The sequence below is a fragment of the Amblyomma maculatum genome, chromosome 8 (genome assembly GCF_055883805.1).
Source record: "Amblyomma maculatum isolate TAMU_Amacu chromosome 8, ASM5588380v1, whole genome shotgun sequence".
Classification (NCBI taxonomy): Eukaryota; Metazoa; Arthropoda; class Arachnida; order Ixodida; family Ixodidae; genus Amblyomma; species Amblyomma maculatum.
The window spans coordinates 897,422-2,050,854 of record NC_139351.1 but is presented as its reverse complement, the minus strand read 5'-3'; the positions used below and the strand labels follow the sequence as shown (position 1 = coordinate 2,050,854).

The 1,153,433-nt window shown below is 46.7% G+C and overlaps 2 protein-coding genes and 4 long non-coding RNA genes across 11 annotated transcripts; 3 read left to right on the top strand and 3 right to left on the bottom strand.

Moving 5' to 3' along the window:
• Nucleotides 1-187,404: 187,404 nt before the first annotated feature.
• On the top strand, nt 187,405-248,237 carry LOC146180435 (uncharacterized). Its single transcript, XR_014700082.1, has 3 exons — nt 187,405-187,563; nt 230,910-230,961; nt 247,840-248,237. It is a non-coding gene; the product is annotated as an uncharacterized LOC146180435 (long non-coding RNA).
• Nucleotides 248,238-298,760: 50,523 nt separating this feature from the next.
• Nucleotides 298,761-978,955, top strand: LOC146180432 (receptor-type tyrosine-protein phosphatase T-like). 5 transcript variants are annotated; one of them, XM_084576025.1, is made up of 42 exons: nt 298,762-299,276; nt 380,016-380,097; nt 384,294-384,363; nt 438,581-438,723; nt 443,926-443,975; nt 485,389-485,556; nt 530,872-531,000; nt 547,828-548,115; nt 567,230-567,361; nt 602,885-603,043; nt 604,278-604,430; nt 606,399-606,532; nt 661,119-661,302; nt 661,363-661,433; nt 675,179-675,404; nt 682,660-682,968; nt 697,119-697,415; nt 718,814-719,064; nt 743,925-743,997; nt 757,718-757,824; nt 800,584-800,788; nt 812,674-812,770; nt 816,071-816,320; nt 818,397-818,436; nt 818,515-818,620; nt 821,497-821,576; nt 823,886-824,052; nt 842,664-842,751; nt 844,275-844,351; nt 845,411-845,447; nt 846,597-846,694; nt 847,422-847,538; nt 851,998-852,146; nt 866,829-866,964; nt 916,455-916,598; nt 930,301-930,400; nt 930,472-930,548; nt 942,057-942,185; nt 943,685-943,810; nt 958,834-958,985; nt 976,367-976,502; nt 978,764-978,955. In XM_084576025.1, exons 1-42 carry the CDS (start codon nt 299,228-299,230, stop codon nt 978,836-978,838), a joined length of 5,661 nt encoding a protein of 1,886 aa, XP_084432151.1. In that variant the 5' UTR covers nt 298,762-299,227; the 3' UTR covers nt 978,839-978,955. The 5 variants fall into 5 exon arrangements, with proteins under 5 accessions (XP_084432153.1, XP_084432151.1, XP_084432152.1 ...); XM_084576026.1 differs by lacking the exon at nt 485,389-485,556; XM_084576027.1 differs by lacking the exons at nt 930,301-930,400; nt 930,472-930,548 and having other exon boundaries at nt 298,761-299,276.
• Nucleotides 321,690-334,009, bottom strand: LOC146180434 (uncharacterized). Its single transcript, XR_014700362.1, has 5 exons — nt 333,670-334,009; nt 332,478-332,553; nt 328,484-328,594; nt 323,430-323,512; nt 321,690-322,432 (listed from the first exon to the last, which is right to left on the bottom strand). It is a non-coding gene; the product is annotated as an uncharacterized LOC146180434 (long non-coding RNA).
• LOC146180433 (uncharacterized) lies at nt 537,822-542,001 on the bottom strand. Its single transcript, XR_014700081.1, has 2 exons — nt 538,982-542,001; nt 537,822-538,847 (listed from the first exon to the last, which is right to left on the bottom strand). It is a non-coding gene; the product is annotated as an uncharacterized LOC146180433 (long non-coding RNA).
• A 54,840-nt stretch (nt 978,956-1,033,795) lies between the features above and the next one.
• On the top strand, nt 1,033,796-1,042,562 carry LOC146180431 (uncharacterized). 2 transcript variants are annotated; one of them, XR_014700080.1, is made up of 5 exons: nt 1,033,796-1,033,941; nt 1,035,822-1,035,958; nt 1,040,518-1,040,675; nt 1,041,577-1,041,717; nt 1,041,943-1,042,217. It is a non-coding gene; the product is annotated as an uncharacterized LOC146180431 (long non-coding RNA). The 2 variants fall into 2 exon arrangements; XR_014700079.1 differs by lacking the exon at nt 1,041,943-1,042,217 and adding an exon at nt 1,042,447-1,042,562 and having other exon boundaries at nt 1,033,798-1,033,941.
• Nucleotides 1,042,563-1,106,625: 64,063 nt separating this feature from the next.
• LOC146180430 (uncharacterized) lies at nt 1,106,626-1,153,053 on the bottom strand. The gene is made up of 3 exons (XM_084577753.1): nt 1,152,886-1,153,053; nt 1,111,526-1,111,785; nt 1,106,626-1,107,150 (listed from the first exon to the last, which is right to left on the bottom strand). Exons 1-3 carry the CDS (start codon nt 1,153,051-1,153,053, stop codon nt 1,107,093-1,107,095), a joined length of 486 nt encoding a protein of 161 aa, XP_084433879.1. The 3' UTR covers nt 1,106,626-1,107,092.
• Between the last annotated feature and the right edge of the window lie 380 nt (nt 1,153,054-1,153,433).

Below are 1,153,433 nucleotides of genomic sequence, written 5' to 3'. Positions count from 1 at the left end.
CAAACAACTGGATTAATTACAAATTCTTTGCAGCTTCGTTTAAAAGAACAATGTGCAAAGCTAAGGAAGAATATAATGCGAGTCTGAACACCTATTTGTCTAGCCCAGTCAACCGGAAATCTCTCTGTAGATACATATGGACCGTACAAAAGTTTTGCCCTTCTTTCATACCAACCAGTCCACTGTTTTGTCTAAAAAAGATGAATTAGATCAATTGAAATCAATTGCGCAAGGCCTTGTGGCGCGCTTTCAAGCTTGCACTACCTTTTTTTCAGCCCGATTGCAGTTTGGTATAAACTTCACTGAGGTAACTGTATCTGAATTAATATCTAGTTAATTTGTATTGCAGCGCGAACCACAAGAAGGGACGACAGACAGAGTGAAATGAGCGCTCTTTTTACTCTGTCTGTCGTCGTCTCTTCTTGTGGTTCGCGCTGCAATACAAGTTAGATATGAACCAACTAGCAGGCCAAGCAACCGGTCTGTAGTTAATTGCCTGCATTCGGCTGCCCCTGGAGTTGACAGAATATATGTTGCCATGCTGAAAATACTATTCAAAGACTTTTCCACGGACCTATTGCAGATTGTGAATTGGTCTTTGGAAAAAGCTTGGATTCCACAAGCTTGAAAAACATTGAAAATTATTTTACTCCTTAAAGACCAGGGGAAAGGGTTTGATCTCGACAACATTCGGCCGATTGCTATCCCTTCCAATTTAGTTAAGCTTATAGAACGGATAGTCTGCTCTCGTCCCACGGATCATGTTCTATCCTTCCAAGGCTTTAGCGAAGCTCAGATTGGATTCCGACAGGGATGCTCGATTTGGAACGCACATGTAGACTTAGAGAGTCGTATTAGGGTTGCCATGAGGCAAAAAGAGGTTTCAGCTCTAGTTACTTTAGATATTGCCAAGGCGTACGGCAGCGTACAATACAGCATTTGGATTCATAAGCTAGCTGATCTACATCCTCCATTATACAAATTTGCGTGGATGAGGGAATTTTTAAAGGATAGATCATTCTTCTGCACAAAGAATGCATTAAACTCCAACACTTACACCCAGTCAAGAGGTGTACCCCAGGGAGCAGTCCTGTCACCGTTATTGTTTAATATATTATTGCGAGACATTCCTATTCACCCGGCCGTCAAGGTTTATGTGTATGCAGACGATATAGCTTTTTTTGCTTTTGCCACAAGTATTCAAACCCTATATCAATTGTTGCAAGATATCTAAATGCCCTGGAGGTCTGGCTGGACAGCCTAAGGCTAACTTTACATGTTAACAAATGTGCCGTCCTAGTATTCCCACAGACATCCCCCGTTAACATTTCCTTGTCTTATCATTCTGTCCTAATCCCGCAGATTGATTCTATGAAATACTTGGGTGTATTATACGACCCACAGTTAGACTGGAGGCCTCAAATTAGAAGCCTTGTGCTTAAAGGTGAACGCGCCCTTGGCCGGTTGATAAGAATCAGCAATAAGAAATATGGTATTCGTCGGGACACTCTGCTGTTGCTTTATAAGGCCTACGTACGACCAATACTTAAATTTGGCTCCATTCTCTTCCTTGGGTGCCCAAGGTACAAGCTTGAGCCCCTGTTTGTTTTGGAACGACGAGCTCTGTGTCTTTGTTTAGGTCTTCCCAAATCAGTGGTCAATGCACTGCTATACTTGGAAGCTCGGATACCTAATCTAAATTCGCGGTTTCAGCTTCTAACTGTGCGAACATATTTAAGCTCTTTAGAGCCAGTCCCTGGAGTGGCTAACCCCACCAGTAACCTCTTTAGTACACGTTGACCACCGGCCGCCTTACACTATAACTTCATTTGATGACACCCTCCCAGGGAATGCTAAGCATTTGTCTGGCAATGTATTAAATGCCCTTATAGAGGATTACCTAGACAATTTTCCGAGCCATATAGCCATTTTTACAGACGCGTCTCAGCAGGATGAAAAAGCAGCTATTGGCATATACTCCCAGGCTCTTGACTGGAGTTATTCTTTTCGGGTCCCAGACTATACGCCAATTTTCGCTGCTGAGTTTCTGGCCATTGAGTTGTCCTTGACTAAATTCCCTAGTATTATTTCTAAGGTTATTTTTCTTTCATATAGCCTATCCGTGCTATCATCGCTCTAAAATTCGAAGGACACTCTGCTTTGCCGTTCCCTTTATTTTTTCCTTCCTCCTCACATTTCAGATTTGCGTTTTTAATGGGTCCCAGGCCACTGTGGTATTACATATAATGAAAGGGCCGATTTTTTTAGCGAAATCCGCTCTTAGTGGACCTCTTGTTCCATTCATACCTAATGCCGTTTACTTAACTTTAGCACGATTTCAAAATTTCCAACGTCTCCATCATTTCAGTAACGAGCCCCTCCTTTCTGCACCAGATTACCAACACCTCAGATGGCCTTGGCGTGGCCGCATGTGTGTTTCAAGGCGATGTGAAGTGCCTATGACTCTCTTGTGCTGCAGATTACCGAAACTAAATCTGTATTTATGTCGTTCGGGGCTATCCGCTACTAACCTCTGTGAGTATTGCAAAGAAATCGAATCCATATATCATTTTTTTTCTCTTCTGCCGGAGGTTCGCATCTCTCCGCAAAATTTACTTAGCAACTCCCCTTTTGAGATTAGTGTGTTGTGAAACAGACACGTGTAACGGCTGCAGGCCTCCATCTTTCCAGCCAGCAGCGACCTTCTCAGAAGAAGCGAAGCCTACAGGAAGCCTCGAACACGAAAAGGGCGTTCCCGGTCGTAGGGAGCAACGGGAGCGCTTTCCACGAAGGCTACTCACCAACGCCGCTCTGTAAACAGCCGCGCTCATAAATTGTGAGGCCACGGCGCCGGCACAGGGCTGTCGGAGCTGAAGAGGCGAGCGCCGGCAGTAACAGGGAAAGGAGGAGGACGGCGGCCAAGCGTTTCAAGTCGGGAACACAAGCCAGAAGCTTTTTGTATCCCGTCCTTTTCGGACGTGCCATGTATTCGTGCGTAGTATAGTCATCTGTTTTGTTTTCCTCAAAAACGTAGTTGTTATATGGCATCCTCGAGGCACTACAGATGAAGTTATGTGATGTTAGGAAGATAGTGAGAGACCGGAAAGCGTGGCGTGACATGGTCCATAGGGTCGCGAAGAGTCGGACACGACTGAACGACTGAACTGATCTTCACTTTTGTCTAAAGTCGAACCCAAGCTCAAAGGTTATCTCACATATTGGTGCAGAAACCCGCGAATTAGGTCAAAGTTTCTTGTGAGCCTTTGATCATTGTGTTTGAGCGGGCGACATCGTACCGGCTGCCCCTAGGAAAAGCCTCAACGAAGACAACGGTGAAGTGACCGAGAACTATGGAGAAACTTAAAGTGAAGAGGAGAGCGCGGCGGGGACAGAATACAGTCCTGATCAACGAGGTCGCAACAGCAGTCCAGAGCTGGGATGCCAGCGTCGAGACCCTGACAACTCTGTTGTACCGACTGGAATGCAATAATAACGAACTGTGAAGAATCAGCGAGGAGTTAGAGGCTTCTATGCCAGAAGAGACGTTCGAGTCGGAATGCATCGAAACCATCCAATACGACGACAGAGCGATTCAAGCCATCGGACAGCTGAAGGGGATAGCTGCAGTGGAGACGACTACAGCTTCATCGCGCGACGTGGCTACGACAAAAGCGATACCATCAGCGCCGCCACAAACCGGGATCAAGCTTTCAAAGCTGCAACTACGGACATTTAACGGTGACCTGTCCAATTGGCAACCCTTTTGGAAATGCTACAGGAGCGCTGTGCATGAAAATGAGGGCCTCTCCAAAGCTGAGAAAATGCACTATTTGAGAACGTTGCTCTCCGGACCCGCCTTGGAAGCCATCAAGGGACTGCAGGCCACAGAAGCATGCTACAGCGATGCTGTAGAAATACTCGCAAGAAGGTTCGGCGACAAGAGCAGGATTGAGCAGCAGCACCTCTCATATTAAGAGCATTGCCAGCGGTTTTGTCATCAAGCGATCTACGGGGGCTCCGTCATCTGCATGTTCACGTGCAAGCTTACGTTAGCGGACTCAAAGGACTAGGAGTCAGCCCGTCAACATAAGCGGCAATGTTGAATGAAATCATTTTGTCGGTTCTGCCGAGAGAACTAGTGGCCGAATTTCATCGGCAGGATAGCCAAGCGACAAGGAAAAATGTTGAGCTCGAATTGGCCACTGGTTCCTCAGCTACGAAAAGCGAAAAAAGCGAGGAAAGACTTAAAGAAGTGTTAGAATTTCTCCTATTGGAAACAGAAAGCAGAGAGAGATGCGTGGGAAATGCCAATCTTGTTCATGAAAGTCACAAACCCAGGCGCAGTGCCCAAGACGACCGCCAAACCCGCGTGCGGAAATTCCCCCCCACTGGAAGTGCCGCGGTGCTGCATGCTAATTCCTCCAGGGCCGAAGACTGTTTCTTCTGTGCATCTCAAGAGCACAATACAAAAAGCTGCCCATAAGCCCTCTCCATCGGTGGAAAAAGGAACAAACTAGCGAAGGCAAGACGATGCTTTCGCTGCCCAAAGCGGAGCCACCAAGCGAGAAACTGCAGACGACAGATTAGTTGCATGCACTGCAAAAAGCGGCACGCGTCGTGAGTTCGCAATCCCAATTGGATATCGGTGAGCAGCATAACGAAAGCAGGACAGACAAATATGGCACCTGCTTATACCACAGCCAGCGTACACGCTGCTATTGGCAAAGAAGAAAATAAAGAAGTGGCTCGGCAGACGTTCCGCGCATGGGCTGTTGGGGACAGTATGCAGGGCTACATACGCGGAGTGTTGGATGGAGGAACTAAGCGCACCTTTATCCGAGAAGACGTCTCACGATCACTGAAACTGAGAGTGTTGGGAGAGAAGGACTTCCAACTAAACACATTTGGCGTTACTAAAGGAAAGAAGCCAACAGTCGGCGAGGCTAAGGAAAGCATTGGGGATTGTACTTTTTTTTTACTTCGGTAATCACATAAATTAGTAATGTAGTCAGTCTAGGGGAAAGATAAACACAATGTAGAAGGAAAAACAAGCTGACGATGGTGGGGACCGAACCCACGACCTCCGAATATCGCGTCCGGTGCTCTTCCAACCAAGCTACATCGGCCGCTGTCCCACCTGCTATTTTCTTGGGTATTAATGTTGTCTGTACACGAACCTTGAGAGTGTTCACCAGCGCCGCCCTCTACCACGGTGTTAGAAGTACTTTAGGTGACACGACGGCACGCCTCCGCCATGCAGCCACCGCGGAGAACATTCGAACGAACTTGCCAGCAAGCCGAGAGAGGGCGCTACGTTGAGTCGGGCCTGGGAATCATGGGATTCATATCGACAAAAGAAACTTCAATTGCAGGCCCTCGTCCAAAGTAAAATAAGGCAGTCCACCGATCGCTGGACGGCTGACATACACGATGCATCTAGAGGCGGAGCAAGCAAATTCTGGAACCATATAAGCTGGCTAGGGAAGAAGAATCAAAGCAAGCAGGATCGGATTCAAGATAACGAGGGAAATTGTTTAAAGGGAGACAACGCAGTGAACTACATTACATCAGTTATAGCCGAGTCATTTAAGAGCGACGATAGGGTAATCTCCGTAAATCAGGAAGCAACACAAGGTAGCAGAATACAAAGCAGCTTAGAACTGACCAATCTAAACTGGAAAAAGGCAGAACAAAATATTCCTAAAAACACATCTACAGGAATATATGGAATTCCGATCAGGCTGATTAATGAACTCGGTCCAAAAAGTAAGGAAACGTTGTTAAATGCTCTGGAAACAGTCATAACGAATAAGCAAATTCCGGACAGCTGGCGACAGAGTAAAATGAATTTTGTTTTATAAAGGGAAAGGAGACAGGATGCACATAAAATCCTACAGGCCAATTACCATAACATCTGTTATGTACAGGTTAGCCATGCAGGCGGTGCAATTAAAGGTGCAAGCACGGGTAGAAAGTAACAAGATACTCGGAGAACTTAAGAACGGCTTTAGAAATGGTATGCGCTTAGATGATAGCCTGTTCGTGCTTACCCAATGCATCGAAATATCTAGAGTGGAAAATAGACCTTTGTATTTGGCCTTCCTGGATATAAACGGGGCGTAAGACAAAGTAAGCAGGGAACTCCTGTGGAACATATTAAAAGAAGAAGGTATCGGTTATGAGATAATGGAGTTCCTACAGGAAATATTTCGGGATAACAAAGTAGAAATTACGTGGGAAGGAATAAGAAGTACGGAGGATGTCAAAGCATGCAAAGGATTAAGACAAGGCTATCCTCTATCACCGGTGCTGTTCATGCTTTATATGATAAACCTGGAACGGAGGATACAAGACAGTAACCTAGGTTTTAACCTGTCAGATTAGGTGGAAAGGCGGTAGAGCAGCGCCTCCCCGGTTTGATGTATGCAGACGATATTGTGCCGCTAGCTGAGAGTCTGGAAGAGTTGCAAACTCTAGTTAAGTATTGCGGAGACGAAGGGGACGCTCTAGGCTTCAGTTTCAGCGCAGTTAAGTCGGGTCTGATGATTTTCAACGGCTAAACTGATCAGGGACTTAAAATACAAGGCCATGAAATACCTAGAGTAGCCGAATATAAATATCTGAGGGTATGGGTAAAGGAAGGATTGGCATACATTGGAAAGCATGAGCAATCACTTAAGGCCAAAGGGCGAAGGAATGCCGGGATAATGAAGCATAAGGCATTGTGGGGATACAATAGGTATGAGGTTTAAAAGGGTTTTTGGAAAGGAATTATGGTGCCCGGACTTATTTTCGGAAATGCGGTTTGTGCCCAAATCAGAGGTACAGTCGACATTAGAAATAAATCAGAGATCCGTTGGACGATTAGCACTAGGTGCCCACTGCAAAACTACAAATGAGGCGGTACAGGGAGATATGGGCTGGGCATATTTCCAAGTACGGGAAGCTCAGAGTAAAATACTATATGAGGAACGCCTGAGGAAATTCGACAGTAACAGATGGGCAGCTAAAGTATTTAAATACCTGTACTTAAAAAGCGTTGACTCACAATAGAGGAAAAGAACTAGGAAACTAACTAGTAAGTTTGTTAGTCACAAGGACGGAGAAATAAAGAGCATTAAGCAACAGGTGAAAAACACAGAAGGTAAAAATTGGATGGAATTATACCGAAAGTGGAAAATGCAGATCAGGAAGGAAGATTTCTTTGATAACTCAAGAGGCAGCATGCCCTACTTTTTGAAGCTAGATCAGGGTGCCTTAGAACACGCAGCTACAAAAAGAAATTTAACAATGGAGATGACGCATGTGCTGTATGTGGTAACTCCAGTGAAACAATTGACCATATTATGTTCGAATGTAATGGTATCCATCCGGAAGTTGATGCAGGCGCAATCACTGTTCCTGAAGCTCTGGGGTTTAGAGATAACAGTGGCCGGGTGAATAAACCGGTGGTGGAAACTAGAAAAAAACGACTGGAGGATTGGTGGCTTAAAAGCAGAGAAGTGACATAATGTTAGTATTGTAGGAATAAAAATTTAATAAATAGAATGATGGTCTAGTTAACCATTCTAAATCAATAACTAAGATATAGGGAGAAAAATGAGCATGATAGCTACTGCTACCACCCCGTTTCAAAGGGGACGCTCCTATGTTCCATCCATCCATCCTGCAACGTCCAGCCGCCACACTACATCTCCGCGCGCAATGGTTCACATCAGTTGCTAACCAGCGCTTGCTGTTTGAGGGGCACACTTAGTTAAGGTTGTTTATTATGGGTCTTTGTGCGGGGTGTATTGGCCAGAAAAAAAAATTAAAAAGGGCTCCAAGCCATCAAACGGGTCAGCGAGTAGCTGTTTTCTTACGCTGCCGGAGGAAGACTCCTGTTCCCCTATTGCCGTCCGCGTTTTGAACATTGCGGTAACTTGACCCAGCCGCGGGTTCCAGGAAGAGTCCCTGGGTTCCAAGATGAGACTACGGCAGGACATCGTGCCATGTATTCGTGCGTAATATAGTCATCTGTTTTGTTTTCCTCAAAAACGTAGTTGTTAGATGGCATCCTCGAGGCACTACAGATGAAGTTATGTGATGTTAGGAAGATAGTGAGAGACCGGAAAGCGTGGCGTGACATGATCCATAGGGTCGCGAAGAGTCGGAAACGACTGAACGACTGAACTGATCTTCACTTTTGTCTAAAGTCGAACCCAAGCTCAAGCGTCATCTCACATATTGGTGCAGAAACCCGCGAATTAGGTCAAAGTTTCTTGTGAGCCTTTGATCATTGTGTTTGAGCGGGCGACATCGTACCGGCTGCCCCCAGGAAAAGCCTCAACGAAGACAACGGTGAAGTGACCGAGAACTATGGACAAACTTAAAGTGAAGAGGAGAGCGCTGCGGGGACAGAATACAGTCCTGATCAACGAGGTCGCAACAGCAGTCCAGAGCCGGGATGCCAGCGTCGAGACCCTGACAACTCTGTTGTACCGACTGGAATGCAATAATAACGAACTGTGAAGAATCAGCGAGGAGTTAGAGGCTTCTATGCCAGAAGAGACGTTCGAGTCGGAATGCATCGAAACCATCCAATACGACGACAGAGCGATTCAAGCCATCGGACAGCTGAAAGGAATAGCTGCAGTGGAGACGACTATAGCTTCATCGCGCGACGTGGCTACGACACAAGCGATACCATCAGCGCCGCCCCAAACCGGGATCAAGCTTTGAAAGCTGCAACTACGGACATTTAACGGTGAGCTGTCCAATTGGCAACCATTTTAGAAATGCTACAGGAGCGCTGTGCATGAAAATGAGGGCCTCTCCAAAGCTGAGAAAATGCACTATTTGAGAACGTTGCTCTCCGGACCCGCCTTGGAAGCCATCAAGGGACTGCAGGCCACAGAAGCATGCTACAGCGATGCTGTAGAAATACTCGCAAGAAGGTTCGGCGACAAGAGCAGGATTGAGCAGCAGCACCTCTCATATTAAGAGCATTGCCAGCGGTTTTGTCATCAAGCGATCTACGGGGGGTCTGGCAGTCTCGGGTCTGGCAGTCTTGAAGCCATAGGTAGCGTAAAATGGTTCTAGCACAGCTTTCTCCCTAGCTCTTGATCAGGTTCTACGTTACGCTGGCAATAACACAGGACGTCCCACGTCCACCGCTATGGCTGAGGGCGGCGCTGGTGAACACTCTCAAGGTTCGTATACAGACAACATTAATGCCCAAGAAAGTAGCAGGTGGGACAGCGGCCGATGTAGCTCAGTTGGAAGAGCACTGGAAGCGATATTCGGAGGTCGTAGGTTTGGTCCCCAACATCGGCACGTTGTTTTTCCTTCTACTTTGTGCTTATCTTCCCCTAGACAGATTACATTACTAATTTATGTGATTACCAGAGTAAAAAAAAAAAGAGACAAAGTACGATCCCCAATGCTTTCCTTGGCCTCGCCGACTCTTGGCTTCTTTACTTCATGTATTTTAACGAGTACCCTCATTTCCCCTTCATTTATGTGCTTGTAGCCTACGGGGGTCTCGGTTCTGGAAGTCTTCAAGCCATAGGTAGCGTAAGAGGGTTCTAGCACAGCTTTCGACCTAGAAATCTTGTCCGCACATGATGAGCTAGTTTTCAAGGGCAGTCCAAGAGGCTGACTAATACCGGGTACCATCGCCTATGCTCAAGTTTCTGTTGCCGAAAAACTTGTTAAGAAAATGAAACCAGAAAACCAATGTCAACCAACTCCAATTCCTCGTGAACGGAAAAACCTTCTTATGTTACCATATCTACACAAGATTTCCCACAAATTGAAAATAACTGGTCAACGAGTGAATGCAATCGTCATACTTTCGGTGCCGAAAAAACTTGCAACACTGTGCAAACTGTTAGAAAACAACACCAACGAAGCGCGCGGATGCGCAACTAGGCACCAGAAGCCCTACGTCACGTGCGATCAAGGTGTCCTGTATAAAATTGCCTCGTCATGCGGTAAACACTATATCGGCCAGACGGGGAGATCTCTGAACGAGCGCCTAATGGAACACGCTCGCAACGTCAGAAAAGGCCAAGGCTGGTTGATCACATTCTCGCATGGAAGTCAAAAACCTATAAGCCTTTCTTTGATAAAAGTCTGGTAATAGGAAAAAGCAGAGAAAGGGTAACGCACGAAATCATTGAAGCCGAAAAGATAAATAGTTAGGATACGCGTGTGTAAGCACACTTCCATTCTTCTATCAGATAAAGAGCTCGTTTTTCTAAGGAATCGATACTGCTGGCACATGTGATTCCTGCTTTCTGGCGTATAAATGGTATGCTTCAGGAGAATAAAATTTGATGGAAGTTAGCGCTCGTGGTGTTCGTCTCTCGTCTCTTGTGTCCTCGTCTTTTGCTGCGCTATAGTACATTTGAACTATGTACCAACAAGCCCAAAAAGCCATGCTACTGAACTTATGAACAAGACCCATCTTAGTCTTTTCTTACTCTCAGCAAACCATCCTGCTATATCGAATGAGCCAAGAAGATAACCACTCGAGAAGTTTATTTCGCCCGAATGCGCGTTGTAATTATTACTTTTGAAAGGGGGTTTTTACTGTGCTTTAACAGGGATAATAGCCCTGTCGAAGTTTCACGGCGAACCACACAAGAACACAGCCAGTCTCAGTCTCCACAAGCGAGCACGAGCAGCGCAGCGGCACTTCGTCGTCCTTATCCTCGTCTCCGTGATATTCTCACCTACTTAATCCTCGTCTTCGTATATCCTCGTGTAGTTCACTACACTTTGTATGTCTTCTCGTTTACTAGAATACCTCAGTCTAAATGGCAACTTGTCCGTGTGTTTTGAGGGAAAGTATATTATCAAGCGATGTTCATAAAAAGAAATACATATAATTGTATTTAGCATCAACACTGATCACACAGTACTGGTGATGCTGCAGAGAGCTAGCAAAAACCTGTGATGGCTTGTCAAAGGCTAGCGCCCCGCTTAAAGAGCAATACAGCACTGGACAAAAATGCAACAAAACCAGGAACATCCATTACAAGCATATTGTTAAAACGCCGGCAGGGTCGGAGCCGAAGGCAGCGAACGCCAACGAGGCGAGACGACGAGGCACCACGGAAGCAAGGAGCAGTGCAAATTTATTTACATGATGGTAGAAATTTAAAAAAAAAGTGTGTCAATCTCCCCAGAAATGCCCCGTTTTTTATACACTGTCTTGTCCCTAGGTACCTAGATAGGGAATCCATTGTACTTGAGCACTGGCCAATCGAAAGGCACCACTTGGCGTTTTTGCACACAGCACCATGAAGACACGCCTTCCGAATTCCTTCACGTAGGCCACGGCACGTGGGCGAATACGTAAACCAGCGTTCCACGCGTAGACCTGGTGCTGGACGCACAATGCGGAGCCGGCTGTGCATGCCTCTTTCTTCCACCGCTGCATTTGGGAAGAGCGAAATTTCAAGGGCAGACTCCCGGAGCGTTCGCCGCACCTGGGTATCCGATGAAATGCGAGCTTGTTACTTCGCGCAGGGCCTTGACTGCCGTCGTCGAGGCAGGCCTTTTTCTATGTCCAGGGTGATATCTGCTTCCTCAAGCGCTCCTGACAATAACGACACGCTGGCGCCTTCACAGACGCGACCGCACAGACATCACAATACCCACAGCTTTACATATATACAAAAGTACATTTAGGTCAAAGCAATAATATTGGGTGGTAAGAATTGCACGTCTTAACGATATTTTGAGGACATATACAAAAACAAATTTATTTTCTAGATGTCAACTATATATTATTTTAGTAAATATTATTTATATTAAAAAGTAAATATTATTTTCACTGTAGGGAATTCTAAAAGGCGTCAAGTCCCTAGAATGACAACAGGTATGGTGAATGACAGGGGTAAGGAGGGCCCTAGTAATTTTTTTAACCGGGCCACCATCTTTGTTAATCCGGCCCTGGTGCCAGATCTTGGTGACCCTTTGAGATACGGCCTACCCCTTCAAGCGAAGACCTCGGCATTGTTCCTGTCGCCCTGGGGGCCAGCCTGCAGGTAACCGAGCAAGCCGATGACTTCAAGGGTTCCAATCCGAACACGGTCTGCTGCCGGACCCCGTTCGACTCGGAAGAAGGCCGCAACATTGACAATGGCCAAGTCAACCGCACCAGTTGTCTTCGTGCAGCCCCGGGAGCCCCCGATCTTCCAAAAATTTCCCACTGAGGATGCAGAAGACTGGCTCGACCTCTTCGAACGTGATGGAACGTTCAACGCCTGGAAAGACGAAGCAAAGCGAAGGCGTCTACATTGCTCTTGAAGGATCTGCCCAAATTTGGTTTGAAAATTATGAGACCTCTTTGAAAGATTGGGAGGCATTCAATACTGAGTTTTTAACGGCCTTTGCAAACGTCTTTATGAAGGAACGAGCCCAGAGACCCTACTTCATCCAAGACAAACTATCAAATGAGTCTATCCTGGCCTACGTTGAGAAGATGAAGCGCCTCTTTCGCCGCAGCGACCCTAAAATGACCGAAGGAGAGAAGCTGAGATTTCTGATGAGACGCGTTAAAGAGTTGCTTTTCGTAGGACTTGTCAGAAATCCGCCAAAAACCGTGGCCGAATTTGAAAGGGTAGCGTCCACCATGGAAAAGACAATGAGCACCCGGAGGCGCCACTATGAACGACCACTACAACCGGCCTGCGCAAGCCAGTACAGCAGTGCATCCGCGAGCGGAGAAAGTTTACGGGACCTTATGCGTGAAGTCATCCGTACAGAGCTTCGCCGGCTACTACCACCACCAAAGCCGCCCTAAGTAGCGACTCTTACGGACATCATCCGCGAAATGGTACAGCAGGCCCTTAGTACGGCAAGCCAAACGGCCGATGCTGAGCGACCCCTAGCCGCTAGCTACGCAGGCGGGCTCCGTAACTCGCCTCCACGACATGCGAGGCCAAGCCCCGTCGTTTCCACCCTGTTTCCGACCGATGCCCTTTGGGCCCCGCCAACCAAGCATCCGACCAAAGTCAAAGCCCTAGGTAATGCGATGACTGAAGGACTTCCAACAACCACCCCCTATGGTTTAATTGCGGTGAGGCTGGTCATATCCTTCGGCATTGCCCATACAGAGGCATCGACCTGCGTGGCCTGGCCATCAACCCCGTCCTGGCTAGTGGCCATAGAAAATCGACGATTTCCTGAAGAGGGGAGAACACACGTTTCCAAGTCATCTGTCATGCTCCTCATCGCTGTCCAGGTCCCGCTTTGCGTCGCCGGGCCAGAGCAACGTGCGAGGAAGGTCCCCAAGCCCGCGCAGGGGAATCTAAATAGAGCAACCTTGGCAGGCGAGGTTGCTTCACGGCGAAAACACGAGGATCCTCCACCGGCGACGAGTGTTGACGACACATCTATTAAATCTCCACTCCATACGACGACAACCTTGACGAAAACACGACCAGACTTCAAGTTGACACCGTCACCCAGTGAAGTGAAGACTGTGTGCAGTAGGTCGGCGGACTCACTCATGAGTCGACCCACTCGGGCTCACTCAGGCTCACACTCAAATCATGATTTGAGTCGTGCGTGAGTCCGGACTGACACTCAGATCATGATCTGAGTCGTGAGTGAGCCCGTACTGACATTCAGATCATGATCTGAGCCTTGAGCGAGTCCAGACTCACACTTAGAGTGAGCCCGGACTCACACTCAGTCCGGACTCACATTCAGATCATAATCTGAGTCGTGAGTGAGTCTGGTCCGCACTCCCATTCAGATTATATCTGATTCGCGCCGAGTCCAACCTAGAAAGTTCCCATGAAATGAACTGAATTCTTGCTCAGAGGTTGAAGAATCATGATCTGAATTGATCGAGTGAGTAATGGGCACAAGTCGCTAATTAGATCCTAGCAGACTCCAATTGCCTGTGTAGTTCTAATAATGAATACGTTTCTTTGTGAGCTGATGAAGTAGAGCAATTTCGTTGTGTCTTGCTACGCAATTATTTTCACTATGGAGATTAATACAGGTAAATTGAACATTTGTCCTTGTTGGCGTGTTGTATCGCGGTGACTATATAGTTCTTCCTTTGCTGTTTATTTATTTTGGGATATCTCACAAATGATATGCCGGGTTAGCTGCTCATTGGTGCACAGCGATGCGAACGAGCCAGACTAGCCGTGCATAGCTAATAATATCAGACTAATCAAGTTCGAAGATGCCATTGTGTAACCACATTATTTTAATGTTCTTTCTTATTGCGAAAGAAGTCATAGGTTATCCACCACAGACCAAGAATCTTGTCCGATATTTAGTTTTGTGTGCCATTGCTCTAATTGGGTAGGCTGTTTGAGGAGGTCATAAATATGTGGCTACGTACGGGGGTAATGTAAACGGATTCCAGTATATTTAAAATGTTTTTTCGGTCGATTTGGCCCAAATTCTGTCCAATATAATTCGCCTACGGCGACTATGATGGTGACCTCCAGGGCCGCCTTAAATTTTCCCCACCCACCACCACAATTTGACCTCGACTGATATGGGCAAAAATCTGTCGAATATATTATGACTATGGCGAACAAGATGGAGACCTCCAAATTTGACTGGGCCCACCCTCAAATTTGGTCCACTCACCCCAATAGATTGACCTCGGTCGATTTTGGTCCAAAATGAATGTATAACCTAATTCGATTGCGGCGAACACAATGGTGACCTCCATAATTTTGTTTCGAGTCACACATGGTTTACCATCCCTATAAATTTGATTTTGGCCCATTTGCATCAAAACCGATCAGTTTATAATTGCATTGACCATCCTCGACACTCAGGCTACCATAAAATTGGGCATGGCCATTTCAAGAATTTGGCCCAGGCCACCTTCGAGGTTTCCCCTTTACAGTTGGTATCCAACCATGATTGACGGTACTCGACAAGACGGGAATCACCTAATCGGCCGTAGCCATTTTCAAAATTTGGTCCATGCTATAGCTAAAAATATTGCGGTTTTTAGTCCAGCGTCGTCCTTGTGCACTCCTTCCTTGTTAACGTGTCCCTTTTTCGCTGGTTTTCACCTCCGACTATGCACCAAGTGGCTCAACAAGCTAAGCTTCTTGAAATCGTGCTTTCGTACAATAATCAGCTCAAAAGAGATAATCGCTACCATATGTTTTCCTTTTCCTGTAACCTTTCAACTCGTTCATTACTGAAGAAAGCAGTCTAATCATGTAATGTCACACATTTTTTTCTATCAATTTCTCGCGTTTTCCTCTGTACTGCCTTCCGCCTACCTATGCAAGCTTTAGGACCGTCACTTGTTACTTGTCGAGAGTGGGAATGAGTGAGTGCATGATGAGGCAGTCCCAATGAGTCAAAATGAGTGAACTCAAATGGGTCGTGGGTTGAAATGAGCGCGTCCAGATGAGTCTCAGTTCAAATGAGTTGTGATTCGAAGTGAGTGAGTGCATATGAGTCGCGACTCAAAAATTAGTGAGTCGAGATGAGACAGTTCAAGTGAGTCGTGGGTTTAAATGAGTGAGCCCAGATTAGTTATGAGTCTGAGTGAGCCCGAGTGAGTCGCCAGCTTGCGTGAGCTTGAGTTCATGAGTGTGAGTGAGTCCGGGCCTTGTGAGTCTGAGTGAGTGAGCCCGCAGATGGATCATATTTTTCTGAGTGAGCCTGAGTGAGCACACGTGATTTTGCCGATCTATGCTGTGTGCCCCGGCGACTGAACCAGCACAAGACGAGCAGAGATCGAACACCGAAGCCAACGTGCTATACGAAGACGGGAACAAGCTACCTTCAGGTTGCTGTCGACGGTCGCAAAGTCACTTCCCTGGTAGACACCAGAGCTGACTATTCAGTCATCAGTGGACCATTGGCCTCCCAGCTCAGGAAAGTAACGACCGCTTGGGATGGCCCGCTGATTCGTACTGCTGCTGGTAACCTCATTACACCATCGGGGCGATGCACTACGAGAGTATCCGTAAATGAGCGAACTTATCCCACAAGCTTCGTGGTTCTACAGCACTGTTCCCGCGATGTGATTTTGGGCATAGATTTTCTGAACGAACGTCAGGAGATCACCGACCTACACTAAAAATTAGTCATCAAGCTTTCGACGGACAACGCCATACTCTCTACGACGACACCGACGTGTAACATCGCTCTAAACTTCGACGGAGACTTGACCATGACGCCCCTATCAAGCCTCCTCGCCTGCGTGGGCAACACAGACACTGAAATGGGCCCGCTGAAAGCGTCGTTGAAGGAAGAACCCAGTTGCTTTTCGAGAGCCCTCGGTATTGCAAGAGGTGTCGCCAATATCCCAGCAGGACAGGCTCAGGTGCTGGTGGCGATCTTCACTGAAGAATGCCAGCATCTTAGCAAGGGCACGACGGTGGCTTCCCTCGACGAACTAGCCCACAGCCGAGATGTGTTCAGCCTTGCCGACCAACCCGAAGATGATACATCCAACCTATCTAAGCAGCCCACGCTAGACAGGAACACAGGCCTACCCCGAGACAGGCAAGACTGGAGTCGTTGTCTTTAAAGCTACAGCAAATGGTTTTCTTCGGCAACAAATGTGCGGAAGACTCCGTTTGAAAAGCACCGGATTACCACAGCCGACCACACCCGAGCTCTTAGTCAAAGTCTCTGCCGTGTATCGCCACGTGAACGACAAGCCCTCCGCGATGAAGTTGAGGAAATGCTTCGCGGAGACTTCATTCAGCCATCCATCAGCCCATGGGCGGCATCAATCGTCCTAATGAAGATCAAAGACGGCACACTTCGCTTCTGCGTTGATTACCGCCGCTTAAACAACGTCCCAAAGAAGAATGTCAACCCGCTCTCTCGCATCGACGAGACTCAAGACCGTCTCTGCAACGCTAGGCATTTCTCGTCCATTGACTTGAAGAATGGGTGCGCAAATTGAGATCGACGAAAGAGACAGCGAGAAGAAGGCGTTCATAGCACCAGATGGCCTGTTTGAATTCAAGGTACGGTCATTTGGCTCACGTTCTAGCGAGTAATGGACACTGTGCTGGCTGGCTTGAAATGGCAGATTTTGTTCAGTATACTTAAATGACGTCATTTTCTTCTCGTCAAACTTTAAGACCACCCCAAAAGGCAGCGGGCAGTGCTGCATGCCATGTACTCATCAGCACTGACCCTGATATCAAAAAAGTGCCACTTTCCCTACGAGGAGTAGTTATTTCTTGGCCATATCGTGAGCAAGGATGGCTTGCGCCCAGACCCGCAGAAAACTGCTGAGATCGTGCAGCTTCTGCAACCTTCCGACAAGAAAGAAGCGCGCAGATTTCTTGGGCTACTACCTACTACCCCCGATTTGTCAAAAACCTTTCGTGTATCGCCGAACCGCTGACGCAACGTACAACGGCTGATGTGCCTTTTAATTGGGACGCGCCGCAAGCGGAAGCTTTCAAGAATGTTGAGCGGCGCTAAGACCCCTACTGTCCTCTGGAGAACTGAAGGACAAGAAAGAGTAATAGCGTACGCCAGCCTTTCGCTATCGAAAGCCAAAGCGAATTACTCGACGACCGACAAAGAGTGCCCCGCGATCATCTGGGTAACTTCAAAGTTCCTACCGCACTTATACGTACAGCCGACCATAAGCCGGTAAGCGATCACCACGGCTCTACTGGCTGGCAAACTTGATGGGCCCCTCCGGCCGTCTTGCCCGATGGAGCCTACGTCTTCGAGAACTTGATGTGGCTGCAGTATACAGGTCTGGCCGCAAGCATTCTGACGCAGACTGTTTATCCAGAGCTGCCGTCGACGCTCCACCGAAAGAAGACGTCGTTGACGCTTTTCTGGGTAATCGGTAAGCGCCAGCAGTTTCACAGGATAGCAGCGATCAGTCAATGAGCTGAAAGACCTAACCATTTACCTAGAAGGAAAGAGCACTGCTCCTCCCGCAGTGTTCAAGCGTCACTGTCGTCCTTCGCGTTACAAACTGGCGTCATTTGAAGAACTTTACATCCAACAAGAATACGCACCTTCTCCTTTTGTTTGCAAGCTTCAAAGAGGGAATTCTACAGGCGTTCCACGATGAGACTAAGGCAGGAAATCACGTCCTTGCACGCACGTTGAACCGAATCCGGGAAAAGTAATAGTGGCCACGGTAAGCTGTCGACATCCCCCATTATGTCAAAACGTGCCGTGAGTGCCAGCGACAAAGACGAGACCTGCTGGTCTACTGAACCCGATACCACCCCCCAACTAAGATCTTTCAACAAATAGGGATGAACATTATCGCGACTCCGGAAGGAGTGCGAGACACCTTTCCGAACCGAGGCAAGGGGTTTGTAACTTTGACGTCCACGGTTAGCCGGTTTATGTTCAGCATCGCGAATGAGAATTGAAACACGAAGTCCTTAGTATTATAGACAGGATACTATGACGCAAGCTCTTACATGTATTTAAGACAACAAAGTGAAGGTAGTGTACATGAAAAACTAGAAATTACAATTACATCCAAAATCTTACTATCTAGTTACATGCAGATTTCACAGACATTTAAAATAATATAAAACCAGTATAGAGAAAGTTCAGAGTGAATTAGGAAACGGGCATATAGTCCGGCGGGCGCGGCGGCACTCCACTCACAAAGTCGACGCATAAGGGGAGCTCTCCGAGGCGATGGTCGTTCCGAGGTCCTGGGGCAGTCTTCGGGGTGCGATGCGATGGCGGTTCGGGGAGCCCTGAGTGCTTGGAGGCGAGGGGCGCACTGCCGTTTGGTAGGAGCCGGATTCTTTTTTAGCCGTCGATTTTCAACGCACCAGACACGCCCACCCAATAATTCGCTCCCGGAGTCAGGCTTCGTGAAAACATATACGCACAAGTGCACCAAGTAGCTGATACACAGAGGAAGGGACACGTAGGCCACGCGCCTTCTACACTGCATGGCCGCGATATTGCGGATGAAAAAAGTAGGGCACATCCAAAAGTGGAGGCAAGTCCGCCAACAACATCGGCCCTGCATGGGGTTACTTAGCAGGCGAGATAAGTTTACCCGTACTGAAAGCAAGCAGGATGGACGCCCCCGCTCGCGCACTGCGGGGGTCTAACTGGACGGAAACTAACCAGCGACAAAAACGCGTACGTACTAGTGCTCTTGTCACCATTGACAAGGCCGAGGCACACACGATGCACTGACATATCTCAATCAACTTTTCTTGAATACTACATATGTTTAATTCCCATATTATGAGAATATTGTAGCGCCAGAAGAAGAAGAAGAAGCGCGATCGCTTCGAAAAAGACGACGCTGCTGCCTGAACTCACGCGCTTGCTCGTTCCGATGTTGTGCTGCACTGTGCCGTTGCCCTGTTGATCCGAGGTCTCTGCTGCCGTCGTGTCCCTGCGTGTCAGGACGTAACATTGGTGGAGGTGCTGGGTAAGGATTCTCATGCAGTGCACCCCAACACGAAATTCGAGCCCAGTAGTAAGTCCTGGCCGCCGGATTTTCTTTCTTGGAGTCCGCATCTGCACCAGAGATCCGCGCTAGCCGACGTCAGCAAGGCAAAACGCCGGAATATGGACTCGTCGCTGAGCGTAACATGTCTCGGGCTAACGTTATCATGGCCTCCCAGTCGCAACAGCCTGACAATGCGACTGCGACACGGATAGTCTACGTGCCTGTAACACCAAGGACTGTTTCCCCATTCCGTGGTGAAGGCCTGGATAACATTGAAGACTGGGTACAGCATTATGAACGGGTTGCTCGCCTCAACGGGTGGACACCGGATCAATGCCTGCAGAACATTTACTTCTCGCTGGAGGCATCGGCGAAGTACTTTATTTTATTTACGAAATACTGCAGGCATATTACATGCCTAAGCAGGAGAGGTCGTTTACATCATATGTCATGTAGCATAGCCTCCTTTATACACTCTGTGCCTGTCAACTCCGCGCTCCGCGGCCGTCGCCGCCGCTCCTCCTCCGTTGACAAGTTACGCCGCTGGCTGCCGAGAGATGGCGACAGCGACGTAGGGCCACCTTCGCCAGGCGAGTGCCGGCTGCGCCGTGTTGCACAGCGGTCCGGATAGCCGCGCGCTGTCGCTGTCTCGCTGTTTCGTGGACTGTTCTGCTCTGTGCAAGGTCATGCTTCTACTTTTCTCTGCCTTCGGGTGCTGCAGGAATACAGCATTGCACCAACTGGTAAGTGCCAGCTTTGCTTTGTCCTTCCGGCGATCGCTGCGTAGTATTCAGCTGCTTTGAGGCTTGTAAAAAATAGTGACAGCACCAATGTGTTTATCAGGCGTCAATACCGCAATAGTAAAGTTAGATGCGCGCCTGTGCTTTCTGGACTGCAATGCTAATTGCTTCCCTGCCTAGCTCGTCTGCGTAGTGTGTTAGTAATACGGAAAGTTGAGCTAGTTGGTACATGATTGCAAATTACGAGCGCTGCGACGGAGAACAACGACGAGAGAACAACGACGGAGAACGACAACAACGTCCTTGTCATTACTCTCTCGCTGTTGTTCTCCGTCGCAGCGCTCGTAATTTGCAGTGTGTTAGTGTGCTCCTGCGAAGGTTTTTCTTTTTGCAATATACGCTAATTACGAAAATTTGTGATAAAATAGAAACACAAGATTTACCTATTGCGAAGATGACTACTTTAAAGTGAGTTAAACCAAATCTTGCAAAGCCTATATTAGTTTCCCTTCTCGCACTCAACCGCATTAAGGCCTGTGAGAAATAGTGACAGCACCAGAAGTGTGTTTATTACGTGTCAGTAAGGTAATAATAATATTAAATGTGCACGTGTATTTTCTACACTGCGATGCGAACTTCTTCCCTGGTTAGCTCGTCTGTGTGGTATGTTACATGTGCTCCAACGCAGTATTTTTTGTTTCGCTAACTGCGCAATTCTGTGAAAAAATAAAAACACGAGCTTTGCCTATTGTGACGATTATTTTGGAGTGGTCGAAACAGAAAGATGCGACTCGTATATTTGTCTTTCCTTGTTTTTTTAGTTAAAAAAACAACAACAAACGTTTGTACGACGCGCTGAATCATTGAAAGTAACAGCTGATGCCAAAATTGTTCTCCTTACAGACCTCAAGGGCATACTGCGATGCAGTTGTTCCAATCATCTGTAAATCAAGCTGGCTTCTGAAGTGCTATTAGTGACAGCAGTCACCGTGAACCATTTTCCCTCTTTTGTGGCAGCTATTCATCACACCACTTCTACATGGTACTCTTGAAGGTGAATTGCTGTTGTGAAATGTGTAAATAAATGCTGGTGCCTTTCTTCTTAAATTTTGTTTTATAGCAGCGTAGACTAGCATTGTAATTTTTCTATTACCATTGGTGCTAGCGGAGCAGTCATGCAGTTTTTCGAGCCATGCGCAATTTCTTGAAACTTCCTGACATAAAATGTCATATAGCGTTGGTGTTATTGCCTAACAAGTATCATGATCACTTGTTATGCTTAGTGGATGTCGGCCTTTCAAGTAAATATGCTGAATATGCATGACTCATGCTTAGGAACAGTTATCCCGCTAGCGAATAACAGCGCTCCCGCGCCGACCTTCGTACCCGTGCGACCCGTGCGCCTCGACCCCTACGTCAGCGGCGCCCTCAGCGAGGGGACCGCGCAACTTTACTCGACGGCGCCGCTCTATTGTTCGCGCGGCGCGTTGACAGGCACAGAGTATAAAGGAGGCTATGCATGTAGTTCAAAAACAATGAAACACAGAATTTTACACATCGATGAACTGATAACACAAAGAATACAATGCACAGTAGAACATATGAGACTTCAATTAAGACGCGATAAAAACGGCGATTCAATCGGTAGGGCATTCCAGTTTGCGATTGGTAGTGGAAAAAATGAGAATTTGTACTTATCAGTTTGGGCAAATATAGGTGATAAGGCAAGACAGCACTAATGGCGAGAGGGTCTGGAGAACTGTTTCGAGAACTTCGTTGACATCTTAGGACACGTGCAAGAGTGAACTGTTACACACGTGAGCGAACCAATACCAGCGACAGCATGCAGAAGAGCTACTGCAAACTCATATTCAGGCCCCAGCGGAGAGCGTGAAAAGTTTCGTCAAGGACGTTCTGCGCTTAAGCTCTCGCGCGGATCCTAGGGCTACTGAGGAGAAAAAGGTACGCGCGTTGATGCGAGGCGTACGAAAAGAGATTCTTGGTGGTAATATACGAAATACACTGACTACAGTAGCGAGTTTTGTCACCGAAGCTACTACTATCGAGCGGGCGTTGGCCACAAGGAACACCCACTATCAGCGATTGGGCAATAATGTAGTGAGCCTTACGACGCTGGCCTAGGAGGCTTCGGCATCACCGATATTCGCGATATCATCCACAAAGTCGTGCGAGAAGAACAAAGTCGTGCGAGAAGAGCTCAAGAGGGTCTTTCCTTCTTCAGAGCAATGTTTCCCAGCAACTATTACTACAGCCGTTCGGGAAGAAGTGCAACACGCACTTGCTTCAGAAGGAGTACCCGTTGTTGCTCTAGACACAACCGACTGTGAGTTATGCCGTTATTGCCAGTCGGCCACCTCCCGCCCCCTTGCCTGTACGCCTAGGCTGAGGATCTCAGCCCTCGGCGCCGCGAATATATGCCGCAGCATGAAGCACTCACGGAGCCGCGAAGGCGAAGAAAGTCCAACATCTGGAGGACCACTGACAGGCGGCCGTTGTGTTTTACACTCTGAAGGGCTAGTTGATTCATATGAATTGAACGAGTAAAACTGCGCGAAAAAGACGGGACGTCGTTTGTTTGTGCCTGTGTGTTTCTTACGTCCCGTCTTTTTCGCGCAGTTTTACTCGTTGTGTTTTCACCGCGGTGAGCCGGACCACGTTTCGTCGTTGCCCTTATCGAGAACTCGGCCTTCGAGCATTCAGCCGACGTGATCCGCTTCCCCGCTACGGTGAACAGCCGCAGAACACCCAAGAGTATCTTCAAAGTCCTCAATCGTCGCCAGTGCAAGCTTCATGTCCATCGCGCTCGCTGTCAACACGTCGTCAAGTTTGCCCTCCTCGCGGCTCTCGCCGTCAGAGCCTGTCCCCTCTTCCTCGTCGGGAAAACTGAGTACGGCGACGCCTGGAGGTGGCGTTGCCAAAGTTGGCCGAAACAAAGAGCTTCCATGTACAGCCTTCTGAGCCGTTTTTGCAGTTCCCGAACAAGGGGTCCGCTTCTGAGCCGTGTAGTGGCGCTAATTTAGCATTAGTGGAGGTCCTTCTCATAGGATAGTATAGGGCAAAAAACCTTCTTACCACTAAGAGATTCGGCAACGCAGGAAATGCATTACAAGTCGCAGGAAAGTGGCTCAGAAGCATTCCTCCCGGGCAACTTTTGACAAAGACTGTACATTACAACGTAGCGCAACGAACGATTGCACCCTTGGGGACAAAAAGGGACCTACACTTTCCAATAACGTTAAGATAATAATTGACGGTCACGAAGTTGACGCGCTCGTCGATATCGCTGCTGATTATTCGGTATTTTGTGGAGAATGTCGCCGCCGACTGCGAAAAGTGATTACCCCGTCGGATAGCCCTCCAATACGAATCGAGGGAGGTCACCTGGTATACCCTATAGGGAAAATGCACCGCCCGCATCGAAATTCATGGTGAGACCTGCCCCTCAAAATTCGTGTTCTCAGAGCATTGCTCTAAAGCTGTTATTTTAGGAATGGACTTTCTTCGCGAGTATGGCGCAGTGATCGACGTGGGGCAGAACAAATTGACACTCCGTACACGTTCTGTTTCGCCAAGGCCTTATGTGGCGAGCCGAGATGTGCTTCGAGTAGACTCAGAACACGTAAATCTGCCGCCGCTGTAGACAGTTTTTCTGCCTCTTACAGCCGAGACATCTGTTTGGGGCGAAGGTGTCATGGAAAGAAATGCTGAAATGCTGCTTACGAAGGGAATCGGCGTTGCAGGAGGGATAGGAAAAGTTAACGAAGAGCGGGCCAACGTCATCGTGACCAACTTTAGGAATGGGCCGCATCACCTGACGAAAGGGACAGTTACAGCCTACATGGATGAAATTAGTGACGTTCACGAGGCTGTTGCGTTTTCTGAAGAAGGCTTGTCATCTGGACGACAAGAAAAACGGGAATTGCAACTGAACCTAGATAAAAGACGAGTTGTCCCAGAAGCGCGATCTTCTAGAACTTTTACATCGATACAATGATTGTTTTGCCACGACATCCAGAGTTCGCCAGACGCCTGTCGCAAAACACAGAATTATTGTCGATGGCGCAACCGCCATACCGGGTTTCCTTGAAAGAAAGAGAGACGATACAGGAGCAAGTGCATGAAATGCTGAACGATGACGTTATCCAGCGTTCCAACAGTCCGTGGGCTGCACCTGTGGTGGTTAAAAAGAAAGACGGGTCGCTGCGATTCTGCGTATATTACCGACGACTCAATAAAGTCCACTGCTACGAATCGACGACACCCTCGATCGGTACCGTCACGTGCGCTATTTTTCACCGATCGATGAAGAGCGGATACTGGCAGATTCAAGTAGATGAGCGCGATCGGGAGAAAACTGCATTTATAACACCAGATGGCCTCTACGAGTTTAGGGTGATGCCATTTGGTTTATGTACTGCCCCTGCAACATATCAGCGAGTCATGGACACAGTTCTCCACCGGATTTAGGTGGCAGACCTGTCTTGTGTATTTAGATAATGTGTTATTTTTTTGAGCACCTTTGCCGACCACCTTGTGTGCCTCGAAGCGATTCTCCAGTCTATACAGAAGGCAGGCCTCACACTTAAGCCTTCAAAATGCCGGTTCGCGTACAGCGAGTTAAAGTTTCTTAAGCATATTGTCAGCCACGGGGGTTTGAAACCAGACCCTGCAAAAACAGCAGGCGTGACATCGTTTCCACGGCCTTCGGACAAAAAGAGCCTGAGAAGGTTTCTTGGCTTGTGCGACTACTTCAGACGTTTTGCCCACAACTTCGCCCAGATCACCGCGCCCCTGATCCGTCTTACAAAAGATAGTATTGCCTTTGTATGGAATGAGGAGCAAGAGTCAGCTTTCGGGCAGCTAAAACAAGCCCTTCAAACACAACCTATCGTAGGCCACTTCGATCAAGCTGCCGACACTGAGCTCCACACCGACGCCAGCAGAAAGTACTGGGGGCAGTACTTGTGCAGTCGCAGGACGGCGCTGAGCGAGTTATTGCGTATGATAGTCGAGCCCTTTCCAAGGCAGAGTGTAATTACTCTACAACGTTAAAGGAGTGCCTCGCTGTAATCTGGGAAACAACAAAGTTCCGACTGTATCTGCATGGCCGCCATTTTAGTATGGTCACCGCCCACCGCTCATTATGTTGGCTGGCCAACCTGAAGGATCCTGCGGGGCGGCTTGCTCGATGGAGCCTTCGACTGCAGGAGTACGACATCACGACGGACGGTAATGTACGTGCGCAACAAAGACGTCGTTGTCCACTTCTCATCTCTGTCACGTCTTTGTTGCGCCCCTATGTTACTGTCCGTCATGGTTGGTTCACCAACTCGCCCAATCAGCCGTTCTTCTACGACATCACTATTGTAAGTCCGGTCGCAAGCATCATGCGGCTGACTGATTGTCTCGAGCCCCCCTGGACCCAGCGCCAGGGGACGATGATGACGTTGACAGCTTTATTGCGGTCACGGCAGATATGGCGGTTCGACAAAGGCATGATCCACAGCTCGGCCAGCTAATGGCACATCTTGAAGGGGACGACGATGTGGTAGCTCGTGTTTTCCTGCGTGTCCTGCTTACATTAGGAATTCGGAACGGCGTCTTACACAAAAAAGAACTTCGACAGCAGGCAGACATGGCTTCTTGTGCCAGAAGATCTGCGTAGCGAGATCACGGAAGCTTGCCATGAAGATCCTACAGCTGGTCACCTCGGTTACAGCCGAACACTTTCACGGATTCGGGAAAAGTATTACTGGCCCGAACTCGCTAAGAATGTGCGTCAGTACACAACTTGTCGCGAGTGTCAACGGCGGAAGACGCTACCAACAAGTCTGGCAGGCCTTCTTCAGCCAATCGAACCGCCGAGTGCCCCGTTCCACACGATCGAAATGGATTTTCTAGGCCCATTTCCCACGTCCCAGTCCGGCAACAAATAGATCATAATAGCGACCGTCTACCTGACGCGCTATGCGGAGTCCCGCGCAGTTCCGTCTGCGACGGCTGCGGAGGAGTTTTGATCACTGACCGGGGTACCGCATTTCTGGCAGAACCACTACAAGAGATCCTGCGTCTAAGCTCTACTAACCACCGTCGAACTACTGCGTATCATGCACAAACCAATGGGCTAACGGAGAGGCTGAACAAGACGATGGCGAATATGATCGCCATGTAAGTGGACGCCGACCATCGAAATTGGGATGAGGCGTTACCTTATATTGCGTTTGCTTACAATACTGCAGTATGACCACACGTATGTCTCCTTTCCAACTGGTGCATGGCAGAAAGGCCACTACGATGCTCTATGCTATTGCCACGTAGTGGTGACAAGGCCGTTGACACCAAAAGCAGACACAGGCTTGAGGGTACTGAAATTAACTCTTTATTGGGCTGACTTGTGACCCCAAAGGAGCTAAGCAACTCGGCGGCGGCGATAGCAACAAACGTGCTCGTCGAATAAAGAATGCCCGTCGCACTCGTCAACGCTCAACCTAAGGCGGCTCAGAACAGTAGAGGTGCCATTCAGCAATCCAGTAGCCCTCGGGCGTCCCGGGTCATTTTAGTCAAGAAAGACGGTGCTATTCGATTCTGTGTGGTTTACCGCCGCCTTAATGCAATCACGCGAAAGGACGTCTATCCGTTACCACGCATAGACGACGCGCTGGACACCTTGCATGGAGCAGAATTTTTCTTTTCAATCAATAATTTACGATCTGGCTACTGGCAAGTTCCAATGGCTGAGGACGATCGCTCCAAGACAGGTTTTGTCACTCCCGACGGGCTCTATGAGTTCAACGCTATGCCGTTTGGCCTGTTTAACGCGCCAGCCACCTTTGAACGAATGATGGAAAATATTCTCCGCGGTTTGAAGGGGCACACATGTACCTGCTACTTGGATGCTGACGTAGTATTTTCATCCAATTTCGCGACCCACCTAACTTGCCTCGAAACTGTCTTGCAATGTCTTAGCGACGCCGGTCTGCAGGTAAATCTGAAAAATGCCATTTCGCCGCTCGCCAACTCATTATTTTAGGGCAGTCAGTGTCCAAGGATGGCATTCTTCCTGATCCATCTAAACTCCGCGCCGTCGCTGAGTTTCGGAAGCCGACATCTATCAAGCAACTATGGAGCTTCATAGGTTCGTGCTCCTATTTTAGGCGCTTCGTTCGGAACGTTGCGACCATCACTGCCCCTCTGACGCGACTTCTCGGCGCTCACAAAGCCCTTTCTGCCTGGTCGCCGGCGTGCGCTACTGCTTTTACAAAAGGAAAATAAAACCGCAGCAGACACAGGACGGAGGCTAGAGACAACACAGGGCGGTACTGGCAACTGAAACGTTTATTGAAAAAACAGGGGCTTTTAAAGACAGATGGCACATGTGACCTTACAATCAGGTAAAGCGGGCTGAAACATGAAAACCAAACAAGGCCTTCGGCGAACCTTAAAAACAACAATCAGCACGTGGAAGTTGCTCTACTTCAGGCTGCTCTACTTCAGGCTATATTGCTCTACTTCAGGCTGACAAGGAAGGTGGTTTCACCGTACTCCCACAGGGCTTATTTCAAGAAAAAGCCAATAATGCTGTAACAATTTCAAGCCTGTATCTAAAAAGCCTTCGAAAGTGAAAAGCGAGGCACTTGCTCTCTTGGGCGGTCTTAACCTGCCGAAGTTGTCAAAACAGGTGTTGGGAAGCGATCTGAATGTACTGAGCATGTTTTTTACGGCAAAGATGCACAAAGATCTGTGTCCTTTCAGGGTTATCGTCACAGAAAGAGAAAGCTGGCAGGCACAAGTCAGCAAATTCCTTAAAACCCATTTGGACGAACTTAATCCAGAGGATCCTTTCAAGATCGGTGGGTCTGACCGCCTAGTTGCAGCGTTGAGGTCCGGTATTGCAGGTGCCAACTCAGCGCTGTCCGTCGATGTGGAAGAGTTGTTTTACTCGATACCGCACGAAGCACTTTTCAGCGCAGTAAGAGAGTTGATTGACGTTTGTGGAGTGGTTAGGTTCCAGAACTCCTGTGGTGTGTCACCAGATTCTTTTCTTGAGCTCCTTTCTTTTTATCTTTGTTCCACCATTGTGTCCTTTGACGAAAAATTGTACGTTCAGAAGAAGGGAATATGTATAGGATCTAGCGTCGCCCCTGTGCTGTGTGAAATCTTTCTTGCGCATTTAGACCGTTTGCTTGAGCGTAAGCTAACACAACCCTTCATTGCAAAGATATTTAGATACGTAGATGATTTTTTGATTTTTTTGAAACTTTCATCCGATGATGTTCTAACAGAAGTAGCTAACGAGATATTAGGCGACTATTCTAGTTGCTCAAGCTTTCTTAAATTCACTTTGGAACTTCCACAAAAGGCTTCCATTCAGTTTTTAGACCTTAAACTGCTTTTTAACCATAGTGATCATGTGTGTTGGGCCTTCCAACCTAGGACGAGGAAAGCCTTGCTGCCTTTCGATTCTTCCCATTCTAAGGTGGTGAAGCGAAGCCTAGCCTCTTCATGTTTTAGATCCGCGGTTTTAAAATCATGCGTTCACATGCTGCATTCTAGTTTTCATCTTCAAGTGGAGCGACTGGAGAAGGCAGGTTACCCGAGTTTCCTGTTAAGGGCGATTGCCGAATCGGTGGCCAAGAAGCTACGCAAGAAAGAAAAAGAAAAACAACCTGTCTCCTTACAAACTACTAGCCAGAAGAAACTTGAAGTCATTCCTTACATTCATAAGGTTTCACATAATCTTAAAAAGATTTCGGGTAAATATGGCGTTGACATTGTTCTTTCTGCACCTTGCAAACTGTCCAGATTGTGCAATTTGGTGGGAAAGAATGTTTCTCGATCAGGCACGTGTGGCATAAAACACTTAGAAGAGAACAAGCGTGTCGCATGTGCGAAAGGGGTTATTTACAAGATTCCCCTCAGTTGTGGGCGTGTTTATATTGGACAAACCGGTAGGTGCTTAAATGATCGTTTACGAGAACACGCGCGTTCCTTGGGGGAGGCAGGGGGCTCGAAGTTGCCGATTCACTGCCGTAGTTGTTGGGGCTGTCGCCCACAGCTCAGCCAGACTGAGATTATAGGAAGAAGGCAGGGACAACTTGAAAGAGAGATTGTAGAGGCGGTTGCCATCCAGCGTTCGCATCCAGATGAATGCGTTAGCTCACCTTCTGTCGCTCTCCTCCAAAAAGAACTAGATTTCCTTGTCATGTGACTTCTTGGGTGGTTGTTTTACTGTTTTGTTTGTATGCATCCACTTCCTCCCCTGGTTGTCGGTCGTTAAAAATTATTTTGAACCTCTTGTTTTGGATTCGTGTCATGCTCATCTAGTGCGGAGGTCTTTGTCTTTTCATTCATGTGCTGTTGTAGATTGTTCAGATTGTTTTGTAATGATTTCCTCTTTTACAGATTATGCTTGTTATCATCCTTTTATCAACTTCCACGTGCTGATTGTTGTTTTTAAGGTTCGCCGAAGGCCTTGTTTGGTTTTGATGTTTCAGCCCACTTTACCTGATTGTAAAGTCACATGTGCCATCTGTCTTTAAAAGCCCCTGTTTTTTCAATAAACGTTTCAGTTGCCAGTACCGCCCTGTGTTGTCTCTAGCCTCCGTCCTGTGTCTGCTGCGGTTTTATTTTCCTTATGTCTCACCAACTGGCCTACACTTCTACCCTGCTAAGTTATGCTTTTACAAAATTGCGCACAATACGTACCTCAGACCTGTACAGGGCAATTACCCGGCTACTCCTACCGAATTGCCCACCGATGCCAGCGACGCCGGCCAGGCGCTGTTCTTGCCCAACGAAAACCCGGTGTTGAGGAGTACGTTGTGGCATACGCAAGTCGAACTTTGACCAAGGCCGAGACCAACTACTTGGTGACAGAAAATGAATGCTTGGCCATTGTCACCAGTTAATAATTATGAAGGATTATTAACGATGCGCCCTTAACGGTGCGCACACTCCCAGACACCCTTATAGTGAGTGGGGGTAGCTGTTCCGGTCGCAAAGGAGATGCCATCGACTTGCGTGGCAAGCTCAGCCGGTATTCAACTACCTTGTAGTGACAGAAGGGGGTGGCCGTTTGGTGCCCAGGTGTCGCCGGTTCAAGCCAGAGTAAGGTTCGGAGTCAGAAGTAACAAACAAAACAAACTTTATGCACAGCAAGAGACGATACAGAAAAACACGCAAACACTAAAAGTGCTCAAACGAGAGGTTCACAGAATAACAAACGCTAAGCATGCAACTACCGAGGTATTCAATAACACAGAGACTTTACAACACAGATCAAACACGAGAGAGTCACATAAAGAAACACCAAATTGTTCACCGGGCACTGTTGCAGTCCCACGCCTCGAGAGTCACGATGTGGCCGCCATGCAAGACGAGCGCCGCTCCCTCGCAGGTCCGTGGGCTTGCCAGCAGCGGGTGATCCCCGGGAATCCAGCCGAAGCACTTGCGAGCACGCCGCAACCACTGACTGACTGACTGACTGCACAAGCGGCGTGGTCTCAATAAATAGGGCGCGCCGCGTCTGTTAAGGCGCGCTAAGGCTAGCGCGCTAAGAAGCGCTCTAACCAGCTGGTTAGAGCGCTCCCTTTTTCTCCCGTCGAGCCGCGCGTCGTCATTGGCCACGACCCGTAGAACATTCTGGAAGGCTCTGGCGTGTTCCAGACTAATGATTCACCGTCATCCCCGGGCAATGGGAAAAAGGGTGACGGCGACGCGTACAAAGCTACGCGCTCTCTCGCGCGGGGAAGGAGGCTTTTCTCGAACATTGTGGAGCCGTCCATGCGGCGCCGCGGGGGCCGCGCGCCGCGCCGGCTTGATAAAAATGTGCGCCGATTTCGTGACAGTGCCGCTCCCTTGAAGAATATTGTCCTACAATATTCACAACAACCACGAACATCGCGCGCACATGCATGCGCTCACGAACTACATTGGCCAAATGTCCACTTCACACACATACATTGCACAAATTTCACAAATTGCAACCACAAATTACAATGCACACATCTGAAGTCTCACAAGTTTCTCAGACTGTGATGACAAATTTTTTCACACATCAATACATGATGTTCACGAACAGCAACACACTGTTGTCGGATACACATAGGAATCAACAACACACAGCTTTTCAAATGCGAAGCGCACAAACCTAACTTTCTGAGTGTAATTCCAACTTGCGAACAGTGCGTGAAACGCTTCTCTCCGCCTCCGCCAGGCATTCTGCCTTCGCTATAGGGTCTCACATTTGATGTGCTTCCTTGTTCCCAGATCGGGCTACTGCAAATTTCTTAAGGCATGACTGATAGTCACCTTGTAAATCACACAACCAATGTGCGCCCATAATTGCCCCTACAACCAGTAGCGCCGACGGATACACGGGAACCTGTGCCAACGCGCACAGACCAACAAAAAGAATCACTGTAGTAGTGCTCTTTCCTAGGCACCGGTATTCCTTCCGCTGAAGGTGAAATATTCCAAGTAATGCCCTCATAAGTAGGAAAAACACTTGGGCTACCTGCATCAGCGAAGGCCTAGGCATTCCTGTCTTTATTTTCTGTGTCGTCTCTTTCTTTTCGGTTTCCTCCTGAGGTGCTTCCTTCTGTTCATATTTTTCTCGGGGGGGGGGGGGGGGGGGGGCGTTTGCTCCGGCTTCACATGACCTTGCTTGCCTCGCCTTCTCGTTTTCTTTTTAGGTTCACTGCAGCGCACAGGCACGGAACTTCGATCAGGATCCTCGGGAAATGTTGCGCCCTTGATATTTCCCAACACCAAATCGTAGATAGGGCGTTCCATGCACAGGGCTGTCAGTTTTCCAGAATAATATGGCGTCTGCACTTCAAATTTTGCCTCAGGTAGCAACTGAATTGAGCCGTCAATCAGCCTCACAGGGCATTTCTCACCAGTCAGATCATTCTCATGAATCAAACTTCGTTTTATTTATTTATTTAGAACATACTGCAGGCCTACAGTAGGCCCAAGCAACGATTACGGCACTGCTACCTGCATCTCGTAGCAAAGAAACTGATTTTTCTCCTATCTTTCCCTTCGAAACCGGCATCCGATTCACCGCAGATCCAGGTTGCGCATGTATTGCGGCGTTCACTACCCGGAATTTTGTGTCCTTCTTCCGATTAACAACTCTCTCTGCTTCCTCCTCCTCTAGGCCGTGCACCACGCGGACTTTCTTGCCATTCTTCAGCTCAACAAAGCCATCGGCATCTTCTTCCTCCAGGCGACATTCTGACCCTGACAGAGCCCTCGCGCATGCCGCCTGGGGAGGCGCCTTGTCATCGTCGGGACACGACATCGCTTTGTGGCCCTTCTGTCCGCATTTCCAACACGCGGATGGATTGTTGGTTGCGAGTTTGCGGCAGTTAGGTGCATAGTGGCCTAGTCCACAGAGATAGCACCTCGGGGGTGACTTTACGCTAGGTTGTTTCTGCCGGAATTCTGGCCTTCGAGGGGTTTCAGAACTTGCATTCTTGCTCGAATTCTCGCCTCCATGGGTTGCGAAATATTCATCTGCGAGATCTATCAGTTCGTCCAATGTATGCGCTTTTCTTTCTTTTAAATAAAGAGACAGACCAGGCTGACAGCTGCCCAGGAATTGTTCCCTAATTAGGAGTTCGCTAAGTGCGCCATACTCTAGTTTAATTTTTGAGAGTTCAGTCCAGCGGTCAAAATAATGACTCAATCGGGCAACATACTGTGTTGCCGTTTCACCGTCCATAGGTTTTCCAGTCCTGAACTTCTCACGAAACCCATCCGTCGTAAATCTAAACCTTTTAAGTAATGAAGCTTTCACCTTGTTATAGCTGCCTGCATTGTCAGGAGGAAGTCTTCCAAATACTCTTAATGCTTCGCCACTAAGGCAAGTGCTCAAGATGGTAGCACATTCACTGTCTGTCTAATTTGATGGCGATCCTTTAAAAGCGCTAGAGGAACGCGTCAAGATCGTCTCTTCTCTCGTCGTATTTCGGGATCAATTTACTTGCGTCTATCCGCAAGCTGCTATGTCCTTCAGCAAAACCATTGTTGTTCCCTGAACTTTGGAGCTGAAGTTTCATAGTAATTCCTTTTCCCGCTCCATTCGAGCCCTCTCTCGTTCTTCGGCTTCCTTTCGAGCCCTCTCTCGTTCTTCTGCTCTCTCTCTCTTTCTTCCTCGGCTTCCTTTCGAGCCCTCTCTCGTTCTTTTTCTGCTCTCTCTCTTTCTTGTTTTCCCTCTCTCTTTCCTCTTTTTCTCTCTGGCTAACCCATTTGCGCAGTTCGGCACCGGACAACCCCAGCTGGGTGCCAGCCTCAATCAGCTCTTTCAGATTCATATCTGAAGCGCGAACCGTCTGGGTGTAGCCTAAACATTGCTTAGCGAACCTCGCCTAAACGCTTCCGCGCAGCACTACCTCTCGCTATCACTGCTGCTACACAGTTTACGACCTCTTCCTAAACTCTTCCAACTCGTTCTCCGTCCTCTGAGCTTGGGTGCAACAAACGTCCTGTCGCGGACGCCAGAATAATTGTCAGCCGTTAATAATTATTAAGGGTTATAAACGATGCGCCCTTAACGGTGCGCACACTCCTAGACCCCCTTATAGTGAGTGGGGGTAGCTTTTCCGGTTGCAAAGGAGATGCCCTCGACTTGCGTGGCAAGCTCAGCCGGAATTCAACTGCCTTGTAGTGACAGAAGGGGGTGGCCGTTTGGTGCCCAGCTGTCGCCAGCTCAAGCCAGAGTAAGGTTCGGAGTCAGAAATAACAAACAAAACAAACTTTATGCACATCAAGGGACAATACAGAAAAACACACAAACACTAAAATTGCGCAAACGAGGGGTTCACAGAATAACAAACGCTAAGCATGCATCTACCGAGGTATTCAATAACAAAGACTTTACGACACAGATCAAGCACGAGAGAGTCAGATAAACAAACACCAAGTTGTTCACCGGGCACTGTTGCAGTCCGACGCCTCGAGAGTCACGATTTGGCCGCCATGCAAGACGAGCGCCGCTTCCTCGCAGGTCCGTGGACTTGCCAGCAGCGGGTGATCCCCGGGAGTACAGCCAAAGCACTTGCGAGCACGCCGCAACCACTAGCTGACTGACTGACTGCACAAGCGGCGCGGTCTCAATAAATAGCTCACCAAGATACTTTGTGGGCGATCATAATGAATACTCAATAAATAGGGCGCGCCGCGTCTGTCTGTTAAGGCGCGCTTTGGCTAGCGCCCACACACGCTTAGCTTCGCTGGTTAGAGCGCTCCCTATTCCTCCCGTCGAGCCGCGCGTCGTCATTGGCCACGACCCGTAGAACATTCTGGAAGGCTCTGGCGTGTTCCAGACTGATGATTCACCGTCATCCCCAGACGATGGGAAAGAGGGTGACGGCGACGCGTACAAAGTTACGCGCTCTCTCGCGCAGGGAAGGAGGCTTTTCTCGAACATTGTGGAACCGTCCATGTGGCGCCGCGGGGATCTCGCGCCGCGCCGGCTTGATACAAATGTGCGCCGATGTCGTGACATCCTTTGTTTCGGCGCTTCAGAAATTTCGGCCATACTTGAACGGGCGCTGTTACGTTCGGGTTTGCGCCGGAGTGTCGCACCGCTGCCACCTGTTATTACATGCGGCTCGCGGGCGCTCGGTAGCGTTGGCCTAGAGGCTCCGTGGCTCGGCGGACGGCATCAACGGTCCCAGCAAAGACGAGGCGTTTTCTAACGAAGTAACCTTTACTACAACATCATGAAGGAACCGGCAGAGAAGCTGACCCGGAGAGAATACAGACACTCCCACACAGCTGGTATCTGGCGTCGTCTGTACGACGCGTCAAAGTAGTCTCTGTCTCAGCGGAGTCTGCCGCTGCTTTTTGTAGGCTTGCCAGTTCAGAGGGAAAGGGAGAGCCGAACAAGTTTTGGCAAGACGAGATTACTCATTCGCAGGTGGCGCGACCGCATCTCTTTCTCCTCCTGCAGACGGGCGAGGGTGACGCACTTTCTCTCGAGCGCCGGGATTGGCCAGCGTTTGAACAAACACGCACGCACGCACATTTGGCGCATGGCAAGCACGCCGAAACTTGACCGCGGGAGGAAGCGTTGGGCGGCCGACTGGATGGCGCCGAAATGGCCGAACCGCTCGCTGTTCTGCCTGTTATGTGGTGGCCGCGTCAGCTGTCACACTTGTCGGTGGCGAAACGTAACAGACCGCCCCGCTGAAGAAGAGAGATCCCGAAGGACAGGGGACTGCATTCGCTGTCCGGAGGGATTTGGATGTTGCTGCTTGCCGGGGTCGTCCGACTCTGCTTCTCTTGAGCCAGTCAGCCTGAAGAAGTCCTTGGCAAGTCCTGGTTCCCAAGGCACTCTGCAAATTGTCTTCAGGAGAGTTTTCTGACAACCCACAACGTCACAACCACGCTAAAAACTCGACCGTTCAGCCAGCAAGCACGGCACAGTCTTCACTGAGTCCCATGCCAGGCTATTTCCCTCTTATGCCCCCATCTATATCAAAGGGCAGCTCAGCAGCACTTGGAACGCGTCCACAAATTTGAAAATTGAGCTTTCAAAAATGTCACTTTAAACAAAGATAGTACAATGCAATATGTTCAAAATCCTATGTCAGGAAGAAAAACACCAAAAGTGAAAACAGGCTTCTTCTCACCTTAGGGGCTCCGACTTAAGCCATCGGCGTTACCGTTGAGATCACCCTTTTCACTGAAGCTTCGGCTGTCCGTTTCACGGAACAACCTTACCTTCCTGCTTCTGTGCAAAGAAACATACGAGCACGAGTCACTCGCTTTTCTAAACAACCTATCCCTCTCCTTACGGGTTGCGCACCAGTCATGCATTTTCTCGGCACGGGCGCATTTGTGCTGCTGGGATAGTCGCTTGTTTTCCTTTCGCAATAGTTTGCGTTTTCTCTCCTTACGATGATAGCATACTTTCTCGCGCCTGCCTTTCCGCGTTTTTCGGTGGCAGCACTTGAGTACTCTCTTTCTACTTTCTTTCGGCGTGAGCTCTGGCAAGCTAGCGGTAACCGGAGCTAGTAGGGCACCGGTGTCGTCTGAGTGGTCAAAGTGCGGTGCCGCGTCTGCATCGCGCCAGCAGCGAATGACTCACTTTCAGTCAAATTCGAACAACAAACAACAACTGCTCACGTCACTCCCCCTGCTAGGAATTTGATCTGGCTGCTCACTACTCCGTGCGTCTCCTCGCTCAGAGCTAACCGGCGCACAATCGAGCTCTCGAGCTCCTTCGACAGCTGGGGCGCTTGGGATTGTGTGAGGGCCATGTGTGCCACGTCCGCGTTCGCATTGAGGTTGCTTTTCTCGTGAATATAACCTGGCGTGGTATTGTAGGCACGAACGATGCTGACTCTGCTCTGGTCGCTCGCTGTCGCCTTCGCAAGTTTCGCTTTCTACAGCGTACGCGCACTCCTCGTCGGTCTGCACTGGCTGATCACAACTCGCGGGCTGCGCAGTTTCCCTGATCGGCACTTCGTTTTTCTGCATGCCCTGCTCCACCACACAGCTGATTTCAGAAACCGAAATTGTCGCATTTTCTAGCTCATTTCCATCTCCGCCACGCTCTACACAAGCTTCTGCTTTTTTCTCGAGAAGCGGTTCAGTTACTGATAGTTCCCCACATTTGATTGCTGAAACTGTATCTCCAACAGCTACTTGGGTCGGCATGCAGTTCAACTCGCTTAATGGCGTCACTTCGGACTTCTCGCCGTTGGAGCCGCCGCTAACCTTCTCAGCTAGTGGCTCGACCAAGGTAACACAATACTCCTCTGTTCGAGGCTCGGTCGGCTCGCTACTGCGGTCACGTTGCTCGGCCGTTTCCCCAAGCTGTAGTCCACTCTCTGGTACTTTTGACTTTCCCAGCTCAATTGTGTCTACAGCGTACGTGTTCGTAATCTCAGCGTGCTGTGCCTTCGACCCTTTCTCATTGCTTGACCACCTCTCCGGTACTACCGCCTTTGCAGCGGTCTCCCGAGCTCTAGATCTGGTTAAGGCTAGTACGCTGCCCTCTCCAAACACAAGCCCCTTTTCGCGCAATAGGTGATCGGACTTGTTTGAAAATAGGTACGGGTACTGAGGAGGAAGCATAGATGACACCGCAGCTTCTGCCTCAAGTGTGCCGAAAGGCCCGCTCAGAGGGAAAGGGAGAGCCCAACAAGTTTGGGCAAGACGAGATGACTCAATCGCAGGTGGCGCGACCGCATCTTCTCCACCTCCTGCAGAAAGACGAGGGCGACGCACTTTCCCTCGAGAGCCGGGCTTGGCCAGCGTTTGCACACACATGCACGCACACACATTGGGCGCGTGGCAAGAACACGCCGAAACTTTCCCGCGGGAGGAAGCGTTGGGTGGCCGACTGGATGGCGCCGAAATGGCCGAACCGCTCGATGTTCTGCCTGTTGCTATGAGGTGGCCGCGTCAGCTGTCACACTTGTCGGTGGCGAAACGTAACAGCGCCCATTCGATGTTGTTATGGACCACCACGCTTTGTGTTGGTTGTCTTCACTAAAAGACCCCACCGGCCGTCTCGCCCGCTGGTCGCTTAGACTACAAGAGTTTGATATCCGAGTCATCCATCATACAGGGCGCAAGCACTCCGACGCAGACGCTTTATCTCGCTCGCAGGTGCCACCCGACGCTCCGTTGTCCCCTGCCTCCAGCTCTGCCTTGTTTTCCCTGTCCATCGACCACATGCCATCGGAACAGCGCAAGGATCCGTGGCTAACTGCAGTAATCGCTCTTACGATCTCATCACTTTTGCCGGCCACTCGCGCCCTTCGTCGTCAAGCACAGCATTTCGCCCTTCGTGACCGTCTCCTCTATTGACGCAACTATATGCCGGATGGCCGTAAGTGGCTGCTCGTCTTACCTCGCCACCTCCGTAGTGATATCTGCGCATCTTACCATAACGATCCGCAGTGTGGCCATGTGGGTGTATTTAAGACATATGAACGGTTACGACAACGCTTTTACTGGCGCGGTATGTATACCTTCGTCAATAAGTATATGCAAGCGTCGCCTGCCTCCTCCTCTCCATCAGCCGGCTCCACTACAGCCTTTTCCATGCCCATACCGACCATTCGATCGTGTTGGCATAGATTTGTATGAACCTCTCTCGTACACACCTGCAGGGAATCGTTGGATCACCGTACCCGTCGATCACTTTACCCGCTACGCGGAAACAGCAGCACTTCAGGATGCCACCGGACCCAATATAGCGTCCTTTCTTCTTCATCATTTCATTCTGCTGCACGGGGCCCCTCGTGAACTTAAGTGATCGAGGCAAATCTTCCTTATCCGAGATTGTCGAAGCGCTCCTACGCGAATGTCAGACCATCCACCAGACAGCCAACGCGTACCACCCTTAAACCAACGGCCTCACAGAGCGCTTCAATCGCACACTGGGCGACATGATGTCCAAGTACACTGCCTCCGATCACACCGATTGGGACAAGATTCTCCCATTTTTAACATATGCCTACTACACCGCCGTTCAAGCAACTACCGGATTCTCACCATTTTTTTCTGCTTTACGGACGTGAACCTTTATCTCCACTCGACACCATCCTCCCCTACCGTCCTGATGTCTCAGAGTATACATCGCTTTCAGCAGCTGTCAGGCACGCTGAAGAATGTCGCAAGCTGGCTCGCTCGCTTACTTCGGACCAACAAGTCTAGAAGACAGCACACAGCGACAGCAGCCACTCTGTCCACCAGTTCTCTCCTGGTGCTCACGTATGGCTCTGGGTCCCATCGACACCACCAGGTCTGACCAGCAAGTTCACTGCCAAGTACTACGGACACTATGTAGAGCTCCAACGCTCTTCTCCCGTCAATTACCGAATTGAACCGCTAGCCGCTTCCACCGACCTTCGCCGCCGTGGGCTTGTGATCGTTCACGTCGACCGTTTGAAGCCCTATTACGATCCCGCTATCCTTTCGTCTCTATGAGTCGCCAGGGTGGCTCCTCTTTTCTGCGGGGGCCAGATTGTAGAGAAGTTCCGATGATGCCTACAGATAGTTGAGAAAGAGGAAGTGCATTGGCGGACTAGCTGTTGTACATGATGGAAAATAGCGCAAAAAGTACACGAAGGACGGAAGGACGACACGGACAAGCGGACTGGCTACAAGTTAAGCCACCACTGCTCCGGTCTTGCTCGCCACCACCACCTGTGCCTGCTACCAGTGCCTGGATCCCCGCTTAACAGCAGTGATAATTATTTAATTTATCGGTATCAGTCCTATACAGGACTAAGATAGGCATGCTTTGCTTGAATCAAAAGTACACTCATAGTACAAGATTAAAAACACATTACACATGCAATGCTGTCATCACCAAAGTAAAAAAGATCTGAAGTGCATACCTACCATCGCTAACCCAGTAATTTCGACAACAGAGAGATTTAATCACGGCTCTTAGCATATAAAATATCATTGGTAAGTTTATTACAATCTCTTTTCAGAGATAATGACTAGCACACGTAGAAGACGCATACGGAAGGTAGCTGGACACTTCCTCGTGCGATAGCCCCTAAAACCAATTCTATGAAATAACATGCTCAAATAAGAACTTTGGTAGTGCAGTCTCGCGCTCTTTTGGCAAAACGTACTTCATGCAGTCGTTTGAAAATCTTTTTTCTTCTTTGTGCTTGAAAATTTTGTTTCCCGTTATTCTGGGTGTGGACTGTGTTATATTGCATTGAATGTCAAACAAGACTAGCTCATTTATGATTGAATGAAAAGCGTTAAGCGTTTTTTTTTTCGCCTTAAATGTGCATTTTTAAGGAGTCTGCACAGACTGACTGCCGGGCCTAGGCCGGAACGAGATTTCATGCGCGGGCCCGATTCATGCCTTTTTTAACTCAGCTAGGGTCAGGGATGGGACCGAGCTTAGAGTCACGGGCAAGGCTTGGGCTCGGGCTTCAAGCGATGAAGCCGGACACGGGCCGCAAAATCAAGCCCGTGCAGTGCTCTACTCTGGTTGTTTCCTGGATGGCCATTTGCACAATGTTGCAAGTTTTTTCGGCGCCGAGAACACGACGATCGCATTCGCTCGTTGACCAATTCTCTTCAAATCGTGGGAAATCTTGAGTAGACATGGTAATACAACAAGGTTTTGCCGTTCACGAGGAACCGGATTTGAGTGACATTGATTTTCTGGTTTCATTTTCTGAACAAGTTTTTCGACAACAGAAACTTGAACATGGGCGGGGTACCGGCATTAGCCTCTTGGACTGCCCTTGAAAACTATCGCTCATCATGTGCGGACAAGATTTCTGGGGAGCATTTTGAAAACACAAATTGACAATACCTCTTTTTATAAGTTTTGAATGAGCGGAGTGATATGGCAACATCGGCTTGTTGCTACGCGGCTGGCTGGCCCAGCTTATGTGACGAGCCTGAAAGGTGAAGTTAATGATATCTAAAAATATAACGGAGTTATACTTGGGCATTTCGCATGTTAAAACAAGCGATTTAAAATGTTCTTCAATGATAGTTAAAATACTATGAGCCTTTGGCTCAAGTGAGCCGTGGTCATACTTAACAAGAACAAAGAAGTCATCAACAAATCTAATGACTTTGATTACGTCCAAGCTGTCTAGGTGGCTGGATACAGCCTTGTCAAGTTTGGATAAAAACAGATTACTCAGAATCGGCACTATGCATGACTCGATGCATATCCCCTCTTTCCGAAGCTAGGGTTTTCCTTCAAAATTAGTGAATATTGACTGCAAGTAAACAGCAAAAGTTTCTAAAAAACTTCTCACCGACACACCCGCCGAGTTGTGGAAAGTAACAAACCCGAACTCATCTCTGCACTCCTCTACTCAGCACAGCACCTTGTCGTTCGGCAGCGAGTATTATAGATACTTAACATCCACAGAAAATGCAACAATGCTGTCATCAGAGCGCGACCGAAGTGTAAAATTTAATCAGAGTTCTTTACTATAATAGGGTCGTCATGCGGCAAAAGCTTAGGTTGCTTTGTAAGTACATTGAAACTGTTCTTTGCCATGTGCCAGTTTCAGAAATGATCACTCTGAATGGTTTTTCCGGTTTGTGGGTTTTTGCACTGAAAAATACGTATAAAAAGCTTTCGTGCATCGCCTATTTCTTTGGTCAGCTTCATCATCAGCCTGACAATAACCACTGCAGGGCGAAGGCCTCTCCCATATTTCTCCAATTAACCCGGTGCTGTGCTAGCTGCATCCACTTGACCCCTGCGAAATTCTTAACCTCATCCGCCCACCTAACTTTCTGCCGCCCCCTGCTACGCTTTCCTTCCCTTGGAATCCAGTTTGTTACCCTCAGCGACCATCGGTTATCCTCTCTTCGCACTACATGTCCTGCCCATGTCCATTTCTTCTTATTGATTTCCACTAGCATGTCAATAACGAGTTATTTCTCTGACCAACTCTGCACGCTTCCTATCTCTTAATGTTACCCCTACCATGTTTCGTTCCATAGCCCTCTGAGTTGTCCTCAACCTAAGTAGAACCCTCTTGGTTAGCCTCCACGTTTCAGCATCACAGGTGGGCACAAGTAAGATGCAACTGTTGTATACTTTCCTCTGGAGCGATACCAGTAAGCTGCTAGTCATAATCTGCGAGTGCTTGTCAAATGCGCTCTATCCCAATCTTATTCTTCTTGTTATTTCCTTTTCATGGTCCGGATCTGCGGTTACTACTTGTCCTAGTAGACATATTCGCCTACTACTTCCAGTGCTTCGCTACCTAAACTGCTATTCCTTCCCGAGGCTGTTGAACATTACCTTAGTCTTCTGCATATTGATTTTCAAGCCTATTTTTCTACTTTTCCTGTCTAGGTCATCAGTCATTTACTCAGCTTCGTAAGATTTGAACCTCAACAGGGTGGCCATGCGGGCCAGTTGGTTTGAATCAAGCATAATTCAACCAGGGAACAAAACGGAACACAAGAAGGAGTACACAGGACAGCGCTGGAATAACAAATGAAGTTTTGTTGGAGAGTGGTAAACCCAGGAAGCCAAACGCCAGATGCGTATCAGCGCGTGGCACCCACGTGATGAGACCCCTTACACGCTCAACCAACAGCCTCGCCCCCCCCCCCCCCACCTCAACCAAAATGCATCGACACAGGGAAACTTCTTTTTACTTGTTTCCGCCTACACTCGTGCACTGTTTTTCATCAACCTATATACTTTATCCATAAGGAACAGAGATGGAGCGCTAACGCACTTATAACTGCCTTGCTACCTAATGTGAAAGGCTTCCAGTATTTCCTCTCCTCTTTGTTCTTTCATTTTCCTAGTATGGAAATCTTGTCTAAAGCCGGCAAACAGTCTTTACATTGTCTACCGTGACGCGGGAGGTTATTTGGGTCTGGCACACTTTTCAGGAATTACTGTGTTCGCGTGCACGGTCATTCACCCATCTACCGGTCTGGCCGGTGTAAACCCGGCCGCAAGATAGGGGTATCTGGTACACGACACATGTGGAACACCCGTCAAACTTATTCAGATGCTTGACAGTGCAGCTGTTGGCAGCTTTCCTATCTCGGCCTTTCGCAATTCTCGAGCACAGACCAGAAAGCTTACTGGGTGCAGAGAATACCACAGTCACGCAGTGCCATTGTACCACTTTCTTGAGATTATGTGAGATGCTTTGTAAATATGGCACTACCTCGACTTTCTTCTTTGTGAGCCTAGCATTTTCCAAAACCCTCAAATTTTGTTTTAATTTTTTTTTTTGCAGCACGGACTCGGCAACTGCACGCAGAATGTCAGCCGGATAGCCTGCGTCATTTAGACGAAGTACCTGTTCACGAAAACTATAATTCATCGCATGAGGGTTGCTTTTCTGCAGGGCATTGCTCAAGCAAAGTCTGGCTATACCTAGCTTGACTAACATAGAGTGCGAGAAGGCATATAGCAAAAGCGCCTTCTTACTTCTAGGTGAATAGCTCCAGCAGGTGTGGCCTTCGGTAAACTGAGCTTTAAGTCTAAAAAACGAATAGAATTGCCACTTGGCAGTTCATGGGTAAACTTCAGAGCCCCATTACACACATGAAAGACATTCAACACACTACTGACAGTAGTTTGGAGCGAGTCACCATGTGCCACCTCCAGGATGATAGAAAATCGTCAACGTACCAAAACACACGAAGAACGCGCTTGTCTGTTAGTCTGCCTCGAAGAGGGTTATGAAACTTGGCTAAAAATATGTGGCACAAAGCCGGAGCTACACTAGAACCAATGCAAATGCAATTCTTTTGCACTAATTTCTTCCCTTGGACGTCTACAATGGTGAACGACAAATAAAACCCCAAAAGTTCGAGGAAAGAGTCCACATTCAGTCCACTCGCGTTCTGGAAAGGAGTGGCTCCTGTCTCTTCTATGAGCTCGCGCACCGTACCAAACAGTTCGCCACGGGGTATAGAATAAAAAAGGGCCTCTACTTCGACAGAAAACGCCGGGGTAGCACCAGCGGGACCATCGTTGAGGCCTTGTATAACACCGGTAGAGTTGCACACGACATAAGGGTCATCCAAGGCGAGCACGTTCAATTGGCACTGCAAAAATTGACCAACCAACTTCTGCCAAGAACCATTCTCTGTAACGATGGCCCGAAACGGAGAATCAACCTTGTGGGTTTTGACGGAGACAATTACCTCCAGCCTATCCCGCTCCGCCTTTTTCACTGCCTTCTCCAATCTTGGGAGGTTGAAGTCCTTGAGTAGCTGGATAGCTTCCTTCTTTAGGCGCGACGAGACTGACACAGATGGAAGCGCTCCATCTCTGTTCCTTACGGATAAAAAATATAGGTTGGTAAAAAGCAGTACACAATTGTAGGCGGAAATAAGTTAAAAGAAGTTTCCCTGTGTCGATGCGTTTTGATATGGGGGGGGGGGGGATGGGGGGAGGCTGTTGGTTGAGCGTGTAAGGGGGTCTCATCACGTTGGTGTAACGCGCTGATACGCATGTGTCGTTTGGCTTCCTGGGTTTACCACTCACCAATAAAACTTTAGTTGTTAGTCCAGCGCTGTCCTGTGTACTCCATCTTCTTGTGTTCCGCTTTGTTCGCTGGTTGCAATATGCTTGGTAAGGTTTAACTTGTTGCATAGCTTCTTCGCTTTAGCTTTTACTTTTGACATCATTATTTCGTTGCGGCAGTTAAATAGAGAAGACTTGGCAGAATCGCTAAACCACCTTCTTTGTCAGCAGGGAGCACGACCAGGTCTTGTTCCTTGATGGACTCGACGCGCTTGAGGGGTAGCTTGGAAGATCCTGGCTTTGAGCATTTCAAAACGTCGACTCCTGAAATGCAGCGGTCGTGTTCCAGTTGCGTTGCACGCTTTGATACTTGACATACCATCGCAAGTTGTTGTGCAGCTAGCTGACGGCTTAGGCTCCAAAGCAAACTTTGGTCCTAACGATAGAACTCTTGACATGCCATCCGGTAGATATAGGGCCTCCAGGGTGTGGACGGTGCTCCGGGCTGTCTTCGACTTGCTCAAAAGGTCGGCCCGTATGTATAGCAGATGTTGAACACACAAGCAAATTCCGGCAAACTGGGATAAACCAACACCAACAAAGCGCGCGGATGCGCAACTAGACACCAGAAGCCCTACGTCACGTGCGATGAAGGTATTGTGTATAAAATTTCGTTGTCATGCGGGAAACACTATATCAGCTAGACGGGGAGATGTCTGAACACGCTCGCAACGTCAGAAACGGGCAAGGCGGATCGCTGGTTGATCACATTCTCGCATGGAAGTCAAAAACCTGTAAGCCTTTTTTTTTATAAAAGTGTGGAAATAGGAAAAAGCAGAGAAAAAGTAAGGGCAAAATCATTGAATCCGAAAAGATAAATAGTAGAGGATGCGCGTGTGTAAGCCAACCTTCCATTCTCCTCTCAGATAAAGAGCTCGTTTTCCTAAGGAACTGATACTGTTGGCACATGTGATTCCTGTTTTCTGGCGTATAAATGTGAAGCTTCAGGAGAATAATGTTTGTTGAAGCGAGCGTTCGTGGTGTTCGTCTCTCGTCTCTTATGTCCTTGTCTTTTGCTGCGCTATATTGCATTGGAACTCTGTACGAACAAGCCCAAAGAGCCACACTACTGAACTATATTTCTAATACAACGGGCTAGCTTTTTAATGTTCGCCAGAATCCCTGTGCTACAGTTTCACTCATAGCGCTTGCGACATGTCGTGCACGCATAATGTCGTTTTGCATTCGCAACAAATTTCTGCCCGAAGAGGTGAGGCGAATGTTTGGAGGATTCGTCTCATCGGCTGGTCACGGCATGAGGGCGTGCAAGCTTGCCAAGTTCGAGTGGTACAGGCAAGCCCGGCTTTACAGGCAGTGCCTCGAGGCTCAGCTTCTCTCGAAAGGTGAAGGCCAGGTAGCCTAGCGAATTATTCGGGAATAACAGCGTGTCACTGCTCAAGTTACCGATTGCTTGTGGGCTCAACATCTGCTACAACTACAGGCCACCCTTTCGAGCAAGACGAAGACAGCCCGGAGCACCGTCCATACCCTGGAGGCCCTAGATCTACCGGATGACGTGTCAAGGGTTCTATCGTTAGGATCAAAGTTTGCTGTGGAGCCCAAGCCGTCAGCTGCACAACTACTTGCGATGGTACGCCAAGTATCGCAGCGTGCGACGCAACCGGAACACGACTGCTGCATTTTAGAAGACGCTTTGCAATGCTCAAAGCGAGGATCTTCCAAGCTACCCCTCAAGCGCGTCGAGTACTTCATCAAGGAACAGGACCTGGTCGTGCTGCCTGCTTACAAAGAAGGTGGTTTGGCTATTCTACCCTGTGAAGTTTAAAAGTCCAAGGCTGACGAAGCCGTGTCTTCTGTATTTACCTGCCGCAGCGAAATAATGATGTCAAAAGTAAAAGCTTAAGCGAAGAAGCTATGCAACAAGATAAACCTTACCAAGCTGGCTAAAGAAATCGAAGGTGCATGAAAATGTTTTTAGACGTCTATTTCGGGGCGAAAACCCATAAACCGGAAAAACCATTCAGGGTGATCATTTCTGAAACTGCCACATGGCAAAAAACAGTTTCAATGTAGTTACAAAGCAAACTTAACCTTTCGCTGCTTGACGACCCTTTTATGGTTAAGAAATCTGACGAAATGTTAGACGTCGTTTGGTCGCGCTCTGATGACAGCATTGTTGCATTTTCTATGGCTGTTAAGGATCTATATTACTCGTTGCCGAACGACAAGGTGCTGTGTTGATTAGAGGAGTGCATAGATGAGTTCGGGTGCGTTGCTTTCCAGAACTCAGCGGGTGTGTCGGCGAGCAGTTTTTTTCTGATATTTTAGCTATTTACTTGCAGTCAACGTTCATTAGCTGGAAAGAAAAATCCTACCTTCAGAAAGAAAGGATATGCTTCGGGTCGTGCATAGCGCCGACTTTGAGTAATCTGTTTTTATCACGAACTTGAAAAGGCTGTTTCCAGCCACCTATACAGCTTGGACGTAATTAAAGTCTTCAGATTTTTTGATGACTTTTTATTCTTGTTAAATGTGACCACGGCTCACTTGAGCCAAAGGCTCATGGCATTTTAATTATCATGAAAGAACATTTTAAACCGCTTGTTTTAACATCCCAATTGTCCCTTAATAACTCCAGTATATTTTTTGACATTAACTTCACCTTTCACGCTCATCACATAGTCTGGGCCTACCAGCCGCTAGCAACAAGTCGATGTTACCATATCATTCCGCTCATTAAAAACTTGTAAAAAGAGGTATTGTCAATTTATGTTTTCAAAATGCTCTCCAGAAATCTTGTCCGCACATGATGAGCGACAGTTTTCAAGAGCAGTCCAAGAGGCTGACTAATACCGGGTACCATCGCCCATGCTCAAGTTTCTGTTGCCGAAACATTTGTTAAGAAAATGAAACCAGAAAGCCAATGTCAACCAACTCCAATTCCTCGTGAACGGAAAAACCTTCTTATGTTACCATATCTACACAAGATTTCCCACAAATTGAAAATAATTGGTCAACGAGCGAATGCGATCGTCATGTTCTTGGTGCCGAAAAAACTTGCAACATTGTTCAAACTGTGAGAAAACAACAGCAACGAAGCGCGCGGATGCGCAACTAGGCACCAGAAGCCGTACGGCACGTGCGATCAAGGTGTCGTGTATAAAATTCCCTCGTCATGCGGGAAACACTATATCAGCCAGACGGGGAGATCTCTGAACGAGCGCCTAATGGAACACGCTCGCAACGTCAGAAACGGGCAAGGCTGGTTGATCACATTCTCGTATGCAAGTCAAAAACCTGTAAGCCTTTCTTTGATAAAAGTCTGGTAATACGAAAAAGCAGAGAAAGGGTAACGCACGAACTCATTGAAGCCGAAAAGATGAATAGTTGGGATGCGCGTGTGTAAGCACACTTCCATTCTCCTATCAGATAAAGAGCTCGTTTTTCTAAGGAATCGATACTGTTGGCACATGTGATTCCTGGTTTCTGCGTATAAGTGGTATACATGCTTCAGGAGAATAAAATTTGTTGGAAGTTAGCGCTCGTGGTGTTCGTCTCCCGTCTCTTGCGTCCGCGTCTTTTGCGGCGCTATAGTACATTGGAACTATGTACCAACAAGCCCAAAAAGCCATGCTACTGAACTCATGAACAAGACCTTACTCTTTTCTTACTCGCAGCAGACCATCCTGCTATATCGAATTAGCCAAGAAAATAACCACTCGAGAAGTTTATTTCTCCCGAATATACGTTGTGATTATTACTCTGTGTGTCCTCTCGTTTCCAAGAATACCTCAGTCTAGATGTCAACTTGTCCATGAGCTTTGCGGGAAAGTATATGATCAGGCGATGTTCATAAATAGGAATACAAATAATTTTATTTAGCATCAACACTGATTACACAGTACTGGTGATGCTGCAGAGTGTTAGCAAAAAACCTGTGATGGCTTGTCAAAGGCTAGCGCCCCGCTTACAGAGCAATATAGCAGTGGACAAAAACGCAACAAAACCAGGAACAGCCATTACAAGCATACTGTTGAGACGCCGGCAGGGCTGGAGCCGAAGGCAGCGAACGCCAACGATTCGAGACGACGAGGCACCACGGAAGCGAGGAGCAGTGCAAGTTTATTATTTACATGATGGTAGAGATTTTAGAGAAAGTCTGTCAATGTCCCCTGAAATGCCCCGGTTTTTATGCACTGTCTTGTCCCTAGGTACCTATATAGGGAATCCTTTGTCCTTGAGCACTGGCCATTCGAAGAGCACCACTTGGCGTTTTAGCACACAGCAGCATGAAGACACGCCTTCCGAATTCCTTCACGTAGGCCACGACACGTGGGCGAATACGTCACCAGCGTTCCACGGGTAGACCTGGTTCTGGACGCACAATGCGGGGCCGGCGATGCATGCCTCTTTCTTCCACAGCTGCCTTTGGGAAGAGCGTAATTTCAAGGGCAGACTCCCGGAGCGTTCGCCGCACCTGGGTATCCGATGAAACGCGAGCTTGTTGCTTCGCGCAGGGCCTTGACCGTCGTCGTCGAGGCAGGCCTGTTGCTATGTCCAGGTTGACATCTGCTTCGTCAAGTGCTCCTGGCAATGACGACACGCAGGCGCCTTGGCAGACCTGACCGCACAGACATCACAATACCCACAGCTTTATATATATACAAAAGTACATTTAGGTGAAAGGAATAATATTGGGTGGTAAGAATTTATTTATTTATTTAAATACCCTAAAAACCCAAGTGGGCATTACATAGGGGGGGGGGGGGGGGGCATAAAAACAGCTCGATACATATCGTTCACGCGTATTAATTAACAAAAATGCACTTAAGAATTGTACATAACATACAGATCGAAGTACACAGCACTACATTCACTAGCGGATACATAGGTCTTCTGTAATTAACAAAAATGCACTTAAGAATTCTACACAACATACAGATTGACGTACACAGCACTACATTTACTAGTGGATACATGGGTGTGCAGGTAACAGCACGTAACGCTTAAGAAGACAATAGTGGAAACAATGGATCGGTGATTACAAACATCCAAGGTGCCCTGAAAGTTTTATTTGAAATTGCGATAAAGAAGTTTCAGTAGCTATACCACTCGGTATTGAATTCCAGTTTTCTATAGGTAACAGGAAGGGTGAAGTTTGGTATTTTATCGTTCTTGCGAATATTGGCTGTACTTTGTAGAGATGATCAGTCCGGGATGAAATATGATGGGCAGGAGCGATGCGATTAGCTGCAAATGGGCAGTCGCCATGATATAAGAAATGAAAGAACGATAAACGAGAGAACTTGCGTCGAGTGACAAGGTCGGGATTATTTAGAGATTGTTTAAGATTATAGACACACTGTGATACGTTGAGTATGACGAAAGGATGAACCTGGCAGCTTTATTTTGGACAGACTCAAGACGGTTAATTAATGACACACTACTTGGATTCCATATTATGGAGGCATACTCTAATGCTGACCTTATGAGAGTAGTGTACGCATGAAGTTTTGTCTCGGAGTTGGCAAGGTGTGAACGACGTTATGAGTCCCAGTTTTCGAAATGCTTTATTCGTGATATAATCTATATGGGCGCTCCAGCCTAAATCAGAACTGAAAAAAACACCAAGGTACTTGAAGCAATCTGTTCTTTCAACTAAACTGCCATTAATCGTGTAAACATTAGAAGGCGTATTATTGCGCGTGGAAAAGGTCATTAGCTTGGTTTTTTTTATATTAATTTCCATCTGCCACATGTGACACCACTCATTCAGATGCATTAATTCAGTCTGTAAGATAACTGCGTCAGTGCGGTCAGCTATCTTTCTATAAATTACACAATCATCAGAGAAGAGTCGTACGCTACATGATATATTAAACGCTATGTCATTAATATAAATTAAAAGTAGCAGAGGCCCTAAATCTGATCCCTGTGGAACTCCGGATATGACGCGTGAACTGTTAGACGAATACTCTTTAATTTTGACCCGTTCGGAGCGATTTCTTAAGAATTCTTCGATCCATCGGGTGATGTCGCGATGCAGCTGAAGGTTATTAACTTTTTTCATTAATCTTTTATGGGGAACGCGGTCAAAAGCTTTTGAAAAATCTATAAATATGGCGTCAGTATATATTAGTTCGTGTACCGATTCATGAAGATCGGTTACGAGCTCGAATAATTGTGTTTGACAAGATTTCTTTTGCTAAAGCCATTCTGGTTGTCAATAAGCAAGTTGTTGTCGGTTAGATGAGCCATTATGTGCGAGTAAAGAATATGTTCAAGTGGTTTGCAACCAATCGAGGTTAGTGATATGGGCGATAATTTTCCGGAGATGGGCTGTCACCGGATTTAAAAACTGGGCTGACGTTTGCTGTTTTCCAGTCATCTGGAATGCATCCGGTATCTAAAGACTGCTGAAATATGGAAGTTAATATGGTAGCCGACACGTGCGTTGTAAGTTTTAGAAGTTTAGTGTTGATACCGTCTGGACCAGGGCTGCAATTAAGTGGCAATCGCTCAATAGCACGGGCAACACCAGCTACGTTAATGACGACCGGTTCTGATGGATTAAGAACTAATGGCCTCAGAAGTTCAGGAAAATTAAAAGGCACTAACTCTTTAGTAAAGATTTTTGTAAAGTTCTTGTTAAATAAATCAGGTGTTTCCTCTGGAGCCACCACAAGTCCGCCCAAATCTTTCAATACAGGAATCTTGTGGCTATTCTTGGGGTTAATTACTTGCCAAAATTTAGCAGGGTTGCTACTGAGCAAACTCGGTAATGTATGGTTGAAAAAGTTGTTTTTAGCCTCCTTAATAGCGACTGCAGTTATAGCTGATACGGCTTTGTACTTCTTCCAGGCGTCGTCGGAGTTAATTTCTTTTGCTCTGCGGTACACTCTTTTTTTTTTGTTAAGATATTTCTTAACATCTTTTGTGAACCAGGGGGCATCAGTTCTCTGCTTTATGTGTAATTTTGGAATGCAGGCATGCTCAATTTCCTTCAGCTTATCGCGAAATAACAGCCAATTTTCGTTCGTCGTGCGAGTCTCAAAAGCGGCTTCGAAAATCTGCGCAAAGTCTTTTAGCATGCAGTTCATTTTTTCATTGTCACACTTTCGGTAGTTCAGTTTACATTTGGTAGCAATCTGCTTGACAGGAAGGTCATGAAACTGTGAACGAATCTATGATCGCTTATTTCTTCGAGTACGTAGATGCGAGAAGGAGTGGAGAGGTTAGTAAATAATAAATTTAGAACATGATTACCTCGCGTAGGCTCTTGAACCAGCTGGGTTAGATGGAACTCAGCCATTGTATAAAGTAGGCGTGAGCATTCGTGGTGATTGGGTCCAGCTGTGACAGATGGTTTTATCCAGTTAATAGCAGAATAATTGAAGCCCCCACCTAATAAAACAATGCTTTGGGGGTAAGTAGCAAAAATGTATTCTAATGCATCGTGCAGATGGTCAATGAAATCCGGACGGCTGTTTGGGGGGCACCTATGATATATGTGGCACCTTTGAGTCGAAACACGACCCACAATAGCTCGAGGCACGTGTCGAAGGTGACCTGACATGGCTGATAATCGCTTCTTAAGGCAATAATTACGCCTCCTCCCCTTCCCTCTTTCCTGTCTTTACGAAAAACACATCGATTGTCAGAAAATGATAGTTCACTGTTAGAAATTTCTGTAGTTAGCCATGTTTCAGTGCCAAGAATGACATCTGGACAGCAAGTGAAAATCATGCCTTTTACGGTGTCAGGTTTAGGAACAATACTACGGAAATTAGCAAGAATCATTAAATTTATTTATTAAATATTAAATTTATTTTCTAGATGTCAACTATATATTATTTTAGTAAATATTATTTATATTAATAGTAAATATTATTTTCACTCTAGGAAATTCTAAAAGGCATCAAGTCCCAAGCATGACAACAGGGAACGAGGTAGGGTGAATGAGGGGGGTAAGGGGGGCCCTACTAATTTTTCGAACCGGGCCGCCATCTCTGTTAATCCGGCCCTGGTGCCAGATCTTGGTGACCCTTTGAGATCCGGCCTACCCCTTCAAGCGAAGACCTCGGCATTGTTCCTGTCGCCCTGGAGGCCAGCCTGCAGGTCACCGAGCAAGCCGACGACTTCAAGGGCTCCAACCCGAACACGGTCTGCTGCCGGACCCCAGTTGTCTTCGCACCAGTTGTCTTCGTGCAGCCCCGGTGCCCCCTATCTTCCAAAAATTTCCCACTAAGGATGCGGAAGACTGGCTCGACCTCTTCGAACGTGTTGGAACGTTCAACGCCTGGAAAGACGAAGCAAAGCGAAGGCGTCTACATTGCTCTTGAAGGATCTGCCCAAATTTGGTTTAAAATTATGAGACCTCTTTGATGAATTGGGAGACATTCAATACTGAGTTTTGATTGGCCTTTGCAAACATCTTCCTGAAGTAACGAGCCCAGAGACCTTACTTCATCCAAAACAAACTATCAAATGAGTGTATCGTGGTTTACGTTGAGTAGATGAAGGGCCTCTTTCGCCGTGCCGACTCTAACATGACCGAAGAGGAGAAGCTGAGATTTCTGATGAGACGTGTTAAAGAGCTGCTTTTTGTAGGACTAGTCAGAAATCCGGCAAAAACCTTGGCTGAATTTGAAAGGGTAGCGTCCACCATGGAAAAGACAATGGACACCTGGAGGCGCCACTATGAACGACCACTACAACCGGCCTGCGCAAGCCAGTACAGCAGTGCATCCGCGAGCGAAGACAGCCTCCGGGATTTTATGCGTGAAGTCATCCGTGCAGAGCTTAGCCGGCTACTACCACCAACAAAGCCGCCCTAAGTAGCGACTTTTACGGAGATCATCCGCGAAGAGGTTCAGCAGGCCCTTAGTACGCCAACCCAAACGGCCGATGCTGATCAACCACTAGCCGGGAGCTACGCACGCGGGCTCCGTAACTCGCCTCCATGACGTGTGACGCCAAGCCCCGTCGCTTCCACCCTGTTTCCGACCGATGCCCCTTGGCCCCCGCCCACCAAGCATCCGACCAACGTCACAGCTCCAGGTAATGCGATGACAAGAAGTACTTCCGACAACCGTCCACTATGGTTTCATTGCCGTGAGGCTGGCCATATCCTTCGGCATTGCCCATACAGACGCATCGGCCTGCGTGGCCTGGCCATCAACCCCGTCCTGGCGAGTGGCCACAGAAAACCGACGATTTCCTGAAGAGGGGAGAGAACACGTTGCCAAATCGTCTGGCATGCTCCCCATCGCTGTTCAGGTCCCGCTTTGCGTCGCCCGGCCAGAGCAACTTGCTAGGAAGGTCCCCAAGCCCGGACAGGGGAAACTAAATAGAGCAGGTGAGGTTGCTTCACGGCGAAAACACGAGGATCCTCTGCCGCCGACGAGTGTTGACGGCGCATCTATTAGATCTCCACTCCATACGACGACAATGCTGACGAGAACACGACCAGAATTCAAGTTGACACCGCCACCCAGTGATGTGAAGGCTGTGTGCAGTAGGTCGGCGGACTCATTCATGAGTCGACTCACTCGGGCTCACTACGGCTCACACTCAAATCATGATCTGAGTCGTGCTTGAGTCCGGACTCACAGATCATGATCTCAGTCGTGAATGAGTCCGCACTCATATTCAGATCTTGGTCTGAGTCGTGCGTGAGTCCGGACTGACACTCAGATCATGATCTGAGTCGTGAGTGAGCCGGTACTGACATTTAGGTCATGATCTGAGTCGTGAGCGAGTCCAGACTCACACTTTGAATGTGAGTCCGGACTGAGTGTGAGTCCGGGCTCACATTCAGATCATAATCTGAGTCGTGAGTGAGTCTGGTCCGGACTTGCATTCAGATTATGATCTGAGTCGTGCTGAGTCCGTACTAGAAATTTCCTATGAAATGAAATGAATTCTTGCTAAGAGGTTGAAGAATCATGATTTGAAGTGATAGAGTGAGTAATGGACACAAGTCGCTAATTAGATCCTAGCAGACTCGAATTGCCTGTGTAGTTCTAATAATGAATGTTTCTTGGTGAGCTGATGATGTAGAGCAATTTCGTTGTTTCTTGCTACGCAATTATTTTGACTATGGCGATTAATACAGGTAAATTGAACATTTGTCCTCGTTGGCGTGTTGTATTGCTGTGACTATATAGTTCTTCCTTTGCTGTTTATTTATTTTGGAATATCTCGCAAATGATTTGCCGGGTTAGCTGCTCGTTGGTGCACACAGCAATGCGAACGAGCCAGGCTAGCCGTGCATAGCTAATATCAGACTAATGAAGTTCGAAGATGCCATTTTGTAACCGCATTATTTTAATGCTCTTTCTTATTGCGAAAGAAGTCATAGGCTAACCACCACAGACCAAGAATCTTGTCCGATATTTCTTTTGTGCGCCATTGCTCTAATTGGGTAGGCTGTTTGAGGAGGTTACAAATACGTGGCTACGTACGTGGGTAATGTAAACGTATTCCGGTATATCTGAAAGTTTGCTTCGGTCAATTTGGTCCAAATCTGTCCAATATAAATCGTCTACGGCGACCATGATGGTGACCTCCACGGCCGCCATAAATTTTGCCCACCCACGGCCGCAATTTGACCTCGACTAATTTGGGTAAAAATCTGTCCAATTTATTATGACTATGGTGAACAAGATGGAGACCTCCAAATTTGACTGGGCCCACCCTCAAATTTGGTCCACCCACCCCAGTAGATTGACCTCGTGCGATATCATTCCAAAATGAATGTACAACATAATTCGAGTACGGCGAGCACAATGATGACCTCCATAATTTTCGTTCTACTCACACATGGTTTACCAACCCTCTAAATTTGATTTTGGCCCATTTGCATCAAAACCGATCAGTTCCTAATTGCATTGACCATCCTCGACACTGTGGCTACCATAAAGTTGGACATGACCATTTCCAGAATTTGGCCCAGGCCACCTTCGAAGTTTCACCTTTACAGTTGGTATCCAACCATGATTGATTTGTGGGGTTCTATCGTCCCAAAGCAACTCAGGCTATGAGAGACGCCGTAGTGGAGGACTCCGGAAATTTCGACTACCTGGGGTTCTTTAACGTGCACTGGCATCGCACAGCACACGGGCGCCTTGCTTTTCGCATCGATCGAAAAGCGGCCGCCGAGGACGGGATTCGATCCCGCGCCCTTGGGAAAAGTAGTCGAGTGCCTTGACCACTGCGCCACCCCGACGGGTTTGAGTGTGAGCGAGTCCGGGCCTTGTGAGTCTGAGTGAGTGAGCCCGCAGATGGACGATATTTTTCTGAGTGAGCCTGAGTGAGCACACGTGATTTTGCCTACCTATGCTGTGTGCCCTGGGCGCGACATCAGTGCAAGACGAAGCAGAGATCGAACACCAAAGCTAACGGGCTATACGAGGACGGGAACAAGCTACTTCAGGTTGCTGTCGACGGTCACACAGTCACTGCCCTGGTAGACACCGGAGCAGACTATTCAGTCATCAGTGGACCATTCGCCTTCCAGCTCAGGAAAGTAACCACCGCTTGGGATGGCCCGCTGATTCGCACTGCTGCTGGAAACCTCATTACACCATCGGGGCGATGCACTACGAGAGTATCCGTAAATGAGCGAACTTACCCCACAAGCTTCGTGGTTCTACAGCACTGTTCCCGCGATGTGATTTTGGGCATGGATTTTCTGAACGAATATCGGGCGATCATCGACCTTCACTCAAAATTAGTCATCAAGCTTTCGACGGAAAACGCCATACCCTCCACGACGACACCGACGTGTAACATCGCTCTAAACTTGTAAACTTGACCATGCCGCCCCAATCAAGCTTCCTCGCCTGCGTAGGCAACGCAGACACTGAAATGGGCCCGCTGAAAGCGTCGTCGAAGAAAGAACCCAGTTGCTTTTCGAAAGAGCCCTCGGTATTGCAAGAGGTGTCGCCAATATCCCAGCAGGACAGGCTCAGGTGCTGGTGACAATCTTCACTGAAGAATGCCAGCATATTAGCAAGGGCACGACTATGGCTTTCCTTGACGAACTAGCCGACAGCCGAGATGTGTTAAACCTTGCCGACCAACCAGAAGACGATACACCCAACCTATCTAAGCAGCCCACGTTAGACATGAACACAGGCCTACCCCGAGACAGGCAAGACTGGATTCGTTGTCTTTAAAGCTACAGCAAATGCTTTTCTTCGGCAACAAATGTGCGGAAGACGCCGTTTGCAAAGCACCGGATTATCACAGGCGAACAGACCCCAGCTCTTAGTCAAAGTCTCTGCCGTGTATCACCACGTGAACGTCAAGCCCTCCGCGATGAAGTTGAGGAAGTGCTTCGCGGAGACGTGATTCAGCCATCTAAGAGCCCGTGGGCGGCATCAATCGTCCTCAGGAAGGTCAAAGACGGCACACTTCGCTTCCGCGTTGATTACCACCGCTTAAACAACGTCCCAAAGAAGAATGTCAACCCGCTCCCTCACATCGACGACACTCAAGACCGCCTCTGCAACGCTAGGCATTTCTCGTCCATTGACTTGAAGAGTGGGTGCTGGCAAATTGAGGTCGACGAAAGAGACCGCGAGAAGATGGCGTTCATAGCACCAGATGGCCTGTTTGAATTCAAGGTATGGTCATTTGGCTCACGTTCTAGCGAGTAATGGACACTGTGCTGGCTGGCTTGAAATGGCAGATTTGTTCAATATACTTGGATGACGTCATTTTCTTCTCGTCAACTTTAAGACCACCTCAAAAGACTGCGGGCAGTGCTGGATGTCATGAACTCATCAGGACCGACCTTAAAATAAAAAAGTGCCACTTTGCCTACGAGGAGCTGTTATTTCTTGGCCATATCGTGAGCAAGGATGGCTTGCGCCCAGACCCCCAGAAAACGGCTGAGATCGTGCAGTTTCTGTAATCTTCCGACAAGAAAAAAGTTCGCATATTCCTTGGGCTACTACCTACTACCACCGATTTGTAAGAAACCTTTCGCGCATCGCCGAACCGCTGACGCAACTTACAGCGGCTGATGTGCCTTTTAATTGGGACGTGCCGCAAGCGGAAGCTTTCAAGGATGTTGAGCGGCGCTAAGACCCCTCCTCTCCTCTGGAGAACTGAAGGACAAGAAAGAGTAATAGCGTACGCTAGCCGTTAGCTATCGAAAGCCAAAGCGAATTACTCGACGACTGACAAAGAGTGCCTCGCGATCATCTGGGTAACTTCAAAGTTCCGACCGCACTTATACGTACAGCCGACCATTCAAGATGGTAAGCGATCACCACGCGCTCTACTGGCTGGCAAATTTGATGGGCCCCTCCGGCCGTCTTGCCCGATGGAGCCTACGTCTTCGAGAATTTGATGTGGCTGCAGTATACAGGTCTGGCCGCAAGCATTCTGACGCAGACTGTTTATCCAGAGCTGCCGTCGACGCTCCCCCGAACGAAGACGTGGATGACGCCTTTGTGGGTAATCGGTAAGCGCCAGCAGTTTCGCAGGATAGCAGCGATCAGACCCTGAGCTGAAAGCCCTAACCATTTACCTAGAAGGAAAGAGCACTGCCCCTCCCGCTGTGTTCAAGCGTCATCTGCCGTCCTTCGTGTTACAAACTGGCGTCATTTGAAGAACTTTACATCCAACAAGACTGCGCACCTTCTCCTTTTGTTTGCAAGCTTCAGAGAGCGAATTTTACAGGCGTTTCACGATGAGCCTACGGCAGGACATCACGTCCTTGCACGCACGTTGAACCGAATCCGGGAAAAGTAATAGTGCCCACGGTCAGCTGTCGACATCCCCCATTACGTCAAAACGTACCCTGAGTGCCAGCGACAAAGACACCCCCGACGAGACTTGCTGGTCTACTGAACCCCATACCACCCCCAACTAAGTTCTTTCAACAAATAGGGATAAACCTTGTCACGGCTCCGGAAGGAGTGCGAGACACCTTTCCGAACCAAGGCAAGGGGTTTGTAACTTTGACGTCCACGATTAGCCGGTTTATGTTCAGCATCGCGAATGAGAATTGAAACACGAAGTCCTCAGTATTATAGACAGGATATTATGACGCAAGCTCTTACATGTATTTAAGACAACAAAGTGAAGGTAGTGTACATCAAAAACTAGAATTTACAATTACATCAAAATCTCACTATACAGTTACATGCAGATTTCACAGACATTTAAAATAACATAAGACCAGTATACAGAAAGTTCAGGGTGAATTAGGAAACGGGCATATAGTCCGGCGGGCGCGGTGGCACTCCACTAACAAAGGCGACGCATAAGGGGAGCTCTCCGAGGCGATGGTCGTTCCGAGGTCCTGGGGCAGTCTTCGGGGTGCGATGCGATGGCGGTTCGGGGAGCCGGAGTGCTTGGAGGCGAGAGGCGCACTGCCGTTTGGTCGGAGTCGGGTTCTTTTTTAGCCGTCGATTTTCAACGCACGAAACACGCCCACCCAATAATTCACTCCCGGAGTCAGGCTTCGTGAAAACATATACGCACAAGTGCACCAAGTAGCTGATACACGAGGAAGGGACACGTAGGCCCCGCACCTTCTACATTGCATGGCGGCGATATTACGGATGAAAAAAGTAGGTCACATCCAAAAGTGGAGTCAAGTACGCCAACAACTTCGGCCCTGCAAGGGGTCACTTAGCAGGTGAGATAAGTTTACCCGCATAGAAAGCAAGCAGGATGGATGACCCCGCTCGCGCACTGCGGGGGCCTAACTGGATGGAAAGCAACCCGCGACGAAAACGCGTACGTACTAGTGCTCGTGTCATGATTGACAAGGCCGAGGCACACACGATATACTGACATATCTCAATCAACTTTTCTTGAATACTGCATATGTTTATGAGTATATTGTAGCGCCAGAAGAAGAAGAAGCGCGATCGCTTCGAAAAAGACGACGCTGCTGCCTGAACTAAGGCGCTTGCTCGTTCCGCTGCTGTTGTGCTGCACTGTGCCGTTGCCCTGTTGATCCGAGGTGTCTGCTGCCGTCGTGTCCCTGTGTGTCAGGACGTGACATTGGTAGAGGTGCTGGGTAAGGATTCTCATGCAGTGCACCCCAACACGAAATTCGAGCCCAGTAGTAAGTACTGGCCGCCGGATTTTCTTTCTTGGAGTCCGCATCTGCGCCAGAGATCCGCGCTAGCCGACGTCAGCAAGGCAAAACGCCGGAATTTGGACTCCTCGCCGAGCGGAACATGTCTTGGGCTAACGTCACCAGGCCTCCCAGTCGCAACAGCCTGACAATGCGACTGCGACACGGATAATCTACGTGCCTGTAACACCAAGGACTGTTTTCCCATTCCGTGGTGAAGGCCTGGATAACATTGAAGACTGGGTACAGCATTATGAACGGGTTGCTCGCCACAATGGGTGGACAACGGATCAATGCCTGCAGAACATTTACTTCTCGCTGGAGGCACCGGCGAAGTACTTTATTTTATTTAAGAAATACTGCAGGCATATTACATGCCTATGCAGGAGAGCTCGTTTACATTAGATGTCGAGTAGTTCAAAAACAATGAAACAAATAATTTTGCACAGCGATGAACTGATAACACAAAGAATACAATGCACACTAGAACATATGAGACTTCAATTGGGACGCGATAAAACCGGCGAGTCAATCGGTAGGGCATTCCAGCTTGCGATTGTTCGTGGAAAAAAAATGAGAGTTTGTACATATTAGTTCGGGCCCATATAAATGATAAGGCAAGACTGCTTATGGCGAGAGGGTCTGGAGAACTGGTTCGATAACTTCGTTGACATCTTGGGACACGTGCAAGAGCTAACTGTTACACACGTGCGCGAACCAATGCCGACGACAGCATGCAGAAGAGCTACTGCAAACTCGTATTCAGGGCCCAGCGGAGAGCGTGAGAAGTTTCGTCGATGACGTTCTGCGCTTAAGCTCTCGCGCCGACCCTAGGACTACAGAGGAGAAAAAAGTACGCGCGTTAATGCGAGGCGTACGAAATGAGATTCTTGGCGGTAATATACGAAATCCACCGACTACAGTAGCGAGTTTTGTGACCAAGGCTACTACTATCGAGCGGGCGTTGGCCACAAGCAACACGCACTATCAGCGATTGGGCAACAACGTAGCAAGCCTTACCACCGCCTGGCCTAGGAGGTTTCGGCATCGCCGATATTCGCGATATGATACACGAAGTCATGCGAGAAGAGCGTAAGAGGGTTTTTCCTTCTTCAGAGCAATGTTCGCCAGCAACTATTACTACAGCCGTTCGGGAAGAAGTGCAACACGCACTTGCTTCGGAAGGAGTACCCGTTGTTGCTCTAGACACATAACCGACGGCGGATTATGCTGTTATTGCCAGTCGGTCACCTCCCGCCCCCTCACCAGTACGCCTAGGCTGAGGATCTCAGCCCTCGGCGCCGCGAATATGTACCGCAGTAGAAGCACCCCCGGAGCCGCGAGGGCGAAGCAAGTCGAACATCTGGAGGACCACTGAAATGCGGCCGTTGTGTTTTAGCCGCGGTGAGCCGGACCACGTTTCGTCGTTGCCCTTATCGAGAACTCGGCCTTCGAGGATTCAGCCGACGTGATCCGCGTCCCCGCTACGGTGAACAGCCGCAGAACACCCAAGAGTATCTCCGAAGTCCTCCATCGTCGCCAGTGCAAGCTTCACGTCCACCGCGCTCGCCGTCACCACGTCGTCAAGTTTCCCCTCCTCGCGGCTCTCGCCTTCAGAGCCTGTCCCCTCTTCCTCGTCGGGAAAACTGAGTATGGCGACGCCTGGAGGTGGCTTTGCCAAAGTTGGTCGAAACAAAGAGCCTCAATGTACAGTCTTCTGAGCCGTTTTTGCAGTCCACGAACCAGGGGTCCGCTTCTGAGCCGTGTAGTGGCGCTAATTTAGCATTAGTGGAGGTCCTTCCCATTGGAGAGTATAGGGCAAAACATCTTCTTACAGTGGAATACAGCGCTACTTGATAGACAGAGACAAGTGGAGGACGACACACGAATGAAGCGCAATCTTAAAACTCAGTTGTAAGATTGCGCTTCATTCGTGTGTCGTCCTCCACTTGTCTCTGTCTATCAAGTAGCGCAGTATTCCACAGTATGATCAACCAACTGGCCCCCGTGTTTGCATTGTTGATCTTCTGTAAGGCCGCAGTGAAAAGCGATTCGCACGTGGAGTCGAGCTGGCGGTCGAACCCCCCCCCCCCCCACGCGCCGAGGCCAAGGAGCGAGCACTGTTGTTTTTTTGTTCTCCTTTTCTCCCCTCTTCTTGGATGCCCTTCTTGGATGCTGAATGCGCCTCGCGGGGCGCGCGGGAGGCTTGGTTTGTTTCGTTCCTTTCGCACCGAGGCGTCGCCAAGAAGCGAACGGCAGACGCATCCAATTATCAGCCGGGAACAACAGTGGCACGCTTCTGCGAACCACTTTACGGCCAGCTCGTCCAGAGATGTCCCGCCGTGGCGACAATCATGTCTGCAGGGAGACGCCGTTAATGAAGCTTTTTGCACTGCCACAAGCGCTCATTAAATGTCCTGCAGAAGGCGACAATAGGCGCGACCCTCGGCCCTCCCAAGTAGGCAATCAGGCCAGTGATCTCCCGCTGTGTCGCGAAACATCGGGGCAGAGAGACCCCGATAATGAAGCCTTTTTGCCCTGCCCCAAGCGCTCACTAAACGCCCTGTAGAAGGCGACAATACGCGCGGCACTTAGCCCCCACGCAGCGGCTCATCGGGTGCGAGCAGCAGCGACTGTACACTGCTCTGGGACAGTGCCCCGCCCCCCCCTTTTCCTCGAACGGGAAGGCGGGGTGGCCTAGTCTCCAGACAGATCCCCCGCGGCGTTTATTTCACAAAGGCGGCAGCTGCAAGGTCGCGTCGCAAACACGCCGGGGAGAGGAGGGCAAAATCAGGCGCCGTGTGAGAGTGTTTGGGGACCAGCGAGTGGAGAGAGTGTGTGTTTTAAAGGTTGTATTTTTATTTGACGTAATTAAGGACATGGGTACGAGATTATTCCCAACCCACTGGGGTTGTGGCATGTTTTTAAATAATTTGATTGGCTGCTTCATTTTCGGGGCGGATCACCTAAGGTGACCGCCCTTGGGTCTTTGTTGATGTTTGGTATCAAAAAGCGGTCCTCGGACCATGTTCGACAGTCAAGATTGAGGCTCCGTGCTTAGCACGTATTTACAGTCCCTAGGCTTTAACCGAAATGCTCGGTAGAAAAGTAAGGGCTTGTAGAGTGACTTCTGTGTGTGAGAGTCTATTTTGTTTTAAGTTGCAGTTGTCTGTGTGATTCTTGTTACTGTAACTTACAGTTTGCCAATGTAAACTATTTTGCTTCTGTAAATATATATCTCCTCCTGACCATCATCAGATCATCGTCTTCTGCTTCTATACCTGCCGAACACGAACTTAACATCAATGGCGCAGCACGACAGGGTTCGGCAACCAGCGACCACGAGCATCACCCAGAGCACCCAGGCCCTGGGAACCCACTAGGCAACAATCGTCCGCACGTCCAGCCAGAAGCAGCAAGGTGATCCAGGCCCCGAACCAGAGGCAGCGTTCTGGGGAAGGACTCCGACGAGGCTGCGGCACCAAGGGACGGAGGCCCCAACTGGCGACAACAGCACGGGTAAGCGGGATTTCTTGCGGTTTGTTGAAGTGGCTATGGCTCAAGTGTAAAGTGGCGTATGGTTTTAACACGGAGCATGATGGCGAGCGTAGGCGAGAGAGAGACAGGGGGAGATATAACAGATGACAGCGAGCAGTCGCAGCAAGCGACAACTCAGCCTGTAGCAGGAGCGCTACGTGAAGTAGCGGAGATGTCGGTATCCGATGCGGTTGCAATTCGCCGCATGGAACTAAATTTTGAGCTGGAAGAATTGAAAATTCTTTCACAGGAACGCCTAGAGTTACAGAAACTTGGGCTAGATCCAGCGGTTGCAATGGCGATAGCGGGAAGCAGGCAGACGCCTGTAAGGTCAGACATTGACGATCAGCGTCGAATGGGGCCCGATCCAGTCTCCCAATGCGCTAAAGTCCTTAAGGGACTGAAGCTGCCTTGTGACGCGGACGTGCCGTTATGGTTCGAGGAAGTCGAGAGAATTTTCACGACGTACAAGGTGCCAAACGAAAGCCGCGTTCACTTAATCATGCCAGCACTAGCTGAGCGTGTCAGGTACCTTCTCCGTAACCTCGCGGACGATGAGTGGGGCAGCTACGAGTCGGTAAAAACAGCCGTTTTAAAGGAGCTGAAGCTTAACCCCTCAGAATACCTCGAACGCTTTGAGTGCGCGACGAAACGCCGTGATGAAACTTGGCCGCAGTTCACCTCGCGCACTAAGACGTGCTTTCAGTACTACCTTCGGTCACGGGACGTAGAAACCAAAGACGACCTGGTATCATTGATCATCGCAGATCGCATAAAGGGTAGCTTGAGCCCTGAGGGCTTAGAGTATGTGCGTCTTCGCGAGGAGGAGAGGTGGCTAAAACCGGATGAAATATCCAACGTTCTCCAAACGTTCGAACAGGCTAAGGGCAAGGGGCGCGCAGCGAAACAAATTGTTGCGTATGCGGAAAAACCGAAGGGACCCCCGCAAGCGGCGAACAATGATAGCAAACGGCCAATTCAGTGTTATGAGTGCCGCGCACCTGGCCACCGAGCCAAGGAATGCCCTCGCGCTTCACAAAACGTGCAGAAGAAGGAGAAACGCGCTCGAGCTCAAAAACACCGGCGTCAGTAACCTCCCAGACAACCCTAGTAGCAGAGATGAAAACGCCCCAGTCATTCGACGAGGTACGCAAGTCGAAGCTACAGCAGGTGGAGATTGAGTGCGCAGGGATACCGGCGACAGCTATAATTGATACCGGTAGCGAGATAACCGTGGTTAGGGAAGGCCTCGTGCCAAGTATATGTCGGGAGCCATCCGGCTTGATAAAGCTAGTTTCGGCTTTTGGGGAGACGGTTAACGCAAGACTGGTCACTCTTGCGGTAAGCATCAGGCGGCCCACCGCACACATAGCAGGGCCCGAGGCACATTGTATGCGCGCTTTCTGATAAGCTGGCGGAGGGAGTGGATTGTTTGCTCTCCAGGGAGGATTGGGAACTGCTTTCGGAGATAGACAGTCGTTACCAGGCACTTGTTATGAATAAGGCCTGCCCTCTGTCTGAAGCAGTTAACGCGTCTGTCACCATGGCGGAGCAGAGCGCAAAGCTGAGCTCTACATCACACGAGGAGCAAGCGGCGGGGCCTGAGGCAGACAAACTAATGAGTGGTGAGCAGGGTGTGGCGACCGAACAGCCCTGTGAAGTAGATTTGGAAGAAAGCGAGAAGGAAGATGTAATCTCGATCCAGGATGACGCGGACGCAGCCCTAAAACAGCGCCAGGTATTCAGATCCGACCAAGTATCAGACGAAACCTTAAAGAAAGCGTGGGCTGACGCAAAGGCAGGGAAGGCAGGCATGTTTGTTTCAGACGGCTTGTTGTATCACTGGGACTCGATCTCCGGTAGCAAAGTGAAGCAGCTTGTGCTCCCCCTTAGCAGGCGTGAAGAGGTACTCTGCCTTGCGCATGAGTCCCTTTGGGGAGGCCATTTGGGGCCACGGAAGACAAAGACCAGAATTAAGTACAGCTTTTTCTGGCCAGGCTTAGAAGGGGACGTAACGCGACACTGCAGGACATGTCACGGCTGTCAAGTCCGCTCAGACAGGCGAATTAAAGATAGGGTTCCCATCACACCTCTCACCAGACCCGACCATCCGTTTCAGGTCGTAAATGTCGATATAATCGGGCCGCTCGATGTTTCGTCGAGCAGGGGTCATAGGTACGCTCTCTGCCTCGTTGACTTGTGGACGCGGTGGCCGGAGGTAGTCTGTTTGCGATCCCTAACCGCTAGGGCAACATGCGACGCCTTGCTTACGATTTTCAGCCGCACAGGCATACCTGAGGTAGTCTGTTCAGATCAGGGAACGAACTTCACGGCGCAGCTGACGCGTGAGATGTTAGCAAGACTGGGATGCGCACCGCGTTTTTCGACTCCTGAGCATCCGGAGAGCAACGGGACAGTGGAAAGGTGGAACCGCGTTTTGAAGAACATGTTGTTCCATGATATTGAGAAAGATCCCAAGAACTGGGATAGACTGGTCCCGTTCGTTCTCTGGGCGTACAGGGAAGTCCCCCATGACACTACAGGCGTGGCGCCGTTCCGGCTCTTATTCGGTAGAAACCCTATCGGACCGATAGCAATTCTGCAGCGAGCATGGACCCCTCCCCCTCCCGAACACACTCAGGGAGCAGATAGAAGTAGCAGCAGAAGTAGCGGGTTTGACGTCGAGCGCACGTCAGGGAAGTTACGCGCAGGCATATAACAGGCGCGTACGGAGCAAGACGTTTGTCGTCGGAGACCAGGTATTGCTCTTTGACACAGACCCTGGCAGTAAAATTGCCCCCAAATGGCTCGGTCCATTCGTCGTAACCGCGTAAGAGAGGCAGAACTCGTACAGAATCGACAAGGGAAAAAAGGCTACAGCGATAGTGCATGCGAACAGGCTGCGACCCTACTACGCACGTGTCAGCCATGTCGGAGTAGTTTTCGGGGAAGACGAGGAGTTTGGTGAAATCGAGTACACCCCTCGGTCTGTGCCTGAGAGATGTGGTGGTTGTCCGATAGATGCGGAGAAACTCGCACACCTACCTACTCAGGACCGCCTCGAGATCTCGGAGGTGTTTGCAGCTTACGCTGATTTGTTCAGCGAAACGCCGGGAGTCGCACGACTTGGGGCACACAAGATAGAGCTGCACGAAGGCCACCAGCTCAAACGCACTTTCCCATATCGCGTGCCGGAGTTATTAAGGAGTGAGGTTAGCCGCCAGGTAAACGAGTTGCTAGACCTCGGGCTGGTGTATCCGGTGGAAAGCGAGTGCGCCCATCCCATTGTATGCGTGGGTAAGAAGGATGGATCGGTGCGCATGTGTGTTGACTATCGCGCTTTAAACGCAGTGACGCGCACGGATGCCTTTCCAATGTCACCCCCTAAAGAGCTCATCATGAGGGCGGGCCGCGCTAGGTATATCACTCTTATCGACTTGCGACGCGGATACTGGCAGGTGCCGGTAGCTCCGGAGAGCCAACATCTGACCGCCTTCGTAACTCACGAGGGACAATATGCTTGGCGCGTCATGCCGTTCGGGCTAAAGAACGCCGCGGCCACCTTTCAGCGGATAATGAACACCCTTCTCTCTAAACATCAGGCTTATGCGGCCGCATACCTCGATGACATCGCCATTTTCTCTTCCTCGTGGACTAAACACTTGCGGCACTTAGAAATAATTTTTGATTTGCTGCGCGACGCCAAGCTTAAAGTTAGCCGGGAAAAGAGTCAGGTCGCACAGGCCCACATTAAGTACCTAGGACACATAGTGGGAGGCGGAACCCATGGGCCCGACCCAGAAAAGATATCGGCCATTCGTGGGCTCGTGCCCCCCGCAACAAAGAAACAGCTACGGAGTCTGCTAGGCTTATGTGGTTACTACCGCGATTACGTTGAAGGATACGCCGAGATGGCCGCACCACTCACGTCATTGACGAGGCGAGGTGTACCTAACAAGATTCCGTGGAGCCAGGAAGCGCAAAACGCGCTCGACAGGCTCAAGTCAGCTCTGTGCGAAGCTGCATCGCTGAACACCCCCGACATTAAAAGGCCATTTTGGCTGTTCACCGACGCGTCCGACGTTGCAGCGGGTGCTTGTTTGGCGCAGATGGGAGACGAGGGACGGGAAAGGCCGATAGCGTTTGCCAGCCACCGATTCACGCCAACGCAGACCCGCTGGTCTACGATCGAGCGGGAAGCATTCGCCATTATCTGGGCACTAAAGAAATTTGATCATTGGGTGTACGGGGCAGAAATTAACGTGGTGTCTGACCACAACCCCCTCTCCTATCTCACTACTAGTACTCCTCATGGGGCAAAACTCGCGCGGTGGGCGCTGGCCCTACAGCGCTACAATGTGACGGTGACCCACAGGAAAGGGTCAAGCAATGGTAACGCCGACGCGTTAACCCGTGTCCCCAATGTGACTTGGGGCGTAGAGCAAGCACACGCTTGAGCCATGGCCTTTCGGCGACGCGTGAATGTTCCCGCGTACCCGGTGCAATGTGTGATGTGAACGGTGGAGTGCGCGTCAACTTGGCGTGAGGACATCCAATTGCTCGCGCGCGGGACTTTCACGAACGCTGTCCGGTCCGCCGATGCGAATGTGTGATTTGTTTTGTGTTATACACATCTTATATATATATATATTGTTTATTTATTTCAAAAAATTACATACAAATACGAGCCTGCCCAGCCAACAATGGGCTTGTGGGGCAGCGCTCGGCAGAATGGAGCAAGCCCAGGGGCGGCACAGTAAGTCAATTGCACAAGACTAAAAACTAAAGAAAGGCAGTAAGAAATGACGGGGAAGAAAAAAATAAAAAAAAACAAAGAAAGAAAGAAAAGAAACAAAATTGCACATACAAATCAAAGATATAAGATTTTACTTCTTTCCGCGTGCTGGAAGATAAAACATTATCTGGCAGGTCGTTCAACGCATCAGGTACATAGAAGGCATGGACACGTTTCCCGTATCTTGTCCGTACTCTTGGTAAGGAAAAGCGGTCGCGTGGACGTAATGTTCTGGCGGGGACATACGGGAGGCAGAACTCATTGTTCCATATATAGGAAAGGATTACTGTTTCTTTGAATAACAGCCTGAACGAGGGCATGTGCGAGCATGAAAAAAGACCGGGATTGTTAGTAATGTGCACACCATACATCACCGCCCGAATTATGGGTTTTAGTAAAGAATCAACTTTATTGCGCCAAAACACTGAACAGAAATAAAAAGAACAAATTCCATATCTCAGCACACTGTACGCCAATGCATGTGCTATTGTTTTCCTTACGTAAATTAGGCATAGTGCTTTAATAGAATACAGCAGGCAGGCTATTTTGCGCAGCCTTTCACAAACGTTAGCCAAGTGAGTGTTCCAAGACATGTTAGAATCGAAATGAACACCGAGATAATTGACACTTGAGAGGTATGGAATAGGAGAGCAAGAACAATTGTTACACAGAGGAGAATGAAGAAACACTGGCGTGTCGCGAGATTCATTTGGTGTTCGATTCACGTGCGAAGTGTCTTACATGTTTTGTTTTCTTCGCGGGTTGTTGCGGCCTTTGTTGTATTAGGCTGAAATGACCGGATTCCAAGCTCATTTACCCTCTTAGGAGGGACGTGTAAGGCCGCAGTGAAAAGCGACTCGCACATGGAGTCGAGCTGGCGGTCGAACCCCCCCCCCCCCCACGCGCCGAGGCCAAGGAGCGAGCACTGTTGTTTTTTTGTTCTCCTTTTCTCCCCTCTTCTTGGATGCCCTTCTTGGATGCTGAATGCGCCTCGCGGGGCGCGCGGGAGGCTTGGTTTGTTTCGTTCCTTTCGCTCCGAGGCATCGCCAAGAAGCGAACGGCAGACGCATCCAATTATCAGCCGGGAACAACCGTGGCATGCTTATGCGAACCACTTTACGGCCAGCTCGTCCAGCGATGTCCCGCCGTGGTGCCAAGCATGGGTGCAGGGAGACGCCGTTAATGAAGCTTTTTGCACTGCCACAAGCGCTCCCTAAATGTCCTGCAGAAGGTGATAATAGGCGCGACCCTCGGCCCTCCCAAGTAGGCAATCAGCCCAGCGATCTCCCGCTGTGTCGCGAAACATCGGGGCAGAGAGACCCCGAAAATGAAGCCGTTTTGCCCTGCCCCAAGCGCTCACTAAACGCCCTGCAGAAGGCGACAATAGGCGCGGCACTTAGCCCTCACGCAGCGGCTCATCGGGTGCGAGCAGCAGCGACTGTACACTGCTCTGGGACAGTACCCCCCCCCCCCCCCCCCTTTTCCTCGAACGGGACGGCAAAGACAGGCGCCGTGTGAGAGGGTTTGGGGACCAGCGAGTATAGAGAGTGTGTGTTTTGAATGTTGTATTTTTATTTGACGGAATTAAGTACCTGGGTCCGAGATTATTCCCAACCCACTGCGGTTGTGGCATGCTTTTAAATAATTTGATTGGCTGCTTCATTTTCGGGGCGGATCACCTAAGGTGACCGCCCTTGGGTCTTTGTTGATGTCTGGTATCAAAAAGCGGTCCTCGGACCATATTCGATAATCAAGATTGAGGCTCCATGCTTAGCACGTATTTACAGTCCCTAGGCTTTAACCGAAATGCTCGGTAGAAAAGTAAGGGCTTGCAGAGTGACTTCTCTGTGTGAGAGTCTATTTTGTGTTAAGTTGCAGGTGTCTGTCTGACTCTTGTTACTTTAACTTACAGTTTGCCAATGTAAACTTTTTTGCTTCTGTAAATATATATCTCCTCCTGACCATCATCAGATCATCGTCTTCTGCTTCTCTACCTGCCGAACACGAACTTAACATCGCTTCTTCTTACTACCAAGAGAAGCAGCACATGACCAGGTAGTGCAGGGAGAGATGATGAGGTGCAGTGTGCATTTCGTCATGATGGAAGGGGCTGGACATGGGGAGCAGGATTGATGCACTATAGCCTTGTTGTGCGAGGTTTTGCAGGAATATGAGGCTGAGCATAGGTGCACTCCAGGGCCGTGTCCATCATAGATGGAAAATGGCAGTGGACTGTATTGAGCATGGTAGTTGGCAGTGAAGGGTCAATGGATCAAGTGATGAGGTTGAGGGGGAGGGGGAAGCGCATGGCTCAGGCAGTAAGCTGGACACCCCGCAGGAAAAACCATTCAAGAACAGTTTGTTGAGAAGATTAGCCCGTTGGTCTTACAAATGACATCTGCACATAAAACAAGCATATATCAGCACACGATCCAAACTCACCTTCTCAACCCTTATCCAAACACATATATTAAGTCTGTGTGCCCTATACGATTGAGCACAAAATATATACACGACCCAGCTATAGTAAACTCGGATATGGTAAAAACTGATATAGTAAAGTCAAACTTAAGTCCCAGTTATCTTTCATAGGCAACTGTGCATTTTCCCCTTTATAGTAAAGATGTTTTTGGTAAAAATTACTTAAAGTGCTTCTGGCCATGGCGATGACTCCCACGATGACATCGCCACCCGCGCACTACCTAGAATCGCCAGGCCAACACTTTTTGTATTTGGAAACAGAAAAATAGCCCCGAGTGTTCGTTTAGATTGCTCTGCCACTAAACTGTGCAGCAGGCAGAAGAAGCCTACTTTACAAATACCTTGGAGCCGTGAGGGAAAGTGCGCAGCGCGAAGAAAAAAAATAAAGCTGTCTACAAACATCGCAAGGGGGCAGCGCGGTCCATTCAGAAATTAAAAGAGAGTAAAAGTGCAGCAAGAAATGGGGAAGGGGAAGAAATGGGCCAACATTCACTGCAATGTGCAGCACAAATCATGAGGCAGTGGAGGCAGAAAGTGGAGATGCAGCGAATACGGTCTTACAGCACTTGAGTGCCACGTGCATTTATCATTTATTGCCTTTTAAAAGACAGAAAGAGCAAAAAGGGACACCAAGTTCATGCAAGGCTTTAGTTTTCAAATGAAATCGAACTTGGTTGCATTCGTAATCACGTCCTCATGCTTAAGAGGTACTTCCACAAGATGTAGTGAAAATTTATAATGAAAAAAACACAAAGAGATGATAAAAGCGAGATGGAACGTATTCCAGTTTTTTTTTTCATTAAGCAACAAGACGTGTTCAGTAGTGCCTATTTCACTACTAGACAGCATTTTCAGGATCATGTCATCACAGACCACAGATGTCGCAAAGACCATGATACAGTAAATATTTTCGGTGGCCCCAGTGGCTTTACTATAAAGGGGTTCTACTGTATATATTGAAGGCCTATTGCCACACAATCTTTTAGAGCATTTTGCGACAGGTCTGTGGGCCTGCAAGGACATGCAGCATCTTATGACGTAGGGATGATAAACCTACATGCAAAATAATATGCATCCCAGATACAAAAGAAAGATATTTGGAAGAAAAAACCTGCTTTAGGCAAACCGATAACTTCAGGTGCATGCTTGTGTTCATATAGAATTACAGTTCCTGAAAATATGATGGTTCAGGCCCCAGAACTTATCAATTTTAAAAAATCCTAAAAACCCTGCAATAAACAATATGGATTACTAAGCATGCAAAACCGAATGATATTAAAGAACAAATTAAAGAATATTTTTCTGCAGTACAGCAGTTACAGGCACACATAGATTACTGCGCCCAGAATAAAGAAAATATTGCCCTGCCAGAATCAAGCTATCTTCAATCAGCTAACTTAGGGAGATGTGTACATCGCAGATATTCTCAAGGCTGTGTATGCATATTATATTCGCAAGATCAGTGAAGAATGAGACCCACCTGTTTGGTTTGCAAGAATCATAGCATTTCAAGTTTCAGCTTTTTAGTTTTCACAGCTTTTATTGCATGCTGCATTCTACTATAAACATTTGCCTTACTTGTAATGTACTAAGGGATACTTTTCATATAGTGTTCATTATAAATTAAAGGCACCAGAACAACATGCACACAGACAAGAAAAGAAGAACGGGACAGAGCGCTACTCACAACTGATTAATTGTGCAGAATTAAGTACATATATATATATATATCTCACTGCCGGCGCATGCGCAAGAGACACATTCAGCATCATGTAGTTTAAGACAAGATATGCTCAAGAAACGCTTTCTCAGCATTATACAGATTGGTCGACGTGTCACTGACGCACAAATTACCTTTCTTTCCGATATAAAATGCTTCCTTTGGCTCTCTGGCCATCGTATTGCCACTCCTTGCAAGAATGCGCACATCAGAAAAACATGGTTCACAAGTTCCTGAAAGGGCAGGATCTGATATGCTTCGGAATACTGGGAACATCTTTATTTTGCACTATGTTACTTTCATGTTCCCGGATTCGCTCATAACCACATCGGCTGAGTCGTCCAATGTAGGAGCAACCGGAAGACAAGTGAACTTCATACAAAATCCCTTTGGCACATTTTATGATTTGTCGCCCATGCCTCATACCACAGCCTCTTTCTCTGAGAAAGCGTTTCTTGAACATATCTTGTCTTAATCTACATGATGCTGAATGTGTTCCTTGCACATGTGCCGACAGCGAGATATATATGTACTTTGTTCTGCACAATAAATCAGTTGTGAGTGGCACTCTGTCCCACTCTTCTTTTCTTGTGTGTGTGCGTGTTGTTCGCCTTTAATTTATAATGAATAAACACCAACTAGCCCAACAAGAAGTTCTCTTAATCATACAGTGCTGCTTGATCAGCTAAAATTATTACAGTCAGCCTGCAAAGAGCAACTGAGCAAGTACTAGAAATTTACTTTGCAAAGGTAGGACAATATTATGCTAGATATGAGTACAATCATAACATACTTCCTTATCAGCTAGCAGCCTACCAGGTATGCATTTTCCCTAATCACAGCTAACCATATAGCCATACCATCGGCAATATTCCATGTGCAAGATTATTTTCAGTTAGGCATACATGGGTCATTTTATATCCAGGTACCAGGTGTGGTGCTCTGGCATCCGATTTCTTCAAACCAATTCATTGTAGTTGATGGTATAGAGAACAGTAATCTGCCTGAATATCTGAGGCGAAATATTATTTTCATTGCTTAAGCACACCTAAAAATGCAATGGTTGATGCGACTATGAGATCAAAAAAGATACATCTAGCATGACAGCGATTTTTCATTTCCCCCCTATCACAAGTTCCTTGAAGCATCAGTTTATTCCTGAGCTGTAACGTTGTTTCGCACACATTTTATGTTTCAGTATCTATAAAATGTTGCTATTTTGTGAATTTATTTCAGAACCAAAATTTTTTAACAGCCTCACAAATTTTTTTTTCAAAAATTGACAATATTTTGTTCACAAATTAAAAATAAGATTATGTCTGGAGAAATAGTATTGTTTGCAGAACAAAACAGCACATATGCAAAAAAGCACCAATATCGCTCAAATTTAATGTGCAATGCATGAGCTGAGAGTTCACCTAAAATTACAAGTACAATAGCCCTGTGTACATGGACTCGACTGCACCGGGTTGAATCAGCGTTGAGTAAGCAAGGTCACCATTACTCAACCCGGTTGGTGTTACATGAACTCGCTTTCTAGTGAGCAAGTAACGTAGCGGAGCGTAGTGTCGAGATTCGAAGATATTGTGCAAGTTTCTTACTCGTATTTGATCCCATTGCCTTTTACTATCGAGAGTTTCTATAATTTTTTATCGTTAATGAGCGCTAAAAAGCATTCAATTTGAGTGACGCTCGTCGCCGCTCCAGAGGCTTTTTCATATCCCAGAGTTCCCCATAACTCGACTCCCTGACTGGACAGCGTCTACATGCCTTTATTTAGGTAAGCGGGTCAAGCGAGTTAACCTACCCCCTGCAAGCGAGTTAACGCGACCCGCTCGGCCGCCTATTTTATTCGACCCGACTGTGCATACGTGCACCCCAAAACTGATTTTTTGCTCCACAGACGTACCCGACCCAATTCTGCCGAGTTCATGTATACAAGGGTGGAACGCACGTGTAACAAGTAACAATGCTGCTAAGAATCCAATCTTTTTTTCCTCTGGCTCATTCAGTTTTCTAAAGAACTATCTTGTCTGACAAAGAATATTTGGAGTTAAGCAGCTAAGCAACAGAAGATCCATATGCGTGCTCCAAAGCATGGCTCCTCAATGCACTTACAATTGCAATTTGCTTGGTTATGTGGCAGTTCACTAAACCGTTCACTAAACCGAGATGCAAAAGCCATCTGGCATGGATTTTGTTGTTGGCATAGCATTCAGAGACTGCGGGAGTTTGGCATAGTTTTATAGGTCTTATTTCGTTTGGCAGTAGCAAGGGGATGCAGAAAAAGAAATATGAGTGTGGAATATAAGGGGTGACAACATCCCAAGACGAACCTAATGGACCACTGATGCACACTGCGTATCTTAAATGACGTCACTGGTCACATCAAACAAAGAAAATTGTCCTTGAGTATGACAACTTTGAACCCCAGGAGGTGGGTTGGTTGTGGGCAGGTAGTTGGAAATGGGCAGTCCCACTGAGAGGTGGGCGGCAAGATCATGCCACCCATTATGAAAAAAGCCCTGGCAAGCATTCAGCCAAAGTTGCACGTATATAAGAGCAATAAAAGCACAAGCAATGCACCCATGAATGAGCAGCTGCATTAATAATTTCCTTTTTTCTTGAAGCCCACCTCTCCAGCACTGTAAGCAAATCTGCTCATGTTTTTCAAACTGAGAAGCATATGCAAAAACAAATAGAATGTTCTCTAAAAATTACAAAATTTTAACGAGTACTTCATGATGATTTGCTTTCTGTAAATGTCTTGCTTTAGGGTTACAGAATAAATTTATTGCAGCGGCGAATAAAGCGAGTTCGGAGCTAATGGTGAAATCTCAATGGCTTGGGGAGAGAACTATTTATAATTGTCGCTTTGAGCATAGTAAATAGCCTGGTTTAGGTCAATGTAATATTACATCTACATGGCTGAAGGCGGTGTAAGCAACCAGCAGCGTACAAGCAATCAGTAACTGCATATCTGTATGAACAAATACATACAGTGCAGGTAGCAGTAATGAAGGGAGAGTGGAAGGCAAGTAACCTGAGCAATACTGAATGGCTTTCTTCTCTGCAACCTCAATACATGCTTCCTGAAAATTTTTTAATGCAAACATAATAAAGTACGCTAAATATACCATCGCTTAAAGCGCTTGCACTTCCCAAGTTCAGTGTTACGCAAATGACAACTACTTCGTCATTGCGATAAGCTATGTCTATTATTGTGCTATTACACGACAAGTTCACTCAATCTTGCCTCAGCTTGAAATACTCACATACTGTTGAAATAAAGGAGCAAAATATAGCACCATCTATTAAAGCACTGCCAAAGAAACGAAGGATATTTTCTGCATACTATGGGCAAGAATCCTGAACAAGTAAGTCTTGAGCTAAAAAAACAGAGAAAGTCATATAGCACGCAATCACATAGCAAAAAGCCAGCAGAGCATTTAAAGCAAATATATGAATGCAAAACAAAGGCAACATGTCACAGCTACCGAGGCAATGTTTTCTTACACACAGCATGTTTCATGGCAAGGCTCCCACAGTTGTTGACAGGTTATGCAGCACCAAAATGTTGATGATGTTGTCTGCCTCACAATCAGGCAGCACCCCTTTGGTGGTAGATGATTGCTGGTGCAAAAGCAGTGCGATGATACAAGTGGAGCAGCTGGACTGCGGGCGTTATAGAGCAAAGAACCTTAAATGCAAGGAAAGAAAGTCTCCATTAAATCGAAGCCTCTAAAACATGATAAAAGCATACCACGGCTCTTCTCTGTTTAAATAACTTATAATTGCCATATTGAAATTGTCTCGGAAAATGGACTACTCATAACTCTGTTACACTGGTATAACATAGCTGTACCAGGGCGGTGGGGCGATCAGTTAGCATACGACCGGAAAATGCATACTGATTGCTCCAGCAAAGTGTCACGGTGAGAAGAACAAAAAAGCAGGCACGGGCGCCAAACGTGCGCCACAGAACCGACGCGACTAGAGGTGTGCACGGGCATAAATTTTGAGCCAGACCCGGGCCTCATGCTACAAACTCGAGCCCGGCCTGGCACTGAAATTGCCTGAGCCCACACAGCGCTCACCCTTAAGGCTTCGACCCTGCTCGACATGCTATAATAGACCAGTTGCAAAACCTACAAGTCGGCTTCCCTGTGAGGCAGGAATTCGTGCGCAGCGGCGACAGAACCTGATTCACGGATAATAGTTAGGTGCAGTACATGCATCTACCACAGTCCACGCTGCTTGGAATGCAGTTCCCCACGCACAGACCATTGTCAGAGAAAGGTTTTCGGGCATTCTTAACACTGGAATAAAGGGGGAGCACTGTCACTCTAGGGGTGAAGAAAGAAAATTTAGAAAAGGGGCACTAACCGGACAGGGGAATAGTGGGGCGACAATGCGCACGCGAAGAATGCTGTGACGAATGCGCAAGAGGTGCGGGAATTACCCTACCCGTCAGGCGATGTGCTAGCACTGTGCCCAACTATTACCCCAAAGTCTATATGCCGCCATTGTGCAGGAATTTCTGCCGCACAGGGTAGCTGACTTCTAGGTTTTGCAACTGATCTATTGCAACTGAAGCAACGATACAGTAAGAAAAAGATAGGCGACAATCCCTGGCGATGCATCGCGCGACGACGACGCCAACACCTGTCGCAGCCGCTGGTGCACATCGCACGGAGCGAAGGACCTCAGTTAGCGACAGAGACGCGTTTTCAGCCTTGCTTTGTTAGCGCCGACTCTGCGTTTGGTAAAAAAGTACAGTTACGCTATATCCAGTTTCTTGCACTAAACAGCAACACTGATGAAATTTCTTGAAACGCGTAGCGCCCCCCCCCCCAAAAAAAAAAAAAAAAGGTCCCAGTGCAGCGGCGCGCTACTATACTGCGATGCAGACATGATTGCAAGCAGTGACTTTCTCCTGCAACTTTCGAAAATTAACAATATCTAGCCACACTAGCCTTTTTGTTTTGCATTACTACCCTGCCAAGCTTTTACTAAACAGTCTCGATGCGCTCATATATGCACGCAAAAGACGAAATGAGCGTCTGCAGGTTTTTCGCTCATACCGGGCTAGGGAAACAAACTTTGCATGCAAAAAAAACGAAGCTGAGTAACCCGAAGCCTTTTGCGATTGGCTGCCTCGCGAGCTGGTTCCAGCCACATGAGCAATTTTCTAAAAACCCAGAACCTGGGCTGCAGCGACGAGCGGCAATGCTTTGACGGTCCTCAGCTCACCGCGCATCGTGCTGCCGCGCGACTCATGCGGTTAGCGCTTTATCGCACCAGGGCCGCATCTGCGCCTTTGCAAAAGTTGCATGATCTGGAATCGGGGTGCCCGGCCCAGCCCAACCGATGTTAGAAAATAGCGCTTTTGCCCAGACTCCGCCGACTCGGCCCGAAGTCACACGAGCGGCCGAGCCACGCTACGGCTCTACGCCATGAATATCCAAAGTTGGCTTTTAGGGTTACGATGCCACACAGTTGTTTACTTTAGGAAATTCAGTTCAGTTCAGTCGTGTCCGACTCTTCGTGACCCTATAGACCATGTCACGCCACGCTTTCCGGTCTCTCACTATCTTCCTAACATCACATAACTTCATCTGCAGTGCCTCGAGGATGCCATCTAACCATCGCGTTCGCTGCCTACCCCTTCTCCGGCGACCCTCAACCTTTCCCAACATCAAATCTTTCTCCAGCGACTCCTCTGTACTCATCAGATGACCAAAGTAGCTGAGCTTTAACTTTAGGAAATTATTACTCTGCAAAACAGTAACGGTTTACCTTAAATTAAGCTGAAAAGTGATAGGAATCAAGTCGCGGACACTTGAGAGCCACTTTTGAAAAGTTAACGTAATAAAGATGCTAAAAGAAGACAAATCTCCCTAGCAAATGGCTTGTGCAGCCTGCAGCAACAATGAAATGTAAGACAACGCTTGTAATTTAAAAAAATGCTTAATCTAAGAGGCTAATATATTGCTCCAATATACACAAAGGCTTTAAAAAATCGGAATGAAAAAAAATTGAAAACTTACATTGAATATTTCTTGAAGAAAAGTATTTTTCGTGCGCGATGCCACCGAACGTCGAGCCGAGCGGCCGTTGGATGGACGAAACACCGGAGCGCCCTCTTTGAAACGAAATGGCAACTGTCACCGTCATGACGGCTAAGCGATTGTTGCGTCAGCCTTCGGACTTTGCAGTAATCGTTTTTCAGCAGCTCTGTGACCTCGGTTTTGTACCTTCCGTTTAGCAAGCGTTTCCTAGATGGTAGGACTTGAACCAGCCTTGAACGATGAGCTGCTACTGCTGCTCATCTATGCAGGGCTCTGTGCAAGCAGCGAAGCGCATGGTCGCCCTGGAGAGGCGCCTAGCTGTTTTGGTTACAACCCCCAAACCTGTTCAAGTTGTATTTTGTGAATGCTGTGTTCTACTACGAATATTTTTCTCACTTGTAGCATACCAACGAAAATGTTTTCATACAATATTGCCCAATCGAGCGGAGTATTTCAATCACCCTAAAAAGAGGATTTGAAGCACGTTTCTTGAAACGTATTGAGCTAAGCATCTCAGTACCACGACTTGCCACCTACTTATAGGGTAGTTGCATACGATGTTTACATTTTCTCTCATAACGGCCAGTTGTATATCCGCACCGTCAGCATCATTCTATCTGCTAGATTAGTCGTTTGTTGGCCCGATTCATTAGGCGCTTGTTTCTTTCTCACAGTTTAGTTTTTTGCGCATGTTTTATTGCCCAAGGAAATGCGGTAAAAGCACATTTCCCTATGCAACCTGTTATGAGAGCCCGAAAATGTTTGAAAGAAGCCTCCAGTCTGTTAGCGATCGTCTTTTTATTACTGCGCAATTCCTTCCCCTGGGCGGCGGCCGTCCACCCCTTGCACCCTATGTGGTGCGTCGACCCGACCACCGCTTTGGCGCACGTGCGTGGATTTCGACGCGCGCATGCAACCTAGGACCTTGCTCGCATCGCATGCGGTGAAAGAGTGCGATCCGGGGAATGCCAGGAGTGCGAAATGCGCGAGGACGGGATTGAGTGGTGCGTCAGCACGGAGAGCGGGCGAGCGGGCGCTGGAACACTGTATGCGAACGAGCATGTGCGAAACAGATGTGGAATTGTAATCCAGTTTTTAATTGTTAATATACCTGTATCATGCTTCTAAAAGGCACAGGCTCTGATGGCAACAAGGTGCTACGCCGACCAACGAATGCCCCCTCGGTGGTTTATTTCGGGCCTTTATCAAGACCACGGAACGAAAGGAGGGAAAGGGATTGGGAGGAGGAAAGTGACAAGTTGCTTTGCTTCCGAGCTGATAAGCTGCAGTCTGACACATCTTCTCTTCCCAATAAAAAAGCTATGACACTTGGTGAAAGTTGCTGTCATAATGAAGCCTTCAAGGTTCCGCACGTTGCCTGGCTGATCTTCGTAGGCTTGGCGAGTTGACTGAATGATCTGTACCAGGCGTCTGAGTAGCGCGATCCACCGTGCTTGGTCTAGGCCTTTGCGATTGTTGAGGGCTTGCGGCATCCCGGCTTGATCCTTGAATTACGGGTGTCGGATCCACCATATGTTGTTGGTCCGTGTCCGCGTGTCCCCCACGGCCGTCGATAATCTGGTTTTCACTTCCTTGAGTCTGTTTTTCAGGGCTGCCGACATTTTCGTGAATGAGTAGTAGGTGTTGCCTGTTCCGTCTCAGCCCCGTGAAAATAAAAATTTGGTTATTCTGTAGCTGACACTGCATGAGAATTTGGAGAACTTAAATGCCCTTTTTGAAACAAACATGGTGGAATCAAGCATTTTTTTGAATTTTATCCAGTAATTGGTTGTGTCATAATTGTAACATTGCAGAGTACCTTGCTGTCTATGGTAGACGAAGGGGCCTTTTATGAGCAGTACACTTGCGGTATGAGGCTTAATTCTCAACCTACTCAGTGGAATATTACTCCAATGTTTTCTCCTCTTGCCTGTTTTTCTTGTTGCTTTTCTTTCAGCAATGTAGGCATTTAGCAGCTTTGACCTTGGAACATACGTCAATTAAAAAATATATGCTTTGTCTGCATGCTGACTAAATGAGTGCTAACTAGCTTTGAGAATCAGGAAGCAGGCTATACTTCATTGGGGGCTTTAAATTGATTCTTATGTTTTGTGTTCCTTGCTTCCATGCAGGTTCAAAGGTGGTCGTGGTCTGCGGCAGGTCCAGCTGACAATAATAAAGTGGATAAGTAGCCTTGCATATATGCCCCAGTTCTTAATTATACTCCGTACATAAAGGCATGCTTTTATTTCACAATTAAGCGTGATGCCTTGTAGAGGCACGTGTGCACTGCTCCAGCATCATATGTGAATAAAAGCAAAATCTCAATTTTTCTAATTGAAGAGATGCCACAGATTTAGGATGTGCACTGCCACGGAAAATACTGGAGGCACGATGTAAAAACAATGCCGCGACACAATACTCAAGGTACGACAGATAACAATACGACACAATGTTACGACATACAACACACAACAGTAATACAAACAATGGTCCCATTTTACGACGAACAACAGTACCACATACAACAGACAACAGTACTACACACAACAAACAACAGTACTACGGACGACAGACCAGTACTACAGACAACAAGGTCTCAACTTACAACACACTATTGTACAACAGACAACAGGGTCCCATTTTACGACAGGCTAGATTTGTGTTGTATTTTTCGACTGGGAGGAGCCGCTGGTCTTCCGTTTCCACCACGTACGACCTCGGTGCTGCTTTCTCGACTACCGTCGCCGTGCGGGCCCAGTTGTCGCCTTGGACGCGAACTGAAGTTCCCTCCTTGAGTGGTGACAGTACCTTGCCTACCGAAGACTGCGGATGTTCAGCACTGCGACGCTTGGCTGCTCATTGTACAGAGTCAAGGAACAACGGAGGTGCCGGCCTTGTAGCAGTTCGCCAGGAGAACGGCCATCTACCGAAGGAGAAGAGCGATACGCTAACAGACACAACCAAAAGTCGCTGCGTGACTCCCCCTTTTCCGCTAATCCATTAGACCTCGGGAATTCAGGAGTCGACGTGATGTGGTGAAAGTCATACCTTTGAGCAAAGAGACGAAACTCTCTCGATGCGAACTGGGGCCCATTGTCATTACAAACTTCTACCGGGATGCCGTGGCGCGAGAAAATAGCAGATATTTTCCCTATGACCTCTTTTGCCGTTGTGCCTCTTAGCTGCTCCACTTCAGAGAAATTCGAGTGGGCGTCATATACCACCACATAGGAGGCGCCCCCGAACTGAAAGAGGTCACTTCCTACGCGATGCCACGGCCTATCGGAAGTAGTTTGCATGAGGAGAGGTTCACTCTGCTGCTTGTATGCATACTTTTGGCAAGTACCACACCCCCGAATGAGCGCCTCAGTAGCACTGCTCAGGCCAGCCAGAATACCAACCTCCGTGCTCTGGCCTTGCATTTGTTCAATCTGAGGTGCCCCTCGTGAACTCGTTGAAGGATTTCTTCTCTCATAGCTTTAGGTATGACGACTTTACAGCCCTTCAGCAGTATTCCGTCCACCACTCGCTTTCTCACCTCGCTTAAGTACGGATCTTCGCTGCATTCCTTTTCTAACCGCTCTTTCATCGGCGTGCTTACGATGCTGGAAATGACCTGCATTGCATGCATGTCGCTGTCTGTTTTCCATGATGCAGTCGACAACAGGGTTTCCACCGGTGCACGCGACAGCATGTCCGCGAGCAGCAATTCCTTGCTAGGCACGAACTGCAAAATATAATCATACTGTAGAAGCCTGCAATCGTGGTGGCATGTCTCCAATGCTCTTTTGTGAAATGGCAAGCAGGGGTCTATGGTCAGTTTCGATCAGGATCTTTCGGCCATAAACAAAATGGTGGAACTTTTCGCATGCGAACACTATCCCAAGCGTTTCCTTTTCAATTTGCGAGTAGCGTGTTTGGCAATCTATTAGGGTCCTAGATGCGTACGTCACTGGGCGCCAGTCACTGCCATGTCGTTGAAGTAGCGCAGCGCCTAAACCAGTCCCCGAAGCGTCCGCTGTAATCTTTGTTTCTTTCGCTTCGTCAAAAAGAGCGAGTAACGGAGGGCTTGTTAACGCGTTGCAGATCTCTGCCCACTCACGATCATGTGCGGCTGTTCATTCAAACATGACGTTTTCTTTCACGAGGCTTCGCAGCAAGACTGTCTTATCACGAAGTGACGGGACGTACTTTCTGAAGTAGTTAACAACGCCCATCATTCCGCGCACCTCATGCTTACCTTTCGGGGCCGACAGCGACAGGACTAAGCTGCGACTGGGTCGTATGCCATGCTCACCTATTACATCGCCCAAAGATTCAATTTCTTTCGATCCAAAAACACACTTCTGCAAGTTAAATGTCAGCCCCGCTTGTTCTACCCGCTTCATTACGGCGTGCAAGCGTTCGTTATGCTGCTACTCACTGTCACCGACCGTACACTAGAATGTCCTCAATGTATATGCGGACGCCTGCCAATCCCTCGAAATTTTCTGTTAACGTTTTCTGAAAAACTTCGCTTGCTGATGAAATTCCAAAGGGAAGACGAAGAAAGCGGTAGCGTCCGAACGGGGTCGCAAACGTGCACACTCGCGATGTAGCTTCGTTCAATGGGATTTGATGGAAGCCCGCATTCACATCCAGGCGGGAAAAATATCTCGCACCCGACAGCTCTGCCTCAATCTCTTCCCTTGTTGGCATCGGGTAGTGCTCGTATCATGCTATGTATCATGCTTCTAAAAGACACAGGCTCTGATGGCAGCGGTGCTACGCTGACCAACGAATGACCCCTCGGCGGTTTATTTCGGGCCTTTATCAAGACCACGGAACGAAAGCAGGAAAAGGGATTGGGAGGAGGAAAGTGACAAGTTGCTTTGCTTCCGAGCTGATAAGCTGCCGTCTGATACATGTTCTCTTCCCAATAAAAAAAGTATGACACTTGGTGAAAGTTGCTGTCATAATGAAGCCTTTGAGGTTCCGCACGTTGCATGGTTGATCTTTGTAGGCTTGGCGAGTTGACTGAATGATCTGTGCCAGGCGTTGGAGTAGTGCGATCCACCGTGCTTGGTCTAGGCCTTTGCGATTGTTGAGGGCTTGCGGCATCCCGGCTTGATCCGTGAATTACGGGTGTCGGATCCACCATATGTTGTTGGTCTGAAGTAGTTAACTACGTCCGTCATTCTCCGCGTGTCCCCCACGGCCGTCAATAATCTGGTCTTCACTTCCTTGAGTCTGTTTGGCAGGGCTGCCGGCGTTTTCGGGAATGGATAGTAGGTGTTGCCTGTTCCGTATCAGGAGCCGCTGGTCTTCCATTTCCCCCACGTACGACCTCGGTGCTGCTTTCTCGACTACCGTCGCCGTGCGGGCCCAGTTGTCGCCTTGGACGCGAATTGAAGTGCCCTCCTTGAGTGGTGGCAGTACCTTGCCTACCGAAGACTGCCGATGTTTCAGCACTGCGACGCTTGGCTGCTCGTTGTACAGAGTCAGGGAACAACGGAGGTACCGGCCTTGTAGCAGTTCGCCAGGAGAACGGCCATCTTCCAAGGGAGAAGAGCGATATGCTAACATCCGCAACCAAAAGTCGCTGCGTGACTCATTGGTCTTCTTAAGGATGCGCTTGACTATTTGAACCCCCTTTCCCTGTCGAAAAAAAACTAAAGAACTGTGTCAAAAATACGACAAAATATCCTGTAGTCCTGTCGTAACCTTCACATTGTTCTGTAGTTCTGTAGTACTTTTCTGTAGTTCTGTAGTTTTTCTGTAGTTTATTTCTGTTGTCTGTAGTTCTGTAGCACTTTTCTGTCGTAACTACAGAAATTTCAGATGTTGCGACAAAATGTTCTGTTGTCACAACAGGTTTCCCGTCAAAAACCGCACAGAAATTCTGTCGTAACATCAGAAAATTTTCTGTAGTTTTTTCCGACTGAGTTTCCGCTAACCCATTAGACCTCGGGAATTCAGGACTCGACGTGATGTGGTGAAAGTCCTACCTTTGAGCAAAGAGACGAAACGCTCTCGATGCGAACTGGGGCCAATTGTCAGTATAAACTTCTACCGGGATGCCGTGGCGCGAGAAAATAGCAGATATTTTCCCTATGACCTCCTTTGCCGTTGCGCCTCTTAGCTGCTCCACGAAGTACTTTGCTTTGGGCTAGTTGGTTCATGGTTGAAGTGGATTCTGAAGACGGCGCGTAAGGGACGAGGACAAGGATGTAACACCAAAATAACAGGACAGGCGCCATTTTTTTTTAAATAAACATAGCAACCACAAATTGAAATCAACCACACAATGCAGATACGCTCGTGCCCAAGGCAAACACGGCACGTGTTTGTAATCTTCCCTTGGACCGCAATAACGAAAACAGGTGACAATTATTACCAGAAAGACCAACAGAAACGCCGAAAAAAAGATGCACATGAAGGCTTGAACAAGTGACAAAGGAAACAAAAATGACCAACAGAAACTCGGAAAGAACGTGCACAAGAAGTTTAAAAGCTAAGGGAATCAACTCATCGTCAACGTAAAACAAAAATAACCGAAAACACCTATCAAAAATAAATAAAACCCAAGTATAAAATCTACAGGAATCCTTCAAGAAAAGCCACCTCAGAGTCGCTGATTGATATGGACGGCTTGCTAACGCACAAACTTCCTACTTTCTTGATGAAATAAGCCTCTACTACTTCTCGCTCTACTTTATCTCTACCAGATTAAAAAAAAAAACGTCTTTTCTAGTTCCGGACGACACCCTTGGCAGGCTTTGCAGTGGTCTGCTAGGAAGCTTCGATGCTGATTGCGAACATTCCGCATATGTTCACAGGCACGCTCATTGAAACAACGACCGGTTTGCCCTATGTAGACCAAACCACAGCTCAAAGGAATCTGATACACAACTCTTGACTTACATTTGGTGAACTTATTTTGATGTTTAATAGCGCAAACCGGTTGTTTATCAGGCTTATTCATTGAGCAAAGCTTAGAAAGTTTTGAAGGCGCAGAAAACACAACTTGAACCTGAAATTTACTTGCAACTTTTTTGATGCCATGGGATGCTTTATGGATGTAAGGAATAACTGGCGTAGGCTTCCTTCGTACTTCCGGGTTTCTTTCAACATTTTGTCCCTTCACTTTCTGATGCAACATTTCAGAAACAGCCAATATTAATGGGGGCGGGTAGCCTGCTTCTTGAAGCCTTTTTACTTCGGCGCCAAAGCTAACCGACGTCACGTGATGGCATGATTTTCCTAAAGCGCTCTGAAGGGAATTCGCAATTATAGCTCTTTTGACGAGCTGCGAGTGGGCACTGTCAAAAGGTAGCAATCCTTTCTTTGTACGTCCAGCAAATATGATTGTTCTTAAACACAAGCCTTAAGTCTAAGAACTGCAGTTCTTTCTTAACTGGTTCCTCCGATGTAAATCTGGGGCCTTGGCTGTGATTGCGGAAAATGGACAACGTCCTAGTCACTCTCTCAGCTAAATCAAACTCAGGTGCCCCCTTCAGAATAACCAAAAATCATCGACTTATCTGAAAACGGAAACAATATTCGGTTCATGGAGTTGACTTTTGATTTCATTTCCAACAGCTGACAAGAAAATGTCACAAAGAACAGGTGCCACAGAAGACCCAATACAAACACATCTTTTTTGAACAAAGAAATCACTTCAAACGAAATAGCGGTTGAGTTCAAGTAGAATTTGTGGGGATTCACAATTCCCTTCCTCCATTACAACGCCCGCGCGTAATTAACACGCGTGATTACGCGCGCTGGCAGAGGGGTTGGCGGAGGAAAGGGCATGCTGGCCACCCCCCACCGCCTCCCGGGCTCTGCGGCGACGCTGCAGCGGCTTCCCTCTTTCTTGCCGGCGTAACCGGGAGACCTCCTCTCCCGTTCCGAGTCGAGGAGCGCGACTGTAGCAACTCGCTCGGGGTCTTTTGACGGTTGGGCGTGCGCGCGCACGGATCAGCATTCCCGTCGGGAGACCGTCGGCTTCACCCTCTGCTCCCGGTTCAGCGCGCACTGACTGCCGCGGGCCGTGAGCACGAAGCCGCACGCAGGTGAGCAGACTACCTCTCACTCTTCGTGCGTGCTTCTCCCTTATGTGATTCTATTTCACCACCGTATGCGGCGTTCGCTCGCTAGACTGCGGTTGTTCTTGAGCGTATTTTCCTTGCTGTTACTCGAGCACAATAAACTGTTCGAGTACGTAACTCGGTGCCTCCCCTCTGGCTCGAACCCGCTGCAGTACCGATTTCCCGCACCGCGGGTTGGGGGTCACAGCCCTGTCTGTTAGGGGTGCACGTCGGGGCTAGAATGCGACTGTAGCGTCTAGCCCCCCCCCCCCCCCCCCCCCCCCCCCCCGTGGCGCATTCTCTGCGAGAATGAACCCCCATATCATGGCGCCCAAACGTGCGCCAGAGGTGTTGACAAATCGAGGGTCTGTGTGTATACGACGCCGACACATAGGCTAGCCATGGCAGTGAGCAGGACTGACCTTTCAGTCTCTTCTAATACTGCAGTGGTGATTGCACAACGGCAAGCAAGCAAAACCGCCTTAACTGTTATTATTGCGAGAGATCAGGAGCTGACGCTAGCCACGGTGATCTTGTCATTTTCTTCGAGAGCAGGATGTCACACGACTGCACCGCTCTGTAGCAGGGTGACGCGCGGATGCTGGTGTGACGGGCTTTCTCTCATAGTGTTTTCATTTCCCATGCTCTACGGGTGAACGGGAAACGTTGCAGCGTATGCACTTTTGCGCGCGCACGTTGATGGCATGAGAAGTGTTATTACTTTCCTTTCTGCCGAGCCCGTTTGCCAGTTCGTCGCGATAGCTCGCAGCCTCAGAGAAGGGGCGGCCTACCCGGCTTTTCTGAGTTTAAGTGGTGACCGTTTTAATTCATCAGTGCAGTGGGGAGCCTAGTCAGCCTTAAGAGAGCTTTAGGAAAGCGATAGGATCTTGTTTTTTATTTTATTTTGTCGACCAGTGTTCGACGGGCTCTGGGAGCCAAGCGGCGCGGCCGCGGCGGATAAAGGGCACGCTGGTATTGCTGCCTGCGCGGGCGCTACACAGCCTGTATTGCTGTGAGCGTGTTGGATCCCTACCGTCTGTACTCCTATAGCACCTTGCGCAATCCCTTCTCCACGCGAAGGATACACGGGAGTCCTTCGAGGTTGGTCACGCCACGCTGAGACGAGCTATATCGCACATGTGCATCGCTGAGCATGCGAACGGCCCTAAGACTTTTCTTCATGTTGTGTCATTTCGCTGCCTAGTGATGTGCATGGTAACGTTGTCGAATGGGTAGAACTTGCTCTATAAGTTCGTAACAACGCCACGGTCGCTGCATTGGGCACACGCCGACGCGCGACAGAGCTGCAAGCAAAGATGGCGGAGCTAGACTTTACACAAAGCGCACCGCAATTCGAGCCCCGCTGCGTGGCCAGAGGAGGACGCACTCCCCCACCAGCAGGCAGCTGCAGCGAGAGGCAAGGCTTGGGATTTCGAGCATCGCGCCTCGTTACGACTTGCGCTCACGGCAGACGTAACTCTGACCAATGCGCAGGGAGTAATTTCTTGTGCTGAATATAGATGGGACGCTCTGTCGATATTCAGCGCATTTTACTTCCAGAGAAAGCACGCGCTTTCTCTTGGAAAAGATCGAGCGGGCATAGATTTGAAAAAGAAAAACAATGTAACTAGGAAAAAGACAGCATTGCAGCCAGCAAGGAGGGGAGCCGGTGGATGCCACGACGACCGTTGCAGCATCCAGGAGCAGGCCGTCCAAGGAGTGGCGTTCCCGCACCCAGAGCCTGCTGTCACCGCCAACCAGGCCAAGACGGACGGTTTCCGGTCGGCTACGGAGCGAGCCAGTCGGAGTTCGTGGAACGGGCCCCCTGCGTCCAGCACGACGAAAGCTGCAGCAAAGAGCCCGCCTTGGCGCCGTTCGGTGCTCGCGGCCGTGGCTTCACCAGCAGAAGCAGCTTGGCGCCCCGCTGCCCTCGCCATCGGCGGCGTCAACGGCGGAGGGAAAAGAGGCCTGCAGCACGCTATGCAGCGCGAAGGCGCAGTTCCTAACCGTTCCCCGGCAAGCTGCTGTGGCCGACCTAGGATGAATGCAGAGGCCCGCCTGCGGCCATCGGTATTACCGTGCTTGGCTGACTGACTGACGGTGAAGAAGCGGGACCTGTGGCCGCCGCACGTGTGCCCCCTGCTCCAAGGTCGTCTCCTGTGGTCGTCGGCCTCGCCTCCCCCCTCCGACAGCCGTGGCTGTGAGCTGTCTGCAACTTTTTATATATTAGAACTTTTCTTTGGGGTTAAACGGTTTTCTCTGGGTTTAAAAGTTAAACGGCGTTTAGCCGGCCCCCTCGGTATATCCCTCGGTGAATGCGACTGCTTTTAGCCGTACCGCGGTTTTAAGGAGGGGGGGATGTGGGGATTCACAATCCCCTTCCTCCATTACAACGCCCGCGCGTAATTAACACGCGTGATTACGCGCGCTGGCAGAGAGGTTGGCGGAGGAAAGGGCATGCTGGCCACCCCCCACCGCCTCCCGGGCCCTGCGGCGACGCTGCCGCGGCTTCCCTCTTTCCTGCCGGCGTAACCGGGAAACCTCCTCTCCCGTTCCGTGTCGAGGAGCGCGACTGTAGCAACTCGCTCGGGGTTCTTCGGCGGTTGGGCGCGCACGGCGCGGTTTATGATTTCCGCCGAGGAGACCACCCCCGTCACCAAGAATCGCCTATTGACCGTAGGCACTTACCGCAACGGGATGTGAGCGAGAAGCCGTGTCAGGTGAGAAGACTCTTCCTCTCACCTCATTGACACGCTTCCCTATTAGGTGGTTTTTATTTCACCCCCGTACGCTACACGGTGGTTGTTCTTGATTGATATTCCCTTGCCGTGTACTCGAGCACAATAAACTCTGTTCGAGTACGTAACTCGGTGTTTGTCCCCAGTAAAAATCACAGGTTCTTCTTCTTTAAATCTTCCGCACATCTCCAAGCTAGGTGCTCCTCGATTCGGCGGGCGACGTGCAGCTCACAAGCAAACACACTGAGACGAAGGCCAACGAACTTGCAGAAACAAAACGAAAACTAACTTTATACGACACAGACACAAGATACAGAAAACTTATTTACACGAGACAGAGAGGCGACACACTTCACAAAAGAGACTAAGGGAATAACTAACGGCAAAACGAGTGCATCACTCTTTTTAAGGACTTCTCAGTCGGGGCCCGCCTGCTACGCTGTCTTCTCCGAGCGAGAATCGAATCAGAAACAGAACCGTCGGTGCCTTCGCGGCGCGCTCTTAAATAGCCAGCGCCGAACCTTCTAGATACGGAGGAGGAACGGAAAACAGCTTAGCGCTGCCAAAGCTATGCCTCCCCCCCCCCCCGCCCTGGCCTTCTGGAGAGGCCTCGAACTTTCTCGAACATGGTTAACACGCGCAGCCCTCCCGCGCGAAGCGAGGAGTAGGGCCGGGACCGTGCGGGGGAATGCACGCTTGACTACGCGCATGGCGACGAGGGCGAGGGGGCGCAGCGCGGTGGCCGAGAGGACGTAATCGGTCGCGTCGATTTCTCGTAGCTTGGAGAACATTCCATCGCTGTTTTCTGCGGCGCGCGCGCCGAAACATTAAAGAAAGGGCCACCGCGGCCTTACACGCCCCACCATAAGAGGATTGCTGGGCTTTTTTGCCCAGCCAAGCCGAATACATACTAAAGGCCGCGGCCCTTCGTCCACTGGCACACGGTCTACATGCACACTTTCTGTTCATAGTCGCTTCGTGGCATGCATGATGTTCAAAGCCAGTCGCAGTTCCTGGCGCACAAAGTTCACAAGCACTTAGTTCAAAAGCGCTTCTCTCGCGCACAGTCACTACAGAGCATGCAAAGCGTTCACGATAAGTCCCAGATCCTGGAGGTCCACACACATCATATGTGGTCAAGTCCGGCAAGTGTTCTTCGCGCGCTTCGCTTGTCACTCCGTGCTCGCGAGCGCACACACTTTCATGCACAGGCGAGCAGGACCGCTCACGCCCGCCGGCGCTACGCTGCTCAGGCACAAGTGGAGAATTTATTTCATCTCGACACTCGTTAGAGCTAGGTAGAGGGGCGCGGCATCATGCGGCTCCTGTAGGTCTGCAAAAATGCAGCATGCAAAACACTCGCCTTCGAATGGGGGACTCGTCGCTTTATTGAGCGTCTCGTGTTCACGAGTGCGAGCGGCGGTCAATTCCGCGACTGTTGCGGTGCTGACTTTGATGTTCGAGACAGCTGCTAGGACTCCTGCCCTACAAACAGCATCTGCAGCGGTCAACGTAGGATCGTGGGTCTCGACGATCGCATCGCTCTCGACCACTGTCACTGAATCAACTGTGGCGCCCTGTTCTTGGTAAGCGCTCGCGCCCGGTGTCGCTGTTTCACCCGCATTTGCTGTATTTGACGCGTCAGGATCAGTTTGTAAACACGTCGCAGCTTTACGTTCTTCGATTACCTCGTCTACAGCGAGTTTTAGTTCGGTCTTCTGCTGCCGCGCGTTTTCCCGCGCACCTGGCTGAACGCTGACGCCTTCGGTAAACTGAGCGCACGTGGGCACTTCTATCGCTACGGCTTCCGCAGTTGTTTTGGCATTGTTTACTTCCTTAGCCGGCGACGCGCCGTTCATGCCGACTGAATTTCTCTCCTCGGCGAAGGTCGTCTCCGCCGGATCTATGCTCGCGGTAGTGTCTGACGCTGAAGCTGCAGCGTTACTTGACACATTCCCTTCGAGTACTATTCGGGGCCGCTCTTTCGAAACGCTCTTTTTAGTTTCTTCTACTTTACTTGCTTTAATTTGGAAACCACGAAGCATTCGCCTTCTTTCCAATACTTGGACCTCTGCTCGTACCTTTCGAGCTTCTGCCTCCGCTATCACTATTGGAGTTTCTAGTTCGTACTTCCTCAATTCTATCTCCATCTTTCTCAATTCTATCTCCATCTTTCTAATTTCTAATTCTGTCTCTGCTTTCGCCTCTGCCTCTCGACGCTTTGCTAGGTCCTTACTATTCGTCTTTGTTACTCAATTCTTCCGTCTCAGTGAGGCTATGGGGACTCTTACGGACACTCTGGTCCATCCGGAAAACACTGACTTTCTGGTGTTCATGTTTGCTAACCTAACTAACTACACGTCGACACCGCGCACCTCCCGCTCCTAATGCCTGAGCCACGCACACCAACGGACGCAAGAAATCCCGCTCACCTGAGCAACGGTTCCGCTTTTCTCGCCGCGTCGCTCCTCTCTGTGGGGCACTTCCGATCGTCGCTGCCTCTGACCGTCACCGCTGGGGGTCCCTGGGTCCTTGCACGCGTCGACGAAGCTCCTACCCCGAACGACCGGGAGATCTCAGCACCTCAGCAACGGTTGCTCCCTCCTTGCCGCGCCGCTCCTCTCTGGTGGGCACTCCTATTCGCCGCTGCCTCTGACCGTCTCCGCTGGTGTCCCTGGGTCCTTGCACGTGGCGAAGCTCTTCCACCTTGAACGGCCGGCAGACTTCGGTGAGCGCCGATAACGTTGCGACGGCTCGAGTAACGGGCTGGGCTTGCGGAGTGCTGCAGTTGCCGAATCGTACTGTCGGCTGCGCCAGTAAAAATCACAGGTTCTTCTTCTTCTTTAAATCTTCCGCACCTCTCCAAGCTAGGTGCTCCTCTATTCGGCGGGCGACGTGCAGCTCACACGCAAACACACTGAGACGATGGCCAACGAACTTGCAGAAACAAAACGAAAACTAACTTTATACGACACAGACACAAGATACAGAAAACTTATTTACACGAGACAGAGAGGCGACACACTTCACAAAAGAGACTAAGGGTATAGCTAACGGCAAAACGAGCGCATCACTCTTTTTAATGACTTCTCAGTCGGGGCCCGCCTGCTACGCTATCTTCTCCGAGCGAGAATCGATTCAGAAACAGAACCGTCGGTGCCTGCGCGGCGCGCTCTTAAACAGCCAGCGCCGAACCTTCTAGATGCGGAGGAGGAACGGAAAACAGCTTAGCGCTGCCAAAGCTATGCCCTCCCCCTCTGGCTTTCTGGGGAGGCCTCGAACTTTCTCGAACATGGTTAACACGCGCAGCCCTCCCGCGCGAAGCGAGGAGGAGGGCCGGGACCGTGCGGGGGAATGCACGCTTGACTACGCGCATGGCGACGAGGGCGAGGAGGCGCAGCGCGGTGGCCGAGATGACGTAATCGGTCGCGTCGATTTCTCGTAGCTTGGAGAACCTTCCATCGCCGTTTTCTGCGGGGGGCGCTCCGAAACATTAAAGAAAGGGCCACCGCGGCCTTACATCCCCTCTGGCCCGAACCCGCCGCAGTGGCGATTTCTCGCACCGCGGGTTGGGGGTCACAGCTCTGTCTGCTCGGGCTGGCACGCGGGGCTAGAAGGCGACTGTAGCGTCTAGCCCCCCCGTGGCGCATTCTTGCGAGAATGAACCCCCATAAATTCTAGCAAAGCTACAAAACTCTCACTTCTAATCCCAGCGGAATTTTGAAACTGAACAACACCTGTGTCCATGATCTTTTCTCTGAACGCACTTAGGAGTCCTTGATGAGGAACGGAATAATACAACTCTTCAATGTCGATAGAGAACCAATTGTATTCTAGGGGAGGCAAAGACTCTAGTTGCTGTACGACATTTGAAGAACTGCGCACACGGAAGGGATCATCGCTCACCAGTGTGCAAAGGTTCTGCAGGTAGCAACTGACGACCCGTTGCCACGTTTCTCTTTCCGAAACAATGGTGCGTAGTGGCATTCCAGGCTTGTGAGTCTTTACTGTAAAGAATACTTCAAGGAAAGTTCTATCATCGTCTTTTGCTCTCTTCTTGATGGCGTCCAAATGCAAATCATCCGGAATCTTAAGTGCTTGCCGTTTTACAGAACGCGCATTGAACTTGACGCTTTTGAAGTCCTTGTTGACGGCTGCAGTAGCCTTTTCCCGGAACAACCATGTCGGAGGACAGCGAAACCACCTTCCTTGTCAGCTTGGAGTGCTAGAAGATCAAAGGGAAGGCGCCTGTCCTGTTATTTTGGTGTTCCTTCCTTGTCCTCGTCCCTTGCGCGCCGTCTTCATAATCCTCTAGCTGCTCCACTTCAAGGAAATTCGAGTGGGCGTCATATACTACCACATAGGAGGCGCCCCCGAACTGAAAGAAGTCAATTCCTACGCGATGCCAAGGCCTATCGGGGGTAGGCTGCATGAGGAGAGGTTCACTCTGCTGCATGTATGCATACTTTTGGCAAGTACCACACCCCCGAATGAGCGCCTCAATAGCACTGTTCAGGCCAGGCCAGAATACCAGCCTACGTGCTCTGGCCTTGCATTTGTTCAATCCGAGGTGCCCCTCGTGAACTCGTTGAAGGATTTCTTCTCTCATAGCTTTAGGTATGACGACTTTACAGCCCTTCAGCAGTATTCCGTCCACCACAGACAGCTCTCCTGCAAATGACTTGAGCACACCGTCGATGGCCGCACCCTGCGAAATTCGCTTTCTCACCTCGCTTAAGTACGGATCTTCGCTGCATTCCTTTTCCAACCGCTCTTCACCAGCGTGCTTACGATGCTGGAAATGACCTGCATTGCATGCACGTCGCTGTCTGTTTTCCATGATGCAGTCGACAACTGGGTTTCCACCTTTGCACGCGACAGCATGTCCACCAGCAACAATTCCTTGCCAGGCACGAACTGCAAAGTATAATAGAAGTCTGATAAAAAAACGCTGCAATCGTGGTTGCATGTCTCCAATGCTCTTTTGTGAAATAGCAAGCAGGGGTCTATGGTCAGTTTCGATCAGGATCTTTCGGCCATAAACAAAATGGTGAAACTTTTCGCACGCGAACACTATCCCAAGCGTTTCCTTTTCAATTTGCGAGTAGCGTGTTTCGCAATCTGTTAGGATCCTAGATGCGTACGTCACTGGGCGCCAGTCACTGCCATGTCGTTCAAGTAGCGCAACGCCTAAACCAGTCCCCGAAGCGTCCGCTGTAATCTTTGTTTCTTTCGCTTGGTCAAAAAGAGCGAGTAACGGAGGGCTTGTTAACGCGTTGCAGATCTCTGCCCACTCACTATCATGTGCGGCTGTTCATTCAAACATGACGTTTTCTTTCACGAGGCTTCGCAGCAAGACTGTCTTATCACGAAGTGACGGGACGTACTTTCTTAAGTAGTTAACAACGCCCACCATTCCGCGCACCTCATGGTTATCTTTCGGGGCCGACAGCGACAGGACTAAGCTGCGACTGGGTCGTATGCCATGCTCACCTATTACATCGCCCAAAAATTCAATTTCTTTCGATCCAAAAACACACTTCTGCAGGTTAAATGTCAGCCCCGCTTGTTCTGCCAGCTTCAGTACGGCGTGCAAACGTTCGTTGTGCTGCTGCTCACTGTCACCCCACACTAGAATGTCGTCAATGAATATGCGGACGCATACAATTCCCTCGAAAATTTCTGTTAAACGTTTTCTGAAAAACTTCGCTTGCTGATGAAATTCCAAAGGGAAGACGAAGAAAGCGGTAGCGTCCGAACGGGGTCGCGAACGTGCACACTCGCGATCTAGCTTATGGGGGGGTTCATTCTCGCAAGAGAATGCGCCACGGGGGGGCTAGATGCTACAGTCGCCTTCTAGCCCCGACGTGCCAGCCCTAGCAGACAGAGCTGTGACCCCCAACCCGCGGTGCGAGAAGTCGCCACTGCGGCGAGTTCGGGCCAGAGGGGACAAACACGAGTTACGTACTCGAACAGAGTTTATTGCACTGCTCGAGTACACGGCAAGAGAATAGCAATCAAGAACAACCACCGTGTAGCGAGCGAACGCCGCGTACGGGGGTGATATAAAAACCACCTAATAGGGAAGCGCGCCAGGGAGGTGAGAGGAAGAGTCTTATCACCTGACACGGCTTCTCGCTCACATCCCGTTGCGGTAAGTGCCTACGGTCAATGGGCGATTCTCGGTAACGGCGGTGGTCTCCTCGGCGGAAATCATGAACCGCGCGCGTGCGCGCCCAATTGCCGAAGAACCCCCGAGCGAGTTGCTACAGTCGCGCTCCTCGACACGGAACGGGAGAGGAGGTCTCCCGGTTACACCGGCAGGAAAGAGGGAAGCCCGCGGCAGCGTCGCCGCAGGCCCGGGAGGCGGCGGGGGGTGGCCAGCATGCCCTCTCCTTCACCAACCTCTCTTTCAGCGCGCGTAATTACGCGTGTTAATTTCTCGCGGGCGTTATGATGGAGGGAGGGGATTGTGAATCCCCACATCCCCCCCCTCCTTAAAACCGCCGTACGGCTAAAAGTAGTCACGTTCACCGAGGGATATACCGAGGGGGCCGGCTAAACGCCGTTTACCTTTTAAATCCGCAGAAAAGTGCCAGTATATAAAAAATTGCAGACAGCTCACAGCCACGGGTGTCGGAGGGGGAGGCAAGGCCGACGACCACTGGAGACGACCTTGGAGCTGGGGGCACACGTGCGGCAGCCGCAGCAACCGCAGGTCCCGCTTCTTCACCGTCACTCGGCCAGCCTTGGAAGTGTCGATGGCTGCAGGCGCGCTGCTGCATTCATCGTCGGTCAGCCAGGGAAGCCTGCCGGGGGACGGGCAGAAACTGCGTCTTCGCGTTGCGTAGCGTGTTGCAGGCCCCCCTCAGCGGGTCGTTCGCTCGCTCCCGGCTGGCCTCTTTTCCCTCCGTCGTTGACGCCGCCGATGGCGAGGGCAGCGGGGCGCCAAGCTGCTCCCGCTGGTGAAGCCACGGCCGCGAGCACGGAACGGCGCCAAGGCGGGCTCTTTGCTGCAGCTTTCGTCGTGCTGGACGCAGGGGCCCGTGCCACGAACTCCGACTGGCTCGCTCCGTAGCCGACCGGAAACCGTCCGTCTTGGCCCGGTTGACGGTGACAGCAGGCTCTGGGTGCGGGAACGCCACTCCTTGGACGGCCTGCTCCTCGATGCTGCAACGGCCGTCGTGGCCTCCGCCGGCTCCCTTCCTTGCTGGCTGCAATGCTGTCTTTTCCCTAGTTACATTTTTTTCTTTTTCAAATCTACCCCCGCTCGATCTATTCCATGAAAAAGCGCGTGCTTTCTCTGGAAGTAAAATGCGCGGAATATTAACAGAGCGTCCCATCAATATTCAGCACAAGAAATTACTCCCTGTGATTTGGTCAGAGTTACGTCTGCCGTGGGCGCAAGTCGTAACGAGGCGCGATGCTCGAAATCCCATGCCTTTCCTCTAGCTGCAGCTGCCTGCTGTTGGGGGAGTGCGTCCTCCTCTGGCCACGCAGCGGGGCTCGAATAGCGGTGCGCTTTGTGTAAAGTCTAGCTCCGCCATCTTTGCTTGCAGCTCTGTCGCGCGTCAGCGTGTGCCCAACGCAGCAACCGTGGCGTTGTTGCGAACTTATAGAGCAAGTTCTACCCATTCGACGACGTTACCATGCACATCACTAGGCAGCGAAATGACACAACATGAAGAAAAGTCTTAGGGCCGTTCGCATGCTCAGCGATGCACATGTGCGATATAGCTCGTCTCAGCGTGGCGTGACCAACCTCGAAGGACTTACGTGTATCCTTCGCGTGGGGAACAAGGGTTGCTCTAGGGGCTATAGGAGTACAGACGGCAGGGATCCAACGCGCTCACAGCAATACAAGTCGTGTAGCGCCCGCGCAGGCATCAGTACCAGCTTGCCCTTTGGGCGCCGCGGCCGCGCCGCTCGGCTCCCAGAGCCCGTCGAACACTCGTCGACAAAATAAAATAAAAAACAGGATCCTACCGCTTTCCTAAAGTTCCCTTAAGGTTGACTAGGCACCCCCCTGCACTGATGAATTAAAACGGTCACCACTTAAACTCAGAGAAGCCGGGTAGGCCGCCTCTTCTCTGAGGCTGCGAGCTATCGCGACGAACTGGCTAACGGGCGCGGCAGAAAGGATAGTAATAACACTTCTCGTGCCTTCAACGTTCACGTGCAAAAATACATACGCTACAACGTTGACCGTCCTCACGTAGAGCATGGTAAGTCAAAACACTACGTGAGAATGCCCATCACACCAGCGTCTGCGCGTCACCCTGCTGCAGAGCGGTGGGGTCGTGTGACCTCCTGCTCTCGCAGAAAATTACCAAGATCACTGTGGCTAGCGTCAGCTCCTGAGCTCTCGCGGTAATAAAAGGTTATGGTGGTTTTGCTTGCTTGCCGTTGTGCAATCACCACTGCAGTATTAGAAGAGACTGAGAAGTCAGTCCTGCTCACTGCCATGGCTAGTCTGTGTGTCGGTGTCGTACACACACAGACACTCGATTTGTCACACCTCTGGCCCCCCGTTCGGGCGCCAAAATATGGGGGTGTTCATTCTCGCAAGAGAATGCGCCATGGGGGGGGGGGGGGGCTAGATGCTACAGTCGCCTTCTAGCCCCGATGTGCCAGCCCTAGCAGACAGAGCTGTGACCCCCAACCCGCGGTGCGAGAAATCGCCACTGCGGCGGGTTCGGGCCAGAGGGGACAAACACCGAGTTGCGTACTCGAACAGAGTTTATTGCACTGCTCGAGTACACGGCATGAGAATAGCAATCAAGAACAACCACCGTGTAGCGAGCGAACGCCGCGTACGGGGGTGAAATAAAAACCACCTAATAGGGAAGCGCGCCAGGGAGGTGAGAGGAAGAGTCTTGTCACCTGACACGTCTTCTCGCCCACATCCCGTTGCGGTAAGTGCCTACGGTCAATGGGCGATTCTCGGTGACGGCTGTGGTCTCCTCGGCGGAAATCATGAACCGCGCGCGTGCGCGCCCAATCGTCGAAGAACCCCCGAGCGAGTTGCTACAGTCGCTCTCCTCGACACGGAACGGGAAAGGAGGTCTTCCGGTTACGCCGGCAGGAAAGAGGGAAGCCCGCGGCAGCGTCGCCGCAGGCCCGGGAGGCGGCGGGGGTTGGCCAGCATGCCCTCTCCTTCGCCAACCTCTCTGCCAGCGCGCGTAATTACGCGCGGGCGTTATAATGGAGGGAGGGGATTGTGAATCCCCACAAGCTTCGTTCAAAGGGATTTGATTGAAGCCCGCATTCACATCCAGGCGGGAAAAATATCTCGCACCCGACAGCTCTGCCTCAATCTCTTCCCTTGTTGGCATCGGGTAGTGCTCGTATCATGCTATGTATCATGCTTCTAAAAGATACAGGCTCCGATGGCAGCAAGGTGCTACGCCGACCAACGAACGACCCCACGGCGGTTTATTTCGGGCCTTTATCAAGACCACGGAATGAAAGGAGGGAAAGGGATTGGGAGGAGGGAAGTGCACAAGTTGCTTTGCTTCCGAGCTGATAAGCTGCAGTCTGATATATATTCTCTTCCCAATAAAAAAACTGACACTTAGTGAAAGTTGCTGTCATAATGAAGCCTTCGAGGTTCCGCACGTTGCCTGGTTGATCTTCGTAGGCTTGGCGAGTTAACTGAATGATGTGTACCAGGCGTCGGAGTAGTGCGATCCAGCGTGCTTGGTCTAGGCCTTTGCGACTGTTGAGGGCTTGCGGCATCCCGGCTTGATCCGTGAATTACGGGTGTCGGATCCACCATATGTTGTTGGTCCGTGTCCGCGTGCCCCCCACGGCCGTCGATAATCTGGTCTTCACTTCCTTGAGTCTGTTTTGCAGGGCTTCCGACATTTTCGGGAATGGGTAGTAGGTGTTGCCTGTTCCGTCTCAGGAGCCGCTGGTCTTCCGTTTCCACCACGTACGACCTCGGTGCTGCTTTTTCGACTACCGTCGCAGTGCGGGCCCAGTTGTCGCCTTGGACGCGAACTGAAGTTCCCTCCTTGAGTGGTGGCAGTACCTTGCCTACCGAAGACTGCCGATGTTTCAGCACTGCGACGCTTGGCTGCTCGTTGTACAGAGTCAGGGAACAACGGAGGTGCCGGCCTTGTAGCAGTTCGCCAGGAGAACGGCCATCTTCCAAGGGAGAAGAGCGATACGCTAACAGACGCAACCAAAAGTCGCTGCGTGACTCATTGGTCTTCTTAAGGATGCGCTTGACTATTTGAACCCCCTTTTCCGCTAACCCATTAGACCTCGGGACCTCGGATCCGGCACCTGATCGAAACACTGGTCTCCTGTGCTTAAAATTTCCTTCCGTGGACAGTCGCCCTTTAACCTTTCGCTGCAGTCATGTTGGCAAGGGAACAGCAGCATACATCGGTCATCAGACAGAATTCGCCGAGAATTGGCAAGGTAGCATACCTGCGAGACGACTAGACAACAGGTGCACATTGTACCTGTGCTGTTGTTGCCTAGCCCACTGAAGAAAGAAGCCGTCGACCACGCTTTTATAGCCGAGATCCAGGACGTCGCAAAACTCGGCCTGTCAGTGATTGGACAGCAAAGTGTGACGTTGACATTGATAGCCATAGCATGTGAGACGCTCGCGCTTGTGACGAAGGAGAATCCATGGATGTCATCCGCACGGTAGATAGGGCAGTCTATGTCGGCGCTAGCTCGAACTGAAAAAGTCGGCTCGGCGAAGCGCACCGCGACGTCCGGCACATGCGTCGTAGCATTCAAGATGATGGAGGCAGCCAGGTAGTCGGCGAACTGCGTGATGAACAGAAACTTGTGGCACAAACATAGTGCATTATTATCTGCCATATGCGCCGTCATTGTTTGTTTGTTCCACGATAATCTTTCGGTATGGAAGGCTCCACCAGAAGAACGAAGGAGTGCCAGCGACCTCTTCCGCGTTTCCTGAATGACACCTATGAGCTTCCAGTACCACAATGATGTTTTAACGTGCACTTGACACTGCCCGGGCATATTTTACTCCAATGCTCGAATGCAGACGACTGCAACAGAAGAAGCGGTAATGTCGTAAGGAAAGCGTAATATTGCATCATTCCAAGCTTAGTTTCTGTTGAACATGGTGTGCCTTCTGGCGCAGAGTGCTATTCTCGACAGCATGCGTGCACCATCGATTGACGACACCCCCCCGCAATACGACATGGTCCGGAGGAGAGCGCTCTGGGGATGAGGTGCTGCAATTATATATGCATGCATGCTCATGATGGTAGTTTAACGTAGTACAAAACACAGCTATTCATGCCTATGAGCCCATCATTTAGATAATGAGATAATTGTTGACGACGACCTGATTCCCGTGATGAAGCATTCAAAGCACTGGCTCCTAGAGCGAAGGTTCCTCGGAAAGACGTAATAGATTTGCACTCGTGACGGTTCGCGGTGCATGCGAACATTGTTTGACACCTACTTCGCCATTACATCCTTGTTACCAATAATACAGCTATAAATGATTCGGGTAAAAAGGTGCGCGACTGCCCGTTCTGATTACTTTCTTCTTCTTCTAGCTCTCGGTTAAGACCACAATAAACCAGATTAACAATAAAATTAGGTCGAAAGAATCCTGTAAAATGATGTCCTTCTTTTGATGCGCAGAATCAGATTGCAGAAGCGATGCAAAAATCGACAGCTTCCAAAAGTAAAGATTCCCTCGAACTAGCTTGAGGTCTTTACATTTAGAATAATGATTTCTTGTAATTTAATTATAAGTTTACTTTTATTCCGTTATATTTTTTGTACGCGATTTCTTAATTTGACGCGGATCGTTTGGGTGAATCGCTGCTGCTGTTGCGCAGGCAAAGCTGGCAAAGGCATTACGATGCGCATCACCATCATCTCGGGTAGCATATGCTGCAGGGCAGGAGCCCGGGGTAGCAGTATTTAGGCTACGACGAAATCACAGCTCCCCGCTGGCGTGATGTCACGGAACTACTGATGTCTGGTTAACTCAAGGTGAGGCACACTACTTATCATCTCCGACCACAAAAACATTCGAAAGCACAGGACTCTGTTGGAGTTCCCTGCTCAAGCAGGAATTCGAAACTCGCAATGGGCGCGTTTATGTTGATCGGATATCAACGCGCGGCGACAATATATGCAAATAATTGTTTTGTTGGGGTAAATATTTTTTCTATAGTTGATCGTCAAGAACATGAAGTCTGCATTATGCGCCTATGACACCAAAGGCATTCTCAGGCTTCTGACGTCAGGGGTAAGACATAGTAAGGCGTGCATAATTTTATACTTTTTCGCCTACCGTCAAAGATTAGCATGAAGTGGCATCCTACATGGGTTTATTTAATGTTGATCAACGTAATACGAGTGTTTACATTTCCTTGTATTCGTTTAATTACTCGAGCGACTGTTCTCCTTTCAAAATACCGTTTTGCATGTGTTCAAGCCTAACCAATCATTGAAAGTTTCTTTTTCAACGTGCTTATTTACGGTAACATTATTGCTTTTTTGTATAAAATTTGTCGAGGGTATCAGACGTCTTAAATACGTTCAGTTCCTTGTCGATTGTGGCTCGCCGGTCGGTAGCATGCAATTGCTTAGAAGGCACATAGCAGTATTTAGTGTAACAGCACCTCGTTCTGTCTTTTTTGAGCAATGCAGATCAAAACGTAGTCTGCTGAAAACGTTGAAAGTGTTATACTTAAACAGAATATTTTGAATTCTTAGCGTGAACTGGCAGATTTGTCTGCTATTAGCCGTGCCGTTCCAGCAGCCTTTGCCAGCGTTGGTGTCATGATATGAGCCTGCAGGTACTTGCACATTACGAATAGAAGCACGTCACTGCTCCTTAGGAGTTTCTGCGATGCTTGGGGCAGAATATGTTGCATAGGAAAGTAAAATAGGGCCCGAGAATAAAGGGGCAGAGGATCGAGAATTTAATTTTGTTCCGAACTCGTGAGGGACCATGCAGTGACTGCTAATAATAATAATAATAACAACAGCAACAATAACAACAACAACAATAATAATAATAATAATAACAATAATATTCTTGTTTATTTTTTCATCAAAAAATATGAAGGGGCCGTGGGTAAAGCTGGAAAACAGCTTGACAAGAGCCCACGGTCCCCTCTGCAAGGCGATACAAAGGCACACGTGTACACACACACAATGCAAATGCATTATTTATGGCTGGACAAAACAATGAAAAACTTTAAAGCGGTTAACATTGATAACAAACAAAGTGGCATAGCTCGCAAAAGGTAGTGCGACGTAAGTCAATTCTATAATTATTTAGCCCATTAAGGAAAGTAGGCATTGGCAAGACGAGTGACAACCTTCCAGTATTCAGAGTGACGCATAGTAGAAAAGGTGATATTGCATTGTAACGCAAAATTTAGGACACTGGTAGTTGTCAAGAAGGCAGCAGTCGTTTACTGCTTCGGTAGCTCCTCCTCCGTCTTCTTCAGCCTCTGTGCATATGGCACATAACCACAGTAGAAGATTGGGCAGCGTTCAGTGCATGTATAAAAATTGGGTACATGATCCCAACTTTAACTGTATGATATATAACGTATTAATTGGGAATCAGTGTTGCTGAAATAATTTGAAAAAATATTTACGAAATGGGAACAGTAATCAAAAATAAATAAAATGTGTAAGTATTATCCAGACAGATAGCGCTGAAACAAACTTCTGTCGCAATATTAAAGCTATGTAGTAGCTCACACACCGTTTCTAGGGCATGCCCTTTGACGGTAGCACCAAACGAGAGGAGAAGATATTGTACACGACAATTCTACCCGACTAAGATGAATTTTCAAATATTAGGAGCGTACCTCCGGCAAAAGAGGGTATCATGCTTTAGGGTTTCCACGTCGTCACATGACGCGCGAAGATTCGGTGGCGTGAATCCAGAGCACCATAACTATTGAGGCAAGGAAATCTGCAACTCAAAAGCGTCATAGAGACCTCAAATTGCCTCTGGCTACAATACCGGATATTCCAATGCTAAAAAATTCGCAGTAGCAAGGACTGGCTCAAGGCTCGAGTTGCTCGACTGCAGTTTGGAATCTTTCCAAACGGGATATTCATATGAGAATAATTTTAGGCACAACATTGGCAACAGGCCCAATGAAAGCTGAATTCGTTAATGCCATTAAATTAGAAGTAATACCAAATCGCTCCGGAACCCACTGAAAATGCACTTCCTCTAAATGCAAGAGGACAAGCAAGAGTTTGCTTCAAACGACGCGTCTTCGGGCTTTCCAGCGTTGCTATGACTGACAGGCAGTCAGAGAGTATAATTTCGTAATATCAATGGAACGTTTCGAAGGACCAAGCCAACTGCAAGCAATTGAGCAGTAAATGGTCAGTAATCTCAGATCCACACGTTAAAACTGCGGTGTGGGAAAACTGTGGGAATAAATACGCAGTGCTAGTTTTTCATCGCGTTGGCAGGTATCTGCGAAAATATATCTACGTGCGTAGCTATCCACACTTTTCGTTTTTAGCGCGTAGCACTACTAGCCGCAATCACGGACTTCGCCGATGTCTGTAAGAAGCCGCTCACTCTCTCTCTCTCTCTCTCTCGATCTACGTGAAAGTGAAGTGGAGAAAGAAATTGGCGACGCGCGCATCACGCGGCTCGGCATTGAGGAGCTGGAGCGGCCGCGCAGCTGCAGAAGAATCCGCTCTCTCTCTCTCTCTCTCTCTCTCTCTCTGTCTCGCCGTGAACTTGAAGGGAAAGAGAAAGTGGCGACGCCAGCATTACGCGACTTAAACAGTGAGGGGGCGGAGTGGCCGCACAGATCCAACCAGTAAGACATTGGGGCGTGTCACAGTTGCAGACATCGCGGCCTTCACTGGCCAATGTTGTACAAGCGTGTGTTACTGCAGACTGAGCAGTCGTGTGTCGCTCGTGCGTCCTCAACTTCAGCATCTCTACCGTCGTGTCAGTCACTACTCAGACTTCACGGACAGCAGATGTGCACGTACGGTGCTCTCTGGACCTCGGCTCCGAGCCGCTCGCCGCTGAGTGAAGCAGCTTGTGCTTACCTCCTCGCCTTGACTGACGCTCGCCTTCAAGCGCATTTCGCTGCTCCTGGACTACCTTTCTTCGTCCTGGAGACCTTTTTGTTATGTTCAGAATGTGTTGATGCAGAAACTCTGGAGCATCTGTTTTGCTTATTCCCTACATTCTCCTCAAATCTCTCTTTCTCTCCCTCTTTGACACCACCCCAGACTTTTCAGGCTCAGAGCAGTGCATTACAGAGGAGTGCATCGTGCCTATTTTCGCACTTTTCTATTAAGAACCACTGAAAATGAACTACTGAGCAGAGGACGTGGCTTCGCCACTCATTTGTTCGGCGTCGCAATGGATGAAGCCGGGCCTTCTGGCACAGCGGCGAAGGTTTGCCGGGCTATACGTGCTGAAGTACAATGGTTACGAAGATAGCGGGAGCGCGACTCTGCTGATTCCGATATTGAAATGAAATGAAATCTTTTATTTGCCATCAAATACAGGTGGTGGATTGTAGAAAAAATGCTGTCCATTGACAGCTTGACGAGTCTACAATCCCTTATTTCGGCAGCATGGCAGCATCACATATGTACACTTCAGTTCAGTTCAGTCGTGTCCGTCTCTTCGTGACCCTATGGACCATATCACGCCACGCTTTCCGGTCTCTCATTACCTTCCTAACATCCGATAACTTCATCTGCAGCGCTATGAGGATGCCATCTAACCATCGCGTTCACTGCCTACCCCTTCTCCGGTGACCCTCAACCTTTCCCAACATCAAAGCTTTCTCTTGCGACTCCTCTATTCTCATCAGATGACCAAAGTAGCTGAGCTTTAACTTTACAATTTGACCCTCCAATGAGCAGTCAGGGTTTATGGTCGACAATATCGACTGATTTGATCTTCTGGCAGTCCAAGGAACTCTCAAGAGTCTCCGCCAGCACCACAATTCAAATGCGTCAATTCTCGGTGGTCAGCCTTCCTCACAGTCCAACTCTCGCATCCATACATCACATTTGGAAAGACAATAGCACGACTTATACGGATGTTGGTTGGCAGTGTAATGTCTCTGCTCTTTACTAGGCGGTCAGGGCTAGCCATGGTTCTCTTTCCGAGAAGCAGGCGTCTCCTAATTTCAACGCTGCAGTCTCCAGCCGGGGTAATCTTGGAGCCCAAGAAGAGGAAATCTTGTCCCTTGATGCTCCAGGACTTGATAGGGCAAGACGCCAAAATCTTTGTCTCTTTAATGTTCAGTTTAAGCCCAAACTTCTCACTCTATTCTTGTACGCGCATCAGAAGTCTCTTGAGTTCCACTTCACTTTCTGCCATTAAAGTGGTATCATCCGCATATCTAAGGAAGTTGATACGTTTTCCAGCAATTTTCACTCCATCTGAAGACTAGTCCAGATCGACCTTCCTCATGATGCACTCAGCATATAGGTTAAATAGGCAGGGCGACAGTATGCAGCCTTGCATCACTCCTTTCTCAATCGGGAATCAATCAGTAAGACCATACCCAGTTCTGGCTGTGGCCTCTTGTCCTTCATACAGGTTCCTGAGGAGACAGATGAGGTGAATTGGAACTCCCATCTCTTGGAGAGCTTGCCACAATCTGTTGTGATCTACGCAGTCAAATGCTTTCGCATAATCAATAAAGCTGAAGTAGATGGATTTCTGGAACTCTCTTGCTTTTTCTATGATCAAATGAAGGTTGGCAATCTGGTCTCCAGTTCCTCTTCTCTTGCGAAACCCAGCTTGCACGTCCGGAAGCTCCCGATCCACATACTGCTGAAGCCTATCTTGGAGGATATTCAACATCACCTTGCTAGCATGCCAAATAAGCGCGATCGCGTGGTAGTTGGAACAATCTTTCGCACTGCGTTTCTTTGGAGTGGGGAGGCAAACTGACCTCCTTCAATCCTGTGGCCACGGCAGGGTTGTCCAAATATGCTGACATTATACAGAACGTTAACAGTGTCATGTTTGAGGGTTTGAAGCAACTCAGCTGGAATGCCATCAATTCCGCTAGCTTTGTTCTAGTAAGGTTGGCTAAGGCCCATTCAACTTCACTGTTCAGGATGCCCGGCTTGAGATCAGTAATCACGAAAGTCTTATGTTGGGTTTGCACATCCGGGTCCTTCTTGTACAGGTCTTCTCTGTGTTTCCGCCACTTCTTCTTTATCTCTGAGGCTTCAGTGAGGTCCCTGCCTCGTTTGTCCTTTATCACGCCCAGCTTTGCCCAGAAGCTTCCTTTGAGTTCTCTGATTGTCTTATACAGACCTCTTGTGTTCCTTAATTGGCTGTTGTCCTCAACTGCTTGGCACTGTATATTCAGGAAGGCATTCTTATCTCTCCTTGCTATTTTCTGAAAATCCGCATTGAGAACCTTGTATTTTTCTCTTTCCCCATTAACTTTTGCCATCCTCCTTTCCTCAGCTATTTGCAAAGCCTCTTCAGATAACCAGTTTGCTTTCTTGCATTTCTTTTCCTTTGGATCTATTGTAGCAGCAACTTCTTGTATTATATCACGAACATCAGTCCACATCTCTTCAAGCTCTGTCTTCTAGATCTAATTCTTGAAATCGATTCCTCACCTCCATAGCATATTCTGATAAAATTTGATTGAGATCCTACCTGAAAGGCCTGCTAGGTTTCTGCTTTTTCCTCAATCGAAGCTTAAATTTGGCAACAAGAAGCTGATGATCGGTGCCACAATCGGCCCCAGGCCTTGCTTTTACTGATTGTATAGCGCTTCTCTATCTCTGCCAGCGAAGAATATAATCAATCTGATTTCTGTACCGACCGTCCGGTGTAGTCCATGTGTACAGGCGCCTCTTGTGCAGTTGAAAATGAGTATTCGCTATGAACAGCTTCATTTGGCTCACCAAGACCTAACTTGCCTGTAATTCCGGATATTTCTTCACCCCCACCTTAGCAGTCCAGTCTCCTATGAGAAAAAGGATGTCTGATGATGGAGTGCGGTATAAAGGCACTGCAAGTCAGCATAAAATCTCTCAACATCAGCTTCTTCAGCAGTAGTGGTTGGTGCATAGACTTGAATAACTGTTATGTTGAAAGGGTGACCTTGGGTCCGAAATGAAATCATTCCGTCGTTTTTGGGGTTGTACCCTAGCACTGCTTTGCCAATTCTTGTGTTTGCTATGAGAGTGACGTACGCCATTCCTTCTTCTGGATTCGTGCCCACAATAAAAGACATAATGGTCGACGGAAATAAATTCTCCCATTCCGGTTCACTTGAGCTCGCTGATATCCAAGATGTAAATGTTTAATCTGTCCATTTCTCGCTTGACGAGATACAGTTTACCTTGCATCATACATCTTACATTCCATGTTGCTATATCTCCTTGCAGCATCGAACTTTTCGGTCGCTTCCCGACACATCCACAGCTGAGCGTCCTTTTGGCTTTAGCCCGGCCGCTTCCTTCCTCCTGGGGCTGTGGGACGCCTTCCAACCTGGGAGGCTCATCTCCGGGCGTCCTATCGATAATGGTATTGTGACTGGCCATAGGGTTTTCTTGGCAGGAATTACTGGAGTGGGGTGCCATTACCTTCTCCAGTACACTTTTCATCAAAAGACACATACATATTTGAAATTATGTAAACATAGCATTCATTAGTAAACAATTAAACAAAAACAACCTAGGAACTAATTGTAACAAATGGAAAAGAAAACACCAAAATGCTAGACAACACTACATAGAAATCATATACATCCCCGGAGGTCTTTGTAGGATGCCGTGAAAAGATCAAAACGGACAGAATTACTATAATTTAAAAGTGTTGGTATTGTCTACTTGTCGTTTTTGTGCGTCGTCGATGTAGTAAACATGTACGCGCTCCTGTTAAACTGTTAACTTTGTTTATTCACCAGAAAAGAGGTTGCGATCAACTTCGGCCGAGGCATAAGCCGAACCGCCAGGCGACGAACGAAGGGAACGAGGCCGGAGATGGGGATGGGGCTTGCTTCCCAGAACTAGAGGAGAGTGAGGGAGCCCGCCGTGGGAGGTCGTCCCGCTGAGCGCAGGCAGGCGGCGCGGCCTCCTGGCGAAGCGCGAGGAGGGGTGCGGGCCTGTCCATTAGCGCGCACTGCTCCAGTCACAACAGGACGGACGAGGACACAGCACTTCGAACACAACACTTCCTTCCCCCTTAAAAAGTTGCTTGATAGCGTGCAGGGGTCGGCGAGGACGCTTGGAGACGCGCTGGCTCTGTGCGCGCAGGGAAGAAACACTTGTAGGCTGGATGTTGCCCGCTGTGCTTTGTAGGTCTGCCCTGGGTGCAGTTTTTTCTTCTGAGGAGAGATGCCAGGCTACGTGGGAGGATGGATCAGATGTCCTTGCTGCTGCCGGACCGCTCTCAGAAGGCGTCGTAAATCTATGCAGCAAAATAAAGAAAATGGCGTGTATCCCGTACATGCACAAAGTTTCGCACAATCTCAAGCAAATTGTGAGAAAAGCTAGTATTAGGTTGGATTTTCCGGCCAAGAACAGATTAAGCGAATTGTGCCAAATAGTGAATGATGATGGAAACACGAAAACAGGCTGCGAAAAAAACCACAAGAAGTTTGTTGACTGTTGCGTCGGTGTTGTGCACAAAATCCCGACGTCATGTGGCCATTTCTACATTGGCGAGACAGGACGCTGCATCAACGATAGACTAAGAGAACATGCTGAAGATATTGAGAAGTCGCCCAGAAACCATCTTGCCATCCATCGCTCAGAATGTAATGACTGCGAAGTGCATCTCAAGGAAACCTCCATGTAGTTTAGAAGAACTTCTTGTTGGGCGAGTTGGTGCATTGCTTTAAAGGAACCAAGATGCGCTATAAAAGGACAGCCACAGGAAAAAGCCCAGGAGACAGACAGAGCGCAAACTATCAACTGAGTTCATTTGCGTGAAAGTGCCTTATATAGTCAGAATCAAAGCAAAAGAACAAGGGGAATGAGAGAGGAGGGAACAGCCAATCAACTCCTGGTCAACTCAAGCTCAATAACTGCATGTAAAACAAAAGCGCTGTCTGTATTCTTCACTGCAAAAACGCACAAGATGTCTATGCCTTTTAGAACAATTGTTAGCGAGAAGGGATCATGGCAGTTCTTAATAAGCCAGTATTTACTGAAACACCTTAATGCTCTACAAATTGAAGACCCCTTTTTTACAAAGAACTCGACTGATGTTGTAACCTTCTTCAACTCCAATGACCATATCGGCTACGCCTTTTCAGTAGATGTCGAAGATTTGTTTTATTCATTGCCGCATCAAGGGTTGCTTGTCGCTGTCCGAGATTGCATTGAAAGAAGTGGGTTAATAGGCTTCCAAAACTCTGCTGGTGTATCAGCTGATAGCTTCATGTCATTGCTCGAATTTTATTTGCAAGCCACCTTCTTATCTTTTAAAGACAACTTTTACATTCAGAAACAAGGAATTTGTATAGGTTCTTGCGTCGCCCCTGTTCTTAGTAACATATTTTTAGCCGCCATTGACCGTTCGCTAAACGACGAGTTTACTAGTGTGGGGGTATGTAAGTGTTTTAGATATGTGGACGATTTTTTGATTGTTTTATCCAAACAAATAACCTTGACCCACACTGATTCAGTGAGTAGGATTTTAACTGCCTTTAGACAGTATAGGCGAGGTTTGACCTTTACGCATGATCTTCCTTCTAATGGGTCGCTGCAATTTTTAGATATTAACCTTAACCTCGGCGCACAACACGCCTGCTGGTACTACGCACCACGAGCAACGAAAGAGTTGCTTCCGTTTGATTCCGCGCATTCGAAGGTAGTGAAAAGAGCAATTGCAAGCTCGTGTCTGGAATCCGCACTTACCAAGTCATGCCCGCATGCAATGCATATAAGTTTTAATAATCAAATTGAAAGGCTGCTTTCAGCCGGCTTCCCCTGCGACGTCATATCAGGCGTGGCCGAGAATCTTCTCAGGAAGATAAAAAGAAGTCGAAGAAGTGTGAATGAGCCGCTTCCAAAAAAGAAGATCGTGGTGGTGCCATATATTCACAAAGTGGCGCACAATGTAAAAAAAGGGGCCAAGAGGCATGGCGTCCCTGTTGTTTTTTTCTGCCCCACGGAAACTCGCAGCCTTGTGCCCGAGAACCGGGAACCAAGGAGCTAGAGGCAGTGGATGCGACATAAAACATGCCGAAAAGTATGTAAAATGTGCCACTGGAGTGGTATATGAAATCCCACTCAAGTGTGGAGGCGCTTACGTGGGCCAGACAGGCCGATGCGTGAATGAACGCGCAGGGGAACATGCCCGATCCATTCGGAATGAAGAAGGAGCAAACTTGCCTGCTCATTGCCTTGCTTGCAGTGGATGCGAGCCTTTGCTTAAAAAAGATTAAGATTCTAGGAAGAAGTAAAAATAAAACAGCGCGGGAGCTTTTGGAGGCCCATCACATAAAAGAAAACGGTGATAAATGTGTAAGCGACACTTCTGTCAAACTGTATAACAAGGAAGCGCACCTGTTGTTGACCAGGAGTTGATTGGCTGTTCCCCCCTCTCTCATTCCCCTTGTTCTTTTGCTGTGATTCTGACTATATAAGGCACTTTCACGCAGATAAACTCAGTTGATAGTTTGCGCTCTGTCTGTCTCCTTGGCTTTTTCCTGTGGCTGTCTTTTTATAGCGCATCTTGGTTCCTTTAAAGAAACCTCCATCATCGCTAGATACAAAGATAAAACCTCCAGGCTTATCTCCGGGGCTTCCAATAGAGAAAAGTTAGGAGGCACCTGCATCAGCAGCCAATCGATAACGTTTTACCCTAAGGAATATGACTATCTGAGTCAGTGACTTGCTTTTTCCATGTGGTGATGTGGTTGCGCGCATTCCTTTTTTTTTTGTGTGTTTCTTGTTGTTTTTTCTTTATATTGCTACCTCACAGGTAACAACAATAAATCGTTTAGTTGCTAGCCAGCGCATGTGTCTGTCGTTCCCGTGTTTCGTCTCCCCTAGCGCTGTTTTACTCGATTTTTACGCAGCTGGTTGAAGTGTCGGCGTGCCACTGTTCGATGTATGCTGACGAGCCAAGAGCGCAGGCCTATGCGTCTCACAACAGTAGCTTCCTCCCAGCGTGGTTTTCTAAGAAACTGGCGGGCGAGGATGTGCTGCCCCTCAACAAGTGTCCCGCTGCGCGGAATCGGTTTGCTTATCCGGGTCGTGTCTGTTTCTGGCTCGGGGAGAGTAGCTGTGAGCTGCGTTCGCATTTCGCGCTCGAACATCATTTTCACTGGGGTCTGGCCGGTCGTGTTTTATACTGTTGTGTGCTGCTTGAAACGAAAACGTGCAAGGCGGCGCTGCAGCGACCCTGTTTGGTCTCCTTCAAGGGCACGTTTTAGCTCGGCCACATAGCGTTCGACTTGTCCGTTTGTCGCTGGGTGGTAGGGGGCCGATGTGAATGATGAGATCCCATTGTCACTATGAAACTTGAGAATCTCTGCAGACACAAACGGTGTTCCGTAGTCCGACACTACCTTGCGGGGAATTCCGAACGTTGCGAACAGTGATCGGAGGTTGTCAATGACTGCTGCTGAAGTCGTCTGCCCTCATTTCCCCTATCTCAAGCCATTTGGTGCAGGCATCTACGAGCACAAGGAAAGTGCAGCCTTCAATTGGGCCTGCAAAATCAATGCGCAGGGTGTGCCAAGGTATATGTGGCTTTTCCCATTTTCGGAGAGGGGCTTTCGGCGGATTGCTCCGGCTGCTTTGGCAAGGCTTGCAATTTCGGACTGTTGTTTCAATGTCGTGGTCAATGTTAGGCCACCACATGTAACTTCTGGCACACGCTTTCATGGCAACGATGCCCGTGTTCAGCGTGGATGAGAGACATAGCTTGTGCGCGTAGCTCTCTCGGAATCACAACTCAGGATCTTTATAGGATGCAGTCGCGGTGGGTGCTGAACTCTGTAGCTCGCCTGCGGTAAGCGGCGAAGTTGTTTCTTTTGAGTTAGTGCACGTTGCCTTGTTGAACAGCTGTGTAAACTTGGCGTAGAGTTACGCACTTCTACGTAGATGCTGCAACTGTGCATGCTGTAAGCGGAGGTTCTGGCAGTGCTTCAAACATACGAACATCTCCGGACGGAGGCGGTTCGTCAGTTGTTTCGCTCAGTGGCAGGCGGCTTAGCGCGTCGGCATTCTGATGTTTAGTCCCATTGCGGTAGACCAGATCGTAGTCGTACGCTGAGAGCCTGATGCACTAACGTGTGATTCGCGGAGACAATGTCGGTGGCATAGGCTTTTTTGGCCCCAAAATGCCCAGTAGCGGTCGGTGATCCGTTATAAATATCACCATTCGGCCGGCAATGTACTGGTGAAAGTGTGTCGCTGCATAGACGATGGCTAGCCCCTCTTTGTCCAGCTGCGCGTAGTTGCGCTACGCTTGTGACAACGTACGTGAGGCGAAGGCAATCGGGGCCTCGTTTCCTTGGTCGTCAGTCTGCAAAAGAACCGCGCCGACTCCGTACGGAGTCGCAAGACAAAAGCAGGGGCTTCCTTTCGTCGTAGTGGCTGAGGACTGTACACCTTCGAAGCACGTTTTTCAGGTTGTCGAATGCTTGCTGATGGCGTGGCGACCATGTCCATTTCACATCTTTCCGCAGTAGCTGCTGTAAGTCGTTGGCCACAGTAGCTCTTTGTTCTAAGAAATGGTCGTACAACGTTGAGTTCGAGAAACGTCTGTAGCTCCTCTTTGTTGGTGCGCGTGCTCGGATGATCGCTCGCACTTTGTCTTCGGTCGGGTGGATGCCTTCTGCATCAATTCTATGTCCCAGAAATTGCACCTCTGACACCGCAAAACAGCATTTTTCTGTGCTTAAACGGAAATTTGCATTTGCTAACCTTTCAAGAACGTGCTCTAGGCGCACTGCATGCTCTTCCGTGGAAGCGCCACTGATTATGACATCGTCCAGGTAGACACAAACTCCTGGGATTCCCTGAAGTACTATCTCCATAAACTTCTGAAATATGGCCGGGGCCACAGCTACGCCAAAGGGCAATTTCTTGAACTTGTACAGGCCTTTCAGTGTGTTGATTGTAAGTAATTTTGACGTCGGTTCGCTCACCTTCAGTTGTTGATAGGCCTAGGTGAGCTATAATGCCGAAGACTCTTGCGCCGTGTAGTACACTAAACACTTCTCAAGGTGTTTGAAGAGGGTAAGATGACGCTTTAGTGGCAAGATTAACGGTGCCCTGGTAGTCTCCACAGAGGCGTATGGTTCCGTTCTTTTTGCGAACTACAACCAGTGGTGTGGCCCATGGTGAGTGTTGTGTCGGCTCGATGACACCTTGCTGCTCCAGTTTGTCCAACTCCCTTTCAACTGAAGCTCTGAGAGCAAAGGGTACCGGCCTGGCCTTCAAAAACTCCGGTTGCGCACCGCTTAACAAATCCAGTGTGACTGGGGGCCCTTCATTTCCTAGAATTTCTTCAGAGAATACTCTTTCGTATTTCTTCTGCAATTGTTCAATCACGTTGTGGCTCGACGTTTGGTGTATACCGCATACCGTCACCCCTAATGGAGAAAACCAGTTTCTCCCTAGAAGACTTGATGCTGAGCCCTTCACAACAAGGAGATGTAGCGTATGGGTCTGGCCGTTGTAACAAACCCGCACGTTGGCAGAGCTAGATAGTGGCAGGTTTTGTCCTGACCACGTTCGCAGGTGTGTGTCTTGTTGCAAGGGTGGTGCGTCTGATGGCCATGAAGTTCGGAATGTGTCCTCAGTGATCAGAGCACAGGCTGTGCCTGAGTCCACCTTGAACTTAATCAGTTGATGATGTACTGTAACTTCGGTAAAAACCTTCGGACGCGTGCCGATATTCACGGTGTTCAGTTCGTACAACACTGATGATACTGCTGATGTTGCTCCGTGGACATCAGATGGCGGCCTATTCTGTGAGGCGTCGACGCTGTGGTTAGGCTGAGAAGGCGATTTTATCTTGGCATGCTTCCGCTTCGTAATTCACGCTTTCTCAATATGGCCTTGCTTGCGGCAACAATTACACGTGGCTGACTGGAATGGGCATTCCTGGGCGTTGTGTTGGCCTTCACACGGCCAGTAGCGTTGTGTATTCTTGACCGATTTCGGAACAACAGAAGATTTGCGTACCTGGTTGCTTGTTTGGTGTACCAGCTCGGTGTTCCGGCGTATCTCTCTTTGCTGGTGACCGGCGCTCTCCGCTTACGCGTCGATGTCGTAAGCCCTGTTAAACGTGAGGTCCACATCAGCGAACAGGCGCTGCTGTAGTGACTCGTCACTCAGTCCACACACAAATCTGCCACGTAACATAACTTCCAAGGGAAGCATAGTGATGTTAGAAGCGGCGTCTTCATCCTGCCCGGTAGCTGTCCTGGCTATGGTCAGCGTCCCAAAATTGCAGTCAGCTTCAAGCTTCTTGAGCGCTGCTACGTAGGCGCTCACAATTTCTCCTTCTAGCTGATCGCGTCGCTAAAAGCGGGCTCAGCTGTAAACTTCTGATGGCTTCGGGTCGTAGTGCTTTTGATCTGCTGCAACGATGTCTTCGTAAGGCACTTCCGTTGGTGTGCTTGGCTGAATAAGGGCGCAGACAGTGTCGTAAGTCTGCTCCCCGCACAGCGTTAGCAGGATGGCACTCACAAGGCTGGGTCTGTGATACTGTTAGCTTCAAAGTAGAATTCGAGGCGTCCAATCCACGACGACCATGATGAGCAGTTGAATTCTGGTATTAACCCTTGCGCAGTCTCGCGTAGCCATCGATCATATGAATGCCATCAACCAGATTATAGAAAAATGGTCGGAATATATGATTACGAAAAAGCATTGGACTAAGTTGAAACCTCGGCGGTGATGCAGGAATTGCGAAATCAGGAGGTAGAGAGCCGTACGTGAAAGTGCTGGAAGATATATATAGTGGCTGCACAGCAACCATAGTCCTGCATAAAAAAGTAACAAAATTCTCATAAAGAAAGGTGTTCGGCAAGGAGACACTCCGCCGTATTCACAAACACGCCTTCACTCGAACTTCTACTCCAAGCGGCCCTCGAGGCCTGTTTCTCGTTTCACAAAGCAATCTCCACTCGAATCGCTGCTCCAGTGGCGGAGAAAACTTGAGTTTTCTCGAGAATCTCGAGTCTGCGACGACGCTACCTTGGCCGCTCCTCGACCGCCACTCCGCTTGTAAACATGGCCGACATCGCATCGCTCGCTCGCTGTTTGGAAATCGTTCTACCGGTATACCGAAAGTTTCACGAAAGAAGATACGACAAGGGTGCATCGAACCTTTCTCTAAAGCATCAGCTGAGATTGACAGTGACCCGGGACTTCTGGCACGCTATCGTTTTACGAATGTGGTCATGGCTAGCCTCCGGCCGTCCCTGCCGCTCACGCCGAACATGTATAACCGTGATCAGCCACCGACGTTTGTGTTGTTTGATCGTCGCATTGCGCGTGTGTGACGCGGGCACAAGTCGTCACTGGATAAATGAATAACCTTTTCGGAGCCCACCGAGTGCAGAGTTGAGGCGCGATTTGGCCAAATGGTGAGCTCGCCGGCGGCCGGAGTCGAGCTGCGGCGGCGCACTTTCCGTGGCTCGCCCCGCGCGCTTCCGCAGACGGCGCCGAACTTGTGGGGGAACAGCGTGTTGTATCCAGTAAGCTGGCGAGCACCGGAGGCGCGGTGGGACTGTGCGGACATAAATGGCTTGCCTGTCGCCCGAGGGTACATAGTACGTCTGCGGACGCGCGGCCGGCGCAGCGCTGTCGAGGGAGCGCGTTGGTGTGCTCCTCCTACGAAAAAATATTCGCGGCCGACGAAGAGCATGGCTTTTCAAGCACGTTTTCAATTAGGGCTCCCTACTTGTTTGGAAACCACACGCGGCATTTTCTTCTGGAGGGTCAAATTCAGCGTGCATGAGCTGCAATGCGCTGCGAAGCAGCACGCATGTTTACCTCGCCTCCGAGCAGGCCAGAGCCATGCTTGTAAGAGTTCGCGGCTCGTACTTTTTTTTTTTCCTGCAATGTATTTTGACGCCCGGCACTAAAAAAAAGCCTGGTAAAAAAAAAAGTCGGTCAAGCCTGTCAATAAAAAAAAAGGGGGGTCTGTCAAAGCCTGGCAATAAAAAAAGGCAAAGCGGCAAAGGCCGAGCGCAGATCTCACACCAAAAAATAAACCGAAGTATTCACACCATTTCTCGAAGCTTACGTCACCAGCAGCGACTGTTGCCAGATGCGAAAACATTTTCCGCCATTTTTCACAGCCGCCTTTTTCATCCAGCCCACAAAACAAGTTACACTATGCTGTTAACGTCGAGGTTGGTTGCGAAAGTTGTTTAGAAGACTTGACATGAAAACATGAGTATGTTTCACAGTTCAGCATGCAGTTTTCGGGCCAAAAGTGCATCTTAATCTCGTTCCCATATGCAACTTGCGCTGCTCCGAGTGGAGGAGGTATTCTCGAGGAGAACTCGTCGGAGGAAACGCCGAGGGACGTTCATGAATCCGACTCGGCCCTGGAGTGGAGTAGCGGCTGTATTCTCCGCTCCAACGAGTGGAGGTGGAGCGTCGAGTCGAGGAGTGTTTGTGAATACGGGCAACTATCTCCCCAGTTCTATTCACAGCTTGCTTAGTGGAAGTATCCAGAGACTTGGAATGGAAGCAGTTATGGATAAGGGTAGATGGAGAATAAATACCTCAGTAATCTGCGATTTGCTGACGACATATGCCTTGCTAAGTAATTCGGGGGATGAACTGCAAATAATGATTGACGACCTAGACAGGAACAGCAGTTTACGTTAGTAGCGAAGCACTGGAAGTAGCAGGCGAATATGTCTACTTAGGACAGGTAGTAACCGCCGATCCGGACCATGAAAAGAAAATAACAAGAAGAATAAGATTGGGATGGAGCGCATTTGCTAAGCACTTGCTGATTATGACTAGCAGCTTACCGGTATCGCTCAAGAGGAAAGTATACAACAGTTGCATCTTACCGGTACTCACCTATGGGGCTGAAACGTGTAGGCTAACAAAGAGTGTTCTACTTAAGTTGAGGACAACTGAGAGGGCTATGGAAAGAAAAATGGTTAGGGCAACATTAAGAGATAGGAAGCGTGCAGAGTGGGTCAGAGAAGTAACTCAAGTTACTGACATTCTAGTGTAAATTAAGAAGAAGAAATGGGCATTGGCAGGACATGTAGTGCGAAGAGAGAATAACCGATGGTCGATTAGGGTAACAAACTGGATCTCAAGGGAAGGAAAACGTAGCAGGGGGCGGCAGAAAGTTAGGTGGGCGGATGAGGTTAAGAAGTTCGCAGGGGTCAAATGGATGCAGCTAGCACAGATCCGGGTTAATATGAGAAATATGGGAAAGGCCTTCACCCTGCAGTGGGTATAGGCAGGCTGATGATGATGAGCCATGGCTTGTCAATAGCGTTGCGTAGCGCGGGTCAAATCCACTTCCTCGTCGCCACTGTCGTGTTTGTGCGTCGTTGCTGTAGTAAAGACGTACGTGCTAATGTTAAACTGTTAACTTTATTTATTCACCAGATAAGAGGATGCGACCAGCGTTGGCCGAGGCGTAAGCCGAACTGCCGGGCGAAGAACGGAGGGAAAGGAGGCCGCAGATGGGGATGGCGCTTGCTTCTCAGAACTAGAGGAGAGTGAGGGAGCCCGCCGTGGGGGGCGTCCGGCTGAGCGCAGGCAGGCGGCGAGTCCTCACGGCGAAGCACGAAGAGTGGTGCGGGCCTGTCCATTAGCGCTCACTGCTCCAGTCACAACAAAGCGGACGAGGACACAGCACTTGGAACACAACAGTAATTAAGACACTCTTTCCCGTAATTTGAACGCGACGTCGGTAATGACCAATCTTCGAAATGTGTCGTGGTGTAACTGAGTTCTGTCCTGTAATTGGGATAGGTTACGTAGATTGTTCGCATTCCTGTGGGTTGCCTGTTTATACATATGACTTGAGCGGTATCTATAAAGATTGTAAGCTGGAATTACGCCAGATTTCTTAAAGAAAGTTGATGTCGAAGCAGTATAAGACGCATTATATGTGTGTCGAGATACTTTTTCGGTAGCAGGTGGATGTGTTCTATATTGGTGGATGTTGTGTTTCCCCGTACTAACTGACAATAGTTCAAGTGGGATTGAAAGAGATTATCCCAGGACAGTTTGGCAGAAAAGGTGACACCAAGGCATTTGAAATTCTCGCCTAAATCGCCTAAATCTTTATGCGGAGGCATGAGCTTTATTTTCGGCCTGAATATAATCACTTTTGTTTTGCTTTCATTTATCTTCTTTGCATTCACTCTCGACCAATCCTGTAAGGATTTCATTGCTCTGTTACATTGTTCAACAAGGAGAATAATATCATTGCCGGCGAAAAATAATACTAGTGTCATATACATAGATGATAAATTTTGCTTTGGAGTTAATATTGACGATATCGTTCAGATATAGATTAAAAAGTAGAGGCCCTAAAATGCTTCCCTGTGGCACTACACAATGGACAGTTTTAGCGTTCGATGTAAGGGCACCTATTTTCACAACCTGAGTTCTATTAGATAAATAAGATTTCATAAGAGCTAGTGCCTGTCCTCGTATACCATAATAACTTAATTTTTCCAGCAAAAGGTTGTGGTCCACTACATCGAAGGCCTTAGAAAAGTCCACAAAAATGCCAACAGCTAACGTTTTGTGTTGAAATGCCGTTTATATATGTCCTTTCTGCTCTAGCAGCGCTAACTCGGCTGATTTGTTTTTACGGGAACCGAACTGGTGTGGTGTTAACAGATTATGTTTCTCAATGAAATTTGCCATCCTCGAATGCAAGACTTTTTCAAACAGCATTGAAAAGTACTGCAGAATAACGGCCTGGGGGGTTAGTTTGGGACACCACAAGAGCTTGTGGCGTCCCATTCTTGTCTGTGCCCGTTTCCGTGTTGCGCCGCCGTTCAATTCCAGCTTTGAAAAGATCGGCAAAATAGCTACGGGCCTGTAATATCCTAGCTCATTACGATCTCATTTTTTGTATAGGACATGTAACTTTTGCACATTGCATTTTAGCAGGAAAAATTGCCGATTTGAAACGCATGTTAAAAATTTACGTGAGTATTGGGGCAATAATGTTAACTACATGCTTGATTGGGCGTGCTTGCAAACCATCGATGTCACAACTGCTACTGTTGTTTAAGGCTTGTATAAATGACACGATTTCATCCTGTGTTGCGGGTTGAAGGTATATTGTGTGGTTAATATGAGTGGAAACATATTTGCTAGCATGGGATGACGTAGAACGACCAGTAAAGATATTTGTGAAAAAATTATTAAAAGCATCCGCTTGTTCAGCACCGGATAAGTCTTTTCCATCAATTTTTAATTTCAATAAAAGCTTATGCGAGTGACCACGATTAAGGAGAGTGCTCAACCTCGACCATAACAGACTGTCTTGACGGCACCCAATATCCAGAAAAGATGAGTATTATGCTGTGCGTGTATTTCGCAATTTTGTTTGTTAGCTGATTACGATGTTTTTTAAATTTTACAAAATCCTCTGCTGATCCCCATATGAAGAAAATGCTGGTATAGCTTCTCTCTCGATTTCATTTCATTTCGTAATTCAGGTGAAAGCCATGGTTTACGTGTTCTTTTACTTTCTTTGCCTGTTGTAAACGGAAACCGTATGGGGTATAGCTGGGTCACTATATCCACAAACGTATTGTACGCTTCACTGGCATGGGAAAGATCAATGATCATGTGCCATTCTGCTGACAGCAGGGCGTCACGAAAGGAATTCAGCGTTGCGTACTGTTATTAGCTGGTGCATAAATGGTGGGAAATTTTTTCCTTATTGACCTGCTTGTTTCCAAACACAAGAACACCGGCAAATGATCGCTGATAGAACAAGAGAAAACACCAGATTTAGCGTTCGACTGAAATGAATTAGTAATAAATAAATCTAAGGTAGACTGGCCTTCAGGTGTATACCTGGTTGGTGTATCAATTAAATTTGCAAAACCATTCGGTAATATAACCATATTGAAAGCATTTGCTGACAGACTGTTCACACTCGTGTCGACGTTGAAATCTCCACCCGCTATCAGAGGCTTAGAGCTATGGTTTGGAACGACATAAGCCAGAAACGTACCATAAAACTGCAGAAACGCAGACGAATCACCATTCAGTGATCGATAGTACACAGAAAATGCATGTAGTACACAGGGTTAACATTTCATAGTCTGGTGAAAGAACGGTATAAAAATAAATGATTTGACATTTTACATCATTTATAATCAGCAGTGATACTCCGCCCCCTCGAGAGTGCGATCTGTTTAAATAGTAGGTATTGTAATCAGGCAACCTAAAAACATCACATTCATTAGTGCTCCATGTCTCGGTTAGCATGGTAACCGACAACTGAAAAGAGACGCCAGTAAACAACTCCTCCAGGGATGACACCTTATTTCTGACCGAACGCGTATTCAGGTGGATACATTTTATGGGAGCTGCAGGAAATGCTGTAACAATTTTGTCTACATCATTAGGCAAGTAAAACTCCATTTCACTATGCATCCTTCCTTTGTTGCAAAAAGAAACTACCCTTTAGAAACTACCCTTCGTCAAACTCTCCCTTCTCCCTGATGTGAATTGCAGTAGCTCCGTCGGTCTTTCGAACAGGCACCTTACCGTTCACATACCAAGCACACTTATAACCTTTCTGTTTTGCAGCTTTCTTTGCCGACTGTAGAAGCTCTGTTATGCCGAGTCAAGTTTTTTGAAAGAAAGTTCGAGGGGTCTCACCCCTCAGGTTTTTTCTTTTCTTAAGCCACGTGTTTCTGGTTTCCTGCTTTGTGAAACGGATCAGATATCCTGGCACGTTATCTTGCCTAGCGGGAAGCCGATGCACGGCTGCAACATCAGCCTCTTCAAGCTGAGGTATTCAGAGCAAATCAGCGACTTCATTTAGAGAGCATATCAGTTGTTCGCCCAATACAACAGGGAGTCCGTGGACTTCAAGGTTCCGTCTCCTGCTTCGGAATTCAAGGTTACTCACCTAGCGTTGAAGTTCGGATTCTACGGCTGCATGTACTATTTCTCTTTCCTCCAGTTCCGTAACTCTTTTTCTTAGCCCTTTAATTTCAGTTTCTTGATTAGCAATCTTTTCTTGAAATTCATCAAAATTCTGAAACAGAAACTGCACTGCCCGTTCCATGCTCTTTACTTTTTCTACTAGAGCCAATAGGCCCTAAAGTTTCTCGTTGATTGACACAAGAACCATGCTTAAATCAATGTCGTCCTCACTACGACTGGCCCGGGAGCCTACGCTCTCACATGTCACACATTTCCAGGCCTTCTTAGCCGCCTAAATTTCGTATTTGTAGGACTTCTCTAGGAAACCACCACATTTCCCGAAATGGTACATATATTGTCACGTTGTGGTGACAAGGCCGTTGACACCAAAAGAAGACACAGGCTTGATGGTACTGAAATTAACTTTTTATTGGGCTGGCTTGCGCCCGCAAAAGAACTAAGCAACTCGGCGGCGGCGATAGCAACAAACGTGCTGGTCGATCGTCGAACAACGGCTGCCCGTCACACTCGTCAACGCTCAATTTAAAGGCTGCACAGAACAATCTATATAACGTCGCAAACAGCTACCAGCACGGGCTGGAACATTGTGGAAAGACACACGAGTGGCCGGAATCTTCGAGATAGATCTCGGTGCATCTTGTGCTACAACGAAACTGATAAAGCTGTGACTCGCGACATCGAGCACTAACAAACAAAGATTATGGAACTGATACGCGATCCAGGATCAGAGTGATAAGCCTGCATGCCGGCGGCTGTTGAAAAACAACACAGTTTTGAAGGTTTCGCGGCATTACCCCCCCTAAAAAAAGCATCGCCTCGATGTCCCAAAACAAAGCAACTTAAACATAAACACTGCAAAGTTTAAACGCCACAGATTCTTTAACGCGCGTAATATGGCTTCAGTCGTACAACATGTACAATTTCTGGGCGTCCGCTTCGCCGTTGTGATGCTGACATTCCGTCGGGAATGACTTCATAGTCCAGTGGGCCGACGCGGCGAATGATTTTGTACGGCCCAAAGTATCGACGCAACAACTTTTCACTTAATCCGCGACGGCGAATTGGTGTCCAAACCCACACTTGGTGTGCTGCATTGTACTCTGCGGGGCGTCATCGTAAGTTGTATCGTCGACTGTCGGTGCGCTGTTGGTCTTTAATACGTAGCCGTGCGAGTCGTCGGGCTTCCTCTGCACGCTGCAGGTTGGCGGCGACGTCAAGGTTGTCCTCGTTGGTTACGTGCGGCAGCTTTGCGTCGAGCGTCGCCGTGGGCTCCTTGCCGTACACAAGCTTAAACGGGGTCGCTCTGGTCGTCTCCTGGACTCCCGTGTTATACGCGAAGATCACGTACAGCAAGATGGCGTCCCAGGTCTTGTGTTCAGCGTCGACGTACATGGCGATCATATCCGCGATCGTTTTATTCAGGCGCTCCGTAAGGCCATTGGTCTGGGGATGGTACGCAGTTGTTCGTCGATGGCTTGTATGACTGTATTCCAGGATGGCTTGCGTCAACTGTGCCGTAAACGCCGTTCCCCTGTCCGTGATGAGCCCGTCTGGGGCGCCATGTCGCAGGAGAATTTGTTCGACAAAAAATTTGGCGACTTCTGCCGCGGTACCATTTGGTAGTGCTTTTGCTTCGGCGTAACGGGTAAGGTAGTCAGTGGCCACGATGATCCACTTGTTACCTATAGACAGAGCTGGAAAGGGGCCGAGGAGATCCATTCCAATTTGTTGAAAGGGCAGGTCTGGGGGCGGAATCGGGTTTAGTAGTCCTGCTGGTCTGATAGGCGGCGTCTTGAGTCGTTGGCACTCACGACATGTCTTCACGTAGTGGGCAACTTCGGCAGGCAGTCGCGGCCAGTAATACTCCTGGATTCGACGCAACGTGCGCGCAAATCAGAGATCGCCTGCTGTGGGCTCATCGTGCAACGCCTGCAGAATTTCCTGCAGAAACCAACAAGAAGCTTCGCGGTCTTGTTGGTTTCAAAGTTCTGCTTCACAAGGAGGCCATTGCTTAACGCGAACGATGATAAATGTCGCCTGAATACATCAGACGGGGAAGTGGTCTTTCCTTCTAAGTAATCGGCTAGCGCTTTCAGCTCAGGGTCTGATCGCTGTTGTTTTGCGAAACTGCTGGCGCTTATTGGTCCTAAAAAGGCGTCGTCATCATCGTCCTTCGGGGGAGCGTCGACGGGAGCGCGTGATAAGCAGTCTGCGTAGGAATGCTTCCGGCCCGACTTATAGACTACAGTCAAGTCAAATTCTTGAAGTCGTAGGCTCCATCTGGCAAGGCGGCCGGAGGGATCTTTCAAATTAGCCAGCCAGCAGAGCGCATGATGGTCGCTTACCACCTTGAATGGTCGGCCGTATAGGTATGGACGAAACTTAGAAGTGGCCCAGATGATCGCGAGGCACTCCTTCTCGATCGTCGAGTAATTGACTTCGGCTTTTGTGAGGGACCTGCTCGCGTAGGCGATTACTTTCTCCTATCCGGCACTCTTCTGGACGAGAACGGCTCCTAGACCCACACTGCTCGCGTCGGTGTGAATTTCGGTCTCGGCGTTTTCATCAAAGTACAGGAGGGCATTGCAGACGGCGCTTGAGTTCGTCGAAGGCTTCTCCTTGCGGCGCGTCCCATTTAAAAGGTACGTCAGCCTTTGTAAGCAGCGTCAACGGTTCGGCGATCCGCGAAAAGTTTCTGACAAATCATCGATAATAAGCGTACAACCCAAGGAATCGGCTCACAGCTTTCTTGTCGGTAGGCGGTGGAAATTGTGCGATTGCAGCTGTTTTCTCCGGGTCTGGGCGAATACCGTCCTTGCTAACAATGTGACCTAGGAACCGGAGTTCTTCGTAGGTGAAGTGACGCTTCTCTGCTTTTAGCGTTAGTCCCGATGACTTGATGGCTTCCAGCACTGTCTGTAGTCGTTTTAGGTGGTCTTCAAAGTTTGACGAGAAGACAGCAACGTCGTCCAAATATACCAAACAAATTTGCCACTTCAAGTCTGCCAGAACTGTGTCCATTACTCGTTGAAAGGTGGCTGGTGCGGAGCAGAGGCCAAATAGCAGCACCTTGAACTGAAAAAGACTGTCCGGTGTGATGAATGCTGTCTTCTCGCGATCTCTTTCGTCGACCTCAATTTGCCAATATCAGCTCTTCAGGTCCATCGATTAGAAGTACCTTGCACTGCAGAGCCGGTCGAGAGTGTCGTCGATGCGGGGAAGCGGGTAGACATCCTTCTTAGTAATGCTATTCAAGCGGCGGTAATCAACGCAGAAGCGGAGTGTGAAGTCTTTCTTCTTCACCAAAACGACTGGTGCCGCCCAGGGGCTCTTCGATGGCTGGATTACGTCATCACGCAGCATTTCCTCAACTTGATCGGGTATGGCCTGGCGTTCTCGCGGCGATACACGATATTGGCTTTGGCGTAGAGGTCGGGCGTGTTCGTCCGTTATAATGCGGTGCTTGGCCAGTGGTGTTTGTCGTACCTTCGATGATGACGAGAAGCACTCCGCGTAGCTTCGAAGAAGACTCAGAATCAGGTCTTTCCTGCTGTGGGTCAATGCCGGGTTGATGTCAAATGTGGGCTGACGGAATAGGTCCGGTGCGTCTTCCAGCGCTTGGTCGTGGACGGCGAGTACATCTTTGAGGTCCGCTAATTCATCGAGAAAAGCGATCGTCGTGCCCTTGTTGAGATGCAGGTATTCTTCGGAGAAGTTTGTTACCAGCACCTGAGCTTGACCTCTCCGAAATATCGCGATGCCTCTTGCGATGCCGACACCTCGTTCTAAGAGCAACTGGATATTTCCTTCGATGATGCCTTCAGCGGTTTCGATGTTTGCGCTACCTACGCAGACTGCGATGCTTGATCGGGGCGGGACGGTCAATTCTTCATCGAGGCCGTTTAGAGCGATGTGTTGTATCGACGTCGTCGTAGCAGGAATGGCTTTGTCTGCAGAGAGCTTTATGAGCTTGGATCGCAGGTCGATGATAGCCGTATGTTCATTTAGGAAGTCCATGCCTAAAATCACGTCGCGGGAGCACAGCTGCAAGACCACAAAGCAGGTGGGGTAAGCACTCCCATTTACGGTTATTCTTGCAGTGCATCGTCCCGATGCAGTAATCAGGTTGCCACCTGCAGTGCGAATCAGCGGGCCATCCCTAGCGGTGGTAACTTTTCTGAGCTGAGAGGCTAACGGTCCACTAATGAGTGAATAGTCAGCTCCGGTGTCTACCAGGGCAGTGACTCTGCGACCGTCGATATCAGCTTCAAGGTCACTTGTTCGCGTCCTCGCATTGCACGTGGGCCTTAGTGTCCGATCTCATCTCCGTCGTTTTTTCAGGTCATGGCCGGGGCATACCGTTGTTACTTCGCTGGGCGGCGGTGTCTCCTTGCACTCTGGTCGTGATGTCGTCGATGACGTCGTGTGGAGCGGCCGTGAAATGACTGCGTCGTCGTTAGTGGTCATCGGCGACGGAAGATGTTCTTCTTTTCGCCGTTGAGCAACCTAACCTCCAAAGGTTGCTCTGTTTAGTTTCCCCTGCGCGGGCTTGGAGATCTTCCGAGCACACTTTCATCGTAGTTATGGCCTGGCAACGCAAAGCGGGCCCTGTACGGCGATGGAGACCTAAACCGACGGCTTGGGGGCGCAATCTCACCGCTACGCAGATAGTTCTCGATCTCTTGCGGTCGTTCACCTGGGCGTGGTCGTGGAGCGTCGACTGCAAATCTGCGGAGACCGATTCGTCGGTACGGGCAGTGGCGCTGAATGTGTGGAAGCATAATGGCCGGTTGTTTGCTGTCCTCCAGGCGTCGCACTTCCTGGGGCTTGGGGGTCGTTGGTAGGCTTGGCGGGCGGGGGCCAAGGGGTGGTTTTCAGGAACAGGATGGTAGCGGCGAGGGCTCGGAACGTCATCACGTCGGGGCGCAGGGCGACATAATGCAACAGCGTAGTTTCTTCGCTGTTCCCTCTTGCGCTGGAACAGTCGCAGCCGTCGCTTGAGGAACGCCCAGCGCCTGCTGGACTTCTTCACGGACGACGTCCGCGAGCGTCGCCACCTGCGGTTGTTGCGATGATGGCATCAGTCGGCGGAACTCCTCTCGCACGATCTCCCGGATGAGGTCCCGAAGGTTCTCTCCGCTTGCAGATGCGCTGGGGTAGTGGGTTGAGCAGTCCGGCTGAAGTGGTCGCTCGTAGTAGCGCATCCGGGTGGCCAACGTATTCTCGATAGTAGACGCCTCCGTTTCAAATTCCGCCACGGGTTTTGGCGGATGTCGGAGAAGACTTGTAAAAAGCGATTCTTTAACGCCTCGCATTAAAATTTGACTCTCTCACTTTCGGTCATGTTCGGGTCGGCGCGGCGAATGAAGCGCTTCATCTCCTCAACGTACGCCAGGACAGGCTCGTTAGGAAGTTGCAGTCTTGACTGAAGGAGGGCCTGGGCTCTTTCCTTTCGGACGATGCTTGAAAAGGCAGTCAAAAACGCTTCCTTGAAAATCTCGCAATCCTTCATAACTGCCTCATGATTTTCGAACCAAACTCGGGCATGTCCTTGCAGAACAAAGTAGAATTGCCTGAGTTTCGCTGCGTCGTTCAGCTATTGAATTCTGCCACACGGTCTGAAAGGTCCATCCAGTCTTCAGCATCTTCGTCCGGTCGTCCATGGAAGCAGGGGGGCTCACGGGGTTGAACGAAAACAACCGGTGCTGTAAGCTGGGCCACTGTCAGTGTCGATGCCTTCCGAAATCGAATGGGGTCAGGCAGCAGACCGTGCTGGGGCTGTAGGCCTTGAAGTCGGCGGCTGGCTCGGTGACCTGTAGGCTGGTCTTCCAGGGTGACAGAAACACGGCTTGGTTTTCGCTTGAAGGATCAAAGGCAGCACCTCCACCAGATGTCACGTAGTGGTGACAAGGCCGTTGACACCAAAAGAAGACACAGGCCTGATGGTACTGAAATTAACTCTTTATTGGGCTGACTTGCGCCCGCAAAAAAACTAAGCAACTCGGCGGCGATAGCAACAAACGTGCTGGTCGATCGTCGAACAAAGACTGCCCGTCACACTCGTCAACGCTCAATTTAAAGGCTGCACAGAACAATCTAGATAACGTCGCAAACAGCTACGAGCAAGGGCTGGAACATTATGGAAAGACACACGAGTGGCCGGTATCTTCGAGATAGATCTCGATGCATCTTGCGCTACAACGAAACTGATAAAGGTGTGACTCGCGACATCGAGCATTAGCAAACAAAGATTCTGGAACTGATATGCGATCCAGGATCAGAGCGATAAGCCTGCATGCCGACGGCTGTTGAAAAACAACAAATACAGTTTTGAAGGTTTCGCGGCAATATGAACACTCAGTACATTTCACAGCCCCTTCGTCCTGTACAGGCAGCTGGCACAATAAACAAATGTCGGACATAGCGCGAAAGAATCAAGAAACACTCGAAAATAACAACAAATAGCCAGAAAGTTCCACAAGGTAACTGTTATCCTATTCTCCTGCATAACCTCTGGGCTGTGGCAGTTGTGGAAGCAGCGACAGTGAAAAGGAAGCATTGAAGCATAAAAGAATGCTCTGGGTTACTAAACTGCAACAGCAGAGTACAAGGATTAGACGTGGTTCCAGATGCTGCCGCCGCTGTCAAATGACCACCGATCGGGAAACACCCCACAATATCAAGCTGTGATGCGTCGAACAGCGCTTGCGCAGACGGTATCGCTGCCGCCGTGAATCCAGAAGCAGAGTACAGCCCAGCGTCCCGAGTCCGTCACAGGAATACGGACGATAAGGATGGCCTATACTATTTTGGTGAAACCCATTCATTTTTTGAGGATACTCATTTCGGCTCTCGAGAAACCAGGTGACGCGTTTGCAGATCATTCGCTCTATAAGCTTACCTACGCAGCTCAGTAGGACGATGGGTCGGAAGGATGCGTAACTTGTTGGCTGTTTAGGATGTTTCAAAACGGGCGCAATTTTCACCAACTTCCAATCCGCGGGGACCTCACCAGAAATCCAGGAAGAATTGTAATATTCCAGGAGCCGAAGACGGAAATAGCGAGGTGGCTTTGCGATTGCATCATATGCCACTTCATCATGACCCGGAGACGTCCGTTTGTTTAATTCCGTGATAGCTGTGCAGGGCTCTTCAATTGTGAAGGCTAGGTGCAACGCTGTGGCACTGCTGCCTGGGGCTTGCCTGGCAGACAATCTGTGGAGTGTGCGGAAGACCATGACCCCGCTGACAGTAGCCTGCAGTATTCTAAGACTTCTTTAACGGATTTTCGTTCATGCAGAGGTAGTACTTTGAAAGGATGAAGCGGTTGGAGGGGCGAGCGCATACCGCGAACTAACCGCCACATTTTGGCTACTGGTTGGCGCACATCCAGCGTAGAACAAAAGTAGCGCCGTCCCTGCCGACTAAGCTTATCCAGGTAGCGTCGAATGGGACGTTGTGCCCGTAAGCAGGCACGAATGTTTTCAATGTTTTTGCGCAAATCTTTCTTTTCAGCTCGCCTGCGAATAGCGCAAAGCCCTTGAAATGTTTCCTCATATGAGGGCAAGCTATCATTTTTAGCTGTAATTCATGTGCTTTCTGTCTGGCAATAAGCCATTGTCGACATTAATTACTCTGCTTGCAGCGTTTTTGTATACATCCCTGTGTGTAGATTTCATAAAAAAGTTATTTGCCGCCCTCTGCGCACAAACAGCGGATATGAGGACTGGTAATGTCCACTTCCACGTGTTTCCAGATCGGTACACCAGCCAAATTTGTGAGTAGCTGAACTTGCCACAAAAGTCATGTCAGTGCTGCTGACAGTCGTCAGGCCTCGGAGATAGGTTATGCTGCCGTGATTTAGCGGTTCAACTGAATGTTTTGCGAGACGTTCTGCAAGCTTGGCACCTCGGGCACATGTGTGTGAGCTTCCCTGAATTTCATTGTGAGCATAGAAGTCTCCGCAAATAATGTGTGGAGTGGGCGCCCTTATTATCAAGTTTTCAAGCCACAAAGCATCGAATGGCCTGCCTGGCTCAAGATATACGAGTGTACTCTTGTCTCCTAATTACCGTTACAGCGCACACGTGTTCGTTATAATTGTGAGGCGGGACTTCAACGAATGAGGCCGGTATATCCTTTTTGAAAGCCTATCAACAATCTGCTTACGTCATCTGGTCGTTGTGAATGATGAAAATAGTAACCGTTTAGTCTGAAAGTTTCCTTCACCCGCGAATCATAAGGGATCGTTCAAAATTTATTGAAAATTTGATTGCAAAACAAGAAAAAAAATGCTTACAATTTCTACCAAACGACTGAAAATGGGAGCGTAGATCCGTGCCTGAATGTGACGACAGGGGTCGCCTAGGTGGAGGGCAGGTTTTTGGCCCATATTGATAGCTGTCTGGGCTCCTTGAGTAAAAAAAATTAGAAACTCTCCTTTGTGATCAGGGTCAGTCGTGAACTGTAACCTTTAGTTTTAAGTTCAGTATACCGCGTTGTTGCCTTGTTTTTGACAATGCTTCCAAAGGGTGCACGCAAGACACAAGATAATTATTGCGGGCCTATGGCATAAGTCTTTAAATTTCACTTTTTTCCCACTTTTAGAGGCCGACTTGCCACAGCCTGGAGCTTAGCCTGCGTATGTCTTCTATGAACACAACAGTGGAACAAGATTTACTTCGGAGCAGCCAGCCGGCACCATATGGCACGGATGAAGCTTTATCACGACCCAATGCGGCGCCGCTAGATAATGTCGACATGAAGTCAGTCGCCGGTTCAGACGTTGCTGTATCATGTGCAAGCGTGGCAGATGCCTCGTTGCGTCCATTGTCAGAGCGCAATGTCTCTTTGAGCACATTAACACCGTCTGATATCTCAATGAAGACCATTACAACGTCTGACGACTCCATGAGAACCATAACTACTTCGGATGTGTCCATGGCGTCGGTAGATGAGGGTGGTATAGCCCTAATTCCGGTCATCATGTCTCAGGCAAAGATTCATCCGGTAATTGGGCTGGACAGCAATGGATTGCCGATATTAGGCACTGATGCACATGTAGGGTTCCAACCACCGTTGCCGATATATATCTACGGTGTTCCGACGAAATGTCAACCAGAAAATTCACAGCAGCAGTCCCTGCCCTGTGATGCTTCAAGTATAGGTGACCCATCAGCAGCTTCAAACCAGCGTCTCAACGGTCCTACGAGCGGTCGACCTGCAATCTCCCCTGCACAGCCTGTGCCATATAATAGTGGAAAGCAAGGTTGCCAATCGCCTGTGCCCAGGGAAGAATCCAACATTTCGACGAGTGGGCAACTTCGACCACACGGTCAGCAGTCTTCAGTGGCGCCTGCTAATTTATTAATAATGGGTGACCAACCTCAGCCGGGTGTTCAGATATCCGTAAATCTGACGATTGGGCAATCTGGAATCTCTTCAATTCAGCTTCCTCAGCCTACTGATATTTTAAATTACCAGCCGTCAATGCATTCTCAAGGCTTCAGCATTCCATGTGGTACAACTAACATTTTTGGTCAGCCGCTACCCGTGCCTGCTCCTGATGCATTGCATACGCGTTACCATCAACCATTGCCCATCCAGACTACCAGCACTCCGCCCAGCGGGCAAACTGAAATATCAACCCAAGCTCGCCCTGCCTCATCTGAAACCAGTGGCTCATACTAATGCGTCCGCAACTTCAAGGAGACTTCCTAGGATTGAACACGCCTGTATCGGCACTGTCTTCGAATACTTCGAACGAGTCTGTCGCTCTGTGTTCCCAGCACCTTCAGCAAATGTGCAGTCGGGCGGACAACCTACGGATACAAGATTGCAGGAGCTACTCGTATGCTTGGACGTCTTCGGGGAGACTGCGCTGAGTTGTTCCGTACGAAAAGCTAGTGCACAATTACTCCCTCCCGTACTGCTTCCACTGTAAGGTCTACAAGTGTCTACCTTCGACATTTGCGTGGACAAGCAGCTTCTGAATCGGTGTTGTGCGATGACTTCCAGCTTCTGTGGATATCAAGTGTCCACGCTTGATGCTGAAAAATACTTTTACTTCTATATTATTTTTACACTAATTACATTTTCAGCAGTGAATTTCCAACTTGCGGTAGCTAAGCACGTTTCTTAGGGTTGGTAGTTATGTTCTCAGATAAGTACAAGGTACCTCTGCGAATGAAAATAAAGATTGAGCTCTAGATTTTAGTATCAGTGCACGTTAAAGAGCCTCATGGGGTAAAAATTTCCAGAGCCCTCCACAATAGGGTCTGTCATACCCTGAGTCGGTTTGATGCATTAAACAGCACAAAACCAAGCCAAACGACTTTCATGGAAAATATACCGCACAATCGCACAATCAATTCCGCGAAAAAAGTTCGTCTTGCAACGAGGAATAAGTAAGATGCCAATTCCGGCAAGTAGGAAGCAAATCAACGTTAAACCTGAGGACCTAAAGTTAAAAAGTTAAAGTTAAAGTACTGTTAAAGGCAGCTTTTATTCAAAGTGTGTAATAGTTTGTCCATGCCTGGAAACCAAACTTTTTTCTCGGCATTTGTTTTGTGCAGCGGTGGCGTAGCGGTAGAACATCCGCCTCGCATGCAAGAGGACAGGCGCCCCAAGTAGCACACATTGCGTGGCTCATCTGGGGCCCGTATGGGCAAGTTGGGCTTGGGGGCCCAACTTGCCATGAGGGCCCCCTTTAGGGATCAAGCGGGCAAGCCAAATTGGGCTTGCCCTGCTTTTTCCATCTGGGCATCATATAGGCGTGGAAAGGGCTAACTGAGTACATATGCCCACATCTGGCCCTCAAGGGCCCCGCTTGGGAAATTTTAGGGCCGATGCAAATAAAATTTGGGCTTTGCGTAGAAAAAGCCTGGGCTAATTTAATTAAGGCTGCCCACTCAAAAGCCGAATAGGTCCCGCATGGGCCGCGGCGGGGCTAAATACGGGTATGCCCGCACATTGCCTACATGGGACCCTTGAGGGGTACTTAAGGGAAGGTCAGACGAAAATGTGGAATTCATACAGAAAATTCCTGGGCTGCTCCAAATAGGGCTGCCCACAAAAAAACCTAGATAATTTTCGCATGGCCATTAGCGGGGCAGGCAAGTACTCCTTCCTGCTTCTGCCCGCATCGGTATCTTGCGGAGCAATTTAGGGCAGATGCGATGCAAATGTGGGCCTAAAGCAAATAGAAGACGGGCTATTCCAATTGGGGCTGCCCACGCAAAAGCCAAATATCCCGCATGGTTTGCGGCCGGGCTGAAAAGCGAGCACAGCCGCACGCTGCCCACACGGGTATTTCTTGGGGTACTTGGGAGAAAATGCAACATATAATTGTAGTGCATGCGCTAAATATAAGATCAGCCCAATTGGGGCGGCCCCTGAAAGGCCGCAGTGGGCCCAAAATTGGCCGTAGGCGGGCTTACCGCTCTGAAACGTCTCCACCCTATCTTTAAGGCATCATTTTATATATGTAAATCATGTTCTGCCGGCCACTAATTGCCTCATCTGGAGGTTTCACATAACGGTCCTAAGCTTATCTATGCCATGTATAAAGACAATCTATTTTTACTCTAAAAGCTACGTTAATTAGCAGGATCGACAGAAAATATACAACAGTAACTGTTCCGCTTTACGAGTATGTACTGAACGACCTCCAAATGTTTCCTGCGGCATTACTATTCTACACGCACAACCGAAATAAATATTCAGACCAACATGTTGGGGGTGATATGGGCCAGCCCACATTACTGTAGTGTTGGCAATAAATTCCTCTCATGTTACTGAGTGTCGCATACAAGCAAAACAATAGTGCTTAATGTTTCACATTTGATGATTATTAGAACTTGGGCAGCCCCTAAAATGCCAGATTCAACCCATGAGGGCAGCACGTGGGTCAGCCCGAAACAGACTGGCTTTCGCAAATCCCGCGCCTGTACAATTCAGGTATTGGAGGGATTAATCGACTTAAAAATTAAAACCTTCATCAATGGGATGGCACTGCCTGTACAAACGTGACACCCGTTATTGATTCTGGTGTGCTGCCTACATTCGTCTACCTGGGCTGAACGCGGGCAGCTCTATTTGGGCTGCCCACACGGATACAGATTGGGACCGATCGCGGCAAAATTGGGCAGCCCACGCGGGGCCCCTCTGGGTACGTGTTGCAAATCCCGCATGGGGCCAGTATGGGCTGCCCCCACGGGCCCAACGCGGACCCTCACGTCATAGCGCACTTTGTGCTACTTAGGGGGGTTCAAATTCCGGTGCCGCGCAATTCTCCACCGGATAAAAAAAAATCCGCGTGTCGATGAAATTGCATAAACAGGTTCGGAGTGCGACCTGATGCCGGTGAGCACCTCCGGCAATGCACTCCCTCACCAGAACAGGAGTTGGCCACCCTGGTGCAGTAATTGGCCACAACCTCCTATGATAAGCTCCATAAAACCCCGGCCCTCAGTCACCAGCGGCTGCGGAACAACTGACCACGGCGGCGGTCAGACCTGTGACGCAGCAGGGGGTGCTAAGAATTCCTGGCTCCGCTGGACAAGCCGCCATTGGAAACTGACCCTGGCAACGTTTAACGCTAGAACCCTAGCAAGTGAAGCTAGTTTAGCAGTGCTGTTAGAGGAACTAGAGGGTATGAATTGGGATGTCATAGGGCTTAGTGAGGTTAGGAGGCCGAAAGAGGCATATACTGTACTGAAGGATGGGCATGTACTGTGTTATCGAGGTTTACCAGAGATGCGACAACTAGAAGTAGGTTTCCTTGTCAATAAGTATATAGCGGGCAATATAGATGAATTCTATAGTAATAATGAGAGGATGGCAGATATCGTAATTAGGCCTAATAAGCGATATAAACTGAAGGTTGTACAGGCCTATGCACCTACATGTAGTATTGATGACCAGGCAGTTGAAAGCTTCTACGAAGATGTAGAATCGGCAATGCGAAAAGTAAAGACGCATTATACTGTACTAATGGGCGACATCAGTGCCAAGGTAGGGAAAAAGCAGGCAGGAGACCAGGCAGTAGGTGACTATCGCACTGGTTCTAGGAATAGCAGGGGGAGTTACTATAGTTGAGTTTGCAGAGCGCAATAACTTAAGAATCATGAATACCTTCTTCAGCAAACGGAAGAACCGGAAATGGACATGGAAAAGTCCTAACGGCGAGACTAAAAATGAAATTGACTTCATAATGGGTTCAACCCCCGCCACTATGCAAGATGTAGAGGTAACTGGTAAAGGGCGATGCAGTGACCACAGGATGGGGAGGTCCCGAATCAACCTAAATCTGAAGAAGGAACGCAGCAGATTAGTAAGAAAGAAACCCATCAACGATTTAGCGGTGAGGGGGAGAGCAGAAGAGTTCAGGATCTCAATACAGAATAGATATTCAGTTCTAACCAAGGATGGCGACATTACCCTAGAAGCAACGAACAATAATTTCAGAGATATCATTACTGAGGGCGCGGTAGAAGTAGGCGGTAGGATAGTTAGAGAGAATACCGGTAAGCTGTCTGAGGAGACGACAGATTTCATTAGGAACGCCATATGAAAGCTTCCAATTCAACAGACCAGATTGAATTGGCCGAGATATCAAAGCTAATCAATGAGCGTAAGGTGGCCAATATAAGGAAGTATAACATGAAGAAAATTGAGCATGCTGTAAAAAACGGAGGAAGCCTTAAAGCGGTAAAGAAGAAATTGGGCATAGTAAAAAACCAGATGTATGCGATAAGGGACAAGGCGGGCAACGTCATCACAAATATGGACAAGATAGTCAATGTAGCCGAGGAGTTCTATAGATATCTCTACAGTGGCCAAAGTAGTCATGACCGTAATGAGATTGGCGGTAGGGAAACGTCAGACGCTCCACCAGTGACGAAGGACGAGGTCAAGAAAGCATTAGAAACTGTGAAAAGGGGGAAATCAGCTGGAGAGGATCGGATAACTACAGATTTGCTGAAGGACGGGGGGGGGGGGGGGATATCATGCTAGAAAAACTGGCGAACCTGTATACACAGTGCCTGGCGTCATCGCCGGTACCGGAACCATGGAAGAATGCAGACATTATCCTCATTCATGAGAAAGGGGACACTAAGGACCTTAAAAATGACAGACCAATCAGCTTAATGTCTGTTAAGTGTAAGGTATTTACTAAGGTAATCGCTAATAAAATCAGGGCCACCTTAGACTGCAATCAAGCAAAGGATCAAGCAGGTTTTCGGATACGGTACTCGACTATCGATCATATCCATACCATCAATCAGGTGAACGAAAAATGCTCGGAATATAACCAGCCCTTATACATAGCATTCATTGATTACAAAAAAGCATTTGACTCAGCTGAAACCTCGGCGATGATGCAGGCATTGCGAAATCAGGGGGTAGACGAGCCGTAAGTGAAAGCGCTGGAAGATATATATAGTGGCTGCACAGCAACCATAGTTCTGCATAAAGAAAGTAACAAAATTTCCATAAAGAAAGGTATTAGGAAGTGAGATACGATCTCCCCAGTACTATTCACAGCTTGCTTAGAGGAAGTATTCAGAGACTTGGAATGGGAGCAGCTAGGGATAAGGGTAGATGGAGAATACCTCAGTAATCTGCCATTTGCTGGTGACATTGCCTTGCTAATCAACTCGGGGGATGAACTGCAAAAATAATGATTGATGACTTAGACAGGAAAAGTAGAAAGGTAGGCTTCAAAATCAATATGCAGAAGACTAAGGCAATGTTCAACAGCCTGGGGAAGGAACAGAAGTTTACACTATGTAGCGAAGTATTGGAAGTAGTAGGCGAATATGTCTACTTATGACAGGTAGTAACCGCAGATCCGGTCCATGAAAAGAAAATAACACGAAGAATAAGATTGGGATGGAGCGTATTTGGCAAGCACTCGAAGATTATGACTAGCAGCTTACCGGTATCGCTCAAGAGGAAAGTATACAACAGTGGCATCTTACCTGTACCCACCTATGGAGCTGAAACGAGGCTAACCAAGAGAGTTCTACTTAAGTTGAGGACAACCCAGAGGGCTATGAACGAAAAATGGTAGGGGTAACATTAAGAGATATCAAGTGTGCAGAGTGGGTCTGAGAAATAACTCAAGTTACCGACATTCTAGTGGAAATTCAGAAGACGAAATGGGCATGGGCAAGACATGTAGTGCGAAGAGAGGATAACCGATGGTCGCTGAGGGTAACAAACTGGATTCCAAGGGAAGGAAAGCGTTGCAGGGGGCGGCAGAAATTTAGGTGGGCGGATGAGGTTAAGAACTTCGCAGGGGTCAAGTGGATGCAGCTAGCACAGAACCGGGTTACGTGGACAAATATAGGAGAGGCCTTCGCCCTGCAGTGGGTATACTCAGGCCGATGATGATGATGATGGCTATGATGATGATGATGAGGAGGAGGAGGAGGAGGAGGAGGAGGAGGAGGAGGAGGAGGAGGAGGAGGAGGAGGAGGAGGAGGAGGAGGAGGAGGAGGAAGCAAATTCTGGCGCACAAATTGTGGCGCATATTAACCCTAAAAAGGATGATATTATGACCCTTATAGACAGTCATGAAAATGTTATTCCAGTAGACGAATGTGCATGTACTTAATGAAGTTGTTAAATGTAACTTTTAATCATTATTCGCAGACACTATTCATCCATCCACACCTCTCGGCGATCACCCAGCGATGTTTCCTATAAATATTGAACCAGGAGATGTTGAATCTATAATTTCATAATTGAAAACGTCTTTCGCTGCGGGGCTGATCTAATCATTGTGAATTTGTTGAAGAGTACGAGTTATTTCAGTATTTTCAAACCATGATTTTAAAACACTCGCTCGGCAAAGGTTATCTGCCAGCCGAATGGAAGGTAAGGAAGGCGATGCCTCTCCACAAATCAGAAGACAAGCATTGTCCGTGTAACCACCGTCGTATTTGTAAAATTCTCGAACATATACTTGCTTCATGCTAGCTTTCTTGAAACTAATTAATTTTTTTCAGCATCGCAACATGGCTTTCGCAAAACATACTCATATGCGAAATGCAACTAGTATCATTCACGCATAACCTAAATATCATCCTTCACCACTCTTCATTCGCCCACTGCATATTCTGAGATTTTTCGAAACCATTCGATAAAGTATGGCATAAGTACTTAATGCCGAAATTGCGTCGACTGAACACTGATCCCAAGTTGTTTGCACGACTCGTGAGCTTTCCTTTCAACCGTTAACAATTTGTTTCAGCTAACGACTCAAACTCACAACTTATTCAAGTAGAGTCTGGTGTGCCTCAAGAGTCTGTGCTTGGACCTCTTCTTTTTTATTTACGTTAATAATTTACCTTTCTGTGTTTCCTCTAACATTCACTTATTTGCAAATGACTGTGTACTCTTCAGGGAAATAACACCCGTTACTGACATTTCTGCCCTTCAAATTCACATTTACACTATTTCTGCTTAGTGCCAATCATGGTCAGTGAAATTAAACGTTCAAAAATACAAATTTCTGCCTGTGTCCAGAACATATAACGAACTGCATTATTAGTATCTTAATACTTTTCAACAGAAGCAGCGTTCTATAACTGTACAGAGAAAGAATACAACACAGACAAAGCGCTAACAACTGTAGGTTTATTGCATTGCTGGCAATGAATACCAGAAGAATGAAAACTAAGAAAAAGAAGGCGAGGAGGAGTCCCTCTTGTCATTTCTTGTCGTCATGGGTTTGCAAGATATCCAATCTCTTTTCTTGTCAGTGCCATTGATGGTGTGCTTACGCATGTCGCGCCTTTCTTTTCTATGATCTAGGCTTCATGAAGTTCCAAGATACTTTCTTGGGCGAGTTGATACTTATTCATTATTAATTTAAACAGCGCGAACACGAAGACAAAGGACAAGATGAAAGAAAGCCACAGTACAAGCGCTGACTCACAACTATGCCTAAGCCCTTTACTCCAAGGCCCAGAAAAAACAAACATGAAGAAAACGAAACAATCACGTGTAACAACCCATGGGTTCACCTTCTGCACAACAAGTCACTTACAAAAGACACCTCTATGCTTGAAAGAGCTAGAGAAGACTTGCTGACACGCTTATTGTCCGTTGAAATAAAATATGATTACACTATCTCTCTCGTCATCTTCTCTTTGTGGCGATACAAAATCCTAACCTTGTCAAACTTAGGAGTGCACTTCTTCTTCTCCTTCATTATTTCAAATGAATGGCAATGTGATACCAGAAACGTTTTGTACTTTCCACTTTCCAAGTTGTTCAGTTGTTCCTGTAGTCTCTTATTAATACATCGCCCTGTTCGTCTTATATAACAGGCTCCACAAGAGAGTGGAAGCCTGTACACAACACCTGTCTGGCATCCAACAAATGTGTTTCTATGTTTCACCCCACATTCTTGCTTCTTCGCTTCTCTTTTCCTTTGAATAGCCAGACAAATCATCTTCATTTTAAGCGAGGCGGTCAATGCGACGTCAACACCATACCTCTTGCCTAAATTTTTGAGGCGATGTGAAATTCAGTGCACATACGGTACCACCGCAGCCTTCCTCTTCCTCTCACCCATGCTGGGCAGGGATTTCAGTCTGTGCGTTCTTTTCAGGCTCTTCAGTACCCGCAACTGGCCTCATTAATAACCGACTCCCGATAACCGGCCTTTGCAATTCTTGTCACTTGTCTTTCAAAACTCTTGCCCATGCCGTGGTAACAAGATTTCTTCAACGCATTTAATAAGCATGTGTTGATCATCCCATTCTTCACTAATTCGGAATCCCCCGAATGGGAGCTTAGCAAGGGCTTCATCGGCTTTGGGTTGTATTCCCAACAAACATGATCATCACCGAATTGCATTAAGAAATCTAAATACTGTAAACGATCGTCCACTGGTTCTTCAACAGTAAATTCCAGCCTGGATCCACACTCAGTAATAACATCCATAATGTCCCTCATTCGTTGACTGAATCCTTCACGGTACTAAAAAGTCGTCCACATTATTCACAGTATTCACAGACCGTGAAGGATTCAATCAGCGAATGAGGGACATTATGGATGTTTTTACTGAGTGTGGATCCGGGCTGGAATTTACAGTTGAAGAACCAGTGGACGATCGGTTACAGTATTTAGATTTATTGATTCAATTCGGTGATGATCATGTGTTTTGGGAATACAACCCGAGATCGATGAAGCCCTTGCTAAGCTCCAATTCGGGGCATTCCAAATTAGTCAAGAATGGGATGATCAACACATGCTTATTAAATGCTTTGAAGAAATCTTGTTACCACGAAATGGGCAAGAGTTTTGAAAGACAAGTGACAAGAATTGCAAAGGCCAGTTATCGGGAGTCGGTTATTAATGAGGCCAGGTGCCGGGTACTGAAGAGACTTAAAAGAACGCACGGACTGAAATCCCTGCCCAGTATGGGTGAGAGGAAGATGAAGGTAGCGGTAGTACCATATGTGCACATAATTTCACATGGCCTCAAAAATGTAGGCAAGAGGTATGGTGTTGACGTCGCATTGACCGCCCCGATCAAGATGAGGATTTGCCCGGCTATTCAAAGGGAAATAGAAGCGAAGGAGCAGGGATGTGGGGTGAAACACAGACAGGTGTTGTGTACAGGCTTCCACTCTCTTGTGGAGCCTGTTATATAGTACAAACAGGACGATGTATTAATAAGAGATTACAGGAACACCTGAACAACTTGGAAAGTGGAAAGGACAAAATGTTTCTGGTATCACATTGCCATTCATGTGGAATAATGAAGAAGGAGAAGAAGAAGTGCACTCCTAAGTTTGACTGGTTAGGATTTTGTATCGCCACAAAGAGAAGATGACGAGAGAGATGGTGGAATCATATTTTATTTCAACGGACAATAAGTCTGTCAGCAAGTCTTCTCTTGCTCTTTCAAGCAAAGAGGTGTCTTTTTTAAGTGACTTTTTGTGCAGCAGGTAAACCCAGGGGTTGTTTCACGTGATTGTTTCGATTTCTTCATGTTTGTTTTTTCTGGGCCTTGGAGTAAATGGCTTAGGCATAGTTGTGAGTCAGCGCTTGTACTGTGGCTTTCTTTTATTTTGTCCTTTGTCTTCGTGTTCGCGCTGTTAAAATTAATAATGAATAAGCACCAACTCGCCCAACAAAGTATCTTGGTAAGCCATATTTCTTGTGCAACGGGCTCTTCGTGTGTCCTTCAGAACCTTTCGTTTAATAACCCTCAGGTGTTAGCGCCTGCCATCGCCGTTTGTGTCTGCCAAGCAAGAAAAGCCTCTTGGTACCTCAAGCTCAGCACAGTGCCTCCGGAATTCCTGAAGACCTTTGGGTTCCTGAGGCCGTCTACTGGTCATTTAAGGAGACTGTGCCGTATAATGGTATCTGAGATTTGGAGGCAAGCCCGCCACTTCAAGGATTGTCTACGACTCGTGTGTGAGTGCACGTATAGCAAGCAGCGTGCGTGTCTCAAGTACAGAGTGGAGTGCCCTGAGTGAAAGATTAACGGAATTTCTTTGGAAGGTGGTTATACCTCGGCTTCCACGAAAAAAAAAAAGATGAACGAAGATCAGCAAGGCAAGGTATTGAATTTCGCAGATGAAGAGATACCTCTAAAGCTGGGTTCTAAGCATGCTTTGAGCCTAGAGTTGATGAGGCTGAACAGGTGACCATGTCACGCTGTATTGCAAATAGAGTTTAAGATTCTTCTAGGTCGCGGTGCATCCATGAGTGCTTGGAAGTGTTAGAGCACACAAAAGAAGGAATAAAGAGGAAACAGTGCCCTATTAACTATATTGCAAAATGGATGGCCTCGAGGGACCTCAGAATTATACTATCAGATAAAGAAGGGTATTTTACTATTTTTTTCTGAGAATCAGTTTCAAGAAAAAGCGGAGGCTGCTTCGAATTTCGAAAGGTTTCCTATGAAAGCGACCATGATAAAAGAGAGGGCTATGACTCTACTAGGTGATCTTGGGCTTGAACGAATACGTGAACAGGTGAAACAATGCAAGCAATCACATTTGGAAGTATTCTTTTGGGCAAAAACCCATAAACCAGATGTTCGATCCGTTCAGAGCCATCGTATTTGAGAAGAGCACGTGGCAGCACCTGGTCTCCAAATATTTGCAGAAACACCTTTCCTCGTTGACTTTATCAGACCCCCTAAGGCTACCTAACTCTGGGGCCCTTGTTGAATTCCTCAAAGAACACAACCCAAGAAAATGAGTTGGCGTCAGCATGGATGTCAATGATTTGTATTATAGCCTCCACCATGACTGCCTCCCTAAGCGTGTTCAAATGTGCATTACTGAAGACAATAATGAATGTGACTTCAATGACGCCTCAGGTGTAAGTGCTGGAAGGTTCCTTAAACTTTTGAGGTTCTACCTGGAGTCTGCCTTCATAGGCTGGAAGAACAAGCTGTGTACGCAGAAGGCTGGAGTATGCATTGGGTCGAGTGTTGCACCGGTCTTGAGTGACATCTTCTTAATGTACGTGGACAGACGCCTGAAAGATAACTTGGAGGGCCTACATCATTCCACCTTCAGGTATGTGGACATTTTATTATTCACAGACAGTGAAAGCTTCAATCAACGAATGAGGGACATTATGGATGTTCTTACTGAGTGTGGATGTGGGCTGGAATTTACTGTTAAAGAACCAGTGGACGATCGGTTGCAGTACTTAAATTTCTTGATGCAATTCGCTGATGATCATGTTTGCTGGGAATACAAACCGAGATCGATGAAGCCCTTGCTAAGCTCCAATTCGGGGCATTCCAAATTAGTGAGGAATGGGATGATCAACACATGCTTATTAAATGCGTTGAAGAAATCTTGTTACCACGGCATGGGCAAGAGTTTTGAAAGACAAGTAACAAGAATTGCAATGGCCGGTTATCGGGAGTCGGTTATTATTGAGGCCAGTTGCCGGGTACTTAAGAGCCTTAAAAGAACACACAGACTGAAATCCTTGCCCAGTATGGGTGAGAGGAAGAGGAAGGTAGCGGTAGTACGGTATGTGCACAGAATTTCGCATGGCCTCAAAAATATAGGCAAGAGGTATGGTGTTAACGTCGCATTGACCGCCCCGCTCATGATGAAGAGGATTTGCCCGGATATTCAAAGGGAAAGAGAAGCGAAGAAGCAAGGATGTGGGGGGAAACATAGAAACCCTTTGCTGGATGCAAGACAGGTGTTGTGTACAGGCTTCCACTCTCTTGTGGAGCCTGTTATATAGTACAAACAGGACGATGTATTAATAAGAGACTACAGGAACACCTGAACAACTTGGAAAGCTGAAAGGACAAAACGTGTCTGGTATCACATTGCCATTCATGTGAAATAATGAAGGAGAAGAAGTGCACTCCTACGTTTGACAAGGTTAGGACTTTGTATCGCCACAAAGAGAAGATGATGAGAGAGATAGTGGAATAATATTTTATTTCAACGGACAATAAGTGTGTCACCAAGTCTTCCCTTGCTTTTTCAAGCAAAGAGGTGTCTTTTTAAGTGACTTTTTGTGCAGGAGGTGAACCCAGGGGTTGTTTCGTGAGATTGTTTCGTTTTCTTCATGCTTGTTTTTTCTGGGCCTTGGAGTAAAGGGCTTAGGCATAGTTGTGAGTCAACGCTTGCACTGTGGCTTTCTTTTATCTTGTCCTTTGTCTTCGTATTCGTGCTGTTTCAATTAATAATGAATTCATGAAGTTCGCGCTTGTGTTGGTTATTATATCGCCTCAGAATCTGGCATTGTGCAAGGTGTGGAATGCATTTGCAAGCAGATACGTGCTTCGCCAGCGTGCTTCCGTATCCCGTGTTGATAGTAGTGGCGTGTTCTCTTAGGCGGTCGTTGACCCAGCTTCCAGTTTGGCCCACTAAGAAGCTACGCAAGACAGTGGGATTTCCTAGATTACTTCCGTGTCACAAGTGGTGAACTTTTTATCGTGCCTCTTTTTCTTTCTTGTTGTATACTTTGTGTCCAGTTTTAGCGCGCTGTTTCGGTTGAAAATGATGTGGCAACTGGCCCGGAAACTTTCTGTACTATCTTACTACTGTCCTTCTTGATTCGGTTTCTTGTTATAAGTGTTTCGATATTATAATCACTTCACTTCACTTTAGTACCTTAAGTACTTCATGGTGGGGGTATTACATAGGAGGTGGGAAACAAAAATTATTGGTTTTAGTGATCACGTGATATCATTGAAATGGTTGCATAAATTGCTTAGAAAACTTGATGGACAGGTGATGGCAGCTACGCTGTGGGAAAGGGCGTTCCAGTCCGCCTCAGTGCGAAGAAAAAAAAAAATGCGGAAAAGGTGGCGGTGCGGGCACATTGAAGAAATACTTGGAGCGAATGGCCGGTGCAGTGGGATATGCGGGTTGGGGGGTGATGTAGTGGGGTCGGCAAAGTGAACGCAAAAAACCTTCTGAAGCAAAGAGAGGCAACTTGACGACGATGAGCAAGAGTTGTTAGACCTGATTGTGCTTTAAGTGACACTGATGTAGTAGGAATAAGCGGAATGAATGAACCTCATGGCGCGATTTTGAACGGATTCAAGTGTGGTGATGCGATATGCTTGATGCGGACTCCAGATAGCAGATGCGTATTCTAGCTTTGGTCTGATAAGTGATTTATACGCGAGAAGCTTAACGTTCTGAGGGGCATACCGTAGAGGACGCTTCAAAAAGCCCAATGATTGTTTAGCGGATGTTACGTGGTTGTTACATGTTTGTTCCAGGAGAGATCTTGGCGCATGGTGACGCCCAATTACTTGTATGAATGTACATATTCTAGGGGAATGTTAGCAACTGAGTACTTGAACTGCAAGGATTACGTCGGCGATAAAAAGATAAGAATTAGCATTTACCGGGACTAAGGGAAATTATCCAGTCATCACACCATGCATGCATGCGGCTAAGATAATTTTGGAGTAGCGCTTGATCAGACGTGTTAGTAATTGTGCGATAAATGATGCAATCTTCGGCAAACAATCGAATATTATAAGCCACTGCCGATGGTAACTCGTTTATATGGATTACGAACAAGAGGGAAGCTAGTACAGAGCCCTGGGGGAGACCTGAAGTAACCGGGAGAGGGGTGGAACTATGGTCATTAACGAGGATGAATTGGGAGCGATTAGTGTGGAATTCTTCGATCCATGATAAGACGTTACGATGCAGATTTAGAAGGAATAGTTTTAGCAGTAAACGCTTGTGGGGTACCTTGTCAGATACTTTTGTAAAGTCTAGAAAGATATCGTCAGTCTGTGAATTTAGGTCGAGATTAGTATGCAAGTCATGAAGGGAGATTGCTAATTGCGTTTCGCATGACAAACTTTAGCGGAACCCGTGTTGTGAGGTATGAAAGAAGCTTTTACTGTGAAGGAACGTTCATGATTTGAGAGTAGATGATGTGTTCCATGATTTTGTATGGCACGCTGGTTAACGAGATTGGACGAGGGTTGAATGCTGAAGTATTGCAATTTAGCATGTGAAATATTGTGATGCTACTATCTGAAAAATCCTGAGCCAACGACAAATTAAGATGAGACGGTTTTCAGGCTTCTGTAATGGCACAGGTAGAGCGAGTGTACATGAAGTCATGGGTAGTAGCAGCATCTTGCATAAAAATGGTTGCTTTAATACCCGAAAATGCAACCAAAAAGCAAAGCCCCAATGCAATGTACGGTAGCACCTGATGGAGCACCATTTTGTGAGGACGATGATAGTGGAAATGAAATATGTTACCTTGCGTATTGTGATTGAAGAGCTTTCCTTCACTTCTGTGGTGCGAGCACAGCTCATACTTTTGATCATCGATTCCTTCATCAGAATGAATACCCACGTAAAAATTGCCAACGTTTATGTCCAATCTGTATAGCAATGATTTGTTAATTATCATGGAATTGTAAGAGCGATTTGCTACCCTGCTATACTCTTTGTCTTTATGCATGAAGGCGTTCTTGCATAGCTCCCTCTCACACTGCATTCACATTTCATTAGGTAATTGTCCTGTGTCTGCCCCTATGAGTGAGAGGTAGAACGAAAGGAAGAAGATTGTTTGCACGGTATGAAAAAGAACTGAACAAGGGTAAATGGGGTACGCCTCAGTTCGCAGATGAGCCAACGTTTCGACAAGTAAATTTGTCTTCGTCTGGGCAAGCCCACACGAAGACAAGTCCACTTGCCGAAACGCTGGCTCATCTGCGAACTGAGGCGTACCCCATTTACCCTTGTTCAGTTCTTTTTCATACATATGAGGGAGAGTACCACTTGCATACAGTGTCATATTAAAGGTGCTTACAAAAACAGAAACAGTTCAATTGTACATAAACTTCAAGCAAATCATTACTTATAATGAATTACAGTGTTTGTAAATGTAATTTAGCATCATTACATTCAATTGTAGCCCTTTGTGATAGAAACATTGTGACTTAAAAATGCATTGAAAACAAGTCATTAACAGGGAGATGAATTTGGTAAACAATTTCAGATTATTGATTGCATAGATGAATTATTTTAAAATGACCACTGTAATCAATTACGCTTCTGATCAAGTAAGTATATTTTTTCCAATTCTGTAATGCTCTGCTCAATGGTAATGGTACCCACGAAAGTATAAGATTACACAGCAGCTCAGCTGGTGCTGTTCTGTATGCTAAATATATAGGCCATAGTTGAGGATGCCCACGTAGCGTGGTTTACTTTGTAATAATTTACATTTCAGCCATCATATGATTTCGTTGTCCATATGGCAGTGATGAATACAATTTTTATGCATATTTACTTTCAAAACGTTCGAATACTCTCAAAGCTTTTGATGATTCGTTATTTGACTGTTGTCTACTGCCTGTGTGTTGTGCGACGTCAGTGCATGCTAAAGAACCCCAGGTGGTCGCAATTTCTGGAGGCCTTCACTACGATGTCTCTCATAGCTTGAGTCACTTTCGGACACAAAAACCCCAGGAAGCAAACCAATCATGTGTGTGCCATTACGAGCCCCTCATTTTTCTACACTTGCTTAGCCAACACTGACAACATTTATTTTTATTTATTTATTTACAACGCTATAAGCCCTTACAGGCTGTCACAAACAAAGAGAAAATACAGAATAAAGGCACGAATATTACTACAACTCTACAATTCTAGTTTTTACTCGAAATTCTCAGCTTAGCTGGTGTTATAAAAAATGTGAGGGTTCAGGTTATTAAATTCAACAATGGTTTTCGGAACGAATGAGTGCTTAAACAGGTCAATTCTAGATATGTACTGCATGATGGCAAATGTGTGATTAGTACGAGCTGATAATCTTCCTGGGGTTCGGATATACAGAGTGAAGTCTAATTTGAACTTATTTTCATGGGGCAGATAAAGAAACTTGAGGCGAGCTATTTTTTTCTACATTTGGCTAGTTCAGGTAGTTAAGTTTGGATGCGTAGAGCAGTGCCTGACTGTGTTTTTCGTTAAGCGGAAAATATAGAGCTAATCATTGCACCCTCTCGAGCTTAATGATGTGATACTGGCAATGTGGGTCCCATATAATACTTGCATACTCTAACTTAGGTTGGACCATACTTTTAAATGCTTGAAGTTTAACATCAGGTGTTGAGTGTTTCAGTTTACGTTTTAAGAAGCCAAGTTTTCATTGAGCTCAACTACATATTTATTTATTTATTTATTTGATCATACTGCAGACCCAGTGAAGGGTCCTGGCAGGAGGGGCAACAATTCCAAAAGAAAACAGAAAAGCATAAAGTGCAAAGACATGAACATAAAATTTACACAAGTACAAGCAAGACAGAAAATCAATGCACGGCCTTTTCTAAGGAATCAAAGTCCTGAAGGGATGATAATGGCAGGTTATTCCATTCGGTTATGGTGCGCGGGAAAAACGAAAATTTGAAAATGTTTGTTCTGGCAAAGTAAGGTGTTAGTGATTCAGTGTGCCTATTTCTTGTTGCCCTAGACGATGCCGGTTTAAGATACAAATCAGGAGCCATTGATAATTTATTATTTTTTAGTAGAAAGAGGAATTTTAGCCTGTGTATTCTGCGCCTTGATTCAAGGGACTCCATGTTATGTTTAAGCATTAGGGTAGATGGTGAGTCAGTGCTGCGATATTTAGAAAATATAAACCGAACAGCCTTGCGTTGAATTCTTTCGAGAACCTTAATGTTAGTTTTAGTGTGTGGATCCCAAATATATCAGCAATGTGTACGCCCCAATTTAAAGTTTCAGTAATTGTTGTGCCTAAGTATGTTAATTTGTTTCACCTTTGGATTGGAATATTGTTAATATTACAGGTAAAGAGTACGGGATATTTCTTGCTGGGTATGGTCATGGCAACAAATTTCATTGGGTTGATTTGCATATCCCATTTCATACACCACTCATAGACTTTTTTCAAGGTATAATTAAGCAACATTTGATCATCATGGGTTCTTACGTGGCAAAACAAGAGACAATCGTCTGCGAACAACCGCACTTCCACATGACAGTCTATATCTTCAGCAATGTCGTTATGTATATTAAAATTAACACCGGACCTAAAACAGAACCTTGTGATACACCGTATGATACATGAGAGGTGGATGAATGTTCGCCGGCTATTTCGACAAATTGTTTCCTGTCGAAAAGGTAAGCGCGTACCCAGTTAATAATCTGCAAATCAATGCCATATGTATACATTTTTTAAGCAGTTTATTATGACACACTTTGTCAAACGCTTTGCGTAGGTCTAATGCAATAACGTTTATCTGTTTCTTTGGGTTGATGGCTGCAGCGAAGGTATGAACAGTTTCAAAACGTTTAGTTACTCTCGATGAGCTACGTCGAAAACCATGTTGCCTGGGGTAAAACAGATTGTTATTTTCGAGAAAGCCCATTAAATGTTTAGCTATGACATGTTCGAGCAGTTTGCAAGAAGCAGATATAATAGATATAGGAGGATAATTCTCTATGTTAAATTTCTCACCCGATCTATGAACAGGAGTAACCCTCGCAAGCAGCCAATCACTCGGAACAGAACGTTTATGCAGAGATACAGTAAAAAACTTCACCAAGAACTCTGAGACCCATTCACAATAACGCCGGAGGAATTCATTAGGTATATCAGGACCTGAAGACTTTTTCCGGTCCATCTTTAGTAACAGACAACACTCTTTCTTTTGAGATAACAATGTTTTGATCCTTATTACAATGCATTGCTACCGTTGTACTATTGTCAACCCTTGAGACAAAGAGAGCTGAAGAAACTGTTAAACGCATTGGCAATTATGGATGGAGTAATGCAGATATTTCCACTCACCTCGACACCGTTTAAATCAGGTTTAGAGCCGGATAGGTAACTCCAGAACTTATGAGAACTTTGCAAATGTGCTTGTAATGTGGTAGAAAAATACAATCTTCTAGCTTTCTGTAGCTCTTCTCGCACCGGCGTACTAAGCGCAGCAATAAGAGCCGGGTTTTTTGAAATTTTTTGCCGTGCTCGCCATAGTTTTGTCAAGTATAGTCTCTATAGTATAGTATAGTATAGTATAGTATAGTATAGTATAGTATAGTATTGCGGTATCGTCAGCCTGATTAAAGTTATAAGCAGTTACCCTTTTGTTGTGTGTAATGTTGTTATCCAACCAAATGTTCGCCACAACAGCTTTGTGATCAGAAATTCCGTCCTCTATAGTTGCGTCGTACTGGAAAAGACCATCTAGTAGAAAAAGTAAGTCCCGCATTCCGCTGCTCTGCCCTTGCACTCGAGTTGCTTGATTACCCGCATGAATTAGCCCATGCTTAGCCATTATTTCTAACATGCAATCGGCATGGAATCTTTCTACTGTTCCTGGGATTCGAAATTCCCAGTCTACATCTGGCAGGTTGAAGTCACCCAACAGTACAATTCTGCTACGCTTATTGGCAATATTTGCAATATAATCATCCGTCTTCTGAAAAACTTCAACACAGCTACCGGGGGCCTGTACAATATGCCAATTATCAATGCAGTATCTTTAAGAAATAACTTGCACCATACACTTTCAGAGTCATGTATGGGATGTAGATGCTCGTAGGATAAACTTTTCTTAACAAGGCGACGCCACCACCTCTTGTTTTTCGGTCTTTCCTGAGGACATTATAGTAGGGTGGAAAAACTTCATCGTCCTGTACATCGCCGTGCAACTATGTTTCGGTTCCAGCAGTGAAGTGCGGTTCGTGCAACACTGACAAAAATTCGGGACGTTCAGTCTTATTAACAATACTGCGGGCATTAAAATTTAGCAGTCTGAGTTCCTTATTGAATATTTGTCAATGGTCTTTATCGGATGAGCTGCCGCGAGTGCTGCTGAGCGTAACACGACGGTTAGTTTCCATGTCCCAGGTATAGGCTACACCATTTGTTTTCAGTTTGTCACGGATAAGTTTAGCTTTTGCGCCTGCGTCTTTATCGTCTTTTGCTGATTGCCACAGTAGCTTGCACATGTAACATAATACCTAAATACATAATAAATAAAAAACAAGCGATGCTTGAGAGCTGGATTTTGCTACAGCGCATTTTTATCGTGGTCATGCAGCCTGAGGAAAAGGTCTTCAAGACAGCGGACAAAGTATTCAAGGGAGTTGGAGACATCTCTCACATTCTTGGCAAACAGAAAACGTACCTGCTTTCAGCAACAGGTAGTATCAGTACTCAAAACACATTGCTCGCACTGGATACAGGAATATGAGTATGTGAACTCTGCGGGATAATAAAAGGGTTCTAAAAGTTGCAACTGCAGTTATACATTTCAAAGAGTGTGTAGATATTTTGCTATAAATTAATGCAATATGCCTTTTTAATTGCATAAACACTTTGCAAACATCTGCATTCTTGTGAATTACACTTTAAAAGCAACAGGATAGTTAAGCGGGCGAGTTGGTGATACATCATCCAAAAAAAACATCATTCTAAGGTAGTGAAATGTGGAATTGTTGTTTCATCATTGTCTTCTGCGTTGTCAAAATCCTGTCACCATGTTATGAAAGAAAGTTTCGATAACCAGGCTAAGAGACTTAGGGAAGCGGGTTATCCAGCTGAGCTTCTAACTTTGGGTTGCAATAAAATAATCAAAAAGCTTAAATCGCCGGCATTGCTGCCACCTTCACAGAAAGAACAGAAACGGAAAAAGTTCGCTGTTCTTCCCTATGTTCATCGCCTTTCTCATGGTCTTAAAAATGTTGCCCATAGGTATGAAGTTGATGTTGTTTTTTCGGCCCCTAATAAGCTCAATAAAATTTGTTCAGTGGTAGAAAATAAGTCCCGTAATCCTAATAAATCTGTAGCGTCTTGTGCTGTTAAACACGATAAAAGATTTGTGCCGTGCTCCAAAGGGGTAGTTTATAAAATTCCCTTGTCCTGTGGTCAGATATACATTGGGCAGACGGGACGATGTATTAACACACGTCTCAGAGAACATCTCAACTCATTAGAATCTAATCGCTCCACTAATCTAGTTGATCATTGCCGTGAATGTCAATCCTGTTTTCCGTCTTTACATTATACTGACATTTTGTACAAACACCCCGACCAGTTGACCAGGGAAATCATCGAGGCGTATAATATGGCCAAGAAAGAAAGATTGTGTGTCAGCAAACCTTCCCTGCTCCTGCGTGACTGCGAAGTTGCATATCTGGACATCACATAGTAACACGTGCGGTCTGGTTTTGGTGTTTTATTGTTTTCTGTACCTTATATAAATGTGTTTTCTGCGATTAAATTTTAGTTGAAACAGCGCCTGTTCCTGTTGTTTCTTGCTGTCGTCCCCGTTTGTTTGCGCTGTTTTTTTGGATGATTTAAAAGCAAGCCGGTCAGGACTGCACCAATTGTCTTCACGAAAGTGAGTGCTTAATTATACTGGAGCCTGATAAAGCAACCTTTAAGGTTTGCAAGATATGTTAAAAGCCCAACATTGGCAGCTGCAGCTACAGATGTGCTGACACTGAACGTTTCGGCACCACACAAACCTGACAAGGCTGACACCAACAGCACAGGTGCAACGGGTCTCACTTCTCTAGCGGCACTGTGAACATCCACATTGCACACACTGAACACATAGTGCTGACACCAAGCCCACATGAGCAATCACAACGATCTGCAGCGGGTCTCATTTCTGGTGACGCTGTGAACGTCCCGGCTCCACACAGTAAGCACACAGCTTTGACACCAAAAGCAGCGGGGCGTATAAACATCCTACCATCAACGGGTTACTTGCGAGCTGCTACCTGAGATGCCACAGCAAGAAGTGCTGTTTGAACAGCGCAAAATCACTGAAGCACTAATGCGAAGACGATCAGTTGGTTTGTGCACGCTCTCAGATCCAGCCCAGCACTAGGATCTCGAAGAGAGTGCAATGGATGGCGCCCGCGACGCGTTGGAAGCCTCCCAAAGCTTTGATGTATTCACGCCAGGCCCATCCTCCGGAGAATGACGGCTGGAAACAAGACGTACGTGTTTCACTTGTGACACACGTTTCAATTTCTCTTGATTTGCAACCTGCATGTAGCGGCACGAGCGCATGATTGAGCTGCACGCCCCATTTTACACACTGAGCGGAAAGAAACAGGCGATTAGCTGGTAAGACTCATGCGAGGTTTGAAACCGGCAGCTCTTGCCGCATTTAAACGTAAGCACACCACTAAAGGCCTCCGTAAGATGTACGGTGCCAGTACACACAACAGGAAAAACGGAAAAATTATGTGCGTCGCAACAACTACGACGACAACTATGGCAACCAAGCAATGCCTTCAAAAACACACCATCAATTATTCTGCATCGCCCGGTATCATAGCCCAGACAAAACGGGGATGAATACGCTCCGCGTATTTTTTTTTTTTTACTGCATTCACCGTTCAATACACGAGAGACGTATCATAGCAAAGCACCAGCGCAAAAGAGTGGCGAAAATGTTCAAGCTCACTTCAAGCCGACGAACATGGAGGAAGAAAAAAACTTCATACCGACGAAGCCAGCGCGACCCGCATGGCAGTTCAAAAAGCAACGGAGCAACGTCGACACAAGTTCCCAGTCACTAAACAACTCCGAGAGGACTCTTTTCACCTCTGCATCAACGCAAAGGGGTACAGAAACACTTAGTTGCGCATTTTCCACACTCCAAGGGGTCTAGCATGTGCATCCACCCGTAGCAGCCGCACTGCAGCCATTTTGAATCTTAAAAAAGTTTGCAGTTAAGACTGCCTGTACGCTGTCTTTAGGCTCCGTCTTAACCGCAGTCTTAAACGCGCACTGAACGCTTTGTGCAAGCGACTTAAGCCGTACGGAAATCTAAGCTAAGAACGCTGGCCATAGGGACATCCAGAGCCAACAGAGATAGGCTGGATGCCTGCCCAAAGCATATGAACGAGCTGGGCAGTCGCGACGTTTGCCGCAATGTTTCACCGCGAGGTGGCAACGCCATAAAAGTAGCGGTTTGGCTTGACGCTTACATATGCGTCTTTTTTTTTATTTTTAACCACATGCATTTCTTGCGTTGTTGTTTTTTAGATAAGGAAGTGCGCGCAGCTCCTCGGCAGCTTTACAAAATAACTGAAACTACACTAAATCCCATCACCATGTTTTGAGAGGCCGTAAAACTAAAGCGATGGTCACTGATTGTGTTTGTAATCGGCGTGGTGTGCTTTCGTTCACGTTTTCTCGTTCGTCGAATGCCTGCGTCAGTATCTCGTGCTTCCCCTTGCAGATCTCCACCTGTGTCGTGAACGTGCTTTGAAGAAATATCCCTGCGAGTAGGAGCTGCGATCTCGCTTCGGCCGGTCAGCATCCGTTGCCTCACACCGACATTATCACTTGACTAGTCGCAGTGATGCGTTAACCTCATACTGCCAGGTGCTTCTGGCGTTCTCGCTACCGGCGGCTTTCTCATGAAGGCTGGTGAACCGGTCGGCGGCAAGCCGGGCAGTCAGAAGAGTCGTTGTCGCACTGAAAGGGAACGCCGCAGCCTGGACACGGTAAGAGCCGCCGTTGTCATTTCACCCATTTTGCCTATTGTGATGTTTCTTGACCAGTATAGCCAAGGCAAGAAAAAATAGAAGAAAGTGTTTTAAATCGTATAGCTTTATTAAGCGGTCGTTGTGATGTACAGGGCCCATAGCGGACGTTAGCGACAGCGAAGCAACATTTTCAGGAACGTTTTTTTTTTTCGCTTGTTACGGTCATAAGCGTTTATTGCCTTTATTGCGCACAACGGTTTACTAAGTCAGGTTTATTAGTACCGATTGCGTACCCAGACTGGGTTTGCATCATACAGGGTCTACGACAAGTTTTTTTTTTTTTGAAAGCTTGCTGTGGTAGCATAGAATGAGGCTGTCCTTTAACTTAAAGGAAATCATGCAGTCTATTTTCTTCAAGGAACCGGAGCAAGCTCCGGCTCGTAATTTGTCCATTAGCCGCAAGTGTAAATGTTCCTCCAATTTATAGCTGACAGTCGAACTTCTTGTAGTCGTCTTATTCTTGACTGCTGCATTCCTGGGCATGTTCATAAAAGGAGGCGAAGATCCACCTCGGCAGCTGGCCTTGGACACTTAGGGCATGTTCTCTGCACTGCATCCTCTTCAGATCCCCTTCGGCACGTCGCCGACAGAGTAAGGGACGACAAGGCTTGCTGCGCTATAGCATCAGCGTGAAATTTATTCTCTGTTTTGTGCCGCTACATGATTGTCTGCAACCGTGAGCGATGAATATGTGCACCAGAAGGGATATAGGCTTCCTGCTTTACAGCTGGCCATCAAAGGATGAGCTGCCGGGCTGCACGAGCGACTTCTTTGCTGCTAGAGGTTTCCCCTGCAACGTGGGCACCATCGATGCCATTCATGTCAAAATCCAGGCCCATGAGCTGTACGAGCAAGCGTACATATAAATAGGCATTTCTACCACTCCATCTTCGTGCAGCTTGTGGTGGACAGCAAGTGCCGATCCTCGATGTGGTCGAAAAGTGGCTTGGTGGCAGATACGACGCGCGAGTGCTCACACACAGCGGCCTCGCTCAGCTCTTCAAATCGGGTACTTACACCGGTATCCTGCTGCAGTGGCTATCCGTGCAGGCTTTGGCTCAAGAATGTGGACATGTATGGCAAAAAGCGATACCATGCAGCTCACGGCACCACCAGAGCAGTGATTGAAAGGTTGGTGCACAGCACATTCTAAATATTTGATTGCATGGTATCCCAGGCACTGACCGGTTGTGCGTGTCCGTGTTTTTCGAACAGCTTCATACAGTTGCAAGCGTTGTTGAGCGAACAGTGTATGCTGAACGAAATTGACTTTGATGTTGCATTTGTCACTAGTTAAATAACACTGCAGTCAAATAACTTTGGCCGAGCCTGTAGGGGGGGGGGGGAGCTTTTCAGCAAACAAACAAATTATGGTTGGGTGTCAGTCAAGTTATATTTATTGAATGTCACATATGAATATTCACTTAGCAATTAGATTTGTCCCGAAAATCAAATCATTATTTTGTCTTTTGAGCATGATATATAGTTCCTGAAATGAAAGTATCAAAATATTTCCATTTATTAATGGCACAAGGGCATTTACTGCATTACATTTCACCAGACACGATAGCCTGGAAGAGATGATGCTCAAAGCATACATTCCACGTACAGCATATTACGAAGCTGTCAGTTCGCTATACCACAGGTTACTCAGAGCAGAGTTGGGTTTATTTGAAATGCATCATGGTGGAGAGGAAATTTTTATTATTCTGCATTATATGCATTCACTTTTACTGCAGCAACTTGCATTTTGCGCATCACCAACTCTATAGTGGCAGTGCATAGCCCTCTCACCATGCTTTTTTTTTGTAGGACAATAGGGCAGCTGAAACGCTGCTTCCATCCCCTCCGTGGTCAGCAGCACATGTCACTGGAACATGTGTGGACCAGCATCATGACGAACTGCTAACTCCACAATGCGTCCCAGGAGTATGCGTGCGGCATAGGCAAGCAAACGGAAGTGCAAGATGAAGTGTCTGTACATGCATATCTTCACCGGGGGTTACTGTTTTCACCGAGTTTATTATTTTCACTGGGTGACCTTTCATGACCGGATAACTATGCAAATGTGTTTATTTAATTATGTGCTACGTCAGTCTTGTATTGACAGCCTGAAGCTTACGCAAGTGTGTGCATTGAAATATTTGCTTTTGAGCTGTTTAACGTTGCAGTACATATAGAGCATAATAACAGATGGAGCATAAACATTTCGGTTTTACTTCATTTTGGTTGCAACATCTGATTCGAGACATGTATATAGGAGATTATAATTGAGCAGTCAGCCTAATGTCTACCTGCAGTGGAGTTACAGTGGCTAGGGTGCTCGACTAATGCACCCGAAGATGAAGGATTGAATGCTGGCCACGGTGGCCACATTTCAATAGAGGCAAAACCATAGACGCCCGTCTGCTGTGTAATGGCAGTGAATGTTAAAAGATCCGAAGTGGTCGAAATTTCCCTACCTCTCCACTATTGCATCTCTTGTAGCTTGAGTCACTGTGGGATGTTAAGCCCAATAAATGAAACCAAGCGTAACCTTAACATTGGTTACACCAAGAGTTGGTTCAGTGTGGTAAAGTATGGTACTTAACAGATTAGAGATATGTTTTTAGGCCGTAACTTTGTTATTATACTACCTGCAATATATATTTTACTAGAGTCTGTGCAGTAAATTGTTAAACATGCAATACGTTTTGCCATCACTCGAGGATTGCATTTTGTAAAATACTTGCCCGGTATCAGAGTGCAATGCTTGGTGAATGTAGGCAAAAATAGAAGCCCGGGCTACCATATTGTGGTAGGTGTTCACAGCCCCAGGTTTTGTAAAAATTTTTTCATTGTATGGCATACATGGCAGCAATGCTCGGACGAGCCATGTGACATAAAAATAAAATGCGAGCTACCTGCCGAATGTGTAACGAGTAATTTGCCATCAACTTTCAATGATCACACCTGTATTATTGGCAGTGCTTACGTTGCAATTACAGTTGCGGCAACTGAAGAGTATATATAGGGCCACAGAAAACTGTCTTATTATTTGCAGGTACAATATTCAACAGTATTTTGGCTACACTTGTATTAGAATGTTTATAGCCTTTTGTAGCACTCCTCACCCACCGTGATTCGAATCATGTGCATGTTTTGTTGTGCCCAGTTTTTATGTCAACTAATCTTTTCTGCATTATACTCTTGCAAGTGCTTCAAAATTAGTTCCACCCTTTGAGACCAATACTTGTAACCCTTACAAACTGTTTGTTACTTATTCTCTGCTGCTCACTATGTAGCGTGACCTGCAGAACAAATATCAGCCTGTCCGGTGTGTGTGTAAGGCATCTACAACTCTCATTTTGTACTTTTCTCAAGTATATGTTGTCTTGCTTGTATGATATTTTTTGCCAATGTGGGCCACCATTTCCTGAATTGTATGCTGCGAGAACAGTATGTGCAAATGATTTTGCTCAATGTTGTGCTGGTACTGGTCACATGCTTGCAATAAATCACCTCAAGGGATACTGATTATAATGTTACGTGGAATATCTACAGTCTGAAAGCTCTCCGCACAGTTAACGTTGATGAGGGCACTGATTTCACGACACTCAGCGTCGTCGTCTTCTCAAAGTCTGTTGCACTTCTGCATCCTCATCACGAACAGCGAATACAGCTAAGCAACACTGCCCCCCGCGGGAAAAGCACAGTCCCGATGCGGTCTATGTTAGCGAAATAGAACGTTGATAATAGGGCTTTAGACGGGACACACGTACTATTTCGGAGGTTGGAGCTGTGGACGGAGACTTCGGAACCACAGATTCAACTTCGTAGGTGACGTCGGTCACGGGGCGCAAAACACGGTAAGGGCCAGTGTAACGGGGCAAGAGTTTTTCACACAAGCCCACTCGACGGCACGGGAGCCACAACAAAACGAGAGATCCAGGAGTGTAGTGGACATCACGGTGGCGGCTGTCGTACCGGATCTTTTGGTAGTCTTGGGATGCAGAGAGCCTGGCATGAGCTATCCGGCGGGCATCATGAGCGCGGGTGACGGCATCACTGGTGTAAGTACTGGTGGCGTCTGCCGCGGGTAGGGAGGTGTCGAAGGGTAGTGACGGTTATCGGCCAAATAATAAATAAAATGGGGAGTATCCAGCGGTAGAATGGACAGATGAATTGTAGGCGAATGTGACAAAGGGGAGATGAACGTCCCAATCTCGATGGTCGTCAGACACATACATGGCCAGTATGTCTGTGAGGGTACGGTTGAGACTTTCCGTGAGGTCATTGGTCTGGGGGTGATATGCGGTGGTGAATTTGTGGCGGACGGAGCACGAACGTTGAATTTCGTCAACCACTCGCGACAGGAAACAGCGGCCACGGTCAGTTGGTAGTTCACGAGGAGCACCATGATGAAGAATTACGTTTTTTAGAAGGAAGTCAGCGACGTCTGTGGCGCAGCTGGTCGGGATAGCTCGGGTAATAGCGTACCGAGTAGCGTAATCGGTGGCGACGGCGATTCATTTGTTCCCCGAGGTGGAAACTGGAAAGGGGCCAAGGAGGTCAACGACTATACGGGAAAACGGGTCAGTTGGTATGGGTATCGGCTGCATATGACCTGAAGGCAAACTTGTGAGCTTCTTCCGACGCTGACACAGTTCACACGCGGCAATGTACTGCTGGACAGAGCGGTAGAGCCCCGGCCAGTAGAAACGTCGGCGCAGGCTGTCGTATGTGCGAGAGACACCCAAGTGGCCAGCCGTGGGAGCATCATGGAACTGTTCAAGGATGGTGGAACGTAGGTGTTGTGGAATGACGAGCAAAAGATCTGTGCCATCTGGTCGCATATTACGTCGGTATAGGGTGTTCTCGTGGAGCACAAATAAGGCGGGAGATGGGTCAGGGCGGTGGGAGGTAAGACGGAGGATAATGGAATGCAGAGAAGGATCTAGGTGCCGTTCCTTGGCAATGTTAGCAAAGGCGGAGACAGACAAGACACATGCATCATCGTCAGAGTCTGTAGGACTAGGGAAGTCGACGGGATGACGTGACAAACAGTCTGCATCTTGGTGAAGCCGGCCGGACTTGTAGACGACGGAAAAGGTGTATTCTTGTAATCGTAGCGCCCAGCGCCCCAAACGGCCAGTAGGATCTTTGAGAGAGGAAAGCCAGCACAAGGCATGATGGTTTGTTATCACAGTAAAATGGCGGCCAAGCAAATAAGGGCGGAATTTCGTAATAGCCGAGACAAGCGCCAGGCACTCTCGCTCTGTAATAGAATAATTTTGTTCGGGTGTTGAGAGGAGGCGGCTGGCATACGCAATCACCCTTGTATGGCCGTGTTGTTGCTGAGCGAGAATAGCTCCTATTCCATGGCCACTTGCGTCGGTACGGAGTTCAGTATTACCGGAAGGGTTGAAGTGGGCCAAGACTGGTGGAGTAGTTAGAGCAGCAATAAGCTCTGAGAAAGCTGCAACTTGTTCAGGCCCCCAATAGAATGAAACGTTCTTCTTGAGGAGTTGGGTGAGTGGACGAGCAAGGACTGCGAAGTTCGGGACGAATCGTCGGAAATAGGAACATAGGCCAATAAAGCTTCGGACATCGCTGGATGAACGCGGAGTGGAAAATCTCTGACGGCACGTATCTTGTCAGGGTCAGGCTGAACACCGGAAGCATTAACCAAGTGACCAAGCACTTTGATTTCCCGATGACCGAAACTGCATTTCTTTGAGTTGTGTTGAAGGCCGGCGCGGCGGAATAGCTCGAGAATGGTAGAAAGGCGAGAGGTGGCTGTCAAAAGCGGACGACAAAACAATGACGTCGTCTAAGTAACAAAGACAAGTCGTCCACTTGAAGCCGCGCAGCAATGAGTCCATCATCCGTTCGAAAGTTGCAGGGGCGTTACATGGGCCGAAAGGCATGACTTTATATTTATAGAGGCCGTCAGGGGTGATGAACGCTGTCTTTTCACGGTCTCTCTCGTCGACAGAAATCTGCCAGTAGTCGGAACGAAGGTCGATGGATGAAAAGTAGCTGGCTCCGTGCAAACTATAATGCGCGTCGTCGATGCGCGGAAGAGGATATACATCTTTTTTGGTTATCTTATTCAAATTACGGTAGTCAACGAAGAATCTCCAACTGTTATCCTTCTTCTTGACCAACACGACAGGGGATGCCCATGGGCTACTGGAAGGCTCGATTATGTCGTTCGCTAGCATCTTTTCGACCTCCGTTTGAATGACGCGTCGCTCGGCAAGCGAAACACGATAGGGCCGCCTGTGGATAGGACTGGCGTCTCCGGTGTCAATGCGGTGGGTTACAACTGTTGTTTGACCCAATGGGCGGGTGCCGAAGTCAAAAAGGTCACTGTAGGTAAACAAAAGCTTGTGTAAATCAGCGACGAATTCAGGTTGCAGATCAGCTGATAGCATGCTGTTAAGCGGATCAGGGCGCGATGTGGACGATGAGGGGGTGTCGGCTGGGACGGCAGTTGTATGATCTGTAGACAGAGCTGAAATGGCACAATTGGTCATCGGGGACAGCGAAGCTAATGAAATTCCCTCGGGGAGAACTTGAGTTGAAAAGCTGAAGTTAAGGACTGGGAGAGTGGTGCGGTTCTGTGAGATGTGCACAATTAGATGAGGAAGGGTGACGTGCCGCTGCAGCATGACATCAGTAATGGGACAAGCGAGATAGTCGCCATCTGGGACGGGTGGAAAATGGCGACATAGGGATGTAAATGGCAGTTTCAGGAGGAAGGCGGCTAAACTGTGCTGATCGAAGTCGGGGTGAGCAGGAGGGGTCTTCAGAGCAGAGCGGAAGATCCAAGCGAAGTAGGCCGCTAGAACAGTCAATAAGGGCAGAGTGGCCTGTTAAGAAATCAATGCCAAGGATAACGTCATGGGGGCATTCATGTAGGACGGTGAACAACACTGGGGCATGGCGGTCAGCAATTGTAACACGCGCCGTACACATGCCAACCACGGCAGCAGGGCTGCCATTGGCGACGCGAACTGTGGACGAGACGGCTGGCGTAAGGACTTTCTTGAGGCGACGGCGAAATGAGGAGCTGAGAACGGACAGTTGGGCGCCTGTATCAATTAGAGCAGAAACGGGAACTCCATCCACAAGGACGTCGATATGGTTATTTTGTAGGGCAGGGGTCAACAGAGGGTTTTCAGTCCGGGTCATAAATGCAGCGTCACCTCCGGGAGCTGCATTGGCTAGTTTTCCGGTAAGCGGCCACAATAGGACGGTGGCGAACTGCGGCGAGGATAAGGAGAACGCGAACGTCGTGCTTGCGGGGATGGTGAATGGTTGGCAGGACGGACAGTGGAAACAGGGTCAGCACGGGTCTGGTCGGGGCGAGGTGAGGACGAGCGAGGGGCATAGTTTCCGCGGTGGTCGACGTAGGTGAACCGACGAGATGGCGTATACCAGCGGCTACGGCAGTGACGGGAAATGTGGCCAATGCGAGAACAAGTAAAACAGATGGGGCAATTGTCATGGGTACGCCATTCATTTGGGTTGCGGTACCGATATCGGGGCGAGAAACCGTCGCTGGATGAAGCAGCAGCAATCACTGGAGGTGCAGGTCCTGAATCCACGGTGTCGGTGGCGCTGGCAGAAGGGAGGCCCATATTCGCAACTTCTTGGCGAACAACAGCCTTAATAAGTGATATAGTAGCCAAGGTGTTGTCTGGTGTATGCGACAGTGAGGCCGCGGGAGTCATTGCCTCAAGCTCTTGGCGGACAATGCGTGTCAAAGTGTTGTCGTTAGCAGGCGGTTGAGGGGTCGGAAGATCGATACAGGAGGAGCTCGCCGCCGTGTTCGGCAGCCGGTCGAAACGGTGAGATATGCGCCTCTGTTTCGCCTGCTCGAAACGTCGGCACACCTGCAGCACAGAGTCCACGGTGGAGCAATCCCTGCACAACAGGAGGTTGAAGGCATCGTCGGCAATGCCTTTTACTATATGGCCGACTTTATCCTCCTCAGGCATGCCTTGGTCGACTTTGCGGCATAGAGACAGGACGTCTTGAATGTAAGTGAGATAAGACTCCGTAGACGTTTGGGCGCGAGAGGCGAGCGCTTTCTTGGCAGCAATTTGGCGGACAATAGGCTTTCCGGACAGGTCGTGTAACTTCTGTTTGCGTGTGGTTTCTGTTTGACGACCTAACATCCCAAGATGTTAGGTCGTCTTCGTGGGTTTCAAACCACACCCGTGCGGTCCCAGCCAAGTAGAAGATTACATCGCGAGCATGAGTGTGGGATCCCACCGGTTGTGTTTGCTCACGCGCTCGTATAGGGCTAGCCAGTCGTCTACGTCGACGTCGTCGGTTCCGCAGAAGGTTCCGGGGTCACGGGGGTGGGCCATGACAACAGCAGGTGCGGCGGCTGTAGATGTAGAGGCGTCTGTAGTCATTGTAGTGATTCCGACGTGGCGGCCGCTGCGGAGATCCAGCTTGTGACAGGGGGTCGAATAGATTCACCTCCACCAATAGATGTTACGTGGAAGACTTACAGTCCCAAAGCTGTCCGCACAACTAACGTTGATGAGGGCACCGATTTCACAACACTCAGCGTCGTCCTCTTCTCGGAGTCTGTTGCACTTCTTCATCCTCATCACGAACAGCGAATACAGCTAAGCAACAATATGACTGGAAGAAAAGTACCTGGTCATTTTTGTTTATCTGCAGGAAAAAACGGTGAGAGCAAATGCTGTGGTTGCACAAGTATACCACATTACTGTCATGGTGGCAACTGCTGTAGTCATATGAACAGCTGTATTTGTCAACAATACTGTAACATATTTGTGTTCATTTGTGTTTCAGAAATTGGGGGGTAGAGCACTAACAGTTTGATATACAAATTGAGTACATTTGTGGGGAAGAATGCATTAGCATAAATATTCTACAAACTGGTGCAGAAATAATACAAAATTTTAGTTTTATTAATTTTTATGTCATTTCTGCCTAACATTTGCACATGACTGATATTGTGCATAGGCATACACCAGAACTAAAAGTACATTACAAATGTTACACAGCTTTGGACATACAATTTTTTTTTTCAATAAGGCCCTGCATAAAACTAGTGGGAGCTGTCATGTCGTGGCAGAATGCAGTAAACTTCCATATACCTATATCAGCCTTTAAGGATCCAGAAAATATCTGCGCTTTATAAGAAAGCATTGTTTACTTAAGGGGCCTGAATAAATTGACAGAAACCATTTGTACCTGATGTGCACTTGCGCGATTTTGTCTGCTTTTTAAATGAAAGCGTATTGAGAACGACGTTATTATCGGGTTTAGTAAAGCGCTTTACTGGGCACACCGTCGCAAAGGCCCTCTTTACAAAACGGCCCCGTCGCGTTTTGAGAATACTTCACTGCATGGTCCACGCGATCACGGTGAAGCGTGGAAGCAATCAAAATAAGGTGATTGAGAAATTAACGGTATATTTGATATTTTACACTAGTCAGAAATTCAAATCAACTTTTCGGAAGACGGATACATTAACAAGCATATTTCAATCGTATAGATTTTTTCGCGAAGCCTCTCTAAAACGAAAACCGCATATCGTGAAGTTCGTCAATACGTCCCCGTTTTCTATTCAGGGGTGTTGCAGGCATGTGTTCCAACCTGTGCCGCTGCTAAGCGCAAGGTATACTTTTAGTGCTATTGCGGTCCGTTTTGTATACCACTGGTAAATACGTTTACAGGCAACGTTCCGAGCGACGGGCCCAGCAGTGGGTAAGGAAACCGTGTCGAAGAAAGGATGTGGTGACGGCTCCAAAAATGGAATTGTGTGAGCGTGGCAGCTAGTGAGGCGTTTTCTAAAAACGGAATGATATTGAATATTGGAATGATATTGGTGAATGAGCGCCCCGACAGTCTCGCGTCAAGATAAAATGCATGACTGGTGAATCTTGCGTCGAGATAGAACGCACGGTCCGTGAATGAGCGATCTTTAGAGAAGAGGTCAAAATTCTGTGAGCCTTCCAATACCGCATCTTTTGTCACAACCTGATTTTAGGTCACATTTGCGGCGCACATAACCTCAATTGTAGCTTCAGTGCGTAGAGTGCTCTAAAATTTGGGGGACAACTCTCAGCTTTTGATAGCTGTTAGGACAGCGTCTAAATGTAACTGGTCGATTCCTGTAATATGCCTCAGTAGCGATTCAACCGGCACTGACGTCAGCACAATACTTGCTTTTGAGGACTGCAGTAATTAAACCTCCCTAACAGCACTGCTACGTACAAGTCTGATATCCGCGGCCTGTCTCCCCCCCCCCCTTACACACACCTCACACACCAGCACCAACGTAAGTACTTACGCTGCTTACCCAAATGCATATAACCGCTGCCCTATGAGGCGTTTTGAAGTCATCTCAAAAACGTGTGGTGGAAGGACGTGGCGCGTTCCTGTAGGAATTTTGTGAGAGGAAAAAAAAATTACCCAAACAAAGGCGTGGTAATTCAACAAAATGAGGCAAATGCTTGAGAAAAACTAGCGGCTTAACAGTTTAATTGTCATTGCTAAAATGAACATTCTGATTGCCAGTGAAGCACGCTCGACGGCTACAGTTTCTGCTGCCTAAGACGTGAACGTCGCGTCATATGCATGCGAAGATGAGCTCTGTTTTAGGCAGCAACGACTGCAGCACACTTTAGCGCGTGCTCGCCTCATGCCCCCTAAGAAATTAGACATGCATGAAAATTCGATTTTGGAGGCGGCCTTGCTTAGCTGCTCATCGCTAGAGTCCCAACTGGCCCTGGCCAACGGGCAATGGTGATAGCTTTGTCCAGTGGCCTCCCATACTAGGCATTCCACTCATGCAAATGGCCCTTGACCTGCACTCTTTCTTTTTTTTTTCTTCAATAAAGTTCTTCACCCTCACCACGCCGTGACAGACATCAGGTGCAACGTCAGGTGCCATGGCGCGTTCCCTATGCAGGGGCCAAGATTCCCAAACTAGGTATCCACTGTCTCTATGGGTATGTTAAGACAGCCCTGAATAACTCCGGTCTTGAAAAAGTCTGGTCTTACTAAAGACACTGTTTAAGTCTCAACTTAGCTCGAACTTTATCGTGCAAGCGGGCCCTGTGTATTGAACAACGGCTGTATTTCAGAAGGGTTGTATGTAATTTTGCCGTATACTATAGGTGGCCGGAGCGTAAAAAGCTTGAACTCAGCACTTAACTGGTCTAGATGAATAGGCGATGGAACAACATTTGCAAGAACACTAAGTGCAACTGTTCGCGTGGTCGCGTAGGCGTCAGTAAGAGCGCGGAGTGGTATCCGTTGTAGCGATAGGACGCGATCTCTTAGTCGAGAAAGAGAACAGTGATACCACCATGCTGGGGCAGCATATGTAATCGAGGGGGAATGACTTGGTGATAAATTTGACGCACATCAGAAGGTGAAACGCGAAAGGGTAAATAAACCAATTAAGGAGCTTAGTGGTAGAGGCCAAAATTTTAGTTTGCAAGTGATTTGCATGGGGAATAAAGGTAAGGTACGTATCAAAAACAACCCTAATAATGTGATAGTAGGCTCACACTTCAGGCTGGGAGATCCAAGACGGATAGTGGGTTTACGCTTATGTAATGCTGGTACACCATTATGACATAAAACATAAGAACATTTTTGTGCTGAACACGAGTTTCGGTGCGCCTTGCTGGACTAAAGTTAGATATCCCAGGATGGGATATCGTCTTCATGCGTCTCGAACCAGACGAACGCGCCATACCCGCTAGATAGAAAATGATGTTGGCGAGCATGAGGGTCGCGTCCCAATGGTTGTGCTTGCTGACGCGCTCGTACATAGCGAGCCAGTCTCCGACGTCGACGTGGTCGGTGCCGCAAAAGGTGCCCGGATCACGAGGCTGCGCCATGACCATGGCGGAAGTGATTGAGTGGTGGCGAAGGCTGGGCCCAAAAGCTGTTTAGCGGAACCGCAGCATAGCCACAGCTCGGGGGGCCCACCACTCAAATTAAGAAATTATACTACTACAAATTAAAAAGTATCAATCAACATAAGAATAATAGATACTTTGATAACTTCGCTAGTGAATAATGTAAGGAATTTTATCAAGACATTTTTAATTAAAAAAAAATCTTGCAAACTCTTATCGCGCCTCCTTGATTTTGCATCGGTCTTGACAAATCTTTTCAGGCCTTGTTAGGTTCTTGCGAAGAAGCAACCAGAGGTAACCAAGGCAACGGAGATAACGAGGCTAACGAAGCACAAAGCGGTGTGTTATCGCTGTCTGCTGCGGTGTGGTTATTAGTGCGCCTGAGAAAGCGTATAATTTTAGTTCCCAAGTCTGAAAACGTCCCTTTTGCGAAGATTTCGACGTCCTTGCTGGTCGCTGCTCTGTCGCCGTTCGGTGAGATTAATATCCCCTTGCAGCCGGGTTTTGTTTTTTGATTTCGTCCCTATCGACGTGCGGCCAATGCGAAGTCTTTTTGCAGCATTGTATTGCGCTTCTTATGTCTTCGTTTGAAGCGCTTTATCGCAAGGTGAGGAAGCGATGCTCTGTGGCACATTGCGGCAGCGTGGACTCAACCGTCGGTGTCTTATTTCAACGCTTCCCGGCTGACCTTCACCGGTGAGCAGTTATGCAGGTTGCACACAGACGCAATGAATATGCGGCTGTGTTAAGCATGTTTGTTGATGCTAAAGCTGTCTGGACTGGTGCAACCTTGAAATTGCCTTGAAAACTGCTATTCTTTCAGCCGAAGAATTTAAATGTGAAGAGTAATCCCAGTATTGATTTGCTTTTTTTCCATGTGCCATGCATATATATTACGTGTAATCAGCAATATACCTTAGTTGCGAGTTAGCGCTTCTCTGCGTCGCCCTTTCTGTCTTTGTGTTCTTCGCGCTATATTTCACTTCATAATCCCAGTGCTCTATGCTCCACGTGTCTCTTGATGCGCCTACTTTCCTGACATCTTTATTTCAATTGCAGTTGTCATAGCTTTGTTTTCTGCGCATCCATGTTTCTTATCTAGTGATGTTTTGTGGCAGGCGCTTCAAGCTACTAATATTTCCAGCGCAACAATGACGACACACAAAGAAACGACAGGACATGCGCTACTTGCAACAATTTATTGAAGCTGAAAAGCAGGTGCTTATATAGCCGTTAGAGGGCGGGGAAAGTAAAAAGGGAACAAAAGGAAGCGTGCGAGATCACAAATAAGGCACCAGAAGAGACATGCGTGAACAACGGTATCTAAAACATATCTAAAAACTTACACTCTTTTTTGCATATCACGATTGATGGAATGCTAACGCAGGTACTCCCATTCTTTGCGATTTTGTGTGTCTCAATCAGTTCACGTGCAACTGTATCTTTACTTTTGCAGACGATTCCAGTATCTACAAATCTGGCTTCGCAACTCGTTTTATCTTCTTTCCCGCATTCCTTACAGTGAAGTGGCAGATTCGAACCTGTTCCGTTCTTGAGCTATAGTTTGTGCTCTCTTAAAGTTCATTAAAGCACCGGCCCGTTTGTCCGATGTAAATCTCTTCACAAGTCAGCGGGTTGCTATACACAACCCCCAAACATTTCACGAAAGGGTTAGCATGGTTAGTTTAACGTACGTTCTTCGCATTGCTTCCAGAATTGATTTTTCTACATAATGATGCTAGCTTCCTGGGGCCATTCCTAGGTCCCAAGAAACTAGCATCATTATGTACAAATATCAATAAGGAACGGGTACAACGGAGAAATGATAAAGAAACTGGAAGGACAGGTCATACAAACGACAAATCTTATAAGGAGAATAGCTAATAAAAAAGGAGGCCTTAAGGAAAGTAATCTATTAAGGCTCATACAAGCTTTCGTAATAAACAGGGTCGGGTATGCCACGCCATACTTAAACCTGAAAAAGGCCGAAAAAGACAGGTTCGATAGCATGATCAGAAAATGCATTAAAAGAGCACTACACCTCCCGGCAGGCACCTCCACGGACAGGCTAATGATGCTGGGAATACACAAAGCCTTAGATGAAATAATTGAGGCAACACTAGCTACACAACAAAGAAGGCTAGAGAAAACTAAGGGTGGAAGGAACATATTGAGGGAAATAGGTATACAACCGAAGGAATACTGGGACACAACGGAGGAAGTGAGAGGGGAGGTCCGGAAACGGATTCATATTCCCCCATTACCAAAGAACATGCATCCTGAATATAATAAGCAAAGACGAGAGAAAAGGGCCGAAACACAGACACGGAGATTCGAGACCGAAAATTCAGGTAGAATTGCATATGTAGACGCTGCATACTGTGGCAAAGGAAAATGAATGCAGTCGTAATCAATGGCAAGCGAGAAATGGTTACAGCAGTTTCTATAAAAACAAAATCAATACAGACAGCGGAAGAGGCTGCAATAGCACTGGCTCTTGCTCAGACCGAGGCAAAATACATAGTCAGTGACAGCAAAAGCGTAATCAGGAGCCACACCGCTGGAGTAATAGCAAAAATTGCGGGTAGAATCCTCGATCAAAAGAGAATAGAAAGAGACGTCACCCTTGTTTGGAAGCCAGCCCACGCAGGCGTGCCCGGAAACGAGGCGGCACACAAACTAGCCCGAGATCTCACACGCCGGGCTGGAGGAGTGCCACCGGAGCAAGGCAAACAAGAGGACCTGATTAACTATAGCGAAATAACAATACACTACAGACTGGGCAGGAGGGTCCTACCACCATCAGATTCCAGGTTAGGCAAAAAAGAAGCAGTAGCTTAGAGAAAGCTACAGACAAATGCATACCCGAACCCAGTTCTTGTCAACCATATATGGCCAGAAATACGATCAGACTAAGGAAAGCGGATCTCTAGATCACATAATATGGGAATGTGCAAAGTCACCAGGCAGGGTTAAAAATATAACTAAAGACGCCTGGGAGACCCTTCTGCGTAGCTCAGACCCAAGAGCTCAAAGAGAAATTGTTCGACTGGCCGAAGATGCCGCCGGAGTCCAAGAACTACCGGCTGGCAACTACGGCGACTGTCCCACCTTCCCGGTCTAACCCCCGAAGAGCGGGATAGTCACTCTATTGGACGAATAAAGGTTCTCTCTCTCTCTCTCTCTCTGTCTAGTTTCCTGGGGGCAGAAAAGACAACGGGAACTCTGTACTTCACGGCCACAAGCTTCAGAACATGCACGGGCAATTTTATATGAATAAGGAATTATTGTGGCAAAGCTGACCTTTATCACTGTTGTCCACTGGTTGCAAACTTCTCGAACACATCATTTATAAGCACATCATTCAGTATTTATCGGCGAATAACTTTCTGTCACCGCAACAGCACGGGTTTTGAGCAGGATGTTCTACAACAACACAATTATTAGAATTCTCGCATGATATAGCCTCAAAACGAAACGACCACGGTCAGCGTGATGCCATCTTCATCGATTACTCAAAAGCATTCGATGTGGTAAGCCAGAAAAAACTACTCCTGAAACTAGCTGCAATTTTCCCGGTAATAAATTAATTGACTGGATATCTGATTACCTACACTTAAGATTTCAATCCGTCACTTTTAATAGTAAACCGTTTTTTGCAGCCCTTGTCACGTCGGGGGTGCCGCAAGGCTACGTATTAGGGCCACTCTTATTTATCATATATATTGTGACATATATGCCCTGCATAGCTGGACGCTAAAGAAGACAACGATCAGAAACAGTGACACGGACGACGACAAAGTGGTATCAACGTTTAGTGCTAGAAGAAGGTTAACGCTGTTGTGATTCTGTGCTTTGTGTGCTGCGTCAACCTGAACTAACCTTCGTGAACTAACCTCGCCATGTATCATCTTGGTGGAGGTGACCAAAGATCCCCGTGTGCACACATAAATCCATTTAAGCAGCCGAAAGCTGGATTTGCGCAGTGGCCGCCACCTACCTGGGATCACAACGTCAACAACAGCCGCTATGACCACTGAGGCAGCTCCTACCACCGCAACAACATCGACGCAACCACTCGTCCTCACAAAAATCCGCCACCCTCCGATCTTCAGTGGCGAAGACAAGACAGATGTGGACGACTGGCTGGATGAATACGAGCGATGTAGCCGGAACAATCATTGGGACGCGACCATCATGCTGGCCAATCGACATTCTATTTGGCGGGAACCGCTCGCACATGGTTTCAAAATCACGAGCATGAGCTGGTGACCTGGGAAATTTTCAAGCAAAAGCTTCACGACTTGTTCGGGAAGCCCATTGGACGGGCTCTCGCAGCCAAAACCGAACTTTCGTCTCGCGCCCAATCCACCACGGCCTACCTGGCCTGCATTCAAGACGTGCTCGCGCTGTGTCGCAAGGCGAACAGCTCCATGCTGGAAAGTGAAAAGGTAGGGCACATCCTCAAGGGCATCGCAGATGACGCGTTCAACATCCTCTTCTGCATGGATTGCTCTACCATCGAGTCGGTGCTTCAAGTTTTCAGAAGATTTGAGCAGGCTAAACAACGACGCCTGGTACATCGCTTCGAGCGCCTTCCGAACACGGCAGCCACATCATCCTGTGATGATCTGGCTCCTCTGCAACAGCCTTCTCAGTCCGCAACAATGACTCGGATCGTCAGGCGAGAACTCGAGGCATTAGCTCCTGCACCATTCCCATCTCCAGTGCCTGACACCGTGGCCATGATACAGGCTGTTGTCCGACAGGAACTTGCCAACGTCGGTCTTTCCTCCAACGCCGTACCGCCCTTGTCACCATCGCATCCTATTTCTGTAGTGGCTGCTGCAACCACTAGCCAAGCTCCCCCACGTCGCTACGTTAATCGCAATCCTGCAGAGTGGTGCACCTCAGATGACAGGCCAATTTGTTTTATTTGCTGTCGAGCCGGTCACACTTCCCGTTATTGCCGCAGTCGCACCTTCCCCACACCTCGTTCCTATTACAACGCTGACCATCGGTACTACTACGGACCCCGACGCTTTCCTGCCGAACCTGAACAGCTCCACCCCGCATATGATGGACCTGGACACTTCCCTGCTCGCCCAGATGAACCTCACACCGAAGCCGTCTCAAGTGTCCGTCACTCCAGCCGATCTCCATCTCCATGGTCTCGTCGATCTCGTTCACCGCTGCCTCGTCGCAACTCCTCCCCATCATACGCCGGCGCCCACTCGGGAAACTAGCGAGTGCAGCGCCCGGGAGTGACGCTGCATTACCGACCAGGACTGTCAACTCGGAACTGGCCCTCGCACCCAGACGTAACCTCATTGACATTTTTGTGGACGGAGTCTCAGTTTCTGCCCTTATTGACACTGGCGCCCACATTTCCGTCCTCAGTTCCTCGCTCCGTCAACGCCTCAGCAAAGTCCTCACACCCGCTTCCTCATCTACCGTTCGTATTGCTGATGGCAATACAGCTACTGTGATTGGTATGTGTACTGCAAGAATTACCATTGCCGACCGCCATATCCCTGTCCTATTTACAGTCCTCACCAGTTGCCCTCACGACGTTATATTAGGACTCGACTTTTTAACTGCACATTCCGCACTCATTGACTGTTCTTCTGGACCGCTTCATCTAGACCTGCCACTCTGTCCTGACAAACAGGCCTCTGATACTTCAATGCTCCGTCTCCGCTCCTCTACATTTACTCGTCTGCCACCAGAAGCTGCAGTGTATGTGCTCACGACGCCTTTTCCCTCCGTTCCTGATGGCGACTACGTTGTTTGCCCCATAACCGACGTGACACTGCAGCGTAGAATCGCTCTCCCTCATAACATTGTGCACGTAGAAAATAACAACGCTTATATTCCAGTCTTGCACTTCGGCCTTTTTGTGCACGTTCTTCCTGAGGGCATTACTCTCGCCGAACTGACCCCAGTGTCTGACGTCACAGTTGCCGCTCTTTTGCCTGACCCTACTGCTAAAGTGCCGACACGACCTGCACCGTCCCCATCTCCGGAGGCTCGCATATCAGGAATGGTTGCACCTAATCTGCGCCCTGACCGTGCTACAGCACTTACGAGTCTTCTGAATTCGTACAGCGATATTTTCGATTTTGGTGACCGCCCCTTAGGACAAACGTCCCTCGTTACACATCGTATCGACACCGGAGACGCCCGCCCAATTCACAAAAGACCTTATCGAGTCGCCATTTCAGAACGGCACGTGTTACAAGATGAAGTGGATAAGATGTTAGCAAAAAACTTTATAGAGCCTTCGAGCAGTCCCTGGGCGTCGCCTGTCGTGCTTGTTAAAAAGAAGGACAATACCTGGAGATTCTGCGTTGATTACCGACACCTAAACAAAATTACAAAGAAAGACATTTACCCGCTCCCCAGGATAGATGATGCCCTCGACTGCTTGCACGGTGCCAGCTATTTCTCTTCCATTGATCTTCGTTCCAGTTATTGGAAGATCGCAGTCGAAGAACGGGACCGGGAGAAGACCGCCTTCGTCACTCCCGATGGCCTGTATCAATTCAAGGTGGTGCCTTTCGGCTTGTGTAATGCGCCCGCAACATTCGAGCGCATGATGGACTCTCTCCTGCGTGGCTTGAAATGGACGACATGCTTGTGCTATCTCGATGACGTCATTGTATTTTCTTCTACATTCGAGAGCCATCTTCATCGCCTTGATGCCATTCTTGGCGTCTTCCGAAGAGCTGGCCTTCAGCTGAACTCGAGGAAATGTAGCTTCGGCCGACGTGAACTCAAGGTGCTCGGTCAGACACAATCCAGACAAAATACGTGCTCTAAGTGCATTTTCCTACACCCCGTTGTACCAGTGACGTGCGTAGCTTTCTTGGGCTTTGCTCCTATTTTCGGCGGTTTGTACCTAACTTTGAGGAGACGGCTCGTCTTTTGAAGAACAACGCTGCATTTTGCTGGGACCAAGAACAATTCGAAGCCTTTTCTGCGCTCATTGCAGCCCTCACCAAACCGCCCGTCCTGGCACACTTCAATCCTTCGGCACCAACGGAGGTACGCACCGACGCCAGTGGTCACGGTATTGGTGCCATACTCGCCCAGCAGCAGATGGGTCGCACTCGCGTCATTGCTTATGCCAGTCGCCTCCTTTCTGCGGCTGAACGGAATTACTCGATCACAGAACGTGAGTGCTTAGCCCTCGTGTGGGCCATTACAAAGTTTCGCCCCTATATTGTTTGGCCGCCCGTTCTCCGTCATCACCGACCACCATGCCTTATGCTGGCTTTCTATGCTGAAGGACCCTACTGGGCGCCTGGGTCGTTGGGCCCTCCGCCTTCAGGAATACACTTTTTCTGTCGTCCACAAGTCTGGCCGGCTGCACGCTGACGCCGATAGCCTGTCCCGCAACCCGGTAGATCCTCCACCTGCGAGCGAATGCGACGATGACAAATATGTGTTGGCCATCTCTGACCGTTTAAACATTCGCCATTAACAGCGCCTAGATCCCAAGCTTTGCCGCATAATCAATCGCCTCAGCACCGGTCACCTTGATGCTACCCTTGCTCTGTTTATGCTCAACAACGGCACCTTATACCGACGTAATATGCGACCAGATGGCGCCGAGCTTCTGCTCGTAGTCCCCGAACACCTGCGTACCACCGTTCTTCAACAGCTGCATGACGCACCCACAGCGGGTCATCTTGGGGTTTCTCGTACGTATGCTAGCGTCCGCCACCGCTTCTTTTGGCCAGGCCTCTATCGCTCTGTTCGACGTTACGTTGCTTCTTGTGACCGGTGTCAGCGACGGAAGAAGCCCTCGGCTATGCCTGCTGGATCACTGCAGCCGATCGACATCCCAGTAGACCCGTTTTCCAGAATTGGCCTTGACCTCCTCGGGCCTTTCCCACTTTCTGCGTCGGGGAATAAATGGATTGCAGTGGCCACGGATTATACTACGCGCTACGCTGTCACCCGGGCGATGCCCACCAGCTGTGCAACTGATGTGGCTGCGTTTCTTCTCCACGACGTCATCCTGCTCCATGGTGCTCCACGCCAGCTGCTCACTGACCGTGGCCGTTGCTTTCTTGCTCGAGTAGTCGACTAAATTCTTCGGTACTGCTCCATTAAGCACTATTTTACCACCGCTTACCATCCACAAACGAACGGCCTCACTGAACGCCTCAACCGCACGCTCACGGACATGCTGTCTATGTGTGTCTCGGATGATCACCGTGACTGGGATATTAGTTTGCCGTTTGTAACGTTCGCGTACAATTTCTCTCGTCACGACACAATGGGCTACTCACCGTTTTATCTTCTATATGGTCGTGACCCTCCCCGTCCATTTGACAGCGTATTTCCTCCCACCGCTAACGCCAGTTGCTACGTTCGTGACGCCATCTCCCGAGCTGACGCAGCCAGTGTTATTGCTCGCAGACGACTGGCCCGACTGGCCTCCTCCCAAAATTCTCAAAAACGGCGCCATGATTCTCGCCACCGGGATGTCCACTACTCTCCGGACTCTCTCGTCTTGCTCTGTACTCCCGCTCGTAAAGTTGGGCTGTGTGAGAAGCTCTTGCCACGCTACACAGGACCCTACCGTGTTTTACGGCCAGTCACCCCTGTGACATACGAGGTCGCCCCTGTACATCCGCCGCGACAGTCCTCTATGCCACGCACCGAGATTGTTCATGTCGCCAGAATGAAGCCGTATTACCCCTGCAGTAGTTCGTTCTAGTGCGCACCGCGACTGTGCTTTTCGGGGGGGGGGGGGGGGGGTAATGTGACATATATGCCCTGCATAGCTGGACGCTAAAGAAGACAACAATCAGAAACAGTGACACGGAAGACGACAAAGTGGTACCAACGTTTAGTGCTAGAAGGAGGTTAACGCTGTTGTGATTCTGTGCTTTGTGTGCTGCGTCAACCTGAACTAACCTTCGTGCACTAACCTCGCCACGTATCAATATAAATTACGTCATTCAAGTAACCAGGAACACACCAGTGAAAATACGCCTATATGCAGATGACTGCGTTCTCTACTCTAACATGTATACTCGTCATGATCAAGAAGTGCTCAATAACGTCTCTTTATCGTTTTCAGACTGGAGTAACACATGGCAGATGAACATCAATTTCAATAAAACTGTTGCAATGTCCTTTACTAACAATAAGCAGCCTCTCAAATTCACGTATAGCAGTCAGGGGTACAATTTAACTCACGTTAACGAATTCAAATACCTAGGCATTACTTTTACAATTAACCTCAGCTGGCAAAGCATATCGATCGTATCTGCTCCAAGGCGCTGCGAAGACTTGGATGCCTGAAACGCACTCTAAAACACGGCACTAAACAATGCAAGCTGACCGCTTATAAAACACTTATCGGACCCATTCTCGAGTGTGCATCCCCAGTGTGGTCGCCTCATTTCATAAACGAAAATAAAATCTCTTCCAAAAAAGGTCATCAGATTCATTTACAGCCGCTACGACCGCATGTTTTCACCGTCATCTCAAGCGCGTGCATTATCACAGGAGTCACTCTTGTTCCGTCGCACGTGTGACCGCCTAATCATGCTGAATAAAATTGTATGCGGATCAACATTGAAACGGCTATCACATTGATCGCACCCACAGCACGGGTTACCCGACGGGCCCACCCATTGAACATAGTTCCTTTCACTCCATTTTTAGATTGCTTTAAGTTTTCTTTTTTTCCACAGGCGATTGAATTGTGGAATAACATGGATGGGTCTCTGCCTTTAATGCCAACTAACCAATTTCAGAAAGAACTGCCTAATCATGTTACCTGATATTGTATTGAAGTGCTGTATACCCCACTCCTGCTATGTCTCTAACGAGAGAGACAGCAGTATTTGTAAATAAATAAACAAATAAATAAACTTAACTTTATTTCCTGCTGCTTTGCCTTCATCCTTATGTCTTTTTCCTTCTTTTTTTACCCATTTTGAGTAGCGTCTCGGTGACTGAGCTTAAAACTGAAGAAGGAAATCCAGCCTGTATAAGCTCAAGGATCTTTACGTCGAAACTTTGCTGCGCTTTATGACAACATTATTTTTTGAGAGAAAATTCGAGGCACACCGTGGCGATGGCGCACTTGACCGTTTTCGAATGTGTTGAACCGAACTGCAACAATTCTTTACGGGCACGAGGAGAATACATTCAGCAGCACCTTCGTCAGTAATGCTAATGTCAATATCTAAAAACTGCAAACTGTTTCCCTTGGGGCCCACAAGAAAAATGTTTCCCAGCGCTGGTGCCACACATGAGCCAATACATATTCCATTCCTTTGAACATAAACTTGGTTCTCAAATAAGACAGTCGTGGAACATAAATAAAATTCTAATAGAGCCATGCACTTGTTCACAGACATCCCGGCTGCATTCTGGAAAGCAACTCGGCCGCTCATTTCAATGCAATTCAAGAAGGCTACTAACAACTTATACTGCGGAATGGAGTAGAATAGATCAACAATATCTATGAAAAATATTGTTACAAGGGAAGGAGGAGGAAGAAGAAGGCAGTGGCGCGAGCAGGAGGGCGCGCGCTAGGCCCCCACACAGATTCATTAAACGTCATCTCACGACCATCGAGCATCTTCTCTCTGTCCTCTGTTCTCCTGTTGTCATTGCTTGCCGCCACGTAACATTTTGGTTGGAGGTGCGGCTTATGTCATCCCCATCTTCGCCTTGGAGCATCGACGCCATCTGTAAGCCGGGACCATCGAGCGAGGGCCCTGGGACATCGCCGAGCAGCTTCGCCCCAGCCCTTCTAGCCCAGACCAGACCAACTACAACCGCCCAGCCCCCAGCCCGGACCTGAAGACAAGGAGAACAGAGACCAGCCAGAATCCAGACGAAGGACTCGAATGACCCGAGTGACCCGAAGGAACCGATGGACACGAACACGCAACTCCCGCCCAAGCTGCCGGGCGTGACCTCGAGCCATCGGTCCCATGGACTCTGGTGACGGATGGTTGACAGCTCCAGGGGAGGCAAATCACCCACTCATCAGACATCGTACCGGCAAGCCATTCTATTCTTACTTCTTCCTCTTCTTCAAGCATCCGGACATGGACATCATCATGCCATGAAATCATCATCGTGTAGTGAACTATACTAGCGGATATCCCGAAGACGAAGAAGAGAACGACGAGGTGCCGCTGCGCTTCTCGAGCTCACTGGTGTTTGCCTAGGCTAGCTGTGTTGTGTTGTTCGCTGGGTAGCTTAGAGAGGGTTATATTCCTTGTTAAAACACAGTAAAAACCCCTTTCACTTGGTGGAGGTGAGGATTTCCTGCCGTCCAGGAGCTTCGCAGCCGCACACTCCCGACAACAGCCATGACCGAAGCTAGCTCCCCTAGTCCAACAGGACCCTCGTCCCTCGTCTGCTGCACCGGAGCTTTGCGCCAGCGGAATCCTCCTATATTCAGCGGAACCGGCGACCATGACGTGGAAGACTAGCTGGCCTCATATGAGGGGGTTTGTACTCACAACCAATGGGACGACACCCGAAAATTCAATAATGTCATATTCTACCTAACAGACGTGGCCAACCTGTGGTTCCGCAACCACGACGCCGATATCACTTCGTGGTCTGATTTCAAGACTAGTTTTGCCGATACCTTCGGCCGGCCTGCAGTGCGCAAGCTGCGTGCTGAGCAACGCCTGCGCGGCCGTGCACATCTTCCTGGCGAGAATTTTACCAGTTATATTGAAGACTTTGTAGACCTGTGCAAGCGCGTGGACGCTTCAATGCCAGAGCATGCCAAGATTGGTCACATTATGCAAGGAATTGATGATGACACGTTCCAGATGCTTCTGGCTAAATATCCAGCAACAGTCGTCGATGTTATCAATGCATGTCAAAACTTTGATGAATTGCACAGGCGCCGCAACATCACTCGTTCTGCGCTCTCACACCAGGAGCCTCTTGCAGCTTTAACACCTGACGCCGACCAGTCGTCCTAGCTGCCACAAATAAAACAGTTTGTTCGAGAAGTTGCCCGTCAACTATCACTCGTTCACCAACGTCCTGACGCTCTATCTCCTTTGGTGCCAAATTGCAGCAAGTCATCCGCGAACAAGTCGCACAAGCACTTCCCGCGCATCCCGAAGCTCCTTCTGTTGCTCCTCTGACATACATCGGAGCATCAGTATAGTACACCCAACCTTCTGTTGCAGCCCATTTGACCTACGCGGCCTCCGCCTGGGCCATTACCAACCATGCAGCCTGTCCTACGCCCCGCACCGCTTCCTCCAACGGCTCCGCTTCATACTCCGACTCCACGCTATTACAACCCTTGGCGTACTTCGGACAATCGCCCAATTTGCTACTACTGTGGTTTCGCTGGACACGTGGCCCGTCGATGTCGTCGTCGCATGGCCGCGCCTCCCGAGCCTGCGTCTTCTGATTACTTCCAAGCGCTGCTTCGTTCTACTCCCTCTTCGCCTGCGCACGCCGCCGAACAGCGTCCGTATACGACCCATCGTTCTCCTTCTCCACGTCGTCGGTCACTATCGCCAATGCGCCGGCGGCCACCACCTGCTGACGAGGGAAACTAAGTTCCGCGGTTCCTAAGGCAAGAACTGCGTGCCCTGCGAAAAGCTCAAGGCCTCTTATTTTACCCACGAACGTTATAGTGATCTCTATCGATGGTCTGTATATTCGCTGATCGATACGGGTGCTGCAGTGTCTGTGATTCATGAGCGACTTTGCCGACGATTACGAAACGTTACGACGTCATTTGACGGTTTGTAGCTCCGCACTGCCAGTGAAGAGAGGATTGCACCTATAGCAGCATGTACAGCACGTGTCGTCATTGAATGTGTTTTCTACAGTGTTGAGTTCGTCGTTTTGTCGTCTTGCTCCCACGACGTGATCCTCGAATGGGACTTCTTGTCTAAAAATAAGGCCGTGATCGATTGCGCCCGAGCTGAAGTGGACTTTTCTGCACTGTGCGGTGCACTGCCCGACGACAACGGTTCAGTGTGTCCTCAAAAGCCTATCATCGCTGAAGATGTCGACGTAGCACCAGAGGCTTAAGCCCTTGTGCCTTTATCGTGTCCGTCAGCCGTTAGTGCTTATTTTACGCCGACTGCATCCTTCATCCATCGCAAGCACCTGCCGCTGCCGTCTGCTGCTCTCGATGTTTACGGTGGCTTCACGATGCTACTCATCTACAATCCGTCTCCGCGCCCGATTACTCTGCTACGTGGGGAATCTCCCGTTTCTATTCAACCAGCCAACCTTCTCTCTGACCTAGACGCCTCCGAGACCTACCGTAGTAACTACATCGATGCTCTGTAGTTAGATTGGACACCTGATTCGTTACCAGACGACTTCTTCCGAACCGCCATCGATGACGCTCTTCCTTCCGCCTACCGGATGCAGCTTGTCGCCCTTTTACATACGTTTCGCTTCGCGTTCGACGCCGCCCCAAACACCTCTCGGCCGCACTTCCACAGTCGCGCATCACATTCAGACCGCCTTTTCGACAGCGCCCCTATCGTGTGTCAGCGGCAGAGCATCGTGTGATCAATGAACAAGTTGAGGATATGCTACAACGTGGTGTAATCCATCCATCTCGAAGCCCCCGGTCATCACCAGTGGTGCTAGTAGAGAAGAAAGATGGTTCGTTTCGCTTTTGTATTGATTACCGGCGCCTCAACAAAATTACCCACAAGGACAATTACCCCATTCCGCGTATAGACGACGCTCTTGATTGCCTCGAAGGTGCCGAGTACTTTTCGTCTCTTTATTTACGTTCCGGATACTGGCAAGTGCCAATGGCCGCCTGTGGCAGAGAGAAGACCGCATTTGTGACCCTGAATGGCCTCTATGAATTTAATGTGATGCCCTTCGGTCTGTGCAATGCGCCCGCCACTTTCCGAGAGGATGATGGATAACATCTTGCGGAAGTTCAAGTGGCACATCTGCCTCTGCTACTTGGACGGCATTGTTGTCTTTTCCACCGACTTCGCCACGCACCTAGAGCGCTTGCGGCAAGTTTTGGTTTGTCTTACTGACGCTGGCCTACAACTGAATCTTAAGAAGTGCCACTTCGGTGCCCGGCAGTTGACAATTTTGGGTCACATCGTCTCCAAAGGTTTTCGTTCTGATCCAGGCAAGCTTCGGGCAGTGCTCGGAATTTCCTAAACCGGCCTCACTCAAGCAACTTCGAAGCTTCATAGATCTGTGCTCGTATTTTCGGCGCTTCGTACGGAATTTTGCTTCTATTAGTGCACCCCTGACGAAGCTACTCGGGGGAAACAGTGTTAACTGCCTGGTCGGCCGAGTGCGACGAAGCGTTCACCGCATCGCGCCACCTTTTGACATCGCCACCAATCCTGCGCCACTACGACCCGACAGCACCCACCGAGGTCCATACTGATGCAGTGGTGTAGGCCTTGGAGCTGTCTTGGCTCAACGGAGAAAAAGGCTTTCACGAATACATTGTCGCGTACGCAAGTCGTGTCCTCCCCAATGCTGAATGCAACTACTCAGTTACGGAAAAGGAGTGTTTGGCAATTGTGTGGGCAATTACGAAATCCGACCCTACCTGTACGGTCGCCAGTTTGACGTCGTCACGGACCACCACGCGTTATGTTGGCTATCCTCTCTTAAAGACCCGTACGGTCGCCTCAGACGATAGGCACTCCGCCTTCAGAAATTTGACATCAGCGTTATATATCGCTCTGGTCGTAACACCTGGACGCCGACGATCTGTCTCGTTCTCCCCTATCCAGCGAACCTGCTTGCTCCACGGCGGCTGATCCCGTCCTCTCATCTCTAACCATCGCTTATATGCCTGCGGAGCAGCGTAAAGACCCGTGGCTCGCATCTCTTACCGACATCGTGTCCACTTCTCCAAACGCTGCGCCTTCTCGGACTTTACGCCGTCAAGCACAACACTTTCCCCTACGAGACGGTCTTCTCTACCGCCGCAAATATATGCCTGATGATCGAAGGTGGCTTCTCGTCATTCCCCGCCATTTACGACATGAAATTTGCGCCTCTTTCCATGCCGACCTTTAAGGTGGCTTCTCGTCATTCCCCGCCATTTACGACATAAAATTTGCGCCTTTTTCCGTGCCGATCCTTAGTGTGCCCATCCTGGTGTAGTCAATACGTTTCCGAGAATTTCTCAACGCTACTATTGGCGCGGCATGTACGTTTATATTCGCAAATACGTCCGCTCCTGCATCGCCTGTCAGCGCCGCAAGTCATCTACACCTCTTGCTTCTGGCCCCTTACAACCCCTTCCATTCCCGGCCCGTCCTTTTGATCACGTTGGCGTTGATCTTTACGGGCCACTTCCATGCACGGTCTCTGGAAACCGCTGGATTATCGTCTGCGTCGACCACCTCGCCCGGTATGCGGAGACCGCCGCCTTACCTGCCACTACTGCCCGTGAAGTTGCCCTGTTTTTGCTACATCATTTTGTTCTTCGCCAGGGTGCGCCGCGTGAGCTGCTGAGTGACAGAGGCCAAGTCTTCCTTTCCAACGTCGTTGAAGCTCTACTGGCCGAATGTCGCATCATACATCGGACCACAACAGCCTACCACCCTCAAACTAACGGGCTGACTGAGCGCTTCAATCGTACTCTCGGAAATATGCTTGCGATGTGCGTTGCCGCTGATCAGGCCAACTGGGACGCTGTTCTTCCTTTCGTGACGTACGCTTACAACACCGCCACGCAGTCAACCACCGGATTTAGCCCTTTGTTTTTCCTTTATCGCCGTGAGGCATCGTCCACGATGAACACTATATTACCATATCGTCCTGACTCCTCCGAGCGGACTCTCCCTTCCGATGCTGCAAAGCATGCGGAGGAATGCCGCCAGCTAGCCCGTAGTTTAACATCGGAATCTCAAGGCCGCCAAAGTATCGTCACGAGAAAGATCAGACGCCACACGTTTTTTCTACAGGATCCTGACACCCCACAAGGTTGTCAAAATTTCGAACTGAGTACCACGGCCCCTACCGCATCGTTCATCAAACCTCGCCTGTAAATTATATCGTGGAGCCACTCATTCCTTCTTCGGACATGCGTCATCGCGGCCGCGAAAATGTGCACGTGAGCCGCCTCACAACGTACTACGACCCACTCGTCTTGCCCTCGCCATAGGTCGGTCGCCAGGGTGGCTCCTCTTCGCTCCCGGGGAAATTGTAGTGAACTATGCGAGCGGATATCCAGAAGACGAAGAAGAAAACGACGAAGTGCCGCTGCGCTGCTTGAGCTCGCTGGTGTTTGCCTAGGCTAGCTGTGTTGTGTTGTTCGCCGCGTAGCTTAGAGAGCGCTATATTCCTTGTTAAACACAGTAAAACCCCCTTTCAATCGGTAAACTTCCTCGTCTACGATCGGAACGATCGCTCGGTGGCCCCGAGTCATGCTACGGACGAAGGAGGAAGAAGACGGCAGTGGCGCGGGCAGGAGCGCGCGCGCTAGGCCCGCACACAGATTCATTAAGTCATCTCAGGACCATCGAGCATCTTCTCTCTGTCCTCTGTTATGTTGTCATCGCTTGCCGCCACGTAACAATATATATCCTAGTGACTTGCTGTCACGCAAGAATCCGATGATTTCAAGGCTATTCCTTACACAAAACGAGTAATCTTCAACGAAAATATTCAGCTGCCTCAGGAAGTGCCGGCTCACATTATTTTACCAGGCACCTCGTTCACTAACAATGCACTTAAAAAGAACTAGTTCTTTACGCGTTTTCGCAGTGAGAAACACAGCCAAGTTGTGGCACAATTACGAATGCCGTTTGTGAGCTTCAGCAAACCAAGCTGTTCACACTAGGTAACAGCCCGAGTTTTTAGATTTCCTGGCTTCAATTTTGTAGCCTTGAAATGCCGGTGAATGCCTTCACCTGCTTTGTCGCCGAGCATACCGCAAGCCTTTTCTATGTCTCGGTTGTGATCATTGATACGATTAGACCGCTTAAACAGCGCTACTGTTCGTGCTGTCTGCGACATGAATTTTTATTGTTGTGCTTTATTGCCGTATTTGCTTGGTTGATGCAATAAAGCATGAATACGAAACCCATAATCGTTCACTTGGTACACTCTGTTGCGAACTAGGCACGACTTCCAGGTTGCACCAAGTGTTTCTGGACCACAAGTTACTGTGCTGAGGGACAAAATACATGGCCAAAGTACTTGCATGACTTGCAGCAGTATTTGCATTATGAATTTCCATGCATGGTCTATCTTAAGTGTTGCTGCCTTTCAATGCCGCCACCCTTGCCAACCACTTTTATTGTGCTGGAACAACTGCTCATAAACAAGGACGTAAACAACAGAAATTCGAGTTCTTTTACATGGCGACGGTTGGCGTGCGCTTAAAGGCGCTGAAAAGCCCATGAGCCGACGTGTTTTGTACGAATGCGCGTCTATGGAGCATTCGCCACCTTAGTACATATACCTTGTCATGACGACGGTGGGAGCTGGTGGTGCTGCTGAAGTTGTCGCGTCGGATAGCATAATGATAGTACCAAGCTGGCGGCCACTGCGGCGATCCAGGTTTGATTACTTATGTACACCCAGCAATACTTCACCAAATGTTAAGGAAAAGTTCACAGTGGTAAACGTTAGTTTAGTGTTAGACGCACACACCACCAGAACGGACACAGTGGTCTTCTTCACTACACCACACCAGCACGTCGTCGTCGTCTCGATACTGCGCGCCGTAACAATATATATAATATTTTGCTTTCCAGCGACGCTTGAGTGTTTTTTATGATTTTAATGTCTGCGCAAAGCTGGCTTTGGCTTTTAGTTAATTTTAAGGTCCGGTCGTTGATGCTCTTAAGCATAGCTAACACAGACTCTTCCGGATCAGTAGCTGTCTCGTCATTCATCTTTAAACTGTCAGAGCGCAGTTTGGGCGGACCGGGATTGCTTTCAATATCGCCGGAACAAAGAAGAGGTGTGCGCATAACGGCAACACATTCACTCACTGAAGATGGCGAACAGCCCCAGCATTGTGTTGCCATACATACCCACGACGTCGCAGCCACGCGCAGCCTATCACCGTTTTTAGCGGAAACAAAACAAGGTTCGTGGCGGCAGTTCACGCTTTGTAATTACGAAGTTCAGTCGAACATAATAGCAGTGGCAATGGCTGCCGTCTAAACATCCCATATTAATCTTCGATTCCGCTCTATCGTGCTTACTGACCGGCTGTACACAAATTACACTAAACATAAAAGGAATAGAAGAGGTCGGATTTGAAATCATATCAAAAGCTGTTTTAATTAAACATGGGTTCACAAAAAATGTAAAACAAGAACTACCACTCAGAATAAGTACAGGTCCGGGCTAAGCATGAAGTTTCTAGGCCCAGCAAGACACATTTGCTTCCCATTCAAAACAGCATTCATAACACAAGAATAAAATAACGAGAATGCAGAAAGTGAACAAAAAAAAAACAGGTAATGAAAGCACGAACAAACATGAAAAGTTGTGGCAAAACTTTTAGGAGTCACGCTTCGGCATTCGAAGCTTTCTCACGCATTCCCCACAGAAAATACGACGGTTCTTTAGTTTCACGAGCAAATGAACCAGCGGCATAAGGTATAAATTTATAAAGTGCTTGCTAATTTTCGTTCCATAAGGCGTAACAACTGTTTGATAGCTTAATTGCGTTCACCAGTGTTATGCTCGAGACTGTGAACTTGCATTTTAGAAAAAAAAATCAGCGCCTAACGCCCATACGCAATGAGTCAACATGGAAAAGGGACGAGCGTGAAGAAGGGGCACGACCATAAAAATGCAATTTTGTTTGACAGAAAACCAAGACATTGATAATTTTGATACATGACAGTGATGTGTAATTCCCAAAAGAAATTTTCCACGGGAAACAGTCAACTGGGCACGACCATAAAAATGCAATTTTGTTTGACAGAAAACCAAGACATTGATAATTTTGATACATGACAGTGATGTGTAATTCCCAAAAGAAATTTTCCACGGGAAACAGTCAACTGGGCACGACCATAAAAATGCAATTTTGTTTGACAGAAAACCAAGACATTGATAATTTTGATACATGACAGTGATGTGTAATTCCCAAAAGAAATTTTCCACGGGAAACAGTCAACTGGGCACGACCATAAAAATGCAGTTTTGTTTGACAGAAAACCAAGACATTGATAATTTTGATACATGACAGTGATGTGTAATTCCCAAAAGAAATTTTCCACGGGAAACAGTCAACTGGGCACGACCATAAAAATGCAGTTTTGTTTGACAGAAAACCAAGACATTGATAATTTTGATACATGACAGTGATGTGTAATTCCCAAAAGAAATTTTCCACGGGAAACAGTCAACTGGGCACGACCATAAAAATGCAATTTTGTTTGACAGAAAACCAAGACATTGATAATTTTGATACATGACAGTGATGTGTAATTCCCAAAAGAAATTTTCCACGGGAAACAGTCAACTTGTAACTGTGGGGAATAAAAAGCTAATTAAATTTCTGACCACCCATGTGCACGACAGTTTTTGATTGAAAGCCACAAAACACGCTTCAGAAACACCTGTCGAGACAAAAAAAGAGTTCGGGTAAAGCACACAGAAAAAAATATTTTTTCTCCCGGAGAAACTGCAACTTAAAATAAAGGCGATCAGTTCAAAACAATAACTTCTAGCATTGCGTGCCGCAAGTTAAGCGGTCAGACAAGAAGGTTGCAAATGGCAGCAAATGTTACATATACCCATGGAAAAAGAAATGATAATTGCTCCTGAGATTGTTCAGTTGAAGAAAAATATAGAGAACCTATCTTCATTGGCAAAAGCAAACATCAGTGCAGACATAAGAGAAGACTAGCACAGAGCGCTCGAGCTGGGCTTGGCGAAATTTAAAGGAGGTTCTTCACTGACACTGCACTAACGATGTGTCGTTCGAATGCAGGCGTAGAGTCATGCAAATGACAAAAGCAACGAGTACTTAAAACAGTATACCTTCTCTATTACGTCTCTTTGTTCTGCAGCACCCTCAAGCGCTTTTGACTACCGGCTAGACGCGATTAAGACACAAAGTGAGATAAAGAATAAAATGAGATTGTCCGCCCAACAGACAAATGAAAACATGATGATATTTTGCACCCAGAAAGACACGAGTCTGGGCTGCCATATTAAAAGAGAAATATTCCGCTGGTAAGGAGCGCGACAAATCACGCACAAAAACTTGCACTGGTGCGCACACAACGACGTCGATTCAGAGTGAACCAAAAGCCAACCCGTCGTTCAAGACGTCCACTCAAGTGATCAACGCTCACAGGCGTCTTTACATTCTCAGTCCCACTCGGACACCGTTGGAGATTGACGCGAAGGGGCTGCCGTTCACGTATCCCTTTAACAGTCACCGCAGAGAATTCGGGTGGCGTAGCGGTAGAACATCCGCCTCGCATGCAAGAGGACCGGGGTTCAAATCCCGGTGCCGCGAAATTCTCCACCGGATAAAAAAAAAAGAAATCCGCGTGTTGATGGAATTGCATAAATAGGTTTGGGGTGTGACCTGATGACGGTGAACACCTCCGTCAACGCACTCCCTCACCAGAACAGGAGTTGGATACCCTGGTGCAGTAATTGGCCGCTACCTCTCATGATTAGCTCCCTAAAACCCCGGCCCTCAGTCACCAGCGGCTGCGGAACAACTGACCACGGCGGTGGTCAGACCTGTGACGCAGGAGGGGGTGCTAAGCATTTCTGGCTCTGCTGGGCAGGCCGCCATTGGAATCTGACCCTGGCAACGTTTAACGCTGGAACCCTAGCTAGGGAAGCTAGTTTAGCAGTGCTGTTAGAGGAACTGTATGAAATGGGATGTCATAGGGCATAGTGAGGTTAGGAGGCCGAATGAGGCATATACTGTACTGAAGGATGGGCATGTATTGTGTTATCGAGGTTTACCGGAGAGGCGAGAACTAGGAATAGGTTTCCTTGTCAATAAGTATATAGCGGGTAATATAGATTAATTCTAAAGTATTAATGAAAGGGAGGCAGGCATCGTAATTAGGCTTAATAAGCGGTATAAACTGAAGGTTGCAGAGGCCTATGCACCTATATGCAGTTATGATGACCATGCAGTTGAAAGCTTCAACAATGATGTAGAATCAGCAATGCGAAATGTAAAGACGCAGTATACTGTACCAATGGACGACTTCAAGGCCAAGGTCTGGAAAAAGCAGGCAGGAGACCAGGCAGTAGGTGACTTTGGCATTGGTTCTAGGATTAGCAGGGGGGAGTTACTAGTTGAGTTTGCAGAGCGCAATCACTTCAGAATCATGAATATCTTCTTCAGCAAACGGAAGAACCAGAAATGGCATGGAAAAGTCCTAACGGGGAGACTAACAATGAAATTGACTTCATACTGTGTTCAACCCCCGCCATTATGCAAGATGTAGATATAACCGGGAAAGTGCTATGCACTGACTACAGGATGGTGAGGTCCCGAATTAGCCTAAATCTGAAGAAGGAACGCAACAGATTAGTAAGAAAGAAACCCATCAATGAATTAGCGGTGAGGGAGAGGGCAGAAGAGTTCCGGATTTCGCTACAGAATAGATATTCAGCTCTAACCGAGGACGGCGACATTACCCTAGAAGCATTGAACAATAATTTCAGAGATATCATTACTGAGTGGGCTGTAGAAGTGGGTGGTAGGATAGTTAGAGAGGATACCGGTAAGCTGTTTAGAGAAACAAAAGATTTGATTAAGAAATGCCAGAGTATGAAAGCTTCCAATCCAACATACAAGATAGAATTGGCGGAGATATCAAAGCTAATTAATAAGCGCAAGGTTGCCGATACAAGGAAGTACAACATGGAGAAAATTGAGCATGCTGTAAAGACTCAACTAACGGTATCAAGGATATAAAGGTGTCTACTCAGAGATTTTGCATGCAAGGTCGCTCTTGTAAACATTTGGAATGCAGTTCTGTTTAGTTATATTATTGAATGAACACAGCGAACTTGTAGCGCAAAGCAGAGAAGGCACACGAGAAGACCGAACAGCACAAACGCCATGGAGAGAATCTGAGCCTCGAGGTATTTATTGCCGGTAGATCCGAGTTTGCCTGTACCACTCAGACTGCGAGCTTGCACGCTGTAGTGCCATGTCCAGCTGAAGGAACAAATCCTCCAAACAACCGCCTCACATCCTCTGGTAGCAGCTTGTTGCGACTGCAAAATGACATCGAACGCGCGTGTCTTTTCTGTTTTGCGCTACAATTTCGCTATGTTCACGCACCAACAAGGCCAAAAAGCTACGCTTTAAATGAATGAACTTTTCTTTTCGGCTATTTTAGTCTGATGAATTTGAAAAGAAATATAATTTTTATAATATATTTCCAGCTCAGTAATAATTGCTGCCCTTATAAGGGTGCGAGCAATTTGAGCTCATTGCTCTGGCGGCATAAAAACAAGAATATGTTTCGGAGACCGAATTAGCCGCTGGGGAACGTAAGCACTCCATGTAAAATATTGCTTAAACCAAAAATATGAACAAGCGTGTGAAGTTACAGGTTAGGACATATAAGCTTATTCGTGCGCCTACTGAAATCCTACGCACTTCCTGCGCTCCAATGGCGTTTATAATTTACAACCTGACTCATATGCCACTTTGCAGACAGCCTGCATAACGAGGATCCTCGCAAGAGGCGTTCCAGATGGCCGTCAACACTCTTTAACATTTGACGCACACGCGTGGGGATGACATGAGAGCTCCTACGTTTCTGTTGATTCTGGTGCGAGCTATCCTCCTTTACGCGTGAGTATACATGCTATATGGCGACAGTGAGCAGTCGATTACGATGCTCGTTTGGATGTCGATGCACGATGACGATTGATATTTACTGGAAAACCGGACACGAACTTAAAGTTATTCATAACTTTCATTCGCCAGAAAGCTCGAGCCCTGTTTGCTTTCTTCAGCTCTATTGTGGACAAAATAAAAACATCGCTAGAAATGAGGTTTCGGTGGGAGCTTCAAATATTTCTATCATAATGTCGATAGCTTTGTGTGGTAGTTTTTTGTTGTAGTCTTGACAGAGCGCATGCATAGAGAGAAGAAAAATGAAGTAGCGCTGTTGGTGTTTTTTGAATATGTGAAGGTTGAAAGAAAGCTATGTAGAGATCGCGTGCTTGCTTGTGTTCTCAACAGAGGCGAGCGCTCCACCTGACCAGTGAGATCAAAGGGCGCATCTGCTCTGCGACGTGACTTTCACACCCCCAGACGTTTGGTTCAAGGGTCAAATTGTGCTCATCTTCAATGGATGCGTAATGCGCCCGGTTCGTTTGCTTGCAGTTGTATTCCTCCGCTAGAGGAAAGCGGTTTTGCAGGGAGGCTTAGCGCAGCAGAATGAAAAGTTGGGCTAGTTGAAGGCTGTTCATGCTGAATAAGTGGGCGCACTTATTCCGTTTGCGCCCACTTATTCATCATGAGGCTTAGCGCGAGACACAAGAGGACTACTAGCGCTAAGTTAACGCTCGTCCTGCGTGCCTTTCTTTTCTTATTCTGTTTCGTTCTCAGCCTCCCTGTAAATCATGACGTACCGATTGGCCCAGAACTCCACTTTACTCAAAGCGGTTTTTTTCTGCCGTCATGATGGACATAACATCAAGAAATGAACTATGAACATTGTCCGATGACGTTGCTTCTGATGCCGGCAATGGAAATCAAGACGGAACAGAAATGTGGCAGCTAATGTATTGACGGTAGTCTGCCACGTAGGAAAGAACTAGCCGATTCGAGTGCACAAATCCGCGACATTTGATCTTTGATGCGCCTTCGCGTTTCGCATCTGGGTTTTTCTTAACTTTTGCATTGCAGATTCTGCCACACCGATAAAGAGCACTCGGAATCTCATCATTATGCATGATGAAACGCGGAGCTCAACAGAAGAGAGGTAGCATTTAGCTTATGCACTTCGCCATTTTAAGTCAATTTTGCAGCCGGAGCTGTAAAATAGCGGACATCCATTGGCAACAGCTGTAAGCTAGCTTAATAGATTCCAAACTTTCTTGCCACCGGTCCCGTTCTGCTTACGTGTGAGCTCACTAACGTTTCAAAGCGCGTAGTTGAAGTATGAAGAATAATTGTCAATAATTTCAAAAATATCATGACCGTACTTGAGTAAAATACAGGCGTTTATGGGACAACATGCTGGGCAGGATCGCCCATCAGCTGCCACTCATCGCAGCCCCAATCATATCCCATCCGTCGCACAAACACGAGGAACTGACGGCCTGAATATCGTGCCTTATCATAATTTAGATTGTTTCAAGTTTTTTTCCACGGCGACTAATCGTAGAAGGGGTGGCAGTAAGTTAGGTGGGCGGATGTGGTTAACAAGTTCGCAGGGGTTAAGTGGATGCCGCTAGCACAGGACCTGGTAAATTTTAGAAATATGGGATAGGCCTTCGCCCTGCATGGGGTATAGTCCGGCTGATGATGGGAAAGACCTTAGACCTGCAGAGGGGATGATGACGACGCCTTTGCATATAACGACCTAATACCCTGTTGTTTTTGTTTTGTAACCGCTCGTGCAATGTATCTCATGAAAGGCAGAATCCCATATGTAAATAAATAAATGAAAAGTGCAGGCGAATATGACGGCATGCAAGTGAAGAAGACTTGTGGAAACGTCACAGTCTTTCTTCTGTAGCAGCTAACGTCCCTCTGTTACTCTATTTTTTTCTGAAAGTTTTATCTCTCTGCGGTACCACGTTCACATAGACATCAGGAAAATACATTTGTCCGAGAGAGGCTTATATTTATAATATCTCTGAACTCGTAGACAGGTTATCTATGAAAGGAAATTTCATGTATGTATGTATGTATGTATGTATGTATGTATGTATGTATGTATGTATGTATGTATGTATGTATGTATGTATGTATGTATGTATGTATGTATGTATGTATGTATGTATGTATGTATGTATGTATGTATGTATGTATGTATGTATGTATGTATGTATGTATGTATGTATGTATGTATGTATGTATGTATGTATGTATGTATGTATGTATGTATGTATGTATGTATGTATGTATGTATGTATGTATGTATGTATGTATGTATGTATGTATGTATGTATGTATGTATTTATGTATGTATGTATGTATGTATGTATAACGTTTTAAGATGTCGGCAAACGACGGTTTAGAGCGTCGTGACGCCAGCGTCGACCAGGAGTTATGCCCTACTCTGCATTACCCCATTTTGGCCCGTTTGTGGTGGGTTGTCAGGCTTGTGCTTTTCGAGCGCACCCCGGGCCTGCTGGACGGCCCATAGTTGAATATTCTTGTCTGTACTTTGCACGGCAGTTCGAAGTTCCGGCGGGTATGTCTTGGATGTAGATTCAGTCGGGAACCTTGAACAGTCCCACATGATGTGCCATCGGTCCGCCGAACCCACTTGACACACACTGCACATATCACTCGTGTAGAAGTCTGGATTCACGACGTGTAGCACTGCCGCGGCGAGGAGTGACCCGGTTTGTATTTGCCTTAGGATTACCGCCTCCTCCTGACTAAGTGCCGGGTGAAGCGCCGGCATTGTCCGTCGGGCTAGGCGGTAACACTTAATCACTTCTTCGTAACTGGTCATTCGGTCCTTTGTTTGCAACCACCACTCGGAACGGTAAATCTCGGAGGCGCGGAAGGTAAGTGCTTGCGCCGCCGAATGGACCGTCTCGTTGTGATTCGGTGAGGATGCACAATCTCCCGCGTGCGCCGGGAACCACTTGATGCGGATTGTTTCAATCCAATAGCTTGAGGGGCGAGTTGGTGCTGCATAGTACCCAGAAATGCGGCACGGGAATAGAAAACACAACGCAGGCGCACACAGCTAAGTGTAATATGAAACTGAACACGCACTTCCTCTTCATCACTCAGTCAAAGCTTGCTCTTTTACACTCAATCACATCTTCTCACACAGCTCTTCTTTGCCAAGCAGATGTCTAGCGAATAATAAACGTTAGCAGCACATTCATTCCAGTACAACACTCATATCGTCCAAGCATAGGTTGTGTGGTAGGCGTGGTATATGATATTCTACTTACCTATGGAAAAGTATATATAGACCAGACTGGAAGGGGTCGTAATGACATAACAAGGGAGCATGAGATGTTCATAGAGAATGGGAAGGGGTCAAATTTACACCTTCATTGCCAAAAGTGCAACTGTGAGCCGTTGTTTAGTAGGCTTAAGATTTTAGGGAAGAGTCGGGACAAGATTTTAAGATTTTCCGGGAAATTTTAGAGGTGTTTTGGATTCAGAAGAAAGATGGCACATCTGTTAGTGAAGCCTTATTATCATTACGCAGAAAAGATATTTCCTTTCTTGAGGAATCCTCCTGAGTTCATGGAAGGATTTGTTTTTTAGAGGTGCTTTTGGATGGACTTGTCTTACTGAGTACGTTTCTGAAGGTTGGCCTACATGAAGAGGAGTGAACGTGAACGTTATGTGGCAGCCACAGATGTGTAGCGTTTTTTTCTATTGTGTGTCTAGTGGCGGAATTTGTGACTCTCATGCTTGGACGATGTGAGGGATTGGGAGCTCGGCTAGATATCTGCTCTGCAACGAAGAGGTGTGCGAGAAGGTGTATTTGGCTGTAGAAGAGGAAGTTATGGCCGAGCGTTGAAGTGCGTGTTCAGCTTCTTATTACAATTTGTTGTGTGCGCTTGGTTGCGTTTTCTATTCATGTGTGTGTGTTCGTTGCGCCGCATTTCTGGGTACTAATCAAATAAACTTGAGTGCCGATGATAATAAGCTCAAAGGTACTTCCACGATCACAAATTGGAAGACGTTATCTCTTTTCATTCGATTGTAGTTCGAAAGCGGGGGTAGCTACAGACATGTCGCGTCATAAGGGAGCCGTCACGTCAAATAGCGGGCATTTATTTGTGGACTTCGCGATGAAATGTGCGACAGGATGCTCGATTACGAAGGCCATGGTCTTGTGGCGCCATCTGCGAGCTACTAGGTTGAATGGTGGAAATTTAACTCAAAATAAACGTGGTAGTAATGAGCGAAAGAGCCTGCGAGCTGTAGTTGAACAACTTAGGGTGTTCAGGCTGATCCCGACGCCCCAATTCATAGTGCACTCCGCAATTTCTACATTTCGTGTACTCTGTTTTCTGCTGATTGAGATGTTGGTTTTTGGTTTGGTAAAACTTTATTTCCGACAGTAGGGGTCCTGAAGGACACTTGGCTAGGCGCCAGGTGTAGAGGGCAGCTCCCATGTCGGCACAGAGAGCCCGAAGCTCTCCGCCGCCGCGCGGGCCTCCTGGACAGCCCGAAGCTGATCATGTAGTGAAGCACTTTTTAACACTTTGTCCCAATGTTCCTTGTTCTTGGCTTAGGCCTCGCTCGATGCACAGCCACACAGCATATGGTTTAAGTCTACTCGGTCACTGCACCGTTCACACACATGTTGTCCGTCATAGTCTGGGTCGATGTGCTTCATGCGCCAGGGGCTGGGGTATGAGTTCGTTTGGAGCAAGCGGAACGTGATTGATTGGCTGCCGGTTAATTTCTTATCCGGGAGGGGAAATGCTCGTCTGCCTAGATAAAAGTGCTTAGTGAGCTCGTTGTACGTGAATAATTGATCTCTGTACTAGATATGTGGAGTAGCAGGGGAAACCGGATCGAGGGACACGGTCGATGAGTCCACGCGCCGCCTCGTATGCGATCTCATTGAGATTCCGCAGGCCGCCCCCTAAGCTGTCCATGTGTGCCGGGAACAATACGATGTTGGTGCAGTTAGCGCCAAATCCTGGCAATAAATAGCAAAAAACTCGGTGGCTCAGTGATTAAGACATGGCTGCTGCTTCGGAGTACCTTTGTTTAAAATACGGCTGCATTAAATGCGGTGCGATGCTTGTTTTTTTGCACTGCATGAGTTAACGGTCTCTCATCGGACAGTCGTAAGCTCCATCACTCACTCTTTAGTCTGGCAAACGTAAAAGACCCGCCTGGGAGACTCACTCGTTGACCACTATGTCGACTTTAGTTTCAACTACCCGCTTCAGGCCACGTAAGTGTGATTTACAGGTTATCAAATCCGAGTGACTGCAAAAGCAGGTCTAGGATGACATTCTTGGTGGTGAGCGGATCAGTGCTTTCGCAACAATAGTTTTTTTAGAAAGGCAACAAGTTGCGGACAGACACGTGTCGCCCAGCGATTCTTAAAGCGCTGCTGCAGACTGGCGTATTTGACAACGCATTTCAGGCAGTTTTCACGAAGGCCTTATGGCAACATAAAAATTTGGTTTCGAGTTCTGTAATTTTCAGCTCATAAACAGCCCTTACTATTGTGTTATGCCCAAGGACTAAAGGCTCACTGGCAGTGTTGCCAGAAAAAAAGAATGTTCGTAAAAACATCTATGTTCTATATATTCAATCAAGACACTCTACCTTAGTGTGAATTGTATCTTGGTTCAGGATAAAAAAAGCCAGGATTTTGCGAGAAAAATTATAATTTCGTTTGTCCACTTGTCTACTAACGACGCTAAAAATAATTTCCACAGTCATTTCTAACATTGTAGTGTGTGCCAAAAAATATTTTTGTTTCATATATACTTCGCCGCTTCTAGCAATTTCGTAACATTTACTTTTTCGAGAAACGTGCAAGACTATCCGCTCCAAGATGAACGAGAACGGGGGATGTCATGCCTTCCACAAATGTGATCTAGTTTGTGAATCATTATAATATGAGATCTTAAAGCCGTATTAAGCACAGTTCCTTCCAAACGTTCTTTTTTTAAGAAAAATACATCGCATGAATGTTTTCGGGCATTTTAACTGTCATGCATCAGCAAACCTGTATTGCTTATTGTATTCTTATATTTTTATTTTTTTTACACGTATGCCATCATCCTAAATTACCCATGTACCTCGTTGTTCTTTTTTATGTGCTTTGTTTTTCAGAAATATTTTACGCTTATTGTATTAACCTTCTGCTTTATATATATGTCCTGTATGCGCCCTTGCCCTGTGTAACGTACATTTGTACCCTGAGGGTATTTTAAATAAATAAATAAATAAATAAATAAATAAATAAATAAATAAATAAATAAATAAATAAATAAATAAATAAATAAATAAATAAATAAATAAATAAATAAATAAATAAATAAATAAATAAATAAATAAATAAATAAATAAATGCATGATTTAGTTATCTTCGAACCCAAGTATTCCTCTCTTGTGCACTCGGTAATTACATTTAAGTGTCCATATGCTGCTAGTAATTTAAGGTAGTCTGTCACAGCTTTATTTGATACGTTCATTATGTCGATAATTAACTCTCCAACCAATATAAGCTGCTACTCATTCATCTACTTCTTTAACGGAGAATTTAGCTCCTCTAAAAACAGATCTGTGTTCATGCTTGGTTTGTTTGTTTGTTTATTCATGAAAACAGGTATTACATAAATAATACAGAAGGAGGTCCCAGAGCTCAAGCCTGTATCGGGACCTCCTATGGATGGATGTATGAACTTATGAAAAATATTATTGGTACAGCAAAAGCAGTCAAAAGAGACAAAACCGGCGAACGCAATATGGTAAAAACAAAAAAAGTAGGAATTCAATACAAGCTCGAAAATTTCATGCTCGGCCGGTATTGTTAGAATAAAGTATTTGAAAATTATATACAAAGTGATACATCTTCCCAACGGGCATATGAAAACACTCATGAATTGAATGTGAACAAAGCGGTATGTATATAAAAAAAAACTTGTTTGAAAGTTATGTGACACTATTGTGATAATACGGATAACAGTTGTTGTTTAAAACCGGATAAAGATGGGGTTGCTTGACATGAGAAGGGCGGTTATTCCAAATTTGTAAAGAAGCAAAAAGAGCCGTGTGCTTGCCGTAGTTTGTTCGAACGGTCGGTAATAGAAAATTGTTTTCCTTAGCAAATCTTGTTTGATTATTATTGGTGAGGGCCTCCCTGTTGATTACAGTTGAGGGTATGGTGTTGAGCACAGCTTTATAAAGTAGTATTGCGAGACTAGAGGTAATCAGTGAAGCGATCGGTAAAATGCTGTGGTCGTGAAGAAGTGATAGCGCTTCGCTGCGGTATGAACTGTTGGTTATTATACGTATGGCCTGATTTTGAAGATGTTGCAGTTGATATAAATGTGATGGGTAAGTGTTTCCCCATGAAGTGATGCAGTGATTAAAATGACTATGAATGAATGCGTAGTAAAGAGCTATTAAAGTGTCACGATTGAAAAAGGAACGCGCTTTTAGTAGTGCTCTGATGCCAAAACCACATTTTTGTTTCAGATTAGAATTCTGCTTATTGTATTTAAGGTTAGCATCCAGAGTAACGCCAAGAAATGTGCAATGTTCTGAAAGTTCAATGCCATGGGAATTAAAAATAAGTGCGGGATGTGTACGGGAGCCTTGCGATTGGAGCTGAATACCATGAATGTTGTCTTAGAAGGGTTGATCTGCAAGCAGTTACGATGACACCAGTTTAAAATATTATTGAGATCAGTAGTCAGCATAGATGTTAATGAGTGGATTGATTTATCAGTAGCTAATATAGTAGTGTCATCGGCATAAAAAAACAGTTCTCATTTGGCAAGACAACTAGGTAGATCATTAATATATATTAAAAACAGCAGAGGGCCGAGAATAGAACCTTGAGACACACCTGTATTAATTATATTTAAGTTAGAGAGCACATTAGAAATCGACACGGCTTGTTTTCTATCTAATAAGTAACTTTTGATGAGACTGAGAGGCGGCCCTACTACCCCTACAGCTTCTAGTTTACTTAGTAATATAGAGTGGATGATAGAATCGAAAGCCTTGGTTAAGTCAATAAATACTGCCCCGGCAAAGCATCCCTTATCAATGGCAAATTTAATTTTGTCAGTGAAGGCAACCAATGCTAAGTTAGTTGAATATCGCGAACGGAACCCAAATTGATGAGGTGAAAGTATATTGAACTTTGAGAAGTAACTAGTGAGGCGCTGTACGATGCACCTTTCTATTACCTTGCTAAAAAATGGTAAAATGGCAATGGGGCGGTAATTCGAGATACAATGACGGTCACCCTTCTTAAAAACTGGAGTAATCTTAGCTTTCTTTAGCTGAGGAGAAAATAGTCCCGTTTCAAAGATGAGGTTAATAATATAAGAGAGAGGATCGGCAATAAGATGAGCGATCCATTTAATGTTAGTGGCGTGAAGGCGGTCAACCCCTGCACTTGTTGTCTTAAGGAGATACGAAAAATGATTCTGGGCAGCGTGGGAAAGGTGAAAGACGAGCATCAACTGGCAACGAGGTGTGATTGCAGTAGAAATCGTTGAAAAAGTTTGCAATATCAAATGGATGGTCGTAAACGGTGCCTGACGGCATGATTATTTTTTCAATTTGTAGATCTTGGGTTTCTCTGTTTAAAAAAGTATTGAACACTTTCCACTTTTCCCTGTGGTCATTTCCAAGCTGGTGAATTTTTGATTCATAACATTTCCTTTTGGCTTCTTTAAATAATCTGCTGAGCATGTTACTGTAAGTGCTGTAGCGGGACTTGAGTTTGAGGTTGAAAGGTCTCTTTTTGACTTTCTTGTAAAGATTGTCATTCTTACGCATTGAGTTAAGCAGGCCGGTTGTTAACCAAGGGTTATGTGGGGCGGAATATTTTTTACGACATTTAACGGTCTCCGAAGAACTGTTCAGGCAGTGTTGTAAGGCGGTAGAAAATGTTTCGAAAGCGATCGCTGCATCTGTTGCCGACTTTAAATTCGTCCAGTCGAGATTAGAAACTTTATAAATAAATTGGTCTTTATTAACCACAGTCCTATAAAATACTTTTTTGCTGCTGGATAAGCTGGAATGAAGACGAAAACAAATGGGGTAGTGGTCCATTATATCAACCACGGGGACCCCGCAGTCTTTTGGAGAAATAAAGTTAGAAAAAAAGTGGTCGATGAGCGGGCTCGGCCCTCCAGGGACACATCTAGCTGGCAGCGTAATCACAGGCTCGTATCCGAACCCGAGGACGCAGTTCGAGTGGTTGACACTGGCAGGATTGTTTTCCGCAAAAAGGTTAATGTTGATGTCACCCATTATGACCACATTTTTTCCCTCTGATAATAAAGTAAATAAAATCTCGAGAAGTTAAGAGCAAAAGTCGCTCACTGAGGACGATGGGGAACGATATAAACATCCAAGAACAAACCTATGCTCACCTGTGGGCAGGGAAAGTTAGGTTACCTCTATCCACACAGATTCACAGTCGGCAATGCGAATATCAAGATCTGACCTTCCTGAATAGTTTATACTTGGCGATATGAAAATAGCGGCACCACCGTGCGGCTTCGATGAGCGATAACAGTATTCTGAACAGTAACCATATGGGGTATATAAGTTTTTATCGTCGGGTGATGGCCACGTTTCCGTCATGCAGATGAACGAGAAGTGATGTTCAATAGAAGATAATAGCGCATAAATATCATGACAATGCTTTCTTAGGCTTCTGGAATTGAAATGTATACTAGATAAGTAAGAACCATCAAGAAACTGGGTAAACTGATCAGGCGAGAAGTAACTTAACATGCTAGTAGGAAACAAAAGGAAGCTGGCAGTGTGCTATTACACTACTCTAGCGAAAAACAGCCAAATCGGCCTCGGAGCGGATACGGAAAGTGGTTCCTTCAGGCGTTTGTCGAGCTTTAATTTGGCAGTTATCCACCCACAAGAGCTTCCAGCCCTTTTCTTTCTTCCGTTTGAAAGCCCTATTAAACAGCCTTTTATTTTCTGGGGTCAATTGGTCGTTGACAAACACTAGGTTCTGGCTATCTCCGGGAAAACCAAGACCAGCTGTGTTGAGTGGCGCCTTCCGTGCCTTGCTCACAAATTCTTGTTTCTTTGTCTTTGTGCAGAAACGGGCTATTATGTGTTTGGTGTTACTGTCAGCTAATGTTGACACTCGGTGTGTGACGTCAATGTCGGACACGGGGCCCTCGATTTTCTCTCCAATTGCCTTTATAATGGCGGCGCAGTCTTCACCCTGAGTACAGGGAACACCTTTAATCTCGACGTTTTTTTGGCGTGAGTACTGCTTAAGGTCAGCTACTTTCCTTAACAGGGTATCGTTCTGAGTCTTCAAAACCATGTTAGCTGAGACCAGGTTGGTATTTTCGGTACGGACTTCATCAACAACAGTGGTGAGCTATTTACTTTTTCAATCAAATTTGCAATTTCCGTTTTCAGTATCGTAATATCCTCTTCGGATGTTTGCACTTTCGCTTGGAATTTCACTGCAAGCTTCTCCGCTAGCCTGTCCAGGTTGCCTTCAGAAGCGGCCTCAAGCTCGTCTAATCGCTTAGCAGCTCAGCATTTGTAGGCATTTTGACAGAAGCTTAGATTGCAGAGTGAATGTAACAGGACACAAGAAAATACTCTGAGAATAAATCGACGCAGCAGCCGCAGTAACACAAATTCTGAAGAAATCAATCAGGGCTACACCAACCTGCGAGAACGACAGAATGCCTTCGGGGTTGGTCATTTGGCTGCGACTGCTGCTGCCAACTGAAGCTCTTCGGTAGCCGTCGACCTTATTAAGTCATGTCCGCCTGCAGCGCCTGCAGATCCACGCACGTAGGCGTTGAGTGCGCAGGTGCGAGGCTCAGATGGCGAATTCGAGTGAAGATAGGGTGAGTATTCAGGCACGTGTAGGTAGATGGTCACAGGTAGAAATCCGGCGGCGAAATCTGCGAGAACGGCAGAATGGCTTTGGGGTTGGTCCTTTGGCTGCGACTGCTGGTACGTAAATATGGTGTACGTAAAGTTTATTTTACTAATGGCGACAAGCATACTTCTGCATAGTTGAATGTTGTCCCCATCTTATGAACCACCAAGTTATCTTTTACAAATATGAGTACTCGTCCACCTTTTCCAGTTGTCCCAGCTTATACCTACTCAGTCTACTTTCATCCAGTTTGATCTCTGTAATCACTATTACGTCAATGTTCACGAGCCTCGTGTGTAAGTGCGCGCACAACTGCTCCCAGTTCTTTTTTATGCTCCGCACATTTACATGTATTCAACCAAGGTATGTTTTTGTCTTGTCTTCAGCTGTGGTATTGGAAACGTGAAGGTTCCAGTCACAAAAATATTCTAATACAGCCAACCAAGACATTTTTGCTAGGTCATTCTCAGTGGAAATATTGATGACATTCGCGCCTTCCACTTTACGAGCCACGATCTTGCCGTTTCGCGTCCAGATAAACTTATTCCACAGTTCTTTGCCGAGCTTTTTGCACTTCCAAAATAGCTCTTTTTGTGCTTTTGTGAAATTTTCGTTCTTAAAAATGTTTTCATCTCGAAGGGTGTGTATCTTTGTAAGCCACAAGTCTTGTTTTCTGCTCTGTAAACCTTACCATTATAGGTGCTATTCGGTATTTCTGTGCCTCTGTGCCTTTATTCTGTGTACAGCTTCCACCGAGTGTTTCTCCGGAAGGTCATGATTGCTGCTAAGGTCCACCAAGCAATTACAGATCCTGACCCTCTGCTTCTGGTACACCGTGTATTTCAATATTTTTTCATGTCGAGTACTGCTCAGCACTTTCGACACGTTTCCTGAGTTTTGCAATTTTATTGCCTTTTTCTGTCATGTTTTGTACCAGTTCTTCTGAGATTTTCTTGAGTTCAGCAATTTCACTCTGCTGATCGTTCACCCTTGCCGGAAGCTCTTCATACTTAGCTGCCAGAAAATCGGTCGACCTTTCAATACCGTCTGTAGTGTCACTTTGCCTGTCTACCTTTTTTTTTGAGATTTTCAAGCCTACCTAAGACTTCTACTAAATTCTGGTTTAGGTAACCGATTCGCACAGCCTAAGCGCTCTGAGCACTGGAGTCGGATAAGGCGTTCATTGTATCCTCTAACGCATCGCTGTTGTCTGAATCAGTTTCATTATCGTTGTCTTCTTTTTTACACGGATCACACTGCCAAGCCTTGATATCGCCCTGATTCATTTTCTTCAAATCCTTTTTCCACACGCCAGAACACTTACCAGTATGGTTCAGTTCAGTCATTCAGTCGTGTCCGACTCTTCGTGACGATATGGACCATGTCACGCCAAGCTTTCCGGTCTCTCACTATCTTCTTAACATCACATAACTTCATCTGCAGTGCCTCTAGGATGCCATCTAACCATCGCGTTCGCTGCCTACCCCTTCTCCGGCGACCCTCAACCTTTCGCAACATCAAATCTTTCTCCAACGAGTAGTCTCTTCTCATCAGATGACCAAAGTAGCTGAGCTTTAACTTTAGAATTTGACCCTCCAATGAGCAATCAGGGTTTATAGTCGACAATATCGACTGATTTGATCTTCTGGCAGTCCAAGAAACTCTCAAGAGTCTTCGCCAGCACCACAATTCAAACGCGTCAATTCTTCGGCGGTCAGCCTTTTTCACAGACCAACTCTCGCATCCATACATCACAACTGGAAAGACCATAGCACGAGTTATACGGATCTTGGTTGGCAGACTAATGTCTCTGCTCTTTACTAGGCGGTCAAGGCTAACCATTGCTCTCTTTCCCAGAAGCAGGCGTCTCCAAATTTCATGGCTGCAGTCTCCTTCCGAGGTAATCTTGGAGCCCAAGAAGAGAAAATCTGTCACAGCTTCCACTACATGTCCATTGATGCTCCAGGACTTGATAGGGCAAGACGCAATGATCTTTGTCTTTTTAATGTTCAGTTTAAGCCCAAACTTCTCACTCTCTTCTTGTACGCTCATCAGAAGTCTCTTGAGTTCCACTTCACTTTCTGCCATTAAAGTGGTATCATCCGCATATCTAAGGTTGTTGATACGTTTTCCAGCAATCTTCACTCCAGCTGAAGACTCGTCCAGACCGGCCTTCCTCATGATGCACTCTGCATATAGGTTAAATAGGCAGGGCGACAGCATGCAGCCTTGCCTCACTCCTTTCTCAATCGGAAACCAATCAGTAAGACCATGCCCAGTTCTGACTGTGGCCTCTTGTCCTTCATACAGGTTCCTGAGGAGACAGATGAGGTGAATTGGAACTCCCATCTCTTGGAGAGCTTGCCACAATCTGCTGTGATCTACGAAGTCAAACGCTTTCGCATAATCAATAAAGCAGAAGTACATTTGTTTCTGGAACTCTCTTGCTTTTTCGATGATCCAGCGAAGGTTGGCAATTTGGTCTCTAGTTCCTCTGCCCTTGCGAAACCCAGCTTGCACGTCTGGAAGCTACCGATCCACATACTGCTGCAGCCTTCCTTGGAGGATTTTCAACATCACCTTGCTAGCATGCGAAATAAGCGCGATCGTGTGGTAGTTGGAACAATCTTTGGCACTGCCTTTCTTTGGAATGGGGATGAAAACTGACCTCCTCCAATCCAGTGGCCACTACAGGGTTGTCCAAATCTTCTGACATAATGTATGCAGAATATTAACAGCGTCATGGTTGATGTTTTGAAGCAACTCAGCTGGAATGCCATCAATTCCGCTAGCTTTGTGCTTAGCAAGGCTGGCTAAGGCCCATTCAACTTCACTCTTCAGGATGCCCGGCTCGACATCAGTAATCACAACCGTCTTATGTTGGGTTTGCACAATCGGGCCCTTCTTGTACAGTTCTTCTGTGTATTCCTGCCACCTCTTCTTTAACTCTGAGGCTTCAGTGCGGTTCTTGCCTCGTTTGTCCTTTATCACGCCCAGCTTAGCACAGATGCTTCCTTTGATATCTTTGATTGTCTTATACAGAGCTCTTGTGTTCCTTAATTGGCTGTTGTCCTCAACTGCTTGACACTGTATGTTCAGGAAGGCATTCTTATCTCTCCTTGCTATTTTCTGAAAATCCGCATTGAGAACCTTGTATCTTTCTCTTTCCCCCATAACTATTGCCATCCTCCTTTCGTCAGCTATTTGCAAAGCCTCTTCAGATAACCAGCTTTCTTTCTTGCATTTCTTTTGCTTTGGAACTACCTTAGTAGCAACTTCTTGTATTATATCACGAATATCAGTCCACATCTCTTCGGGTTATCTGTCTTCGAGATTTAATTCTTGAAATCGCTTCCCCACTTGCACAGCATATTCTAATGGAATATGATCCAGATCATACCTAAAAGGCCTTGTAGTTTTCTGCGTTTTCCTCAATCGAAGCTTAATTTTGGCAACAAGAAGCTGATGGTCGGTGCCACAATCGGCCCCAGGCCTTGTTTTTACTGCTTGTATAGCGCTTCTCCATCTCTGCCGGCAAAGAATATAATCGATCTGATTCCTGTACAGACCGTCCGGTGAAGTCCATGCGTACAGGCGCCTCTTGTGCTGTTGAAAATGAGTATTCGCTATGGTCAGGTTGTTTTCTTGATAAAACTCTACTAGCCTCTGCCCAGCTTCATTTGGCTCGCCAAGACCGAACTTGCCTATAATTCCGGATATTTCTTCACTCCCGACCTTAGCATTCCAGTGTCCTATGAGAAAAACGACGTCTGATGATGGGGTGTGGTCTAAAAGGCATTGCAGGTCCGCATAAAATCTCTCAACGTCAGCTTCTTCAGCAGTAGTGGTCGGTGCATAGACTTGGATAGCTGTTATGTTGAAAGCGTGACCTTGGATCCGAAGTGAAATCATTCGGCCGTTTTTGGGGTTGTTCCCTAGCACTGCTTTGCCCATTCTTCTGTTTACTATGAGAGCCACCCCATTCCTTCTCTTGGATTCGTGCCCACAATAAAAGACATAATGGTCGCCGGAGTTAAATTCTCCCATTCCGGTCCACTTGAGCTCGCTGATACCCAAGATATCAATGTTCAATCTGTCCGTTTCTCGCTTGACGACATACAGTTTATCTTGCGTCATAGATCTTACATTCCATGTTGCTATGTGATATAGCTCCTTGCAACATCGGACTTTCCGGTCGCTTTCGGACACATCCACAACTGAGCGTCCTTTTGGCTTTAGCCCAGCCGCTTCATTCGTCCTGGAGCTACTAGGAATCGCCCTTTGTTCATTCCCAGTTACATGTGGGACGCCTTCCAACCTGGGAGGCTCATTTTCCGGCGCCATATCTTTAATGGTATTGTGACTGGCCATAGGGTTTTCTTGGCAGGAAATACTGGAGTGGGTTGCCATTACCTCCTCCAGTGAATCACATTTTGTCAGAACTCTCTGCCGTGACCTGTCTATCTTGGGCGGTCCTACACAGCAGAGCTCACGACTTCGTCGAGTTTCGCAAGCCCCTCCGCCACGACAAGGCAGTGTGATCCATGAAGGGGTCCAGTATGATACCACCTCGTTAACCGATCACAAAACAGATGTTGCTCATCTTTTTCAATGCCACCAGAACATGTCAGGCACTTCTGCGGCATAATTGTGCTAAATAAAATGTTGCAGTCCGGTGGAGCAAAGAACAGGGCACGATTTCCAGCAAAGGGCTGCTTACCTAAAAGCAGAGAAGACTGTTACTCTGTCCATATGCTCCACCGCACTGCAAGCTGGGATCACAAGCGTTGTCCTTTTGTAGCCCTGGTCCGTGATGTCATCGCCGTACTTTGTATCAGCAGCGATTTTATCGCTTTCGCCTTGTTCTTGTGGTGGTGCTGCGCTGTTCTTGGTCCATCGACGATCCATCCCTCATCCGACAGGCAGGTCAGCAGGAGATCGGAACGCAGGCAGGCACACAGCGGGCGGTAGGACACGGCCTGAAAGCAGAAAAGGCTGTTACACTGTCCCGATGCTCCACCAGACTGCAAGCTGGGATCACAAGTGTTGACCTTTCGTAGCCCTGGTCCGTGACGTCACCGCCGTAGTTTGTATCAGGAATGATTTTATCGCTTTCGCCTCGTTCTTGTAATGCTGTTGCGTTGTTCTTGGTCCATCGACGATCCCTCGCTCAGCCGACAGGCAGGTATGGATAAGCTTAGAATAAGGTAAGGATAAGGATAACTCTTATCCTTAGCTTGCTTAGAGAGAGTATTCAGAGACTTCGAAGGGGAGCAGTTAGGGATAAGGGTAGATGGCGAATACCTCTCTAATCTGCGATTTGCTGATGACATTGCCTTGCTAAGCAACTCGGGGGATGAACTGCAAATAATGATTGATGACCTAGACAGGAAAAGTAGAAAGGTAGGCTTGAAAATCAATATGCAGAAGACTAAGGTATTTCTGCATAAAGAAAGTAACAAAATTCCCATAAAGAAAGGTGTTAGGCAAGGAGACACAATCTCCCCAGTACTATTCACAGCTTGCTTAGAGGAAGTATTCAGAGACTTGGAACGGGAGCAGTTAGTGATAAGGGTAGATGGAGAATACCTCAGTAATCTGAGATTTGCTGATGACATTGCCTTGCTAAGAATTTTTGGGGGATGAACTGCAAATAATGATTGATGACCTAGACAGGAAAAGTAGAAAGGTAGGCTTGAAAATCAATATGCAGAAGACTAAGGTAATGCTGAACAGCCTCGGAACAGCAGTTTACATTAGGTAGCGAAGCACTGGAAGTAGTAGGCGAATATATGTACTTAGGACAGGTAGTAACCGCCAATCCGGACCATGACAAGGAAATAACAAAAAGAAAAGATTAGGATGTGGCGCATTTGGCAAGCACTCGCAGATTATGACTAGCAGCTTACCGGTATCGCTCAAGAGGAAAGTATACAACAGTTGCATCTTACCTGTACTCACCTATGCGGCTGAAACGTGGAGGCTAACCAAGAGAGTTCTACGTAAGTGGAAGACAACCCAGAGGGCTATGGAACAAAAATGGTAGGGGTAACATTAAGAGACAGGAAGCGTGCAAAGTGGGTCAGAGAAATAACTCAAGTTACTGACATTCTATTGAAATTTAAGAAGAAATGGGCATGGGCAGGACATGTAGTGCGAAGAGAGGATAACCGATGGTCGCTGAGGGTAACAAACTGGATTCCAAGGGAAGGAAAGCGTAGCAGGGGGCGGCAGAAAGTTAGGTGGGCGGATGAGGTTAAGAAGTTCGCAGGGGTCAGGTGGATGCAGCTAGCACAGAACCGGGTTAAGTGTAGAAATATGGGAGAGGCCTTCGCCATGCAGTGGGTATAGTCAGGCTGATGATGATGATGAAGTTAATGTTCAACAACCTCGGGAAGGAACAGCAGTTTACATTAGGTCGCGAAGTACTCGAATTAATAGACGAATAGGTCTACTTAGGACTGGTAGTAACCGCTGATCCGGACCATGAAAAGAAAATTAAAGAAGTAGATTGGGTTGAAGCGCATTTGACAAGCACTCGCAGATTATGACTAGCAGCTTTCCCGTATCGCTCAAGAGGGAAGTATACAATAGTTGCATCTTGCCTCTACTACCTATGGGACTGAAACGTGGAGGCTAACCAAGAGGATTCTACTTAAGTCGAGGACAACCCAGAGGGCTATGAAACGAAAAATGGTAGGGCTAACATTAAAAGACAGGAAGCGTGCAGAGTGGGTCAGAGAAATAACTCAAGTTACCGACAATTTAGCGGAGATTAGGAAGAAGAAATGGACATGGGCAGGACATGTAGTACGGAGAGAGGATAACGGATGGTCGCTTAGGGTAACAAACAGCATTCCAAAGGAAGGAAAGCGTAGCAGGGAGCGGCTGAATGTTAGGTGGGCGGATGAGTTTAAGAAGTTCGCAGGGGTCAAAGGGATGCAGATAGCAAAGAACATGTTTAATTGGAGACATATGGGAGAGGCCTTCGCCCTGCAGTGGTTATAGTCATGCTGCTGCTGCTGCTGCTGCTGCTGCTGCTGCTGATGGTGGTGATGTACAAAATCAGCAGCAACCCTATACGAGACCACCGCAACATAAGAAATCTGAAACGGAAATAAATAATTTTGAGGCACTTAAGACTCCTTAAAAGAGAGATAATAAGAAAAACTTTGAGGCTTGCTGTATTCTTGTGTTTATTATTTGACAACACTGCCGATCACACACTGTGGGACAGCGGCTACTTCCTTGCCGCAGTCGCGGTGAGTAGGTCGATTCGGCGGTGATGGCAGGAGCTAGTTGCATCGCTTGTTCTTTATAAGTGACGGCAGATGGCGTGCGTCACGTTCTCTCCTGGAGATTGGGGTGAAGCCATCGTCGTCATGCCCCTACGTTGTCATGGGGACGGCAGGAATAATTTACAAGGAGAACTAAGACATGTTTTTTACTTACCTTGTGTGGCGTACTGCTCAGAATGGTTGGCTTCGAGCGAGCTCTGATAGCGGCCGGCGCTGGCCGTTGTAGCAGTGGCAAAGCGTTACCGGATTAGTTTACTGCAAGTACTTCCAGAACAAGCGATAAAAAAGCAATTGCTCTTCAGTGTGCCGTAACAGGAAGGCCTTACCGCATCGATGACTTCTGCTAAAGAGATAATCGCGACGTGAAGTTACTGTTGACCGATGGCAGGCGGCACATCTTGAGAACGGCGAATCAACATCCGGAATCGTCCACCTGGTTCTAGGGGAGGTGATGTCCGTCGTGAGGATACCTCACGAGCTCCGTATCGTCAGTGGCATGACACTTGATGTGATCCTTGGAATCCGCTCCCCTTTGCCTTAGGTTTAAATATATGGGGCACAATCTTAAAGGCGGCAGGGTCCTAGAGTAAGAATCCTACAGTTTCGGCCACGGGAGGGCTAATTTCACGTGTTCGTACGCCATGGCTACGAACTGAGGTATTGAGCCTGTCCACAGAGGGTCGAGAATGGACTACGAGAAGTCTTACCTAGCGGCTGCCAGCAGCAGCAGCCATTGAGCAGGAGACGAAAAAAGAAGTGGCCATTCATGCAGCATATAGTTCATCTTCGTCATCGTCATCCCCTGCAGTAAATCGGCATCACCTGCAACAACAGTGCGGTGCGTTGGTGAGTTTCTGCCATGACGGGTCGCCGCGTAAGTGCTTTGTTTATGGGCACAGCCAGCAACTCTGATGCAGTACCAAGGGGAAACGCCACGTCGAAGCTAGGGGCAGAAAGCGGATGTTGAAACTGAGCCGTCAGCAAAGCGACGTTGAGAAGAGTTTGGCGATACGCAGATTACACAGGACCCTGGAGGATGGAAAACAAGTGGCGAAAAAAAAAAAAAAGAACGCCGATTCCCAGCCGCGGGCTTTGCCGCTCCAAGGGGAAAACCCTCTGGTCTCGCCTCACAATGTGTGATCAAGAGTAAGAACAACATCATCATCAGCAGCAGTAGCCGCACTATACCCACTGCAGGGCGAAGGCTTCTCCCATTTTTGTTCCAATTAACCCGGTTCTGTAATAGCTGCATCCACTAGACCTCTGCGAATCTCTTAATCTCATCCGCCCTCTTAACTTTCGGCCACCCCCTGCTACGCATTCCTTCCTTGGATACCAGTTTGTTACCCTCAGCGACCATCGGTTATCCTCTGTTGGCACTAAATGTCCTGCGCATGCCCATTTCTTCTTCTTTACTTCCACCAGAATGTCAGTAAGTTGAGTTATTTTTCTGACCATCTCTGCACACTTTCTATCTCTTAACGTTACACCTACCATTTTCCGTTCATGGCCCTCTGCGTTGTCCTTAACGTAAGCAGAACCCTCTTCGTTAACCTCAATGTTTCAGCCCCATATATGTGAGTACCGGTAGGATGCAACTGTTGGGATGCTGGTAAGGTGCTACTCATAATGTTTGAGTACAATCCAGATGCTCCATCCCAGTCTTATTCTCCTAGTTATTTCTCTATCGTTGTCCGGATATGCGGTCACTACCTGTCCTAGTTAGGCATATTCTTCTATCACTTTCAACGCTTCGCTGCCTATTTTAAACTGCTTTTCCGTTTCCAGGCTGTTCAAACTTTCCTTAGTATTCTGTATATTCATCTTTAGGCCTACTTTCTGCTTCTCCAGTCTAGATCATTTATCAATAATAGCAGTTGGTCCCCTGAGTAAGTTAACATGCCAATGTCATCAGCGAATGAGAGATTAATGAGATATTCTCCATCGACTCTGATTCCTAACTGCTCAAATTCCATGCCTTTGAATACACTCTTTAAGCAAGCTATAAATACCACGGGGGTGATCGTGTCTCCTTGCCTAAAACCTTTCTTAATTGAAATTTTATCACTTTATTTATTCAGAAGTATGGCTGCTGTGCAGGCATTATAGATATCTTCCTGCACTTTCCATATGGCTCACCTGAATCCTGATCTCGCAATGCCTGCATGACCGCTGAGGTTTCGACAGAATCAAACGCTTTCTCGTAGCCAATGAATGCTATCGATTGCGGCTGATTATATTCCGAGCACCTGACTTATAGTGTGGATATGATCGATGGTAGAGTACCCTTTCCAAAATCCTGCTTGATCCTTTTGTTTCAAAACATATAATGTGGTGCTGATCCTATTAGCGATTACCTTTGTAGATAGATTCCTTGTACGTAATTGTTTGTAAGCTAATTGTTGTGTAATTTGTCAAGATCTAAGTGTCCCCTTTCTTATGAATTAGGATACTGTTAGCCTTCTACCATGATTCCAGTACTTATGATGTCATCAGCATTGCGTATGCAGAGTGTCAATTTTTCCTGGCACATTACCTCCATCCTCTTACAAACCTGTAGTTACCTTATCCTCCCCAGCTCGTTTTCCTATTTTCAAAGCTTCTAAGGCTTTCATAACCTCGTCTTTCGTTACTCAATAATCACAGCACCTTTGTAAGCCCTCCGTTTAGAACAGCACCATCGAGTGCCAGAGCCAACATTTTTTTGCCTGGTGTATATGTAACCACCAAGGCAAAGCTTTGTGCTTCCTTTGTTGGTTTTGATGATCTCCATTATGAAAATAAAAACCGCATCATTTAAATCTACACCTGAATAACCTAGTTTTTAAGCGCAGTGGACACCGGCCAATATTGCCCGTCCGCTAGCCTATGCACTTACCTCACAAGGGCTAGTGGGACCACAAGCCTGCTGCGAAGAACCTTGGTTGCTGTCTCTTGCTGCAATGCCTACGCGCGCAATTTCCCGCCCTTATATATTGTCGGGTTGATGTCACATCGCGATAACACGGTGTTATACAAGTGCATTGCTTGTTACATGCGCGCCATTTCCAGCCCTTATGTATTGTCGGGTTCATGTGACATCGCGATGACACGGTGTTATACAAGTACATTGCTTGTTACACGTTATCATCTTTGTGCCAGAGTTACGACTATATATATATATATATATATATATATATATATATATATATATATATATATATATATATATCACTGCATTTATATCTGCACTCTGCAATTTTGGGCCTCTATCTAGTGCTTCTGTATCTTAAACCAGTATGTATATCTAGTTACTTTATCAATGATTCATGTAGTGTCCTCTAAATTTTATGCTATTTTTAAAATGTGTTAGGCCACTCATCTATTTGTCAAGCAATTCAACCCATGGTAAGCCGGGGCAGTAGACGAGGCGAATAATTGACGTTAAGCTACTTTCGACTGCACCCGCTGAGGGACATTTTTTTCCTACTTCGCAAACAGGGACATTTTTTCCGGGGACGTTTATTCCGGAGACATTTTTTCCGGGGGCATTTTTTTCGGGGACATTTTTCCCGGAGACATTTTCTCCGGGTACATTTTTCCCGGGGACATTTTTTTCCGGGGACGTTTTTACCGGATCGCGTATGTAGTACATACAACGCGAAAACGCTCGTCTTTTAACACATTAGCCTATTCTCGTTGTTCTGATTTCACCCAGCCAACACATCACCTAAACGAGATTGCGCACTGGTGAAGGCCATAAAAAAACATCCCAATACGTAAAACTCAACGAGAAGCCACGCAAAGGTAACCACTAGGCCAACCAAGCAAAGAACGTCAGACGTGGGTCCGCTCTTATCTAACTGCGCAGAAACCGGCGAGCCCTTGTTGCGCCATTAGCGAGCGCATATAGGCCTTCTCTTCACAACCGGGCCAGCCAGAGTGTTCAGCTAAAACTGCTTGAAATGCAGAGTTTGCAAACAAAAAATATCTCACCTTGCCTTTGCTGGAAGCTGCCGCGGTCAATCGGGATTTGCAGAAAACCCCTACTACAGTCAAGAGTTGTAACAAAATTATCTGACCCAAGTGAGTACATGACAGAGTCAACTGACAGGAAGAGCTAAGAGTCTCGTACTGTCACAGCGTTCAGACGTCGATAATCGACACACAACGGGGCTGTGCCATCTTTCTTAGGCGCGAGAGCAACAGGCAACGCCCAGGGGCTTTTTGTGGGTCACACCGCATCGGTAGCCACCATTTCGTCGAAGGCACTATCCAGCAGTGCTCACTTTTGGACACTCAAGGGCCTTGGATTGAAGAGGATCGGCCGGGCACTGCCCGTGTCAAATTTGTGAGTTAGTACATTCGCCTTCCCCGGAGTCTCCGTGAACATTGCTGCAAATGGTCTGAGTACTGTCTCGATTCTGCAGTTTTTCCGCTGGTGACCCCCTTCAGTTCAGTTCAGGCGTTCAGTCGTGTCCGACTCTTCGTGACCCTATGGACCATGTCACGCCACGCTTTCCGGTCTCTCACTATCTTCTTAACATCACATAGCTTCATCTGCAATGCCTCGAGAATGCCATCTAACCATCGCGTTCGCTGCCTACCCCTTCTCCGGCGACCCTCAACCTTTCCCAACATCAAATCTTTCTCCAGCGACTCCTCTGTTCTCATCAGATGACCAAAGTAGCTGAGCTTTAACTTTAGAATTTGACCCTCCAATGAGCAGTCAGGGTTTATGGTCGACAATATCGACTGATTTGATCTTCTGGCAGTCCAAGGAACTCTTAAGAGTCTTCGCCAGCACCACAATTCAAACGCGTCAATTCTTCGGCGGTCAGCCTTTTTCACAGTCCAACTCTCGCATCCATACATCACAACTGGAAATACCATAGCACGGGTTATACGGATCTTGGTTGGCAGACTAATGTCTCTGCTCTTTACTAGGCGGTCAAGGCTAACCATTGCTCTCTTTCCCAGAAGCAGGCGTCTCCTAATTTCATGGCTGCAGTCTCCTTCCGAGGTAATCTTGGCGCCCAAGAACAGAAAATCTGTCACAGCTTCCACTTCTTGTCCATTGATGCTCCAAGACTTGATAGGGCAAGACGCCATGATCTTCGTCTTTTTAATGTTCAGTTTAAGACCAAACTTCTCACTCTCTTCTTGTACGCGCATCAGAAGTCTCTTGAGTTCCACTTCACTTTCTGCCATTAAAGTGGTATCATCCGCATATCTAAGGTTGTTGATACGTTTTCCAGCGATCTTCACTCCAGCTGAAGACTCGTCCAGACCGGCCTTCCTCATGATGCCCTCTGCATATAGGTTAAATAGGCAGGGCGACAGTATGCAGCCTTGCCTCACCCCTTTCTCAATCGGAAACCAATCTGTAAGACCATGCCCAGTTCTGACTGTGGCCTCTTGCCCTTCATAAAGGTTACTGAGGAGACAGATGAGGTGAATTGGAACTCCCATCTCTTGGAGAGCTTGCCACAATCTGCTGTGATCTACGAAGTCAAACGCTTTCGCATAATCAATAAAGCAGAAGCAAATGGGTTTCTGGAACTCTCTTGCTTTTTCCATGATCCAGCGAAGGTTGACAATTTGGTCTCTAGTTCCTCTGCCCTTGCGAAACCCAGCTTGCACGTCCGGAAGCTCCCGATCCACATACTGCTGCAGCCTACCTTGCAGGATTTTTAACATCACCTTGCTAGCATGCGAAATAAGCGCGATCGTGCGGTAGTTGGAACAATCTTTGGCACTGCCTTTCTTTGGAATGGGGATGTAAACTGACCTCCTCCAATCCTGTGACCACTGCAGGGTTGTCTAAATCTTTTGACATAATGTATGCAGTGTGTTAACAGCGTCGTGGTTGGGGTTTTGAAGCAACTCAGCTGGAATACCATCAATTCCGCTAGCTTTGTTCTTAGCAAGGCTGGCTAAGGCCCATTCAACTTCACTCTTCAGGATGCCCGGCTCGAGATCAGTAATCACAACCGTCCTATGTTGGGTTTGCACATCCGGGTCCTTCTTGTACAGTTCTTCTGTGCATTCCTGCCACCTCTTCTTTATCTCTGAGGCTTCAGTGAGGTCCTTGCCTCGTTTGTCCTTTATCACGCCCAGCTTAGCACAGAAGCTTCCTTTGATATCTTTGATTTTCTTATACAGAGCTCTTGTGTTCCTTAATTGGCTGTTGTCCTCAACTGCTTGACACTGTATGTTCAGCTTCCTTTGATATCTTTGATTTTCTTATACAGAGCTCTTGTGTTCCTTAATTGGCTGTTGTCCTCAACTGCTTGACACTGTATGTTCAGCAAGGCATTCTTATCTCTCCTTGCTATTTTCTGAAAATCCGCATTGAGAACCTTGTATCTTTCTCTTTCCCCCATACCTTTTGCCATCCTCCTTTCCTCAGCTATTTGCAAAGCCTCTTCAGATAACCAGTTTGCTTTTTTTGCATTTCTTTTGCTTTGGAACTACCTTAGTAGCAACTTCTTGTATTATATCACGAACATCAGTCCACATCTCTTCGGGCTCTTTGTCTTCTAGATCTAATTCTTGAAATCGATTCCTCACTTCCACAGCATACTCTAATGGAATCTGATCCAGATCATACCTGAAAGGCCTTCTAGTTTTCTGCGTTTTCCTCAATCGAAGCTTAATTTTGGCAACAAGAAGCTGATGATCGGTGCCACAATCGGCCCCAGGCCTTGTTTTTACTGCTTGTATAGCGCTTCTCCATCTCTGCCGGCAAATAATATAATCGATCTGATTCCTGTACAGACCGTCCGGTGAAATCCATGTGTACAGGCGCCTCTTGTGCTGTTGGAAATGAGTGTTCGCTATGGTCAGGTTGTTTTCTTGACAGAACTCTACTAGCCTCTGCCCAGCTTCGTTTGGCTCACCAAGACCGAACTTGCCTGTAATTCCGGATATTTCTTCACTCCCGACCTTAGCATTCCAGTCTCCTATGAGAAAAACGACGTCTGATGATGGGGTGCGGTCTAAAAGGCATTGTAGGTCCGCATAAAATCTCTCAACGTCAGCTTCTTCAGCAGCAGTGGTAGGTGCATAGACTTGGATAACTGTTATGTTGGAAGGGTGACCTTGGATCCGAAGTGAAATCATTCGGTCGTTTTTGGGGTTGTACCCTAGCACTGCTTTGCCCATTCTTCTGTTTACTATGAGAGCGACCCCATTCCTTCTCTTGGATTCGTGCCCACAATAAAAGACATAATGGTCGCCGGAGTTAAATTCTCCTATTCCGGTCCACTTGAGCTCGCTGATACCCAAGATATCAATGTTCAATCTGTCCATTTCTCGCTTGACGATATCCAGTTTACCTTGCGTCATAGATCTTACATTCCATGTTGCTATGTGATATATCTCCTTGCAACATCGCACTTTCCGGTCGCTTTCCGACACATCCACAACTGAGCGTCCTTTTGGCTTTAGCCCAGCCGCTTCATTCGTCCTGGAGCTACTAGGAATCGCCCTTTGTTCATCCCCAGTAACATGTGGGACGCCTTCCAACCTGGGGGGCTCATCTTCCGGCGCCATATCGATAATGGTATTGTGACTGGCCATAGGGTTTTCTTGGCAGGAAATACTGGAGTGGGTTGCCATTACCTTCTCCAGTGAATCACATTTTGTCAGAACTCTCTGCCGTGACCTGTCTATCTTGGGTGGCCCTACACAGCAGAGCTCACGACTTCATCGAGTTTCGCAAGCCCCTCCGCCACGACAAGGCAGTGATCCATGAAGGGGGGTGACCCCCTAAAGGACTTCAAAACAGTGAGACTACCGCTTCCTGTGACATTTCATTTCATTTATTCCACCTTAAGGGCCCGAAGTGGGTATAGTCAGCGCAAGCAAATACAAGTGCAAGAAAAACAGACAAAGCAGGGGAAAACAATAAGAAAACATAAAAGGTTGAAAATAAGGCAGAGTGTAGTTCGTTCAGCTGGAATTGCGTATTAGCTTATATAACTTTTCAGTTTATCGCGGAACTATGTTCTATCTTTGCAGGTGACTATGGTTTTGGGCAGGAAATTCGATAGGACTATTGCGTGGGGGAAGAACGAGCTATTCATTGCTAGGATGCGGGTAGGAATCCGTGTTAAAGACTGACAGTGATTTAGACGGGAAGATCTTGAGGTGTTAGAAGCTCGTGTCTACACCGTGGGTGATAATAAAACGTATGAAGAAGGCACAAACGGGATATGAGGCGGTGTGATGCGAGGGATGGTAGCTCAAGGTATTTCTTTAATGAAGTGACACTGCATCGTTTAGAATATGTCGAAGTGATGAACCGTGCAGCGTGATTTTGAATGGCTTCAATGCTAGCGGCGTGGTAAGCTTGTGACGGATTCCAGACAGCTGACGCGTATTCAAGTTTCGGTCTAATGAAAGTTATATAAGCCAGTTTTTCAACTTCTGGTGATGAATCGCTTAAACTAGGTCGTATGTAGCCCAGGCTGAACGAAGCCTCGGAGCAGTTTCGATATGTTTTGCCCAAAATAGCAAGGGTGTCATGTGCAGACCAAGCTATTCGTACGATGTTGCGTGGTTAACAGGGGAAGAATTGAGATAGTACGTAAAATTAGCCGGGCTATGGAGGCGTGACAATGTCATGACTTTGCATTTGTCGGTATTTAAAGACATGAGCCAGGTGTCGCACCAAAGTGAGATAACGTTCAGGTCATGTTGGAGGGCGCATGTGTCATCTTGGTTGATTATGGTGCGGTATACGATGCAGTCGTCAGCGAATAATCTGAGTTTAGATTTGATGTTGGAAAGCAGGTCATTGATGTATATTAGGAACAATAAAGTAGACGGGCCAGCACCCTGAGGAACACCTGATGTTACGCTAGAGAGAGAATAGTTATAATCGTTAGCACATGTAAACTGTATCTGTCCTTCAAGAAGTGCTCTACCGAAGATAACAATTTTTGAGATACTCTGATGCTGATTAGTTTCATCATCATCATCGTTTATTATACCCTTAAAGGGGTAAAGATAGGTACAAAAAGTCAAAATGCTCAAATACAGTAATTCAGATGAGGGAGGCACTACAAATAAAAAGGAAGAGGAAACAATCGGTTATGATGCGAAATGACATGACACGCGTTCTTTAAACCTAATAGGGTCACGTTCAGTTACAATGTGTTCGGGGAGCTGGTTCCATTCTTGAATTTCGGCTGGTAGAAAAGACGTATTAAAGGCGTTAGTAGATCCATGTAAGCGCTGGATGCTCATGAAGTTGAACAGACGAGATGATGTGCGCAATGGTGGAAGTAACAGGGCATCACGGAGATGGTGGAAGTTGTCGTACAGGTTATGGAGCAGGCATAGGCGAGAAATGTTGCATCTTAGGGAAAAAGGGCTGATATCGAGAGATGTCCTAATACTGCTGATGCTGAAACGATAGTCATAATTTGAAGATATAAAAGCAATAAGAAATAAATGATAATGGGAGACATGGTCAAGCGCCTTCGAGAAATCTAAAAAGATGGAATCAATCTGATAATGGTCGTCCATGTACTGTAATAAATTGTGAGTAAATTAGGCTAGTTGTGTCTCACATGAAAGTAGTTTTCGAAAACTGTGCTGGAGGGTAAAACTAATTAATCGACTCAAGGAGTGCCATGAGGTTAGATGCCATGATATGTTCCAGCCGCTTTGAGGGGACACTAGTAAGAGATATTGGACGAGTTAAAAGGGCTTGAGCGGTCACCTGATTTGAAAATTCGTATCATGCGCGCTTTTTTCCAGTCATTCGGCACGTCACCAGTGTCGACGGATTGCGAAAAAAAATTTGTGTGGTATGCTGTTCGAGAATGATGCAGTGTTTTTGAGCAATTTTGTGTTGATTTCGTCGCAGCCACCTGATGTTGAAAGAGGAAGTGAACTAATAAGATCTGATATGCCCTTCGCATTTATTTCTACTTCTTTCGTCGGTTATGAATGAATGACGGGCGTGTGAGTGACCGAAGTAATGTTAGTGGGAGTGAAAATAGAAGTGAAATCATTTAATACGAAAGCACAACTCTTAGGTTCGATAGGTTCACCGTTGGAGTCTGCCAGTTCAATTTGGTTGGATCGGGATTTATTCGATAGAAGACGTCAGAATTTGTTTGGGTTAGAACGAAGAATGGTTTGGGATTTCTTCTTAGTTTCTGCTAGTTCATTTAGGTATTGTTTGACACATAAGTGGTATCGGTCCCATTTTTCAAGATTGTCACGTTTCTTTCATCATCAGCCTGATTATACCCACTGCAGGGCGAAGGCCTCTCCCATATTTCTCCACTTAACCCGGTTCTGTGCTAGCTGCATCCACTTGACCCCTGCGAACTTCTTAATCTCATCCGCCCACCTAACTTTCTGCCGCCCCTGCTAAGCTTTCCTTCCCTTGGAATCGAGTTTGTTACCCTCAGCGACCATCGGTTATCCTCTCTTCGCACTACATGTCCTGCCCATGTTCATTTCTTCTTCTTAATTTCCACTAGAATGTCGGTAACTTGAGTTTTTTCTCTGACCCACTCTGCACGCTTTCTATCTCTTAATGTTACCCCTACCATTTTTCGTTCCATAGCCCTCTGGGTTATCCTCAACTTAAGTAGAACTCTCTTGGTTAGCCTCCACGTTTCAGCCCCATAGGTGAGTACAGGTAAGATGCAACTGTTGTATACTTTCCTCTTGAGCGATACCGGTAAGCTGCTAGTTTCTTTGCTGTCCTATAAAGAAGTTTTTTACGGTTCAGAAGGGATTTGAGGCGTTTATTAAGCCAAGGATTGTTATTGTCAGATTTTACAAGAATAGTAGGAATGTATTGATTTTTCAAGTTCGCTAACATGATTTATGCAACTCCCAGTTAGCATTAACTGTGCGGCACAAATAAGAACTTTCGAAAGTAACGAAAAATTCTGAAAGTTTGCTATTGATCATTTCGAAGCTCGCTCTTCTATAATCTGTGATTAGTTTCCTTGATTCTGATCGTTTTTCATTGATAACGAGATGGTTATGTGAAGGAGGCTATGATAACTGATCCCAGGTAGCAGATTTATACTTGATACATTATCGGAGGTTGATGTGAGCAGGAGGTCTACTATATTGTCACCTCTAGGGGTCAATGATATCAATTGTTGAAGGTAATAATCCAGCACTAGTTGTATGAATTACCTGGATTCGGCTGATGCATCTTTTGAGAGAGACCGAAGAGACCAGTTGATATTAGGGTAGTTGAAGTCGCCCATTTAAAAAATGGGTATGCGGGGAAACATTGTTCCAATGTTGGTTAGCGCTTCGTGTAAGAACTCAGTGAAGTACGGGCATTTCTCTGGTGGCCGACAGCATACGCCAAATACCGCCTTGGATGGCGTAGTTCCCACGCGTACCCATGTACGCTCTATGCTGTCATCATAACGTATGATTGAGGATGGCAAGCAGTTTTTCACTGTCATTAGAATTCCTCCTACCCTCCGATGTTGGCTATTGCGTCGGTATAAAGTGTAATCCGTGCTATAAGTAAGGGCTTTATTGTCTCTAATGTTATCGTTTAGCTACGTCTCGGTTAACATTATGATGTCAGCGTCGATATCTTCGATGAAGCTGAGAAGAAGGTCCCGTTTGGGCGTACTTCGAATATTAGTGAACCCGATGTTAAGATTTGTGCACGAGTGAAGTCGGTGGCGAGAAGAAACTACGGGATGCCGAGCGACGCGTCATTTGTTGCTTTGTGAAGGGGTACCGTTGGCTTTCATGCTTGTGGGCGCGTTTTGAGCGTTCTGAGTGCTTTCGATTACATTGCTAGTAACAGGGTTATAGACGTAACATTTGTCGCTAACGTGAAGCTTGCCGAATCGTAGATTGAACGAATATTTCTGTGGTCGCATAAAGTGGAATACGTTTGATCGTGCGATACTTATGGTAGAAGCGAAGCCTGCTCTAATTGTGTAGTCGGTGTCCTTCAGTTTTTTTCCACATGCCAGGAAGCTTTCTTTGGCTTTGAAATGGAGGAACTTAAGTAATATCGGACGACACTTCGATTGCGCGAATTTGCCTGAGCGATGCGCACGTTCAAATGTGCTAGGATCAAGATGTAGCTCCAGCTTGTCAGCACACAGGGTCACTACTTCTTGCTCGGAGTCTTTGCATGACTCGTCTTTCGTGTCGTTTATACCATGAAAAATAAGGTTATTCCTACGTACCTTGTTGTTTGTATCAGTGCTTGCAGCTATGAGGACGGCTGGGTCGATTCCAATGTTATAACACGGATGGGAATAGACTTTAGCATTTCATCGTGAGAGGACTGTGCAGTTTTAACCTGTTCAAATTCGTACATGATGGTCACCTGATTTTCCTGTAATTGTTTTATTGTTTCCATCAAGGCCTCGAATTTGGGTGGTACGAGAGAGCCCGAGTTAAGTTCGACATCACCAAAAATCAACAGCACAAGATCACACAGTGCTGCGAGCATTTGAGCGCCGCAACGTACACGAAACATTCCTCGCCATTTTAGGCTGTCGGAGCACGACACCGTTATCAAGCAACGATTACTACTACGATATTCTTTACAAGGACTCAAATATCTAAACTGAAATATCAGAAGAGCATTCAACATGGTTCGCTGAGCGGTGTCCTGCCCCGTCTGGCTTGCATCGGTGGCTGGCTTTAGTAGATACCACTCGTCAGGACCCGTGATTGGTAACGTGATTGATGAACGTTGCCAGGTGAGATAGAATCCACGCGCCAAGTTTGGGATGCGGTGCCGGGCCACACGAACCGGTGCTCTCCAATGAATCCAGTGTAAAAGTTCGGGAGCAGTAATGAAGCAGGCAGGCGCAGTTAGGTTCCAGGAAGAGCATGTGGTGACGGCAGCCAGCATGACAGTGCCTGAAACGTCAGAAGAGCATTCAACATGGTTTGCTGAGCGGTGTCGTGCCCCGTCTGGCTTGCATCGGTGGTCGGCTTAACTAGATAGCACTCGTCGGGTCCCGTGATTGGTAACGTGATTGATGAACGTTGCCAGGTGAGATAGGATCCGCACGCCAACTTTGGGATGCGGTGCCGGGCCACATGATCGGGTTCTCTCCAATGAATCCAGTGTAAAAGTTCGGGAGCAGGAACGAAGCAGGCAAGTGCAGTTAGGTTCCAGGAAGGGCATGTCGTGACAGCCAGCATGACAGTGCCTGAAACGTCATAAGAGCGGTCAACATGGTTCGCTGAGTGGTGGCATGCACCCAACAAACGGCCGAATGGCCGTTTGTGGCAAGCAGCTGCGACTGTGGCTCAGCGGCCTTGGTCGTGAACGCAAATGCTTCTGTTCCGGTGCCGTACCGGTAGGTACCCTTACTGAGATCCATCACTATTCCTGCCTTGACTATGAACTTGGCCGAGTATGACTGGCCAGGATAGACCGCGGAGCTGTAGGAAGTGCTGTCTAATCATTCGACCATTTATAGAAACTGTTAGGCGGGCTGCTGAGGCTGCGGGTACTACATGCGTCGACGCCATACGGAGGCTAGTGTTTACACTCCGCAACTGTGCATGCTTGTCTCACAGGAATTCTTTACGTGATAGCTAAAGACTGATATCGTAGACCCATGTCTAAAAAGGCTGGAAGTCAGGCCATTTTGATCGCGACTAGCAGGGTCTTGTCTAGTTGGTTTTGATCAAAGAAGATGTTGATGGCACTGCATTTACCGTGCGATCGTAGGGTTTCCCGGGGTCTGAATCGTCACAGCAGTTGGTGACAATGACACCTGTGACGATAGCACCTGTGTCGATTTGGGCAGGAGGGGTAGCGACTGGGTCAGCTCTCTCGGCGGTTGGACGCATCTGTGCGGCCTGACAGCTGGATGGTGCGATGACCAAAACACCTTGCCCTGCGCTGTCCTGAATTTGCGAATCGGAGAAGTTGCGACCGGGAGCGACACCATTGCACCCGAAGGTGACACCCATAGGCGCCCGGTGGTGACATTATTGCACACGAAGGTGAATCCCAAGTTGCACCCGGTGGCAACACCCACGTTGCACTCGAAAGCGACATTATTGCACCCGAAGGCGGCATCATTGCACGCCCGGCTAGCTCAGTCGGTAGAGCATGAAACTCTTAATCTCAGGGTCGTGGGTTTGGGCCCCACATTAGGTGCCAGATGAAGGCTCCGCCTTCTAGAATACGGGTCCGCGAGCCATAGTCTCGCCCGATGAGTGAAAAACCAAGTATTTCTTAAAAACACTGGTTTATTCCGGATCAACGGAAAAATATTTAATAAAAAAAACAGCATACAAAACTGCGCTGAAAACATGCCGTCGAAATGCGCGACGATTGAATATCAACAATGAAACGGAACAAGGATCAGGGCTTTACCGCGGCAACACAAAACACTGCGGGGCGAATAGGGCGAGTAATAGGGCCAAAGCGTCCAGTATAAAAACATTGCTTCTCGCGTGACAGCAACCCACGCTAATACTCCTAAGCCATTCTTCTAGGCCCTGCTTCCGTCTTCGTCTGGCAGGACCTCGATCCGTCGTCCGTGTACATCCCACCGGCCTTTGACGCTCACTGGCCGCCCTTCGCTGGCCGGCAGCGCGGCGAAAAAGCCCCGAGCCTTGCTTCCGACGCGCTTATCTACCCTCAGTTTCACACCGATAACATGCCGCGCCCGCTCCAGGCAGCTCGCTCATGCGTACTCGCGCTGCCCGGGCAAACAGCAACACAAACAGGAAAAGCGCGCGCGGTTTGAAACACTAAAACGGACTGTGGGGCCTTACAAACTAAAGGTGTAAAATACCCGCCTTCATCAATTATCACAAGAAACGGTGCTACCTGTACCTCTTCTGGCTGTTTTTAGAGCACAGCTCTTTGGAGCCCGTTCCTGCGTTTCGCGTCGCCGTCGGCGTTGGCCTCGTAACCAGCTGCGCCCTCCTTTCAACCCCCCCAGATCAGTCCTGTTGTAACCGGACGAGCTGCGGAGACCGCCGCGGAAGGGCGACCACGATCGAGACTATTGTGATCAGACGAGCTACGGATACCGCCGCGAAAGGGCGACCATGATCGAGACTGGAAGCAGGTGCCACGGACTCCCACTAGCCAGAGCAGGGGAGATTGTCCGGCTATGAGCACCCAAAATCGGCGACGGTGAGTCACCCTTGCACCTGTCGACGACCGGACAAAGGAGAGGAAGCGACTAATTTCCGGTCCCATCAAGTGTCCAGCCCCGCTGCTGAGAGCGGGCGTGCATTCTTCCATTTCTTTCCGTGGTGGGCCACGGGGACAGCTTCCGGCTAAGTTGCCTCGTTGAATGCGGTCCGGTGGAGTTGGCACAGATGAGCCAGCCAAGGTGCATATACGCGCGGAGACATCCTGCTGACGACATCTACGCCGTCTAGACGACCATCTCCTCACCCTCTAGCCAGGACCAGTCAAATAGGCATGTCAACGAGTGCGAGCAGTGTTAGTGCGTATGTGTGAGAGTGCGGGAGAGTGAGGTGCCAAAGACACTCCCTCAAAATCTGGCCTGCTCTCATCTGGGAAAGAGGGAAACAGCCCTTATAAAAACTGGCGACAAGTGTGTGTCAGAGGTCGTAAAACGGAGACTGTTCCTCTAGTCAGTCTTCCACTAACCAACGCCACCGTGCAAATACTGCACATAAAAGTTTCCCATTTCACTTCAAAGCCCGTTTCCAACCGCCTCGTTATTGTTCCTGCTGCGACAACCAACCGGGCGTACAACACGCAACCTGGATCACGACAGTCCCCTCTTCCTCCGTGGTTGCGACCGCGCGTGTTATCTGACTGGTTTACGCGCTCCTGCCACCTCTGCTCGCCGCTGTGTATACTACCTATACCTTCCCCCCCCCCCTCTTCCTGCGCGGCGGCGAGGGTGATCTCCGGTTGCCGAAGCGCCGGCTCGCTATCAGCGGATCACGGTATGTGCATTCCAAGCCGAAACGCAGAACCATGTCTTTTTCGCTCGCTAGCGGCGTCAGCGGCATCAGCCAGTCGCTGCTATCTCTTCGCCAAGCAACGTGCCTATTGGCTCACGCGCTCCCTCCCGCAACCTCCCGATATCTTAATTCCTCTCGTCACCTCTACGACCACAAAGCTCCCTTCATGACAGTCAAGAACTATTAGTGGAGTGTTTCTTGAAAATGTGTGAAAAAAAAATTGTCTGTAATGATGCACAAATGCCTTGCTCGAAACCTTTGCCTCAATCTATTGAAAAGGCGATACAGCTGATGAGCTGCGCTCAATCGTCGGCAAATGTTTTTATTTCCAGTCGCCGTAGAGAACAGAGTAAACACATATTTCCAGATAATATATTTCTGGTAAAAACCGCCAGTACGTTTCAGTGGCTTTGACGGTGGAAGACGCGCCGATGCTATACTTCTTGTTCTGCTGTGTTCTATGAATCCTGTCAGATTTTGCTAGACGAGGGGGCGGGTGCGAAAAGTGGCGAATGTGGCTGGGGAGCCACTTCAGCTCTCCACTTCTGACATCATGTGAACAGCCGAGATGCAATGAACAAAGTGTGTTTATTATTATTGGGGCTGCTTTAATAAAGGCTGATACGATCGCGAGCATGCGTCTACAGGACAGAGCGTCTGTTTACAGGCCATAAAAGGTTCATGAAAGTCTCTAGAAGAGGGCTTCAAACTGTAGTGAGAGATAGGGTGGCAGTCATTAGACCTGTGGTATTGAAGGAGTCAGAAGGACGCTGCATAGTTATAAACCGACAGAAAGCACGCAGTGTTCTAGAAATGTGTGATGCTAGGCAAGCAAGTGCACTTGGAAAAAGGGTTTGATCATGTCTCTCACAATATTCGTCGGTCGCTGATAGAGCCTGTTGCCAGGAAACTGACCCTGGCAACGTTTAACGCTAGAACCCTAGCTAGTGAAGCTAGTTTAGCAGTGCTGTTAGAGGAACTAGAGGGTATGAAATGGGATGTCATAGGGAATAGTAAGGTTAGAAGGCCGAATGAGGCATATACTGAACTGAAGGATGGGCATGTACTGTATTATCGAGGTTTACCAGAGAGGCGAGAACTAGGAGTAGGTTTTCTTGTCAATACGTATATAGCGAGTAATATAGATGAATTATATAGTATAAATGAGAGGGTGGCAGGCATCTTAATTAGACTTAATAAGCGGTATAAACTACAGGTTGTACAGGCCTATGCACCCATATGTAATTATGATGGCCAAGCAGTTGAAAGCTTCTACAACGAATGCGAAAAGTAAAGGCGCAGTATGCTGTACTAATGGACGACTTCAACCCAAAGGCAGGGAAAAAGCAGGCAGGAGACCAGGCTGTTGGTGAATATGGCATTGGTTCTAGGAATAGTAACTCCCCCGTTTCTAGTTGAGTTTGCAGAGTGCAATAACTTATTCATGAATACCTTCTTCAGCAAACAGAAGAACCGGAAATGGACATGGAAAAGTCCTAACGGGGAGACTAAAAATGAAATTGACTTCATACTGTGTTTAACCCCTGTCATTATGCGAGATGTAGATGTAATCGGAAAGTGCGATGCAGTGACCACAGGATGGTGAGCCAGGACAGCAGCTTGAGCATGTTGGTTATTCATTCTTGATGGAACAGCGCAAAACATCGGGACAAGAGACAAGCGCTGACTTACAACTGGTTTTTATTTCGAAGAAACATTGCTTCTTATACCTTCATCACCCTCTCAACAAAACACATGCGTCGCAACCATATCGCTCAAGCGTCCACAAAAAAGCATAAGACACATAATCGCAGATATTTATAATCACATTTTTAACATGTCAAATTCTTTCTTAGTCAAAGCAACGGACGGTGTGCTGACACAATCGTCGCGCAGACTCGCTATCGAAGCTGCCTCGATTATTTCCCGGACTAGCTGGTCTTTGTGATTAGCCAAAGCTTTGCATTTTTGGAAAACCGGTGCACAACTAGTTGAGCGATATGGTTGCGACGCATGTGTTTTGTTGAGAGGGTGATGAAGGTATAAGAAGCAATGTTTCTTCGAAATAAAAACCAGTTGTAAGTCAGCGCTTGTCTCTTGTCCCGATGTTTTGCGCTGTTCCATCAAGAATCAAGGATGGTGAGGTCCAGAATTAGCCTAAGTCTGAAGAAGGAACGCAACAAATTAGTAACAAAGAAACCCATCAACGAATTAGCGGTGAGTGGGAGGGCAGAAGATTTCAGGATCTCGCTAAAGAATAGATATTCAGCTCTAACCGAGGATGGCGACATTACCCTAGAAGCAATGAACAATAATTTCAGAGATATTATTACTTAATGTGCGGTAGAAGTAGGCGGTTGGATAGTTAGAGAGGATACCGGTAAGCTGTCTAAAGAGACGAAAGATTTGATTAAGAAACGCTAGAGTATGAAACCTTCCAATCCAACAGACCACATAGAATTGACCGAGATATCAAAGCTAATCAATAAGCGCGAGGTGGCCGATATAAGGAAGTATAACACGGAGAAAAGTGAGCATACTATAAAGAGCGGGGGAAGTCTTAAAGCGGTAAAGAAGAAACTGGGCATAGGCAAAACCCAGATGTATGCGATAAGGGATAAGGCGGGCGACGTCATCACGAATATGGACCAGATAGTCAAAGTAGCCGAGGAGTTCTATACAGATCTCTACAGTATCCAAAGTAGTAAGGACCATAATAAGATTGGCTGTAGGGAAAAACAGTCAGACGTTCCACCAGTGACGAAGGACGAGGTCAAGATATCATTAAAAACTATGAAAAGGGGGAAATCAGCTCGAAAGGATTAGATAACTACAGATTCGTTAAAGGACGGGGGGGATGGATATCGTGCAAGAAAATCTGGCCACCCTGTATACGTAGTGCCTGGGGTCATCAACGGTACCGGAACCATCGAATAATGCAAACAGTATCCTCATTCACAAGAAAGGGGACGCTAATGACCTTAAAAATTTCAGACCAATCAGCTTATTGTCTGTTACGTATAAGGTATTTACTTAGGTAATTGGTAATAGAATCAGGACAACTTTAGACTGCAATTAAGCGAACGATCAAGCAGGTTTTCGGAAACGGTACTCTACAGTCGATCATATCCATACCATCAACCAGGTGTTAGAAAAATGCTCGGAATATAATCAGCCCTTATACATATATCATTCATTGATTACGAAAAAGCATTTGACTCAATTGAAGTCTCGGCGGTCATGCAGGCACTACGAAATCAGGGGGTAGACGAGCCATACGTTAAAGCGCTGGAAGATATATATAGTGGCTGCACAGCAACCATAGTTCTGCATAAAGAAAGTAAGAAAATTCCAATGAAGAAAGGTGTTAGGCAAGGAGACACAATCTCCCCAGTACTATTCACAACTTGCTTAGAGGAAGTATTCAGAGACTTAGAATGGGAGCAGTTGGGGATAAAGGTAGATGGAGAATACCTCAGTAATCTGCGGTTTGCTGATGACATTGCCTTGCTAAGTAACACGGGGGATGAACTGCAAATAATGATTGATGACCTAGACAGGAAAAGTAGAAAGATAGGCTTGAAAATCAATATGCAGAAGACTAAGGTAATGCTGAACAGCCTCGGAAGAGCAGTTTACATTAGGTAGCGAAGCACTGGAAGTAGTAGGCGAGTATGTCTACTTAGGACAGGTAGTAACCGCAGATCCGGACCATGACAAGGAAATAAAAAAAAGAATAAGATTAGGATGTGGCGCATTTGGCAAGCACTCGCAGATTATGACTAGCAACTTACCGGTATCCCTGAAGAGGAAAGTATACAACAGTTGCATCTTAGCGGTAGTGACCTATGGGGCTGAAACATGGAGGCTAACCAAGAGAGTTCTACTTATTTTGAGGACAACTCAGAAGGCTATGGACTGAAAAATGGTAGGGGTAACATTAAGAGAATGGAAGCGTGCAGAGTGAGTCAGAGATATAACTCAAGTTACTGACATTCTAGTGGAAATCAAAAAGAAAAAATTTGCATGAGCAGGACATATAGCGCGAAGAGAGGATAACCGATGGTCCCTTACGGTAACAAACTGAATTCCAAGGAAAGGAAAGTGTAGCAGGGGGCGACAGAACGTTAGTTGGGCGGATGAGGTTAAGAAGTGGATGCAGCTAGCACAGAACCGGTTTAATTGGAGATATATGGGAGATGTCCACGTACTGCAGTGGGTATAATCAGGCTGATATGATGACAAAAGAAATGATACCGAAGTAGGATAGCCAGTTGGGCTAGTTGTTAGTGATTCATTGAAAGGACGATGGACTGTTGGTAAAGATGGACACAGACAAGCGCTGTCTCTGCACATCTTTGTCATCTCTCCGTCGTATTAGTTTTTCTCGTATTTTGTGTATCTTTCCAGACTTGCTTTTTGCACATTTTTTGTCAATTCACCTCCTTTATTTCTTGTCTGATAAATGTTTTCTTGTTTTGCACACTAAATAATCTGTTAGCGTTTCCAATAAAAAATCAATTGTGAGTAAGCGCCGGTGTGTGTATCCATTATTTTTGTCCTTGGCTTCTTCGCGCTACGTTTCCTATAATGCAAACGCACTAACTCGCCTAAATGAGCATTCTTGTATAAGAAAGAACTGAAGTTCCTGAACTCGATTAGATAGCGTATGCTAGTCGCCCATGCGCAATGTCGTTGACGGGAGGAGGATGTGTTTCAATAAACAATTGCAAGTCAGCGCTCGTCCTGTCTACTCTTCCCTGTGTATCGTCCTTTTCGTGGTTTCAGTTCTAGGAGTAGGAAGTTTTTGTCATTAATATATAGCTGGTAATATAGATGAAATCTGTTGCAATAATGAGAGGGTGGCAGGCCTCGTAATTAAGGTTAGTAAGCGGTATAAACGGAAGGTTGTACAGGCCTATGAATATGTAGTCATGATGATCAGGCAGTTCAAAGCTTCCACGAAGACGTAGAATCGGTAATGCAGGAAGGAAAGACGCAGTGTACTGTACTAACGGGCGACTTCAATGCCAAGGCAGGAAAAAAGCAGGCAGGAGACCAGGCAGTAGCTGACTATGGCATTGGTTCTAGGAATAGCAGGGGGTAGTTCCTAGTTGCGTTTGCAGAGCGCAATAACTTAAGAATCATGAATACCATCTTCAGCAAACGGAAGAACCGGAAATGGACATGGAAAAGTCCTAAGGGTGAGACTAAAAATGAAATTGACTTGATACGGGGTTTTACCCGCCAATATGCAGGATGTTAAGGTAATCGGGAAAGTGCAGTGGAGTGACCACAGGATGGTTAGTCTCGAATTAGTCTACATCTGGAGGGGGAACAAAACAGATTAGTAAGAAAGAAGTCTATCAACAAATTAGCGGAGTTCAGGATCTCGCTACAGAATAGATATTCAGCTCTAACCGAGGATGAAATTCTTAGCCTAGAAGCAATGAGCAATAATTTCAGATATATAACTGAGTGCGCTGTAGAAGTGGACGGTAGGATAGTTAGAGAGGATACCGGTAAGTTGCATAAGGAGACAAAAGATTTTATTAAGAAACGCCACAGTATGAAAGCTTCCATTTCAACAGACCTGACAGGATTGGGAGAGATATCAAAGCTAATTAATAAGCGCAAAGTGGCTGAAGTAAGGAAGAATACGATGGAGAAAATTGAGCATGCTGTAATGAATGGCGGAAGCCTTAAAGGAGTGAAGAAGAAATTTGGCATAAGCAAAAAATCAGATGCATGCGCTACGGGACAAGGCTGGCAACGTCATCTGGAATATGGACAAGATACGCAAAGTAACCGAGTGTTCTATACAGATCTTTACTGTATCCAAAGTAGTCAAGAGAATAATAAGATTGGCAGTAGGGAAAATCAGTCAAACATTCCGCCAGTGACGCAGGACGAGAATAAGAAAGCGTTAGAAAATATGAATAGCAGGAAAGCAGCTGGAGAGGATCAAGTAGATTTGTTGAAGCGGATATCACGCTACGATGACTGGCCACCCTGTATACGCAGTGGTGGGTGTCGTCGACATCACTGGAACCATGGATGAACGGAAACATCATCCTAATTCATAAGAAAGGGGACGCTAAGGACCTCAAAAATTGCAGACCAATAAGCTTACTCTCTGTTGCGTATAAGTAGGGCTATTTGTTCTAGCGTTTTATATTTTTTCAAATGGGGGGGGGGGGGGGGGGGGTAAAAATAAGGCGTTATTTTTCGACTTGAATATAGGGAAGCAATCCGGTTTATCGTGGAAGTACTCCTAAATTTGGGTTTTATCTGGTAATGACTTTTTTATCCGGTTTTATTTGGATTTTATCGGGTTATGATTTCAGCTGCTTTCAAGAAAGCGTTTCATTATTCACCGTTTATGTTTTTCGCATGTACTGCGTTGAGCCTGTGGTTAAACCTAAAACATAATTCCACCTCTTTCCCACAGTCAGGAGAGTCTTCCCGATTACCCTGGCTATTGCGTAGCTGTTCGAAGCTTAACTTTTTCAAAGTTAGCCAAACAAATTTTCGGCTACAGTAGCACAAGATAGTGTTAATGGTAGTCATTCCGGCGATGCCAGTGGATTCGTTGGCGATAACAGTAAATTTAATGGTTTGCATATGTGGACAGATTTTGGCCATTTCTTTGCCAAATATTTCTTTCAGGTATTTAATCCGAAGTTGTTGTCCTGTCCGGATAGTTTTAGCGGCCTTGCAGTATTTGCGTACGAAATCCACAGAGGCCCGTCCGCTTGGTGCATGCTGATTCCACTGTACGCCAGGAAAGGAATGAACAAATGAATCACGCCATCCCCTTCATTTTTGTTCGCACGCTGCCTACAGGTGACATTGAAGAGCGCCGGCTAAGATGTTCCCTCCTTTTTAGATTCCTGGAACACTATATTGAACTTGTTATGACAGAATCGCGGGAGATGCTTGCGAATTCGGTCGTAGGTCTTCTTCGCTGGATCGGTGACCATCTCGTTGTTGCAGTACTTGCAGTCTCTAAATGCTTGTGTTCTTTGCACCAGTTATCTTTCGTTTTGATCCCATCTTGTTAGCAGTGCTGCGAATGCAAAACGTGTCGCTTCTGCGTGTGCGCGAGTTGCTCGCAGCATTGTTCGGGACTTCGATTTTAGATGGCGGCACTGTCCTGCGGTCAACGATTGTCCGTCTCTCGGCCACCTAGGCCGCTTCTCGGCTGAGTGGTAAATGGAAGCACAGCAGTTCCGTGGCCCCATCTGTTCCAGAAATCAGGAAAAATCTCGTGTTACCTGATTTTTAGGAACATGTTCGGGGTGCAAAAACCGAGTAAGATCGGGTTTTATCCTAAAACGAACAATCCTACGTATGAGGTATTTACTAAGATAATCACTGATAGAATCGGGACGTCAGACTACAATCAAGCTAAAGATCAAGCAGGTTTTTGGAAAGGGTACTCTACTATCGATCATATCCATAGCATCAACGAGGTGATAGAAAAATGATCGGAAAATAACCAGCCCTTATACATAGCATTAATTGGTTAGGAAAAAACATTTGACTAGTAGAAACCTCGGCGGTCATGCAGGCACTACGAAATCAGGGGGTAGACGAGCCGTACATGAAAGTACTGGAGATATATATAGTGGCTGCTCAGCGACTATAGTCCTGCATAAAGAAAATAACAAATCTCCAACAAAGAAAGGTTTTAGGCAAGGAGACACTATCATCATAATAATCACCCTGACTATACCCACTGCAGAGCGAAGCCCTCTTCCACATTCTTCCAATTACCCCGGCTCTGTGCTAGCTGCATCCACTTGACCCCTGCGAACTTCTTAATCTCATCCGCCCACTTAAACTTCTGTCGTCCCCTGCTACGATTTTTTTCAGTTGGAATCCTGTTTGTTACCCAAAGCGACCATCAGTTATTACCTTAGTATTCTGCATATTGATCTTCGAGCCTACCTTTCTACCCTTCCCGTCTAGGTCCTCAATCATTCTTTGCAGTTCATACCCCGAGTTACTTAGCAAGGCAATGTCATCAGCAAGTCGCAGATTACTGAGGTACTCTCCTTCTACCCTTAACCCTAACTGAGGTGATTCCAAGTGCCTGAATACTTCCCCAGGCAAGCTGTCAATAGTACTGGGGAGATCGTGTCTAGTGGAAATCAAGAAGAAATGGGCATGGGTAGGACATATAACACGAAGAGAGGATAACCGATGGTCGCTTAGGGTAACAAATTAGATACCAACGGAAGGTAAGCGCAGCAGGGGGCGGCCGAAAGTTAGATGGGCAGATGAGGTTAAGACGTTCGCAGTGGTCAGGTTGATGCAGCTATCACAGGACCGGGGTAATTGGAAGAATATGGGAGAGGCCTGTGCCCTGCAGTGGGTATAGTCATGCTGCTGCTGATGATGATGACATAACTAATCATTCTTTTGGCAACTTTTTTTCCTGTTGCATGGTCACATCAGCCTCTATGGATCGCAAGCCTGCGTTTGATCCAAACTCTTGTAAGAATGACACAAGGCTTGCGGACGCATTTTGTACACACCTTCTGTGCAGACGTTCTGTGCATGCAACTGTGCCAACGTTGTCCGGTAATGCTTTCGCATTAAAATATGGAGTTGCACGGATCTATTAGGCAGAGTTTGTACCGGTCACCAAAGTGAGCAATCAAGCGTCTTCAGACAGAGTCCTCGCTCACCTCACTTTTGTATCACTACCAATCAGTGGCTCTCCCAACCTTTTGCGAAGAGATTTAGCGCTAGTCTATCAAAAGTAAACAAAACGGGTTCTGAAAGCCTCCTGAAAGAGCTTCTAGTGGTAACAAAGCTCTCCACAAATAGTGGTATGGTGACAGAAAGCATTCACATAAAAATCATCGTGCTAGAAAAAAAGCACCTCCCGTCCGTAAGTGCGACAAAGGTATAACTGACAAAATATAGCGGGCCGTTGTCGTTGGCACTTAGCTCAGCGCAGCGTTCCTATGTTACTACTCCTGCAATGAGCTTTGTATTCTAACAGCTATTGAGCACAGCAAGGTCCACAATAAGCTTTTTCAGACGACAGGTTTAGCGGTTCAATCACGAAATATTGCATACTTTATTTTTAAACACAACTCATGCACGGTATCTGCTGTTTACACTAATCTTGTTTCCCGGCGTTCTGCTTACAGACCACTATCTTGTGGACAAGAGTTGGAAAATGGCCCAATATGCCGACCAACGGTAAATACCTTATACATAATTTCACTGTCTTGTGGTCAGGCAAGCGTGCAAACAATACGCATTTTATTTTAGGGAGAAAATTGATAAATGCTATGGTTTTAACATCGTTAAATCAAGTAGATCATGGGATAACCTTTGTACACAGCTGAAAGTTGATATCAAAACGGCGACATGAAATGCACTCTCGAGAGCTGTTGATCGGCATTGGCGATGGCTATATCTGCATTTTCTAAACACTCTTTAAGACGCCATTTTCTTGGCTTTCAAGACTACGGATGTTTTCTTCAAATTACATTCCGGAATGTTACAACTTTTTTTTTTAGGGGGCAAATATATTTTTTAACCTAGGGAGGCGTTGTCTAATCTTCAAGAAACCAGAATAGGCCATGCTTTTTACATTGTTGGGAAGGAATTTATTTTTAGGATGTATTGCAACGGACAATAAAGACGGATTTTCTACTACATTTGGAAGGCATTAAACACTTAAGCACGGTGTGGGGACACGTACGAATCCCCTGCTCCCATTATAACGGCCCCACTTACTTAAGAAGCGAGATTACACACGCTGATAGGGAGCTTGGTGGAGGAGAGGTGGTCAGTTCGAAACCCGCCGCCGGACACCCACCGGTAAAATTGGGTACAAGCGTCCCCCGGCCCGGCGCCCGGCTCTTTCATTGGTGTGCGTTTGGAAGAGGCTCTGATAACCCTGCTGTGCTCCTTCGGGGGCTTAGTTTCGAACGCTTGTACCAATTTTTACCGGTGGGTGTCCGGCGGTGGGTTTCGAACTAACGACCTCCCGCAGCCGAGACGGGCTTGTCTCCCGCAGCGATGCTGCCGCGGCTTTTCCTTTTTCCTCCCGGCGTAACCCGGATACCTCCTCGCCCCAGTCCGAGTCGAGGACCGCGTCTGTCGCAAATCTCTAGGGCTTTTCGATAGTTAATTGCGCACACGCGCGGTTCTGTTTTCCGCCGTGGAGAACGCCGCTGTCAACGAGTCGCTCGGTGTCTTACGCACTTACCGCTGTGAGCCGTGAACGAGAAGTCACGCCAAGTAAGCAAAACCCTCCTCTCATGCCCTTGCGTGTGCTACCCCACCAGATGGTTTTATTTCAGAAGTGCTTGGGGCTGGGCTAGCTGGAACATCTCTAATAAAGGCTGCGCTGCTTAGTTGGACACGGTCACCCCCGTATGCGAGCGGGACGTTCGCTCCCTACGGCGGCTGTATTTGAGTTTGCCGTGTATACTTACTCGGGCAGATTAAAGCATTTTCGAGTGCTCAACTTTGTTCCTTCTGGCCCGAATCCGCCGCAGTGGCGATTTCTTGCACCGCAGGTAGGGGGTGAAAGCACTGTCTCTTAGGGCTAGCACGCCGTGGATAGAAGGCGACTGTAGCGTCTAGCCTCCATCCTACCCCTCCCCCCTCGCGGCGCATTAAGAACTCCATATTCTTGGCGCCCAACGCGGGGCCAGAGGTGTGAGAAATAGAGCATCTGTGTGTATCCGACAACTAACACATAGGCTAGCCATGGTAGTAAGCAGGACTGAGTTTCTGTCTCTTCTAATGCTGCAGTGGTGATTACACAGAGAAACAGAGCAAAACCACCATAATTTTTATTACGGTTAGAGCTCAGGAGCTGACGCTAGCATCTGTGATCTTGTAATTTTCTGTGAGAGCAGGTTACGCGACTCCATCGCTTACAGCACGGTGACGCGCGGGCACTGGTATGGTGGCCGTTCTCTCATACTGTTTGGACTTACCATTCTCTACGAGAAGAACAGAAAACGTTTAGTGTATGCACTTTAGCGCGCGAACGTTGATGGCATGAGAAGTAACAGTTATGCTTTTTGCCACGCCCATTAGCCAATTCTTCACCATAGCTCGCAGTAGGCAGCCTCAGAGAAGAGGCGGACTACCCGGCTTCTCTGGGTGCACATTATGACAATTTAATTTAATTGCATTAGGGCACTTGGTAGTGTAGTCTACCTTAAGATAGCTTTAGGAAGAAAGCGGGAGGATCCTTTTTCTTGTTACTTGTCGACACGTGTTCGACGGGCTCTGGGAGCCAAGTAGTGCGGCCTCGGCGCAAATAAGGGCACGCTAATATTGCTGCCTGTGGGAGCACTAGAACACGGCTTGCATTGCTGTGAGCGCGTTGGATTTCTGCCTGCTATACTCCGATAGCTCCTTGTGGAACCCCTTTATTGCGAAAGCAATGCTACGCCAGGTTTTAGCCCGTCGCGTAGTCCGTGGTCGCAGTCACGAATGACCTTGAGCAGCCGCGAAGAAGACGAAGGAAAACGCTCGATCACCTACAGCTATAATGCTTTCGGTCTATATTCGGTTCAGCAGCGTTGAACCCTTCACATCTTTTTTCCCCACGCGAAGGATGCACATGAGTCCTCCGAGGTTGTTCACGCCATGCTGAGATGATCTATATCGCACTTCTTGTACATTGCTGAGTACGCGAGCGGCCCTAAGACTTGCTTCAAGTAGTGTGATTTCGCTGCTTGGTGATGTGCATTAATCCATAAGTTCGCAATTATGCCATGGTTAAAGCGTAGGGCAAACGCCGACTGCACGACAGTGCTGCAAGCGAGCTAGGCTTTACACAAAGCGCACCGCAATTCGAGCCCCGCTACGTAGCCCAAGGAGGACGCACTCCCGCACCAGGAAGCAGCTGCAGCGAGAGGCCGGGCTCGGCATTCCGAGTATCGCGCCTCGTTACAACTTGCGCTCAGAGCAGGCGTAACTGTGACCAAGGCTCAGGGAGTAATTTCTCTCGCTGAATACGGATCGCATGTCCTGTAGATATTCAGGGCATTTTGCTTCCAGAGCAAGCACGCGCTTTCTCTTCGGAAAAGACCGAGTCGGGGTATATTTGAAAAAATAATAATGTGAAGGACAAAAACGTAACTAGGGAGAAGCCAGCCTTGCAGCCGGCCGAGAGCGGAGCCGGCGGATGCCGTGATGGCCGTTGCAGCATCGAGAGCCAGGCGGTTGGGAGAGTGGCCACATCCAGGATCAAGAGCCTGCTGTCACCGTCAACCAGGCCACCAAGAAAAAAGGTATCCGCCGGCCACGGAGTAAGCGAGAGCGAGTTCGTGGAACGGGCCCCTGCGTATACCATAGCGAAAGCTGCAGCAGAGGCCACCTTGGCGCCGTTCGATGCTCGCGGCTGCGGCTTCACCAGCGGGACCAGCTTGGCACTCCGCTGCGCACATCCTCGGCTGCGTCGACGACGATGGTAAAGCAGGCAGGCCAAGAGCGAGCAGTCAAACCACTGACAATGGGCCTGCAACACGCTACACAACTCGAAGACGCCGACCGACGATGAATGCGGTGGCGTGCCAGCGGCCATAGACACTTCCGCCCCTGGCCGACTGACGGTGAAGAAGCGGGACCTGCGATCATCGACATTTCCACCCCTGGCTCCATGGTCGTCTCCGGTGGTCGTCGGCCCTGCCTCCTCGTCCGGCTCCCGTGGCTGTGAGCTACCTGCAACTTTTATTTATTGGCGCTTTTCTTTAAATGGGTTTAAAAGTTAAATGGCATCTACCCAGCTCCCGCCGGTGTATCCCTTTGTGAACGTGGCTACTTTTTAGCCGTACGGCGGTTTTAAAGCGAGGGGAGGCGGGTATGCTCACGAAACCTCTGCCCCCATCGTAACACGCGCGCGCGTAATTAACATACGAGATTACACGCACTGATAGGGAGGTTGGTGGAGCAGAGGGCACACTGGCTACACTAAAGCTACCCTCACTGCCTCCTTGTCTCCCTCAGCGACGCTGCCGCGGGTTTCTCACATCCCTCCCGGCGTAAACCGGAGACCTCCTCTCTCCGGACCGAGCAGAGAATTGAGTCTGTCGCAACTCTTTCGGGGCTGTTCGGCGGTTAAGCACGCGCGCGCGCGGTTGTGTTCTCCGCCGAGGAGACCGTCACTGTCAACGAGTCGTCCGGTTTCGTACGCACTTACCGCCGCTGGTCGTGAGCGCGAAGCCACGTCTGGTGAGCAGAAGACTCCTCTAAGCTTCTTGTGTGTGCTTCCCTTATAGGTGGTTTTTATTTCACCCCCGTACGTGAGCAGAACGTTCGCTCGCTACGGTGGTTGTATTTGAGCGTCCTCTTGCCTTGTACTCGAGCACACTAAATCCTGTTCGAGTACGCAACTCGGTTGCTCCTTCTGGCCCGATTCCGCCGCAGTCGCGACTTCTCGCACTGCGGGTGGGGTAACAGCTCTGTTTGTTAGGGCTGTCACGCCGTGGCTAGAAGGTGACTGTAGCGTCTAGCCCCCTCCCCCCATAGCGACTTCCTATGAGAATAACCCTCATAACAGATAATGAGGATAGGGTACCATTTGATGTAATCATGCTATTGATCATTCACTGCATATGATGGCCTAGACGCAGCACCCGAAGGTGCATGGTAGCCGGTAGCTGCTGCAGGTGGTGTCCGTGATTTGCGCGCTCCGATGTTCGATGGCCCAACTGCTGCCACGCATAGGGTCCCAGCACCTGCGTATGGCAAGAAGACACGGGGCCCTGTCTGACCTGACAGCATGTGCAGTCAACTCGTAACAGGAGGAGGCACAAGAGGCCCTGTGACCTCGTGCAAGTCGCCAGCCCCATTTCGGAAGCCGGGGGTCACCAGGCGGTGTGCTGCTGCCGATGATCCGGGCCACGCACAGGACGGTTCGAGGTACGTCTCCGTCAGGTGAGGCGGCTTGTACGGGAGCTCCGCCAGGAAAGACACCTCGATGAGGAATGCTTCTCTAGCCATGTCATCGAAGTCCGTGAACTGGCGGCGCCGGAGATATGTCTGGTACCTTGGATGGCACCGATGTATGGCATGAGCCACCTTCTCTGGCTCCGGAACTGCAGGATCTACCCGCTCATGCAGCTCTTTAAAAGTGCGCAAAACCTCGAAGAAACCCTCGTTTTCGCCTTGCGTTCAGGTTCAAAGCTCGTCTCTCATACGGATGACGTAGTCAGGCGGCGAAATCTCTTCTCAAAAACGCTCTATAAAGTCCTGCTTTGTTGTGAATGGCCTTTCTACACCTTCAGGTTGCAGCGGAACCTACCAAAGATACAGGAAGCAAGCGCGTGACCAGAGCGCTATCCGAAATCGCCATTGCCATCCGATAATCATCGATTTTACGAAGAAAATCAGAAACAGATTTATTGTCGGAGTATTCTTCAAACCTCAACATGGGTGGTGGTGGTGAACTCTTTTATTGCGCCCAAAAACAGGGGACCAGTCAAAGGACCGGTTGCGCTGACTTAGACGAGGTCGGCGGGGATCCTTTGGGATGCCGCGGCCTCCACCGCGCGCTGGATAAGCCAGCGTTGGTCTGCTGGCTCGGAAGTACACAGGAGAGACTCCCACGTCTCTGGGGTGTTTGTGTTGTCTGTGTTGTAATGTGCACAAGTCCACACCATGTCTATGAGTGTGGCCGGAGTTGAGCAGTGTTTACACATGGGAGCTATCTGATCCGGAAAGATCCTGCTGTATAAGAGGGGGTATGGGAAGCTGCCAGTTTGTAGTTTGCGCCATTGGACGGCCTCGCGTCTTGTTAGATCGCGGTGTGCGGGAGGATATGTGCACCTTTGGAGTCGGTAGGGCTGGAGTATGTCCGTGTAAGTGCATGGGCAAATTCAGCTGCAGCTGATTATCGCGATAAAATGGAGTGGGTGCTAATAACATTTGTTCGCTTTCTACCATTTACCTGAAATGTGCTTTGATTCAAGTAGCTCGGACAGTACGCCAAGCATTCCGATAGCGAAGTTCGATGGTCCGCTTTTTTGTCTCCTGATTGCTCATTCACGGAGTGCGGATGTGTGGGAGGTCGAACTGTTTCTGTCAACTGGGTGCTTGCACCAGGTAAGGTGAAATAGTCCGACAGGGCTTCGCACGAAACCGCATAGTAAACTTCTTTTTGATGGTTTCTTGAAGTTCCTTTTCTTCTTCTTCTTCTTGTTGACGGTCCCGTCTTCTTGCTTCGCCGAAGAAATTGCAATGGCCGAATTAAATTAACAAACTGATTTAATTAAGATAATGGGTTGGTTAGATAAACAAGCACAGCACAGTGGAAATAAAGAACAAATAAGACACCGAGTTGGGGCGCCCTCCGGCTTAGGACAGTCCGTCGTCCCAAGCGAGCGTACGGGAGAACGTTTGTCTTCTCCTTCGCTCGGGCCGCAACTCTCCGGGCTACCCATCGCGCCTCGTTGTTTTCGCGCGGTCCCACATTTCCGTGAAAACGTCCTTGGTCCCCCCCCCCCCCCCCCATTCACACAGATTCGTGGAAAATCGCAGCCGAGGTCCAGTTTGCCGAAGCGGCCAAACCCCGGCCTTTCCACCACTGGCATTCCACTCTCCAGGGTGCGCACGAGATTTACGGCTGCCTGTTACACATACCAAAGAAAAAAAGAAACCCTACGGGCACTCGACGGGGTCCGCCGACGGAGTTCGGAGCCTCGCGCGCTAACCACCAGGCCCCCGCCCCACAAGAAAGACATAAAACAGACAACGCGCACACGCAGGGACACTTCCCACTTTAAGCAAAAACAAGAAAAAGGTCCCCCCTCCCTGGGTACGGGCGCCACTCCACCCGCGCGTCTCGCGGGCCGGCTTTCCGAAACGGGAGGAAACACACAAACACACACAAAAAGAAACCTCGAGTAAATATGCACTACTGACGACCTTACACGCCCCTCCTAAGATCGTTGCAACAACCTCACTGGTTGTGCACGCGACAAATAACACAAAGATCATCACAACTTCCTTACAACGCACTAAGCAAAACAACAAAACCTTACGCCACCTTCAGCAATTAGGTACTGAGACACAAGGCAACCGCCGCATGCGAGGCATCTAGCATGGCACCATGCGAACGCACCCGACACGAAAACATTTTTCAGAGTGGTCCCTATGCCTGGCCTCGGAAACCACATTGGGTGGCGACAGCTCTGGTGGCCTGCTGCACCATGTTAGAGGTGCCGATGATTGGCATGCGCATGCCTCATTTTGCCGCAGCCTACCCCTACTTCCTATGGCGCTCTCAGGTTTTCGCCACATCTTTCTTCGGCGATTCCAATAACCTCCTCTGGTCTCCGGTCCCTCTCGGTGCTTAACAACGAGTGAGGTTCTCCCTACCTCGCCGCTGCCTGCCTCCAAGGTGACGTCCGCCGGTCTTCTCATATCGGGCACCTCGCAACCGCTGCTGCGTGCCTGTTGTTCAAGCGTGTGCCAAGCGTCTGCAGAAAGCAGGCAGTCTGCTTCCTTGGCAGCCCGCTCACTCGTTACGGCGCACAACAGCGACGCACTCTCTCTGATCTGCCGACACCGATCTACTGCTAAGCTTAGTGGCACTCTATAGCGAGCTTGGCTACCACTTTAGCACCAAAAGCTCCCACTAATGGTATGTTGCCCACCACCTCTACCTGGTTGCTCGGTATGGCGCCTTCTTTAATCACCGGTATCTCTGCACCCGTGTCGATCAGAGCCCTCAGAACCGTCTCGCCGCATCTCAGGTAGACGTATTCTAGTGACACGAGGCCGTCCTTCGTTGATGGCTCCCCGCAAGGCGGAAAGTGGCGGGTCGTTCCGCGTCCGGCTGCTCCGCTGTCATAGTTGTCGACAGCGTTGTCTTTCTTGAACTACTCTGTTCCCGCTTTTCTTATGTTCGTCAGCAGTTGCTGGTTTTTTAGGGCAAGAGCGAGCGAATTGTGGTCCGTCGCAAATGAAGCATGCTGATGATCTCGAGGAGCCTGACCTTTCCTGCGCAGCTAGGCCGGTTGCAAAGTTGCTTGTTGTTTGCCAGAGGGGATTCTGCCTGCAACTGTTTGCTTCCTTCCTGACCCCTTACCTTCGCAAACCTCGAAAGCCTCCACCAACCTCGCTATCTGATGTGGCCTGACCAAACCGTCCCCCTCCTCTCGTTTCACGTACTTATACGTCTCAGTGCTCAGTGCCTGCTTCATCTGGTCAGCCACGTGCAGAGCAATGAGGTCCTCTAGCGTTTTGATCCCCCACGCCGCCATGTAAAAAGCATAGTAGCTCTCAATTCGCGACGCGAAGTGCTGCCAGGTCTCGTCACGAGCCGGAAGCGCATTGCGGAACTGCCTGAGGTAGTCATCTGGCGACAGACGCAACTCGGACAGAATCGTCTTTTTTACCAGATCGTAACTGTCGAGCTCCTCAGTTGAAAGTTTAGAAAAGAGTTTTGGGATTCTTCCGGTCACCAGAGGCAAAACTAAGTGGCTTCTAACCTCTTCAGGCACCTTACAAGAACGAAAAATGCCCTCGATTCCCTCGAGCCACACTGGAACCTCTGGATCTGTTGGGATTGGTGTCAGCCGTTTTGCGAAATGCGCTAGCGAGCCCTCGCGCGTCAGCTTACCATCTGTTAGCGAGCCCGGTGGTCTACCACTTGGCAGCTCTAACGGACGTGTCTTTTCCCGCTCAATGAGCACCGTGGTTTCCCTAAGCTCCAGCTCCAATTCCAGCCGTCGCATAGCTGAATCGGGGGTTTCGCCATCACCTTTATCTGCTCTTGCTGATCCTTTTGTTCCCATCATTTCGCCTGCCACCATCGCCTCCTCTGCCCTCGAACCTCCGCTATCGCTATCGCTCCCGCTCTCCTCCGCACTCGTTTTCGTGAGCCTTGCACTGCACAATTCCTTTTACTCGCCACAAAACGCAGGGTACCAGTGGGTTCCGAGGACCAGCATAAGGGCCACTCACCTTGCCGCTGGCGTAGCCACCCTGCCTTCCCCGACCACCGCGTCGTCTGCCATTCCTGCGCCCGGGCTTTGCTCCTCTACGCTCCCAATGCGCGATGTAACACTTGGAAAACACACCGAAGTTATGGGGCAAAGAGAAAGATACAAGGTTCTCAATGCAGATTTTCAGAAAATAGCAAGAAGAGAAGAATGCCTTCCTGAACATACAGTTCCAAGCAGTTGAGGACAACAGCCAATTGAGGAGCACAAGAGCTCTGCATAAGACAATCAAAGATAGCAAAGAAAGCTTCTGTGCTAAGATGGGTGTGATAAAGGAGAAATGAGGCAGGGACCTTACTGAAGCCTCAGAGATAAAGAAGAGGTGGCAGGAATACACAGAAGAAGCGTACAAGAAGGACCCGGATGTGCAAACCCAACATAAGGCGGTTGTGATTACTGATCTAGAGCCGGGCATCCTGAAGAGTGAAGTTGAATGGGCCTTAGCCAGCCGTGCTAAGAACAAAGCTAGCGGAATTTATGGCGATGAGTTGATTCAACACCTCAATCATGACGACTCTGTTAACGGGCATCCTGAAGAGTGAAGTTGAATGGGCCTTAGCCAGCCGTGCTAAGAACAAAGCTAGCGGAATTTATGGCGATGAGTTGATTCAACACCTCAATCATGACGACTCTGTTAACATCCTGTATACATTATGTCAGCAAATTTCGACAACCCTGCTGTGGCCACAGGATTGGAGGAGGTCAGTTTACATCCGAATTCCAAAGAAAGGCAGTCCCAAAGATTGTTCCAACTACCGCACGATCCCGCTTATTTCGCATGCTAGCAAGGTGATGTTGAAAATACTCCAAGGTAGGCTGCAGCAGTATGTGAATCGGGAGCTTCCGGACGTGCAAGCTGGGGTCCGCAAGGGCAGAGGAACTAAAGACCAGATTGTCAACCTTCGCTGGATCATGGAAAAAGCAATAAAGTTCCAGAAACCCATCTACTTCTGCTTTATTGATTATGCGAAAGCATTTGACTGCGTAGATCACAGCAGATTGTGGCGAGCTCTTCTAGAGATGGCAGTTCCAATTCACATCATCTGTCTCCTCAGGAACCTGTATGAAGGGCAAGAGGCCACAGTCAGAACTCGGCATGGTCTTTCTGATTGGTTTCCGATTGAGAAAGGAGTGAGACAATGCTGCAATGTGTCGCCCTGCCTATTTAACCTATATGCTGAGTGCATCATGAAGAAGGCCGGTCTGGGCGAGTCTTCAGCTGGAGTGAAGATTGCTGGGAAACGTATCAACAACCTTAGATATGCCGATGATACCACTTTCAGAAGAGCGTGTTGTCGGGCTAGTTGGTTCTGCATAGTATATAAGAGAAATGCGCAACAACTTAGACAGGACACAGGAAGAAACACATACAAGAGTTCACGAGCACTACTGCCAACTGTTTAATGGGGAGAAGCAACTACAGCATATATACAGAAAAGCAGAGCATGCGTAAAGGTAGAGCAGGCACACACATCATAAATACAGCAATTTTACACAAACGAATCAAGATATGAAACTTCAGCATCATAATTCTGCAACGAAGCATCACTTACGCAGCGATCAGGTAGTTTTTTGACATGGAAGGCCTGTAAGAGAAATTGGGCTTTCACATTGGCACTCCTGCTTAGAATCTTTGTCATCTCAAATCTTGCCCTACACGTGCTAATGCAGGAAGAAATGTGCCTTACATGGTTTGAATTTTTATCATTATTGTCTACATTTTTTGCATGCTCCCGTAGCCGGTCATTAGCGCAACGGCCAGTTTGGCCTACATAGGAAGAGCCACAAGAAAGGGGCAAGCTGTATGGCACTCCTGTGGCGCACTTAACATAGGAGGTGCCATGCCTTTTTTTGCAACCCCTTTCACAAACTTTTTTTGCAACCCCTTTCACTTTGTTCAGGTTATGAGACACCTGGTGCACATAGAGGACCACAACCGGCTTTGAAGCCGGGTAGTCAGATGTTTTTTGGGTGCCTTTTTGCTTTTGCGGGAGGGCTTCTGCGACGGCAGATATGACCGGACAAGGGAAGCCTACCGCCAAGAGGCGGGAAGCCTGATAGTCGAGACTTTCCTGCATGCTATGAGGGCACGACTTGTGAAGCGCCGACTCCAAACAGAGAGACGCAATGGCTCTTTTTGCAACCTTGGAGTGTGAGGAGTCGCATCTCAGTAGCTCCTTGTTAGCATGGGGGGAATACATATGGCAAAAGTGGTGACATGACAACCAGTTTTACCTACAGCGCAAAGACACTTTCATAGGTTCATGTGTTGCACCCATTTTATGCGACATCTTTTTATCTTATATTGACCACGCATTGCAAGTAACCCTAAGTGACGGCCCGGTTTTAAAAGTTTTTAGATATATTGACGATTTTGTAATCGTTTTAGAGTCTGGGACCTTTACATCCCTTGACCAGGTTGTTTCACAGATTTTAACTACTTTTAATCAATTGGGACGAGCGTTGGTTTTTACACATGAACTCCCAGATTATCATGAGTTACGTTTTTTGGACCTCAAACTTACGTTCTGTGGCAACCACGTTTGCCATATGTATTCCCCCCGTGCTAACAAGGAGCTACTGAGATACGACTCCTCACACTCCAAGGTTGTAAAAAGAGCCATTGCGTCTCTCTGTTTAGAGTCGGCGCTTCACAAGTCTTGCCCTCATAGCATGCAGGAAACTCTCGACTATCAGGTTTCCCGCCTCTTGGCGGTAGGCTCCCCTGGTCCGGTCATATCTGCCGTCGCTGAAACCCTCCTGCAGAAACAAAAAGGCGCGCAAAAAAGACCTGAATACTCGGCTTCAAAGCCGGTTGTGGTCCTCTATGTGCACCAGGTGTCTCATAACCTGACGAAAGTGGCCGGTAGACAACATGTGCCTTTGGTGTTCTCAGCCCCCAACAATCTATCAAAGCTTTGCTGCCGCATTTCCGGCGTTTGTGAAAGGGGTTGCAAAAAAAGGCATGGCACCTCCTATGTTAAGTGCGCCACAGGAGTGGTATACAGCTTGCCCCTTTCTTGTGGCTCTTCCTATGTAGGCCAAACTGGCCGTTGCGTTAATGACCGGCTACAGGAGCATGCAAAAAATGTACACAATAATCACAAAAATTCAAACCTCGTAAGGCACATTTCTTCCTGGTTTAGCACGTGTAGGGCAAGATTTGAGATGACAAAGATTCTAGGCAGGAGTGCCAATGTGAAACCCCGGCTTGTCTTAGAGGCCTTCCATGCCAAAAAACTATGTGATCGCTTCGTAAGTGAGGCTTCGTTGCAGATCTATGATGCTGAAGTTTCATATCTTGATTCGTTTGTGTAAAATTGCGGTGTTTGGGATGTGTGTGCCTGCTCTACCTTTACGCATGCTCTGCTTTTCTGTATATATGCTGTTGTTGCTTCTCCCCATTAAACAGTTGGTAGTTGCGCTCGTGAACTGTTGTATGTGCTTCTTCCTGTGTCCTGTTTAAGTGGTTACGCATTTCTCTTATATGCTATGATACCACTTTAATGGCGGAGCGTTTGGGCTTAAACTGAACATTAAAAAGACAAAGATCATGGCGTCTTGCCCTATCAAGTCCTGGAGCATCAAGGGACAAGAAATGGAAGCTGTAACAGATTTTCTCTTCTTGGGCTCCAAGATTACCCCGGAAGGAGAATGCAGCCATGAAATTAGAAGACGCCTGCTTCTGGGAAAGAGAGCCATGGCTAGCCTTGACCGCCTAGTAAAGAGCAGAGACATTACACTGCCAACCAAGATCCGTATAACTCGTGCTATGGTCTTTCCAGTTGTGATGTATGGATGCGAGAGTTGGACTGTGAAGAAGGCTGACCACAGAAGAATTGACGCGTTTGAATTGTGGTGCTGGCAGAGACTCTTGAGAGTTCCTTGGACTGCCAGAAGATCAAATCAGTCGATATTGTCGGCCATAAACCCTGACTGTTCATTGGAGGGTCCAAGCTGAGATACTTTGGTCATCTGATGAGAAGGGAGGAGTCGCTGGAGAAAGATTTGATGTTGGGAAGGGTTGAGGGTCACCGGATAAAGGGTAGGCAGCGAACGCGATGGTTAGATGGCCTCCTCGAGGCGCTGCAGATTAAGGTATGTGATGTTAGGAAGATAGTAAGAGACCGGAAAGCGTGGCGTGATATGGTCCATAGGGTCACGAAGAGTCGGACATGACTGAATGACTGAACTGAACTGAATGGTTCTTGTAGAGGATACGTTGTGCGTTACCAACGTATCCACTACAAGAACCATTACTAGAGTCTAAGTGACCACATACCTGATTTTGATTAATTCTACTGAACATTCCGCAGAGGGAATGTTCAGTAAAATTGTTCAGTAAATTTGGAATATTCCGCAGAGGAAGGTGCTTATTGCTGTTGAAGAATGTATTGATGCCTACGGGGTAGTTGGCTTTCAGAACAAGTGTGGTGTTGCAGTATAGGTTTCTGAACATACTGAAAGCCTACCTTCAGTCACTTTTTGTATAGTTTGAGGGTGTGGGTCTCCCCCAAAAGGATGGAATTTGCATAGACTCATGCATTGCGCCCATATTGAGTGATTTGTACTTGGCCAGAGGCAACCACAAGCTGCATCCGAAGCTAACTTAGTTGGGTGTTACAGGGTCATTTAGGTATGTTGACGATTTCCTCATTTGCCTGCCATATGAATTGTACTCGGAGACCAGAACTGATGATATCTTATCACTATTCCCACGTGCACATGATGGGCTCCAATTCACGTCAGAATGCCCCTCAGATTCCCAGCTCAATTTCTGGATATCAGTCTGGTGTTCGCAAGCGACCACACGTGTTAGTTTTATAAAACGAGAGGCGATAAGGGCATACTTCCTTTTGCATCCGGGCACATCAAGCTTGTAAAAAGAGGAATCGCGCTGTCCTGCGTGAAGCAGGCCCTCACTAAGTCATGTGACCATAAAATGGAAGATAGCTTGCTTATCCAAATGGACCGGCTTGGATCTTCTGGATGCCCTTTAAGGCTTCTGATTGGTGTTGCTGAAACTTGCCTAAGAAACTTAAGATTACACCAAGATCTTTCGCCTCCGAAGCAAAGTGATGGAAACAAGCCTTTCGCGGTCCTTCCTTATTTGCATGGCATTTCGCACCGGCTGAAGAAGATTGGGCGGAGGTTTGATGTGAAGGTTGTTTTTTCAGCTCCTTTAAAGTTTAAAGGGATCTGCAAAAAAGTTAACCAGGAAGAATCTGCAGATGAGTCTGTGGAATACTACGCTACTTGATATACAGAGACAAATGGAAGACGACACACGAATGAAGCGCAAACTTACAACTATTTATTTTTATCGACAAAATACATACATGAGACAAAACACTGCAGATGAGATAAGTGCGTGCGGCGTCAAGCATGTTTCGCCTTTGTTTCCATGCTCTAAGGGGGTGGTTTACAAAATTCCCCTCTCTTGCGGCAAGTGCTACGTGGGGCAAACTGGGCGATGCCTTAATGAAAGGCTTGTGGAGCACAGCAGGAAATGTCGTTCCCTGCAGGGTGCAGAAAACTTGACGAACCATTGCCTGAAAAACGAGTGCAACCGATATTTCCAAAACACGGTTATTTTGGCGCGGGCAACAGAAAAGAAAGAGCATGAGGTAATTGAGGCCTTTCGGATGGTTTCTGGCAAAGAAGGCGATTACGTTAGCGCTCCTTCCGCAGCTCTTTCCCGCCGGGAAATAGATATTTTGAGAAGAGACAAAAGACTTGCATGAGGGCACCCGCGCGTGTCTGTTAGATGCGCGGGGGGGGAGTGCGATTTCATCCCGGGCTTAGTTATTTTTCACATTTTCATGGTTTCATTCCTTAGTTGTTCTTGCTGTTACAGTGCACTGTTATGATTTATGAGTATTCACGATCCTCAGATTACGTCGCGTGCTTGTGTTTCCTTTTTCCTTTTCTAAGAAATAAAAGTTCAGTTGGTAGATTGCGCTTAACCTCAGTGTTTGTCCAGTTCCTTTGTCCGTGTAAAACTAAGCAGCAGAGCATTTGTGAGACAAAGAACAGCTCGTCCGAGAGACTATCGAGGCAGCTTCGAAAGCGAGGACGAGTGATTATTGTTTGTTGCAATAACCGAAAAATAATTGAACGTGTTAAGAATATGATTTGCTTCTTTGATTACAGAACTATGTTTGTCATTTGAGATCGCCTCTGTAATATGGCTTTGACGCATGTGATTGCATGTGTTGTGCGATTGTATATGAAGCCATGTTTTCTCGAAATACAGTTGTAAGTCAGCGCTTGTACCTTGTCCCTTTGCTGCGCGCAGTTCTTGTTGCAAATAAAAAAAAAATTACGCTGTAGCCAAGAGGTTCTTCTTCGTGTTGGCGTTTTGGTTCAAATCCACGTGCTTGGCAGAAAGTTGCGTCCTACAGTGACGGCATCGGTCTCATCTTGCAGCATTTGGAAGTCCCAGTAACCAGTCTTTAAGGTTATGATCCCGCAGCCACTCTTTCCTTAACCTCTGTACATCCTTCACAGGCCCCCTTTCGCCCGGTGGATTATAGGATTGCGTTCAAAAATGTCGTATAAGTTCATTCAAAGCGTGTTCCGATGTTCCCCACTCCAGCATAGCAGCATCACAGCGAAGTGATGCGCTCACAGCGACCTGTTGACGTTTTCTCGCAAAAGAGACGACAATTTAAGACACGTTAACTGTTCAGGAATAAAAGATATAGAATTACCAAAAACCACAAAAAGCAGCCAACAATGCTTGAAAATCGCTAAAAATTCCCCCTCCCGCAATACAACATTTTCGCCCACAAAATAGTGTAAAAACCTACTAAAATAAAACCAGAAAACCGCTAAATTGGCGACACTGCAAATGAACACGCGATCTGCGTAATATTGCGGCGAACCATTAAAAATTTTATTTCTTCTTTGCCCTACAGCCTCCGGCATGTGGCGAGCGCACGCACCGATTATGTATTCTTTGTTTTGTGCATTTATTTTGTCTCCAGAAGTACCCTTATCATTCTATTTGTCACGAAAGATGCGCCGAGATATATTTCAGATTCCAGCCATTCTCGAGTGTTTCTACAATGTTCCAGGGTATGCTTTTCCTCCGTTGCAGTTTTATCTCCATCTTTCTTCATAGCCTTTAGGATGAGCGCTAACGCGCGAAACGGGCATTCGTAGATCGACGACCGCCGAGCAGGTTTGTTGCTATCGCCACCGCCGATTGCTCTTTTGCGGGCGCAACTCAACCCAAATAAAGAATTTGCTGCAGTGAATCTCAAGCCTCCTCAGTTGTCGCCAATGGCATTGTCACCGCTACGCGACAATATGCTTTAATGTCCATGCGAAGTGAATTTTCATTTCAGTGTTCTTGTTTCCTGTATTTTACTTTAGGTAATTTTATGACTGCCATAAACTCGTTAATTTCACGTATGTTGACAATACAGTCATTTTCTAATCTGTGGAACGCTTACAGCCATAGCTGTTAGAATATCAACTGCACCCATGTTAAGTCGTTCTCGCGCCTTCAGTCCAGTCACCATCTCTGAAAAAAAAATAATTTAAGGGAATTGTGTGTACTTTAGAAATGCGGACAGAACAGTTTTTCTCCGTAGGACATTTGCACAGAGCGCGGTGAATAAATTCAAATAAAATATGAACAATTACGCCACCGGCATCATTTTTCCTTCCTCACATAGCATATTATTGCGATGATGAAGTAAATTTTGCCTCTAAATGTAGCTTTAAGCCTAGGCAATACAGCAGAAGTGGCATTGCTTGAGTCGTAGTGTTCTTTATTTTATCTGATCGACAGATTTTGTTCCTTTTTATCGTAAGGCGAACGGAGAAAAAAATGTGGGGCAGATGCTAGTCTGAGCTTTCACACAATTTTACCAATGCCAGCGTGTTAACCGAGTAGATTCATTGACAAAAAAATTTTCAAACTACCGATGGACTATGTTTCCTTTCTCAAAACATCTTGAATAATATGCTCAGAGACTACAGATGCTAAATGCTCCTTAAATATGTTTTTGCGAAGAACAAAATTAAATAATTTCCATTAGTCCTCTTTATTGTTTGGTTTGACGCTGTTTTGTTTTTCTCTTTCAAGTTGTGTGATTTATCTGGAACCGGAGGAGAGTGTGCCCCTGGTTGCTACTGTGATCTGAGCCCGTGGGACGGGGCGACTGGAATCTGCATGAGTGCCAGCGACTATCCGGCTATGCGACCTCAGGCATTGTTAACTTTGTATGCGGCACAGATGCGTATGCAATAGCCTCCTGGAGCTGCTTAGTCGTCAATAAAGGCTCTTTAATGCCGCTCTCCCTTCAAGGCCTTTGCATCGTTTTCAAGAAAGCACGCGAAATTCAAGATGCCAATGATGCATGAAGATAACCAACGAAGTGTGGAGTGTTCACAATGCGTGCTCCTCCAATGAGCACTTTGGAGTAGACAAAAATTTGAAGTTAAACGAATCGTTTTGCAATAAAACATGAATGAGTTAACTTCGATACTGGTGATCTCATCCCACTGTCTGGAAATGTGATATAAATATGCTTGCTTTAACTATCCGATAAAAATATTGAATACGGCATTTACGAATTTTACGTACTCTCGATAAGAAAATAGACACAAAGAAAACAGAACCAGAAGAACGGAAAGGCGAGAAGGTTTGCCACTCTTTGCCACACAACTCTGAATGGTCATCCATACAAATAGGTTCGAATTTTTGATGTGACCCAAATAATGGCAAGATTTTCTTTCTCCGTTGTCGACAGGGACCGACAAGCGTACTAGATAATGTTTTCCTGTCTGTCAATTTTCTGAGCGAGCACTGCGCCTATGCCAACGCTGCTTGCGTCGGTATGTATTTGTCTCAGCGTCTTCGTCCAAGTGTCCAAGGACAAAAGGGCAATATAAGGGGCGCTTAAGTTCCTTGAAAGCTTCCGCTTGCGGTATTTCCCATTTAAAAGTGACATCAACCTTTGTAATTTGCGTCAGCAGTTCGGCGATGCGCGAAATATTCCTGACGAATCGGCGGCAGTAAGCGCACAGCCCAAGAAATGCGCACAGCTTTCTTGTCGGCAGACGGTGGAAACTGTGCGATCACAGCCGTTTTCTCCTCCAATCTACTTTTATCACTTTTGACCAGTAGTTTTTTTCTGCAGAAGTCAGGCATATGCATTGGGTCCTGTGTGGCACCGGTGCTATGTTATCTTTTTATCTCGTATTGGCCAAGCTCTGCCGCAAGGTTTACCCATTGACAAGGTTTTTAAAGTTTTTAGGTGTGTCGATTTTTTTATTCTTTTAACTTTAGAGCCTAGAGGAAACAATGGACAGTGTTATATCTGCCTTTAGAGAGCATGGAAAAGGTCTGGAGTTCACACACGAACTACCTGTCCATGTTTTATTAGTTTCTAGATTTGAACCTTGAATTCTGTGGTGATCGGGTCTGTTGGTCTTATTATCCGGGTGCGAAGAAGCAGCTGCTACCTTTTTACTCCTGCCAGTGAAAAGTTGTGAAAAGCGGGATTGCTTCGCTTTGCCTCAAATCGGCACTCAAAAAGTCATGCCCTCACAAAATGCTGGACCGCTTTAATCATCAATTGGCTAGGGCTTTTGCAGCCGGGTTCCCCCGTTCGCTCGTGAATGCGGTGGTTGAATGTCTACTAAACAAGAGAAATAATGGTACTGGTAGAGCTAGGGCAGAGGTCCCTCGAGAAAAGGTAAGACAAGTGTTGGTGCCATATGTGTATTGTGCGGCCCATCATTTGTAAAAGGTTTCCAGCCGCCATGGTTTACGGCTCGCCTTTTCTGCACCGAGAAAGCTAGGTGGCCATTGCTCCCGTACCGATAAAGAAAACACCAAGGAACGAGGCTGCAGCAGAACAAAGCACAGGACACCGTTCGTGAAATGTGCTATTTTTTTTAAGCCAAGCAAGAAATTCTTATGAAATCTCCCTGTCTACCGGGCACTCCTACATAGGTCAGACAGGCAGGTGCCTGAATGAGTGAACGATGGAACATGAGAGAAACGTAGAGCAGAACAAGGAAGGCACGCATTTAAATAAGGAGCCATGCTTCACTGATGTGAGCATTCTGGGTAAAAGCAAAGATACTAATGCTAGGGAGTTGATAGAAGCGTTTTTTATTAAAACGAAAGGCAAATTGTGCATAAGCGACACATCTATTGTTTTGTAGTCGAGGGTTCGACGGCATACCGTCTGGTCAGGAATCATGGTTTGTTGATCGATTCACTGGTCACTGACCAAGGTCAAAAACAAATGACGTTTCGGGAGTGCTACGGCTCCCTTGTTCACAATGAACAACCGGCCGGACGTCCCGGGCTTTTTGTAGCAGTTAGTAGTGTTCTTAGAGATTTCGCGTAGATAGGATGCAGTGTGCCATCATTCTTGTTTATTGTGTTAGATGTTGTCTGGATGATTAGTGACTCGAGATTTCGGCGGGCTCATACGTTCTTTGTTTTAAAGTTGACCATGGTCAGTGACCAGTGAATCGATCAACAAATCTATTGTTTTGTATAACAGTGAAAAGAAATTCCTGGAGTGCGCCTTATCATGTCGTTCCTGAGCTTTAGGTGACCTACCTGCGCATGTGACGACAAGCTGTATAAGTACGTCTTATCCATGCAAAAAACCAGTTGTAAGTTGGCGCTTCGTTCTGTCACCTTCCTATGTGTGTAGGTTTTTTTTTTGCGTCTTAAAAGTATTGAATTATGAACCAAAACCAAGTAGCCCAACAGCAAGCTATCTTAGACTAGATCAAGCAGCTGTTCGGGTTTGCTGTACCGATGTCACTCCATCTGGGCCAGTGATTGCCCATTTCGATGAAACTACTGTCCAGTTAGCTATATCGAGGGCGCTAGTCCGGTGTTTTCGGATGTGAACGGCGCGGTACCGCGAACGTTATCTCGGACAGGGCGCGAACACGCGTGTTTCAGCGCGCGTGAAACCGACGAGGACGATGGCTCGCACATCAGCGAACTTCCTGAAAGAGTAGGCAGTATTCCTGACGGCAAGAACTCTTCATTCGAGGCAAGGAAGGGCGACGGACGAGTCGCGACGAACTCTGAAAGTGCCGCACAGTTGTCGAATGCGCATGCGGGAGTCAACGCCCCGATCGAAGGTAGGGTAGCGGCACCAGACAAGCTTGAACCTGACTGGGTTCCGTACACATCGCGGAGCAGGTTGGACTCGTTCTCATGTACCCTGCATGATTCGGTGTTAGATCCTACGGATTTTCCTGATATTTTCGGTCCAGGGGGGCACAAGCCAACGAGTGTTCTCCCCGTTGTGGCGGCGGTCTAGCGAGTAATCGTAAGGCATTAGGTCTGTCTGTTCAGAGTGGCACGGCGGCTCAAGCGTACACAAGCCCTGTATACATGAACACGATAGCACCGGCTCGAGTTAGCGTCGAGTAAGCGAGATTACCATTACTCAACCCGCGTAGCGTCGAGAGTCGCAGTTATTGTGCAAGTTTCTTACTCGTATTTGATTTCGTTGCCTTTTACTATTGAGAGTTCAATTATTATTTTTATCGTTGATGAGGGCTAAAAAGCATTCAACTTCGCTGACACTCCTCCCGCTCCGGAGGCTTTTTGATTCCAGAGTTCGCCATAGCTCGACTCCCTGACTACATGGTTTTAGACCAGAGAGTAACGCGAGTTAACCTACCCCCTGCAAGCGAGTTAACGCGACCCGCTCCGCTGCCTATTTTACTCGACCCGACTGTGTATACATAAACCCGATAACTGGTGTTTTTTACTCGGCAGGCTTACTCGACCCGCCTCTGTCGAGTCCATGTATACAGGGCTACAGGGGCTGTTGGTGCGCCTGATTTCTAATAATACACTCAACGACTGATTTCTTCCAATACACTCAAGGCAGCAGTGACAGCGAGACAAATAAGATCAGATTCACGAAACAGATCTGTGCACTAACCTGCAAACTGTCCATGGATTTGAATTTCGCTTCTGCGTGCACCGCTGTCACTGCTGCCAATGAACAGATCGCTGTGTCACGTTGTCGCTCTCAGATGAGTGCAAATGAACACTCCAGTCATGTAGGTGTGTGATGTGTTCACAAGTTGGACGTGCATGTCTGCGGAAGCGCGAAATGAACACGGTGCGTGAATCCGGACTTCGAACAAGAAGCGGACCAAGCATGCAACATTAGTGGATTTCAGTGTATGCAATCTGTTTGCTTTTTCATGCCTGTGCGCATGGTTGTTGTCTTTTTTGTTGTTGTTGTTCCTGTTATGTTCCCGTGATATCCGGTTATTGTTTGTCCGGATGTATGTTGTGGTCGCATTCGGACAGTAGTACATGCCTCTGAAGGGGTGCTAGGCTTCATCGGTCTCTTGGATGAATTAATTTTAAAGGTGCCATTGGGCTCCATGTAGAATATTAGGAGGGGCGTGTAAGAGACTGACGACCCCAAAAAATTAGAGCGGGAGTCGGGGAAGATATGTGGCTATAAGCCCAGCGCCTCTTTGGAGTCTTGTAGCATGAATGGACGCTGGCCGCGAGCCGACAGGAGGGCGCCTTGAGGCACCTGGCGAAGCACGCAAAGCTATTTGTTACTAGTCGAATGACAGTCAGTGATTCCTCGAAGTGGGAGATACAGACCAACTTGGAAGATACAGACCAGCTTGCACGTGCCGCCTCGACTCCGCAGTCGCACTTGAGACGCCCATTCACGCAAGAACCCGATGGAATGCGGTGGCGAGCGCCTTACAAAAGCGATGCACCCGTGACGACAGACGAGCGATGGCAGGACCACTGATCGCTCTTTTCTTTTTCCTTTTTTTGCGTCGCTAAGTCGAGATCGCGAATCTGGCAAGTCACGGAAGGCAACGGCTGTCGAAGAGCTTGAGATTGCGCTAGTTGGAACATCTCACAAATGCTGCGCTGATTAGTTTTACACGAACAAAGGAACTGGACAAACACTGAGGTTAAGCTAACTGGTTATTTCTAGGTTTCTGCTTTTTTTATTAAAAAAATAAAAAAGTTTGCGCTTAACCTCAGCGTTTGTCCAGTTCCTTTGTTCGTGTAAACCTAATCAGCACAGCATTTGTGAGAAGGGCTGTCGGTCGGGGGTAGCAGCGGTACTCATTGACATAACGTTGCAACGGCCAGGCGTACAGTGAAATTTAAGAAGGACGTGACCCTAGTAGTTTTGCTTTTCTTTTTTTTTAATCCATGGACAGAGGATTTCAGTCCTGTTAAAGTTGAAGTGAGAGTTCTACGTCGCAACGAAACAATCATGTTGACCTCTGTGCTGATTGGACGTTATGGCAATTAGGGCTGGACCTCAAGGGGTGTAAAACTAAGCCCGAGGACCCAGTGCGGGGTTCTGGGCTAGGTTTAGATGTTCTGCATCTTCGGCTATGCCGAGGTGGAAATATTTCAGTTTTGCCCAGTTTCACCATGAAACGCTCTTGTAAATGTTGTAAATATTTTGTGTGTATAAATGTTCTGTTATTCTTCTCGCAACCTCCTGTCTTCAACTCTTCGCTACATACCGTCTTTAACGGGGCGCCTCTGGTGCACAGAACTTCCGCTGCAACACGTATACCGTCGCTGACGGCGCACCCTGCGCAAGGTAAAAAGAACCAGCTGCGGAAATTTACTCTAGCCTTTTTAGGCTGACAATAAGCTTTGAGTGGCAAACAGCCAGCATATATTGCTTGGAATCTGGCTAAAAATATTTCATAGGCTGTGTTCGTATCTGAAATTTCCAGTCTGTCTGTCTAATCATTTCCTTGAAATATGCTAAACCTTGAGGTTATATGGAACGATACATGCTCAGTTGTGTCTGTTTACACGTGGGCTATTTGCGCTGTAAGAACAAAAATATGGGGAGGTGGCTGCTAATGTCGCAGGTGAAAGCTCCTCACTTCACAGTCTTATCAGATAAGTTTGTAATGAACAAGTTTAGCAACGATGACGATAATAAAGTGGCTCCTGTTGGTACAGAAATGACATTATTATAAAAACCATTGCACTCCAAAAGTGACTGAAATTCTTTGCCCTGTGGAGACGTTTTCAATAGATTTATGTTAAAATTCCGTTCAATTTTTAATGTATACGCTGAATCATTTGTCTAACAAAGGAAACGGTCCATGAACTCGAAGAACGAGCGAATATTACAGGCAGAAGGGCGGTAAACCACTGCAAACATTTTTTTTTCCTTTTTCACGCTAGTATTTGAGTCTTTTGTGACCAGACAATAGTCATTAAGAATTTCACAATGCGATAACAACGCCGTCTTCTCTCCTGTCTAAGCTATTTAAACAGAAATCGTGATATTCAGGCAGTACAAAATAGTTTTGGTTGTACCACGTCTCCGTAAAAAAAAGAGCATCAAATTTGCAATGGCAAGATTTAAGTAATGCAGATATGTCTTGATTTTTGACTTCATTGATCTTGCACATAAATGCAGCAGTTAAGACACAATTGGCTATGCTGCGTTGTCTGAGAAGTTTAGCGACGTCTTAGGGAGAAGTGAAAGTACTGGCCATTTCTGATATGAACATCGATAAGCATCAGAGAACCTTCGTATATGGAGAAAGATCGCTGTTCGGGACGACTGCCGGTAGCACAGTATCCTGCACGTCACTGCTGATTTTGTCTAGATGAGCTTCTCGAGGGATCGGAATGATTGTTGATGACGTAGTGCGCCACGCTAAGATGGAACCGCTTCGTGTCCATACGAACTTCCTGCCGCGCTCGTGCTTACGGGTAGAAGCCATGCCTAACAGTTTTTTCATAGGGGTTCGTTTATGAAAATGGGCTGATCTGAAATCAGGCCTAGGGTAGTGTTTGTTTGCCGTTCTCTTTTAGCTAGTTGCAGAACATTGTCACGTTTTTCACAGCGTTGAAACTGAATGATAATATTTTTCTTGTCTGCATCTTTGGTCGGCATCCGGGGACACACATCAATATCATTCCGCATAATACGTTCGCCAATTGCTTCACAAATTTCCTCAAGCACCTGTTCAATATTTTTATTTGGGTCCCCAGCAACTAATTTTATTTCTAGGTTTCTGTTATTCGAATACTTTTAGGACTTAATGAGCGCTGCTTGAGTTTCCGCTACGTCCTTCTAGGGCTGCAAAAGCTTCTGCTGAAGTAATTGGGTCTATTTTTTCTGTTCTTTATCTTCGTTCAAGCTTACTTCAAGCCGCTGGTTTGTTTTTGATCAAGCGACTTGCTCATCAAGTCCACGCTTTCTTTCACTTCGTCAACATCGTCAACAGAAGCTTTCACATTCCTCAGTTCGGATCTAAAACTGTGTTCAAGTTCACCCTTCCAGCTTTTCAGTTCTGCCTTCACTACCTCTAAAAATCCTGTAATAACTTCTCAACTTCTTTACCCATGTAAAAAAATGCAATAACAGCAGGCTAGAAAACACACAAGGCCATGCGCATGCCTTGGCATGTTTTTTATATTTAATGCCTTGGCAGTGAATAAACCTAGGTAGCACAGAATGCGGTGTCCAAGTTGGTCCGATATAAGCAAGTGGGCCTGGGGCAACCATCATAAAACCTGCATCAGTAACCGATGGGGCAAAAGTGGGCAAAGCCCCATTTGGGCTTGCCCCTGTTCCTGCTACATGGGTTCCATAGCGGCGTTGCTCTGACTAATGCAGAGCACATTCCTGCATCCAGACCACAAGGGTCCCTTGTCGGATATTTGAGGGCAATCCAACCTAAATGTGGGCTCTTATGGGAAAGCCCTCATAGATTCGAAATGAGGCCACCCCCATTAAATCTTTCAGGGACCTAGATCGGCCTTAGTGGGAAAAAAAAATCGGACGTGCCCACATGCTTCCCCAATCGGCCTCTTGTAGGTTACTTGAGGGCAGGGGAAATATGAATAAGAGCTCAATTATGGCAAGCCCTCGTGAAGCCCAAATGAGGCAGCCTTAGCTTAAAAGGCAACTCCGGAGATTTTTTGACATTCGAATATCCTAATAAAAATTTTACTGTATATTCTCCTCTCCGTCCTGACGCATTCCACAAAATTTGGGCGCCGTACGATAATCCGTTCGCGCGCAACACGACTTTAAAATATGCTGTTTTCATGGCTTAAGTTGAGACTATTTCTGCCGGCAACACTGAGTTTCTTCCATATCTACAGCGCGATAAACGGGACAAGAGAACACAATAACGACAAACCCATTATTGTCCCGCTGTCCCGTTTATCGCGCTGTAGATATGGAACATCGTCACCAACTCGCCCAACAACTGACCTTGTCGAACTGAGTTTCTGGCGTCACAAACTGTATACCGGCGTTATTGTCCACTTCCCGCATGATTATGAAATTGTGGGGCTTATATTGAACTACCTCAGACATTTTATGCAATGCTTCATGATTTCCATAAGTTATTTTCGCCATCCAATGCACGTCACCATTTCGTCACCTGGGACGTCGTTTCTGTGCGTGAAAGCAGTTTCGGTTTCGATTTGCGGTTTTTCTTTTATAAAAATACTTTTAATTGGAATTTCGAAAAACGTTTTTTTGTGTTGGAGTCAGGACGTGCCGAAGAATGTAATTCAATGAAAAACAGAAAATGATTGAAAAACCACCTTTAACCGCTTTAGGTCCCACATCGGCTGAATGGGGCTGGAAGGCGGGCGTGCCCGTATGGTAACAAACTCGGTCCCTTGTGGAGAATTCGAAGGCACGTGCAACAGTACGTGGGCTCTCAGGTTCAAAAACAACACCCAGCCCAATTGGGGCTGCCCACACAAAACTGCTTTATATTCCACATGGGTCGTAATGAGGTTGGAAGGCGGGTGGGCCCACATGATACCAAAATCGGTCCCTTGTGGGGCATTTGAAGGCACGTGAGAGGGCTTCAGGTGTAAAATCAACACCCAGCCCAATTAGGGCTGCCCACATAAAACCGCTGTAGGTCCCACATCGGCCGTAAGGGGGCTAGAAGGCCTGCGTGCAATTGTGCAATCATTCTTTCCAACCTTTATTTGTATTAGATATTGCCCTGAATAACTATTATAGATGATTTGTATAGCAGTTGTTGCAATTTTTAGTTGTTAAAAATAATACATGGCTTTAGTTCTCGCGCTCATGCAAATTGCGCTTAAAATACTAAAACGTGCTGATTGCTAACTGTTGCTCCTTATGGGGTTGCTGTGGACAGCCTGCAACTCTCAGCACAATATTGCTGTTCGGAACACACATCTCCATAGCCTGAACAAGATGTACATGACATCATTTAGCCTAGATTATTGTTATGAATTATTGTAAAATTTAATATTGTGGCTGTTTAGAAATAATTACATAATTATGTGCATAGATATTGATTGGGAGAACTTGGACTAGCGCTTCCCATCAATTACCTGCGTCGGACCCCTTTGAGAATAATGTTGGCAAGCCCAAGTGCGGCTTGCGTTACAGAACCCGCGTCGGTCCTATGTCATTATCTCAGGGGCTAACCAAAATAAAAAACAAATGTTCATCCAGAGCGGCTGCCCGAATCTGTCCAACTGTTGGACCATCGGGGGGAGTTGGCCGTATGTGCCCTTTTGGCACTGCGGGCAAAATGTGGGCAGCCCCTCAAGGGCTGCCTGTATCGGTCCCTAGTGGAGGCTTTGTCGACAGCCCCCTTCAGGCCTACGTCGGCTCCTCTTGCAGCACCCACAATGAGCCCACCGGGGCTGTCCTGCATTGCCTACATCGGACCCACCTTCATAGCCCACTTTGTGCTACCTAGGAAGGTCAGATGAAGTTAGCGCTCGTCCTGCGTTGTTCTCTTTTGCGTTTGTTACCTCTTAGCGCTATCATTTTCAGTCTTGAACAGTATGCACCATCTAGCCCAAATTGACGTTCTTCTAATACACTCAACGCAGCAGTGACAGTGAGAGAAATAAGATCACATTCACGAAACAGACCTGTGCACTAACCTGCAAACTGTCTATAGATTTGAATTTTGCTTCTGCTTGCACCGCTGTCACTGCTGCCAATGAGCAGATCGCTGTCAATGTCCAGCTTTATAGCTCTCGACCGTGTCACGGGAACCAGCTTGTCATGTGGTCCTGCTAAGGGCGCTTGATACGACGATCAGAGAAAGTATGCAGGGATGGTTAGCTGATGACACGATGATGATTCCCGTGCTTGATAGCAATGCTTTGGTGACAGTGAAGAACTGTCACGTCATTCCTAGAACGTGTAGATTTTAATCTTGCTGCTACGTGCACCGCTTTCATTGCTGCCGAAATCACGGGCTTAATGGCCTAACTTTAACCTGTGTTCTCAAATCTTATAGAGGGACGACGGCTAACCATAATGGGGATCCCGTGCCTGTGTTGACCTTAAGGGCGGGGGTTTGTGACATGCCTTCAGTGGTTTCGATGTCTGCGCTACGCACGCAGGCGACGCTTGATCGGGGCGGCACGGTGAATTCTCCGTCGAGCAGAGGTGGGCATTTGACCTCAAAAACCTCGACCTCACCTCAAACTCAAAAAATATTTGGCGACCTCACTCAACCTCAACCTCATCAATTGAGGTTGAGGTCCCCCAGGCGACCTCACCTCACTTTACAGGTGACCATCGGTGACCTCACTCAACCTCACCTCAAACTCAAAATGTGAGGTTGAGGTCAGGCGCTCGACCTCAAGAAAAAATAAATAAAAAGAATCATTAAATTAAACCGTAACTTAAAGCAAATATACATTTCTCTGTAATCCTAGGGTATATAGGCTAGCCAGAATTTTGTCGTATGAAGGCTGTATTTTGCTCCTAATTTTATACAACAATTAATATCCCGGATAAAAGCAGAAAAAGTCCTGACACTACATGTCCAACTCTGCACTAAAGTAGCAATCCTCTCCCCCTCCTCGCCTACCCTTTTGTGGTCGGTTTCAATCTAAGGCCTACATGGGTACCACGTTACTACGCAGGCCCATGATGGAATACAAAGAGTTTATCCCATATGACCCACGTGAATAAGATTCGTATCAGCAATAAAACAAGCCAGTTCTTACTATAAACTGAAAAGACAAATGCTGTTGATCCTAGTGACGACGGCAACAATGACGATATGCACTTTTTCATTTCTTGCCACATAGCGCTAAACAGACCGGGACACAGCGAGACACACGGGACGGGCGCTTTTTTTTTTATCGCCCGTCCCGTATGTCTGGCTGTGTCCTTGTCTGTTTAGCGCTATAAGGCAAGAAAACCGACACCAACTCGCCCAAGCTTCCATCCTTGCTCTTTTTCTTAATTCGAAAAAAAAAAATGGATGATTGCCGAGCTTTTTTTTTAATTGTACATTGTTTTGTGACAGAATACATTAAATTAACAAAAAATAGGAATACAGTCGTGTCTCGTTAGTATGGACGCTTTGGTTTCCGACCAAAACTGTCCATAAAGCGAGTCATCCATAATAACTAGTCATGAATAATAACGAAAAGTATATAATTGAGAAAAAAACTATAATTAATGGCTGCTGTTTTAATTAATTTGGGTATATAAACACAGCCGAGATGTCGATGCTACCCTCTTCTCCATAAATCCGTCGACCCGAAACGTCATGTCTGTTCTTAAACCTTGTCAGCCATCCTCTTGAGTAGCTGAAGTCAGTAACGCCTAGACAGAGCGTAGAATAATATTTCTCAGTAAATATCCCCCTGTTTTACTGAACAAAAATTCCGTAAGTCATCACAGGTAAAACCTATCAAGACGGAGGAGAACAAGCACCCATAATGTTGCCGAGGCAGCGAGCCTTCTCTTGAAGCATTTCATCGCTCACGACTTCACCATTCGCGTACACATTCCCGAACCACATTAACAAGGCTGACTCCATTTCTTCTAACTGTGCTGGGCGCTGTCGGACTGTGGCTTTCGCTGCGATGCCGACGTTGAGCCATTTATCGGAGTCCTGTAGTATATATAGATGGTATACCGTCGACCTGGCGAGGCTGAGGCCTAGTTGAACTTGGGTCCAGTCTTTCGCAGCTTGGATTGACTGAGATGGCTTTTGCCGCTTGTATTCACAGATTTCCCGCTTCGCACCTAAGTTCAGCTCCATTCTTTTGCGTTTAACTCCCGCCATGCCAAAAGTCAGACTAAAGTTGAGGGTTACAGGCTCCTGCTTCTTTGCACTCTTTTTCCCTAGTTAACCTCCCTGACTTTCCGTTCTTCTGATTCTCTTTCTTGCCTTGTACTGTTTTTGTAAGGAAGCGAGGGAGTCAAGTTCGCAGGCTACTATACAGAGGGCTATCAAACAGCCCTCTCCTGTGCCGTTTGTATGTGTTCCTATGAAACAAACACTGCAAGCTGAAGTACAGTTTAGAACGACGGCTAGCCGACTACGAAGAGCTCAGACCTTGTCAAGGCCGCATCGTTGACTCAAGGCGAAGCCGACATGCGGATCGCTGTGGTGCAAAATGTGGTAGTTTGGCAGCGCAACAGTGACGAAAACCAGGAGCATGAGAAGGAAGGGCGTCCAGGACGGCACGCCCGGTTCAGGTTGCGTGCTCGTCGCCTTTCTTTTGTCGCTCTACTTCGTGAGTGTGTCTTAACCCTGACCGAAAAGCGTTAACGGCTTCATGGAACACACTTTGTGTTCTGGAATAGAAAAACTTCAGTTCCCACCCCCAATTTTGGCGCTTGTCTTTCTTCTTATTATTTCTTTCTTACGCTTTTACCAGCCTCTCTTCTGTTCACGTTCAGCAGAATTTATTGCGACCACATGTTGCTATTTTCCCGACTGCGGCCTCTAGTTGCGGCGCTGCCGCTGCACCCAGAAATCTCCCGGTTCCCTCCTTCCCTCCTTTCTGGGTCTTTCTTAGTTAGCTGACCCTCGGTTTGCTGTGTACGATTCCTGCCATCCACCCTCCTTTTCTCCTCCTCCTCCCTTCCTTTCCGCTCTTGCGCCCCCCCCCCCCCCCCCCCCCCTCCCCTCCTAAAACGACGACACGCCCGCTTTGGTTCTTTCCAACTCCACAGGACTCGTTCAGGCATCCGACCGTATCGGCTGTCGCATAGGTTCCCGGCCTGCGCACCCTTCTTTAACTTGCGTTCGGACTCCCCTGCTTTCTTCAAACGATGTCCATATTAACGAGACAAAAATACATGGGCCGAATAGGCTGTGTGCGTTCATCCCCTGTCCATTGTTCAGAGAGTGAGTTTCTATATTAACGAGGCATATTAAATTGAAAAATCTTCGCCCCAGAAAACTGTCCATAATTCGAGTACTCCATATTAACGGATGTCATATTAACGGGGCACAAGTTTTCCATAATAGCCACCCATGAAACGACTTGTGAAGACCAAATCCCCAACCAAACAAACAAAAGAAAAAAAGACCGCAAAACACCAATTAATCATAAAACTCGGCCAACCCCGAATAAACCTTCAGAAAATTTCGAAGAGGAATGCTGTTTATCTTATGAGGTCCCAACCGGCCACTCCTGGGCGTTTGTTTATATTCTGTGATCCCGTGGCGTATTGCAAGAAATGGCGGAATTGCTTCTTCGAACACCACGCTTACATTAAAAAATTACAAGGGTCGGAACTGCTAGGAAAGAGGGTTAAACGAAAACCACTTCGCTGTCGCTAACATCGGCTCGCCCGTCAAATTTCGCCGGAGCAAAATGTCCAACTTCCACCCGCCTTAAAAAAAAAAAAAAAAAAAAAAAAAAAAAAACGATATAAATATTTGTACGTCCGAACTGAATACTGGATGCAATTTCGCCAACAATTCTGAGACGAGCTTCTTTGTGGTATTCACTTTGTGGTATTCAGACTGAACTAATAAATTGCACGGTGGTGTCTCCGAAGCTGCTTCACCGCATACACCGTATGTGAATCTAGAGAAATCGTTTTCCCGTTAGTGTCGTATAGTTACAGCACATAAACGTAAAATAAAGACAAAAACACCAGAAAGGAGGCGAGCAAGCAGCCCGGAGGGACCGCGCTCCCTGCTGTGCACGCGCTCCTCCCTTCGCCGTCCGTCTCCATGGCATCTGGTTTTGCTCATGCAGTGAATGCCGAACTGTCATCAATACACACCAAAAGGCAGTGGCGTATGTGTGCCAGCTCCGCTTTCAGAGATTAGATCGTGCTTTTCAATACTTGCAAAAGAAAAAGAAAAAAAAAACTAAATGACCACGCCGGTAAGTGGAAAGGAGGGTTGTGCTATGGACCTCTGAAAAGATGCCAAAGAAAGAGCCAAATGTGAGGGAAGAAGCCTGTTCTCTTTTCGGCAGTGTACGAACTTAATTGACATACAAGAAAATATATATAAAGAAATACTATGTAGGCGAAAGTAATAACAAATGTCGCACACTAAAACAGTAGAGAACTGCGCTTCCCAGAGCGTATAGAAGGTTTGAGATATCGACTTAGTACTGCATTCCTCAGTGCTAGCATGTAATTGTAATATCTAAATTGATTTAAAAAAAAAAAAAAAAAACAAATTTCTGAAAAAATTATTCCGACATCTGGCCACAAAAATTTCATCCGATTGATTTGTCCGTCTCGAGCAGACGGGAGAACAAAAGTGACACGCTCAGTTCGCCACACCAATTCGTCCGTCTAGACACCAAAATGTCGAGCCGGAAACCATGTCAATACTTTCTAGCTCATAAACACATGTAGGAGAACGCTTTTCTCTTTTTTTTTTCTGCACCTGAATAAGAGACTTCAAGAGAAACCTGATAATATGAAGTTAAGAGTCCCTTACTCTCCTCGTTCCTCCTGCATTGCTTGATTTCACTAGAATTTGAGAGAGAAACAGGACCTTAGCGGAGCGAAATCATTTTTTTTTATTGGGCTTTACTGTATGCAAGCCCCATATATTTTTTTTGTCGCTTCTATCTCGGCAAATAGTTAACATGCGCAGGCTTCTTTCCTGTATACCAGCTGCGTCTTATAAGCTATGCCGTCCGTTTCATCCTGTTGCATGTTTTACCGCTACACTAGCACCTTCATCCCATTGCAGTTGTTCGGGGCCACTTGCGAATCTGTTAGAAGAAACAAGCAGCACAAGGCCAAAGAGAGGTTGTTCTGGAGAATACAAGTATATAAATTTACAGGACCGGAATATAAAACGATGACGTACAATTCGAAAGGGAGGACTTCGATAAAATACTCAGATGATATTGCTCCGGTTTTCCTGGTTTGTTCATGTTTTCCTTTTTTTTTATCTGTCAGTGTCAGTATCACGTCCTCTAACAATACCGCTGCAACATTTTCTGTTAAGTTTCCGTGTAATGTACAGGGGGGCCTTTATCGAATGTAAGGCAACAGCCGTGACGTTAGCGCCTGGAAACGGGCATGCACACGACAAACACTTCTGCTCCGCGCCGTCTGCGCAAAGACAATTTGCTTCGCTTTTTAGTTTGCTTGTTTCGTTGCGGCATCCGACAAAAGCACCGCAGGTCAACGTGAGTTATGTGCTTTGCGCGCTCCAGGGTGTTCGAGCCTGCGGCAAGCATCGGCACAAACAAGTCAGAGGAAACTGGGGTGGTGGGCGGGGGGCATGAGGAGTTCGTGAAGTAAAAAAAATTATCTCCTTCCAAGAAGACCAGTGGGAAGTGTCCTCGGGCTGCGGACATTACGATGGAATGTCGAAAGATGGGCAGGGGCTGCGGCACCCGGTCGTCCGAACGGGGGGTAACCAAACACCGAGAGTCGGCGGGCATACCACGGCAGTGCGCTCGAGCTCCGCGTCAAAAAGGGCGCTCTTCGAAGAAAGCCGCGGCAACAGCAAGAAGCCTGGACCTCACAATTTCGACCTCACACAATGACGACCTCACTCAACCTCAAACTCACGCGTGAGGTAGAGGTCCAATTTCGTGACCTCACTCAAAACATTTTGAGCTGTCACCGACCTCACCTCAACCTCACCTCACTCCGTGAGGTCGAGGTCATTTTGAGGTTGAGGTCGACCTCATGAGGTCGAAACCTCATGAGGTTGCCCACCTCTGCCATCGAGGACGTTTAGAGCGACGTGTTGCATCGAAGTCGTCGGAGTAGGTATGGCTTTATCCGCCGACAGCTTGATGAGCTTGGATCGGAGGTCGATGATCGCCCTGTGTTTATCTAGGAAGTCCGTGTACAAATTCACGGGACACAAACACTGCTGTACTCCCACGGAGCTTGTGGGGTAAGTACGCCTGTTTACGGTTACTGTCGCAGTGCATCGCCCCGACGGAGTACTGAGGTTACCACCAGCGGTGGAATTAGCAGGCCATCCGAAGCGGTCGTTACTTTTCTGATCTCAGAGGCTAATCATCTAATCAAGGACTTTTTGTTGGGCCAGTTGGTGCAGCATTTTTTCAAAAATTGGACGAAGCGCTAACAACACATTCACTGAAAGAAGACATGGAAAAGCGCTCACTGACAACTGATCTTTTATTGAAGGGAAACATACATTATATAGGTATGCCGTAACCCGCCAGGGTGGCGCAGTGGTTACGGCGCTCGACTACTGTTCCAAGGACGCGGTATAGAACCGGCCTCGGCGGCCGCTTTTGTGTACGCGGCACAAAGCTAGGCGCCCGTGTGCTGTGCGATGTCAGTGCACGTTAAAGAACCCCAAGTGGTCGGATTTCCGGAGTCCTCCATTACAGCGTCTCTCATAGCCTGAGTCGCTTTGGGATGTTAAACCCCACAAACCAATCAGGCACACCGTGGGGGCGCTAATCAGGGGCAGCAAACGTCAAAAGGTGAAATGACCATAAAACCGATAAAAGGCAACAGCCATAAAAGTGATAAAAAACAGTTATGATCGGATGGATAAGCTAAAAAACGATGGTTCGGAAACAACAAACAGATCTATGACACGTAGTGTATAGGGCCGGATGAAACATGATGAAACATGAAGGCGATCACAAAAGTGATAAAAAAACTGACAATCACAAAAAACCTTTTTAGACAAACGACTACAAGGAAAATACTTCAAGCGCCCTAGTAATAAAGATATTAGTTATTAAACTCATCAGGCATGCGCACCTTATTGCGATTCTAAATTCATGCGCGAAAATTCAACTGCGCCTTTCTAAAAAAATATAACTCACTCTGATACAGCACTTTGGACGGTTCGCTAACGCAATCTAGAGCTTTCCTTTTTATGAAGAAAGCTTCTTTTAGCTCAGGAGCTACATTGCGTTAGCGAACCGTCCAAAGTGCTGTATCAGATGGTAAAACAGCGCGTAATACGAAGGACAAAGAAGGAACACAGACGAGACAAGCGCTATCAACTGTTTATTGTTTGCCATTACCACGTATAAATGGACAGAGGGACAGCTAACAAGGACAGAAGACAAGCAAACACACTTATACAACTCAGCTCGTCGCTGGTTGCCATCGATAATGATAGGAGAGCTCTTTTTCTAATAGAGCCAGTGATGCCACGCTCACACACCTGTTACCTACACGCGTAATATTCATAGACTCGATTATCTCTCTAACCTGTTTTACTTGTGGCGGCTGATAACCCGACTCTGTTGAAGCAATGGCACGCATGGCTTTGGACGGCCCTGATGACCAGGCTGGCGACACTGCAGGCTTAGGTGTCCCTGCTTGCTCTCATTAACATTGTAGTTGTGTTCTTTTGATATAGTGTTCACATATCTGCCTGTATGCCCAATATACTCTTCGCCACAAAACGTTATGCGGTAAACAACGCCCTCATCACAACTGGCAAATCGTCTTTCATGGACAATTCTGCATCTTCAAGTGGTACAGCGGAACGGCACGAAGCCTAGACAAGAGAATGGGACAGACAGCGCTTAACTGACAACATAAGATTATTCAGTATCATCATCATCATCATCATCATCATCATCAGCCTGATTATACCCACTGCAGGGCGAAGGCCTCTCCCATATTTCTCCACTTAACCCGGTTCTGTGCTAGCTGCATCCACTTGACCCCTGCGAACTTCTTAATCTCATCCGCCCACCTAACTTTCTGCCGCCCCCTGCTACGCTTTCCTTCCCTTGGAATCCAGTTTGTTACCCTCAGCGACCATCGGTTATCCTCTCTTCGCCCTACATGTCCTGCCCATGTCCATCTCTTCTTCTTGATTTCTACTAGAATGTCGGTAACTTGAGTTATTTCTCTGACCCACTCTGCACGCTTTCTATCTCTTAATGTTACCTCTACCATTTTTCGTTCCATAGCCCTCAGGGTTGTCCTCAACTTAAGTAGAACTCTCTTGGTTAGCCTCCACGTTTCAGCCCCATAGGTGAGTACAGGCAAGATGCAACAGTTGTACACTTTCCTCTTGAGCGACACCGGTAAGCTACTAGTCATAATCTGCGAGTACTTGCCAAATGCGCTCCATTTCAATCTTATTCTTCTTGTTATTTCCTTTTCATGGTCCGGATCTGTGGTTACTACCTGTCCTAAGTAGAGATATTCGCCTACTACTTCCAGTATTTCGCTACCTAATGTAAACTGCTGTTTCTTCCCGAGGCTGTTGAACATTACCTTATTCTTCTGCATATTGATTTTGAAGCCTACCTTTCTATATTTCCTGTCTAGGTCATCAATCATTTTTTGCAGTTCATCCCCCGAGTTGCTTAGCAAGGCAATATCATCAGCAAATCGCAGATTACTGAGGTATTCTCTATCTACCCTTATCCCTAACTGCTCCCATTCCAAGTCTCTGAATACTTCCTCTAAACAAGCTGTGAATAGTACTGGGGAGATTGTGTCTCCTTGCCTAACACCTCTCTTTATGGGAATTTTGTTACTTTCTTTATGCAGAACTATGGTTGCTGTGCAGCCACTATATATATCTTCCAGCACTTTCACGTACGGCTCGTCTACCCCCTGATTTCGCAATGCCTGCATCACCGCTGAGGTTTCAACTGAGTCAAATGCTTTTTCGTAATCAGTGAATGCTATGTATAAGGGTTGGCTATATTCCGAGCATTTTGCTATCACCTGATTGATGGTATGGATATGATCAATAGTATAAGTACCGTTTCCGAAACCCTGCTTGATCCTTTGCTTGATTGAAGTCTAAGGTTGTCCTGAGTCTATTAGCGATTACCTTAGTAAATACCTTATACGCAACAGACAGTAAGCTGATTGGTCTGTAATTTTTAAGGTCCTTAGAGTCCCCTTTCTTGTGAATGAGGATAATGTTTGCATTCTTCCATGGTTCTGGTACCGTCGATGACACCGCTCACTGCGTATACAGGGTGGCCAGCTTTTCTAGCACGATATCCCCCCCGCTCTTCAGCAAATCTGTAGTTATCTGATCCTCTCCAGCTGATTTCCACCTTTTCACAGTTTCTAGTGCTTTCTTGACCTCGTCCTTCGTCAGTGGTGGAACGTCTGACTGTTTTTCCCTACCGCCAATCTCATTACGGTCCTGACTATTTTGGCTGCTGTAGAGATCTGTATATAACTCCTCGGCTACTTTGACTATCTTTTCCATATTAGTGATGACGTTGCCCGCCTTGTCCCTTATCACATACATCTGGTTTTTGCCTATGCCCAATGTCTTCTTTACCGCTTTAAGGCTTCCCCGTTCTTTACAGCATGCTCAATTTTCTCCATGTTATACTTCCTTATATCGGCCACCTTGAGCTTATTGATTAGCTTTGATATCTCGGCCAATTCGATGTGGTCTGTTGGATTAGAAGCTTTCATACTCTGGCGTTTCTTAATCAAATCTTTCGTATCCTTAGACAGCTTACCGGTATCCTCTCTAACTGTCCTACAGCCTACTTCTACCGCGCACTCAGTAATGATATCTCTGAAATTATTGTTCCTTGCCTCTAGGGTAATGTCGCCATCCTCAGTTAGAGCTGAATACCTATTCTGTAGCGAGATCCTGAACTCTTCTGCCCTCCCCCTCACCCCTAACTCGTTGATGGGTTTCTTTCTTACTAACCTGTTGCGTTCCTTCTTCGGATTTAGGCTAATTCGGGACCTCACCATCCTGTGGTCCCTGCATCGCACTTTTCCGATTACCTCTACATCTTGAATAATGGTGGGGGTTGAACACATTATGAAGTCGATTTCGTTTCTAGTCTCCCCGTTAGGACTTTTCCATGTCCATTTCCTGTTCTCCCGTTTGCTGAAGAAGGTATTCATGATTCTTAAGTTACTGCGGTCTGCAAACTCAACTAGTAACTCCCCCCTGCTATTCCTAGAATTAATGCCACAGTCACCTACTGCCTGGTCTCCTGCCTGTTTTTTCCCTACCTTGGCATTGAAGTCGCCCATTAGTACAGTATAGTGCGTCTTTACTTTTCGCATTGCCGATTCTACATCTTCATAGAAGCTTTCAACTGCTTGATCATCATAACTACATGTAGGTGCATAGGCCTGTACAGCCTTCAGTTTATACCGCTTATTAAGCCTAATTACGATGCCTGCAACCCTCTCATTAATACTATAGAATTCATCTATATTACCCGCTGTATGCTTATTGACAAGGAAACCTACTCCTAGTTGTCGCCTCTCTGGCAAACCTCGATAACACAACACATGCCGATCCTTCAGTATATGCCTCATTCGGCCTCCTAACCTCACTAAGCCCTATGACATCCCAACTCATGCCCTCTAGTTCCTCTAACAGCACTGCTAAACTAGCTTCACTAGCTAGGGTTCCAGCATTAAGCGTTGCCAGGGTCAGTATCCAATGGCGGCCTGTCCAGCGGAGCCAGGCTTTCTTAGCACCGCCTGCTGCGTCACAGGTCTGACCGCCGCAGTGGTGAGTTGTTCCGCAGCCGCTGGTGACTGAGGGCCGGGGTTTTGTGGAGCTTATCATAGGAGGTTGCGGCCAATTACTGCACCAGGGTGGCCAACTCCTGTTCTGGTGAGGGATTGCGTTGCCGGAGGTGCTCACCGGCATCAGGTCGCACCCCAAACCTGTTTATGCAATTCCATCGACACGCGGATTTTTTTTTCCACCCGGTGGAGAATTGCGCGGCACCGGGATTTGAACCTCGGTCCTCTTGCATGCGAGGCGGATGTTCTACCGCTACGCCACCGCTGCGCTACGCCACCGCTGCTCAGTATGCCAACGCTATATATACCCTGGCGCAGCAGAAATAACATGAAATGGAAACATGGGATAGCACAGTCAACCCGTATCACTCTGGCATGCAGATATTTTCAAGTCCAGCAATTATAGGATAGCAGATAGTTGAACTCTCTCTGATATGGCAACGGATGGTGTGCTGACACAGTTCGCACCAAGCTGCTTAGTTTCCGATGCCTCAGTAATCTCCCTTGTTAACTTATGTTTGTGGGTGGTGACAATCTGGCTTTTGTTCAATAAAGGATAACACGAGCAGTCACGACAGTGAATTCCTATGTGGCGAACAGCATTATTAACACTAATGCGATGTTCCCTGAGTCTGTCATTCAGACAACGGCCAGTCTGGCCGATGTACGAAGAACCGCAGGACTGGGGGATATGTCCTAAGTAGACATATTCGCCTACTACTTCCAGTACTTCGCTACTTAATGTAAACTGCTGTTCCTTCCCGAGGCTGTTGAACATTACCTTAGTATTCTGCATATTGATTTTCAAGCCTACCTTTCTACTTTTTTCTGTCTAGGTCATCAATAATTATTTGCAGTTCATCGCCCGAGTTGATTAGCAAGGCAATATCATCAGCAAATCGCAGATTACTGAGGTATTCTCTATCTACCCTTATCCCTAACTGCTCCCATTCCAAGTCTCTGAATACTTCCTCTAAACAAGCTGTGAATAGTACTGGGGAGATTGTGTCTCCTTGCCTAACACCTCTCTTTATGGGAATTTTGTTACTTTCTTTATGGAGAACTATGGTTGCTGTGCAGCCACTATATATATCTTCCAGCACTTTCACGTACGGCTCGTCTACCCCCTGATTTCGCAATGCCTGCATCACCGCTGAGGTTTCAACTGAGTCAAATGCTTTTTCGTAATCAGTGAATGCTATGTATAAGGGTTGGCTATATTCCGAGCATTTTGCTATCACCTGATTGATGGTATGGATATAATCAATAGTATAAGTACCGTTTCCGAAACCCTGCTTGATCCTTTGCTTGATTGAAGTCTAAGGTTGTCCTGAGTCTATTAGCGATTACCTTAGTAAATACCTTATACGCAACAGACAGTAAGCTGATTGGTCTGTAATTTTTAAGGTCCTTAGAGTCCCCTTTCTTGTGAATGAGGATAATGTTTGCATTCTTCCATGGTTCTGGTACCGTCGATGACACCGCTCACTGCGTATACAGGGTGGCCAGCTTTTCTAGCACGATATCCCCCCCGTTCTTCAGCAAATCTGTAGTTATCTGATCCTCTCCAGCTGATTTCCACCTTTTAATAGTTTCTAGTGCTTTCTTGACCTCGTCCTTCGTCAGTGGTGGAACGTCTGACTGTTTTTCCCTACCGCCAATCTCATTACGGTCCTGACTATTTTGGCTGCTGTAGAGATCTGTATAGAACTCCTCAGCTACTTTGACTATCTTTTCCATATTAGTGATGACGTTGCCCGCCTTGTCCCTTATCACATACATCTGGTTTTTGCCTATGCCCAATGTCTTCTTTACCGCTTTAAGGCTTCCCCGTTCTTTACAGCATGCTCAATTTTCTCCATGTTATACTTCCTTATATCGGCCACCTTGCGCTTATTGATTAGCTTTGATATCTCGGCCAATTCGATCTGGTCTGTTGGATTAGAAGCTTTCATACTCTGGCGTTTCTTAATCAAATCTTTCGTATCCTTAGACAGCTTACCGGTATCCTCTCTAACTGTCCTACAGCCTACTTCTACCGCGCACTCAGTAATGATATCTCTGAAATTATTGTTCCTTGCCTCTAGGGTAATGTCGCCATCCTCAGTTAGAGCTGAATACCTATTCTGTAGCGAGATCCTGAACTCTTCTGCCCTCCCCCTCACCGCTAATTCGTTGATGGGTTTCTTTCTTACTAACCTGTTGCGTTCCTTCTTCGGATTTAGGCTAATTCGGGACCTCACCATCCTGTGGTCCCTGCATCGCACTTTTCCGATTACCTCTACATCTTGAATAATGGTGGGGGTTGAACACATTATGAAGTCGATTTCGTTTCTAGTCTCCCCGTTAGGACTTTTCCATGTCCATTTCCTGTTCTCCCGTTTGCTGAAGAAGGTATTCATGATTCTTAAGTTACTGCGGTCTGCAAACTCAACTAGTAACTCCCCCCTGCTATTCCTAGAATTAATGCCACAGTCACCTACTGCCTGGTCTCCTGCCTGTTTTTTCCCTACCTTGGCATTGAAGTCGCCCATTAGTACAGTATAGTGCGTCTTTACTTTTCGCATTGCCGATTCTACATCTTCATAGAAGCTTTCAACTGCCTGGTCATCATAACTACATGTAGGTGCATACGCCTGTACAGCCTTCAGTTTATACCGCTTATTAAGCCTAATTACGATGCCTGCAACCCTCTCATTAATACTATAGAATTCATCTATATTACCCGCTGTATGCTTATTGACAAGGAAACCTACTCCTAGTTGTCGCCTCTCTGGCAAACCTCGATAACACAACACATGCCGATCCTTCAGTATATGCCTCATTCGGCCTCCTAACCTCACTAAGCCCTATGACATCCCAACTCATGCCCTCTAGTTCCTCTAACAGCACTGCTAAACTAGCTTCACTAGCTAGGGTTCCAGCATTAAGCGTTGCCAGGGTCAGTATCCAATGGCGGCCTGTCCAGCGGAGCCAGGCTTTCTTAGCACCGCCTGCTGCGTCACAGGTCTGACCGCCGCAGTGGTGAGTTGTTCCGCAGCCGCTGGTGACTGAGGGCCGGGGTTTTATGGAGCTTATCATAGGAGGTTGCGGCCAATTACTGCACCAGGGTGGCCAACTCCTGTTCTGGTGAGGGATTGCGTTGCCGGAGCTGCTCACCGGCATCAGGTCGCACCCCAAACCTGTTTATGCAATTCCATCGACACGCGGATTTTTTTTTCCATCCGGTGGAGAATTGCGCGGCACCGGGATTTGAACCTCGGTCCTCTTGCATGCGAGGCGGATGTTCTACCGCTACGCCACCGCTGCGCTACGCCACCGCTGCTCAGTATGCCAACGCTATATATACCCTGGCGCAGCAGAAATAACATGAAATGGAAACATGGGATAGCACAGTCAACCCGTATCACTCTGGCATGCAGTTATTTTCAAGTCCAGCAATTATAGGATAGCAGATAGTTGAACTCTCTCTGATATGGCAACGGATGGTGTGCTGACACAGTCCGCACCAAGCTGCTTAGTTTCCGATGCCTCAGTAATCTCTCTTGTTAACTTGTGTTTGTGGGTGGTGACAATCTGGCTTTTGTTCAATAAAGGATAACATGAGCAGTCACGACAGTGAATTCCTATGTGGCGAACAGCATTATTAACACTAATGCGATGTTCCCTGAGTCTGTCATTCAGACAACGGCCAGTCTGGCCAATGTACGAAGAACCGCAGGACTGGGGGATATGTCCTAAGTAGACATATTCGCCTACTACTTCCAGTACTTCGCTACTTAATGTAAAATGCTGTTCCTTCCTGAGGCTGTTGAACATTACCTTAGTATTCTGCATATTGATTTTCAAGCCTACCTTTCTACTTTTTTCTGTCTAGGTCATCAATAATTATTTGCAGTTCATCGCCCAAGTTGCCTAGCAAGGCAATGTCATCAGCAAATCTCAGATTACTGAGGTATTCTTCATCTACCCTTATCCCTAATTGCTCCCATTCCAAGTCTCGGAATGCTTCCTCTAATCAAGCTGTGAATAGTACTGGAGAGATTGTGTCTCCTTGCCTAACTCCTTTCTTTATGGGAATTTTGTTACTTTCTTTATGCAGAACTATGGTTGCTGTGCAGCCACAATATATATCTTCCAGCACTTTTACGTACGGCTCGTCTACTCCCTGATTTCGCAATGCCTGCATCACCGCCGAGGTTTCAACTCAGTCAAATGCTTTTTCGTAATCAATAAATGCTATGTATAAGGGCTGGTTATATTCTGAGCATTTTTCCATCGCCTGGTTGATGGTATGGATATGATCGCTAGTAGAGTACCGTTTCCGAAAACCTGCTTGATCCTTTGCTTGATTGCAGTCTAAGGTTTTCGTGATTCTGCTAGCGATTACCTTTGTAAATACATTGTACGTAACAGACAGTTAGCTGATTGGTCTGTAATTTTTAAGGTCCTTAGATTCCCCTTTCTTATGAATGAGGACAATGTTTGCATTCTTCCGTGGTTCCGGTAGCGTCGATGACACCAGGCACTGCGTATACAGTGTGGCCTGTTTTTCTAGCGCGATATCCCCCCCGTTCTTCAACAAATCTGTAGTTGTCTGATCTTCTCCAGCTGATTTTCCCCTGTTCATAGCTTCTAATGGTTTCTTGATCTCGTCCTTCGTCACTGGTGGAACGTCTAACTGTTTTTCCCTACAGCCAATCTTATTACGGTCCTGACTACTTCGGCTACTGTAGAGATCTCTATAGAGCGCCTCGGCTACTTTGACAATGTGAAGAACATATAATAATTTGACGAAGAAAGAAAACGAGGTTTGGAGAAAGAAGAAGAGGAAAACGGGAAGGTTGGCTCGAGGAACGGCAGGCACGAGCAGGGGAGAATAGGCGAGCAGCGGAGCCGATCGGTTGCCCAAGGAGCTCGGAACGGTGCGTCTTCTGCCAGGCCTGACCCGGGGATCCAGACCTGGGGCCTGCCGGCCGTATCCTGTCCTGTTCTCCCGTCGTCCACGAAACGCGGAACGGTGGTCGGGCCCGGGAGTGCCACAGCGCCAGCTCTTCACTGGCACGAGCGTTCAGCGCCGTGCTGAGCCCAGGCACGTCGGGGAGGCCTGACGCATCGGCTGTGGAAAGGCAACTCGAGGCCTCTTGCCTCTACTGGGCCCCGTCCGGTGGCCAAGCCTTGCGCTGGGCTTACCGAGGCCCTACTGCATCGACCCTGCAGAGCTCTGACTACCCGGAGCGTCTGCACCGGCCTCTCCATCCAACAACTTGGTGACTTTTTGACAATTTGTGTTTTATCATCGTCCCACTTGCTCGTTCTACTCTCGTCCCGTCCATGTCTGTACATAAAAGTATTCGTCGGTAAACTGGTCGGTCTGGTCATCCATTTAGATTGCTGTCTCTGAATAAGCCACAGAAGAAGGTGGCCAGAAGACTTAAAGAAAAGAACCTCACAATTTTGGCGTCCGCGACAGGACCAGACCGGCCAAGCAGCATTTTCCCGCGTCTAAAGATTGGAGAAAAATGAGTGCACCAGAGTTGCTCGCGGTAGCGGAACGTATAGATTTGCAGGGAGTCGAGTTGCGCGAGTGGGTTGAGAAAGAATCGCAAAAGGCAAGGGAAGACAAAGCTGCAGAACGCGAAGAGAGAGCTTGGAGCAAGAAAACCAGAATTTGCAGCTACGAGTACGACTTGCGGAATTGGGAGAAAGCGCCCCTAGTGCTGGAAGCGCTGAGCACAGTACCGTACCAGCTCCGCCTTTCCCCATTAGTCCTCATGGATTGATTCCAATGTTTAATGAGGAAACTGACGATTTGGACGCGTATTTGAAGCGTTTTGAACATGTCGCCATTGGCCAGGGCTGGCCGAAAGAGAAGTGGGCCACGGCTTTGAGTCTGTGCCTCGGCGGAGAAGCTCTCAGAGTCTTTGGGCGACTCTCTCCTGAGGACTCAGTCAATTACAATGTAGCGAAACTTGCCTTACTTCGGAGGTTTCGGTTCACGGCTGAGGGCTACAGAGAGAAGTTTCGTGGAAGCAAGCCGCAAGATGGTGAGACAGCTTCCCAGTACACCACAAGGCTGTTAAGTTTTTTTGACCGCTGGGTTGAGATGCGAGGACAAGGTCGCACGTTTGAAGTGGTTCGGGACATGATAGTGGCTGAGCAGTTTTTAAACAGCTGTCACAATCGTTTAGTTCTCTTCTTGCGAGAACGTGATTGTAAAACGGTGGACGAGATTGCTGAGGCCGCCGATCACTTTCTTGAGGCTCAGCGACAAAATAACCTCGCGATTTTTAAAGATAGAGCTGAGTAGAATTCTACGAAACCGCAGGACGCAGCCCCAAACCCAAAGACTAGAATTCGATGCTTCATCTGTGAAGGGATCGGACATAGGTCGGCGGATTGCCGTACAAAACCGAAGCCCCCATATTGCACATTATGTCGCAAATCTGGGCATGAAACCCAGTTGTGTCGATACGGAAATTCAAATGACCGGGAGACGTCTGCTTGCTGCACGTCCCCTCGAGATTCCCGCCCTGGTCGTCAGCTGGGAAGAACATGCCTAGATGTTTGAAGGGACGATTCGGCTCTTAGTCCATCTCAGATTATTAACGACATGCCAGTGAAGCATGGAGAAGTGTTCGGACAAGCAGTGTCGGTGCGGCGCGACACTGGTTCTAATGGCATCGTGGTGCGTCAGGCTTTGGTGCCCGAGGCTGCATATACCGGTGAGCGAGCATCTTTACGTTTAGTGGATGGTTCTGACATCGAAGCGCCTGAAGCGGAGGTTATTATCACGTCGCCATACTTCACAGGCAAAGCTATTGCTAGGTGCCTGCCGACGCCATCATATGACGTCATTATCGGCAAAGTTCCGGGTGCAAGCGTCCCATTCGCCGACGCTCCAACAGTCGTGACGGGCCAGAGAAGCATACCTGCCAGCGATGATGAGTACAGTGCCTCTTTCCAGGTTCTGGCGGCAAAAGTTTCAGGGACTGGTTTGGATGCCACTCAAACCATACTCCACTTATCTCGGTCTGTTTTTCCAAGAAACAAGAAGAGGACGCCAGCTTAGACGTGTGTCGTCGCAAGCTTAAGAAAACCTATCACGGAAAAGGGCAGACGACCTACACCTTCCATCTAAGTGACGGCATTTTGTACCGGACCTATCAACTTTGTCCAGGAAAAACAATTGAACAAACGGTCGTTCCGAAGGTTTTGCGCCGTCAGGTCCTCGTGCAGGCGCATGGGAGTGCACTTGTCGGCCACCAGGTTGTCAGAAAAACTACCGCCAGAGTGCTTGATGACTTTTACTGGCCAAGGGTGCAAGCTGACATTAAGCGGTTTGTGAGGTGTGATGCATGTCAGAGGACTGTCCCGAAAGGAAACCTGAGGAACGCTTCATCAGGACGCATGTCCATTAACACAAAAAGCTACGAAGAGCACCAGTCAGTGAATGCCCTACAAACTTCATCCTTCGTAGTTCTTGATAACGTCGAGTCAAACTCCGTTGTCAACGTGCAGTGAAGAACCTTGGTCCCAGAGTGGACTGGGGAACTGAGACTCGATACAGAATAGTGAACTGTTGAATCGAGAATGATACGGCAGACAATGTTAATCTCTGTGCTGTCTTCCAACGCCGTTGGAGATATATCGCCTTAGAGCACATTTCGTACAAAGCTTCTGGAGGTGTTGTCGTGATGTTCATAGTATGTTTCTAAGAGGTTACTTCTTCTGACAAGTGTTGAGTGAGTGTTAATGTTACTTGTATTAGTACTAATGTTTTTTATTTTTTTATTTTGTGTGCGCCAGTAACTCAGACTTTCAGCAGACAATAGCAACGGTGTGGCCTCTCTGTGGGGTGTGCAGTGATGGGTGCAGCAGTGTTATGGTGTGTGGTCGTCCTCCGAAAGAGTGCATCAGTGTCATGGCCCCAAGTTTTTTTTTATCCTGAAAAAAAAAACTTCTCAAAGGGGGGGCATATTTGTGAAGAACATATGATAATTTGATACAAGACGAAGAAAGAAAACAAGTTTGGAGAAAGAAGAAGAGGAAAACGGGAAGGTTGGCTCGAGGAACGGGAGGCACGAGCAGGGGAGATTAGGCGAGCAGCGGAGCCGATCGGCTGCCCAAGGAGCTCGGAACGGTTCGTCTTCTGCCAGGCCTGACCCCGGGGCGTATTGCCAAACCATATCCCGTAGGCGCACTGGAGCAGACGACGCTCTCAGCGAGTTAAACGGCAATTGATGCTGAAAGGTCTTTCGAAACGCAACCTAAAGGTAACATAACTCACTGTAAAATGCGATTGTTGCTCAAAGATGCCTCTGAACGCAACCTAAAGGTAACATACACTCACTGACGCAGGAAATGATAATGGGGAATGTAATTGCTTAGTGTCACTGTTGTCATGCTGATTGTTGCTGAGTCTCTCTGAACGCAACCTAAAGGTAGCGTACACTCACTGAAGGCAGGATATAATTGTGGTGAAGGCAATTGCAAAAAAATATTCAGAAAAACATTACAACACAGGAGTTGAACAGATGCTTAAGTGGCATCAGTGCGTAGATGGGTGATGTTGGTCCATTGCGCCACCAAAAGCGACGGGAACGGCAGCCTTTAAATGCGGTCTTATTCGTTTTAGACAATATATACGCTCATAGCGGTGAGGGGGAGGGCAGAAGAGTTCAGGATCTCGCTAAAGAATAGGTATTCAGCTCTAACTGAGGATGGCGACATTACTCTAGAGGCAATGAACAATAATTTCAGAGATATCATTACTGAGTGCGCGGTAGAAGTAGGCGGTAGGATAGTTAGAGAGGATACCGGTAAGCTGTCTAAGGAGACGAAAGATTTGATTAAGAAACGGCAGAGTATGAAAGCTTCCGATCCAACAGACCAGATCGAATTGGCCGAGATATCGAAGCTAATCAATACGCGCAAGGTGGCCGATATAAGGAAGTATAACATGGAGAAAATTGAGCATGCTGTAAAGAACGGGGGAAGCCTTAAAGCGGTAAAGAAGAAATTGGGCATAGGCAAAAACCAGATGTATGCGATAAGGGACAAGGCGGGCAACGTCATCACTAATATGGACAAGATAGTCAAAGTAGCCGAGGAGTTCTATACAGATCTCTACAGTAGCCAAACTAGTCAGGACCGTAATGAGATTGGCGGTAGGGAAAAACAGTCAGACGTTCCACCAGTGACGAAGGACGAGGTCAAGAAAGCACTAGAAACTATGAAAAGGGGGAAATCAGCTGGAGAGGATCAGATAACTACCGATTTGCTGAAGGACGGGGGGGATATCGTGCTAGAAAAACTGGCCACCCTGTATACGCAGTGCCTGGTGTCATCGACGGTACCGGAAGCATGGAAGAATGCAAACATTATCCTCATTCACAAGAAAGGGGACTCTAAGGACCTTAAAAATTACAGACCAATCAGCTTACTGTCTGCTACGTATAAGGTATTTACTAAGGTAATCGCTAATAGAATCAGGACAACCTTAGACTGCAATCAAGCAAAGGATCAAGCAGGGTTTCGGAAACGGTACTCTACTATCGATCATATCCATACCATCAATCAGGTGATAGAAAAATGCTCGGAATATAACCAGCCCTTATACATAGCATTCATTGATTACGAAAAAGCATTTGACTCAGTTGAAACCTCGGCGGTGATGCAGGCATTGCGAAATCAGGGGGTAGACGAGCCGTACGTGAAAGTGCTGGAAGATATATATAGTGGCTGCACAGCAACCATAGTTCTACATAAAGAAAGCAACAAAATTCCCATAAAGAAAGGTGTTAGGCAAGGAGACACCATCTCCCCAGTACTATTCACAGCTTGTTTAGAGGAAGTATTCAGAGACTTGGAATGGGAGCAGTTAGGGATAAGGGTAGAAGGAGAATACCTCAGTAATCTGCGATTTGCTGATGACATTGCCTTGCTAAGCAACTCGGGGGATGAACTGCAAATAATGATTGATGACCTAGACAGAAAAAGTAGAAAGGTAGGCTTGAAAATCAATATGCAGAAGACTAAGGTAATGTTCAACAGCCTCGGGAAGGAACAGCAGTTTACATTAGGTAGCGAAATACTGGAAATAGTAGGCGAATATGTCTACTTAGGACAGGTAGTAACCGCAGATCCGGACCTTGAAAAGGAAATAACAAGAAGAATAAGATTGGGATGGAGCGCATTTGGCAAGTACTCGCAGATTATGACTAGCAGCTTACCGGTATCGCTCAAGAGGAAAGTATACAACAGTTGCATCTTGCCTGTACTCACCTATGGGGCTGAAACGTGGAGGCTAACCAAGAGAGTTCTACTTAAGTTGAGGACAACCCAGAGGGCTATGGAACGAAAAATGGTAGGGGTAACATTAAGAGATAGAAAGCGTGCAGAGTGGGTTAGAGAAATAACTCAAGTTAACGACATTCTGGTGGAAATTAAGAAGAAGAAATGGACATGGGCAGGACATGTAGTGCGAAGAGAGGATAACCGATGGTCGCTGAGGGTAACAAACTGGATTCCAAGGGAAGGAAAGCGTAGCAGGGGGAGGCAGAAAGTTAGGTGGGCGGATGAGATTAAGAAGTTCGCAGGGGTCAAGTGGATACAGCTAGCACAGAACCGGGTTAAGTGGAGAAATATGGGAGAGGCCTTCGCCCTGCAGTGGGTATAATCAGGCTGATGATGATGATGATGACGCTCATTGTCGCCAGGTGGCGTTGCTCAGAGGAATCACGCGCCAAAGCGTCGTCTGCTCGAGTGCTCCTACGGGATATGGTTTGCTAATATGCGACCCGGGGATCCAGACCTGGGGCCTGCCGGCCGTATCCTGTCCTGTTCTCCTGTCGTCCACGAAAATCGGAACGGTGGTCGGGCCCGGGAGTGCCACAGCGCCAGCTCTTCACTGGCACGAGCGTTCGGCGCCGTGCTGAGCCCAGGCACGTCGGGGAGGCCTGACACATCGGCCGTGGAAAGGCAACTCGAGGCCTCTTGCCTCTATTGGGCCCCGTCCGGTAGCCTAGCCTTCCGCTGGGCTTACTGAGGCCTTACTGCACCGACCCTGCAAAACTCTGACCACCCGGAGCGTCTGCTCCGGCTTCTCCACCCAGCAACTTGGTGACTTTTTGACAATTTGTGTTTTATCATCGTCCCACTTGCTCGTTCTACTCTCGTCCCGTCCATGTCTGTACATAAAAGTACTCGTCGGTAAACTGGTCGTTCTGGTCATCCATTTAGATTGCTGTCTCTGAATAAGCCACAGAGCAAGGTGGCCAGAAGACTTACAGAAAAGAACCTCACAGACTATCTTGTCCATATTCGTGATGACGTTTCCCGCCTTATCCCTTATCGCATATATCTGGTTTTTGCCTATGCCCAACTTCTTCTTTACTGCTTTAAGGCTTCCCCCGCTCTGTATAGCATACTGAATTTTCTCCATGTTATACTTCCTTATATCGGCCACCTTGCGCTTATTGATTAGCTTTGATATATCGGCCAATTCTATCTGGTCTGTTGAATTGGAAGCTTTCATACTCTGGTGTTTCTTAACCAAATAGTTCGTTTTCTTAGACAGCTTACCGGTATCCTCTCTAACTTTCCTACTGCCTACTTGTACAGCGCAGTCAGTAATCATATGTCTGAAATTATTGTTCATTGCTTCTAGGCTAACGTCCTCGTCCTCGGTTAGAGCTGGATATCTATTCTTTAGCGAGATCCTGAACTCTTTTACCCTCTCCTCGCCACTAATTCGTTGATGGGTTTCTTTCTTACTAATCTGTTGCATTCCTTCTTCAGATTTAGGCTAATTCAGGACCTCCCCATTCTGTGATCACTGCATCGCACTTTCCCGATTACCTCTATATCTTGCATAATGGCGGGGGTAGAACACAGTATAAGGTCAATTTCATTTTTAGTCTCCCCGTTAGGACTTTTCCATAATTATCGATAACACAGTACATGCCCATCCTTCAGTACAGTATATGCCTCATTCGGCTTCCTAACCTCACTAAGACCTATGACATTCCATTTCATACCTTCTAGTTCCTCTAAAAGTACTGCTAAACTAGCTTCACTAGCTAGGGTTTTAGCGTTAAACGTTGCCAGGGTCAGTTTCCACTGGCGGCTTGTCCAGCGGAGCCAGGAATTCTTAGCACCCCCTGCTGCGTCCCAGGTCTGACCGCCGCCGTTATCAGTTGTTCCGCAGCCGCTGGTGATTGGGGGCCGGGGTTTTATGAAACTAATCATGACAAGTTGCGCCTAATTACTGCACCAGGGTGGCCAACTCCTGTTCTGGTGAGGGAGTGCTTTGCCGGAGTTGCTCACCGGCATCAGGTCGCACCCCAAACCTATTATATGCAATTCCATCGGCCCGCGGATTATATTTTTTTTATCTAGTGGAGAATTGCGCGGCACCGAGATTTGAACCACGGTCCTCCTGCATGCGAGGCGGATGTTTTACCGCTAAGCCACCGCTGCACCTGTCTTCATGTTCCATCTGGCCCTCTACCCCTCGTGGCATAGATCAGTTTGTTGCTTTTAGTCTATCCATCCGATCATAACCGTTTTTTGTCACGTTTATGCCTATTGTATTTTGTCGGTTTTATGGTACGTTCACCTTTTGACGTTTGCTGCCTCTGATTAGCGCCGCCACGGTGGGCCTAAATAATGTGTGCTTCCCTTCAATAAAAAATCTGTTGTCAGTGAGCGGTTGCCCGTGTCTTCATTCATGTGATTGTATCGTTAGCGCTTCGTTCATTTTTGAATAAATGCTTCGATAACTGGCGCATCAAAAAGTCCTTCTTAAATACCTTTCTTATAGAGTGGGCTCTTCTTTGTGCGTTTCATCTCCTACGGCACATCTGGCTGCACTTGTCACCAATATCACATGGTCAGCCTGCCGAGCCAGACACATATCGTTCAGCCTCAAGAAAGCATTGATCTCAGGTGAGGTCATCGCTCTGTTCGGCCTTCCTACGGCCACGTTAAGCGGGTGTGTAGACTTCTACGGTCACAACTGTGGAGACAAGTGCGGTTCTTCTTTGACTGTTTGCGTGTCGCATGTCACAACCAATACCCTGAATTGAATTACCGAGAGGAAGTTTCGAGCATACAGAAAGCTTGCCGCTCAGGCTGTGGAGTTCTGGTGGCGTCACATGTTGAAAAACACACCTAAGGCCCCCTAAACGAAGGAACGCAGCGGGGAAGTGAAAGTTGTTGGGCAAGTTAATGTCCCTGTGGAAGTTAGCAGGGTTCTTTCGAAGGGACCGAAGTTCAGCATCGAACCAGCGAATGTGGCCCATGTGCTCCTATCATTGAATAGGAGTGTTGCGGGGAAGGCGTCGCTTGAAGACCGTGAGAGATGCCTGCTGGACGGAGTAGACGCTCTGTCAAGAACAGTTCCGAACAGAGCCTCAGGCAACCGATCTAAGATCAACACACCCTCGTAACTTTTTTTCAAGAAAAGCGGCCTGCGGCTAATGCAAGCCGATAAGGAAGGCGGCTTCGCGGGGGTCCCGCCAGGAATCTACAAAGAAAAGACTTGCCGTGCTGTTGAATAAAATTTCGCTCCAACAAGTCTGAAGCTAGAAAAAGTATTCTCGGGCAGTCTCTTTCTGTAAAAACCTGGAACTGGATAAGATTGCTAATGCTATAAGCAAGTGCCAGGAAAATACGCTAAGCATGTTTTTCATGGCCAAGACTGATAAGGAAGAAGTTCCGTTTTGTTGCATTGTTAGTGAGCGTGAGTCTTGGCAACGACATGTAAGCCAATTTGTCTTAAAATACCTGAACTCGCTTGAAGTAAAGGATCCTTTTGCTACTAAAAGCTCCACTGATGTAATAGGTCTCTTACAGTCCTGTGGAACTGTTGGGAGTTTTTTTCTAAGTAGATGTTAAAGATATTTTTTATTCTATTCCACACAAAGAGAGATTACCTTGTTCTTGTGGATCCGGGTGACTTCGATGGGTCGGTCATTGACTTGTTAAAAGGTTTTGAGGATATTAGACACGGCCTTACATTCACCTCTGAGAAGCCTAATAAGAATGAGCTGCAATTTTTAGATATTAGACTGGAAATGAAGCCGGATCATGTATGCTGGTCTTTTCTGCAGAGATCTAAAAAGCCTTTACTTAGTTACTATTCCGCGCATTCCAACAAGTGGTATAACAGTTTCTTGTTTAGGTGCCGCCATTTATAAATCATGTGCACATGCTATCAGTTTTAAACAACAGGCTCAGAGACTAAGAACAGCGGGGTTTCCGGATGATAGCATGTTCTTGAATGCAGCTAGATACTCAAAAGGATAAAATCGTGCGGTAGATAGAGTCACTACAGCATTCCGAAAAACAGAAAAATAGAACTGCAACCCTGCCCTATATTCACCAAATGTCTTACCGTTTTTGTCGACGTATCCGTGAAACCTCAGCACAGGCAAATACAGCTGCAGCTGATTATCGCGATAAGAGGGGGTGGTGTTAATGAAATTAGCTCGCTTTCTACCGTTTCTCTGAAATGTGCCTTTGATTCAAGTAGCTGGGACAGTAAGCCAAGCATTCCACTATCAAGTTCGACGGTCCGCTTTTCCTGTTTTGCGATTGCTCGTGCACAGAACCCGCATGTGTGGGAAGTCGAACGGCCCCGGTCAACTGGGCGCTTGCACCCGGTAAGTTGAAATAGATCGACATGGCTTCACACGAAGCCGCATGAAATATATTGCGACACTCGCGGGTTAAACCAAAGCTGGAGCGGAAATCCTGTTGGGCGCCAGGTGAAGGCTCCGCCTTCTAGAATACGGTTCTGCGAGCCCGACGAGTGAAAAATCGTCTTTCTTAAAAACACCGGTTTATTCCGGATCAACAGAAAAATATTCAATAACAAGAAACAACATGAGACGAAATTGTGCTGAAAACATGCTGACGAGGTGCACGATAATGGACTACCAAGAATAAAACAGAACAAGGGTCAGGGCTTTACCACAACACAAAACCCAATGAGTCACCAATACTCCGAGTAATAGGGCCAAAGCGTTAAATGCGGTATAAAAAACATGCTTCTCGCATGGTAGCGATTCACGCAAACTCTTAAGCCATTCTTTCAGGCACTGCTTATGTTTTTCCCATTTTCTCTGGCAGGACCTCATTCTGTCGTGCGTGTACATGCATCCCGCTGGCCCGTGAAGCTCGCTGGCCTCCCGTCGGGCAAAAAGCCTCGAGCCTTGCTTCCAACGCGCTTATCTACCCTTACCTATATCACGACCAATTGTTTTCCGATTTTCAAGCAGTTGAAAAAACATGGAAACAACGAAGGTATCTGAATCTGTATCAGTTCCAATTGTGCTTGAAATATTATTTGCTGCAGGCGCAGAACCAGTACAACCATTTCTAGAGCGTGTTGCAGGCCTATCACCTGACCTGGCTAACTAATTATTTTTCGCTGGGGGCCCAGAGTTGAGCTCGATGCCCTCACATAACAAGAGACGACGACTGAAACAAAACAAAGCATATGAAGCTGAGGCAAGACTATTGGGGCAAGGTAACATGAGCAAGAAGCGATCGTCATATCGGCCGCAATGCGCATGAGGAAGGTAACATACCTGCACAAGAATCAAGAATCGGCTAAACACTGTGGTGTTGCCGCTGTCACCAAGCCCACTGAAGATACAGTCCAAGTTCAGTGCTTTTATACCCTTGGCAAGTGACGTCACTGGACTGATGCCGGCTGTTCGATGATGACGACAGACCAGCAAGGAACATGAGTGTCGGTGGCCGCGCAGACTGACATATCTTCACTATCGCACATGGGAGCGATAGGATAGTCCGAGTGAAGAAACGATCCTGCGCCTTGCTCGTCGAAGGGGAAGCTGCAGTCACTGCGATGCACCCGCCAGGCAGCGCAGGGGAGCCGAAGAACGGCGTTACGGTGACGCATCCCAGGCACTGCACAAGAAAAAAGCACCGGCTAAGCATTGTGGTGTTGCCGCGAGACACTAAGCCCACTCTGTAGGCGGTGAGCGGGACTCATACACGACACCAACTTTACACGGAACGAACTGTGTTTTTGGTGCTTTTTAGCATAAATCAGCTCTCTTGGCGCGCCGCTCACAAGAGGCACAGCCACACAAGCTTCTTTGGGGCAGTAAATACAAGATCGACGCCACACCTTTTTGCCAACTTTTTTAAGCGGTGCGACACGTTGGGCACATAGCGCCCCAAGTCAAGTTCGCCGATGGTGATCTTCACGGTTCTGACTTCTTTCAGTAGCGTTGAGCTACATATGCAATGGTTTTACGGGAGAAACGTAAGCGCAAAAAAAAAAAGGCAAACACAAGAGAGGAGACAGGACAACGCGCTACTGGCAACTGATTCTTTTATTGAAATCCATTGTGTGTGGATTTCAATAAAAGAATCAGTTGCCAGTAGCGCGTTGTCCTGTCTCCTCTCTTGTGTTTGCCTTTTTTTGCGCTTACTTTTCTCCCGTACAATCATGAACCAACTAGCCCAGTAACAAGTTTTACTTTAGTATGCAATGGTTTCTTCAGGAAATCCAGCGTTCTCTAGGTTGCTTCAATAAACTACAGTTGAAGACTAGCGTCAGTCCTGTTCTAATGTGTTCCTTCTTCTTTGTAATGTCCCTTGTGTGTTAACGAAGCTCTAGCAAATATGCTTCCAAACGCTTTCCAAATCACTCGTTTCCTTATTGATATAAACAGCGCGAACACGAAAACAAGGGACAAGAAACAAGAAAGCCACAGTACATGCGCTGACTCACAACTAAGCCTAAGCCGTTTACTCCAAGGCCCAGAAAAACAAACATGAAGAAAACGAAACAGTCACGTGAAAAACCCCTGGGTTCACCTGCTGCATAAAAATTACTTTAAAAAATCACTTAAAAAAGAAACCCCTTTGCTTGAAAGAGCAAGAGACGTCTTGCTGACACACTTATTGTCCGTTGAAATAAAATATGCTTCCACTATCTAACTCGTTATCTTCTCTTTGTGGCGATATAAAATCTTAACACTGTCAAACTTAGGAGTGCACTTCTTCATCTCCTTCTTCATTATTTCACATGAGATACTAGAAGCGTTTTGTCCTTTCCAATTTCCAAGTTGTTCTTTGAACAGCCGGGCAAATCCTCTTCATCTTGAGCGGGGCGGTCAGTGCGACGTCCACATTATACCTCTTGCCTACATTTTTGAGGCCATGCGAAATCCTGTGCACATACGGTACCACGGCAACCTTCATCTTCCTCTCACTCATGCTGGGCAGGGATTTCAGACTGTGCGTTCTTTTAAGGTTCTTCAGTAGCCGGCAACTGGCCTCAATAATAACTGACTCGCGATAACCGGCCTTTGCAATTCTCTTCACTTGTCTTTCAAAACTCTTGCCCATGCCGTGGTAACAAGATTTCGTCAACGCACTTAATAAGCAAGTGTTTATCATCCCATTCTTGACTAATTTGGAATGTCCTGAATTGGAGCCTAGCAACGCTTCATCGATCTCGGGTTGTATTTCCAACAAACATGATCATCACCGAATTGAATCAAAATATCTAAATACTGTAACTGATCGTCCACTGGTTTCTCAACAGTAAATTCCAGGCCGGATCCACACTCAGTAAAAACATCCATAATGTCCTTCATTCTTTGATTGAATCCCTCACGGTCTGTTAATACTAAAAAGTCGTCCACATACCTGAAGGTGGAATAATGCAAGCCATCCAAGTTATCCTTCAGGTGTCTGTCCACGTACATTAAGAAGATGTCCCTCAAGACCGGTGCAACACTCGATCCAATGCATACTCCAGCCTTCTGCGTATATAGCTTGTTCTTCCATCTTATGAAGGTGGATTCCAGGTAGAACCTCAAAAGTTCAAGGAAACTTTCAACACTAACACCTGAGGTGTCAATGAAGTCACATTCATTATTGTCTTCTGTAATGCACATTTGTACTCGCTTAAGGAGGCAGTCATGGGGAAGGCTATAATATAAATCCTTGACAAGCATGCCGAAGCCAACACATTTGCTTGGGTTGTGTTCTTTGAGGAATTCAACAAGGGCTTCAGAGTTAGGTAGCCTTAGGGGGACTGATAAAGTCCACGAGGAAAGGTGTTTCTGCAAATATTTGGAGACCAGGTGCTGCCACGTGCTCTTCTCAGATACGATGGCTCTGAACGGAACATCTGGTTTATGGGGTTTTGCCGAAAAGAATACTTCCAAATGTAGTTGCTTGCATTTCTTCACCTGTTCACGTATCCGTTCAAGCACCAGATCATCTAGAAGAGCCATAGCCCTCTCTTTTATCTTGGTCACTTCCATAGGAAACCTTTTGAAGTTCTTCTCAACAGCAGCCTCGGCTTTTTCTTGAAACTGATTCTCAGAAAAAATAGTAAAATACCCTTTCCTCGTTTCCGCCTTATTAGTTCAGTTTAGTTTATTCCAGTCATTTACAATGGCTGAGGAGAGTGCGAAAAAAGCCGCGCATGCGGGTGACACTCCGGCAGGGGCTCGACAGGACGATGGCGGATAACAGCAAAACCAAAAAGAAGACATGGAAATAAAGAATCTACACAATAATTTTCAACATGACGCCGTATAGGCTCTTTAGAGTTAGACACAAAGTGAAAAAGAGAGCAGCTTCATATCGAATGGTTACTCTGTATTTCTTAGGATCACATTATCTACAATGCTTTGTAGGAACATGAAGAAAACATCTCGAGCTAGTTGGTTCACCACAGAGCAAAACAGCGCAAACTTCACAATGGACAGAGAAGGGCAGACGAGACACAGGCGCTGACTAACAACTGAAGGTTTATTGTTCTGACACCTCGGTATATATACAGCAAGCATCAAAAACAAGAACAACAACAAAGCCTGATAGACACTCATCTCAGCCAGACATCAAGCAGGAGCACCATGATCATCCAACACCCGATAGGAAAAGCAACTCCTTATCTAGAAGGGCTATGGAGGGAATGCTTACACAGCTGTCTTTTAGGATTGCAAATTTTTCGGCCTCGATTATTTCTCGCGTGGTCTTGTTACCGCACCTGCGCAGCACGCTCGTGTTACGCAAATCAGGTGTGCATTTACAATCTCGGCAGTGCACACCCAGATGGCCCGAGATCTGCTCTGTCACATTGTAGTTGTGCTCCAATAATCTTTTATTGAGACATCTGCCGGTTTGGCCTATGTACGCATGGCCACAAGACAAAGGGATCGAATAAACGACGCCTTCCGCACACGGGACGAATCGGTCGCGATGATTTGTGATGCAGCCGATGTGTTTTCGACCCATCCCATTCACTCGCTTGCAAAGACTTGACAAGCGGTCCGGAGCCGAAAAAACAACATCTACTCCAACCCTTCTTCCTATCTTTCTCAAGTTGTGTGAGATCCCGTGCGCGTAGGGAATGACAGCGATCTTCTTATCCCTGTCTCTACTGACTGTTTCTTTAGTTTTTAACATAGCCTCCGCTACTGAGGATAATAGCGCCGGTGGATAACCAGCCTGAACTAGTCGGCGCGTCTGGTTTAAAAAGCTATCTTCCAGCTTGTGGTTGCACGATTTCACGACTGAATTGTAAAAGCAAGAATTGATGATGCTGCGCTTAACCAACTTCGAGTGCGCTGAAGTAAATGGCAGAAGGACTTTGTTGGCGCGAGGCTCAAAGGCCCAGCACACATGATTGGGGTTGAAATATAGTCCTAGTTCTAAAAACCGTATGAATCCATTAGTAGGCAGTTCGTGCGTGACAATTAAAGGGCTCAGAATGCTTGAAAAACTACGAACAACATTGGCAGCTTTGGACGGGAGGGCGTCTTGTTCGCACTCTAGGAACACGAGATAATTGTCGACAAATCGAAATATCTGCTTCACAGTGCTGCAATCAAAGAACCTGCGTAACCTGCGTAACAATAAACCTTCAGTTGTTAGTCAGCGCCTTTGTCTCGTCTGCCCTTCTCTGTCCATTGTGAAGTTTGCGCTGTTTTGCTGTTTGTAGGAACATATTTCTGACAGTGTTACATGAAACTGAGAAAATAGATAAATTAGTGAAAGTTTGTCGGTTTAGGAATCACGGTAAGATATATCTTAATGTTTGATGCCTGTAATTTGCGCGTGGGCAAGGTACACACCAGTATTCATAGTGTCCTGTATTGTGGAGTATGGTATTTTTCCATAGATTAGCAACGTCAATTAGAAATGTAATGTACTGTGTATCTAGGATTTATATAGCTAAATCACACGATGCTTACGGATGACCCTTACATTCATAATGCGGTATTTTGAAAACAATTAACTTGTATGTGCTTAATTGAAACACCTGTTATTACTGTCACTGCATTCTTTTGCAATATAAAACCTTCTGAATATTAATTTGCGTCGTTGTACCCCAGACCAAATAACAATATTTACAAGAGCGATGTGAGCGCCCGTGTGTGTGCCTCCGTCCTCGAGTGTCTCTTTAAACTGCGCTGCTCTTTACTGGCAATATTTAGCATGAGATTAAAACACAGCATGGCAGATAACAGGTTTCGTCCTAGTAGGCAACATGCACTTTCACCTTCTAAGTACGCCGACAAACCTAGCCAGTTTAACCTCCAGCTGCTCGATGTGGACGTCCCACAACATGTATTCAATAAAGTAAATGCCAAGTGTTTTTACAACATTAGTTATTTCTATTGTATTGCCAACCAAGACTAAATGTACATCTACCACTAATTTCAAGTATTTCGATCTAAACATAATCGCCTTTCTTTTACGCGAGTTAGTAAGGAAATATTTCAAACCAGGAATTAAGTTTACCCAACGCTGTTGGCCCTTTCGACTATATCGTTCGCGTCGCTCCCTGAAGTTCTGTCGTCAGCATAAATTACATATTCTGCTTCCGAATCACTCTGCACCACATTATTAATTTATATGCACTGAATAATAAGAAACCAAGAAAACTTTCGTTAGGTACACCATGCTTTATTTTATTAAGAGTTGAGCAAAGATTATCTAGGAAAACGTACTGATATCAGTCAGTTAGATCGCTAGATATTAAAGATAGTGCCTTACCACGAACACTGTAAACAGAAACGTTTAGAAGAGTATTTTCGCGATTAATACTGCCAAATGCTTTGCGAAAATCTAGGATTTGTACAGCTTATAAAACCCCGGCCCTCAGTCACCAGCGGCTGCGGAACAACTGACCACGACGGCGGTCAGACCCGTGACGCAGCAGAGGGTGCTAAGAATTCCTGTCTCCCCTGGACAGGCCGCCATTGGAAACTGACCCTGGCAACGTTTAACTCTAGAACCCTAGCTAGTGAAGCTAGTTTAGCAGTGCTGTTAGAGGAACTAGAGGGTATGAAATGGGATGTCATAGGACTTAGTGAGGCTAGGAGGCCGAATGAGGCATATACTGTACTGAAGGATGGGCATGTACTGTGTTATCGAGGTTTACCGGAGAGGCGAAAACTAGGAGTAGGTTTCCTTGTCAATAAGTATATAGCGGGTAATATCGATGAATTCTATAGTATTAATGAGAGGGCGGCAGGCATCGTAATTCGGCTTAATAAGCGGTATAAACTGAAGGTTGCACAGGCCTATGCACCTACATGTAGTTATGATGACCAGGCAGTTGAAAGCTTCTACGAAGATGTAGAATCAGCAATGCGAAAAGTAAAGACGCAGTATACTGTACTAATGGGCGACTTCAATGCCAAGGTAGGAAAAAGGCAGGCAGGAGACCAGGCAGTAGGTTACTATGGCATTGGTCCTAGCAATAGCAGGGGGGAGTTAATAGTTGAGTTTTAAGAGCGCAATGACTTAAGAACCATGAATACTTTCTTCAGCAAACGTAAGAACAGGAAATGGACATGGAAAAATCCTAACGGGGAGATTAAAAATGAAATTGACTTCATATAGTGTTCAACCACCGCCATTATGCAAGATGTAGAGGTAATTGGGAAAGTGCGATGCAGTGACCACAGGATGGCGAGGTCCTGAATTAGCCTAAATATGAAGAAGGAACGCAACAGATTAGTAAGAAAGAAACCCATCAACAAATTAGCGGTGAGGTGGAGGGCAGAAGAGTTCCGGATCTCGCTACAGAATAGATATTCAGCTCTAACCGAGGATGGCGACATTACCCTAGAAGCAATGAACAATAATTTCAGAGATATCATTACTGAGTGCGCTGTAGAAGTCGGCGGTAGTATAGTTAGAGAGGATACCGGTAAGCTGTTTAAGGAGACGAAAGATTTGATTAAGAAACCTCAGAGTACGAAAGCTTCCAATCCAAGAGACCAGATAGAATTGGCCGAGATATCAAAGCTAATCAATAGCGCAAGGTGGCCGATATACGGAAGTATAACATGGAAAAAATTGAGCATGCTGTAAAGAACGGTGGTAGCTTTAAAGTGGTAAAGAAGGAATTGGGTATAGGCAAAAACCAGATGTATGCGCTAAGGGCAAAGGCGGGCAACGTCATCACGAATATGGACGAGATAGTCAAAGTAGCCGAGGAGTTCTATACAGATGTCTACAGTATCCAAAGTAGACCGGACCGTAATGAGATTGGCTGTAGGGAAAAACAGTCAGACGTTCCACCACTGACGAAGGACGAGGTCAAGAAAGCATTAGAAACTATGAAAAGGAGGAAATCGGCTCGAAAGGATCAGATAACTACAGACTTGTTTACAGGACGGGGGGATATCATGCAAGAAAAACTCGCCACCCTGTATACGCAGTGCCTGGTGTCTTCAACGGTACCGGAACCATGGAAGAATGCAAATATTATCCTCATTCACAAGAAAGGGGACGCTAACGACCTTAAAAATTACAGACCAATCAGCTTACTGTCTGTTACGTATAAGGTATTTACTAAGGTTATCGGTAATAGAATCAGGACAACCTTAGACTGCAATCAAGCAAACGATCAAGCATGTTTTCGGAAACGGTTCTCTACTCTCGATCATATCCATACCATCAACCAGGTGTTAGAAAAATGCTCGGAATATAGCCAACCCTTATGCATAGCATTCACTGATTACGAAAAAGCATTTGACTCAGTAGAAACCTCGGCTGTGATCCAGGCATTGCGAAATCAGGGGGTAGACGAGCCGTACGTGAAAGTGCTGGAAGATATATATAGTGGCTGCACAGCAACCACAGTTATGCACAAAGAGAGTAACAAAATTCCCATAAAGAAAGGTGTTAGGCAAGGAGACACGATCTCCCCAGTACAATTCACAGCTTAGTTAGAGGAAGTATTCAGAGACTTGGAATGGGAGCAGTTAGGGATAAGGGTAGATGGAGAATATCTCAGTAATCTGCAATTTGCTGATGACATTGCCTTGCTAAGTAACTCGGAGGATGAACTGCAAATTATGATTGATGACCTATTGAAAATTAATATGCAGAAGACTAAGGTAATGTTCGACAGCCTTGGGATGGAACAGCTGTTTAAGTTAGGTAGCGAAGCACTGGAAATAGTAGGCGAATATGTCTGCTTAGGTAAGGTAGTGACCGCAGATCCGGACAATGAAAACGAAATAACAAGAAGAATAAGACTGGGATGGAGCGCATTTGTCAAGCACTCGCAGATTATGACTAGCAGCTTACCGGAATCGCTCAAGAGGAAAGTATACCACAGTTGCATCTGACCTGTACTCACCTATGGGGCTGAAACGTGGAGGCTAACCAAGAAGGTTCTACTTAAGTTGAGGACAACGCAGATGTCTATGGAACGAAAAATGGTAGGGGTAACATTAGAGATAGGAAGCGTGCAGATTGGGTCAGAGAAATAACTCGTTACTGACATTCTAGTGGAAATCAAGAACAAGAAACGGGCATGGGCAGGACATATAGTGCGAAGAGAGGATAAACGATGGTCTCTTAGGGTAACAAACTGGATTTCAATGGAAGGAAAGCGTAGCAGGGGGCGGCAGAAAGTTAGGTGGGCGGATGAGGCTAAGAAGTTCACAGGTGCCAAGTGAATGCAGCTGGCACAGAACCGGGTTAATTGGAGAAATATGGGAGAGGCCTTCGGCTTGCAGTGGATATAGTCAGGCTGAGGATGATGATCATGATGATAATGTATATTCTCAACGTTAATTGTTTACATTCTATTTCATTTAGGATTATTTGTTTTTGTTTCAGAAGAGCCATTTCACTGGAAGACAGATATAAATCTAAACTGTTTAGTTGTGATCACACTATACTTGTCAAGCGTATTCTAAAGTCGTGCATGCATTATTTTTTCCACGCCCTTAGAAAAGTAGGCAATATTCAAGCTGTCCTATAACTGCCCAGATCGTTTTTGGAACCACCTTTATAGATTACAACTAATATTGCTATCTTCATGTCTGAAGGGAAGATGCCTGTAGTTAGAGACAACAAGGTTGACGACTGGGCGTGTTGGTAATTGTGCAACTGGCCAAAAGACGAGACACAGGAAAGAAGAGAACAAGACAAGGCTGTACTCACAGCTCAATAGTTTTTGAAGTAAAGAAGACAACGATGACTCGTTCTGAAATGCGCGCGCACAACCCAACTGGTGAAATGGCAGGAAAAGGAGAAGACGAAGAAAATTCAGAGTCATGGCCTAACTATCGATTTTTCTAAGAGAGCGAATTCTTTATAATGAAGGCTAACCGCCTTAGCCACACACTTGTCCTTAGCCTTAGCAATGTAAAAAGCCTCAACTAACTCTCAACAGAGTTGTTTACCATTGCTGTAAACTATATCAACGTTACTGAAATCAGGCTTGCAAAGAGACGGGTCATCCTCCCATTTACACTCCCGGGATTGCACAAGTAGCGCCAGATTAGAATATGCCTTCCCTCGTAGGGAATTAGAGTCTCTGTCAGGCGCACATTCAGACATCTGACTGTCTGCCCGTGGTAGCACCGGCCACAATTGAGCGGAATGCGATAAACCACATTCTTTCTGCGGGTGGTGAACCTTTTCTTATGTGACGCTGTGCAACGAAAACTATCACGAGCTATATTGTAGAGCACCCTTCTCACTCTGGCGCACAAACCTCCTTGTTTTTCGCTGTAAATACAACGTCAACGTCATACCTTGCCGCAAGTTTCTTGAGTCGGTGCGAAACGCCATGGAGGTAAGGTATGGCAGCCACCTTCTTTCGCCGCGCCGCCACGCCAACCAGCCTCGTGTTGCTCTTCCTCGAACGGGTTAAAACACGTTCAGAAAGACAAGCGAGATGTACAGTTCGAAAGCCTGCCGCCAATAACTTCAAAATCTGCTGTGAAATGCATCCTCAATACGGTGATGGCAAGATTTACGTAATGCGGACTTAGTGCACGCGACTGCCAAACCATCCTTTACCAACCTTGAGTGGTGCGATTCAAAGCTAAGCAGAGGCTTCTCTGACGTAGGGCTGTAGTCCCAACACACTTGATCGTCTCCAAAGCACAGGTCCAAATCAAGAAATTGTAAATGTTGATCTTTGGAAAACTCATACGTAAAAGACAGGCCTTGACCCTTTTCTTTAAACATTCCTAACACATCTTGCGCCGATCTATCAAAACTATCCTTATCCAATAACATTAGGTAGGCATCAATGTAGCGAAACGCTACTATGCCGAAGGCATCCAAACCTGGCTTCAATGCGGTGTCAACTTTAGAGAGAAAAATGTCGCTGAGCAAAGGAGCGACCTGCGACCCTAAGTACAGCCCTGACTTCTGGATGTACATGCTACCTTGCCAACTGACGCAAGTGTAACTAAGGACAAACAGCTCCAAGAAACTAGCAGCCGAAATACCGCACCCATTATCAAAAGCCAGTGCATCATTATCCACAGTAATGCAGTCTTGCACACACCTTAGAAGTCCATCCTGCAGCAAAGTCCACCACGTCGATGCTCATTGCTGAGCACCTACCCGTACTCCTGTCCATTAGAAACTCTAGCGCCTTAGAAGAACACGGAATTAAAAACGGGTCCTGAAGTTTCAACATCTTTAGCTGCTTCTTCAAAAATCCCGAAATCTCGTACTGCCAGGTTCGACGTTCCGAAACAATTGTCCTGAAAGGATTGTCCGTCTTGTTCGCTCTGTTAGAAAAATCAATAGTTAGGCCATGATTCTGAATTTTCGTCTTCTTATTCTTCTTCTTTTCCTGCCATTCCACCGGTTGAGTTGTGCGCGCTCATTTCAAAACGAGTCTTCGTTGTCTTCTTTCCTTCAATAAATATTCAGTTTTTTGTCCAGCCTTGTCTTGTTCTCTTATTTCTTTTGTCTCGTCTTTTGGCTAGTTTAAAATGAACAGTTATAGACAAGTTATAGATACTAAAATCGGGCCGACAATGTCCAAGACGTTCATAACCAGTTTAGTTTTCAATTTAAAAGCGTCTTCAATGTTGAAATATTCATACCTTTAAATATTTCAACACCCGATTTTCACAAAGCATGTTACGAAAATACTCTGTGGCAATGTAATCAGGTAAGCAGCTTGTGTGGTAATGTAATCGAATGCCCTAATATTGGGTTCACTATCAACAGGTGTACTGAAATAGTAAAAAAACTCATTTGCGAGTCCAGTATAAACTAATACTGTCAACTTTAATAGTGTCAATACAGTTGCCGGGCCTCGTGGTTGTCGTTTTCCAAAGCGCAAAACAAAATTGCGGGGTGAACCAAACAAACAAAGTAAGGCGTCAAGATGGCTGCTAACGGATTCGTAAGCAAGGAAGCTCTCGCAGGGTGTTCGCTTCTCTCAAGAGAGTCCCGCACAGTTCAGGACATTTTCTACCAGTGCGGAAACCGGTCTTTTAGGTTTCGTGCCTTCCAATAACTTTCCTGCAGGATCTGGAATCCGGATAGAGACAGAATTAGTGACTGCGTATTATTTAAGTTGCGATGCGGTGGAGTAATTGCCGCAAGGCTAATCCCACCCGTAGTCCTCAACAACGTCAACCCAACCTCTCGTCTCATCGCGATGGGTAATGGGAAGGTCATGTAACGTTTCCGAACTGCATGAACTGCGTGCCGCTTTTGCCACGGTTGCCGCGCTACCGGACTCTAAAATCATCACACACAAAGCGGCTCAAACTTGCGAGGTGGGCAAACGGTGTCCAAACAATGGAACCCGAGAGGCGCCTCGCGAGGCAGCGACCGGACGAGGATGTCAGTCGTCCTCCTCCCGTTCCTACTCCTTTAGTCTTTTTGGAGCCAGGACTAATCATTAGCACTCACAATTTGCACACGGCACGCATCTAGTAGCAGTGGGTCCTCTTGCGGATTAACCGCACGATTCGAGGGCCAAAGTACACGTTCTCCGCTCAACCGGTCTTTTTTTTTTTTCTTAAGAGTGTTGGACCTACAACGTAATGAAGAAAATAGCGAAAAAAAAATAATATTTGCGGTATACCTGAGCTCTTTTCTGCAACCCAGCAAAACTGCTGAGAGAATGGCTACATTCGAAGCAAGCTGCAAATTTGAGCTAATGACATCTCGTGTAAGGCCTGAAATGTTTTGTGCTGCGGAATATACAATCCATATCACCGAACCAGGCTTGCGCAAAAGGCGGGCAAGTTCCGCTCAAAGTGCGTATCGCGTCCTAGCCTTGACTTCCGCTGCCCGGGGCGGTCGGCAGCGACACGAGGAACTGACTTGTGGTACATCCCGGATGTTTGATTTCTGCCCATTTTTTTCTGGCTTCTGCGCTCATCCATGTGAATAAGAGCGTTTATCTCCAGCTCTGTATTAATGCATAGCCTAATTATATTCTGCCAAGTAATGCTGTTTCGTTTCCTAGAACCTTGCGTACGGTCAAACAGTGACGCATCACAGACGTCTTCTGGAAGGAGAGCGCAAACAAATGCACACTAGAGAGGAGAGCGGCAAACACAGTGCTGACTAGCAACTGGCGGTTTCCTGTTTCCTCAAGTCAGAAAATAATTAACAAACGCACAAAGGGAAAGAAAATTATCTGATCAAAAGCAATAAATGAAAAAACGAAGAAAGAAAATCCTAACAACATCACACTCGGTGCGATAACCAGGGGCTGGCTAAAAATTCCCCGAAAGTGACAGCTATTTTTGTTGTCGTACTACCACTGAGTCCTCATACGCGCGTTTTCCTCTCTCAATATTTTTGCGCCTCGATTATCTCTCTAACAGTATTCTTTTCCTGGTTTTTAGCGGTAACAACTGCTTCACGGTCAAGCGGCACGCATTGTTTTTCTTCATTTTTCGCCCACACACATTCCCTGCAGTGATCCTTTCGTGTCCAGAAAATACTTTTGTTAAAAAGTCATAGCGCAAAATAAGGAACCAAACACGACAGGGAGACACTGCATTGCCGTTTCTGGCGCTTTAACTTTTTGGCGTACAATATGCACCAACTCGCACAGAAATAAGTTTCAATGAAATACTTTTGACACTGTATAAATATGCTCTCAGTCCTTCATTAATGCAGCGTCCAGTCTGTCCTGTGTGCTGTTCCCCACAGGACATAGATGTCCTATAAGCAACGCCTTACTCAGTAAAGACGAAGCGCTGCCCCTGCGGATTGTATAGAAAAGGAACCAGCGAATACAGACGCTGGTTCCATTTCTATGCAATATGATCCAACTAGCCCAGCAGTTTGCACTCCTGCGGATTGTGAATGACCGAGCAAAGAATAAAAAGCGTACGTGCCGCTTTACCGTGAAATACTTGTAATCACTAAAAATCAGGACAAATTGCTCGGAAAATAATCGATACTAATAAAATGGTGATACAGGGAAATGGTGTTGTCAGCACCCGTTAGGTATAGTACTGCTTTGAATCAAGACTTGCCTGGGCTAGTTGGTTCATGGCCAAGTAACGAAAACACTGTGCGGAAGAAAAGAACGAAGGAACACGCAAACACAAGACTACCAACTATTTCGGCACAAAACATTACAAAAAAATCCACAGTGTTCTTGTCAACCACATGTTCTGCTAACACGTTCCAGTCGCTAATGACACGCGCCAAGATCAAACGTTTTAATAAACTTGAGCGGCTTTAACATCGACGAACTACCAACTCGATATAATATCGAAAAAAGAACCACTGCAATTTCTTTTACATCTGTTAGGCGCCAATTCCTGCGTGATCAGGGGAATATATTACGTGACAATTTAATTTTGTGTACTTTCGGCATTCATGTAAAGTATGTCAGCAAAGTTCCTTTCTTTATATCGGTAATGCTGACAAATGCGTTCGCGTTTTTCTAAAAAATTGCGCATTTACCAGGAACATTATATGCGCGCAAGAGCGTCAACATGCAGACGATGAAACGGGTCTCACACAGAGCGCATTCTAATTCTGGCCACACATTCGCCTAGTGCACAGCCTATTTTACTACCATGAACGCATTAAAAAATGCCGCTAAGGCGGAGCGTTCATTCCGCTTCATATATTATATATGTTGTAAACGTAATTTTCGCTTGTAACACAAATACTGGCAATTCGACACATCGTAAAAATTTTTTTACACAATTTATACCGGTGAGAATTAGTGTTGTCACTGTTGAGCACAATGAATTTCCCGACAGCACATTTTTATACAGTCCTGAAGGTGTGTGGGCTCAGTGAAAAACGCTGTCATAGGCAAATATTTGCTTTTTTAGGTCCTCCTTTAGGAAGTTTCTTAAGATCAGGAAAAGTCAAGGATGCAGCACAGATCCTTGGAAACAAACAAAATTTGACACCGAAGTCTAGGCCGAAGTGAAGGCAAAAAAAAAATAAATAACGCATAAGATCAAAGCCTGTCAACAAAAGAAAAAGAACACAGCTCACAAATATTTTATTGATATATCCGAGTGCAAGAAGGGTTCCTTCACTGCAGGTACTGCCGCCTCTTATTAGCCCTGACGAGCACCTGCTTTTCATCACGTCTCGGCGTTAGTGGCAGCCTGCCAAAAGAAAAAAAAGTGATCTCGACCTTAACGAAGATTTCTCGCTGCCTTTCAGACTCGCGTTTAGGCAGGCTTGGCAGATGCTTCTACCGGAGGTTATAATGGCGTTAAGCAAAACAATTGATTTGGGGCCTCGGATGTGGAGCTCCGGTTCGTTGTGGACAACTGGTTTAAGTACTTATGGACAGCATAAACTGCAGCGCGCAAATAACGCGTGACCGGGACTCCGTCGCGCGCAGATAGACAGAAATCCAGGAAGTTGGACGTCTCTCCATTCTCCTCCACGGCTGCAGCCTCCGCAGTCTGCCACAGGACGTAAGTGCGGGCGGCAGGTGACGTCATTTCCGCCGCGTACCGGCACCGCGCGCTATCTCTCTCCCAGAGCCCGCATGCCGACTTACAGCAGCATTGCAGCTCTGTCGCTAGCAGCAGGGGCTGTGACGCGCGGGTGTGCCACCCTTCTTCTCTTAGGTTACTTGCAGCAGCCTCCGCGGTGAGGAAGACCTCACGAGCTCCGCCCCCGAAGCAGTTAGGACAATTAAGGGTCATTGCGGAGCCCCCGGGTCCAACACCCCGAGTGGGAGAAGACGCGTTGTCCGTTCGTCTCTGTTGTCTCGACGACGTCAGCCCAAACGCTCACGGGGGCACTGGAAGACCTTCTGGGACGCGGGCATTGTCTCATCGTGTCGCGCCTCTTCTGGAAGGACCCCGAGGGCACCCGTTCGTTGCTCGGCAAATGGCAAAAAAGTAGCAGACTCTTTGCTGTGTGGATCTTTTCGTGGGTCGACATCGTTCTTCCTTTTTACTCTCTACGCCGACCGGCCAGGATTTGCCACATGTCTCAAGCGTGATGCTTCCTCCGGGTGTGGTCCTACTTTCGCTTGTCGCCTGCTTCGCTGGTGAGTTCTTGATCGAAATGTAATTTTTTCGGCATATATTTATTATCAAAGCGATTGCGAGTTTTCTACCCGCGCTTTGCCTTCAAAGATTATGATTTGTGGAGAGAACTATAGGTGCTTTACTGAAGTGCATGTGACTTGCAGCTTGCCAATTATACACTGGAGATTAACTTGCCATGTAAAAGCCGTTAAAGCAAAGACCGTCCAATAGAGTGGCGTCAATTATTTTTAATGTTCCAACTTCATGCATATTATACAATTGCAAATTAGACGCTTCTGTAGAGCTTATCATGTTCTTTCGAACTGTTTAATGATGCCCCTTTTGACTTGGTGCTTTACCTCCATTAACTACCTCATTTAATTTACTGGTGCAATATAAAACACTGCTTCCTATAAATGCATCCCTAAGAAGTACAAAGTAAAAAAGCTCTAATATTACTACCCAGTCGTCCTCTCTCTCTCCCTCTCTATCTCTCACACATTATCTCTCTCTCACACCCCTACACCTCTCTCTCTCTCTCTCTCTCTCTCTCTGAGTGCGCACATATTTTCTATGAAAGTAGACACTATTGAGCTCGGGCGTTAAATTCAATTTCAGTGGGCACGTTTAATGATGTTCCCTGTAATACTTTGTTTTTATGCGCCATTTATTCTTCATCCTGTCAGTATGTGGAAATTCTAGAAAAACCACGGCTTGCTATGCATTAATTTCTGTGAGTTTCAGCGAAATTTTTTTTGTTACGACTAGGTAGCCAGCGCATTAACCAACATAAAACATATATTTTCATTTTTGATTTGACATGCACCACGTAGGGCTTCGATGTTCTGCACATATTAATGTAAAACATCTGCTCAAACTTTAATTTTCCCAGCTAAGAGCTTCTGCGTGATCCGGGTAGTTCTTTCTCTTCTGCCAGTAGTAAGCAAATGGTATATCAGTAAAAATGCCGACACTTTGCAGTCATGACATTGTGACAACCCTTCTGTGCTTCATGAGTTCGAGGATGACTGCGGATGAAATACTATGCAGCTTTTTACGGTTTTGAGTTTCTGTTTTATCTAAGGATAACGATAAAATACCCGAACAGGGTGATATGCTTTTTTATTGGGTGGCTGAGTACTGCCCTTCTATACCACTACAATATATATATATATATATATATATATATATATATATATATATATATATATATATATATTGTTACGACGTTTATTTATCCAAATGTTAGGGTGCGCTAGAGATTAGCACACCAGAGTGGACAGCCCCAGCTTCCTCGTCCTCTTCTTCTTATCCCGCCAAACCTCATCTTTCTCCAGTACTGGACCGCGGGAAGTGCGTGACACTGTCCCCTTCGCAGACGATGCCCGCCGGCAGAGTGAAGGTTCGTGACGTTGATAGAAGGGCTTCATGTAGGCCACGTAGGCTACTTGAGTCTTCCGAGATCGACGACATTGGGTGGTCAGGCTAGAGACTACAAAATTTACTGCGCTGAGGCGTTGCAGTACAACGAAAGAGCCAGTGTAATGGTGCATAAGTTTCTGGGACAAGCCGCGCTTACGCAACGGCGTTCAAAGCCACACCAAGTCACCAGGGGCGTAATTGACATCTTGATGACGCTTGTCGTAGCGTTGCTTCTATCGTTCCTGGGAGGCTAGAGTGCGAAGTCTAGCGAGTCGACGAGCTTCTTCAGCCAAAGAGAGAGTATGCGCAACTGTAGTTTCAGCTGGGAGTGAGAAATGCAAAAACATGTTCAGAGTACTTCGTGGAGGTCGTGCGTAAAGAAGAAAAAACGTACTGTAGCCTGTCGTTTCTTGCTTAGCAGTGTTAAATGAGTATGTTGTAAGCGGAAGGACTTCATCCCAGTTTTTGTGGCGGGACTCGACATACATTGCGAGCAGATTGCTAAGCGTACGATTGGTGCGTTCGGCAAGACCATTTGTTTGTGGGTGGCAAAGAGTTGAATGGCGAAAAAGGGATGAGCTGAGGCGAAGAAGTTCTTTTACAACGGCTGCCGTAAACCGTCGCCCACGGTCGCTTATTAACACACGAGGAGGCCCATGTCGAAGAATGATGAACCGTAGCAGGAAAGCAAAGACATCAGAAGCAGTGGCTGACGGTATGGCAGCAGTTTCACAGTACCGCGTAAGGTAGTCTACGCAAACTATGACCCTGCGGATTCCATTGGAGGAACAGGGGTTCATGGTGTCGTTATAGGCTGATGATGACCCGGCGGAGAGCAGGTTGTGCTTGAAACGCTGGCACCTGAGGCAGCTGGCCACATAACGTTGAGAAGTTGGACCCATCTTCGGCCAATAAAAACGTTGCTTAGTTCTGTGCAACGTACTGGCGAAACCCAACTGTCCAGCTCTGGCATCGTCGTGCATTACCCAGAACTTGACACCTAAGATACCTAAGACCAGAAGAAACCGCGCACCTACTCACGAGTAGCTATTTCTGTATAGTAGACCGTCACGAATGCGGAATGAGGTCGTAAGGTTCCGGGAACTTGCGGCATCAAAAAGCGTTGCAACTCCTTGTCGTTCCGCTGCGCAATCATGCATTCACTAACATCGGGGAAGCTTGGAGAGATAGCAGCTATATATTCATCCAAGATCTCATTGTCGCAATCAGTAGTTTCAAGTGGCAACCGTGACAGGCAATCAGCATCACCGTGCTTACGACCACTCTTAAACGACAGATTAAAATTGAATTCTTGAAGGCGCAAAGCCCACCGCGCAAGGCGTCTACAGAGTTCACGAACATAAGGAATGATGGTCCGTCACAATTTTAAATGCGCATCTATAAAGATATGACCGAAACCGTTGCACATGGAAAACAACAGCTAAGCATTCCTGTTCAGTTACTGTGTAATTGCGCTCAGCCTTGCTCAAAGAACGACTTGCATATGCAACGACATGCTCATCGCCATTATGGCGCTGAATGAGCACAGCCCTAACTCCAACTGCGCTGGCGTCGGTGTGAAGTTCTGTTGGAGCTGATGGACAGAATAAATTTTACCTGACGAAAGACGGAGTCACAATCGGCAGTCCACTTGAAAGGCACATCTTTTTGCAGAAGACAAGGGAATATGCTACGCCAGCAAACTTCCGAACAAAACGCCGGAAATAGGAGCAATTAGCCCAAAAAAACTCTTGAGCTGTTTTAACGATTTCGGGGGCTTAAAACAAGTGAAAGCTTCAATTTTTTTCCGATAAGGCCTGACCCCGTCGCTTTTGGTGGGAAGGAAAAGTGCATGCGCGTCTGGTTGTCATGTGAGAATATATTTCCTTGTATGTTTCATTACACCTCCAGTTATTAGCCCGAGCGCTTGCCTTGGTCGTCTCTTCTTGTTCCTCATCCCCTGTCGCAGCGCCGGTAAAATATCCAAAGCGACATTTCTTGGAAATGAGTACCAGACCAGCTTTCTCAACATACTCCAAAACAATCTCCAGTCGACTGTTGTGTACCCCAAAAGTAGTCCAGAATATTACTACATCGTCCAAATAACAAATACGAATGTACCACTTCAGTCTGCGCAAAACTGTATCCATGAATCTTTTGAACGTGGCTGGAGCGTTACATAATCCAAACGGCATCACATTAAATTCATACAGCCCATCTGGGGTGATAAATGCGGTATTTTCTTTATCTTTCGAGTGCATGGCGATCTGCCAAAAGCCTGATCGTAGGTCAACTGAGGAAAAATAGGAGGCAGAATGTAAACAATCAATGGCGTCATCAGTATGTGGCAGGGGATACACGTCCTTCTTGGTAACTGCATTCAGCCGTCAATAATCAACACAAAATCGTCATGTGCCATCTTTCTTGTTGACGAGCATGAGAGGGGAAGCCCACGGACTAGACGATTCCTGAATGATGCCCCTATGCAGCATATCACGAACTTGTTCTTTGATTGTTTGGCGCTCTGATAGGGATACACGATAAGCCTTCTGACATATTGTTATTGGTTGGGTGCTAAGTACGGGAAATGGGAATCCGTGGTGGCGAGTCCCGAGAGAAATCAAAAGCCGCAGTATGTTTCGACAGAACATCCGCTAAACTGTGACGGTCACTTGTTGGCCGGAATTTGTTAATCATGGCAAGAAATTTTGTCTTATCTACTTCTGAGCATGCGGTAGGCTTGGAATTGTCTATGCTGAGCACTGCCACTGATTTAAAAGCGTCTTCATCAAAGTTGGCAAGTTTTAGGCCAAGTGTTAATATAACAGGTTCGTTAGAGCAATTAGTCGTCCACAAAGAATCATGCCCATTCATGACTGAGATGATGCAGCGGGGAATCAGAATACTTTTCTTCGCGCAGTTGAGGGTGAGTGGTTCAACCACAGCGTCGAACGCATCACTGGCACAGCTTGAACAACTTGTATAACCCCTGCTGACACTGCAGGAATGACCATGTCGTCCGTAAATAGAAGCGTGCTTCGATTGGTCCGCGAATTTTCACACAAAGCAGATTCAATTCCAGTGCTCACAGAAACATCTCCATTCCGAAAATCCAGACTGGCCCCACATTGTTCCAGAAAATTTAGTCCAAGAATTACGTCAAGCGTTGATCGAGCAAGTACTGCGAATTCAGTTCGGAATGTGTGGCCGGCGATAACAAGATTCACGGAACAGACGCCAAGTCGGTTAAGAGGTTCGCCACCAACACCACACAATGTCGCCACACTATCCCAACCAAACATAATTTACGACCAAGGCAGTTTTTAAAAGCAAGGCTTATAATAGAAATGGTTGCACCTGTGTCCAACAATGCCATAGTACGTACATCGTCCACAAACACTTCAATTCGGTTCTTTAACATCTAAACGGGCAGAGGCATAGGTAAGCTAGAATTATTTGCGACCTCACCTCCATCGGCCGCACTCACTAGTTTCCCGGAGGTGGCGACCGTCGTCGGGGAGAAGGGGAGCGTCGTAGGCGCCGAGATGGTGGTGTCAGGCTACGGTCAGAGGCTGGTGATCGCATCGGTTTAGCGCCATTCTCCATTCTTGTCGTCTAGCTGTTGTTCTGTACTCATTCCGGCCAGGTGTTCTTCTATATAAATCATCATTGCCAGCAGGAAACCTTGTACGAGAGTTCACCGACTGTCGGCGATACTGCTGGTACGGACGGCGATTGCGGCAAAAACGCGAAATGTGGTCGATCATTCCACAGGCATAACACACTTGCGGCTCACGTTCACTCGATGAATAAAACTCATCGTCGCTTGGATTAAACGCTTCATGTTTTGGATGTAGTCTACGAGGAGGACGAGAGTGCTCGCTGTTGTAGGTGTTGATGGTGAGAGGCTGGATGTTCGGGCGATGAGCAGCAGAGCATCGGATGTCCGAAGGAGATGTAACAGAGGGAGCATAATAGGTAGAAGATGAAGTGTTGTCTGCCGAAGAGGTGGCACTGTACACGGGTCTGACGTGGCCCCCATTATCTTGATGCCTCCGAAGCTCTTCGCGGACGATCTGTCGAATTGTATCTGCCATGCTCGTCGTTTCAGACACATCCACACTGGCGACAGTTGTGACATTAGGCAACCGACCAAACTTTGGGATGATACGGCGTCGCTTCAAACCTTTAAGCGTACGGCAGTGTCATGTTACATCAGCGATTGTATTCAAATTGTCCTTGCAGATGACACCGTTGTACGCGTCTTGCGCTATTGCTTTCATGAGGTGGCCCAATTTGTCCTCCTCAGTCATCCGAGCAACAACTATTCTGCACAGCTTGAGGACTTCTATGTAAGTAGTGCAGGTCTCCCCCGGTACTTGCGCCCGCTGAGCCAGTCTGTTCGGCGCTTTTTTTCGGGCATCGGTATCGCCAAATCCCGCTCTCGTTTCTTTCATGAAGCGATCCCAGGTGGTAAGGGATGCTGCAGTTTCTTCAAGAAAGAATACCGCATTCGCCAGATTGGTATTCGCATCGCAGCGGTTGTATTTGCTCAACCGGATGTAGTGGGTGAGCCAGTCATCCACGTCTTCCCCGGGCTTGCCATAGAAGTGCTGGGGTTCTCGATAAGGCTGTGTGGTGCTCGGTTGAGCTGCTGACATGGGCCGCTATGGTCCGCCGCTATGGTTGAGGATGACGCTGGTGAACACTCTCAAGGTTCGTATACAGACAACATTAATACCCAAGAAAGTAGCAGGGGGGACAGCGGCCGATGTAGCTCAGTTGGAAGAGCACCGAACGCGATATTCGGAAGTCGTGGGTGCGGTTTCCACCACCGGCACGTTGTTTTTTCTTCTACTTTGCGTTTAATTCTCTTTCCTCTAAACAGATTACATTACTAATTTCTGTGATTATCCAAGTATTAATAAAAAAAGACATAAAAGTACAATTCCCAATGCTTTCCTTGGCCTCACCGACCGCTGGCTTCTTTCCTTCATGTATTATAACGAGCACCCTCATTCCCTTTCATTTATCTGGTGTGTATATATATATATATATATATATATATATATATATATATATATATATATATATATATATATATATATATATATATATATATATTCAAAGTAATTTATACGCGTACTTATTGTAGTAGTGGTTATAGAAAAATTTCAGCCTTCAGAGAAATAACCTTTCCCGCGCTATTCTTGAATGTTCAGCCACTTACGCCTCTTGGAGGCAATCGCACCGAAACTATCGTGAATGGGACGTTTTTAAGTTTGTGGTACAAATGTAGCCATGTTTAATCTTATAGCGGTTTGCTTATATATGTACACTCCTGCGGCGCTGGCTGTGTGCTTACGGCTCGGCTGCTGAATTCCATGCCCTGGTTCCCATCACGACCGCGAGGCCAGCTGCCGCCGAAGGAAAAACCACCACCCTGGGTCGATGTCACCATATTAGCATTTATTTCTTTTATTTTATACTGTCAACTGCCCCTCGGCATTCAGGGTAGGTGTAGATACATTGTTAAACAATGGCGAGTTCCATTTTAATGCTCATGGGATGTGTCATATTAGCATTTATTTATTTTATTTATTACTACCAACTGCCTCTTTGCAATCAAGGTAGATGTAGTTATATTGTTAAGCATTGCCGAGTTCCATTTTACCGCTCATGTGATTTGACATATTAGCATTTATTTATTTTACTTAATACTGCGAACTGCCTCTTGGCAATCAGGGTAGGTGTAGCTACATTGTTAAACAATGCCGAGTTCCATTTTAGTGCTGATGTGATGTGACATATTAGCATCTATTTATTTTATTTATAATGCCTCTTGGCAATCGGGGCAGGTGTAGTTACATTGTTAAACAATGCCGAATTCCAGTTTAACACTCGTGTGATGTGACACATTATCACTTATTTATTTTAATAAATACTGCCAGCTGCCTCTTGGCAATCAGGGTTGGTGTAATTACATTGTTAAATAATGCTGAGTTATTTATTTTATTAAATACTGCCAACTGGGTCTTGGCAATCAGAGCAGGTGAAATTACATTGTTAAACAATGCCGAGTTCGAATTTAACGCTCATGTGATAAGACATATTAGCATTTATTTATTTTATTTAATACTGCCAACTGCCTCTTGACACTCAGTGTAGGTGTAGTTTAGTGTAGGTGTAGTTAGGTGTAGTGGTAGTTACGTTGTTAAACAATGCCGAGTTTCATTTTAACAGCGGCAAGGGAACAATCCCTATGGCATACAGTTCTATAGTTCTTGATACTGCGCAATGGGTGCCGAAGAAAGGGGGACGCAAACAAAATACACATCGGCGCTGACTTCAGAACTTCCTGGACGGTTGAGTGAAATGATTTGCTGCGATTGCTTTTGAAAACAGGTAGTCTCAACGTATCGAACCGTCTTCACCGCGGGGAACTCATCAAGAACTAGAGCCAACACCTTGTCTACTCAATCGAGGAAATTATCCCTTAGAATAGGTGCGATGCAGGTCCTATAGGTATTCAAGATTTTTGAAGATAACTATGTTCAACCCAGGGGCGAAACGTCGGAGATAAATATAGAGATAATAGCTCAAAAAAAGATTGAACCGAAATTCCAGAAGCGTTTTGGAAGGCAGTGCTGCCAAAACTCGGTTCTAGTTTTGTTAGCTATTATCTATATATCTCTCTTCGACTTTTGTTGTTGGGAAGAACATAATTACCTAGAAAAATCTGGAACACAGAAAGCTTGCCCGAAACGCTGAGAGCGCCATTTTCCCGTACAGTGCAGCAGTCTACCGTAGAGTGGGCCGAGCAAATAATGTCGAAGCGACGGTTTACTGTGCGGGCTGTAACAACCGAACGCAGAATAAGCGCAAAAAGGTGAAGTCCGGACGAGACGACTACGGGTTTTTTCAAAATACCAAACGTACGCTTGCAAAAATGCGGCAAAGCCAAGGTGCGATCGGAACGTCGCACACGAGAGTGACTTGCACGCATTAAGAGACGCGGCATTCACAGCAGTCCGGACAAAGTGTGTGCACCTCATTTCGTGTCAGGTACGCAAACGATTATCGATTATCTCGCACTGGTCAATTTGACTGTTTCGCAGCCGCGCATCTTCCGGTTTGAGTCGGAAGCGTTTGCTTTGTTTTTATGCGCTCACATCGAATGTTCTGCATTGGACGTAATAATTGCTGCAGGTGCTCACCATTCTAGCTCCACGTATTCATTTTCAGGTCTGCCGTCTGAACCGCCGTTTCTTTGTGGGAGGCGAAATAGACAATATTCTGCCTTTCTTGTGTTCGTGATAGCGATATATACGGTGCGGTCTTTCTACTGACTGCATTTCTAAACCTAAATTTTCTGTACAAAATTTTTTGAGCAAATCTTCGGACTGTTCCTACGTCTCAGATTCGTCATCGTCGAGCCCATAAAAGACTAGGTTATTTCGACGGCTTCTGTTTTCTGAGTCGACACATTTTTCATGCAATCGTCTAACTTCTTTTCTTCTTCTGCGATGTTCGTAATGGTGCTCCCTTGTTTGCTTTCTTATGTGGCAGGCAAATATTTGCCTGCCACATAAGAACGTTCATTGAATATACAAAAGAATGGTCGTGGGATATAATTTTCGTTTTTAACTACGTCGTCGTCGTCGTCATCAGCCTGACTACACCCACTGCAGGGCGAAGGCCTCTCCCATATTTCTCCAATTAACCCGGTTCCTTGCTAGCTGCATCCACTTCACCCCTGCGAACTTGTTTACCTCATCCGCCCACCTAACTATATGCCGCCCCCTGCTACGCTTTCCTTCCCTTGGAATCCAGTTTGTTACCCTCAGCGACCATCGGTTATCCTCTTTTCGCACTACATGTCCTGCCCATGTCCATTTCTTCTTCTTAATTTCCGCTAGAATGTCGGCAACTTGAGTTATTTCTCTGACCCACTCTGCACGCTTCCTATCTCTTAGTGTTACCCCTGCCATTTTGTCGTTCCATAGCCCTCTGGGTTGTCCTCAACTTAAGAACTCTCTTGGTTAGCCTCCACGTTTCAGCCCCATAGGTGAGTACAGGTAAGAAGAAAATGTTGTATACTTTCCTCTTCAGCGATACCGGTAAGCTGCGAGTGCTTGCCAAATGCGATCCATTACAATCTTATTCTTCTTGTTATTTCCTTTTCATGGTCCGGATCTGCGGTTACTATCTGTCCTAAGTAGACATATTCGCCTACTATTTCCAGTATTTCGCTACCTAATGTAAACTGCTGTTCCTTCCCGAGGCTGTTGAACATTACCTTAGTCTTCTGCATAGTCTTCTGCACGTCATTGTTAACTCAACGCAAAAAGCCGTTCCGACACACCGAAATTTCGCGCCACAAATTTGAAACACGTGATGATTCTGTGAACCAATCAGAGAAAAAAAAATGGCTCCGAACGGCGGCTATGTGTGTCGAGAATAAAGCCCCTGCATAAGCATGAGATAACTGAGCGCCTGTATATGATGTTATCTGTCACACGCGTATCTATAATGCTCCTGTACATGCTCGGTCGTTTATCGCGAACCAAGCGGCTAACAGCAGCATTTCTGAGTTACGCTGCGGGACAATTGCAGCGCTACCTATGCAGTGCAGGTTGCCTATGGCGCGACAACGCTAATGTCAGCCACACAATGGATGATCCTGGTTCGCGTACATGCTTAGTCACTATTGCCTTTTAATTTTCGCCGGCATTGCTTCATCACTAAAATGTACTTGTAAGCATTATATGAAATATTACGAAACAGATAAAGCCACCTTTGTACCGAAGCCGCACGACTGAGTGGCCTAAGAATGGCTAGAGGAAATGCCTAATCCTCTAAATTGCCCCTGAACTTCCTAGTTTGATAAGATGATCGTCGAGTTGGCAATTATTGTGCTTCGTGTTCCCCGATCACTAGTATCGTGTGATTTTAGAGTATATAATGTGGCCTGTTTTTCAATAAGAATTGAGTTGGCAGTCTGCTCTAGTTTTATTTGCCTTGTCGTCCTTGCTCGTTTGCGATGCCCTTCTCCAGGATGACGCAACGACTGGCCCACACAAAGGTTCTTCCTATCGCAACAAGCCACATAAGATGTAGTCGTTTTGTGTGTAAACTTCGCCATCGCGACCGGTAAATCAAGCGTTCTGTCATACCACCTCAGTAGGAGGCTGGTGCCAGCTGAAATCAAGGCCACGTTGTGACTTGTTGAACCATTTTAGGGTCTCGTCCGAAGGACTTTGAATATCCTCAAGGTAGCTAGAATTCTGACGAAAAGTCCGTTTTAACCACTGGCTAAGGTACAGACGGAGATTCTGTTGGAGACGGGTGCCCGTCTACAGCAGAATGTTGTCCGCAGGAGCACAATAAGCTGGCTACCCAAATAATTAATTTTTATGATACAAAATGCCGTTGAAAGAAGATGACATATACATGAAAAAAAATTTTACCCAAAGTGTGAAAAGGTTAACCTGGATGACCAAAAATGAGCAAAGGAAAAGAAACTATCGCTATCTGTTGTGGCGAAATGGACGAGTCTTGGTTGAAAACAAGGAAGTGCTACGTTACAGCATTCACAATAGAGAAGCACTGTCCAAAATGACCTAGTATGTTGGCAATGGCCTTTACATCACAGCCAGTACCTAACAGTAATCGATACTTTCAGACTGCGAGAGTTGTCATCAGAGATGGAAATTACCGGCTCCGCCGGCTCCTTTTCGTCAGTGCTGGAGCTACTTTGGAAATCAGTCGATTCCTTCTGTCTACGACCAAGTCCTTAAACGTTTTATTTCCTGCATTTAAAAGCCGCTGATAAGTGAACGTGAGAGTTCATCGGCGCTTATGTACAAGAGTGCTACTTTCCGCTCCCATTTTGCACCAACCCACTGCGAATATTCCATTGCCGCTCTTGCTCTCCAGCTGAAACTTGCGCAGCCTTTCCGTGCGTAGCTGATGCCGAATGTTCGACCGCAAGTATGTTGTGTAATACCGCAACGCCACAACAACTTCACTCGCCTCACTGACACCAGATGCTTCTGAATCACGGAATGCACTGCATAGTATAGGTTCCTGCAAGAGCACCGTCGTTTTTCATAGCTGGCGCCAAATATAGTAGCAGACGACAGCGCGCTTTTTTGTCACTTTATTTCTTGTTTTCTTCAGAATGCGTAACCCGATTGTGTGCTTACTTAACCTGGCACCATCCTACTGCACACGTCACGCGTACGTCACAATTTGAACAAAATGGCGAATGGGGCCCCAAGTGGCGTAAAAACGCCCTAAAAAGCCGCCTCAGAAGTATTTACTCTTCTCACTAGATTGTGTGTTACGGCGGGGCGATCGACTCAGCAGACTTCATTGCAGGTTGCTTCATTTAAAAGCGGCTAAAGAATGGCACTGGGTAACGACCTTTTGCAAAAATAAAGCCGGCGATGTAAAGTGCCTGGCCAAAAAAAGCGCAGAAAATCATTTGTGGTGCAACCATGATAGATAGGCCTACTTATGTGAGCTAACAAAAAAAGAGGGGCCAGTTCTTGTGGGAATAGAGCCACCGGTGGTTGGCTGACACACGTACCATCAAATTCGTGAATGTGAAAATCCGCTGATATCAAGCCTGAGCTCTAATCCTTATAAGTGGCAGTAAATGTGGTCTCGTCCAAAAACGCCTCTCAGGTTTCGCAATTGGAGGAATGTGTAAATATCATTTTTCGGCCTGACGCAGCGTCTGGTCTCCCCGATGAAGAATCAGAATCGGCCGCATGACAGAGGAATCTTAGTGATAACATCAGCAACAACTGACAAATTTCTTTCGGTGCTTGTCAGCCCTTTCTAATCTATTGGTTGATTCTTTTGCACTGCACTCCTAACCTATTCCTGGCGGAAAAGGCAGTTTGAAAAGCCTCACGACCCACCACAATCGGGCCGAACGGGGGCAGTGCAGAGTAGCGCATAACGTCGGGTCGGCGCTTAGCCAACGACTCGAGCCTAAAACCGTCGGGTGCCAGCATAATAATAAAGCTATCCCTACCTATGTACGCAAAGCAGTTTCACAGCGGCTGGTCTCAAAGTATTTTATTTATTTATTTATAGAGGGCGGCATACAGTTAGGTAGGCGTATGAGGTTAAGAAGTTTGCAGGGGTCAAGTGGATGCAGGTAGAACGGAACCGGGTAAGTGGAGGAATGTGGGAGTCTTCGTTGCGCAGTGGGTATAGTCAGGCTGATGATGACGACGACGATGATGATTTGTTTCTAAATACTGCAAGCAGCAATGTTGCCCAAGCAGGAGGGGGTTACATAAATTAGGATCGCAAAGAGCGCTCAAAACTGTTAAAATGAGCACATTCAGTAATGAAAATAGGCAGGCTTTTCCACTATTCAATTCTGCGAGGAATAAAAGAATGTTGAAATTGTTCCGTCCTAGCATGATATGGCAGGTTGCTCAATCTTGATGACCATTGTGGTGCAGAGCGCAAACATAGTTCACCTGGCCAGCCTATTAGGCTGCAGTAGAATTTCAAGTTGGGCTAGTTGGATTATGTTCATCTTGAGGAAATATAAAACGCGAAGAGAGACGAGGGACGAAGAAGTACAGAACACAAGCACTGTTGTGCAACTAAATTTTATTCCGAAGGAAGACAGTTATATAAAACGCCCAGAAACACAGCGTATGTCCAGTGAACATAAAACAACGCAGGATTGTAGCAATAGCTGTCAATATGCCTCTTTCTGCTTGACGGCGACGGTGTTCTACGCAGCACGTCGCCTTGACTCGCTAGCGGCGTCAGGTCGTTGCTCGCGCTGCCTCCGGCGACCCCCCCCCCTACCTTTCCTCGTTTTTTTCGATTGCTGCGCGCGCTCCTGCCCCCCTCGTTCGCCGCTGAGTGTACCGCCCCCCCCCCCCCTCCCCTCTTCCTGCGAGGGTCCGACAGCTGAAGCGCCGGCTCGAACTGAGAGCTGAAAGGGGCGAGGCCGAGTGAGTGAAAAACGTTTATTTTCTGATATGGCGATTACATACTGAGGGACGAGGAGTAGCACCCTCAGTTCAGGGCGACGACGCCGACGCCGACGCCTCCGCAAAACCCAGGAACAGGACGCCACAGATCTGCGCTCTAATACCGGTTTCCATTAGGGGAACAGGAGCACTTTTAGCTGCACTAAAAGTGCTCTCGCGAGTTTCAGCGCCTACCAGTGGTCGAACAGGAGCAGTAGCGTTGTGTTCTATTGGCAGAGGAGGCGCGCTTTTGGGGTCCCGGGAGCAGCCGAGAGCAGTTTATCTGTAGAGAATCTCAACCTCCGGCCCAATGGGGCCTAACGGACCACGAGGGATGGGAGATCGCGGTCTCCAGCTCGGACCCGGCTAGCCAGGCTGGTCGACTGGGCGGGAAAGGTCGCCGCCAGGCACCACCTGCCGGCCACCTGCCGAGATCAAGAGTCGGCCCAGACCTAGTGCTTCACCTTGTCGACTCATAAATAAAGTTTGTACCACCACCACCAGTCGTCGGTGCTCCGTCGCCAGCGGCGGAGTACAGGTAGAGTCCCTAGAAGTATTTGCTAGTCTGCCGTCCGAGCGGGGTTCCCTACGGAACTGGTTGGCCGCTTCCCGGATGAAAGCGCAGGGGGCGCTGCACGCATTCGGAGCGTGGTCGCGTTGTGTACGTGGTGCTGTGGCGGTTGTGCCCAGGTTGTGCCGTAATGCGAGTCTGCGCCGCGTTGATCCGCTGGTGCCGTGGCAAGGCTCGTGCACCACGTGCACTTCCTTTCGCTCGCGAGCCGGAATGCTCGCAAATTAGCTAGCATGTGTGCAAGTGTGCCTTTTTTTGGGATATGTGATCGCGTCATGTCCAGAAAACGGGGTAAGCGTGATAGCACGTGTTCCTTGCCCGGGTGCAAGAGCGGGTTGCGCCCGTGCAAGGTGAAATGCTCTCTCTCCAGGACACCGAAAGACGCAGGAAGAGGCAAGAGTGGGAGCGCAACATGAAGAGCGGCGGCAAAGGCAATAACATTTTTTATTGCCTCGGCTAGGGCATAAAGGAATATGTAAAACGAAAATTAAAAGGCGTAATAAATTAAAGAAAATAGGTTGGCTGTGCTCTCATAAAGTTCAAGAGAGAACGATGATAAGGCCCTTGCGTGCAAGCAATGTACGAAGATGGGTTGCTCGGTGAAAGGCCCACTGCCGTCAGGTGCCGATATTGTCAGCTTCAGTGGCGGGCAAACCGTAAGTGGAGAATATCTTCCTCATTATTTTGTTAGTTGCAGAAAGGAAATAATGGACGTTGATATAAATATCGCTATGTATAAATATCGGAGGATCCGGATCATGGTTGCCCTCACATTACTGTAACACGAATAAGCTAGTGTCGACGTTTGTGAGCGACACTTCAAACCCTGCTTTATTGTTTTAAGACAGGTAAAGGTAATTGAGGTTCCCCGGGATGTTACGCAACTCACGATGGATACCATCTCAACGCTGTTTCCTGACACTCCAAAATACTTGTTGAAACCCCTGCCTCTCAAGAGAAAGGAGCGCAACTTGTACGAGCAAAAACAGTCAGCAGGGAGACCTGCAGAGAAAGAAAAAAAGCGCACTGATCCTGAAGCATCAGCGGAGCCATGCTGAAGAATACAGCGGTGGTGGATCGTGTGACGCGAGCCTGCTCCAGGAATGCAGAAAGCTGCATGCCACCGCCACTGGGGACAAATGTCGATCTTTCCGATGTTGAGCAATTAACAATCGCATACTGCCACTCAAGCGAGGACGAATCTCTGGAGGCAATCTACGCAAATCCGCGAGTTCTGTTCCATCGCAGTGATACAGGTGAAGCTGCCATGAATGCTGCTGTGTGCATTCGAGGAAACAAAGTCAAGGAGATAGCTGTAAAGTCGGCAGAAGAGGTAATTAATCTTCTTAAGGACATTGCGAAACTTAGCTTGTGTCCTGGCAGCGGATTGAAGCCTATTACCATGACCTTTCCCTCCTACAATGGCGCGTTACTTAATTTGCGACGAACTGTACCATTATTTCTGATGCGGCATGCATATAGCCTGCAAATACTTGCGAAAGTTAACTCAGAACACCCTGTCAAGAAGAAGAAAAAATTAAGAAACAGACTTTTAAGTCTCGAGCAGTTTGTCGTACGAAGGACAAGGTGGCAAAGCTGGTAAAAGCTCTAGGTGAAATGAAAAATGAAAATGAAAAAGGACCGAGTTTGAAAGAAGTGTTAGTGCCCTTCCTCTCAACAGCTGGCTGTTAAAATATGTTTTAGAGTTTGCAAAACGCAAGTCAACAAAAGTGATGGCATACTCTGATGAGTGGCTACTAGGCTTCCTAAGCACCAAAGAATGCCTATCAGCAGTTTGCCTGAAGCACGGTGCGATTTGAAGGGCTCGGGTTCCCATCTTGCGTGCTTTAATTGTATTAGGATGGACAGTTGGGCGAGTTGGTACAATTGCATAGTGGGTGGAACAGCGCGAAAAGACGAAACACAAGAAGAGACGCACAACTGACGAGCGCTGACTCGCAACTAATTTTTTATTAGCAAGAAAGCGGATTCTTATACAAAAACATATGTCACATGATGTAACAAAGAACGAAACCCTTGACCAGGCAAAATTCAAGAGATACCTTCTTCCTTCAACAGCCACGGGGAAAACCCTATCAAGCAAGACCAAACATACAAGCCCTCTCCTCCCCAACGGCCCGTTTTACAAATGATAAATTATCACCAAACATTATCCAGAAAAAAAACCTCTTTTTTGATAAGCACCAATGAAGGCTGGCTGACACACTGCGACTGCTTCTTGCTGATGTAATATGCCTCGTAATTTCTCTCCTAGTTTTGTCCCTATGGCGAAACAAAATCTTTGTTTTGGAAACCAAGGGGCGACAACTTTTGCTTTTCTGCTTTCCTTCTTTCCCACAAGCCCTAAAATGATCTTTCAAGTGAGAATATCGTGTGCCCGACAGCGAATTGAGGTGCTCACGCAGACGAATATTTATGCACCGACTCGTTTGACCTATGTATACCTTATTGCATGTCAATCGGCACATTTTTGCCTGGTCAAGGGTTTCGTTCTTTGTAACATCATGTGACATATTTTTTGTATAAGAATCCGCTTTCTTCCTAATAAAAAATTAGTGGCGAGTCAGCGCTCATCTGTTGTGCGTCTCTTCTTGTGTTTCGTCTTTTCGCGCTGTTCCACCCACTGTGCTTTAATTGTGCATGCATCAGAAAGTTTCTAGTTCTACATACGTTTTATAACTTAGCTAAACGTCCGAAGAAGTTACGATGAAACTATAGCGCGAATGAAAACGCCGGCGACAGCGCTCTGTTGCTCGCACACATGGTCCTTGGAGCCTAGAATGTGCGTCTAGTATAGTCCTCCATACAAGCGCAATTGTTTGCACAAAATCCTTAGAAGTCTTCATTACAATACGGCACGGCGGTAGCTTCAGCAGGATAATAGCAGCTTCGTTTCTACATCGGCTCAGGGGCATGCGCCCAAAACTGCGCTCACGAAAAAAAAAAAAATCGTATATGTGGTTATGCCAACAACTCGGCTGCGAATTCAATATTACGACTAAACTGAAATCAAAGACTTAAGAGCGGCATCGCATGTACAAGGCACCTGACAATGAGCATGCAGCGAATGCATTTCGAAGCGAACGGGCGCGCGCGTCGTCTGCTCCGTCGGCAGTGGTATAGTGTTCTAGCAGTGGCACTCCGCTTCACCGCAGCGCCAACGCAGCGATCATTCAGCGGCCGCCTCCGTCGCAGCCGGCGGACGAGAGACTAAGTACAGGGAGAACGGAGGAAGTCACGTGACCTTTTTGATGTCACTTCTGGCACGGCCGATATCGAGGGAGAGCGCGCGCGCTCTCTCCCTCGAGACCGGCCGTGCTTCTGGTTATTCGCCGCCCGGAGCCCGGGCAGGACGATCGAGAAAAATGGCGGAAGTGCCCACTCACGGCGCGGCCTACTGTCGTTCGGTCAATTCTGTTCTCGTTCCTGACGTATGTTGCCTGCATAACACCTCTGCCAGCACGCACCAAGTTGCAGCTTGAGAGAATCCTCTTCCGTTTCCAGTGGAACGGAATGATTAGATTAAATCGGGAGGCCTGTGGTGAAACAGCCTCGGGACAAGGGAGACCTTGGCCTCCCTGACCAGGGCGTAGTAACCGCAGTGCTACACGTCAGATGGACTCAGACAGCCCTGAATTTAGACTTGTCCCTGACTCGAAGCTTGACCTCGTTCTTGCTGAGCTCCCGCCTTCGTCTTTTTTCGCAAAGCACGTTTTCCTACTGTGTTCCCCGTTCTGGCTTTCCTTCGCCCTTTTATGCACAAGCAGCTAACTGCTTGGAGCGACTCAGAGGCCTCCAGGCTGACATAGATATTCTGGCAGTACCGTTAAAAGATCTAGCCAACCTTTTGACGCCGAAGCTCCCCCCTAGGTATATTCAAACAGATCTGTCCAATATGCGTCCAAGCTGGAATCTGATACTGGCAGACTTTTTGGATGCAAGCAGAGCAACTTTCATGTATCGCTTTGCACACGGACAGCTCCCCATCCGCAGCAAGGCATTCACACGAGCGAGCTTGCGTCCAGTTTACCCGTTCTGTGGTGGTCGTGAAGACATTGTGCACATCTTTACACAATGTCTTCTCCCAGCAGCCCTCCTTCGACGAGTGGCTACCTTGTTTAGCGTTCCAGGAGTGCCATATCAAACTGTCAGGTACCTCAACCCGTTACCCAGGCATGGTGTGAAACTGTTCGTGCTCTTGCTCGTTGAGTGCATGTACCAAGTCTGGTCTGCCAGGTGCGCCGCTGCATTTTCGCGCAGTGTTCCCGGCCTTCATGAGGTGCTCGCACGAGTCCGCAGGGAGGTCTGGTTTCACCTAAGCCGTGAGCAGCGTCACCTCAGCGAGCAAGAGTTCATAGACACGTGGAGCAGGCCACCGATTATTTGCGAGGTTTCTGGGCGTACCATAACCAATATCATCATCATCATCAGCCTGATTATACCCACTGCAGGGTGAAGGCCACTCCCATATTTCTCCACCTAACCCGGTTCTGTGCTAGCTGCATCCACTTGACCCCTGCGAACTTCTTAATCTCATCCACCCACCTAACTTTCTGCCGCCCCCTGCTACGCTTTCCTTCCCTTGGAATCCAGTTTGTTACCCTCAGCGACCATCGGTTATCCTCTCTTCGCACTACATGTCCTGCCCATGTCCATTTCTTCTTAATTTCTACTAGAATGTCGGTAACTTGAGTTATTTCTCTGACCCACTCTGCACGCTTTCTATCTCTTAATGTTATCCCTATCATTTTTCGTTCCATAGCCCTCTGGGTTGTCCTCAACTTAAGTAGAACTCTCTTGGTTAGCCTCCACGTTTCAGCCCCATAGGTGAGTACAGGCAAGATGCAACTGTTGTACACTTTCCCTTGGGCAATGCCGGTAAGCTGCTAGTCATAATCTGCGAGTGCTTGCCAAATGCGCTCCATCCCAATCTTATTCTTCTTGTTATTTCCTTTTCGTGGTCCGGATCTGCGGTTACTACCTGTCCTAAGTAGACATATTCGCCTACTACTTCCAGTATTTCGCTGCCTAATGTAAACTGCGGTTCCTTCCCGAGACTGTTGAACATCACCTTAGTCTTCTGCATATTGATTTTCAAGCCTACCTTTCTACTTTTCCTGTCTAGGTCATCAATCATTATTTGCAGTTCATCCCCCGAGTTGCTTAGCAAGGCAATGTCATCAGCAAATCGCAGATTACTGAGGTATTCTCCATCTACCCTTATCCCTAACTGCTCCCATTCCAAGTCTCTGAATACTTCCTCTAAACAAGCTGTGAATAGTACTGGGGAGATTGTGTCTCCTTGCCTAACACCTCTCTTTATGGGGATTTTGTTACTTTCTTTATGCAGAATTATGGTTGCTGTGCAGCCACTATATATATCTTCCAGCACTTTCACGTACAGCTCGTCTAACCCCTGATTTTGCAATGCCAGCATCACCGCTGAGGTTACCAATATGAAGCCCTTTAAAGTTACAGCTGTCCTTCAGGACATCCGAGGTCCAGAGAAGGTCCGGTCTCCCTGTGTTCGGCCTACTATCACAGCGGGGACCTTAAACACAGTTGGCATAGTGTTCGGTGACTGTTGTGTGCGTGTCACCACACGACTGCCCCCTTGCCAGGGTACGGCCGTCATCCCGAAACAAACACCTCCGCCCCCCGAACATCCGGGAGGGGGGGAAGTGCAGGGGATGATGTATGAAGGATGACGGGCAGATAGGTTATGTGAGACCTTGAGGTGCGGCGCCTTCTGGTGCCAAACCTCCTCCCATCTGACAACAGCACGGAAGCGGTGACATTCGGCCGGCAGATAGGGCAACGCAAGCGCGGGAAAAGTTTGATCACATGACGCCTTACGTCACACGCTCCGCCTCGGTACGCTGCTCTCCGAGCAGGGTGAACGTTCCATTGGGGAGACGAGAACGCGCGTCCCCAGTGCTTTCGTGCGCTGCTCTGGCTGTTAGTTGCTCTTGCTCCTGTTCGCCCAATGGAAACCGGTATAAAACGGCATAGCTCTCTCTTGCCGTGGTTTGCTCTAGGGAAGTCTTGTCCCCACTCCATGGAAGAAGGTGTTTCCTTGCAGGTGCAACAGCTCACAGCTGCAGGTTTTCCGCTCTCTGTTATAAACCGTGCATGTGAGAGACTAATCGCCAGCTACTCCGAACGGCCAACGCAAGCGAAATAACGGGGCATAGGATATCCGTTCCTTGTGTGCATCGCATGGCTCATAATCTGAGAAATGTAGCGTTTCAATGTTGACATGGTATGCTCAGCAACCCTAAATCTTCAACGTGTCAATACAGGGGGAGTAAAAGAATTAAAGTGCAACCCTTCAAGTGTTCAGTGCGGCATAGATCAAGATTTGTGGATTGTGTGTGGTTGGTGGTGTATCAGATCCCTCTTACGTGAAAAAATTTGTATATCGGAAAAAACGGAAGGTGTTTAAATATTCAATAGCACAGATTGTTAGGCGAGTTGGTGCATTGCATTGCATTGGTGCATCTAGCGCATATGAACAAGGGCGAGAGAGATGTAATCGAGAGAGAGTAATTGAGGCTGACCTGATTAAAAAAGCGGGAGCATCCTGTGTCAGCATACCATCTGTTTCTTTGACGACCAAGGAGTTAAAAATTGTTTGTGCCACGTGATGTAGGCGTTTATGTCGGGTACGTCATGATGCAGGTTGTATTTAATGTGCAATTGTGACAATTAAATATTCGCCTGAAAGAACATCAGAAGCTGTCGCCAGATGTGTCAAAACACATCTCTGAGTGCGGGAAGAAAGAAAAAAGCGAATGTAAAGCGATTGTTGAGAAACCCGAGGGACTGTACCGGCATCGTGATCAGCGCACAAAGAATATTATGGAAGCTTTCTTCATCAACAAAACAATATGCACGTCCATCACTCAGTCCTCCATTGCATTGTATGATTCTGAGATCTGGTTCTTAGACAACACTTGATGTGCCTTATGTCATGCAGATAACCCCTTATACAGTGTAATCCTGCGTTGTTTATCTGTTATGTTCACTGGACATACGCTACGTTTATGGGCATTATATAAGTGTCTTCCTTCAGAATAAATTTTAGTTGCGAACCAGCGCTTGTGTTGGGTACTTCATCTTAAAGCAGCGCGAAAACACAGGACTAAAAGGAACAGGAGACGACACAAGCGCTTGTGTCGTCTCCTGTTCCTTTTAGTCCTGTGTTTTCGAGCTGCTTTAAGATGAATCCTATTCAACTCGCCCAGTTTTCTACACTTGGGTACTTCCTCGTCTATCATCGCTGTTCGCGCTGTATATTTCCTCGAGATCAGCCTATTATGTGTTGATGTATATCAATTGCAAAAATTTAAACCTGTCAACCGATGCACGCACCTGGAGCGTCTTCAACTCGTGCTGCATCACCACACCGGTTGCCGATGAACGCTTGCGATGATCTGATGATATGAAACTAATAGCATGGCGTTTAATGCTCTCCAGACTCGTATTTTCAAAATTTTTGGCATGGTATGGATCCCACACCACAGGACTAGTCGAACCGTAGTAAAATATGCTTTGAGCTTCATATTAGACGGGGATCCTTCGAATTTTACACTCAAGAAGCTTTAGTTCCTGGACAATTTTGTGCATACATAGTTATTGGCAGTATCCGTTAGACCTAGATATTTACCGAATATGACTTGATTATTGCAGTGATCCCCACTTTTGTAAACATAAACTACGACAGCGAAAGCATTTGCGCGAGTCGAAAAGCGCAATAGCTGGCCGGCTTTAACAACTGCCCTTTAGACAGTAAAGGTCGTTTCAGTAACAAAAGGAGCACGAATTGCATATAATGCAATCTTAGTCCACAGGGTGTTTATACAGCGTTCGAGTATCGCCCAACGGCGCAATGACAAACGCACGCTTACTGCAGCTGTAGCCCAGTCCGTCTTTGGCGTGGTGCTCTCTTCAACGCAGGGCCAAAAATGGTCCGATGCAGCCGCATTATGAAGTAAGACAGGTTCGCAGCATCTGCAGCACCAGACGAAGCGAGCTTACCGGAACAGTGCCGGCAGCGAACGCGGCGGGCGGGCGGGCGCTCTGGCCGAGCACACTTGGTCGTCGCTAGGCCTATATTATTTCGCATCGGCGCAACAGTGGACGACGCTTGGGGATTGAGCAGAGCTGTAGTAAACGGGCTACTCATAAAGCTGCCTACTGTAAATCACTGTTTGCCAATGAAATGAAGATATCATTAATTACGCCGCCGTCTAAGCAGAGGGGCTAATGCATACAAGGAGATCGGATACCGCGATGCACCGCGGCGACTGCCGCTACACAGCTGTGAAGAGAAACTTGTTTGTATCATACACTGTAAACCAAAATACACCCTTAAGGGTGGATATCAGTGTCTATAACTAACACCCTTCAGAAAGGGTAATTTTAGGTCGAAATGTACCCTTATAAAGGGTAATTTTTCATAACTTTTCCCTTTTTCAGCGGAAACCGGGAAAGGTGTTTTATGCCAGTTACACCCTTTCACAATGGGTGTAAAAAACCTTTTTTACCTTCGCACCCTTTTTTTAATTTTGCACTTTTATACCGTCCTTTTCGTTTTGGAAATTTCTTTACTACGTACTGCGTGGCCAAGCAATGCTCAGTGAAATGATCAAGGCCTTGCACTTCCCAAAATATTCAGTATGTGCTGCAGACAACACAGCTGCTTTCTCTTGGTTTCAGAATGTTTAAAACATGACAAACATTCAACGAGAATGAGCACACATGAAACTGTACTTTTGGAAAACCATTTATTGAAACCATTCAGGGGACATGACAGACAGATACATGCTATTAAAAATATGACTTTGGCTTCAAGGCTAAAAGAGCAGATTCTCAATGGCAAGAACAATGCGCTTTACCACGGCCTGGTCTTTAGGCAAAAGCAATTTGATGTGCTGCTATGAAGTGCTGAATGATGTGCATCAAGCCTTTGTTACATAAACACCTAAAAATACCTGATCAAGTATAAACAGCCAGTGTGCTTCCATTCATGCTATAGCGCCTTCTATGATGTCTGGAACTCTGAGTACAAAATTAAAAAAAAATTTCTTGTGCCTCTGCGAGGATGATGCTGGTGAATCTGATGCATGGTGTATATAGTTTCTTTGTCCTGAATAAGAAACAAAAAGGAAGAACAGAAGTTAAAATGTTCACTATTTCTACAAATGACAGCATTGTTACCATCTACTGGCTTACAAATTTGTATCAGCAAAACTTGTTACTACAGTTTAATAAAATATTTCACACTTTAAAACCTGCAAGGCACAACAAAGCAGCCCATCTTCAAAATTTCTATAAAAAAACTGTCTAAGTCTCAGGTTTTTCTTTTTTTTTAATACCAGTCTATAAGCCCTTTTAATCAATTTTTCCTAGCTATCATATCCAGTGCAGTGTTTCGAACAGCCAGATCAGACACAAATGTGTGGAACATTGTGGCACTGATTCAAGTACCTTGGTTTTTGTCCCTCTTCAGGCACCTATATGTAGAAGGCATTTTTTATTGAGTGCAAAAATCCTACTGAATAAAATATGTTGCACCAATAGCCAGATCTAGTATGGGTTCTGGTCACATATATAATTAAAAAGTTCTACTTATGCACATTACCATTGGAACTTAGTCCTGGAGAGGAACCGTCTTTGCCAAAAGTAACCAGGCAGCAGAGTCTGCTTCTCAGCCGTGTGGCAGTAAATTCATTCCACATCTGAAGCTTTAAATATGTGACAACTGAAGACCAGAGCCTGGCCTCACTTTTTAACGAGTTGTGATCATCTGGAAATATTTATTGGCTTTATAATACAAGTGAGAAGCAAAACATGCTGCTCGGTTACTTTTGGCAAAGACGGTACCATTAAAACTGATGCTTCATCCTTATGCACCGAGGAATGTGATTACTATTTTCAAATGTTTTTGCATAGCTGTGCTCGAATAATACGTGCAAAAATACAAAATAACATGAGTTCAAATCTAAAATGCATCTTTCAGGCTCCACAGGCTCCACAAATTAAATGAGACTACGATTTCTTTCAACAGTATATGAGGGCCTAAATACCAAAACAATATTCCAGTTAGCACGCACTGTGTACAACATAATGCTAGCTTAACTCACCAAAGGCACAGAAGTTGCTCCCTTTGCTCTCGGTTGATCCAGATGTTTGGACAGCAAGCAAAAGATACATGCAGTTTGGATGTCTGTAACATAAAGACACAAAAATATGCCAAATTTGAGGTTTTGGTCCAGTCTTGGTTTAGAAAGAACAAGGCACTATGAAAGCTGGCAATAAGATCTTCTGAGCATCCTACTGCTCATTGTCCACCAAAAACCAGAGCTGCATCAGTGAAAATACTGAGAGCAGGAATAAAATTTTCTGAAGGGGATATTATTTGGAAGCTTACAAACTATGACTAAAATGTATGCACTGCCCTAGTAGATGGCCACACATTCATGTCACGATATCAGAGGAGCCATTCCACCACTAGGGAGTTTCCCTCTAATGGTGCTTCAGCCGCAGCGCTAGAATAAAAGATAACAGTGATGCATTCAAGCCTGATCATGTGCAGAAATTCAGAAGCATTCAAGTTCCGTGCCTCGTTCCATTATGAGTCCTGTGTTTTGTTGCCTAGAACCATTACTTAGTTACCCTTTCTATCGTTGAAATTATGCCATCAAGAAACCAAAATCCGGGAGCGGCCCGTTGAATCTGGTGATCACAACTGAGTCAGCTATACTCAAATTAAGCTAGACAAAATCTGGATAAATTTGGATGAGGTCAAATTTCAGGAATCCTGAGGTTGGCTAAGTTTTCGACATGGGCCACCTAAATTTGAAAGTCATCGCAGAATTGGTCACACTCAAATAAGATTAGACACCAATTTTCGACAAAATTGCAAGAATATAAATTTCAGATGGGACCTGAATTTGTTTGGAGGTATGCACTGAATTCGGCATACTCAAATTAGGTCAGACATTGATTTTCATCAAATTTTGGACGTCCAGGGGGCCGAATTGTGGAGGTTCCCAATCGCCATGTGGTCATATAAATTGGTCATACTCAAATTACATTAGACAGCACCATCAGGCAGCCTATACACACTAAAGGGCAAAGGCATATCTCCATATTTTTCCAATTAGCCCTTTCCTGTAACAGCTGCATTCATTTGACCCCCGCAAAGTACACCTCATCCACCCACCTAACTTTCTGCCATCTCTTGCCATGCTTTCCAGCCATTGAAATCGTTTGTTACCCTAAGCAACAATCAGTTATCCTATTTGCACAATACATGCCCGGCACATGTGCATTTCTTCTTCTTGATTTCTACTAGAATGTCATTAACTTTAGCTATTTTTCTGACTAAGCGGTCAGCTGCTAGTCAAATCTGCTAGTACTTGCCAAATACACTCCATTATAATCTTATTCTCCTAGCTAATTCCCTTTCATGGTCCGGATCTGCAGTTATTACCTGCCCTAAGTAGACATAATCGCCTACCATTTCCAGTGCTTCATTGCCCATTGTAAACTGCTGTTCCTTCCCGAGGCTGCTAAACATTACTTTAGTCTTCTGCATATTGAATTTCAGGCCTACTTTTCTTTCTGCTTTCCCTGCCTAGGTCACCAAACATCTTTTGTAGTTCATCTCTTGAATTACCTAACAAGACAACGTCATCAGCGAATTGTAGATCACTTCGGTATTTCCCATCGACTGTTATCCCTAAATTCTCCCATTACAAGTCTGAATACTTCCTCGAAGCAAGCTGTGAATAGTACTAAGGAAGTCGTGTCTCCTTCCTAACACCTCTTTTGTATTGCAATTTTGATACCTCTTTCATGCAGAATAATGGTTGCTATACAGCCACTACAGATGTATTTCAGTACTTTCACATACGGTTTGTCTACATCCAGATTCTGCAGTGAGCAATGTCTGCACGATTGCAGATGTTTCTATTGGGTCAAATGCTTTTTCTCTATCAAAGAATGCTATGTGTAAGGTCTGGTTGTATACCGAGCATTTTTCTATCAGCTATTCTATTCTAATACCAGTGCTGCGTCAGGGGACAAAGATGAGAAGGAAGGACAGACAACCAAAAGTGCAAGCGCTTGCTCCTTACCCCGTAAAAAAAAAGAAAGAAAAAAAAAGAACAGACATTAGTTAGATATCCGAATACGAAATTTCATTCATGTGTATTTACTGAACAGATGCTTATGCACATGTTGCTGTTCTTGTCAATAAGCTTCATACAATGTCAATTCATCTTGATGTCTGAAGATAACTTTTGCCTGGTTACAAACAGGAGCACATGCTTTTTTGACACATTAGACACACTTGGCTTGTTCAGGTGAGTCTCAGTAATGTAGGGCTAAATTTGGTGAAGGAGCACCATTCAAAGACGTTTTGCGTTTTAATGAATTTCTCGGTCTGGCCCATATTATAGTTCTTGCCGCATTTAAAAGGTATGTCATAGAGCACGCCCTCTTCACATGGCACAAAATGCAACTCACATTCCACTTGGCCGGCTTTTTTTGCTTCTTTTGTTGTTTTCATTCTCTGGCTGTTTTGTCAAAAAAGCACGAAATTTTCATAGCTTATTAGGAGCCGAAAATAATACCTCAATCGCCTATCTAGTGCCAACTTGTTTAAGCCTATGGGATAAATTATGGATGTATGGTATCACTGCATACCTCTTTTTATCTCTACTGGAAGGCCCCTGTGAATCATGTTTACCAAACGACAATCTTTTTCATGATTTCATTGCAAGCAAGTGTTATCACGTCATTTGGGAAGCCAGCTAACTTTAGCCTCTGGACCTGCTGCTTGAAACTTCTGTCTATATCGTGGATGCATGATTTAGTAATCGCTGATAAGCATGGCACTGCTATGCCGCACTTAACTATCTTCGAATGCTCTGAACTATAACTAAGTAAAGGCTTTTCCGACATATGTAGAAAGAACTAACAAATTTGATCTTCCTTCTTTTCCAACAGCCAAGATTGGAGCTGATTTCATTTCGTATTTCGAAAGTAAACATCAAAATTTGGAAAAAAGTCAAAATACCAGAAAGAAATTAGCCCCAATTCCTGAATGTTTGAATGGAAGGGAACGAAGATCATGTTTGTTGTTCCTTTCTACAGTGGTCAGAAAAGCCTTTACTTATTTATTATTTAGGACATTTGAAGATAGTTAAGTTTGGCATAGCAGTGGCATGCTTAGGATCAGCGATTAATAAATCATGCGTCCATGCTAGACAGAAGTTTCAAGCAGCAGGTCCAGAGGCTCAGGTTAGCCAGCTTTCCGAATCACTTGAAATGCTTGCAATAAAATCCTGAAAAAGATAGTCCTTTAATAAACATGATCCACAGGGGCCTTCCAGCAGAAAGAAAAAGAAGTATGCTGTGATATCATACATCCATCAGTTTTCCCATAGGCATAAACAAGTTGGCATTATATTGCTATTTCCAGCTAGTAATAAGCTAGCAAGAATTTGTGCTGTTGCTGACTGAAGAGCCAGAGAATGAAAACAAAAATGAAGCAAAAGGAAAAATGCCTGCCAGGTGGAACATGAATTGCATTTTATGAAGAGGGAAGAGGGAGTGGTCAATGACATACCTTTTAAATTTGGCAAGAACTATATAGGCCAAACCGGGAAATTTATGAACACGCACTTACGCCAACACAAAACGCCTTTGAATAGTGATCCTGAACTCACCTGAACAAACCAAGTGTGCCTAATGTGTCAAATAAAAAAGCAGGCACTCCTCTTTTTTACAGAGCAAAAGTTATTCAGACGTCAAGATCAACTGACAAGGGAATTGCATGATGCCTATTAGGTGTAAAAGAACAGCAACACGTACATAACCATCCCTTAAGTAAATATACACGACTAAAAGTTCTTACCTGGATTCGTAATTTTTTTGGGGGGGAGGAGGGAGGGGGGGGAGTAGCACATGCACTTCTGGTTGTCTTTTTTCAGTATAATAGCTGTGTATTTTTCAAATAATCTTCAGTTAGTAGCGCTTGTCGTTCCTGCTCTCTGTCCCCTATCGCAGCACTGGTAAAGTTTTCGAAGATGTACCAACTAACTGAAATGTATGTTTTGCTATGCTATGGATATGATCGATAGTAGAGTGTAGTACCCTTTCCGAAAACCTGCTTGATCTTTTGCTTGACAAATGTCTAAGGTTGACCTAATTTTGTTAGCAATTGCCTTAGTAAAACCTTATATTTAACAGATAGTAAGCTGATTGGTCTATAATTTTCAAGTCCTTGACTTCCCCTTTTTATGAATAAGATAGTGTTAACAATCTTCCATGATTTAAGTTCAGTTGATGACTCCAGGCCTTACACTTAAAGGGTGGCTAGCTTTCCTAGCATGGCATCCCTCCAGTCTACAACAAATCTGTGTTTACCTGATCCTTCCCAGCTCCTTTCCCTCTTTTCATAATTTCTAAAGCTTTCTCAATCTCATTCTTCGTCACTGGTGGAATGTCCGATTTATTTTTACTACAGCCAATCTTGCTGTACTGACTACTTCGGATGATACATAGATTCACCGTTTTCAGGCTGCCCGTTCTTTAGAACACACTCAATTTTCTTCATGTAATACTTCTTTACGTCGGACACTTTGTACGTGTTGATTACCTTTGATAGCTCTGCCAGTTTTATTGTCGATTGGTTTGGAAGCTTTTATACTTTGGCATTTCTTAGTCAAATATTTAGTCTCATCACAGCTTACCGGTATCTTCTCTATCCTACCACCTACTTCTACCGTGCACCCAGTAGTGATATCACTGAAGGTATCACTCATCATTTATACACAAAAGTTGTCATCTTCGGTTAAAGCTAATATCAAAATTGACTTTGGTCGTATCTGATGAACTGAAATGTGTGGGTCCAGCGGGCCAAATTCTGGATGTTCCCCATCCCCAATCGGACATGCTCGAATAGGTTAGACATATCCAATATCAGCTCAGTTATCATAAAACCAATGCCTAAAACAACTATGGTCAATATAAGCTTCTATTCACACTCATCATTCTCATAAAGCACCTGTCACTCCTACTTGCTGCCCATGAGCCCAGTCTTGCTCGGTCCACTATTGCTACTTCTATGAACAATGTAAAGTGCATGACTCAATCTTGCAATTAATTCGATATTGCAACTACTCACATTTCTTGTGTCTTGGGGCAATACCCATGCATCAGCCTAGAGAACTACTTTCATGTCCCTGTTGCACTGCCATAAGGCCATCGTTCTTAATAAGGTTGAGTCATTCAGGAACTGCAAAGAGACCAGTATAAAAAAAAAAGGCAGAACAAAGGAGAGATGTTAACTTGCAACAGTTACTGCATGCAGCAGCACACTTGCATGATTACAATATCCACTCAGGAAGTGCTCCAAATCACAGCTATATATTAGAAACTAGGACCGCAGTAGGCATCTGCTCCTATATTTCTCTGAATAATATCAAATTGTTAAGTAAACCCTTGCCAAGGGAGCACTTCATAAGTAAAGCATGATAGTGCAGAGGCAATCAAACCTCACTGCATCAGTGCACGGCGTGATCTAGACTCCCAATTCTCCCGAATTGCTTTGCATTAATTTTATACACTTACAAGTCGTAAGGATGTTCCAGGCAAGAAGTGGCCTTGTAGTCATTCAGAGTTTACGAATGCTATAATGATTTTTGAGTTCAGCCACTTCACACTTATGTCAAACATTTTTTCTTTATGGTTTAGGGCATTTAATGCCCCAAAGCGACTCAGGCTATGAGACACACCATAGTGGAGGGCTCTCGAAATTCTAACCACTTATAGTTAACACGCACTGACATTGCAAACACATAGACACCTTGCTCTTTTGCATCCGCTGCTAAGTGGCTGCCACATATTTTAAGCAAACCAAATTTTTTCAGCATGCCTTCATGTTTTCCACTGAATGGCAGTCTTAACACTGCTGTGGATGCTGCTATTGCCAAATATCACAAGAAAAATGGCAACTAAGGTTAATGAAATACATTCTTCAGGAAACCCAGAAAGTGTGTGCATGAGAGGAATGGTGTAACGGTGCATATTTTGGTTCTTTCATACCTTGCAGTTGTGGTGAAGGTATCCAGAGGGGAATATTGTTCAGAAACTACTAAGTCTACCAAGTTTCCCTGTAAACTATGTTAACATGTCAATGTGTAATTTTTATGCGTTAAAGGATGACCTGCGCTCAAAACGATCTTCTATTCATCTATTCTATTCATCAACTGTTTTTTTCAAAATTGTTCCCCCCTCTACAGTATGAGCTGCATTGCTTTTTGAAACTTTTGTTTGTGCTTCTCACTCTGTATTGCATTTGTCTCTTTTGGCATTTCATCCTTTGCATGTGCGGCGTAACATAATTCACTCTGTTCAAGTATTTCCTTTCTACCTTATTTATTCCTTCCTTAATATCACCCTCCAGACTCGTCAGCAATGCCTTCCTAGAAACTCCGTCTTTTTCTTCCCTGCCTTCAGTGCGATCTGTTTCTCACAGTACCTACTGCTATTCGCGGCTAAGTTGGCATGGCAATTCACTTACAAGATCATCAATTTTCTCCTACAAACACAAGCTAACATCCAACCTGCTTGTTGTGCCTATTCATCGTGTACAATGCACTGCACTTTAAGTGCTGCAGCAACATTTTTTACTTTCTTCAGGTTAAGGGATCACCTATTCATCTTGTACAATGCATTGCTCTTTAACTGCTGCTGCAAAGGTTTTATTTTCTTCAGGTTATGGGATCACAAGTTCCAAGTTAATATAAGGCCATCTCCAAGGCAGCATCGTTTTGTTCCTTCCCTACTCGCCTTAGTCCTTGGGAAGCAAAAACAAAAACTACACCACTGCCCAGACATTGACAAGTTCACTTGTCAAAACATCCACTGGCAAACTGCGGCTGCCCCTCAATCCTTCTTCAGTCTCCTTGATTTTATGTAGCTTATTGCCTTCATTTTGTTCTGATCTATTGTAATGATAGAATACTAATATTCAGGCCATATTAATAGGCAGGCTCTTGGTGCACACTAATTAGCTTGCTAGGAATGTTATAGCAGCTTCATACAGCAATTGGCTGTGGCTTCATCTATAGTTGCAGTAAGCGTTGCTTTTTTTTTCCAACTCTCACCTCTGATAAATTAGGACTTTATATTTGCCTCAGCATTTGGCCTTTATGATTGAATCATGTAAACGATTGAACCTGAATTAATTTGGTCATATTGAGGCCCTTGTATATCTCACAATATATTTGGTTTCAAATACAGGCCTCAAAGTAAGCATATAGTGCATTAGCGTTTTGTTTTAGCACGATTTCAATACCAATCAGCTTTTGCAACAGCCGCAGAAATCCATTAGTAAAAGTTTATTATGAGAGTGCTAAAGAATTCCCAATTTAATGACACATGAATAAAGAAGCCATGAGAAGCTCCATTTCTCTCTGCTCACATTTACATCAATGATAACCTCTCCACACATGTTGCCTTTCATTCACTTAATGCAGAGTTTTAAGGAACACTGATGCTCAACATAATATTCAAACTGGTCTGAAACAAGTCTCGGCTGAAATCCAACTACCAAGAATGAATAAGGTATTTTGTACATAGTTATACATATTGCTATGAAATAACGAAGCGCCAATGACGAACGAATACAAGTTCCAGTACAAGTTGTCCATGTAGATTGAGAGGAAGAAGATTGCTACCGTGTATGAAAGAGCACTGGAAAAGAGTAGAGGGGTGAAGCCTCAGTTTGCAGGTTGAACCAACATTTCAACAAGTGGACTTGCCTTCATCTGGGCAGAACGGGCATCACTGGCAAGGGTTTAAATATGCTTTTGATTTTGTTCTCATCTGCCAGCCAGCACTGCGATACCATAATGTTGACAACTACCAACTAGCCCAGCAAAACACCCTGCATGGATATCTAGTCCATCGCCTTAACCGCTCGGCCACGACTGCACACACACAAACAAAAAAATTCTCAAAAGCATTCTCCAGATGGGGGAGAAGGACATAAAAAAAGAATATTAACAGGACAGTGAACCACAGTAGCAGGTATGGTTCGCTGTCCTGTTAATATTCTATTTCTTTTTCCTTCTCCCCCTTTGGGGAAAGCTTTTGAGAATTGTTCCCCTGCAGATATCAGTTATCAGGACCTTTTGAAATGCATGCTGCTTTTCAAGAAAAGTGTGTCTGCACTAAAACTGCTTTAGGTGCCGACTAATCACTGTATAAACAAGCATACACTCGCTCCAATCTTCTGAAGAAAACAAAACAGGAAAAACCAAGTTTTGGGGCTGGTACGGGTCCCTTGTTACATGAAGCGCTGCATGGAACGACCGCGGCTTAAATATGGTTAAAATTGCATAGTGTCCGATTGTAGATCTCTGGAAGATTTACATGTGTCCTGCTAAGAGCATGCCTCGTGTTATGCTTTTAATAGGACACGTGAAAATCTTCCAGAGATCTACAATCGGACACTACCCAGTTTTATGGCATTTAAGCTGCCCTAGTTCCATGCAGCGCTCCATGTGATAAGGGACCCGCACGGGCCCCGAAATGTCACGTTTCCTTTTTTTTAGAACATTTTGGCAAGTGTATGTTTGTTTCTGCAATGTTCGCCTTTCGCCAGATGGTAGTCTGTGAAACCCTGGACTATGCTGACTAATCATCTGCCCTGCATTGTAGTTTTTCCTGCTGCTGCCACTTTTATTTCTTTTTCAGGCCACAGGAACAGATTCCAGGCTGAATAATCCATACTGAAGAAATGTTTTTATTTTTCTTTCAGTTATTGGCCTACTTTCTTCTCAAGCACCCTCCTCCTCTTCAGCTTTTCTTCAGCGTATTTAAACCTCTGCCAGTGATGATTTCTCCGCCCAATTAAGACAAGCCAACTGGTCAAAACGTTGACCTGCGAACTTAGGCATCTCCCTTTACCCTTGTTCAGTGCTCTTTCATACAAGTTGTCCGTGTCACTTAGTTATATTTGTTCATTGTTGACGCTTCTTTATTTCATAACATGCACCAACTAACCCAGCAAAAAGTTATACTGGAGTGCTTACATACATAATGCATTATTTATGTAGGATGGAGAACACATAATCCAACTTAAAGAGAAGCACCGCAGCCAGAACACGCACCATTGGTTCACATGTCACTCCTGAATATTTTCCAGTTGCCACAAATTCAGTGCTGCGAGCTCCCATGTGGTATGTCCTGCAGACATAATGCAATGCCGTCATAAATGCAACTGAGCAATGTGGCCAGAACAAAAATGTGGCAGAAGTGAGAATAAATAAAAGAAGCTCTGTAGAGGTCATCACGCAGCAGTTTTTCACACACGGACCATATTTTTCACTTCCAATTTTTTATTTTATACACCGATACTTAACACCACAAAACATTAGCTTTCCGTCCTAACCAGTCTGACAACTTTGAATGCATTATCATTTTTTGTTTCAATTAACAAATTGGTTAATTATACACTATATTTTCTTAATTATCAACATCAAGCGTTCTGTGTGAGCATTCTCTTGCCTTTAAACCCTCCTTTTTAATTTTTTTTTAATACATCAATGATGAATTAAATTGATTGCATCAACTCTTCATCAACTATCACACCCCAATCAATCCTCTATCACTAGAAGCACAAATTACCATGATCAATATTTTTATGTACTCTTTTCGGCATGATATGCCAACTACTACTACTACAACTGCTAGTATTACTACTACTACTGCTGCTACTACTAATACTACTACTACTAATATGACTATGCCGACGACTTTTCGACCGAACGTGCGGCATAAGCTGTCACTTAAGCTGAAGACAGCATGAAATAAATGCAAAGCAGTCATATGCACAAACCAGCGTCCAACGCCTGTGCATAAGATATATTGTGCTTACGCAGCGTATCACATAGAGCTAAAATACAGCCCATGAGCGCGAAGGAACCTCTGGGCGAGATGGAAATCGACCAAATGCATTCTCCTTGCCTTTCAAACTTGTCAAATTTTAAATCTGGCAGAACGCAGGGGTCCTAAAGAGTATGCGCTAGTAATCTCTAACATGGATGCATGGCTTCCAGTTATAATCGCATAAATCGAATGATTTCTCGATGTTTACTGTTCAGCACACCCAGCTCCCTCCCCCCTCCCCGTCAGTGTTGCAACCGCTCTCGCGGAGAGCTCCGAACAAGTCTGGGCTAGCCCAAGTCTGTAACGCTTGCAATTTCCTGAGCGTCGAACTCAGCAGTATGACAGGCATACTTTCTGTAAAACATGCGTTCTAAAATTCGCACCCACTATATGCTAATTCATAAGATCGCTTACCTTTAGAGGGATGTCGAGCATCGTCGTGAAAACAACAAAGAACGCAAAGCTTCATAGGGAACTTCGAGGGCCACTTCTGTTCCGAGTGTATGTCAGGCGGCACATTGACAACAGTGAACGAAACTACTCACATTTGCAGTCAAATATGCACACAAAAACACTACGGTTCACTTCAATACGTCGCAAATATGTCCGAAAATGCCGTTGGCGTGGTCAATGCACCGCCGCCATGCCGCACGCTGAAAAACAAAACGGTTGGAAAACGTCACCACGATGATACCGATGGCCACCTGGTGGCAGACATGCAGCGATGCAGCCTCGCTTTCGGTTTCGGTTTTATCGCGAGACGAAACGTGTATTTTTCGTGCAGCAGCAGCATCAGCCAGAACGACTGTGTTAGTAGATACTGAAAGAAATTAAGGGAACTAATTTATTGAGGTCGCATTAGGAAATTAGGTGGATGTCAGTCCACAAGAAGAACGCGCCTGTGCGAACTCCGCTGTTGCGATGCGTGTCCGTTCTATCGCTCGGCCCAGCTTCGACTGACTTTGACTCTCGGTATTAACATTTCACATCTTCACATCCGTTCTTCCCACGGTTGAATCTCTGGTACCGGCACGTACACCAGTCACACACACGTCAGAGACGGCTCGCTCTCTCTCCTCATGTGATCTTGCTCTGCGGTTTCGTGTGCTGCGCCGACGGCCGTGAGAAAGTTCGTTTTAGCCTTGGCAGGGCGCGGTGTCGGATAGCGGCGTCAGCGTTCGATGATCAAAGTAGACAATGCCTAAACGGGCACTTTGGTCGGCGTAGTCGGCGTAGCGCTGACACGACCCTCCCGAGTTTGCGCCTGTCCTCAGGTGCAAGCATTCCGGGGAGATGGCATAAGCTCATTAGCGACGAGATCGCGCTCCTTGTACCTCCGCAGTTGTTCAACGTTCACTGTTTTTCGGTTGATTTTACCAGGTACGTGGTGTAGTCTTTCTATTACTACAATTGGCTCGATCACTTCTCTAACTTCAAAGGGTCCTACGTAGCGCGCGTCAAGTGTGTTCCGTGCGCCGGCTTCGAGCGCGACGAGATCTCCGGGATGAAATTCTGTGGCCCGTAGCCTAGTGTTATATCGGGCGGTTTATTCTCGTTGATTCTCGAGAAGGCAGTCCCTTGTTTCCGCACTGATAATTGCTACAATTGCATGTATAATCTGCTTTGTCGCCACGAAGGTCGGTCTCACGGCAAGCATTAGAATGAGAGGCATGCCCGCATTAAAACATGGAATAGTTAATTACAAAGCAAAGCGATTTCTCATATGCGCCCATAACGATGTAACAAGGAGCTTTAAAGAAAGACTGTCGGCTTCCAGTTTTATAAGTACATGAAGCGCAAAAACTACTGATAGATGAAAACTGAGCTTAACTGAATGTTCATTTTCCAATCTGAAAATGAATATGTGATGCCCCATGTTATGTTTGGGGCGTCGGAGCCCCGTGAGCGAGGACCCTCTCGATTCGGTTGCTGGGTAGAGACTACTTTATTGTGCTCTAGGAGAGAGCGGAACAGAAGGCGAGAGAGAAGCGCGAGCGCCTGTAAAGAAGGCATTGCTTCTCGTGCCCTGGTCGCGCACATGGTCTCAGGACGGCCCAGTTCCGGGGCAACGCACGGCTCGATTACGTCCGCGCGTCGTCGTCGGCGCAGGCAGGGGGGACCCCCGCTGGTCCCTCCGAAGAGGTCGGCTCGCAGCTGCAAGGAGGCATTGCAACTAGAGCGGCCGTGCGTCCGTTTGCTAGAAGGCGGTGTGGCAGTGCGTCGGTTCGCGTACAAAACACCCCTTCCTCCTTAGACTGGGTCACCGTATCGGTTGGGTGGACGACGTTCACGTTGAGGCCTTGGCAGAGCTTGATCATGCCTGGACTCGTTTTCTTGGTCGTCGCAGGGTTGTGTTGCGCAGTCATTTTGTCGGGCCTCACCTTCTCCATGTTCGGAGTGGGGCGCTGTAGGCAGATCGTCCTCAGGCGAAGCTTCTGCTTGTGGTGTGGCGATCATGTAAGGAGCCGGCAGTGTGGACTGTTGTTCGCTTGCTGCTAGCCCGCTGGTCTGATCGTTCAATGGCGGATCTTCCGTCGGGTAGGATTCAGCACCTGGCTTTTTGTGATCAAGGTGCCGACGAACCATTCCGGTTTTGGACCTGATCAGCCAAGATCGATGCCCTAGTCTTTTTTGTACGCTGCCTTCTATCCAAGCAGGGCTTCCTGCGAAGTTGCGGAAGAAGACCGATTTCCCGACGGCCACTAGCCTCGTAACGCTCTCGTCCGAGGTCTTTTCAGCAGGTCGTGGCTGAATACGTGTAAGTGCCGGTGCAATGATGTACGCATCTGGCTACTCGTAGTGGGGTCATGCGAGGCAGGAAAGCCGTAAGGTGAGGTAGAGTGTTGGTGGTCTAGGCGTTAATTATGTGGCCAAATAAAATAGTAACATGCAATAATGTTTACGAGCTGCGCATGTAGTTAACAATACGCCTGCAGTAATGTGCAACTTTCTCCTAGATCGTCAGGATGCAAAATAACTACTGGACAAATTTTAATTCCGCAGCGGCATTGCACGCTCCGTTTGGCGCCGTCACTCTGAGCCCGCGGTACGCTGGTAACGGGGTGGATGAAAATGTTGGCTTGAGGTTATATCCGATGCATGGACTCTGGTGGGCGTAGTGCAGTTCTCAGATTTCGTAAGGCTGCCGGAATGCATACTAAAAACATGTAATGTTTACAATGCCAATGTGTAGTGCATTACAAGTTAATCTCGGGTTGCTCTACTACGCACGACGCTCCCTAGTTGTTACTGTTGTATATAGCCTAATTATGGACACTGAACCCCGCATACTGTATTTTTTTTTGTTTTCATTCTTGCAATCGTTTGCAAAAAGAAAATCAGCGCCTGAACGTGTAGTAAAGAGCACATGATATCAGCACCGTGACAGTATTTGTACTGCTTTCACAATTATTTGAACAGACTTCGTCATTCTGCAAACAAAATCTACGGTGATCCCTCCCTTTATCCTTAAGTTTTCGTAATTAATGAAAAATGAAAAAAAATCAAAACACCCTTACACCCTTGGAGATTGGCGAGGTGCATTCTACTAAATGAACCTTTTCAACACTCCAAAAAATCCCGAGTGGGGGTAAAGAAGGTGCGAACAATTAAAAACACCCATTTCACGAAAAACCATGGGTGTTGTAAGGGTGGTTAATGACTAATATACCCTTAAGGGTGCAAAGTGGTTTACAGTGTAGTTACCACTCCCACCAGCATCTCGGTACGAGCCGACGATCCTTAATAGGGGTCAAGTTTTGACATTCCGTTTTGACATTCCGATAACAATAAAGTTGAGCACGCTATCTTGACGCTAGCGCAAGGTATCCACAGACACCTAGCGGAAGGCGCGACCGGCGCGGCCTAGAGGCAGGGCTGCCTTAGGACGATGCCTGAGCGTACTGTTGCCGCGCGAGCAGCACAGCATTCCAAGCACTGCGTTATAAATGACTATTGCAAATGCAGCTTCGTTCTACAGATCATGCATTTCGTTTGCTATACCTCCAGAATGGCGGCGAGCTCTGTAACAAATGAGCCGCGAATCGCGTTTTAAGTTCGGTATCCTCGGCTAAACGTAACGACCGTGAACCAAGCCATGAAATAACGGCATTGATCGAATCAGGTTTGGCAACAATAAGAGAATGGTACCGGGCTTAAGTTGCGCTGACTTAACTGATCCCAAGTGGCCGCAATCGTTGCCAAGATTCGATGATCATCATCGGCATAAAAACCGTCAGTGCAAACACAAAGGCTAGAATTTTTTTTTTTCATAACAGATGCCTACTAAGCTTAAAGATCATTATCCTGTGGGAAACTACGACGCACCATGTCGCCTGCACCACTAATGTTCGCACAGCAGAAAGCCGTGGGAGAGGGATAGCCACTGGTCGCTTCACGCACTCACAGGAATGTTTTTAATGACACGAGGAAATTAATTTGCGAACTTCGAACGACGTTTATTTTACAACTGTACAAAAGAGGTTCACAGTCGGAGGGCGTCGAAGGGCGGGACGCCCAACTCCGCAACAGCTGCGTATCTGCTGGTTGATGTGTAATATTTTAACACAAAATAACACCTTGAGGGGCTAGTTGGTGCTGCATAATACCCAGAAATGTGGCGCAACAACACATGCGAAGAGACGCGCGTGTGTTGTGTTCGCATGCGTTTGTGTTTGTTGCGCCACATTTCTGCGTATTATTTTAACACGAGGGACCTTCAGTACAGAACGACGAGCTGGGGAAAACAAACGGCACCAGCGGCAGATTGCGCTGATCCGTCGATCATTAAAGCGCGGGACGGAGCGAAACAAGTGTGCAAAACGCACGGCATGCCTAGCCGGACGGCTTGCGTTCCACGATTGACGCCACATCCGCCTGTTCTCCAGTTTCAGCGCCTCACCCCCGCCGTTCCTGGCAGCGAAGAGGGCGTGCCCGTGACGCGTTTTAACAAGCGATTTCGCATTTGCTTATCGACAGAATTAAAAAAAATTGACACACATGATTAATAAAGCCCTTTCTTTCCAACCGCCGAATTTTATGCAATTTGACGATCGTTTCAGCTTCTCTTGAAGGGATGTTTCTTACAGTCCTTTTTCAGGTTGAGCGAGACTGTGGACATAATGTAGGCACACGGAGTTTTTATTAAGCGTGCGCGCAAGCTTCTCAATTCTGCTTTCGCATAGTATTCACTCCTCTACGCTTGATACCATCTTCCTAGATCCTACCAGCACTTATCTGTAACCTTTGAAGCAACGCCCTGATACGGACACTGCCGTAGGATTTACGCACGTTTGAATAAGCTATGAAGATGCGGATTTAGAAATCAGCTTGAACGCACCATTTAGAGTAGCTGGGCTTGAAATGTGTTTCGTAAGTGTTCAACAACCTAGTCTCTGAAATTACCTCTATGCTTTGGCTATGCAAGGCCGTTTCAAATTAATTTTCGAGGTTCGGTCGAGAAGAAAATTTTCTTTTCCTTCTAAAGCCAGAACAGCCGTCTTCGGGGTAGCGAGCGGACGCATGGAACATCGGCTCCGGCGATTTTCGACCGTAGCGGTTGAACATCGCGTCGAATCCTATTGGACCTTGAAGAGCTATCAAGTCATCCGGAACGCAGGGAGACCACTCTCAACGCGGTGGACGGAGTTTTCGACTTTTTGGAGCACTTTTGCTCCTATCCGTTGTGGGCTCAGCCGGCGTCCCACGGCGGGAAGGCCGCTCCTGGCGAACATGGCAAACGCCAACCAGCAACGCGGCTACGACCCGGAAGGGATGACATGGACAACCTTGCCGCAGACCAGCCGAGAGCAAGCCTGCAGTGAAAATGTGATCCGGGCTTTTGAAAAGCGAGCCCAGAAACTCCAAGCCAGCGCGCAAAGGAAGGCCACGTCAGCACACGGAGGCCGCCACGCGCAACCCGACTCAGAACCCGGTGAGCGCGCAACCGGAGGCCCAACGCAAGTCAGAGCTGCATAGAAGCCCAAGTTTCTGTGCAGATTCAGACCAGACGACGTGGTGCTAATCATCAAACCACTAACGGCCACAAACTTGAAGAACTTGCAACAGAGCGAGTTGGGCCTAGCTCTACGACAGCGAGTCGGGGAGGCCGAAGCAGACAACTTTTTCTTCACAGTGTCCCCGGACCAAAACCTGATCATTGTGGGCACGTCAAGCATCCATGCGGCAGACAGACTGGTCAGCGACTTTGCAATCCGAACGCAAGGGCAAGACCTCTATCTGCGTGGACACGTAAAGCAAAGTGAGGACAACGTGGTACACGGAGTTATCACTATGGCTAATCTGGAGACCACCGAATCCCTGCGAGGTAAGGTGAGAAGCTTTCGCGGAGAGAGCGAAATCCTGGAGATCCGAAAGTTCGGCACTTCGAACAAAGCAAGGGTCACCTTCGAAGGGAAGTACAAGCCCAGAGCTGTGCTGTATAACGCGGAAGGTATACCGGTAGCCACTTACCGTCGCACCATACCAGCGTGTAACCTGTGTGGCACGGTGGGACATAGGGCAGACGCCTGCCCGACACCGAGGCAAGAAAACTGCGGACTCTGCGGAACGCAAGCTCCGTTTGTGGAGGGGGTGCGGGCCCCTCACGAGTGCAATCCAAAATGTGCGGTATGTGGCGGCGAACACGCCACGAACTCTAAAGACTGCACTGCGAAATTTCGAAGGAACGAGCAGCAACAATCCAGTAACAAGAACAAGAAAAAGAAGAAAAACAAGAAAAAGACAAGAAGGAGCGAGAATCTCCCGCCCCCTTCGATTAACATGGAGCCAAATTCTAAACAAAACAATCAAGAGAGCAACTGGGCCAGCATGGTCAAGAACGGGAAGCAGCCGGTGAGTGGGGTCGCCCCTCCTCCTCCCAATACTACCTCTCCACCTACACCAAATTTGGTAGAAATTGAATTAAGAAAACAAATAGCAGCCCTAAAAGCTCAAATAGAGCTACTAACCAGCAAACTAGAAACTGCACTAGCTAAATCTCAGCCGCCTCAGCAAGAGGAGGCGATGGAAAGCGACGCAGAGCCTAGCATGGAAAACAAACTAGAAGCTATGATGAGGAAGATACAGGAATCCATTCTCTCCATAGTATCCCGACAGATAGCGAAAGCGATGACGATTCACAAATATGCTAACACAAGGAGACCCACGAATCCCGTAACTCACAAGATGCGTAGGGTGATCAGTGAGGGTGAGAAGCTGCAGCAGCTCCCCCTCCAGAATAACAATCTTCAGGCACAACATGGCTGGACGAACTAAGGAGAGTCCTATAATTTTAACACAGTGGAATAGTCGAGGCTTTAAATCAAAGACTAAGAGAGCGGACCTTAGGATGCACCTTTCCACGTACGAGCATACTCCGGCAGTGGTGGCCGTACAGGAGCCAGGCCGGAACGCGAGCCTCACAAACTACAAAACGTTCCAACTCGACCCCCTAACATGCATCTTCGTGCACAAAAATTTCACAGCAAATCTGATAGATCTGGAATTACAAGCCAGCTTTTCATCCGCGGTGGCTACTCTCCTGCCCATAAAAAAGGATGATCCGCCGCTCCACATCCTGAACGTGTACTGCCCACCTAAAGCAAAAAATGTAACTTTCTCCACACTCCTGAGTAGGGCTGTCAGGGAAGCGGGACGAGATCCGTTACTAGTGTTAGGAGATTTCAATGCGCAGAGCCTCTCATGGGGCTACAACCGAGAGGACATACGAGGACGGAAGCTAGCGGAGGCAGCGTCCACATTAGGCCAAACCCTACACACCGACCCGGCGTACCCCACGCGAATTGGGAACTCGGCGCAAAGGGACACTTGACCGGACTTAACTTTTTCAAAAAACGCGAGGCGAGTGGAGTGGACGAATACGGAGGAAACATTCGGTAGTGACCACTGTCTGATCAACATAACGATCCGCACTATACCACTTACCAGACCGACGGGGCAGACTAGGATGCCGGACTGGGCAAAATTTAGAAAATAATAAAATGTTAGTTCTATCCAGGAACAGGGATACCAAGCCTGGACCCAACAGCTGCTGACCAGTCTCCGTTCGACGGAAACGCGGGTAAAGCTCTCTGAGGCGGTGACGGATGTGGACACCCACCTCCTCTACCTCTGGGAAGCCAGACGCAGCATGGTTAAAAGATGGCGCAGGCAGAAACATAACCGCAAGCTAAAAACCCGGATCGCGGCGATAACAAAAGAGGCGGCAGAATACGCGGCGCAACTCGCGGACGCTAGCTGGGTAGAGAAGTGCAACGCGGCAGCTAGGCAGATGTCTGGCAAAAACACATGGCGTCTCTTCCGAGCTCTCATAGATCCAAACCAGACGCGCACCGAGTCGCAGAAACACCTGCAGAGAGCAATACACGCGTTTCAAGGAAATACGGCCCAGTTAGCGATGAAGCTCCGAGACCAATACTTGAGCACGACCCAAGACCCAAGGGGAGAAGCTTACAGGTACAGTGGAGACGAAAATGTTGAGCTAGATGAACCTTTCAAACTATACGAGCTCAAGGCAGCCCTAGCTAGAATGAAACGCGGGACCGCGCCAGGAAGGGATGGGATCACGCTAAAACTCCTAGCAAACCTACCAGACCACGCATACCAATCCCTGCTAGAACACTTCAATTCGATCTGGACGGGCGAAGTTCCTCTTCCCACCGAATGGAAGGCGGCACTCATAACATCATCCCAAAGGCAGGCAAAGCCATAGATACGGACAACCTCAGGACCATTTCTCTCACGTCGTGCGTAGGCAAATTGATGGAAACAATGGTCAGAGACAGACTTTCCGAGTATCTTGAAAATAAGCGAGTCTTCGCCGACTCGATGTATGGCTTCAGGCCAAATAAATCGGCTCAGGACATCCTGCTACAGCTTAGCAGAGAAATATTAAATCCAATAGAACATCCGAACGGGGATAAGATAGTGCTGGCCCTAGATCTGAAGGGAGCCTTCGATAATGTGACACACGAGGCCATCCTGACACACCTTTCGGAGACGGGGTGTGGAAAGAACGCGTTCGAGTATATAAAACGCTTCCTCTCAGACAGACAGGCCTACGTGAGGATCCAGAACGCAGACCACGGTCCCTTTCTATTAGGCACGAGAGGTACACCACAGGGAGCGGTGCTATCCACGCTTCTTTTCAACATGGCAATGAAAAATCTCCCGGTCCACCTGGAGAAAGTCTCTGGTGTGCAGTACGCGCTGTACGCGGACGACATCTCCATATGGGCCACGCAGGGCTCTCTCGGAGAAATGGAGGCCAGCTTGCAGGAGGCAGCCACCGCTGTAAATGAGTACGCGAAAAAATGCGGCCTTCAGTGTTCACCAAAAAAATCCGAATTCGTCCATATTCGTCCCTCCAAAAAATGCACAGACAAAATAGAATTGCGACTTGGATCAGCACCAATACCCGAGAGAGAGGAAATTAGAGTACTGGGCCTTTTCATTCACCAGCGTAAGCTAGCGACGACCACGCTCGACAAGCTAAAAAAGGTGGGAGACCAGGTGGGCCGAATGGTCCGCAGAGTCTCAAACAAAAAAGGGGGACTGAGAAGCAAAGATGCTCTACGGCTGGCCAATGCCTTTGTAACAAGCAGAATCCTGTACTCGACCCCCTATCTCCACCCCAAGAAACACGACGAGAACATCCTCGAGCTGATCACGCGCAAAATAGCGAAGAAGGCCCTCGACCTCCCTATAACCACGTCGAACCTGAGACTCCAAGGTCTGGGTATGACGAACTCGTTCGAGGAGCTGAGAGAAGCCCACCTCACGAGTCAATACACGCGACTATCGCAGACACCGTCGGGGCGTCGCCTATTAACCCGTCTACACATACAACACACGACTGTAACCGAGGAAAGAGTAAGGCTTCCCCAGGAGTGGCGATACGCCCTGAACGTAAAACCACTCCCCACTAATGTGTCCAAGGACGACCACGAGGGTAGGCGCATAGCCAGGGCAGAGGCCTTAGCTCATCACTACGAAGGGAAACCCGGAGTGTACTATGTGGACGCGTCCGGCCCGCACCAAGGCGGGTGGTACACGGCGGCAGTGATCCACGAGTCCAAAACGGTTAACGGGCTCACATTTAAAGCCCGAAGCGTAACACAGGCAGAGGAGGTCGCCACCGCGTTAGCAGCAACACATTCTGATTCCAAAACAATCATAACGGACTCGCGAGGGGCGTGTAGGAACTTTCACCAGGGCTGGGTCCCGTACCTGGCCTACCGGCTACTAAAAAACAGCTCGGACCTGACCTACCGACTACTGCAAACCAGCTTGTACGTGGAAAGTCCATCCCGCCGCTTCATAGCCTGGGCTCCGGCCCATTCTGGGCTAGAAGGAAACGAGGCAGCAGATGCCGCTGCCCGCGCGCTTTCTAACCGGGCAACCTCGTCTCCTTCCTCCTCAGAAGAATTTACACCAGCCTACACATTCAGAGAAATTACGCAGCTGTACCAAAACAGGCACAATATTTACCCCCACCCGTGTAAAGGGTTAACAAGAGCGGAGGAACGCGTGTTTCTTCGCCTCCTTACGAATACTATGATGTGCCCGGCGTCAATTAAACACTTTGACAGTGCCTTCTCCGGGGAGTGCCTACACTGTGGGGAAATGACCTCGGACCTTTTCCACATGGTGTGGGCGTGACCCTCCAACCCTGCCTTTGCACCTAACCAAAACACCACCCGGGAGGACTGGGAGGCGACCCTACTCGCCTGCTCCGACCTGAAAGCCCAAAAGGCCTTGGTCAAAAGAGCAATGGCGGCAGCGGAAGCCACTGGGGTCCCGTACTAGGGACTCCACCTAGTGTTTGTGAGGGGAAGGGCTATAAGCCTGACCCCAGAGCAACCTTCATGTAACTCCATATTTTATTAAACGTTTTCACCACCACCCCTAAAGCCAAAAAGCCAACTTTGAAATGGCGGTTTATTGGATACCCCCAGATAAAAATACAGAGATATATCACACCCACAATATTTAATGGAAATTGGCAGCTCAAAGTCTGGGATTTGAAGTCACATAACTTTGAAAAAATCATTAGAGACACTACAGTTTGTATATTGTTATGTTTGTTTGCGGAAAGTTTCCTTACATTAAATACTAGAGTACCGGTCTTTATGTCTCCTTTAGAACGTTCACGTTTAACAGAGATTGACAATGAAACCTCTGGGATTTCAAGCGACACCATCAAAGAGGATACGGAGATGAGGCGGAAGGTGGAAGATTATATCCGATAGTTCATAGAGGGTCATCATAATCATCATCATCATCAGCCTGACTATACCCACTGCAGGGCGAAGGCCTCTCTTATATTTCTCCACTTAACCCGGTTCTGTGCTAGCTGCATCCACTTGACCCCTGCAAACTTCTTAACCTCATCCGCCCACCTAACTTTCTGCCTCTCTCTGCTACGCTTTCCCTCCCTTGGGATCCAGTTTGTTACCCTAAGCGACCATCTGTTATCCTCTCTTCGCCCTACATGTCCTGCCCATGTCCATCTCTTCTTCTTGATTTCTACTAGAATGTCAGTAACCTTAGTTATTTCTCTATCCCAATCTGCACGCTTTCTATCTCCTAATATTACCCCTACCATTTTCGTTCCATAGCCCTCTGGGTTGTCCTCAACTTAAGTAGAACCCTCCTGGTTAGCCTCCACGTTTCAGCCCCATAGGTGAGTACAGGTAAGATGCAGCTGTTGCATACTGTCCTCTTGAGCGAGACATGTAAGCTGCTCGTCATAATCTGCGAGTGCTTGCCAAATGCGCTCCATCCCGATCTTATTCTTCTTGTTATTTCCTTCTCATGGTCCGGATCTGCGGTTACTACCTGTCCTAAGTAGACATAATCGCCTACTACTTCAGTACTTCGCTACCTAATGTAAACTGCTGTTCCTTCCCGAGGCTGTTGAACATTACCTTAGTCTTCTGCATATTGATTTTAAAGCCTATACCTTTCTACTTTTCCTGTCTAGGTCATCAATCATTATTTGCAGTTCATACCCCGAGTTATTTAGCAAGACAATGTCATCAGCAAATGACGGATTACTGAGGTATTCTCCATCTACCCTTATCCCTAACTGCTCCCGTTCTAAGACTGAATACTTCCTCTAAGCAAGCTACGCATAGTACTGGGGAGATCGTGTCTCCTTGCCTCGTACCTTTCTTTATTGGAATTTTGTTAATTTCTTTATGCAGGACTATGGTTGCTGTGCATCCACTATATATATATCCAGGACTTTCACGTACGCCGTATCTACCCCCTGATTTCGGAATGCCTGCGTCACCGCCGAGGTTTCAACTGAGTCAAATGCTTTTTCGTAATCAATGCATGCTATGTATAAAGGCTGGTTATATTCCGAGCATTTTTTTTTCAGCTGATTGATAGTATGAATATAATAGATAGTAGAGTACCGTTTCCGAAAACCTGCTTGATCCTTTGCTTGATTGCAGTCTAAGGTTGTCCTGATTCTATTAGCGATTACCTTAGTAAATACCTTATACGTAACAGACAGTAAGCTGACTGGCCTGTAAATTTGAAGGTCCTTAGTGGCCCCTTTCTTATGTTGAGGATAATGTTTGTATTTTGCTATGGTTCCGGTATCGTTAATGACAGCAGGCACTGCGTATACAGGGTGGCCAGGTTTTCTAGCACAATACCCCCCCGTCCTTCAACAAATCTGTAGTTATCTGATCCTCTCCAGCTCATTTCCCTCTTTTCATAGTTTCTAATGCTTTCTGGAACTCGTCCTTCGCCACTGGCGGAACGTCTGACTGTTTTCTCCTACCGCCAATCTCATTACGGTCCTGACTACTTTGGCTACTGTAGAGATCAGTATATAACTCCTCAGCTATTTTGATTATCTTGTACATATTCGTGATGATGTTGCCCCCCTTGTCCCTTATCGCATATATATTGTTTTTGCCTATGTCCAATTTCTTTACCGCTTTAAGGCTTCCCTCGTTCTTTACAGCGTGCTCAATTTTTCGATATTACACTTCCGTATATCGGCCACCTTGCGCTTATTGATTAGCTTTGATATCTCAGCCAATTCTATCTGGTCTCTTGGATTCGAAGCTTCCATATTCTGGCGTTTCCTAATAATCTTTCGTCTCCTTAGACAGCTTATCGGTATCCTCTCTAAATATCCTACCGCCTACTTCTACAGCACACTCGGTAATATGTCTGAAATTATTGTTCATAATTGCTTCTAGGGTAATGTCGCCATCCTCGGTTGGCGACATTACCATAGCTGAATATCTATTCTGTAGCGAGATCCTGAACACTTCTGCCCTCCCCCTCACCGCTAATTCGTTGATGGGTATCTTTCTTACTAGTCTGTTGCGTTCCTTCTTCAGATTTAGGCTAATTCGGGATCTCACCATTCTGTGGTCACTGCATCGCACTTTCCCGATTACCTCTACATCTTGCATAAGGCGGCGGTTGAACACAGTATGAAGTCAATTTCATTTTTAGTCTCGCAGTTAGGACTTTTCCATGTCCATTTCCGGTCCTTCCGTTTGCTGAAGAAGGTATTCATGATTCTGAAGTTATTGCGCTCTGCAAACTGAACTAGTAACACCCCTTTGCTATTCCTAGAACCAATGCCATAGTCGTCTACTCCTGGTCTCCTGCCTGCTTTTTTCCTACCTTGGTATTGAAGTCGCCCATTAGTACAGTATACTGCGTCTTTACTTTTCGCATTGCCGATTCCGCATTTTCCTAGAAGCTTTCAACCGCCTGGTCGTCATAACTACATGTGGGTGCATAGGCCTGTACAACCTTCAGTTTATAGCACTTATTAAGCCTAATTACGATGCCTGCAACCCTCTTAGTTATGCTATAGAATTCATCTATATTACGCTCTATATACTTATTGACAAGGAAACGTACTGCTAGTTCTCGCCTCTCCGGTAGACCTCGATAACACAGTACACGCCCTTCCTTCAGTACAGTATACGCCTCATTCGGCCTCCTAATCTCACTAAGCCCTATGACATCCCATTTCATACCTTCTAGTTCCTCTAACGGCACTGCTAAACTAGCTTCACTAGCTCGGGTTCTAGCGTTGAACATTTCCAGGGTCAGTTTCTAATAGCGGCCTTTACAGCGGAGCCAGGAATTAGCACCCCCTGCTGCGTCATGGGTCTGACCGCCGCTGTGGTCAGTTGTTCCGCAGCCGTTGGTGACTGAGGGCCAGGGTTTTATTGGACTAATCATGGGAGGTTTCGGCCAATTACTGCACCAGGGTGGCCAACTCCTGTTCTGTTGAGGGAGTGCGTTGCCGGAGGTGTTCACCGGCATCAGGTCGCACCCTAAACCTGTTTATGCAATTCCATCGACACACGGAGTTTTTTTTTTGCCGGCGGAGAATTGTGCGGCTCCTGGTTTTGAACCCTGGTCCTCTTGCATACGAGGCGGACGTTCTTCCGCTTTGCCACCGTTGCATTACTGGAGACTATATGCGGCACTTATGTTCCTCGAAGGCATCCACTTGCGGTGTTTCCCATTGAAATGGCACGTCTGGCTTTGTAAGCTGCATCAAAGGTTCGGCGAGGCGCGAAAGGTTCTTGACGAATCGTCGGTAATATGCGCACGGTCCGAGGAATCGGCGCAGAGCTTTCTTGTCACTTGGCTGTGGAAACTGTGCGATAGCAGCTGTTTTCTGTTGGTCGGGGCGAACTGCTTCCTTGCTGACAATATGACCAAAAAACATCTGGATGTAGAAGAGGTGATATTTCTCTGCATCATCATCATCATCATCACCAGCCTGATTATACCCACTGCAGGGCGAAGGCCCCTCCCATATTTCTTCAATTAACGTTCAACGTTAAACCTGAGGATTGCGTGATGTACAGTATATCAAACAAACCTGCCATTTTAAGCTCGCCAGGACAGTGTCCATTACCCGTTGAGATGTAGCTGGTGCGGAGCACAAGCCAAATGGCATTACCTTGAGTTCGAAGGTGTTATGAACGCCGTCTTCTGGCGGTCTCTTTCGTCGACCTCAATTTGCCAGCACCCGCTCTTCAGGTCCATCGACGAGAAGTACTTAGCGTTACAGAGCCGGTGCAGAGTGTCGTCGATGCGGAAAAGCGGGTAGGCATCCTTCTTAGTCATGCCATTCAAGCGGCGGTAATCAACGCAGAATCGAAGTGTGCCACATTTCTTCTTCACCAAAACGACTGGTGCCACCCAGGGGCTGTTTGATGGCTGGATCACGTTATCACGCAGCATGTCCTCAACTTGGTCGCGTATGGCCTGGCGTTCTCGCGGCGATACACGGTAGGGGCTTTGACGTAACGGTCGAGCATTTTCGTTCATGATGATGCGATGCTTTGCCAACGAAGTTTGCCGCACCTTCGATGCTCAAGAAAAGCACTTACTGCAGTTTTCAAGAATAGTGCGAGTCCGGTGTTGTCTGTCTCCGAGGAGCTCTGGGTTAATGTCGAGGTTGGGCTGCTTGGCTCGGTTGGGTGCATCGTCTTCAAGGCAGCTGGGGAGGGCGAAGACTTCTCGGATGTCCGCTAGCTCGTCAAGGAAAGCCATCGCCATGCCCTTGTTAAGGTGCCGGTATACGTCGGTGAAGTTCATGACGAGCACATCCGCTTGTCCATGACGGAAACGGACGATGTTTCTTGCCATTCCAAATCTTCTATCCAGTCACAACTGAGTGTTTCCTTCGACAACCTCTTCCGTGATTTACACTTCTGTTGTAACCACAGGGACGACGACGCTTGATCGGGGCAGTACGGTCAATTCTTCGTCGAGGACGCTGAGAGCGATGCGATGCGTCGAAGTTCTCGTAGCAGGTATGGCTTTGTCACTCGAGAACTTGATGAGTTTGGATCGGAGGTCAATGATTGCTCGATGTTCGTTCAGAAAATCCATGCCCAGAATCACATCGCCGGAACAGTGCTGTAGGGTGACGAAGCTGGCAGGGTAGGTACGTCCATTTACTGTAATCCTTGCGGTGCATCGCCCCGACGGTGTAATAAGGTTACCACCAGCGGTGCGGATTAGTGGGCCGTCCCAAGTGGTCGTTACTTTCATGAGCTGGGCGGCGGAAGTTCCCCTAATGACAGGGTAGTCGGAGCCGAAGTTCACTAGGGCGGTAACCGTGCATCCGTCGACAGCAACCTCAAGGTCACTTGTTCGCGTCCCAGTATTGCACGTTGGCTTCGTATTGCTCTGCTTCGTCTTGTGCTGAGGTCGCGGCTGGGCAGCGCTGTTGACGTCGCTGGGCAGCGATGTCAACTTGAAGTCTGGTCGTGATCTGGGCGACGTTGTCGTCTTTGGAATCGGCGATTTAATGGCTACGTCGTCTTCACTCATCGTCGGCAATGGAGGATATTCTTGTTTTCGCTGTGAAGCAACCTCACCTCCAAAGGTTGCTCCGTTTAGTTTCCCCTGCGTGAGCTTGGGGACCTTCCGCGCACAATCTCATCGTAGCTACGGCCTGACGAAGCAAAGCGGGCCCTGTACGGCGATGGGGACCTGAACCGACGGCTTGAAGGCGCAATCTCACAGCTACCCAGATAGTTGTCGATTTCTTACGGTTGTTCACCTGGGCGTGGTCGTCAAGCGTCGACTTCAAATCCGCGAAGGCTTATTCGTCGGTACGGGCAGTGGCGCAGATTGTGGCGGGCCTCGCCACAGGAGAAGCATAATGGCTGGTTGGTAGCTGTCCTCCAGGCGTCACACGTCCTGGGGCTCGGGGTTCGTTGGCAGGCTCGGCAGGTGGAGGCCAAGGGGTGGCATTAAGGAATAGGACGGTAGCGGCGAGGGCTTGGAAAGTCATCACGTCGAGGCGCAGGGTGGCGTATTGCAGCAGCAGGGTTCATCGCTGTTGCCTCTTGTGCTGGAACTGTCGCAGCCGTCCGTCGCTTTAGGAATGCCCAGCGCCTGCTGGACTTCTTGACGGACGACGTCCGCGAGCGTCGCCACCTGGGGTTGTTCCAATGAAGGTAGCAATCGGCGGAGCGCTTCTTGCACGATCTCCCGGTGAGGTCCCGACGGCTCTCTCCGCTTGTAGATGCGCTGGGGTAGTGGCTTGAGTAGTCCGGTTGAAGTGGTCGCTCGTAGAGGCGCATCCGAGAGTTCAAAGTCTTCTCGATGGTCGATGCTTCACTTTCAAATTTGTCCACAGTTTTAGGCGGGTGCCGGACAAGTCCTGCAAAAAGCGACTCTTTAACGCCTCGCATTAAAACTTTCACTCTGTCACCTTCGGTCATGTTAGGGTCGGCGCGGGGAAGCAGGTGCTTCATCTCCTCCACGCAGACCAGGATGTGCTCGTTTGGGAGTTGGAGTCTTATTTGGAGGTTAGCCTGAGCTCTTTTTTTTCGGACAGAACTTGTAAACGCCATCGAAAACTCTGCTTTGAATATATCCCAATCCTTTAAAGAAGACTCGTGATTTTCGAACCAAACTCGGGCATGTCCTTAAAGAACAAAGTAGACTTGCCTGAGTTTCGCAGCGTCGTTCCAGCCGTTGAATGCTGCCACACGGCCGAAAACGTTCATCCAGTCTTCCGCATCTTCACTGGGCAGTGCTTGGAAGATGGGGAAGACTGCGCGAAGACGACTGGTGCTGCTGACTTTGTCATTTCCAAAGTTGATGCCTACCGGAGGCGAATGGGGTCAGGCAGCAGACCGTATTCTGGTTGTAGACATTGGAGTCGGCGGCTGGTTCGGTGACCTGTAGGCTTGTCCCCCAGAGCGACAGGAACAAGGCTGGGGTCTTCGCTTGAACGATCAAAGGCAGCACCTCCACCAGATGTCACGTAGTGGTGACAAGGCCGTAGCCACCAAAAGAAGACACAGGCTTGATGGTACTGAAATGAACTCTTTATTGGGCTGACTTGCGTCGGCAAAAGAATTAGGCAACTCGTGCTCGTCGATCAATTTGAAGGCTTCTCAAAACAGTCTAGATAACATCGCAAACTGCTACTAGCACAGCCTGGAACATTGTAGAAACATAAGCAAGTGATCGGAATCTTCGAGACAGATCTCGATGCATTGTTCGCGACAAAGAAAATGAGAACGCGTCGTATCGTTACAACGAGCATGAACAAACACGGGATAGAGAATTGATACGCGTGCCAGAATCACAGTGCTAAGGCCGTATACCGGAGGCAGTTAAAAAGCAACAAATACACTTTTGAAGGTTTCGCGGCAATATTATTTTGTAAATATGAGCAAGAACAGGGCTGATAATATCGATCACGTACTTTATAGGGCGAATTTGGATACCGTTGGCATCCAGTGACTTGCTATTTTTTGTGGTACTGATACAGGAAAACTTTCTGCACAACTTGTTGGAGGAAAGAAAAGCGATGCTGCATTCCTATTTACTGGCAGAAACGGCAAGTACTTGTTCAGGCTGAGATTGTCATACTGGTCAGGTTTCATGGTGAAAACTTCATGATACGCTTGTGGAATTGCATTTCCGGAAACTTGCTTTCCATCATGGTACAAAATATCTGTAATAGCTGAACTGGAGGGGGGATGCAAACATGAATTCAATTTGCGCCAGATTATACCACTTCTTTGACTGTCAGGGTCACTAATTATACCAAAAATATAGGAATCTTTTGCTGCCCTAAGCTTATTTGTCAGACTGTTCCAAAATGTTTAAAACTCCTCAAGCAGTGGTCTATCTCGAGTTTTAAGAAATCGTGCTACAAGGCATGTTTTTGTTTAATCATGTCAAGAAGCTCGGTAATTAGCCAAGGTTTCCGCACCTTACATGTCGTTGCAAGTTTCTTCAGTGGGAAATTTGCATTATATAAAGTTTTCAAAAATATTTATAAAAGCTGGATAGGCAGAGTCACTGTCAGAGTCACATAAACGCTTTCACCAAGTTTGTTGGGGTATTGCGTGGGAAAAGCCTCAAGATGTGATGAAGTAATCGACTGAACATAAACCGACTTCTTAGTTTTCTGATTTAGCGCTTGTCCTGTCTTGTCCTTGTCCCAGGTTTTGTTCCCGCGCTTTGCTCTTTTATTTACAATGTCTAACCAACACGCCCAGTCTTATTCACTTCTGAACTACATGAGGGTTTTTTCTAACTAGCAGAATGATACCACCTCCCGCAGCGGCCGTCTCGGCTGCGGGAGGTGGTTAGTTCGAAGCCCACCGCCGGACACCCACCGGTAAAAATGGGTACAAGCGTCCCCCGGCCTGGCGCTCGGCTTTTCCAGAGGTGTGCGTTTGGGAGAAGCTCCGTAAACCCCGCTGCGCGTCCCTCCTCCGCAGTGGGCCCAAACCCAGTTTCGAACCTCGCAGCCTGCAAAGGTGGTTCTGTTGGTCTTGCAAAGGTACTTCCTTTGAGCATCACCTGAAGTGCCTAAGGGAGCTCTAAGGGAGGGAATTGAAACAAACCTGTTCACATCTGTTACTCCTATATCATCTCTTGCACATGGCCAAGATGGGCAATAGAAACAATTGGGCTGCCTCCAGATTTTCGGGTGAAGATCTTGCCATTTCGATAAAAAGCAAATTTCCAGCCGAGTGTCTTCTTTTGCTTTTGACAGCCCCAAACAAACGCTTGATGGCCAGAAAAGAGTCACGCTTTGCCCCGTGTTTGAACTGTACCACAATATTAGGGATTTGGTATTACCTGCAGTCCTAACCCGGTGGCAAGCTTCAACATCGTCATCCTCAAAGGGAATATCAAGTGCCACTGCAATTTTTCTTGTTATTCCGAGAGTGTTTTCCAACAAAAAAAGAAAAAGAAAAGTGAACTTGATGGCAAACAAAAGAAGTTTGAAACCACGAAAATACAATAGGACGAACGTTTGTGAAAGACAAATGAGGCAGCAGCAGCTACGGCAGAATGCTCTTGTATTGCACAAAATAAGTATTTGAAAAATTACAAACTTGCGCAGGCGGAAAGGAAAGGCTCAATGTGCGTGCATGCAGCCGCAACTGCTGCTGCCAACTGATGTGAAGGTGCTTCCAGCTGGGCTTTTAACCGTGAGGCTTACTGTTACGCGCAGGCGCGTTGCTGAAGATGCTGCAGACAACTTGATGCTTTAAGGCTCAGGTGATAAGCGGCGCAGCTACGGTCGATCCGAAAATTTTCTCGCCGGAGAGCTTCTTGCAGCCGTACTCTTACCTGCGTAGGCGGAAAGGGAAGGCGCAATGTGCGTGCATGCGGCCGTAGTTGCTGCTGCCAACTGGTGTGAAGGTGATTCCTGCTAGGCTTTTAACCGTGAGGCTTACTATTACCCGCAGAGGCGTTGCTAAAGATGCTGCCGACAACTTGACGCTTTAAGGCTCAGGTGATAAGCGGCGCAGCCAGGGTCGATCCGAAAATTTTCTTGCCGGAGAGCTTCTTGCAGCTGTACTCTTGCCTGCGTAGGCGGAAAGGGAAAGCTTAATGTGCGTGCATGCGGCCGGAACTGCTACTGTCAACTGATGTGAAGGTGCTGCCTGCTGGGCTTTTAACCGTGAAGCTTACTATTACGCGCAGGGGCGTTGCTGAAGATGCTGCCGACAACTTGATGCTTTAAGGCTCAGGTGATGAGCGGCGCAGCCAGGGTCGATCCGTGAATTTTCTTGCCGGAGAGCTTCCTGCAGCTGTACTTTCTTGCCTGCGTAGGCGGAAAGGAAAGGCTCAATGTGCGTGCATGCGGCCGTAGTTGCTGCTGCCAACTGGTGTGAAGGTGCTTCCTGCTAGGCTTTGAACCGTGAGGCTTACTATTACGCGCAGGTGCGTTGCTAAGGATGCTGCCGACAACTTGACGCTTTAAGGCTCAGGTGATAAGCGGCGCAGCCAGGGTCGATCCGAAAATTTTCTTGCCGGAGAGCTTCTTGCAGCTGTACTCTTACCTGCGTAGGCGGAAAGGGAAGGCTCAATGTGCGTGCATGCGGCCGTAGTTGCTGCTGCCAGCTGGTGTGAAGGTGCTTCCTGCTAGGCTTTTAACCGTGAGGCTTACTATTACGCGCAGGTGCGTTGCTAAGGATGCTGCCGACAACTTGACGCTTTAAGGCTCAGGTGATAAGCGGCGCAGCCAGGGTCGATCCGAAAATTTTCTTGCCGGAGAGCTTCTTGCAGCTGTACTCTTACCTGCGTAGGCGGAAAGGGAAGGCTCAATGTGCGTGCATGCGGCCGGAACTGCTACTGTCAACTGATGTGAAGGTGCTTCCTGCTGGGCTTTTAACCGTGAGGCTTACTATTACGCGCATGGGCGCTGCTGAAGATGCTGCCGACAACTTGATGCTTTAAGGCTCAGGTGATGAGCGGCGCAGCCAGGGTAGATCCGTGAATTTTCTTGCCGGAGAGCTTCCTGCAGCTGTACTTTCTTGCCTGCGTAGGCGGAAAGGGAAGGCTCAATGTGCGTCCATGCGGCCGGAACTGCTACTGTCAACTGATGTGAAGGTGCTTCCTTCTGGGCTTTTAACCGTGAGGCTTACTATTACGCGCAGGGGCGTTGCTGAAGATGCTGCCGACAACTTGATGCTTTAAGGCTCAGGTGATGAGCGGCGCAGCCAGGGTCGATCCGTGAATTTTCTTGCCGGAGAGCTTCCTGCAGCTGTACTTTCTTGCCTGCGTAGGCGGAAAGGGAAGGCTCAATGTGCGTGCATGCGGCCGGAACTGCTACTGTCAACTGATGTGAAGGTGCTGCCTGCTGGGCTTTTAACCGTGAAGCTTACTATTACGCGCAGGGGCGTTGCTGAAGATGCTGCCGACAACTTGATGCTTTAAGGCTCAGGTGATGAGCGGCGCAGCCAGGGTCGATCCGTGAATTTTCTTGCCGGAGAGCTTCCTGCAGCTGTACTTTCTTGCCTGCGTAGGCGGAAAGGAAAGGCTCAATGTGCGTGCATGCGGCCGTAGTTGCTGCTGCCAACTGGTGTGAAGGTGCTTCCTGCTAGGCTTTTAACCGTGAGGCTTACTATTACGCGCAGGTGCGTTGCTAAGGATGCTGCCGACAACTTGACGCTTTAAGGCTCAGGTGATAAGCGGCGCAGCCAGGGTCGATCCGAAAATTTTCTTGCCGGAGAGCTTCTTGCAGCTGTACTCTTACCTGCGTAGGCGGAAAGGGAAGGCTCAATGTGCGTGCATGCGGCCGTAGTTGCTGCTGCCAGCTGGTGTGAAGGTGCTTCCTGCTAGGCTTTTAACCGTGAGGCTTACTATTACGCGCAGGTGCGTTGCTAAGGATGCTGCCGACAACTTGACGCTTTAAGGCTCAGGTGATAAGCGGCGCAGCCAGGGTTGATCCGAAAATTTTCTTGCCGGAGAGCTTCTTACAGCTGTACTCTTACCTACGTAGGCGGAAAGGGAAGGCTCAATGTGCGTGCATGCGGCCGGAACTGCTACTGTCAACTGATGTGAAGGTGCTTCCTGCTGGGCTTTTAACCGTGAGGCTTACTATTACGCGCATGGGCGCTGCTGAAGATGCTGCCGACAACTTGATGCTTTAAGGCTCAGGTGATGAGCGGCGCAGCCAGGGTCGATCCGTGAATTTTCTTGCCGGAGAGCTTCCTGCAGCTGTACTTTCTTGCCTGCGTAGGCGGAAAGGGAAGGCTCAATGTGCGTGCATGCGGCCGGAACTGCTACTGTCAACTGATGTGAAGGTGCTTCCTGCTGGGCTTTTTACCGTGAGGCTTACTATTACGCGCAGGGGCGTTGCTGAAGATGCTGCCGACAACTTGATGCTTTAAGGCTCAGGTGATGAGCGGCGCAGCCAGGGTCGATCCGTGAATTTTCTTGCCGGAGAGCTTCCTGCAGCTGTACTTTCTTGCCTGCGTAGGCGGAAAGGGAAGGCTCAATGTGCGTGCATGCGGCCGGAACTGCTACTGTCAACTGATGTGAAGCTGCTTCCTGCTGGGCTTTTAACCGTGAAGCTTACTATTACGCGCAGGGGCGTTGCTGAAGATGCTGCCGACAACTTGATGCTTTAAGGCTCAGGTGATGAGCGGCGCAGCCAGGGTCGATCCGTGAATTTTCTTGCCGGAGAGCTTCCTGCAGCTGTACTTTCTTGCCTGCGTAGGCGGAAAGGAAAGGCTCAATGTGCGTGCATGCGGCCGTAGTTGCTGCTGCCAACTGGTGTGAAGGTGCTTCCTGCTAGGCTTTTAACCGTGAGGCTTACTATTACGCGCAGGTGCGTTGCTAAGGATGCTGCCGACAACTTGACGCTTTAAGGCTCAGGTGATAAGCGGCGCAGCCAGGGTCGATCCGAAAATTTTCTTGCCGGAGAGCTTCTTGCAGCTGTACTCTTACCTGCGTAGGCGGAAAGGGAAGGCTCAATGTGCGTGCATGCGGCCGTAGTTGCTGCTGCCAGCTGGTGTGAAGGTGCTTCCTGCTAGGCATTTAACCGTGAGGCTTACTATTACGCGCAGAGGCGTTGCTAAAGATGCTGCCGACAACTTGATGCTTTAAGGCTCAGGTGATAAGCGGCGCAGCTACGGTCGATCCGAAAATTTTCTCGCCGGAGAGCTTCTTGCAGCTGTACTCTTACCTGCGTAGGCGGAAAGGGAAGGCTCAATGTGCGTGCATGCGGCCGTAGTTGCTGCTGCCAGCTGGTGTGAAGGTGCTTCCTGCTAGGCATTTAACCGTGAGGCTTACTATTACGCGCAGAGGCGTTGCTAAAGATGCTGCCGACAACTTGATGCTTTAAGGCTCAGGTGATAAGCGGCGCAGCTACGGTCGATCCGAAAATTTTCTCGCCGGAGAGCTTCTTGCAGCTGTACTCTTACCTGCGTAGGCGGAAAGGGAAGGCTCAATGTGCGTGCATGCGGCCGTAGTTGCTGCTGCCAACTGGTGTGAAGGTGATTCCTGCTAGGCTTTTAACCGTGAGGCTTACTATTACGCGCAGAGGCGTTGCTAAAGATGCTGCCGACAACTTGACGCTTTAAGGCTCAGGTGATAAGCGGCGCAGCCAGGGTCGATCCGAAAATTTTCTTGCCGGAGAGCTTCTTGCAGCTGTACTCTTACCTGCGTAGGCGGAAAGGGAAGGCTCAATGTGCGTGCATGCGGCCGGAACTGCTACTGTCAACTGATGTGAAGGTGCTGCCTGCTGGGCTTTTAACCGTGAAGCTTACTATTACACGCAGGGGCGTTGCTGAAGATGCTGCCGACAACTTGATGCTTTAAGGCTCAGGTGATGAGCGGCGCAGCCAGGGTCGATCCGTGAATTTTCTTGCCGGAGAGCTTCCTGCAGCTGTACTTTCTTGCCTGCGTAGGCGGAAAGGAAAGGCTCAATGTGCGTGCATGCGGCCGTAGTTGCTGCTGCCAACTGGTGTGAAGGTGCTTCCTGCTAGGCTTTGAACCGTGAGGCTTACTATTACGCGCAGGTGCGTTGCTAAGGATGCTGCCGACAACTTGACGCTTTAAGGCGCAGGTGATAAGCGGCGCAGCAAGGGTCGATCCGAAAATTTTCTTGCCGGAGAGCTTCTTGCAGCTGTACTCTTACCTGCGTAGGCGGAAAGGGAAGGCTCAATGTGCGTGCATGCGGCCGTAGTTGCTGCTGCCAGCTGGTGTGAAGGTGCTTCCTGCTAGGCTTTTAAACGTGAGGCTTACTATTACGCGCAGGTGCGTTGCTAAGGATGCTGCCGACAACTTGACGCTTTAAGGCTCAGGTGATAAGCGGCGCAGCCAGGGTCGATCCGAAAATTTTCTTGCCGGAGAGCTTCTTGCAGCTGTACTCTTACCTGCGTAGGCGGAAAGGGAAGGCTCAATGTGCGTGCATGCGGCCGTAGTTGCTGCTGCCAGCTGGTGTGAAGGTGCTTCCTGCTAGGCATTTAACCGTGAGGCTTACTATTACGCGCAGAGGCGTTGCTAAAGATGCTGCCGACAACTTGATGCTTTAAGGCTCAGGTGATAAGCGGCGCAGCCAGGGTCGATCCGTGAATTTTCTTGCCGGAGAGCTTCCTGCAGCTGTACTTTCTTGCCTGCGTAGGCGGAAAGGGAAGGCTCAATGTGCGTGCATGCGGCCGGAACTGCTACTGTCAACTGATGTGAAGGTGCTTCCTGCTGGGCTTTTAACCGTGAGGCTTACTATTACGCGCAGGGGCGCTGCTGAAGATGCTGCCGACAACTTGATGCTTTAAGGCTCAGGTGATGAGCGGCGCAGCCAGGGTCGATCCGAAAATTTTCTTGCCGGAGAGCTTCTTGCAGCTGTACTCTTACCTGCGTAGGCGGAAAGGGAAGGCTCAATGTGCGTGCATGCGGCCGTAGTTGCTGCTGCCAGCTGGTGTGAAGGTGCTTCCTGCTAGGCTTTTAAACGTGAGGCTTACTATTACGCGCAGGTGCGTTGCTAAGGATGCTGCCGACAACTTGACGCTTTAAGGCTCAGGTGATAAGCGGCGCAGCCAGGGTCGATCCGAAAATTTTCTTGCCGGAGAGCTTCTTGCAGCTGTACTCTTACCTGCGTAGGCGGAAAGGGAAGGCTCAATGTGCGTGCATGCGGCCGTAGTTGCTGCTGCCAGCTGGTGTGAAGGTGCTTCCTGCTAGGCATTTAACCGTGAGGCTTACTATTACGCGCAGAGGCGTTGCTAAAGATGCTGCCGACAACTTGATGCTTTAAGGCTCAGGTGATAAGCGGCGCAGCCAGGGTCGATCCGTGAATTTTCTTGCCGGAGAGCTTCCTGCAGCTGTACTTTCTTGCCTGCGTAGGCGGAAAGGGAAGGCTCAATGTGCGTGCATGCGGCCGGAACTGCTACTGTCAACTGATGTGAAGGTGCTTCCTGCTAGGCTTTTAAACGTGAGGCTTACTATTACGCGCAGGTGCGTTGCTAAGGATGCTGCCGACAACTTGACGCTTTAAGGCTCAGGTGATAAGCGGCGCAGCCAGGGTCGATCCGAAAATTTTCTTGCCGGAGAGCTTCTTGCAGCTGTACTCTTACCTGCGTAGGCGGAAAGGGAAGGCTCAATGTGCGTGCATGCGGCCGTAGTTGCTGCTGCCAGCTGGTGTGAAGGTGCTTCCTGCTAGGCATTTAACCGTGAGGCTTACTATTACGCGCAGAGGCGTTGCTAAAGATGCTGCCGACAACTTGATGCTTTAAGGCTCAGGTGATAAGCGGCGCAGCCAGGGTCGATCCGTGAATTTTCTTGCCGGAGAGCTTCCTGCAGCTGTACTTTCTTGCCTGCGTAGGCGGAAAGGGAAGGCTCAATGTGCGTGCATGCGGCCGGAACTGCTACTGTCAACTGATGTGAAGGTGCTTCCTGCTGGGCTTTTAACCGTGAGGCTTACTATTACGCGCAGGGGCGCTGCTGAAGATGCTGCCGACAACTTGATGCTTTAAGGCTCAGGTGATGAGCGGCGCAGCCAGGGTCGATCCGAAAATTTTCTTGCCGGAGAGCTTCTTGCAGCTGTACTCTTACCTGCGTAGGCGGAAAGGGAAGGCTCAATGTGCGTGCATGCGGCCGGAACTGCTACTGTCAACTGATGTGAAGGTGCTTCCTGCTGGGCTTTTAACCGTGAGGCTTACTATTACGCGCATGGGCGCTGCTGAAGATGCTGCCGACAACTTGATGCTTTAAGGCTCAGGTGATGAGCGGCGCAGCCAGGGTCGATCCGTGAATTTTCTTGCCGGAGAGCTTCCTGCAGCTGTACTTTCTTGCCTGCGTAGGCGGAAAGGGAAGGCTCAATGTGCGTGCATGCGGCCGGAACTGCTACTGTCAACTGATGTGAAGGTGCTTCCTTCTGGGCTTTTAACCGTGAGGCTTACTATTACGCGCAGGGGCGTTGCTGAAGATGCTGCCGACAACTTGATGCTTTAAGGCTCAGGTGATAAGCGGCGCAGCCAGGGTCGATCCGTGAATTTTCTTGCCGGAGAGCTTCCTGCAGCTGTACTTTCTTGCCTGCGTAGGCGGAAAGGGAAGGCTCAATGTGCGTGCATGTGGCCGGAACTGCTACTGTCAACTGATGTGAAGGTGCTTCCTGCTAGGCTTTTAAACGTGAGGCTTACTATTACGCGCAGGTGCGTTGCTAAGGATGCTGCCGACAACTTGACGCTTTAAGGCTCAGGTGATAAGCGGCGCAGCCAGGGTCGATCCGAAAATTTTCTTGCCGGAGAGCTTCTTGCAGCTGTACTCTTACCTGCGTAGGCGGAAAGGGAAGGCTCAATGTGCGTGCATGCGGCCGTAGTTGCTGCTGCCAGCTGGTGTGAAGGTGCTTCCTGCTAGGCATTTAACCGTGAGGCTTACTATTACGCGCAGAGGCGTTGCTAAAGATGCTGCCGACAACTTGATGCTTTAAGGCTCAGGTGATAAGCGGCGCAGCCAGGGTCGATCCGTGAATTTTCTTGCCGGAGAGCTTCCTGCAGCTGTACTTTCTTGCCTGCGTAGGCGGAAAGGGAAGGCTCAAAGTGCGTGCATGCGGCCGGAACTGCTACTGTCAAATGATGTGAAGGTGCTTCCTGCTGGGCTTTTAACCGTGCGGCTTACTATTACGCGCAGGGGCGCTGCTGAAGATGCTGCCGACAACTTGATGCTTTAAGGCTCAGGTGATGAGCGGCGCAGCCAGGGTCGATCCGTGAATTTTCTTGCCGGAGAGCTTCCTGCAGCTGTACTTTCTTGCCTGCGTAGGCGGAAAGGGAAGGCTCAATGTGCGTGCATGCGGCCGGAACTGCTACTGTCAACTGATGTGAAGGTGCTTCCTGCTGGGCTTTTAACCGTGAGGCTTACTATTACGCGCAGGGGCGTTGCTGAAGATGCTGCCGACAACTTGATGCTTTAAGGCTCAGGTGATGAGCGGCGCAGCCAGGGTCGATCCGTGAATTTTCTTGCCGGAGAGCTTCCTGCAGCTGTACTTTCTTGCCTGCGTAGGCGGAAAGGGAAGGCTCAATGTGCGTGCATGCGGCCGGAACAGCTACTGTCAACTGATGTGAAGGTGCTTCCTGCTGGGCTTTTAACCGTGAGGCTTACTATTACGCGCAGGGGCGTTGCTGAAGATGCTGCCGACAACTTGATGCTTTAAGGCTCAGGTGATAAGCGGCGCAGCCAGGGTCGATCCGTGAATTTTCTTGCCGGAGAGCTTCCTGCAGCTGTACTTTCTTGCCTGCGTAGGCGGAAAGGAAAGGCTCAATGTGCGTGCATGCGGCCGTAGTTGCTGCTGCCAACTGGTGTGAAGGTGCTTCCTGCTAGGCTTTTAACCGTGAGGCTTACTATTACGCGCAGGTGCGTTGCTAAGGATGCTGCCGACAACTTGACGCTTTAAGGCTCAGGTGATAAGCGGCGCAGCCAGGGTCGATCCGAAAATTTTCTTGCCGGAGAGCTTCTTGCAGCTGTACTCTTACCTGCGTAGGCGGAAAGGGAAGGCTCAATGTGCGTGCATGCGGCCGTAGTTGCTGCTGCCAGCTGGTGTGAAGGTGCTTCCTGCTAGGCTTTTAACCGTGAGGCTTACTATTACGCGCAGGTGCGTTGCTAAGGATGCTGCCGACAACTTGACGCTTTAAGGCTCAGGTGATAAGCGGCGCAGCCAGGGTCGATCCGAAAATTTTCTTGCCGGAGAGCTTCTTGCAGCTGTACTCTTACCTGCGTAGGCGGAAAGGGAAGGCTCAATGTGCGTGCATGCGGCCGTAGTTGCTGCTGCCAGCTGGTGTGAAGGTGCTTCCTGCTAGGCATTTAACCGTGAGGCTTACTATTACGCGCAGAGGCGTTGCTAAAGATGCTGCCGACAACTTGATGCTTTAAGGCTCAGGTGATAAGCGGCGCAGCTACGGTCGATCCGAAAATTTTCTCGCCGGAGAGCTTCTTGCAGCTGTACTCTTACCTGCGTAGGCGGAAAGGGAAGGCTCAATGTGCGTGCATGCGGCCGTAGTTGCTGCTGCCAACTGGTGTGAAGGTGATTCCTGCTAGGCTTTTAACCGTGAGGCTTACTATTACGCGCAGAGGCGTTGCTAAAGATGCCGCCGACAACTTGACGCTTTAAGGCTCAGGTGATAAGCGGCGCAGCCAGGGTCGATCCGAAAATTTTCTTGCCGGAGAGCTTCTTGCAGCTGTACTCTTACCTGCGTAGGCGGAAAGGGAAGGCTCAATGTGCGTGCATGCGGCCGGAACTGCTACTGTCAACTGATGTGAAGATGCTGCCTGCTGGGCATTTAACCGTGAAGCTTACTATTACGCGCAGGGGCGTTGCTGAAGATGCTGCCGACAACTTGATGCTTTAAGGCTCAGGTGATGAGCGGCGCAGCCAGGGTCGATCCGTGAATTTTCTTGCCGGAGAGCTTCCTGCAGTTTACTTTCTTGCCTGCGTAGGCGGAAAGGAAAGGCTCAATGTGCGTGCATGCGGCCGTAGTTGCTGCTGCCAACTGGTGTGAAGGTGCTTCCTGCTAGGCTTTGAACCGTTAGGCTTACTATTACGAGCAGGTGCGTTGCTAAGGATGCTGCCGACAACTTGACGCTTTAAGGCTCAGGTGATAAGCGGCGCAGCCAGGGTCGATCCGAAAATTTTCTTGCCGGAGAGCTTCTTGCAGCTGTACTCTTACCTGCGTAGGCGGAAAGGGAAGGCTCAATGTGCGTGCATGCGGCCGTAGTTGCTGCTGCCAGCTGGTGTGAAGGTGCTTCCTGCTAGGCTTTTAACCGTGAGGCTTACTATTACGCGCAGAGGCGTTGCTAAAGATGCTGCCGACAACTTGATGCTTTAAGGCTCAGGTGATAAGCGGCGCAGCCAGGGTCGATCCGTGAATTTTCTTGCCGGAGAGCTTCCTGCAGCTGTACTTTCTTGCCTGCGTAGGCGGAAAGGGAAGGCTCAATGTGCGTGCATGCGGCCGGAACTGCTACTGTCAACTGATGTGAAGGTGCTTCCTGCTAGGCTTTTAACCGTGAGGCTTACTATTACGCGCAGGGGCGCTGCTGAAGATGCTGCCGACAACTTGATGCTTTAAGGCTCAGGTGATAAGCGGCGCAGCCAGGGTCGATCCGTGAATTTTCTTGCCGGAGAGCTTCCTGCAGCTGTACTTTTTTGCCTGCGTAGGCGGAAAGGGAAGGCTCAATGTGCGTGCATGCGGCCGGAACTGCTACTGTCAACTGATGTGAAGGTGCTTCCTGCTAGGCTTTTAACCGTGAGGCTTACTATTACGCGCAGGGGCGCTGCTGAAGATGCTGCCGACAACTTGATGCTTTAAGGCTCAGGTGATGAGCGGCGCAGCCAGGGTCGATCCGTGAATTTTCTTGCCGGAGAGCTTCCTGCAGCTGTACTTTCTTGCCTGCGTAGGCGGAAAGGGAAGGCTCAATGTGCGTGCATGCGGCCGGAACTGCTACTGTCAACTGATGTGAAGGTGCTTCCTGCTGGGCTTTTAACCGTGAGGCTTACTATTACGCGCAAGGGCGTTGCTGAAGATGCTGCCGACAACTTGATGCTTTAAGGCTCAGGTGATGAGCGGCGCAGCCAGGGTCGATCCGTGAATTTTTTTGCCGGAGAGCTTCCTGCAGCTGTACTTTTTTGCCTGCGTAGGCGGAAAGGGAAGGCTCAAGGTGCGTGCATGCGGCCGTAGTTGCTGCTGCCAACTGGTGTGAAGGTGCTTCCTGCTAGGCTTTTAACCGTGAGGCTTACTATTACGCGCAAGTGCGTTGCTAAGGATGCTGCCGACAACTTGACGCTTTAAGGCTCAGGTGATAAGCGGCGCAGCCAGGGTCGATCCGAAAATTTTCTTGCCGGAGAGCTTCTTGCAGCTGTACTCTTACCTGCGTAGGCGGAAAGGGAAGGCTCAATGTGCGTGCATGCGGCCGTAGTTGCTGCTGCCAGCTGGTGTGAAGGTGCTTCCTGCTAGGCTTTTAACCGTGAGGCTTACTATTACGCGCAAGTGCGTTGCTAAGGATGCTGCCGACAACTTGACGCTTTAAGGCTCAGGTGATAAGCGGCGCAGCCAGGGTCGATCTGAAAATTTTCTTGCCGGAGAGCTTCTTGCAGCTGTACTCTTACCTGCGTAGGCGGAAAGGGAAGGCTCACTGTGCGTGCATGCGGCCGTAGTTGCTGCTGCCAGCTGGTGTGAAGGTGCTTCCTGCTAGGCATTTAACCGTGAGGCTTACTATTACCCGCAGAGGCGTTGCTAAAGATGCTGCCGACAACTTGATGCTTTAAGGCTCAGGTGATAAGCGGCGCAGCCAGGGTCGATCCGTGAATTTTCTTGCCGGAGAGCTTCCTGCAGCTGTACTTTCTTGCCTGCGTAGGCGGAAAGGGAAGGCTCAATGTGCGTGCATGCGGCCGGAACTGCTACTGTCAACTGATGTGAAGGTGCTTCCTGCTGGGCTTTTAACCGTGAGGCTTACTATTACGCGCAGGGGCGCTGCTGAAGATGCTGCCGAAAACTTGATGCTTTAAGGCTCAGGTGATGAGCGGCGCAGCCAGGGTCGATCCGTGAATTTTCTTGCCGGAGAGCTTCCTGCAGCTGTACTTTCTTGACTGCGTAGGCGGAAAGGGAAGGCTCAATGTGCGTGCATGCGGCCGGAACTGCTACCGTCAACTGATGTGAAGGTGCTTCCTGCTGGGCTTTTAACCGTGAGGCTTACTATTACGCGCAGGGGCGTTGCTGAAGATGCTGCCGACAACTTGATGCTTTAAGGCTCAGGTGATGAGCGGCGCAGCCAGGGTCGATCCGTGAATTTTCTTGCCGGAGAGCTTCCTGCAGCTGTACTTTCTTGCCTGCGTAGGCGGAAAGGGAAGGCTCAATGTGCGTGCATGCGGCCGGAACTGCTACTGTCAACTGATGTGAAGGTGCTTCCTGCTGGGCTTTTAACCGTGAGGCTTACTATTACGCGCAGGGGCGTTGCTGAAGATGCTGCCGACAACTTGATGCTTTAAGGCTCAGGTGATAAGCGGCGCAGCCAGGGTCGATCCGTGAATTTTCTTGCCGGAGAGCTTCTTGCAGCTGTACTCTTACCTGCGTAGGCGGAAAGGGAAGGCTCAATGTGCGCACATGCGGCCGGAACTGCTACTGTCAACTGATGTGAAGGTGCTGCCTGCTGGGCTTTTAACCGTGAAGCTTACTATTACGCGCAGGGGCGTTGCTGAAGATGCTGCCGACAACTTGATGCTTTAAGGCTCAGGTGATGAGCGGCGCAGCCAGGGTCGATCCGTGAATTTTCTTGCCAGAGAGCTTCCTGCAACTGTACTTTCTTGCCTGCGTAGGCGGAAAGGAAAGGCTCAATGTGCGTGCATGCGGCCGTAGTTGCTGCTGCCAACTGGTGTGAAGGTGCTTCCTGCTAGGCTTTTAACCGTGAGGCTTACTATTACGCGCAGGTGCGTTGCTAAGGATGCTGCCGACAACTTGACGCTTTAAGGCTCAGGTGATAAGCGGCGCAGCCAGGGTCGATCCGAAAATTTTCTTGCCGGAGAGCTTCTTGCAGCTGTACTCTTACCTGCGTAGGCGGAAAGGGAAGGCTCAATGTGCGTGCATGCGGCCGTAGTTGCTGCTGCCAGCTGGTGTGAAGGTGCTTCCTGCTAGGCTTTTAACCGTGAGGCTTACTATTACGCGCAGGTGCGTTGCTAAGGATGCTGCCGACAACTTGACGCTTTAAGGCTCAGGTGATAAGCGGCGCAGCCAGGGTCGATCCGAAAATTTTTTTGCCGGAGAGCTTCTTGCAGCTGTACTCTTACCTGCGTAGGCGGAAAGGGAAGGCTCAATGTGCGTGCATGCGGCCGTAGTTGCTGCTGCCAGCTGGTGTGAAGGTGCTTCCTGCTAGGCTTTTAACCGTGAGGCTTACTATTACGCGCAGAGGCGTTGCTAAAGATGCTGCCGACAACTTGATGCTTTAAGGCTCAGGTGATAAGCGGCGCAGCCAGGGTCGATCCGTGAATTTTCTTGCCGGAGAGCTTCCTGCAGCTGTACTTTCTTGCCTGCGTAGGCGGAAAGGGAAGGCTCAATGTGCGTGCATGCGGCCGGAACTGCTACTGTCAACTGATGTGAAGGTGCTTCCTGCTGGGCTTTTAACCGTGAGGCTTACTATTACGCGCAGGGGCGCTGCTGAAGATGCTGCCGACAACTTGATGCTTTAAGGCTCAGGTGATGAGCGGCGCAGCCAGGGTCGATCAGTGAATTTTCTTGCCGGAGAGCTTCCTGCAGCTGTACTTTCTTGCCTGCGTAGGCGGAAAGGGAAGGCTCAATGTGCGTGCATGCGGCCGGAACTGCTACTGTCAACTGATGTGAAGGTGCTTCCTGCTGGGCTTTTAACCGTGAGGCTTACTATTACGCGCAGGGGCGTTGCTGAAGATGCTGCCGACAACTTGATGTTTAAGGCTCAGGTGATGAGCGGCGCAGCCAGGGTCGATCCGTGAATTTTCTTGCCGGAGAGCTTCCTGCAGCTGTACTTTCTTGCCTGCGTAGGCGGAAAGGGAAGGCTCAATGTGCGTGCATGCGGCCGGAACTGCTACTGTCAACTGATGTGAAGGTGCTTCCTGCTGGGCTTTTAACCGTGAGGCATACTATTACGCGCAGGGGCGTTGCTGAAGATGCTGCCGACAACTTGATGCTTTAAGGCTCAGGTGATAAGCGGCGCAGCCAGGGTCGATCCGTGAATTTTCTTGCCGGAGAGCTTCCTGCAGCTGTACTTTCTTGCCTGCGTAGGCGGAAAGGGAAGGCTCAATGTGCGTGCATGCGGCCGGAACTGCTACTGTCAACTGATGTGAAGGTGCTTCCTGCTGGGCTTTTAACCGTAAGGCTTACTATTACGCGGAGGGGCGTTGCTGAAGATGCTGCCGACAAATTGATGCTTTAAGGCTCAGGTGATGAGCGGCGCAGCCAGGGTCGATCCGTGAATTTTCTTGCCGGAGAGCTTCCTGCAGCTGTACTTTCTTGCCTGCGTAGGCGGAAAGGGAAGGCTCAATGTGCGTGCATGCAGCCGGAACTGCTACTGTCAACTGATGTGAAGGTGCTTCCTGCTGGGATTATAACCGCGAGGCTTACTATTACGCGCAGGGGCGTTGCTAAAGATGCTGTCGACAACTTGATGCTTTAAGGCTCAGGTGATAAGCGGCGCAGCCAGGGTCGATCCGAAAATTTTCTTTCCGGAGAGCTTCCTGCAGCTGTACTTTCTTGCCTGCGTAGGCGGAAAGGGAAGGCTCAATGTGCGTGCATGCGGCCGGAACTGCTACTGTCAACTGATGTGAAGGTGCTTCCTGCTGGGCTTTTAACCGTGAGGCTTACTATTACGCGCAGAGGCGTTGCTAAAGATGCTGCCGACAACTTGATGCTTTAAGGCTCAGGTGATAAGCGGCGCAGCCAGGGTCGATCCGTGAATTTTTTTGCCGGAGAGCTTCCTGCAGCTGTACTTTCTTGCCTGCGTAGGCGGAAAGGGAAGGCTCAATGTGCGTGCATGCGGCTGGAACTGCTACTGTCAACTGATGTGAAGGTGCTTCCTGCTGGGCTTTTAACCGTGAGGCTTACTATTACGCGCAGGGGCGTTGCTGAAGATGCTGCCGACAACTTGATGCTTTAAGGCTCAGGTGATGAGCGGTGCAGCCAGGGTCGATCCGTGAATTTTCTTGCCGAAGAGCTTCCTGCAGCTGTACTTTCTTGCCTGCGTAGGCGGAAAGCGAAGGCTCAATGTGCGTGCATGCGGCCGGAACTGCTGCTGTCAACTGATGTGAAGGTGCTTCCTGCTGGGATTATAACCGCGAGGCTTACTATTACGCGCAGGGGCGTTGCTAAAGATGCTGTCGACAACTTGATGCTTTAAGGCTCAGGTGATAAGCGGCGCAGCCAGGGTCGATCCGAAAATTTTCTTTCCGGAGAGCTTCTTGCAGCTGTGCTCTCTTACCTGCGTAGGCGGAAAGGAAAGGGTCGTTGTGCGTGCATGCGGCCGCAACTGCTGCTGCCAACTGATGTGAAGGTGCTTCCTGCTGGGCTTCTAACCGTTAGGCTTACTATTACGCGCAGGGGCGTTGATGAAGATGCTGCAGACAACCTGGATTCTTTAATGCTCATGTGATAAGCGGCGCAGCCAGGGTCGATCCGAAAATGTTCTTGCCGGAGAGCTTCTTGCAGCTGTACTCTCTTACCTGCGTAGGCGGAAAGGAAAGGCTCATTGTGCGTGCATGCGGCGCAACTGCTGCTGCCAACTGATGTGAAGGTGTTTCCTGCTGGGCTTTTAACCGTGAGGCTTAGTATTACGCTCAGGGGCGTTGCTGAAGATGCTGCAGACAACCTGATGCTTTAAGGCTCAGATGATAAGCAGCGCAGCCACGGTCGATCCGAAAATTTTTTTGCCGGAGAGCTTCTTGCAGCTGTACTCTTACCTGCGTAGGCGGAAAGGAAAAGCTCAATGTGCGTACATGCGGCCGTAGCTGCTGCTGCCAACTGATGTGAAGGTGCTTCCTGCTGGGCTTTTAACCGTGAGGCTTAGTATTACGCTCAGGGGCGTTGCTGAAGATGCTGCAGACAACCTGACGCTTTAAGGCTCAAGTGGTAAGCGGCGCAGCTACGGTCAATCCGAAAATTTTCTCGCCGGAGAGCTTCTTGCAGCTGTACTCTTACCTGCGTAGGCGGAAAGGGAAGGCTCAATGTGCGTGCATGCGGCCGGAACTGCTGCTGTCAACTTATGTGAAGGTGCTTCCTGCTGGGCTTTTAACCGTGAGGCTTACTATTACTCGCAGGGGCGTTGCTGAAGATGCTGCCGACAACTTGATGCTTTAAGGCTCAGGTGATGAGCGGCGCAGCCAGGGTCGATCCGTGAATTTTCTTGCCGGAGAGCTTCCTGCAGCTGTACTTTCTTACCTGCGTAGGAGGAAAGGAAAGGCTCAATGTGCGTGCATGCGGCTGTAGTTGCTGCTGCCAACTGATGCGAAGGTGCTTCCTGCTGGGCTTTTAACCGCGAGGCTTGCGATTACGCGCAGGCGCGTTGCTGATGATGCTGCAGGCAACTTGATGCTTTAAGGTTCAGGTGATAAGCGGCGCAGCCAGGGTCGATCCGAATATTTTCTTGCCTGAGAGCTTCTTGCAGCTGTACTCTGTTACCATATTAAAAAGTACCCCAGCACTCCTTTGATGTACAGACGTTCAGTGTACAGGCGGTGGCAGTAGTCGAGGTGAAGACGTCTAAGACAAGAGTTCCTGAACGTATGATCGCATGCTGAGGACCGCACATGGCTACGGGATGGCTCTGCGCCTTGCACGAGGCTGACGAAAACAAAAGACACTGTAGAGGGGACGTGCGAAGGCCACGTTTGACACTCCAAACGCGTGACAAAGGCTTGCCTGGATCTTGCTTTTCACAAAAGGATCACCAGCGTCGTGTCTGCAGGCCTTGATTTCTGCGCTAAATCTTCTTGTGCGTGTGCTTTGCTTCTCTGAGGTCAAGGTACGACTTTGTGCGTCTGTATCTACGCTCTGCCCTACACAAGCTTTTTCCCCTTAAATTCATTCGAACACTACACCATGTTGGTGTGGTGAGCATCGCAACCACCTATAATTATCCACGTTGCTGATGTGACTGCCGTCAAAGAACTCAACTTTCAGCGTCAAAGCGGTTCGCGTGTGCCAAGTACACAGCCACAAGAGTAAACGTGAAGTCCCGGCTCTTCATATTCAAGCAAACATATTCTCGTTGTTGGGGGAACCGAATGAAGCACATATATAAGTTCACGCCGAATGTAAATGATGACCTCGCTGGTTCTGGTGCGTGTTGGCGATGCAAATGCATCATAACCGGATAATTGCAAAATTTTGTTACATTCGGGTCACAAGTAACCAAAATGTGGAAGTGATATCTGTAAACTACTGTCGAATATTTGAACTTCTGGACTGGAGCCCACGGTCACTGCACTGAAAAATAAAAGTTTGCTTGCCTTTCTTTTGAAAATATTTATTCGGCGAAGAAATGATGCCTTCTACTGTAGAGGCACAAGAATCGTATGCAGCGCATCCAATACTTGCAGTGCCTTGTGTGCTGCTGGCGTGCGCAGGTCGGAAATAAGAGCACGCATGAAATTCACGAGTAGCGTGAGCATTTCGATCACTTGCAGGTCTTCGTCATGGTCCGGAGCATGTGTTTTGGCTCGATCAGTCCTAGGCGTTGGACGCTTGGAGTGCGGCAATGTTCCATCCCCGGTGGTTGTAAAAGACTTTGATAGTAGTGGCCACATTTTTTCTGGTGCAGCAGGTCCACCGTCATCAGACATCGGGTTCGCTTCGTTTAGTATGACTATTGGCGAAGTGGGAACAGTTGCAGTGGCAGTTGGGAGTTTGGCTTGAAAGGTTATGCGTTTCTTCGACGACCTTCGGAGGCGTGAACGATGTTGCCGTAACTTAGCAGCGGCTTCTTTGTCCGTAGAATGGTACCGCGCCATTTTCTTCAATACCGCCCGCTCAGTCTTCATATGGTGACCATCTCTAGATGAAGACTCGTGAGGGCCACGGCAGTTGGCGCACATTAAGGTAGTGGTGCGGCAGATGTCACCGCTGTGTGGCTCGAAGCATCTCAGACACACGATGGCGTTTTTACACAGTACTCACATGGCCTATCCCCATACACTTTCTGCACTGTAAAGGCATAGGCACGAAAGGTAGAACTGGGTGTCGAAGGTGCCCAACCTTCACGTTCGATGGTGTGCAGTCAGCCTTAAAAGCCAGCTTGATGCATGTAGAGTTTCCTAGGCACTGAACTCGGGTTATTGAGATGCCATTGGTCACCGGCTTGATTAAGATAGGCCAATCGGCGTCACAGATGACGATGCCAACATTGTAAATTACGCCAGCCGTAGTTCCGCTCTCGGGCTTACGAGGGCTTAAGTTAATATTGCCGACTTTAACGATGCCGGACAAACTGTATAGTGCATTTCGCTCCTTCACATCAATGGCAATGGCGTTCGCACAGGGGTTTATCCTCACGTCTTTGATCTCTTCTGGTACTAGGCTTTCCAAATATACGGAGATGGCTTGCCTGCTCATCATCATCATCACCAGCCTGACTATACCCACTGCAGGGCGAAGGCCTCTCCCATATTTCTCCACTTAACCCGGTTCTGTGCTAGCTGCATCCACTTGATCCCTGCGAACTTCTTAATCTCATCCGCCCACCTAACGTTCTGCCGCCCCCTGCTACGCTTTCCTTCCCTTGGAATCCAGTTTGTTACCCTAAGCGACCATCGGCTGTCCTCTCTTCGCGCTACATGTCCTGCCCATGCCCATTTCTTCTTCTTAATTTCTACTAGAATGTCGGTAACTTGAGTTATTTCTCTGACCCACTCTGCACGCTTCCTATTTCTTAATGTTACCCCTACCATTTTTCGTTCCATAGCCCTCTTGGTTGTCCTCAACTTAGGTAGAACTCTCTTGGTTAGCCTTCACGTTTCAGCGCCATAGGTGAGTGCAGGTAAGATGCAACTGTTATATACTTTCCTCTTTAGCGATACCGGTAAGCTGCTAGACATAATCTGCGAGTGCTTGTAAAATGCGCTCCATCCTAATCTTATTCTTGTTATTTCCTTTTCATGGTCCGGATCTGCGGTTACTACCTGTCCTAAGTAGACATATTCGCCTACTACTTCCAGTACTTCGCTACCTAATGTAAACTGCTGTTATCTATGATATCTCTGAAATTATTGTTCCTTGCTTCTATAGTAATGTCGCCATCCTCGGTTAGAGCTGAATACCTATTCTGTAGCGAGATCCTGAACTCTTCTGCCCTCCCCCTTCACCGCTAATTCGTTGATGGGTTTCTTTCTTACTAATCTGTTGCGTTCCTTCTTCAGATTTCGGCTAATTCGGGACCTCACCATCCTGTGGTCACTGCATCGCACTTTCCCGATTACCTCTACATCTTGCATAATGGCGGGGGTTGAACACATTATGAAGTCGATTTCATTTTTAGTCTCCCAGTTCGAACTTTTCCATGTCCATTTCCGGTTCATCCGTTTGCTGAAGAAGGTATTCATGATTCGTAAGTTATTGCGCTCTGCAAACTCAACTAGTAACTCCCTTCTGCTATTCCTAGAACCAATGCCATAGTCACCTACTGCGTTGTCTCCTGCCTGCTTTTTTCCTACCTTGGCATTGAAATCGCTTATTAGTACAGTATACTGCGTCTTTACTTTTCGCATTGCCGATTCTACATCTTCGTAGAAGCTTTCAACTGCCTGGTCATCATAACTACATGTAGGTGCATAGGCCTGTACAATCTTCAGTTTATACCGCTTATTAAGCCTAATTACGATGCCTGCAACCCTCTCATTAATACCATAGAGTTCATCGATATTACCCGCTCTATACTTATTGACAAGGAAACCTACTCCTAGTTCTCGCCTCTCCGGTAAACCTCGATAACACAGTACATGCCCATCCTTCAGTACAGTATATGTCTCATTCGGCCTCCTAACCTCACTAAGCCCTATGACATCCCATTTCATACCTTCTAGCTCCTGTAAGAGCACTGCTAAACTAGCTTCACTGGCTAGTGTTTTAGCAATAAACGTTGCCAGGGTCAGTTTCCAATGGCGGCCTGTCCAGCGGAGGCAGGCTTTCTTAGCACCCTCTGCTGCATCACAGGTCTGACCGCCGCCGTGGTCAGTTGTTCCGCAGCCGCTGGTGACTGAGGGCCGGGATTTTATGGAGCTTATCATGAGAGGTCATGGCCAATTACTGCATCAGGGTGGCCAACTCCTGTTCTGGTGAGGGAGTGCGTTGCCGGAGGTGTTCACCGGCATCAGGTCGCACCCCGAACCTGTTTATGCTACTATTCCATCGACACGCGGATTTTTTTATTTTTTTTTAATCCGGTGGGGAATTGCGCGGCACCGGGATTTGAACCCTGGTCCTCTTGCATGCGAGGCCGATGTTCTACCGCTACGCCACCGTCCGTCAAACTCTCCGTCGTTGCTGTGGCACCAGCAAAGCTGTATGTGCCGGAGTAGTTCACGCTGTGATGATCGTTGGCGTGCTCGACGAGGATGACTCCGCTTGAGGGATTACTTGTTGAGTTTGCTGAACGAATAACTGAAGATTCATGAACACCTTCTTCAGCAAATGGAAAAACCGGAAGTGGACATGAAAAGCCCTAACGGGGAGAGAATAAAGGAAATTGATTTCATACTGCGTTCTAACCCCGGAATTATGCTGGATCGGAAAGTTAATCGGAAAGGTGCGATGCAGTGACCACAGAATGGTAAGGTCTGGAGTTAATCGGCATTTAAAGAGGGAGCGGAACTGATTAGTTAGGAATAAGTTCATCGAAGATTAGCGGTCAGGAAAACATTAAATTTCAGGCTCTTGCTGCAGAATAGATATTCAGTGCTAATCGAGGAAGCCGACCTTACCCTAGAAGCAATGAACAACTATTTCAGAGATATCATTACTGAGTGCTGGGTAGAAGTAGGCAGTAGAATTGTTTGAGAGGATACCGATAAACTACGTAAGGAGACGAAAGATTTGATTAATAAGCGCCAGTTTGAATTCTCCAACCCTACAGAGCCGATAAACCTGGCAGAGATAGGCACAAGGTTGTCTACATAAGAAAGTATGACATGAGGAATATTAAACACGTATCCTCTGAAGAACAGTCGTAACCTGAAAGCGATAGAGAAGAAATTGGGCATAGGCAAAAGTCACATGTATGCACTGGAGGTCAGTGCGGGCATTGTCATTACTAGCATGGACAAGATAATCAAGGTAGCCGAGAAGCTCTCTACAATAGCCACGGTAGTCATGACAAAAATGATATTTGCTGTAATAAAGAGCAATCAGACGTTCGCCAGTAATGAAGGACGAGCTTAAGAAATTCTTAGAAGCTATGAAAAAAAGGTAAAGCCGCTGGGGAGGGTCAGATAACTACAGATTTGTTGAAGGACGGAGGGTATATCGGGCCTGAAAAGCAGGCCACCCTGTATACGCAAAACCTGATGACATCGAAAGTACCGAAATCATGGAAGAACACTAATATTATCTGAATTCATAAGAAATGGGACGCTAAGGACTTGAAGAATTACAGACCAATCAGCTTACTGCCCGTTACATAGAAGGTATTTAGTAAGGTAATCGCTAATAGGATCGGGACAGCCGCAGACTTTAATACACGAAAGGATCAAGCAGGATTTCGGAGAGAGTACTTTACCATCGATCATACGCACACTATAAACCAGGTGATAGAAAATTGTTCGGAATATAACCAACCCCTATACGCAGCATTCAATGACTACGAGAAATAATTTGACTCGGTCGAAACCTCCTCGGTCATGCTTACATTGCGAGATCAGGGTGTAGGTAGGTGAGCCATATGTGAAAGTACTAGAAGATATCTATAGCGGCTGTACAGCAACCATAGTTCTTCATAAAGTGATAAAAATCCAATTAAGAAAGGTGTTAAGCAACGAGACATTATCTCCTGAGTGCTGTGTACAATATCCAGAAATGTGGCGCAACAAAGACAAACACAAGTGAAGAGACACAACACACGCGCACACTAGCAACTGTGGATCTGAAAACACTTCCTCTTCACCACTCCTCTTCTTCTACACTCAAGTACATCTTCTCATCTCCCTCTTCTTTGCCAAGGGGATATTGGCACTTTCCTCCCCGCAGAACATAAACATCTTCCAAGCATGGCAGTCACCCATTCTACACACACTTGCTTCTCCACATCTCTGCTTTGCCCAGAAACTAATACCACGCTGGACAGTCACAAAGACCACCACATAGTAACATAGTCACACACTAATAACCACCACCACACATGTGCAGTAGGACATGTCCATCCACAACACATAACTTGTGAAGTCCGTATGTATTGAAAAACTATAACCTGCCAACATGCCCATCCAAAATACATCACTTGTGAAGTCCCTATGTATTGAACAAACTGTAACCTTCCAACATGTCTACGAAGCAACGAAGTCCATGTACTTGAGGAAAAAAGAATCTTTAAACTACCATGGCCACAATACGTGAGAGGTGTCCAAGAATAACAGCTTTAGGCCCAAGATTAATAGCTTTAGGCCCGATAATAAACTCGTTCTTTTCATTACTCAAGAAGATTGCTCAATAAAAGTAAATTCTTTTCTACGTAAACTCAACGAAGCTTCACTAATACATCTGTCTTCTTTCTTCTATATCCAGTACGCCCGTGAAATTTCGCGCGCCATTTTATCCCGATTCTTCCCTAAAGCTTGCTTGGAGTGTATTCAAAGTACAGAGTGTATTCAAAGGCACGAAATCGAAGCAGTTAAGCGTCAGGGTCGATGGAGAAATGTCAGTAATTTGCGATTCGCTGATGACATTGCCTTGTTAATTAACTCAGGGGACCAACTGCAACTAATGCCAAGTGATCTAGGCAGGAGAAGCAGAAAGGTAGGCCTAAAGATTATTATGCAGAAGTTTAAGGTAATACAAAACAGCCTAGGGAAAGGAACAGCAGTTTAAAATAGGTAGCGAAGCCCTTGAAGTGGTAGGCGAATATGTCTACTTAGGACAGGTACTGACGGTGCAGATCCCGACCATGAAAGGGAAATAAAGGGAATATATGTAGAATAAGATTTGGATGGCGCGCTTTTGGAAGGTATTCAAACATTATGACTAGCATCTTACCGGTATCCCTGAAAATGAACGTGTATAACAGTTCCATCCTATCGGTACTGACCTATGGTGCTTAAACATGGATGTTAACGGAACGTATTCTGCTTAAGTTGAGGACAACGCATTAAGGGATAGGAAGCGTGCAGAGTAGGTCAGACAAATTACTCAAGTTACTGGCATTCTAATCGAAATTACGAAAATACATGGGAATGGACAGGACATATAGTTCAAAGATAGAATAAGCGATGGTCTTCAATAGTAACCAAGTGGATTGCAAAGGAACGTAAGCGTAGCGGCGGGCGACAGAAAAGTTGTTGGGTGGATGAGATTAAGTAATTCGCTGGGATCAAGGGGACGCAGCTAGTAGAGGACCAGGTTAGGACCGGGTTAGAGGGCTTCGCCCTGCAGGGAATATAGTCCGGCTGATGATGATGACGAAGAATCTGGTGAGGATGGTTGCATTTAGGTCATTTTGCTGGCCTGCGTGAAGTGAGCGAGTCTCTGGCGCTAGTCGTTTACCGGATCCATTGAAGCGAGTGTAGCTACATTCGGACAGAATTATTTTGTGCAGCTTACGCTGCCTTCTCCCGATGGGCACCAGGCACCACTTCAAATGTAACCTGTCACTGATATACCTGGCTGGGCCAATGACGGCTCCTGGAAAGCAACTGTAATTACAGAAGAGTAAGAATAGTAATCTATTACAATTGCTGATCTTTTCTTCAAACTTTATTACATTGAAACAAACTCGCTCAAACAGGAATAATGTAGTGCGGCTTTCTATAACTGCATTCGCGCCGTTAATTTTCAAGAAGATTTTTCAGAGTTGTCACTGGTTTTGCAATGTTCCCTCGTGAAAAGCATTACCAGCTAGACTAGACACTCTCTATATGTAAGCACTAGAATCCATGACGATGATCTTGCGCACGTAGGACCGCTATGTTGCGGTGCCAGTTTCTACATCCTCTGTGACCCTTCGTGGCTGCAGAACCCAAGGAAGCGGGACCGAATCTTGGCGGCCAATTTCTATTGAAGGCGAAAAGCAAGGCGCGATGGCGTTGTGAGTGACAACTCAGGAGCTGGCAGGCTGCGCACGTTTTGCTGTCAACTATTTTTCATATGATAATGATTGATGACAGGAAAAGTAGAAAGGTAGGCTTGAAAATCAATATGCAGAAGACTAAGGTAATGTTCAACAGCCTCGGGAAGGAACGGCAGTTTAAGTTAGGTAGCGAAGTACTGGAAGTAGTAGGCGAATACGTCTACTTAGGACAGGTAGTAACCGCAGATGCGAACCACGAAATGGAAATAACAAGAGGAATAAGATTAGGATGGAGCGTATTTGTCAAGCCCTCGCAGATTATGACTAGCAGCTTACCGGTATCGCTCAAGAGGAAAGTATATAACAGTTGCATCTTACCTGTACTCACCTATGGGGCTGAAACGTGGAGGCTAACCAAGAGAGTTCTACTTAAGTTGAGGACAACACAGAGGGCTATGGAACGAAAAATGGTAGGGGTAACATTAAGGAATAGGAAGCGTGCAGAGTGGGTCCGAGAAATAACTCAAGTTACCGACATTCTAGTAGAAATTAAGAAGAAGAAATGGGCATGGGCAGGACATGTAGCGCGAAGAGAGGACAACCGATGGTCGCTTAGGGTAACAAACTGGATTCCAAGGGAAGGAAAGCGTAGCATGGGGCAGCAGAAAGTTAGGTGGGCGGATGAGGTTAAGTTCGCAAGGGTCAAGTGGATGCAGCAAGCACAGAACCGGGTTAAGTGGAGAAATATGGGAGAGGCCTTCGCCCTGCAGTGGGTAAATCAGGCTGGTGATGATGATGATGATGATGATGATGATGATGATGATGATGATGATTTTTCATATGAGAGGGTGAAAGCCTGTTGGCCTGCCCCTGCATCTTGTTGCGCTTAGGCCACGCTGGACATTCCTACGGCTTGGCTAAAGTGGGCTGCTAGACTGCGCGTCATATCTTTAAAGGCGGAGCTTAAGTGTCCCCCATAATGTTTGAAGAACCCAGGTGGTCGAAATATCCGGAGTCCTCCACTACCACGGCTCCCATAGCCTGATTTTATTTGGAATTTCAAACGTTCTTACTATTGATTTTTTTTTTCATGATCAAAGATCCTCTATGAAGCACCGCGCTTCGTTTTTGGCGCTGTGAAAAGGCCCTAAAGTAGACGTCGCAAAAAAGCCCAAAAAGATTTTGTTGGTGGTTTCTACAAAACATCTGGTTCAATGAAAACTGACTGGTGCAAAGCTTAAAACGTTAGTGTGACAGGAGCATTTCTCGTGACTAGTTTCACTCAAGGAAAGAACAAGAAAACAGCCAGCGGTACGACCAAGCTCTGTTCTTATTTCTCAGGCAGGCGTGACTGTTACAAATAACAACGTCATGCCCAGCTTACAAGTGGTAATTTTTAAATATTTGAGCTTCATTCGAGTGCTCATAAAACTAGCATTTCTTCTAGTATAGGAACAGATCTCAACTGTTTCATAAACGTACTTAGTCACTCCCTGCAACAATGAATGACGGTTTATTCATCCGGCCACTGGCATCTCTAAACACCAGAGCTTTAGGAACAGTGACTGCGCCTGCGTCAACTTCCGGATGGATACCATTACATTCGAGTATAATATGGTCAATTGTTTCACTGGAGTTACCGCATACAGCACATGCGTCATCTTCATTGTTATATTTCTTTTTGTAGCTGCGTGACCTAAGGCACCCTGATATAGCTTCACAAAGTAGGGCACTGCCTCTCGAGTTATCAAAGAAAGCTTCCTTCCAGATCTGCCTTTTTCACTTTCGGTATAATTCCACACTCTATTTCTTTTCCATCGAATTTATCCAATTTTTCCCTTCTGTGTTTTTCACCTGTTGCTTAATGCTCTTTATTTCTTCGTCCTTGTGACTATCATACTTACTGGTTAGTTTCCTAGTTCTTTTCCTCCATTGTGAGTCAACGCTTTTTAGGTACAGGCATTTAAATACTTTAGCTGCCCATCTGTTACCGTCCAATGTCCTCAGGCGTTCCTCTTATAATATTTTACTCTGAGCTTCCCGTACTTGGAAAGATGGCCAGCCCATATCTCCCTGTACCGCCTCATAATGGGCGCGCCATCTACCGTCACGACTGGTCATGACGACATCAGGCGATTCATGCATAGACAAAGCTTCGATCGAGGCGTCCATCCGGCGCCTTTCACTTCGCGTTTCGTCGAACGCCGCTCTGCAGCACAGCAGACAGAAGCAGACCCAGATGTCTAGGAGGCTTTAGTATACCAGACATTAGCGGCATTTCAAATAGATTTACAGGATAGAAAAGGCGCAGTATCTGTCACAATTCTCCGCGGACACATGTACCACGACGTAAAGAGAGGGAGAAAGGTAGGAGTGAAAGACGAGAGGGGATAGAGGTGCCGTAGTCGAGGGCTACGATCCACCACTCTATAATGGTTTTCGCCTCATCGCACTTTAGTGGTCCAAAGTGCCTTCTAGATTTTTTTTTCTTTGTGTGTCAGAGTTGCATTTGTGGGTCCTGTAGTGTGGTGCAGTGGTAAGATGCCCGACTACTGTGCCGGAGTACCCGGGTTCGAACCCGACCTCGCCGGCTGCGTTTCGATGGAGACGAAACGAAGAGGCGTCCGTGTGCTGTGCGATGTGAGCGCATGTTAAAGATCCCCAGGTGGTCCAAATTACTCCGTAGCCCTCCATTACAGCTCCTCTTTCTCTCTTTCCACTTTCATTCCCACCTTCCTCCCTTCCCTTACGGCGCGGTTCAGGTGTCCACATCTACAAGTGTGACAGATACTGCGCCTTTCCCTTCCTGTAAACCAATTATTATTATATTAGTGCCGTTTACAATTCTTTTTTTATTTGGAGGACGAGCTTATTTTCTGCAAATACAACAAGCCCCCTAGAATGAAAAACTAAAACATTTATAGTATTAATTTCGTTAGCGCGATAATTGAAGCCGTCTGCCTCTTCAGTAGAGTGGGGCAGTTGGTGGAAAAGATTGAAACCAGCGGAAGGGCGCAGACCGAGGTACCTCTCTCTTTGTCTTTCTGCTGTCCTTGTTTTCTCTGCGAGTCAATACCTCACCTGGTCGCGGCCGTAGCCCAAAATAGCCAACGGTCTAAAAGAAACCGGAAGATTGGTTCATTTTCATTTAAATTTCGTATTGCCTTTTAGTGCATGCAAATGTTTGCGAGTGGCGTGAAGGCAAATTGATCGCTTGCCACAAACTTTGTGTTTTCTTACAGGCGCAAGCTGCAAGAGCATCAGCTGTTCAGAGACTGCATACTCATTCCTGAAGGACAACTGTGACTACATGCAGACATGCACGTAAGTTAAGCAAATAAAACCTATCCTTCAGTGTGTAAGCAACGAACACTTATTGGGATTTTATCTTCGGCACGGTTGAGGCAACAACGATATTTTTCAGCTAACTATTTTACTCAGCAAGTTATGCTGAAACGTTTTGCGCAGCAGAAATCAACGTTCAGTTTGTTTGTTTTTTAACTCAGTTCAAAGCTATACATGTATGGTGGTGACCCTCATATGTCCTGAGAGATGGTACCATCATAGTAAGGTGGCTTCACAGTCTTGTCCCATGTTGACTATGCTGATTTGCTTAAAATTATCTAGTTTTAGAGGTCGATCATTAAAGGATAAGAATATGGTGTAAATAAGAATAAGGAATGGTAAGAAATCATCGTGAAACTATCCACCAGTCCCAGGTAGTTTCTCGCAACCATTACGCTTTAATTTACTTAGTATATAATGACGTAATACTGGCGAGTGCGCTAAAACTCAGTGGGTATGGCCACAAATACCGAGACATAAATATTGTAAAGAGAATGACAAAAATGAATAACACCCATTTTATTCAATTCATTGTTCAATTCGTGCCTTTTATAAATACGAGAACATTCCACCAGCAATCATTACTTACTATTACTTCACGACATGGTAAATAATAGCATACACCTCCTAGTTTAGTAAGGGACAATGTTGTGAGGACATGCAAGTAACACGTGATTGGAGCATGCTATAGGCACAGAAAAACACACTTGAAATTATCATGCTGCGTTTTGTTGCTTTGCTAGGGAAGCAAGAAAAAGACGCGATTTACAAACATGGCCTTAAATTATGCTGAAAATCAGTAAATGCTAACAAAGGCTGGTCGACCAAAATTAATTAATTCCAGTCTATGCCTAATGCAAAAATAGCCATCCAGATGGCTAAGCCAATCGGCACTAGCACTTGGTGCTTCGCGAACTGAGGAACCTAAGCACTCTCTTCCGATAAAGATTAAGAGCTGATGTCAAAATTCATTGCTGCCGTCGGATGCTTGGAAGTAGTGCGTCGAAGCTACTGCTTGCACAATATCACGTTTGTTGGTGTGAACTGTGTCTCCAGCTTGCGGAATATCTAATATGCCACTGAAACCTAATTAGGCCTCAGTCAACAATGCATCTTCAATTAGTGTCTATTTTTGTTGAAATGCTGTTTAGTGCTTTTATATTGTCAGCATATTGAAAAGTTTGCGCGTAGATAAAAGGACAAGTGGAGAAAAATAAGGGCGAGAGCTAACAACTGAAGTTTACTCAAGACACATCCTTAAATAAATAGGAAAACCTAACCAAACAAAACAAGGGTGACATGAAGAACATCATTTTTTACCCCAGGTGTGCCAGTAAGTGGCCAAGAACCGATATTGCCTGTCAGCGAACCAAGTCCGTACTTACGCACTTTGCTGTCTTGATATGAAAGGCTTCCATAATATCGCACACAAGCTCATCCCTATGCCTAAATATAATTATCGTTTTTTACCGTTCATGCCACACGTGCGGCCATGCATAGGGAGGTTATCAAAGGAATCTCCCTCGAGTAATTTCCGATGTCCACCCAGTCTTTAATTGACGCATCGTCCGGTTTAGCCGATGTACAATGCACCACAAGACAACAGACACTTGTAGACAACTTCAATGGCACAAAAAAAAAAAAACGGAGCTGTGTTCTTGAGGCCACACTCAATTCCTCCCTTTTCTTTTTGCCGCCATCTTCCTTCCGGCTCTGCGTCTGCGAACAGATTGCTTCCAACTTTCGAGGGGCGGAAAGCACCACCGGAATGTTGTAACGCCCCGCTAGATTAGTTCATGTGCCAATCTATGAACGTACGGATAACGGCAAAACTTCGGCGTTCTGTTTCTCGGGGCTTAGGTCGCGGTCCGGCCTTGACTCGTCTCGAGAGCCCCACAAAAGCTTCTAAGATTACATGCCGAGGTTGCACACTCTCTTTACGTCTTTACAAGTGGTACACAACACTTTCATTGATTTCCTGTGGGCAGCGCTTGGATAAAGTGAAAGGCCTAAATAGGTTGCAGTGGCGTAATAAATATTCCGCTTGCTACAGACACCAGCAAACTGGATGAAATCATTTCGCACTATTTTTAAAACGCAACATTGTTTAATCTCATACAAATTTACATGATTGCAAAGATGAAAACGTTCTAAATATTCGCCATTTTTTAATGCGCATTTTTGTATATGGTGCTCCAATTTCTGTATAATCATATCCTAGAACTCCGCCGCCAACCTGTTTAGGAGGCTTTTCGCCTCTTCTTAAGCTCACATCGTCACCCCGGAAGCGTTGGCCACTCCAATGTTCCTTTGATACAAGTGATAATCAGTAGACGCGAGGTCTGGACTGTACGCTGGATGGGGCATGAGAGTGCAGCCAAACTTTGCCGAAGTTCCCGGTTTTGACGGGAAACCTGAGGTCGGGCGTTGTCGTGAAGTAACATTACACGGGCTGTCAGCCGTTCTCGCCGGCGGTTCTGGATTGCTCGCCTAAGTTTTCTTATTGTTCCTAATAACTGGCTGAGTTGATTGTTGTCCCACATTCAATGAAATTGATCAGCACTATCCCCTTACGATCCCAAAAAACACTGGCCATGACTCTACAAGCAGGAGTTTGAACGTCTTTGCGAATGGTGACCCTGGTCGGCGCCACTGTTTGGATTTTTGTTTCCTTTAGCGAGTGAACTGAAACAGCCACGCTTCGTATTCGGTAACAAGCCTCCTCCTTGACACTTTTGAAAGAACTGGTGAGCACAGTCAAGGCGCTTATGCTTGTCTGATGGCAATAGGCGCGGTACCCACCGAGCACAACACTTCTGATACCCCACTTTTTCAGTTGAAGCTCTTTAAACTGCAATTTAAGAACGCCCAGGAATCTGAAGCAATAAGTTCACGGACGATGATTCTCTTGTTTTGGAGAACTTCGGGCCGGACCATTTTGATAACCGCCTCCGAAACTAACGGCCTTCCACTCCGTTCTTTCTTCATAGTGGACTTTCTTCTGACCTGCACTAAACTCCCTTTAGAACGTGTTGGAGGAACATACACTTATCGCCTTACATCTTTGTCGACTGACCATGACAGGCGTAGTCCCTTTGGCGTGCAAGACGCGAATTACGGAACGAATCTCGCCCTTGGTGGGATCAACAATGGGAGCCTCCATATCGCACGGCTGCTGAGCTAAGCATGAGTGGCTGGGGGGAACCGAGAGTGGCAGAACAGCCGCTCGGAGCATGTTGCTGGATTTCGCCTCGCACCTTCCCGTTTGGCTGACCTCCTTGGGATCTTATTTCTGGATCGATCCTAGTACCTTACGTGCGAGAGTTTTGTCGCATGTACTAAAGAATATAATGGGGCGTTACAACATTCTGATGGTGTATTTTGCTCCTCGAAAGTTGGCAGCAATCTGTTCGCACGTGCGGAGTCGGGAGAAAGATTGCGGCAAAAGAGTAGGACGAAAAAATGAGTGTGGATTCAAGCGCACAGCACCGTTCATTCGTTCTGCTAGGGAGGTTGCCCACAAGTTCCCGTTATCTTGTAGAGCGTTCATCATCGGGCTAACTGAATGATGCGCCAATGAAAGACTCGGTGAACATAAGAGATTACTCGTAAAGAGCTTCCCTTGACAGCCTCCCTAAGCATTGCCACACGTGTAACACGAATTATAAGAAAAACAAAATCGATTGCAAACCACTCTTCGATAAAGCAACAATTACATTTAGGCACAGGGATCAGCTTGTGCGCGAGAATATGGAAGACATTCACATGCGTAACAGTGGAGCTAATTGCGTAAGTCACGCTTCCGTCCGTTTCTTTGATAGGGAATAGCGGTTCTTGGCCAACTCACTGGGATGTCCGGGTAACACGTGATGTTGTTCATGCCAGCCTCGTTTTATGTTCGCTGCTTTTTCCTATTTATTCAAACATGTGTCTTCAAAAACTTTAGGTGTGATTTCGCGCTCATCGTTTTTTTTTCTCGACTTGCACTCGTGTCTAGGCGTAAACTTTTCAGTAAGCGTGTCACAGGCCAACTTTCTGCTCTCCTTATATTGTCTGTTTGGTATTCCTCGCTACTTTAATGTTTCTGCTTTATTATATCTTTCCATTTGCTTAGCGGTTGCCTTTTCGTAAGTGTTCTGCAAACATTAATGCATGTTTGTTCTTTCCATTTTTAGTGTGCATTGCAAGACAACATGCTTATCTGACAGCAGAAGCCGGATTTTCGGAACAGGCTTTTACTCACTGGTAAGTACAATCTCAGAGAAATAACTCAAGTTACTGACATTCTAGTGGAAATGAAGAAGAAGAAATGGGCATGGGCAGGACATGTAGTGCGAAGAGAGGATAACCGATGGTCGCTGAGGGTAACAGACTGGATTCCAAGGGAAGGAAAACGTGGCAGGGGGCGGCAGAAAGTTAGGTGGGTGGATGAGATTAAGAAGTTCGCAGGGGTCAAGCGGATGCAGCTAGCACAGAACCGGGTTAATTGGAGAAATATGGGAGAGGCCTTCGCCCTGCAGTGGGTATAATCAGGCTGTTGATGATGATGATGATGATGATTATGAAGTACAATTTATTCTATTTCCAGCGATGGAGATGGATCTCTGTTTATAAACTTTAAAATCGCGAACGATGACTCTAAAGCATTACAGTTGGTTACTTGAATGTTAGTTCAGCGAATCACAAGAAAATTTTCCTCACAGACACTACACTTAGGAATACATCTCAGACCTGTGCAAAACTGGCCACAATAAATTTAGGACTTCTAGAATGTCGCTTCCACAGGCACAAAAAAGAAAAAAACAAGGATCTTTTTTTGTCTTGAAAGTGTATAATGTCATTTTTATGAAAACAAAAAGCCTGCAGAAAATGAGACGAAAAATTAAAGTAGTCTTTTTTTTTTTGTTGTGATTTTCGACAACCCCTCAACTTGTTCTTCGAATAAGATGGGCTTTTACTTGGAAAGAAAAATCAACAATTATGTCTAAGAAATTGCAGAGAGTTTTGCTAGGGGGACCAAATGCTGAGCATGCAATTTCATCGCTCTGCGCTTCAGCAGCAGAAGCGAGAATAAGCTATTTTTAATTATGAATTCATTTTTGTCAAACTCAATTTTTATAGCAGCGCAGACGAAGATATAAAACGAGCAATATACATAATACTGAAATTTCGTAAGGAAATTATACCAATGCTAAAAAAAAGCAGTCATTATGGAAATCACCATTTGCCAGCGTAGTTAACGCTCTTTTGCGAACGATGAGGTAAGAAAATGTATGAAGGTCGATAATGATAATCTCAGCTCTACAGTAACGATGGATGCTAATTAAGGGGAACAAGCGCTCAAAAGACACACACGGAAGGAAGAAAAAGACGGGACAGGCGCTAACTCTGCTCTGTTTTATTTACAGCCACGCCAGCAAATATGTACCAAGGTGAAAGCATGCACAGTAACAGAAGCGACATCATACCCACCGGCGGTTCACAAAACACGTTCAAGGTACTTAACCTCTGCCCTCAAAAGCTTTGCCGATGTATTTCTGACACACTCTCGCCCTCTCTTTATTAATGAAAGGCTTCTCAGTTGATGCAGGAGATTTGTTCTATTCTGTTCCTGGCGGTGAATTACTGAGAGTTGTAAGGGATGCTATAGAAGAAGGCGCTGAAGGTGCTATTGAAGATGTTCACGGGACGTCTTGCCACGGCTCCTACCCAGTATCTTGATCTCATTCAGCCGTGGCTCGCACCCTCTGCAATTAGCAGAGGGTGCTCAGTCATTGTATCCGTCACTGAGGCCCTTCGAAAAACGAAGCAAGTCATGGTTGGAAAGACAACTCGCAGGAAGGGAATACGGCCAAACCAGTTGTTCCGCATGTGCACAAGATTGCTCGTCAGCCGACACGGCATTCCAGTTGTGTTTTCTGCCCCAAAGAAGCTCGCCCAGCTTTGCTCACACATTTTATGCGCAGAAAGAGCGGCTGCCAAAAGAGACACGCTAAGCAGCTTGTTTACTCCTGTTCCGGAGTCGTCTACGAGATTCCTTTGACATGCGGGAATGACCGCGCAGGGTATCATTTGCGGGCGATAATGGGCACAAATTTGGCTGAGCATTGTGTTAATTGCAGTGGGTGCGAGCCACGGCTGAATGAGATCAAGATACTGGACATCAGTGTTAAAAGCCTTTCATATAAGAATGAGAATGTGTCAGTAATACATCGATAAAGCTTTTGAGAGCAAGAACGTGTTTTTTGAACCGTCGGTGGGTTTGATGTCGCTTCTTTTATTGCGCATGTCTTCACCTTCGTATATATTTGCTGGCATGGCTGTCAACAAAACAGATGAGAGTTAGCGCCTTTTTCTTCCTTCCGTGTGTGTCTTTTGAGCTCTTGTTCCCCTTATGCACTAACTCGCCCAAGTTCAAGTTATGTTAGAGTAACGGTGCAGGTGCTAACTCTGCTTCAAAGTTCAAACTTCATTCGGAAAAAATACAAACCTTTTGATTATACAGAACGTTACAGACAGAGGTCGCAAAGTTTGACAATATACTGGGACCTCTATGTACAAATGAAAAAAAAAAAAGCAAAAACAAATAACAACGGGAAGCAGCATTGCCTTTAATAAAACTTGCTTGCGAAATTTGAAAATGCAGCATGATTAAGAGTATGCAACAAATACACTAAAACACGAAGTTTTGATAACGGAGCAAGCCAGATTGATATAAGGTGGAAAAAATGGCATTAAGATTATACAGTGAATAAGCGGAGCTCACTTTTAAATGAAGATACGCATGAGACGGATTTCATACCATGAGGGAAATAATTCCTTAGCTTTATTAACGAAAACCCTATGATGTGATAGTTAGAACTTTTGGAAGTGCAATTTATTGTAGGAAGCATATCTAGTAGTATAACGATTGATCAGTTCTTGCATATGAATATACTGTAGAATTTTATGATTATTGAACACACGATAAGAATATACTCCAAGGTTAAATTTTATCAGCTCTGAAATACAGAGGATATTGAGGTCAGAGTATAAAGAAGAAATGAAGGAATCCCTATTTGACCAAGTGATTATACAGACTGCTTGGGTTTTTATAATATGAAGTGCGGAAAGATGGGAATAATATGTCTGACCCCAAGAGGTGATGTAATAGTTAAGATGACAATGAATGAAAGCGTAGTAAAGTTTAAACAAGGTATGTAAACTAAAGTAATGACGTACCTTTTGAAGAATTCTGATCCGATATAATATTTTATTTCGAAGTTTTTGAATTTGGATGGTAAATTTCAAGTGGTGGTGCAGTTCTATATCAAGAAATTTACAATTATCTGAAGGATATATAGGGTAAGAATTGATTGGAAAAAAATATGGGAGAGTAGTAAGCTTCGAGCTGAACACCATGAACTTACATTAAGTATAGGCTTAATCTGAAGACCATTTTTGACGCACCAAGCAGCAATAATAATATTAAGATCTGATTTTAGCTTGGATGTCAAGATATCCTGAGATTTATGTAAAGAGATAAGGGTAGTATTATCTTGATAAATGATGCAATCGGGTGTAGGAGACAGGAAGATTATTTATATAGATTAGGGATAAAAGTGGAACAAGAACTTGCCGGACACCCATGTTAATACAATTTTTTCTAGAAAAGAAACCTGATATACACACTGTTCGTTCGCAGTTAAATAGCAAGCTACGAGGTAAGCTACAGGGGGTAATCTCATTTATACCTTAAGGCGTTAGTTTAGCAATACGTATATCGTGATTAATTGTGGTGGTATGATGCTGTGATGATATGTGCAAATTTTATTGCGGAGAAACACTTGATGACCAGAAAGGTGATTAAGGTGATTTTCCCTCATCTAATATGATTGGTTAAGACCACGGCGTAAGAACATATTCAGGTATGAAGCCTCCGCCCGGAAGTACGACCAGATCTTCTTCGGCCTCCTATTTTTTTTTTTTTTTGAACTCGGAAAAATGAAGCTGCACAACAGGAAAAAGACTCAAGAGGCCGAAGGAAAATGTTTAGATGGAGACGACGCTGTGAGCTGAGCCATTTAGGACAGACGATAGAGTATTCTCCTTATATGAAAGAACAACACAAGAAAGCGGTATCGCACTAGAAGAACAGATAAATGCACACCATGGATGACTAGAGATATTATACATCTCAAGCGGAAAGCGAAACGTTTGAGGAAGAAGGGTTTGCTACCAATGAATTCAAAGCAGCTCACCTTGCTCTTACACAAGCCATACTTCGAGCCAAGAACGTTTATTTCAACACCACTATACATAATTTTATTACAGTCAATCCTGATAAGTTTTGGAACTTATTGAGAGGACGTAATAAACCTGTCAACCAAATAGTTCACGGCGGCATGCTCTTAGATGATCCATCCCAGATTGCTGACCAGTTTAATTCTCATTTTCATAGCGTTCTCTCTTCTTCTGCTCTCCCTTTTTACGCAAGCCCCCCTAACTCCTCAGACGCGCTTGTAATTTCACATGAAGGAGTTGTTAATATACTTCTCAGATTAAAAGTTAAATCTTCCCCAGGCCCTGACGGAATAACCAATGCTTTCCTGCTACGATATGCTGAGGCTCAGTATAGTTTAGTTATCTTGCAGGTATCACTTCGTTCAGCCACAATGCCAGGCGATTGAAAGACTATGCGAGTTTTGCCCATTTTAAAGAAAGGCGACGTCAAACTATCGACAAATTGTTGTTTTATTCTCGACTTGCAAAATGCTAGAAGGTATAGTGGATAACTTCATCTCAGTTGTTTTAAACGCCCCTAACATACTGTCATCATTTCAGCAAGGGTTTAGAAAAGGATTTTCCACTGTCACTCTGTTATCTACTGTTATTCATTATCTCAGATCCGTAGTAGACAGAACAGGCCAGGTGGATTTAATTTTTTTATAATTTAGCAATGCCTTCGACCGTGTGCTTCATGATAAACTTATTAAAAAAATACGAGCGCTTAAGCTTCCTGACTTCATTATTGCCTGGATTCATTCTTATCTTTCCCACCGCTCGCAGTATGCTACAGTTGACACTCAGCGTTCTTCCAGACATCTGGGATCGGCCCGCACGATGAGTCTAGTTCAAGAGCGGTTTTACTGGCCGAGAATGCGTACCGCGACATAACAATATGTGGCCACATATGGCAGTGGCCACATGGCCACTGCGTGCAGCGCCATGAACGCCCTACGCACGCTCCACCTGGCCTACTTCACAGGACTCCGTTTGAGTAGGTTAGGATTGACCTTCCTGGACCTTTCCCCAAATCTCCAAACGGCAATCGGTGGATCATAATATGTGCCGACTACCTTACTCGCTATTGTGAAACAGCTGTTCTACCAACGGCTACCGCTCATCAGGTCACTGTCCGTTTTGAACGCGGTCGTCGCGGCATGGACCTCCACGAGTAGTAATCAGTAACCGAGGCCGCCAATTCACTGCCGATATTGTTGAGGAGCTGCTACGTCTATGCACAGTCACCTACAGGCATTCAACACCAAATCAACCACTGACAAATAGTTTGACTGACCGCATCAAGAGGACACTGACCAACATGTGGACTCGAAGCATAAGAACTGGGACACCGTACTGCCCTACATCCCATACGCTTTTAATACTGCAACTCATGAAACTACAGGATACATTCCATTCTACCTCTGGTATGCTCGTCCGCCACGCTATACTCTTGACACCATCCTACCTTTTTCAACTAATGAAAATCTGGATGTCGCCGAGATACCGTCCTTTGATGAAGAACTCGTCGGATTGGCATCACAAGAGCGTTTGCATCACAAGAGCGTTTCAAGGACCGCTACGATGGGCGCCACCGGCATGTGCCACGATTTGAGCAAAATAATGTGCGGGTAAGAAAACAAACATTGACCAACAAATCAGCAAAAGCATGCGCAGGGGGAGTAATATTACTGAGGATATGAAATATCACTACATAAAAGAACTCTCTTACAAACTTTCTTAAATGCAGAAAAGAGTTGATAGTAAATTATGGGGATAGCTCGTCTATTGAGCATTTTTTTAACCAGGAAGGACAACGTTTGGCGACCATGATTTGTTCTGGTATGACATCTTAGTCAAGAAGTCTGGTGCATCGAAGGACTCTGTATGGTCTGAAGTACCGTCGCAATAGCTTTTCACCCAGTCCACGACGGCGTATCGTAGTCCAAACCGGCAAGGTCTTCCGGGGGCCCTATTCTCGACACACATGGACGCCGTTCGGCGCCATATTTGTTCTCTGATTGGTTCTCAGAACCGTCACATGTTTCAAATTTTGGGGCGCGAAATTTCGGTGTGTCGAAATGGCTTTTTGCTATCACGTAAAAATGACGTCAGCGTGAAAACGGAGTTTTAGCAGCGGTATTCATGATGTCTGGATGGTATTTATAAGTAGTTGTGGAGGGAAAACAGAGGCATATATGATAGAAAGGGAAGCACTCAGGCTTGTATTACGAATGGGCTGAAATGAATCGCCCACTGTCAAGAGCCGACTCCTGAAATCTGATTGGCTGACGGTGCGTGACGGGAAATACGTCATGCATAAACATTTACCGATGACGTCAAAATGACGTTTCGTTACACAAAGGATGTTCTGCCATTTCTGTAAATGGCCAAAGTTGGGCGCCGCATTTTGAACCACTTGAGGCGGCCGTGAAAAAAACATGACGAATTCGACATGCAGTGCAGACGGCTGTTAGCTCACCGCAGTTTGGTAGACAGTTTGGTGGGTGATGAAGTAAGCTGACACATTTTGCTGTAATTGCATAAAGCACATGAAACGACGTTATAAGGGAAATTTTCAGCTGCGCCATCTTTTAGAGGATTAATAATGAAGACGCAGATTTACAGCCGCACGAGGGTCGTAGCTACCCTCCCGTTGCAAATGTTTTGCTCTCACAGAGAAAACATCGATCCGCACCGTCGTTGCCAAGCGCAGCAATGCGGCCCGCTAACTCAAGCGGTTGATCTGCGCGAGACAAGGCATTTCAGAGAGCAACAAAAAGGGAAGTTGGGCAAGTTGTAGGTTGTTTATGATGGTTTCGTGGGCGCTCTTTAAACATAGACAAAGAGGAGAAATAAAGGCGTCAGTCCCGTGTTTTCTTCTCTTTGTCTCTGTGTTAAACAGCGCCCACCAAAACCTTATAATTTCGGAGAGCACCGCTTTCCAATCATCTGTTTTATCGGTTCTTGAGTACAACCTGAGGGGTCATATGATTCGATGGCTGTGCAGAAACTTCGCACGACAGGCAGCGAGGGATCACCTCACTTTCTTAAACATCGGCCCTAAACACTGCCTTTTTGCCTTGCGCTATGCACTCACTGCAATGTTAATGAATTGAACAGCCTTTTCACGATGGGCAAAGCAAGGAAAAATACTCACAACTTCTATTTGAATAAAGGAATGTATGTTTCATGTACATGACATATTTTTGCTTGCCACATGTGATGTGTTTCATATATAAAGTTTTCTTTTAATAAGCATGCGGGCTAACCATTTGCTTATTGTTTAGAAAAAAATAAGTACTTCGCAGCCCGTTATGACGGTACGCTCTAATCATATGATGTAGTTGAGTGACATTTTGTGTTGATTGCTTTTTTTAATACAGCCTGAAAATATTCTCCCTTTATTTAATTGAATTTTACCGTTTCGACAGTAAGGATATGGTAAGGATAACGCGCGCGCGGTGCCGCCCTAGCTTCATACCATAATTTCCTCAGTCATCTTTCGCTTTCTTTCCTTATTTTCCGTTTATCCCCCTCTGCATTGTACGGTAAGCTGAGAATCACCTAATATTCTTTCCTACTATTCTGTTCTTCTGTTTCGTTCTCTTTCTGGGACATCTTTTGCGTTTCGCAAGAGCTTATCGCACGCCAGCGCATGAAAATTTAACCGACTAAGTGTAAGGCCCAGCGTATGCTTTCCATCTCGTGTGTGTGTAGAACACTCTCTCTCTCTTCGCTGCTTTTCGCTGTCTACACAACTCAAGCCGGCACAAGATGTTAGAAACTTAAGCAGACTTGGTGACCTGACGGTAGCTGGTCATAACGCGGCTTTCCGAAAAAGGTGGCAAGGGGCACGGAGAGTCGGACACGACTGAAAGACTGAACTGAACTGAACAGTAATTGATACTGTGAGACTGCGAGCATTGTCCTCAGAGATGGACATTACCAGCTGCGCCGGAGCCTCTTCATTAGTGCTGGAGCTACTTTGGAAATCGGTCGATTTCTTCTGTTTACGATCAAGTCCTTAAACGTTTTAGTTCCTGCATTTGAAAGCCGCTAAGGAAATGTGAGAAGTCATCAGTGCTTATGAACAGAAATGCTTATTTCCACTCCTATTTTGCACCAACCCACTGCGAATATTCCATTGCCGTTCGTGCTCTTCAGCTTGTAGTAACACAGAAATTTGAGCTAGTTGGTCATCTTCGATATTTTACCGGCGCTGCGACAGGGGAGGAGGAACAAGAAGAGACGACAAGACAAGTGCTCTTCAGCTGAAACTCGCGCAGCCTTTCCGTGCGTCGCTGATGCCGAATGTTCGACCACAAGTATGTCACGACACACTAACACCGCAACGCTACAACATACTTCACTCGACTCACTGCAACCCGAGGCTTCCGAATCACTGAATGAACCGCAGAGTATCAGTTCCTGGAGGAGAACCGTCATTTTTCATACTTGGCGCCAATATATAGTAGCAGACGACAGCGCGCTTTTTTTTGTCACTTTGTTTCTCTTTTTCTTCAGAATGCGTAACCCGATTGTGTGCTTACGTAACCTGGAACCGTCCTGATGCACACGTCACGCGTACGTCACAATTTAAACAAAATGGCGAATTGTCGAGAATAGGGCCCCTCTTTCCTCCCCTTGCGAGTGGGGTCCGAGTTATGCCGACGTAGCAACGTGTTTCTTATAAGGGCGATGCGCTTCCAAATTACTTCTGCATAAGGTCACTGGTATGCTGTCATACCAAGAACGTCAAAAAGAAGCAGGAGGAAAAAAAGTAGCTAGCGCTGCCGGTAAGGTCTGACAAGAAATAAATTCTGTCGAATGAAATATATATCCCGATATTCTTCCGGTTGTCGCGGCTTCAGGTAATGATTCATTCCTCACTGCCCGAGAAATCCGCAACGAGCTCGGCTTACACATCAGAGAGGATACCACACTCACAATGCGCCATGGTGCTGGCATTCAAAGCCGGCCAGCCTTGATGGAGCCGCGACTTCAACCGCTGCACCACCGCCAGCGTAGAATTTACGCTAGAAGACTGGTGATCTGCATTCTGCAAACGATGAGACCAGCGTTAGAGTATTTGGCGTCCTGAAAACTACCGGTAGGCTTTTGATGCATCCTTTTCTGCGAGTTGAGTGGGAAAACAATGCTCGCTTTCATTTTTCTGTTACGAGGAACGGCATATCCTTGCCGTGAGGTCGAGCGGACGCACAGCAGTGAACACCTCGGGTGACGTGAGCAACGAGGCTTTGGTACCCTCCACAAGATTCAAGGCAGGATGACAGGGGAGGCGTACATTGAGATTATGGAGAATGTTTTGATGCCATATGTGATCGATATTGGCCGTTTCCGGAAGGCTTTTTCTGGTTTAAACACGATCGCGCTCCAATACACACGGCACAAGGGGCGCAAGCCTTACTGGATAACAATTGCGTAATGCAGGTGTAGTGGTCAAGCCACAGCCATCAAAAATGTTCGGACCTGATGAAAGCAAGGCTCTCCAGATGTCCAGGCTCCAGTTCCACCATTTCGGTCCTGCTCTGGTTTAGCATTCAAGAAGGGTGGCTGCAGCTTCTGCAGGCGGGGATATAGTTGGTGGATGCGCTTTATCAGTGACTGCCTGAGCGCATGGAGGCACTAAAGAGTACACCTCGCTTCTAGATAGTTTTATGAAGTGCTTGTTGCTTCCTTGTTTTGCTTTCTTCGTTTCTTAGCCAGTGACAAACTTTCCTGTCCTTTTCCTTCCCATCCTGAGAAGCCGGGCTATTTTCTCTTTGAAGGCCAGTCCTGGTTCTGAGTTAACATTCGGTATGAGCCAGCTTGTATTGGTTGCCTTTTTTGTTTCTTATTTCAGGTTTTTCTTTTGAAGTCTCGATAAAATGAAAACATTATCCCGACATTTGATAATAATCTGCAACCCTCAGCAGTAGGGCTTCTTTCACTTGTTTTCTAAAAGAATAGCGTGTTTTAGAATCGTTTGCGATGGAATGCAGTTCTGGAAACGTGTTCACTAATAACGGTAGCTGATATTCTATTGACTCCTCACCGTACGTTGTTCTAGCGCGTTGTTTCACGTATTTTTCATCTCAACATATGACCACAGTCTGGTCCTCTGTATCTCGAAACGAAATTTCGTCCGTGTGATTTTATTTTTAAATACAGGTAATTTGCCAGACTCTGCTGGAACACATAATTAAGGGTAATACTTTATATTTTAAAAACATTTGGAATGCATATTCATATCTCGATTTATTTGCTATAAATATAATACACTTCTTTTGCAGGCCATACAGTTTTTCTAAGTTACCCTTACCAGTGCTGCCCCAAACTAGTATGCAGTAGTATAGGCAGGAGAAAATCATTGCGTAATCGAGTTTCTGTTTAAACCAAGCTGGCAAAATAAACCGTAACCTGTTGAGGAGGCCAAGCGTTTTTGAAACATTTATCCGTAGTTTTGATACGTGATGTGTCCAGCTCAGGTGTTCATTGAAGTACACGCCTAGGAACTTATGTACATCCACTCTATTAATTTCATGGGCCTGAAATGTTAACTTTATATTATTGTGAATTAACTTATTCCTTGCTCTGAATATTATATAATTGGTTTTTTTCTACATTAAGCGCTAGTTTGAGGATAACCATGTTGACAGAATACAAAGCCACTCATTTGCCGTATCCATTACTTCCACAAGATCGGGACCACTGAAAAATACATTTGTGTCATCAGCGTACAAGATAATGTTAGGTGTCTGCGGTATCATTACAATATCGTCTATATAGAGAAGGAACAGTAATAGTCCAAAAATAGAACCCTGTGGCACACCATAATTTATAACTTGAAAACTTGATTTAACGTTACCAAACCCAACGTACTGAAGTCAGTTCTGCAAATAACTCTCGATTAAACGAAGCGAAGTTCCACGAACACCGTATTTTTCCAGTTTATGGAAAAGAATGTCATGCTTTATGGAGTCGAAGGCCTTCTTGAAATCTAAAAATATACCTACTGCGTAAAGTTTATTTTCAATGTTCGAAATGATTTTTTCTTTTATGTTTAACAAAGCAGACTCTACTGATTTACTTTTCTGGAACCCGTACTGCTGCGGTTTGATGACGCCCTTGCTGTATAAGAAGCTTCCCAATTTACTGTTGATTACGTGCTCCGCTATCTTTGAAAACACCGGAAGTACGGAAATAGGATGGTAGTTCCCGAAAACGTTCTTGTCGCCACCCTTGTGTACCGCGCAGGCGCGGGCAATTTTCATTTTTTTCAGGAAACAAACTGTCACGCAAGATACAGTTACAGATGTGTGAAAGAGGTAAGCTGAGCAGGCTAGCCACCGCTTTCACTGGACGCACTGCTATTTCATCGTACCCGCTAGCACAGCTGTCCTTGAGACCTTTCAGCACGGATTCAACTTCATAAGGCATAGTTGGATAAAGATATTGAATCTGCCAACTGATCATCAAAATACAATTCAGAGTGAGCGCTATCGCAAATATGCCTAATGCCCCACGCTAGAAAATGAGTATTGATTTTTTTTTCGCCAATGTGGAGCCTGAATAAGCAATGCCATCAATTATGAGTTCTTGTGGGGCAGTATGCGCATTTTGCGAAAGAAGGGATTTCATTAGAGGCCAAGCTTTTTAGGGGCAGCCGTAAACCGCCGTAAACTTGTTAACATAACATTCTGTACGGGCTTTCTTCAGGTCAGTTTTAAGCTTGTTTCTAATCATCTTATATTGCAGAAGTTTACTTACATCTTTAGTCCTGATAAATTCCGGAAATAACTTGTCTCGATTATTTATTCTTTCCAAAAGTTCCCTTGCAATCCATGGCTTTCTTGCTTTGCGACATTTAACAACTTTCTTAACAGGAAATGCTGCTTCATAGAATTTAATTACTTTGTCAACAAAAGCATTGTACTCATCATTGGCATTTTGAATGCTTAAGGCTTCACTCCAATCTGTATTTGATAGCATGCTCCCGAAAAGAATCGTTCCATCTTCGCTAATGCGTCGTCGATGAAGCAGAGTTCGAGGAGTCTGGTTTACAATAGGGTGGAAACAGAAAAAAAGGCATGTGGTCACTAATACCAGTTGCTAGGAAACCTGCACAGACACCTTTTAAACAGCTAGTAAAACACAGATCAAAGAGCGTTTCACTTCTGGCGGTCACACAAGTGGGTGCATCAATACCATTTTCCAGTCCAGCTGAATGCGCTGATTCAAGAAGTGCAACTGATTAGTCTTTGCACAGTACATTAATGATAAAGTCCTCCACAATAATGACGGGAAGACCGTTCGATGTCAAATATTATGAAATGTTAAAAAAGTTGAAGAACACGGGCTTCAACTTTGTAACGGGCTGCAAAGAAGATGAGGAGCTATGTGATAGGAAAGAAGACAAACTATCGTGGTGCGCGCGCTGAGCGAGAGACGACTGACTGCTGACACGGTGCCCCTGACGTGCAGTTTTGCTTGAAGGCCTTCAGCGTTACCCCTTGGCGGAGTCTTGCTGGGTACGACCGACCTCAGAAGCAACGGCTCCAGCACCCGGACCTCGCCGCAGGCGACGCCTTGCCGGTTTGCATCCTTCTATTCCTGAGATGTCCCTGGACGGAAACGTCGCGCCCAGGTCACCGTCGAGCACATCCTGGCCGCATTACCGTGAGCCCCGATCTTTCGCGGGCGCTGCCGGTGAAGATGTGGACGAATGGCTGACGCTCTACCAACGCCTCAGCCGATATAAGAAGTGGGACGCGACCGCCCAACTTGCTAACGTGGTGTTCGCGCTCACAGACACGGCTCTTACGTAGTACGAGAACCACAAAGACTCGTTCACATCTTCGACGCGTTCTGTAGAGGAGCTCAGCAAGTGCTTCAGTGATACCGCTGCAAAGAAATGTGCTGAACAGACACTGGCTCACCGAGCATAGCTTCCGGGAGAGACCTGCACCAAGTACATCGAGACTGCCCTGAAGCTTTGCAAAGTCTCTTTACCTCGCATGTCCGACGAGGACAAGGTCGGCCACTTGCTTAAAGGCTGCGCCGAAGATATCTACACCTCAGTTCAGTTCAGTCGTTCAGTCGTGTGCGACTCTTCGTGACCCTATGGACCATATCACGCCACGCTTTCCGGTCTCTCCCTCTCTTCCTAACATCACATAACTTCATCTGCAGCGCCTCGAGGATGCCATCTAACCATCGCGTTAGATGGCATCCTCGCCTACCCCTTGCCTACCCCTTCTCCGGTAACCCTCAACCTTTCCCAACATCAAATCTTTCTCCAGCGAATCCTCTCTTCTCATCAGATGACCAAAGTAGCTGAGCTCTAACTTTAGAATTTGATACTCCGATGAGCAGTCAGGGTTTATGGTCGACAATATCGACTGATTTGATCTTCTGGCCGTCCAAGGAACTCTCAAGAGTCTCCGCCAGCACCACAATTCAAACGCGTCAATTCTTCGGCGGTCAGCCCTCTTCACAGTCCAACTCTCGCATCCATACATCACGACTGGAAAGACCATAGCACGAGTTATACGGATCTTGGTTGGCAGTGTAATGTCTCTGCTCTTTACTAGGCGGTCAAGGCTAGCCATGGCTCTTTTTCCCAGAAGCAGGCGTCTCCTAATTTCATGGCTGCAGTCTCCTTCCGGGGTAACCTTGGAGCCCAAGAAGAGAAAATCTGTCACAGCTTCCACTTCTTGTCCCTTGATGCTCCAGGACTTGATAGGGCAAGACGCCATGATCTTTGTCGTCTTAATGCTCTGTTAAGCCCAAACTTCTCACTCTCGTCTTGTACGCGCATCAGAAGCCTCTTGAGTTCCACTTCACTTTCTGCCATTAAAGTGGTATCTTCCGCATATCTAAGGTTGTTGATACGTTTCCGAGCAATCTTCACTCTAGCTGAAGACTCGTCCAGACCGGCCTTCCTCATGATGCACTCAGCATATAGGTTAAATATGCATTGCGACTACCTATCCACACCTACCTGATAAGCAAAGAAAACCTGGCATCGGTATCGAACGTGATCAAGCATTGCCGCATGTTTGAAAATCTGAAGATGCGAAGAATTACTCCCAATTTTAGTCGCTTGGCTACTGTTTCTACGGTGGCAGCCATTGACTCCACATCCGCCAGTTACCTTGCCGTTACTATTCTTCAGATTGTGCGTGACGAGCTCAAACGCTGGCTGGCAAGGTCTAACAGGGCGCCCCGTTGAACAGTCCTCTACGTGTTCATTGCCTCAGTCTTAGCCCTTGTCTGTCAATGCAGCAATGTGGGTATCAGGTGCGCCAGCAGTCCCGACATTACCTAGATTCTCATACTACACGATCGCACCACGAAGAACGTTTGCGCATTCTGAGCCGCTGCCAGTTAATTTGGAAGAGGACGTAGAATCTAAGGCCTTCCATATGGGTCGTGACAGTAGTGATGCATTCCCGAGGCGAACTTCTGTCCGTCCGTCCTTGGTTTCACGTGTCACTGTTTTTGCCATCGTCGCCGCTCGCCTCGCTACGGTACCACCCCCTATGCTGCAGAACCAGGCTACCAGCAGCAATACCAGCGTTCATCTCGCTACGGTACCACCACATACACTGCAGAGCCAGACTGCCAGCAGCAGTATTTTCCCTACCATCCGTCTTTCCACCCACCCTCTGCATCGATCCGTTCCCAGGCCAACATGAGGACCCTTTGTCCGGCATCGGATCGCAGCGTGACTCCTCCTCCTGCATTCCGCACTGCCGGTGCTCATCTCCGCATCCGGAAAACTAGTGAGTGCGACCAATGAAGGTCAGATTCCTGAAAGTCTGCTGAGTATCAACGTACCCCGGCCTGTTTTAATGTTCAAAAACAAAGTTAAGAGCACTGTACGGTCGCTTTTCGACTGGTTCCGCAAGCCTGCGGTCCGCACGTTTTCTGTCTGCCTGAGGACGTAGTGCGGAAGGGGTGTTGTACGATCGTTTTGCCGACTGCTGGTCAGCCGGATGGTTCCAGCGTCCTGATTCACGCGCCCAGACATAGCCTTCTGTTCAGTAGCATACTCCCTCAAATGGCATTCAAAGCTGGCGCTCAACGCGGGCTGCGGGATTCCACCGATTTCGGCACCTCGGCGCAGCTTGCTTGCTTCGGCATCACCATGGTGTGGTTTTTGCTGTGCTCACAGGCTCTCGTCAGCTGCGAAATGAGTAGCGCTTCAGTAGAGTTCTGGAGTGCTTACATGGCCACCACCACAAATTTGTATTTGGCCTTTGCTCGCACGGTTCGTAGCTGCCGTCGAAATATTTTGTCCAGTTTTCTGAATTTTCCAGTATGCCTTCGCTGATTAATCTAGATATTTCAACGCCAAATTTAAATTGAGCACTATCGAATGAACGCGCATTCATAGTTCGACGACCAATGAGCATGATTGCTGCTATTGACGAAGCCGTTTTGCTTTATTGTTTTGTGGGCCCAAGTCAGCCCAATAAAGAGTTATAGTTGCAAAAGTAGCACGCACCGGTCCCGTCGCTGCCAGGCTATATGTGTGCAGTGAGGATAAAAGACGAGAATCTGCAATGGCGACATTCACCAGGCGTTAAAATCACGAATGCTGAAAGAAACTTTCAATAAAGAATGATGTCACGGTTCGGGCATGTATACAGAAAAGGGATACAAAAATGTAGTGAAGCGCAACCCGGGAAAGATACCAATTTTAGAAAAAGATCTGATAATGAATAGCCTCAACTGTGAACAAATGCAAGCTCTCTTTCGCCTTCCACCACATCCAACTAAAGGAAAATTAAAATGAAATATGGGACAGATGACTTAAAAGGAAATGGAGACTCAATGGCATTACTTGAAGAAAAAAACAGGTCATTCACAACTGATTGATTTCTTAGATGCAGTTCAGGGCTGTAACATGCAAGCTAAAGCATGAGCATTTCGTCATGAAACATGTGTGGCTATTGCTATGTGAGAATAGAACTAGGGCAATTATTGCTCACGATGGCAATTAAGGTATTTTCATTAGCTGCAATTTGCCCTGTTGTTACTACATGTTTGTTCCACAGGGCTCTCTCTGTGCTGCTGCTTTATGAAAGCACTGATGTCGGGTGAATGCAATTTATTTGCATTTGAGAAATGCTCGTGCAATAAAAGGCATTCTTTTAATCCTAGAGTTCCCGAAATCAAATCCTAGCATATTGTGTGATGTACTTAAAACTGAAGGTGGCTGTGACATTAAAACAACTAAACAAAATGAGAGACCATGGAGCGTGTTATAGCGGGTGTCTCAGCTAAGATGAACCAAGGGTTACAAAATAATATATTTGAGGTCGGTCAGTGAAACCAGTTGCATACAATTGCCAGCCTCCTTGCGCACTACAGGCAGCTTTTTGTTTTGCAATTCCTTAATTGGCTAATTACGTTAATTTTTCCCATTTATATTCAATAAATTATATCCGACTTTAGACCAAAAATGTGAATTGGAAAGTTGGTGAGCGCCTTCAGATTCGTTCGCTCAAACCATGAATGAGAGCACCATAATCGTGGCGCTCAAATGGGCTAGTCACGTGGCATTATTTGTTTTTCGCGGGCTTTCTTTTGAGCCTGAAAAAAAAATACACATAAGACTTTCTTTATCGCAATAATGGAATGGGGGTTTCTGAAGGAGCTCTACAACTTTCGAGTTCACATTTTTGATCTAAGCTGAATATTTAGTAAATTAGAAAAATTAGCGTAATTAGGTATATAAGTAATTGCAAAACAAAACATTGCCTGTAGTGTGTAAGGAGGCTGGCAGTTGTATGCTACTTGTTTCACTGACCTACCTCAAATATATTATTTTGTAACCTTTTTTGGTTCAAGTTAGCTGGGACATCCGGTATACCAGGTGTCCTAGCTTTCAAAACGTCGGTGTGCCCTAGCCTAGTGAATTAATCCAGCTGCGGGCTGATGAGAGTTGCCTGGCCTAGTTTGGTTTTAATTATTGAACCTTATAATCATTACGTATATGAATAGCATTTAAAATATTGGCTTCAAGAACAATTATTATCAATAAGGAAGTACTAAACTGTCTTCACTTATTCACTTCGATGTGCAGCGTCGTCACTTCAATGTGCATCGACGTCAACTCGTCGTGGGTGGCGGGGGATCTTTGTTAGTTCCTCAGGGATCTATACCTGCACCTATTTTGTTTAATTTATATGTCAATGATTTGAGCTCTGTTTGCAAACTGTGCCGTGTTTTTCAATGTGGTCATGATACGCTCTTAGTTTCTAGACACAAAGACTATAAGATAGCACTATCTTTTATTCAACATGACAGCGAGTTAGTTATGGAATGGTTCAACAATAACTTAATAAGTCGTAACAATAAAAAGACAACAATTAATATTTTTTCACAATGTTTAAAAGGGAATTCCTAATGACGTGTAAATTCGTTTGCTCAAACCTAATTGTGTTCATTGCAAGTGTCCGTCAATTATGCCTGTGTAAACAGTCTAATACTTAGGAGTATTCTTTGATTCCGACATGTTTTGGAATACTCATTTGTCTTTTGTATGTTCTCAGCACCGGAAAGTTGCGTGTTTTTTCAGTACTCTGTCAAGTCCCTTTGCCCTATGATTTTACGCAAGCAAATAGTATACGCCTTAGCCTACAGTGTATTACGCTATGGTATTTGCTGCTTTTATTTCTCCTCTGTCTTTTGGCGAAAGAAAGTTTGGTTTGGTTTGTGGGGTTTAATGTCCCAAAACGACTCAGCCTATGAGAGACGCCGTAGTGGAGGTCTCCGGAAATTTCGACCACCTGGGGTTCTTTAACGTGCACTGACATCGCACAGCACACGGGCGCCTTGCTTTTCGCCTGAATAGTTCACTGAAATCCGCCCTTAAATCAGTATTACATGATAGGTCACGTGTTGAACACAGTAACGTTTCTGAACTTTTACGTATGCCTGACCATTTTCATCTATTTTCTAAACAATAGTTTTTAAACACATCTTGTCAAATGCTTTTGCACACCCTATATTTCTGTGAAAGATCTGCGAAGTCGCGATCGTTTTCTTGTTCCTAGAGTTCGTACACGCTAAGGCGAGCGTCTTCGAAAACATTACGTTCCCTCTGTTCTTAACCCAACGAAATATTTTCTACTAATTTCAAAAAGATAGGGAAGGACTGTCTTGTGAAATTAAGATGTTAGTTCGAGTACACAGCTTTGTTACTTATTTTTTTGCATGTTTTCTCACCTGTCGTGTGTACATTTTTGCGTTCGCTCTTTTGAATCCATTTTCTTCTCTCATTCGTTTTTTGTTGCTTTTTTCGTTGTTTTGTTCTTGTTTTTCCACGTATGTTCGGTGCATGGCTTATATGCTGTCTACTGTCGGGCACTGCCATTCAAGACTCCGGAGGCTTTCGCAGGCCAGCATTTGTATTGGAAAAAGTAAATAATAAATTTTATTATTTATTATTTATAGCAACCTCACTTTCAAAGGTTGCTGCCTTTAGTTTCCCCTTGTGGGGATGGGGGACCTTCCTTGTACATAACTGTGGTCCGGTGACACAAATCGAGAGTTGTATGGCGATGGAAACGGTACCGGCCAAAGACTCTGCCCGGCGCAGGTAGTTATCGATTTCTTCAAGTCGTTCACTACGGCGAAGTCGTTGAGCGTCGATGGCGAAGTCGCGCAGGCGGATGCGCCCATACGGGCAGTGTCATAGAATGTGGCCGGTCTCACCGCAGTGGAAGCATATTGGACGGTGTTTCTCAGTCCTCTAGGCGTCACATTTCCTGGGGCTTGGGGGTCTCTCATAGGCTTGGCAGGTGGGGGCCAATAGGCGTCCTTCAGCAGCGGCTTGTTCATGACGACGGGGGCTTGACGGATCTCGTCAGAACGCAGGATGGCCTAACTTGCCCGCATAGTTCCACGCAGTGGCGTCCTGTTTTGAAACCGTCGGAAATATCGCTTGAGGAACACCCAATGCCTGCTGAACTCCTTCACGGACGACGTGCGTGAGCGATGCTAATTGAGGTTGCATGGGCGATTGAAGGAGTCTGCGATGATCTTCCCGGACCACTTCACGCATACGTTCCCGGCAGTCATTGTTAGCAGTGGGCATATTGCACGGGCAAACAGCGCAGTTTTGAACTAGACGGTTGTACTATCGAGCGCGGGTGTCAAGGGCCCTCCTTCAACGGTTTTCAGCAGGTTCCTGACGAGGCAGGCAAAAAGCGACTGCTTTACGCCTCACACCAAAAATTTCCCTTTTTTTCCTCTTTCATCTTGGAGCCAGCCAGCCAAAAATGCGCTTCATTTTTTTCACGTATGCGGGGACGGATTAATTTGGAAGCTGCACTTTGGAATGAAGGAGGAGTTCAACCCTTTCCTTCCTCACCATGCTCGCGGATATATCCAACAACGCCTTCTTGACTGCTTCCCATGCTTTTAGGGAAAACTCGTGGTTCTCGGACCACGTACGGGTGGCCCCATCCAGCGCGAAGATGTTTCAAAGATTCAGAACGTCGTCCTAGGTGTCGAAGGCTATCACTCACTGTTATTGATAAAGCGACTCCTGCGCATCTTCTTCCTCGATGCCATGTAAAACTGGCAGCGTTCGGGGCTGCTGCATAACAACGGTAACTGTAGGCTAGGTCATTTTTATTGTTGATGCCTTCTTCCGGGTCAAACAGGGTCCGGCAGCAGACCCTGTTTCGGTTGAAGCCCTTGTAGTCGGCGCCTGATTCGGTGGTCTGTTGAATGGTCCCCCAGGTCGACAGGAACATGGATATGGTCTTGGCTTGAAGGAGTAGGCCGGAACACGAAGGGCAGTACTTCCGCCAGATGTCACGCGTTCGTGACAAGGTGGATGACAATGAATGAAGTGTCTGGGAGTGCACTAAATACACTCATTATTGGGCTGACTTGCACCGGCCAAAGAACTGACCGGTTCGAAGGCGGCGATAACAGCAAACGGCCTCGCTGGTTGTGGAACATAGAATTACCTTTTCACTCATCAGCGTGGAATGTAAAGGCGGCAAAGAAACATCATAATAAAACTGCGAACAGATGGCTAGCTTAGCCTAGAACATTATAGAAACACACGTCCGTGGCTGGAAGCCTTCGAGATACACCTCGAAGCATCGTCGGCAACAAAGAAAATGATAAAGCCGCGTCCCGCGACATCGAGTAGGAACAAACCATAACTGTTCCATGAGGCTGCAATCATAAGGATAAAGCCAAGTGCCGGCGGCTGCGGAAAAAAAAAACAAGAAAGATTTAATTTTTTCGCGGCAATATGCTCTTGTAGACCGTCGTCGACGGGAAGCGCATGATAATGCAACTCAACCGCATAAGTCAATACGCACTCTTCTGCGGTACGACCGAAGCGTCGGCAGTCGCCCTCACAGTGCGGCGTGCGAGAGTGCCTATGATGTGGCCAACAAGGTTGCATCGGCGACACACCGGGGGTCTGCCCGGTATTACACAAGGCTCTGTATCCCACAAACAGTAAGCAGATGTGGGACGTCGCTGACGCCAACTCCTTAATCGAGTGACAAATCTCGATTCAGCGTTCTCAACTTTTCCATTTTCACCACTTTTAGAGTTTTGCGTTGAAATTGAAGTCGCCTTCCCGTGCGCTCGGATTGCCTAACGTATGAAGACGCTTTCCAGGCGCCTGGGAAGCCGGCAAAGGGCCTTCAGTTTCACCCATTTTATGGGTCCAGGATGACACAGTGACTTCCCTTAACCACAAGATCACCGCATGCCATCAGCTTCTCTTTCAATTGCGCCAATTTGCAGGTGACCATCCATATATGGGCAATTTGAAATTGCCCAACTGAACTTATTTCCTTGAAGTCTACAACATTCCGAAGGAAATCTCTGAAGTCTTGTGTTCGGCACTAACGTCCAGCAAAGTCCGCATGCAGGAAAACAGAGTCAGTGACCGCTTACCTGTTGTAGGGCGGGGCAAAAGAACACGGTACTCATTACTGCTGGTGGTCTCCTAATCAGTATCTCGGTCAGAGACTGACTGAGGCCTTGGGGCGGATAGCATTGAGGAACGCAACCGCTTGAAAAGCGTCTTCGTCTTTCTCCACGCCAGGCCGGTCAGTGATGACAATTACGGTGCACTTAGTTTATAATGATGACAGTAGCATCTGTGATGATGATGATGATAATAATACGGACAGTCCTACAAAAATTGCGAACTTAAGCGCAGTCCTGTAGTTTTTTGTTTAATTCTATCTTCCCTGCAAAGCAGCAGAAGCAGCAACTAGATATAGCTGTAACCGAACAAGGTGTCACTGTAGGTGTCACAGTAGGTGTCCTCACCAGGCCCCGACTGCATTTCTTAACATAATCTGTAGCGCTGAGCACACATTAGTCCTTTCTAGTTTGTTTTCCTTAACAAAATACTTCGGAACGAGAATCTACCTATAGAAAGAAAAATAGCACCTGTTCATAAAAACGATGATCGCTGCCCGGTCTGCCATTATCGACCCATATCTCTGAATTATGTATGCTGCAGAACAGTCCACCACAATCTATTCCTAACATATGAGACAACCTGTTGATAACTTTTTCTTTCACATCAACGACGCATGGTTTTCAATCAGGGATGTCTTGTGCAACGACACAAACCGGCGTCCGTACCTGACATTGCATCCAATATTAGCTGTTTTCATAATGTCGCCATTCTTCTAGATTTAAGAAAAACCTTTTCTACTGTCCCACAGCACCCCCTCATGCTAAATCTATTATGCCTTAATATTCCAGGCTACTTATTCCGCTGGTTAAAAGATTATTTAAGCACCCGCCAGCTGCAAATATTGACACTTTTATGGTACGCCCAGAAACCTCGCAAATAATCGGTGGCCTGCTCCACGTGTCTATGAACTCTTGCTCGCTGAGGTGACGCTGCTCACGGCTTAGGAGAAACCAGACCTCCCTACGGACTCGTGCGAGCACCTCATGAAGGCCCGGAACGCTGCGCGCAAACGCAGCGGCGCACCTGGCAGACCAGACTTGGTACATGCACTCAACGAGCAAGAGCACAAACTGTTTCACAGCATGCCTGGGTAACGGGTTGAGGTACCTGACAGTTTGATACGGCACTCCTGGAACACTAAATAAGGTAGCCACTCGTCGAAGGAGGGCTGCTGGGAGAAGACATTGTGTAAAGATGTGCACAATGTCTTCACGACCCCCACAGAACGGGCAAACTGGATGCAAGCTCGCTCGTGTGAATGCCTTGCTGCGTCCGTGTGCAAAGCGATACATGAACGTTGCTCTGCTTGCATCCACAAAGTTTGCCAGTATCAGATTCCAGCTTGGACGCATATTAGACAGATCTGTTTGAATATACATAGGGGGGAGCTTCGGCGTCAAAAGATTGGCTAGATCCTTTAACGGTACTGCCAGAATATCTATGTCGGCCTGGAGGCCTCTGAGTCGCTCCAAGCAGTTAGCTGCTTGTGCATAAAAGGGCGAAGGAGAGCCAGAACGGGGAACACAGTGGGAAAACGTGCTTTGCGAAAAAAGACGAAGGCGGGTGCTCAGGAAGAACGAGGTCAAGCTTTGAGTTTCCGCGATCGGACCGTTGTTTTTCCTCATACTCATTGACGATTCTCTTGTCACGGCCGCTCGATGGAAGAGCACTAGGTGCGGCCTGCTACGTCGCCCGACACCGGCGGGAGGCGCCTACTTCCCGTCGCCACCGCCGCGGCGCCACCGTTTCGGGAACAGCCAGCCGCCTGGCTAAGCTTTGAGGGAGGCGTCGGCGTGGTAGAAGCCTTTTATTTTAAGGATATAACAGCTCCGCTTTACACGATTTGGCAACACGAATTAGTATATGCTGTCAAGTCTAGTGTGACCATGTCAGCAGTTAGCGCTTGCTCGGCAAGGATATATACTGAGTGTACCCCGAAAAACCTAATGTGACGGTGGTTCAAGGCCACTCGATTGGAGAGCTCGCATTACCATGATGTTGCATTCGGATCAAGTTGTTTGGCACATGAAAATGACACCCGGCTATGAACAATTCGAAGCTGCTCAGCTGCCATGGTAGCCTAATGCATAACCACTTACCTATGTCGCTAATTCCGTATGTCATTTTCATACCATTTACTCAATCCTGCATAAAGTTTTTATACACAAATTGATGTCAAGCTGTTCTAAGCTGCCAGTGCTATCGAATAAAAAAATGTCCTACTATGAGCAACCTCTGTGAAAATGCGGCATGTAACCAACCTTTCTATCTCATTCTGACAAATGTTACGGTGGAAATATAAAGATGTTTATTAGGTTAAATCTATATGATAACCTGGCATCTTGGACTCAGTTGGAGATCTTAAACTTTGTACACCGGAACGCTATCCGTCATGGCTTCCCATATTTTGCATGACCGGACAAGCTAAGCGCGCTTCAAAGAGCCGGTCTGCCTCAAGGTGTTACGTATATGCGCCGCAAGTTTTTATTACTATTTTTATTGGCTGCTCGCCAACCAATACAATTTCGCTGGTTTGCAAATTTTCAATGGAAGAACGCGCATCGAGTGTTTCTGCTGTGAAACTCTTAGCTGCGATCACAAGAATGTTCACGCTTCAGAGAGCAACTGCAGTTGAGTTCAGCGAGCAGGCGAGTGCGCTAATTAAATGACCACACAAAAAAAAGGAAGAAAAACCCCAATCGCAGACGGAAAACCTTTCCTGAGAGAGGTTTATGCCATAGCCTTAAACTTCGCTCTATTGTTGAGTTCACATTTCCAGCCCAGCTCGCTATCAGTGGGTGCAGCAACTTAACGATATCTTGCATAGCGCCTCAGCATGGGCCCGATCATTGTTTTCATAGATTAGCGGCAGGTACTGTCTACAATGAGAAAACAATGATGAAATCAAAAGTTTGCATAGCTTGCTACTTCGCCGGAACTCTGCAGATTTCATCATGTTAATGAAGGTGCTCGTAAGCTAACAAAGCTTGATTACTTCCTCTGCGGGGTAAATCATGCCTCCATTGTCCTTGGCTTTCATTAACGTGTACCTGGTCCAGTTGACTCATATTTCCTGCAACAGACTCTTGCATGACTAACATATCGCCTCAAAACCATTACCAAATATCGCATAAATTAAGCAACAGCCTGGTAGTGATAAACAAAACTTGGGGTTCTTAAGTCTCCTTGCAGAGCCTCGTTAGAGTACCCGCACTTTGCTACCTGCTTATTCCCCGTAGCCCGAAATTGTTGCCTCTGTCGCATGTCATTAGAACGCAGCCTTAATCCACCGCATTATATGAAATAGCACCCTACACATAGCTATATATAACCCCTTTTTACCGAAGCCGTACGAACGTGCCCTATAGGATTATAGTGTGCCTGACTTACGATCTAAGGGTCCCACTTTCTATAATTCCCATTTCACCCTTACATCTTATAGACTCTCTCTGGTTTGGCAGCTCCTGCCATATTAAACATGTCATGTGTTCTCATTGCGCCAAAGGTGTCTGGCCATATCATCAACTAAAGTGCCTCTTACCAAGGAGGTATTTTTCCGACTTTCCGCCGTTGGAGCGTGCGCCAGATTTTCTGTGGAACTTGGCCTTTCAGTTTATCGCATCTATTAAAACAGTCTTCAGAGTATAAACAAATGTTGTATGCACAGGCTCCTTTGCTTGCAAGGCCTCAGCGCCGCTTTCGTTTCAGAGAAAGCGAGTGCATTTCCACTCCTCGCTGCTGCCTTTGCCTGAAGCGTGCTCAGCAGATGAAATTAGAGGGTCTCTTAGATGTCTCTTAAGCGGAGGACGGTGAAAGCCTACCCTTCTCCTATCATTTGGCTGTAATCGTTTGCCACAGTTCGTCATTTCAAGTCGTCGTTTGATATATTGGTCGTTTCCCAGTCATGATGAGTCTATCTGCGTAGTCATTGTAGCCCTTACAACTCATAACTAAGAAGGTTACTCATTTAGAATCAGCAGTGGTCATTACATGTCGTCGTTTCACATATTGGTCATTTCGTAGTCATGAGCAGTAATGATGAGTCATGCAATTATAGTCATTACCACAGATCGCTAAGCACTTTTACTAATTTCTAATCAATTGCGGTAATTACATGTTGTATTTTGATATACTGGTCATTATAAATCATTTTAGTCATTATTAACCATCATTAGACATTAGCATTAGTCATTACCTCTATCAATGTCTGTTTAAACTTTTATTGATTACCTACCACCATCAATCATTTTTATTCTTAATCTCCCTCCTTGTACGTCCGCTTTTGCGTCTGACACAGCAGTGCACAGATGCAACGCACAGATTACAGGCACAGTTTTTGCGCACAGGTTTTCGCTCCATGAGCCTAGAACGGCTTTCGCCTTAAAAAACAAATGCATCCCGTCACATCGTTAAGGAGCTTGCACACGTGCACACAAAAACGTTTGCGTTTACCACGCAGACGCGAGGCGAATGCGTCCAGAAAGGAAGAAACTGCGCGCTCAGAGCCGGCGACCCCGGCGGCGACGTGTCCCCGAACAGTGGCGCCCTCAGCAGAAATAGCGGGCGCAACTGTAAAATCCCCAAGGACGCGCTAGCCCATTGACGGCGGCGCTACGCAGCAGGCCGCACCCAGTGCGCTTCCAACGAGCGGCCGTGCTCCTGTTGGCTTCATATACACCGTCAGACTGTGCTGACAATTGTGTTTTATATGCCCTTGCCACGTGCCTTGATTACTGCAATATATCGCAGACTGACGTAGATAAAGTTGTCGACAGGCGCTTGAGGTGACGTGTGACATTGAATTATTCCAAGTGTTACCACATAGAATTTACTACCAAGAAGAAATAATTTATTGGGTTATACCGGCTTAATCCCCAGCACTGTCCAAAAGTATCCTAAGGTAAAATGTATTGTCGTCATGCTTAAAGCATCCCAAGACCAACAGCTTATATATATATATACATACAGAAAATTGCTCCCCATTTATTAAAACACTGTACTTTACAGCACTATCATTCCAGTACTAAAGTAAGCCTGCGTAGTTTATTTTTTATTTTATTTATTGAATACCTGCATCGCCTTCGTGGCGTTACAGCAGGGGGTGTAACACAAAAACGCTAGAAAGTACAATGAACATGATACACCAAAAAACATATTGCAGCGCAATGTTTAAAGTCGACGCTCCACGACCACGCCAGATGAACGACCGCAAGAAATCGACATCTATTTGCGTAGCGGTGAGATTGCGCCACCAAGCCGTCAGTTCAGGTCTTCATCGCCGTACAAGGCCCGCTTTGCGTCACCAGGCCGTAACTATGATGAGAGTGTGCGTGGAAGGTCCCCAAGCCCGCGCAGGGGAAACTAAACATAGCAACCTTTGGAGGTGAGGTTTCTTCACGGCGAAAACACGAAGATCCTCCATCGCCGACGATGAGTGACGACGACGCAGCCATTAAATCGCCGATCCATAGGACGACAACATCGACGAGATCACGACGAGACTTCAAGTTGACATCACCGCCCAGCGACGTTACGACGGTGTGCTCCGGCCGCGACCTCAGCACAAGACGAAGCAGAGCAATACGAAGCCAACGTGCAATACTGGGACGCGAACAAGTGACCTTGAGGTTGCTGTCGACGGATGCACGGTTACCGCCCTAGTGAACTTCGGCTCCGACTACCCTGTCATTAGGGGAGCTTTCGCCGCCCAGCTCATGAAAGTAACGACCACTTGGAACGGCGCGCTAATCCGCACCCCTGGTGGTAACCTTATTACGCTGTTGGTGCGATACACCGCAATGGTTACAGTAAATGAACGTACCTACCCTACCAGCTTCGTCGTCCTACAGCACTGTTCCCGCGATGTGATTCTGGGCATGGATTTTTGCACGAACATTGAGCAATCATCGACCTCCGATCCAAACTCGTCAAGCTCTCGACCGACAAAGTCATACCTTGCCGAGAACTTCGACGCGCCATGTCACTCTCGGCGTCCTCGACGGAGAATTGACCGTACCTCCTCGATAAAGCGCCATCGTCCCTGTGGTTACAACAGAAGTCGAAATCACGGAAGGGGTTGTCGAAAGAAACACTCAGTTGTTAATGAATAGAGGACTTGGCATCGCAAGAGGCATCGTCCGTTTCCGTCATGGACAAGCTGATGTGCTCGTCACGAACTTCACCGACGAATACCGATACCTGAACAAGGGCATGACGATTCATTTCCTTGAGGAGCCAGCGGACACCCGGGAAGTCTTGGCCCTCCCCAGCCAACTTGAATACGATGCACCCAACCGAGCTAAGCAGCCCAATTTCGAAATTAACCCGGCGCTCCCCCGAGACAGACAAGACTGGATTCGCACCTATCTTGAAAACTACAGCGAGTGCTTTTCTTCAGCGTCGAAGGTGCGGCAAATTCCGTTGGCAAAGCATCGCATCATCACAGATGAAAACGCTCGACCGCTACGTCAAAGCCCCTACCGTGTATCTCCACGAGAACGCCAGGCCATACACGACCAAGTTGAGGACATGCTGCGTGATAACGTGATCCAGCCATCCAACAGCCCCTGGGTGGCACCAGTCGTTTTGGTGAAGAAGAAATGTGGCACATTTCGCTTCTGCGTTGATTACCGCCGCTTGAATGGCATGACTAAGAAGGATGTCTACCCGCTTCTCCGCATCGACGACACTCTGCACCGGCTCTGCAATGTAAGGTACTTCTCATCGACGGACCTGAAAAGCGGATATTTGCAAATTGAGGTCGACGAAAGAGATCGCAAGATGACCGCATTCATCACTCCATATAAATAAAACTTGAAATTTCTCCAACCAACACTTTTATTTTATAAAACCCGACGTTTCGGAGCCGGCTCGGCTCCTTCTTCAGGGGTGCATGACGCGGGGCTGCGTGCAGCTATAAGTAAAGGAATGGTCGGGGGGGGAGAAGAAGGTAGGGGGGGGGGAGAATGGGGAGGGGTTGAGATGTGTGTGAAAGAAATGAGAAGGAAGGAGGGGGGGTTTAGACGAGTGAGGGTGCCGCAGGTGCAGGTGTGCTCGCTGGCGACATTTTTCTTTTCTTCTGTGAAGTGGCCAGGAGAGAGCGAAGACCTTGCAAGTATGCAGCAGGGAGGTTGCCTATTGTCCGGTTGATGTTATTTGCGGTCGACTGTATGTGCCATGACTCGAGGAGGCGTCTTTTGCGGTAATTGGTCTCGGTCTCCAAGATGAACGTTTCTTCGAAATTTATTCTGGGGTCGGAATCTTCTGAATGTTCAGCTACGGGGTTGCGTTCTCTTGAAAAATTTCGTACATCGTTCTTGTGTTGCCAAATTCTTTCTTTTAGGTTTTTTGTTTCGCCAATGCAGCTAGCATCACAGTCGGCGCAGGGAATTTTGTAGACAATGCCTTGGGCTCTTTCTCTTGGGGGTCGATCTTTGGGGATGGGTAGCAGGCTCCCCAAAGTGTTTGAAGGCTTGTGCGCCAGTCGAATTCCCTCTTTTCTTAGAATACGGGCGATGGTTTCGCTGGTGCCTCGGACATAGGGGACAGTGACGTACTTTTGAGATGTAGTTGTTTGCTGCTAGTTATTTTCTTCCCGTGGCCTACCACCCGACAAGCCATAAAGCGTAAGTTGTGAAGACCTTATTACAAAGAGTGGAAACACATTGCACCACAGAGCCTGACAAAGCAAACGAAAAACGCTTAATATTCAAGGAACTAACCATGAACGGCTACCCCAAAAAATTTATCCGGAAAATCATTCGCCGCCAAAAACGCAACGACAGGCCCCGGGAAGAAAATAACCAGCAGCAAACAACTACATCTCAAAAGTACGTCACTGTCCCCTATGTCCGAGGCACCAGCGAAACCATCGCCCGTATTCTAAGAAAATAGGGAATTCGACTGGCGCAGAAGCCTTCAAACACTTTGGGGAGACTGCTACCCTGCCCCAAAGATCGACCCCCAAGAGAAAGAGCCCAAGGCATTGTCTACAAAATTCCCTGCGCCGACTGTGATGCTAGCTACATTGGCGAAACAAAAAACCTAAAAGAAAGAATTCGGCAACACAAGAACGATGTACGAAATTTTTCAAGAGAACGCAACCCCATAGCTGAACATTCAGAAGATTCCGACCACAGAATAAATTTCGAAGAGACATTCATCTTGGAGACCGAGACCAATTACCGCAAAAGACGCCTCCTCAAGTCATGGCACATACAGTCGACCGCAAATAACATCAACCGGACAATAGGCAACCTCCCTGCTGTATACTTGCAAGGTCTTCGCTCTCTCCTGGCCACCTCACAGAAGAAAAGAAAAAAGTCGCCAGCGAGCACACCTGCACCTGCGGCACCCTCACTCGTCTAAACCCCCCTCCTTCCTTCTCATTTCTTTCACACACATCTCACCCCCTCCCCATTCTCCCCCCCCCCACCTTCTTCTCCCCCCCCGACCATTCCTTTACTTATAGCTGCACGCAGCCCCGCGTCATGCACCCCTGAAGAAGGAGCCGAGCCGGCTCCGAAACGTCGGGTTTTATAAAATAAAAGTGTTGGTTGGAAAAATTTCAAGTTTTATTTAGTTATCAACCCAACCAGACAGGCAAATCTGTCGAAATGTTTAGCATTCATCACTCCGGACGGCTTTTTCAAGTTCAAGGTGATGTCATTTGGCCTCTGCTCCGTACTAGCGACGTTTCAACGAGTAATGGACAGTGTGCTGGCGGGCTTGAAGTGGCAGATTTGCCTGGTATACTTGGATGCAACGGTGGCGTAGCGGTAGAACATCCGCCCCGCATACAAGACAATAGGGGTTCAAATCCCGGTGCCGCGCAAAATTGCATAAACAGGTTTGAGGTGCGACCTGATGCCGGTGAACACCTCCGGCAACGCACTCCCTCACCAGAACAGGAGTTGGCCATCCTGGTGCAGTATTTGGCCACAACCTCTCATGATAAGTTCCATAAAACCCCGGCCCTCAGTCATCAGCGGCTGCGGAACAACTGACCACGGCGGCGGTCAGACCTGTGACGCAGCAGGGGGTGCTAAGAATTCCTGGCTCCGCTGGACAGGCCGCCATTGGAAACTGACCCTGGAAACGTTGAACGCTAGAACCCTAGGTAGTGAAGCTAGTTTAGCAGTGCTGTTAGAGGAACTAGATGGTATGAAATGGGATGTCATAGGGCTTAGTGGGGCTAGGAGGCCGAATGAGGCATATACTGTACTAAACGATGGGCATGTACTGTGTTATCGAGGCTTAATGGAGAGGTGAGAACTAGGAGTAGGTTTCCATGTCAATAAGTATATAGTGGGTAATATAGATGAACTCCACAGTATTAATGACAGGGTGGCAGGCATCGAAATTAGGCCTAATAAGAGGTATAAACTGAGGGTTGTACAGGCTTATGCACCTACATGTAGTTACGATGACTAGGCAGTTGAAAGCTTCTACGAAGATGTAAAATCGGCAATGCGAAAAGTAAAGACCCAGTATACTGTACTAATGGGCGAATTCAATACCAAGTTAGGAAAAAAGGAGGCAGGAGACCGGGCAGTAGGTGACTGTGGTATTGGTTCTAGGAATAGCAGGGGGGAGTTACTACTTTAGTTTGCAGAGCGCAATAACTTACGAATCATGAATACCTTCTTCAGCAAACGGAAGAACCGGAAATGGACATGGAAAAGTCCTAACGGGGCTACTAAAAATGAAATTGACTTCATACTGTGTTCAACCTCTGACATTATGCAAGATGTAGAGGTAATCGGGAAAGTGCGATGCAGTGACCACAGGATGGTGAGGTCCCGAATTAGCCTAAATCTGAAGAAGGAACGCAACAGGTTAGAAAGAAAGAAACCCATCAACGAACTAGCGGTGACGGGGAGGGCAAAAGAGTTCTGGATCTCGCTACAGAATAGATATTCAGCTCTAACCGAGGATGGCGACATTACCTTAGAAGCAATGAACGATAATTTCAGAGGTATCATTACTGAGTGCGCGGTAGAAGTAGGCGTTAGGATAGTTAGAGAGGATATCGGTAAGCTGTCTAAGGAGGCGAAATATTTGATTAAGAAAATCCAGAGTATGAAAGCATTCAATCCAACAGACCAGATAGGATTGGCCAAGATATCAAAGCTAATCAATAAGCGCAAGGTGGCCGATATGAGAAAGTATAACATGGAGAAAATTGAGCATGCTGTAAAGAACGCGGGGAGCCTTAAAGCGGTAAAGAAGAAATGGGGCATAGGCAAAAACCAGATGTATGCGATAAGAGACAAGGTGGGCAACGTCATCACTAATATTGACAAGGTAGTCAAAGTAGCCGAGGAGCTCTATAGAGATCTCTACAGTAGCCAAAGTAGTCAGGATCGTAATGAGATTGGCGGTAGGGAAAAAGAGTCAGACGTCCCATCAGTGACGAAAGACGAAGTCAAGAAGGCATTAGAAAGTATGAAAAGGGGGAAATCAGATGGAGAGGATCAGATAACTACAGATTTGTTGAAGGACGGGGGGGGATATCGTGCTACGTATATAGTCAAAGTAGCCGAGGAGTTCTATACAGATCTCTACAGTAGCCAATGTAGTCAGGATGGTAATGAGATCGGCGGTAGGGAAAAACAGTCAGACGTTCCACCAGTGACGAAAGACGAAGTCAAAGAAGCATTAGAAACTATGAAAAGGGGGAAATCTGCTGGAGAGGATCATAAAACTACAGATTTGTTGAAGAACGGGGGCGATATCATGCTAGAAGAACTGGCCACCCTGTATACGCAGTGCCTGGTGTCATCGATGGTACCGGAATCATGGAAAAATGCAAACATTATCCTCATTCAATGGGATGGAGCGCATTTGGCAAGCACTCGCAGATTATGACTAGCAGCTTACCGATATCGCTCAAGAGGAGAGTATACAACAGTTGTATCTTACCTGTACTCAGCTATGGGGCTGAAACGTGGAGGCTAACCAAGAGAGTTCTACTTAAGTTGAGGACAACCCAGAGGGCTATGGAACGAAAAATGGTAGGGGTAACATTAAGAGACAGGAAGCGTGCAGAGTGGGTCAGAGAAATAACTCAAATTACCGACATTCTAGCGGAAATTAAGAAGAAAAAATGGACATGGGCAGGACATGTAGTGCGAAGAGAGGATAACCGATGGTCGCTGAGGGTAACAAACTGGATTCCAAGGGAAGCAAAGCGTAGCAGGGGGCGGCAGAAACGTAGGCGGGCGGATGAGGTTAAGAAGTTCGCAGAGCTGAAGTGGATGCAGCTAGCACAGAACCGGGTTAATTGGAGAAATATGGGAGAGGCCTTCGCGCTGCAGTGGGTGTAGTCAGGCTGATGATGATGATGATGATGTCGTTGTCTTCTCGTCAAAGTTTGAAAACCAGCTGAAACGGCTGCAGACAGTGCTGGAAGCCATCAAATCATCGGGACTAACAATAAAACCAGAGAAGTGCCTCTTCGCCTACGAGGAACTGCGGTTCCTAGGTCGCATTGTTATCAAGGATGGTGTTCGGCCAAACCCAGAGAAAACAGCTGCAAGCGCACAATTTCCACCGCCTGTCGACAAGAAAGCTGTGCGCCGATTCCTTGGGTTGTGCGCTTATTATCGACAAGTTGTCAGAAACTTTTCGCGCATCGCCGAACCGTTGACACAGCTTACAAAGAATGACGTACCTTTTAAATGGGAAGCGTAGCAAGGAGCAGCCTTCGGCGAATTTAAGCGCCACCTGTAGTCCCCTCCTGTACTTCGCCACTTTAATGAAAACGCCGAGACCGAACACCGACGCAAGCACTTTGGGCCTAGGAGCCGTTCTCGTCCAGAAGAGCTCCGGACAAGAGAAAGTAATCGCGTACGCTAGCAGGTCCCTCACAAAAGCCGAAGCCAATTACTCGACGACCGAGAAGGAGCGCCTTGCGATCATCTGGGCCACATCTAAGTTTCGTCCATACCTATACGGCCGACCATTAAAGATGGTAAGCGACCACCACGCGCTCTGCTGGCTGGCTAATTTGAGATCCCACCGGCCGCCTTGCCCGATGGAGCCGAAGACTTCAAGAATTTGAGGTTAGAGTATTCTATAAGTCGGGCCGCAAGCATTTAGACGCAGACTGCTTATCCCGCGCTCCCGTCGACGTTCATCCGAAGGACGATGACGACGATGCCTTTCTGGGACCAGTAAGCGCCCGCACAACAGCGATCAGATCGTCAGCTGAAAGACCTAGCAGATTACTTGGAAAGCAAGACCGCTTCTCCTACTGTTGTGTTTAGGCGTCAATTGTCGTCGTTCGCCTTAAGCAATGACGTAATCGTAAAGAAAAACTTCGCTCCCAACTAAACAGCGCATCTTCTTGTACCTATCTAAAAACCTCTGACAGGAAATTCTTCAAGCGTTGCACGACGAGCCAACAGCAGGGCACCTCGGTCTTGCGCGCCCGTTGCATTGAATCCAGGAGAAGTACCACTGACCGCAACTGCCTGCCGACGTTGCCTATTACGTAAAAACGTGCCGTGAGTGCCAGCGAGGCAAGACGCCGCCAATCAGGCCAGCTGGGCTACTGAACCCGATACCGCCCCCAACCCTGCCCTTTCAACAAATTGGGATGGATCTTCTCGGCCCCTTTCCATCTTCATCTGCGGGTAACTAGTGGATCATCGTAGCCACCGACTACCTTACCCGTTACGCCGAAGCAAAATCACTGCCAAATGGTACTGCGGCAGAAGTCGCAAAGTTTTTTGTCGAAAAAATTGTCTTGCGACACGGAGCCCCAAAAGTCTTCATCACGGACAGGGGAACGGCATTTACTGCAGAGCTGACGCAAGCCATCCTAGAATACAGTCATACAAGTCATCGATGAACGAAAGCCATCCCCAGACAAATGGTCTCAAGAAAACTATTGCGCATATGATTGCAATGTACGTCGACGCCGAGCACAAGACATGGGACGCCATTCTACCCTACCTCATCTTCGCTCATAATACCGCCTTCCAGGAGACAACCAGGTCGACCCCGTTCAGCCTTGTGTACGGCAGGGAGCCCACGACGACGCTTGACGCTGTGCTGCCACACGTAACAGATGATGATAACCTGGACGTCGCCACCTACATTCAACGTGCAGAGGAAGCCCGCCCGAAGACTCGCCCAAATGCGGATTAAAGATCAGCAACGAACCGATGCCCGACATTACAACTTACGACGACGCGATGCTGAGTACAAGCCGGGAGATTATGTCTGGGTTTGGACGCCGATTCTCCGCCGCGGACTGAGCGAAAAGCTTTTACGGCGATACTTCGGCCCCTACAAGGTGCTTTGCCGATTAGGAGAATTGAACTACGAGGTTGTTCCCGACGGCGCGGCAGCATCGCAGCGGAGTCGAATGCATCCAGAAATTGTGCATGTTGTACGGCTTAAGCCATATTATGCGCGCTAAAGGCCAGTCATGTTTGCTTTGCAATATTTATGTAAATTCATGTATGTTTATTTTGAACCATCGAGGCGATGTTTCTCAAGGGGGGGGGGGGAAGTAATGCCGCGAACTGTTAAAATCTTTATTTGTTCCTGTTCGACAGCCACTGGCATGCGGCCTTATCATTATTATTCTGGTGCACTTATCAATTCTGTATCCCGTGTTTGTTCATGCTCGTTGTCGCGATACGACGCGTTATCATTTTCTTTGCCGCGAACGATGCGCCGAGATCTGTCTCGAAGATTCCGGTCACTCGCGTATGTTTCTACAATGTGCCAGGTTGTGCTACTAGCAGTTTGCGACGTTATCTAGACTGTTCTTAACAGCCTTTAAATTGAGCGTTGACGAGTGCTACGGGCATTCTTTTGTTCGACGATCGACGAGCACGTTTGTTGCTATCGCCGCCGCCGAGTTGCTTAGTTCTTTTGCGGGCGCAAGTGAGCCCAATAAAGCGTTAATTTCAGTACCATCAAGCCTGTGTCTTCTTTTGGTGTCAACGGCCTTGTCACCACTACGTGACAATATATACAGACATGGCGAACTCTGGAAATCAGAGCGCGATAAAATTGTTCGTTTGATAAGAATGAAACGATTTCATGCGGTAGCTCATTCCACTGGCGAATTGTTCGCAGATAAAATGAATGCCGAAAAGCATCAGTCCTGAATGAATACTCGTTAACCTGGAACGCATGGTCTGTCCTCTTTGATATATAAGTGGGCGGTTTCAAGAACTCCTTTCGTTCTATAGCAATAGGCCATGGAAAATGTTATGAAAAAACGAGACGAAAGTGCGTACTGCGATCCGCTAAATCGGGCCACCCGAGCGGTCGTTTAGCATTAGTCATACTTAGGCACCTGTCGTATTTGCCAATTGCAAACCGAGCTCGTTTGTACATGCGTCCTAGCAAACGCAGGTGTGTTCAAGCACTGATCGCACATACATAAAGAATAACCTCGTTTTTTGATCACTTGGGATAAAATTGCGCCCTAAAAAGCCAAAAATAGATTATTAGCGATTTACGCGTCTGTTCCACCATAGGTGTGCCGTCAATTATACCCCTAAATATTTAGTCTCCGCCACTCTATTTAGAACAACGTTATTAACAGTGTATTCAGTAGATTGATGAGCATCGCGGTTTGGATTAAAAGCGCCTCTTCACATTTTTGAACATTCAGAGCCACTCCCCAACGCTTACACCAAGCCGCTATGGCGCCTAAAATGGTTTGCAATGATAAAAAATCGTTATTGCCATTAATAATTCTGTATACGATGCAATCATCCGCGAACATGCGACAGGACGAATAAATGCCAGATGTGATGTCATTGATATAAAGCAAAAAAAAAAAGGAGAGGTTCCAACACGGAACCTTGTGGTACGCCTGATGTAACCTGGACATAACTGAGTGATGCGCCACTCAAACTAACAGACTGCTTTCTTATTAACAAGTAATCGGAAATCCAGGTAACAACATCCTCATCCAAATATAAATTCGAAGTTTCAGCAGCAGAAGATTGTGTGGAACAGTATCGAATGCCTTGCAAAAGTCTAGGAATATACAATATCATCAATTGCTTGCCTATTACCATGGTGCAAGATACGTAGGTGGGGACACAGCGGACTGCGCCGGTTCTTTAAGTCTCCTAGTTTGTCTAAGGCCGTACGAGATGGTGGTTCGCTCATCGGCCTGTGACGTAGTCGGAGGCAATGCTTTTGTATGGTGAATACACGCTTTTTGTTGGCCATTTTTACGTAAACGGTGGCCGATAATGAGAGAAAAATATTTTTGCTGCATTGTTTTTGTTTAAGTTCATTATCAAGCACAGTTTTGTGAATCTGTGGCTTCATGAATGCCTAAATAAAAGCGCAGAAGGTGAAAATATTTTAGCGTGGAATTTGGACCTGCTGCACGAATAGCGGTGGCACTTTGACAACAAAGCGTGAACCATCGGTCGTTTCATATGTTCTTTGACTATGCATCTTTGGTTCGCCCATCAGTGTGCCCGCTCATCTTTTCGCCCTCTCCACACGCACTCGTTTGATCCTTAGTTTACTCCTTACTTTATCACCTTCCTTAAATTAGAGGTCCTCTAACTGGGTTTTTATAGCTCCCATTGAATCCCCCCGCCCTATCACTTCCTCTATACTATTACTTTTTTAGCTTCTTTTCTTTCTTTCTTTCTTTCTTCCTTTCTTTCTTTCTTTCTTTCTTTCTTTCTTTCTTTCTTTCTTTCTTTCTTTCTTTCTTTTATCCTCAGGGTACAGGGTACAGTACAGAGGGGAAGAGAATTTGACAACAATGAAAAAAGATTACCAAGTATAATTTATTCAATACAAAATGATACAGGTAAAATTATGGTTGACAGCGTTCTTGAATCTACATTAGAGATTGACGAACAGTAATGTGATGTGGTGTGCCAAAGCAGCATATAAATCAATTGATGCACACAAATAGATTACTCAGTGTTGTATGGATCTTTTTTTAGTCGGATGGGATGAATGATGCTAGTTAAAAATGGGAGTGAGAAATTTCATTATTACATGTACTTAGAAAATATGATTGTGCACATGTCACCGTATTGCGATGGCGCACTGAGACTTTTCATGGTTAAGACCATCAGAAATGAAGTGTGGTGGTTGCTGCGCATACGGACCACGCAGAGGGCATAGATCATTCAAAACTATTTTAGAGCGTAAATTTTTTATTGCCTAACTTGTTGGTTACTTTCTCGCCGTCGACGTAGGCCAAAACTCTATGCGCTGATGACTTCTTATATTAACAGAGGCGCCGGCGGCTACAGCCCGCCCGATGAACTTGGCAGCATACCAACGCACTTCGTCACTACCTGCGTGTCTACAACCCGGCCAAAATTTGTACAGGGGGCATGGCGGGCTCAATTGGTTACGCGTTCCAGTGATCGTGCAGCCATTCGTGCAGTCGGGATTCGTGCAAATATTGATGGCAGGTGGGCTTGCTTGAGGCAAAAAAGCCTTAAATCACGGCAGCATTTGTTCCGGTTTTAGTGCACATAACTCATCTGTACGTTCGTTCGCTTGCTTATTTCATTCTCCCACTCAGTCGTTGGCACTTTAGTGATTTGTGTGATATATGAGCGGTACGGGGCGCTGTTGCATTTCCTTCTTTCAGTGGTTAAGAATACCCTATGAATTTTATATTTTTCTCCCATTCGCCCAATCGAACGCAGGATTCGCTTTTCCTGCTCTATTTACGCTATCCAAAGTGAGAAAACTGCCTCCCCGGACCCCGGTGCCTTCGATTAAATAACCATGACAATGGCTGAGTAATGTAATACTACACTCCCCCATATTTCAACAGAAAGTGCAACTTCAACCTTTTCTTCGCTTCGTTGTTAGGATTTAAATTACGTCAATAGTATTGACAAGCCAATAAATTATTGTGAACTTGGCTTCTGCAGTGATGCAATGGGCACGGCTTAAGAATAAAGTGCTACGGTGATGCTTCAGGCAACGACGGGGAAAGAGTACGGGCCACGCAAACGGCTCACGCAGGAGAAGCACGCCATACGATATCAGCAGGTTGCTATCGCAACGGCACCGTCGATGTATGTGTTTTTTTTTTCCTTCCAGCGAAGATTCACCGCTACATCGACGCTGACGCTGCGATCAGCGGCCCGGTTCGGAGGAGCGTGGCTGGTACTTGATCTGGAAACGTGTGTCCAGTGCCTAGCCCGTGCTGTGTCCCCACCTAAATATTCTTACACCATGTCTATTTCAAGGGCTACATCATGAATAAATTGTACCAACTGTGTAGCACAGGAACGGCCACGTTTAAAACTATGTTAGCTTGGGCATAAGACATCTTGTTTTTTTAGGTGTTTCAATCATTTGCGCTCAATCATTTTACAGGGATTACTAGCTAATGAAACCAGCCTGTAGTTTTGAACAGAATTTCGTGGGCCATTTTTATGTATCCGGACAACGCATGTCAGCTTCCAGTCAATGGGCAAAGTTCCCCTCGTTCAAGGAGTTTTCAACCAAACGTACGAAGAATACTGCCAGTGTCTGTGAGCAGTTCTTGAGCACCGCTGCTGGAATGCTATCCGGGCCACAAGCATTAGATTCTTTAGACTATTCAGCAGTTTCTGCATACCAAGGACGCTAAACGTAACAGGAAGCATGCAGTCGATATCAAGTGAGATTACATCTGTAGTTCAAGAGGATGAATTTAGAAATATGGAAGCAAAATAAACACTAAAAACTTCCGCTTTGCTGTTGTCGTCATGTAGGATAAGAGCTTTATTTTTTAGCGCTGGGATAGAAAGGTCATCTTTGCCATTACGACGCACATTTTGCAAGAATTCTTTAGAATCTGTAACAAGCTTCTCGCAAAGGCGACCAAAATAAGATTGCTGAGCAGCTGCAGCCTTGGATTTGAAAGTAAACCTTAATTCCAGCAGCTGAGCCCGATGAGTACGTGATTTGCTACATTTAAACTATCGGTACGCATGCCGCATGGAGATCTGCATTAAACCATGGTTTATCACGGGTTCCTCGTGACCTTAGTATGTGAGATGGCACAAATATTTCATGCAATTGGAAAAGTTTTCTTTAAGTACGCTTCAAACCTTTTCACTAGATGATTACTCAGGCAGTCTGTCGAAAGTTGGGAAATATGATTCAGGTGCTGAATTCATTGCACTATAATTGGCTCTTTGAAACATGCAAATTTTAAATTGACACTTCAGCTATTACTGCATTGTGATCGCAGATTTCCGGCTTTGCAGAGAAATTTGATACATGGTCAGGCATATTACAAAGGAACAAATTGAGGACGTAACCTGTGCCGTTCTAACACGTCGCTTCGCGTACGTATTGATGCAAAGCACCTTGATGCATTATATGAAAAAAAGAGGAGCACATTGCACCACCAACAGTATTTATCGGTTCATCAGCCGACCAGTCTTTAAAGGGGAAATTAAAGTCCCCTTCCAAAAGAATATGGTCTCCGCTGATCAGTTCAAGACATTCAGACAACCGTTCAAGAGGCTGAGACGCTGGACCAGGAGGACAGTAAAAAGACCCAAAAGACAAAATTTTTCCATTTGTGAGTGTCAACTTACAGAAAACCAGCTTAGCTGTATCAGCTTAGCTTAGTGTATCAAAGTGCAAAACCGGTGTTATTCCTTCTACGGAACTCGCTTTCGCGTAGTCTCATACCTTCCGTCTGTTTTCTATAACAGAACGTGAAAAGTCCTTATAGATGATAAACTTGCTTGTGTTTATTTTATGTGCTCTAGTAAGCACGGTGTGTCGTTCTTGCTATGAGGTAAAGGTAACTGAGACAGGGGCGAATTTTACCGCCAAAAAAACTTTCCAATGCTATAAAGCATTGTATGCTAACGGACGTCAGATGAAGTTTGGTACTGAGAAAGTCGACAACTACTTGTTTTGTCTTCGAAGCACTCAGTAGCGTGAATGTCAGGCAGACCAAAAATTACCAGAATATTAATTCTTTGATTTTTCTTAAGATCTGCATGTTTATCGCCACGGGTAGCCAAATCAGTGTCATCGTGTTGATACTGTTCCTTAATTTAAAGTCTGACGTATTTTTATTTTAAAAATATTTAAAGTCTGACATAATTCGGCTACGTTTTGAAACTTATTCTGCAGAGAAAAAGCGCGCATATTTAAATGTGCTACATCTTCTGCCAGTTTATTCGGTGCTGCCTCAATTGAGGGAAGCTTTGTGAATATATCACGCTGCCCACTTATCAGAACTCTGAGTTGCTCAGTATTGGTGGGGCCTACGTTCAATTCTACAGGGTGTTTCATCTAAGATTTTACCTATTTTTTAAAAATAGGAAAATTAAGTTTTATTGTCGATTCTTCTTTTAGCTGTTGTATTAAGAGTGGAGAAAAATCAGGAGCCTTAAAGGGTACTGATTAGCTTAATATATAACTAAAATTACCTAATTAACTTTTTATTTATACCAGCTAGGAGCTGCTTCCAAATTGCAACAGTGAGCTACCGGTGTGAGAGTGCCAAATAGTATTTTAAACGACAAGAAACGCGCATTTCTTAAGGACTGCAGCGCTCACAATTCTGGCCGCTTTCGACTCACGAAAACGAAACCTAGCAGTCGAGGCGCGCACTTATGCACGCCCATGAGTGACGCAGCCGTGACGTCACCGAGAGAAACCAGCCGTCTGGAGGCGGCCGCTGCCGCCCGCGAAATACGCGCCTGGAGCGGCGTCATGGTCTGGTAGGATCTTGAGATATCACCAACGCATTGCCGGCGAAGCTTGTCATGGTGCGGACGTAGGCTGATGGTATGGGCAAATCAGCCCTCCCTCTTGACTACAAGCTTTGGCTCCCAGAGGGTGAAATAAAAAGAAAAGCAGTGCATGCACAGATATCGCACCACTGGATGTGATGACGCAGCGCCAGACGAGTATTTCACGAGCGGCCGCAGCCGCCTTCAGACGGCTTGATCCGCCCGGCGACGTCACGACTGCGTCACTCGTGGGCGCGTACAATTCCGCGCTTCTGCTAGGTTTCGTTTTCGTGCGTCGAAAGTGACCAGAATTGCCAGTGCTGCAGCTCTTAAGAAATGCACGTTTCTTGTCGTTTAAAATACCATTTGGCATTCTCACACCGGTAGCTCCCTGTTGCAGTTTGAAAGTAGCTTCTAGCTGTGATAAAGAAAACGTTAATTAGTTAATCTTAGTTAATTATTAAGCTAATTAGTACCCTTTAAGGCTCCTGATTTTTCTCTACTCTTAATACAACAGCTAAAAGAAGAATCGACAATAAAACTTACTTTTCCTATTTTTAAAAAATAGGTAAAATCTTAGATGAAACACCCTGTATATCACGAGCACACAATACACGTAGCACAAAGTAAACGTAGCTCTTCGTAGCAAAGAAAAATGACGTTTAGGATGCAGACTTTTGCCTGCATCCTAGACGCCACAGCAGAAGGAGACTGGGGTAGAACCAGCAGAGCAATTAGCTGTAATTTGAAAGAATAGGAAAAGACACTAACCTGCGTCAGCATCAAAACATGGTTAAGGGCAAGAGTAATGTTGCCGGTTCCACGCCCCGCTGTCCACGTGCTGCCGCTGTCTCTTTGTACGCTGTAGAGGGCACATTGTTTCCAACTTCAATCGTGGAAAAGGCTGTCGTAGCAGCCAGTCGAGTACTTGATAAATTCCGGTGAAGTCGACGAAGCCTGTGCGTCGGTGTGGAAAACAGCCGAGCACACGTCGTTTGAAGGAACGATTGATGCCGCAAGCGATTCCGTAGTGAACGTCACCGGAACAACCTGCGTCAGCATCAAAACATGGGTATACGCAATAGCCATATGGCCGCTTTCACGCCCCGCTGTGAGAGACCTTGCGTGAGACCTTAATTTCTGCGTCATCTTGCTACGTGAGACCTTTCACGAAAGTTCTCATAGACAAGATGGAAAGAACACAGAAACGTGCTGCAAGAATTGTTACTCCAAACTAAAATTATGCAATAAAGAGGAGAGAGCTTTGAGAACGTTTTGGGTGAAATACTCTTACCCATGGGAGAAAGATCTGCAGGCTGGTTTTCTTATACAGTTCTTATAAAGATTGTAGCGGTATTAATAAAGCCACATTTTTAAACCAACCGCACTACATATCGGGGACACTAGACAACTCGAAAACAAAGTATCAATCCTATCAATGCCGCGTTAATTTAATTAAGAATTCATTTTCTCTAACACACTTTTTTAATGGAACAGTCGTTCGAATGATGTGGTTTGGGCACAGGAAATTAAAAGAACATTTGTTAAACCGTCGTTTGCCGGCATCTCAATAAAGTTATACATACATAATTGATAATGCGATGCACTTTTTTCAATCAGATCTACATTTCTTATTATTGGTGTTGTTCTAAGTGATGCACCTTAATATCTCATGCTATCAATGTTATCTTATGCTATCTTATGCTATTCATTTATATGCTGTGTTACCTTACGGATGCGTGCCCAAAATTTAACTGCTTGTAATTTAGTGGGTTTTAATTCGCCTACAATAATGTCAGATGGACGCTGCTGGTGTTTGTGGTAACTATAAACAAACGTTGGTACAGTGCCGCATAGACAGATAAACATCCTTTCATGTAGCAATCTCATTTTCTTCAGATTGTTTTCATTTCCTCTCAGTATGTTTTTGCAAAGGAACCTTGCTCGCCTCATATTGAAAATTTTCATTTCGTTTGCTGAGATATGGCCCATTCAATAGAAAATACGTTTCAGTAAATTTATTTTTCTTCATGTCATTGCTGGTGTTGTAAACGAGGCTGGAGCGTCGTCAGGGTAGAGAGACAGCTGCGTTTACTTTCGTGGCCTATTCTTGGTCACTTGTATTAAGTACTGAAAATAACCAGGATATTAATATTAGCATTATTTTACGCCACCTGCAAGAAGCCCCTTTCGGGACACACACACATACCATTTTACTTTCACAAATCTTCACTAAAAAGTTGCTAGGTGTGTCAGTGAACAGAAAGCGGCTCATTTGCATCCAACCTTGTGAAAGAAAGAGGTATACACTGCTACAGCATGAAAGAGGAGCAAGTGCGGCGCCAGCGTGGGCCAAGCGTATGGAAGGAAGAGCGTGATGAAGAAAACGATAGAGCCTGTGTTCGGCGATTGTCTGTGCCCGTCTCTGGGACTGTGTGCGCTCCTACCCGTATGCGTGTCTCCTGAGTGTCATCCCTACCCCGTAACATTTTGGCAGCAGCGGTGGGATGGCGCTTACTCGCGCCCCCTGCCGAGCGCCATAAGAGACGGTCGGTAATCTCCGCTACCTAGGCAACAATACCAGCTCCTGTGTACTCGCCGGCAGAGTCTTGGGAAAAGCCTGCAGGATCTCGCCGCAGATATCGAGCTGTTGGCGTTGCATCCCTGGCTTGGGCGCCTCAGAATGCCGTGTTTTTTATTGGCACCGAGGCCTTTCTTGACGCCATCGGGAATCCCGAGGTCTAGCGCCAGATACATCTCGGGCACCCTAACTCGATCCCCGCTGCTTTGAGTCTCGCCATCGAGGGCAAATGGCAAAAGCGGGGCTCCGATCAAGGCACCCACTTACGGGGGAAGCTGGCCGACCTGGAGCGGGCACGCCGCGATGCTGCCATGCGCTGCCAGAAACTGCAGAGTGATCTCGACCAGGCCAACAAGGCGCTTGAAGAGTTCGTGCCGCGTGCCTCTCTGGCTCTCAAGAGTGCACAGGCCTTTAAGGCACGGAGCCCTGAGGCCCAGGAGCTTCTGCACGAAGAGACCAAGCAGAAACTGGCACTGAGCTCGCGTCTTCGCCAGCTGGACAGCGAGCGCACGGCCTTACAGGAGCAGGTAGAGGAGGAGGGGGAGGCCAAGTGCGACCTGGAGAAGCAGGTCGCCACCCTTATGCAGCTGGTGGCCGAGCTCAAGAAGAAGGCGGATGAGGAGGGCGAGTTGGCCACGCAAGCGGGAGATGCCCGCAAGGTGCTGCAGAAAGACATGGCAGATCCAGAAACTGCGATTCAGAAACGGCAGATCCGGAAACTGCGTGCCCTCACCGACAAGCTGGACAAGTCCAAGCGCAAGCTCCAGACCGAGGTCGAGGAAGTCATCATCGAACTTGAGAAGCAGAGGGCCAAGGTTTTGGAGCTGAGGAAGAAGCAGCGCAAATTTGACCAGCTGCTGGCAGAGGAGACCGTATCGAGGGGGGGGGGGGAGGGCTAGTCTTCGAGAAGGACACGGCGGAGTGGGAGTGGCGCGAAAAGGATACCCGCATCATGGGTCTGGTGTGGGAGCTCGACCAACGCAATGACGCCCTCGAGAAGCTTGCGCGGTCCCGCAAGCAGTTGCAGCTGGAGCTGGAAGACTTGGTCAACTCGCAAGGCACCGCAAACCGAAATGCGCATGAGTTGAAGAAGACCAAGCTCTCCCTGGAAAGCCAGCTGGCTGCGCAGAAGACTCGTCTGGAGGAGCTGGAGGAGGAGCTGCAACTAGCCGACGACATCAAGCTGCGGCTCGAAGTCACCCTGCAGGCACTCAAAGCCCAGCACGAGCGCGAGCTGCAGGCGGGCGACGAGCAGGCCGAGGAGAAGCGGCGGGCCCTCGCCAAGCAGGTGCGGGACCTGCAGGCGAAGCTGGATGAGGAACGGAAGCAGCGGCAGGCAGCCCTGACGCTTCACAAGAAGTTCGAGGCAGATATCCAGGAGGCCGACCGGCAGATGGTGTCAGCGGAGAAGGCTAAGGAACTTGAGCAAAGTAGAGTTCTGGGCTAGTCGGTAATACATGATAAGTGGGAGGCTTAGCGCGGAACATACAAGGACAAGAGAGGCACACAGGACGAGCGCTCGTCCTGTGTGCCTCTCTTGTCCTTGTATGTTCCGCGCTAAGCATCCCACTTATCAAGGCTAAGGAAGAGTCTATGCGGGCATACGCACGAAAAACTGACGTCCAAGGCAAGGCGTTGTGCATGAAACTGGGGATGGTGCAGACCAGGTACGCGCAGGAAATCAAGAGCTTGCAAGAGAAATTGTTGGCCGAAGGTGAGTGGAAGGAGCAAGAGCTGCTGAAGCATTTGTCACCTGCAGTAAAATTAGATGGTGGTCTGGTCCATTCTGAGTGGCTGGTGTGCTTTGAGAGGGAGCTGCCGGAATGGGTCAAGAAGCAACAGCTACAGCAGGGCATGGGAGGCCACCTAGCACAGGACTACGGTTCCTCCACTCCAGATGTGGAGTGCCTGCAGCAGCTCTCCGAGATCAACACTCGGCTTGACAGATGTATGCCTGGAGGAGGAAGCGTCCAAAAAATCGAAGGGGTCAAGCTGATGGCTTGGATAGCAGTTTTAGTTTTTGTCCTAGTGGTTGTAGGGGTCTCATGCGCTGTCATAGACCTGGCGCTGGTTGGATGCACTGGGATGAAAGAACCGACTACAGGTGTGGGCAAGTCCAAGCTGACGCCTTAGCTGCATGGGCCCACGAAAACTGAAGGAATTGAGGGAGAGACCAAGGACGAGACCAATCCTGCAGAGGGCAGCAGTGGTGAAGGTGTCGAGAGCGACTAGTTCGTAAAAGTGGAGACCGAGGATGAGGTCTCCTCATCAAGGAAGGAGGGTCACCCAATCCCGCCAACACTTTCAAAGAAATAAGTCAATTATATCAATCCCGCCATGTAATCTATCTTTAACCCCTGCAAGGGCCTCACAAAGACGGAGGCGCGCATTCTCCATCGCCTCTAGGCGAAAACTTCACTGTGCCCTGCAGTAATAAAATATTTGACCCTGCTTGCACGGGGAAATGCCCGCACTGTGAGAATTCCTCGGAAATTTTCCCCATGGTTTAGGAATGTAAAAAAACCAAATCTACCCCCCCCCCCCCCTACCAACACTCCCGGAAGGACTGGGAGGCGGCCCTGCTCGGCTGCTCTGTCCTGACGGCGCAACGAGCCTTGGTCGAGAGGGCTAGGGGCGCGGCCGACGCCAATGGGCCCCCGTAAAAGGAAGACCACGTAGTACATTTTTTTAATAACGTTGTTTATTTCCTCAGGACATAATGGAATATGTAAAAATTTAAAGGGGTAATAAATGAAAGAAAAAAGGTTGGCTGTTCTGATAAAGTTCGAGAGTGGTGGTAAGGCCCTAGCGTCCAAGCAATGTACGAAGATGAGTTGTTCGGCGAAAGGCCCACTGCCGTCAGGTGCCGAAGTTTCGTCGGCTTGAGTTCCGGGCAAACCGAGAAGTGGTAAATATCTGCCTATTGATTTCGTGGCTTGCAGACAGGACATCCTGGACGTTGATATAAATATCAATATTGAGGACATGTTCGTGTTACAGCAAGTGTGAGGGCACCCCCACCCGGATCATCCGTAGCGCAACCTCTTCTGTGCGGGTAAGAACGCTGGGGAGTTTTACCTCACACGTTTGGACAGGCGCACTTGTGTGGCGCCGGAGGTGCTCCTTTTTTGTAAGAAGCAGAGTGGCATCATCCATAGTGAGGAAGCGTGTCATGGGACACGTCACATGGGACCCTCTCAATTCGAATGGTTTGCGAGATGCGAGCCGCCAGATGATGTATATTCTAGCATATTTCTTGGCTGCGACTGACGCGTCGGAGCAGACGTATTGCTTGTAGAACGTCGGTGCGGATTACAATTTTGATTGTAGGTAGTAAGGTTGTGACGGATAGAGAGCGAAGCGCGTCACATATACAATTATTGAGCCTTGGGGCAGCTTGGTGTCTTGCTCTACGACCCTTCAACGAAGTGATGATGCGCATAAGATGTGGTTGGTCTATGAAGGTCAGTGGGTTTGGTATCGCTCAGCTGAACAAAATTTCATGAAGGAAGAACTGGCGATGGCGGCGGCAATAGGATGTGCGATATAGCACAGGCCCAGAGTCCTCGCAGTGAGTGCAAAAGGGTCGCCTTAAGACTACGAGCATCATGGCGTCGCGGTACCAGTTCATCTAGTGTGTTGAGCTGAGCGTTCTCTTGCAGAGCCACGACCGGTGTGATGAGGGGGAGACAAGTGATTGTACTCATAGCCTCTCTATTTACTGCTTCTAGACGATCCCATTAGCTCTTGTCAAGTGCTGCAACCGCTGTCAACAAATGCTGTGTGACGTGGGAGCGAGCGCCACCGGATTTAGTAGCGATACGTCTTATTAGGCCCAAGTTCTGCATCACCTGCTTTTTAGAATGAGAACGCCAGGCGGTTCCAGTTCCCGACTGATGAATCGACAATCCCAGCATTTTTGATTTCTCACTTTCGTGAAGGATCGGCGTCGCCGCGAGTTTACGGCGACTCCAGCTGTTGGCGACCGATGTGAACATAGTTTTGCTCGCGGAAAGCACTACGCCGACAGATTTAACATAGTTGGCGATAATATCCAAGGCTGCCTCGCTTGAGTGAACAGGTCATGGTGCGTACTCCACAACTCCACACCGTAATATCATCACCATAGAGCAAAAATTTGACTTCAGGGACATTATGTAAGTGCCATGCAAGAGGAATGAAGGCAATGTTAAGCAGCGTTGGCGACAGTACCGAGCCCTGCAGTACACCGCGAACAGGGACAAATGATCCGATGGAATCGCCAATACGCCGTATTATAAACCTTGTTTTCAAGGAAGGATGTTACGAAAATGCGTATCCTAAGAGGGAAATGCAGCGTGTCAATTAAATTGAAAATTACGGTGTGGCTAATGTTATCATACGCCTTATCAACATACGTGGCGAGATTGTTAACGACAGACTTGCGAGGCCGAAACAGCCAGCCCATCTTCAGTGCCTATGGATGGACGGAAATTATTTGTGCGGGGTGGCAGAAACCGCTGTGCTCCAGCCACCAGGACGATCGTGTGGCTACCATTTTTATTGCGAAAGCCATACTACTTTCACTTTCAGCTCCTCGCGTGACATGGCGGTGCAGACCATTTGACCTTTAGCTTGACCTTTGGTGTGACGTCATCCCAGCTGCCGCAAAAACCAGGCGCACAACTCCTGCCGTCGCCTTGCATGGCGGTGCGCACCAACCGGGCCTAGTTCCTGGTCCTGCCGCGCGCGGCGCGCCTAGCGGTATGATGTCATTCCAATGCGGGCCACGTGGCTGGGGCCAGCACTGGCATGGAAGGCATAAGCAATCCGAACTGTCAGAGTTATTTAGAAGCAGCTAAGAAGCCGGAAAAAAGGAGGAAGTAAGGAAGAATGAAAATCCCAGAGATAAGGACACAGATAACCGAAAGCAGGAGCCAACAGTTGGGAGAGGGAGAGAGAAGGCCCAAGTGCTTATCGCCGGAGATTCTAACATGAACAGGTGCAAGGGAGATATCTTGGAACATGTAAAGGGTGATAAGATAGTGTTGGTTGAAGCATTCCCAGGGAGAACAATGCGGGCAGTGCTGAAAGAGAGTGAAAATAGGCTGTTGAAGAATTCTGCAGAGCGCAGTATGGTAATAGTACCCGCGGGGCTAAACGGTGTCCTAAATGGTGACGCTGCAGGAGTGGTGGAAAGTTTAGCTAAGGGAGTTGAAGAGATCAGGGAGATAGCACAGCAGTTGTATGCACAGTACCAGAGGTGCTAAGATTGAACGGAAAGCTGGAAAAGGACGTGGTGACTTAATCAGGACATAAGAAAGTTAAGCCTGGAGAAGCGTTTCGAAGTGGTTCAGGTAAACAGGGAGGTACATAAAGCAGGTTTTAGTAGGGCTTTTCAGCGAGATGGCATTCATTTCAACAGAAGGGTGGGAGCAGAGATCGGCTGGCGCCTGGCAGGCAGGGGTGTAGCTTTTTTAGGGGGTCCGCGAGGACTCCGTGCACAGAGGTAGTTAGAAGTGAAGCAGAAGAAAGTGTAATAATGGAGGCTGGGCCCTCAAAAATGGCAAAGAGTAGGTCGAGAAAGAAAAGTACAAAAAAGAAATTTAACACTAGGATCAGCTACATAAACATGCAAGGAGGTAGAAAAAGACCGAAATGGCTAGAGATAGAATAGCAGTTGAAGGATGACAAAATAGGTGTGTACGCTCTTTGCGAGACTCATCTCAGGGATCTAGAAAATCCGCCTTTTATAGAAGGCTACGTCTGGGAAGGGTGCAACAGAACGAGAACGGAAAAAAAGGGTGGAGGGGTAGGTATGTTGATACACCAGGGAACAAATTGGCAAATAATTAAATCATCTTGTAAAGAACACATCTGGGTTTCAGGAACAATTGCCGACATAAGGACATGGCTAGGTGGAGTTTATTTAGGAACAGGACATCAATGCAGGCAAGAAAACAAGGATCTTGTTGAATGTCTCAGTAACAATATAAGCTAGTTTGGAAACGGGGCCAATATTATTCTACTGGGGGACATGAACGGCCACATCGACGATTTGGATGGATACACGGAGTGTAACGGGAAGCTAATGCTAGATTTCTGTGAGCGACACGATCTGGTTATAGTAAATAGATAAATAAAATGTGAAGGCCAAATCACGTGAGAATTCCGCAACAGGCAGATGACCATTGACTATTGTCTAATGTCGCAGGAAATTTATAGCACAGTCACAAACATGAAAATAGACGAAGAAGGGGAGTGTAGTCTGGGAAGGGATCATAAACGTATTAGTCTGCAGATGGGGCCCTTGATGAAACGAGAAATGGAACTTAGACAAAACGTAAACGCAAAATTAAACGACTATAAAATAGCGCAGATAGCAGCAGACATAGAGGAAGCAATAGAGAAAAGCCCCATGGAAGACTAGAATTATGAACAGGTAGAACTACTCATAAGGAGGAAAATTCAGGAGGTTAAAGTAGCAAACCGCTGGAATGGAAAGAGGAAGCCACGGAGCTGGTGGAATAAGGAAATCAGGGAAGCTATTGAACAACTACGGGCTGCTTCAAGGGAACATCGAGTGGTAAAGAAAGCACAGGTATCTCAGGAGGAAATCGACCAAAAATGGAGTTATATCGACAAAAGAAACTTGAGGTACAGGCCCTCGTCCTAAGTAAAATAAAGCAGTCCACCGATCGCTGGATGGCTGACATACACGATGCCTCTAGAGGCGGAGCAAGAAAATTCTGGAACCATATAAGCTGGCTAGGGAAGAAGAATCAAAGAAAGCAGGATCGGATTCAAGATAACGAGGGAAATCGTTTAAAGGGAGACAACGCAGTGAACTACATTACATCAGTTATAGCCGAGTCATTTAGGAGCGACGATAGGGCAATCTCCGTAAATCAGGAAGCAACACAAGGTAGCAGAATACAAAGCAGCTTAGAACTGACCAATCTAAACTGGAAAAAGGCAGAAAAAAATGTTCCTAAAAACACATCTACAGGAATAGATGGAATTCCGATCAAGCTGATTAATGAACTCGGTCCAAAAAGTAAGGAAACGTTGTTAAAAGCACTGGAAACAGTCATAACGAATAAGCAAATTCCGGACAGCTGGCGGCACAGTAAAATGAATTTGATTTATAAAGGGAAAGGAGACAGGATGCACATAAAATCCTACAGGCCGATTACCATAACATCTGTTATGTACAGGTTAGCCATGCAGGCGGTGAAGTTAAAGGTGCAAGCATGGGTAGAGAGTAACAAGATACTCGGAGAACTTCAGTACGGCTTTAGAAATGGTAGGCGCTTAGATGATAGCCTGTTCGTGCTTAACCAATGTATCGTAATATCTAGAGTGGAAAATAGACCTTTGTATTTGGCCTTCCTGGACATAAACGGAGCGTACGACAACGTTAGCAGGGAACTCCTGTGGAACATATTAAAAGAAGAAGGTATCGGTTATGAGATAATAGAGTTCCTACAGGAAATATACCGGGATAACAAAGTAGAAATTACGTGGGAAGGGATAAGAAGTACGGAGGATGTCAAATTATGCAAAGGATTAAGACAAGGCTGTCCTCTATCACCGGTGCTGTTCATGCTTTATATGATTACCTGGAACGGAGGATACAAGACAGTAACCTAGGTTTTAACCTATCATATAGATTAGGTGGAAAGGCGGTAGAGCAGCGCCTCCCCGGTTTGATGTATGCAGACGATATTGTGCTGCTAGCTGAGAGTCTGGAAGAATCGCAAACTCTAGTTAAGTATTGCGGAGACGAAGGGGACGCACTAGGCTTCAGTTTCAGCGCAGTTAAGTCGGGGTTGATGATTTTCAACGGCTCAACTGATCAGGGTCTTAAAATACAAGGCCTTGAAATACCTAGAGTAGCATAATATAAATATCTGGGGGTATGGGTAAACGAAGGATTGGCATACATTGGAAAGCATGAGCAATCGCTTAAGGCCAAAGGGCGAGGAATGCCGGTATAATGAAGCATAAGGCATTGTGGGGATACAATAGGTATGAGGTATTGAGGGGTATTTGGAAAGGAATATGGTGCCCGGACTTACTTTCGGAAATGCGGTTTTGTGCCTAAAATCAGAGGTACAGTCGACATTAGAAACAAACCAAAGATCCGTTGGACGATTAGCACTTGGTGCCCACGGCAAAACTACAAATGAGGCGGTACAGGGAGATATGGGCTGGGCATCTTTCGAAGTACTGGAAGCTCAGAGTGAAATATTATATGAGGAACGCCTGAGGAAATTGGACAGTAACAGATGGGCAGCTAAAGTATTTAAATACCTGTACCTAAAAAGCGTTGACTCAGAATGGAGGAAAAAGAACTAGGAAACTAACTAGTAAGTATGCTAGTAAGAAGGACGGAGAAATAAAGAGCATTAAGCAACAGGTGAAAAACACAGAAGGTAAAAATTGGATAAATTCGATGGAAAAGAAACAGAGTGTGGAATTATACCGAAAGTGGAAAATGCAGATCAGGAAGGAAGATTTCTTTGATAACTCAAGAGGCAGTGCCCTACTTTTTGAAGCTAGATCAGGGTGCCATAGAACACGCAGCTGCAAAAAGAAATTTAACAATGGAGATGACGCATGTGCTGTATGTGGAAATTCCAGTGAAACAATTGACCATATTATACTCCAATGTAATGGTATCTATCCGGAAGTTGATGCAGGCGCAATCACTGTTCCTGAAGCTCTGGGGTTTAGAGATACCAGGGACCGGGTGAATAAACCGGCGGTGGAAACTAGCAAAAGACTACTGGAAGGTTGGTGGCTTAAAAGCAGAGAAGTGACATAATGTTAGTAATGTAGGAACAAAATTTAATAAATAGAATGATGGTTTAGTTAACCATTCTAAATCAATAATTAAGATATAGGGAGAAAAATGGGCATGATAGCTACTGCCAGCACCCCGTTTCAAAGGGGACGCTCCTATATTCCATCCATCCATCCATCCATCCGTCATGCCATCTGCGTAAAGCGGGCGCCTTCAGCTACACGTTGCAATGCCGCCTACCGCGAAGGCCGCTCGCCGAAATGAGCGGATGAAGCAACGGCGAGCTGCGGAGACCCATGAAGAGTGTGAAGAAAGACTGGCTAAGCGGCGTGTTCAGTATGCGGCTCGGCGACAACGTGCAGCCTCTACTGCCGAAGCTACTGAAGAAACTATAGAAGTACGCCCTGTGTTGATGAGTATGCTTAGCGCTATGAATAGTGATGCTGAAATGAGTAGTGTATCTGTGTCTAGTGCTGAACGTTGGAACCAAGTAACACAATGTGCCTTTCGTTTGTAAAACGAGTGTAACCAAGCACCACCTCCCGTCACACCACCAGCTGAACCAGGGGGCAGCCACAGGCTATTGCTTTCGTAACTACCAGGCTTAACCAAGCTAAGCCCCAGCTAATTTTTTTCTGTCAGCTTGCACAGTGTTGACGTTAGAGAAATAAGCCGAAAGTTGGTGAGGTCCGTCGGTGGCTTCCCTTGTTTTGGAATTGGGATCCCAATGGCTGATTTCCATGTCTCGGGTTTGTTTTGGTAATTAATTGTGTCCAGAAGTTGAGGGAGCACAGCGTTACACAGGTTCTTGTATACTTCGTATGGAATGGCACACGAACCGAGTGATGTCTTCCGTTTAGCCTCATCTATTGCCGCAAGCAACTCAGGTATGGAGAACGGACTGGCAATACCACCGGTATCGTCTGCTGTTGGCAGTAGGTCTATGTGTGCTGGAATCCCAGAAAGCTAGAAATGGTAGTTGAAGGAGAGAACACATCATACTGTGGAAAAAACTTCCGTGCCGCTTCTCTGGCGAAATCGTCCGGATGCAAGTTAGCTGCGGCAGTCGCTGCGTCGGGACGACGGCGATCTTGTTCCATTTCCCGGAAAGTTCAGCGGAGAGATGCATTTGATCAACTGGTATTACCTGTTGATTAAATTGATTACCAGCCAGTATACTACTGCCGTAGTGCTAGATCCCGTTCATACTTGATAGCCTTAGCTGTACTATGGTTCCCCCTTGTACGTGCCTGAGCTGATGTAGGGTCTCGTGAGGCTGCCAACTCGGCTTGTCGGCGAGCAGCCCACTAGTTGTAAGAACCGCTAAAGAACCGCTCTCGTACCCTCCCTGTACAAAAAATATTTTTAATCATCATCATTCCGGGATTCTGCTTCTTTGTCAAAACACTAAACAAGCTGAATGCGAAAAAATTGAGTGTCGTTTGGAGAACCGTGTACATACAGAATTGGCTTCAGAAAGACAGCAGCAAGGAAGGTTTCACTCAGCGACGGCAGATGAATACAGCACTTCTAGTCCAGCTTGTATAAAAGAGCCCTAATTAAGTAGCACTGACGAAAAGTTTACCTTAAAACGGAATTCTAACGTAACAATGCAACGGCGAGTGATGCCTGAAATTCGGACACCCATCCCTGGAATGGTCCCAGCGGTGCAAGTCGCAGGCAGCTGATACGTCGCGTCGATGGTTCGTGGCATCTCGCGTTTCTTTACGGCATGGCTAATTTCTCCGCATCCAGGCACCTAATAGAGATTAGTATTTGTGCTACTTAGCGCGTAGCATTAAAATTTCACGAGAGAAATCTTAATTTTTGGTGCATCCCACTGTTTGCTGAAGGCTGTAAATATTTTTGGGTGGCTTCGCATTAATTATTTTGAAAATCTGATTGGGCAGCGCACAGTAGGAGTTTGCCGTTAATGTTAACAGCGAGCGTAACTCGTCATCATGTTTATTCTTTTATCGACGAAAAGTTCTGATTCATTATTACAGTGCGCCCCTTCGTTCTAGATGTCCAAGAAAGCTTGGCAGGTACTGTGCGCTGTGAGCCAGGGATCAATATTGAGCTTAACTGGAGTAATTCAATTCATCTTTATCTTTTATTTAAAGAATTCATCGATCTGCAGAAGTGCTCTTCACGACTTGCGGGTATCAGCTTGGGACACGACAGCACAGACCGTGTCTTTCGTCGCCTTCAAAGAAGAGCGTGTTGATTTTACAGGATCCCTGCGATATGGGGTCATTTCCGAAAGGTAAGAAGACTCTTTCTCTGCTCTACTTGAACATTAGGCATGAGGTACCTGCGGCGCTTCCACATGAGTGTATTCAAAATATGTAGCCACGGACCACAGCAGAACTTGGACAGGAGACATGTGAAAGCGTGGCCTTTGCTACTGTTACTTTTACAACGCTAGACGCGCCGTCGAGTTCAATTTTCGTCTTATATTTGTATGTTCGTGCTTAAATTTTATTTCATTCCTTTCTCATTCTTACCGTCTTGAATTGTTTATTTGCCTAAACACCCTGCCGCGTGCTAGACGAGGATAATTGGGCTCGCAGGATGTCGGCGTAGAGTAGTGGTTAGCGGGGACACAGAAGGATGGTAGTTCCATTCCTGCGTCTGTGTTTTTTTTTGTTCTTAAATATCAGTTCGGAGGTTACACCGTGACTATATAGGAGTGAGGATTAGTTTTGGGTCAGTTTGGACTTGTTATTCATATCAGCCAGAACATTTCCTCCACTCACGCGACTTCTTATACTTCGTCTCACAACATATCTGCAGCACTACGAAAGGCAGGGGAGCACTTGCAATTGTGCTCCTAAGCGCCTCTCGCCTCTGCACGCTGTAATAGAGAGTTGTGCTCCTGCTGTAACCCCCGCCAATTTATTTATTTATTTTATTCATTTACGCAACACTGCGAACTGAAAGGAGAGGGTACATACATTGGTTAACAAACATTATTCATTGAGAACAAAAATAGAAATAGTTAACAATAACACAAGTAGACAGTCAGAGAAAAAGTACAATATTAGGAAGAACATCCCGTGATCACAGCAACAAATACGACGAAGCACTCGGTAATTCTAATCATAATCATCGTTTTAACTGTAAAGACACACGAAGTCACCACAGTGAATTGATGAGAGGTGAATCTTGAGGCAAGGAATTTCAATCAGATATTGTTTTGGGGAAGAACGAAAATGACTATGTTTATGTCTGGAAGGTCTGGCTGTGTCTCTTTCAAAATTGTCATGTGGCTGAATACCTAGATTTTGTAAATACAGAGATCGAAAAAAAACAAAGCCGGGCAGCCTTTCTTCTTTCTGCCAATGGTTCGAGTGCCGCTTGCTGTTACATGGCTGTCGGGGAGTCCCTTCGCGTTTACCGACATATATAAATCTTACTGCTAATCTTTGGATGTTTGTTTCTATTTTTTCAATGCTGACAGTAGTGAAGGGCCCCCCTACTATGCTTGCATATTCAAGAGTAGGCCGAACAAATTAATTGCACGCTTGAATCCTGAGTGTACATGAAGAATCCCGTAATTTATGTTTTAAGAAGCCTAGCTTTTTCCTTGCAGAGGAGCAAATGTTGAAGATATGGGATGACCATTTCAGATTCGGTTTTAGGGTCACACCTAGGTATCTATATTCATTGTGTTGGGGCAACACAGGGAGGAGGACAGATACTGAGAGAGACAGAACAGATGCTTTGTATTTTTTCTTCCGTAAGCGTTTGATTTTTGGCTTTAAATGAATCAATTCACGAGTTATTCAAGGATTTATTCTTCCTATTTTCTTTATTTTTTTCTGGTAATAAGTTGCGTATGCAATAATCGCAAACGGATTTAAACTTCGCCCACAACGCATTTACCTTATCATCGTCGAACGATTAGAGGGCATCTTCCAGGTAATGCATAATACGTATTATCTGCCCCGTCAAAGTGCTTAAGAGTTTTGGATTTAGGAGTGCACCTTCAAGTTTGCGTGAAAGCATGCAGGTGAAAAACACCAGTTTGTGATCAGAAATGCCCTCGTGAACTTCAGGAATGTAATTTTTGATACCTGCAGAACATAGAATGAGGTCTATAATTGAAGACGTTCAACTAGTAGGCATGTAGCGGAGTGCGCGGTCTGGATTACATTAACGATATTTCAAGTAGAACTTCGAGCTGCGTGCATCGGGGGAACCAACCTCCGAGGTGTTCCAATCAATATCGGAAAGATTAAAGTTGCCTGCAATTATGGTATTCTGGTTTTAATAATTTTTTTTCTGGTAATCATACAGTTCCAGTAGATAATCTGGTCCCTCCCCAGGAGGCCTATAAATTCCAAAGATGATTATTGAGTTTTCTAAGCACATCAGCCTGCACGAGACATTTTCATGGTAAGTAGAAATACCAGGCAATCAAATAGAAGAGGATTAAGCTTTAACTCCCCTCATACAATGCTTTAGGACGTCAAACCCCACTAACCAACTACCCCTCATACAACGGCCCTTTCTGTAGCATGTACAAAAAGGCGGAACGACACAGCTGTCAGGAATGTTAGCATGAAGTCAGGTTTATGATATAATTGCCACGTGAGGATTATAGGAGAGAAATAAGTGCTCCAGTCTGTCTTGTTTGCTGCATAGACTTTGTGCGTTCAAGCATATAAACCGTAGGGATTTTTCCGCAACACGTGCGGTGTTAGTTGTCGGTCAATCCTGGGACCTGGTGTCTGCATTGCTCAGCATTAACCAGCAGATGTTTTGTTCGTCCCGTTCATAAATGTTGCCATTTACATGCAGTTTGTTGTGGACGATCTTAACTTTGTCATCGGGGCGTTTTTCATTCTTATAGGATTGTCATACCTGTTTCCTTATTTTTAAGGTTACCAGCGAGATGTCTTCCGATTGTGACACTCCGAAATCTTTCAGTTGGCGACCATTCGCAAGAACTGCTATTTTTTTCGTTATGATTGTAAAACCGAAGAATTACAGGCCTTGGTTGATTATGACGTTTTTTGCCATTATGTGTATTCGTTCAAGAGAATCAACATTCACTCCTAGTTTGTCCTTACAAACGTTTTAAAGAATCTTTTCCTCAAATCTGTTTCGTTTTGCTAGCATCTTCCTTTATTCCGAAGACTACTAAGTTGTTCCTGCGACTGCGGTCCTCATAATCTATCAGTTATTTTTCTTATGCAGCCAGGACATTCTGTAAGTGCTGTACTATTTCTTCGAGCTTTATTATCCTTTCTTCATTCGCTTTAGATACCGAGAGCACTTCGTCCAGCTTTGATAACTTTGCTATAATTTCTGCATGGGTAGCATCGCGCTTTTTGTCAGCCAGTTTAAGATTCTTTAATTCCGCCAAAATTGTGCTCAGCGTTGGCTCATCTTCACTGGCAACACCACGATTCGTTTCAACATCCCCACATAAGAAGTAATAAAATAAACCAGCAATCATCAAGAATGAATGTGCACAACTGTGGGAACGGCAACATTACAAGAGCATAGCAATTGGTACGAAAACTACGGTACGTATTGTGAAAACTGACCTGCACAACAAGCCATGCAAAATGTGCAATGTTTCGATGAACACTGCGATTCTCTCCAGGCGAGAGGCGTGTAGGAGCACAATTGCCTATTCTAGTGAGCGTGATTCTGATTGGACCGGGGTGCCTCTGCCTTTCGCAGTGCTGCAGATATATTGTGAGACGAAGTATAGGGAAATGCGGAGGCGCCTGCCCACGTTCACTCCTGAAATAGTGTGCGCAGCTCCTGAAAGCCTGCGCCATTGAGCAACTGGGGCATACGACAGTGTATTATTCAAGACATGGTGGTTTTAGGAGGGACATTGTAAGGAACAACACAAATACATTACAAAGGCAACACTAGGCTCTCCTTGACTCTTTCCTTATTTTTTACCGTGTTGGTATAAGCTTGCGTTATTTCAGCTAACGGTATTTCAGTTAGCTGAAACAGAATCTGCTTTAATTTTTTTATTTGTAATATAGAAAAATGCATAATGAAATAGCTAAGCGGATATACAATTGTGGAAGGTTGCTGCAGTTGCAAATGTGTTGTACAAATACGGTAAAGCACTATTTATCGCAAGAGTAGGCTAAACCCTCCGTGAAAAAGGACTATTATTCTAAAGCGAAGTAATACAAGAGTGCATATCAAGTTTAATGAACTGAAAATACACTTGCACGGCCGGGGCAGACGCGCTGTTCTACTTAACGGAAAATATGCAATGTGCTTTGCTGTACTGAAAAGTGTGAATCCCGATGACAGATGACTTCCGGCAAAATTTACTTTCATCTCAATATCAACATCAATATCAATTTCATCTCATTTAAACAATATTATACCTTAAAACTTTGCAAGATCTTTCTATACTTTGTTAAGCAGCCATTGATTTACGTTCATATGCATCCCAAGCCGAAACGCAGAGTCACGTTCACTTCAGTCACTAGCGGCGTCAGTGGCATCAGTCAATCGCTGCTATCTGTTCCTCGCGCAACGTTCCTATGGGCAGCCTCCCGATAACTTAATTGCTCTCTTTATTTCTTCGGCCACAGATCTTCTTTCATGACTGCCAAGAACGGTCAGTGGAGTGTTTCTTGAAGCAATACGTGTGAGAAATTAGAAAAGTTGTCTGTAATTGTATATACGTGTCTTGCTCGAAATCTTTGCTTCAATCTATCGAAAAGGTGAAACAGCTGATGAGCTGCGCTGAAATTTTAGGAAGTAATGTAATCACCGGAAATTTTTTTTTGTGAGTTTGTTCGTCACTTCGGTCAGCAGTGTTGTGCATTTCTTTCCGCAACTATGCCGTAGTCCTAGGCTACCCAGGAGCCTTCCTCCCATTGATGTTGTGGCAAGCGTCCTTAACTGTATGATTATATCTGCCTCGCACAGTTCCGTGGTGTTTTTGTAGGCACCTCAGTTTAGGAAGTATTTCCGTAGGGGTGCAGTGGGATAGCCTCTGTCCTGCTTTATATGCATGCCTTATGATCCCCGCTATTTTCTTTTTCGACAGCTCTAGCTTGAGGGAGGGGGGGGGGGGGGGGGGCTGATACACACTATTGGGCTTATCACAATAGCCTGGACAATTCGGCACAAATTTTTCTCCTTTACCACTCGTCCCCTCTTATGTTGGATATTGGTCTTATCAACCTGGTTGTCATGTTAATTGTTAACTTAACGATATTCATTGTTGTGCACTCTTTCTATTGTCTTGAATTGCCGAGAAGCTTACGAGGCGCGAAAACCAGCCAAGATCCAAGTTGCAGCAGCGGCTACGGCGCAGACCAATGGCTTCGCTCTTCACATGGTTCATATATAGATAAACCTATACGTTTTTTTCTGTGCCTCACTGAATAATGACGTTATGACAAACTTGCTAAAAACTCTTAATCCAGAACTTGTTCAGTGTCAATAACGTAGTTTCCGTCTTTTCCAGTTGGTTTTTCCCCTCCTGGTATTTTCGGTTTCAATCTGCGCACATTACAGGTACGTTGTTATATTTCATTTTTCTCATTTTTAATTCATGCATGTCTGAGCGAATAGTTAGTAATCGTATTAACGGCGCAGCGTGTGGATGACGATGTAAAAATATTGTTCATAAAGTAGCGCTCTGCTGGTTCCTATATTTTTACGCTGCAGTTTCCGATATGTGCAAATATCAGCCGCCATCTTATTGCTTACGAAAGTGTTATTAAAAACGCTACAATAGGGCGCAGGTAATATCCAGAGTTTGTTATTTATAAGTTCTGCTGACAGTACGAATACTGCATCCGCCCACAAAACCGTCACAAGAAGGGTGTCGCTGTCCCCTGTCGAGCAGATGAGAAGTTATCCAGTTTAATGGTAGTTATGACCGTATGAGGTACCTTTTCTGCATTAATGCTGCTTTCCCGCGCTTAATTTCTTTCCAGGAGCTTATTGTGTTTGTAAGCTCAGTGAACTAAATTGTAAACCACGGATTAGGAGCTCAGCAGAATTTGGCGCCTGCACTTGTTAGAGAGAAGGTTCGGTTTGATTTGTAGTAGAAATGCGCACCTTAACCATTTTATCATCATTGCAGGGCGTTAGAGATAAAGATGGTAAGCGTAGAATGTCATCATCACAGCTATCGGTCTGTCTCTTTTTCCTTGGTGAAAAAGCTTGTGCTTCGCTCTTTTTTTTCACATACCTTGTACCAATACACCACCATTGCTTTCGCGTCAGTTATGACAACCATGCACTGTACTGAACTACATAAGCATATTGCTATATTTGTATACAGTGAAGTGATACGACGGGCAACCTGAAGCCAGCCAGGTGGGATGTTAAGCTCATGGATAGCAGCTAAGACATGAGTGGTATTCTGTATGAGAGATGAGATGGAAAGGTATATGAGGTAGGCTTAAAAATCAATATGCAGAAGACTAAGGTAATGTTCAACAGCCTCGGGAAGGAACAGCAGCTTACATTGGGTAGCGAAATACTGGAAGTGCTAGGCGAATATGTCTACTTAGGACAGGTAGTGACCGCAGATCCGGACCGTGAAAAGGAAATAACAAGAAGAATAAGATTGGGATGGAGCGCATTTGGCAAGCACTCGCAGATTATGACTAGCAGCTTACCGGTATCGCTCAAGAGGAAAGTATACAACAGTTGCATCTTGCCAGTACTCACCTATGGGGCTGAAACGTGGAGGCTAACCAAGAGAGTTCTACTTAAGTTGATGACAACCCAGAGGGCTATGGAACGAAAAATGGTAGGGGTAACATTAAGAGATAGAAAGCGTGCAGAGTGGGTCAGAGAAATAACTCAAGTTACCGACATTCTAGTGGAAATTAAGAAGAAGAAATGGACATGGGCAGGACATGTAGTGCGAAAAGGGGATAACCGATGGTCGCTGAGGGTAACAAACTGGATTCCAAGGGAAGGAAAGCGTAGCAGGGGGCGGCAGAAAGTTAGGTGGGCGGATGAGATTAAGAAGTTCGCAGGGGTCAAGTGGATGCAGCTAGCACAGAACCGGGTTAAGTGGAGAAATATGGGAGAGGCCTTCGCCCTGCAGTGGGTATAATCAGGCTGATGGTGATGATGATGATGATGCACAAAAATACGATCACGGAAAACGAGTAGACAGGACGGTACGACCGCACACTTCAGCTGTTGTTTATTCGAAAGGGTGGCAGGCTTACCTAGTCTTACGTTACATAGTTCTCGTGATAGTCCTTTTTGGGCACATACCTTCCCGTTGTCAGGAACTAAGTCGCTCTATAATGTATCTTGCTGAAAGATGGGAACTTGGTAGAAACATTGTTAATAAAGGAGTCAACTTATCCCTAGAGGTTTTCATCCAAATTCAGTGCATAGCTCAGCATGCGTACTTCGTCGAGCTTTCTTTCGCTTCCAATTTCAGTTTTAAGTTAGCGCTCGTCCTGAGTGCCTTTCTTGTCCTCGGCTGCCTCGCTCTAAGACTACCTGTAAATCATGTCGCACCGACTCACACAAAACTCTACTTTACTCACAAACTATTCTGACGTATTCGTAATAACTGTGCCACCACCTTTGACTGTCGGCTTTATAATAATTTCGGAAGATATCTCTAATTTGTTCACTGCTGCCTGTTCATGAGATGATAAATTGGGCCTGAAAGGTATTTTAAATGTTTAGGCTTCTAAGATTTTTCGAACGCATTTTTTAGAAAGGGTTAGAAAAGCTAATACTGATGCAGGTTTCAAAGTTTTTTTGACAGGCGGAGCCTAATTTCTCCCGCCCAGTTTGTATTTAGGAAACGACGTTCTACGGAATTAGCTCTACTCCATAAAAGGAATTTACTTTATCGCAATTTGAGGTTAGGATCATTCTTCTCGATATATATATTGATTTTACTAAAGCATTTGATTGCATCCTAGATTCTGTTCTACTTGATAAGCTTGAAACATGAAATTCGAGGGCACTGTTTAAAACTTATAAAATCTTACCTTGATAATCGCTATCAGTAGGTTGAAATAGACAATAGCCGCTCAGATTTGAAACATATCACCAGAGGCATTCCTCAAGGCAGTATTTTATGCCCGTTCTTGTTTATTGTGTATGTAAATGATGTAATAAATATCTATAGAGATGCGAAATACGCAATGTAGGCAGATGATGCCAGTATATTTTTTTCATCACCTGACTCCTGCAGCCTTCAGCTAGGAACGCGCTTACATTTGCTGGCTGTTCTTTCGGGAGCAAGAGCTCGGCATTTCTTCTCTGCTTTGTGCTCAGATTTACGGCCCTTTTTCATTTCTGAAGTCGAGCTACGGGATAAAAGAACTTTTAGACGGGCTAGATGGTTTTCAGCTTCAGACGACATCCTTAGCGCAAAAAAACACACGCACACGAGAGAAAAGGCGGGACAAGGGACAAGCGCTTGTCCCTTGTCCCGCCTTTTCTCTCGTGTGCGTGTGTTTTTTTGCGCTAAGGATGTCGTCTGGAGCTACGGGATTGTCGGTTCTTTTTCTTTATATGTTCTCTACATTCTCCGCACACTCCCCCCCCCCCCTCCAAATGAGTGCAACTCATTTTATGCCTGTTTCCAACGGATAGAGGAGCTGCACCGGTCGCCTTATGATGGCCCCGGGTGGCATCTTTCTCTGCTTTCATGCCTCTCGTGAGGCAGTCCGCTGGATTACTGTTTCACGCGCAATGCCGCCATCTCTCCGGGTTGGTGGCACTTTGTATCTCTGTCACTCTGTTTTGCACGAATGGTTTCCAGTTTTTCGCTTTCTAATCCAGTGAAGCGTAATCATCGAATCAGTCCAAAAGAATACATTCATTTGAGGATCAATTTCGCCTTGAAAGTAGGTGACCATGCGTGATCCAATTACAGCCGCCATCAGCTCCAACCGAGGCAGCGACAAGGCCTTCAGAGGCGCCACGCGTGACTTGGCAAGGATGAGGTTGACGCTCACCGTTTCGTTGTCTTCTCCGAGGTAGGCACAGCACCCGTAGGCCGTCGGACTTGCGTCGCAAAAAATGTGGAGCTGCCAGGAAACTTGGTCGTCCTGTACGATGCAACGTGGGAAGGAAATTTGTCTCAGGTTGGCGAGGTCTAAACACCAACTTCTCCATTCCGCTTCCAAGTCGCTCGGTAATTCGATACCTCTCTCCCGTAGCCTTTGGAAAAGTATCTTTGCCCGCACGACGAACGGTGTGACGAGGCCCAAGGGGTCGAATATTCTTGCCGACGCCTGCAGCACCGCGCGCTTCGACGCAGCTCCGCTAGTTAATGAGCTGGTCACACTGGCCAGGGATATTGCCATCTTGTCGTCAGCTGCGTTCCATTTCATTCCCAGGATCTTCTGTTCACCGTTCGAAGGTGTAGTTTCGTCGTCTCCAAGCTCCGCGCGGACTGCATCGGAATTCGAGGACCATTTCCTTAAGCACATGCCAGCGTCGCTCATTATGTCGGTGGCTTCAGCGGCTATTCTCAACGCCTCGTTTACTGTAGCCGCCCCCGTCACCAGATCGTCCACGTAAAAGGAGTCCTTCATGAGGCTCGCCGTTTTCGAAACTTCCTTTGTCGTGCATTGAAGGTGGTGGAGGATGGTAGCGGTCAGCAAATACGGGCTGGCTGTCGTACCGAACGGTACCCGAGTCATTCTCCATTCTTCGATATCCGGCAATGCTGACGGGTCAAGCGGCGGGCCTAACCAGAAGAACGGCAGGGCATCTCTATCCTCAGGCCGCACGCTTATCTGCAGAAATGCTTCCTCGATGTCTGCTACGAGAGCGACCTTGTGTAGGCGGAACCGCAAGAGAATCTGCACCAAATCACTGACGAAGTTAGGCCCTTTTTCCAAGTGGTCGTTGAGTGACCGTTTCCCCGGAGCGTGTGATGATGCGTCGAACACGACACGCAGCTAGCTTCGTCGTAGTTGCCTCACTACGTACGACTGGCTGATGTCGCATGTAATAAACTTTCCCAGTCACCCGCTCCGCATGCCCTGCCTCGAAATAACTCCTGATGGCGTCGTCGTATTGCTCAGCGAGTTCTGGATTGCGGCATAGTCGCTTTGTCAGGTTGTCGAGTCGCCGAATTGCCATATTTTTGTTGTCGTTGAGTTCTTTGGATGCGTCTTTCCATGGCAAGGCAACTTCATAGCGCTGACTTTTCTTTTCCAACTTTACCTTGCTCAGTGCTCTTTCGTCGTGTGTCTCTGGGGAATCTTTTATGCCGATGGCGTCTAGTTCCCAGAAATTCTGCAGCGTAGTGTGGGCCTGGTCTGCAGTTTCCAAGCCTAGTCTTAGTGTGGAAACATTGTTTGCGATTGCGAGGCTTGAAGTCACACTGAACGGTCCCTGAATCGTCCAACCAAACTTTGTATTCCCCGCTGCTAATCCTTCATTTTCGTTGCATCTTTGCACCTCTCCCGTTTGAAATTTCCAAAGGTGGTCGGCTCCAATTAGTAATCCAATACCTGGCACTGAAGACATGCCCGGATGGATCAGTCTGTCTGCGAGCAGTGCTCCTCGAACTTCCATCTTTTGCACAAAACTGTGATCTGAGGGTACCTTCCTGACGTCCCTGCCTATGAAGGGCACCTCAATAGCCTCTATTGCTATATCGTGATCTCCGTATTGGCTCCGAAGGCAAGCTTCTACCAGCCGGCAGCTTTGGACTTGCGCGGCCGCAGCACCAAAGGTGTTTAGGTGGAAGTCGGCCTTTCCTAAAACCTTCAAATCAAGTGTTTTTTATACATCTGCTCGAATGAATGTTTTTTGACTTCCACCGTCCAATACGCCCCGGATGTAGCCGTATTTGGTGCTATCCAAAGCAAAGGCACGGAAAGTCTGCAGTGCCGTCTCTTGCGTTTCTTCTGTTTTGGCTTCTGCATGCACATTAGTGGCGGTGATCTCTGTTGGTACGTCAGTTTTGCTTACTGCCCACTTGGGGTTGCACATTGAGGTAGCGAGTCTTTTCTCGCAATTCCTGCATTTTATCTTTCGCCTGCAGTCTTTTGCTCGGTGTCCCCACCTTGTGCATCGAAAGCACCTTTTCGCCCTGCAACTTTTTCTGTTTTTTCTTCGTTCGTCAGTGCAGCCTTGCAGATCTCTGTATCGTGCCTGTTCGAATCGCAAAATGCGCATTTCTCTGTTTTGCCTGTTTGCGCATAAAGAACAGCGGCACTCGGAGTCGGCTGCCTGGCGCGTTTGCCGAGGTTTTCCTTGTAAGACGGCTTCTCAAAAGGCGGGACCTTGCCTACATCGCTCTCGACACTCTGTTTCTACCAGCAGAAAATGTAGTACCTCCTCTAGCCTTCTCTCTGATCTGTCTGCTGCCTGCGTCGAGGCGGAGGACTGCTGCGCTGGTGACGCGGGACTACTATCGGGCGGCGACAATACATCTGTCTTGGTCGCTCGGCTGGCCAGGCGGTGAAACTCCACCACCATGTCACGCGGCAGCGCCGTCTGGATAATATTGCAAAGCATTGCGCAGTAAGCATGCTTGGTGTGTGTGTGTGTGTGTGTGTGTGTGTGTGTGTGTGTGTGTGTGTGTGTGTGTGTGTGTGTGTGTGTGTGTGTGTGTGTGTGTGTGTGTGTGTGTGCGTGCGTGCGTGCGTGCGTGCGTGTGTGCGTGTGTGCGTGTGTGTGTGTGTGTGTGTGTGTGTGTGTGTGTGTGTGTGTGTGTGTGTGTGTGTGTGTGTGTGTGTGTGTGTGTGTGTGTGTGTGTGTGTGTGTGTGTGTGTGTGTGTGTGTGTGTGTGTGTGTGTGTGTGTGTGTGTGTGTGTGTGTGTGTGTGTGTGTGTGTGTGTGTGTGTGTGTGTGTGTGTGTGTGTGTGTGTGTGTGTGTGTGTGTGTGTGTGGACTTTATTCGGAGGAAGCTTGAGGTAGCCGGAGCAACCTCACGCAAACACTAGGTGGGCTCCTCATTACAGAAGCCCATTGGCGACCGCTGCGGCTCGGGCTCGGTGGACCAGGGCCTTCTGGCTTGCCAGATCGGAGCAGCCGAGCAGGGCTGCCTCCAAGTCCTCCCGGGTGGGGTTGGGTTTGGGGGTGAGGTTCGGGGTTGACTGACATGCCCACACCATGTGGAAGATGTCCGAAGACTTCTCCGCACAGTGCAGGCACTTTCCTGTAGAGGCCGGATCAAAGTGTTTTAAAACTGCCGGGCACAGCAGCGTTTTGGTGTAAAGGCAGAGGAGTGTGCGTTCCTCCACCTTTGTAAGGCCCTTACAAGGCTTAGGATAAATTGCATGGCCGAATTAAAATAATTCAGTAATTTCTCTGAAAGTGAGAGCCGGATTGTGTTCGAGATCCGTATCATAAGGGTCTGAAGGCGTTGCCCGGAGAGTGAGCGCGCGGGCGGCGGCGTCGGCCGTTTCATTGCCTTCGAGGCCCATGTGAACTGGAGCCCATACAATCGTTAGAGACGCGGGGGCTGCGAGGTAGTCACTGTTTTGAAGGATGCGGTGCGCAAAGAGGGGAATGTTTAATATTTCTGCAGGGCCCTCTCGAGTCGGTGATGATGACTCGTGAGTCCTTGTCTGCGGCGGCTAAAGCGATGGCAACTTCTTCCGCATGTGTTATGGTCACTCCAAGAGCCGTTAACCCGCAAATGTGGGCTTGAACAAGATCGTAGAGTCGGTGAAGTCCATCTCCTGATGACGACACTGGCGGTAGCGTCCTTAATTTGGCCAGGTGTTCTTGTTCGATTAGCCCATCGTCGCCGAAACGGCGCTGCAGTATCTGTACCGCGTCGTCATAGCAGGCCTCAGTTGCCTGCAATCCTTTTACTGCCGATGCGGCAGGCGCGGTGCGGAGGCTCTTTAAGTAATGAAATTTCTCCGCTGGGCCTGATTATCATGCAGCGCTTCGCGGAAACATTCCCAAAACTATTGCCAGTTGGCAAGCTCACCATTGAAAGACAGGAGCTGCAGCTTCGAAAGCCTAATTGCAGTGAGTCTGGGCGTCGACACGGACGTTTGCGGCGATTCGGCGTTGTGTTCAGACGCAGTCTGTTGTGAAGCTGCGATTCGAGCCCTCAGTTGGCCGATGAGGTTTATGGCCCGGTCGTCGTATTCGACGCTTTCTGTAAACTCGGTCTCGAACGCTTCCTCCGGTAGATAGTTCTCCAACTCGTCGTTGATCTTCCGCAGCTCATCATTGCTGACTTCCAGTCTGTGAAGCAGAGCTGTCAACTGTTGGACATTGGCTGACGGCAGTGCTGTTGTGGCCTCGTTGATGATAATCGTGTTCTGCCCTCGTCGACTTCGCCTCGAGCTTTTCCATTTTGGGTCCGTCGTGGTCTTTTCGGATTTCGCCACTATCTTCTCATCCCGGGTTTCGGCACCATGTAGTAGTTGTTGATTTGATATTATATTGAACTTTGTTGCTACAACTTTGAACTTAAGGGGATTCGAATAAAAGTGAAGAAATCACACGCGGACAAAAAGGGTTTAACGGTAACAAAAACACTGGATAAATTCAGCAAAGTTTACACGCGTCTTTCTCCGACGAAGGGTGCGTTCCGCACTGTCCCGTCCGCTCTTCTCTCACTCTCTCTCTCTCGGCCAGTCGTTCAGAGCAGGACTCGCACCCCGCACGTGCGCACAGCCTCCTCGTCGCCGGCCCAGGCTCCTCCTTCTCCTCAGCGGGGTGCCACGCCGACCCTTGTTTTCAATCGCGCGTTCCCCGGTCGTTCCGGGAAAGTGGACCATGCCGTCTTCGGTTTGTAACTTGAGACCTAGAAACGCGCTGACATTTGCTGGCTGTTCTTTCGGGGGCAAGAGCTCGGCATTTCTTCTCTACTTTGTGCTCAGATTTATGGCCCATTTTCGTTTCTGAAGTCGAGCTACGGGATGGTCGGTTCTTTTTCTTTATATATTCTCTACAGTTCTTGTTTATAAAACCCTCTTTTTTGGTACGTGGTTCCGCATTACGTACGAATTTAGAGAAGATACATGTATAGCAGACAAAATTTGTCCGAGCCCTATTTAACTCACCTTACAATGCCCACACATTAGACTTATTTCCGAAAGCACATATAATACCCGTGTTTAACCTTTATAACTACAAGTTAAGTCAATCGTTTAAACAGGAGGCAAAAGAAAATATAAAGTTTCTTCATGAATTATCTAATCTTACCAGGAACACACATTCTTATGTCACAAGATGCACAGAACAGTGGAAGGTGGTTACTCCACGAGCTGATTATTCTTGCCAACACTTCTAAATTCTTTTCAAAAATTTGGTCTGGATTTTCATACATGTCATGTGAACTTTTTATTAACTATGCTTTCTAAAATAGCTAAGCAGCAATTTTCAGATGATTTGTCTCTCTTTATGATTTTATTTTTTTTTTCCACATATTTTCGCATGAAGTCAGGTGCTATGTATGTCTGCTTTCTTTTCTTTCGTTGCTTGCCTTGTAAAGGAGGCTGCGGGCTCTGTCAAGTCGCTAGCTTCTAAAGCGACGTTTACCCGCTGTCCCCTCTATCATTGATAGAAATAAAGAGATTATTATTATTATATATTGCTCCTCGCCTTTATATACATGTCTAAGATATTTATCACATTGCACTGGAGAGGTCCTGTGCTTCGACGAAGTGCTGCTATTTTTTACGCGCTGAAGTTACGTGGAAGCAAAGTAATTTACTTGCCCAAAAGCTCATTTTACTAAAGCATATCTCGAAGTCTCAGGCTGAGTGCAAACTTTTCTAGGTATATAACAAGAGTAAATTCGTTATATCCATGTACCGGATGCAGGGCAAAAGTTCAGGAGAATGGAAAGTTGGGCTAGTTGAAAGCTGCTCATGATCGCCTGTCACATGGGTTAAAACACGCCGCAAAAAGATATGATGTAAAAATAGCCCTATCCGCCCCTTTGAAATTAGGAAAATTCTGTCATCTTGTGCAAAGAAAGGCAGAAAATGTAGCCAATGATTCCGGCACTTTCAAAGTAAAGCATAGAGCAAGGTTTGTGCGTGGTGAATCTGGTCTGGTGTACGAAATTCCTTTTCTCTGCGGCTTGGCTTACATAGGAAGAACCGGGCGATGTTTAAATATTCGACTTCGTGAACACAAAATTGTTAGCTCTTCTGGGGTGAGTGAACACCTGCGAGATTGTAATAATTGCAGCCCTATCTGTGAAGATACACAGGTCATATTTTGTCATCATTATCAAAGAACCACAGAGGTGATGGAAGCGTTATTACTTCGTATGGTAACTGCGTAAGCAAGCCTTCGGTTTCACTATCTAAGAGAGAAATAGGATATCTGCGAAGATTTTGAAATTGTTTTCTTCTTCTCTTGGATTTGTTAACTGACTATATCTTGCTCATATTTTAGAATTCGTAATTTTTCCCAATAAACCAGTTGTGAAAACGGCGCTTGTCTTGTTTTATTCTTTCCGTCTGCGCCCTCTTATCTATCATGAAGGCAAAAGTTAATCCCATGCGACAAAAGATTCATTTCGGCGCTAGGGAGGCTAGCGCTTGATAGATGGACAATTTTGGCGGAGGGTGGCGGTAGCGGTTCATTTATGGTATGGTATTCTTTTACATTTTACATTTCTCATCTCTGCACTGTTTTTCTTATCGTATTCGTGCAATATTGCTGGCCCACTATATTGCTATATTGATGTATGCTAGAGGCACCAAGGCGGTTTTTTTTATTTCGTTAGGATTTTGCTGTCGACATGTAGAAATACCCACTAGGTCAAGTGCTGCCGAATTTAGAAACATTTGCCATCTATCTTTTTTAAGGACGGTCATTTTAGACGTTGCTGAGTGCGTAACAATTCTAAAGCAGTTTTGCGCGGCGGCAGCATATTTCTTTATTCCTCAAATGTCCGGGGACATTAAGAAGGTGTGGGCAGCAAAATGCAATTAACTGTAATGCAGATGATCTTCGAAGTCTGTTTTGTAGTTGTTAAAGTTGATGATAGTTCCCACTTCCGATGGAAGGCCATTCCAGTCTCGGGCTGTTTTCAAGAAAAAAAAAAGATAATATGTTTTCGGGATTTCACTGGAAAGGTGGCGTTAGGGTGACAGTTACGAAAAATGCTGAGCGCGTGTGGTAAAAGAAGCTTCCGGATAAAAGGTATGATTAAATTTATGATATAAATACTAGCGATCTTGAGGAGACAGGCCGATGTACGATGATTGAGCTGAGATTTAAGTGCGGAGGCGCTGGTGCGATATGGTCGGAACAAATACATTTTGCGGAGTGATTATGAACAGACCATTGGATTAACGCGCTCAAATAGATTAGTATACATCCAATGCTTAAACATTTATTGTACAATGTTCCGTTCTATTCACACATAACCTATTGCCTATTAGGTTGGGGGAACACAACCAAGCGCAGTTTGCTCATAAGTATCCGCGGGATAAAGCGATTTTGTGACGTCATCACTTGATGATACCATGGGACCTGACCGTGCGCGACGTCATGATATGATTTGGTGCCATCGTGTCGTCACATCCGGTCATGACCGATGGCATCACGAGGCGATTGGCACATATACGAAGCTGACTGTAAGAAGCCAGCGCCACGCAGGAAGGACGCTGCAAGACGACGAAGAGGAAAGACGAACGCGTGGCATATGGAGAACACGCCACATGGAGAAGGGAGAAGGGAGCACATGCAGAGCGTGGTAGAAGGAGAACCGGAAGGGAGTAGTCGGGGACAGAAGATTCGGTTGTGTGACGAGGCTTGGGCCTCAGATGTCTTGGCCTCCAGACTCGGGTCGACCTACATCCTAAGTCTCCAGACGCATCGGCCTCAGACTCAGGCGCAGCATTTCTCTAAACTTCGGTGGATCGCAGCTGTGATGACGTGACCCGGGTCACCGAACCCAAGCTGCCCGCGTCTCCACCAGACGCTCCTTCGGCCATCTGAAGTACGCGACCGTTTACCCGACACTTCGATTCAGGACGCACCCAGAACCACCTATATAAGTTACGAGAACTTCTTGTTGGGCTAGTTGGCAGCTCATTATTTTAAATTTTGAGGCGCCAAAACCGCCTCAAAATTTAAAACATCCAGAACCACCGATTCCGCTGACGCCCAGCCACACCACTCCGCCGGCCGCACGAAAACCCCGAATGACACGAACATGACTGAAACTTTCCTTTTTAATTCTAGACTATCTTCCTTTCCTTTGCGCGTGTTTTCCTTTTCTAGCTTGCACGCGTTGTTGGTTTTTCAGTGTTAAATTAGAGTGCTTTTTTTAAGTGATGCCGCCTTTTGGATTCATGTTTTATCTTCAGTCCCTAGCACTACACAATGACCCCGCAGGGTGTCCGATCTAGGCATTCGTGCTGCGCCTTTCGATTGGCACTTCATCGAACGCCGCGCCATTAAACCTTTACTGTTGAATTCCAATGGCAGATCCGGATGAAAGTTTCCTTCTCCGTTTGGGGAAGCTGTATTCCAATGGCAGATTACTATCAGCTGTGAATCCCAGATCGCTCCTTTTAGCGGCGATATTTGCTTCCTAGAAATTTGGGAATTTGGCCGGAAGCCCCTAACCTCTTCCCTTCTTTCCGCTTCTGCTCCCTGCCACGACCAGCTCATCCTCGCTTCCTCACCGCTGCATGGAGGTCGTGGTCCGAGCAGCTGTGAATGACATGAAATACGCGCCTGCTTGCCTTCCTCCAAGCAGTGAACTTTCACTGCAAAATCCTCGCGGTGGGCTGCATCGAAATCGAGAAAGTGAGCAAGAAGAGGACGCACCGGTATCAGGCCTATCTTATAGGGCAGCCGTCGCAGTGACGCTGTACACAGGCAACGGCTGCCGGTAGCAAAAGTGCTGCAGCATAAGACAGAAAAAACCTAGGGGACACTTTATATCACTAAACTGCGATGAGGCGAAAACCTCTGTCGCGTGGTTGTCCGTAGCCCTCCACTACCGCACCTCTTTCTCTCTGTGTTGTTGCGAAAACAACGGTATGCCAGGTTTCAACTCGTCGCGTATGCCATGCCCGCGGTCACGAATGACCTTGAACAGCCGCGCGCCTAGCAACCGCTTAGCCGAGCTCCGCCAGAGGGCGCCGCAGTCTGCGCCGCGCATGATAGCTACTTCGTCCTTCTCTTTGACATGCGCAACACCGCGCGGTGCAGCGTAATTGACGTAACAATATTATCACGTCTCGATAGAACGCTAAAGAGGGCCAAAGATAAGACTATTTGAATGGTCGACCGGAACGAGTCTTGCGTTGAAGTTTCCTCTCTTCCAGACTCGCGCTCATGGTCCCAGTCGTCATCTTTGGCGTCGTCTTCTATGCAGCATTTGCCCCCTCCTCAGGAAGCATTGTACCGATGAGAACAAAAGAAGTAGGAGATCAAGATCAGTCCCAGTGGTACGGCTTCATGCGTACAACATGGACGACGTTGGCTTGTTGCTGGCATCGCTTTAATGTCTGGCACCGCCTCATAAGGGTCGTCGGTTAAACGTCACAGAGCGACATAGGGCCCGAAGCAATAGTTTTTAGGAGAGTCCGTGGCTGCGAATAGGCGTCCAGACCCACAATTTGTGGCATGTTTGTAGCATCACTCTACTGCTCATTTTTTATCCGCACACGCACTACTTGTCGAGCTTCCTCTGCACGCTGAGTGAATTCCTTGGCGTCCGGATCGACGTCATCGGCGTCGGCATTCGAGAGCAACATTGCATCCAGCGTTGTTGTCACTGGTCGACCATGAAGGAGGCTGAATGGTGTGATGCGACTGGTGCCTTGGCATGCCGTATTGTAGGCGAGCGTGATGTAGGGAAGAATTTATTCCCAATTCTTGTGGGCGTTATATCAATCTATTGGCTTGAGGATGATAGGCTGTCGTTTTACAGTGACTGGAACCACTGAGGCGGAGAACGGTCTCCTAAAGTTCGCCCGTAAATGCAGTTCCTCGGTCAGTTATAATGAGTGCCGGAGCACCATGCCCCAGGATAATGTTCTCAACGAAAAACCGAGCTGCTTCAGCGACGGTACCCTGGGCAGAGCCTTGGTCTCCGTGCAGCGGGTTAGATAATCGGTGACGACAATTATTCATTTATTCTCGGCTGTAGACGTCGGAAATGATTGATCACCGGAGGTCCATGCCAATTTTCTTTAAAGGTGTAGTTGGCACTTGAAGATGGTGGAGTAGGCTGGCTTATTTTACAGGGGGTGATTTACGATACTGACAGTCTATGCACGTACATACGTATATAGTGCTTCACTATTGCCGGCAGTTTCGGACAGTAATATCCGTGCTGTGCCAATGTGAGGGTGCAGCCTCGGTGACCAGCTGTCGGCTCGTCGTGGCACGCTTGCAAAACTTCACTGCGGAGAGCCGATGGGACGACCAGTGGATGACTGGTTCCCCCAGGATGGGAATTGTTCTTGTAAAGTACGTCGTTACGAATAAAGAATGATGAGAGTGCTCGTGGGAAAATCTTAGGCGTAACTGTAGTTCGCTTCTTAGAGAAATAAATAAGAGGGAGCAATTCCTGGTCCTCTCGCTGCTGTCGTGAAAGTATTGCCTCATCTATGACTCCTAAAAACACAAGGTGTTCATCGGTCACGGTGGACGATTCGACCGGTGCTCGCGAAAGGCAATCAGCATTCGCGTGTTTCATTCTAGATTTGTAAATAACTGTCATGTCGAACTCTTGTAATCGAAGGGTCCAACGCGCGAGTGTTCCTGAAGAGTCGTTGAAGTTCGTCAGCCACCAGAGAGATTGATGGTCGATAAGTACTTTAAAAGGGCGAGAGTACAAGTAATGGCGGAACTTAATAACCTCTTAAACCACTGGAAAACCTTTATTTTTCAGTTGTCGAGAAGCTCGCTTCTGTTTTAGATAGGGTCCTGCTGGCGTAAGCAATTACTTATTCCGCACCGTCCTGGCGCTGCACCAATACAGCACCTAAACCCACGTTGCTGGCATCCGTATGAAGCAGTGTAGGGGCGTCATCAAAGTGCGCTATATATTGTCACAGAAGCCAGTAAAACTGAGTAGGCTGATTTACTCTCACCTACGCAAAGGCAGCGGCAAAAGAAGGCACGAAACCAACAAGCGGGCGAGCACCGACAGCGAACAAGACGAGCACGAGCCAGTCTCCCGAGCTCGCCACATGGCGGCATTGCCCCTCTCGGTGGAAAAGGCATCGCCCCAATGCCGAGTGGCGAGGTCGAGGATAACCGTAGTCAGCGAGGTTGCCGCATTCACATAAAGCAGTTAAAGGAAGAAAAAAAAAAAGACACGTGTAGCTTGACGTAACGGGAGTAGAAGGGCTTCATCCTTTGACATGTACGACGTCTGATTGTGCTTACCGTCGGGATGAGCGAACGGTTCCTTGCGGGATCACCTCGTAGGTGACGTCGCTAACTTTGCGTTGTACTTCGTACGGGCCGAAGTGGCGGCGCAGAAGCTTCTCGGAGTGTCCCCGCTGGCGAACAGGTGTCCACACCCAAACCTGATTGCCAGGGTTGTAAATTACCTGCTTGTGACGAAGGTTATAACGTCGAGCATCTTTAACTTGCTGTGTCCGGACTCTCAATATAGCCAGCTGGCGAGCGGCCTCGGCATGCTGCACGAATTGGTCAGCACCGGAAATCGATTGGTGGGCAACATTTGGCAGTAGCATTGCATCCAGCATGGTGACAGCTGCGCAAACGTACACCAAACGAAACGGTGTAAAGCGGGTCGTTTCCTGGGCTGCGGTGTTATACGCGAATGTTGCATAAGATAGTAACTGGTCCCAGTTTTTATGGTCTTCGTCGACGTACATAGAAAGCATATCGGCGATGGTCTTATTGAGTCGCTCAGTAAGTCCATTCGTCTGAGGGTGGTAAGCTGTTGTTCTGCGATGACAAGTGCCACTGAGCCGCATCACTTCCTGGGTTAGAGCTGAAGTAAATGCCGTGCCTCTGTCAGTTAAAACGATCGCAGGGGCACCGTGACAAAGGACCAGATTAAAGATGAAAAAGGTCGCAATATCAATAGACGTGCCGCTGGGAAGAGCTTTCGTCTCATAAAAAAAAGGTTAGATAATCTGTGGCGACTATATTGTACCTGTTGCCCAATGATGACGTAGAAATTGGCCCGAGCAAGTCCATACCGACTTGGTGAAAAGGTACTCGCGGAGGAGCAATAGGCTGCAGCAGGCCGGCCGGCTTGACAGGTGGTATCTTCCGACGTTGGCAATCACGGCACGTCCTTACATAGCGCTGAACAATAGCGGCAAGCTTGGGCCAGTAGTACGTTTGTCGTACTCGTGCCAAGGTGCGAGAAAAACCGAGATGTCCGGCAGAAAGCTCGTCGTGGCATGCCTGCAAAACGTCGGTACGGAGCGGCGTTGGGACCACCAGCAGATACTGAATGTCTATGGAAGCGTAGTTTTTCTTGTAGAGGACGCCGTCACACAAGCAGAACGACGACAGGCCACGCGTGAAAAGGCCAGGCGGTGATGAGGCGGTTCCCTCGAGGTAATCGATGAGGGGGTGGGAGTTCGGTGTCGTCTCGCTGTTGTTGAGCGAGATCTGGCGTCGTGAGAGCGCCGAGAAAAACGTAGTCATCTGTTTCAACTGAAGAACATGGGATAGGGTCTCGGGATAGATAGTCATTGTCAGTGTGTTTCTTGCCGGACGTGTACACAATAGTGACGTCGAACTCCTGTAAGCGAAGGCTCCAGCGGGCTAACCAATCTGAAGGATCTTTAAGGTTCGCTAACCAACAGAGTGAGTTGTGGTCGCTGACTACTCTAAACGGCCGACCGTACAAATACGGCCGAAATTTTGTTACCGCCCACACAACTGCAAGGCACACCTTTTCGGTACTAGAATAATTCACTTCGGATCGAGACAGGGTGCGGCTGGCGTAAGCAATCACCCGCTCAACTCCATCTTGCCACTGAACGAGACCTGCACCGAGGCCAACGTTACTGGCATCGGTATGTAATTCTGGGTCGACCTCCTCGTCGAAGTGGCCTAGTACGGGCGTTGTTTGGAGGCGCTTGCGTAGCTCCTCGAAGGCCCTTTTCTGCTCGTCGGCCCAGATGAAAAGCTGGTCGTCCTTTGTTAGACGAGTCAATGGTTCCGCTATCCGAGAGAAGTCGTACACACATCTCCTGTAACATGCACGCAGGCCCAAAAACTGACGCACGGAACATTTATAAGTTGGTGTCGGGAAAGCAGCTACGGCAGCCTCGAGCGCTAAAATCCGCGAGGCTTAAGACCGGGAGCCGGCTCGCTAAGGACAGAAAAAAAATAAAAAATGGCGACTCGTCTTCTATGGATCAGGGCTAATTCCCTCAGCGCTCACGGCGTGACCCAGAAACTTGAGCTGTTGGAATGCAAAGTGGCATTTTTCTGGTTTTAGTGAGAGCCCGGCCACGCGGATGGCATTTAGCACGGCCGACAATCGTTTGAGGTGCTCCTCGTAGGTCGCACAGAAAATGACAACGTCGTCAAGGTAGACGAGGCACGTCTGCCATTTCAGGCCGGCTAGGGCAGTGTCCATCATTCTTTGAAGGTTGCTGGAGCGGAACACTAACCGAAGGGAAGCACCTTAAATTCGTACAGTTCGTCAGGAGTAATGAACGTGGCCTTCTCTCAATCACGTTCATCGACTTCAGTCTGCCAGTACCCACTGCGTAGATCGAGCGATGAAAAGTATCGGGCGTCAGTCGAACGAGTCGTCGATTCGAGGCAATGGGTAGACGTCCTTTTTCGTAATTTTGTTGAGCCTCCTATAGCCTCCTATAGTCGTCCTTTTTAGCGACCAGCACAACTGGTGGGGCCCATGGGCTTGTGGACGGCTGGATCACATCATCGCGGAGAATTTCATCAACCTGCGCCCGAATAGCCTCTCGCTCTTTCGCCGATACTCGGTACGGGTGTTGGCGTATAGGGCGCTCGGTGGGATCAACTATAATTCGATGTTTGGCTACTGACGTCTGTTTCACTTTGGAAGTGAAAGCAAAGCAGTCACGGTAAGCGTCTAGAATTGCTTGAAGGCGGCGTTTCTGGGTAAAAGACAAAGCAGGATTCACGTCTGTTCTAGCAGTATGTGCAATGCTCTCGGGAGGGTTCTCGTTGGCCAGTGAAAGGGCGCAGTGGGCGGAGGGCGCAATGACTTCGTCAAAATAAGCGATAGCTGTACCTTGCGGTAAATGGCGGTATTCGGCATTAAAGTTTCTTAAAAGCAGGTCAGTTCATTTATTACTCAAGGCAAAGACCCCCCGAGCGACACAGACTTGTAGGCTCCACAATAAATTCACGTTCGCTTCCGCGAGGCCTTGAAGGGCGGGAGGGTTGTCGCACTGCACTGTAACAAACAAGCTGGTGCGTGGAGGTAGAGTGACATGGTCATCGCAGATTCGAAAAACTGGCCTCCCTGCATAGTCGTCGCTCTGCTGTGCGTACTAGTCGGAAATTGAGCGGTGAGTGGAAAAAGACACCGTGAAGTCACGGAGGTCGATGATTGCGTCGTTTTCTCTAAATACATCAAGGCCTAGAATCAGGTCCTTGGAGCACTCTGCTAGCACAACGAAGCATCACGAGAAAGTTACGTGGCGAATCTCAACGCGAGTGGTGCACACTCCAATCTGCGTTACCACATGCCCTCCGGCTGTCCTTATCGGGGCTCCGTGCCAAGGAGTCGGGACTTTTCGCAGGATGGTAGCAAGGCCATGGCTCATAACGCAATAATCAGCCCCGGTATCTACAAGGGCAGTCGTGTGGTGGTTATCAACGACGATCAGTATCTCGGCGGAAGGTAGCTCAACGTCGACAATGTGCGGCGTGTCAAGGATTGTCGGGCCGAAGGCTCGTTCGTTGCGTCGAATTGCGGGGTCGAAGGTAAGCTTTTGTGATCAGCGGGAGGTCGTCGGACTCGTTGGTCGTGCGGTGCGTCGATTGGGGGCGTCGGAAGAAAGCTTCGGCGATCATCGAAAAGTGGTCGGACTGTTGGTCGGAGCGAATAGTCGAAGGTCGGTCTGTGTGATCGAATCGGTGAACGGAGGATGTTGGTCGTAGTGTTCATTGACTGTGGCCCTACCCCCGAGGGGCGCCGTCTTCAGTTTTCCCGGCTCGGACTTACAGACTGCCTGAAGGAAGAATGGCGGCTGGAGGAAAACTGTCGCGGCGATGGTGACCTAGACTGGCATCGCTGGAGGGACGCAGGTGGGACGTTATGGCTGAGGTATTGGTCGATGTCCCGAGGTCGTTCGCCATAGCGCAGCGGAGGAGCATCCGGTGAAAATCCGCGCAAGCCCATCCGACGGTACAGGCAGTGACGCAGTACGTGACCGGCTTCGCCGCAGTGAAAGAACAAAGGTTGATTGTCCTGGCGTGCGCCACGCGTGTGCTTCGCGATCGGGTGGTCGAGCGTCAGGCACACCAGTCGAAACAGGATATCGGGGCGCAGGACGAGCGGGAGGAGCAGGGTTGCAGGGTGCCGATTGTTCTGGCGCAGGGGTACGCAAGACGTCACTGTACGTCATGATGTACGGCGCAGGCGGCTGGGGTGATGGTACTGATGGCACTGCTTGGCGGAGCTCTTCGCGCACAACATCCGAGATGTCCCCAACACGCGGGTGTTGCTCGAGAGAGAGGGCAGCTTTTGCAGCTATTCACGTACAATGCTTCGGATGAGTTCACAAAGGGCTTCACTATCGTTTCCGGCCATCGGCTGCGGAAGCCCACAGCAGCGATGTTCACAGAGCGATCGAAACGTATGCACAAATCGCTGATTCAGGGCACGCTCGATGCTTGCCGCTTCCTTCGTGAAATTAGCCACAGTACATGGAGGGCAGCAAACAGCTGTTCCTTGACACCTCGCATAAGGTGGCGCACTTTCTTTGCCTCCGACATAGTCGGATCTGCCCGGTTGGAAAGCCGAGTCATTTCTTCGACAAAAGTGGCGACGCTCTCATTAGGCCGTTGTGATCGGGACTGTAGAGCGAGTTTAGCCATCTCTTTTCTTGCATCGTTGCCAAATGTTCCGAGCAGCTGCCGCCGGAAATCCTACCAGGTGGTAATGGTAGCCTCATGGTTTTCGAACCACATCTTGGCGGCATCCTCTAGTGCGAATTAAACATGGCGCTCCTCGTCCCACGCATTAAACACGGCGACCCGGTCGTAGCTGGTCAACCAGTCCTCAACGTCTTCAAACTTGTCGCCATGGAACGGCGTGGGCGTACGCGGAGTATTGCAGATCAGCGGCTAGGCACTCACGGGAAGATGAATGGTCTGGCTTGCCGCTGTAGTCTACATGGTTCGCGTTGGGGAAACAAGGGGACATACTCGGGAGCTAAGCCTCTTAAGTGGCGGCTCGCCTTCTGCACAGGTGTCGTGTCCACGGCGTGCAGATGGGCGTAGGGGGCACCCAACGGATCTTTGTACATGGGAAGTACCCGGAACCTCCCCCAAAAATGCCACAGAAGCCAGTAAAACTGAGTAGGCTGATTTACTTTCACCTACGCAAAGGCACCGGCAAAAGAAGGCGCGGAACCAACTAGCGGGCGAGCACCGAGAGTGAAGAAGATGAGCGCGTGTCAGTCTCCCGCGCTTGCCACATGGCGGCGCCAGTGAGATAATATTGCGGCAATATATAGGACAGGTGATGTCTGTAGACGCCCCCGGAGCTCAATAAAAGCTTGGTGCTGTTCTTCGACCACTTCAGCGAAAGACAGCGTCGTCGAGTGTCAGTGAAGTTAATGGCCAGGTAATTCGTGAACCAGCAATAAATCGGCGGTAATATGCGTAAGGACCTAGGAAACGTCGCAGTCTTTTTGTCGGTAGGTGTTGGGAACTTGGCGACTATGGAGAGGTTTTCAGGATCTGGCCGGACACCGTCTAGGCTAACGACATGACTTAAGAACTGCAGCTCCTCGTAACCGAAGTGGCATTTCTCGGGTTATAGTGTGAGGCCCGCAGATTGTATGGCCTGAAACACAGCTAGCAAACGGCGTAGATGCTCTTGGAATGTGGCCGAAAACACTATCATATCGTCAAGATACACCAAGCATGCTTGCCACTTACGTCCGGAGAGCACAGTGTCCACCAGCCTCTGAAATGTTGCTGTGCCGAGCATAAACCGAATGGAAGCACCTTAATCTGATATAATCGGTAGGAAGTTACGAATGTTGTCTTCTCTCAATCCTTCTGATCTACTTCGATTTGCCTATATCCACTTTTCAAGTCCACTGATGAGAAGTAACGTGCATTTCGTAGGCGCTGAAGGGAATCATCGATGCGAGGAAGAGGGTACACGTCTTTTTTGGTCACCTGGTTGAGATTGAGGTAATCTATGCAAAATCACAAGCTTTCGTCCTTTCTTTTAACAAGTACCACGGGGGAAGCCTAGGGACTCTGCGACGGCTGGATAACGTCGTTTCTAAGCATTTCGGACACCTGGCGCTGAGTGGCTTCACGTTCTTCCGGAGCCACACTACGATTTTGTCGAATCGGGCGAATATCGATATGCGTGTTAATTCGATGTTTTGTCAAAGGCGTTTGGCCGATCCGCGATTGTGAAGCAAAACAGTCTCGAAATCGATCTGAGATCAAAAAGGCGGTCCCGTTCTGAAGACGAAAAACTCGGTCTCACATACATGGTGGTTGCTGGCGTCTTGCATACTGATCCTTCCTGTTGCAGTAATAAGCAGTCCTGCGCATTTGAGACGAAAAAGTCCACAGTTGTACCTTTCGGAATTTGCTGACGCTCGTCGTTGAAGTTTTGTCACCAGCACTTCGGTGTACCCATTGGTCAAATTGACTAGCCCTCGAGCTATAGAAACACCTCGACTGAGTACCTGGGATAGTGCCCATTCGGCGACGCCATCGCCGGTATGAATGCCGTCACTCTTCACTTAAACAAGAGAGCATGATCACGGAGGTAATGTCACCGTCTCATTGGTGATGCATAAGGGCATCAGTGGTACTTCTGCATAACCAAGGTCTTCATTATTTCTGGTGAAGACAGCGGCGCTGTCGCGAATGTTGATTGCAGTCCCATGAAGGCGCAGAAAGTCGATGTCCAAGATGATGGTTGGTTGGTTGGTTGGTTTGTGGGGTTTAACGTCCCAAAGCGACTCAGGCTATGAGAGACGCCGTAGTGGAGGACTCCGGAAATTTCGACCACCTGGGGTTCTTTAACGTGCACTGACATCGCACAGCACACGGGCGCCTTGCTTTTCGCCTCCATCGAAAAGCTGCCGCCGAGGCCGGGATTCGATCCCGCGTCCTTGGGAACAGTAGTCGAGCGCCGTAACCACTGTGCCACCCCGGCGGGCGATGTCCAAGATGAGGTCTTCGGAACAGTCAGGGGGAATAACGAAGCTGCCAGCAAACACCGCGTTTCCTATTCCTGTCCGACTCTCCAGTGCCCGATGGCCTTGTGTTGGACTCTCTTGCTCCCGACGGTTACGCTTCCAGGGTTCCTATTGAGTACTACCATCCTGCTGGTTGTACAGGTCCCACCGATTCGGCCCAGCTGCCTCCCTTTTCTATCTTTTGGGGCCCCAATGTATCACCTCGCAGCACTGAAGCTTCAAACCTTCTAGTTTTCGATTCCCAGAACTCCACCCTGCTCGATTGCGGCTCTCAGGAGTACAACACTAGTGTTCCCCACTCCCAGTATCCTGGCTCTCGCGAATAAAATACTCAGTTTGAACCGCGGCTCTGGAGCTTCCATTTCAAAAGCCGAAGCTTCCAAGACGTCTGGCACGTCTGCTCCGGATCCAGTCCACCGTGCCTCAACTGACGATGGTCGCTACAACCTCCGAAAGAAGCGCCCTAACGCCATAAGAAAAACCCTTATTGCCTAAAGAAGCCGCTTCCTGTTAACGGCTTTTGTCCTAAATTCTCGGGTAAATTTCTACGCATCAGAAAAGCTGTTGAAAAACGCATTCATTCGGAACTTCATGTTAATTCATTAAAAACCTGCCTAGGATCTTCGACTACTCCGCAGGCCGGGTTTCTGCGTTAATGTAAAACCAGGAATGTCTAGACTCTCTAGCAGCAACACTGCAGAGTGGAACAGTATATCACCAAAGGCTTCTTTGGAATTTACCCGCGTTGTTTTGGATCACCCCCAATCAGCCTTAAAGTCCCTAATCAGTAGGGAAGAACCATTACTCAAAGACTCGAATCTCTCTTTCGAACAGCTTGCCGCCCTTGATGATTACTAAGAGAAAACGTAGAATGAGGTATAGTCCATCATGGCCAAAATGCTTTCGTGTGACAATATTTCTCTGTCCGCCATTGTCAGCCTCCGTTGCCACACCCATCCCAGTTTCAAGCCCCAATCGTGAAACTTTCATACTTCACTTTGACTCATGGCGATGAAAGTGGCCTGTATCGTGGTCTAAATTTCTGCCCTACGTCCAGCGGGTTTAATGAGCTGAAGCTGTTTAAAGACTGAAAATTTTGCTCGCAGTGAGACTTAAGGAGTATTTCCATGACCGGCCGCAAGATCCCAAATAGCAATTTGCCTTCGCAACATCACTGGACCCCTGCAACTCAGAGAAACAGCTGCATTGATATATACAATAGAGCAGTCCAGAAAGATGTACTGGAAGCTTATAATACCCAGAGGAATTTTAGATGCAACCTTTCCGGAAAAGAAACGGCAGCAATAAAAAGACTAGCTTCTCAAAGTGACATAGTCATAAAGCCCGCTGACAAGGGTAGTGCCATCGCGGTCATGAACAAAGCAGATTATACCGCTGGAGCCGAAAGGCAGCTTGCCGATTTCTCTTTTTACGTCTTCTATAATACGATCCAAGTAGAAAGTTTAAGAGCGTTTTGGAAGAAACCCTGACCTGTCTAAAATCGGGGAAGAAAGTTTGTAACAGCAGTCAAGTCAATATTTCCACTGAGCCATGTACCAGGCAGAATTTATATATTACCGAAAATCTGCAAACCAAACAACTCTGGGCGACCCGTGAATTCCGGAATAAGAACAGTAATCGAAATCCTATCAGGCTATGTTGACAACCTCATAAACAAAATTTCTGTCAGATTTCAGTCCTTCATAAATGACACAACACTCTTCCTAGCCGATATGGCTGATATCAAAATTCCTCAAGGTGCGTTGCTTGTAACCATAAATGTTGCATCACCTTATAATAACATTCATCACTGCGCTGGCATTCAGTCAGTTTTACAGGTTTTCGAGCTCCAAAACCCATGTTCTAACGTGGACGGTTCTATGCTAGCTATCCTGTTGAAATTAATACTCGAACTCACTACGTCCAGATAAATGGGACATCGATGGGCATACGGCTCGGTTTTAACTATGCTAACGCATTTATGGACTTATTAGAAGGCTAGTTTTTTGCTAACCAGCGATTAAAACTCTTGTATTACAGAAGGTTCATTCATGACATTTTTCTCATTTTGAAACATGGTGAAACAGGACTTCTATCATTCATATCCAGTTTTATTCACGAGCATGAGGCCATTATTTTAGCTCATTCTTAATCGCCGACAATAATTAGTTTTTTAGAGTGACAGTCTCAATAAAGAATGGCAAATGTAACGCTAATTTATACCGGTAACCTAGGGACAGACCCTAAAACCTACCTTTCGATAACAGCCATCTGGAAGATGGCAGCTTTTTTAGCTTTAGCTTTACCAAGGATAAAGTTCTGCATCAGGTGTTACCAGCTAAAAATGTTTTTAAATTTTTTAGGTACGTTGATGACGTTTTATCATTTTTACTAAGGACGTACGTCTGAGCTTCGAAGAAGGTGTGCGTGAAGTTTTATCCTCATTTCGACAACATGGTAACGGCTTAGATTTTGTGCGTGAAATACCTGAGGGTAATATGTTGCAGTTTTTAGATATTAGTATTGAGTTCTGTAAGGATCACGTTTGTTGCCAATATTCTCCGCGTGCTAAAAAGGGGCTTCTGCCATACGAATCTGCCCATTCGAAGCTAATAAAGTGGAGGATAGCCACACTTTGCCTAAAATCCGCCTTTAGAAATGCATGCTCTCACAAGATGTGTACAAGGTTCGAAAACCAATTGGCGATGCTGTTTTCAGCCGGGTTTCCTTATTCGCTTGTGACGTAGGTCGCCTAATGCCTCCTGCAGAAAATCAAGGAAAAGGCAGTAAGAGCGGGGGAGGACGTTCCTCGAAAGAGATAAAGACATCTGTGGTAGTGCCCTGCATAAAAAAGTTAGCCCACAATTTAAAGAAGTTTGCGAGCAGCCATGGCATGCCGCTTGTCTTTTCCGTCTAGTAATCTCGAAAACCTTTTCTCACGCATCGGAAAAGGTAGGAAATAAGGAGACTGCGGCACTAAGCACGGCCAACAGTTTATGAAGCGTGCGGAAGGGTTGGCGCATGAAATCCCCCTCTCGTATGGCTGCTTTTATGTTCGACAAACTAGACGCTGTGCTAAAGAGCAAATAAGGCAGCACGCAAGAAACGTTGAACAAAATAAAAAGGACCAAAGTTACCCAAACATATAAGGTTTTGCCCATTACGCTCTATAAGCCATGGTTTTTTGGTGCCCGGATTTAGTCAAGATGTTCGGTTTAGTTCAGTTTATTTCAGTCATTTAAAATGGCTGAGGAGAAAGGAAAAAAAGCCGCGCACGCGGCTTGACCAAGCTCTCATCTCCTGCAGTGGTTCGACACGGCGATGGCGGATAACAGCAAAAACACAAACTGTGTTCCATCGAAAAATATTGTATACTTCGATAGAGAACAGTATAGTTCCTGCACAGTTACACACAAAATCAGAAATAGCAGCTTCATCTCGCATAGTTACTTAGTATTTCTTACGGTCACATTCTCTTCATTGCTATGTAGGAACATATTTCTAATACTGTTATATGAAACTGAGGGAATGGATTGATTTGTGAAAGTGTATCGCTTTAGGAATGACGGCAATACATATGTTAATATTTGGAGCCCGTAACTTGTGCGTGGACAGGGTACACACCAGTATTCGTAGTGTCTTGCGTTGTGGAGAACAGTATTTTCCTTTAGATTAGCAAGGTTAGCTAGAAATGTAATATTACTGTGTGTATGGGATTTATATAGCTGAATCACACGATACTTATGGATGACCCTTACATTCATAATGCGGTATTTTGAAAATAAGGAACTTGAATGTGCTTAATATGAAGCACCTTCTATTGCTCGTACTGCATTTTTTTGCAATATTGAAACCTTCTGAATATCAGTTTGCATCCTTGTACTCAAGACCAGATGACAGTATTTAACATGAGATTCAAACAGAGAATGGCAGATTACAGGTTTTGTCCTAGTAGGCAACATTCGCTTTAACTTTCTAAGTACACCGACAACCCTAGCCAGTTTAACCTCCAGGTGCCCGATGGGGACGTCCCATAGTATGGAATTTTTAAAGTAAACGCCAAGTGTTTTTACAACATTTCTAATTTCTATTCTATTACCACCCATGACTAAATGTACGTCTACCACCTATTTCACATTTTTCGCACTAAAAAATATCGCCTTTTTTTTTGCGCGAGTTTATCAGTAAACAATTTATTTACCCATCATGCTATTGGCCCTTTTGACTATCTCATTCGCGGTGGTCCCTGATAGAAATAAAGTTGTATCTTCAGCATATATTATATATTCTGTTTCGGAATCAATCTGCACTGAATCATTAATATATACATTGAAATATAAGGGGCCAAGAATACTTACTTGAGGTACACTATGCTCCATTTCATTATAACATGAGCAATGATTAACTATGGAAACATACTGATATCGGTTGGTTAAATTGCTAGTGATTAGAGAAAATGCCTTCTCCCAAACATCGTAAACAGAAAGTTTCAGTACAAGAGTCTCATAATTAATCCTGTCAAAGACTTTGAAGAAAGCTAAGTATATTCCCAACGTTATTGTTTATATTGCATGTTATTTAGTATTATTTCATTTTGCTTCAGAAGAGCCATGACAATAGAAGCCTTAGGTCTAAATCCAAACTTTTTAGTTGTTATCACAATATACTTCTCAAGAAAATTAGAAAGTCTTAAATACAATATTTTTTCCAAGCCCTTAGAAAAAAATAGGCAATATTGAATTTGGCCTATAACGGCCCAGATCACTTTTCAAACCACCTTTTTTTGAAACCACAACTACATTCGCAGTTTTCATTTCTGAAAAGAAGATGTCTGCAGTTAGGGACAAGTTATAGGTAGAAGTTAAAATCGGGCAGATAATGTCCAAGGCGTGCATGACAGGTTTTATTTTCAGTCCAAAAGCGCCTTCACTGTTCGAACCATTCATATCTCTAAATATTTCAAGCACCTCATTTTCATCACAGCATGTTAGAAACATACTGCTGCTTGTGCGGTTTTTAATGTAATCTAATGCTCTATGATTGTGCTCACTATCAGCAATTGTACTGAAATAGTTATTCAACTCATTTTCGAGAGCGAGTCCAGTATATCTAATGCCCTCAACTGTTATACTGACAGATATATTGGCTAAGTTACGGTTTAACACTCGGTTAAACCTATTCGAAACTTTCTTTTGATCGGTCAAATCATGGAACAAATTGAGGTGATATTCTTCCCTCGCTTTTGTGAATGTTGAATTAAGATTGTTTCTGTATGTCCTAAATGTTGCCTACGATTCTGGACTACGTCTTTGTAAGCATTTTTGGTAGAGGGACATTTTTCTAGCAATCATTCGAAGAATATGCGAACTAATCCAAGGCTTACGAGCTCGTTTTGGTTTCTTTATGTCTGTGTATGCAAAAGTGTCACGATTTATGGCACGAATATCTCCAGAAAACAACTAAACGCCCTGCCAGCAGTCACACAAGCAAAAACTGGTTCTCAGTTGATATTCATTATTTTGTGTCAAAATGAATATAACTTCGTTAGGTTGATCAGCTGTATATTAACATTCCTCGGTTCACAGTTTGATTTGAATTTAGGGCAACTATTACAACCATGTTCACAGGCAGGTGATCACAAATAACGTAATTAATACCTCCGGTTGAAAGCGTTTTTGTTCCTTTATTCGAGATAAGCATATCCAGAAGTGTTGCCGTCTTTGTGGTATACGTGTAGGGGATGTCACAACGTTTACAAGACAATATGATTCCATTAGTAATAAGAGTCGCGACTTTCTGGGTGTATTTTCGTGCATGTTATTATTGAAACCACCGCGTATAAATATATTGTGCAATTATATTCAAAGACAAACTGAAAAACATGTTCCATAGAGAGCAAAAAGTTCTCTATGCAACCATGTGGGGGCGATATAGTACACTGATGATGACATTTTAGCTACAAGCAGACAGCACCTCACAGTAGCTTCATCGACCCTTTTACATTGCACATTATCAAGCACGAACATACAAACGCCTCCACCTCTTCTACTAGCTCTATTTAGGAAAAATGTCTGGTAGTTGATCAAGTCAAAGCAGTCAACTTCATTTCTATCCATGTCTCACTGTGCCTTACCACAGTGAACAAGAATTGGAACCATTCAAGAAATAGGCGTAAAATATCATGTTTATCGCGAACAGACTGCATATTCAAATTTAACACTGAAAAACGATCAGACAGACCTTGAGCATCATTATTCACATCATTAGGAGGGACGAAAGTATCCCCCATATTGTTTCAGTGAACAGCAGTGGCTTACTGCAACAGCTTCCTCTAATCGTCATCACATCAAATCACGTGTTCTCTGCTCGCTTTCTTTTTGTCGATATTTATTGCCTCAGGGCATCAGTAGGGTATGAGATGAAGGATGAATAAATGATTAAATGAATGGAAAAAGGTTGGCTGATTTTATGAAGTCCAGAAGGGAGCGATGATGAGGCTCGCTTTTCGTACAAGTACTTTGTTGTTCGGGTGCCACACGTACTCGCAGGCATTCGCATCAGCCCATTTCTTGCAATATACAGGAGCGTCCTGTTGAACTTAGTCAGGTTCTGAATGATTGAGACCTCAGAGTCAGACATTCTGAGTGATTTGCATTTGGAAAACTATTGTTCTCAGATTTTCTGGGAACTGAATCGAACTAGCACACCTGTAAATTTGCCTGCTTTCTCGGGAAGTCTGTGTACGGCATCCGCATCACTTTCACTGCTCAGGAAGTTCAGCAGATCGGGCTACGTCGTTAACTCTTTCAAGCAAATTCTCGTCATCCGACTCTGAGATGCCACGCAATACCAAATTCTGCCGCCTACTCCTTCACTCCAAATCGTTCACAGGGGCCTTAGGTTGTTTCATTTTCTCATTGGTATTATAGCTCTCGAGGACGAAAACCCGCTTTCGAAGTTATTTGATTTCTGCATCTTGTCTGGCCATCGTTTTTAATACTTCATCGTACTTGTCCGACATCATGGTGATTGAGTTGTCTAAGGTCTACTTTTTTTTTCTGGAAGACTTTCAAGTTTGTCTAGTCTTGCTAGAATAGCACTAAGAATGACATGTGTATTGCTCTCCTCACCTTTCTTGCTACCTCCCGCCCCTCTCAAGCGTGACGAATAGCAGGTACCACATTTCCAAACCTCAAAAAAAGCCTCAGCCTTCCCCTTAGCGGTCGACTGTGACACCCCAGAGCATTTTCCAATGTGGAACACATTGTCACATTCCGAACATTTCATTACGCGGTCTTTGAATGGAATTGCTTTCAAACTTGCCGTCCATGTCTGATCTAACACTGGCCGACAAAAGAATAAAAACGAAAAGCGCAATGCGAGGAACTTTCGGCAACGATGGCGCAGGGTGAGACTCAGATACGAGAAGACAAATGCAAAGGCACCAACTTGCAGCCAGAACTGCTCTCCGCCACCACCGCAGCAGAAGTGACGAGCAGTGGGCGTAACAGGAGCGGCACAAATCGTCCCGGTGATAGCAGACTGGTGACGCTAGCAGCGGCTGTCGCTTGAGGAAATAAATGCTGTGCGGCCGTGGTCGAAAAAGTCCGAGGAGGATCGCAGCAGGTCCCACAGTCCTTTTGGGAATTCCAGGAAAAATTAAAGCGCATCTCGTAATCTGCAACCTGTCCCAGTTGAATGGAGCAATTAAGGCATGAACTGCTCTCCGCCACCACCGCAGCCGAAGTGACGAGCAGTGGGCGTAACAGGAGCGGCACAAATCGTTCCGGTGATAGCAGACTGGTGACGCTAGCAGTGGCTGTCGCTTGAGGAAATAAATGCCGTGCGGCCGTGGTCGAAAAAGTCCGAGGAGGATCGCAGCAGGTCCCACAGTCCTTTTGGGAATTCCAGGAGAAGTTAAAGCGCATCTCGCAATCTGCAACCTGTCCCAGTTCAATGAAGCCATTAAGGCATGAACTGCTCTCCGCCACCACCGCAGCCGAAGTGACGAGCAGTGGGCGTAACAGGAGCGGCACAAATCGTTCCGGTGATAGCAGACTGGTGACGCTAGCAGCGGCTGTCGCTTGAGGAAATAAATGCCGTGCGGCCGTGGTCGAAAAAGTCCGAGGAGGATCGCAGCAGGTCCCACAGTCCTTTTGGGAATTCCAGGAGAAGTTAAAGCGCATCTCGTAATCTGCAACCTGTCCCAATTGAATGGAGCAATTAAGGCATGAACTGCTCTCCGCCACCACCGCAGCCGAAGTGACGAGCAGTGGGCGTAACAGGAGCGGCACAAATCGTTCCGGTGATAGCAGACTGGTGACGCTAGCAGCGGCTGTCGCTTGAGGAAATAAATGCCGTGCGGCCGTGGTCGAAAAAGTCCGAGGAGGATCGCAGCAGGTCCCACAGTCCTTTTGGGAATTCCAGGAGAAGTTAAAGCGCATCTCGTAATCTGCAACCTGTCCCAGTTGAATGGAGCAATTAAGGCATGAACTGCTCTCCGCCACCACCGCAGCCGAAGTGACGAGCAGTGGGCGTAACAGGAGCGGCACAAATCGTTCCGGTGATAGCAGACTGGTGACGCTAGCAGCGGCTGTCGCTTGAGGAAATAAATGCCGTGCGGCCGTGGTCGAAAAAGTACGACGAGGATCGCAGCAGGTCCCACAGTCCTTTTGGGAATTCCAGGAGAAGTTAAAGCGCATCTCGCAATCTGCAACCTGTCCCAGTTGAATGGAGCAATTAAGGCATGAACTGCTCTCCGCCACCACCGCAGCAGAAGTGACGACCAGTGGGTGTAACAGGAGCGGCACAAATCGTTCCGGTGATAGCAGACTGGTGACGCTAGCAGCGGCTGTCGCTTGAGGAAATAAATGCCGTGCGGCCGTGGTCGAAAAAGTCCGAGGAGGATCGCAGCAGGTCCCACAGTCCTTTTGGGAATTCCAGGAGAAGTTAAAGCGCATCTCGCAATCTGCAACCTGTCCCAGTTGAATGGAGCAATTAAGGCATGAACTGCTCTCCGCCACCACCGCAGCAGAAGTGACGAGCAGTGGGCGTAACAGGAGCGGCACAAATCGTTCCGGTGATAGCAGACTGGTGACGCTAGCAGCGGCTGTCGCTTGAGGAAATAAATGCCGTGCGGCCGTGGTCGAAAAAGTCCGAGGAGGATCGCAGCAGGTCCCACAGTCCTTTTGGGAATTCCAGGAGAAGTTAAAGCGCATCTCGCAATCTGCAACCTGTCCCAGTTGAATGGAGCAATTAAGGCATGAACTGCTCTCCGCCACCACCGCAGCAGAAGTGACGAGCAGTGGGCGTAACAGGAGCGGCACAAATCGTTCCGGTGATAGCAGACTGGTGACGCTAGCAGCGGCTGTCGCTTGAGGAAATAAATGCCGTGCGGCCGTGGTCGAAAAAGTCCGAGGAGGATCGCAGCAGGTCCCACAGTCCTTTTGGGAATTCCAGGAGAAGTTAAAGCGCATCTCGCAATCTGCAACCAGTCCCAGTTGAATGGAGCAATTAAGGCATGAACTGCTCTCCGCCACCACCGCAGCAGAAGTGACGAGCAGTGGGCGTAACAGGAGCGGCACAAATCGTTCCGGTGATAGCAGACTGGTGACGCTAGCAGCGGCTGTCGCTTGAGAAAATAAATGCCGTGCGGCCGTGGTCGAAAAAGTACGAGGAGGATCGCAGCAGGTCCCACAGTCCTTTTGGGAATTCCAGGAGAAGTTAAAGCGCATCTCGCAATCTGCAACCTGTCCCAGTTGAATGGAGCAATTAAGGCATGAACTGCTCTCCGCCACCACCGCAGCAGAAGTGACGAGCAGTAGGTGTAACAGGAGCGGCACAAATCGTTCCGGTGATAGCAGACTGGTGACGCTAGCAGCGGCTGTCGCTAGAGAAAATAAATGCCGTGCGGCCGTGGTCGAAAAAGTACGAGGAGGATCGCAGCAGGTCCCACAGTCCTTTTGGGAATTCCAGGAGAAGTTAAAGCGCATCTCGCAATCTGCAACCTGTCCCAGTTGAATGGAGCAATTAAGGCATGAACTGCTCTCCGCTACCACCGCAGCAGAAGTGACGAGCAGTGGGCGTAACAGGAGCGGCACAAATCGTTCCGGTGATAGCAGACTGGTGACGCTAGCAGCGGCTGTCGCTTGAGAAAATAAATGCCGTGCGGCCGTGGTCGAAAAAGTACGAGGAGGATCGCAGCAGGTCCCACAGTCCTTTTGGGAATTCCAGGAGAAGTTAAAGCGCATCTCGCAATCTGCAACCTGTCCCAGTTGAATGGAGCACTTAAGGCATGAACTGCTCTCCGCCACCACCGCAGCAGAAGTGACGAGCAGTGGGCGTAACAGGAGCGGCACAAATCGTTCCGGTGATAGCAGACTGGTGACGCTAGCAGCGGCTGTCGCTTGAGGAAATAAATGCCGTGCGGCCGTGGTCGAAAAAGTCCGAGGAGGATCGCAGCAGGTCCCACAGTCCTTTTGGGAATTCCAGGAGAAGTTAAAGCGCATCTCGCAATCTGCAACCTGTCCCAGTTGAATGGAGCAATTAAGGCATGAACTGCTCTCCGCCACCACCGCAGCAGAAGTGACGAGCAGTGGGCGTAACAGGAGCGGCACAAATCGTTCCGGTGATAGCAGACTGGTGACGCTAGCAGCGGCTGTCGCTTGAGAAAATAAATGCCGTGCGGCCGTGGTCGAAAAAGTACGAGGAGGATCGCAGCAGGTCCCACAGTCCTTTTGGGAATTCCAGGAGAAGTTAAAGCGCATCTCGCAATCTGCAACCTGTCCCAGTTGAATGGAGCAATTAAGGCATGAACTGCTCTCCGCCACCACCGCAGCAGAAGTGACGAGCAGTGGGCGTAACAGGAGCGGCACAAATCGTTCCGGTGATAGCAGACTGGTGACGCTAGCAGCGGCTGTCGCTTGAGAAAATAAATGCCGTGCGGCCGTGGTCGAAAAAGTACGAGGAGGATCGCAGCAGGTCCCACAGTCCTTTTGGGAATTCCAGGAGAAGTTAAAGCGCATCTCGCAATCTGCAACCTGTCCCAGTTGAATGGAGCAATTAAGGCATGAACTGCTCTCCGCCACCACCGCAGCCGAAGTGACGAGCAGTGGACGTAACAGGAGCGACACAAATCGTTCCGGTGATAGCAGACTGGTGACGATAGCAGCGGATGTCGCTTGAGGAAAGAAAATGCCGTGCGGCCGTGGTCTAAAAAGTCCCAGGAGAATCGCAATAGGTCCCACAGTCCTGGGAATTCTAGGAGACGTTGAAGTCCGTCTCGTAATCGGCAACATGCATCAGTCGAATAGATCAAATAAGGCATGAACTGACCGCAGTCGAAGAACACAAAAGCTAGGGAGTTAACTGAGGCATTTTTTATCGATAAGAAATCAAGCAGGCGTGTCACTGATACGTCGATATCACTGTACAAGGCCGAAGAGAATTTCCTCACCCACGCGGCATCATATCAATCTTGAATCATAATAATATTCCTTGTGTGTACGGCGGCTATATATTTGCGTGCTTTTCCTGCAATAAAGCAGTTGTGAGTGGCGCTCCGCCCCGTTACCTTTCTTGTGTCCATGTGTGTTTTCGCGCCTTGAGCTTACGATGAGCCACAAGTATTTAGGGCTTCGAATCTGCAATAACTTATTTTGAATAGAGCACATCGATAGCTTTATTGCTAATACCCTCCGCAAGCAATTTTTTCTTAGACGGGCTTTGAATTTCATTCCTACCCATGTTCGTATGCTCAAATATAATACTGTTGTTCGTCCCATGCTGGAATATGCTGTCGTCATCTGGGACCCTTACACTGAATCTAACACTGTCAAATTAGAGCCCAGAAGAAAGCTGTCCGATTTATTTATACCTCTTAGGTCGTACACCTATCAGTCATCGTAACGAAAGCGACGTATTTCCAGTCTCTCAAAGAAATCGCTTGCGTTGTTTAAAGTTCTTTTTCAAATATTGAAATGTCACTACAATACTGACACCTCGAACATTTTATCGTGCTCTTCTGCATATAACGCAAGAACACGACACGATTTTTTGCTGACACCTCTGAACGCGGGAGTGAACTCTTATAAATGGCGTTAACGTGAGAAGTTGGAAGCGTTCGTAGATATTCATGAGAAATGAGAGCGAAATAACAAGCACGGAAGAGAAGAAGCACTAGCGCTCATTCGCAACTGAATGGTTTATTAAAAACAAAACAGCTTAAGAACATGAATATATAAATAAAAATATTCTAGAAATACTCTTATTTCCCCAGAACAATTTCAGACTTGAATAAATAACTAATGCTGCAGTATCACAAACTTCACTGGACATGTTTAAATCACCTGCAATTTTCATTAGATGCTTGGCACTGTATTGTATCACTGTGCTGCATTTGTGCTTTGTATTTCTTTTTGCATTTTCCTTTCACGTCTTATTTGGTTCTGGATGTACAGATGTTTTGAACTGCTTGAATTTATGCTTACTGTTTTTCCAGCTATTGCTGTATTTTATATTGTATGTTCACCCTGCTAAGATGTTGAAAAAGTTCGCCTACTAAATATATATATTGTGAAGAAGAAGATGAGCCCTTTTTGCTGGATGCTGATGAAGAGGAAGCAGTCTGTGGAATTGTGATCGCGCAGATCATCGTGCTGGTTTAATCATCGTGCGCTTCCTTGCCGACCTCGACGCCGTCCTCGACGTATAGATTAAACCTTCTCTTACACTTGCTGGAGGTGCGGCCTGATACCCTTGCCTCACGCTGGCGCTTCGCACCCGTACGCTACCGGTAATTCATATGGCCGAGGACGAACACCCACCAAATGCCCCGATGACTCCGCCGGTCGTCTGCTCTGGCTCCTTGTGCCAGCGAGACCCTGCGCTCTTCAGTGGGACAGACGACACCGACTGTGACGACTGGCTTGCGTCATACGAGCGAGTGAGTTTGTACAATAAGTGGGACGATGCAGCAAAGTTAACAAACGTGATCTTTTATTTGACCGGAGTCGCCAACCTGTGGTATCGTAACATGCACGAAGCCGAAATCACGAATTGGGACTCATTTAAGGCGAACCTTACCACCGTGTTTGGTCGTCCTACTGTACGCAAGCTCCGCGCCGAGCAACGCTTGACCGATAGAACGCAGCGGCTCGGCGAGACGTTTAGCAGCTACATTGAAGATGTGCTCCACCTATGCAGTCGCGTAAACGCCCAGATGCCCGAGGCGCAAAAGATCAAGCAAATCCTGAAGGACATCGAATATGACACCTTCCTCATGTTAACATCTCGGGATTTGAGAACTGTTGCACAAGTTGTCAACCTTTGTCAAAGCTACGATGAGTTGCACAAGCAGCGACTCCTCCCTCGACAGCCTTCCGCGCCTGTGGAATCACTTTCTGGCCTCTCCGCTACATCTGAGACCTCATCGCTGCTGCAGCAGCTCAAAGATTTCATCCGAGAGGAAGTTACTCGCCAAATATCACTATTGCCAACAAACTGCGAGCTTTTCCGCAATTTGGCGCCTCTTCGACAGGTCATCGCCGACAGCGTGGCGGACGCCCTTCCCCCTGTCCATCCCCTAGGGCCCATTCCTCAGCCCGCAAATGCCATTGAGACCCTCGCATACGACGACCTCGCTCCACCTGTCGCTCCACCAATGACATGCGCCCCCGCTCCTGTCGCACCGCTGACGTACGCTGCAGTCGCTGCCCGACCACGGCCACCTAGCTACCCTGTGGTGTACGCTACGCCTCCCGCGCCTGTGCAGGAATATCTTCAGGCGTCACAGCCTTTCGTTCCGCATCGACCTCAGCGCCGCAATCCATGGCGAACAAGTGATAACCGTCCCATTTGTTATTCTTGTGGATGTGCTGGCCATATTGCCCGGTACTGCCGAAATTGCACTCCCGATGAGTTTCTATCGCGCCGCAAATCACCTTCCTGGCAGCCAACCCGGGATCAGTACGCAGCCGCCGATTCATCTGCAGATTCCGTTGCGAATGAACGTACTACCTTTTCTACTCGCCGCTCAACCTCGCCGCGTCGCCTCTCCCTATCTCCTCTGCGCCGGCGTACCAATCTTGCGCAAGAGGAAAACTGAATGCCGCAGTTCCTGCGGTGAGAACTGCGCAACGAGCGAACTGTAAACGGCCTCACGTATCTCCTGCAAATCTGCTTGAAGTTCCTGTTGAGGGGGTTCTAGTACTGGCTCTGGTCGACACCGGCGCTGCTGTTTCTGCCATGGCTGCAAGGCTTTGCCGTTCCTTGCGCAAAGTGACGACACCTACTTCAGGATTCTCGCTATGCACGGCAAGTGCCCAGCCTGTAGAGCCTATAGCAATGTGCACCACTCGAGTCATCATTCAAGAAGTTTTGTACGCAATAGAGTTCGTAGTTTTTCCTTCCGGCTCTCATGATCTTATCTTGGGTTGGGATTTTCTGTCCCGTCATAATGCGGTGATCAACTGTGCACGTGCCGAACTGGAGTTTTTTGCGCTAGACGAACCGTCGCTGGACGTTCCTCTTCCCAAAGTCCTCGTTGCCGAAGATACTGATCTCCCTGCGTGCTCTTTCGTTCTTGTGCCCACCGCTCGTGCTTTTTCCCGCCGTACTGATGTACTTTTCATCCCATCGTCTATCTTTCTAAGCCGCAAAAATCTTATCCTACCGTACGCCGTACTTTCTGTGTCAGCTGGCCTCACCGTGCTCTGGATTTGTAATCCGTTTTCATTTCCCGTATCCCTGCGTCGCGGTGAATGCCTCGGCACCATCCAGCTCACTGATTCTATTCTCCCTGGTGACGCAACACCCGCTTCACAGCCCGCTGACTTGGTTGCACTTACGCCGCCTGTTCTTGCGCTGGACCAGTCTTCTGCCGACGTTTTCCTCCGCTCCATCGATGCCAGTCTACCTGAACCTCAACGCTCTGAACTTCTCGCGCTGCTTCATCAGTTCCGTTCTTCATTCGACTCTCACCAGCCTGCTTTGAGCGGCACATCACCTGTTGCCCACCACATTGACACCGGTTCCCATGCTCCTCTGCGTCAGCGCCCCTATCGAGTGTCGGCCACCGAACGCCAAGTTATTGAAGGTCAAGTTCAAACAATGTTACAGAATGGAGTGATTGAGCCTTCTAATAGTCCCTGGTCCTCCCCTGTTGTCCTAGTGCGGAAGAAAGACGGTTCTATTCGCTTCTGCGTTGACTACCGTCGCCTAAACAAAATCACGAGGAAAGACGTCTACCCTCTTCCGCGTATAGATGATGCGTTGGACTGCTTACAAGGTGCTCAACTTTTTTCTTCGCTTGATTTACGATCCGGTTACTGGCAGGTGCCCATGGCTGAGGAATATCGCCCTAAAACCGCGTTTGTCACCCCCGATGGCCTCTTTGAATTTACTGTCATGCCGTTCGGTCTCTGCAATGCTCCTGCTACATTCGAACGTATGATTGATGCAATTCTGCGTGGCCTAAAATGGAAGACGTGCCTCTGTTACATTGACGACATCGTGGTGTTCTCGCCGGACTTTGCGACCCACCTATCTCGACTGAAGCAGGTCTTGACATGTCTTGCGAACGCCGGTCTGCAGCTCAACTTGAAGAAGTGTCGTTTCGCTGCTCGTGAGCTGACCATTTTGGGCCACGTTGTGTCCAAAGATGGTATCCGTCCTGATCCCGCCTAACTTCGAGCTGTGACTGCATTCCCGAAACCTGCTACCATCAAGCAACTGAGTTTTTTGGGTCGTGCTCATACTTTCGGCGTTTTATACGGAACTTTGCTTCCATTGTCACCCCGCTGACTGAGCTCCTCGGCCATAACTCAGACATTTCGCTGTGGTCATCAGCATACGACGACGCCTACAACGCCTTGCGCCGCCTCCTCACAGCCCCGCCCATCCTGTGCCATTTTGACCCCCAGGCGCCAACCGAAGTGCACGCAGACGCGAGTGGTGTCGGCCTCGGGGCTGTGCTTGCTCAGCGCCCTTCTGGCTTCGGTGAGTATGTAGTCGCTTACGCCAGCCGTACTCTCACCAAAGCCAAAGCGAACTACTCTGTAACGGAAAAGCAGTGCTTGGCCATTGTCTGGGCAATCACAAAGTTTCGCCCTTACCTTTACGGCCGTTCTTTTGACGTAGTCACGGACCATCATGCACTATGCTGGCTTACATCGCTCAAGGACCCATCAGGCCGCTTGGCACGGTGGGCTATGCGTTTGCAAGTATACGATATCCGCGTTATTTACCGATCTGCTCGCAAACATAAAGTCGCCGACGCTTTATCTCGCTCACCGCTTCCAGCTGACCTTGCCAGCCTCTCCGTCTTAGACTCCGTAGCATCTTCGATCGACGTCAGTGACATGCCTGCCGAACAACGGAAGGATCCATGGATCGCCTCTCTTACTGACTACCTTTCAAACCAATCAGCGATAATTCCTTCACGCGCCCTTTGCCGCCAAGCTTCTCACTATGAGATTTGGGATAACCTCCTTTAACGGCGCAACTACAGCTCAAGTGGACGGAAATGGCTCCTCGTGATTCCGCGCCATTTACGGACTCAAATATGTACAGCCTTTCGTGCCAATCCACAGTGCGGACACGCCGGAGTTTTCAAGACGTACACACGAATCCGTCTTCGTTACTATTGGCGCGGTATGTACAACTCGGTTCTCGGGTACGTTCGATCGTGCCTGACGTGCCAACGCCGCAAACCTGCCTCTGCCCGTTCGGCGGGTGAGTTACAGCCTCTCACATGTCCGCTTAGACCCTTCGACCGCATTGGAATGTACCTATATGGCCCTCTTCCGTACCCACCCGATGGCAATCGCTGGGTCATTGTCGCCGTCGACCACCTGACGCGATATGCCGAAACCGCCGCGCTCCCAGCTGCAACAGCCCGAGATGTGGCCGGTTTCTTACTGAAGAACTTTATTCTCCGTCACGGTGCTCCTCGTGAATTGCTCAGCGACAGAGGCCGTGCTTTCTTATCCGAAGTCGTTAAAGCCCTGCTCGATCAGTGCAAAATCATTCACCGGACTTGCTCCGCTTACCACCCGCAAACGAATGGCCTTGTTGAACGATTTATTCGCACCCTCGGCGACATGCTCGTGAAGTACGTCGTATTACACCACACGAACTGGGACATTGTCCTTCCTTATATCACCTATGCGTACAATACTGCTACGCAATCTAGCACGGGTTTCTCTCCGTTATTTTTGCTTTACGGTCAGCATCCATCTGCTCCCTTTGATACTGTCCTCCGCTACAACCCTGATCCATCAGAATGCACTACAGTGACAGAAGCTGCCAAGTATGCCGAAGAATGCCACCAGATTGCCCGCACGTTTACGACCGACTCTCAGTGGTGCCAAAAATATCGCCATGACACCAATCTGGAGAATGCAGCACACTTTGAGCCCGGCTCACTTGTGTGGCTATGCGTTCCATCCGGTAGCCCCGGTCTCTCCGCAAAGCTGATCTCAAAGTATCACGGGCCCTACCGTGTCGTCTAGCGCACTTCACCAGTGAACTATATTGTTGAGCCGCTTACGCCATCTTCTGATTTGCGACGCCGTGGCCGCGAGACTGTACATGTGCAGCGTCTTAAGCCGTTCTACTATCCAATTGTACCTTCGTCCCCTTAAGTCGCAGGATGGCTCCTTTTTCTCTGGGGGCATTGTGAAGAAGATGAGCCCTTTTTGCTGGACGCTGAAGAGGAAGCAGTCTGTGGAATTGTGATCGCGCAGATCATCGTGCGCTTCCTTGCCGACCTCGACGCCGTCCTGGACGTATAAATTAAACCTTCTCTTACAATATATATATTTGAACAGTGTTTGCTTCGATGGCTGTTGAAATGTGCACAAATCAAGAGGCTGCTTTATTGGAAGATTTGAGTTCCAATGTTAGCTATCAGGGAGTAAACGCTGTATTTAGAACTATCAGTACGGGCTCAGTATTGCTTTAGATTAAGAAGATAATTGTAAAGAATGGGGCCAATATCCCTCAAGTAGAATTGCATCAGTGAGTTGCTGCGCGAGTTTGTGAGTGATCATGGTAGAAGAAAATAGCGCAGGAGACGGGACAAGGCGGTAGACAACACGAGCTCCGACTAACAACTGAATGTATTCAAAGCGTGTGCGTATGAATACACTCAGCGATAGATGCGCGGGAAGGAAAAAGAAGAAGGGCCACAACGTCAACAACGTCAACACGAAAATATGCCATGCTCATCATTAAGAGTTAACATAGGCAAGCTCGTGGCGCGATAATGAAGCAGAAGGTATGTTCGCGCATAAAGCCCCTTTGCGGGAAGATAAGAGCTTCAAAGATTTCCCTGGTATGTTTTTCAGGATTACATTTTAGATCATGGAAGACAGTTGGGCTAGTTGGTGTGTATTCGTTAATGACTGCGACATTGCAACTAGCGTGAAAAACACAAAGGACAGCGACGGGACAACTAGCGTGCTGTCCCTTCGGTACCTTTTGTTGCTGTGCTTTGTGTTTTTCAAGCTAGTTGCAATGTCGCAGTCATTAACGAATAACATTTTAGAATGACGCACTGTTCGAAAAGTGAAACACAATTCGGACAAGATTTAAAAGGCAGCGCCAATTTGCTTATGGCCACAATGTCAGCACGGGACGGACGATGCATGTTCTCTGAGGCGATCTTAATACATCGTCCCGTCTGACCTACATACGAGGCCCTGCAAGAAAAAGGCACCTCGTAAACAACGTGGGTCCGGCAGGCAACAAAACGCTTATTATATCTCTTGTCACATGCAACTATTCGAGGACCTGAGGAGTTGTTAGTCGGCGCTCGTGTTGTTTACTGCCGTGTCCCGTATCCTGAGCCACTTTCTTCTATCATGATCGAGTAGAATTGTTTATGCGATCATCGAATATATCTGGTTATCTGAACTGAAAGGTTTTCGTGAATTATTTTGGGCCTTATGTTACAATCACCTTTTAACTTGAGCTCAGCTTGTGCCTTGTGCCTACCTCGGCATGACCTTCCTGTGCTTGTTTAAAGAGAAATTTGGACCAAGCGACAACTACAGCAGAATGACGGCCCGTGGGGCGAGTTGGTTTATGACGTGAAAACCACTGGGGCGCAGAAACGACGACACAAGGATGAAAAGGACATCACATGCGCATATGGTGTCCTTTTCTTTCTTGTGGCGTCGTCTTTGTAATAATAGCAGACCAACACAGGCGTTCTCCAAACAACAAACTTGTCAAAAAACAGCAGAAAGACTTAACGTAGGCGCAAGAAGGGATGGAGATCTCTGGCACCCTGAGCATGGAAAGCAGCTGAATGAGGCACGACCATGATAGTGTTTGGTAATGAAATACAGATCACAGGTGATCACAATATCATTTCGTCTTTTTCATATCGTTTTGCATGGCGACAAAATATATACTTAAAATTCCAGCGATATGAAAGAAGAAAATATAAAGAACGACGTTTCCTAATGTTTGAGTTTTAGTGAAAGCGTATATTACTGGATTAACTGTGTCCAGTTTTGGCACGTGAAATTATAAGGAAAAAAGTGTAAATAAGCGACTTTAAGTGACTGCCAGACTGTGCGAAGCCTTACAAACCTTTATAACTGGCTTGTTTCCAGAGGATATTTTGGACGTTACAGCGCTGCACAGGAATTTTATCTACGACAGCAACATCATGTCGCAGCTTGAATGCCATGGTCCCAAAGGTCACGGTATCACCTTCGACTACAGCATCAACGAAGTTCCTTTGCCGAATACTGTCAACCTTCACCCACAGCCCTCTAAAGGTATGTTCATTCAAAAATTACATGCGGGAGGCTATCCTGCTCTATGCCTGATGACCAGCTCAAGCGCACATGATATGGTCACAGAGCGCAGATGAGGGCAAAGGTCACTGGAGTCATGGGCTGAGGGCTCTAGCCACGCTATATTTCCTTTTACCCCAATTTTCGCTTACCTAAAATTTGCAGGACTGCGCTTAAGTCCGCTTAACAGCAGAAATGGTGAAATCCTCCCCAACTACCACTAACCACACCATTATCACCAATATCATCATCATCATGACTGTTATTACCCGCTATTATCTCGAACTATACCTTTCGTTAATTAAGAATTTCTATCGACATCAGCAACTATCACTATCATCAGTATCAATATTTATTACAGAGCTTTTGTAAAACATCATGGAGAAGGATAACAAAGTTTAGCCCAAGAAATTACAGGTACATTTCCTATAAAGCATATATACGTAACAAAAAAGGAAACACATCCACAAGCGTAACAGAAACTCAAATATGCTAGCACTGGTCAATATGAAGAAGAAAAAATCTACAGAGAAGCGCGTAAATATAGCAACGCAATACTCATTAGGTCACGAAAATTAGATGCGGCCCTATCCAGGCCCGCTGTTGTCACGCCTTGAGTGTAGCACACAGTCCCAGAGCAGGATCATCGAGAAAATGCGGTGAAATAGACCTGAATAACTCATTTCTAAAACTAGGCGTAAGAGGCGCGTACACTGACGAAGCGAGTTCTCCGGCCGCCTAGAACAAGGTCAACCGCAGTCAAGCGACCATCAAGACGGAATGCGCTGTGAGCACTCGGTCTGAATGCAGGGTTAAAAAAAGCGCAGCCACACCCCAACACTGTGAGTTCGTAAAAGAAAAAAAAGGCATGTATTTATTTATTTATTTTTATGTCACAATACTGAAGGCCAGATTGGCGCAGGCAAGAGTGCCATGGAAGTAAACATAGCACATAATAGTGTCACCGTCAAACAGCCAGAGCAGGCAACATAGGTTAGAGGGTGGATTTATTCACATTGACGCGGCACTGGGACGCGGCAAGGCTGGCGGGAGCTCGAGAGAAGACGAAAAACACCGGGGTCACTAGCGTGGCTAACGCCAGCTAAAACGTCGGCAATCCAGTCCGGCCGCGTAACGGCGCCACAAGAGTGATTGGGAATGCGGCATTACTCCCTCTCTTTGAAAGGCGCCGTCCTCGGCGCTAACCGTTGGCGATCCGAGCAACAAGGAACATTGGTAGTGCCCGGTGGCTGGGGCGAACGAGCGGCTAAAGGGAGTGGTAGGGCTTCATTCGTGCAACAGGTACCACTTCGGATGTTGGCCGTCGAGAGGAACGAACAGTTTCCTGGGGACGAACTTCATAGTTCACATCGCTGATTTGGCGGACTACCTCATACGAGCGAAAGTACCGCCGAAGCAGCTTTTCAGACCGCTCTCTTACACGGATTGGACTTTACACCCAAACACGTTATCCGGGCTCGCAACTCGCATTTCTGTGGCGTAGGTTACATCGGTGAGCGTCTTTTTCTTGCTGGTGCCGGATACGCTGTCGAGAAAGTTGGCGGGCGTCTTCGGCATGCAGCACGAATTCATCAGCACCCATGAATGCGTGATTAACACTATCAGGAAGCAGCATTGCGTCCAGCATATTCATAGCTTCGCGGCCGTGGACGAAACAAAATGGAGTGAAGTGCGTCGTTTCTTGCGGCGCAGTATGATACGCGATGGTGACATAGGGAGGTATTGTGTCCCAGCTTAGATGGTCCTCGCCGACATACATTGAAATCATATCGGCGATTATCTTCCTAAGTCGTTCGGTGAGTCCATTTGTTTGCGGGTGATAAGCGGTTGTTCTTCGGTAGCTTTTGCCACTGAGTCGCATAACCTCCTGCGTAAGCGCCGAGGGGAAAGCCATTTCCCTGCCAGTTATAATGACTGCGGGTGCACCGTGACGAAGTACAATGCTCTGCATAAAAAGAGGTTGCAATTTCAGCATTGGTTCCGCGTGGAAGAGCTTTCGTTTCACAGTATCGGTTGAGACAGTCGGTGACGACCACAATCTACCGATTACCGAGCGAGGACTCCGGAAACGGGCCGAGTAAATCCATGCCGACTTGTTGGAACGGGACTTGTGGCGGATCAACAGGTTGTAGCAGTTCGGCCGGCTTAGTCGGCGGCGTCTTCCAATGTTGGCACTCCCGGCAAGTTTTGATGTAGCGCTTCACCACCTCAGTGACATTAGGCCAATAATACTTCTGGCGTATGCATGCCAACGTTCGGGAAAAAAAAAACACAGGTGACCAGAAGAAGGGTCGTCGTGGGACGCCTGCAGGACTTCGTCGCGAATAGCCTTAGGTATGACGAGAAGCTAATTAGCTCCGTCGATCCATAGTTCTTCTTGTACATGATCCCGTCTCGTAAACAGAACGATGACAATCCGCGCGAAAAGATTCGCGGCGGAGTCGAATTATTTCCTTCTAGATACTCAATGAGATGCTGTAGTTCAAGGTTGTTGTTGGACCAAAGTGTCCGCAGAGATGGCACCAAGAAAAAGAGAATCGTCGTCGAACTCAGTGCTGTTATGCTTAAGAGGCGCGCGGGGCAGTCTGCATCACTGTGCTTCTTGCCTGATTTATAGACGATGGTCACATCAAATTCTTGAAGTCGAAGGCTCCAGCGTGCAAGCCGTCCTGAAGGATCTTTGAGGCTCGCCAACCAACTGCGTGAGTGGTGATCGCTCACTACTGAGAAAGGCCGGCCATGCAAGATGGGCGAAATTTTGTCACTGGCCAAACAATAGCAAGACACTTCTTTTCGGTAGTGGAGTAGTTCACCTCGCACCGGGATAAGGTGCGGTTTGCGTATGCGATTACGCGTTCCACACCATGCTGCCATTGTACAAGGACCGCTCCAAGGCTGGCGTTACTTGCGTCTGTGTTCTGTTCTGTGTCAGCTTGCTCGTCGAAGTGACCAAGTATAGGCGCCCTTTGTAGACGAGTTCGTAGTTTCTCAAAGGACCGTTATTGCTCTTGACCCCAGCAGAACGGTTAGTTCTCTTTTGTAAGGCGAGTTAGGAGCTCGGCTATCAGCGAGTTCTTCACAAAATGCCGATAGTAGAAACAAAGACCCAGAAAACGACGCACGCTTCGCTTGTCGGTTGGAATGGGGAAAGCAGCTACGGCGGCTGTCTTGTCAGGGTCTGGGCTAACGCCCTTGGCACTCACAATGTGGCCCAGAAACTCCAGCTCTTGGAAAGCGAAATGGTACTTTTCTGCCTTAAGGGACAGACCGGCTGAACGAACGCCTTCGAAAAGGGTGCGCGGGGGCCTCAGGTATTCCTCGAAAGTGTCTGAAAAAACACCGTTATCCAGGTACACCAGGCAAGACTGCCATTTCAGGTCAGAAAGCACAGTGTTCATCATCCGCTAGAAGGTCGCAGGAGCGGAGCATAGGGAGCACCCTGAATTTGTACAAACTGTCCAGGGCAATAAAGGCGGTCTTCTCCTGGTCGAATTTGTCCACCTCTATCTGCCAATTACCACTGTGTAAATCGAGCGACGTGGCGCAGATGCTCTAGGGAGTAATCACTGCGCGGTAGAGAATAAACGGTTTGGTATCCTTGTTTAAACGGCGGTAATCAACGCAGAACCGTAGGGTTCCACGTTTCTTCGCCACTAAGGCAACAGGCGATGCCCATGGGCTCGTCGACTGCTGGATCACGTGGTCCTGGAGCATTTCCTGAACTTGCCGGCGAATTGCATCCCGCTCCTTTCGAGAGACCCGATAAGGCGACTGACGTAATGGTCTCTGGTTGTCGTCGACTATAATTCGATGCTTTGCGAGCGGTGTCTGTCTAACCCTGGAGGTCGTTGCAAAACAGTCTCGGAAAGAGTTGATAATGATCTCTAGGCAGCGTTTTTGATCAGACAGGAGTTCCGGGTTGATGTCGGTTTTAACTTGAGTAGTCGACGTTTCTAATGAGTTTGTGATTTCGAACAACGTGTACTTCCCTGCGCATTCCGGGAGTTCTTCAAAATACGCAATCGTTGTTTTGCTCGCCAAACACTGCGGTTCGCAACCGAAGTTCGTCACCAAAGCTAGGTTCGCCTGTCCTTCAGTTCAGTACGTCCTCGAGCTACTCAGGCTTGTCGACCCAGAAGCAGCGACATGTTGGCTTCGGCGATGCCACGAGTTCCGGGGCTGCTATCGCACTCTATAGTCACAAACATGCTGGATCTTGGTGGTGTCACGACGTGATCGTCAGAGACTTGCAGCTTTGTTATGTGTTGCTGGGGTCGGAGTCAAGAGTGCGGTGGGTGGCAAACGACACGATTAGGTCCTTAAAGTCGATCACAGTGCCATACCCCAGGAGGAAATCCAAACTGAGTATCAGGACTTTGGAGCACTCGGAGAGCATAGCGAAGCAGCCGGGGAAAGTTACGCCTCGGATTTGTATTCGTGAGGTACAGACACCACTCGGTGTCACCACATGGCCGCCAGCTGTCCGGATCTCCGGCCCAGTCCAAGGCGTCAAAACTTTTCGGAAGGTCTTGGCTAGCCGGCTCCTCATTACGGAAAAATCAGCGCCAGTGTCCACGAGTGCATTCCCGTTGTGGGTGTCGGCGGTTACTGTAATTTCGGCAGGAAGCAATTCTTCGCATCTCGTCGGTAGACCCGTCGGGTCGAGTCGCCGTCAGTCGGCACGTCGCGGTATATCGTCGGGTGTAGGCTCTTGTCTCTGTACAGCTGCGGTAGTCCTACCCCCGGAGGACGCCGTCTTTATTTTTCCCGCCGTGCGGACGTGCCTCTGAACGGGCCAGAGGGTGAGGGGTGGTTGGGAGAAGGGAACTTTCTTGGAGACGGGAATCGGGACTGGCGTAGTTGTGCAGTCGGGGACTGCGCGTTAGTGGCCAAGTAGTGCTCGATCTCCTGCGGTCGCTCACCGTAGCGCAGTCGAGGTCTGTCGGGAGAAAAGCCCCTGAGACCCATCTGGCGGTAGGGGCAGTCGCGCCGAACCTTGGCCGGGCTCCCAGCAGAGGTAGCACAATGGCCAGTTGTTTCGTGTTCGCCACACGTGTGCCTTACGGATGGCGGGCCTGAATTACTGCTGTTGGACGGGCACGGCTATGACTTACTACTGCACAGGAGGTAAAGCACCAGCAGGAGGAATGGCTTGTGGTGCAGGTGCAGGATTTCGTAGTACGTCGCTGTAAGTCATTATGTAGGGCTCCGGTTGGGGACTACTAGAGGTGACTGCACCACTCGCCGGATTTAATCCCGGACCACGTCCACTACTGCAACGACGCCTGCGTGGGGAGCTTCTAAGCGTAGTTTCTGGAGCTCTTCACGCTAACGTTCCGCACGAATTCTCGAAGTTCCTCAGCGGGCGGCGACGTAGGCTGGCAGTGGTGGGCGGTTGCTACAGAAGCAAGTCGGCCGTACTGCGCGCTCCGCTCTTGCAAGGAGCGCTTCATACGCGTTGTCTCTTTAATAAATTCCGCCACAGTTTTCGGAGGGTTGCGGACAAGTCCGGCAAACAACTGCTCCTTTACACGCCACATTAGGTGGCACACCTTCTTGGCCGCGGGCACAGCTGGATCAACCTGACTGAAGAGTCGCGTCATGTCTTCAAAAAAATGGCAACAATTTGGCTGCTGCGATCTTGAGTGTAGGGCGAGATCGGTTCTCTCTTTCTTCTTGTCTGTACGAAATGTCACCAACAACTCGCGGCGAAAAGCTTCCCAGGTGGTAAAATTAGCTTCGTGATTCTCGTACCAAGCTTCGGCGGAATCCAGCAATGCGAAGTAGACGTTTGTAGCTTTCGGTCACCATCCTACTGGTTGAAGCCCGCCACAAGGTCGAAACTAGCTAACCAGTCTTCATCATCCTCGAACCTATCACCATGGAACGAAGGTGGTGACCGAGGTGTGTGTAGGACAAACGGCGGAACCGCTCCAGCCTGCTGAGGAAGATGACTACCCAAGGCAGACGTCAGAGCTCTTGGAGGTGTTCTCACGCCGCTGAACTCGAGCTGTAAGCCTCGAAGACGGCGGCTCTCCTTGTGGATAGGTGTTGAATCCACGCACTCGGAAATGGCTTAAAAGGTGCCTGCAAAGTCAGCATAAATGGGACGACACCCAGCACCTCCACCAAATGTCACCATCAAACAGCCAGAGCAGCCAACTTAGGTTAGAAGATGGGTTTATTCGCAGTGACGCGGCACTGGGACGCGGCAAGGCTAGCGGAAGCTTGACAGAAGAAAAACGCCGGGGTCAATAGCGTGGCTACGGCCAGTTAAAACGTCGGCAATCCAGTCCGGCGGCACAACGGCGTCACAAGAGTGATTAGGAATTCAGCAATAGTTATGACAAATAGACCTATGACACTAAAAGAAAGCAGTAGGTAATGAATAATAATAATAATAATAATAATAATAATCAATCAATCAATCAATCAATCAATCTTTATTTAATGTGCGCAGGAACAACCATGTGGTCTTTGTGCTGCAGCACAAAAAAAAAATGAAAAAGCACAAACATGTTTACACACACAGAGGGAACACAAAAAAAAAAGAAATAAATAATACATGAAATGAAACTGAGACGAAAAGTATCACGGAAATTAAGCAAACAATGAGTATCATCACTTATATACACAGTGAGAGAATTTTTTAGCACACCAGGAAATAAAGAAAAAAAAAAAGAACGGAAGGTAGAAGAGAGAAAAAAAAAAAAACAGATGACTGACATTGATTATAGTAATATAGAAATATACATAAAATAAACAACCATTCCAGGCGCAACAAGTGCATGGTACTTAAAACACAGGCTAGAAATACAAAATAATACAATAAAGAAGTAAAATTGAACAAGGGACAGTAAGATTCGAATATAAAGTTTAAAGTTGAAATATAAGCAAGAAACGGATAAAAAGTAGTTCAAGATACAGACAGCATTGAACAGGAGAAAAAGCAAAAAGTGAAGTAAATACAATTTAAGGCTAGAAAGTGGGAGTTATATGTGATAAAGTACTATTTAGAATACAACGCTACGAACATCCAATGTAAATGAACAGAGCGAGTTTTGGAAGATGTCAAGGAAGATAATAATAATAATAATAATAATAATAATAATAATAATAATAATAATAATAATAATAATAATAATAATAATAATAATAATAATAATAATAATAATAATAATAATAATAATAATAATAATAATAATAATAATAATAATAATAATAATAATAATAATAATAATAATAATAATAATAATAATAATAATAATAACAATAATATTAATAATTGGTTCACATTGGCTCACATTGGCTCACAGGAAACGAAAGGCGCAGTGTCTGTCACACTTGTTCCGTGGACACCTGAGCCACGAAGGGAAGAGAGGAAGGGGAGATGAAAGTGGATAGAGAGAGAGAGAGAGGAAACGTAGTGCAGGGCTACGGAGTAATTTCGACCACCTGGGAGTCTTTAACGTGCACTAATATCGCACAGCACCATAGAAACGCAGCTAATGGCGGTGGGATCGAACCCGGCAATACCTAACAAAATTACAAAAAGCATGAAATATTAAAAGAATGCAAAACTATAGGCGTATGTAATTGTAGAAAACATTTTCAAGTTTTTCAAACTTAGTTGAATGGAAACCAAATCAGGAGTCGCATTCCATAAGAGCGAGTTGGCGGGCTAGTTGGTTTTTCATGATGAAGGAACAGCGCAAGGTACAAACACAAGGCGCTGACTATCAACTGAGGTTTATTGCAAAAACGCAGAGATTATGTAGCGAAGAGAACTGGGGGTGGAACATCGATAAAGATAGTGCTCAGTCACCGGCCGTCAGAAGATAGCACGTCGCTAAGTTAAAATATTTGCTAATGGTTGAAATTGTGGTGAAAAATAGCCATCGATGGAACACAAGATAACCCACCTTCTAACCTACGCTGGCTGCTCTGGCCGTTTGATGGTGACATTTGGAGGAGGTGCTGGGTGTCGTGCCATGTATGCTGCCTTTAAAGTCAGCATATATTGGGGCACAAAGAGAGAGAGAAAAACTTAGCTAGATGCTGAGAAATTTAAGGGGCATACCGCCCTAATGAGATATGTGGAATACAGTCCGGACCCCGTGCTTTCCTAATGTTTATTTCAAGCAATAAAGATTAACCACCATCAGTGGAAAAGACTGAAAACAAGAGCGAAAGCCTGGTCTGAAACATCAAATTCATTATCAGATGCAAAGGCACTTTAAAAATATTGATTAAATAGGTCAGCTATATCGTCACATTCTGCAACAATAAAACCAATCATCATCATCAGCCTGACTATACCCACTGCAGGGTGAAGGCCTCTCCCATATTTCTCCAATTGGCCCGGTTCTGTGCTAGCTGCATCCACTTGACCCCTGCGAACTTCTTAATCTCATCCGCCCACCTAACTTTCTGCCACCCCCTGCTACGCTTTCCTTCCCTTGGAATCCAGTTTGTTACCCTCAGCGACCATCGGTTATCCTCTCTTCGCACTACATGTCCTGCCCATGACCATTTCTTCTTCTTAATTTCCACTAGAATGTCGGTAACTTGAGTTATTTCTCGGACCCACTCTGCACGCTTCCCATCTCTTAATGTTACCCATACCGTTTTTCGTTCCATAGCCCTTTGTGTTGTCCTCAACTTAAGTAGAACCCTCTTGGTTAGCCTCCACGTTTCAACACCAAAGGTGAGTAAAGGTAAGATGCAACTGTTGTATACTTTCACTTGAGTGATACCGGTAAGCTGCTAGTCATAATCTGCGAGTGCTTACCAAATGCGCTCCATCCAAATCTTATTCTTCTTGTTATTTCCTTTTGATGGTCCGGATCTGCGGTTACTACCTGTCCTAAGTAGACATACTCGCCTACTACTTCCAAGTGCTTCGCTACCTAACCTAAACTGCTGTTTCTTCCCGAGGCTGTTGAACATTACCTTAGTCTTCTGCATATTAATTTTTAAGCCTACGTTTCCTGTCTAGGTCATCAATCATTATTTGCAGTTCATCCCCCGAGTTACTTAGCAAGGCATAGGCATCAGCAAATCGCAAAAAACTGAGGTATTCTCCATCTACCCTTACTCCTAACTGCTCCCATTCCAAGTCTCTGAATTCTTCTTCTAAGCAAGCTGTGAATAGTACTGGGGAAATCGTGTCTCCTTGCCTAACACCGTTTTTATGGGAATTTTGTTCCTTTCTTTGTACAGAACTATGGTTGCTGTGCAGCCACTATATATATCTTCCAGCACTTTCACGTATGGCTCGTCCAGGGGTGTGAAACTCCCTATAGACCTCCTTCATGTTTGCAAACAAACAAGACGATCGAGGTGGCGCTGCTCTCGTTAGCGACCCCACGGTAGGCAAAAAGCACGACCGCGGCCGGTGTACAGTGGCTAGCCAGGGCACTGTGGCCGAGCTTGTCAAGGCCGTGTTATTGTGATTTGCAGGCGCCTTCTAGGCAGACGAAGTGACCATGAGCTAGTGTTTCGTGAGCCTCAGCGGTCAGAACAGAAGCGATACACTGAAAAAGTACACGGCGTGCAGCGTACGGACCCGCACGCCGTACCGATGGGGATTGGGTTCAAGGCGCACAAGAGAAGCGTTGCTGCCAGCCGAGGAAAATGAGCGACGTTTGCATCTATTTTCTGTTTTCCCCCAGAAAATTATGCATGGAACGCATCGAGAATTACAAAGCTTCGGATGCTTACAGCTACTTTGAGTCGAGTAAGCTGACGGCGATTTTTCTCGCTCATAAATAGCGCTCGCAAACCGCGTACGAATAGTCCGCTCGAAGCATCATAGCATAATCGTATGATTCTTCACACCGAGCGGCAAATGAGCGTTCTTGGTAAGCACGAAGCACCTCGCTAGCGTCGAGCGGCTGTATGGTTAAGATGATTTAGGTCAGCGTGGCAACGGTAGCCTTGACACAGCACGGTTTGCGTATCATTGCGTTATTGGTTGAGATCACAACGCTGCGCATCTGTTATATTTGCTTTGTTCGTGGGCGGCTGTCGTCGTTAAAGGTAGCAATTTTATTACGGGTAGTCGTGCTGTTAGCTTGCATTACAATTACGAGCTGCAGCGGCCACTGTGGTTCCGTGGGTTCCGGTAAATACGTCCCAGGAAAAAATGGCCCCGGATAAAACCTCTCCAAACAGATGCAATGAACAACGTACTGCAAAGTCGAGCTTTCCCCTTGCCTGGTGCTTGGCTTATCAGCGATGAATTACGCTCATTGTAATCAACTTTCACTGTTTTTATCTTACATTGTGTTTATGGTTTTAGCGAACATTATGTATATTTTGAACCCCGCCGTTTTATTTTTCTTTTTTTTACGTTCTGTAGTTCTGTTTACTAAAAACGTAGACTGAGTTTCCTTGTGTCTAGCCGTCATAATGTATGCTGCAGGGCTTCTTTCTACCCGTCCGCTTGAAATTTGCAAAACATGGCACTGATGCTGTGTGTTCGCAATGAAAAAAAAAAAAAAAAAACGTTATGGCGCCGAAATTTGTGCTGTCGAGGGCAAACACGTCTCTCGAATGTGTAATATTAGCCGGGTGATTAGACCTATATTAAAGAGCGATATTTCCCAGTTTGGAAACTGGGAACTATGCACTGTATAATACTCGCTGGATGTTATAGTGGTGGGGCTCTTTTTTTTTTCTTTTTTTTTTTGCAATGCTTTCTCGCCAAGCCTTCTCCAGTTCCTGTAAACCTGTAAAACACCCAGAGGGCATACTGCCCAAACAGTGGTTACATCTGTTCTAAAAAAAAAAAAGAAAGGGCGTCCAATAAGATGTTCAATTTTTCGCGGAGTGAGTTCCGGGCAGATTTTCAGCCAATTTCTTCGGTGACATTTTTTCCTAGGGGCCGCTTCCTGATAGGACCTTTCTGGACGATTATTCCGGGGCTATATATTTCAGGTACCTTTTTTTCGGGACTGTATCTTCTGAGGAACTCTTTTCTGGGGCCGTTTTTACCTTCACCCGTGATTCCGTAGTTAGGGCGGCCCAGTTCGGTCTCGGCCACTGTGAGCGCGTTTCAATGTAGGATAAACCCCACAACTCGCATTCACAATCAGCCCCTGTGAATACAAATAAAAGCGCTCGGCATAAATACAAAATGCAGCTCCAATCCAAATCAGTAGCTGTCAACGTGAAGTGGCAATCTTCATCAGGAAGTAGATTAAAATAATTTGGCGTGAACGCGGCGAAGTTTAGCCATGCAATATGGTACATCACGGATCGAGGAGTGCTACACAGATCACTTGCGTAGCAGCTCACTGCGCTTACATACACAGCGAAAAAAAACGGGCTTGAGGAACAGTTTACAAAGGTAAAACATCTACGCATGCTCCAACAAAGAAACTCGCCTGTACATATGTTACCGCACCAGCACTAAAACAGTACCAAGATCCCATCACGCGTCGTAAAAAGGCCAAACTCGAAATATTCGCGACCATTGATTCGGTAGACCGCTCTGGCGTAAAGGTGAATAAGTTTCAGCTTAGCCGTGACGAAGTATTTGCCGCATATTCGATGAGCAGGCGTCGGTATCCAGCCTTGGCGCTGCACCGCGGCGGCCCACCACTGTTTACGGCGACCATTGTCGGCAAGAAACCTATGCAAGCTTACTAAACTTCCTATTGTGTGTCTTTCAACACATGTCATAGCGACGCGATTAGTCGGCATGGTACTCTGCATTCCCCGGCAGCAGCAAGCCATCGCACAATCACGGTAGGCAAAGCGACTGAAGCGTGTTTTTGCCTACCACGCGAAAGTCACTAACGATGACAGCGCCACCGCATTTTCATGACGTAGCCGGAGTGAAGGAGGTCTATACCTCCCAGTGGCCACGAATTACAGACGCTAGCGCCAAACTCCCCATTATAGGATTATAGCGGGAGGGGGCGCGTAAAAAATGGACTTGACGGGGGAGGCCGTATAGCGGACTGGTCCAAAAAAAACGGTGCGCTGAAGGGGGTGTCGGTAGGTTGCTTCAGGCAGCGCGGGTCGCGCGCTCGCGTGCGCCCGCGCCCGGGAAAAAGCTCTGCCCGTGGATTTTCTACCGCATCATCGTTCTGCCGCGGCGCGACCGGCTCGCGGCAGGAACAGTGTGATGGAAAGAAAAACCACAAGCATAACGCTCTCGAGGGCGCAGGCGCTCGCGAGCAAGCGTACCCGACCGCAGCAAGAAATTGCACAGAGAACAGCAGATATTGTTTCTCTTTTTTATTAACTGCACGTGAAACAGAAAATGAAAAGATGCGACAAGGTATCCCTCACACACACGCACTTTACATAGCTAACAGTTTACAGTAGTGTTATGTGTTCTGCGCTAACATTGTAATATTGCATGCTTGCTTTATCACTACAAAAGAACCCAGTTTGCCGGCACTGCTTCTGTCAGCATCTGTACAGCTGATATGAAATTAAATAAATGATGCACATATTCATTCTACGCATTCCATACCATCAAAGCAATGTAGAAACATGAGCAAATACCTGCGTTCTAGTTACCTAGTGGTTGGTATTTGATGGAAGTAATCACATGTCACTGCGCTATACATAACCAAAATGCATGATTAAAAATTTACACTACCCTTCCTGGAAGAACCGTCTTCTTCGAAACGCACGTCTCTCCACAGTACATGAAGGTAACAGGTTCAACAACATGAAACACAGCGGATATCGCCGACTGTAATGGCCAGCACAATCAGCAGACGAGATGGGTCCACGGAACTGGAGGTGCACGCAGACAAGTCTCTCGTCTCACGAAGGGGCGAAGAGCCAGCAGGAATGAGATGCACAGAGTAAAAGAACCGCGACGAAAAATCGCGACTTTGGCCGATAAGCCAACACGCAGAGAATTCACAGCGCTAGGCTACGCAGACGACCGACGCAGACGACGGTTCTAATTCAAAACGAGCGGAGTCGTAACGGTTGCAGCGGTTCGCGCGAGGACGAAGCAAGCCACGCAGCGCAGTCGGCGGCGCCGTCAGTGCGAGGGGAAAATTTAGGCGCGAGGGAGAAGTCCTCCTCTCAGCTTTTTCTTTCCTCCTTTCGCCCCCGCTTGGGAGAATTAGACGGGACGGTGGCCTGGCTCGTCTACCCCCTGATTTCGCAATGCTTGCATCACTGATGAGGTTTCTACTGAGTCAAATGCTTTTTCGTAATCAATAAATGCTATGTATAAGGGCTGTATAAAAAAGAAGAACCGAACAAGGGTAAATAGGGTACGCCTCAGGTCGCAGATGAGCCAAAGTTTCCACAAGTGGACTTGTCTTCGCCTGAGCATTTTTCTATTACCTGGGTGATGGTATGGATATGATCGATAGTAGAGTACCGTTTCCGAATACCTGCTTGATCCTTTGCTTGATTGAAGTCTAAGGTTGTCCTGATTCTATTAGCAATTACCTTAGTAAATACCTTATACGTCCCATACAGTAAGCTGATTGGTCTGTAATTTTTAAGGTCCTTAGAGTCCCCTTTCTTATGAATGAGGATAATGTTTGCATTCTTCCATGGTTCCGTTACCGTCGATGACAACCAGGCACTGTCTGTATAGGGTGGCGAGTTTTTCTAGCACGATATCCCCCCCCCCCCCCCCCCCCCCCCCGTCCTTTAACAAATCTGTAATTACCTGATCCTCTCCAGCTGATTTCTCCCTTTTCATAGTTCCTAATGCTTTCTTGACCTCGTCCTTTGTCACTGGTGGAATGTCTGACTGTTTTTCCCTACCGCCAATCTCATTACGGTTCTGACTACTTTGGCTACTGCAGAGATCTGTATAGAACTCCTCGGCTACTTTGACTATCTTGTCCATATTACTGATGACGTTGCCCGCTTTGTCCCTTATCGCATACATCTGGTTTTTGCCTATGCCCATTTTCTTCTTTACCGCTGTAAGGCTTCCCCCGTTCTTTACAGCATGCTCAATTTTCTCCATGTTATACTTCTTTATATCGGCCACCTTGCGCGTGTTGATTAGCTTTGATATCTCGGCCAATTCTATCTGGTCTGTTGGATTGGAAGCTTTCATACTCTGGCGTTTCTTAATGAAACCTTTCGCCTCCTTAGACAGCTTACCAGTATCCTCTATAACTATCCTACCGCCTACTTTTATAGCGCACTCAGTAATAATATCTCTGAAATTATTGTTCATTGCTTCTAGGGTAATGTCGCCATCCTTATTTAGAGCTGAATATCTATTCTGTAGCGAGATCCTGAACTCTCCTGCCCTCTCCCTCACAGCTAATTCGTTGATGGGTTTCTTTCTTACTAATATGTTCCGTTCCTTCTTCAGATTTAGGCTAATTCGGGACTTCACCATCCTGTGGTCACTGCACCGCACTTTCCCGATTACCTCTACATCTTGCATAATGGTGGGGGTTGACACAGTATGAAGTCAATTTCATATTTCGCCTGCCCGTTAGGACTTTTCCATGTCGATTTCCGCTTCCTCCGTTTGCTGAAGAAGATATTCATGATTCTTGGGTTATTGCTCTCTACAAACTCAACTAGTAACTCCCCCCTGCTATTTCTAGAGCCAATGCCATAGTCACCTGCTGCCTGGTCTCCTGCCTGCTTTTTCCCTACCTTGGTATTGAAGTCGCCCATTAGTAAAGTATACTGCGTCTTTACTTTTCGCATTGCCAATTCTAAATCTTCGTAGAAGCTTTCAACTGCCTGGTCATCATAACTACATGTGGGTGCATAGGCCTGTACAACCTGCAGTTTATACCGCTTATAAGGCGTAATTACGATGCCTGCGGCTGCCCCTCTCATTAATACTATAGAATTCATCTATATTACCGCTATGTATTTATTGACAAGAAAACCTACTCCTAGTTCACGCCTCTCCGGTAAACCTCGATAACACAGTACATGCCCATCCTTTAGAACGGTATATGCCTCATTCGGCCTCCTAACCTCACTAGGCCCTCCCATTTCATACCATCTAATGACATCCCATTTCATACCCTCTAGTTCCTCTAACAGCACTGCGAAGCTGGCTTCACTAGCTAGGGTTCTAACGTTAAACGTCGCCAGGGTCAGTTTCCAGTGGCGGCCTGTCCAGCGGAGCCAGAAATTCTTAGCACCCCCTGAAGTAGGATGGACAGTTGGGCGAGTTGGTACAATTGCATAGTTGGTGGAACAGCGCGAAAAGACGAAACACAAGAAGAGACGCACAACAGACGAGTGCTCGTCTGTTGTGCGTCTCTTGTGTTTCGTCTTTTCGCGCTGTTCCACCCACTTAGCACCCCTGCTGTGTCACAGGTTTGACCGCCGCCGTGGTCAGTTGTTCCGCAGCCGCTGGTGACTGAGGGCCGGGATTTTATGGAGCTAATCATGAGAGGGAGCGCCAAATTACTGCACCAGGGTGGCCAACTCCTGTTCTGTTGAGGGAGTGCGTTGCCGGAGGTGTTCACCGGCATCAGGTCGCACCCTAAACCTGTTTATTTCATTGACACGCGGACTTTTGTTTTTATACGGTGGAGAATTGCGCGGCACCGTGATTCGAACCCCGGTCCTCTTGCATGCGAGGCGGATGTTCTACCGCTACGCCACCGCTGCATATCCCATCAAACCCATGACCAGCTTTTATTTATCCCAATGTTTCCTTTTTCTGACTGAAGTACCCCCAGAATTTGCTAGATTTTGATTATAAAGATCAAGGTAGGATAATATTAAAGTAATGGCTTCTCGCTGCAGATAGGCTCCGTGCTAGTTCTAATTTAAATTACTATATGTACTCCGATGACGTAGGACTCTCTCGTATATGTCATTTCAATTTTCGTTTAACATGAATAATGCGGCAAGTGACCCAAGGGTTCTGCGCTTCTTTTTTACTCTCCGTTAAGGTACAAAATTTGCGACACAGAATAATATGCTTCCCTTGAGAAGCTTCCATAAACTGTGGACATCAACTTTGAAATCGTGATCCAGCGCAATATCCAAGTAATCGATAACAAAAGTGTCGGCCGCCCTATGAAAATCATGAACATGTGCCGCTAACAGATTCGACGTTTTTTGAACAAGTTCACTCGACCATGAAGAGACCAAAGACCGGTGATCTGAAATACCAGGCGCAACTACCAAATCGCCATGCGAAAATGATACACTCACAAAACAAAACAAAAAAAAACAAATCCAGAATAGCATCATTAGGCGTACTGTCGTGAATAATCTGTTTCAAGCTTAAAGTTAACATAATGTAGATTAGCACATCAGCAAAATTTCAGTTCCCTACGGCAAACTGTTCTATTCAATCCTAGGTAAATTGAAATCACCCGTCATATTCACACTGTATTCACGCCAGGTTATCAAGTAGTCATATATGAACTCAGGAAATGGGGCGCCAGAATCGGGAGCACAATAAACAGAACACAGCAAGAAGGTTAGCCCGCCATGCGGTACTTTAAAAGAGAGGCTTTCATGGTCAGCAACTTAGTCAAGAACTGAAATCTGAAAGATGATAAGTACTAGACCTCCGTCCCTTGAATCTCTATCCCTTGTAAATAGCTGGTAGCCCGGTGGACCAATTTCATCATTATTTTTTCGTGCAGCTAAGTTTCTGCAAGAACCACAATGTGTGCGTTGTAAGGAAGCGGCAGCATCGTGGTAGCGCAAGTTGTAGCGAAGCCACCATAGAAGCCTGTGTGTCGACTTTCAACGAGGCTTTAGTTTCTTGGCACCCCTGGGAGCTTATTATGAGAGGATAGTTTAGCAGTGCTGTTAGAGGAACAGAAGGGTATGAAATGGGATGTCATAGGGCTTAGTGAGGTTAGGAGGCCAAATGAGGTATATACTGTACTGAAGGATGGGCATGTACTGTGTTGTCGAGGTTTACCAGAGAGGCGACAGATAGGACGAGGTTTTCTTGTCGATTAGTATATAGCGGGTAATATAGATGGATTCTATAGTATTAATGAGAGGGTGGCAGGTATCATAAGCGGTATAAACTGAAGGTTGTACAGGCCTATGCACCTAACTGTAGTTATGATGACCAGGCAGTTGAAAGCTTCTACGAAGACGTAGAATCGGCAATGCGAAAAGTAAGGACTCAGTATGAAGAAAATTGAGCATGCTGTAAAGAACGGGGGAAGCCTTAAAGCGCTAAAGAAGAAATTGGGCATAGGCAAAAACCACATGTATGCGATAAGGGACAAGGCGGGCAACGTCATCACCAATATGGAAAAGATAGTCAAAGTAGCCGAGGAGTGCTACACAGATCTCTACAGTAGCCAAAGTAGTCAGGACCGTAATGAGATTGGCGGTAGGGAAAAACAGTCAGACGTTCCACCAGTGACGAAGGACGAGGTCAAGAAAGCACTAGAAACTATGAAAAGGGGCAAATCAGCTGGAGAGGATCAGATAACTACAGATTTGCTGAAGGACGGGGGGGGGGGGGGATATAGTGCTAGAAAAACTGGCCACCCTGTATACGCAGTGCCTGGTGTCATCGACGGTACCAGAACCATGGAAGAATGCAAACATTATCCTCATTTATAAAAAAGATAAGGACCTTAAAAATTACAGACCAATCAGCTTACTGTCTGTTACGCATAAGGTATTTACTAAGGTAATCGCAAATAGAATCAGGACAACCTTAGACTGCAATCAAGCAAAGGATCAAGCAGGGTTTCGGAAACGGCACTCTACTATCGATCATATCCATACCATCAATCAGGTGATAGAAAAATGCTCGGAATATAACCAGCCCTTATACATAGCATTCATTGATTACGAAAAAGCATTTGACTCAGTTGAAACCTCGGCGGTGATGCAGGCATTGCGAAATCAGGGGGTAGACGAGCCATACGTGAAAGTGCTGGAAGATATATATAGTGGCTGCACAGCAACCATAGTTCTGCATAAAGAAAGTAACAAAATTCCCATAAAGAAAGGTGTTAGGCAAGGATACACAATCTCCCCAGTACTATTCACAGCATGTTTAGAGGAAGTATTCAGAGACTTGGAATGGGAGTAGTTAGGGATAAGGGTAGATGGAGAATACCTCAGTAATCTGCGATTTGCTGATTACATTGCCTTGCTAAGCATCTCGGGGGATGAACTGCAAATAATGATTGATGACCTAGACAGGAAAAGTAGAAAGGTAGGCTTGAAAATCAATATGCAGAAGACTAAGGTAATGTTAAACAGCCTCGGAAAGGAACAGCAGTTTACATTAGGTAGCGAAATACTGGAAGTAGTAGGCGAATATGTCTACTTAGGACAGGTAGTAACCGCAGATCCGGACCACGAAAAGGAAATAACAAGAAGAATACGATTGGGATGGAGCGCATTTGGCAATCACTCGCAGATTATGACTAGCAGCTTACCGGTATCGCTTAAGAGGAAAGTATACAACAGTTGCATCTTGCCTGTACTCACCTAGAGGCTGAAACGTGTAGGCTAACCAAGAGAGTTCTACCTAAGTTGAGGCCAACCCAGAGGGCTATGGAACGAAAAATGGTAGGGGTAACATTAAGAGATAGAAAGCGTGCAGAGTGGGTCAGAGAAATAACTCAAATTACCCACATTCTATTAGAAATTAAGAAGAAGAAATGGACATGGGCAGGACATGTGGTGCGAAGAGAGGATAACCGATGGTCGCTGAGGGTAACAAACTGGATTCCAAGGGAAGGAAAGCGTAGCAGGGGGCGGCAGAAAGTTAGGTGGGCGGATGAGATTAAGAAGTTCGCAGGCGTCTAGTGGATGCAGCTAGCACAGAGCCGGGTTAAGTGGAGAAATATGGGAGAGACCTTCGCCCTGCAGTGGGTATAATCAGGCTGATGATGATAATGATGATGATGATGATGATGATGATGATGATGATGATGATGATGATGATGATGATGATGATACTGTACTAATGGGCGACCTCAATGCAAAGGTAGTGAAAAAGCAGGCAGGAGACAAGGCAGTAGGTGGCTATGGCATTGGTTCTAGGTATAGCAGCGGGGAGTTACTAGTTGAGTTGGCGGAGCGCAATAACTTACGAATCATGAATACCTTCTTCAGCAAATGGAAGAACCGGAAATGGACATGGAAAAGTCCTAACGGGGAGACTAAAAATGAAATTGACTTCATAATGTGTAGACCCCCGCCGTTATGCAAGATGTAGAGGTAATCGGGAAAGTGCGATGCAGTGACCACAGGATGGTGAGGTCCCGAATTATCCTAAATATGAAGAAGGAACGCAACAGACTAGTAAGAAAGAAACCGATCAACGAATTAGCGGTGATGGCGAGGGGAGAAGAATTCAGAATCTCGCTACAGAATAGGTATTCAGCTCTAACCGAGGATGGCGACATTACCCTAGAAGCAAGGAACAATAATTTCAGAGATATTATTACTGAGTGCGCGGTAGAAGTAGCCGGTAGGATAGTTAGGGAGGATACCGGTAAGCTGTCTAAGGAGACGAAAGATTTTATTAAGAAACGCCAGAGTATGAAAGCTTCCAATCCAACAGATCGGATCGAATTGGCCGAGATATCAAAGCTAATCAATAAACGCAAGGTGGCCGATATAAGGAAGTATAACATGGAATAAATTGAGCATGCTGTAAAGAACGGGGGAAGCCTTAAAGTGGTAAAGAAGAAATTGGGCATAGGCAAAAACCAGATGTATGCGATAAGGGACAAGGCGGGCAACGTCATCACGAATATGGACAAGATAGTCAAAGTATGCGAGGAGTTCTATACAGGTCTCTAGAGTAGCCAAAGTAGTCAGGCCTGTAATGAGATTGGCGGAAGGGAATAAACAGTCAGACGTTCCCCCAGTGACGAAGGACGAGGTCAAGAAAGCACTAGAAACTATGAAAAAGGGGGAAATCAGCTGGAGAGGATCAGATAACTACAGATTTGCTGAAGGACGGGAGGGATATCGTGCTAGAAAAACTGGCCACCCTGTATAAGCAGTGCCTGGTGTCATCGACGGTACCGGAACCATGGAAGAATGCAAACATTATCCTCATTTATAAAAAAGATAAGGACCTTAAAAATTACAGACCAATCAGCTTACTGTCTGTTACGTATAAGGTACTTACTAAGGTAATCGCTAAGATAATCAGGACAACCTTAGACTGCAATCCAGCAAAGGATCAAGGAGGGTTTCGGAAACGGTACTCTACTATCGATCATATCCATAGCATCAATCAGGTGATAGAAAAATGCTCGGAATATAACCAGCCCTTATACATAGCATTCAATGATTACGAAAAAGCATTTGACTCAGTTGAAACCTCGGCGGTGATGCAGGCATTGCGAAATCAGGGGGTAGACGAGCCATACGTGAAAGTGCTGGAAGATATATATAGTGGCTGCACAGCAACCATAGTTCTGCATAAAGAAAGTAACAAAATTCCCATAAAGAAAGGTGTTAGGCAAGGATACACAATCTCCCCAGTACTATTCACAGCATGTTTAGAGGAAGTATTCAGAGACTTGGAATGGGAGTAGTTAGGGATAAGGGTAGATGGAGAATACCTCAGTAACCTGCGATTTGCTGATGCTATTGCGTTGCTAAGTAACTCAGGAGATAAACTGCAAAGAAGGATTGATGACCTAGACAGGAAAAGTAAAACAGTAGGCTTGAAAATCAATATGCAGAAGACTAAGATAATATTTAATTGCCTAGGGAAGGAACAGCAGTTTATGTGAGGTAGCGAAGCACTGGAAGTAATAGGCGAATATGTCTACTTAGCACAGGTAGTAACCGCAGATCCGGACCATGAAAAGGAAATAACAAGAAGATTAAGATTGGGATGGTGTGCATTTGGCAAGCACTCGCAGATTATGACTAGCAGCTTACCGGTATCGCTCAAGAGGAACGTATACAACAGTTGCATCTTGCCTGTACTCACCTATGGGGCTGAAACGTGGAGGCTAACCAAGAGAGTTCTACTTAAGTTGAGGACAACCCAGAGGGCTATGGAACAAAAAATGGTAGGGGTAACATTAAGAGATAGGAAGCGTGCGCAGTGGGTCACAGAAATACCTCAAGTTACTGACATTCTAGCGGAAATTAAGAAAAAGAAATGGACATGGGCAGGACATGTAGTGCGAAGAGAGGATAACCGATGGTCGCTGAGGGTAACAAACGTGATTCCAAGAGAAGGAAAGCGTAGCAGGGGGCGGCAGAAAGTTAGGTGGGCGGATGAGATTAAGAAGTTCGCAGGGGTCAAGCGGATGCAGCTAGCACAGAACCGGGTTAAGTGGAGAAATATGGGAGAGACCTTCGCCCTGCAGTGGGTATAATCAGGCTGATGATGATGATGACCCCCTGGGAACTGTGATGCAAGGCAAACACAGGATTTTGTGACGTCACAAAAGCTCATTACGTCACTGTGACGTATTATTGGGGGAGAATTTGATTTATTTTTTACTTTGTACGAATAACAAGGCAAACGAAGACTGAGGTAGAATGATGCTCGGATAAGGCGGAAAAATGGTCAACGTAACTGTTCAGTCAACTTAATTTGAAATGAATTTCTAATGTCACGTTTTACATTAAGTGAAATTTTACGGCATCCTCAACTAACTTTCAGAGCATTTTGGTGAAAATATGCACTGATATAATATTTGAGGAAACATTAGGGACATTTATTTCATGCTTATTAACACATTTTTCAAATTTTTAGGTTTCAGGAATACCTGTTGTGCACATTAGGTCACATGAAATGGCAAGCTTAAATTGAAAGCTGAAACCTATTGACTCGTGGTGCGGAAGATTGGTCAGGACCTCCTGCACGTATGCTGCAATTGTTTCCCTACGGCACGCAGCAGAGACTATCGTATCCTGGCATCAGCTGGAAACTTTACAGTAGAAGTATTTGTCATCGCGATACAGCTTTTACCGAAACTGTGTGAACAGAATAAATGTGCGAAAGCTGTAAAGAAATGAAATCACGAACATGGTGAATAGGATTTGCCGAACCTTGCGTGCGTCCCTACCTAAAATACACATACCAAGCTAGACTGCGATGATGAGTACCAGTAATTGCCAAGTGTTTCATTCCTCAAGTTTAATCTTTGGTTTTAAAACCTGCATTGACAACCGACTACGCGTTTCATTCGATAAAAATATTTGGTACACGAGCGGCAACAACGCAGGAGCTACCAGCCAGACCTTCATAGAGTATGTTAGGAGCATTGAAAATAAATTCTGTGAGTTGAATGCATATTTTCAGAAACGGAGACGGCGGAACTATGGGCGCCGCTTCTTTAATATCAAGGTATTTAGAAACACCTAGGCATATCGCTTTGTATGGCCATTTTTGAAAGCGCATTCCCTTGCTGTGCGCATGAAATGCGGGTTTTCCGTCACAGATGATAGTCTTCGACGCACAAATTTCTGGTTTTCTAGCTGTTTTCACGTTACTTTTTTTTCCGGCCATCTTAACAATAACGGTCCAGCACGTAATACCCAAGAACGCTCGTTTTGAACACATTAGCCTACTATGTATGTTCAGAGTTCATCCGGCCAACACATATCACCCAAAGAGATGATGCGCTGGTGAAGGCCATAAAACACCCTCACACGTAAACCTCAAGGCGAAACCCCGCAAATCTAAACGCTAGGCAAACCAAGCAAAGAGCTTCAGGCGTGGGTTTGCTCCTAATAATTCAAACGCAACAACGATGGCTCACAGATATAGAGATGACAGGACATGCGCTACTTGCAGCAGTATTGAAGCTGGCAAAGAGCTGCTTATGTAGCCAATAGAGAGAAAGAAAAAGGGTACAAAAGGTGAAGGATTCGCGTGCAATCACAAAGAAGGGACATCGGTGATGCAACGGTACCTAAAACGTATATAAAAACTTGCACCCTTTTTTACACATAATTGGTTGAGGGCGCCTCGTCAATTCGCGTGCAACCGTGTCTTTGCAGACGATCCTTGTTTCTTGAAGTGTGGCTTGGCAACTCCTCTTTTCTTCTTTCCCACATTCCTTGCAGTGAAGTGGCAGATTTGAGCCTGTTCCGTTCTTAAGCGATGCTCTGTGCTCTCTTAAATGTACATTATTGCACCGACCCGTTTGTCCGATGTAAATCTTTGCACAAGTCAGCGGGATGCTATAGCCAACCCCACAGCACATTTCACAAAAGGGTTAGTATGTTAGTATCACATCCTTTCTTGGTGTTCCTTCTAGAATTGATCGTTCTATATATTGATAAGAGTTTCCTGGGGCAGAAAAGAAGATGGGTACACAGTACTTGACGGCCACATGCTTCAAATTATGGAAAACTGTATGGGAATAAGAAATTACCACCAGCTTAACTTTCTTTTCTGTGGCTTTGCTTGGTCCTTGTTTCTTTTTTCGTTCTTTATTCCCCTTTTAAGCAGTGCCTCGGTGACGGAGCTTAAAAAGGAACAAGGAAAGCCAGCCTGTTCAAGCTTACGATTCTGGCTGTCGAGGCCTTGTTGCGCATTGCGACTAACATGATGGTTTGAGGGAAGATTCAAGGGAAATCACGGCAATGGCGTGCTGGACCGTTTTAGGTAGTGCAGAATCGAAAACCTACAATTTCTTACGGACACAAGGGCAATACATCCAGCATGCACCTTCGTCTGTAATGCTAATGTCAAATTTAAAATTGGCAAACTGTTTCCCTTGCGAGCCCGCAAGAAACATGTTGCACAGCGCCGGTACCACAAACGAACCACTACCATTCCAACCAATCGCATACATTTGAACATAAATCTGATTCTCAAATAAGACAGTCGTGGAGCCATGAGCCATGAAAACAGAGCGATGAAGTTGTCTACAAAAATCCCGCTGGCATTCTGGAAAGCAACTGGGCCGGTTATTTCAATACAGTTTAAGACGGCTACCAACAACTGCGGCCGAGTGGAGTAGAAGAGGCCAACGATATCTGTTGAAAACATGTTGTGGCGCACGTCCCGCGGTCTTGTATTGGAGGAAGATCCGCTCTGGGTGTGCTAACGTCCAGCGCATCTAACACCCACCGTGTAAATAAACCACATAACTGTGGTGGAACTTGCGGGCATCGATCACCATGGAACCTCTCCTACACCGCCGGAGCAGAAGTATAGCTGGTGATGGCGCAAGCAGATATTCCAATGCAGCCAATTCCTCAACCGACCCCCACACAGCCTTATCGGTAGACCCAGCACTTTTATGGCAAGCCTGGGGAAGGCATGGATTAGTGGCTCAACCACTACAATCGGGTGAGAAACCGCTGGGAGTTGGTGAATATGATATTCTTTCTTGAAGAAAGATTCTTGAAGAATCTTAGGTTCAGTAAGAGCACGATGGTTCAAGCGGCGGAGTGTAGCAGCCGGGAAGGCACGCTCATGCTCAAACTGAGGGCAGTCACAAAGTGTGTGCGCAATAGTTTCAACACACCCACACTGCTCACAGGTTGGAGAGTACCATTCCGATGAGATGGGAATACGCGTTTGTAAACGCCACTCCTAGGCACAGGCAACCAACATTGTAGCATCAAAGCGAGGGAGGCCGAAGGGCACCTGCAGTTAACTGACTGGTCAAAGTGGTGCGAGTGGGACGTCCAGCCTTCAGGCGTAAACCATGATTTTCTAGTCACGTTTCGGGCGATCAGTCGAAGTTGCCTTGCAGCGTCGGCTGTTGTCAATGGTATCTCGACAATGTTCGTTCTATAGTGAGCCAATCGAGCAGCATTGTCAGCTCAGCTGTTGCAAACAATTTCACTATGGCCTGGTATCCATTGGTAGATTATTTCGTGACCCTCTTGTAATACCTGGTGGTGCAGATGTAGAACATCTGCTGCAGGTTGCTAATGGTCGCCATGGCTCGAGATATATTGAAGACATTTTAGGGTAGGTTTGTAATCATAGAACACAGGTCCTTTTTTGAGGAGCTTCTTCAGATATACTTTACAGCAACACAAATTGCGGCCAGGTCTGCTCTAGCAGAGGTAGTGTTATGTGAAATTAGATGGTAAATGTTTACTTGTCTCGCAGGAACGATAACGGTGCATGCAGGACTAGCAGAGGTTACACGAGCCATCTGAATAGACATGAACACGGTCTCAATAGTCACTGCGTAGCATGAACAGTGTCAGTTTCTGAAGGGCTGGCGTTGATACGTTTGATTTCTTCGATATCCCCGGAATTGAAAGGTGCACACATGGGAGCTGCTGACACCCCAGTGGCGACGGAGATCGTGCTGCTGGAGTGAACTGTTTTCGATTGGAAGGCTGGTGCGTTGCTACAATTTTTTAAATTGCAGGATGTGGTCTCTGCAGAGGCATCTGCGCGAGGTGATGCTATGGAACCACTAAAATATGTCGTATGAGAATTCGCAAAGAGTCTAGAGCAATATACGTTAAAAGCGGGTGGTCTTTGGCGACTGCAATAATTCCCAGTGTTGATGCGCTCCCAGGGAGGCCCAGGCATGCGCGAGGGACCTGACCCTGGACTGCCTGGAGGGCACGCAAATCAGTCTTGCATGTGTTTGGAAGTACGTGCATACTGTACCGCAGAAATCCTTAAAATAGTGCTCTTTACAACTGCAGCATTAACTGTATCAACAAGCCCTATAATTTTCCGCCAAGAAAGTGGTGTGAGTAAGCGATGGATGTGTATTTTTTTTCAATAGGTTGCAATACGAACTCCATGATAGATTGCAGCCTACCAGAATCCCTAAGAAACGATTAGTTTTGTAGAAAGAAATGTTATAACCGTCGAAGCATACCGGATACTTATTAATAGATCTCCTTGTAAATGCCACTAGCGCGCACTTTTCCGGTGAAACGCTCAGACCTTGCTCCTGTAGATAAGACGAAATGTTGCTGCCCGTTGAAATCTTGCACGCATCGGGAAACGCGTATCAAAAGGGGCCCAAATGCAGATGTCATCGGCATACATTGATAGCTGGACAGTGGAAGGGCTGTTCTCTGGGAGGCCGAGGCGTGTTAGAATAAACAAAGTGGTGCTGAGCACAGCATCCTGGGGTATACCACGATGGGTCGAGCCACCTTCACACCGAATAAAACATAACATCATATGCACGCAAACATCCGACTATCGATGCCCACAGTCTCTAGAGCATTAAAGACGGCTTCATGGACCACGTTGTCATAGGCACCTTTGACATCAAGGTAAACGACGTTGTCAATAGATAAGCGACCCCGCCGAAAGCCAGCCATTGCTTTGGTGCACATGGTATAGTGCTCGAGGTACCACTCAAGGCGCGTCAAGATAATTCTTTCCATGACCTTTCCCACGCAACTAGACAAAGCTATTGGGATGTAGGATATGAGCTCTAGCGGAGATTTCCCTGGTTTTAGAAGAGGTATCAGACGACTAGATTTCCATTCCTGTGGAACAACACCGTAGAGCCAAGAGTGGTTTGAGGAGGTCTTCTCGCGCGTCGTTCCCAAGATGGGACAGCGCAGAGTATGTAATTCCATCTTGCCCTGGTGAAAACGAACGCCTACATCTTGCAAGAACACAGTCGAGCTTCTCGCTAGAAAAAATGACATCCATTGCTGATTTCCGCGAGGCAGGACACGCTGGGAAACCAAGGTAGTTGTTTCACCCGCAATTTCCTTACAGCAGTCACGTTCTACCTCAATCTGTTTATGATCTTGATATACACTCAAAGTGACAGAAAGGCTGTCTTTGCTGTGGAGACGTACGAGCGACACGCACAGCCCATCAGATGAGGGAAATGGGCTTTCGGGGATCCAACTGTTGGCAGAAAGATTCCCAGCGCTGGTACGCATGTCTCTCTATTCTACGCTTTATTTTTTTTCTGCACACGTCTGGCAGCTCTCAGATCAGTTAAGCACTTCGTTCTGTCTCGTGCTATTGTCTTTCTGCTCGCCGCCGAAGAGCACGTAAGCGTTCTAATTCGATGTCAAATTCATTGCGTATTTAAGATGACGAGATGTGATTACTATAGCAGCAGTCATGGCATTTGCTAAGGTTTCCTCTAACCTGCCAGTTAAGGCTTCTTTGCATGCCTCCTTCATACTGTCACGTAGTGGTGACAAAGCCATACGCACCAAAAGAAGTACAGGCGTGATGGTACTGAACTTAAGTCTTTATTAGGCGGACTTGCCCCGCAAAAGGACCAAGCAATTCAGCGGCGGCAATAGCAACAAATGTGTTCGTCGATCGTCGAGCAAAGAATGCCTGTCACACACATCAACGCTCAATTAAAAGGCGGCTCAGAACCATCTTGATAACGTCGCAAACAGTCACTAGTACAAGCTGGAACATTGTAGAAAAATGCACGAGTGGCCGGAATCTTCTTGACAGATCTCGGTGCATCTTGCGCGACAAAGGAACTGATAAAGGTGCGTCTCGCGACATTGAGCATTAACAAAGAATACAAGATTGATACGCGTGCCAGAATCAGATTGATAAGACTGCATTCTGGCGGCTGCTAAAAACAACAAAACAATTTTGAAGGTCTCGCGGCACTACTCCATCCTTAAAAAAACATCGCCTCGATGTTCCAAAATAAACAAAGCAATTCAAACATAGACATTGCAAAATTTAAACACCACGCGTAATAAGGCTTCAGACGAACAACAGAACGATATCTGTGTGCGTGTGTCGCCATTGGGATGCTGTCGTAATGTCAGGAGTGACTTCATAGTCGAGTTGTCCAACGTGTTGAAGTCTTTTGTATAACCAAAAGTATCGACGCAGTAACTTTTCACTGGAGTCCGAACCCACACTTGGTCTCCTGGATTGTACTCTGCGTGGCGTCATCGCACGTTGTATTTTCGGATGTCGATGCGCTGTTGGTCTCTAATACGCAGCCGTGCTAGTCGTCGGGCTTCTTGTGCACGCTGCAGGTAGGCGGCAACGTCAAAGTTGTGCTCATTGGTTACGTGCGGCAGCATTGCATCGAGCATCGTCGAGGGCTCCTTGCCGTACACAAGCTTGAACGGGGTCGCTCTGGTCGTCTCCTGGACTGCCGTGTTATACGCGAAGATCACGTACGGCAACATGGCGTCCCAGATCTTGTGTTCAGCTTCGACGTACATGGCATACATGTCCGCGATCCGTTTGTTCAGACGCTCCGTAAGTCCATTTGTTTGGGGATGGTACGCAGTTGTTCGTCGATGGCTAGTATGACTGTATTTCAAGATGGCTTGCGTCAACTCTGCCGTAAACGCTGTTCCCCTGTCCGCTGTGAGCACGTCTGGGGCACCATGTCGCAATAGAGTTTGTTCGACAAAAAAATTGGTGACTTCTGCCCCGGCACTATTCGGTAGTGCTTTTGCTTCAGCGTATTCGGTAAGGCTGTGTAGGGCCACCCAAGATAGACAGGTCACGGCAGAGAGTTCTGACAAAATGTGATTCACTGGAGAAGGTAATGGCAACCCACTCCAGTATTTCCTGCCAAGAAAACCCTATGGCCAGTCACAATACCATTAATGATATGGCGCCGGAAGATGAGCCCCCCAGGTTGGAAGGCGTCCCACATGTTACTGGGGATGAACAAAGGGCGATTCCTAGTAGCTCCAGGACGAATGAAGCGGCTGGGCTAAAGCCAAAAGGACGCTCAGTTGTGGATGTGTCGGGAAGCGACCGGAAAGTCCGATGTTGCAAGGAGATATATCACATAGCAACATGGAATGTAAGATCTATGACGCAAGGTAAACTGGATGTCGTCAAGCGAGAAATGGACAGATTGAACATAGCGAGCTCAGCGAGCTCAAGTGAACCGGAATGGGAGAATTTTAACTCCAGCGACCATTATGTCTTTTATTGTGGGTACGAATCCAAGAGAAGGAATGGGGTCGCTCTCATAGTAAACAGAAGAATGGGCAAAGCAGTGCTACGGTACAACCCCAAAAACGACCGAATGATTTCACTTCGGATCCAAGGTCACCCTTTCACCATAACAGTTATTCAAGCCTATGCACCGACCACTACTGCTGAAGAAGCTGACGTTGAGAGATTTTATGCGGACCTACAATGCCTTTTAGACCGCACCCCATCATCAGACGTCGTTTTTCTCATAGGAAACTGGAATGCTAAGGTCGGGAGTGAAGAAATATCCGGAATTATAGGCAAGTTCGGTCTTGGCGAGCCAAATGAAGCTGGGCAGAGGCTAGTAGAGTTTTGTCAAGAAAACAACCTGACCATAGCGAATACTCATTTTCAACAGCACAAGAGGCGCCTGTACACATGGACTTCACCGGACGGTCTGTACAGGAATCAGATCGATTATATTCTTTGCCGGCAGAGATGGAGAAGCGCTATACAAGCAGTAAAAACAAGGCCTGGGGCCGATTGTGGCACCGATCATCAGCTTCTTGTTGCCAAAATTAAGCTTCGATTGAGGAAAACGCAGAAAACTAGAAGGCCTTTCAGGTATGATCTGGATCAAATTCCATTAGAATATGCTGTGGAAGTGAGGAACCGATTTCAAGAATTAGATCTAGAAGACAGAGAGCCCGAAGAGATGTGGACTGATGTTCGTGATATAATACAAGAAGTTGCTACTAAGGTAGTTTCAAAACAAAAGAAATGCAAGAAAGCAAATGGGTATCTCAAGAGGCTTTGCAAATAGCTGAGGAAAGGAGAATGGCAAAAGTTATGGGGGAAAGAGAAAGATACAAGGTTCTCAATGCGGATTTTCAGAAAATAGCAAGGAGAGATGAGAATGCCTTCCTGAACATACAGTGCCAAGCAGTTGAGGACAACAGCCAAGTAAGGAACACAAGAGCTCTGTATAAGACAATCAAAGATATCAAAGGAAGCTTCTCTGCTAAGCTGGGCGTGATAAAGGACAAACGAGGCAAGGACCTCACTGAAGCCTCAGAGATAAAGAAGAGGTGGCAGGAATACACAGAAGAACTGTACAAGAAGGACCCGAATGTGCAAACCCAACATAAGACGGTTGTGATTACTGATCTCGAGCCGGGCATCCTGAAGAGTGAAGTTTAATGGGCCTTAGCCAGCCTTGCTAAGAACAAAGCTAGCGGAATTGATGGCATTCCAGCTGAGTTGCTTCAAAGCCTCAACAATGATGCTGTTAACATTCTGCATACATTATGTCAGAAGATTTGGACAACAGGATTGGAGGAGGTCAGTTTACATCCCCATTCCAAAGAAAGGCAGTGCCAAAGATTGTTCCAACTACCGCACGATCGCGCTTATTTCGCATGCTAGCAAGGTGATGTTGAAAATCCTCCAAGGTAGGCTGCAGCAGTATATGGATCGGGAGCTTCCGGACGTGCAAGCTGGGTTTCGCAAAGGCAGAGGAACTACAGACCAAATTGCTAACCTTCGCTGGAAAAAGCAAGAGAGTTCCAGAAACCCATCTACTTGACTGCGTAGGTCACAGCAGATTGTGGCAAGTTCTCCAAGAGATGGGAGTTTCAATTCACCTCATCTGTCTCCTCAGGAACCTGTATGAAGGGCAAGAGGCCACAGTCAGAACTGGGCATGGTCTTACTGATTGGTTTCCGATTGAGAAAGGAGTGAGGCAAGGCTGCATACTGTCGCCCTGCCTATTTAACCTATATGCTGAGTGCATCATGAGAAAGGCCGGTCTGGACGAGTCTTCAGCTGGAGTGAAGATTGCTGGAAAACGTATCAACAACCTTAGATATGCGGATGATACCACTTTAATGGCAGAAAGTGAAGTGGAACTCAAGAGACTTCTGATGCGCGTACAAGAAGAGAGTGAGAAGTTTGGGCTTAAACTGAGCATTAAAAAGACAAAGATCATGGCGTCTTGCCCTATCAAGTCCTGGAGCATCGATGGACAAGAAGTGGAAGCTGTGACAGATTTTCTGTTCTTGGGCTCCAAGATTACCTCGGAAGGAGACTGCAGCCATGAAATTAGGAGACGCCTGCTTCTGGGAAAGAGAGCAATGGTTAGCCTTGACCGTCTAGTAAAGAGCAGAGACATTAGTCTGCCAACAGAGATCCGTATAACTCGTGCTATGGTCTTTCCAGTTGTGATGTATGGATGCGAGAGTTGGACTGTGAAAAAGGCTGACCGCCGAAGAATTGACGCGTTTGAATTGTGGTGCTGGCGAAGACACTTGAGAGTTCCTTGGACTGCCAGAAGATCAAATCAGTCGATATTGTCGACCATAAACTCTGACTGCTCATTGGAGGGTCAAATTGTAAACGTAAAGCTCAGCTACTTTGGTCATCTGATGGGAAGAGAGGAGTCGCCGGAGAAAGATTTGATGTTGGGAAAGCTTGAGGGTCGCCGGAGAAGGGGTAGGAAGCGAAAGCAATGGTTAGATGGCATCCTCGAGGCACTGCAGATGAAGTTATGTGATATTAGGAAGATAACGAGGGACCGGAAGGCGTGGCGTGACATGGTCCATGGGGTCACGAAGAGTCGGACACGACTGAACGACTGAACTGAATTGATTGGGTAAGGTAGTCCGTGGCCATGATGATCCACTTGTTACCGAAAGATGAAGTTGTAAAGGGGCCAAGGAGCTCCATCCCAATTTATTGAAAAGGCAGGGTTTGAGGCGGAATCGGGTTCAGTAGTCCCGATGGTCGATTGGCGGCGTCTTCCGTCATTTGCACTCCCGACACGTCTTCACGTATTGGACAACTTCAGCAGGAAATCGCGGCAAGTAGTACATTTGGATTCGACGCAACGTGCGCGCAAACCCGAGATCGCCTGCTCTGGGCTCCCCCCATCGTGCAACGCCTTCAGAATTTCCTGCCGCAGGCTTTTAGGCACAAGCAGAAGCTGCGCGGTCCTGTTGGGTGTGAAGTTCTTATTCATAAGGAGGCCATTGTTTAACGCGAACGATGATAAATGATGGCTGAACGCAGCAGGGGGACACGCGGTTTTTTCTTCTAAGTAATCGACTAGAGCTTTCAGCTCAGGGTCTGATCGCTTTTGTTCTTTGAAACTGCTGACGTTTACCGGTCCCAAAAAGGCGTCTTCGTCGTCTTCTTTCGCCGGTGCATCAACGGGGGCTCGTGACAAGCAGTCTGCATCGGAGTGCTTGTGGCCTGACTTGTAGACGATTGTGATGTCGAATTCCTGAAGACGCAAGCTCTATCGGGCAAGGCGGCTGGAGGGGTCCAGCAGAGCGTCAGCAGAGCGCGTGGTGATCGCTCACCACCTTGAATGGTCGGCCGTGTAAGTACGGACGGAACTTTGAAGTGGCCCAGATAATCGCGAGGCACTCCTCCTCTGTCGCGGAGTAATTGGTCTCGGCTTTCGAGACGGACCTGCCAGCATAGGCGATTACTTTCTCCTGTCCGGAATTCTTCTGAATGAGAACGGCGCCCTGCCCCACACTGCTCGCATCGGTATGCATCTCGGTCTCAGCGTTCTCATCAAAGTGGCCTAGCACAGAAGGGGACTGTAGGCGGCGCTTAAGTTCCTCGAAGGCTTCCGCTTGCGATGCTTCCTATTGAAATGGCACATCTGCCTTTGTAAGCTGCGTCAAAGGTTCGGCGAGGCGCGAGACGTTCATGAATCGTCAGTAATACGCGCGCAGTCCGAAGAATCGGCGCACAGTTTCTTGTCACCGGGCTGTAGAAACTGTGCAATCGCAGCTGTTTTCTATGGCTCGGGGCGGACTCCCTCCTTGCGGACTATATGATCCTAAAAAAACATCTCTCCGCAGGCAAAGTGAAACTTCTCTGCTTTCAATGTTTAACCTGAGGGCTTGATTACGTCAAGTACTGTTCGAAGCCTTCTCAGATGGTCTTCAAAGTTTGAAGAGAAGACAACAACGTCGTCCAAGTAATCTACACAAGTTTGCCACTTCAAGCCAGCCAACACGGCATCCATTACACGCTGGAACATGGCTGGAGCAGAGAAGAGGCCGAATGACATTACCTTGAACTCGAACAGGCTGTCTGGCGTGATAAACGCGTGCTTCTCGCAGTCTCTTTCGTCGACCTCAATTTGCCAGTACCCGCTTTTCAGGTCCATCGACGAGAAGTACTTAGCGTTACAGAGCCGGTTCAGTGTGTCGTCAATGCGGGGAAGCGGGTAGACATCCTTCTTCGTTATGCTATTCAAGCGGCGGTAATCAAAGCAGAAGCTAAGTGTGCCGTCTTTCTCCTTCACCAAAACGACTGGGGCCGCCCAGGGGCAGTTCGATGGCTGGATGACGTCATCACGCAGCATTTCCTCAACTTGATGGCCTATGGTCTAGTGTTCTAGCGGCGATACACGGTAGGGGCTCTGACGTTGCGGTCAAGCTTGTTCGTCCGTGATGATGCGATGCTTTGCCAACGGAGTTTGGCGCACCTTCGACGTTGAAGAAAAACGCTCGTTGTAGCTTTCTAGAAGAGTACGAATGTGGTCTTGTCTGTCTCGGAGGAGCGCTGGGTTGATGTCGAAATATGGCTGCTTGGCTCGGTTGGGTGCATCGTCTTCAAGTTAGCTGGGGAGAGACAAGATTTCTCTGGTTTCTGCTAGCTCGTCAAGGAAAGCAATCGTCATGCCCTTGTTCGGGTGCCGGTATTCTTCGGTGAAGTTCGCGACAAGCCCTTGAGCTTGCCCATTATGGAAACGGGTGACGCCTCTTGCGACTCCAAGTCCTCTATTCAGCAACAGCTGAGTGTTTCATTCGACACCCCCTTCAGCGAGTTCGACTTCTTTTGTACCCACATGGATGATGACGCTTGATCGGTGCGTTGAGACGTTGAGAGCGACGTGATGCGTTTAAGTTCTCGTAGTCGGTATGGTTTTCTCGTCGAGAGCTTGATGAGCTTGGATCGGAGGTCGATGATCGCCCGATTTTCGTTCAGAGAACCTATGCCCAGAATCATGTTCCGGGAACACTGCTGTAGGACAACGAAGCGGGCAGTGTAGGTACTTGTCTTTTTCAATAGTGTAGAGCCTAGGGGGTCTGCTTTCGAGCTACTTCGTGAGGATGTAATGATTTTCCAGCGTACCGAATCTCTTGATGGAAGAAAGCTTTTTGTCCTACTCTCTCCAATGGGAAGGACCTCCACTAACGCTAAGTTAGCTCCGCTACACGACTAAAAAACAGACTCTCCGGGCTCTACACTTTTGACAAAGGCTGTACGTCCATTAACCGTACCCCTTGCTGTGCATCGCTCCGATGGTGTAATAAGGTTACCACTAGCGGTGCGGATTAGCGGGTGATCCCAAGTAGTCGTCAATTTTTTGAGCTGGGCGGCAAAAGCTCCCTGATGACAGAGTAGTCGGCTCCGGTGTCCACTAGGATAGTAACCTTGCGTCGTCGACAGCAACGGTGAGGTTACTTGTTCGTGTCCTCGTATTGGATGTTCGTTTTGATGTTCTTTCCCTACTCCGTTTTTTGCTGAGGTCGCGGCCAGGGCACACTGTTATCACTTTACTGGGCGTCGGTGTTAGTTTAACGTGGGGTCGCGAGGTCGTCGATGTCTTCGTCGTGCGTAGCGGTGGGCGGGGTATTGGTTGATGCGTCGTCACTTGTCGGCGATGGAGGATCTTCATTAGTTCGCCGTTTAGCAACCTCACCTCCAAAGGGTGCTGCCTTAAGTTTCCCCTACGGGGACTAGGGGACCGTCCTTGCACGTAAATCGGACATTGTACGGCGATAGAGAGCATGACAGAAGCCTTTTCGACGCGTGCTCTCCGCTGTGAAGGAAGTCGTTAATTTCCTGTGGTCGTTCGCCAGGACGAGGTTGCCGCATGCGTCGACAGCTAAACTACGGAGGCAGATCCGCCTGTACGGGTAGTGACGGTGGGCTCGGTAGTTGTGCGACAGCACAGTCTACTAATCCTCTGCTTTTCACAATGCAGGTATTTACCCTCGCACTTCACCTGCTTCTCGCCGATGTGCCGTCTGCCGCCTGCGCATCTGTTCCTCCCGTGACCCTGCAGCGCCATGAAGATGAAATTTGTTGTCAACCTGCGCGATCCCCATTGTTGCACCTGCCTTCACCAACGCCAGAGTGCGTCATCGAGGATCTTCATTGGCCAATCTCATCACCAGCAACATCAACACATCAGATCTTTATAAAGAGCATGCTGTCATCGCCGCCGCTCTGTGGGCTCGGTAGCTGTGCGACAGCGCAGTCTACTAATCCTGTGCTTTTCACAATGCAGGTATTTACACTCGCACTTCCCCTGCTTCTCGCCGATGTGCAGTCTGCCGCCTGCGCATCCGTTCCTCCCGTGACCCTGCGGTACCATGAAGATGAAATTTGTTGTCAACTTGCGTGATAACTATTGTTGCACCTGCCTTCACCAACGCCAGAGTGCGTCATCGAGGATCTTCATTGGTCAATCTCATCACCAGGAACATCAACACATCAGATCTTTATAAAGAGCATGCTGTCATCGCTGCCGCTCTGCGGGCTCGGTAGCTGTGCGACAGCGCAGTCTACTAATCCTCTGCTTTTCACAATGCAGGTTAGTAATAAGTTTTCCCTATTTGCTAAAAAAACAGTAACTACTTCTTAATGCAGCTGCCGAGCCCTCAGTGCTGCTGTGGTATCGTTGCCAAATGTTTGCGTGCTATCCGTCTTCTCTTGCTATCTTCAGGAGATGTTGAAACTAACCCTGGCCCCGACCATACCAACAGCGTACTTTCCGAGCTTCAGAAACTAACTACCGGCCAAGCTACAGTAATCGCCGATCTACAGGACATTAAAATACAACTAAAGACAACTGAAGCAGCCTTAACAGACTTAAACAAACGCATGGACGCTTTGGAATCACACTACGCTTCACTTTCCACTCTGCATTTTGGAATAGACGCCCTGAAAACTCTGAACTCTGAACTTACCTGCAAGGTTGACAAGCTGGAAGCACGTATGGACGATGCTGAAAATCGCTCTCGTCGCAACAACCTTATATTTTACAATATTGTTACGGGGATGTACTTAATGTAACGGCACTGCGATGGGCTGAACTCGACGCCAAGACTTTAGTAGCCGTGCAGTATTCGCTCTGTCAGCGTCGTCTTCTTTCTCAACGCTTCGTCGTGCCCGCGATCCTCGGTCGTCGTCTTTGTCAGTGAGCACATCACTTTGGTCCCGCGTTTCCCGGTAACAATATTCCCGACACTAACCCCACTGAAACGTATGCAGACTCAGAAGAAACAGTCGTTCGCCACTGCTCCACCCAACTAGATTTTGCCATCGAACCTAATCTAATCAAGCGGGCTCACCGCCTTGGACGCCACTCCACTGATCGTAAAAGGCCGATTATCGTGAAATTCACCTCATCCAAAACCAAAGAAAGCATCCTTTCCTTAGGCACCAAACTAAAAGGCACTTATAGTATTGACGAAGATTTTTTCCCTTCCTGTACGTAACGCTCGCGAACATCTTGTAGCCTTTGCCAGATCGGTAACCGATAAGTTCTCCTTGTGCTTCAAAACTTTACACATTGGTCCCCAACGATACACATTCGATGAATCCTCACAAACCGTAAAAGAGGTGAAATAGCAACCACCTCATCACAAGTTGACAGGCTGTACTAAACATGCACAACAAGCACTTTCATTGTCAGCGATCTTTACTAACTTCCGCAGTTTGATTTCAAAGCGCGACATTCTTTCCATTATTGTCAAATCATCCTCCAGCAACCTACTAATCTTGACGGAAAGGTGGCTAAGTAGGGACGTTTCTGATAGTGAAGACCTTGCCGACTTGCCTAAATTCCGTGTTTTCCGTAAATATCGTCCAGGTAGGAGGGGAGGGGGGGGGGGGGTACTTATTGCAACGGCACAGGAACTATCATGCACGGCCATTCACCTCTCATCGGATATTGAAATATTCTGGGTCTTGTGTCACGCCTCACCAAAGTCAGTTGTGATAGGCGTTTGCTACAGGCCTCCTAGCAGCCCAAATTTTCCTCAAAAACGTAATAATGCATTAAATGAAATTAAAACCAAGCATCCTAACACGTGCACTATTCTATTCGGAGATTTTAATTTTCACAGTATCGACATAATCTAACCGCTACAGGTAACAGAGATGCTAATAATTTTCTTGACGTTTGCCTTAATTTTAATCTCGTTCAACTAATATCCGAAGCAACCCGTGTAACGGATGACTGCGCTAACATTCTCGACCTAATGTTAACGGATAGCCCTGAATACGTTTATTCTATCACCTATCTACCAGGTATCAACAATCACCAAGTCATGCATGCAGGGTTCACGATTAAACCATTTCACGCGCAACATGCAAGCGAACAATCCGACTTTACGGTAAAGGGAACTATATTGCTAGAAATAATGAACTTCGTGCATTTTTACAAGATTTCCAATTTAACTTTCATCAAAGATCCGTCCACGAAAACTGGTTCATGTTTAAGAGGAAAATTGAAGATTTGGTCGACAGGTTTATTCCCAACATAAATATACGAACTAACCCTGAAACCCTTGGTTCACAAAGACACTCAAACGTCCTGAAAATAAAAAGAAGCGTCTTTTCCGCTCGGCCAAGTTGCGCCCTAGTCAAAGCGCTTGGAACAAATATTACGCAGCTGAAAAAACGTATTTAATAAATATTCGAGAAGCCAAACGCACCTTTTTTCATACCGATCTGCCTAAAATGTTGACTACTAACCCCCGCAGGTTCTGGCAAGTCATTACCCCCAGCACACAAACACTATTTCTCTCACCGACGAATTGGGTGCTACCATCTCTGAAACTGAATGCGCCAACAAGTTGAACACATCCTTTTCATCCGTATTTACCAATGAAACAGATCCGACATTTCCTCCAAGCCCGGCTATTATCCAGGATACCATACCTGCTCTTACATTTTCTTCAACAGGAATTTTGTCCCTAATAGAAAACATCAAACTTTCATCCTCGGCTGCTATTGACAATATTAGTGCCAAAATACTGATTAACACCAGATATATGTTCATCCCTGCTGTGCGTCTTATTCACTCAGTCATTCCTCACAGAACAACTGCCCAAAGAATGGAAACATGGGAAGGTTGTTCCAGTCTACAAATCAGGTAACAAGAACACACCACTACATTACCGTCCCATTTCGCTAACTAGTATCCCCTGCAAAATTATGGAACATGTCATCTATACCCACATCATGGCATTTCTTGATTCCAACAATTTTTTCCATCCTGCTCAGCATGGGTTTCGCCGAGGTTACTCCTGCGAGACCCAACTTTCTACATTCGTTTATGACCTGCACGCTAACCTTGATTCTAGCCTACAGACTGATGTCATATTTTTAGATTTCGCTAAAGCTTTTGATAAAGTACCTCATAAACGCCTACTGATAAATCTTCCTCGATTAAATTTACACTCCGATATATATTGAAGTTAATTGAAGAGTTCTTGACTAATCGATCTCAGTTTGTCTCCGTTAACTCACTCTTAGTAACGTCAGGCGTCCCCCAGCGGTCTGTGCTTGGCCCGCTACTCTTTCTCATATACATACAGTAGTGTTTTCGAAAACCGTGTTGATGAGGATAAAAGAAGTTTATGGAATCGAGGTGGCTCATTAGGCTGGATGATATAACATGTTCGAGTAATTTGGAAGGGATGCTGGTTAAAGAAATAGGGCGGTAGTTGGAAGGATTTGAGCGGTCAGCTTTTTTGAAGATCGGGACAATTTCTGCTACTTTCCAGTCGTCAGGGACGTCTCCGGATTCTGATGATTGGGCAAATATTAGATGCAGTATCTGGCATGATACTACACATGTATTTTTTAGTAGTTCACTGTTGATATGGTCGCAACCAGCCGATGAAGAAGTCTTGAGTGAACTGATCACATTAGCTATGCCTGCCGGAGTTACTGGAATTTGGGGCATGGCTACTGTTAAGATGGCTGGAGAAGGATTTGGACTGCCAGCTGTTGGGGAGAACACTGAACAGAAATAGTCATTTAGGATTGTCGCGCTCTTATCGCTATTGGTTCAAGGTTAACGTCTAGAAGCTCGATTCTATTGGATCGTGTCTTAGGGGAGAGAATGCACCAGAATTTGTTGGGGTTTCTAAAGAGGATTGAATGTAAATCGGAGGAAAAAAATGTTTCCTTGGCGGAGGTCAATTTTTCGTTGAATACTTTTGCGCACTGATGGTACCGTTCCCATGCTTCGGGATGCTTATGCAAGTTAGCTGTTCGATACAGTTGTTTTTTCCTATTAAGAAGCCTTTTAAGTTCTGTATTGAACCATTCGTTGTTAGAATCAGATTTTACAATTAAGGACGAAATGTGCATGTTTTTCAGGGTTAGCATAGTGGTCTTAAAATATTCCCAGTTGGCATTGACCGTGTGAGAATGATAAAAATTCTGGAAAGAGCTGTAGAATTCTAATAGTGCACGGTTGATGGCGTCAAAATTGGCCCTTTTGTAGTCGGTTATTACCTTTTGCGTTGGGGATCGTTTTTTAATGGGTAATGAGAGGCGGATGTGAAGTAAGTTATGGTCGCTAATGCCTGGTAACGTGGTTATACCTTTTACGTCTTCGGGGGAAGTAGTAAGGAGTAGGTCGAGAATGTTGTTTCCTCGTGTTGGGCTTGTGATGACTTGTCTTAGGTTAAAGTCAAGTGTTAGGAGGAGGAAATGGTTTGCGTCGGTGGAAAGTGTTCTATTAAGCACTGAGAGTAGGGGCCAGCTAATGTTCGGGAAGTTGAAATCGCCAAATAAATATATGGGGGTGTTTGAAAAGCTATTTCTGACATTGGTTAACGAGCAATACAGAGCATCACAGAATGTTGAATCGCTATCCGGGGGCCTGTAGCAAATGCCAAGAAGAATGTTTCTAGCCCTGTCGTTCAAGCATGCCCACTTGAGTTCAAGAGTGTCGTCGCTATTAATGTGAGATGATAGGGAGTTCTTGATAGCTATGAAGACGCCCCCACCTTTTTTGTTTTTCCTGTCATGCCGGTATATAGTGTAGTTAAGATTAGGGGGAGAAATTTCGGAATTTCTGATATCTGCGTTCAGCCAAGTTTCTGTTAATAGCACAGCATCAGCATCAACATCCGTAATGAAACTTTCAAGATGATCACGGTTTGGGATTACGCTTCGGATGTTCGTGAACGCGATATTTAGATCAAGGCATGGCAATAGGCGCCGGATGGTGACAGAAGATAGTACTTGCTTTTTGGAGCGTCATGTTTTGCTTTCAGAAATGCTTGCGGATGAAGGTACTGCGCTTTTTCGCGTGCTGGTTGCCGAGTTGGTGTTTTCAATTACGCTTTCAGTTGTCGGGTCGTAAATGTAGCATTTATTGCCTACGTAAAGCTTGTCAAAAGCCAGTTTAAAGGCTCCTAGATACTTATACTCATTTACCTCCTTATTTGCCTTATTATTGATATAGTATTAAAACTTTAATAAGTTAGTTTTTTTATTCACATGGATAGCAACAGTTTTATCAAAGTTGATAACCATTTGCCATTTGTCGCACCAATTTGCTAGCAGCTGTAGGTTAGGATTCAAAATGAACTGATCATCAACTGTTTTGATTGGTTTGAAAAGAATACAGTCATCAGCAAACAACTTAACGCATACAGACGGTTCTAGAGCTCATTTATGTAAATATTGAATAGTACTGGACCCAAGACTGATCCCTGAGACACATCTGAGTAAACCTCTAAGAAGCGAGAATTGGCTCCATCGATGTTGACAAATTGCTTCCGGTTTGATAAGTATGATGTAATCCAGTTAGTTGTTTGTGGTGGGACACCTATCATTTTCATTTTAGTTATAAGCTTATTATGAGGAACTCTATCGAAGGCCTTAGAGTAGGCTAAAAAAATCATATCTACTTGACTACCACTATCAAGTACTTCAGCAAGTTCATCTACAGTGACCACCTGTTGGGTTGTATTTGAAAATCCTCGTCGGAGGCCATGTGAGCATTAGTTAGAATCCCTGATTGCTCTAAGACGTTGTTCTTGTATGTCGTAAGTACGTGCTCGAGTAATTTGCAGCAAGAAGAAAAATAATGAAATTGGGCGGTAATTACTGACTTCCATTCGGCTGCCACTTTTAAAAATCGAAACCACGCGGGATATTTTCCATTCATCTGGCACAATACCAGATTCAAGACACTTGTTAATTATTATTGCCAAGGACTGCGCTATTATTTCAGCGTGCGTTTTGAGAAATGAAGCGGGAATGTTCTCGGGACCAGCTGATTTCTTCGGGTTGAAGCGCAATAGCAGCTCTAGGATTCCTTCCCTGCTAATAGTTATAGTCGTGTGATAGTCAGTGGGGGATCGGTTACCGAACGCCTCATTAGGTTTAGTAAATACGCTTTGTAAATACGTATTGAAAGAATCTGCGATCTGCTTTTTGTCTGTAACAGGCGAGTCATTTACTACTATTTTGTCAAATTTTTGATCTGCTTTGTTTGAGAGAAAGTGCCAAAATTTACTGAGATTTTCGGTAACTAAACGGGTAAGTGTCTGGTTAAAGTAGCGCTCTCTAGATGCCCGTAATTTTGTTGAAAGTGTAGCTTCTAGGCTACTAATGATGATCCTTTTTGTTTCTGCGACGTTAAAGTTTGCGTTTGATGTGGATTATTTTTCTTGTCATCCACGGGTTCATCCTGTCTGCCCTCTTTTTCTTGTCTGGAACGAAGTTGTGAAGGTAATAGTGGCATAGAGACTTAAACTTTGTCCAAAGTGTGTTAATATCCCCGCTGTCAAATGACTGTAGCGAGCCTTCTAAATAGGAAGCAATTCTTGGATGATCCGCTAAGGCAAAAGTTTTTACTGTTACAAACTTGGAAACAATCTCAGCGCTTTGTGGGAGGGAACAACTGAAAACTACTAGTTTATGGTCAGATATTCCATGATGCACGAATCAATGGCGTCTAACACTGACGTCATTGATTCGATTACATGAGTGGGGAGTAAAACAACCTGTTTTAGAATATACGCTAGTAAGATGTCCAGCAGGGTTTCTGCCCTCTGTACTTCACGTCCGTCTGGAGTCAGCGATTTCCAAATGACATCTGGTAGATAAAAATCTCTAGCTATTATCAATTTATGCCTTCTGTATTTTTCTAGCACATCGTACAATTTTAACATAAAGGCATGGGGAACTCCAGGGGGTCTGTAGACACCAGCTATAACAATTCAGTTCAGTTCAGTTCAGGCGTTCAGTCGTGTCCGACTCTTCGTGACCCTATGGACCATGTCACGCCACGCTTTCCGGTCTCTCACTATCTTCTTAACATCACATAGCTTCATCTGCAATGCCTCGAGAATGCCATCTAACCATCGCGTTCGCTGCCTACCCCTTCTCCGGCGACCCTTAACCTTTCCCAACATCAAATCTTTCTCCAGCGACTCCTCTCTTCCCATCAGATGACCAAAGTAGCTGAGCTTTAACTTTACAATTTGACCCTCCAATGAGCAGTCAGGGTTTATGGTCGACAATATCGACTGATTTGATCTTCTGGCAGTCCAAGGAACTCTCAAGAGTCTTCGCCAGCACCACAATTCAAACGCGTCAATTCTTCGGCGGTCAGCCTTTTTCACAGTCCAACTCTCGCATCCATACATCACAACTGGAAAGACCATAGCACGGGTTATACGGATCTTAGTTGGCAGACTAATGTCTCTGCTCTTTACTAGGCGGTCAAGGCTAACCATTGCTCTCTTTCCCAGAAGCAGGCGTCTCCTAATTTCATGGCTGCAGTCTCCTTCCGAGGTAATCTTGGCGCCCAAGAACAGAAAATCTGTCACAGCTTCCACTTCTTGTCCATTGATGCTCCAGGACTTGATAGGGCAAGACGCCATGATCTTCGTCTTTTTAATGTTCAGTTTAAGCCCAAACTTCTCACTCTCTTCTTGTACGCGCATCAGAAGTCTCTTGAGTTCCACTTCACTTTCTGCCATTAAAGTGGTATCATCCGCATATCTAAGGTTGTTGATACGTTTTCCAGCAATCTTCACTCCAGCTGAAGACTCGTCCAGACCGGCCTTTCTCATGATGCACTCTGCATATAGGTTAAATAGGCAGGGCGACAGTATGCAGCCTTGTCTCACCCCTTTCTCAATCGGAAACCAATCAGTAAGACCATGCCCAGTTCTGACTGTGGCCTCTTGCCCTTCATAAAGGTTCCTGAGGAGACAGATGAGGTGAATTGGAACTCCCATCTCTTGAAGAGCTTGCCACAATCTGCTGTGATCTACGCAGTCAAACGCTTTCGCATAATCAATAAAGCAGAAGTAAATGGGTTTCTGGAACTCTCTTGCTTTTTCCATGATCCAGCGAAGGTTGGCAATTTGGTCTCTAGTTCCTCTGCCCTTGCGAAACCCAGCTTGCACGTCCGGAAGCTCCCGATCCACATACTGCTGCAGCCTACCTTGCAGGATTTTTAACATCACCTTGCTAGCATGCGAAACAAGCGCGATCGTGCGGTAGTTGGAACAATCTTTGGCACTGCCTTTCTTTGGAATGGGGATGTAAACTGACCTCCTCCAATCTTGTGGCCACTGCAGGGTTGTCCAAATCTTTTGACATAATGTATGCAGTGTGTTAACAGCGTCGTGGTTTAGGTTTTGAAGCAACTCAGCTGGAATACCATCAATTCCGCTAGCTATAACAATAGTATTGCCATAAACGTCGATTCGGCCCAACACGCTTTCATGATCACTGTCGATTGAGGGGAGTACTTGAGATGACAGTCCGCTTTTAACTGAAATCGCAACACCACCTTCCTTCGACAAGCGGTCCTTGCGGTAGCAAGTGTATGAAGGCGGGAAAATACAAGAGTCAGGTATATCAGGCTGCAGCCATGTTTCAGAGAGCACCACCACGTGAGAGTCGTAGGAACGTAAAACGTGTTCAATCGGTTCCCGTTTATTGCACACGCTTCGCGTATTTAGACAAATAAATCGAAAATCTTTTTGTCCGATGGCCCCTTGAGCGTAACGGCGTCATGGTTCCTTCTGCTGCTTCGTTCGGCGCAACAGCACTCTGCAGTTATTAGCATCGTCCCAGGCATACAGTTCGTAGATTATCAGTAGTGTGTCATAGATTAACTTTCCTTTATCGCCAGGTTGGCCATCGGCTTCAATGGATTGCCATAGTTTTTTCCTTTTTTGCAGTGTGGCATATGAGTAATCATGGGACACGGACACCCCAGAATTTTCAGTTTGGAACAGTTTTGGAAAATTGCAAGTTTTTCTTTGTCATTAAACAAGTGAATAATGACTGGCCGAGGTCGATCCTTGTGAGGCTTGCCAATTCGATCGATACGTTCCACCGAGCTAACTGACACGCCGAGTTTTCCGTGGGATATTTCCTGGATTACCTTTTCTTCTAAATCAGCTCTCGATTCGAAATAAATCGAGTTATTGATATTTGAGTGGAAATTCGGAAGAAATAGGCATGGGCAGGGCATTTGTTGTGTTCAGAAGGACAACCGATGCTGGCCAGGTAACAAACTGGATTCCACACGGAAAAAACTGCAGCAGGTGGAGGTACAAATACACTCTGAAGGGCTAGTTGGTTCATACTAATTCAACGACTAAGGTAGAGGTAGAAAGTTAGGAGGGCAGATGAGGTTAAGAAGTTCGCGGGGGTCAAGTGGATGCAGCTAGCGCAGGAACGGGTTAATTGGAAGACTATGGGAGAGGCCTTCGCCCTGCAGTGGGTATAGACCGATTAATGATGATTGAATTAATAAAAGAATGAATGAACGAGTTTTCAAATAATCATTAAGAATTTGCAATACATCGACGTATGAAAGAAAAATGGTAGGGGTAATATTGAGAGATCGGAAGCGTGCAGAGTGGGTCAGAGAAATAACTGAAGTTACCGATATTCTAGCGGAAATAAAGAAGAAGAAATGGACATGGGCAGGACATGTAGTGCGAAGAGAGGATAACCGATGGTCGCTTAGGGTAACAAGCTGGATTCCAAGGGAAAGAAAGCGTAGCAGGGGGCGGCAGAAAGTTGGGTGAGCGGATGAGGTTAAGAAGTTTGCAGCGGTCAAGTGGATGCGGCTAGCACAGAACCGGGTTAATTGGAGAAATATGGGAGAGGCCTTCGCCCTGCAGTGGGTATAGTCAGGCTGATGATGCTGATGATGACATATGAACGTGGTGGTCAATAAAGAATGCCGATAAGAATGGGCTGTTTATTACGAAAAATATTACACCAAACAGATTCTTATGTTGGGGCCTTCATGACGAAGAACTTTATGTCAGATTGAAAGAGCGACGCCTCCGCGTTGCTGTGCTCTCGATCCGCTAGGTTCGTCACCTAGGCTGGGGGAGTGAATTCGGAATCATGGATGCCATTGTGAAACCACGTTTCTGTGATGCCCACGATCATGAAGATGATAATCTTTTTGTTTTCTTGTACTGTTTCAGGTGGTGCTTATATATTGAAATGGCCGAAAAAAGTCTACCCTCACTTACGGACCAATATGTTTTGGTGCCAAGTGGATCGCAGCACTTTATCCAATGTTGGATCACCTGCGATGTTTTACGAAGAAAAAGGTAAAACATCCACCTTGCTTCCAATAATATCGTGGTTGGAATCAATATGTGATGCAATTCCAAAAAAAAAAAGAAATATTACATATCAAGCGAACTGCATATTATAGGCTTGGGTTGCAGCCTTAACCGCCCACTGAAAACCAGAAAGGATTTTCTATACCCTTGTTGTATTTAGTCCTACACTGCGAGACGCCGGTCAGACCAGGTGGAGGGTGCTAGCAATATCTGGCAGGGCGCTATTGGCAACAGAAAATGCGTTGAGTCTGGTCTTATAGCACTGTTGGAGGAACTAGAAAGGGATAAATAAGATATATGAAGTTGGGACAAAGGGCGAGGTGCTGAAACATGTGGAACCCTTGGCTAATAAGCGCAAAGCTGTCTACATAGACGATTACTAGAGCATTAGGAGAGGTGGCAATCAACGGTATCAGGATCGATGATTGCCACCTATCGTGGCCCGGCTAAATCCTCTCATTGTATTAGAAATGATCAGAGACAAAAGTTAAGTTTGGTACAAGAATAACCACCTCTATCCAGTAAACATTCTCATGTAGCCTATCGCTTTTATGAACACGTGAAATCTGCAAGTAGTGAAGAGTACAGCATTATTTATTAATGAACGAAATTGGTACAAAGGTATAATTGAATCAGTGTCAAGACCACTCCGTGGGTGGTAAATACATAAGATTTAGGAATTGCAGGGTCGAGTCATCATGATGGCAAGCTGAACGAAATATTTTAGGGATTATGAAGCGGCAAAAAAGAACATATTGCTGCTAACTGTTTAAATCTTTATTTTTTCCTGTTCGACAGCCGCTTGCATGTGGCCTTATCATTGTTATTCTGGCGCGCTTATCAATTCTGTATCCCGTGTTTGTTCATGCTCGTTGTCGCGTTACGACGCGTTTTTATTTTCTTTGTCCCGAACGATGCGAGACCTGTCTCGAAGATTCCGATCACTCGCATATGTTTCTACAAAGTTCCAGGTTGTGCTACTAGCGGTTTGCGACGTTATCTAGATTGTTCTGAGCAGGCTTTAAATTGAGCGTTGACGAGTGCGACGGGCATTCTTTGTTCGACGATCGACAAGCACGTTTGTTGCTATCGGCGGCGATAGGGCCGAGTTTAGTTCTTTTCCGGGAGCAAGTCAGCCCAATAAAGTTTCTTCAGTGCAATCACCGACTCTTCATTCGTATCATCGACCCTGGTCACCACTACGTGACATCTGGTGGAGGTACTGCCCTTGATCCCCCTTGATCCTTCAAGTGAAGACCTCAGCCTTGTTCCTGTCGCCCTGGAAGACCAGCCTACAGGTCACCGAGCAAGTCGCCGACTCCAAGGCCTACAACCAGAACACGGTCTGCTACCTGACCCTGTTCGACTCTGGAAGGCATCAACTTTGGAAATGGCCTAGTCAACAGCACCAGTCGTCTTCGTGCAGCCCAGGGAGCCCCCCCATCTTTCAATGATTGCCCAGTGAAGATGCGAAAGACTGGATGGACCTTTTCGACCGTGTGGCAGAATTCAATGGCTGGAACGACGCCGCGAAACTCAGGCAAGTCTACTTTGTTCTTCGAGGACATGCCCGAGTTTGATTCGAAAATCATGAGCCAGCTATGAAGGATTGGGAGATTTTCAAGGAAGCGTTTTTGACTGCCTTTTCAAGCGCCGTCCGAAAGGAAAGAGCCCAGGCCCTCCTTCAGTCAAGACTTCAACTTCCTAACGAGCCTGTCCTGGCTTACGTTGAGATGAAGCGCCTCTTTCGCCGCGCCAACCCTAACATGACCGAAGGTGAGGGAGTTAAACTTATAATGCGAGGCGTTAAAGAATCGCTTTTTGCAGGTCTTGTTCGAAATCCGCCAAAAAACGTGGCGGTATTTGAAACTGAAGCTTCTACCATCGAGAAGACGTTGGACACCCGGATGCGCCACTACGAGCGACCACTTCAACCGGACTACTCAAGCCATTACCCCAGTTCATCTGCAAGCGGAGAGAATTTTCGGGACCTCATACGGAAGATCGTGCAAGAGGAGCTCCGCTATTGCTGCCATCATCACAACAACCCCAGGTGGCGACGCTCGTGGACGTCTTACGTCAAGAAGTCCAGCAGGCACTTGGCGTTCCTCAAGCGACGACTCCGACGGCTCCAGTGCATTAATCAGCAGCGATGAACTATGCTGCTGCATTATGTCGTCCTGCACCCTGACGCGACCTCTCAAGCCCTCGTCGCTACCATTCTGCACCCGAAAGCCGCCCGCCAAGTCTATCAACGATCTCTAAGCCCCAGGAAATGCGACTTCTGGATGACATCTAACAGCCGACCGCTCTGCTTCCATTGTGGTGAGGCAGGACACATCCTCCGTCACTAGCCGTACAGGCGGACCGGCCTCCGTCGTGTGGCTGTCGACGCCCCACGACCCCGTCCTGGTGAGCGACCACAGGAAATCAACGACTTCCTGCGCAGTGGAGAGCACTCGTTGCCAAGGTGACTGTCACGCTCCCCATCGCCGTACAATGCCCGATTTGCGTCGCCGGGCCGCGGTTACTAGCAAGGACAGTCTCCTAGCTCCCGTAGGGGAACCTAAAGGCAGCAACCTTTGGAGGTGAGATTGCTCAACTGCGAAAAGACGGAAATCCTCCGCCGCCGACGACCGCTAATGACGACGCAGCCATTTCATTGCCGCTCCACATGACGACATCGACGACAACACGACCACAGTGCAAGCCGACACCGCCGCCCAGCGAAGTGACAACGGTATGCCCCGGCCATGACCTGAAGAAACGACGGAGCCGAGATCGGACACCAAGGCCCACGTGCAATGCGCGGACACGAATAAGCGACTTTGAAGTTGATGTCGACGGTCGCAGAGTCACTGCCCTAATAGACACCGTAGCTGACTATTCAGTCATCAGTGGACCGTTAGCCTCATAGCTCAGGAAAGTTACCACCGCTTGGGATGGCCCGCTGATTCGAACCGCAGGTGGCAACATGATTGCTCCATGGGGTCGATGCACTGCAAGAACAACCGTAAATTGGCGTACTTACCCCACCAGCTTTGTGGTCTTGCAGCAGCGCTCCCGAGACGTGATTTTAGGCATAGACTTCCTCAATGAACATAGGGCTATGATCGACCTTCGATCCAAGCTCATCAAGCTACCTGCAGACAAAGTCATACCTGATACTACGACTTTGATGCAACACGTCGCCCTAAAGGCCCTCGACGGAGAATTGATGGTGCCGCCCCGAACAAGCGTCGCAGTCAGCGTAGGTAGCGCAGACATGAAAACCGCTGAAGGCATATGAAATATACCTTCAGCGGAAATATGAAATATGAAAAGGAAATATGAAATTGCTCTTGGAACGAGGTGTCGGCATCACAAGAGGCATCGCGAAATTCCGGAGAGGACAAGCTCAGGTGCTGGTAACAAAGGAATTGAACGGCGGCGCAACACGGAAACGGACACAGACAAGAAGGGGACACCACATGCGCACACTACCAACTATTTATTAAACGGAAAGGTGGCATATTTATACGTCCATCTCAAGCATCACACTCATCACCACAGTCCGCTCCAAACCCAACACGTGAACGCCGAGCAGCACCAACAGGAAATCAGACAAGATATTTCTAACCTCAGTAGATAAACTATCAAAAACGGGGAAAAAAAAACGGACTGTGGTGATGAGTGTGATGCTTGAGATGGACGTATAAATATGCCACCTTTCCGTTTAATAAATAGTTGGTAGTGTGCGCATGTGGTGTCCCCTTCTTGTCTGTGTCCGTTTCCGTGTTGCGCCGCCGTTCAATTCCATCATGCACCAACTCGCCCCCCAGGCCGTTATTCTGCTGGTAACAAACTTCATCGAAGAATACCGGCATCTCAACAAAGGCACGACGATCGCTTTTCTCGACGAATTAGCGGACCTCAAAGACGTATTCGCCCTCCACGACCAACCACTGAAAGACGCACCGGACCAATTCTGTCAGCGCCCATTTGATATCAACCCGGCATTGTCCCACAGCAGGAAAGACCAGATTCGCAGTCTTCTTCAAAGCTACAGGGAGTGGTTCTCGTCATCATCGAAGGTACGACAACACACCAATGGCCAAGCACCGCATTATAACGGACGAACACGCCCGACCTCTGCGCCAAAGCCCCTATCGTGTACTGCAGCGAGCACAGAAGGCCATACGCGATCAAGTTGAGTAAATGCTGCGTAATGAGGTAATCCAGCCATCGAACAGCCCCTGGGCGCCACCATTCGTTTTGGTGAAGAAAGACGACACACTTCGCTTCTTCGTTGATTACCGCCGCTTGAATAGCATAACTAAGAAGGATGTCTACCCGCTTTCCCGCATCGACGACACTCACGAACGGCTTTGCAATGCAAGGTACTTCTCATCGATGGACTTGAAGAGCGGATATTGGCAAATTGATGTCGACGAAAGAGATCGCGAGAAGACCGCATTCATCACACCGGACGGCATTTTTTAGTTACAGGGTAGAAGTGTAGGCCAGTTGGTGAGACATAAGGAAAATAAAACCGCAGCAGACACAGGACGGAGGCTAGAGACAACACTTTTTCTTTATTTTCCTTTAGTTACAGGTTATGCCATTTGACCTCTGCTCCGCACCAGCCACGTTTCAACGAGTAATGGACACAGTCCTGGCAGGCTTGAAGTGGCAAATTTGTTTGGTATATTTGGACGACGTTGTTGTCTTCTCGTCAAACTTTGAAGACGCCCTAAAACGACTGCAGACAGTGCTGGAAGCCATCAAGTCATCTGGACTAACGCTAAAAGCAGAGAAGTGCCACTTCGCCTGCGAAGAACTGCGGTTCCTAGGTCACATTGTTAGTAAGAATGGTGATCGCTCAGACCAGGAGAAAACAGCTGCAATTACACAATTCTCAACGTCTGTCGACAAGAAAGCTGTGTGCCGATTCCTTGGGTTGTGCGCTTATTATAGACGATTTGTCAGAAACATTTCGCGCATCGCCGAACCGTTGACGCAGCTTACAAAGGCTGACGTACCTTTAAAGTGGGAAGCGCGGCAAGGAGAAGCCTTTGACGAACTCAAGCGCCGCCTGCAGCGCCCTCCTGTCCTTGGCCACTTTGATGAAAACGCCCAGACCGAAATTCACACCGACGTGAGCAGTGTGGGCCTAGGGGCCGTTCTCGTCCAGAAGCGTGCCGGACAGGAGAAAGTAATCGCCTACGCTATCAGGTCCCTCACAAAAGCCGAAGTCAATTACTCGATGACCGAGAAGGAGTGCCTCGCGATCTAAGCTTCGTCAATACCCATACGGCCGACCATTCAAGGTGGTAAGCGACCATCACGCGCTCTGCTGGCTGGCTAATTTGAAAGATCCCTCCGGTCGCCTTGCCAGATGGAGCCTACGGCTTCAAGAATTTGACTTGACTGTAGTCTATAAGTCGGGCCGGAAGTATTCCGACGTAGACTGCTTATCACGCGCTCCCGTCGACACTCCACCGAAGGACAATGACGACGACGCCTCTTTGTGACCGGTAAGACAGCGATCAGACCCTGAGCTGAAAGCGCTAGTTGATTGCTTTAGAAGGAAAGACCGCTTCCCCTTCTAGTGTGTTCAGGCGACATTTATGATCGCGTTAAGCAATGGCCTCCTCGTGAAGAACTTCGCACCCAACAAGACCGCGCAACTTCTTGTAGTGCCTAAAAAGCTCCGGCAGGAAATTCTGCAGGCGTTGCACGATGAGCCCACAGCAGGCCATCTCGGGTTTGCACGCACGTTGCGTCGTATCCAGGAGAATTACTACTGGCCGCGACCGCCTGCCGAAGGTGCCCACTACGTAAATACATGTCCTGAGTGCCAACAACGCAAGACTCCGCCGATCAAACCAGCGGGACTGCTGAACCCGATTGCACTCCAACCCTGCCCTTTCAACGAAGTGGGATGGATCTCCTCGGCCCCTTTCCATTTTCGTCTATGGGCAACAAGTGGATCATCGCGGCCGCTGACTACCTTACCCGTTACGCCGAAGGAGAAGTACTACCCAATGGTACCGCAGCAGAAGTCGCCAAGGTTCTTGTCGAAGAAATTCTCTTGCGAGACGGCGCCCCAGAAGTGCTCATCACGGACAGGGGAACGGCGTTTACGGCAGAGTTGACGCAATCCATCCTGGAATACAGTCATACACGCCATCGACTAAGAAGTGCGTACCATCCCCACACCAATGGCCTTACGGAGCGCCTGAACAAAACGATCGCGGATATGATCGCCATGTACGTCGACGCTGAACACAAGACCTGGGACGCCATCGTGCCGTACGTGATCTTCGCATATGACACGGCAGTCCAGGAGACGACCAGAGCGACCCCGTTCAAGCTGTGTACGGCAGGGAGCCCACGACGAAGCTCGACGCAATGCTGCCGCACGTAACCAGCGAGGACAACCTTGACGTCGCCGCCTACCTGCAGCGTACAGAGGAAGCCCGACGACTCGCACGGCTGCGAATTAAAGACCAACAGCGCACCGACAGCCGACGGTACAACTTACGACGGCGCCACGCAGAGTACAATCCAGGAGACCAAGTGTGGGTTTGGACTCCAATTCGCCGCCGTTGACTAAGTGAAAAGCTACTACGTCGATACTTTGGGCCATACAAAGTCCTTCGCCGCGTCGGGAAACTGGACTATGAAGTCATTCCCGACGGTACGACAGCATCACAACGTCGATGCGCGCGCCCAGAAATTGTAGATGTTGTTCGTCTTGAAGGCTCCGCCTTCTAGAATACGGGTCCGCGAGCGATGGTCTCGCCCGACGAGTGAAAAGCAAGTCTTTCTTAAAAACACCGGTTTATTCCGGATCAACGGAAAAGTATAAAATAGAAAAGAAACAGCATTGGTCAAAACTGCGCTGGAAACATGCCGTCGAAGTGCGCGACAATGGACTATGCAGAATAAAACGGAACATGGGTCAGGGCTTCACCGCGACAACACAAAACACACTGCGGCGCGGATAGGGCGAGTACAAAGCGTTGATTACGGTACAAAAGCATTGCTACTCGCGTTGCAGCACTCACGCTAACACTCCTAAGGCTTTCTTGTAGGCGCCGCTTCCGTCTTTGCCTCGCAGGACTCCGCTCCGTCGTCCGTGTACATCCCGCCGGCTTGGGACGCTCCCACGCCGCCCTTCTGTGGCCGGCCTCCCGGCGAAAAAGCCTCGAGCCCTGCTTCCGACGCGCTTATCTACCCTCTGTCTCGCGCCGATAACATGCCGCCCCCGCTCCGGGCAGCTCGCTCATGCGTACTCGCGCTGCCCGGGCGGACACCAACACAAACAGAAAAAAGCGCGCGCGGTTCGAAACGCTAAAAGGGGCTGTGGGGCCCCACACTCCCCCCCTCTCAATACGGGACACCTCCCGACGTGTAAAACAAAAATAACGCGGGATAAGGACGGAACTGGTACTGCTGCTGGCGGGGCGCATGCTTGGAGGTATCCGCCGAGCGTGGGTACCCGTAGTGCCTGGTAGGTCAAGTGGTTCTATGTGGCTAGTGGACGGCCGTGGTAAGCTCGGAGATCGGCCACGTTGACTGGTCCGGTTTCTCGACCACGCTGCACATGGCGAACAAAGTAAGAAAGCCGAGACGCGCGCTTTGTTATCGTGTAAGGGCCAGTCTATCGTGGAGCGAGAGAAGCAGCAAACCCTTTTGCTGCATCACTTAGTGGGTGCGTGCGGCGAAGGACTTTGTCGCCGACTGTGAATTCCAAAGGTCGCCTTCCCTTGTTGTACTGGTTACAGTGTTCCAGGCGGGCAAGGTCCAAGTTTTTCCTTGCCTCCTTCAGAGTCTCGGCCAAGCGGCTGGAAAGATCATGCGCAAAATTAGAATGGCTAAGGCCCGGTAAATCAGAGCCATTCAGAGCATGCTCAATAGGGAACCTGAGCTCACGACCAAGGAGAATGGCCGCTGGCGTAAAACCTGTTGATCGGTTTACCGTGGTTCTTGTGGCGAAGGCCATCTCCTGGATACGAGCGTCCCAGTCCTTGTGCCGCTCCGTGAATGCCACCATCATAGTCTTGAGATTTCGATTCACTCGCTCTGTAATGTTTGCTTGAGGATGGTAGGGCGTAGTCTTTTTGTGCTGCACGCCAAGAACTTTGCAAGTGGCAGTGAATATCCTACCGGTGAAATACGTGGCCTTATCAGTGATAAGCTGAGCTGGGAAACCAAAGCGAGTGAATGTTTCTAGTAGCTTATCCCAAATTATTTTCGAGTCTAGCCTACTCAGGGGATACAATTCTACCCATTTCGAGAAATGATCAGTAATTACTAACAAGTAGCGATTCCCTTTCACTGATCTGGGATAGGGACCCATTATGTCGCAAGCTACAATTTCCCATGGGCATCGGCTCTCTACAGGTTGCATGAGGCCCGGTGGTTTTCCTCCCCTCGGCTTCGCGGTCTGGCAGGTATGACAAGTGCGGAATAATGTCAGGACATCCCTTCTCATGCGGGGCCATGTTGCCACGCGACACAATTTGTCATATGTTTTCTTGCCATCGCTGTGACCTGCGAGGCGTGTATCGTGGAAGTACTCTTGAAAATGCTTACGTAGGCCCTTAGGAACGACCACAAGAAATGTGGACTCACCACTATCGGTGTCCGCAGCAGGTATATACCGCAGGATCAAACCATCTTCTGCTTCCACGTAGCTGTCATAGCTTCCGTTAAGCGCCCGGCTCCCTGCAGGGTTGGCGCTGTTCAGGCTTTGGCGTATCTGGTTGCACTGGTCGTCTGAAAGCTGAGCGTCAAGGAGCTGTTGACGGGACACCAGTGTGCCCCAGGTGTCGGCAGGAGCTGTCACAGCATGGACCGCGGGTGCTCGCTCTCCCTCACCAGGAAGTGGAGCTCGTGACAGGGCATCGGCCACTTTGTTGAAAGTGCCTCTTCTGTACTCTACCCTGTAATTATACTTTTGGAGAGCGAGTGACCAGCGGGCTAGACGGCCAGCTGGATTTTGCAACCTTGAAAGCCACGATAGGGCCTGGTGATCGGTCTGAATAGTGAATTTGCGCCATCCAAATACATGTCCAATTTCTTGAGGGCAAACACAATCGCGAGACACACTTTCTCTGTCACAGTATAGTTCCTTTCCGGTGCCGTCAGTGTATGACTAGCAAACGCCAATAGGCAAAGCTTTCCTTGATGTTCTTGAAGCAATACCGCCCCAATTCCGTACTCACTTGCATCCGTTTGCACCGTGAATGGCCGGTTAAGGTCTGGAAGCCGCAGGCGTGCAGTATCCGCGATGGCTGCAGACAGTGAACGGAATGATCCCTGCTCGGCTTCTGTCCATGACCAGCGGGCACCCTTCCGGAGGAGGTGATGGAGGAGTCGCGCGAGGTCAGCGCAGTTCGGGATGAAGTGGCGGTAGAATCCCACCATGCCCAAGAAACGCTGGAGGCTCTTTATGTTGGTTGGTGGGGGGAGCTACAGAATGGCTTAAAGCTTCTCTTCATCCGGGCGAACTGTGCCCTGTTCCACAATGTACCCAAGAAGATTGATTGGGCTTGTCACCAACTGAACCTTGCCGGGGTTAATGGTGATGCCCGCCTTCTGCATTCGTTGAAGGACATTCGTTAAATGACGGAGGTGCTCTTCTAAGCTTTCTGAGAACACTACTACGTCATCCATGTAGGCCATAGAGTAGTTAAATTTAGCGTCTCCGAGCACAATATCCATTACCCGTTGAAAAGTAGCAGGTGAATTGCACAACCCGAAAGGCAATCGCACAAATTCGAACAGTCCCCGGTGGCAAGTGAAAGCCGTTTTCTCAATGTCGCAGTGGTCAATCGGGATTTGCAGAAATCCCCTACTGCAGTCAAGAGTTGTAAAAAATTTTGCTGACCCAAGTGAGTACATGACAGAGTCAACAGACGGGAAAGGGTAAGAGTCTCGCACTGTCACAGCATTCAGGCGTCGATAATCGACACACAACCGTGCTGTTCCATCCTTCTTAGGCGCGAGAACAACAGGAAACGCCCAGGGGCTTTTTGATGGTCTCACCGCAACCGGCAGCCACCATTTCGTCGAGGGCCCCATCCAGCAGCGCTCGCTTGTGGACACACTCACGCTAACACTCCTAAGGCTTTCTTGTAGGCGCCGCTTCCGTCTTTACCTCTCAGGACTCCGCTCCGTCGTCCGTGTACATCCCGCCGGCTTGGGACGCTCCCACGCCACCCTTCTGTGGCCGGCCTCCCGGCGAAAAAGCCTCGAGCCCTGCTTCCGACGCGCTTATCTACCCTCTGTCTCGCACCGATAACATGCCGCCCCCGCTCCGGGCAGCTCGCTCATGCGTACTCGCGCTGCCCGGGCGGACACCAACACAAACAGAAAAAAGCGCGCGCGGTTCGAAACGCTAAAAGGGGCTGTGGGGCCCCACAGTCTAAAGCCTTATTATGCACGTTAAAGAATTCGTTATGTTTAAACTTCGTAATGTTTCTATTTAAGTTGGTTTGTTTATTTTAGAACATCGAGGCGATGTTTTTTTAAGGGGGGAGTAATGCCGCGAACTGTTTAAATCTTTATTTGTTCCTGTTCAACAGCCGCTTGCATGCGGCGTTATCATTCTTATCTGGCGCGCTTATCAATTCTGTATCCCGTGTTTGTTCATGCTAGTTGTCGCGTTACGACGCGTTATCATTTTCTTTGTCGCAAACGATGCGCCGAGATCTGTCTCGAAGATTCCGATCACTCGCGTATGTTTCTACAATGCTCCAGGTTGTGCTACTAGCAGTTTGCGACGTTCTGAGCAGCGTTTAAATTGAGGTTTGTCGAGTACGACGGGCATTCTTTGTTCGACGATCGACAAGCACGTTTGCTGATAGCGCCGTGGCCGAGTTGCTTAGTTCTTTTGCGGGCGCAAGTCAGCCCAATAAAGAGTTTCTTCAGTGCAATCACCGACTCTTTATTTGTGTCATCGATCCTGGTCACCACCACGTGACAGTATAAAAATTCCGAAGCGCGGGAATAACGAATGATACCTTTTTTTTATGCCGCGAGCCACTTTGGTTGTGATCGTTCATCAGAAACCTTAGGCCTAGTGATCTAGGTTGTTTTAGCGCTTTCGGAAAATCTCAAACCTGCTAGCCCGATCCGCCACCCTTCTGAAAATTCATGGAACCATCCAATCAACTAGTTAGCTGTAAAACGGATTATTGGGGACAACTTCTTGCTGCAGAACGTTTATTCGACGTAACGGAGGACGTCTATCTCATTGTTCAAATAAAGAAATTCGATTTTAGAGATATCATTACAGAATGAGCAACAGAACTAGGCAGTAAGAGAGTAGTCGAGAGTAGCAGTCACCTCCTCAAAACACGAAATATCTGATTAAGAATAACAAAAGCTTCAAATCTAACAGGGACAATAGAAGTGTGACAGCGGCGATAAGTTGTCAGTCAACGTAAGTTAACTCATGTAACGATTTATGTCTTGAAGAAAATCGAACTGCCTTTAAAAAGAGAGGTAACCTGTATAAAGAGCAAGAGGCCACAGTCAGAACTGGGCATGGTCTCACTGATTGGTTTCCGATTGAGAAAGGAGTGAGACAAGGCTGCATATTGTCGCCCTGCCTATTTAACCTATATGCTGAGCGCATCATGAGGAAGGCTGGTCTGGACGAGTCTTCAGCTGGAGTGAAGATTGCTTGGAAACGTATCAACAACCTTAGATATGCGGATGATAACACTTTAATGGCAGAAAGAGAAGTGGAACTCAAGAGACTTGTGATGAGCGTACAAGAAATCAGTGAGAAGTTTGGGCTTAAACTGAACGTTAAAAAGACAAAGGTCATGGCGTCTTGCCCTATCAAGTCCTGGAGCATCAAGGGACAAGAAGTGGAAGTGTGACAGATTTTCTCTTCTTGGGCTCCAAGATTACCCCGGAAGGAGACTGCAGCCATGAAATTAGGAGACGCCTGCTTTTGGGAAAGAGAGCCATGGCTAGCCTTGACCGCCTAGTAAAGAGCAGAGACATTACACTGCCAACCAAGATCCGTATAACTCGTGCTATGGTATTTCCAGTTGTGATGTAGGGATGCGAGAGTTGGACTGTGAGGAAGGCTGACCACCGAAGAATTAACGCGTTTGAATTGTGGTGCTGGCGGAGACTCTTGAGAATTCCTTGGACGGCCAGAAGATCAAATCAGTAGATATTCGACCATAAACCCTGACTGCTCATTGGAGAGTCAAATTCTAAACTGAAGGCTTAGCTACTTTGGTCATCTAATGAGAAGGGAGGAGTCGCTTGAGAAAGATTTGATGTTGGGAAAGGTTGAGGGTCACCGGAGAAGGGGTAGGCAGCGAACGCGATGGTTAGACGGCATCGTAGAGGCGCTGCAGATGAAGTTATGTTAAGAAGATAGTGAGAGACCGGAAAGCGTGGCGTGATATGGTTCATAGGGTCACGAAGCGTCGGACACGACTGAAAGACTGAACTGAACTGAACCTTAAAATGGCAAAAAAAAAAAAAAAAGACTGGGCAGAGGCTAACACAAAATGTGCGATCAGAGAGACAGGCAACAGGAGGTCTTATATGCAAGGTCTACCATTTTTAAGGGACATGTGTCATCATGGACGCCATAGAGAAGTGGTTTGAAAAATCAATTGTGTCTTGTACAATATTATAGACAGTGCTTCACAACAAACTGTGTTGAATGAAAGCCTTTATAAGCTTGTGGACTGGTGTGAGGGGAGCGATATGAAGATTAATTTTTCAAAAACTGTATCTATGTCAATAACAAGAAAGAATAAGCCCCTTGGTTACAACTATCGCATACAGGACCGATTTAGTAATTCTGTTTTAGCTGTTAAGTGCCTAGCGTTAACGATTACATACAGCCTCAAATGGGAAACCCACATTGACAACATCACCTCGACGGCATTTAATAAATTTTGTATTCTTCGCCGAAAATGAAAAGGCGCTACTCCTGGCCTCAAACGTGAAGCATACCACTCTCTAGTCAGACAGTTCACGAGTATGCCTGGATATTTTTCTTGAGGTAACAGTGCGGACGTGGACGGGAGCACAAGATTAGAAGACGACTCAACCAGCGCTGTCTTTCAACAACGTTTATTTTGGAAAACCCACAACTTCTTATACCCTTATGCCACACATCACGTACACGTGACTTGCACATCTCATCATAGTTCTAATAAATAAAATATACGTGCCGAATAACCTTCTCTTGCAAACAGCGTGGTACACTCGCTTCTGAACACTCATGGAAAAGATTGCACATTTAGCAGCTCGTTTTCTTTTTGTGTTAGCAGTAGGGACAGTTTGCTTACACATCCTTCCCGCAGTCTGGCTATTTCAGCGGCTTCAATTATCTCACGAACCAGCTGCTCATTATGTTTTGCTAGCACTTTACATTGTGTGAATTGCACGGAACAAGTATTCGGCGCACAGTCTCTTACATGAATCCCCAAATGCCTGCTTTTTCTTGGCATTTGGAGATTTGGGCCAGGCCTAAACTTTACCAGAATTCATACTTTCCTCTCACACACATCAGTGGAACCGTTTGCCTCAATTAATTGTTGAATGCGCAAGTGAAAATATGTTTGCTGAACTGTTATGGCAGAACACGTAACCCCTTTCCTACTTGGGCAGCGCTGCTGCCTGTAGTATTTGGAAATAAATAAATAAATCTATAATCGACTATTCCGTACAGTTCATTGAATTTGCATTACACGTCTTGTGTTCTGAGTTGACAACTTAGTAGGCTTGCATCACCTCCCACGTGGCCGGAATGGAACCCTAGTTAGCATTCTTGCACCCTAACCACTGAACCCACCAGACTTCTAGAGTAACAGGATTATGAAAAAGAGTTCGTGTCATATTATCCTTAAAAAACAGGATGAAAGAAGCTCAAAAATTTACAGAGCGATGAGCTGGCAGTTCGTTGCCTACAACGGAGTGACAGAAGTAAAGGTATCATATTCACGGGAACCTTCAATCAGATAAAAGGTGACTAGAGGTGCAAATTTCTCGAGGAAAGACTCCGGAGGGATGTCACACGCTGTACGATATATTGAATCCCAGGGAATTATGTGCACCTTGAGATCTAGTCGTATTAATTTATATGTGACCGGATATCGAAGTGGTTCATATGTTTTTCTTCCAAAAAGGCATGAAAGCTAATATTTGGCGCACAAATCCTGAGTAATCGCGCCTGCCAAAGTACGCCGACTATATTCTTGGTTCCACGCCCATGATGACATGCTGACAAGTTCCAGAGTTTCTTGGCTTCAAATGGAGATGTTAAGGCTTATCTAGTGCGTCCATGCGAGTGGAGCGCTGGGCTTGGAATTTCTCAAAGGAGAGATTTGCTTGAGAAATGGTCCGTCATCTCCCCAAACGAAGACACCGAAGTTTTGCTGACATTGCTTTGAATCGAAGCCTGTGTTCCAAACCAGTAACTTCTCTCAAACTCTCTACTCTGCATCATAATGATGACATCAGTAAGCAGACCCCTGATCTGAAGCAGAGGAGCAGAAGGCTGTGGCGGTTGAAAGACTGGATATGGCAGTGTGGGAGTGCACTGCGCTAACCTCTCTTAATGTACATGAGGTGCTTCATTGCTTCTTAGTTTTTATTCTTTTAACGGAGTCATTTTTTTCCGGGAGACCAGTGTAACCTATGCGAAGCTTTCCCGTATGCCGCATCCTAGGATGCGTAGTCTCCGGCGCCATACTGAGCCCGTAATGAGGCATGGCGCTGGGACGCTGGGACCCAGCGGCGCTGGATTTTGCAATAAGCTTAGATACTAGGATGGTATATTGTTTGAACTCGCCCACGCGTCTATCACAATTCCTGTATTTATTGTGAGTAAAAACCGAAATAATTTTTAAAATATATTAGGTCTTGAGCTGTTTCTGGGTTGAACGTTCCAAAGCAATTCAGGCTGTACTGGACATCGTAATAGAATACTCTAAAACTTTCGATTCTCTAACCTGTACTGACATCGCGCAATACGCGGAGGGCTTGCACGTCATGCAGGCATTGCGAAATCAGAGTGTAGAGAAGCCGTATGTGAAAGTACTAGGATACATATATAGGGGCTCCACAGCAACAATTGTTCTGCATAAGCAAACAAAATACCTCTAAGTAAAGGTGTTAGGCATGGAACGCGATCTCCCCAGCACTATTCACAGCTTGCTTCGAGGAAGTATTCAGAGATTTTGAATTGGAGGAGTTAGGCATAAGGTATAGAAAGGCAATACCTCAATAATGTGCGATTCGCTGATGACATTGCCGTGCTGCGTAACTCAGGGGATGAACTGCAAAGAATTATTGATGACTTTGACAGGAAAAACAGAAAAGTAGGCTTGAAAATTAATGTGCAGAATACGGTAATGTTTAACAGCCTCGGGAAGTAACAGCAGTTTACGTTAGGTCGCGCCAAACTTGTAGTAGGCGAATATGTCTACTTAGGACAGGTAGTAACCGCAGATCCTCACCATGAAAGGGAAATAACAAGAGTAATGAGATTGGTATGGAGCGGGTTTGGCAGTTACTCGCAGAGTACGACTAGCAGCTTAGCGGTCTTAGGACAAAACAGCGCGAAACCACGGGACGGCAGCCCAACAAACCCTTTTGCAGCTTACCGGTATCGCTCAAGAGGAATGTAAACAATAGTTGCGTCTTACCTGTGGAGCTGTAACTTGGAGGCTAATGAAAAGGGTTCTGCTTAATTTGAGGACTACGGAGCGGGCTTGAGATCGAAAAATGGTTGGGGAAATGTTAAGAGATAGGAAGCGTGCAGAGTGGGTCAAAGGAATATCTCAAATTACTGACATTGTAATGGAAATCCAGAAGAAGAAATGGGCATGGGCAGGACATATAGTGCGTGGAGAAGACAACCGATGGTCGCTTACTGTAACAAATTGGATTCCAAGGAAATAAAAACATAGTAGCGGGTGGCAAAAAGTTAGGTGGGCGGATGCGATTAAGAAGTTGGCAAGACAACGGGCGTTTATCAAAATATCGATTTAGCTAGCACCGGACCGAGTGAATTGAAGGAATATTTGAAATGCCTTCACCCTGGAGAAGGTATTGTCTTACTGATGATGATGATAATTATGATAATTCCCATCAGTTTCTCAAATTGTTCCAAGTAGATGGAAATAATTGGTGTGAAATATAGGATTTTGAGTTGAAAATTTTCTTCTGTTATTAGTATACGGTGGAAGTAATTGTAACCTTATTCCATTGCCTGTATTATGTGCATTTTTAGTTCTAACCGTATTTGGAATGACAAATCTTTTCCGATACATGTTTGTAAATTTAGATGTCAGAATCTGTGTTGGGGGCTGGGACCCCTGTCAGGCTTTCACAGAGCCTTTAGTCCCTGCTTCCTCCATTAATAAACCAACTACAATATTCTAACAGAGGAGAGGATGCCCGCATTAGTCTTCCGAATATGTTTCCGCTGCCAGTGCGGTCACTGGGTTTAATCAGTATTTCACATTTGAAACAAGTGAAAGGATTGCCATCATTTTCTGCATCTCTTGTTCGCTTAAAGTAATCGTCTACCGCTTGCGACACGTGGATACAGCACAGTCTTTGCTTCTCATATATCCCTTGTTCATGTCTGGGACCATGAGTATTCTCATTCTCCTTGAAAACAATAGAGGCTCGGTTTGTGGTGATAGAATAAGTACCGATAAGAACAGTTCATAAAACCGGAATATTCTATTGCTTTAAGTGAATGCCGCTGATATCAAACGCGAATTTTCTCACTGTGGAGCTCTTACAGTGCTGCCCGTTCCTCTGCAGAAGGGCCTACATTCCTACCAATGAATTACACGGTCACAGCCAGCACTTCAGAGCCTGTCACCTTGCAAGTACAGGCTGGACCGGGTTTCCGCGGGCTGCCACGAGTGTCGTCCTGGGTCAAAGTGAACGCAGCGGGACGTGCAGCTGAAAGTATTTCAAGAACGGGATCCGACAGCAGCTGGAGCACCACCAGAGTGGGAGTCGAACACAGTGGAGTGTACGTGGCTAATGGCCCAACGACCAGGTCACCAGGCAAGAACAGAGCAATCATCAGACTCATTGTCCGCAGTAAGTTGCTCGTTCCTGTGACACTAGTAACGCGGTGTGCCAGAGACAATCAGTTGCTCAATTGCAGATGACGGAGAGAAAGAATTAAATGTAGAGGTGGATGTTAAATTATATCCTCATAGAACGCATAGTAACCTTATACAGTCAGTTTTTTTCACGCTATTCTCTCTTCTATTCTAGCCTGGTTAGCTTTAATTATTTAAGTAAAATTAACGTGCATTTTACCGCGTCGCAATGGCTCAATATGCAGAATGAATATGTAGAAGACTAAGATAATGTTCAGCAACGTAGGGATAAACAGCAGTTTGCAATAGGCAGAGAAGCACGGTAAGTCGTTGGTGAATATGTCTACCTTGAACTGGTAGTAACCGGTGATCCGGATCATGAAAGGGGAGTAACTACGAGAATATGATTGGGATGGAGACATTTGGCAAGTACTCGCAGATTTTGACTAGCAGGTTACCGGTGTCGGAAAAGAGGAACGTACATAACAGTGGCATCTCACCTATGGGGCCGAAACGTGGAGGCTAAAGAAAAGGCCTCTGCCTAAGTTGAGGGCAACGCAGAGGAGTATGGAGCGCAAAATGGTAGGTTTATAGTTAAGAAATAGGAAGTAATAGGAAATAGTTGGTAAGAGAAATAACTCGAGTAAATGCATTCCAGTGGAAATCATGAAAAAGAAATGGACATGGGCAGGGCATGTAGTGCGAAAAGAAGATGACTGATGGTCACTTAAGGTAACATGTTTGATTCCAAGGGAAGGAAAGCGTAGCAGGCGAGCTGCGACAGTAAGCTAAGTGGGCAGATGTGGTTAAGAAGTTCGCAGAGGTCAAGTGGATGCAGCTAGCACAGGACCGGGCTAATTGAAGAAATATGAGAGAGGCCTTCGGCCTGCAGTATGTATAGTCCGGATGATGATGATGATGATAGCTCACGAATCTCATGTACAATGTGGTAAGAGGGCAGTGAAATTGGGCTTTTTTTCAACATTTGCAAGAAGCTTCGCGACGTTATTCCCCTAACCTCTTACTTTTTGCTAAGATATCAGAGGAGACGTCCACGACGTTCCCAGCGCTTGTTTTAGCGAGCATAGTTTACTATTCTATGTACCTGGAAGGAGCCTCAAAGAAAGCTTCAGAATTATTGCTCCTAGGGCCTTCGATCGCCTAGCTCACTTTTTGGCGTTTATCAAAATATCCGTGCTTCACCGCATGCACGCTTTAGTGAAGCATTTCTTAGCTTGAAATATATGTTTATTTTCGTTGATCCCAGTACAGCTAAGATCATGTTTCAGTGTGAAATATCGCCTAAAACTATGTTAGTGACATGTAGTGTTGCGCGTTTTTATCGAGTTGTGTATGCTGCTCCCGCGCTTCCCACTTGGGAGGTGGCGCGACCCTTGTGTGGGGACGGCGCACCAGGATTGTGTTTATACGTCTGCAAGACAACGACAGATGGCAATTCATTTCAAATATAATTTCTGCTAAGTCCATGTGGAGTTACAAAGAGCACAACAAGTCAATACTAGCCGGTCATTTTACTCAAATAAGAGTCTCCGTATGCGTTGCTTTAGGGCTAGGTGGAAGAAGAAAAGATACAAAAAGAAGCACAGCATGAAAAAAAAACAAGATATCTTGGGTACGTAAAACATATGTCACGAGCATTCCAAAGAAAATCAAACAAGAGTTGCGAGGGGAGCCTCAGCTTGCAAGAAAACACTTCCATAAGAGGACTTGTTAAAGGGCAGAGATTCGGGCTAGTTTGTTTAGAGTTTTCATTGATATTACAAGATGATATTGTTTATTCAGACAATAAGACAGATATAACTAGAATAGGGAGATGAACTCTGCCTTATGGGACACAACACATTGCTCTGAACAAGCAACAGAAGCAGCAACATACGTTCTCGTTATGTAGAGGGCTCATATTGTTACGAGTGTAGCCGAAGATGTAGCTAGACGACAAGGATTTTTAGACGCTGTGTGGAAGAACGACGGTGCCGAATCTCCTGTGTGCAGGGGTAACAGTTTGGTGAAGTGTGGGGTTTGAAACTATCCCGGGCCCACAACCGAAGTGGCCGCCAGCTTGATTTCTTAACTTGAAGGAGGCCTTCAAGTTAAAGAATCAAGCCTTCAGAAACCGGGTTCGCGAGACATGGTCTCGCCCTATGAGTGACAAATCCAGCCTCTTTTAAAAATGGCGGTTTATTCCGGATAAACGAAAGAGCATTCAATAAAAAGAAACAGCATCGGGTAAACAGAACAAGGGCTGGGCTTTATCGCGGCAATACAAAACACAATGCGGCGCCAATAGGGCGAGTGATAGGGCCAAAGCACTAACGGCTGCACAAGAAAGATTGCTCCTCGCGTGGCAGAAACTCACGCAAATACGCCTAAGCCATCCTCGCAGGCATTGCTTCCGTCTTACTCGCGCAGGTCTAGGTTCCGTCATCCGTGCACACTGTGCTGGCCCATGACGCTCGCTGGCCGCTCCTCGCTGGCTTCCCGCCAGGCGAAAGCCGCGAGCCTTCCTATCGACACGCTAATCTAGATTTCATTGCTAATTTAAACAGCGCGAACAGGAAGGAACAGGACAAGATAAAAGGAAGCCACAGTACAAGCGCTGACTCACAACTCAGTCTAAGCGTTTACTACAAGGCCCAGATAAAAACAAATATGTTGAAAAGAAAGCAGTCACATGAAACAACCCCAGGCTTCACCTGCTGCGGGGCCGTGCACTAGGATAATCACTTGCAGGTGCGCGTCTTTGCATGCCGTCGCCACCCGCCTGTTTGCTTCTTGTATTGTGGACGCGGTCCCCCTTCTGCAAGCGTGCCGCGTGCGGGGAAAGCCGACCGGACCGTCGGCGCCGGATTTGCGGGACCGTTTTAGCCCGAAGGTCATTCATAGGAACAGGAGCAGCGATGCATGTATGGCACCCTTCGTACTGTCCAGTAGCGAGCATCGAAATGACTTTTAAGCCTTTTTTTTTACACTGTGACTGAGCAGTGCGAAAGGCAGTCTCGTTTATCCTGTCTGCAGATGCGACAAAGAGCGCCCGAAGAAGCACTCAGGATTCGACTCGGGCATTGTTCTCAGAGCGGGCAAGCCAGAAGCTCCCCTTTAATCCGGCGCCAGGCCTTCAGTATGGCGGCTGGTTGATCTTTCCTATTCCATGTCGTTGCTCGTAGTGGTAAACACGGGTGGCGCAGGGCAATGCACTGTGGAAAAGATTTAGCCAGCAGCGGCAGCGTGGATGGGGCGGCGGTGTGCGGGAGACAAGTGGGAAGAAAGTCTCCCGCGAGGAGAGGGTTCGACACCCTCACAGGGGAAAGAGTTTCACCGTGCTTTGTTTGTTGTAATTTGTATTGCTAGTGGGGCCCTGGGTTAGAGGCTAACGCCAACCCACGGGGATGTGTCCATCTAGCATATTTCCGTATTGGACAGTTGATGTGTGGGGCTGGCCTCTGAAAATGACCGCCCGCATTTCTTTGTTTTGTGAAGGTGTAAAATGAGACGGGATCCAAGAGAGTTCAGTCCAGTCTCAGCTCCATGCGTAGGCACGAAACGCGGCTGTTCTGCTCAGGCTCTAACCAGTTAGGTCGAAGAGTAAAGTAGCGCAGAGTGTTCTTTTTGTAAATTCAGTTCAACTTCCAGTTTTACTCTCTGTATATATATGTCATGCTGTAAATATATACTCTACCATCATCACCTTCAAGTACGCCTCCTGGTCTTCCCTACGCCGAACTACATAACAGGAAGAGTTTAAAGAACCTTCCGAACAGGAACGAACGACATATATTCTACTCCTGCTTCACAAAAAGTCGCTCAAAAAAAAATCTCTGCTTGAAAGAGCGAGAGAAGTCTTGGTGACACACGTACTGTTCCTGGAAATAAAGTATGCTTCAACTATCGCTCTCGTCATCGTTTCTTTGTGGCGATACAAAATCCTAACCAGGCCAAACATGGAAGTACACTTCTTTTCCTTCTTCATAGTTTCACAGAAATGGCAATGTGAGACCAGAAACGTTTTGTCCTTGCCACTTTCCAAGTTGTTCCGGTGTTCCAGTAGTCTTTTGTTTATACAGCGTCCTGTTTGTCCTATATAACAGGCTCCACAAGAGAGTGGAAACCTGTACACAACACCAGTCTTGCATCTAACAAATGGGTCTCTATGTTTCAACCCACATTCTTGCTTCTTCGATTCTCTTTCCCTTTGAATAGCCGGGCAACTCCTCTTCATGTTGAGCGGGGCATTCAATGCGACATCAACACTATGCCTCTTGGCTACATTTTTGAGGCCATGTGAAATTATGTGCACATGCGGTACCACCGAAACCTTCCTCTTCTTCTCACCCATGCTGGGCAGGAATTTCTGTCTGAGCGTTCTTTTAAGGGTCTTCAGTAACCGGCAACTGGCCTCATTAATAACCGACTCCCGATAGCCGGCCTTTGCAATTTTGCTACCCATGCCGTGGTAGCAAGATTTCTTCCACGCGCTTAACAAGCATGTGTTGATCATCCCATTCTTCACTAATTTGGAATGCCCCGAATTGGAACTTAGCAAGGGCTTTACCGATCTCGGGTTGTATTTCCAACAAACATGATCCTCAACGAATGGATCAATAAATCTAAAACTAGAATTTACTGTTGAAGAACCATTTGACGATCGGTTACAGTTTTTAGATTTATGCAAAAACGCCTGGCGCATCATTAGAAAGCATAAAATAAGACAAAGAAATTAAGCGTGCACAAAATATCAGCAAAAAGCAACACAAAACACATTTCATAGAAAAACACAGTCTTTGACCACTCAAAACAGGTCAACGTTTCATGGAGCGAACGAGATAAAGCAGCAACGAAAGCATGGATAAATCTATAATGTAGCACCTTTGCAGCATGCGCATAATGCAGCATGGAAGTTATTCAAAAGTTAATCAATGAAGTTATTCAACGTTTGCAGCATGGAAGTTATTCAAAACTTGGGCAACGAGTTTGCTAAGCTACATGTACCATATATTGCGCGACTGTGTCTGCTAGGGTAAAATTGTACATTTAGCGAACATGTTGACGTGTCACGCAAGTAATTCTCATTTTGTTTTATGCCCTCCTTAATATCTTTCCGCCAGCCTAAAATTATAAATTTCCGATACTTTTACGGCATTCAATCGGCGGAATAAATTGGATATATGTTCGTTTCAGAACCGACGTTTAGTATTGCAGACAGAGCCTTCTTCTGTAAAACATAAATCTTAATTTTTGTTGGTAACTGTATAGTTGTTCCCCAAACTAAGTGCGCATAGTTTACTTCGGACACTAACACTGAATTACAGAGGAGATTTTCAATGCACATATTTCAAGGGATAGCTGAAAAACTGCTGTAGGCAGTAAAGACGAAGCCAACAAAGCTGATAGTTAAAATGGAAAAAAAGAAAGATCAAATTCATGCCTTACGTGCACACGCTTTCACACAACATAAAAAAGGTCGCCAATCGTTAAGGTGTTCAAGGGTTTTTTCCGCTTCACGTAAATTTGCCAGTTTGTGCAGGAAAATTAGTAATAAGGAAAAAGCACCGTGCACAGTGAACCACGAGACGAAGTTTGTATACCCTTTGCAATGCAAGTTGTGTATTGCATTCAATTATCATGCGGGATTATGTACTTTGGACAGGCAGGTCGGTGCTTAAATGCCCGACTTCGTGAGCCGATGAGGGGGCCAATTTGCCAGAACAGTGCCGGAAGCATAAATGCAGGCCGTTGCTTAAGGAAACCGTCATTCTGGGGCACGGTAAAACAAAGAGCCAACGCGAACTCCTGGAAGAATTTCACATTATTATAAAGATGAGAATTGTGTCAGCGAAACATCTGTGACCTGGTGTGATATAACATTTAAGTTCCTAAGCTCTTTACAGCGCACATAGATAGCGTGCTGTTACGGTAATTTTTCTCGTGAATATTATTATTTATTTTCTCTTGCCACATGTGCATGCGTATATATGAAGGGTATATATGAATGTCAAATTCTTACCGGCGTTATGTTGTGCGCCTTTCTTTCTGTCTGCGTTTTTCCGCTGGTTTCAATCTTTATCAATAAGTACCAGCTCTCCACTCTACCGTACTATACAGGAGAAGTTTAACTTTGCATCGAAGTATGTGACGATGCCGGTTAATGATACCTGTGATGCGAGAAAGCTTACGAATGACAGCGTTATCATGATTGTCCCAGCTTAGCTGGCTGTTGAAATGTAGGCCTAGTATATTAATATTGTATACAACCTCTATCGTTGTAAAACCTAGCTTAACATCGCATGGTATGGTACTTTTTTATTTTGTTTGTTTGACAATAATGGCCTTTGTATTAGTTACATTACTTTCTAACTGAATATCATGGAACCATGGACGGACTGCACTTAATTTGCCTCGTTTATCACATATTTACATGCGCTTCATGAGAAGAACAATGAGACGACATCTGCATACGTAACACACTTCGGATGTAGGCATTTATTAACGATGACATTTATATAGTATCAGTTAAAAAGAAGGGGTCCAAGAATGCTTCCCTGATTTACGCCGGTTGTTACTTTTTACTGAGGATCGACAGCTATTAATACTAACAAAGCTGTGCCAGTGATATGACGCAAGAAACATATGAACACTGCCCCTGATGCCGTAGTTGGACAGTTTTGCCAAGAGTATGTTATGACTAATACAGTCGAAGTCCTGCGAAAAATCAACAGAAACACTAAGACAATTTTCTTTTCCTGGAAACATTGCAAGATGTACTCTCTTCGACTTAGTAATGCTGTCTCGGTAGATTTTTGTTTGATGAAACCAAACTGCGTATCTGTTATTATTTGGTGTGTGTCACAAAATCAAGATATTAGGGTGTGGATTATTTTTTTCCGGTCCTTCAGAAAAGAGTGGCAGCACAAAAAGTGGCCTGTAATTTGAAACACAAAGCTTTTCGTGCTTATTATACAAATGTGTCACTTTAGCAATTTGCAAGCGCCGTGGGAACACTCCGCATTCAAAATATAAATCAAACATATGAACTAAAATTAGAGATAGAATACTTACACATGCTTCACAGGTCGTATCTGTAAATCATCCGCATCGTGGCATCTACTGTTCTTCACGTTCATAACTGCAGTGAATACTTGAGAACAAGTTGTTGTACTCAGATGCATGGAATCGCTACTTTGCCTGGTAGCAGCTTAGTTCAGCGGAAAACGTAGCGTTAAGACACAACTAGACAGAGACGAGGACAGGACAGAGCTACAACTTACAACTAAATGGAATCGTGGATAACAGAGTCATATGATTGATATGTTTGACGAACTTCACATGTATTGGGTGATGAAACATTCATTAAGCGACTCTACTAGTTCCTGCTCTTTTTCACTCTGTCCCTGATGAAGAACTTCATGAAGTGTGCGTAAACTCCATAACTTTGGGGAATGACCGTGGCATGATTCAGATTTTCCGTAACAACTTGAATCCCTAGCACACCTTAACTTAACGACAAAAGGGTGGAAATTTCGGCTGGTTGGTGCATGATCTGAGGCTAAAAACAGCGCTAACAGAGACGAAGCCAAAAAAGAGACGCGACGCTGACTAACAACCATGCTTTATTGCACGTTCGTCGGTTAAATACGAATGTGCAATAAAGCATGGCTTTAGTCAGCGTTTTTAGCCTCATATCTCTGAACGGTTTTTACCTTGCTAATAGTTCGAGATAGCGTGTAATAATGAAGCCTTGGTACATTTTGTTTTACATTCTATCCACTCGATAAATTGTGACGTCAACCACTCTGCGCCTTTTCAGAGGTGCTTCGTACGTCCTGTACGGAAAACGTTCTGTGTAAAACGCTGTCATAAATGGTGTCCACGTCTGCCATAGAGAGTACGTCAGACCAGCTCATATCTGAAACAGCCTGTCTGAAAGAAGCAAGGCTTTTCTCAGTTATCGTGTGATAACAGCAAGCACGTGCTGCTTTTTCCTGAATACGTGCTTTCACCCCTAGCAGAATAGGGAAATGGTGACTAAGGTCGTAAAGAAAGACAGCGTACACAATGCTCTTTTCATCAAATTTGTAAGAAAAAGATCAATGAGGGATTATGTAAGAATAGAAACTTTTGTAGGTGTTCCAATTGTGTGTGCCATTTGCGGAGAGCAGCAAAATAAATATTTTTCTGTGGTGCTATAGGAAAACAGGCTTACATTGAAGTCTCCTCCTAGAACGACACTGAGATTACTGGTGTCTAAACAATTAAAATATATGTCAACGAAGGAAAAGCTTTCTGCAGTATGGCCATCAGGAGGGCGATAACAAACCGGTACTCAGTCATAATCTATGAACTTTTTTTACCAAAGCACAAACAACGCTACCTAGATTTAAGGATCTCTTCATGGTGAAGGAGTTGTACCCGGTCATATTAATTACTTCTGCATCACAGGAGTAACAGGTTTTTATAATCATAAACACCTAAATATTGTTACGGGGAATATCCCTTGCTACCTTGTCCCCTCTCACAGACTGCACCATTTGTTCACTCACTCCTGGCCCACATTCAAGCGTCCTTCCAACACCCGTACTCCCCACCACAATTACCGACCCTATTTCCGCAATGATTGCCTCTGACCTCAGCCCCGAACACGCTCAGGACCTGCACAACCTTTTGTTACCCTTCTCCGACATTTTTGACTTTGCTGCCGGTTCTCTGGGCCACACATTAGTTGTGACTCACCGCATTGACACCGGCGATGCAAAACCTGTACATCGGAGGCCTTATCGTGTGTCCCTTTCTGAGCGCCAAGGCATCCAGCAGGGGGTCGACAAGATGTTGGGCAACGATATCATCGAACCTTCGAACAGCCCCTGGGCATCTCCTGTCGTGCTCGTTAGAAAGAAAGACAACAGTTGGCGCTTTTGCGTCGACTATCGACATCTCAACAAGATTACAAGGAAAGATGTTTACCCGCTGCCGCGAATAGACGATGCCTTGGACTGCTTACGTGGAGCCGACTACTTTTCCTCCATCGACCTTCGTAGTGGCTACTGGCAGATCTCTGTCGACGAACAAGACCGCGAGAAGACAGCTTTTGTCACACCCGACGGACTTTACCAATTTAAGGTTATGCCTTTTGGACTTTGCAACGCCCCTCCTACGTTTGAACGAATGATGGACTCCTTACTCCGCAGCTTCAAATGGACGACTTGTCTATGTTACTTGGATGACGTGATTGTCTTCTCGTCCTCGTTCGAAAGCCATCTTCGTCGCCTTTCTTCCATCTTGGCACTTTTCCGCCGTGCCGGACTTCAGCTGAACTCAAAGAAGTGCAGTTTTGGTCGTCGCGAACTTAAAGTCCTTGACCATTTGGTGAATGCCACCGGCGTGCAACCCGATCCCGACAAAGTTCGCGCTGTCAGTGCTTTTCCATCTCCCCGTTCACCCCGTGATGTCCGCAGCTTTATAGGACTCTGCTCTTATTTTCCCCGGTTCGTCCCAAACTTTGCCGCTGTTGCTCGTCCTCTCACCAATCTGCTGAAGAAAGGCGTTCCTTTCTCATGGGGACCAGAGCAGGCTAACGCATTCTCCACCCTCATCGCTATTCTCACCAATCCTCCTGTGTTGGCCCATTTCAACCCGTCTGCCCCGACGGAACTTCGCACCGACGCCAGTGGCCACGGGATTGGTGCCATTCTTGCACAGCGACAACGCGGCCAACACTGCGTGATTGCATACGCCAGTCGTCTCCTGTCATCAGCGGAACAGAACTATTCTATCCGAACCGTACTCCTAGTTCTCGTCTCTCCGGTAAACCTCGATTGCCGCCCTTCAGCACAGTATATCTCTCATTAGGCAAGGTAGGTTGCTGGTCGAGTTTGTAGAGCATAACGCAAAACATCGGAGGACAAGAAAAAGGTAGACACACAATTGCGCCGACTAACAACTTTTATTCCGAAAACAGCCGAACCGCGGCTTATGCGCAGCCAGAAGAACGAGTTACAGATTCTTTTGTATGCCCGTAATGAATTTCTGCCTCCTTGTACGCTCCCCTCTCGCACGTCTTAACTTCTGCCAACGTATTTTTTAGGCCTTTATTTGCCTTTGTCCTTAGGGTTTGCTCCTGTTCTCGGTGTGTTCTCGATGGTTTCTGACGTGTCTTTTGTCATAAATATTTCTAGCGTCTTTTTTCCTAGTCACGGTTTTATTTGCAGTGTTCTGTTCACTTGCCGCATAACTGTCGCTATGGTGTTTGTTTTAGTGCCTTCATTCTGTCGAGGTTTTTGTCATTCTTTTAACCGCGTTGGTTTTTGGCTTTTCATTCATTCATTTTTTTACCTCTAAGTTTACTAAGTATTTTAGTCGCGGTGCCTCTTGACTGCTCTTGCGCTAAGCCGCGTTGCTGCAGTTTTTAACGTTTTCTCGTTTTGTTCTTTCTTTGTCTTCATTTAGCTGAGTTGGTCGTTGGCCTTTCATCTACATCTTTTACACGCGTTTTATATACGCCATCAGCTGTTTTTACTTTTGTTTTGCTTTTTGGTGTGTTTTTTTTCATCTTCTGTTATCCATCTGTTTGCTTTCTGGCAGCGTCTCTTCTTGGTTGGTGTTGATAAGCTAGTTATGGCTTTTGTTTGGCGGATGCCGTAACTAGTTTTTTGAGATGGGCGCATGCGGATCAATTCCTCGTTCTTCTGGCTGTACATAAGGCGCGCGTCCGCTGTTTTCGAAATAAAAGTTATTAGTCAGCGCAGTTGTGTTTTCTGCTTTTTCTTGTCCTTCGTCTGCTCGCGCTTTTTTGCGGTATGTTTCATTGCACCTCCTAACTTCACTAAGCCATGTGATGTCTCATTTCATAGCCGCTAGTTCTTCGAAAAGCACTCCCATCTAGCTTCACTAGCCAAGGTTCTAGAGTTTAACGTTGCAACTGTCAGTTTCCAATTGATGCCTCTTCGGAGCCAGATTTTTAGCGCCTTTTTTTTTGCGTTAAAAGTCTGTCCACCGCCGTGGTCAGTTGCTTCGCAGCCGCTTGGGACTGAGGGCCAGTTGTTTGTTGAAGTATTCATAGGATATTGCGAGAAATTACTACACCAGTGTGGCCAAATCCTGTTCTGATAAGGGAGTGCGTTTTGCTGCGTTCACCAGCATTAGGTCGCACCCCGAACTTTATGCATTCCACCGACACGCGAATTTCTTTCTTTATATATATTTTAAATTCGGTGGAGCATTCCGCGGCTTAGGCATTGGAATCACGGTCGTCTTGCAGGCGAGGCAGGTGCTGTACCTCTACGCCAACTCTACAATGGCGGTATAAACGCATTTATAGCGAGTTGGTACGAATTCATTTTGTAGTGCCGCCACAAGAACTTGAGTGCTTCTTCGTCTCAGTCCTTGTTCTTGTGGTGCCAGAACAAAGCGAATACTTAAAGGTAGCCCTTGAATATTTTCTATTTTCATGCCGCCCTGATGTAGGCCCCACGCGGAGCGGCAACAGTTTGTGAGACGCCGTATACTGCGTGCACGTAATGCTAAAACCCTCTATTTATTCTCCCGCTCGGGCAGTGTATTGCGCGCTCTAAATTGGGGTGGCGTTAAACTTCGCGCATATTTCTAGCGCGATACGGAGAACGTTTCAAAGCTACCTAATGTCGCATCTTTTGTTGTGTTTCTGCCGTCGCTTCTTTGTGTTTATTGACAAAGGCAATGCGTGCTCGATATCGTCACGTGCTTTGCCCTTACGTCCTAGCCCCTTTCCATCTTCAGCTATAAATATCAGCGCTGAATAAATCAAGATGCTCGTACTTCTGACTACCCATTCTTCTCGCCCCGCATGGGGTGATACATGGTGTCAGAAGTCGAATGCAGTGAGTGAAGGAAAGGTTCCAGGGCCAGCCGAACTGAGGACCGCCGCCTTTACCACTATGTATGACAGCTGATGGAGCAAGAAACTGGAAGCTGTTTTGGCAGAAGTTCAAATTTTTTCTTCAAGCCCCGGCGCGCACGGACTAGCCAAGATTGGAGACGGCAAAAACGGCCCTACCTCTCAGCGTGGCAGGAGAGGCGTGCCATCAGCTAGCGAGGTGTTTCAGAAGGCCTAAACGAAGTTTTTTATGATTTGCCACGCGTACAGGTGTACGGGGATGATGTACTAATTTCAGGTGCCACAAAGGCAGAACACCGCGCAACGCTGCGTGATGCACTGAAAGCAACAGAAAAAGCCAGCCTAACGTTTGATGCACCCAAATCACGGTTCGGCGTGCAAGAAGTTCTGTTCCGGGGTGGCATCATAAGCCACAATGTCATCAGGTCTAACCCTAATGTCGTGGATGGTCTTCTGAAAATAGCAAAGCCTAAAGATAAACTGGCAGTACAAAGGCTACTGTGGGACAAAACTATGTAGAATGACAAATACCTTCCCTTTAAGGAAGCACAAAGCAGCACAGGAGGAAATTTGTTGATTGCAGACAAGGTGTTGTTTACTCCCTGCCACAGTCTTGTGGTGAAGTTTATGTAGGCCAGTGTCACGACATCGGCGCACAGCGCAGCGCGTGGCCTTGTACGCATCGGGTTCTCCCTCCTCATCCCCCGGTAGCGACGGTGACTCAGCCGGCCGAAAGGTGTCCGTCTTCTTCCGAAGTTTCGGCCGCGCCTAATTAATGACGACGAGCGGCTCCGCGGGAGGAAGAGAGGACGCTCACATGAGCAAAGCTATGTGTATGTGCAGGCCGGCTTTGGCGCCTTGTAACTGACAGACGCGGCGCGCCCTATTTATTGAAGTCGCGTCGCGTTTTCGAGTCAGCCAGTGTTTGAGCTGGTATTGCGGCGAGTTCGCAAGTGCTACTGCTCGGCTCCCGGAGTTCACCCGCTGCTGGCAGGTCCACAGGTCTGCGATGTTTGTCTTACATGGCGGCCACATCGTGACTCTCCAGGCGTCGGTCCGCGGCAGTGCCCAGTGAAAAATTTGGTGTTTGTTTGTCGGACTCTCTCGTGTATTGTTCAGTGTTGAAACCCCTCTGTGTTATTAACTCTTTAGTTGCATGCTTAACATGGTCCTTCTGTGAACCTCTGGTCGGTGTATTTTAAGTGACCGTGTGAATTTCTCAGTTACGCATCTTGCTGTGTAAAAGTCGGTTTTTGTTTGTTACTTCTGACTCTGATCCTTAATATAGCTTGAACCGGCGAAAGCTGGGCACCAAACGGCCGCCCCCTTCTGTCACTACAAAGTAGCTGACTTGCAGCTGAGCTTGCCACGCAAGTCGAGAGCATCTCCTTTGAGACCGGGACGGCTACCCCCTTCACTCCAAGGGTGTCTGGGAGTGTGCGCATCATTAGTGGCGCATCGTTAATAACCTATAATTAATAACGGGTGACAGGCAGACAGGAAAGCGTCTAAATGACAGACTACAAGAACCCAACAGCAACCCAGAAAATAGTAAAGGTAATCTATTTCACCACCGTGTAGGGTGCAAAACAGAAGTATGTACTCCAGATATCATAGAATGTCAAGTCATTCAGAAGGAAAAATATTTGAGTGTTATGGTTCATCACCACACAAAGGAAATCGCAAAAAATGACCAAGGTAAGACATTAACAGAAACAGCTGGAAACAGCTAACAACAGATATCATGGAAGCAAGACACTTAAAAGGCTCATAAAGCAAATGTGTCAGTATGCCATCTGTATCACTATCAAAGAAACAATTGCCATTTCTTGATGGCGCGAACAAAAACTAGAATCCGTGGCACTGGTGATTGCAATGTGATAGGATTGAGAGATGCCTTCTGATGCACTCATCATCAGCCGCACTATACCCACCGCAGGGCGAAGGCCTCTCCTAATTTCCTGCAATTAACCTTCGTCCCCTTGACCACCGCGGGTTTCTTTATCTCATCAACCAACCTAATTTTCTGCCGCCCCCTGCTACCCTTCTTATCTTTTGGAATCCAGTTGATCACAATTAGAGACCACCGGTTATCCTCTCTTCAAACTAAATGTACTGTCCATGACCATTTCCTGTTAATTTTGACTAGAATGTTGGTACCTTGAGTTATTTCTCTGGCCCACTTTGCACGCTTCCTATCTATTAGAGTTACGGCTACCATTTTCCGTTGCATGGCCTTCTGCGTTGTACTCCATATAAGTAGAACCTTCTTCGTTAGCCTCCACGTTAGCAACTGTTATACACTTTCCTCTTAAGTGATACCGGTAAGCTGCAAGGCATAATGTTTGAGTGTCTTCCGAATTCCCTCCATCCAAATCCTATTCTCCTAGTTATTTCTTTTTCGAGGTCCGCTTCTGCGGTTACTACCTGCCCTAAGTAGACATATTCGCCTTCTTTTTCCGGTCCTTCAATACCTAACCTAAACTGCTGTTCCTTCCCTTGGCTGCTGAACATTATTTGTCTTCTGCATATCGATATTTAAGCCCACCTTTCTGCTTTCCCTGTCTTGACCGCCAATACGTTTTCTGCAATTCATCCCCTCATTTACTTAGTAAGGCAATGTCATCAGCGAATCACCGATTAGTGAGGTGTTCTCCATTTATCCTTATCACTCCTCAGCTGCTTTCCCCTTTTCATAGCTTCGAAAGCTTTAACCTCGTCCTTCGTTATTGGTAGAACATCTGATTGCTCTTCATTAGAGCGAATTTCATTATTTTCCTGACTACTATGGCTACAGTAGAGGTCCGTACAGAACGTTTCGGCTACGTTGATTATCTTTTCAATGTTAGTAATGACATCGCCCACCTTGTCTCTTAGTGCATACATATAATTTTTGCTTATGCCCAATTTTCTCTTTTGCGCTTTCAGGCTACGACCATTATTTAGAGCATGCTCTATTTTGCCCATGCTATACTTCTTTACTTCGGCCACCCTGCGTCTATTAATTGGCTTTGATATCTCTTCCAAAACAAAAAACAGCGCGAACAAACGGGGACAACAGGAAGAAACCACAGGAACAAGCGCTGACTCTCAACTAAAGTTTAATCGCAGAAAACACATTTATATAATTTACAGAAACAATAAAACACCAAACCAGACCGCACGTGTTACTATGTGATGTCCAGATATGCAACTTCGCAGTCACGCAGGAGCAAGGAAGGTTTGCTGATACACAATCTTTCTTTCTTGGCCATATTATACGCCTCGATAATTTCCCTGGTCAACTGGTCGAGGTGTTTATACAAAATGTCAGTAAAATGCAAAGACGGAAAACAGGATTGACACTCAAGGCAATGATCAACTAGATTAGTGGAGCGATTAGATTCTAATGAGTTGAGATGTTCTCTGAGACGTGTGTTAATACATCGTCCCGTTTGGCCAATGTATATCTGTAATGTATTGCATATCTGGATATCACATAGTAACACGTGCGGTCTGGTTTTGGTGTTTTATTGTTTCTGTAAATTATATAAATGTGTTTTCTGCGATTAAACTTTAGTTGAGAGTCAGCGCTGGTTCCTGATCTTTCTTCCTGTCGTCCCCGTTTGTTCGCGCTGTTTTTTTTTTTTTTTTTTTGGATGATGTATCACCAACTCGCCCGCTTAACTATCCTTTGATATCTCTGCCAGGTCTGCACGGTTTGTTGTGGTGGAGGCTTTCAACTTTGACGTTCTTAATCAAATCTTTTGTCTCCTTAGACAGTTTACCAGTGTCCTCTCTTATAATACTACCGCCTACTTCTACCGCCCATTGAGTGATGATATCCCTGAAATTATTGTTCATTTCTTCTAGGCTAAGGTCGACTTCCTTGGCTCTAGCACTGAGTATCTATTTTGCAGTGAAAGCCTGAATTCTTTTACTCGTCCCCTTACCGCTGCTTCCTGATGCAATCACCTTGTATAAAAAGATGTGCGTACGTGTAATAAACACTCAGTTGAAAGTTAGCACATGTGTTGTCTTCGTGTTCTCCGTGTTGTCGAGTTCTACAGTCTTCATCAAGAAAACCAACTCGCCCAATCGGCCACCCTCATAAAGTATCTAATGTCACTTTCGAAGCGTACGCTGGCTTTACGTTCGCTCATCTAACAAGATGTAATTTTAAACTGGTGACCGAAGAACGAAAAATATTGGCAAGCCATATGTCAGGAGTTGAGAGAAGCACCGGTTCTTGCGATATTTGTCCCATGCTTGCTGAAAAAGTTACTACAGACGCCTCTCCAAGTGGCGTTGGCTCGCCACTGCTAAAGCGTTACGGTGATTGCTGGAAACCGGTAGCGTACGCGGCAAGAGCGCTTAGAGAATTGGAACAAACCTACTCGCAGATTGAAAAAGTGGCTTTTGAAAAGTTCAATCATTTTGTGTACGGCTGCCCAGTCAATAGCCGAAATGTCACATAGAGTGCACCGTTTCTTCCTGCGACTGCTCAGATACGATGCACGCTGATGTTGGTCCATAGGCTAACCGATAGCTCCGACTGATCAGCTGTCACGATCTCCTGCCCATGGACACAAGGAGACTGCAGAAACGTGCAACATCGAATTTCATGCGCTCACGGTCGTATCAGCAATCTGTAAGTGAAAAATAGTGCTACGTAAACTCGTAAGTAGTCACCTTGAAATAGTGCTACGTAAACTCGCTCAGGGTGACAGTGTGAAAGGCCCGCTGAAACTGGTGGCGGATGAGCTTTCCGTGGTGAACGGCTCAAGTTTTAAGGGATCGGAAATAGTGATACCGACAAGCATGCGCGGCGACATATTGAAACGTAGTCGCCCAGGTCATCACTCACGGTCATGTGAAGTGCGAAGCTAGAGCTGGGTCTATTGGCCGAAACTCGGACATTCAGTCTTTGATTGACAATTGCCGAGATGTGCATATAAGCAACCATCAGAGCCTTTGATTCTTAGACCAACGCCTACTCAACCTCGACACCGTGTCGGCGTCGATCCCTTAAAATACTCTGGAAGACGTCTGTTCGTACGACTCCTTGTCCAATTTCCCAGAGGTAGAACGACTGCCCGACACAACAGCCATTTCGGCCATCGATAGGTTGGGTGCGATATTTTCAAGGTACGGTATCCCAGCCGAGGTTTGAGCAGATAACGGCCCTCAGTTTTGCAGCCACGACTTCGCCCGTTCTGCACAGCGATTTCAAACAAGTGACATCAAGTACCCCCAATCTAACATGCTCGCGGAGAACGGAGTAGAAACCGTGAAGCGTATCCTAAAGAAAACGCAGGTTGCAAGAGAGTGCTTTTGGTTGGGCTTGCTAAATTACAGGGAAGATGGCCGGCCTTCAGACTTACTGTTGTAGGGAAAGCGGCTGCGCACACCAGTGTCGGACTTCAACCCCCTGCTTACTATAGAGATCAAGAAGCACCGAGAGAAGACCAGGCTATACCTCGCCTCAGAAACAACGTCGTGGTTTGTGTACAGGGAAAGACTTGGTCGCGAAAGCCAATGTTGCTTCGGCTAGGCCGCGGGCCTTTCACGTGCACAAAAAGAACGATACCATTCTTCAGCGCAACCGTCGGCATCTTTGGCCAACGCAGGAAAAATATCATATAAACTCATCAAACGATGAAGATACGGACGGGCACAATGCCTTGCCACAAGAGGCGGAGTCAACCGCCACTAAGGTTCCACCGACGGCAGCTCAGTCATCGGTCCAGCCCCTACAAAGAACAACGCGACCACCACAACGTTTGAGTTACGATCAGCGTTTCCAGCAGACAAGCCAGCATTATTGAGCTTGGTGGTGAACATCTATTGAGGAGGATGGATCATATCAGATCGCGGGACGCCAGCCATCTGTGTGTTATACGTCGCCACGTGCTTTGCCCTTGCCTCCTATAACACTAACCCCTTTCCACCTTGAGGTATAAATGTCAGCTGTTTATTGTTCTCCTGAATAGCCATTCGTGTTCTCTCGCGCGAGGATGATACAAGACGCAGGTGCGTACGTTGCTTAGGGTGGACAAAGCTATAGCAGTTTCTTTTTACTCTCGTTCTCGGACGCGTCAAGTTCCCGCACGTACAGCGGAATTTGTGTTTCTTTCTTTAAGTTTCTTCCTCTAGCAGTTTCTGGTCGCGCTTTGGCCCCAATAAATATGACAGCTTGTCGTCTTGTTCGATGGCTTATTTTTAAGACCGAAATTATTAGCTTGGGTATTCCAAAGTGAAAACTGTATTTTGTGGCGCTGCGTTAAAATGGATTCTTTTAAGGAAAACATGTTGGGTCAGCCAGGTAGGTGATGCGAAGGTGCGTCGATGTAGTAAAATAAGTGGCACTGTACTCATTCATGCTTAATGTGTTTGTTTTTTCATATTGTTATCTGGCCCTTGAATACTTCTATGCTTTATGGTGCTTGATGAAAAAAGCGCAGGAAAATGACACAGACGAAGAAAGACACAAAACAAGCGCTAACATTGGCGCTTTTGTTGTGTCTTTCTTCGTTTGTCTCGTTTTCCCGCGCCGTTTTTATCATGAATTCAATACCAACTCACCCAAATCCCAGTCTTAATTAACTTTTATGCCGTTGCATCCCCTATGTACGTAAAAAAGAATTCTTGGGGAATAAACCTTGGTTGGAAGTCCGCCGTTCGTGGTGACTTCTCTATCTTCGTCGATGTGTTTCTTATGTGCGCTGGAATAATATCTGACAATTGTGAGATACCATGCAATTGTACCAACTCGCCCAACTGTTTATCCTACTTCACGATCCATTGTGTGTCGCCGAAGTATGATCACATTATATAATCTTTAGCTTTCTAGATACAAAATCAGTATACAGTTAGTGCACCTCTGAAAGGCAAGATTAAAAGAAAAAGCTTGGAAAGCTTCACGCCACAACTCAAAATAAGGCGACCTTTAAACACTCATTTCAAGCCTACTTTTTTTTTTTTTTTCAAAGCAGGAGACTCCACGCTTTATTGAAAGCCTTTAGTTTGCTCCCAAATTTATTTGATTTCTGTTATTAGACGGGAAAATATTCGGCTAACATGTGCAAGCAATGCAGGATATAAATATATAACCTGGTAAGTCTAATTTGCTTTCTTGCTTAGCGCGCTCAAATTCAGCGCTGCTGTTATATCTCCGTCTGTCTTGGGCAACAGAAGCGAACTCTAGTAGAAGAGGTTGTAACAAACGCTTCTTTTTGTTTTACAGACTGTCCAGACGGAAGATACAGCTTTTCTTGCAACTATACGTGTCCTTTCTGCCAAAATGGCGGCATATGTCATGACATCACCGGCCAATGCATATGTCCACCCGGATTTAGGGGACAGCTTTGCGAGGCACGTGAGTACAAGTCTTATGCAAATAATTGATCAAACTAGCCTCCGCGCGCCAATTAGAGAGAGGGGGGGGGGGGGTCAAATGCTTATTTAAATTAAATACTGTGGGAAGAAGGGAACAATAAAAGGAAAGCTGGACCATGGGGAGTAAAAGGAAAGAGTCGCAGATCCGGTTCTCTCCATGATGATAAATCGCTGACGTTGCTGGCGTCATCGGAAGGGGTCGGTGCGGGACTCTTTTAATAGGTAGTGCGCATGCGTATCTCGTACGATACATTTTCCCTTGTGAGTGACTTCTATGAAACGCCAAATGAAATTGTGATCGTCCTGGAGCAATTTCGGCTGGCTTCTGGGGGACTGGTCTGGCGTTGAGTGCCCGCGTGTGGTTGGCGCATTCGTCCCTACAAGTCTTGGACTGAGCAGCTGGTCGTCAAAGAGCTTGCACTCGCTGTCTGACCCATCACTTTCGGCTATAGGGAACCTGCAATGAAATTTGCTGTATCGATCGCCGCGCCTTAAGACATAGCGAGAAGAGCAAATACTTTATAGGCGCTCCCGTAGGGCGTTTTCACGCCACCTGCATGCGCTTACAGATTGCACCCACTGCCGAACCTCAGCTAACTGGGCTATGTCGAGAGCGTCTCGGTAAGGACGTTATCTGCCACACGCGCATCTATAATGCTGCAGATTATGGTCGGTCGTTTATCGCGAACCAAGCGGCTAACAGCAGCAGTTTTTAGGCGCACTGTGGAACAATTGCAGTGCCGCCTAGGAAGTGCAGGTTCCCAATGCAGCGCTCATAGGGTTCCAGAGCCACCGTTTCATTTCATTTTATTACCCTCAAGCGCATACGCATTACAGAGGGGAGTGGTACATTATATATGATAGAAAGCATAGAACACTAAATGAACAAAACATAAAAGGCTAAACGAACAAGGGAACACAAAACAACGAAAGGCAATTTTACAACAAAGTTATAAAAGTGGAATAGATTGAAAATAAGCATAAGCGGTGAGAAAACAGCATTATACAGCGAAAAGAACAACAGCACTGGGAGCAAACAAGCATGAAAAACGCAAAACTGAAGTAAGATAACAGTCAAGAAAAAAAAAGTGTCACGGATCAGCTTCAAGATATTGCATCAGTGATGAGCGAAATGAATCTTGATCTTGGATTAATGCGATATCGCGCGGAAGGCGATCCCACTCTACTGACGTACGAGGTAGAAAGGAATGAAAAAGGGCATTAGTATTACAAGTTATGACATTTACTTTGTAAGCATGATCAACGCGGGAGGAGCGATACGATGGCTGCGAAATGCAAGTATGCCTCAATTCGTTATGATGATAAATTTTGTGAAAAAGGCTAAGACGTGAAATTTTCCTTGTGAGCTCCAGAGATGGCAAAGATAGCTTTAGTTTCACTGAAGTTATGCTGCTAGTGCGACTGTAATTGGAAAGAATGAAACGCGCCGAATTATTTTGAACCATCTCGAGTGAGGATGTTAAGTTCGTGAAACCGGGATCCCAGATTGCAGAAGGATATCCAATCTTTGGAGGTACCAATGCTTTGTACATAGTCATTTTAGTCGAAACAGGTGCCTTCGAAAAATTACGCCGCAGATACCCAAGCATGCGGTTACTGTTGTTAATAATGTAATCACTATGTTGCTTCCAGCTGAGGTCAATAGTGATATGCACACCCAAATATTTGTACGAAGTAGCAGTATTTAAAGGAGTGCTATTCAATACATAGCAAGCAGGGGTGAGATTAGTGCGCGACACTCGCACAGCTTTACACTTTTTTAACATTTAAGCCCATACACCATGTGCTGCATCATTTAAATATATTATTGAGGTCAGATTCAGGTATCTTGCGATAAATAACAAAGTCATCGGCAAATAAGTGGATAGGGGACGTCACACAGTTAGGAAGGTCCTTAATATAAAGTAAAAAAAGAACGGGGCCCAAAACGGACCCTTGTAGTCCACCTGACGTAACGGGTGTTGACGGTGAATTATTGTTGTTAGCAAAGACATGCTGTGATCGACCGATAAGGAAAAATTCGACCCAGGTAAGAAGATGTCCGTCAGTATTAAGGCACTTGAGTTTAAGTAGTAAAAGACGATGGTTTATTTTGTCAAATGTCTTAGAGAAATCCAAGAAGATACAATCAACCAAGGAACGGTTGTCAATAAGGGTTAACATGGAGTTTGTAAAACAAAGTAGCTGTGTCTCGCATGAGTATGATTTCCTGAAGCCATGTTGCGCTGGATTGAAAAAAAAAAAAGCTCAGTAGTACTTGCGAGCGGGCTAGTTGGCTCCGAAGAACCGGAGGTCTTCGGAGTTGAAAAAAAAGTTCGAGTCAAGAAAACTAGCTAGGTGTGAGCAAATGACATGTTCAAGAATTTCACATGGTACTCTCGTAATAGAAATGGGGCGATAATAAGGGGAGATTGTTTGTTACCGGATTTATGAAGTGGAATCACCTTCGCCTGCTTTCCAATGTACAGGAAGAGCACCAGTATCTAAAGATTGTTGAAATATTTTTGCCAAGAGGACAGAAGATTACATGTTTGTTTCTTTAAGGAATCTTGCATTTATATTGTCAACACCAGAGTAACATGAACGTTTTAGTGTTTCAATGAGCTTTGCAATCCCGTCGGCATCTATTGGTATCGGATGCATAATCCTATAGCCCGAAAACGAATGTGTAGGCAATTGAAGATTAGTTGCAGATGAGAAGTTCAGTGTGAACATATTGTTTAAAATCGATGCGCACTCTTTGCTAGGCACAGGTAAGTCGTTCTTGTCAAGTAGAGAAATCTCTGAGTTGCTCTGGGAGTTAGTTACGATGTTCCAAAATTTGCTAGGGTTATTTGTGAGCAAGGATGGTAGAGTGTATTTCAAAAAAGTAGATTTTTCAGAAGCGACAGCTTGAGATTAGGTGTGAGATGCATAGTGTATGCCTACCAGCGTGCCGCAGTCTGCTGCAGTTTTTCAGCCCGAAATAAGCGTTTTTTTTTTTTTGCTTGAAAGTCGATTTAAATACGGATTTATACCATGGCAATTGTCTATGTACTGTTAGTATTTTCTTGGGAATGTAAGCCTCAGTTAGACATAAAATTTGATTGACGAACAGGTCCCAATTCTCTTGGACAGAACGATGTTCAAAACCACTAAGATAGCTATTAAGGAAGAGCGAAAGTTCTCTATTTATCTCTTCAAAGTTTGCCTTTTTGTAATCGTATATAATCTTCTGTTTTTTCGTAGCTGAAGACGCGGTAAAGTTTAGGTCGAAATGAAGTAAAGAACGATCACTGAGTCCCGGCATGAAAATTATTGGGCCTATCATATCAAGGTTAGTGGTGAGGATCAGATCAAGAATGTTAGCAGAACTGCCGATAACACGCGCTGGTCCATCAACAACCTGATCAAAATTGAAAAGGGAGCCCATATCTAGAAATGCTTGACAATTCGAATAATATGGTGTACAGGTCTCGGTGTCCAGTTTATTGACGGATAATTGAAATTGCCTAGAAGAAATACCGGGGATGCTGGATAACGAAGGACGATGGTGTTAACCGCGTCATGCAATTCATTCACGAATGTGATGTCTGCATTAGGTGGACGATAACAGACGCCAGTGATGTGTACTCTATTGTTTAAAATGACGCCGCACCAGACAGATTCTATGTTGCATGAAACATTAATTCTGAACGCTAGTAGAAACTGCGAGCAGGGTTCCACCCCCTTGTCTTCCATCTCTGTCACAACGATAGACATTGAAAGGCTTGGTGTGAGTAAAAATTTCGCTGTCGCTTACACGAACACTTAACCAAGTTTCAGTGAGCGCCACCAGGTCGGCATCGCATGAATTGATAGCTGCGCTGATATCATCTCTTTTGCCTAAAATGCTCCGGATATTAGTATAAAGGACCGATATAGGGCGCCGATAACCACTACCCCTGGCTAATTGTTATGAAACATGACGCGTGGGACTTTAACTCGAAGTGTCTCCAATCGCGCAAGCGGGAGCAGCATTGGATGAAGTGGGTCGAGCGCGTGCAGATGAATCATCGGCTGAGCTACGAGGAGGAGAATGATAGCGCAGCCGGGGCCCTTGTGTTGCGGCTGAGCAGCTGGGTATCTTCGGTAAGCAGCTGATACTACCACGATGCAGCCGATCCCACTACTCGCACTTAGCGAGTCCGCAGCTTGTCACGAATCTGAGCCAACTCATCTTTCTTGAGGTACGGCAGAGATTTAGCACCAAAGTCCACATGCGCTTGAGGAGACTGGCTGTCGGCTGAAGTCAGGAAGTAGCGTGCGCAGTCTTCTCGCTTGCAGTAGTTACCAGCTAAAACGCCGTCCTCCAATGCAGTCGAACGGAAGGGTAGTCAAAGCCAGAGGTTCTGCTGTATCTCGTGCGTTTTTTAGTATTCGTTTGAAAATGTCGACGTCGTTTTCAGCGCGTCCATTAGACTGTGAATTTTCATGGCTTAAAGTAACATTGTTGATCATTCTGAAGGTAGCGCAAAAAATGAGGACCAAGAGTCCTTTTACACTTGGCCCTCGTTTTTTGCGCTACCTTCAAAGTGAATCACATTCAACTCGCATTTTCAACCTTACAACATTCTTGACTCGTACCTGGATGCAAAAACAGGAAATAAGTGAGTAATTACTCACTGACATCCACCCAACTACAGCCATACGGCTACACAGGAAATCTATCTCAGAACTTTGTAGGTAAAGACAAAATCATTAAGGTCCAAGGATCGACCCCGGGACCACCGCCTTTCCAGAGCAGTCACTCTACCGACTGAGATAACCAGGAAGTTCTGCTGATAAAATGGTAGGGAGAGAGCGAAATAATCAGTAACTTGAAGCTGGGATGGTGTTGGCAAAATATTTATAGGAGCCCCGAAGGAACAGTATATTTGTAATCTTGCAAAATTAACAGCGAACACAAGACAGAGACGGGAAAGACAACACCACAATAATCGACTAGCAACTAAGGGTTTATTCACAAAAAGCAGCAAATATATTCCCGCGAACGGTTCAAATCTGATTTGTTTATTTTCGACAGCCGACAGCATGCGGCCGCATCACTGTGATTGCAGCGCGCGGATATTTTCTGTATCTTTATTTGTTCACGCTTGTTGTCGTGAGACGTCGCTTCATCAGTTTCTTGTCGTGCAAGATTCACCGAGGTGTGTTTCGAAGATTGCACCCCACGCGTGTGTTTCTGCAATGTTCCAGGTTGTGCAAGTCATCGTTTCCGGCTTTATCAAAATGTTTCCTCCCCGCCTTTAAATTCCACGTTGGCGGGTGAAACGGGCACTCGTGCATCAAAGACAAGCCGAGCAAGCTTGCTGCTATTGCCGCTGCTGATTGCTCAGTTATTTTCTGTGCGCAAGTCAGTCCAAATAAACAGTTTATTCCAGTTAAGCCTCATTTGTCGCCAACGGCATAGTCTCCACTACGTGACAACTGGTGGAGGTGCTGAATACCTTCAACGTGGAATACCCTCTAATATGCCGGACGAACAGAAACCACCCCTGGTCTTCGTGCAGGCCTGGGAGCCCCTATATTCGATGCGGAAAACTGGATGGGCCTCTTCGACTGCGTAGCAGGGCTCAGTTGCTGGAACAACGCTGCGAAACTAAGGCGAGTCTACTTTGCTCTTGAAGGATCTGCCAGAGTTTGGTTCGAGAATCTTTCAAGGACTGGGAGACATTCAAGACTGAGTTGTTGACGGCCTTTGCAAGTGTCATCCGCAAGGAACGGGCCCAGGCTCGACTTCATTCAAGCCTTTAACGCCCAAATTAGCCTGGCCTGACTTGCATAGTGGAGATGAAGCGCCTCTTTCGCCGTGCCGGCCCTAAAATAACCAAGGGGAGAAGGTGAGCTTTTTATGCGAGGCGTTAAAGAGGCGTTTTTTGCAGGATTTGTCAGAAATTTGCTAAAAACCGTGGCCGAATTTGAAAGCGAAGCGTCCACCATGGTGAAAAGGATGGACACCGGCATGCGCCACTGTGATCGACCACTAAAACCGGCCTGCGCAAGCCAATACAGCAGCGAATCCGCGAGAGCGGCGACAGCCTTCGGGACCTCATACGCGAAGTCGTCCGTGAAGAGCTTCTCTGTCTGTTACTACCACCGCAACATCCCCAAGTAGCGAATCTTACGGACATCGTCCGAGAAGAAGTGTAGCAAGTGCTCGATACGCTCGTAAGTGCTCGTAAGTGCTCGTAAGGCCCCCCCCCCCCCCCCCCCGCCAATCCTATAACCAACGCCAAAGCCCCATGGAATGCGACGCTTGAAGGACTTCCCACAACCGCCGATTATGCTTTCATTGCGGTGAGGCTGACCATATACTTCGGCATTGCCTGTAGAGACGGACTGGGCTGCGCAGTTTTGCTATTGATGCTCCAGGACCACGTCCTCGCAAAATACCACAGGAAATTCTCAACTACTTGCGCAGTGGACAGTCACCAAACCGATGGTACTGCTCTCAATCGCCGTTCAGCACCCAATTTGAGTCGCCGGGCCGCCACTACAATGAAATTGCGCAAGGAAGGTACCCCAGCCTCGTAGGGGAAACTGAAATAAGACACCAGCCTTTTGAGGTGAGGTTGCTGAACGGCGAATACACGAAGATCCTCCGCCGATGACCACTAATAACGACGCCGATGCTCCTTATGAAGACGCCCTTAACCATAACTCGCCCAGACTTCAAGTTACACCGCCACTACCTAGGACGGCAACATCAACGACAACACGACTTGACTCCACAATGACTCCATCGCCCAACGAAGTGCCGACGGTGTGCCCCGGCTGTGACCTCAGCGCAAGATGAAGCAGAGATCGAACACCGAAGCCAACATGCAATACGAGGACGCGAACAAGTGACATCAAAGTTGGTGTCGACGGTCTCGCGGTTACCGCCTTAGTGGACACAGTTCAGTTCAGTCGTTCAGTCGTATCCGACTCTTCGTGACCCTATGGACCATGTCACGCCACGCTTTCCGGTCTCTCACTATCTTCTTAACATCACGTAACTTCATCTGCAGCGCCTCGAGGATGCCATCTAACCATCGCGTTCGCTGCCTACCCCTTCTCCGGCGATCCTCAACCTTTCCCAACATCAAATCATTCTCCAGCGACTCCTCTCTTCTCATCAGATGACCAAAGTAGCTGAACTTTAACTTTAGAATTTGACTCTCCAATGAGCAGTCAGAGTTTATGGTCGACAATATCGACTGATTTGATTTTTTGGCAGTCCAAGGAACTCTCAAGAGTCTTCGCAAACACCACAATTCAAACGCGTCAATTCTTCGGCGATCAGCCTTTTTCACAGTCCAACTCTCGCATTCATGCATCACAACTGGAAAGACCATAGCACGATTTATACGGATCTTGGTTGGCAGACTAATGTCTCTGCTCTTTACTAGGCTGTCAAGGTTAACCATCGCTCTCTTTCCCAGAAGCAGGCGTCTCCTAATTTCATGGCTGCAGTCTCCTTCCAAGGTAATCTTGGAGCCCAAGAACAGAAAATCTGTCACAGCTTCCACTTCTTGTCCATTGATGCTCCAGGACTTGATAGGACAAGACTCCATGATCTTTGTCTTTTTAATGTTCAGTTTAAGCCCAAATTTCTCACTCTCTTCTTGTACGCGCATCAGAAGTCTCTTGAGTTCCACTTCACTTTCTGCCATTAAAGTGGTATCATCCGCATATGGTTGTTGACACGAGTGATGTTAAGTTCGTGTTCGGCAGGTAGAGAAGCAGAAGACGATGATCTGATGATGGTCAGGAGGAGATATATATTTACAGAAGCAAAATAGTTTACATTGGCAAACTGTAAGTTACAGTAACAAGAGTCACACAGACCACTGCAACTTAAAACAAAATAGACTCTCACACAGAGAAGTCACTCTACAAGCCCCTACTTTCCTACCGAGCGTTTCGGTTAAAGCCTAGGGGATGTAAATTCAACAGTCAAGATTGAGGCTAAGCACGGAGCCTCAATCTTGACTGTCGAACCAGACATCAACAAAGACCCAAGGGCGGTCACCTTAGGTGATCCGCCCCGAAAATGAAGCAGCCAATCAAATTATTTAAAAACATGCCACAACCCCAGTGGGTTGGGAATAATCTCGGACCCAGGTCCTTAATTACGTCAAATAAAAATACAACATTCAAAACACACACTCTTTCCACTCGACGGTCCCCAACCCCTCTCACACGGCGCCTGTCTCTGCCTCCCCTCCTCAGCGTGTTTGCGACGCGATCCCGCAGCTGGCGCCTTTGTGAAAGAAACGCCGCGGGGATTCTGGAGACTAGGCCACCCTGCCGTCCCGTTCGAGGAAAAGGTGGGGGGGGGGGGGGGGCACTGTCCCAGAGCAGTGTAGCGTCGCTGTTGCTCGCACCCGATGAGCCGCTGCGTGGGGGCTAAGTGCCGCGCCTATTGTCGCCTTCTACAGGGCGTTTAGTGAGCGCTTGGGGCAGAGCAAAACGGCTTCATTATCGGGGTCTCTCTGCCCCGATGTTTCCCGACACAGCGGGAGATCGCTGGGCTGATTGCCTACTTGGGAGGGCCGAGGGTCGCGCCTATTGTCGCCTTCTGCAGGCCATTTAGTGAGCGCTTGTGACAGTGGAAAAAGCTTCATTAACGGCGTCTCCCTGCACCCATGCTTGGCGCCACGGCGGGACATCGCTGGACGAGCTGGCCGTAAAGTGGTACGCAGAAGCGTGCCACTGTTGTTCTCGGCTGATAATTGGATGCGTCCGCCGTTCGCTTCTTGGCGACGCCTCGGGGCGAAAGGACGAAACAAACCAGGCCTCCCGCGCGCCCGCGCCCAAGAAAAGGGGCGAAAAGGAGAAAAAAAAAAAACAGCGCTCGCTGCTCGGCCTCGGCGCGTGGGGGGGTTCGACCGCCAGCTCGACTCCATGAGCGAGTCGCTTTTCACTGCGGCCTTACAATACGTTTTCCAGCAATCTTCACTCCAGCTGAAGACTCGTCCAGATCGGCCTTCCTCATGATGCACTCTGCATATAGGTTAAATAGGCAGGGCGACAGTATGCAGCCTTGCCTCACTCCTTTCTCAATCGGAAACCAATCAGTAACACCATGCCCAGTTCTGACTGTGGCCTCTTGTCCTTCATAGAGGGTCCTGAGGAGACAGATGAGGTGAATTGGAACTCCCATCTCTTGGGAGTTCTCGTCCAGAAGAGTGCCGGTCAAGAGAAAGTAATCGCCTACGCTAGCAGGTCCCTCACAAAAGCCGAAGTCAATTGCTCGACGACCGATGAGGAGTGCGTCGCGATCATCTGGGCCTGTTCTAAGTTTCGTGCATACCTACACGGCCGACCATTCAAGGTGGTAAGCGACCATCACGCGCTCTACTGGCTGGCTAATTTGAAAGATCTCTCCGGCCGCCTTGCCAGATGGAGCCTACGACTTCAAGAATTATTCATTTTGAAGGTAGCGCGAAAAACGAGGACCAAGAGTAGAAGGACACAACACGTCCTTCTACTCTTGGTCCTCGTTTTTCGCGCTACCTTCAAAATGAACCAGATTCAACTCGCCCAACTTTCAACCTTACTTCAAGAATTAGACTTGGCTGTAGTCTATAAGTCTGGCCGGAAGCATTCCGACGCAGACTGCTTATCACGCGCTCCCTTCGACGCTCCCCAGAAGGACAATGACGAGGACGCCTCTTTGTGACCGGTAAGACAGCGATCAGACCCTGCGCTGAAAGCGCTAGCTGATTGCTTAGAAGGAAAGACCGCTTCCCCTCCTAGTGTGTTCAGGGGAAATTTATCGTCATTCGCGTTAAGCAATGGCCTCCTCGTGAAGTTGAACTTCGCACCCAACAAGACCGTGCAGCTTGTTGTAGTGCCTAAAAACCTCCGGCAGGAAATTCTGAGGGCGTTGCACGATGAGCGCAAAGCAGCCCATCTGGGATTTGCGCGCACGTTGCGTCGAATCCAGGAGAAGTACTCCTGGCCGCGACTGCCCGCCGAAGTTGCCCAGTACGTGAAGACGTGTCGTGAGTGCCAACGGCGCAAGACACCGCAGATCAGACCAGCAGGACTACTAAGCCCGATTCCGCCCCTAATCCTGCCCTTTAAACAAATTGGGATGAATCTCCTCGGCCCATTTCCATCTTCCTCTATGGGTAGCAAGATGATCATCGTGGCCACTCACTACCTTACCCGTTACGCCGAAGCAAAAGCGCTACCCAATGGTACCGCGGCAGAAGTAGCCAAATTTTTTGTCGAACAAATTCTCTTGCGACATGGCGCCCCAGAAGTGCTCATCACGGACAGGGGAACGGCGTTTACGGCAGAGTGAACGCAAGCCATCCTGGGATACAGTCATACAAGCCATCGATGAGCAACTGCGTACCATCTCCAGACCAATGGCCTTGCGGAGCGCCTGAACAAAACGATCGCGGATATGATCGCCATGTATGTCTACGCTGAACACAAGACCTGGGACGCCATCTTGCCGTACGTGATCTTCGCGTATAACGCGGCAGTCGAGGAGACGACCAGAGCGACCCCGTTCAAGCTTGTGTACGGCAGGGAGCCCACGACGACGCTCGAAGCAATGCTGCCGCACGTAACCAACGAGGACAACCTTGACGTCACCGCCCACCTGCAGCGTACAGTCGAGCGCGATTTGAAGGTTATCACGCGAGCATCGACCGGGAACATGAACAGCGCCATGGCCCAGAATTCTCTGCCGAGGCGAGGGAGGTATAAAGCCAGCTTCCCTCACTCTTTTTTTGCTGTTCCTTCAGCAGCCGTCACTCCCTGTTTGGACATCACTTCCTTTTTTTTTTTCTTTTGGTTCTGCGAACAGGCAGTGATCGTTGTGCACATGACGTATTTTTCGGTATTACCTGAAATCGGACAATTTATCGCAACAAATGGAAAGCTTAGAACAGAGAGAAAGGGTGGTGAGTTTGTCGCGGGGGTGATGGCTGTTTTATGGAACAGCGAACGAGGGAGACAAGATTACGAAATCATGATTTTTTCTATTCCAAACCTGGCCGCCAGGTGCCTGGAATGCTAGGCTGGTCGACGCTCACGCGATAACCTTCAAATCGCGCTCGACTGTACAGAGGAAGCCCGACGACTCGCACGGCTGCGTATTAAACACCAACAGCGCACCGACTGCCGACGATACAACTTACGACGATGCAAGCAGAGTACAATCCAGGAGACCAAGTTTGGGTTAGGACACCAATTCGCCGTCGCGGACTAAGCAAAACGTTGTCAGTGCGTCGATACTTTGGGCCGTACACAATCATTCGCCGCGTCGGACCACTGGACTATGAAGTTATTCCCGACGGAACATCAGCATCACAACGGCGACGCGCACGCCCAGAAATTGTATATGTTGTACGACTGAAGCCATATTACGCACGTTAAGGAATCTGGTGTTTAAATTTGTAGTGTTTATGTTTAAGTTGCTTTGTTTTGAAAGATCGAGGCAATGTTTTTTTAAAGGGGGGAGTAATGCCGCGAAACCTTCAAAACTATATTTTTTGTTTTGTAACAGTCACCGGCATGCGGCCTTATCACTCTGATTCTGGATCGCGTATCAGTTCTGTATTCTTTGTTAATGCTAGATGTCGCGAGACGCACCTTTATCAGTTTCATTGTAGCGCAAGATGCACCGAGATCTGTCTCTAAGATTCCTTCCACTCGTTTGTCTTTCTACAATGTTCCAGGTTGTGCTTGTAGCAGTTGCGACGTTATCTACATTGTTCAGAGCATCTTTTGAATTGAGCGTTGACGAGTGCGACGGGCATTCTTTGTTCGACGATCGACGAGCATGTTTGCTGCTATCGCCGCCGCTGAGTTGCTGAGTTCTTTTGCGGGCGCATGTCAGCCCAATAAAGAGTTTCTTCAGTGCAATCACCGACTCTACATTTGTACCATCGACCTTGTCACCACCCCGTGACAATATTTATTATATCAAGCATGAAGATCAGCTATGATAGAGGACAACCTTGTCTTAATCCTTTGCATACTTTGACAGCTTCCGTACTTCTTATCCCTTCCCATATAATTACTTCTTTGTTATCCCGATATATTTCCTGTAATTAATTTGTTATATCATGACGGATACTTTCTTCTTCTAATATGTTCCACAGGAGTTCCCTACTTACGTTGTCGTACGCCCTGTTATGTCCAGGAAAGCCGAATACAAAGGTCTGTTTCCCACTCTAGATATTTCGATGCACTGGGTAAGCACGAACGGGCTATCATCTAAGCACCTTCAATTTCTAAAGCCGCTCTGAAGATCTCCGAGTATCTTCTTAGTTTCAACCCATGCTTGAATCTTTAATTTCACCGCCTGCATGGCCAACCTGTATATAAAAGGTATGGTAATCAGCCTGTAGGATTTTATGTGCATCTTATCTCCTTTCCCTTTGTAAATCAAATTCAGTCTACTCCTCCGCCAGCTGTCCGGAACTTGCTTACTCGTAATCACTGTTTCCAAAGTTTTTGAAAATGTTTCATTACTTCTTGGACGAAGTTCATTTGTTAGCTTCATCGGAATTTTATCTATTCTTGTAGATGTGTGTTAAGGAATGTTTTTTTTTTTTGGGGGGGGGGTATTTTTCAGGTTTAAATTGGTCAAATCTAAGCTCATTTCGTTCGGCTTTTTTGTGTTGCTTCCTGATTAGCGGGTACTAACCTATCGTCACTCATAAATGACTCGGTTATTACAGATGTAATGTAGTTCACTACGTTGTCTTTCTTCAAACAATTTCCCTCGTTACCTTGAATCCGGTCCTGCTTTCTTTGATTCTGTTTACCTAGCTAGCTTGTATGACTCCAGAACTTTCTTGGTCTGTCTCAAATGGCATTGTGTATTTCAGCCATCCAGTGATCAGTGGACTGCTTTATTTTACTTTGGACGAGGGCCTGTACATCAAGTGTCTTTTGCCGATACGATTCCCATTTTCGGTCTATTTCCTCCTGAAAATCTGTGCTTTCTTTGCCTCTTGGTGTTCCCTTGAAGCAGCCCGTCGTTGTTAAATGGCTTCCCTGATTTCCTTATTCCACCAGCTGCGTGGCTTCCTCTTTCCATACCAGTGGCGTGCTACTTTAACCTCCCTAATTTTTCTCCTTATGAGTAGCTCTACCTGATCATAATCCCAGTCTTCCGCGCGCTTTTCTCTATTGCTTCCTATATGTCTGCTGCTATCTGCGCTATTGGGTCGTCGTTTAATTTTACGTTTACTTTTGGTCGAAGTTCCATCTCTCTTTTCATCAAGGGCTCCATCTGCAGACAAATACATTTATTTTTTTTGGAATAACAGCGCGAAGGACGAGGACGAAGATCCGTAGGACACAAAACACAGCGCTGACTGACAACTGATTTTATTTCCAGAAGTTGGCAAGTATATATACATGGCTTGAAGCGTGACAGAAAAACAGATAAAACATATGCAATGCGCATGCCGAATTGCATTGCCGATATGCGTTGCCAAGAACGCAAGCTCTTTGTCCGATAACGCTAGGGAAGGAGTGCTAATTTTTATCAAGCCGGCGCAGCACGAGGCCCGTGCGGCGCCGCATGGAGGCTTACACAATGTTCGAGAAAAGCCTCCTTCACCGCGCGAGAGAGCGCGTAACTTTGTACGCGTTGCCGTCGCCCTCTTTCCCATTACCCGGCGATGACGGTGGTTCATCATCTGGAATATGCCAGAGCTCTCCAGAATTTTCTACGGGTCGTAGCCAATGACGACGCGCAGCTCGACGGGAGGGAAAGGGAGCGCTCTAATCAGCGAAGCTAAGTGTGTGTGCGCGCTAGCCTTAGCGCGCCTTAACAGACAGACGCGGCGCGCCCTATGTATTGAAGCCGCGCCGCTTGTATAGTAAGTCAGTCAAAGGTTGCGGCGTGCTCGCAAGTGCTACAACTGGATTCCTGGGGATCACCCGCTGCTGGCAAGCCCACGGACCTGCGAGGGAGCAGCGCTCGTCTTGCATGGCGGCCACATCGTGACTCTCGAGGCGTCGGACTGCGACAGTGCCCGGTGAACAATTTGGTGTTTGTTTATGTGACTCTCGTGTTTGATCTGTGTTGTAAAGCCTCTGTGTTATTGAATACCTCTGTAGTTGCATGCCTAGCGTTTATTTTTCTGTGAACCTTTTGTCTGTGCATTTCAAGTGTTCTTGTGTATTCCTCTGTATCGTCTCTTGCTGTGTATAAAGTTTGTTTTGTTTGTTACTTCTTACTCTGACCCTTATTCTGGCTTGAACCGGCGACAGCTGGGCACCAAACGGCCACACCCTTCTGTCACTACAAGGTAGTTGAATTCCGGCTGAGCTTGCCACGCAGGTCGAGGGCATCTCCTTTGCGACCGGAACAGCTGCCCCCACTCACTCTAAGGGTGTCTGGGAGTGTGCACACCGTTAAGGGCGCATCGTTAATAATACCTCCTAATTATTAACGGGTGACATTCGGCTTCAATAATTTTTCTTGTGGTGCGGTCTTTATTTTTCTGGTAAGATTTGCATTTATCGAAAAGGGGTTTGTATTCTGTTTTACGTTCCTTAGTGCATGTGAGGCAATGAAGATTAAGAGAACATAAAAAGGACGTGGAAAATTCCAGGGACCGCAACCTGCCTCTTCACTGCCTCACGAACTTTCCTATGCGAACGAGGAAACCGGAGTGTCCGATTAAAGACAGAGACCCTTAAGTGCCCTGCAGGAGGGGGTTGTTTATAAAATTCCCCTTTCATGTGGAAAGCACTACGTTGGCCAAACAAGCAGATCTTTAAACAGGCGTCTTCTGGGGCACAATAAGAAAGTTGGCAGCATTGCCACAGACGGCCATCTGGCTGCACACTGCAGAAGATGTGATGCGGAAATACCTCCGTTTGATAAGACAATCATCGTGTATCGACATCGCAACGAGCTGACAAGGGAGATAATGGAAGCACTGGAGATAGCTCAGGCAGGGCGTCTGTTGTAAGGCGTAAGTAAGGCGTCAGTTGCACTGTCAAGCAAAAACATTCACAGTGGCTTAGCTGTAGTGAAGCCTAGGAGATAGGCGAAGTCTCCAGCGGAAGACGACACCACCTGCTAGGGTGCCTCGACGCGCGCGCCCTCGCGCCATCGAAGGGTGGAGACAACTCTGCCATATTTTGGCCCACCCTTCTCATAACGCTTCAGGAGCGTTCCTGTTATCTGCAATCTCAATCTTGAACGCGCGCCAAGGAACGCCATGCGACAGGAGCGATGGCGTACCATCCAAACGCACACTTCTCGGTGAAAGTGTGAGTTCCTGCGCCTTACCTCCAGAAGTATCATCTTGTCTAGCGTTCCTGCCATCTGTAATCCCTAGAGAGAGAGAGATAACTTTTATTCGTCTAACAGAGTGACTATCCCGCCCAAACTTGAACGCGCGACAAGGAACACCACGCGACAGCCGCCGAAAAAGCGGGACACACTTGCGTGGGCTCCAATATGGAGGCGTAGAGGCGACACTGAGCAACACCACCTAGACTACTCAAGGCCTCTCCGCTCCTCCGTGAGGTCATCACACTACGACGAACCAACACCACCTAGACTACTCAAGGCCTGTCCACTCCTCCGTGACGTCATCACACTACGGCGAACGCGGAAGCTGCGCGCTGCTGCGCGTTGCTGCGGGCTTATTCTTGTGTCACTAGAATTGTGATTGTTGCCGCATGCGAAAATATTCTTTGGTGTTTGAAGCCCCGTTGTTTAATAATAATAATAATATTAATTGTTTCATAGGAAAGGAAAGGCGCAGTATCTGTCACACTTAATTGTTTCTGTGGACACCTGATCCGCGCCGTTAGGGAAGGGAGGAAGGTAACATAACTTTTCAGTCGGCTCCAGTATCGCAAGTAAACGTCTGTATATTCGTGCAGCGGATTTTCTAAAGAAGAATAAAGTTTCAGGAAACAGCACATAATCTAAATGGATTTATGAAAAGCCAGAAGCACTGCTTTTATTGTGCCAGTGTTAGTATAACGCTACGGATATAAACGTAGCTTCAGAAAGTCAGCTCTATAAACGCTGGGACATTCTGTAGTCTCTGTACTCGTTTTGGAAACAAATGGGAAGAAAGTTACGCAATGATTTCACAGCACTCAAAACATGTAGCTCTACGATCAGCAGTGGACTTTATGTTTCGCTCTAGAATTGATTTCAGCTCAATAAATAGGTAAAATGTATCGAGTATGAAAGTATTTATTAAAAATACTCTCGAGAGGCACTTGTAGCTGGACCAGAAAGATACGCTGGGCAGTTTGGGAGTATGCTTGGTACTGCGTCAGGTCGAAGTCGTACCAGTTTCAGCTTAGATTCAATCACTTTTCCTGTCTTCGCATCCACGTAACGTGTTTTGTCGACCATGTCCGCAGGCTTAAAGGGACGCTCGCAGGCCTAGGATGTAAAATGAGACGTTAGAAGGATGCAATACCTGAACGTAAAAAAAACCAGCAGCCCTATCTTTTAAGGTTCTAATGATCGCAATTTAGTTTAAAGTCCGCGCGCACTAAATATCAGTAATACAGTGTCTCTAAGTCACATTCACGTAGTATGGAATAAGGTTCGCGCCATAGCTATGGAAACTTTCTTTTTTAAGGCGGAAGCCTGTAATGTGTGTCCCGCTTTTACGGCAGCTGTCACTTGGCGTTCCTCGGTGTGCGTTCAAGTGTGGAATTCCGATTGCAGGAACGCTAGACAAGATTAGACTTCTAAGGCGCAGTATCCGTCGCACTTTCTCCGACAAGTGTGCGCTTGGACGGTACGCCATCTCGATCCTGTCGCGTGGCGTTCCTTGGCGCGCGTTCATGTGTGGGATTGCAGATGTCAGGAACGCTAGACAAGATGAGATTTCTCGGGCTTTCGCCTTCCACTACTTGTTAAAGTCCCTCGTTACTTTTAAGGTATGTATCACGTACACATAATCTCGGAGTATATGAGTATATATGTAGTGTTAATGATGCAAAGAAGTTGCCGATAACAAAGATAACAAATAGTAAAGAGGAACATTTGCGTTACCACCGATCGCTTTCCTGGTGTGAAATCGGCACGATGGATGGCCTTTATCCACTGAGCCCTTCTCACTGAGTCCGATGGGAACGTGAAGACTCTCACTGTATCCCCACCATCATATTTTCCGCGGCACCGCGGTACATAGCAATGTCCAGGCATTCTCAAAACGTGCACACTTGATGAAAACACTACAGCAGCAGCGCAGACCTGTCACCGCCACTCATCCAGTGCTTATTTCTAAAAAATATCAGCAAAACTTTTGCGACACAGGTTGCAACAAAGGCGAAATCTCGCACTGCAGTTGGAGCATGAACAACACCACCTAGACTAACCACTCGCACCCCTCGCACCCGCCTCCCGGATATGCGCCGAGACGGGAGACGACGAAAAAGCTCCGTCGTAGTGCACTGACCCTTTCAAAGAATGTTCCCATCCTCCGGAGTGGCGGAGGGGGGCGCGCGCATCGAGGCACCCTACCATGGATGGATGGATGGAATATAGGAGCGTCCCCTTTGAAACGAGGTGGAAGCAGTAGCTACCATAGTAATTTTTCTCCTTATATCTTAGTTATTGTTTTATATTGATTACAAAACCATCTTATTAAATTTTTGTTTCTTCATTACTAACATTATGTCACTGCTCTGCCTTCAAGCCACCAATCTTTTAGTCGCTTTTTGCTAGCTTCCATCTCCGGTTTATTCACCCGGCCACTGGTGTCTCTAAACCCCAGAGCTTCAGGAGCAGCGACTGCGCCTGCATCGACTTCCGGATGGATACGATTACATTCGAGTATACGATTTCGAGTATACGAGTATACATACGATTACATTCGAGGAACGCGGGCATGCCGAAGCGTTGAGAAAGAGGAGAACGCTGAGAGAGTGGATACTGCACGGCTACTGAAGTCCTAGCGTCGAGTTCTGCCCATCGCAGTGCCGTTACATTAAGTACATCCCCGTAAAAATATGGTCAATTGTTTCACTGGAGTTACCACATACAGCACATGCGTCATCTTCATTGTTAAATTTCTTTTTGTAGCTGCGTTTTCTAAGGCACCTTGATCTAGCTTGAAAAAGTAGGGCACTGCCTCTTGAGTTATCAAAGAAATCTTCCTTCCTGATCTGCCTTTTCCACTTTCGGTATAATTGCAGACTCGGTTTCGTTTCCATCGAATTTATCCAATTTTTGCCTTCTGTGTTTTTCACCTGTTGCTTAATGCTCTTTATTTCTCCGTCCTTGTGACTAGCATACTTACTAGTTAGTTTCCTAGTTCTTTTCCTCCATTGTGAGTCAGCGCATTTTAGATATAGGTATTTAAATACTTTAGCTGCCCATCTGTCACTGTCCAATTTGCTCAGGCGTTCCTCATATACTCTGAGCTTTTCGTACAACACAAGCGCTCGAGTTGTTCAGTCTTCTCGTGTGTCTTGTCTCTTTTGCGCGACAATATCGCTATGTTCATGCACCAACAAGCTACGCTTTTGAACTATATTTCTAGTACAACGGGCCATTTACTGAGTGTACGCCATAATCCTTGTCCTACAGTTGCAGCCATAGCGCATGCCAGTAGTCGTGAGCGTTCGATGTCATTTTGCATTCGCAACAAACTGCTACCAGAGGATGTGAGGCGGTTGTTTGGAGGTTTTGTTCCTTCAGCCGGCCATGGCACTAGCGTGTGCAAGCTCGCAAAGTATGAGTGGTACAGGCAAGCTCGGATCTACTGGCAATACCTCGAGGCTCAGATTCTCTCCAACGGTGAAGGGCACACCGCCTGGCAAACTCTTCGAGATTACCAGTGACTGACAGCCCTAGCAACGGAATTCATCTGGGCTCAGCATCTGTTAAAGTTACGGGCGGAACTTTCCAAGCAACCGAAACCAACCCGGAAGCGCTGTGCACACGTTGGAGGTCTTGGATCTACCAGATGACGTGTCCAAAGTTCTCTCATTGAGACCTAAATTTGCGGTGGAACCGAAGCCATCAGCACCGCAACTGCTTTCCATGGTTCGTCAAGTGTCTCAACATGCTACGCAACTAGAACAACGCCGATGTATATCAGAAGGAGTCGACGTGTTGCTGCACTCTAAGCCGGGTTGTTCTAAGCTGCCTCTCATGCGCGTCGAGAACTACATAAGTGAACATGGACCTTCCGTGCTTCCATCGGGCAAAGAAGGTGGTTTTGCCGTTTACTCTTTTGAACTATACTCTTCTAAGGCCAACGCGGCTGTGTCATCCGTTTTGGACTTGCATGACGATGTGGCTGTATTAAAAGTAAAAGCCAAAGCTAAGAAGATGTGCAACCAGTTCAACCTCTGTAAGCTTGCCAAGGCAATAGGAGAGTCAAAGAGCGATTTCTTAGAGTTTTTTTTTTTTCAGCGTTAAAACCCATAAACCAGAAAACCCGTTCAGGGTTATCATGTCTGAAACTGGCACATGGCAGAAAACTGTTTCCATGTATTTGCAAGAAAAGCTAAACCTTTTACAAATGACGACCCTTTCGGTTTTAAGAATTCTAACGAAATCATAAAGTTTGTCCGAGACGTGCCTGGTGGCAACATTAATACTTTTTCTCGTTGCCAAATGACAAGTTGCTCTGCTGTGTTGAGGAGTGTGTGTTGCCTTCCAAAACACGGCGGGTATATCAGTGGGTAGCTGCCTAGAACTCTTAGCACTGTATTTAAAATCCACGTTCATTAACTGGAAAGGTAAACGGTACCTTCCGAAGGACGGGATATGTATCGGTTTATGCCTTGCCCTGGTTTTAAGCAACATGTTTTTATCGAAACTTGACAAGACTGTTATAAGTCGCTTCGAGGATATGGACGTGTTGCAAATCTTTAAATTTGTTGACGATTTCTTAATCCTTGTTCGCAGTAACTCTGGGTCATTAGAGTCAAAGGCCATAAACATTTTAACCATCATGAAGGAATGTTTTAACCCACTAGTTTTGACCACTGAATTGCCAGTAAATGACTCTATAAGGTTTTTAGATCTTATTTGACCTTCCATCCTAATTGCATTTGCTGGGCCTACTATCCTCGTAGTAACAAGCCTGTATTACCCTATCATTCCGCACATTCAAAACTTGTAAAAAGAGCCATCGTCAACATGTGTTTTCAGAACTCCCTCAAAAAAGTGTGTACGCATAAGCTGAACGAAAGTTTTAATCAACAATCCACAAGGCTGACTAGTGCTGGCTACCCTGCCGAGGTCCAGGTATCTGTTGCCGAGAAGCTTCTGAGAAAATTCAATGGTGATCACCAGCCTTCGTTGCTTGTTGCAAGAAAACGTTTTGTTGTAATGTCGTATATGCACAGAATTTCCCATAATCTAAAGAGAATTGGACGAAGGGCAAACACAACCGTCGTACTTTCGGCTCTGAAAAAACTCGCTTCTTTGTGCAAGATTTGCAAAACAAACAGTAACTGAGCACTTGCTTGCACGACTCGTGATCAGAAGCCTTTCGTATGTTGCATTGACGGATTCGTGTATCAGATACTTTTGTCATGCGGTGGCCACTACATCGGACAAACAGGACGATGCCTAAATGAGCGAATAATGGAGCACGCACGTAACGTCAAGAACTGGAAGGAAAGTTCACTTGTGGATCACATTCTCTCCTGTAAATCGAAAACTTGCAAGCATACTTAGAAGAAACTGCTGTGCTGGCAAGAAGTTTTAATATGACCGCACGTGTAATAATTAAAGCGAAGGGGATAAATGCTTCCGAAGAGACATGTGTTACCACTCCGTCGATTTGTTTATATGATAAGGAACTGTATTTTCTCCGGCGATGATACTGTTAGCACATGTGATATCTTGTCTTTGGCGTATAAATGTGCTGCATGTGTGGGAAAAAAATTTGTTGGAAGTTAGCGCTCGTGTTGTTCGGTCTTCTCGTGTGTCTTGTCTGTTTTGCGCTACAATATCTACCTGTTCATAATCCCAGTCTTCCATGGGGCTTTTCTCTTTGCTTCCACTATAGCAAGCAATTGTCTAGCATGTGGTCTAACCACCTGTTAGACCACAGCGCACCTAGTGGGAGAAGAACGAAACGCCCGGCGTGGCTACGAGCCACACTACGCTGAAGAGCCGACTTGGTAGCCCAGCTCTCGCGCTTGTATGATGTGAGTAGTCACGCGGTGTAAAGCGTAACTGCAGGACCACGCTACGCTGAAGGCTCGAAATCTGGCGTAGTATTGCTTTCGCAATAAAAGCAAACAGTTGCTTAAGTTGCGCACAAATAGTTTGCCAACACAGATGACGCAACGTTCTCGGTGGCAAGCTTGTACGCCTTTCGTTGGCATTTCGTCATCACCGTCAACCGCGACACGTATACGCTTCAATGTGCGCACTGCGAAGCGGCAGATCCGCGAGGCTTTTTTTTTTCCAGGCACACGCTGGGTAAACGATGTCGCTCATTGCGATGGAGTGCACTATAAAACATTCAGTGGCTTAGCTGTAGTTACGTCTAGAAGATTGCGAAAGCAAGAGGCGAAGTGTCTGCAATGGAAGACGAAACCACCTGTTAGGGTGCCTCGATGCGCGCGCCCTCGAAGGGTGGAGACAACTCCGCCATATTTTGTTCCACCCTTCTCATAGCGCTTCAGGAGCCTTACTGTTGTCTGCAATCCCAAGCTTGAACGCGCGCCAAAGAAGGCCACGCGACAGGAGCGATGGCGTACCATCCAAACGCACACTTCTCGGAGAAAGGTTGAGATACGGCGCCTTTCTTCCAGAAGTCTCATCTTGTCTAGCGTTCCTGCCATCTGCAATCCCGAACTTGAACGCGCGCCAAGGAACGCCACTCGACAGCCGTCGCAAAAGCGGGACTGAACTGATTTATTTGTAGGAAGGGAAAGGCACAGTAACTGTCTCACTTGTTTCACTTGCGTGGGCTCAAATATGAAGGAGGAGGAGGAGGAGGAGGAGGAGGAGGAAAAACTTTATTTAGCCCTATATTATTTGGCGGTTTTTGGACGTCTTCAGAGATTTCTGCTTGTTGCATCCACAAGAGTCCTCTCCGTCGACTTCGTCCACTTTTTCACAATGGTCGGTGGCCCTCAGTCCAGGGCTCCGCTGGCTGCTGCCGCCCGTTGGGCTCGCTGTACCAGACCTTGCTGGTCTTCGCAGCGGTCGCTGGACAGCAGAGTCTCCCATTGCTCCGCATTCGGGTTTCGAATTTTGGGGACCACATCTATGTTTTGACATGCCCATATGGAGGCTTAGAGGCGGCACTGACCCTTCCAAAGAATGTCCCCACCCTCCGGAGCGGCGGACGGGGGAGCGCTCATCGACATACACTACCATGGATGGATGAATGAAATTTAGGAGCGTCCCCTTTGAAACGGGGTGGTAAATTTTGCTACCATGCTCATTTTTCTCCCTATATCCTAATTATTGTTTTAGATACCACTTTATAAACCACAGCGCACCTAGTGGAAGAAGCGAGAAGCGCCTCGGCAATGCGAAAAGTAAAGACGCAGCTAGTATGCTGAACTAATGGGTGACTTCAATGCCAAGGTAGGAAAAAGCTGGCAGGAGACCAGGCAGTAGGTGACTATGGCATTGGTTCTAGGAATAGCAAGTGGGAGTTACTATAGTTGAGTTTGCAGAGCGCAATAACTTAAGAATTATGAATACCTACGTCAGCAAACAGAAGACCGGAAATGGACATTGAAAATTCCTAATGGGGATACTAAAAGTGAAATTGACTTCATACTGTGTTCTACCCCCGCCAATAGGCAAGGTGTAGAGGTAATCGGGAAAGTGCGATGCAGTGACCATAGGATGGCGAGGTCCCGAATTAGTCTTAGTCTGAAGAATGAACGCAACAGATTAGTAAGAAGGCAGTCTATCAACGTATTAGCGGTGAGGAGTAGGGCAGACGAGTTCAAGATCTCGCTACAGAATAAATATTCAGCTCGAGCAGAGAATAGCCACATTACTCTAGAAGCAATAAAATAATAATATCAGATATATCGTTTCTGAGTGCGCTATAGAAGTAGGCGGTAGAATAGTTAGAGAGGATAACGGTAAGCTGTCTAAGGAGACGAAATATTTGATTAAAAAGCGGCAGAGTATGAAAGCTTCCAATCCAACAGACTGGATACAATCGGCCGAGATATCAAAGCTAATCAATAAGCGCAAGGTGGCCGATATAAGGAAGTATAACATGGAGAACATTGAGCATGCTGTAAAGAACGGGGGAAGCCTTAAAGCGGTAAAGAAGAAATTGGGCATAGGCAAAAACCAGATGTATGCGATAAGGGACAAGGCGGGAAACGTCATCACGAATATGGACAAGATAGTCAAAGTAGCCGAGGAGTTCTGTACAGATATCTACAGTATCCAAAGTAGTCAGGATCGTAATGAGATTGGCGGTAGGGAAAAACAGACGTTCCATCAGTGACGAAAGACGAGGTTAAGAAAGCATTACAAACTATGCAAAATGGGGAAATCAGCTGGAGAGGATCAGGTAACTACGGATTTGTTGAAGGACGGGGAGGATATCGTGCTAGAAAAACTGGCAACCCTGTATACGCAGTGCCTGGTGTCGTCGACGGTACCGGAAGCATGAAAGAATATAAACATTATCCTGATTCATAAGAAAGGGCACTCTAAGGACCTTAAAAATTACAGAACAATCAGCTCACTGTCTTTTACGTATAAGGTATTTACTAGGGTAATCGCTAATAGAATCAGGACAACCTTAGACTGCAATCAAGCAAAGAATCAAGCAGGTTTTCGGAAACGGTACTCTACTATCGATCAAGTCCATACCATTAATCAGGTGATAGAAAAATGCTCGGAATATAACCAGCCCTTATACATAGCATTCATTGATTACGAAAAAGTATTTGGCGCAGTTGAAACCTCGGTGGTGATGCAGGCATTGCGAAATCAGGGGGTGGACGAGCCGTACGTGAAAGTGCTGGAAGATATATATAGTGGCTGCACAGCAACTATCGTTCTGCATAAAGAAAGTAACGAAATTCTCATAAAGAAAGGTGTCAGGCAAGTATTAAATATGCCAGGTCCTAGTAAGATAAACGGCATCAAACGGTCAGTTTCAACTTTTCAGTAATGGAGATATATAATCTCTTTTTGATTCGACTGATCTGGCATTTAAATGCACTAGTTTCGAACACGTGTCTATGTTTTTTCGTCCAACAAGACTAATAATATCTTAGGGATAAAGTTGCGAGGCATAGTTGATGTAAGCATTAATGAAAACTTGCAACATTGAACCGCTGCCATTTATCTTCTCTAGGTCGCTTTCTCGAACGATCGGAAGAATTTGAAATGTTTCAGTTCACCGCGCGAAAATAGAACCTTTTCTTGTCCAGCCATGATCGCGTTTCCGAGCGATGGTCGTACCTAACAGCTTTTTCAGAGATGGGCACAAGTGCTCATTTATGAAGATTGGAGCTTCTGTGGATATCTCTAGAGTAGCGTTTGTCAGCCCTTTTGTTCCGAGAAAGTTCAAGGACTTTGTCACGTTTTTGGCGACACTGGAACTGAGTGATTATGTTTTTCTTGTTTTCGTCTTTTATGGGCACCCTGTGGCACACATCGATATCATTTTGTGTTATGGTTTCCCAAATTGCTTCACCAATATTTTCGAGCAACTGTGCTACATTTTCATTTGGCTGCTCCTCCACTCCTTTTATTTCTAGATTTCTGTTGCGTGAATACTGCTCGGATTTTAGAAGCGCTGCTTGGGTTTCGGTCAAATCTTTCTCAAGCTTAAAAAGTTGTGCTGAAGGTTTTCATTTTGGCTTTTGAGCTCTTTGTTCTCACTCATGCTTACTTCGAGCCACTGGTTAGTCTCATCAAGTGCCTTACTCAAGAAATTCATGCTTTCTTTCAGTTCGTCTATCTCAATTTTTACGCTTCTAAGTTCAGATCGAAAGCTGCGCTCAAGTGAATCTTTCAGTTTTTTCATTTTAGTCTTCATTTCGTCTTTGAAATCTTGGAATAGTTTAGCAACTTCTTTAATCATGTTGCTGCTGGAACAATGCCACTGTTGCAGTCTAGTAAAAACACTTCAAAGGCACTGGGCAGCAGTAACAGCAAAAAGGAGTGAGTAGAAGTATTTGCGTCACAATAGGCCGCTAACCTGGAAGATGTAGGAAGATTTAATTATCTGTGTACAGCGCTGTCACCGCTGCCAATGAGCCGTTCAATGTCCGGGTTTTATAGGCGTTATCCTCGGTATCACGTAGTTCCACAGCTGTCTATCGTTGTCCGGCTTTTATAACTATCATGCAGGCTGATATATGAACTAAAAATTTAAAAGAAAATAGATAAAAAGTACAATCCTCAATGCTTTCCTTGGCCTCGTAGACTGTTGGCTTCGTTCCTTCATGCAGGCTGTCACCTGTGGCCAGTAGCGATTACTAAGGTAATCGCTAATAGAATCAGGACAAGCTTAGATTGTAATCAAGCAAAGGATAAAGCAGGTTTTTGGAAACAGTACTCTACTATCGATCATATCGATACCATCAAACAGGTGATAGAAAATATGCTCGGAATATAACCAGCCCTTATACAAAGCATTCATTGAATTGGAAGAAGCATTTGACTCAGTAGAAACCTCGGCGGTGATGCAGCCATTGCGAAATAAGGGGGTAGACGAGCCGTACGTAAAGGTGCTGGAAGATATATATAGGGGCTGTACAGCAACCATAGTTCTGCCTGATGAAAGTGAAAAAATTCCAATACAGGAAGGTGTTAGACAAGGAGACACAATCTCCCCAGTACTATTCACAGCTTGCTTAGAGGAAGTATTCAGAGACACTGAATGGGAGTAGTTAGGGATAAGGGTAGATGGAGAATACCTCAGTAATCTGCGATTTGCTGATGACATTGCCTTGCTAAGCAACTCGGGGGATGAACTGCAAATAATGATTGATGACCTAGACAGGAGAAGTAGAAAGGTAGGCTTGAAAATCAATATGCAGAAGAGTAAGGTAATGTTCAACAGCCTCCGGAAGGAACAGCAGATAACATTAGATAGCGAAGTATTGGAAGTAGTAGGCGATTATGTCTACTTAGGACAGATAGTAACGGCGGATACGGACCATGAAAAGGAAATCACCAGAAAAATAAGATTGGAATGGAACGCATTTGGCAAGCACTCGCAGATTATAACTAGCAGCTTACCGGTATCGCTCAAGAGGAAAGTATACAACAGTCGCATCTTACCTGTACTCACCTATGGGGCTGAAACGTAGAGGCTAACCAAGAGGGTTCTACTTAAGTTGAGGACAATGCAGAGGGGTATGGAACGAAAAATGGTAGGATAGGAAGGATAGGAAAAATGGTAGAGATAGGACGCGTGCAAAGCGGGTCAGAGAAATAAGCCACGTTACTTAAATTCTAGTGGAAATTAAGAAGAAAGAATTGGCATGGGCACGTCGACATGTGCGAAGAGAGGATAACCGATGGTCGCTTGGGGTAGCAAACTGTATTCCAAGGGAAGGAAAGCGCGGCAGGAAGTTAGGTGGACGGATGAGTTTAAGAAATTTGCAGGGGTCGAGTGGATGCAGCTAACACAGAACCGGGTTATTTGGAGAAATATGGGAGAGGCCTTCGCTCTGCAGTGGGTATAATCAGGCTGATGTTGATGGTGATGATGTAAAGCGTAACTACCAAACCACGCTGCACTGAAGAGCCGACTTGGTAGCCCAGCTTTCGCGCTGGTATGACGTCAGTAGTCAAGTGGTGTAAAGCGTAATTACCGGACCAAGCTATGCTGAAGGCTCAAAACCTGGCGTATCATTGCTTTCGCAATAAACGCTTGAATTCTTGGCATGGGACTTAGCTGTCTGATAGCAATTTGTTCGTTTTTCTCATTCGTTGTTGATCCCGAAAGGTATATATATATGATCCTTCCTGCCATAAACTCTATTTTGAAGGTTAGCGCTTATGCTATTTTGTCGTCGTCCCCGTTTTTTGTTCCTGCGCTATGCGCTTTGATTTACAATGTCTAACCAACAGGCCCATTACTATTCACTTCTGAAAATTTGCTGCAATGTGCATCGATACCGGATACTAGAACTTAAGGACAGAGGGAAGATCCGCGTCATCAACGCTGGTTTCACCAGCAAGGAATGCGCTGCCAGGGAATGCTTACCTATGGCGGCCGGCATGATTGCTGGCCGGACAGTTTGAGTCAAGAGACACAGGGTGCAACACGGTGGCGGTAAGGAAGGACTTGGTTCGGGTGGAAGATATCGCCATTACGATGTCCCCAGTTTACTTATTTGACTTCTCGGTCGTAATGCTTGGGTGATGTCGACAACCGTACTTTTAAGTGACGTCTTCGCGCTAAGTGCATAGAGAATGCTCCATATGATTCGATGTTGGAAAATGTGCGAGGTGCTAGGCGAGCAGATGACCCCGATCTAAACTGGCACAAGGGAAAAGAAAGCGACACTACGGAGTTCATTGAAGTAAAAGTTGTGTAGTTAGCGCCCGAGCCCGAGTGCACTGCACTCATTCCGGATGCCACTGAAACTTGCCCGGAAGTGACTAGAGCACAGGAATGCAAGAATAAAACGCTGAAAATTTTTAAAGTACTGCAAAGCAACACTAGTGCATGCCGCGAAGATTTTGTTCAAGAGCAAGAGAATGACGCGACCTTATGCTCGTGCTTTGATCACGTGGGCGTACAGAAAGCGAACAAGGGAAATAGCAGCCACTAGGTTTTCATTGCTAACGGCGTCCTTCCGATGAAATACGTCGCCGAGTTCGGTGAGGAGTAGAATCAAGCTGTTGTGCCCAAGCTGATGGGTTGATGGGAGGCCACCAAGGCGCGAAGAAAACCCTGCTTAATCTGCAGACAGAATTCTTCTGTCCCGCAATGCAGGGTGACGCTAAGCGGCTCATTGTCTCTTGCAATCTATGCCAACGCAAAACTCCTAAGGGTCACATCATACGAGCGCCTTTGGTACGAGTGCCCGTCATTGATACCCCGTTTCAGAGTGTGGCGATCGACGTTGTTGGCTCACTGAACCTGATGTCCGCTCATAGCAATCGGCACATCATCACCATGATGGACGATGCCACGCCGTACCTTGATGCAGTCGCACGTCCTAGCATCAAGACCGAAAGGGCAGCCAAAGCTCATGTCGGAATGTTTTCGAGTGTAGGAGGGCCCAGAGAGGTCCTTGGTTATAGGGGCACTAATTGCACTACCTAACTATTGAAACAGGTTAGCAGTTTGTTGTCAGTAAAACAGCTGAATAACTCTCCATTGAACAGCCTAGTCGAAAGGTTTAACGGCACGCTTAAACAAATCCTGAACCGCATGTGTCAAGAGGGACCGACCGATTGGGATCGCTACCTTGCTCTCCTCCTGTTCGCATACAGAGAAGTACCCCAAGAAAGCTTCGTATTTTCCCGCTTTTTCCAATAAAGGCGAATACGTGAGCAATCACTGTCAGCCTCTTCTTCATGAATGAAATATGGGGAGTCCACGAAATATTTCGGTCGATGATGACTCCTAGAAAGCGACGGCTGCTTTCGTAGGGTATTGCTTTACCATCAATGCGTATGGCGTAAGGTGACATATTATGGAGTGTAAAGGCAACTAGCGAACACTTTTCGGTCGATATCTGCAGACTGTCGTGACGCTGGGACTAAGCCGACCCGGCCTTCACTTGGTAGCGTGCAGAGACTCCGGGTTGATGAAGGATTGAATCTTCCAAGTTGGCAAAATATATACAAGCAGGTTTATTGGCACTTTGACAAAACTTATTTACATGATTATTTACATGAAAAAGAAGGGTATATCAGCAAAATGGCAAGCGTTAAGAGTTTATAGCGAGAAGCGTCTGGATGAGCCGTTTACCCAGGGCTCAGAGCGTCATTTCGTGCTCTGCAGCGTCCTTAAAACCCCTCCTTAAAACCCCTTAAAAGCCCCTCTCTGAAGATGCTGACCAACCAGTTCCAGGGCACGCCCCTCAGATATCGGCATCCAATTGAACACATCACTGCACTGATGGTCTGATGCACTGACTGGTCCGGTATTGTTTCGTTGGGCGGGGTCACTTGTTGGCGGGTAGAGCTTGGGAACGGCGAGGAGGTACATTTCTATTCTTCTGCAAAGATCCGATATCCGATCCGATCCGATGAACGGATGTAGTGATTGTAGTATCCAGTCAGCCCCAGGAATGCCCGAATTTCCGTCTTCGTGCTCGGCCGCGGGTAGTCTGCTACAGCAGAAATCTTAATCTCGCTGGGTTTCTTGAAAGCTTGACCTACATTGTGACCCAAGTAGTCCACGGTCGCCCTTGCCAGGCAACATTTCTCGGCCTTTACGGTTAGCCCAGCTTGACGCAAAAGGCTCAGTACAGCTCTTAGATGTACCATATGGTCCGCCCATGAGTCGGAAAAAATCGCAATGTCATCTAAATGAGGCACCGCGAATGTTTCACACCCCTTTAAAACCTTATCCATGAGTAGGGAAAAACAAAATGGAGCATTTTTGAGCCCGAAACTCATCATTGTTGGCTGGTAGCTGCCCGTCGGAGTGACGAAAGCCGCGTATCTGCTGGCGCGTTCAGTGAGCGGTACTTGCCAGTATCCTCGAGTAAGGTCCAGCGTAGTCACATATGCCGCTCTACTGACCTGTTCTACTCTCTCCTCGATATTCGGAATAGGATACACTTGATCCCTGGTGAGAGAATTTAGCTTTCAGTAGTCTACCACAGGCCTAGGGTCTTTACCTGGAGCTTCTACTAAGATCATAGGCGAAGCATAATCGCTTTCCGAGAGTTTTATTACTCCCAATTCCAGCATGCGAGTTACTTCCCTATCCAGTATTTCTTTTTGCCTTGGAGAAAATCGGTAGCACCTTGATCGCACTGGCACGTCTGAAGTCAGCTCAATATCGTGCTCAGTCAAATCAGTCCTGCCTGGCCTGTCCACGAAGCAGGCCTCAAACTCTGTTATTATCTCGCCCAGATCGGACAGCTGGGATTTCTTTAGTTCTCCTCTCTGCTCCGTCTTTTTGAGAAGCTCCTGAGCGTCGCTTTCTTTTCCGCTGAGGCAAATCAAGTTGTCCCCCATCTCCTCGGGAAGGTTTAACGTTAGATTTGCCACGGCTTCCCTCTGCACATAAGGCTTCATAAGATTGCAATGATAAATGCGCACTTCTTTACGCCTACCGGGGATTTTCACTGCGTAGTTAGTGTTAGAAAGCTTTGCAACGACTTCAGCAGGTCCTTCCCACTGTACTTCGAGCTTATTCTGCCTTGAACCTCTCAGCAACATCATCTGGTCCCCGATACGAAACGTCCTTTGACGGGCTGACTTATCATAGTACACCTTGGAACGAGCCTGGGCGGACTTCATGCTGGCCTCAACGAGTTCCTTAGTTTTATGTAAGCGATTAAAGAAGTTCAGAATGAATTCTACTACTGTTGGGTCTTCTCCGCGCCCCAACCAGGCTTCACGCACCATTCGCAAAGGTGAGCGCAGTGACCTTCCGTACACCAACTCGGCTGGGCTAAATCCAGTGGATTCGTGCGGCACTGACCGCAAAGCGAGAAGTGCTGCAGGCAGGTAGGTATCCCATTAGCGCTTGTTTTCATAGCACAGTCCCCTCAGGACTTGTTTGAGAACAGAATGCCATCTTTCTACGCTGTTTCTCTGCGGATGGTGGATCGAGCTATGCACTACCTTAATGCCGCATCTCTCGAGAAATGAGGTGGTGAGGACACTTGTGAAAACGCTACCCTGATCACTTTGGACCTCGGAAGGGAATCCAACTCGTGCAAACACTGACAGCAGCGAATCCACTACACTCTCGGACGTCACCTCGCGCAGCGGAACAGCTTCCGGAAACTTTGTGGCTGGGCATAACATAGTTGGGATATAACGGTACCCTGACTCTGTCACAGGAAGTGGCCCAACTACATCTATTACTAACCGGTGAAACGGCTCGGTAATGATTGGTACTAACACCATTGGGGCTTTCCACTTATCTTGCGCCTTTCCAACCCGCTGGCACGTGTCGCATGACCGTACAAAATTTTCCGTGTCCTTAAAACATCCAGGCCAATAGTATTCTTGCAACAGCCTCTGCTTTGTTTTCCTTATTCCAAGGTGACATGACCACGAGCTGCCATGGGAAAGTCGCAGTAACTCTTCGCGGTACTTTTGGGGAACGACTAATTGGTCCCGCTCTACTCCACGCTTATCCTTTAATAAGCGATACAGCACTCCCTTTCTCATATCGAAAGAAATATTCTTTGCTGTCTTAGTGGCGCGGTGGCGCTACCTTATCTCCTGTACCTTGGGATCATTGGCTTGCTCCATAGCTAAGTCTTCTCGGGTTCCACTTAAAAGTCTCGTGAGATTACTAGACACTGGCGGCAAGAGGTTACTCTCAAGAACGTCCTCATTCCGCGTCTCATCAAGTTCACTTTCAAGTTGACTTATCTGAGATGCCTCGCTCTCAAAGTTTTCTGACCCGCTATCTTCCGCATCGACCACTGTTTTAACTGCCGTTTCCTCCGCTGTGGATTTTTCTGGAATGAGCAGTGTAGCTAGTTCTCGCGCCTTTGAACGTGTTAAGGCTTGCACAACTCTGTCTCCGAAAAGGATGCCCCTCTTTCGCAGTAGCATGTCCCATTTGTTGGAAAACAAATACGGATAGCACTTAGGAAGCTTTCCTGAAACGACAGCCTCGGTTGTTAACTCGCCGAATGGGCCCTCGATGACCACGTTCGCGATTGGCAAGCACACACTCTGTTCCACCACTACCTGGCGGATCCATGCACACTGTCCTGTATAGTCGGAAGGCGACACATACGCCGGATGGACAACATCCATCGTTGCGGCCGAATCGCGCAGCACCTTGCAAGGCTTCCCGTTCACTACTAGGCTATGCAGGTAGGGTTCCAAAAGCTGCATATTTTCATCGCAGTCACTGACATACGAGAAAGCAATCTTTTCTTTCCGGCAGTTAACGGCAATGTGACCCTGCTCATTACACCTAAAGCATGTGAGCGGCTTCCTAGCCTCAAGCTTATTCTTTGTGTTCTGCGCGTTGTTCACTTCCCCACTTTTCTCACTGCCGTCCTTTCTAGGGAGTTTGCCTAAAGAAGCCTTCCTTTCTTCGTTTCCAACTCTAGCAAAGTGCCTTTCCTGACGGTTATTCACACTCAACTTGGGATTGCGGGGCCTATCCACTGCTGGGTTGCTGAATTGTCGGCGCGAAGCATACTCCTCAATGAGTTCGGCAGCTTCAGTTGCCACTTAATGTCGCCTCGGTCCTGTTAGCAATTTCTTTCTTTTTCTGGGAGGCAGTTAAAAAACTGCTCCAAAAGAATTCGCTCGACTACAGCGTCCCTATTACTGTAGGAATCTGTGCTCTTTAGCCACTCGCCCAAATTGACTCTTAAATTGTACAGGAATTCAGGGTAACTCTCGTCCCTGGACTTAGTAGCGTTCCGAAAACTTTGTCTGAACGCCTCAGCGCTAAGCCTATACTTTCTCAGAAGGCAAGCTTTGACCTTCTCGTAGTTGTCCGCGTCCTCCTTACTTAGCCGCGCGACAACCTCCGCTGCCTCGCAGGGCAGAACCGTCAATAATCTCTGAGGCCAAGTGTCTCGCTATAAGGACAGTTTTTCGCAGGTTCGCTCAAAGTTAGTCAGATACAGACCGATATCCCCTGATATCACATATGGCTGCATGTACTTTGATATCTTGAAATCTGCCTCCTTGTTGAGAAGAGGTACCGCTAGCTGGGGACAACTGCCCTACCTCTAGTTCTAATTTCCGGAGCTCAATTTCTTGCTCCAGCTTTTTTGCTTCTCTCTAAATATCACGCCTCTTTTCCTCTTTTTCCCGCTCTTTCTGCTGTCTGAGTTGCTCCTCCTTTTTTGTCCGATGAGGTTCCATGCTTCACTGAGCTCCTCATCATCGGTTCCCAAATCAATGATTGCCTTTATAATCAAGGGTTTTCGTGCCAAACCACTTGTATCAATTCCCAATGCCTCACACAATAGCAACAGTTCCGGTTCCTGCAGCTTTTGTAAGTCCATGATCGCTCCGAGTGTCGGCTACTTCCAAAACAACTGTGCAAACTACCAAACCTAAAGGCGTTTCAACACTCTTTACCAGTTCTAAAATCTAACCCTGTTCTAGAACCTGGTCCACATCAGAAGAAAAGCCAAGCACTCACCCACACTTGCGATCGATGTTCCGAGCTGCTTTCTTGTTGGCCGATTGTTGCTCCTGCTTGTTGCTTGAGATGCCACCTCCGATCACCAGATGTTGTGGCTTGTAGCTTCAGATGCCACCTCCGATCACCAGATGTTGTGGCTTGTAGATTCTAATCCACCTCCAATCACCAGATGTTGTGGCTTGCAGATTCAGATCCCAACGCTGGTCACCAGTTGTCGTGACGCTGGGACTATGTCGACCCGGCCTTCACTTGGTAGCGTGCAGAGCCTCCGGGTTGATGAAGGATTGAATCCTCCAAGTTGGCAAAATATATACAAGCAGGTTTGTTGGCACTCTGAGAAAACTTATTTACATGATTATTTACATGAAAAAGAAGGGTATATCAGCAAAATGGCAAGCGTTAAGACTTCATAGCGAGAAGCGTCTGGATGAGCCGTTTACCCAGGGCTCAGAGCGTCATTTCGTGCTCTGCAACGTCCTTAAAACCCCCTATGTCCAGTCCTCTCTGAAGATGCTGACCAACCAGTTCCAGGGCACGTCCCTCAGATATCGGCATCCAATTGAACACATCACTGCACTGGTGGTCTGATGCACTGACTGGTCCGGTATTGTTTCGTTGGGCGGGGTCACTTTTTGGCGGGTAGAGCTTGGGAACGGCGAGGAGGTACATTTCCATTCTTCTGCAAAGATCCGATATGGTGGTTCCGGCAAGTGGATTTCCTTCTCAGAAACCCAAGTGCACGTGCGCGCCACATACTGCTCCCAGCATTGTCCCTTTCCGGCAATTGCAAATCTTTCCTGCATTCCCGGGAATTCCTCTAATGGCCGTATTCGTCATGCTCCTTTCTTGTCCTGTACGTCAGCGGACGTGTCACTCTGTCGTCTCCTTTGGACAATAGGCATTCCTCACTTGACAATAGCGCTTCTCGACGGGAAGGGTGAACAATTGAACAAAAGCACATCCGGCTATTTCCCACAGGGCGACATGTTACTTGACTACTTGTATATAGAAAAAATCATTAAAGAACATCTGTTTGCCGTTTCAACGCGCTGTGTGTTTTGCCATATTTTCGTGTGTACGTCACCGCGGTTTTAAAGACAAAATGTGGTGTTCACTGCGGTTTTTGAAAAATTTACCTCCTAAAATTCAGTTGAAAGTGAAAAACGTGGTTGCCATTGTAATAAAAGGCCGTATCGTAAAACGCACAATACAGGATTCTTTGTACGGAGGTTCTTGCAGCCTCCTGAACGAATTCCCACCCACGACTTGAAAGCAAATGCGCGCAAATGATCTGTGTAGCATAATGTTTCCGTGGTTCTAGACCGCCAGAGACACCTGGACTCCATGGCAGATTAGGTGTTTAGGAGTCCTTATCTCTCCCATATATGAAAAGGGCGATTGTCCCTGCGCCAATCTCTTTTCAACACACATTAACAGTCGTAGGAGCTAACACAGAGCGAGTTTCCTTCTGGATTTCTGTCCGTGCCTGTAGAGATTCATTGGCTGGAAATCGAGATAATGTGGCACACCGCGTGGCCGTTTGACTGCCACTTAAGAATCAGGCATCTCTATGAGGAAGTTTCGTTTATTTAGGCGGCGTAGCCAGACTGGCGTGGTGCGGCCAGGACACCAAAAATATTTCTGTGGCCGCTGCTCTTTTGAGGCTTGCTCTACCCCGAGCTACCCTCGGACTCTCGCTTTGTCTTTTCTGAGTTCTATTCGCTCATTGAGCAAGCATTGGTACTCTTTCCTGCAAGGTCCTGCAAGGTACCGCACACAGAGCTTAGCACATCAACAGAGGTATTGGAAGGGTGCGGCCCAAAGAAAGATATCAGGAACGTGCAGGTGCTTGCTAAACTCACCAATATTCTGCGCCATTCCTTAGGATGCAGCTGGTACGTCCTTTTCCGGAAGCAGCGCTAATGAGCTCTTGTGTGAATAAAAGATTTCAAAAGCAGTATCCTTTATGGCACTTGAGCTTTAAATGTTTACATTGTTTTTCTCCAGTTATTGAATGGAAACTGGGGATCTAATGTGAGAGAATCGTTATCCAAGTGCGTATTTATTCAGAGATGTAGCGACGTAATGCTGCTTTGAAGCCTCCCCCCCCCCCCCCTCATCTTAGATAAAATGAAATCAAAAAGAAAGTTGAGCACAAGCATTGTTTATATATTCTTAGTTCCACGCGCAAAACATATATTTTCTCATCACTGGTCTTTTTTTTCTATCCTTCTTTTTTCTTTTGGATCCCTTAGCATGCGGAGACGACTCCTTTGGTCGCGATTGTGGTAAAAAGTGCTCGGACACGAATCCAGACGAAAACGTGAAGTCGTGTCGAGGCATACTCATGTGCTTACCAGACCCTTATGGATGCTCCTGCGGAACCGGATTTCATGGTCCATTCTGCAACGCAAGTAAGTTGTAGAGCACGTTACGGAAATCTGAATATCTATCGTGCTTTAAAATTTATAGCATTTTATAATAAACTGATTGTGTGCTTCGAAAATTGCTTGCCGTTTAACGGTGCTCTCTGTAGACATAACAATATGAAAGAAAAAAATTGCATCGTACATATAAATTGTCTTAAAATAAAATATGTACAACTAATTTTATCAATATGTAATGAAAAGGTTGCCTTCACAGCTGCTCATTACCAGTGCTTATCCTTTGTAAGATAAGGCACAAATCCGAAAATACAGGGCAAATAGGTAGCATCGTAAATTTCCAACACCCGAAATTTCTTGGTGGATCAGCCGTCGGGTTATGCAGAATGTCAAAGTAGCCCGAAAACTGCTCTCGAGCGGCTGCTGCGAAAAAGCCGTACATGAATACCTTGAATAGGGATGGCTGTGTAATGCTGCAATTAAACAGGAAAAGCGGAAAAAAGGAAAATTGTGTAAACGCGACAAGAGGCAATAAACACTCATTCTAAGGCATTCTAATAAAATTTTCTCTGTAATTTATAAGGGCACGATGGCGTCAAATTTCAGCTTGTGGATCTCATAAATCCCATCTGGTGAGAGCCACAACCTGAATGTTCTCTGATCCGTCGTGTGAACTGTCAATGCAGAATCAGCACTACAAGAAGGAGTGGTTTTCAGCGGAGTGCAGCGTATTGAGTCAGTAATTATTTACGCTGCATGTGTGAAAGTTACACGAGATGCGTGTACTTGCAATGCTTCCATCTCTGAACGTTTTATCATAAGTATTACATACGTATGTAGTCGCATTTTTCGGCGAGAGGCGTGTAAATACTAAATGCACGTTATTATAATCGGTCATTATTCCTCTTTACGCTAGTTCAGTAGAAATCAATTTAAATGTACACTTCATGAATGATTGTAGGATACGAAGCGGAACACACGCTCCACCATTGCTTAAAACATACAAGAATGCAAAGCGCAGGTGAATAGACGTTTCTTCAGATGTTGCGAGTGTTCGCTTTTCTTTGGTTTAGCGGTGGCTGCATGGTATTGCGTATAAAACACGAAGTCACGGCTGTTATTTTAACTTTTTTTTTTATCCAGCCAACAAGCTACTTCTGTCGATAATGTATGACTGAAATCTCTTGATTCAGATCACGCATAATTCTTCGGTTACAATCTTTTCACTGAAAATGTATTTCTGCTTTATTCAATCCTAAAACAGCCTGTCCTCCACATCACTATGGAGCGAGCTGCAAACAGAGCCGTGTGTGCTTCTGCAAGACGCAGGAGTTCTGTGACATCCACACCGGGACATGTGCTCAGGACGGAGGAAAGTGTCGTCAAGGCTGGAGAAACTCCCCGTTCTGCGACATAAGTAAGGATTGACTACCATGGCTTGATCTGGGGGGCATGAAATTTAAAGACACTACATAGTCTCAGGAGCGTGAGAAGGCTCTTGTTTCCTTTGTTATAGCAAAAGGGTGCCTTAAGCCTAACTGTAGACTGGTCAGAAGCTTAATAATTAAGTACTCGCAGTGGATGAAATTTCTTTCGAACGCGGGTGTAAGGATGGACACATAGACAAAGTGTTTGCAAACAATCTGACTTAGCCCTGGGAAATTCCGCTCCCGGAAGAAGCATTTAAAGTCCGTCTTCGTCACTCATTTCAATGGGTTGAACGGAACGAGACAAGGCATTGGTCACTTAAGCTCGGGCTAATGGAGGACAATAAAACGCATGACACTGTAGAGACACAGCAGCAGACTTAGCGAAACCGGCTATACATTATAGAAATTGATTCATCACTTTTAGTGCATTGATGTAAGCATTTTTGCTGGATTGAGAATTGGAAGAGAGTGATGTATACATTGTGCAACTTCAAGTTAATGAACGAATTTTATTCTTCAAGTATGTTATTGCAGGCTTACATTTCTGAAATTTGGTTTTAAGCGTGGAGAAATGGGCCTACTCTGTCCCTTCTGTCCCTTTGCTTCGCGCTTAAAAGCAACTTTCTTATGATTCTTGCCAAGAGAATTTCGCAACTTCCAGCCTAGACGTTGCTGAGACACTTTAGAGCGAGTGCTGCTTAGCATTGCAAGGAAAGTCTTAAAGGACTTGGCGTCCGCGGTTGTCAGACGAAACAGGCGATTCACATTGTGCCATACATTCAGAACAGCGATTTACAAATTATCAGTCGCGGATATATATATATATATATATATATATATATATATATATATATTGAAAATATTTATTACTCATTAGAAATATTTATTACAAAATATTCGCACTTCCAATTTTGCCCTCTACTTACGCACCAACGCAAAATATTTACTTAATAAAATTTATTACTGTTTATAAATGCCTCAACTATTTTGCACCTTGTTTTGAATATGCAAATTATTGCAAAGGTTCTCAGCACAGGCCAAGAAATAATTAAACTTGCTGAAGCATTATCATATCTTGGAGCCTTCTCAATTTCAAAGTATGGCATTTTTTTAAAGCTCAGTATCTAAACACTAAAGTTTCAGAAATATAAACTCATACCTAATTCTGTATTTGCAAACGATATTGCTTCTTCGAGAAATGAGGCGGTGACATCGTGATCGTATCGTTAAAAATAGTTTGCAGACCTTAAAAGAGTTAATGTTTGGCTATTTGGGGTTTTGAGTTCACAAGAATATATTTTGCTTAGAGCAAAACCACCTTTTGCGCTAAATGATATGCTTGTGATTACAGACCTTATTTGGTTAAATTACTAGTTCTCGTACCGTTCGATTATTTTCTTCGGCAACAGCAACTTATAACCACACGTTTTATGCGTCTCCAAGAGCAGAACGATTGGAAACAGTGGATAATACCGGTGACATAGGAGCGGGTGGTTTCTGGCATATGACCTGAGACCATATGCAATAACTTCAATATGCCGTGCATGAAGAAAACATGTCTCGCTATATACAGCTTTGAGTTAAATTAGGTAGCACAAAAATGACACAGGTTGCTTCCTAGTGTCCAGTGTTTTTGAAGGTGCGATCTTGGAAGTTGGGGCAAAAATTTGCGAATACTTTCAAAACTAATATCAGCAAGGGGCGTCGAAAGTGCATAAAATCCATCTAAAAACTGGAGCGTTCTTGACGTGGCATTCCAAGATATCAAACACAAAAGCAATATTTGTTTCTGGGGAGTAGGTGGATTATCAAAAAAAAAAAAAGCAGCACTGGCAGACGAAGGACGCGAAGAAAGATTTTCTGCTGTGTGTAGTCCTTCTTCTCGTCCTTCGTCTGTTAGCGCTTTTTTTTTTTTTTTTTTACACTGAAGGCCTCAAATTCTTCAACCGTTTCAGGTTATCCCTTGCTGCGTTATGCACCTTCAGTGAGCGCAATTAGCGACAAAGGTGCTACGATCGGCTTCAAATCCTGGGACCGGTCGACTGACCTTGGTGAGGGGACACCGGCAGAATACCGTGTGGAGTACAAGGTGAGCTCGCGCTCATTGTTTGTAGATGATCCTTGCGCGGAGTTCCAAAATTTTTATTGCCAGAAATCAGCGGGAATTTATTACTGCTCGGCAGATAATAAGGTGGATAATAAATGATGGATATAAAAATGCCCGTAAACTTATGTAAAGCCTAACAGAGACACCACAATCAGACAAGAGACACAGCTAAGCGCCCTGTCCTGTGTCTCTTGTCTGATTGTGGTGTCTCTGTAGCGCTTTACATAAGTTTACGGGCATGAACCAACTAGCCCCGCAACGCATTTTACTATAAAAATGGCCTTAAATTTTCTCTTAGTCGCGTCTTTCGCAGATACTCTGTTGTGCCGCTGCTTTGGATCTTCGTTAACATTGCGTTAAGCCGAAAATTGCAATATTCGTTATGACATTTTTATGGAAAGCATGAGCAAGCTTGATTGAATAAAATATTTATTTACAATGGGATTTATAACGTCTGCTGCGCCGACGAGGAATACGATTAAGCTTGCCGGACACATGTGAGTAATCTAAACCCGCATGAAATTCATCACTACTGCAGTGCCTCGTTTGAAAACGACCTTGGTGTGCGAAATTCATTCGCATACCAGTCAGTGCATATGATTAAGCTTGGACCAGAATACATAAATCACTTTTGAATTGAAAAGTGGTTAAAAGCTTAGAATACAGCTTACCACCCAGAACAGCCGTCCCCAAATTTTGTATGTACTCGTTTTCATCCGCATTCGCTTGTGAGCATCCCTTAAGCTCAGTCATCGCCCTTCACATATATATGGAGGGGGTTGAAGGGGTCCGGTAGGTCATAGACGTAACGAAGATGACACACGGTAGGAAAATAGTAAGCTTTATTCCGACGTTTCGGCCAGCGTCCGGCTTTTGTCAAGGAATGCAGCATTCTTTGCAAAAGGCTGAACCCCGGCCGAAACGTCGGATTAGCCTTTACCGTTTTTCGACCTTGTTTCATCTCCTTTACGTTTATATATAAACCTGTTATTTAGATGGCTGGGCCTATATATATATATATAAGCAGATAAATGAAGGGGAGATGAGGATGCTCGTTATAATACATGAAGGAAAGAAGCCAGCAGTCGGCGAGGCAAAGGAAAGCATTGGGGATTGTACTTTGTCCTTTTTTTTTAAATTTTTATTGCCGGGGCCGGGGCCCGGCCTTCTTTGACGAAGGCCGGGCCCCGGCCGAAACGTCGGAAATAAACCGTTGTTTTCGTTTGTGCGCCCCTACATCATCTTATATATATATATATATATATATATATATATATATATATATATATATATATATTGTTAAGGTTTATTTACAGAATGGTTCTGCACCTTAGCCTGATGTGCTAACCAACAGATGGTGAGCTTCCTCTTCTTCCACTTCTATCCCGGAGAGCCTCTTTTTGCACTTTGTTCTCTTCTGTTCGCATGCCTGACATTTCCCCCTTCGCAGGCGAAGCCCCTGGGCTGTCAGTCAGAGTCCCGAGCGAGAGTGGCAGCGCTTCATTCTTGCGACATGAACTACCTGTGTTTTCCGAGAGGGGCGACCTTGGGAACATTGGCGAGACACGACGTAGTTCAAGTCATTGATGCGTTTGAGCACAATAAATGGGCCTGTGTAGTGCGACAGCAGCTTCTGGGACAAACCACGCTTGCGGAGAGGTGTCCAGAGCCACACTAAGTCGCCGGGAAGATAAGAGACATCCTGATGCCGACGATCGTAGAGCTGCTTAGAGCGGTCCTGTGAGGCCAGAGTGCGTAATCGGGCTACCCGACGAGCCTCTTCAGCGCGGCAGAGGGTGCTCGAAACAGACGGCTCAGTGTCGAGCGAGAACGGCAAAATGGTGTCAAGAGAACGTCGAGGCGGACGGGCGTAGAGGAGGAAAAATGGACTATAGGAAGTTGTCTCATGCTTCGAGGTGTTATAGGCGTAAGTAATGAAAGGAAGCACGTCATCCCAGTTCTTGTGCCGCGAGTCAACATACATCGCAAGCATGTTCGTCAGTGTCCGGTTTGTACGTTCGACGAGGCCATTTGTCTGAGGATGGTACGGCGTAGAGTGACGCAACTGGCAAGTACAATAGCGCAGAAGCTGTTCCACAACATCTGCCGTAAACTGGCGGCCTCGGTCACTGATAATTACACGAGGAGGCCCATGACGGAGGACGACAGCGTGAAGAAGAAAGAACGAGACGTCAGCGGCGGTGGCGGAAGGGATGGCGGCAGTTTCACAGTAACGCGTGAGATGATCAACGCACACGATGACCCAGCGATTGCCTTTGGACTAGCGGGGAAACGGGCCTATGAGGTCAACACCCACTTGCTCATATGGTGTGGTCGGTGGTGTCACCGGATGTAAGTGGCCCGGCGGAGAAGTGGTGGGAAGCTTGAACCGCTGGCACTGCACGCAGGAGTTCACGTAACGCTGAGTCGTTCGACGCATATTTGGCCAGTAGAAACGTTCCTTAATGCGCGTAAGAGTCCCGGCAAACCGCAAGTGCCCAGCTGTAACGTCATCGTGCATAGAGTGTAGAACAGAGGAGTAGAGGCTAGCCGGAACGACTAGCAGAAAGCGTGCACCTCCAGACGAGTAATTTTTTCGATACAGCAAACCATCGCGAATGCAGAAAGGGTTCGCAGGTGCCGGATCATGAGCTTTTTCAAAAAGTGATACCAAGTCTTGATCTTTTCGTTGTTCTCGCTGGAAAGTGGCAAGATCCGGAAATTGTACGGAAACGGCGGCAAGATAGTCGTCAAAGTTGTCATCGCAGAGGGTAGTTGCTAGAGGCAGCCGCGAGAGGCAGTCAGCGTCAGCGTGTTGGCGGCCACTTTTGTAAGACACTGTAAAGTTGAACTCCTGAAGGCGTAATGCCCAGCGGGCCAGCCGACCGCAGGGGTCGCGTAGATTCACCAGCCAGCAAAGCGAATGGTGATCGGTGATGACTGTAAAGGAACGTCCATAAAGGTACGAGCGAAACCGCTGTACGCCAAAAACGACGGCAAGGCACTCTTGCTCCGTCACGGTATAGTTGCGTTCAGACTTGCTAAGGGTGCGACTTGCGTAAGAGACAACGTGTTGGTTTCCGTCATGCCGTTGTATAAGCACAGCACCCACGCCGATGCCACTTGCGTCAGTGTGGAGTTCAGTGGGAGCTGTCGGGCTGAAATGACGCAGTATGGGCCGTGAGGTAAGAAGAAACTTGAGCTGGCGAAACGCAGAATCACATTCAGTAGTCCATTTGAAAGGAACATCCTTCTGCAAGAGGCGTGTGAGGGGGTAGGCTACTTCAGCAAACTTAGGGATGAAGCATCGAAAGTAAGAGCAAAGTCCCAGGAAGCTCCTGAGTTCTTTCACAGACTTGGGCTCTTTGACGCAACTGACACCTTCAATCTTCTGTGGGTCAGGCCTAACACCGTCTTTGTCAACCAAATGCCCAAGCACAACGATCTGTCGTTCACCGAAGCGGCACTTCTTAGAGTTCAGCACAAGACCCGCTTCCTCCATGCAGTTAAGGACCACAGCTAAACGGCTGTTATGCTCGGCGAAGGTCCTCCCGAAGATCACTACGTCATCTAGGTAACACATTCAAATTTGCCACTTCAGACCACGCAAAAGAGTGTCCATAAATCTTTCGAAGGTAGCCGGAGCGTTGCATAGGCCGAAAGGCATCACGTTAAATTCATACAACCCATCGGGAGTCACGAATGCCGTCTTCTCCTTGTGTTTCGGATGCGTCGGTATCTGCCAATATCCGGACCGTAAATCAACAGATGAAAAGTAGGAAGCTGAATGGAGGCAGTCAATGGCATCATCAACACGCGGGAGCGGGTAAACATCCTTCTTGGTGATCGACAGTATTGAGGCGGCGATAGTCGACACAAAATCACCAGGTGCCATCTTTCTTTTTCACGAGAATCACAGGGGCGGCCCATGGGCTAGATGATTCCTGAATGATTCCTCTTTGCATCATATCACGGACCTGTTCGTCAATTATCTTACGTTCTGAAGGTGAAACACGGTATGGTGTTTGTCTAATCGGGTGTGCAGATCCAGTGTCGATCATGTGATGGGTGCGGGAAGGCGGAATCGGTGGTGGCTGATCTCGAGCAAAGTCGAACACGTCCGCATGTTTCATAAGAACCTCCATCAATATTCGGCGATCGTTGGTGGGTAGCGATTGATTTATCACGGACTGAAACCGGGAATCAGCATGATCTGGACGTCTAGTTGAACGAGCAACGCCGTCACTGAACGCGGCGATATGCATAGAAAGGCGTTCTTCAAAGTCGGCGAGTTTCAAGCCACGCGGCAATACGGCAGGTTCATTGGTATGGTTGACAGTCCAAAGCGTGGCACGACCCTCGTTCACTCGAACAACGCTGCGGGGCACCAACACACTCTTTTTAGCACCGGAAAGGGAAGCGGGTTCCACCAGAGCGTCGAAGGCATTGGGGACCGCGCCCGAAGACACAACTCCGCACCTCCACCACACTGTTAAGGTTTATTTACAGAATGGTTCTGCACCTTAGCCTGATGTGCTAACCAACAGATAGTGAGCTTCCTCTTCTTCCACTTCTATCCCGGAGAGCCTCTTTTTGCACTTTGTTCTCTTCTGTTCGCATGCCTGACATTATATATATATATATATATATATATATATATATATATATATATATATATATTGTAGTGTGGTAATCTTCATCGATATAACCACTGACATGCGTCGCGTGCTGCCGCTCTCAAGGACGAAGAAGTTGTTCGCTGCCTTGCTCTTTCGCCACGCCTGACGCTCCGCTGCGAGTCCCTCCTGAGCGGCTGGATCCATCTGGGTTTACCGAATAAGCACACCCCTACAATTGGTGCAGGTGCTGCTGGGTACGTTCCCGTCCACCCTGGAACTGAGAAGCCGCACATTACCCTCTGCTTCAAGCATGCCGGACGATACTGCCTCGACATCGTCGCCCCTCCCAACCACCGTGCTGTGTTCTGGAGCTCTACGGCAGCGTGATCCGTGCCTCTTCAGTGGCACAGCCGACCAGGACGTCGACGATTGGTTGTCGGCATATGAGCGCGTCAGTAGCTACAACAGATGGGACGACGCTATCAAGCTAAGTAATGTAATCTTTTATCTGACTGACGTGGCGAACCTCTGGTTTCGCAACCATGAGGCAGACCTGCCATTTTAAAAAGAATTTTGCAGAAGTGTTCGGCCGCCCTGCAGTTCGTAAGCTCCGGGCAGAACAACGCTTGCGTGAGCGCACTTAGCAAGTCGAAGAGTCGTTCACTGGTTATATAGAGGACATCGTGGACCTATGCAAGCGTGTCGATCCGCTAATGACCGAAGCGGATAAGATCGAAAACATCATGAAAGGCATCTCTGACGACGCGTGCCAAATGCTCTGGGCAAAAAATCCTGCCACGGTGAGTGACGTGATCAAGCTTTGCCAGAGCTACGACGTGCTTCGTAAGAAGCGCGTTTCTACCCGGCGGTCCGGTGTTAGAGACGACGCCATCTCTACACTTGCGCTGGGCGGTTCTACCCCATCAGAGGGCAGCCCTTTACTTCAGCAAATCAAAGCCTTCGTTCGAGAAGAGGTCGCCCGCCAGCTATCGCTGGTCCCTCAGTTACAGGATACTGGCCGCCTTGCTCCTGACATGGCTCCGTCTTTGGCCCCTACCATACGGCGTGCCGTTCAAGATCACATCGCTGATGTCCTTCCGCCCAGCTCCATGCTCCCGCCCAGCCCTGTGCTGCCGCCCAGCCCCGTTCCGGCGCAAGTAACGACACCACTGACTTACGCCCAAGTTGCGGCCAGGCCGCTCATGCCATCAGCATCTCTTTCCTACCAGGCCGCTCCTTCCAACCTTCCTTCGCCTTTGCCTGGGTCTGCATTCCATGTCCCTATTCCAAGGGTACGCCAATGCCCTACGAACCCTTGGCGTACCGCGGACAACCGGCCAATCTGCTACTCTTGCGTGCTGCCGGGCCATGTCGCACGCCTTTGCCGCCAACGCCTTCCACCTTCTCGACCTGAACTATGGAACTACTCCTACAATACAGACCATCCCTCGCCGAGAAATCCGCCCAGTTCCGACTTTGTATCTCGTGACAATCAAACGTACACAACTCGCCTATCACCTTCCCCTCGTCGCCGTTCCCCGTCCCCACTCCGACGTTCTACCGGCACTGTTGAGGGAAACTAACAGTCGCAGTTCCCGGGGCAAGAACTGCGTTTGGTTCGAACTCTTCAAGTCATCAGTGTTCTCACACTAACGTAATTCAAGTGTTTGTCGACGGCGTCGCAGTACTCGCTCTTGTCGACACGGGCGCTGCCGTATCCGTCATCAGTGAAGCTCTTTGCCGTCGTCTTCGTAAGGTGACCACCGCACTTTCCGACTTTTCGCTTCGCACCGCCTCATCACAGCGCATTCATCCCACAGCGGCGTGCACGGCCCGTGTTCTCATCGAAGACGTCTTATACACCATTGAGTTTATTGTACTGTCTCGCTGCTCACACGACATCATGCTGGGCTACGAATTCCTTTCCACTCATCATGCCGTTATTGACTGCGCCCGCGCGGAATTTTCCTTTTTACCTCTTTGTGATACCGTCTTGTGTGACGTCCCTACCCGGCCTGCAAAACTCCTCGTCGCCAATGACACAGACATTCCTCCATTTTCTGCTGCCCTCGTTCCACTCTCCTGTGAAAGCGTTATTAGTTCGACTGTCTTCTTCACACCTTCCGACGCCGCTTCACGCCATCCCTGCCTCCTGCTTCCATTTGCTGTTCTCAAGTTCGAAGATGGCCTTAGTGCAATGTACGTCTCAAATCCATTTTCGTGCCCGTCCGTCCTGCTACGCGGCGAGTGTCTCGGTCGTATTGAAGAACTTGATCCCGCGCTTGTAAATATTCTTCCTGCAACGCCTACTTCATTAGACGTTAATGTGCTCAGCTCTTGCGATACAACGACCGCTTCGACACCACCCGATGTTCTTCAACAAGCTATTGACGCAGATCTTCCACCCGCACAACGCGATCAACTCGCTGCTCTTCTACAGAACTTCACTTCTGCCTTCGACCTTCCTCACACTGCTCTGGGTCGCACGTCTGTCGTTGCGCACGCAATCGACACTGGTACAAACGCACCTTTACGACAGCGTCCTTATCGCGTGTCGGCCTCTGAGCACCAAGTCATTGCTGACAACGTGGACGACATGCTTCGCCGGGGCGTCATACAGCCATCTAACAGTCCATGGGCTTCTCCGGTTGTTTTGGTCACCAAGAAAGATGGTTCCATCCGGTTTTGCGTCGATTACCGTATGCTTAACAAAATCACGCGCAAAGATGTCTATCCTTTACCGCGAATCGACGACGCCTTGGACTGTTTACAGGGAGCCGAGTATTTCTCCTCTTTGGATTTGCGCTCCGGCTACTGGCAGGTACCGATGGCTGATAATGACCGCTCGAAAACTGCCTTTATAACACCGGATGGATTATACGAGTTCAACGTTATGCCCTTTGGCCTCTGCAATGCCCCAGCTACTTTCGAGCGCCTGATGGACACTATTCTTCGTGGACTGAAGTGGCAGACCTGTCTTTGTTACCTGGATGACATCGTAGTTTTTTCTACCGACTTTTCTTCTCACCTTCTCCGCCTAAAGCATCTCCTCACGTGTCTCGCCGACGCTGGGCTTCAGTTGAATTTGAAGAAGTGCCACTTTGCCGCTCGAAAACTCAGAATTTTAGGCCACGTAGTCTCTAAGGAAGGCATTCTTCCCGACCCCACCAAACTTCGCGCAGTTGCAGAGTTCCCGAAGCCAACCTCCCTGAAGCAGCTTCGGAGCTTTATCGGCCTCTGCTCCTACTTTCGACGTTTCATCTTGAACTTCGCTTCTATAATCGCTCCTCTGACCCAGCTCCTTGCCGGCAGCTCCGACCTTTCCGCCTGGACTCCAGCCTGCGATAAAGCCTTCGACACTTTACGCCGCCTTTTGGTTTCGCCGCCCAATCTACGCCACTTTGATCCGGCTGCGCCTACGGAGATCCACACTGATGCCAGCGGTATTGGGCTTGGTGCCGTCCTTACCCAACGTAAGCCTGGTTACAGCGAGTATGTTGTGGCATACGCCAGCCGAACATTGACAAAGGCAGAATCTAATTATTCAGTCACAGAAAGGGAATGTTTGGCCATTATTTGGGCTATCGGAAAATTTCGTCCTTATGTGTATGGTCGACCGTTTTACGTTGTCACCGATCACCACGCTTTGTGCTGGCTTGCCTCCCTGAAAGACCCATCCGGTCGCCTTGCTCGCTGGGCTCTTCGTCTCCAGGAGTTTGACATTCATGTCATTTATCGATCAGGCCTGAAGCATACGGACGCGGATGCTCTTTCCCGCTCGCCATTGCCTAGAGATACTTCGTCTGACCACGTCTGTGCCTACGATTTGTCGACTCTTACCACTATCGACATGGCTGCCGAGCAGCGGAATGACCCCTGGATCAATGCACTTTTGGATTTTCTCTCAAGTCCTACTCCCGGTCATTCATCTAAAGCACTCGTCCGGCAAGCCCACCACTTCTCCATTCGTGACGGTCTTCTCTATCGCCGCAATTATTTGCTTGATGGACGGAAGTGGCTTCTAGTCATCCCGCGTCATCTCCGTGCCGACATTTGTGCTGCGTACCATGGTGACCCACAATGTGCTCACGGTGGCGTATTGAAAACCTACACGCGCCTGCGTCTGCGATTTTACTGGCAAGGAATGTAACGCTTCGTACGACATTTCGTGCGCGCTTGCGAATCTTGTCAACGCCGAAAAACTCCTCAGAAGTCCTCTGTTTCGTTGCAGCCGTTGCCCTGCCCTGCTCGTCCGTTTGACCGCGTTGGCATAGATCTCTATGGCCCTCTTCCTACTACTCCTGCTGGAAACCGGTGGATTATTGTGGCAGTAGACCATCTGACTCGCTACACTGAAACATCACCGCTACCCTCTGCCTCTGCAAGAGACGTTGCTTTGTTCATTCTCAACAACTTGATTCTTCGCCACGGGACTGCGAAGGAACTGCTCAGTGACCGCGGACGCGTTTTCTTGTGTGACGCTCTCGAGGCCCTACTGAAAGAATGTCGCATCATTCATCGCACCGCTACTTCTTACCACCCTCAGACGAATGCTGCAACGCTGCAACAGTACTGTGAGTGACATGCTGGCCATGTACGTCAACGACGCTCATTCCAACTGGGACCACGTTCTTCCCTTCGTAACCTACGCGTACAACACTGCGATACAGACCACCACTGGATTCTCTCCCTTCTTTCTTCTTTACGGGCGCGAGCCAACCTGCACAATGGACGCGCTTTTTCCCTACCGCCCTGATGTTTCTGAATCGACGCCACTCTCGGACGCCGGCCAGTACGCAGAAGAATGCCGTCAGCTCGCTCGTTCGCTTACAAAGAAAAATCAGTGGCAACAAAAACACCATCGTGACACTGGTGAGGCGCCTTCATATGCGCCCAACTCCCTGGTGTGGCTCTCGGTTCCTGCCACAACCGCCGGCCTGTCAAAGAAGCTTCTTGCTCGGTATCACGGTCCATGCCGAGTCCTTCAAAAAACATCTCCTGTGAACTACGTAGTTGAGCCCGTTACGCCATCTGCGGACTTGCGTCGCCGTGGACTCGAAATAGTTCATGTGGACGGAATCAAGCCCTACTACGATCCGTCTGTCCTTTCGGCACCATGAGTCGCCAGGATGGCTCCTTCTCTGCCCGGGGGGAAACTGTAGTGTGGTAATCTTCATCAATATAACCACTGACATGCGTCGCGTGCTGCCGCTCTCAAGGACGAAGAAGTTGTTCGCTGCCTTGCTCTTTCGCCACGCCTGACGCTCCGCTGCCAGTCCCTCCTGAGCGGCTGGATCCATCTGGGTTTACCGAATAAGCACACCCCTACAATATATATATATATATTGTGAGCACTGTGTGGCGCTTCTTCTTCCACACGGCTGAACGTGCTGCAGCCACCGTAGTGCTGCTTCATCTTCATCCTACTCCCTCTTGTAGATACCCATCGTCATCGCGGAGTGTGTTTGGCTGCAGTGTGCGACCAAGGCTTCAGGTCTGCAATAAAGCCTGATTCCCCAAGTCCGACCTTCGCGTTACCTTACATGTGGTGGAGGTGCGCCTTGATTTCCCCGCTGCTTCGTCACCTGCATCCACCTGGAGCTTCGTTCTGGCCGCCGTTTGACCCCGACCACCATCGTCATGACTCAAGAGGGCCACTTCGCTACTTCGGCTTCTACCAACTCGACTCCAGCTCCCCTTGCCACTTGGACTGTCAGCAGCCGTCAGCGCGACCCGCAAATGTTCGCCGGTCTCCGAGGCGACGACGCTGATGACTGGCTCGACAGCTACGACCGGGTCAGTGCTTTCAACCGGTGGGACGATTCGCTTAAACTAATTAATGTGTCCTTTTATTTGACGGATGTGGCCAAAACGTGGTTCCTAAATCATGAATCGACGATTCCTGACTGGGCTACCTTTAAACAAAAGTTACGCCAGATTTTCTGCGCTCCTACTGTTCGCACGGAGTCCGCCAAGAAGAAGCTAGAAGCCCGACTTCAGCGGTCCAATGAGACCTATACCTCTTATATCGAAGATGTTCTAGCACTTTGTCGGCGCATAAATGACACCATGCCAGAGGCCGAGCGGGTTCGGCACGTCCTTAAAGGTATTGGGCCACTCGCCTATAACGCCCTGGCCGTGCAGAACCCTACCACAATTGACGCCATCATATCGACCTGTCAACGCCTTGACGAACTACAGTCAATACGCCTGCAGCCTGATCCCACTTCATTTGGTTTCACTGCCGAAGCTGACCTCCGTGCTCTTATTCGCGGATTAATTCGTGAAGAGCTCTCGGCTCAAGGTAATTTGTGCCGCCCTGCATCTGAGCCACATCCTTCAAGTGCCGGCCTGCGTAGCATTGTCAAAGAAGAGCTGGCCTCAATGACCTATTGCCCGCCAACATCGGTCGCTCCTACCATCTGTCAGGCGCCAACGTACGCCCAGGTCACATCCTTGCCGCCTGCAGTTGGAGCGCCTACGCCACCGGCGCCTACCACTGCTCATGTCGCTGCATTGGCACCACCTGCCGCGGCGCCGACATACTACCCTAACTGGCGCCCAGCCCGCCCTGTTTGTTATTACTGCGGGTACCGAGGCCATATTTCCCGCTTCTGTCGTCGCAGGCTCCAGAATGAACGCCGCGGCTACGAATCATTTGAAGCAGACTACCCTCCTCGCTTTTCCGGCTCTAACCACCGTTCATTCCCTGATTATCCCCGACGTTCATCACCCCCGCCAGAAAGCCCCGCTCCGCCTGCTGGTTACAGGCCTTCAAGACGCCGTTCTACTTCGCCTTTTCGCCGCTCAACCTCGCCTCTCCGTCAAGCTTCTCTGACGACCCCCCGCTTGTCGGAAAACTGACCACTGCAGTTTTAGGAGGGAAAACTGCACTCTTCGACCATCCCAAAAATCCTCCGGAACGTCCCTGGAATATTATTTTAGTGCGGGTTGAAGGTTTGTCTGTTGAGGCTTTGGTTGACACGGGCGCCGCTGTTTCTGTGATACACACTGACTTGTGCTCCCGCTTGCGAAAAGTTAAAACGCCTTATGATGGACCTGAACTCCGTGGAGCTAATGGTGCAATAATTCGGCCTTCTGCTAAGTGTACTGTGCGAGTTTTTGTTGATGGTGTCCGCCACCATGTACAATTTGCCGTGATGTCACCCTGCGCTCACCCAATTATTTTAGGCTGGGATTTTCTGTCTGCCGCATCAGCCAGCATTTCGTGTCGCGACAGGGTCATTTACATGACCGAGAGCGATCCGTCTTCTGAACCTCCCGAGCCCCGTTATCGCCTACTTGCCGCTACTGACTCAGTGTTGCCCCCTGGATGCGAACAACTTGTTGCGCTTACTGCTACTGACATTGATAACGGAGATGTGCTAATCGTGCCTTCTGATCGCCATCTGACCCGTGGAATCGCGCTACCACCAAGTCTTGTTCGGTTTGAGCATGGCACAGCGCTTGTCGCTGCTTCGAACACTTCGCCAGAGCCCATTGTGCTGACTAAAGGGACATGTTTTCCTTGTGCCCTGGACATTCACCCGGTGTCCCTCACCACCCTTACCGCCCCCTCTTCCTCACCAGCAGCTTCTTCTGATGCTTCTGTCTGTGTTCTCTTTGGCACCATCAATCCCGACCTTCCTGCGACTCACCGCCAAGCTTTGCAGGAATTACTTCGAAAACACCAAGCCTCCTTTGATGTCACTTCTCCGACCTTGGGCCGAACGTCTTCTGCACAGCACCGCATTATTACAGAAGGTACTTCTATTGTTAGCCGCCGCCCTTATCGTGTTTCCTTATCAGAACGTAAAATCATAGAAGATAATGTGAATGATATGCTCCGACGAGACATTATTCGGCCATCAGCTAGCCCCTGGTCATCTCCGGTCGTCTTGGTCAAAAAAAAGGATGGCTCCGTGCGTTTTTGCGTTGATTACCGCGCACTTAACAAAGTCACTCGCAAAGACGTTTACCCTATGCCACGAATTGACGACTCCCTCGACTGTCTTCAGGGCGCCGAATATTTCTCCACTTTGGATTTGCGTTCCGGTTACTGGCAGATACCGATGCACGAAGCCGACAAAGAAAAAAACCGCATTCGCTACTCCCGATGGGCTTTACGAATTCAATGTCATGCCTTTTGGACTTTGTAATGCCCCCGCTACGTTTGAGCGCATGATTGACACTGTTCTTAGAGGACTTAAGTGGAAAACATGCTTGTGCTACCTGGACGACATAGTTATCTTCTCTGCGACTTTTTCTGATCATTTATGCCGCCTTGATCAAGTATTAACGTGCCTAGCATCCGCCGGTCTCCAGCTGAACACAAAAAAGTGTAATTTCGCCAAGAAAGAAATCAAGATCCTGGGCCACCTCGTCAGCCGCGATGGCATTCGACCCGACCCTGACAAGCTTGCTGCAGTTTTGAACTTTGCACGCCCTCAACGGACTAAGGAACTACGCAGTTTCCTTGGCCTGTCTTCGTACTTTCGCCGTTTCATTCGCAATTTCGCTACCATTGCTGCACCGCTCCACCGCCTCCTTACCGACAGTACTACTTTCAATTGGTCCGAAGAATGCGAAAAAGCTTTCCAAACCCTAAAGAATGCCCTCACTTCGGACCCTGTTCTCGCTCACTTCGACGACACTGCTGCTACCATTCTCCACACCGATGCCAGCGGCCTCGGTATCGGCGCCGTACTTCTGCAACGTGACACCGCTTCTCGGGAAAAAGTAATTGCGTTTGCCAGTCGAACTCTAACACCAGCGGAACGCAACTACACTATCACAGAGCAAGAGTGCCTCGCCGTCGTTTGGGCAGTTCAGAAATTCCGCCCCTACCTCTACGGCCGCCATTTCACGATCGTTACCGATCACCACGCTCTGTGCTGGTTATCAACCCTCAAAAATTTGACTGGACGCCTTGGCCGTTGGATTCTGCGTTTGCAGGAATACCACTTCGATGTCATATTCAAATCAGGTCGCAAACATCGAGATGCCGATGCTCTTTCCCGCTGCCCGCTCCCAGAATCACCACCTAGTGCTTCTTCGCGCCTTCCTGCGTGCACCCTCGGCGTCGCAATGTCGTCCAGAGCTCCAAACATCCCCTGTGCTACTCCTGCCGCTGCTCCAGATCGGTACGCCATTATTTCACACCAGCAAGCCGATCCCTACTGTCTTTCCCTAATCAACCTTCTCACCGGTGCTTCTCACCCTCCTACCGCTAGGATGCGCAGACAACTCCAAAATTTCAAACTTGACAACGGCGTGCTGTCCCGTTATATTTATTGCTCTGAAGGCACCCGTTGGGTCCCCGTTATTCCGAAAGCGCTTCGCACCCGTATCCTGGCGGCTTTCCACGATGATGCTACAGCCGGTCACTTAGGCTTTCATAAAACTTACCACCGCGTGAAAACCCGTTTCTTCTGGCCAGGCCTCGCCTCAAGTGTGGCAAAATACGTCGCCTCTTGTCTGCCATGTCAGAGCCACAAACGGCCAACTTCTCCTCCTGCTGGCCTACTACAGCCGCTACCTTGCCCAGCTACTCCTTTTGCCGTTGTTGGCATAGACTTATACGGGCCACTTCCATTGTCCGCACGAGGTAATCGCTGGATCGTCACCGCCGTCGACCACCTAACACGCTACGCTGAGACCGCTGCCCTGCCTAATGGCTCAGCACATGAGGTCGCGACCTTCTTTTTGGAATCGCTCGTACTGCGTCATGGGGCCCCTCGAGTGCTTCTCAGCGATCGTGGTCGGACATTTCTGTCGACGATTGTAGCCGAAGTTATTGAGGCCTCAACCACACATCACAAATTGACCTCCAGCTATCACCCGCAGACCAATGGGTTGACTGAGCGGTTCCACCGCACGCTTTCTGACATGTTGTCTATGTACGTCGACCAGGACCACCGAAACTGGGACGCAATACTTCCTTTTGTTACGTTCGCCTACAATACGGCTGTACAGCGGACCACAGGTTACACCCCGTTTTTCCTCGTTTACGGCCGTTCTCCTGCTACCTTTCTTGACGCCTCTTTCCTTTCTACACATGCCAGTTCCTCGCCCTCTCTTCCTGACCAGTTCCTTTCCCGAGTGGCCAAATCTCGCCGGCTTGCTCGCGTCAACACGGAAGCCAGCCAGGAAGACCGCAAATGCCGCTATGATGCAACCCATCGCCAAGTTTCGTTCCGTCCCGGCGACGAGGTGTTACTTTGGACCCCATTACGCACTCCTGGTCTTTCTGACAAGTTACAGCACCGTTACATTGGTCCTTACACAGTTCTTGCAAAAACCTCCCCGGTCAACTATCGCGTCTCTCCTCTTCACCCTCCTCCGGACAGTCGTTACCGTGGCACTGAAGTTGTCCACGTTTCACGTATGAAACCTTTTATTCGGCGCAATCCTGCGGACTAACTGCGGCCAGGCTGGCCGCTTCAACTGCGCGGGCGAAATAGTGTGAGCACTGTGTGGCGCTTCTTCTTCCACACGGCTGAACGTGCTGCAGCCACCGTAGTGCTGCTTCATCTTCATCCTACTCCCTCTTGTAGATACCCATCGTCATCGCGGAGTGTGTTTGGCTGCAGTGTGCGACCAAGGCTTCAGGTCTGCAATAAAGCCTGATTCCCCAAGTCCGACCTTCGCGTTACCTTACAATATATATATATATATATATATATATATATATATATATACAGATCAGTTAAGGGGAAATGAGGGTGCTCGTTATAATACACGAAGGGAAGAAGCCAATAGTCGGCGAGGCCAAGGAAAGCGTTGGGGATGGTACTTTATGTCTTTTTTTTTAATGTTTACTTGGATAACCACAGAAATTAGTCATGTAATCTATTAGGGGAAAGATAATTAAACACAAAGTAGAAGAAAAAACAACGTGCCAATGGTGGGAACCGAACCCACGACCTCCGAATAACGCGTCCGGTGCTCTACCAACTGAGCTACATCGACTGCTGTCCCCCCTGCTACTTGCTTGGGTATTTATGTTGTCTGTATACGAACCTTGAGAGTGTTCACCAGCGCCACCCTCAAACATAGCGGCGGACGTAGAACGTCCTTTGTTACCGCCAGCGTCACGTAGAACGTGATCAAGAGCGAGGGCGAAAGCTGTGCTAGAACCCTCTTACGCTACCTATGGCTTCAAGACTGCCAGAACCGAGACCCCCGTAAGCTACAAGCAGAAGGGGAAATGAGGGTGCTCGTTATAATACATGAAGGGAAGAAGCCAACAGTCGGCGAGGCCAAGGAAAGCGTTGGGGATGGTACTTTGTCTTTTTTTTTTAATGTTTACTTGGATAACCACAGAAATTAGTAATGTAATCTATTAGGGGAAAGATAATTAAACACAAAGTAGAAGAAAAAACAACGTGCCGATGGTGGGAACCGAACCCACGACCTCCGAATAACGCGTCCGGTGCTCTACCAACTGAGCTACATCGGCCGCTGTCCCCCCTGCTACTTGCTTGGGTATTTATGTTGTCTGTATACGAACCTTGAGAGTGTTCACCAGCGCCACCCTCAACCATAGCGGCGGACGTAGAACGTCCTTTGTTACCGCCAGCGTCACGTAGAACGTGATCAAGAGCGAGGGCGAAAGCTGTGCTAGAACCCTCTTACGCTACCTATGGCTTCAAGAAAAAAAAAGACATAAAGTACCATCCCCAACGCTTTCCTTGGCCTCGCCGACTGTTGGCTTCTTCCCTTCATATATGTATATATATATATATATATATATATATATATATATATATATATATATATATATATATATATGTGTGTGTGTGTGTGTGTGTGTGTGTGTGTGTGTGTGTATCGGCGCTCTAGAAACCTAAAGGACATGTTAGTTAAATCTAAAACGACCGCCAATACTAACCCTAACCCCGGATGTAAACCGTGCGGAAAACCACGCTGTAAAGTTTGCAATCATGTGCAGGCGACAAATATTGTAAAGGGCAACTTCTCTGATTTCACCTTTAAGATCAAAGAATCCTTGAACTGCGACAGTGCCAATGTGGTACACATGCTAAGCTGTGTGTGCGGCATGGAATACGTCGGCCAGACCGAAACACCATTCAGGTTTCGTTTCAATAACCACAAGGCCCACGTCCACACACTGCCAAATCTCCCTTTTTCTAAGCACCGGCGCCTTCCAAACCACACTTTCGAAAACATTCGGGTCATTCTCCTTCAATCAGACTTCCAAACAAATCGACAAAGAGAACAAAGAGAATCGTACTTCATACACAAATTTCAGACTCTAACCCATGGAATTAATGAAACATTGGGCAACTTTGCCTTTCTGAAAAGCCTACATAACTAATAGACGAGGCCTTTATCTCCCCCCATTTGCCCGCTCCTAAGAATTTCCTCCTTCTCACGCAAACTATACTGTTCGTTATTTAGCTCCTTGGCCTCCCCCCTCTGGTCGGTTTTCTATCCCGCAACAAACGTCTTCACTTAGGACACGCTCGCGGTAACCACTTGACCCGAATGCCCGGCTGCGGCATTGGGTTTCGGGTTTCGGGAGAGCGCGTCTGGCCGACGGCTCTTTCGTCGCCGCGGCGGCGCGCAGCCCTGGCTCCGATCGCTGGCGTGTCGCGGGGTGGAACAACTCCGTCTAGAACACATAACTCTTATCCCAACGGTTTCTTGAACACCTGCACCGCTGGGGAGCGGGCCGTCCTGGTGTGCATGCTCGCGTTGTCTGTTTTTCACTATTATTATTATTATTATTATTATTATTATTATTATTATTATTATTATTATTATTATTATTATTATTATTATTATTATTATTATTATTATTATTTTATATTATTATTATTATTATTATGTTATTCTGAACCTTTACTCAATTTCTGGCTTCCTTCGAGGGAGACTTGTCGTGCTTTTAGTGTCGTCTTCGTGGAAGCACGGCGCGTATGTAACATTCGTCGGCTCTCCACTTTCTCTTTTTGCCCTTTTCTCTCTCTTCAACCCCCCCCCCCCTTTTTTTCTTTTTTTTTCTTCTCTCTCCGTCTTTGTTGCATTACCAGCCAATAATCAACTGGAGCTTTGCGCCCTTTCTATCTATTCAGTAATGTTTGCTTCTCCAAAGATGGAGAGCGAGAATTCCTTCTCCCTCTCCTAACAGTGGCGTAATGTGCAGACTTATTCTCCATTCTCAATTCTACCTTGAAGAAGGATGGTCCACCGTCCGAAACTGTTGGAATAATATAGATAATCGGGAAAGTTATATATATATATATATATATATATATATATATATATATATATATATATATATATATATATATATATATATATATATATATATATATATGTGTGTGTTTGCCTTGCACTCTTAGGCTGTTCACTCCTTTAAATTCTTTATACCGAGCCTCTTATTTCCCTATAAGTATTCACGCGCTACGTTTTCACTCATGGGAAAGAAGTGGGAGTGACGGTGGGGGTAAGAAGAGGGCTAAGCCGAGGGACGTTGACCTGGGAACATGCCTGTTCTACCTTGAGTATAACCCCCATCATCAGCGCTCATCTGTGATTACACGCATCCCATCCGTATGTCACCCGTCAATAATTATAGCGTTGTTAACAATGCGCCGCTAATAGTGCCCACATTCGTGAACAGCGTGGGGGCAGGTGTCCCGGTCTCAATGGAGGTGCCCTCGACTTGCGTGGCAAGCTCAGCAGGAAGTCAACTACCTTTTAGTGACAGAAGGGGGTGGCTGTTTGGTGACCAGCTTTCGCCTGTTCAAGCCAGAGTAAGGGTCAGAGTCACGTAACAAACAAAAACTAACTTTACACATACCAGGAAACGATACAGAGGAATTCAAACTGACTCCTAAAATACAAAGAGAAGAGGTTCGCAGAAAAGCAATGATGAGCATGAAATCAAAGAGGATCTCAATAAACACAGAGGCTTTAAAACAGTGAACAATATACGAGAGAGCCAAATAAACAAACACCAAATTTTTCACTGGGCACTGTCGCAGACCGACGCCTGGAGAGTCACGATGTGGCCGCCATGGCAGATATGTGGACTTGCCGGCAGCGGGTGAACCCCAGGAGACGAGCAGTAGCACTTGCGAACTCGCTACGATACTAGCTCAAACACTGGCTGACTCGAACAAGCGGCGCGACTTCAATAAATAGGACGCGCCGCCGCGTCTGTCTGTTACAACGCTCCAAAGCCAGCGTGCATATACACATAACTTCGCTCATTTAAGCGTCCTCTATTCCTCCCGCTGAGCCGCGCGTTGTCATTGGATAGACGCGGCCGAAACTTTGTGAGAAGACGGGAACCTTCGGCCGGTTGAGTCACCGCCGCTGCTGGGTGATGAGAAGGGTAAACCATGCAGATGCGTACAAGGCTGGGAAGGGCGTTTCTGGAATGTGGTGGAACGTTTGACATATACGCCGCGTGGGGTTCCCGCACGGCGTAATATTGTCCTACAATATTTTCAATACACTCGAATATCGCGCGCACATGCATGCGATCACAAACTTCACAGGGCAACGGCACACATGCGCGCATCAATAATCCCTGTTTCAGAAACTCCAATGACAAACCTAAAATTCACGCATCACTACAGTGATGTTCACAGACATAGCAACTTACTGTTGCGACAATACACGTAAAAAACAGCCACACAGAAACACAACCTTTCAATGAGAAGCCTACAAACTAAAGGCCTCCTTTCCCCTATATTTCCACACTCGGGTGGCGCGTGCTCCTTGGAACAGAGTTTAACAAAACGTGAAATTGGGCTAGATGGTGGATTGCTTGACTAAGGATAAAGCGCACAGGAAACACACACAAGAGAAGCAGACCCAGGACACGCGCTACGCGCACGACATAGCGCGTGTCCTGTGTCTGCTTCTCTTATGTGTGTTTCCTGTGCGCTTTATCCTTAGTCAATTCGTTGGAACATTTGTGTTACTTTCTCACTGTAGTACGCTACCTCTCGTTCTCACAAAACACTGTTTTTTCTTTCTCACGCGTGTCGCGCTCTTTTTCCTGATTCGCGTTTTGATCTTTTACTATCTGATCTCCGATCAGAAGTTTGTCCCTAGTATCTGATGCCATCTTCAGAACGCTAGCAGGCGTAATATCGCTTTGTGCAGGGCGTGTCATTTGTTTTCGGCCTGTACTGCTGGGTTTGCAATTGCACTTCGAGTCTTTGAAACACTTCTGCTTTGTTTTTCATCGGGACCCTTCCCGCTCGGCCTTGCCTATATCAGTAGCGTCAAAATTAATTTTCCTTCCTACTTTCTTTCTTAGAATCTTTTCTGGCATGCCCGCACCGATTTCAATTTCCTCATTCTTGTTTTTCTCTTTTGAAGAAGCTTCTCGATGAAAACCTCTTCTTTCTCCGTTTCTTTCAATCTTATTCTCTCTTTTTACGACCTTTCGTCGCTTCTTCATAGAGTAGGGCTCACGATGCACTGGGGATTCATTCTCGTCAATTTCTGAATCATTCAATTGATGACCTTCATCTGACAAAAAGGATTTTACAGTTTCCTCAACGTGAAGGCCCTCCTCGGTAGTTGAGCTCGGAACCTGTTCTTGAATTTCTGGAAGAGTGCTCTCCTGAGCTTCAGCTCCATCCGAGCTTTCGTGCTCTCTGTCACTTGACAGCTCTTCAGCTACGTTACTTATGCACTCAGACATGGGACAACTTAATGTGAAGCTAGAATCCTGTTTTTCCTCTTGAGGCGAAGAGCACATGCATGAGTTTGCTGACTCGACAACTGCCTTTGCAGCGTCTATGGCACCTGTCGTCTCGGAGGGCACATTCTCAATTTCCTGAGATCCTTAGCTCCAGAAGAGTCCTCTCTTTCTGAAATTTCTGTTGCAGGAATGGGCTGTTTCACAACCTTATTCTGCGTGCTGGAGCTAGTTTCCATAGCACCTGTGGCTGTCAACGAATCAATCGTTTCACTGTATCTCCCAACATACAGAAAAGTAACATACAGAGGCTTGTGGATACCTTTCAACGGTTGAACCTCAGCCCGCTTCTTCAGAAAAATCTTTCTCTCTTTTAAGAATTCTCTTTCGTTCTCTAACCTACGATTCTTTCATTCTCTCTCTCGTTCTTCTTTTTGCCTCTATATTTCCTCTCGTTGTCTTTCTGCCTCGGCTTGGTTCCTGAGCCATTCTTTCTCTCTTTCTTCTCGTTGTATCTCTGCCTCTACTTTTTTTCTCTCAATCCGCCTTTTGCGCGAGTTTTCTGCGCATGCGCGAAGCCCCAGCGGCGACTGATGAAAACACATTGAGAGGCGTCGACGGCGCTTCTGGTCGCCGCACTCATAGCCAACGCACGGGGGCTGGAGGCGCGGTACGTTCACAGCCTCGGGAAAACGATGCCAACCACCTGTGCCGCTTACGGCTGCCACTCTCGAGGCGTGCCGGGATGCAAGACGCGTTTTGTTAGGTTTCCTTCGGCGAGCCGCGACCTGCAACGGCGTGAAGCTTGGATTAGGGCAACCAAGCGTCAAGACGTGAATGGGCGACCTTGGCAGCCGACTGCGTGCTCTCGACTGTGCGAAAAACACTTCGTTACAGGTATGCATGCATCTAAAGGAAATGTGCATGATGAAAAGTATCTACCGGAGTTTGCACCAAGCCTGTAACCCACCAGTGACAGCCGCAATGAGCACTTGTTCGGCGCGTCTGAAGGCGATGTATTTTGTCGTTTGTTTTCTTTATGTGCGAAAGGGCCGGGTAGCGCAGATATCACAGGTGGCTGTGTGCGCTTGACCGTAATATTTAGCATGTTTTATCGCGACTGCCGCCTGACTAAAAAGAAAAGAAAAATTGGGCGTTTGTTGTGATGCACCGCCGTTCGCGAGCCGAGTGGTTGAGCTGGTCATGAGGCTCGCGAACGGCAGTGCATTAAAACGCCGTATTTTTTTTCTTGTTAGGCAGTCACGATAAAACATGCTAAATATTACGGCCTAGCGCACAGAGCCGCCTGTGATATCTAAGCTACCTAGCCCTTTCGCACATAAAGAAAAGAAAGGACAAAATACATAACCTTCAGGCCCCGGTGCAACTGAAGCAATCACGCACCGAAGAAATCCTCATTGCAGCTATCACTGGTGCGCTACAGCCTGGGTGAAAACTCCAGTAGGTACTTTTCATCATGCCTATTTCGCTTAGATGCATACATACCTGTAGTATCTGTGTTTTTGCCGCTCGGAGCATATGACGCACTTGACACTTGCACGACGCACAGTATTTTTTTTTTAATTAAAGGCTCGCCTTCGTGCACGCCAAAGCATCCGGATTTTGTTCCTTTGGTGTACGAATTATCAGATGCACTTCGTTAGGGAGCTTGATAATCGTAGTCTTCGTCCAACCGTTTGCAACGTCAAGGAAACCGCCCGGCACAATAAATGAGTCTCCTGGAGGGTTCATGCTCGTTCACTTGCACAGTGGATCGCTCTGGACGTAGAACAGGGTTGGTTCCTGACCGAGATGCGCATCAGATATGTAGGAGATTCACATGTGTCACCAAGTTGTTGATTCCGCAGAAATCGCGGCGGAGGCAGAAATGAACGTTGGAGATCCTTTCACAACAGAATGACCATTCTCTGCGCACCGAGAACCTTTTCACCACTGCGACCACATCCGTTCTGACTCCTGAGGCCAGAAACCGGCTACAGCTCTGAATCATCCATTGCCAGAAAAATGCAGCGCGTTTCCTGCAGGTGTGCATTCCGGCCGGGACAATGCCCTTTTCACGGGGTGTGTATATGTGACTCTCTGCCGATCTTCGTGGATGAAATCCTATAGCTGCACGGTTGTAGATGACGCGAGGAGGAAGCGACGCCCATTGCACCATGCCGGCGCCGCGGAGACCGCATTGTGCTCGGTAACTCAAGACACCCCGCGCATATGCGCCGCTCAAAGTCACAGGAGACGATTCCACCTAGCTATGCAGCATCAACAAACCCCTGGCTGCTTTGCCCTTTGAGATCCCTCTCTCTCTCTCTGCCCCCACGCTCTCCTGCCTGCCGAAAACCTGCACGCTGAGAGCGTCTCATTCTGTCACGTCGAACACGGCCCGCGCTACACGCTCTTACAATACGAAGATAGTATATGCGTACGTGCGTTATGAGTGGATTGTGAAAACGCTCTACCTTCCCCCATACTGCGTGAACATGATATGCTGCAATCACTGTCACTACTTTCCGCTACGAGACCAAAAAAGGGGGGAAGCTTTCGCTTTCTACCAGCGTTGGCGTGGCCATTTCGTATGGTGTGCTCTCGCGTCGTCTGCTACACTGCCGCTCAATGTGTTTCCCGCCCGCTCCCGCATGATGGCGCCACATCCTCGCGCAAAAGGCGGATTCTTTCTCTTTTTCCGCTTTAACAACTTGGAACCCATTCTCGTAGTTCAGCACCTTTTAGACCCTTCTCTAGGCCCAACGCAATAATTTCCTTGAGATTCATCATCAGTCTGAACTGCCTAAATGCTAACACAAAGCACTACTCAATGGACAACTACTTCAGCGCGGAACCTTTCGCCATCGCTCTGATGCTGCACTGTTTGCGACATATTCGTGAACCATTCCGACGCGTTCTCTGAGCTTGACTGCACCAAGCGTCCAGTGGCGGACGCCTGAGTAATTGACACTCGTTAATAATTACATTCTTATTAACGATGCGCCACTAAAAAGGGAGTTTGGCAGTGTGCACACAAATACCGGAGATGCCCTTGACTTGCGTGGCAAGCTCAGCTGAAAGTCAGCTACCTTGTAATGACAGAAGGGGTGGCCGTTTGGTGCCCAGCTTTCACCGGTTAAACCAGAAAAAGGGCCGGAGTTAAGTAACGAACAAAAACAAACTTTATACACAGTAAGAGATGATTTAGAGGGATACAAACTAACACTTAATATACAAAGACAAGAGGTTCACAGAAACGGAATGATGAGCTTGCAAGTGAAGAGGAGAGGGAGCTTATCTCAATAAGCACAGACTATTTAATTACAACACTCTATGGTCGTTTCTTGTTTCTCCTATCTCATCCCACCCTTCTTTCTCCTTAAAACTTCGCCTATATAAGTTCCCCTATGGTCTTCAGTAAAATTTAGTTGGGAATAGGTCCTGTGTCTCGTCTATTTTCTTGTGGTGTGTTCAGTTCGGCGCAGTTTTTCAGCAAATCAAACACTCAATAATACACGAGAGAGCCATAAACGAACACCAAATTGTTCGCCGGGCACTGTCGCAGACTGAAGCCTGGCCGCCATGTAAGACGAGCGCCGCTCCCTCACAGATCTGTGGGCTTGCCAGCAGCGAGTGAACTCCGGGAGCCGAGCAGTAAGAGTTGCGAACTCGCCGCAATAGCTCAAGGGCTGGCTGACTTATACAAGCCACGCAACCTCAATAAATAGGGGGCACCGCGTCTGTCTGTTACAAGGATCCAAAGCCGGCGCGCACATACACATAGCTTAGCTCATGTAAGCGTCCTATCTCCTCCCGTCGAGCCGCGCGTCGTCATTGGTTAGGCGCGGCCGAACCTTCAGGAGAACAGCATTTTCCGGATGGTTCAGCCACCGTCGCTGCCGGGGGATGAGGAGGGAAAACCCGATGCGTACAAGGCCACGCGCTCTCCTCGTGCGGGGAAGTGTGTCTCTGGAATGTGGTGGAACATTGGACGCACACGCCGCGCGGGCTTCCTTCGCACCGCACTGGCTTAACAGCATTGTGCGCCCATTTCTTGACTCGGTAACAATATTTGAGGGAAGTCGGCAGGGTACGTCGCCCTGGATCCGCTGGCTATTCGTCGCAGTCGCCGCTTAGCAGTCGGAAACAAACGTCATCGTCATGTCAACTCAAGAGGAATAGACACTATCTTCCGACCAATCCGAGTCTTGGTCGCCTCATTGGAAACTCCGCAAGTTTACAGGTGAATCGGGCAACGATGTTCAAGACTGGCTGACCCATTACCAACGAGTCAGCAAGCACAATCGTTGAGTTCCGACTGCAAGCTCGATAATGATGCCTTCTTTCTCGCCGGGACCGCCCTCCTCTGGTTTAAAAATGACGAGGACACGCTTCCTACTTCCACCCGGTTTGTAGACGAAATTACCAAGTGCTTCGGTGGTACCTCAGCCAAGAAGAAAGCCGAGCAGACCCTTGCACAGAGACCTCAGGTTCTAGATCAGCGCAGCCAGCCAGCGCAGCGTCAAGTTCCTCCACGGAGAAGGGAAGCCTATTCGTGAATCCTGAGAAGCAAACATCGTTGAAAAGTAGCGTTGCCGTTGGGGTCGATTTGCTTGCTACCCTAGCGCAAGAACTTTCAGCTACCTCCACCTCACCATGTATTTGATAGAGTGCGAGATATTTGAATGGCTAGAGCGGTTCAGGGCATGTTCGAAGAGCACGAACTACATTCCAGAATCGTGATAAAGGCTTCCGTTGATCAAGCGTTTCACATAATGCCCTCCAACGTTTTGGCTGGAAGGCTTGAATTCTGCGCTGAATTTTCTTTTGCATGCGCCTCGCATCTCTGAGTTCGAGGCGCGACTTTGTGCGCCGGTATCTACGCTCTGCCCTACATCGCAGTGATCGCAGGATCTGTAATTTCGTGTCAAACTCTGTGCAGTCAGGCATTGGGGTGAAGAAAAACGTAGCGGTTATCATGACCTCCCGAAATGTCTCTTCAAAATCTGCGGAGAGGCCTACTCTACAAGCATCTTCTATAAGTGCTTGAAACGCCTACCAATCGATATGGTACATACTTGTCCCACAAGTCTATGTGGAAAGGCTATTATTGAGCACACCTATAGGGATGTGGTCGCTTTCGTGTGTTTCTATATCCGCAAACCATATTCGCTGTCGGTGAGACATCGCGACAAGATTCGTTAATGACTGCGACATTGCAACTAGCGTGAAAAACACAAAGGACAGCGACAAAAGGTACCGACGGGACAGCACGCTAGACTTCAACTGACGTTTAATGCACACGTAACAAAATTTATACACTCGCATTAGGCGCATGCTCAGGAGACTGCACCCCCCCCCCTTTCCTTTATCAAGAAGCATGTTGTCATAACAAAGAGTAAACATTTAAACCAAATTGACGCGCAAGTGTTTTGAAGAATAGATTATCGCTTTTTTCGTGAGTGCTATTGAGGGTGTGCTCACGCACTTATCCCCTGCCTTATCACTACAAAATGCCTCAAATATCTCCATATCACCCTGCCCATGAAGCCGCCTCAGCACTATCGTGTGGCTAAAAAGTGGAATACATTTTAACGCGGTAGCGCTAAGGAGCTCGTGTCGCAGAAAAGCCGATGTCGTCGGCGTCGACGGCGTTGGCCGTGAGCGATACATCCCGGCGTGCACTTCATAAATAAAAAGCAACTTCCAAGATGGGCTGGGCGGGAATCGAGCCAGGGTCTGCGGAGTGTGAGACGGAGACGCTACCACTCAGCCACGAGTTCTTTTTTTTTTTTATTTCCTGGCTTTGGTTCATACCATTTCACAAGAACACAACACGAATAACACAAAACAAAGTACATATTGGAAGGTCATCATCAGCCAATGTTTAATCTGCAAGCAGCCGGAAACAATAGACCATGTTTTTTTGCATTGTTGGGAAGGGGTTTATTTCTGGGATGTTTTGCAACGTACGATAAAGAAAGAATTTCCACTAGACTCCCACGGCATCCGGTATTTAGGCATTGATAATGAAGATGGCGTTCCGTATGATTTAATCATGCTCATGGGCCTCCACTCTATATGGCGCTCCAGAATGGCGGGCTATCACTGCGACAGGGATGCTCGACCCGCTAGAATATACTTTCGAGAAAGTGTGAATTGGTTTATTGCCATACAGAAAGTGGCTGCTGAACCTCCCGAATGGCTCTCAAGGGTAGAGCCTTTGCTGTCGTTGCGGGAGTTTTAATGTACTGAGACGAAGCCAGCCTGACTCAGCCACGAGTTCGATGCTTGAAAGCGGTACAAAAGCGCTTCTAGTGAATGCGGTGTTGCCTTAGAAACGTGGCGTAGTACTTTATACTGCGGTGTATATCGGTAATTATGAGCATGTTACTTACAGAAGTCGCAGTTACACGAGTAGCGAAGTACGTTTCCGCTACATTTCTTCTGCGCTCTGCGCACATGCAGAGCCATCTTGCGGCAAACACAGAAGACCCCCTCCTCGCAATGTGCGGCGCTGCCCCGACACGTGGCGCGCCACTCGCCCCTGACGTTTCGCCGTGCACCCTCACGGGTTGTAGAATCAAGCGTCTTTCCTTTCTTTAGATCACTATCTTCGCTCACCCGCTTCTCCCCTTCGGGCCGCGCGGGTACCGGTGCGAGGATGCCCCAATACCCTTGCGTTTAATAAGTTTTCTCGCTCTCTCCCCTTCCAACATCCAGCGTGCGTCACTCGAACAGTGGTGTTTAGGCGACGCGGCTCCTCTTTCCGCTCACAGCGCGATTGCTAGGTGCAGCGTCTGATGCCGGACGCCTCTGACGTGATCGCTGCGCCATAGCGCTTCTGCTGGGAAAGCGTCCCCTGTGATGTGTGACTGACCGACATACTCAGTGCGTGTGAACGCTAAAGGAACACGGGAGCAAGAAACGTTGCAGTGTGCACAACACAGTGCGATAATGTAGATTGTGAGAAGCACTTGTTTGAACAAATAATTAGAAAAAAGTTGCAGAGTGCACTTAGAAGTGTTGAGTATGAAAACTATGTCTTTGTGTGACTCAAGAGCATACCGAGCGAATGAGTGGGCGGTGCGAACGAGGTGAAATAACGCTATCGCGCTCCACTCTTGAAGGCGAAGCTTAATCGTCCTCCAAATTTTTTCTTCTTTACTGCCTGTGGTTTCTATTCTGCATCCGCGGCAATTCTATTCTGCATCCGCGGCAATGTGCGGCCAAATGGCCACAGGCCATCAGAGCTGCGACAGTAGTCCGGTGTTTTCGCAGTCTTTCATTCAGACACTGGCCTGTTTGCCCAATATAACACTTACCACAGGTCAGTGGGATTAAATCATCATCATCATCATCATCATCATCATCATCATCATCATCATCATCATCATCATCATCATCATCAGCCTGATTATACCCACTGCAGGGCGAAGGCCTCTCCCATATTTCTCCACTTAACCCGGTTCTGTGCTAGCTGCATCCACTTGACCCCTGCGAACCCCTGGGTGGGATTAAATACACCACCCCAATGGTGCAAACCGCGTGGCGTGTTTCGTTGCGCATGTTTTTGCCTGGTACTTTGTTACCTGGTGGTGAAGAATGTTGTCTGTTGCAACGTTATGTTAATTTTAGTGTGTATACTTTGTGATTGTATATTTTCTGCACTGCCGATGTGAAGCTGTCATTGTTATTGTTTTGGGGGCCTGCGGCCTTGTCAAGTTGTCATTACAACTTTTTCTGCTGTGCTCCCTCATCCTATGTACACAATGGGTGTAAATAAAACATTATTATTATTATTATTATTAAATGTTTACTCTTTGTTATGACAACATGCTTCTTGATAAAAGAAAGGCGGGGGGAGGGGACAGTCTCCTGAGCATGTGCCTAATGCGAGTGCATAAATTTTGTTACGTGTGCATTAATCGTCAGTTAAAGTCTAGCGTGCTGTCCCGTCGGTACCTTTTGTCACTGTCCTTTGTGTTTTAACGCTAGTTGCAATGTCGCAGTCATTAATGAATACACACCAACTAGCCAAACTGTCTTCCATGATCTAGACAAGAAAGCCAAATCAAAGACAGCTACTGTAAGTTACCCCTCGAATAAAGGTCGGCGTACCGTCATTAAGACACTGAAATTCATGATCAGTGGCGAATGATACAAGCTTTCTTCCCTTGAGGCTCATTTGAACGCTCACCCACATCATTCGAGGAGCGTTAAAGTACAAATCCCTCCCCAGCTGCTTTCTCCTTTTTCATAATTTCTAACACTTTCTTAACTTCGTCTTTCGTCACTGGCGAAACGTCTGACGGCTTTTCCCTACCGGAAATCTCAATATTGTCCTGACATCTTTGGCTACTGCAGAGAACAATATAGAACTCATCGGCTACTTTGACTATCTTGTTGATATTCGTGATGACATTGCCCGCGTTGTCCTTTAGCGCATCCATCTGATTTTTGCCTATGCCCAATTTCTTCTTCATTTCTTTAAGGCTTCCCCGTGCTTTACAACATGCTGATTTTTATCCATGTTATAGTTCTTTATATTCGCCACTTTGTGCTTATTGATTAGCTTTGATATCTCTGCCAATTCTATCTGGTCTGTTGGATTGGAAGCTTTAATACTTTGGCGTTTCTTAATCAAATTCTTCGTTTCCTTAGACAGCTTACCCGTATTCTCTCTAACTAATCTACCGCCTACTTCTACAGCGCACTCAGTAATGATATCTGAAATTGTTCATTGCTTCTAGGCTAATGTCGTCATCCTCGGTTAGAACTGAATACTGTAGCGAGATCCGAACTCTTCTGCCCTCCTCCTCACCGCTAATTTCGTTGCGAGACTTCTTTCTTACTAATCTGTTTCGTTCCCTCTTCAGAATTGAACTAATTTTATTATTATTAAGATTTACTTATAAGACTAATGGGATTTAGACCTTATCATCTTGTGGTCACTGCATCGCACTTTCCCGATTAACTCTACGTCCTGCATACGGGGGGGGATTAGAACACATTATGAAGTTAATTTCATTTTTAGTCTCCCCGTAAGACTTTTTCATGTTCATTTCCGGTTATTCTGTTTGCTGAAGTGTGTTCATGATTCTTAAGTTATTACGCCCTGCAATCTGAACTAGTAACTCACCATTGCTATTCCTAGAACCAGTGCCATAGTCACCCGCTGTTTGGTCTCCTGCCTGTTTTTCGCTACCTTGGTATTGAAGTCGCCCATTAGTACAGTATACTGCGTTTGTGTTTTTCGCATTGCTAATTCTACATCTTCGTAGAAACTTTCAACTACCTGGTCATGACTACATGTAGGTGTGTAGGCCTGTATAACCTTCAAATTATACCACTTATTAGGCTTAATTACGAGGCCTGCTACCCTCTCATTAATGCCATAGAATTCATCGATATTACCAGCTATATACTGTCACGTGGTGGTGAAGAGGTCGATGGCAGAAATGAAGAGTCTGAGTGCACTGAAAAAACTCTTTGTTGTGCTGACATGCGCCCGCAAAAGAACTGAGCGGTTCGGCGGTGATGATAGCAACAATCATGCTTGGCGGTCGTCGAACAAAGAATGCCCGTCGCATCCGTCGATGCCTAATTTAAAGGGTGCGAATAAACGTCGAGATAAAGCCGCAAACAGTGTCTGGTACAGCCGGGTACATGGCAGGAAGACACGCGAGTGATCGGAATCTTCGAGAAAAGTCTCGGCGCTTCTTACGCTACAGAATAATACAGCATCTGCCCGGGACAACAGGCATGAAAAACAAACAACACATAATTGATACGCGTGCTAGATTCACAGGGATAAGGCCGCCTGCCAGCGGCTCTCTAAAAAGAACAAACAAAGATTCCAATAATTCGTGGCATCTCTCCCCCCTCAAAAAGGCTTCGCCTCGATGCTTACAAAAGAAACAAAACAAGTAAACAAAATACGAGTAGTTAAAATAGCTAGGGCCACAACACGGGCGATTTCTGGCCGCCTCCTGCGCTGCTGAGACGTGGCCGTGCCGTCGGGGATGACTTCATAATTAATCGGTCCGATGCGCCGAATGACTTTGTAGGGGCCAAAGTACCGCCGCAAGAGCTTTTTACTCAGTGCGTGGTGGTGGTGGTAGAAAGCATTTATTAGAAAATGAGAGGTTGCTTGGAGAGCCACCCCTAGTGGGCCGCTCCCCTTACAATACTAGGTGGAGTCCTTTATTCCGGGACTCCATTGGTCTGGGCAGCCACAGAGCTCGCTGGACCAGCGCTTGTTGTGCCGGTAGATCCACGCAGCCGAGCAGGGCTGCCTCCCAGTCCTCTCGGGTAAGGGAAGGGGTTATGGGTAAAAGAGAAGGATTTAGCTGGCATGCCCAGACCATGTGAAAAGTGTCAGCCACATCTCCACAGAAAGGGCAGAGGCCAGAAAAGGAAGGGTCGAAATGTTTGAGTACTGCCGGGCACAGAAGAGTGTTAGTAAAAAGTCTAAGAAATATTCTTTCGCCCGCTTTCCCTAACCCCTTGAGAAGAGCCGGGTACGAACGGCGCGAGTCCCGGTAATAGGCACAGATTTCTTGAAAAGTTAAGCGAGGATAAGTGCCCTGGTCCAGATCGGTAGGGTCTACGCCGGGGGCCCGGTTAGTGAGTGCGCGGGCGGCCAAGTTGGGGGCCTCATTCCCTGGTGGCCTGGAGTCCAAATGAGAAATCGGGTCTGGGGATCTTAATCCCAAGCTGCTCTCCGAAGTATTCTTTGTGCTGTAGGCGTTATCCAGTCCAGCTCATAATTCCGACAGGCCCCACGCGAGTCGGATAGGATGAATTTAGATTGAGAGTGGGAGGCAGCCAGGGCGATTGCTACCTCCTGCGCGTGGGTTGCGCTAGGGGCATTAAAAGTGAGGTCATCCACCTGTCATTCCTAGTGAACGACTGCAGCCGTGTACCATCCTCCCCGGAATGGTGCGGGCCCGCAACATCCACATATAAAACATTGTATTTAGAGCCATAATGGCGGTGCAGGGCATTTGCCCGCGCCTGACGCTGTCCATTGGGGTCTTCTCTGTCCATTTTGGTAGGAAGGGGTCGAACACGCAGGGCGCCTTTCCATAGCTCTGGCACTCGTACCTTTCCTCAATGTGATGGTTGTGTTGTATATGTAGCCAGTCCAAAAGGCGACGACAGGACACGGTCTGGGCAATACGCGTGTATTGATTAGTCAGGTGCGCCTCGCGTAGCTTCCGATAGGTGTTCACCACCCCCAATGCAAGGAGCTTCGCATTGGAGATAGAGATCGGGAGGTCGAGCGCCCTCTTGATCATCTTGCGAAGAGTGACCTCTAGGATGTCTTCATCATGCTTGCGCAAGTGCAGGTATGGAGTTGAATAAAGAATTCGACTCGTCACAAAAAAATGGGCGAGTCAGTAGCATCGCAGAGACCCCCACGCTTGCTGAAGACGCGGCGGACCATGCGGCCCACCATGGTCGCCAACCTTGCGAAGTTTGGCTAGTTTTGTGTCAGCGCGATGATTTTGGTGAATAAAGAGTCCGAGGACTCTAATCTCTGTTGCTTCGCGTATGGATCCACTAGCCAGAGAGAGAAGTATTGGTGTCTTGCATCTCGGCGAGGGGCGTAGATGCACAAATTCTGATTTTTGAGGAGAGCACTAGAGACCACAGTACGTAGCATAGCGATCCACTATGCCCGCCGCTGTTTGCACGCAATCCTACAGTTGACCAATGTTGCCCTCTGTAGCCCAAATGGTGATGTCGTCGGCATATAGCGCATGCTCTATACCTTGAACCTCACTTAGTTGGGCAGGGAGATTAAGCATTGCCAAATTAAAGAGTAGTGGGGACAGCACTGCGCCTTATGGCGTGCCCCGCATACCCATAGTATGAGGACCGTGCTCCTTGTTCTGAATGCGGATAAAGGCTTCACGGTCCGTTAAGAACGGTTTTACGTAATTAGACGTGTTCTGTACGCATTGTGCCTCGCTGAGGTGAGCGAGGATGACACTGTGTTTCCCGTTGTCGAAAGCACCCTTCAAATCCAAGGCGAGAACCACCTTGTCATTGTGAGGGTGCTCGACAGGCGGGAGTACCACATGGCTGAGTTGAAGCAGAATGTGCTGTGCTGACTTCTGAGGTCGGAATCCGAAACTCGTGTCTGCGAAAGTATTACGGGCCTCTAGATATTCAGAGAGGCGATCTCGAACCATGGCTTCCATGAGCTTGGCTGCGCAAGGCGTTAGCGAGATAGGTCGGAGGTTATCGGCATTGATCGGCTTAATCGGCTTAGAGATGAAGGTGACAAGCGCTGCTTTCCATTCTAGGGTGAGGGCTGTTTCTTTTTTCCAGATTGCGATCATATATTTTAGCAGGGACTCATACGCCGGATCAGGAAGGTTGTCCAAAGGTTTGACCGTAACCTTGTCCCTGCCGGGAGAGGTACCCCGTTTCATTTTAGCAAGAGCTGCCCCAGATCACGGAGCTGAAACGGCCGAAGCATATCCGGATTTCTCTGCCTGCATACAGATATTCCTGTCCACGGGTGTCTTGGATTTGACACAGATACTGATCCCGTAGAGTCTGTGCAAGTTGGTCCGTATTGCCCTTGAAATTATGAATTTCTCGTTGCAGATGTTCTTGTGTTTCTATGCGCGTCTGAGGCAATGAGGCTACGGAATAGCTTCTAAGTATTGCGACTAGACATTTGTCTAGCACCGGAGTTACAGCGATCCACCCAGTTAGAGTCGGTGAACTGGGCAGCATACTCAGCCGCCTTTTGGGGGAGACCACGAATCCTCAAGCGGAGTTTCTTGTTTCTGACGGCGCCATCTCTTAGTGAGGCTGCACCGCGCTTCCTAAAGATGAAGGAAATGGTTGTCCACATCCGTTACCTTATCTGTGAGTTGTATTTGCTTCTCGTGTTTGTGTAGTGTTTGGATGAGGCTCTGGACCCAGGCAGAATAGTCATCTCCGGGCATACTGGAGGCTGTCAGGTATTTAGGGAAATTCAACAGGATAGTTAAGCGGGCGAGTTGGTGATACATCATCGAAAAAAACAGCGCGAACAAACGGGGACGACAGGAAGAAACAGGAACAGGCGCAGTACTACGGGCTCTGTTACGTACCCTAACCCTCCAGCGCCTGTTCCTGTTGTTTCTTCCTGTCGCCCCGTTTGTTCGCGCTGTTTTTTTCGATGATTTAGGGAAAGCCGTCCAGTCTGGCAAGAGGGTCTGTGTTATGGTGCGGTGTAGGGGACGAGTGTAAATTATTATGTCGATGATGCAATGGTCACTGCCAAGGGTGTCCTCGGTGTTGATCCAGTCTGCATGTCTTATGTTGCGGGTGAGGGTAAGATCGGGACAGGTGCACCTGGTTACGGAGTTACGGAGTTACCCACACGTGTTGGATAGACGGGGTAAGTATGAAGAGTAATGCCTAGCGTGGAGATTAGTTCCGTAAGCTTTCGGCTACGCGACTCTTCCTTGGGATAGCCCCATAACCGACTGGGGGCGTTGAAATCCCCCACAATCAGAAGGGGATCGCGACCTGCTACCTTTAGCGCCTTGCTAAAGATGTCCGAGAACGTAATGTTCTCAATTTTAGGGGGGCAGTATATATTTAGGATGTGTACGGGTGAATCAGTACGGCGCACGGGGAGGACTGTCACCATCACATACGAATAAGATTAAGTTCGAGATCGACCTCCTGCGTGGTAAAGCCTTTGTGGACAAGAAGACAGATGGACGGATCACATTGAAAAGTGTTGTAGCCAGACAGCTTCGCCGCAGCCCCAGGTTCTTGGAGAGCAACTACTGCTGATGGGTGCTCAAACGTCTCGAGATATAATCTTAAGTTAGCTCTCTTTTTACGGTTTTTAAAACCACGGGAGTTTCATTGCATGAGGGAAAAAGCCTGATGTTTTGGGGGCTGCGGGATGGCTTAGTTCCCATCGCCATGTTGAATTTGAAGTTGAGCTGGGTTAGACTGCGCAGCTACGTCTCCCAGTCCCTGAGAAGCTGGGAGGGGCTCCGCAGAATTTTCGACGATTTCATCCAGGTCAATTTTGCGCGTAAATTTTGACGGGCGCTTAACTTCCTTCGGTGACTTAAGCCTGCGGCCGAGGCGCGAACCATTCTCGTTCCACCATGTTTCGATGTTACTGGTGACCACAATTGTCACCTTATGAGTGATGTCTTCCAGGACCTTACCTAAGTTGGAAAGCTGGCCTACCAACTCAGCTAGAGTGTTTTCTACAGCCGTTATGCGGCTGTACATTGCCTTATCCTGAGGGCCCTTGCATATAAGCTAGGGTGCCGCAGGGCGCACCACTGGGTCCGCCGGCGATGACGGCGGGGAAGGTGGGGCTGCGTGTGCAGAGCGTAAAATTTTGTTTTCTGCAGCTAGCTGAGCTACCTGAGCACAAAGCGCTGCCATTTCGCGGCGCACCTCTACGATTTCGGGGGAGAGAGGAAGGGGCGCGAGAGGCGGGAGAGGAGGCGACCCCAGCCCAGCTGCCTACCTTGTTCGATGACTTCTTTGAAGCTGCAGACGGTAATGACCCACTGCCTTCGAGTCTGGAAAGTCCTCAGCCTGGATAACCGGACCACCCTGGCCCTGTGAAATCTTTTTCGGGGACGTCCTCGATGACGGCTTCTTGGAGGATGGAGATAGCTTCTCATTGGCCGGCGCGCCGTCAGCCTTGCCGCCGGGATCACCTCCAGACACCTTGTTCTGCGACTGGAGATGCCGTGTTGCTGGGGGCCCTTTGGGGCTCCGGGCTTGCTGAAGACGTCGAAATTTTCCTTTGCAGGCTTGTGAGCCCATGAGATGGGCTTCCCCGCAGACCATGCAGGCCGGCTTGCACTGGTGGGGCGCCATGCCATCGGCAACCGTCACCACGTTTTGACCGCAATTGCCGCAGCGTTCTTCGACTGGATTAGGGCAGATGGCCACCCGGTGTCCGATGGTTCCACAACGGTAACAAGCAGGGATTGTGCGCTTGTACTCCCGCACCGGCGTGACCGTTGAGTTGTAGAGGACAAAGCGTGGTACCTTCTGGCCCACGAAGGTGGCCATCGCAACAGACGAGTTTCCGAGCTTGCGGACGAAAGCGATTTCTCCGTCGCGCCAGGTGAGTTTGTTGCGAAGAGTAGCCGAGCTCTCCCGCTCGTGGATGATGATGACACCCCCCACACACCTCCCCATTGAGTTTTGCGTGGCCAACGAGAGGAATTGGTCCCTCACTTGAGTTCAGGATGAATTCCCGGGCCAGCTTGTTGGCCGTGGCGACGTCTTGGCTAGCGCAGAGAAAAATATTCTGGTCTCAGAGGGGCCAGATGGTGAGGGCCTTCACCGCCTCGGCGCCAACATAGGAGGTAAGAGCTAGGCTTAGGTCACCGGGCTTGAAAACTTGACGGAAGTCAATGGTTGCGCGCGGCTTCACCACCACAATGATGTCTTCCTTCTCGAAGCGAGGCATCTTGCTTGGACGCCACGATGGCTTCTGGGCCACCGGAACCCGTGCACCGACATCGGCAGCAGGAGAATTTCGAGACGTCGCGTCTGTGCCGGCGGCGGCAGCTGTCTTCGTGCGTTGGCCACGCTTGCGCTGCGCGACCAACGTGAAAAGGCTCTCGTCAGAGATAGCGTCCGACGATTCCGCAGCGTCTTGAGCAACAACAGGGGAGGTTAGCTGTCCACGACAAGGTAGACGGATCGTAGCCCCGAAGAACGCCGGCCGTCATGTTGGCAGGCGGCCGCAGGGAGGCCCCGTCCAGGGCGATGTTGGCGCTAGCTCTCGTAAGGTTTAGCGGAGCTCCCAACAGGCAGAATCAGAAATCGGGCATAAAATGCCCAAAAAGGTCCCACCTGAGTGGACTTGGTATTTTCGTGGTCCTTGAAGCTTTAGGAAAATGATGCCGGCGTCCAAGAAAGCCTCCTCTGGCTCGAAGGCGGCGTCAGCCGACGAGCGGAGGTGGCAGCCGCAGGAGCGTGAGCTGGGCCAGACGCTTTTCGGAGAAATTGGCGACGTATCGGCGTCCAAATCCGCAATTAGTCTCCCTGCTTGCACTCTGCGTCGCGTTGTCGCAAGTTGTACCGCCGGGCGTCTGGTCTTTGATGCGCAGCCAGGCTAGTCGTCGGCTTTCTCTGCACGCTGTAGGTAGGCGGCGACGCCGGGGTTGTCTTCTGTCACGTGCAGCACCATCGCGTCGAGCGTCGTCGTGGCCTCCATGCCGTACACAAGCACGAACGGGGTCGCTCTGGTTCTCTCCTGGATGGCCGTGTTATATGCGGAAATCACGTACGGTAAGATGGCATCCCAGGGCTTGTGTTCAGCGTCGACGTAAATAGTGATCATGTCCACGATCGTTTTGTTCAGACGCTCCATACGTCCATTGGTCTGGGTATTGTACGAAGCGGTCCATCGATGGCTTACATGGCTGTATTCTAGGACGGCTTGTGTGCACACTGCCGTAAACGCTGTTCCGGTGTCCGTGATGAGCACTTCTGGGGCGCCGTGTAGCCAAAGAATTTATCCGAAAAATATTTGGAAACTTCTGCCGCGGTTACATTTTGTAGTGCTTTTGCTTTGGCGTAACGGGTAATGTAGTCGATGGCCACGATTATCCACGTGTTACCCATAGATGAAGATGGAAAGGGGTCGAGGAGATCCATTCCATTTTGTTCAAAGGGCAGGGTTGGGGCGGAATCGGGTTCAGTAGTCCCGCTGGTCTGATCGGCGACGTCCTGCGTCGTTGGCACTCACGACACGTCTTTAGGTAGTGGGCAACTTCGGCAGGCAGTCGCGGCCAGTAGTAATTCTGGATTCCGTCCAACGTGCGCGCAAATCCCAGATGGCCTGCTGGGGGCTCATCGAGCAACGCCTGCAGAATTTCCTGCCTGTGGCTTTTAGGCACAACAAGAAACTGCATGGTCTTGTTCGGTGCAAAGTTCTTTACGCGGAGGACATTTCTTAACGTGAACAATGATAAATGACGCGGGAACACAGCAGGAGGGGAAGCGCTCTTTACTTTCAAGTAATCTGCTAGAGCTTTCAGCTCAGGGTCTGACCGCTGTCGCTCTGCAAAACTGCCGGCGCTTATCGGTCCTAAAAAGGCGTCTTCGTCGTCTTCTTTCGCCGACCCATCAACGGGGGCTCGTGACAAGCAGTCTGCATCGAAGTGCTTGCGGCCTGACTTGTAGACGACTCTGATGTCGAATTCTTGAAGACATAGTCTCCATTGGGCAAGGCGGCCGGAGGGGTCTTTCAAACTTGCCAACCAGCAGAGCGCGTGGTGATCGCTTACAACATTGAATGGTCGTGCATGTAAGTACGGGCGGAACTTTTAGGTGGCCTAGATGATCGCGAGGCACTCCTTCTCGGTCGTCGAGTAATGGGCTTCGGCTTCCGAAAGGGACCTGCTAGCGTAGGCGATTACATTCTCCTGTCCATCGTTCTTCTGAACGAGTAAGGCCCAAATTGCTCGCGTCGGTATGTATCTCGGTCTCGGCGTTTTCATCGAAGTGGCCTAGCACAAGAGGGGACTGCAGGTGGCTATTAATTTCCTCGTAGGCTAACGCTTGCGGTGCTTCCCATTGAAATGGCATGTCTGCCTCTGTAAGTAGTGTCAAAGGTTTCGTGAGACGCGAAAAGGTCTTGACAAATCGTCAATAATACGCGCACAGTCCGAGGAATCGGCGCACAGCTTGCCACTGGGCTGTGGAAACTGTGCAATCGCAGCTGTTTTCTGTGGATTGGGGCGGACTCCCTCCTTGCTGACGATATGACCCAGAAACATCTCTTCGTAGGCGGAGTGACACTTCCCTGCTTTTAACTTTAAACCTGAGGACTTGATTGCATCAAGCACTGTTCCAAGCATTCTAGGATGGTCTCAAAGTTCGAAGGGAAGACGACAACGCCGTCTATGTACACTAGACAAATTTGCCACTTGCCGCCAGCCACCACGGTGTCCATTAAACGCTTGAACGTCGCTGCCGAAGGCATTACCTTGAACTCGAAGAGGCCGTCTGGCATGATAAACGGGATCTTCTTGTGGTCTCTTTCGTCGACCTCATTTTGCCAGTACCAGCTTCAGGTCCACCGACGGGTCCAGTGTGTCCTCGATGCGGGGAAGCGGGTAGACATCCTTCTTTGTTATGCTGTTCAAGCAAAACCACTAGTGCCATCCAGGGGCTGTTCGATGGCTGGATCACGTCATCATGCAGAATTTCCTCAACTTGATCACGTATAGCCTGCCGTTCTCACGGCGATGCATGGCAGTGGCTTTGACGCAGCGGTCAAGCGTGTTCGGCCGTGATAATGCGATGCTTTGCCAACTGAGTTTATCACAGCTTCGACGCTGAAGGAAAGCGCTCGCTCTAGCTTTTAAGAAGACTGCGAATCCGCTCTTGTCTGTCTCGGGGGAGCAATGGTACCACCGAAGCGGTGGTCCATTAGACACGGTTGTCAACCAAGGGGCATCGCAATCACGATCTTTTACTGATGTATTTGTACCAATTCATGCAATAAAGAAAAAAAAGCGGTGGCCTTGTGGTAGAGCATCCGCCTCGCATTCGGGAGGTACCGGGTTCGATCCCTGGTGCCACCGGTTACCCACCGGTTTTTCAATGGGTACAAGCTTTCCCCCGGCCTGGTGCTCGGCTCTTCTGGGGTGAAATGCTTGCGAAAAGGGGTCACGGCCCAAATAGTTGCGCCGATGTGGCAGTGATCCGTTCCGCCATCGGACAATAAGTCCGCCTCGCACGGCAGAAGCCCATGATGTGGCCCTTTTTTTTTCTTCAGCACGGCCTTTGCAGGCCATGGTTGTTCGAAACTAAGCCCCCGAAGGAGCACAGCAGGGTTAGCAGAGCCTCTTCCAAACGCACACCCCTGAAAGAGCTGGGTGCCGGGCCGGGGGACGCTTGTACCCAATTTTACAGGTGGGTGTCCGGCGGCGTGTTTCGAACTGACCACTTCCCACAGCCGAGACGGGCGCCCAAACCACTCGGCCACGACTCGAAAATGAGTTGCTTGGCTCGGATGGGTGCATCGTCTGGCTGGGGAGGGCGACGACTAATCTGGTATCCGCTAGCTCGTCAAGGAAATCCTCAAGCACTTGTTCAGGTGCCGGTATTCTTCGATGAAGTTCGTGACGAGCACTTGAGCTTGTTTATGACGGAAATGGGCGATGCCTCTTGCGATTCCTAGTCCGTGCTCCAAAAGCAATTAGGTGTTTCCTTCGACGAACCCTTCAGCAGTTTCGATGTCGCTGGTAAGCGCGAAGATGACGACGCTTGATCGGGGCGGTATACTCAATACTTCTTCAGGACGTTTAGAGCGATGCGTTGCATCCAAGTCTTCGTGGAAGGTATGGCTTTGGCCGTGGAGAGCTTGGTGAGCTTTTAGTGGAGGTCGATGATTGCCCGATGCTCATTCAGAAAGTCCATACCCAAAATTACGTTACGGGAGCACTCCTGCAAGACCACGAAGTTCGTAGGCTAATTGCGTCCATTCACTCTCACTCTTGCGGTGTATCGTCCGGACGGTGTAATAAGGTTATCACCAGCGGTGCGGATTAGCGGGCCATCCCAAGTTGTCGCTTTCTTGAGCTGGGCGGCGAATGTTCCATTGATAACAGAATAGTCGGCTCCGGTGTCAACCAAGGCGGTTAGCGTACGACCGTCGACAGCAACTGCAAGGTCGCTTGTTCGCGTTATCGCATTGCACGTGGGCTTTGGTGTCCGATCTCGGCTCCGTCGTTTATTCAGGTCACGGCAGCGGCAACCTTTATACTTCGCTGGGCAGCGGTGTCGGCTTGCACTGTGGTGGTATTGTCGTGGATGTCGTCGTTTGGAGCGGTGGTGAAATGGCTGTGTCGTCATCAGTTGCCGTCGGCGGCAGAGGATCTTCGTATTTTCGCCGTTGAGAAACCTCACTTCCAAAGGTTGCTGCTTTTAGTTTTCCTACGGGCGCCAGTGGACCTTCCTCACATACTGTTATCATAGTTGCGACCTGATGATGCAAATCAACGGCCGTGCGGCGATGGAGAGTGGTACCGACGGCTCGGTGAGTCTGCCCTGCACAAGTAGTGTTCGATTTCTTGTTGTCGTTCACCAGGACGGGGTCAAGGGGCGTCGATGGCAAAGCCGCGCCGGCCAATGCGTCTGTATGGGCAGTGGCGTAGGATGTGGCCGGCCTAACCGCAGTGGAAACACAGTGGACAATTGCTTGCCGTCCTCCAGGCATCGCAATGCCTGGGGCTTGAAGGTCATTTCTGGCTACTCGCGGATGTCTTCTTCTGTGCCTCCTTCTTTCCTGGACCTCTTCATCTTTTTGTGCTATTCTTCTCTCGTTTTGTTTTGTTTCTTTTGTGCTTTTTGCATTTCATAGATCTGCTTGTAGCAAAAAGGTAGTTGTGTTCTTTATTTACTTTTATATCTTTACGGTATTGTATATATTTTTTAAATCCATGTCTTCCTCTAAATTAGTTTTTTTTTTTTGGGGCGTTTATCTCCTTTTTTATCTTAAATTGAATTAAGCCCGGCAAGGCTTTGCTGGTCCGTGGTCCCTCTCTCGTTCTTCTATAATTTTTGTCATATTCTGAAAGGACCAATAAAAAAACATCGTGCGTAGGCTTGGTGCGCGGTGGCCAATGGGCGGCTTTCGAGAACGGGATGGTAGCGGCGAGAGCTTTGAAGTTCCCGACGGAGTGCAGGACGACGTAGTGCGGCAGCATAGTTCAACGATGCTGCTTCTTGCAATGAAACCATCGGAGCCCCTGCTTCAGGATCGCCCAGTGCCTGTTGGACATTCTCACGGATAACGTTTGTGAGCGATGCAACCTTCGGCCGCGTTGGCGATGGGAGGAGTCGGCGCAGCGTTCTCAGCAAACTGCGACGCCGCCGCGCGCAGTTTGCTGAGAACGCTTGAAAAGGCCGGTATTACTGTCGAGTTCGGTAATCTAGAGTTCGGTAATATTGGGAATGCTTCTTTTTAGAATTTACCCACATATTGAGGTGGGTCTCTCACGAGGCATGTGAAAAGGATTTCTTTTACTCCTCGCATTAAACAATTCACTTTCTGTATGTATGCATGTATGCACGGACGGACGGACGGACGGACAGATGTGTTTATTTGAGTGTGCTTCAACAGCCAAGGGGCCTAAAGGAACGCACACTAGGTCAGATACATCATAAAGACCACTTAAAAACATTTAAAACCAGGCATAAAAACAACAATTAAGCAAATATGTCCGTGTCAATAAACGTTTTGTTATACAGGATTTGTAAACGAGTCATGGACAGTTGGCCTAGAAATCTGGATAAAATGCGTCAAAACATTTTGCGGCCTTTGCGTGCGGCACACGAAAATTCAGCGACATCAGTAAGGTCCCCCAGTTAATGAAACAGCGCACAACTTTTTGCAGAAACTGCATGTCACGTATGAGTCGCCTGTCGCCAGGAGTACACATATTGAGGTCTGCCAAGAGAGAATCGTAGTCGTAGAAACGACGCGTTCAATATATCTATCGTAAAATATGCATATTAACTTACGCTGGACATTTTCAATTTTTGTGCAATAGGTGGCAGATACGTTATTCCAGGCTACTGACGCGAACTCAAGACGCGGTCTCACAAGGGCACAGTATAGATTGCGTAGACATTCGTACCGTTGAAAATTTTTTGTTAGTCTAGAGATAAGACCAATAGGTCTCAATGCGCGTAACACAATTGAATTTACATGCAATCTAAAATCAAGCCTTGAATCAACAACTACACCGAGGTCTCGTACATGCATGGGCCACACGAGACATCTGACCCGCCAAAAGTGTGTAACCAAACACAACTGCGTTGCGTTTCCTAGTTAGAGATAGTACGGAAGTCTTCCTAATATTCAACTTTAAGCGATTCAACAAACACCATTTCTCGACGTTGTTATTGTCAGCTTGCAATTGGGGGTAGTCCTCAATATCTCCAATATAAAGCAATAATTTGAAATAATCTGCGTAGAGCAAAATTCTCGAGTTCTTGACATGTAACGGCAAATCATTAGCAAACAATAAAAACAACAGCGGTCCTAAGCTGGAGCCTTGAGGCACTCGTGAAGATGATAGAAATTTGTTGGACACACAGCCGGAAAATCGGACCATGTTACGATGGCTGTCAAGGTAGTTTTCGAGCCAGCTACAGTACATAGGGCAAAGTCCGTATTTTTCCATCTTCATCAGAAGCACCTCATGGGAAACCGTATCGAAAGCTTTAGTCATGTCAAAGTAGATTGCATCTACCTGACCGCGATTAAATTCATGTGGGCCAGTATAATCAAGAAAGCTGCAGAATTTCGTTTCCACAGATCGACCTTTTAAAAAACCGTGCTGCAGAATTGAGCCCATGCGTTCGTACATAACCATTGCAAAAACTTTCGCAAAAGAACAAATCAGTGACACAGGTCGAACGTCGTTGACATCACAAGCGTTGCCAGACTTGAACAAAGGAACTATTGACAATTTCCAAGGACAAGGAAAAACACAAGTTTGCAAAGATAAGTTGAACAAATGCGCTTAAACAGGGGCAAAAATGTCAGCGCATCCTTTTGATTACGAAGCTGGGAATTTCATCAACTGTTGAAAGTTTCGGCGTAAGTTTCAGAATCGCCGAAAGAACCTCATGCTCGGTAACATTATCATAAGCCAAACAGTCAGCGCTGTGTTCAAAAGTGATAATAGCAGTTGTGTTATGATGGCGCACAAAACAACAGCTGAAGGGATCAGCAAAAGCTTGGTACACTTCTTGAGGTTTAAAACAGATACCATCGCGCGTCTTTATCACAGCAGCACTAACCTTATCATTTCGTTGCTTGCGCACAAATTTCCAAAAACTGTTGGTTCCTTTTTAATGTTCTGATCAAGAAATTTGTGGTACTCGGCTTCATCACGTGCAATCAGTTTTTTCACAATTTTTCTGCACAATGAATACCTTTGGTACCAATATTCACTTTCTGATTTCACGTAAAGTTTATGATACTTCTCTTTTTTCTTCAAGTAATGTTTCAAATCGCGCGAAAACCAGCAAGGAAATCTAAACTTCTTCAATTTACGGCATCGTATACCTGAAGAGGACACGCTGTCGGGCTAGTTGGTTTTCTATAGTTATAGCAGCGCGTAGCCGAACAAGGACGAAGACGGAGGAACACGTAAGACGCAGACTGTGGTATACCTTTTGTCATTATACCCTGTACAACTGATGTAAGTAGCTCAACGCCTGTGATTAAATCCTTAATCTCAAGCAATTCTGACCAGTCGTAAGCCTGAAGATCATTGTACAGCCTAAGGTAATTGCCATACGCGTATCTAAATTTTTCTGGCACCATCTCACGCACTGGACGAAAAGACAAAGAACGACAAGGTAAACGGGCAATGATATTTGTCTACCAGAACAAGAGGATCGTGCACCGCTTGCACGCCAAAAAGAGGCACCTTAGATAGATTTAGGTCTAAAATGTTTCCAGCACATTTCTTCACTGCATTGAGGAGCAAAGTAGACTTGCCTGAGTTTCGCAGCGTCGTTCCAGCTTTGGAGTCCATCCATTCTTCCGCATCTTCAGTGGGCAGTGCTGTTGACTGAAAACAGGTATTAATAACAAACACATAATCGATACGCGCGCTAGATTCACAGTGACAAGGTCTTGTGCCAGTTTAAAAAGAACAAAGATTCGAATGATTTGTGGCAATACTTATTGGCAAGGAAACCTGCTCGCAGCTCTCGCCTCTCCGGTAAACCTCGATAACACACTACCAAAGGGCCAGACAAAACCGTCATAACTAACGTAATCAGCTCCGATATCAGCGACCATTTACCTATCATTTTATTTTAGAGTCAATATTCGTCATATGAGACATGCACAATGCCGCAACTGACGCGCCGTGAGAATTCTAATCGCACGGTAGAAACATTTACACAAAACATTTTATCTGAAGATTGGAGTGCTGTTTATTCCTTCACAGATGCCGATAAATCATGCGAAGTATTTTCAAACATTTTCAGAAAGCACTACTACCCATGTTTCCCAATAAGAACACAACGGGAACATAAAAAGTCACGTAAGCCTTGGCTTACTGGGGAACTCCTAAAACTCATTCGGGTAAAAAATAGAATGTATCAAACATTCATACACAGTCTGGACGAGAAGATGATGCATGAATTTAGAGCATTTAGGAACAAATTAAATAGCTCCATAAAGAAGTCTAGAGAAAATTATTACAAACAAATGTTTCAGACATGTGGACATTGTAAAAGCAACGTAATGTGGAAAAACCTAAATAAGGCTCTCGATAGGCAAATGGCACTTAGCAGCAATACCTGTGTTGTAATTAATGGCATTGAAGTTGCAGGGACGAGCCTTGTAAACAAAACGATTTCTTTGTCGAAATAGGTAGTTCTAAACCTTCTCCAGAAGCAGCACTGTGCATCTTGCCTTTGCCACAATCAATTTTTTAACGCGAGAGCGTTAAGGAGCTCGTGTCGCAGGAAAGCCGGTGTCGTCGGCGTCGGCGGCGTTGGCCGTGAGCGATAAATCCCGGCATGCACTTCATAAATAAAAAGCAACTTCCAAGATGGGCTGGGTGGGAATCGAACCAGTGTGAGACGGAGACGCTACCACTCAGCCACAAGTTTTTTTTTATTTTTTATTGCCGACTTTGACATTTGAAAGTGAAATCAGAAATACAGTGCACAAAACGCGTAAGCCAGGCTTCGGCAATCAAGGATTAAAATTCTCTCAGCGACACCAAAACATCAAGCAAGGTAATCCATTCTGGTGGATCAGGGAGTGCTCGGTAACACTTTCTTAGTGAAACGACACTTTCAACAAAATGCTCGCGAACAGGACGCACGACAAGATCAGCATGTTCAAATTGCATCCTCGTTTTCCATATTGAGTGCAGGCCCAGAAGCATAATCAAATCATATGGTATATCCTGTGATGTTTCTATCGGCAAGAACCTTATTCCATATGGATGGAGTGGTAACTGTTTCTTAAGCGCGCGCTGTAAAACATCCCAGTGAAATATTGGGTCCCAGCAGTCAAGAAAAACATTTATTTATGCGCCAGGTTGTATCGCGCTTTAATTATCTACGCGGCCAAAACAATCCATTTCTCCGGACAGTGATTCAAGTCAGGCTCAGCAGACTCCTTCTAGGGTTCGTGGTGTCGTCATGTCAAAATATGTGCGGTGCCGTGACTGGATATCTGCGTGAAGTTATGCTTGCTTATAGGTTGTTAAATGTGCGTTTCTCTCATGAATATCTGTGCAATGTCACCAAGAAGAAACTCTATAGAGACCTCACTGACATCATGCTTCCCCAGCCATTGTACCGTTTGCCATACCGTGGAGTGCCCGGACAAGACGTCCTTAAAAGAGTTAAAAGAATGCCGGTAATATCCTCAGTCAAAACTTTTTTCTTTAAATTGCACACTAACACGCTACCCGTTAAGAAATGGCTTCATAGCAAAGGCATCTTCGTACCCTGGACTACCAATTGTTTTTTATGCAAAAAACCTAAAACCACTCAGCCACGAGTTCGGTGCTTGAAAGCGGTACAAAAGCGCTTCGAGTGAATGCGGTGTTGCCTTAGAAACTTGCCGTAAAGTGTTATACTGCGGTGTATATCGGTAATTATGAGCATGTTACTTACAGAAGTCGCAGTTACACGAGTAGCGAAGTACGTTTCCGCTACATTTCTTCTGCGCTCTGCGCACATGCAGAGCCATCTTGCGGCAAACACAAAAGAACCCCTCCTCGCAAATGTGCGGCGCTGCCCCGACACGTGGCGCGCCACTCGCCTCTGACGTTATCGCGTTCCACTCTTGAAGGCGAAGCTTAAGCGTCCTCCAAATTTTTTCCACCCTACGAGTGTCTCGGAAGTTACTTCACTTTTACAAGCAATTAAAAATAGCTACAGCCGCGATGCAAATGACATAGATGTCAGGCCGGTTAAATACGTACTTGACATAATAGCTCCTATTTTAACACCATATTTATAACTGCTCACTTTCCACAGGTGCTTTCCCAAACAGTATGAAAACGGCAAGGTTAAATGCTATCCATAAGCACGGCGACAAAAATGCTCTTGGCAATTATCGGCCAGTTTTATTACTGCCTATTTTTTCTACGGGCCTTGAGAAGGGGGTTAAAATATTGACAAATTTTCCCAGAAACATGAACTCATCACTAGGCATCAGTTTGCCTTTAGGAAAAACCGTACAACAGAAACAGCCTTGCTGGTACAAAAAGAAATAATACCAGAATTTCGAGAATAAATTACAGGTTCTCGGACTGTATCTAGACTTTAGTAAAGCCTTTGATTGCGTGAATCATTTAATTTCACTAGATAAACTTGAAAGATATGGCTTCGGAGGAACGGCTCAACAACTGATGCAGCCTTATCTTGAAGGTTGGTTCCAATTCACTGAAATAAATAACAACAGGTCACGTTTGAGATGTATAGAATCGGGAGTTGCGCAAGGTAGCATTCTTGGGCCTATTTTGTTTCTTTACTACATTAATGACATTGTAAAAATAAACGATAGTTGCCGTTTTGTTATATACGCAGATTATATAAGAACATGACGGAAATAGAAATAAAAGCAAGTGCGTTTTTTGTAAACTGAAAGCTTGATGGGAAAACAATTCGCTTATTTTAAATGAAGCGAAAACGGAATGCATGGTATTTCGTTCCCGCGGCTCATTAGTTGATGTAGCGAAAACACTCGTTTTAGGCCAGTATATAATCAGTATGTAATTTGTACAGAAAAATGCGCCAAATCACTTGGAGTGATCTTCCAAGAACACCTGTCGTGGAATGATCATGTCAAATACTTTTCATCAAAATTAAGAAGGGCACCGGGACTGATAAACCGTTGTCGCTATTTTCTTCCAGCTATAGTAAACCACATGATCTACTACGCTCTTTTTCATTCCCATCTGTGTTATTGTGCTTTAGTTTGGGGCAACACCACTGCAACAAATATACATAGAATTTCCGTCGTCCAAAAAGGAGCTGTCCGCGCAGTTGGAAATGTGCCAGCCTTGGAACACACAGCACCACTCTTTGGTACACACAGGATCATTAGGGAGCAAGATATATATACGCATAAATTACTTTGCACCTATAAATGGCCCATTAAAGGTACCTTAGTCATATTTTTAGATTTAGCCCAACTAACAAAATCTTCCAGTGACTATTTTTTTTTCGTAATCCATCAACTTGGCTAGTTCCGTCAACACGAACTAATTATGGTAAAATGATGACTCAACGTATGTTACCAACACTACTAAATCAGTACGATGCGCTTCAGATTGACATTTCACAACTGTCGCAAAAGGGTACTGCTGTACTGTTTATAATTGTGGTGTAATATACTATATGTGTCCTAGTAATTGGAGTCTGATCATGCACACCTTTTTACTTATGTATTTTGCATGCTCATTTTTCTGTATTATGTATAAATATATTATGCATAATTAAAGTAGTCAGATTAAGTATAAACGTAAATAGTGCACTGTTCGTTAATGCTGATGGGTGACTGGAGCTCCGTCAAGGTGAAATAAAAGCAGCTTTTTCTCCTGTCACCATTTTTTGCTGTACATTGTATGCGAAAATAAACTCATTCATTAATTGATGCCGTCCTTCAGTACAGCATAATCCCCAAATGCCACCTAACATCACTAAGCACTATGATATCCCATTTCGTACCCTCTATACTCCGTTTCATACATCAAGTGCAACACTGCCAAAGCTACAGCTCTTGTTTGCGCTCTCCGCATCCGCGATGAAAAATAGTGCCATGCTTTTGACGAGAGGAAATAATAGCTATTTTGTCTGCAAGCCTAATACCTCTTACATTTGCCATCAACTTCAGTTTAGTTCAGTTCAGTTCACTTTATTTTTTCCTTTCAAGTGAAAGTGGAAGACGAGGCAAAAGGCGTGTAACCTGACAAGGCCTCGTCTCCCATGTGCAGCTCGCAACAGGCAACACGTTACGATGCATACAAAGGGAAATGTCCTGACTAACAATACAGCAAATTAAAAAAAATAGATATACAAGATACATATCAACACACAATGCAGTTTACAGTATAACGCCACTTTGGAGCGAAGCAAACACATAGAGAATATGTGACAGCGCGAAGATGAAAAGAAAAATGCTATAAAAATATGGATCTGTATTTGACAGGAAATAACATGACGACATAGACTGTAAGGGAAAAAACATCATCAAGAAAAACGAAAACTGATCATTTGGATTCAGATAGGTGCACCTATATTCAATAACTATATTCTGTGGTCTTTAGGAATGCTTTATATGCTGATTTGAAGGAATTAATAGGTAACGTAAGATGAATCCTGTGTTCATGAAAGTTTAGTAATTTTACTGCTTGATATTCAAGATCCTGTTTGCCATAATTGGTTCTGGCTTTTTTTGTTTTATGTGCAAGGGTTCGAAAGCTATAATGTGAAGATATATCTGTGTACCTTTTGTGCAGCTCTCTCTTATGAATGATTTGCATCAGTTTAAAGTAATATACCTTGTTAGCTGGTAATACATCATATTTTAGGAAGAGTGGCTGGGTTGGCAAGTCACTTATTTTACATTTGTAGTTTTCAAATAGACGTAGAATGCTCTTCTGCAGTACATGCAGCCTATCGTAATTTCCTTTCGTCGTGGTACCCCAGACTAATATTGCATTAAGTAGACGCGAGTAAAATAATGTGTAATACAAAGTTTTTTTAAGCCAGAGAGGGATAAGAGGAGCTATACGGCTAATACAACCTGCGGCACGGGAAAGATCGGTTAGAAGGTGATTACTATGCGGAGTCCAGGATAAATCTTCGTTAAACCAGACACCTAAAAATTTTTGTGTAGACACCTGATCAATATATTCCATTCTGTATTTAAGTGTAATGTTTTCTTTAGAAACTTTGTTAACTGGTTTGAATAGTATAAACTTTGTTTTGTGTGTGTTCAGCTGCAAACTATTGTTCTCGAGCCAGATAGACAGCTGGGATAGGTAAAGATTGGCTTCCTTTTCGATCCCCTGCCCATTTTCGCCCGTGAAAAATATACTAGTGTCATCAGCAAAGATGGTTATTTCAGGTGTGTGTTTAACCTCAGTTATATCATTTATATACAACAAAAATAGTGTGGGACCTAGTATGGAACCTTGGGGCACTCCAAGTTTTATTTCTAGATTTTCCGAGTGCTCTCCATTGAGATTTACGAATTGGTATCTGTATGATAAATAGCTTTTAATGAGGTCTGATGCAACGCCTCGAATTCCATACCTGTGGAGCTTATAAAGCAAAGTTTCATGGTTAACTGAATCGAAGGCCTTTCTTTAATCAAGAAAGATTCACAGAGTATACATTCTTGTTTCAATATTTTTATAATTAATGATTTCGCTTTAAGCAGGGCCTCTTCGGGCGTCTTGTTCTTTTGAAACCCGAATTGAAAGGGTGAGATTATCTTGTGTTTCTGGATGAACCCAGTCAAACGATTATTTATAGCCTTTCGTATACCTTTGAAAATACCGGTAAGACTGAAATTGGTCTGTAATTTGTGAACTCATTTCGCGTTCCTCCTTTGTGTATAGGTACCACTTTAGCTATTTTAAGCTGATCTGGAAATATGCCAGTTGAAATAGATACATTTATTAAATGTGACAATACAGGGCTAATCTCAGACGAAACATACTTCACGGTCGAGGCTTGTATGTCATCATAACCACTTGCCGCATTTTGGCTTTAACTGCTGTATTAGATTTTCAGTTTCCGCTGGCGTAACAGCACTTAGTACTATAGACTTAATTTGTGAACATACATTGCTTCTGTTGTCGGCTGGGTGTTGGGGGCGCATTGCTGTATTGATAAAGTACTTATTCATTTCATCTGCTAACTGTTTGCCGCTGTATACATTCCTGTTTAAAAACATTTGTTGCAATGGGGGGGAATTTAGGTTTTTGCCGACGAGGGAGTTAACCTGTTTCCATATTTTTGCAGGATTACTTTTTATTTTCGAAAACATTCCTTCATAATATTTTAACTTCGATTTCTTTATATCAGCGTTTAATTTGTTTCGAAATTTCTTTTACTCCGCAAATAGGTTTACGTCTTGAGTAGCAAGAAATCTGTGGAACATTTTATTCTTACCTGTTATTCGTTTAAATAATGCGTTATCTATCCATGGTTTCTTTATTTTCTTTTTGCGCTTTTTTTGATCTTTGTAGTGGAAACGCAGAGTCATAGCAATTCATGAATATATTTAAGAACGCTTCGTATGCTTTATCTGCTTCAATCTCTAAGTATACTGGACACCAATCCACTTGTTGAATTAGAGCTTTAAATGTGTTGAGTGACAGCTCATTGATATTTCTATGCTGGAAATAATTGCCATTATTTGTCTTTTGTGACAGGGGATGCGTGACGTAAAAGAGAGGTAGATGATCACTAATATCGGACGAAAGTGTGCCACAAATGAACTCTGAGGCAACATGGTTCGTTACACAAACATCAATGGATGTAGAGCAGCTGGGAGTAATTCGAGTTGGTTCGGTTACAGTATTTACACAACCGTACGATGCAATAAGATTATTAAAATCACGTGAATGAGTGTCACCAGAAATTGTATTGATGTTGATATCACCCATGATAAAGAATGGCTTTTGACAAGATTTACAGTATTCGAGCGCCTTCTCAAACTTTTCCAAAAAACGTCGCTTATAACCGGTTGGTGGTCTGTACAAAACAACAAGTATAAATTTATTTGTATCAATCCCTAAGAACTCAACGTCAGGATTTGAATCCGTAATGTCATCAATTACCTCACTTGCGTACTGGTGCCGCAAGTAAATGGCGACACCGCCACCTTTTCCGTTTCGATCCAACCTTATGCACGAGTAATTACAGATTTGTGGGGAAGAATCGGTTCTATCTAACCAGGTCTCACAAAACAACAATGCGTCAAAATTCCCCTCTAGTTCATCCAGATAAGTAATCAAGTCATCCTGTTTGTTCCGTATGCTTCTCAAATTCAAATAAAACAGAGAGAAGCATGGTTTAAAAAGGCTGACCCTTTCAGCAAGTGAAACACATTCTGTAGAGTCATCCATTGACACGTGCAGCATGAATTAACCAGTGCAGTTGATTGAACTGCGGTTACAGTCAGTGAATAAGGGCAATGTCCTTCTTCGTAGCAACATGAATGATATTGGACGATTCATCCTTGCGCGCAAAGATTTTGCCCCCGCTTGTCCAGACAAACTTCCGTTTGAACGGGGCAAAGCGTCTTTTACATTGAAGAGATCGCCGCGCAGTTTGCTGGTTCAAAGTTCAAAGTTCCCGGGTATCATATATAAGATACCGTGTGACGATTGTAGCTCTGTCTACATCGGCGAGACTGGAAATCTGCCCAGGCGACTAAAAGAGCACCGCAATGATGTCGCCAAGAGCCGGACAGCGTCAAACGCTGTGGCAGAGCATGCGCAAAAGGAAGGTCACGAAATTGCTTGGGATGACGTGGAAATCGTCGCTACCGAAAGAAACCTGTCAGCACGACTGCACCTGGAATCTTTGATTATCCAGTCAACGGCAAACACTATCAACAGAACAAAGGGAAACCTTCCCCCGGCTTACGCAAAATCATTACATCGCCTTTTTAAAGCTATTTAAGCGCCTCTTCTATCGCCCGGTTCTCCATTGTGAACAAGGAACCCATAGGGGTTCCGAAACGTCAACCATCTATTTTGACAAGTGGTCAGTGACCCTACAGAATAACTATGCTACTACCTGACCAGACGGCGTTCCGTCAAACTTTGGATTACGTCAACATTCGCCGGTGATGTAGCGGTAGATTAGGGCAGGGCTGATTACGGTGGTAGGGCTTCCAAATGTGGTGCGACAAAGGCCGTTGGAAGGGAGCAGACGGTACCGCATGCGTTGATCGTCGCCGATTTTCGGGTCCCTGAAGCACGAATTTAGCGTCTAAGCAGTGCTGTCACAATAACGAACGCCAGCAAGGTTAAAGTGTTTGCACGTGTGAGCCAAAGAGACTGAATTAGGAATGCACAAGGATCAAAATACGCGCGCGCGACTGAGCGACAGCGTGGTGGCAAGAGCACCTTTTTTTAGGGAGAAAGGATCGGATTCAGTGAATTTGTGTTATTTTTTTTATGTCGCTTTCGTTCGTGTCGCGTTTTCGCCGCCTCGCAACCTTGCAGCTGTGCCACTAGATGGCGCTGGCTGTGCCCTCCGCGCTGCGCATCTCTTTTTGAGAAAATGGTTCTTCGGTGCGCATTTTTGCTATACGATCCGCATTGCGAAGATGTCTAGGCATGCGAAGCAAGTTATTGCAAACGTGTATGCTCGGAATAGAGCCCGTTTCTGCAGGAACCACTCGGCCACAAAACGAGCGCGTAGTGATACGCCTCCTTTTTTTTTCTTGCGGACTACTTTCGTAGCTTTCGCTGACTTGCACCTGATGTATGAAACAGAGTATACTTCCTCTAACAGCACTGCTAAACTAGCTTCACTAGCTAGGCTTCTAGCGTTAAACGTTGCCAGGGTCAGTTTTCAATGGCGGCCTGTCCAGCGTAGCCAGAGATTTTTAGCACCCCCCGCTGCGTCACAGGTCTGATCGCCGCCGTGGTCAGTTGCTCCGCAGTCGCTGGCGACAGAGGGCTGGGGTTTTACAGGACTAATCATGGGAGGTTGTGGCCAATTGCAGCACCAGTGTGGCCAACTTTTGTTCTTGTGAGGGAGTGCGTTGCCGGAGGTGTTCTCCGGCATCAGGACACATTCCAAACCGGTTTATGCAGTTCCATCAACACGAGATTTTTTTTTTTTTTTATCCGGGGGAGAATTGCATGGAACGGGGATCGAACCCCGGTCTGGTTGGATTCAAGGCGAATGTTCTACCTATACGCCACCGCTGCAGCTCAGATGTCGTTCATTGCCGTCTAAATATTCCCATGCACCTAAACACATTGGGACCGCAATATGTTTATGCCAAGTCTACCGACTGGCATGCATAATCCTAATATCGAGATGTATATAATGGTTCTATGTTTTCTTAGCAATCCGTTGATTGGAGGCATTTTCATTTCAAAGAGCTGATTGTGAACTCAGAAATATGTATTTTGAAAGAGATGTTTTCATGAAGTGACAAGTGGGCTCGCATATGTCTCAGAGGAGTGGCGGAAGTTGTGGCCGGTGCCAGGCTCGCTGGAAGACCCGGTCGCGATGTAGGGGAAGCAGCGCCGGCATTGTTGCAGGAGAGGGCAAGGGGCTAAAATATGAACAACTCCAGATGCCGTCTTGGAAAGTAACCCAACCAGATGTCTCTTTCGACCCGCTGTTGATTGCTCCGGGTAGCTATCTCGTGATGAGCCCCTGTGTTTCAACGAAGTCAATCTGTCCTTATTAAAGATATGTTATTTATTTCTGTTATTTAATAATTTATTTATTAGGTTATTTAATAAAAACATACTTTTATTGATTTTCTTTCTGTCTCAGCAGATATGTTATCTGCTGAGACAGAAAGAAAATCAATAAAAGTATGTTTTTTCCGAGCTTATAATGAAAAAGATTTGTGTCAGTGCTCCGTCATATATCACAGCAGCAGTCTAGCTCCAACAACTTTGCGGGAAGGGTAGTATACGCTAATTCATTTTCTTTCGAAGCGAAGTTTCTACATTTATAGTAACACTATCACTGTTTTTTGTTTGCGTTTTGCGTTATGTGCCGGCTCAGCACGGGAACAATGATAGAGCTATAGGACGCACGTAGTTCGGTAAATATCAAGTTCTTTTCTTGAAAAATTTGACGTCTTTTGCGGCTCATGAAATTCATGTGCGTGCGACTTTAATGTCTGATATAAGGGTTGCACCCACATTAACTGAATTATGCGCTGAGGAGGAAAGCATGACAGCATTATTGTGTGATATCGTTACTTGAATACTTGATAAGCTTCAAGTATATCATGTGGTAGTTACCCTAGAAAAAGGCGCGAGGCATGATCCTTTAGATAGCGCCATTGCTACTCGATGTCTTCAACGCTTCAATGCAAGCATTGTTTTTGAAGGTCTTTCATAGAATATATTTTCATCTGCGATTGCCTGTAATGACGAGCCGACTTGCTGGCGAAGCTTAATGTTATGCCTTTAAACCTACGGTTGTTTCGGACTAATGCTGGGTCTTAATCACGATGTAGGTCGGAAACGAAACTTGGATCACCAAAAGCATTCGTGCTGACAGGTACAACCGAAGATACAGCATTCCAATCCAGCAGCTGCTAAGCGGAACAAGATACGTGGTCCGTGTGCTGGTCATCGAGAAGGATGGAAATTTCAGGGTACACGGAGCCAACGTTACCGAATTTCAAACGACCTGCGGTGGTAAGGCTGAATATAGATTTGAGATACCTGTTGTTTGACTCATTTATCTTTTGTTTTCAGTGCCTGCACGGCCACCTGAAAATATTCAAATTGACAACAGCAGCACAAACAAAATTGTGGTGAAATGGACGGTAAGTTATATTGTTAAGAATCCTTCTTGAGCAATTTTACACTGTACGCTTCGGACAACATGAGAGCCCGTGTGAATATCTCTTCTGCATGGTAGATTTATGGTTACCGCCGAGCTCGAAATCTGAAAGAGTAAGTTATATAAAGTGCGTGCAGCAGGTTCTCGGCATCAATACACGGTACACTCATACATTCAATCATGGACATTTTTCTCATTCATAAATTTTTATTTTAAACCCTGCAATCTGCACGTTAGTAGCGTCAGTACAGGCTGACATTACGTTCTTGTCATTACGGCTGCCACCAAGGCTGAGTAATGTCCAGACGAATCAATAAATAAAATGTGTTAACAGTCCTTTTTATAACAAGAGCCAAGGTTATAGTGTAAAATTGAAGCTCGGCGACATCGAACGTGAGCTAAGTTTTCAAATGTGCCGAAGTGTAAATGTGCTTTTTTCTTATAAAACAGCGCGAAGTGACGGGACTAAGAAGAAGGAAAAGACACACACGGCGCTGAACTTGCAACTCGCTTTATTGGAAAAAATCAGTCTGTCTCATAAAGGCAGACGTCAAGCATGCGCCCTATGAGAAATTCTCTTTTCATGTGATTAAAGCGAGTCATATCCGCACGTGCGATCATCGTCATTCCCACCTGTTTAACGAATATCAATTTCCTCATGAGATATAAGGCTAATAATTCCAGGCTGACACAACGGTTTCTCTTCCTCGTGATATGGTATGCCCTTTCCTGGTGACACCATCATTATGAACGAACAGGACTTCGGCATCGACGAGGAACGGAGTGCATTGACACTCTAGACAATGTTTAGTAAAATTTGCTAAACCTTTACCTAAAGAATTTGGTGCTCCGAAAGCCGTACATTGAGGCACCGGCCTATCTGGCCAATACATGTGTGGCCACATGACATAGGATTCTGGTATGCCACAGGAACTTCAGACTTTAGAACTCGTTTTTATGATTATATTACAACCCCTTTTCTTGCCAATTCCATCTTTCTACCTTTGTGCCGCTGCTCCAACTTTGCCGGCCTTATTCGGAGCCGAGAACACAACGTTTACACAACCTGCAATGGAGTACCTGAGCTGTGAGGCTATCGCTCGTTTTGTAAAACCAAGACTTTTTTAACGCCATTCTCATGCACCCAGTTACTATGCCGTTTTTTAGTAATTTCGAGTGACAATATTTGTAGTCCAGCCGGGGCTTTCTCGCTCCGAGGAGAATAGTGCTAGCACACATGGGATGTTTCAAAGGTCAGCCGTACGTCCAAATACTGCAGTATGTTATTAGTGCTATTCTGAGGACCAGTGCATAAATTTAGGTTCGGACACGTTTTTTACAAAACAATCGAAACATATGGTTTAAAAGAACTTTTAGACGGCCTAGATGGTTTTCAGCTTCAGACGGCATTCTTAGCGCAAAAAAAAAAAAACACACACACACACACGCACATGAGAGAAAAGGAGGGACACGGGACAAGCGCTACTACATCTGGTTTATTGCACTGAAAAGACCTGCAATCCGCCTTGCAATATATAGCAACGACCACACATGCGTAGATCAGCCAACCGAAACCGCTCAAGTAATCTCATTTCTGCCCCCAACAAAACGACAGGCGTGTCACTAACACACCCCTTCCCCCTCTTTCTTATATGAAATGCTTCAAGCAGTTCACGCGCCTTCTTATCTACGCTTCAGCCCAGAATCCGTATCTCGTTCAGCTGCTGCTCACACCCACTTCATCGAGCACAGTGCTCAGGCAGCCGAGTGCCCTTGTCAGAGCTCAAGGAGCGAAAATGTTGCGCCACGTGGTCGTTAACACATTTGCCTGTCTGGCCTATGTAAACCTTCCCGCAAGTCAACGTGATCTCATACACGACCCCCTTGCGGCATTCCACAAATCGTTTCTCATGCCTAACACCGCAGGCGGGCCTTCTGTCTACACGCATGACACGTGAGCAGAGTTTTGAAAGTTTCTGGGGAGCGGAGAACACGAAAGGTACACCATGTCTATTCGCCACCTTTTTGATGTTGTGGGATAACTTGTGGACATACGGCACCACCTCAGGTTTAACCGTAGTCCTACTCCGCTCTTCCAGCTTTCCTGACACGGCTTTTTTGTCGTTTTGACCAGACCTTCTATGACCGACGGGACGACCGCGGAAGGGGAAGCTTGCTGTATGCACCCGCTCGACCTGTCTCCTTAAACTCGAAGCCATGGCATGCGGGCACGACTTCACGAGTGCGGACTCTAGGCAAAGGCTAGCAACGGCCCTCTTAGCTGTTTTAGAATGGGCCGACTCATACGGAAGCGGAGCCTATTGTGCCCGCGGTGCGTATTCCCAACATACATGATTACCGCCGAAGTTAACCTTAATGTCTAAAAACTGCAACGAATCCTGTAAAGGGAGTTCGTGCGTATAAACCAACCCCTTACCATTATCACAAAAACAAGATAAAACACTGAGCACAGCACTTGTGTAGGCGATGCGAGCCTGTTTTCTTAAGACTGCTAAAAAATCATCAACATATCTGAAAGTTTTTAAAACCCCTGCCCATAAACATTCTGTTCCAGGTCGCGATCAATAAAAGCAAAAAATATATTACATAACACAAGGGCGAAGCAGGACCCTGTGCATATGCCTTGACGTTGACGATAAAATCGGTTGTCAAATGAAATGAAAGTGACCCCTAGATAAAACTCCAGCAGGCCTAAAAAACAATCCACAGATAAACCCGAAGAATTCTGAAAACGCGTAGCCCCGCTTTCCTCAATAGCATTTCTCACACAGCTGAACAGTTCTGCATGTGGCACCGAATACAACAAATCTTCCACATGTACTGAAAACAAGTAACCGACATCTGCCTTATTGTTAAGAAAACTAACAACATCGATCGAACTCTTTGTCAAGAAAGGGTCGTAGACACTAAGGGTGTGTAGGTGTTTTTTAAGAAACAAACTCAGGACATGCTGCCAGGTACCATTCCAACTGACCACAGACCGAAAAGGTACACTCGGCTTGTGTTTTGGCTGTGAAAACAAAAAAAAAAACCATAAGGAGTTACACCTGGTATCACCAATCGCGTTAGCCAACTTACCGAGTTCCAAGCTTTTGCACACTCCCACAGCATTTCATTAACTCTGGTCTCACTGGACTTCACAGGCACAAAGTTCTTGGAAATAGCTTCATCCCCCCTTTTTCGGTATTTCTCCCCCGTGACAACCACAAATCCACCTTCTTTGTCGGACAGTCTCAGTCTATTCTGCTGAAAATCAGAAACCACGCTGGCTGTGTAATCCGTGCGCTTTCTAGCAGAGTTGGAGCTCGTAGACTTCATCAAGGCATCCACCCCATCGAGAAGGCACCCTCTTCACTAGTCTTCCCTGCAATACGCCGGTTCGGCGCAATCATCTCATGTGCTACAACGCGCGGCTCAAAACTGAATTTAGGCCCTTTCTCCAGTACCTCGGTAACATCGTCAGGAACCTGCACGTCGCCTATCACCTTCAGCCCTTCTTTTTTCTGAGGCTCCTTGCCTTTCTTGGTCCTCCCAGACAGTAGCACGGAGTTAGGGTTTGGCGCCACCAAAGGTCTGTCAATCGGGCGGAAAGCTGATTGATCGAACGCAGCTTAATCTCAGCCAGCCAACCTGGCTCCAAGGCAAAACATAGGACTCGTAACATGTTTTCGCAGCGTCGCACCGGCCGCCAAAGTTCAGATTTCAAGCACATGCAAACACGCCTCTGCTCACGCTCTGCTCACGTGTCATGCGTGAGGACAGAAGTCCCCCCTGCGGTGTTAGGCATGAGAAACGATTTGTGGAATGCCGCAAGGGGGTCGTGTATGAGATCACGTTGACTTGCGGGCAGGTTTACATAGGGCAGACAGGCAAATGTGTTAACGACTGCGCGGCGCAACATTTTCGCTCCTTGAGCTCCGACAAGGGCGCTCGGCTGCCTGAGCACTGTGCTCGATGAAGTGGGTGTGAGCCGCGGCTGAACGAGATACGGATTCTGGGCAGAAGCGTAGATAAGGAAGCGCGTGAACTGCTTGAAGCATTTCATATAAGAAAGAGGGGGGAGGGGTGTGTTAGTGACACGTCTGTCGCTCTGTTGGGGGCAGAAATGCGATTTCTTGAGCGGTTTCGGTTGGCTGATCTACGCACGTGTGGTCTTTCCTATATATTGCCGGTCTTTTCAGTGCAATAAACCAGATGTAGTAGCGCTTGTCCCATGGCCCCCCTTTTCTCTCGTGTGCGTGTGTGTTTTTCTGCGCTAAGAATGCCATCTGAAGCTGAAAACCATCTAGCCCGTCTAAAAGTTCTTTTTGAACCATTTGCCTGCATCTCCGGGCCCTTTTCTGTGTGAAGTTTCCTCCTCGTCGTCTGTTACGATCAATACGCTCGTGTCGCTCTTAGTTGCATCAACGTGCCGCGCAAGGTGCCGTCTTTGCCAAAAAAGTAACCGAGCAGCCCAGCCGGCTGGCGGAACAAGCTCAGGGCCGAGCCGCGGCGGGGCGGTCGCCCTGAGTGGCTGCTGCTCGCCGGCTGCGAGTGTAAGCTTGCTGACGTAAGGCTGTTTCCTCGCTATCTTTCTTGGGATGATAAAATGTAAGCGGGTAGCATGTGCGGCACACGATTTGGTTCTTTATAACGCTATGCTAGTCATGGAGGGCGCTGTGCACAGCAAAATTCGCTCAACGCTGATTTTGGGCTGGCATTGTGAAGCTGCGCTCTTCGTTAGAACGCCTTACATGTGGAATCCCAGTACACAGCTCCCGTAGATGAAGTGATTCGAAAAGTTAGCCCAGTCAGAAAGGGTATGATAGAAACCTGAGTTTGGTTTTTCCCGCGATTCCTAGTCTGCGATGATGACACTTCGCTGAGCTAGAGAGGAAATAAAACGAGGCAATCTTTTCCGCTGTTTCTGTTCTTGGCCATGTAGTGAGGCGAATCCATTAATGTCGCATTTCCCGCCGCTTGTTAACGCACAGATGTGCGTAATGGTTTTCGCCGTTGCAACGCCAAACTGAATACCGAAAATCTGAACAGGGATTTGCAAGTGCTTCAAAAAATATTTGGCAATACCGAATGAGTGATGCAATGTTTCCTAGCATATGATCCTCCAGAAAGCCTTCCTATTGCGAATGATGCCTACGAAGACGTTTTTCTTCCACTTGCATTGAAATGCCCCCCGAATTAAGCTTCACCATTTTGCGGCCAGGGAGTTCAGTAAGGAGTCTCAGGCTTACCAGCTTGATTTTGTGTCGCAGTTGACGGTTCTATTCCAGTAACTTATTTATCGAGTCACCGATGCACCACTCTGCCAGCGGGCATAAACTACCAATCAAGTCGCTAGATAATAAATACTAACGCAAAAGTAGTTCGCAGTCCAAATGAAATGCCACTGTGCGGATTTCTTTGCATTTCCACGACATATTGCTGTTAGGTTGGTCGCATGATGTTCTCTCGTGAAATTAAAAAAAACGAAACGGCCACACTTATTGAGAAAATGGGCGACAACGTAATCACCAATGCGGGAAACACTACGCGCTTTTTTTTACGTTACCAAATAACGGGGAAGAAGGTGTGCAGCAAGAGGGGCACCTGAAACATTTGGAAGTCTTATTTTGTTCTCCTTCAGGTTGACTTAGCGTTACAGCAAATCCGGTAGTGGTCACAACAGATAACTAGGAACCGCAGGGAAAGTGCAACGAGTATTCGAAATCAATTCCTCGCCATACTTCCCGGATAATCCAAACGAGTCGAACAGTATGCATTTGTCCATTCGTTGCAGCTACGGGAGCACTGTACCGATATTAAACGCGAAGGCATTCACAGCACGAGACAAAAAGGAGCATTGAGCGAGTGGGGCTGTGAGACGAAAAGGAGCACTGAGCGAGTGATGCTATGCGGAGCGCCCTTCCTCGGTAGCGCAGTGTTCTGGAGGCGCCAAATCAGACACCGCACATGATACTCGCTTACTTTTTATCATCCCAAGAAGGGGAGTGAGGCAGCATGCTTACACTCGTCACCGGAGAGCAGCGGCCAGCGACGGCGATGGTAGCGCCGCAGCCCGGCCCCGTGCCTGCTCCACCGGCCGGTTGGGCTGCTCGGTTACTTTCGGCAAAGACGGTACATCGCATTCTGCCTACGAAAGGGTCTTGTACCACCGGACGTGAGTGCCTTGTTTGGTTTTTTGAGACCGCCACTAGGGCTGCTCAGGCGTGTTTGCAGGTGCTTGAAATCTGAACTTTGGCGGCAGGTGCGACGCTGCGAATACATGTTACGAGTCCTATGTTTTGCCTTGGAGCCAGGTTGGCTGGCTGAGATTAAGCTGCGTTCGATCAATCAGCTTTCCGCCCGATTGACAGACCTTTGGTGGCGCCAAACCCTAACTCCGTGCTACTGTCTGGGAGGACCAAGAAAGGCAAGGAGCCTCAGAAAAAAGAAGGGCTGAAGGTGATAGGCGACGTGCAGGTTCCTGACGATGTTACCGAGGTACTGGAGAAAGGGCCTAAATTCAGTTTTGAGCCGCGCGTTGTAGCACAAGAGATGATTGCGCCGAACCGGCGTATTGCAGGGAAGACTAGTGAAGAGGGTGCCTTCTCGATGGGGTGGATGCCTTGATGAAGTCTACGAGCTCCAACTCTGCTAGAAAGCGCACGGATTACACAGCCAGCGTGGTTTCTGATTTTCAGCAGAATAGACTGAGACTGTCCGACAAAGAAGGTGCATTTGTGGTTGTCACGGGGGAGAAATACCGAAAAAGGGGGGATGAAGCTATTTCCAAGAACTTTGTGCCTGTGAAGTCCAGTGAGACCAGAGTTAATGAAAGGCTGTGGGGTTGTGCAAAAGTTTGGAACTCGGCAAGTTGGCTAACGCGATTGGTGATACCAGGTGTAACTCCTTATCGTTTTTTTCTCACAGCCAAAACACACAAACCGGGTGTACCTTTTTCGATCTGTGGTCAGTGAGAATGGTACCTGGCACCATGTCCTGAGTTTGTTTCTTAAAAAACACCTACACACCCTTAGTGTCTATGACCCCTTCCTGACAAAGAGTTCGATCGATGTTGTTAGTTTTCTTAAGAATTATAATGCATTAATACCGTTTCATGGGCTAGTTGGTTCATATTTGTATTTGTATTTGTCCCGCGCCTTTGTCCCGTCTTCTTTCTAAGAAAAGGCGCGTTTGTCCCGTCTTCTTTCTTGTGGTGTATTTATTTCTGGGCAGTTTTTCACAGTACAAAGTTTTCTTAAGAATAAGGCAGATGTCGGTTACTTGTTTTCAGTACATGTGGAAGATTTGTTGTATTCGGTGCCACATGCAGAACTGTTCAGCTGTGTGAGAAATGCTATTGAGGAAAGCGGGGCTACGCATTTTCAGAATTCTTCGGGTTTATCTGTGGATTGTTTTTTAGGCCTGCTGGAGTTTTATCTAGGGGTCACTTTCATTTCATTTGACAACCGATTTTATCGTCAACGTCAAGGCATATGCACAGGGTCCTGCTTCGCCCTTGTGTTATGTAATATATTTTTTGCTTTTATTGATCGCGACCTGGAACAGAATGTTTATGGGCAGGGGTTTTAAAAACTTTCAGATATGTTGATGATTTTTTAGCAGTCTTAAGAAAACAGGCTCGCATCGCCTACACAAGTGCTGTGCTCAGTGTTTTATCTTGTTTTTGTGATAATGGTAAGGGGTTGGTTTATACGCACGAACTCCCTTTACAGGATTCGCTGCAGTTTTTAGACATTAAGGTTAACTTCGGCGGTAATCATGTATGTTGGGAATACGCACCGCGGGCACAATAGGCTCCGCTTCCGTATGAGTCGGCCCATTCTAAAACAGCTAAGAGGGCCGTTGCTAGCCTTTGCCTAGAGTCCGCACTCGTGAAGTCGTGCCCGCATGCCATGGCTTCGAGTTTAAGGAGACAGGTCGAGCGGGTGCATACAGCAAGCTTCCCCTTCCGCGGTCGTCACGTCGGTCATAGAAGGTCTGGTCAAAACGACAAAAAAAAACCGTGTCAGGAAAGCTGGAAGAGCGGAGTAGGACTACGGTTAAACCTGAAGTGGTGCCGTATGTCCACAAGTTATCCCACAACATCAAAAAGGTGGCGAATAGACATGGTGTACCTTTCGTGTTCTCCGCTCCCCAGAAACTTTCAAAACTCTGCTCACGTGTCATGCGTGTAGACAGAAGGCCCGCCTGCGGTGTTAGGCATGAGAAACGATTTGTGGAATGCCGCAAGGGGGTCGTGTATGAGATCACGTTGACTTGCGGGAAGGTTTACATAGGCCAGACAGGCAAATGTGTTAACGACCACGCGGCGCAACATTTTCGCTCCTTGAGCTCCGACAAGGGCGCTAGGCTCCCTGAGCCCTGTGCTGGATGCAGTAGGTATGAGCCGCGGCTGAACGAGATACCGATTCTGGGCAGAAGCGTAGATAAGAAGGCGCGTGAACTCCTTAAAGCTTTTCATATAAGAAAGAGGGGGGATGGGTGTGTTAGTGACATGTCTGTCGCTCTGTTGGGGGCAGAAATGCGATTTCTTGAGCGGTTTCGGTGAAGGGGGCGTGTTGGTTGATCTATGCATGTGTGGTCGTTGCTGTATACTGCAGGTCTTTTCACTGCAATAAACCAGATGTAGTAGCGCTTGTCCCGTGTCCCTTCTTTACTCTCGTGTGCGTGTGTGTTCTTTTGCGCTAAGAATGCCGTCTGAAATCGACACATATGCCACACTTTCTGGCTGAACGGACTTTATGGTCACAAGATAATCATAAACGTACCTAAAAATGTCCACATTGTCACCAGCCAAATCATTCCCCACTGTCTTATCGACTTGGCTAAGGAAAATGCTGCTGAGCACAGGTGCTACTGTTGACCCTATAGAAACAGAGGACGTTTGTAAGAGTGCGTGGTTCTACCAAGCGACATACGTATTCTTGAAATAGAAACTGTGGAGTTCCAGAAAGGACGCGGTAGAAATCCGGCATCTCTCTTGAAACCCGTCCTCATCATTTAGATCTTCAATGGATTGCTGTACATACTTTAGAAGATGACCATTGTTTGATAAAAAACGCACCCGGACTTAAATTTACGCACGAAATTCCTCAGAATAACATACTGCAGTATTTGGACCTACGGCTGACCTTTTGAAACATCACACGTGTGCTGGCAATATTCCTCTCGGAGCGAGAAGCCCCTGTTGGACTACGAATCTTGTCACTTGAAGTTAGTGAAAAAAAACGGGATAGTAACTGGATGCATGAGTATGGCGTTAAAAAAGTCTTGCTTTTACAAAATGAGCGATAGCCTCACAGCTCAGGTACACCGTTGTAGGCCATCAGGTTTCTCCGACCTTGTTCTTGTTTCTTGTACAGGAAAGATCCTCAAAGAACTTAACAACTCTTAGTGACTCGCAGCAGCGCACCGGTCCTGATAATTGTAGAAAAAATATGGTTATGATGCCATACGTTCATATCCTTTCACACAGATTTAAGAAAGTGGGGGCCAAATATGGCTGCAACGTGTGTTCTCTAAGCAGAATGATCATTTCGGCTAGCTGGTAAACATTATTAATTTTAAAACATCGAGAACCACGGTGGACAAGGACAAGAAAGATACGAGACAAGCGCTGTGGTTCTTTTTTTTTACAAATAAAATAAAATAAAAGTCACGGGCAGCGCTAGTCCCGTGTCTTTCTTGATCTTGTCCACCGTTGTTCGCGCTGTTTTGTAACTAGGTTGTGTGGTCGGGTCCTAATCAGATCGATAAGGTTGGAGGGTAGAAAGATAGAATAGACAAGAAAAGCGGTTGTAATATAATCATAAACACGAGTTCTAAAGTCTGAAGTTGCTGTGGCATACCAGAATCCTATGTCATGTGGCCACACATGTATTGGCCAGACAGGCCGGTGTCTCGACGTACGGCTTTCGGAGCACCAAATTCTTTAGGTAAAGGTTTAGCAAATTTTACTAAACATTGTCTAGAGTGTCAATGCACTCCGTTCCTCGTCGATGCCGAAGTCCTGTTCGTTCATAATGATGGTGTCACAAGAGAAGGGCATATCATATCGTTAGGAAGAGAAATCGTTGTGTCAGCTTGGAATTAGTAGCCTTATATCTCATGAGGAGATTGATATTTGGTAAACAGGTGGGAATGACGCTGATCGCCTGTGCGGATATGACTCGCTTTAATCACATTAAAAGAGCATTTCTGATAGGGAGCATTCGCGCATGCTTGACGTCTGCCTTTATGAGACTTCGTTTTTTCCAATAAAGACAGTTGCAAGTTTAGCGCCGTGATTGCCTTTTCCCTCTTCTGGTGTCTTCGAGCGCGCTATTTATTATTAAGGTGCATAACAAGTCGCCCAAACTGCCGTTCTACTGACCTAATTGTGCTGTAAATACGAAGCGCCACAAAACGCCCGTCTGAAGGCCGGAACAATGGTTTTGCGCACATGGCACATATATTAACATGGCTAGGCAACTCTTCGTAACGTCGCGCAAATCACGTTTTCTTCTATCCTTCAGCACACAAACAGCGTCTGCAATGAGTGAATGCGAAATGTGAATTACGTCATTTCCTTAATATACCAACTAAAACGTTTTCAAGGGGATATTTCTCACATAAAATATTTGAGAGGGTATTGTCAGTGCGAAATTTTAAAATGGCCCGACTATCAGTTTCTCAACGTAATTTATTGCGTTTTTACCCCGATAGAAGCCTATATTCGAAGGACACATTGAAAGCTTATTTCTGTCACATCGCGCACACTACGTGAGCCGTGAGCGTTTGCGAAAAAACGAAGTGTTTATTGAATGATGGACGAGAGTGGAGAAGGTAATCATGAGCTTAATATAGCTTGGTTTACTTTTTTTAAAGTACGCAGGAGCAGTGTATTCTTCGCGCATATGAATTGTGAAGACTGCATTTGTTTGCTTAAATACACCTGACGGATGTTTTATAATCGGGCATCTCGAAATTTTCACTTTGTGCGACGATTCTTAAAAATCCCTGACTCCATCCAGACGCGCACGCATGCATGGCAGAGGCTTTGCTGGCTCTTTGTGTCTCCTGGCCTTACGCGAGGACAAAACGTCTTTTGAATACGTTCCATAGCTTGCACTGCACCGTTTGCCGGTTTATGTGAAACCCTGCGCAACCTGTTTCTTTACGTTGGAAAAGTGAAGACAGGCATTTCTCTTCAGGCTGCGTCGGTAATGAGGAAACTAAAACACGGTTCGTAATTATATTAGCGGAAAAAGACTTGCCAGTACGCACTTTCAAATGAAGGCGGATTCCATCAAAGATGACTAGCAACTGCAAGAGATCTCCCATGCTCGCATTGTAAGCAGCCCATACGGCAGAGCAATGTAGAAAGTTGAGGTTTTCTCATCTCACGGGGATCGCCTTTGTCTGCGCTTTTAGCTTTCCAGCAAGAGTAAAATGAAAGCAAATGTGACCATCTCTTCTCGCAGCACTTCATTGCATACAACCCGTCCACGTTGCCTTTCTAACACTGTAGGGAGTTTTGTGTATCTCTTTTTAACTGGCAATGGACAAGCCTAGTGCCAATCCAACGTTTTGAAGATTTCTCTTTGAGCAGAATGCCGATGAAATGGTTTGTCATATCAGTGCCAATAAGAAATTCCTTGTTGAATTACACAAGGAAATGTCATGGGAACATCTGATCTCTTTCCTAAGTTGGGCCAGCGAGGGCCCGCTAGATTGTTATTTCTGGCACTGAATATCTATAACGTGCAACGGAATGCACTGGCGCCTTAAAGGACACACACTAAAACCACACTACGTTGTATTCATGGGAATATATTGTTTTGCTCCGTGCCTTTCTATAAAATGTAATGTTTGCTCGTCGTCTGTTAACAAAAGAATGAACTGGACTTTGGCAAGTAAATCACAGTCACCATTCGAAATGGCTTCGTTACCTTTGAAAGAAACACAAGTTTTAGTATCCTTCAAGCGCTTGCAGGTCATTACTAAGAAACATTTTGGTACCCAGCCAGCTTCTATCATGCACAGATGTTTAGTTATTTTCCTTTTAGCTAATCTCTGATTATCAGGGCAATATCTTTCCATAATTTGGGTATTTTACAAATGTTCAATTATATTTTAAGCTCAACCAAATTTTAACTCTGAACCTGTATCTTTACGTTATCTCCATGCATTTAAACCGCCAACATTCCTATTGCTTTCTGCTAGTTTTTACCGCTCCTTGCTTTATGTAGAGAATAGCCCATTGGACAATGCATCTCTGTTGGTAGCCACATCTCGATAGACACTGTTCATTCTATTGAACCATTATTCGTTGTTCCTAGTGCGAATTTCCCAACAGCGCACATTCGTCACCTTTCTGGCTAAATCTGTTTCTTTAGCTTAGCGCTCTAAGGCAGCCTGATCTATCGGTATTATCGAAGATCCATCGGTTCCCGCTTAAACATTCTATTTTCTATACAGCTATCGAGCCGCTGGATTACTTCTCTGTGCACTTGGCGTGAAGTTTAGAGTGCTTCATTTTTCGTTCCGGTGGCCTGCACACTTCCTAGTTAACTTGGTAGTACATTTATATCACTGTGAGTGAACGTCATTTCATCAAGTATTTGAATACATTGGTCGTCCATCTGTAACCACCCATTTTCTTCAGGTGTTCTTCAAAAAATATATTTTGCTCTGAGCCTCCACTGGTGAAATTAGTTACCAATTCATGTTTCCTCGTTCTGAGGTATTTGTAATTTTCAGTGCCCATCTGGTGCTGATCTAACACCAGCTGTCTGGTTTATTTTTAACCGTGGCTGAACTCTTGCCTATGAAAGCGCATTCCGAAAAGTCACCCCAGATAGCGTCATCTCTCCCCAGAAACGTTTAAATATATCAAACCAGGCATATTTCTTTGTGCTCCAATATTGCAGCGTTTCTCTTTCAGGCGTTGGGTGAGCTTGCTTGCGTTTGTGACGCTCGCTCATAGAAAACTCTCAGGCAGGAATCTCTACGACAGACAGCTAGAATCAGCAACCCTGAAAATCAAATATGTCGCCGAACGATGGTTCGTCCGGAAAAATACAAAATGTAACCAAACACTGAAGAAACCTCCACTTTATGTTGACTTCTTGAGCTAGTCCAATAAGTGGTATATATGTAATATTTGAAATATAATTCTGAAGAGAAAAAAACAATAACAAACACTAGTCTTTTCATGTCAGCCGGTAAGTTTTTTTCACCCCATCAGGGATCGTTGCAAGGAATAATAGTCAAGCATCTTCATGTAAAAATCTTCAGTAAAGAGGCAACGTCGCTATTTTAACCGTGCCGTATTAACCCGGCGCCTGCTGCACCATGTTCGGATATCGTTCTAAGTGCTCATGCGCTTGAAGCCGCAAAGAGCAGGGCATTCATCGGAATTTGCGTAAGACAGCATAAGTGAGCAAAGCACGCCAAGTCGCTCGTTATCAACAATTTGGAGACACTAAATGCAGAAATAATTACGGTCAAATTTTTCTAGGAACTCGCTTTTACTTCTAACTCACGTACAAATGCAAACATTATACAGCATATGGCAGAGCGTGCGAACCTATTGTGTGTGTCTAAATCTCGTGTCCAAGGAGTCTCGATTCGTCAGTTAAGATGCAAGTCGCAGTTTGTTTAAGACACTTTACGATTCAATAATTGTTTGAGCATGACAAGAACCTCATTTTCTGCCTTCAGAATCCAGCCCGGCGATTCTGGAACTGCTGGAGTGTCAACGTTGTACTTGAAGTAAACGCAAAAACCACAGAATTCAACTTGACGGCTTCTGGAACGACATCAAATGACATTTACACGATTCCAGTGACTCCGTATACATCAGCGAAAATTCGGTTACGACTGAGGACGCCGGACAACAAGTACAGTACTTGGACAAACACCAAATCCGTGGTGTCAGCAGAAGATGGTAAGAATCCAACTATGTTTCAGTGTGTTTTTTACACACAGGATCATTAGAGGCTCTTATTTGGGGTCAAGCAGCAAAATTTTCTAATTAAAATATTTACGAAAGCGCCTCGTCATCATCAGCCTGACTGTTTCCACAGCAGGGCGAAGGCCTCTCCCACATTTCTCCACTTAACCCGGTTCTGTGCTAGCTGCATCCACTTGACCCCTTCGAACTTCTTAACCTCATCCGCCCACCTAACTTTCTGCCGCCCCCTGCAACGCTTTCCTTTCCTTGGAATCTAGTTTGTTACCCCAAGCGACCATCGGTTATCCTCTCTTCGCACTACATGTCCTGCCCATGTCCATTTCTTCTTCTTTATTTCCGCTAGAATGTCGGTAACTTGACTTACTTATCTGACTCACTCTGCACGCTTCCTATCTCTTAATTTTACCCCTACCATTTTTCGTTCCATAGCCCTCTGGGTTGTCCTCAACTTAAGTAGAACTCTCTTGGTTAGCCTCCACGTTTCAGCCCCATAGGTGAGTGCAGGCAAGGTGCAACTGTTGTATACTTTCCTCTTGAGCGATACCGGTAAGCTGCTAGTCATAATCTGCGAGTGCTTGCCAAATGCGCTCCATCCCAATCTTATTCTTCTTGTTATTTCCTTTTCATGGTCCGGATCTGCGGTTACTACCTGTCCTAAGTAGATATATTCGCCTACTACTTCCAGTATTTCGCTACCTAATGTAAACTCCTGTTCCTTCCCGAGGCTGTTGAACATTACCTTAGTCTTCTGCATATTGATTTTCAAGCCTACCTTTCTACTTTTCCTGTCTAGGTCATCAATCATTATTTGCAATTCATCCCCCGAGTTGCTTAGCAAGGCAATGTCATCAGAAAAGCGCAGGTTACTGAGGTACTCTCCATGTATACCCTTATCTCTAACTGCTCCCATTCCAAGTCTCTGAATACTTCCTCTAAGCAAACTATGAATAGTACTGGGGAGATTGTGTCTACTTGCCTAACAGCTTTCTTTATGAGAATTTCGTTACTTTCTTTATGCAGAACGATAGTTGCTGTGCAGCCACTATATATATCTTCCAGCACGTTCACGTACGGCTCGTCTACCCCCTGATTTCGCAACGCCTGCATAACCGCCGAGGTTTCAACTGAGTCAAATGCTTTTTCGTAATCAATGAATGCTATGTATAAGGGCTGGTTATATTCCGAGCATTTTTCTAAAACCTGATTGATGGTATGGATATGATCGATAGTAGAGTACCGTTTCTTAAAACCAGCTTGATCCTTTGCTTGATTGCAGTCTAAAGTGGTCCTGATTCTATTGGCGATTACCTTATCAAATATATTACACGTAACAGACAGTAAGCTGATTGGTCTGTAATTTTTAAGGTCCTTAGAGTTCCCTTTCTTATGAATGAGGATAGTGTTTGCATTCTTCCATGGTTCCGGTACCATCGATGACGCCTGGCACTGCGTATACAGGGTGGCCAGTATTCTAGCACGATACCCCCCCCCCCCCCCTGTCCTTCAGCAAATCTGTAGTTATCTGATACTCTCCAGCTTATTGCCCCTTTTCATAATTTCTGACGCTTTCTTGACCTTGTCCTTCGTCACTGGTTGAATGTCTGACTGTTTTTCCCTACCGCCAATCTCATTACGGTCCTGACTACTTTGGCTGCTCTATATAGAACTCTGTATCTGTAGAGAACTCCTCGGTTACTTAGACTATCTTGTCCATATTCATGATGACGTTGCCAGCCTTGTCCCTTATCGCATACATCTGGTTTTTGCCTATGCCATATTTCTTCTTTTCCGCTTTAAGGCTTCCCCCGCTCTTTACAGCATGTTAAATTTTCTTTTTGTTATACTTCCTTATATCGGCCACCTTGCGCTTACTGATTAGCTTTGATATCTCGGGCAATTCGATCTGGTCTGTTGAATTTGAAGCTTTCATACTCTGGCCTTTCTTAATCAAATCTTTCGTCTCCTTAGACAGCTTACCGGTATTCTCTCTAACTATCCTGCCGCCTACTTCTACCGCGCACTCAGTAATGATATCTCTGAAATTATTGTTCATTGCTTCTAGGGTAATGTCGCCATCCTCGGTTAGAGCTGAATATCTATTCTGTAGCGAGATCCTGAACTCTTCTGCCCTCCCCCTCACCGCTAATACGTTGATTGGTTTCTTTCTTGCTAATCTGTTGCGTTCCTTCTTCCGATTTAGACTAATTCGGGACCTCCTCATCCTGTGGTCACTGCATCGCACTTTCCCGATTACCTCTACATCTTGCGTAATGGCGGGGGTTGAACACATTATGAAGTCGATTTCATTTTTAGTCTCTCCGTTAGGACTTCGCCATGTCCATTTCCGGTTCTTCCGTTTGATGAAGAAGGTATTCATGATTCTTAAGTATTGCGCTCGGCAAACTCAACTAGTAACTCCCCCCTGGTATCCTTAGAACCTAAGCCATAGTCACCTACTGCGTGGTCTCCTGCCTGTTTTTTCCCTACCTTGGCATTGAAGTCGCCCATTAGTACAGTATACTGCGTCTTTACTTTTCGCATTGCCGATTCTACATCTTCATAGAAGCTTTCAACTGCCTGGTCATCATAACTACATGTAGGTGCATAGGCCTGTACAACCTTCAGTATATACCGCTTATTAAGCCTAATTACAATGCCTGCCACCCTCTCATTAATACTATAGAATTCATTTATATTACCCGTTGTATATACTTCTTTCTGGTAAGCCTCGATGACACAGTACGTGCCCATCCTTCAGTACAGTATATGCCTCATTCGGCCTCCAAACATCACTAAGCCCTATGACATCCCATTTCATGCCCTCTAGTTCCTCTAACAGCACTGCTAAACTAGCTTCACTAGCTAGGGTTCTAACGTTAAACGTTGCCAGGGTCAGTTTCCAATGGCGACCTGTCCAGTGGAGTAAGGAATTCTTAGCACTCCCTGCGGCGTCACAGGTCTCACCGTCGCCGGGGTGAGTTGTTCCGCAGCCCCTGGTGACAGAGGGCCGGGATTTTATGGAGCTTATCATGAGAGATGCATAGCATTCATTGATTACGAAAATGCATTTGACTCATTTGAAACCTTGGCGGTGATGCAGGCATTGAGAAATCAGGGGTAGACGAGCCGTACGTAAAAGTGCTGGAAGATATATATAGTGGCTGCGCAGCAACAATAGTTCTGCATAAAGAAAGTAACAAAATTCCTATAAACAAAGGTGTTAGGCAAGGAGACACAATCTCCCCAGTACTTTTCACAGCTTGCTTAGAGGAAGTATTCACAGACTTGGAATGGGAGCAGTTAGGGATAAGGGTAGATGGAGAATACCTCAGTAAGCCGCTATTTGCTGATGACATTGTCTTGCTAAGCAACTCGGGAGATTAACTGCAAATAATGATTGATGACCTAGACCGGAAAAGTAGAAAGGTAGGCTTGAAAATCAATATGCAGAAGACTAAAGTGATGTTCAACAGCCTCGGGAAGGAACAGCAGTTTACATTAGGTAGCGAAGTACTGGAAGTAGTAGGCGAATATGTCTACTTAGGACAGGTAGTAACCGCAGATCCGGACCATGAAAAGGAAATAACAAGAATAAGATTGGGATGGAGCGCATTTGGCAAGCACTCGCAGATTATGTCTAGCAGCTTACCGGTATCGCTAAAGAGGAAAGTATATAACAGTTGTATCTTACCTGTACTCACCTATGGCGCTGAAACGTGGAGGCTAACCGAGAGAGTTCTACGTAAGTTGAGGACAACCCAGAGGGTATGGAACGAAAAATGGTAGGGGTAACATTCAGAGATAGGAAGCGTACAGAGTGGGTCGGAGAAATAACTCATGTTACCTACATTCTAGTGGAAATTAAGAAGAAGAAATGGACATGGGCAGGACATGTAGTGCGAAGAGAGGATAACCGATGGTCGCATAGGGTAACAAACTGGATTCCAAGGGAAGGAAAGCGTGGCAGGGGCGGCAGAAAGTTAGGTGGACGGGTGAGATTAAGAAGTTCGCAGGGGTCAAGTGGATGCAGCTAGCACAGAAGCGGGTTAAGTGGAGAAATATGGGAGAGGCCTTCGCCCTGCAGTGGGTATAGTCAGGCTGCTGCTGCTGCTGCTGATGATGATGATGATGATGATAATGAGAGAAGAAAACGCTATATTGTAATAAATCGGATAAATGATTTGTGATTTTTTGTTTAACGTGCCAAAGTGACTCAGGCTACGTGCAACGCCGTAGTGGAGGGCTCTGGAAACCCCCTGGGGTCTTTTACGTGTGCTGACATCACGTAGAACTCGGGCGTCTAGCTTTTCGTCTGCATCGAAAAGCGGCCACCGAAGCCGGGATTCGATCCTGCATTCTTGAGCACAGCGCTCTAGCGCCCTAGCCACAGCGTCCCCACGGCGGGATTAAGCTCGATAAATAATCATGTCAAACGGTAAGGCTTATAATTGCTGAAATTACAGAGGTTAATACGTTTTAAAAGTTTGGCACCTGGTAGAGTAGGGTGCTGTCAAGATGAAGGTTTTGGGGTGCTTGTTTAAAGCGAAAGTCTTGCTTGCATAGCGGCGCCGATTCTACTGCAAGAATGACCCTGACAGCGTGACGCGCTCGCTCGGCAGGTGCGCCTAACTACGCGAATCACCGCTGGCTCTTGGCTGTTATTCGCTTTATAATAAGCATGGGCGCTGTTTCCCAGAGCCATGGAAGAAACGACTGCAGGTGCTATCAAGGCCGATCTCATGATAGCGAAACTTGAATACAGCCCGTGGGGAGCGACTGAGTGAGGCACGAGTTTCTTTGCATCGCCACGTCACCGTGACAAGTGTTCCAAGTACTAGTGCTAATAAAAAACAAGCAAAAAACATGACGTCATAGTGACGTATGCTTGGCAAGGATTTTGAATCTTTTTTCTCGTCGACACGAGAGACAAGGACAACGGCGACGGAGACTGAATGCTAAGTCGGCAAAAAACTGACCCCGTAACTGTTGTGGAAATTTAGTTTGTCAGAAATTTTGATTGTCAATTAAAGGCAACTCTTGGTGTGGAACAGGGTCTACACTTGGCCGACTTCTCCTAGCATTGTTCAGTCTCCGTCGTCCTTGGCCTGCCTTTCAATGAGAGTCATGAAAATGCATGTAGTTTTACACAGCTGATTGCACGGATGTACACAGCGTGTACATCTTTTTTCGTGTGTATAGTTATCGACAAGATAAATTGTGCACAGCTATGTGCCCACAGACTCAAGGCATTCAAGTGGGAGAGCACGCATGGAAACGAACGTGCGGTAGTCTCCACTACATTTAATGGCAGCACTCTGCATAAATACACTACTGCATGGAAGCGTATTGTATTTAGTGAATTATTTGTTTACAAATAGCAGTCTGCTTGCACACATCATGCTGAGGCAGTAAGCTTTCCATTTGCCCAAATATTACGCAACTGAAATATGTGCATGCCACAATCCAACCCTTCACTAACATCCGCAATAAAACGTCGGACATCTGAATAGCCTCAAGTATTTAGCCTTTCGGCCTGAGTGCTGTCTTCTCATGAGCAGCCACGTAACGAAATTCTGCCTTTCTTTGCCTTCCAAACCAATGAAGTCGAACTCATGTGAAGAAGGAAAACATTTCATTATATACGGAACCGCGGCTCACTGCCAAGAATGTTCTATTGTTTCATCAAGTATGCAGCAATGGATGACTGCCGCCGTGTTTTCGTGGTTGGTTTCCGTCTAAGAAAGCTAAGCATTTGTTAATTCATTTTTTATGGATCATTTTCGGTTTCCACAGCTAAACGGTGACATCAACGTGGAGTCAAAGTAACGTGATAGATGCAAAACCTTCAACGCAATCGCTTCACCCGATGCAATTTTTTTCCTCGACGCAGACTTTATTTAACGTTGTGGTCAATTAAGGCAGTGGTAATATCGCCATTTTTGCAAATCTCTCGAGACCTAAGCATCACTGCAACCTCAAAACCGTCTCGTGGCTGCTGAATCCGAATCGATGAAAAATTCGATTATACTTTATTGAGCGGTCGTAATTCATTTATGTAACAGATTAACTACTACACTAAGACACTAAAATTACAAGGCGTAAAAAGGTAGTAAAAATTTACCTTGCTCCATTATGTATTTTAGAGTGCTTTAATTGATTATTCCTGCTAGAATAAGTTTCGCCACCAACTGCAGTTTTTTATGAATGTATTTTTTTTTCTCCGTGAGCAGGATATAGGAGGAATCAAAAGCCTGGAATGGCGCTGAACTAGGCAAAACGAAGGCTGGTGAATGCCACCTTCTCTGCTTGATATCATCGATCGTCCTCGCCGCTCGCCGTGTTACACAGAGCTTCGCTTAAGAGCTTAATGGCGAAAACCTTTCCCCGTTCTTCTCGTCTTCGTATATCTTGCGTATTTGCATAGTCATTAAAATTTTATTACTTTGTTTTCTTTGGCTTCGTCATAACGACATATGGCGGCGTCCTTATCGGGATAGCGTAGATAGCGTGGAGTGATGGTCGACTTGGTACGACATTCCTGGAAAACTTAACGCACCAGCACGAACAAGAGGGAAGACGGGACAAGATAGAGTGGTAGACGCCAGAACCTGTTGTGACACATCTCTCAGAATCTGGCGGACATGCGCCATGCGCCTAGCGGAGCTGGTACAAACATTGCGTACAGAAATATAGCGGAGCCCTCGTTTTCCCGATGCCTTTTGGATGATATTCTTTTGAACCAAAATAACAACCTTACATAACGACAACCAAGTTGGGTACATATTTTCGGATTGAAAAGCGTCAATTGCCAATTGTTTACACGCCACCTATACGCTTGAAGGTAACCGGGAGACTGCAGCATGATCAACGCTTCGGGGTTAGGGGTTACACTGATCCTGATATTTCCATTTTCGGCAGACTCTGAGACACGCGGCTGTTTTAAGATGTCATTAAACACCAAATTTATCAGTGATCGCTGAAAACTTGGACAACTGGCATTTGGCAACAATACGACTCATGTGCAATTCTCAATGAAGCCAAATTACCCGCGTTTTGCATCATGTAGCCAGAATACACTTTTGTTTTCTTTGCAGATTTTGTAATATTTCATGTTAATTACCAGCGCGAAGACATGTACACCGCCTAAAAGATAATGGGGAAGTCGGAACTCGAGAGAATTGTAAAAAACTGTTTTTCAATCGTTTATGCATTTTGCCTCTTTTTTCAGCTCCAAGTGAAGTCCAGTACGTCGAACTCAAGAAGATTGAGTCCCGCACGGTGGTGTTTGCCTGGGGTCGTCCAGAGCATGAAAACGGTGTCCTCCGCCACTATGTTGTTGTGTACGCCCCTCTGAGGTTCCTGGCTTCTGGATGCGGCCCCCTGGAAACGAAAGAAACCGAAGTCATCGTCCCACCGACACTTCTAAGCGCAAACCTAACTGGGCTGCGTCCCTACATACAGTACCGAGTTTCTGTCGCTGCTGTGACGATCCGGACAGGGAATGCTTCGGAGAAGACATTCAACACAGCTGAAGCAGGTAAGTTGTCGGGCGCAACGAGCCCGTTAGTAACATTGTTCACGAAATTTATAGTGGACGTGTTTATCAGTGGTACGTTTCCCTCACGTGTGCCTCGCTCTGGGAAACTGTACAACTCGTACCAGGAGGTAGTAGCAGTTGCTGTTAAATTTCCAAAGGCCACTGTTGTGGATAGTGCCTTTTTACGTTAGGCCAGCAGGTGGCTCTCCCTCATGTATTAATCTGGGCTAGGTGTTGACTGTGCGTAGGAAATACCCTGATTGCCCAATTCTAGTCGAAGGCGATTTCAATGCTGCACACCAAGATCGGGGGTATCCTACTTCAAGACTCTGTGGTGTGCGCCTTCGCGGAAGCATTATTTACACTTCTGAACACTTCCGACTCAGCAACACGGGCTGTTTGCAAAGCCGGACTGCCACATATGCTGGTGATCTGAGGTGGTGGTCTGGCGCTGGTACTCTCTCGTGGCGTACTAAATCTGATTGCATGGTGAGTGACCATTACCCAATCATCATCGGTGTTCATCCAGCACGAGCTTGCCGGTTACGCCATAAATGCACGGTGGGATCCACACTATTCCACATAATCTACCTGTAGAGTCGTCCCCACTGCTTGTTTATCGCATACAATGCTCGTTAGACAGGGTTAGAACTCATGGACAGATGTCGATTTATTGGTTCCTGACATCGCTCCGCTTAGTGTGTGGGCTACTCGCTGACAAGCCGAGCTGGCAGCTGCACGAGACTCTACATCAGCTCAAGCACGTACAAGAATGAACCATATCACATCTAAGGCTCGCATGTATGAACGGGATCTAGTACGACGGCAGTGACATACTTGGTGCGAGCAGTTTAATGCGAATTTATCAAATGCATCTCTCTGGCGAATTTTCCGGGCAAAAGAACATGGTCGCCGTCGCTCCGGCACTGCGATTACCACATGTTTCGCAGCTGACTTGTCTCCGGACAATTTTGCCAAAAGAAGCGGCATGGAAGCTTTTCCAATGTATGATGTGTAGCCTCCCTCAACTACAATTTCTAACGTGGCAGAAATTCTAGCACACATAGACAAACTGCCAACAGCAGAATACACCAACGGTATTGCCAGTCGTTTCTCCATTCCTCAGTTAATTCCGGCAATAGATGAGGTTAAACTAAAAACAGCACCCGGTTCGGATGCCATTCCATATGAAGTGTACAGGAACCTGAGCCACGCCGTACTCCCCCAACTTCTGAACACCATTAACAAAGAATGGCTAAAGGCTCTGTACCCAAGACCTGGAAATCAGCCATTATGATCCCAATTCCAAAAAAAGGAGAAGCGACCGATTGGCCTCGGCAACTTTCGGCATATTTCTCTAACGTCGAAAATGTGCAAGCTGACGGAAAAAATATTAACCGCACGATGGTCCTAGTGGCAGGAGCATACCGGTTTCTATCACCCCGCACAATTTGGTTGCCGTCCATCCATAGGCACTGAATATGGGCTGGGTGTTTAAGCCTGGCATGTTCTGTCATCAACCCGCTGCCGCAATGTACGCTCCATTCTCGCGATGCATGTCGAAAAGGCGTATGATAACATTAGCCGTGTCGCCATATTGAATTCTATTGGCCCACCCTGGATTTCTCTCTTAGGGTACAGAGTTTCGTAAAATCCTTCCTTGAAAACAGATTTCCAATACCGCTAAATGGCGATTCCATTGGATTTGTCCCTGTTCGCGCTGTACACTAGGGCTTGGTACTGTCGCCAACTGTTTAAAATTGCCTTAATTCCCCTTGCATGGCGCTTGCATAAAATCCCTGAAGTCAACTTTTTGCTCCATGCTGATGATATTGTTACTGGGCGGCAAGCTGATGAAGAAAGGAAACAGGACATGACTGATGGCGATGGTAGATGACGTTTAAGGAATGATGGCCGACCTAGCGCGAGCGCGCCTGCCCGCGCCAGTGCTCGCTTCTTCTTCCACGCCGGTAACACTACTCGGGGCCACCGAGCGATCGTCCCGATCGGTTGGACGAAGAAGAAGTCAGAGTTGGTCAGATATATGACATGATGATGATTTTGTGTGGACTAGTGAAGACAGAAGAGAAAGAAGGTGAGAGCTTGCCGCCATGATAGATGAATCCTGTCCCAGGAAGCTTTCGCTGCAGCGGTCGCCAGGATTTGACAGCTGGATCCCAGACACGCATCAAGCGACACAGATGTCTTTTCTCGTGTAGTGTTGTATCGGGTCGGTGGGTTCGTATGGCCGGAGTATCGGGGAGTTTGGATCCTTTGGTCAAGTCTTTCATGCGCTGTGTCTTGTGATGCGTCCTTGCTTGTTCGTGGCGTCTCGGATCGCTGAGGGTCGGAACGTCGAGCTATTTGTCTCAGGGCGGGGGACTGGGCAGGGGGGAACGGCGATGTCGTGTCGGGTCTGGCTGGCTGGAAAACCGCCAGGCGATGCGTCGTCCCAGGAATCCGCTGCCGACGACGCAAGAAGACACAGGACGCCCATACTCCGGGCCAGGATGATGAGTGGTGATGACGAACCCCGCATCTCCACCAAAATGTTACGGGGCGGCAAGCCGATGAAGAAAGGAAACAGGACATGACTGATGACGATGATAGATGGCGTTTAATGAATGATGGTAGACCTAGCACGAGCGCGCCTGCCCGCGCCAGTGCTCGCTTCTTCTTCCACGCCCGTAACAATATTACTGCGTGGAGTACACACCATTGACTCAAGCGGCGGTCTTACAGTCAGCCTTGGATATTACTGACAATTATTTTAAATATATTTATTTAATTATTTTATTTATTACATACTGCAGACCTTTGGGTCCAAGCAGGGGGCATAGATGTATATGAACAAGAGCAAACAACAACAACAAAAAGTGATACAAATTTACATTATATTAGTCGCACTGCATAGCCATCTGTGAGATATTGTTCCGGTGTCATATTGTCCTAGGGAAAAAGGAAAACTTAAACGTGTAAGTTCGGGCATATTGAGGTGTCAGTGAGTCAGGATGATGATGTCTTGTTAATGCAGGAGATGTATATAAGGGTTTATTGCAAGTTCGTTATTTATCAGAAGAGAAAGGAATTCAAGCCTCAGCTGTTTTCTGCGGGATTCAAGTGTGGATTTAGAATTATCTATGATTGCTTGAGAGGGTGAGTCAAACCTAACGAAGGTATTAGGTATAAAGTGAACTGCATTTCTTTGTATTTTTTCAAGGCGGTTGATATTTGACTTAGCGTGAGGCTCCCATGCTATACATGCATACACTAGCTTAGGTCCAATAAATGAGAAGTAAGAGAGTAATTTTACAGAAGTAGAGACGTTTTTGAGTTTGTGTCTCAGGAAACAGAGTTTGAGGAAGGCAGAGGAGCAGATTGTATTATTAGGCAATTTCCAGGACAGACTAGACGTTAAGGTAACACCCAAGTATTTGTAGCTGTTAGTACCGCGCAGTGGTGAAGTACCTAGGGAGTAAGACAAAATTTGTCGGTCTAGAGCTTTCCACGAGCAAAACTATGGTCACGTCAGTCGCCAACCGCTGGGGTCACCGTAAACTGCCTGCGACGGCGTTCCGTCTCCAACTATCTAAATTACCTCTTCATGAAAGTCCGACATCGAAAATTCCGGGATTGTCGATCCATCAGTCGTGTGCGGGAACCACCTGGCTTTCTGAGGTTAAAAGCAGGCAATACAGACCTTGGGATAATAAGTCGCATTGTTCCTAAATCCGGTGGCGCTCGCTCCCACGTCGCACATTTGGTGAGAGTGGTTCAGCAGCCATGCCTCATTTATCATTTATCAGCGCAGTTTCAGCACTTGACAAGAGCTCAATAGGATCGTCTGGAAGCAGTAAACAGAGAGGCTATGAAACGACCACTTGTCTCCCCATATCACACCGGTCGTAGCACTTCACGGGAATGCTCAGCTCAACACACTAGATGAACTGGGACAGCAACGCCGTGATGCTCGTAGTCTTAAGGCGACCCTTTTGCACTCACCGAGAGCACTCTGGGCCTATGCTACATCGCGCATCTTATTATCGCCGCCATCGCCAGTTCTTCCTCCATAGATTTTTGTTCAGCGAGTGGAACAATTTTACCGAACTTCATCGACCAACCACATCTTAAGCGGCATCATCCCTTCATGAAAGGATCGCAGAACATTATACAAAGCTGCACTTGCCGAAGTCACAGAGGAAAAAATAAAATAAAAATAAAACGTAACATTATGTTTTTTTCTTTTTTTTTTTCTTTTTCCTCTGTGACTTGGACGAGTGCTGTTTTCTTCAATATGCTGGATTTCCCTCGCCGGACGGGTTTCCGCCGAATCCTCAACTAACTATACAAAGCTGCCCCAAGGCTCGATAATTATATATGCAGATACCAGCGTTGACGGATGTGAAACGACAACTGCAAATCATTTTCCTTGTAGGCCGTCGCTTAATAGGGCATCCAGATGTCAATTTGCGGTACCTCCTTCTTTCTGTTCTGAGCTGATTGTAGTGCAAGACGCGCTTCCCTCTCTATTCATCATAACCTTCCTACCTACATCCAAAATTGTCCTTCGCACCGACTCCCTTCAGGCAACACGCCTGCCCCGACGCGTCAGTCGCAGCCCAGACATCTGCCAGAATATACATTGTCTAGAGGCTCGCATCTCGCAAACCGTTCGAATTGAGTGGGTCCCACGTGACCTGCTCAGTTGGCAAAGCCCTGCAGATTATGCAACCCACCAGGCGTCTTTACCCTCGTCAGTGACATGCTTCCTCAGTATGGATTATGGCACGCTGCTTCTTACCAGAAAGGAGCACCTCCGGCGCCGCACACGTGGGCTTTTTTCGCCGTATGCGGTTGCCCTCCCCAGCGGCCTCACCCGCGCTAACGAGGTTGCGGTACGGAGGATCCTGGTCGGGGTTGCCCTCACACCTGCTGTAACACGAACATGGCCTTAATACGGATATTTATAGCAACGTTCAAGAGTTCCTGTCTGCAGCGCATAAAATATTGAGGCAGATATTCACCACTTGTGGAATAAGAGCGAGTTGGCGGGCAAGTTGGTTTTGCATAGTGAAGGAAAAGCGCAAGAGACCGGACACAGTGACACGATGTGTTCGTGCTTCCTATTCCTTGCGCTGTTTCTTCACCAAATTGTTGTGTTTTAGCCCAGCATGAATTCGATGAGAATTCGGCACCTTACGGCGGTGGGCCTTTCGCGAACAACCCATCTGTTGCAGATTCACATAGGAATCGGCAATAAGAACTAAGAGAAGAAAGACGAGGTTTGGTGACTAAGCGGGGGCGCTAGCGAGAGACTGGGTGCCATGTTGGCAGATTGAGAATCGAGAGGACAGCCGGGGATTAAATGCAGGGTTAGAGGCGTCCTGGTGCCTGCCCTCCTTTGGTGCCGAAACCCTGGAGAGTAATGTGACCTCCTCCAACGATCCTTCCTGGTGTTTGCAAGAGGAACGACAACGACCCTCAGGAAGATACCAGGAGCTCCGCCATCAAACCCCACCGGACAGAGACAAGAGGACTTCAACGATACGCCATGGACCGCATCATGAGGAAGCGCGCGATTCAACGAGATTTTTAGTACTGGCTCTGCCATGAGACAAGTAACATCTACTAAAATCTACCGGATTGACCATTCTTGACCTAAAGTTTATTCACGCCAAAGTAAAAAGCTGCCAGGATGGTCTGCGCTTTCTGAGTGAGAAAATGTATGCTTTTAACGTTGACATTTTCATTCTTTATTTTGTATTCATTGGATACCTGCATGACCCATAGGGCATTACAGCAGGGGGGCTACAACTATGACTTTAAATATCATTTAGTGCGTGGTAAAAAGCATCGTTTATCGGCGTATACACAATTCTTGATGGCAAACTGTTTCATTCTTGGACATTTTTAACAAAAAAAAAAAAGCAACGCAAGACGTTACCCCTACAAAAAACTTCTCTAACTTTCAAATCGTGGTCCTGTCGCTTCGGTATATAATTTGGTGCCTCGATAAACTTTTCGCCGTTGATGCCCGTTTTAGGGTAGTAAATTTTATGAAAAACTTTTAATCTAGCGTTTCTTCTACGGTCCTTTAGCTCTTGCCATATAAGTTCATGTTTGCTTTCTGTCATGCTAAGTTTCCGTCTGTAATTTCCAAGAACAAATCGAACCGCCCTCTTCTAGATTTTTTCTATTTTGCCTATAAGGTCAGCTGTGTGAGGGTCGCAACAAACACGCACATACTCAAGCAATGCTCTAACATGACTCAAGTAGAGGTGGGTTTTTAAGTTACTTGGAAGATGACTGAAATTCCTCCTCAAGAAACCCAAAACTGACGCTGCCTTATTTGCCCCTGTTAACACGCCTGTTCCACCGTAAATCGGATGTCAAAAAGACTCCCAGATATTCAAATTCCTTGCTTGTGCCTAAGGCAATATCCCAAATTCTATACTTATACGGATGGTAAGCGCGCTTTCTTGTAAAGGTGAAGTGAACAGTTTCATTTATATTCAATGACATGTCCCAACATTGTGTTTGTGCAGAAGAGGTCACAGATGCGCAGGAGTACGATGAGATTGTCAGACGAAAGCTGATGCTCCTCAGCCGGCACATCGAAGTATTTCAGGCGCCTACTTCCGTTGCCGACAGCCGCCATTTCACAAAGCCAGCAGATGAGCTCCCTGCAGCAGCTACGCACGCAGCTTTACCGGACATTTTCACCGAACCACCTTTCCACTTGGCAAATTTTAACGGCCACCATTCTCACGCCGATGCCCGATTTCCATTTATTCGAGTCAACCTCAAAGGCTTCTACGGATGAAGCACAGTACAACGAGGCATCGCAGAAATTCGTTGATAAGAGTGATTTTAAGTGGTTCCAGGGTGATGTCAGCATTCACAGAGGAACGACTACCATGGCCACACGTATTGCAATCACGAACCTACCAAGATGGAGCTCTCCGACAGCAAAGCCAGTTACACGCATTGAACGGCGGGCAGACGCTTCTGTCCTGTGTACAGACGAGATTGATTCTTTGCCTGATGACATACCCTTGGAACGAGATTCCAAGAGAATTCAGAAGCAAACAATAGAGAAATACGGAATTGCATTCAATGACTCTGTGCAAGAGAAAGCCAACGACAGAAGCCTACCTTGAAGACCTCACAAGTAGAACTTCTGAAAATAATGTGCGGAAGAAAGACAGCTCGACAATGATTCTAGCAGACACGCCGACTTCTGTAGAGTTGCGAAAGGGGCCGAGGTGGTAAATGAAATTCTTGTCGCTCATGTTATTGCACGAACGAAAGAACGAGGTCGAGAAATGCCGCAAGCACTTATGCAGTGCGCAAGAAAGAGGAAGAAAGGCAACGAATCATCGAACAGCCTGGTAAAGTGGTGGCAAGGGTTTCGTAGGCACATAAGGAAAGCAAGGCCAGTGCCCCAAATACAAAGGCTTCAGGGGGCATGTAAAGAGTTTTATCGGCTGTGTGGTGGAAGTGATTTACGAGACTCCACTGAGATGCGGAAAAGTATATATAGGCCAGACGGGAAGATGTATTAATGATAGAATAAGGGAACATGAACAGTCCATAGAAAATAGGAAGGGGCTAATTTACCCCTGCACTGTCAGAAGTGCGAGTGTTAGCCATTCTTTATTGGTCTTAGCGGGTGCAGCACCCTGGAGTGACGCTGCATCACCGACCCGGACTGTCAACTCGGAACTGACCCCCGCACCCACACGTAACGTACCCTCATTGATATTCTTGTGGACGGAGTCTCTGTTTCTGCTCTTATTGACACTGGCGCCCACATTTCTGTTCTCAGTTCCTCGCTCCGTCAACGCCTCAAGAAAGTCCTCACACCCGCTTCTTCGTCTAGAGTTCGTGTTGCTGATGGCAATACAGCTACTGTCATTGGTATGTGTACTGTGAGAGTTGCCATTGCCAACCGCCACATACCTGTGCTATTTACAGGCCTCCCCAGGAGCCCTCAAGACGTTATATTAGAACTAGACTTTTTATCACAACACTCCGCTCTCATCGACTGTTCTTCTGGACTGATTCATCTAGACTTGCCACTCTGCGCAGTCAACAAAACTCCTGAAACTTCAACGCTCCGTCTCCGCTCCGCTTTTAGTCGCCTACACCGGAAGCCGCAGTGTATTTGCTCATGTCACCTTTTCTCTCCGTTTCGGATGGCGACTACATTGTTTGCCCCATAACCGACGTGATTCTTCAGCGTAGCATCGCTCTCCCTCCCAATATAGTGCATGTAGCGATTAACAGCACTTGTATTCCAGTCCTGAACTTCAGTTCTTTTGATCAAGTTATTCCTGAGGGCACTTCTCTCGCCGAACTGACCCCATTGTCAGAGTCTAACGTGGCTGCTATTTTACGTCACTCTATTTCTGGGGTGCCGACCCGACCTGCACCGTTCCCACCTCAGGAGGTCCGCATATCCGGCATGGTTGCTCCTGACTTGCGCCTTCTGACATCGTACAGTGATAATTTTGATTTTGGTCAAACGTCCCTCGTTACACATCGCATCGATACCGGTATTATCGATGCTTTGGATGGATCTGTCCTACTGCACAAGTGACGTCCTTTGGATGGACATGTCTGACCGCACATGTGTGGTGATGTTTTGCTAGTTTCTCTCTATGTGGCGGCCTTTGTGCTTGTTCTGCTTGGACGATGGTTGTGTTGTACTGGGACGATAGTGTTACTAGCTGCTTGGCATAGAAGATGTGTGTGGAGATGTACTAATAATAATAATTGGTTCACAGGAAGGGAAAGGCGCAATATCTGTCACACTTGTTTCTGTGGACACCTGTACCGCGCCGTGGAGATGTACTTGTGTGTAGAATTTGTGACTGTCATGACTGGACGATGTTTGAGTTCAACGGGGTGAAAGTGCTATCTTCTTGTCAAAGAAGTTGTGTGTGAAGATTGTGGGCAATTCCTCCGCCCGAGGGATGCGCACGACAAACACACAGTGGGCCGTATGACAAACATCTTTAATCTCACAGGGATCGTCGAAGTCGGTGCTAGGTCGTCGTCCGGGGGGCTGCGGCCTGCGGGTCGTCTTCCGTGCAGAAGCTCCAGGCGCGAAGCAGGAACGAGGAGGCAGGGACCAAGAAGAGCGACGGCGGCGCGAGGCTTCCTTTATAGCCCCCTCGCGCGGGACCGGTCATCCCCGAACGAGCGGGGAGAGGGAAACAGGCACCGCGCAGGGGGCATTGGGATAGTAGCGCGGCCTTCGAATGCGCGGCGCGCACGGGCCTTACGAATACGTGGTGCAGGGCCCCACAAGATGTACTTGGGTGTAGAAGAGGATGTTGTAGCTGAGAGGTAAATAGGAAGTGTGTGTTCAGATCCGTACTACAGTTGGTTGTGTGCGCCTGTGTTGTGTTTCTTCTGTAATTGTGTTTGTTGCGCCACATTTCTGTGTGCAATGACGGGAACACGCTGAAATGGTTTCAAAGAGAAAGGAACACCTGCGGAACTAGAGGCATAACTTGCAAGGCTAGTTGGTGCATTTCTTGAAGCATGTTTTAAGCGCAGAACAACGGGACACAAGGAACAGAGAGGACAGGACAAGACGCTGCCTCTACTGCCTTTGGAATTCAGAGCGCAGACGTTTGTACACTCTGTGCCCGGCAGGGAGGACATTCTTGCGTATACAATGAGTATAAGCGTCGACCGGCCCGGCGCTCTGCCTTCACAAGGGTGTGCGGTTGGAAGAGGCTCCGCTACCCATGCTGCGCCCTATCGGAGATGAAAAATTTCGAACACTTCGACCTGAAAAGGTCGCTATGACAAGAGAGAAAGGAAGCCCCAAAAAAAGGGGGCCACACATAATGGGCTTTTTGCCACGTGAGGTGTACGTGTTGTCCGATGGCGGAACAAATCACTGTCCCATCGGCGCTACTATTTAGGACCCCTTTCCCAAGCATTCCCTATTGCAAAACCCAGCGTCTCCCAGTGCGAAAACTGTAAGATTTTAGTGCTGATTTTGCACTGGGTCTGCTGGGCATTGGCTGGGAACGCTGGAGGTCTGCGATATTCACTGGAGCAGTAATTGGAATACTCTGGCTGCACTGGTACGATGCGATAAAAATGCTCGGACTAGCTTTTTGACGCTGGGTATGTCGCTGACATTCGTGATATACTGGGAGAAGCGCTGTATGTGCCCTGGGGCCGCACTGGTCCCAGTAAGCAGGTGCGGCTCGCAGCGTCGACCGGTTAGCATCCCTCAGGGGCCAACATGACAACAGCGTACTCGTAATCAACCATCGGGGCGCATATAAAAAATATGGTGCAAGCAAGCGCTTTTTGCTGCGAAGGCGTTGCGTACCTGTAAGAAAACAAAGGCAGTATCTTTTTTCTAGAGTTTCTATGTTTCGATGGGTCGTTTCGAGCGTTTCGAGAGAGGCCACGATCGCCGCACCTCTGATATCTCATGACAGACTATTTCGTACAACTAAAACTGGAATTGAATAATGTGGGCAACGACGCATATCAAACTTCACAGCTGATCTTCAGGGCACTCTAAAATGGCTTCCAAAATGTTCTATGCGGGCTCAATCGCAGGCTCCAAACAGGGCATTCGCATTAGCGAGCGTAGCCTGCACCGCGGCCCAGTATAAACAGCCGAAAGAAAAAATAAAACAAGGACCGAGCGATGGGTCCATGAGAGACGAAAAAACAACATACAGCGCTTGTAATGCATAATATTGTTAAGTGGCGGCAAGCAATGACAACAGGAGAACAGAGGACAGAGAGAAGATGCTCGATGGTCGTGAGATGACGTTTAATGAACCTGTGTGCGGGCCTAGCGCACGCGATCCTGCCCTCTTCTTCCTCCTTCGTCCGTAACATGACCCGGGGGGCCACCGAGCGATCGTCCCGATCGTAGACGAGGAAGTTTACCGATGTTTCCATGGCATGATGATGGGCGTGTCTGGATGCTTGAAGAAGAGGAAGAAGTAAGAATAGAACGGCTTGCCGGCGCGATATCTGATGCGTGGGTGATACGCTTTCCCTGGAGCTGTCAACAATACGTCACCAGAGTTCATGGGACCGATGGCTCGAGGTCACGTTGGGCGGCTTGGGCGGGGGTTGCGTGTTTGTGTCCATCGGTTCCTTCGGGTCATTCTGGTATTTCGGGTCCTTCGTCTCGGTTCTCATTGGTCTGTCTGTTCTCCTTGTCTTCAGGTCCGGGCTGGGGGCTGGGCGGTTGTAGTTGGTCATGTCTGGGCTTGAAGGACTGGGACGAAGCTGCTCGGCGACGTTCGTGAGCCCTCGGTTGATGGTCCCGGCTTACAGATGGCGTCCAGTCTCCAAGGCGAGGTTGGGGATGACGTACGCCGCACCTCCAACAAAATGTTAAGTGGCGGCAAGCAATGACAATAGGAGAACACAGGACAAAGAGAAGATGCGCGATGATCGTGAAATGACGTTTATTGAATCTGTGTGCAGGCCTAGCGCTCGCGCTTCTACCCGCGCCACTGCCCTCTTCTACCTCCTTCGTCGGTAACAATATTTTGCGTGTTTCTCAAGCTCTTGTGCTCCTTCTTGCTCTGCGTATAAAGCAGTCGAGCCCTCGGTCATCGCAATTCTTCCCGAATTGTTTACATACAAATGAGATTTAGTTACACGCAAAATAGTGTCGTCGCTGCTCCACTTGCCGGTATTGAAGCTTGGTCGCACTTTTTTCCTTACTAAAGCTCCGTGTTCAGCGAAAATTGTGCCCACGGTAGCAGAGCACCACCGAAGAGCCGGAGTTGGTAAGTTTGCCACCGATGTAAAACTTAACATGCTAAAACGATTCCAGTGCACAAAATAGTGAGCATACGCGTCCAGTACATAAGTTGCAAGTCGTGAGAGCAGCCCGCAAGCTTCAATGATCAAGAATTTGTAATTGTTAGAGCGGCAGCAAGGGCCTCTAAACTGCGAAACAAGGTCCGAACCTTATGCGGTCATGACATAAAATGCAAAAATGCTTCACAAGCTTCCAGTTCTAGGCGTGGCTCGTATGCAACTGTATGCAATACCTTTTTGGTGGCAACAATAATGTATTTACTTCAAGTATTGTATTGTGCTCGAATCAATATACAAAGGTTCCATCGTGTATTTGCGGTCTTTATTTGGTCGTCCAACTAGGAACGAATTAGCAGAGATAATCTCTTTCGGCGAGTTAAAGACGGAGGGTTGTCTCTAATGCATCTATATGTGCGGCAGATGGTTTTAAGGTTTTGTTTCCTTCGTGACCAAAAAGGTGCATTCCTGACAACATTTATGCAAGTCATGCTATCCAGTGCAATTCCAGAGTTTATAGTCTCTTCATGCTCTGCTCGGGGATACACTGTGTCACGATTCCTGCGAGAAGTGGTGCGGTTGTTCAGGTTTTTGCGCGTGCGGTACTCTGTAGAATATTTAGCGACGGTACCACCTAAGCGGCTGTACAAGGATCTTATTTCACAATTGTTCCCAGCTCCATTGTACAGAACCTTATACTGTGAAGGCCCAGGGAAAGACGTGCTCAGGCGAGTTAAAAACATGACTATTGCACCGGGCGTAAACACATTCTTTTTTAAATTGCATACAGGAACCCTCCCAGTCAAAACATGAATGGAAGAAAAGGGCCTTTTTGTACCTTGGGGCTCAAACTGTCTACTATGTAGGAAACCTGAAACAGTTGAGCACATGTTCCTGGATTGTTGGGATGCGGTGTTTTACTGGGATGTGTTACAAAGGACACTTAAAAAAGACCTACCATTGACGCCACGTGGAATTCGGTGATGATGATTTTCAGTAGGACCTCATCATGCTATTGGGCCTTTAAAGTATTTGGAGGAGTAAGATGGCTTATAGAAACTGTGATGCCGATGCAGTATGTGATTATTTTGTTGAACAAAGAAATTTTGAAGCAGCAAGACGCTGCGGAGGAGGTCTTGAGTCTGATGGGCGAACTTGTGGTAATGAAAGTCCATTAGACATGGTTGTCAGCCAAGGGGTTCAGCAACCACGATCTTTTACTGATGTATTTGTACCAATTCATGCAATAAAAAAAAAAAAAACCAGGCGTGGCCCAGTGGTTACCGTAGATGGCTACAGATTAAGAGGTACCTAGTTCGAAGCGCGCCAGGTAAAGCGGTTTGATTTCTCTTTGTTTACTTTTTAAAATATATTTGAGGCGTTTTGTTAATTTTTAGCTTTTGATTTTTCTCCTAGGCCTTTTTTTTTCTACGGGCGATCAGTACCGCCTGTGCGGAGCGTACCAGTATGCCGCGTCTTAGTGCGCCCAGTCTCCAACGTCATACTGGGCCCATAATCAGGTATGGCCCTTTGGCGCTGGGACCCAGTGGCACTGTTTTTTGCAATAGGCATCACCCCAAAGTATTGAGCACCAGGCCTTGGGAAAGCTTGTAGCCATTGAAAACCGGTGGATAGCCGGCGGCACCAGGGATCGAACCTTGTACCTCCCGAATGCAAGGCGGATGTCTACCACAAGACCACAGCTGTGGTTTTACGGGCGCAGGGTTTGCGAAATTCTGCACTCTGAATTCCAGAGCCTGTACTATTAGTGTCTCTTCCTGTCCACTCTGTTCCTTGTGTCCCGTTGTTCCGCGCTTAAAACATGCTTTAAGAAATATACCAACTGACCTGCATTAACGTCCTTGGAAGTTATGGGGAACACTTTTATGAAATATAATGAGTAATATAACGGAAAGATATACCGGATATAGTGACGGTGTGTGTAAGCCGCAATAGTAGTGATAAATCCATGAATGAGCTGGCGCTGCTTGAAGTACCCGTAACTACTGCTTTCAAGTCAAACACTGAGGCAGTGTCCTCCTAGGTCAGCCTCAATTAGAATGCCTATAAAACGCGATTCGAGCTCTCAACCTGTGTAAGATAACAGAACGATTCTCCTCCACATTCAAGATATTTTGCACATCAGAGCAGTTATGAAATGTCCACTGTAAGCCTGAGAAGGTAGCTCCTTTGCGTTATTATTTTTCGCAGAGGGCGCATACGTAATTAATGTTCGCTTCTCCGTGCTCGCTATTTTTCTTGTTTGGATTACGCGGTTGCAAAAGGCAACTGGTAATTAACACAATGAATTTACACGTGCCTTGCAGTTCCTGACGGTGCACCTACGAAGTTCACTCTCATCCGCATACGTGACGCCTCGTACATGCTGGCATGGTCAGCGGTGCCTTGCGAAGTGATAAACGGAAAAGTCCTTGGCTACTACGTGGAACTGGACAGCGACGACTCCTGGGAGACAGAATTTCGAAACAAGACGGTGAGAGAGATGTCGCTGACGTACACTGACCTTGTGCCCTACACAAGGTACCATGCGAAGGTGTTCGCTGAGAACGACGCGGGACGCTCCCTGAAGTTTTCAAACCTTACCTTCACCACCGATCCGGCAGGTAAGGCGTGTCTGACTTGTAGCGAGAATATAGCCATATCCAAAGAGAGACAAGGGAAAAATTAGATCTTATTAACTGCAATGCATAACGTGCTATAAGTAACCATCAGAATCACTTAACGGTATTTTCTGTAAACGTCGCAGAATACATTTTTTGAGGTTACGAATGCTTCAAACGAGAGGCTGCAGTTCTTTTATTCGACTGATGTTTCAACTGAAGGTTTACTTGATGAGAAAATAGGCCCAGCGCTTAATACGGATTCCCAGTATTTGCTAATGCGGATGCTTAGGCGAGTTGATTTTCCATATTTTACTAGCAGCTGCATTTTTATGCCACACAGCGCCTCTTGTACACCAGTCTCCAACAACGGAAATGCGCAAATATTATACTCTGAACTGGAACAGCTGGAAGAACTTCAGCGTCCTTCCCACAGCGAGCCAAATTATGTAGAGATTACAAATTACCATTCGGAGTACCTATATTTACCAAGTCGAAAGAAACAATGTTTTTTGCTTAGAATGCCAATCACCAGTGAGAAGAAAGGAAGGATTCACATTATAACGAAAGTGAAATTAATATCGCACTACTTTAGCCTCAAACTGCACTTCCAGCACAGTGCAGAGTCGAACCACTTGACTCGGACACCAACGGGCAATGTGCCTATGCAAACAATCTATGCGTGCTGTGGGCGAGCACGCATAGATATGTGCGGTGGTTGGCGGTAGCGTTAAGCAGCGATGGCACAGTCCCACACTCTTTACCTGTGTTATCTGTGGTCTAGGCTTGTAGTCAAAAAGCTCTGCCCGCAGCTCTTTGTCTGAAGGTAAGCAGTAGTCCCCCCATTTGACACAGGCTCGGCCCTAATACTGTGAGCAGCAAGCCGCCGATAACATCGTCAGAGTTGTGGAGAGCAGCACTGGACAGTGCAGAGTACAATGATGACAGCAAGTGAGTTTCTGTCAAAGCAAGCGAAGGGAATTTGACAACAAGGTGTCCCTGCATAACTTAGGGGTATTTTCGTATAAAAGTCGCAGAATAAATTTTTCGAAGTTACGAATGCTATGAAATGCTCAAACCAGAGATTAGAGGCTGCATTTTTCTTATTCGACTGATGTTTCAACTGAAGGTTTACTTGTGTGTGCGAGTGGGCAGGGTTCGAGCTGAACGCGAAACTAGGGGGGTGCTGGTGTGCAGCACAAGGTGGTGGAGAAAATATCAATTTTTAGACTTTTCCTCGCAAAGAAGGAAAACAATGCTCAAGAGGGAGAGGGGGGGGGGGAAAGGCACCTCACCTTACGCCTAGCAATGAGTTATCACTATACGCAGAATTTACGAGCGCTTTCATACATGTACACCATACAAAAGTGCGATGAACCTATTGAATCCCATCTGTCGGCAGCATTGTACGTCAGAAAGTTTTTAATGCAGGAGTTTTGCACGCATACTTGTATAGAAGGAAATATACGAATGCAGCATGGGTACTGTTTTAGAGGAATGTACTTATAAACAACATTTTTACGCATGGTACATATTTCTCTTTTTGACTGTAGCATATATAATCCAGCAGTATTAGAGGAAGAGAATCAACCAGTGCAAATATAAGCAACCGTTAACGAAATTGGTAGTGGCTTAGCTCCGCTCTGCAAGTATATACGTAGCGTGATCTTGGATTAGCTTGGCCTGTCCCGACTTTAAGAACACGGCACATCGACTGTGGGTTTCTATGCATTTACACGCACGGCGCAATATCCTCGTGCATGCGCAGTAGAACGCAGCGCGCCAGTTGTGCGACAAACGCCGTCGTGCGAGCGTCGGGCTACGTACTACGAGCTAGGAACGCCGAACTACACTATCATGGGCATGGTTTCTCTCGCTTTGTCTCTCTCTCTCTCGCTCGATACACCCCGGTAGAAAGCTTAAGCTACGTCTTTAAGAGTAGAACGCGACAGCGTTCTTCCCCTTCTTTCATCCATGCTACACACGCCAGTGTGCGAGCGCCAGTCGGCGAACACCGGTGGTTTACGAACGCCGGTCTAAGAACTCATTGATTGATTTATAGGAAGGGAACGGCGCGGTAACTGTCTCACTTGCTTTCTGTGGACACCTCAACTGCGCGTAAGGGAAGGGAGGAAGGTGGGAGTGAAAGTTGAGAGAAAGAGGAGCCGTAGTGGAGCGCTGCGTAGTAATTTTGACCACCTGGGGATCTTTAACGTGAGCTGACATCGCACAGCACACGGACGCCTCTTCGTTTCGCCTCCATCGAAACGCAGCCGAACCCGGGTACTGCGGCACAGTAGTCGGGCATCTTACCACTGCACCAACCCGGTGGTGCAGTCTCAGAACTGCGAGCTAGGAACGGCGAGCTACTCTGTAATGTGCAGGGTTGCTCTCCCTTTGTCTTTCTCTCTCGCATGACAAACCCCGGTAGAACGCTTAAGCTACGTCTTAGCTCCGCCGGGGTAGTGCAGTTGCAAGACGCCCGACTACTGTGCCGGGGTACCCGGATTCGAACCCGACCACGGCGGCTGCGTTTCGATGGGGGCGAAAGAAAGAGGCATCCGTGAGCTGTGAGAAATCAGCGCACGTTAAAGATCCCCGGGTGGCCCCGCCGGTGTGGTGCAGACGCCCGACTACTGGGCCGGAGTACTCGGGTTCGAACCAGGCGAAACGAAGAGGCGTCCGTGTGCTGTGCGATGTCAGCGCACGTTAAAGATACCCAGGTGGTCGAAATTACTGCGTACCCCTCCACTACGGCTCCTCTTTCTCTCTTTTCACTCCAACCTTCCTCCCTTCCCTTACGGCGCGGTTGCGGTGTCCGCAGAAAACAAGTGACATAGTTACCGCGCCTTTCGCTTCATTACTCCGCAGCCCTCCACTACGGCTACTCTTTCTCTCTTTCCACTTTCCCTCCCACCTTCCTACCTCCCCTTACGGCGCGGTTCAGGTGTCCACTGAGAGTAAGTGAGACAGTTACCGCGCATTTCCCTTCCTCTAAATCAATAAGCTACGTCTTAAGAGTGGAATGCGGCAGCACTCTTCCCCTTCTTTCATCCTTGCCACAAACGCCTTTGTGCGAGAGCCAGTGAGCGAACACTGGTGGCTTACGAACGCCGGTTAAAGAACTACGAGCTAGGAGCGCCGAAGTACTCTGCCATGGGCAAGGTTGCTCTCGCTTTGTCTCTATCACTCGACACACCCCGGTAGAGCGTTTTAGCTGCGTCTTTAAGAGTGGAGCGCGACAGAGTTCTTCCCCTTCTTTCATAAATGCTACAAACGCCGGTGTGGAAGCGCCGGGCAGCGAACACAGGTGGCTTACGAACGCCGGTCTAAGAACTACGACCTAGGGACGCCGAACTACTCTGTCATGGGCACGGTTGCTCCCCTTTGTCTCTCTATCTCGCACGACACACCACGGTAGAACACTTAAACTACGTCTTAAGAGTCGAACGCGACAGCGTTCTTTCCCTTCTTTCATCCATGCTACAAACGCCGGTGTGCTAGCGCCGGTTAGCGAGCACCGGTGGTTTACGAACGCCGGTCTAAGGACTACGAGCTAGGAGCGCCGAACTACTCTCTCATGGACAAAGTTGCTCTCTGTTTGTCTCTATCGCTCAACACACCTCTGTAGAACGCTTAAGCTACGTCTTTACGAGTGAAACACGTAAGCGTTCTTCACCTTTCATTCATGCTACAAACGCCGGTGTGAGCGCCGGTCGGCGAACACTGGTGGTTTACGAACGCCGGTCTTCCAACTGTATACGATGCTAGGAACACCGAACTACTCTGTCATGGGCACGGTTGCTCTCCCTTTCTCTCTTCTCTCATTTCATTTCATTTATTTTTCCCTTAAAGGCCCGAGGGCATTACATAAGGGGGGAGCAAACTCAATATACAATGCGAACAAGAACAGGAAAACATTAAAACAACAAGAAAAGAAAACAGAAACAAGAGAAATAATACAAAGGGTAGACGAAATAATTTTAAAAACAAAAAGAACAATATAGCGTAAGTAAATGACGACGAAGTGTTATTCAAATTTACATGAGAAAAACGCTTTCACGAAACTGGTGAAACTTGAGCCGGTTGGTACGTCATCGATGGCAACGTCAGCAGAACTCGATCGAAACACCCCGGTAGAACGCTTAAGCTACGTCTTTAAGAGAGGAGCGCGACAGCGTTCTTCCTCTTCTTTCATCAATGCTACAAACGCCGGAGGGCGAGCGTCGGCCAGCGAGCACCGGTGGCTTACGAACGCCGGTCTAAGAACTACGAGCTAGGAACGCCGAACTACTCTGTCATGGGCACGGCTGCTCTCCGTTTGTCTCTCTCAACGCTCGACACACCTTGGTAGAACGCTTAAGCTACGTCTTTAAGAGTGGAACCTGACAGCGTTCTTCCCCTTCTTTCATCCATTCTACAAACGCTGGTGTGCGAGCGCCGGTCAGCGAACACCGGTGGCTACGAACGCCGGTCTATGAACAACGAGCTTGGAACGCCGAACTACTCTGTCATGGGCATGGTTGCTCTCCCTTTGTCTCTCTCTCACACGACACATCCCGGTAGAACCCGACCTCTGCGGCTGCGTTTCGATGAGGCGAAACAAACAGGCGTCCGTGTGCTGTGCGATGTCAGCGCACATTAATTAAAGACCCCCAGGTGGTCGAAATTACTTCGTAGCCCTCAACTACGGCTCCTCTTTCTCTCTTTCCAATTTCATTCCCACCTTTCATTCATTCCCATTCCCATTTACGGCGCGGTTGAGGTGTCCACAGAAGACAAGTGAGAGAGTTACCGCGCCTTTCCCTTCCTATAAATCAATCAGTTAACATACGTCTTAAGAGTGGAATGCGGCAGCGTTCCCCTTCTTTCAGCCATGCTACAAACGCCGGTGTGCGAGCGCCGGTCAGCGAACACCGGAGCTTTACGAACGGCGTTCTACGAAATACGAGCTAGGAACGTCGAACTATGTCATGGGCACGGTTGCCCCTTTGTTTCTGTCTCTTGCTCTACACACCCCGGTAGAACGCTTAAGCTACGTCTTTAAGAGTGGAACGCGGCCAGCATTCTTGCTTTCTTTCATCCATGCTACCAGCGTCGATGTGCGAGCGGTGATGAGTGAAGACCGGTGCTTAACGCTGGTCTAAGAACTACGAGCTAGGAACGCCCAACTACTCTGCCATGGGCACGGTTGCTCTCCTTTATCTCTCTCTCTTGCTCGACACAACCCGGAAGAACGCTTCAGCTACGTTCTTAAGAGTGGAACAGGACAGCGTCCTTCCCCTTCTTTCATCAATGCTTCATACGTCCGTATGCGAGCGCCGTTCTGCGGACACCAGTTCTTTACGAACGCTGGGCTGTATTCCGAATTTGCGTCGTTATCGAAGTTATCGATAACGACGCACACTTGGAATACGGGCCCTGATTTACAAATGCCGAGCTTCGAACACCGAACTATACTGTCATGGGCACAGCTGCTCTCCTTTTCCCTTTATCTCGGTCGACACACCCCCTTTCTCCTATTCCTCCTCCTCCTTCTTAACTATACTTTGATGGGCATGGCAACACCACCTAGAAGAACGTAATTGCTCTGCGCCGAGAGCTGATGTCACAGCAACGTCACAAGGATGAGGCCGGTGTCGCGACGGGGTTCTGCTCCTACGCCGTGGAAATTAGGACGGGGCGCGAGAAACTGCTCTTGCCCTAGCATGCCTTCCTTGAATTAGACGGGAATCCGGGAAGCCACTGCACATGGGTCCGGCAGGAGCTGGCAGTCGCCTTTTGTATCCGATGGTGTCATCATCCTCATCAGCCTGATTATACCCACTGCAGGGTGAAGGCCTCTCCCATATTTCTCCACATAACCCGGTTCTGCGCTAGCTGCATCCACTTGATCCCTGCGAACTTCTTAATCTCATCCGCCCACCTTTCTGCCGCCCCCTGAGACGCTTTCCTTCCCTTGGAATCCAGTTTGTTACCCTCAGCGACCATCGGTTATCCTCTCTTCGCACTACATGTCCTGCCCATGTCCATTTCTTCTTCTTAATTTCCACTAGAATGTCCGTAACGTGAGTTATTTCTCTGACCCACTCTGCACGCTTCCTATCCCTTAAAGTCCGATGGTGTGCTCGTAGCTTATTTGGCTGCCGTCTATTAGGGCGAAAGCCTGTCGTGGACAAAGTGTGTCGTGCTTTTGCGGCGGCTATCGCGCGGCGTTTCTCGGCGCGCGTTCATGTGTGGGATTACAGATGGCAGGAACGCTGGACAAGATGAGACTACTGAAGGAAAGGCGCCGTATCTGTCACATTTACTGACCAGTGTGCGTTTGGATGGTACGCCACTACTCCGGTCGCGTGGCGCGCCTTTAAGTGTGGGATTTTAGACGGGAGGAAGGCTTGACAAGATGAGACTTCTGGGGTAAAGGCGCAGTATCGGTCACACTTTCTCCGACAAGTGTGCGTTTAGATGGGACCATACATGGCAAAGTTACTTTTGAAAGGGAATTAAATTACATTATTAATTACTTTGCTGAAAATCGCAGAAAAGTATTTAAATTACATTACTCATTACTGCTCCCAAAAACTAATGAAATTACATTACAATTACTTCTACTGAGTAATTAAATTACTTTTAAATTACTTTCTAGTTTCCATCCATGCAAGAACTAAGCAAAGCTAGTAAGCAAAACAATTTGTTCTCCAGACGCGAAGCAGCCACATTTTCGTCTTCCCGCCAAATTCCGTACCAGAGAGCTATTCCTTCTCTCTCGCTCCTAGAGTACGTGCGATTACAAAAACAAGACTACCGCAAAAGAAAAAACAAAAAAAAAAACATGGTCGAATGGTCCAGAAATGACAGGCGAACCCAGCATCTTGCTGACCCGGAGCTGTCTCCGCCATTTGACGGGCCTGAAGAAGCTAGGTTATTTATTGCTTCGCAATCCCAAGAATCGATGTCGGCGCATTTGTGCTCACTGCTCAGTAATTCTCAAGCCACGGTGCCTCACGTCATGGACCCTTCTGCCTATATCCCCCAATCACAATCCTCCTTCGCCCCGTGGTGTTGAGTGTAGCCAGGCACCACTGTGCCCAAGCCGACGCGAGTGCCGGTACGCTGCGCTCCAAACTAGTTTTCAGCTGCAGCCTTGCACCATCTCTAGCATTCCCTTGACGCCTTGTATCCTGCTGCTTGGAGAATGGTTGAGGTCTTAACGCACTGTTCTGCTCAACTCTGTCCCCCTTTGCCAAACCGTTACGCTGGCTTCGCTTGCCGCACGCCGTTCATACTTTCGCGGCCCTCTACTTCGTCGTCTATTGAAGGAGTAGTGGCGCTTTTTAGTACAAGTAATTTCGAAAGGAATTATTTGGCTGCGAAATTACTGTCAAAAAGTAATTCATTACATTATTAAATTACCAGCCCGAAAAAGGAATTCACAACATTACAAATTACCGAGAAAAGAAATTAAATGACAGTAATTTCATTACTTTAAATAAATTACTGCCATGTATGGATGGGACGCCATCGCTCCTGTCGCGTGGCGTTCCTTAACGTATAGTGCCTAGAATATACTGGCTAGTGTGCCGAGGGCGCGCGCTGGCGTGTCCGCCGCGGTGATGCCTTCCCGCTACCACCGCGGGGCGGCGCTACCAATAGCTAAGGTGCTATCGCTCCGCGTTCGCGGCCTCGGTATCATAGGCGGCATATAGGTCCGGATAGCGCGCTGCGCTTTTCACTATGAAACCTGTCTCTCGACCGTTTAAGCGCACTTTGTGTCTAAAAACAGTCTTGGTGGAAGACATTCATACCATCCTAGTACTGTGCGGAGAAAATTATACGCTCAAATAGCGCTCGAGGAAGCGTTTAACAAATACTGTCTGGTCCATGTCTGCTATATATCTGTTTTATTTATTCAGCTGAACCGGATAAGGTCTTAAGCAGAACACATATTGACTTCCTGATATCCAGCGAGAGAAGAAATTTGAGAAAACCACCTAAAGTTGACACGTTGGTTGCAATAGTTTGTTAGTCTTTGATTAAACGATCGAGTCCGGGCCGGATTCAATATATTGCTATGAAATATTCCGATGACGATTTTATTTGATCTAGAGCCACTCGATTGCGATCCACGCATCGCGATCGCGGATGTTGCGTATCGTATCTATCTTCCTTCTGAGTGAGCGCTCAGTCAGCTCATATCCAGGTGGTTGTCCCGAATTATGGCAACTATATTCTCAATCGCGATCTAACCCGGAACGGATCGACGACGACTGTTATTGTCCGTGTGACACAGGTATCAGAAAATGCCCTTAATATTTTACACTGTTCATTAATCCAACTTTGAATTTTATTTACTCTTCGGTCTTTTCTTATGGTCCATGGTATATCGCGATGCCGCAGTCAAGTGCTACGAACGTCAATACGGGCCTCATGCTTTCGGATAGTTTACGTCGACGTTTCTGCAATTCAGTCATGCTTATTGCTAAGGTGATATAGGTGATAGGTTAGTGACGTTTTATAGCGTCACATATATGCTACAGAAAAGAAGGGCGCTTTTTATGTTTTCAAAGATCGCATTCGACAATAAACACAAGCAGTCTGAATCTGTTCTTACTCTTTATTCATTTGTTTTATTAGGAAGTCACTTAATTGTTGCTTCATGCATAAATGATTATTATGCGGTGCGCTTTTTTTTGTAACAAAAGGAAAGACAAGAAACAAAAGTGCTGATTGTATCACTGATTCTTTTTTTTTTTACAAAGTCTACAATATAGTAAAATTTGAGCAAAAAGTCGCAGCAACAATAAACAAGTAAAAATATAGAAATGAACCGCTAAAGGTTTTGGAGAAAGGCCGCACATATGACACCGCAATAATTTTAAAGTAGTCTGATACCAATTTTTGGTGGTATTTTTTTTTTTTCACTTGCTAATGATGCGCTAGATATTCCTGTAATTCTCCACGTGGTTTCTCGCTTACCACCGCTAAGTAATTTATAATTAATTTTACTTTCTTCACCAGTTTCGGCTTCGCGGTTTCAGCAGCCGAGCGGTTGTTGTACGGTCACAATTGTCTAGGTCACGCGCGGGATTTAAAAAAAAAAAAAAAAAAAAAAAGCTTTAACCACAGACTCACTTATTAGCTCCTCATTTTGCGCTTTCAATACAGCCACTTGTTCTGCGCTCCATGCCAGTTTTCTCTTAGCTCTTCTCAGAGCGCGAGAAATGTTGCAGCATTTATTTGGCTAGTTGCATGCTTTTTCCTTCTTTCTGCGCATCTTGTGTAAGCCTCCGCTGGTATTTGCATTAAGCGCAGCTAACCCCTTCAGAGTTGACGGTCAAGCGACACTTTTTCTGCAAAATATATTCCCATGAATGATATGTGCTTCCTGAATCAGCTGGTCGCAGGCCACATTCGGAACAAAGACCCTCCAGTGCACTCTGCCTATATATCTTCAGCTTTAGATATTGTTGTATTGTACGCGCTTGTTTTTTTCTTTTCCGAGAGTATACACTGTAGTGTCCACAGAACTGCGTTCAGGCCTCCAAAAGTTATCACTTTTTCTATGTACAAAGTGACAAAGTTCTTTTTTTTTTTTTTTTAAGGCTCGATAACGCGCGTAGGCTACAGATCCAGCAGGTGCTTCGGTTAATTTGGTCCAAGTTGCAGGTATGTAAACTGAGTCAAACGGATCCCGATGCTCAAAGCTGCACGTCTGCTGCTGCGGGCATGAGTTCTCGCTCGGCTCTTCTAGCTGCTGCCAGCTCCTTGGAAGCATTGTCAAACATCCTTGACGGTGCGTGCATGGCTGTCGTCTGCACCACTGGCATTACGGCACTGCGTTTTTTGTCGTTTAGCGGCCGGTTGGTCACAGAGGTTCCTCAACTTTCTTTTAGATGTCTTCTTAGGCAGAAGATAGTTCGGATAATGGTCGAATAGCATTGGCACGGTTTCAGGATTAATTCGTGGTCTATCTCTATAGCGAGCTCGTTGACGATGCCGTTTACTGTCACTTTGAACGTTCTCTTGATGTAGCTCTCCTCAAAATATTTTTCGCAGACAACACACGTTGAAGTCAACTTGCGGTCCTGTCTTTTAATCAGCCGCTTCCACTACGCAAGCTGCGCAGGGTCCGATGGCACACCGAACATAGAAACCTAGTCCTGATTCGAGCGGTAGCCACTCCGACAAAGCGACACGAAACATGTCTTTTCCCTGCCCTGATGCTTTATTTTTAGCATCATTAGTCGTTGCAAATTTAATTATCTCATATGAATGCAAGAAACAGAACGACTAAAACAAAAGAACAGCGTAGACGCGTCCAAAGCGCTCGAACCCACTGATGGCTCGGCCAGCGCAGCTGCGGCAAATCAAGGGCGCGCCGGCGGCCGACGGCGTCGACGGCACCTTTACGATGAGCAGCGCCCCTGGCGGCCAAAGTTGGAAGGCATCGCCGGCGCGGACACCTCCTCCCATTGAGAGAGCCCTCCGCACGGCACACTAGCCAGTATATTCTAGGCACTATACTTAACGTGCCTTCAAGAGGGGGATTGTAGACGGGAGGAACGCTTGACAAGATGAGACTTCTGGAGTAAAGGCGCAGTATTGGTCACACTTTCTCCGACAAGTGTGCGTTTAGATGGGACGCCATCGCTCCTGTCGCGTGGCGTTCCTTGGCGCGCGTTTAAGTGTGGGAGTGCAGATGGCAGGAATGCTAGACAAGTTGAGACTTCTGGAGGAAAGCCGCAGTATCTGTCACACTTTCTGCAATAAGCGTGTGTTTGGATGGTACGCCCTCGCTCCGGTGGCGTGGCATTCCTTGGCGTTATAACTGATGCTTGGGCGAGTTGGTATGCCATTTTCTGAAGAACAGCGCGACTTGGACAAGGACGGAAGGAGGACAACACGGACAGGCACGCGCATTCTAGTGTGGGATTGACGATGGCCGGAACGCTAAACAAGATGAGACTTCTCGAGGAAAGGAGCAGTATCTGTCACACTTTTTCCGACATTGTGCGTTTGGATGGTACGCCATCGCTCCGGTGGCGTGGCGTTCCTTGGCGTTATAACTGATGCTTGGGCGAGTTGGTATGCCATTTTCTGAAGAACAGCGCGACTTGGACAAGGACGGAAGGAAGACAACACGGACAGGCACGCGCGTTCGAATGTGGGATTGACGATGGCCGGAACGCTAAACGAAATGAGACTTCTCGAGGAAAGGAGCAGTATCTGTGACACTTTTTCCGACATTGTGCGTTTGGATGGTACGCCATCGCTCCGGTGGCGTGGCGTTCCTTGGCGTTATAACTGATGCTTGGGCGAGTTGGTATGCCATTTTCTGAAGAACAGCGCGACTTGGACAAGGACGGAAGGAAGACAACACGGACAGGCACGCGCGTTCGAATGTGGGATTGACGATGGCCGGAACGCTAAACGAAATGAGACTTCTCGAGGAAAGGAGCAGTATCTGTGACACTTTTTCCGACATTGTGCGTTTGGATGGTACGCCATCGCTCCGGTGGCGTGGCGTTCCTTGGCGTTATAACTGATGCTTGGGCGAGTTGGTATGCCATTTTCTGAAGAACAGCGCGACTTGGACAAGGACGGAAGGAAGACAACACGGACAGGCACGCGCGTTCGAGTGTGGGATTGACGATGGCCGGAACGCTAAACAAGATTAGACTTCTCGAGGAAAGGAGCAGTATCTGTCACACTTTTTCCGACATTGTGTGTTTGGATGGTACGCCATCGCTCCGGTGGCGTGGCGTTCCTTGGCGTTATAACTGATGCTTGGGCGAGTTGGTGTGCCATTTTCTGAAGAACAGCGCGACTTGGACAAGGACGGAAGGAAGACAACACGGACAGGCACGCGCGTTCGAGTGTGGGATTGACGATGGCCGGAACGCTAAACAAGATGAGACTTCTCGAGGAAAGGAGCAGTATCTGTCACACTTTTTCCGACATTGTGCGTTTGGATGGTACGCCATCGCTCCGGTGGCGTGGCGTTCCTTGGCGTTATAACTGATGCTTGGGCGAGTTGGTATGCCATTTTCAGAAGAACAGCGCGACTTGGACAAGGACGGAAGGAAGACAACACGGACAGGCACGCGCGTTCGAATGTGGGATTGACGATGGCCGGAACGCTAAACGAAATGAGACTTCTCGAGGAAAGGAGCAGTATCTGTGACACTTTTCCGACATTGTGCGTTTGGATGGTACGCCATCGCTCCGGTGGCGTGGCGTTCCTTGGCGTTATAACTGATGCTTGGGCGAGTTGGTATGCCATTTTCTGAAGAACAGCGCGACTTGGACAAGGACGGAAGGAAGACAACACGGACAGGCACGCGCGTTCGAGTGTGGGATTGACGATGGCCGGAACGCTAAACAAGATTAGACTTCTCGAGGAAAGGAGCAGTATCTGTCAATTTTTCCGACATTGTGCGTTTGGATGGTACGCCATCGCTCCGGTGGCGTGGCGTTCCTTGGCGTTATAACTGATGCTTGGGCGAGTTGGTGGGCCATTTTCTGAAGAACAGCGCGACTTGGACAAGGACGGAAGGAAGACAACACGGACAGGCACGCGCGTTCGAGTGTGGGATTGCAGATGGCCGGAACGCTAAACAAGATGAGACTCCTGGAAGAAAGGCTCAGTATCTGTCACACCTTCTGTGACACAGTGTGCGTTTGGATGGGCATTCCCTAGCGCGCGTTCAAGTGTGGGATTGCATATGGCAGGAATGCTAGACAAGATGAGACTTCTGGAGCAAAGGGGCAGTATGTGTCACGTATGCTAGACAAGATCAGACTTCTGGAGGAAAGGCGCAGTATCTGTCCCACACTCTCTGACACAGTGCATTTGGATGGGCGTTCCCTAGCGCGCGTTCAAATGTGGGATTGCATATGGCAGGAATGCTAGACAAGATGAGACTTCTGGAGCAAAGGGGCAGTATGTGTCACGTATGCTAGACAAGATCAGCTCTGGAGGAAAGGCGCAGTATCTGTCACACACTCTCTGACACAGTGTGCGTTTGGATGGGTGTTCCCTAGCGCGCGTTCAAGTGTGGGATTGCATATGGCAGGAATGCTACACAAGATGAGACTTCTGGAGCAAAGGGGCAGTATGTGTAATGTATGCTAGACAAGATCAGACTTCTGGAGGAAAGGCGCAGTATCTGTCACACACTCTCTGACACACTGTGCGTTTGGATGGGCGTTCCCTAGCGCGCGTTCAAGTGTGGGATTGCATATGGCAGGAATGCTACACAAGATGAGACTTCTGGAGAAAAGGGGCAGTATGTGTCAAGTATGCTAGACAAGATCAGACTTCTGGAGGAAAGACGCAGTATCTGTCACACATTCTCTGACACAGAGTGCGTTTGGATGGGCGTTCCCTAGTGCGCGTTCGAGTGTGGGATTGCATATGGCAGGAATGCTAGACAAGATGAGACTTCTGGAGCAAAGAGGCAGTATGTGTCACGTATGCTAGACGAGGTCAGACTTCTGGAGGAAAGGCGCAGTATCTGTCACACACTCTCTGACACAGTGTGCGTTTGGATGGGCGTTCCCTAGCGCGCGTTCAAGTGTGGGATTGCATATGGCAGGAATGCTACACAAGATGAGACTTCTGGAGCAAAAGGGCAGTATGTGTCACGTATGCTAGACAAGATCAGACTTTTGGAGGAAAGGCGCAGTATCTGTCACACACTCTCTGACACAGTGTGCGTTTGGATGGGCGTTCCCTAGCGCGCGTTCAAGTGTGGGATTGCATATGGCAGGAATGCTACACAAGATGAGACTTCTGGAACAAAGGGGCAGTATGTGTCACGTATGCCAGACGAGATCAGACTAATGGAGGAAAGGCGCAGTATCTGTCACACACTCTCTGACACAGTGTGCGTTTGGATGGGTGTTCCCTAGCGCGCGTTCAAGTGTGGGATTGCATATGGCAGGAATGCTACACAAGATGAGACTTCTGGAGCAAAGGGGCAGTATGTGTCAGGTATGCTAGACAAGATCAGACTTCTGGAGGAAAGGCGCAGTATCTGTCACACACTCTCTGACACAGAGTGCGTTTGGATGGGCGTTCCCTAGCGCGCGTTCAAGTGTGGGATTGCATATGGCAGGAATGCTAGACAAGTTGAGACTTCTGGAGCAAAGGGGCAGTGTGTGTCACGTATGCTAGACAAGATCAGACTTCTGGAGGAAAGGCGCAGTATCTGTCACACACTTTCTGACACAGTGTGCGTTTGGATGGGCGTTCCCTTGCGCGCGTTCAAGTGTGGGATTGCATATGGCAGGAATGCTAGACAAGATGAGACTTCTGGAGCAAAGGGGCAGTATGTGTTAGGTATGCTAGACAAGATCAGACTTCTGGAGGAAAGGCGCGGTATCTGTCACACACTCTCTGACACAGTGTGCGTTTGGATGGGCTTTCCCTAGCGCGCGTTCAAGTGTGGGCTTGCATATGGCAGGAATGCTAGACAAGATGAGACTTCTGGAGCAAAGGGGCAGTATGTGTCACGTATGCTAGACAAGATCAGGCTTCTGGAGGAAAGGCGCAGTATCTGTCACACACACTCTGACACACTGTGCGTTTGGATGGGCGTTCCCTAGCGCGCGTTCAAGTGTGGGATTGCATATGGCAGGAATGCTACACAAGATGAGACTTCTGGAACAAAGGGGCAGTATGTGTCACGTATGCCAGACGAGATCAGACTAATGGAGGAAAGGCGCAGTATCTGTCACACACTCTCTGACACAGTGTGCGTTTGGATGGGTGTTCCCTAGCGCGCGTTCAAGTGTGGGATTGCATATGGCAGGAATGCTACACAAGATGAGACTTCTGGAGCAAAGGGGCAGTATGTGTCAGGTATGCTAGACAAGATCAGACTTCTGGAGGAAAGGCGCAGTATCTGTCACACACTCTCTGACACAGAGTGCGTTTGGATGGGCGTTCCCTAGCGCGCGTTCAAGTGTGGGATTGCATATGGCAGGAATGCTAGACAAGTTGAGACTTCTGGAGCAAAGGGGCAGTGTGTGTCACGTATGCTAGACAAGATCAGACTTCTGGAGGAAAGGCGCAGTATCTGTCACACACTTTCTGACACAGTGTGCGTTTGGATGGGCGTTCCCTTGCGCGCGTTCAAGTGTGGGATTGCATATGGCAGGAATGCTAGACAAGATGAGACTTCTGGAGCAAAGGGGCAGTATGTGTTAGGTATGCTAGACAAGATCAGACTTCTGGAGGAAAGGCGCGGTATCTGTCACGCACTCTCTGACACAGTGTGCGTTTGGATGGGCTTTCCCTAGCGCGCGTTCAAGTGTGGGCTTGCATATGGCAGGAATGCTAGACAAGATGAGACTTCTGGAGCAAAGGGGCAGTATGTGTCACGTATGCTAGACAAGATCAGGCTTCTGGAGGAAAGGCGCAGTATCTGTCACACACACTCTGACACACTGTGCGTTTGGATGGGCGTTCCCTAGCGCGCGTTCAAGCGCGCGGTCAAGGAACACTAGACAAGATAGGATTTCCCAGGCGTTCGCCTTTCACTACTTTCGTCGCTAAAGTCCCTCGTAATTCTTTTTCTTTGCGCTAGTTCTGTGATGATGCTTCTACATTAGCGCAAAAATACCGTACGAATGTTGTGTGCCTCAGTGCCGAAGTAACTATAAAGCGGGACCATAGGTTCATATGTTTAAGTTCCCGCAAGGTAAAGTGCTGCAGCAATCATGGATACGTGCCACTCCACAGAAAAACGTTGTCCCTTCTAAGCATTCCAGGGGGAGATATGAATAACATTTTTGTTATTCATCTCTCAGATGAATAACGTGCGAGAGACGTCATATGTCGACGATCCTACTGGTCGAGGGACGACAGCAGAGTTGACACCCCGCAGGGGTGGCGCAGTGGTTGCGTGTTCGAATCGGGATCGAATCCCGGCCGCGGCGGCCGCTTTTCGGTGGAGGCGAAAAGCTAGTCGCCCGTGCGCTGTGCGATGTCAGTGCACATTAAAGAGCCCCAGGTGGTCGAAGCCGTACGTGAAAATGCTGGAAGATGTATATAGTGGCTGCACAGCAACCATAGTTCTGCATAAAGAAAGTAACAAAATTCCTATAAAGAAAGGTGTTAGGCAAGGAGACACAATCTCCCCAGTACTATTCACAGCTTGCTTAGAGGAAGTATTCAGAGACTTGGAATGGGAGCAGTTAGGGATAAGGGTAGAGGGAGAATACCTCAGTAGTCTGCGATTTGCTGATGACATTGCCTTGCTAAGCAACTCGGGGGATGAACTGCAAATAATGATTGATGACCTAGACAGGAAAAGTAGAAACGTAGGCTTGAAAATCAATATGCAGAAGACTAAGGTAATGTTCAACAGCCTCGGGAAGGAACAGCAGTTTACATTAGGTAGCGAAATACTGGAATTAGTAGGCGAAGATGTCTACCTAGGAGAGGTAGTAACCGCAGATCCGGACCATGAAACGGAAATAACAAGAAGAATAAGATTAGGATGGAGTGCATTTGGCAAGCACTCGCAGATTATGACTAGCAGCTTACCGGTATCGCTCAAGAGGAAAGTATACAACAGTTGCATCTTGCCTGTACTCACCTATGGGGCTGGAATGTGGAGGCTAACCAAGAGAGTTCTACTTAAGTTGAGGACAACCCAGAGGGCTATGGAACGAAAAATGGTAGGGGTAACATTAAGAGATAGAAAGCGTGCAGAGTGGGTCAGAGAAATACCTCAAGTTACCGACATTCTAGTAGAAATTAAGAAGAAGAAATGAACATGGGCAGGACATGTAGTGCGAAGAGAGGATAACAGATGGTCGCTTAGGGTGTAACAAACTGGATTCCAAGGGAAGGAAAGCGTAGCAGGGGGCGGCAGAAAGTTAGGTGGGCGGATGAGATTAAGAAGTTCGCAGGGGTCAAGTGGATGCAGCTAGCAGAGAACCGGGTTAAGTGGAGAAATATAGGAGAGGCCTTCGCCCTGCAGTGGGTATAATCAGGCTGATGATGATGATGATGATGATGATGAGGTGGTCGAATATCTGCAGTCCTCCACTGCAGCGCCTCTCATAGCCCTAGTTGCTTTGGGACGTTAAACCCCACAAACAACCTCTGGCTGAAGGTGTAGAGTTGTCGCATCTGCACCTTGAGCCAGGTGTAATTCCATCAATATTTCCAGGCTGGCCTAGTTACCTATGAAGCACAAAGACATCAAGAGAAGAGCCAGAGGCGAAGCGAATACGTCTGAAAGCTGCTTCAATGCAAAGAGCAATTTCTGAATCAATTCAGACATTTCGCAGTGCCGAGCAAGCGAACATAATCACCGCCTTAAGGGACCTTGTTAATGAAGTCAGAAGCCTTAAGTCTCAGTTCTAGCATGCGATTGAGGCCAGTGAGCGTCTCATGTTGGCGCACATCGTAGAGGACGAAGCTCTGTGGATTAAATATTCAATTTTAATAACATTGGACTTCAGTATCACACTGTTCTTTCTGAAGAAGTCGCTCACAAGACTGAGCCCTACCTTGCCTACTCCAAGTGCAGCCAGAAAAAGACGAGAAATAATAGAACTCCTCCAAAACGTTGAGAATTTGGACAAGGGCTTAAATTCAAATTGTGGCAATGGAAACGAAGACATCGTTGACACTATTCATCTGCTGCTGAACAAGTTTTCCACGACACCAGCCGACGACAAAGCCGAAGCAATATGAATCTTGAGCGAGCAACGGAGCCTGCTTTTTTTGAAGAAGGAGCGGAGACGATATTCCGTTGAATTCATGGTTTATTGCTGCATTATTTTTACAGTATCACCACACGAATATAAGAACGTCCGCAGCTATAGATTTGTCACCCTGCCCCACCCTATGACTATTCGGTTGATATGTTCGTCATTCGGTATGAACCCAAGAGTGGAACATCATGGTCCTACGTTCCTGAATTATGTTACAAAGAGGATCTCGGAACTCGACGATCGACAGCGCTTCGTTACCTTGATGGTCGATGAAGTCTATATTAAATTATATTTTGATTACAAACGGGGCGATATAACAGATACAGCACTGAATTCATTGGAAGTCGCTACCAATCCTTTCGTCTTCATGATACAGAGCGTCGCATGCTTTTTCGAGGAAATGGCCTACATCGTCCCAGTGCACAGAGCCGATGTGGTGTTACTGCGCAACTTACTGAAAGATGTGATATGTGGGCTGGGAAATGCTGGCTACAGAATTTTATGTGTAGTCAGTGACAATCATTCTGTGAACAGAAAGGCAATGTCTCATTTTACAACGACGCCAACAAATGGAATTGTATATCCGCACCCCTCAGACCCGTCAAGACCTGTCTTTTTTGTAATTGATTAAGTACATGTACTCAAATGCATCCAAAATACCTGGTTCAACCAAAACAAAAATGACCTACTATGCTTTGATTTTCCTAACTTGAATGAAAATTCCAACCGGCCTTGTCTGCGCACAGCATCGTTTGCTACAATCAGAGAGACAAGCTGAATTGGGATCAGATTTTGAGGTACGGTTACTCGCTCTCTAGAAACGTCTTGTACCCGTCTAGGCTTGAGCGGCAGAATGTAAAGTTTGCCTTGCATATTTTTAATGATTCCCTGCCACAAGCGCTTCGTGCTCTTGGAGAAAGACACAGATTTCTCTTCCCTGAAGATACCGCGAGTTTCATTGAGGTTATAGCGAAGTGGTGAAAGGTTGTGAATGGTAAAACCCCATCGAAACAAAAACGACCGAATGACCGATTTAGAGAGCCAGTTTTTCTTTGGGAGGATGACAGGAAGGTAGCCTTTCTCTACAAAATTTTGGACTGGCTTGATTATCGGAAAGCGAAGAAACTAGACAGGATTGTTCACAAAGGAAACCGATGCGTCTCTCTGCATCAAACAAACCATGCACTGGTTGAAATCAGCAGGTATTATTTCGATGAACTGCAGCTTTCATCCATCCAACTCGGCAAGTTTCCGACGGACAGTTTAGAGGACCGCTCTTGGAAATACAGGCAACTCGCTGGATCCCAACATCATGTTTCTATTAGGCAAGTTTACGAGAGCGAAACTAAATTACGGCTGCAAGATACTTTGCCACAATTGCTAGTGCTTGCGGAACGAATAGCTGCTGCGATGGGCAATGGGAAGATCTGCGAAAGCAGATGGAAACACCGCATCCTAACTGCAACGTTGAAGTTAAGAGAGATGCCTTGTCAAAACTAGAAGCCATTATCCCCGACCTGGTGTACGTGGCAGGATATGCAGCCTACGCGACTCTCAAGAAATTAAACTAAAATGTCGTGCAGCATTGACTATGGACAAGGCTATCACAGTCTCTCCAGCTCACAAATATTATCACTTGGTGAAGTATATAGACCGAGGTGGCCTCATTTTCCCAGCGTTGATTGCTGTAAATGCTGTTACCCACAACTATGTTATCGTTGAACCAGTATTCAAGCAAAGGAGTTTTTGAGGAGCCGTCTAGTCACCGAACGCACATTACAGCTGCTTGCAAATCAAGATTCGTTAGATTTTGACACAGATTTTGACACAGTTGAGCTTGTGTTGAAGCATGTGTTATGGAGCACTACTAATATTCTGCTCAAGAACATCTGCCGCAAGCTCAACAATGATGTAGCCGATGCAAATGCTAAGGCTAAGAAATGAAAAGCTGCAACGCTTGCAAGGAAATGAAAAGGTGTTCCTTAGTTGCTGGTGACTTTTAAATGTATATAACATTCCGCAACACGAACAGCGTTACAATAATCGGAATGTAAATAAACGTTTTGTACTTGTCTCTCCACTGACGTCTCAAGTTGAGTAAAAACAATCGTTTGCAGCCAACTGTGCTGTCGCCTATTATTCTCGAGCAGTAAAAAAGAAACGTTCATGCTCCTCGGAAAAACTGGTGAGGCCCTATCCCAGTGACGTCACTGAGGAGCAAGTCCGTCTAGGTGGTGTTGCTCTCCCTCTCTCTCGCTCGACACACCCTTTCTCCTCTGGGGCGGCGGCTGCACAGCTGCGCGTGGCAGCTTGGTCGGCGCAGAGGACACGGGAAACTCCGTCCAACCCGCGTAGCTCATGCTACAAAAAACAACACACATGGGTTATGTAAATTGCACGTATATAAACGCTACACCTCGCCAGTATTGTGACTCGGGTAGCTACGGCGTCGCAACAAGTCTCCTTCACGTCTGCACTGTGCAAATCAACCCGTAGAAAATCGTATAAATAACCGCTTACTGCCTAAACTCAGTCAACGTTCTATATGTTCTTAATTTACATGGTTTGCAGGGATATGTAATCAGTTTATTTTTTTTAACGCTATAGCGGTTGCCGTCCCAACATGACATAGCCATGTCAAGATTTACGAATTACACGTTTTTTCAGAAGAGGTAGCATTATTCGATATATAGCTTTTACCGGGCTAAGAAAACATCAAGTACGGGCGAAAAAGCTACATTTCTAGCCTTTTATGACAGTGCGTGCAGTGCACATGCTCTAAATCAGAGTTCAACGTAAATGTAGGAAATGTTATGTTGACCGCATTGAGTTTTCCTGGGCGCCACTTAAACTATTGGCGCGCGCTTCTGCACCAGTCTCATCTTGTTTTGAGTTTTGGTTCACAGAGCATATGCAAACCAAGGGTGAGCAGGCAAAGTAACCAAAGAATACCTCACTAAGACCTGCTCTCTTATACAAAAATAACAAAAAGCAAACATTCAGTGCATTTGATGACCGCCAAAATTATATCACTAGTCCCAAGCTAAAATGACAATACGTACGCAAAACGAAACGGCTCTCCACAGAAAAGAAAGCAGTATTTACTGACATATCAATCTTGGGAAAGTAGCACACTTCATTTGTAGCTTCGGTCATTTCTCTTTTCTATTGCGATATAAAGAAGCTGGGGATAAACATTTAGAGGTCGCGGCATAGCGAACTATAACTTCCGGAATATGTGCGGGGCACTGAGACATGGAAGTTGTTTTTTTTATGATCCAGGCGCATGCAGATATGTGTTCGCCACTATAGCTTTCCTCTACATTAGGGCCATTTGTTTAACCTACACCAGCTTCACCTGTGGGAAATCTCCTGTACTTACAATGGATTTTTGCTGCAGTGGTGTAGCTGGTGTGGGTTAAACAAATCGCCCCATTATTTGATTTTTTTATGTATAGGCGAGCGCCACCCGCATCTGCGCTAAACGTTACTGCCCCTTACACATGTTCCTTGGAAATCTGAGCTTTACAAGTGACCATTATGCATTTGCAAGTGCACATTTGTTGCCCAAAGTACTATGTGAAACTCCAGAAATGATATAAAAATGACGTTAAAGTAATGCAGATGCTCGTAGCTGCAATATAACATTTTTCTGGCACACGCAGCCCCACCTGCGCCGTCAGATTTGGAGTCTGACCAACTGTCGCAAGACAGCGTGTTCCTTTCCTGGGATGCACCCCATCCTCCGAGGGGCGTCCTTCGACAATACAGGCTGAAATATTGGAAAAGCAATGACGTGGCTGCTGCTGTTGAGACGGAAATCACCCACATGAACTGCACCCGAAGGCACCCTTTTACCCCAAGGCATTGTTACATGGTGAAAGATTTGGAACCAATGGTGTTGTACCACTTCTCGGTAAGCTATGACTTTTTTGTAGATCATATACGCGGGATTATCATTTCTTCATTAGCAGCATTAAAGGGCAGCTGCATCATGTTTAGAAAATTTCGCGATATTCAAGGATTTAAATTTTCAAAGGCTGTAGGTAACGCGCGCACACTAATGACGTGACCGAAAATGAAATCTTGAGCTTCTCCTCAGTACACTGAAGGTTTGAGAAGCTTGGTGATGAGGTCACGGATGGTAACATTGGTTAGTAAGGTTGAAAGTTGGGCGAGTTGAATCTGGTTCATTTTCAAGGTAGCGCGAAAAACGAGGACCAAGAGTAGAAGGACACAACACGAGTGCTTTTTCACAACTAAACTTTTTATTGAAAAACACGGAATAAATACCCATCTCGCGAAACTAAAACACAAAAAAGGTGATAGCATCAGGTACAGGAAAAGTGTAGGGCATGATACAGCTGGTGGGGGTGCTTACTGACTAACATAAGATGTAAAAACAAAAGCACAAAAGCCTCATAGTCACGAAAGCAAACAAGACTTACCTAAAAAGGTGAAGGAAGCGACGGGAGATATTAGTTCCATGTGTGGTCTAGATATGCAAGTTCTTTTTGTGTTAGAGCAATCGACGGTGCGCTTATGCATGTACTCCCTTGTCTTGATATGTAAAAAGCCTCCGTGATTTCACGCTGAAGTCGTTCCTTATGCGTTGACAATATTTCTGCTTTCTCGTAAAGGGGCTCACATTTTTTCTTGCACAACGGCTTACACTCCGGCTTACAGTACGGCTTACAGTCTTGACATCCCTTGCAATGGTCAACCAAATGCGAGGACTTTGACCCTGATAGCGATTTTTCGTGTTCCTTTAGCCGTACATTTACACAACGTCCTGTCTGACCAATGTAGGTCTTTCCACAGGAAACTGGCAGCTCGTATACCACCCCCGTTGTGCAAGGAATGAACCCTGAAGCATGGCATACTTAAGATCTTTTCTTATTTTTGTTTTGTCCGTTCCGATTAGCCATCATTCTGCCTACTAAGCCACACACTTTCTTGAGCTTATTTGGAGCGGAAAAGATTACCTTTACACCATAGCGCTTGGCCACGTTGCTGAGATTGTGTGAAAGTCGATGCTTGTATGGTATCAGCACCTTTTTCTTTTTTGCTATATCGTGAGATGACTTCTTTGGTGCGTTACCTTTTACCCAGCGGATAAGTTTATCACATGCGAACCTGATTGCGCTGTCCGGATAACCTGACGTCTTTATTCTATTCACCTGTTCATGAAAGCTTTTCACCATGTCGTGGATGCAAGATTTTACAAGGACTGAACGCAGACAAGAAAGAACAATTCCGTTTTTTACAACTTTCGAGTGGCCTGAGGCGTTATGTAGTAAGGGTTTGATTGATCTCGGATGATAGCGCCAGCAAACATGACTGTGGTTGAAGGATATCAGCAAATCTAAAAACTGCAAATTGTCTCCGGTTGGCAACTCAAAAGTAAAATCGAGACCTTTCCCAAATTCTCGGAAGACCTTTAAAATGTTCACAACGCTGTCTGTGAAGCGTGCACCTTCCACAAACACTAGGTAATCATCCACATATCTAAATACACGGGAACACATGCCATTTAGATTTTCTTCAAGACATCTGTCCACGCTACAGAGAAAGATGTCTGCGAGAACAGGTGCCACACATGAGCCAATACATACACCGGACTTCTGTATGTATGTTTTGCCTTCCCAAGCAGCATGGGTGGACTTGAGGTAAAACGAAAGTAATTCGAGAAAAGACTCCACCGGGATTCCTGCACTATTTCTGAAACTTAACTCATAATTAGATTCACAAATACAGTCCTTCACACTATGCATAAGGGCTGAGTGGGGTAATGAATAAAACAGGTCCCTTTGAAACTGATTGATATCTTAAAATGAAACGTTTCTCTTCCACATCAGCAATACCTAAGGTTACTTTCCTAAATTGGGAATTTTTCCATCCTGACTTTGGAGGTGCTGTATCAACGTGGGGTCATTTCGCAGCCTGTTTACTTCACGCAGGGTTTCGAGATTTTCAAGAAGCTGGCTCATCACACCGAGCCACTGAAAGCTTGGAAGAAGAAAAATATGACCCGTTTACAAGCAAACGAATACTTGGGAAGCAGGATGAAGTCACACGTTTTATAGTGATATATATGTTATCTTTACTGGCTCCTCGTTGCTTCTTCCTTTTTATCTGAGAGGGCCCAACTGTTTTTTGCAAACTTTACCGCTATTGAGGCTAGTTTAGCAGTGCTCTTCAAGGAATAGCGGGCATGATGGGGTATCATAGGTCTTAGTGAGGTTATGCGCCCAAACGTTATACACTGTAGTGAAAGAAGCGCATATACTGTGCTATAGAGATTCACCAGTGAAAGGAGAACTAGTAGTAGGCTTCCTTGTCAATAAGGAAATAGCTGGTATAGCATTATTGAGAGGGTGAGGGCATATCAATTAAGCTTAATAAGCGGTTACTAGTTGAGTTTGCAGAGCGCAATAACTTACGAATCATGAATACCTTCTTCAGGAAACGGAAGAACCGAAAATGGACATGGAAAAGTCCCAACGGGGAGACTAAGAATGAAATTGACTTCATACTGTGTTCAACCCCTGCCATTATGCAAGATGTAGAGGTAGTCGGGAAATTGCGATGCAGTGACCACAGGATGGTGAGGTCCCTATTTAGCCTAAATCTGAAGAAGGAACGCAGCAGGTTAGTAAGAAAGAAACCATCAACGAATTAGCGGTGAGGGGGAGGGCAGAAGAGTTCAGGGTCTCGCTACAGAATAGATATTGAGGATGGCGACATTACCTTAGAAGCAATGAACAATAATTTCAGAGATATTACTGAGTGCGCAGTAGAAGTAGGCAGTAGGATAGTTAGAGAGGATACCGGTAAGCTGCCTAAGGTGACGAAAGATTTGATTAAGAAACGCCAGAGTATGAAAGCTTCCAATCCAACAGACCAGATAGAATTGACCGAGATATCAAAGCTAATAAATAAGCGCAAGTTGGCTGATATAAGGAAGTATAACATGGAGAAAATTGAGCATGCTGTAAAGAACCGGGGAAGCCTTAAAGCGGTAAAGAGGATATTGGACATAGGCAAAAACCGGATGTATGCGATAAGGGACAAGGTGGGCAACGTCATCACGAATATGGACAAGATAGTCAAAGTAGCCGAGGAGGTCTATACACATCTTTACAGTAGCCAAAGTAGTCAGGACCGTAATGAAATTGGCGGTAGGAAAAAACAGTCAGACATTCCACCAGTGACGAAGGTCGAGGTCAAGAAAGCATTAGAAGCTATGAAAAGGCGGAAATCAGCAGGAGAGGATCAGATAACTACAGATTTGTTGAAGGACAGTGGGGATATCGTGTTAGAAAAACTGGCCACCCTGTATACTTAGTGCCTGGTGTCATCGATGGTACCGGCATCATGGAAGAATGCAAACAGTATCCTCATTCATAAGAAAGGGGACTCTAGGGACCTTAGAAATTACAGACCAATCAGATTACTGTCTGTTACGTATAAGGTATTTACTAAGGTAATCGCTAATAGAATCAGGCCAGCCTTAGACTGCAATCAAGCAAAGGATCAAGCAGGGTTTCGGAAACGGTACTCTACAATCGATCATATCCATACCATCAATCAGGTGATAGAAAAATGCTCGGAATATAACCAGCCCTTATACATAGCATTCATTGATTACGAAAAAGCATTTGACTCAGTTGAAAGCTCGGCGGTGATGCAGGCATTGCGAAATCAGGGGGTAGACGAGCCGTACGTGAAAGTGCTGGAAGATATATATATAGTAGCTGCACAGCAACCATAGTTCTGTATAAAGAAAGTAACGAAATTCCCATAAAGAAAGGTGTTAGGCAAGGAGACACAATCTCCCCAGCACTATTCACAGCTTGCTTAGAGGAAGTATTCAGAGACTTAGAATGGGAGCAGTTAGGGATAAGGGTAGAGAGAGAATACCTCAGTAACCTGCGATTTGCTGATGACATTGCCTTGCTAAGCAACTCGCGGGATGAACTGCAAATAATGATTGATGACCTAGACAGAAAAAGTACAAAGGTAGGCTAGAAAATCAATATGCAGAAGACTAAGGTAATGTTCGACAGCCTCGGGTAAGAACAGCAGTTTACATTAGGTAGCGAAGTACTGGAAATAGTAGGCGAACATGTCTACTTAGGGCAGGTAGTACCCGCAGATCCGGACCATGAAAAGGAAATAACAAGAAGAATAAAATTGCGATGGAGCGCATTTGGCAAGCACTCGCAGAATATGACTAGCAGCTTACCGGTATCGCTCAAGAGGAACGTATACAACTGTTGCATCTTGCCTGTACTCACCTATGGGGCTGAAACGTGGGGGCTAACCAAGAGAGTTCTACTTAAGTTGAGGACAACCCAGAGGGCTATGGAACGAAACATGGTAGGGGTATCATTAAGAGATAGGAAGCGTGCAGAGTGGGTCAGAGAAAATTCAAGTTACCGACCTTCGAGTAGAAATTTAGAAGAAGAAATGGGCATGGGCAGGACATGTAGTGCTAAGAGAGGATAACCGATGGTCGCTGAGGGTAACAAACTGGATTCCAAGGGAAGGAAAGCGTAGCAGGGGGCGGCAGAACGTTAGGTGGGTGGGTGAGGTTAAGAAGTTTGCAGGGGTCAAGTGGATGCAGCCAGCACATCATCATCATCATCATCATCATCATCAGCCTGATTATACCCACTGCAGGGCGAAGGCCTCTCCCATATCTCTCCACTTAACCCGGTTCTGTGCTAGCTGCATCCACTTGACCCCTGCGAACTTCTTAATCTCATCCGCCCACCTAACTTTCTGCCGCCCCCTGCTACGCTTTCCTTCCCTTGGAATCCAGTTTGTTACCCTCAGCGACCATCGGTTATCCTCTCTTCGCACTACATGTCCTGCCCATGTCCATTTCTTCTTCTTAATTTCCACTAGAATGTCGTTAACTTGCGTTATTTCTCTGACCCACTCTGCACGTTTTCTATCTCTTAATGTTACCCCTACCATTTTTCGTTCCATAGCCCTCTGGGTTGTCCTTAACTTAAGTAGAACTCTCTTGGTTAGCCTCCACGTTTCAGCCCCATAGGTGAGTACAGGCAAGATGCAACTGTTGTATACTTTCCTCTTGAGCGATACCGGTAAGCTGCTAGTCATAATCTGCGAGTGCTTGCCAAATGCGCTCCATCCCAATCTTATTCTTCTTGTTATTTCCTTTTCATGGTCCGGATCTGCGGTTACTACCTGTCCTAAGTAGTTATATTCGCCTACTACTTCCAGTATTTCGCTACCTAATGTAAACTCCTGTTCCTTCCCGAGGCTGTTGAACATTACCTTAGTCTTCTGCATATTGATTTTCAAGCCTACCTTTCTACTTTTCCTGTCTAGGTCATCAATCATTATTTGCAGTTCATCTCCCGAGTTGCTTAGCAAGGCAATGTCATCAGCAAATCGCAGATTACTGAGGTATTCTCCATCTACCCTTATCCCTAACTGCTCCCATTCCAAGTCTCTGAATACTTCCTCTAAACAAGCTGTGAATAGTACTGGGGAGATTGTGTCTCCTTGCCTAACACCTTTCTTTATGGGAATTTTGTTACTTTCTTTATGCAGAACTATGGTTGCTGTGCAGCCACTATATATATCTTCCAGCACTTTCACGTACGGCTCGTCTACCCCCTGATTTCGCAATGCCTGCATCACCGCCGAGGTTTCAACTGAGTCAAATGCAGCCAGCACAGAACCGGGTTAATTGGAGAAATATGGGAGAGGCCTTCGCCCTGCAGTGGATATAGTCAGGCTGATGATGATGATGATGAAGCGGTATGAACTGAAGGTTCTACAGGCCTACGTGACCCCAATCAGTCATAACGACTAGGCAGTCGAACGCTTCTACGAAGATGTAGACTCGGCAGTGAGGGAAATAAAGGCGCACTATACTTTACTAATGGGTAACTTCAATACCAAGGTAGGGAACAACCTGACTGGAGACCAGACAGTGAGTGACTATGGCATTGGTTTTTGGATTAGCAAGGTGGAGTTACTAGTTTAGTATGCAGATCGCAAATAACTTAAGAATCATGAATACCTCCTTCCGCCAACGGAAGAAGCAAAAGTATACTAGGAAAACGCTGAAAAGGGGACTAAAAATTAAACTGACTTGATACTCAGTTCTAACCCTGGCATTATGTAAGATGTAGACGTAATCGCAAATGTGCGATTCAGTGAGCACATGATGATAAGGTCTTGAATTAGTCTAGATTTGAAGAGGGGATGAAACAGATTCGTCAGGAAGAACACCATCAACGAATTAGCGGTGAGAAAGAAGGCAGAAGAATTCGGGATCTCACTGCAGAATTCATATTGTCACGCTACTGACGGCGACGAAGAATTGTGATGGTGTGGCAGAAGAGGGGGAAGAAGCCTCAGTTTCTGGGGGATAGTAGGCTTCATCGTGTCCCACTTTCTAAGCACTGTAAATAAACACCCCCTTTTCTTACACTGTAACAATTTGGTGGGAGATGCTCCGTTCGATCCCTACCTACAGCGCTGCAAGACCAATTGGAGTTTCGACGTAGTCGCCGCCTCGCTGGGCTGCCACCGCTCCCGACCATCATGGACCACACTGACCCTAACCGTGCAAGCCAGGCTGGTGACAGGCCTGCCCCCTCCAGTTATATTTCGTCCAAGCCTTACCGGGAACCACGACCGTTTGCAGGAGAAGGTGAAGACGTGGAGAAGTGGCTACTTGATTACCAACGAGTTAGTCGGTACAACCGGTGGGATCCTGTTACTATGTTAACAAACGCCGTTTTCTTTCTCACTCAAACGGCGATGACCTGGTTTGAGAATAACGAGGACAAATTGACGACTTGGGAACGGTTCGCCACCGAGTTAAAACAGCGTTTTGGCGACTCTGTTCCGAACACAAAAAACGGGCTGAGCAGACCCTTGCTCAAAAAGGTCAATTGCACGATGAAACATGTGCACCTTATACAGAAGAGATCCTCAGATTATGAAAATGTGTCAATTACAACATCCTCAAAGAAGACAGAGTCGGACACATTTTGATGGGTATCGAGGCGGACTTGTACCACTTCTTAATCGCCAAAGACAACCTTGACACTGTCTCCGATGTCATTAGACACATTCGCGTGTTTCAAGCTTTTAAAACACGTATTGCGCCGAAAGGTGGGCGCCTGGCCAAAGTTCCTACCGCAGCCCAACTAGATCTTCCGTCAACTATCCGGCAAATCGTGCGGGAAGAACTTCTACGGCTCAGCCTACTTCCCCTGCATGAACCTGCTGAGGTCTCTGTCCGGAGGATCTCTAGATGGCCGGCTTCACCACCACAAGCGATTGCAGTGCAGCCTTTCTCCCAAGCTCCTGAAATTGCAGCTTCTATTGACAACTCGCCAATGCATTTTGCCAACCCGACTGCCTCGATGTCTGCTGCCCCAAGGTATGACGTCACGTAAAGTGCGCCTCTATCTTCAATTCGACCTACCAGGATTCCTGAGCTGTATGAGAATTCAGCCAGATCTACGCCGTGCCCTGCTGTTCCTGGTTGTTATCCACAGCAGCATTTTCTGCCTTCCCGACCGATATGCTACCGCTTCGGCGTCGAAGGTCACATCGCCAGGTACTGCCTCAATAGGTTCCTGCTACGCTATAACCGCCCGATTTCTCCAACAGTACCCAACAATTGACAATACAGCCCCGTGTTTCAGCAGTCAAATACTCCGCGTGGATATTACCACAACATCCAGAACGAGAATTTCCGCGACCATTCCCCTGGATCTGATCGAAGTGTTAAGCCAGGCTCACACTAGCGGGAAACTTCACGCAGCGGCTCAACGTTCATGGCGCTGCAGCGTCGCAGCTCCTCGGAAGGACGCTCACACTACGCCCGTTTTCCCGCTGCGTTTGTCGTGGAATGTAGAGGAGGCGAAGGCGAGCGGAGCGAGAAAGAGTAGTCACGTGACAAGAGCGAAGGGAAAGCACGCGCTTTTCTCGTGCACAAGTGAGCGGGCTACTCAGGCGACACCAGCGATGCTCCCGTCGCCCGCGCAGCCGCCGCCGGGAGTCATTGAACTTGGACTGACGTCACGGTCTGCGCTCCGCTCCGATTGGCTACTCCGTTCTGCGGGACGGGAAAAATAGCTCCCGACCCCATCGCTCCGCGGAACGTCAAACAAGTCAGCCTGCGGGAAAAAAACCGGTTTCTGCGGGAAGCGGCGCGCGGAGAACGTCCAGCGTTGCGCGTTTTCCCGCTAGTGTGAGCGTGCCTTTACTCCTCCACCCGCCTTCCGTGCGCATCGGTCTCCATCACTGCAGCGGCGCTCCATGTCGCCCCGTCAAGAAAACTAACCAGCGTGACCTATGGGGGTGAGGCCGCTGGAAATGTGCTGTGTGCCAACATCCCTCCAAGTATAATGCTCAAAAACAAAATTCGTGTCTTCGTTGATGGTGTGTGCACTGTGTACATTAGCTTTGGTGGATACGGGTGCGACAGTGTCCGTGATGAGTAATCAGTTTAGGCCCTTGTTGGGACGCAAAGTGATGTTTGAATATGACACGTTTTGTGTTGTGAGTGGAGAGGCGTTGCGGCCTCTAGGTGTGTGTACTGCGCAAGTGTCTGTGGGTGGTGCAATTTTTCAAGTCGAATTCGTCGTCTTACCCCACTCTACACATATCGTTTTAGGAATGGACTTTTTGAAGTTTTGTTGCGCTACATTGGACTGCCGAAATCAAGAGGGTCATTTTGACGACTCGCAACTGCCGACTCTTTTTGAAAGCGGCCGTAATGAAGAAACAGTTTTTAGTATTACCGAAGACACAACAGTTCCACCCTTGTCTGCTATTTTCGTGTCCGTTCCACTTCTTGACCAGGTTTCATTTCAGGCCGTGGTGCACCCAGTTCACTCAGCATGCCTGAAGAAAAATTTTAATATTACTCATCGTATATCTCCGTGCATCACGGCAGTGCCTCGTTATGGACATTCAACCCATCGTCCGAGCCCGCAGTTTTACCCACAGGATTGAAGCTAGCCTCCTGTGGACCCGATGCGTCCCGCGTTGTTGCTTTGGTCACAGAAGCTACGAGTGCCACAGAATCTCCGGCTGCTGATGAAACTTCGATCTGCCACATAATCAGCGCCGATCTTAGCTCGCCTCAACGCCGTACTCTTGTAGATATTCTTCTACTCTTTTCGCCTATGTTTGACTTTCCTCAAACAGATGGACCAACGTCTTGCCCTGCACCTCGGATACATCATATACCATCGACACTCGTTCGGCTCAAAGTCGTTCATGCGCAAGTGGAGGACATGCTACGGAAGAAGGTGATACAGGAGTCATCTAGCTCTTGGGCAGCCCCTGTTATTCTCGTACGCAAGAAAGACTGTTCGTGGCGATTCTGCGTCGATTACCGCGTCTAAATTCTGTTACGAAAAAGGACGTCTATTTTTTTTGCTCGCATTCCTCTTATTCCTCGACAGCCTCTCTGGTGCATTTTCTTTTTCTTGTCTCTATCTCAGACCTGGCTATTGGAAAATTCCAATGGACCCTGCGGATAAGAAAAAACGCCCTTCGTAACGCCAAATCACCTTTATGAGTTTAATGTTATGCCATTCGGCCTTTGCAATGCGCCTGCCACATTTGAAAGATTTATGGACGCAGTTTCGCGCGGCTTAAAATGGGACATTTATCTTTGCTATCTGGACGATGTTGTCATATTTGGGAAGTCCTTCCAAGAACACAATGACCGTCTAGTACACGTCATGAATTGTCTACACAACGGCGCCCTAATTCTAAACTCGAAAAAGTGCCGCTTTGGAGAACGCCAAGCGCTGGTGCTAGGACACTTTGTCAATGGTGATGGTGTAATGCCGGATCCCCAGAAAACTGCCGCTGTTGAGTATGTTAAACTCCTGCAGACAGTGAAGGAGTCGCGCAGTTTTCTAGGGTTGTGTTCGTAGTTTCCTCATCATCATCAGCCTGCCTATACCCACTGTAGGGCGAAGGCCTCTCCCATATTTGTCCACTTAACCCGGTTCTGTGCTAGCTGCATCCACTTGACCCCCGCGAACTTCTTAACCTCGTCCGCTCACCTAACTTTCTGCCGCCCCCTGCTACGCTTTCCTTCCCTTGGAATCCATTTTGTTACCCTAAGCGACCATCGGTTATCCTCTGTTCGCACTACATGTCCTGCTCATGCTCATTTCTCCTTAATTTCCACTAGAATGTCGGTAACTTGAGTTATTTCTCTGACCCACTCTGCACGCTTCCCATCTCCTAATGTTACCCCTACCATCTTTCTATCCAAAGCCCTCTGCGTTGTCCTCAACTTAAGTAGAACTCTCTTGGTTAGCTTCCACGTTTCAGCCCCATAGGTGAGATGCTTTATAAATCGCTTTGCTGACGTTGCTTACCCATTAACATGCCTTCTGCACAAAAACTCCACTTTTGACTGGACACCAGACTGCGACGCGTCATTCCGCCAACTGAAGTTTTTTTAAATATCGAAACCCATCCTACATCACTTCGATCCTGCTGCAATGACAGAAGTACACACGGACGCTAGCGGAATCGGTCTCGGTGCAGTCCTTGTCGAACGGCACGATGAACTAGAGCATGTTATCGCGTACGCAAGTCGTACCCTGAGCAAGCCGGAGCTAAACTACACAATCATCGAACGGGAATGCCTGACGGTCGTTTTCGCTGTGCAGCGGATGGTCCTTTATTATCGTAACTTACCATCATTCACTCTGTTCGCTGCGGAACCTTCGAGACTTATGGGGTCGTCTCGCATGCTGGGCCATCCGGTTACAGGAATATGACTTTGCCGTGGTGTACAAACGCGGGAGGCGCCATGCAGACGCAGATTGTTTTTCTAGGATGCCAATGGCCACTACCGGATCTGACAGCGACGAATTCGACAATTACACATCGACCCTCGAGGCAGCGTTCCGCGACACGAATGTTTTCAAAATAGAACAGCAAAGGGTTAGCAGTCTGCAGCCTCTCTTTGTCGCCTCCGAAGCCAGCGCAGCTACAAGCTGTTTTTGTGTGCATGATGGACTTCTATGGAAAAAGTGTTATTCGCCTGTCGGCCAGCGCTCCTTACTGGTAGTTCCCAAGGCGCTTTACATGGACGTATTGCGTGTCATGCATGACGATTCCACTTCTGGGCATTTGGGATCAGTTCGAATACTCCACCATGCTCAAGAAAGCTTTTACTGGCCCAGGATGCGCTCGACTATTGAATACGTTGCCAGTTTTAAGCAATGTCAACGCCACAAACGTCCCACTGCAACTCTGTCTGACTTGCAGCATCCTGTGAAGAACCCGACAGCTCCGAAGTAGGCATTGACCTCGTAGGTCCGTTTCCGAAGTCCGTGGATGGAAGTCGCTGAATTGTAATCTGAGTGGACTACCTCACACGTTACCGCTGCTATTCCGTCTGCGCATCAAGTGTCGCTTTTGACGCGGGCCGCCACGAACTGTTGAAGAGCTCAGGCGTTTATGCGCCGTAACTTCCCGACACTCGACGCCACACCATCCCCAGACAAATGGCTTGACTGAGCGCGTAAACAGAACGCTTATAATCATGCTAGCCCTGTATGTGGATGCAGGGCCTAAGAACTGAGGCACTACACTTCCCTTCATCACGTGTGCGTTTAATACCGCCACGCATAAGACGACTGGGTACAGTCCATTCTTCCTGCTGTATGTAAGACAGCCACGCTACTCCCTGGATACTATCCTGCCCTTCTCATGCCGCGAAGATCCCTGCCTGGCTGAGACCCTCGCCGAAGAAGCTCGGAGAATCGCCCGCTTACGCTCTGGTGCTTCACAAAAACGTTACAAAGCACAATACGATGCCAGTCATCGACGTGTAACCTCCTCCATAAGCGATTTAGTTTGGCTGTGGCGTCCAATAAGGGCGCAGCAGCCTACGTCAAAAACTCTTGGCCCACTATGACGGCCCCTATGTGATTGTCAAGCGCATCAGCGAACAGCATCGGGTCGTCGGTCTGCCAAAACCGAACTATGTCATGTTTCCCGCTTGAAGCATTGTCAGCCTCGCACTACTCACGAAAACGCCCAGAGGGCTTAGGCTGAGTAGGGGGGAAATGTCACGCTACTGACGACGATGGATTATGATGGTGTGGCAGAATAGGAGGAAGAAGCGTTGGTTTCTGGGGGCTAGTAGGCTTCATCTTGTCCCGCTGCCTCAGCCCTGTAAATGAACACCCCTTTTTTATTACACCGTAACAATATTCACTTTTAACCGAGCATGATGACTTTAGTACAGAAGCGATGAAAGTTACCTTCAGAGAAATTACAGAGTGCGCGGTCGAAATGGTAGGTAGGCTAGCCGGTAAGTTATCCAAGCATACTACAAATTTGATTAAGAAACGCCAAAGCACGCTAAAGCCAACAACCCAAAAGCAAGGATAGAACTGCTACACATATCTAAGATAATTAATATTTGCAAAGTGCTCGACAAAAGGAAGGAGTAAACTTCTTTTTGTTGTTTCTTGAAGTTCCTTTTTTTCTTCTTGTTGTTCGTTATGGTCCCGTCTCCTTGCTTCTCCGAAATAATTGCAATGAGCGGAATTAAATTAACAAACTGATTTAATTAAAATAATAGGTCGGATGGATAAACGAACACAGCACAGTAGAAAGAAAAAACAAATAAGACACTGAGTTGGGTGTTCCTCCGGCTTAGGACAGATCGTCCCAAGCGAGCGTACAGGAGAACGTCCGTCTTCTCCCACGCTCGGGCCGCAACTCCCGGGCTACCTATCGCACCTCGTCATTTTCGCGCGGTCCCACGTTTCCGTGAAAACGTCGTTGGTGTCCCCCTATTCACACAGATTCGTGGAAAATCGCAGCCGAGGTCCAGTTCGCCGAAGCGTCCAAACCCCGGCCTTTCCACCACTGGCATTCCACTCTCGAGGACGCGCACGAGATTTACGGCTGCCTGTTACACATACCGAAGAAAAAAAAAGAAACACCCAACGGGCGCTCGATGGGGTCCGCCGACGGCGTTCAGAGCCTTGCGCGCTTACCACCAGGCCAAACACAAAATGGCCGAGCGCTTTTCAATGCGCGAGACCCCCCGCCCCTCAAGAAAGACATAAAACAGACAACGCGCACACGCAGGGGCACTTCCCACTGTAAACAAAAACAAGAAAAAGGTTCCCTCTCCCTGGGTACGGGCGCCGCTCCATCATCATCATCATCATCATCATCAGCCTGATTATACCCACTGCAGGGCGAAGGCCTCTCCCATATCTCTCCACTTAACCCGGTTCTGTGCTAGCTGCATCCACTTGACCCCTGCGAACTTCTTAATCTCATCCGCCCACCTAACTTTCTGTCGCCCCCTGCTACGCTTTCCTTCCCTTGGAATCCAGTTTGTTACCCTCAGCGACCATCGGTTATCCTCTCTTCGCACTACATGTCCTGCCCATGTCCATTTCTTCTTCTTAATTTCCACTAGAATGTCGTTAACTTGAGTTATTTCTCTGACCCACTCTGCACGCTTTCTATCTCTTAAAGTTACCCCTACCATTTTTCGTTCCATAGCCCTCTGGGTTGTCCTCAACTTAAGTAGAACTCTCTTGGTTAGCCTCCACGTTTCAGCCCCATAGGTGAGTGCAGGCAAGATGCAACTGTTGTATACTTTCCTCTTGAGCGATACCGGTAAGCTGCTAGTCATAATCTGCGAGTGCTTGCCAAATGCACTCCATCCCAATCTTATTCTTCTTGTTATTTCCTTTTCATGGTCCGGATCTGCGGTTACTACCTGTCCTAAGTAGATATATTCGCCTACTACTTCCAGTATTTCGCTACCTAATGTAAACTCCTGTTCCTTCCCGAGGCTGTTGAACATTACCTTAGTCTTCTGCATATTGATTTTCAAGCCTACCTTTCTACTTTTCCTGTCTAGGTCATGAATCATTATTTGCAGTTCATCTCCCGAGTTGCTTAGCAAGGCAATGTCATCAGCAAATCGCAGATTACTGAGGTATTCTCCATCTAGCCTTATCCCTAAGTGCTCCCATTCCAAGTCTCTGAATACTTCCTCTAAACAAGCTGTGAATAGTACTGGGGAGATTGTGTCTCCTTGCCTAACACCTTTCTTTATGGGAATTTTGTTACTTTCTTTATGCAGAACTATGGTTGCTGTGCAGCCACTATATATATCTTCCAGCACTTTCACGTACGGCTCGTCTACCCCCTGATTTCGCAATGCGTGCATCACCGCCGAGGTTTCAATTGAGTCAAATGCTTTTTCGTAATCAATGAATGCTATGTATAAGGGCTGGTTATATTCCGCGCATTTTTCTATCACCTGATTGATGGTATGGATATGATCGATAGTAGAGTACCGTTTCCGAAACCCTGCTTGATCCTTTGCTTGATTGCAGTCTAAGGTTGTCCTGATTCTATTAGTGATTACCTTAGTAAATACCTTATACGTAACAGACAGTAAGCTGATTGGTCTGTAATTTTTAAGGTCCTTAGAGTCCCCTTTCTTGTGAATGAGGATAATGTTTGCATTCTTCCATGCTTCCGGTACCGTCGATGACACCAGGCACTGCGTATACAGGGTGGCCAGTTTTTCTAGCACGATATCCCCCCCGTCCTTCAGCAAATCTGTAGTTATCTGATCCTCTCCAGCTGATTTCCCCCTTTTCATAGTTTCTAGTGCTTTCTTGACCTCGTCCTTCGTCACTGGTGGAACGTCTGACTGTTTTTCCCTACCGCCAATCTCATTACGGTCCTGACTACTTTGGCTACTGTAGAGATCTGTATAGAACTCCTCGGCTACTTTGACTATCTTGTCCATATTAGTGATGACGTTGCCCGCCTTGTCCCTTATCGCATACATCTGGTTTTTGCCTATGCCCAATTTCTTCTTTACCGCTTTAAGGCTTCCCCCGTTCCTTACAGCATGCTCAATTTTCTCCATGTTATACTTCGTTATATCGGCCACCTTGCGCTTATTGATTAGCTTTGATATCTCGGCCAATTCATTTGGATTTGAAGCTTTCATACTCTGCCGTTTCTTAATCAAATCTTTCGTCTCCTTAGACAGCTTACCGGTATCCTCTCTAACTATCCTACCGCCTACTTCTACCGCGCACTCAGTAATGATATCTCTGAAATTATTGTTCCTTGCCTCTAGGGTAATGTCGCCATCCTCGGTTAGAGCTGAATATCTATTCTTTAGCGAGATCCTGAACTCTTCTGCCCTCCCCCTCACCGCTAATTCGTTGATGGGTTTCTTTCTTATTAATCTATTGCGTTCCTTCTTCAGATTAAGGCTAATTCGGGGCCTCACCATCCTGTGGTCACTACATCGAACTTTCCCGATTACCTCTACATCCTGCACAATGGCGGGGGTTGAACACATTATGAAGTCGATTTCATTTTTAGTCTCTCGGTTAGGACTTTTCCATGTCCATTTTCGGTTCTTCCGTTTGCTGAAGAAGGTATTCATGATTCGTAAGTTATTGCGCTCTGCAAACTCAACTAGTAACTCCCCCCTGCTATTCCTAGAACCAATGCCATAGTCACCTACTGCCTTGCCTCCTGCCTGTTTTTTCCCTACCTTGGCATTGAAGTCGCCCATTAGTACCGTATACTGCGTCTTTACTTTTCGCATTGCCGATTCTACATCTTCATAGAAGCTTTCAACTGCCTGGTCATCATAACTACATGTAGGTGCATAGGCCTGTACAACCTTCAGTTTATACCGCTTATTAAGCCTAATTACGATGCCTGCAACCCTCTCATTAATACTATAGAATTCATCTATATTACCCGCTATATACTTATTGACAAGGAAACCTACTCCTAGTTGTCGCCTCTCTGGTAAACCTCCATCCACACGCACGTAAATGTTTTTCACCACCACCACCACCTCGCGGGCCGGCTCTCCGAAACGGGAGAAAACACACAAACACACACAAAAGGAAAACCCGAGTAAACATGCACTATTGACGACCTTACAGAAGTGTAGGAAAGAAAACCGAGCAGTGTTTAAAGGACGGGCGTAGCCTTAAATCGGTGAAAAAAGAAATTAGACATGGGCAAAAATCAGATGTAATCGCTAAAAAACAATGCGGGCAATGTCATCATGAATATTGGCAAGATAGCCAATTTTGTACATAAAGGATAGTGCGGCGACTGGTTTGAAATTTTTCAAGTTGTTAGCGTTCCCTTTCTTGTGAATTAAGATAATGATAGCTTTCTTTTATGATTCCGGTACCGTCAACGACAAAAAAAAAAAAGGGCCAGTTTTCCTAGCATGATGTTCCTCCCGTCCTTCAACAATTCTAGTTACGTGATCATTTCCAGCTGGTTTCGCTATTTTGATAGTATCCAAAGCTTTATTAGCCTCTTCCATTGTCGTTTGTCAGCGACGTAACTAGAATTGTTGAAGGACGGGAGGAACATCATGCTAGGAAAACTGGCCCTTTTTTTTTTTGTCGTTGACGGTACCGGAATCATAAAAGAAAGCTATCATTATCTTAATTCACAAGAAAGGGAACGCTAACAACTTGAAAAATTTCAAGCCAGTCACCGCACTATCCTTTACGTACAAGGTAATTATTGAGGTAATCGCTCGGAGAATCAGGACGACCTAGAACTTCAATCATATAAAACTCTAGGTTAATTTTTCGAAAGGGTACCTATACTATCAATGATATCTATGCCACCAATGAGGTGGCAGAATAACGCTCTGGACATAACCAGTCCTTATATACTTACATTCATCGATTACGAAAAACCGTTACACTCAGTAGAAACCTCCGCAGTCATGCAGGAATTGCGAAATCAGGGTGTAGACGAGCCGTTCGCGAAAGTACTGAAAGATGTCTATGTAGTGGCGGCACAGCACCCATAGTTCTGCATTAAGAAAGTAATAAAATTCCCATGAAAAAATGTATTAGGCAAGGAGACAATATATCCTCTCACAATGCCTAGATTGGTTAGAGGAAGTATTCAGAGACTTGGAATGGGAGAAGTTAGTAATAAGTGGATGAAGAATAACGTCAGTAACCTGCGATTCGCTGATATTGGCTTGCTAAGTAACTCAGGAGAAGAACTGCAAAGAATGATTGATGACCTAGGCAGGAAAAGCAGAATGGTGGCCTGAAAATTACTATGCAGAAGACTAAGGTGATGTTGAAAGCCTGAGGAAGGAAAAGCAGTTTACAATAGATAGTGAAGTTGGTTGGTTGGTTTGTGGGGTTTAACGTCCCAAAGCAACTCAGGCTATGAGAGACGCCATAGTGGAGGACTCCGGAAATTTCGACCACCTGGGGTTCTTTAACGTGCACTGACATCGCACAGCACACGGGCGCCTTGCTTTTCGCCTCCGCCGAAAAGCTGCCGCCGAGGCCGGGATTCGATCCCGCGTCCTTGGGAACAGTAGTCGAGCGCCGTAACCACTGCGCCACCCCGGCGGGTAGATAGTGAAGTATTGGAAGTGTAAGCTAATATATCTACTTAGGACAGCTAGTAACCGCAGATGTGCACCATTAGAGGGCAAAAATTAAAGAGCAGTGCAGAATCTGCATTGGAGTAATGCAAAAGCACGGATGCTGCAGTTGGTTCCTTCTGGTTGCTTCTAGTTTTGAATTCACTTCTTGTTTACCCTTTGGTCTTTGGTACATTCATATTGCGCGCCAATCCCTTCCTATGCCCTTTTCGGCTCGACTTTAGGTTGCATGATGTCACATCCTGGACGTCACCCTAATTGATTGATTTAATTAACTATTTAGTATTTCATACATTCAAATGTGGCGCCAAGCCATTGGCTAATGACACCATTTTCGCCTTTACTCACATTTTCCCTCTAATTAATTACGCTATTAACTTATTGCCTATTTTTTCGGACACAACATTACGTCACCCTTTATCAATTGACACCCTCATTAACTTCTACCACTTCTCAATTACTCACAACTGCTGCGGACACAATTTTGCTGACGCGGCTTGCGGATGTGGTCTGCGGACGCGGTCTGCGGACAGAAATCTTAACATAGCGAAGTAATGCTTTTTCATTAAAACTTGGACATTAAGATTGGGATGTAGGGCATTTGGAAAATACTCGTAGTCGGTACTCAAAGCACTACGACGCTCTAAGAATTGAACAAACGTAAGACAGGCAGGATGAACAAAGCGCGATAATGCGAGTGTGTATTAGCGCCCTCACGAACATGCACAACCAGCTTGCCATTATTCTAGCACTGCAAGTACTCGCAGGTTGTAACTAGCAGAATACCGGTGTTGCCCAAGAGGAAAATGTTCAACAGTTGCATCTTACCTCCTATGTGGCTGAAACTTGGACTAACGCGAATAGGGTTCTACTTCAGCTTAGGACAACGCAGAGTGCTATGGAAGGTAGGAAAAATGGTAGGTGTAAGGTTAAGAGATAGGAAGCATGTAGGGTCAGAGAAGTACCTCGAGTGGATGACATTCAGTAGAAACCCAAGAAGAAATCAGAATAGGCAGGGCACGTAGTGCGTAAAGAGGACAACCAATAGGCGCTTACTGTAACCAACTGTATTCCAAGACAAGGGAAGTTTTTTATTCTCAGACAGACGAGCCAGTGGAAGAAACGTAGAAAGCCTTTATTTCGAGAAAGCAGTGCTCTTTTATAGACCGAGGGCCAGCACACGTTAACGGTGTGCAATCTAATCACATTCGTCCTGTCTGCATCTTTTCTGTGTCCTGTCTCCTGCGTAGTTTTATGTCTTCAGGATTAGTACAACCCGTGGGTGGTACGGAACAGGAAGTGTAGCAGGCGGCGAAAAAAATTTGGATGGGCGCACGAGGTGAATACGTCCGCAGGGATCAGGTGGATGCAGCTACACAGGACCGGGTTAATTGGAGGAATACGGAAAGGCCCTGCAGTGGGTATATTGCTGCTGATGATAACGAGATGTAATGGAGCAATATTCAGATAGGCTAACGTGCACCAAGGATGTCAACATGATATCGGCATCATTTCTAGGTCACATATTGCAGGTGTTAGAACTTCCGATTTTCAAAATGGTTTGATAGAACGAACGTAATTACCTAAAGTCTCACTTTTGACTGAAGCAAACAGAAAGATTGGTAATATTTCAGAAAAGTGGATCATTGCTTATAGCTCACTGTGGTTTAGAACTTTTTTCTTATCTTAATTCAAGATGTCCGAAATTTAGAAGAATGCCTTGAAGGCTACATCCCCACTGCAAAAAAAAAAAAAAAAGCCCGAATATCGTTGCAACGGCATAATATTTAATTGATATAAAATGAAAATTACACATTCACATCGGCTATATAGCAGTGTTGAGGGGTTAGTGTAGAAAACAATCAGAAATACATATATCTTAAATGGATGGATGGATGGAATATATTTCAGACATCTTATAGTAGCGCGAACAAAAAACACACACAAGACAGGGTACAGGATGAGCGCTATCCTGTACCCTGTCTTGTGTGTGTTATTTGTTCGCGCTACTATAAGATGTCTGAAGTACTGCACCACCTAGGCCGACAACACATCTTACGGATGGAATATAGGAGCGTCCCCTTTGAAACGGGGTGGTAGCAGTAGCTATCATGCTCATTTTTCTCCCTATATCCTAATTATTGATTTAGAATGGTTAACTAAACCATCATTCTATTTATTAAATTTTGTTCCTACATTACTAACAATATGCCACTTCTCTGCTTTTAAGCCACCAATCTTCCAGTCGTTTTTTGCTAGTTTCCACCGCCGGTTTATTCACCCGGCCACTGTTATCTCTCAACCCCACAGCTTCAGGAAGAGTGATTGCGCCTGCACCAACTTCCGGATGGATAGACCCGACTTAACTGCGCTGAAACTGAAGCCTAGAGCGTCCCCTCTGTCTCCGCAATACTTAACTAGAGTTTGCAATTCTTCCAGACTCTCAGCTAGCAGCACAATATCGTCTGCATACATCAAACCGGGGAGGCGCTGCTCAACCGCCTTTCCACCTAATCTATATGAAACGTTAAAACCTAGGTTACTGTCTCGTATCCTCCGTTCCAGGTTTATCATATAAAGCATGAACAGCACCGGTGATAGAGGACAGCCTTGTCTTAATCCTTTGCATACTTTGACATCCTCCGTACTTCTTATCCCTTCCCACGTAATTTCTATTTTGTTATCCCGTTATATTTCCTGTAGGAACTCTACTATCTCATAACCGCTACCTTCTTCTTTTAATATGTTCCACAGGAGTTCCCTGCTTACGTTGTCGTACGCCCCGTTTATGTCCAGGAAGGCCAAATAGAAAGGTCTATTTTCCACTCTAGATATTTTGATGAATTGGGTAAGCACGAACAGGCTATCATCTAAGCGCCTACCATTTCTAAAGCCGTTCTGAAGTTCTCCGAGTATGTTGTTACTTTCAACTCATGCTTGCACCTTTAATTTCACCGCCCGCATTGCTAACCTGTACATAACAGATGTTATGGTAATCGGCCTGTTGGATTTTATGTGCATCCTGTCTCTTTTCCCTTTATAAATCAAATTCATTTTACTCTGCCGCCAGCTGTCCGGAATTTGCTTATTCGTTATGACTGTTTCCATAGCTTTTAACAACGTTTCCTTACTTTTTGGACCGAGTTCATTAATCAGCTTGATCGAAATTCCATCTATTCTTGTATATGTGTTTTTAGGAATATTTTTTTCTACCTTTTTCCAGTTTAGTTTGGTCAGTTCTAAGCTGCTTTGTATTCTGCTACCTTGTGTTGCTTCCTGATTTGCGGAGATTACCCTATCGTCGCTCTTAAATGACTCGGCTATAACTGATGTAGTGTAGTTCACTGCGTTATCTTCCTTTAAACAATTTCCCTCGTTATCTTGAACCCGATCCTGCTTTCTTTGTTTCTTCTTCCCTAGCCAGCTTATATGGTTTCAGAATTTTCGTGCTCCGCCTCTAGAGGCGCCGTGTATATCAGCCATCCAGCGATCGGTGCACTGTCTTATTTTACTTTGGACGAGGGCCTGCACTTGAAGTTTCTTTTGTCGATATGATTCCCATTTTTGGTCGATTTCCTCCTTAGATACCTGTGCTTTCTTTGCCATTCGGTGTTCCCTTGAAGCAGCCCGTCGTTGTTCAATAGCTTCCCTGATTTCCTTATTCCACCAGCTCTGTGGCATCCTCTTTCCATTCCAGCGGTTTGCTACTTTAACCTCCTGAATTTTCCTCCTTATGAGTAGTTCTACCTGTTCATAATCCCAGTCTTCCATGGGGCTTTTCTCTATTGCTTCCTCTATGTCTGCTGCTATCTGCGCTATTTGATCGTCGTTTAATTTTGCGTTTACGTTTTGTCTAAGTTCCATTTCTCTTTTCATCAAGGGCCCAATCTGCAGACTAATACGTTTATGATCACTTCCCAGACTACACTCCCCTTCTTCGTCTATTTCCATTTTTGTGACCTTTCTATAAATTTCCTGTGACATTAGACAATAGTCAATGGTCGTCTGCCTGTTGCGGAATTCCCACGTGATTAGGCCTTCACATTTTGTTTCCCTATTTACTATAACTAGATCGTGTCGCTCACAGAAATCTAGCATTAGCTTGCCGTTACAATCCGTGTATCCATCCAGATCGTCGATGTGGCCGTTCATGTCCCCCAGTAGAAGAATATTGGCCCCGTTTCCAAACTGGCTTATATCGTCACTGAGACATTCAACAAGATCCCTGTTTCTTGTCTGCATTGATGTCCTGTTCCTAAATAAACTACCCCTAGCCATGTCCTTATGCCAGCAATTGTTCCTGCAACCCAGATATGTTCTTTACAAGATGATTTAATTCTTTGCCAATTTGTTCCCTGGTGTATCAACATACCTACCCCTCCACCCTTTTTTTCCGTTCTCGTTCTGTGGCACCCTTTCCAGACGTAGCCTTCTATAAACGGCTGATCTTCTAGATCCCTGAGATGAGTCTCGCAAAGAGCGTACACACCTATTTTGTCATCCTTCAACTGCTGTTCTATCTCTAGCCATTTCACTCTTTTTCTACCTCCTTGCATGTTTATGTAGCTGATCCTAGTGTTAAATTTCTTTTTTGTACTTTTCTTTCTCGACCTACTCTTTGCCATTTTTGGGGGCTCAGCCTCCATTATTACACTTTCTTCTGCTTCGCTTCTAACTACCTCTGTGCACGGAGTCCTCGCGGACAACCTAAAAAAACTACAGCCCTGCCTGCCAGGCGCCAGCCGATCTCTGCTCCCAACCTTCTGTTAAAATGAATGCCATCTCGCTGAAAAGCCCTACCAAAACCTGCTTTATGCACCTCCCTGTTTACCTGAACCACTTCGAAACGCTTCTCCAGGCTTAACTTTCTTATGTCCTGATTAACTGTCACCACGTCCTTTTCCATCTTTCCGTTCAATCCTAGCACCTCTGGTACTGTACATACAACTATCTGCGTCTGCTGTGCTATCTCCCTGATCTCGTCAACTCCCGTAGCTAAACTTTCCACCACTCCTGCAGCGTCACCATTTAGGACATCGTTTAGCCCCGCGGCTACTATTACCATACTGCGCTCTGCGGAATTCTTCAACAGCCTATTTTTACTCTCTTTTAGCACTGCCCTCATTGTTCTCCCTGGGAAGGCTCCAACCAACACTCTCTTATCACCCCTTACACGTTCCAAGATATCTCGCTTGCACCTTTTCATGTTAGAATCTCCGGCGATAAGCTCCTGGGCCTTCTCTCTCCCTCTCCGAACTGTTGGCTCCTGCTTTCGGTTATCTGTGTCCTTATCTCTGGGATTTTCATTCTTCCTTATTTCCTTATTTTCCGGCGTCTTAGCTGCTTCTAAATAACTGACGGTTCGGATCCGCCTGACCTACTTTGCTTACGCCTTCCATGCCAGTGCTGCCCCCAGCCACGTGGCCCGCATTGGAATGTTCGTCCTCGTTGTTTCCAAGGATAAAGTCGGCCCTTTTTTTTTTTCAAATTGAGTAAGCTGTCCAAGCAGTTTATGATTTTCCGCTCTTAACAAACGTACTTCATTTTCTAAATCATCCACACGAGACACTAAACTGCCCCTTTCTTAATCAAATCTATCTAGACGCGCACTCAGTACGCAACACCGACACAAAAAGTCGCTGCCTTCCGCTTCACCTACAGAGTCAAAACGCGTTTCCTTGAGATTAACCTGCGCCTCACACTTTACCTTCTTTTGATTGCACATCTTAAGCGCTCATCGACTGAACTACATATATAACGAATTCTCAGAATATACACATTGCCAAAAGAAGACACAAGAAACGACTAGCAAACACACTTTAAAAACCAATTCTGCGAATGCCAATAGCCTAGAAAATTTTTTTTTTATCTAAACAAGATAGCTAAACAATGAACGCCAAGAAAACCTAGTTGCCGGCACGAAAAACCAGGCCGCTAGGACCAAGAGCTAAAATCTATTCTTTAGGCTGCACCTAACCTAACTAGCTGAAAAAGAAATAAGGTAATAAAAGAAAGAACTCATCTATTTGACGCTTCGGAAGCTCCCGCTGTCGCCAGTCCGTCCGTTTCCGGTAGCCACGTGCAATCGGAGGAGCGATGGAACACGCGTCCGCACCACACGGCTGTCAAGTGTAAATAAGCGCTCTCTAAAATGCCCTCTGTGGGAGTACTACACAAAATATGGCCGCCGCGCAAAAGGCGCTAAAAATCGTGACAAATGCGCCCGTATTATCTAAGTAATGGAGCTTGCTTTAGGCGCTCATGTTTTTTTGTTTGTTTTTTGTCGGGAGAGAAGGCCGAGGACTGGCAACTTCAGCTTCAGGACTCGAGAATTTCCTTTGACTCTTCTTTGGAACGCTCTACTCGTGAAATGTCGGGCAAGCACCGTCGCCAACATAATCGACCTGGCCAACATAATCGTGAGAAGAATGTGCTTTAATATTGGTGGGATGAGTTACATTTTGCGTAAGAGTAAACGCCTTTACAAATATGTCGTCCACAAGCAAACAGTACACCAACCTAAAATAAACGTATCACAGGCTATGTGAGTGTAAAAGGTGAACTATAAACCACCCGGGAATGCCTGAAAATCACATCTTGTACATTACTATTTTGTCAACGAAGGATGTGTGTGTTACGCTGCTTTCGGGTCTGTGCAAAAAGATATTGTTGTGATTTTCGGACTTTACGAATTTGACACTTCTAAGTTCTCTGTTAGGGAAAAAAAATGGAGGATTACTTTTGCATTTTTTAAAAGATGCGAATCGCCAAAAATCATTTTTTGGCGATTCGCATCGTGGCAGGAAAAGACTAAAGTTAAAACTGAATCAGTATTGTCTGTGTAAAAATGTCAGTGTGGAAACGCCCATTGCGCGATAGTCGTGCGGCAATTCATAATAACTGAAGATTCGCAGTGAGCCGTTTTATTGGAACAAGTTAAAAAATTACAATGCCACATAATAGAGCTTTTTATGGGAACGGGTATGAGAGAGAATTCACGACGAATGCCTTGGTATTTTTTTTTCCTTTAGAACTAACAAAATTTTGCCGCCTTCAGTCATCCTGCAATAAATTGACTTTATCATCAACAATGCGTGGATTCGTAGCTCCAAGTTTGAAATGATTTCAATTAAAAACTCTCTCATTAAGAGAAACCTTGAGACTTGCATTCAGGCTTTTTTAACGCGAATAACTTTCTAGAGATGTTTCACCTGTTTCATTTGCAGCCGCACACAAAAAGCTATAGGTTTATAAACTTCTGGCTGTGGTTGTAGGTACAAGCTATGAATGAAGGCACTGGATATTCGCCGTTCTCCGCAGTGCTCGACGTTGAGACCAGGGAAATGCGTAAGTTTGTTTCATTTCATTTTACAATATGCATCAATTAAACGTGTCTTGATTAAAGCTTCCGCGTTGCGTCAAAAATTGGCCTCACCTAATGTTATCGTAGGCAGTGATAACCAAAACTGTAATTTTTCTCCAAAGACACACAAAAAACACCTGATAAGAAGACGCGGACGTCCACATCAAGGCAATCGCTCTGGACATGTGATTCATGCATGTTTTTCAGGAAGGTAATGAAATAGTGGCGAAGAAAGAGTCGCTTTGCACATTGTTTGTGCATTGGATGGGGTAATTGAAGGGTTGCATGAGGGCGCTTCCGAAACGCGGCTACCTCATACTGCAAGGAATACGCAGTCGCTGAATGTTTCTGGAAAAGCAACCTTTATGTGAATAAATGACATGGAAGCGAATACATTGGCCCTATAAGTAAGATGACGCTGCTAGGGAATAGTGGAAAGTTTCCTTCAGGAAGCATTGACATAAGGCTGCTGAAGCACAAGAAGAGCGTGCTCCTCTTGAGACCAGACGTGGCTAGTGTCCTGAAGTAGTCGACGCCATTACTACCGTTTGTTCCTTCACTGGTTCAGCTCACTGATCGACGCTGATGCTGGACCGCATTCGTGGCACAGTGTTTCTATTATTTGTTAGCACCAGCACTGGTGGCTGCACGGCAAAGACCTTTCGGACACGTGAAGTGCGTTTTTCTGCAGTCGTGGAGCGCATATTCTTCTTTAGTGGCAAATTTGGGCTCAAAGAAGCGAGGCCTTCCCATTTAAACTATTTTTCACCAACCGAAGATCTCGCGAGATGGAATTAGTCAGGAGAAAAATATTTTAGGGAAGTTTTATTTATTTTTACTCCGGAAGTGCTGACCTTGTTATTAATGGAATGCGTTTTCCTAAGGCGCTCTTTTTAATGTAATCGACACGACCAATATTCGTTTTAAAGCTCCCTAAACATGCACACAATAGGTAAAGTATAAAGGTAACTTGTATTGCAGCGCGAACCACAAGAAGGGACGACAACAGACAGAGTGAAAAAAGCGCTGACTTCAAACTATTTATTTTTCTGATATGCCACGCATTTATACATATTTGAAGCTTCAGCAGGAAAGAGCAGGAAAAGCAATCAGCATGAAAGGCATAGGCGATAGGACAAGGCCCAAATCACCATCAATTCAGACACTTCAGCTCTTTCTTGGTTAGTGCGACTGATGGCATGCGTACACACCTTTCTTCTGTACGAGCTATGTTTACCGCCTCAATTACCTCCCTGACACACTGATCATTGTGCCGAGCAACGATTGTGCTTTTTTGGAACGCAGGCACGCAAGGTTATCTGCGGCGACGTGAAGACTCATCGCCACAGTTACGAAAGTGTGTGCTAAGATGGCCCTGGTCACTATCATTTACATTCTTGCTGTGTTCTTTCAATCTGGTATTTATACACCTGCCGGTTTGCCCAATGTATTCGCGTCCGCAGGACAACGGAGGGCGATATACAACACATTCGTCGCAAGTGACAAACTGATTCTGGTGTCTAATCATGCACGATCTTTTTCTTTTTGCTATAGCACGGGTTAGTTTTCTTGCATAGAACTGATAGTTTGAGTGGGGCCGAAAACACAACGTCAACACCTGCGCGCTTTCCAATCTTCTTCAGGTTGTGGGATGTCTGGTGGATATACGGAATGACTGCTACTCTTTTGCGCGCTTCCGGGCCTGTCACGGCTTCTTTTGAGATTGTCGGACTTGTTTCATTTTCTGGAGCAGGCCCTCGGCCACAGAAACTACAAGGGCCTCCGGGAATCTCGCGTCCCTTACAAAAAAGCTTAATGAGTTTCTGATTAAATGGTAATTACATTCCTCATCATGCACATTAACATTTCTATACATTTTCTTGATGCATTTTTGATGAGTTTCACAAGAAAGTTGGCCACCGTGTTTCTGGTTGGTACCTAATGTGTGCATTTCTTGTGTGTTGTTCATGAGTGTTGACCAATGAGCACTTTTGGATAAAAAGTAAAAGCTAGAACGTAGCGAAGCACCTCAACTACATTAAAAAAAGCTAAAAAATAAAAAAAAAATTAAAACTAAGCGAAAAAAAAAACTGCTAGCCTGGCGCGATTCGAACTCGGTACCTCTTACTCCGTAGCTTTTTACGCTAACCACTCGGCCATTCGGGGAACTGGTAATGTCGGTAACGTATTTGCTCCTTATGTCTGGACTGCATTCATAAGATTGGGACATAATGTTTCGAAGCATGTTTCGAAGTGTACAGGCCATTGCGGCTGCTCTAACAATTACAACTTCTTGACCATTAGAACTTGCATCTAATGTTCTAGATACCTATGCGCACTATTTTGTCCACTGCAGTCATTTTAACATGTCGCGTTTGGCATCGCTGGCAAATTTATCAGCGCTGGCTCTTCGGTGGTTGCTACCCTGGGCGTAATTTTCGCTGAACACGGAGCTGTAGCACGAACCTTTAAGGAAAAAAAGTGCGAGCAAGCTTCAATACCGGCAAGCGCAGTAGCGCCAACACTATTTTACTGGTAACTAAATCTTATTTGTATCTAAACATTTCGGGAAGCGTTGCGATGACTGAGGGCTCGGCTGATCTATACGCAGAGCAAGAAGGAGCTCGAAAGCTTAAGAAACACGCAAAATATCATGCATTATAAAGAAGGCATTGCTTCTCGTGCCCTGGTCGCGCACATGCTCCCAGGACGGTCCAGTTCCGAGCCAACGCACGGCTCGGGTTACGTCCGCGCGTCGTCGTCGGCGCAGCCCGGGGTACCCCTGCTAGTCTCTCCAAAACGGCCTGCTCGCAGGTGCAAGGAGGCATTGGAAATGGAGCGGCCTTGCGTCCGTTAGCTTGGAGGCGGTGTGGCAGTGCGTCGGTTCGCGTACACAACAATATCCTTGCCCGTAACACCCTCAAGCATATTGCCACACTGCTGACCATCTTCTGGCGCCACCAAGTGGCCGAATGGCTTGGCACGTGGCTAAGCGTCATCCTCGTCTCTCTCGAGTTTTCGCTTGATTAAAAAGGGCCAGCTCGGTTGTTGTGCTGCTTGCTACGTGTGTTGGTGACATTTGGTGGAGGTGCGGGGTAAGATCCCATGTACGTTGCCCCCGAAGACGTCAGTGACGCTGCTCAGCAACGCGTGGACGCGACTCCTGTCCATAAAGCAAGCCGTCGCCTGCGAGGCCTACAACCTGAGTTTGAACCGCTGTCCACCCCGCTACGAACCATGACATCCACGACGAGCAGCCAGACAAGCCAGCCTTCCAGCAACGCCCCACCGTTCGTCCTTCTCGCCCCGCGATCACCGCCATCATTTCATGGTGACCGGTTAGAGGATGTGGAAGACTGGTTGGCCAGTTTTGACCGTGTGGCTGCATTTAACCAATGGGACGACGAGCGGAAGCTAATGAATGTGTACTTCGCGCTGCAAGACTCGGCCAAGACGTGGTTCGAGAACCACGAGGCATCCTTTGTCAACTGGGCAGCCTTTCGCCGTGAGTTACTTACAACATTCAGCTCGAGTGCACGCAAAGAAAATGCCAATGTCACCACAACGGCGGTCGCGATCGACATCTCCGAAGCGTTTTGCTTCGCCCACTCGGTACTCTTCCTCTGGGCAATTCAGAGGCACGTCCCCTCACCGGGAAAACTAAACACGGCGACCTCCGGGGGTGGGGCCGCCGCTACGTTTCAGATTAAACAGCCTCCACCCGACGATTTGACGCGACGGCCCGAGCGGCGACGACCCGATCCGATGAACTTACCGACGTGCTGCGAACGCATTGTTTCCGGGGAAATTTTTGTAACCGCCGACAGTTGCGATGTGACCGCACTTGTGGATACCGGCGCCGATTTCTCCGTCATGAGCAGCCAGCTAGCCACGGCACTCCGTAAGGTTCTGACGCCTTGGTCTGGGCCAATGATGCGTACCGCCGGTGGTCATGTAATGACGCCGATTGGCATGTGCACTTGCCGCATAGAGATCTGCGGTTTTACTTTCACTGGCACATTTGCCGTATTACAAGAGTGCTGCAAAGGTCTGATTCTCGGCATGGATTTTCTTCAAGAGTATGGTGCGGTTATAGACCTTCGGGAGCAGCTCATGGTATCGTTTTCAACGAAGCGAGCCGTTGATAGCAACACGGACTTCCGGAAAACGATGTTGCGTGTCTGTGACGACCACATAACGATCCCTCCGCGTGCGAGCAAGTTCGTCACAGTCGAATGTGATCATAGCACCGGCACGAGTGGCATTGCTGAAGCTAACACGTCACTGCTTCTAACTCGAGAAGTTTGTGTAGCTCGGGGCCTTGTCGAACTTGTCCGTGGCCAAGCCAACGTGCTAGTGACAAACTTCACATGTGAACCCCAACATTTGACGGCGAACACGGCGGTCGCTTATTTTGAAGAACTTGGAGAATGTACAGGCCAGTACGCTTTAACCGACACGTCAGACCCCGACAATGCGACGCCTACAGCCATTCAGACTGATGTGAACCCGCACCTCTCGCCCAGTGAGAAACGCTGCATAGAGAATCTTGTCAATTCGTTCCGAGATTGTTTTGCATCAACCTCCAAGGTCCGACAGACGCCACTAACGAAGCACCGAATTATAGTTGCCGATGACCAACGTCCACTATGTCAGCGTCCTTACCGGGTGTCTTCAAAAGAACGTGATGCCATCCGCCGCCAAGTAACAGAAATGCTCCAGGACGACGTTATCCAACCGTCGACGAGCCCCTGGTCTTCGCCTGTTGTCCTCGTCGCAAAGAAGGGTGGAACCTTGAGGTTTTGCGTGGATTACAGACGCCTCAACAACGTCACGAAAAAGGATGTGTACCCCCTGCCACGCATAGACGATTCCCTCGATCGCCTTCGCCATGCCACTTACTTTTCGTCCCTTGACCTCCGCAGTGGATATTGGCAAATAGAGGTTGACGAGCGAGACCGTGAGAAGACCGCTTTTATTACGCCAGACGGTTTGTATGAATTTAAAGTGCTCCCGTTTGGCCTGTGTTCGGCCCCTGCCACATTTCAGCGAATGATGGACACTGTACTCTCTGGTCTGAAGTGGCAGTCATGCCTCGTATATCTCGACGACGTTGTGATTTTCTCGGACACGTTCGACGAGCACCTGAAACGTTTGCGCGCTGTCTTCGAGGCCATCCGATCTGCCGGTCTCTCTCTAAAACCCGAAAAATGCCACTTTGCTTTTAACGAGCTGAAATTTCTCGGCCACATTGTCAGCGCTCGAGGTGTTAGCCCAGACCCAGAGAAGACGGCCGCTGTCTCTTCATTCCCCAAACCAGCGGATAAACGAAGCTTGCGTCGATTTCTCGGCCTCTGCGCGTACTATCGTCGCTTTGTTAACAATTTCTCCAAGATCGCTGAGCCTCTGACCCGCCTGACAAAAGACGCCGAGCCGTTCTTTTGGGGCCCCGACCAGGAAAACGCTTTCACGGAACTCAAGTCCCGTCTCCAATGTACGCCAATACTTGGCCACTTCGACGAAGAGGCCGACACGGAACTGCACACGGATGCCAGTAACGTTGGCCTCGGTGCGGTCCTTGTTCAGTGGCAGGACGGTGCAGAACGTGTCATTGCTTACGCCAGTCGCACTTTGTCCCGTTCCGAAGTTAATTATTCAACTACCGAAAAGGAGTGCCTCGCTGTTGTGTGGGCAGTCATGAAATTTCGTCCGTATTTGTACGGTCGTCCGTTTCGTGTCGTGAGCGACCATCACTCTCTGTGTTGGCTGGCAAACCTGAAAGATCCATCGGGTCGGCTTGCTCGATGGAGCCTTCGGTTGCAAGAATTTGACGTTACAATCGTGCACAAGTCCGGCAAGAAACACAGTGATGCTGACTGTCTGTCCCGCGCCCCTACTCCCTGCCACGCGGATGGCTCCGACGACGATTCCGTTTTCCTTGGTGTTATCGCGACGTCCACCTTATCCCGAAAGCAGCGGGCTGACTCTGAACTTTTACCCCTCATTGAATACCTCGAAGGAACCGTGTCATCTCCTCCTCAGCTCTTCAGGCGCGGACTGTCGTCATTTTGCCTGCGTGATGGTGTGCTCTACAAGAAGAACTACGGTCCAACAGAAACTGCTTATCTGCTTGTAGTACCCACAACGCTACATGACGAAGTTCTTCGTGCGTGCCACGATGACCTTTCTTCCGGCCATCTCGGGTTTTCTCGCACATTGGCACGGATACGCCGAAAGTACTACTGGCCCAGGCTAGCTGCCATTGTGCACCGCTACGTCCGTACCTGCCGTGAGTGCCAGCGGCGGAAAACACCACCCATTAAACCAGCTGGGCTCTTACAGCCTATCGATCCCCCGAAATTCCCATTTCAACAGGTCGGCATGGACTTACTGGGCCCATTTCCGAAGTCCTCCATGGGTAACAGGTATATAGCGGTTGCCACTGACTACCTTAGCCGCTACTGCGAGACCAAGGCCATTCCACGTGGTACCGCAGATGAAGTTGCGCATTTCTTCATTCACAGCATTGTACTCCGTCATGGTGCGCCAACAGTCGTCTTAACTGACAGAGGAACCTCGTTTACGTCGGCACTCACGAGTGAGGTACTTCGACTCAGTGGCACCACCCACCGCAAGACAACAGCCTATCATCCTCAAACTAATGGACTGACTGAGCGGCTTAACAAGACAATTGCCGATATGATTTCTATGTATGTAGACGATGATCATGGGAACTGGGACCGGATTCTGCCGTACATCACGTTCGCATACAATACTGCACTCCAGGAAACAACACGCTTCACTCCATTTCATTTGGTTCATGGACGCGAACCCTCGACTATGCTGGATGCCATGCTTCTTCCAGATTCTGCTCCCTCCACTGTCGTGGGGGCTGACCAATTTATTCGTGACGCAGAAGCTGCACGCCAGCTTGCCCGACAGCGAATTCGGCACCAACAAGTACACGACGCCCAGCGCTACAACCTGCGACACCGAGAGGTGACTTACACGCCCGGCGACCAAGTCTGGGTATGGAGCCCAATACGGTTGCGAGGGCGCTCTGAAAAGCTTCTGCGGCGATACTTTGGACCTTACGAGGTGCTCCGCCGCCTCAGCGCGGTGAACTACGAGGTGCTACCACAAGGCACTGTACGCTCCTCTCGGCAGCCGAAATCTGAAATAGTTCACGTTGCCAGAATGAAGCCCTATTACAATCGGTAAACCAATTCAGGATCCAAACCAGAGCCAGAGACTTTCCCGTATTACTTGCCCCGCTTTTCGACTATTCCCCTACGTTTGCGGCATCGGGTCGATGCCCCTTGGAAGGGGGGCAATGCCACACTGCTGACCATCTTCTGGCGCCACCAAGTGGCCGAATGGCTTGGCACGTGGCTAAGCGTCATCCTCGTCTCTCTCGAGTTTTCGCTTGATTAAAAAGGGCCAGCTCGGTTGTTGTGCTGCTTGCTACGTGTGTTGGTGACAATATTGTCCAACCACAGCACCCATTCGCTTGGCAAGAAGTGATTTGCAATGGCACAAACGCCCAAGACGCAGGGTGTAAGCGTGTTTTGAATGAAACAAATGTCCAAAAAGTTGTTTTTGTTTTTACAGTGCATGCTAAACAGAAATGAAAACATAGTAAAGAATATACATTCGCTTAGTGATGTGTAATTTCCCTCATTTGAGAAAGTCAATGTATTTCCACATTAGCTCCTATACAAAAATACTGTTTTGTTTTCCAAGTACAAAACTTCTTGTGTAATCTCAAATGAAAGTCTGTTGCGGATCTCATGTTGAAACACATAAAAATTGTTGCTTAGGCAACATCCTACATATGCTAATCAGAAATGAAAACATAGGGCTCTGAAAGTGTGCAGTTTACAAAGAAATAATATATATTCACTTAGTGATGTATACATTTCCTCATTTGATAAAGTCAATGTATTTCCACATTAGATCCTACCCAAAAATACTGTTGCGTTTTCCAAGCACAAAACTTCATGTGTGATCTCAAAGGAAAGTCTGCTGCGGATACGATGTTAAAACACATCTAATCTTGAATCTCCTTTGAGTGGTTGATGACTCATCAAAAACACATTACGTGGGTAACAGAAATTCAATATCCATTTTTGTAAGGGGTCAGACAGGCGTCTATTTTGCAGGGCTAGACTTTCTTTAGGCATATGGTCACGGGATTTAGTCAGGGCATTTACAAAACAATATTTGACAACGCTGCGCTTTATAAGCTTGGAGTGGGCAGATACAGCGGGTAATAAACATTTTTTCCCACGTGGTTCATACCCCTAACAAACATGGTTATTACAAAACTTTAGCCTTAGCTCCAAAAATATAATGGAATGGTTGTTGGGCATTTCATGCGTCAAAATTAAAGGTGTTAAGTTTCGCTTGAATGTGTAAAGCACGTCTTCAGCTGCTACATGAAAATCCGCATTGGCATTGTCAATTATACGGCTGTACGTATTGTACGGCTGCACTATAGTGCCTAGAATATATTCTAGGCACTGTAGCTGCACGTATGTGGCAGCAATGCCGTAGGAACATCGATCAGATAATGGAGGTCCGCTAGCATGGCTTACTGAGTTGGCTTCGAGCTCTTCAGTCCGTCAAGAAAGAAGTGAGGCCCTGCAACCCTCTTCACATCGAAGGGGACGCGGATATTCCGGGGGATATTCTACGGACCCTACAGCTCGGGCCAAAGTGTGCTGTCGAACCTAGGAAGAATGCGCCGGAAATGCTGGCTATGGATAGCCAAGTTGCAAGATTCGCACCGGAAGATCAGAAAAGCAACTGTATGTCCCAGGGAGTAGATGTTCTCGAGAGCGCAGTGAGGTCAAGACGCACTGTGCCGTTGAAAATTGTGTTTTGTGCAAGGACTAACTTTGTGTTCTCACGGCTGATAAAGAGGGTGGTTTTGCCGTTTTTCCGCATGACCTCTTCCGGAAGAAAGCCTCCGAAGCTATCGAGAGCAATTTTAACAGAATGAGCGAATTAGGACTAAAGAAAGCTAAGGCCTTGGCAAAAAAACTGTGCAAGCGGTTAGGATTACAAACACTCGTCAAGCAAAGTCAGGACAAGGAAAAACCTTGTTTAGACATGTTCTTTTCTGCAAAAACTCATAAGGATGGCTGTCCACTTCGTGTGATTATTTCAGAAAAGGAAACGTGGCAGAAATGTTTCGCTCTTTTTCTGCAGGATAAGTTGGCCATGCTAACAATTGAAGACCCATTCCTTGTTAAGAACTCTGAACAGGTTGTTGAATACTTGCGGCAGCATGAGACTGCAAATGTATCGGCCTTTTCCATAGACATAAAGGACCTTCTTTACTCTTTGCCGCATGATGCCCTGCTATCATGTGTTGAACAGGCCATCGATAGGATGGGTGGCGTTTCGTTCCAGAACAGTTGTGGTTTACATGTTAGTGGCTTTCTAGAATTGCTTGATGTGTACCTGCGATCTACGTTTGCCACCTGGGACAAAGGTTTTTACCTGCAAAAACGCGGAGTATGCATTGGATCATGTATTGCCCTGGTCATTAGCGACTTGTTTCTAGCCATACACGACAGAATAATCGAAAGTAATCTCGAAGGTACAAGTGTTGTCCAAGTTTTTAGATTTGTAGATGACTTTTTAATCATAATTGACAATGCCAATGCGGATTTTCATGTAAAAGCTGAAGACGTGCTTGACACATTCAAGCGAAACTTAACACCTTTAATTTTTACGCATGAAATGCCCAACAACCATTCCATTAGATTTTTGGAGCTAAGACTAAAGTTTTGTAATAACCATGTTTGTTGGGGGTATGAACCACGTGGGAAAAATTTTTATTACCCACTGAATCTGCCCACTCCAAGCTTGTAAAGCGCAGCGTTGTCAAATATTGTTTTGTAAATGCCCTGACTAAATCCTGTGACCATATGCTTAAAGAAAGTCTAGCTCTGCAAAATAGACGCCTGTCTGACGCGGGGTTGCCGGAGGCCCTTGTAGTTTCTGTGGCCGAGGGCCTGCTCCAGAAAATGAAACAAGTCCGACAATCTCAAAAGAATGCTGTGACAGGCCCAGATGCACGCAAAAGGGTAGCAGTCATTCCGTATATCCACCAGACATCCCACAACCTGAAGAAGATTGGAAAGCGCGCAGGCGTTGACGTGTTTTCGAGCCCACTCAAACTATCAGTTCTATGCAAGAAAACTAACCCGTGCTATAGCAAAAAGAAAAAATCGTGCATGATTAGACACTAGAATCGGTTGGTCACTTGCGACGAAAGTGTTGTATATCGCGTTCCGTTGTCCTGCGGACACGAATACATTGGACAAACCGGCAGGTGTATAAATACCAGATTGAAAGAACACAACAAGAGTGTAAATGATGGTGACCAGGGCCATCTTAGCACGCACTGTCGTAATTGTGGCGATGAGTCTACACGTCGCCGCAGAAAACCTTCGTGCCTGCGTTCCAAAAAAGCACAATCGTTGCTCGGCACAATGATCAGTGTGTCAGGGAGATAATTGAGGCGGTAAACATAGCTCGTACAGAGGAAAGGTGTGTAAGCATGCCATCAGTCGCACTAACCAAGAAAGAGCTGAAGTTTCTGGATCGATGGTGATTAGGGCCTTGTCCTATCGCCTATGCCTTTCATGCTGATTGCTTTTCCCGCTCTTTCCTGCTGAAGCTTCAAATGTTTATAAATGCGTGGCATATCAGAGAAATAAATAGTTGGAAGTCAGCGCTCTTTTCACTCTGTCTGTCGTCGTCCCTTCTTGTGGTTCGCGCTGCAATACAATTTAGATATAAACCAACTAGCCCGCCAAGCAACTGTTCTAAAGTATAAAGATTGCTTTTCCTCGCTCTGACCCTGAAAAGCGCCTACTTATTTCCGGACGCTCAAAGGGATCATTATGTTTTACTTACAAACTCTACTTTAGGAGATCCCAGTGAATGCTAGCTGCATCCACTTGACCCCCGGGCTAATTGGATAAATTATGCAGAGCCCTTCAGTGAGCATAGTCCAGATGAGGATGTGTAAGAGTCGCGTGTAGGTTGTCACTTGGCATTGGCCTTCGGTTTCCTGGCAGTTTCAGAGTAAAGGACACGTGTACAGTACGAAAAACTTCGCAAATAAGATAAAAGATGGTTTTACCAAACGGCGGCTACCGCATCGCGCTGCTAATAACCGCTATGGCGATATTATTCGCTTAGTGCAGCCGCTCGTTGTTGAAAGAGTCCCGTAGTTTTTCCGCCAGTGACCGGCACAAAATATCAGGCTCAACTTATCGAAGTAATTTTTAAATAACCAGAAATAATAAAAAATACGCTAAAAGCATTTTACCGACATTGCTGGTTTTGAGGCTAAAGCTTTACACGGCTCCTTAACAATCAAGTCCGGCATTAATCGATGTCCACAGATTCTAGTGCAAAAACTCCGGTAGCCTTGTAACGTCATCAGTGAGTGCCTGATGTATCCAGTTTTTAAACACGAAATTAGCGGAATTTTAGTTGCGGCGAAGCTTCCTCTGAGCAGAGCAAAATAAATTGTAAATTTATAAGTCGATGGAACGATTGTACTTAAAGAGGTATTCGGTTATTTGGACAGAGTGGAAATTGAACTAGGTGCCTTGGATTTTTATTCCGGTACGCTGCTCCAAATGTTTGATAACTGAAGCTCGCAGTAAAGGCAAACTTAGTTAATGTGCTTGTTATACCCAGTCGTAACAAAATATAAAAGGAAGAAAACAAATATCTGACTGATACTTTTATTTTGTGCCCTTTGGTGTCTATAACCGGTCTTAAAGCACCATAAAACAAAATTTTGGTTGCATTCTCCTTCTTAATGACCACTGCACACGAATCACCAAGTGTTGTTGCTACGAGCGCTAAATAACTTTTAAATAGTTTTCTTCGCACATGTCTTGGTTCTAAGATCTGTGCGATTGTTAAGATGTTAGAGTAAATCCGAGGTGTCATGATTGAATGAAAAATCACCTTTATAATCGCTGGTACTGTACTGGTTTAGATTCCTCTCCTTCGGGTAGGTCGGCTTAGGTTACAATGAGTTAAGACGACGAAGAAACAAATATATCGCAATATGTTTTTCATTCCTGACGTCACCTACACCTGACTGTGAAGTGATATCCACCGCTATGAGGTTGAGAGCGAAGCAGGTGAGAAAATATATATAATTATGAATTGTTCGATCATCGTAGGCAAATAGCACGTAATAATGGGTATATAGGAACACCTTGTGCATAATTGCAAATATTAAACATGCAACCAAAATTATGCGCTTATAGTGTTTTAAGTGCCCTCTTCCAAAAAACAGCGCGAACATATGGGGACGAAAGGAAGAAACCACAGGAACAAGCGCTGACTCTCAACTAAAGTTTAATCGCTGGAAACACGTTTATATAAGAAACAGAAACAATAAAACACCAAAACCAGAATGCACGTGTTACTATGTGATGTCCAGATATGCAACCTCACAGTCACGCAGGAGCAGGGCAGGTTTGCTGACACACAATCTTTCTTTCTTAGCCATATTATACTCCTCGATGATTTCCGTGGTCAACTGGTCGGCGTGTTTGTACAAAATGTCAGTAAAATGCAAGAACGGAAAACAGGATTGACACTCAAGGCAATGATCAACTAGATTAGAGGAGCGATTAGATTCTAATGAGTTGAGATGTTCTCTGAGTCGTGTGTTAATACATCGTCCCGTTTGCCCAATGTATATCTGACCACAGGAGCGGGGGATTTTACAAACTGCCCCTTTGGAGCACGGCCCAAATCTTTTATCGTGTTTAACAGCACAAGACGCTGCAGATTTATGAGGATTGCGCGACTTATTTTCTACCACTGAACAAATTTTATTGAGCTTATTAGGGGCAGAAAAAACAACATCAACTTCATATAAACGTGGTTCCTGCGATTATACTTTAGTTGAGAGTCAGCGCTTGTTCCTGTATTTTCTTCCTTTCGTCCCCGTTTGTTGGCGCTGTTTTTTGGATGATGTATCACCAACTGGCCCGCTTAACTATCTTGTTGAAGTGCCCTCTCTTGCTTTCATGAGAACGTTTTCGGGAGTAGAAATAACCAACAGTCAGCTTTCGCGCAAAGCGAAAATTTCATCACCATGGCGTCCAAAGCGGTTTTAGAGTACAATTTGGCTATTACGCTACAGACCTCGATTGCGGTAACAATGCTGCATGCGTCTGCCTTGTCGCAGTTAACGCATATTAGGAGAGCCTTCGAGAAGCCACTGCTTCCCGTGTGGCAGCTGCTGAAGAATGCTGCTCGTTAGATTCCTTCGCGACTTATGTCTTGAAACTGAAGTATTCGCCGCAGCATACTGCTTCTGCCCGTATGCGATGGACTGGTCGCCATGGTGAAAGGGGTCTTTTCTATACAGAAAAATTGACTTACCGAGTTTCGATAAGGAACTATTCGGCTAATAGCGATCGCAAAAACAGATGTTATTCGCAGGTTGGAGTTCACAAGCGAAGGTTTGCGCAAAGCCAGTACTTCGTTTGGTTTGCAATGATTTCTTGGTCGCTGCTTTTTGATCGCTGGAAAAGACGAGGAGGTAGGAAAAAACTAAGCACAGTTGGCCGTGACCTGTCTGGCGCCTGTGTCCTTCAAGGATTCTATTTAAAACCTAAATCAATGAAACCTTCTCTGACTCCACAGCTCCAGACGCCCCCGAAAGCATCCAGTCACTGAACGAGACTGAAGACAGCCTGAGAATACAATGGAAACCACCTCGTCGACACAATGGTGTGCTGACCAGCTACCAGGTGACAGTTTTCTTTCTAGTAATGTTTACTGTTTAGATCTTAACCTTAGGTATTCTTCGGTGAAGCGCATACATTTCTAGACATTTTTTTAGGAAATCTGGAAAACCATGGTTAAAGATTTTATGCAGAGATTGGCGCATAGGGTGGCGGCTTGATATGACCAAATTTAAATAAAAGGATATACATAGGGAATGGCTGGAATTACTTTTAGCGGAGATTAGAAATTAATTGAATGCTGTGCCTGTGGTTTGAACAAAGTTTCGAATGAAGAACCTAGGTTGAAATAATTTTCATTCAGTTCACATACCGACTGATAAAAAGATAGTGGAAATATATTTATACCAAGATACTGACTTAAAATGCATGCGACACATTGGCTTTTAAAAGGTAGAGTTCGCTTGAGCAATGTCTGAACCCGTGTCGCCACCTAGAGCTCTCGCTGTCTCGAAAGTTGTCCTCATTTATTCTACTTTGCAGGACATGAACTCACTAAAGCTCTAAACCAGCAATTATGCGAGGCGGATATTCGTGCCACTTAAGCCCTTAAAGGCAGGTTCACAGATTCAGCTCACTTTTTGAAGGAGGCCGAGAGAACTGACGCTAACATAAAATTAAGGAATTCATAGCTCAGTTGACTGTCACAACGATTGGTCATTTAACCGATTAAGATGACCTACAGACAGGAAATCGGAGGTAATACGATATCAGGTAGCCGAAGTGCAGCCAGCGAGCAGGATAACCATTCTGTGCCAATTTTAGATAGTCATGTTGACCGGTGTTTGAGCCAACAAAAACAGACAGGTAGAGTTACGTTTCGCGGCTCGGAACATAAGGCAGCGTGAGCTAACATATTATCTGCCAAGAGAAGGCTGCCGCCCCATCGTTGCCCGCATCTAGGCAGGCTACCGCTGCTCTCTCTCTTCCCTACAGCAAGGCTGCTATGAATTCGGACGCACGTCTCTGTCAGGTGCTTGCTCTTCGCTGGCACAAAATGGGCATTTTGAAATTTGGCAGCACGGATGGCTTATGCGTGTTCTGCAGCTGCCATGTTTATGTATTTATTCATACCTCAAATGCTCCTGTGTAGAGGTTTTACATGAGGTATGAGTGGCTTCCCAAAAGGAGGTTTTTGACAGCTGTCTTGAAACTGAGCGAACTGGGGTGGCGCACAACGTCTTCAGGGAAGAGCTTTGACATTTTGCCTCGATTTCTAATACAAGCGTATGTTCTAAACTAATGTCACAAATAATGCGGTCTCTTATTTCTTATTCTTTCATCATAGTCAGCATGGATTTCTTAAGAACTTATCGTGTGATACTCAGCTCTCACTTTTCACTAATGACATCAGCTCTCAAATGGACCTGAACGTACCTGTACATTCACAAGTTTACACTTCAAGAAAGCCTTTGATAAAGTTCCCCATAACCGACTTTCCTTGAAGCTTTCACGGCTGAACCTTAACCCCTTAGTCTTTAATTGGTTACATAGTCTGGTCGCCATCAGTTGATTTTTGCAAATAACTACTTCTTCCATTTGTCTCCTGTGATCTCTGGTGTACCGCAACGGTCCGTTCTGGGTCGCCTTCTCTTCCTAATTTACATCAGTGACTTCTCTAATGATATATCTTCTGACATAGGGACGTCTGTCCGCAAATGAATGTGTTATTTTCTGCCCCGTCAACAATAATTCAGACGTCCTCACTTTACAACGCGACCTACAAGCAGTTGAAAAGTGGTGTAAAACGTGGTAATGTCCTTAAATGTTAACAAAACCTCGCTACGTTTTTCTCCATCGCCGCCATTCTTATTTATCCTTCACGTAGTTTTTTGGTAACTATGCAATATCTTCTGTGTCATAGATATCTCAGATTTATCTTTAGACATAATCTTTCATATTCCTCCCACATAACGCAAGTCGCTAACGGCGCCAACCGTACCCTCGGCTTTCTTTGGTGAAATTTGAAATTTGCTTCTCTTTAAGTAAAGGCCTTCACTTATAGATCTCTTATCAGGTCCAAACTGGAATGTGCATGCTCGGTTTGGACCCTTGCCGGACTAATCTTTCTAACATCTTGAATCGATCCAAAACCGTGCAGCCTGCTTTATCTTTCATGATTATGCTTCCTATCAGTGTATCAGCCCTTAAATGTAATGCGATCCTTCCTAATATTCAACTAAGACATACAATAGCTACGCTCACAAGTTCTATCACGTTCCTATTGCTAACAACATCACCTTCCAAGCGCCACTCATCGGTCATTCCCTCCGCAGCGCAGACATCATCGTATCTCCCTGATGGTATATTTTGCTTGGCCACTCGCTTCCTGTCAGTTATGTAAAAATCACGGCCACACAGTACGTAGACAATGGTAGCCAGTGTAGTTGTGCGTGCGTTCTCTTCCTGTGTTTTTGTATACACGTGCGTGGTTCCTCCGGCACCATATTGATCCGTATTAAATAGTGAAGGCAAAGTCATGGCTCGATGTCGACACTCGCTGGCCGTTCGCATAGAGTGCTGCCGCAGTTTTGTTGCAGGGGTTTTGAAAGACTGTGAGATACCGCTACTCTAACGAACGGATCACCCTGCTTGTCTCATGAAGCCAAAGAGTCACGAGATCCTTGGCTCTTGAGAAACAGAGTGCTTTGTAATTACGCATACATAAACACAAGCATGCATCAAAGTTTCTCCCAATGTACCGTAGTTTCTCTGTTGTCGTAGAAGACCCCTTTACTGCTCGGCACTGGTTCGAAAACCACGAGGACGTACGCCAATCAGTATCGGCGACAGCGAGCAGACGATCTCTGCAAACAAGAGTGCAACGACCCGATGACACAGTGACAAGTTTTGTTCAAGACGTTTTACGACTTAGCTCCTGGCCTATCCCCGTGCCACCGAGGATGAAAAGGTGCGTGCACTCATGCGGGGCGTCAAGAGTGACATTTTCGGCAGGCTTATTCGGGATCCGCTGACTACAGTGGCACAATTTGTAAATGAGGCGACGAACATTGAGCGAGCCTTGGTTACGCGAGCGGACCATTATCGTCGCCTTGCTGGAGGTCCCAGCGTTTCGAACATTTCAGCTGCTCGCTTTCCGGTTGGTTCCCTCGACACCGCAAACCTGCGCGAGATCATCCGCGAAGTTGTACGAGAGGAGATATGGCAGCTACTTCCACCTGCTGATGGTACGGCATCCTGCGCCCTCATGGATGCTGTTCGCGAAGAAGTACAACATGCCCTTTATCCACAGTGCACCGTTGCTTCTTCACCTACTCAGCCCGTTTAGACGTACGCGTCCGTTGCTAGTCGCTTGCTGCCGCAGCAGCCCCCACCGCCACCTGTTCGCCGTCAGTACTTACCTACACAGTCCCGTATCCCTGCGTACGACCTTCGCCCGCAGCTGCAATGGATGAGCAAGGCCGACGCGTGGACGCCAACCGACCAACGCCCGCTATGCTTCCACTGCAGAGAAGCAGGCCACGTCTACCGTCGCTGCCCTTACCGCGAGCTTGGTCTTCGCGGTTTCCAGCGGAATGCTCCCCGCCCGGAGTTCGGCGAGCAACCCCGCGACATCGCAGATTATCTGCGCCGTTCACCACCACCCGACCGGTCTTCACGTCGCGACCTTCGCTCGACACCGTCCCGCCGGTGCGATTCTCCCCTTCGCAGCAATCGACGGGAAAGCCTGTCCCCTCATCGGGAAAACTAAGCCCGGCGACGTCTGGAGGTGACGTTGCCGAACCCGTTCCTCTTAAAGAGCCCACGTTTTTCGCCCCGCTCCCCCACGCGAACCGACGATAAACCCGACGACCTCCCTGACGAACTTCGCACCGAACTTCTCGCCGAACTTTCCGACGAGCTTTCTGACGAACTTCACGACGAACTCCCCGATGGAGCTTCCGACGACCGTCGCGGAACAGTGTACAATAACCTTGATGTTGTGATCCACGGATACGACGTGACGGCACTGGTTGACACCGGTGCAGACTATTCTGTTATGAGTGGGGAGCTATGCCGCCGACTTCGCAAGGTAACGACGCAGTGGGATGGCCCCTATATCAGAACCGCTGGAGTCCACCTCGTTAGTCCAATCGGCAGATGCACTGCTCTTATTGAGATTAACGGTCTCAGGTGCCCGGTTACCTTTGTTGTACTATCGAAATGTTATAGAGACATAATTCTCGGCATGGAATTTTTGAATGATTGCGGCGCTGTAATCGACTTTACCGACCGCCGCCTCATGCTTCGTCAACCTCAATATACCTCGGCGCGAACAAAGCCTCAAGTTCGCACGGCACGCGTCTTGGCGGAGCACGTGACCTTACCGCCCTAGTCTAGCGTACTTCTCCCTGTGACGTCCGATCACGTTGCTTCTGACGAAGTTCTGCTGGAAGGAAGTGCTCAGCTGCTTCTTGAACGGGGTCTTGGCGTTGCTCGAGGTCTCGCGCAGCTGGATACTGGCTGCGTACACGTCCTAGTCACCAACTTTTGTGGCACTCCATAGCGCCTTACGAAAGGCACGGCTCTTGGTACCATCGAGAGCATTACCGCCCCTATTCAAGTTGTTGCCCTGTCCGAAGGTTCTTTCTCTTCCTCTTCGCAGGAGAACGATGCACCTTTGGGTGTAAGCATTGCACTATAATCTCTCTGTGAGTGAGAGAACCAAATTGATAGCGCTGCTTGCAGAATTCCAAGACTGCTTCTCTACGTCATCCGGAGTTCGCCAGACGACCATTGACAAATACAGAATAATTACCGATGACGGTGCTCACCCTGTTCTTCAGTCGCCTTACCGAGCTTCTTTCAAAGAACGTGAAGTTATTCAGAAACAAGTGCAATACATGTTGGCTGACGATATAATCCAACCCTGGCACAGCCCATGGGCAGCTCCAGTGGTACTAGTAAACTTAAAAGGATGGCACTCTTCGGTTCTGTGTTGACTCGCCGCCTCAGCGACGTCACCGAGAAGGATGTTTATCCTCTTCCTCGCATTAATGACGCACTTGATCATCTACGACATGCCCGTTACTTTTCATCGATAGATCTGAAAAGTGGTTACTGGCAAATCGAAGTTGATGAGCGCGACCGAGAGAAGACTGCTTTTATCACCCCGTATGGTCTATATGAGTTTAAAGTGATCCCGTTCGGCCTCTGTACCGCCCCAGCAACCTTTCAACGCGTTATGGACACCGTCTCCGCAGGACTGAAGTGGAAAACTTGTCTGGTCTACCTTGACAATGTTGCAATCTTCTCAAGCACGTTCTTCGATCATCTTCTTCGCCTGCAAGCAGTACTACAAGCTATAAGAAGCGCAGGCCTCACTCTGAAGCCAACAAAGTCCAAGTTTGCTTACGATGACCTAACATTTCTTGGCCATGTCGTCAGTAGCGCGGGTGTTCGTCCAGATCCCGATAAAACAGCCGCCGTCGCTTCCTTTCCTACACCATCGGACAAGAACGCCGTACGGAGGTTTCTGGACCTCTGTGCTTACTATAGGCGCTTTGTTCCCAATTTTTCTCATGTCGCTGCACCACTTACTCATCTCACGAAGAAGAACGTCGCCTAGCAGTAGTCGGATGAAGAGCAGCGTGCATTCGACCGCCTTAAACAAAGCTTACAGACCTCCCCTGTACTCGGGCACTTTGACCAGGACGCCGAGACTGAAGTTCATACAGACGCCAGCAACACGGGTCTCGGAGCCGTGCTCATTCAAAAACAGAACGGGACCGAGCGTGTAATCGTTTACGCAAGTCGAACATTATCGATGGCGGAGACTAACTACTCGACCACTGAAAAAGAATGCCTTGCGGTTATTTGGGCGATTAATAAGTTCAAATCCTACTTCTACGGACGCCGATTTCAGGTTGTTACCGACCATCACTCTCTATGTTGGCTCAGCCTCAGCACTCTGAGAGACCCCCTATAGAATCAGCATCTGACGGTCAAGACAACGAGTATGAAGACGCTTTTTTAGGCACCATAAGCACGGTCGATATGGCTGCGCGGCAGCGACACGACACTGAAATCCGTGAAGTAATCGCCTATCTGGAAGGTAAAAAGGCACCATTCCACGCGTCCTGTTGCGCGTTCTACCCGCATTACGTCTTCGCAACAATGTACTATACAAAAAGAGTTTCGCAGCGAGTGCGAGGTCTTGGCTACCGGTGGTTGCGGCTGACCTACGTAATGAAATTATGGACTCCCGTCATGACCACCCAACTTCCGGACATGTGGGATACAGCCGAACACCCGCACGAATTCGTTCTAAGTATTACTGGCCTCAATTTGCTAAGACTGTTCGTCACTATACCAGGGCCTGCCGCGAATGTCAAAGACGTAAGACTTCGCCCGTACAACCTGCAGGACATCTTCACCCCATTCCGCCGCCTATGACTCCGTTCCAGCATGTCGGACCTTTTCCTACGCCCAACGCGGGGCACCGCTGGATTGCTGTTGCTACAGGTTACCTCACGCGGCATGCTGAATCGCGAGCTTCACCTTCTACAACAGCGGCTGATGTAGCGAAGTTTTTCGTCGAGTCCATCGTCCTCCGTCACGGTGCTCCCGAAGTCGTGATCACAGATCGCGGTGCCGCGTTCGTGTCCTACCTAATGGCAGAGATCTGGCGTTTAAGCAACAACCACCACAACAAAACTATCGCATACCACCCCCAAACGAATGGGCTAACTGAGCGCCTAAATAAGACTATGGCCGACATGATATCTATATATGTGGACGTCGAGCACCGTACGTGGGACGACATTCTTCCCTACGTAACTTTCGCTTATAACACCGCAACTCAGGAAACAACAGGGTTTTCGCCGTCCCGCCTGGTGCATGGCCGAGAGGTCATTACCATGCTTGACGCCATGCTTCCCCATGAGCCGGAGGCCTTCTCTTACGACTATGTCCAACTGGTAACCCAGCACGCAGAAGAAGCCCGACAGTTGCACGACTACGCATCCAAGACCGCCAGCGCGTCGATGCACGCAGGTACAACCTCGGCATCATGAAGTTTATTTTGCACTTGTGATAAAGTGTGAGTGTGGACTCCCGTTTACCGTCGCGGTCTCAGCGAGAAGCTCCTAAAACGTTACTTTGGCCCATGCGAGGTCGTTCGCCGTATAAGCGACGTGAATTACGAGGCGATTCCGATTGTTCCGAGCACATCTCGTCGGCCCCCTCATTCTGAAGTGGTGCATGTGATTCGCCACAAAACTTGCTGTGAACGCTACAACCACGTATTCAGACTCTGCGCTCTGCTCGATTTAACGTTTCAGTTACGCTGGAGCGCGCATCGGGACGATGTGCATTTCAGGGGGAGGAGTAGTGTAACCCGCGCTAACCGTGTCAGTTCTGGATGGAGAAGACGAAGATCGTGCGGAGTGCGCATGGTTCTGAGCCGCCGCTGCTCTGCCTCCTGTGCCTCAGCGCCCCAACCCCATCCTTTGACCCTGTCCTTCTGGACTGCCATCCGGATAGCGATAGAACCCGTGAGAATATAAGTTGGCTAGGGAAAAAGAATCAAAGAAAGCAGGATCGGATTCAAGATAACGAGGGAAATTGTTTATAGGGAAACATCGCAGTCAACTACATTACATCAGTTATTGCCGAGTCATTTAAGAGCGACGATAGGGTAATCTCCACAAATCAGGAAGCACCACAAGATAGCAGAATACAAAGCAGCTTAGAACTGACCAATCTAAACTGTAAAAACGCAGAAAAAAATATTCCTAAAAACACATGTACAGGAATAGCTGGCCTTCCGATCAAGCTGTAAAATTAACTTGGTCCAAAAAGTAAGGAAGCGTTGTTAAAATCTTTGGAAACAGTCATAACGAATAAGCATATTTCGGACAGCTGGCGGCAGAGTAAATGAATTTGATTTATAAAGAGAAAGGAGAAAGGATGCACATAAAAACCTACAGGCTGATTACCATAACATCTGTTATGTACAGGTTGGCCATGCAGGCGGTGAAATTAAAGGTGCAAGCATGGGTAGAAGGTAACAAGATACTCGGAGAGCTTCAGAACGGCTTTAGAAATGGTAGGCGCTTACATGATAGCCTGTTCGTGCTTACCCAATGCATCGAAATATCTAGAGTGGAGAATAGACTTTTGTATTTGGCCTTCCTAAACGACAACGTAATCAGGGAACTCCTGTGGAACATATTAAAAGAAGAAGGTATCGGTTATGAGATTATAACAGAGTTCCTACAGGAAATATACTGACATAACAAAGTAGAAATTACATGGGAAGGGATTAGAAGTACGGAAGATGTCAAAGTATGCAAAGGATTAAGACAAGGTGGTCTTCTACCACCGGTGCTGTTCATGCTTTATATGATAAGCCTGGAACGGAGGATAAAAGAAAGTAAACTAGATTTTAACCTGTCATATAGTAGATGGAAAGAAGGTAGAGCAGCACCTCCCCGGTTTGATGTATGCAGACGATATTGTGCTGCTAGCTTAGAGTCAGGAAGAATTTCAAACTCTAGTTAAGTATTGCGGAGACGAAGGGGACGCTCTAGGCTTCCGTTTTAGCGCAGTTAAGTCGGGTCTGATGCTTTTCAACGAGTCAACTGATCAGGTTCTTAAAATACAAGGCCATGAAGTACCCAGAGTAGCAGAATATAAATATCTCGTGGTATGGGCAAACGAAGGATTGGCAAACATTGGAAAGTACGAGCAATCACTTAAGGCCAAGGGGAGAAGAAATGCCGGGATAATGAAGCATAGGGCATTGTGGGGATACAACAGGTATGACGTTTTGAGGGGTATTTGGAAACGAATAATGGTGCCCGGACTTACTTTCGGAAATGCGGTTTTGTGCCTAAAATGAGAGGTACAGTCGACATTAGAAAAAAATCAGAGAGCCGTTGGACGATTAGCACTACGTGCCCACGGCAAAACCACAAATGAGGCTGTACAGGGAGATATGGGCTGGGCATCGTTCGAAGTACGGGAAGCTCAGAGTAAAATATTATATGAGGAACGCCTGAGGAAATTGGGCCGTAACAGATGGGCAGCTAAAGTATTTAAACATACTTAAAAAGGGTTGACTCACAATGGAGAAAAAGAACTAAGAAATTAAGTATTAAGTATGCTAGTCACAAAGACGGAGAAATAAAGAGCGTTAAGCAAGAGGTGAAAAACACAGAAGGTAAAAATTGGGTAAATTCGATGGAAAAGAAACAGAGTGTGGAATTATACCGAAAGTGTATGGAAAAGGCAGATCAGGAAGGAGGCTTTTTTTTAATACCTTACAGGGCCCAGAAGGGCATTGAGTAAGGGGGGGGGGGGGGGGCAAATAACAGCAGAATGTGCAAAAGAAAGTAATTGATACAAAATGAGATACAAAAGATTAAGGTTTGGTTTGGTTTGTGGGGTTTAACGTCCCAAAGCAACTAAGGCTATGAGAGACGCCGTAGTGGAGGACTCCGGAAATTTCGACCACCTGGGGTTCTTTAACGTGCACTGACATCGCACAGCACAAAAGATTAAGTAAAAATAAACTATTTTAAAAGGCAAAACTAAAGTCGAAAATGTACATAGGATACAAGGTACTCTGTAGCATGAATGCCAGGCATTCGACAGGCAGGTACCATTCGTAAAAAGAAGAAAAGGAAAAAATGTAGAAGCACTTGTCACGGTAAAAGTCATAAGATGCGCAAAGCACCAAAACAAAACGCAATAGCAATGAAAAAAATACACTGCGACAAAGAAAATAAAAGATAAAAGAAGAAAAGATGTCATTTGAGATGTTTGCGTAGCTGATCCTGGAATGGTTGATGGTTGCAGATGCATGTGATGCTGTCAGGAAGATCATCCCAAGAGCGATGGCGCGTGGAAGTGCAGATGAATTAAAAGCTAAGGTTTTTCCGTGTATGCGTTTTATGCTGAACTGGTTATGTAGGTGGCGTGAAATGCGTGTAGGCGTTTTAAGAGGTAATGGATATTGCCTTGTGCTGTAATAGTATTTATGAAATAAACTCAAAAGCGCAATTGGTACGGCGAATGTCTAAAGGCTCGAGGCTGATGCCAAGTTTTATTTCTGTAATGCTGCAGTGAGGGCTGTAGTTGCGTGTAATGAAGCTGCTCTGTTCTGGATGGATTCTGTGTTGGTTAAATAGTTTTGATATGGAGACCATGTAAGTGATGCAAATTCTAGTTGCGGCCGTACGATTGTCAGATATGCCAGTTTTTTTACTCTGTTAGGGGAGGTTAGCAAATTCCGACGCAGGTAACATAACGATCTACAGGATTTGGCACAGATGGCTTGAATGTGTGTGGCCCATGAAAGATTATGCATCAGATGAATGCCTAAATACTTGTACGATAATGCCCGAGACACTGCTATCTATGACGTACGAAAAGTTAGTTTGTATGCTTGCGCTGAAAGAGATAATCTTGCATTTTGTCGAGTTAAGCGTCATTTGCCATTTAGTACACCAGTCCGAGATGAGGTTCAGGTCACTTTGGAGAGTAAGGTGATCTTCCGGGGAATTAATAGAACGGTAAATGATGCAGTCATCTACAAAAAGACGCAGGGAGGAAGATATGCCAGCAGATAAATCGTTAATGTATATTAGAAACAATAAAGGACCAAGAACACTGCCTTGAGGCACACCAGATATTACGTCACAGAGTGAGGAGGTGAAATTGTTAACTGTTGTGAACTGTTGCCAAAAAGAAAGAAAGTTGCGAAGCCATGTCAGTGTTAAAGAATTTGATAACTCAAGAGGCATTGCCCTGCTTTTTGAAGCTAGATCAGGGTACCTTAGAACACGCAGCTACAAAAATAAATTTAACGATGAACATGACGCATGTGGTGTATGCGGTAACTCCAGTGAAAGAATTGACCCTATTATAGTCGAATGTAAAGGTATCCATCCGGAAGTTGATGCAGCCGCAGTCAAAGTTTCTGAAGCTCTGGAGTTTAGAGATACCAGTGGCCGGGTGAATAAACCCGCAATGGAAGCTAGCAAAAACTACTGGAAGATTGATGGCTTAAAAGCAGAGAAGTGACATAATGTTAGTAATGTAGAAACGAAAATTTAATAAATAGAATGATGGTATAGTTAACCAATATAAAACAATAATTAGGATATAGGAAGAAAAATGAGCATGATAGCCACTGCTACCACCCCACAGCAACTTTTTTAATGTGGTCGATGCGAGGCGAGATGAAAATGGCGCTTTTATTCCTTGATGGGACTCGTCAGCTGCATGAAGAAGCCGTAATACGAGGGACCAAGGTACGACAAATTTGCATCAACGAAGCAAGAGATTTCGAACCACAGAGCTCACTCTGCACCCGGTAGATCGGAACGGCCTCAGCAGGCAACATCTTCACTGGAGGGCATGCCGAAATCACCCACTTTAAAACCTGCTGCAGCAGCAGGTCCTACAATGTTTGGGTGACCAACTCTGCATAATTAACGCATGTTGAGACAAAACAGACGGTCTCCCCCATCTCTTTCTCCTCCACACTGAAATTGGCTTCCTTGGAAGAACATCAGCAACAGTTTTGTTGTCACAGTTCTGGAATTCAACCGTAAAGTTGTATGCTAGCAGCGTGGCGTGCCACCTTGTGATCCGGAACGGTCGGCGATTATAAATAGGAGTGTAACGAGAGCCTGGTGGTCGGTGCTTGATAGGAATGAACGACCCCAGTTGTACACTCTCCAGTATTCGCATGCCCACAAGCAAGAAAGGGCGGCTAGTTCTCCAAGGGAATGCTTCTGTTACTGCGGGGTGAGCCTGCGAGAAGCAAAACCAATCTTTACTAGCGCATAATTTCTTGTCTGCTGAAACACTGCTCCTAAACCAATAGATGCGGCATCCGTAGTGACAACAATGTGACCTGCAGCATCGAACAGCTGTAAACATCTTGTGGCCAAAGAAATTGTCAATGGCTCGAAACACGCTTGCCTTGGAGGAGGTAAAGTAAATTTGGCGTTCTTACGCAACTAGCGAATAGGCTCAGCTACCATACTCAGGTAAAAACTTGTCGTAATAGCCTACCATGCCCAAGAAGAGTGCAAGGCACCAACATTAGTTGGTGCTGGCGCAGTCTGGATGATGTCCATATTGCTTTGTGAGGGTGTATCTACTTGTGACTGATCGTATGACCAAGGATGTAGACATCTTGTACTATAAAAAATTCATTTCTCATTCAGCTTCAACCCAGAATTTGAAATCAAGTGCAAAATTTGTTTCCGATTCTTGAAGTGCTCCTCACGTGTGCTTCCATACTCAATGACATCATCGATGCAGCACAAAGTATTTTTGCTGCTCTGCAATACAGCACTATCATTTTTTGGAAAGGAGAGGGTGCTGATGAAAGGCCGAAGCAGACGCGTTTGAATCTGTACAATTCACTATCAGTTATTGTCACGTGGTGGTAACAAGGTCGATGACACAAATGAAGAGTCGGTGATTGCACTCAAGAAACTCTTTATTGGGCTGACTTAATTGCACCCGCAAAAGAACTAAGCAACTCGGCGGCGACGATAGCAACAAACGTGCTCGTCGATCGTCGAACAAAGAATGCCTGTCGCACTCGTCAACGCTCAATTTAAAGGCTGCTCAGAACAATCTAGACAACGTCGCAAACTGCTAGTAGCACAATCTGGAACATTGTAGAAACATACGTGAGTGATCGGAATCTTCGAGACTGATCTCGGCGCATCGTTTGCGACAAAGAAAATAATAACGCGTCGTATCGCGACAACAAGCATGAACAAGCACGGGATACAGAATTGATAAGCGCGCCAGATAACAATGATAAGGCCACATGCCAACGGCTGTCGAACAGGAACAAATAAAGATATAAACAGTTCGCGGCATTACTCCCCCATTTAAGAAACGTCGCCACGAAGTTTCAAAATAAACAGACATGAATTGACATAAACATTGCAAAGCAAATATGAATAGCCTTTAGCGCTCATAATATGGCTTAGGGCGTACAACGTGCACTATTTTGAATGCACTCCGCGCCGCTGCGATGCTGCCGCGCCGTCGGGAACGACCTCGTAGTTCAAATTGCCCTAGTCGGCGAAGCACCTTGTAGGGGCTGAAGTATCGGCGTAAAAGCTGTATCGTTGTGTTCCGCGGACGAAGCGTGACCAGAGGCACCGAGCAAGGGGAGCAGAAGGAATGCCCGTTTATTGATCAGCCGGCTACTTATACACTGAGGTGGAGAGGGAGTGTTCCCTCGCCAGCATGCCTCAATTGCGATACAGATATCGGCTGCGTCACACACGCTGCTGATGCGAGGGCCCCGCCGTGCTATATACGATACATCCCCTTTTCTTTCAAAGGAAAACAAACATGGGATAGAAATGAAATACCGAACCTAGGAAATCTGCACAAAGTTTCGATCATAAGCAAGCCTCTGTGGCGGCCCTCGTTCTCGGGTATCTTCTGCATACCGATTGTTGGTGCTGTTGCACTTTTGCAGGAGAGTTGACGGAGGCAGGAATGCTGGCAGTTGTGGCCGTTGACCCTGTGGAATTTCGGCTGCTGGATTCTGAAGAGGTGTGATCTGCTACTTGGCAGGGGTTGTTGTCGGGCTCATAGAAGCCTTTCTGTCGAAACGCCTCCCTTGTAGGCAGCAGATGCCGGCGATTGCGGCGCAAGATTGTGCCGTCTTCGGTGATTATGTTATAGAACCTGGGATATCCGGAAAATTGAATGACTTGACCTTTCGTCACCCATGCTCCCTTTTTGATGCGGACCGTGTTTCCAGGGTTAAGCGGTGCTAGTTGTCGGTTTGAATTTTCGGTCTGATGACGCTTCTGCACGTTGTGGATTGGAGATGGCCGGACGTCGGGTAACGTTGTCCGAAGTCTTCTTCCCTGAAGCACCTCGCCTGGTGACGGCCCGTATTCCATTGGCGTTGATCTGCAAGCAAGAAGACCGAGCCAAAAATCTTGATTCATTTCAATGGTTTTCTTTAAAATCCTCTTCACTACTTGAACGCCCTTTTCCGCCAGACCGTTGGATTGGGGGTACCTAGGGCTTGAAGTGATGTGGTTGAAGTCGTACGTTCGAGCAAAAGCGGCAAAAGCATGGCCAGAAAATTGGGGTCCATTGTCTGAACAAACTTCCACTGGTATGCCGTATCTGGCGAAAATCGCGCTTGTTGCTTCAATGACAGTCTTCGCGGAAGTATCTTTCAGCAGCTCTACTTCAGGAAAGTTTGATAGAGCGTCGTAGATGCATAGGTATGACCGTCCGCCATGCTCAAAAATATCTATGCCTACACGATGCCATGGTTGATTAGGTACCGGGCGCAACATTAACGGCTCCGGTGGCTGTCTGTAGGCGTGTGTCCTGCACGCAGAACATGTCTATATCGGAGTTTATTCCTGGCCAGAAGACCAGATGGCGTGCCCTTGATTTGCATTTATTAATGCCCAGATGGCCTTGATGAATTCGTTCCAAGGTTTCTTTTCTCATTTTGACGTCGTAGCGAAGAAGGCGCAGAAAAAACCGCTGCAACCGTGGGGGCATGTCTCCAATGGCTTTCTGCGAGATAGTGAGCAAGGGATGGTGATCAGTCTCAAGGATAATCGATCGACCGTAAACAAAATGATTGAATTTCTCGCAGCCGTAAACAACCGCCAACGCCTCCTTTTCAATTTGCGAGTACCGCTGTTCGCACTCTGTCAGTGCTCGAGAAGCGTACGCTACCGGCTTCCATGTGTCGTTGTGACATTGCAATAGCGCGGCCCCAATTCCGTTTCGCGATGCATCACAAGACACCTTTGTTGGTTTTGTTGGATCGAAAATGGTCAGCAAGGGCGGAGTACTTACACTGTCGCACAGCTGCCTCCACTCTTTAGCGTCATTGGGCGTCCAGGCAAACGCAGCACTTTCCTTGATAATGTTTCTGAGAAGGGTGGTCCTCTGGGCTAACGGCGGCATGAACTTACTGAAATAGTTCGCGACGCCCAGCATTCTCTGTACCGCGAGCTTATCAGCCGGTGGTGGCATTTGTGTCATGCCTTTTATCAGTGATGGGCTTGGCTGTATCCCGTCCTTGTCAATTACGTCACCCAGAAGCTCTATTTTGTCGACACCAATGGAGCACTTGTCCGGGTTAAATGTCAATCCAGCGCCTTCTGCTGCTCGCAGTACCGACTGCAGGCGCAAGTCATGCTCCTCTCTAGACGACCCCCAAACTAGCACGTCATCGACGTATACTCTGACGCCGGGAAGACCCTCAACAATTTCATTCAGGGTTTTCTGGAATACCTCTGACGTTGATGATATACCAAACGGTAAGCGCAGAAATCTATAGCGCCCGAATGGCGTTGCAAAGGTGCAAATCCGGGAGGTGTCGTCGTCCAACGGAATTTGATGGAACCCGGAGTTTGCGTCAAGGCGCGAGAAAACTTTAGCACCTGCTAACTCTGCCTCGATGTCCTCGCGTCGCGGCATTGTGTAATGTTTCCTCTTGATACACTGGTTAATTCGCCTGGGGTCGATACATACTCTATTCTTCCCGTCTTTTTTTCGCACAATGACCAATGGGCTTACCCAGTCTGTGGGCTCTGTGATCTTGGCAATAATGCCGGCGCGCTCCATGCGCGCTAGTTCTTCTCGAAGGGGCTCCTGGAGGGCCAGCGGTACTCGCCGGGCTGTTTGGACTACTGGCGTAGCGTCGTCACGCAGAACCATTCGATAGACCCTTTCCACGCACCCGGTTCCTGTGAACAAGTGGTGAAACGTCTTTGTAATCTCCTCGGAGCTATTTTGTGAAACTGTATGTACGCGTGACACGAGTCCCAGCGTCTCGCTGGCATGTAGGCCCAAAATGGCCTGACGCCCCTTGGACACCACGAAGAAATCGAGGACAGCACAGCGGTCACCCAGTGCTACTTCTGTACAAATGACACCCTCATGCTTGATCACACCGCCGCCGTAGGAGCGCAACACCGTGCTGCTGGGTTTCAGGGGCGGCTTGGGGCGAATTTTACGGTAGCAGCCCAAGGGTAGTAGATTTGCTTGCGCTCCATTATCTACCTTGAATTCGAATGGCATGTTCTTGATTTGGGCACGCACTGTCCAGTCGTGTTGGCTTGCCACGCTGCGCGATACATCCAGAATGTCGAAGTTATCTTCTGCGCCGTGAAGTTCGCCAACCTCGGCAGCCTTTCTGCAGCAAATAGCAAAATGATTAGGTCGTTGGCACTTCCGGCATGTTTTTCCGAATGCCGGACAGCTTCGTGGCGCGTGCATACGTCCGCAGTTACGACAAGTGTTACGTCTGGGCAACACTCTTTGTCTACACAAGTGTTCCTTGTGCATCGCATCAATGTGGCTTTCCTCCCGTGTCCATACTTTCTTTTGCTCAGCTGCCACTTCAGCTGCTTTAGCAGTCTGCTCAGCCTTCTGTAGCGTAAGTGTGGTGTCACGCAGCAAACTTTCCCGAACTTTCTCGTCATTTGTACCAAAAACAATTTGGTCCCTGATCATTGCCTCCATCTGAGAGCCGAAGTTGCATGCTCGTGCCTGGGTTTTTAAGTCTCGTAGAAAAGGTTCAAACGACTCACCAGGGGCCTGGACTCGCGTGCGGAAGACGTAGCGCTCATGCACTTCGTTCTGCTGAGCCGCACAGTACGCATCAAACTTCCTAATGACCGTAGCGTAGTCACTCTTGCTCTCGCCCACGCCGAAGCTGAACGTGTTGAAGATCTTGATGGCTTCCTCGCCTGCCACACTCAGTAGAAGTGCCGCCTTGCACGACTCTGATCGAGGCTTGTCGGTTGGTTCTGATGCGGCGAGGAAAAATTCGAACCTTTGCTTGAATGCTTGCCAGTTCTTGGCAATTTCCCCGGCCGAGCTCAGCGGTCTTGGTGGCTTCAGGAAATCCATTGGGCCGATCTTTCAGTGGTATCTTTGGTTCACCCAGACCGGACGTCGACGCTCATCCCACTTCTGACACCATGTATCGTTGTGTTCCGCGGACGAAGCGTGACCAGAGGCACCGAGCAAGGGGAGCAGAAGGAATGCCCGTTTTTTGATCAGCCGGCTACTTATACACTGAGGTGGAGAGGGAGTGTTTCCTCGCCAGCATGCCTCAATTGCGATACAGATATCGGCTGCGTCACACACGCTGCTGATGCGAGGGCCCCGCCGTGCTATATACGATACAAAAGCTTTTCGCTCAGTCCACGGCGGCGAATCGGCGTCCAAACCCAGACATGATCTCCCGGCTTGTACTCAGCATCGCGTCGTCGTAAGTTGTAACGTCGGACGTCAATTCGTTGATCTTTTATGCGCATTTGGGCGAGTCCTCTGAAGTTCCTCTGCACGTTGAAGGGTGGCGACGTCCAGGTATCCTCATCGGGTACGTTTTTCAGCACTGCGTCAAGCGTCGTCGTGGGCTCCCTGCCGTACACAAAGCTGAACGGGGTCGATCTGGTTGTCTCCTGGACGGCGGTATTATAAGCGAAGCACGTCTTCTTCAGCCTAGAAGATGGCGCTTGTACTTGGTACTAGAATCGAGAAGGCCTAACATCGTGGCTCGAGTTCTGCCGCTGCATCCTGGAGACCTACACCAGCCCAAATCGCAGAGAATGAGCGGAAAGGGCTTTGCACTGTCGCATGCAGATGCCGAACGAGACTATAAATATGTACGTGGAGGACATGACCAGGCTGTTCCGACGATCTGACCCGGCCATGCCCGAAGAGAAAAACGTGCGCCATCTCATGCGCGGCGTTAAGCAGCAATTCTTATAATTATAGACATTGAACTAAGCTTACTGTCTGTTACGTATAAGGTATTTACCAAGGTAATCGCTAATAGAATCAGGACAACCTTAGACTGCAACCAAGCAAAGGATCAAGCAGGTTTTCGGAAGCGGTACTCTACTATTGATCATATCCATACCATCAACCAGATGATAGAACAATGCTCGGAATATAACCAGTCCTTATACATAGCATTCATTGATTACGAAAAACTATTTGACTCAGTTGAAACCTCGGCGGTGATGCAGGCATTGCGAATTCAGGGGGTAGACGAGCCGTACGTTAAATTGCTGGAAGATATATATAGCGGCTGCACAGCAATTACAGTTCTTTATATAAAGAACCAAACGTCCCAAGGCAAGGAGAAATGATCTCCCCAGTACTATTCACAGCTTGCTTAGAGGAAGTATTGAGGGATTTCGAATGGCAGTAGTTAGGGACAAAGGTAGATACCTCACTAATCTGCGATTTGCTGATGATATTGCCTTGCTAAGTAACTGGGGGAATGAATTGTAAATAATTATTGATGACCTAGACAGGAAAAGTGGAGATGTAGGCGTACAAATAAATATGCAGAAGACTGAGGTAATGTTCAACAGCCTCCGGGAGGAACAGCAGGTTAAGTTAGGTAGCGAAGCGCTGGTAGAAGTATGCGAATATGTCTACTTAGGACAGGTAGTAACCGCAGATTGGGACCATGAAAAAGAAATAAGAATAAGATTAGGATGGATCGCATTTGGCAAGCGCTCGCAGAATATGACTACCAGCTTACTGGTATCGCTCAAGAGGAAAGTATACAACATTTGCATCTTACCTGTACTCACCTACAGGGCTGAAACGTGGAGGCTAACCAAAGTTGTCTACTTAAGTTGGGGAAAACACGAAGGGCTATGGAACGAAAAGTGGTAGGGGTAGCATTAAGAGATAGAAAGCGTGAAGTTCGGGTCAGAGAAATAACTCAAGTTACTGAGATTCTAGTGGAAATTAAGAATATATGGGCATGGGCAGGACATGTAGTGCGAATAGGGGATAACCGATGGTCGCTTAGGGTAACAAACTGAATTCCAAGGGAAAGAAAGCGTTGAAGGGGGCGGCAGAAAGTTAGGTGGGCGGATGAGGTCAAAAAGTTCGCAGGGGTCAAGTGGATGCAGCTAGCACAGAACCGGGCTAATTTGAGAAATTTGAAAGACGCCTTCGCCCTGCAGTGGGTATAGTCATGCTGATGATGATGAGGATGTTCGTTGGCCACGTGCGCAATCTGCCGATCACGGTTCCCGAGTTTCTCATAAAGGCAATCACGATGGAAAGAATGCTACAGCAGTGGTCTACGACCTACGACAGGCCGGTACTCGCCGCTTCACTCACACAGCCGCTTTCGGCCTTCGGGGCTACTCCCAATTTCTCCGCGAATTCATCCGCTCCATTTTCTGCGAAGAGCTTCAGAGTCTTTTCGGTGCTGCCAGCCGATGGTTGGCTCTGTCGCTAGTATAGTCCGAGAAGAGCTTCAGCAAGCATTTCGGCCTTCGGTACCGTCTACTGACCCGCAGTCATTTTCCACCGAGTCCTGTCGGCCGACGTACGCGGACCTTTTGCGACGTCCCCCGACTGATTCCACACAATTACTCCCACCTGACCAAAGCTCACTGTATTCAGTCCCTCCTGAGCCGTACATCGACAACCGCCGACCACCCCACCGAAAGGCAGACCTCTGGCGTGCCCTATATCGGCAGCGCCTGTGCTTCCACTAAGGAGAACCAGGTCACCTGTATCGGCAGTGCCCATATTGATAACTGGGACTAAAGGGTTTCCCCATCGACATGCGTCGCCCCCATTAGGCCAACGACCCCGGGACATTGAGGGCTACGTAGCCGGGCAGCCCATGGCGCCATCTTTTCAGCGACAGTCACGATCTCCGTCTCCACGCGGACCATCCTCGCAGCCCAGCTCTTCCTGGATGGCGCAGCGACGGTCGCCTAGTCGGCGTCGGGAAAACTAAAGACAGCGACCTCCGGGGGCGAGGGCCTCAAAACGACCCGACGAAGACCCCCCGACAACGCGACCTGTGAGCGACCGTGACTTGAGGCCCCAACGACAGTTCGTACGCATGAAGATAGATTCTCGCTGGTCCCGTGGTCCTCGGCGGCTATAAAGTTAGCGCATTGGTAGACACTGGCGCTGATTTTTAGATTTTAACCGGGAAGCTAGCGGTGCTTCTAAAAAAAGTAATCACGCCATGGTCTGGCACGCAGATTCGTACCGCTGGCGGGCATGTCGTTACTCCAAGCGGTCAGTGCACGGCCAGAGTCCAAATTCGCAACTCCATGTTGTCAGCTGCCTTGTGATACCTGACTGCTCCCGCGACTCTATCCTTGGTGTAGATTTTCTCCGGGAGTATGGGGCCATTATCGATCTCCGGAAGCGTACAGTGACCTTTTGGACCTAGAAAGCTGATGATACTGACACCGCCGACCGCCAACGCTCCTCTTCGAATTTCTGCCGAGAGCGTTTCTATTCCGCCACGTTCCAGTGTTTTTGTGATTGTTAACTGCGACTAGCCTCATCCACCTCCGTAAAGGCCGAGTTGAGCTCCTTGTGACTAACTTCACGAACTAACCCCGTCATCGTTTCCGCGCAAATGCAATCGCATTCGCAGACTCCTTAGCGGACGTTTCTGAATGTTTTACGTTCGGAGCAGTTGAAAATGTGCACCTATCCCTTGATTGATCATATCGAAAATTCGCCAAACGCCTCTTGTGAAGCACCGCATAATTACACCCGACGATGCCCGCCCTATACGCCAGCATTTTAACGACGGAACGTGAAGCGATTCAGACACAGGTTCAGTAGATGCTACGTGATGGTGTCATCCAACCCTCCAACAGTCCGTGGTCGTCCCCTGTCATGCTGGTAAAGAAAAAGGATGGCACCCTTGGATTCTGTGTTGATTATCGAAAGTTGAACGATATCACTAAAGAAGACGTCTACCCGCTGCCCCGTATCGACGATTCGCTCGACAAGCTTCGTCGCGCCCATTACTTCTCCTTCATTTACTTGAAGAGCGGGTACTGGCAGATTGAGGTCGATGACCGGGACCGCGAAAAAAGCATCGTTTGTCACCCTAAATGGACTGTACGAGTTTAAAGTGCTGACATTCGGCCTATTTTCAGCGTCGGCTACTTTTCAGCGCATGATGGACACCGTTCTCGCCGGCCTCAAATGGCAAATCTGCTAGGTTATCTCGACGACGTTGTCGTGTTCTCTGAAACCTTTGGAGAACACCCCGAACGCCTTCGCTCAGTATTAGATGCCCTCCGGTCCGCTAGCTTGACGCTAAAGCAAAAGAAGTGCCACTTTGGCTACAAAGAGTTGAAGTTTCTCGGTCATCTTGTGAGTGTCGCAGGCGTTAGGCCAGACACCGACAAAACTGCCGCTGTCGCCACATCTCCCGTTCCTGCCACAAAGAGGAGTTTGAAACGTTTCATGGGTCTGCGTGCCTACTACAGCCGCTTCATCGCCGACTTTTCCAAGATAGCCGCACCCCTTACACGCCTCGCGTGGGGTGATACACATTTCGTTTGGGCCGCCGAGCAACTGGAGGCTTTTGCGGAGCTGCGCAGACGACTGCAAACTACCCCTGTTCTTGCGCACTTTGATGAAGACGCTGCCACCGAAGTCCACACCGACGCCAGCAACATCGGCCTCGGCGCTGTACTTGTTCAACACCAAGCCGACGTGGAAAGGGTCATGCGTATGCCGGCCGCACACTCTCCCGCGCTGAAACACATTATTCCATCACGGAAAAGGAATGCCTCGGGGTTGTGTGGGCGACTATTAAATTTAGGTCTTAACTCTCTGGTCACGCGTTTAAAGTCGTTACTGACTACCATTCTTTGTGCTGGCTGGCCAATCTCTGCGACCCATCGGGGCGCCTAGCACGACGAAGCCTTTGCCTCCAAGAATTTGATTACCCCATTGTGCACAAATCTGGTCAGAAGCACTGAGACACTGACGCGCTCTCGCGGGTCCCCGTCGGATTTGTCGATAATGTCACCGATGAATGACAGAGGTTTTCTTGGACTAGTGAATGCCTTAGACATAATGACCCGACAGCGAGCTGACCCAGACCTTCGACCTCTCAACCTGGAGGGTCGCGCTGCTGACGTCCCCCGCCAGTCTGGAAGGAACCTGTCGGCATTCTGTCTTCGGAATGGCGTTTTATTCAAGAAAAACTCCAGCACTGTTGATCGAGCTCACCTCCTCGTCGTGCCGGCCGACCTCCGCGCCGATATCCTTTTTGCTTGCCACGATGAGCCCACCTCCGGCCACTTGGGCTTTGCACGCACACTCGCTCGAGTTCGTCAAGCCTATTATTGGCCTAAACTTTCTGACGCCATCAATCGCTACGTCATAGGCTGCCGCTAGTGTCAACGTCAGATGGCGCCGCCTGTCAAGCCCGTGGGTTTGCTCTAACCGTATAATCCACCTCGGACGCCGTTTGACCAAGTTGGAATCGACCTTCTGGGCCCATTTCCTGTGTCATAGGCGGGTAACAAAGGGATTATAGACGAGACTGACTATCTCACACGGTATGCGGAAGCCAAGGCAGTGGCACATCATTTGAGATCGCCCAGTTCTTTATACAGCAAATAGTGTTGCGTCATAGCACACCGCCCCTAGTCGTCTCCGGTCAAGGCGCCGCGTATACGGCACAGCTCATGCACGAAGTGTTCGGTCTTAGTCATACCAGCCACCGAAAAACCACTGCATATCACCCGCAGACGAATGGGCTCACGGCGAGACTCAATATATGATCGCAACATACATAGACTCGCTGCACAAAACCTGGGATGATATTCTCCCCTACATCACATATGCCTACAAGACGGCCACCCAAGAGACGACACGTTTCACACCATTTCGCCTAGTGTACGGACGTGACGTTCAGACGATGTTAGATGCCATGATTCCGAGCTGCACAGATGATCATCTACTCACGCCAGACACCGAGCCGTTTGCTCAGCGCGCTGAGGAATCACGTCAACTTGCCCGCATTCACATTCAGCAGCAGCAGGGTACCGATGCACGCCGCTACAACATCCGTCATCTACACGCCACATAACATCCCGGAGAGAAAGTTTGGATGTGGACCCCGGTGCGGCCGCCCGGCTTGTGTGACAAACTGATTTCCCGTTACTTCAGACCTTACAGAGTTCTGTGCCGTGTCCCGGAAGTGAGATACGAAGTTTTTCCAGTGAGTACTGTCAAGCCCTCGAGTCGGCAACCAGGCTCCGAGGTCGTCCACGTTGCCCGCATGAAGCCCTATTTCACGCGGTAGTGTGCTGTGCGCTTGTTTCGTTGCCGCGTAGGACACCTTACCCCGTCTCCGTTATCTATTCTGTCCATGTGCTGATCTTTGTTTTCGCTTGCATTGCCCATCGCTCGTGCTCCGTCTGTGATTTCTTTTTTTAAGATTAGGAGTAATGCTTCCTGGTGTTGCTATGTTCTTGCTGCGCCCGGAAGAAGAGGACACTGAATTCGGCTCCCGCGCTGTGCTCGGAACGCTGCCTGCTCCACAAGCTTAGCTCTGTCGTTCAAGTCTTGCCCTGTTGTCTGCGACATATTGACCTTGGCGATGTTTAACGCTAGAACCCTAGCGCATTTACGACGAGGGCGAAAGGAGACACAGACCTAGTCATGCTAGTTTAGCCGTGCAGGAGGAACAAGGGTGTGTGAAATGGGGTATTATAGGGCTTAGTGAGGTTAGGAGGCCAAATGAGGCATATGCTGTGCTGAAGGACATGCATGTACTGTGTCATCGAGAGACGGAGAGACGAGAACTAGGAGTATGGTTCATTGCCAATAAGGATATGTCTGATAACATAAATGAATTCTATAGAATTACTGCGAGGATGGCAGGCATCGTAATTAAGCTTTATATGCGGTACAGATTCATACGCACCTACAGTCATGATAACGGGGATGTCGAAAGCTCCTACGAAGATGTAGAATCGGTATTGGGAAAATAAAAACTCAGTATACTGTACTAAAGGGTAAATTCAATGCCAGGGAACTCAGAAAGCAAGACGGATAGCCGGCAGTGGGTAACTGTGGCATTGGGTCAAGGAACAGCAGGGGGAATTATAAGTTGAGTTCGCTGGACGCGATAATTTACGAATCATGAATACTTACGAATCAACAAGCGGAATAACCGGAAGTGGAATGGGAAAGTCTGACGGGGAGACTAAGAATGAATATAATTTCATCCTGCTTTCATACCTTGGAATTGTTCAGGATGTAGATGTAAGCGCAAAGGTTTGATGTAAAGACCACAGGATGGTAAGGTCCCGAATTAACCTGGATTTAAGGAGGAACGGAAAAGACTACCAGGAAGAAGTTCGTCAACGACTTAGTGGGAAGGGAAAAAATAGTATAGTGCGGGCTCTCGCTGCAGAATAGATATTCAGTGCTAACTGTAGAAAGACGAGCTTAACCTTGAAACAATCAACAAGAATTTCAGAGGTGTCATTATTCAGTGCGCGGTAGAAGTAGGTGGTAGGATAGTTAGAGTGTATACCTGCAAACTTTCTAGAGACTGAAGATTTGCTATAAAACGCAAAAGTATGAAAGCTTACAATCGAACAGACAGGAAAAAACTGACAGAGATATCAAATCTAATCAATAAGCATATGGTGGCCGTCATAAGGAAGTACAACATTTTGATAATCGAGCATGCTCTAAAGAATGGTCGCAGCTTGAAATCGGTCAAGAGTAATTTAGGCTTCAACAAAATAGAAAACTGGACCAGTTGGTAATCTTTCATGTTATTCTTTTTATAATCTTCTATGTCGTAGCCATAAATGCTGGAGCGGAATCTAAGCTCTGTGGGGGTGGTGAAGATTTACAGATACGTAGAGGACCCGAATCTGAGATCTGTTGCAGATGTGGTGGTAGGGTTGTCCGCGAGTACCCGGAGATTCACTGTGGAACTCCTGGAAAGTGGTTGTATTCAGTGTCTTGACCTGCGGGTGTGCTTTCGTTTGATGGGTCACGTCTGTTGGGCCTACATGCCGAGGTCGAAGAAGGCAATTCTACCTTTCACATCTTTCCATTCCAAGTTAGTTAAAAGGAGTTTGGCATCTACGTGTTTCCGGTCGGCCTTGTCTAAGTCGTGTGACCACAAGGTAGATGAAAGTTTTTCGCTACAAGTTAGTGGACTGAAGGTGTCGGGTTTTCCTTTGGAACGGATTAGCGCTGTATCTCAATCTTTGCTGAAGGAATATTGAATGAAGAAGCCGATTTTTGGTCTGTGCACACAAGTGCTGAATCCTACAAATCAGGCCTTCGAGCTGACATCTATACATGCACAGGGTGTCTCACAATCTCAAGAAGGTAGCCCAGAGGGAGAGAAAGACAGAAAAACAACTTTTTGTGCCAAAAGAGTGTTATCATGCAGGCATGTCTGCCTGGCGTGGCCCCCAAGTAGGGGGGGGGGGGGGGCGAGGCTCTGGGTCCACGAGACAAGCGCAAGCCACGTCTTCTTGTCTGGGCAGGAAAAAAGTTCGACCCAGCTGTCCTCGGAGGGAGCTGGCAAAAAGGCATGAGGTGGGGGTCTTCCCTTGCTTCCCGAAGCGTATTGCCATTCTCTGAAAACTGCAGCAACGGAAGTGCCAGGTTGCCTTACTAAAAAATAAAACACAAAAAAAGGAAGTCAATAAAGCTATATGTTTTTTAGTATACATTTCAGTGCATAAACTAAAATGCATACACAATAAAATAGTTTGCATGATTAAAATTGCTTGCAGTAATCCTCTGATAATGCCAGTTTCGTCCGTCGCGCAATCTTTAGTACGTTTAATGAAAACGATAAGAGCGCATTTAAAGGCCGCATTACCCGTCAAGCCCGGTAACTTTAGACATGAACAGGTTTAACTACGTGGAGTTGTTCCTTTTTACGGAAGTTTTTCCATGCAATAAAGAAAAAAAAAGCAGCTTCTGTGGCGCAATGCATCCACACCACACCACGTTCCTGTTTGCAAGATCTATGTGTTCGATTCCTGTAGGTACAGTTTTTATTTTTTTAATCACTACATTTAAATAAATTACTACCATATTTCCTTGGGTACGTTCTCCTTTAGGTTGCATAATGCCAAGCTTTTGTTCCTAAAAGCAGCAAAACCAGCCGTGAACTATATGGCAACGATTACACTGTACAATTACGGTCACCGTAATCAATTCCTGTCTTCAGTGAGTGTATGTTACCTTTAGGTTGCGTTCAGAGACTCTCTCAGCAACAATCGCTTTTTAACATGCTTTAAACTTTTTTTGCGGATTTACGCCGCGCCGATTTTTCAAGTTAACTTATTCAACGTCGGAAAGATGGCGCGACGGACGACACCGACGCATTACGCTCTTTACAGTAAGTAATTTTAGTCCATAAAACTATTTTAATAATATTGCACTTCAGTTTCCGTACAACGCTTCATGCTGGAACAAAACGTAAGGTTGCGTTTTATTTTTGAGTGACGTACCCGGATCTTCCGCTGCTGCAGTTTTCGGGGAATTGCAATACGCCTTCCCGAAAGGGTGTGTGTCAATGTGGCCGTTACTGCACAGTCACAACTGGGGCAAATAGGGTCGTAGTCCCCATTCGTAATAAGAGCCAATCTCGAATAGCTGAGAATGGAATGTGTTTGAAGTTTACGAAGCATGGTGGCCTGCACTCTGTCAACGTCAGGATGGGGAGGCGGAAATCGTAGTCTTGTCTCTCTCTGTAGGTTTGTGATTTCGGCAAAAGTCAAGGGGGCCTCAGCGAAGGCTTCTGGATCCGTGGAGCCGCCTCCTCGGTTTATTAGACCTTGAGCTATTCGGTCGACCCCTTCGTTCCCAGAGTTCCCTGCGCGGGCGGGTACCTCGCTTCATTTTCGCACCGCATAAGCTTTCCAAGCGATGCAAGCCTGTTGACGAAGGGCGCACGAAGAAGTCTTCCTGCGGGGTCAACCATCAGAATCGGTCCGTTCCTTGTGCGACAGATGTCGTGTATCGCATCCTCCATGGCTGCGGCCGTATTTACGTGGGGAAGACGGGTAAATGCGTGAACGAAATGTTGTACGCACATGCTGCTTCGCTAAGATCCGGTCATGGTTCGAACCTTCCTCTGCACTGCAAAAATGGGGACTGCGGATGTGTGCCCAATTTGCATGCGACAAGTAATATCAGACGCGCGAGACAAAGAGTAGAAAGAGAAGTATTAGAATATTATATTATAATATTAGAGAATATTATTAGTATCACAGTCGCATTAACATAAATAAAACCACCTATCTGAAACCACCTTATTATCACTCGCGCAGGACTAATCACGAGAACTGTTTTAGACCATTTGCATCCCGTTGTGATACCTTCAAATATTCGTTTTTTTTTTATTGGCCATCGAAAAATGGAATAGGCTGCCATGGGACTGCATCAATGTGGGCACGTTTTTATTTATTGATTGTAAGTACCTACAGCGCCCATGAGGCATTATTGTAGGGGGATACAACTACATACAATAACACATGCAAAGACGATACCGGGAAACTTGTTAGCAAGGTAACACAGCACAGTAATAAAACACTAAATGAATTCACAAGTAATATAAATGATAACATAACATACATCAAACAGCGCTGGTAAACGAACGAGGTCTGGAAGAAATATATCACAACATCATTTCAACAGCACTTTGGAAGTCACTTGCACAAACTACATCATTCGGAAGCCTATTCTAGTCCAGAATTGTGCTAGGAAAAAACGAATACTTAAATACATTATTGCGGCATTGATAACTCAATCTTTTTCGTATTGTCTAGTCTCTCCGAAATGTAATATGGCTGCTTTAGATAAGTGTTTTTATTAATACCGGTACAATCATTGTATATGCTGTACAAGAACTTCAGCCTGCAGATTTTTCTTCGGGTTGCTAAAGACTTCTACCCATTATGGCCGCGAAGTTCAGAGCTCTTGATACGAAAATTATAATTGCCAGTAACAAACCAGTGCAGCGCGTTTCTGTACCCTTTCTAACTTGTCATAGAGGGCACCCGTGAAAGAGTCCCATGCCACACAAGCCTATTCCAATACATGCCTGATATTTGTTAAATATAGTGTTTCTTTTAGTACCTGGGGAGACCTTTTAAAATTCCGCTGGAAAAAAATACAAAAGACGAGAAGCTTTGGCCGTCATTATGTTGACGTGGGGTGCCCAGTCTAGGGATGCTGTGAGTGTAACACCAATATATTTGACCTTATCTATCGTTTGAATAGTATCGTGGTTGAAAAGTACGATCCAAGAATTTTCTCTTTTTATTTGTTTGTACATTGCACATGGAAACGCTTTGATACATTCAATGACATGCCGCACTTCAAGGCACCAGTCACAGACTTTGTCAAGGTCAGCCTGTAATATGTGCAAGTCATCAAGGCACGGGACAGGGGAATCCAAAACGCAATCATCCGCATACAGTCTGACAGTGGATCTAAGGCCGATAGGTATATCATTGATGAATATGAGTAATGGTCCGAGCAGAGAACCCTGCGACACTCCAGATAAAACATCCACAGGTGATGATGATGCACCATTGATTACAACCTGTTGCTGGCTGCGCTTAAATAATCCCGCAGCCAACCGAACAGGTAGTCAGGAAGGCCTAGGCAAGATATTTTTTTTTGCAGAAGAAGGTGGTGCGGCACAACGTCAAAGGCCTTTTTAAAATCTAGAAATATGGCGTCTATCTGAAAACAGTTGTTAATACATGATGCAATGTCAGGACTCAGGAATAAACTCAGCTGCGTTGCACATGACAGCCCTGGTCGAAAACCGTGCTGCGCTGATGTGAAAAAATTTATCTTGAAGGTGTTGTGCAAGTCTAGAATAGATTATATGCTCTAGGGTTTTGCAGCAAACAGATGTTAAAGATATGGGGCGGTAATTGAAGACCTGGCTGCGATCACCTTTTTTGTTAAGTGGTGTGATATTGGCTATTTTCCAATCTTTGGGTAGTTTTGCGGTCTGTAGTTACTTGTTGAATAGAGTAACCAAAATGGACTATTATGTTCTGCGCAGTGTTTTAGAATATAGTTGGGAAGGCCGTCAGGACCTGGTGCGGAATGCGCATTTAGGTTATGTAGCAATGATTTGACACCTTGTTCGGTTATAGCCATATCTGGCATTGCATTCAACGGTTCCTGCTGTTCCGTAATTACGCCTGAGCCCCAAGTCGAGAAGACGAAATGAAAATATACAATGAAACACTCTGCTCGTGCTACGTCGTCTTTCAGTAAATTTTCACCATCCTTGATGGCAGGATGGTGAAAAGCAAAGGATCAAGCAGGGTTTCGGAAACGGTACTCTACTATCGATCATATCCATACCATCAATCAGGTGATAGAAAAATGCTCGGAATATAACCAGCCCTTATACATAGCATTCATTGATTACGAAAAAGCATTTGACTCAGTTGAAACCTCGGCGGTGATGCAGGCATTGCGAAATCAGGGGGTAGACGAGCCATACGTGAAAGTGCTGGAAGATATATATAGCGGCTGCACAGCAACCATAGTTCTGCACAAAGAAAGTAACAAAATTCCCATAAAGAGAGGTGTTAGGTAAGGAGACATAATCTCCCCAGTACTATTCACAGCTTGTTTAGAGGAAGTATTCAGAGACTTGGAATGGGAGCAGTTAGGGATAAGGGTAGATGGAGAATACCTCAGTAATCTGCGATTTGCTGATGACATTGCCTTGCTAAGCAACTCGGGGGATGAACTGCAAATAATGATTGATGACCTAGAAGGGAAAAGTAGGAAGGTAGGCTTGAAAATCAATATGCAGAAGACTAAGGTAATGTTCAACAGCCTCGGGAAGGAACAGCAGTTTACATTAGGTAGCGAAATACTGGAAGTAGTAGGCGAATATGTCTACTTAGGACAGGTAGTAACCGCAGACCCGGACCATGAAAAGGAAATAACAAGAAGAATACGATTGGGATGGAGCGCATTTGGCAAGCACTCGCAGATTATGACTAGCAGCTTACCGGTATCGCTCAAGAGGAAAGTATACAACAGTTGCATCTTGCCTATACTCACCTATGGGGCTGAAACGAGGAGGCTAACCAAGAGAGTTCTACTTAAGTTGAGGACAACCCAGAGGGCTATGGAACGAAAAATGGTAGGGGTAACATTAAGAGATAGAAAGCGTGCAGAGTGGGTCAGAGAAATAACTCAAGTTACTGACATTCTAGTAGAAATTAAGAAGAAGAAATGGACATGGGCAGGACATGTAGTGCGAAGAGAGGATAACCGATGGTCGCTGAGGGTAACAAACTGGATTCCAAGGGAAGGAAAGCGTAGCAGGGGGCGGCAGAAAGTTAGGTGGGTGGATGAGATTAAGAAGTTCGCAGGGGTCAAGTGGATGCAGCTAGCACAGAACCGGGTTAAGTGGAGAAATATGGGAGAGGCCTTCGCCCTGCAGTGGGTATAATCAGGCTGATGATGATGATGATGATGATGATGATGATGATGATGATGGCAGGAATAACAACAGCATCCTTTTTGTTGCATTTAATAAAGCGCCACACTTCTTTTGGGTTCGTCTTTAGTTTGCAAACGAGGATAGGTACTAGCGCTTATCTGCCTTTAATTCACTCCTAAGGTTAGCAGTCAGGATTTTCAGTCGTGCGTACACAGATGGATTTTTTTGTTTCATAAAACCTTTTATAAACCTGACCTTTCTTTCTAATTGATGCACGCAATCGTTTATCGATCCATGGTTTATCCTCTCATTTATTAGATGACATCAGCCTTCCGGAAATAAACTGATCAATGAGAGACAACTGCTTATTTTTGAAGTTTGTCCACAGTTCGTTTACATCACAGGAAATAGAGCCATCTAAGAAAACCGTAAAAAATGAATCAAATTCTCTAATTATAGCGGCCTAGTTACCTTTTTCATACATAAAAACCTTTCTACGACAAAAAACCGTAAACAATGAATCAAATTCCCTAATTATAGCATCATACTATAGCTTTTATAGCTTTGTATAGCTTTTTCTAGCTTTTTCATACATATAAACCTTTCTACGACATTGCTTCGGCCCTTCTACTCATTTGCACTGGACTGTTGCTGCTACCACTTCATGGTCACTAATTCCAGGCGTGGCTACTACGTTTCTTACAAGATCACTTTAATTAGAAAAGAGCAAATCTAAGGTACTGCCACCATTCGATCCGACACACGTAGGAAAGTCCACAAATTGATGCAGCCCGTAAAGACTTACAATTTCATACTGTGCGCAATGATGTGCAGAACGACTCCCGTCGGGATAACGGTCCTTCGATGGGATGTCTGGCAAGTTGAAGTCCCCCCTAACAGGATGAGTTCAGAAGCTAGAGCGGACAGCGAGCGGGAGAGGCTAAGTAAAGGTTCTTTACTAGTGGAAGTAGCCGGCCTATAAACCGAGCCCACGGTAAGACTGTATCCGGCAGAAAGGATTAATTTGCACCAAGCAGATTCTGAACGGTCATCATCACAGTCCAAAGGCACACTCTGAATTCGGCTAAGCACGAGAACAAAGACGCCCCCGCCATATGCATTACGGTTCTTGCGATAAGCTGTGTACTCGGACGGGAATATCAGGCTGTTTGTTAAAAACCTTGAGAGTCTGTTCGATCAATGAAGTGCCCTAAAATATTTGTTTTTTTTTCTTGAATTTTCAGCAGTGTTCTATTGCCTGGTGTATTGTCCATATTTATTTATTGTTAGTTTTTGTGACTGTCTATTTCAAGTCGCTCCGGCTCTGCCTGCTAGAACGAAACTGTTCAACCCACTTCTGTATGAGCCTGGAAAACAGGCTTACAATATTGTCAAATAAATAAATAAGTCTCGAACATAATCGCCCCTGGTAGTGACTTGAGTGTCAGTTTTGCTTCGGTTTTCCAGAACGCAGGTTCCTCGGTATGTGGCAGCTATTTTGTTAGCCCTTTCATGCAATATTTGCTTTTAACTTGCACAGAATAGTTTTGGTTTTGGTTTGGTTTCTTCCGTACGCAGATAGTACAGCTACCTCATGGTTTGTTTTGGATTCTATGTTTTCTACACTGCTGATTTCCATGGAGCATGCCCACTGAGTCAGAGGTGTTTCGCATCAGTTGTAAGTGCGCTCCTGTCAGCGTTGTTCTCTTCTGTTAGTCTTCGTTTTTATGTGCGCCGTTTTAACATACAAGGAAACTAGGCGGCGAAAATCGCATGTATGCAATAAGGGACACAGCGGGCAATGTCAATAATAATATGGACAAGATAATCACGGTAGCCTAGGTGTTCTATACGGACCTCTACAGTAGCCGAAGTATAGTCGGGACAGAAATGAAATTGGCTGTAGTGAAAAGCTGTCAAACATTCCGCCGTTCACGAAAAACCAGGTTAAAGAAAACTTTAGAAGCTAGTGAAAGGGGCAAAGCTGCTGGGGAGGATCGGGTAACTACATATTTGTTGAAGGACGGAGGAGATCTCGTGCTGGAGAAACGGGCCACGTTGTATAGGCACTTCAGATAGGCACTGCCTGATGACATCCAGGGTACCGAAATAATGGAAGAACGCTAACAACATCATAATTCATAAGAAAGGGGACGCTAATCACTTGAAAATTACAGACCACTCTGCATGCGAGCGAATTCATGGACTCCCGGCGAATGGGCCCACATGTGGAAAACAAAACGAGTGAAAAACGTGCTTAATCATTTATGCTATCAACAACTAGAGAATTCGGTTTTTACGGGCGCCGAGAAAAAAAAAAGGCTCTGTAGGAACTGAAGTTCACGCATCAATAGTATATGCCAGCGTCTGCCTGAAAACAGAAGGAATTGCTTCTTGTAAGCAATATACGGCCGAACAACTGACATTTTTACTACGAAAGATCAGAAAGCAGACCGACATCAGTTTCTTCGAGCACAACAAAGGGAAACAGCCCGCACGACGAAAGCGAATCTAACCGCTCGGATCGAACGGCTAACGCCCGGCGGTCAATAAAATTACATTAAATTTTAGTCTATATACTGATTCATAGAAAAAAAATGCCATGTGAACAGCAATAAGACAATTTCTTCCACCCGCACAGGGCAGCAGAACATGCCGGCGAAAGGATCTGTTAAATCTGTTAACAGGTTTTTCAGTCGCCCAGCCGGACATGCTCGGCCACCTGAGGCAGTAAAATTAAGTGGTAAAATTACATATTCGACAATTGGACGTTAAAATTGCTACTAGGAGAGAAATTACTCACAGTGCAATGATGATGAAAAAAGACAATTCAAGTCAAAGCACTATAAAGCGCCGAAATCAAGCACGGCGCCGTTACGCAAGCCAGCGCAGCGGAGCCCGTGTGCTTCACTAAGGCGGCGTTGGCGAGTCTGGCAAAGCTGCATCGAGGCAACCTAGCTCCCCTGGCGGGAGACCGTGGAACATGTTTTTCTCGAATGCAACACAGCAAGAATATTGAACTGCGTTTCTTCTTCGGTGAGAGCTGGAACGTCACATGTGCCGGGCTCCGGCGCTTTGATGTGCCTTCGGTGTCCGCCGAACTGCGTCCTGGTGCTGGGGTTCCACTCTCTCTGGAGGGCGCGGATGGATGTGACAGAGTGCGTGCGCACTCCTAAGCCAGGCGGCATTTCGCCAAAAAAGTTGAATGGGTAGTGAGCGCGCTCGAAGATCCGGACTCGGACACGGTGCTCCAAGATCAACTGGATCGCGGCCCATCGCTTCAAGATCCACTGACAGAGGAGCCCGTCCTGGCTTGGCAACAGTCTACTCATACCAACCTGACGTGCTTTACGCGGTGCGGTATGGGCAACATTATTTTTATTTCTATCTACTCTTGAGGGCATTTTCACTGCCGTACTTATATGCGCAATCAGGAATTATTGTCTTGTTCTCTCGGATTCACCTACAAAATCCTTCAAGTACAAACACGAATGTTAGATTTTTTAGATGAGACTCCGTCTATTCACCACCTGCATTGTATTTATTTTCTAAAAGAGATGAATTTTGTTTTGGAGAAAAATACCTCTAGCTGGATGAATGAATGAATGAATGGAATATAGAAGCGTCCCGTTTGAAACGGGGTGGTAGCAGTTGCTATCATGCTCACTTTTTTCCCCTATATCTTAATTATTGTTTTAGATTGGTTAACTATACCATCATTTTATTTATTGAATTTTTGTTTCTACATTACTCACATTATATCACTTCTTTGCTTTTAAGCCACCAATCTTCGAATCGTTTCTTGCTAGCTTCTACCGCAGGTTCATTCACCCGCCACTAGTATCTTTAAACCCCAGAGCTTCAGGAAGAGTGACTGCGCCTGAAATGGCTTCCGGATGGATGCCATTACATTCGAGTATAATATGGTCAATTGTTTCACTGGAGTTAGCACATACTGCACATGCGTCATCTTCATTTTTAATTTTCGTTTGTAGCTGAGTGTTCTAAGGCACCCTGATTTAGCTACAAAAAGTAGGGCACTCCCTCTTGAGTTATCAAAGAAAGCTTCCTTCCTGATCTGCCTTTTCCACTTTCGGTATAATTCTACACTCTGTTTTCCATCGAATTTATCCAATTTTTACCTTCTGTGTTTTTCACCTGTTGCTCAACACTCTTTATTTCTTCGTCCTTGTGACCAGCATACTTACTGGTTAGTTTTCTAGTTCTTTTCCTCCAGGGTGAGTCAACGCTGTTTAGGTATAGGTATCTAAATACTTTAGCTGCCCATCTGTTGCTGTACAATTTCCTCAGGCGTTCCTCGTATAATATTTTACTCTGAGCTTCCCGTACTTCGAAAGATGCCCAGCCCATATCTCCCTCTACCGCCTCATTTGTGGTTTTGCCGTTGGCACCCAGTGGTAATCGTCCGACGGCTCTCTGATTTATTTCTAATGTCGACTGTACCTCTGATTTTAGCTGCTCCTTACGAGGAGCGCCATCTATGGCAGAAAAATAGAACCTGGGAATAGGGAACCCAAGCTGGATTTTGCTCCGCAACGCCAGCGCTCGGTGTCTGGCGGAGCTGAGAGGAACTACAAAACCTACCCGCAACAGCGGCCGCGCGGAAAAGCAGATATTCCTACAAGTAATCGCTTCGCTGCTCTTACATGTGATGAAACCGACTTCCCTGCACTTCCTTTACTTGACCCACCTGCTCATCATACGTCTTCTCAGCATGGTTCATACGCACAAGCGACCCACCCTCGTGGATCAAATGGTACACCAAAACGGCTAGTGCACCAATCACAGGTGGATGCCGCAGATGAAGACGCTGTTTTAGACAATGCCATTGCAGAGGCTCGCCAACGTCTAGACGAACTCACCCAGCTCCGAGAACAGCGTCGCTCTCACTCCTCTCGAAGAACTATAATACCTCGTGATAAGATTTCAAATGAATCACCTCCAATAAGCATCAAACCACAATCACGTGCAGACAACACGTTAACCCCGAATACCCCGACAGTGGATAAAATATTAGCCCTTATAGAGCAGGTGACCTCCCTCATCGTACAAGCTCCTCGGCCTCGCAATGGAAAGCGCACTGTCTCTGGTGGAATTGTCGAGGCTTTGCGAATAAGGCCTCTGAAGTGAACATCCGTCTTCGCGACAAAAAGCTAAAGGCGTGGGCCTTCTTACTTCAAGAGCATAACTTACTTCCTCGCCTTTCAGGATTCTGCGCTTACCATTCACCTTCCATTCCTGATCGCCGTTGTATCAACTCTTCCCACAGCCCAGGTGAATCTGCAATTTATATTCACACTTCAGTTCCCCACACACCGATCTACCTTTCACGCTGGTGTAACACACGCCAACAGGTGGTAGCACTCCTAGTTAAGCCTGTACGCACGCCACTTATACTAGTTTCCTTGTATGGCCGTCCTGGTTACGCATCTCCTAATCTTGGATGGGTTCGTTTTCTGCGTTCTACCTACTCGGGTATCTCTATTCTAGTCGGTGGAGACTTCAATGGCGCACACACCTCGTGGGGTTACCCATCGGATTTTCCCAGGGGTGCACACATCCAGGGAAACTTTTCAGATAATTCTTTTCATCATTTAAACCACCCGCATACATCTACCCGTCCACGAGGTGGGCCTTATTCACCTGATTTGACTTGGTGGTTAGGCCCTGGTAGCCCTCGTTGGGCTGTTGAACCAGATACCTGGGGTAGTGATCACAGTCCTATCTTTATCTCTCTCACTCCTTCGCGGATACGTAAAACACGCCGTAGAGTACGAATAACATCTTGGGACTCTGTACGCGCAGACAATCGCTTATCTGATTTCACCCCATCATCAGCATTGTCTACTCTCTCTGCTGTTCTTGCGTCCCACACGATTACCACCACTGTAAATGAAGACGAGCCAAACCCGGACATCCACCTCCTGAATCTTTGGGCTCTGCGTCGCCAGCCAGGTCATTATGCTGCTCGTAACCCCGATGACCCATCGGCTATCCCCGCTCTTCACCGGGCTAGCGCGCGTGCGAGGTGGTATGAAAAGCGTCTAGGAAGGCAACGTTGGGCTTCATGATGTGAGCGCCTGTCCTCCAAGCAGAGTAATCGACAACTTTGGAGAGTGTTTCACGCCATGGAGCGCTCTTCTCAAGTTTCTGATTACACAGAGAGCATTCGCCTAGCGATGAATGTAGATGACACATTTGCAAAACAGGCGGCCAGACAGTTTTTTCCTCATTATGATTCCACCTCAACTTCTCCACCTTGCTTACCGGTTACCGAACCCCCCGATGCGATTACTTCTGACCTAACCATGGCAGAGCTGCTGGCCTCCATTGAACGCCTCAAATCTAACTCTGCTGCCGGGCACGACGGCATACCTAACTCCTTATTCCGCAACTTGGAAGGGACTGCTTTGCAGGCCCTGCTTGATGCATTCAATGACTTGCGGCATTCTGGTGTCATGCCGGACGAGTGGAAGCATTCTATTGTTGTTCCAATACCGAAGTCAGGTCATCCTCCAGCATCTCTCGCGGTCCTTCGTCCAATTTCCCTGACGCCAACAATCTGCAAGCTTTACGAAAACATTCTCGCCACTCGCTTATCGTGGTGGTTGGAATCCCATGATTGTTATCCAGAATCCCAAATTGGCTTCCGCCCGCAAATAGGAACGGAGGACGGTCTTGCTACTTTGGCTACTGACGTGCTTCACCACTCTCCGCACAGTCATCTTGTTAGAACTGTGATCGCTACAGATATAACAAAGGCATATGATAACATCCTTCACTCAGCCATTCTTGCCTCCCTACAAACTCTTGGTCTTCCTCACAGGTTTCTCCTCGCCATTCATGCCTTTCTAACAAATAGAACATTCAGTGTGCGTGTCCATGGAAAGCCCTTTGGTCACTTCCCCTCAAACAGAGGAGTGCCCCAGGGCTCCGTTCTCGCCCCTACTTTATTTAATGTGGCCTTCATTCCACTTATTCGAGCCCTAGAGGCCATCCCTTCTATACGCGTGCTTGCGTATGCCGATGACATAACCTTATGGTGCTGTCACCCAGATACGTCTGTCCATCAGGTGGCCTTCCAGCATGCGCTGGGTGTATTGACATTTCGCCTCCCTCCTTTAGGCCCAACTCTTTCGCATACAAAATCCTGTTTCATTCGAATTGGAAATAATGCTGGCTTACGGAAAGCTCCCACTATAAATTTTATGATAGATAATACCCCAATTCCTCAGGTACAAGCCGTTCGCATTCTTGGCCTTCTTCTTCATTCCTCTGGGACTGGCACCCCGTGGCTGACAGCCATCCGTAAGACCGCTCACGCTACTTTAGGTCTCATTCGTCGCATAGCTATGCGCTCTGGCGGCGCGCGTGCTCACACGGCCCGCCAGCTTGTTCGCTCTGTCCTCCAGCCACGTATAATATACCAGGAACAGTTTCAACGTCTCACCCGCAGACAGTGGGACTCCCTTGAGGCCATCAATCGTGAGGCTATGCGTGCAATAACGTATCTTCCCCGCCTAACACCCATACCAGTACTTCAGGAGTATGCCCAGCTAAATACGCTCACTGAACTCGTTCATCAGCGGATGGCAAACAGAGCTCGCAAACAGTCTTTACAACTACATCATTTAAAGACACTACCTCCATGGTCGTACTGCCAGCTCACGGACAATGCCCCACTGCTTCCCCGTCGGTATCATCCGCACATCTGCCTGAAGGGTGCATATTATATACCGATGCATCACATACTGCAGAGCGAGGAGTTACTTCTGTGTATAGTCCCTCTCATCCGCATCTCAACACTCACGTGACATATACCGCGGATACGTGCACCCCTCTGGCACTGGAACTTCAAGCAATTTACAAAGTCATACATTCCCTTCCACCAGTTCCTACATTCAATGCAGTTCATCTTTACACAGACTCTCTCACTGCCCTTAAACAGCTTAAGGCCGTTAGACGCACATTCCAAATAACACAGTCCATACATTTGCTATGTTCAGAGTACCCATCTCCTATTTGCATACACTGGATTCGCGGCCATGCTCGCGATCCACATAACATACAAGCAGATGCTATGACGCATATAAACACTTCAGACGATCCACCACCTTCCCCTCTTCCCCCAGATCCGTTCCTGTCCCACGTTTCCGATTCGCAAGTTCTGTGCCAGCGAACACGCGCTCTCATTCCTTCGTGTTCGCACCCTCTCCCCCGTAGTCTTACTCGGCAGGAGGAGGTGACAGTGCGCCGGATCCGGGCAGGGGCGGCTCTGACCCCATCTGTCGACATCGATGGCGGGAAAAAGACCTACCAGTGACTGACAGGTGCCCTCACTGTGAGACTCCACCTGACGTCTGCGATGCGCGTCACTTGTTGTGGACGTGTCCGTCAACAACGCACATTAGGCAACGGATAATCATGAAGGTGGGCCTGCGGTGGAATCGCGATAGTGATTATGAGAAATGGGCAATGGACAATCGCTATACTGCCAACCTTCTCGAATACATAAGCACAACTGGACTGCACTCCTTCTTTTAACTTTCTATCTCCTGCATCCCATTCCCCCTTTCTCAACTTATGCCTTGTGGCAAACTCTTCGAAAAAAAAAAAAAACAGCGGCCGCGCAGCGCACTGCTGTCTGTGGAGTCTGCGCTGTTCGTTCGCGCAGCAGCGCGTGCCACGAGTAGCCCCGCGTGCACGCGGAGCAGGAGAAGGAGAATGAGGAGGAGGGGGAAGGGCGCGTGCAGAGGCGCGGCAAGCAGGCGCTCTTTTCTATTGGAGTGTCTTAATAATTTTTGCGTTTTTCGGTTCCCTGGCTGACAAAGAGGCTGGCTGGAAACTTTTTTTTATCGGTGCTTTCAAAAGCGAGAACTTTGGCGAGAATTTTAGTTGGAGAAATGGTCGCCGCGAACATTGTTTTCAAAAAGCGCTTGTTGGCAGGCTCAGACATAAAAAATCATGAACGCGAATTCACCACTCGAAGGCGAGAGGCAAGCGACAGATATATTGAACGACTTGAGACCACACCTCTTGTTTTGTTAAGCTGTGGGATAGTAAAGAAGCTCGCTTCACGAAAATGCCTTTCCAAATTTTAGATTTTTTGGAAGCGCATTGTATTTTCATCATATTGCGCTTTCTTGGAAATCAACTACGTCGAGAACTGGGCAAGGAGAAAAACGTAGGCATAAGCAGACAGGCACTCGGATGCTGCCCGGAGCACAAGGCGCGGCCGAGCATGCAAACCCGACGCCTTTTAAACCCGACGCAAATGTGCCAACTCGTCCAACTGTCCATCCTACTTCAATGCTTTTTAAAGGCCAAGAAAGAGGTGGTGGGGAGGAAGCTCGTTTTCTCTTGGCTCCTCAGGTTATATAAGGCAGTTCTAAACTTTTTTTTGTCAATGCGAAAGCACCGAAGTCTCTGTCCTCGCTGCTCAGTGAAATGAACAGTGCATTCTTCTTGTGGAGACTCACTGATGCGCGTGTACACATCGATGGGTGTAGCCATTTATTGGAGAAGGCCCACTCAACCCTCTTTGATGACAGACGTATTAGTCACCGAAACTAAACGTTGCCTTCTACCATGACCCGTTCGCTGCAGCGAATGGGGCAGGGTGACAACTGCAGCTACCGCCAAGGGAGAGGTGGGCAAGAAGGCTGGTTGAAAACTAGTTGGGAGCGTGGCGCAGTGGCTCCCTGTTGCGTCGGCTAGGACACAGTGGTGCTTGGTTACGCTCTTCACCATGGGGCGAGGGAGGATTGTGGTTAAGCTTAAGGGTCCATGGCGTCAGCCACCGTGGCTTTAGCATTACTGAGCAGTGAGCACAAGCTGCCGACGTCGATTCTTGGGACTGCGGAAGCAATAAATAGCCTAGCTCCTTCGGGCCTTCCAAATGCCGGAGACAGATCCGGGCCCGCAAGACACTGGGTTCACCGGTCATTTCACGATCTTTCGACCATGCTTGTTGTTTTGTAGTTGTTTTTTATTTGTTGTTATCTTGTTTTTGTAATGTCAAGCGCTGTAGGAAAGAGGGAAGAAATAGTTCTCTGGGAGAAAATTTGGCTTGAAGTCGAAAGAATGCGCGTGCTTCGCGTCTGGAGAACAATTAAGTTGTTTCGTTTACTAGCTTTACTTAGTTTTTGCATGGACGGAAACTAAAAAAGTAATTTAAAAGTAATTGAATTACCCAGTAGAAGTAAGGTCATTACTTTTCTCCGATTTTCAGCAAAGTAATTAGTTATGTAATTTAATTTCTTTACAAAGTAATTTTGCCATGTATATTTTCCATGCAGACAGGAACGGAAACCTTTGTCTTCGTAATTCTGCCTCTTTGTCTCTCTGCAATTCCTAGTTCAGTCAACTTTTCTAGGGAGTGCACAGTTTTGAACTCCCGAAGCAGGATCGCGTATGAGGATAGAACGATTGACGCATATATCTGTTTTTTGAGGCCGACTCAGTTCCGCGATGGCTGCTGCGGCAATGCCAGGTACAGGTACAAACAGAGGTGCAAGATACGAGCGGTGCGAGATACCTAAAAAAATGACCAGCTGTCACGAAATCGGCGCACATTTTTATTAAGCCGGCGCGGCGTGAAGCCCGCGCGGCACCTCATCGAAGGTTCGCCGACTTGCAAGAAAAGCCTCCCTCTCCACGCGAGAGGAGCGTAGCCTTGTACGCATCGGCGTCACCCTCTTTCTCATCACTCGGAAATGACTGTGACTCAACCGGCCGGATGTGCTCGTCCTCTCTAGATTTTTCGACGGCGCCTAGCCAATGAGGACGCACGGCTCGACGGGAGGAAAAGGGAACGCTTCAAAAAGCGAAGCTAAGTCTGTGTGTGTGCGATAATCTTTGCGCGCTGGAACAGACAGGCGCGGCGCGCCCTATTTAGGCAGGTAGCTTCGCTTGAATTAGTCAGTCAGTGTTTAGCTAGTATTGCGGCGTGTTCGCAAGTGCTACAGCTGGACTCCCGGGGATCAGCTGCTGCTGGCAAGCCCACAGTTTTGCGAGGGAGTGGCACTCGTCTTGCATGGCGGCCACATTGTGACTCTCTGGATGCGTCGGACTGCAACAGTGTCCGGCGAACAATTTAGTGTTTGTTAGTTTGTCTCCCTGGTGTATTGTTCACTGTTGTAAAACCTGTGTGTTATTGAATGCCGCTTTAGTTGCATGCTTAGCATTAACGTTCTGTGCATTTTAAGTGTTCGTGTGAATTCCTCTGTATCGCCTCCTGCTGTGTATAAAGTTTGCTTTTGTTTCTGGCTTCTGACTGACCCTTTCTCTGGCTTGAACCGGAGAAAACTGGGCACCAAACGGCCGCCCCCTTCTGTCACTACAAGGTAGTTTAATTCCGGCTGAGCTTGCCACGCAAGTCGAGGGCATCTCCTTTGGGACCGGAACAGCTACCCCCACTCACTATAACGGTGTCCGAGAGCGTGCGCACCATTAAGGGCGCATCGTTAATAATCCTCTAATTATTAACGGGTGACATATACTCTTACGGGGCCTCGTATGCAGGTCAGATGAAGCGACGCAATAACGATGGCCTCAGAGAACATGCATCGCCCTTGTTGACATTCCACCCAATAGCAACTTGGCGCTGCAGTGTATATCTTGTCTGAATTGTGTTCCGTTTTTTGGACAGCGCGTCATTCTGACATCGTGCCCTGAAAAACATACCAGGGAAATCTTTGAAGCCTTTATCATCGCCCGCAAAGGGGCTTTATGCGCAAGCATACCTGCATTGTCCCCCGCGAGCTGGCTTATATCCTAACTCTCAATGATGACATTTTTTCGTGTTCACGTTGTGGCTCTTCTTTTTCCTTCCTGCGCATCTGTCGCTCACTGTATTCGTACGCTCACGCGTTTAATACATTCAGTTGTTAGTCTGTGTTGAGTCTACTTCCTTGTCACGTCTCCTGCGCTATTTTCTTCTACCATGATCAGTCACCATCTCGCCCAGCAACACACTTTGATTAAATTTTCCGTGGCCATCCAGTAATTCTAAAATAATTTATTTTACTGTGGGGATTGGATTTGCCTCTGCATCGCCGCACACCAACAGGTCTTTTGGAATAGAAATGACATAATTGAAGACATTGATGAAATATAGTGGGCAGGGCAGCCGCACCAAGAAGCGGTTACATTTAGTAGGAAAGTACCGACTAACCTGCAGCATGAAGCAGAAAGGGTGCTTTAACATGTTGCCGCATTACATGCCTACTGCACCACAATTTATTGCGAGGGCCCCCAGCCACGTGCGTCTGTTTTTATACTGTTCCAGATTTTCCAGGTGCCTTTGGAGGCATCATGTCGACGGCACCTTTAAATAGAGCGCAAAATTGTCCTCAACATCCCACCAACGTTAAAAATCCTTAGGGCTTCTGGTCTCTGTTACATATTCTAAATTGTTTGTTTTCCTCCCTTGCATTTTTAATGGCTACTTCATTTCTCTTCCGCAGGTTACTTCATCGCTTTCGCACTCATACAACACGATGTTGAAGAACTCATGGCGGCCACAGTCAGTAGTGCTCAATAACTCAGACACGCGGGAGTATTACCTGCGAGGCCTCTTTCCGGGCTCTACATACCTGGTCTGCGTAAAGGCCAGTACAAGTGCTGGCTTCGGAGAGGCCGTCTGCAGCAATTTCAGCACTAAAGCGTCACGTGAGTACTTTATGTCATCGTAGCGCATTCAGGTCGCAAGAAGCTGATGCAAAAACGCTGGGAGGTTGGGCATGAACATACGAATTTGCCATCATCATCATACGAATTGTCATCACCATCCAAATCAGGGAGATATGGCATCGTAATTAAGCTTTATTATTTGCATTACCATCAGAGTGTCCGGGAATGATTTTTGTCAAAGTATGTTTTGTGCAGGACGTATAAAACTCGTTCCCCTTCTACTTTGCTTGTAGTGCATCCTAACAATCACCAGATGTTCAGATAGACTTGCTTAAGAGCAGTCTTGTACACATTACCGAAAATAGGTAGCCGATTACTATTATTTAATTTGAAATGTAACTGATTGAAGAAGTCAATTACAGAACCAGAATATTGATACGGGTCGAAGATGCGGCAGATGAAGTTTGTGTGCGTTTGGCGCCTGCTCGGAGCCCACATCCTTGGCAGCTACCTGTGTTTTGACGGCCGGGGCGGCCGTCAAAACACAGATAGCTGCCCGGTGCTTGTGTCTCGTTCGGTGTGAGTGTAGCAGTGTTTTACGTGTTGTGAACGTCTCCTAAAGAGCGGACGTTCTCATCATGCGCGTCCTGGCCTATTTCTCCACGGAGCTTTGCAACGGTCGCTACACCGGAACAGCCACAATGGCTCAACCGGGCGACTCGCGAAGTCCCACGACCCCTACATTTATGGTCATGGCTGATCCCCGTGACCCCGACATTTTTCAGGTGCCTCAGGTGTAAACGTCGACAAATGTACCTCGTAGTATGAACGTGGCAGCACCCATAACAGTTGGGACCCCACCGTAATGTTGACAAACGTCATTTTCTATTTGTCTGGCAAAGCGAGGCAATAGTACGACACCCACGAGGACGAATTAACAAGTTAGGAGATATTCAAAGAAAACCTTCGCGCTCTCTTCAGACCACCAGATGCTTTGAAATTCGTAGCCAAAACATACCTTCAGTCGCGTGCACCGTGCTGCACTGAAAACTACGTCACCTACATTTAAGAAGCGCTAGCATTATGTCATGAAGTTGACTCCGCATTGTCAGAATCTGCAAAGGTGGGCCACATCCTAAAAGAGATTGCGAATGACGCTTTCCATTTGCTCCTCTTCAAAGGCTCTGATACTCTCCTTTCGAGCAAGTTAAGAGCCGGCGCATATGTCCACACTTTTAAATACTTCCCCATACGGGCGCCCCATCGTCGTGGGTTACGCAGCAGCCACAAACTAACACATCTTCCGCTTCGCTCCTTAACATCACTAACGCCGTCACCCTTGATCATTCGCTGCGAAATGGAGGCCTGTGCACCTGCACCACACCAACCCACCATCTCCGGCCGCCCCTTGACCGATATCGCACTTATATCTGCCGTCGTGCGCGAAGAACTTGCAAACTTGGACCTCTAGCCTGCGGTCTGTTCCATCAGAAACCCCGTTGTCCGGCCACCAAGGACGAATATTTTCCTTCCTCGGGCACCGGACTTTCGTCCCTATCAAACTCCAGCAGAGGCGCACGCCTGATGGTCGTCCCATATATTTCTATTGCTAATGCGGCGGCCACATTTCCCGGCATTGCCGCAACAGATGGTCTCCGAATCCTCACACCGACTTTTTCTATCACTACCATCCTGAAATTCCTCGCCGTTTTTCGCCCCGACCAACAGATTCGGCCAAAGATTTCGCCAGGTCCCAACCACGTCGCTCTTCCCGCTCTCCTTCTCCACAAGACCATCGTTTTCGATCCACATAGCCCCTTTGATTCTCGGCTGTTGCCTCATACAGCCGATCTGAATTGAAAAACTAGCTGATGCAGCTCCCGGAGGTGACGCTGCATCCACGATCAGGTCCACAAATCCTCTACTAACCTCCCGTTTGGACAAACTAGACATTTGTGTTGATGGTGTTCCCTTGCGTGCGCTTGTAGACACTTGAGCGTATACCTCTGTCATGAGTGCAAGCCTTCGCCGCCGTCTACGTAAAGATATCTCACGCCGGCTCTGTCTCAAGTGCGTGTCGGGGACGACGGAACGGTTTTTGATGGACTCAGCACCGCTCGCTTTAGTGTTGCTGACCATGAAATTCCGGTGCAGTTCACTGTTTTGAACTCTTGTGTTCATGACCTCATCCTCGGCCTCGATTTTCTATCATAGCACTCTGCCCTGATCGACTGCTCGCAAGGCATCCTGCACCTGGATCTCACAATAATCGACCCTGAACCCTTGCATTCCTCTCTCCGACTGTATTCGCCCGACTAAGTTTCTTTGCCGTCAGTAGCCGCCTCATTGGTTACCTTGCGTTCTACCTCGTCTGTCCCCGATGGTGACTACTTTGTTGCGCCTATTTCTGATCTCTTGCTGCTCCGCAGCGTTGCACTGCCCCCTACCGTGGCTACAGTCAAGACAAACACTTTGTCACTGCCATTGATCAATTTCAGCTATTGGGCACAAGTGCTTCCAACTGGCACATACGTGTCGATGTTCTCACCTCTTGGCTCCTGTCAAGTTTACCATTGTACACTGACGATGCCTCAGCTTCTGCAGACCCTGACCACGATTCTACTTCAATTAACGCGTTCATGGCAATGATCTCCTGCGATCTGCAACCTGTCCAAAATTGTCAGCTTCGTGCGCTTCTCGAGTTTTATTCTGACATCTTCGATCTCCATAACATCTTTCTCTTACTGTCTCGCACCGCATCGACACCGGCGACGCCCCTCTTATCTGCCCCCGACCATACCGAGTTTCCCATGCAAAACGACAGGTAATCCAGGCGGAAGTTGCAAAATGGCTGGAGAAGAAAAATATTGAGCCCTCTCACAGTCCGTGGGATTCGTCCGTCGTCCTGGTGAAGAAAAAAGATGGCCCGCGGCGCTTTCGTATACATTACCGGCACAATTGCAGTGGACGGCAAGGACCGGGAGAAGAGTTTTTGTCGCTCCGGAGGGGCTCTGTCAGTTTAAGGTTACGCCTTTTGGCTTATACAACACTCCAGCTGCATTTGAACGCTGATGGGCTCCTTGCTGCAAGAATTTAGATGTTCCACTTGCCATGCTCAATGTCATTATGCTTCCCTGAAACACAATGTCATTTTGTTTTCACCCACGTTTTTATCCCACATGGCAGACCTCTCTAATGTTCCTTAGCTCTTCGGTCAAGCCTGACTCCAACTCAACTCTTCAACAAGTCCTTTTCCAGTCGTGAGCTCAATATACTAGGCCGTGTCGTCGATGCTACGGGGGTTCGTTCCGATTCCGACAAGATCCGAGCAGTACACGACTTCCCGTCTGAATCACGTCTGAAGTTTTTCGGGGCTTTGTTCCTACTTTCGTAGGTTCATTAGAGATTTTGCCGACATTGCTCAGTCGCTCACAGTCGCTCATAGTAAGTCCTCCCAAGACCAAGCTTTGGCCCACCTTACCATTAAAGCTTACCATTGAGAAGTCCCGGCACTGATGCCAGTGGCCATGGCCCCGGAGCCATTCTTTCTCAGCGCCAATCTGGGACTCATCGTGTAATTGCGTATGCCAGGCTCCTCCTGTCCCCTTCAAAGAACTACTCCATTACCAAACAATAGTGCTTGGCTCTCGTCTGGCTTGTTAGAAAATTTCGACTCTACCTATATGACAGGCCGTCCCCAGTTGCCATCGATCATCACGCACTGTACTGGCTTTCTTCTCTGAGGATCCTATTGGTCGCGTCAGGCGTTGGGCTCTACGGCTCCAAGAATATGACTACGCTGTGATCTACGAGTCCGGCCCGTTGCACAAAGATGCCGATTGCATCTCTTGTTGACCTGTTGCCCAGACTGATACTCCCACGGGCGCATTTGCCATTGACCTGTTCTCTCTATCACGGTTTGCAACTATTGGCAAAGAACAGCGACCGCATGCGGAGCTCCTCTCCATGATTGATCGCTTAACCCCCGCTCTAACCGAGCATTAACTTAACCGCTTTGCTCTCGTTGACGGCATTTTATACCACCGGAATCTTCAGCCTACTGGTTCTGACCTTCTCCTAGCCTTTCCTAAGCACTAATGAACAGTTGTTCTCCACGAACTTCAAGATTTCTCTACTGCTGGCCATCTCGGCGTTATTCGCACGTACGACCGCATCCGTCGTCGGTTCCTCTGGTATTGCCTCTACCGCTCAGTGCGTCCTTGCGTTGGTCCTTGTGATGAGTTTCAGCATCGCAAGCAGCCTGCATCTCCTTCCGCTGGCTTTATTCAGCCCACCGATATCCCTCCGGAACTGTTCTACCTTGTCGGCTTGGGTCTTCTCGGACTTTTTCATGAGTCACTTCTGGCAATAGGTGGGTTGCAGAAGTCACAGACTATGCCACCCGGTACGCGATAACGTGCGCGCTCCCCACGAGTACGGCCGCTGATGTCGCCGACTTGCTTCTTCACCACCTCATTCTTCACCATGGAGCTCCCGTCAACTGCTCACTGACCGTAGCCGCATTTTCATTTCAGTAGTTGTTGACGCATTCTTCTCTCGTGCTCAACTAAACAGAAGTTTACCACTGCTTACTACCCACAAATGGCCTCACTGAGCGGCTCAACGCACTTTTACTGACTTGCTTGACATGTACGTCTCCTCCTGATTACCGTGACTGCGACGTCGCCCTCCTATACGTTACATTTGCGTACAACTCATCCGGCCACGACACCGCTGGCTATTCCCCTTTTACCTTTTCTACGGCGTGAGCCTCAATTGCCGCTTGACACATTGTTTCGAACATCTGGTCCCCCACATTCTGAATACGCCCTTCAAGTCATTGCTCCTGCCGGCCATGCTCGCCAAGTTGCAAGCTTGCAAGCCTCCCAAGCTTCTCAGCAAGAGCACTAAAAAACCCACCACCTCGACAGCTCCTTCTCACGTGGCTCCTTTGTCGCTTGTGGGCCCTTATCGTGTGCTGCGTCAAGTCACAGCCGTCACCTACAAGACTCAACCTGCCTTCACAGAGTGCATTTCCCGTACTGTACAATCCAATGTTATCCACGTCTCGCGCCTTTAGCCCTAGAATCTACCTTATTCTGACATTCGCTGAGCAGCACCGCGACGGTGCTTCTGCGCCAGAGGGCTATGATACGGGCCGACGCAGATGTGGAAGGCGAAGTGTGTGTGCGTATGGCGCGTGCTCGGGGCCCGAATCCTCGGCAGCGATCTGTGTTTTCAGGTCTGGTGCAGCCAGTGCTTGTGTCTCGCTCGGTGTGAGTATAACAGTGTTTTACGTTGTGTGAACGTCTCCTGACACGTAACAGTATTAGTGAAAATTCGTCACCATCATCATCTTTATTGTCAGCCCAACTTTACCCACTGCAAGGCGAAATTCTCCCTCAAGTTACCCGGTCCTACGCCAGCTGCATCCACTAGACGCCTGCGAACTTCTTAACCTCATTAGCCCACGTAACTTCCTGCCACCCTCTGCTACGCTTTACTTCCCTTGGAATCCAGTTTGTTACCCTCAGCGACCGTCGGTTATCCTCTCTTTGCACTACATGTCCTGTCGGTGCCCATTTCCTCTTGATTTCCAGTGAAAATTGCAAAATACTAATTCAATAAATATTCACTACTTTTTTTCGAAATTCATTGCCATAACGTAACTTCTCTCAAACTGCAATAAACTACGGCGGTTTGCTTGAAAATATTTCCACGCAGGTAATTTTAAGCAGCACTTGTTTTTTTAAGTTCTCGTCATTGATTTCGCGTTTCCTCTTGAAGACACCATTCAGTACAATGAAACGATCTACATCTCAACGAACACCCTGCGCAACTGCTTGTAGTTGCGAAATCTTTATATTGCTATTTACACATCATCTATGACTTGCTTGAGTGCATCAGTCGTTAGAGCTCTCGACTGTTGAACCAAAGATGTGGGGTCGAGTCAGGGCCCAAAAGTCGCTTTTTTATGGAGGCAGAAAACAAGTCGCCAGTGTACTGGGCGAGACGAGTGCACACTAAAGAGACCTAGGTGGTCCAAATTTCCCAATCTCTCCACTACGTATCTCTTAGCCTGACTAGCAAATAGAGAAAGGCTCAACAAAAAGCCCCTCAGCCTCTTAAATAAATAAAAGCCGCTGAAACCAAAATTTGCATTAAGAAGTCATTTTTATGCATTTGATTCAGCTATTCTATCTGTAAACAACGTTTGGTTTATTTTACGTGGTTATAGCGTCCCAGTGCGCTGATGCTTGAGAGACGCCGTACGGAAATTTCGACCACCTGGAAATATTTAACGTGCACTCGCATCGCACAGCACAATAGCGCCTTGCGTTTCGCCTCCATCAAAAAGCGGCCACAGCAGCAGGGATCCTGCGTTCTGCTGTTCGGAACCTGTGACCCACCACGGCAGGTTTGCAAAGAATGCATATAATTATCCGGGTCCTTTAAAGCCAAATGCTCCAGACTGTGCTCTTGACCCCCTTCGATTCCTTTGGGGAAAGTTATGGCAGATCAAATTATCATGACAACCGTTATCCTAGCCTATTTTTCGCAAACACATTTGATTACCGTGACCACCATGTTAAGTTTGCGAGCGGTGGCAAATTATAGTCACCGAAAATAAATTTCAACAAATGAACATTTATGTGCGTGCCAATGGAACCTTTCTCCTGCAACTATACGCTGGTTTAGGAAATAAAGGGAACAAAATTGGTGTTAATTTTTGAAATAACAAAATACCGAAAAGACGCGAAATGGTGCCTATATTCAAGGTTTTATTAAACGGAACGCTGAACCAGTTGTATATAACTATTACATCAAGTTGTTAGCAGGCGCGATAATGAAATAATGTTAAGCCAGTGATCATGAAGGGTAAGGTGCCTAAGCAAGAAAAGAAATAATGTTCTTAAGAAAATTTGTGTGTTCAGCCATATTCAGTCTTCTGAACACGAACAAGTGACCTTGAAGTAGCTGTCGATGGTTGGATGGTTACCCCCCTAGTGGACTGAGGACCCGACTACTCAGTCATCAGTGGACCGTTCGCCGCTCACTTAGAGAAAGTGACGACCACTCGGGGTGGCCCGTTGACCCGCACAGTGGGGTGCAACCTTATTACCTCGTTGGGGTGATGCACCGCAAGAGTGACAGTGAATGGCCGCGCTTATCCTACCTGCTTCGCAATCCAACAGAACTGATCGCGAGACGTGGCTTTGGGCGTGAGGAGGAGAAAACATTTAATTACGATGATATGATTTGTTAAGGGAGGTGCGCTTTGTTGTGGAGCTGAGTGGCAGACCCTATTCCGGGACGCCATTGGCCGCCGCCGCTACCCTAGCTCTCTGGACCAAGACACGCTGGGCCTTTTCTCAGTGAACATCGGGTGATCATCGACCTGCGATCAAAGCTCGTCAAGTTCTCGACGGACAACGCTATACCCAATACAACGCCTCCGACGTATCATGTTACTGTAAACGTCCTAATTGGTTGTCAGTACAGCATCATCCTTGACTCTGTGCTTGTCTTTCCTCTGTGTACTTCTCTCTGTTAGGCTGCCTTTTTCATCATGTGCGCTGAACAACTAGCTGAACATTCCATTGTTTTATTGTTCATATTTACCTGGATGATATATTGAAATAAAAACGTAGCAGCCGTATTTTCTCTTAAACTCTCGTTGATTTCTTACACCGGCGCTTGTATAGGAGTTAGTATGGTATGACGTTTTCCCCACGAGTGATGCGAACATGATAATTTGACTCTTCTGTTGCTCAAACACTTGAGCCTTTTGGTTAGAAAGTTCACTGGATCAAGATGTTTCACTCACTGACTTTCAGCATTGAACGCCTGATGCAACATGTCAGCAGGTGGCTCATCAGGCGACGACCTTCCTGGACAACTTAAAAAATCCTTAGAAAATGAGCTGTAACTTAAAAATATGACTTGTCGTATAAGGAAATTATGCTGTTACAAAAGAATCTTTGGGGGAAAATTACGTTATGCGATAGCGGATGCCATTGGAACAATTTATGTAACTGGCGATGCCCCTGTTTCGCTAGATCTATCCCATACCCGTGCGGCTTTGTTGCGTCGGCCGAGGTGGCTGTTAAGATTGGGAGGCGGGAATTCCTTGTCAGTAATTCATGTCCCTTGATTTCTGGAGAGTCGGTTATACACAGACTTCAGCTGACGTGAGCAATGACGACACAATCCAACTAAAGACGAAGACAAATACTAGCGCAATCCACGGAGCAGAAACCGAAAGAGGACGAAACCAAGACTGAACTGCAATGATAGAACACACGATATAACATAAATACTCACGGCTTATCAGAAATCATGCGACGTTGTTACCTGTGAAGGCCTTACGCGTCACGAGCGAAGAAACAAGACTGCTGTTCATTGGCACCAGAACAAGACTGCCTGCCGTGGCTGCACGAGCATTGACCACGGGCCGCCTTTATTTTCTTCGCCTGGCGGCGCGCGATATCCGGCTTCCAGGCGCCACCCAATAGGGAGCTACAGGGCCCCCCGCATAGACTGAAAGTCGAAACAGACGGAGGGCCGGCGATGGCACTGGAGCAGGAGGTGAGGCGGTCTCCGTGTAAGCCGGCTTAAGGCGGTCTAGGCGGACGGTGTCAGCCCGGCCGTTCTGTGGCAGGGTAGCGGTTTTCCGAGTGCGGTCGAGATCGCGGAAAAGTTCGTCGTAGGCCGGTGTTAGTGATGCTCGGACAGCATCGTGTCGCACGTGGGTCGAAGTGGCCAGGTCAGGGAGCACAAAAATGGCGTGATGGAGTAGGCCGGAGGTCATTAACGCAGTCCAACAGGCGTTGAAGGAATGCTTGGGGGTGGGCTTGGATCTGCTGTGATGTAAAGAAGTTTCCTGGAAGACGCAGAGCACTACCATACACAAGCTCAGCAGCTGAGCACTGTAAGTCTTCCCGGATGATCGGCCGTAGACCAAGGAGCAGAAGGGGTAAGGAGTCGACCCAGGTGCCTTGTTGAGGCGAGCGGCTAGGGCGGCCAGTGAAGGCATTTCACGATGCCCTTGGCACACGGGTGATATGCAGTGGTATGGCAATGCTTGGTGCCGAGAATATGATTGTGGGAAGCAAATAGGGAGCACTCCAACTGGTGGCCACGGTCGGTTGTCGCGGTGCCAGGAGAAAGAAATGGAGGTACCCACGCCGAGATGAAGGCGCAGGGAACAGTCTCCGCGGTGATGTCAGGAATGGGGACTGCCTCCGGCCAGCGAGTGAAGTGGTCGACCATGGTCGGGATATAACGGTAGCCTCAAAAACGGGTAGAGGGCCCACAGTGTCGAGATGTACATGGTCGAAATGACAGCCAGGTGGCAAGAAGACCTGGGAAGGCGTCTTATTATGACGGCAGATCTTGGTCGTCTGGAAGGCCAGACACAGGCGCATCTAAGTGCGCACATCAGCCTTGATTCCGGGCAAAATATAGCGCTGGGTGAGAAGTCGCTGAGTAGCCCAAATATCTGGATGGCATATGTCATGTAGAGGATGGAAGATGGGGCGGCGTAGTGAAGCAGGAATAAAAGGACGTGGAAGGTCTGTTGACTCATCGCACCCCAAGGTCTCAGGCGATCAAGAATGGGGCACAAGCCGTATTCGGAGGAAACGGGGGTTCTCACGAAAAGCGGTGAGCTCACGGTCATTCTGCTGGGCGGAAGAGAGTGCGGCCTAGCCGACGGTAGGAGATGGAGTGTCTACCGCGGCAGTACGAGAGAGGGCATCAACGGCATTGTTGGTGGTACCTTGTACATAGATAATGTCGGTAGTAAACTTCGAGATGTAAGCGAGTGAGCGGAGTTCGCGCGAGACGTACTTCGATGAGTTGGTGCGGAATACATACGCCAGAGGCTTATGATCGGTCAGCTCTTGAAACTGACATTCTTCTACAAAATGCCGAAAAGGCTGCATCGCGGAGTAGATGGCCAGGAGCTCTCGGCCAAGGACGCTGTAGCGGGTCTCAGCAGAGGGTAGCTTCCGAGAGTAAAAACGCACTGGTCTCAACTCGGGGTTGTTGTAGTCCTGTAAGCCGGCTCCGAAGGCTACGCTGGAGGCATCCTCCATCAATGTCGTAGGGGCGTTGCTGCATGGATGGACCAGAAGCACGGCATTCCCAACTCCTTGCTTTGCGGCAGTAAACATGGCCCGAGCTTCTGATGAGCAACAAATAGCGGAGGACGGGCCATTGTTTGACTGGAGGAGGTCAGTGAGCGGGCTAAGCAGCTCTGCACGGTCTGGGATGAAGCGCCTGGAAAAATATGCCAGCCCCAGGAATTGCCGTAAGTGGCGCAGTGTTGTAGGTTGGGGATAATTCTTGGTGGACTGGACGGTGGACGTGAGAGGGTGGGTACCCTCCGAAGGATGTGTGATGACCCAAGAACTCGAGCTCAGAGGGACCAAGCTCAGATAGTGCTGATATGGTGTATCACCCATGAGCGGAGAGAATGTCGGAGAGCTCGCCGGCAACATCGGAAGGAAGGCTCGAGGCGACAGTATTATTGCTTCGTCTCTTAGCTGATGCGGGCAAGGCAAAATTGCGCCTCGATCTGGTAGAACTAAACTTGTGGGTTCTGGGGCCGGAAAGGTGGGGGACGAACCTGCAATGACGAGACGTCCTGCTGACGTGAGCTCTGCTTCGTGGATGCTACGGAATTGATAATTTCTCATCCTAGGTCTCCAGATGAAGGCCTAACGCCTCAGGAGCGAAGGAAAAAGATTGCCGTTGATTGGCCCCAGAATAAGATTGCCTGCAGAGGTTGTACGAGCCACGACCTGGCTGCGTCTTTACCTCATTCGTCGGGCGACGCGTGACATCCAGGTTCCCGGCGCCACCCAACAGAGCGCTAAACCGGTATTTAACGGTTGATATTTTTGTTTGTTTTGTTTCGTCTATTTTAATGCGACCTTCGCATTGAAACAAACGCTAAGGCAATTTCATTGGGACGTCGTCAGCGCATAGAGCGGTAGAACGGCAAGCTGCCTCGTACCAATAGCCTTGGTACTCAAGCGCCAAGTCCAGCGCCACTTTGGGTAACAAAACCATCTTAGGTAGTTCTGCCCATGACCGAAACCTTAAGAGTCTATTTGCATGCACACACACAAAATAATTTTTGCTGTTTCCGCAGTAAAATTGCGTTAAAAATAAATCTGACAATACAAGACGTTACTTTTCTTTCGGAAGGGGAGCAGGACGGGATGATTGCATTGCACTGTTTGACTTGCTGACGAAGAATCTCAAGTACTTCGTTGTGGCAAAACATGTGCTTTAGTGGCCTCCGTTGTAGAGTGATTTGGCGGTAATTGGTATTCATTCCCTACCGCGTTAATTGCCAGTCCAGTTTCTCTGCAGATTTTATTTATTAGCATTTATATACGAGCACTATGTAAACAAACACCTCCAAAATATCTACAGGGGAACTCTAGGATTGTGAAACAAATGCAGTGTGATAATATATGTTACATCTTTAGGCTTGTTTTGTCCGTAATAATACGGGCTGCATCTTTGCCACTGGGATATATGGTTATCCGCCGATGATCCGATTATCTGTCACTACATTGCATTCGAGTTTAACGACGAAGAAAATTTTCAATTGTTCCTTACACTATGCATTGCACCTTCTTGGCCGCATCTAGCAATGATGATTGCAATGCACAAAAGTTTCTGCACGAGAGTGACAAGGTGATTTAATTTGTTCCTCTTAGAATTGATGTCATTAAAATAATTCATTTTCCCTCTGGATGTCGAAGGATTGCATAGTTTTTGTTTCCCGAATTTTGAAGAGGTGTCACCTGTACTTTTGGTTAAATGAACAGGCGCGGAGAATCCCAGTTTGAGTACTGAGACTATCGCCGAAACATGCACTGCCATATGCACGTTCTTCTTTGCAGCTCCAGACGTTCAAGTTCCGCCCATGGTTGGCATTGTTTCCAATCAGACCGTTAATGTCATCCTGAATCCTGTCGACTTCATGAGAGGCCCGATCACGTATGTATGTTGGCTACTCAGTAAACACTGGTTGGCTCTGCTAACGAAATTCATTAGCAGCGTAAGCAGTGAAGTTTTCTGCTAGGGGGGGGGGGGGGGGGGGATTGCCTTTGGGTAAAGAAAACGGTGTCCGGCTTACTTTGTTTTTCGTTCGCAGATGGTAATTTTAGCAGCAGAGTAGCTGGTAAAAGTCAGCCTTGCGCTCCAAAATACCATGTATTTTCCATCGTGTTTAGTCTAAGCCTAATGGACGGTAGTGGAGATAAAATGAGAACAAGAAGAAACGTATTCCGTAACGTATATTGGCGGTGGTCCTGCGGTCTGTTTTGAAACTGCTGGCTACACTCGTCCAATAGATATTAGAAAATCCTTCAAGGTTGAACTAAAGTTGCGATCACCCCTGCAAAATGTACTTGAGTGCATTCGCATGCTGCAAAGGAAGGCCACACATATTTGAAGAGTAGGTCAGTGCGGATAATCATTTTATTCACCAAGGCATGGTATCGCAATAATAAACGCAAATCTCTTTGAGCGTGGCACAAATTAGGCACACAATCAACGCCTTCATCGGTCGTTGCCATTCCCCTTTATGTTCCGCGGTTTCTCTCCATCAAGGATTGTACAGGTGCGGAAAAAAGTAAACGAAGGATGCTTTTTCCTTCTAAAATGTTTCGCGCGTTGCAAAATAAAACCAGCATTTATGGTATCTGTGGACCGGTAGTAGACATCAGCGCCTTTTCACTAGGAAAAATATTGTTTTCTTATCTCTGATACAGAAGGCGGGATTTTAATTTGAACGTAAACGCGGGCTCTCTTTACTTATGTCCGCACCTGTACATATCACACTTATTGCGGTTTTCTGCGTTTCTAGAAAAATTATCAAATACTGCTTTGGCTATCACTCACCAAATAGTATTCTATTGTTAAGTTGCTTAATGATTTGATTCATTATGATGGGTTCTTTTTCCAGTATGAGTGGTTTATCCTCCACCTCTCTATATATTTTACCATGCTAGTAGTATAGAGAAATAAACGCTAACGCTGGGATTTCAAAGTTTAAAAAATCTTGGACCTTTGAGTTTTCATTCTGACGTGAGACGGTCATAAAGTACATTCCAAGGTGCAATTTATTGTCCCTCCGTATTGCATGCGACGAAATGAATTATTCTGTGCTGCGTCAGATTCCCGAAATATTCATTCCTTTTGCGCCCACCTCTCGGCTGGAATATATTAGACTTGGGACTATATTGAAGAAGGTATTTTCATAACTCGATAGCTCTGACGAAAGAATTAGCGAGCCATGAAAACGCTCACAGGAAAAGCAGAGAAGTCTCTCTCCTGTCTGCTTCTATATTTTCGGCGTGCGTATTTTTGGTTGGCAATTATTTCTTCATGAAAATGCATCAACTAGCGCTACAACGTGTCTTGCTCTATTTGTCATAAGTAGCTGTCAAGAATTTAAGCCCAACAGAGACAACACATAGACAAGACAGGACAGGAATTGCGCTAGACAGGATTAGTGCAAGTCCGGTCCTATCTTGTCTGTGTGTCGTCTCTGTTGCGCTTAAATTCTTGACAGCTATGTACCAACCTGCCCCGCTAAGTGTCTTACTACAGCTGTGTAGGCTGTGCAGCCTGTTTAAATTGTTACTGTCTCTTTAGACATGCACGCGTATTTTTCTCTCAACCGCCGATTTCACTCTCATCCCGCAGCATCGACATCTGTGGTGTCGTTGCAATGCTACAAAGAGCATCTTTAACTGTGTTTTGCAATCTCGTGTTTCAGTCTCGTCGATTAGTATAGGTTCCTTACATACACTGACATTTACTTGATTAGCATTTGCCCCGTTTTAAATAGCCTACATAATTGCCTTAGATTTTCCTGTCTCTATTCATAACGAAACGGGGGATCGATTACCTGAAGGGTCATGTTTCCTTATTTAGCGAGTTTGTATAAGAGAGAATTGGTGGCTGTAAAAGAAATCAGGAAGTTAATTGTGATTAGAGCGCGCTGCTATCCACGTATTTAGGCACACTGATCAGTCGCAGGTAACGCAAAACAAGTGTTTTTGGTTTGAGGACAACAAGTCCGAAGCTGCTGAACATGCAGTTCCAGTTAAGAACGGCGTGTTACACCATCACGTGTCGCACAGTTTTCTTACGGCAAGAGCTAAAAAGGTAATGAGATCCCACCAAGAGCCATCGTGTGAAAGGTACCCATTGAGCTTAGGTGTAGACTTCCTTTACGCTGCTTGCATTTACTTGACGCCAAAGCCGATCATTGCCAAAGAAAGACATGCCAAGCAAGAGCCAAACTTAAAGAAGCAGAAGACTAGAAGAAAGAGCGCCATTGTAAAATTGAAAGCACCCCCAACTGGCCTTCTCCTCAGCCGCCGCGCAAATAAAAGCTGGTTCAGGTATTGAACGCTCGTAGCGACCAATAAAAAGCAGGAACAAGAAAAGAAAAAAACATGGAGCAGGCTGAAATGTTGGCAAAAAATCTCGATTGAAAGAGCAGTTGCGACAGGTACGCGAAGTAGGAGGTGATTAGTTTGAGAAATATTATCTTTGTAATTTGCTCTTTCATAAGCGCGGCTTATGTCCGTAATGATGTATACGTTACGTAGGAAGCCATCCAGTGTTAAATGCGCTCGTATTAGCAAATATACGCAATGTGGATCAGCAACTCGGAGTGCATTCAAATTAAATTCCTCCTTCACTAGAGCAACAGAGTAACAGGCTCCAGGCGGAGTGCACAGTTGTGTGTACACCGTCTGTACTTTTTACATTTAGTCTAAGTCAGCACGGAAGAGGAGAATAGAATAGAAATAAATCAGAAAAGTAAAACAACTGAGCGTAAATTGTATTACACTACGCTGCCGATGACGCCGTCTTCAATGCATTTTTTATTCAGGGTTTTTCTGATTTACATTATGTATATAAAGGGAGAGCAGACAAAAGATTGTTTCCTACCTGACAATGGCCACTTCTTCCTGAGCAATCCTTGTGAATTAAAAGACTAAAGCAAGAAAAAAACACTGCATCGCAAAGATTAGGACTCCAATGCATTGCGAAGAAGAGAACTAAAAAAGAAAAATTACAAACGTGTTTTGCTTGCACAGAAAACGAATCTGAACCCTGCATGCTTGCTCCTCAAAATACAAATATTTCAGATAATTCTTGACATACAGAACAACACAAACAACAATAAAGTAAAGGAAATTTCACAACAGTTTGCGGAAGAAATCGCGTTGAATTCCGGCCCCTTTCTATTTGTATCTTCTTCTATTATCTGTCTAGTGGCTACTACTTTGTTGTGGTTCGGGAAGGGAGCACCATTCCCAAGCCTGTGAGACTGGTCAACTACAGCACGGCTGAAGACATGCATCTCGGATACTACGTGGCCGCCTACCTGAGTCCCAGGGAACTGAAAGAGTCGGTTCAATTTGTGGTTGGCAGCAACAGCGTTTTAGGTGGCTACGAAAATCCGCCACTCACAGATTCTGCACCTTATCGTTTTGGCCTTGTTGCAGAGACAAATTTTTCCGGGGTAAGTTTGAAACTTTCAACTTGTTTTAAAACGGTGTGACAGCGATAACGTATACTATTAGGCAAGATTACAATCAATTGCTTTTAGCATGTTTCTACCGTTGGAACCGCAGGAGAATGAACTTCGTTCAATTTCTTACTGCCCAAAATTTCAGGTTTCCCAACAGTGTGTTCCATGGTTTGACTGTTCACCCCTCACTTTTACGTGCAGAAATCAGTCATTGAGTTTTATTTATTTATTTATCTATTTTAGTATTTTGATAATTCATCCATAGAACGCACATCCCAAAACGTGAACACCCAAGAGAGCAATCAAAAAGTGGACGTTTCGAGTTGATAGCCAAATTCCGGTACCGGGTGGAGTGCCGAACATCAGTAACAAATATGTCTCCGTAACCCGTCTGACGTCAGAATTCCCGTACAGCTGTCAGTCTCAATGTCATTAAATAATATGCAACGTATGCGGCGTAAATGAGATTATATTTACCTAAAAGCAATCGTAGCTTGGGCACTGACCTGACATATCTCGGTGCGTTCTGCAGCAGACCTTATAGGTGATAGGCACAAAAAAATTTTAGCATTTTGTTTGAAGCAAAGCACCTTGCGTTTTCTCCGCAGTGGAGACGAAGAAACTTGCTACTTCATTGGTGCCTTGATTGACGTGGTCCGTGGACATAATTACCTTCCCGAGACAGGGAACGGCTGCCGACTGTTGATTATTTGTAAAGCAGAAAATATCTGCAAGCAGAAGAGGTTCCATTGCTCATGTGTTCGTTCGCAGGCTTGAAAACGTTGCTAGGGGCATAACAATTTCTAGAGCCTGAATAGCTGCTTCTCAAAAACTCCTCTCATATTTAAAATAGCCCACATGATAGGTGGGTCACCTCAGGAGCAGATTAGGTCTCCTTCTTGCAAGTATGTATCGCTGATCACGGGATATAAGTGGGAGGCTTTATACAAGACTAAATGAATTTCGCTGCTGGCCTTGATAACAGTAACATGGCGAGAAGTTGAGCAAATGAATAAGGGTTTTGTTGAATGCTTACATCCGAGTCTGTTTTACGCTGGAGCGTATGAAGACAACTGGGATCGCACCGCGGCCGACTTTGCGATGAAAACTGTATGAATTTAATGTTTTTTAACACGTTTCATTTTAAATCACTAGTTTTGAAAGATAAAGATGAAAACGAGACATGCTCGGGCGTTGTTCGAACCTGTTTCTGCGAAGCATATCCGTAGCAAAATCATCACGATGCTTTTACGACAGTGATTGTTCACACGGTGCTAAAGCGGGCACTCATAATTGATGCGCATCGGCGGTTCATACAGCGCAACTTCGACATTCACTACAATAAAACCCTTTCGAATTGCGCAAATGTGACATCTCTGGTTATTAGGCGATACATTGAACACAAGATTAAAGAGCACTGACGTTGATTAAATTAGGCTTCGGGGAGAATCCAGCCATTCAAGGAAATTTGCTCGTTTTAGTCCATTCTCGAGGCTCTAGTCAACAACTAGTTTTCATAACAAGCTGAAAAACCGCAATGTGTATCGACTGTGCGTCATACACGAAAGTAGCAACTCATTCTCTAGTTGCAAATCTGTCCATTTCCAGCGCAAAAAAGTGCGAATCCTGTTTTGAATGGTCTGAAACTTGCAAGAGTGTTTTATGGGACACCTCAGGTGGCATTAATCATAATATTTTCGTTTCCTTTTGAATAGATTGCTATTTCGCAATCAGCACCTGTGAGCCAACAGCCATTGATGAATAAGCATAGGAGATTTTTTGCTGTTTAAGAGAGTTGAATAATATTTTAATCATAAAACTAACTTTGTGTCTGCTATCCCATAAACTTGCTTACTTGTAGGTTTGTGACCATTTATGATAAAAAGAAAAATTTTAAAAATGTGTTACGATCATCAGCAATTGGCCCTAAAATGGCCGTCATGGAGGAATATAATTTATTGTACCTTGTACCGTTGTTATCAAGTTGGTTATTTGTACCTTGGTTATCACAGTAACATTTGTGGGAATAACTGGTAATGATGTTTTTTCCTCCTTTTTCAATTACAGCAAGCCCTTTATGGGTACAGCTTAACAGCACCAGTTATAGGTAAGACCTTCTTGTCGGGATATTAAAAGCAACTACACCGAACTTTGGAGAGATGTCAATAAAATCCTTCCTGTGCAGTGAATGGAAGAAGCAAAGCGGCAGGCGCTGGCGTTGTCATTGGAGCCACACTGGTGCTTCTTATCCTAATTTTGTCGGCAATGGCTGTCGCATACCATTACATACGGTAAGTTCTGTCTGACTAAACTGTAAATTATTTGGCCTCGTATTGCTTCGAACCATGCTTTACTAACGTTAAATACGTACTTTTCACAGCTGCCGCATAAAGGTAATGCAATAATTCAGATTAGAGGTGCGTTTTGGCCGCAAGAATATAGCGAGTGAAGACCGCGCACATTAAAAACAGAGATATTGGCGCGTATGACGCCATAGCGGGCGTCGACCATTACAGTCGCGGCAACCAGGGCTGCAATGCCAGCTCCTATGTGCACGCCGAGAGAGGCCCGGAGAAAGCTACGAGGAGCTTTTCGAACAAAAGCGCGGCGGCTGATCGTCAGCGGACGCCGAAAAGGGGCAGGAGTTGAGGCAGGGTGAGCTGGGAGGTGAAGATCTCGGGCTCTTCGTCTAACAAGCGGGGTGAAGGATGACGACAAGTCAAAGGAACCAAACTTCGAGCCAGACACGGAGTCCCCGCTGACCGAGGTAGAAGTTGACGGGCGTCATCGTCTAGCTGAACATGTCCAGCACCACGCACTACCGGCTCATCGACTTCTGTGGGGCATGCACTGCGTGAAGCTGGAAATCGGAAACCAATCGTCTTACTGATTGGTTTCCGATTGAGAAAGGGGTGAGGCAAGGCTGCATACTGTCGCCCTGCCTATTTAACCTATATGCAGAGTGCATCATGAGGAAGGCCGGTCTGGACGAGTCTTCAGCTGGAGTGAAGATTGCTGGAAAACGTATCAACAACCTTAGATATGCGGATGATACCACTTTAATGGCAGAAAGTGAAGTGGAACTCAAGAGACTTCTGATGCGCGTACAAGAAGAGAGTGAGAAGTTTGGGCTTAAACTGAACATTAAAAAGACGAAGATCATGGCGTCTTGCCCTATCAAGTCCTGGAGCATCAATGGACAAGAAGTGGAAGCTGTGACAGATTTTCTGTTCTTGGGCGCCAAGATTACCTCGGAAGGAGACTGCAGCCATGAAATTAGGAGACGCCTGCTTCTGGGAAAGAGAGCAATGGTTAGCCTTGACCGCCTAGTAAAGAGCAGAGACATTAGTCTGCCAACCAAGATCCGTATAACCCGTGCTATGGTCTTTCCAGTTGTGATGTATGGATGCGAGAGTTGGACTGTGAAAAAGGCTGACCGCCGAAGAATTGACGCGTTTGAATTGTGGTGCTGGCGAAGACTCTTAAGAGTTCCTTGGACTGCCAGAAGATCAAATCAGTCGATATTGTCGACCATAAACCCTGACTGCTCATTGGAGGGTCAAATTCTAAAGTTAAAGCTCAGCTACTTTGGTCATCTGATGAGAAGAGAGGAGTCGCTGGAGAAAGATTTGATGTTGGGAAAGGTTGAGGGTCGCCGGAGAAGGGGTAGGCAGCGAACGCGATGGTTAGATGGCATTCTCGAGGCATTGCAGATGAAGCTATGTGATGTTAAGAAGATAGTGAGAGACCGGAAAGCGTGGCGTGACATGGTCCATAGGGTCACGAAAAGTCGGACACGACTGAACGCCTGAACTGAACTGAGCTGGGAGGTGAAGATCTCGGGCTCTTCGTCTAACAAGCGGGGTGAAGGATGACGACAAGTCAAAGGAACCAAACTTCGAGCCAGACACGGAGTCCCCGCTGATCGAGGTAGAAGTTGACGGGCGTCATCGTCTAGCTGAACATGTCCAGCACCACGCACTACCGGCTCATCGACTTCTGTGGGGCATGCACTGCGTGAAGCTGGAATTCTAGTACGGCCGCGCGGCCACAATGTTGTGGCGGTGGAACCACTGCTGAGAGGAGAAATGGTGCCCTGCGTGCATTGTGAGCTGCATTACTTGAGACCAGTCCCCGAACATGAACTTCTCTGTCGCTGGATAGTAAAATACCAAGAAAGTGTTCCTGGGAACTTTTTTTTCGTGCGCTCCAGTTTAAGCATGTTACGGCGTTGGAAGCAAGAAACACTCTGTGAAATGCCAAGACGTTTATGTTTGAAGTTGGCCGCTACTCTCGTAATAAACGCCAAATCAAGACAACCTTAGCTGATCAAACAAACATATTTTCAATACTTTTCTATCAAATGAAATGCGAACAGCGGAACGCTTCGGTCCAGCTTAAGCCTGTCATCATACACTTTTCCTGCTCCATATTTTTAGGTTCAGTTGCTCGTTTTTCCTCTGGAAATTCATTCAGTTGGCGCAGCACTGGCGGCCAGCGTGAGTGGCTGGCAGCGCTTCGATGGCGCAAACCATGCTATTCGTAGAAATGTAAACCGGAAGAACAACTCCTTTTTTAACGCGTTCACTTGACGCCGATAATATGCATAGTGGTACGATGCATGTAAAGTGAGCACTTTGCTAGAAAAATGAGTATTTTTAATGTGCGCGCTTTTCACACTTATATTGTGCGGCCTGAAATTGTTATAAACTTTTGTGTTGGTCTCATGCACGGGCTTTGATAAGTAGGCATTTGATGTAACTATATTGGCAAACTATACTGAATGTTTTTCTAGGTCACATTCAAAGGATTCTCCTTTACTTGAAATGCAAAGCTTCGTAACTAACTTCATATTTACTGGACGGGCTGTCGCTGTTGAAACATTTAGGGCCGCAAAACGCTGAAAAATCTATTCCAGCGCTGAGTAAATAATGTTGCACGCTTTATCCTTGTGCGATAATAACACGTGTGTAACTTTAATTGATACCTAAAATATATTTCGATAACAGGCATCGAATTAAGTTCTAAATTATGTATATACTAATTAATAATAATACTTTGGTAAACTTTATAATGACGTATATTTAAAAGTAGCCTTCATATCAAGATGAAGTTTTATTTTGCCGCATTTGAGGACTCTGCGACATGTTTTTTTTTTCTCTTCCAGAAAGCGGCAGGCCGTTATGTACCGGTCTAATGGTCCCACAAAGCGAAGCTTGAAGGACCGACTTTCCAGGCTTTCAAAGTGTACGTGAGAGAAGTTGGGGTTTTCAAGTCTCATAGGCGCTCTTGTATGTAAACTTGTTTGGCGTGAACGTACTAGGAAAGGCGAGAGTTAAATATTTGTACTGAACTGCAATACCGTAAAGAAGGGTGCATTAATAAATAGCGAACAATACGTAGAGGGGAGAAAATTTTTTATTGATCATAAAGCATTTCCTCGAGCCTGGCTTTTATTTTAAGCATCCGCAACCGAAAAGAACAAAAGCGCAGGCAGTTACTAATGCGTATAGGGGGGATTATTTTTTGCTTTGAAGAAGCCTTTTCACTATTTAAACTCTGCGTTTTTATGGGCATTATATTTTAAACACGTCGAAGCGTCCATTAAACACCTGTTTTTAAGCACGTAAAACTGAAGAACTTCCACAACACTGCCAGAGCAGCCGAACGGAAGAAAGTTGGCGTAGCACGGAAGACCATGGTTTGCTTGTCCGTTGCCTGTTATCAAGCCATAGATCTTAAGCAGCAGGTAGCGACAACATCTACGGTATGAGGACAGATGTCTGGGGCGTCCTGTACAAAATAAACTTCCATACTTTTAATTTTGGGGCACGTGATAAGCATGTACCGCAGAGTAACAAATCATGCGTTCTTCAAATATGTCTTTGAAGTACCAGGGGGTAATTCTAGACAAGAGTGGGAAGAAAAAAACCCAAATTTGTGCTGTGACAGTGCGTGAAATGTTGTGTAGTACAGTGTACCACATACATTAATGAGAGGCAGGCTAGTTGGCGACTAGTATTGGAATGCATCACGAAACCGCTCAAAAAGACAAGGAACAAGAAAGAAATCAACCGGACTAAGCGCGGAACTTCAACTAGTTTTTTACAACAGAGGGTCACGTTTTGCCCATTCACCGCAACCACACTCTAACTTAAGAAACGATCATCAAGAAACACTGGCGCGCAGGCGTGTAAGGGACATCGTGCTATTAGATACGCAAACTCTTTATCAGACAAGTTTACCGAGGTTTCGCTGACACACGAGCCGGATTACTTCTTAATCCAGCAGGCTTCGCAAAGTTCTCTACTTAGTTTAGAAGCTAACTTTTTTTAACGATGATTTTCTCGCGGAAACGCGTGCAACCACGGCAGTGGCGACAATGGTTAGCCCTCTCCTCGCCAGTGCGCCTACTCCTGCGTGGTGATCCTGAAGTTTGACGTTTACAAAACGTCCAGTTTGCCTAATGTAGCTTTTGCCAAGAAAAATGTTAAAAAAATAAAATTTCTCCTGTGCAAAAGTAGGGTTGTTTACAAAATCTCCCTGTCCTGTTGTATCCCTGGCAATTGGAAGTAAGCACTCGTGTGTCCGTCTTTTGCTGTTGTCCGTGTGTTTTTTATGCGCTTTTCAGATTTAGCATGTCTGACCAACTCGCCCAAACGCAGCCATTACTCATTACTTGTAGCTTCGCTGTGATGGTAATGTGGACTGCTGGTATATAGCAAAACATTTTCGATAGCTTCTTTGGTGTTATTCCCGCGTCTGCATTTAGGTCGGTGAAGTTACTAAGCTGCTCTGTGACTCGCATTTACAAGGAAATGCGTTTGGTTCCTTTTGCGGAGACTCGTTGGCTCGGAAACACTAAAGGCTCGACTTATATTGTTCCTTGGTTGGTTTAAGTTTTTTTTTTTTTTGTCCAGAGAGCCACATTTCGCCTATATTATTAGAGCGTAGTTCTGCATTTTCGACTGTTAGAAGTATCGAAATTCCGAGAATGAAAGGCACCGATTGTATTGGCCTTCTACCTTATTCACGTCGCAGTCTTCTTCCTGCACGATAACAACAGAAAAAGATGAACATGGTATCATTTCTGCTAACCTGCGCGCAGCCTCAGCTGTACAGGTTTCCTTTACAGTATTTCAGGATGCATGAATAAAATATCCTAACGTTTCATCGTCGACAAGCGTCGACTAGCACCACTGACACGGTGTAATTTCTTATTTTTGAATACAGATGTCGAACGCCACTGCAGATCTGAGTATGGAGAATTGAGAACAATAATAAGCACAGCAAGTTGTGTGACTTTAAATTAAGCGCTGAAGGTTTCCTGATATCAGCACAGAGACTAAGTGATAGTTTCACAGCAGGTTTAGAAATTTCGCTGTTCCCGGAATGGGAAACGGTTCACTGCTTTTCTCAATTAGGGAAAAATTACGCCGAACCATGCACACCACATCAAGTCTTCTTTCTTGTGGTGTGCATGATTCGGCGCAATTTTCCTGCCAATTCTGTATGCACGAACAAGCCCAAGAAGTGGTGTTAATGCTTTCCTCCAGTGGACGAGAACAGTATGTCTGAGTCACGAATGACACTGAACATGGAGAGCAGCGATTCGGCCAACATCGCCAACGGCGGCCCACCGTCGAAGCCCGTGCCCGTGAAGCGTCTCCAGGACCACGTCATCCAGGGCCAGGCAGAAGGCGTTCTCAAGGAGGAGTACATGGTAAGTGCGTCTTTGAATACTGTTCGCCTTTGCGCTGGCTCACGTTCTTCCTGCGATGGAAACTCTTTGCATCTTGACGCAGTGGATTGGGAAATTTCCTTGCAATACGTGGGCAGTACCAACCCAAGTAGCACACATTACATGGGCAAGTTTGGCTTGGGCAACCACAATAACACCCACGAGGGCCCGCTTTAGGGATCAAGCGGGCGAGCCCAAATTGGGCTTGCCCCTGCCTTTTCCATTTGGGCATTAAATAGGCATGGAAAGGGCTAACTGAGTACATATTCCCACATCTGGCCCTCAAGGGTCCCGCTTGGGAAATTTTAGGGCCGATGCAAATGAAATTTGGGCTTTGCGTAGGAAACGCATGGGCTGATCTAATTGGGGCTGCCCACTCAAAAGCCGAATAGGTCCCGCATGGGCCGCGGCGGGGCTAAATACGGGTATGCCCGCACATTGCCTACATGGGACCCTTGAGGGGTACTTGAGGGAAGGTCAGACGAAAATCTGGAATTCATGCAGAAAATTCCTGGGCTGCCCCAAATAGGGTTGCCCACCGAAAACCTAGATAATTTCCACGTGGGCGGTAGCGGGGCAGGCAATTGCTCCTTCCCACTTCTGCTGCATCGGTCTCTTGTGGGGCAATTTAGGGCAGATGCGATGCAAATGTGGGCCTAAAGCAAATATAAGACGGGCTAGTCCGATTGGGGCTGCCCACGCAAAAACCGAATAGGTCCCACATGGTTTGTGGCCGGGCTGAAAAGCGACCACACCGCCACGCTGCCCACACGGGTATTTCTTGGGGTACTTGCGGGAAAATGTAACATATATTCGTAGTCCATGCGGTAAAATCAAGATCAGCCCAATTGGGGCGGCCCATGAAATGCCGCAGTGGGCCCCAAATTGGCCGTAGGCGGGCTTACCGCTCTGAAACGTCTCCACCCTATCTTTAAGGCACCATTTTATTTATGTAAATCATGTTATACCGGCTACTAATTGCCTCTTCTGGAGGTTTCACATAACTGACCTAAGCATATCTTTGCTATGAAAAAAGACTATTTATTTTTACTCTAACAACTACGTTAATTATGCAGTGTCGACAGAAAATATGCAACAGTAACTGTTCCGCTTTACGAGTATGCACTGAACGACCTCCAAATGTTTCCTGCGGCATTACTATTCTACACACACCACCGAAATAAATATTCAGACCAACATTTGGGGGTGATGTGGGCCAGCCCACATTATTGTAGTGTTAGGAATAAATTTCTCTCATGTTACTGAGTGCCGCATACAAGCACAAAAATAGCGCTTAATGTTTCGCAATTGATGATTATTGGAATTTGGGCAGCCCCGAAAATGCCAGATTCAACCCATCAGGGCAGCACGTGGGTCAGCCCGAAACGGACCGGCTTTCGCAAATCCCGCGCCTGTATAGTTCAGGTATTGGAGGGATTAATCGACTTAAAAATTAAACCCTTCATCAATGAGATGGCATTGCCTGCACAAATGCGGGACCCATTAATGATTCTGGTGTGCTGCCCACATTCGTCTACCTGGGCTGAATGCGGGCAGCCCTATTTGGGCTGCCCACACAGATACAGATTGGGACCGATAGTGGCAGAATTGGGCAGCCCAAGCGGGGCCCCTCTGGGTACGTGTTGCAAATCCCGCATGGGGCCCGTATGGGCTGCCCTCACGGGCCCAACGCGGGCCCCCACGTCATAGCCCACTTTGTGCTACTTGGGAATAGTCAATGTTCAAGCTAGTATCATCGCATAAGCATACCGAATGCACCAATTCCTCCTCTATGAACGAGGGGGGGGGGGCGAACCTATTGTAACTTTTCTGTGTCCTCCGTTCTCGAAATAAGGACATCGTGTGATACACCAAAAGAAGGACGCGGTGCTTTGAAATCATACGCCTCGTGAAACAATGCTGTTATCAGAGGGGAAATGATTTCCTAAATACTTTACAGAACGCTGCACTGAAATCGCCCAGGGCAGGCGACTTTCCGGAATTTATACTGTCTTTGGCTCCTTTAACTTCTGATTCAGAAATCGGTCCCTCTAATCTCTGTTTCTGCTCGTTATCTATTCTTGGCATTGTTCCAAGAAATGTATCTCTAAAAATGGCCTTCCTGCGGTCGTGTAGTGCGAAAAGCATCTTATGATATTAATAAAAGCCCGTTTTATGTGTTCTTCGTCATCTTCTATGACTCCTACCCATACTATTTCGTCAGTGTGATTTCGCTCAGCCTAGATGTTTCCATTTCCAGCGCTCATTTAATTGCGCGGTGGTTCACCGAAAACTGCCTCTTCAGCGCTCGCTCGAACCAGCGCCCAACGATAACGTTCTTCCTCCATAATTCAAGCTTTTGTATTGTTTTCTTATGCCGCCTATCCACTGACCAGGTGATTTACTCTCCTGGCCCGCCAATCTGAAGGAGGCCTTCTCGATGTCGCAGTAAATGCAATTTCATGGCATCAAAAATTCAGAATAAGCCGCAGCAGGTCGGGGTTTAGGTTCGGGCCGGTGGTGAGGGCATCATTAAGTGACATGCAGTCTTGTGCTTTTGAACATACATCGAGCACTATCTAAGCTTTGGTGGTAGGGCTCTTTGAACCAAAAACAGCACGATGAGGCATATATTACACTCGAGACGAGGTGCTGTCGATTTCGTCGGCTGGAACCCTTTCAGCAAAGCCTTTATCCACGTAGTCGCGGATGACTGCATCATAGACCATTAGCCTGCCCTTGCTGGGTCTCAGACTCCGCGTCAACCTGGCCAGGCGTTCTCTTGCTACAGCTTCGTTGCTGGCTAGCCCTTGGTCAAGTGACTTGCACGGGAGGCTTGCCTTGTATAGCCCATCGATCAAAGTCCGAGAATAAGGGAAGGCTTCTCTCTCCTGCTGCTGTAGTTTTTCACCACCACCACCACCTCGCTTCAAAGTAGGCAGCTGATTGAGGAGATACCGAGGCTCTCCAGCTCTCAGAAGGCTCGAAGTTCGTCCGACAGGATGGCGTTCATGTCACAGACATTGGTGCGCAGAGCAGCAACGGTGGAACACGACACACCTGAAGCAGACAGTGGTATCGGCCCTTGCAAGGTCCAACCGAATTCAGTCTTGAGCGCAGCCAAGGTCGCTTGCACTGTACTTACTTCTGCGTGCACAATAGTCCAATAATAATCAGCGCCTATTAGAATTTCGATGCCTTATGAATTGGCGAGTTGGTGAGACAGGGACATTCGCTAATTTTAAATCAGTCACCTGCCATCGGAAGAGCGTTTTCTGGAAGCGGCAGTTGGTCGGAGCACATTTCTTCAGTTTCGAGAGCTTCGGTGCTGTGCTCCTTGCGGTCGTACTGGCTTCATAGCCGGAGCTTGACGCGGCATCGTTTTTTTCTTCATAACGTTGGCCGAAAAGGTACATGGTCACTTCTTCTGCACCGGTCACCTCAAGATCCAGTATTCGCGACAGCTTGTGTGTTATAAACGATCCTTGAGTGCCTCCGTCAAACAGCGAGCGAGGCGTTTTCATTTCGGTCCGTTGGTCCACACCCGCGCCGTCTGCAGCAGCATGGCGTTTTTGTTGCTGTCGCTGAGGGACGCTGCTTAGTGCAACCCAGAAGCGTTCTCGCCCTCGGCGCTCGGTGTCGGTGGATCACAAAGCGAAGGGATGTGTCGTCGGCCACACTTCGCGCAACGTATTGTCGTGTTCTTATACCCTTTCGTCATGCGTTCTCTTTTCGCGCATCGGTAGCACCTCCCTTCGTTTCGCAATTTTCTTCTCATCAGTTGATATCGGAGCATTGCAATCTACCGCCTCATGCCTCTCTGAAACGCAGAAAGGGCATCTCTCATTGCCCAATTTGGCACCTACCTGGAGGCTGGCCGCTGAGCCCTTCCTGTTGACGCTGTTCGGAAGCCATTCTCTGGTGCAGTCAGGTCGCATTTGCTGAGGAGCATGCGTGCGAGCAGAGCCATTACACTGCCAACCAAGATCCGTATAACTCGTGCTATGGTCTTTCCAGTTGTGATGTATGGATGCGAGAGTTGGACTGTGAAGAAGGCTGACCGCCGAAGAATTGACGCGTTTAAATTGTGGTGCCGGCGGAGACTTTTGAGAGTTCCTTGGACGGCCAGAAGATCAAATCAGTCGATATTGTCGACGATAAACCCTGACTGCTCATTGGAGGGTAAATTCTAAAGTTAACGCTCAGCTACTTTGGTCATCTGATGAGAAGAGAGGAGTCGCCGGAGAAAGATTTGATAAGGTTGAGGGTCACCGGAGAAGGGGTAGGCAGTGAACGCGGTGGTTACAGGGCATCCTCGAGGCGCTGCAGATGAAGTTAAGTGATGTTAGGAAGATAGTGAGAGACCGGAAAGCGTGGCGTGATATGGTCCATAGGGTCACGAAGAGTCGGACACGACTGAACGACTGAACTTAACTGAACTGAAGCGTGCTTCTACCCATGTACCTTTTCTCTGCTCTCCACTTCCAGGCGAACTGATTGCAGAATGGCTTGGAGAGTCAAGGTGTCGAGCACATCCTTGTATGCACTGTGGGCCTCACGATACTCAACAACCCATTCGGTCGGCAATACACGAAGCAAAGCCGCGCACAGCATCGCACCATAACTGCCCGATTCGGCAGTTAAAGTTTAGTCTTGCGATGTTTCACTGAACATGATCATGAAGGCGTCCCAGCGCGTTCACGTCACTGCGAGCTCTAACCTGAGGGAGGTTTAACAGCCGCGTAAGGTGTTCTTGCACGAGCACGTTCTTTACAGCGTAGTCGTAATTCTTCTCCGTCGCCTGGATGCCGGTCAAAGCTGCCGACGCTTTCCTTGTCAACGTTGTTCGCGGGTACAAGAACCTTTCTATGCTGGTAAAGCCGTTATTCTCGTGGGCTCTTGCCAGAATTGTTTGCCAGAACGGTTATTAGTCGAGCCTGTTGCCGCTGAATTTGTGAACCTCCAGCTTAGCAGCCTCTGTTGTCCCGAATGGGCAGCAGGTGATCCGGTCGAGGTTTCTTCTGCATTGAATGTGCTTGTTGCACCGATAGAATTTGTTTCACTGAACCGTCGATGCTTTGTCCGCATTCGTGTCATGAGAGCTTGGTACTGACGAACACCTTAGTATTCATCCGCGAGGCCTTCGTCACGCACATGCCGCTCAATCAGGGCATCTAGCTGTTTCAGATCTTTCGAAACACTCATCTGATACTTCCGCAGTGAGGTCTCGTTGCTAGGGGCCGAGGTCATCCGCCATCGTTAGTCCCGCAAGCTCCCCGTTGAGTCGGTCTAGTTCGGCGTGCGTCACTTCTCTCTTTGTTTGGAGACGCACCATCGCCGTCGTCCGTTGTAGCTGAAATCGCTGGGCTCAAGTTGCCGTTGTTCTTCGCTTATTCCCAGGTTTCGGCACCAAAAAAATTGTTCGTTTTCAATGGCGGTAGGGAGAACGTTTTTAGAACAACAAAAACATTACTTTTATTGTCCAAACTGCACTCACAGTGGCGCCGGCCGGAGATCGTCTCAAAGGATTACCGGACTGATCTGGAGACGCTGAGTGTCTATCTTCTCCTTGAAGGGCGCTCCCGTCCCGCACGCCCCACCGACCACACAATACAACACAGGCACACACAGCCGTCCCGCGCGGGAAAGAATGGGCGATTCCTGTCCATATACGTCCCTCCCCCGTAGTCCAGCGGATGGTTCAGATGTTGTGCCGTGAAGACGGCAGTAGCGGAGGCGGCACACGAAATATCCAACACACTGCGATAAAAGAAGACTGTAAAGATGACAACGCAAGTATTTCAGATGTAATAATTAGGGGCAAGGGTTACACAGAAAACACAGCGAAAAAGACACGAAGCAAGATGAAGGTTTAAACAAAGGGGAAAATAGTATTCAATTAACCGAAAGTCTGTGACATAAAGGAATTCTCACGGCTTTCTTGTTCAATGAGGAGTCGTAGTCGCAGATTTGATCGGTTGTGGTGGCAGTACAAGATGAGAAGAAACATTGAGTTGATCGCGGGCGCTGGGAATAACAAGACTTTCCCAGAGCGAGCGGCCGCGGGAGTTGCTCGAGAGACTACATCTTCCCAGAGGACACTGGCGCGGCATGGCTGCGGTCTGCCTTTTTATACTCTCGGCTGGTTGCGCTGCGGCCCATCGCCAAGGACGCGCGCTGGCCGGTCGCTGCCTCAGAGAATCATGTCGAAGCATGCTCGGAGGAGCGAGTAGATCTCGTAACTTCCGCTCTCTATGTGAGGTAGGAGATCCCGTAACTTCCGCTGTATATGTGAGACAGCTTGTGATACCTCATCTCCCTAGTCCTGTCTTAACGCTACGTTTTTACGTGGAATAAAAAAAAGCAGCGAGAAAGGGTGGTGAAATAAATTTACAAGCGCAAGTTATAATCCAGAGGGGAGAAAAAATTTAATACAGCGCTTAAGTTGACGTATAGTGCAGTTCGATGACAGATGTGATGTCTTGCACTGTGTCACTAAATGCGTGTTGATATTCACGTTCTTGGAGCGGTGCAACTTGACGAAAAATAATAGCGCCAGGAAGACACACACTCGAGTGAAAACGACACAGGTGGCGAGCGGTGACCGGCCGGAGACGTAAGGTTGGTGACGATATACCGGGACCTACCCCTGCACCCGTACACTCCTGCCGTCACGACGCTGGGGAACGCCGTGCGGCTGGCGGTGGGCATGTGCAGAACACCATTCGTACAACACGTCGCCTGTCGTGAAATTAACGAGCCGCGAGGAGTCGATTTTGTGCGCGTTGTACATCGAGGGAAGGGCTGCGGCCAGCCCGGTGCCTACAGTGCGCCTACAGTGCGGCTGCACTGTGGCGAAGCCACACAACAGGTCAGGCACCGTCGGAGTGTACTGCGGCCTGTCGTTGCCGTGTCCCGATGTTCGTGCGCGTGACGCCGAAGTATTGCGGCGTCAGGGGCTGCTGTTCCTGTATGTCGCTAATTAGTGCTGCTTATGTGCAGCTATGGTCCCCATACCATAGTGTAAAATGGGTTGGTGCCACCTCTTGTCAATGTTAATAGTGGGGCATCTCTGTGCTAATGTATGGGAGCACCTGCTAGATATATGGCAATGAATGATACCTCTGGAAGCCGGTTTCGCATCGCGCGGTGCTACCTACTCTAATGAGTGTTGGCCCTTGGTAGTAATGTGGTAATTAGTGACGCAAACTGAATACAAATGCGATACCGAGCGACACTGGCTGATATGAGGTAACGTAGCAAAGCACAGTAACGCTGACTATAATACTGTCGAGTACTCACCAGTTAAACTTCAGAAGGTATAGCATGCCTTCTGGTTCACCCGTCAATGAACTGGCGTGCAGTACTTCTTCGCACGCTCTTTTGTTGGTTTATATGCAAATTGAGTGAGAAAGCTAGTATTTATTTTCTAGCTCGGTACAAATCGGATATTTTTGGTCATCAAGGCCAGCACAAAAGAAGAAATCGTTATTATACCAAGAGTGGCAGGGTCCTTCGCAACTATCTTTTTGCGTTGTTTCTTCAGGCAGCACTACCTGGTTTTCGCTCGCCCTTCACCTTCCCAGCTAAACACATAGAACTTAAGGCGACAAAAAGTTGTATGCATTGGCGAGCGGTGCACGGACGCTTTGTTTCATCCAAAGCTCATAAAAAATATGCAAATAAATTATTTTGTGCGGACAAACTCACTTTGTGACGACTGTGTTCAGTGCTATACTAGGCACTCAACAAACCTCGCGGGCCGAATTGTTGGTTACACGAATTTTTCAACTGCTGGCGCTGCACTGTCCACCACGTGCAGAAAGACGTCCATACCTGTGAAGCTTCCCCCGCTTCACCGCTGCTGCCATAACATTGTTTAAGGAGCATCCGAAAGAAGCACTGCCAATTCTTTTGCCAAAACAAGTTCGCGCATGAGCGCGCCTTCTGTCACCATGCGAGAGGGGAAGTCCTCGCCTTCCTACTTGCCAATGGAGGCTTGCAAATGCAAAATTCACGATTCACAGATAAGCGCGGCTCGTTCATTTTCGTCGTCTTGCCTTTTTTAGGTGCGTTTTTGCTTTTTCCTGCTCGTTTGCACCCCGCTGGTTGGCTCTACGCGAAAAATTTTGTCTTTTAGAATGACGCAAGTTGGTTCGTGACTTGAAACTACTACATCGCAATGAAAACACAAAAAAAGATTACGACACCACATGCGCACATTACAAACTGTTTATTGGAAGAAAAAGGCATATTTAAACCCCTTGACAACTCATGTGTACAACGCTTAATCGCTCTCAACCCTGGCGGTAACAGTAAGCAGCAAATTTCATGACTAAACGTATGTGACTACACACTTAAATAAAAGGTTGCAAAATAAAAAGCAGCCATATCCTCGCAATAGCAAAGTCAGCAATCGTAGCAAGAGTGGTGCCGTGTATTCGAAGCAACAGTAATGAAAACCTGAAAAGTAAAAAAAAAAAAACAAGCGAAAATAACAAAGAATGGTAACTAACAAGAACAGCAATTACACCGACACCACTCAAGACAGGTCATCAGACGCGGAATAAAAATAATGCATGGCAATGCAGATCTTCAGAACCGTTTCAAAATAGCAATTTTCATTTTTACGAGGTGCCACAGAGTTATCGCTAATACACATGCTTCCTTTCTTTTTAATCAAAAAGGCTTCAAGAATTTCTCTTGCCACCTGATCACGACTTCTTCCTAGAATCCTGATACTACTCAGCCCTCGCTCACACCCGCAATCTATGCAAATTCGACCCTACTCCTTCCTCTAGAGATTTTGTATGCTCCCGTGCTCTGTAACTGATGCAACAACCCGTCTAGCCTATGTAGATCCTTTCACACGTTAGAGGAATTTCATATACCACGCCGAAGGCGCAGGAACCAAAAGGTTTACCATGCCTCTGATCGCACTCGGGTTTCTTCTTTTGCCAAATATTTGCGCACAACCCTCTCAGCCTTTTGGGTGCAGAGAGCAGAGCGGGAACCTCGTAGCACCTTACCACCTTCTTCAGGTTGTGCGCCACATGTTTTATATAGGGCACCAACTGTGGTCTCCAAGTTGCTATCTTGGCATTAGATTTGTTATTGCCTTTCATTTTTGGAGCGTCTCAGCTATACCACAAATGACAGAAAACGGCAAACCAGCCATTTGAAGCCTTTCAATCTCCTTGTTGAAGCTAGCCTCGGCCATGTGAGCACAGGATTTAAGCAGCGCGGATTCCAGGCAAAATGAAACGATAGTCCTTTTTACCGTTTTGGAGAGCGCAGATTGGTTTCTGAAGCAGTTTTTTTTTTTTTTCACCGAAGGGATTGCATCCAGCACAATCTGCCTTTTAAGAGTTTGGTGTTAGGGATATGAAGATGGAAGGCAGGGATGTTAACCAGAAAGGCCTCCAGTTGGCTACCCAATACTGGGGAAAAGGGATAAGGTATTAAAGAGGGGAAGAGAAAAGGGACATAGACATAGTCAGAGTTTGTCACACAAGCCGCTGGCTTTTAGAAAACTAAACAGTGCCCTGTATGCCTTAAAGGCGGTTGACTGCCGTGGCCGCGGACTAAGGATCTTATCCGCCATTAAAAGGCGAGTATCGATGCGGTCCAGCGCACAACGTAGCTTATGTCGTTTACTCATAAATGCAGGGTATTCACATAAAAGATGATCGATTGTTTCTTCCCAGCCACAATTTTCACAGGCAGGGCTGACGGCCGTTCCAATCCTGAAAGCATACTTGTTGGTGAACGCAACATCGAGCCATAAGCGGCACAGCAATGTTGGTTGTCGACGAGCAATCTGATGGGGAAGGCGATGGCGCAGTTCAGGATCGAGTGCCCTGAGGCGGCGGTTGCGAAACTCCCCCGTGTTCGACGCTGAAATTGGGATCTTCATGGCCAAACAGCGAAGCTGCATCAACCCTCGATATGGGGATTTTAACTGGAACGCCGTCGCTGGGAGCGGAACGGGCAGCCGCCTGGTGATTTCCCTTGATGCCGTAGTGTCCTGGAAGACACTGAAACCTTTCAATACTGCGTCGTGGTAAAGCTGGCGGATCTCTCAGACGAGTTTAATGTTAATATTTGCAAATTGTAGGCTGTCATTGCCTGGCAGTTTGTGCATAAAAGTGAGCCCTTGTTGCCTGAAAACGGATAGGATACTTCCGACAGGGCTATTGTACGTCAATGTAACGCTAGTTTTTTGTATTCCAAGGAAGTCGTGCACATGTTTAAAAATTTTCAGGACTGGCCATTGTTAACAGAAGAGATTATATTATGGTTAATAGACGATAAAAATATACTACACAGAACTGGGGAAAGACAGGGACCAATACAAACCCTTTTGTTTGCACATAAACTCTAGTTTAAATAGTAACTACTGTAGACAGCACGTCAAATTAAAGTAACGACAAAATTATCAGCGCTTAGACCGGCTGAGTTCCGGAAAGCAATTACTCCACTAGATTCAATGCATTCGCCGCACCGATTTAACAGGTCGCTGTGTGACACTGAATAGAACAAGTCTTCAACCTTCACAAGTCTTCAACCTTCAGCATCCAGTAGAACAGGTCTGGTCTTTTAGGAAAGCTACGACATTTCAACTGCTTAAGCAGAAATTGGCTCACCAGTTGCTGCCACAAATTGCGTTCACTCACAATGAATCTGAATGGAATGTCTGGCTTATGGGTACTAACAGTTAAAAACAAGTCGCGGAACCCCTTCTTAAATCGCCAATTGTCTTGTCCATCGCTGGTGTAATGGCTTTTTTTTTTGGTAGTCACCTTTTGTTTTGTTCCTTTACCTTGTTTTTGTTTTCGTTTTAGGTTTTCACTGCTATTGTTTCGAAAACATGACACTGCTTTTAGTACGACAGACTGTGCTATTGCCTCAAACCATTCAAATATTTATTTTTACTCTTTCGACAGCCGCCGGCATGCGGTGTTATCACTGCGATTCTCGCGCGCGAATCAATTCTGTATTTTTGGTTTGTTCATGCTCATTGTCGCAAGACGCGGCTTTATCGTTTCCTTTGTTGTGGCAGATAATTCCAGATGTATCTCGAAGGATTGCAACCCTGCGCATGTATTTCTGCAATGTTCCAGGTTATATTCCAGTCACTGTTGGCGGTTTTATATAGATCTTTATATTCGCAGCTTTAAATTGAGCGCTGAAGAGTGAAACGGGCATTCTCAGTTTGAGGACCTACGAACACGATTGCGGTTATCGCCGCCGACGATTCGTTTAGTTCTTTTGCGGGCGCAGGTCAGCCCAATAAAGAGTTTCATTCGAGTGAAACGGTTGCGTCTTCATTTGTAGCTACCGGGTTTGTCACCACTACATGACATCTGATGGAGGCGCTGCCCTTTGATATCCGGCCTACATATTCAAGTGGAGACATCAGCATCGTTTCTGTCGTCTTGGGGGACCAACCTGCAAGCAGCATGCAGCCAATGGACGAGAAAAAAGCAGCACCGGGCCTTGCGAAATGGTGTTAGCCGGGAAAGCGTGATGTTCGGTCGAGCGGAATGCAGGCAGCTTGCCTGGCACTACAGCATCTTCGCCATCAGACAATGAACCAGGAAGAAGAGCTGCCTCCAGGTGGCTCGGATGTCGGGCGCGCTCGTTCGCCAGGTCCGCACAAATCCACGCTCAGTATCCAGGCGCCAGGTAGCTCCAAGTGCCTCGGTTTCCACTCGCCATGACAGGATCTCCGTTCACAGCCGTGTCGGCAAGGTGCCTCGACCAGCTTCGCTCGGGACACTCTAATGCCCTTGCGTCTCGCCACTGGTAACGGTTGGTCGTTCTGCAGCAGCCAAAACCGGCCGACAGCAGGCAACACCCGACACGAGCAAGCATCCGCTGTCACCCGTCGAACACAAGACATAGTCATAATTCAAAGTAAATTAACTAGTTCGCTAAGACGAATGAACGGGCCTTTTGGTCATTCATCGTGATAAAACAGCGCAGCAAGTACACAGACGAGGAAGCATTTGTGCCGTGTTTCCTCCCTCGTCCGTGTCTTAGCTGCGATGTTTTATCATGAAAAATTAACTACATTGCTGTCCCCCTTTTGGTTCCCGCTGCACCAAGCGAAAAGTAACATGCAGTATACAACACTCAACAACACTTTATCATAATAACAACAGGAATTACTAATTAGGCAATCATAATGATAACGGACCTCTTGAAATCGCATGGGCCGCAAAACACAATTGAGGAAACAGGAAGGTCATTGATTTTTTGCCCCCATGTACATACCGTTTTACAGTGGGACCACGACTCTTATCTTGAGACTTTAGAGAGAAGGGCCTTCAATCGTCCTATTGAGTTCTGGCTGTACGTTCGCAAGCGTACCGCCAGCGTTCGCAAGCGTACAAATCTCTACAATGCGATTGCACATGCCTCCCACCTGGTGCACCACTAATTCCGTTCTCTTTGGCGAGAAGTTGATAACTGCGAATTTTAAGCGTCTGAGACTATCTGTGTCCCTTGTACCTGATGACATTTCAGCCGACAACCTAGTATTAACCGCTATAGTTAATAGCTGTCGGAAAAATTCTGCCTTTCCTCACGTGTGAAAATGGCACGTGTATTTCCTGTCAAGTCAGGGAACAAATCTGATGTTTCCAGATATCGTCCGATTTCTCTTCTATGAGCTTTTTGAATTATTTTTGCACAAGATACTTTCCTTCGACCTCAAACATGTCATCATACCCAATCAACATGGCGTCATATCGGGTCGTTCTACTTGAACCAACCTTCTCACGTTTATGACGTATGCCTCTGTACCAGTCCTTAAGAGAGGTCAGGTTGACACTGTGTACTCTGATTTCAGCAAAGCTTTCGACGTTGTTACTGACTCATTACTTCTAGAAAAGCTTATACTATCTTATAAGCTTGTACTACCTTATACTATCTATAGCTTGTACTATACAATAGCTTATATGACTACTAGCTTACACTATTTAGCTTATACTACTAGCTTCTACTATCTTATAAGCTTATACTATCTACTATAAGCTATACTAAGCTTATACTATCGTGGCCCTCTTACATAGCTATCTCCTTGATTACTCCTGCTTTGTCAGTGTCCATGGACAGACCTCATTCGTTTGTCCTGAAACCAGTGGAGTTCCTCAGGGTTCTTGATTAGGTCCAACCCTCTTCACCGTTTTTGTTAATGATGTTTCCTCCGTGATCAAGAACGTGCCTTCTCAGTATTTTTTTTTTTTTGCGAAAGCAATACTACTATAGGTTTCGAGCCTTCAGCATAGCGCGGCCGGTAGCCACGTCTTAACCACGTGACGCTGTGACGTCACACCCCACGTGACACTAGGGTGAGAGCTGGGCTGCCAACTTAGGCGGTCGGCAGGAGCTGCCAACTTGGCTGGGTCTCTCATTTCACATGGGACAGTTATATCAGAATCAGCCTGATAGGACCCTGGCATTTATGTTACCTGGCTGCTAAGGCACGTTCATACGGTTTGGTTAAAGCGGGGCTTTATATGTGGGCTGAGGAAGAAGAACGCTCGGTCACCCGAAGCTAATGCTTTCGCTTAATATTTGGTTCAGCAGTGTTGAATCTTTGAGGTAACAGCGCGGAACGTGTACGGGAGCACAAGATTAGTGGACGACACAACAGCGCTCGTTGTGTCGTCCTCTAATCTTGTGCTCCCGTCCACGTCCCGCGCTGTTGCCTCAAGATGCATAACCAACATGGCCAAGCTGCTATTCTAGTTGAATACTTGTAATTTTATTTATTAATGACGTTTCCTCCGTTATCAAGAACTCCACTTTTCTCTTTGTGCAGATGATATAAAAGTATTCAAGGTAAAACAATGTTTCATTGGTTGATTGTCGTTGCAATCGGGCATATTTTCTTTCTCTATTTGGTGCGAGAAGAATGGGCTTACCCTAAATTATTCCAAAACCAGGGTTATCTCTTTTACTCAAAACACGCACGCACAGCTTTCTTTACCCTTATTCTGTGAATTCTGTGCTGTTGTGCAGGGTTGATGAAATTAATGACCTCGATGTAATTTAGATATTCTCAGCTTCTCCTCTCATACTAAACGCATTGCTCTGCGAGCTATGCCCACACTCGGATTCATCTACAGGCATTTGCGAGAGTTCCGTACACCACTTCCTTTCCCTAAACTGCACTTGTTCGTATGCTTGCCGCTCTTGGAATATTCCTGTGCTTTTTGGAACGGCACTTGCAAATTGAACTGTGACAACGTCGACAGATTACAGAAAATTTTTATGCATATTTCAACTTCGTTTCTCCTGCATAACTTCCAGCTCTGACCGCACCTTCCTTCTCTGACTTGCCGTCGGCAGACATAATTTTCTCGTGCAAACTCCTCCATGGCCGCTTAATGTGCTCTGAGGTCCTGGAGAGCGAATTCAGCGGAAGAGCATGAGGGAATTAAGACAATTTCAAGTTTCTCCACTACTGCATTCTCACTCCCATTTGAACTAAATGCAGCGGCTGTTTAATTCTATTTGTCCTCATGTTGATGTCTACGGAAACTCGCTTTCTTCTATTTATTGGAAGTTCGTAGCCTCCTATTCTAAACGGTCCTTTTTATCACATATTTCTCACGCTTTTATGTCATTTTTATTTACTTCACTTGTGCTTTCCTCCTGGTTATTTTAGTCTATGTCCTCAAAATTATTTCCGGTCTGTTTATATTGCTATCTTAACTTTAGCGGTGCAGCTGTGGCGTAGCGATAGAACATGCGCCTCGCATACAAGAGGACCGGGGTTCGAATTCCGGTACCAGTGCAATTCTCTAAAGGATAACAAAAAATACGCGTGTCGATGGAATTGCATAAAAACAGGTTTGAGGTGCGACCAGTTGCCGGTGAACACCTCCGGCAGTGCATTCCCTCGCCAGAACAGGAGCTTGCCACCATAATGCAGTAATTCTCCGCAACCTCCCATGATTAGCCCTATAAAACCCCGGCCCTTAGTCACCAGCGGCTGCGGAGCAACTGACCAGGTCGGAGGTCAGTCCTGTAAACTGACGATGGCAATGTTCGACACTAGAACCTTAGCAAGGGAAGCTAGTTTAGCAGTGCTGTTAGAGGAACTACAGGGAATAAAATGGGATGTCATACGGCTTAGTCAGGTTAGGGGACCGGATGAGGCATATACTGTACTGAAGGATGGGCATGTACTGTGTTATCGAGTTTTACCGGAGAGGCGAGAACTAGGAGTAGGTTTCCTTGTCATGTATAGCTGGTAATTCAAATGAATTCTATAGCATCAAATGAGAGGGTGGCAGGGATCGTAATTAAGCTTAATAAACGGTATACGCTGAAGGTTGTACAGACCTACGCACCTACATGTAGTCATGATGACTAGGCAAAGCTTCTACGGAGATGTAGTATTAGCAATGCGGAAAGTAAAGAAGCAGTATACTGTACTAATGGGCGACTTCAATGCCAAGGTAGGGAGAAAGCAGGCCGGAGACCACGCAAAAGGAGAAAATGGCATTGGTTCTAGGAATAGCAGGGGGGAATTACTAGTTGAGTCTGCAGAGCGCAATAAGTTATGAATCATGAATGCCTTCTTGAGCAAACGGAAGAACCGGGAATGGACTGGCAGAAGTAAAAACGGGGAGACTAAAAATGAAATTGACTTCATACTGTATTGAAACCCCGCCATTATGCAGGATGTAGAGGTAATTGGGAAAGTGCGATGCATTGACCACTAACTGGTAAATTCCCGATTTAGTCTAAATCTGGAAAACGAACGAAAAAGATTAGTAAGAAAGAAGTCCACCAAAGAATTAGCGGGGAGGGGGAGGGCAGAAGAGTTCAAGATCTCGCTGCGAATATTGATCTCTAAGCGAGCATGACGACATTAGCTTGAAGAAATTAGCAATAATTTCAGAAATATCATTACTGAGTGCGAGGTAGAAGTAGGAGGTAAAATAGTTAGAGAGGATACCGGTAAGCTGTCTAAGGAGATGAAAGATTTGATTACGAAACGATAAAGTATGAAAGATTCCAATCCAACAGACCAGGTAGAATTGGCAGAGATATCAAGGCTAATCAAAAAGCGCAAAGTAGCCGATATTAGGAAGTATAACATGGAGAAAATTGAGCATGCTGTAAATAACGGGGGAAGCTTTAAAAGTGAAGAAGAAATTGGGCATAGGAAAAATGAGCTGTATGTGCTAAGAGACAAGGCGGGCAGCGTCATCATGAACATGGAGAAGATAGTCGAATTAGCCGAAGAGTTCTATGCTGATCTCTACAGTACCTAAAATAATCAGGACAGTAATAAGATTGGTAGTACAGAAACACAGTTAGACGTGCCGCCGGTGGCGAAAGACAAGGTTAAGAAAGCAATAGAAACTATGAAAAAGGGGTAAAGCAGCTGGAGAGGATTGGATAACTATAGATTTGTTGAAAGATGAGGGGGGGGGGGACATTGTGCTAGAAAAACTGGACATCCTGTATACGCAGCGCTGGGTGTCATCGGCGGTACTGGAACCATGGAAGATCGCAAAGATTATCTTAATTCATTAGAAAGGGAACGCTAAGGACCTGAAAAATTACAGACCAATCATCTTACCATCTGTTACATATAATGTATTCACTGGGTAATCGCTAATAGAATCAGGACAAACTTATTCTGCAATCAAGCACGCGATCAAGCTGGTCTTCGGAAACGGCACTCTAGTATCAATCATATCCATGCCTTCAACCAGGTGATAGAATAATGCTCGGAATATAGCTAGCCCTTATACATAGCATTCAATGATTAGCAAAAAGCATTTGACTCAGTAGAAACATCGGCGGTGATGCAGGCATTGTGAAATCAGAGTCTAGACTAGCCGTACGTGAAAGTGCAGGAAGATATATATATATATATATATACATATATATATATATATATATATATATATATATATATATATATATATATATATATATATATATATATATATATATATATATATATATAGTGGCTGCACAGCAACCACAGTTCTGCTTAAAGAAAGTAACAAAATTCCTATAAAAAAGGTGTTACGCAAGGAGACACGATCTCCGAAGTACTATTCACAGCTTGCTCAGAGGAAGTATTCAAAAACTCGGAATGGGAGCTGTTAGGGATAAGGGTAGATGGGGAATACATCAGTAGTCTGCGATTTGCTGATGACATTGCCTTGCTAAGCAACTCGGGAGATGAACTACAAATAATGATTGATGACCTAGACAGGAAAAGTAGAAACGTAGGCTTGAAAATCAATATGCAGAAGACTAAGGTAATGTTCAACAGCCTCGGGAAGGAACAGCAGTTTACATTAGGTAGCGAAATACTGGAAGTATTAGGCGAATATGTCTACTTAGGACAGGTAGTAACCGCAGATCCGGACCATGAAAAAGAAATAACAAGAAGAATAAGATTGGGATGGAGCGCATTTGGCAAGCACTCGCAGATTATGACTAGCAGCTTACCGGTATCGCTCAAGAGGAAAGTACAACAGTTGCACCTTGCCTGTACTCACCTATGGGGCTGAAATGTGGAGGCTAACCAAGAGAGTTCTACTTAAGTTGAGGACAACCCAGAGGGCTATGGAACGAAAAATGGTAGGGGTAATATTAACAGATAGAAAGCGTGCAGAGTGGGTCAGAGAAATAACTCAAGTTACCGACATTCTAGTGGAAATTAAGAAGAAGAAATGGACATGGGCAGGACATGTAGTGCGAAGAAAAGATAACCGTTGGTCGCTTAGGGTAACAAACTGGATTCCAAGGGAAGGAAAGCGTAGCAGGGGGCGGCCAAAATTTAGTGGACGGATGAGATTAAGAAGTTCGCAGGGATCAAGTGGATGCAGCTAGCCCAGGACCGGGTTAATTGCTGAAATATGGGGGAGGCCTTCGCCCGGCAGTGGGTATAGTCAGGTTGATGATGATGATGATGATGATGATGATGACTTTAGCACGGTGTATTCCTGTCTGATGCTTTTTATTGCTTTCAGTGATTGCATGTATTTTATTTGACTGCATTTTGTTCTTTTCTTTCTTGGCTGATTGTCGTGTTATCTTTTTTTAATATTTCTTCCTCCTTCTTTTCATCCTCCACGTGACTAATGTAAATTCAATTCCGTTTAATGTGTTATTTATTGCTTCTTTTGTCTCTATCTGTGTGTGTAAATCTTTAGTGTAAATTGATTATTCTTATTTGTGCTGCTGCACTAACACCGTATGGTTGTTTCAACGCTCATTAAAATAAATATTGATTGATTGAATATTTTATTTTACTACCATGAATAAAGCAGTGATTGTGTTCCGGTTAAAAGTTAAACGATGGCACCTAAAGAACGAAACAACCACGGTCAGCTGAATCAGGCAAATAGATGAGCAGAACAAATTTTCTAGGTTAGTGTTACGTCAGCTCGCCTAAGTTAAACAAATTAGAGACCTCTAGCAGGCACTAATGTGTGAGAGCCATGAAAGCGATGATGATGATGACACTATTGATGTTGCTTAACGCTAACCGTTTCAAATTAACCGGCGAAGACTGCTACATCTATAAATTATTGAAATTTCAGACAACACCAAAGGGGCAGCTTCACCCATGGGACATTGCAAAAAAAGCCGAAAACAAGTCCAAGAATCGTTACGGAAACATTCTGCCATGTAAGTGGTGCCTCTTTGTTTACAGCAGGCTTTTAGTTTAGATAAAATGGCTTTTTAGGTGCCCGCGCTGCTATGGTGAAAAAAAAAAAAAAAAAAACATTGTATATTTTATCTTAATTGGGCGTAATTCGCTTTCAAATTATATTTACGGGAAACGTTGACGCAAAGTTCGGCTGTTACGTAGCACAAATATGTGTAGCTGGTAGCGATCTTTCACGTAGTATATCGAAAAGCATTCCTTGCACGAAGGGTTGGACTTGATTAGCGCAACCCTTAGCGAAAACTAAGAGATGCCTCTCCGGGTGTGAATTTAAGAGCATATAAATTAATACTAAGGCACAGTCTTGAATACGCAAGTATAATTTGGGACCCACACCAAAATGATCTCATATACAAACTTGAATGTGTTCAGAAATTGGCAGCGAGGTTTGCATTTTTCTGTTACTGAAGACCGCAGTCGATAACACAACTTCTTTAACGAGGTCAATTATCAAATTCGGCAAATCGCAGTAAAGTCGCTAGGCTCAAATTCTTTTATCAGCTATACCAAAATAATTTCAACCTGGACTCCGGCTTGTATTTGCGGCCTCACGAAAGACTGTCATCCCGAACTAATCATCCTTTTGCAGTTATGTCTTGTGTACCTAAAGTTGGCTTTTATAATGTTTCCTTTCAGCCTAAAAAAATAGTTTAATGGAATAGCATTGACAGACGTGTATTTGATAGGACATTTTCCTGAGAAACCTGCCAAAAAGTGTTGAAACTGTGTTGAAATGATGATTAATGTACCCTTCCCACCCTGTAACAGCCCGGAAGGCCAAACGGTATTTGTAAATAAATAAATAAATGTATTCATTTTATACGAGACCATAGGACTGCTAATTTTGAAGTGGAATGCCATGAACGAAATATTTGAATTAAATGACAAAGAAAATTCAAATAAGCCGTAAATAATTTTGGTTTTGGAGGGTTGAATGTCCGCGACTCAGGCTATGAGAGAAGCCACAGTGGAGGGCTCAGGAATTTTCGACCACCTGGGGTTTTTTAACGTGCAACTGACTGTGCAGATAAGCAGTAAACAAAGTCTTCACTTGCAGAGGAGAGAAGTGTCATTTATAAACAGTGATTATTCTTGTGCCTTGTATAGGTTCCTGTGCTCTACAGGATAATAAATATCCTGTGATTGGACCGACGTGTATCACAGGCTAAGTATGTGTGGGAATGACACTTCAATATCTCTCTTCTTAAAATATTACCTCCGCCAACAGACAGCCGCCCCGCCATGGCCAGCTATCATTGTAAACCACTGAACTGGTATTATGAGAAAGATTCAAGAGTAAAACGGATTCTTTCGAATCCTAACGGTACACTTACAAGGAATACAATAATGAAGTGGAAAACATAAACTATAATTTCAAAAGCCTAAGTTATCGAAGACGACAGCCAAATTTTTAGTGCAATTTCTATGGTATTTTTCACAATGTGGGAGAGAATCATTGTTATTTGTTTGTTGTTTATTGCAGATGATCATTCAAGGGTTATACTTGCCCCGTTGCCTGATTTTGACTCCGGCGATTATATAAACGCTAGTTATGTGCCGGTAAGCATGATTTACACACAAAGAGTGTTTGTATCGTGATCGGTTCTTCGGTACATGATTCAATAAATTAAACATCAGACGAAAGCATGATCAAAAATGTTGCCTAATGCAAGCTAATAATCTACATGAAGATAGGGTTGATTTGTGGGTTTTAACGTCTCAGAGCGGCTTAGGCTATGAGAGACGCCGTAGTAGAGGAGTCCAGAAATTTCGACCACTTGAATTTTTTTAACATGCACTAACATCGCACAGCACACGGGCGCCTTGGTTTTCGCCTCCAGTGAAAAGCAGCCGCCGAGGCCGTGATTCGGTCCCGCAACCTTGTTTACAGTAGTCGAGCGCCGTAACCACTGGGCCACCCCGGCGGGGCCTAGATTGAGATAAAATTGTTTTCTAGATTTAAAGGTTGTAAGTGAAAATTCACCAGCACAAAAAGCCTTTATACGCGCTACAGCTCCAGTTATCCAATCTGTTTATCTAAATTGCTCCCTTGCCACGGTCATGTTTATTAAAAGCTCGAGTAAGCTCTTGTCGCTGCTGTGATATAACCCCCCCCCCCTTTACTTCAAATCATCCATGATTTCGGCAAATTACTAATTTTGAGATAGTAAGCTATATTTGTACGATCGCAGCCATCATAGGCCTCACATGCAGGATCTATGAAAGCGCTATTGAAAACATACAGGAGGGACCTATAGAGCTGTATCGAAAGCGCATAACTGTGAAACAAGTCATTTTAGCTTGGGAAGCTTTTAGCGACTCTTTCTGTGCGACAGCCTGGTAGTACTGACCCTTGTTTTTCAGAGAAGCTAGCTACAGCTTACGAGGAAGACAAGGACAGCAATGCAAAATATTTCTCGGTTTGAGATGCTTAAAACATATTTTAAAAGCAAGCACGCAAAGGCACATCCCAAACTTGTGCAGCTGCTAAGACACTTTGGAACGGGGGAGAAGCCTGAGAAGTGTCTAGCTACCCAGATAACGTTTGGATTTCGAAATTTAGTTTTACTGTAATGATCAATGTGGTGAATGTTTCCTTTCCTTTTGCACCCTTTGCAGGGTTACAGGTGTGTGCGCAAGTATATCGCAACGCAAGGTAAATGTGAATTTTTCCACTAATAAGAGCACAAAAGGCTCCAGGCATCTTCAGTTGAGTTAAATATGAAACCATCTTCATTTCACATTGAAAACAAATTCAAAGGCGAATTTTATTCAATGAAAAACAAATGCTTTTTTTAAGAGAACTTCAACTTGGGCGAGATGGTGCATAGCTGTTAATAAGGGGAACAAGCGCTCAAAAGACACACGCGGAAGGAAGAAGAACAGGGGACAGCGTCTGGGTCCCGTCTTTTTCTTCCTTGTATGTGTGTTCTTGAGTGCTTTTTACCCTTATCAACAAATATCTTTTTCTTTACTAAAACCTTGCAAAAGAAGACGACTAGTTACCAATGTATCAGTAAGAGGCACGCGAGAGGAACCTGAACTCCAGGGATGCAGCCGAGCAATAAATGGGGTCTTGTTTCGCATACTCTTGGCAACAAATAGTCGTATTGGGCGTACTGAAGCCTGTTCCGCAATTTACAACTTAATCGGTGTTCTAGAGCGATGGCTTTCTGTTACCGCTTCCTACGCTGAAGTTACTCATTGTTTCAAGTCAAGAGTATTTTTTGTAATCCTTTCTTTAGCACGTCTAGTCGCTGCTTATTGGTACATTTCTCATTTGCAAGTCGAGAACATCTGCGTTATGGGTCCCTGGATTTCCATAGGCAAAATTTCTGCTGAATAATTGCTTTTGTTCATAGCCAAAATGGTGATGTGTTTCCCTTTCTTTCGAACCACATGCATGTTTGTGCCCAACACAAAGATTTTCGGCAGTGGGATATAAAAGTCATGCTCATGCGAGTATATTTGATGCTGAAAAAGAGAACATTCCGGTTGACTGGAAAATGTTTCCTTTACATGTTTTCAAGCACTGATTTGAGAACATGATATTAGCTTTTTGGAAAACTTCCGAATCCATTAATCGCGTGATAAGCAGCGCTGATAATTATACGTGTTTTGTCAGGATTATGGACATCTGGAAAGGCAGCTGCAAAACAACAGCTCTTAAGCGTGCAATACATTTTGATTCGAAGCAATAGATGCCTGTGACAAGGCACATCAAATATACGCAAGCCGCAAAAGAGGCAGTCGCGTAAATGCACAAAGTGTTCGGCACTATGACGAGCACATCATTCTTTTTCAGGTCCGAAGCAAACGACGCTCACCGACTTCTGGCGGATGGTTTGGCAGGAAGGCTCCTGCAAAGTCGTGATGCTGACTAACCTCAAAGAGCAGGAAAAAGTACACACCTTTCTTGTACCTCGGAGATCTAATACATTTTACTGGAAGCATTTTGGTACCACACCTATTGTGACGTGACTAGCAAAATGGAATTGTAAGCTGCTTTCCATATTTGGAGTTAGGAGCAAACAAACTAAACTCATGACAGCTATGAACCCGGCCTTCAGGCTGGACGATTGGTATTTATTTTCATGTAGGAAAGATAGGATTCTGGTAAATCGAAGAACCCAAGCTTGCAAGTTTTGCACTCGACAGCGATAATACAGTAGCACATTTCAGGCAACACTAACGTACTGCTGTAAATTATACGACTGCTTTACTTAACAACGTGTAAAAATTTTCCATGATATATATTGTTTTTTTCGAAAATAACGTATTGTATGCGTCAACAGTTTCAGTCGCGAGTCTCAATGTTGCTACATCGAAGCCACGGCGTAACGTTTTGAAACCAGCGAATATCAAAGGATACGAATTGTAAACGCTTCAAGAAATGCTCACTCAGTTGATCTTGCAAAACTTGTTAGAATGCTTGAGGTGAATGTATTTTATAAAATAATTTGCACAATTGACTACACTGCTCGTAAAATGAGGTTACTGAAACATTTTGCCTTCATGAAACATGGAAGCCTGAATGCACGGAACCCAAATTCCTTTTGCAAGCATTGCTAATTCTCTAGTGAACAACGTTCCAGGTGATTATGTGAAGCCTGACTATTCTTGTTTGCAGAAAAAGTGTGAACAGTACTGGCCAGAAACATCGCAGAATTACGGAAAGTTTCTAGTGACCTTAATGAAGACGGACACTCAAGTCGATTTCATCGTGCGGGAATTTCAGCTTGAGCTGGTGAGATCTTTGCTACTAAAATTTGGTGCTTCTTTTTACAGAGTTGATATTTGCGCTCACTACTCATTTTCAGCAATTGCTTGTGCATATGCACATTTTACTTCTTCAGTCTGCATCACTTGCCCCAAGAAAACGGTAGTATTGTGAAAAATAGGGCAGTAAATACCAGTAGGGGCGAAAAAATCTCAGTACTCTGGACATTCTGAGTATGCGCAATGGAGACGTGAGTCTAAATAAAAATAAGTGCCATAATGACTGCAGAAGAAATTGGAGCGAGGATTTCTTGGTTTTTTTTCTGCGCCGCTTATAGGGGACCCAAGCATCGCAGGGTGGCGCTGCGGGCGCCAGTGAACAGGAGTGAAGGAGAACAGTGAATTTCTTTGATAACTCAAGAGGCAGTGCCCTACTTTTTGAAGCTAGATCAGGGTGCCTTAGAACACGCAGCTACAAAAAATTTAACAATGGAGATGACGCATGTGCTGTATGTGGAAACTGCCGTGAAACAATTGAGCATATTATACTCGAATGTAATGGTATCTATCCGGAAGTTGGTGCAGGCGCAATCACTGTTCTTGAAGCTCTGGGCTTTAGAGATAACAGTGGCCGGGTGAATAAACCGGCGGTGGAAACTAGCAAAAAACGACTGGAAGATTGGTGGCTTAAAAGCAGAGAAGTGACATAATGTTAGTAATGTAGGAACAAAATTTAATAAATAGAATGGTGGTTTAGTTAACCATTCTAAATCAATAATTAAGATATAGGGAGAAAAATGAGCATGATAGCTACTGCTACCACCCCGTTTCAAAGGGGACGCTCGTATATTCCATCCATCCATCCATCCTTCCAACAGCGTCCTCTCCGGCCAACGCCATGTAATCGGTCGGGCGGAGTGAATAGCTCGCCTGTAGACTTTCGTGTCTTTGCAGCCTCTGCACGCGGGAGCAACTCGCTTTGCGCGCGCTCGCGTTCTTTGTCGCTCGCGTTGTTGAAAGCTGCTTGCGCGCGCGCGCCCTGACCGCAGTCTACTCGCTTTGCGCGCGCTTGCATTTCCGTGCTGAAAGAAAGCTGTCTTGCGCGCGCTTCTGCTTCTACTTTTCAAACTTGCGCTTGGACGAAGTGGTGTTTGAAGCGAGTGTGCAGCAATGTACACGCTTAGACGTGGTTTAGGAAAATAGCCGACAGCGGTGGCTATTTACACAGCACATATGTCAAAAAGGGAGGGCTGTTAGTCAGCTATGTGCATTCTGTTGAGCAGATTATAGAAGATAAGCTGTTATCGTGAAGGCTAAGTGTGTGTCGTAGGTCAGCGACCACATCGCGTACGACATGGGATTTGAGGCAAGTATTTAATTTTTATTATACCCATTTCATTAAGGCCCATATTGTAAGGCGCATGCAACCATTCGATGAGCTGTTTGCTTTAATTTCTGAGGAGCTTGCAGATGTAATCTCGTTGGTGCCTATGAACTTAATAAAAGATACGTGGGTTCGTTCGCATCTTAGGCGCGCTTTTCGGTATATGCCGATATGTTAGTTTTGATGCCGATTGTAGTGCAATTGCATACTCAGAACATTTTATACGTAGCTTCAACCTCAATAGAATGTGCATTCACATGTACACAAAGAAACATCAACCCTTCTGCTGCAAACGAAATATTTTCGCGTTTTAATTTTCGTGAATCGCATTCAGCTCCTAATAACTGGTCCCGCTATTGGTCGAGTAATTTCAATTCCACAGAGTAAATGAGACAGTTCTGGACAATATCTAGAAAACAAATTTTCGCTGCGTGGTTATTCATTGTTCCTATAGCTTTTATATTGGTACATAACTGTTTTATTCAATCACTCGCCCCACCGCGGTGGCTCACGCGTTATTGACTGTTGGTCATAGCTACGCGGGTTTGATCCCGGCCGTCGCTCGCTGGAGGTGAACTGCAAGTAGGTCTTTAGAAATATACGTTCCCGTTCAATAACCACGGAAGGGAGGGGGTGAAATTTTTACAGGTCTCCAATACAGCGCCCCTCGTCGCGCTGAGGCGTACGTTTTACACAACAAAACTAAACGAACATGTTCAGTCAATTGTATCCTTGCTTACAGATCATTTTATATATCCTGCCTTGGAGCTTCAGTGTCTGCTTTCTAAAGAAGAAACAATTTGCGTCTGAGCATGAGTTACGAGGCAGCATATCCTTGTTCTCTTTTGTTAGTTTTGCTTCTTATGTCGTGGGCTCGAAATGAACCAAACAGCCCTCTCTGTTGTGTGACATGTTTCTTTGCAGCTAGCATGGACATGCCCTGAAAAGTGCCAGCTAGCGATTTCCCGTGCTAAGTGTACCTGCAAGGCCGGAATTCAGGGGCGCTGCAAGCATGTTGCTGTTGTGTGCTGTTTCATAAACTCCCACGAAGATGAGTCCTGCACAAGCCAGGCATAACAATGGGGCAAACCCAGCGGCAAAAATCCGAAGCCCTCTTTAGAGAGCATCTGGGCATTAATGAAATGGGTATAATAAAAATGAAATACCTGCCTCAAATTCCACGTCGTACACGATGTGGTCGCTGACCTGCGGCACACACTTAGCATCCACAATAACAGCGTTGCCTTCTGCAATCTGCTCAACAGAATGCACATGGCTAACAGCTCTCCCTTTTTGACGTTTGCGCTGCGAAAATAGCCACCGCTTTCTGCAATTTTCTGAAAACCCTATCGAAGCGTCTACGTCGCTGCACATTCGCTTCAAACACCACTTCGTCCAAGCGCGAGTTTGAAAAGGAGAAGCAGGAGCGCGCGCGCGCGCGCGCGCGCAAGACAGCTTTCTTTCAGCACGGAAATCCAAGTGCGCGCAAAGCGAGTAGACTGCGGTCAGGGCACTCGCGCGCGCGAGCAGCTTCCAACAACGCCAGCGACAAAGAACGCGAGCTGCTTGCGCGTGCAGAAGCCGCAAAGACACGAAAGTCTACAGGCGAGCTGTTGCGACAGCCAGCAACACAACAATACACTTTCTCACATTTCGAGCGTCGCGGAACCACTCCAGCCATGTTTTAAACTCAGCTGTGACACCTGTTTGCATGCCTGCGAAGCCACGGCGGCGGGCCGGCGCGAGCACTCAAAAAGAGTGGTAACGTGGGTGACGCGAGCAGCACACGAAGCGGCCGAAACACGTTCGGTCAAGCGCCGCATCAGCGCCGCGCCCAACCAATGCTTCAAAATTTTGCCGCTTGTGGAGGAGCGCGCGCTGCAGTCGCGCAGCCAAACTTGAGGTTGGGTTCCCTATTAGGAATTTGAACACACCCAATGTGGAACTAATTTCTTTTTGTTTGCGCTTTCGCACTGCATGCTGGTAAAGTGTTTATGGAAAGTTCGTGGTGTACGCAAGCTTACGCAGTGAAAATGCTCTTGTTTCGCAAACCCTGTTTCGAACATCTCATGCGCAACCTTGCTCGTGATACCACGTTTACTCGGCTATTATCAAAGCGGATATTTTTTTAAAGGATGCGCTGCCCTGGCCTACAGGGATGTGTAAAGAAACTTAACGTCCCTGTCCGTTCCTTTACAATCCTTGTACACCTAAGCAGCGCATCCTTTCAAATTGTTTTTTTTTTACCAACGAGCTCAGTCCCAAGCACTTCTCAACTGTCAAAGCGCGTGGTAGATTATGTGCTCCAGCCAGCGCGCACAACGGACGTAAAGGTCCAACGGTTACTCAGAGTGTTTCGCTGAAAGAGGGTATATTTAGAGCATCGGTGGGATCTATGGGATGTCCGCACACACCACCGGCTGTCTCGATTCAAATAAGGAGGACTACAACGAATTTAATCGTGGCGGGCGGGCGGATGGATGGATGGATGGACGGACGGACGGACGGACGGATGGATGGATGGATGGATGGATGGATGGATGGATGGATGGATGGATGGATGGATGGATGGATGGATGGATGGATGGATGGATGGACGGACGGACGGACGGACGGACGGACGGACGGACGGATGGATGGATGGATGGATGGATGGAAATAAAGGTTCACAGCAAGTGAGCATTGAGAATTGGTTCTGTGCTACTGTTATTCTTGCGCAGAAATTTTCGGCTACTTCTACCTTACTACGTCTTTGATGGAGCGCGAGAGATTTAAGCGGGAGACGCTGTTGAGGGGACGTGCGAAGGCCAAGAATTAATTGAGTTTTGTTACAGAGTGCGCTAGGTGAAGAATGTAGCTACAAAAAGCTAATGGTAACGGAATGGTGGTTGATGGGTATTCTTTTTCCTCACGTTCATGGATTCAGGCTTACTCTCAACCTTCGTCCAGTTACCTCTAGCTTATGACATAAAATACTTGTTTGTTTTTTTTTTCGATTTTTTGCACCAGCTGCAGTGCTACTCTGGGGCTAGCTTTGTTGGGCTGGGCTGAGACTAGCCGGGGCTAGCTTTGCACCACAGACTGATTGGTTATCAATTCATAGGAAACCAAGACTCGCACAGTGGTCCAGTTTCACTTCACCACATGGCCTGACCACGGCGTCCCTCTCTACCCTGACGCCCTGTTACCTTTCCTGAGAAGAATGTGGGATTTCCAACCTCATGATGACCATCCAGTCGTCGTTCATTGCAGGTATCATTGATAGTACAACATTATACATTGGACATGCTTGGCTCTTGATAACTTTGGGGGGTCATTGCCATAAGGGTTTGCTATATGCATTAAAAAAAGGGCAAAGTTGGACATGCTCTGCTGAAGTTACTCTTTCATGGAACGAGAACACTTACCTTTTTTAGCGCCATTTGACAGGAAGTGCTTTAAATTTATCTTTATTTGTAATGCCGCAAGTGCGCTTATTTTTTGCGATACCTTCGTGTTCAATTCGAGTATTTTCTTAACGTCCGAGGGAAACAAAATTCCCACACAAGACGGGAAGCTAGCCGTTAATATTTTCCTAACGCGAAAATATATGCCTCACATTTCAGGTTTCAGGTTTCTAGTTGTTTATTGCCAGAAATGTAATACACAAATTAGTGTGGTTTATTTGGTGCAGAAGGAGGACCCAAAGCGAAGCTCTCAGGGAAATCTCCTATAACAAAATGCTTCAACCAAATACACAAATATGGCAGCAAATGAACGATAATATATTTTAAAACCCATGAACAATAAGAGCAACGATACAAAAAAAGGATAACTTAACTCTGTGGTTTTAATTTTGGTAATAAAAATGTTTGATGTTATTGTTTAAAAGCCTGTACGATTGAACTGTTTTAACATCGAGGGTAGTGAATTCCATATAGCTATTGCTGAAAACAAAAGGTTTGCTTGCCATAATTAGTGTTAACCCTTGGAAATAGCAAATATTCGTTTTGGAAAAATAAAGAAGATGACAGAAGGGCAGGAATGACAATGTCACCATTACGAGCACTGTATATAAGTGTGGCTAATCTTAGGCGGAGCAGACTCAATAAAGCAAGGGTATTAAGATGTCGATGTACTGGGGCAGCTGCGGCAGCGGACGGGGAAAAGGTAAGTATCCGAACTGCAGAGTTTTCTAAATGACGGATGCTTGACATAATAGTGAGATATGTAGTCCCCCAGCATGATATGCAGTACATTAAGTGACTGTGAATAAATGCGAAAAAAAGTGCCCGAAGAATATGTGGCTGAAAGTAATGATGGGTTCAAAGAAGCATCCTAATGCCAAAGGCGACTTTTGGATAATAATTCAGTGCGCATGTTAAATTTTAAATGTTCGTCTAGTAGGATACCTGAAATGTACATTTAGAAAGGGGAATTGTGCGGTTATCCAAATGAAGTGGAGCAATATTATCGGCTGTTTATTATGCGAATGAAAGGCCATAAAATGTGTTTTTTTTTTATTAGTTTCAATCTTATTACCTTGATACCAATGAAATAGAATTGCAAGTTCAGCATTCAACGTTGTCATCAGATCATTTATGTTTCTGTCGCTAGTATATAATGTAGTGTCATCGGCGTATAGAATGCAGTTAGATTTGGTTAAATAACTAGGCAAATCGTTAATGTATATTAAAAAATGCAGTGGCCCTAAAATTGAACCTGTAGAACACATGAGATAAAAGGTCGGCAAACTTTAGAATTTGCATTCGGTCAGTAAGATGCTGGGCCGCAGATTCTGAAAGACTTCAGTTTAGAAAAAGTATGCTGTGGTTAATTGTATCAAAAGCTATAGTAAAGTTTATATAAACAGCTCCCCCCCAAAGCCATTGGTCAATCGAAAATTTGATAGCGTCAGTTAGAACTTAGTGAAATACTTCATTAAACAATTAACTAAAGTTTCTCTATGAGTTTTGTAAAAAAGGGCAAAACTGTTCTTGGTCAATAGTTAGACGTATTAGGATCTCCTTTTTTAAAGACCGGTACTACTGTGCCCCTTTATAACGCTACACGAAAAGCGCCTGTTTTAAACTTTTTGTTGAGTCAGAGCAGAGTGGTGGTGATTGTGGCCATGGTGACCCGACCGGAATCCTATGCTGGGGACCTGTTCATTAATGTTATGCTCTGCTGTCTAATTCATAACTTTGCGCCACTGAAAGGACGAAGAACGTTCAGGACATGGTGCTACCATGGTGACAGATTAGGACCACGAGAGCGAAATAATTAGGAGGATAAGATTGAGCTGAAACAAATTTTAAAAGTACTCGCACAATATGACTAGCAGCTTACCTGTATTGCTCAAGAGGAAAGTGTACAACAGTTGCATCATACTGGTACTTATTTACGGGGCTGGTATATGGCAGCTAACTAAAAGGATTTTTCTTACCTTTATGACAACGCAGAGGCCTACACAACGGAAAAGGTAGTTAGTGGGTCAGAAAAATATCTCGAGGAACTGACATTCTAGTCGACATCCAAGGAAAAAATGGACTTCAGATGGACCGTGCAGAGCAGGAGTGCAAAACACCAGGGCCGGCTTGCACGATAAAGTCCGAGCTAAGTCCAGACTTAAATGGTGTCTTTAGAAAGACCAAGCTTATTTAAGACGGCTCGTGTTCCGAACGTCGAACGCTTCGGGTTCATGTTCACCAGAGTGGCTTCCCAGAACGGCCTCAGCAACCACTTGGGGCATTTTTCCTCGTAACACAATCTTAAGCCGCAAAAAGCAATGGCACGGATTTTACACAACGCAAAATTGACGGAATGTGTACATCTTACAGCAGGGACAGTGCCAGCGCATCCCTGTATTTCCCTAATTTCTCTACTTAGACACCTGGCGTCCTTGTGTCTTAACCAAGACAGCACTAGAGTCGTAATCATGCAAGCAACTTATTCAAGTGAGGACTGAAGCCCAGTCTTGACTCCAGTCTTAAGCGGCCATGCTAGTGGCCTATTCTTTAGACTCCAGTTAAGTCTGGACTTAGCTAAGACAGTCTTAAGACTGTTTTGTGCAAGCGGGCCCAGGACAGAAGGAACACATAGAAACAGGACTAGCGCACACTACCAACTGAAGTGGTGTTTGTTGGGCGAGTTGGTGGTTCATGATGGTAAAACAGCGCGTAATACGAAGGACAAAGAAGGAACACACAGACAAGACAGCGCACGTCTCGTCTGTGTGTTCCTTCTTTGTCCTTCTATTACGCACTGTTTTACCATTACCAGCTGCATATTTATTGAAAAACAGGCCGTAATTTATACCTCTAATCACAAAAGACCAGTAATATAGAAACACAGCATAATCATTGCCAGCACGACAGTCACCTTATCAGCCGATGAAGTTCAGGGGCAATCAACAGGCACTAAGGAGAATTTAAAAGATTAGACAACCAGCAGTTCCTAGTTATCATCATAGCAAAACCGAGTCAGAACAACGGCCAAAGCTGAGCCACACAACAGAAATCACTAAACAGAATCAAAAAGAGGTGTAAACGGTTAAAACAAATAAATAAATAAATAAGTAAAGCAGAGTCGGAACGTCATAGCAAAAGCAGTGTCGGAACATCATAGCAAAAGCAGAGTCGGAGCATCGTAGCGAAGCCGAGTCGGAGCAACATAGCAAAGCAGAGTCAGCGCAGTAAAACCATAAAAACGAAAACAAATGGATACCCACATAACTTTGCGAAGGCAAGGTGAGGAGGAAAAGAAATAAAAATAAAAAGAGTGAAAGGGCCACATGAAACCGTAGGCACATCCCGCCTTAAAATCAAAACCAAATCATTTAAATTGAACCGTCCAAAAAGGTAATTTCTTTTCGTGACAAGCAAATTGACGGAGCGCTGACGCACCACTCTCCACCCCTAGACATGAGCCAAGCTTCAACCACCTCCCTTTCACACAGGTCTTTTGCACGTGCCCTTATCTCTAATTCATCGTTCACATTTAAAATCGCATTCAGGCCCACATTCATAATCACAACCACATTTTTTACATTTCTTGCAGTGATCGGCAAGATGGCCGCCTGCATTGTTGTCCACACACCTCCTATGTTCTATTATTCTGACATTACCCCATCGGCCAGTCTGGGCGATATAGTAACTGGCACATAGCAACGGAAACTCGTACATCACACCAGTTGCACAAGCTGAAGCTTTCAACGCATGTTTTTTGTACAATCTTCCAGCTTTTAGTTTTTAATTTCCTAAAATGCTGCATATGCCAGACATTTTGCATGACGCCGAAAAAGGCAGGTTCACCTTGTAACGCTTTGCTATTTTCTTAAGATTGTGCGAAATCATGTGGAAGTACAGCATCACGTGCACCGGTTGCCTTCCTTTGTCGCGTTGGCGCAAATTATTGCCTTTCAGTTTTTGTAGAAGGCTCTCACAAACGCTAGAAATTACATTGGCTGGATAGCCTGCCCCCTCTAGTCGTTCGACCGGCGCATTGAAACTATCCTTCTGACAATGCTCACAGCTTTTTGTGAAAGCTGCACGAAGGCTGTTAGTAACCATGCCTCGCTTCACCAGCTTAGAGTGGGCGCTGTTAAACGGAAGCGGTGCTTTTCGCGACCGCCGGTTGTAGAACCAACATAGGTGGCTCTGAGAAGCACATAGTCATAAATATAGATACTGAATCCTGTCATTTTCAGCTGCATCCCAAGTGAAAGGGATGCAACCTGACAATGTTTTGAAAACATGCAAGATTGACGGGATGTCCGGTGACCCCTCTATAACTACAAGAAAGTCATCCACATACCGGAACACCCTTCGTCTGGTGAATTTCTCCCCCTTAGCGTTGGTCTATTGCCTCCAGGTATATGTTGCACTGGATTGGTGGAAGTGATGAGCCGATACATATCCCAGCCCTTTGCACGTAATGCTGGCCGTTGTGGCTGATAACCGTTGACTCGAGGTAGAACTGTAGGAGGGCGAGGAAGATGTCGCAGCTTAGGCCTGTCGCATTTTGAAAACGAATCGCTCCCGCAGAATCCACCTCGTCCCTGACGGCCTTGAACTAACCTGAATGCGGCACTGAATAGAAAAGATCTTCGACATCAATGGAGAACATGGAGGTTCGTGAGGTCAAAGTTCCCAACTCTTCAATAACTTCTGAGGAGCTACTCATCAAGAAAGGGTCGTCATTATCTAGGCTGTTCAAATGACGCTGAAGGAAGCTGCCCACTTGCATTTCCCACGTCTCCTTCTCAGTGACGATTGGTCATAACCATTCTGGTTTGTGGGTTTTTCCCGTGAAGAAGAACTCAAGGACGTCAAGACGCGCACAGTTGACTTTTCGCCCGAGGGCGTCCGACCGCAGATCATTGAGCAGCTTCATAGCAAACCTCTTCTGGCGTTTGGGCGCAACTATGACGGCCCTGAAATTCTTTTCAACGGTGGCTTTTGCCTTCTAGCATAACAGATCATTTTCCATAACAACAAATCCAATCCTCCCTTTTTGTCACTTTGAAGAGCCATAAGGTCGTGTTCCCGAAGCCATCTTGCAGTCTTTTCAATAGGTGGTTTCTTCTTTTCTGTCGTTGTTGCAGTACAGAGTACGGGGTCGAGACCCTCAACGTTTATTCTGGCCCTATGTTGTTTTTCAGCCCGGTCAGCTATGCCTCTGACAATGGCGAGCAGCTGAGGTTTGCTAGCCGACAGCTCGTAGCTGAACTTCGGCCCTTTTCGCAACTCTTTTTTCACAACATCTGGTAGTGCTGCATCTCCTAGGACTGTGACTGGGCACGTTGCTTGAGACCGCCGCTCAGCTAGTTCTTGCTGGAAGGCTCATTTGTACGTGTTGCCACACAAATTCCATGGTTTGGCCAGCCAGCCTAATGTACTCTTGTAGACGTCGTTCTGGGGAAGACGGTTACCCACTGGCTTCTGTGTGGGCTCTCAGCTAGTCATTTAACAAACGAACTTGTCGCCAGAATTCCGACTTGAGGATCTCCATGATCCTTCTGGCATGACCCCAGGACGGTTCAACAAGCCAGAGCATGGCCTTGATTTCCGCTGGCACCAGCCTCCTTTTGACGTGATATGACAGAACTCTTGATTTACAGGTCGTGATGGCAATGAAGGTTACACAAAAAATGGCTGCATCTTGGGCGCCCTGTTGCGAAAGGAAGGAGCCCAGTGTAGGAGAAATCGCATCAATTAATACCTTTGTGTAGGCGAGTCGGTGAACCATCGTGAAGAACAGGAGCGCAAAAAGCCAGGATACAATGAACGCAGACTACAATGCAACTAAATTTTTATTGAAAAACAGGCCGTAATTTATACCTTTGATCACACAAATCCAGTAATCTAGAAACACAGCATAATTATTGACAGCACGACAGTCACCTTATCAACCGATGATGTTCAGGGGCAATCAACAGGCACTAAGGAGAATTTAAATTCTCCTACACTGGGCTCTCCTACAATTTCTCCTACACTGGGCTCCTTCTTTTCGCAAGAGGGCGCACAAGATGCAGCACATTTTTGTGTAACCGTCATTGCCATCACGACCTGTAAATCAAGAGGTCTGTCATATCACCTCTAAAGAAGTCTGGTTCCAGCGAAAATCAAGGCCATGCTCTGGCTTGTTGAACCGTCCTGGGGTCATGCCAGAAGGATCATGAAGATCCTCAAGTCGGAATTCTGGCGACAAGTTCGTTTGTTAAATGACTGGCTCAGAGCCCACACAGAAGCCAGTGGGTAACCGTCTTCACCAGAACGACGTCTACAAGAGTACATTAGGCTGGCTGGCCAAACCATGGAATTTGTGTGGCAACACGTACAAATGAGCCTTCCAGCAAGAACTAGCTGAGCGGCGGTCTCAAGCAACGTGCCCAGTCACAGTCCTAGGAGATGCAGCACTACCAGATGTTGTGAAAAAAGAGTTGCGAAAAGGGCCGAAGTTCAGCTACGAGCCGTCGGCTAGCAAACCTCAGCTGCTCGCCATTGTCAGAGGCATAGCTGACCGGGCTGAAAAACAACATAGGGCCAGAATAAACTATGAGGGTCTCGACTCCGTACTTCGTACTGCAACAACGACAGAAAAGAAGAAACCACCTATAGAAAAGACTGCAAGATGGCTTCGGCAACACGACCTTATGGCTCTTCAAAGTGACAAAGAGGGAGGACTGGATTTGTTGCTAGGGAAAATGATCTGTTATACCAGAAGGCAAAAGCCACCGTTGAAAAGAATTTCAGAGCCGTCATAGTTGCGCCCAAACGCCAGAAGAGGTTTGCTATGAAGCTGCTCAATGATCTCCGGTCGGACGCCCTCGGGCGAAAAGTCAACTGTGCGCGTCTTGACGTCCTTGAGTTCTTCTTCACGGGAAAAACCCACAAACCAGAACGGTTATGACCAATCGTCACTGAGAAGGAGACGTGGCAAATGCAAGTGGGCAGCTTCCTTCAGCGTCATTTGAACAGCCTAGATAACGACGACCCTTTCTTGATGAGCAGCTCCTCAGAAATTATTGAAGAGTTGGGAACTTTGACATCACGAACGTCCGTGTTTTCCATTGATGTAGATCTTTTCTATTCAGTGCCGCACTCAGGTTTGTTCAAGGCCGTCAGGGACAAGGTGGATTCTACGGGAGTGATTCGTTTTCAAAATGCGACAGGCCTAAGCTGCGACACTTCCTCGCCTTCCTCCAGTTCTACCTAGAGTCAACGGTTATCAGGCACAACGGCCAGCATTACGTGCAAAGGGCCGGGATATGTATCGGCTCATCCCTTGTACCAGTCCTAAGCAACATATACCGGGAGGCAATCGACCAACGAATAGGGGCAGAACTTCACCGGAATAATGTGAGAAGGGTGTTCCGGTATGTGGATGACTATCTTGTAGTTTTAGAGGGGTCACTGGACGTCCCGTCATTATCATTATCATCATCAGCCTGGCTATACCCACTGCGGCCTCTCCCATATTTCTCCACTTAACCCGGTTCTGTACTAGCTGCATCCACTTGACCCCTGCGATCTTCTTAACCTCGTCCGCCCACCTAACTTTCTGCCGCCCCCTGCTGCGCTTTCCTTCCCTTGGAATACAGTTTGTTACCCTAAGCGATCATCGGTATCCTCTCTTCGCATCCCGTCATCTTGCATGTTTTCAAAACATTGTCAGGTTGCCTCACTTTCACTTGGGAAGCAGCTGAAAATGACAGGATTCAGTATATCTAGATTTATGCCTATGTGCTTCTCAGAGCCACCTAAGTTGGTTCTACAGCCCGCGGTCACGAAAAGCACCACTTCCGTTTAACAGCGCCCACTCTAAGCTGGTGAAGCGAGGCATGTTTTCCAAAAGCCTTCGTGCAGCTTTCACAAAAAGCTGTGAGCATTGTCAGAAGGATAGTTTCAATGCGCAGGTCGAACGACTAGAGGGAGCAGGCTATGCAGCCAATCTAATTTCTAGCGTTTGTGAGAGCCTTTTACAGAAACTGAAAGGCAATAATCCACGCCAACGCGACAAAGGAAGGCAACCGGTGCACGTGATGCCGTACTTCCACAAGCTTTCACACAATCTCAAGACAATAGCAAAGCGTTACAAGGTGAACTTGCTTTTGTCGGCGCAATGGAAAATGTCTGGCATATGCAGCTTTTTTCGATAGAAAAAGGAAAAGCTTAAAGATTGTACAAAAAACATGCGTTGAAAGCTTCAGCTTTTGCAAATGGTGTGGTTTACGAGATTCTGTTGCTATGTGCCAGTTCCTATATCGGCCGGACTGGCCGATGTAATAATGACAGAATAAGAGAGCATAGGAGGTGTGTGGACAACAATGCAGGCGGCCATCTTGCCGATCACTGCAAGAAATGTAAAAAATGTGGTTGTGATTTTGATTGTGGGCCTGAGTGCGATTTTAAATGTGAACGATTAATCAGAGTTAAGGGCACGTGCAAAAGACCAGCATGAAAGGGAGGCCTGGCTGATGTACATGGGTGGAGAGTGGTGCCTCAGCACTCCGTTAATTCGCTTGTCACAAAAATAAATTGCCTTTTTGGACTGATCAATTTAAATGATTTGGTTTTGTTTTTAAGGCGGGGATGTGCCTACGTTTTTATGTGGTCCTTTCTCTTTTTTTTATTTTTTTTCTACTCACCTTGCCTTCGCGAAGTTATGTGAAGATTTGCCTAAGGTATCCATTTGTTTTTCTTTTTATGGTTTTACTGTGCTGACTCTGCTTTGCTGCGATGTTACGACTCTGCCTTTGCTACGATGCTCCGACTCTGCTTTTGCTATGATGTTCCGACAATGCTTTTGCTATGACGTTCCGACTCTGCTTTATTTATTTATTTTTGTTTATTTCTTTATTTTTTTTAACCGTTTACACTTCTTTTTGTTTCTGTTTAGTGATTTCTGTTGTGTGACTCATCTTTGACCGTTGTTCTCACTCTGCTTTTGCTTTGATGATAACTCGGAACTGCTGGTTGTCTAATCTTTTAAATTCTCCTTAGTGTCTGTTGATTGCCCCCGAAATTCGCCGGTTAATAAGTTGACTTTCGTACTGGCAATGATTATGCTGTGCTTCTAGATTACTGGTCTTTTGTGATTAGAGGTATAAATTACGGCCTGTTTTTCAATAAAAATTCAGTTGGTATTCTGCACTAGTCCTGTTACTATGTGTTCCTTGTGTCCTGACTTTTTTGCGCTCCTGTTCTGCGCGATGCTTCAGCGACTCGCCCACACAAAATTCAGAAGGACATGTAGCGTGAAGAGAGGATAAGCAATAGTCTCTAATAGTAAGCAAGTGGATTCCAATGGAAGGAAAGTGTAGCAGGGGGCGGCAGAAGATTAGGTAGGTTGATGAGGTTAAGAAGTTCGCAAGGGTAAAGTGGATGCAGCTGGCACAGGACCAGATTAATTCGAGAATAATGGGAGAGGCCTTCGCCCTACAATGAATATAGTCCGGTTGACGAAGATGATGACTATGGCGACAGGGAGCTATCCGTGCCTTCATCGTCGCAAATTTTCTCAAGGCGAAAAGATCCTGCAACGCGTAATTTAAGGTTTTCCTAAAAAGAACAGCTTGAGGGGCGAGTTGGTGCTGCATATGTTTTCCTCACCATTGCTGCCTCATGCTTGCCAGGTATTATTCATTCGTCCTTGCAAATCACAACAATGGGCTAATTCGTATTGCGCGTTAATTAGCCCGTTGGTAATTTGCGCTCGTCCTGTCTTGTGTGTGCGTGTGTGTGTGTTTGTGTGCGTGCGTGCGTGTGTGTGTGCCTATTTCGTGCAACTATGTCATGTCTGAACGTTGAAAGCCAGTTTTCCGCCTTTTTCAAATTCTCTGATAACGCTTCCATAGCCTCGTGGCAGTGGGTTGCTGTCATCTAAACAAGAAATAACCGGAGTCCGTCCGTCGTATTCTCGTGCTAAATACTTAAGACTAAGCGCTTTCAACAAAACAGCCACCCGCAGCTCCGCATTGGCCGTAGATCAGCAAAGGGTCAAGGCACGCCTGCGCCAAAGCCGTAGTGAAAAAGAGTCTTTTATGTCGACAATGCAAAATATCCATCTGGCAGAGATGCTATGGGCCTACCGATCACAGGTACTAACGCCACTCAGTTATAATTACAACCTCCGTTTGGGTAATCAGCTGAATAGACCGCGATAGCACTCGCTTTTATACGGGTACACATGACGGGAAGGTGCGCTGCAGTGACCACAGGATAGTAAGGTCTCGAATTAGTCTAAATCTGAAAAGGGAACGAAAGAGATTAGTAAGAAAGAAATTTATCAACGAATTTGCGGTGAGGGGGAGGGCAGAAGGGTTCAGGATCTTGCTGCAGAATAGATATTTAGCTCGAGCAGAGAATAGCGAAATTACTCTAGAAGCAATGAACAATAATTTCAGAGATATCGTTACTGAGTGCGCCGTAGACGTAGACGGTAGGATAGTTAGAGAGGATACCGGTAGGCTGTCTAAGGAGACGAAGGATTTGATTAAGAAACGCAAAAAGGTAAAATTTTCCAATCCAACAGACCAGATAGAATTGGCAGAGATATCAAAGAAGTGGCCGATATAAGGAAGTATAACACGGAGAACAATGAACATGCTGTAAAGAACGGGGGAAGCCTTAAAGCGATGAAGAAGAAATTCGGCATAGGCAAAAATCAGATGTATGTGCTAAGGGACAAAGCGGGCAATGTCATCACAAATATGGACAAGATAGTCAAAGTAGCCGAGGAGTTCTATACTGATCTCTACAGCATCCAACAAAGTCACGACAATAATGAGATTGGTGATCGGTAAAAGCAGACAGACGTTCCGCCAGTGACGAAGGACGAAGCTAAGAAAGTATTCAGTTCAGTTCAGGCGTTCAGTCGTGTCCGACTCTTCGTGACCCTATGGACCATGTCACGCCACGCTTTCCGGTCTCTCACTATCTTCTTAACATCACATAGCTTCATCTGCAATGCCTCGAGAATGCCATCTAACCATCGCGTTCGCTGCCTACCCCTTCTCCGGCGACCCTCAACCTTTCCGAACATCAAATCTTTCTCCAGCGACTCCTCTCTTCTCATCAGATGACCAAAGTAGCTGAGCTTTAACTTTAGAATTTGACCCTCCAATGAGCAGTCAGGGTTTATGGTCGACAATATCGACTGATTTGATCTTCTGGCAGTCCAAGGAACTCTTAAGAGTCTTCGCCAGCACCACAATTCAAACGCGCCAATTCTTCGGCGGTCAGCCTTTTTCACAGTCCAACTCTCGCATCCATACATCACAACTGGAAAGACCATAGCACGGGTTATACGGATCTTGGTTGGCAGACTAATGTCTCTGCTCTTTACTAGGCGGTCAAGGCTAACCATTGCTCTCTTTCCCAGAAGCAGGCGTCTCCTAATTTCATGGCTGCAGTCTCCTTCCGAGGTAATCTTGGCGCCCAAGAACAGAAAATCTGTCACAGCTTCCACTTCTTGTCCATTGATGCTCCAGGACTTGATAGGGCAAGACGCCATGATCTTCGTCTTTTTAATGTTCAGTTTAAGCCCAAACTTCTCACTCTCTTCTTGTACGCGCATCAGAAGTCTCTTGAGTTCCACTTCACTTTCTGCCATTAAGGTGGTATCATCCGCATATCTAAGGTTGTTGATACGTTTTCCAGCAATCTTCACTCCAGCTGAAGACTCGTCCAGACCGGCCTTCCTCATGATGCACTCTGCATATAGGTTAAATAGGCAGGGCGACAGTATGCAGCCTTGCCTCACCCCTTTCTCAATCGGAAACCAATCAGTAAGACCATGCCCAGTTCTGACTGTGGCCTCTTGCCCTTCATAAAGGTTCCTGAGGAGACAGATGAGGTGAATTGAAACTCCCATCTCTTGGAGAGCTTGCCACAATATGCTGTGATCTACGCAGTCAAACGCTTTCGCATAATCAATAAAGCAGAAGTAAATGGGTTTCTGGAACTCTCTTGCTTCATTAGAAAGTATTAGAACCTATCAAAAGGTGAAAAGCAGCTGGAGGGGATCGGGTAACTATATATTTTTTAAAGGACGGTGAGGGATATCGGGCTGGAAAAACTGGCCACCATGTATACACAATGTGTGGTGTCATCGACGATACCGGAACCATGGAAAAACGCAAACAATATCTTAATTCATAAGAAAGGGGACGCTTAGGACTTGAAAAATTACAGACCAATTAGCTTACTGCCTGTTACGTATAAAGTATTTACCAAAGTAATCGCTATTAGAATCAGAGCAACTTTAGACTGCAACCAAGCAAAATATCACGCAGGTTTTTGGAAAGGATACTCGACTATCGATCATATCCATACCCTCAATCAGCTGATAGAAAAATGCTCGGAATATATTCAGACCATATACACAGCATTCATTGATTATGGAAAAGCATTTGACTCAGTAGAAACCTCGGCTGTCATACAGGCATTACGAAATCAGGCTATAAACGAGCCGCACGTGAAAGTGCTCGAAGATATATATATATATAGGATGCACAGCAACCATAGTTCTGCATAAAGAAAGTAACAAAATTCCCGCCAAGAAAGTTGTTAGGCATGGAAACACGATCTCCCCAGTACTATTCACAGCTTGTATAGAGGAAGTATTCAGAGACTTGGAATGAGAGCAGTTAGGGATAAGGGTACATGGAGAATACCTCAGTAACCTGCGATTTGCTGATGCCATTGCGTTGCTAAGTAACTCAGGAGATAAACTGCAAAGAAGGATTGATGACCTAGACAGAAAAAGTAAAACAATAGGCTTGAAAATCAATATGCAGAAGACTAAGATAATGTTTAATTGCCTAGGGAAGGAACAGCAGTTTATGTGAGGTAGCGAAGCACTGGAAGTAGTAGGCAAATATACCTATTTTGGGCAGGTAGTAACTGCAGATCCGGACCATGAAAAGGAAATAACAAGAATAAGATTGGGATGGAGCGAATTTGGCAAGCACTCGCAGATTATGGCTAGCAGCTTACCGGTATCGCTCAAGAGGAAAGTATACAACAGTTGCATCTTGCCTGTACTCACCTATGGGGCTGAAACGTGGAAGCTTGCAAAAAGAGTTCCATTTCAGTTCAGGGCAACGCAGAGGACTATGTAAAGTAAAATGATAGTTATAGCGGGAAGAGATAGGAAACGTGCTGAGTGGGTCTCCCACTGACATTCTAGTGGAAATTAAGAAGAAGAAATGGGCATGGGCAGGACATGTAGTGCGAAGAAAGGATAACAGATGGTCGCTTGGTGCAACAAACTGGATTCCAAGGGAAGGAAAGGGTAGCAGGGGGCGGCAGAAAATTATGTGGGTGGATGAGATTAAGAAGTTCGCAGAGGTCAAGTGGATGCAGCTCGCACAGGACCGGGAATATGGGAGAGGCTTTCGACCTACAGTGGGTATAGTCAGGCTGAGAAGGATGATGATGATGACATGAAGAATTCAGCCTGACATACATAATTACAATTCTGAAGCTGTGCCTTCGCAAAAAAGCAATATGTTTGCAGGCTTCCAGCGTGCAGTATGTTCCAAGCCTCCCTTCCTGGCGACGAGAATGTCCCGAGCCACAACTTTCCGGCCGCTTTCAAAGAGGGTGAAGTAGAAACAGAAGGCGCGGCTCTTACATATCCGTCACGCAATATTACCACACACAAAGAAGAACCTGCCACCCTGAACGCTCACCAAGGCCGAAGCTGTGGCATGGCGTCAGCTATCCACTCAGAATTATGCTAACCACAATAACTTGTTCTCCCCCACCCGCTACCCACAGAAATGTCCCAGCTTCCAACAATGTAGAGCTACACTACAGAGTTCAGTTTGGGCCTATACGACACCAGCCGTTCCACCCGTAAATCTCCCCATTCCGTCCTCCTGGCTCGGTGCTGACACCGAGTCAACGAATCAGCGCCGCCTGATAAAGCGGGCCGAGCAAATAGCGGTGGCGACTGAGAAACCCTTATTTTTCCTGAGACCGCTCTCTCCAGCATCCATCCGCAAGACCAGCGCCAGCTGCTCTAGCGGACATGCAGGACAGGTACGGTGACCCTGGAAAGAGGGAGCAATGCAAATACAACACATGTTTTTTTTCTCCTGCTCGACTCACCAAGCTCTTGCTGTAAGCATTGATGTCATGCAGGTGAAATCAGGTATTGTAGGCACCATATATGTATACCAGTTCATTTTCATTTTCTAAGCATATATTTCGAAATCTATACATGTAAACTATTCTCATTTGTGTACCCGCAATCTTTGGAGCTCTTGATATCAACCGTTCAGCAATATATGGCCTCATAAATTTCATATTTCATATCCTGAATGCTTTCATAAGCATCTTCCATGGCATTCTCAATGTATACTCATATGCCATTATTGCCATATTCTAAGTGTACTCACTCACTGTAAGCGTTTGCTTGCATTTTTTATTTCCTTTCGAAAAGCGGCGGAATCGGTCGCACAGGCACCCTGATCCTGGTGGACAGCATGCTGGCCCAGGCTGAAGCTGAGGGGGAGGTCAACCTTGTGTCCCAACTGCACTCCATGCGGCAGAGTAGGGTCAACCTTGTGGAGTCTCTGGTAAGTATATGCTTGAGGGTTTACAGCTCATTCTGTCGGAAAGCCGTACGCCAGTTTTAGTTCGAATGTTGTCAACTTTCGTCGCAAGTGCTTGGATAGTAGTGGGAAAAATGGAAGCCTGCACTTGTCCCTTCCCGTACGAAGCGGTAACACAGTGAAATTTGAGATACCGCATCCTACTTTCCCCAAGATTGTTAGAAGTGAAAAATGTTGTAAGTTTGGGCATTTTTTACGACGGCGTGATATTCTGCTCACTCCAGAGAACGCGTGGCATTTAACGTCCTTAAAAACGTTTTTTTTTTTTTTTTTTTCACAGCAATGACTACGAGAAACTATAAAAAACATTGGTTCCCAGTAAAAGTTTCTGCTCGGGAATATCACAGAGGCGCTGCTCTGTCGTTTCCGTTTGCTATCTTCGCTCGGTTGTTTGTTACAAGCTAAACTTGTTCGGCCGATATTTTATCGATGCGATAAACAAGAAGCTAATCGCAGCCACAATCGCGATGCAAGAATGTTGTTGGTGTGTGAGCTTTGCTCTTGCCGCCAAGCACGGAGGGCGTGGCGCAACCATAGCATGTGCACGCCTAATGTTTACATGCCACGCGTGAAGCATGAGATGTAATTTTGGCTGACACCTGAATAAGGGCGAGAGTCCTGAATAGTTCACGCGTTCAACATCGGAACGTCATGACGGCGGCAGCATCAGTGAGGTTACCGCCTCAGGCGGCGGCCAACTTCAGTGGTACAGATGTGGGGTTCTAGAGTCATTATTGTCGAAAATCCCGTTTTTCCGACTGCGCAGCTAGCAAGACGACGACTCATGTCTGCAAGAACATTGCGGCGGGCCCCAGTCGCCCAGAGTATAACAGCAAGCCCTCTCCATTCTCGGTTCTATGGGACACCTAGGTTGTCGGAAAGCATCGAAACAAACAGATGCATTGCCACCAGCCATCTGTGCTCTACTTAGTGCAAGCGACGTCTCCGACGCACTAATCACGAGGTTGTGAAGACAAACAGTTTTATCCGGCAGCATCACAATGTTCGTAGCTTATGTCGACGGCACGTACACTGAACTAAAAGCTCTTTGGAATTGCAAAGCTGACACAGCTAGCGCAATGACGTAATTGGCGGCAATGTGCCGCAAAGTGGCCGCCGGCCATCAGAGCTGCGAATGTAGTACGGTGCTTGAGCAGCCTTTCATTCAAACGCTGGCCTGTTTGCACAATATAGCACTTGCCAAAAGTCAGTGGGAATTCCGTAGCATGTTTGGTTCCGCAGGTTTTTGCCTGCTGAGCATCGTTCAACTGCTTTCCAACATTTCATAGCTTTGAAAGTTTTCGTAACCTCGTACTTCATCACTGATTGCTCTTCACTATTGCCAAAGTTATTATTGTAGTGACTACTTTGGATACTGGATAAGTCGGTATAGAACCCCTCGACTATACCTTGATTATCTTGTCTATATCGGTATACGACGTCGCAAGCCTTGTCATTTAGCGCATACATCTAATTTTTGCCTACGCCCATCTTCTCAATAACACGGAAAGTTGAGCTAGTTGGTACATATTTTTAAGGAATAACAGCGCGGAGACGAAGGACAAGGAAGAAGCGCAGGAAGGGCAAGGAAGAAGCGAAGTTCAGCGCAGGTGATGTCTTCTTCCTTGCCCCTCGTCCCCGCGCTGTTATTCCTTAAAAATAAAAGCTCATCTTCTCATCAACGCTTTAAAGCTACGCTCGTTCTTTAGAGCATGCTCAATTTTCCCCATGTCCTCAGGTCGGCCACCTTGCGCTTGTTGAATAACTTTAATATCTCTGCCAGTTCTATCCTTTCTTTTCTGTTGGAGGCTTTCATACTTTAGTGTTTCTAAATCAAATGTTTTGTCTCCTTAGAAGGTTCACCGGTGTTCTCTCTCTATCTATCGTACCACCTAGTTTTTCGCGCATTCATTATTGATAACTCTGAAATTATTTTCATGGCTTCTAGGCTAAGGTCGGCATCCTCAGTTAAGACTGAATACCTAATGTTCAGCGAGAGCCTGAATTCTACTTTTTTCGTTACCACTAATTTGTTCATTTACTTCTTCAGTACTAATTGTTCCGTTACCTCTTCAAGTCTAGAATAATTCGACACATCAACATTATGTGGTCCCTGTATGGCACTTTTCTGATTACCTCTATACCCTGCACAATGCCAGGATTAGAACAGGGTATGAAGTCAATTTCATTTTTAGTCTCCTCGTAGGGCTTTTCCGTGTCCACTTCCGGTTCTTCCAAGTAGAACTCTTGTTTGGTCTAGATGGTACGTTGTGAACAAAAAAAAAATACGGCGCGAGGGACGAAGACAAAGAAGTCACATGAATGACAGGACTATAGCGCCACTAACAATTGAATTTTATTTCGCATGAAACCTGTCGTAGCCAACCAGGCAGTATCACACATGCAAATCACACATCTATCGCATGCTCGCGGAGAAACAGCTGACGCAATACATCAGATCTACAGAAGAAGGAAGACGATAACAACCATCTAATCAATAATTAACGAAGTTATCAGGAAGAAAACAACGGACATTTTTTTTCCTTCGCTCTACACCAGCACACTAAGAAATCAAGCATGACCACGGCTGGTCTCGAGCGCGCGCTCTTTCTTACGGCCTTCTCAATCGCCGCGTGAACAACGAGAATTTTTCTCCTTGAGTCACGCTCTCCGCCGCCGCAAGCGGCGCGACCTGCTCACTGTTCGCTCCGCATCTGCTTCAGTGGCGGCGGGTGGCTTTTGCCTGGTTTCGCGCTGTCGCCCGCGGGTTCCGTGGTGAGTGCAGCCCCTAAATGAAAGATTACAGAAGGTACATGCTGCAGCGGCATCCTGTCAACGTGCCACACACGTGAATGGAGTCTTTATATTAAAAAAACACTGTCGCTCAGCAAACGTTTGACAAGCATATGACATGTATTGCGGCATGGTAGCTACTTCTGTTCATTTTAATCTGAATTTTTTCCCAAGCCTGTACAAGAAGATGAATAAAAAAATTGAATGAGCAGTTCTTCTTCTAGCTTCTTCAAGGCAAACATTACAGCATCAATAGAAAACCGTCTTTCAGCGCTAGATGAGAAACCATCGAGGTCACCGAAGATGAAAATAATTTTGTCACTTATGCTAACAAAGTGACAGACAGGAAAGAAAGGCCAGCTCTTTATGTGCACAAACCGTCCAGAAAGATTTTGAGACTAATTTTCTAGCCGCATGTATCGTTTTGATGAATGAGTGCAATCTGTTAACTTTGAAAGACATCTTTTTTTATTGCTTGCCGCTCTTTTCAATTATGCGTATCCGCTTATGCCCATTTCCTTGATTAAATGTTGTTTTTTATCACTGTATTAAACTGAATACGACTGTCTACGTGTGCGTCAGTCGCGAGACTACGTATACATCTTCTTTTGTTTTGTTTTAAACGAAGCTAGAACAGCCCACTTCACTAGACAACTGAAATTTTAACTGTATGCGTAAATTTTTGTTCCTTACTCTGAATCCGAGACGTGCTATGAATTTTCGTCAGTGCCTCTTTTGCTTTAAACGAATAAACGGCAGCGGTTGACAGAATATCCACCGAATAGTCTGCCATGCTAGCGTCAGGTCGCGCTATACCTGCTTACAGCTTTCAAAGGCACACTGCATAAAATGGTACATATAGTTTTAAATAAGACTTGAAATTTCTCCAACCAACACTTTTATTTTATAAAACCCGACGTTTCGGAGCCGGCTCGGCTCCTTCTTCAGGGGTGCATGACGCGGGGCTGCGTGCAGCTATAAGTAAAGGAATGGTCGAGGGGGAGAAGAAGGTGGGGGGGGGGGGAGAATGGGGAGGGGGTGGAATGTGTGTGAAAGGAATGAGAAGGAAGGAGGGGGGTTTAGACGAGTGAGGGTGCCGCAGGTGCAGGTGTGCTCGCTGGCGACTTTTTTCTTTTCTTCTGTGAAGTGGCCAGGAGAGAGCGAAGACCTTGCAAGTATACAGCAGGGAGGTTGCCTGTTGTCCGGTTGATGTTATTTGCGGATTTGACTGAATTCGGGAAAGAAAAGGAAGGAAAGAAGAAAGAAGGAAAAAAAAAAGGAAAAAAGGAAAAGAAAGAATTTTGTCCCAGAGCTGGAAAACGGGCTCTTTGAAGCAGTCTTGAGGATACTGAGGACAAGCCAATCAGAAGAACAGAAACTTGAAGGAAGACACGACATCGTGGGAGCACCGCTCAAAAATACGCAATGAGTAGGAGAGAAGAGTTTCTCTACTCAAGCACCGACAGCCTGACAGATACGATGGAACCGCAAAACTCAAAACGAGAACGTAAAAAGAAGAAGACCAAGAAAACTACCAAACAAAGAAGAAGGGACACCTCTTCATATCAAGAGGAAAAAGATCAAGAAAGGACAACATCAAGTATTGAACAACGGAAAAAAGGAAAAAAAGAGAGCCAACAACTCGCAAAAAACTCAAACGAAGAGGACAACGAGCCAAACGAAGAGGATAATGAGGAACAGAATGACCAACAATGGAGGTCTGGAGAAGACGAGCAGCCACTGAATCAAGAAAAGCTACATGAGCCTCCCAACAACTCACCAATTCGAGCCGAAACTCCTGGGAGAAGTAATGCAAGCGTCGCAAGCGGCGCAAGCGACAAAGAAGATCCATCAATTACCCCATGGAGAGAAGACATAAAGTCCATTACAAAAAAAATGGCAAAAAGTGATCAATCCATCATGAGAGCCCTTTGTAGGATTTCGGTCATATCAGAGGGAGATGAGACAGCAGCAAGCCTACTCGATGTTGTCTTGACAGAAGTATCAAAACTGAAGTCTATGTTGCTTGAAGCAACACATGAAAACCAATTTCTAAAAGGACAGATTGCAGGGCTTCAACGACCAACTTCCCCTCAGAGTTATGCAGAGGCGATACAAAAACCCGTGGAAAAGCCAGAAATGAAAAGGAAAGAAACAACGGCAGTAATCGTCACGTCGAAAACCTTGACGAAGGAAAAAATCATGGACGTTCTAAAGAAGGAAATCGATCCAACGGAGCTAAAGATAAAGGACACCACATTGCGGCCAGGCAAAGAAGGAGTGATCATCACATCAACAGATGCCGATTCCATTGATCGGTTGAAAAGCTACATCGAAGAAAAAGAAAAGTTAAAGAATTTGGACATAAAGAAGCCCAAGGGTCGCCGACTTGAGCTTAAGCTCGTTGGCATCGACAAAGACATACCACAGGAAGAAGTCGTAGACAAACTCATCTTTCAGAATGACCTCAAGTGCAACCCTGAAGACATCGAACTGAAAGAGCAGTACCAGGGTCGCAACGGCACTACGGTCATTCTAGCGGTAAACAAGAATGGATACGAAGAACTCCGAGACAGGCGCACATTGAATCTTGGCTGGGTTAGAACACCTGTTTTTGACAACATCATCGTTAACAGGGGTCTTAAATGTGCAACGCACAATCATGGATCATTTGGATGTCAAGAAGACCCAAGATGCAACAACTGTGGGCAACACGGGCATCAGAGCCGAGAATGTGAACTCCAGGCATTTTGTCCAGTGTGTCACAAGGCAGGAGTGCCGGCAGAAAAGGTCCACCACTCTATGCTTTCATACGCATGTCCGGTATACCTGAAGAAAAAGGAAGAAGAGAAAGCAAGAATAATTCAAAGACTTGCATAAAAATCTCGTCAACAACATGGCACAGAATACATCGGTAGCAGGCTACTCTAATACTAAAAACACATCACAACAAACTCAACTATCAAATAAAACAGTGCAAGTAACAAATGACAGCAATATGCTAAAAATTATACAGGTTAATCTAGCACGTGCATTCAAGGCAAATCAAGCACTTAAAGATTTTAATGATGAAAATCACCACAATATTTCAGTAATTCAAGAGCCATATCATTACAATAATCAAATAATACCATTCCCCATCAAACAAAAAATTATAGCATCCACAGATAATCCGAAAACTGCAATAATTATTCATGATGAGAATGTACAGATTTTTCCAATCAAAACCACCAGTAACATAATAATAGCTAGAATCACAAAAGAGAATAAATCAATTATAATATTCAATTGCTATTGCCCACCGAATGACGACATAATTCCAGTTATTAATACTTTGGAGACAGAAATAGTGAAATTCCAGCAAGAAAACATAATCATAATGGGCGATTTTAATGCAAAAAATACAGTATGGGGTAGCAGAGAAAATGACAATAAAGGCGAAGAAATACTGGAATTCATTATCAGGAACAGCCTCGTCATATTAAATGAAAGAGATTCACCACCAACTTTCAAAACATCGAGAGCAAAAGGTTGGATTGATATAACAATAGTTAACGAACAGTTTCAAACAGAAGTAAGTAAATGGGAAGTATTGAAAGAGATAAATTATAGTGATCATCGTTATATACAAACAACAATCTCGAATGTTAATCAACCTGAAAAATATCACTTAACCTTAAAAGCAAATCAAAAAATTCTTGAACACTTAAGCAAAGATAAATGGTTTAACGAAACATTTGAACTCGAAACCCCAGAAGAAATTGATAATAACGTCGAAGAATTATACGAAAAAATTGAAACACTACAAAATAAATATAAAACGAAACTAAAAGACAGTAAGCATAAACTAAATTCATGGTGGTCAGTTGACCTCGAAGTAGAAAGGAAAAGAATAAGAGCCATGAGGAGAAGATATCAGAGAACAAAAGGTGAACTGAGGCAAATTTAAAAAAAAAGAATACTATAGAGAACACACAGTGTATAATAATATGTTACAAGATGCGAAAGATAAAAGTTGGGACAGACTTTGTCAAAAAATTGAGAAAAACCCGTTTACACTCCCGTATAAAATAGCGAGAAAACAATTGAAAATTCCACTTCAGATTCAAAGTCTAGTAAAACCAGATGGACAACAAACAAACACTTTTACGGAAACAATTGAATACATTTTGGATGCTTTATTTGAAACAGGAAGAAACGAAAAGAACCAGACAGAAGATCACGCAGATGGAACGGATGACTTAGACTGCAACAATTTGATAGATGACAAAGAGTTCACTGCAACAGAGATAGAAGGTGTAATAAAAAACCTAAGAACTAATGTCACTCCAGGTCCTGACAAAATCAACACTACCTTCGTACAAACATTATATAAAACACAAAGCAAATACTTTAATAACCTATTTAATTCCTGCTTAAAGCTAGGATACTTTCCTAAGAAATGGAGAACGTCCAAAATTGTATTAATACCAAAAGGAGATTTCCAAAAAAGAATAGGAATAGAGAAATATCGCGCTATAGCAATAAATTCAATTCTAGGCAAAGTATTCGAAAAGCTGATTAAAGACAGAATTTATCATTACCTTCATAAAAATCACCTATTTGAAAAATATCAATACGGATTTAAACATAGAACATCAACCACAACAGCATTAAAGGAAATCAAAAAGAAAATAACTGAAGCAAAACTCGATCACCTCGGCATAGCAATAGTTTCTTTAGACATTAAAAACGCATTTAACTCTATCAAACCAACAATTGTAACAGGAAAGCTAAAATTACTGAAATGCTATAACAATTTAATAAAAGTAACTGACAGTATGTTAAGACAACGGAAAATCATATACGAAACTGAAACTGGAAACATAGAAAGAGATTTAGATACAGGATCACCTCAGGGTTCTCCATTAAGTCCCCTTTATTGGAATTTAACTCTTAATGGTATATTCAATATACAAAAACCACCGGAAACACATCTGCAAGCTTTTGCAGATGACATTATCGTTACAATCAAATACAAATCAAGAAGAGACTTAGAAAAGAAAGCAAATGATATCTTAGAGAGAATACATGAGTATGGAACTACGCATTACTTGAAATTTAATCCGGAAAAATCAAAGGTACTCACAATAGGTAAAGATTATGGCACACATCCACCAAATATAAAAATGGATGCTGCAAAACTCAAAGTAGTAACAGAACTTAAAATATTGGGGGTAATATTTGACAGGAAAATGTCATTTTTACCACACTTAAAATATATACAAGATAAAGTTCAAACCTTAACAAAAAATTTAATTAGGTTCACAGGAGTGAGAAAAGGAATCAAAAAAGAGATATTACGGAAAATTTATTTACAAGCAATTGAGCGACAAATAGTATATGCATCCCCAGTTTGGTATGATGGGAGAGTTTATAACAAAAGGAAACTAGGCGTCATTCAAAGAATTCCATTAATTCTAATAACAAAGGCCTATCGAACAACTCCAAATGTAGCTCTTAATATACTAGCAGGAATTCCTCCCGTTACCTTAAAAATAGAACAAGAAAACGAACTATATTTAATCATGCAGAAGGAGAAACTGTTCAAATGGGAAACTATGGAAATAGCAAGTGAAGAAATAGTAGATAAGCATGATATATGGGAATATCACCCATCAGAAAGACCGAAATTTGAATTCCAAGAAGAAATTACTGAAACAGATATCAACATTTTTACAGATGGATCTCAAACTCAAAACAAAGATGCAGAAGGAAACGTAATGCAAGTAAAAAATGGTGCAGCATTCGTAGTATTTGATAAATCAGGGATAATGTTAGAGTACAAACAATTTAAACTCCCCAGTTATAGTAACAACTTTGTAGCAGAGACAGTTGCAATCAAAGAGGCAGTACAGTATATCAACAATAAAAAGGACGGAAAAACTTACCAAATAATAACAGATAGCCTCAGTACTCTAAAATCACTCAATAATCCAAATAGTAACAATCCTTTTGTTCAAGAAATAAAGCATCAATTACTAAAAAACAAAACATCAAAGATATTTTTGACATACATAAGAGGACATAGTGGAAATGAAGGTAACGACAAAGCAGACGAACTAGCAAAAGGAGCTTGGGATAAGGGGGATGAAATAGCTGTCCCCATCACAAAGCAATTCATCAAAAAACAATTAAAAAAAAAAAAATACTAGAAAAATGGAATATCATATGGAACAAAGATGGTAAAGATACATATACTTATGATTGGATCAAAAATGTTAAACATATTCCGGGACATTTTCCAACCGATCACTACCAATCTCAAGCAATAACAGGACATGGTAGATTTCCATTTTATTTAGCCAGATTTAATATAAGCGATAACACCAGATGTTCATGTGGCAAAATACCTACAAATTTTGATCATTATTTAGAAGACTGTTTACTGACAGAGGAACAAAGGAAAAAATTAGAGAAACTCGTAGGGCAAAATCCAGTGAAACGAAAACCAGAAATATTAAAAACAGAAAACAACATGAATGTTATCAACGAAATGGTAGAGATAATATTGGAAAAATCATATGATTAGGCACAGTTTTGGCACCAGAAGTTACCCCTGCGGCCTTTGGCGAGGGGCGAGCATGCTTCGGAGGTGGCAAAACCTATACAAACAACACAAACAACAGAACAACTATAGAACAATAAACAGACAACAAAAGAAGTTATCGAAAGAAGTCAAAGATGACAAAGTCCGAAAACACAACGTAGAAGAGGAATGTTATAATGAGAACAACTGAACAGAAGCAAAGAGGAAAAGCACAAGATCAAGAAGAAAGAAAACAAGACAGGAAGACGTGAAGATTAGGAAAAGGCCGTCTTCGAAAGGGAAATACAAGATCAGAAGACAATGAAGAAGAAATTTTTTTTTTCTCTATTATTTGAATAAATGCCCGCTGATCCCTGTTCGTTCCCTTGGCCGTGGACGTTAGATGGTGCCACCTCACATTTCCTCCTCACAATCCCAATCTTTCCTACATTTATTTTAATTTATTTCCTTTTGACAATCTGTCATTTATTTATTTTTGTATCCTATTTTTCTCATCTTTCTCTCTACCCTCGATACATTAGTGGTGCGGGGAGTCTACTCCAATTAGACTCAACTACACTCTGATGTTATTTGCGGTAGACTGTATGTGCCATGACTCGAGGAGGCGTCTTTTGCGGTAATTGGTCTCGGTCTCCAAGATGAACGTTTCTTCGAAATTTATTCTGTGGTCGGAATCTTCTGAATGTTCAGCTATGGGGTAGCGTTCTCTTGAAAAATTTCGTACATCGTTCTTGTGTTGCCGAATTCTTTCTTTTAGGTTTTTTGTTTCGCCAATGTAGCTAGCATCACAGTCGGCGCAGGGAATTTTGTAGACAATGCCTTGGGCTCTTTCTCTTGGTGGTCGATCTTTAGGGAAGAGTAGCAGGCTCCCCAAAGTGTTTGAAGGCTTGTGCGCCACTCGAATTCCCTCTTTTCTTAGAATACGGGCGATGGTTTCGCTGGCGCCTCGGACATAGGGGACAGTGACGTACTTTTGAGATGTAGTTGTTTGCTGCTGGTTATTTTCTTCCCGGGGCCTGTCATTGCGTTTTTGGCGGCGAATGATTCTCCGGATAAATTTTTTTGGGTAGCCGTTCATGGTTAGTTCCTTGAATATTAAGCGTTTTTCGTTTGCTTTGTCGGGCTCTGTGGTGCAATGTGTTTCCACTCTTTGTAATAAGGTCTTCACAACTGACGCTTTATGGCATAAAGCGTCAGTTGTGAAGACCTTATTACAAAGAGTGGAAACACATTGCACCACAGAGCCCAACAAAGCAAACGAAAAACGCTTAATATTCAAGGAACTAACCATGAACGGCTACCCAAAAAAATTTATCCGGAGAATCATTCGCCGCCAAAAACGCAATGACAGGCCCCGGGAAGAAAATAACCAGCAGCAAACAACTACATCTCAAAAGTACGTCACTGTCCCCTATGTCCGAGGCGCCAGCGAAACCATCGCCCGTATTCTTAGAAAAGAGAGAATTCGAGTGGCGCACAAGCCTTCAAACACTTTGGGGAGCCTGCTACCCTTCCCCAAAGATCGACCACCAAGAGAAAGAGCCCAAGGCATTGTCTACAAAATTCCCTGCGCCGACTGTGATGCTAGCTACATTGGCGAAACAAAAAACCTAAAAGAAAGAATTCGGCAACACAAGAACGATGTACGAAATTTTTCAAGAGAACGCAACCCCATAGGTGAACATTCAGAAGATTCCGACCACAGAATAAATTTCGAAGAAACGTTCATCTTGGAGACCGAGACCAATTACCGCAAAAGACGCCTCCTCGAGTCATGGCACATACAGTCTACCGCAAATAACATCAACCGGACAACAGGCAACCTCCCTGCTGTATACTTGCAAGGTCTTCGCTCTCTCCTGGCCACTTCACAGAAGAAAAGAAAAAAGTCGCCAGCGAGCACACCTGCACCTGCGGCACCCTCACTCGTCTAAACCCCCCTCCTTCCTTCTCATTCCTTTCACACACATTCCACCCCCTCCCCATTCTCCCCCCCCCCCACCTTCTTCTCCCCCTCGACCATTCCTTTACTTATAGCTGCACGCAGCCCCGCGTCATGCACCCCTGAAGAAGGAGCCGAGCCGGCTCCGAAACGTCGGGTTTTATAAAATAAAAGTGTTGGTTGGAGAAATTTCAAGTCTTATTTAGTTATCAACCCAACCAGACAGGCAAATCTGTCGAAATGTTTAGCTTACATATAGTTTTGTGAAAAATTTAGGGGCAAAAAGTATTGATGTAAGTGCACCCGAAACTTCATTCGACCGTGCGCGACAGCACTGATGAAGGCGCGTGCGCGCATTATTGACTATTTTATTGCTCATACACGATAAATCAGACGCTGATTACGGCTTCTTCCTATAAGCCATAAGGGGTGAAATATCAGGACCTACCGATTGCAACTGACGCGGGCAGAGCATAAAGCGAGCGCGCGTTTCCCTTGCGCGTGAACGGCTGTAGCGGAGGAGCAGCAGTGGGGCGGTGGCGACCCCATCGAGGCGCGGTGGGCGGTGGAAACAGACCCCATTGGAGAGGCCGTTAGAGAAGAGAGAAACGCGCTCTCCCTCGAGACCGGCCGTGGCATGACATAGTCAGAAACATCAAAATCTGAAACAATAATTATCAACCGTATAAGAAGTCATATATGATGACCAACAGGAAACGTAGAAAAAGGTGAAACAATATGTGCAATTAGACCAACGTCTGCGTCAAAGGCATAAAAGACAAAACCATGAACAAAACAAAAACCTTTAAATATGATAAAAATACCCGCGTGCGCACTGATAGCCTATGACCAACAAGAAACATGGAAGGAGTGAAAAATTAAGTGATGAGACCAAAGTATAAAAGAAGAAAATGGTATAAAAGACGAAACAAAATCCGCGCTTACACCGGTACATCGTCAAAAACAACCTATTAGCTATGTAAAACCTTCTAGGAAAGACACTTCCTCGCTGCTAAGCATAATGGAAGGCTTGCGCACACATCTGTTTCCTTCTTTTTTACTGTAATACACTTCCATAATCTCTCTTTCGATTCTATCCTTTCAATTACTCGAGAAAATCATCATCATCAGCCTGATTATACCCACTGCAGGGCGAAGGCCTCTCCCATATTTCTCCACTTAACTCGGTTCTGTGCTAGCTGCATCCACTTGACCCCTGCTAACTTCTCAATCTCATCCGCCCACCTAACTTTCTGCCGCCCCCTGCTACGCTTTCCTTCCCTTGGAATCCAGTTTGTTACCCTCAGCGACCATCTGTTATCCTCTCTTCGCACTACATGTCCTGCCCATGTCCATTTCTTCTTCTTAATTTCTACTAGAATGTCGGTAACTTGAGTTATCTCTCTGACCCACTCTGCACGCTTTCTATCTCTTAATGTTACCCCTACCATTTTTCGTTCCATAGCCCTCTGGGTTGTCCTCAACTTAAGTAGAACTCTCTTGGTTAGCCTCCACGTTTCAGCCCTCTAGGTGTATACAGACAAGATGCAACTGTTGTATACTTTCCTCTTGAGCGATACCGGTAAGCTGCTAGTCATAAACTCGAGAAAATAGTTTTTTTCAAATACAGGACGGCACTTTAAGCACATTTTACAATGGTCCACCAGGAAGCTGCCTTCATCGTTGCGCAGGTTTCGCAGTATTCGTTTACCCGCTGATTGAAACAACCAGTTTGTCCAATGTATATGAGCCCGCAGCTTAGGGGAACCTAGTGCACAACACGAGTCCTACACCTGGTGATTTTTTTCTGATGATTCCTTGTAGAAGCCGGTCGTTTTTCTCTGTTGTATATAGCACAAAGTTTATAAAGTTTTCAAGGAGCGGAGAATACGACCTGAACGTTATGTCTGCTCGCTACTCTCTTAATGTTGCGCGAAACGTTGTGTATATATGGTATTACCATGACACAGTTACGCGAAACGCGTTCTCTGGTATCGGGACGTTGTTTAAATTTCTGAAGCAAGGTTTCGCACACAGAAGAAATCATCAACGGTGGGTATCCTGCATCTCTTAGCCGCTCAACTTGCTCGCTTGAGGAAACCATGTGGGGGCATTATTTGTTCAAAGCCGCTTGCAGGGAGTTAGAAATGATCGTCCTCTTCACAAGCTTTGAATGTGCTCTGTCAAATGGGATCTTTGAACGGGGATTATGCATCCAACAGAACCCTTCTTTAGAAACTACCAGCCTAATATTCGAGGACTGGAGTTCACATTCTTGGGCCCTCTTTGGCGAAGCGGCGACCCTGGCTGTGGTCTGCGAACAAGAACATGGTCCTCGCGACAACATCACCCAGCTCATTGTGTGAAATGTTGTTTAGAATAACCAAGAAATTTTTCGACGTACCTGTGTATGGAAACTACGTGAGGATTATCAATCTGGTGCCAGATGTCGGCTCCCACAACCAAAATAAATATATCAGCAATTGACAGGTGCCACAGAAGAACCAATACCTTCTTGTGAATATAGAACTTTCCTTCGTATAAAACAGCCGTCGCGTTAAGGTTGCATTCCAGCTACAAATTGAAACTGTCAACGCTTACACCTGCTGCATTCTGAAAGCGGATTTCACCAGTGGACTGGGTCTTTTCGCTGACAGTACTTACAAGTCCTTGGGGAGGAACCGAATAATACAGTTCTTCAATGTCGATAGAGAACGCGGAGTAGTTCGGGGGGGGGGGGGGGGGGATACTGCCGGGAACCTTTCAAACCTTTTATTTGTTTTTCTTTTTTTTTCAAACGCCGCCGTCATGCGGCCTTATCACTGTGATTGCGGCGAACAGATAGTTTCTGTATTCTTTGTTTGTTCACGCTTGTCGTCGCGAGACACCGCTTTATCAGTTTCTTGTTGCGCAAGATGCGTCGAGATGTGCCACAAAGATTCCGGCTACTCGCATGTCTTTTCTGCAATGTTCGAGATCGTGCTAGCCAGCGTCTGTGGCTTTATCTTGATGTTTCCTCGCCGCCGTTAAATTGGACGTTGACGAGTGCAACGGCCGGGCATTCTTAGTTTGATGACCACCGAGCGCATTGTTGCTATCGCTGTCACCGGATCGCTTGAGTTCTTTTGCAGGCGCAAGTCAGCTCAGTAAAGTTTCTTCAGTGAACTCCAAGACTCTTCATTTGTTGTCATCGGCATTGTCACCACCAAGTTACAAAATAACAATTTTTGCGGAACAGTCTACACCAGTGACTCAGAATCCAGCTTAGCATTACTAGATTACAATAATTTCTGCACCTACCGTAATGGTAGAAGAGGGGGGGTGTATCCATACTGATTTCTTTGCCAGGTTAGGAGATGAGAATAAACACAGCATGATCACGAATATGGACTACATAGCCTACATAGTCAAATTAGCCGAGGAGTTCTATTCAGATCTCTGCAGTAGCCAAAGTAGTCAGGACCGTAATGAGATTGGCGGTCGAGAAAAACAGACGTTCCACCAGTGACGAAGGACGAGGTCAAGAAAGCACTAGAAACTATGAAAAGAGGTATCAGCTGGAGAGGATCAGATAACTACAGATTTGCTGAAGGACGGGGGGGATATCATGCTAGAAAAACTGGCCACCCTGTAAACGCAGTGCCTGGTGTCATCGACGGTACTGGAACCATGGAAGAATGCAAACATTATCCTCATTCATAAGAAAGGGGACTCTAAGGACCTTAAAAATTACAGACCAATCAGCTTACTGTCTGTTACGTATAAGGTATTTGCTAATGTAATCGCTAATGGAATCAGGACAACCTTAGACTGCAATCAAGCAAAGGATCAAGCAGGGTTTCGGAAACGGTACTCTACTATCGATAATTACCATACCATCACTAAGGGGATAGAAAAATGCTCGGAATATAACCAGCCCTTATACATAGCATTCATTGATTGCGAAAAAGCATTTGGCTCAGCTGAAACTTCGGCGGTGATGGAGGCATTGCGAAATCAGGGGGTAGACGAGCCGTACGTGAAAGTGCTGGAAGATATATATATAGTGGCTGCACAGCAACCATAGTTCTGCACAAAAAAAGTAACAAAATTCCCATAAAGAAAGGTGTTAGTCAAGGAGACACAATCTCCCCAGTACTATTCACAGCTTGTTTAGAGGAAGTATTCAGAGACTTGGAATGGGAGCAGTTAGGAATAAGGGCAGATGGAGAATACATCAGTAATCTGCGATTTTCTGATGACAATGCCTTGCTAAGCAACTCGGGCGATGAACTGCAAATAATGATTGATGACCTAGACAGGAAACGTAGAAAGGTAGGCTTTAAAATCAATATGCAGAAGACTACGATAATGTGCAAAAGCTTTGGGAAGGAACAGCAGGTAGCGAAGTACTGGAAGTAATAGGCGAATATGTCTACTTAGGACAAGTAGTAACCGCAGATCCAGACCATGAAAGGAAAATAACAACAAGAATAAGGTTGGGATGGAGCGCATTTGGCAAGCACTCGCAGATTATGACTAGTAGCTTACCGGTATCGCTCAAGAGGAAAGTATACAACAGTTGCATCTTACCTGTACTCACCTATGGGGCTGAAGCGTTGAGGCTAACCAAGAGAGTTCTACTTAAGTTGAGGGCTACCCAGAGGGCTATGGAACGAAAAATGGTAGGGGTAACATTAAGAGATAGGAAGCGTGCAGAGTGGGTCAGAGAAATAACTCAAGTTACCGACATTCTAGTGGAAATTAAGAAGAAGAAATGGACATGGGCAGGACATGTAGTGCGAAGAGAGGATAACCGATGGTCGCTTAGGGTAACAAACTGGATTCCAAGGGAAGGAAGGCGTAGCAGGGGCCGGCAGAAGGTCAGGTGGGCGGATGAGATTAAGAAGTTCGCAGGGGTCAAGTGGATGCAGCTAGCACAGAACCGGGTTAACTGGAGAAATATGGGAGAGACCTTTGCCCTGCAGTGGGTATAGTCAGGCTCATGATGATGATGATGATGATGATGATGATAATCTGTGAAAAGTATGAAGCTCTATGTATTTGAAACAATGGGAATATTTTTAGACCTCTGTAGACCAGCCAACGGAAGCTTTTCTGCATTCGATAGCTTTTTTCACTCCTTGCTATCCTGCGCCAATGATATGGCAGGTATTCTTATAATAGGTGGTGACATAAACTTAGACATTAAAAAGAAAGTAGTCCCACAATCGACTTTTTGGTGATTACGAAAAGTAACGGCTTCCGCAAGATCATTAATGCTGCGGTGCGAATTGGTCCACATCAACCCTGCGCGACTTGTTTATTGCAATCCTTAAGAAATCCTTTTCCGCCCCACTTCGGAGGTAAACAGCAGGGCTCACGATGTAGATGATTTACAAATGAAACCTGTCAAGCTTGTGATAGATGAAATAGCGCCCATTTTAACACATATTTACAAAGTTTCATGCTTAACTGGTGAATTTGCACTATAGATGCAGGTTGCTATAATAATAACAATAATAATAAAGTCACGTAGTGGTGACAAGGCCATACACGCCAAAAGAAGACACAGGCGTGATGGTACTGAAATAACTCTTTATTGGGGCTGACTTGCGCCCGCAAAAGAACTAAGCAACTCGGCGGCGGCGATAGCAGCAAACGTGCTCGTCGGTCGTCGGACAAAGAATCCTCGTCACACTCGTCAACGCTCAATTTAAAGGCTGCACAGAACAATCTAGATAACGCCGCAAACAGCTACCAGCACGGGCTGGAACATTGTGGAAAGACACCCGAGTGGCCGGAACCTTCGAGACAGATCTCGGTGCATCTTTCGCTACAACAAAACTGATAAAGGTGTGACTCGCGACATCGAGCATTAACAAACAAAGAATAAGGAACTGATCCACGGTCCAGAATTAAAGTGATAAGCTTGTATGCCGGCGGCTGTTAAAAAGCAACAAATACTGTTTTGAAGGTTTCGCGGCATTACTCGCCCCTTAAAGAAACATCGCCTCGATGTTCCAAAACAAAGAAACTTAAACACTGCAAAGTTTAAACAGCACAGATTCTTTAACGCGCGTAATATGGCTTGTCTTACAACATGTACAATTTCTAGGCGTGCGCGTCGCCTTTGTGATGCTGACGTTCCGTCGGGAAGGACTTCATAGTCCAGTGGTCCGACGCGGCGAAGGATTTTGTATGGCCCAAAGTATCGACGCAGCAACTTTTAACTTAATCCGCGACGGCGAATTGGTGCCCAAACCCACACTTGGTCTCCTGGATTGTACTCTGCGTGGCGTCGTCGTAAATTGTATCGTCGGCTGTCGGTGCGCTGTTGGTCTTTAATACGCAGCCGTACGAGTCGTCGAGCTTCCTCTGCACGCTGCATGTAGCGGCGACGTCAAGGTTGTCTTCGCTGGTTACGTGCGGCAGCATTCCGTGGAGCGTCGCCGTGGGCTCCCTGCCGGTCGTCTCCTGGGCTGCCGTGTTATACGCGAAAATCACGTACGGCAAGATGGCGTCCCAGGTCTTGTGTTCAACGTCGGCATACATGGCGATCATGTCCGCGATCGTTTTGTTCAGGCGCTCCGTAAGGCCATTGGTCTGGGATGGTACGCAGTTGTTGGTCGATGGCTAGTGTGACTGTATTCCAGGATGGCTTGCGTCAACTCTGCCGTAAACGCCGTTCCCCTGTCAGTGATGAGCACTTCTGGGGCGCCGTGTCGCAAGAGAATTTGTTCGACAAAACATTTGGCGACTTCTGCCGGGGTACCATTTGGTAGTGCTCTTGCTTCGGCGTAACGGGTAAGGTAGTCAGTGGCTACGATGATCCACTTGTTACCCATAGACGAAGATGGAAAGAAGCCGAGGAGATCCATCCCAATTTGTTGAAAGGGCAGGATTGGGGGTGGAATCGGGTTTAGTAGTCCTGCTGGTCTGATCGGTGGCGTCTTACGTCGTTGGCACTCACAACACGTTTCTTCACGTAGTGGCCAACTTCGGCAGGCAGTCGTGGCCAGTAATACTTCTCTTGGATTCGACGCAACGTGCGCGCAAATCCGAGGTGGCCTGCTGTGGGCTCATCGTGCAACGCCTGCAGAATTTCTTGCCAAAGGTTTTAGGCACTACGAGAAGCTGCGCGGTCTTGTTGGGTGCGAAGTTCTTCTTCACGAGGAGGCCATTGCTTAACCTGAAGGATGATAAATGTCGCCTGAACACACCAGGAGGGGAAGCGGTCTTTCCTTCCAAGTAATCGGCTAGCGCTTTCAGCTCAGGGTCTGATCGCTGTTGTTCTGCGAAACTGCTGGCGCTTACCGGTCCCAAAAATGCGTCGTCGTCATCGTCCTTCGGGGGAGCATCGACGGGAGCGCGGGATAAGCAGTCTGCGTCAGAATGCTTCCGGCCCGACTTATAGACTACAGTCATGTCAAATTCTTGAAGTCGTAGGCTCCATCTTGCAAGGCGGCCGGAAGGATCTTTCAAATTAGCCAGCCAGCAGAGCGCGTGATGGTCGCTTACCACCTTGAATGGTCGGCCATATAGTTATGGACGAAACTCAGAAGTGGCCCTGATGATTGCAAGACACTCCTTCTCGGTCGTCGAGTAATTGACTTCGGTTTTTGTGAGGGACCTGCTAGCGTAGGCGATTACTTTCTCCTGTCTGGCACTCTTCTGGACGAGAACGGCTCCTAGGCCCACACTGCTCGCATTGGTGTGAATTTCGGTCTCGGCGTTTTCATCAAAGTGGCCAAGTACAGGAGGGCATTGCAGGCGGCGATTAAGTTCGTCGAAGGCTTCTCCTTGCGGCGCTTCCCATTTAAAAGGTACGTCAGCCTTTGTAAGCTGCGTCAACGGTTCGGTGATCCGCGAAAAGTTTCTGACAAATCGTCGATAACAAGCGCACAGCCCAAGGAATCGACGCACAGCTTTCTTGTCGGCAGGCGGTGGGAATTGCGCGATTGCAGCTGTTTTCTCCGGGTCTGGGCGAATACCGTCCTTGCTAACGATGTGACCCAGGAACCGGAGTTCTTCGTAGGCGAAGTGACACTTCTCTGCTTTTAGCGTTAGTCCCGATGGCTTGATGGCTTTCCGCACTGTCTGTAGTCGTTTTAGATGGTATTCAAAGTTTGACGCGAAGACAACAACGTCGTCCAAATATACCAAACAAATTTGCCACTTCAAGCCTGCCAGGACTGTGTCCATTACTCGTTGAAACGTGGCTGGTGCGGAGCAGAGGCGAAATGGCATCACCTTGAATTCATAAAGGCCGTCCGGTGTGATGAATGCGGTCTTCTCGCGATCTATTTCGTCGACCTCAATTTGCAAATATCCGCTCTTCAGGTCCATCGATGAGAAGTACCTTGCATTGCAGAGCCGGTCGACTGTGTCGTCGATGCGGGGAAGCGGGTAGACATCCTTCTTCGTTATGCTATTCAAGCGGCGGTAATCAACGTAGAAGCGAAGTGTGCTCTCTTTCGTCTTGACCAAAACGACTGGTGCCGCCCAGGGGCTGTTAGATGGCTGGATTACGTCATCACGCAGCATTTCCTCAACTTGATCGCGAATGGCCTGACGTTCTCGCGGCGATACACGATAAGGGCTTTGGCGCAGAGGTCGGGCGTGTTCGTCCGTTATAAAGCGGTGCTTGGCCAGTGGTGTTTGTCGTACCTTCGATGATGACGAGAAGCACTCCCCGTGGCTTCGCAGAAGACTGAGAATCTGGTCTTTCCTGCTGTGGGTCAATACCGGGTTGATGTCAAATTTGGGCTGACGGAATTGGTCCGGTGCGTCTTCCAGCGTTTGGTCGTGGAGGGCGAATACATCTTTGAGGTCGGCTAATTCGTTGAGAAAAGCGATGGTCGTGCCTTTGTTCTGATGCCGGTATTCTTCAGTGAAATTTGTTACCAGCACCTGAGATTGTCCTCTCCGGAATTTCGCGATGCCTCTTGCGATGCAGATGCCTCGTTCCAAGAGCAATTGGATATTTCTTTCGACGATGCCTTCAGCGGTTTCGATGTCTGTGCTACTTACGCTGACGGCGACGCTTGATCGGGGGGCACGGTCGAGGACGTTTAGAGCGACGCGTTGCGTCGAAGTCGTCGTAGCAGGTATGGCTTTGTCTGCAGAGAGCTTGATAAGCTTGGATCGGAGGTCGATGATAGCCCTATTTTCATTTAGGAAGTCCATGCCTAAAATCCCGTCGCGGGAACACGGCTGCAAGACCACAAAGCTGGTGGGGTAAGTACGCCCATTTACGGTTATTCTTGCAGTACATCGTCCCGATGGAGTAATCAGGTGCGAGTCAGCGGGCCATCCCAAGCGGTTGTAACTTTCCTGAGATGGGAGGCTAATGGTCCACTCATGGCGGAATAGTCAGCTCCGGTGTCTACAAGGGCAGTGACTCTGCGACCGTCGATATCAACTTCAAGGTCACTTGTTCGCGTTTTCGCATTGCACGTGGGCCTTAGTGTCCGATCTCGGCTCCGTCGTTTCTTCAGGTCATGGCCGGGGCAAGCCGTTGTTACTTTGCTGGGCGATGGTGTCGGCTTGCACTCTGGTCGTGTTGTCGTCGATGTCGTCGTGTGGAGCGGCAATGAAATAGTTGCGTCGTCGTTAGCGTTAGTGGTCGTCGGCGGCGGAGGATCTTCGTCTTTTCGCCGTTGAGCAACCTCACCTCTAAAGGTTGCTGCCTTTAGTTTCCCCTACGGGGGCTAGGAGACCGTCCTTGCACGTAACCGCGGCCCGGCGACGTAAATCGGGCATTGTACGGTGATGGCGAGCGTGACAGACGCCTTGGCGACGAGTGCTCTCCGCTGCGCAGGAAGTCATTGATTTCCTGTGGTCGCTCGCCAGGACGGGGTCGTGGAGCGGTGACAGCGAAACCACGGAGGCCGATCCGCCTGTACGGCCAGTGACAGAGGATGTGTCCTGCCTCACCACAATGGAAACATAATGGCCGGTTGTTTTGTTGTCCTCCTGGCGTCGCACTTCCTGGGGCTTGGGGGCTGTTGGTAGGCTTGGCGGGCGGGGGCCAAGGGGTGGTTTTCAGGAACAGGATGGTAGCGGCGAGGGCTCCGACAGTCATCACGTCGGGGCACAGGGCGACGTAATGCACCAGCGTAGTTCATCGCTGTTGCCTCTTGAGCTGGAACAGTCGCAGCCGTCGCTTGACGAACGCCCAGCGCCTGCTGGACTTCTTCACGGACGACGTCCGCGAGCGTCGCCACTTGCGGTTGTTGCGATGATGGCATCAGTCGGCGGAGCTCCTCTCGCACGATCTCCCGGATGAGGTCTCGAAGGTTCTGTCCGCTTGCAGATGCGCTGGGGTAGTGGGTTGAGCAGTCCGGCTGAAGTGGTCGCTCGTAGTGGCGCATCCGGGTGGCCAACGTCTTCTCGATAGTAGACGCCTCCCTTTCAAATTCCGCCACAGTTCTTGGCGGATTTCGCACAACACCCGCAAAGAGCGACTCTTTAATGCCTCGCAATAAAAGTTTGACTCGCTCACCTTCGGTCATATTAGAGTCAGCGCGGCGAAAGAGGCTCTTCATCTCCTCAACGTACGCCAGGAAAGGCTCATTAGGGAGTTGAGGGCCTGGGCGCTTTCCCTTCGAACGACGCTTGAAAAGGCAGTCAGAAACGCTTCCTTGAAAGTCTCCCAATCCTTCATAGTTGCCTCATGATTGTCGAACCAAACTCGGGCATGTCCTTGAAGGACAAAGTAGACTTGCCTAAGTTTCGCGGCGTCGTTCCAGCCGTTGAATTCTGCCACACGATCGAAAAGGTCCATCCAGTTTCCCGCATCTTCCTCCGGTCGTCCATGGAAGCAGGGGGGCTCACGGGGCTGGATGAAAACAACCGGTGCTGTAGGCTGGGCCATTGTCAGCGTCGATGCCTTCCGAGATCGAATGGGGTCAGGCAGCAGACCGTGTTCGGGTTGTAGGCCTTGGAGTCGGTGGCTGGCTCGGTGACCTGTAGGTTGGTCTTCCAGGGCGACAGGAATAAGGCTAAGGTCTTCGCTTGAAGGATCAAGGGCAGCACCTCCACCAGATGTCACGTAGTGGTGACAACGCCGTACACGCCAAGAGAAGACACAGGCCTGATGGTACTGAAATAACTCTTTATTGGGGCTGACTTGCGCCCGCAAAAGAACTAAGCAACTCGGCGGCGGCGATAGCAGCAAACGTGCTCGTCGGTCGTCGGACAAAGAATGCTCGTCACACTCGTCAACGCTCAATTTAAAGGCTGCACAGAACAATCTAGAGAACGCCGCAAACAGCTACCAGCACGGGCTGGAACATTGTGGAAAGACACCCGAGTGGCCGGAACCTTCGAGACAGATCTCGGTGCATCTTTCGCTACAACAAAACTGATAAAGGTGTGACTCGCGACATCGAGCATTAACAATGATTATGGAACTGATCCGCGGTCCAGAATCAGAGTGATAAGCCTGTATGCCGGCGGCTGTTAAAAAGCAACAAATACTGTTTTGAAGGTTTCGCGGCAATAATATATGCACAAGGGAGGAGATAAAAATGAAATCACTTTATATACTTCTTGTATTCTCAAAAGGATTAGAGAATGTGATTAATTCACGCATTCCAGGTTTTTCTGTAAAATACAGCTGATAACCGAACATCAGTTTGGATTAAGGAAGTTCCATTCGACGGAAGACGCTCTCTTTGTTCATAAGGAAACAGCATTGGAGAGCTTTGATAATATATTGGCAGGACTAAGAATGTATATAGTAAATTCCAAAAAAGCACTTGGTTCTGTAAATAATCTTTTACTTTTTGACAAATTGGAACGCTATGGGTTCAGCGGAATTTCGCAGCATCCAATTCTATCCTACCTTCAGGGACGACACCAGTACGTCGAATTAAACCATATCAAATGGAGCTTAAATTCAGTGAAATCCGGAGGTCAAGAAGGCAATTTATGTTCGATATAATGTTGTTGTAAGAATATCGGGCAACTGTAAATATATAATTTATGAAGATGACTGCACGATTCCGGTTTCTGGCAGGGACCTAACAAACGTTAAAGAAATAGCAGCTATTTTCTGCTGTAAAGTTCAGGCATAGTATCGAATGAATACATCACTCCTAAATTACAGTAAAACATTTTGCATCTTATTCCGCACAGCAGGAACGCAAAGTACACCTCCTGATTATTTTCGCTTAGGTACCTATTGCATAATAACAGTAAAACATTTCAAAACACAAGGAGTAGTTTTGTTTCAACATTTTTCGTAGAGCAAGCGTATTAAAAGAATTTCATCAAAACTTCGCAGGGTTGTAGGTATCTTGAACCGCGGTCGCCGAATACTTCCTGGTAATTTTGCGAAGAAGAGCGATTTTGCTGCGGGACGACGACGTTGAACTTTGTGTGCGGTTTAGTGGGGTCTACTGTGCTAACTCTGCTGTGCCGCATAAAATGGCCATATCAAGGCCTTTGTAACATATTGGTGGGGGTTGCAGTTCGATTTCCGTACCTCACTCTGGACCTCCGCAGCTGTCCTCACATTGCACCCATCAACATGTCCACTGGCACCGACACAACAGCTACCACCTCCTCTTCAATGGCCTCACAAGCCGTCGTCATGGTCTAGCCCCGAGACCCTGACCCATTCTGTGCCACTGACGACAACGTCGGCGTAGACGACTGGCATGACCTGTATGAGCGCGCCAGTAGGAATAATTGGTGGGATGCCAGTATGATGCTAGCCAACCTGGAGTTTTATTTCGTGCCCTTATTGACTTTGGTGGCCAAGTATCTGTTGTGAGCTCCTCTTTTCGCCGTCGCCTAAAGAAAGTAATGACCCCAGCCGCAACATCCACCGTTCGCGTAGCCGGCGGCAGTTGTGCTGCTGTAGCTGGCATGTGTACTTTTCTGGTTAGTATTGGCGATCACCATACTTGTGTTCTTTACACAGTTCTGCACAGCGGTCCTCAAGACGTAATTCTTAGGCTCGAGTTTTTATCTGCTCTTTCCGCCCTCATTCACTGTTCTGCTGGGCTTCTGCGCCTCGACCTGCCTATCTGCTCTGAGGACCTATCAGCCCACCTCGTCTTCGCTGCGGCAAATTCTGTCGCCGGCCGTCTATGTCCCTTTGGTGCCCTATCGAGCCACTCCTGAGGGGGCTATCTTGCCTACCCTGTCACCGATGTCTTTCTGCAGCACTCCCTCATCTCATCGTCTCTGTCCGTCAAAATCAAGCCACACTGCCTCAACTTTAGTTTATCGCCGCAGGTTGTCCCCAAAGGCATTGTACTTGCCCAAGTGTCCTCGCTGAGCGAATGCATCGTCGCTATTCTCATGCACGAGTCTCCGCCAGAAGTTCCTGATGCTTTCGCCCAGTTGCAGTTGATTGCGGAAGATCTATCACACCATCTCTCACAAGATCTGCACAGCTTCTGCATACGACATATTGGATATTGGTGGACATCCATTGAGCCAGACAACAGCCGTTACTAATCGTATAGATACCGGTTACGCGAGCCCTGTCCACCAGCGCCCATACCATGTGTCCCATTCAAAACGTCAGGTAATACGACATCATTGAGCGTTCGAGTAGCCCATGGGCGTCTTCTGTGGTTCTCGTCGAAAATAAAGACAAGACGGAAAGCTAAGTGATGGCGTTGCCTGAGGTAAAACTGCACTGCGCGAACTTACTAAAAGTCCTCCTTATCGCCCGTAGATAATGATTTCTGTTTTCGTTGAAGGATTAGTGGTCGAAGCTTTGATTGATACAGGGGCTGCAATTTCTGTTAATAATAATAATAATTATTGGTTCACAAGAAGGAAAAGGCGCAGTATCTGTCACACTTGCTATGTGGGCAGCTGAACCGCGCCGTAAGGGAAGGGATGAAGGTGGGAGTAAAGGTGGAAAGAGAGAGAAGGAAGCCGTAGTGGAGGGCTGCGGAGTACTTTCGACCACCTGGGGATCTTTAACGTGCGCTGACATCGCACAGCACACGGACGCCACTTCGTTTCGCTTCCATCAAAACGTGCCGCCGTGGTCGGGTTCGAACCCGGGTGACTCCGGACAGTAGTCGGGCGTCTTACCACTGCACCACCCCGGCGCAATTATTGTTATTCACGCTGATTTGTGCGACCGCGTCTACGAAAACTGAGAGACACCATATGATGGACCTGAACTACGTGGAGCCAATGACGTTCCTCTGCGCCCTTCAGCAAAGTGCACTGTGCGAGTTGTTATCGACGGCGGCCTCCACCATGTGCAGTTTTCTGTGCTCTCACCTTGTGCGCATCTCGTGATTTTTGGATGGGATTTTTTGGTCAACTGCTTCAGCGTTAATTTCCTGTGGCGAGAGTGTCATGTATATGACAGACAGTGATTTTGTATGACTTTTCTGAACGACAATGTCTCCTCATTGCCGCAGCTGATACTGTTTTGCCTCCTCAGTGGGAAGAACTACTTACCGTTGTTTCTTACCACATCACTGACGGAGACGTACTCGTCGCACCATCTCATCGTCATCTTGCATGCGGCATCGCCTTCCCGTCAAGACTTGTACTGTTCTGCAATGGCTCAGCGGCAGTAGCGGCCACTAACACTTCACGGGAATCCCTCGTGCTCCCAAAAGGAACTTCTTTGCCTTGCATGGTGGATGTTCAACGTTTGTCCCTGATGGTGCTCACCGCCCCTCTGCCTGAGCAGCGAGTTTCTACAGACGTCTCTCTTCCTGTTCTCTCAAAGACTAATAATCCAAACCTCACGCCTAACCAACGCCAAGAAGTGCTGACATTGCTTCGACATCACCAACCCATTTTTGATGCCACTTCCCTACCACTGGGACGGACTAGTGTTGCACACCATCGCATCTTTACTGAAGCCTTATCGGTTTTCTCTCAATGAAAGAAAACTTATCAAAGAAAATGTAAATGAAATGCTCTGTCGCAATATTATTCGTCCCTCAAGAAGCCCATGGTCCTCTCCAGTAGTATTAAAAAAGGACGGTTCGGTACGCTTTTGTGTTGACTACCGTACACTCGACAAAATTACCCGTAAAGATGTATATCCGATGCCGCGAATTGATGACGCCCTTGACTCTCTCCAAGGCGCTGAATATTTCTCCAACTTGGACCTCCGTTCTTGTTCTGGCAAATACCTGGCAAATACCTATGCACGACCTATTCAAATACCTATTCCATTCTTGCAAATACCTATATATGCACGAAGATGACAAAGAAAAAACCACTTTCGCAACTACCGATGGACTTTACGAATTTAGTATTATGCCCTTCGGCCTTTGTAACGCGCAAGCGACATTGAAATAATGATCGATAAAGTAATTCGTGGACTAAAATGGAGAACCTGTTTATGTTATTTTTACGACATTGTTATCTTTTCGTCAACTTTTAACGACCATCTTACGCGTCTGAATGAAGTTCTCACGTGTCTCGCTTCAACAGGCCTTCAACTCAACACCAAGAAGTGCCACTTTGCACAGAATGAAATTAAAATATTGGGACATTTAGTTAGTCATGATGGCATTCGTCCAGACTCTGAAAAAAATCAATGCGGTCCTGAATTTTGCTCGTCCTCAACAGACTGCAGATTTGCGCAGTTTTCTGGGCCTGGCATCCTATTGCCGGCGTTTTATTAGACATTTTGCAGCTATTGCTGCTCCCCTTAATGAACTACTTAAAGCGCGCAACGCTTTCGTGTAGATTGCACAGTGTGAAACTGCATTCAAGAACCTCAAGCACGCCCTGACATCGGATTTGTTCTTCGCCACTTTAGCGACACCTCTCCAACCATCCTGCATACTGATGCCAGTGGTCACGGTCTCGGCGCTGTTCTTCTACAGTGCGACGCAACTTTCCGTGAGAAAGTTGTTGCCTTCGCCAGCCGGACCATGACTCCAGCTGAGCAAAATTATACGATTACCGAGCAGGAATGTCTTGCCGTCGTCTGGGAGGTTCAAAAATTTCGTCCTTATCTATATGGTCGCCACAGTTGTGACCAATCACTAGGCTCTTTGCTGTTTGTCATCGCTGGAGAATTTGACAGGCCGACTTGGTCGTTGGATTCTACACCTACAAGAGTACCAGTTCGACATCGCTTATAAATCGGGTCGCCAACACCAACACGCATTCTCGCTCCCCACTTTCGCCATCAACCAGCAGTTTTTCTGCAAAGTGTATTTCCTCCTCTGACCAGAGCCGACTTTCTCTGCCTCCGACGTTATCGCAGCAGTTTCGTTTGACGCCTCTGACAACAAACACGCTCTCCGCTCGCAGCAACTAGCCGACGCCTACTGCCGTCCCTTCATCGACCGCCTTAATGGCGTTTTGAGCCCATCCAATGCTAGGCTCCGCCGACAGTTACGCAACTTTATGCTCGAAGATGGCATCCTACTCCTCTACGTGTATTGCCCTGAGGGAACCCGCTGGATCCCAGTTCTCCCGCGTGTGCTTCGCCTAAGTATCCTAGAGGCTCTACATGATGACGCTAATGCAGGTCACCTAGGTTTTCACATAACCTACTACCGCGTGAAGAAACGATTCTTCTGGCCTGTAGCTAAATACGTCGCTTCCTGCCCCCTGTGCTAACGTCACAAACGACCGAAATCTCCACCTGCTGGCCTCCTACAACCCCTTCCTTGTGCCGCCACACCATTCGAAGTAGTCGGCATTGACTTATATGGTCCCCTGCCTCTCTCTAATCGGGGCAACCATTGGATCATCACGGCTGAGGATCACCTTACGCGCTACGCGGAGCCTGCACCTGTGCCCACTGGCTCGGCTAAAGAGGTTGCAAATTTCTTTTTGCAATATATTGTATTCCGCCATGGCGCTCCAAGGGTGCTCTTCAGTGACCGCGGAACGACCTTCTTCTCGACAGTCGTTGCCGAAGTTCTCCATGCATCATCCACCCTTCACAAGACCACTTCAAGCTACCATCCTCAGAATAACGGTCTGACTGAACGATTTCATCGCACTTTATCGGATATGATCTCTATGTACATTTCACCGGATCAGCGAAATTGGGACACTATCTTACCATTCGTCACATTCGCCTATAATAGAGCAGTATAACAGACTATCGGTTACTCTCCCATTTTTCCTCGTTTATGACCGCCCTCCCACCAGAATTCTCGACAGTTCATTCTTCTCTACGTCCGGCTGTTCCTCCACATCAGTACCTGCACAGTTCGTATCCCGTGCGACCAGATGCCGTCACCTTCCTCGCCTCAACACAGAAGCCTACCAGGAAGATCGCAAGAGTGGCTGCGATTCTACTCATCGTGAGGTCTCCTTCCATCCTGGTGACGAAGTACTACTTTGCGCACCTTTCCGCACCTTTGTCCGTAGTGATAAATTTCACCTCCACTACCTTGGTCCATACTGGTCATCGCCCAAACTTCCCCAGTGAACTACATAGTGACACCTATTCATGCCCCAGCCGATTGACGCCACCGTGGCACTCAGATAGTTCATGTGTCTCGTTTGAAGCCATTTATGCGCCGCGATGCCGCAGTTGCTTAGGAGCGGCTAGGCTGGCCGCTTCCGACCCCCCGGGAAAATTGTGTGAGCCTTCCAAGGATCTTCTTCTTTCACGTGTATATAGCATCGTCATCACCCCCGGCGCCATCGGTGGCACGCTCCTGGGTTTTTCCATCAACCTTGCCGTCTCGACCTGGCCTTCTTCCACAATATGTGTGTGTAGAAAACCACATCTTAAAGACTCTACTTGTTGTCTTGGATGCTAGGCGTTACGACTGCAGGAGCACGCCTTCTCGATAATTTATAAATCCGGTCGACATCATCGTGATGCAGACTGTTTGTCCCGCTACCCAGTCGATTCACCTCCTTCTTCCGAGTGCGAAGTTAACAAGTGTATCCTCTCGATTATCGATGTTTTTAATATCGCTCATGAATAGCGCTAGGATATGTCTTCCTTGGCAGGATAATCGACCTGCTCACCAACAACCAAACGCATCCTTCTGTCTCTCCCAGGGGATAATCCGTACCGCCGGAATTTGCCCCCGAATGGCCCAGAGCTCATGTTAGTTGTGCCTCACCACCTTCGTTCTACCGTACTCAAACAGCTGCATAATGCACCCACAGCTAGCCACCTAGGTCTTACACGTGCCTACGACAACGTACATCGACGTTTCTTCTGGCCTGGACTGTACTGATCTGTGTGGCGCCATACAGCAGCTTGCGAGCTGTGCAGGAAGAAGCCCTCCGTACTTCCCTCCAGAACTCTGCAATCGATTTCCATTCCGTCTACTCCATTTTTGTGCTCGGACCATTTCCAATTTTCGTATCAGGAAACAAATGAATTGCAGCTGCGATGGAATATACCACGCGCTACGCCATCAACCGAGCCATACCAACAAGGCGTGCCACAGATGTCGCCGACTTTCTGCAGAACAACGTCATACTGCACCATCGCGCTCCCCGACAACTGATAACAGACCACTGTGTCTGTTTCCTGACAAGAGTGGCAAACAAAATTCTTCATTTATGCTCTGTCCGTCATAAATTCAGTACAGCTTACCACCCCCAGACTAATGGTCTCACGGAACGCTTGAACCGCACGCTCATGGAGATGATTTCGCTATATACGTGTCAGATGATTATTGCGATTAGCCAACCTTTTGTGATCTTCGCGTATAACTACTCCCGTCATGACACCGCTGGATACTCTCCTTTCTATCCTCTTTTAGACAAGATCCAGTGCTTGCCTTCGACACGGTCTTCCCTGTTTCCAGTGCCGTCAGCAGTTACACCCAAGACACAATTCCAAACTGATACCGCCCGTAAAACTGCCCGCAGCCGACTTTCTGCCTCTGAGGAAGATCAGAAAATCCGTTATGACAGTCACCATCTTGACATCGAATATTCATCTGGCTCTCTTATTATACTCTGGCTCCCATCCCGTCGTGTCGGCCTAGGTGCCAAGCTCTTACCGCAGTAGGAATGTCCTTCCCGCGTTGTTCGCCAAGTGACAGATTTTACGTATATATCGAGCCCATGGTGCCCAATTCCTTTTAACCTGCACCACAGTCTGACATCGTCCATGTGTCCGGTCTCATGCTTTACCAATTGCCCTCTCCGATCCCATCGTAGCAAGCACCGGGACTGTGCTTCCACGGAGGGGGTCATGTGACGAAGAAGAATTAGGCGATTGTGCTGGGCGACGACAATGTAAAAATGTGTGTGTGGGTGCGCGGTAAACTGGGCACTACTGTGCTAAATTCGATAACACCCCGGCCCTCAGTCACCAGCGGCTGCGGAACACCTGACCACGGCGGCGGTCAGACCTGTGACGCAGCAGGGGGTGCTAATTCTTGGCTCCGCTGGAGAGGCCGCCATTGGAAACAGACCCTGGCAACGTTTAACGCTAGAACCCTGGCTAGTGAAGCTAGTTTAGCAGTGCTGTTAGAGGAACTAGAGGGTATGAAATGGGATGTCATAGGGCTTAGTGAGTTTAGGAGGCCGAATGAGGCGTATACTGTACTGAAGGATGGACATGCACTGTGTTATCGAGGCTTACCGGAGAGGCGACAACTAGAAGTAGGTTTCCTTGTCATTAAGTATATAGGGGGCAGTAAATTCTATAGTAATAATGAGAGCCACGCATCGTAATTAGGCTCAAAAAGCGGTATACACTGAAGGCTCTACAGGCCTGCCTGGTCATCATAACATGTAGTTATGATGACCAGGCAGTTGAAAGCTTCTACGAAGATGTAGAATCGGCAATGCGAAAAGTTAAGACGCAGTATACAGTACTAATGGGTGACTTCAGTGCCAAGGTAGGCAAAAAGCAGGCAGGAGACCAGGCACTAGGTGACTATGGCATTGGTTCTAGGAATAGCAGAGGGGAGTTACTAGTTGAGTTTGCAATAAGTTTGCAAGATCACAATAACTTAAGAATCATGAATACTTTCTTCAGCAAACGGAAGAACCGGGAATGGACATGGAAAAGTCCTAACGGGGAGACAAAAATGAAAGTGACTTTAAACTGTGCTCAACCCCCGCCATTAGGGAAGATATAGAGGTTCTCGAGAAAGTGCGAGGCACTGACCACAGGATGGTGAGGCCCCGAGTTAGCCTAAATCTGAAGAAGGAACGCAACAGATTAGTAAGAAATAAACCCATCAACGAATTAGCGGTGAGGTGGAGGGCAGAAGAATTCAGGATCTCGCTACAGAATAAATATTCAGCTCTATCCGAGGATGGCGACATTACCCTAGAAGCAATGAACAATAATTTCAGAGACATTACTGAGTGCGCGGTAGAAGTAGGCGGTAGGATAGTTCGAGAGGATACCGGTAAGCTGTCTAAGGTGACGAAAGATTTGATTAAGAAACGCCAGAGTATGAAAACTTCCAATCCAACAGACTAGCTAGAATTGGCCGAGATATCAAAGCTAATCAATAAGCGCAAGGTGGCCGATATCAGGAAGTATAACACGGAGAAAATTGAGCATGCTGTAAAGAACGGGGAAGCCTTAAAGCGGTAATGAATAAATTAAGCGTAAGCAAAAGCCAGATGTATGCTATAAGGGACAAGGCGGGCAACGTCATCACGAATATGGACAAGATAGTGAAAGTAGCCGAGGAGTTTTATACAGATCTGTACAGTGGCGAAAGTAGTCAGGACCGTAATGAGATTGGCGGTAGGGAAAAACAGTCAGACGTTCCATCAGTGACGAAGGACAAGGTCAAGAAAGCATTAGAAACTGTGAAAAGGGGGAAATCAGCCGGAGAGGATCAGATAACTGCATATTTGTTGAAGAACGGAGGGGATATCGTGCTAGAAAAACTGGCCACCCTGTATACGCAGGGCCTGGTGTCATCGACGGCACCGGAACCATGGAAGAATGACAGGATCATATCGGCGGAAAATATTTACCCATACAAACTGCCGTGTGCCTATAAAAAAACAGTGCAAGGAAGATAAAAACCGTTTTAAATATAGCAGACCTTATAACAGTGACAAAAACCGTAGCTTTTAGGTACCGCTACCATGGTTTATTCCTTTTGCACGTACTGGATTTGGGGTTGAAAGAATAAAGTACTAAATGCCATCTATTCCGGTTGATATTGATTTCCACTGCATAGATGTTCTTATAATGCCACATAGACACACAAGCAATCTCTTTGTGTAACTATAGGATTGCCTTCAGTTCATATTAAGATTATGTTACCTGAGCTCCTTATGTCAATACAATGTAACCTTTTTGTTCGCCACATGCTTGGAATGGGCCTGTTGAATGAAAAAATCATTTTTGCGTATGTCGTTTCACGGCCGCACGATGGAAGCGCACTAGGTGCGGCCTGCTACGTCGCCCGAAACCGGCGGGAGGCGCCTATTTCCCGTCGCCACCTCCGCGGCGCCACCGTTCGGGGACAGCCGCGCGCGGAGAGCTGCGCCTGGCTGCGCTCTCAGGGAGGCGTCAGCGTGGTAGAAGCCTTTTATTTTAAGGATATAAGAGTTCTGCTTCACACAATTTGGCAACACGAATTAGTAATACTGTCATGTCTAGTGGGGCCATGTCAGCACTTAGCGCTTGCTCGGCAACGATGTATACTGGAGTGTACCCCGAAAAACTTAATATGACGGTGGGTCAAGGCCACTCGATTGGAGAGCTCGCATATTACCGTGATGTTACATTCGGATCAAGTTGTTTGTAAAATGTCACCCGGCTGTGAACAATTCGAAGCTGTTCAGCTGCCATGGTAGCCTAATGCATAACCACCTAACTATGTCGCGAATTCCGTGTGTCATTTTCATACCATTTACTCATTCCTGCATACAGCTTTTTTACACAAATTGATGTTAACCTGTTCTAAGCTGACAGCGCTATCCAATAAAAGTATATTGTTCTACTGTGAGCAACCTCTGTGAAAATGCGACATGTAACCAATCTTTCTATCTCATTTTGACAAATGTTACGTTGGAAATATGAAGATGTTTATTAGGTTAAACCTACATGATAACCTGGGTTCTTCGACTCAGTTGGAGACCTTAAACGTTTTACGCCAGGAGGTTATCCGTCATGGCTTCCCGCATTTTGCATGACCGAACTAAGCGCGCTTCATAGAGCCGGTCTGCCTCAAGGTGCTACGTATATACGCCGAAATTTTTTATTACTATTTTTATTGGCTGCTCGCAAACCCGTACAATTTTTGCTGGTTTGTAATTTTCAATGGAAGAGCGCGCATCGAGTGTTTCTTTTGTGAAACTCTTAGCTGCGATCACAACAATGTTCACGCTTCAGCGCGCAACTGCAGCCGAGATTCAGCGAGCAGCCGAGTACGGTTATTAAATGGCCACACAAGAAAGGAAGAAAATTACCAATTGCAGATTGCAAACCTTTCATGAGAGAGGTTTATGCCATAGCCATAAATGTCGCTCGACTGTTGAGTTGACATTTCCAGCCCAGCTCGCTATCAGTGGGTGCTGCAACTTAATATCTTGCATAGCGCCTCAGCATGGGCACGATCATTGTTTTCATAGATTAGCTGCAGGTACTGTGTACAGTGAGAAAACAATGATGAAATCAAAAGTTTACACAGCTTGCTACTTCGCCGGACCTCTTCAGACTTCATCATCTTGTTAATGAAGATGCTCGTAAGCTGACAAAGCTTGATTACTTCCTTTGCGGGGTACATCAAGCCTCCATTATTCTTTGTTTTCATCAACCTGTAACTGGTCCTGTTGACTCATATTTCCTGCAACAGGCTTTTGCACGACTGACATGTTGCCTCAAAATTATTACCAAATATCGCATAAATTACGCAACAACCTGGTAGTGATAAACAAAACTTGGGGTTCTGAAAGCTCCTTGCAGAGCCTCGTTAGAGTACCCGCTTTTTGCTACCTGCTTATTCACCATATCCCGTAATTGCTGCCTCTGTCGCATAACATTAAAATGCAGCCTTAAGCCTCCGCATTATATGAAATAGCACCCTACACATAGCTATATAAAGCCCCTCTTTACTGAAGCCGTACGAACGTGCCCTATAGGAGTATAGTGTGCCTGACTTGGGATCTAAGGGTCCCACTTTCAATAATTCCCATTTCACCCTTACATCTTATTGACTCTCTCTAATTTGGCAGCTCCTGCCACATTGAACACGTCATGTGCCCTCATTGCGCCAAAGGTGTCTGGCCATATCACCAACGAACGTGCTCCTTACCAGAGAGGTATTTTTCCGACTTTCCGCCGACAGAGCGGGCGCCGGATTTTCTGTGGAACGTGGCTTTTCAGTTTATCGCATCGACTCAAACAGCTTCAAGAGTATAAACAAATGTTGTATGCACAGGCTCCTTTGCTTGCAAGGCCACTCAGACTAGCGCGGCAAAATTTAGAAGAAATTGTATGCTTATATATATAAAAAAAAAAACGGTTCGTACCGTTTTCTGATATGTCCTCGCAACATAACCTGCGAGAAAAACTTCTGGTGCTACCTCATCGTGCTCATCTGCTTCATAACAGATCGTTGAAAATACTAGTTCACTGGCCAGCTCCTTGGTAACTAAATAGGGTAAACAACGTGACGGGAACACAGGAAAAGAGGCCGACACAACTAGCGTGGTTGTGCCGTCCTCTTCTCTTTTGTTCCCGTCACGTTGTTTGCACTGTTAACCTATAATTAATCACCAACAAGTCCACTCTGCTGTCCATTGTAGCAAATTCAATGGCAGCTGATAGGGCATTATGCTTCAGCGTCTGGACTTTTTAACCCAGCGCCGCTTTCATTTCAGAGGAAGCGAGTGCATTTCCACTCCTCGCTACTGCCTTTGTCTGAAGCGAGCTCAGCAGATAAAATTTGAGGGTCTCTTAGATGTCTCTTAAGCGGAGGACGGCGAAAGCCTACCCTTGTCCTATCATTTGCCTGTCATTGTTTGCCACAGTTCGTCATTTCAAGTCGTCGTTTGGTATATTGGTCGTTTCCCAGTCATGATGAGTCTGCCTGCGTAGTCATTGTAGCCCTTACCACTCATAACTAAGCAGGTTACTCATTTAGAATCAGCAGTGGTCAGTTCATGTCATCCTTTCACATATTGGTCATTTTGTAGTCATTAGCAGTAATGATGAGTCAGGCCTAGATAATATAGTCATTACCACACATCGCTAAGCACTTGTACTCATTTCAAATCAATTGCGGTCATTACATGTCATAGTTTGATATACTGGTCATTACAAATCATTTTAGTAATTCATCATCATCATCATCATCAGCCTGATTATACCCACTGCAGGGCGAAGGCCTCTCCCATTATTCTCCACTTAACCCGGTTCTGTGCTAGCTGCATCCACTTGACCCCTGCGAACTTCTTAATCTCATCCGCCCACCTAACTTTCTGCCTCCCCCTGCTGCGCTTTCCTTCCCTTGGAGTCCAGTTTGTTACCCTAAGCGACCATCGGTTATCCGCTCTTCGCACTACATGTCCTGCCCATGTCCATTTCTTCTTCTTAATTTCCACTAGAATGTCGGTAACTTGAGTTATTTCTCTGACCCACTCTGCACGCTTTCTATCTCTTAATGTTACCCCTACCATTTTTCGTTCCATAGCCCTCTGGGTCGTCCTCAACTTAAGTAGAACTCTCTTGGTTAGCCTCCACGTTTCAGCCCCATAGGTGAGTACAGGCAAGATGCAACTGTTGTATACTTTCCTCTTGAGCGATACCGGTAAGCTGCTAGTCATAATCTGCGAGTGCTTGCCAAATGCGCTCCATCCCAATCTTATTCTTCTTGTTATTTCCCTTTCATGGTCCGGATCTGCGGTTACTACCTGTCCTAAGTAGACATATTCGCCTACGACTTCCAGTATTTCGCTACCTAATGTAAACTGCTGTTCCTTCCCGAGGCTGTTGAACATTACCTTAGTCTTCTGCATATTGATTTTCAAGCCTACCTTTCTACTTTTTCTGTCTAGGTCATCAATCATTATTTGCAGTTCATCCCCCGAGTTGCTTAGCAAGGCAATGTCATCAGCAAATCGCAGATTACTGAGGTATTCTCCATCTACCCTTATCCCTAACTGCTCCCATTCCAAGTCTCTGAATACTTCCTCTAAACAAGCTGTAATTTTAGTAATTATTAATCATTATTAGTCATTAGCATTAGTCATTACCTCTATCAATGTCTATTTATAACTTTTATTGCTTACCCTATTGCAAAAACCAGCGTCTCCAGTGCGAAACCAGTAAGATTTTCGCGCTGGCTTTGCACTGGATCTGCTGGGCACGCTGGAGGTCTGCGATATTCACTGGAGCAGTAACGGGGAGACACTGGTTGCGCTGGTGCGATGGGAGAAAAACGCTGGGATTAGACTTTTGACGCTGGGTGTGTCGCTGGCATCCGCAATGCACTGGGAGAAGCGCTGTATGTGCGCTGGGCCGCACTGGTCCCAGTGCCCCAGTATAGCCGGTGCGGCCTGCGGCGTCAGCCGGAGTAGCATCCCTCAGGGGCCAACAGAGCAACAGCGTACTTTCAATCGACCATCGGGGGGCATATGAAAAACATGGTTCAAGCAAGCGCTTTTTGCTGCGAACTCGTTTCGCATTTGTAAGAAAACAAAGGCAGTATCTTTTTTCTAGAGTTTCCATGTTTCGATAGGTCGTTTCGACCGTTTCGAGAGCGACAACGATCGCCGCGCCTCGATCTCATGACAGACTGACGATTAACGCACTACTAAAGCTGCAATTGAATAATGTGGGCTACCATGCATAACCAACTTCACAGCTGAGCTTAAGGGCACTCTAACACAATGATTACTGCCAAAATGTTCAATGCGGGCTCAATCGCAGGCGAGCGTAGCCTGCACCACGGCCCAGTATCAACAGCAGAAAGAAAAACTAAAACGAGGAAGAGAGTAGTTTACCGAACGATGGGTCCATGAGAGAAAAAGCAACAACATACAGCGCTTGTAATAGATAATATTTGGCGTGTTTCTCAAGCTTTTGCGCTCCTTCTTCCTCTGCGTATCAAGCAGCCGAGCACTCGGTCATCGCAACGCTTCCCGCAGTGTTTACATACAAATAAGGTTTAGTTACACGCAATTAGGGTCATCGCTTGAAGCTTGCCGGTATCATCGCCGGTATTGAAGCTTGGTCGCACGTTTTTCCTTGAAGGCTTCTACTAAAGCTCCGTGTTCAGCGAAAATTACGCCCACGGTAGCAGAGCACCACCCAAGAGCCAGCGTTGGTAAATTTGCCAGCGATGTCAAAGTCCACATGTTAAAATGATTCCAGTGCATAAAATAGCACGCATAGGCACCCAGAACATTAGTTGCAAGTCGTGAGAGCAGACCGCAAGCTAAAATGATCAAGAAGTTGCAATTGTTAGAGCGGTGGCAATGGCCTGTAGACTGCGAAACATGAAGTCCCAACCTTATAAATGCGGGTTCTGACATATAAAATGCAGAAATGTTTTCAGAAAATCCAGTTCTGGGCGTGGCCGAGTGGTTAGCGTGCTGAGCTAGTGATTGGAATGTACATACATAGGGACTAAGTTCGAGGCACGCTCTGTGCACTGTTTTTTTTTTTAAGGTTTTTTTATGTACCTAACTTGTTTCGTTACTTTTTACTTTTTAATTTTTATCCCACGCCTTTTTTTTCCGGGCGAACAGTGCCGCCAGCGCGGAGCGTCCCAGTATGCCGCGTCCCAGTGCGCCCAGTGTCCAGCGTCATACTGGGACCATAATCAGGTATGGCGCTGGAGCGCTGGCTCCCAGTGGCACTGGTTTTTGCAATAGGGTACCTATCACCATCAATCATTTTCATTCTTAATCTCCGTTTTTGCACGTCCGCTTTTGCGACTGACACACCAGTGCACAGATATGCGACACACAGAGTGCAGCCACAGCTTCTGCGCACAGATTTTCGCTCCATGAGCCTAGAACGGCTTTCGCCTTAAAAAACAAACGTATCTAGTCTCAACGTTAACGAGCTTGCACACGCGTACACAAAAAAGTTTGAGTTACCACGCCCACACGAGGGGAACGCGTCCAGAAAGGAAGCAAACTGCGCGCTCAGAGCCGGCGACCCCGGCAGCGACGTGTCCCCGAACAGTGGCGCCCTCAGGAAAAATAGCGGGCGCAACTGTAAACTCCCCAAGGACGCGCTTGCCCATTGACGGCGGCGCGACGCAGCAGGCCGCACCCAGTGCGCTTCCATCGAGCGGCCGTGGTCGTTTTCACCTTGTCACTTCTGCTGATGTAAAGGTGGCTGGAGCATTGTCAAGATGAGGAGAAAGCAGCTTTTCCAGCAACCTCTTTTCGCTCATTTGTATCGAGTGGCAAAAATAAACATTATTATTATTATTATTGTTATTAATATTATTATTATTATTATTATTATTATTATTATTATTATTATTATTATTATTATTATTATTATTATTATTATTATTATTATTATTATTATTATTATTATTATTATTATTATTATTATTATTATTGGTATTCTTATCATTATTACAATTATTTTTATTATTGGTAATAATATCATTATTATTAATATTTTTTTATTGGTATTATAATTATAATTATTATTATTTTATTAAAAGCCGTTTTATTTTGTTTGGGTGAGAGGAGGCAACATCTTTGTGAGGAAAGAGGAAAAGGCTCTTCTCAGCCGTGTGACATGTGAATCGGACTTAGCGTAAATAAAATGAACAGCACTCCATCTGCTACTCTAAGTTTTCCAGATTTTGAATCATTCCAAAGGGCTTTGGGCCAGACTGGGACACAGAATTTACTGATTAATGTCAACATCCATAGTTCGCGCAAATACTGGGATGAGTTTAGAACAATCGCAGACGGTGCCATTGGTGTTGTACTTATATTTGTTCTAACAGACATGTTCCAGATTCTTGTTCCAGATTATTGCCTAGATTTGTTGACGCTGAACGGCTATTGACCAACGTTCGCAACTCGCTCTTCGCTCAGAGGAGGTAGAATTGCTGTTTTTGCCCGAGACACGTTTTATGTATCTAGGTTAGATATATCATTTGCACATGCAGAATGCCTAGCGTTGGAAATTTGTTTGAAGCTAACGTCATTATTGTTGCTGGCCATTTACCGACCACCATCAAACAGTATCAGCCGTTTTCTACTGGAATTGGAAAATATCTTACAGGACAAAAGTACAATAGATCAATTTTGCATAGCAGGTGACTTGAACATTTAACATTATGTCCCACGAAAACGGTTGTGGTAGATTACCTAGATTACCGTTTGCCGATTCCTTAACCGTACTAATTGCAAGAATCTAGGGCCGTCACCTTCTAACGCAGCTCTAAATGACTTGAGCGTGACTATAGTCGATCAACGCAAATTAGACAATCTAATTGGGAGCATTGACGGGTCGGCATTATTGTAGGTCTACTGCCCGCGATTTAGTTCATTCTTTATTCTGCCAACAATTAAAGATGTTTGAGCAAGCTTCGAAGCGGGTCATCCGCAAAAACCAAACTTAATCATAGCTTGTTCAATGCAGCGATTATGAAGGCAATTTTGTATAGCGATTGGTTACGGAAGCGGTGTTAACGCGACCATAAAAATAGTGAACTGCGCATCGACTACAGAGCCACAAGAAATAGAGCGGTTGCGCTTATTCGTTCCGCTAAATGGCAGTATTACCGTGAACAATTTAAACTAGCTGCCAAAAACCCCGCCAAAACCTGGTCACTGATTAACAATTTAAGGAGCGTTAACAGAAATGAGTTATCTATTAGTGAAATGTTTTCAGGTAGTCCCCCAAAAAAACAGTTGAATTGTTCAACAAGCACTTCGAGCGTGTATCTCAGCCCAATTGCTACAAGATAAGTGTTCATTGACATGTTCCATATCTGCATCCACCTTTTTGCCGAAACTGTCGGCAGTAGACCTGGCGTGCATAATCTTCACCTTCAAACTTAACAAACCACCGGGTCTTGATGGCATTGCAGCGTCTCTACTTCAGAGAAATTATGGAAATCTTGTGAATATCACTTTTTTATCCTTACCGGATTCTATGAGACTGCTGCAATACCCAACATGGTAAAAACAGCGATTGCGAGATCAATTTGCAAATGTGGCAAGAGAGAGAACCTTGAGAATTATAGACCAATATCCGTTTTACCAGGACTGTCCCAAATTGTAGAACAATTTATTCTAGAGTGCAAGACATCTTTTGTGAAAACGTTTTCTTTTCTATCTGACCGACAGTTCGGTTTCATCGAAGGTCGTGGAATGCTTTCACTTCTCGAAGAATTTGCAGAATAATTGTATACAACTTTTGATCACAATCTATTTGCATGTGGCTTGTTGCTCGATATTGCCAAGGTATTTGACAGTAAATTTAAAATTGTGTTGCAAAAATGAAACCTGCTTTTATTTAGGGGGCCATTTCATGACCTATTGAGAAGTTATTTAGAAGATCGCTCACAAATCGCAGCCCTTGATTACACCACAGCCGTTAGCAGTAGTCAGATGTTGGAGGCTGGGGTTCCTCAAGGGTCTATCCTATCACAATTGCTTTTCAATTTATTTATCAATGACTTCGCGTCAGCAGTAACAAATGCCTTGGTACGCCGACAATACAGTTTTACTTACGAAGCATATTTCCTACAAAAGTGCTGTTGCTTTACTGCAAGGAAATATCTGTATCGCAATGAACTAATATTCCATGAATGGTCTTTTGATAAACCAACAAAAAACAAAACTGGTCTGTTTTAGAAACCCATTGAAGACAACTGTACTGAGTGAATCGTTTTTTTTGCACTCCTACAATTGGTTTCCGATTGAGAAAGGGGTGAGGCAAGGCTGCATACTGTCGCCCTGCCTATTTAACCTATATGCAGAGTGCATCATGAGGAAGGCCGGTCTGGACGAGTCTTCAGCTGGAGTGAAGATTGCTGGAAAACGTATCGACAACCTTAGATATGCGGATGATACCACGTTAATAGCAGAAAGTGAAGTGGAACTCAAGAGACTTCTGATGCGCGTACAAGAAGAGAGTGAGAAGTTTGGGCTTAAACTGAACATTAAAAAGACGAAGATCATGGCGTCTTGCCCTATCAAGTCCTGGAGCATCAATGGACAAGAAGTGGAAGCTGTGACAGATTTTCTGTTCTTGGGCGCCAAGATTACCTCTGAAGGAGACTGCAGCCATGAAATTAGGAGACGCCTGCTTCTGGGAAAGAGAGCAATGGTTAGCCTTGACCGCCTAGTAAAGAGCAGAGACATTAGTCTGCCAACCAAGATTCGTATAACCCGTGCTATGGTCTTTCCAGTTGTGATGTACGGATGCGAGAGTTGGACTGTGAAAAAGGCTGACCGCCGAAGAATTGACGCGTTTGAATTGTGGTGCTGGCGAAGACTCTTAAGAGTTCCTTGGACTGCCAGAAGATCAAATCAGTCGATATTGTCGACCATAAACCCTGACTGCTCATTGGAGGGTCAAATTCTAAAGTTAAAGCTCAGCTACTTTGGTCATCTGATGAGAAGAGAGGAGTCGCTGGAGAAAGATTTGATGTTGGGAAAGGTTGAGGGTCGCCGGAGAAGGGGTAGGCAGCGAACGCGATGGTTAGATGGCATTCTCGAGGCATTGCAGATGAAGCTATGTGATGTTAAGAAGATAGTAAGAGACCGGAAAGCGTGGCGTGACATGGTCCATAGGGTCACGAAGAGTCGGACACGACTGAACGCCTGAACTGAACTGAACTGAACTGAACTGAACAATGATAAAGACTGCCATTGCACTCCAGTTGAAAATGTTGATTGTATAAGATATCTGGGGATTTATTTTGATAGCGATTTGTTATGGCATAGTCACATGGCTTACGTTTGTGGCAGATTGCATAGAACGGCAAGGTTACTGTTTACTTCCTTTGCTTCCTTATCGGTAAACAAGAAAATCATGCATGTAATTGCATCCAGTGTTATATGATATGGCATCACAGTGTTTGCGCACTCTTCGCAAAGGTGCCATTTTCGGGTAGACGCTCGCCTGTGAACTTTCTTTTCCCCCTCAAGTAAACTTGTTTAATTTTTTTGATCTTCCGTCCTTTCCGTCCTTTGAAAGTTTATATATAACTGTTATCCTTACGCACTTTTGGAATCCTGCTTTCAAGACGAGAGTAGTTTCTGCCAGAACACTACGGAATTTGCAACGCTACACGGTCGCCAGATACGCAAGCAGCGACGGCAAAGCAGATGATGTGTATATATGTCCCTACAATATTCAATATGCTTCTTAATCAGGTGTTGTCCGCTACTTCTAAAACCACCGTGAACCAAATGCTCAAATCTGTCAAGTTTTAATTTTTAAATAAAGCAGGAAACTTGTAAGTTCCAATTTTGTTTTTATTTTTCTCTTTTATGCAATGTATCTTCCTTGGTATTTTTATTTCAGTGTGTGTGCACTTACCCTGATACTTTATTGCCTTTACTTTTCGCTCGCCGATTTCGCCGGGCCCAGTCCTGCAAGCCTCCTCTTGGCTTTAGCGGGCCCGAGTCTATATGTATCACAATGTGTTGGGGCAATAAAATTATTATTATTATTATTCACTGTTCACTCGAAGTGCGTCACGGATGATGAGCTACAACGCGAAGTCTGACTCACAACAATTCGTGTGCAATTTGTGTGCGCCGTCGTCTGACAGGTGCTAGGCTTAGCGGCGGTGGTGCGCCGGCAGCTACACTCCTTTCTTCCGTCGATCCTGTCCAACCACCCGACCGGTTTTCCCCCATCAACCCCGACCGGCGCGGTGAGTTTGCTTGGCTACGGGCTCTCCTCCTCGGCGCGCATGAGGGGATCGCTTTTCTAAGCCCAGCTGCGGGAGGAGAGTTCATGGGGAGAACTCGCGGGCTTTGGCACAACAAACCGACGTCATTGCCTCTCTACGTGCCGACGTTCGCGGCCTACCCCAGGAACTTGTGCGGCGTGCTGCTTCGCAGTATGAGAGTCCTCTCGCCGAGTCCGTGGGAAATCCTACCCGTGTTGAGCAGCCGTCCGTGGACTACTCCGCCGCTCTTCATCGAGGGATGACTCCCGTCGATGTCGCCGGTCCATCTTCTGCCTCTGCTGCTCCCCGTGCGGTTAAACCTCCGAGTGCAGTGAAGAAGCACTGAAGTCCAGCCATCACTGGCGCATCGAACTCATCCGGCCTTAACGTTGCCAACCAAAACAAGCGTCCGAAGAATATTTTCGTCTCTGAACTAAGTCCCGAAACAACATCGGTAGACCTTACTAACCATCTAAAGTCAATCAATGTTACCCCCCTTTCCTGCCGGCAGTGGAGTGCTCATTGCTGTTGACAATTCTGTGCAGTGTGTTAGACGTTCCGATCTCGAAACTGTTGAAGAATGTGTGTGGCTTGAGCTCACTCTAAATCGACATGAAAAACTTCTTTCTACATTCCTCCGAATCTTCCTCCTCCTGCCTATGATGATGTTTTGCTCTCAATCGAGCATGTTATCACTAGTCATAGCAAACACAAACTTCATATTTTAGGCGATTTAAATACTCCAGGTATCAACTGGAGCTCATTTACTTCTCACAACAATCTTTAAACATTAAGCAAGTGTAACACTCTACTTGATTTCATAGCCTTTAACTCTTTGCAGCAACACAATTTCATTGAAAACTGGTGTGGTAATATTCTTCACATCTGTCTATCGAATTTCGAAAGTGTTCGAGTCCCGAGTTCAGACATACCGTTGAATCGCTGTGACACATTTTACCCTCCACTTCTAGTTACTACTGCTGTCTCTGCCTCACCTTCTACTAATTCAGATCGGGTGAGGAAATGACCCCATTTCGCGTATACATGTGGTGATTATGTCGGTCTTTTCAGTTTCTTCTCTTCCGTCGACTAGTCCCTTTTAAATGGCATTAATGATTCCCTTCACTGAAATAGTTCTTGGCGATATGCGTCGGAACATGCCTCTGCATACACGTAGGAAGTTTCCTTCTTGATTTACAAGGGAACTGATAATGGCATTAAACTTAAGGAACGGGCCCATCGTAAAGCGAAATGCCCTGGGTTTGGATTTCGCCGCTTGCGTTATCTTTGCAAACGCTTATACAAGCGGGACCATGACTCTTATATTGAGTCTTTAGAAAGGAGTGCCTCATCCTAGTCAGTTCTGGCGATGCGTTCGCAAGCTTTCCATTAAATCAGATTCGAGTATCAGCTTTCTGTCAGGGGTCGGAAATTCGGGATATTGCCGACAGTTTTGCCCAACATTTTTCCTCCGTTTACAAACATCCACATTGTGATTCCATTTGTCTCCCATCTAATGCACCATCTAATTCCCTTATCTTTGACGAGGAGTTGATAACTGTGAGTCTTAAGCGTCTGAGACCATCTTTGTCTCCTGGACCTGATGGCATTCCAACCGCCATAATAAAAGCCTTCAGTTGCATTTTTGTACCTGTATTGACTGCCATATTTAATAACTGTTTAAAAAAATGTTGCCTTTTCTCGCGTGTGGAAAATGGAACGCGTGTTTCCCGTCTTCAAGTCAGGAAACAAATCTGATTTTTCCAATTATCGTCCGATTCCTCTTCTATGTGCAACCTCTTAGTTTTCGAATTAGCTTTGCACAACGTACGTTCCTTCCATCTCAAACATATCATAGTACTGAATCAACATGGCTTCAAATCGGGTCGCTCTATTTCTACCAACGTAGTCACGTTTATGACGTATGCCTCTGCAGCAGTCCTTCAAAGAGGTCAGGTTGACACTGTGTACTGTGATATTAGCAAAGCTTTTGGCGCTGTTATTCACTCATTACTTCTTCAAAAACTTCTACTCTCTGGCGTTGAAGTCTCACTCATAGCCCTCCTACGCAACTATCTCCTTGATCGCTCCTACTTTGTCAGTGTCAATGAACAGACCCCCTTCGTTTACCCTGCAACCAGTGCAGTTCCTCAAGGTTCTGTATTAGGCCCGCTTCTCTTCTCCGTTTTTATTAATGATGTTTCCTCGGCGATCAAGAACTCCTCGTTTCTTCTTTATGCTGATGATATTAAAATATTCAAGGTAATACATTCTTTTCAAAATTGTTTGTTGTTGCAATCGGACATATCTGCTTTTTCTGATTGGTGTGCAAAGAATCGACTTACCCTCAATTCTTAAAAACTAAGGTTATTTCATTTACTCGTAAAGCACGCAGCATTCTCTACCATTATTCACAGAATAATGGTAGAGAATGAGTGACCGCACCCTGCGAGAGTGACCGCATCCTCAGCTTCTCTTCTCATACTAAAATCATTGCTCAGCGGGCACAGTCGGATTCATTTACAGACTTTCGAGAGAGTTTCTCACTCCACTTCCATTCTTAAAACTGTACCTGTCCATATGCTTGCCGCTCATGGAGTACGCCTCGGTTGTTTGGAATGGCACTTGCAAATGGAACTTGGACTAGGTTGACAGAGTACAAAAAAACTTTTACGGATATTTTGATATCGCTTTTCTTGCGCAGCTTCCTCCCCTCTCTCCACCAGGAGCACCAAACTGAATCTTCTTTCTCTTCACTGCTGTCGTGTCAGAGTTGATATCATTTTTCTGTACAAACTCCTTCATGGCCACATTATGTGCCCTCAGCTCTTCGAATACATCCTACTGCTTTTTCCGCGAAATTGCATGAGGGAATTCAGACCATTTCAAGTTTCTCCGTCTTTTCATTCCCATTCCCCTCAGGGCAGAATGTAGTGGTTATTTAAGCAGAATGTTCATTTTGGCATGTTGGCAGACGTTCAAATTTTAAAACAAAATAAGACTTGAAATTTCTCCAACCAACACTTTTATTTTATAAAACCCGACGTTTCGGAGCCGGCTCGGCTCCTTCTTCAGGGGTGCATGACGCGGGGCTGCGTGCAGCTAAAAGTAAAGGAATGGTCGAGGGGGAGAAGAAGGTGGGGGGGGGGGAGAATGGGGAGGGGGTGGAATGTGTGTGAAAGGAATGAGAAGGAAGGAGGGGGGTTTAGACGAGTGAGGGTGCCGCAGGTGCAGGTGCCCCCCCCCCCCCCACCTTCTTCTCCCCCTCGACCATTCCTTTACTTAGCTGCACGCAGCCCCGCGTCATGCACCCCTGAAGAAGGAGCCGAGCCGGCTCCGAAACGTCGGGTTTTATAAAATAAAAGTGTTGGTTGGAGAAATTTCAAGTCTTATTTAGTTATCAACCCAACCAGACAGGCAAATCTGTCGAAATGTTTAGCTTTCAAATTTTAAAACAGCGCGAACAACGGTTCTTGTCTACCGTTGTTCGAGCTGTTTTACAATTATGAATGGTTATTTAACTGTTTTTGTCCTCACCTTGACGTCTTCCATAACTCGGTCTGTTCATTTATATTGGATGTTTGTAGCGTTGTATTCAAAATAGTAGTTTATCACATATAGCCCCCACTTTCTAGCCTAAAATATTGTAATTACTTCACTTTTTGCTTTTTCTCCTGTTCAATGCTGTCTGTATCTTGAACTGATTTTTATCCGTTTCTTATTTATATTTTAACTTTAAACTTTACATTCAAATATTACTGTCCCGTGTTCAGTTCTATTTCTTTATTGTATTTTGCTGTATTTCTAGCCCGTGTTTTAAGTCCCACGCACTTGTTGCGCCTGGAATGGTTGCTTATTTTATGTATATTTCTATATTACTATAATCAATGTCAGTTATTTGTTGTTGTTTTTTCCTCTCTATCTTTCGTTTTATTTCTTTCGCGATGCGCTCAACAATTATCTCACTGTGTATATAAGACATGCTACTTATTGATTTCTTTATTTCCGTGACACTTTTCGTCTCAGTTTCATTTCATGTGTTATTGATTTCTTCTTTTATGTTCTATCTTTGTGTGTAAAACTTCTGCGGGCATTTTCTTTTTTTTCTTTTTTTTTATTTGTGCTGTAACACGAAGACCACATGGTTGTTCCTGTGCACAATAAATAAAGATTTATTATTATTATTATTATTATTATTATTATTATTATTATTATTATTATTATTATTATTATTATTATTATTATTATTATTATTATTATTATTATTATTATTATTATTATTATTGTTGTGTAAACAGCAGTGTCGTTTTAGGTAATACTGGAAAGGTAGAGCGCAAAAAGAAACAAGACGAAAGGAAGAAGCGCACGTCTGTCCGTCTTTTTTTTTTTTTTTTTACATTACTGCAGTGTTCATTCAGCCTGTCATTAGGACAACGACTAGTTGCACCAACGTCCTCTTGCACCTACTATGTTGGTCAAACTAGTCGTTTTGTCAACGACAGACTCGGGGAACACTGTAATAATGTAAAAAAAAAATGCGACTCGTACTACCGGGGTTCACTGCCGTAATGGTGCTTGCCATTCGCCGGTCAAAGTGTGTGAAGTTGGAGCATATCACAGATGCGGTCACACTAGAGATCATTGAGGCTTCAGAGATTGCAAAGCTAGGTCGGGCATGCGTTTGCACTCCATCTATCGCCGTATAAAAGAACACGAGTTTCTTGTATCATCGTAGATTTTAGTGTGTTGTTTTCCTGTGTTTTTTATAGTTCTAGTTTATCAGAAGTGGCTTCCTGTACTTAAACAGAGGCGCTCTGAATAAAACAATCTGTTGTTAGTCAGCACTGTGTCTCGTTTCTTCCTCTCTCGTGTTTGTGCTGGTGAGCTGCTTTTTTCCTAGAATGTATTACCAACTCGCCCATCAGTCTACGCTATTGTCATATCAGGTGTTTAAAGCTGCAACCTATTTATTAATGAATGAAGCACGAACTACTGGTAATCGGTAATGGAAACAGCAATATCAGATCTGTGAAAAAGGTATACCTTGCCGAGTATAATCAATGCAATTTCAGTTGTGAGGAAAATACAGTTCGCGTTAAGAATTCAATTACTCGTAACGAATTACGTTCAAATCGGGCCCTATTGCAGGTGGCTATTTGCTACTGCAATCTTCTAGCACTGGTCAGTGAGACAACGTGTACAGTGAACTGATGTGCGGTTATGTGCGCGACTGCCTCTGCGCCACCGGTTGTGTACGGAGCTCGTATGGACGGGTCGAGCTCCTGCCGCCGTATAACCGAGCCAAATTCAATCAATGTCATTAAAAATGCGTCATTGTGGATAGGCCAGTGATTGTATTACCAAACAATTCATTTCAGTGTGGCACAGGTAAATGAAGTTTTCTTTTGTTTGCACACCAACCCCCGCTGGTTCAGCCATGGAGGAAAACATGACGGAGGTTTACTTGGTAATCTGGAACGAAAGTACTTCCGTGGTGGCACAGTGTTTTAGATTCTCGGCTATTAAACATAAGAGCTTGGGCTCGAACCTGAATGGCTCGAATCTCCTGCAGTGGTTTTTTAAGGCGAAATCATTTCTAGGCTGCTGGTAAATATCTCGCGCCTGCGAGATGCGTCCGCGAGATCCCTCGAATCAAGTTCTCGAGATGTGTGAGCGCGATTCTGCGAGATTGAGCGAGATGCACCAGTGAGACGTCGCAACAGGTCATGGCTACAAGCCAAAGAAAAGAAAGTGATGAAATTATAAGGAGTACACAAACACGCAAGTTAGAGAAAGAAGAGAAGAAGGAGGAAAGGTTTTCGCCAATAAGCTCTTAAGCGAAGCTCAGTGTAATCCTCTAATTATTTGTTCTTTTTTAGTGCGAAATCACTGGACTAGTTAAACCACCGCTAAAGCGACCAAGTTTGACCATGCGATGCCCTTAAGGAGAAGGTGACGAGGTGGGGCTTTGCGAAAAAAAAAATGTTTTATGGAAATTATCCTTATCTCAACTAAGAGGTGAAAAGCTCAAGGTCATTCGACCGGCTTGATTCGCAGCCTGGAGGGTAGAACTCTTGCAAGAATCTTGTAGTGGTGAAAAAATTACCTTAAAATATTCGTAAAGTGTACTTTGAAGTGTATGATCTTACGTTCGATATATATTCAATTAAAGGCAATCGCAAGAAGTTTCCATTTTAGCACTACAATACAGTCATGACAGCATGTTAAGTGAAACAGGTTTAGACAATCTCTTTTGAGTTACCTAGTGAACGAACGAATACAGGAAACAAACCGCAGGTTCTGAATTGGGCAAAATTTTCATCATAAAAATTTTTCATACATGTCTTTCGATTCATCTAGAACTTTCATAATCTGTGCATTTCAGGAGCAGTATATTTTCGCCTACATGGCATTGGTGGAAATACTGTGCTCCAAAAACCACAAGCTCTCAGTCAAGGATTTCGTCTCCTTATACCAGAAGCTGAAAGCGAAGACGACGGGAAAGAGCGCCATCGAGCTGGAATACGAGGTAGGCTGGAGTTTTTTCTTTCACATCGCAGTTAAACTAATGCAACTTAAACATGTGCAAAAACTGACAAATGTTTTCTTGGCTTGCCAACAAATTTGAGGGGATATAACGTATGACATGCGCATTGGTTTCCCAGTAATAGTAATTCCCAGATGTCATCATTTTGTCGCAACCTTAAGTTTTGCATGCACCTCCATAGCTAATGGCGAAATGTGTGCTAACAACTTGCCGAAGTTTTTGAGGTAAAAAGTGCACTAATATATTTTTCGAATCGGGAGCAGACATTCATTTTCTAGCTTCAAAATCACCATTAACACCAGGCGAGGTCTACAACAGTGAACAATTAGGTATTTATTCCTTCTAACGGTGATGTTCAACTATAGTATTATTCGAATGGCGCGATCGCTCACCTATTCCTTCATAGCACGTGGGGGAGCTGCATATACATGCGGACACCTGCGTAAAACAATGTAGGCACATACAGTTTTTCGATATCTCCTTTCTGCATCTAATTTCATATTTTCATTGCATCGGCAACGAGTTTTTTTTTTTTGCCGGCTGGTCTGTGTGCGAAGCAAAGCGAAGGTGTCTCGGACGACGCCTTGTTCTTCTGAAGCGCCTTAAGGAACTCCACTCAAGTAGGGTTCGATAAAGAGAACCACCTAGCGCAGAACATCCGCTCTCACAATGCTGGTGTAGTCGAAGTTGCAATAACTTATCATCACCCTATTTTTGTGCGTATAACATCTGTGCCCATTAATGGTAACATGCATGTTCGCAAGAAAAGCTTGAATTTCATACTATTTCTTGAAGCAATTGCTAACACGGACTAGTTACCAGTTACTTTGATCCATGACAAGGAAACTGCTTTTGAATGCTTCACTGCTATACTTGATCTAGCTCTTGATACATCGCCTACAACAGTGATACGATTTCTGATGATTTGAACTGGCGTGATCATGTACAGAATATTTGTAGAGCAGCCCAACTAAAGCTTGTATTCCTACAACGAAAGTTAAGAGATGCTGCACCGGCTGTCAAACTAAAAGCTTATAAATCATTGGTAAGGCCAAGTCTGGAATACGCGAGCATAATTTGGGATTCAAACCAGAAATATCTCATAGATAAGCTTGAACGGATTCAGAGATTAGCAGTGAGGTTCGTGTTTTCTCGCTATCGAAGAACACAGTCCGCAAGCGAACTTATTTCACTTGCTGAGCTACAAACCTTGGCTATTCGTAGAAAAATTGCTAGGCTCAAGTTCCTTTATCAACTTTATAACAATAAACTCAATTTGGACTCCGGCTTGTACTTGCGGCCACCCGGGAGACTGTCATCTCGCACTAATCATTCCTTTGCAGTGATGTCTAATGGGCCAAGAGTTGATGCATTAAAATTTTCGTTTCTGCCTAAAACAATCATTGAATGGAACAACCTTGACCGAAGCGTATTTGAAAAAACTTGTTCTTTAGAAACTTTTGAGAAAGAGTTGGAAATTTGTTGTGCCTCTTAAATGTACATTGCCCACCCTGTAACAGCCCAGAAGGGCTAGCAGTACTTGAAAATAAATAAATAACTAAATAAGATATATCGCAACAAAATGTATTCCAACCATTACAACCCATGGCCAACTGACTTGAAATGTCAACGGAAAAAAAGATACACTGTATAAAAATAAGCAAAAAATTTATATTCATTTACGGGCGCGATATAAACATTGCAGCAATGTACTCGGAAGGCCACTCTAAACAGCCAAGAAGAGCTATAGCTCTAAAATAAATCACGCTTGTAGTAATTCTAAAAAACAATGGAAAGTGATCAACTCATTCTTAAATAGGACTACTACTACTACGGCTTTAATAAAGGAAATCCAAACACATACACATACTTTTCGTCGCAATCGTAAACTTGCGACTGCTTTCATTCATTCATTCGTCATCGTTAAGCCTCACGTTGCTCACCCCGTTCATGTGTACCCTCATCTACAGCATCGTTTCTTTTTCCGATTTCTGCGGATGAGGTGCGCACCGCCATTAAGCTCAGATATTGACAATTACCACTCTCGTCATGTCAAGGTAATATATTCTCTGATTTGCAACGTGTTTTCTTACATCATTCATGCCAACTGTTTCAAGTTTTAAGTTTATTTCATACATGCATACAAAAAATGGATACAGTAAGAGCTGTACAGAAGGAGGTCCCGTAGTACAAGACTGTCGGGGGGACCTCCCAGAACAAAGCAAGTGAGGTAGAAATGTAAAAAAAAATAGGGAAGCAGTGTAATAAGTAATTAGTATAAACGTACAACCTACAAAACAACGTTTAGAATTTACACCAATGAGAATAAAGAAGATAAATATACTGATCATTATCTTCAGTGCATTGAACAGACAAAATAGCACATTCAAAAGTGAACTATAACGGTTGAAGAAAATAACTACGTAACATGTCTATTAAATATGTTTCATGTGGAAATGAAAGGAGTGGACAATATGCGATGCTTTAATTTCTGGAGGTAAAGAATTCCAGAAGGATATGCCGGCAAACAAGGTAGTAAATTTTCCGTAATTAGTCCTGACTTTTGGCAAAAGAAGATTATTGCGCTGTTTAAACCTGGTAGGGTTAGTATTTACAAGCAGGTTGGTAATGCCATTAATATGAGCATGATGATTTATTAGTATATACATAATCATGGACAATTTTAGGCTGGATAAATGTTGAAGCGGAAGTATGTTCAAACGGTTGTACAGTGGCAGAGAGTGTGATTGGAATGAACTGTTATGTTGTTATGGGCCCAGGTCCATTCTGCAGCTCTGGGCAGGTACCAGATCAGGGTCACGGACACACGCACGCTTTTCTTGACCACAAAAAGTATCACACCAATAGCCTAGCTAAGGTCTATACTAGCGCACGTCCAAAAAACGTGCTACTGTTGTTTAGTCCGTTTGTGGACTCGACACCGGTGCAAGGGAGTCCGACGGTGCTCTAAGTCCGGTTGAGACGACAGAGACCGGCGGCCGAGGTATGATAGGCAGGCCCTGTTCACGCACAGGCGTCCGAGTACCAGGAGTCCCAGGTGTCCAAGTGCTCGGTACTACTGCGGTGTGTCACGCCCGTGTGCGGCGGCGGTCAGCCACGATGGTGCAGTCGAGCTGCCTCCGGGAGTTGTCCACAGGATAGATGGCGAAGCACTGTGCGGCACCAGACTCCGGACCAGGTGCACGGCAGGTGCTGGCGAGCCGGCCTTTGACGCCAGGCCCACAACGATTAATTCAATCGCCAGCGACGCTCTGGAACTTCCGTCCCGCTCCCCTGCCTCGTACAAACTCACGCACGCTGGCTCGCCCCGCACGCGGCCTCACTTCACTTCGTTTTCCACGAGCAACCCGCCCACGTGCACACCCGATCACTATCATCCCACTAATAATATTGCTTCTTTCAGGCGTGCCTCAGGGCACCGTCCTCGGTTCTCTGCGCTTTGTAATATATATTGTTACGAGCGAGGTTTTATTGCCAGTATGAGAAGCGTCGGAAGCTTGAGTCCGCTTGATAGAGCCCCCAGCACGAGGCGACCGTTCGTCCTCTTCCCTTTTTGACGATTGCCCTTTTCTTGTCATCGTCTAAATGTGGGTGGGTGCCACACTTCCCCCTAAGCAGCCGAATCCGCAGGGCGAGTTAAATGGCGCCGCGAGCAACGTGTACGACTTCCCTTTTCGCGGAGCGACAGCCGCTGGTCGTGAGGCGTGCGATGCGGTAATTGAGCTCACTGAGTTGGGCAAGGACGACAAAGGCTCCATCATAGTGGCACAGCAGCTTTTATTACAAGCCCCCGCTTCCTGACAGGCCGCCCCAGCAAGACCAAATTCCCAGGTTGATATGTGACTTGACGGCTGTGAACGTCGTAACGTGCTTTTGAGCGATCCTGACACGCAAGAATACTAAGGCGGACAAAGCGTCAAACTTCTTCGGCGAGGCAGAGTGTCTCCGCGACAGAGGAATCTTCATCAGGACCGGCAGAAATGGGGAGGATGGTGTCCATGGTCTACCGTGGGGAACAAGCGTAACGGGAGGTATTAAAAGCGTACTGGATAAATGGTAGGATGCTGTCCCAGTTCTTGCGCTTAGAATCAACGTACATCGACAGCATGTTCTTGATAGTACGGTTCGTGCTTTCAGTTAGGCCGTTCGTCCAGGATGGTAAGGCAATGAATGGCGAACATGACAGGCACATGAATGGTGCAACTGTTCCACAATCTCGGCGGTGAACTGGCGATCACGGTGGCTAATAATAACTCGCGGGGTCCGTGGCGGAGGACTATTGCCCGAAGCAGAAAACAGGACACATGAGATGCGGTGGCCGTGTCAGCAATACCATGTCAGGTAGTCAAAACAAACAACAGTCTAAAGATTTCCATTGTGTGATAGCGGTAGGGGGCCGAGGAGATCAACGCCCACTTGCTCAAAAATAGTACACGGGGCGGAGTCACGGGGTGAAGGTGCCCCGCTGCAACGCTTATGGAATGTTTATAGCGCTGACACTGAGTGCAGCTGGCGAAGTACCTCTCAATCGTCGGTCGAATTTTCGGCCAATAGAACCGCTCACGGCCCGGTGGAGAGTTCGCGCAGTTCCAAGATGGCCGAAGGTAGGGTCATCGTGCATGATGAAAAATAGCGCAAAAAGTACACGAAGGACGGATGGACGGCACGGAGAAGCACTAACTCGCAACTGGGGTTTGTTGCTGACGCAATAAACCCGAGTTCTTTCCTTCTTTAGTTCTTTTTCTTTTTGTTGTTTTTTCCAAGTGACCAGCATAAATTGCGTGCTTTAGCAATAAACCCCAGTTGCGAGTTACCGCTTCTCTGTGTCGTCCATCCGTCCTTCGTGTACTTTTTGCGCTATTTTGCATCATGAACTTTCACAAACTCTCCCAACTTTCGGCACTACTCATCGTGCATGACCTGCAAAACAGAGGTATACAGGCTCTTCGGAAAAACTAGGAGAAAGCGGGGGCCCGTAGAAGAATAGTTTTTCTTCTATAGCAGGCCATCACAGACACAAAAGTTGTCCACCTGATGGGTCCTGAGCTTCTGCGAAGAGAGACTGTAGGGTTAGATCTTTGCGTTGCTCTTTCTTGAACGTCGTCATGTCGAGAAGAGCCGGTGACACCGACACGACGCAACTTTAGAAATTATCGGCATCAGGATGCGTAGTATTAAGGGGCTGGAGCGAAAGAGTCTGCGTCAGAGTACCGACAACCACTTTTGTACACGATTGTGAAATCATACTCTTGTAGCCGCAGGGGCCCATCGTGCAAGGCGTCATGGGTCCATGAGGTTAATAACGAACAGAGTGCATGGCGCTTGCTGACGACAGTGAACCGGCGTCCATAAAGATATGATCGAAAACACTGCGTAGCAAAGACGATGACTAGGCATTCCTGCTCTGTGGAGGTGTAATTCTGTTTCAGCGGCGGCGTAGCGGTAGAACATCCGCCTCGCATACAAGAGGACCGGGGCTCAAATCCCGGTGCCGCGCAATTCTCCACCGGATTAAAAAAAAAAAGAAATCCGCGTGTCGATGGAATTGCATAAACAGGTTTGGGGTGCGACCTGTTGCCGGTGAACACCTCCGGCAACGCACTCCCTCACCAGAACAGGATTTAATCACCCTGGTGCAGTAATTGGCCGCCACTTCTCATTATAGGCTCCATAAAACCCCGGCCCTCAGTCACCAACGGCTGCGGAACAACTAACCACGGCGGCGGTCAGACCTGTGACGCAGCAGGGGGTGCTACGAACTTCTGGCTCCGCTGGACAGGCCGCCATTGGAAACTGACCCTGGCAACGTTTAATGTTAGAACCCTAGCTAGTGAAGCTAGCTTAGCAGTGCTGTTAGAGGAACTAGAAGGTATGAAATGGGATCTCATAGGGTTTAGTGAGGTTAGGAGGCCGAATGAGGCATATACTGTACTGAAGGATGGGCATCTACTGTGTTATCGAGGCTTACCAGAGAGGCGACAACTAGGAGTAGGTTTCCTCGTCAATAAGTACATAGCGGGTAATGTAGATGAACTCTGTAGCATTAATGAGAGGGTGGCAGTCATCGTAATTAGGCCTAATAAGCGGTATAAACTGAAGGTTGTACACGCCTATGCACCTACATGTAGTTATGATGACCAGGCAGTTGAAAGCTTCTACGAAGATGTAGAATCGGCAATGCGAAAAATAAAGACGCAGTATACTGTACTAATGGGCGACTTCAATGCCAAGGTAGGGAAAAAGCAGGCAGGAGACCAGGCAGTAGGTGACTATGGCAACGGTTCTAGGAATAACCGGGGGGAGTTACTAGTTGAGTTTGCAGAGCGCAATAACTTAAGAATCATGAATACCTTCTTCAGCAAACGGAAGAACCGGAAATGGACATGGAAAAGTCCTAACGGGGAGACTAAAAATGAAATTGACTTCATAATGAGTTCAACCCCCGCCATTGTACAAGATCTACAGGTAATCGGGAAAGTGCGATGCAGTCTAATTAGCCTAATTCTGAAGAAGGAATGCAACAGATTAGTAAGAAAGAAACCCAACAACGAATTGGCGGTGAGGGGGAGGGTAGAATAATTCAGGATCTCGCTACAGAACAGATATTCAGCTCTAAGCGAGGATGGCAACATTACCCTAGAAGCAATGAACAATAATTTCAGAGATATCATTACTGAGTGTGCGGTAGAAGTAGGCGGTAGGATAGATAGAGAGGATACCGTTAAGCTGGCCAAAGAGACGAAAGATTTGATTAAGAAACGCCAGAGTATGAAAGCTTCCAATCGAACAATCGAACAGACCAGATCAAATTAGCCGAGATATCAAAGCTAATCAATAAGCGCATGGTGGCTGATATAAGGAAATAACGTGGATAAAATTGAACATCCTGTAAAGAACGGAGGAAGCCTTAAAGCGGTAAAGCAGAAATTGGGCATAGGCAAAAACCAGATGCATGCCGTAAGGGACAAGGCGGGCAACTTTATCACGAATATGGACAAGATATTCAAAGTAGCCGAGGAGTTCTATACAGATCTCTACAGCAGCAAAAGTAGTTAGGACCGTAAGGAGATTGCGGCAGGGGAAACAGCCCGCAGGGGAAACACCAGTGACGAAGGACGAGGTCAAGAAAGCATTAGAAACTATGAAAATGGGGAAATCAGCTGGAGTGGATCAGATAACTACAGATTTGCTAAAGTACGGGGGGGATATCGTTCTAGAGAAACTGGCCACAATGTATACGCAGGGCCTGGTGTCATCGACGGTACCGGAACCATGGAATATTGCAAACATTATCCTCATTCATAAGAAAGGGGACTCTAAGAACCTTAAAAATTACAGACCAATCAGCTTACTGTCTGTTACGTATAAGGTATTTACTAAGGTAATCGCTAATAGAATCAGGACAACCTTAGACTGCAATCAAGCAAAGGATCAAGAAGGTTTTCGGAAACGGTACTCTACTCTCGATCATATATCCATACCATCAATCAGGTGATAGAAAAATGCTCGGAATATAACCAGCCCTCATACATAGCATTCATTGATTACGAAAAAGCACTTGACTCAGTTGAAACCTCGGCGGTGATGCAGCATTGCGAAATCAGGGGGTAGACGAGCCGTACGTGAAAGTGCTGGAAGATATATATAGTGGCTGCACAGCAACCATAGTTCTGCATAAAGAAAGTAACAAAATTCCCATAAAGAAAGGTGTTAGGCAAGGAGACACAATCTCCCCAGTACTATTCACAGCTTGTTTAGAGGAAGTATTCAGAGACATGGAATGGGTGCAGTTAGGGATAAGGGTAGATGGAGAATACCTCAGTAATCTGCTATTTGCTGATGATTGCCTTGCTAAGCAACTTGGGGGATGAACTGCAAATAATGATTGATGACCTAGACAGGAAACGTAGAATGGTAGGCTTGAAAATCAATATGCAGAAGACTAAGGTAATGTTCAACAGCCTCGAGAAGGAACAGCAGTTTACATTAGGTAGCGAAATACGGGAAGTAGTAGGCGAATATGTCTACTTAGGACCGGTAGTAACCGCAGATCCGGACCATGAAAAGGAAATAACAACAAGAATAAGATTGGGATGGAGCGCATTTGGCAAGCACTCGCAGATTATGACTAGCAGCTTACCGGTATCGCTCAAGAGGAAAGTATACAACAGTTGCATCTTGCCTGTACTCACCTATGGGGCTGAAACATGGAGGCTAACCAAGAGAGTTCTACTTAAGTTGAGGACAACCTAGAGGGCTATTGAACGAAAAATGGTAGGGGTAACTTTAAGAGATAGAAAGTGTGCAGAGTGGGTCAGAGAAATAACTCAAGTTACCGACATTCTAGTGGAAATTAAGATGAAGAAATGGACATGGGGAGTACATATAGTGCGAAGAGAGGATAACCGATGGTCACTTGGGATGAAAACTGGATTCCAAGGGAAGGAAAGCGTAGCAGGGGGCGGCAGAAAGTTAGATGGGCGGATGTGATTAAGAAGTTCGCAGGGGTCAAGTGGGTGCAGCTAGCACAGAACCGGGTTAAGTGGAGAAATATGGGAGAGGCCTTCGCCCTGCAGTGGATATAATCAGGCTGATGATGATGATGATGAATCACTTCATTCTTTATTCGCAACAACGTACTTTACAAGAAGAACTTTCGTCCTGGGGGAAACAGTCATCTACTCGTCGTCCCATCGGCTCTCCGCACTGAAGTTTTGCAAGCGTGCCACGACGAGCCAACCGCCGGTCATCTAGGCTACACCGGCACGTTGGGTAGAGTACAGCACAGATACTACTGGCCAAAACTGCCAGCGAGAGTGAAACTCTATGTACCTACGTGCATAGACTGCCAGCGCCGTAAATCACCCCCTGTAAAACCAGCCGGCCTACTCCACCCTCTTCAAATGCCAGCGACACCTTTTAATCAAATTGGCATGGACCCCCTGGGACCATTTCCGACGTCTACAGCAGGGAATAAATGGATAATTGTCGCCACCGATTATCTGACCCGCTACGGGGATACCAAGGCTCTGCCAAGGGGTACCGCCGCCGAAGCAGCTAGGTTCTGCGTTGAGAACATTGTCCTGAGGCATGGCGCTCCGGCACTTATCATAACTGACCGAGGAACTGCTTTTACGGCCGAACTTTTGGAAACCGTTCTTCGCCTTAGTGGTACCAGTCACCGTAAAACTACAGCCTATCACCCTCAAACCAATGGGTTGACGGAACGCCTCAATAAGACCCTCGCAGACATGCTTTGCATGTACGTCGACGTGAACCACAAGAATTGGGACGAAATACTTCCCTACGTCACGTTCGCCTACAATACGGCACGCCAAGATACCACTCGCATGACACCATTCAGCCCCCTTCACGGGCGACCAGTAACAACTATGCTGGATGCAATATTGCTCCCTAATGCCGACACCGATGATCTCGATCAGGACGCCGAGGAATTCGCTCAGCGTGCAGAGGAAGCTCGCCAATTAGCGCGTGTGCGGATCACAAATCAGCAGGAGCATGATGCACGACGCTACAATCAGAGACACCGACATGTAATGTACGAACCTGGCGACAAAGTGTGGGTCTGGACGCCTATTCGCCGCCGTGGACTCTCCGAAAAACTATTGCGGCGATACTTTGGACCCTATGTTGTTCAGCAACGTTTACCCGACGTCACTTATGAGGTGATGCTAGACGGGGTGTCGACGTCAAAGCGACGCCAGCACCAAGCTGACGTCGTCCACGTCGTGCGTATGAAGGCGTACCATTCGGGCTGACCTTAACCTCCTACTTCCGTTTGTTCTCATCGGGACGATGCTTCCTAAGGAGGGGGGCAAATGCCGCATAGAAGACGACGCAAAAGATGACGACTGGGAACACAAGCGCGAGCTGAAAGAAGAAGGAGGAAGCTTGAGCGCAAGACTCGTTCTAGTCAACTAATCAAACCGTCTTATCTTTCGGCCCTCCTTGGCGTTCTATCGAGACGTGACAATATCTTCTAATCAGTTCAGCTTGCGGTCTGGCTTTTCAACTGAATTAGCTTTAATTTCATTAGTAGATAAGAATAAACAAGTTATTGGTTGCGGTCAATTAGTTGGTGCATTATTCATCAATTTGTCTAAGGCATCTAATTCAACCAATCACAACATACTTTTGGATAAATTATGTGCCCTTGGAGAATCTGGTCCCTGTTTCAACACCGGGTTGAAAAGTTTACAGCATCGGTATTCAATTGATGTGGTAAAGAATCCATGCACGTATCAGATGCTAGTATGGTAATATCATTGGCATGTAATATACATTCAGAAGAGTTTACACCCGATGGCAGACCATTAACTTATATTAGAAAAAGAAGTAGCCTAAAGATGGAACCCTGAGCAACGCCAACATTAGCAGTCTCTGGTTCAGAGTAAGTATCAGGAAACCAAACAACTATCCGAATCCTAGCTGTTTGGTTCCCTGATACTTACTCTGAACCAGAGACTGCTAATGTTGGCGTTCCTCAGGGTTCCATCTTTAGACCACTTCTTTTTCTAATATAGGTTAATGGTCTGCCATCGGGTGTAAACTCTTCTGAATGTATATTACATGCCGATGATACTACCATACTAGCATCTGATACGTGCATGGATTTTTTACCACATCAATTGAATACCGATGCAGTAAACTTTTCAACCTGGTGTTGAAACAGCGTGCTTACAATTCATGACCCAAATCTAGCTTTCTCATGTTTTTATCTCCTTAACAAGACTATTCCTGCATATCTACATATTTCCCTCAACTCTCACACACTCTTTGTCACTGATCATGCAAGGTTTCTTGGCATAGATCTTGATTGTCACTTATTTAATAGACATATAAACGGCCTTACAGGAAAAGCAGCATATGACACAAAGGTGCTCATTAAGGTACGAAATTACTTTAATTTACACACGCTCATTTCATTCTACTTTGCTCTCATCCACAGTCGTATTAGCTATTGTACTTTTTCTTGGGAAAACACATACAGAACACACACGGCACCGCTACAACGCATACAAAATGAAGCCATTAATTACGTCTAATCGCCATTGCTGAACTCTAACAGATGGCTCATGACATCCTCTCTTACATGTTTCCTTATTCTCTCGGCATCCTCACCTTTAGGTTCAGGAAAGGATCACTTCCCATTTCAATAATTACCTGCACCCAGTTCCTGCAACGCAGTTTCACTCGCTTCTCATGCCCATGCAATTTTACGACCGAAACCTAGTACAGAAACTTCATAGTTAATTTATCTGCCTAATTTTTGTGGAATGTATTACCGTTCAGTATAAAAAAGTTATCTGATATCATGATTTTACGCGTAGTATTCGCACTTTTCTTCTAACGCGCTAAATGACTATATTTCATTGACACATACACAGCACACCTTGAATTGTCCGCAGTTTTTGCATCTCTTTAACATGTTCCCTAATTACGTTTTCTTTATGTTTACGTCATCTTGAATTTCTGCAAGTTTTATAATTACATTAAATAACAGTTCCAGTTTCACACACTGTATGTAATCATTTTTTGCATGCTTCTAATAGGGGGTCCCCTTTGCATCCTTTGTCTTTGGGAGCTCCTCCTAAATTTATTAAATCTTTGTATCCAATCATTGCTCGCTAAAGTATAAATTCTGATTAAAAGAAACGCTAAGGAAAAACTACAACAAATAACATTTACGAGGGGAAATTCGTCATCTTTTCGCTTATTTTAACTGTCGATATGCCTAGTAAAGAGCAGAGACATTAGTCTGCCAACCAAGATCCGTATAACTCATGCTATGGTCTTTCCAGTTGTGATGTATGGATGCGAGAGTTGGACTGTGAAAAAGGCTGACCGCCGAAGAATTGACGCGTTTGAATTGTGGTGCTGGCGAAGACTCTTGAGAGCTCCTTGGACTGCCAGAAGATCAAATCAGTCGATATTGTCGACCATAAACCCTGACTGCTCATTGGAGGGTCGAATTCTAAAGTTAAAGCTCAGCTACTTTGGTCATCTGATGAGAAGAGAGGAGTCGCTGGAGAAAGATTTGATGTTGGGAAAGGTTGAGGGTCGCCGGAGAAGGGGTAGGTAGGGAACGCGATGGTTAGATGGCATCCTCGAGGCACTGCAGATGAAGTTATGTGGTGTTAGGAAGATAATGAGAGACCGGAAAGCGTGGCGTGATATGGTTCATAGGGTTACGAAGCGTCGGACACGACTGAACGACTGAACTGAACTAATGCAGCAAAAAAAAAACAAAAAACAAAACAAAAAAAACGAAGTATGGGATAAGGTTTATGTTAAAAAGCATTACATGCCCAATTCTCATTAGTGGTTTCTTTATAATGAACTGATTGCTGCTGTCTTAAGTGAGTATCAGCGTAGCATAACCTATGGATCAAAGCAAAAGCTTCGGTGGTAATGCAGGTTATATACTTGCCTCACTGACTAGTTACGGCAGCTTTCGTTTCCTGTCATTTTGATTTATTATAAAGCCTTATTTTGATGTCAAAAAAAGTCCTTTTTTTTCTTTATTCTTTATTCAAGAGTTACCCCGCATTAGCAGGGGGATTACAGATTGGCAAAAAATACATCTTCACTTGCAGAACACACTTGCATTTCGGAAAGCCGGTTCCACTGTTGCACTGTTTTAACAAAAAAATGAATTTGAAAAGAGGTTCGTCCTGGTACGGTAGTCTCTAATTTTGAGAAAGTGGTCATGTCGTTTAGAAATGTAAAACGGCTGTTTTAAATAACTTTCAAAATCAATCCAAGTTTTACCGTTACAGAAACTTTAACCTCAACTTTCTTCTACGGGAAGCGACTGGTTCCCACTGCAATTCTTCTTTCATCGCTGTACAACTATCCCTTCGCCCGTACCTCCCCAAGACGAGCCTTGCTGCTCTATTATGAATTTTCTCGAGTTCGTCAATTAATACCTGATGTGCAGGGTCCCATACAATACACGCATATTCCATGATGGGTCAAACACAAGACAGAAAAGCAGTTTTCTTGAGATTTGGCTGCGAACACCTTAAACTTCGCTGTATAAAATTTAGTGCCCTACCGGCTTTGATAACCACATGGTCGACATGAGCATTCCAGGAACAGTCATTTGTCAGTATAACACCTAAGTATATGCATGTACATTTCTGGCTGATCAGTTCATCACTTATGCGGTACTGAGCTTGGACTTTAATTTTTTTACGTGAAAAACAAAGATGACCGCATTTCTCCGTATCCAAAGACATTTTCCACTTAAGACACAAATCGTGAATAAGTGTTAAGTCAGTTTGGAGTAGAGCAACATCATTGGCATTGTTAATTTTCCTGTACAAAACACAGTCATCTGCAAACAGACGTATACTTGAGGAGATACCGAGTGAAATATCATTTATATAAATTAAGAACAGGAGTGGTCCTAGAAGCGACCCTTGTTGAACCCCCGATGTCACATAAACATAATCTTTGTCGGTAAAAGGCCGCACTTCGTCCATGATGGTAAACTTAATTTCTCTTTAGTGTTCGTATAAGCAGGGGCCAGGCTTCCAGTCCTGTGTATATTGCGACGATTAGTATTCGGTTATCTTTATTTTCACATCACAACATTAAGAAGAACAACTAATAAACTTCTTCTGTGTGCGGCGGACAGGAACTTGCACGTGCTTGCCCTCTTCCGGGAGCTGACGACTACAACAGCGCACGTGAAGAAAAAAATGCTTCAAAGAATCGGTCATCAAAACTTCTTGCAGGTATGCTTGAACCCCAATGTAACGCCGCATTACACCCTGATGAAACCTTTGCCTTCAATACCAATTTCTAGGCGACAGTCGGAGACCATTCCTGAGCGTCACAGCTGATGGATCCAAGTCCGACTACATCAACGCTGTCTACGTGGATGTAAGATGCAGCTTTCTTAATAATTTTTTACACTGTTAATTCTTGTAATTACGAGAAACACTAAGACTGCCAATAACAGGACGCCGATTAGTAGTGCACCATGAACTTCTGACAGCCTATCTTGTAAAAGCAGTACTCAGCAATGTACAGAACAGTTTGGTTATACGTTTAGAGCCACCAGTTAACGTTCGTGTCACCTTAATGCGAACAGCGCTACAGTTGGTACTGCAAACAAAGATTGCGCTATAAAACATAACGACTAGTCCACAGCCGTATATCTGTACATGGAGGTAGGCGCATTGTGTAGTTACATTGTTGAGAGTAAAATATCTTTGACTTAATCGACAGCAAGATATTTTATATTTTTGGCAGTCGACAAGCTACGCAGGCAAAAGGCATGCACAAGTGGTGCTCTATTTTGTTGCACCTTTTTGCTTCAACCTGTATTAGGTAATACAAGAAATTGTGATATTTAATTTGGTTCTTTTTTAACGGTTCGTTTTTATCCATTTCTCAGGACTTTCGTACTTGCGTTGAGTACATCACAAGAAGCTGTTTTGGATGAGAGTGCAAAATGCGCCGCACATCCAGACACAAAAGTCTCGAGAACAGCGAAACGTTTAATTGATCGTATCTACATTATTGTGCAACGAAAACTGGATGCCCTAACATGAGAGGTGCCTGCGAGACCAAACCAGTGACTTTGGCGCAACTGCGCGACAATTAGACTCAGCGATTTCGAAGTGCGGTTGCCGATTTTATCCACCTGAATACCACAAATTGATCGCGGCGATAGCAGAGAGATGATCCTACAGTTAAAATATATCAATACGCTGGCAAGAAAGCATCGCTTTTGTAGATATGGCATATTGAAGAAAACGACAATGGTGCTATTAGGGGCCAGCAGGTAAGAAAAGAATGAACTGACTCCATAATGTAGCCGTGTAAAGGTAATTTTCGTTTAATGCCGTAAGGTAGTAACTCAAAGGGACTAAGAGGAGTGTTGTTAAACGCTTGCGCTTGGTAAATAATGTGCATATAAATATACTAATCACATGTAACTATACATCCGACAGCCATCGTTCCTTGTTAAAAAGTTGTCTAGCTTTTACGATTTGTATAGTTTTAATCCTTCTATTCGGCCCTTTATATATTTATTCATATAACTCACATGCTCCTTGTACATAGGAGTATTGTGTGAGTGTGTGGTTTCTACGTGGACATAGGCCACCAACCACCGCGGGTTCGAGCGTCGCGCGAGCCGAAGCCCCGATCAGCCGTCACCGCGCGCGCACTGAAACACTGCAGCGCGCACTCAACCTCCACAGGGAGGAGAGCACTTCGCTGCAAGGACACCAACCTCCAAGTTCACAAAGGAGACGTTTATTGAAACGCCATCCTCCAGCGGCACACACACACACACACACACACACGCACACACATACACATATTTACAAACGCACATACGCATATTTACAAACGCACATACACACACATACGCAGTCACCGTGTCAAGGGAGCGCGCGAGGAGCAAGGCTCCCCTGCGCGCACAAGTGACACGGAGTGCCCGCCGCAAGCACGCAAGGGCGTGCTGTGATCTCTCTCGCAGTGACCAAAGGGTTCCTTTGAGAGAGTGTGGGCAACCACCGCAAGGTACGCCTGTCGCGGATCGTTGGATCACGATCGACAGGCTCGAGCTGTGCTCTCAGGTAAGACCCGGAGCAGACGAACTCGAGTACACACTGGTCTGCGCGGACAAAGGCCGGCAGACAAGAACAGTTGCGTACGCACCTTGCGATGTCTCGGAGGAGTCTCTCCCTCAGCTCCGCTCGGACAGTCGCGCGAGCGCGGCTGTCGAAGCGGTGCCGTGTTCCCGCCAAAAGGCGCCAATGGGAACAGCCACTGGGACGCCAGGGCGGAGCTGTGGCCCGAACGACAGTGACAAGTCGTCCGAGCCCCTCTCCGCCGCCTCCGGCGGGAGAAAGGGAACGGGGAGAACAACTGGGAAGCGGGCGGCGGCCGCGCAAAGGGCAGCCGCAGCAAGCCCGAATCCCACATCCTCCTCTCCTTAATTGCCCTCCTACCCATCAGCGACAGCAAGCGGCCGGTCCCCATGCATAGGGCGTGCTGTGATCTCTCTCGCAGTGACCAAAGGGTTCCTTTGAGAGAGTGTGGGCAACCACCGCAAGGTACGCCTGTCGCGGATCGTTGGATCACGATCGACAGGCTCGAGCTGTGCTCTCAGGTAAGACCCGGAGCAGACGAACTCGAGTACACACTGGTCTGCGCGGACAAAGGCCGGCAGACAAGAACAGTTGCGTACGCACCTTGCGATGTCTCGGAGGAGTCTCTCCCTCAGCTCCGCTCGGACAGTCGCGCGAGCGCGGCTGTCGAAGCGGTGCCGTGTTCCCGCCAAAAGGCGCCAATGGGAACAGCCACTGGGACGCCAGGGCGGAGCTGTGGCCCGAACGACAGTGACAAGTCGTCCGAGCCCCTCTCCGCCGCCTCCGGCGGGAGAAAGGGAACGGGGAGAACAACTGGGAAGCGGGCGGCGGCCGCGCAAAGGGCAGCCGCAGCAAGCCCGAATCCCACAAGTGGGACATACAAATATAGTATCATAATGTAAGAGGAAATACAACAAATAAAGGGAAGCGTTTCACAGTGGTTACCAGAAAGTATTGTGCCCAAACACTAAAATCAAGGAAACAGCTAGACAAAGTTGAAAATATGGCTATATGCAATAGAACAGAAATATGAGTTCAAACAAGAAGCCTGTAGTGCGAAGAGAGGCTAACCGATGGTCGCTTAGGGTAACAAACTGGATTCCAAGGGAAGGAAAGCGTAGCAGGGGGCGGAAGAAAGTTAGGCGGGCGGATGAGGTTAAGAAGTTCGCAGGGGTCAAGTGGATGCAGCTAGCACAGAACCGGGTTAAGTGGAGAAATATGGGAGAGGCCTCCGCCCTGCAGTAGGTATAGTCAAGCTGATGATGACCTTCAAGAAGCCTGCAATTATGTGAACTTTGAACAATTTCAAAATTGATTTTTTCTAAGAGCCAAAGCAAATATAGATCTCTGAACGCTGCACTATCACTGATATTAGTAACGTCGTGAGGAAGGAAGGTTATTCCCATGGCTAATATCACGTGAGAAGGATGGCAGGTTAAATGCTTGTGTACGACCGAAAATGCGCGTGAAGTTATTGTGATTGCGAAGGCGATGCAGATGTACAAAGGCAACGTATTTCCGCGAAACCTGAACACCATTTCATTAATTAAACAGAGAAGCGCGACTGTTCGATGTTATTCTAAATGTAGACCAACACCGATCTGTGACGTGAGCATGATGCGGTGGCGCTGCTGTCGTCAGGCTCGGCCGACGGGGGGTGAAAAGTAGGCTTTGCACCCATAGAAATACATGGAATCGAAAGATTTCAAAGCCGTTTTCTAATTTCACGAAGCACCTATGATGTCGTTATTCTGTACAGAACAACCACGAACATCTTAGAACAGATCGTGGAAATATGAAATCTCATTTCCGAGCTAAAGTACTTTTAAAATACCGCGAAGCGTATGGGTGCGAGCTGGGAGGGAGACCCTATAGAAACTCATGTAAACACAACTTACCGCAATATTTTTCTCGTTTCGCTGAGCACCAGAAGTGGTGGCCGGGCGCTAAACGTTGGCCAGAGCTTTGAAGAAGTTTGTCGCAAGGTATACTGCTTTATTGTGGAGGTATATAATCTACTTTTAAAAGCCCTCATTGTCTAGACTCCGAGTTAGAAATGCATTGCGGTAGCGCGGCCGATACAAAATACATGTAAAGAATGGTTCTCAAAGACACTGAATTTGCGCCTTTGAAAGCAGTCGTTAGTTAAGTTATGACCATGAATATAGATATGCAGCAACATTTCGCGTCTGTAAGCTATGTAAAACAGAGGTATAAATAAATATGGGCTGCGCGTTTTCTGACGAATTCCCACGTCAAGGACGCGAGTCGCACAAGCGGATTTTTTTTTCTTTTTTTTTTTGCAGAACGTCTTGTGCCATGCCTCGATATCATGTTGCATGACGGAAGTAAAAAAAAAAGAAATTCAAGTGCTGGCGACACGCATGAGGGCAGTAATGATGCCATCGAGACATGGTTCATTTTGTAAACTGAGATGAATAAAACGCAAAATAAAGGGCACGACGTCATTACGTTCTCAAAAAAAAAATCGATCGTGGCTAAGTAGAGACGGTAAGGAATAAAATTAAGGTGCGCCGCGATATATGCATGTCGTTAGCAAGTCGTAATGGCATTTTTAGACGCTCTATATTTCGACGTCCGTGCAAGCGTTACATGGTCTGCGCCGTACAAAAAAAAAAGAGATGGTGAAACCTCACAGAAAGCGCAGAACGATATTTGAGAACCATAGCGATACCACGGGGAAAATGAAAATAAATGAAAAATAGTTAACTAGCATATATGCCCGCTGATGATCTTGCACGCACTCATCTGATTCAAGATAATTGTATGCCTCCAGGGACATGTATGCCTGAATGCTCTCTGCAGTGAAACGATTATTATATAAAATCAAATGCGCTACAATGTTTGTCATGCCCAAAGGTGGAAGATTTGCCGCGTCAGTACGGAAGACTTCCTAATGTGTTTCAGGCGTTGCAAAAGGGTTCGGGTGCACACCGCCATCAATGTGCAGCTTTTCATTGTAGCGCTGTTTATCCGAGTCTGATAAGCTTTTCCCGTAGTCCGACATTGCTGCAACGCACACTACAATCTCTTGCAACTGCTGGAAGTCTGAAGTGTTGTGTCCTCCTACACTTGGTCCTCGTTTTTCGCGCTACCTTCAAAATGAAGTCTGACAATTTACGAGACTTTTCACAGCACGATAAATTGAAAGCGCACAGTTGTAGAAGACAATGCACTACCGGCGCCGTCGCTAGCAGACGCTTCGGAGCTGGAGGCGGCCGCGGTGGGCATTGCCAGCTGCGCCATCGTCTGCTGCAAAGCGCGATTCTCGTTCGGTCCATACTGTCTTACGGTGTTTGACAACCGCGTTTTAAGTGTAATTCTATGTAGGATATATCACTTCAGCGACGGTGTTATCAAGCAAATTTACCTAATTCGGCAGCATATTAGACTCTAAACAAAACTGCGCGATTTGCTACACTTAGCTTGGTGAGCATCTTGGGGGTGTTCGGATTCACAACACATCTAGACCATTCGGCGATATTTAGAAGTAGACTGCCTCCGCAGTGACCCAGCATACTTTGTCACACGCTTCTTCAAAGCGCTGGCCGACGTTTAACGATCGGCTACACTTCTGGTGTCTGCGAAGCGAGAAAAATGTTGCGGTAATTTGTGTTTACGTGTGTAACCTTCCCAACTCGCACCCCCATATTGTGACATATATGCCCTGCATCGCTGGACGTTAAAGAAGACAACGATCAGCAACAGTGACACAGAAGACGACAAAGCGGTAGCAACGTTTAGGGCTAGAAGAAGGTTGACGCTGCTGTGCTTCTGTGCTTTGTGTGCTGTGTCATCCTAGACTAACCTTCGCGCACTTCCCTTGCCACGTATCATCTTGGTGGAGGTGACTAAAGATCCCTGTGTGCACACATAAATCCATTTAAGCAGCCGAAAGCTGGATTTGCGCAGTGGCCGCAACCTACCTGGGATCACAACGTCAACAACGGCCACTATGACCTCTGAGGCAGCTCCTACCACCGCAACAACATCGGCGCAACCACTCGTCCTCACAAAAATCCGCCACCCTTCCATCTTCAATGGCGAAGACAAGACAGATGCTGACGACTGGGTGGATCAATCAAAGCGATGCAGCAGGAACAATCATTGGGACGCGACCATCATGCTGGTCAATCTGATATTCTATTTGGCGGGAACCGCTCGCACGTGGTTTCGAAATCACGAGCATGAGCTGGTGACCTGGGAAATTTGCAAGCAAAAGCTTCACGACTTGTTCGGGAAGCCCATTGGACGGGCTCTCGCAGCAAAAACCGAACGTTCATCTCGCGCCCAATACACCACGGAGTCCTACCTGGCCTACATTCAAGACATGATCGCGTTGTGTCGCAAGGCGAACAGCTCCATGCTGGAAAGTGAAAAGGTAGGGCACATCTTGAAGGGCATCGCAGATGACGCGTTCAAAATCCTCTTCTGCATGGATTGCTCTAACGTCGAGTCGGTGCTTCAAGTTTGCCGAAGATTCGAGCAGGCTAAACAACGACGCCTGGTACATCGCTTTGAGCACCTTCTGAACAAGGCAGCTACATCATCCTGCGATGATCTGGCTCTTCTGCAGCAGCCTTCTCAGTCCACAACAATGACTCGGATCGTCAGGCGAGAACTCGAGGCCTTAGCTCCTGCACCATTCACATCTCCAGTGCCTGACACCGTGGCCATGATACAGGCTGTTGTCCGACAGGTACTTGCCAACGTCTGTTTTTCCTCCAACCCCGTACCACCCTTGTCACCATCGCATCCTGTTCCTGTAGTGGCTGCTGCAACCACTAGCCAAGCTCCCCCACGTCGCTACGTTAGTCGCAATCCTGCAGAGTGGCGCACCTCAGATGACAGGCCAATTTGTTTTATTTGCTGTCGAGCCGGCCACACTTCCCGTTATTGTCGCAGTCGAACCTTCCCCACCCCTCGTTCTTACTACAACGCTGACCATCGGTACTACTACGGGCCTCGACGCTTCCCTGCCCAACCTGAACAGCTCCGCCCCGAATATAATGCACCTGGACACTTAACTCCTCACCCAGATGAACCTCACACCAAAGCCGTCTCAAGTGTCCGTCACTCCAGCCGATCTCCATCTCCACGGTCTCGAGGATCTCGTTCACCGCTGCCCCGTCGCAACTCTTCCCCATCATACGCCGGCGCCTACTCGGAAAACTAGCGAGTGCAGCGCCTGGGAGTGAGGCTGCATTACCGACCCGGACTGTCAACTCGGAACTGACCCTCGCACCCAGACGTAACCTCATTGACATTTTTGTGGATGGAGTCTCAGTTTCTGCCCTTATTGACACTGGCGCCCACATTTCCGTCCTCAGTTCCTCACTCCGGCAACGCCTCAACAAAGTCCTCACACCCGCTTCCTTATATACCGTTCGTGTTGCTGATGGCAACACAGCTACTGTGATTGGTACGTGTACTGCGAGAATTACCATTGCCGACCGCCATATCCCTGTGCTATTTAGTCCTCACCAGTTGCCCTCACGACGTTATATTAGGACTCGACTTTTTAACTGCACATTCCGCGCTCATTGACTGTTCTTCTGGACTGCTTCATCTGGACCTGCCACTCTGTCCTGACAACCAGGCCTCGATACTTCAACGCTCCGTCTCCGCTCCTCTACATTTACTCGTCTGCCACCAGAAGCTGCAGTGTCTGTGCTCATGTCGCCTTTCCCCTCCGTTCCTGATGGCGACTACGTTGTTCGCCCCATAACCGACGTGACACTGCAGCATAAAATCGCTCTCCCTCATAACATCATGCACGTAAAAAATAACAACGCTTATACTCCAGTCTTGAACTTCGGCCTTTTTGTGCACGTTCTTCCTGAAGGCATTACTCTAGCCGCTCACCCCACTGTCTCAGGTCACAGTTGCCGGTCTTTTACCTGACCCCATTGCTAAAGTGTCGACACGACCTGCACCGTCCCCATCTCCGGAGGCCCGCATATCAAGAATCGTTGCACCTAATTTGCGCCCTGACCGTGCTACAGCACTTACGAGTCTACTGAATTCGTACAGCGATATTTTCGATTTTGGTGACCGTCCCTTAGGACAGAAGTCCCCCGTTACACACCGTATCGACACCGGAGACGCCCGCCCAATTCGCAGAAGACCTTATCGAGTCGCCATTTCTGAACGATGCGTCACACAAGATGAAGTGGGCAAGATGTTAGCAAAAAACATTATAGAGCCTTCGAGCAGTCCCTGGGCGGCGCCTGTCATGCTTGTTAAAAAGAAGGACAATACCTGGAGATTGTGCGTTGATTACCGACACCTCAACAAAGTTACAAAGAAAGACGTTTACCCGCTCCCCAGGATAAATGATGCCCTGGACTGCTTGCACGGTGCCAGCTATTTCTCTTCCATTGATCTTCGTTCTTGTTATTGGCAGATCACCGTCGATGAACGGGACCGAGAGGAGACCGCCTTCGTCACTCCTGATGACCTCTATCAATTCAAGGTGATGCCTTTCGGCTTGTGTAATGCGCCCGCAACATTCGAGCGCATGATGGACTCTCTCCTGCGCGGCTTGAAATGGACGACGTGCTTGTGCTATCTCGATGACGTCATTGTATTTTCTTCTACATTCGAGAGCCATCTCCATCGCCTTGATGTCATTCCTGGCGTTTTCCGAAGAGCTGGCCTTCAGCTGAACTCGAAGAAATCTAGCTTCGGCCGACGTGAACTCAAGATGCTCGGTCACGTGGTCTACGCCCGTGGCGTTCAACCTGATCCAGACAAAATGCGTGCTGTAAGTGCATTTTCTACACCCCGTTGTATCAGTGACGTGCATAGTTTTCTTGGGCTTTGCTCCTATTTTCGGCGGTTCGTGCCCAACTTTGCGGAGACCGCTCGTCCACTCACCAATCTTTTGAAGAACGACGCTCCATTTTGCTGGGACCAAGAACAATCCCAAGCCTTTTCTGCGCTCATTGCAGCCCTCACCAACCCGACCGTCCTGGCACACTTCAATCCTTCGGCACCAACGGAGGTACGCACCGATGCCAGTGGTCACGGTATTGGTGCCATACTCACCCAGCAGTAGCTGGGTCGCACTCGCGTCATTGCTTATGCCAGTCGCCTCCTTTCTGCGGCTGTCCTCGTGTCGGCCATTACAAAGTTTCGCCCTTACTTGTTTGGCTGCCCGTTCTCCGTCATCACCGATCACCATGCCTTATGCTGGCTTTCTACATGCTGGCTTTCTACTGGTCGCCTGGGTCGTTGTGCCCTCCGCCTTCAGGAATACACTTTTTTTGTCGTCCACAAGTCTGGCCCGGCTGCACGCTGACGCCGATTGCCTGTCCCACAACCCGGTAGATCCCCCACCTGCGAGCGAGTGCGGCGATGACACATATGTGTTGGCCATCTCTGACCTTGCAAGCATTCGCCATGAGCAGTGCTTAGACCCCAACCTTTGCAGCATAATCAATCGCCTCAGCACTGGTCACCTTGATGCTACCCTTGCTCTGTCTGTGCTCCACAACGGCACCTTATACCGACGGAATATCAACAGCTGCACTACAGCGGGTCATCTTGGCGTATCTCGTACGTACGATAGCGTCCGCCGCCGCTTCTTTTGGCCAGGCCTCTATCGCTCTGTTCGTCGTTACGTGGCTTCTTGTGACCGGTGTCAGCGAAGGAAGAAGCCTTCGGCTATGCCTGCTGGATCCCTGCAGCCGATCGACATCCCAGTAGACCCGGTTTCCCGAGTTGGCCTTGACCTCCTCGGCCCTTTCCCACTTTCTGCGTCGGGGAATAAATGAATTGCGGTGGCCACGGATTATACTACGCGCTACGCTGTCACCCGAGCGATACCCACCAGCTGTGCAACTGACGTGGCTGCGTTTCTTCTCCACGACGTCATCCTGCTCCATGGTGCTCCACGCCAGCTGCTCACTGACTATGGCCATTGCTTTCTTGCTCGAGTAGTCGACGAAATTCTTCGGTACTGCTCCATTAAGCACTATTTTACCACCGCTTACCATCCACAAATGAGCGGCCTCACCGAACGCCTCAACCGCACGCTCACGGACATTCTGTCAATGTATGTCTCGAATGATCACCGTGACTGGGATATTAATTGGCTGTTTGTAACGTTCGCGTACAATTCCTCTCGTCACGACACAATGGGCTACTCAACGTTTTATCTTCTATACGGCCGCGACCCTCCCTTCCTTTTGACAGCGTATTGCCTCCCACCGCTAACGCCAATTGCTACGTTCGTGACGCCATCTCCCGAGCTGACGCCGTCCGTGTTATTGCTCAACGCCGACTGGCCTCCTCCCAAAATTCTCAAAAACGGCGCCATGATTCTCGCCACTGGGATGTCCACTACTCTCCGGGCTCTCTCATCTTGCTCTGGACTCCCGCTCGTAAGACCCTACCGTGTTTTACAGCCAGTCATTCCTGTGACATACGAGGTCGCCCCTATACTTCCGCCGCGACAGTCCTCTATGCCACGCACCGAGGTTGTTCATGTCGCCAGAATGAAGCCGTACTACCCTTGCAGTAGTTCGTCCTAGTGCGCACCGGGACTGTGCTTTTCGTGGGGGAAGTAATTTGACATATATATGCTCTGCATCGCTGGACGTTAAAGAAGACAACGACCAGCAACAGTGACACAGAAGACGACAAAGTGGTAGCAACGTTTAGTGCTAGAAGAAGGTTGACGCTGCTGTGCTTCTGTACTTTGTGTGCTGTGTCATCCTGGACTAACCTTCTTGCACTAACCTTGCCACGCATCAATATGTTTCGCTGTGTTCTAAAACTATTTCGCCTCGGTAATGAGATTTAATACCTTCACGATCTGTTAAAAGATGTTCACGGTTACTCTGCACAGAATAATGACATCATAGGTACCCCGTGAAAGAAGAAAACTGCTTTGAAATGTTTCGGTTCTATGCATTGTTTTGGGCGCTAAATCTTCTTTTAACCCCCAGTCGGCTGCGGCGCCGCGAACTTCCCCTTTGTTTGTAAACACGATGTTGGTATATAAAATTGATTGCGACGAATTGATCATTTTCCCTGGAATGACTGTTATAATTGCGAGTGATGAAGCGTGTAGCGCGGTTCTGTACAGATTCAGGACAATGCATAGATAAAGTAAGCTTGCTGAGAGCGAAGCAAATTCGAGCTGTGGGAGGGCAAACGTCTGATAAGGTAGTTTTCAAGTGGCAGAAAGCGTAGAACTCTTGTTTGGGCTAGTTGGTGCATTCTGAATCAAAAAGAATACGGCACGAGAAAGTCATGTGTTTGTGTGACCTAATTTTCATAGCCCGTCGCGCCGTATTACTTGTCGTATTTACGTGTGTCGACCAGGAAGTTGATTGTCCGGGGGCACACTCGTTGATCGAATAGATGAAAGTGGAATGTGATATCTTGAAGACATAGCGCAAAAAAGACGGGGTCAACTAACACAGATGTAGACAGGACAGGTGCTAAATGTGATAGCTTGTGGCTGAATATCATGAGTTTGCTTTTGCCCGTGTTAACTATAGCTAGCCAATTACCACTATCCTTGATATTGACTAAGCTTAGAGCTTGCCTCGATACTACAAAACCTGGGCGTTTCTTTTGAGTAAACATCAGGTGTAAGTCACTGTTTGTGTTCTACCACTCTTAGGTCTGCGTCTTCGCTTTTTTTTTTTTAACAATGATAGTCCGTGCGGCTGGTTTGTGATGAATTGTACCAGTTCAGAACAGTAACTGGTGTGGTTCGCGTGATATGAAGTGGTCGTTCCTTTGACAGGGATTCAAGCGGAGAAGAGCTTACCTAGTGACTCAGATGCCTCTGCCGGAAACTGTTGCTGACTTCTGGGAAATGATAGCGGCGAGCGGCTCTGTCACTCTGGTCACGCTGGGACCACTGGAAGACGAGGTACTGTAATATACTACCCAACGCCTACTAGCGGATGAGTTCTTCATACCAAACGAAAAATATGAACCATACACTTTAGACGCAGGTGAGCCTCAGGAAAAAAAGACATTAGATGAGATAAGAAGCATGCCTCTCTCCTAGCATTTTAAAAACCAAACGAAACCAGAGAGATAATATCAATTCAAAAATAAATATCTGTCTCAAGTTTGAATCGAATTTGCCATTTGCTTAAAACCGACAAAGTAATCTCTATGACGGCCGTTCTCGCTGCCTTCATTAAAGCGCTTAAACACCGCGGTATATTTCCTCCGCGACTGTTTTTTTTTTTCATTTTGAATGCAAAGGTGTGGAAGTTAGGGCACCATGATTACTGAGCAACTAGGAATGCAGAAATATTTATTATGCCAAAGCTGAATTGCATAAATGTAATTTTATTGTAGCATTATAGATATGTGTAGTCCACTCAGTATTCTTCGGATGTTGCCAGGGTAATGAATCTAGGAAATGAAATCTGGGATGCCATCTTCGAAGCCATGTGGGCGGAGAAGTGTCCCCTAAAATATTACGTTTTATCAACAGCTCGGCCTGTGTTGACAGATCATCGCGTTCTAATCAATACAATTATGAAATACGAAGCTGTCGAAGAATACGTAAGAATAAAAGTGGCGTGCAGACATTCCCACCAAAATATATTTTCGAAAACAAGTGGGGTGATTTTAAAAACTCTTTGCGGGCAAGATGCTGGAGTAAACTATGCATGAACCCTGATGCTAAGGCAATTCACTTAGGCTGAGCAGTGACCTCATGAATTGTAACTGACTAGAAAAACCTTTTTATATTGAAGAAATGTATACTTTGCTACAAAGAGCTGCCCATTCTGCAATCGAAAGTTGCCCAAACTTGATAAACTTTTAATAAGTGTTCCTTTAAGATGTATATTAGTGGTGCCTTAGAGAATATTCGCTTGTTCTATTTTGGTCCTCTACTCACTTCCAACTGACCGCGTAATATTACAGAATACGTTCCCTGTTTTTAAAGCTCATAAAGCTTTGGACACGAGCCACAGAAATTGATTCAATGGTTAGTTTTTCTTCAGCCGTTCTTATTAGGGCATTTAAGATAGGTTTCCAAACCAACGCATTTTATTCATGTCTCCTGAATGGAGGGAAAATATTATTGTCCAGAAAAATCATGCATAATTACATTAATCGCTATGCCAGCTTCATTGATTTACGAATACACTGCGTACATCTATGAACTTCAAATATTGCACTTTCTGCATATATTACTAATCGCAAAACATCTGGCCTGGACGGTAATTTGCATTTTAAATTGGAAAACATTCTTCATGCTGGCGCCTTGACAATAATACTTATAAAAATACTCAAAATGCATTTGCATAAAAAAATCTCCAGCATGCTCAATTAAACGTAACATTTTGACTAACATCCAGCGTTAGAGATTTCTGCAATATTTGTGCCTTCTCTTGGTTCCATCAGACTACACCTCAATTTTGGCCAAACCTGAAGACACCTGTTCGCCACGGAAAGGTCTCAGTTGAGCAGACAGATTCTCAGGACTTTCGAGGCCTCCTTGTAAGGACATTCAAGGTCACCCAAGGCTCGGTAAGTAAGCTGTGTTTCACATATTCTGTTGTTGAATTGCTTATACTCAGATTAGTTTGGAATAACAGCGCGAAGGACGAGGGCGAAGATCAGAAGGACTCAAACACAGCGCTGACTGACAACTGATTTTATTTCCTGGAGTTGGCAAGTATAAATACATAGCTTGAAGCGTGGCAGAAAACACAGATGCAATGCGCATGCCGAAACCAAAGCCAGTTATCTATTTTTACGCATTGCCAAGAAGGCAAGCTCTTTGTCCGATAACGCAAGGGAAGGAGTGCTAATGCATCTGTCCCCAAGCTCCAAAATTCTTCCGGCTTAAATGATTTCTCGTGTGATGCGGTGTTTATTTTTCCTGTAAGATTTGCATTTATCAAAAAGGGGGTTTTCATTCTGTTTTACATTCCTTAGTGCATGTGAGGCAGTGAAGAGGCAGGTTACGGTCCTTGGAATTCTCCACATCCTTTTTATGTTCTCTTAATCTTTCATTAAGGCATCGCCCCGTTTGCCCTACATTAACTTTCCCACATGACAGAGGAATCTCGGGAATCTGTCTGACAGTTTGGGCAAGTCGACACCTTTAGTTTCATCCTAGAAGGTAAAAAGCGACATTAAGTGTTATGCTAGGCAAGCTATGCCTTACCTGTCTGCCTAAGAGATAATCGCTTTAGCCTCCATAGAATCGAGCGCCACAGCTATTCCTCATAATAGTAAAGATAGCAAAAACTAAGTATCATGAAGAAATGTTTTCGTATTTAAGAACATTGCTGGCTCATGAGATTTTTTAGTCGCTTTAATCTTGGTGGAAAGTTTTCTAGAGCTCCTTTTACCTAACCTCCACCTTCGCGGGATGTGGGGCGAACAGTATACGTCCAGAAGTCTGGCGTGTGTATTGGCTCCCGAGTCACGCCTGTCCTGAGAGGTATTTTCCTTAGTAAAATGAATACGAAACTAGCGGAAGATCGTCCTGACCTTACAGAAAGGAATTTCCGGTATGTGGACAATTGTGTTTTGTTTTCTTGAAACAAAGCTCCCCGCGTTGCTCCGAACATCCTCAAGTGTTTCAAAAAGAGGGCGAGCGTTGCCTTTGAACTACCACGCTGCATCCAGTTCCTTGACCTGCGGATCTGCAGTCACGGGAATCGAACCAGTCAAGGATGAAAAAGCCGCTCCTTAACTACAATTCCGGTCATTCAAGATTGGTCAATGCCGGCATTGCTACTTCTCGCCTGAAAGCGTCCCTTTCAAAATCCTGTAACCACTAAGTGGAGGCAGGCTTCCTGGGGCAATTGTACAGGTTCACAGAAGCTGGTTTTCCTGATCGGACCTTGTCTCAGCTCTCTGAAAGGGTCCTGTCGAACGATTTGACGCAAGTTCGAGCAAATGTATGGTAGGAGTACCTTACATCCACGGCATTTCACACCGCCTGAAAAAAGTGAGGTACGGGGTTAACGTTGTTTTCACCGCGAAGCTCGGTGGTGTGTGCAGTGCTGTGTGCAACAGACTTGAGCATTGTTGAAGGTGAAAACCAGCGAAAAGAGGGCGAGTTAACAAGGAAGGAGTGCACAAGAGCGACGCTTGAGCATGGTTGTGAGAATGCGAGGAGGGATTCATGATAGCCCACAGAAAGATGCTTACAGACTGTCACACAGGCGTTGTGTATCGAATTCCGCTTTCATCTAGCAAAAACTAAATCTGCCAGACTTGCCGGTGTATTATGAACGTCTGGCGGGACACCGTAGGTCGTTGATAGGTGCTGTGTCCTCTAACCTCGCATTGCATTGAAGAGGTAGTAAATATTGTTTTCCTTTGCTGGATAAAACAAATATCTTGTTTAATCACAGTGAACACATATGTCGTGACTTGGTGGAAGCTTACCTGATAAAATAAGAAGCGGACACGTTTGTCAAACCACCTTCGGTTAACGTGTCTGATAAGGAGATAGCTTTCTTACGTATATTCTTGAGAAAAATATTTTGCAAATCAAGCCTGTAAAGCATGTATTACAGTCCATTTCTCTTGTTCTCACCTACATTTTCTATTTGATCATTGAGGATGGCAAATTTCCTAACGAAATGAAGTTGAGACTAACTGTCATATACAAAGGCAGCGACAGAAATGACACTAAAAATTACAGGCCAATATCTGTTATGTCGTTATTCTCAAAAGGGTTCTAAAAATATTGTTACGGAGCACAGTATACCGAGACGACGACGACGTGCTGATGTGAAGTAGTGAAGAAGACGACGCTCAAGCCTAGCTAACTTCGTTCTGTGGTGTGCGGTGTGTGGTGTGCGTCTAAGAGTGAACTAGCGTTTACCGCTGTGTTCTTTCCTTAACATTTGGTGGAGGATTGCTGGAAGTACGTAAGTCGCCAAACCTGGATCTCCGTAGTGGCCGCCAGATTGGTACAATCACTATGCAATCCGACGCGACACCTTCTTCAGCGGCACCATCAGCTCCCACCGTCGTCATGACGCAGCCTCGCGATCCAGGCACCTTTTGCGGCACCGACCACATCGACGTAGAAGATTGGCTCGCCATGTACGAGCGGGTCATCAAGCACAACCGTTGGGACGCGACCCTCATGCTCGCCAACGTAATCTTCTATCTGGCAGGTACGGCGCGCGTCTGGTTCGAGACGCATGAAGACGATATCACATCGTGGGAGATGTGCAAGGAGAAGCTTCGAGACCTATTTGGCAAGCCGATCAGACGCAAGCTTGGCGCACAAAAAGACCTCGCATCCCGTGCCCAGTCTTCGACAGAATCGTACTTGTCTTATATCCATGAGATTCTAGCACTATGCCGAAAGGTGGACAGCGCCATGTCCGAAATAGACAAGGTGGGCCACATATTAAAGGGAATTGCAGACGATGTTTATAATCTGCTGCTTTGCAAAGATTGTCCAACGGTCGACTCAGTTATCCAAGTTTGCCGCCAGTTTGAACAAGCAAAACACCGCCGTATTACTCACCGCTTCGAACGCTTGCCAAAAACAGCTGCTACGTCCTCGTGCGAAGATAGTCCAACCTTACAGCAGCCATCTCATCCCTCCAACTTGACCAGGATTGTTCGTCGAGAGATAGAGGCTATGACACCCGTTGCGTTCGCTCCTCAACCAGCGGATGCTACTATAGCCTTAATCCAATCTGTCGTTCGCCAGGAGTTCGCAAATGTGGGCCTCAACGCGAACGTGGGCTTCAACTCCGGCCAACCTTCCGCACAGCCCTCGCTCCAACCTAATGTTCCTGTCGTAGCTGCTGCGGCACCTACCACTCCCTTTCAGACGCGGTACCGCTACCGCTACCGCAACCCGGACGAATGGCGAACCTCGGATGACCGACCAATCTGCTTCAACTGCTCACGTGTCGGCCACATTTCCCGCCATTGCCGCAGCCGTTGAGTTCCGCCACCTCGACCTCGCTACTATTCTGATCGCTGCGCCGAATATGTTCCACACCCAACCTATGTCGTGATACGCGCAACTCGCCAGCCCCGCGCATGCCCAGCCGCTCGCCGTCTCCTCAGACCCGGAGGTCCCGCTCGCTCAATTCTCGTCGTTCCACATCTCCCCACTTCTCCGGCTCTCATCCGGAAAACTAACCAATGCAGCTCCCGGAGGTGACGCTGCATTGACGACCCGGCCCGAAAATCCTCTGCTGACCCTCGCTCATCGCCGCAACCTTCTAGACATCTTATGTGGATGGTGCCCCTGTTACTGCCCTCATTGACACTGGTGCCCAAATTTCAGTCCTCAGCTCATCCTTTCGCCGCCGTCTCAAAAAGGTGGTCACACCCGCCGCTTCATCCGCCGTTCGTGTTGCAGATGGAAGCGTCGCTGCCGTCGTGGGACTGTGCACTGCGCGCGTGAGTATTTCCGGTCGCACTACCCCTGTCCTCTTCACTGTTATCGACCGCTGCCCTCACGACGTGATCCCCGGCATCGACTTTTTAACGGCCCATTCTGCCCTGATCGATTGTTCAACTGGTCTTCTTCGCTTAGACCTGCCCTACTGCTCCGAAAACACCGATGTCAAGCCCCGCCTCCGATCCGCCGAATTTGTTCGCCTACCACCCGAAGCTGCTATTTATGTCCCGCTGGCCCCAATCCCCGCAGTTCCTGACGGCACATACGTCACTTGCCCAATTACCGATGTTGTTCTCCGTCACAACGTCATACTTCCCCATACCGTTGTGACTGTCACTGATAACCGCACCTATCTTCCCGTACTGAACATCAGCCGTTCGACTCAAGTTTTACCCCATGGTATCGCACTCGCTGATCTGTTTCCTTTGGCGGACTGCGAAGTTGCGGCTCTAACCCCTCAGTATCTGTCGGAGCAGCATATATCGCCTTCTCATTCGAACCTCTTTTCAGGCATGATAGCCGCGGATCTGCCAGATGACCAAGCCAAAGCTCTCTCCGACCTTTTGCTGTCGTACAGCGATATATTTGATTTCGGTGACCGACCATTGGGCCAAACATCCGCTGTGACCCATCGAATCAATACGGGTGACGCCAACCCCATCCACAGACGGCCTTATCGTGTTTCCCTTACTGAGCGGCATGTTATACAGAAAGAAGTGGACAAGATGCTGGCACAAAATATTATTGAGCCTTCCTGCAGTCCCTGGGCGTCTCCTGTCGTATTGGTTAAAAAGAAAGACCAAAGTTGGAGATTTTGTGTCGACTATCGCCACCTTAATCAAATAACAAAGAAGGATGTTTACCCTCTTCCGCGAATTGATGACGCGCTTGACTGCTTGCATGGTGCCAGCTATTTTTCTTCTATCGACATGCGTTCAGGCTACTGGCAAATTGCTGTCGACGAACAGGATCGCGAGAAAACCGCATTTGTCACCCCCGACGGACTCTATCAATTCAAGGTGATGCCATTTGGACTCTGTAACGCTCCTGCGACATTCGAGCGCATGATGGACTCACACCTCCGTGGCTTTAAATGGACAACATGTTTATGCTACCTGGATGACGTCGTCGTTTTCTCTTCGCAACCCACCTTGATCGCCTTTCTACGGTCCTGGACGTTTTCCGCCGCGCCGGTCTTCAATTGAACGCCAAAAAATGCAGCTTCGGCCGGCGCCAAATCAAAGTCTTGGGTCATTTGGTTGACGCAAATGGTGTGCAGCCTGACCCTGACAAAGTTCGAGCCGTGCGCGACTTCCCTACCCCACGTAGCTCAAGTGACGTGCGAAGCTTCCTTGGCCTTTGTTCTTACTTCGCCGTTTCATTCGGAACTTCGCAGACATCGCTCGCCCACTTACCTCTCTTCTGAAAAAAACGTACCTTTCACATGGGGTTCTGACCAAGCCTATGCCTTCACGACACTTATTTCCGCCCTCACCACCCCACTTGTTCTGGCGCACTTCGATCCTTCTGCACCTACCGAACTGCGCACCGACGCTAGCGGACATGGTATTGGTGCTATCCTTGCCCAGTCCCAGCATGGTTCCTCCCGCGTCATTGCTTATGCTAGCCGCCTGCTTTCGTCCTCTGAGCGCAATTATTCAATCACAGAGCGGGAATGCCTTGCACTTGTTTGGGCGCTGACCAAATTCCGCCCTTATTTGTTTGGGCGGTCCTTCTGTGTAGTGACTGATCATCATGCTTTGTGTTGGCTGTCCTCACTTAAGGACCCCACTGGCCGCTTGGGTCGCTGGGCCTTACGAATACAAGAGTATGAATTTACTGTGGTGTACAAGTCCGGCCACTTACACCAAGACGCTGACTGCTTGTCCCGCCATCCCGTAGATCCTCCCGATTTGTCCGACCATACTGCTGACGACTATGTTTTGTCCATCTCGGACTTTATCAATATCGGCTCTGAACAGCGTCGTGATCCTGCCCTGCAACCAATTATTGACCAGCTGCGCAACATCCCCGACTCTTCCGCCAGCATGTTTGTACTACATAACGAGATATTATACAGACGCAATATGCGTCCAGATGGCGCGGACCTTTTACTGGTCGTTCCGGCTCATCTGCGCTCTAGTGTCCTCACCCAACTTCACGACGTTCCTACAGCAGGACACTTGGGAGTCACACGCACTTATGACAGTGTGCGACGCAGATTTTTCTGGCCTGGTCTCTACCGTTCTGTCCGTCGCTACGTCGCCGCTTGTGAGCTGTGTCAGCGCCGTAAGATACCCTCGCTTCAACCTAGTGGGCCCTTGCAACCAATTCCAGCGCCGACAGAGCCGTTTTCTCGTGTGGGCCTCGATCTTCTTGGGCCTTTTCCGACATCGACTTTTGGAAACAAGTGGATTGCTGTGGCGACTGATTATACCACCCGATATGCTGTAACCAGGGCTATCCTTACCAGCTGCGCCTCCGACGTTGCCGACTTTCTTCTGCATGATGTCATCTTGATTCATGGCGCTCCACGCCAACTGCTCACAGATCGTGGCCGCTGTTTCCTCTCTCAAGTGGTTCATGACCTTCTCCGCTCATGCGCTACTCGTCACCAGTTCACCACGGCCTACCATCCGCAAACGAATGGTCTTACTGAGCGCCTCAATCGCACTCTGACCAACATGCTGTCTATGTATGTGTCCGATCACCATCGTGACTGGGATGTCTCCTTACCTTTCGTCACGTTCGCCTATAACTCCTTACGCCATGACACCGCCGGATATTCTCCCTTTTACCTACTCTTCGGCCGTGACCCTTTACTCCCATTCGACACCTTGCTGCCTCTTGACGACTCTTCTTGCAGCTAAGCTTCGGATGCCATCGCCCGCGCTGATGCTGCCCGGCACATAGCTCGAGAGCGTCTTGGAGCGTCTCAGCGCTCTCAAAAACGTCGTTACGACCTTCATCACCGAGACGTTCACTACCCTCCTGGTTCCCTCGTACTTCTTTGGCACCCGGCTCGCCGTGTCGGTATGTGTGAAAAAATTTTGCCTCGGTACGTGGGCCCCTACTCCGTCTTGCGGCAAGTCACCGATGTGACCTATGAGATCGCCAATTTACAGCCCAAGAATCCTTCCACAGCCCCTCATACAGAACTCGTGCATGTCGCCCGTCTAAAACCATATCATTCGAGTTCTCCTGTGTAGGACGCACCGGGACGGTACTTCTTCGGCGCGGGAAAAACTGTTACGGAACACAGTATATCGAGACGACGACGACGTGCTGATGTGAAGTAGTGAAGAAGACGACGCTCAAGCCTAGCTAACTTCGTTCTGTGGTGTGCGGTGTGCGTCTAAGAGTGAACTAGCGTTTACCGCTGTGTTCTTTCCTTAACAATATTATCATTAAGGTTGACAAAATTTTTTTTGTACGAGATGAGGCTTTTTTCTGATGCCCAGTTTGGTTTTAGAAAGGGCCGCTCGACTGAGCATGCTCTGCTGGTTCTCAAAGAGAAGGTCTTAAAGTTTAATATTAAAAATAAGTTGCTTACTCTTGGTCTATTTATTGATTTTTTTCCAAGTCTTTTCAATCACTCAGTCATAATATTCTATTAAATAAATTGTTTTTATATGGAATTCGAGGAACACCTTTAAACCTTATCCGGTCTTAGATTCGAGACAGAAGTCAGTGCGTACACATTGGTAACAGACAGTCCTCTTTTCTATTCATTGTAACTCGAGTCCCAAAGGGCAGTATTTTAGGTCCATTTATTTTTAATATATATTGTTACGATGCGGCAAGCCGATGAAAACATGACAACAGAGAACAGGGAGAAAATGTTGGATGACCGTGAGAAAACGTTTCATGAATATGTTAGCGGGCCTAGTGTGTGCTCGCCTGCCCGCGCCACTGCCCGCGTTTTTTCGTTGCTCGTTCGTAACATGACCCGGGGCCACCGAGCGATTGTCCCGATCGTGGACGAGGAAGTTTACCGATATTGATGGTTCCATGGCATGATGATGGGCGTGTCTGGATGCTTGAAGAAGAAGAAGAGGAAGAAGGAAGAATAGAACGGCTTGCCGGCATGAGACGATATTCAAATAGCTTGCACGTCCTCTACCGTAGCAACGTGTGAGAGGCAAGTACAGCTAACAATTAATAAACTAGTGACGTGGGGAGACGAAAATGGATTTCCGTTTTCTCCCCAGAAAACAGAGGGAGCTGTTTTCACTCAGACGTGGAATACAAACTGACCCCACTCGGCACCTGAACGAGACTGAATAACCAGTTAAAACTTAGCACACATTCCTGGGGAAAACTTTTGACAGAAAACTCACATTGAAGTTTGAAGTTTTGTTTAGTTTGAAGTTTGAAGTTTCGTTTATTGTACTTAAAAGATTAACAAAACACGAATGCAGAAAGAGGTTCCAAACTCAAGGACTGTGGACGGGACCTCCTATAATGATTATTGTAAAGAAATATATATTGAGCGGTTGCAAAATTTAGACAATATTTATCATCAGTGGGATGGGGTGAACGAAACGTGAATTTACCGCAGGCACTATTGTTGTAATGAAAACGGTTACACACCTAATCACATAATGAAAACATAAGAAAAAATTGATAAAAAGATATAAAGGATAACACTGGAACAGTTTACGTTGAAAAATAAGTTGGTGTGATAACAAAACTGATGAAGAGCGGATTTAAAGGCATAAATAGTTAATGATTGTTTGATATTTACTGGTCAAGAATTCCAAAGAGTGGTACCGGAGAATCAGACTGTTTGTTTCCCGTAATTAGTGTTTGGTTTAGGCAGCAAGAAGTTAGTTGTTGGCGAAACGTGCTTCGGTACGACGCGGTATTTGATCATTGGTGGTTAGAGAAAATGGAAGTAGCTCTCTAACAGATTTATACATTAGGATACATAAACTGTATCCTGCAGCAGTATGTGGATCGGGAGCTTCCGGACATGCAAGCTGGATTTCGCAAGGGCAGAGGAACTAGCGACCAGATTGCCAACCTTCGCTGGATCATGGAAAAAACAAGAGAGTTCCAGAAACCCATCCACTTCTGCTTTATTGATTGTGCGAAAGCGTTTGACTGCGTAGATTACAGCAGATTGTGGCAAGCTCTCCAAGAGATGGGAGTTCCAATTCACCTCAACTGTCTCCTCAGGAACCTGTATTAAGGGCAAGAGGCCACAGTCAGAACTGGGCATGGTCTTAGTGATTGGTTTCCGATTGAGAAAGGAGGGATACAAGGCTGCATACTGTCGCCCTGACTATTTAACCTATATCTGAGTGCATCATGAGGAAGGCTGGTCTGGACGAGTCTTCAGCTGGAGTAAAGATTGCTGGAAAACGTATCAACAACCTTAGATATGCGGATGATATCACTTTAAAGGTAGAAAATGATGTGGAACTCAAGAGACTTTTGATGTGCGTACAAGAAGAGAGTGAGAAGTTTGGGCTTAAGCTGAACATTAAAAAGACAAAGATCATGGCGTCTTGCCCTATCAAGTCCGGGAGCATCAAAGGACAAGAAGTGGAAGCTGTGACAGATTTTTTCTTCTTGGGCTCCAAGATTACTGCGGAAGGAGACTGAAGCCATGAAATTAGGAGACGCCTGCTTCTGGGAAAGAGAGCCATGGCTAGCCTTGACCACCTAGTAAAGAGCAGAGACATTACACTGTCAACCAAGATCCGTATAACCCCTGCTATGGTATTTCCAGTTGCGATGTAAGCGTGCGAGAGTTGGACTGTGAAGAAGGCTGCAGCTGAAGAATTGACGCGTTTGAATTTTGAGAGTTCCTTGGACTGCCAGAAGATCAAATCAGTCGATATTGTCGACCATAAACCCTGACTGCTCATTGGAGGGTCAAATTCTAAAGTTAAAGCTCAGCTACTTTGGTCATCTGATGAGAAGAGAGGAGTCGCTGGAGAAAGATTTGATGTTGGTTGACGGTCACCGGAGAAGAGGTAGGCAGCGAACGCGATGGTTAGATGGCATCCTCGAGGCGCTGCAGATGAAGTTATGTGATGTTAGGAAGATAGTGAGAGACCGGAAAGCGTGGCGTGATATGGTCCATAGGGTCACGAAGAGTCGTACATGACTGAACGACTGACTTAGAGAATAATAACCAGCCAAGGGACGAGGACGAAAAAAGACGATGTACACACGGTAGCTGGACTAACAGCTGTGCTTTATTGAAATAATATTTCCCAAGAAACCTTACAAGTCATGCGCAGCTCGACGTCCAACACACAGCATAAAAGCGACAAAAAAACAACAAACACAGTTGTTAGTCCAGCTACTGTGTGTACATCGTCTTTCTTCGTCCTCGACCCTTGGCTGGTTATTATTCTCAAAGGCAATGTACCAACTGACCAAGATTTCAACCCTCCTTGAACGACTGAACTAATCTGAACTGAACTTAAACTGTAGACGATTATTTTGTTCACAGAAAGAATACTGTGTGATTGGAGCAAACGATGGGCATTTTCTGAGCGGTGATTGCAAATAATAATGGGTATAGCTGAATTTTGGAGAATTTGCAGGGAAGATAAATGCGAAGGGTACGTGTTTCCCCAAGATGAAATGCAGTACTGAATGTGAGTGTGGATGAACGAGTAATATAGAGAAAAAGCGTGGGAATATCAAAATACGGGCGAACTTTAATTAGTACTCTAATGCCATAAGCCATTTTGCGAGAAATTGCTGTGATGTGAATCCGAAATTTTAGATGTTTATCAAGTTCCACACCTAGAAATGACACACGATCGGGAGCAATAATTGAGTTTGAGCCGATGTTAACAGACGGGGTTTCGAAGATAATTTCTTGAGGTGAGCTGAAAACTATAAAACTAGATTTGGATGTAATAATGGACAGCATATTATCCCGGCACCAACTGAATACAATGTCTGCATCCGCATTCCGTTTTTCTATCACCTTGTTTATGTGTGAGCCCGAGGTTCAGATGGTCGTGTCATCTGCATAAAGAAAACAGTTAAAACTATTAAGGCACATAGAGAGGTCATTTATGTATAAAATCAAGTGCTGGGTCACCAGACACGCCTGGCCTCTGCACAGCCTGGGCCAACGTCTGCAATGCAGTTTACCTCACGTCTTCAGTTGCTCGGCCTTGCCGAAGTCGTTTTGCTGGTGGTGGAGTACACAACTCAGCACTGTAGTCTGGTTCCAGGTCATATAAGCTGTTTTGCTTAGCAAGAAACTGCGCTTCAACAGCCTCTGGAGTGTTCGACCTAAAGTGTTCAGGCAAATAGAATATATGTTACCTGCTGAATTGAAAAGCAAATAATCTAACGCCTAACTCAGTGGGAAATCAAGCGGCGCTGCTATGTGCTTAGTTTTGATATGTTACGCATTATTTCTTCTATTTCGAGCTCTCGTGCTGTATTCTTGAATGTATCATTTTTCGCTGCCCTCCTATATTATACCCTCACAAATAAAAGAATTAATAAATAAAACTTGCCTTGTCCTGGTCTCCCACATAGGCTTCCGTGGCGTACCTGTGCGTAGAGCGTTGCACGGCGTCTAGAAACTTTGGGCACCGAAAGAATTTCCCCATCGTAGAGTACCTATCGTCCTGGCTCTGTCCGCGATCTTCTGTCTTTTTTTTTTTCTTTTCGGTATGTTCGCCGCTTGTTGGCGAAAGTTGTTTTCAGCATTTCTGTAATCGAAATCAGATCCCCGGCGCAACTATGAAAGTTGGCTGTCCTCCATGCACTGCAAAAAACACGGCGTCGTGATGCATCGTATAAATGGAGCTTTAATGCAGAGCAGAAAACTTTAAACCTCTTGTCGTCCACACATTCGGCGATTAGCATTCCTTCCCGAATTCAAAGCGGGGAGGGCGAATGGTACCTGCGAAGCTTTGGCTGCGCAGGGCCGGTCTTAATCCCATAATCAGCGTCAGAAGGCGGAAACATGCAAGAAATTGGCGCGGGATTATCCTGACAATAGACGGCTGCAATGTTGTACCCAATTTACGCTCCCAAATTGGTTTGGACGCCATGGTGAAGGGGTTTCATTGTGCAGAGAAGCTGACTTCTAGAATTTGGCAGACGGCCCATAGCATGCTCAACACAGTTTTGCAACACACGCAACACAAACACACATGACAAAAATGGCGCTGTACTTTTATTTCATCCTTTATATTTGTTTCGGTAACATTTGCGAGGCCTATGCAGGCAACGTGTTTTGATTTAAGAGAAGACACTTCACGAGAACGATATGCAACGTCGCTCGTGATTTTTACTTTACAAAAGCACTAATCTCAAATAACACGAGAAGCGTGTAAGATTTCATTCCTCGAATAAAATCGACCATAAGCATCTTTTAAACAGCCTAAACAAGTGCAAACAAGTCCGAGCAAATTGTTTACGTACCCACGTTGTACGGGCCATGCTCTCGATGCCGCTGCGACATCTGCTTGCAAATATTCGGCCACAATAAATCTTTCTCGGTGCATCGGTGATTGTCGTCTCGGCTACTGTCCCACAACGTCGGGAACTGTTGCACTAAGGTTAAAAAGAAAAACGGGGCATCGTCCGACCACGTTGACATGTTGGCAACTGGCTACAGCAAACACAAGGAAATGTTCACTGTGCCGCCTTGGCGAGCGCAGAATGATAGCAAGGGTGATTCGACTGCCGGAAATTCCCAGGATGTGTAGTTGCCAGACTTGGTATGCGCGAAGGTATGCGCCACCAGAAGAAAATGTCCTGCCATTTGTTGGGAAGCCCGGCCCGCCCACCATGTGCGGACCGCGTAAACCGGAAGTTATGGCCAACGTGATGCCTGAGCCGCTGACCAAAACAGGTCCATGGTCCGCCGTTTGGATACACCATTGCCGGCATCCCCTCTAACTATCTTACCGCCAACTTTTACAACGCACTCAAAAATGATATCTCTGAAATTATTGTTCATTGCTTCTAGGCTAATGTCATCCTCGGCTAGAGGTCAATATTTATTCTGTGGCGAGATCCTGAACTCTTCTGCATCTCCCCCTAACCGCTAATTTGCTGATGGACTCCTTTCTTACTAATCTGTTTCATTCCCTTTTCAGATTTACTCTAATTCGAGACATTACCATCCTGAGGTCACTGCATCGCACTTTCCCAATTACCTCTATATTCTGCATAATGACAGGGTTAGAACTCAGTATGAAGTCATTTTAATTTTTAGTCAAACCGTTAGGACTTATCCATGTCCACTCCTGGTTCTTCCGTTTGCGGAAGGTATTCATGATTCTTAAGTTATTGCGCTCTGTAAACTCGACTAGTATCTCCCTCCTGCTTTTCTTAGAACCAATGCTAGGCTCACCCACTGCCTTGTCTCCTGCCTGCTTTTTCCTTACATTAGCAAAGACGTCGCCCATTAGGACAGTATACTGCGTCTTTCCTTTCCGTATTGCCAAATCTACATCTTCGTAGAGGCTTTTGACCGCCTGGTCGTCAAGCCTACATAGGTGCATTGGCCTACGGTATACCTGTGCTTTATACGAAAAAAAAAATGTTCACCATAATGCAAACATTCTGAAAGCTATGATTTAATAAGAACATGTGATTTACCGGGAACTCCATAAGATGCTTATTTTCCAAAAAGTATATTTCAGTTCAAATAGTCAAATGCCTTGGTGAAATCTACATATATACATAGTATAAACTTTTTGATTTCCATATTTTTTATTATGTATTCCTTCTGCGCCAACAGAGCGAGTTGTGAATAGCGAATATTCCGCAATCCATACTGAGCATCAGTAATAAAGCTTTGTTTTTCAAAGTAGGATTCAAAACGCACCAGAATTAGCTTTTCAAGTTCCTTGGAAAATACTAGACAAATCAAAACCGCGCGATAATTATTTAGCCTATTTCGATCACCTTCTTGTATATGGGTTTAAATTTTGCTAATTGCTTATTTTTAGGAAAAGTACCAAAGCTGATACACGTGTTAAATATCTAATCAAGAACTGGAGGGATAATTTTCATAACAAGCGTAACCGGTTTTGCTTGGATTCCTGGTGCGTTGTACGCACTTGAATTTTAGCTGCGTAAATATTGCGTACACTTCGTTAGCAGGAGAAAGACATAAACTACTACATGACATCGTGCTAATTGAACAGTCACAACTATGCCTCATAGAAGGCACTGGAAGATTTGTTAAATGTTTATAAAGGAATCGGCTGAAGCAGTGCCTTGTAATATTTTCTACGTTTATGGTAAGCTCTTCATTAGGAGATGGTGTGGATGACCAGCCAAGGACTTCCTTATGCCTTCTGCACGTAAGCTTGCCGTCGTGCAGAAGGCTTGCAGAGCGCGTGCAGAAGGACTGCACTGAGTGCGTTTTTTAGATAATACGTCTTACGTTTCCTAATTCATTCCTTTAGACAGTTTCGATATTTCTTGCACTCTTGGAGCAATGCAGGATCCCGAGTCTTTAAAATCCAAATAAATAAATCGTTCTTGATTTTAATTTTCGCCTGCAGCTGTTTGGTTATCCAAGCCTTCCTTATTTCTTTAGAACAACGAAGGGGAAGTGCTTGGTGTACAACTAGGTGAACGTTTGCAGAAATAACTGATACGTGAAGTTGTGAACGCGTCGGACCAGTCAACGACTGTCATATCATTGCAGAATCTTCTTAACTTGGAGGGCAGAACTGGTTGGTGTGTGATTTCACGGGGCGGTAGCTTATGTACTTCAAACTTAGCGCAGATTGGTAGGTGATCACTGAGGCCACATGACAAGACTCCAGCCTTAACTTGACTAAGAGTACAGTTAATAAAAAGATCAAACAATGCAGAATACGTTGCAGTAATTCGAGGAGGCGAATTATGCATAGAGTATGTATCTCGCATTAGCCTAAACTCATTTACTGTAGTGGAATATATAAGCATGTTGATATTGAAATGCTCTGCTACTGATATACTCTAGCGGAAAGAGCACCGCCAAGCCGCTGTTGGGCTGCTTTTTCTAGCTCCTCTTCAGCCGTCCGATGTGCATGCCTAAAATGAAGATCAAGAGAACTAAACAAGTGTTCACTTTAACGGCTTCAGCGCAAAATGCAATCCCTTCGTGCTCTTTACGCATTGCTGGCCAAACTGAACATTTTTTTTTTCTTTGCAGAGACCGGCCCGAATTCTGAAGCAATTTCATTGTCAGGCATGGAAACGGTCCCGTAGCATACCCAGCTCCTGCGACGTGGTCCTCGAAATACTGCAACACGTCGACCGCTGGCAGATGCAGGCCGAAGGCAGGACAGTTGTGCTCCAGTGCCTGTGAGTACTTAGCCAAGAGAGAGAAGCACTTTTCCTTGGTACTAAAGTTTAATGCAACTGTTGTATACTTTCCTCTTGAGCGATACCGGTAAGCTGCTAGTCATAATCTGCGAGTGCTTGCCAAATGCGTTCCATCCCAATCTTATTCTTCTTGTAATTTCTTTTCATGGTCCGGATTCTATGATGGGAACTCACTCTTATGTATTGTATCTAAATTGTACCTATGATTCGCATTAAACGGGAGAGGGGTGTCGGGCGCTAGTTAGTATTGCGTATATAAATGACAGCGTTGGAAATGAGAGGGAACACGAAGAACGCCTGTGTCTGTGTTTCTTCTTCGTGTTTCGTCTCGGTTCCAGCGCTCTTATGTAGAGATGGAACGGGAGCAAATACCCGCAGGCACTAAAAAATGAGATTTTTTGTTGATTGAAATGGATAATAAAAGCATAGAGATAAGCGAACAAAATAAAGTAGACACTCCTCAGCTGGTATTAGGGGCCACCGTGTAGCAAATGAGGGCAAAAGGAACGGAGGAAGAAGGTTTTGGCACGCAACGAAGACTGCCATTAAACGAAGTTAGACGCTGCCTACCATAGCCGCGACACGTGTAATTGTCCAGGATTTAGGGTGCGATCCAAACAATCCATACCGGCGAATATATTCGCCGGTCCCAATGCCTGCTTGCAAGTTGGTCATGGGGTCAAATGCTCACGTGCAGGTTACGCCTCGTCAGTTACACAGCAGCAGTGAATGTACACATTTACGTCGAAGTCTGAATTAGGTTATCATTAGTAAAACAATTAGGGACATCTGAATTATTTGTCAAAATTTTCATGAGCCTATTGTTTAAAACATGTGATCGTGATTGCCCTTCCTGTCTCACCCTTTCATGTGTCTCACCAAACGTTTATTTCTAGCCTATCTCATAGATGTGGTATTCAAGTAACAGTGCAGTAAGCATTGCGTAGTAGGCAAAGGATATCAGTAAAACAAATTAAACACTTTGCAGGTGAGAGGATAGTGAATATTGATTGGCCACACAAATGTAATGTAGGTAACCTTCCTTTCATATGCCTCGGAAATCAGTCTGGTGTGCTTCCTCGGACGCCTGATAATTAATTGTAAGAAATTATTTGCAGCTGCTCTCAAGGCTGTGAACTACAGAAAACGCCGTCAAATGCTTTGATAGGACGAGGCCCACACGCTGCTCAAGAACGCTAAAACGAACATGAGTTTTCTTGTTTCGTGGAACACTACTAAAAGTGATTCATTTATGCACAGCAGCTATCTTTAAATCAATTCCGTACCTTGAGTAAAGTTTTTGGCTGCGCTCGGTGCATGAGAGTACTACAGATGCGCAGAAGCGCTCAATAGATAACCAGAGCACATCCAAGGGTAGAAGATATTTGCACAATGTCAGAGAAAATCGAACAAGAGATGAGCGGGTGAGCCCTGGCACGCAAGCCGATGTTTTGACAAGAGACCGTGTCCTTTCAAGACATTTGCGCACTATACACAGGCACACAAGGAAGCAGGAAAACACGTACTCAGGACAAGCGCGCACTGGCAACTATGGTTTATTCATAACAGGGTTACATTCAAAACAATCCACGTGATTTCTCTCATCAAATACATCTCGCAATCTCACTGCACAGGCAGTGTCACATCCCCACTCATCTACGCTCCTTTATTAACTTTATCTCGTGACTTGTTAACATAACTGACGTTATGCTTAGGTACTTGTCTTCTCCGGCGTCCCATATCTGAAGCGCTTGTTTTTCTTTCTTTTGAAGGTGTGGTTCACTTTATCTATTGTTATTCTGTTTCTTTGTCCCTCCTTGTGGAAAGCCTTTGATAACCCTGAAATTGTATTCATCAGATTGCATGTTCAAGAAAAGCATGTCAGCATCTAAGCTTCTTTAGGTGCTGATTCATTAGCCAGCCCGCATTGTAGCTTTTCCTGTTGCTACTGCGGTTTTTTCTTTTTCAGGCCATCTAGGCTGAGAAATTTATAGGGAAGAAACATTCTTTCATTCTTTTCCCTACTTCTTTCTCCCTCCTCCATCCCTGTTTTTTTTTTGCAAACAAAAGGTCTACTTGTCGAAACATAGGCTCGGATTATGAACTGAGGTTCACCTCAACCTTGATCAGTGCTCTTTTATACTGTGTAGCCATCTTCTTTCTTTCGTTCTATCCAATCTACTGCCTAGTATTCACATAACGGTTTAATGAAATCCATAAACTAGCTACTCTATTGCAAAAACCAACACCTTCCATCTTCTTCCAGTGTGAAAGCAGCATGTTTTTTGCACTGATGTTTGCTGGAGACGCTGGCAGCCTGCGAGACTTACTGATGCGGTGATGGGTCATACACAGGCTGCACTGATATGACGGGAAAAATTCCGATATTAGCTTTACAAGACTGAGTGCTCTGAGGTTGTTCAACATGGCACAAAGGGTTGGACAGGTGCGGAGGCCGCTCTTTTTCCGGTCTCATTTTAAAAATAGGTGCAAATCCAGTAAGTGGGGGCCAACATAAAGGGGAAATCACAAATATTATCCTAATAAAAATCGCTGTTTCCTTGGAACTGAATGCACAACTTAATAGAAGATGAAAGCAGCTGCTTCTTTATACCGTTTAAATTGGTTAGCCTATCTTTCTTATATCACCTCGATTGGTACAGCTCTGATCCAACATTAACAATTGGTAAATAAAGTAGGACTGAACAATGAAATGAATAATGTAGGCTACTCTCACAAACTTGAAATATTTTTTTGAAGGCACTAGAGCACTGTTTACTGCCAAAATATTCACTGATAGCTCAATGACACGCTGCAAACAAGTTCTACACATCATCAAGTGGCCCGTACCGGCCAAGTAGAAACACAAGATCGAAACAAAGAAAATGAGGAAAAGAGCCTGCCAAATGATCGGTCACAGGAAGGTAAACAATGTGTAATATATAATGCGCTATGTACTTTTCTGCTTTAACACTCTTTTAATACAACCTTGCTTACTTGAGGTGGCGAGAGGATTCTGGGTAATGCGGCACCTAATGACGTAGCTCGAGGATATACGAACTGAGCAGGCAACCGCTATGGCGTCACTCTCCCCTTCCTCCTACCTTTTTGTTTTCTTTTTTCATTTATTGTACCCTCACGGCTTTCGCATTACAGAGGGGCGGGAGCAGTGAAACAAAACAAAGGCAAGTGCAGAATGCTGAATTGGGCGACTTGGTGCGTTTCCTAAAATACAGGATGAAGCACGACATAGCTCAAAACGAAATTCAACAAAACAGAATATAGTATACATGAGTGAACAAATAGCAACCAAACAAAAATATTCACAATAAATTCGTAAAACAACTAGGGAATAATCAGATTCCAATAGTGTGGTTAATGCGGTTCTGAAACGCGCAGGGTCGATGATGCAAGCACCTACCTGCGGAAGGGGGTTCCAGTCATTGCATGTTTTAGGAAGGAAGGAATTACAGCAGGGTATTGTCCTACAGTGAGCAACAGCAACTTTTTGAATGTGGTCGATGCGAGGCAAGATGAAGGATGGCTCTTTTATACAGGTAGCCTTCAACTGAGCGTTGTGGTCGTATAGCTTGTGGAAAAGAAAAATGTTTGAAAGTTTACGGTGAGCAGATAGGGATTGAAGCTGGAGGTTAGATTTCATACGCCTAACACTTGCTGCTCGATGATAATTTCCAACTATGAAACGGGCGCTGATTCTGCACAACCTCTAGTTCATTTATTAATGCGATATTACTGTGGTCCCAGATGGAGGATGCATACTCGAGTTGCGGACGGATAAGTGTGGTGTACAATAACATTTTCAATGAAGATAGCGATGAAGAGAAATTACAAGCATGCGGTACGTTAGCCTTCGAAGTTCCAAGAACGATTATAAGATATGTTAGGTATTTGTAGGATGACACCGATTCGCGACGAGTACTATTAAGAAAGTAGTCTGGATCTGTTTGTTTGTTACGAGTGACATGCGTGCATTTGCATTTAGATGTGTTTAATTCCATCTTCCATGATTGACGCCAGTCATATATTTTCTTTAAATCAATTTGTAGGCATGCAATGTCATTCGTATTTTTAATTACTCTATAAATTACACAGTCATCGGCAAACAAGCAGGTATAGATGAGATGTTAAATGGCAAGTCATTTATGTAGATCAAAAATAATAATGGCCTAAGAACCGATCCTTGTGGCACGCCTGAATGCACAGGGGCTGATCGTGGGTCGTGATTGTTTACAGAGACGAACTGAGGGCGGTTACTAAGGAAGGCATGAATCCAGTTGAGTATGTTAGGATCAAAGTTAAGTTGGCTCAGTTTTAAAAGCAAAAGAGAATGACTAACTTTATCAAAGGCTTTTGAAAAATCTAAGAATAGGCAATCTGTTATGAATCCAGAGTCGAGAGAGACATGAAGGTCACTAGTGAAGGTCATTAACTGTGTTTCACACGAAAAGAATTTGCGAAATTCATGCTGCTTTGGAGTAAAAAACTGGTTAGATTCTAAGACGTTAACAACGTGAATAAATATAATGTGCTCAAGAACTTTACATGGGACGGAAGTAAGTGAAATGGGACGATAATCACGTGGATCGTGAGTATTTCCAGATTTATGCACTGGTATAGCTGTTCCGGTAAGACAGTCATAAGGAATAATGTGAAGCTCTAAGCTTTGCTGGAAGAGACATTGCAGTATAATAGAAGAATACTTATACAAATACAAAAACTTATTTTCTATTCAAATACAGCGACAAGTTCCCTGATCCCACAATGCAGTTAAATGCAAGATAGGCAACAGATTGGCACGCACTACAAAAGAACACTTTCCTTAAACTGCATAGCTCAGTATTACCTTCCTGGATAATTATAACGGTGTTTGCTCTTGGTGCGGCGAGACCCCCACAACACACGACGCTACATGGGAATAATCTGGCGACAAACCGCAAAGTCTATACAAACAAAATTCCTAGAAACAGTGGCCGACCAGTCTGATCAGGTAAGATTTGCGGACACAGTGAAAACTTTCGTACGAGGCCAGAGCTACAGCAGGGGCCATTGGAATCTTGATATAAGGATTTTGTCCACAGTGTTTCACCGCTTCAATGTTTGGCAAAGAAATGTTTTCAACAACAAAGAATAAGGCATATTAACAGACATGGATTCAGTTCAATGGAAAGGCCAGCATAGCAGCGACATGATTTACAGAAATCTGATGTAGTTTTAATGCAATATATGTACCTTCTTGGATACAGCACATTTCTGTACAATCAAGTTGTCACTATTTATTAATAAAATGTACAAATAGAGAAAACATTTGGGCCTACAGCCGAAGCTAGTGTAAGCCCATACATACATACATACGCAGCAGTTGGAGACGAGTTAAAGTACGTATGATGAAAGTTTTCAGGGTTATTGTGCGAACGGAGAAGGGTAACAATCGATCAGCATAAAAAGAAAAAGCATGAAGTGTAGAAATAAAAGGAGGCATACACATATACGAATTGTTAATTTGTGTAACTTGCATAATTAAGACAGCAAAAATAGAATTTCAATCTCATGAACCGCGTAAACCGAAAACATACCATTGACAGCGCGAGAAATGGAAGCATTGTCATATATTTGATTTTGTGTTATAATGATCGAATTTTGCTGAATAAAATCTTTTGACAGAAAAGAAAAAATTATTTGCCGTTTTAATTTTATATGGAATGGTATTTTATAATTTTACAACCGACGTCTGTATTAGGGGCTGGCTATAAAAGATTCTTGTGATAGGAAGGTTAAAGTAAAACTGACATTCGAGCTAGTTGATAAAGCATGTTGGAAAATTAACAGCACGCACAAGACAGGGACAAGGAAGACAGCACCACAAGCGTTGACTTACAACTAAGCGTTTATTCGCAAACGCAGAAAATATATACTGAAAGCAAAAGCAAAAACATAAAAACGTATGCAATTACGCAGGCGAGCCCAGATATGAAAACTCCTGTTCGTGTAGGACAACAGAAGGGTCACTAATACATGCAGGCTGGTTTTTGTAGATATGGCAGGCTTCTGGTACCTCTCTTGTCAATTGATTAGGATGCCTAAACAAAACAGTTGTTTTATCGAGAAAAGGCTTACAGCCCCTGCATTTCATACAATGCTTGGCTAGATTCTAAGAAGGCGGGTTTGCCAACGGCAAATTGTGCTTTTGTAAGCGAATATTCAGGCAACGGCCAGTTTTACCGATATACATGCTCCCACAAGACAGCGGAATATGGTACACTATATCTTTTTGCATTTGATGTGCCGGTTTGCATGGTTCACATTGCACAACTTCCTCTTTTCACGAACAGCACAACTAGAGCAATTATCAACCCTGGCACAAATACTCCCAACTTTTTTCGGCGCTTAAAATAATACGTTTTTTTCGTGCGATTTTTTCTTAGTCGGCTTCGTGCATCGGAATCTGCCAGCAACCAGAACGCAAATCCCAAGTGGAGATTTTCGGCGCCCTGAAGATAGTCGAGGGAGTCGCCAATTCGTGGCATAGGGTAAACATCTTTGCGAGCGAATTTGTTAAAGGGGTCATGCAATGCCTAAAATGAGGTAAAGCAAAATGGTAGAGAGATAGGTACTTCCCTCACAAGTCAATTCACCGCAAGAATTTCTCAGCTAGCTTCATTAACACCGGAGATATCGGCGAATAAAAATGCCACTCCTCTCCCCTCAACTCAACGCTCGGAGACACCAGGAAAAAACGAAGAAAACAGCTCAGGAACTCCGCCCCGCTAGCCCCGCCCACGAAGCGTCGACGCTAGGTTTTAAAACTTCCGGTTGCCGCGCCTGTTTTCCCGAGCGTCGCCCGCACATTCACGGTCTCTGCCTTTCCCATCCCGTTTGCGTTTGCATAGCTTTCAACCTTGCCTGGTGTATTCTTCAGCCGCCTGTTTCTTCAGTTTCTAGACCTCTCGGAATTGTGTGCGACAGCAGCCCGAACGACTCGGGTTGTTCGCGAGCGCATACCTGCAGGTGGGCAGGCTGCTGACCAAACACACCGGCGGCCGCCGCGGAGGAGCACTTTCCTTCATATATCTGTCCCATTCAGCGCAAATTAGCGTGCACTCCTGCCGAGCACGGCTTTCTACAAGACCGCTTTCTTCTCTCGCGCTGCCTGGGTCAGTCTCTTTGGTACCGTCTTCTGCGGTTTGACCAACGGCGGCCGGTGACCCCTCGCGGAGTTGACGCGATAGCACCGACTGTGCATGGATGCTGGCAAACGATCGAGCGTGCGAGTTGCCCGTGTGCAAACATATGTCGTCGTCGCTTTTAGTCCGGAGCTGCTTTCATTATGGTCGGCGAGAGGCATCTCTTGTGCATAACGAATGGAATGTATACGCGTACGTATCACCGACGAGAGCACGGACTTATGATCGCTAGATAGTTTGGATATCGGATATGACAGATGAGCACGAATTATTCGTCCGCGAATCTTAAGAACTGAGATTAAGAAAAAGGATAGCGTAGTGTGTGTGCAATCCTTTCGCACATCGTTTAGGAAGTGCCAATTCCTAACGTGCAAGCGTGTTTTATCTCATGTGTACGCATCGTCCGAGCCAGAATCGATGGCGCAAAACATCAGCAAAGCACCTCGGCACATTCAGTTCGGCAGTGCAGGTTGTCATTAATTTTCGCAGCTACACCGGCTAACGCAAGAATAGCACACAGGAGCACGCGAGCGACTACGCTAGAGACGCAGCGAAGCGGGCGATTCCAAAACGCCGTCCGCCGTGGCTTCGATGCAAAAGAAACAAGGCCTAACGACGAGCAGGGAGCAGCGCACGACCGGAGTGCCGTCGGCCGCAGCGCCCGCGAATGGCATCTCTGCGGTCACCTGACGACATCCGGTGCTGCACTTAAGCGGTGCGAATTTGTGTACTTTCGCGATGAAGCTGAGGGCAGACCTTTTTTGACGCACTTTTAATTTAATTATCAGCACGCCGCACAAATGGTCGATGCTGCAAATACGAGTCTGGACACGAGACTACAGTACGCTGGTGCGCCGTCGGTCGGCACGTGAAGGCATGCTGCCTATTTAATCGGTACAGTGTTGAATCGGGCCAGCTCATGCTCTTTTCGCACTCCTGCACCGACGCGCACTTTCAGTCGGACGCCACCACCTTTTCGGTTAACAACCGAAGCGCCAAGCTCGGGTTCACTCATGCAGCATTCGAGCAGACGACTTTCGCAGCTACCTGAAGTGTGCCCGTGACCGTCGCCGTCGCGGCTGCAGCCAATGGCAGCCTGTCGTGGCCTGTCACTCTCGGCACTTGTGACGTAGGTAATCATGATAGACAGTAATATACCTGCGCAATAGAGACGAGACAAAGAGGAGAAGTGGACAACCAGGTTCATGGTTCATGGATCAGTGGATCATGGTTCACCAACTCGCCTAATCAGCCATTCTTCTATAGGTAATCACGTCAGAATAGTTCCATATCTCGCCGCCACGTGGAAATGACGCAGCCGGCGAATTTCGAAAAACGCTGTTTTTAAAAATTAATAATAAATCGGTGGATTTTTTCCGAGGAGCTTTACTTTGGACGAATGCTCAGAAGCATTTGTTCTACACATTGAAAACGTTTATCAGTGACCTTTTTAGCCGTTTCCTACCCCTTTGAGTGTTCGGGGATCAACACAAAAACGCACGGACCCATCCTTTTTATTTTACCAAGACGACCGGAGATGACCAGGGGCTAGCTGAGGGCCGAATAATGTCTCGTCGGACCATATCAGTAACATTATCTTCTATGATGTTACATTCTGATAAGAAAACATGGCAAGGGCGACGGCTAACAACAGAAGTACCTTCTGTAATGATGCGGTGCTGTGTATCAGAAGTTCGGCCCAAGGTCGGAGAATTGATGTCAAAGGAGGCTTAGTGTTTTCGAAGCAATTCCTGCAAAGCTTGGCGGTGAGACGCAGAAAGGTCAGGATTGATGGTGCCAAAGAGAACATAGAAGCATCGGAAGAAGCTCCTGGTGAGGAAAAAGAAAGCATGTCCCTTTAGTCAGTATAATGGGCTCTGGGGAAGTGTTCAAAGCAGCGACAAGCGCTCTGCCGTGCTCAAACCGAACAAGACTTGGTGGTAATGCGATTCCACGGATTAGATAGCGATCAGAATGCACGTTTAGCAAGTCCCCGTTATCAATGTCAGTAGAAGTAAGCTCGACAAGTTGTTCCCATCCAGGGGGCAACACTGAGTCAGTGAGGGCAAGTAGGCGATGACGGGTCTCGGGAGGTTCAGAAGACGGATCGCTCTCGTTCATGTAAATGACCCTGTCACGGCACGAAATGCTGGCTGATGCTGCAGACAGAAAATTCCATCCCAAAATAATTGGGTGAGCGCACGGTGACATCACGGCAAATTGTACATAGTGGCGGATACCGTCCACAAAAACTCGCACAGTACAATTAGCAGAAGGTCGAATGATTGCACTATTAGCTCCACGAAGTTCAGGTCCATCGTAATGCGTTTTTACTTTTCGCAAGCGGGACCACAAGTCAGTGTGTATCACAGAAATAGCAACGCCCGTATCAGTCAAAGCCTCAACAGATAAACCTTCAACGCTAACTAAAATCATATTGGAGGGACGCTCCGGAAGATTTTTGGGATGGCCGAAAAGTGCAGTTTTCCCTCCTAAAACGGCAGTGTCAGTTTTCCGATTGGGATAGGGGGTGAGGGGGGGGGGGGGGGGGGGGTCAGAGAAGCTTGGCGGAGCGGCGAGGTTGAGCGGCGAAAAGCGAAGGAGAACGGCGTCTTGAAGGCCTGTAGCAAGACTTTTTGACGGGTTAGTTGGTACATGATCTTGATTTTTATAGCGCTGAAGAAGCACCAGAGCTCTGTCCTGTTGTGTCTTTCTTCATGTGGTGTTTCTTCAGCGCTATAAAAATCAAGAAGGCCTGTAACCACCAGGCGGAGCGGGGCTTTCTGGCGGGGGTGATGACCGTCGGGGATATTCTGGGAATGAACGGTGGTTAGAGCCGGTGAAGCGAGGAGGGTAGTCTGTCTCAAATGAGTCGTAGTCGCGGCGTTCATTTTGGAGCCTGCCACGACATAAACGGGAAATATGTCCTTAGTAAACGCAGTAATAACAGAGCGAGCTGGGCGCCAGGTGGGGTAGTATGTCAGCGCTGCGGCAGATGGTACCAATGCGGCGACATGAGCAGTGGTAGGCGCTGGTGGCGTAGGCGCTCCAAACGCAGGCGGCAAGGACGTGACCTGGGCGTACGATGGCACATGACAGGTGGTAGGAGCGGCCGGTGTTGGGGGGGGGGGGAGGGGAAGAAGTCATAGAGGCCAGCTCTTCTTTCACAATGCTACGCAGGCCAGCACTTGAAGGATGTGGCTCATATGCAGGGCGGCACAAATTACCTTGAGCCAAGAGCTCGTCACGAATTAATCCGCGGATAAGCGTACGGAGGTCGAAGTCGGCAGTAGAACAAAGGAAATGGGATCAGGCTGCAGGCGTATTGACTGTAGTTTGTCCAGGCGTTACAAGTCGATATGATGGCGTCGATGATGGTAGGGTTCTGCACGGCCAGGGCGTTAAAGGCGAGTGGCCCAATACCTTTCAGAACATGCCGAACCCGCTCGGCCTCTGGCATGGTTGCCATTTATGTGCCGGAAAAGTGCGAGAATGTCTTCTATAAAGAAGTATAAGTCTTCTTTGACAGCTGAAGTTGGGCATCTAGCTTCTTCTTGACGGATTTTGGGCGAACAGTAGGAGCGCAGAAAATCCGGTGTAACGTTTGTTTGAAGGTAGCCCAGTCGGAAATCGTCGATTCATGGTTTAGGAATCACATTTTGGCCACATCCGTCAAGTAAAAGAACACATAAGAGAATCGTCCCACCGGTTGAAAGCACTGACCCGGTCGTATAGCTGTCGAGCCAGTCATCAGCGTCGTCGCCGCGCAGACCGACGGATATCTGCGGGTCGCGCTGACGGCTGCTCACAGTCCAAGTGGCAAGGGGAGCTGGGGAAGAGTTGGTAGAAGCCAGAACAGCGGAGTGGCCCTCTTGGGTCATGACGATGGTGGTCGGGGTCAAACGGCGGCCAGAACGGAGCTCCAGGTGGACGCAGATTACGAAGCAGCGGAGAAATCAAGGCGCACCTCCACCATGTGTAAGGTTACGCGAAGGTCGGACTTGGCGGATCAGGTTTTATTGCAGACCTGAAGCCCTGGTCGCACACTGCAGCGAACCACACTCCGCAACTACAATGGGTATCCACAAGAGAGAGCAGGATGAAGATGAAGCATACGTTCACCGGTGTGAAAAATGAAGCGCCATACAGTGCTCACAACCTATTTATTTATTTATGAATTTATATATTTATTTACTTATTTATTTATACGATACTGCAAGCGAAGGTGCAGACAGGAGGGGCATAAAATACGTAGAGTAAATGAGATACAAGCACAAGATACATAAATTGGAAGCACGTGACCAGAGCACAAAAAAAAACGAATTGGTGCCGTAAAACATAAGTATAACATCAATAATTTATTTTCAGGACACTGTCAATGAATTCCAGCGGCTGAAGGAAATATTCAGGCAAATCATTCCAGTCACGAACAGTCCGTGGAATTAAGAGCAAGTTCATGTTTCAGTAATAAATATAAAAAGTTCAGACGTAAAAACTTGCGTCTGGACTGCAGGGCTCTGATACCGTGATCATGTATTATATTTCGGAGTCAGTGCGACTTTACTTCGAGTAGATAAAATGAACAGATTTTCGCTGAATTTTTTCGAGAGCATCGATGTATGTGGGTCCCAGATGACGCATGCGTATTCGAGTTTGGATCTAATTAAGGATGTATAAGCTAGCTTTTTTAACCTTTTTAATCTCTAATGATCTCTCGGGCTCTCGTAACCGGAGATTAGAGATTGGTAGAGATTAGAGATTAGATATTGGTAGAGGATCTAATCTGGTTGTACACTGTAAGGGATGTGGCGGCTGCCATCCTTCCCTAACACAGACAGTTATTTTGGATTCCCATCCGGCACAGAATAACCGGGAAATCATTGAGGCCAGGCATATAATTCGATTGGGTGCAAAATGCGTTAGTGAACCGTCAATCGCTTTTGAGGTTGAGTTTCTTGAACGTGGTGTGTGTGTGGGGTTATCATGATTTTCGTGTTTAATGTGCGGTTTGGTGCTGCTTGGCTGGTTCATATATCTGTGTTTTTTTTTTTCAATAAACTTCAGTTGTGAGTTCAGCGCCCATCCAGTCTATTCTTCACCCCCGTCCACGTCTGTAGCGATGTTTTTCTATCATGGCATTCAAATGCCTTACTAAAATCCAGAAAAAATCATGTCAACTTGACAACTGTTACCGAGAATTGAAGCAATAAGATGAATATCTGTAGCTAATTGAGTAACGGTTGAATGCCTTTTTCAGAAGCCATGCAGGGATGGGGATAAAATGTGGTGTCTTTCAAGAAAGCAAAATAAAAAAAAAAGCAGCGCCGCGACTTGAGACAAACAAAGGAAGAGAATAGCGGACAAGCGCTGACTTAGAACTGAAGGCGTAATGAAAAAGAAATCGGAGGTGATATTTATACATTTTTTTCTCAAGGACCAGGACGCATGCGCCCCCCAAACAAGCAGCAGTCTGATCACGCGAATCCAGATATGCAATTTCACTATCATGCAGAATTACACCGATGGCGTGCTCACGCAACTGTCCCCTTTTCTATGAATGTGATATGCTTCAGATAACTCCCTGGTTAGTTCGTCCTTATACCTTATGGGACAGGTTGGTGAAACTTTGGGGGTCTTTGATAGTTGCGGGGAAGCTTTGAAGTTTACTTTCGAAGTACCGAGCGGAAAGGAGTTAAAAATTTTTGATTTAAGGTTAGTAATAAAGATAGATCATGTATGCTGGTCCTTCCGGCAGCGTTCGGAGAATCCATTACTTAACTACAAATCAGCCCACTCAAAATTGGCTAGATGTGGTATAGCTGTCAAGTTCTTGGGATCTGCACTTTTAAAATCATGTGTGCATGAAATGGTCAGTAGTTTTGGCCAGCAGATTAACAGATTAAAATTGGCAGTATATCCAGATCAGGTAATCTTGCTTGCCTGTAGTAAAATTTTAAGGAAACTAAAGTCGGTCGATAGTTCTCAGCCACAGGAGCCAGGCAGTAGAAAGAAGTACGCGGTAATACCGTACGTACACCAGTTGTTTAATAGGTTAAAAAACATATGATCAAGATATTGTGTTGATGCGGTATTTTCAGCCCCCAGAAAACTTTCTAAGATACGTGTCATAGTGGACAGAAGAACGAAGTTTAAGAATCAACAAAAATATGCGAGAGGAGGTCGTGTAAAATAAATCACCAGGTTGAGTTCGCGCCATGTGCTGAAGTCGTGGTGTATGATAATGAATTTTCTAGCAAAGACAGGTATATAGGCCAAACAGGTAGATGTATTAACACCCGTATTCGAACCTTGCCCTGCACAACAGGAACTGCGCTTTAAATAACGATCCAAGGTTCCCTGTTAAGAATCTATGCACACCTCTTTTTAACAACACTGATATAATCTACAGGCATAGGGACCAACTAACCAGGGAGTTATCTAAAGCATATCACTTTCATAGAGAAGGGGATAGTTGCGTGAGCACGCCATCGGTGTAATTCTGCATGATAGTGAAATTGTATACCTGGATTCGCATGATTAGACTGCTGCTTGTTTGGGGGGGCGCATGCGTCCTGGTCCTTCAGAAAAAATGTATAAGTATCACCTGCGATTTCGTTTTCATTAAACTTTCAAATGTAAGTCAACGCTTGTCCGTTATTCTCTTCCTTTGTCTCAAGTCGCGGCCCTGCTTTTTTTTTTTTATTTTGCAGCACCACCTGTGGCTTTTGGGTGCTGTGAATGCTCCACACAGCTCAGAAACAAAACCAGTTGTTTTGAGAAAGATGATGCTTCTGGCTTTTTCTATGACAGCAAAAAGAAAGCCTACTCGACGATGCCTGTTCGGCGCAGGTTCAGCAAACTGGTGCGCGTAATGATCAGTGCATTTTGTGAGATTCGTTTGCGCAGCGTGTACTTAGCGTCATTGCTTTGCATTTATGGTTCACTTATTTTAATACCGGAAGCCTTCCTTTATGTCACCTCATCAGGTGGCCGTTGCGGTGAAGTAGGCCATGAAGTTATCTTTCAGAAAACGGAGCAGGTTCCGATTTTAGTGTCGTCCATTAGCCACAAGTTTAGGTTTCCTCTCTTGTCGCAGAAGTCCACCCTCGTCTAGCCATCTGGTTATTCGGGTGTGCATTCTTGCACAAGTCCATAGCAGGGGGCAGAGGTCCACCTTGTTTCTGATGAGTTTGTTCACGTCATTTGTTTCTCTACTGTGTGCTGCCTTCCTACAGGTGCCAAAAATGAAATTCGCAGGAGATGTGTTCCTCCAAAAAGCTGATTTGTCTGCTTTAGAGTGACTTCCAGGACTGAAAGAGACACATTTGATGCTAAAATACCTTTAACGTGTCAGCCTTTCTTGGCTACAGTGGGCGTTGACAGAGCGTAGAGAGAGCCTCACACTGTCAATAATGTTTTATGGTGTCTTGTCCCATGAGTGACACCATCGGATTGTGAAAGCTCGATGATTGCTCCAAATTTGATTGGCCCACCAGAAAACTTTGGCCGCCTTGAAGCCCGCAATTTGACCCCGTAAAAAGTTGACAAAAATCGACGTCTTACGTAATTCAGTGGCGATTTCAAGCAGGGGTAAGGAAACTACAGAAATCAGCTCCGTATAGCACCAAAATTTCACCTTGTCAGAATGTGACCAGCGTTTATGTTGAAGCTAATTCGAGTGAGATCAATTTTTGTTAATCTCGAAATCGAGACGGACCTCCCCCAATGTTTCACCCCATGGATTCCCAAAACTGTAAGTCGTAAGAATTTGACCAAACTTGATGACTAACCTAATTAGAGTATAAACAAATCAATGATGCCTCCAAATTTAGGTGACCTATCCCTAAATTTGCCCGCCCTGTCCGGATTTCCGACGCTTGCAGTCATCCTAATTTTACCTAAATTTGTGTTCAACCTCATTTTACTATATCCAGCTGAGTGGCATCTTCCAAATGTAGGTGGGCAGCCTCAAAAATTTGGTATTTTCACGCGTTTCCCGAACATAGCTGGCAACCTGCCACACAGAAAGTTGCTGAGTGAGTTGATGGCGATCTTGCATAGTTACAGCATGACAGGCGGGACAAGACAGGTTACTAGGATGAGATAGGTTTATAGGATGGGCGATAGAATTGAGGCAGAATGGTGCATATCATGGTGTAGCTGTACTAAGAAATTACAGATTACAGAAGCTTCAACTCCAGATGCTTGTTTCTTGGATCAATAATCACTCTTTATCGGTTCTTCCAGCAAATAAAAATGCAGCTTTTGTGGCAATGATGAGAGCGTTTCCACATGGGCCGATAGAACTGAGGCGGAGCGATGTATCATGCGGATGTACAGAAGAAGTACAGATTCTCATGGAAGATTCCCCTCCAGGACACAATTACTTTGCTGAACAACTACTGGGCTGGACAAGTGCTTTATAAAACGGTTGTTTTTCCAAAATTGGAGTAAGCCGCCCCCATTTGGGACACTGACCAAGCCACCTTTTGCGCCGCATTAGAGGAAATCATGCGGCCGGGCTAGTTGGTTATCCATGAAACCAAGAATTTAGCGCAAATTTTTGCTCTAAATTCTTCACGTCGCTGAATTAGAGCTTGATCAGAAAAACGCACCCCGTTTTATCCTATCTAATTATAACAGGATCGCGAGTACAACAGCGATGAATTCGACCTTCCGTGCTTCTCTAGCGCGGCCTTGAAACGGATGCCGATTTCATAAATGTTTTTATCACCAGTAAGTGTGTGCAGTAGCACACACTTACCTATCGCTCTTTTCGTGTCAATCATGAGCACAGGACTGGATCCATTTTTTTTTTTTGCTATACGAACACGTTCTCATATAGTTTTATTCCTTACACATAAAAAGATTGGAGCCACCTTTCAGCAGCCGTGGCTTGCATAACAGATTATGCTGAATATTGTCTGTGTCTGATGAGGCTAATTTATGCATTGCCACTGGTTAGTTATTCTTTTATCAGAATTTCTTTTCTTCAGTTAAATTTTTTCAGTGTTAGGTGTTACCTTTGTGATTTTTATGTGTAGCATTGTCTTCTTTCTTTGAACATTTGGATTTTTCTCGAAGGCATGTACACTTGCCGATTCCTTATATATTTTTCGCTTGTTGCATATTTCTCCACTCCCCTTTATAATGCCTCGGCGCTTGAGGGTATGAAAAATAAATAATTCGATCACTCGTAACGGCTATTGCCTGCAGATAAGGATAAAGGTTTTGTGGCTATAGTAAGACGGGAATTCTATAGCATTGCCACAGGAAGGAACAGTCTGTCCTGAATGTGATTGTTGACATGTGTTAGTTGTATCCTAAATATCATGTTTTCCTTTTACTTCAACGAAGTATGTCTTTCCAGCTCTGGTCGATAATAGGGTAACTGTAGTGACTGGTTTACCAGTAAAGATTTAAATTGGGAGTCAGCGCTGTGTGGCGTCGTTCTCTTTTGTCAAGCCTGTCGCGCAGGAAAACGCAAAGCTCCGTGCACCCTTGTGATTTGTTGGCGCTAATATCTGTGTTCTATAACAACGCTCGGGATGTGTGTTTTGTGATGCGGGCTACGTCAAGTTTGTTTGACAAGCTGTTTAAAGCACTACCAAAGTGAGGGTGGAACAAAGAGGATTGCACGCACTACTATGTTTTTCACGAAAGTTTACAATGTATTTGGGTTAAGGTCAGGTTGAGCGCGACATACTGATTCCAGCTATTCGTATTGCTACAAACAGCGTGAATAACAGAGTAATTTTAATGCTTCTGGCATCAAAGGTACGAAATAGACCCAGCAACATCGCCCTAGACCCTTTGTCCCAGAATCAAACATTGGTAACAGATTAAAAGACAGTCACTGTGCAAATGAGTCACCAACGTCAAACTAGAACACTGACACCATTACTGAAAGTTGGGCACCATATACCAGTGACATTAAGTGCAAGGAAACAAATATGTTTATAATGTAAACAAGTGAAGAGCAATGTTCAGCGTGGATAATGATAAAAATAATTGAACTAAAGTATCGTACTTTTCACTTTAAAGCGGGGAAGAATTGTTTTTTTCGTTACCAAGTAAAGCTCCCTTTGGCATACTCTATTGATGTACTTATTGCGCTTATAAATTTTAAGTGCTGATCCTGCTTCTCTTTTTCTCAAGGGATGGATGTCAGCAATGTGGTCTCTACTGCGTGTGCGCTGCAATCTGCGACCAGCTCAAGCTCGAACAGGAGCTGGATGTGTTCCGGTCTGTTCGCCACGCTCGCGCAAGTCGTCCAGAATTTATCGTCGACTCGGTGAGATAACAGCACGGTTGTTTCGTGGGCTAGTTGTGGTCATTTTGGTGAAGCCTCAAGTGCAGAAACGACAGGGATGTCTCTTCTTTTTTTAGTGCGTGGCACTACTAGCCGCAATCACGGATTTCGCAGGGGTCTGTCCGAAGCCGCTCGCTGTGGGTCGCTGTGCCGGCAGAGGGCCGAGGGGCACTTGTCGACAAGTGAAGTGGTGGAAAAGTGTCGAGTTCTGGTATCTTGTGTGCGGCAAGCTTGAAGACTGTACAGCACAGTTTGATGGGGAGGTGTTGGGCTCGACTTGCCTGGAGTTTCGGCAGTTGGCGCCAAGCCGAGTGAATTATGGGAAGAGCGGCCGGTTGTTGCAGGACAGAGTGTGTGCGCGTGTTTACAAGCCGGCCTCCCTTTCGCAGAAGTGTCACGGTCGTGCACGTGTTCCGGTTCGGCGCTAACTGCTCTGTCTCTCGGTTTGAGGGGAAAGGGCGCGGAGGCCATAAATCTCCAAAACGCGGCGAAACACGGGCTGTGGAGAATGCGCGGCAGAGGGAGCTGCTTTCGGTGCCTTCTCTGGAAGATGCCTGGACATACATCTCTTTGAAACCGCCCGCCCGGGTGCAACCGACCAAGGGCCGCGATCGGAATGTTTGTGCCTTAGGTTAGTGTGTTGTGCGTTTTGGAAGCGCTACCGCCGGCGCTGTTTGTCCTTGTGACTGCTGGCCACCTCTTGCGTGATCTGAGGGAAGATTTTTGAGAGAGTGTAAATCGCTGAAGTGTATGCATGAAAGGTATAGCGGGGATAAGCGGTGCTACGCACCTACTTCATATTTGATTAACTATTCAAATCGGCCATTTTTTTTTGAGTTCGCCAAAATGAGATAACAGCTGCGGTGTGCTCTCCTCAGGTTTTTTTTAATTGCTGCAATAGGTTCGTGATAAAAGTGCCTGTTGTTCTTAAGCCTTGTTTCAATTCCGTGGTTTTAGAGGATCGCGCCAATTATTCTGGTAACAAGCCTTTTCTGTTTCGGCATGATTGAATAAATGGGGACGCTAAAAACAGTGAAGGGTCACGACTGGAAGCATGCGCTGTGAGGGGCAGCGAAAAAAGCGCTCTCGATTAGACCTGACCGCTAGGAGTTTTTTTTACAAGCCTGCTGACCGCCATCAATACAAGTGCATCTTTTCAGACATTATAGTTGCGCTAAAAAGACATACACAAAACAGGGTACGCGACGAGCACGAAACAGACAACTGAAAATCAGTTGTCAGTTTTGCGAAACTATAATGCCTGAAATATTGCTCCAAGTTGCCCGACAACGCTTCCTACTGTGCATCCTTTCCTACTTCACGTGTACAAAATGCACTGGTTGTGGCTGGGATCAAAGACGCGGTCGATGAATCATCAGCCTAACGCCAAACCCACTTGGCTAACGCCGCAGATATGGGTCCAGCAAAGTCGCTTATAATATGAGCACCCGTTTTACGTAGGCAAGTAACTGTGTGTGGGTAGCATAAAATTATAAGTGTTCAAAATAAAAGAAGTCCATATTTTTTTTACAAAGCAGCGGTTATTTATAGTGGTCTTTGTAACGTTATTTCAAATCACAAATATGTACGTCGTTGATTGTTTATAAGCAATATCGATCGTGTAGTAAATATAAACGTTACCCTACCCCAGCAGGGGTGTTATTTTTAGTTTGGTCGTACTAGCCCCTGCACTCAAAAGTGTCTCTCCCTGCTCCTTTCTGAAATTTTCAACTCTGCGTAAAAATGCGTGCTTTGAAAGGAAAACGAACAAAAAATAGTGCACCGAATGCATTTTTTTGTCCCGACAGTATTAGATCACCGCTACTACAAGTCGTGTTGTTCCGTAGTGGCTGGCTTAACATAACTGAGGTTGATTACGTGCAAAAGAAATATATTTGACCGTTTGTGAGCTTTATAAGAGAAAACGAAAATATTAAAAACTAGCTGCACGTTTAAATCGCAGAGGAGTGATCAGTTAATATTGATTGAGGAGATTGTGGAGCACCTTGTGGAGCTTTTTTTCGCACCTAAACGTGTTCCATACGCCGAAAGAGCTTCATCACAAAAAGCGAGCTTAGAATGCATTTTTACTTTGACATATTTTATCCGCAGTCGCTTATGATGCCTGTTTAATACAACCCTTGAAATTACATGTTAGATTCTATGCTTTCTTTGATGCCTGCTTTGTATTTTGTATCTAAGCTAGCAATACCATGCCTTCTTTTTTTTCGTACCTCATACAGGAACAATATGCATTTTGCTACGACCTGGCGCTCAGCTTTCTGGACACCTTTGACACCTATTCAAATTTCCAGTGAAGAGGGAGCCGATGTGTTATTGATCAAGTTGGTTTTTCATCTCCAAATAAAGAGAACGAACAATTCGCTGGACAGCGACGCTTGCAAGAGTTTTAAATAAAAGGAAGGTTTCTTGTATGCCGTTCTGAGCCACATCTTCTTATAATCGCCCGGAGGGAATGAATTACCTCTAAGTGTTTCAGCTATTAAGTGTACAATCGACATTGTGCGGCTTGCATGTAAACCGGGATTGTTATTTCAAAGCATTGTCAGAGGATTACCCTCAAATGCGTGATGAAATTTTGTGATGATGAGAAACTTGTGCTTGCCACAAAAATTATCACGAAGTGTATTGAGATTCAAAAATAGCGCTTCTACACTTCCGCAAAGGCAAGATAGATAAAGTGGATGATTTGCTCACAATCATTCACAGCATGGCTGACTTACCAGCAGGTGACATAGCCTACTGATGGCTAAAATGTGGTGCATGTTGTGCCAGTCTCACTGACCGATCTGGCTGTCCGCTCGTTCAGAATCACTGGTCACCGGTCAAGCTCGCTGCACAAGTTACAAGCCAGGTTTCGCGGCGGGGTCTTGCCCGCAGATTACGAGCGCAAGCTGGAGCTCCATACACGGCATCCGGACGAGTCCTTCCTCGAGTACGTGAGGGAAATGGACGATTTTTAACGTTTGGCAGACGGCTCCGACCGCTGAGAAGGTAGAGCGAGGCACGCGACAGGCTCCCCTTAGCTTCGAAGCCAGTCTACGAGGCGTCCAATTCAAGGACTTAGCTTGCCTCGGCAGCCATTACAGCTAACATATACTCCCGCACGTACAGACCACCCCGTCCGGCTCAGGACGCACTTGGGACGCAATGCGCCTGAGGCACTTTCCTTAGGCGGACCCGCGGAGCCGAAATGGCTGCATTCAGTGATGACAAGTGACGACTTGCCTCACCTTTCTCTCGACCCGTAAACGTGCACCATGCGCGGGAAGCACTCTACACCTGCCCAAGGCACGCAAATTCGGGGTAGACAAACTAACCCGAGGACACCAATGCAGAGCGCATCTGCAAAGGTTAGCCTGGCAAATAGCCAGCCGACGCGCGGCGACAGCCACCCCATCCGGCAAAGGCCGAGTGCCCTCGGCAACCGGTGCGACCAACAAAAGCACTATGCCATTGAATGCAGGTGCCCTGCGACCGAGAGCGCGCACTTACAGGAAGTGAGCTGAGCCGCCTGTGAGCACGTATGTATAGCCGGAAGCTTCAACAACAGTCAACAACAGTGAGTCACACGAACCCATTGCTTGAATGTAATAATCCATAGATTCTAAGTTAGCTGGGTTTTCTGCTCAACTCAATACATAAATCTTGGTGTGAAGACGCATCGTAGCTTCTTGTCATGGCGGCACTGACATGCTGCCAGCAGTATTCTTTTGCTCGAATGTTATATCCCATAGACATGGCTCATCTGAGATGCTGCCATCAGTATTCGTATGCTTGAATGTAATATCCGATATTCTGTAAGGTAGGTGTACTTCGTGCTCAAAGATAAACACGAATCTTGATTTCAAGTCAAGTTGTGGCTTCTTATCAAGGTTCAGCTCAGTTTTGTCTGTCAGTATTTTTATCACTCTGTACTATTCTTATTGCCGCGAAACCTACAAAACTGTATTTGCTGTTTTTGTCAGCCGCCGGCATGCGGCCTATTCACTCTGATTCTGGATCGCGCATCAGTTCTGTATTCTTTGTTTGTTAATGCTCGATGTCGCTAGACGCACCTTTATCAGTTTCGTTGTCGCGCAAGATCCGCCGAGACCTTTCTCGAAGATTCCAACCAGTAGCGTATGTTAATGTTGCAGGTTGTGCTAGTAACAGTTTGTGACGTTATCGAGATTGTTCGGAGCCACCTTTAAATTGAGCGTTGGTGTGTGCGGCATGCATTCTTAGTTCGACGATCAACGAACACGTTTGTTGCTATCACCGCCGCCGAGTTGCTTAGTTCTATTGCGGGCGCAAGTCAGCCCAATCAAGAGTTTCTCCAATACTCTTCATTTCTGTCATAGACAAGTCACCACCACGTGACATCTGGTGGAGGTGCGAAGATGGCACCCGTCGAGCAGAAAGCACATTTGGTTTTTGCCCAACCCCGTCAGCCCCATGCTTCCAAGGACGACCGGACGAGGATGCAGAAGACTGGCTGGACCTGTTCGAACGCGTGGCAACGTCTGGAACGACGAAGCGGAAGTAAGGCAAGTCTATTATGCTCTTGAAGGATCTGCCCATATTTGGAACGAAAATCACGATGCAGCTTTGAAGGATTGGGAGTTTTCAAGAAATAATTTTTGGCAGTCTTTGCAAGTGTCAAGGGCATGACGATTGCTTTCCTTGACGAGCTAGCGGACACCCGAAAAGTCTTCGTCCTCCCAGGCCAACTTGAAGACGATGCACCCAACCAAGCTGAGCAGCCCAATTTAGACATTAACCCAGCGCTCCCCCGAGAGAGACAAGACCGGATTAGCACTCTTCTTGAAAACTACAGCGGGTACTTTTCTTTAGCGACGAAAGTGCGGAAAACCCCGTTCGCAAAGCACCGCATCCTAAAGGACGAAAACACTAAAGCGCTGCGTCAAAGCCCCGACCGTGTATCGCCGTGAGAATGCCGGGCCATACGCGATAAAGTTGAGGAAATTCTGCGTGATGAGGTGATCCAGCCATCCAACAGCCTCTGGGCGGCACCAATCGTTTTGGTGAAGAAGAAAGATAGCACACTTCGCTCCTACGTTGACTACCGTCGCTTGAATAGCATAACTAAGAAGGATGTCTACCCGCTTCCCCGCATCGACGACACACTAGACCGGCTCTGTAAGGCTAAGTATTTCTCATCGGTGGACCTGAAGAGTGGGTACTGGCAAATTGAGGTCGACGAAAGAGACCGCGAGCAGACGGCAAGCAGACGGCGTTCATAACACCGGACGGCCTCTCCGCACCAGCCACTTTTCAACGGGTAAGAGACACTGTCCTGGCGGGCTTAAAGTGGCAAATGTATTTGGTATACGTATTTGGTAAACGGAAGAACCGAAAATGGACATGGAAAAGTCCTAACGGAGAGACTAAAAATGAAATCGACTTCATAATGTGTTCAACCCCCGCCATTGTGCAGGATGTGGAGGTAATCGGGACAGTTCGATGTAGTGACCACAGGATGGTGAGGTCCCGAATTAGCCTAAATCTGAAGAAGGAACGCAATAGATTAGTAAGAAAGAAACCCATCAACGAATTAGTGGTGAGGGGGAGGGCAGAGGAGTTCAGGATCTCGCTACACAATAGGTATTCAGCTCTAACTGAGGATGGCGACATTACCCAAAGGAACAATAATTTCAGAGATATCATTACTGAGTGCGCGGTAGAAGTAAGCGGTAGGATAGTTAGAGAGGATACCGGTAAGCTGTCTAAGGAGACGAAAGATTTGATTAAGAAACGGCAGAGTATGAAAGCTTCCAATCCAAATGAATTGGCCGAGATATCAAAGCTAATCAATAAGCGCAAGGTGGCCGATATAAGGAAGTATAACATGGAGAAAATTGAGCATGCTGTAAAGAACGGGGGAAGCCTTAAAGCGGTAAAGAAGAAATTGGGCATAGGCAAAAACCAGATGTATCCGATAAGGGACAAGGCGGGCAACGTCATCACTAATATGGACAAGATAGTCAAAGTAGCCGAGGAGTTCTATACAGATCTCTACAGTAGCCAAAGTAGTCAGGACCGTAATGAGATTGGCGGTAGGGAAAAACAGTCAGACGTTCCACCAGTGACGAAGGACGAGGTCAAGAAAGCACTAGAAACTATGAAAAGGGGGAACTCAGCTGGAGACGATCAGATAACTACAGATTTGCTGAAGGACGGGGGGGATATCGTGCTAGAAAAACTGGCCACCCTGTATACGCAGTGCCTGGTGTCATCGACGGTACCGGAAGCATGGAAGAATGCAAACATTATCCTCATTCACAAGAAAGGGGACTCTAAGGACCTTAAAAATTACAGACCAATCAGCTTACTGTCTGTTACGTATAAGGTATTTACTAAGGTAATCGCTAATAGAATCAGGACAACCTTAGACTGCAATCAATCAAAGGATCAAGCAGGGTTTCGGAAACGGTACTCTACTCTCGATCATATATCCATACCATCAATCAGGTGATAGAAAAATGCTCGGGATATAACCAGCCCTTATACATAGCATTCATTGATTACGAAAAAGCATTTGACTCAGTTGAAACCTCGGCGGTGATGCAGGCATTGCGAAATCAGGGGGTAGACGAGCCGTACGTGAAAGTGCTGGAAGATATATATAGTGGCTGCACAGCAACCATAGTTCTACATAAAGAAAGCAACAAAATTTCCATAAAGAAAGGTGTTAGGCAAGGAGGCACAATCTCCCCAGTACTATTCACAGCTTGTTTAGAGGAAGTATTCAGAGACTTGGAATGGGAGCATTTAGGGATAAGGGTAGATCGAGAATACCTCAGTAATCTGCGATTTGCTGATGACATTGCCTTGCTAAGCAACTCGGGAGATGAACTGCAAATAATGATTGATGACCTAGACAGGAAAAGTAGAAAGGTAGGCTTGAAAATCAATATGCAGAAGACTAATGTAATGTTCAACAGCCTCGGGAAGGAACAGGAGTTTACATTAGGTAGCGAAATACTGGAAGTATTAGGCGAATATATCTACTTAGGACAGGTAGTAACCGCAGATACGGACCATGAAAAGGAAATAACAAGAAGAATAAAATTGGGATGGAGCGCATTTGTCAAGCACTCGCAGATTATGACTAGCAGCTTACCGGTATCGCTCAAGAGGAAAGTATACAACAGTTGCATCTTGCCTGTACTCACCTATGGGGCTTAAACGTGGAGGCTAACCAAGAGAGCTCTACTTAAGTTGAGGACAACCCAGAGGGCTATGGAACGAAAAATGGTAGGGGTAACATTAAGAGATAGAAAGCGTGCAGAGTGGGTCAGAGAAATAACTCAAGTTACCGACATTCTAGTGGAAATTAAGAAGAAATGGACATGGGCAGGACATGTAGTGCGAAGAGAGGATAACCGATGGTCGCTTAGGGTAACAAACTGGATTCCAAGGGAAGGAAGGCGTAGCAGGGGGCGGCAGAAAGTTAGGTGGGCGGATGAGATTAAGAAGTTCGCAGGGGTCAAGTGGATGCAGCTAGCACAGAACCGGGTTAAGTGGAGAGATGTGGGAGAGGCCTTCGCCCTGCAGTGGGTATAATCAGGCTGATGATGATGATGATGATATTTGGACGACGTCGTTGTGACGTTGTTGTGTTCACGTCAAACGTTGAAGACTATCTGAGAAGGCTCGAACAGTACTCGACGCAATAAAGTCCTCAGTATTAACGTTGAAATCAGAGAAGTGGCGCTTCGCCTACGAAGAGATGTTGTTTCTTGGTGATTCATAAGCAAGGAGGGAGTTCGTCCCGACCCACATAAAACAGCTGCGATCGCACAGTTTCCACAGCCCGGTGACAAGGAAGCTGTGCGCCGATTCCTCGGACTGCGCGCATATTACAGACGATTAATCAATAACTTTTCGCGCCTCGCCGAACCTTTGCCGCATCTTACAAAGGCAGCCGTGCCATTTCAATGGGAATTGCACCGCAAGCGGAAGCTTTCGAGGAACTTAAGCGCCATCTACAGTATCCTCCTGTGCTAGGCCACTTCGATGAGAGCTCCGAGACTGAGATACATACCGCCGCGAGCAGGCTGGGCCTAGGCGCGGTTCTTATTCAGAATAATACCAGACAGGAGAAAGCAATCGCATACGCTAGCAGGTCCCTCTCGAAAGCTGAAGCAAATTACTCGACCACCGACAAGTAGTGCATTGTGATCATCTCGGTCACTTCAACGTGCCACACGTACTTATATGGCCGACCATTCAAGGTGGCAAGCGATCACCACGCACTCTGCTGGCTGGCTAATTTGAAAGACCCTTCCGGCCGCCTTGCCCGATGGAGCCTACGACTTCAAGAATTCGATCTCACAGTCGTCTACAAGTCAGGCCGCAAACACACCGATGCAGACTGCTTGTCACGAGCCCCCGTTAATGCGCCAGCGAAAGAAGGCGACGAAGATGCCTTTTTGAGACCGGTAGCGCATCATGAATAGGCACAGGGGACTGAGCGAGGACAACGCAATTGAAATGGTCTATGCTTTTGTACTGTGTCACATCACATACGTGGCTGCAATGCTCAACTGGAAAAAGGAACATCAGAGAAGGACATACGCCGAGCTTTCAAGACAGCGTTGGGGCTCTCCGATAATGCCTCCACTGAACTACTCTTACAGCTAGGAGTGCACAATACACTTGCCGAAATCATCGAGGCACAGCACACGGCACAGATAGCACGCCTGTCAAGCACAAAAGCGGGCAGAGAGATTCTCGTTAAGCTCGGCCTGAACACCATAGTAGAGAGGGACAATGCCCTGCAGTTACCTAAAGTCGTGCGAGAAGCAATCAAAGTGTCCCGGCTACTCCACATATCGAGTACAGAGATCAAGTGTTCACGTACAACGAGCTCACTAAGCACTTTTATCTAGGCAGACGAGCATTTCCCCTCCCGGATAAGAAATTAACCCGCAGCCGATCAGTCACGTTACGCTTGCTCCAAACGAACTCATACCCCAACCCCTGGCGCATGAAGCACATCGACCCAGACTATGACGGACAACATGTGTGTGAACGGTGCAGTGACCGTGTAGACTTAAACCATATGCTGTGTGGTTGTGCATCGAGCGACGCCTACGCCAAGAACAAGGAACGTCGGGACAAAGCGTTAAAAAGTGCTTCACTACATGATCAGCTTCGGGCTGTCCAGGCCCGCGCGGCGGCGGAGAGCTTCGGGCTCTTTGTGCCGACGTGGGAGCTGCCCTCTATTACCTGGCGCCTAGCCGAGTGTCCTCCAGGACCCCTACTGTGGGAAATAAAGTTTTACCAAACCAAACCAAACCAGTAAGTGGCAGCAGTTGCGCAGAACAGCGATCAGACCCTGAGCTGACAAACAACCGCAACCCGCAAACCCATGACAGCTGTTCTGGCGGGCCTGCAGGATTGAGGCGGCACATGGAGCCCTGGACTGAGGGCTCCACTCAGGACAATAAGTATAGAATAAAAGTTTTTCCTCCTCCTCCTCCTGAGCTGAAAGCGCTAGCCGATTACATAGAAGCAAAGACCGCTTCCCCTCCTGGTGTGTTCAGGCATTTATAATCATTCGCGTTAAGCAATGGCCTCCTCGTTGAGAACTTCGCACCCAACGGGACCGCGCAGCCTCGTGTTGTGCCTAAAAACCTACGGCAAGAATTTCTGCAGGCGGTGCACGATGAGCCCACAGCAGGCCATCTCGGGTTTGCGCGCACGTTGCGTCGAATACAGGATAAGTACTACTGGCCGCGACTGCCTGCCGAAGCTGCCAACTACGCGAAGACGTGTCGTGAGTGCCAACGACGCAAGACACCACTGATCAGACCAACAGGACAACTAAACCCGATTCCGCAACAACCCTGCCCTTTCAACAAATTGGGATGAATCTCCTAGGCCCCTTTCCATCTTCCTCTGTGGGTAGCAAGTTGATCATCGTGGACACTGACTACCTCACCCGTTACGCCGATGCAAAAGCACTGCCCAATGGTACCGCGGCAGAAGTCACCAAATGTTTTGTCGAACAAATTCGCTTGCTACATGGCGCCCCAGACGTGCTCATCACGGACAGGGGAACGGCGTTTACGGCAGAGTTGACGCAATCCATCCTGGAATACAGTCATACAAGCCATCGATGAGCAACTGCGTACCATCCCCAGACCAATGGACTTAAGGAGCGCCTGAACTAAACTGTCGCGGACATGATCGCCATGTACGTCGACACTGAACACACGACCTGGGACGCCATCTTGCCGTACGTGGTCTTCGCGTGTAACACGGCAGTCCAGCAGACGACCAGAGCGACCCCGTTCAAGCTTTTGTACGGCAGGGAGCCCACGACGACGCTCGACGTAATGCTGCCGCACGTAATCAACGAGGACAACTTTGACGTCGCCGCCTAACTGCAGCGCGCAGAGGAAGCCCGACAACTCGCACGGCTGCTAATTAAAGACCAACAGCGCACCAATAACCGACGATACAACTAACGACGACGCCACGTAGAGTACAATCCAGGAGACCAAGTGAGGGTTTGGACTGTAATTAGCCGCTGTGGACTAAGTGAAAAGCTACTGCGTCGCTACTTTGGGCTGTACAAAATCCTTCGCCGCGTCGGACAACTCGACTATGAAGTCATTCCCGACAGTACGACAGCATCACAACGGCGACACGCGCGCCCAGAAATAGTACATGTTCTTCGTCTGAAGTCTTATTACGCGTTTAAAGAATCCGTGATGTTTAAACTTTGCGATCTTTCTTTATAAGTTGCTTTGTTTGTTTTGCAACATCGAGGGGATGTTTTTTTAAGAGGGAATAATGGCGCGAAACCTACAAACTTGTTTTTTGTCAGCCGCCGGCATGCGGCCTTATTACTCTGATTCTAGATCGCGTATCAGTACTGTATTCTTTGTTTGTTAATGCTCGATGTCGCGAGACGCACCTTTATCAGTTTCGTTGTCGCGCAAGATGCGCCTAGATCTGTCTTGATGATTCCGACTAGTCGCGTATGTTTCTACAATGTTCCAAATTGTGCGACGTTATCTAATGTAACAGTGTGCGACGTTATCTAATGTTTCGAAGCAGCCTTTAATTGAGCGTTGATGTGTGCTATAAGCACTCTTAGTTCGACGATCGACGAGCATGTTTGTTGCTATCGCCGCCGCCGACTTGCTTAGTTCTTTTGAAGGCGTAAGTCAGCCCAGTAAAGAGTTTCTTCCCTGCACCCCAAGACTCTTCATATGTATCATAGACCTTGTCACCACCATGTTACAATATGCCATAGACTCTAACCTAGCCGCGCTTCGTGCTGTCCACTATACAAGAATCTTTGTGTACACTCTAAGATAGCTTTGCGTCACTCTAATATAGCTGCGCTTCGCACTCACATCTATATTGAAATATTGGACCGCATCGTGGCTTCTCATCGCTCAGTTGACATGTTGCCAGCAGTATTTTACGCCTCAATGTAACGTGCCAAGTCTGTAAGGTAGCTGCACTTCATGCTCAAAGCTATGCACGAATCTTGGTGTGAAGACACGCCATGGCTTGTCATGGTTCGTATCACTTGCTGCCTTCAGTATTATAATGATAAAAACTAATATTCTATATTCTCCTTAAGGTAGCTGCGCGTCGACCCCACAGCTACACAGAAACCTTGCGGCAAGAGACATCGCAGCTTCTCATTATTCTGCTCACTTGCATCCGTTAGCATTCTTATGATTGAATATAATATTCCATAGACTAAAAGCTAGCCGCACATTGTGCTCACAACTACGCACAAATTTTTGTGTGAAGATATACAAATTTTTGTGCGAAGATATGTGGCTTCTTTTCATACTTCTACCCACATGCTGCCAGCAGTATTGTTATGATTGGATGTTGTGTTCGATAGCCTCTTGGGAAGGTGCGCCACGAGCACAAAGATACACACGATTCTTGATGTGAATACATGTCGTGGCTTCTCATGGTTCAGCTGACTTGCTTCTGTCAGTATTCTTAGGCTTCAATGTAATATTTCCCATAATCTCATTTAGCGGTGCTTCGTACTCATAGCTATAAAAAGCATGACGTGATCACATTTCATGGCTTCTTCTTATGCTTAAACTGGCATGCTTCTGTCAGTATTGTCCTGCTTGAATGTAATGTTCCATAGTCTCTTAGGCTGATTCACTTAGTGCTTAAAATTACACACTAATTGTGGTGTGAAGACACATCATGTATTCTTCTTATGCCTCTACAGGGCCTGCCGTGAGTATTATCACGAATAAATGTGTTGTTCCATAGATTCCAATCTAGCAGTTTTGTGCTCAGCTACACAAACATCTTGGGGTGAAGACACTTCGTGGCGTCTCATGGCTCAACGACATGCTGTCAGTATGGTCATGCATGAATGTAATGTTCTATACTCTCAAATATAGATTTGCTAGATTCGCTTTGTGTTCAAATCTACACACGAATCAAGGCGTGAAGATCGTTCGGAGCTTCTCATGGGTCGACTGACATGCTGCCATCAGTCTTCTTTGGCTTGAATGTAATATGCCAGACACCCTAGGGTTCGTTTTCTTTGCTATTGTCCCAGAAGTCAGTAAAACTGAGTAGGCTGATTTACTTTCACCTACGCAAAGGCACCGGCTAAAGAAGGCACGGAGCCAAGTGGCGAGCGAGCACCGAGAGCGAAGAAGACGAGCGCGTGCCAGTCTCCCGAGCTCGCCACATGGCGGCGCCATTAAGATAACATTGCGGCATTGGCACTCCCGGTAGAAAAGGCATCGTCCCGATGCTGAATGGCGAGGTCGAGGATAACCGTAGTCGGCGAGGATTCCGCGTTCACATAAAGCAGTTAAAGTAAGCAAAAAAAAGACGCATGTAGCTTGACCTAGCGGGAGTAGAAGGGCTTTATCCTTCGACATGTAGGCGTCTGATTGTGCTTGCCGTCGGGATGAGCGAACAGTTCCTTGCGGGATCACCTCGTAGGTGACGTCGCTGACTTTGCGTTGTACTTCGTACGGGCCGAAGTAGCGGCACAGAAGCTTCTCGGAGTAACCCCGCAGGCGAACAGGTGTCCACACCCAAACCTGATCGCCAGGGTTGTAAATAACCTGCCTGTGACGAAGGTTATAACGTCGAGCATCCTTAACTTGCTGTGTCCGGACTCTCAATCTAGCCAGCTGGCGAGCGGCCTCGGCATGCTGCATGAATTGGTCAGCACTGGCAATCCATGGGTGGGCAACATCTAGCAGTAGCATTGCATCCAGCATGGTGGCAGCTTCCCGACCATACACCGAACGAAGCGGTGTGAAGCGGGTCGTTTCCTGTACTGCGGTGTTATGCGCAAATGTTGCATAGGGTAGTATCTGGTCCCAATTCTTATGGTCTTCGTCGAAGTACATAGAAAGCATATCGGCGATGGCCTTATTGAGTCGCTCAGTAAGGCCATTCGTCTGAGGGTGGTAAGCTGTTGTTCGGCGATGACAAGTGCCACTGAGTCGCATCACTTCCTGGGTTAGAGCTGAAGTAAATACCTTGCCTCTGTCAGTTAAAACGATCGCAGTGGCACCGTGGCGAAGGACTAGAATAAAGATGAAAAAGTTCGCAATATCAGCAGACGTGCCGCTGGGAAGAACTTTCCTCTCACAATAGCGGGTTAGATAACCTGTGGCGACTATAATGTACCGGTTGCCCAATGATGACGTAGGAAAGGGTCCGAGCAAGTCTATACCGACTTGGTGAAAAGGTACTCGCGGAGGAACAATAGGCTGCAGCAGGCCGGCCGGCTTGACAGGTGGTATCTTCCGACGTTGGCAATCACGGCACGTCCTAACATAGCGCTGCACAATAGCGGCAAGCTTGGGCCAGTAGTACCGTTGTCGTACTCGTGCCAAGGTGCGAGAAAAACCGAGATGTCCGGCAGAAAGGTCGTGGTGGCATGCCTGCGAAACGCCGGTATGGAGCGGCGTTGGGACCACCAGCAGATACTGAATGTCTGTGGAAGCGTAGTTTTTCTTGTAGAGGACGCCGTCACGCAAGCAGAACGACGACAGGCCACGTGTGAAAAGGCGAGGTGGTGATGAGGCGATTCCCTCTAGGTAATCGATGAGGGGCCGGAGTTCGGTGTCGTCTAGCTGCTGTTGAGCGAGATCTGGCGTCGTGGGAACGCCGAGAAAAACAGTTATCTGTTTCAGTTGAAGAACACGGGATAGGATCTCGGGATAGACAGTCAGCGTCTCTGTGTTTCTTACCGGACTTGTACACAATAGTGATGTCGAACTGCTGTAAGCGGAGACTCCAGCGGGCTAACCGGCCTGAAGGATCTTAAAGGTTCGCTAACCAACAGAGTGAGTGATGGTCGCTGATCACTCAAAACAGCCCACCATACAAATACGGCCAACATTTTGTTACCGCCCACACAACTGCTAGGCACTACTTTTCGGTAGTAGAATAATTCGCTTCGGAACGAGACAGGGTGCGGCTGGCGTAAGCAATCACCCGCTCAACACGTTCTTGCCACTGAACGAGAACTGCACCGATGCCAACGTTACTGGCGTCGGTATACAATTCTGTGTCGACCTCCTCGTCGAAGTGGCCAAGTACGGGTGTTGTTTGAAGGCGCTTGCGAAGCTCCTCGAAGGCCCTTTGCTGCTCGTCGGCCCAGATGAAAGGCTGGTCGTCCTTTGTTAGACGCTCCGCTATTCGGGAGACGTCGTGCACAAATCTCCTGTAATATGCACTGAGGCCCAAAAACCGACGCACGGAACGTTTATCAGTGGGGGTCGGGAAAGCAGCTACGGCAGCCATCTTCTCTGGATCAGGGCTAATTCCCTCAGCACTCACGACGTGACCCAGGAACTTGATCTGTTGGAATGCAAAGTGGCAATTTTCTGGTTTCCGATGGTATTTAGCACAGCTGACAATCGTTTGAGGTGCTCCTCGTAGGTCGCAGAGAAAACGACAACGTCGTCAAGGTAGACGAGGCACGTCTGCCATTTCAGGCCGGCTAGGACAATGTCCATCATTCTTTGAAAGTTGCGGGAGCGGAACACAAACAGAATGGAAGCACCTTAAATTCGTACAGTCCGTCAGGAGTAATGAACGCAGTCTTATCTCGATCACGTTCTTTCGACTTCGATCTGCCAATACCCACTGCGTAGATCGAGCGATGAAAATTATCGGGTGTGGAGGAGTCGGTCGAACGAGTCATCGATTCGGGGCAATAGGTAGACGCACATTTTCGTAATTTTGTTGAGCCTCCTATAGTCGACGCAGAACCTGAGTGTTCCGTCCTTTTTAGCGATAGCGACCAGCACAACTGGTGAAGCCCATGGGCTTGTGGACGGCTGGGTCACATCGTCGCGGAGCATTTCATCAACCTGCGCCCGAATAGCCTCTCGTTCTTTCGCCGATACTTGGTAGGAGTGTTGGCGGATAGGGCGCTTGGTGGGATAAACTATAATTCGATGTTTGTCTACAGACGTTTGTTTCACTTTGAAAGCGACGGCAAAGCAGTCACGGTAAGTGCCCAGAATTGCTTAAAGGCGGCGTTTCTGAGTGATAGACAAAGCAGGATTCACGTCAGTTTTAACAGTATGTCCAGTGCTCTCAGGAGGGTTCTCGTTGGCTACCGAAAGGACGCAATGAGCGGAGGGAGCACTGACTTCGTCAAAATAAGCGATGGCTGTACCTTGCGGTAAATGGCGGTTCGTTAAAAGCAGTTCAATTCGTTCATTGCTCAAGGCAAAGACCCCCCCTGAGCGACGGAGACTTGTAGGCTCAACAATAAATTCCCGTTTGTTTCCGCGAGGCCTTGAAGGGCGGGAGGGTTGTCGCACTGCACTGTAACAAACAAGCTGGTGCGTGGAGGTAGAGTGACATGGTCGTCGCAGACTCGGAAAACTGGCCTGCCTGCGTAGTCGTCACTGCGCTGTGTGTACTCGTCGGAAATTGCGCGGTGAGTGGAAAAAGACACCATGAAGTCACGGAGGTATATGATTGCATCGTTTGCTCTAAGAAAATCAAGGCCGAGAATCAGGTCTTTGGAGCACTCTGCTAGCACAACGAAGCAACACGAGAAAGTTACGTGGCGAATCTGCCCTCCTCCGGACAACCGGAGGGCATGTGGCGAATCTTACAACATGCCCTCCGGTTGTCCTTATTGAGGCTCCGTGCCAAGGAGTCAGGACTGTTCGCAGGATGGTAGCAGGGCCATGACTCATAACGCAAAAGTCAGCGCCGGTATCTACAAGGGCAGTCTTGTGGTGGTTATCAACGACGATCGGTATCACGGCGGAAGGTAGCTCACTGTCGATAAAGTGCGGCGTGTCAGGGATCGTCGGGCTGAAGGCTCGTTCGTTGCGTCAAATTGCGCCGTCGAAGGTAAGCTTCTGTGATCGGCGGGAGGTCGTCGGACTCGTTGGTCGTGCGGTGCGTCGATTGGGGGCGTCGGAGGAAAGCTTCGGCGATCGTCGACTGTTGGTCGGACTGTTGGTCGGAGCGAAGGATCGGAGGTCGGTCTGTGTGATCGAATCGGTGAGCGGAGGATGTTGGTCGTAGTGTTCGCCAACGGCGGCCTACCCTCGATGGTCGCCGTCTTCAGTTTTCCCGGCGCGGACTTGGGGACTGCCTGAAGGAAGAATGGCGGCTGGAGAAAAACTGTCGCGGCGATGGTGACCTGAACTGGCGTCGCTGGAGGGACGCAGGTGGGACGTTATGGCTGAGGTATTGGTCGGTGTCCTGAGGTCGTTCGCCATAGCGCGGGCGAGAAGCATCCGGTGAAAATCCGCGCAAGCCCATCCGACGGTACGGGCAGTGACGCAGTACGTGACCGGCTTCGCCGCAGTGAAAGCACAAAGGTTGATTATCCGGCGTGCGCCACGCGTGTGCTTTGCGAACGGGTGGTCAAGCGTCAGGCACAACAGTCGAAACTGGATATCGGGGCGCAGGACGAGCGGGAGGAGCAGGGTTTCAGGGTGCCGATGGTTCTGGCGCAGGGGTACGCAACACGTCGCTGTACGTCATGATGTACGGCGCAGGCGGCTGGGGTGATGGTACTGAGGCACTGCTTGACGGAGCTCTTCGCGCACAACATCCGAGATGCCCCCAACACGCGGGTGTTGCTCGAGAGAGGGCAGCTTTTGCAGCTCTTCGCGCACAATGCTTCAGATGAGTTCACGACATGCTTCACTATCGTTTCCAGCCATCGGCAAGCGGAAGTCCACAGCAGCGATGTTCGCAGAGCGATCAAAATGTGCAAATTGCTGATTCAGGGCACGCTAGATGCTTGTCGCTTCCTTCGTGAAATCAGCCAAAGTACATGGAGGGTCACGTACAAGGCCAGCAAACAGCTGCTTCTTGACGCCTCGCATATGGTGGCGCACTTTCTTTGCCTCCGACATGGCCGGATTCGCCCGGTTGAAAAGCCGAGTAATTTCTTCGACAAACATGGTGACGCTGTCATTGAGCCGTTGTTATTGGGACTGTAGAGCAAGTTCAGCCATCTCTTTTTTTGCATCGTTGCCAAATGCTCCGAGCAGCTGCCGCCGGAAATCCTGCCAGGTGGTAATGGTAGCCTCATGGTTTTCGAACCACATCTTGGCGGCATCCTATAGTGCGAAATAAACATCCGCAATTTCCGTTCCTCGTCCCACGCATTAAACACTGCGACCAGGTCGTAGCTGGTCAACCAGTCCTCAATGTCTTCAAACTTGTCGCCATGGAACGGCGTTGGCATACGCGGAGTATGGCAGATCAGCGGCTGGGCACTCACACGAAGCTTAGTGGTCTGGCTTGCCGCTGTAGTCATCATGGTTCGCGGTGGGGAAACAAGGGGACCACACTGGTGAGCTAACCCTCTTAAGCGGCGGCTTGCCTTGTGCTCAGGTGCCGTGTCCACGGCCTTTAGATGGGCGTAGGGGGCACCCAGAGCATCTTCGTACATGGAATGTACCCAAAAACTCCACCTAAATGTCACAGAAGCAAGTAAAACTGAGTAGGCTGATTTACGTTCACCTACGCAAAGGCACCGTCGAAAGAAGGCACGGAACCAAGTGGCGGGCGAGCACCGCGAGCGAAGAAGACGAGCGCTGCCAGTCTCCCGAGCTCGCCACATGGCGGTGCCAGTAAGATAGCAATGCGGCACTATCGAATTGTGATATCGACACATAGTGGCTTCATCACATGACTCCTCTTACATGCGGCCCTCAGTATCCTTATGCTTCAATGTAATATCCAATATTCTGTAAAGTAGGTGCTCTTCATGCTCAAACCAACCCACGAATATTTCTGTTCAGACACCTTTTGGCTGCTTCTCATATTTGTGCTGATGTGCTGATAGATGTAATCTTATCCTTAAAAGTAATATTTATATACTCTTAAGATGTCTGCGCGATGCTCCACCAGCTACACATGAAAGTTTGTGTGATGACGCTTCTTTGCATATTCTCATGGATCCGCTCACTTGCTGGCATTAGTATTGTTATCCTTTAACCTATACTCTAAGCTAGCTGCTCTTCGTGTTCACAACTATACGCGAAGCTTACTGTGAAGACATCGTCGCTTCTCATTGCACAGCCTGCAAGCTGTGGGCAGTATTCTTATGTTTGAATTTAATATTTAATGCGTAGAGGTAGAACATCTGCCTCGCATGCAAGTAGACCGGGGTTCGAATCCCGCTGCCGCGCAATTATTCACCGGATAAGAAAAAAAAATCCCAGTGTCAATGGAATTGCATATAAAAAGTTTGGGGTACGACCTTATGCCAGTGAACACCTCCGGCAACGCACTCCCTCACCAGAACAGGTGTTGGACACCCCGGTGCAGTAATTGGCCTCAAGCTCGCATGATTATACCGATAAAACCCCGGCCCTCTGTCACCAGCGTCAACGGAACAACTGACCACGGTGGCGGTCAGGCATGTTACGCAGCAGGGGGTGCTAAGAATTCCTTGCTCCGCTGGACAGGCCACCATTGGAAACTGACCCTGGCAACGTTTATCGCTAGAACCCTAGCTAGTGAAGCTAGTTTCGCACTCCTGTTAGAGTCACTAGAGGGTATGAAATGGGATGCCATAGGGCTTAGTGAAATTAGGACGCCGAAAGAGGCATATACTGTACTGAAGCGTGGCATGTACAGTGTTGTCAAGGTTTACCGGAGAGGAGAGAACTAGGAGTAGGTTTCTTTGTCAATACGTATAAAGCGGGTAATATAGATTAATCTTATAGTAATAATAAGAGGGTGACAGGCATCGCAATAAGGCTTAATAAACGGTATAAACTGAAGGTTGTACAGGCCTATGCACCTACTTGTAGTTATGATGATCAGGCAGTTGAAAGCTTCTACGAAGATGTAGAATCGGCAATGCGAAAAGTAAAGACGCAGTACACTCTACTAATGGGAGACTTCAATGCCAAGGTAGGGAAGAACCAGGCAGGAGACCAGGCAGTAGGTGACTATGGTATTGGTTCTACGAATAGCAGGGGGAGTAACTACTTGAGTTTGCAGAGTGCAATAACTTAGGAATCATGAATACCCTCTTCAGCAAACGGAAGAACCGAAAATAAACATGAAATAGCGCTAACGGGGAGACTAAAAATGAAATTGACTTCATAATGTTTTCAACCCCTCCGCCCCCCCCCCCCATTATGCAAGATGTAGGGTAATCAGGAAAGTGCAGTGCAGTGACTACAGGATGGTGAGGTCCCGAATAAATCTAAATTTGAAGAAGGAACGCAAGAGATTAGTAAGAAAGAAATCCACCAACGAATTAGCGATGAGGGGGAGGGCAGACGAGTTCAGGCTTTCGCTATAGAATAGATATTCAGCTTTAACCGAGGATGGTGATATTACCTTAGAAGCAATAAACAATAATTTAAGAGATATAATTAGGGAGGGCGCTGTAGAAGTAGGCGGTAGGATAGTTAGAGAGGATACCGGTAAGCTGTCTAAGGAGACAAAATATTTGATTAAGAAACGTCAGTGCATGAAAGCTTCCAATCCAACAGACCAGATATATTTGGCAGAGATATAAAAATAAGCGCAAAGTGGCCGATATGAGGAAGTATAACGTGGAGACAATTGAGCACGTTGTAAAGAACGGGGAAAGACTTAAAGCGGTGTAGAAGAAATTGGGCATAGGCAAAAATCAGATATATGCGCTAATGGACAAGCCGGGCGACGTCATCACTAATTCGGACAACATAGCCAAAGTAGCGGAGGAGTTCTATACGGATCTATACAGTAGAGAAAATAGTTATGAATATAATGAGATCGGCTGCAGTGAAAAACAGTCAGACGTTCCACCAGTGACGAAGAACGAGATTAATAAAGCAATAGACACTATGAAAAGGGCGAAAGCAGCTAGGATCACATAACTATAATTTGTTGAAGGAGGGGGGGGGGGGAAATCGTACTAGAAAAACTGGCCACCCTGTAAATTTTCTTTTCAGCTAAAACACATAAGCCCAATATTCCGTTCAGAGCTGTTGTTTCGGAGCACTACACTTGGCAGTTCGTTGTGTCTTCTTACCTTTCAAAACATTTCTCGTCATTACAAGTAGCCGACCCCTTCCAATTACCTAACTCGGAAGCAGTGACAAGATTTCTAATGGACAACAAATCTGTTCCTCACACCGGGTTTAGTGCGGACGTAGTTGATTTGTATTATTCGCTTCCACATAGCCAACTGATGCGGTATGTGCGACAATGTATTACAGAACACAGTGACGAATGCTTGTTTCAAAATAACTGTGGAATTTCAACGGAATCATTCTTGGAATTGCTGTCTTTTTATCTCGATAATACATATGTTATGCGGGATGGTAAGATTTCTATGCAGAAATCGGGGGTGTGCATAGGCGCAAAAGTAACCCCTATCCTACAACATTTTCCTAATCAGGTTGACAAGAAAATAGAGACTGATCTAGACGGAACTGTATCCCGCATTTTCCGGGAAGCTGGCTTCCCGAAGGAGAGCTTGAGAGAACTTTGATTTGTATTTTCGTTGCTTTGCGGCGCGCGTGTCACTAGCATTTTGCACAGACTATCTCCGGTACATGATCGAAACACTGGGCTCCTTCACCTAAAAGGTGAAGCCTCTAGTGACCGGAATCATGCTTCAAAAGGAGCTTCGTGAAGGCCGTGCATATTTCCAACACACATGTAAATCAATGTCCAGAAACTGGATGTGCCGATTATCGGGCAACTCATAAGTGAATTCAGGCCATTTCCTTTTCCTGGAAATCTTTCAAAAAATGAACCGAAGTGCAGACGACGCGGCGGCGGCGTCGTCTGCTACCGATTAAGCGGCCTCTGTGTTAGCACGTACACGCGGAGCATAGCTTCGGAAGCGGGCTTTACTGGTCGTTATGGATAGACGACAGCTGAATTGCAATGCGGCTCATGCCTACGGCACGCGTCAACGAAAATCACCCATGGTGAAGACGCCGTCTGTTTTAACAACCTCTGATGCTGAACACTCTACTGAAGTTACGGGCGCGGAAGCGAATGCTCCGTGCGCGGCTACAAGTGTCACCGAAGTTACGGGCGCGGATGCGAGTGCTTCGTGCGCGGCTACGAGTGCCACCGAAGCTACGATCGTGGAGGCGAATATCACGTGCCTGGCTACGTGTGTCAAAGAAATTTCGGCCGCGGAGACGAATACTACGTGCGCGGCTACGAGTGTCACCTAAGTTATGGGCGCGGATGCAAGTGCTTCAAGCGCTGCTACGAGTGTCACCACAGTTACGGGCACGAATGCGAGTGATCCGTGCATGGCTACGAGGGAAACCGAAGTTACGGGCACGTATGTGAGTACTTTGTGCGCGGCTAAGAGTGTGACTGAAGTCACGGGCGAGGTTGCGAGTGTTGCGGGCGCGACTACGAGTGTGACCGAAGTTGCAGGTGCGGATGCGAGTGCTTCATGCGTGGCTACGAGCGTTACCGAAGTTACAGGCGTGGAGGCCAATTCTATGTGCCCGGTTACGTGAGTCAAATAACTTTTGGGCGTGGAGGCGAATGCAATATACGCGGCAACGAGTGTCACCGAAGTTACGGGCGCGGCTGCAAGTGATTCGTGCGCAGCTGCGAGTGTCACCGAAGTGGCGGGCGCGAAAGCGAATGCTACGTGCGCGGCTACAAGTATCACCGAAGTTACGGGCGCGGATGCGAGTGCTTCCTGCGCGGCTTCGAGTGTCACCGCAGTTACGGGCGCGGATTCGAGTGATTCGTGCGTGGCTACGAGTGTCACAGAAGTTACAAGCATGGAGGCGAATGCTACTTGCCCGGCTACGTGTGTCAACGAAGTTTCGGGCGCGGGGTCGACTGCTACGTGCGCGGCTACGAGTGCCACCGAAGGTACAGGCGCGGATGCGAGTGCTTCTTGTGCGGCCTCGAGTGTCACCAAATATACGGGCGCGGATGCGAGTGCTTCGTGCGCGGCTACGAGTGTGACCGAAGATACGGGTGCGGAAGCGAGTGATTCGTACGGTGCGCGGCTACGAGTGCCACTGAAGTTACGGGCGCTGATGCGAGTGAATCCTGTGATGAGGCGAATGCTACGTTCCCGGCTACGTGTGTCAAAGAAGTTGCGGACGCGTGTGCGAGTGTTTCCTGCGCACCTACGCGTGTCACTGATGTTACGGGCGCGGGTGCGAGTGCTTCCTGCGCGGCTACGAGTGTTACCGAAGTTACGGGCGCGGATTCGAGTGATTCGTGCGTGGCTACGAGTGTCACCGAAGTTACAAGCATGGAGGCGAATACTACGTGCCCGCCTACGTGTGTCAACGAGGTTACGGGTGCGGATGTGAGTGCTTCCTGCGTGGCTACGAGTACCATCGATGTTACGGTTGCGGATGCGAGTGCTTCGTGCGCGGCTTCTAGTGCCACTAAAGTTATGGGCACGGAATCGAGTGAATCCTGTGATCAGGCGAATGCTACCTGCCCGGCTACGTGTGTCAAAGAAGTTACGGGCGCGAATTCGAATGCTTCCTGCGCGGCTACGAGTGTCACCGAAGTTACGGGCGCGGATGCGAGTGCTTCCTGTGCTGCTATGAGTGTCTCCTAAGTTACGGTAGCGGATGCGAGTGCTTCCTGCGCAGCTACACGTGTCACCGATGTTACGGGTGCAGATGCTAGTGCTTCGTGCTCGGTTACGAATGCCACTGAAGTTACGGGCGCTGGTGCGAGTGCATCCTGTACTGAGGCGAATGCTACGTGCCTGGCTACCTGTGTCAAAGAAGTTACGGCGTGGAGGTGAATGATACGTGCCCGGCTACGTGTGTCAAAGAAGTTACGGGCGCGGAGGCGACTGCTTCGTGCGCGGCTACGAGTGTCACCAAATTTACGGGCGCGGATGCGAGTGCTTCGTGCCTAATGGTTTCGTCGGTTAGTGCGTAACTTTACCGTCATCGGTCATCCTCTCTCAAACCTTACTGTAAATTCCTCGATTTTTCAAATGCAATTGACAGAGTTAACCACGCTCGCCTTCTACATAAACTGAGCGTTCTAAACACAAACCCTGCCGTACTTGATTTGGATCCGCGCTTTTCTGACGTCACGTGTTCAGTTTGTAACACGCTAACTCACCTTCATCGCCAGTTGCCTCCCGTGTTCCGGAAGGTTCACTACTTCGTCCCTTATTATTCTTAATTTATATTAACGACTTGTCCGCTCATGTTTCATCAAACATTTCTTCTTTTCCTGACGACTGTGTATTATATCACAAAATAACAAGTCACTCAGATGTTACAGCCATTCATGATGACCTTACAATTATTAACAAGTGGTGTCGCAGATGGCGTATATAATTAAACATTAATAATGTAAGTGTATACGCATATATCGCACTGAAATGTCGTGTTCATCATACTTGCTTAATAACAGTGGATTACAAAGTGTAACTTCATACCTGTTCCTGGGGGTTCATATTGCTACTAATCTGTAATGGAAAACACATATTGACGACCATATAACCTCTAAGGCTAGTCGAACACTGTGATATATTCGTCGCAATTTCCCACTGGCTCTATAATCACTCAAAATATTATATTATAGAACTTACATTCGTCCACAACTTGAATATGCGTCATCAGTTTGGAACCGCGGGCATTCCAACCTCATACAATCTAGAGGAAATTCAAAATCGCTCAACCTGATTCATCCTATACAACTACCAAAGCTGTTCTAGCGTTACTAATATGAAATCATTCCTACGCCTTTCGTCGTTATTCATCCGCAGAAAAATATTTCGCCTGTCTTTTTCATAACATATAATAATACAAATCATACATCTTCTTCGGGCTCAACCACCATCATATATTCTTCTCGCCTAAACTATCGCCAAAAGTGAATATTCCTCATAGTAACACCGTAAGCTATTCATATTCGTTTCTTCCCCAAAGTAGCGAGGACTGGAACAACTTACCTGCGTCACTTGCAAGCATTACCAGCACTGATAACCTTAAAACTGCCGTCCAAGGATTTATTTTGTAAACTAATCTAACAAATGATTTACTGTGTGTAGTAACATTGCTTGCTTACATTGTATTTTGTACTGTTTTGCTTGTGCTACCATTGTGACACTCGGGACAAAAATAATATAATAATTTCTTCTAAGCATTGATTTTTCTGATTGCCTTGTTTGTTGTTTTTGTATCTTTTATAATTGTATTCTTTATCTTGTATCTATTACTCTGGTTTTTTATTATTTTTGGTTTTTTAGTTGTATTCTACTTTTTGTGTAATTTGTCTTGCTTTTTGCCCCTGCCTTCTATAAAGTACTATACACCTTGAGGGTATAATAAATAAATAAACCTGCTGAAAAAGAATGTGCCCTTCTGCTGAAGCCCAGACCAGGCGAATGCTTTCTCAGCCCTTATTGCCGCACTCACCACCCCGCCAATCGTTGGCCATTTCTGCCCGTCCACTACGACAGAACTTCGCACCCACGTGGTGACTATGGCATTGGAGCAATCCTTGCTCAGCGACAGAGTGGAGACTACTGAGGTATCGCTTATGCAAGCAGTCTTCTATCCAATCCAGAACGAAATTATTCAATTACCGAGCGTGAATACCTTTCTCTCGTGTGGACCGTTGTCACATTTCGTCCTAACTTAATTGGCCGACCCTTCACCGTTGTTGCAGACCACCATGCGCTTTGCTGGCTTTCTTCCTTCCCTACTGGCCGTCTTGGACGCCGGGCGTTACAACTCCAGGAGTGCACCTCCTTGATAATGTACAAATTCGGTCGACATCATTGTGAAACAGACTGTTTGTCCCGCTACCCAGTTGATTCCCTTCCTTATTCCGAGTGCGGAGTTAGCAAGTGCGTCCTCTCCATTACCATTTTTTCTAATATCGCCCATAAACAGCGATTGGATGTTTCCTTTGGCAGGATAATCGGCCTGCTCACCAACAACCCAATGCATCCTTCTGTCGCTCAGTTTGTGCTTCAAGGGGATATTCTTTAATTATGTTTATCATTATAACGCCCTTACAACACCCATGTTTTTGTGAAATGGGTGTTATTTGTTCGTACCCATTTTACCCCCCCCCCCCCCCCCCACGCTCGGAATTGCTGGGGTGTTGAAAAGGTTCATTTAGTAAAATGCACCCTGCCTCTCTCCAAGGCTGTAAGGATGTTTTTGATTTTTCATTTTCATCAATAATGAAAACTTCAGGATAAGGGGAGTGATCAGAGGGGATTTCGTTCGCAGAATGACGAAGTTTGATCAAGTATTTTGGGAAAGCAGTGCAAATGCTCTCACGGTGCTGATATCATGTGCTCCTTACTACACTCTCTCGTGTTCATGTGCTCCTTACTACACAGCGCTCGTGTTGTACGTTTCGTTCTCTCGTCCCTGTTCTTTTGCGCTGTTTTAGAATGTATACATACCAACTCGCCCAGGCTTCAATTTGGCATCCTTACTACACATTCAGGCACTCATTTTTTTTTTTTTTCGCAAACGGTTGCAAGAATGAAAAGAATACACTCTGCGGGGTTCAGTGTGTACAATTAGGCTATATACAACAGCAACAGGTAGGGAGCGCCATGTGTAGTGGAGTAATCTGAGATTATCTTGTAATGCACTATACATTGGCTTTGTAAACATTACATATGTCTTTGGTATCCATTCTCGGCAAACTTGCGAAATCTGGGCACTGCACCACGCCGGTCAGAGTCCATGCATCAGATATGACCTGAAGCCAGCATGAAGTGTTTAATCAAATGTGTATCGCTTCTGTGTTTTCTCTTGTTGTTTGGAGCCTGATATATATATTATCACGTTCCGAGCAATAAACTTCAGTTGCAAGTCAGCGCCTGTCCGTGTTGTCTTCCTTCCGTCCTTGTCCAAGTCGCGCTGTTCTTCAGAAAACAGCATTTTCATCCACCCCGTTATCAGCGTATCGCCGCACGTTATTCGGGCTCAGAGTGACGGCGCCAAACAGAGCGTGGAATGCCATTGTGGAATTAAAATTTGTCCGGTGCTTCGTTTGCATCCTGACGATCTAGGAGAAAGTTTCACATAACTGCAGACGCATTGTTAACCATGCGCAGCTCGTAAACATTACTGCATGTTGCTATTTTATTTGGCCACAGATTTAACGACTAGACCCCCGCCACTCTATATCACCTTCCGGCTTTCCTGCCTCGCATTACCCCACTACGAATAGCCAGATGCCGTACATCACTGCACCGGCCTTCGCAGGCGTCAGATTCCGTGCATCACGGCACCGGCCTTCGAAGGTGGCGACTGATGGTGGAGCGCAGAATCAGCACAGCGCGTGGTTCCATGGGACCTCTCGCTGTATATTCCTGTACGTTGTTTTTTGATTCAAAAATAAACTTGCAACATCAACTTCAACTCGAGTGGTCCCATCGCTCGACAGCGTGGCACCGGGCTGCGCGCTCAGCGTCTGGAGAAGGCTTGCGTTCTTGAATTCGTGCTGCCGATCTGTGCTGCGTGAAACAACGTTACCTGATCACTACTCCGGCGACAGCAACACTGCCGCCCGATACGCTGAACCAATGGAGGAATATGCGCCCCTCCTGAAGAAGGGGCTGCGTTCTGAATGGAAGTAACAAAAAATAGAAATGTGAGGCATCACATATTCATCTGAAATTGAAAAATGAACATTCAGTTAAGCTCATTTGTCTTGTATCAGTAGTTTTTGCGCTCCATGTATGTACCTATGGAGCTGAAGGCCGACAGCCTTTCTTTAAACCTCCCTGTTACCTCGCTATGGGTGCATGTGAGAAAGCGCTTTGTAATTAGTATTTCCTTGTTTTGATGCGGGCTTGCTTCCCATTGTGATGCATGCCGTGAGAGCGACCTTCGTGGCGCCAGAGCAGATTATACATGCAACTGTAGCAATCGTTCTGGCTGTGGCGGCTGTACGAACAATATACGTTCGCGATAAAACCGAAACTGAAAGCGGGGCTGCATCGCTGCATATCTGCCGCCAGGCGGCCACCGGTAGTGTTGTGGTGACGTCTTCCCATCATTTTGTTTTTCAGCGTGCGGCATGGTGGCGATGCGTTGTTCTCGCCAACGGAATTTTCTGGCTTTATTTGCTACGTATTGAACTGAACCGCAGTGTTTTTGTGTGCCTATTTAACTGCAGATGTGAGTAGTTTCGTTCACTGCTGTCAATGTGCCGCCTGACATACACTCGGAAAGAAGTTGTCTTCACGTAGATGCTCGACATCCCTCTGAAGGTAAGCGATATGCACTGGCACATGGTGGGTGCGAATTTTAAAACGCATGTTTTACAGAAAGCATGCCTGCCATACTGCTGAGTTTGACGCTCAGGAAATTGCAAGCGGTACAGACTTGTTCGGAGCTCGCCGCGGAGAGCGGTTGCAACACTAAAGGGGGAGGGCGGTGGTGCTTAACATTAAACATAAAGAGAAATCATTGGATTTATACGATTATACCTGGAAGCCACGCACGCATGTTACAGATTACTAGCGCATACTGTTTAAGATCTCTGCGTTCTGTCAGATTTAAAATTTGACGAGTTTTAAAGGCGAGCTGAATGCGTTTGGGCGATTTCCATCTCGTCCAGAGGTTCCTTCGCACATATAAATTTTTGATTTCATACGCGCTCATGGGCAGTACTTTAGCTATCTGATACAGTGCGTAAGCACAATATTTGAGGCAAATTTTCTTGATCTTCTGCGCAGACGCTGGCCGCTGGTTTGTGCATCTTGGTTGCTTTGCATTTCTTTCATGCTGTCTTCAGTTTAAGCGACAGCTTATACAGCACGTTCGGCCGAAAAGTCGTCGGCGTAGCAATACTAGGAGCAGTGTTATAGTAATACTCGCAATAGTCATTGTACTAGTTGGCACAACATGCCGAAAATAAGAGTATATAAAATATTCATCATGGTAACTTATGCTTCCAGTGATATATGATTGATTGACGTGAAATAGGCGAGGACGAGTTGATGCAATAATTGTAATTCATCTATAATGAATTAAATAAATAAATTTTAAAAAGGGTTAAAAGGCAGGAAAATACTGAGACTGAATGCTTGATGTTGCTAATTAGGAAACTATAGTGTGTAATTGACCAATTCATTAATTGAAACAAAAAATGAAAATGCATTCAAAGTTGTCAGACTGATTAGAACGGAAAGCCAATGTTTTGTGGTGCTAAGTATTGCTGTATGAAAGAAAAAAAAAAGAAAAAAAAATGACAAGCGAAAAAATTGTCCGCGTGTGAAAAACCATTGCGCAATAACCTCTACAGAGCTTATTTTATTTATTCTCACTTCTGCCACATTTTTGTTCTGGCCATATTTCTCAACTGTATTCATGACGGCATTATATTATAGGACATATACCACATGGGACCTCACAGCATTGACCTTGTGGCACTGGAAAAATTCAGGAGCGGCATGTGAACCAATGGTACGTATTCTGGTTGCAGTCATCATCATCATCATCCTCAGCCTGACTATACCTACTGCAGGGCGAAGGCCTTTCCCATATTCTTCCAATTAACCCGGTCCTGTGCGAGCGGCATCTACTTGACTCCTGCGAACGTCTTGACCTCATCCGCCCACCTAACTTTCTGCCGCCCCCTACTACGCTTTCCTTCCCTTGGAATCCAGTTTGTAGCCCTAAGCGACCATCGGTTATCCTTTCTTCACGCTAGATGTACTGCCCATCCCCAATTTTTCTTGATTTCCATCAGGATGTCTGGCGAGGAACGTCTGGCGAGGAACGAACATTGCAGAAACACGCATACACTCGCCAAAATGTTCTAAAAAAAAACGCACGGGCCCCTTGATCACATAGATCGCTGAATGGAACGACAGCAGCTTAAATACGGTTAAACGTGTGTAGCATCGGATTGTAGATCTCTGGAAGATTTCCACGTGCCCTGTTAAGAACATAACACGAGGCATGCTCTTAACAGGACACGTGTAAACCTTCCAGAGACGTACAATCGGACGTTATGCATGTTTAACCATATTTAAGCCGCCGTCGTTCCATGCAGCGCTTCAAGTGATCGAGGGACTCGTGCGGGACCCAAAACGTCGTGTTTCTTTCTTTTTTTTTTTTTTTTCAAAGCATTGGGGCGAGTGTATGTTTTCTTCTGCAATGATTAGTTTGCACCTAAAGCAGGTTTAGCGCAGACACATCTTTTTGAAAAGAAACATGCATTCCGAAAGGTGCTGATAAGGAGTATATCTTCTATAATTCGTGCTATAATTGTTAAAAGCTCTGGAAACAGTCATAACGAATAAGCAAACTCCGGACAGCTGGCGGCAGAGTAAAATGAATTTGATTTATAAAGGGAAAGGAGACAGGATGTACATAAAATCCTACAGGCCGATTACCATAACATCTGTTATGTACAGGTTAGCCATGCAGGCGGTGAAATTAAAGGTGCAAGCATGGGTTGAAAGTAACAAGATACTCGGAGAACTTCAGAACGGCTTTAGAAATGGTAGGCGCTTAGATGATAGCCTGTTCTTGCTTACCCAATGCATCGAAATATCTAGAGTGGAAAATAGACCTTTGTATTTGGCCTTCCTGGACATAAACGGGGCGTACGACAACGTAAGCAGGGAACTCCTGTGCAACATATTAAAAGAAGGTATCGGTTATGAGATAATAGAGTTCCTACAGGAAATATACCGGGATAACAAAGTAGAAATTACGTGGGAAGGGATAAGAAGTACGGAAGATGTCAAAGTATGCAAAGGATTAAGACAAGGCTGTCCTCTATCACCGGTGCTGTTCATGCTTTATATGATAAACCTGGAACGGAGGATACAAGACAGTAACCTAGGTTTTAACCTGTCATATAGATTAGGAGGAAAGGCGGTGGAGCAGCGCCTCCCCGGTTTGATGTATGCAGACGATATTGTGCTGCTAGCTGAGAGTCTGGAAGAATTGCAAACTCTAGTTAAGTATTGCGGAGACGAAGGGGACGCTCTAGGCTTCAGTTTCAGCGCAGTCAAGTCGGGTCTGATGATTTTCAACGGCTCAACTGATCAGGGTCTTAAAATACAAGGTCTTGAAATACCTAGAGTAGCAGAATATAAATATCTGGGGGTATGGGTAAACGAAGGATTGGCATACATTGGAAAGCATGAGCAATCACTTAAGGCCAAAGGGCGAAGGAATGCCTGGATAATGAAGCATAAGGCATTGTGGGGATACAATAGGTATGAGGTTTTGAGGGGTATTTGGAAAGGAATTATGGTGCCCGGACTTACTTTCGGAAATGCGGTTTTGTGCCTAAAATCAGAGGTGCAGTCGACATTAGAAACAAATCAGAGATCCGTTGGACGATTAGCACTAGGTGCCCACGGCAAAACTACAAATGAGGCGGTATAGGGAGATATGGGCTGGGCATCTTTCGAAGTGCGGGAAGCTCAGAGTAAAATATTATATGAGGAACGCCTGAAGAAATTGGACAGTAACAGATGGTCAGCTAAAGTATTTAAATACCTGTACCTAAAAAGCGTTGACTCACAATGGAGGAAAAGAACTAGGAAACTAACTAGTAAGTATGCTAGTAACAAGGACGGACAAATAAAGAGCATTAAGCAACAGGTGAAAAACACAGAAGGTAAAAATTGCATAAATTCGATGGAAAAGAAACAGAGTGTGGAATTATACCGAAAGTGGAAAATGCAGATCAGGAAGGAAGATTTCTTTGATAACTCAAGAGGCAGTGCCCTACTTTTTGAAACTAGATCAGGGTGCCTTAGAACACGCAGCTACAAAAAGAAATTTAACAATGGAGATGACGCATGTGCTGTATGTGGGAACTCCAGTGAAACAATTGCCCATATTATACTCGAATGTAATGGTATCCATCCAGAAGTCGATGCAGGCGCAGTCACTGTTCCTGAAGCTCTGGGGTTTAGAGACACCAGTGGCCGGGTGAATAAACCGGCGGTGGAAACTAGCAAAAAACGACTGGAAGATTGGTGGCTTAAAAGCAGAGAAGTGACATAATGTTATTATTGTAGGAACAAAATTTAATAAATAGAATGATGGTTTAGTTAACCATTCTAAATCAATAATTAAGATATAGGGAGAAAAATGAGCATGATAGCTAGTGCTACCATCCTGTTTCAAAGGGGACGCTCCTATATTCCATCCATCCATCCATCTGCATAGGAACACTTCTCAAAAGCTTTCGACAAAGGGGGAGAAGGACAAGAAAGCAGAATAATAACAGGACAGTGAACGACACCTGCCATGTGGTTCCCTCTCCTGTTATTATTCTGTTTATTTGTCCTTCTCCCCCGTCTGTGGAATGCTTTTGAGTTGTTTTTTTGTGCAGTTGTGGCTGAGCGGTGAAGGCGATGGATTAGATATCCGTGCAGGGTGTTTTGCTGTTGGAATCATTTTGTAGCGGTAAAAACAAGGACACAAAGGAGACGAAACACAAGGGATACCCTCTAGTTCTAATGAAGTTCTAGCGTAGTCGGTAGTTGTCGACATATGGTATCGCAGCGCTGGCTGGCAGGCGAGAACAAAATCAAAAGCATATTTCAACCCCTGCCAGTGATGATCGCTCTTCCCACACGAAGACAAGTCCACTTGTTGAAATGTTGGCTCAACCTGCGAACTGAGGCTTCACCGCTTTACCCAGTGCCCTTTCATATATTTTCTTCCTCTCATTCTACACGGACAACTTGTATTCGTTCATTGTTGGCGCTTCTTTATTTCATAGCACAGAATGTGGGGCCCCAGTAGGTCCGATGTAGGCATTTGGCAGCAGCGGCAGCTCGTGTGACGCATCTCGCATAACGCTCTCCTGTGATTTTCCAGTTCGTGTTGCTGCCGTTTTCCTGGCCTCTACATTTTTGTGCCCCTTGGACGTGCGCTTTCCTCGAGGCTGCTACTTCGGGACTACCGTTTCGAAGTTGGCGCCTTTCTTCACGCAACAAGAAGCTTCTCTACCATTCGTGGCATTCCTGGGCGGCAGCGGCGACACATCTTTGCCTTATCGGCTTCGTCTACTGTGAGTGTTTTTCGCTCGCATTTGGCAGCAGCGGCAGCTCGTGTGACGCATCTCGCCTAACGCTCTCCTGTGATTTTCCAGGTTGGTCACTTTTCATATACCTTCAGTCCAAACCTGCCGCTGCTGCCAAAAAAAAAAAATTCTTGTTGATGCATTTCTGCGTTTATCGGGTAAGCTTTTGACATGTTCCATTTCTGTGCGTGTAGAGGAGTGCTGTCTGAAGAGCACTCACAACCGACACGCTGCGCGTGCGACTTTTCCTTCCATTCGAGCACTTGCTCGGGTGTGACTGATGAAACCCTAAGGGGAAGCGAGAATCGTTTAGAAAAGCATGGAAGTGTGGGTCTTGCTGACCGAATACAAGTAATGGCGCTATCACATGGAAAGCCGACCAGGCAGAAGTTAATATCCCTACAATTCTGTTAGACATAAAGTTACGTGTAGCAGGTGTGCAAATGTTTGTTATATGCTTAGACGCCGAAAGAGCGTTAGTAAATGTAATTCCTAGGTATTTGTATTCATCTACTTCCTTTAAAGGGTGACCATGGATAACATAAGAAGATACATAAGGATGATTTTTATTTGTGACGCCGAGCAGTATTGTTTTTAGGGAGTTCAGTGTCATGCCCGATACCGCACACCATTCACTGATATTCGTTAGGCTGTCGAGTAAATTTCTTTGGTCTTGTTCACATGTTATTTGTGTATAGAGCAGGCAATCATCTGCGAAGAGGCGGCTGTTAATATCAGGATGAATGTGAGTAATTATATCGTTAACTTCGATTAGGAAAAGGATAGGCCCTAAAACGCTTCCCTGTGGAACTCCCGATGAAACAGGTAAAGTATTGGAACAATGCCCTTTGATGTCGACAAACTGGGTACGATTTGAGAGGTACGCCTTGATCCAATTTATTATGAAGGAAGGAATACCGAAATGTTAGTTTAGTCAAAAGTTTGCTATCAGGAACCCGATCAAAAGTCTTGCTAAAGTCAAGAAAAATGAGATCGACCTGACCAGCTGAGTCAAGAACTTTAGCAATGTCATGAACTGTTGTTACTAGTTTGGCACACGCAGATAATCCTTTACGAAATCCATGTTGAAATGGAGACAGCAAATGGTTACTTTCTAGAAAATTTGTAAGAATATGAGACACAATATGCTCTAATAATTTACAGCACGTAGACATTAAGAATATAGGACGGTAGATTTGGGACGATCACCTTTCTTGTGAACCGCTATAACGCGAGCAATATGCCAGTCATCCGGTAAAATAGCAGTGCATAACGAGACGCTAAAAATGGATACTAATATATGCGACACTAGTTTAGCATAGCGGCGAAGGAAGGAATTGGGGATATACTCTGGACCTGAAGCCAGTTTTTCTTTCAGGTTTAGTCATCATCATCATCATCATCAGCCTGACTATACCCACTGTAGGGCGAAGGCCTCTCCTATATTTCTTCACTTAACCCGGTTCTGTGCTAGCTGCATCCACTTGACCCCTGCGAACTTCTTAACCTCATCCGCCCACCTAACTTTTTCCTGCCCCCTGCTACGCTTTCCTTCCCTTGGAATCCAGTTTGTTACCCTCAGCGACCATCGGTTATCCTCTCTTCGCACTACATGTCCTGCCCATGTCCATTTCTTCTTCTTAATTTCCGCTAGAATGTCGGTAACTTGAGTTATTTCTCTGACCCACTCTGCACGTTTCCTATCTCTTATTGTTACCCCTACCATTTTTCGTTCCAAAGCCCTCTGAGTTGTCCTCAACTTAAGTAGAACTCTCTTAGTTAGCCTCCACGTTTCAGCCACGTTTCACAGGTAAGATGCAAGTGTTGTATACTTTCCTCTTGAGCGATACCGGTAAGCTGCTAGTCATAATCTGCAAGTGCTTGCCAAATTCGCTCCTTCCCAATCTTATTCTGCTTGTTATTTCCTTTTCATGGTCTGGGTCTGCGGTTACTACCTGTCCTAAGAAGACATATTCGCCTACTACTTCCAGTACTTCGCTACCTAATGTAAACTGCTGTTCCTTCCCGAGGTTGTTGAACATTACCTTAGTCTTCTGCACATTGATTTTCAAGCCTACCTTTCTACTTTTCCTGTGTAGGTCATCAATCATTATTTGCAGTTCATCCCCTGAGTTGCTTAGCAAGGCAATGTCATCAGCAAATCGCAGATCACTGAGGTATTCTCCATCTACCCTTATCCCTAACTGCTCCCATTCCAAGTCTCTGAATACTTCCTCTAAGCAAGCTGTGAATAGTACTGGGGAGATTGTGTCTCCTTGCCGAACACCTTTCTTTATGGGAATTTTGTTACTTTCTTTATGCAGAACTATGGTTGCTGTTCAGCCACTTCCAGCACTTTCACATACGGCTCGTCCACCCCCTGGTTTCGCAATGCCTGCATCACCGCCGAGGTTTCAACTGAGTCAAATGCTTTTTCGTAATCAATGAATGCTATGTATAAGGGCTGGTTATATCTCGAGCATTTTTCTATCACCTGATTGATGGTATGGATATATGATCGAGAGTAGAGTACCGTTTCCGAAACCCTGCTTGATCCTTTGCTTGATTGCAGTCTAAGGTTGTCCTGATTCCTTTAGCGATTACCTTAGTAAATGCATTATACGTAACAGACAATTAGCTGATTGGTCTGTAGTTTTAGGGTCCTTAGAGTCCCCTTTCTTATGAATGAGGATAATATTTGCATTCTTCCGTGGTTGCGGTACCGTCGATGACACCAGGCACTGCGTATACAGGGTGGCCAGTTTTTTATTTATTTATTTATTAGAGATCCTATCAGTCCGGTCAGGACCAAGATAGGAGCGATACAGGGTACAGATTACAAAGGCGGAACACGACAAACAAAACACCAGCACCATCCAGTCGGTGTCAAGTTTTAACATATCAAAAATGGAACTGACCTCTAAGCAACAAATAAAAATGCGCAAAAATATCGCTGCAACGAAACAGAAAACAATGTGAAAACACCATGCCCAACACAAATGCAAGGCGCATTTTATCAGGTACTATACCAACATTCACGAACTCCGGCAGAGAACACATCCACACCCGATGCGAGCACCATATTCTCTTTTCCATTCTCTCGCTGTGGACAGGAAGAAGGAATGCTTGTAGCAGTGCTTAGAAAACTTTTATTCTTTTACGTGTCTGCAATGTTTACCCCGAGTGATACGTGAAGTAGTTTCGCTTATGTATTGCTGCTTATCGATATGTACCATGCTATTCATAAACTTATAGAAAAGAATGAGTCGTTTTTGTTTCCGGCGACATTGAAGAGGGCGCAAGTTCGCTAAAGTGTAAAGTGGGGTTACCTGATCTTGTCTTCGGAAGCGAGAATAGATAAAGCGAAGTGCACGTCGCTGCACTCGCTCCAGTTCAGCTGCAAGTGTTTGAGTGTAGGGATCCCACACCTCACACGCATATTCCATTATCGGGCGTACGAGCATCTTGTAAGCCGTAAGTTTAGTATCCTGTGTAGCATGCTTAAGTGACCGCCTAATGAATTCTAATCTTTTATTTGCTTTAGCAACAATGTTATGTACGTGAGTGTTCCAACGCAGGTCTGAAGTAATTGTCCCTCCCAGGTATGTATATTCTTTTACTCGATTAAGTTTGTTTTCTTGTAATGAGTAGTCAAATTCGAGTGGCTGATGTTTGTGTGTGATTGTCATACATACTGTTTTACTGGGGTTTAAAGACATTTGCCATTTTCTACACCATTCGCTAATGTTGAGCAGGTAACCATTAAGCTTAACTTGATCTTCAACTGAATTAACATTAGTATAAATAATGCAATCGTCTGCAAATAATCTGGCGAAACCCACCGCCGGACACCCACCGGTAAGAATGGGTACAAGCGTCCCCCGGCCTGGCGCTCGGCTTTTCCAGGGGTGTACGTTTGGGAGAAGCTCCGTAAACCCCGCTGCGCGCCCCTCCTCCGCAGTGGGCCCGAAGCGGTGGCCTTGTGGTAGAGCATCCGCCTCGCATTCGGGAGGTGCCGGGTTCGATCCCTGGTGCCGCCGGTTACCCACCGGTTTTTAAATGGGTACAAGCTTTCCCCCGGCCTGGTGCTCGGCTCTTCTGGGGTGAAATGCTTGGGAAAAGGCGCCACGGCCCAAATAGTTGCGCCGATGTGGCAGTGATTCGTTATGTACCGAAGCGGTGGCCTTGTGGTAGAGCATCCGCCTCGCATTCGGGAGGTGCCGGGTTCGATTCCTGGTGCCGCCGGTTACCCACCGGTTTTTAAATGGGTACAAGCTTTCCCCCGGCCTGGTGCTCGGCTCTTCTGGGGTGAAATGCTTGGGAAAAGGGGTCACGGCCCAAATAGTTGCGCCGATGTGGCAGTGATTCGTTCCGCCATCGAACAATAAGTCCGCCTTGCGCGGCAACCGCCCATTATGTGGCCCCTTTTTTTTAGGACTGCTGCAGCTGAGGCTCTAAGGGAGCACTTCAGGTGAGGCTCAAAGGAAGTACCTTTGCAAGACAAACCGAACCATCTTTGCAGGCTGCGAGGTTCGAAACTGGGTTTGGGCCCACTGCGGAGCCCCGCCGGGGTGGTGCAGTGGTAAGACGCCCGACTACTGTGCCGGAGTTCCCGAGATCGAATCCCGGCCTCGGCGGCTGCGTTTCGATGGAGGCGAAACGAAGTGGCGTCCGTGTGCTGTGCGATGTCAGCGCACGTTAAAGATCCCCAGGTGGTCGAAATTACTCCGTAGCCCTCCACTACGGCTCCCCTTTCTCTCTATCCACTTTCACTCCCACCTTCATCCCTTCCCTTACGGCGCGGTTCAGGTGTCCACAGAGCAAGTGTGACAGATACTGCGTCTTTCCCTTCCTATGAACCAACCAACCAACCACTACGGAGGAGGGGCGCGCAGCGGGGTTTACGGAGCTTCTCCCAAACGCACACCCCTGGAAAAGCCGAGCGCCAGGCCGGGGGACGCTTGTACCCATTTTTACCGGTGGGTGTCCGGCAGTGGGTCGACTTTTTCTAGCACGATATCCCCCCGTCCTTCAGGAAATCTGTAGTTATCTTCTCCAGCTGATTTCCTCTTTTAATAATTTCTAATGCTTTCTTGACCTCGTCCTTCGTCACTTGTGAAACGTCTGACTGTTTTTCCCTGCCTCCAATTTCGTTACTGTCCTGACTACTTTGCCTACTGTAGAGATTGTATAGAACTCCTCGGCTACTTTGACTATCTTGTCCATATTCGTAATGACGTTGCCCGCCTTGTCCCTTATCGCATACATCTGGTTTTTACCTATGCCCAATTTCTTCTTCACCGCCTTAAGGCTTCCCCCGTTCTTTACAGCATGCTCAATTTTCTCCATGTTATACTTCCTTATATCGGTCACCTTGCGCTTATTGATTAGCTTTGATATCTCGGCCAATTCGATCTGGTCTGTTGGATTGAAAGCTTTCATACTCTGGCGTTCCTTAATCAAATCTTTCGTCTCCTTAGACAGCTTACCGGTATCCTCTCTAACTATCCTACCGCCTACTTCTACCGCACACTAAGTAATGATATATCTCTGAAATTATTGTTCATTGCTTCTAGGGTAATGTCGCAATCCTCGGTTAGAGCTGAATAACTATTCTGTAGCGAGAGCCTGAACTCTTCTGCCCTCCCCCTCACCGCTAATTCGTTGATGGGTTTCTTTCTTACCAATCTGTTGCGTTCCTTCTTCAGATTTAGGCTAATTCGGGACCTCACCATCCTGTGGTCACTGCATAGCACTTTCCCGGTTACCTCTACATCTTGCATAACGGCGGGGGTTGAACACATTATGAAGTCAATTTCATTTTTAGTCTCACAGTTAGGACTTTTCCATGTCCATTTCCGGTTCTTCCGTTTACTGAAGAAGGTGTTCATGATTCTTAAGTTATTGCGCTCTGCAAACTCAACTAGTAACTATCCCGTTATTCCTAGAACCAATGCCATAGTCACCTACTGCCTGGTCTCCTGCTTGCTTTTTCCCTACCTTAGCATTGAATTCGCCCATTAGTACAGTATACTGCGTCTTTACTTTTCACATTGCCGATTCTACATCTTCGTAGATGCTTTGAACTGCCTGGTCATCGTAACTACTTGTAGGTGCATATACCTGTAAGTACACCTTCAGTTTATACCGCTTATTAAGCCTAATTACGATGCCTGACACCCACTCATTAATGCTATATAATTCATCTATATTACCCGCTATATACGTATTGACAAGGAAACCTACTCCTAGCTGTCGCCTCTCTGGTAAACCTCGATTACATAGTACATGACCATCCTCCAGTACAGTATATGCCTCATTCGGCTTCTAACCTCACTAAGCCCTATGATATCCCATGTCATACCCTCTAGTTCCTCTAACAGTACTGCTAAACTAGCTTCACTAGCTAGGATTCTAGCGTTAAACGTTGCCAGGGTCAGTTTCCAATGACGGCCTGTCCAGCGGAGCCATAAGTTCTTAGCACCCCCTGCTGCGTCACAGGTCTGACCGTCGCCGTGGTCAGTTGTTCCGAAGCCGCTGGTGACTGAAGGCCGGGGTTTTATAGAGCTAATCATGAGAGGTTGCGGCCAATTACAGCACCAGGATGGGCAACTCCTGTTCTGGTGAGGGGGTGCGTTGCCTGACGGGTTCACCGGCTTCAGGTCACACCCCAAACCTGTTTATGTAACTCCATCGACACGCGGCTTTTTGTTAAACCCTGTGGAGAATTGCGCGGCACCGGGATTTGAACACCGGTCCTCTCGGATGCGAGGCGGATGTACTACCGATACGCCACCGCTTCTCGCCATATTATCGTCAGGTTTTGTACGAGTGACAAAACCCCTTCAAACGAAATAATCTGGGTATAAAGTGGATGGCATTACCATGTTAGCTGCCTCGTCTCTGGGAGAGAACACAGAGAAGAAATAATTGTTCATAATATCATAATTGGTTCCGTAATTATTTCATTTTTTTTATTATTCGACCAATTCCCACACTTTCAGTGCCAAGGTAGCGCCAAAACCTGTCTGGATTAGTCTTCATAAAATTTGGTAGCTTCGTAGAGAAGTACTTTTTCCGAGAGGATATGAACTCAGTCGAGAGCTGAGCTTGAAGTTCGCGAATGAATTCAGTTTCTAGATTTGCGCTTTTTTGCGCGCTTTAACCTGCGTTTTAAGTGAATAATACTTCGGTAATCCAAGCATTTTTTTCACTTGGGTTTAACTTTTCGGTCTGGGATGAATTCATTCATACAGTATTTAACAGTACTTTTAAACAATAGTCATAATGACACTGCGTCACTACATGGAAGATTGTCAGCCAGTTTGCAAAGCTCGCGAAGTCTAGACTGATCATCAGCGTGGGCAAAGTCTTTGGCAGTTGCATCCTGTGGCTTTTCTTTCTGCACGCACTTGACAAGTAAACATGACAACAATACACGCTTGTGATCAGACACCATTTTCTGTGCTTACAGTGTATTTGGAAAGATCATTGCTTAAAAGTATTAGATCTAAAATTGAACCACTATTTTCATTTAAGCGGGTGTTATCAAGTACAACCTGCCGCAAGTCGCATGTAATCATAATATCAATTAGATTGTTGTCAAGTAAGTGAAGCTCAGGATTATTCATCCAGTTTATAAATGGGAGATTAAAGTCACCAGCCATAACTATTTTTTGGTGTTTACGTTCGGACATATAGTCGTACAACAGAATAACGGCCTGGGGGGCGAGTTGGTGCATGATGAAATTGAACGGCGGCGCAACACGGAAACGGACACAGACAAGAAGGGGACAACACATGCGCACACTACCAACTATTTATTAAACGGAAAGGTGGCATATTTATACGTCCATCTCAAGCATCAGACTCATCGCCACAGTCCGCTCCAAACCCAACACGTGAACGCCGAGCAGCACGAATCAGGAAATCAGACAAGATATTTCTAACCTCAGTAGATAAACTATCAAAAACGGGAAAAACAAAAACAAAAAAACCAAAACAATTTTTTAAACGGAAGGCAGGCTATATCTCATAGCAAATGCAGTGTGCACCGAAAACAGCAGAGTAAGACATGAGAAGCGACCAGCCCGAACCCTAACAAATAAAAAATAAAACGATAAAACAATCGTAGCGATCGCTTCGCTTTGCCTAGAGTCCGCATTACTTAAGTCTTGTGCTCACATGGCTGAGGCTAGTTTCAACAATCAGATCGAAAGACTTCGAATGGCTGGTTTCCCGTGTTCTGTTGTTTGCAGCGTAGCGGAGACCCTCCTACAAAAAATGAAAGGGAAAAAGAAGAAATCCCATGCTAAGCCGGGATCAAGGCGACTACAAGTGGTCCCCTATATTCACCGAGTGGCACATAACTTGAAGAAGGTCGCCGGCCGGTACGACGTACCTGTCGTTTTCTCCGCGCCCAAAAAGCTGAGCGGATTGGGCTCGAAAATCGGGCAGAAGAAGAAATCCCTGTGCGAAAAGAGGCACGGCAAGCTTTACTGTTCCTATGCCGTCGGAGTGGTCTACGAAATCCCACTGACGAGTGGAGGGGTCTATATAGGCCAGACGGGTCGCTGTATTAACGACAGAGCACGGGACCATGAGAAATCGTTAGAAAACGGAGGCGGGTTAAATTTGTCTACTCATTGCAAAGAATGCAACTGTGAGCCAATGCTTAACGGTATAAGGATTCTGGGCAGGAGTCGCGATCAGGTCGCACGGGAAATTCTTGAAGCCTTTATGATCAAAAAGAAGGGTAGCATTTGTGTTAGCGACTCGTCTGTACCGTCCGTAGAAATGAAGTTTCATTCCTTGATAATTTTTTGTGACGGCATGCACTGTGCGACTTTAAGCCCGGAATTTTTAACGGCCTTGTGATGTTTTGTTAGGCGGGTTGTTAATTTCGTCGCTCGTTTGATTCTGCATTTGCTACCAGTGCTTTTTGTTGCTGTTGTTTTAGGTTTGGCCGCTGTTGTTTCTTTTGTTTTGACTCTGCTTTTGCTACTATCGTTTTTAGTTACGTTTAGGTTCCTGGCTGTTTTTGCTTCCTTTGTTTGACTCGGCTTTTGCTATGATTGTCGTTTGTTGTTGTTGGCTTAGTTTTTTTTTTTTTACTGCTTTTGCTTCATTTGTTTTGACTCTGCTTTTGATACGATCGTCTTTTGTTGTTGTCTTAGGGTTCTGACTGCTTTTGCTTAACTGTTTTGACTCTGCTTTTGCTACGATTGTTTTATCGTTTTATTTTTTATTTGTTAGCGTTCGGGCTGGTCGCTTCTCATGTCTTACTCTGCTGTTTTCGGTGCACACTGCATTTGCTATGAGATATGGCCTGCCTTCCGTTTAAAAAAAAAAAAATTTTTTCCCCGTTTTTGATAGTTAATCTACTGAGGTTAGAAATATCTTGTCTGATTTCCTGATTGGTGCTGCTCGCCGTTCACGTGTTGCGTTTGGAGCGGACTGTGGCGATGAGTCTGATGCTTGAGATGGACGTATAAATATGTCACCTTTCCGTTTAATAAATAGTTGGTAGTGTGCGCATGTGGTGTCCCCTTCTTGTCTGTGTCCGTTTCCGTGTTGCGCCGCCGTTCAATTCCATAATCGTACAAGGATACAAGAAATTGGGAGAGGCAGAAGGTGATTGATAAACCGCAGACACCACAGTGGAATGGCTCCAACAGTCGACCTTTAAAACAAGCTTTCGTGGTCATGAATTTGTGGAAGAAGACTTACAGCAAATGCGCTCTTCAGAATTATAGCCACTCCACGCCTCGCGAGGGACGATCCCGACAAAAAATTTGATAAGAGGTTGGTACTAAGCACAGATCGCTAACACCTTCCTGTAGCCAAGTCTCAGTTATAATCGTTCTGGGCGGGTCATACTTTAGAAGAAGCAGTTAAAGTTCCGCAGATTTATTCACTAGGCTCCTGGAATTAGCTAAAACAGATGCTTGAGCAAGGTGGTAATCCATTGAGGGCAAACAGCGCAAAAAAGACGAGGATGAACGAAGAACGCAAACGAATTCCTGGAATTAAAATGTAAGACCCTCAGTTCTTTAGGAAAAGAGCATTCACACTGTCAGTAAGAAGTCTGTGGATCACGAGCATGTCTGATAAGAACGCGTTTATCTAGTGTCTCGTCCCAGGCAAAAAGGTTGCCGTCTATCTTCAATTTGTCATGTACAAGAAAAACTCGTTTCTTGGAGTGCGCTCTTTCAGAGCTAGCGCTCTGCTACACTAACTTTCTTTTACGCAGCGTGTTTCGACTGTAATCATTCTGGATGGAAATGTTCGTTCCTTCCAGGTACCTTGCATTGCGCAGTACCAGCCCCCTTTCCTAAAAAAGCCTGAAAGCAAACAATGACTGGTCTGTTTCCTAGGGTTCTGCCAAGATGGTGTATCCTGGCAACATAGTGGCATGACTGATTCAGTTTTGTTTCAAATATGTCCTCGTGGACGGCTTTGCGCAAGGTTTCATCGTTTTCTTCGTCTTGTTCTTCTAGACCAAAAATAGCAAGATCGGATCGGCGACTACGGTCCTCTAGATTGGTTAGTTTTCCAGTCTGTTGTTCTATTACATGCCTCTAAAGTACGAACTTTATCCTGAAGAATAGCAATCTGCGCTGTTTGGTCGCTGATTTCCGGGAGCAGCTTATCGACTTTACCTGAACGATCTTCAAGTGCTTCGATCTTGTTTTCTGCTGATATGACACGATTATGGATGTCAGTAAGTTTGTTCAAAATAAGGGTTCGGTCATTGTTTAGATCAGCAAACATATCCTCGACACTGGGACCTGGGTTTGTGTCGACGTCCCCGCAGATGAGCAGCTTACACATACAAAAACAATGGCAAGCAATCGCTAGCAAAGTCCGCGGGCACGGCACTACCAACAATGTGAGGTCATCGCTACGAAAGTCGTAAGCACAACTAACCTGTGAAATAAGCAAGAAGCGTTTTGTGATCGGCATAATTACTGAGGCTTCGCCGTGCCCACTGACGAAGAAACGTTGAGGACTGTCCTTTAAAGGCAAGCCAGGTGACGTCACAGATGTCGATAATTTGGCAAGAGCTCCTAGCAGCAAGCACTGTTCCATCGATGACGGGCCAGCCGCCGTTTCGATGTCTGGTTCGATGTCTTGCAGATGGTGCACTGGACAGCTGCTTGTGATGCACGGTACGACGGCGTTGGGCAGCAGAAAAATCTGAAATAAAAAGGAAGCGTTTTGTGAGCGGAATGATTCCCGAGGCTTCGCCGTGCCCACTGTATATGTGTACAGGTCATGTACTAGATCTGGCTGTTGGTGCAACAGATTTTATTCAGTAAGACTTTTGTACTCGGTAAAAAATGCCTTCTACATTTAAGTGCCTGAACAGGGACAAGAACCAAGGTACTTGAAGCCGTGCCACAATGTTCCACACATGTGTGCCTGATCTGGCTGTTCGAAACGGTCACTGCATATGACAGCCAGGTAAAGTTGATCAAAAGGGCTTAAAAACTGGTATTAAAAAACTGAAAAGCCTGAGGCTTAGATAGTTTTCCCATAAAAATTTTGAAGATGGACTGCTTTGTTGTACTTTTCAGGTCCTAAAGTGTCAAATATCTTATCAAACTGCAGTAACAGGTTTTGCTGACACAAATTCGTAAACCAGTAGATGGCGACAATGCTGTCATTAGTAGAAATAGCGAAGATTTTTACTTCTCTTCTTCTTTTTTTTGCTTCTTATTCAGGACAAAGAGAAGCTATATACAACATGCATCGGATTAACCGGCATCATACTCACAGAGGCACAAGAAATGTTTTTTTAATTCTATACTCAAAGTTCCAGTCATCATAGAAGGCACTGTAGCATGTATGGCAGCACACTGATTTTTTGTATACTTGATCAGCTACTTTTAGGCGTTTATGTAACAAATTCCTGATGTGCATCATTCAGCGCTTCATAGCAACACACCAAATTGCTTTTGTCTAAAGACCAGGCCATGCTCAAGCACATTGTTACTTGCTCTTAGAATCTGCTCTTCTAGCCTTGAAGCCAACATCATATTTTTGATAGCATGTAACTGTCTGTCACGTCCCCTGAATGCTTTCGATAAATGGTTTTCCATGAGTACAGTTTCATGTGTATTCATTCTTGTTGGATGTTAGACATGTTTTAAACATTCTGAAAGCAAGAGAAAGCAGCTGTGTTGTCTGCAGCACACACTGCATATTCTGGGAAGTGCAATGCCTTGATCATTTCACTCAGCATTCCTTGGCCACGCAGTGTCTAGTAAATAAATTTCCAAAACGAAAGGGACGGTATAAAGTGCGAAATTAAAAAAGGGTGCGCAGGTAAACAATGTTCTTCACACCCATTGTGATACGGTGTAAGTGGCATAAAACGCCTTTCCCAGTTTCTGCTGAAAAAAAGGAGCAGTTATGAAAATTTACACTTTATAAGGGTACATTTAAACCCAAAATTACCCTTTTTGAAGGGTGTAAGGATGTTAGTTCCCTAGGTGTTACCAGTACCTACGACAAAGTACGTCGACGTTTATTCCGGCCTGGACTGAACCGATCTGTGCTGCGCTATACAGCTGCTTGCGAGATGTGCCAACGCAAGAAGACCTCCATATTTCCCTACGGAACTCTTCAACCGATTCCCATTCCGTCCACTCTATTTTGTTCAGCGATAAACGTAGCGTTAAGACAGGACTAGAGCGACGAGGACGGGACAGAGCTCTGTGTATCAGAGTGTAGCTATGTCCTGTCCTCGTCTCTTTAAGGGTGTATTTTGGTTCACAGTGTGATGCAGACTGTTTGTCCCGCTACCCAGTTGATTCCCCTCCTTCTTCCGAGTGCGGAGTTGGCAAATGTGTCCTCTCCATTACAGATTTTCTAATATTGCCCATGAACAGCGCTCGGATGTCTTCCTTGGCAGGATAATCGTCCTGCTCACCAACAACCAAACGCATCCTTCTGTCGCTCAGTTTGTGTACCGCCGCAATCTGCGCTCGGATGGCTCAGAGTTCTGATTAGTTGTGCCTCACCACCTCCGATGTCGTCATCATCATCATCATCATCAGCCCGACTATACCCATTGCAGGGCGAAGGCCTCTCCCATATTTCTCCACTTAACCCGGTTCTGTGCTAGCTGCATCCACTTGAGCCCTGCGAACTTCTTAATCTCATCCGCCCACCTAACTTTCTGCCGCCCCCTGCTACGCTTTCCTTTCCTTGGAATCCAGTTTGTTACCCTAAGCGACCATCGGTTATCCTCTCTTCGCACTACATGTCCTGCCCATGCCCATTTCTTCTTCTTAAAGTCCACTAGAATGTCGGTAACTTGAGTTATTTCTCTGACCCACTCTGCACGCTTCCTATCTCTTAATGTTACCCCTACCATTTTTCGTTCCATAGCCCTCTGGGTTGTCCTCAACTTAAGCAGAACTCTCTTGTTTAGCCTCCACGTTTCAGCGCCATGGGTGAGTACAGGTAAGATGCAATTGTTATATACTTTCCTCTTTAGCGATACCGGTAAGCTGCCAGACATAATCTGCGAGTGCTTGCCAAATGCGCTCCATCCCAATCTTATTCTTCTTGTTATTTCCTTTTCATGGTTCAGATCTGCGGTTACTTCCTGTCCTAAGTAGACATATTCGCCTACTACTTCCAGTACTTCGCTACCTAATGTAAACTGCTGTTCCTTCCCGAGGCTGTTGAACATTACCTTAGTCTTCTGCATATTGATTTTCAAGCCTACCTTTCTACTTTTCCTGTCTAGGTCATCAATCATTATTTGTACTTCATCTCCCGAGTTGCTTAGCAAGGTAATGTCATCAGCAAATCGCAGATTACTGAGGTATTCTCCATCTACCCTTATCCCTAACTGCTCCCATTCCAAGTCTCTGAATACTTCCTCTAAGGAAGCTGTGAATAGTACTGGAGAGATTGTGTCTCCTTGCCTAACACCTTTCTTTATGGGAATTTTGTTACTTTCTTTATGCAGAACTATGGTTGCTGTGCAGCCAATATATGTATCTTCCAGCACTTTCACGTACGGCTCGTCTACCCCCTGATTTCGCAATGCCTGCATCACCGCCGAGGTTTCAATTGAGTCAAATGCTTTTTCGTAATCAATGAATGCTATGTATAAGGGCTGGTTAAATTCCGAGCATTTTTCTATCACCTGATTGATGGTATGGATATGATCGATAGTAGAGTACCGTTTCCGAAACCCTGCTTGATCCTTTGCTTGATTGAAGTCTAAGGTTGTCCTGATTCTATTAGCGATTACCTTAGTAAATACCTTATACGTAACAGACAGTAAGCTGATTGGTCTGTAATTTTTAAGGTCCTTAGAGTCCCCTTTCTTATGAATGAGGATAATGTTTGCATTCTTCCATTGTTCCGGTACCGTCGATGACACCAGGCACTGCGTATACAAGGTGGCCAGTTTTTCTAACACGATATTCCCCCCGTCCTTCAGCAAATCCGTAGTTATCTGATCCTCTCCGGCTGATTTCCCCCTTTTCATAGTTTCTAATGCTTTCTTGACCTCGTCCTTCGTCACTGGTGGAACGTCTGAATGTTTGTCCCTACCGCCAATCTCATTACGGTCCTGACTACTTTGGCTACTGTAGAGATTTGTATAGAACTCATCAGCTACTTTGACTACCTTATCCATATTCGTGATGACGTTGCCCGCCTTGTCCCTTATCGCATACATCTGGTTTTTGCCTATGCCCAATTTCTTCTTTACCGCTTTAAGGCTTCCCCCGTTCTTTACAGCATGCTCAATTTTCTCCATGTTATACTTCCTTGTATCGGCCACCTTGCGCTTATTGATTAGCTTTGATATCTCGGCCAATTCGATCCGGTCTGTTGGATTGGAAGCTTTCATTCTCTGGCGTTTCTTAATCAAATCTTTCGTCTCCTTAGACAGCTTACCGGTATCCTCTCTAACTATCCTACCGCCTACTTCTACCGCGCACTCAGTAATGATATCTCTGAAATTATTGTTCCTGGCTTCTAGGGTAATGTCGCCATCCTCGCCACCTCCGCTGTACCGTTCTCGAACAGCTGCATGATGCACCTACAGCTGGCTACCTAGGTGTGACCCGTGCCTACGACAAAGTACGTCGACGTTTCTTCCAGCCTGGACTGAACCGATCTGTGCTGCGCTATATAATAGCAGCTTGCGAGCTGTGTCAACGCAAGAAGACCTCCATATTTCCCTACGGAACTGTTCAACCGATAACCATCCCGTCCACTTTATTTTGTTCTAAAAAAAACGTAACGTTAAGAGAGGCGTAGAAAGACTATGGACAGGACAAAGCTCTGTCCTCTCCTCGTCTCTTTAGTCCTGTCTTAACGCTACGTAGTGAGAGACCGGAAAGCGTGGCGTGATATGGTCCATAGGGACACGAAGAGTCGGACACAACTGCACGACTGAACTGAAATGATTCCCGGTCGTGTTTAGAACTGCTCAAAGTGAAATTATTTTTGAGCTATGTCTGACAAACTGGCCCCACAGTAAACTCTGTTAAATTTCATTTCTTCTACATTAGGGGGCAGGTTTATTTGTTCTCGTCCCCTTCATGAGAAATTTTCGCTCTGTGCAAGCCTTATTGCAGTTATGACGTGCCGGGCCCTATTCTGCAATTACTGCCTACGAAAACGTTGCTGCCCTCCCGAAGTCACCGGGTTGTTCGGAGTCGTCGGGCCTTCAGCAGGTCACTGGAAGCGGATCGCCAAGATTATAAAAGCGGAGTGCTGGAGATAAGTCAGCCTTCTTCAGGATTGGCTCCGGATGCTGTGTCTGAAATTGAGAGGAGTTGGCGCGGCTGGCTTCAAGATATTCAGTGATTTTCAAGAACGCGCAACTGCGACGACCAAGAGGTTGTGGCGGAAACAACTTCGAAACCATCCAGTGACAGCCCAGGACACAGGTAGGCAAAGTTTCGGTCACCTTCTTGGGGCATGCCTCGGATACTGGTACTGAAAAAAGGCCCTAAATTCAGTCTTGAGATGACTGTTCCGAAGCATGAGATACTTGCCACAGTTCACAGAATAGCAGAGAAGGTGGGTGGCGAGGAGCGAACATGCTGAATTTCAGAGGCTGTTGACACAGTGAAAAAGGTTTACACGTCTGGAAAAACAAGCCTTACAAAAGGGACAACTGTCGCTAAACACTATCGTGATTCAAAGCTTTGCCTGATGCAAGCAGACAGGCTTTGTTGTTCTTCCTCGTGAGATATATGAAGCAAAAGGTGAGAATTGAATTAATATCTTTAACCGCTCGCTTCTTAAGCCAGCTAAGGCTAGGACTAGAGCGATGCAGTGTAAGCTCGACAGGCTTGGCAAGGAGGTGAGCAACTGCAAAGGAGATGTTTTGAAAGCTTTTTCAATGCAAAAAAGAGAAAGCCAGACTGCCCCTTCAGAGCCATCATTACAAAGGGAGACAGATGGCAAAAAAAATGTAGCTCTGTCTTGTCCTCGTCTCTCGAGTCCTGTCTTAACGCTACGTTTTTCGCTGAACTATGTCTGACCAACTGGCCCCACAGTATACTCTGTTAAATTCCACTATATTTTCGTCCGAAGCTGTTGACCTACTCGGATCGTTTCCAGTTTACATATCTCTCGGAACCGCACCGCTCTCCCGGTCCTTAATTTCAGCTTGGGAACTGTGTTCTACCCGAGGGAATTTGACTAGCAGCGCGGTCCCCGATGACAGATTGTGTCATTTCAGCTCTCACTACAGATCATCTAGCCATCCCTGCAGCCCCTCCTCCACATCCCGCCCTGATCCCGTCAACAGCATGATTGCACCTGATCTCCAAACTGAATTCGCCGCGGAGTTATGCAAGCTTTTGCTCACCTACAGTGACGTTTTGACTTCGGTACCAGCCCATTGGGTCAAACTACAGATTTCAAGCACCGCATTGACACCGGTGACTCCAGTCCTATTCACAGGCGGCCCTATCGTGTTTCGCTTGCCGAGCGACGCGTAATTGAAACGGAGGTCGAGAAGATGTTGGCAAACGATTTATTCGAGCCTTCCAGCAGCCTCTGGGCATCCGCTGTCGTGTTGGTCAAGAAGAAAGATAACAGTTGTTGAAGCTGCGTTGACTATCACCATTTGAATAAGATAACAAAAACAGATGTGTATCCTCTTCCGTGTATCGCCGATGCGTTTGATAGTTTGCATGGAGCCAGCTACTTTTCTTCCATCGACCTTCGATGAGAGAGATTGTGGCAAAACAGCGTCCATCAACCCTGACTGCCTCTGTAGATTTAAAGGCATGCCTTTTGGCCTTTGAAATGCCTCAGAAACCTTCGAATGCATGATGGACTCTTTGCTCAGAGGCTTCAAGTGGACCACTTTTTTTGTGTTATCTTGAGGACGTAATTGTTTTCTCCTATACATTTGATCCTCCATCTCCTTCACCCTTCTACAATCCTTGTGCTTTTTAGCCACACCGGACTTCAATTAAACCTCAAGAAATGCACCTTCAGTCACCGAGAAATCAAAGTCCTTGGTCACTTGGTTAATGCTTCCGGCGTTCAGCCTGACCCTGACAAGATTCGTACCGTCCGAGATTTTCCCAATCCGCGTTCATCCAGCTATGTTCGAAGCTATATTGGCCTATGTTCCTATTTTCGACGATTTGTCCCGAATTTCGCAGCCATTGCTCCAACTCTCACCCACCTCCTCAAGAAAGACGTTTCATTCTCTTGAGTGTCTAAACAAGTCGCTGCTTTCTCGGAGTTTGTGGCTGCTCTGACTACTCCATCCGTCTTGGCCCATTTCAACGCATCCGCAAATACTGAACTCCGCACAGATGCAAGTGTCCATGGCATAGGAGCCATGTTCGCTCAGCGACAACACGGCTGTACAAGGGTGACTGCGTATGCCAGCCGCCTCTTATAAACGCCGGAGAGCGAGAGTGCCTGGCGCTGTTTAGGGATATTGCAAAAATGCGCCCTTATTTGTTTCGCTGCCCTTTTACTGTTATAACAGACCGTTACGCCTTGTGTTGCCTTTTCTCCCTCAAAGATCCTACTGGCCGTTTGGGGCGCTGGGCACTACGACTGCAAGAATATACCTTTTCCGTCGCCTACAATTCCGACGGGCTTCACCAAGATACAGACGGCTTGTCCCGTCATCCTGTCGACTCCCCTTGTCCTACCGACTTTGACAATGACGCATGTGTCTTGTCTGTCTCGGCCTTTTTCAACATTGTCGACGAACAGCTGTTAGATCCTTCGCTGCATTCCTTATCCTTCGTCTTACCTCCGACTGCCCTGATCCATCTCTAGCCCTATTTGTACTCCACGAGAACACCCTATACCGACGCAATATACGCCCAGATGGCGCAGACTTTTTGCTCGTCGTTCCCCAATATCTGCATTCCACCATCTTTGAACAGTTCCACTATGCTCCCACGGCTGGCCACCTGGGTGTCTCTCGCACATACGACAGACTGCGCCGACGTTTCTACTGGCCGGGGCTCTACCGCTCCGTCCAGCAGTACATCGCCGCCGTTAATTGTGTTAGCGTCAGAAGAAGCCAACAATTTTGCCTTCAGGTCATTGCCCGTTGATCCCCATATCGACAGACCTGTTTCCCCTTGTAGGCGTTGAACTTCTTGGCCCTTCCCAGTTTCCGCTTCGGGGAACAAATGGATCGCAGTCACCATCCATTACGCTACGCTGTACGCTATTACCTGAGCCATCCCGACCAGCTGCGCCACAGACGCCGCTGACTTCCTCTAGAAAATGTGGTTCTGCATCATGGTGCCCCTCCCGAACTACTAACTGACCGTGGCGGCTGCTTCCTGTCGCGAGTGGCTTACCAAATGCTCCGTTCGTGCTCCGTATGTCACAAATTCATCCCCGCCTATCACCCCCAGACCAATGGCCTCACGGAACGTCTAAACCGTACCCTCACCGACATGCTGGCCATGTATGTGTTTGACGACCACCGAGATTGGGATGTTCATCTACCTTTTGTAGCATTCGCCTGCAACTCATCTGTCCATTCTACCGCTGGATACTCTCCATTTTGTCTGTTATTTGGCCGACATCCGTTACTGTCCTTCGACACCTTACTACCCGAAGGAGACGCCACCAGTCCTTACGCCAGTGATACCGTCGCCCGCGCTCACGATGCCTGCCGGATAGCTCTTGCCAGGCTCTGCATCTCTAGGCTCCCAGATGCTCCGGTAAGACAGTCGCAACCGTGATGTCCACTACATTCCTGGATCTCTCGTCTTGCCGTGGCTCCAGTGTCGTCGAGTGAGTTTCTTACTGTGTTTTGCACCCGTGACCGACGTCACATACGAAGTTGAGTTTGTGTATCCGAAGTCCTCGTACAACGCGCCAGCCTCCGAAATAGTGCATTTGTCCCGTCTGAAGCCTTATTTGCACGTTCTATTTCGCTAACGTAGAACGCACCGAGACCGCGCTTTTCCCGAGGGGGGGGGGGGGGGAGGGGGTAGTTTTCTTACCGGTATTCGCTGGTCGTGATGACGATGATGAAGTGCGACAGACTCCCAGAAGAAGACGCTGAGGTGGTGAGATCGGTGCTGTCATCAACATTAGTTGGGTCTACAGCTATCGGATCGTAGATCTTCCCCGTAACAATGTTGTTATCTGGTGCTGGCATTCAGCAAGTGTATAACGAAGTGGTTTGAGTGGGTGGACGAAGATGATGTTGAATTTCGAGTGGTGGAGTTAAGCGGTGCCCATCGACCCCAGAGTGATGTTGCCCACTGGTGCGTGATTTCCACTCGTAACAGCATATATCCGAAGAAGGCATTTTATTACTCTTACTTGAAACTGATACAAAAACATCGCAAGGAATTGATGGGTTCCTAATGCCTTTCTTTTCTCTTTTGCAGATTTGTGCTCTATTTATCTCTCAAATCTAGAAAAGCTCCAAGCAGCACTTCCTAAAGATTGGAAGTATGCTAAATCACGCCGATACTCAAATCAGAAAAGAAAACGTTTTACGTCTTACTGACCAATTTCACTTATGTGCACATGCGGCGGAATTATGGACCCCTCCCCCCCCCCACGGTGCAAGGTATATAGGTGGGGACACAGCGTACCGCGCCGGTTCCAGATAAAGTCCCCTAGTTAGTCTAAGCCATACGAGATGGCAGGTCGCTCAGCGGCCTGTGACGTAGTGGTAGGCAATGCTTTTCTATGGTGAATACGCGCTTTTTGAGAGCCATTTTCTCGTAAACTGTGACCGATGATGAGAAAGAAAAATTTTTGCCGCGTTGTTTTTGTCTAGGTCCATTATTCAGCGCAGTTTTATGAATCTGTGGCTTCGTGAATGCTTAAATAAAAGCGCAGAAGGCGAATGAATTTTCGCGCGAAACTTGAACCTGCTGCACGCATCAGCGGCGGCACTTTGACGACAAAGCATTAACCATCGGTCGTTTCTTTAGTTCTTTGACTTTGCATCTTTTATTCGCCCATCAGTGTGCCCGCTCATCCTTAGTTTGCTCCTTACTTTGTTCCTTCCCTACATTAGAGGTCCTCTAACTGGATTCTGCTAGCTCCCACTGAATCCCCCGCCCCCCTCTCACTTCCTCGATACCATTACTTCTCTTAGCTTCTTTTTTCCTTTCCCTTATTCTTTTATCCTCAGGGTATAGGGTACAGTACAGAGGGGGAGAGAATTTCACAATGGAAGAAGAACATAAGTATAACTTATTCAATACAAAACAATAGAGGTAAAATTACGGTTAACAGCTTTCTTGAATCTACGTTAGAAAATGGGGAACAGTAATGTAGTGTGGTGCGCCAAAGCCGTATATAAGTCAGTTGATGAACATAAACAGATAGATCGTGCAGGCGTTCGTGCAGGCGTTCGTGCAGGCGTGATTCGTGCAAATATTGAAGACAATTGAGCTTGCTTGAGGCAAAAAAGTCTTAAATCACGGCAGCATTTGTTCCGGTTTTCGTACACATAACTCGTCCGTACTTTTCCTCGCTTGCTTATTCCATTCTTCTACTCAGTTTCCAAGTTAGTGATTTAGTGATTTATGCGATAGAGAAGCGGTACGGGGCGCTGTTGCATTTCCTTCATTAAGTGGTTAAGAATACCCGGTGAATTTTTATATTTTTCTCCCATTCGCCCAACCGAACGCAGGATTCGCTTAGCCTGCTCTATTTACGCTATCCAAAGTGACAAAACGGCTTCCCCGGCGCCTTCAATTGAATAACGATGACTCAATGGTTGAGTATTGTAGTACTCACTCCATCATATTTCAACATAAAGTGCAACTTCAACCTTTTCTTCACTTCGTTGTTAGGAAGAAATTACTTCAATAGTATTGACAAGCCAATAAAGTATTCTGGACACTGATGCAGTGGGCACGGCTTAAGAATAAAGTGCTACGGTGATGCTTCTGGCGACGACGGGGGAACAGTTGGGGCCACGCAAACGGCTCACGCAGGAGAAACGCGCCGCGCCATATCAGCGGGTTGCTATCGCAACGGCGTTGTCGATATATGTGTTTTTTTCCTGCGACGAAGATTCACCGCTACATCGACACTGACGCTGCTATGAGCGGCCCGGTTCAGAGGAGCGTGGCTGGTAACTTATCTGGAAACTTGCGTCCAGTGCCTCGCCCGTGCTGTGTCCCCACCTAAATATTCTTACACCGTGCCCCCCCCCCACACAGACATCATCGTTAAAAAAATATCCACTAATCCTGAAAAAGACGATTTCTTAGATCCTTGGCAGCACGGTTTCTGCAGGTGGTATCAACAGTACACAGTACATGATTTTGCAGCAGCTATAGCGTCCGGTTCGCGCATCGTCACTGTAGAAACGACGTGCACGCCCTTACAAAAATGGTTGTGAACAGTCTTTAGAATCTGTATTAACACCTTATTGACTCTATCAATATTGTACCTACTTTTAATCTGTATGAACATGTGTAAATACGAAGTTCATACGCTGTTACTTTTGTGTATTTAAATCAGTTCATATAAAGTTTGTACATAGCAAGTTGTTAGGTGAATATACTTCTCTGTATATACTCCTATCAATATACAGCAGGGGCGTAGCCAGGGCTCTGTTTCGATGTCAGAAACCCTTCCGAAAGTTTTTGAACTCCTTCTTTCGGCCTTTTTTGCAATTTTTTTTATCGATGCCGTATAACGCCCTCGAAAATTATTTCTGGTTATACCACTCATACACAGCTATTAAAATATATTGAAGCAATTTAGCATGTCAGAAAAAATGTTCAGATCGAAAGTATATAGTATTAACTGACCGAGTGAATGCTATTCATTGCAACTCATATTTGAATTACATTTTTTATTATGAATAGCATCTGTTAAAAAAGAAATGGAAATGGAAAATTGATACGATCAATTTGCATGAATTATAGATAAAACTTATAAGGTTATAATTTGAAAATTTAACTGGTTACAATTTCGCTCTTTCTTCATCGCGCATTTCTCAGTCAAGCGTCCGCTCTTGTTGAGGACGCACTGAGTCCTTTTATCAAGCTCGCTCGCACAATTAAATACAAAAATATCACAAATGGAAGGTAAACGCACCGCGTCGCCGACTTTACAGTGGAGAATGCGCGCTGTGGGTGTTGTCGGGTTACATCACGCGATGCTGAGACGTACGCCCTGGACTCTCGGATCCACGTAACTCATCCCTCAGAAGCTATATGGGCGAAACTTTAGAATTATATATTGGCATACACACAATGATTGGGTATATGCACATGTACAGTAAGCTACCGAACGAGCCCCCCCCCCCCCCCTCTTCTCCGCTTTTCTTCTCACGCGCCGAAATAACTGGAAAATGGAGGGTGCATTTCCCTGGCAAGGACCAAATTTTCATCCGAAAAAAAATATGAATTTGTATTTTTTTTTCTTTATCGACCCGATCGTGTTTAGAAGTGTGCTCCCAGACGCATCCGAGCCACCCCGCTGTGCATAGCATACGCTTCTGTCCACCACTTATGAAAACAAATCGGCGCCCGCCGCCGACATTTTCTCTCGCCGCGCTCAGTATGTTAGCGATTGTCTTATTCTCTTATTCACTTCTGCGCCGCCGCTCCCGTCAAGGCAGCGGCCATATCTTAGCCCATCTGTTCCTGACCGCGCGCATCGTATGTTTCGCTCGCGGAGGTTATCCGACACCACCCAGCAGCCTTTGGACATGTGCGTCAATCGAGCGAGCGCTCTACAGGTTCTGCTTTTGTTTATGTTTTTGCTGGAGGTGGTGTCTGGATGAGGTGCGAGCTTAGGGCAAGGGTAGGGTAAGGAAGCGCGCTAATGGTAAGGGAAGAGGGGGGGGGAAGAGAAGGCGCGGCGGCTGGGGAGGGGGGGGGCGGCGAACTAACACACATAACGGCACAGAATGCGCCAGCAGAAACACGCATATTCGCTCGCAGCCTTCGCATAGCGTTCATGCAGCCTCGTGAACTATATCAGCGCGCAACCTGCGGTCCGCGGCACCGACCTCTGTAAATCAATTAAGCGCCCTTACGGCACAATTAACACGCACTTGACCCGAACCACGGAATATCGACCTGCTGTAGCTGAGCATATTCATCCTTCCGCTGTGATCCATTGGGAACGTTATGCTAGTTCTAGTCGCAACTACCCTCTCGAGAGGTTGGCTGGAAGCTGTCCTTCAAATCCAATGCGCGGGAAGGATGCAAGGAGGCGCTTGGCCATCAGAGCGCGGCTTCGAGCTGGAGGAGGGGGGGGGGGGGGCGTCTAGCCGCCCTGCGAGCAAAGCACACAGCAGTGCGCACGCACGCACGCATTCTTTTTTTTTCCCCTAGAAGTGCGGGAGGTATGAAAGGAGAAGCGGGCAGGCTAGCCAACGTAGACAGCGCGCGGTATCAAACCTGCATTTACGCGCCCTTCAATCAATCAATCAATTTTTTGTTTTCAAATCCAGAGGACGGGGGGGGGGGGGGGGGGGGGGGGGCGCCTCAGCGAGAAAGCAGTTGCACACTGCTTAAGAGTGCCGAGGACCCTCGCAAACATCAGCAGGTGACAGCTCAACAGGAAGCTAGTTTACATGGAACACATTACAGGCATAAACAAAGGCATAAACATTGCAGACATTACAGAGATGAACAGCAGCAAAAGCAAAAAAAAGGAAAGAAAAGGAAAACAGATATGTGTTCGCCGAATAACAGCGCAATTTCACGGTATTACCGCATTGATGTCATCAATACATCAAAAAGGGTGGGTTTAAAGTTTCACAAAATATTCACAGAGCAAAGTTGTCTCCGAGTAACAGTAACGAAATCAGCAATCAGTTTTTCGTGTTTATTTAGCACAAATGTATGATGCTCTCAGTCTTGAGAGCTATTTCTTTTTCGCCTCTGCAAAGCTGCATGTGTGTGAGCGCGCGTGCGTGCAAATAACTCATGCGCAGGCACTCAATATGTGCGGCTCCGCATACGGTAAGAACTCGTTTTCATTACAATGAAGGAAGCAAACACACGATCGCTGAAGTGGGCTCGCCACTCCGAGTCTCTGCGTCGCCTCGAATACCAGCTACCCCACAAAACCACCGGAAGAAAAAGAACGAACGCACAAGATAGCGAACGCACAGAACTGACGCTCGCTCGGCGTTCCACTAATTCCGCCTTTCGTTTGAGCAGCGCGGCGCGACAGCGCGACTGGAAAAAAAAAAAAGAAAGCGAACTCCACAAGACACGTGATGGAGCAGCGCGGCGTGGCAGCGCGACTGGAAAAAAAAGAAAGAAAGAAAGAAAGCGAACTTCACAAAACACGTGATGCAGCTTCATGTGTCACGTGATTGCGCACCGAAGATCTGCAAAAACGCCCGTGACTGAGAGGCGGCGTTTGGCTGTTTGGCGACGTCGAGCGTGGAAAATAGTTCTTTCTGCCAGAAATCTTCAATGTAAGTTGACAAACTTTTTCATTCCTTTCTTATAAACGCTTTGCGCATACTCGCGGAAAATGTTGTGTTTCAGAAGTGAGCAGTTTTTACATTACAAGCGTTTACCCATTTTTTACTTTGCTGCATACTGCACGACCAATGCTCTAGGAATATTTTTCATTGTTTAGCGTTTTTATCATCTAGTTAAGTTTTAAAAAGTGACCCTCGATTGTCCGCGGCCACTTTCCGATCATTTTGCAACATAGTTCAGATCTTTAAGGCGTTTTTTTTGCGGAGTTATTACTAATTCTTCAAAGGTAAACAACCGCTTGGCCTCGCAGCCATAACCGTCAAATTTCAAATATTGAGAGAGGCCTTGTACTGCGTAAAAGCTATGTAGACGTATAAAACCTGTCATTTTTAAATTCCATCAGATGTGTGCGATCGCTCGCTACCTATCTGTTTTATTTATAGCGTTTCTTCGTTGAGCTATTTGCACATGGAGCCGGTAATTCGAGGTTAAAGCGCTAACTGCATGAGGCGACAATTCGCGGCGACATGCCGCGCGACGCTGTCGCGCGACGGGCTGAGGGCCGCCAAAGCATTACCGCTCGTCGCCGTCGCTCGGTTTCTGGGTTTTTAGAAAATTGCGCGTGTCGCCCGGAAGCAGCTCGCGAGGCAGCCAATCGCAGAGGGCTTTAGGGTGCTCAACTTCCGTTCTGGCTTTCTTTTTATTGCGTGTAAAGTTAGTTTTCCTAGTCCGGTTTGGGCGAAGAACCTGGTGCCTTCACGCGCTCACTTCGTCTGATCCGTGTATATATATGAGTGCATCGAGATAATTCAGTAAAAGCTTGGAAGGGAAATAAAAGAAAGAAAAAGGTTAGCGTGGCTTGATATTGTTAATTTCCGAAAGGAGCAGGAGAAAGTCGCTGCTTGTAATGCAAGTCGGCATCGCAGTGTATAGTAACGCACCGCTGCCCTGTGACCCTTTAAAATACGATGCGTTACAAGAAATTTCATCAGTGTTTTATCGCACTTCATGCTGTTTAGTGTTGAAAATAGGATATAACGTGATTGCATTCCCCTTGACCGAATGACGAGGCGGCGGTAACAGAGCAACGCTGAAAACGCGCTTCTCTCGCTGAGCGCCGTCGCTCCGTGCGGTATGCACCAGCGACAACGACAGGCGTTGGCGGCGGCGTCGCGCGACGGATCGCTAGGGGTTGTCGCCTCATGCGGTTACCGCTTTATTGGAACAGTCCATAAGCAACGACTTTCCGCGTAAAATTAGGTTTTTAAGCTTTCCTTTAGAGTAAGCACAGATTGGGGGGGGGGGGGGGTGATATATAATTTTATTTATAACAATTCGCAGACTTCAACGCAGTAATAGTTATATTTATATCCTTAGTAGGTCGTACGTATTATTTTAGTACAGGCCCAGTGTTCTTTTTCTTTTTTTTTTAACGGAGGCGTGGCAAGTTATGTGGGTCAAGCTAACAATTGGCTGTGAATTAAGCGATTAGAGCTTTCAAACTTAGTCTTCTGTTTTGTTTAATTGCTAAGAACCTTTAAGCTTCACAGAGAAACAGCATATTTTGAAAAGTGAATTTCAACTATGGAAGTTCTTCGTTTATTAATGTTTGACATTGCTGACAAGGGTCAGAATTGAAACAGATGATAGGGTCGAGTTTTTTGGTAACTTATGGCATGTGACCTAGAGCTGCTAGGAATTCATTTTCTGAGACAGCTTTTCTTTAGGAGTGTAGGGAAAGTAATGGTATGTTATGGGTTTTGAGAAGCATGGATTTAATGAAGTCTTTCTTTTACTGCATTTACGGCTTGTTTGGCAATAATGCTTGCAGTCCAGCTGATGCAATTGTATTGTCACACTGCTTTTGCAGCAGATTTCATCTGCCATCGAGGGAGTGCTGCCTGAATATGAAGCAGACAGCGTCATGAATCTGTTGAGGCAGTTTATTCTATCAGCCATGGGTGCCCTGCCCTAAAGCATCCTTCCTGTAAAGGAGACATTGAATTGGTAGGTATCACATGCTAATCTTTTTTGCATTCATGTGTTTGCTTTATAACTGTATAATATTTACTGGTTCATGCTTTGCATTTATTGTTTTCTTTTAAGAGTATAAAGGGCGGATGTGTAACAGGCTTCATTAAAGCAAAGCTTGAAACCAGCTCGGTGTTGTTATATCATTCTTGCTGTGTTTTTAGCGCGACTGACATGTTGGTGAATCTTGCGCATAGTCTGCACTAAAGAAAATTTTTCATGGCCTCTTCAGAGCTTTAAAACAGGAGATATACTTAGCTGTTTTATTGCAGTAGTACCTACTATTTCTAGTTGAGGCCAAATTGAGTAAACCTGTGTTTTAATAGCTCATTGACAAACATGGTGTTATAATATAGCTGACTGCACTGTGCATATGTGTGCATGTTCATGCTGACATTCAGTTACTGTTTATTTAAACTGCCTCAGCATATGTACACATACAGTGATGTTTCACTTGAACAAAGTTCAAGGGACCTTAGGAAAAAGTTTGTTGAAATGAAAGTTCATTGGACTGAAATAAATGCGTGGAAGATTGTTTCCATTAGCTTCAAGAAATATTAAGTTCAGTCGTTCAGTCGTGTCCGACTCTTCGTGACCCTATGGACCATGTCACGCCACGCTTTCCGGTCTCTCACTATCTTCCTAACAACACATAACTTCATCTGCAGTGCCTCGAGGATACCATCTAACCATCGCGTTCGCTGCCTACTCCTTCTCCAGCGACCCTCAACCTTTCCCAACATCAAATCTTTCTCCAGCAACTCCTCCCTTCTCATCAGATGACCAAAGTAGCTGAGCTTTAACTTTAGAATTTGACCCTCCAATGAGCAGTCAGGGTTTATGGTCGACAATATCGACTGATTTGATCTTCTGGCAGTCCAAGGAACTCTCAAGAGTCTCCGCCAGCACCACAATTCAAACGCGTCAATTCTTCGGCGGTCAGCCTTTTTCACAGTCCAACTCTCGCATCCATACATCACAACTGGAAAGACCATAGCACGAGTTATACGGATCTTGGTTGGCAGACTAATGTCTCTGCTCTTTACTAGGCGGTCAAGGCTAACCATTGCTCTCTTTCCCAGAAGCAGGCGTCTCCTAATTTCATGGCTACAGTCTCCTTCCGAGGTAATCTTGGAGCCCAAGAAGAGAAAATCTGTCACAGATTTTTAGGTTGTTCAAATCTTATCTGAGCCCATTTATTTGTCACTGCGCTGATTTGCAAGTGAAGAATGCGTAACCTTTTGCAGCACTTTTGAAAGGACTACAGTGGTTTTGAACTCGATTACTGTGCAAGCTCCTGAGAATCTTGCCTATCACAACGGCCTGCTGAGGAGACAAGGCTTTCATTTTCTCCAAGCAGATCATGGTTAACCAAAATGCACACATTTGCAATTCTTGGAGCTAAAGGGCCTGGTAGGGCTGAAGATCTGGCTTTGACTGGCTATGACTGTACAGCTAATTAAGCGTGCAGACAGCTATGGATTCATCTGGTTACAAGCTAGTTTAGGCAGCCAATTCACTTTAAAGCTAAATAACGGCCACTTTTCTTCACGCGATAATGAAGAGTGGTTCTTAACATAAAAATATGCTACAAAGAGTGCAGACTGTGCTTTTTTAAGCGCTCAGTATGACTTTGAAGACACAGGATAGCACCGCGGAAAATGTTCGTTGAACTGAAATGAGCAATAACGGAAGTTCGTTAAAATGAAGTGCGTTTGCATAGTGTTCAATAGAGCTTCAGTGGGGGGATTTAATAAAGTTCGTACAACTGAATACATCGTCGTAGTGAGGTTCGTTCAAGTGGTATTCTGTTTTTCTGTGACTAAATGAGAACATTTACTTTGCTCAAAGCTACATATACACAAATATTTACTTTCTTGCTAGTCACCAAGATTTGCAATTAACTTCCGAACTCATTTTATTCACAACCTAAATAAATGCATCGTTAACCCTAGAGCCAAATAGTTACTAGCAATAACAAAAGTAATATGTTGATATTTATCTGTTGGAGAACATTTTCTGTTTAATTGTTTTGTGTGTTTTTGAGTTCTGCAAACATGAGGGGGCTTGTTACAGAAGGGGTGGGCTGCAAGACGAAGGGAAGTATCAGTGTGGCGGCCCTTTTGTGTTTATCAAATAATAATGCTTTCTAACATGTAAAACGAATGCCTTTACAACCTGCTAAAAATCTTTTTAAATTGCATGTTTGGGTTCTGCCTGGATAAACATAGATGGCAGAGAGAGATCTTTCTGCCACGGGGTGTGAACTGTATTTTGTGCAGAAAGCCAGAGGCTGTTGAACATGTGTTATTGTTGATTGGGTTTTTGGGGGGCAATATCCTACAGTGAACTTTGCTCAAAGATGTCCCTTTAAACCCCCATGGAATTTGGTTCTCAGGTGTTGAAAATTACAACAGTGTTCTGTAAGATATGATAAGGCTATTAAGCTTGCATAGCGCATGGAAGCGCCGAATGGCTGTTTGCCATGCTGATCTTTATTATCAGACCTATCCAAGAGTATAATGAGGGTTTTGTCCAACAGATGATGTTTTGAAAGCTCAGCCATGTGTACCTGTGTTTATCAATGTATTTGAAAAAGTGATCAGTTAGAATGCGATAATTAGAGGTATTGTACCTAAGCTAGCTCTCGGCCAGCCTGTAGTGTTTGTGAAAAGGCAAATGTGACAAGAAGGGTGTTTTGCTAGAGCTTTTAAGGCTCTTAAATCTGTGCAGCTCTGCTTTAGTACATGCATTGTCTCCTGTACATGGCTAGTTAAATGATTTCTGTTCATTTTATTACAAAAAGTCATTCTAAATCTTTAGATTAGCTTCCTCACCTCTATTGTTTGCATTGTGTTCACGCATGCTATAGCTGGAAATGATGCAGTATTAGTTACAAGTAAATAAATAAAAGGAGCAGCAACTACATTTCCTTCGTCTGCACATTTTTAAGAGAAACATACATGGGCTCATTAGATTTTAGTGTTATTTTCAACTGTGTTTGATAGTGAAAGATCTTCCTGTCATTGCATAGAAATCTTTCAGAAACCTCTGAGATAGTTTGATACCTGGTGATGTGGAGGTTGACTTCCCAGACAGTAATGTATTCCTATAGTTCATACTGCACCAGCCAAAAGATGAGACACAGCAAAGAGGAGGACAGGACAACGCTGGACTATCAACTGAATGTTATTGATAAGAAGAAAACAACGAAGACTCCTTCCGAAAAGCTCGCGCACAACCCAACCGGTGGAATGGCAGGAAATTGGGAAGAAGATGAAGAAAATTCAAAGCCAATTCCAAGTCAAGGCCTAACTAACGACTTTTCTAATAGATGAAATTCCTTACAATGAAGGCTAACCGACACCTTAGCCACACACTTGTCCTCGGCTTTAGCAATGTAAAATGCTTCAACCAACTCTGCAGAGTTGATTACCATTGCTGTAAACTACACCCGTATTATTGAAGTCAGGTGCACAAAGGGACGGGTCATGCTCCGACTTACACTCTCGGGATTGCACATGTAGCGCAAGATTACAACTCGCCTTCCCTCCCAGAGAATTGGAGTGCTCCGTCAGGTGCACATTTAGACATCTGCCTGTCTGCCCGTTGTATTTACAGCGAGAAACAAGATAGGAGCCTTGTGCGCTAGAGTTAGAAAGGGGCTCGGCAGTGTACCTCGTGATAGTTTTCGTTGTGCAGTGTCACATAAGAAAAAGTTCACCACCTGCAGAAAGAATGTGGTCTACCACGTTCCGCTGAATTGTGGCCGGTACTACTACGGGCAGACAGGCAGATGTCTAAATGTGCGCCTGACGGAGCATTCCAATTCTCTTTGAGGGAAGGCGAGTGCGCCTGACTTTAATAATACGGGTGTAGTTTACAGCAATGGTAATCAACTCTGCAGAGAGTTCGTTGAAGCATTTTACATTGCTAAAGCCGAGGACAAGTGTGTGGCTAAGGCGTCTGTTAGCCTTCATTGTAAGGAACTTCATCTATTAGAAAAGTCGTTAGTTAGGCCTTGACTTGGAATTGGCTTTGAATTTTCTTCTTCATCTTCCCAATTTCCTGCCATTCCACCGGTTGGGTTGTGCGCGAGCTTTTCGGAAGGAGTCTTCGTTGTTTTCTTCTTATCAATAACATTCAGTTGATAGTCCAGCCTTGTCCTGTCCTCCTCTTTGCTGTGTCTCGTCTTTTGGCTGGGGCAGTATGAACCCATACCAACGTGCCCAGTCGTCAACCTTGTTGTATTCCTATAGTACCGTATGCATGCACAATAGATAAACGTAACCCCTTGCATATATCACTGAATCTTCCACTCTAGAAGAGAATTTTGTGCACAAGCATTTTACTGTAGTTTGCCTCTGTGGAGCATTGTATTTCTAATTCTGTGCTTCTCTTTTTATGCTGTTACTCAGCAACATATGAAGTATTCCTTGTTTGTTTCTGTTACTTGTGCATTTGACTTTTCCTTTTATTATTCGAAATAACTTTCTTCCTGCTGTTCTGACTAGTGTTTTCGTATCCATATGCAGTCCTCTTGATGCTTCATTGAGCCATATCTGGAGACTCCCTGTTGCCGTGGTCTGTGCCGACAAGTAAAAACTAGGCAACCTGACTTCCGGGACAAGTAGCAGTGGGACGTAGCTGCATGGTTTCTTCAGCACCCATGTGGATTTCGTATAAAAGACAGGTATTTCTCCTATATTTGACTTTCATATGTTATCAAGATTTTACCTTGGTGACAAGCTCTTGAAGGAAAGGATATGGCACTTTCTTAATTTCTTACTCTCGGGAATACACTATTACGACTTGTTAACTGCATATGTAGCAAAAATTATGTGTGACTGCATATTCCAGCAGTAAGCTGCATGATTTTTTAAGGATGAAATAATTTTGCTCCTATTGTCGGTAGCCTACTATTGACGAGCCAAAGCAGGCAATATTAGGTACCAAAAAGTGATTATGCGGGGCCGGGTGGGTTTTAATGAGACAAGCTCTCCACGTTTTAAGCCTTTGTACAGGGCCAACGTGTTTCCCTGAATGTGTCTGGGACACATGCAAGTCTTGTATCCTCAAAAGGACCTTGTCTAAATTTAAATAAAAGTAGCGCCAACCTATTTTGAGTACGACCAGTTCAGCAGTAAGCTCAAAATTGAAGCAAAAAGGCATTCATGTCCTGTGCGATGTCAGTGCACGTTAAAGAGCCCCAGCTCGTCAAACGCTCTGAAGTCCTCCCCTACAGCATCTCTCATAGCCTTTGCTTTGGGATGTTAAACCACATAAACCAAACCAGTCATTTTTTACCACCCCATATGACTTGTCTTTCCACGTATCTCCAAAAGATAGTGCCTACATAAGACTTGCCACTATTCCTGAGATTACCTAGATTATTATGTATTTATGTATTTTATGATTATGTAATTTTCCTCAGTGGAGGATTGCGTTTTCAATTCTGGGCTTTTCATGCTGTCACTCAGCAACCATATGAAATACTCCTCCTGTTTCTTTTACTTGTGCATTTGACTTTTCCTTTATTATTCAAAAAATCTTTCTTCCTGCTGTTCTTTTAGTGTTCTCATATGTACATGCAGTCCTCTTGTTGCTTCATTCGACCATATCTGGAGACACCCTGTTTCCGTGGTCTATGCCGACAAGTAACAAGGCAACCTGACTTCCTGGACAAGTAGCAGTGGGACGTAGCAGCATCCATGTGGACTTCTTATAAAAGAAAGGTATTCTAAATTTTGCTTTCATATGTGATAAAGATTTTACCTTGGTGACAAGCTCTTGAAAGGAAAAGATGGGCATGAGTGGCACTTTCTTATTTTCTTACTCTCTGGAAATACACTATAGAGACTTGTTACCTGCATATGTAGCAAAAAGTATGTGTGACTGCATATTGTAGGCTAACTATAATATACTTCATCATTCCCTATTATCGCTCTTGTATCCCCTAGGTGCTTGGTGTAGCTGGTCTCCTTCAGTAATTACTTATGTGTGTGTGTCATCTGCTATGGCAAACATAGCCATCACTCAGGAAAAATGGGAGCAAACAGGCATAGTGGCATCACTTGCTGGTAGCATGCACCAAAATGTATGTATACATACTGATACGTTGCCGCTCAACTTGTGTATTTGCTTGATGCAGCAAATGGCAGAGGAGAGAGTATCATGACCAAGCATACTGGCGTGTAAATTTCACTCCTTGTTTCCTGGGCCCCTATTGTGATAAACTAATGTCGAATGATATAGAGGATCAAAAGGAATACAATTAACCTCAGCAATAGTCTCTATCTCCTGAGGGTGTTTTGCAGGTACTAGTTTGTACAGAAAGTGGTTGAAAACCAGTTAGCATATTTTGAGGAAAAACAGGCATCTGAGTGAAGAGAGATGTGTGTGATGCTAGTACAAAGCGTGCGAAATTGGCAGAAAAATTTTGAGCATGTATATTTCTTTTCTAGGTGACACCATGATAAATTTTGACATGGCTGGTACATCAAACACACAATGTCGTTGCCGTCGGAAACCAAGTGTTTCTGTGTCAAGGGTTTGTGCAATAAAAGAAGGTATGAATTTGCATCTGTTTCTTTCGCCACTCTCACTTTTCACGAAATATTACATGCATGTGAATAGTGAGTAAAATACACGTTATTATTGGACACTTGAAATATAGTTAGCATAACACAAGGTATTAATACTTTGTATGAACACGATTCTTTAAAATAACGGTGGCCAATTATCGGAACAGTCGTTACAGTGTCCATATACGCTATCAATAGGGTAATCATAGGAGGTATAAATACGTTCTATGTAAATACATTCTATTCAATCACGGTGCCAATTGTCGGAAGGGAGATCATACATAGATCATACGTGTTCTAAAGACTTTCTTTTGATGGTCGATAGCTTCTATGATCATATTGTCTAAAGACATGGCATAAAGTGATCATAGACATTTTTGTAAGGGTACTGTGAACTTTGTTTATTAACCAGAGAAGAGTGTGCGACCAGCGTCAACCGAAGCCAAACCGAAATGGCCGGTCGAAGGAGGGTTAAGGAGCCCGCCGTGGGGGGCGGTCCGCTGGGGGCGGACAGGGGGCTAGTTTTCGCGGCAAACAGGGGTATTCGCGCGTCGTCAATGTAGAAAAGGCCTACGCGGTACTGGGAATTTTGTTTTGACAATAGGGTACAACTAGCGTCAGCCGAGGCGAAATCAGAACTGGCCGGTCGAAGAACGGAGAGAACGCACGTACACAAATGCGACTTGCGTCCCCGAACAACAGGAGGTTGAGGCAACCCGCCGTGGGAGGCGTCCCGCTTGGCACGGACAGAGGGCGAGTTTTCGCGGTGACTCGCGGAGAGGGTTGCCAGGATCTGTCAATTAACACGAACTGCTTTAGACACAAAACGAACGAGAACATAGCATTTCAAACGCAACACTTCCTTCCCCCTTAAAAAGTTCCCTGATAACGTGCAGGGTGGTCGGCGAGGACGCGTGGAGACGCGCTGGCTCTGTGCGAACAGGGAAGCACCACTTGTAGGCCGGTTGTTGTCGGCTGTGCTTTCTAGGTCTGCCCAGGCTATGCAGGAGGATGGATCAGATGTCCTCGCTGCTGCCGGACCTCTCTCAGAAGGCGCCGTAAATCCACGCAGCTGGTTGAGCTGTCAGCGTGTCACTGTTCCATGTATGGTGACGGGCCAAGAGTGCAGGCCTATGCGTCTCACAACAGTTGCTTCCTCCCAGCGTGGTTTTCTGAGAAACTGGCGGGCGAGGACGCGCTGTCCCTCAACAAGTGTCCCGCAACGCGGAATCTGTTTGGGAAGATATCTGTGAGCTGCGTTCACATGTTGCGCTCGAACTTTTCGCGGGGGTCTGGCCTGTCGTGTGCTGCTTGAAGAGAAAACGCGCAGGGTGACACTGCAGCGACCCTGTAAGGGTTCAAGAGCTTGTTTTAGCTCGGCCACGTAATGCTCGACTTGTGCGTTTGTCGTTGGGTGGTAGGGGGCCGATGTGACTGATGAAATCCTGTTGTCGCGAAAAGCTTGACAATCTCCGCAGACACAGTGTTTCGTTGTCCGACACTACCTTTCGGGGAATTGCGAACGTTGCGAACAGTGATCAGAGGTTGTCAACGACTGCTGCCGAAGTCGTCTGTCGCTTTTCCCTTACCTCAACCCACTTTGTGTAGGCATCTACGACCACAAAGAAAGTGCAGCCTTCAGTGGGCCTGCAAAATTAATGTGCAGGGTGTGCCAAGGTGTGTGTGGCTTTTCCCATTATGGGAGAGGAGCTTTCGGCGGATCGCTCCAGCTGCTCAGCCAAGGCTTGCAATTTCGGACCGCAGTTTCAATGCTGAAGCGGGCTCGGCTTAAACCTCTGATGGCCTCCGGTCGTAGTGCTTTTGCAATGCCGCAACTATTTCATCATAACTTATTTGAGCTGGTGTGCTTGGTTGAATAAGGGCGCAGACAGTGCCGTAGGTCTGCTCCCCGCAGAGCGTTAGCAGGTCGGTCCTCTTCAAGGCTGGGTCTGTGATGCTGTTAGCTTCAAAGTCGAACTGAAGGCGTCCAACCCACGATGAGCCGTTGAATTCTGGTATCTGCTTCGGAAATCCTCACGTAGCCATGGCTTGTCAATAGCGTTGCGTAGGGAGGGTCGAATCCACATTGTCGTCGCAGCTGCCGTGTTCGCGCGTCTTCAATGTAGAAAAGACGTACGCGGTACTGTGAACTTTGTTTATTAACGAGACAAGAGGGGGCGGCCAGCGTCGGCCGAGGCGAAAGCCAAACTCGTCGGCCAAAAGACAGCGGGAACGCACGTCTGCAAATGTGACTTGCTTCCCGAAACAGAAGGGTGAGGGTGCCCGCCGTGGGATCGTCCCGCTGGGCGCGGGCAGGGGGCGAGTTCCCGCGGCGACGCGCGGAGAGGGGTGCCATGGTCTGTCCATTAACGAGCACTGCTCTAGCACAGAGCGGCCGAGAACACAGCACTTCGAACACAACATATAGATAGACAGAGCCAAACGAATATTTTCTCTGGATTTTGAGAAAGCGTTCGACTGCGTTTCCCACAAAAAATTGTTAACTGCCACCAATACTTAGAAATGACAAATTGCTTTCCTGGATAGCGGCGTATCTTTCCTCGCGGCACCAGTGCATGGCGACTGAAGGTGTGTGTTCCAGTTATGGGCCGGTCTGGTCGGCCTATCCGCAGGGGTCTGTTCTGGGGCCTCTTTTCTTCTTAGTATTCAAAAACGATATCGTCACCAATTTGTCCGTGAAAATACAACTTTCTATAGATGACTGCATTATTTACCATGAAATTAAACAGTCAAATGACCAGTCTAAGCTAATTGTATCGCTAGCTAAAATAACAAATTGGTACACAACATGGCAAATCATAATAAATACAAAGGGAACAGTAGCAATGAAAATATTACGTAAAAGGAAGCCCCTAACCTTTCACTACTCGATTAATGGTTACCTCCTAGAATCCAATAAAGGTGATAAATATTTAGGTGTAATTTAAACCTCTGATCTCAGGTGGAAGGAACGTGTGTGTGTTACATTGAGAAAAGGGGATGCAAAAACTCGGTTACTATGGTTACTTGCGGAGAACACTACACCAGTCCACTCGAGAAATAAAACTTTTTGCTTAGAAAACATTTATCAGGCCACTTCTTTAATATGCTTCAGCAGTATGGAATCCATATACTAAGACGAATATTAAAAAACTCGAAAGCACCCAAAAATACCATCTAGATTTGTTTATAATTCGTACAGTTGGCACACTTCAGCAACTTCTCTAGTGCACAAAGCTAATTTAGATCATTAACAGTTACGTCGCTTTCATGAACGACTCAAGTGCTGCATCTTCTCTAGAATTCTAAACTAAAAATAAACCAGAACCTATAAATCGAACCTGTTGCGGAATACGCGTGCAAATTATTCGAAAAAACATTGAAGGAATACACCTCAAACACCAACGCATTCAAAGATTCTTTTTTCGCTAGAGCAGTCAGCGAGTGGAACGCACTTCCTGCTGATATTGCGGAATGCCCTACTGCCGAGTCTTTGCTATCAAAATTTAAAAAACTTTCCTGATATATTCGCGTGCAGTGCTCCTTTAATACTCTTGGCATTTCTCGTATACGGGGTTTGCTGTTCTGAATCGTATCCGTTCGAGCATTGTGTTCCTGTATTGCTCTTATCGTTTTTTGCGGATCTGGTTTCATATGTATGATTTTTATCATGTATTTTGTTTTCAGTTTTTCTTTCTGGTAGCACTTTCACTATACAAACAGCGTCTTGATGTGTAAGTCTTTCGATCGATTGTTAATTTGATGCTTGATTTCTGAGGTTTTTCTCTAGTTAAGCTGGTTTTTATTTTTGTGCTGCATGGTTTTTATTTTTGAAAATGCATGTAAGTTCCACACCTGCCTAAGGCATTCTGTGAAGGCTGGAAGTATTTCTGAAATAATAAAATAATATTATTAATAATAATGACCATATATAGTGTATAAATTCACCTTTCGTTAACCTCAACTTGTGAACTCGGAGCCTTGATACCCGGACCAGAATCGTACCACCGTTAATTCGTAGATAGAATTCTTCCTTACCAATTTATCTCGTTCTTTTTTCCAATATAGAGAGACCTTACCATGTTGTGCGCACTGCGTCACAATTTTCCGATTGTCTCTAGATTATTCATGATGTCAAGGTTAGAACACAGTATAAAGTCAATTGCACCTTCCCGGTAGAGCTAATTACCATGTCGCCTTAAAGTTTTTGCGTTTGCTGAAGAAGGCATTCAAGATTCGTATAATATTTAAATTTGCAAATCTAACTAATAACTCCTCCTGCTCCTAGTGCTAGAGCCAATCACCCACTGCCTGGTCTCCAGCCTGCATGTTGCCCATCTCAGCACTGAATTCACCCACCAGTACAGTATACTGCGTTTTTTACTTTCCCCATTGGCGATTCTACATCATCATAGAAGCTTTCGGCTGTCTGGTCATCATACCTCCATGTTGGTGCGTAGGCCTGTTGTCACGTCATGCCCATTATTTGGCCTAGATACCATGTCTCCCACCGTCTCATTAATGCTATAGAGCCCATCAATCTTATCAGCTATATGCTTATTGATAAGCAACACTACTTCTAGTACTCGTCACTACGGTAAACCTCGGTAACATAAGGAAAATAAAACCGCAGCAGACACAGGACGGAGGCTGGAGACAACACAGGGCGGTACTGGCAACTGAAAAGTTTATTGAAAAAAACAGGGGCTTTTAAAGACAGATGGTACATGTGACCTTACAATCAGGTAAAGTTGACTGAAACATGAAAACCAAACAAGACCTTCAGCGAAACTTAAAATACAACAATCAGCACGTGGAAGTTGATAAAAGGATGATAACATAATCTGTAAAGGAGGAAATCATTACAAAATAATCTGAACAATCTACAACAGCACAGAATGAAAAGGCAAAGATCTCCGTACTAGATGAGCATGAAACGAATCCAAAACAAGAAGTTCAAAAAAATTTTTAAACCACCGACAACCAGGGGAGAAAGTGGATGCATAAAAACAAAAAAGTAAAACAACCACCCAAGAAGTCACATGACAAGGAAATCTAGTTCTTTTTGGAGAAGAGCAACAGATGGTGAGCTAATGCATTCATCTGGATGCCAACGCTGGATGGCAACCGCCTCTACAATCTCTCTTTCAAGTTGTCCCTTCCTTCTTCCTATAATCTCAGTCTGGCTGAGCTGTGGGCAGCAGCCCCGACAACTGCGGCAGTGAATCGGCAAATTCGAGCCCCCTGCCTCCCCCAAGGAACGCGCGTGTTCTCGTAAACGATCATTTAAGCACCTACCGGTTTGTCCAATATAAACGTGCCCACAACTGAGGGGAATCTTGTAAATAACCCCTGTCGCACATGCAACACGCTTGTTTACTTCTAGGTGTTTGATGCCGCACGTGCCTGATCTGGAAACATTCTTTCCCACCAAATTGCACAATCTGGACAGGTTGCAAGGTGCAGAAAGAACAATATCAACGACAACAGCAGCAGCGACAGCAAAGTGTGCAGCATCTAAGTTGCCCCTTATTCTTGCGCAGGCCGATTCCCGACGCAGCTGAGCTCACATTCCATTGTCGCCTGCTACCATCACCTATCAGCCGCACCACCCCAGGAACCGACGACACGTGCAAGGTTTTCTGCAACTGCGCACGCCCAACCTTCCGGAAACAGTCCTGCTGGCCTTCCGGGAGCCCCTGCCTATAAATTCAAGTCGCCATCTGCAGATCATCACAACAGCAGCAGCGACAGCAAAGTGTGCAGCATCTACGTTGCCCCTTATTCTCGCGCAGGCCGATTCCCGACGCAGCTGAGCTCACATTACATTGTCGCCTCCTACCATCACCTATCAGCCGCACCACCCCAGGAACCGACGACACGTGCAAGGTTTTCTGCAACTGCGCACGCCCAACCTTACGGAAACAGTTCTGCTGGCCTTCCGCGAGCCCCTGCCTATAAATTCAAGTCGCCATCTGCAGATCATCACAACAGCAGCAGCGGCAGCAAAGTGCGCAGCATCTAAGTTGCCCCTTATTTTTGCGCAGGTTAGTCCTGTCACTATAGTGCTTATTTCTTTATTTTTTATCAATTCATTGTTCTGCTGTCGCTGCTGCTGCTCTGGTTATTCATTTGTATTGACCATGCACTGCTGTTCCTAACAAACGGAACAGATTGGGCCTACAATTTCAGCGCTGTCTTTAATTTTGCCCTGCATATCGCAAGCGATATGTCAGTTAAACAGGCCGACCTCCACAAGTTCAAAGAGGAAATAAGGCAAGAGCTGAAAGTGTTTCGCGCGTCCATAGAGAGGGATTCGCGCAGTGAAATACGGGATTTGAAAACTGAACAGAGAAATTTGGTTCAGAGCCTTGAATTTGCTCACGGAACAATCGAGGAACTAAAGCAAAAACTGGAGGCAGAAGTCTTGAAGAGAGAAGATCTGGCAACGCAAAATGAATCCCTCCGCGAAAATTGCTTTACAGCAGAAACTAGAATTTAAGTACTTGAAGACCGAACGGTCTCTCTGGAACAGTATTCTCGGAAAGCAAACATCGAATTTCAGGGTGTTATTGAACAAGAAAATGAAAGCTTACCAGATTTGCTTTCTAAGATCGGTTGTGCTGTGAACGAACCAATAACGGAAAGCGATATAGAAGTCTGCCATCGAGTGCCCACGCGAAAGACTGATAGGACAAAAAGCATTGTTGTACAGTTTAAAACACATGCAAGAAACGTGATGCTGTTTTCAGGAAAGCAAAGAAAGCGCGCCTGACAAATGATGACCTCGGCCTTGATGATAAACCACCTGTTTTCGCAATGACCACCTCTGTCCAACACTCAAGACATTGCCTGTCATGGCTGTGAAAAAGAAACACGAGCAGAAATGGAAATCTGTCTGGGCATTCAACGGCAAAATCTATGCAAAGCAAGCAGATGGCAGCTCAGCCGTGTTGATACCGCGCAAAGGTAGACTAGAAGAGATATTTTCCAAACCGGAGTAAATCCGATTGTGCTGAAAACAACGAACATTGACAATCATATCATGGATTCTGCAATCAATTGTCAAGAATTCACTTTTACTAAAAATGTTGAAGTTCCAGAAAACCCTTTTGAATCAGTTCTACATATCAATGCACGGTCGTTGACTGGAAAAGAGGACATGCTTACTTCATTTCTCAATGACTTTAGTTTTCAATTCAGCATTGAGATGTTATCAGAAACATGGTACTATGATGGATACCAAATGTTAAGATTAAAAGATTACAATAATTTCTTTTTGAATCATACAGGCAGACGGGGCGGGGCGGTGGTGTCGCGGTTTACGTTACAATGCGCAAGAACTGCGAAATTGTACCTGAATTTAGTAAAATAACGTCTGAATATAAGATAATAACCTTACAGAGCAAAAATGAAACCATATCAGTTGTATATCCTCCACCAGGAGGTAGCATGAATTCTTTTATGCAGTTGTTTGGGTTCTTGCTCGAACATGTGTGCAGCAACAACTTCCGCCTTGTCTGCAGTGGCGCTCTTAAATAAATTTACTTGATGATACTAAAGCTACTCGTGGCTTTAACAGTGTGTTGCATTCTTCTGGTTTTCTGAACTTATTAACAACATCTACACGAATCACTGTCAGTACTCAATCGTTGCTCGACTTCATTTTGACAAACAATAATACTGCTGTTTACAGCTCTGGTACTCTAAAATCTGACATAAGTGACCACTGCCCTGTATTTATGACCTATCAGACTATTTTCAAAAGAGCAAGGGAACGCAAGAAGTCGCTAATAGTTCAGTCCATCACCGAGGATAGTCCGCAATCGTTCAAACAAGACATAATTGCTTGTGATTGGTCTACGGTCTTCAGCAAACTAGATGTGAATGAGGCATACGCTGAATTTATTAAACTCTTTCTGAATACATACGCAAAACATTTTCCGTTAGTATCAGTAAAACCATCAAATAAAACAAGAAAACCATGGGTTAACCGGCAGCATTTAAAATTAATCAGAAATAAAAACCATTCATTTCTCCAGTCGCGCTGTGAAGCTGCGCTAAAGGATTTTAAAAAAACAAGAAATCAAGTAAACGCGGAGCTAAAGCGCGCAAAGAATGCTTATTATGCTAACCTGTTCGCAAATATTAACAGACAACGGCCTGGTGCTGCATATAAAATTATAAATAATGTCCTTGGACGTGATGGCTCTCGTTCAATTCTAACAACAATTACCGTAAATGGGCGTAATCTGAAAGATCGTGACTTGGCAGATCACTTCAACCACTACTTTGTAAACGCTGCACTACCAATTTGTACTTCATCAGATACAGTTTCCCTAGCTTATAACAGTGTTGAAAGCATATTTGTTGATCCTACTAATAAAAACGAAATATACAACACATTCATGGCCCTAAATAACAGTAGGTCGTTAGATGCCGATAATATTCAAATTAAACCCGTTAAATACGCATTAGAATTCTTAACATCTCCTTTAGCTCATATTTTCAATCTGGTACTTGAGTCTGGTATATTTCCCACTGCTATGAAACGTGCAAGGGTGTCTGTATTATTTAAAAGAGGGGATCATAATCTTGTATCTAATTACAGGCCAATTTCCGTACTCCCAGTGTTTTCTAAGGGATTAGAAAAGGTAATTTTTTCTCGTATCGCAAACTTTTTTGACAAGAAAAGAATTTTAACAGACTCACATTGTGGTTTTAGAAAGGGTCGCTCTACTGAGGCTGCTTTGCTAAGCCTGAAGGAAATAATTTTGGCAAATATTCATAATAATTTGATGGGGCTGAAACGTGGAGGCTAACCAAGAGAGTTCTACTTAAGTTGAGGACAACCCAGAGGGCTATGGAACGAAAAATGGTAGGGGTAATATTAATAGATAGAAAGCGTGCAGAGTGGGTCAGAGAAATAACTCAAGATAACGACATTCTAGTGGAAATTAAGAAGAATAAATGGACATGGGCAGGACATGTAGTGCGAAGGGAGGATAACCGATGGTCGCTGAGGGTAACAAACTGGATTCCAAGGGAAGGAAAGCGTAGCAGGGGGCGGCAGAAAGTTAGGTGGGCGGATGAGATTAAGAAGTTCGCAGGGGTCAAGTGGATGCAGCTAGCACAGAACCGGGTTAAGTGGAGAAATATGGGAGAGGCCTTCGCCCTGCAGTGGGTATAATCAGGCTGATGATGATGATGATGATGATAATTTACTGACAGCAGAAATATTTATCGATTTCAGCAAAGCGTTTGACTCCATCGATCACAGTATTCTCTATAATAAACTTTCATCTTATGGAATTCGTGGAACAGCTTTGGCTCTACTGCAATCTTACCTGGAAAATAGGCACCAGTGCGTATGCATCAATAACGAAAGGTCATCTCTCTTACCAATAGTATGTGGCGTACCACAAGGACGTGTTTTGGGCCCCCTTTTATTTAACACTTATATAAATGATATTGTCAACATTGAAACCTCAGATCGATTTGTGATCTATGCTGATGATAGTACCCTACTTATTTTTGCGAATAATATCAGCCAACTAGTGTTAAAATCTAATGATGTCTTTAGTAAACTCTCAGCCTGGACCAAAGCAAATAAAATCAAGGTAAACCCAATTAAATCCAAAGCCATTATATTTCGAGCTAATAATAAAGTAGTTCCTCCTCTAGATCCATTCATTTTTCAAGACCAGCACATAAAAATAGTTCACGAGCATACGGTTCTAGATGTATACTTTTCTTCGCATCTTAGATGGGACGCTCATATAAACCATATTTCTAGAAAGCTCTCGACTGTTACTGGTGTAATTTCACGTTGTCGCATATTGCTTCCCATAAGTGCTAGACTACAAATTTACTATGCTCTGTTCCTTTCTCATGTTAACTACTGTACTCTAGTATGGGCAACAACAACTAAAACAAATATGAACAAGCTTCTTGTGTTGCAAAGAAAAATTATTCGTCTCATCGCAAACTTAGAACCAACATCAAATGTTCAACCCTTAACAACATCACCTAATATGATCCGTGTGGACAATATTTATGAATATCGTTTGTTACAATTAACATATTTCGGTTCGACAGGTATGGGTAATTTCTTGGTAAAACTTGCATCTCTTGAACAGCGCACTGCAATAGTAAACACTAGATGCACTGACACGTGGTCTCTACCACATTTTAGAACAAACTATAAAGTACAATCCTTGGCTCGTAATCTTCCCGTTTTTCTCAACAAACATAAAAACACAGTTGGTTTTAGTCCTAAGCAGTTAAGAACCTACTTCGTGCATATATAATCTATTCATGCATGTGGTCTTTAAATATCATACTTACCTTTACTAACTTTCTGCATTCAGCTTGTTCCATTGTTTTCATCATTGATCAACTTTTTTGTTTTGTTTTCATATCGTGCTGCAGAGATATACATTGTATAATACTTTTGATGTCATGGTCATATTGTTAACGAACTTTTGGAATCTGCTGTTTGCTCCTGCTCTGTTGTGTACCGGTTTCCTGGGCCTCTGCCAAGCTGTTTGCACAGCTTTTAGCCCAGGCGACCATCCACTTTTTGGAAAATAAATCTGATTGGATTTGATTTGATATTTACCTGAAATCTTTTTAAGATTATGTGAAACCGTATGAATGTAAGGAATGACTTCAAGTTTCTTCTGGCTAGTAGTTTGTAAGGAGGCAGGTTGTTTTTCTTTTTCTTTCTTGCGTAGCTTCTTGGCCACCGATTCGGCAATCGCCCTTAACAGGAAACTCGGGTAACCTGCCTTCTCCAACTTCCAAGGAGAGACAAAAGAAAAGTGGGTGTTGTTCCAGTTACTTTCCTCGGCATTGCGACAATTCCTGCGGAAGTGGAGGCATGGCCCAAAGTACTGCTTGGAACCATCGGTTGACAAGTATGACCTCCTAGCGTCAGTACATCGAGTGGCCAACAAGGCACCGGCTGAAGAGAGAGCATCCTGCCTTTTTGAAAGCGTCGAAAGTTTCAGAAGGCATTTTACGAAGTCCGGTAGTTCAAAAGTTTTGCGTGAAGTTTTTTCACGATAGCGATATTGCTCTACTTCAGGCTGACAAGGAAGGTGGTTTCACCGTACTCCTACAGGGCTTATTTCAAGAAAAAGCCATTAATGCTGTGAGTAAGAATTTCAAGCCAGTATCTAAAAAGCCTTCGAATGTGAAAAGCGAGGCGCTTGCTCTCTTGGGCGGTCTTAACCTGCCGAAGTAGTCAAAACAGATGTTGGGAAGCGATCTGGATGTACTGAGCATGTTTTTTACGGCAAAGACGCACAAAGATCTGTGTCCTTTCAGGGTTATCGTCACAGAAAGAGGAAGCTGGCAGGCACAAGTCAGCAAATTTCTTAAAACCCATTTGGACGAACTTAATCTAGAGGATCCTTTCAAGATCGGTGGGTCTGACCGCCTAGTTGCAGCGTTGAGGTCCGGCATTGCAGGTGCCAACTCAGCGCTGTCCGTCGATGTGGAAGAGTTGTTTTACTCGATACCGCACGAAGAACTTTTCAGCGCAGTAAGAGAGTTGATTGACGTTTGCGCAGTGGTTTGGTTCCAGAACTCCTGTGGTGTGTCACCAGATTCTTTTCTGCAGCTCCTTTCTTTTTATCTTTGTTCCACCATTGTGTCTTTTGACAAAAAATTGTACGTTCAGAAGAAGGGAATATGTATAGGATCTAGCGTCGCCCCTGTGCTGTGTGAAATCTTTCTTGCGCATTTAAACCGTTTGCTTGAGCTTAAGTTAACACAACCTTTCATTGCAAAGATATTTAGATAAGTAGATGATTTTTTGATTATTTTGAAACTTTCATCCGATGACGTCCTAGCAGAAGCAGCTAACGAGATATTAGGCGACTTTTCTAGTTTCTCAAGCTTTCTTAAATTCACTTTGGAACTTTCACAAAAGGCTTCCATTCAGTTTTTAGATCTTAAACTGGTTTTTAACCGCAGTGATCATGTATGTTTGGCCTTCCAACCCAGGACGAGGAAAGCCTTGTTGCCTTTCGATCCTTTTCATTCTAAGGTGGTGAAGCGAGGCCTAGCCTCTTCATGTTTTAGATCTGCGGTTTTAAAATCATGCGTTCACATGCTGCATTCTAGGTTTCATCTTCAAGTGGAGCGACTGGAGAAGGCAGGTTACCCGAGTTTCCTGTTAAGGGCGATTTGCCGAATCGGTGGCCAAGAAGGTACGCAAGAAAGAAAAAGAAAAACAACCTGTCTCCTTACAAACTAATAGCCAGAAGAAACTTGAAGTCATTCCTTACGTTCATAAGGTTTCACATAATCTTAAAAAGATTTCAGGTAAATATGGCGTTGATATTGTTCTTTCTGCCCCTTGCAAACTGTCCAGATTGTGCAATTTGGTGGGAAATAATGTTTCCAGATCAGACACGTGTGGCGTCAAACACCTAGAAGTAAACAAGCGTGTTGCATGTGCGACAGGGGTTATTTACAAGATTCCCCTCAGTTGTGGGCACGTTTATATTGGACAAACCGGTAGGTGCTTAAATGACCGTTTACGAGAACACGCGCGTTCCTTGGGGGAGGCAGGGGGCTCGAATTTGCCGAATCACTGCCGCAGTTGTCGGGGCTGTTGCCCACAGTTCAGCCAGACTGAGATTATAGGAAGAAGGAAGGGACAACTTGAAAGAGGGATTGTAGAGGCGGTTGCCATCCAGCGTTCGCATCCAGATGAATGCGTTAGCTCACCTTCTGTCGCTCTCCTCCAAAAAGAACTAGATTTCCTTGACATGTGGCTTCTTGGGTGGTTGTTTTACTTTTTTGTTTTTATGCATCCACTTTCTCCTCTGGTTGTCGGTCGTTTAAAAATTTGTTTCATGCTCATCTAGTGCGGAGATCTTTGTCTTTTCATTAATGTGCTGTTGTAGATTGTTCAGATTATTTTGTAATGATTTCCTCTTTTACAGATTATGTTTGTTATCATCCTTTCATCAACTTCCACGTGCTGATTGTTGTCTTTTAAGTTTCGCCGAAGGTATTGTTTGGTTTTCATGTTTCAGTCCACGTTACCAGATTGTAAGGTCACATGTACCATCTGTCTTTAAATGTCCCTGTTTTTTCAATAAACTTTTCAGTTGCCAGTACCGCCCTGTGTTGTCTCCAGCCTCCGTCCTGTGTCTGCTGCGGTTTTTTTCCTTATGTCTCACCAACTGGCTTACACATCTACCCTGCTAGACTCTGTAACATAATACATGTCAGCTCTTAACTAGTGTATATGCCTTACTTAGATTGGTAAGTACTATTATATCCTAATTCATGCCGTCTATTTCCTCGGACAGCATTGCTAAACGAGCCTCACTGGCTGGCATTCAAGTGGCAACATAGCCATGCAGGGTCACGTCCAAAGGGCGGATTGGAAGGAGCCGGATATTCCAAACACTCTCCGTTGCGTTACAGGTCTGACCGCACAAACTAGCCTCACTGGCCTGCATTTAAGTGGCAGACGTAGCCAGGGTGTTAGAGTCGAGAAGCCGGTGGAACGGGTTTATTGTCGACGGCTTGTCGGTACATACACGGAACACCAAAGAATGCGTCTCCTTACCTGGCAGGCTATTTATATCATTGTGGCGCTGCGGTACAGAGGGCCGTGGCCCCCTGCTGGTTATAATACGCAACACTTTTCCTCCCCTTATTTTGGATCACTATACCAAGCGATAACTGGTACCCATACCTTTCCGGCACTCGGCGGGTCCTAGTGGATCGTTGCAGGGGCCCTGGTCCTACTGGCTGCAGTGTGGAAGTCGTTTCGTAAACTGATCCCTCTCGCGATGGCACCGACGACGGCACGGACGTGCCGGTGTCTAATATACCTTCACTCAGTGAAATTTCGGGTACCGTCTCGCTTTGAGGCTCTGCGTTCGCAGACATAGGCATCTCGGACCAGGGAACCCTTGACAATTCTATTTTACATCTAATGTGATCTACATGACAAAACCGAAGAACTCCGCCTACCCGCACCTGGAAATTCACTTTTGACACCTTAATTTTTCCAAGCCACCAGTTCACCCTTTCGTTGCGAAAAGTGCGGACATATACCTCTTCTCCTGGCGTAAACGCGCGGCTCTTTCCCCTTCTCGCATCTGCCGATAGCGTATTTTTTTTTTCACTTCTGTTTTTTCATACTGTCATTTTGCATGGTTTCAGCATGGACAGTCTGGTTCAAATTTTTTGTCCGAGAAACAATTCGCAGGGCGCTAATTCTGTGAATGAATGAGGCGTTGTCCTGTATGAAAACAAAAAATTATCAATGCGGTGCTGTAAGCACCACCTTCGGCTGGCTTTCTCATCTTCGAGCTGCAATTTCAAGATACCCCTCTTTGCTGTCTGCACAAATATTTACACTGCATCGTTGAATTGAGGGTGATATGGTGGCGTGAAAATGGCCTTTACACCATTTTGCTCTAGAAGAGTTGAAATTCACTGGATCTGAATTGTGGGCCGTTGTCTGTCACCACAACATTGGGTAGACCGTACGCCGCAAATCTGCACCTTGCCGCCTGCACCGTGGCCAAGGCTGATGTGCTATGCATTACTTCTATTTCGAGCCATTTAGAGTAGGCGTCTACCAGCAGCAGCAATGGCTTCCCTTCTACTTGCGCAAAATCCAAATGAACCCTCTCCCAAGGATTTGCAGCTTGGCCGAGGTTGAGTCGGTACTGCCTGCACGGAATTCCGCACACTTTGACCGACTTCACATATTCGTACTATGTCCTCCAAATCTGTATCAATATTTGGCCACCAAATCAAACTTTGGGCCAGCATTTTTATTTTTGCCATTCCTGGGTGGATCTCATGCATTAAAGACAGAACAGGTACTGAAATAAAACGTTTGTTTTCTGGGGTTTAACGTCCGAAAGCGACTCAGGCTGTGACGCTGTAGTGGAGGACTCCAGAAATTTCGACCACCTGGGGTTCTTTAACGTGCACTGACATCGAAAAAATTGAAAAAAAAAATTATGTCCAGTAAAATACAGGAAATGGGCCTCGGGCAAAAAAACACAACGATAGCTTGAGAGATGCCCGAGGCCCAGTAACGGCAGAGCAACAGGACGTGTGACATTAAGGCGAAGATATACATATATAACATGAAAATTATGAAGCACAGAAAGAGCACATATATACAAATGAACAGCAAGTTAAAAAAATAGCACAGTAAATTAACGACCCACAATAGTGTAACAATATGCACGAAATATGGCAAAACGTAATGAAAATGAAGTAACTATTCTTGTAATAATGTTTAAGGCAAGGAACGAAAAGTACGATGAGACATTGCGGAAATGATAAAATATAGCTTAAAGTCCTTAATTGACGCGGTAAAGATGTTTGGGTTGTGTATGCTATAATGATTTAATATGCATGGTAAAGTAAAACGAAGGCTCTGGTTACCGTATAACGTCCTCGTTCGAGGAACATCCCATATTTGTTTACTTCTGGTGTGAAAGGGTTTCTCGTAAGGCTTAAATCCAGATATATTCTTCAAGAAGTCAGTTAAGCATTGAGGTGACAGTTTAAGGCAGTGAAGTAGACGATACTCAAACATGGTATGTACACGATGAATCCTATATTTCGGAAATAATGTTTCTGTATGGGCAGTGTAGCATGCACCAGCGATCAGTCAAATTGCCTTCTTTTGGAGACCGAGTATGATGTTTAGATTTGTTTTATCACACAGCACACGGGCGCCTTGCTTTTCACCTTCACCGAAAAGCGGCCGCCGAGGCCGGCTAGTTGGTCCATAATGATTAGAAAAACTTCAGCGAAAATGAAATTACCCGAAGGCGAAAAGAAGAAGGGACAGGAAAGAGCGCTGCTGACAACTAATCTTTATTGAGCAAAACATGCGCAATAAATACGAGAGTGGTGGTAGAACAATAAGATGCAGTCACATGGTGTAAAGGGCCTTAAAGCGATAAAATGCAGAGCAGATGATAAGGCTAAAAGATGATGGAACTCAAATATAATGGTAAGATGTTTAGTTGACATGGACGAAGCATTTAACAAACACGGACGAAAAATGAAACAGGCTTGCGCGGAATCATTGTCAGAAAAAACCAGATGAGTCAGTGCGACATAGTACAAGGTCATAAGAGCGATAACCCGAAAACAGGGTGAAAAGCTAAAAGATGGACTAAATACATTCCATTCCTGACAAAGTATACGACTAACAAGTACATGGGCGATGAATGAGGCAGGCATGCCTCGGTCAATAACTAAAATTTAACAAAGGGCTTCAAGAAGGCAATTTCGCTCTTATAGAGCGTTATTGACGCTTCACTCGCACACGCTGAGCCTTTTTGGTTTATAAAGAAAAAGCTTCCTTTAATTCTCGGCCTATGCTATCTCGACTTCTGTCCAGAATCACTGTTTCACGTAACCGAGACATGAATTTACATTTGCTGCAATGAACCGCAAAATTGGACCCAGTTCGTTTTCCGAGCAGGCGTTCGTGTTCCCTCAGACGTTCATTCAGGCATCTTACCGTTTATCTTATATACACCTTGCCTCATGTTAAAGGAATCTGGTAGATAACCCCTTCTTACAACCGACAAACATATGAGCATGATTTACACCACAGGTTTGCTCATTTGGGCGCTCCTTGTTGATCCTGGAACACAATGTAGCCAGCTTACGAGGGGCGGAAAACACAACAGGCACATTGAACTTATTAGCAACTTTATTCAAATAATGTGCTGCACCAGTGGGTGTACGGAATAACAACAGGTCTCACCCTGCTGTTCTCTGATTTATCATTTATTTTCTTGCCCTTGACTTTCTGAAGCCACTGCCGAAATTACTGTCTGCGGAAACAACGCTTATTGCAATCGTGCAACCTCCAACTGAAAACTTTCCTGTATGCTGTGCGAACAGGATTTATTTTTTCTGAATATAATCTCAATGTCGCTATGGCCCGTTCAACTGTTTTAGAATGGAACGATTTGTAGGATAGAAGTTCCTTCTGGCTGCGAGGTTTGTACATCCAGCAAATCTTTGCTTGTTTCAAGATGAGCTCCAAGTCTAAACCTGTAGCTTATTATCTTTTGGCAATTCACAGGTATATTCCAAACCATAACTAAGGTCTTTAAAACCAGCTAAAATTTCCCTAACAATGGACTGGTAAGTAGTAGTGTCTTGCTTCCTTAACAGTACTCAAAAATTGTCGACATACCTGAAAACTTTCAACACCTTGCTTTTGTCGAATCTATACTATCCAGATTCTTGTCAACGACTGCGAGAAAATATTGCTTATCACTGGCGCGACAAAGGATCCGATGCATATTCCTTTCCTTTGGATGTACACCTTATTATTAAATTGTATGACACTGGCATAAGGTAAAATTCCAGCAAGGATAGAAAGCCTTCCATAGAAATACCAGCTGAATTTAAAAAAAAAACTGCTTTCTTTTCAATGCTGAACTGAACAGCAGAAAACAGTTCTTTGTGGGGAATATAATAGAAAAGGTCCTTGGCGTCAACCGAAAACATATTTCCAACGGTTTCACAGGATTGAAAAAATTTATAATTTTTGTCGATTTCATTGTAGCAAAGGGGTCATCAACAGCAAGCGCGTTAAGCTGCTTTAAGAGTAATTAGCTAATATGTCTTTGCCATGCATTTCGCTCACTAACGATACACCAGAAAGAAATGTCGTCCTTATGAGTCTTAGCAGTGAAAAACATACTCAGAGCTTTTTTTCTCTAGACTTATTGCGTTTACCAACTGCTCCAATTCGAAGTTCCTACACATTTCAATAGCCCGCGATTTCAATTTGCTCGGCTTCAGGCTAGTCAGAGTAAAGTTCTTTTGCACTGTTCAGGAGGTCTTTTCACCGTAGAGTCCAGGCGGCACCCCTACAAAACCTCCTTCATTGTCAGCTTGGAGCAAGCGCAGACCTAAAATTGGCGATGACCTTGTTGATCTGAGACCTTCCGTGGGTGGAATCCTTTGAAACGGTTCTTGACAGAGCATCTACTCCGTCTAGACGACAGCGCTCACGATTCTCTGGTGACGCTTTTCTGGCGATACGCCTGTTCAGGGAAAGGTGCTCGTGGGCCCCAACCAGAGGTTCTAGGCTGAGCTTCGGTTCTTTTTCAAGGACCCGGTTGATTTCTTCTGTGACCTGAACGTCCCCTATTATCTTTACAGCTCCTCATTGTTGCTTCTTGCCATAAGCTCTAAGGGTGGGGTTCAACATGTGACGCCCCCGGTACTCCATGGCTTGAGCTGCTCGTCATTTATATTCCCGAAACTTTTATCAGCGAACAGGCCATAGTGTTGACGTAGCAAATAACCCGCAACCCGTAAAAAAAGAGTCGAACCTGCCTCCATTGTTCGGAACGTAGAATCCTGCACATCCTCTTGACGTGTCCGTACGAAGGCCGGACTTCGCCGAAAAGCACATGAATTTCGTACGGAACCAATCCTTTCTTAAGGCAGTACGTGATGTGCCTGATCATGTGATATTGTCGATGAGGGCATCCAGTTGTGTCGTAGGAGCAGAGAAGCATAGCGAACGGCCCACTGTAGAAGAAAGGTACTGAAGTAAAACTTTTTGTTGGTCCAGTTGGTTCGTAATGATTAGAAAAAACTTCAGAGCAAATAAAATTGCCTGAAGGCGAAAACAAGAAGGGCAATTTCATTTGCGCTTAAGTTTTTTCTAATCAAAGACAGAACACTTAGCTTGAGGGCTGTCGGGATAACAGCCCAATTGTTCCACAACAAACAACCCTGCTATATCGACAGCTCACGGCGGCGATTAAAATAAGGACACGTACTGCTGCTCTGTTTCTTGTGGCCAACCCCGCCACGTCATGTCGACTACTGCGCTCAAAACCTCGTCCCTGCTTGTCTTTTCAGCTACTTCCTCGGCTGTGAAGGGAGCCTCCAATAATGGCGAGAAAATTTTTATTTCTTGTTTCCAGCGGAAGCCTCGATAAACCGTCTGCGTGTCCTACTTGTTGACTCTTCTTATACTTGATCACATACAGATAAGAGGCCAAGAAATTTTTCCATCGCTGCACTTTTGCAATCGCTATTTGACTGCAGTGTCTCCTCGGATCAAAGAACTGCGTCAGCGGCTGATGATCAGTCACTATTTTGAACTGCCTACCGAGCAAGTACTTGTGAAACTTTTGCTCATTTCTGCATAGTTTCTTTCGGTCGCTGTAAGCGTGCGGGACGCGAAAGCGATCTGTCTCTCGCCTTGACCCTCAGTATGTTCTAGCGCTGCTCCGAGGCCATAGGCCGATGCGTCACACGTCAGGCGGAGCGGTTTGTTTCCATCGTACAAAGCTAGCACTGACTCCTCGTTTAGAAGCAACTTTCTGAAAGCTGCTTTCACACTCTTTTGTCCACTCCCACGAACAATCTTTTCTAAGCAGCTTGTAGAGTGGTTCTAAGACCGTTGCTGTTTGATAAAGGAACCTAGCGTAAAAATTCACCAGTTCTAGGAAAGCCGTTAGCTCGGAGACGCTAGCCTGGGTTGGGTCCTTCAATATGACTTCTACTTTATCTGTCGTGGGATGAATGCGGGCTGCATCGATTTCGTTACCTAGGTAGTGGACTCGGTGTTTCATAAATTCACATTTACCGGCGTTCGCACGTATGCTATGCGTTCGTAGTCTCTGTAGCACCTGTTCAGTACGTCTCAGGCGCTCGTGTTCGGTCTTTCCTGTTATGAGAACGTCATCGAGACTGCACACTCTACCCTCCAAGCCAACCAATATCCGATCCATTAACCGATTGGAAAATGGCAGGGGCGCTTGCGACACCAAGCGGTAAGCGCGTGAAGCGAAAAATGCCGAGGTGTGTGTTTATCGTTAGTAACTCTTGCGAAGGGCTATCCATTTCAAGATGCAAGTACGCTTTCGATAAATCCAGTACACTGAAACAAGTCCCCCCTGCCAATGATGCAAACACATTGTGGGATTCGGGCTTGCTGCGGCTGCCCTTTGCGCGGCCGCCGCCCGCTTCCCAGTTGTTCTCCCCGTTCCCTTTCTCCCGCCTAGGGCGGCGGAGAGGGGCTCGGACGACTTGTCACTGTCGTTCGGACCACAGCTCCGCCCTGGCGTCCCAGTGGCTGTTCTCATTGGCGCCTTTTGGCGGGAATACGGCACCGCTTCGACAGCCGCGCTCGCGCGACTGTCCGAGCGGAGCCCAGAGAGAGACCCCTCCGAGACATCGCAAGGTGCGTACGCAACTGTTCTTGTGTGCCGGCCTTTGTCCGCGCAGACCAGTGTGTACTCGAGTTCGTCTACTCCGGGTCGTACCTGAGAGCGCAACTCGAGCCTGTCGATCGTGATCCAACGATCCGCGACAGGCGTACCTTGCGGTGGTTGCCCACTTTCTCTCAAAGGAACCCTCTGGTCACTGCGAGAGAGAGATCACAGCACGCCCTTGCGTGCTTGCGGCGCGCACTCCGTGTCACTTGTGCGCGCAGGGGAGCCTTGCTCCTCGCGCGCTCCCTTGACACGGTGACTGCGTATGTGTGTGTATGTGCGTTTGTAAATATGCGTATGTGCGTTTGTAAATATGTGTATGGGTGTGCGTGTGTGTGTGTGTGCCGCTGGAGGATGGCGTTTCAATAAACGTCTCCTTTGTGAACTTGGAGGTTGGTGTCCTTGCAGCGAAGTGCTCTCCTCCCGGTGGAGGTTGAGTGCGCGCTGCGGTGTTTCAGAGTGCGCGTGGTGACGGCTGATCGGGGCTTCGGCTCGCGCGACGCTCGAACCCGCGGTGGTTGGTGGCCTATGTCCACGTAGAAACCACAACTGGCGCCCAACTTGAATTGTCCCTGGCTCCATGAGTCGTTGGACAGCACATCGGCCGAGCCGGTCGCCTTGACGATCAAGCTCATGCGCCATGCCTGCCGCCCTCTGCGCGGCACTCGGCAAAGGCACTGAAACACGAACATGGTTCTTTGGACCACCCTGCGGTGGGACCGTTGACCATATGCCTCCGCTGTTTGAGCTTTACGCCGTTGCGGAAGCAATGTGCGCGACGCCGCCGCTGCCGGCATCTCCGCACAACAGCACCCGTACCCCGCTTGCAGACATTTCTGTTCGGGGAACGGCGAGGCGTCGGCCGGGCTCCCTCTGGAAACCGGACCGACAGCGCGCTCAGTTGGCTGATGCGGCTCCTTGAACTTGCGAGCCGGCTGGCGCGCCATTCTCTCTTGGTACAGCATTTCGACTTTTCGGTGCAGTATCTACAGCGGAGAACGAACGTGGTAGCCAACGCGCTATCCCGTGCCCCACTCGCCCGCGGCGGCGTCTTTACGGACGGCGGGCGAAGGGGGCGAAACAGCGGACGAGCCGCAGAGCGGCACGGAGGGGACGCCCGCAGACGGGTCCCCCATTCTGCTATCCGGGTAAGCAGCGCTTCGCAAAGCAGGCGAGGGTGAAAGCTCTTTGTGAGCACATCTGAGACGCCGATGCTAGCGGAAGTTTTGCTGCGAACCTGCGGGGGGACGAAACCAGGCTCTCCTTTGAGATGACTGGGATCGTTTTCGGCCATGAAGAGCTACGACGGTCCAGCAAAATGACCCGTTTTGTCGCGATGTCAGCGACGGTCTCTGGGAGACGAAGCGCCGTTACGCTGCTTGTATTGCAGCGGGCGCAGCGCCGTTACGCTACTTGTATTGAGCGGGCGCAGGGGGGCACGAGCCAGCGTGTGTCGCGGCGTGCCCCGGGGATTCATGTTTGCTGGGCCATGACGGGCTCGCGCTGAAATACACAGCCACAGATGATGAGTCCATGAACCATTTGAAGTGGCTATTCCCCAATGTCTGAGCGGCGCTCTGTTGCGTTCTCTCACGACAAACCATTGGCTGGTCATCTGAGTGGCTCCAAGGTTCAAAGAAACTGAGTCAATCGGTGACTGCAGCCGGCATGAAGCGCGACATTTTCCGCTTTTGCCGTTCCTGCCATGTCTGTCAAATGGAGAAGTCAAGGGGTGGCAAGCCACCGGGCATGACGAAACCAACTGACAGTGTGCGTCCGTGGCAGATGGCCACCTGCGATTTCATGGGGCATTTCCCCAGTAACAAGCAGGGGCTCATTGCTGGAGAATCCCCCTATGGGGAAAGCCAGCCGTGCCTACATTGCACACCTGAAGGCCTATGCGTAATGGTCTGACGAGCTTGCGCTGGTGCCCATTGTCACCACAGGCAAGCGCCAAGGCACACCCGATGCGGTGGAACGCAGCCGTGCCCCGCACCGGTACAAGGTGAGGCGACGTTCACCTGTGTGATTGATGCCGGACGGCGGGCCTTTTCCGCAACCGAAGGCATACCGCCTCACCGAGAGAGCTTGCTCGTTCAACCCTACCCGGAAGCAAGGTTGGTCTCCCCCTTTTCTGGCTCGTTCAGTTCCAGCCTGTGTGCTTTATTATTATTTTTTTGTGTGTGCCTCTGTTTCCCATTTTTCGCTTTCTTCTGTTTCCATTCTTGCTTCTTATCTTGTAAATATTGTACAGTGAGTGCCTTATTTTGTACAGCGTGTCTTCACTCATCTTTCTTCTTGAAATTGCGAGGGCTGTTCATTAGGCAGCCCCGACGCGCGGTTTTTCTGTGTGTGTGGAAATGAAGTCGGGGCCGTTTGGGGACGGGGAGCATGACGATGCCCCTTTCACCCAAGGCCGCCGTGGTTGCGAAGGTGCTCGGGACAGGTTCGCCGCGGAAGGTCGGCATCACCCTTTGGTGTGTGAGTGGCTGTGCGTGTGCGTGCCTGGGCGTGGAGGCGACGACGTCACTCCATGTGTGTTTGCCGGCGTGTGCGGAGCGCGGTAGAAAGGAAGCCCCGCGCGGTCTTCCCATGTGCGCCTTGGATCGCCACGGAGTCACGGACTTTCCACACCCGGGGCCCCTTCCGCGTGTTCGCTGTCCCTGCACCTAACCTGTACCACCACCGACCGAGATCGTTTGCAGCCAAGGATGAACGTTGGCCACCCAGAAGTCAACGAGCGGTGAGTCACCGCAGGCTCCCTGAGCTGCACCGACGAACTTTGGAACTTCTGTACATAGTTGTGTTTGTACATAGAACTTCTGTACATAGTTGTGTTCTGTACATGATTGTGTTCTGTACATAGTCGTTGTCACTTAGCCTCCGGAACTTTGTACATTATTCTTCATGTCATCTTGTTCATTTTTTTTGTGCGCCTTGCTAATGTTTGTCTTTCTTGAGTGTCTGTCTTTTCGAGATCTTTTCTTGCTGGAACTGAAGTGTAGTTGACTTGTTGCGTGAGGATAGCATTCTTTTCTTCATGCTGGGGACCTGCCGCGTGCTTTCACTGATGGGTAGGAGGGCAATTAAGGAGAGGAGGATGTGGGATTCGGGCTTGCTGCGGCTGCCCTTTGCGCGGCCGCCGCCCGCTTCCCAGTTGTTCTCCCCGTTCCCTTTCTCCCGCCTAGGGCGGCGGAGAGGGGCTCGGACGACTTGTCACTGTCGTTCGGACCACAGCTCCGCCCTGGCGTCGCAGTGGCTGTTCTCATTGGCGCCTTTTGGCGGGAACACGGCACCGCTTCGACAGCCGCGCTCGCGCGACTGTCCGAGCGGAGCCCAGAGAGAGACCCCTCCGAGACATCGCAAGGTGCGTACGCAACTGTTCTTGTCTGCCGGCCTTTGTCCGCGCAGACCAGTGTGTACTCGAGTTCGTCTGCTCCGGGTCGTACCTGAGAGCACAACTCGAGCCTGTCGATCGTGATCCAACGATCCGCGACAGGCGTACCTTGCGGTGGTTGCCCACACTCTCTCAAAGGAACCCTTTGGTCACTGCGAGAGAGATCACAGCACGCCCTTGCGTGCTTGCGGCGCGCACTCCGTGTCACTTGTGCGCGCAGGGGAGCCTTGCTCCTCGCGCGCTCCCTTGACACGGTGACTGCGTATGTGTGTGTATGTGCGTTTGTAAATATGCGTATGTGCGTTTGTAAATGTGTGTATGTGTGTGTGTGTGTGTGTGTGTGTGTGTGTGTGTGTGTGTGTGTGTGTGTGTGTGTGTGTGTGTGTGTGTGTGTGTGTGTGTGTGTGTGTGCCGCTGGAGGATGGCGTTTCAATAAACGTCTCCTTTGTGAACTTGGAGGTTGGTGTCCTTGCAGCGAAGTGCTCTCCTCCCGGTGGAGGTTGAGTGCGCGCTGCAATGTTTCAGTGCGCGCGCGGTGACGGCTGATCGGGGCTTCGGCTCGCGCGACGCTCGAACCCGCGGTGGTTGGTGGCCTATGTCCATGTAGAAACCACAACATCTTCCAGCAACGGCAGCGGGTTATGAGCTGCGGTTATACATGGATTTAGGGACACATCAACACTATAGCCAAACGGGCGAGTTGGTGGAATATATTGGATGGAAAAACAGCGCAAAAGAGGAACACCACAGCAAAGAAACACAAGACGAACGCTGTCTCACAACTGGAAGTTTATTTAAAGGGGGAACACAATATATGAAAAAAAAGGACAAGCACAAACACGTGTTGCTGCGTAGGATGCAGGCATGCTATTTCACGTTCGTGAAGAAAAATGGATGGCTTACTAACGCACAACCTAGTTTTTTTTCCTGATGTGGTAGGCCTCCATTATCTCACGTGTAAGCGGGCCAGGTGTTTATAGAGGGTTAGAGGATATCAGAATAGTGCAGTGAAGGGTAACAAGACTTGCAGTCACAGACGTGGTCAACGAGATTAGTAGATTTGTTAGCGCCTGAGCACTCGCAGATTATGACTAGCAGCTTACCGGTATCGCTCAAGAGGAAAGTGTACAACAGTTGCATCTTACATGTACTTACCTATGGGACTGAAACGTAGAGGCTAACCAAGAGAGTTCTACTTAAGTTGAGGACAACACAGCGGGCTATGGAACGAAAAATGGTAGGGGTAACATTAAGAGATAGGAAGCGTGCAGAGTGGGTCAGAGAAATAACTCAAGTTACCGACATTCTAGTGGAAATTAAGAACACGAAATGGACATGGACAGGACATGTAGGGCGAAGAGAGGATAACCGATGGTCGCTTAGGGTAACAAACGGGATTCCAAGGGAAGGAAAGCGTAGCAGGGGGCGGCAGAAAGTTAGGTGAGCGGATGAGGTTAAGAAGTTTGCAGGGATCAAGTGGAGGCAGCTAGCACAGAACCGGGTTAAGTGGAGAAATATGGAAGAGGCCTTCGCCCTGCAGTGGTAATAGTCAGGCTGATGATGATGATGATGAAGTTGTTTGCATGAACTTTTAAACGTGTATTAATGCACCGCCCCGTCTGCCCAATGTACACTTGTCCACATGACAGTGGGATTTGGTAGACTACACCTTCAGCACACGGCACATGCTTTGTTCCATGCTTAAGCCCACATGTTGGTTCATGTTCGTTCTGATGCTCAGCTTTTCTTTCCAAAATAGTACGAACACTTTTAAGTTTTTTTAGGTGCAGAAAAAACAATCTCTATGCCATAACGTTTTGCCACATTTTTAAGATTGTGTGACGGGCGGTGTACATAAGGCAGAACGGCCAACTTTTTCCTTTAATTTCCTTTTCCCCACAAGGCACCAAGGCTGGACTTTTGAGATTTTGCTTATCTTGTTACAATCCAACAATAACACATCATCCTGGTAGCAAGATGCCTTGAGTCCTCCAATCTGATCATTGAAGCTGCCGATTACCATATGCTCACAAGATTTTGATAAACATACATCAGAGATGAGATCACAATTCCTGTTTTTACTATCCTAGAGTGATACGATTTAAAATTTAACAATGGTTTCACTAACCTAGGTAGGTATTCCCAGCAGATATGGCCCGTCTCAACAGTCAAACGCAGGTCCAAAAACTGCAGCTTGCTATGAACTTGAGCAAAGTAGAGTTCTGGTCTAGTTGGTAATACATGATAAGTGGGAGGCTTAGCGCGGAACAGACAAGGTCAAGAGAGGCACACAGGACGAGCGCTAACTTACAACTGAAAATTGGAAGGGAAAATGTACGAACTCGAGGAAAAATATGTGCGCATGCTCTATAAAGCCCTGAATTTGCATGACTGGGAAGATAATTCAAGATAATCTAGGGCCACCCAAAGGCAGATAAAACAGAAGAAATAGAGAAGACATACCGGAAGCATACAAAAAACCTGTATGCTTGTGTAAGCATACAAAAAACCTGTATAAGTGTGTAAGTGAAACGTCGGTTATTCTGTTGAAAAAGGAAGCATTGTTTTTAAATGCTGTGTAAGTTTTTGTATGCTTCCGGTATTTCTTCTCTATTTCTTCTGTTTTATCTGCCTTTGGGTGGCCCTAGATTATCTTGATTTATCTTTCCAGTCATGCAAATTCAGGGCTTTATAGGGCATGCGCACATATTTTTCCTCGAGTTCGTACATTTTCCCTTCCAATTCTCAGTTGTAAGTTAGCGCTCGTCCTGTGTGCCTCTCTTGTCCTTGTCTGTTCCGCGCTAAGCCTCCCACTTATCATGTAGCTTGCTATCACTGGTGACCTCAGTGGTGAAAGTTAGACCAAGAACATTTTCTTTAATCAATTTAAGTACAATGTGATTTAAACAATGTGATTCAAGACAGCGCTCGTCTTGTGTTTCTTTGCTGTGGTGGTCGTCTTTTGCGCTGTTTTTCGATCCAATTAGGGATAATGGTGGTCGTCACATAGCGTGACAGATTCTCCGTCGCTCTTCAGAACTACTGCAATGGAACGTCCATTGGCTTTCGCATACCGGGTACAACACACCTGCCGCGTCCAGTTCCTTCAACTCTTTTTCAATTTTGTCTTCCAGGGCGTACGGCACTGGCCTGGCTTTACAGAATACAGGTCGTGCTCCCTGCTTCAAAACAATAGAGCTCACGAATCCATTTATAGTTCCAATTGGGCCCGTGATACGTCCTTGTAAAGCCCCCCTTCCTGTTTAGTAACGGTGTTCACTCAAAAGACCTGTAGCAAATTTAGGCGATAGTGATTCAACCAGTCGCCACCAAGCAATGCCGGTACCGTGCGCCCTTGTTCATTTGCAGCTACCACTAGCGGCAGTCTAAAAGAAGTGCCCTCATGAGTTACAGTCACAGTGGCCCTGCCTTTCAATGGCACACTTGAGCCGTTGTATGTCTGTAATCGAAATGGCACACGCTTATATGGCAGATGTCTAAAATGTTCCACAAATTCATCTTCAAGAATGATAGATACCGCGGAGCCTGCATTTATTTCCATAGCAATGGTTTTCCCGTTTACGTTCATGTCAATTTTGTACGGATGGATTCTTTCTCCTAGCGCGTAATATTCCAAAGCAGATACCTCCCCCCAGTGAAACTGCTTTGCCTGAAGGTTGTAAAGGCCTATGCACCTACATGTAGTTATGATGACCAGGCAGTTGAAACCTTCTACGAAGATGTAGAATCGGAAATGCGAAAAGTAAAGACGCAGTATACTGCACTAATGGGTGACTTCAATGCCAAGGTATGGAAAAAAGCAGGCAGGAGACCAGTCAGTAGGTGACTATGGCATTGGTTCTAGGAATAGCAGGGCGTTACTAGTTGAGTTTGTAGAGCGACACAAGAATCATGAATGCCTTCATCAGCAAACGGAAAAACCGGAAATGGACATGGAAAAGTTCTACCGGTGATCTAAAAATGAAATTGACTTCATAATATTTTTAACGCCCGCCATTATGCAAGATGTAGAGGTAGTCGGGAAAGTGCGATGCAGTTACCACAGGATGGTAAGGTCTCGAATTAGCCTAAATCTGAAGAAGGAACGCAACAGATTGGTAAGAAAGAAACCCATCAACGAATTAGCGGTGAGGGGGAGGGCAGAAGAGTTCAGGATCTCGCTACAGAATAGATATTCAGCTCTAACCGAGGATGACGACATTGCCCTAGAAGCAATGAACAATAATTTCAGAGATATCATCACTAAATTCGCGGTAGAAATAGGCGGTAGGATAGTTAGAGAGGATACCGGTAAGCTGTCTAAGGAGACGAAATATTTGATTAAGAAACGCCAGAGTATGAAAGCTGCGTGCGATTTCTCGGCCCGAGGGAGGCGCACGACAAATACACAGCGGGCCGTATAACAAACATACGACAAATACACAGCGGGCCGGATAACAAACATGTTTAATCTCACAGGGGGTCGTCCAAGGCGGTACGAGGTCGTCGTCCGGGGGGCTGCGGCCTGCGGGTCGTCTACCGTGGAGAAGCGCCAGGAGCGAAGAAGCAGGAACGAAGAGAGGAGCGAAGAGGCGGCGCGTGCCTTCCTTTATAGCCTCCTCGCGCGCGACCGGTTATCCCCGACCGAGCGGGGAGAGGGAAACAGGCACCGCGCAGGGAGCATTGGGAAGTGGCGCGGCCTCCGAATGCGCGACGTGCCATGGGCCTTACAGATATGTGACGCAGGGCCCCACATCTTCCCCCCCTCAGCGTCCGACCCGGGCTCTGCCAACCGCCGTGCCATGTCCATGTTCGAGCCCGGGTCGGCGTAAAATATGAAGGCTTGTCGCCTGGCTCTGGCGGGATGCCATCTCAGCTGCTCCGTGGGACGGGAGAAGGAGCAGGCATGGCGGGACTGTTCCGGCTGGTCCCTCTCCGGCAGCGGCCACATCCTCGGGGTTACAGCGCAGCTGGGCTCGGCCACGGATACGCCTGGCAGCGGCCCTGAGCTGCTACTCTACATCGTTGACCCCTTTCCACATTGCGCTGTGCTTGATGCACTGGCACCCTTTTGCAGCAGGCGTTTCTGGCTTCCTGAGGCCCGTACTCCAGGCCTGGGCGGCGGGCTCCAATCCAGACGCGTTGAAGACGTCCAGCATGGCCGCGCTGGTCACGATGATTGGGCCACAAACCACGACAAACTAGGGGGGTAACCCCTGTTTAAGTGGCCCCTCCTTGAACCATGCACTGGGTGCGGTTTTCCGCCCCAGCGACGGTGGTTCATCTGGCTGCTGCAAAATCTTATCAGAATGCATTCGGAAAGAAGCAAAGACGTTAGACAAAGTAGTGCATTACCTTGGCCTTAGGTTATAGCGTCGGTTGCGAACCGGGTTGCTACCAGTACACCTTACTTTGGGGGAGATCGCTGCATCGCTTTGAGCTTCCCCCGCTTCGCAGTTATCGTCCTTGCGAAGGTGGTAAGCTTTCAGGTCTGCGACGTGCACCGGTCCAGCGGTTTCACCGCTCGCCAACAACCGCAGCTGGTAGGTGAGTGGCCTAGTCCGTGCCGTAACTTCGAACGGTCCAACTCACTTGTGCGCTAGCGACGTGGCGAAACCACGCGCTGCGTCACTAAGCGGGTGTGTTCTTTTCAGTACCAAGTCGCCCGTGTTGAAAACGACGTGACGACGACCTTTGTTGTGCTGATCCGCTTGCTCCATGCGCGCGACATCGAGGTTTTTACGAGCCGCGCGCTGTGCTGCCCCAAGGCGCTCGCGGAGCTTTGCCGCGTACTGCGTAAGCGGAGGGGGCGCGGGCCCCGCCGCGTCAAGTAGGGCGTTCTCTAGCGGAAAAGCGATCTCTTTTCCAAAATTCAAGTAAGCAGGTGTCATACCTACCGACCTGTTCACGGTTGTTCTAGTGGCTAAAGCCAGTTCGGACAGCCGTGCGTCCCAATCTCTGTGCTTCTCGGTCGTCGCGACCAGCGTACTCTTAACATTCCGATTCACTCTCTCGGTTATGTTGCTCTGAGCGTGGTAGGGACTCGTTTTCCAGTGGCGGATTTGAAGCGCCCGACAGGAATCAAAAAATACTTTGCTTGTGAAATACGAAGCATTGTCTGTAATCGGGTCGGAAAGGAAACCGAAACGAGTGAATGTCTCCAACAGTTTCTCCCAAATTTGTTCAGACACAAGCTTCCTAAGGGGGAAAACCGCAACCCACTTGGAACAGTGGTCCGTTATTACCAGGATATATTGGTGTCCGCGCGCGGAGCGAGGGAAGGGTCCCATGATATCGCACGCGACCACTTGCCACGGATAGTTGCTAACTACCGGCTTCATCATGCCAGCGGGTTTCCCCGCCCGAGGCTTGGCTACCTGGCAAACAGGACATGTACAGGCGCAACCCAGCACATCCTTTCTCATACCTGGCCAGGTCGCGACACGGCATAACTTGTTATAAGTCTTACTGCCGCAGCCATGGCCTGCCAGCGCTGAGTCATGGAAGTACTGGAGGAATCATTTCTGGAACTTCCTCGGGACCACGACTCGGAAGGGGGATGCAATCGCCTGTTCCTCGTCAAGTTGGGGGATGTAGCGGAGCAGTAAACCATCATCGCCCAGCAGATACGCGTCGTACTTGCCCTCAGCGTTCCCGGTGCAAACTGCACTACTCGCAAGCTCTGTCAGCACCCGCTGGCATAGACCGTCTGCTTTCTGGGCCTCAATTAGCTCTTCCCTACTGACCGCTACTCCCCAAGACAGATTTCCCTGCCTCGCTTCTTGGCAGGCGAGTTGTCGCCGGCACCAGCTGCTGCGCCTTCTCTCTCTCGCAGCACAGCGAGGCAACTCTGTCCGCCTTCTTTCTCTCTTTAACTATGCAGGGCGCGACAATCGCGTCCGCCCTCTCCTCCTCTCCACTAGCGGTGACGCCGCTTTCAGCAATGGCGGTCTGCGCCTCTTCTGCGCTTCTGCCATCCTTCAACGGTGCGCGCGATAAAGCATCTGCCACCTTATTCATGCTGCCCCGGCGGTACTCAATGACGTACGCGTAACGTTGCAACGTCAGCGCCCATCTCGCGAGTCTGCCTGCGGGGTTTTTCAGCCTCTTCAACCACGAAAATGCCTGGTGATCTGTCTGCACGGTGCAAACCGCTCCGTCTAGGTACATGTCGAACTTTGACAATGCGAACATTATCGCCAGGCATTCCTTTTCGATCATAGAGTAATTTCGCTCGGCCGATGTGAGCGTGCGGCTAGCGAACGCGACAGGGTGCAGCTTTCCCTCGTGTTCCTGCAGCAAAACCGCTCCTACATCGGCATCACTAGCATCTGTCTGCAAGACAAACGGCTTGTTCAGGTCGGGGAGGCGCAAACTAGCGGTGTTCGCTATCGCGAGAGCCAAGGCAAGAAAAGCGTCGTTCTGTTCCTTGCCCCAGACCCTCTTCGAGCCTTTCCGCAACAGCTGGTTCAACGGCCTAGCGAGCTCTGAACAGGGATGAATTGTCTGTAGAAGGCAACCATTCCCAAAAACCTCTGCAAGCTTTTCACGTCCGTCGGGCAGAGGTAGTTCAGAATTGCCTGCAGTTTGTCATCGTTCGGTCTCAAAGTGCCATCATCAACCACAAATCCCAAGAGGTTCACTCTCTTTGATGCCAACTGCACTCTCTTTGGGTTGATCGTTATGCCCGCACGTCTCATTCCTTCAAGAACGGAATTCAGGTGAATGAGATGCTCTTCGAACGACTGTGAGAATATCACGACGTCGTCGAGGTACGCCATCGCGTAGTTGAACCTTGCATCGCCCACGATGTCCATCAATCGCATGAACGTGCTCGGTGCATTAGACAAACCAAACGGGAGTCGAGTAAATTCGAAGAGCCCGCGGTGACAGGTGAATGCGGTTTTCTGAATGTCACCTTCCGCCACCTATTTTGCAGGTACCCTCTGCTTGCATCCAGGACTGTGAAGAACCTTGCGTTCCCTAACGCGTACATCACAGCCTCGATCGACTGGAAAGGGTACGCAACCGTAGGCGTCAGTGAGTTGAGCTTTCGATAATCAACACACAGCCTGACCGACCCATCTTTCTTTGGCGCTAGAACCACTGGGGACGCCCAGGGACTTTGTGAGGGTCTCACCGCTTCGGTATCAATCATCTCGTCAAGGGCGCTGTCGAGAAGCTGTCCCTTATGCGCGCTTAACGGCCGCGGGTTGCATCTGAAAGGGCGCGCATCACCCGTTTCGATCTCGTGCTGAAGCAAGTCGGTTCTGCCTGGTTTCTCTATGAAGCAATCCGAAAACGGGAGTAAAGTTTCCACGAGCCTTCGGCGCTGACTACCGGTTCCTCAGAAGGACGCAATAATTGCTTCTAATGGGCTACCATTCAGTGTCGCGGGGGAGATGTCTGCCACACATGCGTGGACGCTCGCCCGCTGGGCGACGATTTCCTGTTTGGGTGCGCTAACAAAGGGAATGAGGGGGGTGAGGGGCTGTAGCGATAGCCGTTCTCCCCCATGTCAAGCACAATGCCTTCGCTAGAAACAAAATCTCTTCCCAGAATAACTGGTATGGCTAAGCCGGGCAGAAAGACGAAGCGATGCCTCTGCTTCCTGCCGTCAAAACGCAGAACAAGACGTACCGCTCCCTCCGCTTTTGTCGTCCCTGCTGCTAACCTCAAAGGGGTGTCGGCTGGCCTGACACGGATATTACATCTGCGGCAGGCCTCGAACACATCATCACCGACCAGTGACAGAGTTGAGCCCGTGTCAACGAGTGCCGGGTAGCTTTGATCAGCTAACTGCACTGGCACTAGCACTCGAGCGCGACAACATTCCTTGCGCTCTACAGGCGAGGGGGACAGAAGCCTCTGCTCCCCGGGGCGGTCGCCCGGTGACGCGGCGTGGGAGTAAATTTCCCATTTTCCGCCGTGGCTACCACGAAATTTTCCCGCCGACGGCGAGAGGCTGGTGTTACCAATTATGGCCGCCGGCGGTCCGCGTTTCCCTGCATACGCAATGCTTGACACTCTCGTGCCACGTGGCCCGGCTGGTTGCAATTCCAGCAAATCTGATCGTTCACCTGCCGCGCGGTCGGGGGATGCCGCGTTCCACGAAGCGGTTGGGGACATCTTTCCCCCCTATCCGTGCCTATGCGGACGTCGCTGGGGAGCCCAGCTCGACTCCGCCGCTCGAACGCGTAGAGGTCAAGAGCGCGAGGAATAGCGGAGCCTTCCGCTGGCCTTTCCTGCTCTACCGTCATTACTGCGCCTCTGGTGCGCGGGGCGGAGTCTTGGCCTACGGCCCAGGCGCATCGCAGCTCTAGCGATTCGGCTAGCCTGGGGGGTGGCTGGTAGCGCAATTAAGCGAGTAAATCCGCCTGTACTACCTTCGCTTCCTGTGCTAGGGCCTCGAGGTTTGCAAAACCACATCCCCGCAAATACGGCTTGAAGCGCGGATGGCATTACCTCATCAGGCGCGCGACCTGTTCAAGATCGGTTGCCGTGGGATCTGCCCTCTTGTAGAGCTCCTGCATTGCGCGTACATACTCGAGGAGGCTCTCCTCTGGGTGCTGTGTGCGCAACGCTAGCTCCTCAAGCATCCGGCGCTCGTAATCGGGCGCCAAGAACTCGGCGCAGAAGCGATCTGTGAAGTCTGCCATCGACTGGAAGGCCGGCTGGCAGCGTCTCCATCGCGCCGCGCTCTCAACAAGTGTTACGGGAATTACCTGCGCTAGCACCATGTTGTCTGGAGAACCCAGTGCCGTCTGATAATCCCCGAGTTCTTGCAAGAACTTGTGGACTGACTTCACGTCCGTGTAGCTGGAAAAGGAGGGAACCTCTACATTTATCCGCGGACGCGAGACTGTCGCCGCAGCTGCGGCTTGGTTGACGCTAGCCACCGAACCGAGCTGACGGGTGAACACAGACAATATTTTGTTCATCTGCCTCATCAGGGCGGCCGCATCGGTAACCTGTGCAGATTCTACCGCGTCCCTTACCTCACTTCCGGACGCACTGGCGTCCGAAGCGGCGGCCCCATCTGGCACGTCTTTTCTCGGAGGCATTGCACTCACCAACTAAGCCCGGCCGGGAGCCGCTGAACAACTGCACGCGCACGACTACCACCTTGCCCGCATCAAGAGGCTGGTTACAAAGGCTAATCGCGGCGACAACCCTTCATAAAACTAACATATGCAAAAAAAAAAAACACAAACCGCCCGACACTAAAAAACACATACATAACCCAGCACAAAATTAAAACACTGTACAAACACTACTATACTACACTCCGCGTCATCTGCACACACGATAGCCCTAAACTCAAAATGGTGTTGCGCCTATCATACAAAGGACCGGCCCGTCGTGTTGCCGTGCGCTGCCACGTCCGCAGAGAAATCGTCTGCATGAGTGCTAATTCAGCCCCAGTTGGGTGCCAGTTGTGGGCGATTCCTCTGCCCGAAAGATGCGCACAACAAATACACAGCGGGCCGTGTAACAAACATCTTTAATCTCACAGGGGGTCGTCTTCCGTGGAGAAGCGCCAGGAGCAAAGAAGCAGGAAAGAAGAGAGGAGCGAAGAGCCGGCGCGTGCCTTCCTTTATAGCCTCCTCGCTCGGCACCGGTTATCCCCGACCGAGCGGGGAGAGGGAAACTGGCACCGCGCAAGGAGCATTGGGAAGTGGCGCGGCCTTCGAATGCGCGGCGCCCCACGGGCCTTACAGATATTTGGCGCAGGGCCCCACAAAGCTTCCAATCCAACAGACCAGATCGAATTGACCCAGATATCAAAGCTAATCAACAAGCGCGAGGTGGCCGATATAAGAAAGTATAACATGGAGAAAATTGAGCATGCTGTAAAGAACGGGGGAAGCCCTAAACCGGTAAAGAAGAAATTGGGCATAGGCAAACACCAGATGTATACGATAAGGGACAAGGCGGGCAGCGTCATCACGAATATGGACAAGATAGCCAGAGTAGCCGAGGAGTTCTATACAGCTCTCTACAGCAGCCAAAGTAGTCAGGGCCGTAATGATATTGGCGGTAGAAAAAAACAGTCAGACGTTCTACCAATGATCAAGAAAGCATTAGAAACTATGAAAAGGGGGAAATCAGCTGGAGAGATCAGATAACTACGGATTTGTTAAAAGACGGGGGGAGGGATATCGTGCTAGAAAAACTGGCCACCCCATATACGCAGTGTCTCGTGTCATCGACGGCATCGGAACCATGGAAGAATGCAAACATTGCGTCCATCATAAGAAAGGGTACTCCAAGGACCTTAAAACAAACAGACCAGTCAGCCTACTGCCTGTTACGTATAAGGTATTTACTAGGACAATCGCTAATAAAATCAGGACAACTTAGACTGCAATCAAGCAGTCGACCAAGCAGATTTTCGAAAAGGGTATTCTACTATCGATCATATTCATACCATCAACCATGTGATAGAAAAATGCTCGGAATATAACCGGCCCTTATACATAGCATTTATTGATTACGAAAAAGCATTTGACTCAGTATAAACCTCGGCGGTGATGCAGGCATTTCGATATCTAGGGGTAGACGAGCCGTGCGTGAAAGTTCTAGAACATATATATAGTGGCTCCACAGCAACCATAGTTCTGCATAAAGAAAGTAACAAAATTTCTAAAATGAAAGGAGTTATGAAAGGAGACATGATCTCACCGGTACTATTCACAGCTTGCTTAGGGGAAGTATTCAGAGACTTGGAATGAGAACAGTTAGGGATAAGGGTAGATGGAGAATACCTCAGTAATCTGTGATTTGCTGATGACATTGTCTTGCTTAGCAACTCGGAGGATGAACTGCAAATAATGATTGATGACCTAGACAGGAAAAGTAGAAAGGTAGGCTTGAAAATCAATATGCAGAATACTAAGATAATGTTCAACAGCCTCGGGAAGGAACAGCAGTTTACATTAGGTAATGAAGTACTGGAAGTATTAGGCGAATATGTCTACTTAGGACAAGTAGTAACCACAGATCCGGACCATGAAAAGGAAATAACAAGAAGAATAAGATTTGGATGGAGCGCATTTGGCAAGTACTCGCTTATTATGACTAGCAGCCTACCGGTATCGCTCAAGAGGAAAGTATACAACAGTTGCATCTTACCTGTACTCACCTATGGGCTGAAACGTGGAGGCTAACCAAGAGAGTTGTACTTAAGTTGAGTTCAACCCAGAAGTCTATGGAATGAAAAATGGTAGGGGGAACATTAAGAGATAAGAAGCGTGCAGAGTGGGTCAGAGAAATAACTCAAGTTACTGACATTCTAGTGGAAATTAAGAAGAAATGGGCATGGGCAGGACATGTAGTGCGAAGAGAGGATAATCGATGGTCGCTTAGGATAACAAACTGTATTCCAAGGGAAGGAAAGCATAGCAGGGGGCGGCAGAAAGTTAGGTGGGCGGATAAGGTTAAGAAGTTCGCGGGGGTCAAGTGGATGCAGCTAGCACAGAACCGGGTTAAGTGGAGAAATATGGGAGAGGCCTTCGCCCTGCAGTGGGTATAGTCAGGCTGATGATGATGATATCATATATACCTATCTCTCAATAATAATCTGTTTTGATCCCGGCTGTGTCATGTGGTGGTTGTTCTGAGCGTATAAAAGGCATGTTCGATGCGTTTTTCGTATAAAAGTTGGAAGTTCTGCGCTCTATGTGTGTACGTGCTTAAGTAATGCCGAAAGTTGGGCGAGTTGGTTAACATTCATGGTGGAAAATAGCGCGAAAGTACGCGAAGGACGGAAGGAAATAAGACACGGACAAGCGCTAACTCGCAACTGCAGGGTTTATTGCTGAAGCACGCAATAAATACAGGTCACAGGTCCGTCTTTTATCTTATCTATTCTTAGGTGTATCTTCCCTTTTCTTTCTTCCCACCCTAGCAATGAGTGGCACGTGTTACTGTGTGTTACTGCCTATGTTATCACCTAGCTTCCCATTTAGGAGGCTGCTTCTCTCCCTCTCTTTTTTTTTCTTTTCCTTGTCCGTTTGTTTTTTCTGTTATTTTTTTCAAGTGGACCTGTATTAATTAAGTGCTTCAGCAATAAACCCTGCTGCTGCGAGTTAGCGCTTGTCCGCGTCCTACTTCCTTCCGTCCTTGGTGTACTTTCGTGCTATTTTCCATCATGAGTGTACGTGGTTTCTGTCTCTGTCCGTATTTTTTCGCGCAGCTTAATCATGAACGACAAGCACCAACTAGCCCGCCAGAAAACCCTTCGTTTAGCCCACATACTAGCTAAATGTCCTGTCCCAGAGCAATTGTAGCAGCTTGCCTAGATGTGCCGCAAGTCCTGCGGGTGGTGGTGACCTCCACAAAGAAAGCACCATGATGGTATCCTGTCCTTGTCAGCGGACAATTGCCTTGCGCCCGGCGTCCCACGTCGCGATTGTGGTTGGTCGACTGCATAGTCCCTGCACTGTCGCCACGTTGCCACCTGACCTCCTCCGGTTCTCGTGTCATGCTGGGTGCTGGTAACATCTCCCTCGCGTGGCTCTCAGCGGCTTTATCCCACGTTACGCCCTTGTCGTCTTCAGCGGCGAGAAGCTGGCACCGAATAGCCTCGCTGCGCACACCCACAATAATCTCGGTCACTGAGTGCCTGAGACAAAAACGTTCCAAACGAGCAGTTTTTCGCCAACCACTTCAGTTCTACGATGAAGTCATCAACTGTCTCCCGGGGACCCTGTGTGCGTTTGTGCAAGTTATGCCGCTCTGTGACTACCGAACGCCTCGGCGCGTAATGGTTCAGAAGCGCCTGTTCTTCTTTTCGGGAGCGTCCAGAAACATCAAGTTCCGCAAAGTGGTATCTGCGCCGTCACCCAGTATATTGATAAGCACGTCCGTCTTGCTTTGCTCGTCCAGCTTATTCAATCTCGCGAAGGTCTCGAACCGCTCAAGATAGATAGGCAGTTGTCGTGGTGCAGAATTCTGACAGACGCCTGATGAACGCTGCTGATTTTCGAGTGGCGTTTATGACGGCTGCTGCGTTTTGCTGCTTGAGTTAGGGCCGGCAAGTTCGTCGTATCCTCGTCGCCATTGAGTCGAGAAGCCGGTGGAATGGGTTTATTGTCGACGGCTTGTCGGTACACACACGGAACTTCAAAGAACGCGTCTCCCTACCTTGGCAGGCTATTTATATAAGTGTGGAGGCGCTGAGGTACAGAATGAATATGGCCCCCCGCTGGTTATAAAACGCAACAGGCGACAAGGTTATATACAGGAAATTGAACCTTCCCGGTAGGGCTTGTCCATGTCGCCTTCAAGTTTTTCTGTTTTCTAAAGAAGGCATACAAGATTCGAGTAATATTTAAATTTGCAAATCTAACTAATAACTCCTTCTACTCCTAGTGCTAGTGCCAATCACCCACTGCCTGGTCTCCGGCCTGCATGTTGCCTATCTCGGCACTGAATTCACCCACCAGTACAGTAAACTGCGTTTTTACTTTCCCCATTGGCGATTCTACATCATCGTAGAAGTTTTCGGCTGTCTGATCATGATGCCTCAAAGTTCGTGCGTAGGCCTGTTGCAAAGGTCATGCCGCATATTTGGCCTAGATACCATGCCTCCCACCGTCTCATTAATGCTCTAGAGCCCATCAGTATTATCAGCTATATGATTATTGATAAGCAACACTACTTCTAGTACTCGTCACTACGGTCAATCTCGGTAACATAACACATGTCAGCTCTTAACTAGTGTATTTGCATTACTTAGACTGGTAAGTCCTATTATATCCCAATTCATGTCGTCTAGTTGCTCGGACAGCATTGCTAAACTAGTCTCACTGGCTTGGATTCAAGTAGTACACGTAGCCATGCAGGATCACGTTCAAACGGCGGATTAGCCGGAGCCGGATATTCCAAACACCCTCCGCTGCGTTACATGTCTGACCGCGCAAAGTAGCCTCACTGGCTAGCATTGAAGTGGTAAAAGTAGAAATGCAAGGTCACGTCCAAAGGGCGGATTCGCCGGAACCGGATATTTCCAACATTATCCGCTGCGTTACAGGTCTGACTGCTCGAACTAGCCGCACTGGATTGCATTCAATTCGTAGACGTAGCCAGGGTCACGTCCAAATATCGGCTTGGCCGGAGCCGGATATTCCAAACACCCTCCGCTGCGTTACACGTCTGACCGCACAAAGTAGTCTCACTGGCTTGGATTCAAGTGGTAAACGTAGCCATGCTGGGTCACATTCAAATGGCGGATTAGCCGGAGCCGGATATTCCAAACACCCTCCGCTGCGTTACACGTCTGACCGCACAAAGTAGTCTCACTGGCTTCGATTCAAGTGGTAAACGTAGCCATGCTGGGTCACATTCAAATGGCGGATTAGCCGGAGCCGGATATTCCAAACACCCTCCGCTGCGTTACACATCTGACCGCACAAAGTAGTCTGACTGGCTTGAATTCAAGTGGTAAACGTATAGCCGTGCAGGGTCACGTCCAAATGGCGGCTTGGCCGGAGCCGGATATTCCAAACACCCTCCGCTGCGTCACAGGTCTGACCGCGCAAACTAGACTCACTGGCTTGCACTCAAGTGGTAAATGTAGTCATGCAGGTTCACGCCGAAATGGTGGCTTGGCAGGAGCCGGATATTCCAAACACCCTCCGTTGCGTTACAGATCTCACCGCGCAAACCAGCCTCACTGGCCAGCATTCATGTTTAAACGTAGCCCTGCTGTGTCACGTCTAATGGGCGGATTAGCCGGAGCCGGATATTTCAAACACCTACCAATGCGTTACATGTCTGACTGCGCATAGCCTCTAGATTGGATTCAAGATTGGATTCAGGTAGTAGACGACCCAGGGTCACGTCCAAATGGCGACTTGGCCGGAGCTGGATATTCCAAACCCTCCGCTGCGTTATATGTCTGACCGCGCATAGCCTCTTTGGCTTGCATTCAAGTGGTAGACGTAGCCAGGGTCACGTCGAAATAGCGGCTTGGCCAGAGTCGGATATTCCAAACAGCCTCGCTGCGTTAAATGTCTGACTGCGCAACCTAGTCTAACTAGTTTAGATTTATGTAGTTGACGACCCAGGGTCACGTCCAAATAGCGACTTGGCTGCAGCTGGATATTCCAAACCCTCCGCTGCATTACATGTCTGACCGCGCATAGCCTCTTTGGCTTGCATTCAAGTGGTAGACGTAGCCAGGGTCACGTCGAAATAGTGGCTTGGCCAGAGTCGGATATTCCAAACAGCCTCGCTGCGTTACATGTCTGACTGCGCAACCTAGTCTCACTAGTTTAGATTTATGTAGTTGACGACCCAGGGTCACGTCCAAATAGCGACTTGGCTGCAGCTGGATATTCCAAACCCTCCGCTGCGTTATATGTCTGACCGCGCATAGCCTCTTTGGCTTGCATTCAAGTGGTAGACGTAGCCAGGGTCACGTCGAAATAGCGGCTTGGCCAGAGTCGGATATTCCAAACAGCCTCGCTGCGTTAAATGTCTGACTGCGCAACCTAGTCTAACTAGTTTAGATTTATGTAGTTGACGACCCAGGGTCACGTCCAAATAGCGACTTGGCTGCAGCTGGATATTCCAAACCCTCCGCTGCATTACATGTCTGACCGCGCATAGCCTCTTTGGCTTGCATTCAAGTGGTAGACGTAGCCAGGGTCACGTCGAAATAGTGGCTTGGCCAGAGTCGGATATTCCAAACAGCCTCGCTGCGTTACATGTCTGACTGCGCAACCTAGTCTCACTAGTTTAGATTTATGTAGTTGACGACCCAGGGTCACGTCCAAATAGCGACTTGGCTGCAGCTGGATATTCCAAACCCTCCGCTGCGTTATATGTCTGACCGCGCATAGCCTCTTTGGCTTGCATTCAAGTGGTAGACGTAGCCAGGGTCACGTCGAAATAGCGGCTTGGCCAGAGTCGGATATTCCAAACAGCCTCGCTGCGTTAAATGTCTGACTGCGCAACCTAGTCTCACTAGTTTAGATTTATGTAGTTGACGACGCATGGTCGCGTCCAAATGGCGACATGGCCGGAGCTGGATATTCCAACCCTCCGCTGCGTTCCATGTCTGACCGCGCGAACTATCCTCACTGGCTTGCATTCAAGTGGTAGACGTAGCCACGCAGGGTCACGTTCAAACGGCGGATTATTCGGAGCCGGATATTCCAAACACCCTCCGCTGCGTTACAGGTCTGTCTGCGCGAACTATCCTCACTGGCTTGCATTCAAGTGGTAGACGTAGCCACGCAGGGTCACGTTCAAACGGCGGATTATTCGGAGCCGGATATTTCAAACACCCTACGCTGCGTTACAGGTCTGTCTGCGCGAACTATCATCACTGGCTTGCATTCAAGTGGTAGACGTAGCCACGCAGGGTCACGTTCAAACGGCGGATTATCCGGAGCCGGATATTCCAAACACCCTCCGCTGCGTTACAGGTCTGTCTGCGCGAACTATCCTCACTGGCTTGCATTCAAGTGGTAGACGTAGCCACGCAGGGTCACGTTCAAACGGCGGATTATTCGGAGCCGGATATTCCAAACACCCTCCGCTGCGTTACAGGTCTGTCTGCGCGAACTATCATCACTGGCTTGCATTCAAGTGGTAGACGTAGCCACGCAGGGTCACGTTCAAACGGCGGATTATTCGGAGCCGGATATTTCAAACACCCTACGCTGCGTTACAGGTCTGTCTGCGCGAACTATCATCACTGGCTTGCATTCAAGTGGTAGACGTAGCCACGCAGGGTCACGTTCAAACGGCGGATTATCCGGAGCCGGATATTCCAAACACCCTCCGCTGCGTTACAGGTCTGTCTGCGCGAACTATCCTCACTGGCTTGCATTCAAGTGGTAGACGTAGCCACGCAGGGTCACGTTCAAACGGCGGATTATCCGGAGCCGGATATTCCAAACACCCTCCGCTGCGTTACAGGTCTGTCTGCGCGAACTATCCTCACTGGCTTGCATTCAAGTGGTAGACGTAGCCACGCAGGGTCACGTTCAAACGGCGGATTATCCGGAGCCGGATATTCCAAACACCCTCCGCTGCGTTACAGGTCTGTCTGCGCGAACTATCCTCACTGGCTTGCATTCAAGTGGTAGACGTAGCCACGCAGGGTCACGTTCAAACGGCGGATTATCCGGAGCCGGATATTCCAAACACCCTCCGCTGCGTTACAGGTCTGTCTGCGCGAACTATCCTCACTGGCTTGCATTCAAGTGGTAGACGTAGCCACGCAGGGTCACGTTCAAACGGCGGATTATTCGGAGCCGGATATTTCAAACACCCTACGCTGCGTTACAGGTCTGTCTGCGCGAACTATCATCACTGGCTTGCATTCAAGTGGTAGACGTAGCCACGCAGGGTCACGTTCAAACGGCGGATTATCCGGAGCCGGATATTCCAAACACCCTACGCTGCGTTACAGGTCTGTCTGCGCGAACTATCCTCACTGGCTTGCATTCAAGTGGTAGACGTAGCCACGCAGGGTCACGTTCAAACGGCGGATTATCCGGAGCCGGATATTCCAAACAAACTCCGCTGCATTACAGGTCTGTCTGCGCGAACTATCATCACTGGCTTGCATTCAAGTGGTAGACGTAGCCACGCAGGGTCACGTTCAAACGGCGGATTATCCGGAGCCGGATATTCCAAACAAACTCCGCTGCATTACAGGTCTGTCTGCGCGAACTATCATCACTGGCTTGCATTCAAGTGGTAGACGTAGCCACGCAGGGTCACGTTCAAACGGCGGATTATTCGGAGCCGGATATTTCAAACACCCTACGCTGCGTTACAGGTCTGTCTGCGCGAACTATCATCACTGGCTTGCATTCAAGTGGTAGACGTAGCCACGCAGGGTCACGTTCAAACGGCGGATTATTCGGAGCCGGATATTTCAAACACCCTACGCTGCGTTACAGGTCTGTCTGCGCGAACTATCATCACTGGCTTGCATTCAAGTGGTAGACGTAGCCACGCAGGGTCACGTTCAAACGGCGGATTATCCGGAGCCGGATATTCCAAACAAACTCCGCTGCATTACAGGTCTGTCTGCGCGAACTATCATCACTGGCTTGCATTCAAGTGGTAGACGTAGCCACGCAGGGTCACGTTCAAACGGCGGATTATCCGGAGCCGGATATTCCAAACAAACTCCGCTGCATTACAGGTCTGTCTGCGCGAACTATCATCACTGGCTTGCATTCAAGTGGTAGACGTAGCCACGCAGGGTCACGTTCAAACGGCGGATTATTCGGAGCCGGATATTTCAAACACCCTACGCTGCGTTACAGGTCTGTCTGCGCGAACTATCATCACTGGCTTGCATTCAAGTGGTAGACGTAGCCACGCAGGGTCACGTTCAAACGGCGGATTATCCGGAGCCGGATATTCCAAACAAACTCCGCTGCATTACAGGTCTGTCTGCGCGAACTATCATCACTGGCTTGCATTCAAGTGGTAGACGTAGCCACGCAGGGTCACGTTCAAACGGCGGATTATTCGGAGCCGGATATTTCAAACACCCTACGCTGCGTTACAGGTCTGTCTGCGCGAACTATCATCACTGGCTTGCATTCAAGTGGTAGACGTAGCCACGCAGGGTCACGTTCAAACGGCGGATTATCCGGAGCCGGATATTCCAAACAAACTCCGCTGCATTACAGGTCTGTCTGCGCGAACTATCATCACTGGCTTGCATTCAAGTGGTAGACGTAGCCACGCAGGGTCACGTTCAAACGGCGGATTATCCGGAGCCGGATATTCCAAACACCCTACGCTGCGTTACAGGTCTGTCTGCGCGAACTATCCTCACTGGCTTGCATTCAAGTGGTAGACGTAGCCACGCAGGGTCACGTTCAAACGGCGGATTATCCGGAGCCGGATATTCCAAACAAACTCCGCTGCATTACAGGTCTGTCTGCGCGAACTATCCTCACTGGCTTGCATTCAAGTGGTAGACGTAGCCACGCAGGGTCACGTTCAAACGGCGGATTATCCGGAGCCGGATATTCCAAACAAACTCCGCTGCATTACAGGTCTGTCTGCGCGAACTATCATCACTGGCTTGCATTCAAGTGGTAGACGTAGCCACGCAGGGTCACGTTCAAACGGCGGATTATCCGGAGCCGGATATTCCAAACAAACTCCGCTGCATTACAGGTCTGTCTGCGCGAACTATCATCACTGGCTTGCATTCAAGTGGTAGACGTAGCCACGCAGGGTCACGTTCAAACGGCGGATTATTCGGAGCCGGATATTTCAAACACCCTACGCTGCGTTACAGGTCTGTCTGCGCGAACTATCATCACTGGCTTGCATTCAAGTGGTAGACGTAGCCACGCAGGGTCACGTTCAAACGGCGGATTATCCGGAGCCGGATATTCCAAACAAACTCCGCTGCATTACAGGTCTGTCTGCGCGAACTATCATCACTGGCTTGCATTCAAGTGGTAGACGTAGCCACGCAGGGTCACGTTCAAACGGCGGATTATCCGGAGCCGGATATTCCAAACACCCTACGCTGCGTTACAGGTCTGTCTGCGCGAACTATCCTCACTGGCTTGCATTCAAGTGGTAGACGTAGCCACGCAGGGTCACGTTCAAACGGCGGATTATCCGGAGCCGGATATTCCAAACAAACTCCGCTGCATTACAGGTCTGTCTGCGCGAACTATCCTCACTGGCTTGCATTCAAGTGGTAGACGTAGCCACGCAGGGTCACGTTCAAACGGCGGATTATCCGGAGCCGGATATTCCAAACAAACTCCGCTGCATTACAGGTCTGTCTGCGCGAACTATCATCACTGGCTTGCATTCAAGTGGTAGACGTAGCCACGCAGGGTCACGTTCAAACGGCGGATTATCCGGAGCCGGATATTCCAAACAAACTCCGCTGCATTACAGGTCTGTCTGCGCGAACTATCATCACTGGCTTGCATTCAAGTGGTAGACGTAGCCACGCAGGGTCACGTTCAAACGGCGGATTATTCGGAGCCGGATATTTCAAACACCCTACGCTGCGTTACAGGTCTGTCTGCGCGAACTATCATCACTGGCTTGCATTCAAGTGGTAGACGTAGCCACGCAGGGTCACGTTCAAACGGCGGATTATCCGGAGCCGGATATTCCAAACAAACTCCGCTGCATTACAGGTCTGTCTGCGCGAACTATCATCACTGGCTTGCATTCAAGTGGTAGACGTAGCCACGCAGGGTCACGTTCAAACGGCGGATTATCCGGAGCCGGATATTCCAAACACCCTACGCTGCGTTACAGGTCTGTCTGCGCGAACTATCCTCACTGGCTTGCATTCAAGTGGTAGACGTAGCCACGCAGGGTCACGTTCAAACGGCGGATTATCCGGAGCCGGATATTCCAAACAAACTCCGCTGCATTACAGGTCTGTCTGCGCGAACTATCCTCACTGGCTTGCATTCAAGTGGTAGACGTAGCCACGCAGGGTCACGTTCAAACGGCGGATTATCCGGAGCCGGATATTCCAAACACCCTACGCTGCGTTACAGGTCTGTCTGCGCGAACTATCATCACTGGCTTGCATTCAAGTGGTAGACGTAGCCACGCAGGGTCACGTTCAAACGGCGGATTATCCGGAGCCGGATATTCCAAACAAACTCCGCTGCATTACAGGTCTGTCTGCGCGAACTATCATCACTGGCTTGCATTCAAGTGGTAGACGTAGCCACGCAGGGTCACGTTCAAACGGCGGATTATTCGGAGCCGGATATTTCAAACACCCTACGCTGCGTTACAGGTCTGTCTGCGCGAACTATCCTCACTGGCTTGCATTCAAGTGGTAGACGTAGCCACGCAGGGTCACGTTCAAACGGCGGATTATTCGGAGCCGGATATTTCAAACACCCTACGCTGCGTTACAGGTCTGTCTGCGCGAACTATCCTCACTGGCTTGCATTCAAGTGGTAGACGTAGCCACGCAGGGTCACGTTCAAACGGCGGATTATCCGGAGCCGGATATTCCAAACACCCTCCGCTGCGTTACAGGTCTGTCTGCGCGAACTATCATCACTGGCTTGCATTCAAGTGGTAGACGTAGCCACGCAGGGTCACGTTCAAACGGCGGATTATCCGGAGCCGGATATTCCAAACACCCTCCGCTGCGTTACAGGTCTGTCTGCGCGAACTATCCTCACTGGCTTGCATTCAAGTGGTAGACGTAGCCACGCAGGGTCACGTTCAAACGGCGGATTATTCGGAGCCGGATATTCCAAACACCCTCCGCTGCGTTACAGGTCTGTCTGCGCGAACTATCCTCACTGGCTTGCATTCAAGTGGTAGACGTAGCCACGCAGGGTCACGTTCAAACGGCGGATTATCCGGAGCCGGATATTCCAAACACCCTCCGCTGCGTTACAGGTCTGTCTGCGCGAACTATCATCACTGGCTTGCATTCAAGTGGTAGACGTAGCCACGCAGGGTCACGTTCAAACGGCGGATTATCCGGAGCCGGATATTCCAAACACCCTCCGCTGCGTTACAGGTCTGTCTGCGCGAACTATCATCACTGGCTTGCATTCAAGTGGTAGACGTAGCCACGCAGGGTCACGTTCAAACGGCGGATTATCCGGAGCCGGATATTCCAAACACCCTCCGCTGCGTTACAGGTCTGTCTGCGCGAACTATCATCACTGGCTTGCATTCAAGTGGTAGACGTAGCCACGCAGGGTCACGTTCAAACGGCGGATTATCCGGAGCCGGATATTCCAAACACCCTCCGCTGCGTTACAGGTCTGTCTGCGCGAACTATCATCACTGGCTTGCATTCAAGTGGTAGACGTAGCCACGCAGGGTCACGTTCAAACGGCGGATTATCCGGAGCCGGATATTCCAAACACCCTCCGCTGCGTTACAGGTCTGTCTGCGCGAACTATCCTCACTGGCTTGCATTCAAGTGGTAGACGTAGCCACGCAGGGTCACGTTCAAACGGCGGATTATTCGGAGCCGGATATTCCAAACACCCTCCGCTGCGTTACAGGTCTGTCTGCGCGAACTATCCTCACTGGCTTGCATTCAAGTGGTAGACGTAGCCACGCAGGGTCACGTTCAAACGGCGGATTATCCGGAGCCGGATATTCCAAACACCCTCCGCTGCGTTACAGGTCTGTCTGCGCGAACTATCATCACTGGCTTGCATTCAAGTGGTAGACGTAGCCACGCAGGGTCACGTTCAAACGGCGGATTATTCGGAGCCGGATATTCCAAACACCCTCCGCTGCGTTACAGGTCTGTCTGCGCGAACTATCCTCACTGGCTTGCATTCAAGTGGTAGACGTAGCCACGCAGGGTCACGTTCAAACGGCGGATTATCCGGAGCCGGATATTTCAAACACCCTACGCTGCGTTACAGGTCTGTCTGCGCGAACTATCCTCACTGGCTTGCATTCAAGTGGTAGACGTAGCCACGCAGGGTCACGTTCAAACGGCGGATTATCCGGAGCCGGATATTCCAAACACCCTCCGCTGCGTTACAGGTCTGTCTGCGCGAACTATCATCACTGGCTTGCATTCAAGTGGTAGACGTAGCCACGCAGGGTCACGTTCAAACGGCGGATTATCCGGAGCCGGATATTCCAAACACCCTCCGCTGCGTTACAGGTCTGTCTGCGCGAACTATCATCACTGGCTTGCATTCAAGTGGTAGACGTAGCCACGCAGGGTCACGTTCAAACGGCGGATTATCCGGAGCCGGATATTCCAAACACCCTCCGCTGCGTTACAGGTCTGTCTGCGCGAACTATCCTCACTGGCTTGCATTCAAGTGGTAGACGTAGCCACGCAGGGTCACGTTCAAACGGCGGATTATCCGGAGCCGGATATTCCAAACACCCTCCGCTGCGTTACAGGTCTGTCTGCGCGAACTATCCTCACTGGCTTGCATTCAAGTGGTAGACGTAGCCACGCAGGGTCACGTTCAAACGGCGGATTATCCGGAGCCGGATATTCCAAACAAACTCCGCTGCATTACAGGTCTGTCTGCGCGAACTATCATCACTGGCTTGCATTCAAGTGGTAGACGTAGCCACGCAGGGTCACGTTCAAACGGCGGATTATTCGGAGCCGGATATTTCAAACACCCTACGCTGCGTTACAGGTCTGTCTGCGCGAACTATCATCACTGGCTTGCATTCAAGTGGTAGACGTAGCCACGCAGGGTCACGTTCAAACGGCGGATTATTCGGAGCCGGATATTTCAAACACCCTACGCTGCGTTACAGGTCTGTCTGCGCGAACTATCCTCACTGGCTTGCATTCAAGTGGTAGACGTAGCCACGCAGGGTCACGTTCAAACGGCGGATTATCCGGAGCCGGATATTCCAAACAAACTCCGCTGCATTACAGGTCTGTCTGCGCGAACTATCATCACTGGCTTGCATTCAAGTGGTAGACGTAGCCACGCAGGGTCACGTTCAAACGGCGGATTATTCGGAGCCGGATATTTCAAACACCCTACGCTGCGTTACAGGTCTGTCTGCGCGAACTATCATCACTGGCTTGCATTCAAGTGGTAGACGTAGCCACGCAGGGTCACGTTCAAACGGCGGATTATTCGGAGCCGGATATTTCAAACACCCTACGCTGCGTTACAGGTCTGTCTGCGCGAACTATCCTCACTGGCTTGCATTCAAGTGGTAGACGTAGCCACGCAGGGTCACGTTCAAACGGCGGATTATCCGGAGCCGGATATTCCAAACAAACTCCGCTGCATTACAGGTCTGTCTGCGCGAACTATCATCACTGGCTTGCATTCAAGTGGTAGACGTAGCCACGCAGGGTCACGTTCAAACGGCGGATTATCCGGAGCCGGATATTTCAAACACCCTACGCTGCGTTACAGGTCTGTCTGCGCGAACTATCATCACTGGCTTGCATTCAAGTGGTAGACGTAGCCACGCAGGGTCACGTTCAAACGGCGGATTATCCGGAGCCGGATATTCCAAACAAACTCCGCTGCATTACAGGTCTGTCTGCGCGAACTATCATCACTGGCTTGCATTCAAGTGGTAGACGTAGCCACGCAGGGTCACGTTCAAACGGCGGATTATCCGGAGCCGGATATTCCAAACACCCTCCGCTGCGTTACAGGTCTGTCTGCGCGAACTATCCTCACTGGCTTGCATTCAAGTGGTAGACGTAGCCACGCAGGGTCACGTTCAAACGGCGGATTATCCGGAGCCGGATATTCCAAACACCCTCCGCTGCGTTACAGGTCTGTCTGCGCGAACTATCCTCACTGGCTTGCATTCAAGTGGTAGACGTAGCCACGCAGGGTCACGTTCAAACGGCGGATTATCCGGAGCCGGATATTCCAAACACCCTCCGCTGCGTTACAGGTCTGTCTGCGCGAACTATCCTCACTGGCTTGCATTCAAGTGGTAGACGTAGCCACGCAGGGTCACGTTCAAACGGCGGATTATCCGGAGCCGGATATTCCAAACACTCTCCGCTGCGTTACAGGTCTGTCTGCGCGAACTATCCTCACTGGCTTGCATTCAAGTGGTAGACGTAGCCACGCAGGGTCACGTTCAAACGGCGGATTATTCGGAGCAGGATATTTCAAACACTCTCCAGTAAGATGTGTTGTCGGCCTAGTTGGTGCAGAACTTCAGACATCTTAAGTAGAGCGAAAAAACACACACAAGACAGGGTACAGGACGAGCGCTAACTGCCAACTGTTTATTGGAAGGAAAGAGGAACGTATATTTAAAACCCTCGGCCACTCAGGTGTTCATAGCCCCAATCGCACTCACCCCACCTGGTATCAAAATTCATCAATGACAAGCCTAGGCATGTGTGAATAAACACAACAAGGAAGCGATAGATAAACGATACAGATCTTAACAACAGTCAAACGTAGCAAAGCAGTGTGAAGACTTGAAGCAAAAGCAGACAAAACTAAACAACGTAAAAATTAGAGCTCACAACAAGGTAATAACCAAAGTTAACTAGCAAAGAGGCAATAGCAGTCAATCCCTCGTAGCAAAAGCAGTGTCCAAGCAAAGCAAGAGCAGTCTAACAAAAAGCTGTAAAAAACCAGAACAAAACACCAAGGTAACAAAAGCATTTTAACAAAAAAACCAACAAGGTAAGACCAAGGTAAAAACCAAACCCAAGGGTAACTAACAAAAAAATTGTAGCAATAGCAGTCAATATCTCGTAGCAAAGGCAGTGTCATGTAACAAAGCAAAAGCAGTCAAAATCTAAAAATTAAACAAGGTAAGAAATCTATATATAAAAATGTAAAAATATAAAAAACGCCACTAATACCAAAGACAGGTCGTCCGAACCAGGTTACAAACAGTGGACAATGGAATACTCATTTCAGACCATATTATCGAGGAAAGATACCTCACTGCTGTAGAGCACTACAGAAGACTCACTGATACAGTCAGTCCCTCTTATCTTTATAAAGTACGTTTCCATGATTTCACGTGCGAGTGAATTGCGGCTCTTGCCAAGAATCCTAATCTCATACAGCCGAGGCTGGCAAGCCCTACAGGACACGCAATGCTTAGCCAAATTAGAACCTTCCCCCGTTGTTAATGATAAGTCATGTTCCCGTGCACGATCGTTCACGCAGCGTCCAGTCTGGCCTACATAGATACCATTGTCTTGTGGAAAGGTGTATGTAGGCCAGACTGGACGCTGCGTGAACGATCGTGCACGGGAACATGACTTATCATTAACAACGGGGGAAGGTTCTAATTTGGCTAAGCATTGCGTGTCCTGTAGGGGTTGCCAGCCTCGGCTGTATGAGATTAGGATTCTTGGCAAGAGCAGCAATTCACTCGCACGTGAAATCATGGAAGCGTACTTTATAAAGATAAGAGGGACTGACTGTATCAGTGAGTCTTCTGTAGAGCTCTACAGCAGTGAGGTATCTTTCCTCGATAATATGATCTGAAATGAGTATTCCATTGTCCACTGTTCGTAACCTACTTCGGACGACCTGTCTTTGGTATTAGTGGCGTTTTTTTATATTTTTATATTTTTATATATAGATTTCTTACCTTGTTTAATTTTTAGATTTTGACTGCTTTTGCTTTGTTACATGACACTGCCTTTGCTACGAGGTATTGACTGCTATTGCTACAATTTTTTTGTTAGTTACCCTTGGGTTTGGTTTTTACCTTGGTCTTACCTTGTTGGTTTTTTTGTTAAAATGCTTTTGTTACCTTGGTGTTTTGTTCTGGTTTTTTACAGCTTTTTGTTAGACTGCTTTTGCTTTGCTTGGACACTGCTTTTGCTACGAGGGATTGACTGCTATTGCCTCTTTGCTAGTTAACTTTGGTTATTACCTTGTTGTGAGCTCTAATTTTTACGTTGTTTAGTTTTGTCTGCTTTTGCTTCAAGTCTTCACACTGCTTTGCTACGTTTGACTGTTGTTAAGATCTGTATCGTTTATTTATCGCTTCCTTCTTGTGCTTATTCACACATGCCTAGGCTTGTCATTGATGAATTTTGATACCGGGTGGGGTGAGTGCGATTGGGGCTATGAACACCTGAGTGGCCGAGGGTTTAAATATACGTTCCTCTTTCCTTCCAATAAACAGTTGGCAGTTAGCGCTCGTCCTGTACCCTGTCTTGTGTGTTTTTTCGCGCTACTTAAGATGTCTGAAGGTCAAACACCCTCCGCTGCGTTACAGGTCTGTCTGCGCAAACTATCCTCACTGGCTTGCATTCAAGTGGTAGACGTAGCCACGCAGGGTCACGTTCAAACGGCGGATTATCCGGAGCCGGATATTCCAAACACCCTCCGCTGCGTTACAGGTCTGTCTGCGCGAACTATCCTCACTGGCTTGCATTCAAGTGGTAGACGTAGCTAGGGTGACGTCTAAAAGTCGGCTTGACGGAGCCTTATATTCCAAACACTCTCCATCGCGTAACAGGTCTGACCACCGCCGTGTTCCTTTGCTGCGCAGCCGCTGCAGACTGTGAGCCGGAGTTCATATAAAAATTTATTTATGTGTAACACTCTTAGAGTACAAGTGTACATCAGAGAGGGGAGGAGCGGTTACAAAATAGTTATATTGGGAAAACAGTGTGAAATAATGAAATTATATGAAACCAGGAAACTGAAAACTATTTGCCTTTAGATCGTTAATAATTACTACACTTTGATATTGGTATAATGGAACAGGCTGTAATTAGACGTTATTAAGCATGTACGTAAGACTTGCAATTTAAGCGCGAGATATGTTATTGATTTGCATTTGTTAAGGTTTAACGGCATGCGTGATGTAGATGTTTGACCAGATCGTGTCCGATGCAGCCGCATGTGCGTCCTGCTCGTCGCCCATTGGTGGTAGGGAGCTATTTTTGCCATGCGTGTCTTGCAAGCAGCCTTTTCACTGCAAATGAATCAACATACAGGTCAAGGAATACAACGTCCTTATAAAATAATACCTCCGTGTGGGCCACTCAGTGAGGCATCATGGAAAGGAGCAGTGCAAGAAACCTAGGACGCAAGAACATCTGAAAAACAGGACTAGCGCAGGCTACCAACTTAATGTTTATTGAAAAACAGGCCGTATATTATACTCCTAGGAGCACGAAGCAGAAGCACTATCACCGCCAGCACAACAGTCATCTTGTCAACCCACGAAGTTGAGAGGCAATGAACTGGTTTATATGCCTAAGTGGAAATTAAAAAGTTTCGACAACCAGCAGTTCTGAGATACCCGCATAGCAAAAGTTGAGTCGAAACTACTGAAAACAAAAAAAACAACAACTATAAACAGAAAACAGAAACAAGTTCAAGCATAAAAATCACGAGTTGCCATCATAGCAAACGCAGAGTCAAAAAAATAAAACCATGAAGACAGCAGACACACGAACAAGTGGAAACTTTAGGCAAAGCTTAGCATAACAACGCAAAGGCAATGTCAAGGGTAAAATGAGTTTAAAATCATCTTTAGGAAACCATGGGCACACCCCAGCCTTAAAACGAAAACTTATTATCAAATTGAACCATCCAAAAAGGCAATTTCTTTCTGCGTGAAGCAAATTGTCAGACTGCTGACGCACCACTCTCCACACCTGGGCATGAGCCGAGCTTCAACTACTTCCATATCATGCGAGTCATTTGCACGTGCCCTTACCTCTAATTCAACGTACTGTAGATCACATTTGAAATCTCACTCTGGCCCACAGTCATAATGAGTAGCACATTTTTTGCATCTATTACAGTGGTCGGCCGTAGGACGGCCTGCATTGTTGTCCACACACCGCCTATGCTTTTTTATTCTGTCATTAACTGCGCTAGTCCTGTCCAGGACTGCGCTAGTACTGTTTTTCAGTGTATTCTTGTGTCCTTGCTTTCTAGCGCTGCTCCTCTTCATGATCTTCCTGGAATCCGGGGCCAGCAAGTACAAATGTGTTCATTGCGTGAAGCGGCTTGATCCTTCGGCGGCAGGGCCTATCTGCAGAATTGCCTCCTGAAGCGCAGCGCTCTTCCTTGCATCTTCAAGACCCAGATACTGTCAGTGCTTTCCCCTGTGTAATTTTGACGCTGCAAAAAATGGATGCCTGAGCAGAAGAAGTGTGGCCGCTTCTTGCGGAGAACGTGTTCTTGCGTGAAGCTGTGAGAGGCCTGAGTGCATCTGTTGTAGATCGCCGCGCCATCGTGAGTGAGTGCTCCCATACTGAATGTTCGGTATCTCGCAACTACACTTCAGCCGTGATGACAAACGTGGCTCCTGCAATGTCTGCTACTTTACTCCGGCCTCCTTCTCAGGACCAGAGTACTCAACTTCCACGCCAGTCGAATCCGCTGGGCCAACCACCTTGGCCTTGAGCAACGTTTGCCACAGCTAAGCAGTTTATGCTTACAGTAGCGACCAAACTACAGGCGAAAAAATCTTATTTGTTTCTCATCCGGACCCGACGACAACAGCATCAGACATACAGAAGCTTTTGGCTGACATAGTAGGCGATAAGATTGTTACATGCACAAAAGTGAAAACGAGGTATGATGCATATTGCTCGTTCCACATTTCTCTGATGAGCATTTATATGAAGTTGCGAGCAAACCTGACATGTGATGGTTACGTATTTTGCCCTTTGTAAGCTAGCTGTCTAAGGAGACAGATTTGATTAAGAAAGGCCAGAGTATGAAAGCTTCTAATCCACCAGACCAGATCGAATTGCCCGAGATATCAAAGCTAATCAATAAGCGCAAGGTGGTCGATATAAGGAAGTATAACATCGAGAAAATTGGGCATGCTGTAAAGACCGGAGGAAGCCTTAAAGCGGTAAATAAGAAATTGGGCATAGGCAAAAACGAGATGTATGCCATAAGAGGCAAGCCGGGCAACGTCATCACGAATATGGACAAGATAGTCAAAGTAGCCGAGGAGTTCTATACAGATCTCTACAGTAGCCAAAATAGTCAGGACCGTAATGAGATTGGTGGTAGGGAAAACAAGTCAGACGTTCTACCAATGACAAAGGACGAGGTCAAGAAAGCATTCGAAAATATAAAAAGGAGAAAATGAGCTGGAGAGCATCAGGTAACCACAGATTTGCTGAAGGGGATATCAGGCTAGAAAAACTGGCCACCCTGTATACGCAGTGCCTGGTGTCATCGACGGTACCGGAACCATGGAAGAATGCAAACATTATCCTCATTCATAAGAAAAAGGGGACTCTAAGGACCTTAAAAATTACAGACTAGTCAGCTTAGTGTCTGTTCTGTATAAGGTAATTACTAAGGTAACCGCGATAAGAATCACGACAACCTTAGACTGCAATCAAGGAAAGGATCAAGTAAGTTTTCGGAAACGGTACTCTGCTATCGACCATATCCATACCATCAATCAGGTGATAAAAGAAGGCTCGAAATATAACCAGCCCTTATATATAGCATTCATTCCTAACGAAAAAGCATTTGACTCAGTTGAAACCTCGGCGCTGAGCATTGCGAAATCAGGGGGTAGACGAGCCGTACGCGCTGGAAGATATAAATAGTGGCTGCACAGCAACCATAGTTCTGCATAAAGAAAGTAACAAAATTTCCATAAATAAAGGTGTTAGGCAAGGAGACACAATCTCTCCAGTACTATTCACAGCTTAGAGGAAGTATTCAGTCTTGGAATGGGAGCAGTTAGGGATAAGGGTAGATAGAGAACACGTCAGTAATCTGCGATTTGCTGATGACATTGCCTTGCTAAGCAACTCAGCGGATGAACTGCAAATATTGATTGATGGCCTATACAGGAAAAGTAGAAAGGTACGCTTAAAAATCAATGTACAGAAGACTAAGGTAATGTTCAACAGCCTCGGGAAGTAACAACAGTTTAGGTTAGGTAGCGAAGCACTGGAAGTAGTAGGCGAATATGTCTACTTAGGACAGGTAGTAACCGCCGATCGGCACCATGAAAAGGAAATAACAAGAAGAATAAGATTGAAATGGAGCACATTTGGCAAGAACTCGCAGATTATGACTAGCCGCTTACCGGTATCGCTCAAGAGGAAAGTATGCAACAGTTGCATCTTACCTGTACTCACCTGTAATCACTATAGGGCTGAAACGCGGAGGCTAACCAAGAGAGTTCTACTTATTAGAGGACAACCCAGAGAGTTATGGAACGAAAATGGTAGGGGTAACATTAAGAGATAGGAATCGTGCAGAATGGGTCAGAGAAATAACTCACGTTACCGACATTCTAGTGGAAATTAAGAAGAAATGGGCATGGGCAGGACATGTAGTGAGAAGAGAGGATAACCGATGGTCGCTGAGGGTGACAAACTGGATTCCAAGGGAAGGAAAGCGTAGCAGGGGGCGGCCGAAAGTTAGGTGGGCGGATGAGGTTAAGAAGTTCGCAGGGGTCAAGTGGATGCAGCTAGCACAGAACCGGGTGAAGTGGAGAAATATGGGAGACGCCTTCGCCCTGCAGGGGGTATAGTTAGGATGATGATGATGATGATGAATGGAAAACAATGGTACTCATGGTGCTTTGATGTTCATAATAGCGTTCTAACCATACCAGAAAATGGCGCAGGGAATCAAGCTCTATTACGAAAACATGAGAGGGCTCTGAAATAAAAGGGAAGCGCTCTTCGCGAATGCATACCAAATGGAGTATGACATTATATGCCTGACGGAAACGTGGCTAAACTCATCTTGTTCAAGTGGGTCTTATTTCTCAAATGAGTATGCTGTCTTCAGAGCCGATAGAATATATTCCGAAAGAATAATTACCGGGGCGGAGTTCTGATGACCTATCGTGTAAGTGCATTTAGTGCGTTCAAGATACCATACATTTGAGGAATGTGTGTGATTAGAAATTCCAACGTGTAGCAAACATAGATGGATTTATTGAAAGAAAAAGCAGATAATTTTGCCGGAATGATTAAAATCTGGCCTACTACTCTGCACTGCGGAAGGGAAAGGGGAGAAGAAAGAAGATCATGATGGGTGACGATGTGGGAGAAGGCATATGCAATATATATATAGGCACGGCAGGTTGCTTTACAAGAGTTATTACAAGCGCGAAGTCCAGTGGCGCACAAAAAAAAAAGCAAAGAGCGCGCACTGCCTGGACACCCTTTCCCTTGTCCTGCCAAGCGCCCAGTAGCAGTTCCTCCGACAGAGGCCTCTTGTTGAAACGCTTCGAGGAAGCGGCTGGCACACTTCTTTCGCACGCATCCACTGGGCACACCAGTATGGTCCACAGTCTCTGGGATGCCACAAGTTGAACATTCCGGGCAGTCCACCTGTACAATTAAATGTACGTACCTGCTCGTGAAAGCCACATTTAAACGAATTTTATGTAGCAAGCATGCCTGATGACGCGGAATATCACGCGGAACAAAAATGTTCAATGTTCGATCGAGCTTTTTTAGACGAATGTGTCGGGCGGCTGGCTGCGCCCAGTAAGCTGCTGCAGAATTCTTCATACAGTTTGTAAGAAGGCACGTCGTATCCGCTCTTGAAAAAGGCACAGATGCTTGGAGGCCATTGCTGAGTGCACGATTCGCTTCAACATCGGCCAGTTCATTTTCATGGAGCCCGCAGTGAGCAGGGAGCCATTGAAACATTATCATGTGGCTTTGCAGTTAGGCAGATGTGAGGAGCTCCGTTATGTTTAGTGCCAGAGATTGGTAGGCATTGTGTCGTAAGAAATTTTCCAAACTTTGCAATGCAGTCTTTGTATCCATGAATATACACAATTTTTGAGGTGGTTCCCCACATATGTAGTGGATAGATTCCCGAATGGCTACAAGTTCAGCAGCGGTTGATGTAGAAGTATGTCCCAAAAGGAAGTGTAGAGTCGTTTTCTGAGCTGGCATGACCACAGCGAAGACAGGATAACCGATGGTCGCTTAGGGTAACAAACTGGATTCCAAAGGAAGGAAAGCGCAGCAGGGGGCGGCAGAAAGTTTGGTGGTCGGATGAGGTTAAGACGTTCGCAGGGGTCAAGTGGATGCAGCTAGCACAGAACCAGGTAAATTGGAGGAATATGAGAGAGGCCTTCGCCTTGCAGTGGGTATGATGACGATGATGGTTACAGCTGCAGCGGATACCTGTGTTGATACAGATCCGTCGGTGTATACGTGAATATAATCAGGATATTCTGACCATATGTGCGCCAGAGTAAGTTGTTTGATGCCACTAAGCAGCACTATTGATTTCTTTAGTATCCCGGGAACACGAAGGTGCACCAAACGTTTATTCATTACCCATGGTGGTTGGCCGGGACGATATGGGAGGGCATATCTTGTTAGTATTTTTGACTGATGACAGCGGAGTGCAGTCCGGCCGCTCGTCCGGAATCTTGCTCAGCGGGTGAAAACGGTGTCCTGTAAGCGCTCGTAAATATACACGAAGGGGTTCATGTGACAAGTATATGGATATTAGGCGAGCATATGCCTCTTCAATTGTGCCTTTGTTAGAGGTGCATCTGGGCAGTCTAAGGCATATTTTCAGTGCCTGCGATTGCACGCTCTCTAAAGTCCGCAAGCAGGAAAAGCTCATATTTGAGAGTACTGGGAGACTATACCGGATGTAGCTAACAGAGTCTCGTAAAGCCTTAGTAAGGAGAGCTCCAAATCCCACTATCTTATTGGCTGTAACTACTTTCAACCAAATTCTGCTAACGTTTTTACCGATGATTTTTCGGATATTGGGCAAAAATCGATTTCTCGAAGTAGAAAGTTCACATTTACGTTGACTTCAATCCTCCGAAGGCTGATTGATTGGTTGGTTTGTGGGGTTTAACGTCCGAAAGCGACATAGGCTCTGAGAGACGCCGTAGTGGAGGACTCCGGAAATTTCGACCACCTGGGGTTCTTTAACGTGAGCAAAGTAGACGTGCACTGACATCGTACAGCACACGTGCGCCTTGCTTTTCGCCTCCATCGAAAAGCTGCCGCCGAGGCCGGGATTCAATCCCGCGTCCTTGGGAACAGTACTCGAGCGCCGTAACCGCTACGTCACCCCGGCGGGGTGAAGGTTTATTGGGCCACCGGAAATGTTTCCAGCGCAGTTATTCATTGTATTACTTTGGCGTAAACCATGAAAATTACTGAAATCGAGTAAACATTCGGCTTTTTCTCGAATTGCTGTGCAGTCACTAGTCGTCAATCCGAAGCCACCAGATTGACGACTAGTGACTGCACAGCAATTCGAGAAAAAGCCGAAAGTTTAAATGATTTCAGTAATTTTCATGGTTTACGCCAAAGTAATGCGATGAAGAACTGCGCTGGAAACATTTCAGATCTAATTCTATATAATGTGCCTCTTTTTGGCGTGAAAGCGATGCGCGACCCTCTTGTTCTGGTAGACAAATACCATTCCTCGTTTGCTCTGTCGGTGTTTTTGTCATTTCGTTCAGTGCATGAGATAGTGCAAGAAAAAATTAGATACGTGTATAGCAATTACCTTAGGCTCTACAGTGAGCTTCAGACCTAAGACTGGTCATAATTTTCTGTGATCGAGGATGTAAGCATGGTCGTTGAGCTACTAATATCAATTGTACAGGAGAGAATGTAAAAATGTATACCACGCTGGAAATCAAAGAAGCCTAAATTTCTTTCAAGAGGACAAGCTGTCGGAGGGCGTAGATGCGCTGAACCACATCTACGCCCTCCGCAACACATCTTTCTGCTTCAACCTGGGGCGCAGTAGGTTCTGTGGCAGCAGGTCCTTCCAGGACTTCGCGCTCTTGTGCCGAAAAGGAGGAATACTACCAGGAATCCTGTCCATCTCGTCGGAGGTGTCGTGGAAGTTACTGATGCTGTGCAGCAGCTCCTCAGCCATGGACCAAAGTGCGCTGTGGAACTTAGGAAGACCGCTCCGGATTTGCTAACTATGGTCAGGCAAGTCTCCAGGCTTGCGCCCCAGGGTGAAGGCGAAAGATGTAATGCGGAGGGCGTAGATGTGGTTCAGCGCCTGTGCGTCTTCAATGTTCCTCCGTCTTTGTCCTTGTCCGGCTACGCGCTGCAAATACTAAATTTCCTTGCTGGTTTTCGCGTGATTTGAAATATTGCTGTAAACAGAAACGGCAGTATTACAAACTCTACGTGAAATTGGAAAGTGAATATTGATATCAAAAATATTCATTGCGCAGAAAAATTGTGAAAAACTAATTGCACATAATGAAGCCGAGCACCACAAACTTCTCGAATCGAACTTTAAGAAGGAACAAACTGTTTCTGAAATTTTGTGCGCAAGCAAAGATATGTTAAGGTTAGTGCTGCTGTGACAAGGACGAGTAATGGCGTCTTTTTTAAACCTCAACATCTATATGCATAGTGGGTGGTACAGCGCGAAGACACGAAGCACACAAGTAGAGCGCTTCTCTTCTATGCACCCACCCACTATGCAATTGTACCAACTCGCCCAACTGTTCATCCTACCTCAACATCTATGCCAAGTTTTAGCTATCACTTCAGCTTTGTTTTGTGCGCCATAATAACGCAACTGCTTTTATCACACTTGAAGACGGTGCTGACTTTTTAGCTTAAAAATATAGTCGAATATGAGGTTCTTTTGGCAATTCAGAAACAAGCCAAAACTTTCAACAGGAGTTGATGAAATTCCCGGCTCCATAATCAAATAATGCACTGGCATCTCTGGTCCTGTTTTGGCGCATTTGTTCAACCTATCTTTGCGCCCTGGCGTTTTTCCTTGTCGTTGGAGTTGTCAGTAGTTGTTCCTGTTTTCAAGTCTGGTGATGCTTGTGGTGTGAATAACTTTCGACGAGGGTCATTGATTAGTTTTTTTGCGAAAGATTTTGAAATGTTACTGTACCAACGCATGAGCTTATACTTCAAACAAAAGAACTCGCCTCTGCAGCACGGCTTTTTAATAGGGCGGTCTGTGAAAGGAATTTAGGCGACTTTCTTGAGTATAGAGGGCCACATGTGTTGATCGTGGTCAGGTAGATGCAATCTACTTCGACATGACTAAAACTTTCGACACGATTTCCTACGAGGTACTTGCGATGAAGATGGAAAAATACGGACTTTGCCCAATGTACTGCAGATGGCTCAAAAGCTACCTTGGCCACCGCTGACCGATTTTCGGGCTGTGTGTTCAACCAATTTGTATAATCTTCGGGAGTACCTCAAGACTCCAACTTAGGACCGTTGTTGTTTTTAGTGTTTGTAAATTATTTGCCATTACATGTCACGAACTCGAGAATTTTAGTCTTTGCAATTACTTCAATTATTGCGCATATTGTTACTATTGAGAACGGCCGCCAATTGCAGGCCGGCATCAAAAATGTCAAGAAATGGTGTTTGATTAATCGCTTGAAAGTAAATATTAAGAAGATTTCCGTCATGTCTTTAACTAGGAAACGCGATACAGTTATGTTTAATTGTACACTTTTAGCTGGTCAGATTTGTGTTGTTGTTGATTTCAGATTGCATGTATCTTCAACTACGCTACGCGTATTGAGATCCGGCAGCACGAACGCCAGCGCACTCTGTGCTCTCGTGAGACCACGACTTCGGCTCGCATAAGTAGCCTGGAATAGCGTATCTGCCACCTTTTGCACGAAAATTGAAAATGTCCGGCTTACGTTCATGCGCATCCTTACGACAGATGGCTTCTCTACGACTATAATTTTCTCTTGGCGGACCTCAGTAGGCCAACTCTTAAGGACAGGCGACTCATACGTAGTTTCTACAAAAAGTCGTGCGCGGCTCCATTGACTGCGGGACATTAGTGATGCCGCTGAAATTTCTTGCGCCGCATGCAAAGGCCTCAAAATGTTTCGACACCAGATTTGCATGCTATCTGTCCCATAACGCGTTTACAAATCTTGTATAATGCGACAGTTATTGACATGGACAATATTTGCCTAATTGCTGTTATCGTGCCTTGTTTCAGATGTTTCAATTTGCGTTTGTGACGTATATGACCTAATGTGTGCTCGTTTAGGCCATTTGGCTGTTCAGGAACACTAAAAAAACTATCTAAACTATCTAACATGTACTGCACCATTCGTTACTACAACTAAGGACATTCTGAAGTAATTGGAAATTGTGATTATCAGTAATTACCAAATAGACACATTTTGAAAGAAACCTTAGAAGGCAAGTCATTTACACAAACTAAAAGTAAGAGCTGACCCAGAACCTACCCCCGCGGAACCCCGTAGTCGACTGCGTCCGAACGAAGTTTATTTAATTAGTTATTACGAACTAAAGACGTCACGTTCGGACTACGCGAGTCCACTCAATAACTGCAGGGTCGATGTTCAGGGAGCTTAGTTTATGAAGACGAAATGTGTGACTTACTTTGCAAAAGCTTTAGAGAAATCAAGAAAATACAGTCAGTTGAAAATTCAGACTCTAGGTAGGTATGCAGATCATCATTGAAGGAGACAAGCTGTGTTTCACAAGAGAAATGTTTATGGAATCCATCCTGCGAACTCGAAAAAAAGTTATTTTCGAGAAAGTTACCAATATATGAGCCATGAAGCATATACCAATATGCTTCATGACTTTGCACGGTTGTAAGCGAAAGGAGCCCTATAATTGGAGTAATCATGGTTGGGCCTTACTTTAGGATGGATATTACTTTTGCAGATTTCCGGTCATGAGATATGAGATATAGTGCCAAGGTTATTTGTGAAAAAATGTGTTCTAGTTATATTAAACAACAATATACCGTATTTAAAAAAAAAAAGTAATATTGATCGCGTCAGCTACGCAAGATAATTTGGGGTTTAATTTTATATATTATAGTTTCGCTTCCCGTCGAAACAAATATTATGGGGTCCAAGAGGTGAGCACTCACACCTGGCATTTTGAGTAGTGAGCCCAGAAACGCAAATGACTGAATAAATGTGTCGTTATGTACGTTTGAAAATAGGCGAGGCGGCAGTAAGATTTGTGTGTAGTGACAATGCGTTCTTATCAGTGTTCCCTCGTATTACAATTCAATACCGCATTGGATTAGTCTTCAGTAATTGTTGAAGAGTTGAGCTTAAAAATGAAAGCTTAGCTGACCTTAACAATGCGATGTAGCTCCTCTTCTTTCCGCGGGGTTAGTGGTAGTACCGGCAAGGTCCGTCTTGATAAAGCTAAAGACTACACATCTCACCTCTTCGACTGGCACAGAACTAGCTGCCCTATGGGCTGCAGTTGACAAAATCAGCAAGGAACTCCCCCAAGAATGGTCAGTTTTCACTTACTCCAAAGCAGCGCTTCAAAGGCATGCAAGTGGAACTACGACACGGCTCAAATGAACAACTAATTGAAGAGATCCGCACGCTGCACCACGCCACAATATCTAAAGGCCATGACATTATCTACCAGTGGTTGCCAGGACCTTGTGGCATTGCAGGAAATAACCAGGCGAACCACGCTGCCCGTTATGCCCACGACGACGGACCTCCAGTCCAAATTCCGTTAACGAGAGTCGACGCGGTGAGCGGCCTTCGCTGTTTGGCTGTGGAGCTGACACATTCAGCGTGGAACACCGGAGAGTTCTCCAACCATTGCCCCGGATTGCGCCTGCGTATTCCCCACCCGGTTATGTGCTAGCTGCACCAACTTGACCCCCGCGAACTTCTTCACCTCATCCGCCCACCTAACTTTCTGCCGTCCCCTGCTACGCTTTCCTTGCCCTTGGAATCCAGTTTGTTACCCTAAGCGACCATCGGTTATCCTCTCTTCGCACTACATGTCCTGCCCATGCCCATTTCTTCTTAATTTCCACTAGAATGTCGGTAACTTGAGTTATTTCTCTGACCCACTCTGCACGCTTACTATCTCTTAATGTTACCCCTACCATTTTTCGTTCCATAGCCCTCTGGGTTATCCTCAACTTAAGTAGAACTCTCTTGGTTTGCCTCCACGTTTCAGCCCCATAGGTGAGTACAGGTAAGACGCAACTGTTGTATACTTTCCTCTTGAGCGATACCGGTAAGCTGCTAGTCATAATCTGCGAGTGCTTGCCAAATGCGCTCCATCCCAACCTTATTCTTCTTGTTATTTCCCTTTCATGGTCTGGATCTGCGGTTACTACCTGTCCTAAGTAGACATATTCGCCTACTACTTCCAGTACTTCGCTACCTAATGTAAACTGCTGTTCCTTCCCGAGGCTGATGAACATTACCTTAGTCTTATGCATATTTATTTTCAAGTCTACTTTTCTACTTTTCCTGTCTAAGTCATCAATCACTATTTGCAGCTAATTCCCCGAGTTGCTTGGCAAGAAAATGTCATCAGCAAATCGCAGATTACAGAGGTATGCTCCATCTACCCTTATCACTTACTGCTCCCATTCCAAGTCTCTGAACACTTCCTCTAAGCAAGCTGTGAATAGTACTGGGGAGATTGTGTCTCCTTGCCTAACACCTCTCTTTATGGGAATTTTTTAACTTTTTTATACGGGGTAATTGGAAAAATATGGGAGAGGCATTCGCCCTGCAGTGGGCATAGTCAGGCTGATGATTGTGATGATGATGATGATTCCCCACCACACACCACGTCGTGAAACAACGTTACTGTGCCACCTATGGCTGGGCGTTGCTTTCGCAAACAAATACGCCTTCCTGATCGCGATGGCTGACAGCACTGCTTCTGAACGACGTGGCGTTGGTGAAACGGTTGAGCACCTCCTTTGTGATTGCCCTGTTTTTGCAACTTAACGACATGCGCTGCGTACTGTATTGGATCTTCTGGACGCTCACCCCTTCTAGGGATGGGAAGATCTTTGGACCATGGCCACAAAAGTCATCTGCGTTCAAAGCCTACAAGGCACTTGTTCGCTTTTTAAGAGAGACTAACCTGACTGACAGACTGTGACTTTCTCACCTCCTCTCCTCTTCTATCCTTCCCCCTTTAATCCCCCATTCCCCTTCTCCAGTGCAGGATAGCCAACCGGAACTCATTCTTTCTGGTTAAGACCTCTGCCTTCCGCCCTCCTTTTCTCCTCCTCCTTTCTCCTCCTTGGAGACGCGGTTGTTGCTGCCGAGATGGAACCCGATTTCTCCTGCCTAATGAGCGTGTCCTATGTCATGTGCAGATGTGCATTTTCATAATCGGCAGCAGCTGCATCCCTTCCTCCCCCTCCCCAATTTCCTTCAATTACAGTACCTTGCGCCACCGGGCAACCTCCTTCTCGTAAGCTTCATGGGAAACACCTCAGCTCTATGCACTTATCATGTCTGCGATTTTAGTCAACCCTGTGACGGTAGTAGTGCAGGTAATATGTATTAAATTACATAATAGGCTTGTCCATAATTTATTCTATCCTCTTACAGTGTGCACGTGGAATCGGTTGCAGCATTTGTTCGAGATCATCCCCCGGCGGCGTCCAGCGTCTTCTCGGAGTGTGTTGTCCCTTGGCGGAGGATCAGCTGAAGAGGCTCAGTAACCGGAGCTTCTTTTTGCCAGACTTCTGCTGCTCAGACCTGTCGGAGAAGATTCGAGAAGTTTAGAATTATGGCGCGTCGCAAATAAAACTTTCTGGATGATACCACTGCAGCGAAGAAATGATAGCTGCTTATGCCATGACCATAGAGTGCAAAACGGCAACGGGGAAAACACACACCACAAGCTCTAACTTCTTACTGGCGAAGAAACACAAGACAAACCATGGCGAACGAAACCTGAACAGACGATGCTCGTGCGCCTAACCTAACAGAAAACAGAACAAAAAGGAAAATATAAAAATGGGATATCACGAATTTTTCGAACCCAAGAAGGCCAGCTATCTTTTAGACAAGAAAATGGAAGGTGTACTATGAGATTTATCTTCCAATGTAGCGATCTGTGCAGCTTCCACAATTTCACGAGTTAGCTTCTCTCTACACTTGGCGACGACTGAGCATTTATCCAAAAGAGGCACGCAATTGCACACTTTGCATTGCAAAGCAAGATTGCTGCCAGTATATGTCTCCATGTTGTTTTCATGCTCACGAAGCCTTTCTTTCAGGCACCGACCGAATTGACCGACATAATGCTTGCCAAAAGAAAGCGGCATGCTTGCCAAAAGAAAGCGGCATGCTATACACAATGCTCTCAGTGCATTTGACAATTTTTTCGCGGTGGCGGATGGTACACTGCTGCTTTTGGGACCCTGTTGTGGAAAGTTTCTCCGGGTATGAAAACTCCACGCGAACATTTGCCTTTTTTTCTATTTTCTTGAGGTTGTGCGAGAGACAATGGATGTAAGGAATGACAGCCAATATGCTCTTCGCTTCTTCTGTGGGTCACGTTTTCTCCGAAGTTTCTTTTTCAGTAGGTGTTTTGGCGACTGCAACCACAAAATTCTTAGGATACCCTGATTCGAGAAACCTTGCGAGCTGTTCATGAAAGCTAGAGATGCATTGAGGGGAGCATTACTTTTCAAGGGCGTTTTCCATGCAGAGCTTAATAATGTCACGTTTTACTATTTTAGAGTGAGCTGACATATATTAAACAAAATCTGCGCAACAACGGAGGCAGAAGAGAAGAGGTAACAGCACTTCTCTTCTCTCTTGTTTCCGTTGTTGCGCTGTTTTTTGTTTGATTATGTACCAACCGGCTCAACTGGCCGTTTTACTGACGTAAATGATAGAGGTGCTTTGTTGGCACGAAGTGAATACTAAGCATGGCTGTCCATGAATCTAAAACGAATATCAAGGAACCTGATTTTCGAGACAGTAGGCGTATCGCTAGTCAATTTTAGCGGGTAAACCACCCTTGTACAATGGTCAAAATCTACCATGTCACGGCCTGAAGGGCCGATGGCGTGCAGTTATGAAGAGAAAAATCATCGACATATCTGAAGATACTAACCATACCACAGTTCACAAGTTACTGTGAGAGGATACAGTTCCAAAAAAAGACCCCGTTTTTTCTTTGTAAGCAGCGTCTTGCAAATTTATGAAAATGGAGAGGAGATAAAAGAACAGCTTTCATAAATTCCTCGTTGCCAAGCACTCGCTACGGAAGCTTCTCGCTATAGGCGCTCGCCATGCAACGATGTTTCTGAAAAACCAGAAGCTGAGACAGTATAAAAACGAGAAGCCACAAGTGCTAAATAATGCATATTACAGCAAGGAAAAAGAGGCAAACTAAATGCAGCGTCGTCGCCTAGATCGATACGCATAAAATTTAATGAAATTAAATTTTGACTTCGTGCCCTTTCAGCGAAAGATAGTGCGCAATCGTCCGGCTTGTGCAAAAGTTGAAAAATGTAAGAAAGCAATTAAGCGGCACCCATCTGCGTCCAGCAAAATAAAAATGCGCGATATGCGCGCACTGCTGAAAGGTAGCATCAAGAAGGCGAAAGTTAATTATCAAAATGTGTGTATGAAAATTTTCTGTGTTCTTCCTCAGAAACGTTTTGGCGCCACATTGCACCAAAAATGATATCTTTGCAAAGCATGTGCTTGAACAATGTCGTCACAACTGACAAATCTGAGATTGCAGATGCCCCTAACGATTATTTTTACTCTGTTTTTACACGTGATGATGGTTTAAGATCACATTTCCACCTCTATGATAAAGGCCCGGCTGTTGGTGGTGTATACGCTAAAGAGGAAGGTGTACTTTCGCTATTACTCAACTTAGACGCTAAGAAGCGTCTGGGTAGATGGAATAGCGAAGTGTTTTCTAACAAGGTATGCCGAATAATGCGCGAAATAACTGACCCCATATTACAAATATTGGACATACGCCAAACTCACAGCTGACTGGAAGTATGCCCAAATCGCCCCTATTCCAAAAACTTTCGACCACTTGCAACCCAAATCTTTAAGACCTATTTCACTGTCGTGCACTTGTGCAAAAACCCTGGAGCTTATCATTTCCAAACACTTCTCTGTTTTCTTTAACAATCACAAAATAATTTATAAGCGTCAGCACGGTTTTCGTAAAGGTCTACCAACTGTACCTCAGCTACTCGAAACAATTCACGACCTCGTTGCAGCCTTACATAATCATAATCAAATTGACATTATTTTTTTAGACTTCGAAAAAGCTTTCAATCGTGTATTTCATTATAAACTACTATTGAAGCTAAAACCTTTACTTAAATCTTTGCTTGCATAGATAGAAGCTTATCTGTCCTATCGCCATCCGAATGCTAAGGTTTGTAATGTGTCCTCTAGACCTGTCTTAGCTGAGTCAGGAATCCCTCAGGGATCGGTACTTGAACCACTCTTCTTTTTGATTATCATTAATGACATTGTTTGTGAAATCCCTGTAAAAATTAAACATTTCGCAGATGACTGTGTGATTTACCATGAAATTTGTAGTTTTGAAGATCACGTAGATTTAAACACATCTCTGGCCAAAATACAAGAATGGTGCACTACATGGCAAATCGCTATAAATCCCAAAAACGAACAGTCGCAATGACAGCCACTCACAAAAAACAATCTTTGTACTTAACATATTGTCTTGAAAACCATGCTTCAGCTACATATCAAGTTATAAATATCCCTGATTAATAATCGCAATCGACCTCAGATGGAACGAACACGTAGGATGTGTTAAAAAAAAGGCAATTAAAGGGCCCGGTTATCTGAGAAGGACACTGGCAAAATCAACACGTGACATAAAACGTTTGGCTTACAAAACGTACATCAGACCGATATTAGAATACGCTGCCGCTATTTGGGACGGCTACACGCAAACTAATATCATTAAACTGGAAAAAAATACAACGTTAAGCAGTAGGATTCATTTGTAACCCATATAACTGGCGCACATCTCCAGCCCAACTCTTACTAGATGCCAAATTGGAAAGCCTGGCCTCAAGACGTTGCCGGGAAGGAATGAAGGTTTTCTACGAATTGATAAAACGCTTTACATTGAAATCGCTAACCCACGCTCAACACGTTCCTCTCACCCTAAAAGGTTAAAGAATACTCCTGTAAAACCAACATTTTTAAAGAACCATTCTTTCCTAGAACGACTCGGCAGTGGAATAACAAATCTGCTGATGTCCAACGCCATTCTGTCACGTGCTGTCCTAAATATTTGAAATATTTGAACACTATTGCTGCATTGTACTCACATCGTGGAGTACAATACTGCTTTTTTGCTGCAACACGTTTCGCTAAAATAGAAAAAATATTTTTTTTTTATGTTTCAATCTGATTTACATCTTGCTGGTCTAACGTTGACTTTTATTTATGATGATTAGTTACGGTTCCATGCATTCATTTTTTTTTCTCTTCTCCAATACTATGTATGCATTGTATGCCTGCTCCTGCCCAAAGCCTGACACTCAGGCTGGCAATATGTTTATAAATAAAAATAAAAAATAAATTCGCAAAACCCTGTCCAACAACACCTATTTGAGCTTTCGCTCTTTATGCGAGTGTCAATCCTGTGCAAGTTTTTGTTCTTTATTTGGCCGGCGCTTCATTTTCACGTGCCCTAGACGTCACATTACGTGAAGCCCACCCGACGAAGATCCAATTGAATGCAAGGGCCCTTGGGAGTAGATCCCACTCTGCCATCTCAAAGCTTAGCTTGGCATCTGCTGGGCGAGGATGCGCGCCAGTGATTTTTTGCTCTCAGTGCCGACAGCGCGTAAAATACCGACGCTGGATTTCATGGAGAATGGCGCCGACCATCTTGGATGTCGCTCGTGAACATTGATTGAAAGCCTCCTGTGCCCAATAAAAGCTTTCGAAGGCGCTTTCTGGTCACAACAATGTTAAGGCTGCGAGTTTTTCTAAGGAACGTCCTCCATGAGCGAACACTTGTATGTTAGTAATTCCTCTGCATGGGTTCACGGCAAATATTGTAAAACATGCGCCGTGCGAACAACGAAAGGCAGGTACGCACTTGTGATGCAAAGCGAGGACTATTGGCAAGAAAGGTGGCAGTGAGTCGCCTTGTTGCGACTTGACGTGTTGGATGGCCTTGATGCGCTCGATGGCCTCAATCTGCTGGATGAGCGGAATGTATTTGGCGATCTGCGCTGCCTCGACGGGCTGCACATCGGGAACCACGCCGCCAGCGCTGGCCAGCCTCGGTGCGACCAGCAGTGCCAACAGGACTGCCACCGAAGTCAGCAGTACAAGGAGACGAGCAACCTTGGACAGCTAGACAAAAAGAAAGCCACCGGTATTTGATTCATTCGACATATATTTAATTTATTCATTAACACAACGTCAATTTAGAGCGACCTTGAGAAGTAGGATATATTTCCTACAGTCGGTTCACTGAAGTACATTTAGCCTTTCTACTTCGAAGCACGCCACGGCGGTGACTTCACACCAGAAGGTGGCGTGATTAGACGCCGGCATTAGGCGGAGGGCATACAAAAAGATGTAGAGGCGAAGCATCCGGACAGTTTAGCTTTGGTTGGGCAACTCTGCATCCCACTTTGGAACATTCCTCGTGTTAGATATTTATCTCTCACCTCCTTCTACGGTAGTCACTCCTAGTTTCCACCGCAAGCATGCTCCGTTTGTCCTTCACGACAAGCACCCCAGCCACTAGAACCGGTTGTCTTCACGCTATCACTTTTACTCTATACAATCGGCCACCCATTACGTAGACTGGTGCCAATATAACTTTATTCAATTGTAATTCAATAAATTTATTTTTCGTCTACCGGCCATCTGAATAATTGATGGAAGCCGGAACACTGCTCAGCTCAAGGATATATTCTTGTTGACGTAGAAAGACGGGCTATTTGGTCTTTATTAGTAGAATGCATAATTTTTCAGCGATTACTGACAGGACTTAAGGAGACAGGCGCAAGGGACGACCGTTGAATTTCTTCTCTGTGGATGAAAACTTTCTTCCCGTGTGTATGAAAGAGTGGGAATACAGGAGTAACGATTGTTCACTTGGTAGTATATTTAAAACACTAACAGTAGTCAATAATGATTTGAAGGGGGCTAGTTGGTTGTTCATATTAATCAAAGGAGTGAGCTAACTTGACAAAACAGACAAACGGAGTCAAAAAATTGTGTCTCGTGTTGTGTAATATTTTATTCCGCTTTTCTGTTTTGTCAAGTTAGCGCACTCCTTTAATGCCGCCTGTGGATTTCCAAGCAACATGCTCATACCCCTCATGATAATGAAGTATGGTTGCCACCGTTCAACCTTTTACCAAATGACATGTGTCACTCGTAACATAAGTCCGGGACCTTCTTCCTCTTCTGAAACAGAGAACATCTAATGTCCAGTAATATGATTGTCACATGGATGGGACGCAGTGGGTGGCCGCTTTCTGAGAACCTTGTTCATCTACATATGCGGCATCGACTCTGCCAGAGCCGAAGTAGGAGTCAACCCTTCATTGATTCGGCTACATTTTTCACACAAAAATATAAACAATAGCTGCGGTATATGCAGATTAACGAAAATAATTAGCTTAAAACAAATTTCATTAAACCTAAAACAGTACTTTATTGACAAACATTGGACACTTATGTCCCGCGGACCCATGAGCCACTTTTCAAAAGTGGGAAACAATGTTCCACTGAGCCTGGATGGCATATTGGGATAACTTGTCCGTGTTTTTGGCATGAAATGGTCTAAGAACATGTGGCGCAGAGGGGCATTCCGCAGGTTGTGCAGAGAAAGCTTGTGTGCACCTCATTTCCAGCAGTACAACACAACCTCTTGAGCAGTGCCATATTGTTATCTGTTTTACTGCCGATAGCGTCGAGTACAGTTGCTCTCCATAAATGTCTGAGCATTTATTAACAGGCAGCCGAGGGCTAACGGGTAAAACATGTAGGTAATATCATTCTTTGCAGCGAGCTCAATAAACACATCTACAACTGCTGCATGAAAATTAAATTTAGAAAAATCTACATTTCAGCCTGTTTAGGCTTGTAGGAATATCTCTTCTGCTCAAACTTGTCCACATCATTCATGACAGTTCTATTGGCGACGTGACACCAAGAGATGATTAATTAGACAGTTTGTGTAACACCACATCAGTGTCTTCCAGATCGTGAAAAATCTACAGCGCGAGGACGTTCTTTGCGTCACACCACAGATAAGGTGCAAATGGGCCTTTCGGTCGGCATGTCTGCTGTGTATCCGCAGAGACTCCACTGCAAGCATGCCTCTGTTTGTAAGGCCTTCCACCAATCTCGTCCACGTGAAATAATTAACAAAGTAAAGTTGACTTCCGTGCACTACGTCGTTGTGAAGGGTTCGCCCGAACCCAGCTCAGATGGTCGATCTGTATTTCTTTTCGTCTGCACTCAACCACAGTTCATAGCCCAATTCTATGGGCTTGAGAGGTGTTTGGTGGACTCCCTTCAATGTGGATGTCCCTCTGAATGCAATTATGCTACCAATGATAGCTAGAAAAGTTCTCGATACAGCACAACGGACCTGGACAATAAATGGGGAGACAAATAAAACACACGCGGGCGCTCACTTACAAGTGACAGGTCGAGCGCAAAAGCCCATATTTTTCTGGCGAGCTACGTATCAACCAGAAACAACAAGAAAAAACATGAAATTTGTAATTTATCAAAGAGGCGCTAGTATTGGTGCTCAACCACCAGACACCCTTAGAGTTCAGTCTCCTGGAGATGACCTCGACTTGCGTGGCAAGTTAAGCCGGGAATCAGCTACCACTTCACGTCCAGCTTTCGTCGGTTGAAGCCAGAGTAAGGGTTGGAGTCAGAATTAAGAAGCAAAACATAGTTTATACAGCCAGAGACGATACAGAGGAATTCATACTAATAAGAATGCACAGACAAGAAGGTCACAGAAAGGCTATATTATAACACAGCGCTTCACATCAATGAACAATGCACCAGGGAGTGATAACAAATAAACTCCAAATTTTCACCGGGCACTGTCGCAGACAAACGTCTGAAAACTCACGATGTGGCTGTCCTGTAGACGTGGGTCACTCCGTCGCAAGTCAGTGGGCTTGACAAGCAGCGGGTGGAGCCCGGAAGCCGAGCAGTAGCACTGCAACACTCGCTTCAACACTGGCTAGCTTGCCGACGCGTCGCGACCTCAGTAAATATAACGCGGCGCGTCTGTCTACTACAGCGACCCAAGGCAGGCGCAAACATACAGGCAACTTTCACTCTGCAAAAGAGCGGAAATCTGGGACAGTTGATAAAATGTGAAAACAAAGAGACCGGTAGTCGTGGTGTACGTCTCTCCTCTTCGTCCTTGTCCTTTTTTTTGACTGTTTTTTCACTCTGCAAGCCTGCTCTTCCCCAGGAAGACAAATTAACAATTTCGTAGCCTCCGCGCGTGCTAGCGAGGTTCCTGCAATGCAGTAAGTGCAACGAATCAAGTAATACATTTTATTCATATTCAACCCCTAACGCAAATAGGCTTAGCGAAAGACGTGGCAATTAGCCTATGACTGTGCTTCGGTACGTTTGTCGCTCGAGGTACTGGACAAATGTATCAAAACGGATGGTGATTTGCGGCTAGGTTGGTATCTCTAAGAAACCTAAAGATCAGAACAAATTTATTATGAATTGTGGCACCACCTTCTGAAAGCGCAGTAAAACATTTTTTCTCTCGCTTCTACTTGATGCCTTGCGAAGACTAAGGACGGAAACACTGGCGCCCTGTAGGCAGGAAATGGCGGGGGTGGTGCTCTGCCCGTACATCTGTGGACATGAGTAGGACAGAAAGGGGCACTTGTGACTTCATTGCAGTTAGTCATGCGGCGCAGCAGATCATTGTGTTTTCCGCTTAGCAGCGTGGCCCACAGACATGCCATGGGCCAGGTTGATTAAAGGACAGTAAAGGTCACAGGCTCTTTTCAAGGCGAAAGCATTCTATAATTCATGACCGGCATTGAGAAGAGGAGCGGATGCAGCAACACTTCCGATTTAAAACGTAGGACTGCGACATCATGCCCAGGAGGACTATCAAGAACCAGCACGATGAACTTGAAAGGACCCCTTTAAGCAAGGGTGCATTTCATTCGATTAAGGTTAATTAGACTGAATTAGGTAGCAATGCGGTAGACCAAAAGTACGTGATGCTGACTTAGGCTATAAGTTAGGATGGACTGCGACAGATTAATTATGTACTTGATTGGAATGAAATGGACTTGTGTGGCTTACGGCGTAATAAAGGAGATTACGTTATATTACAGTAGATTACGGGCGGAGTATGGTGGGTTGGATTTGATTAGGGGGCATTACGTTGAAATAGAGTAGAGTTTTCGGATTGCAGTGCATTAGTGGGTATACGACAAAAACTATCAGTGCTTTCACCTTGACAAGCAAGATGTGGTCTTAAGTGTTCTTCTTAACTTTGTCCACATAGATGTAAAGTTAATTGTAGAAAATAAAAAAAGAGATTACTCTGGAATAGTTGAGACCGCCTGGTGTTGGGGCACTGTAAAGCAGGCGTGCGCGTCTTATATTTAGTGTTCCTTGTAAAGCGGCTAATGACGTTTGCAAGCCGCCAGAGTTTGTAATAATGAGCACGCGCTGAGACAACAACGAAAATGAAGCGGACGCTCTATTACTAACAGGGACAAGGGCCTTTGATTATCACCTTACCTGTATAACATAAACTCCCCACATGTTGGACGAACGCATGGTGCCCGCTTGATGCGCGGGCGGTCATGAACATTATGATTTCTGCCTTCTCCATAGCTCACCGATCTCATGGTCACCCTTGTGATCGTTGTAGGCTATAAAAATAATCGCACGGCTTCGCTCAGGCCCAGGAATATCACGAATTACCTATCACCTGCACAACTAAAACTCGTGCACTCAACAGAACACAACATGAGTTCTTTTGTCTTGTTTTGTGAGCGATTTTCAATTATGCTGATAAATAACCAACTGGCCTAACTTCATGCCTTCACGAATTATATTTCGTTAACACTGTTTCCCTTGTTTTGCATTGCTGTATATCGGATTTGCATGGGATTGCTGCATTTGAACAACTTTACAACGGTTAACATACTGATACTTTAACATTTGATACTGTTTCGCACCCATTGCTTTTAAGAAAACTTGCTGCATTAAATATTAATCCTACAATACTTGCCTGGATCGAAAGTTATTTATCTTCCCGCCGACAGTGCGTGGTATTAAATGGAATGAAATCTAGTTTTGTAGATATAACATCAGGTGTCCCACAGGGCTCAGTTTTAGGACCACTTTTGTTCTTAATATATATAAATGACATTTGTTCCGGACTCAATTCCAGTATACGGCTTGTTTGCCGATGATTGTGTTTTATATAGACAAATTAGAAATCAAGACGACGTTGCCCAGTTACAAAGTGACTTATCATGTGTTCTTGAATGGTGTTCTAAATGGAAAATGAAGTTAAATACTAAAAAATGTGTTCATGTTACGTTTTCACGTAAAAAACATAAGTTAGCCTCACAGTATAGCATCAGCGGTATTGTAGTGACACAAAAAGTGGCGCATAAATACTTAGGTGTGACACTTGCCGCCGACTGTTCATGGAATACGCATGTGGATACCGTAGTTGCAAAAGCCGCAAGGACCTTAAACTTTATACAGCGAAATCTGAAACACGTGCCGCCTTGTTTGAAATCAATAGCCTACTTAACCTATACGTTCGACCACTGCTCGAATACGCTTGTGCCGTATGGGACCCTTGGCAGATAACACTCAGCAATAAAATTGAAAACATTCAAAATAGAGCAGCAAGGTTTGTCCTTTGTCGGTACTCGAGAAGTGATAGCTGCACCATCATGAAAAATGAATTAGGATGGGAAACCCTCTCCTCTCGAAGAAGGAAATTAAGACTTAAACTGTTGTACCAAATTTACCACAACAAAACAGGCATTCGAAAGGAAATATACTTAGGCCACATTATGTTTCTGCTCGCACAGATCATTGTTTTAAAATTTTGGAATACAGTGCCAGAACTAACATGTATGCCAGTTCCTTTTTTGTTCGATCCATCAGTGAATGGAATCAGCTTTCAAGTCATCAAGTGTGCTCCATAAATGAAGATGTGTTTTTTTCCACTCTGTAACCCCCCTGCTGTAGCGCCCTCGGGCTAAGCGGGGTAATAATTGAATAAAGAAAAAATATCATGTGATGTATGCTGCACTGACTGGTAGAAGCATCACAAATAGAAAGCCCGTATTAACAAAACCATAAGAACGTGCTGCGCAAAACAGTACGTACCAGTTACATTCTATCGCTACTCAGCTATGGGGACTAAACGTAGAGGCTATACAAGTTACAAGTTGCAAGTTGGCGCCTGTCCCGTTACTTCTGTGTCGTCCGTGTCTTTCTTGCACTGTTTTCGCAAAGTTAAGCACAATACAGAGACCAGAAAATCGTAGGTGTGGCACTAAAAAATAGGAAGTATGCAGACTGGTCGGAGAAATAAATGAGGTTATGATATTCTTTTAGACATTACAGACCGTGAACGGCAATAGGAGGGATTTGCAATGCGAAGGGAGGATAACTGATGGTCCTTAAGGGTAACAAGTTGCGTTCAAGGAAGAAAAGCACACCAGCATGTAGGATTGACCGCACAAAATGAAGCACAAGAACTAGAAGGGCGACAGCTCTGACGGAGTTCTTCACGTATAGAGTAAAACCAATTAAGTCCACAATTGTTACTTGCACAAGAGGGTGGCACGAAGGGGCGAAATGAGGTGGCCGCACCGGGCGCAGTATAAGCTTAGGTGTGCGATATGCTTCGTGACTGTAGCGCAGCTGATGACGCATATGACCAACTTCTTGATAAAAATAAATGCTGCCCGCTTCTGCCTCAAAATTTTCCCTCGACTGCTCGCCGCACCATGTCCCGTGAAATAAATACAGGCGCCGCCCTGGCTCAGTGGTTGGAGCACTGCGCCAGGGCGTTGCTGTGTCCAAGGACTGCGACTATGTCAGTGCACGAGAATCCAAGCTTGTCGCCAAATTTTCCGGAGCCCTCCACAACGGTGTTTCCATAGCCTGAGTCGCTTTGGGACGCTAAATCCTAAAAACTAAACCAAACCAAGCTTTAGAAACACAGTACTTCACTAACAGGAAGATTTGCATGGTTACTCCCTCTTTCAATTGTGCCACATGTGCCGGGGAACAACTGCCCTAAGGTTGTGCCGCTTATATTTTCATGATATTCCATAATATGGGCTATCCATTGGTTGCCTTCATGGCAGGCTTCTGCAGGATTGTGATAGTGTCCAAAGGGTTGTAATAATGAATGTAAATTGCTCTTCGAGGAAAGGCGTTTTATCTTTCGCACTTCTCAGTGCTCATCTGAACCACGCCGTGAGAGAACGTGGAAGTGAAAGAAAGCCAGGTAGAAAGAAAGAAGAGAAAGAAGAAAACCTTTGCGCTTCTTTAAATTTCAAATTGGTTTATAAAAAAGGAAATGCACAATATCTCTCACTCTGCTCCGTCAACATCTCAACCAATGTTACTCGTTTTAATTTTGTAATAACATAGGAAATACTTTCGACTGGAAATAATATTGGGGTCCCCAGAGGCATAAAAAAATCCAATAAATTACAGACACCTCTGATCGATGAACTGCGAAGGGCTGGTTGAACGCATAGTTTTCTTGAGCGGAGGACTGCTTGGAATCTCATCGTCTGCATCATCAGTGACACCTACGGCCGGACTGTCATGGCATTAATCATCAACATCAGCCTGACCCTCTGCAGGGCGAAGGACTATCCCATATTTCTCCACTTAACCCGGTTCTGTGCTAGCTGCATCCACTTGACCCCTGCGAACTTCTTAACGTCATCCGCCCACCTAACTTTCTGCCGCCCCCTGCTACGCTTTCCTTCCCTTGGAATCCAGTTTGTTAAACTAAGCGACCATCGGTTATCCCCTCTTCGCACTACATGTCCTGCCCATGCCCATTTCTTCATCCTAATTTCCGCTAGAATGTCAGTAACTTGAGTTATTTCTCTGACCTAATCTGCACATTTCCTATCTCTTAATGTTACACCTACCATTTTTCGTTCCACAGCCCTCTGAGTAGTCCTCAACTTGAGTAGAACCCTCTTCGTTAGCCTCCACGTTTCAGCCCCATAGGTGAGTACAGGTAAGATGCAACTGTTGTATACTTTTCTCTTGAGCGATACCGGTAAGCTGCTAGTCATAATCTGCGAGTGCTTGCCAAATGCGCTCCAACCCAATCTTATTCTTCTTGTTATTTCCTTTTCATGGTCCGGATCTGTGGTTACTACCTGTCCTAAGTAGACATATTCGCTACTACTTCCAGTGCTTCGCTACCTAACGTAAACTGCTGTTCCTTCCCGAGGCTGTTGAACATTACCTTAGTCTTCTGCACATTGATTTTTAAGCCTACCTTTCTACTTTTCCTGTCTAGGTCATCAATCATTATTTGCAGTTCATCCCCCGAGTTACTTAGCAAGGCAATGTCATCAGCAAATCGCAAATTACTGAGGTATTCTCCATCTACCCTTATACCTAACTGCTCCCATTCCAGGTCTCTGCATACTTCCTCTAAGCAAGCTATGAATAGTACTGGGGAGATCGTGTCTATGTGATGTTTGCCTATGCCTAATTTCCTCTTTACCGCTTTCAGGCTACGACCATTCTTTAGAGCATGCTCAACTTTCTTCATGTTATACTTTCTTATGTCGGCCACCTTGCGTCTATTGATTTGTTTTGATATCTCTGCAAGCTTTATCCGGTCTGTTTGGTTGCAGGCTATCATACATTGGCTTTTCTTAATCAAGTCTTTCGTCTCCTAAGACACATTACCGGTATGCTTTCTAAGACTTCTACGCCTTCTTCTACAGCGCACTCAGTAGTGACATCTCCGAAATTATTATTCAGGATAAGGTCGCCTTCCTCGGTTAGCACTGAAGCGGGAGCCTGAATTTTCGTACTTTGCCCCTTACCGCTAATTCGTTGATAGCCTTCTTCGTGATTAATCTGTTCCGCTCTCTCTTCGAATCCAGATTAATTCGAGAACTTACCAACCTGTGGCCACTGCATCGCACCTTTCCGATTACCTCTACTTCCTGCATAATGCCTGCGTTAGAACACATTACGAAATCAATTTCATTTTTAGTCTCCCCGTTAGGGCTTTTTCATGTCCACTTCCTGTTTTTCCGTTTGCTGAAGAAAGAATTTATGATTCTTAAGTTACTGCATTCAGCGGACTCAACTAGTAACTCCCCCCTGCTATTTATTAATCCAATGCCATAGTTGCCCAATGCGAGGTCTCCAGCTTGCTTTCTACCTATCTTCTCATTGAAGTCGCCCATTAGTACAGTATACTGCGTCTTTACTTTTCGCATTGCCGATTCTAGATATGCGTAGAAGCTTCCAACTGCCTGGTCATAATTGTAGGTGCATAGGCCAGTACAACCTTCAGTTTATACCGCTTATTAAGCCTAATTACGATGCCTGCCACCCTCTCATTTATGCTATAGAATTCATCTATATTGCCCACTGTATACGTATTGACAAGGAAACCTACTCCTAGTTATCGCCTCTCCGGTAAACCTCGATAACACAGTACATGCCCATCTTTCAGTACAGTATGTGCCTCATTTGGCCTCCTAATCTCACTAAGCACTAAGATATCCTATTGCAAACCCTCTAGTTCCTCTAACAGCACTCGCAAACTAGCCTCACTAGCTAGGGCTCTAGCATTAAACGTTGCCAAGACTCAGTTTTGTAATAGCAGCCTGTCCTCGGAGCCAGAAATTCTTAGCACCCTCCGCAGTGTCCCAGATCTGACCGCCGCCGTGGTCAGTTGTTCCGCAGCCGCTGGTGACGGAGGGCCGGGGTTTTGTAGGACTAATTATGGGAGGTTGTGGCCAATTACTGCACCAGGGTGGCCAACTCCTATTTTGGTGAGGGAGTGCGTTGCAGGAGGTGTTCACCGGCATCAGGTTGCGGCCCGAACCAGTTTTTGCACAATTCCATCGACACCCGATATTTTTTTTCACCGGTGGAAAATTGCGCGGCACCGGAATCCGAACCATGGTCCTCTTGCTTGCGAGGCAGATGCTACGTCACCGCTGGACGTAATCAGCACACAATTCATATTTGCAAGAGTGATACGAAGTGCGCCAGAATGTTAACGCTACCCCCCCCCCCCCCCCTCCGGAATTGCACCTCGCGCTCGTATGCAGGGTGGTAGGAAGTTTATTGGACCGGTTTCTCTATTTAAAAGAAACATTTTTGTTATACGTTACACCAATTTGCAACGGCGTCTAAGCGAGCTAAATGCCTAAGCATGGATATTGCAGAAGAGTGGAAATGTGGGCCAGTTGGCATATTACGAAGAGAGGAGCCAGTCAAAAGAGACTCCATGACGCAACTGTACTCTACAGAAAAGCTCCCAGAAAGACTAAAAGAGCACCGCAATCAATGTAAGGTTCTGGATAATTACATAGCAATGCCCTTCGAACCTGTCGCCGGCTATCTAAGAAGGCAAATTCTCTCTCCAACAAACGAACTGAAGTTGAGATAGTATCTTTATTTGTAATGATTGTATAAGCCTCAAGAACTTCCCTACCTTTGTTAAGCACGAAACTGAGGTGTTTTCTGGCCCCAGTGAGCCCTCTGGCCTATGCTCGCGTATCTTAAGAGGCAGGTAAGGAAACCAGTCTTTTTTTTATTTTTACTTGATACGGAAACATGTTTACTCCATGTGCCACGGGCGTGATCCATAAGTTTCCGCTTACCTTCGAAAAAGAGTGCATCGGCCAATCAGGTCGATATGATCGCCTGCACCACAGCTCCCTGGGGACGACTGAGCTAATTTACCTCGACATTTTAGCAAGTGTGGGTGCTAACCTCTGTTAGGATATCTAACCATTCTTGGAAAGAAAAAGCGGACAGTTCTTGGGGCGTATTTCATCATTAAGAATGGAGATAACGATATCAGTTCTACTCAGTGTACTGGTTGAAGAAAGAAGTTGCCTTCATAGATCGCGGGCGACAGGTTTAATGGTTTTCCGATGTTATTGTTCGAAAACTAACACTGATTGTGATCTGCACACTCTGCTAGCCATGCTGGAATGTTGCTGTTTTCAATAAAGTCTAGTGCAATCCAGTCATCGCGGTGTCTCCTCATGTCCTTTTTGACCGGTTCGGTTCTCCTCTTCATAGGGGCATTGGATGCAACTGTTCTCGTCCTGTTTTTTTTCGCTCGTGACCTCAAACAGCGTCAGGATCGACCATCATGAAGCAATGATCATGTTATTGTACAGTGGGCAGCAATTGCAAATAGAAAAAGGAAAATTTTAAAAACTGAAAAATGCCATCCCTTCATGAAACTTAAGGTACATTAGTTATTCCAGCATACTGTTGCAATCAGATCAGGCGGAAGCAAGGGAACTCAAACGCGTACGGGAAAATAAATATGAGGTGATAACGGAATACTCCTAGCGTTGATGTCTATTTTGAATGCACATACAGCGTCCTTAGAAAGGGTTTTAAGGAGATCGTCTTTCATGTTCCATGAGCTAAGTCATTTAAGTTTCTTTTTTCGCGTTTGTGTTCAGCTTTTCTTGTGCCCTTCGGCGCTGATGGTAGTGTGACGTATCGACACTCATCATCAGTGATGAAAATTGAAGCGAATCCCCGGTGAGTGAGTAGAGAACCATGTTGGCAACCGTGGTAGTTTTAAACCTCACGTGAAGCGAGGATTCCAAACAAACCGAAAAAGTAAATGGAGAAAGATGGCAGACTCACAGACTTCATTTGGCAACGCAATCTCTCGAATGCTGCACAGCGCTGTTTCTCCAAGTGCAGCCAAATTTGAAGAGCGCCGAAGGATGCCGCGTTGATCTCTCCGCCGATTCTCCGCCACGTCTGAGCGATCCACCACGAGGAAGCGCAGTATTTATATGCCCACCCTCCTCGCAACTTCATTGCTCACTTCCGGCGTTCTGTTTCGTGCTGTTGAAGGAAAATAGCAAGAAAAAAAATGTTTGGCTGGCGGGAAAATGGAACACTTGGCATCACTGAAAAGCACGTACAGTCTCCAGAGAATAAAGACCTCGAGCAATATGGCTGACCGTGATCTTTAAATGGGGTCAGTTTAGCGTTCGTCAAACCAGAGTCTTTTTTTCCCTCTTGGGCTTTCTTTATCCGTTTTCGAGCAGCACAGCAACACCGAGAAGAACAGTTATCGTTAAATGTATTGGCTGCGCGGGCATAAATGATCTCCAAGTGCCATTTTTGTGCGACTGTACCTTGGGCGAACAGCACATCTGACTGCTGACGAGTCGACGTTTTGTTAATGTCGCACATACTGAGATCGCACATACTTCTCAGAGTTGCGGCTTCGTTCTGTCTTATACTTGGATATCACTCTTCTTCTTTTACCTCGTGTTTACTTCCTCCCTTGCGTGGTATTGTGGCGTTGAAAACAAGAATTGCTCTATTATTCTATTTGACGCAATACGTTCTACTTTATTTTATTTTTAAGCGCGTGGACGCGAGAAAGCGGTCGCTAGGCTAATGGAAAAAGCACTTTTTGCACTCGACGTGACGGAGTGGAGGAAGATTGTGCGAAATAATAAGAATATGAGCTCTTTTTTAGATGGGCCCATTGCTCGGTTTTCCAAGCGTTTCTCGGTGCCCAATAAAGATATATGCTATGATTTCAGCCTCCACACGCTTCGGAAATCTAATACAGACGCAGCAACTGTACGTGAAAAGTGTAACCGCGAAGTTCAGTGCAGTCACCGTAAAAACATAGCTATAAGTAATTGACATGAAGGTATGGCAGCAGAAGGTAAAAGTGCGAAAAGAATGGTGATGGTCAGGAAGTCATGAACGTGCAAGGAAGCACAGAGTAAATAAAGCATATTCGTTGATGACTAAGGCTTTCATGTGCGTTGTCATTTCTTCTCGCAGAAGTTATTGTCTGATAAGCTCATCTGACGAGGTTGCAGATGCCTCCTTCTTGCATTGGTGACCTAGGATACTTGAACAAGTCGAACCAGATCCTGCTCAGGTGGTGAAGAGCTCACGTGCTTTGAATTTAGCCTGAAGTTTGTTCATGCCCTCGAGACTAGCCCTTGTTGTTCATTTTTATATAGCACAGCGTTTTTATTCTTCACGACGCTGTGTGTCAGTAAAGTAGTCAAGTGGTCAAGTATGCACTGTGGTTTTCCGGCTAGCCGCCTGGCATGTAGTCCGACGCACTTTCCGCCAAACTCTATAGAGAACGGAAATCTATATCACATGATTAAAACCCGTAAACTATTCCATTCAGTTTGAAAAGGTCGTTATCACTTTGATTATTTATAATCACCGATGCTGCATTTTTATGTCTAAAAAGTGTTAACAGTACTGTTATTTGATCCCAGCGGTTTGATATTCTAGCATGAAATCTTCCCCCCTGTTGTTTGTCAACTGCCCTGCCCTTCTGAAATATACTCATTGTTAGGGAATCACAAATAAATAGACATATAAGAATTCTCCCGTAATAAATTCTGTTTAAAAAGATCCAGTCGCTTTAAAGCAGTGGTTAGCATTCAACGACTGGCGCAAGGTTTGGAGAAGTTCACCTTTCACGAAAGGAAAATTAGTTGCTTTTGAAAAAAAAACTGCACTTTTCGGCGGACACGTACCTACACTTACAATTAGTAAGGGCACATAATTGGCTCTTCAAATCCCAATCGCCTCTATGTATGAATTACAGAAGGGAATTGTATGACACCAGCCTGCATAAAGAACGAACGATTTCGATATGAAATCGCATTTTTTCTGACACGATTTTCTCAATTCCTGGGTACGGCGCAGGCTTTTCATCCCAACGAGCTTATGGTTAAGAACTGTTCAGTAAAGGAAGTCAAGACAGAAGAGGAGCAAATAGAGCGAAGTTCGTTTCATAATTTTCAATTATTTAAATATGTTCTCACATTTCATGCGTAAGCTCACCGTCATCTGCAGCTGTGTTTGTTCAACCGAAGTGTTCCTCTTATCCCTCCACAAACTCTCTATTACGAAGAGGACCTTCTCCACCGATGATAGGGATCGAATAAAACGAATTCAATAAGCTTCAATAGGCTTGGGCTGCTTAAACAGCATTTGAAGAACTTCACCTACTCCAAGTAGGTGCAGGGAAGCACTCGCTTGGAGATCTCGCCATTTTAGCGCCAGTTTTAGCACCATTTTAGCAGAACGGACGCGAACCAGTCGGAATCCCAAACTTAGACGTCAATGGCGACCTTGTTACTAATGGTGATAAAGCTTGCCGCTTTAATGCATATTTTCAGTCTGCCTTTGCGCCAGCGTACATCGGAGAACTTCCGAACACTCGTGAATCTGTTACCGAAACCATGCCTGAATTGGTTTTTACTTACCAGGGTGTTTTAAAACTGCTTAGTAACATCAGATCCGCCTCCCCTTGCGGCCCTGATGGTATACCTACCTTTGTTTTAAAATCATGTGCGAATGAAATTGCTCATTATTTAGTAACCTTGTTCCAAACATCGCTTAACTCGGGATGTTTGCCAAATGATTGCAAAAGTGCTATTGTTGTCCCAGTGCATAAAAGCGGTTCGAAAACGTCTCTTGTTAATTACCGACCCATTTCTCTGACTAGCGTTCGTTGTAAAACATTGCAACATATAATTTACAGCGCAGTCATGAAACACATTGACTCTCATGACTTCTTTACGCCAGTTCAGCATGACTTTAGAATGGGGTTTTCCTGTACCACCCAATTACTTCAGTTAAGTAATCATCTGTTTTCCTCTTTTGACCATTCATATCAAATTAATTGTGTATTTCTGGATTTAAAAAAAAGCCTTCGATTCTGTACCTCATGTGCTATTATTACATAATTGTTACGTTGTCTTGGTCTGCATCCCAATATCACCGACTAGCTTCATTCATATCTCCAGAACAGCATGCAGCGTGTTGTAATTTATGATTGTCACTCCGATTCCGTAAACGTCTCCTGAGGTGTGCCCCAGGGGCCTTTCCTTGGACCCCTTTTTTTCTCATATTTATTAATGATATTGTTCCTAACCTCACCTGCCAAGTTCGGCTATATGCTGACGACTGCTTGCTTTACCATGCTGTGGAAAGTTCTTCTGACGCATGAAAACTTTAAGCGAGACCTAAACTTTATCCAGTACTGGTGCTCAAAATGGCAAGTGTCTTTGAAATTTCAAATGCAAACTTGTCTCGTTCAATCGCAAGCGTTCAACTCTACAGACCTGTTACTCATTAAATAATGTTCCCCTGCAAAAAGTTTCTGAATATAAGTATCTCGGCGTATATTTCACATCTAACCTTACGTGGACGAGACAAGTTGAGCATATTACATCGAAAGCCTGCAGAATGTTTAATTTTTTACAGCGTAATTTCAACAAAGCGCAGTCAAATGTCAAGCAGCTCCTGTATTTCACTTACATAAGGCCAATTCTTGATTATGCATGCCCTGTATGGCATCTCCAGTTCATTTACTTACCTGACATGCTCGAGCGTGACCAAAATAATGCTGCCAGATTTGTGTCTAACAATTACAACTTTTCATCTAGTGTCACGTCTATTAAACATCATCTTGGTTGGGAATCTTAAGCTCACCGCAGATAACATTTCAAACTGCAGATCATGTATCGCATTTATTTTGGACAGCTCAGCATTGATAAAGACCGGTACCTGCTTCAACCTCACTTTTTATCTTTTTGTCTAGACGACTTGATCTTCAGTGGAAGATCCGAGGAATAAAATGCCTGACAGATGTATATAAAACCTCATTCTTTCCACTGACGATCAATGAGTGGAACCGACTGCCAGCTGGTACCACTGCGTGCTGCACGGAAAATTTATTTCGGGCTTTTTTATCAGATGTGTGACGTGGCGCCCAGTTCTCTTGAGTGTGTTTTCTTCATCACTTTGATTTTGAGTCTTTTCATCACTTTATTCGTCGCGCAGATTCCCCCTTTAAGTACATGTTTCTCGTTCTGCATTATCACTTGTGTCGTGTTATTTTCTTCATTTTTATGTATTTTTATTGTACTACTGGCGTTTCTAGCAATGTTGTTTGCCATATCCCTCCCCCCCCCCACTGCAATAATGCCTTAGGGCGCTGCAGGACTCTGTAATAAATAATAAATAAATAAAGGATGGCGTCTTAGTAAAATTTATCGTAGTCGAGATTCAGGTCGTTGACCTTGACAGCACAGATGAGGTCGTCGAAAGAGAACTGCTTTAGCCCCAGCACAAAAAGAATGATTAGTGGGATCTTACGCTACGTAAAAGTCCCTGCGCAACGCTTGTGCAGCGCGTTAGAGCTGTGAGCAGGCCGAAAGCGCGAGTCACTTTCACAGCATATTCAGACATGGACATGTCGCTGTTCCGACAAGGTGAAGTTAGTACACGGGATTTGAAATGAAAATGAAGGTCAGCCTAGAAACTTCTGGGACCGTTGGCAGGCCTACATATCAGGCTGGCCAAGCGAGCATGTTTTCACCGTGGAGGCTGCTTCCGACCATTTCCACACAATATGTTTTATTGCACTTTGATCTTTCGCTTGATGGTACCGCTGAGGCATAAGCCGAGGGAGGGACTTTCCATAACCAGTTTTCCTTCTGATATGCAAACACTTGATGTAAGCAGAACCTACCCACAAACTATTTTGTTACGTCTTGGGTCTGATGGCACATAGGCATGTACGGCTAGATCATTTTATAACCTTAGGAAGAACCAGAGTGGAGAAATGCCTTCAAGTGTATTTCCACTTGAACATAAACAAAAGAGAAAAGCAATAAACTCGGGAGAAACGTTTGTTTTCTACGTTTACGAAGTTTCTGCATGAGTGCAAAACCTAGTTTAACGTCAACGAGAAGAAGGACGAAACAACGGTGCTGACCAACAACTTTTATTTCGAGAACGGCCAGACCGCACCTTATATTCAGCCAGACTTATAACGAGGGAATGATGCGCATGCACCGATTTCAATAACTTGTTTCGGCATCTACCCAAAAAATGTCAAAACTAACACCCACGAAGAAGTGACGCGTCCAGAAGGCGAACAAATGGGCAACAGAAGCAGGAAAAAAAAACACATCAAGAAACAAAAACCACAGAGTTCGTTTACAAAACGTGTGTAAAAGCCAACAACCAACCAGGACAAAATGATGACGAAGAAAGAACAAAACGAGAAAGCATTAAAACCTGCAGCAACGCGATGTCTGAGCAAAAAAGCAGTCAACAAGCACCGCGGCAAAAATACTGGCAGGGAAACAGGCGCTAAGACAAGTCAAAGGTAAAACAAAAAATGAGAAGTGAACCACAAACGCGGCTAAAAGATTAACAAAAAGCTCGAAACAAAGAAAACATTAAAATCAACAAAATAGCGACCGCTGTGCGGCTAGCCAAGAGAACACTGCAGTTGCGGGCGCGGCACGCACCAAGAAATGCATCCGAATTTGTTCGCCTTTGCTTGTCTGTGAGTTCTGCTCATCACCTGTGCGCATCACAGCGGATCATGGCGAGGCCCACGCGCCTCAACAGACGCCGACAGATCACCGTTATCTTCACCTGACGACAGTGAGAGCTATCTGTGCTGGCGTTGATGAACTTTGCCTCAGAGTTTCCCGCCAATCATCCACCAGGACGCTAGAGGTACCCTTCATAAGCAAACCATCGACCGACATGGATTCAATTGGGGTGATGCTTGCATCAGAACATGCCTTTATTAGTGATATGAATGTTGGCTTTCACTCGGGTGTAACGGTGAGGCATTATGCAGATGACACACCCATCTATGCTAAAATAACATTTTCGACGACCAGGCTAAACTTAATTAACATTTGGGTGATGTTTACTGTTGGTACAAATAGTGGTAAATAGATCTAAATAAGCAGAAAACCGTTTTTCTGCGGGTGACACAAAAAAAAAGCATCCTCTGATGTTCCTTTAAAATTTGACACTATTCATTTGATGCAAACAAAATAATACAAGTATTTTGGTATTTACCTAACTAGTGACCTGAACTGGTCTGTACACGTCGAGCATGTTTGCAATAAGGCGAACTCTTTACATCGAGGAAGAAACTACGCGGTACGACGCCAGAAGTAAAGCTTTTTGCGTACAAAATGACTGTGATGCCACTTTTCAAATACGCAAGTCATGTCTGGCTACCTTATACCAGAAAAATATACAGAAATGTGAGTGGGTTCAGAACCGTGCGCTTAGGTTTATTTATAACGCCTACATTCAGCACACGATCTGCTACAAAACTAAGAAAAAAAATCCCGACTTCTTAATTTACATCAAAGAAATAGATTAAATGGGCTGGTTTTCTTTTATTCAAATCTTAACTGGGTGCTATCACGTCCATATTAAGAAAAGCATCACACCAGATGTTAATTTTCACACACGAATAAAGCACGCGAAATGCATTATACCTTTAATCTACAGAACCGATTGCTTCCAATATTTTTTTTTAGTTCGATCAATAGACCAGTGGAGCAAGCTGCCAAACGCTATTGTCATTCTTAATGAACTTACAACGTTTTTAAACGCTTTAACAAAGTGCTTGTTAACGGTATGATGATTTCCTGGTGTGCTGTGTAATTTATTCGGGTAACGAAGAGTAGTTATTCCATATACTTACTGAATTATGATTTGCTTCTTGTTCTATGATAGTTAAGGCTGTACGGGTTTCTTGTAAAGCGGTATGTCTTGTGCATGCAAGTACCAATGAATTGCATAGTTTTATCATTTCTTTTTTCCTCATGTATGTAATATTGGTATTGTACATATCCTGCAACTCCTGTCTTTGCTTATGCTGACATGAATAAATAATTAAAATAAATAAAAAACCGTGACAAGGGAAAAAGACGCTAAAAGTAAAGGAAAATACACATTAGTGACCACCAGGAACACACAGAGCACGGGAGCATAAACCCTGAGGACAAAAGCATTAAGGACTCAAGAAATATGTTAACAGAAACTAAGACTTAGTCTAGAGTGCAACAGCGCGACGGCACGAGGCCTCAGTACAAGAAGGTACTAAACACAGCGGTGACTAACAACAAATGTTTATTCAGGAAGCCATTGCTTATAAAGGCGCCAGCAAAACGGAAAAAAAAAGAACAGAAACCTGCAAAGATCATGACAGATATCCCTGCTACCAGGCATATTTTTGATGCCATAAGATTAACTAAATATGCAAAAACTCATGTTCTGTCTGCAAGATAGCTACAGATAGGATGCTTACACATCTCTGACTCACCTTCATGATCTCAGACGCTTCGATACGTTCTCTAGTCAGCTGATCTTTGTGTTCATCTAAAATCCTGCTTTTGTTCTACGATGGTTGGCAAGAACAATCACGGCCGTGACTCCGATGTGGCGTGTGGCATTCTTGAGATCGTTTTTGCGCTCCCTCAGCATGTCGTTCAAACAACGACCAGTGTGGCCAACGTAAGAACTCAAAGGGATCGAATACACCAGATTTTCTGCGCACTTCACAAATTTAACCTCATGCTTTCTTCTACAGACAGATTCAGCTTCAGTTGACTTTTTGGGCCCATTTACATTCGCGCACAATCTTCATTCGCGCACAATCTTCTCAATTTCACAGGAGCTGCAAACACAACATCTACTCCGGCTCTCATTTCAAGTTATGAAAGACAACGTAGGGTATGACAGACCCATTTTTGCTTCTGGTGCTGTGGTCGACTGTGGTGCCATGTTTCAATTTTCTTAACAAATCCTCCACTAATGGTGCTAAAATGTAAAGAGGGTAACCTGCAGTAACAAGCCTATCAACTTGACCATAAAAACCATTGACAGTCGTATGGGTGCATGATTTCTTCACCGCATTTCTGAAGCAAGATGCGACAGTGCCCCTTTTTACGAGCTTATAATATGAGGAACGGTAGAGAAACAACGGTTTTTACTCCTCGGTTCTTCAAGCGACACGCACATATGTGCAACAGTAAAGTACATGGTCAAGTCAAGAAATTTTTGCAGTCATCAAGAGGCACTTCATGTGGCACTTCAAGCGCCGCAAGGACTTCGGAAAAAAAAAAACAGAAAGAACTGCAATAACTTATTCATCAAAATTCAGCGAATAAGATTTAATTAGCACCAGGTAGTCATCTACAAAGCGGAAACCTCTTGCAGCATTTGAGGTTATAAGTCGATTTTCAAGTCCTGTCAAGCATAACTAAATAAAAATAACAGAGCAGTGGAGCAATGCACGCTCCTATACATATACCATACTTTTGAATAAAAACGCTGCCATCCCATTCAGCGCAAGCGGATTTTAGATAAACACAAAGACCAGCTGACTAGTGAACTTATTGTAGCGTCTAAGATCATGAAGTTGGGTCAGAGATGTGTAAGCACCCCATCAGTACCTATCCTGCAGAAAGAACATGAATTTTTCCGCACATAGTGAATCTCTCCCCTCTCAGGGGTCATTAAACTTGACATTACGGATCATTTTCCTATTTTCGTTACACACAGTAAACCATCCCGTCCTCCACGGTCAATTTTCTACACTTCCAGATTCAACAACGAAGATTTTGTTAACTCTATCCGTAACAAAGACTGGTCTCCATGCCTCTTGTCCATCAATCCGGAGGGAGCAATGGAGTGTTTTTGTCACCTTCTTTCCAACTGCATATCTGAGAGTACAGCAATACTGAAATGTAAAAAGAATTACAAAGTTCCCCATAATCCATGGCTTACAAATAGTTTATTAAGTAGCATGCGTCGAAAAGAAAATTTGTACAGAAAAACGAAAAAAACAGCCTATTAAAGTTTCCTTGAAAGCCCGCTACAAAAAATACTCCATTGTTCTAAACAACTTACTTAAGCACGCGAAAAGATCTTACTATGATCACGAACTGTGTAAAAACGCTAACGACGCTAAAAAGCAATGGAGACTATTTAGAGAATTCCTCAATTTGCCCTGCGCTAACAATGCCCCTACTGAAATTAATTTCAATGGTACTGTCTACACTGAGCCATTTGACACCGCGAATGCTTTCAGTGACTTCTTTTCTGAGTCACATAACCGACTTCCACTTCCGCCGGAGATGGATTTGAAACGCACTAATCAATCTTTCTTTCTTTTTCCTGTCTCCCCTTTTGAAATCGAGTTGATTATTAATAGCCTCAAGGACACTAGTCCTGTACTTGATAACATATCCTCACGGCACCTGAAACTTGTTGCTAATCTAGTTTCTGTACCAGTTTGTCATATGGCGTCTTTCCTGCTTGCTTTAAGATAGCGAAAGTCATTCCGGTGTTCAAAAAAGGTGACAGACAAACAATATCTAACTATCGTCCAGTATCTATTTTATCATCTCTTAGTAAGGTAACTGAAAAATTAATAGTCAGCCGCTTAGACAATTATCTAAATAAATTTAATATTGTTACGAAGTTTATTTACACAGATCTTATGATGCGCAGGAGGTTAGCACACCAGAGCGGAGCGGGTAGAACCAGCTTCCTCTTCTTCTACTGCTTATCCCGCCAAGCTTCCTCGTTCTCCAGTACACGACCGCGGGAAGTGCGTGACACTGCCCCCTTCGTAGACGATGCCCACCGGGCGAGTCAAGGTTCGTCACGTTGATAGAAGGGCGTCATGCGGGCCACGTGGACTACTTGAGTCTTCTGAGAACGACGACCTTGGGTGGTCAGGCGAGAGACTACAAAGTTGACTGCGCTGAGGCGTTCCAGTACAACGAAAGGACCAGTATAATGGTGCAACAGTTTCTGGGACAAGCCGCGCTCACGCAGTGGCGTCCAAAGCCACACCAAATCACCAGGGGTATAATTAACATCTTGATAACGCTTGTCGTAGCGTTGCTTGTAGCGTTCCTGGGAGGCAAGTGTGCGAAGTCAGGAGAGTCGACGAGCTTCTTCAGCCAAAGAGAGAGTATACGCGAGTGAACTTTCAGCTGGGAGTGAGAAAGGCAAAAACGTGTCCAGAGTACTTCGCAGAGGTCGTGCGTAAAGAAGAAAAAACGGACTGTAGCCTGTCGTTTCGTGCCTAGCAGTGTTAAAGGCGTACGTTATAAACGAAAGGACTTCATCCCAGTTTTTGTGGCGGGAGTCGACATACATTTCGAGCATTTTGCTAAGCATTGGTGCGTCCGGTAAGACAGTTTGTTTGTGGGTGCTAAGTAGTTGAATGGCGAAAATAGGATGAGCAGAGACGAAGACGTTCCTCTACAACTTCTGCCGTAAACTCTCACACACACGGTCGCTTATTAACACGCGAGGAGGCCCATGTCGAAGAATGATAGACCGTAGGAGGAAAGAAGAGACATCAGAAGCAGTGGCTGACGGTATGGCAGCAGTTTCACAGTACCACGTAAGGTAATCTACGCACACGATGATCCAGTGGTTTCAGTTGGAGGATCGGGGAAATGGTCCTAGAAGGTCAATTCCCGCCTGTTCGAATGGGGTTCGAGGTGGCGTTATAGGCTGAAGACAGCCTGGCAGAGAGCAGGTTGGGTGCTTGAAACGCGGGCACTGGAGGCAGCTGGCCACATAACGTTGAGCAGTCTGACGCATCTTCGGCCAATAAAAACGTTCCTTAGTCCTGTGCAATGTCCTGGCGAAACCCAAGTGTCCAGCTGTGGCCTCGCCGTGCATTACCCGAAGAACCTGACACCTAAGACTTGTAGGAACTACCAGAGGAAACCGTGCACCTACTGACGAGTAGTTCTTTCTGTATAGTAGACCGTCACGAATACAGAATGAGGGCGGAGGGTTCCGGGAACTTGCTGCATCAAAAAGCGGTGCCAACTCCCTGTCGTTCCGCTGCGCAATCTTGAATTCACCAACATTGGGGAAGCTTGGAGAGATGGCAGCTACATATTCGTCCAAGATCTCATTGTCGCAATCAGTAGTTTCAAGCGGCAACCGTGACAGGCAGTCAGCATCACCATGCTTACGACCACTCTTAAAAGGCACAGTAAAACTGAATTCTTGCAGGCGCAAAGCCTACCGCGCAAGGTGTCCACAGGGGTCACGAAGGTTTACAAGCCAACATAAGGAATGATGGTCCATCACAATTTTAAATGCACATCCATAAAGATATGACCTAAAGCGTTGCACACCGAAAACAACAGCTAAGCATTCCTGTTCTGTTCCTGTGTAATTGCGCTCAACCTTGCTCAAAGAACGGTTTGCGTATGCAACGACATGTTCATTGCCATTGCGCTGGCGTCAGTGGGAAGTTGTGTTGGAGCTGATGGGCAGAAGTGGCGTAGTATAGGCCCAAATGTCAAAATAAATTGTAACTGTCGAAAGGCGGAGTCACAATCGGCATTCCGCTTGAAAGGTAGATCTTTTTGCAGAAGACAAGTAAGGGAATATGCTAGGTCAGCAAACTTCGGAACAAAACGCCGGAAATAGGAACAAAGCCCCAAAAACTCCTTAGCTGATTTAACGATTTCGGCGGTTTAAAACAAGTGACAGCTTCGACCTTTTTCGGATCAGGCCTGATTCCATCCTTGTCTACCAAGTTCCACAGTCTGGCGTTCTCCAAAACGACATTTCTTGGAATTGAGTACCAGACCAGCTTTCTCAATACACTCCAAGACAATCTCCAGTCGACTGTTGTGTTCCCCAAAAGTAGTCCAGAATATTACTACATCGTCCAAATAACAAATACAAATGTGTCACTTCAGTCTGCTCAAAACTGTATCCATGAATCTTTCGAACGTGGCTGCAGCGTTACATAATCCAAATGGCATCACAATAAATTCATACAGCCCATCTTGGTGTTCTTTATCTTCCGGGTGCATAGGGATCTGCCAATAGCCTGATCGCTGGTGAACTGAGGAAAAATTGGAAGCAGAATGCAAACAATCAATGGCGTCATCAATACGTGGCAGGGGATACACGTCCTTCTTGGTAACAGTATTCAGCCGTCGATAATCAACACAAAATTGCCATGTGTCGTCTTTCTTTTTGACTAGTATCACAGGGGCAGCCCACGGACTAGACGATTCCTGAATGATGCCCTTATGCAGCATATCACGAACTTGTTCTTCGATTGTTTGGCGCTCTGATGGGGATACACGATAAGGCTTCTGACGGATTGGATCAGCAGTCCCAGTATTGATTCGGTGCTGAGTACGGGAAATAGCAATCCGTGGTGGTGAGTCCCGAGAGAAATCGAAAGCCGCAGTATGTTTCGACAGAACTTCTACTAAACTGTAACGGCCACTTGTTGGCAGGGACTTGTTAATCATGGCAAGAAAATTTGTTTTATCTACTTCTGAGCATGTGGTAGGCTGGGAATTATCTGTGCTGAGCACTGCCACTGATTTGAAAGCGTCTTCGTCAAAGTTTGCAAGTTTTAGACCACGTGGCAATACAACAGGTTCGTTAGAGCAGTTAGTCGTCCACAAAGAGGAATGGCCATTAATGACTGAGATGACGCAGCGGGGAATAAGAATGCTTTACTTCGTTCATTTGAGGGTGAGTGGTTCAACCACAGCGTCGAACTCATCACTGGCACAGCTTGAACTAACAACTTGTATAAACTCTGCTGAAATTGCAGGAATAACTGTCATCCGAAACCGAAAGCGTGCGGGGATTGGTCCGCGAATTTTTGCACAAAGAAGATTCAATTCGAGTGCTCACAGAAATGTCTCCGTTGCGAAAGTCGAGAGTGGCCCCACATTGTTCCAGAAAATCGAGTCCAAGAATTACGTCATGCGTTGATCGAGCAAGTACTGCGAATTCAGTTCGGAATCTGTGGCCGGCGATAAGAAGATTCACGGAACAGACTCCTAGTGGGTTAAGCGGTTCGCCACCAACACCACAAAACGTCGCCGCACTATCCCAACCAAACATAATTTTATGACCAAGGCAGTTTTTAAAAGCGAGGCTTATAATAGAAATGGTTGCACCTGTGTCCAACAATGCCATAGTACGTACACCGTCCACAAACACTTCAATTCGGTTCTTGAAGATCGAAACGGGAAGAGGCATGGGTAAGCTAGAATCTTTTGCGACCTCACCTCCATCGGCCGCACTGACTAGTTTCCCGGAGGTGGCGACCGTCGTCGAGGAGAAGGGGAGCGTCGTAGGCGACGAGGTGGTGGTGTCAGGTTACGGTCAGAGGCCGGGGATTCGTTTCGGTTCTGCGCCAGTCTGCGTTCTTGTCGGCTAGCTGTTGCTCTGTACTCATTCCGGCCAGGTGGTCTTCTGTATAAATCATCATTGTCTGCAGGAAACCTTGCACGGGAGTTCACCCACTGTCGGCGATACTGCTGGTACGGACGGCGATTCCGGCAAAAACGCGAAATGTGGCCAATCATTCCACAGGCGTAGCACACTGGCGGCCCACTTTCGTTCGGTGAATATGGCTATCGTCGCTTGGATTAAACGCATCGTGTTCGTGATGTAGTCGACGAGGAGGACGAGAGTGCTCGCTGTTGTAGGCGTTGATGGTGAGAGGTTGCATGTTCGGGCGATGAGCTGCAGAGCATCGGATGTCAGAAGGAGTCGTAACAGAGGGAGCATAACCGGTAGAAGATGGGTTATTGTCTGCCGAAGAGATGCCACTGTAGACGGGTCTGACGTGGCCCCCAATATCTTGATGTCTCCGAAGCTCCTCGCGGACGATCTGTCGAATTGTATCTGTCATGCCAAGAAGAAATGGGCATGGGCAGGACATGTAGTGCGAAGAGAGGATAACCGATGGTCGCTTAGGGTAACAAACTGGATTCCAAGGGAAGGAAAGCGTAGCAGGGGGCGGCAGAAAGTTAGGTGGGCGGATGAGGTTAAGAAGTTCGCAGGGGTCAAGTGGATGCAGCTAGAACAGAACCGGGTTAAGTGGAGAAATATGGGAGAGGCCTTCGCCCTGCAGTGGGTATAGTCTGGCTGATGATGATGAGGATGATGATGATCTGCCATGCTCGTCGCTTCAGACACATCCACACTGGCGACAGTTGTAACATTAGGAAACCGACCAAACTTTGGAATGATAAGGCGTCGATTCAAGCCTTCAAACGTGCGGCAGTGTCGTGTTACATCAGCGGTGGTATTCAAATCCTCCTTGCAGATGAGAAAGTTGTAGACATCTTGCACTATTCCTTTGAGGAGGTGTCCCACTTTGTCTTCCTCTGTCATCCGAGCATCAACTATTCTGCATAGCTTGAGGCCTCCTTCTATATACGTTGTGCAGGTCTCCCACGGGGCTTGCGCTCGCTGAGCCAGAGTATGTTCGGCGCTCTTTTTTCGAGCATCGGCATCGCCGAATCCCGCTCTCATTTCTTCCATGAAGCGATCCCAGGTGGTAAGGGATGCTTCAGATTGTCAAACCGTGTTAGTGCAGTTTCGTCAAGAAAGAGAGAGAGAGCAGAACATTTTATTTATTCCAGCGGATTAAGAGGCTCCGGCCCTCCGTCGCTTGGGATGGATGGCGGGTGCCCCGCCTCAGACGCAGGCCGGCAGACGTTGTTGGCCGGCAGCGTCCCAGGCCAGCTGGATGGCGGCTAGCTGGAGCCCAGGGTCCGAGCAGCGCAGCATGGTCTCCCAGAGTTGCGGCGTCAGATTTAGACCCCTCCCGGGAGAAAAGGGGCAGTCCCAGAGGATGTGTTCGAGGGTCCCTCTCGAGTCACAGTTTGCACAGAATTCAGATCTTTCTCCTGGGAGCGTATGGCTCACCAGGAGCGGGTGTGGGAATGTCCCAGTCTGAAGGCGACGCCAGGCGACGGCCTGCCTGCAATTTAGGGTAGGGGCTGGCGCAGCAGCCACTCGTCTACTGAGTCTATAATGCTGCAGAATTTCTGTGTAAGATTTGGCACACTCTATGCTCCCCGCTCCAAGCCCCCCCCCCCCCCCCCCCTCTCTCTTCCGCCGGCTCGGTGGTAGAGCCCTCGAGCCATGGCATGGGCGGATTCGTTGCCGGGAACGCCAGTGTGCGATGGAGTCCAAATCAGCTGTATAGTTCGCGAGATTGGTGATTGGTGTAATATTTGAATTGCCTGGGGAGCAATCAACCCACGACTGTAATTTCGTATGGCAGTTTTGCTGTCGCAGATCACGAAACGCGCCTTTGTCTGGGTGCAGGCTAGAGCTACAGTCACTTCCTCAGCTGCCTCAGGAGATCTAGTTTTCAGGGTGACCGTGGTGATCGGTCTACCCGACCCATTCGATACCGCTGCAAGCCCATCCGGCAGCATATACAAAGGCTACTTCCACCGGCGGCAAGCGGCTAAATTTCTTACTGAGCATTTGAGCCCTTTTTTCCCGACGCTCCGTATGGTGTTCGAGGTGCATGTTTTTTGGCAGCGGAGGTATCCATAGCCTGTCCCGTACAGCCATGTCTATTTCAGATTTTGTCTGATCGCCTCCCCAAGTGTCGAGGCCCAGTTTTTCTAGAATGGATCTGCCTGCGGCGGTTAGGCGGAGCCGTTCTACCTGTGAAGTGCGCACCGCTTCCGCGATCTCATCCCATGTGTTATGGATGCCCAGTTGCAGGAGGCTAGCGCTGGAAGTACAGCGCGGGAGTACAAGGGCTCATTTAATACTTGTGCGGATGAGGCTAATTTCTGTCGTTCTGCTGCCTTAAGGGGTAAGTATGGCGTAGAATAGCTGATTCGGCTAATGATAAATGCCTGGATTACGCGCAGAAGATTTTTTTTCCTTTAGTCCTCTGCCTTTACTCGAAACTCGGCGGATGAGGCTAACTGTTCGGTATACATGCCGCTCAAGCTTCCTAATAGTTGCGCCGTTGTAGCCATTATCCTGGAGAAGGAGACCTAATATACGGATCTGCGATACCTGGGGAACTTGATGTCCTTGTACCGAAATCTGTATATCCACTTTACGCTCTCTCCGCAGGCACCGTGGATCGTAAATTAAGAATTCTGATTTTTCCGGCGGGCATGTAAGTCCACGTTCTGCTACAAACCGCACGATCGTGTCCACCGCCTCTTGTAGCGTGTGTTCAATTACGACATCGCTACCCCGGCTGATCCATAGTGTAATGTCGTCAGCATAAATACTAAACTTTAAGTGAGGGTAACGTCGTAGTTGTTCTGGTAGTTTTGCCATTGCTACGTTAAAGTGAAGAGGCGAGAGTACCGAGCCCTGAGGAGTACCCCTACTGCCCAGAGGGAAAAGTGATGATGTGCTATCGCGGATTTAAAGCGGGCACTACGCCCACTCAAAACGTTTTTGATATAATTATACGTTTTTTCCCTACATTCAATGCTGATAGGCCGTCCATGACTCCCTGGTGCGAGATATTATCAAATGCCTTCTTTAGATCGAGGCCAAGGATGGCCTTAGCATCTTTACTCTTGGACCGGATAATGTCATGTTCCAACTGGAACATGAGGTCCGGAGTCGAGAGATGAGAGCGGAAGCCTATCATTTCCCGCGGGAAAAGGTCGTGTCTATCAATATATTTGGTAAGCCTGGTTAGAATAACATGTTCTAGTAGCTTTCCCAAGCATGATGTTAATGATATTGGCCGTAAATTGTCTATCTGAAGTGGCTTACCAGGCTTGGGTATGAGAATAATGTCAGCCGTTTTCCACTGCTGAGGTATTTCCCCTTTCTCCCAGCATTCCTGCATAAGCTGAGTTAGTGCGGCTACCGATTGGTCATCTAGGTTTCGCAGCATTTTATTAGTGATACCATCTGGGCCCGGTGCCGTGTTGGTTCTAAGCCGAAGAATCTCTGCTCTTACTTCTGCCGTGCTAATAGCGGCATCAAGCTCATCATTGGCGACCCCTAAGTAGTCAGGAAGGGGCATCCTGCTTGTATCGCTAACATACAAGTCTTGCAACTGTCGAAAGAACTCCTCGTCATCTCCTGGAAAGGAGTGTCTAATCTTCATGAGGTTAGTGCCTACTTGAGCTTTCGAGCTCTCAGGGTCCAGAAGGTGACGAAGTTCCCAGGTCTTAGGCATGCTCATATTATTCTCCATGTGTTCGAATCGATCCCCCCAGTTTTGCTCGCATGGCTTGAAAGCGTAATCTTCAATGGCCTTATTATGCCGAGCTATCTTGCGCCTTAGGTTACGATTCCACCGCTGCCCCTTAAGTCTCCTTTCCATTCGTTCCTTTGCCTCCCACATGCGGCGAAGACGACTATCCACTAAATCCGGAGCGTTAGCGCCATCGAGATATTTAGTTGCTGCCTTGACGTCGGACTTTAGTTGTGCAACCCACGTGTCGAGGTCGGTTATTTTGCTTTCATTGTCGCCTGTCCTGTTGTCCCGAAATTTGTCCCATTCCACTATCGCCGGCATTGCACGACGTTTAGGGCCGGGGCCACCCCCAAGTTTAAGCGCGATTATGTAGTGATCGCTACCGAAGTTCATGTCCGTGTTGTTCCACTGGGGACTGAGGGTGCGCCTAGATAGTGTGAGGTCGGGGGATGTATCGACGCTAGCACTGTTCCCAATTCGTGTCGGATAGGTAGGATCTGTATGTATAGTGCACCCTAGGTCTTGTATATCCTCCCACAACTGCCTCCCTTTAGGGCAAGGTGTACAGTATCCCCTGAAATCTCCCATAATCACTAACTGATGTTCTCCGCTGACTAGCTCTGCTTTTCAGAGCAAAGTCCTGAATCTGGCCTTGCGCTGCCTCGGTGAGCTGTAAATATTGAGGAGGAAGATACTGGCCCTAGGACTGGTTCCATGATTATCTCCACAAAAACATTTTCTATCTCTGGCGATGCGAGGTCTTGCTGTACTGCTGCCATATTTCTTTTAACTAAAGTTGTCACTGCCGCCCGCTCCCCCTTATCGCTGTGGAATGCTTGGTATCCCGAAAGAAAGAATACCGCATTCGCCAGCTTGGTATTCACGTCCCAGCGGTTGTATTTGCTCACCCGATTGTAGTGGTTGAGCCAGTCATCCACGTCTTCCCCAGGCTTGCCATAAAAGTGTCGGGGTTCCCGATAAGGCTGTGGGGTGGTTGGTTGTGCTGCTAGCACGGGCGGTGTTGAAACATCTGCGTGCGCCATCTCCGTCTATAGGGGGGGTAGTCCAGCAATTCTTCTGCTTCGGCGTTGTAGGAGGTTTCGTGGTGATCTTTACCCCGCAAACTCCACCACACTTGTTACGAAGTTTATTTACCCAGATCTTATGATGCGCTGGAGATTAGCACAACAGAGCGGGTAGAACCAGCTTCCTCTTCTTCTTCTGCTTATCCCGCCAAGCTTCCTCTGTTTCCAATACAGGACCGCGAGAAGTGCGTGACAATATTATTAGCCCCTGTCAGTTTGGTTTTAGGTCCGACAGTTCGACTAACTTGGCTCGTATCTCTTTGACTGAATCTATTATTAAGCATGGCATTGACAATGGCGAATTTGTTGATTCTGTGTTTTTAGATTTGGTTTGGTTTGGTTTGTGGGGTTTAACGTCCCAAAGCAACTCAGGCTATGAGAGACGCCGTAGTGGAGGACTCCGGAAATTTCGACCACCTGGGGTTCTTTAACGTGCACTGACATCGCACAGCACACGGGTGCCTTGCTTTTCGCCTCCATTGAAAAGCTGCCGCCGAGGCCGGGATTCGATCCCGCGTCCTTGGGAACAGTAGTCGAGCGCCGTAACCACTGCGCCACCCCGGCGGGGGTGTTTTTAGATCTAACAAAAGCTTTTGATACGATTACCCATTTGATTTTGCTACAGAAACTAGAATGTTATGGCATAGTAGACGCTGTATCTCTCCTTCTGAAAAGCTACTTACAAGATCGTAAACAAATAATTAATATTAATGGAACTACCTCTCTATATAAAACTATTAACCAAGGTGTTCCTCAGGGGTCTATTTTAGGACCTTCACTGTTCATATTATATATTAACGACCTTCATACTTCTATTAGTCCAAGTCGCTGTGTTTTATACACGGACGATACTACCGTGTCATTATCGAACAGGTTAATCGATGATCTTACTGTTGATTTGAATACCGTTTTGTGTAACATAACAAAATGGTGTCTTAATAACCACCTGGTTATTAACCCCACTGAAACAAAGTTTTTAATCTTCAAAAGTAGCCAGAAAATCCTTCCTTGCACTCCTACGGTAACCCTCTGTTCTTACACTATCCCAGCTTCCGATAACACTTGCGTTATTCTTGATTCTGCACTTACATTCTCAGCCCACATCACTCATCTGAAAAAAATATCTGTATTTGGCATCCGAGGTCTCATTAAAGCACGCCCATATTTTCCTTGTTACATTCTCTTATCTCTGTATTATGCTTTCATTCACAGTCGCCTCACTTACGGGATTGTCGTTTGGGAAAATACTTACAACTGCCATTTATCGTCGGCACAGCATATACAAAATCAGGCCATCCGCATTTTCACCTGCAGCACGTTTTCCACTAGCGCTCGTCCCTTATTATATGAACATCATATCTTATCAGTCCACCAGCTCTTTCAGTATCACCTTGTAATCGCGTTCTTTAAGCCATTGAATGGCAGCTTGCATTTCCAGTTTGTTAATCCGTTACTACTTTCGAGCTATAACTCTATAGATTAGCAACGAATAACAATTTACTACTCCCGAAAGTTCGTACTAATTATGGAAAAATGAAGACATCTTTTGCAGCCATCTCATTTTCGAACTCATTGCCTTTAACACTGAAAACTTATATGTCCTTGCCCACATTTAAGAATAACTTGAAGGAATATTTGTTGAATTGCTGATGTTTTATATTTTTTATGTGTGATAACTTTGTTAGTGCCTTTGTTTTTGTGTAAAACTACTGATTCGTCTAATTCCTCTGTTAGTGCTTTTCTTTTTGTGTAAAAATACCGATTTGTCATGTTTTGTATATTATAACCTTTCGCTAACTTAGCTGTTATTATTTATTTTGTTGTAGTGATCTATCGAGAGTCCCGGTGCAGTCTTATGACTATGGGACCCTGGTCTGTATTTTTATGCATTTTGTAAATATGTTCAATCTAATAAACTTTCACTTTCACTTTAAAAATGGGCCTGCTAGGAGAAATATCTGTCACGGTTCTTTGTATTTCTTTTCAGTGTTGCTGGCGCCTTTTAAGCAATGCCTTCAAGAATAAACCTTTGTTGTTAGTCAGCGCTGTGTTTAGTCTCTTCATGTACTTTGGCCTTGTGCGGTTGCACTGTAGCACTCGAGAACTATGTCTGACCAACGTGCCCATCAGTTATTGTTGTATAGAAACTAAGACAGAGGTTTTGTCCTCAGGGTTTATACTCCCGCGCTCTGTGTGCTCCTGATGGTCACTATTGTGTTTCTGCCTTTAATTAATTTTAGCATCTTTTTTCCTTGTCATGGTTTTAGCTGCGGTGTTCTGTTGACTAGTCACCTAGCAGTCGTTATTTTGTTGGTTTTAATGATGTTATTTTTTTCATCGTGTCGAGCTTTTTGTCATTTGTTTAGCCGCATTGGTTGCTAACTTTTCATTTTTTTACCATCGACTGGTCTTAGCGCCGATTTCCCCACCAATATTTTAGCCGTGGTGCTTGTTGATTGTTTTTTTTTTGCTCCGCCATCGTTTTGTCTTTTTGTTATTTCTTCGTCATATTTTTATCTTGGTTGGTTGTTGGCTTTTACACATGTTTTGTATACACCCTCTGTGGGTTTTGCTTCTTGGTGTGTTTTTGTCCTGCTTCTGTTGCGCATTTTTTCGCCTTCTGGCAGTGTCACTTTTCTGGCAGCGTCATTTCTTCGTGGGAGTTGATAAGTTGATTTTGGCATTTGTTGGGTTGATTCCGAGGCTGCTTTTTGAAATGGGTGCATGCGCATCATTCATTCGTTTTAATTCTGGCTGTATATAAGGTGCAGTTGGGCTGTTTTGAAAATAAACGCTGTTAGGGCAGTTGTGTGTCCTCCTTCTTGTCCTTCGTCTGCTAGCGCTGTTTTTTTTTAATGATGATCAACCAATTCGCCCAGCAACAAGCATTGTTAGTTTGAAATCAGCGTTTCTGCGAGCAACGGGCCTGTTCATTGCTGTTGTTTTGCAGGAATAAAATATATGCCAGGTGCGGGTGCCAGTGCGAAGGCAGTGAAACGTTCTTATTGCATGCACGAATTCAATGTTGGCCAAGAAAGAGGCATAAAATTCCGTTGATGAAAAGTTCCATCATTTGTGTGGGATTGTTATGATTAGGGGAAAATATTGTTACGAAGAAGAAGATAGGCAGCGGCGCGAGAGGAGCCCTCACGCTTGGCTAACCATTAAATCATCCTTCACCCTATCGCCATGTAGTGCGGTCCTCTTCGCTTGTCACCACGTGTTCGTGTCCATCAGTTCCTTCGAGTCATTCGGCTCTTTCGGGTCCTTCGTCTCCGTTCTTGTTGGTCTGTCTGTTCTCCTTGTCTTCAGGTCCGGGTTGGGGGCTGGGCGGTGGTAGTTGGTCGGGTCTGGGCTGGAAGGGCTGGGGCGAAGCTGCTCGGCGATGTCCCTGGGCCCTCGGTCGATGGTCCGGGCTTACAGATGGCGTCGATGCTCCATGGCGAGAATGGGGATGACGTACGCCGCACCTCCAGCCAAAAATGTTACGTTGGTGACAAGCGAAGAGGACAGCACAACATGGCACAACATGGCATATATTCCTACCTGCGTCTTTTTGCAGATGACTGCATCATTTAGCGCTTTATTAATTCCCCGGAAGATCACCTTACTCTCCAAAGTGACCTGAACCTCATCTCGGACTGGTGTACTAAATAGCAAATGACGCTTAACTCGACAAAATGCAAGATTATCTCTTTCACAAACAATCCAAAAGTGAAGTTCCAGCTTTCAGCAAATTGTGGAGTATGTTTTATCGTTCTTCAGAGAGCAAAGAAAAAGCCTCAAATTTACACGTGAACTGCCTGTTAAAATTTATTACACTTTTTAGACCTGGCATTTGAGTTCTTTCGTGATAGGGTGTGTTATGCCCGCGTGCAAAAAAGCAGCTACTGCCATTTAATTCCTCGCATTATAAGCTTGTGGAAAGAGGGATTGCTTCGCTACACTGTAAAAAAAATTTCGCCGATTTACGTAGAAACATGGAGGTAATTTATTGCCGAGCTGTTTCCGTATTTCATATAACGGACGTTCCTAATATAACGTAAAACCGTAGCACGGACTCTGTTAATTGGTTACGGAATCTGTTTCCTGATTACGGCATAATGTTTATTTCTGCATTATAAGGTTTCTGTTTTCTGAATACAGCATGGAGTTCATTTCTGCTTTACAGAATTTCTGTTTTCTCAATACAGCATCAAGTTCAAATTTCCATTATAGGGTTTCTGTTTTCTGAATACAGCATTCAGTTTATTTCTGCTTTACCCAGAAGCTGTCTGCTTTCTGGGTCACGCGCACAACTAACTAAAATGAAATCTGTTCTTTTACCGACAGTACAGCATCGGCTGGTACAGTTTGTACCAGCCGATGGTATATGATTGTTGATTTCTTTTTAAGAATAATGTTGGTATTCTTTCAGCATGCAGTTGAAGTGAGAGTAGCGTCGGTGACCACATGTGAATTTTGTTATTTATCTAGTGAAGGAACATGCACGCATGCAAATTGTGTAGCACTTTGTATGCAAATATATTTAACACCCATTCAATGGAACATGTGCATACGGTTTATTTCCCTTCATACATTAAACTGCCTTCGGGGCATGCATTCTCTTTGTAATCTGCCATTCTGTCTGAGGTGCCCTGAAAAGCACAAAAAAAGATAGTTTGTCAGAACCATGCGATTCTAGGCACTGGAAAAAGATGGAGAATTGGTTTGGTTTGGTTTGGTTTGTGGGGTTTAACATCCCAAAGCAAAGCGACTCAGGCTACGATAGCCGCCGTAGTGGGGGACTCCGGAAATTTAGACCACCTGGGGTTCTTTAACGTGCACTGACATAGCACAACACACGGGCGCCTTGCTTTTCACCTTTAACGAAAAGACGAAAAATGTTGTTTTCAGTACTTCTAAGGCAGTGATAAAATTAGCACCTGAGTTTCTAGAATTCGACACAAGAAATAAAAGAAATTATGAAAAATATGGCTATATTGTAGAAAATAACATGCAAAGAAGGGATGTAACTGATAATTTGCACGCTTAGATAGGGTAAAGGACTTGAGTTCTAACTTAAAAAAAAAAGCTGAGTGACCATCAGTGATCTTAAATGAACTACTGTACAAGGACAAAATTATTGCACAAGTCAGAACCATTTTTGGTAGGTCCACTGTTTCAGTTTTTCCATGAGCAAATTTTCAACAAATGGGACGCTACCCCTGCACGTTCATTTTTCTCTGCACTCAATATTGGGAACCAAGTGGCACATGTTTCGAATGTACTACTACATGCTAAATCTGCCATGCCTGTTACTTTCTCTATGTAAAAGAGGTAAAGTATTTGTTGAAAGTCATGCACGAGATGAAATGGGAAATGGCATGATGCAGATGCTTTTGGACGGGCAGCATGAAATTAAAGAGGGTATAGCTGAATTGAAGCAAAAGCTCGTCGACCTAGCAATGGGGCTTTCGAAGACCTCAGAAGAATGTAAAAGGATTGAGCAGGCTGAACATGAAATTGTACATTTTAGCTCCAGTGTTGGGGGCGTATCAAAAAAGCTTGACGACATTGAAAATCGCAGCCACAGTAAGAACTTGGTGATCCGGGGCATTCTTGAGGTACAAAATGAAACCGAGGAACCATTGAAGCAGAAAGTGATTGCGGGAGTCTTCGCGCAAAAACTTAACGTAGCAGTGACGAGTGCAGAACGGGTACATAGAACTGGAAAACCTTCTACGGGAAACTCGAGACCAGTCATTGTGCGGCTTGGGAATTATAACGAAAAGAAAGAAATACTGCGCTACCGGACCAGACTGCAAGGAACAAAGATCTTTATTGACGAAGACTTTTCATACGAAGTAAGAAGAAGACGACAACGTCTTTGGAGCAGCGCAGTAAACGATAGGAAAAGTGGGAGAAAAGTTACTCTTGTTTTCGACAAGATTAAGATAAATGGTGTAACTTACGCGTGGGACGAAGCGACAAACCGGCGCTGTCGTGTGAAAGAACAGCTATCCGATAAAGAGCCAGTGGCTCACGCAGGGGATTGACTTGCGCATGACGGAGTGTTCAGGCTGCTGAATCTTAACGCTCGTAGCCTTGTAAACAAGTGTGTTGATTTTGAACATGTGCTGATTGAGCATGACCCTGATGTTGTTGTCATGACCGAGACCTGGTTGCACGATAATGTACGTGACTCTGAAATATGCCCGCCTGGTTACAACGTGCTTAGGAACGACCGTGGCAGCAGAGGGGGCGGGGTAGCTATTTTCATTAAAAGGTCTGTTAATTACACATTCATTTGCAAAATGACCGACATTGAAACATTATGGTGTAAAATGTTTTTAGGAACAAAAGAGCTGTTTGTAGCGGCTGTGTATCGTGCACCTGGGTCCGGTTCAAACGGTATTAATAAGCTAAATGATTTTCTTTATGACCTGCGCGCACAGCACAAACATGTTGTTGTTGCTGGAGATTTTAACCTTCCGGATGTAAAATGGGATGAAATGGAACCGGGTTCACGGGAGAATGAAGCTGGGATAGCTGCTGTTGACATGTGTTTTTCCCACGGGCTGACACAGGTAGTCAGGGAGCTTACTCGTGTTCACGGTGATGGTGGATCGGTTCTGGATCTAGTCTTCATAACAGACAGTGTCTCATCATGGCTGCACAAAGTTGCCATTCTACCTGGAATCTCGGATCATTCCTTAGTTAGTGTAACTTTGCAGTTGGGTCCATTCTCTTGTACGCAAAAACACCTGACATACTACAGAGATTTCAATAGAGCTGATGTCACTACCATACTTGACGAATTAAGCTACCGTTATGACTACTTTGACAAATTAAGCCACGATGAGTCCGCACACATAAATGAACTATGGCTAACTTTCAAAGAAACTGTTCACAAATGTATAACACAATATGTACCCTTGAAATGTAAGAAAAAACGTATCCAGAATCCGTGGATTACGAGAGAAATTCTTCAACTAAAAAGAAAAGTGTCCAGACGTAAAGCAAGGTTGCGGCGATCAGTGAACCCGGCGTTACGTGAGGACTTAACGACATTAAGTGAAAGGTTGAAATTAATGAATAAAGAATCGAAACATAAGTTTTACAACATCAGAATGAGTAAATATCTTCGTGAATCTCCCCAAAAGTTTTGGAGACACTTGTCGGCAACCAAGACATCAATAACAAAAATGAATACGCATCAGGGTCTCACTGAGGATAAGGCTAAAATTGCGGAGGCTTTCAATGGGTTCTTTGCAAGTGTTTTTACTTCGGATGACGGAGAACCGACACAGTTTGCGTCGCATAAATATTTACCCGAATTAGACGAATTGCAAGTGTCATACGAGGGAATTCTGGCTTCACTGCTGAAGCTAGACACTTCAAAGGCTGCAGGCCCGGATGAAATACCGAATTTATTTTTAAGGAGGTACGCTGAATGGACGGCCAGGTATCTCTTCGTAATTTTTAAGAAATCTTTAGCCACAGGTATGCTTCCTGATGATTGGAAGATTAGTAAGGTTACCCCAGTTTTTAAGGATGGTGACGCTGCTAACGTTTCAAATTTCAGGCCAATAGCACTAACATCAGTGTGCTGTAAGCTTTTAGAGCATATTGTATCAAAACATATTCGCCAGCACTTAACGCGCAATGATTTTTTTAGTGAATACCAACATGGCTTTCGGGAGGGCTTGTCAACAGTGACACAACTATTGGAATGTTGTCATGATTTTTGTAAAGTGGTTGATTGCAGGGGCCAGATGGATGTTATATTCTTAGATTTCAAAAAAGCCTTCGACAAGGTTAACCACAGAAAGCTTCTAATTAAGGTAAAAACTGTTTTGGGACATAACTGTGTAGTTCGATGGGTAGAGGACTTCCTAAGAGGTCGCAGACAGTATGTTGTCATCGGGGATAAGAGGTCCGATTGTTGCGAGGTTAGATCAGGTGTACCCCAGGGGTCAGTTCTTGGCCCCCTCTTATTTCTGATATACATTAATGACATGATCCGAGATTCACCAGTAAAAGCGAGGCTATTCGCAGACGATTGTATTATCTACCATGCAATCAGATCCGTTATTGACCAAATTCAGCTTAATGATTATCTGCTCCAAATTGATAATTGGTGCACGGAATGGCAGATGTCACTAAACCCACACAAGACAGTTTGCATGACAATTACTCACAAGCTTGAGCCTCTGAACTATGTGTATAGCTTGCAAGGTAGCCGGCTTTCCAGAGTAAATGAATGCAAGTACCTCGGCGTGACCATCACCTCAAATCTTAGATGGGCAAAACATATTGACAACATTGTCGCGAAGGGAAACAAGCGATTAGGCTACATTAGACGCGTCCTAAAACAGGCTTCTACGGACACAAAACTGACAGCGTACAAGATGCTTGTACGGCCTTTACTTGATTACGCATGCGAAATATGGGACCCATATCACAAAAAATCTGTCTCTAAGCTTGAGCAGATACAGAGAGGGACGCTACGGTTCATTTTCTCCCGGCATCGACGATTGGATTCAGTGACCCCTCTTTATGCTCAAGCCGATGTGTCTCTTCTTTCCCACAGACGAAAAGAAAAAAGACTAACTTTGTTTTATTGTGTAATAAATGATTTAGTCCTGGTTAAGAAAGAACGATACATAAACGAAGCAAAGACGCGCGTCACTCGTAATAAGCATAATAAGCACGTCCAAGTAGAAAAATTTTTTAAGGACTGTTTTAAATACTCTTTTTTTCCTGCCACATCATCCGACTGGAACAGCCTTCCTAACCACGTTGTGAACGCTCAATCCCGAGAGCAATTTGCTACCCTTATATGCAAATATTTAACGCAGGAGTGCACATAATTTGTACATTACATTGACTGTATTTTATGAACCGTGTTTTAATGACTGTACTTGCTGTTTTATCGTACTGGCCTGCGTTTATGATTTTTGATGTCAAACCCACTCCTATCTTAGTCCAGATGGACTGATAGTATGTACAAATAAATAAGTAAATAAATAAAAGGCTTAAGTGATGCGGAAACGCCGAATTTTCAATTATTACACTGTTTCCAGGATCATGGTTAAAGACCGCATATATATATATATATATATATATATATATATATATATATATATATATATATATATGCGGTCTTTAACCATGATCCTGGAAACAGTGTAATAACAGTGTAATATATATATATATATATATATATATATATATATATATATATATATATATATATATATATATTTAAATGAGGAGGCATCAGTTGTTTTTAACGTAGCAAGAATTCATCAAAAAAGATCAAGAGAGCCATGAAGGTATGCAGTCAAGATCAACCATGAGAAAATTTACATACATGGTTAGTGTTTCAGGAGATGGAACGAAGCTTCTGCGCCAACTTCATAACTGTCGAATGGACGCTGGTGCGTGACTTCTTCCCGGCTCGCCACTTGATCCCTGACAAGGGACTGATGAAAAAAATTTGCCTTTAAAACAGAAATGACTTGTTTTAGTTACGTTTGTTTTACCAAAGATACATTGTAGCATGCTTGTTATGTTTGTTGCTTAGTACTTCATAAACGGTATGAAACACTGAATATTTGGCTAAGTAGATCTGCAAGAATATTCAAAGGCGAACAAACTTTTTCAGTGCAACTATTTCACATTCATGCAATTCTCGAACACTGATGTGTATCGCTGATGGCTTACTATTCCAAAAACTTCTGCTGCAGAAAAAGGTGAAATAGTGGGTAAACAACCTGTAAAAAATCTTTTAGTAATTTATATATCTCTGGATATAAGTAAATAAAATCGTAATGTACAGTGACATAGATTCGCGTATTCTGCGATACCCCCAACAAAAGGGAATTGCAAGCCCGCACAAAGTCACTGATGTATATTTTGTTTGAGCTACGAGAGGTTGCACACTAATAGAGCTTGAATTATGTGCAAAAATATTTCGTAAATTTTTCTTGCAGTAAGGAACAGTTCTGGCCATCACATCCGTGCATGTCAGTAATGTGTCTATTAAAAAGCCCTTGGGCTAGGTGTTTAGAAGGCTCTTGACCAAAGTGACAAGGGCACGTTGTGCGGCCTAGTCCCGCGAGGCAAGCAAAGTGAGCCGTGGTGGGGTTCGAGGCAAAGAATAAGTGGGAGACTAGAAGTCTGTATGGCGCTGTGTGAGGCAATGTTTTATATCTGCGTATATATGTGAACAGACGGGAAATTCCTTAACCACTTGGTCAATGTTGTTCGTGTGCACAGTGTTCACCGAACGCAACAACAGACCTAACGCTTCACTTCCTTACAGTCCCAATATGGCCTGGTTGCCCTTTTTTACAATGAAGAAGTACCCACTTTGGTCGTTCACAACCACTTGGAGCGTATAGCCTCGTCAATGTGCTTTATGACGTCACCCGTTTATGAGCGGAGGACGGAGGGACTTGCTCTTAAACATGGCTTCGCTTTGAGCCTTTGAAAAACGTAGTAAGGTAGTTAATTCTCTTGCGAGCCTGTGTCTACTTTTAGAGATACTACTTGGGAAGTCACTCTCGTGTGAATGACCCAATCAGCTCTGTTGCCTAAGCTGACGTCGAGTATTTCAAAACCTTCCTACACGCCGCGTACTTCGCTTACTTGAGACACGTTTTTTCAACAGGACGATAAATGGTTAGCGCCACGGCAACGGAAGCATGTTTTGCCGAACATCGGGCATCTACCGCGTTCATGGAAGCCGTTGCACTTAGAGCATTTGAACTGCAGGCATGTTTTTATCCCAGCCAATTCCTGTTCTCATTGAGCCTCGTCGTGCTCTGAACATTCTGCACGCTGTTCACAGGCTGAAAAGTTACCTTGCTGGCGCGTTTCAATTCGTGCTACTTGCTTCTCCACTTGAGCCAATGTATTGTTTTGTTCGGCGCATACATCTTCAGCCTTGCAAATTTCCTCCGCCCTCATTAAAATAAGGTCCTTAACTTTCAGCATCTTTTTGCGCAATTTTGGATTATCTGGGCCAAAGACAACCTGGTCACTGACCATTGAGTCATACAAGGTTCTGAAATTGCAGCTTCGTGCTTTCATGTCCCGTGAAAAGCGCTCGAAGGGTTCGCCCTCAGCTTGCGTTCTTGAACGAAAGACATACCGCTCGTACACTTCGTTTTGCTGCTCTTCGCAGTATTACTCGAACTTCTTTGTAACAGTTTGATAATCTTCCTTGCTTTCGATCTCCAAAAACAAAAAGTTGTTGATTACCTCTAGGGCGTCTTCCCCGGCTACGGTGAGCAGCAGTGCGGGTTTGGCTCCTTCCGTCCGTGGTTCTTTCGTCCACTCCGTGGCCTGCAGGAACTGTTCGAACCGCTGCTTGAAGAGGCTCCAGCTACCGGACAGCACCAGCAGCTGCGGTAGCTTCACTAAGCCCATTGTGCAGTGCACAGTTACACCGCTTCGATCAGCGCGTTACTGCATATGTGAACGCCATCCCACTTCTGACACCATGTTCCGGCGTCCAACAACGAACACGCAGCGTAGAAGCAGCAAGAAGAGCGTTTATTCGAGATTGCTTGCTGATATATATAGCCTACAAACGGCTGCATGATAACGACCAGAGCGCATGCGCGACTGATACAATACAAAAGGCAAAAGAAACAAGGCCTAGCGCACGACCTGAGTGCTGTCGGCCGCAGCGCCCGCGGGCGGCATCTCTGCAGAAACCTGGCGGCATCCGGTGCTGCACTTAAGCGGTGCAAATTTGTGTACTTGCGCGATGAAGCTGAGGGCAGACCTTTTTTTTTTTTTGACGC

Bases quoted from the DNA above. Each gene is read 5' to 3' on its own strand.
- LOC146180432 (XM_084576025.1), top strand. From the start codon at position 299,228: ATGCTTCCTCCGGGTGTGGTCCTACTTTCGCTTGTCGCCTGCTTCGCT. The intron at 443,976-485,388 runs GTACGTTGTTAT...GCTTGTTTCCAG, and splicing joins TCAATCTGCGCACATTACAG to AGGATATTTTGGACGTTACA. The intron at 661,434-675,178 runs GTAAGTTATATT...TTCTGCCTTCAG, and splicing joins AAATTGTGGTGAAATGGACG to AATCCAGCCCGGCGATTCTG.
- LOC146180430 (XM_084577753.1), bottom strand. From the start codon at position 1,153,053: ATGGGCTTAGTGAAGCTACCGCAGCTGCTGGTGCTGTCCGGTAGCTGG. The intron at 1,111,786-1,152,885 runs GTAATCAACAAC...CTTTTTGTCTAG, and splicing joins CCGGGGAAGACGCCCTAGAG to CTGTCCAAGGTTGCTCGTCT. The intron at 1,107,151-1,111,525 runs GTGCGTACCTGC...CTTCTCCGACAG, and splicing joins GTCCTCGCTTTGCATCACAA to GTCTGAGCAGCAGAAGTCTG.